The 953,859-nt window shown below is 36.0% G+C and overlaps 3 protein-coding genes, 1 non-coding gene and 1 pseudogene across 23 annotated transcripts; 3 read left to right on the plus strand and 2 right to left on the minus strand.

Annotated features, from left to right (window-relative positions):
• The first annotated feature begins 11,290 nt into the window (after positions 1-11,290).
• On the plus strand, positions 11,291-490,461 carry PPFIA2 (PTPRF interacting protein alpha 2). Of its 12 annotated transcripts, XM_057557043.1 has the most exons (34): positions 11,291-11,331; positions 12,035-12,141; positions 17,954-18,204; positions 99,755-99,808; positions 293,503-293,604; positions 305,693-305,857; positions 311,878-311,952; positions 342,380-342,496; positions 375,251-375,472; positions 384,288-384,434; positions 385,484-385,618; positions 390,623-390,709; positions 391,137-391,220; positions 391,484-391,615; positions 393,160-393,222; positions 397,123-397,214; positions 401,662-401,797; positions 403,509-403,729; positions 406,164-406,401; positions 410,374-410,403; positions 411,445-411,575; positions 413,303-413,457; positions 425,163-425,256; positions 450,567-450,648; positions 454,902-455,102; positions 463,593-463,655; positions 464,906-464,935; positions 466,503-466,696; positions 470,611-470,708; positions 478,103-478,278; positions 479,157-479,225; positions 486,675-486,834; positions 488,023-488,114; positions 490,114-490,461. In XM_057557043.1, exons 3-33 carry the CDS (start codon positions 17,956-17,958, stop codon positions 488,079-488,081), a joined length of 3,861 nt encoding a protein of 1,286 aa, XP_057413026.1. In that variant the 5' UTR covers positions 11,291-11,331; positions 12,035-12,141; positions 17,954-17,955; the 3' UTR covers positions 488,082-488,114; positions 490,114-490,461. The 12 variants fall into 12 exon arrangements, with proteins under 12 accessions (XP_057413026.1, XP_057413025.1, XP_057413027.1 ...); XM_057557042.1 differs by lacking the exon at positions 11,291-11,331 and having other exon boundaries at positions 11,885-12,141; XM_057557044.1 differs by lacking the exon at positions 11,291-11,331 and having other exon boundaries at positions 11,885-12,141; positions 466,521-466,696.
• Positions 490,462-492,994: 2,533 nt separating this feature from the next.
• Positions 492,995-645,590, minus strand: ACSS3 (acyl-CoA synthetase short chain family member 3). 2 transcript variants are annotated; one of them, XM_007194954.2, is made up of 16 exons: positions 645,160-645,590; positions 612,255-612,399; positions 590,750-590,938; positions 586,929-587,063; positions 580,579-580,719; positions 571,784-571,864; positions 571,608-571,703; positions 549,613-549,764; positions 540,327-540,430; positions 526,073-526,168; positions 523,254-523,317; positions 510,204-510,285; positions 507,925-508,047; positions 495,530-495,629; positions 495,269-495,444; positions 492,995-494,429 (listed from the first exon to the last, which is right to left on the minus strand). In XM_007194954.2, exons 1-16 carry the CDS (start codon positions 645,465-645,467, stop codon positions 494,361-494,363), a joined length of 2,061 nt encoding a protein of 686 aa, XP_007195016.2. In that variant the 5' UTR covers positions 645,468-645,590; the 3' UTR covers positions 492,995-494,360. The 2 variants fall into 2 exon arrangements, with proteins under 2 accessions (XP_007195016.2, XP_057412432.1); XM_057556449.1 differs by lacking the exons at positions 586,929-587,063; positions 590,750-590,938.
• Positions 528,482-528,583, minus strand: LOC114235615 (U6 spliceosomal RNA). The gene has a single exon (XR_003621747.1). It is a non-coding gene; the product is annotated as a U6 spliceosomal RNA (small nuclear RNA).
• A 124-nt stretch (positions 645,591-645,714) lies between the features above and the next one.
• On the plus strand, positions 645,715-898,561 carry LIN7A (lin-7 homolog A, crumbs cell polarity complex component). Of its 8 annotated transcripts, XM_007194952.3 has the most exons (11): positions 645,718-645,847; positions 647,462-647,545; positions 649,325-649,441; positions 671,353-671,503; positions 672,437-672,554; positions 755,958-756,048; positions 794,828-794,946; positions 844,695-844,766; positions 847,077-847,286; positions 885,381-885,599; positions 893,273-898,561. In XM_007194952.3, exons 6-10 carry the CDS (start codon positions 755,967-755,969, stop codon positions 885,597-885,599), a joined length of 702 nt encoding a protein of 233 aa, XP_007195014.1. In that variant the 5' UTR covers positions 645,718-645,847; positions 647,462-647,545; positions 649,325-649,441; positions 671,353-671,503; positions 672,437-672,554; positions 755,958-755,966; the 3' UTR covers positions 893,273-898,561. The 8 variants fall into 8 exon arrangements, with proteins under 8 accessions (XP_007195013.1, XP_028017820.1, XP_007195015.1 ...); XM_007194951.3 differs by lacking the exon at positions 647,462-647,545 and having other exon boundaries at positions 645,715-645,847; XM_028162019.2 differs by lacking the exons at positions 647,462-647,545; positions 755,958-756,048 and having other exon boundaries at positions 645,715-645,847.
• Positions 841,969-843,373, plus strand: LOC103016318 (lupus La protein homolog; annotated as a pseudogene).
• Positions 898,562-953,859: the final 55,298 nt, after the last annotated feature.

Below are 953,859 nucleotides of genomic sequence, written 5' to 3' on the forward strand. Positions count from 1 at the left end.
TCTGAAGGAGTTTAGAAATCACTAATACAGTTTTGTGTTTTTTAAAATTTTCAAATATTATTCCAAATTTGTCAACTTTATTATAACCTGGAAGTATCTTTATAGTCATATAAACCACACATGATAAAAAACAAATGCAATGAGGAAATAAAGAACAGTTTTGTAATGAAGTACATTTTGTATTTAAGCTTCTCTGTAACTTAATAGGAATATAGAAGTGAAGTATATTTTTTTATTGAAGTAGTTGATTTACAATATTATATTAGTTTCACTTGAATAACATAGTGATTCAATATATATTATACTGCATATGAAGTTATAAAATGTTGGCTATATTCCCTGTGCTGCACATTACATCCTTCTTTCTTATTTTTTTTATACATAGTAGTTTGTTACTCTTAATACCCTACCCTTATCTTGCCCCTCCCTGCTTTCCTCTCTCACTGTATCTGTGAGTCTGTTTCTGTTTTGTAATATTCATTTGTTTGCTTTATTTTTCACATTCCACATATAAGTGAAAACATATGATATTTGGCTTTCTTTATGTGACCTATTTCACTAAGCATAACACCCTCCAGGCCCATCCATGTTGTTGCAAATGGCAAAATTTCATTCTTTTTTATGGCTGAGTAGTATTTCATCATATATATGTATATGGCTTCTTCTTTATTCTTTCATCTCTTGATGGACACTTAGGTTGCTTCCATATCTTGGTTATTATAAATAATGCTGCAATAAACACTGGGATTCATATATCTTTTTAAATTAGTGTTTTATTTTTCTTTAGATATGAACCCAGGAGAGGAATTTCTGGATCACCTGGTAGTTTTATTTTTAATTTTTTGAGGAACCTCCATACTGTTTTCCATAATGGCTGCAACAATTTACATTCCCATCAACAGTGCACTAGGTTCCCTTTTCTCCACATCCTTGCCAACACTTATTATTTGTTGTATTTTTGATGAGAGCCATTCAGACAGATGTGAGGTAATATCCTGTGGTTTTGATTTGCATTTCCCTGGTGATTAGTGATGTTGAACATCTTTCCATGTGCCTATTGGCCATCTGTCTGCCTACTTTTGAAAAATACATATTCAGGTCTTCTGCATTTTAAAAGTAAGATATTTGTGACATGCTTCTAGGGTCAAAAGTTTCTCTCTCTCTCTCTCCACACACAAACACGCACACACATTATGGGTCTATGGTTTGAAAAGTACCATACAATAACTGATATTTATAACCATAATACTGATGAATTGTCTGATGAAAAGAAGATCTGTAATAAATATTCTGGAATGAATGAATGAATACTAGAATGTAAATTCCATGAGCACAGGTTTGTTTTGTTTTCTTTTGTTTATTCACTGCTATATTCTCAGCATCTATAACATTGTCTGGCATATCATAGATGCTTAATAAAGCATATATAGGATGAAAGAAATGAAATTTATAGATAAAATTAATAAGAGCAGCAAAAAATTATCTGAGCAGAAAAATGTTTCTGGCTACTTGGATTAACACTGCCAATCCCTATAATCTTAATTCCCAACCAAGCATCAAGTATCATCTTGGATTTCTAATTTAACTTCTTGTTCTTCCTCTCCCTGTTATTTATTTCCATATAAAATTAACATAATGCCAAAAGATCTTTACTCTAAATGTCCTTTGGTTTCTTAATCACTAAAATTTTAGGGTCACCTATTTGAGCAAGCTAATAATCTCATGTCTGATAATTTAGATGTCTCACTCCTCTGTATGCAGGTCATCTCTCAGTCAGATGATCCTTCTCATCATTTAACCCTTTTTCTCTGCTTCTCTCATGCTCCAAATTAAGTCTGTATATTTGTTCAAGCCATTTACTCATACTTTTCCCTCCTAATATAACTCACAAAGAACATTTAAAACCAAATTTATATTCACTTAATTTGAGACATTACTCATTTGATTTGCATAAAATTTCACTGGCTTATAATTTTACTTTTTCATCCTTAAGTCCATTGTGATTTTGTCTTATTTCCCCTTTAGGGGCCCAAGGAGTGAGGTCCCAGTTTTCTTCCTGCATAGTTAATATTAAGCAATACACTGTCATCATTCAATATATACTTGTTCTGTGGAAAAAAAATATTCTTGATGCAGTCCTTCTTTTTCATTGCTTATATAGAATGGAAAAGGGGGAAAAACCTGAAAATGGCAACAATATCCAAAGAATAGTGATATGTGAACATATTAGAAAAGATACGGTTTTGAAGAGTATCCTTATGTACTAGTCAGGCTGAAGGAATAGCAACTATTGTGGATCTGTGGCAGAGGGAAAAAAGCCACAGCAAATTGTGATGATTCTTCACATTTCTGTTAGGTCTTGGCATGGCCACTTCTGCTTACATTCCATGAACAGAAACAAGTAACATGACAAGGTTTATGTCAATACGGAAGGGACACATGCTCCTTCCACAAAGGGCAGTGAAATGAGCATTGCAATAGGTGCCGATTTATGATCTTCTTCAGGAAATATTGTGAATAATAGCAAACAGTAATAAAATATACCACAATATGCATTATAATAAAGTAACGAGATTTGTTTTCCTGTCCCAAACAAAACCAGTCACAATAATATATTGTCATTGTATATAAACTCAGGTCTATGCAAGTTATAAAGATTATACAAATAGTGTATAAAACTAATGGTTATCTAATACCTCATATACAGCTCTGATTACTAATATTTTGATCTCTGATTGCCTTAAGAATCTCATGCTATAAATATTCATCTCAAAGAAACGCACTTATGCATATACTTCAAAGATTGCATACAATTTTGGGGGATTCTGGAATTTTCTAATGCCCACCTAATGACCACCTAGAGCACTACTGACTCCCAAGAACTCTTATTATATCTTTTCAGCTTGCTTCCATCTCTTTCACACCATTAGTAGCCACGTTTCATGGATAGCTACTATTTCTACCTGTAATCTTCTTAAGCCATTGTGATTTGTTTTCTGCAATTATCACTTCAGTGAAACTTCCCTTGCTAAATATTCTAGCAATGTCTATTGCTAAATCTACAAAATGTTTTCCAATTTTTATCATACTTGATTTCCAGGAATATCTGACACTAGTCACCACTCACCTCTTCCTTCAAATGCTTGTTCTCTTTCCCTGGTATCCGTGACCTATACCCTCCTATTTTCCTCTCTTGTCTCTGCGTATTTCTTGTTAGAATTATTTCTTAAATATTTGTGTTAATTGAGGTTCTGTGACTCTACCCCCATCTTGTCTAATTCTATACTCTCTTCATTGTCAATATTGTTCACTTCCATTGTTTCAAATGTCACTAATGATTTCCAAACATTTATCATAGGCCCAGATTTCTCATTTGATAGATTAGCATTTCCAACTCCTTTTGAATATCTCTAATTGGATGGCTCACAGTCAGATAACAAAATTCAACATGATCAAAAGTGAATTCATTCTGTTTTCACTGAAATGCACTCCTGCCTGCTTCGTATCCCACTGAAGGATGGTTCAATCATCATATCTTACCTATTGCTTTCTTTCTTAGTTCCCAATTTTTATCCTGTCCCTTCCAAAATGTGCTCTAACTTTTCTTGATTTAAAACTTTCCTAGGCTTCCTATTCCCCTCAATAAATTTTAAGCTCTAACAAGATTTACATGTTCTTTCACATATGGTGCTTAGATTTTCATTCTTTTCTTTCAGTCTAAGCCTCTCATCTCTACACAGTAGCCAAATGGGCACTTTCCCCTGTTTCCTATGCAAGCTGTAGATTATCTGCCTCTGGTTATTTGCCCTTGCTGTTACATTTTCACACTATTTATTCACAGACTTATTTAGAAAACACTTCTCATCCTCAGCTCTGATCTCCCATAAGTAGATTAGATGGTTCTTTTCTGTGCTCCTATATCACCTTCATTAAATCTGTTGTCATATTGTGTGACTCCTGACTCCCTACACAGCTGGTTCCTAGATGATGCATGGACACCTAAAATTATGAATAAAACACTTATTTACAAATGTATAATACTATAAAATAAGTTTCAATACCCAAAGACCCATTTTACAACCCCAAAGCTCTAAAATTCATTGGGAAATTAAACGAAAATAAAACACTGATGTACACCACAACAAATATTTACTAACCATGTTAAAATGATTACTAAAATAAATTTAATTATGTAATATGCCAGTTTTCATAATTTGAAGATTACTCAAAGGATCCTAATGAGACTTTAACATCAGCTTGCCAGGAGTCCAGTTACGGTTTCCCTATACAAACCTAACCTGGACCCAGTTACAGTTTGGCATTATTTGATGATAGTTGTCTGCCACAACATACATATCTGTGAGATGATTTTGCATTCTGTGGCTGAATAAGATTTCAGAGAACATCCAGTAGGCTGGCACTTGGTTAGTATCAGGGTTTTTTGTTGTTGTTGCTGTTTTTTGTTTCTTTGTTTTTGTTGTGAGCCCAATCCAGAGAGATAACACTTGAAAAAATATTTGGGGTTTTATAAAGGACCCAAAATTTCCCTTCCCACTTCCCAAGATAAAGTGTCATATGGGACATCACCTTGAGGCAATGGGAGCCTCAAAGTACTTTGCCAGCAAGGTATATCAGAGGCCATGGAATTGAAAAGCTCACAAAACAAATGAAAATAGTCAAATCACTCATTTTATCAAGTCTATTAAAAACACACCGAAACAAGGGAAAAGAGATAAGATATGTTAACACAGATGGGATAAGGTGCAGTGGGGAAGGATCACACTATCTGAATGCTGGGGTAACCTATGTTCAAATGTCCTGTTCCTCATTCTGCCATATCAACCGTCCTCACTGATGATGTGTTTACAAAGACCAGAGTTAAAGTTTGAGCTGGGGGTAAAAAGGCAGAAGATGCTCTGGGTAAATGACACACACTTGTTTTACTAGAGAGATGCAGGGACAAATACACCTGGCCAATATTTCTAGCTCTCCTATTAGCCTAATGGACAGCTATGGATTTTATATGTGTTACTTGAAGTCACCAATGGGTGGCCAAATAAAGACTTCATGAATGATAATTTTCATGTGTATCTTGTGTATCCTGAATACTTAGAGACTCTTGTATATTTGTTCTTACATATATTTACATATTATAAATATATGGTACCCAGATGTTTCATGAGTATTAAGTATCTCTGATCTTTCCATCTTATTCTGTCTATTGTTTATTTTATACTTAGCAATTCCCATGAATTCTGCCTATGTCTAACAAACATTTTACTTACCAGTTACTAATCTATTCTTAAAACATTTTAAATGTAAAACATTTGCCTATATTTTGCAAACCACAAATTTATTCATCTACTATAACTGAATAGTTTTAATAGCAACTGTACATCTCACAAAGGTAGATGGTGTGGTTGACTGTATTTGCCAAAAATGGCTTCAAAAATACTCTTCTTACCATGTGATTTTTGATGCTTCTCCCACTGAGAGGTGGGGGGTCTACATTTCTTCCCCGTGAAACCAAGTTGGCTTGTGACTGTCATCCAATAATAGAGTTATGGTGGAATTGACACTATGTGACCTTAAAAGCTAGGTCATAAAAAGTGAAGGAGCTTCTGCCTTGTTCACTACTTCTTTTGACTTTGGTGTGATATCTGACTGCCCTTAGGCTGCCATGTTGTGAGGAAGCCCAAATCATTCTATTTAGCAATATTACAAAAAGAAGCCATGGGATTAAAGAGAGAAAAAGAGATCTCCCCTGTCAGCCCCAGCTGCTTTAGCTGCCTACACCTCCCCTCTTCCAGGTCTAGCCACCGTCACACTACAACCACATGAGGAATTCCAAGCCAGAACTACCCATGTGAGCACTTTCCAAATTCCTGACCAACTGATACCATAATAAATAAGAAAATGACTGTTGTTTTAAGTTACTAAGTGTTGGAATAATATTTCACTCAGTAATAAATACCAAAACACTTGCCATTTCCCCACATGGTCTTGAACTCCCTTCCACATCTCACACTTCATATTCATGGGCTATGAACTTGAGTCCACCCCATTTAAGACTGAGCAGAATATAAGACTCAATTGCTAAAGACATTACACGTAACTGTCATTTTGAAGAGCGTTTTCTACATGACTTTAACTATCTAGGACTTATTATTAAATTATTCTTAGTATTGAAGATGCTGTCTTCTATTCATATTCTTTCTAAAGCATACATTTGTATTCTTCATTGCTCTGTGAATCTTTAAATTATCTAAAACGAGGATTACCCATATCAGTTATTTTCATCGTTTAATTTACTATCCATAACTGCTTGCACATGTCTTTAAATGGTGAACACTAAGGAAAAGCTCATTTTCACATTGGTGATTTTTTTTTCCGATGATTTCTCATGCAAAGAACAGCAGTGATCACTGATCTCAACTTCATGCAGTTTATTTGTGTTGCCAATTGATTCAAAGAAATAATTGGATTAGTACCAGTGATACCAATGATCAAAGTAGATAGGTAATCATAAATAAGTCTGAGTCAAGTTCTGGAAGATTTATATTTAATAGGAAAAGTCAAAAAGTAGATATCAAAAGTCAAGCTGTACCTGCCTAGTTTCTTCAGGTACTTGAGCTAGAAAACCCAGGAATTAGTACTACTGAGGACTCATCTGTAAGATTGGAGTTATATTAAAACTCCCAGCATAAAATTCCATGATTCTTTAATTCCAAAGCATGGTTCTCTGAATTGGAGCAGAAGCAAAACTTAAAATCTTTATTATGGGGCTTTGTGTTAGAATAAATCTCCTCTCTAGATAAAAACAACTGCTAAATACATTTAGAATGTTTCTTTAATATTTTACCTCATAGTAATCTAAAGAGGAACATAGATTTTTCCCATGAAATATTATTTTTCCTTTAAAAAGGAGAAAAAGTTATTTCATAAGGTATCACTGTTCTAATTTATTTGTTTTCAGTGCCCTCATATTGCTCTTAGATTTGATGTTAGACACTGAATGATACATAATAAAATTCTTTGAAACTTGTCTTCTCTTATGACACTTTGACTTCAAAAAATAACTAAGTTTTTGCTCCTCTAGAACACTAAGATTCCTTAGTTATAAATTGAAATCCCAGCGACTACTTGTCAAATTGCTACATATTACAGTAATCTCATATAAATGCATAGATAAAGGCTGATTAATGAAGCCTTTTACAAAATTTATCTTGTGAGAATTGATACTTATACATTTGTGTGGAAGCACAAGAATCAGCAACTATGTGCTTATATAACTTTCATATTCTACAGTTTGCTTTTTTAGACAGGTAAAAAGAATAATGTGTAGCATAAACGCAACAAGTTACATGAAACCTATATAATAAACAATGCCTACTATCTGTGACAGAATCGGGTACTAATTGCATGACCATTGATTCCAATTAATTGCATTTAATTTATTTTTTTAAATGTACATATAACAGAAAGTTTAAACATATCGTCTACATACTTTTTATTTCCACTATCACTTTCACAAACAGTACGTGAGAGAAACTGGATGAGTTTTTACCAACATCCTCTTTACTCTTCTTCTGGCCTTAAGGCTAGACTACTTTCCTAGGCTCTCTTGTAATTGGATGCTGCCATGTGAGTTATTCTCACCAGTGGCATATGAGAAAAGTATGTTTCACTTCTGGACCAAGGATTTTAGAAGTGGGTATGCTGCTTCTCCCACCATCTGGGTTCAAAACCCAAGGAAATGGTAGAAATCAGAAAAGAAAGGACTCTAAATTACTGCATGGAAGAAAGCAGCCCACTCACCAATTCTCACCTTGGAATATTGAAAAAGTAAAAAATAAATTTTAGTTGGCTTTGTGACCCATTATTTATGTGGGATTGTTTTGTTGCCTGCTCTAAATAATACAGTGTAATAATATTACATGACCGAATTTTTTAATGGAAATAAAATAAATTTCATGTTCCCACAAAACTATAGGTAGGTAAAGTGTATGATGGGAGTTATTAAATTATCTATTCAAACCGATCTTAAATTTTAAATTCAACAGTAAGCATGATGTCAGTAAGCATAATAAGAAAATGTAATTTAATTGTTTCAATAATGTTAACATTAATAACAGAATATGAATAATACTCATAACAGTTAATAAAACTGTTGTGAATATAGGCAAAATATTTTCATAAACGGTTAACTCTATAGCTGAAATGAGGTGACACTGAAAGTAAAATGTCTATTACAACTATAAATATTTGCTTTATTTTGCTTCAAAATTATATTTGCACTTAAAAGGCAACTTACTGACACTAAATCTTTGTTACTGTCATGGCCCATACTTAATTACTCATTTTCTTTGGCACCTGATCTTAGTACACTTTACCTTGACATAAAAAACCGTCCTTGGTTTAAATAGAACAGTGCTTTTTATTATTATTACTATATTATGTTACTAATATACCATGTGATATTCAGAATATCTAAAGAGATGGAAGGGCTGGCCACCATAGTAAAAATGAGAGTAGTTGTATGACATGCTCCCCTTAAAAGAGCATATAGACAAAAAGACCACATTTGAAATAAAATGTGCAGAAGAAGAATTAGTAAGTGTGCCTAGTGATACTGTATGCCTCTATGGATTAAAGTTTTTCATTGATGTTAGGCATTAAAACTAATAAAAGAGGTGGGTTCCACTACCTCTGCCTAAACCCAGCTGACTTTTTAGAAGATAAGCATATTTCATCTTTTTTTTTAAATTGGAGTATAGCTGCTTTACAATGTTGTGTTAGTTTCTGCTGTACAGCAAAGTGAATCAGCCACACGTATACATATATCCCCTCTTCCTGGATTTCCTTCCCATTTAGGTCACCATAGAGCAGTGAGTAGAGTTCTCTGTGCTATACAGTCTGTTCTAGCATATTTCATCTTAATCATTGATCCTTGGCTATCAGAAACCATTAGGAGTAGAAGATAACCTCAGCATAATAATTTGTTTTATATTTGTTTGGGAGACCTTTTTGCCTTAACTGCAAAATATCAGCTGTTTTCTTGTTCTGTACTTATTTTGTTCCCAAATTTCTTCAGATTTATTTATTTAGTGTTCTCAAAGTGGGATTCCTGACCTAAAAGTATTCTATTACCTGGGAACTTACTAGAAATGCAAATTCTCTGGCCATATCACAGACCTACTGAATCTGAAACTCTAGGCGTGGGGCCCAGAAATCTGTGTTGTAACAAGCCCTCTAGAGATTCTCTTGCTTACTAAACTTGAGATCCACTAAACTAGAAGAACTGGTACAGGGGATGACTACATCGCCTAAATGTTATTTACACTCTTTGCAGTGGTGTTAAGGGTGAGAATGTGAGAACACATAGTTTCTAAGCAGAGAATGACCATGAAGAATATTTCTTCTTACTAAAATACTCTTTACTCCATGACTGTTTCCTGCCATCCATTATCAAACTGTTCCTTTCTATGATTTCAACTCTCAGGTAGCTTTTAACTCTGTTGAGTCAATTATATGTGGGTATTATATTTAGAATTAATACTTCTATTTGATATATGAATAGGAGTCAGGCAAATCAAGACTTTCCTTGGAAATACTAACAACATTTGAGGCTGTACTTGGCAAATGTTGATTACCAAGGAAACTAGAACCAAGGTTTAATAAGGAAGGAATTCTTGTACAAAGAGACATTTCAACTGTCTTTAAAAATAAAGTTTCTGAGGTTTAAAGAACATTTTATGTCTTCTGGGGAATTCCAGAGAGTGAAAGTTATGAGTACGGATATATGATTAGTAAGATAAAGCTATTATTAAATTAGATCTATATGAAAATGGACTGGGGTGCCTCGTGACTTAACGAGTTTTCCTGTGGTTAAGAGTATTTAAGTCAACATCAAATGGTAGCTTAATTGGGTGATCTAGATACTTGTTATGCAAAGTGTGGTTTCATTTGGTAGTTGTTATAGGTGCAGAATCTCAGGGTCCACCCCAGTCCTAGCTAATCAGAATCAACAATATAACAATATCCATGGGTGATCTATATGCACATTATGTTTGAGAGATAGTGCTCCAGTTGACATCTAATGAATCTTTATATTACTCTTATACTTAATTTAAATAGGTTTATGTTGTGATGCAGAATTTGAATAACAGTCTAGAAGAGATGGGGGTAAATATGTGAGCTTGAGCTCACATTCTACTGTGAGGTCATTAACTTAATTAAATGCTGCCCCCAAAATGAAATAGTCTGTTTCCTGAATACTGCACTTAATGTAAGTGAACTGGTATTTGAATACTATTTCTGTAGTTAGCTTTGAACTATTTGCTTTACACAAAAGTGAAACATACCTTTTGGGTTTACTGCACTACATCATGAGGATATTTGTACTAACTTCCAAATTATACTCAATGTTGAACCCTTCTCCCAATTCCCTCCTGCATACCATCTTCCTTTTCACTAAAACTAGGATGTCTTAATTTCCCTTACTGAAACCTTTCCTTTTTGCTTAGAGTAGGTAGTGGTTTTGTCTTCTGCTTCTTCCCTATTCCTGATGGGTCTATATGAACGGGCAGCAGAGGCAGAAAGAAAGGAGAATACCTAAAGTGGTGTATAGGTATGGGGGAACTGGAAAAGATCAAGGGAGCAGACTTTGCTCAAAGCTGAAATTTACTCGGGCCGGGAGTACTTAAGATACAGTTCTCATTGCCAAAGCAATGGAAGGAAAAGAGCTGGAGAGGTAATGAGAAGTGACAGATGCCGCCACACCCTAGATTGACTCAGGTCTCTACAACCAAGACTTCCATGCCCTGGTCCTGGGAGAAGGAAGCCGCTGAAAGAAATGACTAGCATGGAAGGCCAGAAAGCCAGAAGATCCCCAAGCCTGTTCCCGGCCCCAGCAGTGCGGGCCAACACACGCCTTCCTGTAGAGACCTTTGTGTGTGGGAAGCCCGGGCGAGGAAGAACGCACCCCCTTCTCACACCTGCCCATCCCCAGTTCTTGCTTTCGCCTGGGTCACTGGGACCAGCGCGAGCCGGCAGCGGCTTTGGGGGAGTCGTGTGTATCCGCGAGCGGGTGTGCGTGAGGAGGAGAGCAAAGACGTGATTACTTCAGAATTTATTTAAGGGCCGGTGGAAACCACTGCAGCAGCTTCCAGGGGAAGCCCTAGTTTCAGAGGAAGAGGAGGTGGCGGCTGCCAAGGAGTGGGTGGGGGGGGGCGGGGGGGGGGTGGAGGGACAGAGGAGGAGAAGCAGCCGCAACAGCACAAGGCAAGTAAGGAGAGAAGCTGCTACAGCATCCGCACCGGCGCCCAGCAGGTTGGTTCTCCGGGCCAACTGACGACAGCAAAGAGGCTTACAAAGAGGCTAGGAGGCGAAGCTGGGTGTAGGGGGGCTGGCTGCCTGCCTTTCTGGAGAAGAAACACCTCTTTTAGGTGAAATAAGACACCCTAGCTTGGAAATAGGCAGGGGGCCAGGAGGGGACCTGCCCTGCTTCTCGAGTCCCTGGGGACTCGCTTCCCTTTAGCTTTCCAACTCCTGGCGGTAGCCATAAACTCCAGAGGGGCTCCGGGTGGGTGACTGGGTGGAGAAATTCCCTTCCAGATAGTCCTCACACCTTTCCCCAAAGCTCAGGTTTCGGGGGCCACACTCTGGGTGGCCCGGTGGCGGAGGGAGAGCAGCGTCGCTTGGTTCAGTTTCTACAAGTCAAACCCAGTCCCCACTTGCCGGCTCCCCGGGTCTCCAGCAGCACGCGGGGAGCTGCGGCTGCTCCGGCAATCGGGCCGCTGCTGCTTTAAGAGCCGCCTCCCCCTCTCCTCCCTTTGACAATGGTCTGAACCGAGCTCTGCTTCCCAAAGCAAAATTTGTAATATGCCATTTTTCCGATGGACGCTTCTCCTTTTGGCTGCTGACGGAGCCGCGGGAAGATGCTGAGCTGCTGCCACGCCACCCAGCCGGGGCACGTTCCAGAGGACGCCGGGGCACCCGACTGTCTAAGCTGCCTTTCTCCTCCCGTTGCTAGGGAAATGGTCCACGGGTGCCGGGTGTGAGCCTCCCCGCTCGTCAAGCCGGAGACTGCGGTTGTCAGTGATCAATTGAAGAAGCAGGACCCGAAATTACAGACATTAGGTACAGAAACTGTATTTGAGTTACACGGTCCCCCCCACCCCGGCTTTATTTTTTTACCCCTTCCCCCACCCACCACCACCACCCCGGCCCCACCCCGCCCCCAGGGAAGATGAGATGCAGATTCCCTCCTAGTCAATCACTGTTCCCTACCTCTTGCTTTCCATCCCCATCCTCTCCCTTCTCCTATTTCTCTACCTTCTCCCTACTTGGATGTCTCCTGTTGGGCAGGATGAACAGTTTTGGTGCAGAAATCACGAAGTCAACTTCTTCAGGGTGGTGGCGGGGGGGTGTGGCTGAGAGAGAACTGTCCAGCCCGCCGTATGGTGTGTGCAGGCTCTTTGGCCAGCTGTAAATGCACTGGGGTAAAGAAAGTGCAAAATGCTTCCATTAAAGGGGATAATAATATTTCCTGAGGACAGGGGACTTCAAAGAGTTAACTAGGAGGAGGAATATTCATGTAATGTAATCAGACAATGGCTAGGATTTCTCTCACCGAATTATTCCTTGTGGGTTAACTGAGGGGGAGATAGGTCAGTTCTTAAGACTAAATCTTTGCAGAAGAAACTGACTACAGAGAATAATTACATCTGTTTCTCTAGTAGGATCTAAATCCTAAAGATCTGTTTGAATAAAGTGATTCATTGACAGAAAAAAAGCCTTTTGTAGCACTGTCATATCTGAATAGGTACTGTTTGAACAGCACATATTGCTAAGAAACACACTGGATCTTGAAACCCCTTGGGTAATGACTCCAGTGGGCATTCAAAACTTTTATTTTGAAATCTGAGGGATTTAGAAGACAGTCAAGGTTATGTGCTAAGAAAAAAGGGAGTTGGTTTTCCTGGTATAAAATTCTTCAAGCTAAATTTAAGCACTGAGATAATTAAACCAACTAGGTGTTTTGTTTTGTTTTGTTTCTTTTCACAATAAAATAATGTCTCTAACTAGACCTTGAAACTTTCAGTAATTTAATGAACAGGGGGCATCAACATCTAGAAGAGTATAACATAATCCATATATCAATTGACTTTGGGGAGGGGATGACGAAAAGGCAAATAGCAAAGCAAATTGTTAGTAGGCCCTTTCTGGTTTTTCAGGAATTATGTGATACACTGCAGTTTTTAATATTGAAAATGATTCTAAAAGTTAAAAGTGGTATATGAAATAGACTAGAGGTTGAATGACCATAGCCTTCTGTACTACGCAAGTTGCTTCAGATTTCATCCATTCTGTAAGAGGGTGTTTGACTCTTACATTGAATACAGATTTTTAATAGCTTTTAATACCTAAAAATGTGCATTTAGGAAATAAGTTATACTATATTTTAAGGAATATACAACTATTTTGTAATTTATATTAGACAGAATCTCAAGATTCTATTTTATTGCAAGAAACTAAGCTAGCTCATGAAAGTGGCCTTATTTTTTGCAGACAAATTTTTTCCTTCTAATTTTGATGAGAAGACTTTAGATTTACTTATTTGGGTTGACTGTGAGGAAGAAGAAGCATGTATTCATCTTATTTCCTAAGTAACTTTTGCATAGCTTGATTTTTTTTTCAATTAAATTTGAAAAGTTTAGAGCACCCATTGGAATTAAACCTTTAGGCATGGAAGCAGAATGAACCATAAAGGTAAAATATTCTTTCTGCAAAGATGAATGTTGGTCATTTTATAATAGAAATAAATACTTGAATTTGTAATAGTCCTTTATAATTTTACAATGTTCTCAGTCAGGTATCCTACTGGACCCCTACAATGGGCTTGCTAAAATAAATGCTTGCATTATTATTCCTTCTTTACAGAAGAGAAAACTGAAGTTTGGAGACATGAAGTGATCTGCTCTGGTTCACATGCCTTGGGAGTAGAATTGAATCAAGTTCTTTTGAGTGTAGATTTTCTAAATCCCATCATAGCATCTTTCAACTAACTAAATCAAAGACCAACTTTTATACTGATCTAAGAGCCTGAAGTCTGTGAATGTCTGATGTCTCACGGTGATGACGTTTGTTAGAATTAGGGTAGAATATTCAGAAGAAAACTGTAGCTGAGGTAATCACTACAGTCATGTTTTTCCTTGGAATTTAAAGTTGTTATAGGTAATTCAGAGTAGAGGCGGGCTAATAGCTTTCTTCAGGAAGGATATGATTTAAAATACAGTTCTGAAAATGTTTAACCTTAAATTTAAACCTTGCAAGTGTTTTGGCACAGCTTGTCACTGTGCTACCATTTCCTCTCCCAGTATTTTGTTTTAACCTTAAATGTCAAAAAGAAACACATTGGCTCCCTATAATGATTTCTCAGAATGACACAGCTGTTCAGTGTGTGGATTTTATGCATGGCATGTGAACTAATTGCTTTAAATATTTAAATGTGTTGGAACATTTTTTTGTTTGTTTTCCAATTCCTTTTTAATTAATGTAAAGAAAAGTTGTAACAGTTAGAAAAGAGTCTCATTTTTTCCATCTTTGTGATATTGTTTGAATGAAATTCAGGTTAAAAAAAATCAAAAAATATATTTTCATCCATTAAGTGGTTAACAATAATATCAAATGTATGAGTGTGAGTGTGTGCATGTGTGTGTTGTGAGTTTGTGTTTAAATACATCCTATATATCTACTCTGCTCTATATTTTAGGGTTAATACTAAATTGAACAATTCAAGTTCTTGTCTTCAGGGAGCCCAGTGTTTTGAACGATGAGCAATAATTCAAAGCATTACCTTAAATTGTTCTAAAATTTACCACCGCCTTAATTCTTTTGTATAGGCTATCAGTCACAAAATACTTTCCTTTATCTTTTAAAAAGTTTCTCCTGGTTTTCAGTGGGCCCTGACCAAATTATTCACAGATAATTGAATTCTCTCCTCAGTAACCCAATTTATATCAAGAATCATAAAAAATAATTAACTATTGGGCTGTTAAGTCTTGATATTTTATTTGAAGATATCATCAGAAATATTTTCCCCAAGGACAGGAATATGTAGGCAGAAAAATGAATTGACAATGTATTATAAAACCAAAGAACGCTCCAGGATCAACAGCCAAACCAGCCTTTCTCCACATAAGACTTCTGCAAAACCAAGCCCTCTAATTAACAGCTCCTGGCCTCAGTAAAACTGAAATTGAGATGGATTTGATTTTTTTTAAAACATAAGATAGAAAAGAGAAAATAAGATCATTTCTGATTTTTAAAATGCTACACAATAGGTCAATGTTACATCTTAATGTCTGTGTTTTCTATTTTAAATGAATAATTTAAAAATATTCTGAACAGTTCATTTATTTTATGACTGACTCCTGATTAGTAGTTAGGATGTGAAGTTTATACATTAGCTAATGTAATTTATGGCATCTGTTCTGTGGAATATTTGAAAGAGTGTTAGTTTGTATTGTTCGGATGGAAACCAGACAAAGCAGCTCACAGGAAACAAAGGAATAGTGTAATTGGTAGTATAATAACCTAAACAAATTTATGCATCTCAGTCTATTTCATAAAGCATATGTCTAATTCAGTCAGAATCACTTGTCTACTCTGTGTAGACTACTGTAGGAATTCAGGAAGAGAGTATATAAAAGTACTGGGTTGGCCAAAATGTTCGTTCGTTTTTTTTCCTTAAGCTGGCTCTAGTAGCAATTAGTTATCTTTGACTTCATTCAAAACAATTTTGTTAGACTGTATGTGGCAGCTGTCATATTAGTGTGCATTTAAAAAAACCTTATCAAAATTGGTGAATTTTTGTGTAGTCATTTTAATATTGAAGATGGAAGGAAAAAAGCAACATTTTTGGCATATTATGCTTTATTATTTCAAGAAAGGTAAAAACACAACCGATATACAAAAGAAAAGATTTGTGCAGTGTATGGAGAAGGTGCTGTGACTGATCGAACGTGTCAAAAGTGGTTTGCAACGTTTTGTGCTGGACGTTTCTCACTGGACGATGCACCACGGTCAGGTAGACCAGTTGAAGTTGATAGCGATCAAATCGAGACATTAATTGAGAACAATCAACGTTATACCATGCAGGAGATAGCCGACATACTCAAAATATCCAAATCAAGCGTTGAAAATCATTTTCACCAGCTTGGTTATGCTAATCACTTTGATGTTTGGGTTCCACATAAGTTAAGTGAAAAAAACCTTCTTGACTGCATGCGATTCTCTACTTAAATGTAATGAAAATGTTCCGTTTTTAAAACAAATTATGATGGGCGATGAAAAGTGGATACTGTACAATAATGTGGAATGGAAGAGATTGTGGGGTAAGTGAAATGAACCACCACCAACCACACCAAAGTCCAGTCTTCATCCAAAGAAGGTGATGTTGTGTATCTGGTGGGATTGGAAGGGAGTCCTCTATTATGAGCTTCTTCCAGAAAACCAAATGATTAATTCCAACAAGTACTGCTCCCAATTAGACCAACTGAAAGCAGCACTTGACGAAAAGAGTCCAGAATTAGTCAACAGACAACGCATAATCTTTCATCAGGATAACGCAAGACCGCATGCTTCTTTGATGACCAGGCAAAAACTGTTACAGCTTGGCTGGGAAGTTCTGATTCATCTGCCGTATTCACCAGACGTTGCACCTTCAGATTTCCATTTACTTAGGTCTTTACAAAATTCTCTTAATGGAAAAACATTTCAATTCCCTGGAAGACTGTAAAAGGCACCTGGGGGTTTCCCTGGTGGCACAGTGGTTGAGAGTCTGCCTGCTAATTCAGGGGACACGGGTTCGAGCCCTGGTCTGGGAAGATCCCACATGCCGTGGAGCAACTAGGCCCGTGAGCCACAATTACTGAGCCTGCGCGTCTGGAGCCTGTGCTCCGCAACAAAAGAGGCTGCGATAGTGAGAGGCCCGCACACCGCGATGAAGAGTGGCCCCCGCTTGCTGCAACTGGAGAAAGCCCTCGCACAGAAACGAAGACCCAACACAGCCATAAATAAATAAATAAATAAATAAAATTTAAAAAAAAAAATCATTTAAAAGGCACCTGGAACAGTTCTTTGCTCAAAAAGATAAAAAGTTTTGGGAAGATGGAATTATGAAGTTGCCTGAAAAATGGCAGAAGGTAGTGGTACAAAAGGGTAACTACGTTGTTCAATAAAGTTCTTGGTGAAAATGAAAAATGTGTCTTTTATTTTTACTTGAAAACTAAAGGCACTTTTTGGCCAACCCAATAATAAAATGGGAGTTGTAAAGTCAAGAAGCTTTAAGTTAGTTGTATGAAAAAAATTAATTGATAAAGTTAAAAAGTAAAAGCTAATTTTTATATAAAATGAATACTCAATTATTTGGGGATTTTCTAAATGACAGAATGAACATTAATTCATTCAATTATTAAATACAAGCATCATTTACTTCCCACCTGTTAAATGCCAGACACTATGCTTGCTGTTAACAACATAATAACGAATAAGGGTAAGATGGAGGTATTAGCTATAAGTGATTTGTAAACTTGCAGGGAAAGAAAGGTGATCAATTAATAAGCTTAGTAACATCTTATTATAAACTGAATTAGGTGGGGTTAATCATGAAAAAAACTTTGAGAAGTAGGTGAAATCAAGCTGTGTTTTGTAGGTAGGAGATATTTAGACTGTCATGAAAAGAGAAAGCATGTTAGATGGAGGAAGTCAGTGAATCATATTTCATTGAAGTCAAAACTTTTAGCATCATTGGAATTGGGGCAGTGGGTAGAGGAGAAATAGACAATTAGGTTGATGAGTTGCAAAGAGTTTGGAGAGTTGAGGGTCAGGTGGGATTATTGGAAATCATTTTTTTACTAAGACTTCCCTCCCTTTTACTTTTTTTAAGCAATGATGTGTGAAGTGATGCCCACAATTAATGAGGACACCCCAATGAGCCAAAGGGGGTCCCAAAGCAGTGGCTCGGACTCTGACTCCCATTTTGAGCAGCTGATGGTGAATATGCTAGATGAAAGGGATCGTCTTCTAGACACCCTTCGGGAAACCCAAGAAAGCCTCTCACTTGCCCAGCAAAGACTGCAGGATGTCATCTATGACAGAGATTCGCTCCAGAGACAGCTCAATTCAGCCCTGCCACAGGTATGCCTCCTGGGAGCTTCTGTCCTTCCTACTGCAACTGAAAATGTGATAAGACTTAAATAAGCTTTGCTTTATTCTCATTCTTAGAATTACTTTTGCCCTTAGTAGATATGATATGCAAATTTTGGTAAGAAAAACTTAAGAATAGATAATTAATTCACATGCAACCTTGCCTCAAACAAAATTGTGGTACTTCGGTGGTGGGGGATTTGAAACATGAGTTCCTATCTGGTCTTTCTCTTGAAAATTTTATCTGTTTTTTGGTGGAGGTGGAAAATTACCTGTTGATCAGCTTTTAATTACAAGAATGTGGGAATAGTTTTCTCCTTCTTACTTTTTAAACACTATTATGACATTTGGAAATATGTACTTTACATTTTCAGTTATGTAGTCTGTCTTTGGAAATAATAGTGCTTTGGAAGTCTGCTGTCCAATATTTTTTATTTGTCTTTCTTTAATAATGCCTGACACCTGCTTAAAATTCTTGAACTTATTGATGTATTACCCTCTCTTCTGAAAACAACATTTTGACCAGTTTCTTTAAAAAAAAAAAATATTTTGGAAATAGGAGAAAAGGCAAAAGTTCAGCTTTATTCTCACAAACTTAAAATTGTTAGATTTTAACAATTTTATTTTATAAGTAAATATTTATAAAAGAATTATTTTATATGTACTATGTAATAACATGTTATATGCATTATGTATATGTATATGTAATAATAATATTACTATTATATGTAGTAATATTATAAAAAATAACAATGTTATTTTTAATATATTATTGTCATATGTCTTATTTTATAGAAAAAACAACATTTTAAGGATTTTCAGCTAATTTATATACAAATTTAATAATGAGTCAATTCTCTTATTGAAGAATAGCATAATTGTGTTTATTTTAGGTATGAGAAAAATCATAGAATATGAATGACGTTTTTAATAATCACCCCTCAATAAACTATATTTTTCTTTTAAATACAAGTTTGATTGGCCCTCTACTTAAAAGACAGTATAGCAAATGTTGAAGAGTTGACCTCTCTCCATGAAGTTATGTCTTGTAGGAAATATCTTTTCATAAACATTGAAAATTATATAATCAAAGTTGATAAAATTCTAAACCCAGCCATACTATTAACTTGCAGTATGATGTTGAGATATTCATGACTCTCCGAATAAAAAGGATCACCTGGAATGCTCTGTCACATTCCCATTAGGTAATTCCATAACTCCTGTCCCAGTTCTTTTCATTTTCAGTCTGCCTTGTGTTGAGATGCAATAATATTTCCAATAACTCTAACCTGTTGGTACACTAATTTGTTTAATCACATAGAATATGTTGATTCATTTCAAAAGACAGCTATCATATCTTCACTAAGAATTATATTTTTGAAGCTAGACATTTCAGTCTTCGCAATTGTTCTTCATAAGGTGATTTCTAGAATGATTATCATCATGCTTACTCTCCTCAAAGATTATTTGAGTTGGTTAATGTTGTTAACCAGGATTGGTCTCAGAACCAATCACACTATTCATTACCTTCTGTGACAAGCACAGAATGGGGCAGTCATTTCTCTTTGTGGACAGAGTGTTGCATTAGGAAATATAGGATTGTATTATATTTGGGGGTAAGTTGAGCATACTTTTATTATGTATTAGAACAGCAGAAAATTGAAGTTTATAATTGAGTTGCATAAATGCCATGTATTCCCCAATTTCCCCACACTCTTCTTAGAAGTTGACTCTTTGGTCATAAGTGTAGGACTACACATGTATTCCTCCTACAGTTATCTTTTTATATTTTAGTTAAGCCTGATGCTATCAATTTGGGATCTTAACACTATCAAGGTGATTCTAAGAATAATTTGGTTTTTAAATTTTTTTTCTCTGTCTATAAACACATGGTTGACTATTTTATAAGGATGTTGTAAAAATAAAATACTAGAACAAGATATTTGGGAGGAAAGGAGAAAACTGGAAATGTTTTCATACATAACTATATTGTGTAGATAAATCTCTTCTTAAAAGTACAGGAATGAAAATATTTTAATTGTAGCATTCAGTTATGTTGAAAATCTAGATTATAATACCATCTAAGTTAAACATTTTTGTATTTTAATTATACTGGTGCACAATCTCTTATCTAAACCCCTTGTGTTTTAGAGTTTCCCCAATTTTCTGTATGTGTACAATGTATACTATGGAACACTCCACTAGCCAGATTCTGGGAAGCACCCTATAATTATACACTTTCATATTTCTGAAGAGAATTCTATGAATATTCCTACTGTGTGGAAAATATAAAGACTATAAATGACCTCATGTTAGTACGGTCTGGTTTTGCCACCAATCAAGTTTGCAATATACTTACAAATAAATATCAGTTTTCAGAGTATTTGAGTTTTGGAATTATAGATTAAGGATTATGAGCCTGTACATTTAGATGGTTATAGTTCCAATCTCTTTTATAAATAGTTTGACACATTTTTTCAATATTTATTTGTATTCTACTATTAGAAATATTTAATATCCCTAGCAATCCACAGGTCCTTAAAGATAGTGATGGTCCTGTCATTTGTTAAAGCAAGTATTTAATAACCTCATCTGTAACTTTAGGGCTATAAGTTTTTTGCAAGTAATAGAGGAATATAAAATTCTTCTTTAATTGGTATCTTTGAATCTTTTAAAATATTTTGTGAGCAATGTACCTGCGCTGTTTGGTGGCATTGCATTTGACATTTACCTGGAAGGAGAAAATGACTCCCATAAATGTGAGTTTTGAGGCAGAAATAAAGTATGTAAAATTGAAAACTACTACAATAACATAAAAGTAAAATTTGTTTTAGCAAACATGGGATAGAATTCAAAGCAGAGTCAAACTTTACAACATATCATGTTTTCAATTGCCTATATAATAGTTTTTAGTTGTTGATGATTTAGTGCTTTGCTTTAGTCATTTTCTCTCCTATAACATTTTTTATGAACACATGCAGCAGTGATTTTAACAATCCTAACCATGAAAAGTATTTTGTAGTCATATTGTTTACGTTTTCATTATGTGATGGAGTGTAACTGTGTTTAACAAGGACTGATAATTCATTCCACATTCTAGGCCTGATGTTTCTAAGCTATACACCGATTTTCTACCTTTCTAATGCACAGATCCATTTAATGTTCCATGGAACCTGAGATTCAACATGCCCAAACTCAGTTATCATCTGCCTGCCACTCGACCAAATCTGCCCTAACTCCTCACCCAGACAGCTGAGAGTCCTCATAGCTGATTGCTTTCTTCCCCATCTCTGAACTGGGCCATACTGTTTTTTTCTCTTAAATAATCCTCAGATCTCTCTATTCTTTTCTGTTCTTTGGCACCTGACCCTTAATTTCTTTTTTTGCTCTATCTCCTAACATTTCCACTTTTGTAAATGTGTCACATTGTTTGCTTGAATAATAGCACACTGCTTGCTGTGTCCTGACAAACATCATGCTATTCCAGTCTTTTTCCTTCAGGCATATTCCTTTCTGCCCATAAGTTCTCCCTCAATATCTTTGTCTGGTTCATTTCTCATCCTAGCCAAGACTTTGTCTGTTCTAGGAAGTCTTCTCTGAATTCCCAAATACATGTCTTCTGTGTTTCTTACCCTTATCATTTTATCATTATATTATCTGTTTATGTGTCTGTTTCCCACCCTAGACTATAAGCTCCTTGAGAACAGGAGTATATCTCAATGACCTAAAACCCTCTGGATCAGCAGAGTACCGGGTCCATAGTGAGGGCTTTTAAAGTAAAACTAAACTAAATGTATATGCATTTTGATGTAGAAAGAGGAAAAAAATTGACATAGGAAGATCTGGTTTGTAATGTGTTTCTATCATACATTATCAGCTTGAGTCAGGACTTCAAATTGACATGCTACAAAAAGTGGTTAATACTAATACCTCACAAGGTAGTTTGTGATGATTAAGGAAAGTAATATAAGTAATTGAGGCATTTATTTATGAGGCATTAAATACGGAAATGTTTGCATTTGTTTCATCCAGAATGCTAAAAGATGAACTAATTTCTGCATATGTATGTCAATGAGTATTAGAATAATTTGCTAGGAATACTGATAAAATAAACAGTCTTAAACATTTTTGAAAAGAGAGCAAATATTTACCAATTACTAATATGTTCACTAAGAATATTTAAAGGAGAGGTAAGGGGAGTGAAACTTCCATTGCAAAAAGTCGTTAGATATAAAAGTTTAAAATTTCTTTTCAGCACCTGATATAGCATATATTGAGGGTCTTCTGTGTATTAGTAAATGATTACATATGTTGTAAAGGGGATAGAAAAAAAGGAACATAGTTTGGTTCCCAGATAACTTAGGAAATAGATATAAATGGATCCAAATTAATATAGTACCAGAAGATTATAGAAGTACTGAAAGTATTTGCACCATAATACTGATATGTTATTAACTACAGAAAGTTTCATGTGGAAAGTGATATTAGAGAGATATTTTTAAGAAAAGGTTAGAAAGGGCTAGAGGGTATTTCGCATCAGACAGTACAGTTGTGCAGAGAGGACCCTGCTCAAGGACATGTGGGGGATTAAAATTCAGCCTGTGTTCTGCTTTCCAGGCTAGGCTTGGTGTTCCTAATTTGCATAAAGGAGACAGTTGATCTAGCAGTATACCTGGTTAAAAAGAGAAGAGTAAATAGGAGTTAAATAAGGAGAATAACTAACAGATTGTTTGTTGAAGGGCTGTAGGGTAGGAATGAAGTTTTGTATAGTGACAGTGGAGGATTGCAGCCTGTTCATATGTGTGGTGAAAGCTAAGGACAGACATTTGTATACAGGGTAATCAGTAGAAGTTTGAGTGAACTAGTGACATGATAAGGCAATAATGAAGGAATAATATTCTGCCATTTTGATCTAGGAGAGGTTATATAATACTCATGTATCAGTTATCTATGGCTAAAATAATGCTATGTAACAAACAATGCAAAACCTCATTGTCATGCAAAATAATGGGTTTATGGAATTCAGCTGACCTTGACTTGGATTGATCTTGGCTGGGCTCACTATGCCACTGGCTGGCTGAAAGTTGGCTTAGTCAACTGTATGTTAACTGGCTATCTGATCTAGGATGGCCTTAGCTGCACCAACAGGGGCCCCTCAACTCTATTCGTGTGTCTAATCCTTCAATAGGCTAGTCTTTGCATGTTTTCATGGTCATGGCAAAGGAGAAAGAGCAAAGCAGAAACAAGCAAGTACTTTTAAGCTTCTGCTTGGGTCTTTTTTTCTTTTTTCCTTTTTTTTTGTAATACCCCTTGGCCAAGCCCAGAGACAGAGTGCAAAGCAATGTAGCATCACATGGCAAAATTACAAAGACAGATGAAACACAGTTACCATCATTTTGGTCATTATTTATGTTAGGAGAGCTTACTGTGATAATGTAATAGTTCTGGTGAGGTGTGGGAATTTGAAATAGCATTGTGAACCTTGAAACTAAGAAAGACACGTTAATGTAAAGAATGTTGAGGAGAAAGAATGGACATAGCCAGATAATGAACTAAATGGCCATGACTTTGGACTCAAGTTAGAAGATCTGAATTTGAATTGGAGTTCTTCCACTTATTAGCTGACATACCACTGGTAAGTAACTTGACTTCTCTGAAACTGTTTCCTTAATTGGAAGGAGGGGATGATATCTACCCTAGGAGTAGTTAAAAGGAGGTGTGTGTATGTGCTTCAGAAACCCTAAACATTATAAAATGTCACCTGGTATTTTTCATAAACTGGGATGTGCCAGTATATATTCTGATGAGGAATTAAGTTAAAAGAGGCTACTTGTGGAGAAGAGGGATACATTTATATTTTAACATCTTAAAATACAAAATATTTAAGTGAAACTTACAGGGAGTTACAGAAGTCACTTTTATTCTAGAGGCGCTCTACCCTAGGTATCTTTTGGGCTTGCTACTTACTAGCTTAATAACCTTGGTCAAAGTACTTAGTTCAAATAATGATAGAACCTGCCTCATAGGATCATTATGAGAAATAAATGAGCTGGAACATGGCAAATGATCAATTCAGTGCCTCACAGATAGTACATGCTCAATAATGTTACATGCAGCTTTTGATGCTGTTATTATTACCATAGATATTATCATCATTATCCTTAGCCAAACTTAACTGCACAGTTTTACTGGGTAATAATGAACAATCTTTATCAAATTTTGTAAGTTCTTTGATTGATCATTCTTTAAGGAAAAAAAAAATCTTAACTACACTCTCTTAGATGGTTTTCCCAAATTCTTCATTTCCTCAATGGCCAGTCTCACATGTCCCTTGATTAAGTCAAACAACACCCTTCCTGTTATGCTAAGAAGATAACATCTGGATTGAGCTCCTTCCTTTTCAATGAAACCTAATGCCACCACACCACATACACAAGAGTTATAACCCTCGCTCCTGTCAAAAAGAAAGATGCTGCATATTTTGCTACCTCTGATTATAGTTATTCTATTCTTTTTTTTTTTTAATTTTTATTTATTTATTTATTTATGGCTGTTTTGGGTCTTCGTTTCTGTGCGAGGGCTTTTCTCTAGCTGTGGCAAGTGGGGGCCACTCTTCATCGCGCTGCGCGGGCCTCTCACTGTCGCGGCCTCTCTTGTTGCGGAGCACAGGCTCCAGACGCGCAGGCTCAGTAGTTGTGGCTCACGGGCCCAGTTGCTCCGCGGCATGTGGGCTCCTCCCAGACCAGGGCTCGAACCCGTGTCCCCTGCATTGGCAGGCAGATTCGCAACCACTGCGCCACCAGGGAAGCCCAGTTATTCTCTTAATGTGTTTCTCTTTCTTCCAGTTAGGTATTTTTCCCCTGGCCAAATGAAATGGTATTCACCTGCAGCCTTTATTTCCTGTTATTTATAACCCTTTATTTGTCTTTCTTTATATCTCTTTTTTTGGTGTGGTCATGCCGTGTGGCATGCAGGATCTTAGTTCCCTCACCAGGGATCGAACCCATGCCTCCTGCAGTGGAAGTGTGGAGTCCTAACCACTGGACCGCCAGGGAAGTCCCTCTCTTTTCTTTTTTAACCCTTATAGTCAGGCTTCTCTCATCACCATTCTCCTAAAACTACACTCCTGTATGCCACCAATGGGTACACGTTTTGCAAATCTAGTGATCCTTTTTCATTCTTCATGTTCCTTGGCATCTTTGTGCCAAGTGATGCTATTATTTCATCTTGAAATTCCCATGTCCTTAATTCTTCATAACCATTCCCCTCATAGGCTACAAGGTATGTTGTTCTTCAGTACTCACTCTTTTCCCACATACCCCCATACACTTATTTATACCCATACTCATCTTTATTTACCTATGTTCTCCAATCTTAAGCATTGCCTTTCTTGTTTAAGACCAATACTTCCCTCCAAATCCTTGATCCCCTCCTTTTCATCTCCTCCTTTGACTTTTTTTTATCTCCAGCATCTTCAATTTCTCCCTTTCCCTCTCAACTGGCTTTTTGGTAACATATTCAAATCTATTCCTTAAAAGTAAATGATGGCAAGTACAATACCAATAAAAGAGTTCCTTAACACTGTGTCTCCACTTAGCTACCAATCTATCTTTTCTTTTCCTTTATTTCCCAACTTGTCTATTTTCACTGTCTCAATATCTTCATCTTCTATTCACTTTTTGAGCAACTGCAGTTGGGCTTCTCCTCTAACACCTTGCTAAAAATTACACTACCAGTAACCAACTGATGAATGCAATAGGTTTGTTTTATTAAAATTCACTGCAAAATTTGACACTGTGATTAACTCCCTTCTCAAAAATTACTTCCCAAAACAAAACAATAAAAAAAAAAACTATTTTACTCTCTTAACTTTTATGACACCACATTGTCTTCATTCTTAAGTCTTTTTGACTTTTTTCTCATAATTTTTTTCTGTGAGCAATTCCTCATCTAGCCACTTTTTAAATGTTAAATAGTAAATAGAAGATGAATGATAGTAATAGCTAACATTTCTGAACACTCTGCCTATGCCAGGCAATGTTTTTATTTAAGCATCCAGATATTAAAATGGAAGTCTTTCTGTTTGAGGGGAGGCTAAATAAGTGAGGTACAAGACTTTATTTGCAGGATGTGCTAACATATAATCCAACTAATAAATCCAGTGTTAGGTAAAACTCTATTTTAAGACTCTACAAAGGTTGGTAAAGCTAAAAGAGAGACAGAACTGTTTTGCATAGCTGTTGGTCTGCTGTGCATAATCTCCTACTCCATGTATGAGGCATGGGGTGATTCCTATTCAACTTAGCCAAGTGAGAAGGGCTTCAGGGGAAACATTCTGAGCTTGATGTGTTTCCTCCAGAAGCTGGAGAATACAGAGGCTGAAGTCTAAAAGTCACAGCTGTGGCTGGAGATGCCCCGGCCTCTACGGCAGATTGAAGAGTCATTTCTCAGATAAACTGCAGCTCCTCCAATATCAAGACAAAGGTTAATTTTTTGAAGAGCAAATGGTTCCCTCAAAAGGGGATATTACTTAGGGTTATCTTTGCGTAAACCCACAGACTGAGTAGACTGTTAGAAGCCCAGGTTTCTAAATGGTGAACACTGAGTAACAAATTGGGAGATTGATTTCAGAGAAGAAACTGAGAGCAAGTCAAGTAAAACTGGGGAAGAACCTACAAGAGGGGTTCTTTGAGAAAGCCACAAACACGCCCCAGAAGAAGGCTCATTGATTGTGTATTTGCCATTCAGAAAGCCCTGCTCATAGATGACAACTAGGTCAGCCCATACCACTGTGATCTTTCTCCCCAATTTCCCCTTCCCTGGCCCTGATTCTTAGAAGGGTCAGAAACTGTTGCTCTGGGTGGGGGATGTCAGAGTAAAGAGAGACCACCATGCCCTCATCCTCCAATTCAGACCTACTTCAAAGCTTGAAACAAGCCTGAACTACGTGTGAAGGGTGGGGGGTGGCACATCTTTAGGTTGGATAGGAGCTCAGAACTAGTGTATTATGCAGCCCTATATTGAACCAGAACTATGAAATTGTTAGACTGCATAATTTCAGAACAAAAGGACAGATGGTTTATTTTCTAAGCATGAGCAGAAAAGCTAAGACATCTGGCTGAAATTTCATTTGGGGTTAATTTCTTCACATGAGGGAATCAGAGGAGATATAATAGTATTCATTTCTGAAACCAGCTCTTTCATTAAACTGGCTAGATGTATTATCTCAGTTAATCCTCAAAACATTCCAATTGTGGTTGTTATCATTATTCTCATTTTAGAGATGATAAAAAACTGAAACTTACTAGGTTAAGTAACCTGTTCAAACAGAATTTCATTCATGGCTTACTTTTGTTTTATTCTAAGCCATCTTCTTTACTTCATTATGTTCATCTAGATTTAAAGAAGTATTAAACTTCTGTAGAAACCTTTAAGAGACATGGGCCACTGAAAGCACTTATCAGCACTACTCCTAAGTTCTAATAAGGAAAATTTTATTAAAATAAAATTATTATTAATGAAATGTGAAATGATTATTAGAGTTGGTATAATTATACTGAATATAATTATTCAAGGATCCCAAATCCTCATATTTATGATACCATGAATTTGCCTTTTTATGTGCCTTTTTTTAATTTAATAAGCAAGACAGTATAGGCTTCAGGGAAAAGTATTTAACTAGAAATTACAATACCTGGATTTCAGTTTCAATTTTGCCAAACCCTGTGACGACAGAAAACCACTGAACTTCTCAGGCTTCTGTTTACTTACATATAAAAGATGGAATTCTAGTACTGTTTAATATGTTGTATACTTTTGCCAATTTCAAATGATTATAAAGGGTATGCACCTTAGCTTTATTTATTCATAGTCATTTAATACAGAATTATTATTTATTCAACAAATATTTTAGGGCCTGCTCTGTGTCAGGTTCTGTGTTTACAGTATACATATATATTTTTTTTTACTTTAAGACCTTGGCCAATTATGGTTTCTAGGAATATGCTGTGGTAATAAGAATACAATGCCTATAATCCACTGAATATTATATTTATTTGTAAATTCTCTGAAACTATTGTTTCTAGTTATTTTATTGCCTTTTATTCTCTACTGTGATGAACCGTCCATGTTCCTAGAATAGGCCAGTTCCCTCTTTTGTGTTCTAGATCTCCTCCCCTCTTGCTATTCTAGGACAAAACATTTTCCCTCTTTTTCCTACATCATCAATGTTTCCATCTGTAATGGATTATAACGAATAGCATTAAATATGCTTATATTTCTCCCATTTAAAAAATCTATTAACAACCCTGCTCTACCAAGCTACCACCCCATTTATCTTTCCCTTTACAGCAAAAGTTAAAATTTTTTTTTTCCTATACTTGTTCTTTCTAATTTCTCTCCTCTCATTTCTCTTGAATCTATGCCACTCAGGCATTCACCGCAACAACTTCATCTAAAATGCTCTTGCAAACATTATCTATAGCTTTCATATTGCTAAGTGCAGTGATCAATTCTCAGTCTCCGTTCCTGTTTATCATTAGACACTTTTCTTGTACTTTTCTTCATTTGGCTCTAGGACAGCTCACTTGCCTGGTTTTTCTCCTACCTCACTGGTCACTCCTCAGTCTTTATTCTTAGTTACTTCTCATCCTCCTGACTCATTAATACTTGATTACTCCAGGTCTCAATACCTGTACCTTTTCTCTTTCTATCTCTATTGACACCATTGATGACCTCTTCCATCTCCTGGTTTTAAATACCACCTAAATGTTGATGACTCCGGAATTTATGTTTCTAATCCAGACATTTCCTCTGACCTTCAGACTCATGCTGTCAAATGCAGAAATTTAACATGTCCAAAACTGCGTTCATGACCTTCATTTAGTCTTCTGCATCTCAGTTAATAGCAATGTCAATCTTATGTGGGCTTAGGCCAAAACCTTGGTGTCTTATTTCTTTCACATTCTGTATTCAGTTTAGCAGTTAAGCCTCTCAGTTCTATCTTCAAAGTATGTATAGAATTGAACCACTATAATCACCTCTACAACTACATCTTAAGAGTAAGAGTCACCATCTTTTCCAAGAGATCAGAATTTTGCTAACTGGTCTCCTTGCTTGTATCCATGTACCTTATCAGTTTACTGCAAAAACAACAGCAAGAGAGATCCTGATTCTGATAAAAGGTAGGTCAGATTTTGTTTCACATCCGCTCAAATCTCTGAAATGCTTTTCCATCTCAATGTAAAAGCCCAGGTCTTTAAACTGGTTCAGAGGTCTAACATCTCTGCCTCCTCCTCTTTATCCGTCTGATATCATTTCCTGCTATTGTCTAGCTCACTCACTCTACTCCTACCATCCTGATGTTCTTGTTTTTCAACATGTCAGGCATTCAACTGCCTTAGGGACTTTGCCCTGGCTCTTCCCTAGGCCTGGGAAAGTTGCCTCCCCATAAAACCATGTGACTTGCTCCCTCAACTCATTCTGGGCTTTACTCAGCTATCACCTTCTCAGTGAGGCCATGCCTGATCACTCATTTAAAATTATAATAGCCCCCTCCTTAATACTCCCAGTCCTTCTTCTCTGCTTTTACTCCATAGCACTTATAACCATCCAACACAGTGCATATTTTATTTCTTTGTCTTGTTTATTATCTCTTTCTCCCTCACTAGATTCTATTCCATGAAGCCAGGGGATTCTTTTTTACCAGTTCACAGCTGTGCTTTCTGCCTACAACAGTATCTGGCATTTAGTTGTTGTTCAAAAAAACTAAATAATAAAATGAAAGCAAAAATTATTCCTTTGCTTTTTGAACACATTCTCTATATTTTGTACTTATATGGCAAGTCATATAGTCATAAACATGTTAGATAGCATATATTAAATATCTTGATAAAACAAAAGAACAAATACAATTTATAAAGCCTTATGGCTAAAGTGTTTATAATGCTAAAGTCATAGTATATATGAGTCTGGTGTTAATATTACACCTGAAAGCCCCTTCCAGAATGAAGTGAGTTTTATATCAAGAGGTGGTGGCATTTTGAATATTTTACAAATCAGAGCATGGGAGATCAGAATGTAAATGACTTGCTTTGAAGGTATAAATAAGGATATTACTCCAAGTTCTTTTGACTTCAAATTTCATTTCTTTTCACATTTTTCATGCTCTTTTACTAAGGAGTTTACTTCCTAAATTAAGCCAGCTTTCATAAAAGAAATGGTATAAACAGTTTTGTGATGTTACAAAACTACTACCACTGTTTGACATCTATATCTGACTTTCATTTTATGGAAAAACAAAGATAAAAGAGGAATGTTTGAGTTAGTTTTTATTTTTGAAGCAGTTTATTTATTTATTGTTTTGCTTGCTCTCATTCTCATTCTCTAAAAATAAATATTAAGAGAAAAAAGCCATTAGTATTCTCAAGATGAATTTCTAACATGAGTTTTCCAATAAATTTTATAATGTACTTTGGTATACTTAATATTAGCACGCATATGATTCTTTGTTTTTTGTTAATCTTTGAAGAGAAAATCTAGATTCAGTAACAAAGACGTTGAAATTCACACTATTTACTTTTTCCTGGATATTTCTCTTCAAAGCCTTAAGGCTCAAAGCTGGGTAGCAACCATAAAAATGCTGTAGTTTGGGAAAAGAGAGAGAGTTTAGAACTACAGTTGTGGAATTCTTTTAAAATATGACTATCACACCCCAGCTAATTATATCATACATCTTTGTATTGACCTCTGCAATTTAATTAGTTTACGAAATAGTAGCTCTGTGTTAGCTTATGCTGCATGGCCCTTAGTAAGCCCTTAAAATTTCTTGTCTGATTATTTAACAGTCTTAAAGATTATGTGATTTAATCTTATTGAAGATTAGCAGGCCAAAGGTACACAGGACTTGAATTTTAAATTATACTTTGTATTCTAAACCAAGTTTTATTTGTGGTTCTAGTGATTTTTTTAATATAAAAGTCTACTAATTTCCCCCAAACATGACAGAATTTATTGAGTGAGATTCTGAATAATAGGTAATTTCTTTCTTGATCCTTGAATTAGGACACATTTCTCTGAAAATGAAATTTTTAAATTCTTTTTTGCCTCCCATAAAGTGAGATCCCTTATCCTGGAACTTGGAATGGGTACTATGGGAACAAAGTAAATCTCATCTCTCTTGGCTCTTATCCCCTCCTCCCACCCCTCCCAGGAGGTGTTCAAGAGATCAGATCTCAGGTTGCTTTCAAAGGCAGGTATAAGAATTAACAGTTATTCCTCAAGTTCTTTGGCAGAAGATTTCCGCTTTGAAATGCTTCTTTGACTGCAAGCCCATGTTAATTTAGATGTTAGAGGAAATTGTTGAAGAATGGGAATGATTAGAATTTGACACTACATTGTTCTACAGTAAACTAATTTTTCTGGTTATTTTTACCTATGATTCTTTTTATGCCCACTTTTACGGTAAGCTGCTTTAAGATATATATTTTGGCTCAAATTTTTTTCTATTCCTGTTAGAGTTTAGAAAATTCACTTATGTTTTGGTGACTTATAGTAGATTTTTAATTGACTAAGTTAAAAAAAATACTGGTTATTAATTTGAAAGTTTTTCATGATGAAGTTCTCACCTAATGATCAATTAATTCCAAATAATGGCAATATTATTTTATCATTGTTAATTTTATATATGGGAAATATTATTTAACAATTCTTATTTAAAATGTCATTTAAAGATTTTATTGCCTGATATATTGTCAGCAGAATGTGGTCTTATGAACTATATTCAGTCTGTACAAAATATTCCATGGCAGTTTACATTGCTAGAGATAGAAGAAACTTATCTACTAGCATCTTTTTCATAGAAAAGATGTGATTTCTAAAATCACAATTTTTAAAGTAACATTGTTAAGTAAATGTAACTTTTCTTTTAAAAATGTAATTTCATTTTACAATTCCAAGTCTAAAGTTCTACGTTGGTATAAATCACAAGTTTTAATGACTCCCACTATGATTATAGAGTTCCTATTTCTCTTTACAATTCTATTAATTTTTGCCTATGTTTTGAGGCTTTTATTAGTTGCATTCAGCTGAATCATTGTTGACTTCATGGCCAGTTTAACCTTATGTCATCATGAAGTGTCCTAGACAGGCCTTTTCTCATAAATTCTATTGTGTCTGATTTTAATAGTATTATAGCAGATTTCTTTTTTGTTAGTGTTTGCACTGTGCATCTTTTTCTATCCTTTTACTTTCAATGTGTCTGTGTCTGTACATGTATCACAAATAGCAAATAGTTTCTGGATTTTATTCTGGATTTTATTTTTATGCAGTCTGTCAATCTTTCTTTTTAAATTATTTGGTCTCTCTATATTTACTGTGATTACCTGTATATTTGTACTTAATCTACTGTCTTACTAAGGACTTTTTATTTTCTCTATATGTTTTGCATTTCTGTTATTAACATTTCATGTCTCCTTTTGAATTGATTAACTATGTTTTCTTATCATTCAATTTCCTCCCTCTATTACTCTGGCACTTTTACACTCTTGCTTTTCTTCTAATAGTTAATGTATAAATTACAACATTCGTCTTCAGTGTACCAAAGTGTAATGTTTTGTTTTGTTTGTTTTGTTTGTTTGTTTTTAATTAATTTTTATTGGAGTATGGTTGCTTTACAATGTTGTGTTAGCCTCCACTGCACAACAAAATGAATCAGCCATACACATACAGATATCCCCTCCCTTTTAGACTTCCCTCCCATTTCCAAAGTGTAATGTTAATGTGTACTTTTCCCACCTTATATTTCCATGCGTATGATGTGAAGATATTATTTTGTAGCTGTCTAGAGGCAATATTTCCCTTAGATTTATTTATACATTTACCACTTGTGTTACTAATCACTCTTTCTGGATCTCAGATCTTACATCTGAGGTCATTTTTATTCTACCTGAAGAGCAGCCTTCGATATTTTCTTTAGTGTAGATCTAAAGATAAGTAATTTCTCAGCTTAGGGCTTTCTGAAGATGCCTTTATTTCACCTTTATTCTTATTTTTTATTTTTTTTATTTTATTTTTTTTTTTTTATTTTTAGCTGTGTTGGGTCTTCGTTTCTGTGCAAGGGCTTTCTCCAGCTGTGGTGAGCGGGGGCCACTCTTCATCGCGGTGCGCGGGCCTCTCACTGTCACGGCCTCTCCCACTGCGGGGCACAGGCTTCAGACGCGCAGGCTCAGTAGTTGTGGCTCACGGGCTTAGTTGCTCCGCGGCATGTGGGATCTTCCCAGACCAGGGCTCGAACCCGTGTCCCCTGCATTGGCAGGCAGATTCTTAACCACTGCGCCACCAGGGAAGCCCACACCTTTATTCTTGAAGGATGTTTTTGCTGGATATAGAATTTTAGGTTAGTGGTATTTTCTTTTGGCACTTTTAACATATCATTTTATTCTGAACTTCATTGTTGCTATTGAGAAGGCAGTAGCCAATTTAATTGTTGCCTCCTTGAGAATACATTGTATGTTCTTTTGTTTTTCCTTTTGGCTGCTTTAAAGAATGTTTCTTTTTTTTAAGAAGTTTTACTATGATGATCTTACAATAAAATGTATTTATTTTTTCCTGTTTTGTGTTCATAGGTATTAATTGACACTGTAACAATGCCTTTTATTATTTTGGGAAAATTTTAATTCATTTTTAGAAAGCATTGCTACCGTCAAATTCTGTTTTTCCTTTCATTCTTGAATTCTACTTCCCGTATGCTTATTCTTCTCATTTTGTATTCTATGCCTCATATACCCTTTCTTTATTTTCTATCCCTTTGTCTCTTTATGATTTATCAGGAATCTTACTTGTACCTACCTTTTTGATTCACCAATTTTCTCTGCTGTATCTAATTTGTTGTTGAGCTCATTTATTTGGTTCTTTATTGTGTTTATTGTCCTTTTCAATTCTACAGTTTCCATTTGTTTTGTCTTTTAATTTTCAGTTTCCTGTGAAAATTTACCATCTTGTCTTTTACCATCTTGAACACTGGAAGTATAGTTATTTTGTCTTTTAGATAACTTCAGTATCTGTAACTCCTATGTCTATTTCTGTTGTTTTCTATTTCTGTTATTGTTCATTCTTATTGTCTTGTCATCTCATATGCATGGTTATTTTTGACTATGTGGCAGTCATTTTATTTGTAAAATTGTTAGTGGAAGTCATTTTAGTTATAGGATTATATTATCTTCCTCTGAAGAAAATATCTATTTATTTTGGCAAGGTGGCTGGGAAAAGTAGTGATCCTTAATCACCTCCATTCAAATAATTTCTGGGAAGATCCTTCATCCAGGAGTTATTCCTTCTAGAGTACAGCCCTTGAGAGTCTCAACTCCAAATGAGGAGGATTCACCAGGGCCATTCTATCTTGTCAGGAGTTGACTCCAATTCCTGTCCCTCTAGCCCCATGAAGCTGCCAAATGTGCTGAGCCAGTCCCTCTAAACTTAGGGAAAAAGCAACTAAAAGTCTGAGATCTAGCCTTCTCCTGATCCCAAACTCTCAATTCTTTACTATCTTTCTTATTGTATTAGATCATAAGTGAACCAATTTTTTTTTTTAATGTGGAACATTTGTAGTTTTTCTTATCAACAAAGCTCGTTCAGCTTGCAGTATGCCATTACTAGAAGCAGAAGGCTATGAGCTTTAATGAGCTCAATAATGTAATTAATTGAAAAGACAGCTTAAAGCAATTTTCTTAAAATAAACATGCCCAGTTCCGTGAAAAATAGTAATCAATTATCTTTCTTAATTCATTTTCTGATGTATTCCTAATTTTGTTACATATTCCTGCTGGATTCTGGTTGTCAGTTAACTATTCCAAGAGTGTTGAAAAATCATCACTTTTCCTCCAGCATTTCCTCCTTCTAATACATCCTCCACACAGCTGCAAAATCATCTATTTAAAATTCTAATATGACTATGCTACTCCCTTTCTTAAAATGCTTCCATGTCCACAAAAAGAAAACAAAAAACAAACAAAAAACCTCCAAAACTACTAGAACCAATAAACTAGTTCAGCAAGGTCACAGAATAAAAGATGAATATGCAAACATTGATTGTGTTTCTATCTAGTATCAAAAAGTAAAAAAATAAATTAAGAAAACATTTCCATCCACAATAAAGTCAAAATAATTGAGAATAAATTTAACAAAATACATAGCTTTATATGTACTGAAACTGAATACTGAAAACACACACTGAAAATTATAAAATATTGCTAATAAAAATTAAAGAGATCTAAACAGGGAGAGACATTCCATGTTCATGTTTTGGAAGACTCAAAATTAAGATAACACATATGCACACATTGATCTATATACTGAGCACAATTCCTATCAAAAATGTCAGCAGGCTTTTTTGCAGGAAGGAGGAAGGTGATTCTAAATTGTATATGAAAAGGCAAAGAACACTGAATAGCCCAAACAATCTTGAAACATAATAACAAATTGAAGGACTTACAGTTACTGATTTCACAACTTACTCTAAAAGTGCTGTAATCAAGATAGCTTAAGGATAAACATATCCTTAAAATAGATTAAGCACAGACATAAGGATAGAACAATGGAAGACAAGAGAGTACCAGACAAAACTCTTAGATTTATGGCCAACTGATTTTTAACAAATATACCAAGACAGTTTAATGTGGAAAATATAGACTTTTCAACAAAAAATGCTGGGATAATTGGATATTCACATAAAAATATTAATTTAGATTCTTACCCCATATCATACACAAAAATTAACTCAAAATGGCCCAGAGACCTAAATGTTAGAGCAAAACTATGCATTTTAGAAGAAGAAAAATTGGAGAGAGTCTTTGAGACCTTGGATTAGGCAAAGATACATGGCACTAAAAACATAATCCATTAAAACTGATATATTGGACTTCATCAAAATCTAAAAATGGATACTTTATAAGCCACCATAAAGAAAAATGAAAAGACAAAGACAACTAGAAGAAAACATTCCCAAATTATTTATCTGATAAAGGACTTGCATTCAGGATATAATAGGAACTCTCACAATTCAATAATAAGATAATTAAAATATTCCTAAACAGAAAGTGATGTCAACAACATAGTCTAATAATAGTTCCTCACTCATACTGCCCCCTCAACAACAACAATTTGGCATTCCATTCATGGATTAAAGTGCCTTTGTGGAAGCTGTGGGATTCAGCACTATATGCCAAGAGATCTGGGAGGAGTCTCACCCACTGTGTATTGAGTAATAGACATATAGACCCTGGTCCCAGCTGTGGACACTGCAGTGGCCCGTGAACTGTCTCCAGCACCTCTTGGCTGGGGTCCAGAAGCCACTGGAGAACAATGTCTTAGACAATCACCAATAATCAAGAGAGCCTTTGTGGAAGTCCAAGTTTCCAGTGGACAAGTTGCAGCACCAACAAAATTGGTACACTCACTATGGAAAAGAGTATGGAGTTTCCTCTAAAAAGTAAAAATAGAATTATCATATAATCCAGCAATCCACTCCTGGATATATATCCAAAGGAAATGAAATCAGGACCTCAAAGAGATATCTGCATTCCCATGTTCATTGCAGCATTATTCACAATAGCCAAGATATGGAAACAACCTAAGTGTCTGTTAGCAAATGAATGGATAAAGGAGATGTGATATATACATAAAGGAATACTGTTCAGTCATGAGAAAGAAGGAAATCCTGCCATTTGCAACAACATGGATGGACCTTGAGGGCATTATGCTAAGTGAAATGAGTCAGATAAAGACAAATACTGTGATATCACTTATATGTGGAATCTAAAAAAGCCAAAATCATAGAAACAGATTGTAGAATGGTGGTTGCCAGGGACTGGGGGCAGGAGTGGAGAGGTAGTATGTGGAGGCAGAATAAGGAAATGTTGGTCAAAGGGTACAAACTTCAAGTTATAAGATGAATACTTTCTGGGGATCTAACGTACGGCATTGTGACTGTAGTTAATAATACTGTATTACATACCTGAAAATTGCTGAGAGAGTAGAACTTAAATGCTCTCAGCACAAGGAAAAAATAGTAATTATTTGATGTGATGGAGGTGTTAACTAATCCTGCTGCAGTAATCATTTTATGATGTTTAAATGTAATCAAATCATCATATTGTAGACCTTAAACCTACACACTGTTATATGCTAATTATATCTCAATAAAGCTGGAAAAAATTAAGATATCGGAACATTAAAAAAGTGGGCAAACAATTTGAATAGACGTTTCACTAATGATGATAAGTGGATATCAATAAACACATGTAAATCTACTCAACACCTTTAGTCATTAGGAATTCCAAACTGAAACCAAAATGAGACTGCAGTTCACACCCACGAGAATGTTATAATCAAAAAGACAGCCAATATGAAGTGTTAATGATGTTGTAGAGAACCTAGAACTTCCATAAATTGCTGACTGGCATCTAATATAGTACAGCCACTATCAAAAACATTTTGGCAGTTTCCTAAAAAAGTGAAACATAAATTCCATTCTTAGAAATCTACCCAAGAGAAATGAAAACATATGTCCACATATAGTCTGTTTACAAATGTTCATAACAGCATTATTCATAATAGCCAAAAATGGAAGTGGAAAAAACATCCCTCAACTGGCAAATGTATGGACAAAATATTGTATATCCATGTCATGAAATGCTATTCAGCAACACCAATAGCAAACTACTGATACTACAGCATAAGTGAAACTAAAAACCATTATGCTAAGGGGAAGAAGCCAATCACAGAAGATCACATAGAGTATGATTCCGTGTATATAAAATACCTAGAAAAGGCAAAGCTATAGAGATGGAGAGTGGACTAATAGTTTCCTAGGGATAGAGGTGGGAAAATGAAGTGACTGCAAGTGAGCACTAGGGATCTTGGGGTAATGGGAATATTCTAAAATTGTATTGTGGTGATGATTATATAACTCTATCCATTAAAATCATGGCATTGTACACTTAAAGCAGATGAATTTTATGGTATTTAAATTATTTCTCAATGAAGGTGTTAGAAAAATATTTTTTCACAGCTCCTAGTCCTCTAGAACAGTTTTCAAAAACTTCACTGAAAATAAGAAATCACAGTGCTTGTTGACAATGACATTATCTTCTCTGGATATTTCAATTTCATATTTTTAATAATCACCTCAGATAACTCATATAATTAGATTTGGAAAACACTAATATGGAAAATGAATTATTAATCTTCTTACTATATTTCAAAATCTGATTTCAAATCTGCCTCTCTTCCTCCTAATATTCCACTGTCTGCCTCATAACTTAAATTACAAGCCTAAACTTCTTATTAATGCTGTCTTGCTCAGTGTCATTTCATGTATTTTTTTTTCTCCAAATGCATTCTCTGAGAATATAGAGATTTTATCTTATATCTCCGTATCTCCCCAAACTACTAATGCAGCGCTGAGCCTGGCTTTATCTGCAGTTAACGATTGTTAGATGTTTGAAGAGGTTCACTTGGGGTTAAAGAGAAAATCAAACTGTGAGCACCAGAGGCACAGGGAGAGCACCTATCATTTTCACCACAGTATTCTCAGATCTGAGTGCTATATGCACCTTAAATAGAAAACAGTGGTAACATGAGACCATGGTTTTATCTAGGACAAATATTGATCATTTTCAAGCTGAGAGACACTCTATTCCTGCCCTCGATGATTTTGCATATTTTCAGAAGACACAGATTCCTAATCAAAACATTATAATAAAATGTCTATATTATAGAGAGGCATGTGACTAGTAGTAAGGGAACATAAAGGGCAGGCATGTAGGTTATCCTGGGGTGTTACTGTACTTCATTTATAGAAATTAAAAAGGTAAATGAAAGATGCCTCTGCCTTCAAGGAATGCTTAGCTTATTTGAGGTGACTGATGATTAAACCTATATTTATGATTATATAGGACAAAAGTTTGACAATGATGGAAGTATGCAAATAAAGAACAGGAGCAAAAATCTCAGAGTAGTGGAATAGGGGAAAAGAAGAAGCATGTTGATCACAAATTTCCAAGTACTATATTAACTGACTCCTTCAACTGTTTTATTTTGTTCTCATGAGAGTCCAATATAAAATAAAACGTCTTTTAATTAAAAAAATTTTAAAATATATAAATAAATAGTATGATGTTGAGGGGAAAAAAAGAAACATTATGGATTAAAACAATCTCATCAAAAAAAAAAGAAAGAAAGAGTACTGAAAGTAGTCCCTTTAATTCTGTTTTATGTATAGTAAGATAAAAATCTCAGAGAAGTATGTTTTCTCTCTCACACTACTGGTAAGTATCAGAAGCAGGATTTAAATACAGGTTTCCCTAATTATTTTATTTTATATATATTTATTTATTTAAAAATTTCTTTTCTTATGGTAAGGGCACTTAACATGAGATTTACCATCTTAATTTTTTTTATGTGCACAATACAGGATTGTTAACTACAACACAATGTTGCATAGAAAATCTCTAGAATTACTCATTTTGCATAACTTAAATTTTATACCATTGCACCTTTAAAATGCAATCTCCTTTTTTTTTTGAATTTTATTTATTTATTTTTATACAGCAGGTTCTTATATACATATTAGTGTATATATGTCAATCCCAATCTCCCAATTCATTACACCACACCCCCACCTCACTTTCCCCCTTGGTTTCCATACGTTTGTTCTCTACATCTGTGTCTCTATTTCTGCCTTGCAAACCGGTTCATATGTACCATTTTTCTAGATTCCAAATATATGTTAATATACTATATTTGTTTTTCTCTTTCTGACTTACTTCACTTTGTATGATGGTCTCTACATCCATCCATGTCTCTACAAATGACCCAATTTCGTTCCTTTTTATGGCTGAGTAATATTCCATTGTATATATGTACCACATCCTCTTTATCCATTCATCTGTCGATGGACATTTAGGTTGCTTCCATGACCTGGCTATTGTAAATAGTGCTGCAATGAACATTGGGGTGCATGTGTCTTTTTGAATTATGGTTTTCTCTGGGTATATACCCAGTAGTGGGATTGCTGGGTCATATGGTAGTTCTATTTTTAGTTTTTTTAGGAACCTCTATACTGTTTTCCATACCAGCTGTATCAATTTACACTCCCACCAACAGTGCAAGAGGGTTCCCTTTTCTCCACATGCTCTCCAGCATTTGTTTTTTATAGATTTTCTGATGATGCCCATTCTAACCGGTGTGAGGTGATACCTCATTGCAGTTTTGATTTGCATTCCTCTAATAATTAGTGATGCTGAGCAGCTTTTCATGTGCCTCTTGGCCATCTGTATGTCTTCTTTGGAGAAATGTCTATTTAGGTCTTCTGCCCATTTTTTGATTGGGTTGTTTTTTTAATATTAAGCTGCATGAGCTGTTTATATATTTTGGAGATTAATCCTTTGTCTGTTGATTTGTTTGCAAATATTTTGTCCCATTCTGACGGCTGTCTTTTCATCTTGTTTATAGTTTCCTTTGCTGTGCAAAAGCTTTGAAGTTTCATTAGGTCCCATTTGTTTATTCTTGTTTTTATTTCCATGACTCTAGGAGGTGGGTCAAAAAAGAGCTTGCTGTGATTTATGTCAAAGAGTATAATTCCTATGTTTTCCTCTAAGAGTTTTATAGTGTCCAGTCTTACATTTAGGTCTTTAATCCATTTTGAGTTTATTTTTGTGTATGGTGTTAGGGAATGTTCTAATTTCATTCTTTTCCATGTAGGTGTCCAGTTTTCCGAGCACCACTTATTGAAGAGACTGTCTTTTCTCCATTGTATATCCTTGCCTCCTTTGTCATAGATTAGTTGACCATAGGTGCGTGAGTTTATCTCTGGGCTTTCTATCCTTTTCCATTGATCTATATTTCTGTTTTTGTGCCAGTACCCTATTGTCTTGATTACTGTAGCTTTGTAGTAGAGTCTGAAATCAGGGAGTCTGATTCCTCCAGCTCCGTTTTTTTCCCTCAAGATTGCTTTGGATATTTGGGGTCTTTTGTGTCTCCATACAAATTTTAAGATTTTTTTGTTCCTACTTCTGTAAAAAATGCCATTGGTAATTTGATAGGGATTGCATTGAATCTGTAGATTGCTTTGGGTAGTATAGTCATTTTCACAATATTGATTCTTCCAATCCAAGAATATGGTATATCTCTCCATCTGTTTGTGTCATCTTTGATTTCTTCCATCAGTGTCTTATAGTTTTCTGAGTACAGGTCTTTTACCTCTTTACGTAGGTTTATTCCTAGGTATTTTACTTTTTGTTGCAATGATGAATGGGATTGTTTCTTTAATTTCTCTTTCTGATCATTCGTTGTTAGTGTGCAGGAATGCAAGAGATTTCTGTGCATTAATTTTGCATCCTGCAACTTTACCAAATTCATTGATTAGTTCTAGTAGTTTTCTGGTGGCATCTTTAGGATTCTCTATGTAGAGTATCAAGTCATCTGCAAACAGGGACAGTTTTACTTCTTCTTTTCCAACTTGTATTCCTTTTATTTCTTTTTTTTCTCTGACTGCCATGGCTAGGACTTCCAAAACGATGTTAAATGATAGTGGACGTCCTTCATCTTGTTCCTGATGTTAGAAGAAATGCTTTCAGTTTTTCACCATTGAGAATGATGTTTGCTGTGGGTTTGTCATATATGGCCTTCATTATGTTGAGGAAGGTTCCCTCTATGCCCACTTTCAGGAGAGTTTTTATCATAGATGAGTGTTGAATTTTGTCAAAAGTTTTTTCTCCATCTATTGAGATGATCACATGGTTTTTACTATTAAATTTGTTAATATGGTGTATCACATTGATTGATTTGCGTATATTGAAGAATCATTGCATCCCTGGGATAAATTCCACTTGATCATGGTGTATGATCCTTTTAATGTGCTGTTGGATTCTGTTTGCTAGTATTTTGTTGAGGATTTTTTGCATCTATATTCATCAGTCATATTGGTCTGTAATTTTCTTTTTTTTGTAGTATCTTTGTCTGGTTTTGGTATCAGGTGATGGTGGCCTCATAGAATGAGTTTGGGAGTGTTCCTTCCTCTGCAATTTTTTGGAAGAGTTTGAGAAGTTTAGGTGTTAGCTCTTCTCTAAATGTTTGATAGAATTCACCTGTGAAGCCATCTGGTCCTGGACTTTTGTTTGTTGGAAGATTTTTAATCACAGTTTCAATTTCATTACTTGTGATTGGTCTGTTCATATTTTCTATTCTTCCTGGTTCAGTCTTAGAAGGTGATACCTTTCTAAGAATTTGTCCATTTCTTCCAGGTTCTCCATTTCATTGGCATAGAGTTGCTTGTAGTAGTCTCTTAGGATGCTTTGTATTTCTGCGGTGTCTGTTGTAACTTCTCCTTTTTCATTTCTAATTTTATTGATTTGAGTCCTCTCCCTCTTTTTCGTGATGAGTCTGGCTAAAGGTTTATCAATTTTGTTTAGCTTCTCAAAGAACCAGCTTTTTTTTTTTTTTAAGGAATTCCTTTATTTTTATTTTTTATTTATTTACTTATTTATTTTTGGCTGCGTTGGGTCTTCGTTTCTGTGTGAGGGCTTTCTCTAGTTGCGGCAAGCGGGGGCCACTCTTCATCGCGGTGCGCGGGCCTCTCACTATCACAGCCTCTCTTGTTGTGGAGCACAGGCTCCAGATGCGCAGGCTCAGTAATTGTGGCTCACGGGCCTAGTTGCTCCGCGGCATGTGGGATCTTCCCAGACCAGGGCTCGAACCCGTGTCCCCTGCATTGGCAGGCAGATTCTCAACCACTGTGCCACCAGGGAAACCCAGAACCAGCTTTTAGTTTCATTGATCTTTGCTCTTATTTTCTTTGTTTCAATTTATTTCTGCTCTGATCTTAATGATTTCTTTCCTTTTTCTAACTTTGGGTTTTGTTTGTTCTTCTTTCTCTAGTTCCTTTAGGTGTAAGGTTATATTGTTTATTTGAGATTTCTCTCATTTCTTGATGTAGGACTGTATTGCTATAAAGTTCCCTCTTAAAACTGTTTTTGCTGCATCCCATAGGTTTTGGATCTTCGTGTTTTCATTGTCATTTCTCGCTAGGTATTTTTTTATTTCATCTTTGATTTCTTCAGTGATCTCTTGGTTATTGAGTAACGTATTGTTTAGCCTCCATGTGTTTCTGTTTTTTATGTTTTTGTCCCTGTAACTGATTTCTAATTTCATAGCCTTGTGGTCAGTAAAGATGCTTGATATGATTTCAATTTTCTTAAATTTACTGAGGCTTGATTTGTGACCCAAGATGTGATCTATCCTGGAGAATGTTCCATGTGCACTTGAGAAGAAAGTGTAATCTGCTGTTTTTGGATGGAATGTCCTATAAATATCAATTAAGTCTATCTGGTCTATTGTGTCATTTAAAGCTTGTGTTTCCTAATTAATTCTGTCCGGATGATCTGTCCATTGGTGTAAGTGAGGTGTTAAAGTCCTCCACTATTATTGAGTTACTGTCAATTTCCTCTTTTATAGCTGTTAGCATATGCCTTATGTATTGAGGTGCTCCTATGTTGGGTGCATATATATTTATAATTGTTATATATTTTTCTTGGATTAATCCCTTGATCATTATGTAGTGTCCTTCCTTGTCTCTTGTAACATTCTTTATTTTAAAGTCTATTTTAACTGATATGAGTGTTGCTACTCCAGCTTTCTCTTGATTTCCATTTGCATGGAATATCTTTTTCCATCCCCTCACTCTCAGACTGTATGTGTCCCTAGGTCTGAAGTGGGTCTCTTGTAGACAGCATATATATGGGTCTTGTTTTTGTATCCATTCAGCGAGCCTGTGTCTTTTGGTTGGAGCATGTAATCCATTCACATTTAAGGTAATTATTGATATGTATGTTCCTATTACCATTTTCTTAGTTGTTTTGGGTTTCTTTTTGTAGGTCCTTTTCTTCTCTTGTTTCCCACTTAGAGAAGTTCCTTTCGCATTTGTTGTGGAGCTGGTTTGGTGGTGCTGAATTCTCTTAGCTTTTGCTTGTTTGTAAAGCTTTTGATTTCTCTGTCAAATCTGAATGAGACCCTTGCTGGGTAGAGTAATCTTGGATGTGGGTTCTTCCCTTTCATCACTCTAAATATATTGTGCCACTCCTTTCTGGCTTGAGAGTTTCTGCTGAGAAATCAGCTGTTAACATTATGGGAGTTCCCCTGTATGTTATTTGTTGTTTTTCCCTTGCTGCTTTTAATAGTTTTTCTTTGTCTTTAATTTTTGTCAGTTTGATTACTATGTGTCTCGGCGTGTTTCTCCTTGGGTTTATCCTGTATGGGACTCTCTGTGCTTCCTGAACTTGGGTGGCTATTTCCTTTCCCATGTTAGGGAAGTTTTCAACTATAATCTCTTCAAATATTTTCTCGGGTCCTTTCTCTCTCTCTTCTCCTTCTGTGACCCATATAATTCGAACCTTGTTGTGTTTAATGTTGTCCCAGAGGTTTCTTAGGCTGTCTTTATTTCTTTTCATTCTTTTTTCTTTATTCTTTCCGTGCAGTGAATTCCACCATTCTGTCTTCCAGGTCACTTATTTATTCTTCTGCCTCAGTTACTCTGCTAGTGATTCCTTCTAGTGTATTTTTCATTTCAGTTATTGTACTGTTCATCTCTGTTCTTTAATTCTTCTAGGTCTTTGTTAAACATTTCTTGCATCTTCTTGATCTTTGCCTCCGTTCTTTTTCTGAGGTCCTGGATCATCTTCACTGTCATTATTCTGAATTCTTTTTCTGGAAGGTTGCCTATCTCCACTTCATTTAGTTGTTTATCTGGAGTTTCATCTTGTTCCTTCATCTGGTACATAGTCCTCTGCCTTTTCATTTTGTCTATCTTTCTGTGAATGTGGTTTTCATTCCACAGGCTGCAGGATTGTAGTTCTTCTTGCTTCTGCTGTCTGTCTGCTGTCTGTCTGGTGGATGAGGCTATTTAAGAGGCTTGTGCAAGCTTCCTGATGGTAGGGACTGGTGGTGGGTAGAGCTGGTTGTTCCTTTGATGGGCATAGCTCAGTAAGACTTTAATCTGGTTGTCTGCTGATGGGTGGGGCTGAGTTCCCTCCCTGTTGGTTGTTTGGCCTGAGGCGACCCAGCATGGAGCCTAGAGGCTCTTTGGTGAGGCCAATGGCAGACTTTGGGAGGGCTCACGCCAAGGATTACTTCCCAGAACTTCTGCTGCCTGTGCCCTTGTCCCCGTGGTGAGCCACAGCCACCCCCTGCCTCTGCAGGAGACCCTCCAACACCAGCAGGTAGGTCTGGTTCAGTCTCCCATGGGGTCACTGCTCCTTCCTCTTGGGTCCTGATGCACACATTACTTTGTGTGTGCCCTCCAAGAGTGGAGTGTCTGTTTCCCCCTGCCCTGTCAAAGTCCTGCAATCAAATCCCACTAGCCTTCAGAGTCTGATTCTCTGGGAATTCCTCCTCCCATTTCTGGACCCCCAGGTTGGGAAGCCTGATGGGAGGCTCAGAACCCTCACTCCAGTGGGTGAACTTCTGTGGTATAATTGCTCTCCAGTTTGTGAGTAACTCACCCAGCAGTTATGGGATTTGATTTTATTGTGATTGAGCCCCTCGTACCATCTCATTGTGCCTTCTTCTTCGTCTTTGGATGTGGGGTATTTTTTTGGTGAGTTCCAATGTCTTCCTGTCGATGATGGTTCAGCAGTTAGCTGTGATGCCGGTGCTCCTGCAAGAGGGAGTGAGCGTACGTCCTTGTACTCCGCCATCTTGACTGCAATCTCTTTTAAAGCACTTAAGGTTTTAGAGTCAAAGATAGTCAAGAACAATATTAAACACTTGATACTAGTTGTTTTACATTTCTGGAGTAATTATTTAACTTGAAAGTTTATTAAATAAAAAAATGATTCTTAAGAATGATGACATACTTTAGAACCAGAATTTTTTCTATCATCATCATAAACTTAAATATAATGTATATAATCCTAATATACGGAGGCCTCAAAGGGATTGCTATATTAATTTGTGACATCTCTTCAGTAAGAGATTTGTCAAAAACAGAAGATCAGATATAACTAAGAGAATTTTTTTCTGATGCTCTGAGCTGATTTTCAACACAGTTTGTGACACATATTTTGCTGATTTTCCATTTTGAGTCCCATACTGACCTTGTCCAATTTTGGTCTGTTCTTGGAAGTTGTTTTCTTGTATATTGCTTTCTTTGTTCTTTGCAGAAAATGTTCAGATATCTACACCTACAATTATTTAAAGTTCAATTTAAGTAGACCTTTATCATCTCTTACACAAGTAGAGAGGTGCTTTTCTCAAAATTAGAATCATACTATATGTAATTTTATATGCTACTTTTCTCGTTAAACATATTATGAGCAATTTTTCCTGTCATTAAATTTTCTTTCCTTTTTCTTTGATTTTGCCTTTGTTTTTTTGCTTTGGCTGTTGAACTGGGTTTCCTTGCTTTATTCTCTGCAGTATATATAAGAAAAACAAATTATTTGTAATTAAACTAGTGAATCCTGTTTTTCTTTGGAAAAAAAAATCATCTATATTTATTTAGCAAGATTAGGAGAGTAATTGTATCACTTTTGCACATGCTATAAAGTAGAAGAACTGGATATTTCTCTGTTCTTGCTCTTTTCCCATACTGAACTTCCCCATCTGTGTTAGCATAAATCCATATTATTAGAAACTTTTATATAATACTTTTACTCCAACGTATATTGTCTATACTTGCATTCAGGTTTTCAATTAAGGAGAGGCAAAACGGCAGTAGTTGGGACCTGACCTATTAAATGAGGGGCATTTAATAGCTGCTGAACACTTAATTGAATGTTTGTATCATTCCTGTATACATCATTTACTCATTTTTCTATTTTTTACCTTTGGGTTCATCTCTTGGCCAGATGGAATGTAATCTTAACTAAATTTTCTAGGAAAGATATTTGAGTGGTGGTATATTTTCTGAGCCTTTACATATATGACAGTTTCTATTAACTTTTTATATGGTCAAATTCCATGTTATATTCACTTATATTCCTCATATCATGTTGTGACATAGGTTTTAATAATTGAAATCTTTTATAACTGCTCTTCATGCACCCCTGCACTACTAACTCTTCAGACTAGTGACTAGAATCAGAAACAGAAATGATAGCTACTGTTTAAGAGCTTGTGTTCCAGACACAGTTCTATGACTTTACATATAAAATAATCAATCTGAACCACTACCCTATGGACTAGAAGTACTATTATTCCTCTTTTACAGGTGAGGAAACTGATATGGAGAGGGTTTAACTCACCTTCTACAGGTTGCAAAGTAGTATATGTCAGAGTTCCAATTCTAACTAAGAAAGTCTGATTTCTGAACTCTCACACTATCAGTCTGCACGGGTATACTTATATACTGGTATACAACTTTTGGTACTATTTCAAACTTATATATCTTTTACTTAACTGAAATGTCCTAAAAGGAAAGGTTGGGTTTTTTATTTTTTTCCTGTTAAGATATTAGCAAAATAAAGCCCTTTTGTAAACCTGAGACACTTAGGTCTACTGACTTTAGACCTTGATATACAAAGAAAAAGCATTGCCTCTGGAATTTGAAGTGTAGATTTCTAGTTACATGAACCTATTCAACCTCTCTGTGCTGCATATTTTTTCATTTTTGAAGAGTTAATGAGGTTCACATCCATAGCCAAGAAAAATCAGCAAAAAGGACTGAGCCTTCAAATTCAAGTATTTCACACTGTCATGTGGAGAAATGCAGACACACTGGAAAGTTCCAGTTCTAGTCTTAGTTCTCCCAGACAGACCAGAGATAGTTTTCTTTTAACTGCTGAGTTCAAATAAGAAAAATAGAAAGGGGGATGAAAAAGAAGACGGCATTTTTTGAGCAGCCAGCACCAGGCCATCAGATTAGCATCCAAAGGAGGACTTCTGAAGGCAAAAACTGAATTTAACTGAGCTTTATAGCAGTGGTGGCAGTGATGTTAGCCAATGGAAGTGATGGTAGTTGCAATCAGAGTTAGCAGTGCCAGGATGTCTGGAGCTACAATGTAACAATTTCATTGTACTTAAAAAAAAAAAAAAAACTGTTTTAGTTGATGGTGTCTATTTTTTATCTTAAATATTTATAATCCTAGGGAAAGTAATGACTGTTTTACATTAGAAATTTCTCAGAAGCAAAGCCTGTATCTAATTAAACTTTGGGTATTCCCAGCACTGTACATGATCTAGCATTTTGTAAATTTCCTGCAAATTTTTGGTGAAGCAGGGTGGGCAAAAGGCAGTTTCACTGAGTTTCAGAGAAAATGAATTGAGTAGAATTAGAGATTTCAAGTAGAAAGAAATGTTTCAAGAAACTTTGCTATAAATAGGAAGATACAAATGGGTGGTAGCTGATGGGTAAAGTGGAATCAAAATAAATAAATGTTTTCTTTTCTTCCAGATAGAATAACAGGATGTTTTTACACTGTCGGTACTGATGGAAATAATCTCCATAAATTTGTGATGTATGAAGGAGTGGGGGGAACTTTCGGGAGTTACATTTTTGAGGAGGTTTTGGGAATGGGAGAATATATAGCTTTTTACATAGGAGAATACACAGTTTTTTGTTTTTTTCTTTTTTTTTGTGATAGTAAATGAGATGTTAAAGTATGTCAGTAGAGGTGCTAGAGAGCCTGTGAAAGTTCTCTGCTGGTTGTTTCAGTATTCTTAGTGCAGTAGGGAGCAAAGGAATAAGTTGAGAATGAATATGGGTGATAAGCTAGGGATAGAAGAAAAGATATGAAATAGTTTTCTGAGAGAATGAAAGAAAAATGAATTAGGATGTAGGGTATGATTGCTAAAAAGCATTTAAGGATCCTCTTAAGGTTTGTTATAGTACCTATTGTTTACTTGTTATTTTTTCTTATTCAGTTTGTGTATTTATGCATTCTCCTCCCCCTTTCTTTCTTGATTAGAGTACTCAAAAGGTTATCTTTTGTTGTTGTTTTTTTTTCACCTTACTGACTTTTATTTGGCTTATCAGCTTTATAATATTTGTTTCCTTATTCATCAATTTATTTTTTTTATCATTTTCAAATACTTTATTCTCTCTTCTGTAGGTTTATCATCTTGTTCTCTTTCTAACTTTACATGTTGGATGTTTAATTCACTTATTTTCAATTTTTCTTCTTCATTACTATGAATATTAAGGATTTTTTTCTTCTGAGAACTGTTTGGTTTCTCATCAATAGGTTCTGATATGTAGTGTTTAAAATATTCTGCAGTTTTTAAAAATTATATAATTGAGTAAATAGTTTTGAACTTTTCAGATGAAGAAATATTTTTGGCTTATTTTTCTAATTTTATTAGTGTTTCTATCTTTAATACATTCTGATCAGAAACTGTGGTCTTTACTAGTGCCAACTTTCAACTTACTGGTTTTTTTTAATATTCTAATATGGTAAAATTTGTGAACTTTCTAAGGCAATTCGGGAAAAAACTTTATTCTCTTGTTTTTCAAGGTAGAAATTAATGTATATATTATCTAGACCTATCCTATGCAGTTCTTCTAAATTGTTATTTAATTTTGGTACAGTTGATCTCACATGAACTGAGAAAAGGCTGAATTAATTATATAGGAAATTTAATAACATTTTATCATTTCTTATAACTACAGAGCTTTCAAGTTATCAGCCAGGTATAACACAATGTCATTTTGAAACATAGTAAGTATAACAATTAACAATCACTGTAAATAATGTCAAATACAATCTTTTAAAAGAAGATATTGTATAAATCTTTAGTGTTATTTTTAAGATTATTCAAATTTAGAGATAAACAGTTGTAGCCAAGCCAAAAGATGACTGGAAATACTCTCATATGAAACAGTGATATTTTTCTTTTTTTTTTTTCTAATATTTTCAGATAGCTCCAATATTTAAAATAAGCAAAGTAATAATAATTTGAAATTCCCTAAAATGTGCTTCAATCTTAGACATTTTAGTTGACAATTTAGATAAAATTAACAGAAAATATCATTTATAATTTATCTCATTGAGAAGTATCTTCTAATTTTATCCTCTAATTTGTGCTTTCAGATATAAAGCACCTTAATTGGTGGTGGGGGGGGGGAATTATCCCATTGTAATATGAAGAATTTTCTCAATGAGTTGCTTTATAGACAGAAATTCTAGAGTGGCTTTATATTTCATAATTTGAATTACAATAGATGTTTTTGCAAAACTTAATGCACTCAACTGGAAGCTTTTCAGTGTGTACAGGGAATTGTATTCTATTAAGTGATGACATGATTATTTTTATGAAGAAGAGTAATTATTTTCTTGGACACCTGGAGAATGTGTTAGAATTAAAATACCAAGGAAAGAATAGGTGACTGTATTGATAGGTGAGATTGTGTCTCATTGATTCTCCTAAGTACCTCAATATGGACAGCTTTCTACAGAGTGATACACTTTGGTCATTGTTTTCATGAAAGTAAATTCAAATTATTAACATTTTATTTATTAACATTCTTTTAACTTTATATATTTAAAACAAATTGTAAATGTACCATATATCATTTCAACTAATCATCACTATAAACTGAGGTGCCTTGTGCAATCTTGGCTGTGTATCTTCTGTAAACTGACAATGCATGTCCTTCTTATGTTTTCAGCTGTAGGCAGAAAGGGTACAGTGAATTAGTCAGTATTTCAAAGTGTTAATTATAGGTTTCAAAGAGGTTGTGTAGAGTTAGTGGAGCAGTGAAATATGAGGCAGCCAAGGAAAGGCACAGCATATTCATAACCTTTGTGTTCCTGAACATGTTTGCCTATATGCTTTAACCTGTACACATGTGCAACTAAATTTTTAATTGAGGCTAGGCACAGATGATAGAAGGTTATATCCTCAGGCTAGGTTCTGTTGGTTGGTGTTATATGCCAGTGGACATGTAATTCATGTATTTCAGAGATCTGACAAGTTGAAGAGGTAATTAGTATCCTTTATGCTTGACACAAAGCACTTTGTGAACTATCAGAAGAGAAATTTGGAAATAAATCATGTCATGGCAAAGCAGCGAGACCAGTTTAGATAAGCATCAAGTGGGCAGGTTTTTCAGAACGAAAATCTTCCTTATGCAGGTTGGAATGAAGCAGTCTATAACATCTATATCAAGACCTAAATTTTGAATAATAAAAAGTTACTCTGTAGAACCAGAGCTTGCCTGAGGTGGTGTACTGATTTGTCTTTGGGAAGGCAAGGAGAAGAAAAAACAGTAACTATTTCTTAAGGGATATTGCTTTGGGAAGCTGAAGTTTCATAAAGAAGTGAGATAGGTGCTCTTTCTCTCCTGTGGTTCTGTGACGTTAGACAATCCTTTGCTGATAAATGAAGAATTAAAAAAAATTTTTTTTGAGGCAAACTACAGAAGCATTGTTACCTTTATCTTAAAATATATTTGCAAGTTTAATCCCAGATCTAGCCAGTTTAGATTTGGGAGTAAGGTATATGTTATATGTACATTATGAGAATTCTCATATGACTTGATGGACAGTGAATCTTGTTTAGAGAAAGTCTATATTAGAAACAGGTTGATATACATGAAATCAAGTTCTTATTGTTGATTGCTGTATAGCGTATTTTAATATTATTGCAAGGCTCAAGATACCACTTGATTTTTGGTTAAGATTAAACTTTGCTGAAAAATAGGTGTTGGGGGAGAGAGTGAAGGTGTGTCATACCACAGAACTCTGTCTAGGTTATACCTATTTTATACATTGCAACATCTATGTGAAGTTTTGCATGAAAAAATATTATTTTAGAGATAAATGCTATAGACAAAGTTTTCTCTGAAAAACAGATATGTTTTCCTTTCTGGACAGTAAGAACAATTATAAATCACAGATCTAAACTAGTGACCTATATCTATCACTACAGATATATTTTGGTTTTACTACATATTGTTTTAAATAGTAAAAATGGCTAACGTATTAAATTCTTATAATTTATCAGACACTCCATTATCTCCTTGAAGTCCTTACAAAACCTCTATGAAGCTGATATTATTATTGTTTTTCCAGATGAGGTGTAGAGAGAGTGACTGTCGTGTCCATGGAAAAACAACAGTAAATGATGAAGCCAAGGCATAAGCTCCAGCAGTCTGATCCCAGAGCTAATTTTTCGTTTTAATCTACTAACTATGGATTAATTTCTCAACTTCAAATTTGGGAGATTTCACATAAAGTCTGAAATTCTAATCTCTCTAAAAACTTGGGTAATCTGGTGACTAGAGTTTGCATTTCTTCATGGGACCAGTAAGTGTGAGATGAGCAGCAACTGGCCCTTTAGACACATTTCTGCAGGGCTCTCACAATTGCCTATGCTCACAGGGGTTGAGACCCTGAACGGTAAAAGTGATCATGTTCTCCTCTTTGTTTTGATCGCCAAGATATTCAGAATGCTGTTTGTGACCAAGTAGTAAATTTTTTCCCAATGGTATTGATTTTTAATCTTCATAGTTCACTAAATTTTTTTTTATTAGTCATCAATTTTATACACATCAGTGTATACATGTCAATCCCAATGGCCCAATTCAGCACACCACCATCCCCACCCCACCACGGTTTTCCCCCCTTGGTGTCCATACATTTGTTCTCTACATCTGTGTCTCAACTTCTGCCCTGCAAACCGGTTGATCTGTACCATTTTTCTAGGTTCCACATACATGCGTTAATATACGATATTTCTTTTTCTATTTCTGACTTACTTCACTCTGTATGACAGTCTCTAGATCCATCCACGTCTCAACAAATGACTCAATTTCGTTCCTTTCTATGGCTGAGTAATATTCCATTGTATATATGTACAACATCCTCTTTATCCATTCATCTGTCGATGGGCATTTAGGTTGCTTCCATGACCTGGCTATTGTAAATAGTGCTGCAATGAACATTGGGGTGCATGTGTCTTTCCGAATTATGGTTTTCTCTGGGTATATGCCCAGTAGTGGGATTGCTGGATCATATGGTAATTCTATTTTTAGTTTTTTAAGGAACCTCCATACTGTTCTCCATAGTGGCTGTATCAATTTACATTCCCACCAACAGTGCAAGAGGGTTCCCTTCTCTCCACACCCTCTCCAGCATTTGTTGTTTGTAGATTTTCTGATGATGCCCATTCTAACTGGTGTGAGGTGATACCTCACTGTAGTTTTGATTTGCATTTCTCTAATAATTAGTGATGTTGAGCAGCTTTTCACGTGCTTCTTGGCCATCTGTATGTCTTCTTTGGAGAAATGTCTATTTAGGTCTTCTGCCCATATTTGGATTGGGTTGTTTGTTTCTTTAATATTGAGCTGCATGAGCTGTTTATGTATTTTGGAGATTAATCCTTTGTCCGTTGATTCGTTTGCAAATATTTTCTCCCATTCTGAAGGTTGTCTTTTCGTTTTGTTTATGGTTTCCTTTGCTGTGCAAAAGCTCTGAAGTTTCATTAGGTCCCATTTGTTTATTTTTGTTTTTATTTTCATTACTCTAGGAGGTGAATCAAAAAAGATCTTGCTGTGATTTATGTCAAAGAGTGTTCTTCCTATGTTTTCCTCTAAGAGTTTTATAGTGTCTGGTCTTACATTTAGGTCTCGAATCCATTTAGAGTTTTTTTTTGTGTGTATGGTGTTAGGGAGTGTTCTAATATCATTCTTTTACATGTAGCTGTCCAGTTTTCCCAGCACCACTTACTGAAGAGACTGTCTTTTCTCCATTGTGTATCTTTGCCTCCCTTGTCATAGATTAGTTGACCATAGGTGCGTGGGTTTATCTCTGGGCTTTCTATCTTGTTCCATTGATCTATGTTTCTGTTTTTGTGCCAGTACCATATTGTCTTGATTACTGTAGCTTTGTGGTATAGTCTGAAGTCAGGGAGTCTGATTCCTCCAGCCCCGTTTTTTTCCCTAAGGCTGCTTTGGCTATTCCGGGTCTTTTGTGTCTCCACACAAATTTTAAGGTGATTTGTTCTAGTTCCATAAAAAATGTCATTGGTAATTTGATAGGGGTTGCATTGAATCTGTAGATTGCTTTGGGTAGTATAGTCATTTTCACAATATTAATTCTTCCAATCCAAGAATATGGTATATCTCTCCATCTGTTGGTATCATCTTTAATTTCTTTCATCAGTGTCTTATAGTTTTCTGCATACAGGTCTTTTGTCTCCCTAGGTAGGCTTATTCCTAGGTATTTTATTCTTTTTGTTGCAGTGGTAAATGGGAGTGTTTCCATAATTTCGCTTTCAAGTTTTTAATCATTCGTGTATAGGAATGCAAGAGATTTCTGAGCATTAATTTTGTATCCTGCAACTTTACCAAATTCATTGATTAGCTCTAGTAGTTTTCTGGTGGCAGTTTTAGGATTCTGTATGTAGAGTATCATGTCATCTGCAAACAGTGACAGTTTTACTTCTTCTTTTCCAATTTGTATTCCTTTTATTTCTTTTTCTTCTCTGATTGCCGTGGCTAGGACTTCCAAAACTATGTTGAATAATAGTGGTGAGAGTGGACATCCTTGTCTCGTTCCTGATCTTAGAGGAAATGCTTTCAGTTTTTCACCATTGAGAATGATGTTTGCTGTGGGTTTGTCATATATGGCCTTTATTATGTTGAGGTAGGTTCCCTCTATTTCCACTTTCTGGAGAGTTTTTATCGTAAATGGGTGTTGAATTTTGTCAAAAGCTTTTTCGGCATCTATTGACATGATCATATGGTTTTCATTCTTCAATTTGTTAATATGGTGTATCACACTGATTGATTTGCGTATATTGAAGAATCCATGCATCCCTGGGATAAATCCCACTTGATCATGGTGTATGATCCTTTTAATGTGTTGTTGGATTCTGTTTGCTAGTATTTTGTTGAGGATTTTTGCATCTATATTCATCAGTGATATTGGTCTGTAATTTTCTTTTTTTGTAGTATCTTTGTCTGGTTTTGGTATCAGGGTGATGGTGGCCTCATAGAATGAGTTTGGGAGTGTTCCTTCCTCTGCATTTTTTTGGAAGAGTTTGAGAAGGATGGGTGTTAGCTCTTCTCTAAATGTTTGATAGAATTCACCTGTGCAGCCATCTGGTCTTGGGCTTTTGTTTGTTGCAAGGTTTTTAATGACAGTTTCAATTTCATTACTTGTGATTGGTCTGTTCATATTTTCTGTTTCTTCCTGGTTCAGTCTTGGAAGGTTATACCTTTCTAAGAATCTGTCCATTTCTTCCAGGTTGTCCATTTTATTGGCATAGAGTTGCTTGTAGTAGTCTCTTAGGATGCTTTGTATTTCTGTGGTGTCTGTTGTAACTTCTCCTTTTTCATTTCTAATTTTATTGACTTGAGTCCTCTCCCTCTTTTTCTTGATGACTCTGGCTAATGGTTTATCAATTTTGTTTATCTTCTCAAAGAACCAGCTTTTAGTTTTATTGATCTTTGCTACTGTTTTCTTTGTCTCTATTTCATTTATTTCTGCTCTGATCTTTATGATTTCTTTCCTTCTGCTAACTTTGGGTTTTGTTTGTTCTTCTTTCTCTAGTTCCTTTAGGTGTAAGGTTAGATTGTTTACTTGAGATTTTTCTTGTTTCTTGAGGTAGGCTATAAACTTCCCTCTTAGAACTGCTTTTGCTGCATCCCATAGGTTTTGGATTGTCGTTTTTTCATTGTCATTTGTCTCTAAGTATTTTTTTATTTCCTGTTTGATTTCTTCAGTGATCTCTTGGTTATTTAGTAACGTATTGTTTAGCCTCCATGTGTTTGTCTTTTTTACGTTTTTTTCCCTGTAATTCATTTCTAATCTCATAGTGTTGTGGTCAGAAAAGATGCTTGATATGATTTCAATTTTCTTAAATTTACTGAGGCTTGATTTGTGACCCAAGGTGTGATCTATCCTGGAGAATGTTCCGTGTGCACTTGAGAAGAAAGTGTAATCTGCTCTTTTTGGATGGAATGCCCTATAAATATCAATTAAATCTATCTGGTCTATTGTGTCATTTAAAGCTTCTGTTTCCTTATTTATTTTCATTTTGGATGATCTGTCCATTGGTGTAAGTGAGGTGTTAAAATCCCCCACTATTATTGTGTTACTGTCGATTTCCTCTTTTATAGCTGTTAGCAGTTGCCTTTTGTATTGAGTTGCTCCCATGTTGGGTGCATATATATTTATAATTGTTATATCTTCTTCTTGGATTGATCCCTTGATCATTATGTAGTGTCCTTCCTTGTCCCTTGTAACATTCTTTATTTTAAAGTCTATTTTATCTGATATGAGTATTGCTACTCCAGCTTTCTTTGGATTTCCATTTGCATGGAATATCTTTTTCTATCCCCTCACTTTCAGTCTGTATGTGTCCCTAGGTCTGAAGTGGGTCTCTTGTAGACAGCATATATATGGGTCTTGTTTTTGTATCCATTCAGCAAGCCTGTGTCTTTTGGTTGGAGCATTTAATCCATTCACGTTTAAGGTAATTATCAGTATGTATGTTCCTATGACCATTTTCTTAATTGTTTTGGGTTTGTTTTTGTAGTTCCTTTTCTTCTCTTGTGTTTCCCACTTAGAGAAGTTCCTTTAGCATTTGTTGTGGAGCTGGTTTGGTGGTGCTGAATTCTCTTAGCTTTTGCTTGTCTGTAAAGCTTTTGATTTCTCCATTGAATCTGAATGAGATCCTTGCAGGGTAGAGTAATCTTGGTTGTACGTTCTTCCCTTTCATCACTTTAGGTATATCATGCCACTCCCTTCTGGCTTGTAGAGTTTCTGCGGAGAAATCAGCTGTTAACCTTATGGGATTTCCCTTGTATGTTATTTGTCGTTTTTCCCTTGCTGCTTTCAATAATTTTTCTTTGTCTTTAATTTTTGCCCATTTGATTACTATGTGTCTCGGCATGTTTCTCCTTGGGTTTATCCTGTATGGGACTTGCTGCTCTTCCTGGACTTGGGTGGCTATTTCCTTTCCCATATTATGGAAGTTTTCGACTATAATCTCTTCAAATATTTTTTCAGGTACTTCCTCTCTCTTTTCTCCTTCTGGGACCCCTATAATGCGAATGTTGTTGTGTTTAATGTTGTTCCAGAGGTCTCTTAGGCTGTTTTCATTTCTTTTCATTCTCTTTTCTTTAGTCTGTTGTGCAGCAGTGAATTCCACCATTCTGTCTTCCAGGTCACTTATCCATTCTTCTGCCTCAGTTATTCTGCTATTGATTCCTTCTAGTGTAGTTTTCATTTCAATTATTGTATTGTTCATCTCTGCTTGTTTGCTCTCTAATTCTTCTAGGTCTTTGTTAAACATTTCTTGCATCTTCTCGATCTTTGCCTCCATTCTTATTCCGAGGTCCTGGATCATCTTCACTATCACTATTCTGAATTATTTTTCTTGAAGGTTGCCTATCTCCACTTCATTTAGTTGTTTTTCTGGGGTTTTATCTTGTTCCTTCATCTGGTACATAGCCCGCTGCCTTTTCATCTTGTCTATCTTTCTGTGAATGTGGTTTTTGTTCCACAGGCTGCAGGATTGTAGTTCTTCTTGCTTCTGCTGTCTGCCCTCTGGTGGATGAGGCTATCTAAGAGGCTTGATGGGAGGGACTTGTGGTGGGTAGAGCTGACTCTGTCTCATTGGCGTTCCTTCTTTATATCTTTAGTTGTAGAGATCTTTTCTGGTAGGTTTCTGTCTTTTCCATATGGTTGTTCTGCAGTTAGTTGCCTCTTCAATAACTGGTGCTGGGAAAATGCAAGTAATAAAGCCCTCCTTATCCCACTCTTTGCCTTGGTTGTGTCTTTTGGCTCTGACACACTCTGAGAGGTGAACCCAGTTCTGAGGTCACGCCAGAGCCTCAGCTCAACAGTCTCCCATAGTTCACTAAATTTTTGTGTGCATTTATTTTTAGGCACGTCAAAGTCTTCGTAGAATGCTTTATTTGACTACTGTGCTAAAATCTCTTCTGTAATTGTATAAAGACCTTGGGTTTTAAACAGACATAAATTTTGTCATAAAGAATTTACATAGATTGGCATTGAAGAGTATTAGAGCTACTATAGTTCTGCCATGTTGTCCTTAGGTTTATGAAGTTTATGTAACTAAAAATAAAATGTGGATGGTATAGTACCAGTGCTATATCATGAGATTATGAAGAAAGAGGTAGAGTTGCTTTTAGAAAAGACTTGTAGTAAAATAATATTTTTCTAAAGGTATAATTGTGTAGAATATGCTTTGTGTGACCCCCAAATCATTTGAAATTATGTCTCAACAGCAGCTACCTAATCATTGAGAGCAGTCTTAGAGATCAAATTGCCACTAAATGTATGTGTGTGTGTGTGTGTGTGTGTGTGTGTGTGTATGTGTGTGTATGTATGTGTGCTTATTAACTGGAATGAAGTCAACATGTGTTAACAGAATAAAAATTCTGCAGGATTCACTCTACCAGATATAGAAAACATAGTAACCACAGGCTCTGCCCAATTTCAGCTTAAGAATGCATTAAAGAATGCAAAAGAGCTTAGAACATATGCAAAACAAAATATATAGTCCTGTTGGGGGGCAACAAAGTTGATCAGGGGAATTTTTCTAGGAGAATCTCTGGGATCAATGTGAAAGAATATCCAAGCTTGACCTCATCTACACCTGTATCTCCATTTCAGTTTTCTCTTTGTTGTAGAACTAATGTAATTTCTAATAGTTGCAGCTAAGCAATAAAAACTGTCAATTTTTTTTCCTGCTAGGTTGTTACAGTTTATTCATTAATCACCTGCCTGCCTGCTGTACTTTCCAACTTAAGATTTATGGCACATTTTATGTGCTGATTCTAACTTATTTAGTATTACTTCCCCACAGAAACATTTATTTTTTTTCTTAACATATAATATTTTATCATTTTTGTGAGCTTTCATTGGCCAGAGATTTTTGCTTGTAAGTAACAGAAGTTGATTCTGGCTAACTAGAGCCAAAAAAGAATTTATTAGACGTATGCAAGGCAGTGTGGAATCTCAGAAAGAAGACCTAATAGTTAGGTCTCAGAAAGAAGAGGGACCAAGGAAAATCCAGCGATGTGAACAGGAACAAAAGAACAGTCAATGGGGTGTTGGCATATGAGCTGTATCATCTCCAATTCTTTTCACGCTATACGGCACTCTGTTCAAAATTCACATACCCAGGTGAAAGAATTGAAACAGCCAAAGTTGACACAAGCTCATATCTTGGCCACAAGGGGTCAATACTTTAATTGATGGTCCAAGAGTATGTGACAAAGAGGGGCAGTGTTCCAAAGAAGTTGAATTCTCATGAACAGAAAAAGGGATTAAATGCTGTGCTAAGAAACCCATAAATGACACTTCCGTTGGAGTCTTAAATTCTATCCTTTTAGTTCTATTTATATGTATGTAGCTCTTAGCCATTCAAGAATGAAGTCTGTATATGCATTTGACATGCAGACCCAAATGTATTTAGTGCCAGTAATTTAAACCAATTTTTCTTCCAAAAAACATTTTAAAATCAGTTAGAGCTTTTTCCAGAACGATTTCTCTTCCGAATTAAAGAATCTTGTTGAGAGCAACTGTCTTCACAGAAGAAAGTAACAATTAGGGATTTGATTCTATTTGAAATTTAAGACGTGGCCATATGTAGGCCATGCTTTCTCACCGATTATATCACAGGTTAGTTCACAAGAATCATACTTGACTTCTTAAAGCAGAGAATGCCAATTCAAAAAGAGTCATGTACCACAATGCTTATTGCAGCACTATTTAAAATAGTCAGGACATGGAAGCAACGTAGGTGTCCATCGACAGATGAATGGATAAAGAAGATGTGGCACATATATACAATGGAATATTACTCGGCCATAAAAAGAAACAAAATTGATTTATTTGTAGTGAGGTGGATGGACCTAGAGCCTGTCATACAGAGTGAAGTCAGTCAGAAAGAGAAAAACAAATACCATATGCTAACACATATATATGGAATCTAAAAACAAAATGTTTCTGATGAACCTAGGGGCAGCATAGGAATAAAGATGCAGATGTAGAGAATGGACTTGAGGACATGGGGAGTGGGAAGGGTAAACTGGGACGAAGTGAGAGAGTAGCATTGGCATATATACACTACCAAATGTAAAATAGCTAGTGGGGAGCAGCTACATAGCACAGGGAGATCAGCTCAGTGCTTTGTGACCACCTAGAGGGGTGGGATAGGGAGGGTGGGAGGGAGACTCAAGAGGGAGGAGATATGGGGATATATGTATATGTATAGCTGATTCATTTTGTTATACAGCAGAAACTAACACAACATTGTAAAGCAATTATACTCCAATAAAGATGTTTAAATAAATAAATAAATAAAGTTTGTATTAAATATCAAATAAATAAATAAATAAAGTAGAGATTGCCAGCCTATGTTTAAATTGCATTAAATTTTCTTGAGGCTTACTAACTTTAAATACATTTAGAATGGTTACAATTTGCTAATAAAACAAACATCATCTTTAACTGTAAGAAAATTAAATAATGCTCTTTCACACTCAAATATTCTTTATATTTAAAATAAGGATTTTTAAATAAATTAAGCAAAGTATGTCATGATGTTATTTACCAGACATACCCTATTTTAAAAGTCAGTGGACATACACACTATTTTGAAATGAGTTTGTCCCACCAAGATATGAAAATATATATAATTGCAGGAAAGTAATGAATTTTTATTCAATGATCCTTTTAAGATCTATGGTTGAATGCTGTTTTAAATACTGATTTAATTAAACTAAGATAGATACAGGTGTTCAGGTAAAAATTTTAACTCCTCCAAATGCATCAGTTTGACTTAAATTTCTCTTTGATATCATTGGTGTCTCAACATGTTTAAAAACAAGAAGCAGAAGAAGTGTGACACAGAGATGAAAATTAGGCTTCTATTTCAAGGACATCTCCTCATTAAGGGGTAATCACCACACTAAGAAGTTTTTAATGGCAAATAATCAGGAAGCATTATTAGGATCAGAAATTTGTATAATGGGAGGATTGACATCAGAATAGTGACTACAGTTACTGATACTGTATTGTATACTTAAACTTTGCTAAGAGAGTAGATCTTACATTATTGTGGTAATCATTTCACAATATATATGATATCAAATCATCACACTGTATACCTTAAACTTGCACAGTGTTATTTGTCAATTACATATCAATAAGGCTGGAAAAAATTGTCTATATATAAAGGTCAATCGTATGTATTGAGCTATAATTATGTTGATAATAATATGCTCAATTTTGTTTTAAATTATTTCATAGAGAATATAATTGACATATAACTTTTTACTAGTTTCAGGTATACAGCATAATGATTCGATATTTGTATATTACACTGGGAAGTGATCACAATAAATCTAGTTAACATCCATCACCATACATAATTACAAATTTTTTCTTTTGATAAGAACTTTCAAGATCTACTCTCTTAGCAACTTTCAAATGTACAATACAGTATTATTAACTATAGTCACCATGTTGTACATTATATCCCCATGACTTGTTTATTTAATAACTGTAAGTTTGTACCCTTTAAATTAGTCCTAAATGGTAAAATATACAAGGTAAAATGAGATCAAGGGTGTATAAGCCATTAGCTTCTCTTAAATTCATGTGAAATATATACTTTTGCCAATAGTAGTTCATTTGATTTATATAATTTAGATTTCTTTGCCTAAGTTTTGTACATCCAGCTTGCAGAGCATTACTTAAATTACAAACGAGTTTTCGTTATTCACCCTAGCATTGAGGTTTATGTTCATAAAGTCTGACAGCAAATGCTGCATTCCTCTCATTCATGTTATGGCCCTCACCTGAATGTTATGAAAAAAAAACAAAAAGCTGAGGAAAAGCACATAACATTTGATCATTACCTTATCTGCCCACACCCAGTAGCTTTTTTTCACTTAAGCATTCAACATGAAATCATCTGAGAAAATGTATACTTATTTATCATTCCCTATTTTTAAAAATTTAAAATGTTATTTATATAAAACTTAGAACACAAGCACGAATTTAAGAACATGTACCAGATTCAGCTATTAGTATGTAGCTATTAACATGTAGTAAATTCAGCTTTAATGAAATTCTCTTAATATTAGTAAACAGGGGAAATAGATGAATGAAGATAAAAATAATTCTGTCTTATAAATGTATAGAAAGTGTTCCCAAGATTAGCACTTTATGTAAAAAATTGTGTTATTACTATGGTCTGCTGTGTATATTAGGAAATTATCTGCATATATATACCAGGGTTCTTGTGCCGTTTTGTGAGATTAGAGCCAAGGAACACTTTCATTTCTTCAACAAATTGACCTCCTATTGCCTGCAAGATTAATAATAAGAAGAATGACTCAGGGAAATTTGTAAACAGACTTTCCTTTTCGTTAATATCCATTGACCATTTAAGGATATTTATAACAAATTCTCCATCTTTACCTCTTGGAAATGATGTGTTGGCATGTGCTCTTGACCTAATTCCATGCCAAGAATTAACATATGTATCCCTGTTCATTGCCTTTATTTTCATAAAATAATATCAACTTTATATTCTTCTTGGTTCATTGGTAAAGCCAAAGGCTCTTCCCTTATTCAAGTACATTATCTCCATGAACTCTACCGTGTATCTTTTATGAAAGTGTAGTTGCAAAACATAATATTGTCATAAAATATTGTCTGAAGGATATTAAGATCCTCTATTCCTTTGGATTTTATATTCTAATTCTTTTTCTTGATTCAAACAATGTAATTTCTCTCTCATATTCATAGCCTCTAAATGTCAACCAATATCAAAATTGGTCATCTGTCTTCTCATTTTACATGGACTCTGAAGGTGAACTCACCCAGTCTCATGGCATTAAATACAATTCATAATGTGACAACTCCCAGATTTCATCTCCGGCTAGTAACGCTTCCTCAAGGAGGACTCACAACTGCAACTGGTTGTTCAAGAGCTCCATTTTGACACTGAATAGGAATCTCAAATTTAACATATCTGTAACTTGAACATCTAGCTCCCCCCCAGAATTGCTCACCCAATTGCCTTCAACATCTCTGTAATAGCTTCCATTCTTCCAGGTGCTTAGGCCAAACATTTGAAGTCATATTTAATTTTCTTTCTCTCATACAGACACGAAAACCAGCATTTAATCTTTTTGGCTCTACTTTAAATACATAGAAATGTGTGCATGTCTGTATATATGCATGTACTACACACACACACACACACATTTCCCATTTCATCTGCCCCTCTATCTCTTTGACCATACTACTCTCCTCTTCCCTCCAATCACACTGGTACTCTGGATATTCTTCAGAACTCTTCCTGGAGTGGTCTTCTCCCAGAAATCTACATGGATCATTCCTTTACTTCATTTGGATCTTTAATCAAATGTCATCTTATTGTTGAGATGACATTTATATATAATGTCACCATTATATATTATATATGACATTATATATATGAAGAAGTGACTTCTTCCATCTTTGACTTTTTCATCCACAGCACTTATTGCTAACAGACAAATTATTTATCACTCATCACTGTTATCTAGAATATAGGCTTCATAAGAGCAAGGATTTTATTTCCTTCTCTGCTATTTTCCCAGTGGCTAAGACAGTAATGGACACATAGTAAGTATTCAATAAATGTCAATGAATAAATGAATCAGGCTGACGTAGGAGTTAAATCAGACAGCAGGAAACTTCATGGCAATGACGTGGGAAATATGCTATAGACAGAGTACACTGGTAAACCCATGACACACCCCTAACACATTAGGATTTCCAGAACTTCTTAGGAGTAAATGAAATCGAGTTGCCTTAGAACTGTAGAAGTTGGCCTTGCTGGATCAGTGAAATGTTGTCTATTACTTTCATTATAACCCTGTCATGACTTGATTATGGAAGCTGGAGGAAAGTGTAAGTTTCATGAAGCAGTAGAGAGTATACTCTTTGAGAGGGGCTGTAGAAGCAGTCTGCCTACTTTTGTGTCTTATCTCTGCCATTCCTAGCTGTGTGACTTTGGACAAGTGTCTTTAAGTTTCTGGTCAGTCAGTTTTTTGCCTGTCAAGTAGGAATAAAAATAGTACTAACCTCATGAGTTTGCTATGAAGATTAAATGAATTAATATTCTTAAAGGTCTTAGCATACAGTCAGTCCTCACAACAGCTTTGTTATTATTATTTATGGTATTTTCTAATAAATTTGCACTGAAATATTAAAGGGAACCACAGAAATACTAATTATGGCTATGTATCACACAGGTGACAATTTGTCTTATTATTAATTTCTATTATGCACAAAAAGAGCAAGAAAATGAAAAAAGTTAACATGAAAATGAAAAATTTAATATTTCAGGCTTCCAAAAATAGGTTCCAGCCCTTGCCTTGAGAATAATGAGTTTATGATAAAAGCAAACTTTACTTACTCAGTGGGACTCTAGCCCCATCATCACTTCTCTTGGAGATGTGGTTGAATATAACAGAACATTTAAGGAAGTCTTAGGTACTGATAGGATGGTAACTTCATTATCCAAGTTAAAGACAGCACAATTGGAAGTATAACCCAGTCTTTTTGTGTGTGTGGTTGATATCAAAGGAAAAAAAAAAGAACAGTGATGTCCCACTAAAAAATCCTTTTATGTTATTGTTAGAGCCAGAGTGAAAGGACTGAGTCACCCACTAAGCCACCTGTTAAATCACGATGTTTCAAACTGTATCTACCTTCAGAATATATTTGAGAGTGGGCTGTTTGTTAGTCATAACTGAAAACATTATATGGTACCAAAATGCAACCTAAAGACACGTAATCTCTTTTACTGGTACTTATTATTAAACTCTTACTCTAAGTTTCTAAGTCTGTTGAGAAGTATAGGCAGCCCCTTGTAAGGCACATCCTTATGAAACAAAATCAGTTGAGAAAGACACATTTGCCATTAAGGGATTTTAGCATTTTTGTCCTATACAGGAACAATATTATTTGTGAGGTTCTCTTTGAGATCAATAGAAAATATTAAGGACTTTGTATCAAACTATCAGGATGGTACACTGATATAAGCCTCAACACTTTCAAACTTGCAAAGTGATTTCTCTAATACTTATAGATTTTTGTTGAATATTAAAGATGAAAATGAGACCAATATATAGTATGTACATGTGTGACATATAATATATGCACATTATGTATGTTTTGTGTATGTGTGTGTGTGTGTGTAATTTTCATAGTCTTGGGATAAAGTCGCACCCTGTAAAACTTGATACTAAAAATAAAACACTTGAAGGGAAAACAGATTTTACTATAAAACAGCTAAACATACATGAAAAAGATAAAATACATATAAAAATTAGGAAAAATTATATGTAAGTTATTTGACTACACATATTAAATTATCTTAATATGTGAATAGATCTTAGAAATCATTGAAAAAGATAAACTTTCCAATGTTCCAAAGGCCATGAACAATTCATTCAAGAAGAAATGATAGGGACTTCCCCGGATGGCGCAGTGGTTAAGAATCCGCCTGCCAATGCAGGGGACACGAGTTCTATCCCTGGTCCGGGAAGATCCCACATGCCGTGGAGCAACTAAGCCCATGCACCACAACTACTGAGCCTGCGCTCTAGAGCCTGCGAGCCACAACTGCTGAATCCCGCGCACCTAGAGCCCGTGCTCCGCAACAAGAAAAGCCACCGCAGTGAGAAGCCCATGCACTGCAACAAAGAGTAGCCCCCGCTCACCGCAACTAGAGAAAGCCCGCGCAGCAACGAAGACCCAACACAGCCAAAAAAAAAAGATGTGATATATTATCCCCTACTGAACTGAATCGGCAAGTATTGATAATTTCCATATTGCCAAGACTATGGAGAAATAGTCACTTATACACAATGTTGATGTAAGTAGAAACTGGTAAAACATTTTTGTAGAAAAGTATGATTATATGAGTCAAAATTTAAAATTTGTATATTTTTATTTACTTAGTTTAACTTAGAATTTATCTGGAGGAAATAATCAGGCAAGTGTTCAAATATGTACCTACAAGGACGTAAGTCAAAATATTGTTTATAATATGCACAAATGGTAGGAACCTAAGTATCCAACAATAGAGGATTTGATAACAAAGTCTAGTGTATTGAAATGGTGGAATGCCCTGTAATCATTAAAACATATGTTACAGAGATATGCTTATGGACTTTGAAAGCTCTCAATAGATTTTTTTTTTAAATTATTTATTTTTGGCTGTGTTGGGTCTTCGTTGCTGCACGCGGGCTTTCTCTAGTTGCAGCGAGGGGGGCTACTCTTTGCTGCAGTTCATGGGCTTCTCACCGCGGTGGCTTCTCTTGTTGCGGAGCATGGGCTCTAGGCGCGCGGGCTTCAGCAGTTGTGGCTCACAGGTTCTAGAGCGCAGGCTCAGCAGTTGTGGTGCACGGGCTTAGCTGCTCCGCGGGATGTGGGATCTTCCCGGACCAGGGCTCGAATCTGTGTCCCCTGCATTGGCAGGCGGATTCTTAACCACTGCGCCACCAGGGAAGCCCTCTCAATAAATTTTTAATGAAAAAAAAAACTACCAAATATCAGGAGCAATATGACAATAAATATATATTTATAAATATATGTGTGTGTGTGTGTGTGTGTGTGTGTGTGTGCGTGTGGCATGTGTGTGTGTGTATACCATTACTTTATTAATTAGTTTGTTAGCGGAGGTGGACAAGCCAAACAATGTTTCTGCTTCCATGGAGTGTATGTTCTCCAGAGGAAAGTCTAACAACAGCTATGCACACAAATTAACAAGATAAATTCAAATTTGATGATTTTTCTGAGGAAAAGAAAGGAATAACTCTTGCATTAGGCGAAAATGATGAGCACTTAAAAAGGGAACTCTGGAAAGAGGACTTTGAAGTAGTCATGTTTGAACCGAGATTTACATGAAAAGAAGGAGCTAGTTATGAGAAAACTGAGGAACACTGCCTTTCTGGAAGAGGGAACAGCAAGGACAAGGATTCTCAGGCCAGAATAGGCTTGCAGGGCTGGAGCAGGAAGAAGGTCTCTTGCACAAAGAGAAGTGTGTGAGAGAAAGTCTGAGATGCTGGTAGTACAATGGCCCTGGTGGGTTGTGAGTATTTAAAAGAAAAAGTGTACTTTAATCTTAGTGCAATGTATGAATTTTTTATAGTTACAAAAAATAATGAAACAATTTTATTTTTAAAATTATCTTGCCTTATAAAGTAAAAATTCACATAGAATCTTTAGCATTGCCTTCCTAAGACAACACTGTTTTGCCTTCCTTAACAGTTTAACAGGGAATCAGGTTCATTGAATCACAGCTAATTGTAAAGCTTTCAAAATTAGCAGAAATCTTCCATTAAGGGCCCAGTGATTATGTTTACTAGTATTTCTGGCCTGATTTGTTATTAGGTAAAAGATGCTGTTACAGTGTAATCTCATGCATTTTAACAGCTGTGTTATTCCCAATCATTCCAAGTAGCCTATAAACTGAGTCTCTTTATATTAGCAGAAATTCCCTAAACACAGTAGATAGTAACAATCCATTTTAAGGCACTTCGCAGAAATTAGTGGCTCTATGTAATTAGTTTAATGTTATTGAATGTCACTATTGCTTCATGTTAACTCAGCTAAATAAATATTAGTTGTAATTTTTGTACAAGTAATAATTTTACCAAAATAACCTCAGAAAACTTTTTATTTGAGGTTTATTGACTTGCAAATAATTTCTAAATGCATTTCCTTAATTTCATAGTAATTGGTAGATGGGTCCCAAAATCTCTAGCTTTAACCAATAAATATTGATCATTTTAAGCCATTTTCAATTTGATTCTAAATTATGTTGTCATCTTCTTTACTTTTATATTTCTCAAAATTAAAAAAACTAATCACAATAAAAATAATTGCTATACATTTCTACCTGATTTCATTTTAATTTTATCTTTAGCTTTAATACATACAAAGTGCTATTAAAAATGAACAGAGTCAAAGGAAGGGTATCACATGTGGATCAGAAAAGTATTTTTGTATGTTAATTTTCTAAGATTGTGGAAATAACAAAAGTAACACAACAAATAGCCTCATTTAAAAAATAAAGGTGGTCATGAAATTCTCCACTAAGGCAACACAATACTGTAGAAGCTTTCCAGGTTTAATTAAAATTATAAAATACAGCTTCTCTAGGTGAAACCACATTTTTAAAAAATGCTCAATGCTTTCCCACATGTATAAGAGAATACTTATGCGTCATACAATGCTAAACTTTTATGGTTTTCATTTTAATCACATAAATTTTAGAGAGGATTTTATGGGCTCAGTGTTGAATAATTCCTAATCTTCTAAATTGGTGTTGTCCATTCCTAGAGAATAGTATTAATTTGTTTTATAAACCTTTTAGAACAGTACTCTTTAATAGAAATAGCTGCACATGTAGTTTAAAATTTTCTAGAAGTCATTTAAAAACAGGAAAAATAAATACAGGCATACCTCATTTTATTGCACTTTGTTTTTTGTGCTTTGCAGATATTGTGTTTTTTTACAAATTTAAGGTTTGTGGCAACCCTACCTCAAGCAAGCCTATCGGTGCCATTTCCAACAGCATTTGCTCACTTTGTGACTCTGTGTCACATTTTGGTAATTCTCACAAAATTTCTAACTTTTTCATCATTATTATATTTGTTGTGGTGATTCGTGATCAGTGATCTTTGATATTACTATAGCAAAAAGACTAAGACTCCCTGCAGGCTCAGATGATGGTTAGCATTTTTTAGCAACACAGTATTTTTAAATTAAGGTATGTACATTGTTTTTTAGACATAATGCTATTGAACACTTAATAGACTACAGTTCAGTGTAAACTTAACTTTTACATGTACTGGGAAACCAAAATATCTGTATGACTCGCTTTATTGTGATATTTGCTTTATTGCAGTGGTCTGGAACCAAACCAGAAATATCTCCGAGGTATGCCTGTAGGTGAAATAATATTAATAATGTGTTTTATTTAAACCAGTGTATCCAAAATATTATCATTTCAACATGTGGTACCAGCCACGTTTCCAGTGCTCTGTGGCCACCTGTGGCTTGCAGCTCCAAATTGGGCAGTAAAGCTTTAGACCATGCATTGATCTGTGATTTAAGAGTCCCTAAAGTTTCTCCAAAAGATAAACTATTTTTTGTTTAACAAAGATGGTTAACACAGCAGAAAGAAGTTAAAGGACTGATTAGGCAGTTTTGCATCATGACAAAATAACCAGCCGTATCACCATAATAGGCTTGCGTTTTTGCATTTTTCCTTTAAGTAGAATGTTTTGGCCTGGGTAGAAAAAGTCTTGTATGCTCCAAGAACCTATTGTATTAATTCACTGAGACTGCTTTGCATTCTATATTCCACAGACACCTCGTTTCCTCTCAGGCCTATGACTTTGAACAAGTCATTCCTTCTATCTGGAATAAGCTTCTCACATTTCATGAGCAGTCAAAACTCTACTTATATTCAAGGTTTGGCTCAAATGACACACCCTGTGTAAATCCACCTTCGACTCCCACAAGCAAATTAGTTGACTCCTCAATCATGGGGCTTCCATAGCATCTTTGTGTGTATGTATTTTCTATACCACCTGTTGAACTGTAAATTGATTTGGCTTTTATATGATTATTTTACTTCCCTCTCCCTCCAACCGTACTATGGACACACTGTGAGTAGGTACTATACATTATTCATTTTTGCCAGTCTGACACCAGTCAGAGGATAAACACAAGGTAGGTCATTATTGTTTATATACTAAATTTTGCTACCCCAAAGTATTATGTACTTTGACTTTTTTCAGATAAACTACAATTCTGAATTCTTCTTATAAATTATCTGCAGGTATTAAAAATTCCCAAGGCACATGAACTTTGCATGTACACACATATATGTAATATGATTCTGCAACTTTAGTGGGACCTGCTATTGTTATTTATTTTATCTCATCTCATAGGTGCTCACTTTTTGGAGGGCCATGACTCTTCATCAGAGAGATCCTCATTATCATTAAGTTTCATTAAATGTTTTACAGCTATTTTTCACATCATGAAATCATTTTATACATCCTTTCCATGTTTTTTGCGTATTTAAACATTAGCTCCTCTAGATTGTAACCTTTTTTTTTTTTTTTTTTTTTTTAAAGATTTATTTTTTTATTGATTAATTGATTGATTGATTGATTGCTATGTTGGGTCTTCGTTTCTGTGCTAGGGCCTTCTCTAGTTGTGGCAAGCGGGGGCCACTCCTCATCACGGTGCGCGGGCCTCTCACCATCGCGGCCCCTCCTGTTGCGGAGCACAGCTCCAGACGCGCAGGCTCAGTAATTGTGGCTCACGGGCCCAGCCGCTCTGCGGCATGTGGGATCTTCCCAGACCAGGGCTCGAACCCGCGTCCCCTGCATTAGCAGGCAGACTCCCAACCACTGCGCCACCAGGGAAGCCCGTAACCTTTTTTTAAGAGTAATGATTATCTTTATTTTTAATCAACTCTCCCCATAATACCACACAGTATTCTGGGCATAAAGTAGGTACTGGGTTCAATAAAAACTTGTTGGTGAACTCAAAATATTTCTGCATAACAATTATGTGTAATATTTAAGTGTTACTAAATAGTAATATAGTTAAACATATTTATATGGTGTAATTTATAATAAACTCTAATTATTTAAGTGCATGTTGAATGGCTATTTCATACTTGAGTTCATTCATTCAGCATATTGAGTGCTACGAATCCAGCAAATGTGCTGGATACTGAGCATGCATTAATGAATACAAGGAACAAGATCCTGACCTTTTGTATTTTACAGTGTAATGAGAAATAAAGATAGAAAATATATAAGCAACAATACATATAAAATACTCAATTCAACGAGGAACAAATGGTTGAGAAAGAATAACAAAGGGAATCCGCATAGATGAAGTGGGTAGGGCCTCCATGAGCAGGGGACATTTAAACTGGGATTTGAAGGATTAATAAAGAATCGCTATATGAAGATCAGCAGAAACAGCATTCACAGGAGAGGGAACAGCATGAGTAAGACAGAGCATGGTCCCTGCTGGGATTTAAGAGATGGCCACTGCACCTAGGACCCAGTGGCATGAAATGAAGGTGGATGGGTAGGCAAGACACAGGATTAAGCTGAGATCTGTAGGCAACAGCAGAATTGGGTTTTACTTAAAAGATTTTGAGTAATGAGGGCATCATTCATATTTTAACAGATGAATCTGCAGAAGCAAGTGGAGGAGGGCAAGAGGGCAAATAGAATAAGAATAAGAGGCACATTGTAGGAGTTCCTAGGATAGAAGATGGTGACTTGGGCCAGAGTCGTAACAGTGGTGAGGAAAAGAAAAGATGACATATTTTGGATTGATTTGGAGAAGACTTAAGGGATAGTATGGGAGGATTAAGGAAGGGTGAAGAATCAAGAATGACTACCAGTGCTTCTGCTTTGCAACTTGTGGGTGTTAAAACTTCTTTTTTAAAAAAAGATGGGCAGACTATGGAGAAGAGCATGGAGGTTCCTCAAAAAACTAAAAATAGAACTACCGTACGACCCAGCAATCCCACTACTGGGCCTATACCCTGAGAAAACCATAATTCAAAAAGAGTCATGTACCACAGTGTTCACTGCAGCTCTATTTACAATAGCCAGGACATGAAAGCAACCTAAGTGTCCATCTACAGATGAATGGATAAAGAAGATGTGGCACATATATACAATGGAATATTACTCAGCCATAAAAAGAAACAAAATTGAGTTATTTGTAGTGAGGTGGATGGACCTAGAGACTGTCATACAGAGTGAAGTCAGTCAGAAAGAGAAAAACAAATACCGTATGCTAACACGTATATATGGAATCTAAAAAAAAAAAAAAAAGGTTCTGAAGAACCTAGGGGCAGGACAGGAATAAAGACACAGACTTAGAGAATGGACTTGAGGACACGGGGAGGGGCAAGGGGAAGCTGGGACGAAGTGAGAGAGTGGCATGGACATATATACACTACCAAATGTAAAATAGATAGCTAGTGGGAAGCAGCTGCATGGCACAGGGAGATCAGCTTGGTGCTTTGTGTCCACCTAGAGGGGTGGGATAGGGAGGGTGGGAGGGAGACACAAGAGGGAGGGGATATGGGGATATATGTATATGTATGGCTGATTCACTTTGTTAGAAAGCAGAAACTAACACACCATTGTAAAGCAATTATACTCCAATAAAGATGTTAAAAAAATAAATAAATAGAAATAAAAAAGATGGGCAGGACTAAGAAAAACGCAATTAGGAGGCTATAAAAAACAATTTTTAAACTTAAGTTTGAGGTATCTGTGAGATGCCCAATAAAATGTAGGATAAGCATATTGTTATAAAAATCTGGAGCTCAAAGGAAATTTGGGGAGCCAAAAGTTGGAATTCACTGACACATTTAGATAGTCTTGAAAACTTATGGAACTGGATGAAAACCCCTGGAGAAAAAGTGTAGAGAAAGAAGGAGGAGGTCTCCAAACTGAACCCTGGGGAACACCTGTGTATGAGTTCAGGCTGCCATAATACATACTATAGACTGGGTGACTTAAACAACAGCATTTATTTCTTACAGTTCTGGAGGCTGGGAAGTCCAAGATCACTGTGCCCCAGATTTGGTTCTTGGTGAGCGCCCTCTCTCTGACTTGCAGACCTCTGCTTTTTCTCTCTGTCCTCAAATGGAGGAGAGAGTGAGAACTTTGGTGTCCTCCTGTGTTTATAAGGGCACTAATCCCAGCCTGAGAGCTTCACCCTCCTGACCTAAAGCTAAGCACCCTCCTAAAGCTAAGCACCCTCCTAAAGCTAAGCACTTCCCAAAAGCTCTACCTCCTGATACCATCGTTATGGGGATTAGGCTTCAACATGTAAATTTGAAGGAGATGCAAACATGCAGTGGATAACAACTGGCATTTAGAGTTTTGTTTGAGGAGGATACACTAGAGAAGTAGGTGCAAAACCCAGAGAGTGTAGTGTCACTGGAGGCTTCCCTCCCAAAAATTCTTTTTGTGGTTTTCTAGTGTACTTTGGATAAAACCTCAAAATCCTTATTGTGATCTATAAATCCCAGTGTTTTGAAAAAGGATACGAACAACTCCAGGAAATGCTACTGACACATAGTAAAATGGACTTAAATAATTTGGTGATGTCAACAAGACTGGCTTCCCTGGAATGGTGTATTTGAAGCCAGACTGGAGTGAAATAGGCAATTCTTAGAGTGGAAGGAACTAGTGGAGACAACAGTTATAATTGTGGCTGTCAATGGCAAGAGAGAAACATAATAATGGGGAAAGAAAATGGCCAGAGAAAAGATACATTTAGACAGGGACATGCTACAGCACCTTTCTATATTGAAGGGGTGTGTGTGCAGAGCTGCATCAGCTTGCAAAATCTGGGCTAGAGAGTGGCTCTAGACAGGTCGTCACAGTGCCATTGGTGGTGGGGGAGGGTCTCAGAAAGAGAAGCTAGAGCTGGGTGTTTGCCAGCTGCCCTACTTTTCTTATTCCTATCCAACAACCAGCTGCTAGGAGCGAGTGACAGGAAATTCCTGCTTACATCCCATGTTTTCTCTCACTTTCTCTAGTTACCAGTCTGCTGTTCTTTCTCTTTATCTCTCTCTTTCCTTACTCAACTCTTGTAAATCTAAGCTTTCAGCCACTTTCTTTTTTACTCTTTTTACCTTCCCAGAATATATATAGCTTACTCTTCTGAGGTTAATTTAAATCAGAAAAAGAGTTCAGTTCAGGGTTTATCAGAAGAACAGTTATGTGGTGAACTGAAGCATAAGTAATAAGCCTCTATTTAGATAGTCTTAGTGGATAACCTCATTACTATTTTTACAACACACTGAAGGAGAAAATGGTAGATTAGGCAGTGATTGATATTTATTTATTGAGCACTATGTTTCATATGCTGTTTTAAGTGCTTTATGTGAAACATGTTATTTAAATTTCACAATAACCCATTTAGTCAACTATTATTTTCATCCTCATTGTATAGATAAATAAAGAGTTTAAGTGACTTAATTAAGATCATGCATTTCCGAAGTCTTGGAGCCAGGAGTTCACTCAAGTAGTCTGACACAAAGTCTGCGCTTAAATTCTACTGCCTGAGGCACCAGAAATGGATGGATGTCCGAGCAGAGTTCCAGAATCATGGGGTTCCTCAGAGACGGTGCCCTCTAAACGAATGGATCAGTTTGACCCAAGCCCCAAAAGGACGGAACCATGTCTCTGTCTAACACTTATAAGCAGCAGCTACAACACCCACGCTTCATAAGAGCTGACCTTTGCTGAATGGTGCCTAAGTGCCAGGCGCTGTCCCAACCACTTTACTTGTGACATTTTCATTTAATCTTCCCGATAATGTTGTTCGGGGGCCCTTGATGATCTTTATCTCACAGATGAGGGAAATGAGATTCACAGTGGCTGAGTCATTTGCAACCTAACCACTAAGTGCTGGAGGAGGCAACATGACTCCACAAAGTCTAAGTTGTCAATCTCAAAATCTTGGATACTTTTACTTGTTCAGAATTCTTACTGAGTTTAGCCATTTCTCCATAGTCCATCTCTATTTTCTAAACCTTTTTATCTCAATTTGGGAGTCACTTGTAGGTGACATTTTGTTGATTTTTGAAGTATATAAAATATAGAAGTCCGTACTTTGAGCATTCTCAGTGAAGTTTATTTCCATTCAAAATGTTTCTTTTTACTCAATTTTTATAATCAACTAACCTATTTAGATTTCATGTTTGTTTGTTTTCTTCTTTGTTCCTTTTACTGGTAATTGTCCTCTGAAATATTTCTGTGGTAATTTTTAGCCATCACTTTACTTTTTATATTTCTCAACACTGTATGCATTTGAAATGTAAATTCAAATATAATACACAATGTCAGAAGTGGCACTAGTAATCTTTTATATAATGATATAAAACTATTTTGCAATACATGTTCTGATACCATATGCTTTGGAATGTGAAAAAAACCCAAAAAACCCAAAACTTTGGACGGAGCAAATTTTCAGGTTCCATGTTGTATTCCTATAAAGAATAAGAATCTTTATTCCTTATAAGAATAAGCTCATCATTATTTTTTTTCACACGCTATGACAAATTTTACATTTGGCAGAAGAAAACATCTTTAAAAAGCCTAAGAACAGGAATTATAACTTATTTTTTAAATTTGAAAGTGATAGACATACAGTTAGTACAACTTTGCCTTTGATGAACAACTGTAATGTTTCAAAACATTTTCATTTACATATCCACTGTGATCTTTGTAATTACTTTTACAGTTACATAGGTTTATCTTTGCTTTCCAAATGAGGCAATGGTGGGCCTCAGAGGCTAGCCTCAGAGAGCCAAATAATTTTAAATGCAGGCAAGTCCAGAATTAGCTAGATGGCAAAGATGGAACATCCCCTCTTACCTTTTTTTTTTTTTTGTCATTTCGGCCCCTACTCAGGGACTTCACTGGCAGTACTGAACAACCCCATGGACGCAAGAGGTGCCCCTAAAGAGAGTCAAAAGATACTACCCTCCCAAGACCCAGCGCCACTCCTAAAGACAACCAAAAGAAAAAAACTCAGACAATTCCCCCTGAGAGCTGCAACAGTCAGTAGGAACCCAGCCGCAAACAGAGTGCAACCCACATTTCTGTCCAGCCATATTTGGGGGACTCCCCCCCCCACCTGACTGTTGCCAAGCCAACGAGACAATCAAGAAGGCAGCAGCTTTCCCTGGGAAAGAATCAACAACCAATGGGTATCCAAAAGCAAATTCCCAAGTCAGGTCAAAGATCTAATTCTTACAAGTGCTTTTTGCCTGCCAGTCTGTATTTGGGAAGGAAGGGACAACCTGAAATTTTACTTTCCTCTCTCAACCAGGCACCACAGAGAGAAATCTGGGAGCGCTGACTTTGATAAGAATTCTTACCCTTTGCTTTCTTCTGCCAGTTTTCCCCAGGATTCTGCAGGCTCTGGAGCGAGTGGGATGTCCCAGCGGGTCTCATCCTGTCCACCAGAAGCTCAGGAGGAGGCGGAAAAATAGTTTTCCCTCTACTCTTTTTTAGTGAGTGCTTGGCCGAGAACCCCCTTGTTTCTAGGGCACCTCGTAAGTGGAAAAGCTTATCCAGGTTAAAAGTTCTTGCTGTGGCCGCTGTAATTCACGGTTATCTTGGGTAAAGTTAACCCGCTTGTTCGGCCTTAAAACAGAATTTATTCCCCTGACGCCTCACGCTGGGCCCAATCCAACTTCAGTCCGGCCCAGTCTGACCCGGAACCAGTCCCTTTTCTAACTTGTCCGCGGTCCGACCCCAAACCCGGTCCCGTTTCTAAGTCGGACCCACATCTGACCCGCACCTCGGTCCGCTTCTTAAGTTGGACGCAGTCCGAGGTTTCCGCAGCGAGCCTGGAAAAAGATAAGTTCAAACACAGTCTGAAAGCTCCTCAGGCAAAAGCCGCGGAGGCTCCTCGAGCGACCGACCCAGCACCTCCTGAGGCGGCGAGAAGGACTCGGGCCCAGGGCTCAGCAGGTACTACTACGTCGGGGTGCTCGTCGCTCCTGCGGCCGTCGGGGGTCTCCTAGCGGTTCCCTCTTCTCGCACTAAGAGCTCTAAAAAAATAAACTGAGGCATTTAAAAAAGTTTAGGAGTTATATATGAGCAAAAGCCGATTCAGTCGGGAAGCATCCATTCTAGCAAATGGAAAGGAGCTCCCAGGAGCTGTTCAAAATGAAAGACTTTTTTAGGCAGAAGGGAGCGGGAACGAGGAAAATAAACTAGGCAAAAAAGCACGTTGGTTACAACAAAGTTACTTTCCTTTAAGGGATGGCAGGCGTCTATCAGGCAGATTCCTTAACTAAGGCTGAGATTCCTGACTGGTTTAAGATGCCATTTCTGGGAGAGCCAACACTGTAAATTGTCTCAGTTTGGTGAGGGGCTTAGCGGAAGCAACTCCATTTTGGGCTTCTTGGGTTTTTTTTGTTTTTTTATTTATGAAGCAGCTTTTTTTTTTTTTTTTCTTGGGTTTATTTATTTTATTTTTAATGGCTGTGTTGGGTCTTCGTTTCTGTGCGAGGGCTTTCTCTAGTTGCGGCAAGTGGGGGCCACTCTTCATCGCGGTGCGCGGGCCTCTCACTATCGCGGCCTCTCTTGTTGCGGAGCACAGGCTCCAGACGCGCAGGCTCAGTAGTTGTGGCTCACGGGCCCAGTTGCTCCCCGGCATGTGGGATCTTCCCAGACCAGGGCTCGAACCCGTGTCCGCTGCATTGGTAGGCAGATTCTCAACCACTGCGCCACCAGGGAAGCCCCTGGGCTTCTTGTTTTAAACAAAGAATATAATCTTTTCTAATGCAGTATAAAATAGAACAGTAAGACTTGAAAAAGAAGCAGAAAAAAACATCTTACTGACTTACACAGCTAAGAAAAGACAAGGTCGGGTAAAAATAATAGGATCTTTACCTTTATACATCGCCCACCCCTCCACTACTTTCAACGTACTGTGCATTACCAAACGTTAGAGGACTGATTTCACAACAAAGGGGGTGCCTACATGCCTAACAATATTATTAGTTCCCTCTTTTCTTCTTTGGTGATTCCTTATCCACAGCCAGTATGCAGCCTGTAAACATGTTCAGATCTTGCCATCCTAAAAAAAACAAACTTCCTATACTAGAAATGCAGATTTTCATTCCCAGATCCTCTGAATCAGAAACTTTTGGATGAGGTGTAGGATATGCCTTTTTATCAGCTTTCAAGTTTACTCTATGTACAAAGAAATTTGAGACTGGCTTACAAGGTAAAAGTAGCAGGACTGAGTGATCAATTAAATGTGACAGAGAAGGGAATCATTACAGGGGTTTCTCAAAGTTTGATCTAGGTGATGAACGTTGGTATTATTAATTGAGGTATGAGGGACAGTTGAAAAGATAAAGACTTCAGTTTGGATATACTATATTTGAGATTTCTTGGTGACATTAGGCACCAGGACAGGTAATGATTTAGGAATCATCAGTATATATTATTGCTGGTGGTTATGACTCTATGAATGAATGAGATCATCTGAGGGAATCACAGAGCAAGAAGACAGATGGGTCAAGGATAGAATTCTGTGGAATACCAGTTTCAGGGGAGCTGAGGTGAAGAAGCATCCATGAGGAATCTGAGAAGGAGTGATCATGGGGTTAAGAGTGGAACTAAAAGAAAATCCAGTATTTTTAAGGAAGACAAGTTTCATGGATTAAGATTTTAAGGAGCAAAGATTTACCCATGCTATAGTAGTACTGACATCTAATAAGAATTTTATTTAGCAACATATTGAGATCATTGTGCCCTTGACAAGGTAAGATTCAGTACAAATGTGGAAACGGAGACAAGTTTGGAATTGAATGATTAGTAAGGATATGGAGAGAGAAAAATGTATACTACACCTAAAAGATGAACTAAAAAGAGAAGGAGAGATAGAGAGATACCTGGGGGATGATTTAGGGCTAAGAAATGTATATTCAGAGACAATAATTAATATTACTTAATATTATAAGATGGAGAATCAGCATGGTGATAAAATCCACTAAAAGCAAACTTTCGTGTTTATAGAACCATCTTAGAATCCAATAATTTGTTTTTCGTTTCATTGTGATTACACTTAACTAACCTATACCTAACTCTAATAATCAAGGTAGAAGCTCACTTTTGTTTTAGGGTATATTTCATAATTTTTAATTTACATATTCTTGACAAAAGCTTATATTACTAATATGAATAAAGTAATTTGACCACTACACAATTTTTGTTACATCAAATATTCATGATAAATACTGAAAAAAAAACTTTAAATCAAGAAGAAAATATGTCTGCAAAAAGTCATTTACACAATTATAAAATCATAAAAATTTGAAATAATTTTATGTATTGTATTTATTTTTTTAAAAAAGAATATATAACAGAGTAAGTCTGCTTAACACTATCACATTTTTAAACTGCTATTGAAACAAATCAGATTCAAAAGTCAGTAGTCAATTGGTCCAGTTTTATCTTTGAGGATAAATTTGCCCATTCATAAAGGTTTATATACTATATACCACCTTTAGTAACTTCTTATAATTTCTTGAATCCTACAATGTTTTATTTCTGTGGTTTTGATTTTGAGTATGCTTTGATAGTAGAATATCAGATCTGAAGGCTTTTCTGAGTTAGAAGAAATAACTGCTTTTCAAAGTTACTCAAAGATAGCAAATATCTTAGCTTTAACAATATTTGCAATACAGTCTCCTGTGCTCAAATATATCTTATTACAGTACATGGTAATTGTCATGGAACATGCAATAGATAACTTGCATCCAGTCTACTCAAAGTCACTACTTTAAAGAAGAGAAGGAATGAATCTCTTTCCATAACAGTGTTTGCGTGTGTGTGTGTGTGTGTGTGTGTGTGTATAAGTGTGTGCATATATATGAAAAGGATTAGGTAGGTTAAATTAATAACACCTCTAAACCACACGTTCCACACACCACCCCTCCACAGGCACAGGAAATGGCCAAAAGTTATGCAAATTAATTTGCCGCAAAGGATTTGCCTCAAATTATTAAAAAAAAAAATCTGTTTTTTCCTCAGGGTCCTGTATCTTCATTTTCCTTCTTCTGACTCTTTATCCACAACAATCCTACATAAACAAATCTAATTTCTTAGAAACAAATATTTTCAACTCTTGGTCTACTAAATCAGAAACTCTCAGAGTAAGATATGGGGCTCTGTATTTTTGTCATCTTCATGTTTCTCTCCTGGAATAATGATACCCATGGTGACATTCATGTAAATATATGCTATGTGGCTTATTTTAAAATGTCCCTCAACAAATTTATCTGAATAGGATTATTCTTATCACATTGGTTATGGTATTCTATATTGCAGATTCCATACCCCGTATATATATTTGTTTAAAAAAATTAATGTCAATACTTCCTTATTGATCATTCTACCCTGATTTGAATGGAAATAGTATATTCATCCAGTCACTCAATCATATTTATTGAGTGCCTATCATATGTAAGCATTGATCCAGGTGCTGGGAATTGAGCGGTGAACAAAACAAAGTGTTGGCCTTAAGGAAACATGCTGAATAGTGAAGGGGAGAGAACTTGAGAGCATTTGTAACATTTTAGAAGTTTTTATTGATTGATTTTCATTTTACTAAAGAGAACCCATGTTCTCTTGCAGTTTCTAGGTTAATGTTATTACTAAAAAGTATAAATTGCCCTCTTCTGAATAATGTAAATCTAAATCCAATAGTATGATATAGTTATGTACAGATTTTTCAGCTCAAGTGTCCTATAAAACTCTTCATAGTTATAAATGTGACTTATTTAATTTATCTGTTTTTCTTTTCCCTTCCTTCCCCAAACTAATTGAATGTATCTCCCTAAGTCTGAGCTGAGAGTTGTCGTAAGGGAAGAGAATTGTAACTAAAATAAATAACTATATTTTGTAAATCAGTTTTAAATAATTTATCATATAGCATAACATTTAGTGAATCAGAATAGCCTTAAGGTCTTAAACATTACTGAGAAATTATCTCATTTGGAGTGTATACTTTCCAGTAAGACCTCCCAGTTGAGAGGGAGGGGGAAGATATCTTCCTTTTTATGTTTAATTCATTACACAATTAAACATGTTCATTACATAAAATTTAGAAATTCAGAGGAAAATCTACATTTTCTATGTAAGCCTTCCACTTCTCTCATTAAGTAATGTCAGTCTGTGATTTATTTCAACAACAAAAAATGATTCTAGATTCATAATAAACCCAGATTTAAGATTAAAATTATTTTCTTTCACATGCAAAAAAAATCTTGTTCCTTAAGAGAAAAAAAAGCAAGGTCAAAAGGTAGAACTCTATATCCTTTTAAGTGTATGAGGTTTAAGGATGAAAGAGTATCTTTTCATCTAGTGGAGAAAAACATAGCAGGAGATCAAATAGGTCAGGACTAATTGGATCCCATTTTAGTAGGTTAGTTTTTTTTTTGCCTATATTCAAAAATACTGTCAAAAAAATCTTTAATTCCTTTCCTGAGAGAAGAATTCATGATATGGCTTGAGAAATTCCTTGATCAATAATGAATTCTGAAGAAATGAAAATATAGTAATATGTATTGTAGACAAAAAGTTTTGCTGAAGCCATTGTATACAAGAAGAGTTCAAGAGACCATACTTAATTATAGGTCCCAATTAAACCTGCAAAAATACTTAGATCTGTTCACCTTGGTTTATGTCTCTGCTTCATAAGATAAGCCTGGTTACTTCATGGTTTTGTAAGTCAAATATGCAAGGTTTACATGTGCAAATATGCATTTTTTAAGTCTTTTTCCCTAAACTTTTTATTCAGTCACAATGTCTCCTGATGAAATTATGGTGCCACATTCTTTATTATTGGATTATGAGAGTGGAGAGCCTGCAGGCCACATACCTGGTAGAAGAATTGAAAAGCCAGCTTTTTTTCCGTCCCTACCTGTATGTGATTCAACATAAAACAAAACACATCAAAACAATATTGCAATGACTACTGTTGTTGCTACTATTGCTACTTATGCTACTACCAGCTAAACCTTATTTGCATTTGCCATGTGCAATCAATTTACTCCCCCAACAATCATGTGAGACAGGTGCTATTAATATATGTTTCATATATGAGACAGTAAAACACAGAAATGTTAAGTAAGTAGCCCAAGGTTACATATCTAATCAGTGTCAAAGTCAAGATTTGAACCTTGGTATCCTGGCTCTAAAGCTCATACTTCTAAGCAAGCTATACAACCCCATGTATTAACACGAACACGAAACTGCAAGACAAAACCACAATATGTTGAAATTAAATTAGCTTATATGTTGATTTTATGATTGCATAATTCTGGATAAATTCTTTTGTCGTTTTGGGGGGGCCTACTTGTTCAGACAATTACGTAACACTGGAAATTAGGACTGAGGTTAGGGAGCTGCCTAAGGAAATTAGGGTTGAGGAATATAAAATGCAAAACCATTTAGAAGAAACAGAAGTCAATTGATGTGTAGTGGTGATCAGTTGAGCAGAAAGATATGTTTTCTAAGGAAAACATATTTTTATTTTTTTGACTAGTGTGTGTGTGTGCGCAGAGTGAGGCTAGATCATCTGTAAATGCTCCTATGGGGGGAATTCTTTACATGGAGTTTTAAGAATGTCATATACTTTCTAGTGCCTCCTTGAAAGGATGCTTTTAAATTGCCTTATTTATTACTAAAGCACTAGGTAGAAATAAATTGGATGCATATGTTCAATTTTTACTATGTGGTCAGATATTGAATGAGGAGTATTTTAATCTATGTTGTAAAATATCTCAGGCTAAAAATAAAGCGTGAGTCATCTGCCATGATGGTATATTCAGCAGCTAAAAATCACAGTGCTTTTTTTTTTTTTTTTTTTTTTTTAATGAGGATCTTGAATCAGATGCGTATGTTTGATTGATTGATTGATTGATTGATTTTGGCTGTGTTGGGTCTTCGTTTCTGTGCGAGGGCTTTCTCCAGTTGTGGCAAGCGGGGGCCACTCTTCATTGCGATGCGCGGGCCTCTCTCGTTGCGGAGCACAGGCTCCAGACGCGCAGGCTCAGCAGTTGTGGCTCACGGGCCCAGCCGCTCTGCGGCATGTGGGATCTTCCCAGGCCAGGGCTCGAACCCGTGTCCCCTGCATTAGCAGGCAGATTCTCAACCACTGCGCCACCAGGGAAGCCCAATCACAGTGCTTTTTAAACATTCTTTTGTGTCAATTTGACTGAGTCATTTGTACACAATTGAAAAGAAATTGCTTTTTCTTTATAGGATTCCATATCATACCTGATAGTTACATGTGGCTTTAAGGTATCAAAATTCAGTCTAGTAGTAGTCACCATTAAAAAAATATTTTTCTTAGAAATTTAAGAATTCTTAAATATTCAGAAATGGCCAAGACAACAGAAATGTATATGGAAGAAGATACATTGTGAGTTTTGCATACTTTTTATAATTCATACTGAGAATTGTTAATAACAATGCAGTCAATCGGTTGATCACTTAGTGTTTTTTCCCCCAACATTCCTTTACTTTTAGAAATATAATTAGGGTTGTACAAATGCATAAAAACCAGAACAAGAAAAATGCTTATTTCTTTTATTGATTCATTGGTACAAAAAATTTAATTCTGTGAAATATTTGTATTTTATTCATGAGCCCTTATATGGTGAATATTATTAGAGCTGTGTGAATATTGAGTTTAGTTGCTGTATTAGTTATCTATTCCTGTTTAGTTGCTGTATTAGTTATATATCCCTGCATAAACAGTTATGCAGTTGTGCAAAACTCAAAACCAACTGACTTAAAACAACAGCATTTATTATCTTACAGTCTCTGTGGGTAGGGGTTTGGTGTGGTTTGCCTGGGTCCTCAGACTCAAAGTCTCTCATAAGCCTGCAATCAAAGTATCAGCCAGGGCTGCAGTCATCTTAATCTCAAGTAGGGGAGGAGTGGCTTCTGAGTTCACTTACATGGCTTTATTTCCTGGCTGCTTATTGGCATGAGACATTAGTTTCTTGCCACATGGACCTCCCCATAGCAATACTTTTAAAGTGGCAGCCTCTCCAGAGGGTTGAGAGAGACAGAGACTGAGAGAGACAGAGAGAGAGAGATCACAATTTTTGTAACCTAATCTCAGAAGTGATATCTCATCACTTTTACTACATTTTCACGAGTTCCAGCTCATACTCAAGGGGAGAGGATTACACAAAGACATGAAATTTAGGAAATGGGATCATTGAGATCCATTTTAGAGTCTTCTTACCACAGTTTCCAAAGATATCATAAACAATATTGCAAAATAAGTGAGATGTATCTTTTCTTCCCTTTCCCTTTTTGATAATTTTCTTCTTTATGGAATTCTCTCCCTGGGTGTTACCTCTGGTCTGAAATGATGCATCTCCTTCCCATGACTGATTAAAATTCGCTTTGAGCTATTATCCCTCAATAGGTACTTGCTGAAGTAATCTTATTTTATGTGCAAGACATTTGGCAAATGCATTGTGGACAATGAAAGAATGAGTAACTTCATGTACTTCTTCCCATTGAGTTTGCACTTGAGGTGCTTAAGATTGGATAGAATCTGTGGAAATGGTTCACTTAGTGACTAATTCTAATAATGTGTTATCTTTTAATTAAGCCTTAGGTTTCAATGACTTAGAATAGAAAAATAATGTATCATGGGAGAATATCAGGTACTGGGACCTGAAAGGAGTTACTTTTTGGCAGAGACCTTAAGAAGGCCTTGCTACCACCATATAGGCAACTGTCTACTCCAAGCCTCCTTCCATGGCTTTGGGGTTTTTTGAATGAATGTATTTTTTGAGAACCCACAGAACATAGTTAGATGAATCTCTGCTAAAGGAGTTAGAATTTATATGGAAAGATAACACATAGAATGATAATGTAAGACAATATATTGGCTTGGCCAAAAAGTTTGTTCGGGTTTTTCGTACGATCTTAGGAAAAACCCGAACAAACTTTTTGGCCAACCCAATATATATGAAAATAAATATAATGAAAATTCAGTGGATGGAATTTTTTTAAATTATATTTGACATTTTTATTTTAGGGTGCAAAAACAAAAACAAGCAAACAAACTCCTGGCTGGGCTGGTCAAGAAAGTGTTATTTGTTTTGAATCTGAAGTATCTTCATACATCCTGTGATTCAGGCCAAGCCTACTCTGGCTTGCATTTTTAATATCCCCTTGTGGTAGGTTGAATAATGGTCCCCCAAAGATGTCCACGTCTTAATTCCCAGAACTTGAAAATATGTTACCTAACACGGTAAATGGGACTTTGTAGATACGTTTAAAGGATCTTGAGATGGGGAGATTGTTCTGAGTACTTGGGTGGTCCAATGTTATCATAAGGGTCCTTCTAAGAGGGAGGCAAGAGGGTTAGAGTCAGAAAAAGAAGATGTGAAGGTAGAATCAGAAATTAAACTGGTGCTCTTTGAAGATGGAGAGTTGGGACCATGAGCCAAGGAATGTAGGTGGCCTCTAGAAGCTGGAAAAAGCAAGAAAGTGGATTCTCCACTGAAGTCTCCAGAAGGAACACAGCCCTGCCAACACCTTGATTTTCAGATTTCTAGTCTCCAAAACTGTAAGAGAATAAATTTGTATTGTTTTAAGTCACTAAATTTGTAGTAATCTGTTAAAGGGTCAATAGGAAATTAATACACTCCTTATCCCTGGGGATTCCACTCATCCACCACCAGGCTAGTTTGCTTAATCCTTCTAGGTAGTCCTTTTGGGTCAACTACATTTCAAGATGCACTCCTTCCTGTGCAGCCCACATCTAGTCCTCAGAAATGTGTGTGTTTGTGTCTGTGTGTGTGTGTGAAGGGGTGTGCTTTGGGGTTAAGGAGTGAGAAACAGGGACAGGCTTTGGTGCCCATGTCTGAAGATGCCAAACATCCTGAAAAACAAAGATACTGTACTATACACACAGAAGATAATAAATGTTGGTGAAAATGTAGAGAAATTGGAACCCTTGTACACTGTTGGTAGGAATGCAAAATGGTGCAGCCAGTGTGAAAAACAGTATAGAGACTCCTCAAAAAATTAAAAATAGAAGTACCATGTGATCCAGCAACCTCACTTCTGGGTATTTATGCACAAGAATTTAAATCACAGTCTCAAAAACATTTTTCACTGTGGCACTATTCACAGCAGCTGAGATGTGCAAAAGATGTACATGGATGAATGGATAAAGAAAATGTGATATGTGTACACACACACACACAGACATACACACATACATATATACACACAATGGAATATTATACAGCCTTTAAAAAGAAGGGAATCCTGCAAAATGCAGCAAGATGGATAAACCTTGAAGATATTATGTTAAGTAAAATAAGGCAGTCACAGAAGAACAAATTCTGCATGATTCCACTTATATGAAGTATCTAAAATAGTCAAAGTCATAGAAGCAGAGAGTAGTGGTTTCCAGGGGCTATGGAGAGTGGGAAATGAGGAGTTGATAACCAACAGGTATAAAGTGTCAGTTATGTAAAATGAGTAAGTTCTAGAGACCTGCTGTACAATATTGCGGCTACAGTTAATAGTACTGCATTGTGCACTTAAAATTTTGTTAAGAGGATAGATTCCATATTAAATGTGCTTAATGTATATAAAATGATATATATTTTTTCCTATCCAATATGTCAATAATGCCCCATTAAGAGAAGATGCTTTTCAATTCTGGCAGAATTTTTCTTTACGGTATTTTAGCAAGACCTGGTGCAACTCCTTGCTTGAGGATGTGAGGATGCTTGTCACCATAGCATTGTTCTTAGCCTTTGGGCCAAGCTAAAATTTAGAAAGATTCCAATTTTAATATTGGGTTATACATAGCTACTGCATTATGTATTCAGGATTCACAATCTAGTTTTGGGGATGCTGGAGGCAAAGGAATAAAGACTAATCTACCATCTAAAAGTAACTGCAGGCAGTTCTTACTTTGCATGCTACTGTGTTAACTGAAACCAGTGCATGTTGGAACCAGAGGAGTTGTGGCCTTGCTTTACACAGCAACTGAATTGCCACAGAGCCATGCAAAACCAGGACATAGTTCTTATATTCACCAGATTTGGTTAACACTGTATCGTGCAAAGTGAGGACTATCTGCATTTATTGCCCAGAGGGCTTCATTTAAGAGAAATAGCCAAATTTCTTTGCCACCACACTGATCTCAAGAGGCTTAGAATTCTATGCACTTTGGAATTCTTATCTGGCTGTGTGGCTCAGTTGAATGCTCTCATTTACATCTGGGAGGAATAATAAATAAAGAAAAATAAGTTTCAGAAATATTAAAGAAAGGAGAGATCCAAATATAAAATATTCCAATTTTATTTGATTTACTATATCTTATAAATCAAAGCATATTTATTATAAACTTTGATACTTGGTATTAGTTGGGTTTTTTGGGAACCTGTTCAGTTGAATAGAAGAAAACAAGACTGTCTATAGAACATATACCGACTATAGAGCATTCTGTCATTGACTAAATCTCCAGGTTGGAAGTCTCTCACACTATGATATAATCTCAATTAGTCTAATAGCATAATATCAGTACATTTTATGCTCTGATTTCAGTCAGTTTCATTTTCTTTTATTTAATAGTATTTTGAGAATGTGATATTGATATTGCAAACATTGATTCATATCAGAATCCTGGTAGCATCAATTGAAATGGAGCTGCTCAGAAGAAAAAATAGAGAAATTATAGTCCTCTTGCTATTTCTGGTTACCATTATAGTCATCATTCTTTACTTCAAAAACAGAAGAGATAGGAAATGAATTTAAAATCTATTTCTTATGATTTAGAACTTGATAAATTTTTTTCTTAAAAGAAAATAGCAATATAGAGGGAAGTTGTCTGCATAGCCCTTAGATTCAAATTAGACTTCTTTCTGAAAATTTCGCATATCTTATTTTAGATAATGCTACTTATTACTGTTTTATCTAGTTCTCATCTCTCTACCTGATTCCTACATGACTATTATTTCCAAAATTAAGGTATTATCATGAAATACTTAATATTTAGCTGAAAATCCTGTGCCAGACTTGTCTGTAAGTGTGAACTTAATGGATTGAAAATATTTCATCTGCTTTCTTGCCAATTTCTCATGTTACCTTGAAAAACTATATATGTTAATTGGTCTAATACATAAAATTTAGACAGATATAGTTAGATATTTGTTAGAAATATCTGTAATATACATATTTATTTTTAAATAAACTACTTGCCCTATTTTTGTTTTCATTTCACAATCAATTCTTCCTTGTAGTTATTTATAAATCAGAATGATACATGTCTTTAAGGTACTGCAGTCAGTGGAATTGCTGATAATAGTTGGAAGAGAGATATATTTTATTCTTTCCTCTAAAAAAATCACCTCAGCATAATATCCAGTTTTTTTTTTAACCCAGTAAAAGTTTTAGGCTATTATTTACTGAGTTAAGCATAAAACCTGATTTTTTAAAAAGGATGGGGTATTGTATTTTTTCCTAGATATCTACTTGTGTTTTGTGTCAGGGAAAGATCAAACATCATATAATTGAAGGTTTAATTGTAAATTAAGATCACAGTAATTGAGTCTGACTCTCAACCAATAAAGGCTGATAGACAAATTTCCACAAATTTTGTGTACCTAGGATCATAACATTGATATCCTCGTTTAAATGTTGGACCCTTCCTCTCAATTGCTATAGTACATTTCAAACAGGCTTAAGGCTGCCCACCATGGTATATAAATATGTGACGTCAGATAACACAACACTGAAAGAAGAGTAAATTGTGTATACATTCATGAATTTTATACAAAAAATAATTCTTACTCTACAGCAAAAAGATTCCTCAAACTTTAGTAGGGAGAATAAAAATTACATATTTAAAAAATACTATTGGTGAAAAATTTATAAGAACCAAAGCCATAGAAATGCATGAAAATTATAGGGATAATTGAGGAGGTAAAATATGAAACTTAGGATCTCTTGCCTTTCAGGGAAAATACATTCTAGAAATTTAATGGAGATTCGTACCTAAAATTAATCTGTATGTTGGTCTCATCTACATGCATGCTAATGCTTATCTGTTTCAATGTATATCATTATGTAATGTGTCCATAGACTATTTTATACATGTATAATCTAATCTGTACCTGTACATTATTCCATGCATAATAATAGCTACTTTTAATTGATAATTTACTATAGGTTATCAATTTAACTTTCCATGAACAATTGTAATTAATACTCCAAGGTCCTCCTAAGATAAGTAGTAAGACATAGGTTGACTTATTTTATATGAGGTATATAAAGCAATTTGCCCAAGGTCACATAGCTAGTAAGTAGTGAAGCTAGGCTTGAACCTGTTCTCTTGATCACTAAGATATTTCTTCTTGCATGTGTGTTACATCTTGTACGCTTGAGGTAGAATTAAAGGGCTGTTGGCTACTCCTCAGCCAGGTTCTCTTGGGATGATTGGTCCTCTGTTGTGTTAACAAAAATATCTGATCATCAGTCTTGCCATCCAGAAGTTTAAATTCTGCAGTAAACTCAAAGATAATCAGCTTCTCAATGGCTGGTATACACTAACCAAACCAATATATATCCAGAATGAAAATGTACTAATATAGGATAATGAACGTTTCAAAGTGATCCCAAGTACTACTGTCAGCCAATCAGCTTACCCTCTCCTTATAGGGGTTCATGGGAGGCTAGATTCAACATAAATTTATGAAATTCCTTTAACATTTATTGGTCATGCTTTGTGATAACTACTGAAGATACAGAGATGGTAAGTGCCTCACTGAGCTAATTTAGCCCTCAAATGAATGGCAAAGACAGGTGAGTAGAATGACAATTATAAAATGATGTGGTAGAGTTGTGAGTGGGTTAAGTGGTAGATGCTGTGCAAGTAGCAGCAGAACCATTACCCCAGCTTGAGGGACTCAGGAAAGTCTCCTGAGAGGAGGTGATGCCTGGGCTGAGTCTCAAAGGGTAAGATTTATCCAGAGGAGGGAGGGGTGGCTTTCCAGGCAGAAGGATCTGTGGTGCAGAAGCATAGAAGTAAGAAAACACTTGACACAAAAGGGAAGTACAGGGTTCATTATGATAGCGAGTATAAGGTTTCTTTTGAGGAAGTGGTAAAAAGTGAAATAAGAAAAGTCTAGAACTATATAATGAATGACTTCATGCATAAATATGCTTGATATGTGTTTCATCCTAAAAAGAATAGGATCTTATTAAGGATTTTGAGTATAGGAGTAACATATACATATTTGCATTTGAAACACATCATTCTGAAGTAGTGGTTCTTAAACTTTAGCCTGCATCAGACTCACTTGGAGGGCTTGTTAAGAGTTTCTGATTCAGCAGGACTGGAGTAAACCCCAAGAAAATGCATTTGTAAGTTCCTAGGTGACACTGATGCTACTAGTTTCCAGGTCACATTGTGAGAAACACTTCTCTGGAGAAGAGATTGTATAAGGATGAGAGTAGAAAAAAGAACTCAAAAAAGACACTATTTGGAGAAATCCAGGAATAAGGGAAAAATAAAATGAGGCTTTGAACTAAGGTAGTGAATGGAGTGGATGATGAAAGGGGGTAGTAGATTGAACTAAGCAGATATCTAGAAAGAAAAATTGACTGGCTTGGTATTTGAATACCAGAGTGAGGGAACACTCTATTGACTTCCAGAAATCTCGATTGACTGTTTATTGGAAATGCCAAAAGAGATAAATGCTGGGAGAAGAAATTGGATGGAGGCAGTTGCCCAGAGTAATGGCAGAGGAGGAGATGAGATGAGGTCTGATTTGGCCATATTAAATTTGAGATAACAAGTACCCATCAATGTGTAAAAGTTGGCAAAAAGGAGCTGAGTCTGAGTCAGGATTTAGCAAAAGGTTCCCTTTATCACCTCAGCCATATGGAAGGGAATAGACAAGAAAAAGAGCAGCACAGAAAAATCATAATGGAAAGTGCTTCAAAGAGGGCACTCCATGGAAAAGGCAGAACCTTAAATCTCTTTGGTACTTTCTTCAGAAAACCCTATTCCATGCAACACTGTCACAATTATGTTTTTGATACATATTAGATTTCCTGTCTAGGTTTGAGTTTGAAAAGGATACTTTGAACTTAGAAATATATAGCAAAAATCTTTGGAATTTTACTTTTTTGCTAAATCCAGTGGCATTAATGCTCTTATCTGTAGGTCAGACAAGGATATTCTTTTTTCCATCAGAGAATATCCACCTCACCTCAGAAAAATTCTGCTTGCAATTTTATTCATTTCTTCTACAAATATTGAATAAGTATGTTTTCTGCCAAGTCACTATGTGGCATGCCAAGATGTCCTCCACATTTTTTTCCACACCTCCACTTACTCAAGAGAGCATAATAGTTAAAAATCATTGCCTCTGAAGTTAGCCTGTTTAGCTTTGAACACTTAGTAGTTATGTAACCTTTGTCAAGTCATTTAAACTCTTGAAGACTAAGTTTCATCATCTTAAAAATGGTGAAAATAATCAGCTAAAAGAGCTGGGATGCTTTTTAATGAGGCAATAGAAATTTCAGCATGGCATCTGGTACAGTAAATGCTTAATAAATGTTAATTATTATGTTACCCAACCAAGGTCTTAGGGCAGACTTACCCAGTGTGCGTTCAAAAACAAATACAATTCCAGCAACATGAAATACTCAGACATTGTCACTTTATAAAATTTCCCTTTACAACCCCTATATGTTGTAAATTCAGCACCTTATTTCTCTGAATTCTTCCTCATGTTATTCTTCAGATTGACATTCTGAAAGATCCTTGAAGTCAGAGAGGATGTCATAGCCTCTGGATTCCATACACCAGATTCAGTGTGGTGCCTTGTGCTTACTTTGTGTGCAGCATGCACTTGTTGACTAAATTGTCTTTGTCATTCTCATGCCCTACTAGACTGTGAACTCTTTGAAAGCTGTGACCTTGACTTATTCATCATCATGCTCTCTGTGTCCAGCACAGTGCCTCAGTCATAACAGACGCTCAGTCATTCTCATTTGAAGGAATTAATTGTGTGGCTCAGGGAAAATTCAGATTTGGGCTGGACTATGCTCGCAGTAAGAGTGTAGATATTTTCCTTTATTAAAAATTTTTAAAGAATGACTAAATAGGGCTCTTTCTGGCTTCCACAAGAAAGACGATTTATTGGTTGTGTGTGTTTCTTGCTTCTTCTCTGCCTCCCCGGAAATTTACCCTGTAAAGTTGCCAAGGAAACACTAACAGCTTAAGCCTGGTAGAGCAGGAAGATGCCTCATTAATAAACTCAGCTTCATTATTTGGATGCTTGCCTCAAGGAGCTGGTGTTCTGGGATGAAAGATTGTTTCCATTAAGGCTTATGTAAAAAACTGAATGATTTTTTAAAAGAAATTTTGTTTTCTGACTGTTAATCATTGCCAGTGCTATGTACCTACACACTATGAAATGTTACATAAAAATAAACATTATTGATTTTTAGTTTAATGTATTTGAACTGTTTATTAATGCTCAGCACATATGTTATATAAAGTTATCAAGCATGGATTTATTTATTGTGCAATAATTAGGGTATCAGGTTTTTAATTTGAAGTATTGACAGTATTTCACCAGAAGATAAATTTAATGTATTGTTTATTATCTATTAAATCATTTTGTGTATTTTCCTTCTTATGAACTAGAAACTCTGGGATATATAGAAATATATTGTCTCAAGATAATATAGAGTTGAGTGTCTTTTTTAAGGAGGATATCTCATTAGTGGTGTATAATGGAAAAAAATGTACACTGTGCTTGGGGTTATAACACCCAGGATTTCAAGGCTTCTTTGGAGCATTTACCGGCTGTGTGATCTTGGGCAAGTCATTCATTAACTTGTTCATTCAGGCATTCGAAAAAGATTTGATGTACAGACACTATTACCTTGAGCCATGCTTTCAAAGTGATACATGTATACAACAATTAGAAATACTTCATCATTTGTATACTCTGAGACTTGGCTTTTTTAGGTATAAAATTATATTACCTGCTTTACTCATTCAGTCAGTCATTCATCCATTCAAAAAGTACTTGTTGAGCTCCACATGCAGCCAACTGCTCTAGAGGCTGATGAGTGGCGCTCATCCCTTGCTGGACTCCTGACAACATTGTTCTTTTACCTTACTCCTTTGGGCTTGGAGTGGTTATTATGACTTTCCGTCAGTCTCCATGCTTCACATTCCGCTGGATCCATTAAACCCTCCATACCTCTATAAAATATCCTCTGATTAAATGCTCTTTTACATTGTTTTTGAGTTAGCCTTTTGTTTCTGGGTAGAACCTTCACTGATTTAGACAGTTAGTTATATTTGGCTTGTTTTTTGCACAGCAATGGAGCCAGTGTGGCTGGGTGGCATGAGAAAGAAGGATATGGCAAAAGACAAGATCAGTGAGGTGGGCAAAGCCAGATCATCACAGGGCTTGCATGACATAGTAATAAGTTTGTATTTTGTTGTAAGATTAGTGGGAAACCATGGAGGGATTTGGATCATGGGAGTAATCTGATCTAATGTGCATTTTAAATAGATAGCTCTGACTGCAGTGTGGAGAATATATGAGGAATGAGGATACAAGAACAGATGCAGGGACAACAGTTAGGAAGATCATTATTTAGCCCAAGGGAGAATATTGTTGATTTGGTCCACGGGATCAGGTTGGTAGTAATGCAGGTAGTAAGAAATGGTCTAATTCAAGCCATATTTTAAAGATAGAATTGGCAGGATTTGCTGATGGATTTGGACCTAAGAAACTGGGTAAATGGTGATGTCAAGATGGACAGTACTGGGACAGAAACCTAATTTGGGGGAAGGTTTGAGGTGAGAATCAAGTTTGATTTTGCATTAAGTTTTAGATAACTGTAATACACCCAAGTGGAGGTTGTACGCAGTGTAAATCTCTGAGGATAAAAGGAATCCAGAATTCATTAGCATACATGGTACTTAAAGCCATGGTACTAAATAAAATTACACAGAGGGTGAAACTCAATGGATACTAAGACCAGAAAAAGTATTTCAAGAAGGGTGGAGTGGTTAACTGTGTCAAATGTGGCTTAGAGACAAGAAAAATGATGATGAACCTTGACAGTTGATTCAGCTAATTAGATGTCATTGGCAGCCTTGATAAGAGGGGTAACAGTGACGTAGTGGGGACAAAAGCCTGCATCGAAAGAGAATGGAACGTGAGGGACATTTGGGAGGAATTTTTCCATAAAAGGGATGAGAGAAATGCTTAATTTGGATATTTTGAATATATGAATTTTGTAAACTTCTCTACAAACATAAAATACCTCATCATATTTTTAAAGACCTTGAAACAAATTTTAAATATAATAATTCAGTAAATATGGTTGATGTTTTACTATTTTATATTGATTTCACTATACTAATATATATATATATATTTTTTTTTTTATAAATTTATTTATTTATTTATTTGGCTGTGTTGGGTCTTCGTTGCTGCACGCGGGCTTTCTCTAGTTGCAGCGAGTGGGGGCTACTCTTCTTTGTGGTGCACGGGCTTCTCATTGCGGTGGCTTCTCTTGTTGCGGAGCATGGGCTCCAGGCGCGTGGGCTTCAGTAGTTGTGGCACGTGGGCTCAGTAGTTGTGGCTCGCGGGCTCTAGAGCACAGACTCAGTAGTTATGGCACACGGGCTTAGTTGCTCTGCAGCATGTGGGATCTTCCCAGACCAGGGCTCGAACCCGTGTCCCCTTCATTGGCAGGTGGATTCTTAACCACTGCACCACCAGGGAAGTCCTATACTAATATATTTTTGATAGATTGTTTAGTGCATAAAAATGTACTCTATATTGAAATATAATCACTTTCTCTGAAGATATTCTAAAATAATTGCAGATTACAAATATGCATAAATCAAATTTCAAAATACTCATAGCTGGTAACAATATTGTAATGCTTTAAGTATTTTCATATTATATAAAGTGATTCTGTAGAAGAGTAGTACTTGAAAACTTGATATTAACTTTAAATGTAACTATTAGGTTTTAAGATATTCTGGGTCTGATGGCATGTGCAATGTTAGATTCAACTGACTGTTTAGAATTTTCTATTCTTCATTTTTAATGTATTTGATACCCAAGCTACCTTAACATCTTTTCCTTGACCGTAACTGGCTGATCCTACTCTTCAGGAATAAAAATAAGGATCCAGCAATAGTCCTGAGTGAAACCTCAACTTCTAATATCCTCCTTTTTCCCACCTCCACACAGAGGAAGCAAGATTTACAACATCTGAACTTAATGATCTGCAGGGAAAACCACATGATTAATCCCTATAGCTCCATCATTCAAATTGTCTGTCAAGGGAAAAATATGTCAACTTTTAGAGCAAGGGAAAAAGGTGCAGATGGGCAACCAACAGCATCAGTGCAGCACAAAGTAGAGTTTATTTTAAACCTGGGTGGAGGTGATACCCATGCTCCAGGCTGCCTTCAAATCTCACTCTGCTTAGAGCTCTGACACTGACTGCTCCACTCCATCTGTGGCTCGCCCTTCCCGAGCCTTAAGACTTCTGATTCATGGGTCAGCCTTGAATTACCAGGTTTCCATCTCAGAAGCAGGGTTTTCCCATATTAAAAGAGACTGACTCTCTACAGCTTGTGTCAAGGACTGCTAATAACCTCGCTCAGGTATTTGACACCTTGGAGAGGGAAGTGAAACTTCCATTACCTGAATTTTCTTTTTAAGAAGTGAATTGGATTCCATAATTAATAGATCCTAGTTTATTTGGTTCTGTGTAGATAACAGCAGCCCGTATAAAGGAGGCTATATAATGCTGATATTAAGCAGCAAGCCGTCCCTGAGCAGCAGCACGTGGGCAGGTGCCAGGTTGGCTTGCCACACTTCTGTAGATTTGACTGGGAAGGAGACAATGAGTCCAAATGGATTGAAAGACTATATTACATATACAGCATAAACAAAGTCTCCGTGGTGTCAGCTTTCCACACCCCTAGAAGGGCCAGGACTAGGGTGAGACAAGTAAGGTACTTAGGGCACAAAGTTTAAGGAGTCATTCGCTCTCAGGATTGTACAAATGTCAGCTTGTTTTTGCAGATGTCTAAGAATGAGGTGCCTAGGGTATAACATTTAAGGAGGCACTCACTCTCAGGATCCTGCAAGGGCAGGATCAGCACCTGTATGACCCTCAAAATGAGTGCCTCCTTAAATTTTGCACCTTAGTCACATCAGTAGCCTAAATCTAATCCTGGACGTGGTCGCTAGGCCCACAGGACAACACTAAATTGGATGAGCCAGATGACAGACAACAAGAGTGGCAGGCTGCTCTGTTGGGGAGGAGCCCACTCCATATCGCACCTTAGCAGTTTTATAGCCTGCAGATGGATCTGAGGATGGGGGAGATGAGTGCAGTGGAAAGTTCCATGCCTCATTGGTGCCAGGGAGGAGAATGAGAAACAGCCACGTGTAAGGTCTTCATGACTTGCTTACCTTGTCATGTTCCTGGGAGGTCCACAGGATATTCCACCAAGACATGGGCCAGCCTAAGGTTAGCCTTGCCTACATGGCCCACGTAGATATGTGCAAGGTCACCAGGATGCCAGGATAAAGCTGTCCTCCTACAACTGGTATTAAAAACACAGGTTTGGAGTCAAACAAATATATTTTGTAACCCCACTTCTTAATAGCTGTGTGATATTGGGTAAGTTATATAAACCTTTTAGCCTAAGTGAGAAAAGAAATAACTACTTTATAAGGCTCTTATAACTACCCTATAAAACTGTTTATAAAGCATTTAAAGAGTGCCTGCATGTAGTAAATGTTCTGTAAGTAGTTATTATTTTATTAGCTATTAAATCTAAATGAATATGGTGTACAACATAGTTTTAAAAAATTCCATAACGTAGTAAAAAAAATCAAAGTTTGTTTTGAATGTTTTAATCAAACAAATAACATTATTACAATAGTAAGTTTAAAAACTATCTAGGAAATCAATGTTTTTACTTTTTAGTGTCTCCCTTTTTGTTATCTATATAAAAATACATGTAAATAACAAGATAGACAAATTTGTCAAAGATTTAAGTTATATTTTGTAGATAAGATATTCAACAACCATCAGAAAGACTGACTCACTTTCAACTGTTTTCATAGTTTCTCAAGGGATTTATTTCACCTATTAATTTTACAACATAAATGCATTCATGCACACTTATGCTTGTTATTCACACCTGAAAATTTTTTTTGCATCAAGTGATAGATAAGCCATGTTTAACTTGGGCATCTATCCAAGTAGGACACTGTCTCTCAACTTACACTCAAAATAGAAAATAAGATCAAAAAAAAGTTTTTTTAATTAAAAGAATAAACAGAATAAAAGAATATATCTGTATTCTCTTTAGAGCCATGAGTTCATAATTTGCTTTAATTCAACATGTTAAAAACAGAAATACCAATGCCTTTGCCATTCATCTTCAAAATTCTATTGTTGCTTTAGTTTTTTTCAAGACCATGACTATCATGAAAACTTTAAAATTTTACAGATCGGAGCATTGGCCCAACTTTTCTACAATGGCAAGAAATCATCATGGTAGAACTTTTAATTAACAAGATGACAAAATACCTCAACTAAATTGCTAAAATATTTTTTCTCTGAATTAATTTCCCTATTATCTCTCTGATAATGTCATCAGAAATTCTATTGTTAATATAATTTATATGCCTTTCTATGAATAACAAAGGTATTAACTCAAGATATACTTAACACTTTTTTTTTTTTTCTTTTCATTTAAAATGTGCTTGGAAGAAACCTTTCATGTGAATAGAACTTTGTTTTTAGTCATGGTCATAACAGGAGTATTATCAAAAAGTGCAAAGGGCTGTGTGTTTTATTTTCTGTTAATCTAACACTCTAGCCATTTTATTACCATTTTATTTCACTCCATGAAATTCTAAAACAATTTTTAAATTATATTTTATCTTTGGATTCAAAAGGAATGCTAATTTTGTTTGCCAATTTATAAATATGTTTCATGCTTAATTTTATTGTATACTGACATGATTTACTTAGATAACAATAGAAATGTTAAAAATCACGTAAGATCAAATAATTTAGATGATTTGATTGTTTATGGTATGTGTGGTGTTGGAATAAAGAATTTCAATAGGATGGAGAGGGAGGGCCTTTTCAAAATAGACTTTATATTGCAGACGTATTAATTAGGATCTTCTAGTGTTTGGGAGCCAGAAACTTATCTTAAAGTTGCAGGCAGGGAGAACATCCAGTTTCAAACATTGCTCAAATGATAGTATCAAGGACTTAGACACTCCCATTATATCTTATAGAATCCATATTGCCTTAATTCTCTGGCAGGCCCCTGCAACATTTGAAGCAATTTCTACAAGCCTCTTTTAGAACTAGAATGGGGAGGGAAGAAGTTCCTCAAAGGGACTGGGTAGGAAAAAATATTATATACAATATATGCATTACGAAGAAGACAGTAAGTTTCTTGGCAAGCATTCTTGTGGTTGCCTTATCATTCATGGCCCTTAATAAAATATGCATGCAGAAGTTCATCACTCATCGAGTTCCTGTTCAAAGTCAGCTCCTTCAGATGGAAACTTTCACCACACCATCCCTTCCTTCTTCTCTGCCCTGCCTTTAATGTTTCCTTCACATGCTCATTAGAGTCCCATATTTATTGTTAAGATTCTCCATTTTTGAGATACCAGTGAAATGATGTAATTGAGTCCCAAGTGAATTAGTAACATGTATTCTTAATGATATCCAGGTGTTGGCTGTTTCTCTGATCATAGATATTTAAATTTCTTTTCCTTCTATCTTCACTGAATTATCTTTCTTTCATCTTTGATTTCTTACTGCAATACATTTCCCCAGGTTCCTCAAACCTATCCATTCAACTAGATGCAAACAGATAACAAGTGACCAGGGTCACAAGAAAGAAACTTTTTAGCAAAAACTGTAACTTATCAATTTAACCCCAAACTCCTATTCATCTACCTATGAGCAGACAGTTTTTTTGTTGTTGTTGTTTTGTTTTTTTCATTTGGGAGGAGTGGGGGGATGGTTTAAAAATTAAAACAGTTGCAAACATTAAAGTCCTGAGAGATTTTACTTAAAAACCTAAAATTCTAGCTACTTTTGAAAAAGCCATATGATTAGTAACCCTGTGACCAAAGCCGTACAACTGATAAGGCTGAGCTCTAGTTGTTCCTAAAACAGCGCACTTGCTCTCGAGTTTGTCACAGCATCACCCATTTCTTCATTTGTGATACCCTTGTCAATTGTAATCATTTCTCAGGCATGATCTACTGTGGTTACCGATTTAAGATTAGAAATCAATCCTTATAAAAGAATAGCTAATCTGTCCATATCTGTTTGTATTTTCATCTTCTATGTATAGTAATAGAGTGAACTGTAGATAATTAGATTTTTTTGGAGTTTAAGCATTTTCCATGGGTTCAATATTTGCAAATAATATGTTAAATTGCAGTTTCATTAAATTTTCTTTTTTCTATTCTGCCGTCACTTCAGCTTCTTAGAGAATGAAACATCTGCTTTCCCACCTAGAGCCATTTTCTTTACATATTTCAAGAATAATTAGTCTGTTTGTATTTTTTTCTATTTACAGATTATACAGAGTTGGAGAAAATATCTAGATTTTTAGATACGACAATTGGTATATATAGCATTACAGTGTGTAAGATTGTCTCAAAACAAAAAAAAAAATATAGCTGAGTGCCCTAACTTTGTAGCTAAAGAAAATATTACACTGTGGGACTGGGAAATTCTCCATGCTGTTGAGTAGCATTTTACAATCGACACCTCTCCCCTTTTCAGGATATCGAATCCCTAACAGGAGGGCTGACTGGTTCTAAGGGGGCTGATCCACCGGTAAGTTAGATTCTTCATTAAATTTAACTATTGACGAAATGAATTATGTACATACCAGATCATCAGAGTTACTTGTATACAATTTGTCATACAGGTAACTTTTTGAAATAGTTTCTTTCAAAACTTTATAGCTATTGCTGTAACTAATACAAAAATGTGAACTTGCTCTGAGGTGTCATTTAGTGTTTTAAAAAGTTTTAATACTCATAAAATTCATCTCCATACATTGATTCTAAAAATAAGAATAAAAGCTTCATTAGTACGTGTAAACATCTTATGTCCTACTAATGGGCTACAAAAAAAGTTAAAACTTTTTGGAACTTGAGAGTTTACCATTGTAAATAAGTGTATGATTTCAGTTGCAATATACTTTCTAGTTACTGAGAAAAAATTATTTTAGCCCATTTTTTTCGCAGTATTGATTCTTGATATTGCTGTTTCTTTCCTGCTTTACCCAGGAAGCTTCTAGAAAATTGGAGAAAGTGCTTGAAAGTTTTAAAAGATTGTCATTTTTAGGCAATAACAAGAGATTGATAATCTAGTATTGGAACATTGTAGTCCTTTCTGTGATGTCTGATTTCAGAAAACATTGAGTAAAACAACATTCCTGTGATTTCACACTTGAGGCACAAACATGAATTCATGGTGTATATCTAAAGTAATAAAATTCAATTTATTTCAACAAACAGCCAATGCATAAATTTGTATCACTGCTTGCTTTTCACTTAGCACTGTGAGGTTTAATGTGGAACACACAGAATCCTGTGTTGTCAATTTTTAGCTATACTTCATCTAGGCATCTAGCTGAAGTATATAATTACTTTAAGACACCACTGAAATGTTAAAAAGATAACTTTCAATTGTAGCTCTTTCTCTCACTCTCATGTGTCTCATGATGTTGTCTAATCTTCATAATGCTCCTAAAGTAGGCTAAACAACATATTTTAGTCCTTTCCCTTCCTTTTATTTTCATTGTCTAAATTTATGCAGGGAAAAAAATGTACTGTCTTCAGATAGCTGCTTATATTTAGTCCCTGAACCTATTATATTGCAGCATAAGGCAAGATGAAATGTAAGTCAGTGTAGTAGTGTAGGTGACTGCTTATGTGATGTAATTTCATCCTGCTGCTTCTTGTTATGTTTGTGCATAGCATTCAACCTTTATTAGAAGAATAAATCCATTTCCTTTAAAATACCTCCCTCACTGTTCACTGATTCCTGAAAGAATTCTGCGATTAGAGATAGGTTGGTTTTAAGAGGATTTGTCCCTTGTTCAAAACTAAACTAAACACCTCTCTTCTGCATGTGACCATAAAACTCTTACCTGCTATTTACATGTTAAAATAAATTAGTTTATCATATCCTTTCAAGAAAGCAAGTTTCTAAACATGGAAGATTGAGTCAGCATAAATCCTAGTTACTGAAAGAAGCCCCTTACAGGGGAAAAAGGTCACAGAAAGGAAAAATGGTGACCTAAAGGCAAACTTAATCAACTTCATTCCCAAAAGCTAAAAGTGAACTGTATATTTGTATTTTTATACTACATATATGTATGTCTTTTTTTCTTTGGACATAATTTATAATATTATGAAGATATAGGTCCTCTCTTGGCCATCCCTTACCATGATGATGGGTATTTTATACTGCTACCTACATTTTCTGAAATTCAATGATAGTGCTTACTTTATAACTTTTTGTAGAGTGGAAAACATCACACAAATGTCAGAGTACATAAATGTATGTATACTGTTAACACCCTAGCTTAGACAATCTAGGGTGTTAACAGTATACATACATTTAGTGTTTCCCATTGTTAAAGAGATATTGAGAGGATATTACCAAGAGCTAGGTAATAAAATCACTTTTCAATCCTCTATAAAGCTTATATAAAGTAGTCCAAGTATGAAGGTAAAACGGTAATGGTGTCTAGAGTTGCTTCAGTCATTTAAGAATAAGGCTTTGAATTAAGCTATTGTTTTTGCCCCCAGGTTAGAAAACTGAAAGTCAGATTAAATTATACATAACCTAAGTCCATTTGAAGTTTCATATTACTTTTTCTTTCTTTAAAAAAAGGCTTTTATAATAGATTATCTGAATACTATTATTCATTATCCATTTCTAAAGTTGTGTCTTTTTTATAAATGTTGACAGTGTATTACTAAACCCATTCTATGATGAAATTTTCATTGGTAAGAAATTCAAGTTCCTATAATTTTTTCTCATTGAACAGAATATATAAAGTGTTGAATGAATGGTCTCTTACAAGGATATGTAGCTGTGGAGTAATTTCTTTACCAGTATAATAGAAATATCAGATACATCTTTAAATATAAATGGTATATTTAAAAATTGAAAAATTTTCTGTGGGTAGATATAAATATTATTTCTGAAGCATTAGAAAAAAGTGAATTTTGCATTTTTTTCAGATAGTAAGCATGTATAAAAAGTTGTGTCAAATTTGCAAATGTCATTATAAATAACTTTGCATATCTGGTAAGAATAAATTTGAGTAACTCCAGGAGTATAGTTTGCATTAATATTTTTAACAATAAATGTTAAATAGGTTTTTTGAAAATTCAAGAAGTCTCAGTTTTAATGCTAATAATGAAAGAGAGAATCACTCATTCATTATTTTCAGGGGCAATTCAAGAGTTTTATAATGGCTTTCTTCTGAAAAGAATTTCAAAAAGTATGTTTTTAAATTTGTAAACTGGAAATCAGTTGCTGCTGCAGATTTTTCTAAATCACATAGTTATCTTAGAAAATAAACCCTTCTATCATTAAGAAAAATATTGTCCCTTATGTTAACTTAAAATTGTCTTTGAAAATTTGTATCAAAGATATTCTACATTCTGCATATATTTTTCATTCACAAAAATTAGATCACAGATTAACCTCCAGTGTAAAAACATAGCATATATTTACATATAAAAATAAAAATAAGGAAATAGATAATTAAAATCTAAAGGGTAAAATATCATTATTAAGTGCTTTTTTTAATATACCATTTTGCTATAGTGTTTTAAATTTAAAATATTAACATTATTAAAAATGAAAAGCTTGTGAAATGTAAGGTGTCACGGATATCCCTCATTATCAAGTTGTCAGGTCATCAGGCCGGCCATTAGGAAGGCCAGGGTAAGGTCTAGGTAACTCAGTTTCTGATAGCCAAGGGGATTTTGGATGCTGAAAAACAGGTATAAAGCATGAATAGTTATACTGCTATACCAGCTGAACCTGGTATCTGGAGAGCTGTAGATATGCAGGTCCATGTGGTACCAGTAGTGTGACAGATCACTGTCCTGTTTTGAGCCCATGAGCCAGTGACATAGAGGTGTTGGCCAACCCTCAGCCTGGAGCCAGGATTTGTCCCAGACTGCGAGCTAGGTCTAAGTCTGCAGGTGGGATTTAGTAGCTCGGCTGGCTTGGCCACAAAAGTTAAGTTTCATGATATAGATCCAAGCAGACTAATGTATACAATGAGGGGAGTTTCTCTGTCATTTGGTTTAAGAAACTTTCTGATTATTTATAAACTGATATAAACTAGCTACTTACTTTCCTATTATTTCTGATTCTTTTTGAGGGTTAATATGGACAAAATCTAATAAAGAGTAATGTGGGACAAACCCTAGACTATACGAAACAAATTCCTGAACACACTGGTCAAGTGTCGAAGTGTCTTGATAGTTCAGAGTTCTATTATCAGTGTTTGAATCAAGTCCACCTCATTGCCTTATCCAGGACTTACAGCAAGAATGCCACTGGGGCTATTCAGTTCCTCCCTTGTTTTTCTTTCTATTTGTTACCCCGGAGTGATAAGATCTATAAATTTGCTTCCTACACAACTTAGTATTTTAATTGTTCTAAGTTTCCTTTATTCAAATGCTAATGGTTCTCTTTATTTCTAGAGTGTGATGAATAAGTGAATATGCATCTAATTGGTATCCTTGGGCTTGATATGCACACTGTCCTGAACATTCTCCAGCTCTATTAATTCTTTCCCCACTGAGGAAGCAGAATTGTACATTCCATGTTTTTGTACTTTCTGTTCTCATTTTAATGGTCTTCCTGATGGTTCTTAGCAATTTGAGTAAACACTCCACAGAATTTAAAACAAATTCAATTTCCTGAGGGTGCTATTTAGACCAGGTTATATATTTTTCATCTTGTAGATAGCATTAAAATTTTGAAGTCTCCAGAACTGATCTTAATTTGATTATTCAAAAAATGCCAATATTCTACTCACTTGCTTCAAAAGATAAGGGAATAAAAAATGTGAGTCTGAATTGTTATCTAATTTAATTTCTTTCAGCCTGAATGTTATATTGCTATATTACTAACTTTCATTCTCGTATTTGTTTAGTCAGAATTCAGTGTATATTTGAGTGTATGCTGTGTGCTAGACCTTTGTTTAGGTTTTGGAAATACAGTGGTAAACAATTCACAGTTTCTTATTTCAGAATCTTACAATATAGTGGAGTAGACAGGTTGGTAAAAACATTACAATATAATGTAAGCACAGGAAGAAATGAAAATAAGAGGATAACATAATCCAATTGATGGGAGTAAAAAGGGGCTGGAGGATCAAGGAGGGCAAATAAAAGAAAATAATGTCTAATTGTAGAATGAGTTGAAGTTTGCCAACTGAGAAAGGTGGAACATGGAATTTTAAATAAGGAAATACTATATGCATAAGTTAAAAATTAGAAAATAACTTAGAGTGGCTAGAGTAGGAAATAAGCTGAAGGATGGGAGGTAGTGGTGAGATAGAAGGTAAAAAATTAATCCAGAGCAAGAAGTAAGAAATTTCATGGAAAAAAATTGTACTCTATACTAAAGAACATGAGGACCCATTAAAGTCTTTAAACAGGAGAGTCACTTAATCAGCTCTGTCCTTCAGAAACATTTTTCTGACTCTAGTGGAGGGTGATTTAGAGAAACGACTAAGCAGGAAAACCATTGAAAAAGGCTCTTGCAGTCATCCAAAGGAGGGATGACAAAAATGATAACGGTGATTTTTTTTTGTCTGTCCTACTATATTATAAAACTAATTGAGGCAATATATCAGGAGAAAGTCAACATTTTATTTTGTTTAAAACAATAAGTTTTTAGTATGAGCCTGTCAAGTGACAGTGAGAATGGAGAGGAATAAACTGATTCATGAGCTATTAAGGACTTAGTGAACACACAAGAATAGGTGGTTGTTTGGAGGAAGGAGAATAAAACTTATTGAAGAGTTAAGGATGATTTTGAACTTTCTAATTTGGCAATTGAGTGGATAAAGGTACCATACACAGAGACAAGAATCCCATGAGGTAGAGCATTTCTGGAGGGGGGATATTGAGTTCAGTTTTGGACACATTAAATTGAGGTGACAGAGTTGGGAATATATGAATGATTTTGGAATTTAAAGGTCAGATGTCATTTATAGCCATTAATTTGAACATGTAGAATAGTTAATTGACACAGTTGGAGCTGATGAAATCATTCTAAAAAAATGTATTCTGAATGAGAAGATAAGAGTTCAGAATAAGGCCCTGAGGAAGAAAAGCATTTAAAGGTCAGAGGAAAGGGAAAGGGAAAATTAAGAGGAAGAGTATTCCTCAAAAAAGATAAAACAGGTTGGTTACAGGAAAGAATACCAGGAAAGTTTGTAATCATGAATGCCAAGGTCAAGAGAGGGTGGTGAAAAGGGTTATTAGCAGTTTCAGGATGTTGAGAGTTCAAGAACAGCGTGCCCCACTGAAATTTAGCAACAAGAGGATAAAGGGTGGTCTAGGTGAGAATAATTTTAGTGGAGTAATTCAGGTAGAATCAAGTTTCCAGTGGCCCAAGAAATTGAATGGAAGATGAGAATTGGATTCAGTGGCTAAGGAAACAATTTCTAAGTGTTTAATTATGAAGGAAGTGAAAAGAAATAATAGCCAACATAAGTGATGAGGCTGAGAGACAATTATTTTAAGGAGAGAAAATTTGAGTGTGTTGAAACATATGGAAAGCACATAGAGAGGGAAAAGAATTTACTGAGGAAAGAGAAGTTAATTAATAGGTCATTGGATGAAGCAGAAAAAGATGGACTCCAGAGCATGTTACATAGAAAGAGAAATGTCGCTTCAAAAGTGAAATGGAAGTAGAAGAAAAGAATGGAAACTGATGCAAACATTTTTGTAGGTGGGGATCTTACAAAGTTGCGAGAGTTTCCATTTAATGGTTTCTATTTTCCCCACAAAGTTAAAAAGACCTAATTAGCTGACAGTAGTGGGGAGATGATGGGTTAAGATAGTTCAGGAATATAGAGAAGATGTATCTAGCCATTATGGATTGTGGGAGAATTAGGTAGACCATAGATGGATTAGTGGAAAGTGTCGGGGTACACTTGTAGGCAGTGAATTTGTAGCGGTTATAAATAAACTCAAAGGTGTGTTTTCTTTTCCTCCAACAGTACTCTGTAGCTCAGGTATGGGAGGGGGGATGCCTACAGTCATTTTGATTTCAGGTTGTGGTTCTGCCAGTCAATTACTGTGGAAGGCCAATGGAGCAAGATAATTGAGAATATTAACAAGAATGTCATAAAGTCTAAGCTGAATAAGAATTTCAGTGAAGGTAGGAAGGGATTGATGAAGCAGAGTATTCAGGGTCTCAATAAATTTGAAAAAAGGGTGTAGGAAGAGGGATACAGAATTGTGGTGAGAGAGTAAAATGCTTGATTTAAGCATTTTAGGACCAAAACATTCCCAGGTGCTGGTAAGACCCAAGTTGTGGTCATGGAAATGGATGAAGTACAGAGGGAATGAAGCTCATTGAAACTGGTGACATCAAGGAACTGAGAGACCAGTTGGATGGATTATCTCTGTGGACCCTGCAGTCTTTTCTACCTATATTTACTCCCTTGATAATCCTAGCCTGTTTTACAGTTTAAGTGCCATCTACACACTGATAACTGAATAATTTACATCTCTAGACTGGATCACTCCCCTGAACTTCAGACTTGTATATCCAACTAATATTTGACATGTCTACTTGTATATCCAATATGAATTTAAAGCATAACAAATTAAAAACTGAGCTTCTGGTCTTCTCTGTCACTCTCCACAAACCTCCTGCAGTTTCCCACCTATCAATTAATGGCTATTTCATGCTACTATTTCCAAAGTTAAAACCTTAGAGTCATCCTATGAGTTCTGTCTTCATAATTTTTTGACAATTTACCCAATTTTCAGAAAGACCCCTACAAAATTACCACCTTGATCAGAACCACCATCCTTTTCATATGTCCTTTTTCAGTGAACCAAGCAGGATAAATTTCTTAAAATATGAGTCAGATCATGTCACATCAAGGCTTAAATCATTGTTGGCTTCCCATCAGAATAAAATCCCCAAAGCCTATGGAGTGGTTTCTAAGACGCTTCATGACTTCTCACCTTACAATTCCTCTAGGAACTCATCTCATACCTTCCTTCCCATAGTTCATTCCAACTTGCTATCCCTTTACCTGGGTATGCTGTTGCTATTATTCCTTCTGCTTACCATACTGTCTCCACAGATAGCCCCCAAACCTACTCTCTCACTTTTCTTGGGTCTTTGTTCAAATGCTAATTTATCAGAAAGATCATCCAATATTCTTTTCTCTGCCCCTATGTGTTTATTGTTTGTTTTCCTCTACTATAATATAAACTCCATATAGTTAGAGGCATTGTCTCTTTTGTTCACTATTATATTCCAAAGGTCTAGAATAATACTGTCATGTGAGTTCCTCAATGTATATTTGCTGAATGAATAAGAACAAATACTCTCAAACACATGATTTATATGATCATATTTGTGTGCTTAATGTATTGATAATAACTCTAGCAGAATACCTTATGGAGAAAGGGATTGAGGCTGTTATAATAATTCTGGAATGAGATTACACGAGTGTACTTCAGATTATGGTAGTGGTAGCAAGAATTAAAATAGCAGAGAATAAAAACCTTACAAAGGCAGTATTAATAGAATCTTCTGGTGGGAAAAGAAATAGGACTCAAGGATAACTACAAATATTGGCCCCTGGGAAAAATAACAGCAGTGCAAAAATCATAAGGATATATTTGGGTACTGAATATCTTATTTATCTTGTTTAATATCATTAAATATAATCCCTTTGAAAGCAGAAATTTCTGCCTGGTTTATAACTACACTCCAACGAACAAATGAATGAAGAAGAGGAATTTAATAGGTCTTCAGATGGAACAAATGGAAATCAAGTATTGAAAATTTCAATAAATAAGAAAGTAAAAGATGTGAAGTGGAACTTCCATTGTTGATTCAAAATTTTACTTAGAGCCTCAAAGCTTAGTACTATTGGTGATAAGCATCTCCGCATTTCATGGAGGAGTGCTAAACATACCACAGACTTACTAGTTAATAATTACAGTAGTATCAGTCCTGCCACTGTGAATCACCACCTTTAGCCTCTAAGTGAAAACCAGAAAGGACTCATTAGCAGAATTTCAGCTGGTAAGAAGTAATGCAGGGTTTTTACTCTCATGAAGAAGAGAAGGGTGTCCTCCTAAGCCAAATGGGAGTGGACCCAAAGGAATGACTCATAGAAGAAGGCAGTGTTATCTCTGTGTTTAGATATTTATTCAACAGCTATATCAGCAGGCAATTCCATGGAATATATGAAAGGCAAGGGGAGAAGGAAATTAATGTGTGTCCCTTAGAGTTGGAAGATATACACATAACAACTGAATCAAATATTTGCTTCCTATGTGCCGGTGTGGATAGGGGATAGGGAAGAAAAGAATCAGTAACTTCATTTTAATTATTCAACTTATCAATATTTTTAACTAGTCAGAATAGGTACTTAAAATATTGAAGTCATGAATATGTAGCCAAAATAATGAAAAATAGTTCGTATGCAGGAATTTTATCGTGAGAGAAATGTAATGTTTTGTATATATGATACCAAAAGATTTCCATGTTAGGTAATTTTCTATTCATTAATGCATTACTGATTAGACCTATTTAAGCATCTGTATTTCAACACAAACTACTTATTTAGAGGGCACATTTGAACATGGTTTCCTATATTCAAACATTTAAATCATGTTTAATATGAAAGTGAGCAAAGAGATATGAATTATAGACTAACATCCAAAAGTTGGGTTAGAATAACACTGAATGTGGAAGCACTTTTGAGATCTCTCAGCATATTGTTTCACTGGTGATTAATGTGTTAAGAAACATTTTAGAAATGACTTTTCCAGGATAGGAGAAGTTATTTGGGAAGCTGAGAGTAACAAAACAACTTCGTGTTAGAAATAAGGGTCTTAGTTTTTTTTTAATTTTTTTAATTTTAATATGTATTTTCTCCTACAAAAAATGGGACTTTTTTAGTTTCTTGACTAAACAAGAGGCTGGTTTCTAATTAGACTGCTCTTATCCAACATAATAAAGTGGGACTATTTTTATTCTTGATCAAAGATGCTTATAATTTAGGGTGTTTATCTGAAAGACAGATGGATGAATACAGCTTTATACATGTAATTGCTCATTAAAATGTGAAAAATATAAAGTAAGAATAAAAGTTTATTTAGGAAACATATTTGTAATGCTATTGTGTATGCAGTACTATTCTGGGACTTTAGAAAAAATGAAAGATATCAATTTAGTGCTATAGATTTTTGCACCTTAACTGGGTAGCAATTGTTTCTTTTTAAAACATGATTGATAAGTGTAAAAAAATGGTACATAGATAAACACTTTTGTGTTATATGGAAATAATCACAGTAAGTGTGTTTAGGGGGGATTTTATTTTTATTTTTTTGGAAGACTTGTTTTGAGAGGTGAATGTTGAACCAGATGTTGAAGATCTAATTTGCATTAAATTAAAATCTTTATTTTGGATGGAAGGAATTAAGGATGGAAGGGTCTTTCTTTCTCTCATATCCAAAAGTAGTTCAACTCTATAGACTTTAGCAACTCACAAAACTGGCTACTGCAACTTATTTATAGTACATGAGTTTAAATTTAATTGCTGAAGTTTAGAGTATAAAATTAAACCTGGTCTTGGGGTATTTTTTTAAAAGTATATGTGAGTTATTTTTTTCTAGGAAGCCCCAGACACCCTCCATGCGCCTCTGCAGCTTAATGGCTAAACACCTGTTCAACCTCAATGAGATTAGACTATGGGCCAATTCTTATTTGGCCGTTCCAGAAAAGAGTCATGATTGCACCCAGCTGGCCCTCTAAGAAGGAGGGTCTGATGAGCCATTCCTGCACAGCCTGAGGCAGTAGAATTTGCACAGATTTAGGGCTGCTGCTGTTGCTTTTCCAGGGATCCCAGTAAGGTGATGCACTACCTCCTTTGGCAAAATGAGAAAGGAGCTAGTTTTCTGATGATTTGCCCCATTCTACCACTGGTATTCATCAAAGGTTGGCTGAAGAAACTGCAAACTTCTGTGGCTCCCCTATTTCCTCATTAGGCTTCCAGAGGAGGCAGCATTAAGGCTTACTTGTCCTCTAGCCCTACCTAGGAACTTGTGTCTCCATGTGAAGGAACTTACCTGGAAGGAAAACAACTTATTCTAGCTACCTTTCAGTAACTACATTGTCTTTTTCAAATGGACACTCAGGGAAACATGAATCAGCAAAATGTGAATGCTGAAATTACATGCATATTCTCTTTTTTCACTTAACATTAATTATAATCACTACAGGCACTTTTAAAAGGAATCTGATTATATATTCATAACAAAGTTATTATTATGCAAAATTATTATTTTCAATTGAAATCTATGTTGTTTCAAGAATACCACATAATAGGAATATGCCTTATGATAGGCTATTAAATTATTTTTCAAAAGATATTTCAAGTTGTTGAAATATAAAATTATAAGTATTATAGGAAAAGTAGAAGAGTTATAATATTAAAAATTTAATATTGGCTAAAAATGTTCATCAAAGTCCCTGGAAAGTTGCAAAATCATCTTTTGGCTATATAACAAATTCTCCAGATATCTTATATTTTACTCATAGGAACAATTTATATTTTTATTGGAGTATGGTGGAAAGTTTTGTGGTAATGCTAGTTATTTTTACTATTTTTCCTTTTCTTCATCATAGATTAAAATGAGTAATCCACATGAGTGACTATTTTTCTTCTATGGACAAGCTTTTTGAAAAAAAAAAAAATTAAAAATCTTGGTATTCATATCCAGAAACACTGGGTTTCATTTAATTTACATTACCATTCTCTAAAAGGCCAGGAAATTCACTAAAATTTGACATTACAACCAACATCATTATTTTAACTTTTAAATAAATGTATATAAGTAATTGTATTAAATATAAGTGGAAGTAATTGTATTAAATATAAGTGGAAAAACTAGTCAATGTGAAATAAAGACTGAATGAATTTTTTTAAACTATGTGTAGTTTATAAAAGAAATCTAAAATATGGAAATAAAGGTTGAAACTAAAATGACATAAAAGATATACCATATAATACTAGGTAACAAAATAAAGCAGGTGCAGCTATATTAATATCAGAAAGTGTAGTCTTTCATAAAAAATAGTAAATATAAAAAGAGATACTTAAATATAAAAAATGGTATACCAGGAAGGTAGAAATTTTAAATGCTATGTACCTAATAACAAACACTTAAAATATAGAGAACAAAAGTTAGCAGAAATAAAAGGAGAATAAAAATGCCCTATGTCATGGTGGAATATTTTAACACTTCTTTCAGTACCTGACTGAACAAGAAGATAAAATCTGTAAAGATAATGATAATATGAGCAACGTGATAAACAAGCTTGTCCTCAGTGATATATAGAGAATCTTGCATTTTATTTCCCAAAATTGACCAAATGTGGATCATACAGGAAAACTCAACAAATTTCAAAGAATTGAAATCATACAGAGTATGTTCTCTTACAATAGCAGAATTCAGCTAGAAATTGATACAAAAAATGAAATTAAAAAATGATAAATACAAAGTACTTAAGTTTTTGGAAATTATGCTCTATGCTTCTAATTAACTCGTTGGTCAGAGAATTCAAACTAAAAATAAGAAAAAAATGTTGAATTTAGTGATATTAGAGTACTACATATTGAAACATATTAGGAGGTAGTTAAAGCCCTGCTTAGAAATTTATAGCATTATTATATGTTAGAAAAAATAAAGGCCAAAAATCAATGATCTAAGCATTATCTCAAGAAGCTAGGAAATAAAAGAGCAAATAAAACCTAGGGTATAGAGAAAGAAGGCAAAAATGAAGCTAGCAGGAAAAATTAATAAAGTAAAAATATTTAAGTAGAGTATAAACAAAGCTAAACGTTGGTTTTTAAAAAATTAACTGATAATTCTCTGGTGGGTTGGTAAAGTTCAAAATAATGAGGCTATTTTGAACCCAATTTATGCTGATGAATTTGAAACTGTAGATGAAATGAGAAAATTCCTAGGAAAACACGTCTTAACCATGTTAACCCAAGAAATTAAAAAGTGCAAATAATACTTCACATGAAAGAAATGGAATCATCAATTAAAAAATCCTCTCACAAAGGAAAATCCAGGACCAGATGGCTTCACCTGTGAATTCTGTTATCATTTAAGGGAGGAATTATACTATTAAAATGAAAAAGCACTTCCCAAGTCGTTTTATGAGGTGTATTATTTTTCTATTGCTGTGTAACAAATTACCACAACCTAAGAGGCTTAAAGCAACACACTTATTATCTCAGTTTCTGTGGGTCAGAAGTCTGAGGATAGCTTAGGTGGGTCCTCTGCTCAGAGTTTTAACTGGCTGCAATCAAGGTGTGGGCTAGGTGGCATTCTGATCTGGAGCTCCGGGTCTCCTTCCGAGATCACGTGATTATTGGTATATATGTCTATATATACATGTATGTGTGTGAGTGCTTGTGTGTATACGCACATATACACATACGTGTGTAATGATGGTTATGATCTCCATTACCTTTGCCATTCATATTCTATTTAGTTAGAAGCAAATCACAAGCCCTGTGATGCTCAAAGGTAGGCCCCATATTCATCCCTTCTATAAACCCCCTGCCCATGCTCAAAGGGAGGGGTTTATAGAATGGCTGAACGTGAGGGACACTCTTGGGTCTGTCTGCTACATGAGGCCAAAAAGTCTTAAAGCAAGACCTGAAATATTACCAAAATGTTAGTTAATTAAATGAAGCAATACATACGTATATGACATCAGGACCAAGTTGGGGTCTAGAAATGCAAGGTTATTTTAACTTTCACAATTCAATGAAAGTAATTCTCTGTGTTAATTAATAGAGAAAAGAATTCATATGATCATCTATACAGATGCAGACTAAATGTAGATAAAAATTCAGCATTTGTTTATAATGATATTTTTATATCATATAATGATCATGTAATGACTTAATATCATTACATATTAATGATATAATGATTATTTTTAATGGTAAAATTTCAACATTCTAGAAATAGAATGAACTTTCTTATTAATTAATTATTCAATGTCATTATTTTATTCAAATGTTTATTGAGCAACTAATATTTGCCAGGAACTCAGCTGTTTTCCCTGTTTATATACACTCATGAGAATGTCTTCCTTTAAAATACTGACAGCTCTCCATGCACATTCACTATACAGAGAAGATTACTCTACTTATCAAAGTACTTACACATCAAAAGTACACACAAAGTACTCTACACTTACCATAATGTATAGCTGGGTTTATTTCTATTGAATAATAAATATTTTTCTCCCACCCTTCTATGTTTATTTCCTTCCTTTTTATTTAACCAAACATAGTAGATCTTCCAGATCTTTCTATATTTAACAGCTGGAGATGTCTAACTTTCAAAATTCATTTAATATAATTACTCCCTTTTAATGGCTAGATCACACAAACTTACTTCTTGGCCAACTATACGAAATTAATGAAATAAAAAATCTTTGAGAAAATGTGACTTTCACCCTAGTTTGGTTTTTTTTTAAGTGTAAAGAAGATAGATTATAGAAGATAGAAATAAATTATGTGATATACTTCCCAGATAATTTGGAGCATGAAAATTTTGTAACCTGTAATAGTTACACTCATTGTATAGAAAGATGCCAGCACCAGAATGAAGATTTAAAAAGTTATATTCTTTTTGTTGAACTACTCTGTGCAGAACTTTAATTCTACAAACAAACCACCAAAATGCAAACATAGTAAATGATAATTAAGTAGAGGTTTATATTAATATTCTTTTAAACTACTGATAAATGTCTGGAATTATGTTTATTTTATGTTTGTTAACATTGGGACTTAATATATCGCAGCATAAAAATGTTTCCAGTATAAAATAGCCTTTACCTGGTATTGTTTTTAGAGGATAACTAGTATTAAGCTAAAGAGTGCAGTTGATATCTTGGATCGTACGGTAAGACTCCCTTCCTTCCTTCCCTCCTTCCTTCCCCCCTTTAAAATTTTTACTTATGGATCTATTTCTTTCAAAGCACTAATCAACTCTTTACATTGGATTACATGGCAATCAGTCTTGATTTGCTTACCTAAACTAAATGATGTTGGATGCCATAAACAACACAGGAAGAATGCTGTGTCCTAGTCCTTAAGAAATGTAGTTCTAAAGTCATCAAGGCATTAACTTAAGTTCACATTTTTAATGCTATTCAAACAATTTTAAATATTTATTTGGACATAAAGGAATTCCATTTTCAAGATATTGTAGTAAGAAAGGTTGCTGTAGATACTCAAAACGAAGTTTCATTTATATTAATGTTGAAGATGTGTCAAGAATTGAAATGTATTGCCAAAGTGTAACTCTAAAAATGCAGATTTTGCTAAAGTATATAAAGGTTTTATTTAACTATCACATCAAGCAGAGTATCCATAGCCATTCATCTAACTCTCTTATTATTTCCTATCAAGGTTAGATTTAATATGAATGACTGAGAAGGCAACTTTCTTTCCTTTGGCAAGCTAGTTTTTATGGAAACCAAAAAAAAATTTCCTTTTGCAGATCTATCTATAATCCTTGCTCTCAGATTAATAGACTGCAAGTTTTATATTTAGTTTTTTTGAACTTTAGATGTTTTTTCTCAACAGCTCATATAATACAAAGTGTTATTGCCTTATGTCTTCCCTTTTCCTTTCCATTGTTTTCTCATATTTTATCATTAATACCTGTTTAGATTTACAGGTGTTTTTGTTCATTTTATTTTCTTCCTCACTTGTACTCTTCACTCCTCAAGTAATTTTGTTACTCTTCTCCATTTCTTAAATACTCCAGTTGTTTCTTGCTAGCTTCCTTTGAGTATGCACGATGAGAAAGGTAAATTAAGAAATACTCCAAAAAGAAGGTGAAATATCCTATGTTCTTAACTGATCATACAGAGCGTGTGCGTGTACACACATACACACAAACACGTTACTATATTTATGTTTTATCTTACATTTATACATTTATATTTAGTATGTATCTATGTATACATACATATATATGTAAACTTAAATACTCCACTGAAATTATACATGTTTGGCTGGTGTTGTGAAGGAAAGAACAGGGAGCTATAATTAAGAATGGAAGACAAGATCAAGGAAGTTCTCTCTGAGGAAGTGACTTCAAATAGATGAATTACCTGACGAGTAGATGATGAATGATCTGGTAAGATGTAATAACATAAGGAGAGTAGTGGGTTAAATAGTGTTCCCCCCAAATTGATGTTTACCCAGAACCTTGGAATGTGACCTTATTTGGAAATATAGTCTTTATAGGTGTAATTAGTTTAGGATCTTGAGATGAAATCATACTGGATTTACGGTGGGCTCTAAATCCAATGACTAGTGTTCTTATAAGAAGAGGAGAGCACACAGAGAGACACGTAAAGGAGAATGTCATGTAAAAATGGAGACAGGGATTGGAATCATGCACCTATGTATCAAAGAATGACAAGGATTGCTAACAATCACCAGAAACTAGGAGAGAGTCATGGAATAGAGTCTCCCTCAGAGTTTCCAGAAAGAACCAAACCTGCCCAACTACTTGATTTCAGACTTCTGGCACCCAGAACTATACATTTCTGTTTTAAGCTACCAAATTTTTGGTAATTTATTATAGCACCCTTAGGAAACTAAGACAGGGATTAAGAGTGACTAAAGTTTAGTAAGCTAAAGACAAAGTACATTTTCTTGGAGTATTACATTTGGTTGGAGTAAGAGAAAATAGCCAGATCATGTTGTGTCTTACAGAAGCGTGGATTTTATTTCAAGTGCTATAGGAAGCCATAGGAGAGTTTATGTGAGAAAATTACATGAGATTTATGTGTTAAAATAATATGCTGGATGCTCTTAAAAACTGAGTAGAATAGGACAAGAATTGAAGCAAGGAGAACCTGGTAAGCGGGTAGGCTACTGTAGAAGTCCAGGTAAGAGATGGCGGGAGTTTGGTGTAGAGTCATGGCAACAGAGAAGTAAAGCAGGCTGAGATCTGTTTTGAAGTTTGAACTGATGACTTACTGATGGATTGAAAGTGCATGATGAGGAAAAATTTTAAATGCCTTCCTAAGTTTTGAGCTGAGCTACTGGGTAGATGTTCATGAAATTTACCAAAACAGAGAACACAAGGAAGATAAAAATTGGGGAGGAGTGAGGAAGGAGGATTTTTTTAAACTTTTTATTTTATATTGGAGTATAGCTGATTAACAATGTCATGGTAGTTTCAGGTGCACAGCAAAGTGACTCAGCCATACATATACATGTATCCATTCTCCCCCAAACTCCCCTCCCATCCAGACTGCCACATAACATTGAGCAGAGGTCCCTGTGCTGTACAGTAGGTCCTTGTTGGTTATCCATTTTAAATATAGCAGTGAGTACATGTCGATCCCAAACTCCCTAATTTTCCCTCCCCCCCCCCCACCCTTCCCCACCACTCCAGTAACCATAAGTTCGTTCTCTAAGTTTGTGAGTCTGTTTCTGTTTTGTAAATAAGTTTATTTGTATCATTTCTTTTTAGATTCCGCATATAAGGGGTATCATACGATATTTCTCTTTCTCTGTCTGACTTACTTCATTCAGTATGACAATCTCTAGGTACATCCATGTTGCTGCAAATGGCATTATTTAATTCTTTTAGTGGCTGAGTAATATTCCATTGTATATATGTACCACATCTTCTTTTTTTTTAATTTTTTTTTTTTTAATATTTATTTTTGGCTGTGTTGGGTCTTCGTTTCTGTGCGAGGGCTTTCTGTAGTTGCGGCAAGCGGGGGCCACTCTTCATCGCGGTGCGCGGGTCTCTCACCGTCGCGGTCTCTCGTTGCGGAGCACAAACTCCAGACGCGCAGGCTCAGCAGCTGTGGCTCACGGGCCCAGCCGCTCCGCGGCATGTGGGATCTTCCCAGACCAGGGCTCGAACCTGTGTCCCCTGCATTGGCAGGCAGATTCTCAACCGCTGCGCCACCAGGGAAGCCCCACATCTTCTTTATCCATTCCTCTGTCGATGGACACTTAGGTGGCTTCCATGTCTTGGCCATTGCAAACAGTGCTGCAATGAACATTGGGGTGCGTGTATTCTTTCGGACCATGTTTTTCTCCAGATATATGCCCAGGAGTGCCATAAACAAAATGAAAAGACAACCCACAGAATGGGAGAAAATATTTGCAAACAATGTGACCGACAAGGGATTAATCTCCAAAATATACAAACAGCTCATACAGTTCAATATCAAAAAAATAACCAACCCAATAAAAAAAAATGGGCAGAAGACCTAAACAGACGTTTCTCCAAACAAGATATATAGATGGCCAAGAGACACACGAAAAGATGTTCAACATTGCTAATTATTAGAGAAATGCAAATCAAAACTGTAATGAGATATCACCTCACACCAGTCAAAATGGCTATCATCAAAAAATCCACAAACAATAAATGCTGGAGAGGGTGTGGAGAAAAGGGAACCTTCCTACACTGTTGGTGGGAATGTAAATCGGTACAGCCACTATGGAGAACAGTATGGAGGTTCCTTAGAAAACTAAAAATAGAGCTACCATATGACCCTGCAGTCCCACTCCTGGGCATATATCAGGAGGATGTTATTTAGCTTGACATATGTGAGTTCTTTACGTGGATTGAGATTTAAATTTCAGGGACTACAGTATGTAAATAATATTTAAAAGCATGGGAATAGTTAAGGTCATCTAGGGAGAGAGTGTAGAAAGAGAGAAGTCCAAGCCAACACTGAAGCAAATTAGAGGAAAATATGCAATATAGGACATTAAATAAGAAGCTTCCTGCTGGAAAATATATGAATGTTTATGAATGTTATGTTATAGAAAGAAACAGAGGTAAGTAGGGAACCAAGTTCTATTCCCCCACTATAGTGAATATAACAGATTTATTTGTATATAAACAAGGGTTTCATGAGTCAAATGATTCAAAGGTTAGGACTGTTTGCCTATCATCTTGAGAAAAATTTTCCTCAGCAATACATTCAGAGTAAGTCTCTGGAATTTCTGTGTTTTTAGTCTTTATGCAACTTTTTACTATTTAAGATGGGATAAGGAATTACTGAAGCAAATTGCCAATGACATTTTTGTAAATCCACAAATCTAATTCACATTGCTTTTGATAGCTTCTATGAGCAATAAACTTCAATAGCATTTTGTCCTTAATTTCACAGCCAGTTCAAATAGTAAACTTTAAAATGTTTATATGTAAAATCCACATGAAAAGAAAGGTGGATGCAAACATATAGCCAATCCAAAGTTTGGTTCATCAATATGGTAGAACTGGTCTTTTACAGTCAGTCCATTTTTACACTTATATACTGTAGAACTGGAATTGACCTTACAGACTGTATGGCTGTATACCTTTACAAATAAGGGAATCAAGATTCAGAAAGACAAATAACCTTCCTGTGGTGGTCATATCTTGTTAGTGGCAGAAGTGGAACTAAGATCACTGGTTTTCTTTTGGCTGGTCAAAGCTGCAACTGTGGAAACCCCTCTTTGGAATTAATCACAAGGGGATGATGTCTTTAAAAGGCAATATTAGATTTTAGTTTCATTGAGGGAAAGAACAAAAGAGAGAATATTTATTAAATACTGTGATTATATGAGATAGAAATAAAATCTTAAGAAATGACCCTAGGGTTTAATCCCAATTTTATCACTTTAATAATTGCTTTGATTTTAGACCAGCTACTTATTCTCACAGAGCATCAGTTCATCTGTAAAACTAAACCAGCATTTCACTGTTTTGTGAGGATTTATCATAATCCTTTAGTAACTATAATTAAGATTCTGAGCCTCTTGTAGCCTTCAGACATAACACCATTAAAGTAACACAATTTTGAATCATCACCTTGGAAGCTGGCCTTGATAGGAAGAATCAAGTAGAGGGAAGAGGGAGAAAATAATGAAAAAAGAGAGAAAAGAAAATAACATTTTTAAGTTTCAGTCATGTGTATACAACATTGATACATTGACATTGTATCATGTACATGCCAGAAGATTTGTTTAAGTATTCCTGTTCCACCCTCAACTTTCAGAAGACTCTGCATGCCTGTGCTACAAAATGGGTGGGGGGAAATTTCTCTTTGCATTCTTGGGCCCTCCCTAGCAATAGACTACTGTAGCTTGTTATACATTGTGAAGAGCCAGGAAAAGGGAGACTGGGAGTTCATAGTTCTACTCCTCCAGCCTTAGTGTTAAGCTGGTTCTGTGCATCAAGCCTCAGGACAGGGTCTTTCTCCACTTTCCTGGACCTTCCCTAGTGGTCTAGAGTTTTCTACCCTCCCTCCAAGGCAGCTGACCTCTGTCTCAAATCAGTAAGTGTTTCCACAAGCTAGTCTCCTGCCCTTCCTCCATGGCAATGGACCTCTTTTTTATATTATTGCAAAGTCCTAGAATTAAGTTGGTTTCTTCCTCCTCTCCCAATGGCAGATGTTTTTTTCCTACTGGCCATGATGGTTAGAGGAGGTGGATTTCTATTCCACTCCCAGTGGCAGCTGACCTTGTCCTGGGAACAAGGAGTGAGACGATTCTCTGTGCCCTCCCTAGTGGCAGCCAACTTCTGCCTGGGACTTATGGCAGGATTTCCCTTCCTTTCTTTTGCAGACAGATGACTTTTCTTATCAAAGCAGGACAAGAAAGATGTTAGATGCTAAAAGGGTTCTCGCCCTTTCCTCAGTGGCAGACACATTTTTCTGTTTTTATGCCTATCCCCAAGCAGCAATTGAGCCCATCTTATAAAAAACTGATGGTGGAGCTGGTGCAGGAATTCTGATCTCTCATGATAGCCCACACTAGGCTTTTAAGAATTTGTTAAAATGTGAGTTTATTTCTTCTCACCTACTTTTATGACTGCTTTTACTTGTCTCAGCAGTTTGAGTATCCTGTGTTTCCTCAGAGGGTCTTGTCAACCTTGAGTATTTGGTTTATCTGGTTGCCTTGCATCCTCAGCTCTCTGATTGTTAAAGGAAAAATTATGATGTTTTTAGATCACCTTTTTTTCTCATTGTTAGCATAGGAGCAATGTTCTCTTAACACTTTCTATTATCCTAAGTGGAAGTAGAACTCCTCACCCGATTTATTTTGTTTTTTTTATTTTTAAATTTAAATTTTATTTTATTTAATTTTATTTTGTCCACACTGTGCGGTATGCAGGATATTAGTGCAGCATGTGGGATCTTAGTGCGGCATGCGGGATCTTAGTTCCCTGACCAGAGATCGAACCCGTGCCCCCAGCAGTGGAATCTCGGAGTCTTAACCACTGGACTGCCAAGGAAGTCTCTCACCCAATTTTTTTTTATCCAGTATTAGAATTTATTATTCTTCCTTTGGTTGGTTACTAGGTAAACTCTTTACCTAGTACTGATGAGTGATGTGAACAAATAATATACAATTTTGAACATTATCATGGGCCTTAGAAGGTGAGAGTTAATACTCTGAGAGACTTGAGGGAACTAAGGGCACTGAAGAAATCACAAATTCAAACTTCCTACCTCATACTCAAGAAATGAGATTCTTGAAAGAAATGGTGGATAAAAAAAAAATCACAGTCATTATTCATTCTCTGCTTTATATCTTTCCTTCTTTCTCTCTTTTTCTATTTTTTGTCCCCCCCCCCGTTTTGCTTTCCTCCCCCCTTCCCCAATAGCTGAATTCTAGTTAATAAAATGTGCTTAATGTATGACTTCTTTGTACTTGGCTTGATATTAAAGATTTTCTAGACACTGTTTCCATGCTATATTATAGCTTCCCTCTATATCCAGAGAAGAACTTCTGTTCCAGACAAACTTATATTCTTATTATCTTTCCCTCCATGTTTTTGCTTATGTATAGAATGCATTTTCCAATTCATATCTTAACTCTTAATTTTTAAAACATCTAAATTCTCAGTAACTGAATTGCTACCACCACAACTTATTTGTACATTTAACATTTTTAAAATAAAAATCTGACTTTAATCCAATAAGTGAAGTAAAATGATCAATAAAAATAAATTTTAAGTAACAAATGCATTTTCACTGCTCATTTGATCATTTACAATATGCTGAAGCCTGTACTATATCTTTGAGCACTATGCAAATATAGAACAAAACTACTTTCTGTTGGAACTTTTAAATAAAGAGCACCACCTTGTGGGAATATATGCTTATATGTAATGGAAGACAGGAATATTAAAGGAATAATAATTCATTTAAAAAACAGTGCTTATAATTTATACTATACTAAATTATTAGCATAGAAATAAAACCTCATGCTTTTTCCTAAGGAAAATTAAAAGATGGAAAGATGGAATTAGAAAAATTTTATTATGCAATCATACATCAATTTTTTTCATATTTAATGAATCAATAAAAATCCTCTGTAAAATTATAACTACTAATGATTCCTTTTATAGGAACATTATTTTAGAACTAATTTTTAGCATAACATAATAAATAGCATTATAAGGAACTATTAAGATGACCTGACCCTCAAAAAGCCTTTCTTTAAAAGTAGGGAAACCAGAATTGAGGGAGTGAATTTAGTGTGTCCACAAACTTATGTATAACCAGCGGAGGGCTAGACATGGTCACGAAAACATCATTCCTGTTTGCCTGACTGGTTTTGATCAATTGTCAGACATTAGAATATAGTAATAGTTCATTGACCAGTACTGGGGAATCCTCCATTGATCTGTACTGGGGAATAGATTACTTAACAAAAGCGAATTTTGTTATCATAATTTTAAAAATACGTAACATAATATACTATTGTCTACTTAAAAATAATACTCATTTTTCTAGAATCTTTCTGTGGCACATTATCCCTATTTTTCTAACAATAGATAATTAATGCATCTAGTATTTCATGGAATTTAACTTGAAAAAAACTTAACGTTTTTTATGGATTAGATTGATACTGGTTCTTTTAGAGCTTCCACATTTGACATTATTTCATCTCAACTTACTTTCAAAGGTTGGACTAAAGTTTGGTGATATTCCTTTTGCAATTGGGATCCCAGAGCTGGAAAGTATTTCCTCCTCCCAAATATAAAAAGAACACAGCTTTCATCATCTTGCAAAATCAAACATTGTACTTATGCTTTGGGATTGCAAATTACCTTACTACTTTCTGCTAACAAGTCATATCACTCTTCTATGCTGAAACTGTGGAAGAATAAAATCCATTCTGGTTTTTGTTCTTTTAATGGTTTATTTTTTAAACACGGGATTTTCTTAAGCCAGGTTTTCCCCACCCTGTTCTAACATGTTTGAGTTGGGCAATTATTTCTAATGAAACTAAGCATCTGACTTTCATTCTTTCAGTTTGTTAGAATCTTTATATATCCTGATTCTGTTCTTTGCTCCTTATTTCTGTAACTTTGAGTGATAAATATAATTTGTAAATGTGCCTTTGTGTCTTCATATACAGCAACAGCAAACTATAAAGGTTCAGTTACAAAAACTTGAGTGTTGCTTCTGGTGGCCAACATTCAGGTGACTCACAATCCAGTTATTCATTCTGATAAGAAACCATCTCACCATCATATCCTCCAGCCTGCATGCCCTTATCTTTTCTCCAAAAGCCTCAACTCAGATAATCAAACCCACCAGGATTATTGGACTATAGCAATATTTATCTCTCTATTCTTATAACCAATTGTAATTCAAATAAATAATTTTACTTGTAGCTATTTTCGTTCATAATTTATTACATCTAATTAAAGTATGACTCTGAAGAACTACTAGTCACAGATTTATTGGATTTTGCATGATTTCAGACATCATTATACAGGGTAATTCATGGTAGCTTTAGGACAGGCGTCTGTAAAGGTATTTTAGTAGTTGAGAGGTCTTTGGTGTTTTTCTTTTAGTTTTTACATGGGCCAGGTGTGTTCAATAGACAGCAGTGACAGAGGTTTCAAGATGGAGAGCAGAGCATAAGAAGTCTCTTGAGACTTTGATTCAGAACTCATACAACCTCATTTCTGGAGCATTCTATGGTCCTCAGTATATCATGTGCCAGTCCAGATTCAAGGAGTAGGTAACTTTACTCCACTTGTTAGTGGGTGGATCTGCAAAAAAATTGTGGTCACTTTTGTAATCTACCACAACCAGACTTGTAGCCATGGAAATGGAAATGGTACTCTTTTTGGGTTCCTGGACCACATTCCAATGTGTGTGTGTAGGGGGAGAAGTCTGATAATTTAATTCAGTTCTGACACTATCTATCCAGAGATAGCATCAGATTCCACAGGTTGAGGGCTCAGTCACATAAGACCCCACCCCCCACACCAGATACACACACACACACACACACACACACTTACACATTTTCAGACACCAGTCAGTTGTAAGCTCTGGCTAAATAACCTGTGCTTCTGACCAATAAGCTACAGATTGGAGGTTCCAACAGCCCCCTCCTTGAGTTTGATTAATTTGTTAGAGTGGCTCAGCAAACCTGTTTACTCACTAGATTACTATTTATTATAAAAAGCTATAACTCAGGAACAACCCCATGGAATAGATGCATAGGGCAAAGGATGAAGAAATGGTGCAGAGTTTCCATGCCCTCTCCAGGTGCACCACTTTCCCTGAATCTCCACTTGTTCACCAACTGGGGAGCTCTCCAAACTGTGTCCTTTTGGGTTTTCATGGAGGCTTTATTACATAGTCATGATTGATTAACTGCTTGGCCATTGGTGACTGAACTCAATGTCCAGCCCCCTCACCCCTCCCCGGAGGTCAGTGGGTGGGATTGAAAATTCAGATCCTCTAATTACTTGGTTGGTTCCACTGGCAACCAGCTCTCTTTCTTAGGAGCTATCCAAAAGTCACCTCATTAACATAACACTTTATCACTCTCCACACTTAGGAAATTACAAGGGTTTTGGGGGCTGTGAGCGAGGAATCACACAAAGACCAAATGTATATGAGTAATGTATTTTGGTCATCTGAATGACCAAATATATATATATATATTTTTTTTCACAGTATCACCATACATACTGTGAGACAATAATCAATGGGACCTGGAATCAGAGAAAAAATTGAAGAAGGGAGAAAAGTCAAATTAAATCATTTGACCTAAGTGACTTTGTTATTGAAAAACAACATAATTTACGTGCTTAAAGATTTGCAGTAAAGTTGACTTGGATTAAAATCTGTTCAATTTTATCACTAATTCCCTTCCCTAAAAACTGACCTTAGACATGTCATTTATTTTCTATAAGTTCTGATTTGTTTCTTCATTTGCAAAAAACTGGAAATGATAATAGCTACCTCATTAGGTGATTGGTTGGATTAAATGAAATCATGAAAGTAAAGTGCATAACTGTATGCTTGATAGAGTAAGGGCTCAAAAAATGTCATTAGTATATTATTTGTAGAATTAATAATTTCCTTAGTAGTATTAGGAATAGTGTCCTGATTACAATAAAACACATATCAGAAAGAAAACTCATTTGAAAGTAATCTGTTTTGGACAAGGTGTGATTGTATTGTCAATGGAAATAGTTGCTGGGGCATTGAAAATTTTAAACTGGGGTTTTAGATGGAAATCACAGATAGAAATGTCCATATAGAGATGACATTTGAAACCTTGGGAATGAAGGAAATTTGGAGCAAAGATCTGTACAAGAAAAAGAACAGGCAGCCAAAACTAAATATTTAGGAATTTAGAAGATTAGATTATGATTAATTTGGCAAGTTTGATCAAATATACAGGATAAGATGGTATTTTTGTTGTTGTTTGCTTTCCTGGCACTAATTTTTGCTCATCATGTTTCCAGTCATTGGCATTGTCACCAACTGTTAGAATACTTTTCCTCTGTAAGGACATTTCATATATCCCCAGCTTTCCATGCTTAGTGATCTCAGCCTGAAGCATAGTGTAGGTGAATAATAATAGCTCAAGAAATATTTTAATTTAATAAAAGAGAAGACGTAATGTTCATAATATAAATAAGATTCCAAAAATGTTATGATAGTCCTTCATATTGCATAAACATTCAATTTAAATGTATCTAACCATATATATTTGTATGTAATCATGTTCACATTCGAGGATCATCTATCATATCTAAGTTTCCCCTAAACTCAAAACTCAAGTATTTATTAAAAAAAAAAAGTTATTCCTGGTAGTTGAGTATAAAATTAACAGTACCAGGTACAAATGGTAGTAACTAATTGCAGTTGATATAGGAAAACATGGAATCATCTGGTTCTTTCAAAAACAACCTCACATTCATTTTATTAATGGCTCAACGTAGGGCAGAATATTGTCCAGATTATGAACAATTTTGGACTCCTATATAGTTATTATAATCTTAGTGTGAACTCTTTTTTTAATTGAAGTCTAGTTGATTTACAATGTTGTGTTAGTTCAGGTGTACAGCAAAGTGATTCAGTTATACATATATATATTATTTTTCAGATTCTTTTGCATTATATGTTATTACAAGTGTGAACTGTTTAGTGAAATATTATGACAGTTTCCAGTTCTATATAATAGACATTTACTGAGCATATATTCTGTGAAGGATGTTCTTCTTTATCAATTAAGAAAACATTTATAACCTTTGTGTGAAACACATATACTTTAACTTTCTTAGTTTAAATCCAGAAATATTTTCCAGCATTAATAAAACCTGTTGTGACTGCATAATGTATTATATTTTATTGCTGACTTTAGGAAAACTAAATTTTTCAACTGAGTAGACATTCTTTATAAGTGTGGTTAGGGGGAAAGTGTGTGTTTGAGTCATGCTAGATGTGGGAGGGGATGTAGGTGGTTGTATTTTATTTTTCTAGGCTGTAGGCAGTATGTTGATATGTCGGGGATATTTCAAGACTCAGGAGTGAATGTTCTATTGTAGTTTCTATTTTCGTTTGTCAGAGATCTGCTGAATGTTGTTTTTGTCGCAGGTGGTATTTGGAAATTTGATCCAGAGGAACATGTTTTAAGAGAAAAAAAGTGGGGGAAAACTGACACCAGTCAAATCTACTCCTACACTACTCATCTGGTAGTTGTTATTGCTTTTGTAGTTTTATTTTGTTTCCTCATGAGGCACATAGTGATGAACAAGATTGTTGGCTTTCCTATTTGACACACTAAGGGCTTTGACAGTTCCCTTGCTAGTAAGTACTTCCTTCAAAGGAGAGAAGAGAAAAGCCACAGGAAACTAGGGAAGATATATGGGAAGGAGTCTCCAAAATATATTGAAGTAGGGAAGAAAATTTAAGACAATAAAAAGAAAAAATTGGAACTGCAGTTTTCATCTCACCATATTAAATATGGAGCTCTAAGAAATCTTTGCATAGAGACTCCACATTTATAAAATGATTATCATCCTGGATAGATCATATATGGGTAAAATCAATTAGACAAACATTGCTCCAAGACCCATCCTCAGCTCTCTACTTGTCTCTCCATAAAATCATCCAAACTTGTGACTCCAAGTATAGCTTTAAAAATTATCTATCTCTATAAAGATAAATTTCTCTCAACATATGCTATTTATTACTTATTATTGATTACTTATGTTTTTTCTGAGTTCTAGATCCACTTTACAACTTGCATGTCACAAACACCTCAAGTACAAATCCAGTATTGCCATCATTTTTTCCTCCTATATATTATATTTCAGTAAATGGTTCTACCACCAAGTCAAGCGCTTCAGTTCAACCCTTAAATGTCATTCTTGAATCTTTCTTGTTCCTGAACTACTCTTTCATCACCAACTTCCACCAATGTACTCTCCAATTTCCATCCATTAAATCTTTAAAATACATCTCAAACCCAAACATTCCCTTTCCACTGTTAGAATCCTGGTCCCAAGCGCTGCTATCTCTCACCTGGACCTCTGCAGCAGCCTCCTCATTAGATTCCTTACACACAGCTTCCCTCCCTCAAATTGTTCTCTAATTTCTATAGTAAGTGGCCCTGTGACATGTACATCTGATCACAGCATAGCTGCAATGGAATACGGAAGAAGTGAGGTGAATCACCGGAGATGGTAGTCAAATACTTAAATTCTTACCGCTGGGCTTTAGAAAATCAGGCAGTCACTGATGATGAAAGATCAAGCATTGTCCTATAAGCATGGGTGTCAGAGACAAACTAATGGAGGCAAGGACACTGAAAAACCTAAAAAATCTGGTTGTTGAATGAATTTCCTGTCATTTTTCAAGCCATTAAGAATGGCAATAGGAATAGGTTGAGAACCTGGACTTCTGCCCCTACCTGGAATTAATGAGGCAGCAACCACTTCACCCACTGGAGTAGTCAATGGAGGCTTGCTAAAACATAAAATTTAAATAAGATTCAGGATTCATAACATAATACCCAAAATGTCCAGGTTTCAATAGGAAATTACTAGCAGAGCAAGAATGAGGGAGAGTTCAGACCGAATGAGAAATGACAATCAACAGACATCAATCCTAAGATGGCACAATTGTTAGAATTATCTGTAAAGGATTTTAAAGCAGCCATCATTAAAATGCTTCAATGAGCAACTATAAACATGCTTGAAAAAAATAAAAAATAAAGTCTCAGCAAAGAAATATAAAGTTTCATCAGAGTAGTAGAGGATATAAACGGAACCAAATGGAAATTTTAGACCTGAAAAGTACAATAACAAAAATAAAAACTCAATGGCTGGGCTCAACAGCAGAATGGAGAAGGCAGAGGAAAGAATCACAGAATTTGGAGATTTAAAAGAAATAGAAATCACCTAATCTGAAAAAAAGAATAAATAAACTGAAAAACAGCATAGTCTCACACACATATGGAACTGAAACCAAATCTCTATCATTCATGTCAATGCAGTCTAAAAAAGAAAAGAGAGAGAAGGTGGGCTGGAAATGTCTTCTAAGAAATATTAGCTGAAAATTCCCCATTTTCCCATTCTAGTCAAATTTCTGAAAACAAATACAAAGAAAAAGTCTTGAAAGCAACCAGAGAGAAATGACATGTTATCTATAGGAAAAAATCAATTCAAATGATAGTGGAATTTCATCAAAAACCTTAGATGTCAGAAGAAAGTGGTGTAGTATTTTTTTTAATGCTGAAGGAAAAGATCTGTCAACACAATCTTATATCCAGTGGAAATAACCTTTAAAAATGCAGGGGATAATCAAGAAATTCTCAGATGAGAGCAAAGTAAGAGAATTTGGCACCCATAGACCTACTCTAAAAGAATGTCTAAAGGAAATTCTCTAAACAGAAAGGAAATAATAAAAGAAGGAAACTTGGAACATCAGGAAAGAAGAAAAAACATGGAAGGCGGATAAATATAGACTTTCCTTCTCCTCTTGAGTTTTCAAAATTATGTTTGCTGGATGAAATAAAATTATTACACTGTCTAATGTGGTTCTCAAAACTAATTATGATGACAAGTAATGTTTATGAAAATTGTATTATAACGTGCAGCAAGTTACTTAAAGGAAAAATACTTCACTTTTCTCCACAAGAGGGCAGTGCAAGAGCCTCTGGGGGCTTTTGTTTTAACCGTGGAGAATTAATGTGTAAGACATGAAAATGACTCAATTTCAAAAAGTTATTAAACAGCTTTCCCTGCTCTGGGGAACAGCCAAGTTACATTTGGATTGGACCACTTCATCAAGTCACCTGAAGACCAGAAATATGCCCTTTGCTCTAAAGAATACAAAATGAAAGCTTAAACATTTTTTCATTCCACAAAAGAAGCTTATAGAAATCATTCTGGCTATGAAAAATGGGAATAGTTAGCTGCAGCAGGAACATTCAAAGAAAGAATGGAGACTTTTGCCTTATACATAATTTTAAACCCTTAACTATAAAATTCATATTGCAAGCTACAAAACGATGCCAACCTTCAAACCAACAATTTATGTAGAGCAGCTCATGAGAACAAAACCCACTATTAAAAAGATTACAGACATTTCTAGAAATGAAAAAAGCTCCAACTTCTATTTGCATTCATACTTGGTGTGGCAGGGTACAAAAACTGCTTTACTGAAAAAAACAAGTGGTAACATTTTACTTATATGCCAAGCCATTCCAAAGTGAATACCAGCTTACCACAGAGAGTACCTATGAATAGAATTTTTACTTCCAAGTTTTGCTAAAGAGTCCAGCAGAGTTTTAAGTACCTGGTTCTCTCATTTTTGGCATATATTTTCCTGAGATCCCAGTAAAAATAGAAATAATCCCTCTATTACCCCCCCACAAAACACACAGCCACAAAACAAAAATAAAATTACCTTAGATATCATCATAATAAGGGATTATGGCTAATTTTACACTCTTCTATCTTGTTTAATAGTTTCCATTGTCTCATTATCTTTTTCTATTTAATTATACAGTTTTCATCTGTATAAATGTGTGATCTTTAGTTTATTAAGATTTCTTTCCTTTGATCATAAAATTCCTCCTGCCTGAAATGCTGTATTGCTATACCTACCATACTCTTCTCTATTGGCCAGCTCCTTTTTAGCTTTCAAGAACAAACTTAAAAGTCACCTCCTCTGGGAAATCTCTGCAAGTATTTTCTTGCTGTCCTTCAAGAAAAAAAAAAAAAAATGAAGAAGAAGAAGGAAAAAAAAAAAAAACCCATCCTAACCTAACCATAACTACAGCACTAGTTCTTTTAGCTGAGTACCTAGGTGACCATGCATCACACTGTATTAGAATTGTTTGCATATCTGCTTTCCACAAGATTGTCAGAAACTGGAAGGTGAGGACAATGAGAAATTTTTCACCAAATCTCCTGTACCTGGCCCAGTACCCAGCACAGGACTCCATTGTCTGGTCTAGTAAATATTTCCTGTATTTTCTGTTAATGAATACTTTCAAGAGTTGTATTTTGATAAGAAGTCTACATTAGCACCATGTAAAAACACCTGTAGACAAGTATATGATATCGCTTATATGTGGAATCTAAAAAAAAAGATACAAATGAACCTATTTACAAAACAGAAATAGACCCACAGACAGAAAACAAACTTATGGTTACCAAAGGGGACATGTGGGGGAGGGATAAATGAAGAGTTTGGGATTCACATATACACACTACTATATATAAAACAGATAAACAACAAGGACCTACTATATAGCACAAGGAACTATACTCAATATTTTGTAGTAACCTGTAAGGTTACTACAAAGAATCTGAAAAAGAATATATATATATATATATAGCTGAATCACTGTGCTGTACGCCTAAAACTAACACAACATTGTAAATCAACTATACTTCAATTTTTTAAAAAACACGTGTAAAAAAGATGATTCTAAGAATGCTAGTCATATATATGGGAATAAGGACTGTGTTATTTCATTGAAGAAAAATGTGCTCACCACACTGTGGTGTATGCAACATATTATGTAAAGGCACATGTATTAAAGATATTTTCTAGGAGAAAAAAGAAATATATTATAAAACACCTACTTCTTGTATATTTTAATGGTTTACAACAGTAGAAACATATGGTCTAAATGAACATAGTGTGTGTCCCTAATAATGGACACAACTATTATTCACTCAGTATATATTTGACTCATCCTTGACTTAACATTGCTGATATTTATAACTAACATGTACTGAGTAGTTATCCTGTACCAGATAATGTGCCAAATCCCTAAGGCACTATGTCATGTCATTAAGTCATGTTACTAACTTATGAGGTAAGTACTATGATTACTACTGTTTTACATGTGAAGAGGGTTGTTGGGACATTGTAACTAGAACAGGTGAGAGCCAGAAATGGATATCAGGTCTGTCAGGAATGAAGTCTTTGCCACTGAACACACTTCTACACTGCTTAAATGTTTAGGAGCCATCGTAATGCAGTATTGGAATGAAAGTGTTTATGGAAGCATAAACACTGAATAGTAGACATTGTGGTAATTATGTTGTAACTTGGCTGAGATGATATCTTCCAAATTAAAATTCAACAATTCACGAGTTAGATATTCTGTATTTATCACCAGAAAAATGTTGAAAAAGAATGAAAAACAATTTTGAATTTTGCCTTTTGCTTCTGTCTTTTTATATAACAATTTTGTAATTTCATACAACATTATCATTTGTTTTCCCTTCATTTTAACATACCATTGACCTTTGGGTTGGGTGAGGTAGAGGATTATTTTATTGTGTGTGTGTGTGTGTGTGTGTGTGTGTGTGTGTATGCACACATGCATACACACACACACACACACACCCCATATCTTCTTTATCCATTTACCTGTTGGTGGACACTTAGTTTGTGTCCATATCTTTTTTTTTTGATATTGAATTGTATGAGCTGTTTATATATTTTGGATATTAACCCCTTATGGGTTATATTATTTGCAAATATTTTCTCCCATTCAGTAGGTTGTCTTTTTGTATGGTCCATGGTTTCCTTTGCTGTGCAAAAGCGTTTAAGTTTAATTAGGTCCCATTTGTTTATTTTGCTTTTATTTCTTTTGTCTGAGGAGACAGATCCAAAAAAAATGTTGCTATGATTTACGTCAAGAGTGTTCTGCTTATGTTCTTTTCTAGGAGTTTTAAATGTACTAGAGATTAATCAGCTTTTTAAAAAAATCTTTACATCTAAAAAAAAATTGTTTAATGATGCATAGGTTTTAAATCTATCGTTAAATCATATATTAAAGCTCATTCAATGAATATACATTTTATTGGTGTAATCGATACATTATAAAATCACTATATATAAATATATCTCCTCAGATCTATGTTATGTAAATATTTACAAAGCTTATATGATCTAATTTATGTCCATTTCTGATGCTGATATTAGCCACAGAGCTTGTTTTACCTTTCTTCTTGGCATATATCCCTTCTGGAAGAGGTAGAAAGGTCAACTAATTTAGTTTACCCAGGGAAGCCTGCTCAGCCTCCCTTTGCCTGTGGTCCTTTTCCTCCATTCTGTTGGCTCTGGGCCACACCTTGCTATTCTAGCACTGAGAACAACAGGAGACTGTAAACACTGTGTGTCACTGAATCCCTTTGCTCTGAAAAGAACTATCTCTGAAGCCTGCAAATGGGATCAGGAGGCAGCAGCTTCAAAAAATGAGAACTCAATAGATATTTTGCCTTGCGTTCTAGAAATCAGGTGGAGAAAGTAAAAACAAGAACAGAGCTGTTGATTGCTAGTTAGTTCTTGTGAATGGGATGTAGTCACATCTGAAATAGATGTTAGTCAAGATCACCTGGCTCAAATTCCTCTCTTTACAAATCAGGGAACTGAGACCGAGAAAGCTTAAATAGCCAGCCCAGGATCAATACATATTTAACAGCTTAAGTGCCTGATAGCATAGTGGTATTATTTTAAGCTGTCTTTGGGAATAAAAGTGCTTTACTAAGTATGTCAGATAACCAAGGAGAAATTCTTTTTAATACCAGTAGTAGTACTTTTCTAATACTAATCTTAGATATTACTATTATATTCTAAAATTTCTTTCTCCTGAAAATTATATTAAAGTTAGGACTAAAACTTTATTTTATGAAATTAAACCATTATATTAGCTTTATGGATCAATGAATGTTCATGGTTTAAAACTAATAAATAACCATATCAAACCTTCTTTTACTTATTATATTTCTTGAATAATTTTATTGCAGCCAATAGTGAATTTTCAGAAATCAGTATTTTGCTTATAATTCAAATTGAAGAATATTCATGGGTATTTTATCATTAAATGTTATAAAATGAATATTCAGATATTAATAAAACCTCAAGGCATTTACCAGATAGAATGAAACAAAATATATGTAGCATTTTTGTTTTGTTGTTCGTAGCATCATATATGGCCACAAGAGGGCAATCTATGAAAATAATTGAAATTCCAAGGACCACCTCAGCAGCATTTAATGTGTGGATGTTGTGAGTTATCTTTGATCATGAATTTAGTATTATTGTCAGAATATATAAAAGGGTACCATTTTAACTATATAGTATTTAATTTTTTTTCAAACTTGGAAATGAAGACAAATTAAGCTACATATTTTCCTTTAGGTTGTGATGTTTACAGCTATGCAATTGATACATCCCATGTGTGACACCAGAATAAGATTACACCCTTCTCGTAATGATGTAGTGGAAAAACAGTTGTAATGAACAGCCAGTACTGTACTAGGAGAGTGACCGTCTTTCAGTGATCAAAATGACTCTAATTTTTAAAGATTGTCAAGGATTTTGGTGACCCTTGCCTAATCACTGATAATCTGTTTTCAAGCACATCATATAAGACCTAAGGCAAAAAAGGATCCCTTATAGATTAAGATCTATTTTGAGAGGTAAAAGTGGATTGATTAGTATTGTCTATATCCCTATGACTCAAGGTAACGTAGCATAAAATGAGTACTTTCTTTACTAGGATCAAAGAGGAAAAAAGGGTTTAGAGATTAAAGAAAGATTTGATATACTGAGTACTTCAAAAATCTCTGCCCATGCTAACCTCCAACCCAACAAATTCCCAAAATAACACACATCATTCAAAATGTATGCTTTTGTTCCCAGGGAAATAATGCAACAGAGTTTCCCAATTGAATTTCTGGAAGCAGGTGTCCTTTATGATAGCATCACCTTAATTCCTGCCAAGAACATACTGTTCAGAACACAATTCCAGTTTTATTTATTTCATTATTGTTTGCAGTACTCTGCCCATTCCACCAGACATACTGCAGGGTGACTCAAACAGCTTGGCAGAATTTCTATTTATATCCAACATTGTGTCTATTTGGTTACATGCCTTAATTTTTAAGAGTATGTGATTTTTTTAATTTAATAAGGATGTAGTAATAATACTGGATTAAATATTTTCTGGAATTATATTTTTGTGGTGCCTCACACCAGGTAAATTTGAGATTTTATAAGTTGAAATAGGCTACATTAGTAGAAAGCATCCCTTTGATGTGCAATGGAACAAGTTTGAAAATAGCTTCTTTTTCAATTTACGAGAAGAATTCTTTCAGGTAGCTTTAAAGTCCTTTTTGACCTAGGATAAGTCCTCTCCACGTGCTTTAATGTTCCTGTAGTAGGTAAGATGTGTACATTACATTTACAAACTTGCTATAAATGGTATCAGCATGAGTTTATAATCTAACTTAGAAAAGGAGTAACAAAATCTAGTGTTAAATATCCTGCTATGGGAACTGGGCATTTCTCTCAATTAAGTAAGGCCCTATGTTTGGGTTTTTAATGAAATCTGAGAATGATTGCTATTGAGAATTGGTCCTCCCTCTTTCTGTGACTTATGCATCACATTTCTCTCTATCACAAACAGCTAAGGTATAGCACATAAAAGGATTATGGGCAGTAAAAATAAAAGAGAGAAAGAATCAGGAAATAACAATAATACTTAGAAAAATACTGGAGAATAATAGAAATATAAATGAAATCAATAAATCTTTTATTTTACTACCTATAATGCTAGTTATTTTCAAATAAGATGTTCAAATACAGTCTTCTCAAGAACTCTCTCAGGTATGTGTTATTGTAGCCAGTTTACAGCCTTAGAAACCATGACTTTAAAAGCCAAGAATCTTGCCCAGGGACACAAAATAGCCGCTATACAAAGTAGCAGAGCCGGGATTCAACTCATGCCATCTGAATCCAAGCCAGATGATTTTTTTTTTTTTGGCTCTTGTGAAAATTTTTAATGACCATTACTGAATTACCAGAACACTAGAGATCAACAAATTTCCTGGCCTAATTGAAGAAGTTGAGAGAGAAAGGATATAAAAGGAGGAAAAATAGAGGAAGAGCAAAAAAGAGGAAAAGTTTGCCAGGACTGGAGATGGAGAATGTTGGGCTCTGTATCTGAGAGGCACCAGAGCATAGTGAAGAGATAGAAGCCACTTCTTTATACATATGCTCCTACTCATCTGCCTCCCATCCTGAACCCTGCTCTACGCATGTGTTGTCAGCTCTCGTGGTCTGTGCATAAGCTGTGTATCACCCTGTCACCAAATGTGATAAGGCTTCCTCTCAGATATTACAGATGTGTCAGTAAACTTTGGCTGAATTTTGAAAGCTCTTTGGGGCTTTTTTTCAGGCTTTTTTTTTTTTAAGCTGGGAGATTTTTTGCTAAGTCTGACCAAGGAACCTTGCAAGGAAGATCATGTTGTGACATTAATGTATCTATGATACCAGCTAAGGTTTTTAATGCACAGCCTTCAGCTCTTTCCTATCACACTGAGTTTTCCTGCATTTGTGGGGTGCCATCCGAAGGGAGTTCAAATTTCAGTAATGAATCTGAGGGCAAGCATAATTTTTCTTGCTAAATTTCTTGTTTCAAGATGTGAATATAGGCTCTGAATTCCTCATTCACAGCTCCTTCCAAGTGCTTAGGACATGTCCGTGCAAGTTGGACATATTACAGACAACCTTGACGTATCACAGTTATGGAGATTGATAAGCTTAGGCCCCAACCATAACCCTAGTTAAAGTGTATAAGTACACAGTAGTGACATGTCCCATACTGTCATGAACTTTTATTTAAATGACCATAGTTTTGAGCCAAGTTTCTCTATGACACAGGACAACTCTGCAAGACAGTGGTGAGCATGGGGTAAATTCTAGTACCACTTCAGACAGTGATTAATTTATATGGACAACATCATAGCCTCATTACCTCTATGCTTTAACAGAGTTAATGTCATTCTATATGAAATTTGCCCAATTATTCACATTTTAACTGAATATTTAAGTTACTCAAGTGTTTTGTTAATAAGGTAGCTCATTGCAAGATGGCCTAACCTCCCTCACTTTTGCAAGTTGATATCATATTTAACATATGAAAAGACTTTAAAATTTATATAACCTGTATTTTAGAAGTTGTTACTTCTATCAAAATTTTGTGAAAGGCCGAAACCAGTAAAGAGTATGTCATTGTCTAAATTCTCATTGTTGTCTCTGGTAGAATTTGAGGGGGAAACCTTTAAGATATTTCATCATCATCCTTATCATGATTAGATATTGTATATAAAACTGTGACTTGGGACAAGTGCTAAGCAACGTACAAATTATAGGATTGGCCTGGCTCGGAACCTAAGAAATTAATAATTAAAAAATTGGGTATACAGAAAGTAACAGTCATATATCTACTCTATATTTTTTGGATTTGCACGTTGGCATGTGATTGTCAACTACTAGGAAGAGTGTATTTTGACCTTTAGTGTTTGTAGAGATGAAGATCCATTTTTCAACCTACCTGTCTCTTCCATTGAACCTGTTCCTTCCCATTCACTGTTTCACATGGAATCTTTTCCCTTGGCAAGGGGAAGCTATATTAATCACAATAACCAATTAGTGCAAAATAATATGAGGTGATTCAATATAAAGGATTATTAGTGTTCTGATCAAGAAAATAGTGAATATTGTTTTAGGTTGTATGCCTGTGTGTGTTTTTTTGTTTTTGTTTTTTTGTTTTTTTTTAATTTATTTATTTATGGCCGTGTTGGGTCTTCGTTTCTGTGCGAGGGCCTTTTCCAGTTGCGGCAAGTGGGGGCCACTCTTCATCGCGGTGCGCGGGCCTCTCACTATCGCGGCCTCCCCTGTTGCGGGGCACAGGCTCCAGACGCGCAGGCTCAGTAATTGTGGCTCACGGGCCTAGTTGCTCCGCGGCATGTGGGATCCTCCCAGACCAGGGCTCGAACCCGTGTTCCCTGCATTGGCAGGCAGATTCTCAACCACTGCGCCACCAGGGAAGCCCCTGCCTGTGTGTTTTTTATTATTCTTTTTATGCAGCTATTTGAGTAGTGCCCAAAATTTAGCTGACTTGTTTACAGGAGATAAAAGAGTACTAAGTAAAATTTGCCTTTTTTTAACCCCAATATCACAGTCTTACTTTCATCACATCTTAGGTGGAAAATGATGTGCTTAACACTTCTCTATTCAAAATAGACTCCAAACTCAAAAACATGATATCTTTAGCTAGCACATAATAATTTCCATTTCCACAAAAACTTTCTTGGTGTCCTGATTTATCTAACTTGAATTCTACTTTTTAAAGTATTCTTGTATAAGTTTTTTAAACTAACATGTATCATAATAACACAGGCTATTTATCCTGATGTCTATGGTTCTTCATAAGAATACAAAAATTAGAAATCTTTTTAATTAACCATTCAATAGATATTGTTTTAAACATTGAGGCATAGAAAATATAGTGGTGAATAAGGATCTTTACTTTCATGAGGCTTACAGTCTTAATTTATAGGTGAAAATACAAAAGTACAGATTTGTCTGTCACATTTTATGATCCAACTGTCAATATATTAATGCTAAAGGTTAGTAAGCCATTATACATGCTGTTTAAAAGAACTGACAGTGAATTGAGGGTGATGAATATACAAATAAGTCTAATGTAAGAAATACAGTTACAAGCCTTCTAATAAAACTATAAACAGAATCATCTGGGAGTATATGAGAGGAAGAAATTATACCACTGTGGCTGGAGGTTTGTATACAATAATGAATAGTTACTATATGAACATTTATATTTTATATCAAATGAATAATTACAACATAGTAATCACACAAGGATGATTGCACCTGTGATAAACTTATTTAGGATGCAAGATTTTCCTTTTCTCTTTCCCATTTTACACACACACAGGCACACACATAGAGTCCTTTTAAGAAATCAAAGTTGAATACTCATTTCTCTTTTGGATCACCTGCAAGCTGAATTTTAACCAACCCTGTGGTTCGTTTTGCTTGTATACTTTTTGGTTTTGTTTGGTTTTAACTACTTTGGCCTACTTTTAGTCTGAGTGGAAAAACCTTATGCCACCTAACCATGTTTTAAAGCTTTCCTCCTTCCTGAATCACCCCTGATGATTACCGGCTTAGGTAAAATTAGAAAAATCAGTTTCTTCAGAATCAGGGACATAGAGAACAGACTGGTAGTTGCCAAGGGGGACAGGGGAGGGGGAGGGATGGAGTGTGAGATTGGGGTTAGCAGATGTAAGCTTTTATATATAGAATGGATAAACAAAAATGTCCTGCTGTATAGCACAGAGAACTGTATTCAATATCCTGTGATAAACCATGATGGGAAAAATATTTTTTTTAAAAATTGTATATATATGTATAACTGAATCACTTTGCTATACAGCAGAAATTAACACAACACTGTAAATCAATTATACTTCAATAAAAAATATTAAAACTGAAAAAAAAAAGAAAAAAATGAAAAATTAGTTCCTTAATTTTTATGGTTTGTTTTGATTACCAAATACTGTTATCTTTCTATTTTCACCAAAAACTCAGTGTATTATTTATATATTGGGAATAACTAATGTCTTTTTTTTTTCTAAAGAGTGAATATATATTTTGGGGCCTCCTACCTGTGTAAGTCTACAATTCTACTATGCAAAGTAGCTTGTTTAAAATGGACATTTTACTGACTTCCAGGGAATAGTGTTGTCACTTTGGTTTGTGTATGTTAACTGGTCTTCATTCATTCAATAAATAGTCATTGAGTTGTAACTTTATGTGAGGCACTGTTCTAAGCCTTAAGGTTACAGCAATGAGCAAAAAAAAATTCCCTCCCATTATATAATTTACATAATTCTAGTAGGAGGAGAAAATGAGTGAGTTTCATTCCTTGTCATGTGTTTTTGTATCAAATTTGTATAAGAAAATGTCCAGATACATATCTTAATCATCAGGACATTTGTTCTTCGTTCAAATGTCTGGTTTTAGGAGCTGTACCCACATACCCACCAGATACAATTGTGGATATACTGGATTTACAATCTGAAAACAGGTGGTAGTGGGAGTCTTATATTGTAAATGTAAGTTACTCTGACATCTTTGACAGATCATTTCACTGCTCACATTTGTAAACTAGTGATATATCTTTCAGCCTTAGACAGAAAAAATGATGTCCCAATTCTATGTAGTAGATGGATGAAGTTAATGCTATATCATTTTAAGCCATTAAAATTGCCTAAGTTCCTCATCACTTTAATGAGCATTTATAAATACCAGTTTGTATTTCTCATGAGACTTATTCCTTCTTATCTACTCTTTTAAATTAGTTCATGCATTTTGAGTGTCTCTATTTTCACTGTTTTGAATACTTCCTGAAAGTCTTTTATCTCTAAATAAGTTGGAATATTCCTCTTGAGGGACCCTACAAGATTGCTTTTCTATTCACACTTCCACTTAGTTCTTGCAGGAAGGCTAATCTCCCATGCGATTAAAGTAGATTGATATTGGATGCAATTGGAGGTTCATTATCAAGCGTGCTCTTCATTGCAACTTCTGTCTTTCCCGAGGTAGTTGTGGAAGAGCATATTCACTGTCTTGTTTCCTTTTGTTTTAAAAAACTTTTAAATGCATTTTTACCCCCTTACCTTAGAGTTAATATATTCCTGAAATGGATGAACTTCACTGTATATGTGTATTCTTATTCACATCAGTTTTATTTTCTTCTAGACTATAAATCTTCTCTCTTTCTTTAAATTATAATTTACTTAACATTATTGCTAGATTACCCTGGTTGTCCCCAGTATGTTTTCTTTAGTTTTGGAGGTTTTGTAACTGAGATGTCATAATTCTGGGGGAAAATCCAAAGTATTGACAACCTGGGCTCGGTCTATTCTATCTGGTCCATTTTTCCCAGACCTTCCCTGACTGCTTCAAATGCCAATTTTTTTCATCTCTGACCTGCTTTCTTTTTAAGCTTCTGCCAGTGCTTTTAAGCCATGTTTACCAGGGCCCTAGGACTGTGTCAAGATGCCCCAAGGACAGTCCAACAGGGACTCTGAACAGGCAGGTCTCTGATTCTGCTACCTCTGCCTCAAACAAAGATAGCCCACTCTTGTATATCTTATATTGTGGGCTTCCACATTTAATTTTATTTAACATACATTCTTCCATTTAGAAAAAAGTTTAAATTACTAGTTACTGGATTATGTCAACATTTCACTCAAAGAACCTATATTATACCCCTTAGCACTGACATCTAGCCCTCCAGATTATTTTGGTGTTGGTGTTGAACTCTATATCAAATTGCAAACACATATTGTTTATTGGTATATTCCCATCCTGACCTTCCATTAAAGTCAGAATAGGCTAATAATTATGTGATAATTTGTCCCTTCATTGGTCACCACTGTGGGCTTATGTGACCTGGTTGGCCAGAAAAAGGCCACCTTCTTTTTCAATCCACCTGGCTTGTTGTCCAAGTTATCAGCTTGGACAAAAACCTCCCCGCTCTAGATAGGAGGCTCTTGCTTCAAGCAGGAGCGTAAGAGTGGGCTGCTCCACCAGTGAAACACCAATCCTAGTGTGATGCTTACTGGCGCCTCCTTTTAGCTCCCTTTAGCTTTTAGGCTTTTAGCTTCTTTTGCTGGTCCTTCCTCATTTCACTGGATTCTATAATATTGGGGTGCTGGAAGATTCTCTCTCTACATTTACTCCTATACACTTAAGCCTATACACTGAAGACTCCCAAATTTATAGTTCTTTCCATCCAGGATTCGCCATTGAAATCCAAGCTCCTGTGTCCAACTACCTCCTTGACATATCCTCATGAATGTGTAATAGATATCTAAAACTCAACATGTTGAAAACTGTGCTCTGGATGGTCCTTACAAACCTGATCCAACCATAATCTTCCCATCTCAGTTTATGGCCACTCCATCCTTCCATTTGTGATAGGTAAAATTCTTGGAGTTCTGCTTGTCTCCTATTTCCTTCACATCCAAATCTACCTTCAAAATATTTTTAGAGTCCAGCTGGGTCTCACCAGCTTCCCCACTACCACGCTGGTCTGAGCCACCATCTGCGTTTACCTGCTCAGCCTCCTAGCTTGTTTTCCTTGTTCCACTCTAACCACCCCTCTCCATGCTCTTTTCTCAACCCACCAGTTTTGAATGGTGACTTAACTCGAAAGAAGCAGTGTGATGATGTTCACAAACAATCTTTGTGTTTTGATTTTTATAATATATATATGTATGCAAGTTTGTTAATAATTAAAGATGCTTTTTAAAAAAAATTGTATCCGTCTTCTGAATTGTTGTATCCTCAGTGCTTAGTGCAAAAGTTAGAATGTTATAAGCACTCAATTAACAATTGTTGAATTAATGAGTGAGGGATCTCATTTAGAGAAGTTTGGCAGGTTATTGTTATCTATAAAAGTGCCATGGGCATAAAAAGCAGAATTTTTTTTTTTTTTTAAACATACCAGTTTGCCTTTTTTTTTTTTAATTAATTAATTTATTAATTTATTTTTGGCTGTGTTGGGTCTTCGTTTCTGTGCGAGGGCTTTCTCTAGTTGCGGCGAGCGGGGGCCACTCTTCAACGCGGTGCGCGGGCCTCTCACTATCGCAGCCTCTCTTGTTGCAGAGCACAGGCTCCAGATGCACAGGCTCAGTAGTTGTGGCTCACGGGCCTAGTTGCTCCGCGGCATGTGGGATCTTCCCAGACCAGGGCTCGAACCCGTGTCCCCTGCATTGGCAGGCAGATTCTCAACCACTGCGCCACCAGGGAATTCCCCAAAAGCAGAATTTTTTAATATAAAATGTTTTCCCAATTATTGAGAAATAATATATTGTTGATTAAATTTCAGTTTTCTTGGCTCTACCTTTTACATTTAATAACTATTAGCTGAAGCTAATTATTACCTGCATTCATTTATTTAATAAATATTTATTATAACTTTATGGCAAATATTGTCCTAAGCACTGGAAATACAACAGTTAATAAAACAGAAAAAAATACAGTCATCATAAAATGAACAAATATATAGATATATAATGAAGTGAAGAAAATAAAGCTGATTAAGAGAATAGAGAGCTGCAGTGGGGATTGGGAGTATACTTTTTACACTCTCTTCAGACAGGGACTCCTGGAAGTGTTGACATTCGGGCAGACACTTAAATAATTCATAGAAGGAATTATATGAATATTGGGTGGGCTTGGGGGAGAGCCAGGCAAAAGGAATAGCAGTTGCAAATACTAAGGAGTGAACATGCTTAATATGGGATTTGAAATCACAACTAACTAATCTCTTCTTCCCTTGCTCTAGCTCCTGTCCTCCTCCCCTGCTCTACTTCTTTCCATTGCACTTATTCCTTTTTGGGGTACAGTATAATTTACTTATTATGTTGATGGTTTCTGCACTTCCTTCCCACTATAGTGGAAGCTCTACAAAGAAGGGTATTTGTTTATTGTATTCACCAATGTACCCTAAATGCCTAGAATAGCATATGACTCATAGCTTCTGCTCAGTAGATCTTCACTGTATCAGTTGACATTATATTTTGGAGCCTGCAAGGAGACTGTGTGGCCACTGGGTAGTGTGCAGGGGCGTAATGGCATGAAGTAGACAGGCAGGGCCATGATCAAATATTGCATGGCTTTGTAGGCTTGGAAAGGACTTTGGATTTTCTCTGAAGTGTGAAAGGAAAGTATTAAAGAGTTGAGAGAAAGAGAATGGAATGGTCTGATTCACATATTTACAGACCTTATAGGCTGCTGTATGAAGAACACAATTCACATTTTCTAGGAGCTCCTAGTTGAGTGGACAGGTGCACCAATATGCTAATAACTCACCTATTGCAGACCTTGTTAAGGGCTACAACTGAAGTGCAGACTAGTGGAGTGAAAATAAAAAAGATTCTGGACTGGTGGGACTTCATAGAAGAGGGGGCACTGGATCTGGATCCTGAATTTCAGTAAAAAGAGAATTCTGGGTAACAGAAGGCAATCAAGAAAGGCAATACAATCTATTGGTGAAAAAAAAGAAATTTAGAAAGTCAATTTGATTCTGAGTGAGAGGGTAATGATGACACTATGCTTTACATACATTATCTCACTTGATTTTCACAACACCACCAATGAGTTAAAACCTATTTTAATCTCCACTTCTCAGAGAAAGAAAACTGACACTCAGAGGGGCTAACTCAAAGTTTTATTGGTCAAGAAAGTAGAGACATGGGGGTTTGAATTTGGATCTGTTTGACACTAGAGCCCATGTACTGAGTTGATGATTTAATGATAATACAATCATAACTCAAAGACATATCCAATTCCTTGCATCTAATCAGTTCAATCAAATTAACATTTTTTGCAAGACTGGGGTTTCCAGTGTATATAATGCTGTCCAAGACACTGTAATCATATTACTAATTATGTGTCCTTTTGATAATTAAATCAAAGCATTTATAATGTAGATTTCTGCCTTTGTTATGAAATGTTAATATTTATGTTCCTTTCATTTATTTATGTGTGGTGAATGTTAATTACAAGGCAGATAAATTGAAGGAATTAATAAATGCCCACAATTTATCGTGACATAATAAACTCTTAATTCTGTGTCTGCAGGGCCTCCTAATCAACAAGCTACAAAACTGTGACTTGACCATAGTCATTTAGGTGTCTGTCTACATTTGTAGCTAAGAAGTTGTGATTCAGTAATAATAATTCACTGTCAATATGTTCAAAATGGAGTTTTGCTGAGGTCATTCCCTAAGTGGTGGTTAATCATTCATTCCTTATTTAGTTATTGCACTGAAGAATGTACTAATAACACAAAACAGGTAACATGACCTGGATTTAGACGAGAGGGTAAACATAAAAAATGGAATTTAATGGAGAACAAGGTGGGAAGATAAACTTCTCAGAGAGCAAATATTAGCCAGCAAATTTTGAGGACCAGGGTACGCTAGATCAGTGTTTCTCAACCTGGTTCACATAATGGCACAAAGAGAAAATCATGATATTTCTACATCACAGTAATGTAGACAGAGGAACACACTCAAGCCTACAACTGAGCACCTCAGGAGCTCTGGAAGTCCCAGACTTTGAGGAGACACCCTGAGACTGAGAAACGGGTGTTGCAGCACACCTGTAACCTATTTGCAGCACACTAGTTGAGATGCTCTGCCCTAGTTAGCTCAGAATGATTCATGGTATGACCAAGAAGAGCAGGATATTGTTATCTCTTATATTCAGCTTGACTATAAAATAAAAGAATTGCACTGTGTCAGTGATCCCTTAATCTTGTTTGTATGTTGAAAAACAAACGATTAGAAAAATACTAATTTGGCATCCTTAAACTAATTAAACCAAGATCACTAGAAGTGAGGCCTAAATATTGGTATTTTTTAAAGCACCCTAGAGAAATATAATGTTGGAAGATTCTAATGTTGCTAGATGATTGCTAGGGTCTTTTATGTCTCTAACTATCTGAGATTTTAAATAATGTTTGGAGATAGTATATAGCAACCTAAGTTTAGAGGCGAGTGAATACGTGGATGCATTAAAGGGACAATCAAGGGAAATCCGTAAAAGAGACAGTCCCAGAAAAGAGATTGCAAGCCACTGGCAATGATGCTTAAGAAGATCCCTTGTAGACCTGAAATTGCCAGGAAGCTTCTCTTTCTTGTTGTGACAAAATCAAATAGAAGTATCAGTCTCAGACTTTGAGATGAGAGAAAAAGATAAGCATAGGTGCAAATACATGTAACCGTATAAAGAAAGGGATTTCACTATAAAACTACTGTTAATCTGTGGAGGGTGAGTGAGCAAGCAGGGGAGAAAGGCCTTAAATAGATTGGAGAAAAGTTTATTCAGCTGCTGTGAAAGGAGAAAGGGGAAATAATGAGGGGCAGGCAGCTTAGGGAGCACTGTTGAGGTGGAGCCTGGCAAGCTTGAAAGTGCATTGGTTGTATGATGTGCTCCAGCAGCACACATCAACTCAGGTTGTAGCAGAGAAGATGGACAATTGGATTAAAACAATTCTTTACTGAATGAATCAAATAAAAGTATATTAGGAAAATAGGAGGAAGATATCGGCAAGAGAATGGAAGTCATAATATAATAGACCATGGATTCTTGGTTAGGTGTGGAGAGAGTGGAAGTAAGAATTGACTGATAAATTGGGAGAAAACTGGGTTAAATGACGTCTATTTTCATGATGTCCAAGAAAAAATATAGTGGAAATATAAGAATATGAGAATGAGAGAATGAGGATTGATTGTTCTGGGAAATACCCTCTACACCATGTGGCAGGGATCCCATTAAAGTAATACTTCTGGCCTAACTTGTACTCTTCCAAGGAGAAATGATTTCCTGGGTAAGCCAGTCTGAGAGAATGAACTGGGATGCATGGCTTACTTTTTTCGTCCCTCATTTTGTCAGTTTGTGGAACTGCCTGCCTCGGGGGCGCATGCATTCTAAACTGCTTTTTGCCACGCTGTAAACTTTGTAGCTTCTCTCAACCCACTCATCTATAGCCAAAGCCTTTAATTTAAGGAGGTAAAGTCCACTGATTTGCTCACATATCTAAGCTATGTTCTTTAATATGGTTATATTTCAATATTCTCTCTCTCCCCTACATGATTAGTTCATACCATTCTCTCACTTCTCAAACATTCAAAACACCCTTCCCCAACCTACCCTCAGCTGATGGCCTTGCTTCTTAAGTTCCCGAGGATTTGCACAAATTCGTACCACCACAGTTACCAGCAAAGGGACTCACATACTCTGCCTTCCACCTGTTATCAAATATGGGGTCCTCTTCCTCTCTAAAGCCAGTCTCTGTTCTCATAGATTCTGTCTCCTCTCAGCTACTCAAGGACATTGCTCCAGAAATTTGCCTCTTTTCATTCTGCATCATCAGTTTTTCATATTCTACTAGAGCCTTTCCCTCAGCACAACATGTTCTTATTTCTCTCCTTTCTTTCTTTGCCAGCCACTGTCCCACTTCTTTAATTCCCTTTGCAACACTATGCTTTAAAGTGTTGTATAAACAGTCTCCAATTTCTCTCCTCCCATTTTATCTTATACTTAACTTCAATCAGCTTTTCTTCCAACCCTCCACCAAGCCAACCTTCACATTGTTAAATCCAAGGGCCAATCTTCATCTTAATTGATCTCTCAGCATCTGATACAGATGATCACTCTCACCCCTTGGATTCAGGTTTATCACTGGCCTTTCAGGACGCATTACTGTCTTGGTCTTCCCCCTACTTTGCTGATTGTTTCTACTTATTCTCCTTTGCTGGTCTCCCAGGATGCTTACTGTTGGAGTGCATTATGGCTTGGGCTCTTACCTCTTCTCTCCTCTATTTACATTCACTTCCTGATGACTTCATTCTAGTCTTTTGGTTTTTAGTCTGTATGCTAATTTGGGCTCCAGATTTGTATATTCAACTTCCTTTGTAACATCCCTATTTAGATGACTAATAGAAACCTCAAACTTAACATGAGTAAAACTGAGCAACTGAATTTTCCCCAAACCTGCTTCACTGGCAGTCTTCTCCATCTTAGTTGGTGGCAATCTCATTCTTCCATTGATCAAGCCAAAAACTTGAGCAACTGCTCAGGTCAAAGGACTTGCAGTTGTACTGGATTATTTTCTGTCTTTCACAACCCACAACTGATCCATTAGGAGAATCTGAACACTTCAATAATATTAAAATAAATAGTTCATCACATAGCCAGTCACCTAAAAATTTTTGGATGTATGAAATCAATCAATCAATCATGTGTAAGTCCCCTTTTCATATTCTGTACTGAATTAAAATCAGTGGTGGATAAAGCAGTGCCAAGATATAATTTTGAGTTATAGTGTGGTTTTGCAATCAGATAAACCTGATTTCAAATTAAGTGACTTTCTCACTTACCAGCTGTGTGACCTTAGACAAGTTATAATTTTTCTAAGACTCAGATTCTTTATATATAACTGAGGAATAAAATACCTCCTTTAGAAGGTTTTGTAAAAGTCAGCACTATGACTGGCATAGAATATGATTCAATAAATGGTAACTATTGAGCCATTGTTTTTGCTCTTAACAGAAAATAAAACAGGATAGTGATTGGCTTTAGCTTCCAAAGAAAATTCTTGGAAAAAGTATAATTAAGGAGGAAATAATGTACTTGCTACCATGACAATTTGGCAGTAGAGATTTTAAAAAGAAAGAAATAGTCTAAAGATTAGTTTAGTCCACTCCACAGTTTTGCGTAATATTGCCCTTGTTCCTGTGTTATTGCAATCTTTCTAATCTTAAACATGGGATTATGAATGGAGTGTCCATCCATATAAGTTAATTTTTTTAATTGTTTTATTATTCCAAGCTAACCATGGTAATGTTATCCTAAAGGTCCTTGCATAGAATTGGTTACCATCATGATTTCTCTCATCCTATCAGTTAAATCTATTTCTTCTGGGGTGGTATAAAGTGTTTAACATAAAGTGAACCAGATGAAAAGCATTAAAACATCTGTCTTGTTTGCTTGGAATATACCTTTATTTTCTTTAATATGATATTTCAAAGCTCTGTGAATGTGTGCATGGAGAATTTATGTGTACATTTGGGTGAGTGTATACATATGTGTGCAAAGTGAGCTGTCTCAACATATATATTTAAAATCTATTTCCTAAACCGCTACATGGCATTATTTAATAAAAATAATATGGGTTGGTAGTTAGAATATCTGGATTTGTTCATTCTTCTTTTTGTACATTTCAGTCAGCAAAGACTTGCCTATTATGTACCAAACAGTGCACTCAGCCCAAAGTTGGACTGTTAAATATACAACATATTAACTGTAAGAATCTGGGAATGAGAATAAAGATTTTTGAATTATCAGGACTAGTCAGCAAGTCAAAATGAGGTAGTTAATATTAAAATGCAATCCATGTAAAAAGAGAAGCAAACCGGCCAGAAGAGAATCTTTAAAGCATTTGCCAAATATTTATTGGATGCCTATTCTATGACATGCATGGTACTGGTTCTTGTTAGGGACAGACAAGAAGTTCCATATAAGCCACAACTTTTGCACACTAAGGAAGCTTCTTTTACCTCAAACTTTAGCTAGGAATTATGCTTCCTGATTAAAAAAATAAAATTCAAATTCTTTATGAGCAACTGAGAATTCTCTGTATTCTGATGCAATAGTTCTAGTGCAGAGTATCTGAGAACATATATGGAAACTGGACAGTATATAAGATTTGTCCAGAGTGGAGGTATTCTGTTTGGTAACAGATGGCTAAGAATTTTATCAATTTGTAAGGAAAAGTGAAACTTAATGTAAAACTGTACCATATAGTAGAGCATGTAGGGCATATTCCGGTTCAAGTTCAACATATAATACGATATATGTAGTTATCATGCCATAGAATGGACCTCCTACTTCTCTACTAACTCTTTTTATGTGTATAAAGTCAGAGCTCTGAAACTTTTTCAGGTATCATTATAAAAACCTGAGCTATGTGGGCATCTGGTATCCAGAGTGGTAGATGAGGAAATAGCATCCTATCATAAAACTTTAATGTGATTTCTGTAAAATCAGACTGATGACATATATTTCAGAACATAAAATAAACTTAACATAATATAATGAAATTATTGACTTGTAGAATTTAGAGTTCTAATCAATTAATATTTTTTCTGCTAAAGGGCCAAACAAAACAAAAAAACTCAATGCTGAATTTCATGCAATTAATATTTGTAATTTAAGCATAAAAGTATTCATAAGCTATCATCATAATACATGTAAACATTTGTGAAAAATGTGGTTCAAGAGAAACCAGAGTGAAAGAGAAGAAAAAATATGAAAACAAGATAGCATTTAAAATTTTTCTAAGTTGAGTTCTGAAGACAGTATACATGCAGGTATGTATGTGTATGTATGTGTATATATATACACACAGGTGTAATGTATATACACGTGTATGTATATATGTACATATGTATATAATTTACACAATATATGTGTATACATACATATATAGATACATATATAAAACTTTATGAGATAATGTAAAAATATAACACATTAGTATCAAGATATGGATTAAAGACAAATTTAATATTTTTGTTTTGCTATAAATGGAAGCTTGTCAATTTCAATTTCCATATGCTTGATTTTTTTTTCTTGGTCTACATGGTCACAAATCTTGAGGGATACTAAGGATTGTCTTTATTTGGGACACCCTCAGTGAATGGTTAACTAGCTAAAAAAAAAATTCTTGAACTTGGCAAAAAGTCTCTGAGGCATTAGAAGATTTTTTTTAATTGAAATACTTTAATGCAAGATCTCATTGCTAGACTTGATGACACCCGTTACGTCGAGCATCTCTTTGGCATGGTACAAAATGCTGTTTCCCCTCAGTTCACCTGCCTTTCACTTCTGTCCTAACTGTAATAGGGGTCTGGTACATCATCTCCCTTCAATAAAGATTTGTTGAATCAATGAGTGAGTGAATGAATGAACAAACCTTACAAACTTGTGCACAGCCAGCTGTATCAGAAAGTAGGAAACTCAGAAGCAGGATGTAAAAGCTTTGGCTATCTATACAGGGTCATCTTTGCTGCATCCTGAAAAGTTCATGATATAAAGACAAGGATACAGATATAGATAAATGTGCATAATTATGAATATATATTTAGATAGATAAATAGATGATTGATAGATACATGATAGATAGATAGGTAGATAGATAGATAGCAATATATACTTAATTATCTTCCATATGTCATCCATATGGATTCACTAGGATGTATTTCCCATCTGGGCTGTAAATTTCACTCCATCTGGCATGACTTCTAACTGAATGCTTGGCTATAAAATTCTTTGTTATAATGCTGTGATGAAAGTTGTATTGATATCTCTCCTCTCTCCTCTTCCACCTCCTCCTCATCTTTCTTCCTCCTCTTCTGCACTCTCTCTCTCTCCTATTCTTCATCCAGTATGACACTTTCCCCCTGAGCATTTATTGTAAACTAACAGCAAATGAGAAGCCCTTTTCAGTGTATTCCTTTAACTCCCCAAATTCTTATCATTCTAGCAAATTTTTGAGCTTGTTATCCAATACCTATAAATGAATGAAAGAAAAGCTATATTGAATTGCTTGTCTTGAAGCAGAATATGTCTAACAGTTATTTGTTGAAAAAAAATTATGTTGAAGGGATATAAAAATGTTTGTGCTTAATCTTCCTGACAGGATATGAAATAGTAGCTCTAAAGTATTTTTGAACTTTTTATAAAACCAAACTGATAACATACATTTCAGAAGGCTTAAGAGTAATTATTCCCAGAGGCAGAAGGGTATATTATATGACTTCTGGGAATCTTCTCTGTAAGTCTATTAAAAACAAGTGTCTGGCTTGAAGACTTTTATTTTACCCATTTTTTAAAAAGTGTAATTTAGTTATCCTTTTGCTTTTTCATTTTCAATTTTTTTCTGTAAAAATTCAAGTGCTTGAGATAGCTGGCATTAAACCTTCTAGAGTTAATATCATTAATTTACTTCTGTTGGTGAAAGATATATCTTGAGAGATTTTAGGGAGTGGTCTGTGTGTAACAATTGAAACAGACATATTATTTACCCATCATGTGGCAAACATTGCCTGAAAACCAGTTGCTACCATCAGCACGTTAAATTTTGTTTTACATAGTAATATTGTACTTTTTTTACTTTTAAGTTAATAATTAGAATAGTCTTATTTTAAATCAGTGACAACTAAACTAAGTATGAGATTTCTTGACAAGCCACAGCCATCCTGGAAAGCTATTTGGAAAGCTAACCAAAAGTATGAGAATATGCCTCTACATTTCATATATTTTTATTTTTTATTTTATATTTATTTTGTAATTTATTTTATTTTTGGCTGCTTTGGGTCTTCGTTGCTGTACGCAGGCTTTTCTCTAGTTGCGGCGAGCAGGGGCTACTCTTCGTTGCGGTGCGCGGGCTTCTCATTGCGGTGGCTTCTCTTGTTGCGGAGCACAAGCTCTAGGCACGCGGGCTTCAGTAGTTGTGGCACGTGGGCTCAGTAGTTGTGGCTCGCGGGCTCTAGAGTGCAGGCTCAGTAGTTGTGGCGCACGGGCTTAGTAGCTACACGGCATGTAGGATCTTCCTGGACCAGGGCTCGAATCTGTGTCCCCTCCATTGGCAGGTGGATTCGTAACCACTGCGCCACCAGGGAAGCCCTCATATATTTTTAAAAGACAAGTATGTTCTAATTTTACTTGATTTCATAGGAATAGGGTGTTCATAGACTAAGTCTCTTTACTAATTTCACTTGAGCAAATGTTTCTATATGAAAAAACACACCTAGTGGACTTACTTCTTATGCCCTGAAATGTTTTCAGCCATATTTTCCCAACTGTTCTATTTCTATGCCATCTCATATCTTTTCACACATGGATCCTTCTCTTGGAAAGCCTTCAACCTCCTATTTTGGCAAGGGTCACTCTGATACATCCCTTGAATTAGATGCTTTTCAGATGACCTCACTTAGTCTCCTTTAGGTTAAGTCAGTCGTCAGTATTAATTAAACTGCATTTTAGTTGTCTTGCTAGTTAACTGTGTCTTACAATTGATGTTTCTCCCACCAAATTTAAAGTTCCTTGAGGACAGATACTGTGTCTTTTATAGGTATGCCCCTAGCATCGGGAAACAGTACCAGGCCTCTATAACCAAAATGGATAAGGTAGGATTCTGTATCCTAGCAATTTTCAGAACTGGGCACCACTTTTATTATTGCTACTAGGCAGAGAGAGAAAGTTGAGTTGTCTCCAAACAGACCTTCAGACGATGAAATAATGTTATTATCATAAATAGCCTACATAGAAAAAAGAAGTTTGGGGAAGAATATATACTTTGGCAATTTCAGCAACATTTAGAATAAAGCAGTGTACTTAAAATAATTATGTATTAATACTATTTCTCCTTCCTACTTCTTTCAACATTAATTCATACTGCTTTCCTCCCCTCTCCACAAAAGAAATATGAAAAAGAAAGAACATATATTCTTATTGACCAAATACTTCAGATTTCCTAGCTTATATAGTTTGCTGGATGATGCAAATTCAGCAAATATATGAGATTATGCCAGGAATATGTGATATTATACCAGAAATATTTGATTTATTGTCTATTCTACAATAATAATAAGAAAAATAGTGAGTCATTTGATCTAAATTATATCAGAAACAACTTACACACAAGCATAAAAGTACATGGGGGTTATAGTTGTACCATAATAATCTATTTGGCAAACAAATTTTTCCTTTAAATCCTGGGTTCCCAAGAAGCTTCAGATTTGTTTTTGAGACATTTTTTGCACTCACAACTCTTGAGAGCATGAGTTACATGGTCCCACCCACCATAAGAGGAATTATGATCCCAACATTAATTTTAAGGGGGAAGAACCAAAAATTTATATATACATCACTGATTACCACAGCTAATATGTGTATATAGTTACTTTATTTGAGAATCAATGGAATAAACCCCATGTGGGCTAAGAAGTCAGAAGGGTAAAAATGATTAATTTGAAAAACAAAATAATACGGCCAATTAAAATAATAATGGAAAAGGAAAACATGACTTTTCAAGTAAACTTGCAGTGATAATTAGAGTTATAGTTAAGGAGACTAATCATTTTAGCAAATAATACATACTTTATACAGGAAAAAACATTTTTTAAAAATAATTATTTGTGCTTAAAAAAAAAAGGATGAGAGCACATCAAAGGGTAACAGGATCCAACATGAAGGATCTCCCAGTGCCCAATGCTGGGACAATTTAAGCATCAAATAAATGGTATTATAACCCAAAGTATAAAATAAATATACCTGAGTCCATGCCAATATAAATAAATGATCGAAAAAATAATTGGATGAGAGAAGCAAATCTTCTGTACAGAATTCCGTGTAACATATGTACCTACTCCCCCTTCCATGAGGTAAAGCTTAATTTCACCCCTCCCTATCACTTCTTTGAGAGCATGCTAATGACTAACTTCCAAAGAACAGAGTATGGAACAGGAAAAATAGTAACTTTACTATTAGTTGAAAAACCTAACAAATATTACTTTAACCAAGTGATGAAGGTTACCATCGCTAGTAATATGTGGATATCATGTATGCCCAGTATGATGTGATGAGGTCACTTCATTAATATGAGGTGATGAGAAAGTCACTTCACCCCTGTGGTATTCTTTTCCAAAACCCATAACCCTAGTTTAATCTTGAGGAAAACATCAGACAAAATAATGTAAGCATCAGATCAGGAGATATCCTACAGAATACTTGACCAGAAATTCTTGATAGTCTTCTAGAGACTATCAAGATCATGAAAAACAAGGAAAAGCTAAGAAGCTGTCACAGCCCAAAGGAAACTAGGGAACCATAGAAATTAAATAAATGTGGTACCCTAGATTAGAACCTAGAATAGAAAAGGGACATTAATGAAAAGACTAGTGAAATCCAAGCAAAGCCTAGTTTAGTGAATAGTAATGTACCATATCAGTTTATTAGTTTTAACAAATGTACCATAGAAATGTAAGATGTTAACAATTAGATAAATTGGGTGAGGGATATATGGGAACTCTTCATACTATCTTTGCAACTTTTCTATAAATCTAAAATTATCCCCCAATTAAACACTTATTTAACAAGTTATCTTCTGATTTATTTAGCAGCTTGCTAAGTAAACAATTACCTACTTAAATAATTTACCAGAATATAGGAATCCCATCTAAGGAAATGAGAATTTTTTCTCCTTCTTCCCCATTGATATTATAAATGTGAATCATGACTAGACAATCAAAAGTAAAAATGAATAATAATTTAAGTTTTAAGAGTTCATCACCATCATATTACTTTTATAGTCTTCAGGTTCAAAGGAGGTGGTTCCTGGTTCTTGATTGTAAATAACTATGTCATCTTAGATGCGTTCACAAAGACACCACTTTTGGTTCATGCTAGTCTCTGTCCTCCTGAAGTCTCCGCCTTTGAACGATGTGTAAATGGAACATTTATTTTTACCTCTAAAAAGTGTAAAGTCATCTGAATATGATCTTTTATACAGACTGAATAATCTGTGTGAAAAGACAGAAAAATGAACATGCATTGCAACACAGCCTAAATATTTGTAATCCATATTTTTAGATCTTGGGTCAAAATTTTTCATGTATCTAAAATATGTTTTATTAATTGCTTTCTATATACATGAGATAAAGTTGTAATTATTTAAAACAAATGTATGGTACTTTTTAAAGCATTAATTGTGAAACAATTTTTTGAGTTAACGTGGGGGAAATAAAAAAACAATGATTACATTCATATTCATGATGTTCTTTAAGAGTTTAGAAAAGTAAAAATAATTGAAGCATTTTATTTGATAATGTGCCTAGTATATAGCCTTACTGAATTATATGTGTTGCCCCTGAATGTCCTAGCCAGCTAAAATATGATTTGATCTATACATTTAAAAATAACTGTTTACTTTATTAAAAAAAAAAACAGGCTTTAACATTTAAAATCTCGTTGAACAGACTGGGATTAACAAAGAGATTTAGAAACATACAGAAATAATCGTGATAAAATAATAATTTGTTACTAGATACAGCTTTAAACAGTATAGGAAGCATGCTTCAGGTTAGTCAGAAGAGGTCCTCTGAATTACACTGTGCATGCTTCCCTGAAATGAAACTGTATGTTATTGGTTAACCAGGATATTTAGCATAATCACTCTGCTAGACTGTGGTGGAGGGAGGTGATTATCACTGAGAACAGATGGGCAGGTCCACAGCACTGCCAGATTCTGCACAAGCTCCATTTATTGTTGGTTCTTGCTTCTTTTCCTTCGGTGTTTTAATTTTTTTTTTAAACATTGTATGTTCTAAAGAACTAGCTGCACAAAAGGTCAGTAGCCGATGACCTTTCAGCTTAGATTTCAAACGTAGGAGAAAGATTCAAAATGCTATCACTGTGTATCTAAGAAGGATGGGGCAGATTTCATTTTACCCTCTAGCCTCCCTCAATGCATGCACGGATTTATCTGTACGCTAAGCTCTCTGCTCTGCATCTCTAGCTCCTTGTGGATTATATTGTCTCTCTGATCAGAAATGATTTTCTCGGATATGAACACCGTTTCTGGCTCCCCTAAAGTGCATCCTCCTAATGGGACCCGGTTTTACACTTTTCAAGTAAGTGTGCTTTAAATGGCTTCACTACTTAGGAAGTTAATATATAGTCAAACTTCTAATAAAGAGAAAAATAAGGGAAGGAAAACTGCAAAGTGTGAAAGTATTAAAGAGGATGTAAGATATAGATAATGTGCATGTCAGTTTAATCTGGTTTTTTTTTAATATGGAGATGAGATGGCATTAGGATTCTCTGTGAATTCAAGCAAAATAATAGTGAACCCTTAATTTGCACAAGGATTCTTAAATCTGCTACAATATCATCTTTTGAGAGTTTGTGAGTTATTCTCCTGAAATTGTTATTTATGGATATAATATGGTGAAAATTACAGAGTTACTTCCCTGATATATCACAGAGAGGGTAGAATTAAAAGACATTTTAGGGAACTTTGCAAACTATGTTCTCTGGGCTTAGAAAAATGTTTTGTATTTCATATACATAGCTTAACATAACTCCTGTTATTTAATTTTGTTATGTGTGCAATACACAATCAGTCAATAATACAGTAGCTTAAGTACCAGGTTTAGTATGCTTTTCAATTTGAGATAAAGTAGAAATTCATTAAGATGGAAGATTTTCTGTGTAATCAAAAAGTCAAAATGATTTACAATATAAATGTAAATGTGAGTTACAAAGCTGTTACCTACTAAATGTATTTCAACTGCCTGTGAATAAATCAGTCATCAGTCTAGAAAATGGTTGTCTAAAGTAAATCATATTCTACTTCATTTTTATCCTCAAATTGCATTTTTCAGTACTAAGGTTTACTTTGCAATTCAGTCATATCATCATTAGATTAAAAGGAAAAATGAAACTCTTCTCTGTATATTTTACACTATGGGAATATAAACAGCCTAACATTTAATTATTTTAGCTATATAGTTATAATGCACTGAAAAAATAAATGTAAAGACCTAGAGAATTAATATAGTAGAGGCAGCATGAATTATTTTGAAAGGGGGCTCTGAATAAATGCACATCTGATTAAAGTCTCTTGCCTTTGCAAACTATAGCAGTAGATATAATTACTCTCTCTCTCTCCCCCTTCTTATACTGCTGTTTTTAATTCTGTCACCTCTCCTGCCTTACACTGATGTCTACTGATAGTGCAAGTCTGTGCTGTTACAGAATGTATTTACTTTCCAGTGGCGATCAGCTTATTGTGGCAGTGACTCAAAATGCAATTGCCCCGGGGCTGTTCTACAGAATTATTACTTTTTTCTTCTCCATACACTGAGATATAAACACTCCTTACAATATATCCCATAGCTGCCTCTTAGGGGCAGCTTTTGACATTGGGTAATCTGCTTCAGTCTCTTAAAGTTTAAGGGTCAGTGAATTCCATAGCTCAGTCATGACACAGGCTTTTTACAATTCTTTCAGTAGATCTTGCTGACACATTTCCTGGCAGGTGATTTTCTTTGAAAACACACTAGAATGATTTTTAACCACTTATTTTTTTGTTGATGTTATAACAATTCATGTAAAAACACTAGGATTTCAGATAAAATAGAAATGTTGGCAAATATGAACTCTATTCTCTCCTACATTTTTAAAATCACAAAATAGTATTTGATCCTGACATTCATGATAACAGGCAGTGTGTGTTTAACTTTTTGTTGCTATTGTTTGTTTTTGCTTTTGGTGGAAGAGAAGGAAGAAAGAAGGATGGTTTTTAAAGCATGAATATAAAGGTTTATAAAAGTTGACTCTTTGCTTTTATTTTCAAAGGACTGAATTAAACAATTATTTTTCTTATATATATATATTAACCTATTTAATGCGGTGTACTTTCTTTGGTTGAAATACTGTCATGAGAAATGAGATGCTGTAAAAGTAACAAACCATTTGTCAAAAAATGTATCTTGTGGAAATGATTAGTTAAATTTTCAAAAGTGGTTCTCATTATAGAATGGCATAAATGCATTTCTGAAATGATTCTGCATCAAGGAATTGAGATTTTAATGCTTACTTTCTTAAAATTATTCTTGCACAAGAGTTAACATATGCAAAAACATTTAGGATAGCTTAGCATGAATGATACTGAGTTTCAGTTCCATCTTCTCATCAAATGTTTAAACTAGCTTGTCATTTTTGCTGAAATTGTACAATATTAAATTTTAAAAGTAAGATATAGAATGTATTTGACCTGAAGGGTTCAAAGGTAAAAAGACAACAAATAAGAAGCTGAAGGATATTCTAATTACAAGCCTTTCTTTTTCATGGTATTTTAATTTAGCCAAATACATTCATACTTCTACACACACATGCAAATACTATTTTGTATAGACTAACACTTGATTTAAATTAATTTCCTTATAAATGAGACCTCACTTCAATATTCCGTGAAGATAATTGTGTCTGCATGTTTCTATTCAGAGGTTCTTAGACCCTGGGTGATGCCAACACCCAATTTGCACTATATATTTTGTGAATAACTTATCACCCAAAATCAAATTTTAGAGTATAGTTGCCTAGAATGATTTTTGATTGACAAAAATTAAAATTAATTATAATATTTGTATGTATTAGAACTGTCAATTTATGGGGCTCAAATATGTACAAATGGGAAACCTACCTTCAAACAAAATTATATTATATTTTATATATATATATGAATGCAGTAAAAATTCTTTTAAATTTTATGTCCATAAAAATGATGTCCCACAGCTCGGTGCTTTGTGACCACCTAGAGGGGTGGGATAGGGAGGGTGGGAGGGAGGGAGACACAAGAGGGAAGAGATATGTATATGTATAACTGATTCACTTTGTTATAAAGCAGAAACTAACACACCATTGTAAAGCAATTATACTCCAATAAAGATGTTAAAAAGAAAAATGATGTCCCAACATCATTTCACATTTAGCTCTATTTTTGCAAGTAAAACCATTTAATATGCTTTACTAAACTTCTAGATTAGCTAATCATGACTTAATGTGTTAATTCTCCCAGAGGTATTGATGAGCAGCACGCTACCCCCTCATTTCCTAGAGATTAAGTATCTTCACCTAGACGTTTTCAAAGTCTGCGCAGTCCTAAGATTTCATGGGAGTTTGTCAGTAGTTGCTAGAGACAGTAGGGAAGAGGAATACATTCTTTTGAGGTTCTTAATGTTTCCTGATTCTACATTTACCTATTTTATTCATTGGCGCTCTATGCAAGCTTTCATGAACTACAACAAATAGTATACTACTATCAAAAAGAAAGCAAAAGTGGTTTGTAAACCGCTTCCTCAAACCAAAGGAATATATTTCTGATGGGAGCAGTTTTGATCTATTGAATCCACAGAGCAATTATTTCTGCTTAGAATACATTTCTTTGCCATTTCATCCTAGTATTAATAACATTAACTGCCAAGAATGTGTGTAAAAGTCTTTGACTCTGTTGTCCCCTGGTACCCACTGAAAACAAGAGAAAGACACTTGGTCACAAAATATGGAAACACGTTAATCTGCCATTTCCATGTTTAATATACTTTATGTATCCCCTGTCCTTAAAGGATAAAATTCACTTCTTTAGCTTGTCATAAAAAAGCTCTTCCTGGTCTGGAGCTCATGCAACATACTGCTTTATTTACCTGCTTTCCCAGAAATTTGTCTGTATGCTTCTGTTCTTTGCCTCTTCACTGAACCTGCCCATTGGAAAATTGTTTTTGCTTAAAGACTCATCTCAACTGCCACCTACCCGGTGAAGCCTTCACTCATTCACCTGATTCATGCATGATGTATTAAGTATATTTCCTTTGATCATTTGCCTGTTTATACCACTACTGAAGCACTTATTATGCTTTTTTTTTTTATTGGAGTATAGTTGATTTACAATGTTGTGTTAGTTTCAGGTGTACAGCAAAGTGAATCAGTTATACATTTACATATATCCACTCTTTTTTTTTTTTTTTTTTAGCTTCTTTTCCCTTATAGGCGATTATAGAGTATGGAGTAGAGTTCCCTGTGCTATACAGCAAGTTCTTATTAGTTCTCTATTTTATATATAGTGTGTATATGTCAGTCCCAATCTCCCAAGTTATCCCTCTCTTATTATGCTTTGTTTTAATCCCCGAGAACATTTTATTAATCTGTGTCCCTAGCAAATGGATACTGCCAGTATCTCTGTATAATAAGCAGAGGTATATATTTGGAAGGTAAATGATTAAAATATGAAAATTCAACACAATAAACAACAAATTCTTTTTATGTTAACTATATAAGCAGTTGGTGAGACATATATTAGTAGAGAAATATCTAAAGATATATAAAGGTAAATGTGTTTAATACTAAGCCTTTGTGTACCAGTGTTGGGTTCTTCAAAATAGGTAACAGTTACATTAGTGATCTCAGGAAAGCTTTAATTTTATTGTTTTTAAAATAGATTTCTGTTACAGCTAGACAAAACCTTTTTGAGATTTTTTTCTTTGTACCTCTTTACCATTCCTTATTAATTGGGGCATTTCATATTTTATCAAGAGAACTTTAAAATTGATTAATATATTATTTTTCACTTAGCAGATACTATTACTTGAAATATATAGAAGACTAATGGGCAAGTTGGAAATCTCAATTGCATGAAGAATTTCACTCAAATTCTTAGTAATTAGGATGGGGCACCATATCTTTGTGATCATATGAGGTTGAGGTAATTTTGGCTCTTCAGGGGAAAAAAAACAGATTTTTTTATATTCTATCATTTTTTTCTCCCTGGGAATACACCATTATTTTTCTATTATTTGGAGCATATTATAACTTCTTACTGTTGATATTTTTTAAACGCACTGGAAATATCTATCAGAATGCTTGGAACATGTTATGTATTTAAAATAAAAAGAAGAATGAAAGCAAAGTAGCCTAATAGAGATAAGAAAGACAGACCCTTTGGCTCCAAGGTTACAGAGTAATATAAGCAGACTTCCCCAGCTTAGTGAGAGAACTGAGGTTTTTCTCTGTTGCCCAACTGTATGCAGTCATGATTATGATTATGACTGGTGGAGCTAACACAAGAGGTATTTCAAGCAAGCTGACTGACATGTTTAAAGGTACATATTGGTGTCTGGGAAAGGCAGAGTTTAGTATAACTGGAACATAAGCTGGAGAAGGAAATGGCTAAAAGTCAATGTGCAAACTCCAGAATATAAAAATAGGTTTGAATGTCAAGTCCAGATCCTCAGGAACTTGAATTTAGGATTCAAGGATTTTCAGCGAAGAATGACAAGCTTCAATTTACTGTTTAGTTAGAATACTGGATTGTGCCTTGGCTGGTTGATAGGACAGATAAAACTATTCAGTAGCTTTCCAAAAAAATCTAGATGAATTGTCATGATTTCCCTGCTTTACAGATGAAAAAAACTGTTGCTCAAAAAAGGCACTTAAGTAGTTGTTAATAATGCAGGGTATACATAATGTAGTTTCTGTCTGAATCTGGGGTTATGGAACCCAAAATTCCACAGTCTTTTCCGTATAGTCTTCTGCCGAAATTGCTGATGATTACATACATCAGCAAAAGTATTCCAAGCTATATAATTTCTAATCCTGCTGATCTATTAATTCAGAAACTTATAGAAATTTAACTCTACTTCTTCAAAACATTGTACTACAGCCTCACTGGGTTTTTAAACTTGAGGTTCTTATTCAGTTACATCTCCTCATTTAATCCTTATTAACACAGTTTTCTTCTAGTTGGAAATATGTTTTTATAGTAATCAAATTGCCAATCAAATTGTGCTGAAAGGCAAAAAGGGAAATTGAGGGGGAAAATCTTCCCTAAACACGCACCTTTGTTAATATAAGAATGCTCAGTATATCAGTGAGACCAACCGTAGAAAACAATGCGTAGCTCCTGATCTCCCCATAGGAAATCATATGTCTTCCATCTGCAGAGGTTTGTGCTTAATAGAATTTGGCTAGGCAATATATTCTGAGAGGACAGGCACTGTGTACTTTTTTTTCATTGTTAAATCACTAGCACCAAGCAGTGTCCAACACACAGCCTTGATTTAGTAAGTAGGTGTTGAATTGAATTACAAATTGAAAAGGAGTATGTATTCTGATCTAGAATGACCTCTCCATAGGAATACATAAATGGTTGTAAGATACCCAGCATAGCGTCCACAAATATATTTCACTTATACCTAGCTAACATAGCTTTATATTTCAAGTATTGTCTGCAGGGGAAGGAAATTGGAAGTAACGAAATTAATTAGGAGGCTCTTAAGATAAAGCTTTTAATGCACGGAGCACAGTGCCTGGTGGTTAGTAAGAGCTCAGTGAGCAGCAATCACAACAGCAGCGACCAAAAGTGGGGTCTGCAAAACATACTAGAGGAGGCAAGGGTATGAGCATAAAGGACAAAGGAAAAGTCATTAAGAGATTCAAAGGAATCCATTAACTTACTGAATATAGGAGACAAGAGAGAAAAAGGCAAGATTACCTCTAGTGAGGGAGAGAGAAATATGGAGGAGGAGCAGCTTTGCAAAACAATATATTGAGTTTGGTTTTGGACAGATTGAGTAGACAGTTGGAAATAACCGGTTTGGCTCTGAGGAGGCAGGTCTGCCTGAATAGTAGATGTAAGTGTGGGAGGCATCTGCTTACAGAATAGGGAAAACTATGGAAGTGGATGAAATGACCTTGGCAAAGAATGAGGAGAATGGGGGTGGAGGTGGGGCTGGGCGTGAAATCCTTGGGCCCGCTGACTTACCCAGAATTATTATCACTTGGAGTGTGTGTGCTTGGTTTATTTTGCAAACACAGTTTGGAAGCTTTTTCCTAATCACCTCTCCTTGAATATCACCTCTGAACCTAATTCAGTTTAGGTGCTCCTGCCTCTTTGTGTGTGTCTTTGCTTTATTTTGTAAATGCGTTTTGGAAGCTAGCATTTCCTTTTAACCCCCTCCTTAAATATTGTCCCCAAACTTTAATTCAAGTTAAATCCTCCTGTCCTTAACACCTTCACAAAGTAACTTGATGTAAGTCTATTGTATTATTTATTATATCATATTTAATTTTTTACTTATCTCTCTTCACCACTAGTCTGTGAACTCCTGAAAAGCATAAAATTTATTTTACTTAACTACTCATATTTGTTTATTGACACCTAGCCTAATGCTTGTCGTATAGACAGAATCTGTTTTTTGAATGAATGAATTCATGTGTAAATTGAAGGCTAGCTAAAATTAATCCTCTTATATTAATTTCTGAAATCATTTGACACACCTTGTTGAATATCCCCATTATGCCAGACTTTAATGATGGTGAGCAAAATACCAGTTTTCTGTGCTCAAAAGTCTTAGTCGCCTCTTGGAATATTATCCAACAGTCATAATAGCACATTATTTGGTTCTCTGAAAATACTTTGACTTTAAAGGTTCATATAGATATTACTATTATAATTTATGTAATTCCAATTAAATAATTCTAATTCCAAATCTATTTTTAATTCTGGTTCACAGTTAACTTTTCCACTGTTGGTTCTTTCTTTTATATTTTCAAAATGTTTTACAAATAATAAGAATTATTCTCAAAAAATAAAATTGTACAATAGTTTGGAGCATGCCTTTTGAAATTAAACACATGGTTTAAAACTAGTTTCCACCGTTCACTAGAGTCTGGCTATAAGCACGTGAAATTCTTTCTTTTCACTTTCCTTGACTGTCTATTGGAAAACAGTAGAGCATGTCATGAGCTTATCATGATGCTAAATGGATTATTTATAGAATAATATATAAAGTATTTACTTCCAATAAAGATGGCATTCAATCAAGATTAGCTAGTGTTGTTTTAATGATTAATGTACTTTCTAAATAATAGCATAATTTATTACACAAATGATCTTTTTTCCTTTTGCTTATTTTAAATTTAGGAAAAAATTAATGCTAAGAAAACATATTCACCACTTTAAATCCTTTAAGTGCTTCATATATACGCTAAGGGATCTTATTAAAATATATTTAATTAACTTTTCAAGATCTTAATTTTATATTAAATATTTTTGTGCTTATAGAATATAAGCTTTCAGAGAATTGATTTAAGTATCCCTTTGAAAGTATACTTGGATTCCTTTTATAAATACATTTTTGGTATTTTTCAAATGTATTTGGTAAAGTCATTTTGACGTTTACCTTATATCTTCATTATGACTTTTATTATCATCTCAAGTTTTACACAGATACAGATGCAAATTTAAAATGACCAGTTTGTGAAACTGGCTAACTTAGGATATAATTCAAAATATCTACAAATTAAAAGAGAGTGGCTCACTTTGTATGCTGGGTACTCCACACAATATGTAAAGATTTAGAGTAACTACTAAATTTATTTAGAGCCAACCAGATTTGATGCTATTATTGGCAGCAGAACTGTCAAAGAATTGCTGAGTATGTTAACAATGCTAAGGAGTGTATAACATTTTTAAAGAACATCACAAAATTATTCTCTAAGTTATATCACAAAGCAGAAGTTGGCAAAGTTACATGGACAACTGAGCAATGTCATTAGGAAGAAATGAACATAATCTAGTTCTTACAGCTTAAATATTCTCAATTTTAATTATGTTGGTGAAAAAATACAGAAGATACACAAAAAAAGACATACTTATTTGTCGTTTTCTATCAAATAAAATCAATGCAAAAGCGACAGTTGTGAACTACAATGTAATGATACACTGTTACATAGCATACTGTTTCCTTTTATTTTGTATTGTTTTTCTCATTAAGCACATCATTAATCTTCTCTTTCTAAAATAATCCATCTTTGAAATTACAATAGGCCTACAAGATGCTAAAAAAAGCATTCTTTGAACTCCTAAAACAAGCTATTTTTATAAAATATTATAAACTCACTGTATTTGAAAAGTTATAGTTTATCATTGTTAAATTATATCATGTGTTGTAATATCATTTTGTTTAGATGTTAAAGTATTTAATGCATAAAAATCCAATATTTTAACAATAATATAAGGCAGTTCAAATATTTGCATACACAATTCTTTCATTCAAGAAACACTCAGAGAAATTGCTTTAGATGTGGTCTACATTTTCAAGGAGCAATTGTTACAATACATAATAAGTAAATATAAATATTAGAATAGAGAATCATGCAAAATACAGTGATGTCCTAAAAGAATCAGTTAATTTCAAGTGTGTCTTTGAGAAAGACTTCAAGTAAGAACATTACTTTTAAAAAATAGTAAAGAATTTCAAAATAACTATATCACAGAAATATAAGTGAAAAAAATTCATTCAGCCATTGTATACCAGCCATGTTCTATGACTGGCCAAGGGGCCATGATCTATGGGACCATCCTAGACAGACCTCTGCCACTGCAGGGCTTTCCCCAGATATTCAGTGTCCTGTATCTTCTTGCAGTTCCAAAACATAGTATAGACACCAGGCCTCTGTGTCTTTACTTATGCTTTCTCTGTGTCTGTGTTGTGTCATATACATGTAGAGACACTCATTCAATACAACCTTATGTCCCTGACTTCAGATTATACTACAAAGCTACAGTAATCAAGACAATATGGCACTGGCACAAAAACAGAAATATAAATCAATGAAACAGGATAGAAAGCCCAGAGATGAACCCATGCACCTATGGTCAACTAATCTGTGAGAAAGGAGGCAAGGATATACAATGGAGAAAAGACAGTCTCTTCAATAAGTGGTGCTGGGAAAACTGGACAGCTACATGTAAAAGAATGAAATTAGAACACTCCCTAACACCATTCACAAAAATAAACTCAAAATAGATTAAAGACCTAAATGTAAGACCGGACACTATAAAACTCTTAGAGAAAAACATAGCAGGAACACTCATTGACATAAATCACAGCAAGATCTTTTTTGACCCACCTCCTAGAGAAATGGAAATAAAAACAAAAATAAACAAATGGGACCTAATGAAACTTCAAAGCTTTTGCACAGCAAATGAAACTATAAACAAGACGAAAAGACAACCCTCAGAATGGGAGAAATTCTTTGCAAATGAATCAAAGGACAAAGAATTAGTCTCCAAAATATATAAACAGCTCATGCAGCTCAGTATTAAAAAAACAAACAACCCAATCAAAAAATGAGCAGAAGACCTAAATAGACATTTCTCCATTGAAGACGTACAGATGGTCAAGAGGCACATGAAAAGCTGCTCAACATCACTAATTATTAGAGAAATGCAAATCAAAACTACAATGAGGTATCACCTCACACCGGTTAGAATGGGCATCATCAGAAAATCTACAAACAACAAATGCTGGAGAGGGTGTGGAGAAAAGGGAACCCTCTTGCACTGTTGGTGGGAATGTAAATTGGACAACAGTATGGAGGTTCCTTAAAAAACTAAAAATAGAATTACCAGCAATCCCACTACTGAGCATATACCCAGAGAAAACCATAATTCAAAAAGACACAGGCACCCCAATGTTCATTGCAGCACTATTTACAATAGCCAGGTCATGGAATCAGCCTAAATGCTCATCAACAGATGAATGGATAAAGAAGATGTGGTACATATATAAAATGGAATATTACTCAGCCATAAAAAGGAATTAAATTGGGTTATTTGTAGAGACGTGGATGGACCTAGAGACTGTCATACAGAGTGAAGTAAGTCAGAAAGAGAAAAACAAATATCGTATATTAACACATATATGTGGAATCTAGAAAAATGGTACAGATGAACTGGTTTGCAGGGCAGAAATTGAGACACAGATGTAGAGAACAAACGTATGGACACCAAGGGGGGGAAAGTGGGGGTGGTGGTGGGGGTGGTGGTGGGATGAACTGAGAGATTGGGATTGACATATATACACTAATATGTATAAAATAGATAACTAATAAGAACTTGCTGTATAAAGAAAAATAATAAAATAAAATTAAAAAAAATACAACCTTATGATGATGGTGATCATGAAGAGGAAATACTTCTTCTAAGAGGCTTTCATGAATAGAATCGTTCCTGAACTAGCATGGTATTCTGAAAAGAGCAATGACTGATTTGTTTTACTAAATCTTAAATATTCAACATTTACTCTTTTTTAAAGCAAAAAACCATTTTGCATAACAAGAAATAAACTATATATTTTCTTTGACCCCGAACATATGTATTGATAGAGGGTAGAGAAAGCTAGGGAAATCGAGAAGGGTGAGGCTAAAGGAAGAGCTGCAACATTGGCCTTGGAAAGAAGAATGCTTCGTTTTCTAAGAAATAAAGCATAAAAGGTGAAAATGGATCAAGAGACAGAAAGATGGCTGTGTCTGGGATAATAGACATCAAGTGGCAATGAGAGTGGAGCCAAGATTGGAAGCATAGTTTTGGATCAGTCTTAAAAAGTGAGTTTCTGTGTTAATCGCCCTAAATGGAAATTGGAATGGGAATAAATATTGGTAAATGTGGCAAAAAAAATTAAGTAAACAAAGAATCAAAGTGCTAACGAGATTAAGGTTGAACTGTCTGAACATGGGTCAGTCTTCAGTCTTAATAAACATAGGAAGTAATATTTTTGATTGAAATTATATTTCACTTTTTTTAAAAGAGGGGAAAAAAAGCTCACTGAAAAATTACGCTTTACTCAATGCTTCTATAATATGATGTTATAGACATAAGTTCCAAGAAAGTGTATTTTATTTAACAGTGATTCCCAGAACATTCCATCATGCCTGGCACATAGTAAGCTCTCCAAAAATATATGTAGAATGAATAGATGTTCTTTAATAATATAAAGTTAAAGATTTTTTAACCTCATGAAATATTATAACTGAAATAAAGTTAATATAGTTTATACTATTAGGTAATTATCAAAGTTATTTAAATATTTTGCCTATATGTAATATTAAAGATTAAATGACAATATACAACATGTATTTAGGGAAATATGAGTAAATAAAACATTGTAAGTAATGATAAGAATACAGTCATAACTTATTATAAGCTAAACAAAAGTTAGCGGAGTTTGTGCCTTTGTGGGGAAAGCTCAACATACAATCATATATATATAGCATGCCACAGGCTAGATTATCTAGAAAATTGCCCTTACTTTTCACATTACATTAATATAATTTCATTTAATATAGCCTGTTAGGGTACCACATTTTAAGATAAATCTTTAATATGGAATGCTGTCTATATAATTTATTAAATGAAAAATAGATCTTTGAAGAAAAGATGGAAAAAATTGTGGGCATTACGTAGCCCAGGGAAAGGAATATGGAAGAAAGACATAATCTCTTCCACTCAAAAGAAATGTTCTTTTGATTTGATACACTGTAATTGTTCAGCATATGTGGTGAGAAAACTGCAGGAATACATGAGTCTGAATAAAAATAGAAGAAGTTTCAGTTGGATATAGAAAATGAGTTTATGACTATTGGGGTGATGAAACATGAAAGTGGGTCGTTGTCAGTGATAGCTCAATGAAACCTTTATATTGGGGATTTTCAAGAGGAGGCAGAGCACAAAAGGCAAGGTGCAGGTGAGATAGATTTGAGTCTCATATCTGCAACTTAAAACAGTGCATATGCAAAAATTATTAAACTTCACTGAGATTCAATTTCTTCACTTTTAAGTAATGAGAATAATACATTTCTCAGGGTTGATGTGAGAAAATGTACTTGAAAGCATTTTATACATTTAAAAACAGTTCAGTCAAGGCTCTTTTACAAGCCACAGAAACTGATTATGGTATGTTAGTCAAAAGAAAAATGTATTTGAATGATATGGGAAACACTTTTATTGACTCATACAGTAAACTGAGTGCCTGGTTCTATTCTATGCATTGGATAATTAGTGAGTAAGTGAAAAATGAGGCTTTTATTCTGGTGGGACAAAACAGATAATAAATAAGATAATGTATAGCAATGAGAAAGTGAAACATGAAGCTTATATTCTAATTGGATGAAACAGATAGTAAAAAAAATAGGACAATGTATAGTATGTTAGATGGTGATAAATGCTAAGGAGAAATATAGAGCATAGACAGTGGATAGGGAGCATTGAAGTGCACAGTTTAAACTTTGGGCAGTGGAGGCATTGTGGAGAAGAGGACATGTGAGTAAAGACCTGGAGGAATCAGAACAGCTTTGGATCTCAGTACGAGAATGAACTGAAGGGTGTACTCTTCACAGTGCTACCACCAGATAGGTTAACTCTACCTACATTCCCTCCATTCGAGATTTAAATTCAAGAGAGAGAAGTCTGGTTGGTCCCACCTGGACCTCACTTAATCATAAACGTGCCATCATCTACTTGCCTTCTGCCTGGCTTGCCCAACCTCTGTCCCAACACTTTTCCATTTACTATAATGAGGTACACTACAGACAGAATGCAGTGCTCAAACAGATTTTGGCCTTTCTTTAAGAAAAGAAAGTATCCATTACATCTCTATATTCCTCACTCCTCCTAGAACTTCCTTTCCCCATTTTCTACTTGTTTGCCCCAAACTCACTCATTCTTTCAAACCGTTTACAATATGTGTCTTTCATGGATATGTCCGTTCCCAGTTAGGTTCACTACCCTCCTTGTTGAGATCCCATAAAATGTTGTGCTTACCTCTATCATAATAATTAACACCAATCTACTTTAAGTAGGCAGGTCTGTTTCCCCATTATCCTGTGAGTTTCTTAAAGACACAATATATATTTGTTAGCTGAACGAATTATGAGTGCTCAATAAATGTCTGGATATACAAAGGATACATGTCATTTTCCCAAAAAGTCACAGGGTGCCTTTTATACCAAGCTTTATGTTGAGACTATGTCAATTAAACTTGACATTGTGACTACAAAATATGAATTATCCAACAGAAGATAGTTATCTTGCCTCTGTGTGTGTGTGCATGCACATGCATGCATGTGTGCATTATTGTTGATGTTGTTTTCTCTGTTTATTTGGTGGAGAGGAGATGTAATTAACAAAATAATGTTCTGTAAAAATTTTGAAAGAAAAAAATTTAAAACATTCCTAAATTTTAAATAAATATATTCATTCTTATTTAATGTCCACTAAATGATATCAGGATCTATGCACTTCATGTGAACTCCATATAACACTTAGATGTTCTATTTCAATCTGTTTGATGCTCTATATTACCATGCTGTACATCAGCTTCAATTTTATTTCACTATCTAATATTTTCCTAAAGTTATCAGGTTTGAATATTAAATCCTCATTAATCTATAGTGCTATAGTATAGCAGTTTGAAGGCAGACAGACCTGAGTATCTCTGCCACCTACTGGGCATAATCTCTCTAAGTTCATTTTTTTCATCTGTAAAGGAAGTAGATAGAAATATTGCCCTCAAAGGATTGTCATTAAGGTCAAGTGACATGTTTACCATGGGGCTCAACATGCACAAATGTAAAACAAAAGTACTTAAAGCATAACCTTTATTAATATTATTATTAAAGTATCAAATATTTGAATGGAATACTTTGTTTCTCAAGACTATAATTATTTCCTACTAACTATCAATGGAAATTCTCTCTGGGAATTGATATTGGGCTTTCAGATTTTACATTATTGACTATAGTTTATTTTATCCTTCCTGTCTCATGGATCAGAATAAAAGATTCTTAGAACTGTTATATGGATTGTCAAACTTTAGAATACATAATTATCCAGAAATGCAAGCTACCATATACCACCCCCAGAGATGATTCAGAAAATCTGGTAAGGGCCAAGGAATCTTCATTTTTAAACAGAATTCCAAGTGTTGTCTATGCGGAAATGTCACAAATGGGGAAACAGTGGACAGGAGATGGAGTTCTTTTACCACTATAAAAGGTACTTTCTATTTGAAGGATAACTGGTGGGTAGAAGGTTAAATATCCACAAGGCCTTCTTCTAGTTATAAATAATTATTCTGTTTTAGAAAGACATGATTTTGATTTGTTGTGATGAATTCATTTAGTTGTATCTTTCATGGACCAATTTTTAACTCCAATTGATGTATGAATTATGAGAATTCCAAACCATTTCTTTGCATTAAAATAAGCTAATTAAATCAAGGACCAGCCCTCAATAATGATGACCTTTAACTTATCCCTCCTTTAGGGGATGTGTTTGTCAGGGAATATCCAAATTCAGACTTAATATATTGCTGTGTCAAGAATGATACTCATCTGTTGTTAATTAATAATTTATCTGTCACCCAGAAATTATGTAAAATGAAATAAAACCTTTAAATTATCTACTATAGTACATGTGACCAGTTCTGATTTTAAAATTCTGATTTTTAAATTAAATTAGAGCCTGATTAAAGTAATAAGTGTTCATTAGAAAAGTGATGTTATGTGGTTGCAATTCCTGGACTACATAATTCTTAAATAACAAGTAAGCCCTCTTGTGTGTTTGATAATTATCTTTATGCCTTCAGCTGAATTTCAATAATAAGGCCTATGAAGTGTCACTTTGCTTTCATAAAATATCTGCCCTTATGTCAAGATGTATTTGCAAGTTCAAAATCACAACAAGTTCATAGGAAAATTATAATGTTGAAACAGTCATGAAGAAAGCACTAGTTTATTATTGGTTATAAGTTCATTAATAGCTGTCTCAAGATTTTTTTGAATTTAGCTTCAATGAGAAGATAGTCAGCAATCTTACTCTAATCTTACAAAATAAGCATCATCATTAGATATATTTTAAGAAAAATGCTTTTAAAATACTTGAATTATTAGTGTTGATTAATGCCTCTGTCTCCTGCACTTTGTGCTGTATTTAAAAAGTGCAACAGTCACTATGCAGACATTTTAACATCCAGCAGGATCATCCTAGAACAGACAAAATTTTCTGAGACTTCGTGGCATGGTTGAAGGAGTGTAAGATTAGAAATCAGATCAACAGATATCCTGCCAGTTACCACCTGTGTGACTTTGGGCAAGTTATTTAACTTTTCAGTTTCAGTTCTCTCACTGTAAAATGAACATAATAAAACCTATCTCACAGGAATTTTATGAAGATTAAAAATGGGTAAACTACCAAGTACAGAGTAAGCTTTTAATATTAAAAATAATGATGATAATAATAATAATATTAATGATACATGATTTGGTTTCTAACTTCTAGGATAACCACCAATGGTTCTCACCTCCTGAAGTTCATGCCTTTGTGTAGACCTCTCCTTCATTAAATTATTTTCAGAGTATGTATATATCAGATGAAAACATAAGCAGTTAAATTGACTTATTTTAACATGTGTTTTCATTGAAATATTACCTAAAATATGAGATTTTATTATCTAAACATTTTCAAAATCTTTGCTTTAGCTCAGCAAAAAGTGCTTCAAGCAGCTCTTATAAAATGTGTGTATATATATATATATATATATATATATTCTGATGACATTTATATGATCTTGACAGGAGAGATTTATTTACTGTGTGTCTCTGATAATATTAAAAGCTTATATAAGCTCATAAAAGTAAACCTATTATAATTAATAAACAAAACAAAAACATTAATCATATACCAGGCTCAAGAAAAATAGTAATATAGAGAAACTGGACCTTATCTAAGGAGTTAGCAAAAGCTGTTATATTAGATAAAATTAGTTAAGATTCAGTTGAATGGAATATTTTAAAATTCTCAAAATAGCATTGACTACAACAAGAGAGAAGTTCTTTTCTCTACTACATAAAAGAATACCGAATACTAGTGGTCCATGTCCAGCTGCGTTGGAGGCTGGTATAGCCATGTGGATTGTGCTTTTGCCAGGAAGTCTCTGCACTCTTCCCCTCTTCCCTAACACTTATTCATTCTTCAAACCTCAGATCTAAAGTCATTTTCTCAGGCAAACTATGGTAGATACTGATACGTGCCTCCAAATATCTATTATTTTATTCTTCTCTATTAAAAGTGACTTAATTAGGCACATTTAATATGGCTATATCATCCTCCCTTACAGCTAGGTATGGCTATATGACTAAGTTCTCACCCACTAATGTAGTAGGACTGGTTGTGTAATACTTCTAGGAAGCTCTTGAAAGGAGATGAAAGGCACCATTCCCACTTTATTCCTTATTGATAGTTGGAATGCAAAGCTGATTGTTGGAGCTCAAGAAGGCATCTTTGATGATGAGGTAGAAGCACATTCTCGAATTGGCAGAAACAAAAGAGAAGGAATATGGGCCTCTGTTAAATTGGAACTTCCATAAATAACCTTGGACCACATACATCTATCAGTCTTTTATGTGAGACAGCAGTAAACTTCTCTCTTGCTTCTGTCACTTTTATTTTGTGATTTTTATATCAACTGAAACTTATCCTAACTAATATAACAGCTATTGCTAACCCATTAGATAACTTCAAGTTCCTCTTGTTTTACAGGTTTATAAGCACCATACTCTTTTCTAGTTATCTCATTATATAATTGTATATATATATGGATTTTTTAAATGAAAACTCCAGACAGCAAAGCCCATGTATGTTTTTGCTCACTTTTTTCCACTGAAGCCTATCTTGATGCTGACCACAAAGTCAATATTTCATAAATATCTGTTCTATAAGGAATGATCATAAGGTCAATATGTATGAGCTGAGATTGATAAGCTTAAGTGGAACTTTAAATTTCTCATAAAGCACAGAGTCCTCTGTTTGTACTGGTTGTCTGTCCAGCAGTAGTAGTGGATTTAAGACTATCTGCTTTGTCATAAGACTTAGCTGGTGAGAAAAGTAGTGTGAGAAATACTCTCTGTTTTGGTGGGATGATGAAATCCACTGTCCTCATCACTCTGATGAAATTCACAGTTTCCAGGTTTCTTAATTACATTTATCTTTACTTTCAGGAACTATTTCCATTGTGGAGATGGGGGTATTGAAAAATAGTTATTAAGCATTTGTTCACAAGTCTACAGTAAGATAGAAATTTAACAATCTTAAGGTGATTTTAAAATCTCACAAATATTGCATCTTTAAACTTAGAGGATATTCTTCACCCTCTTAAATACTTTGAAAAAAATTTAAATATATATATGATTTTTTGCTTCATTATGAGAATTGTGCCAGTTTTCAGAACCAAAAAACCCCACAATTTTGTTTCAGTTTATTTAGCATTCAAATTAGTTTTGATACAATTCCATGAAAGCAGGAGAAAATATCAAAAGAATTTGGGTTGCATGTCATCTTACCTCAGGAACACAAAGCCTTACCACAAAGCCTTACCAAGCAATTAAACTTGGCAAATGTAAGAACAGCCATGAAGCACAAAAGAATCAATTGAATTGTTTAATTGATTCTTGTTTAATCAGTTAAATTGTTTCCATAAATGGACATGAATGTTAGCCTTCTCAGGAGAGTGGAGGGTTTTTTTCCCAAGAAAAACAAAGTCTATAGAGGCACCATGTTAACTACAGGTAGAAAAGCATTCGTATGTATTTTGCTCACGGGAACTGGAAAGTCAAAGGCTATTCTAAGGATTATATTACTAAATAGGTAATTGGTGGGTTGTGTAAATTGTTACCATTGCATTCATTTAGTCTTAATAAAAGGATGTAAACATTTATGCCTGGAAAGCCGAGCACAGTGGCATAGAAATAAGAATCATCTTCCTCTAATTCTGACCATTTTTTATTTAATGGGATTTCTCTAAGGTTTTTTTTTTTTAAATACAAGAAATTTTAAAATTCTGATGGGGCTTCTAAAACATCAAGAAAAGAGTCAATAATGGTTCATGAAGTTTTAGCCTTAGATATATTCTAATTCCTTAAAAAAAGATAATCAATTGCTATTAAATAGAATTTTATATTATCTAGACTTCTCCATTAATTCCCTGATTAAAACAAAAATATATTAACAAGCAATACATCAACAGATGGTAAGACGTGACATGCAACCTGCTGGTTGTACAGAAGTAGATGATAAAAGAGGAAATGTGGAAGTTATTTTTCCTGCATGTGTACAGAAATGGATATGCAGCCCATGAGAACTATTTTTGTATTGCGATATTAGAAAATTTAACATTAAAAGTGCAATTGAATCCCATCTGTATAGTTGTAAGCCAGAATCATGATCACAGATCAGACATATTAAGTAAAGCTCTAATGAGAGGGTGAAAGTCAGAGGTACAATTCCTACTGAGAATGTTTCCAGACTAGAACAGTGTACAGATTGGATTTATTTTTTCTTTCAGTTGAGATATTAGAGTGCTTTTAAGTTAGAAAGAAATATTGATTGCTCTAGGAACTTGGGGTCAATTAAAGCTTCTTTAACAGCAGTAGATATTTCAAAAACAATTTAATACATTTAAGGACTATAATTAATTTCTATTCTACAGGAGCATTGTAATTAACAGTTTTGAAGCTTCTAACAACAGTGATTGAAACCATGCTGCTCTTTTTCTGTGTTCCTTAAGGGGTTTATAAATTCTTACCTGGGAAAGTGAAGAAAGACTTGTGATTGTGGTTATCAGGCCAAACCCAGGGTCAGAATCACGAGGTGAAAGCTCTGAAATTAGAGGCAGAGTGGAATGTGGGGATTCAAGTTCACCAGAAAGAACCTAGAAGTAGAGACAGCTTGTGAAACCTAGGTATTGACTCTGCTGTTTCCCCTTTGAGGATGCAGTCTTGCTAAAGCGAAGTGTGGGTCAAGAATCACAAGAATGGGTGTCTGTAAACATTTTTTAAATGGACATGCATAGATTGTTGGCATTCCCAAATGATGACATAAGATCTAAGTATAGAACATTATGTTGTTATTAGAAAGAAATTGGCTATTTTCTCACTACTACAGAGAATGGGATAGCAGTTGTGTAACCACCCTTTAGGGAGTCAAATGATAAGGAAGAGACAAGCCGAGATATGCTACTGCTTTGGCTGGTACCCCTTCTTTTCTTAAGGTCTGTGACTTTCACCATTTAATTGGGAACTTATAGCACATGAATACATCTGTGCAGTTTCTTCCCACCAATATGCGACAAAATCTGATAATCTGAAGATACTCATATTTGACATTTGGAGCATGATATTTAATTAAACTTATTATTAATTTAATTAATCAAACTTCTTATTGCCTTCTTATGATATCAACCAAGCTATATTAGTTCCTATTATATATTTTATAAGTACTTTTGAGTTTAGGTTATGAATTTTTATTAATTTTCCTTAAGTATTTTCTTTACATAAGATATGTTAATAACTCACCCTTATTACTAAACAACAAAAAAGGCTTTTCTAGAAAAAGAACTTTATTAAACACTGACCTTTTTTACATGATTATAATTAGAATTATAAGAAAATCCTTATTTTATTTTATTCTGTTTTATAAATAAACAGTAAAACTGACTTTTTTTTAATACAGTTCGATGAATTTTAACACATATATAGATTCATGTAACCACCACCACAATTCAGGTACAGAACTGTTCCGTTACCCCAAAAACTTCCCTCCTGCTATCACTATGCCATCACACTCTCCCTCTATCTCTATCCCCTGGCAATTTGATCTGTTCTCCATCATTATAGTTTTACTTTTATCTTTCAAGGATGTCATATAAATGGAATCATACATAATTTAACCTCTTGAGACCAGCTACTTTCACTCAACCTAATACATTTAGAGATTCATCCAAGCAGTTGTATGTATTAATAACATGCATGTTTTTAAAAGCTTCTTATACATAGTTCTGGAGGTAATTTTTGTTCCAAATGCCTATATCTTTTTCCTAGTAAATATGCCATTGACCAAATTACAATTTTAATATCTCTTACTAGAAACAGCAAGCCTTAAACTACCAGGCCAAAACAATTTTTATTTGATCTCTATTCACAATAGTAGTGTGGGAAAAGGCAAGATTTTATTTTAAAAATTTGCTAGAGGCTTTATCATAAAAGCATTTTAAAATTCCATGTTTAAAAATGTTCTTTTATTAGAAATCCTTTCAACCATTTTTATCCCCAAGTATCAGAATAGAGACATATACTTTGTGTTTAATGGGAAGAGTTGGATTTTAACAAATGTAGTTTATATTAATGATCAATTAATTTTTATTTTCTAAATATCTGAAAAGTAGCAGTTTGGAGGAATGGCCAAAAAAAAAAACAAACAAAAATCAACATGTAAAGTAGTGCTTCCCAACCAGAGAAGATTTTGTTCCTCCAGGGGACATATGACAATGTTTATAGACATCTTGTGGGATTTTTGGCGGGGGGGGAGTGAGGGGACAATATCCTAGCATCTAGTGGATATAAGCTGGAATATTATTAAACATTCTACAATGCACAGGGCTGTCCCTCGCAACAAATAACTATCCAAAATGTCACTAGTGCCAAGATAAAGAAACCTTGAATAGGGTGTTGTATTCCACAAATGTTAGCAATTAATTTTCATCAACATTTTCTAATTTATATACAAAGACTATATTATTTATTATCATTATGCCAATTTCAGAGCATCCAAGTTTTGACACTTGTATTTCAACTTTTTGTTATGAAAAATTTCAAAATACAGTGAAACTGAAAGAATAGTACAATGAAGATCTGAATCACCATGTCTTGATGCATAACTGTTAATGTTTTGCAATATTTGGTTTTATTATGTTTATTTTTTCTTTTTCTGAACAATCTCAAAGTAAGTTGTGTAGATCATTGCAATTCATTATGAACTCCTAGGAGTAAAACATTCTCTTCTATAACTACAATCACATCACATGTACGAATATTAACAATAATACCCCAGTATATATCATCTAATACACACCTCATATTCCAATTTTTACAATTGTTCCAGAAATATGTTTTATGACTTTATTTTTCTTTTGAAAAGGATCAAATCAAGGATCACACATTGTATTTGTTTTCTGTCTCTTTAGTCTCTTTTATTCTAGAATAGTTACCCAACATTTTTAGCATTCAAGGATCCGTGGTCCTTGACTATCATATTTTCCTTTGGGAGTTGTGAAACAGTAACTTTATAATCCTATTATCCCTTCTATTTATTAGCTGGGATACTACTGTAAAGAAGAGCCTTGTCTTATTAGCTGTGGATGAGCTATAGTTCCACCTAAAATAACAGAGCAACTCTGAATTACCAATAGAGTAAAGAACTGATGCTATAGAAACTTTCTTATTTTGTGTGTGTGTGTGCATAGAGATTTTATAGGTGAAATTTCTCACATTAAAATAGCACAAGAATCATTTTAGATACAGTACAATCAATACAGCAGTTGTTACACAGTATTGACAACTTTGAATTGTCTCACAAAATTTGGATATATGATTTACAAATATCTTTTTCATTCAGTAAGTTTCCTTCTCATTTTGATTATGGTTTTCTATGTTGTGCAGAATCTTTTTAGTTTGATATAGTCCCATTTGTTTATTTTAGCATTTGTTTTCCTTTGGAGTCAGATCCACAAAAACATCACTAAATCCAATGTCAATGAGGGTACTGTCTATTTTTTCTTCTAAGAAGTTTATCACTTAGGTCTTACATTCAAGTCTTTAATTCATTTTTGAGTTAATTTTTGTGTGTGGTGCAACATAGTGGTCTAGTTTCATTCTTTTGCGTGTGGCTGTCTAGTTTTCCCAACACCATTTATTGAAGAGACTATCCTTTCTCCATTGTATCTTCTTTGCTCCTTTGTCGTAAATTAATTGTCCATAAATGTATGCATTTATTTGGGGGCCTTCAATTCTGTTCCATTGATCTGTGTGTCTGTTTTTTGTACCAGTACCATATCGTTTTGACTACTGTAGCTTTGTAGTATAGTTTGAAATCAAGGAGTGTGATACCTCTAGCTCTGTTTTTCTTTCTCAGAATTGTTTAGGATATTTGAGATCTTTTGTGGTCTCGAATTCAAATTTTAGAAATTTGTTCTAGTTCTTTGAAGTATGCCATTGGAATCTTTATTGAATTGAATCTGTAGATTGCCTGGGTTTTAACAATATTAATTCTTCCAATCCATGAACATGGAATATTTTTCCTTTATTTGTGTCTTCTTCCATTTCTTTTGTCAGCGTCTTATAGTTTTCAATATAAAAGTCTTTTCAGCTCCTTGTTTAAATTTATTCCTAGATATTTTTTCTTGAGGCGATTGTAAATGGGATTGTTTTCTTAATTTGTCTTTATGATAGTTTGTCATTAAAGTATTATATAAATGCTACAGATTTTTGTATTTTGATGCTGTATCCTGTGACTTTACTGAATCCATTTATTGGTTCTAATTTTTTTTGGTGGACTCTTTATGGTTCTCTCTGTATAGTATCTTGTCATCTGCAAATAGTGATAATTTTATTTCTTTCTTTCCAATTTGGATGCCTTTTATTTCTTTTTCTTGCCCAATTGTTGTGGCTAGGACTTTCAATACTATGTTGAATAAAAGTGGAGAGAGTGGGCATCCTTGTCTTGTTCCTGATCTTAGAGGGAAGCTTTCAGCTTTTGACCATTGAGTATAATGTTAGCTATGAGTTTACCATATATGGCCTTTATTATGTTGGGATACATTTCTTCTATACCCCCTTTATTGAGAGGGTTTTTATCATAAATTCATGTTTAATTTTGACAAATGCTTCCTCTGCATCTGTTGAAATGATCATATGATTTTTATCCTACATTTTGTTAATGAATCTTTCAGTGTGGCAAATTAGTGTCTCCCCTTACCCCCTTCTCTCTCTCTCAAACACACACACACACACACAAATCTTATTATGGACTTATGCATTTTTATATTTTCAGTACATTAAGATCAATTAATCAATTGTAGACATTTGTTTTTATACTCAAGTTATCCCAGATTTAGTCAGTGGGAGCTCCTTCAAGCTGACCCTTGTGTCCTTTGACATGCCTCTGTTAGTCTTTGAATGCTTATTTATTTTCTGTCACAGAAAAGTTGTATGTCAGGCTCACCTTCCTTTCCCTTCTCCAGACATAAAATCAGTCAGTTATCCAAAGGATCTTTGTTTCTTTTAATGGTAGAATGTCTTTAGAATCCAGGATCTGAGCACCAGAAGAGCTCACTACTAATTTTTAGTAATTGGGCACAACTCCAGGTTATCATATGATCTATTTACATTGTACTCAGGAAAGCAAATAGCTCAAGATGCATTCAGATTGAGAAAGTAGCTGCATTTATTCTTCTATTCATTAAATATTTGAGTATGTGCTATGTGGTAGTCACTGTTCTTGAGGATACAAATTGTATCCCCAAGATAGTCACTGTCACTGAGGCTACAAAGAAAGTTTACTGTTGTGATGGTGCTTACATTCTGTGGAAAGGAGATTGAAAATAGTAAATAAGCAAATAAAGATTTAGTATGTTATATGATGATAAGTGATGTGGGGGAAAACAAAGCAGGACAAGGTAGGGGGCAGAGTAAAGGAGACAGAGTAAAGGTGTGGTGGCTATTTTATAAAGGAGTCCAAGGGGGGGGCTTGCTGAAATTGTGACTTTTGAGCAGAGACCTGAAGGAGCTGAGTGTGTGAACCAAGCAGGTTATAGGCTAGGGGAATGGTAGGGCTGGGAGGAAGGCTAGTGCTTAAACTGAAGGAGCAGCAAATATAAATCTGAAGTGGAAGATAACTTGATGTGTCCTAAGAAACAAGGGGACCAGTGCGGCTGGAGCCAGAGTGATCAGATACGGTCAGGCAGAGCTGCAGATCTGGCATGTTCTGAGGGATACCCTAAAGCAGTTCTCTCTTTAGCTTCCCTAGCTATCAATTTTCATAATCTAGTATTAAATTTACCGCTTTGGCTTATTAACAGGATTAGGAAATATTTTACATGGAAGGCCACCTCTACATATGAAATTGGAAAGAACACATTGGCTTTCTCTTCTATTAAGTTCTTAATACCTATAATGTATCAAGAAATATTATTTCTCATCATCTTGGACAAAAATATTCTAGGGCCAAAAAAGGAAAGAGGAACAGTTACAGTATTCTGTATATAATTTTGGAATAAGTGAATGAAAAGATTATTGAATGGATTTAATTATCATAAGGTTATAAAATAGAGGGAACCAGGGTTTTTGTGGGGGTTTTTTCTCCTACCAACATTTAGAGTACACACCATGTGCTCTGTCCTAAGCAGTTTACTCATATATTAGCTAGTTTAACTTTATAATAATTCAGTGTGGTAGTACTGCTATTATCCCATTTTCAAATGAATAACTTGCTCAGGGTCACACAACTAGTAAGTGGCAGAGCCCAGATCTCAACCCAAGCAGTCTGCTCCCGAGTCCTTGAACCAATATACTAGAGTTCCTCTAAGTATCAGCATGCTGCCACGTTGCTAGTAGCAAGGTAAAACAGAGAGAGGGAGAGTTGGTAGTATATACAGATATTTTTTCTCCTAATATTCTGCCTTTATGTCTCTACTAAGTTGTTAGACATTTTTTTCCTTTATTTTTCTCTATCCCCAATGCCCAGTTCAATGCTCAGAATATAGTTCAGAAACGTTAATAGCAGTAACTAATCACTACATGGAACTCCAAATCTGGATGCTGTGGAAGAATATTCTATAGCTCTTTTCCCAAGGAATTTTCAATCCTAAAATCATCCTCAACGTAGTCACATTCTAATTAGGTTCTGCAAATGTTGATGCCATAACTGGTTGGTGTAATCATAGTATAGCAAAATGGAAAAAAAAATCCTCAATATGAAAAAAAGATTGAACGAGTTAGTTCTCTGTTTGCTGCAGGGAATGTTCTAGAAGAATTCTTTTACTAGAAGATGCAATTTAAAATAGGCCATGTAGGGCTTCCCTGGTGGCACAGTGGTTAAGAATCCCCCTGCCAATTCAGGGGACACAGGTCCGAGCCCTGGTCTGGGAAGATCCCACATGCCGTGGAGCAACTAAGCCCATGCACCACAACTACTGAGCCTGTGCTCTAGAGCCCGCGAGCCACAACTACTGAAGCCCACGCGCCTAGAGCCCGTGCTCCACAACAAGAGATGCCACCGCAATGAGAAGACCGCACACCTCAACAAAGAGTAGGCCCCACTCACCGCAACTAGAGAAAGCCCGTGCACAGCAACAAAGACCCAATGCAGCCAAAAATAAATAAATTTATTTTAAAAAATAAATAAATAAAATAAAATAGGCCATGTAAATGAAAAAAAAAATTGTGAATCTAGATTTATAGGTCAGTCAAAACCAGCAAGACAAATTTATCTTCAGTTAGTTTCAAACTGGCTTTCTATGATGGGATAATATCACCTGGTAGACACTGTGGAACTATTTTTATAAACTGCATTACAGTTTATTATGTTGCAATTAACATATAAAATTGCAACTTTAAGTTTCGTCAGTAGATACAGACTTTTTTTTTTACAGTGAATGGGACAAAATTTCTCCCCCTTTTTAACAAAAGTGTCTATCATTCATGAATGTTAATGAATGCATCAATTTTTGAAAATAAAACAAGATAGCATAAAAGGTACATAATAGATTATTTTTAATGAGTCATGCATTCTGTATTTATCTTGTCAAAAATAGCAGTGTCTCTTATTGCTCATAATTCAACTCCTATCACTCCGCCTAAACACATTTCACGATTTGACAACACAGCAGTTGTCTGTCTCTAAATTTAAGTTGCAAGAAGTGAAGGGGAAAAAAACCCCAAAAACACCCAACAAACTTTAGTATGGACTTTGCAAGTTATCAGTAGGGCCTATGAGTTTTGAAAATCTTAATTTAAAATTTTATCAACATTTAGGGAAAAATATACAAACTAATGTTAAATGCAATTGTTAAGTTAAAATAGAGCATCTTTTGTCCTATTTTTACTGGGTTTAGTCACAACAGGCTTGTTCTTTGATAGGTTATTTTTGGCTCCTGATGTTAACCATACAGAAAATTATCATGTATTTGAGAAATAGAAAGTAGTAGTAATGAGCATAGACTGGAAACAAAGAGGAGGGGACAAAGAATTGCTGAGCTTTGAGGTAATTGGGGATAATGGGCTAACCTGTGTCTAGATTAAGAGACTTTGTGAAAGAGCTGGTAGATATGGCTCATTCTCTCAGAATTGTTTTTCAGTAGGGGATGCAATTTAAACTCCAACTTTAAACTTGGGGTTTAAATTTCAGATAGGCTTGACTTCAAACACCTTCACAAACTATTACCAGCTCTGTAACCTTGAGTAGTTGACTTAACCACTTCTAACCTACTAAAAAAATCGATACAAGGAATAATGATAGTGCTCATATCATGTGTTGCATATTAAGTAAAATAGAATATATAGTTTTTGCACAATTCTTGTTTTCATTAAGGCTAGTGAAGCTATTGATTGGTGATATTATTTAATAGCTCCTTAATTCTACAATGAAAGTGTTCTGAACTTTTTTAATATTCTAAATTTACATTTATTATTTGATATTAAATTAAAAATACAGGGCACAATGTTCAATGTACAGTGTAATCCTATTGTTATAAATGTTTTTGAGTGAATGTATTTTTAAAATTCTGGAAGTATACTCTGAAAGATATTACAACCAGTTTTTTCTTTCCAGAACAGTAGGATTTGAAGTGATTTTACATGTCGCAAAATACTAAAGGTTTTTTTTTTTGTTAGATTTGCAAGATTTTAGGTGATTTTATTTTGTTTTTGCTTACTTGTACATTCAAATTGTTTTAGAGTAAATGTACTTTACTTTTTTGCTGAGAGATAAAAGATACATACAATGCTAATCTTAAAATATAATTTTAATTTTTCACTTGTACATCAGAGCTAATAAGTAAGGTACAAAGTTCTTTCAAATCATGGAAAGCCTTCTAGGTATTTATCATATATTTTGTTTATTAACGATAAAAGAATATAACAGCTCCATTATCACCAGTGCATCCCTTTGGTCTAAATAAAATTATTGTGAGCTTGTTTATCATTTGGCTCTGACCTGAATAAACCTGAAGAACTGAAGCATAGAAAGATGACATGATTTATACAAATCATGATACCATGTATGTAAATTTTCAGCAATATTAATGAAAAAGCATGATTCAAGATACGTGCATATTGGTGACTAAATTAAATAGTTCAAATGTTGGTTTGTTTTAAACAATTCTATTTGAATATCATTATGAAGAAAAGTAGAAAAATACCTAATTTAGTTTTACTTTAAACAGTGGTTTTCTATTTTTGGCTACACATTTTTATTATTTTAAATAAGTAATAAAAAATCTATATCCTTATTTAACAAAGGATAATGTTTTGAAAAAAGTTAAAGTGAAATAATTTTCCCATCAAGCCATAGTTTCATTGGTAGCTTTTAACCTCTGACACTGAGTAATAATGTAGAGAATGGGTTAAAGCCTGACCCTCTCTAGCCAGAGGGGAAGTAATAGGAATGACGGACAGGAATTGAGCAGTCAAGGTATAGTAGGTAAAAGAGAGGCATATAAGGCAGAGGGAAGATTTGACCATAATGGACTTCCTGTTAGATACTCTGAGATGAGATTCTCTCAGCTAGGGGCAGAAAGGAATTTGGTTTCCTTAGCATGCCTATTTCCCCTGTAGGACATATAAACCTGTGAGTTCCCAGACCAAATCTTCCTGAAAGGACACACTGAAAGGAGCTGATTTGAGAATCTGTGGGCTTGCCATTGGGCTAGGTGTGAGAAAAAGCAATCTGACCCAGCAGTAAAGGTGTGGCTGGGAAGGGGGGACACCCATCCAAGGAAAATCAATGGACCTTGAGGCTTAGGTAAGGATAAGCTGGCTGGCAATGTTGACCAGCTCCAACAGACATCCCAAGCTACACTAACAAGCTACATTAAGACCGTTTGTGAATATAAGAATATAAGATGGGAGACACACCACTGGACAGACAAGGAACAAAGCAGGTAGGGACAGCATCCTTTGAGGCCCCTGACTCTTGTTCTTCTTTTGTGAGCTTGTAGAAGCCTTACCACCCTGAGCTGTCATCTCAGAGAGTAGCCAGAGCAGAAAATATGGAAGTCCTGGGGAATCAGAGCTTTACCTGAAGGGACTGTTTAAATTATCAGACTGGATTAAGTTCATTTCTTATCCACCACCCAAGGTGTGTAGCTTCTTCAGGAGAATTAGGTGAATTACATAGTAAACAAACAAACAACTCACTCTACCTTCAAACATAGTGCTAGTTACATTTATGACATGGCTACTGTAGTGCAGTTCTGACACTGGTTACCTATAGTTAGCACAGACTTCATAGTTGAGGGTACAATCCTCTGTAAGACTCTTCATACTTCAGACACCAGTGTCAAGCTCTGGGGTTCCCAAGCCACCCATACTTCTGACCAACTGGCTCTAAATTTGAGGGTCCCTACTACTCCCTCAGGTTCAATAATTCATTAGAACAAATCAAAGAACTCAGGAAGCCGCTATACTTACAATTAAAGTTTCACTACAAAGGATACAAATCAGGACCAGCCAAATGTAGGGACACTTGGGTGAGATCTGGGAGGGTCCCAGCTGTAAAGCTTCCGTGTTCTCAGGATGCATCACCCTTCTGGCACATTGATGTGTATCACCAATCAGGAAGTTCATCAGACTTCAGGTGTCCAGAGTTTTTGTTGGGGTTTTATTATGCAGGTATGATTAATTGAATCACTGCCCAAGTAACAGAACTTGATCTACAATCCTATCCTCTCATTGGAGGTCATGAGGTCAGGCTAATATCACCTGGCTCAAGCCTCCAATCCTCTAATCACATGGTTGATCTTTCTGGATTGCTCTGACCCTATCCTGAAACTTTCTGAGGGCCTATCATGAGTCACCTCATTAGCATAAACTCAGGTATGGTCTAAGGGACCCACCATGAATAATAAAGATACTCATCACTGGGGGCATTCCAAAGTTTCAGAAGCTTCCTCCTAGGAACCTGGGACAAAAGACCAGACAAATGTGTTATTATACAACAGTTTACATATTTTAGAAATTGTATTATTGTTAGAATTTTAACAAAATTCAATAGTTTTCTGAAACAAACTTTTATACCATCAAAACATTTCTTGTACTACATATATGCGTATAGTTGAGTATACATATACATAGTATACATATGCGTAGTATATAGATAGTATATACATAGTATGCATAGTATATATATCAGAGTGTATACAGGTATGTCTCATATATATGAGAAAGAGTATGTATTAAGCGGGATGGCACCATTTGCACATGTATCCTATGTAAATTCAACTATTCATGTACTGCAGCAACAAAAGGGGAGACAAATAACCATTTAAATGTTACAGAAGATTCCATGCAATGAACATATTCCCCAAGTGAATGTGATATGGGAAACCCTAAACAATTTCTGTAGTAGATCCTGTGCTTCTCATGGTGTGAGCACCTTGTGAGGCTGAATGCAACCCCTGTTTTAAAAGATACTTCTCGTCCATTAAAAAGTACATATTGTACTTTTCATACAAAGGAGCCCCATGGCAGGGAAGGTCATCCATCTGGTGCTCTTCCTCAGTGGGAGTGATATGTTCTAACTTGGGAGGAGAACTGCCTGGAATGGACTTAGTGTGATGTAGGATGTCGGTCTCCAGTGTGATGCCTCCCTGAGGGATTATCTAGAGTGGTTTTGAATAAATTGGTTTTTGCCTTATGAGCTGACTTTAAAACCTAACCCTCTCCACAGAAAAGGTGTGATTTCCCTGTAAACATGTATATGTGACAGATTTAAGGACACCATATTCAGGTTAGCCTTTGGCAACTAATTTTTAAAAAAACAAAAGTGAATAGTTGTAGATTTGCCCTAAAATAGAGTGACCAGATGACAGGTAAAAGAAATATTTGTTGCATTATCTATGACATTTTTTGAGGCACAGCTTGTAATTTTTTACATGAAAGACATTTTTAGGAATCTAATTTTCTCATTCTTGTTTCTTAGGGCAACACAGTTTCAGTTATGTTAAGTAACATCCTTTTGAGCATTCCTGGGAGTTTAACACTGTGTTTAGGAGTTGGTCTATCATTTTATAATTGGAGTAAATGGGGGGACACATGTGATACTCATTAAAATATTTTTCTTTAGCCTATTGTAAATACTTTCAGAAAGAGGTATGTGTATTTCACTATATAGACTTACTATTGTGCTCAATTTGCCTGTTTTAGAAAGATCATTTGGAACAGAGCATCCTGGGTTCTGATTCAATTATGCCCCTACAAATCTGCATGATGTGGAGCAAGTATCTTCCAGAGAGTCAGTTCTTTCTTTATAAAATAATAGGTTTGGACTAAATGATCTCTAAGACCGCTTCAGCTTTAAAAGACTATATTTTTATAAGTTTTTTTCAGTTCAAATATACAGCCTCTGAAGTGTCATTTGAATAATGATTAATTTCATAAGTATTCAATGAAGATGAATGTCTTCTACTTACAATGTCAATCAGAACTAATATCATTCAAAATAATTGTTCTTCATACTTAAGTCTATTTTACAAAATGAATGAGTCATTCATTCTGTGAATTTTTATGTCATTCACACAGAACTCTTTAGAAGCCATTTTTATTTCTGTCTAAAGGAAGAGATTTATATAGAGTAATTTTTGTTGATTTTATATACTTGAATTGAAACAGTGATTTGTATTAAAGATTTTAAAAATGAGTCCTCTTCCATGATACCATACTGTAATGTAAATATCTCTATTACAGCATTTATCACGTTTTGTAACAATTATTTGTGTATGTTTTTCCCCTCAAAAGTTCAAAGACCACATCTTACTGAGGTTTATACTTTAACGTCTACAGTGATGCCTGCCAAGTGATAATGGTTTAATATCTGTTAAATGAAAAAATTAATGAATAGTGACCAAAGAATGTGTCATTATAGAAGCCAAGAGTGGAGACAGTTTTAAAGAAAGAAGCAGTAAGTTGTATCAAACCGATTATTAGAAGTGGATTAAAAGGATCACTGGATTCAATTCATTAGAAATGAAGCCAGATTACAATGAACAAATTAAACCAAGTGGAAGCAGTGAAGTTAGACCACTTAAGAAGGATAGTTATGAAAAGGAGAAATCTAAGGCAGTAGAGTAGAGGTTGTAAATATATTAAAGGCATTGTTTTTAATTTTTAAATATGTCAATGGTATATAATGTGTGACGGTCACGCTGAAGGATCCAGTGGAGATGCTGGGAGAGAAAGGTACCCAGGGTGAGTAGTGGAATGACACATCAGAGGAGGTAGAGGAAAATAAAAGTAATTCATAAACAAATTGATATATTTGGAAAGGAATAGATGACTGAGTTCTTTGGAAAAGATACTTTAAAAAGAAAATGAATGCACGTGTAGAAAAGAGGGCAAGATAAAGAGATGCACACTTAAATAAGAAAGACTAAAGATGGAGGCCATAACTTCTCTGGGTAGACAATGTTCATTGTCCATTGCAATGAATAATGACTTGTAAGAATCTCTCTCCTTGCCTAATACCCTGAAGGAGTATTCATATTACCATATTAGAATTCTCCAGAGCAAGTGGTTATTGTTCAGTCAACACAAACTCTCTTATAAAATGGCTATACACTTTGAAATATTCATCAGTGAACCGTTTTTAGCTATCACCATTAGTCCTAACAACACAAGAGTTTTCAATGTTTTTCTCTAATAGTATTGTTTCTGTAATTATCTGTAGAATAAAAGCAAATTATCTGTGGACAATAAAAACAGTGCACTTTCTCTGAATTATTTTCATTTTATATGCTGGCTTAATCATTTTTTACTTAAGTTATAATTTTATGATCAGAGAACATTTGCAATTAACCATTGGTTTAGATTAGTTTACTGTATTCTTCTTAGTAACTTACCACTTTTAGATTCATTCAATTTTTTTTCTTCTACTGGGTTTTTGTAATTTTCTCCTCCTGTCTCCTAAGTTATATTTATTTTTCTGCAATGCTTGGCAACAGATAACTGCTGTAAAACTTGGTCTGAAAAACATGCAGGACCATCCTCTTCTCATGAGATAAGAAAACTAGAATTAAGGTAGTTCTGTCAATATTAACTTATTAAATGATTTTTTATCTTTGATGATATCTCTGTTTTATGTCACTAGCAAAAAAAAAAAAATGTGAACACAGAGTATTTGTTACAGTTAAAAGAAAGTCTAGCCAGAATTCACTGTACATAAAAGGCTGTCACTGGATTCTGAATATTACTGCCTCCATTTTGGTGGAATGAATTGGCTCTGTCCATGTTGCTGCCTATCACATGTCTCAGATTATAAACCGCAGGTAGCAGCATCCAAATGGCTGAATGTACTGGTGCTCTGGTCGTTAAGGATCAGGGTGAGCATCTGGCTTTTGGCAGTGAAATGCAGACCTTTCCTTCCATCAAGACACATGCATCCATTTCTCTACCTCTCTCTCTCCCAACTCAGTTACAGTCTGGGCCCTCTATATCTGCAGGTTCCGCATGTGCGGATTCAAAAATTTTGGGCAGGGAACCCGCAGATACGGAGGGGCCGACTGGACTAGCCATTTTATATAAGGGACTTGAGCATTAGCAGATTTTGGTATCCATGCATTGTCCTGGAACCAATCCCCCGTGGATACCCAAGGATGACTATACTTAGTTCAAGTGGTGACCGCCTTGTCTGAACTCATCAATGAAATCATTCTAGAGAATTTTAAGAGAAACAGGAAAAGAGGAAGCTCTGTACTTGTACACATAAAGTTTGGGAGCAGTATGGAGTCCCATCTTTTTAAAACTAGGGAACCTAAAGAGAGAAAGCAGACTTTCAGAGGGTAAAAGAGAAAAGAAAAAAGAAGGTTAAAGAGAGGGCTACAGATAAAAACAGTGAGTCTGTTGACATTCAAGTACTCTTTCTTTTCTTCATTGCTGAGACTCAGTTTTATTTCTGTCCCTGAATTTTATGACACCCATTATTCTTATAATAATTTATCTTTCTTAAACTAATTCGAGCTGTTTATCTGTTAACTATGGTTGCTGTAAGTACATTCCTTATTTGTAGGTCAATTAAAATGTGATAAAGTATGGTGAAATTTGATGTAGATGAGATAGTCAAATATTTATATAGTGTTTGACATTTATAAACTTTTAAAATTATGAACTAAGTTCTACATAACTAATGTCATATAGGTTGGTATAATATAAAAATCCTATTAAAAAGGAGAAAAAACAAATAAATTATACCTTGCAAAAGCCTCAGTTTTTTTGCTTAGAGACAGAATTAGTACTTCAACGTTTAAACTTACAAACAATAGGTTATTTCCATTTCAACAAATTACTTGCTTACCTGAGTGCATTTCTTTTGAAAATACTTTAGTGTCTACATTCACAATACAAAGGATCTAAAATTCTTCCAGGATTCAAGTAGTGAGTTTTTCTGTTCAGCATATTAAAATTTTCAATTAACCTTCACACTATAACATTTCTGGATTTTAGGGGCCTCTTCTTGAAAAGCTTTTCAAAATATTTGTCCCAACTTATAAGTATTATTTAAGAATAATACAGATAGCAGAATTTTAAGTTGGATAATTGTTGATATTAAAATGTATTTGTGCTTTTTATATCTTCTTAATTGTAGATATATAACAGCTAGTTTTTACAAGAGATGCTGAATTATACTCACAATTCCTGAATTATTATCACAATTATTTTTATCAAAATATTATTGCTTTTTAATTTATACATATGATCGGAAGAAGAGTAGATATTTTTAAAATTGTTTTTCTTTAAACTATAATGTATGACCATATTTATTCCTTCTTATTTATTGAAAAGTACCCACATAGAACTTCATTTCTATCAGACAGGTGACTTCACACTTTTCAACATGAGTGCCTATTCCAAGCTCTGTGTGTTATACTTCTCTATACTCGAACCCCCTGGTTCCCTCTTACATCATCCCATTTACCTGAACTCTACATCTTTCTTCTCTTACCTCCTCCATGAAACATCCCTGATTATCTCCCCACACTCTATTCTCCTTTCCTTGAACTCCATGTGTAATCTTCCAATAACTATCTCAAAAGAGTTAATGCAAACATGAAATTAGATGGCATCTCTACAATGATTGATATATTTTAGGTGCTCAGTATATACAAACTCTCCCTTTGATGAAGTACATAAGTATCTAGACAGAAATTTTGACTTGACATTAACCAAACCAAGCACCAAATGGGTGATGTTTCATAATATTTTAATTACATAAATATATACACATATATATTTTGAAAAGAAAGTGAAGAATCTTTGGAAAGTGATGGCTTTTACCTAGAAAACAGAAGTTAATTGCTTGCATCTGATACTAATTCCACCAGAACTCTGTGTTATAATTAGGACAAAGTGGTTTGTGAAACTGTCTCAGTAAATGCTCCGGAGAATACAAAAAATATTCACCAAGAGAAGACAAACCTTTTATCTACATAGGTTTAGGAACCCCTGGGGTGCCTACAGCAATGTCTCTACACACTGCGGTTTTCTCCTGAACCACACTTCATGAAGCCATATCTTTCCTATGCGCATCCTCATACTATGGGTAAACCTCCTCTGAAAGTTGTAATAAAGTACGAGTTTAGTTGTGTATTTGTAAAATAGAAATAGAAATCAGCAATTAGCTTTTCATTTTGGAATCAAAGCTCATTTATTATAATTTGTGCAGAATGTCTTTTGCATAAAAGATGGTTTGTTGATGTCTATTCTTCCTGATCAGAAGTCTCAATAGATTAAATTTATTGGCTGTTTTTAGATAGATATATTTTGTTAAATTTTCTAAACTAAATCCTCTATGGTCACCAAGATATCATTCCTATAATGATAGAATCTGAGGTACCTATACTAGAGCTGAAACTTAACTTAGGTCTCTGTGATTCCAAATATGGCCTCTTTCTCCTATCCTATGCTTTCTCTCTTGCTTACAAACATAAGGTTCTATGATGTTTAAAAATAGTAAAGGCAAATTGTTGACATATTTAAGCTAAATTAAAATATTTAGAGCTACAAATTTAAGATCTGAAAATGTCTTTTTTGAAAAACTGAGAGAGAGCCCAGTTTTCTGCCTGACAAATAGTAGGCTCTTAATGGATATTTATGGACATTTATTAAATAAGTCAGTTAAGTTTTTATTTAAAACATAAATAAGACATCCTGATAAATCTAAGTTCTTTTCAAAATACATATGATTCTCTGTTAATATTTTATAAGAACAATCAAATTTTGAGGTCATATCAATACTTGTAACTAATATATTAGTACATATTGCTTTTCACAAATAATTCTTCATCCAGTGCTAAAGAATTTTCTCTCTCTCTCTTTCTCTCTCATACACACATGCAGAGTTATGTTTCTTAAAAAAAAGAGATGCCAGTACTTCTGATAGTATTTTAAACATCTTACCTATACTACCTCTAGTTTCTATATCATTTCAACCATATTTTACCATTCTTGCATTTCAGCCTCTGATACCTGTATTCCTCAGAATCACAAGTATAGCCAATAAATGTCATTGAAAAAGACAAAAACAAGAAAGGAGGTGCACAGCTCTTCTGCCTGTTAGTGTGAAACAGAATAAGGTGTTATACTTTGTTTGGAGGAGGCCACATAGGTCAGCCACAAATTAGCATTTGAACTTTTTATTCAGGCTAAATGAGTCTACTAAGATAGGATGTTAATTAATTTGAGCAGATGTATGTCAACATCACTCTAGGGAAATAAATGAGCCAAAAGACTGCAAAAGAACTTAGCATCATGGAAAAAGCACTGGATGAGAGAAAAAAATGTAAAATCATTTAATAAATATTTTTACTTTGCAATTTTAAAGAGAACATCCCATTTAAATATGGAAACGTTTTCTTTTGATGTTTTTGTGAACTCTTTGATATAGTAGAACTTGAATTCATTCTTAAGTCTAGAATTACTGAGCCCTAAAAACAAAGAGTCTTTTAAGGGCATCTTGGGTATAATTTTCCATATAGTTATAAAATTTCTTTAGCTTGAAGTCATACTTTTGGTCATGCAACAAAGAAAACACTAGTTTAACTTTGAGATAAAAATTATTTTCCTTTCAAATGAATAAAACTATGGAAACCCATAACAGACAACTCCATGAAAGTCCAATTTTGCATCATCTTTTCTTGGCCTTTAATTGTCTTACCACCTAAAATATGTGCACGCATGTGCGTGCACACACGTGTGTGAGCACACACACACATACTGCTGTCACCACACCCATATTCCATTTTTAAAAAGAAAAACAAGGCTCTTTAACACTTATTTTTGAAATGTAGCTAGCTGTTATTATCTGAGTTTTGTACCAGTTAGAGTATCCTGAAGCAATTCTTGATTCCTTTAGAGAAATGGAGGATGACATTTTCTCCCTGTGTTTTAAAATTGTTTCAGGTTCAAAATTCCTTAATTTTCAGGACTATTAACTTTGGGATGAATTTTAAAAAAGAGATTAAGCTAGCCAAATAGCCCTATATTTTATTTCAAGAACTTATAAAAACAAGTTTTATGCTTTTCTATTGCAAAAAGAACTAAATTTCAGCCTTTTTAATACATAACATACCTAGAAATGGCACTAATGCCATTGTGTAAAATAGAATGGAAACATGCATATGTTCATAACATGTATTGCAGTGCATGTTTCCCCAGGCAACTCCAGCCAGAGTGTAAATTGGCAAGTAGTAACCCATATTTTACTATCTGTGCCCTCATTTGCCATTGCAGGTCTTTATATCCTTAGCATAGGACCAGCCACAGCTTCAATTATTTTAAAAGTCTCCGGAGATATCTCAGGAGTTCTCCTAAATAAATTCTTTGAGCTACTGTTATCTTCATTGACTGTCCTGGACTTTTTTTTTTTTTAAATAAATTTATTTATTTATTTATTTATTTATTTGTTTGTTTGTTTGTTTATGGCTGCGTTGGGTCTTCATTGCTGCGTGCAGGCTTTCTCTAGTTGCAGCAAGCAGGGGCTACTCTTCGTTGCGATGCACAGGCTTCTCATTGCGGTGGCTTCTCTTGTTGCGGAGCATGGGCTCTAGGCGCGTGGGCTTCAGTAGTTGAGGCATGTGGGCTCTAGAGCGCAGGCTCAGCAGATGTGGCGTGTGGGCTTAGTTGCTCCACGGCATGTGGGATCTTCCCGGACCAGGGCTTGAACCCGTGTCTCCTGCATTGACAGGCAGATTCTTAACCACTGTGCCAAGAGAGAGTCCCTGGACTCTTTGATATACATTGCTCTATAGCTCTGTGATCACACTCAGATGGGCTTGTCTCCACTATCACCAATATGCCAGGGCCATGATGTGTTCCGTGCAGAAGCATGGGAATCCTCTCTCTGGGTGGTCCAATTATTGGCGACTTATTTGTATTTTACTTATCTGGATTTCCTGATTATTGTCAGTGAGCTTATCTCAAGTTATAAATTATAAGAAAATATATTCTCATTAGGGTAAAGAAATATAGATATTAACTATGCATCAATCCATCATTTGTTTTAAATACTGATTTAAGTCCAAGCATCACAAATTGAGAAGTATAGAGAACATTTGGAAAACCATGAATATAATTCTCTGTCTATTTCAATTTAGTTGTGAGAAGAATCAGGCATGATACAATAGTATTCCTTACTTATAAGGCAGAGTAAATCATCTATATCTCCTCTGAGAAATGAGCCAATATCTGGGATCCCAAGAAACTATACTTGGTAAACCCAGTAGAATATCATCTTTTTAGGGTGATTTTGTTTCACAGGATATCTTTAGAATAACAAGAAAATGACTCAAAAAGGTTTTGAACATTATTATTATTCCTACTATAATGGCAGATTTCAGCAGGACCACTTGGTTCCAGGGAAAACCCTTTAGTTGTGCCATCCTATGGCTCTTATTTGAGAAGTGCTTTAGTTTACCAAAATATGTACATTTCTTGTCAGTGAGAATAAGTTAGCTTCTACAACTTTTTTTTCTGCATTCTATAATGTATTTCTATGACATATAGATTTAAAACTTATTCTGTTCTGTTTCCAAAATGCATTGTGGATTTATATGAAAATATTGTTTATTCGCATTCTATGTCAGATAGCATCAATAAAATATGCAATATAATTTTATTATAATACTAATATTTGGAAATCTAAATAAATTTAGATGTGTCAGATAATTAAATATATTTTCTTACTCCAGTAAGAAAAATAAATGAAAATGTTGTGGTGTTATATTTCTACATATTAACACTTTAACAAAATTGAATTATAAATACATTAATGTAACAAATTCTTCAATTCAAAGAGAGCTATGTTAATGGCTGTCATGAAATTTGACCCAGGTACAATTCCATATTTCTACCCTTCAGATTTTAGAGAATGAAGGTGGAACATTTCTATGCCACCTTTTGGCTAATAAGACAGAAAAGCAGAATGCACATTATATTTTATTTTTATTAGTTGTGTAAAATTCTTAAAAACATACATAAAACATTTGAACATATCTTTAAATGATATCACTAAAATGTTTCATCGCTGATGAAGTAAATAAAAAATACCATGTTTCACACCCAACCATATTATATGAACCAAATAAATGAAATTAGAAGAGAATTACGGTGTAGTTGAAAAATTATGATCCAGGACCACTGATTCCCAGCACATGACTTATAAGTGGAAACCCACCATCCTTTAAGGAGCTTGCTGATCCCTTTTTCTATGATAATTCATTGGGCTCTTGATAAACGTAATATGTTAGTCAAATCTCAATGTGTGAGGCTTAGTGCATTTATAAATTGTTCATATAAACGTTCACATAAATTAGGCCATGGCTTTTCTATAGACACCTTTCCTGAGCCTCTGATGATATTTGAGACATAATTTATGGCCAGAGACTTTGTAAGTGCATTTTAGCATAAGTATTAATTCTCTCAAACCATTAATACTTTTAAGTAAATTACCCATTTAGTGAGCTAAGTGCTATTTAATTTGAAAAGGCTCAGTTATGATCTGAAATTATTTAACTCTGAATAATGGCCTAGACTTTCTGTATTTTCAGGAATAAGTTTAAATAATAGAGAAAGAAAATTACTATAGCTATTCACCTATGCAAAGACTAACTTTAATGATCGCTGGTGGAAATTGCTGAAATAATGCTACTTCCCAGAATAATTGATAGCCTTTGTGATAAGATCTTTGAATAAGAAATCATTAACTATAACAATTATATAACTTTTTAAAGTTGATCAATTTTAAAGATCCTTCTCTACTCTGGTAAGCAGAAAAGAAAATATTCTAACCAGAGTGAGTTTGACAGAAAGGATTTTAAATATTCCTTTAAGGTTTTGGTATTTGGGGATTTTGAGAGTCTACCCTGTACAAGAAGCTGCTGATCTGGAAATATCCCGATGAATGAAAGTAGGCCTGATTCCTCCACACATGGAGCTTTCTTTCAGTCCTGTTGGCAGACAGTAATCACTCTAAATAGTGTATAGCTGTAAATTAAGGAAGAATATTCAGTTCTCTAAAAATATGTAAAAATGACTTTCCTTTAATTTGGAGAGGGAATAGAAAAGGTTTCCATAGATGAACATAATTATATTTCTTTTTACCTCAAATCTAGTGTCTCATAATTCTCTAGCAGTCTCTGTAATCATAATTTAATGGTAAATTGAGTTGATTTTACCAGTTATTCAAATCTAAGTGTGAACAGGCATGGGAATTTTATCAATCAGAGTAACCAAGATTGCAAGAATGCTTGGTAGGATTTACATTGAAATGGTTAGGTAATCTTAACTTCATTTTATGAAAAAGACTATTTGTGTGTGTATGTGTGTAAGTTTTGGAATCGAAGAGACCTGATAAACCTCCTCGTATTTAATACCTTCTTTTTCTTTTGAAAAAATAAAAGTAGGGGCCATCAAGATAACTTAGGTCATTTATATAAATATAAAAAAATTTTAGCAGCTTAAGAAATTGAGTTGCTACTTCAAAATTATGTTGAATCTGAAAATTAGATAACCTGACACATTCTTGCTAATAAATGAAAAATGCAAATATAAATGTAAGAAGTGCAAGATGTATACTCCTGATGTATACCTTACATTTTAGCTTCTCTTAGATCTATCATGAATTTCAGTAATAAGGACCCCAACAATGGGTAGCTCTCAGGTTTCATGCTATATGTGGAATTTCTCTCTTAAATTGGTTGATTGCCATTGATAAGGTTTTTGCTTGATGTCTTACCAGCCACAAAAGTTAGTGTAGGGGGTAGATAAATTGAATCAAAACAACCTAGTAAGCATTCATTAAAAGCTGGCTCAAATTTCCCCACTTCCGTTTGATGACAAACCCCACTTCACCGCCTACCTAATCTCATCTTAAGCAACAAGTGTTCACTCATAGAATGAACTATCAACACATTTTACATTTAGTTGGTGAAAAACAGTTCAGAATTTTGCATCTTTTAAAATGCATGGAAAATTGTAAGAAATATTCTATAAATAATCACAAAACCAAAGTCAATCAAGTTCAACAAGGAGCCTGTTTAAAATGTTAGAATGTCAATAAACCCATCCAATTATTCATAATATGTATTATTCACTTGATAGTCATAGGTTTTTGTTTATTTGTTGGGTTAATTTTGGTAAAATAACCATCACACATTTACCAATGAATAATTATTGGACTATCTTCACCCCAAAGTATTCGGCCTAATCAGTAAGTTTTCATTATGATAAATAAGTAATGATAACTAGAAAGTGTGAAAATATAGTGTACATTATTTAAAGTATTTGGAAACAGTTGGCAAGTGACCTAGATGCACCCAATCCAGTGATTCCTCATATCATGGCTAGTCATAGACTAGTGGTATCAGAATCACCAAGGGTGCTTCTGAACATAAACATTTATTAGTTCCTTGCCAACAACTTTTTATTCAGTTTACTTAGGGTTAACCCCTGGGAGTCTCTATTTCTAAAACCTATTTGAAGTATCCTGATGGGCAGCAAGGTGCAGGAGCCACTGAATTTGACTGTGTCCTCTTATATTTTATCGGTGCCATATTCAAACACCCAGAAGAAGTGTAACTGTAGTATGTACATCTCTGAGCCTTAGGCTTTTTGTTCTTCAGACATGGGTTGAGAGTCTGGATATTTTTTTGCCCTTCATTTACAATTAAAGTGCTATTGTTTATTTTGCAAATGATCTCAGCTCTATCAAGTTACTGATTTGCTGATTTGTGCTCTAATCTTATTCTTGTCCTGTATGAAATGAATTATAATGTTTTGTGTTTTACCAAAGTATCAGTGAAAAGGTTAACAGAAACCCATGACTAAAGAACTACTTATTTTCTCCTAATGAAAATCTGTCACTGTTTGAAAATTATGCCTATTAAGATTTACAGATTATCAATTCAAAGAATCTCAGATTAATGAGATATAATCTCTTCTGGGAAAAATAGGAAAAGAATGCCAATGTTATTCTTTAGTTATAGTTATCATATTTAATGAGATTTCATTTAATGAATAACATGTGATAATGATTTTATACACTTTATTATATGTTATAATACTATATTACATACCATATAATCTAAATTGGAATTATACTTTGAATACTTCCCATTTTGAAATCATGGAAATAAGTTTTTAAATTAACATTATCTTATATGCATTTCTCACAACATGTAGTACAGAATATTAGAAAGGTTATTAAAAAAACTTTGTCAACTACATTAGAAAGTACCATATATAATGTATATATGTATATACATACATATATGAAAGAGAGAAATATGTTTTCAGAGCTTTTAATCTTCTAATCTATATAATGAATGTCTAAAAGGCAGGCACAAAATCTACCACTTCCAGAATTTACATGATCACAAAAGCCTGTGTTTTTAAAGTATTTAGAGGAGCTCTCTTTGGGAAATGCTGTTCTAAAACCAATTCACTCCCTTAAGATTTGCTCACAAACCATAGCCTTTGATCCTATTCAGCAAAGAACTTCTACCTTTAAAGACAGGAGAAAAGCCTTAGTTATTCAAATATCCACCCAGCCTTGTCACTGAGAATTTAAAATGAATTCATATGGTACCAAACAAGAAAAACCCTGGCGTACATTTCGCACAACCTTCAGTTGCTGTGCTGAAAATATTGTATAGCTTTTTAATTATCTCAGAAAACATTTCTGTTTCAACTCTCAGAGCTGAGAACTTCTACTTGATCTGTTGCCCTTTCACCTGTACAGAAACATTTTCTTCTGTGAGATTATTCACCACACCTCAGACAAAACTCCCCTTTTTCTCAAATATCTGCCCAGAAAATTTCTTAAACATTTTGTTCCTAGATCTGAGGAAGAGAAAATAGGCTTTCTCTTGGATTAGGGACTATTAAGTGTAAATCTTAGCCGATTTGGAGGCCATGTTTTCCTCCATTAAGTTGAAAAAATTGGAAGAAGCCATTGTACAGAAAAAGAAAAAGTAAATAAAAAAGATTTAGGGGAACCCTCTTGCACTGTTGGTGGGAATGTAAATTGATACAGCCACTATGCAGGACAGTATGGAGGTTCCTTAAAAAACTAAAAATAGAACTGCCGTATGACCCAGCAATCCCACTACTGGGCATATACCCAGAGAAAACCATAATTCAAAAAGACACATGCACCCAATGTTCATTGCAGCACTATTTACAATAACCAGGTCATGGAAGCAACCTAAATGCCCATCAACAGACGAATGGGTAAAGAAGATGTGGTACATATACACAGTGGAATATTACTCAGCCATAAAAAGGAATGAAATTGGGCTATTTGTAGAGACGTGGATGGACCTATAGACTGTCATACAGAGTGAAGTAAGTCAGAAAGAGAAAAACAAATATCGTATATTAACGCATACATATGGAACCTCGAAAAATGGTACAGAGTAACTGGTTTGCAGGGCAGAAATAGAGACACAGATGTAGAGAACAAACGTATGGACACCAAAGGGGGAAAGTGGTGGGGTGGTGGTGGTGGGATGAATTGGGAGATTGGGATCGACATGTATACACTAATATGTATAAAATGGTTAACTAATAAGAACCTGCTGTATAAAAAAAATTTTCTTTTAATTAAAAAAATGAAAAGATTTAGGAAGAAATAGAGAAGAAAGGAGGAAAGAGATGTGGAGACATTAGAGTTCCTAGTTCCAGTTGCCCCAGAGACCCAGACACATCCCAGTCTATGAGTTCCAGGACAAACCCCACTATCCTGGAAATATGTCCTACTTTGGCTTAAGAAATTTAATTTGGGTTGCTGTCATTTTTGTAGTTGACTACCCAAAACTGTATCTCCCAACAATCGAGTTCTACAATGTTTTTTCCCTATATAGATCTTGACACCACTTGTATCCTACCTTCCTTACTGCTGGCATTTTAGTTCAGGCTCATTATTTTCACTTCAATTATTGAAGCACCCTGCTACCTGGTCCCCTGATTCTAGTGTTAGCTTCTTTCAATTTAAGTTGCAATATCTAACACATTACTTGTAGAAGATCAATTTCTAAGAACAACAACAAAATTGTATCAACTCAATTAGAATTTTTCTGTCTAACCACTGCCTTTAAGATAAAATCAATTTCTAACAACAACAACAAAATTGTATCAACTCAATTAGAATTTTTCTGTCTAACCACTGCCTTTAAGATAAAACCCAAGGGAATTCCCTGGCAGTTCAGTGCTTAGGACTCCATGTTCTCACTGCCAAGGGCTCAGGTTCAATCCCTGGTCAGGGAACTAAGATCCCATAAGCCGTGCAGTGCCACAAAAAAAAAAAAAAAAAAAAAAAAAAGATAAAACCCAAATCTTAAAATGCCATAAGGATAGTTCTTAATCTGGTTCCCAGCTACTTTTCCAGATCTGTCTCTTACCACCTACCCCATCATTACCACCAAAACATACACTGTATATTTCAGTTATCTACTGTTGCTGAACAAAAACTCCAAAACACACTGGCTTAAAACAACAATAGTGATCAATAATGATCACTATTTTTCATTATCTGGTAGTTGACGGGATGATTCTCACTTGGAGTCTCTCATGAATTTGCAGTTGGAAAGCAGTTGGGGCTGGAGTCATGTGAAATCTCAACTGGGCTGGATATCAAAGATGGCCTCTTCACTCTTATGTCTAGCAGCTCAGCGCTCCTCTGCGTCTTCCCTCTTAGCAGTGCCAGAAGTTCTTGCATGAAGGCCTACAAGAAGCAGGAGGCAGAAGTTGTTAGGTCATTTAAGGGCTATGCTTGGAGCTGGCACACTGTCACTTCTGCCACATTGTATGGGTCAAAGCATCCACAGGGCCTTTCAAGATTCAAGAGGGTAGAGAGATGGAATCCAGTCCACCTCTTGATGATGGCAGGGTAAGATAACACTTCAGAAGAGCATTCAGGGATGGGATACACAATGTAATATATTAAGCATTTACTTGATCAGGTTTTCTTCCCCACCCCCTATCCCCAGTGTAGAGTTCCAGGGTTTATATATATGAAACTGTTCATTCTTCAATCTACAATTTTTGAGATGCTGATTAATCTTATTAAGCAATTTTACTGTTTAATTATTTTAAAGTACAATAATAATTTTAGTTATATACCATTGTTTGTGCTATTATAGTAATGATAAAACAGATTTCTCAATTCTTTAAAATTAAGTTGGCTGTACTGAAATGATTTCTTAGAATTTTTGTCCTCAGCATATTCATCCAGACCTCAGTGTGGTCATATAGAAAAGAGCATGTTGAGTAAGAGAGGGATCAAATTATTAGTTAGGTTATTTTTATCAAAAAACCCATAGTTTCAGAGTATGACCTTATTCTTTCTGAGAAAGGTTTTGGGGAGATAAAACTGAGACTGTAATTAAGGATGTGGCAAAAAATACATGAATACCCTTGCTTGAAAAGGTATTTATGTATACAACTAAAAAACTATTTGTAAAATAAGAATTTCACAAAAATAACTCTGAGAAGTAAATTTTTATAATACAGAAATAAGTAACTATAAAAATATAACCTTTCAAAAATAGATCACTTTCTTATGACAATATCTTCCTCTGAATATTATAGTAATGTAATATATTGAAGTTTACTAAATTTAATAATGCAGTACCTAATAATAAGTACATTTTCACTATTTCATTTGGATATGGATAAACCAAGCATTTTATTTGTCATTCATCTCTTCATTCAGTTACCCCACAAACTTTTATTGCCCATCTGCTAAATGCTAAGTGCTGTTGTCTTGGCCTTGATATGTTGACATTGCCAACAAATTCTAAGTGTATATTTCTAGCTTGATCATTTCCCACTCACTGTAATCTCTGTTCACCCTAGCTATGCCAACTAGATTGCTTTCACCATGTTCTTTGTCCTTCTACTTGCCAAATTCAATGAATATTTTTCATTGATCTCAATGCATCATTTATCACTGTTAACTCCTTCCTTCTTGAGTTCTCTCAACGGGATTCTAAGACAGCTCAATCGTAGGGTTCTTCCAGTTTCGTTCTCAAATTTCTCCCTATCTCAGACTCTTCCTCTCTTTAGCCATTAAATATTGATTTTCCCCAGAGTTCACTTCTTAGTCCACTGGTCTTTTCACTTAAATGCTCTTTCTTCACATTTTTATTCATATATTTGCCTTCACTCCCTCTTATGTACTAATGACATTATAGCAAAGGCATCTTGACTTTATTTGTAACTTTTAGTTCTACTAAAGAATTATCCCATATGTGTATCAAGATTAGTTCAACTCAAATGCCAAATAAAACCCCCATTAAATAGTCCTCTTACACTGCTCTGTGGAGCTACCTCAGCCAGAATCCTCAGAGTCCATTGAAACCAGATTCTGAACAGGAAACTTGTTTGTGTTCAAGTCCTCTAAGACCTGTTTACTTCCACTATCTGCCTTACTTAGATCGTCAAAATATATCACTTTAATTCCCTACCTTCTGGCTAATTGCATCACATCATTTTGTATATTTAACCCTATCAAAGATATCCCTTTACTATTTTTCCAAATAAATTACTTCCATGATTTTACAGATGCTCTTCCCTCGGTCTAGAATGCCTTAACTTCACAAATGCCTAGCAAATTCTTATCCATCTCTGAAGACTTAGCTCAGATCTTATGTTTCCTCTATGTGAATCCTCCCCTAGGCCATGAGCTCTATTATCTCTGGATTTTCCCTGCTTCTTAAACATCCCATACAGCCCTATTATAGCACTTAATGCATTGTATATAACCTTTTTCACTTGTCTATCTTCTTGGCCAGGCTGTGAATTTTGAAAGGGCAAAAATGTGTCATTTACTCTGTATCTCCTGTGTCTAGTGCTAATTAATTGATCTATTTACTTGGGATTAAAGATTAGAAATGTTTTTATACTAAATTATTTGTTTTACCATGAAGTTCACGAACTCATCTCAGAAAGAAAACTATCTTTGCTTCAGAATGTATCTTAATGGCTTGGTTTTTTCATTAAGATAAAATGGTCTGAGGCTGCTTTGGGATAGACAGAGACAAGTACACTGCTTCACATAATAAGTTAATTGGGATCTGTGGATATGGAGAGAAAATAATAGAGCCCCCAACAGGAAAATGGTCAATTAGACAGCAACAAATTCACAGTGATGTGGAGAAGAAGTGGCTAAAATAACATTTCAGAATAAGAATGCCTCATATTCAGATTACTATTACTTATTCTGTTGTTACTATGCATTACTATTATTTATTCTGAGATTACTATTATTTATTAAACATGCAAGTGCCTTATGTGAATGATGTTTTAAGACTATTTAGGAAAAAAGGCCATATTCAAGAATTCAATGAGACGAAAACTTTGAAGTGAAGAGGTTGTTGTGAGAACGAACACGCCCATATTTTTAAAAACATTAAGGAATGAGTTGGACTTCCCAGAGGACATGATATGGAGCTAACCAATAATATTTAAATCTCAAAATGAAAAAGGCCTCAGTTGACATCTAGGTCATATTTTTGTAGAAGCTAAAATTTCTATCAGTTTCTCTAGTGTCTAATATATATCATTAGATATCTTAAAAGTGGATTTTTTTCTTAGAATACTTTAATTCTTCACTTGTCAATTCAAATACTATCTCCAATTATGAATGGTTGTGACTGGTATCTTTCCAATAAAGCTTACTCAACATCATTAAAGAACAGAAAGTTCTAGGAAGATAGTGGCAAAGCTAGAACTATACATAAATGAAAGCAATAATAAATATATGTGGCAGTGCTCTTTCCAAAGAGGCATGTGTGTCTAAAGGATGCAGTCAGGTTGGGACAGATGGGAGAGTATGATTCACTACTTGTGTGGAGGCAAGCTATGGCTCAAAGACATTGATTTCTGCTATTTATTTCTCTTGTGGGAAACTAAGCTTCCTTATACTTTTGCTAATAAAAAGCTTACCAACTAAAGCTTTGGAATGACACAAATATTTTCTTTGCAAATGTATTATTATAGTTCTATAAGAAGCACCTGCAGTCTCTTCGTGTAAAATCATAGTATCTATTGTAATGTTAATTTAATGACTGATCTCAGAATTCCTAACTGAGGCTACAGGAGTCATGAATTAATGTTGTTATTGTTTAAAGGAAAATAAATATTCTAATTCTCTTCTCACTTTTTTTAAGGTAATAATAGTCCTTAGCTGGAAAAACACAACACAGTTCTGCTTCATTTCCTTATTACATTTTTCCTAGATACTTTTATTATTCCTATAATTAGAGATCATTTTCCTTATTAAAATATTAGTCACATGGAATTTACATCATTTGTCAGAGAACTTTACAGCAAATCATGGTGGAATATAGCTCAAATCTGCAATTCTCTTTGTTCTTTAATTTTGTTGCCTCTTCAGTTAAATATATCACTGATCCATTTACAAGTTAGTCAGTAAATTAACAGTTACCATAAAGTGAAGAGTATATAATTTTGTATTAGACTGAGGCTCAGAAGTAGACTTTTGATACCTGGATTTGAAATCATTCAAAATGTATAATTGATCAGTACATTTTTTGGTAATAAAATAAAATGTAAATAAAACTTATGCAATATAACTTAGGTTTGTAGTTAAAGTGAGCATAGTTCCATAAATTGAGCACAATTTCCACAGAAGATAAATACGTTTTGTCATGGACAAATAATTTTACTGCCAACACCAGAATCTAGGTACTGGAAAATATTATTTTCTTTTCCCTTCCAGCACACCCACCCCCAGCCTCTGCCACACTTCTCGCTGCCAGGCTTAGGGCATGATTAGGAACTGAGGAGTCACAACATGCTAACTCTTTCCACACTACAGAAGAAAACAATCACAGGATCAGAAGCTCCTAGATCAGTGGTGTTCAAACTTCCTAGACCCTAAAACCCTGACTTATAATAAGTCCAGTGCTTTCCAATGTGATGCTCTTTTTTACCTCCTAAAGTGAAATTCATACAAAATATTAATATAATTCATCTAAATATATAATTTTTAAAAAGTCAATGTAACACTCTAACTGAAGTATAAAAGAAGTGTAAAAGAAAGTTAATGTATAGTAAATGGCATGTATTTTAATATATAAATGTTCAGACATGTTCAGACATAATGAGCATATTAGATGCCTTTACTTATATATAGGATCTCTGTGAATATGACAGATGAGGTATTATATTGGTGACTTGAGTCACTGGTAGTTAGACTTTCCAAAATGTTTTCAAATAAAGCAGGGTCTGGTTAGTATTCCCTTTGCTGTTGGGGTATCATTACTTCTAGGCCCTCTCAGCTGAAAGAGCAATTAAATATATGCATGTTAATCTATCTGACCACAAAGATACGTATCTAGATAGCTATCTAGATAAATTAGATAGATAGATAATGTAGATATATAAATCTATATTTGTTTCCTGCAGCTGCTGTAACAAATTGCGACAAACCGGCTGGCATTAAAAATTTTTTTAAAAAAACAGAAATATATTCTCTCACAGTCTGGAAGCTAGAAGCCCAAAATTGAGGCACAGTCCAAAACTGAGGCAGAGCCACACTCCATCCCAAGGCTCTAGAGGAGAATTCCTTCCTTGCCTCTTCCAGCTTTTGGTGGGTCTAGGCATTCCTTGGCTTTTGGCCACATTTCTCCAGTCTCTGCTGCTGTGGTCTCATTGCCTCCTCCTCTTTTGTCTCAAAACTTCCTCGGCTCTCTCTTATAAGGATACACATGATTGCATTTAGGGCCACCAGGATAAACTAGATTAAGCTCCTCTCTAGATTCTTAACTTAATCACATCTTTTGCCAAGTAAGGTAATATTCATAGGTTCCAGGGATTAGGAAAAACACATCTTTTTAGGGCTCATTAATTATCCCATTACAATATTCCTCTATATCTCTATTTTTTTTTTTTTAAAGAATATTTTGATGACTCCAATTTTTTTTTTTTTAATAGTTACTTTATTTATTTATTTATTTATTTATTTGACTGTGTTGGGTCTTCGGTTCGTGCGAGGGCTTTCTCTAGTTGCGGCAAGTGGGGGCCACTCTTCATCGCGGTGCGGGGACCGCTCTTCATCGCGGTGCGCGGGCCTTTCACTATCGCGGCCCCTCCCGTTGCGGGGCACAGGCTCCAGACGCGCAGGCTCAGCAGTTGTGGCTCACGGGCCAAGTCGCTCCGCGGCATGTGGGATCTTCCCAGACCAGGGCTCGAACCCGTGTCCCCTGCATTAGCAGGCAGATTCTCAACCACTGCGCCACCAGGGAAGCCCCCTCTATATCTCTATTAAGCTAAGCATGAATTCATGGAATGTCTCTAACCCTAATTTGGTATCATATTGATTATTCTAGTCTTCTTCCCTTGCTTCTCTATAACCTATTACTCCAAGAGAGAGACCTGGCTGTCACCATCAGCCATCCATTTACTTAATTGTTCAATTCCATTATATATCTGTAGTGGTTTCAAAACTGTTAAGTTGTAGCCTGGAGCAAGTCAACTCCTGAGCAAGTCAACTCAAGAAAATGTCTTTTTATCAGAAGCCTGATCACGGTTATCCTAAATACTCAAGAAACTACTAGTCTTTTGTTTATTGATCACTTTAAAAGCATAATCAATCTGATTAATACAGAAAAAAAAAGGAACTATTTTGTTGAGCAATAACAATTTTTTCACAAGACTGTTTTATTTTCCACAAAGGAAAATAAAGACTTTTTCAAATTATCGTAGATACTGTAAAGATAACACAGGGAGCCACCAAAACAAATTTACTGTGTTGTATATTTCTTCTTGGAGGTTATGATTTTCCTTTGGCACTTGATTTCCCACCACAAAAGTCAACTCCTCTCATGAGAACTTCTTATAGAAACATTAATTTTTACATAAAATTATCTTGCATTAGTATGGACAGCTGTTGAGAAGGCGCTTATGGACAGGGTAGTCAGATTTGACTATGCTGTGGACAATTTCCTACAGCTGAATTCATTTGAATAGCACTCATTAAAAAAAGAAAATGCCTGCCAATGAACAGTGTGTAATGCAACAAGAAAAAAAGTGGAAATGACTGGATTTCTCTATAAAAGAATAAACTGTTTTGTTCTTATAATAGAAGACTGTTTAGCAATTAAAACAAAGGAACTACAGCTACATGTATCCATATGGATAAATTTCAAAAACAATGTTAAGTAAAAAAAAACTAAGTTATTTATACAAATTTTAAACACAGAATACTACATGTTGCTTACAAATACATATATGTATATAATATGTAAGAATCCTTATGGGAATAGTATACTCCAACCTCAGGATAGTGGATTCCCCTGGAGAAAGAGATAAAGGTGGACTAGCTGAGGAGGTACAGGCTTTAATTGTATTTATGATATGTAATTATTTTTTCCTAAAGAGAGACCTAAAGTTAATATGGAAATATGAAACATCTCTAAAATCTTGATAGGAATAGGTGTCTGTCATATTATTACTATACTTTTCTATATGTTACTTTCATTGAAATGCACCAAAATATCTTAGAATTCTAAAATGTAATAATTTTTTAATATACATAATTACTGCAGTATGTAAATTTTTGTTTTCAATAGTCCTTGTTTTATCAATAATAACACAAAGGAATACATAGACATATGCATTATGTCCTTAAAAATATTTTTAAAGCCCTAAAGAACTATACTTATTTAATACTAAATGGTTGATAAATTCCCCATTTCAAAGTTTCCTTCCTTAATGAGAGATAATTTCTTCCATCTATTTTAATGGCAACTTATCCTTTGCTGAGTTGGCTTGACAAGGCATTGTCTCATATGAGAGATTCATTTCAGCCCTCATGGTGAGTTTGCAGGGAAGGTTTTCTAGTTGTGTACGTATTTATTGTTGAACGTGAGGAGGTTCTGCGACGATAAATCACTTTCCCCAAATTAGTTGTTGAGCTGGTATCAAACACAGTTTTTTCCATTCTTAATTGCTAACTCTTACAATAAATCTTTCTACCTTCCTTAAATATTAAAGAGAACTTCAAAAGGTCTGTCAGGTATTTACTCCCTGATTTGTGTGTTTATTCTCTTGCTTTGATAAGGCAGGAGTGGTAGTTGATGAGACATACAGAATCTGCCTAAAAGAGGCAATCTACACAAACTTCTACTGGTTCACTTGTTCTCGCTCTCTCTCTCCCCTCTCTCCTCTCCCTCCCACTGTGGGAATTCATTTCAGTAAACAAGGTCCTATTTTGGAATGCTCATTATTCCTGGTTGGGTAAAACCTTAGTTAAGTTTTAATTGCTTTAATCAGATTTAATAAAAAGACATTGAAGTTAGTGAAATCAACTTGGGAGGATAAAATGTGCTCCAAGCAATCATGCCTAAAAGAAATGGAAAATGAAAAAATAAGGAATATGAAAGTAAGTAAAAGCATTAACATAAGTACTGTGTCAAACCCTGGAAAACACTGGTGAAACAAAGAACTCACTCACTAAGAGGAAGAAGGGATTCGTTGTTGTTGTTGTTGTTTTAAACATCTTTATTGGAGTATAATTGCTTTACAATGGTGTGTTAGTTTCTGTTTATAACAAAGTGAATCAGCTATACATATACGTATATCCCCATATCTCCTCCCTCTTGCGTCTCCCTCACACCCTCCCTATCCCACCCCTCTAGGTGGACACAAAGCACCAAGCTGATCTCCCTGTGCTATGCGGCTGCTTCCCACTAGCTATCTGTTTTACATTTGGTAGTGTATATATGTCCATGCCACTATCTCACTACATCCCAGCTTACCCTTCCCCCTCCCCACATCCTCAAGTCCATTCTCTCCATCTGCGTCTTTATTCCTGTCCTGCCCCTAAGTTCATCAGAACCATTTTTTCTTTTTTTACATTCCATATGTATATATGTAAGCATACGGTATTTGTTTTTCTCTTTCTGACTTACTTCACTCTGTATGACAGACTCTAGGTCCATCCACCTCACTACAAATAACTGTTTCATTTCTTTCTATGGCTGAGTAATATTCCATTGTATATATGTGCCACATCTTCTTTATCCATTCATCTGTCGATGGACAATTAGGTTGCTTCCATGTTCTGGCTATTGTAAATAGAGCCACAGTGAACATTGTGGTACATGACTCTTTTTGAATTATGGTTTTCTCAGGGTATATGCCCAGCAGTGGGATTGCTGGGTCGTTTGGTAGTTCTATTTTTAGTTTTTTAAGGAACCTCCATACTGTTCTCCATAGTGGCTGTATCAATTTACATTCCCACCAACAGTGCAAGAGGGTTCCCTTTTCTCCACATGCTCTCCAGCATTTGTTTTTTATAGATTTTCTGATGATGCCCATTCTAACCGGTGTGAGGTGATACCTCATTGCAGTTTTGATTTGCATTCCTCTAATAATTAGTGATGCTGAGCAGCTTTTCATGTGCCTCTTGGCCATCTGTATGTCTTCTTTGGAGAAATGTCTATTTAGGTCTTCTGCCCATTTTTTGATTGGGTTGTTTTTTTAATATTAAGCTGCATGAGCTGTTTATATATTTTGGAGATTAATCCTTTGTCTGTTGATTCATTTGCAAATATTTTGTCCCATTCTGACGGCTGTCTTTTCATCTTGTTTATAGTTTCCTTTGCTGTGCAAAAGCTTTGAAGTTTCATTAGGTCCCATTTGTTTATTCTTGTTTTTATTTCCATGACTCTAGGAGGTGGGTCAAAAAAGAGCTTGCTGTGATTTATGTCAAAGAGTATTCTTCCTATGTTTTCCTCTAAGAGTTTTATAGTGTCCGGTCTTACATTTAGGTCTTTAACCCATTTTGAGTTTATTTTTGTGTATGGTGTCAGGGAGTGTTCTAATTTCATTCTTTTATATGTAACTCCAGTTTTCCCAGCACCACTTATTGAAGAGGCTGTCTTTTCTCCATTGTATATTCCTGCCTCCTTTATCAAAAATAAGGTGACCATATGAGCATGGGTTTATCTCTGGGCTTTCTATCCTGTTCCATTGATCTATATTTCTGTTTTTGTGCCAGTACCATACTGTCTTGATTACTGTAGCTTTGTAGTATCATGTTAAGTCTGGGAGCCTGATTCCTCCAGCTCCATTTTTCTTTCTCAAGATTGCTTTGGCTATTCAGGGTCTTTTGTGTTTCCATACAAATTGTGAAATTTTTTGTTCTAGTTCTGTGAAGAATGCCATTGGTGGTTTGATAGGGATTGCATTGAATCTGTAGATTGCTTTGGGTAGTGTAGTCATTTTCACAATGTTGATTCTTCCATTCCAAGAACATGGTATATCTCTCCATCTGTTTGTATCACCTTTAATTTCTTTCATCAGTGTCTTATAGTTTTCTGCATACAGGTCTTTTGTCTCCTTATGTAGTTTTATTCCTAGGTATCTTATTCTTTTTGTTGCAGTGGTAAATGGGAGTGTTTCCTTAATTTCTCTTTCGGATTTTTCATCATTAGCGTATAGGAATGTAAGAGATTTCTGTGCATTAATTTTGTATCCTGCTGCTTTACCAAATTCATTGATTAGCTTTATTAGTTTCCTGGTGGCATCTTTAGGATTCTCTATGTATAGTATTATGTCATCTGCAAACAGTGACGGTTTTACTTCTTCTTTTCCAGTTTGGATTCCTTTTATTTCTTTTTCTTCTCTGATTGCTGTACCTAAAACTTTCAAAACTATGTTAAATAATAGTGGTGAGAGGGGGCAACATTGTCTTGTGCCTGATCTTAGTGGAAATGGTTTCAGTTTTTCACTGTTGAGAATGATGTTGGCTGTGGGTTTGTCATATACTGCCTTGAGATGATCATCCGATTTTCTCCTTCAATTTGGTAAAATGGTGTATCACATTGATTGATTTGCGTATATTGAAGAATCCTTGTATTCCTAGGATAAACCCCACTTGATCATGGTGTATGATCCTTTCAATGTGCTGTTGGATTCTGTTTGCTAGTATTTTGTTGAGGATTTTTGCAACTATGTTGATCAGAGATATTGGCCTGTAGTTTTCTTTTTTGTGACACCTTTGTCTGCTTTTGGTATCAGGGTGATGGTGGCCTCATAGAATGAGTTTGGGAGTGTTCCTCCGTGTGCTATATTTTGGAAGAGTTTGAGAAGAATAGGTGTTAGCTCTTTTCTAAATGTTTAAAAGAATTCGCCTGTGAAGCCATCTGGTCCTGGGCTTTTGTTTGTTGGAAGATTTTTAATCACAGTCTCCGTTTCGGTGCTTGTGATCGGTCTGATTATATTTTCTGTTTCTTCCTGATTCAGTCTCGGAAGGTTGTGCTTTTCTAAGAATTTCTCCATTTTTTCCAGGTTGTCCATTTTATTGGCATATAGTTGCTTGTAGTAATCTCTCATGATCCTTTGTATTTCTGCAGTATCAGTTGTTACTTCTCCTTTTTCATTTCTAATACTATTGATTTGAGTCTTCTCTCTTTTTTCTTGATGAGTCTAGCTAAAGGATTATCAATTTTATTTATCTTCTCAATGAACCAGCTTTTAGTTTTATTGATCTTTGCTGTCATTTCCTTCATTTATTTCTGGTCTGATCTTTATGATTTCTTTCCTTCTGCTAACTTTGTGGGTTTTTTGTTCTTTCTCTAATTGCTTTAGGTGTGAGGTTAGTTTGTTTATTTGAGATGTTTCTTGTTTCTTGAGGTAGGATTGTATTGCTATAAACTTCCCTCTTAGAACTGCTTTTGCTGCATCCCGAAGGTTTTTGGTCGTTGTGTTTTCATTGTCATTTGTTTCTAGGTATTTTTTGATTTCCTATTTGATTTCTTCAGTGATCTCTTGGTTATTTAGTAGTGTATTGTTTAGCCTCCATGTGTTTGTATTTTTTACAGATTTTTTTCCTGTAATTGATATCTAGTCTCATAGCATTGTGGTCGGAGAAGATACTTGATATAATTTCAATTTTCTTAAATTTACAAGTGCTTGATTTTTGACCCAAGGTATGATCTATCCTGGAGAATGTTCCATGAGCACTTGAGAAGAAAGTGTATTCTGTTGTTTTTGGATGGAATGTCCTATAAATATCAATTAAGTCCATCTTCTTTAATATATCATTTAAACCTTGTATTTTCTTATTTATTTTCATTTTGGATGATCTGTCCATTGTTGAAAGTGGGGTGTGAAAGTCCCCTACTACTATTGTGTTACTGTCCATTTCCTCTTTTATGGCTGTTAGCCTTTGCCTTAAGTACTGAGGTGCTCCTATATTGGGTGCATAAATATTTATAATTGTTATATCTTCTTGGATTGATCCCTTGATCATTATGTAGTGTCCTTCTTTGTCTCTTGTAATAGTCTTTATTTTAAAATCTATTTTGTCTGATATGAGATTTGCTACTCTAGCTGTCTTTTGATTTCATTTGCATGGAATATCTTTTTGTATCCCCTCACTTTCAGTCTGTATGTGTCCCTAGGTCTGAAGTGGGTCTCTTGTAGACAGCATATATATGGGTCTTGTTTTTGTATCCATTCAGCCATTCTATGTCTTTTGGTTGGAGCATTTAATCCATTTACATTGAAGGTTGTTATCGATATGTATGTTCCTATTACCATTTTCTTAATTGTTTTGGGTTTGTTATTGTAGGTCTTTTCCTTCTCTTGTGTTTCCTGCCTAGAGAAGTTCCTTTAGCATTTGTTGTCAAGCTGGGTTGGTGGTGCTGAATTCTCTTAGCTTTTGCTTGTCTGTAAAGGTTTTAATTTCTCCGTCAAATCTGAATGAGATCCTTGCTGGGTAGAGTAATCTTGGTTGTAGGTTTTTCCCTTTCATCACTTTAAATATGTCCTGCCACTCCCTTCTGGCTTGCCGAGTTTCTGCTGAAAGATCAGCTGTTAACCTTATGGGGATTCCCTTGTATGTTATTTGTTGCTTTTCCCTTGCTGCTTTTAACATTTTTTTCTTTGTATTTAATTTCTGATAGTTTGATTAATATGTGTCTTGGTGTGTTTCTCCTTGAATTTATCCTGTATGGGACCCTCTGTGCTTCCTGGACTTGATTGACCATTTCCTTTCCCATATTAGGGAAGTTTTCAACTATAATCTCTTCATATATGTTCTCAGTCCCTTTTTTTTTTTTCTCTTCTTCTTCTTGGACCCCTATAATTCGAATGTTGGTGCATTTAATGTTGTCCCAGTGGTCTCTGAGACTGTCCTTCATTCTTTTCATTCTTTATCTTTTTTCTGCTCTGCAGTAGTTATTTCCACTATTTTATCTTCCAGGTCACTTATCCATTCTTCTGCCTCAGTTATTCTGCTATTGATTCCTTTTAGAGAATTTGTAATTTCATTTATTGTGTTTTTCATCATTGTTTGTTTACTCTTTAGTTCTTCAAGGTCTTTGTTAAACGTTTCTTGTATTTTCTCCATTCTATTTCCAAGATTTTGGATCATCTTTACTATAACAACTCTGAATTCTTTTTCAAGTAGACTGCCTATTTCCTCTTCACTTGCTTGGTCTGATGGGTTTTTACGTTGCTTCTTCATCTGCTGTGTGTTTCTCTGTCTTCTCATTTTGCTTAACTTACTGTGTTTGTGGTCTCCTTTTTGCAGGCTGCAGGTTCATAGTTCCCGTTGTTTTTGGTGTCTGCCTGCAGTGGGTAAGGTTGGTTCAGTGGGTTGTGTAGGCTTCCTGGTGGAGGGGGCTGGCACCTGTGTTCTGGTGGATGAGGCTAGATCTTGTCTTTCTGGTGGGCAGGACCACATCCGGTGGTGTGTTTTGGGGTGTCTGTGAACTTACGGTTTTAGGCAACCTCTCTGCTAATGGGTGGGGTTGTGTTCCTGTCTTGCTAGTTGTTTGGCATAGGGTGTCCAGCACTGTAGCTTGCTGGTCATTGAGTGGAGCTGGGTCTTAGCGTTGAGATGGAGATCTCATATTACATGGGGCTAGGAGGTCTCTGGTGGACCAATGTCCTGAGCTCGGCTCTCCCACCTCAGAGGCTCAGGCCTCACTCCTGGCTGGAGCACCAAGACCCTGTTAGCCACATGGCTCAGAAGAAAAGGGAGTAGAGAGAGAGAGAGAAAGAGAGAAAGGGAGGAAGGGAGGAAGGGAGGAAGGGAGGAAGGAAGGGATTAAAGAAAAGGAAGTTACTAAAAGAAAAAATTTTTTTTAATTATTAACAATAAAAAAATTTTTTAATAATAAAAAAAAGAAAGAAAGAAGAGAGCAACCAAATAAAAAACAAATCCACCAATGATAGCAAACACTAAAAACTGTACTGGAAAAAAAAAAAAAGGACAGGCAGAACCCTAGGACGAATGGTAAAAGCAAAGCTATACAGACAAAATCACACAAAGAAGCACACACATACACACTCACAAAAAGAGAAAAAGGAAAATTGTATACATATATAGTAAAAAAAAAAAAAAGGGGAGAGAGCAACCAAATCAATAAACAAATCTACCAATGATAATAAGCTCTAAATGCTAAAGTAAGATAAACATAAACCCGGAAACAAATTAGATGCAGAAGGCAAACCCCAAGTCTACAGCTGCCCCCAAAGCCAATTTTGGGATGATTCTTTGTCTGTTCAGGTATTCCACAGATGCAGGGCACATCAAGTTGATTGTGGAGATTTAATCCGCTGCTTCTGAGGCTGCTGGGAGAGATTTCCCCTTCTCTTCTCTGTTCGCACAGCTCCTGGGGTTCAGCTTTGGATTTGGACCCTCCTCTGCGTGTAGGTCGCCTGAGGGCCTCTGTTCTTTGCTCAGACAGAGCGGGGTTAAAATAGCAGCTGATTAGGGGGCTCTGGCTCACTCAGGCTTGGGGGAGGGAGGGGTACGGAATGTGGAATGTAGGGTGAGCCTGCAGTGGCAGAGGCTGGCGTGTTGTTGCAACAGCCTGAGGTGAGCCGTTTGTTCTCCCAGGGAAGTTGTCCCTGGATCACGGGACCCTGGCAGTGGCAGGCTGCACAGGCTCCTGGAGGGGAGTTGTGGATAGTGACCTGTGCTTGCACACAGGCTTCTTGGTGGCTGCAGCAGCAGCCTTAGCGTTTCATGCCCATCTCTGGTGTCTGTGCTGATAGCCACGACTCACACCCATCTCTGGAGCTCGTTTAGGCGTTGCTCTGAATCCCCCCTCCTCCCACACCCCGAAACAATGGTCTCTTGCCTCTTAGGCAGGTCCAGACTTTTTCCCGGACTCCCTCCCGGCTAGCTGTGGCGCACTAGCCCCCTTCAGGCTGTGTTCACACAGCCAACCCCAGTCCTCTCCCTGGAATCTGACCTCCGAAACCCGAGCCTCAGCTCCCAGCCCCAACCCATCCCAGCGAGTGAGCAGACAAGCCTCTCAGGCTGTTGAGTGCTGGTTGGCAGGGATCCTCTGTGCAGGAACCTCTCCGCTTTGCCCTCTGTGCCCCTGTTGCTGTGCTCTCCTCTGTTGCTCTGAAGCTTCCCCCTCCCCACCCCCCATTTCCACCAGTGAAGGGGCTTCCTAGTGTGTGGAAACTTTTCCTCCTTCACAGCTCCCTCCCAGAGGTGCAAGTCCCATCCCTATTCTTTTGTCTCTGTTTTTTCTTTTTTCTTTTGCCCTACCCAGGTATGTGGGGAGTTTCTTGCCTTTTGGGAAGTCTGCAGTCTTCTTCCAGCGTTCAGTAGGTGTCCTGTAGGAGCTGTTCTACATGTAGATGTATTTTTTATGTATTTGTAGGGAGGAAGGTGATCTCCCCGTCTTACTTCTCCGCCATCTTGAAGGTCCCCCAAGAAGGGATTTTTAAAGTATTTTGTGATCTGCGCTCTAGTAGAGGTGTGTTGACATTAGAATAAATTGTCTATCAAGAGCATCTACATTTACCAGGAGGTATAAGGAGGCATCTCAGGGATCTGGGTTAGATGAGTAAATTTTCCACAAAGTATTGGTCAAGACTAAGGCACTGAGAAAACTGATGTATTCTTGGATGTCTTCAGTTCTAGTTGGGGCCACTCTGTACTTTTCTCTCTCTCCTTCCCTTATCTCTTTTACTTCCTTTATTTCTCTCTTTTTTCTTCAAAGTTAGGGAGTAAAGGATTTGGAGACAGTGTCTGGATGGCCAATGGGGAGGATTTGTGAAAAAAATGGGAAAAGTCAGTCAAATTTTTAGATGCTGAATTTCCTCTACTACATAATTGTCCCAGCAGAGATTTTTTTAAACCTTATGTCACATCAAATCATTATCCTCTGTTTCTGGTTTCTCTATGACTGTTTCAGATTAAACTTTTTGTTTCATCTATAAAATACTTATGTACATATTTAAGTGCTTTATTGGAAGAGACTTCACCTTCTGCTTTCCACCTAGGTTTTAGGGCTATATTGTACAAACAATATGTGCTTTATAAATTAATATTAACTGATGTAAAAAAAACATAAACTTGTCAGGCACTGGCAGGGAACCATTCTTGGCTTTTTAAAAATACTTCTGTTTTTCATTTTCTCTAATAAAGTCATGGGGGAGGGGGAAACAAGATGTCTTTAGCTGTTATCTAAAATAAGGTTGGTACTTGAGTAGTTTGGAATATACAATTAAACACTTTATTTGTAAAGCACAGTAAGAGTCTGAGATAAAAATTACAGTTTTTGTGTAATATTAAATATCTGAATATATTAGAGTAAAATTTGGAAATTATACTGAGCCAGTGAGGATTGCTATGTTGATAATTCAGAATGGATGATACATTTATCTTGTTTCATGTTTATCTTCAGCTAATCTGATATGGAAGTAAATAATAGCTGTCAGCTTTGCTGTGATTATTGATTAATTTTAAGTGCTTTGATAATTAATTCTTATAGTGTATTCTACACATGCTGAGATGCTGACTATATTTATAATACTTGTATTTTCACTGAGGACTTAGCTTTAATGATGTGTGAAAATGAATTTGTGGAATAAATTTGAAAATCTGGCTTTGCTCGTCTTTTATGACTTGCCTGATTTAGTGAAGTGACTAACAGCACAGTTTGCTAATGCTTTTTTCCTAGTTCTTACCTTGTATTTTATTCTCATTTCATACATAAAAGATAGATTTGTACTGAGCTACAACAAAGGCCACATGAGTGAGTTTTTCAAGTTGTAAGTCTTATAATAGAACTTAAATTTTCATACAATTCCTAAATATGAAAAAAAGTCCTATAAATATCCTTATTTCCTAATAATAAATATCTTCTTGCTCTTCAGCCTTCATTTCCTCATATGAAGAAACATGTGATAGCATCATAAAAGAGACCAAAATGAATAGCTTTTACATAATTATTCAGTTTTGGTGGGGAGGATAAATTTGGGGAGGGGCTCTATCCATGCTCATGAACTTTCTTCCTTCCCTCCTTGCCCAGATTGTATCTGGATGGAGAGGAAATATTAGGTATTTTTTTGACATTGAATTAGATTTTCTTAGTTTTAGGTGTCTCACCATGATCTCGTAGCATCTGCTGTGGTGAAATTTTACCTTCCAGGAAATTGAGCGTCATGACCTGGTATCCATTGTTATGTGGCTAGTCCTATCTGATCTTTCAAGTATTGTTCTGGAACCCAATGCTGATAACTGTATACCTGGCCTTTGCCTGTAGTCAAGAGTTCCCAAATTCTGGGATGCTCTTATATTTAACCCAGGCCTCTTGAAATCCACCATCATTCTCAGAACATCTGTATATCCCTTGGTGTCCATTGTCCGGAAGATTTCAACCACATATTTCATAATTCAGGCTGGAGTGTGCCATATCTGCTGAGGCTACTCTCATGTTTATTCATCTAGACAACTTCTCCTGTCATTACTTTGTTGTGTCATGGAGACCATAGCAACTGGTAACACTGGGGTTTCTCTGAGGGCATTGGAGTTTGCCAAGACTACACAGGGGGAAGCAGGAAATTTCCAAGATGATCAGTTTCTCTAATCAATCTGAATTGATTCAATCTTCCTAAATCTCTTTATGTGTCAGTTACTTTATCTGCTCTTTCTTCTGACATTATGGTCTATCATCTCGGCTTTGGGTCTTAACAGATATAAACTCTCCTTTGGTTGTTTCTAGAAAAACTTTTACTTTCTCTTTTGAAAGTCTGCTTTGCTATGAAGTTTTAAGTTAAGTTTGAAACTCAAAGTTCAGTAATAAACTTTTAGTCCTGGAGGTTCCCTCACAGTCTTCTCTAAAATAATTCTAAAAGAATGAAAAGTAACAAGAAAGTAATTTAATTTCCAAGAAGGGAAAATACATTGAAAATATTTCAAAACTTTGGCCTCCTTAATTGCACTCCTTCTTTTACTTGGTAAAATATCCAGCAAGGAAGTGATGATTGAAAGATAAATATGATATTATTCAAGGTCACTAGGAAACAGGATAGCGCAATGACTTGAAGAAAGGAAATATGAATTTAGGAACCATTATAATTGAAGACGATCTTTGTCATAACACTGATAAGTTGTAATTTATATTTCACACATTTATCCCTGTAGTACTATTCTAATTCAGAACAATTTTTGCATCCAATTTCATTCCCACTCAAAACTTTTACAAGTTTTAAAAACTCATAAGTAGTGAAAATCACTATAGAAATTCTGCAACTGAGTATAATCTACCAGCCCTTATTGCTATAGATTTTGAGGTCTGCTCCGTTGTACTCTTTTGTTTGTTTGTTTTTTAATAACCTGGGCCTGAAGAATAGGATAAAAAGGGTATTAGAGATATACACCATTTAAAGAATATATGTATATATTTGATAGACCCTAGAATCTTAAATGATCTTTGGAGAAAATTAGTATGTTTTATAGAGTATTCTTTTATATTAAAATGTTTCAGCATTATTTATAACAGTACCATATTGAATACCTATAAACATTTCAAACATTTTAACCAGTGTCCTTTTCATCTAGTTACCCACTGCATTTTATTCATCCCTTTCTTCAGCCAAGTTATTGGTGACATTGGATATGAAACTAAACCCTACTTTGCTCAGACGGCTAAGTGCCCCTTCACAGCATTTCATACCAGTGTTATGATACAAAGTTGGAATGTCAGCTAAATTTTGTCCAAAAACCAGTTACATGAGAGACACATTATTAATAGAAAACTCTTAAGTGATATTAGATAAATGGAGACAACTTCTTAATTGAGATAAAGGGGCTTTTGCTTTTATCAATGAGAAGCTACTTCTGTTAATATGTTGAGAGAGAGGAAGATGCAAATAACAAATTTAAAAACTTTCCTAGGCATGCTGCTAAAGAGTAGGTCGTTATGGAATGGGGGAAGAAACAAGCAATAGGCAAAGTTCATGCTTTGATAATTCCATCATAATATCAAGAACTTTCTAATAATTAATACCTAAAATTCTGAAAATGGAATAGACTGTATCCAAAAAAGGTGTGCTTCTGTTAACTAGATATTCACAAAGAAGCTGGATTTTCTTTTACACATAGAGTAAAGGAAAATCCTAACTGCATAGTATCTTATGTGTTTGTTTGATTATTGACTTCTTGCATTTTTCACCCAGTTCTCCTTTGGCTGAAAGCAACAGATGCATGTGAACTAGATCAATAACAGGGAGTATTAATTATAAAGGTTTAAAGGACCTCACAGAATCCAAGGATGGGAGTGAAAGGATTATCTGACTTTATGAAAACTGGCAGGCTGAGCCAGTCTCAAGCTGCCAGCTGAGCTGTATGAACAGACTCTCAGGGACTGCATGATTATTATCTCACTTTCCTTTTTTATGTCTGCTCTATCCTCCTTTCTCTACAAATTGGCTTAGTCATCAATTTGCACAAGCCTGAAAATATCCACCCCAGAACCTAAGGGTACATAATCTTCCAGCTATGAAGTCGACAGCTCACTAGTAACAATCTCTAAATCTCTAATTTGATTGGATTAACTCATCTGTTAAAGCCAGACCACCCAAGTCATAAGTTTCCATACAGCAAATGTCATGGCTGCATTTATTTCAGAAGACTATTTTTGATCCAACTGTGATGGAAGTTGTGGTTGGGGAGACAGGCTTACATTAAAGATAATGCTGACCTTTTAGGAAACTGAGCAGCACGGTTCTCAGGAAGTGTGTCCATTACATTTATTTTCTTAATTAACATCTACTTAATTAATTTTGTTATTTCCAGAAGTGATATCATAAACCTGGGAGTTGACCTCTGAGTTTCTTTCTAATTTTCAGATTCTGTTGTTCCCATTATTTCTTACCAATTTTGTTATTATTTTAGCCCTTAAATTCACCTCCTTGACTCCAGTCTTACTCCATTTCAGTGTACCCTCCTGTGTCATTCTCCTTAAGAAAAAAAAAAAAACCTTCAAAACCTACCCAGTACCCTTATGAGGAAATCTTCCCTTTCATATCCTGTAAGGTTTGTGGGAATGAAGACCTTCTTCCTTTCTATCTTATATCTTGCCATATCTTCACATGCCAATATGTCAGTCATCTGATCACTTACTGCTTGCCAATTGTTATCTTCGTCTTCTTCATTTGTTTGTTTTGTTTTGTTTTGCTGCACTTTGATTGATCCAGCCTTAGCCTAGGGAACTCTTCATTATTCAAAATTCCATCCAAACATTAATTCACCCTGAAAGTCTCTGATCCTTTGATGTTGCATTTTGGTTCCCTTTTCTGTGATTTCATGGTATACTCTACTTACACTATCATCATATTTCTTCTGTACAGGTAGTGTTGTTACTTAATTATCTGTCTCTTATGCTCTACTATAGTTTTCTGAAGGGCAGGGGCATTATCTTTTATCTGTGAATGTGTAGGGCCTTGTTGAGTCCTAGGCACATTGTAACTAATTACTCAACAGGCATTTTTTTATTGAATAAATACCATACTATTTATGACAGTTTGATTTGCTGGCATGGTTTCCATTTCCTGGATATAAGAAAACTGAAAATTTTCCCTTGAGAAAGGTGAAAGATATAGTAGGAAAATAATTCAAGTTATTTTTTAAATATAATTCTAAAGAATTATAACTTTTTGCACCTTAGGTTTCTCACTAATAAAATAAAGAACAAGGAATAAATGATCTCTAATAATTCTTCAACACTAAAACACTAATATTATAGAAAAATATTGACTTTTTAGTGTTTAGTAGTAACATCAGTTTTTTTAATCATAAATATTGCTATGGTAAATAAAAATTATGTGTTGATAATTGCACTCCAAGCTTATCACCAAACTAATATAAATGAATTTGAAGTATATTAAAACATAACAAAAAAACAGATAAACAGGTGTAAGTCTCAAATGTATTTCTACTGCCCTGACTTCCACAGAGCCCTAAAGTGTATATCCAGCTGCATACTTCACGTCTCCCCTGGGATGTCTAACAGATACCTCAGACATCCTCAAAAGAGGATTTTCCACTCTCAAACCTTGCGTCTCTCCAATCTTCTCCATCTCAATAAATAACAGCACCATCTATTCAGATTGCTTTTTCTTTCTTTCTTTTTTATTTTTAGGATTCATTCTTGGTCTCTCCCTTTTCCTTATATATACCTCATCCCCCAATTCTCAATGGAAATCAGTAAATTCTATCAGCTTTACCTGACGTCATGCATCCAAATATCCTACTTTTCCTTCCAGTGTTAGATGATGTCAACTCTTAACTGAAATATAGCAATAGCCTTTTAACTGGCCCCCCGTGCCTCCATATGTCTCCCCACCATAGCAACCAAAGTGATCCTTTAAAATACCTATCGAGGGACTTCCCTAGTGATCCAGTGGTTAAGACTCCGCACTTCCACTGCAGGGGGCATGGGTTTAATACCTGGTGAGGGAACTCAGATCCCACATGCTGCGTGACCAAAAAAAAAAAAAAAAAGTACTGATCGCGTCTCACATCTTCCATACTTAAATCCTCTAAGGCTTTCCAGTGTACTTGGAAAAAGAATTCTTCAAATCCTGACTCTGGCCTTCATAGGCCTCCTCTACTATGCTCATGCCTGCCTGGAGTGCTCTGACCACAGATCTTTGACTCACTCTTTTTTTGGGGCGGGGGGAGTTTCTGTTACTTTTTTTTATATAATTTTATTTTATTTATTTACTTTTTATACAGCAGGTTCTTATTAGTTATCTATTTTACACATATTAGTTTATATATGTCAATCCGAATCTCCCAATTCATCCCACTACCACCACCACCCCCACTTTCCCCCCTTGGTGTCCATACGTTTGTTCTCTACATCTGTGTCTCTATCTCTGCCTTGCAAACCAGTTCATCTGTACCATTTTTCTAGATTCCACATATATGCGTTAATATAAGATATTTGTTTTTCTCTTTCTGATTTACTTCACTCTGTATGACAGTCTCTAGGTCCATCCACATCTCTACAAATGACCCAATTTTGTTCCTTTTTATGGAACAATGGCTGAGTAGTATTCCATTGTATATATGTGTCACATCTTCTTTCTCCATTCGTCTGCTGATGGGCATTTAGGTTGCTTCCATGACCTGGCTATTGTAAATAGTGCTGCAATGGGGTGCCTGTGTCTGTTTGAATTATGGTTTTCTCTGGGTATATGCTCAGTAGTGGGATTGCTGGTAATTCTATTTTTAGTTTTTTAAGGAACCTCCATACTGTTCTCCAATTTACATTCCCACCAACAGTGCAAGAGGGTTCCCTTTTCTCCACACCCTCTCCAGCATTTGTTGTTAGTAGATTTTCTGATGAGGCCCATTCTAACCGGTGTGAGGTGATACCTCATTGTAGTTTTGATTTGCATTTCTCTAATAATTAGTGATGTTGAGCAGCTTTTCATGTGCCTCCTGGCCATCTGTACGTCTTCATTGGAGAGATGTCTATTTAGGTCTTCTGCCCATTTTTTGATTGGGTTGTTTGTTTTTTTAATATTGAGCTGCATGAGCTGTTTATAGATTTTGGAGATTAATTCTTTGTCCTTTGATTCACTTGCAAAGAATTTCTCCCATTCTGAGGGCTGTCTTTTCATCTTGTTTATAGTTTCCTTTGCTGTGCAAAAGCTTTGAAGTTTCATTAGGTCCCATTTGTTTATTTTTGTTTTTACTTCCATTACTCTAGGAGGTGGGTCAAAAAAGATCTTCCTGTGATTTATGTCAAAGGGTGTTCTTCCTATGTTTTCCTCTAAGGGTTTTATACTGTCTGGTCTTACATTTAGGTCTTTAATCCATTTTGAGTTTATTTTTGTGTATGGTGTTAGGGAGTGTTCTAATTTCATTCTTTTACATGTAGCTGTCCAGTTTTCCCAGCACCACTTATTGAAGAGACTGGCTTTTCTCCATTGTATATCCTTGCCTCCTTTGTCATAGATTAGTTGACCATAGGTGCTTGGGTTTATCTCTGAGCTTTCTATCCTTTTCCATTGATCTATATTTCTGTTTTTGTGCCAGTGCCATGTTGTCTTGATTACTGTAGCTTTGTAGTATAGTCTGAAGTCAGGAAGTCTGATTCCTCCAGCTCCGTTTTTTCCCTTCAAAATTGCTTTGGCTATTCAGGGTCTTTTGTGTTTCCATACAAATTGTGAAATTTTTTGTTCTAGTTCTGTAAAAAATGCCATTGGTAATTTGATAGGGATTGCATTGAATCTATAGATTGCTTTGGGTAGTATAGTCATTTTCACAATATTGATTCTTCCAGTCCAAGAACATGATATATCTCTCCATATCTTGGTATCATCTTTTATTTCTTTCATCAGTATCTTATAGTTTTCTGAGTACAGGTGTTTTACCTCCTTAGGTAGGCTTATTCCTAGGTATTTTATTCTTTTTGTTGCAGTGTTGAATGGGATTTTTTCCTTAATTTCTCTTTCTGATCTTTTGTTTTTAGTGTATAGGAATGCAAGAGATTTCTGTGCATTAATTTTGTATCCTGCACCTTTACCAAATTCATTGATTAGCTCTAGTAGTTTTCTGGTGGCATCTTTAGGATTCTCTCTGTATAGTATCATGTCATCTGCAAACAGTGACAGTTTTACTTCTTCTTTTCCAATTTGTATTCCTTTTATTTCTTTTTCTTCTCTGATTGCCGTGGCTAGGAGTTCCAAAACTATGTTGAATAATAGTGGTGAGAGTGGACATCCTTGTCTTGTTCCTGATCTTAGAGGAAATGCTTTCAGTTTTTCACCTTTGAGAATGATGTTTGCTGTGGGTTTGTTGTATATGGCCTTTATTATGTTGAGGTCAGTTCCCTCTATCCCATTTTCTGGAAAGTTTTGAATCATATGGGTGTTGAATTTTGTCAAAAGCTTTTTCGGCATCTTTTGAGATGATCATATGGTTTTTGTTCTTCAATTTGTTAATATGGTATATTTCATTGATTGATTTCCATATACTGAAGAATCCTTGCATCCCTGGGAAAAATCCCACTTGATCATGGTGTATGATACTTTTAATGTATTGTTGGATTCTGTTTGCTAGTATTTTGTTGAGGATTTTTGCATCTATATTCATCAGTGATGTTGATCTTTAATTTTCTTTTTTTGTAGTATCTTTGTCTGGTTTTGGTATCAGGGTGATAGTGGCCTCGTAGAATGAGTTTGGGAGTGTTCCTTCCTCTGCAATTTTTTGGAAGAGTTTGAGAAGGATGGGTGTTAGCTCTCCTCTAAATGTTTGATAGAATTCACCTATGAAGCCATCTTGTCCTGGATTCTTCTTTGTTGGAAGATTTTTAATCACAGTTTCAATTTCCTTACTCATGATTGGTCTGTTCATATTTTCTGTTTCCTCCTGGGCTCGTCTTGGAAGAATATACCTTTCTAAGAATTTGTCCATTTCTTCCAGGCTGTCCATTTTTTTGGCATAGAGTTGCTTGTAGTAGTCTCTTATGATGCTTTGTATTTCTGCGGTGTCCGTTTAACTTCTCCTTTTTCATTTTTAATTTTACTGATTTGAGTCCTCTCCCTCTTTTTTTTGATGAGTCTGGCTAATGGTTTACCAATTTTGTGTATCTTCTCAAAGAACCAGCTTTTACTTTTATCAATTTTGTTTATCTGCTCAAAGAACCAGCTTTTAGTGTTATTGATCTTTGCTGTCATTTTCTCCATTTCTTTTTCATTTATTTCTGATCTGATCTTTATGATTTCTTTCCCTCTGCTAACTTTGCGGTATTTTTGTTCTTCTTTCTCTAATTGCTTTAGGTTTAAGGTTAGCTGGTTTATTTGCAATGTTTCTTGTTTCTTGATGTAGGTTTGTATTGCTATAAACTTCCCTCTTAGAACTGCTTTTGCTGTATCCCATAGGTTTTGGATCATCGTGTTTTCATTGTCATTTGTCTCTAGGTATTTTTTGATTTCGTCTTTGATTTCTTCAGTGATCTCTTGGTTATTTTGTAACATATTGTTTAGCCTCCATGTGTTTGTGTTTTTTTACGTTTTTTTCCTTGTAACTGATTTCTAATCTCATAGCGTTGTCGTCGGAAAAGATGCTTGATATTATTTCAATATTATTTAATTTACTGAGGCTTTATTTGTAACCCAAGATGTGATCTATCCTGGAGAATATTCCATGCGCACTTCAGAAGAAAGTGTAATCTGCTGTTTTTGGATGGAATGTCCTATAAATATCAATTAACTCTATCTGGTCTATTGTGTCATTTAAAGCTTGTGTTTCCTTATTAATTTTCTGTCTGGATGATCTGTCCATTGGTGTAGGTGAGGTGTTAACGTCCCCCAGTCTTATTGTGTTGCTGTCAATTTCCTCTTTTTTAGCTGTTAGCATTTGCCTTATGTATTGAGGTGCTCCTATGTTGGGTGCATATATATTTATAATTGTTATATCTTCTTCTTGGATTGATCCCTTGATCATTATGTAGTGTCCTTCCGTATCTCTTGTAACATTCTTTATTTTAAAGTCTATTTTATTTGATATAAGTATTGCTACTCCAGCTTTCTTTTGATTTCCATTTGCATGGAATATCTTTTTCCATCCCCTCACTCTCAGTCTGTATGTGTCCCTAGGTCTGTAGTGGGTCTCTTGTAGACAGCATATAGATGGGTCTCATTTTTGTATGCATTCAGCAAGCCTTTAATCATATGAAAAAGAAGGGAATTTACATGGCATAACAAAAGATATGCAAAACTTAATGAAACACAATTCTCTTAAAGTTCTCAAACTTATTTTTATAGGATGCAGAATGCACTTGAAATGATTAAATGACTTAAGCTGATTCTTTTTTTATTGCAAACTGTTTTAACATCAGCTTAACCCCTATGCATGGTATTCAAAAAGAACACAGCTTTTGAATTAGAAAGATGACTTTAGTTAAAACGAGGATTGAATTTAGGAAAAGGCTGGGGTTTCTTCTGAAAGGAATCTTCAAGTACCAATATTTGTAGAGAAAGAATACTAATTTTGGTTACATTTTCCCCCTTAATGTTAAATATAGAAACTATATAATACCTTTCAAAATAAAACCCTCACATAAGATAATTTTGGTTGGAGTATTTAATCCACTCACATTTAAGGTGATTATCGATATGTATGTTCCTATGACCACTTTCTTAATTGTTTTGGGTTTGTTTTTGTAGATCCTTTTCTTCTCTTGTGTTTCCCACTTAGAGAAGTTCCTTTAGCATTTGTTGTAGAGCTGGCTTGGTGGTGCTGAATTCTCTTAGCTTTTGCTTGTCTTTTGATTTCTCCACTGAACCTGAATGAGATCCTTGCTGGGTAGAGTAATCTTGGTTGTGGGTTCTTTCCTTTCATCACTTTAAATATATCATGTCACTCCCTTCTGGCTTGTAGAGTTTCTGCTGAGAAATCAGCTGTTAACGCTATGAGAGTTCCCTTGTATGTTATTTGTCGTTTTTCCCTCATTGCTTTTAATAATTTTTCTTTTTCTTAATTTTTATCAGTTTGATTACTATGTGTCTCGGTGTGTTTCTCCTTGGGTTTATCCTGCCTGGGACGCTCTGTGCTTCCCAGACTTGGGTGGCTATTTCCTTTCCCATGTTAGGGAAGTTTTTGACTATAGTCTCTTCAGATATTTTCTCAGGTCCTTTCTCTGTCTCTTCTCCTTCTGGGACCCCTGTAATGCGAATGTTGCTGCGTTTAATGTTGTCCCAGAGGTCTCTTAGACTATCTTCATTTCTTTTCATTCTTTTTTTCTTTATTCTTTTCCATGGTAGTGAATTCCACCATTCTGTCTTCCAGGTCACTTATCCTTTCTTCTGCCTCAGTTATGCTGCTATTGATTCCTTCTAGTGTATTTTTCATTTCAGTTATTGTATTGTTCATCTCTGTTTGTTCTTTAATTCTTCCAAGTGTATGTTAAACATTTCTTGTATCTTCTCGATCTTTGCCTCCATTCTTTTTTCGAGGTCTTGGATCATCTTCACTATCATTATTCTGAATTCTTTTTCTGGAAGGTTTCCTATCTCCACTTCATTTAGTTGTTTTTCTGGGGTTTTATCTTGTTCCTTCATCTGGTACATAGTCCTCTGCCTTTTCATTTTGTCTGTCTTTCTGTGAATGTGGTTTTCATTCCACAGGCTGCAGAATTGTAGTTCTTCTTGCTTCTGTTGTCTGCCCTCTGGTGGATGAGGCTATCTAAGAGGCTTGTGCAAGCTTCCTGATGGGAGGGACTGGTGGTGGGGAGAGTTGGGTGTTGCTCTGGTGGGCAGAGCTCAATAAAACTGTAATCTGATTGTCTGCTGATGAGTGGGGCTGGGTTCTCTCCCTGTTGGTTGTTTGGCCTGAGGTGACCCAGCACTGGAGCCTACCCAGCTCTTTGGTGGGGCTAATGGCAGACTCTGGGTGGGCTCATGCCAAGGAATACTTCCCTCAACTTCTGTGCCAGTGTCCTTGTCCCCACTCTGAGCCCCAGCCACCCCATGCCTCTGCAGGAGACCCTCCAACAGTAGCAGGTAAGTCTGGTTCAGCCTCATATGGGGTCACTGCTCCTTCCTCCTGGGTCCTGATGTGCACACTACTTTGTGTGTGCCCTCCAAGGGTGGAGTCTCTGTTTCCCTCAGTCCTGTCGAAGTCCTGCAGTCAAATCCCACTAGCCTTCAAAGTCTGATTCTCTAGGAATTTAGGAATTCTCCCTCCCATCGCCAGACCCCCATGTTGGGAAGCCTGACGTAGGGTTCAGAACCTTCACTCCACTGGGTGGACTTCTGTGGTATAATTCTTCTCCAGTTTGTGAGTCACCCACCCAGTGGTGTTGGTGTTTAATTTTATTGTGATTGTGCCCCTCCTACCATCTAATTGCAGCTTCTCATTTTTCTTTGGATATGGTATATCTTCTTGGTGAGTTCCAGTGTCTTCCTGTCAATGATTGTTCAACAGTTAGTTGTGATTCCGGTGCTCTCGCAGGAGGGAGTGAGCACACGTCCTTCTGCTCCACTATCTTGAACCAATCTCCTGACTCACTCTAAAATGTCACCTTCTTACTGAAGTCTTCCCTGGTCAAGAGTTCAATTCATGTTTCTTTCAACGTACTATGATCCACTTTCTTTTGATATATATATTACTATGTAAAATAATGTACATTTATGGTTATTTATTTTGGGGGTTTCCTTCCCACCTTTCACATATATCTATGAGGTCTATTTTAACATGTAGAAAAAATTTATTAGATAATTACTTTAGTTTTAAGAATTAATATTCATTGGTTTAAAGTTATAAGTCTCTTATTCTCTCATTTATTAGCCTTAAATTTTAAATTGTGACTCATATTTTTCTTGTCTTAATTCTAGCAAATTTTAACATTCACCTTTATAGAGCTTTGTTAAATCTATATGTTGTCATTTACAAACTTAATTAATACCTTTTTATATTTTGGTCTGCATTCATATAGTTAATGCCTTGATTTCCCTTTAATGGTTTAATCTTTTGGCAGATAACATCATTTTAAATTGCACTTTAATAAATATAATATATTCAAGTCTAAATTCCCTTAAATATTTCAATATTGTAAACTTAGTAAATTTTTTTACTTAAAATAACAGTTCTAACTAAGCTGACACAGAACAAGAAATAGCCTTGGTCACCATTGTACCTAGAACAATCTTGATGCATAGATAATTTATCTCTATCTCTATCTCTCTCTCTTATCTCCATCTGTATATCTATATCTATAATTGGAATAAATATAAAGTTTATATTTTTCCTGGAGGTTATTCCTTCATGCTGGACTATTGGATTGGACTTTAGTTCTCTCATTGGACCTCTCATTTTTTTCTCGCTCTTCCCCCACAATTTTTTTTGTTTTTGTTTTTTAGTGCATTACTCATGATTTTAGAATTGTGGAATATAAAATAAAAGGTTAAGAATATTAGATTGAAAATAGGAAAATAGAATTTTGAGGAAATTAAATGTTACTTCATCATTTGATGCTGGAAAGGAAAGTGAGATATTAGCATTAGGCTCAGGACTCTTTTTTGATTGGCTAGAAAAATCTATAACAACCTCATTTTTATATTTTGTTTCTTAAATCTTTATTTAATGTAGAGAAATGTCTTCTTTTTAATGAAATCCATTAAAATAAAAATAATTCTCATTTTGGCAGTCAGTTTTTTATTCCTCTGACACATTGACTCTGATAGCCAATGCCTTCTTTGCTTTCAGATGAGTTCTTCTTTGTGTTGAAAAGAAAACAGTTTCACTAATGAGTTATAAATGAAGATGTTTGATTTCTTGCATTTCATCTTCTAAAATTGTAACTCTTGGTGCAATGCTTTAATTTTAGAAATAATCCAAAATTAGAATATGATACATTTTACTGATATTGAAAATACCACAAGTGTTTCTTTTCTTAGCTGTTATTATAAAATATGTTTTTTACACTCATTGGTTTATGTCTAATTGCAGAGTGCACATGACTGGTTTATGTGTAAAATATAATTTTCTGTTGTTCATGCTGCTGATTCTGTTGTGTGGGTGAGCACCACAGTCCCATGATTCTGAGAAAAATAAAACTTGCCTTTAGCACATTTCCTCTGCTGCTGATTATAGAGATAATTATTCTGATGTTTCTGTGGAAATACTTTTAATGATGCGTTTTATAGCTTGTGTTGCTGGTGTAATATTTCTGTTTGTTTACTTATTTACAAATTTGTAAACTTAAATTATATTTTGTGGGCATAGACAATGATAAGTCACTACTGCTTAGGGCTGAACACATAAGTACCCAGTAATTTGAATGGAATGTAGATTCCCTCTCATTGTCAGGAACTCATTTTATTTCATTCCATAGAAGTTATATTTGTCTGCTTCCACTTATAAAAAAGCTCTGTTCAAAACAAGTTCTGTCTCTAGAATATATGCAGTATGTATGAATATTATTTTCAGTAGAAAGCTGATGCTTTATCTACTTCTATTCTGAAAGGTGGAGTCCTATGCATTTTACCTACTCTTTTGTTGAGTCTGATTTCCTGTTACCTGTAACATTTTTTGGGTTCTTGATCCTTTTCAATCAACCTGAATGCTTTAAGACTGTACCCTGACATCCTCTGTCTATTAATGGTGACTGCCCTAATTCTTACTTACTGGATCAATGGTGCTCTCTCATTCATTCAATAAAAATTATTGTGTGTCTACCAATGGCCAGGCATTATTGTAGGAACCGGGATACTAAAGTTAAAAAAATAAATAGAAGACTCTCCCTTGTGGAGCCTACATTCTAGTGGGAGTGACTGGTGATGATGATAAATATATAAATAAAATATAGAGTGTATCAGATAATCATTAAGCACTACAGGGAACAGTAATTCTGGAGGTATTAGGAAAGGCTAATCTGAGTATTACATTTGGACAAGAACTCAAAGGAGGTGAGAAAGGAACTGTGCAGATATTTGAGAGTGTGTGTGTGGTGTCACTGTATACCCTGTCAAAATGAGTTTTAGTCAGGAGGGTTTGGAAGGGAATAGAAAGAGTGGAGGTAAATACCATGAGTAGAGACGACTTCTGGTTTTTTTGCATGAATTATGGCTCATTTTTAATTTGTATATGGCTCCTTCCAGAAATTGTAACCCCTGTTCTTACAAAGCAGGTTTAAAATAAAAATATAATTTTGTTTAATAGACTGCTCCTATCAGAGGTTGTCCCTATATTAGTTTTTCTTTTGTCTGTGGAATGTGAGCTGGTGCTAAATTTAAATATAATTTCAGAATGAGATTAAGAAAGTATAATCTACTCTTACTTTGCATATTTGTTAAAAATTATTTAGCACCTCATAGAGCTCCAGATAAAATGATTTATAACTGAAATTACATTGTTACTAATACCTTTATAGGCATACATTTCTTTTTGTTAATTAATTTTTTTTGGAGTATAGTTGCTTTACAATGTTGTATTAGTTTCTGCTGTACAGCAAAGTGAATCAGCTATACTTATACATATATCCCCTCTTGTTTGGATTTCCTTCCCATTTAGGTCACCACAGAGCACTGAGTAGAGTTCCCTGTGCTATACAGTAGGTTCTCATTAGTTATCTATTTTATACATAGTAGTGTACATATGTCAACCCCAATGTCCCAATTCATCCCATTCCCCCCTTTCCCCTCAGTATCCATACATCTCTATATCTGTGGAGACAACTTTTAAAAATAATTTTATTCTAAAGAAAAGCAGAAAAATGGGATGGTGGTAGGTAGGAGATGGAAGGATTAAAAATGCATTTTTTAGGATAGTTGAAATTGCAGCATGTTTATATGCTGATGGGAATGGTCCAGTGGAAAGAGAAAAGTAATGATGCATCAGATGCCCATTTCTGGTTTCTTAGTCTGTTTTCATGTCTTGCTTATGTAGTACTGACACCTATTAAAATTAGATATTGATTATCCCACTTCCTACAGGCAAAGAAAACATTATGATTCAAAAAAATAGATCAAGACACAAATATTTTGAGCATATAATTGGCCTGGATTTTCTTACAAAATTAACTGGATTTCCCATCAGTTTTGCTATTATGCCATTGCCTTGGTTCTGATCAAAGTCTAATTTAAATTCTCATGGAGAGAAATTCTTTATTTTAACCATTAGGTCATACTCCTATCTAGAAGCATAAGTATAATTCTGTTATTAGGATTCAAAAATATGAATACCTATATCTATTAAAACAGATATAAATCATATGTGGACTAAACCTATGCAGAACTGTTTGACTATGAGGAGCTAGAGATAAATATCATTAAGAAATCAAGTATGTTAAATATTTTTAAATATCTGATATTTGTTACTTCTAGTTTTGTAACTTAACATTAAGCTGAAAAATACATTATTTTCTGTTTACATTATCATATGAGGAATGTATTAACATATCAAAATTATCAATTCAGTTATTTGACATTCTATAGACACCTAGTTGAATGACTAAATGTTTACTTTATATCAAGTCCTAGTAATGCCTTAAGAACATAGTTTTAGAAACTGTGTCCATTTTAGAAATTGTGTCTTATGTTAAAGCAACAAAATCCCATCTAAAACTAGTTTTAAACCATGAAGAGATTTACCAGTAACTCAAAATCCAAAAAGAAGGTAAGACTCAGTACTAGGTGGTACAGTACTTGAACTGTGTCATCAAGAACACAATTTCATCTGTTTCTCTGCTCCGCCCTCCAGAAATGTGTTCTCCATCCCCAAACAGGCAAAACTCACAGCCACAAATTATCTTCCATTAGCAACCAGGGCCACATGAATCTTTATTCACATCTAGTAGAAGACAGAACACTTTCTATTTCAGGATTCCAAGTAAGAGCTTCACTGAGGGTGCATCCCTAAGATAGTGTCCTGAGGACAAAGAAGTAAAAATGCTGATTATCTCAAGTCAAAAAGGTACTCTGAAATTAGGAGATTAATTAGCTTTTCCCAGACTACCTGGGATGCACGTAGGAGGGGTAAGCAACTGTTCTAAAATCTGGATATTTAGAAAGGAGAAAAGAAGCCAACAGTGTCCACTACTGAGACCTAGATTTTATTAGAATGTCTTGATTTTTAAATTTTATCTCTTTTACTAATGACTAGATTTCTTAGACAAGCATAGTGGAGAAATTTATAGGAATTTTATTGTGTAAGTATATTATCAATTCAACAATAAAATATTTACTGATTTATTAAATTTTATAGATGAGATGTGCTTCTTGCCTTCAAGGAACTCAGAGTCTCACCGGGAAGAAAGATGTGAATGAACCACATTTATAGTATGTTAAGTGTTATAACCAAGTTAGTACACAGTGCTAGGAAAACATATATAAATGATCTGGATTAGTTTCCTAGTGCTAAATAATAAATTACCACAACCATAACAACTTAAATTGGATGTAGAGAGAGCAGCACTGGGGCCATGGTTTAGCTGCTATTCATGAGTCAGTATGGGTTTAGCAAGGCAAGAGGTTTGGGTAGAAAAATTCAGTCTAAGCTCTTGCTGAAGTTAGTAGAAAATTTTCATTTTTCAGTATCCTTCACATTATGGATTTAAGCTCTAGTTTCTCAGACAACACAGAGTACAGATACCACCCTCAGACTGGGGAAGGAAAGGGCAGGAAAAAATCCCTTATAAATAGAGCTTTGCCAAAACAAATAGCATTTTCAAGAGGCATGCAGATGAGAAAAAGGACACAGTATTCAAGAACTGAAATAATTCAAATGTTCAAATGACCAGAATGAGTAAAGCAGTGCACACGAGCATCCATGAATATGTAGCAGAAGATGTGGAAGGCAAAGAATATTTATTTATGTTGAAATAAATTTAAAAGACAAAACAAAACTGGAAGCTAGTTTTGGAATGGGTCAACCACATGAAGACTAAAACTTCTCACATTGATGAGAATATAGAAGGTGGTCAATTCTGAGAAGGTGTGATTTCTATACGGGTCTCAATGAATAAAGAACTATTTACTAAATAGAAAAATGCCAGCAAGCCTTATGCCTGTTGTACATGAAGCATAGGAGACTGAGAGAGACTGGTTAGCTGTTTAGCAAAACCGGTTTCCTTTCCTTCCAGGCACTGGGCTACAGGATATGTCCCTTCTTCCCTTGCTCTTAAGAGCAGCCATCTGACAGATTTATGGCCAATGAATTAGTGGCCACAAAAGCAAGCACAAGTTTCTGGCCTGTAAAATCCCATGTAATCTTTTGACAGGTGGGTGTTGATTCCACAAGCAAACTAGAAACAACATGTTAAAGACCACAGAACTTCCATCAGCCTGGGTCCTTGATAGAGTGTGTGGAGCAAAGTTCCCTGGCCCACTGATTAGAAAACAATTCCATTGAGATTTAAGACTTTTTCTGTTGTAGAAGCTACCATTACCTTAACTAATACAGAATATTGTCCCCATGAATAAGGGGATAGGAGAGTGATGCATTCCAAAGAAAGCTTGGTTTCAGTCAGGGCAGGCAGGTGGAAAAGAATTCTGTGAAGAATTAAATAAGAGAGTTATTATCATAGAAAAGGGCTTCTAAGGAAAAATTTGGATGGGACGGAAACAAAGTGGGGTAAAATGAAGAAGTGATGTAACTTTTGCAGTAATATGTAGGATGGATTGTACTACTGAGCTAGAAGGAGCTTGGGGGCAGAAAACTTGTGTGATTTCCTAGTCAGAAATATTTCTATTATGTACTTAAAGAGATGTAGAATGATTGATTCAAGTTTTTATATCTAAAGCTTTCTGTATGAGAACCTTTAAAACATTTTTTTCAGAGAGCTAATCTTCAGATAGGAATGATAGTCTATTTTAATGTATCATATCTTCTGAACATAGAGACACATAGAGTTACATTGAATTTTGCCTATATTGTATTTTATGTATAGAATCCACACTAGAGGGTCAATGCATATTTCTAAAAAGAAGGTATATGTGAACATATGAGAATACTTATTCATTTTGGGGGGAGGTATAGGCAGTAGAATCAAAGGAAAAATATAACCTGCAACAGATTATTTTGAAGCAGTTAAATAGCTAGCTTTAAATATCTTGAATAGTGCATGTTTGCAGTCCAGTTTATATTTTTTACATATTCAAATCTACAGATTTAATATTTTCAAAAAGTCATGATGGATCAAATATACATAAAAAGCTATATTTTAAGTATTTTCCTTAATGCATCGTAATTTATTCCCCTAGACAAATGTATTCTCTGATTATGTTTGGTTGGAATAAAAACAATTGCAAAAATCAATTCTTGCTCTTATCTTTGCATAACAACCTAGAGTGTAAACTTCATAATACAAAATCAAGCAGTTCTGAATGTATTGATAATTTAACTTCTTCATAAGATAAAAAAATTGATTTGTATATAAAAATGTGCAATGGTTTTAACAAAAGTCTATTAACATTTCAAAATCATTCCATTTGTATGCCTTATCACTACTAAAAATCATACTTCAATTAAGAAAACAGCCATATTGAGTACTTATACATAAACTGCTCTTGCTATTGTGGATCATACATTGCAGAAGCTTGCAATATATTGGCTCTTTCCCAAGAATTCATGATTAGTAAAGATTAGAATAAACCTCAGTTAGATGATTAATATGTCAAATTACCACTCACCAGAGTTACTGTATTGAGCAGTATTTATTAAGGGCTGTTATCTAGGGTGTGTAGAAGGCTCAAAACTCACTTTGATCTTTTGTTAGTGATCATTAGGCCACACATTTTCTTTCGTGTGACTCCTTAGATCTGTAAGTGTCAAGAATAGGTTGTTTTCCATTAACTCTAGTCATTTGGTTATACTCTAGCAATCCATCTATGAATATTTAACAGCACTCTTTTTTTAAAAAAAATGTTCTATAGTTTCTGGATTTATGTGATTCTCTAACATTAAATACAAAATAGGACAGCATATAATAAAAAGAAGTTTTAACTATTATCTTTTATGATACTTTGATAATTTGACACTACCCCATCTTTCCTCCTTCCCAAAAAGCACTATACTGGCTTCCCATTGCACTTACAATAGAATCCAAACTCCCTCCCTGGGCTACCAGACACTGCATGGTATGAATGCTGCCTACCTACTCTCTTTTCACACACTTACTGTCATCCATTCTGTTCCCAACACACTAGCTCTTAGAATATACTATGCTTATCCCACCAGAAAAGTTGTGGGTATGCTCTCAGGAGAACATCCTGGCCCCTCCCTCACAGCTATTCCCTTGACTGACTGCTTCTTAACCTTCAGATCTCAGACACCTTGTCTGTCTTGTTATTTGTTATTCTGCCAAACCTGTCAAAGTACCTGACACATAGTAGGTCACCAAAAATTTTTGTTGAAGGAAGGAAAGAAAGAAGGCAGAAAGGAAAAAGGGAAGAAAACAACAGTTGTCTTTTGCATTGTGAGAGGTTACAAATGAATAAACCCAGATAATTCCATTTTTAAAATAATCCATCTTAAATATTATGATAAGCTCTAAATAGCATTTTGTGTAATATGCCTCTACAGCTAAAGATTGTGCAGGTTTTAGCAGCATGTTAATTACACAGGACTTGAAACATTTTTTTAAAATATACTATTTCATGAGATTTGACATACTATAGATCTCTGGTGGCTCATTATAGTAATGAAAGCAACATCACTGTAAACAATCAAAGTTACATGCATGTAAGTGTACGGATATAGGCTCGCCTATTGCATGCTTATGTAATGTGGGTCTCTCTATAATTAGCTAATCAGTTCAAATAATTTTTCCTAATTTAATTTTCTTCTCCATTTCCTATTAATAGATTGTCATGGTTGACTTACCTGCTGTAATTAATAGCTTGGAAACTACATTATGACTGCTGAAAGGCATCATTAAAATGAATCTTTAAATATTTTCAAGCTATTTAATTTCCTTTCTTAGAGACAAATTGAAGAGGATAGAATCAGTTTGAAGAGAATAAGAGTTTCAGTACAACATTAATAAAACATATAGTTATTTTAATTGACCAATTTGAGAATTCATTCAGTTAGTTATCTCATATATTTTTAATCTTTAGAAATTATATTGTTACTTTAATTGAAGAAATTATCATTAAAAAGGTGGGAAATTTTATGAGGGAAAATAAAAAAGAGGAAACATTTCAAATATATATTCAAATTTCATATAACTAAAAGAATAGGATACCTTTGTATTTCTTGTGTATCACTGACTTTACAAAATGGACTTTTCCATTTAGCTTTAAATGGGTAGACCAAATAGAATTGTAAGGGCTTGCTTCAACTTAGAATTGCAGTTCTTTATGACTCATTTATTCAACAAAATATTTGAGTACCAACAACGTGACAGCCAGTGTTCTAGTTAAATTAAAGAATTATTACAAGATAACTGTGTCATTTATTTACTCAGTTGATATTTCTTGAGTTCTTAATACATGCCAGACATTATGGTACATTCTGAGGCAACAGCAGTGAACAAAACAGTCTTTGGCCTTGTGGAAATTATTGTCAAGTGAAAAAATAAGCAGATAGATGGATGGATAGAAAGGTATTAGGGAAAATTATAAGGCAAGAAAAGTGATTTAGAAAGTGCTGGAGAAGACAAGGCGATGCTTGGAAAGGTGAAGATGTCTGCAAGATTATAATGATGGGTTACAGTATCTAAGATGGGTATCTAGGGATGCGAGGACATGAGGCAGAATGAAGAGATGATATGCAGTGGATGTGGGTACTCCTAGCTATGGAGAATAACTGAATTTTGGGTATTTGAGGGAATAGTTAGAAGTACAGAAAATGGTATATAGAAATGAGATATTTAGAATTTAGATTATGGTAATTAGGGTGTAGCCTTTGATGTTAGCAGAACATAGCATGACCTTGAAAGTGGGTGGCTAAGATATGATTGAGGATCAAATCATTGAAAACAAGAAGGTCAAGATTCTTTTTCATGAATGTTGAATCATCAAGAATTCTGACTGGAAAAAAGAAAGTGGCTTTGAGCCAGATGTTAAAATATTTAAGGTATGAGGGAAAGTAATTAAATTACATCTTTAAATTACTACAACAAAGAAAGGTAGCAGGCAGTGTAGCCTAAGAGTTTGGGCTTCAAAACTGGAGATTTTCCAGAAGGAAATAGTCTGACAGTGACAATGAAGAGTAAGAGCTCTTATACAAGAAATTTCATTGGGCACTCAGCTACTTCCATATCAGACAAACATTGTTAGTTTATCTGGTGGGTATGGTAGATTGATGCTCAAACACCATCCCACTTCTAATGGGTCTTGATGAATAGCAGAATATGGAAAGCTAGAACCTACATTTTCAAGATTCTCTTGCAGCTGGGGCTCCTGATGTGATTTGATTCAGGTTCAGTCAATCTCCTGACCTCTCAGAAAGCTCTCTTTCTGTGGCTTCCATCCTATCAGCTGAAAAACACAACAGAGAGGTATTTAGGGCTTCTGTGGAAGAGTTAACAGAGGTCTCAGCATCTTGTTAGCCACTTTGTGGATGCGGAGAGGCAGGGAATGTGGCATCGATCTTATTGGTGCCAGCTGTAGCAGCTGTGCTGGGCTTCTGGAGCTGCCACTGCTGTTGTTTTCCTGATCACTGTGTGGTGCCTGAAAGCTAGAGACTTCCTGATTGGGAAAAGATAGCAGTTCCCCTTGATCCTTGTTCTGTGGGGTAGCTTTAGGATTCGTTACTAAATATTTAACCTAAAGTTGGTTTATTTAGCCCTCCCAGTGATTCAGTACCTTAATATGCTATGACGAATCCCCCACTAGCTAGAGTGGATTCTGGTCTCTCTAATAGCATCCTCTTTAATAGAACAATATCCAACAGTTAGAAAGAGCTACACAGAATTCCATGTGGTAGTCATACAGAGAGAACTTAAGGAAAAATGTTACATGAATGACTTTTTTTTAGCTTCTCTTTTGATCATGAGGCCTTCCCTTTGGCTCTGTAGAATGTAAGGGTAATTATTTGAACATGTTTTCCTCTGAGTTTGATAGAATTTCACGTCTGGCATTATAAATATCTTTCATTAATTACCTAGTTACCTGAGAACTTTACTAAGTGCCATGACAAGTGATCTACGTATTCCAGGTGAGTCTTTTTTCTTAATTAACCTTCTAAAACAATTAACACAAGAATGGACACATTTATATAAAACAAATAAAACAGCTGCATTACTTTGCTGAGGTTTCTTTAACAAGGTATTACAAACTGGGTGGCTTAGACAATAGAAATTTATTGTTTCACAGTTCTGGATGCTCAAAGTCTGAAATCAAGCTGCTGGCAGGGTTAATTTCTTCTGAGAGCTGTATGGGAGAATCTGATCCATGCTTCTTGTTGTCTCAGGGATTCCTTGGCTTTAGATAGTCTTCTCCCTGTGTCTTCACATTGTCATCCCTCTGTAAGTGTCTGTCTCTCTACCCAAATTCCCCCTATTTATAAGAACACAATCATATTGGATTAGGACCCAACCAAATGACCTTATCTTAGTGTGATGATCTGTAAAGATCTTATTTCCAAATAAGGTCACATTCATAGGTACTGGGGGTTAGTACTTCAACATCTTTTTGGGGGAACACAATTCAACCCATAACAAAAACCAAATAAAAATATAAATGTCTGGTAACTGAAAGGTAAGTGTATAGTAGAGTTGATAAAGAGACAAGAAGTTTGTATGTTATATCTAATTCACTAATTTAATCTCAGTAAGAACTCTATCAGGAAATATCATCCTCATTTTGCTAATGACTAGACTGTCATGATATTTCTTATTTCTTAGTTTGATAAATATACCAGGACTATGTAAGATGTTGATATTCTGGGTATTTGCATCATTCAGCCAAATTTAAACAAAAAACAGTATTTGTACTCTGAAGTTCTAAAACTAATCTATTTGAAACAAATCCAATGCACTTTTCTACTCTTCTATACTGTTTTCCCCAAATAGAAATTTACATAAGAATTATAAATCTATAAACATCCTTTCCTTGATTTTCACAATCTTCATGGAAAAAGATAATATTGTAAGAACGATTTCAAACATGAGGAACAGAAAAGTTGGTATGCTGAGAATGTAAGGTCTTTCCAGGTTTGTGATGCTGCTATGGTGGAAACTTTTGGTAAGAGTTTCAGTAAGAGGTGATAAGGACTGCGGGGAAGGAGAGAAGGAATAAGATCCCAGAAATGTGTCCAGGGTAGAGTTTATAAGTCTTGATGATTTATTGGATGTGTAGCAATGAGAAAAAAGGAGTTTAGAATGACTCCCAGATTTCTGATTTTAAAATAATGTCGTAAAATAATGTCATAAAAGCATCTACGTGTATATAGAACCATATTCAAAAGGAGAAGACATAGAGTAAGTAAGTTTTGAGGACATTGAGTTTGAGGTGACTTTGAAACATTCAGGTGACGTGCACTAAGTTCAAATATGAGAATCTGAGCCGATGGGAGAAGCCAATGATAGTCTTCGGAGGCCTGGACTGAACATCAGAGTAAATGTTCAGGAGCAGCCAATTCCAAATATGAGTCATAAATCAGAAAAACAGATGAAACTGAAATAATTGTGGCACAATACTTAGAATTTTTTCACTAATTACATTTTTATTAATTTAATTATATAAGCCCAGTATGTTGTGCAATATAAATAATATGCATTTGGACTTGTATATTATTTGCAGTTATTAGAGTGTGTTTATACATGTTAGTTAATCCTCAAGATTTATGAGAAACAACAGGTTTTGTCCTACATGTAAGTTTCCTTTTGATTTACACTTGCCAATGATTCAGTACATTGAGTTGGCGAGAAAGTGGGGTGTAGCACTGTCGTAGATTACATTACTGTTGAGTTAGCATTATCTGCTATTTTTCAAGTGCCAAATACTGCTCATTACAGATAAAGTATAACTTTGTCAGTCCATTGTTTATAAGTGATTTAAAAATACTAAAAAGAAAATGAGTGTTATAAAATTCATGGAGATGTCAGTAATAGGAACATACTATACTTTCTCTCTCATTAAATTCCTCTTAGTTTTCATGTATATGATCTCACAGATTAAAGTTAATAGCAGGAAAGAACACTGAAGGAATGCCAAAAAATACATAAGAAGAAAAACACTGAGAATCCACAAGTGATTATTCTTTAAAATAAAAGCATAAGTGACAGCTTAAATACTAAAATGTCATAGAATAACAAATGAGTTAATTTATTTCTACAATATGTTATCAGGGAAAGGACAGTAGATTGCAGAAAGGAAAAGGCTAAACCATGCAGGATAGTTTAGTAAGTTTACTATAAGAAATAGAAGTCAAATCTATTATTGTATAAAGGTAATTATTTTGAATTTCCAACTTTGTCAATAATGTGTCATTTATTTGTATCAGAATACTATGATAACTTCCTAAAGTTTTTTTTCCTAATTTCCTGGTCTTAATAAAGTGTTTATCTATATGTGAATAAGTTATGAGAGAGTGCGTCCCTCCAAAAAGATCCTAACTTTGTGTGGGTGAAAATGCTCATTTAAAAAATAACTTCTAAAAGGGTTAAAATAAAGTATCCTCACTTACAATTAATCCATTTCCTCAGATGATTGCAAAAAGAAGTTACAGGCATTTGTTACTATTTAGCAACTCCGTACATGAATTACTATCATACATTGTAAAAGTCAAGGCCTTCAATCTGCTTGTTGCATATTACTTAAATTAGTCTACTCCCAGGGTAAAAGGAAGGTAAGGTATTCTGAATGATAACATCAGTAGGAGTGTACATGTAGGTAGGGCTTAAAGAAAAGAAGAAATTTTCTGAGCAGGTCTGCTTATTGGACTGACTCTACGTACAGAGTTTGTATGGAAGGGTTCAGGGGAGGAATCTGGGCTGGGACAGAGAAGGGCAGGACCAATTTACAAATACAGTCTTTCCTTAGATTCTTCTAGTTCTATTGAAACAGACTTAAAAAGATTTTCTATCTATCCTCACAATTCCAGTTCAATCTGCTCATGTAGTACTGATTCAGTGTGTCTTTAAGAAATAATCATATAAATAAGAGAGGATGAAACACAAATACTTGCATATCACTGATATTTTTATTTTTCATTTGTTTAATTTATAGAACAATGGGGTTTAGTTGTGGCACTGAGGGGGAAAAAATCATATATAAGACAGGCTGCTAATTTATTGCTATTTAAATGTCACAAATGACCAGGAAATCTAGATTCATTTGATAAATTGCTATTAGAAAACTGATCTTAAGAGGTCACCTACCTATCTATGTTTGATTATTCTACAGTTACTATATGTTATTGATCTATTTCAAATGACATAGCTTTTTTAAAATACATAAATAATTTAAAAAATAAAAGTGTTAATTTCTTAGTTTGATAAATACACTGGGACTATGTAAGATGTTGATATTAAGAAAATCAGGATGAAGGCTTTATGGGAACTATATCTTTAGAGCTCTTTGAAAAGAAGATAAAACTGTCTTTGTTCACAGATGACATAATAGTCTCTGTAGAAAATCCAAAAGAATCATCAAAAAAACTCCTGGAACTAATAAGTGAGGTGGTAGTATACAAGGCTAACATAGTAAAGTCAATCGCTTTCCTATATACCAACAATGAACAAGTGGAATTTAAAATTAAAAACACAGCACCATTCACATTAGCACCCACACAAGTGAAATATTTAGGTATTAATCTAATAAAATATATACAGATCTATATGAGGAAAAATACAAACTGATGAATGAAATTAAATAACTAAACCAATGGAGAAATATTTCATGTTGATGGAAAGAGGCCTTCTATAAATCTAAAAGTATTTTATAATAAACAGTTAAGAAAGTAAACATTTTTGAAAAAAGCTAAAATTATAAAAGAAAATTCAGTAACAACTAAAACAATCTATTTATTTTAATGGTTGTATAGTATTCCATTGTGTGGAGGTATAATACTGTATGTAATTATACATGAATTAATGGGCATTAAGTTGTTTCTAGTTTTTTTGCTGACACAGAAAGTGGTGCATTGAACATACATTTACATACCTTTAAAATAATTTTAATAGTATATGGCAGGATAAAGTTTTAGAAGCACAGTTAAGTCAAAGAATACCTGCATTTTCAATTTTGGTAAATATTACCAAGTTGCCTTCCAAAGAAATGTGTGACTTTACATTTCCCTAGTTGAATGTGTGCCTACTCTGCCTAAATCACCTTATAAATGACATTTGTGACATTAATGATCTTATATATGACAACTATAATACTATGTGGAAACACTGACTTCCTTTTACAAATGAAGAAAGTATATTTCTAGTCACTTAGGATATTTATTTTTTATGTTTATTGGCCCATTGTGTTACTTGGTAAACCCTCTTTTTCTGCCTTTTACCCAGTTTTACAAAACAAATTTGCTTTAGTTTTTTTTTAATACAAGATATTCATGTTTTTAAAAATTTATTTATAAATTTTCATTGTTTTGAGTTAATCTTACTAAGCTCTTATTTTTTCATTGATAAACACTGTCACTGTTTGAAAATGAAAAATATCATTTTCTATTTTGTTAGAAAGAAAGTATTAAATCCTTCCCATTAGCTGTTAGACTATTTTAGGAAAGGAGTCTTAATGGTATTTGAAATATTATAAATGCCTTTATTACACACAAGGTTACACATATGCTAATGATGAAAAAAAAAGGCAGATGATCATAGCCTATAACAATAAAGTGCTGTATTAGAAAATGAGGCGTGCCAATGAGATGCCTATGAACATAAAGTGGTTCATTTCTAATTTGCAAGGTACCTTTGGAAAGCTAGGTCCATACTAAATGTGCTTTTATGCTTAATTGGCCTCTTTGGTAAATCTGCCTTAAATTATTAAAATGTTCTCTGAAAAATCAAGCCTTTTTGGTTTTGAAACTGAATACTGTAAATTTTAACTAATTCAGTGTACTAGCACATCAATAAAATGATTTCATAAAGCTCTGTTCTTGTGTCCATACTAAGTCAGCTGATAATTGCCTATGCTAGGCAATTTATTCATCCCATAATTATGTCTTGAGCCTCTATCTGGGGCTAAGCTTTGTGTTGGGTACTGGAAAAGATAACTAAGACACAGTACTTGACCTTGAACATGTGCCAGTCTAGGTGGAGGTCAGTCAAGGAAAGCTGCAATGACATCAGAGGCCACTGAGGCATGTATGGAAGAGGGACCCCAGATCCAGCTGGAAGAGAGAGAAGGTGACAGTTGTGATTTTAAAGGAAGATTAGAAGTCAGATCAACGGAAAATTGTATTTCAAGCTGGGGTACAGCATTGCAAAGTCCACAAAGTAGAGAATTGAGGGAATATGAGAAATGTGGTTTGGCTGAGGGCACCTACTCGTGGAAGATGGGACAGGAGAGGTAGAGGTGTGCCAGGCCATCTGGTGTCTCTTGTGCCAGTATGAGGAGTTTAGATTTTGTCATACAAACACAGGGGAGATGTTACGGGATTTTAACTGAAGGAGGATAAGGCAAGATCTACTAAGTATTAGACACACTGTTAGCTAACACACTGACATTGATGGACACTACGGAAAATAGAACTAAAAGCAGGCAGAAAACAAAAAAATCACATTTTGCATCTCAATAGGCCCTAAGGGATTCAATTTACGGTCAGCCCTTTGTATCCCCAGGTTCTGCTTCCAAGGATTCAACTAAGGGCAGATCAAAAATGTTCGGGGAAAAATAATCAAGAAAGTTCCAAAAAGCAGAACTTGAATTTGCCACAGGCTGGCAACAATTTACATTGTATTTATAACTATTTACATAGTATTTACATTTTATTAGGTATTATAAGTAATCTAGAAATGCTTTACAGTATACAGGAGGATGTGCCTAGGTTATACTCAAATAGTATGCCATTTTATACAAGGGACTTGAGCATCCTCAGATTTTGGTATCTGTGGGGGTCCTGGAACCAATTCTCCTCAGATACCAAGGAACAAATGTACTACAGTAATTGTAGCACTGATTTCTTTAGTGCTATATGTTTATGTGTGAAACACTTTCCATGCCTTGAGTCATCTAAACTACACAAGAATCCTATGAGATTGTAACTAGGCTATTATCTTTTTTTTCATGGACAAATAAAAACGCTCTAGTGCTTAATTTTGCGATGCTAAAAGAGAATGCAAATGACCCTTCCTTTGAATAGAGAATGTCTGCTTGTGTAGCTATTCTTGGTCTTTCAAGATAAACAATCAGCTCAGGAGTTGGAAACGGGGAGGTCTTTAAAGGACTCCTGACCAGGTATCCAACTATAAATATTAATTCATTTGTTAATTTTATTTTTTGCATTGAGCATGAATTATGTTCCTGATATTGAATTAGGTGCCTGAAACATGAAAGTGAACAACACAATTTTTTTTCCCTCATAGACCCTCCAGCTTTCAGTGTAATTTTATATATTTGAAATCAAATTATATATATATATATATATATTAAACATATTCATATATATATATATAACATATATATTCTTGTCCAGTGCTTTATGAAACAATACAATTTAGGACTATTTTTCTATACCATTTTTTTTTCTTGTTTTTTGGTTTTATTCCCTGCAGAATTAAAGTACTTCACTCATCCAAGTATTCCAGAGTATACCATTTAAATTAGCATGATTGTAAATGTATTTTAGTAAGTTTAATTATGGATATCATTGTATATAAATCCTGATTTGCATTTCTGATTATTTCCTTATAATGATATCCTGGAGTATATACTATTTGTTTAACAAATAACTTTGTACAAGGTTATACCAGTTAACACTCCCACCAGAAAAGTGTTCAATAGCAATGATGAGAGGGTTTTTTTTAAATGTAAACATTATCTCTTGACGTATTGTTGGAAAATGTTCAGAGATGGGTCAAAAGTGATCACAAGATTGAACCAGAATTTTTAAGGATCCTCTTTGTATGCCAAGGAGTTTTTCAGCTTTCACTGTTTTGCTTGAAAATTTTTCAGAATTTTCTATTGCTAACAATGACTACTTTTGGAAAATCTGTCATTTATTCTGCAATAAAAAGCTTATAGTATGTGGCTTTAGCTTTTCCTAGTAAATTGTTGTGGATTTAGCAACTACACATCTATCCCATTTCCATTTGAAGATTATGGAAGAGATGAAGATGGAAAACAAGGAAAATAAAAGACAGCTAATTAGAGTATTTTAATAGGCACATAAACTTCCCTAGGTGAAGCTCAGTTTTGTGTAGGTGGATATGTTTTCACACCTGGCCTTCTTTTTATTCTTTCTTGTCATGAATATTTTGTTTACAATAGCAATTTCTTTGAAGACTCTTCTTTTATGATTACTATACAAAATTAGTACATCATAACATTGGTTTGGAAAAAAAAAAAAAAGTAGTTATGAGTGAAGACTCTGGGTTATATCCTGTGTTTAAATCCCTGCTCTGCCACACATATTTGTGACTTTCTGTACCTCTTTTGTTTTCACTAAAATTGGTATACTCATGAAACTTATCTCATGGTGTTGTTTTTAAACACATTAAAATCTGTAAAGAGCTTTGAATAGTATCTTGTACCTAATAGGTGATAAATAAATTTTAAATATAGAATATGATTATAAATATATTTATACATTTTTCTTTTAAAATTCTGTTCAGTAGTCAATGATTTTATTGTGGCTGTACTGACAGATTAAAGTTACACAAGTATCAAATTCAAACTTAAAAACAAATGTGAATTTATATGTGAAAATTGGAAAAACTAACATGTAGACAAGCTTGAGGTTCAAATTACCCAAAGCTCATGAGAAATGTATATTTCTGAGGGAAGTTATTATACATATAATATGTACACGTACACACATACACATCTATCTCATGTGTTTATTTGTGTATCTATTATTATGGGAATATATATATATATATATATATATATATATATATATATATATATATATATATAAAATAGCTGTTTGAAAAATATTCAATTCTTGGGGATTCAGCTGAAATTTGGAATGTGTGTGAAGATAATTTGGAATCTGCCAAGTGAAGAAACCAAAATATAAGGCATAGGCAATTAGGTGGTTGGAATAGTCAGGTTGTTCTTTACCTGTGGAATATGTTCCTTTCTTTTTTCCTCTTCTAGTCTTCCTTAACATCTAACAGATAGAATATAATGGTTCTGAACTTTTTTAAATGTTCACATTACTTCTGATGAAGAAAGACAAGGTTGAGTTCTCACAGAAATGATCTTGAGTTCTTTGTTGTCAAGGAAAAGGGAGAATATTTTCTTTAAAGGTGGTGTCAGGCTTCCTCTTGTGTTCAAGTTCTGTTTTCAGAACTCTGACCTGTCCTGGATCCACAGAAGCCTCATTTGATTGTGCGATTGAGTGGAGGTGGCCTGGAGCTTTGAGCTTGGAGCAGAGAGAAACCAAAGACTGAATTTCACACAAGAAGCCATCATGCAATTTCAAGTTTAAAGAGAAAGTTAGGAATCAAGAGCTAAAATTGAAATGAAAGGTCCTCAAATGGGGCTGGGTAGAGTGAGCAGGTTCAGAAAGCAAGGCCTGAAAGTAGTCCCTGAAGCAAGAGGACATGGTTAAGAGGGAGCTCTCAAGGGCCCTAAGATCCTCGGGACAGAGATGACTTTATGTAAATCACTGTAGTTAAAAGCTTGTTCACCTCAGCTTTATTGGGATTTGGCCCAGATATATCATCTCAGATCAAAGGTAGGAGAAGAGGATGATGGAATAGGCACTCTAGTAATATAATTTGAAGGTCCTCCCTCATCAACAGGATGGCTAGTGTTAAAAACCTTCTTTCCCTTACCATTTTCTAATTCCTGTGTAATATCTGAAGTCCTTGAACCGCTGTGCAGTGGTAGTACCTGATTTCCACCATCCATATATCCATACTTCACTGGGAATTAATGGGCAGGTAGTTCTGCTTTGGTTCAGACCCCAATGAAGTGGTCTTGTTCCTCCTATTCTTTAAAATGCCTTATTTTTTGTGTAATCATGGTAGAGAAAGACTGGTCTAGATGAGAGCCACATCTGTCCCATCACCTATTTTTGTAAATAAACTTTTATTGGAACACAGCCATACCCATTCATTTACATCTTATCTATGCTTTTTTTGTGTTCCAACAGTAGAGTTGAGTGGTAGGAAAGAGACTGTATGGTCTGCAAATCCTAAAATATTTTCTATCTGGCCCTTTGCTATCCAACTGATAGTCCTGATCAATGAAGGTAATATATCTACTGTAGACCTTCCTGGTTATATAATATCTGAATATTATGTCACATTTTTCACAAAAGACATCGATAAACATTAGCTTCAAGATAAAGATGAACAGAACAGTATAGGAATAGAAAACCTAATATATGTGTTTAATTTAATTTATCAACAAATAGTATCCTTAGTATATATCAGTAATGTATTTTGTTTGGAGTAAAGAATGAGCCACAATCCATGTGCTCAATGAACTAATATTCTAATAGAGAAAATATGCATAAACAAATGCAATGCTATGTGGCAATGTTAAGGTAGAGTTATATGCAAAGTGGTATCTGAACACAAGTTAGTTCTGCTGGTGGTGAATTGGGAAAAGTTCTATACAGAGTAGGCATTTGACCTGGGCTTAAAAACAAACAAACCAAAAAAAAAAAAAAAAAAAAAGAAAAAAGAAAAAAAACCTTGGAATTTGCCAGGCAGACAAGAAAGAAAAAGTATTCAAAGAGAAGGACATGCATGAGCAAAGCATATCAGTCTTTTTGGGCTGCTATAACAAAAATACCACAGATTGGGTGGCTTATAAACACCAGAAATTTATTTCTGACAGTTTTGGAGGCCCAGAAGTCCAAGGTGAAGCACCAGCAGATTCAGGGTCTGGTGAGGGGGACTAGGGACTGTTTCCTGTTTCATAGATGACCATCTTCTCTCTGTGTCCTCTTATGGTGGAAGGGGCTAGGTCTGGGGACTCTTTTATAAAGGCACTAATCCAATTCATGAGGGCTTTACTCTCATGACCTAATCACCTCCCAAAGACCCTACCTGCAGATACCATCACATTGGAGATGCTTTCAACATATGAATTTGGAGGGAACACAAGCATTCAGTGTATAGCAGGGTCTCTGATAAAAAGTAAGCATAGGGAATATCTTATAAGCCCAGTTTAACTGAGCATTATGTATGACCTCCAATTTCCTCAACCTTGTTCCTTATGCCTGCATGGCAGCATTCTCATGGTAATAGCAGCTGCTGAAATACTTATTGGTACTCCATCCTTACTCTTCATCAAGAACCTGACAAAGTCAGGGTAGCTCTGTTCTGTGTTCTGTGCTTTAATGAGCCCTGCTCTGGTCCTCCTTTGATCTCATTCATGCCACCAGAACAGGTGTTCTTCAGGTCAAGAGGATATGCTCAACTAGGTCCTCCACTACCCCTTTTAGGTCATCTCTATTTACCAGGAACCCTGAAATGCCCTGACCCAATAACCTGAGCCTGCTCCCAAGGCCTGAAGGGACCTCTTCCTTTGTCTATAGACCTCATCTCTGACATGTGCACCCATAGAACCATTGAGCCAAAGAGAGGCTGTTTGTAGTGGAGGAGCTCAAACCTGTGGGCCAGATTGTACATGTGCACACATGTATTTGAGCCTCTTCACTGTGTGGGACGGAGCTGTTTTTGGTGGGAAAGGAAGGCAGACAGCACTCAACCTCCTTTTGTACTCTTGTCATAAGCCCTGCAAATGTTATGGGCAAACCTGTAGCCAGATGCCAGAAAACAAGCACTAACTGCTAGGACCAGTACTCACTGTAGCTCTGGGTACAGATCAGACCTGCTGGCCATCACTGTAGTTCTAGATACAGATCAAACCCACTTGTATAGAGAGCAAGAGCTCAACAAAGACATCAAATAAAAACTGTCATGGGGAAAATACTTGGGTAAAAAGAATAGAATGCCAGATCCTGTCCTTTTGATTGATTGACAAGATTTTCTCTTTCCAAAGATGCCTTGTAACAGTTAGTCTTATTACTCTGAATACATTCAGGTGCAGCTTCTTTTTAGCATTTTAGTAGTTTGGCACTTCTGTTTCCTTTCCATAGTCAACCTGCTTCTGAGCCTCAAAAATTTATGAGAAAGAAGATTCTGTGTTCATTAAGACTTTTAAATACTTGGGAAATACCTAATCTATGTGTAATTAGTTTATAATTAAATTATTTAGTATGAAACTGCGTGTAAAAGTATCTGACAACAAATAATAATAATCTGCCTCCAGAATATCAGTCTATCTTTGTCTTACTTTAAATATAATATTATTTTGCTCAAATTGCCTTTTTTGTATTTTTTTCATAAACTGTAACAATCCAAAAGATTTTCTTTTTAATGAGTTTTTAAACTAAGCATTGCTTAGCAGTCTGCCCCAGTTTTCTATACCTTGTAGATTCAGCTTAAAATAACTTCTTTGTGTGTTTATGCATAAGTATTTGCATGACTACTTAGACTTTTGAGGTCAATTTTTAAAATGTAAGATTTATAAATAGGAAAAAATGAACAATCTCCTCAACCTACCAGGGACCCAGGAAAATCAATTTCTGTACAAAGATTGTAGATTTCAGTTCCTATTCTACCAAAAGGTTGTCAGAAACTGCATAAATGACAATAAAACTGTTTGCATTTTTTTGTTTTATTTTTTCAGTTAGTAAAGGTTATTCTTTTTACAAAACAACAAAAGAGTGAATAGTCCTATGTATCTAGACTTGGCTAGCTAGAGTTGCACAAGAAAATTTGATCAGAGTCAGGTTATGGAAAACTTTGCCTTGCTAAACCACTTGATCTTGGGCTTTTTTTTTTTTTTTTTAACAGTGTGATGAGCAGATCTGAATTTCAGGTATATATTTTTTGAGATCTGAAGTTTTGTCTGGAGTGTAAAGATTCTAGAAAGGAAACTAGTTAGAAGGCTGTTACCATAATCCTTACCAGAAGAACTGATGTGGACCAGGGCTGTGGCAGTGAAAGGGAGAAAATGAGAGAAAAGGACTCACTAGAGAGAAGTGGTTATGGGAGGTGGGAATGTTTAATAAAACACTGGAGAATAAAAACCACACATAGGATTTCAAAATAATTGAAGAGCTCTTGTTTGGTGTCAAAGTGAAATTAAATATCCTCTCTCTGTCTCTCTGTCTCTCTTTGTCTCTCTGTGTCTCCCTCTGTTGCGCTCTCTCTTTATTTCCTCTTTTAAAATTTCTGTAGGTAGATGGCTTTTGATGGAGGCTGGGCTTTCTCCTAGAGGAGACTTTCCAAGTAAAGGGAGCATTATAAGTGGTATTAGATAATAGATGATGGCCTACTTTTACTAATTGTAGATATTGTTTAGATAAATGATGAAAACTAAATTTAGATTAACTTGAGTTCAGATTGTCTAAGGCTGAGGCTAAGAAAGAAAGATTGAAAGGTTTACTTATAATGAGAAAGGGTCATTTGATCTATTATCTTAAAATTATAAATCAGGTCAAGGCATGGATTCGATGAAAATATGGTATTCCACTGGGAAACAAAATAGTGCCCCCAAAATGCACATCCCTTTTTCTGAGAGAAAATGTTCCTTATTATGCAACTTCCTCTCAATGCCAGGGCTCAGATCTCTTTCTCTTCAAAGCCACACTAATGTCTTTAGCTCTATGCATCCTTGGCTTTCAGTTTTCTTGTTCTTTGATCTACCTTAACAGCAAATTGACAATAGGAGTATTAGAAGCACTAAATCTACCTGAGTCAATCTTCATCTTGTAAATAATATTGTCTTTTGCATATTCTTTAAAAATTTTCACTAAAAAATAAAAATATTAATGATAAATGTAAAGATTTAGTAAAACAAGACCGTATATTAGCTTCTATAAACTGGCTAGTATTATTTAGTAATAATAATCCATGCCTCAAACATTTGCAAAAGCTGATAATGACATGTCCATTTATTTACTCAATCATTTGATAAATATGTTTTGAGCGTCTGTTGTGTGCCAAGTATTTCTCTAGGCTCCATAACATAACATGGTCAAAATAGAGAACTGTGCCTGTGTCATGGAGCTTACATAGTGTTCAGGGGGACTAGACAATAAACACAACAATTTAAGCAAATATATACTATGTTAGATAGCAATAAATATCCTGGTTGAAAATAAAGCAAAGAAGGGTGTTGCAAATTTAAGTAAGGTGGCAGAGAATGCCTTCATGACATGAGGGAGAAATTCTCTGGGAAAAGGCAAAGGGAGTAGCAAGTGCAAAGGCTCTGAGGTGAAAGCGTTCCTGGCATGTTTGAGCAAAAAGGACAATTCTGCTATAAGAGAATAGATTACGAAAAAAAATAATCAGTGATAAAATCAGAGTAGAGGCATGCAGATCGTGTAGGACATTGTAGGCAATAGCGGTGACTTTGGCTTTCTTCTACTCTGAGTGAGGTAAGAGGCCCCTCAAGGATTGTGAGCAGTGGGTGGTGGTGTTGGTCTGACTTTGGTGTGAACAGAATCTCCCAGCTAGTGTTGAAAATAGACTGAAGTAGGGCAACTGCTATTATTGGCAATGGTTTTGACTTCTTCCCTGAAGCAGCTTTATCTGAATTAATCTGATTATGAAGAGCAGAAGTCAGGAGTACAAGAGTTAAGTCCATGGACAAACAGAAACAGCAGCTGAGAAATCAGGCTCAAATTAACAGATAAAATTCAGAAAAGCCCACAGTTCAAAGAGATGGGTCATATAGCAGGTCGGGACTTGAACATCATTAGCACAAATGAATGAGTGACCATTTGACATCCCTAAATGCTACTTTTATAAATAGCATCTTAAATGCTACTTAATATAATACCCAAGTAAGACAAAAATCTGATTATGTTAATTTAAGTTATATTTTTAAAACAAATAATTTACTGTAATTTTTTTTGGAAATAGAAATTGAGCAGTTTCTATTGTGTATCAGTGGCGGCAGGTTGTTAGCTTGACAAGATGTTGGAATCTATTTGCCAAAAGTAGCGTTGTATGTGGAGTGTGCTCTTTGATCTGGAAGCTTTCCAATCTGAAATGGCTAAAATTTGGGGTAAAATGTATAAATGAACTCAAAATAAATAAAAGCTTATGGAAATTAATTAATGCAATGAAGTTTATGGAATGCTCATTGTATTCCAAGCACCTTACTCCAAGCAGGGGCGGGGCAGAGGTGGATGTTACAGGGATGCATAGGATAGAGAGGACATATACTGCAGTGGTTATGAGGTTAGGCTTTGGGCCAAAGAGACTAGAATTCCAACCCTGATACTTGGTAGCTTTATGACATTTAGTAAGTAATTTAATCTTTCTAAACCTCAGTTTCCTCAAGTGTAAATGGTGATTGCATATCTGCTTTATATTATAGGTCTGATGGAAGATTAAATTAAATGATTATATAAAGTACTTCGCAGAGAGTCAAGCATATAATAATGACTCATTTAATGGTGCTAGTTGCTCTGTTGCTGCTTTTTGTCTGAGTTTAAGAGTTCACAAGTTACGATATCAAACTCTACATTTCATAATGTTATGTGTTATAAAATAGATTGGATAGTATATAGATAGATAGATGGTTCAATGTAATTGCAAGGAAGAAAGTACTAAAGGTATCTGTAGGAATCAAAAAAGATGTCAAGAGGGAGCCAATAAGCTGGATTTTGAAGAATGCATTCAAGTTTCCAGGTGGAGGTCATCATTCATTCACTGTCAGTCATTTAATTAATATGCATTTATTGTGTGTATGCTATATCCTGGAACTGTGCTGGAACTGCAAAACTTTATAAGAAATAATCTTTGCCAACCCTTTTCCACTATGATGAGAAAGAACAACTTGTAAAAATCAACTGTTAAACTATGTGAATATGTATTTCCTAAAGCTGCCTGTAAGTTATATGCCCTGAGAGTAGAGTGGAAAGAAGGTAAAGGTTGATTCTGTTTACAGTAATGAGAAAAGGGAAATCCTGCAATATCCATTCTAGGTGCTTTACACACTCACTTAACCCTTACAACAACCCTCTGAATTAAGTATGTGTTCCTCATGTCACAGATGAAACTAAGGTTCAGGGATTTTAACTATCTTGTCCAGGTCACTTAACTAGCAAGGGGAAGAATTAGGATTTGAAGATGACCACAGCTAACTTCGTAGAGGGGAGGGAAGTGCATGTTGCTACGTGCCCAAAAGAAAAGAAGACCTGGAACATTTGTGAGCATCTCTAATGACAATCACAGATGGCTCCCTTCTCTGAGGAACTGGTCAGTGTTATGTTGGCTGAAGTAAGACAGTGCAGGAGGATCACGTCCTTAGGTTTAAGGTTTCCTGGTAAGGTCTGGAAATAGCAATGCAGAGTATTGGAAGCGTAGTGTTCTGGAGGGATTATCAAGTAGGCACTTAGGCATGAGGAATAATCAGAGACCCAGACACGGGATCTCACAAGAGATGAAAAGTTTCCAGGAAGTGCTGGGCAGCCCATGCTGCCATGAGAGTTATGTGATCAGCCAGACTTCTCATTTTTAATAGAGAGTCCTAGGACCTTGGGCATGAAGAAATTTGTTCTGTAAATTCAGGACCTTTACAGATAAATAATGTTAAAGCCAAGTGTAAAGGTCAGAATCTTTGTGTTTAGTTTCTCATTTTGCCACATTCCTACAAGGAATTCTTAGTTATTGTTGAGTGTGACACAGGGAGCCATCAGAAACAGGGAAATCATTTTTGTTTGTACTTCAGGATTCCAGGATTTATAATACTCATTTGTATTAGAGTAGGACTAGCCATATGAAAAGGGAGGCACTAAACTCTTTAAGGGAGATAAACAAAATCCTTCTCAGACCTCTAACAGGGTCCAATCTGTATACAATCGAATAGAATTGAATAAGAACTTTGTGAAACCCTTGTGTGCTATGGATATCACTGTTTACATCATCTCTGCCTTTTAAAAGGGATCAGAGCCACAGAAATAGCCATTACCAAATATCTCAGGGTAATTATTGGAGTACCCACCATCCAGAAGAATGGGATCAGGATTGGATTTGATTGGTGATATCATGAAAATGTATGCCTTTTAACCTTGGACTCAGAGAGTGTGCATGATTCATACTTCAGGTGAGAAAGGGAGGGACCTTTGGTCTTTACCCCTTACTACCTGGCTGTCTTTGAAGAATTTTTTTAATCCCACTGAACTCCACTCTCATCATCTGTAAAATAGGGAAAATAATATTCACCTCATAGGTACTCAGATTTAAATGGGATCTGATGGAAAGTGCTGAGCATGGTACATACATGGTGACTCATCTTCCCTTCTTCCCCTTTCCCTGTTCTTCAACAATATAATTATTATTAGCTGAGCCAATATCTCCAAGGTGAGAATTAACTCAGGGAAGAATGTGGACTCCCATGGGGCATTGCTTTTGATTGTGCCTCTCTGCTCTGATGTAGATTAAAAGAGAGGATTGAGAAAATGAAAGAGAGAAGGAAAGTTAATAGCCATTTTTTTGAAGTTATCAGCAATTTTCTTAGCTGGAACAACAGCAACAAATAACAGTCAGGGACTCCCTTTAGTTGTTATAGTTTTTGACAGTAGAAGATGGAGAGCAGATGTGGAATGGTTCACCCTTCGAAGAGGCATTGCAGAGACATGGAACAGAGACAGGATGTATGTCCTGGCAGGGAGAATGTTCCATGCGCTCACTGCAGGGTTGGCAGGGCCTACAAAGATGAATGTGGCAGAAGTACTGGAGTCCTTGCAACACCCTACTTGCTAACTTATAGTGTTGGTTTATGGCCAGCAGGCCAAAAATGCCACCAGAGAGAATATCATAATAATTTTTCTCTTCCATTACTTGATGCATAATGCTTTTCTTTCCCAGAGGGAAATATGCATTTTTAAAACCCTATAATTGTACACCCTGAGATGATGCAATAAGAGGGGCACAAAAGTTCATAACCTCAGTGTAATCATGAGAAAATATCAGATAAACCCAAATTGAGGGTCATTCTACAAAATATGTGACCAGTCCTTTTCAAAAACATCAAGATCATTGAAGACACAGAAAGACTGAGAAACTGTCACAGATTAGAGGAGGCTAAGAAGACTTGATGACTTAATACAGCGTGGTATCTTGGATTGGATCCTGGGACAGACTAAGAATATTAGTGGAGAAACTTAGGAAACCTGAATAGTTTAGTTAATAGTCTTGCGCCAATGTTAATTTTTTAGCTTTGATGAATATTCCATGGTTATATAAGATGTTAACAGTAGGTGAAGTTGGGTAAAGGATATATAGGAACTCTCTGCACTGTCTTTGTAACTCTTCTGTAAATTTAAAATTTTTTCAGATTACATATAAAAAAACCTCTATGGCATATACTACAGTGTGCTCTCACCAGCCAAGCTAACTATATGTAAATTTATGAGAAAAGCAGCTATTAGGTTTTTTGTTTATATTATCAGCATTTGGGATACTGTGTCCCCCTCCTCCAAATCAATTTTATTGAAGAGCCTGTGAAAGGAAAAATGGAAAAAAGAAATTGAGCAATGCCCATGAAATGTGAAGGAAATGCTTTAGAACTAGAACTTTAGGTTGTGTTTAAGAGGATCAAAAAAGGTCCTAACTATGAGTTATGTTGATGTATTTAGACACAAGACCATCATGACCATCATGAGAGCAGAGAGGAGGCCTTTTTATAGTTCATCCCTATTATGTTTTCTTATGTAACCTATATGCCAAAAACATATAGGGAAACCTGTGTTCTAATAAAAGAAAATTAATATAAAGAAGATTAATTTACAAATAATCTAGGTAAGAAAAGATATTGTCACCAGTCTCATCTAGGAATTCAAAGGCATCTCATTTTTTTTAATACTTAATTTTCAATATTGTTGAGCCAAAAATAATCATGAAATGACCTGAAAATATAACCTGGGTGCAAGAGCTTCTGTTTTCATTTTTATTAATCACAAAGAACAATCTCTAAGAGGATTATTTCTGTAGTCACAACTGTCATTGGTGAATAAAGCATTTGGTTGTCTGTAGGGAAGTGGGACTGCTGCCAGACAGCTCATATGCATGAGGAACTAAGCATGGGTTAGAACATACATTTTGACCTTTATGATTTGGGACTCTTCATTATGGCAGATTTTCATTACTGATTGTTGAATTTTTAAGAACAGTCTGTAACCCCACTCTCCAGGGAAATGGTGCTCCAGTAGGGCTAAAGCCATTTTAAAGTCTATTAAGTCAGCTCTATTTGCTCTGAGGCATGTCATAGTCAAGAAGAAGAGCAAGCTGTGGTACATTGCATAATATACCACCTTCTCGGGTTTATTTTTATGCCTCAAATCTGTCTCCTTTTCTGTCGTACTAAACCATCCTTCTAGTCTTACTCATATAAACATAACATCATCAACATCCCATGATACACATACACTCAGCATATCCCTTCTGTTTCATTTCTGGATGTTGAATTATCCCATACTATCCCACAGGGCTGGGTGCTAGAAACATTAAACTCTGATCAGGTGTATTAAAGCTGACAAAGTGTGTAGAGTCAAAGTTTATTGTTATCAATTTTTTTCCCTTCACCTAGATTTGATTATTTTGCACATTTGTTTCACCTGTTTCTTTCTCTGACTTTTTAATCTGAGACATTATAAAGTAAGTGGCAAATAACATGGTGCCTCACCTCTAAAGGCTTAGCATGTCTTTCTCCCGTTTTAACTGCTGTACTATTATCACACCAAGGAAATTTCACATGATACAATGCTATTGAAGAAATAATCCACATTCAGTCTTCTCCAGTTCTCCCCAAAATATTCTTATTCTTTGTAGCTTTTTAATTCAGTCCAGAATTTAATCAAGGATTACACATTGATCCATGATTGGATCGTCCATGAGCTCCCTTTCCTCAAACTGATTTGCCTATTGAAGAATCAAGCTGATTCTCCTTTCTCACATCCCGTTTCTCAAATACCTATCTCCCTCTATATAAAAGAGAGAAATATGAAAGGAGAAAGAAAGGAAAGAAGGAAGGAAGGAAGAAAAGAAGGGAGAGAGGGGAGAAGGGAGGGGGAAGGGGAGAGAGGCATCTGTCCCAAATTTTTCATGGTACATTGCTGTAAGTTAGAAAAACTTCTGAGACACAAAACAATAAGACAAAACATGCATTGGCATCTGTGAAGTTTTCCTTAATCAAGTTACAATATTTCCTCCCTATCTTTTTCATTATGTTACGCATTGCAAATAAAATTTACTTCCTGTATTTTATAATTAAACATTTTATTATATGTATGTTGCTTTTCTTTGAATAGGAATTTGACTAATAATAATTAGTCAATAATTTTGACTAAAAATAATTTGACTAATAATTTTGACTAATAACAATTCATGAGAACTCAAGCTAGAAGGAAGATTTAAAAATTGGAGCCTTATGATATTGCACATTTTTGATTCAATTTATTTAAATATATTTATTGCAGAAAATTTTAATAGGCCAAAATTTATAATATGTCAGAAACTGCATACTTTGCTTCCAATTTAACATAGAGTAACAAATCTTATATGTCACTCTAAAGATGTGTGAGGAGGTGTGTTCTCTAAATTTCTTTTAGGGGATAGTTGAACAAATACATTTGAAGACTTGTGTCCTAAACAATACTTTCACACCTTCACTTCCTCTCACATTTGCAACACCACCTTTCCCATCCTCATTCTCAGTCGCTGACTGCCTCTTACTCAGAGAAAACAGAAATTCCCATCATCACATCTCCCCACCCTCTTGCATCTCATGCCGCTATGGTCTTTCTTCCCTGTTGTTACTGTGGAAAAACCTGCCCTGTTCCTGGCAAAAACCAATCCCTTCCTCAGCTCCCTGTTGCTTACTCAGACAATTTCTATAATCTTCCTCTCTCTATGCTTTTCCTTCCCATCAATGTTCAAAACTCTGTTATTTTCCAATATTAATAATAACATTTTTACAAGTTCTCTTGACTCCACTTGTGGCTTTAATTACACTCCCCACCCCAGTTTCTCTCATTTCCTTTACAGCAAAATGACTCAGAAGATTGTGAATGCTCGTTGTCTCCAGTTTCTTCTAATTCTCTCAGGCTCTTGCCCCCAGCTCTCCAGTGAAACTGATAATATCAAGGACATCAGTGATATCTGTGTTGCCAAATCCAGTGATTAGTTTTTAGTCCCCAGGGGTATTTGGCAGAGTTGATTACTCTCCCCTTGCAACATCTTCCAGCCTTGTAGTAATAACATTTCTATGTTTTTTTTCCCCTCCCTCTCAGACCACTCTCTCCTAGTTTCTTTTATTGGCTCCCTCCTCATCTCCCCAACATCCAAACACTGAGAAGCACACCAGACTCAGTCTGTGAACCTCTTCACTTTTTATTCATTTTATCGCATACCTTTGGTAATCTTGGCTGAATTATAGATTTGAGTACATTTTATAAGTAATGACTCCCACATTAGCGTCTTCAACGTGGATTCCTCCAGTAAACTCCAGACCACAAAAAAATACATCTTCGTTTTCTAAATGGCATCTCAATTTAACACATCAAAAACTTAGTTCTTAACTCCCTGCCCCTTGCTCCAAACCTGCCCTTTTCATAATTTTCCAGATCTCTATTCTGTTTTCCAGATGTTTTGGCCAAAGTTCTCCAAATCATCAGCCATCATCCTTGACTATCCTCTTTATGTCACACCCTCATATAATTTTATAACATATTTAAAGTATATTCATATATACACTGGCTACTGAAACTGGCTGCTTCAGTCTGGTCCAAGTCACCACTGCCTCTCTCTGGATTCTTGCAAGAGCCCTCTCATTGATCTCTCTGCTTCCTTTCTTGCCACACTTCAATCTGTCTCTCCAGCAGCTACCCAAAGAATTACATTAACACAGAAATCCCATCATGTCACTTCCCTGCTCAAAATCTTCCAATTGCTTCCCCAAAGCCAAGTCCTCACAATGGCCTATAAAGTCCTACATGCTTGAGGCCCAAGTTACTACTGGGACTTGGTCTCCTTCTGTTCCTTGTTCACTCTGCTCAGAATACTCCGTCCTTTATACTTGCCCTTCCATCATACCAGAAGCACTGCACCCACCCCTTAGATATTCACGTCTTATTCCTTCATCATCTCCTGCCTTTGCTTAAATGTCACACTCTCCCTGAGTGCTTTCTGCCCTCCCTATCTACATTGCAAACCCATCCCTCCCTGTTTTGGTTTACTCCTTAGCACTCACCACCATCTACTATTCTCTATATTTGCCTATTTGTCTTCTTTATTTTCTGTCTTCTCAGCCCTCACCACCAACCCTGCAAGGATGTAAGCTCCCTAATGGCAAGGATTTTTGTCTGTTTTTTTTTTTTTTTTTTTTTTTTGTCTGTTTTGACTCAATATGGTCTCCTACTATGTTTCCATTTTCTGACAGAGTGCTGGATCCTCAGCCAGAAAGACTTTCAATGTTTTTGAGTGAATGCATGCATGGAGGAGTGTAATGAATTTTTGAAAACAATGATAATTGAGAGATTTTCTGGCTTTTTATTTTGCAACTTTATTATATCAAACATAAACCGTATAGTACTTATAAGATACTTCTTTCATATAACAATTTGTAAGACTATTTTAAATTGTCTTCATAGTCAGGAACATAAAACTCTTTCTGCTTAGATCTGAGTAAGTATGAAGAAAAAAGGAATGGTCATTAAATTCTGTAGCAGTTGGAGAAGTGTTCACTGAAATGCTAGAACTTGACCTAGGCCCGAAATAAAGAACAAAGATTTAGAAATGTAGAAGGGTGAATGAGAGAATGAAATAGGCAAGAGAAATGATGTGAAACTGAACTGAACAGGCAGGAATGTATGTAAACATGATTTTTTATCCCCTGAGGCAGAGCATTCCTTTTAAAGGAGTAGTAGAAGTTATGGTTTAGGGCTGTAGGTAGAGGCTCTACAGGGTGACCTTGAACAGAAGGCTAAGGACTTTTATCCTCTAGGCATGGGGTGTTTATCAAATATTGGGTTGGCATATTTTGATTGGAGAATGGGGGAATGAAATGGCCAAAGAAGGTGTTGGGATCAGTGCATTCTAGCTGTAAGATGAATTAAACATAAGAAGGATTGAAGGTAGAGAACCCAGATTGGGTTTTAGTAGAGTGGGGATAAAGCAAAAAAATATTAATGCTGAATTGAGCGAAAATATCAGAAGGTAATTTTCCAAAAACAAGACAGAATAGAGAGAGGTAGTAACTGGTAAGAAAGGGTTGCAGAAACCTAACATAGAGTGGGTGAAAAGGGAAGCCCTCTCTCAGAGGATGGCATTGAAGAGAGGAGAGCCTTCCAGGCCTAAAGAAAAGCAAATGGGAAGTCCATCTTCAGGCAAGAGTCTGATGTAATAGAGGAATGGGTAAAAGTAGCATTATGCTCAAGTGGGAAATGGCAGGAGATAGAGCCAGAAATTGTCAGAGGCCTTGAAGAAATGAAGTCAGATAACCACTTACAGTTGGCAAGTTAGGCTGTCATTTCCTTTCATTGAAAGATTCTTAATAGAGGAGTTATGCGTCAAAGAAAGTAGAATGAATTGAGGGTGTTAAACATGAGTGAAATCAATGGAACATGTATAAGTAAATGCCTAAGTGCCAAAAGCAGCAGCATAAAATGAGAACAAAGCAGAAAAGACTGGTGAGACTGAAGGAAAATGCACATTGGAAACGTAGAGGGGGGTTCTGTGATAGATAATCCGAGGGTCTGGAAGTCTAAGAAGTCTGAAGAAATGTTTCTTGCTTTTTCCATTGCACAGAGCTACTTAAGAAAAATTACTTATATCTGATGAATGTGAATCTGACACCCAGATTTCCTATAGGATCTAAATATGCAAACTTCAGCAAACCTCTAATTGCATTTAGTGCTCTTACTTTTGCATTTTCTTAAACATAAACATCCAATTTAGAATAAATAGTATGTTGCTTATTTAGGAACATTAGTGATGGCAAAATTGTGATAGAGAGAACCATGGAAAAGAATGATGCTGATAGCCCAGATGCATTTCTCTCTCTTTGACAATTATGAGCTTCCATCAAGGCAGGTGTTTATGTTTATGCTGAGTTTCTAATCTTTGCATTTGCAATTTTCAGTGGGCTGCCTTTCTAGAAATATCCTACAAAGCAAAATAAACAAACAAAAAAATCAGAATTTTTTGAAAGGTGACCTCATAGCTCCTAAAATTCCCTGGGTAGACCTATCTGTGAATCAGCAGACATTATAAGTTTGAGTTGTGTATTTCCAAACCATTTAATTTGTTTAATTCAATATGAATTTATTAAGCATCTACCATATGCTCAACACTGCTAAGATGTTTATTCATAATACCAAGACGAATGTTATGTCTTATAATGGGGAAGATCTTGTAATGGGGAAACTGGACATATATTCAAAAGAAAGACTATAATAATAAGAACAAATGATATAAGATAATAGATAGATAAATAGGTAGATAGATAGATGAGAGAGAAATATAAGGACCATTTATTTCTAACTCGGGGAATATTTGAGTAACCTTCTCTATAGTGGTAGAATATAGAATGGATCTTGAAAAATGGGTAGTATATCAATAGGAAATTATGCATAAATAAACCCATGTACTTATGGTTGATTAACCTACAACAAAGGAGGCAAGAATATACAATCCTGAGGAAAGACAGTCTCTTCAATAAGTGATGCTGAGGAGTTCCCTGGTGGTCCGGTGGTTAGGACTAGGCTCTTTCACTGCCATGGGCCTGGGTTCAATCCCTGGTCGGGGAACTAAGATCCCACAAGTGCCATGGCATGCCCCCCACCCCCAAAATAAAGGGATGGTGGGAAAACTGGACAGCTACATGTAAAACAATGATATTAGAACATTCCCTCACACCATAAACAAAAATAAACTCAAAATGGATTAAAGACTCCTAGAGGAAAACATAGGCAGAACACTCTGTGACATAAATCATAGCAATTTCATTTTGCATCTGTCTTCTAAGGCAAAAGAAAGAAAAGCAAAAACAAACAAATGGGGCATGTTAAATGTGAAAGCTTTTGTACAGCAAAGGTAACTATGGACAAAACAAAAAGATAACCTACTGAATGCAAGAAAGTATTTGCAAATGATACGACCAATAAGGGGTTAATATCCAAAATTTATAAACAACTCAATATTAAAAAAAGAACCCAACTAAAAATGGACAGAAGACCTAAATAGATATTTTTCCAAAGAAGATATACAAATTGCCAACAGGCACATGAAAAAAAAAAAGCTCAACATTGCTAATCATCTGAGCAATGCAAAAACCACAATGAGATACCACCTCACACCTTTCAAAATGGCTGTCATCAAAAAGTCTACAAATAACAAAAGTTGGTGAGGAGGTGGAGGAGGTGGAGAAAAGGGAACTGTTGTACACTGTTGGTGGGTTTGTAAATTAGTGTAGCTACTATGGAAAACATTATGGAGGTCCTCAAGAAAACTAAAAAGAGAATTACCATATGATCTGGCAAATCCACTGCTGGGTGTAAATCTGAAGAAAACGAAAACAGTGATTCAAAAAGATATGTGCACCCCAATGTTCATAGCAGCATTGTTTACAATTGCCAAGTTATGGAAACAACATAAGTGTCCATTGATGGATGAATGGATAAAGAAAATGTGGTGTGTATGTGTGTGTATATATATACATTATATACATATACAATGAAATGTTACTCAGCCATAAAAAAGAATGAAATTCTTTTTCAAAAGAATGAAATTTGCAACAACATGGATGGACCTAGAGAGTATTACACTTAGTGAAATAAGTCAGACAGAGACAAATACTCTATGTGATCACTTATATGTGGAATCTAAAAAATACAACAAACGAGTGAGTATAGTAATAAAGAAACAGATTCACAGTTATAGAGAAAAAACTAGTGGTTACTAGTGGGGAGTGGTAAGGCATGAGATAGGGGTACTACTATGTATAAAATAAATAGCCAACAAGGATATATTGTACAGCACAGGGAAATGTAGCCATTATTTTGTAATAACTTTAAGTGAATTATAATCAATAAAAATATTATACCTGAAACCAATATAATATTGTAAATCAGCTATACCTCAATTAAAAATTTAAAAAGTAAGAGACAATAGTACTGGAAAAGGAGATGATGGATAGATACAGGAGATATCAAAAAAGCAGAATGACAAAACATGATAATCAGTTGGAAATTGTGACAGAAAGACAAGGAGAAATCTTTGTGTTATTTGTCTCTGCCTCTTTTAATTTGTGTGTTTGTACGTGTGTGTGTTGGTGGTAATTGCTCCCAGTTATGATGGAACAGGGAGGGATAGCATGTGATCTTTAAGAACCAATTGTGCAAAGAGACATGTACAACCCTATGTTCACTGTGGCATTATTTACAATAGTCAAGATATGGAAACAACCTAAGTGTCCACTGATGGATGAATGGACAAAGAAAATGTGGTATATATATATATACAATGGACTATTACTCAGCCATAAGAAAGAAGGAAATCTTGCCATTTGTGACAACATAATGGAACTTGCAAGTGATTTTCACAATGCTAAGTGAAATAAATCAGATAGAGAAAGACAAATACTGTATGATCTCACTTACAGATGGACTCGTTAAAAAAAAAGAGCTTATAGACACAGAGAACAGATTGGTGGTTGCCAGACACAGGGTGAGAGACAGGCAAAATGGATGAAGGGCGTGAAAAGGTACAAACTTCCAGTTATAAAAGAAATAAGTCATGGGGATGTAATGTACAGCATGGTGACAATAGTTAACAATACTGTATTGCATATTTGAAAGTTGCTAAGACGGTAGACTAGACTAGACTTCTTGTGGTGATTATTTCACAATATATACAAATATCGAATCATTATGTTATACACCTGAAACTAATATAATGTTATATGTTAACTGTACCTTAATTTTAAAAAATCCTGTCAAAATGGCAGGTGATGAGAATTGTTAGTAGTGCTGGTAGGAGGAAACAGATGACAAAGTAGTGCATTTTACTCATTTGTGGATAAGAATTGGAGTGGATTCTGGTTCAATATGGCCATACCCTCTGTGTGTGACAAATGTTTCACATTTATCTGATCCTATTCTCGAAATGCAAATATTTTTAAAAACCTGGAATAATAAAATGATAGGAAAAGACAATGAAAGATCAACTCTCTAATTTATTTTGTGTAGTATTGTTACATAACAGAACTTTTCTTTGGACAAGTGCTGGAATTCTCAGCAATGATTAATATATTCACAAAGTATTTAACAATGTAACATGTATTTTAAATCGCTAATTTAAATGTGAAAATGAATAAAAATTTAAACAAAATGCAAATGCTAATCAAAAAATCAGATTATGGGACTCATTACCCTCACACACATTCCAAATTATTTGCGAGTCTGATATATTTTTTACCTTTTGTCTTCTATGGTCATTTATATTAATTGCTTTTTCTGTCCAGTTCTGTCCAGATCCTTTAAACATCAGGCTGGCCATCAAACAACTGTCATTATTATGATTTTAGGTCCAAATGACACCTTTTTCTCTCCATAATAGAAATAACTGGAATTGACTATCAAAGAATTCTGAGGGGGAACTTGAGAGCCTGGATATGAAATATCTTCCATGGAAGCTGATGACTAATGTGGCAGTGCCAGTCCTTATAGATTGGTGGGGCTTGGGGATAAATGGCTTACTCCTAGAGTCACCTGTGACATGAGCTTCCTGTCCTTAAAGATATGAGCTGTGTGTTCCAATAATAATTTTAAAAATTAATAATAATAATAATGTTAATCAGCAAGTACTTATACTTGCTAAGCACTTTACATGAATAATTTAGTAAAGTCTCACAGCAACCTAATGAGGCTGTGTGATTAGTTCTGTGATTCATCCCTATTTTACAGATGAATCATGAGACACAAAAAGGTAAAGTAAATTTCCTCAGGATACACAGCTGCTAAAGGAATGGAGCTGGGATTCTAACAAAAGCAGTTGTGTCCAGAGCTGGACATTTTAACCACTTACCTAATTTACCTTCCCAGAAGTCACCTTTCTTTCTCATGTGAATAAACTAATGACAGACTCACCCCCAACAGACATTCTAGATCAGCCAAGTCATGGCCATTGGATGTTACAGATGCTTCAAGCTTGACACACGGTGCTGTGCATGCTCACATGTTTTTCATCCCTAAGGGAAGCTCCCTAAGGTCAGAAATCACATTAAGTTTTACAAAATATGAATATCCATTGAAGGAATCAATATATACAATTTTTAAAAAGAAGTCTAGTCCCAGGGTTTTACATGATTCATCATTTGACTATAAGAAGAAGATAGAGTTGACTGGCATATGTTTTCAGGTTTACTTAAACATTAATATTTAGCTAAAAGATGACATATTTCTCTTTAATTTCACTTGTACTTTCTCATCAACAAATTGGAATTGACAGTTATGTAAAAACAATACATTTAGACAGACTAAAAACGTTATTTATTATTGTTATAATGATTACTATTAGCCAGGAGTGAATATGTAACTCTTCTAAACTAAAGATGTATAGTTCATTTCCTATTGTTACTAGAAAGAACTACATGAATTAAACATGGCATATTTATTAGTTTTAAGATGTAATCACTAACAGATTTAAGGATTAAGCAACCAAATTTGAAAATATTTGTGTACATTTATTGAATAGAGTTATCATTAGGAATCTGCAATGTTAAAATATTAATGTTTATAATAAATAGAATTTTTCTTAAGTAGTTTGTGCTTGAATATGCATTGGTAATAGCATTTTTTAGAAATACAATGGTTATTTATCCTTTCTCTGAGCTTATATCCTAAAGTTTCTGCTTCGTACTATATATGATATTGTGTTACACTGTCCATGTAATAATGAATGAGAGTGGCAGTACTGTGTAGTGCTTTAAAAACAGAACATTGACACCAGACAACTGGCTTCAAGTACTAACCTTTCCATATAAGACATTAAGACATGTAAGACACTGGGGAAATTACTTAAATTCTCTGTGCTTCCATTTCCCCTCCTACAAAATAAGATGTGCATAGTAGCAAGATTAAATAATTATCCTGAATATTAAATAAGTCAACACATGTAACGGTCTAGAACAATGCTTGAAATATAGTGAAAATTATTGTTTGGTGCTATTATTATTGATCATATGAGTTGTGTTGTATCTAAAAACTAGTTTAATTTCTACCCCTGAAAATGTATGATAATATAACAGAGATTATTTACAATGAACTGACTGAAATGTGAAACCTAAAGAGGAAATGTCCTTTCAGAATGTTTAATTTTCTTCAGTAAAAATTTGGTATTGAAAGATAACTATTTTTCTCCAGGAAATCTTGGTATTGAATGATAACTAATACACCAATTAGTTTGAATATTTATAATGGATAAAATTTGAATTAGTTTAATATATTAACTACTTTCTGAAAACAAAACTTGTGATCATAAATGAAGAACTTTGACCAATGTCTCAACTCCTCTAATCCATTGCAGCAAGTTTCACCCAACAAAGCAAACCTACACTCAAAAAAAAAAAATCTGTGACCCATTGACATGGTGACTTTTTTTTTTTTAATTTATTTATTTATGGCTGTGTTGGGTCTTAGTTTCTGTGCGAGGACTTTCTCCAGTTGTGGCGAGCGGGGGCCACTCTTCATCGCGGTGCGCGGGCCTCTCACTATCGCAGCCTCTCTTGTCGCGGAGCACAGGCTCCAGATGCGCAGGCTCAGCAATTGTGGCTCACAGGCCTAGTTGCTCCGTGGCATGTGGGATCTTCCCAGACCAGGGCTCGAACCCGTGTCCCCTGCATTGGCAGGCAGATTCTCAACCACTGCGCCACCAGGGAAGCCCGACATAGTGACATTTTAAATAGAATTTTCAACCATTAGCTAATTTTAAAGTTTATCCCCTTAATAAAAATATTAGCACTTAAAATTAGCAATGCTGTTTATATTTTAATAGAAAATATTTAATATAGAAAAACATTAAATTATGCCCAAATGGAAACAAAGTGGAGATTTAAAGCTGAGAAGATTAAATATGGTTTTATGCTTTTCTTGCTAAAATAACGGCCTGGGGGCTTCCCTGGTGGCGCAGTGGTTGAGAATCTGCCTGCTAATGCAGGAGACACGGGTTCGAGCCCTGGTCTGGGAAGATCCCACATGCCACGGAGCAGCTGGGCCCGTGAGCCACAGCTGCTGAGCCTGCGCGTCTGGAGCCTGTGCCCTGCAACGGGAGGGGCCGCGATAGTGAAAGGCCCGCGCACCGCGATGAAGAGTGGTCCCCGCACCGCGATGAAGAGTGGCCCCCACTTGCCGCAACTAGAGAAAGCCCTCGCACGAACCGAAGACCCAGCACAGCCAAAAATAAATAAATAATAATAAAAAAAAAAAAAAAAAAAATAACGGCCTGGCCCTCTATGAAATGTGTATTACCAATTCTATTCGGTTTTCAAGGTACCGTAAGGAATATTGCTATTATTTCAACTTACCAAAGTATAAATAAATTAGAAAGTATGAATTTAAATAGTATGGAAGCATGATGGCAAACAAAGCCTGTTAAATGTTTGAATATATTCGACAATATGAAAACAATATCTTTTAAAGCCAACCTTGGCTCCCCCACTTAACATTAATCCCACTCCTCTGGAGTGTTCCTATAGCACTTTGCACACTTTTAATCATAAGGTCCTGTCCCATTCTATATAACTATCTGCTTTGTTTTCCCCACTAGATAATCAGCATCAGTGTGGTTGAAAGTACATCTTATTCAAAAGTGTCTAGCAGAGAGCCGGGCTTAAAATAGTGTGGACTAATTTTTTGAATTTGTGCATTATGTGTACCTCAAGAGCTTTTGACTCTTACCCTGGTGGCTTTAGGCCATTTATTTGGTCTTACATAGGGCAGTAAAATGAAACAAAAATTACTAGAATACAATGGAGTTATTAACAAGGAAATGACTTTTACCCAGGCACCTGGCATCTAATTTTTTTCAGTGTCCTCTAAGAATATATTACCATAGATGAAGCAGTACGGCATTTTAAAAGTGATTCCTACCCCAAAGACCCTTCAAGTTTCTGCATGAAGACAAGAACCAATTTACCTTTATATGTTCACCAAACCAAAAAAAAGGGGATGGGGGTGATTCTATCAAGTACTTTGAAATTATTACATTTATAATGTTACAAATTCCCAAGTGTTCAGCAAGGTATTTAATTAAACTTGAAATCTATATCCTATAGAATTGAAAATATTAGATCTCAAAAATGGAAAACCTGTCTTCTTTGAAAGTCATTTTCCATTTTGATTTTTAAAAACTCTATTTAGCTTTCTTTCCCTTATAGTTTTTTATGATAGCTTTATTAAGATATAATTTACTAACTTTAAAATTCACTCTTTTGAAGTGTACTCCTCAGTGATTTTTAGCATATGCAGAGTTGTGCAACCTTTACCACTATCTAATTTTAGAACATTTTTATAATCCCCACCAAGAAGAAAAACTTGTACCTATTAGCGTTAATTCTCCATTCCCTTTCTCCTCCAAGCTCCTGGAAACTACTACACTACTTTTCTTGGTCTATGTATTTGTCTATTCTGTACATTTCATATACATTTCATATAATTGGAATCACACAGTATGTGGTTTTTGTGACTGCTTTCACTTATCACATTTTCAAGGTTCATCCATGTTATACCATGTATCAGTATAGTTCATTTCTTTTTATTGCTAAATAATATTCCACTGTATGGATCTACCATCCAATGGATAAAACTTTATCCTTTCATCAACTGATGGGCATTTGGGTTGTTTCCATTTTTTGGCTATTATGAAAAATGCTGCTATGAACATTCATATACAAGTTTTTGAGTAGAGATGTGTTTTCATTTCTCTTGGGTATATAACTAGGAATGGAATTTCTAGGTTATTTGGTAACTCTATGTTTAACATTCTGAGGGAGTGACAAACTTCCAAAGTAACTGCACCATTTTGCAGTCCCACCAACAATGATAAATGCTCTATACAACTTTTCATGATGCACAGTTGAGTTGCAGAAAAATTGTCTCCACTTTTTAGAATAAATTTCAATTTTTATCACAATATAATATATATCACAGTATATCTGGAACATGTCTGTCACCTCCTTAGACTGTAAGCAGAACTTTAGAGCTGAAACCTATTTCATCCATCTTTGTGATACCAGCACAATTCTGACACATGACAATCACATAAAAAATGCTGAATCAATAAATGGTGATGTGAATTTATAATTTAATAAAAACGTTTTTCTGACTTCCTTATAATAATTCTATCTGTGAAGTAATTCTTCCAAGTGAAAGCCTTTCAAATAATTGAAGGTAGCTCTCATCCCCTCTTCTCCTCTCAATCCTGAGGTTTTGCTTTTCTTCTTCAGACCAAACATCTTAACAGAAAGCACTTTCACTGATGAAATGTGAATTTTTTAGTTGACTGAATTATTTTAAATACAGTTCATATTTTATGTGATATAAACATAGATTCCTTGTGTTTTTCTTTTATGAACTCATTAATTTTTTTATGTCACATTTAATCATGTGTCTCACAAACTAGGTAACCCGCAGAGAAAAAAATTCCAAGGATAATTCCCTGATGGCTTGAATCGTGTTTAATGTTAATTCAATATAGGAAATCAACATCTCTAAATATTTTATCATGTTCAACTTCCACTTTCTGCTCATGTGGCAAATATGAAAGTCTGAAAGACCTTCACAGTACAAAAGCCTTGGTAAAATGCAACAAATAGGCTGTTGAAAAACCAGTGCAGTGTTTTCTGAAGACTTGAGCAGCCTGATGACATTTGCTGATCCCAAGAACTAAAAACTCAGGGTTTAATGTCAATGGGGTATGCTGGGAGCAGGGGAGGAGACAGGGCCTTGAATCTAGGAAGAAAGAGAATAACTAAAACCCCTGTATAAATCCAGAACCACTGAAGGACTACACTCCCAGAGACAGGATTGCCTTGAAGAAATCTACCATCAGCAAAAAGATGTCAGACTCTCAGTATGAACCTGAGTTAAGGTTTAGAAAATAAACAGTTATTACCACCATACTGCCCTTGAAAAGTATTTGAGTTCAAATTTTTAAATTACTAGTCCCTGCTTCACAGTTCCTAGCAGAAGGAAAAATATATTCTCTCTGAAGGAAGTTCTTTCAGCCAGACCTCACAGAGTTCCCACACATTAAGATAACCAAACATGAGCTTGCAATTTCTATTTTAAATCACAAGAAGAACTAAGTTGCCTTGTGCTAGAATCAGAAGACACAATAAGTAGCAAATTTTATTTCCAAGGATATCAAATTTTAGAATTATAATACATGTAATATAAGTTTAAAATGTTTAAAGAAGAGTGCTTCTAGGGACTTCCCTGGTGGCGCAGTGGTTAAGAATCCTCCTGCCAATGCAGGGGACATGGGTTCAAGCCCTGGTCCGGTAAGATCCCACATGCCGTGGAGCAACTAGGCCCGTGAGCCACAACTACTGAGCCTGTGTTCTAGAGCCCGCGTGCCACAACTACTGAAGCTCGCGCGCCTAGAGCCCGTGCTCCGCAACGAAGAGTAGCCCCCGCTCGCCGCAAATAGAGAAAGCCTGTGTGCAGCAGCAAAGGCCCACCGCATGCAAAAATAAATTAATTAATTTTTTTAAAAAAAGAATAGCGCTTCTAAAAGAATGAACCTGGTATGGCATGTTTTAAAATTCATGCCTCAATAGCTTTATCAGGAACAATAGTTATATTTTTTCTAATGCTAATCCATCTGCATTGAAGTTTTCATTACTAAATGTGAACAGTTTAACATTGGCTTTATTTAACAAATGTAATCTCTTTGACAAACCCAGAGTGAGGAGCTGGCAATATAACAGAGGCAAGAAAGTCTTAGTTCTGGCCCTCACAGAATTTACCATCTAGATGCAGAGTTATTTATATTGGATTAGAATGAAAAGCTTTTAGTCTTCTGTCTTACTGGGATCTGAAGATTTACTAACCTTGATGAACAAAAATCAAAGGAAGAGTGGAAAGAGTAATTTAAAATGAGAGGTATCTCACCTAAAAATCTCATTAATTTTAATGTTTTATGTATCATTGTGTTCTAAACAATTCATATTTCAACATCTGTCAAGATTCTTCAACCAATCAGGGTCCTCCTTTTGTGTGTACCATTGACTTCACCACTCAAATGATTCTAAGAGTGATTTTTGTTCAAAGCAATAGAGCAAAATTAGCAAACTCATGGCTAATTAGAAGAGGACTAAACCTTTAATGCATTAAAAGCAGAGATTTAGAAAAGCTAATTTGATTTTTGCTTACTTGTGAAGTATAGATACAGGGTTTTTAAAGAACACAAGCAAAAGGCAATAATAAATTTCAGAGTAATTAAGTTATTGCACAATGAGACTGGGTGCTAGTATGTATTTAATAGTGTGGGGCTGTTAAAGAAAATGTAAAAACTCAGCACAAAGGAAGTGTTGAAAATGTTTTCTTCCCTGAAAAATAATCTCCTTTTACTTTTTCCTGTATAAAATTCTTACTCATAAAATATGTTCTTCTTCTTGATGTACATTATTAAACAAATTATTTCAACACCGTAAGATAAAATTGGGAAAAAAGAACATCTGAATATATACTTTGACTCATAGCTATTTTCCATTCTCCCAAGAAACATTAGCTTAAGTAAATTAAAAACAAGTGAGGAGTGCTATGGTCTCTCAGTCAAATATTAAGTGACTTTCCTGTGTTGCTTTATCTGCATAATGTGGACAAGAGTCAATCATTCTAATGCAATTTATGCATGTAAACAAAAGATAATAATCTAAAACATGGTTCTGCAGTTGAAAAAAAATTTCTGTAGAAGTTTATAACTTGGACTGTTTGCAAAGCATTAATTTTTGAAGAAAACGTGAAAAAAACATACAATTTCAGAACAGGATGGCAAATAGGGTTCATCTCCTGTGCCAGTTTGGGTTACTAAGTAGTTGCTACTTAAAGTTCAGATCGAGGAATTTTACAAGGCTGCTTCAAGAAATAAGTGATTATTTCATGTTGTCTCAGGCGAGGGAAGATAGAGTGCCAACACATGTGATTTATTTGATGAAGCTGTAGAAAGACAGTATAAGATAGTAAAAATCAATGTATTATGTACATGATTATACATTTCACTCTCTATATGTAATTTTATGCACATGTATGTTTATGTAGTAGTTCAGTATTGCTAAGACTTGTTCTATAAATGAATAAATATCTGTAGGATGGAGGGAACTCAAGAGTTTTTCCTAACTTTGGCTAAGTCTTTGCAGATTTCTTATGAGCAGTTGAAGAGGTTAAGAATATATGTGAGTTATTTTCCATATATTTTCTTCTTGAAAAATTTATCTTGAAGGGTACTTCCCAAGAAAGTAGAGTCTTCTGAGATTCTTCATGCTTCTATTGACCAGAAAGATACTCAGATGCTAGGGGAAGTTTCCTGGAAGGAAAAGGGAAAATGACATATTTCTTTTTTTTTTTTTTTTTTTTTTTATAGCTACTTTATTTATTTATTTATTTATTTTTGGCTGTGTTGGGTCTTCGGTTCGTGCGAGGGCTTTCTCTGGTTACGGCAAGTGGGGGCCACTCTTCATCGCGGTGCGCGGGCCTTTCACTATCGCGGCCCCTCCCGTTGCGGGGCACAGGCTCCAGACGCGCAGGCTCAGTAGTTGTGGCTCACGGGCCCAGCTGCTCCGTGGCATGTGGGATCTTCCCAGACCAGGGCTCGAACCCGTGTCCCCTGCATTAGCAGGCAGATTCTCAACCACTGCGCCACCAGGGAAGCCCACATATTTCTTATGTACAGTGTTGTTTTAACATCTTTTGTTTTGTTACTGGGGAAGGGATATCAAGATTGTCAAAGAGGAATGGAAAATTTCTAATGGCAACAATAAATGAACGCTGTTGAAATTAAAAGAATTGGATGTCTACAAGAAGACTGAATGGTTATTAAAAGGAGTATGCCAGGGTGTTATTGCCTTGATAAATTTAATAAGGCCCAGAATCCTACCCTTAGTTTGGCAAGTCCAGAATTTTGTTGCTTTCAATGTCTCTGAGTGGTTGTTAAACTCATAAGAAGGAAGATAATGTTAATAATGGCATTCACCTGCTTAAATCCCTTCCACAGCTCCCATTGCTCTTCACCGAAGACCAAAATAATTAACATAGCTTACACTACACTGAATCCATACTGAACTGCCTTTTTAAAACAGTTTTATTGAAGCATCATTCACATGCCATCTAATTTACCCATTTAAAATGCAATTCATTGGCTTTCAGTAGATTCACAGAGCTGTGCATCCATCACCACAATCAATTTGAGAACATTTTATTAACCCCAAAGAACTCCTGCACTCCTTAGCTATCACCTCCTCCAATCTTCTCGTCTCCCCTAGTGCTAGCGACCACCAATTTCCTTTCTGTTTCTATTTATTTGTCTATTCTGGACATTTGATATGAATGGAATTATACAATACATCGTCCTTTGTGACTAGCTTCTTTAACTTAGCATAACATTTTCAAGGTTCATCCATGATATAGCAAGTATCAGGACTTTGTTTCTTTTATTTCTGCATAATATTCCATTTTATGTAGATACTACATTTTTTCATCCATTCTTCAATTGTTGGACATTTCAGTTGTTTCCATCTGTTAGCTATAATGAATAATGCTGCTCTGAACATTCATGTTCAAATTTCTGTGTGGACATATGTTTTCCATATTCTTGGGTATATTCCTAGTAATGGAATTGCTGGATCATATGATAACTCTATTTTACCATTGGAGACGTGGCCAGACTGCTTTTCAAAGCAGTTGTGCCATTTTACATCTCCACATCAAGGATGTGGTTTCTCTACATCCTTGCTAACATTTATTATTTATCTTTTTGATTATAGCCATCCTAGTGCATGTGAAGTGGTATCTCGTGGTTTTGATTTGCATTTCTCTGATAGTTAATGATGTTGAACATCTTTTCTTTTGCTTATTGGCCATTCGTACATCTTTAGAGAACTGTCTATTCAGATTCTTTGCTCACTTGTAAACTGGGTTTTGTTTTGCTTTTTTAATAAATTTATTTATTTATTTATTTATTTTGGCTGTTGGGTCTTTGTTGCTGTGCTTGGGCTTTCTCTATGTGGGGTGAGCAGGGGCTACTCTTCTTTGTGGTGCGCAGGCTTCTCATTATCATGGCTTCTCTTGTTGCAGAGCACAGGCTCTAGGCGAGCAGGCTTCAGTAGTTGTGGCTTGTGGGCTCTAGAGCTCAGGCTCAGTAGTTGTGGTGCACGGGCTTAGTTGCTCCGCAGCATGTGGGATCTTCCCGGACCAGGGCTCGAACCTGTGTCCCTTGTATTGGCAGGCAGATTCTTAACCACAGCGCCACCAGGGAAGCCCCTAAACTGGGTTATTTTTTTATTCTTGAGTTGTTACAGTTATTCATATATTCTAGACACAAGTACTTATAATAAGATACATGATTTTCAAAAATGTTCTCTCATTCTATCAGTTGTCTTTTCTGGATGATTTCACTTGAAGTGCAAAATTTATTAGTTTTGATAGCGTATTAGTCAGCTCAGCCTGCCATAACAAAATACCATAGACTTGGTGGCTTAAACATTTATTTCCTCACAGTTCTGGAGGCTGAAAATCTGAGTTCAGGGTGCCAGCATGGCCACGTCCTCTTCCTGCCTTAAACATGGCTGCTTTCTTGCTTTTCCTCAAGTGGCAGAGAGAGAAACCTCTGCTGCCTCTTTGTTTTCTTATAAAGGGCAATAATCCAACTGCTATGACCTCATCTAAATTTAATCATCTCTCAAAGGCCCCATCTCCAAATACCATCACATTGGGGGTCATGAATTTGGGTGGACACAATTCAGGCCATAGCAGATGGTGTCCAGTTTATCTATTTTTTCTTGTGTTGCTTGAGCTTTTAGTGTTGTCTCTAAGAAGCCATTGCCTAATCCAAGATTACATTTTACCCCTGCGGCTTTTTCTGAGAGTGTTATAATTTTAACGTACTCATGGTTTTTTGGACATTAGAAAATTGTTTATGCTGTTCCCTTAATCTGGAAATGTTTTTACTCAACAGATATTTTGTCTGGCTAACTCTTATTCATTTTTCACATGATGCTCCCTCCATACACATACCCACTACAGGGGTTAGTTGAACTGTGCCTGTGCATGCTGAATACCCTGGTTATAGCTCCATTATAGCATTTCCCACATTGTATTGTAATTGCTTCAGTTACCTTTGTTTACTGTGTTTTTTCCACCATTGTACATATTGTAATATATGAAAAAAATTACAGGATCTCCTACGTGTTGGACATTCAATAATATTTTGTGGAGTCAATAAAGGAATTATCAAAATGTCAATTTATTAATTTACAGTGAGAAATAAAATTGTCAAATAACCTGGTATCCAAACTGAGCTAACAAATCTCTTCACTGCAGGAAACTACACAGAAAATTCAATTATTCTAAGAATATTTCTTGATATCCATAGACTCAGAACATGTTACTGAACTTTTAACGGTATTATGTCATGGTAGTGTGTCCTGACAATTCCAGAACACATATACACTTGCCTCTCCCCCATCCCTGATGACTCTAATCCTGGAGCCTTGACTCCCTTTCAAAGACAAAGTCCTTAGAAGAGCCCTGCCAGCTCTTCTTTTCCTATGTCTTGTTTTTCTCTGTTATTTGGTACCATCATCTCCCCCTTATCACTGACAATTTCTGCTTTAATTATATATCAATACAACATAATAGGACACAAAGTGTTATTCTCTGAGCCCTGTTCCTCTTCTAAATACTGCACACAGTAAAATTCTCCAAGGCAGGACAACAGGTTTTAATATACTTTATAACTTTATAACTTTCTATAGCACCCACTACCACATTTTAACTCGGTGGATAGCAAACAATGCCATAGCCCGAATATTTTTGGTTATATAATTATAACTCTGTTGATTGCTAGAGAGACACGATTTAGTTTGTCTTATTTAGAGTTAGAGCTTTGTTGGGTTATGTTGGGAGATTTAAATATTCAGCTTGAATGCTATTTTGTGTGCCTGGGAGTGTTCGCCACAGCAGGTGTTACCTAACCAGATGCTAAAGCCTTTTAAATTAATACGCGGCATCTTGTCAAACATACCTCCTGCTTTACACTGTCAGAGCTGTTGAAAATTCACTTTTCCTGCCAACAGGGTTTTCGGTTGGCAGTGACTCAGCCCTGACATGCTTTAGCTACAATGCTTACTGGGCCAGGTGATTTTACTAATGTATTTAGAATGTTGAGTTTTAATAAATTTCCAAATTTTTCAAGCACCAAATAAGCAAAGATATCTTTTTGGACATTGGTAGAGATAAAAGATTCTTTCCCTTTCTTTCCATAAAGCTGAGTCAAGATCAAGGACAAGATCATTAATTGGGTTATAGAATTAGAAGCCTTGGTTCATCTGTTAGGATTTCTCTCTGGTGACCTTCCTCTCTCTTCTTCCATACATCTGATACAATAAGATCAGGCCTAAGGGCTTCTTCTTTTTTGGCTAAAAATACACTGGGAGCTGGAGGAAGTTAAAGGGAAAGGACACTTGAAGTGGGTAACTTTAGTCTTGGTTCTAGGCCATTGATTTTGTCTTTCTCATTCCAGTAATAATAGGCAGAGGGCAGGATCTGGGAGTTAGAGAAGCTACTCAAACTTAGTCAGAGCCCAAGGGGGAGGGCTCTTCATTCAACATGGTTCATCCTAATCACTTGGGTTAGGAAATCTATAAAAGGCTTTAGGCTGAAAACCTGGATTCTGGCCAGAATTCTTACAGGCAGCTGGGCTCCTCTCAAACAGCATCTCATAGCAGCCAACACAAGGATTCACTGAAAGCTCCTCAAATATGTTTTATCCTGTCATTTCATACCTGACGCTAGACAATATCTTGAGAGTTGTGTAAGCCCCAGGGTAATGGTTATAGATGCAATCAGAGAAGTGAGGAGAGAATAATAGCAGATAAGATCAGAGACATGTGTTCTAGGGCACTTTAAAGAACAGTTTTACAATGTCCAGAGAATTTCCTCATAGTTTCTATCTTTATAGCCATTAATATTATGGCTTAGTTTAATAAGAGAACATAGAGTGTTATTTGATGTGTTTTAGGTAATAATAACCCAATTAACTGATCAGCAAGAATTTACTAAGTGCAAAGGAACAAAGAGGTAAGACAAGTCATTTTCTCTTATAAAAATGTGCTGATTTTACTCTATCACATTACTTTTGATAATTTTTTAGCATTCTAGTCCACTAATGATACAGTGACCCTCTCTTCTTTATTGTTACTCTTGAGAACAATCCTGCTGTCCCTGATTTATCATTAGGAGTGATATTAGGATCTTCCCAAAAAAAGAGGGGATGGATGATTGGCAATGAGATTTATGTAAGTGATATATTTGTCAGTTATGTGACTCTCCAGTTACATTTCAGTTAACATTAAAAAAAAAAAAAACTACACAATTTTTTTTTTATTTCCTGAAGCATCTAATGAAATATCCCATCCTAATATGGAAAATTTGGTCTTGGAAGAAAAAAAACTGTATGTCAAATAACTACATGTAGCTCAAAAATTACTGAGTATATATAATTTATGGACATCTATTGTAACCAGGACCTATGCTAGTCACATTTTTACTAATGTCTCATTTTTTTTTTTTTTTACTCTAAGACTTTATTTTTTAGAGCAGTATTAAATTTACAACAAAAGTGATTGGTAGGTACACAGATTTGCCATATACCCCTGCCCCCCATGCATGCACAGCTTCCCATGTTATCAGTATAGCCCCCATCAGATGGTACAGATAGCCTCCTCTGTTATCAATATAACCCCCATCAGATGGTACAGTTCCTACAATTGATGAGCCTACATTGACACATTATCACTTAGAAGTCCATAGTTTACATTAGGGTTTATTCTTGATATTGTACATTCTATGGGTTTTGAAAAATGTATAACGACATGTATCTGTCATCATAGTATGATAACAGAGCATTTTCACTGCCCTAAAAATCCTCTGTACTTTGTTTTTTCATCCCAACCCCCTCCAACTCAACCCCTGGTAACCACTGACAGTAAAAATTACTGTCTCCATAGTTTTAACCTTTCCAGAACGTCATGTAGTTGGAATCATACAGTATGTAGTATTTTTAGATGGCTTCTTTCACTTAGTAATGTGCATTTCAGGTTTCTCAGTGTCTTTTCATAGCTCGATAGTTCATTTCCTTTTAGCACTAAATAATATTCCATTGTATGGATGTACCACAGTTTATTTATCCTTTTACCTATTGAAGGACATTTTGGTTGTTTCCCGGTTTTGGCAATTATGAATGAAACTGCTATGAACATCCATGTTCAGTGATTTTTGTGGATATGAGTTTTCAGTTCATTTGGGTAAATACCGAAGAGCATGATTACTGGATCATACGGACTAATGATTTCATTTTTACCCACACTAACCCAATAAGAAGGCACTGCCACCTACATTTCCTAGATATAAAACTGAGCCTTAAAAAGTTCACTGCTATTGGCCTAGATATTAATCTAGCTGTGTTTCACTCTGAAATCAGTACTGTTTGGACCAAGCCACACGTGACTTCCATGTAGGCAGAGTATAAGGCCAATTTACCCATTAGTCACAATGAAAGCACCACTTAAACCTCATGATACTTTTAGGAACCCTTGGAAAATTTTCGATTACTTTTAAAATTAAAAGAAAAAAATGAATATAATTCAGTCTGTATTATATTAATCTTTATATCAGCATAGCCATAAAATAAAGATTTTAATATTTTTTTATGAATAGAGGGGCCCACAAAGGCAAAATTACGTAGGGCCCACAGAAGACATAATGCAGTGCTGGCAGAGTCGTCAATTTTGGGGTTCTGAAAAACTAAGTGCCTCTAAATGTGTTCGCTGCCAATCCATGATAACATTGCATGCTCTCCAAAATTCAACCACAGAGCCAAATTATGTCAAACAAATGTTGTTAAGGAGCACATGATACCTGGGGCAGCTCTATACACACACTGACAAATTAAAATCTGGAAAGCAGAGCAGGGATAAGATATAAGACGGGCACATTTCAGTGGGTGTGTAGCAAGTGAGGCATGATAGGAACACGACTTGATGGCCAGACAGCCTGAGGCTGCCTGACAGCACCTGTATTTGACTCAACAAGCATATACTTTTTGTATGATGCCAGTTACCTTGATTGGAAGATTTTTGAAAACAAAGTTACCCAGTACCTATGGCCACATCTATACCATGAAGTGTCTCTTGTAGCATGTTTGATTTTAAACAGACTTGCATCTCTCAGGTCATTATTAACATAATCTTCTTACATTAACATAATCTTCTATTATGCAGTTTTAGCAAAAAGACAAAACAGTTGTCTTATTGGAATATGGATACTTAAAAAATCAAGGGGACACAAAATAGTATTTGCATAAAGTTTGAATCTCATTTTCCTTTTAATTTGGGCAGCCTTACTCAACAATTTCTGTGAAAACTCTAAAAGTCCAGTTGTGCCTGTCAAATTGTATTATTATGCAGGCATCTCTACCTTCGAGCTGTCTAGCCCAGTGCTGACCATGAGGCACGGCTGTTTCACACAGTAATTTTGGATGACAGCTTTCCCTGAGCTCATGCAAGTCTAGGAGGCAATTATAAGACCAGAGGTCATTAACACCGCATTTGATTATATAACATGAGAAAATAGGAAAAAATATATGTAGAGAGGGAGAGATAAGGTATTGATTCCTATGAAACAAATGCTTTTTTGCTTCCAACCTAAATGATTTCCAAACTAAATTTATAAAGACTCTTGTGAATTTATAACAACAAATATTCTGAGATATGTATAGATATAAAATTTAGGGAATATATTAAGTCTTTTAGCTGCTTTGTTTTCATCTCTCCAATGTAATACTTCTGTTATTAATTCTAGAAAGTATGTTCTATGGTGTGGAGAAGGAGATGGGTATCTTTATACATGTAAATTTATGACGGTTTATATCCAAATAAATATAAATTTAAAATCCAAAGCTTTCCACCAAGTATTACAAATAGAATTGCTAGAAGAATTTTCAATTTTCAAAAGATGAGACACCAAAAGATAGTAAACTGGGGACACAGCCTAAGGAAGTCATTATAAAAACATGTTGAAGTAATTAATTTGTCTAATTTAAATGCTAGATGGTCAAGTCAGCATGCTTTCCTGCCATATGCTTTCCTCAGAGCTATTTTTGAATTGCACAAATGTTAGATGGTTGGAGAATAAACTTAAAAGATGCTTTTTTGTGGTTGGTGAGGGTGTTGGTGGTGCTTAGGAAAGCTGAATTCCAGCTCATCCTTTATTTTTTCTCTTCTCTTTCTGACTGATTTACACTCATGGTTTTTCAGCCAGTGCTTACTCAGATATATGGTTGCAGAAATAAGGCCATTGTCAGTTCATTAATTAAGTGGCCCACAGAACGCAAGTTTAATTGAAAGATAAAGAGTGTTAAAATTGTAATTATGATGAATGGATTGTCATAGATTACTCTGGAGACTACTGCCTGGTGTCAATGACTTGAAATTAAAAGGTTGAATTCCCCTTCTGTCATGCAGCTTCTGCTGACCTGCTTTTATGAGGTGAGGACTCATCTATTAAGTCAAGGCCTTTCAAACTTATGGTTAATGAGAAAATATATCCTTTTTCTTCAAATAAACCTCCTCAAGTAAGCACACTATCCTGAAATGAGGCCAGGAAGTTAGTCTCTTTCCGTCCTTCCATGTTTAATGTTAGATACCAGAAAATGCATTTAAAGATGAACGTGTATAAGAATAGAATGTTCCGTATCTGTGTGAAGATGGGCAGCCTGGTAGGTTGTGGTGATTTACAGGGTGGAAAAAGGAAGGATGGCCTGAGGAATCTCTGAATCTATACAATGTTTGCCTGACCAGGATGTCTCTATAGAGTGTAAGTAGGCACAAGAACTGAATCAGTCTGTACTTTGCCGGTGTATATTTCACTTTGAGAATACACATGGAGGGCGCAAAACAAGAGAAGTTTCTTTGCACTAAACTGATTGAGAACAACCCACTAACTTAAGGGCTGTTAACTGAAATACTAGCAGCTCAGGAACTAGAATTACTCAAGTTCACCCTTAGCTCACTTGCCAGCACTGACATTGTTGTATACTAGCCTGGGCCTTGCTAGAGTTACTTAATCTCTTTCATTCAAGTTTCTCATCTGGGGAGAATAAGGCTGTCATGATGCATAAATGATATAACATGTAAAATTCCTAACAATATCCCTAACCTATAATAAGTGCTCAAGAAACGATAGGTTAAGAAGAAGATGAGGCGGGTAGGAGAGAAAAGAGGTAACTCCAAGAACTTAGTGTTAAAAATTGACAATAAAGAAACTTTGAATTTTATGCAATTTATGAGACTTGTAACTTAGAATTAGGAGGACACAGAAATTAGACGACTTGTGTTCGTCTGTAAGAAATGATGCTTTCCTTTGCTGTACTACTGAAACTAACACAACATAGTAAATCAATATAATCTGATAAAATTTTTTAAAAAAAGAAGGAAAATAGGAAAACAAGAAGGCAAGAAAAAAAGAAATGATACCTTCAATTTTTTTTTTTAATACAGGAAGAAATTTATTTTAATTTGCTCTCTTTTTAAAGGAACTGCTGCTCTATATCATGAGTTGAATTAGTACTGAGGGGGATTAATGTAGCTAGAAATGATTCACTCTGAGTAAAAGTACATTGAGTGGTAAATGCCTGAAAGTGTATAAACATTTTGAGAGTAGGGACTTTAACTTGCTTCGTTCACTGTCATCTCCCTAGCACATAGGGAGTGCTCATGCGAATGTTTGTGTGTGTGGTGTGCATGAATACATGCTAAGAAAGAAAAGGGCACTCCCTTCTGTCTGAGGATATTTCTATGGCACTGTGTGTCCTAACCACTCTTTAAAATTCCAAGAAAAAAAATACAGAGTGGGGAAAGTCATTTTGGTTATTGGGAAAGTAAGAATTTTGGCAGGCTGTGTTTGTGGAACAAAATGGTCTGAAAATTGTTGAATATGGTTTGTGATTGGCAACTGATCTACTAATTCTGTCTCAGTGATTCAAAGCAAACTCAGTTCTTCTTATAGACTCCTTTGAATTCAGACATGGTGAGGCATGAATGAAATTTTCCTCTAACATTTATCCTTCACTGCCTTCAGCTTCTGACAATACTCTGTTACACATGATGTTCTGTTTCTCACCTTTTTTAATGCAAAATCATATTTTTGAATTCTTTCCATGTTGCTATATAAAGATCTAACCAACTTATTTTGCCTTTTATACAATATTCCATCATGTGCTTTTACTATATTTGATTTATCCATTTTCCAATTCTTGGCCACAAAGCCAACTTTCGTCAGAATCTCTTATATTCTGATGTCTATAGTATATTTTCAAGAGCAAATTACGAACCTTGCATCATTTGCCAAATCCATTTGGCCATGCATTTTTCTGGGGAGCTTGTGGAAATACTGTTCTATGGAATATAGTTTGAGAAACTCTAGATTAGAGAAGTAACATATGAGTTAAACATGAATTTTTACTTTGAGAATGAATAAGACAAAAATAATATGTCCCATGAACAAATGATACATCTGAACGCATGAATTATTTAGGAACAATAGTATTACTTCATATATGTGCAATAAAATATAGCAGACAATAATGCCATTGCTGTGTAGAATATAGTACGGTATAATTTCAGATATAGGCAAAAACAACAGCTACAAAGCAAAAAGAATACCAGGCATGTTATATATTGAGAAAATTCTAACAATCTCACTAAGAAAAAGAAATAACTCTAATTAATTATACCTTTTAAAAAATGTTTTTGGTATTAAATTTAAAGTTTAGGGAAAGTGAACCATTCACATATTGTTACAACAAGGATTTATTGAATATCTACGATTTGTCAGAAACTCTGCTAAGTCCTGAGGCTATAAAAATAAACAAGGTAACAAAATTGTCTTAAAGGATCATGCTGTTTATTTGGAGATGAGTACATAATTCAATTATTATGAAAAAATACAGTAAGTGCATTGATAGACCTTGAACAAGGTATTATAGATCATTAACAAGGCAAGCTGGTGCTTTAAAAATAAGTCAGGCAGAGAGGATAGGGAAGAGTATTCCTGGTAAAGGAAATAATATGTGAAGGAAATAGAAAATAAGAGAGATGAGAAAATGGAAAGGTGGAGATAGAAACAGGAAGAAGAAATCTGTGTCAGATGCAGAAGATAGACATACTAAGAAGAAGGTATTAGAGAGGAAGAGTTACCTGTAAGTCAACAGTGCCTCTAAGCACATAAACTAATATTTCTTCCTGTGTGGCACTTTGGTGATGGGTTTTGAGTGCTTATTAGTGATGAAAATTCCTGATATGCCTCAAATGTGAATTCTGAAAGATCTATGAGGTCAAGTGCAACAACTATGCCTAAGTTATCTCCATATCTACAGCACTTAACATAGGGTCTGGTATGTGTAGATGCACAATAAACGTTGTATGTATGGATGGATAGTTAGAGGGATGATATGTTTGTATTAATTGCTACTGTTGAAAAATTTGATGATTTTCCATTTTCAGTGAGAAGAAAACAGTGTTGCAGAAATTAAAGAGTTTTGGAATCAAGGTGGATTATTTTTAGCTGTGTGACCTTGAGCAAGTTATTCATCCATGCTAAGCTTCAGTATTCTCATCTGAAAAATAGGAAAGAGATGAAGTAATTCATATAAAATACTAAGTTCAGGGCAGAGCAAAGTGGCTCCTGCTCAAATTGGTAGTTGCTATTTTTCAATGAGAAATAAAGCTAATTAATTGTGAAAGGGCCATGTTTTGGATGGTTTGGATTTTAAAAGTTAAAATCTGTTTAAATTTGATGTGCTTAAAAGTAGGAAGTTCTGAAAAGTTTTGTGAGCTTGAGGAAAATATAATTTTTCAAAGACTGAGGAAGGACAAATTAGAAGGGGAAAAACTGTGATCGGGAGAGGGAAAAATAAAAAAAAACAACAATCTATTGTAGTCATCCACTATGAAACAGATTGTCTGGATTCAAAGCCTAGCTATACCATTGACAAAGTATCTAACTTTTGAAATTTTATTAACTTCTCTAGGCCTCAGTGATTTTTTTTTAAAGATTTTATATTCATAGAGCAGTTTTAGGTTCATAGTAAAACTGAAGGGAAGGTGCAGAGATTTCCCATGTACCCTCTGCCCCCATGGATGAATGGTCTCCACCATTATCTACATCCCCTGTCAGGGTGGTACATCTGCTACAATTGATGAACCTATATTGACACATCATTATCACCCAAAGTCCGTAGTTTACATTATGGTTCACTTTGGGGTTGTATGTTTATAGGTTTGGACAAATGTTTAATTACATATATCTGTCATCAAATATCATACAGAGCATTTTCACCACCCTGAAAATCCTCTGTGCTCTATTCATCACCTCCACACCCCCAACACCTGTGGCAAACTTTCATCTTTTTACCATCCTCATAATTTTTATTTTTCAACAATGCCATATGGTTAGAATCATACAGTAGTAGCCTTTTTCAGATTGGCTTCTTTCACTTACTAATATGCATTTAAGGTCTCTCCATGTTTTTTCCGGCTTGATAGTTTGTTTCTTTTTAGCACTAGATAATATTCCATTGTCTGCATGTGCTACAGTTTATTCATTGCTTCACCTACTGGAGGGCATCTCAATTATTTCCAAGTTTTAGCAGTTATGAGTGAAGCTGCAATAAACGTCACGTGCAGGTTTTCTGTGCGGACATAGTTCTCAGCTACTTTGGAGTGACATTACTTTGGAATGAAATACCATGGAGTGAGATTGCTGAATTGTATGGTAAGAGTGTTTAGTTTTGTTTAGTGAGATTTTAGTATTGTGTTACAGAGTTTCATTAGGATTAATGAGATAATCAATATAAATTGCTTGGCAGAGTGCCTGGCATATTGTAAGGGCTCAGTCAATGTTAACTACCTTTACTGTTACTATTATCTAGGAAAAGTTGATTAAAAAAATACTCAGTTCATGTGATAGTATGGATGGAGGAGTAGGTACAGAAGAGAGAAATGTCAGTGAAAAAGTGTAAAAACATTTGATGATTAACTCCATACGAGGCATCTGCACCTGTTGCAGTCCTAGATATGCAGGATGTTCTTGTCTAACACTTGTTGCTCTGAATGGAAGGAATACCCTACTTCCTAGTTCTCCACACTCCCTTTGGACTAATTCAGAAGAATCCTAAATGGTAATTATAAGTAATGATTATATAATTCTCCAGTTAAAAGAAAAAGGATTGCTAAATGCACTCCAAATCTCAACCATATAAACCTGATGGACATAGCCTGATCCACCAGAGAGCAGACAGCAGAGGCAAGAAGAAAGAACTGTGATCCTGCAGCCTGTGGAACAAAAAACACATTCACAGAAAGATAGACAAGATGAAAAGGCAGAGGGCTATGTACCAGATTAAGGAACAAGATAAAACCCCACAAAAACAACTAAGTGAAGTGGAGATAGGCAACCTTCCAGAAAAAGAATTCAGAATAATGATAGTGAAGATGATCCAGGACCTCGGAAAAAGAATGGAGGCAAAGATCGAGAAGATGCAAGAAATGTTTAACAAAGACCTAGAAGAATTAAAGAACAAACACCCAGAAAATTAAAGAACAAACAAACAGAGACAAACAATACAATAAATGAAATGAAAAATACACTAGAATGAATCAATAGCAGAATAACTGAGGCAGAAGAATGGATAAGTGACCTGGAAAACAGAATGGTAGAATTCACTGCTACAGAACAGAACAAAGAAAAAGGAATGAAAAGAAATAAAGAGAGCCTAAGAGACCTCTGGAACAACATTAAACGCAATGATATTGACATAATAGGCGTCCCAGAGGGAGAAGAGAGAGAGAAAGGACCTGAGAAAATATTTGAAGAGATTATAGTTAAAAACTTCCCTGACATGGGAAAGGAAGTAGCCACCCAAGTCCAGAAAGTGCAGAGAGTCCCAGGCAGGATAAACCCAAGGAGAAACACACCAAGACACATAGTAATCAAATTGACAAAAATTAAGGATAAAAATTATTGAAAGCAACAGGGGAAAAATGACAAATAACATACAAGGGAACTCCCATAAGGTTAACAGCTGATTTCTCAGCAGAAACTCTACAAGCAAGAAGGGACTGGCATGATATATTTAAAGTGATGAAAGGGAAGAAACTACAACCAAGATTACTCTACCCGGCAAGGATCTCATTCAGATTTGCCAGAGAAATCAAAAGCTTTACAGACAAGCAAAAGCGAAGAGAATTCAGCACCACCAAACCAGCTCTACATCAAATGCTAAGGAACTTCTCTAAATGGGAAACACAAGAGAAGAAAAGGAACTACAAAAACAAACCCAAAACAATTAAGAAAATGGTCATAGGAACATACATATCAATAATTACCTTAAACGTGAATGTATTAAATGCTCCAACCAAAAGACACAGGCTTGCTGAATGGATACAAAAACAAGACCCATATATATGCTGTCTACAAGAGACCCACTTCAGACCTAGGGACACATACAGTCTGAGAGTGAGGGGATGGAAAGAGATATTCCATGCAAATGGAAATCAAAAGAAAGATGGAGTAGCAATACTCATATCAGATAAAATAGACTTTAAAATAAAGAGTGTTACAAGAGACAAGGGAGGACACTACATAATGATCAAGGGATCAGTCCAAGAAGAAGATATAACAGTTATAAATATATATGCACCCAACATAGGAGCACCTCAATACATAAGGCAACTGCTAACAGCTGTAAAAGAGGAAATCGACAGTAACACAATAATAGTGGGGGACTTTAACACCTCACTTACAGCAATGGACAGATCATCCAAAGGGAACATTAATAAGGAAACACAAGCTTTAACTGACACAATAGACCAGATAGATTTAATTGATATTTATAGGACATTCCATCCAAAAACAGCAGATTACACTTTCTTCTCAAGTGCACACAGAACATTCTCCAGGATAGATCACATCTTCGGTCACAAATCAAGCCTTAGTAAATTTAATAAAATTGAAATCATATCAAGCATCTTTTCTGACCACAACACTATGAGATTAGAAATCAATTACAGGGAAAACCCGTAAAAAACACAAACACATAGAGGCTAAACAATACGTTACTAAATAACCAAGAGATCACTGAAGAAATCAAAGAGGAAATCAAAATATACCAGAGACAAATTACAATGAAAACATGATGATCCAAAACCTATGGGGTGCAGCAAAAGCAGTTCTAAGAGGGAAGTTTATAGCTATACACGCCTACCTCAAGAAACAAGAAAAATCTCAAATAAACAATCTAATGTTACACCTAAAGGAACTAGAGAAAGAAGAACAAACAAAATCCAAAGTTAGTAGGAGGAAAGAAATCATAAAAATCAGAGCAGAAATAAATGAAATAGAAACAAAGAAAACAATAGCAAAGATCAATAAAACTAAAAGCTGGTTCTTTAAGAAGATAAACATAATTGATAAACCATTAGCCAGACTCTTCAAGAAAAAGAGGGAAAGGACTCAAGTCAATAAAATTAGAAATGAAAAAGGAGAAGTTACAACAGACACCGCAGAAATACAAAGCATCCTAGGAGACTACTACAAGCAACTCTATGCCAATAAAATGGACAACCTGGAAGAAATGGACAAATTCTTAGAAAGGTATAACCTTCCAAGGCTGAACCAGGAAGAAATAGAAAATATGAACAGACCAATCACAAGTGATGAAATTGAAACTGTGATTAAATATCTTCCAACAAACAAAAGTCCAGGACCAGATGGCTTCACAGGTGAATTCTATCAAACACTTAGAGAAGAGCTAACACCCATCCTTCTCAAACTCTTCCTAAAAATTGCAGAGGTAGGAACACTCCCAAACTCATTCTATGAGGCCACCATCACCCTGATACCCAAACCAGACAAAGATACTACAAAAAAAGAAAATTACAGACCAATATCACTGATGAATATAGATGCAAAAATCCTCAACAAAATACTAGCAAACAGAATCCAACAATACATTAAAAGGATCATACACCATGATCAAGTGGGAGTTATCCCAGGGATGCAAGGATTCTTCAATATACGCAAATCAATGAATGTGATACACCATATTAACAAATTGAAGAATAAAAACCATGTGATCCTGTCAATATATGCAGAAAAAGCTTTTGACAAAATTCAACACCCATTTATGATAAAAACTCTCCAGAAAGTGGGCATAGAGGGAACCTACCTCAACATAATAAAGTTCATATATGACAAACCCACAGCAAACATCATTCTCAATGGTGAAAAACTGAAAGCATTTCCTCTAAGATCAGGAGCAAGACAAGGATATCCACTCTCACCACTATTATTCAACATAGTTTTGGAAGTCCTAGCCATGGCAATCAGAGAAGAAAAAGAAATAAAAGGGATACAAATTGGAAAAGAAAACGTAAAACTGTCCCTGTTTGCAGATGACATAATACTATACATAGAGAATCCTAAAGATGCCACCAGGAAACTAATAAAGCTAATCAATGAATTTGGTAAAGTTGCAGGATACAAAATTAATGCACAGAAATCTCTTGCATTCCTATACACTAATGATGAAAAATCTGAAAGAGAAATTAAGGAAACACTCCCATTTACCATTGCAAGAAAAAGAATAAAATACCTAGGAATAAACCTACCTAGGGAGACAAAAGACTTGTATGCAGAAAACTATAAGACACTGATGAAAGAAATTAAAGATGATACCAACAGATGGAGAGATATACCATGTTCTTGGAATGGAAGAATCAGTATTGTGAAAATGACTATACTACCCAAATCAATCTACAGATTCAATGCGATCCCTATCAAATTACCAATGGCATTTTTTACAGAACTAGAACAAGAAAGCTTAAAATTTGTATGGAGACACAAAAGACCCTGAATAGCCAAAGCAGTCTTGAGAGAAAAAAACGGAGCTGGAGGAATCACACTCCCTGACTTCAGACTCTACTACAAAGCTACAGTGATCAAGACAATAGGGTACTGGCACAAAAACAGAAATATAGATCAACAGAACAGAATAGAGAGCCCAGAGATAAACTCACGCACCTATGGTCAACTAATCTATGAGAAAGGAGGCAAGGACATACAATGGAGAAAAGACAGTCTCTTCAATAAGTGGTGCTGGGAAAACTGGACAGCTACATGTAAAAGAATGAAATTAGAACACTTCCTAACACCATACACAAAAATAAACTCAAAATGGATTAGAAACCTAAATGTAAGACCAGACACTATAAAACTCTTAGAGGAAAACATAGGAAGAACCCTCTTTGACATAAATCACAGCAAGCTCTTTTTTGACCCACCTCCTAGAGTAATGGAAATGAAAACAAAAGTAAACAAATGGGACCTAATGAAACTTCAAAGCTTTTGCACAGCAAATGAAACTATAAACAAGACGAAAAGACAACCCTCAGAATGGGAGAAAATATTTGCAAACGACTCAACGGACAAAGGATTAATCTCCAAAATATATAAACAGCTCATGCAGCTCAATATTAGAGAAACAAACAACCCAATCCCAAAATGGGCAGAAGACCTAAATAGACATTTCTCCAAAGAAGACATACAGATGACTAAGAAGCACATGAAAAGCTGCTCAACATCACTAATTATTAGATAAATGCAAATCAAAACTACAATGAGGGGGCTTCCCTGGTGGCGCAGTGGTTGAGAATCTGCCTGCCAATGCAGGGGACATGGGTTCGAGCCCTGGTCTGGAAGGATCCCACATGCCACGGAGCAACTGGGCCCATGAGCCACAACTACTGAGCCTGCACGTCTGGAGCCTGTGCTCCGCAACAAGAGAGGCCGCGATAGTGAGAGGCCCGCGCACCGCGATGAAGAGTGGCCCCCGCTTGCCGCAACTGGAGAAAGCCCTCACACAGAAACGAAAACCCAACACAGCCAAAAATTAATTAATTAATTAATTAATTTTAAAAAAAAAACTACAATGAGGTATCACCTCACACCAGCTAGAATGGGCATCATCAGAAAATCTACATACAACAAATGCTGGAGAGGGTATGGAGAAAAGGGAACCCTCTTGCACTGTTGGTGGGAATGTAAATTGATACAGCCACTATGGAGAACAATATGGAGGTTCCTTAAAAAACTAAAAATAGAATTACCATATGACCCAGCAATCCCACTACTGGGCATATACCCAGAGAAAACCATAATTCAAAAAGACACAGGCACCCCCAATGTTCATTGCAGCACTATTTACAATAGCCAGGACATGGAAGCAACCTAAATGCCCATCGACAGACGGATGGATAAAGAAGGTGTGGTACATATATACAATAGAATATTACTCAGCCATAAAAAGGAACGAAATTGAGTCATTTGTTGAGACGTGGATGGATCTAGAGACTGTCATACAGAGTGAATTAAGTCAGAAAGAGAAAAACAAATATTGTATGTTAATGCATGTATGTAGAACCTAGAGAAATGGTACAGATGAATCGGTTTGCAGGGCAGAAATAGAGACACAGATGTAGAGAACAAGCGTATGGACACCAAGGGGGGGAAGTGGCTGGCGGGGGGGTGGGGGGTTGGTGGTGGGATGAATTGGGAGATTGGGATTGACATGTATACACTAATGTGTATGAAATGGATAACTAATAAGAACCTACTGTATAAAAAAATTTAAAAAAAAACAAAACCTGATGAACAGTTAGGTCAAAATGGTATAGTGGAGAAACACTGGACACGCAGTCTGGAGAACTGTGTTCACAGCATAACTCACTCTCTATGGGTTGTGAGCTTCATGAACTTCAATTTATATCTTGGTAATTCAGTTTCCTCAGCCATAAAATGGGAATGAGACTCCCTCACTATTTATTTAGAGAGCAAGATGAAATAATGAATGTGAAGATAGTGTCTGAAATTTGCTAGAAAGTTAATAAATGTAAGACTAATCTTAATGGAGTCACTAAATAGTTTGCTCAGAATCAGTGCCATGATAGTAAATTAAAAATGCAAAGTCATCTGTCACCAATAACATCTTGACTAATTTCTGTCGTTGGTTATGAACACATGATTGTTTCAGTGCACTTACAGATTTATATTTTCTTTTTTCACTAAGCATAAAAGCATTTTGTTCTATTATAGAAAGTTTTGATGACAACTACATAGCAGAAAGCTAAAAACAAAATCCACTGTTAATTTTACCACCTGGAAATATGTAATGTTAATATTCTGAAATATTTCCTTCTGATCTTTTTTCTTTCTGTAGATAGCAAGCTAAATCTCTAGAAAGATAAACCAGATACATGTTTTGTTTAAAAATGGTATGCTGTTAAATGTACAGATTTGATTAATATTTTGCCTTGTGATATTCATGAGTATAGGATTAATTTTAAATATATATGTTAATAGTATACAATGCAGAATCGTTGTTACTTTCTTCTTTTCTCCATCAAAACTATGCCATTTATATGAAGAAAATTTTTTTATGGAAGTGTTTATTGTTTTCTACTTGTTGCTTATTTCCATTCTCCACTTAAATAATATACTCAGAGAATATCAACATTTAAGCGGGCAGCAATCAGAGGAGAAAACATTTATCTGTAATGCCAGCCAAATGTAACAATGAACTCTTTCATCTTGATTCTAAACTAAGTCTACTCTGAGGTCTTTGAAGTACCCACTTGGTTTGAAGCCACTCAGAGAAACTTAGCACAATAAGTGGTTTGAAGCAAACAAAAATAAAAACCCTAAACCTTTCCCAGCTTTGTATAATCATCATATTCATTTACTTTTTGCTAAATTTGCCTTTGTAGAGATTAGGTTAACCAAACCTGTCTCCTCATTTTGTTTTTCTTTTTGATCTTCTGACAGTGCTTTCCCAGCCTGGTGCCAAATTTTCCCAAATACTTACATGCATTTGACAAGCATCAATTTTATTACTGAGTATCACTGCAAAGAATTTAATGTTAATATGGATCTATTACTATTTACTATTTTTCAAAATTATTTAAAAATATTTGTTTGTAAGTTAGAGTAACGGAATAGTTGAATTAAGTGTCTTACCCTTCTTTTTAAGCAAACTTTATTGTGTCTAAATGCATAAATTAATAAGAGAATGTTAGATAATGTTATCAAGTCTTAGATACATTTATTATTTATTATTTTGTAAGATACAAGTGCATTCTCTTTCTTCCTCCTATTAAATAAGTAAACTTCTTATCTCTAAATAGTATATTTAAGAATTTTTTTTTTTGATTGTTGGTGGTGGTTGTTGGTTTTTTCTTATGATGTAGTATGCTCAGTCTAAACATTGCTATCTGGAACGAGAGTATGAGATCTTTGGAGTTGTTCACAAAATTAGCCAAATTTAAATTGTTCTATATTATTAATATGTTATCTTACTAATGTTAAATTCAATATGATGTATCTGATACATTTTGAAATATATTTTATACACTCATCTGAGCAGCATATTATAATATGTATTTGTTAAGTACCATGTACTAGCATTTTTTTAAAGTTGGAACCAAGTTAATTTAATAACAGCAATGTACATATAAATAACAGCAATGTACAGTCATCTAGGCCATGTTTTCTATTCTCTACACTCAAAAGTTTATATTTTGATTTTTTTTTTTCTTCCTGCTGGAATACATTTTTTAAATCTGGAATATGTCTTCAAAATTTTTTGTTCCTCTTTCAGGAATTTGCTGCACTGACAAAAGAATTAAATGCCTGCAGAGAACAACTTCTAGAAAAAGAAGAAGAAATTTCTGAACTTAAAGCTGAAAGAAACAATACAAGAGTAAGTATAAAACTGCCTCTGCTTGGAATTAATTCCATGTATAGCTCAGTGCCTTATCTCTAGTATACTCATAGAAATATAAGCCTTTAAAAACTTGAGCAAGACTTTAAGCAGACGCCAACTCATGGTCTGTTACTTAAATTAAAGGAGAATATACTGTACTACAAAACTCAAAACAGGAAGACAGGAAACCTAAATTACAGTCTCGGCTACTAAATCATTATGTTGCCTTAAAAAATGTTAGTATTTCTTCTGGTCTTTGCTTTATTCGACTTTAAAAAGAAGAGTTGTATTTCAATAGTGAGTTTCAAACTGTTGCATTGGAGTGGGTGGGCGATACTTCAGAAGCTGGTGGTGGGTAATGGGGGAGGGCAATGGGTTTGAGAGGGGAGCATGAGTTTTGACTTTGGGGTGCTATGAGGGCATGACCTGACATTCATCCTCACCTCACCCCAGAAAAATAACAATTTTTTAAAAGGTGTTAAAAACATAAAACCACTGGAACAGGACTCTCCTAATTAAAAGAGGCATACCTTTTCTATTTTAGAAGATCATTAAGGAGACTTCCAGTTCTGATATTGTGATTTTATGAACCTGATGGAATTTACAATATTCTGTTCTTGGAAACCCATGTATTTGTTTAATCTCATAACATGCCATGTAACATTAAAGTTTAAAATTCCATCAAAGATGTTATATTTTCTAGTTTGGAAGAAAAAGTCACTAAATTTCATAAAATATATAAATCGCCATATTACCCATAAATAAGAGAAGTTTCTGTAGTAAAAGAATGTAGAGAAAAACCACTTTGGTGTGATTATAGTTCAATCTCAATGTGAAGTAGGTGAAAATATTTTAAGTGTTAGAGCTATGGCAGATTAATGCTGAGAAGGTAAGTTACAGTTAACTGTATATTCATTGCATGCTTGGTCTTAGAGACTAATATAAAAATGACAGCTCCACAAACAGTCAGCTTGTGCCCCTGGAATGAGCTTGTGCCCATGGAATGAGAGGTACCACTGCATGCATAATAGTTATATGATCAAACTCAGTTTCTTATTTTTCAGGGTCTTACTTTAGGGTAAAGAGAATTCACAGGGTATGTACGTAAGGAATCGGTTTTCATTGAGACTTTGATGAGCCAGTCACGTGGACTGCCTCTTATAGGACATAACAAGAGCAATTTAGATCATGTTACCAGGTGTCAGATTAATTTTTTCTGTCTCTTTCTCCCTCTATATATTTTTCCCACCCTTGATTTTTAAATTATACTTTTTCCATACAAATTTAAAGTGTATTTCTGCCATGAGATTTTTTCTGCCCTATTTCACTATTTTCTATTTTAATGCTTTAGGCAACATTCCCTAGTGTAACTCAATACAGCCCAATGTAAAAGCACGAACAGGAAGCTAAAAATGGAGGGAAATGCAAACCTCTCAGTAGACTTCCAACTAATCTTATTTAAAATGCACCAGAAACTCTTTTATTAGCCATGTATTTATTTCTCCTTTATTCAGCCCTTTAATCCTTTCTACAGCCCTATGAGGGAAATATTATAATTATACCCTTTTTACAGATGAGGCAACTGAGCTCAGAAAAGGGCAGATCACTTACCAGAAGTCACACAGTTAGTAAATAGCAAGGAAGGGATTTGAAAGCTAAGGCAAACTAACTCCAGAGCCTGTGCCCTTAGCCATGAGGCCATCAGCACAATTACTCAAGTTAGATCCATGAAGAAACTCAAAGATTTACTACAGTTTAGGGGAAACATTGCCTAAGAGTAGACCACTGTAGTATGGAGTGTGTTATGCCTTCTTGATTGTGACTAATTCCAGAGACTGGGAGGTTTGGCAACAGCATCCTCACAATTTTCATCACATTACACCCCATGAAGCTTGGAACTACCTGTCATTATTGCATCTGCAAAGGAATTTTGGGTAACAAAGAAAGCAAACAAGCTGTACTTGAAATACCCATTCAGGAATCAAAGTGAGAGAAGTACAAATATTAAGTTCCATTAGGGTAATAGAAACTGAAGCCATTGATTTTTAAACATGAATCATAACTACTCTGAAAACATGAATCAAGCTGGAAAACATTTTTCTACCTTTCCTAAAGCAATGATGTGGAGGATTTTTGTTGTTGATTATGTCAAGGAAAATAGATTTATGAAACCTTCCTTATGTAAAATATTGATTATATAACAGCTTCTTAAGTTACATAACCACCTCTCACCCTCCCCCACCACCCCAAGAATACCCAGGGCTGAAAATCAGACCACCTTCTTTCTTCCTCCATAATGCCCTGCTAAATTGAGAACATCCAAATAAAATCATCCTAATGTTATTCATGATTATACAAAAATTAAAACTTCATAAATTGTAGTGGGTATTTACAGAAACATTCAACCAAGTTTTATTGTTTAATGTTTCCATACTACCAAAAATGTAGAAAAAATGATGAAACAAATTTTGTTATTCCTAAAACTTCTCTGACCATACCTAGGCAAGTTATACTTACAGAAAACAGCATTCCTGCCATTATTTCAACATCCTCAAATTGACTGCTAAAATTTATGTTTTGGCAGAATTATCTGAATTAATGAAAAGGTAAAGGAAAACTAGAAATATTAATATAGTTATTATTTCTTAATATCAGAGTAGAAAAGTTTTGTTGTTGTTTCATTGCTGTTTTGTTGTTTCAACTGTTTTTGTGCCTGAAGATCTCAAAGGATGGTTTATATTATTAACAATGTTTCAGAATGCAACTATTGTATGACTTTGAAAGAGAAGTTAGGGTGTCAAGAGCTAGTCTTAATGTCAGTTATGAATAATTACACTGTAATTTCATCTCATAGGTTATAAACTAAAAAAAAGAACAGTTATCTTTAGTTCAAATTAAAGACTGAATTTGAAACATTCCTTACTATGCCTTTTTGTTTTGAGCCAAAATAATTATGTTAAATAAATGTTCAAATACAATCAGACACCTGCCATTAATAAAGAAAAGCTTCCCATTCTTGACAAACCTGTTTATACAAGTTAACCAATTCCCTCCAAACTGATTTCCTCGATGAGTAGAATGTACAATCCAGTTGAGAAGGGAAGACCCTAGTAGTTGAAAGCAGGTGAAGATATGTGTGTGCATGTATGGATTCATGTATACATATTTATGAAAGTGCTACAACAAGATATGACTGGGCTTCCCTGGTGGCGCAGTGGTTGAGAATCTGCCTGCTAATGCAGGGGACACGGGTTCGAGCCCTGGTCTGGGAAGATCCCACATGCCACGGAGCGGCTGGGCCCGTGAGCCACAGCTACTGAGCCTGCGCGTCTGGAGCCTGTGCCCTGCAACGGGAGGGGCCGCGATAGTGAGAGGCCCGCGCACCGCGATGAAGAGCGGTCCCCGCACCGCGATGAAGAGTGGCCCCCACTTGCCGTAACCAGAGAAAGCCCTCGCACGAACTGAAGACCCAACACAGCCAAAAATAAATAAATAAATAAATAAAGTAGCTATAAAGCAGTGCAGCTCACAGTTGGAAAGTACATATTTAAAAAAAAAAAAAAAAAAAAAAAAAAAGATATGACTGATACAAGAGTGAATAAGATAGGACATATACCCTCCCAACAGCTATTTCAATGTGGGACTCAGACACGTACATTAGAAGACGCATAGGGTATCTAAACCATACTTGAGAGTAAAGGATGCTGAGTGGACTGATCATGAAAGCAATCAATTTGAAGGTTTTCATTTTCAGATGTTAGTATTGTGTTATGTGACCATATTACAGAGGCCAAATTAATTTACAGGGCAGAAAGCATTTCTACTTGAAAGCCATATGTGATTGAAAATAATTGCACACAAGGTTATGTTGAATTCAGATCTAATGGAAAGATTTATAGTTTTAGAAATTTAGCTTAAAAATCCCCAGTGAGACAGTATGTGTATATGCATATACAATATGATATGTTTGTGTGTATACATATGTAGGCTGTGGTCATTTAAAGTGAATTCCAACAAAGATGAATGGCCACTCACATAGTCCCTGCAGTCCTTTGAGTGTACCAAAGAGAGTGCCTTCTGCAAGATTTATGAAACATTAGACTAAAGTTTGGCTCCCAGCGAAGGTGTACAAAGTAGTAGACTGTTAGTGGCATCTTAGGTAAGTTCCTTTTTATTTGTATTTTCATTTGAAGTTTAAAGCTATAGAAACATGCTAGATTAGAACATTTTTGGCCACATTCTCCAAGATACATAATGTACATTCATTATTACTTCAATTCAACAAGTACTAAGCATATATTATATAGAATATTTTCCTAGGCATCGAGGAGTATTCAGAATAAATTTTTAAGCCCTTAAGGAGTCTGTTTTATATGAATAAAAACACAATTGGTTGTATTGTTATACGGATGAGAGTTCCTAATTGCACAAAACAACACAGTTTGCTATTTTAATCAAGAAGGCATTAATTAAAGCATGTAAGAAATCTCTAAACTGAACTTCCAGGCACAATTTCTAGGACCATGTTTCTTAGCTTTGTAAGTTTATTTTACACCCCAAGTCCCAGAAACATGCAGCGTCTGCTAATACCTGTGCCGGCAAAATGGATGTCCCATGCCCAGAATGTTTCCTCATCTGGATCCCCTCAGAATCTGTCCTGTGCAGGGAGCTCTGGTTGGCCAGCTCGTAAGTCACATGTCTGCCACCTGGTGGTAAACATGCCTGAGAAGTGTTCCTTGAATCCTACTGTGGGAAGATGGCATTCAGAATGTGGGGACCTATCAAACATGGAGGGTATATTCAAAAGATTTGGGGAAACCTGAAATGGCAGTCTGCACTACCACCCAGATTTTATCATACCCTTTTTTCATATTAAAATTCTAAATAGCAATACTGATATGTATCTACCCAACAATACAAATAGACTTCTTAAACAAAAATAAAATCACCCTTTATCAAAAAAGAAGGTTCTTAACGTCTAGTTAACTGCATCCAGCTTCATGTATGGGGTTCTTCAGTGTGTACAGTCTTGCTCTCATTAAATCACAATCTTATCTTAATATTCTGTAACCTATGGACTACTTTAAATGTTCATCAGAATCAACATAACCAATATAAAATAGAGTAAAATGGTAAAAATATAACAAGAAAATGGGAAAATAATATATACTATGTGTATGATACAATAAAAATAGAAAGATCCTTTTTCTCCAACTGGTTACAAAGTCCTATTAGCAAATATAAATTCCAATTCTAAACCTTGATTCTTGGACCTGGGTCTATACCCATATATATCGGGTCTGAAACTGAGAGAAACTGAACCTTACTTCCATCACTAATTCTGAGTGTATACTAATTGCAGGATGATAGCATCCCAACCTAGCAATGTGTTATCTCTCAATTTAAATTAAAATAGATTCTTCCTTGGGTCACTTAACCATTCTTTAGGATCATCTGCTTCTGAACGATGTGATAGCATGGTGAAGCCAGGGCTGGGAGCATCAGTCAATTGCATTAGCGCTTTCACTGTAAGATGAGTTTTTTTGGGCAGAAGTAATATGGTGTATGATAACAGGATATTAAGCAAAAATCTAATAAGATGGTGTTGCTGGTAGAGGCAGAGCCATTAGAAAAGGCAAATCCATATCCAGAAAAAGTTTTTATTACAGTAGCAAAAGACAGCCGCCTCCCTGATGGAAGGGATTTGATGTAATCTGCTTGATTCAAGATGAGTAGTTTGTTTCTAGGTATATTGCACCATGTCAGGGCTTCAAGGTTGATGGCTACAGCAAGTAACTTGGCTATTCAGCTGGGGTGGTAACCCTATCAACTTTAATGATGAGAAGCCCATTTTGTCAGGTCAATGAATAACTTCTATCCCTGAAACCATGGTCACTATTTTCTGCCCATTGAGCAAATGCTGTGGTGGCCAAAGAAATAAGTCAATATCCACAGGATGAATCATTTTGTCTACCAGATTATTGAACGCGTTTATACCAGTGGGTACCAAAGATATAGTCCTAGCTTAGAGCTAATACCCAAAACAGTTTTGTATTCTGTTTTCCTTAGCTGTTACCATGCTACATGGTCACAGGTCCCTTTAGGGAAGATTTTCTGATTATCTATTGCTTTATAATAAACTACCCCCAAACTTAATGGCACAAACAATATTCTACTATACACACAGTTCTGTGGGTCAGGGATTCAGAAAGGGCACAGTGGTGACAGCCCTTCTCTGCTCCATAAGGTTTGGGCTCTCAGCTGGGATGACTTGATGGCTAGTGACTGGTCGATGATTTATTTTTATCAGAAAAAGCAAAAAGCACTGATATATAGTGTTTGTTAATTTCTGTGGTGTAAATACTCCCACTGTGGCTGTTTTCAAACTTCCAACATGTTGTCACTAAATGCAGAGTTGGGAAAAGATGCACAGTAGTGAACCATTATATAGTATTTCTACTATCAAATACCATTGAAGTAAACAACCCTATGGGCATGAGTAATAGTATAATATAGTAAGATAATTAGGAAGTGATATATTTTGAGCGTTTACTATCTTTTAAAAACATTTTATTTAATTATAAGCTTACGTAATTTAAGCTTTAACAATAACTGTGCTTAACTACCAGCTCACAAGATTTCTGAAAATGATCCTCTCTCACAAGATAGTATGGACCAGCTTTAGCATATGATTTTCAGGTGGTGACTCAAATATCTGGAGGCTGAAAGATCTACTTGTGAGATAACTTCTTTGCTCTTGCGTCTAGCACCTGGGCTGGAGTGACTGAAGGACAGACAGATTTAACTGGGACTTTATATCTGAGAACCTCCATATGACCTCTGTGGCACAGTGGTCTCAGAGTAGCGAGTTTTTGTGTGGTGGCCCTGGGACCTAAGAACAAGTACTCCAGCAAACTAGTTGGAAACTGCATTGCCTCTTAGGACCTAGACTCAAAAGTCACAAATTGTCACCATCACCATATAACACAGGTTGATCAAAACAGTCACAGGCCCAACCAGATTCAAGAGGAGAGAACATAGGCTATGTTTTGCCAGGCAACTACTTAATGACTGAGTTATACATGGTCATCAAGACAAATAAGACAACGCTTATCAGTGAAGCAGAGCAACCCATTGGAATTTGGTGGATAAGGTAAATCAGATTCATCTGAAACTTTCTAAATTTCCTTTTTCTAATTCTTGGTGGTACCTTTTTATTTTCATAGGAGTGCCAACATTTCCAAATGAGACACCTGGTAAGGCTCTGAATTCATCATACATTGTAATTCAGTGACCTCTCCTAGATCAGGCTCTTTATCTTTTTTCTATTATGCCTTGGGACCTCAATAAGAGGCTGTTATGAGCAGCTATAGCAACTATTGAGTTCTCTGAGCCTTGACCTAAAATTTAAAACCTTATGCTTCTCATTTTCTTTCTTTAAACTCCTCAGTGCAGCTCAAAGCATCCAGCTCACCTCACTGTCCTTATATTCTTCCTGCCCTTCAAAATGGTCTTTTGTATATATGACTCAGTCCATCAAAGCCTTACTTTCAGAGACACCCCATTTCAGGATAACTCAGATGGTCATTTCAGTAGCTATCCATGAACCATGGAAGACAATGCCCCTTTTTTGATGTTAATCTAATTATTACTTTGTCAAATCTGTCTGGGTCAGATATCCCATATTCCCATTTGTGTGAAGAGTTGTTACTTATAGCCATAGCTGTTAAAAACTACTGTTTTAATCAGGATTCATTTATTCATTCAACCAAAAATTTATGAGCATCTACTGTGCCAATCTTCTAGGCACTGAGAGATACAGTAATGGACAAAATAGGAAAAAAGTAAATAAAAATACTTCATTTCCTCATGGGCCTTACATTATTTTTTGGGAGACAGACTTAAACAAGATAAGTGTATAAAGTAAATAGTGAATTAGATATAGACAAATGCCAAGGGGGAAAAACAAACTGGAAAGGACATATTTCGTGCAGAGGGTGACTAGGTAAAGCCTTGTTGCAAGGTGAGATTTGACGAAAACCATGAAAGAGACAGTGTAATGAGATGGTCATGCATATGTCTGAAAGAGAATGTTTTAGGCAGAAAAAAACAGCAAGCACAAAGGTCCTGATGTAATAGCATGGATGTCTGATAATGTTAAAAAACAAAACAAAACAAAGCTACAAGGAAACCAAATCAGCTAGACTGGAGTGAGCAAGAAGAATAGGAGATGAGTTCAGAGAATTGAGATCCCTTTGGTACTTTTAAGGACTTTGGCTTTTACTTGAGCCAGATGAGAAGACCTTGAGGATTTGAGCAGAGGTATGAATGACCTGGCTTCCATTTTAACTTAAATAGTGTTTTGAGAATAACCTGATGGAAGGATGAAAGCAGGAGGACCAGTTAAGAAGCTACTATAATAATTTGTGGGAGATAATGGGTATTGGGCCCAGGTGGCAAGTGGATGTAGTGGCAAGTGGTTAGATTCTGGAAGTTGTAGGAACATGGAAAAGATTGATTTTTAAAGACTGAACTATAAATTTTAAGATGGGTAAGAAGAAAGTGAAGGCAAGAGTACGGTGAGAAGTAGTAATAAATTCCTACGATAAAGAGATGGAAGGTGCAAGTATTTTTAGAGTTTGAGCATTTAAATAACTGAACTAAACTAATGATTTGTGAGTTGTATAATAAAAACTGAAATTAGTTGCATTTATTGATAACAGTAGAGTCTATTGTGAAACCATAATTGTGAGTTACTGAAATAGGGGGGAAATTGAGACCATTGTAGTACACAAAGTCTAGAAATTTAGATGCCAATATGCTGGAGAAATCGTTTAAATGAGTTATAAAAATCACCAAGAATTACAACTGGGGTAACACTGGAAAAATGTCAATAACCTAGTTGCTAAGACATTCAAGGAACAATGACCAGGGTATGGCAGATGACTATTAAAATGAAAGGTAGCAGTCAGTATGACCTGATGTACTGTCATAGCATTCTTAGTTGCATATAACAGAATTCACTCTCTAGCTAGTTTAAGTAGACAATGATTTTTAACAGAAATTAAGAAATTCTTACCCAAAACAGTCTGTAGTCTAACCTTTCAGGAAAAAATTTTAGAACTTCACTGCAAAGCTGGTAAGCAGATTTTTTTCTCCTTTTCTGTGCAAAATCATGATTCCACCTCCCATTGAGCAAACTAGATACCTTCACCAACTTATTTATATGGTTTATAACTTAGTTATACCACTCATTTCTTACATGTGTGTAATTAACAGAACCTCTGTGGCACCGAACGCTGAGAATTGTAGTTTTTTGCACTCTATGTTGAGAAGGTGGGATTAACATTGTGGGAAATTTGCCAAATGTAAAGAGTGTGATTGAAAGATTTAGATAATCTCCAATAACAGATGTCCTTTATAGCTTCAATATAATACTCATATTGTGTTTCTTGCCTAGAGGGTACAGATTATATCTTATACAATTTTGTATCCTACCTACTCCCATGCAATATTAGAAGCTCAAATAGTTATTAAATTACTGTATAGATGAAGACATCTCTAATTTACACTTAGAGAAACCAGTTTTCTTGTATTATGTCTTGTTTCTTTGTAAGTATATCATCTACCTAAAACATACATACATACATATATATATATATATATATATATATATATATATATATATATATATATATATATATATACACCATGTTAATTAGCTTAAGCTTTTAGGAAATAATGCCGGTTAACCATGACTGCAGATTTAGCTTTGATATAGGTCAGAATGTACACTGGAAAATTTACCTAATTTATCATTTTTTTCTATTCATTCAATAAATATTTTTACATATGCATAGATGCCAGGAACTGAGCCAATACTCAAATACAGAGAAGATCAAGACAGACATGGTGCCTAGCTTCATGGAACTTATATTTCAATGAGGAAATAGAATGAAATTTAGTAAAACAATTTTTAAGAAATTACACACATTATATGAAGAAATGAAGCAAGAGAATGAAATGGAGAGTTATGAAGACTTGGAAGAGAGAGACCTACAAATGCTTTACCTAGAGTAGTGGGCAAATGCTTTATTGAGAGGGTGATATTTAAACTGAGACTTAAAGGTGAGAAAGAGCTGACCAACTAAGGAGCCAAAGGACAGTATTTCAGGCAGAGGGTACAGCACGTGTAAAGGCTTGGAAGACTGAGGAACTGAAAGTAGGCTCGCGTGGTTAGAGCAGAGTTTGCCAGAGAAAGACTAACAGCAGATAAAGTTGGAGAAATAGGCAAATCTCTATAACCTATGTGAAACAGCTTGGATTTAACCAATGCACACATGCATCTATAGAATTCAAGAGAGTAGAATACCATGAATATAATCAGAGATTGGTAAATAAAAGAAAAGCTCTTTGAAAATATTAACTGTATCATCTTCATATTGAAGAACTTTTAATATTATTTTGATGCTTACATATGACTCTGGCTGACTGATCTATATACCTTTAGGATCTCAGATATGTGTGGGGGGTTTTGTGTTAATAACAGGCAAAATTTTCTGACACATTGAACCGTAATTAGTGACAGTGAATATAGCAAAATTAACTTATTAAGAACTAAGAAATGTGATACTAATATGTGACACTGAAATTAAAAGTAGCATTGTTAAAAACAAAAATTTTCATTACAGTATAAGCTTTAGGAAAAATCTTGAAAGAAAATAGTTTTTCTTTACTTCTTTCCACCTCAGTATCTTATATCTGCTTTTTCCTTTATTGTTTCAGTAACTCCTGCTTATTTTGCCTAGACATCCTTTGTTAGCCTGTGCTTTTCACTAGCCTTCTGAAAATCTCTCCTCCTTACTAGTCATATATTATTCTTCACTAGTAAAAGTTTAATAACTGATAACAGTTTTTTATTTTCTTTTCATATATCTTTGCTCTTAGTTGCAGAACTGACTTATAAAATAAAATGAAGGTGAAACTCCAATTCACAGACCATTTAAAAGCACAATTTATCTGGGAAAAGTTAGAGCGTGGAGTCTGGAACCAGAATGAAACATTGTTCACTGGACTTTCCCCTAGTCTCTCTCATGGCACCAGACACTGACTGGTGAATGTAGGTTCCAGAGTCAACAGTTTAAAAATTATGTCCTTTAACCTCTTTTCTCAAAATGACTATTGCTGGTCTCAGTTACTATATTCCAGTTGGCTGCATATATTTTTCTATTACGTAATCTAAGAATTTAATTGTGAATAAAATCATTAGTGTCACCACTATAATTACTATAACAACATATGATTATCACTATAATCACATTTAAAGCAACATGATGATTATACTCATTTCCTTCAATTTAAAACATTTTTTTTTTAATTTTATTTATTTATTTATGGCTGTGTTGGGTCTTCGTTTCTGTGCGAGGACTTTCTCTAGTTGCGGCAAGCGGGGGCCACTCTTCATCGCGGTGCGCGGGCCTCTCACTATCACGGCCTCTCTTGTTGCGGAACACAGGCTCCAGACGCGCAGGCTCAGCAATTGTGGCTCACGGGCCTAGTCGCTCTGCGGCATGTGGGATCTTCCCAGACCAGGGCTCGAACCCGTGTCCCCTGCATTGGCAGGCAGATTCTCAACCACTGCGCCACCAGGGAAGCCCAATTTAAAACATTTAAATGATCAGATATAAGTGAAATTAATTTTGACTTTCAATTGTATTCTCTAACAAAATCATCATGCTTTGTTCAATGTTCTTCAGTCATTATCCTATTGGATCGTATTATGGTGTGTTCTAGCTCTCCTCAATTTAAATTGAAATTATTAAATCTTCTAAAAGAATGCATATAATTCACATTATATTTTAAATTCAGTAAATTGTTATGTGATAGAAATGCAATTTACTTTTAATATATTTTATGAACCCTGGTTTATGAACTCAGGTTTGTGCTTCATTGATGCTATCTGTAGTATGATCTGAGGTTATCATTAGATACTATATAAATCTGAAATCTACTAAAATGGAAATCATCTGTATGTATTAGTGACTTGTATCCATAAGATAATTACATTTTCTGTTAAACCCAATAGCTGTTACTGGAGCATTTGGAGTGCCTTGTGTCACGACATGAAAGGTCACTAAGAATGACGGTGGTGAAGCGACAAGCCCAGTCCCCCTCGGGAGTGTCCAGCGAAGTTGAGGTTCTCAAGGCACTGAAATCTTTATTTGAGCACCACAAGGCCTTGGATGAAAAGGTATAGTATTGTGAAAGGATTGTTATAATTTTATATGTCAACTATACTTCAATAAAGCTGAAATTAAAAAAAAAACTACTGGAAGAAAAGGTATAGTATTGACAAAAGATTTCAAGTTTAACTGTGCTTTTGTCATCAGCATCAAGTTCATTGTCTTCATCCATGACTCTTACTGACTGCTGAAGTCAGTCAGTTCAGAGGAACACGTTTGAACTACAGGAAAAATCACTAAAAAAAAAAAAAAAACGCACCCTGACTATTGCATGTATATTGGTAATATTCATAACCATTTTCTTTTTTTTAATACGTCTGAATCTATGGTTTATCAAGACTTCTATTATGGTACTTTAGAGTCCTAGTCCAGATGGCCATTTGAAATTTAATATTGTCATGTAACCTTTCTGTTTCTCCCTCTCTCTCTCTCATTCTCTCCCCACCCCACAGTCTCTATCCTCCCTGCCCCCTCTGAAGTGCGTGGCTATAGCTGCCAACATAGGAGACTATTAGCTGACAATAAAACATATCTTGAAGTGTAAATTGGAAATACTTTAACCTTTAGAGATTCATCTTAGAAGCATACAATTTTATTTTGGGGGTTTCTAATATCTTAGTTCTGAACACACATTTTTAAGAGTTTCTGCGGGTAACAGCATAAGGTATTAGTAGAAATATCTGCTTTAGGTCTTTTTTAAAGTAACTGTAAGTTTCTCTTAGCTGTTACTCAAATAAGCTCTATGGACATTAATAAGCCAATATGATGATAATATTCTTTGGATATTAGTAAGGCTTATGACATCACTTCAATTCTGTAAAATTTCAAAGAATGAATTTTTTAAAATTAATAAGGCTTTAGGATTTTGTACAGTGGGAATTGGGGCACTTCATTGTAAAGTATCTAACAAGTTCTGAGCATTAAAATCCAAACTAGGGATTATTACTCAGTTATATATAGATTTTGAGCATACAGACACTTTTGCTCTATTTAATATTTATATACATATATATTTTTATCATCAGTCTTTCAGATGTTCTTAGAGCAGGGGATTTATGTGGAGTGTGTGCATAGCATATCTATAATTCTGTCTTCTAGATTATTAAGAAGAAATTGTATCTCATTTTTAATTTTAGTATGAGAGGCAACTAGTTTATGAATAATTTTGAGTAAAACAGAAATGGATATTATATAAAAATCCCTGATGAATATAATATCAACTAATATCAAATATCGAATAATAATTTAATATATGTAATGTTTACTTTCATATTATATTTCATTTCTTATTACAAAACTGCATTATTAAGAATTTGCAAGACTTTACATTTATAGAATATCTATTATGTGTCAGACTCCTTGGCATATATTTAGCACACAAAGATAAGTAAGACATTTTCTTTACAAATGAGGAGTTCATAGTGCTGGAGTTCACATGTCAATAAGAGGGAGTGGTAAGAAGAGATATATATGATGTGATATGGAGTCACAGGAAAAGTTGTGACTAATTTTTCCTGAGGAAGTGATGAGAAAGTCAAGAATGTCTTCACAGAGGGGGTGACATTTGGTCTGGGTATTAGAATGTGTAAGGATTTTTTAAGCAGAGAAGTAAACATACTCTAATCAATATGATCAATATGTGAACTAACCCAGAGCTTTGAAAAGAGCATGGCCTGTTCCGAGAAAATTTAACAGTTTTGAATGACTTGAATGAGGGACTTGAGAATGAGTGATTTGAGATGTTCCCTAGATGTGCTCACTTAGGTGAGGGATGCTTTTATGAAAAAATGAATAGAAGGCAATAAACAGCATTTAGGAGAAATAATCTAATGGATGTGAGTACATTTAAGAAGAAAATGGCTGCAGTACAATTTAGGATCTAAAAGTAATTTAGTATATAGATGTTCAGTGAACTTAGCATAACTAAATGACGTATTTCATACTGTGGCCCTAGGAATTGTAATAGGGTTTAGTAACTCACCAAACGTGCCCTGGACATTGGTGAGTTCAGGGCAACAGAACTGATTATCAACTAAGTAATACCTAACAGCCTGAAGGAAAAATATTATGAGCTTGGGCTTTGGAGTTAGACAGACCTGGACAAGTACCTTAATTTCTCTTAGTCTGTTTTCTCTTCTCTTGAATGAAGAGAATAATAATACCTACCTAATAGCGTTGTCTGACATGCAAAGCACCTAGCCAGTACTTAGCATATGGCAAATGCTCAGTAAATGTTAATGAATGTTATTGTTAATGATAAATTTCAGCATTTGACAAAAATTTCAAACTAAGTGAAGATATTGGTATCACTGTTGATTCACATGCTTATTTAAATTAGCATTTCATTTAGTTATTAAGGGGTTAATATGTGCCTAAGCACCTTCATAAACAATTCCCCTAAGAATAGCTCACAGCTTCTTGTGTAGATCAGGAGAGGTAAGGAGACAGACATATGAACAAGTAATTACAATATTCTATTTTAAGTGCTATGGATATTATGTTAAAACATATATGGAACATCAGAAGAGGATGCAATTAATCATATCGAGGACAAGAAACTACCAACTTTACCACAGAAGGTTTAGAACACAGGAAGAGATAAATAAAATACAAAAGATTGAGCATAGCTGTGTACAGTTACAATGACTGGCAGTCTTCATTATTGATGTCCTTATTTACATATCCACTGAGTTGTAGGGTAGAATTTACACAATTATCTAAGACCAGCAGTGATTTTGACATAAGTCTCCAACATGTTTACCAATTCTGTGGGCTGGAGGAAATGAGAAGTATACATGTGTTTTTCAATCACTCAGATATCACTGAGTATTTTTTTAAAAGATATACTGGGTATGCATGGGAAATGTAACCAAAACACATGTTACATACACTCCACATCCTGTGATCTAATATCACAGTGCCAAAACTGGATTTGAATGTCTGGTCTAAGATTCCCTCACGATGCTTTCTGTTGCAGGATTGATAATTCCAAAATAAACCCCTGCCATACCTTAATTTAAATTTGAAATGTATGCTCTTCCACCCAAGTCCCTCTTTATCCTGCAGCATACTCGTCATTCTTAGGGACTTATTTTAATCCTCAGGGATAACATTTCTCTTGAAACATCTTTTATTGGGGAAAATTTTTTTCTCTTTAATTATTGTTTCATACCACTATGAAGAAAATAAATGTAACAGATGAAATTAGAAATCAAAAATTCTAGATGTACATAAATATATTTGGGAGGTTATACTATAGCTCTATAAATAAGCAATCACTGTATCTTAAAGACTATGTGGACAATAGATTAACTGAATGTAATTAAATAGCAAAAAAACTAGAAAAAGTAAAGTATATAGCCAAGACCATGAACTGTGTACTTATATTTAGGAAAAAATTAAAACTATAGTTTTTTCACGTCTAGATAACTTCAAAAGAACACCAAATTCAACAAGAAAAATAAGGATATTATGGCATTCTGCTGGTGCTGTGCTCAGAGAAGTGCAAAAAGCTACAAGCCTTGTCAGAAATACTATTTTTTCTTACCAGTGGAGTTCCAGTTATGTAGACAAGATAAAATGTTAGATTTCTTTATACTCTAGAAAGTTTACTCCTTTGGATCCTCCCATTGTTTTTCCTTTACCAAGTTTAGCAGAGATTAGTGCAAGATGAAGCAAATATGTTTCATTCATTTGAGTCTTACCCAAGAAATAAATACAAAGAGAATACTTCATTCTCATATAAATGTGAATAAAGCATTCATGTCATAAATATATTAATATTTGTAACATCAGTTTTTACATTTATAACATGAATTCAAAATATATTCAGCAATTGTTTTATTTTCTTGTGAAGAGAGTTTTAGGTTCATTACTTTGTGTATAATATAATTTCAAGTTGCAAATGCTGTTATAAATTTATTGAGGGGTGATTTTTCATATTGTTTGAAAAGCTTGATAATTTTTACTGCTCGAAGGCTCAATATAATAAGAATATACATGCTTAACTTGTGGTAAATTTGAAACAGTTCGGAACAGTTTCTGTGATTTTCAGTTTAACAAAGAAAGGAAGACATTTAACCTGCAGTATAGCCTGGTTTCAACTGCTCCTTATGTGGCTTGCATGACTCTTTTAGGAACATCCCAATGCATCAGTATGTCTTTAAATATAGTGCCTTAACCTCTTTACTGCAGTCTAAATGTGATCTGATTATGTTGCATACGTTGAGATTAATTTATATTTAGACTGTTTCATATTGCTGTTCTCATCAACTAGGATTCTTAGATTTTTATCAGAATACCTATATTTTATAGCTGCTATTTTAGGAAGTGGACATAAACTTTACAATCATCCCTATTAAATAACAAGGACACCTACTAAGATATTTGTTGATATCTGCATTCCACATATCAGCAATCCTCCTCATTTTCATGCCTTTGGGATGTTTACTTTGTTTGCATCCAAGCACTCATGAAAAAAGTATTCCCCAAGTCAAATCATTAAAGATTTCCTTCTAAGAAGCTCTTGTTCATTTATGAATCAGCATTAGTTTTATGCATTTTTATGAACAATTGGATATTTGTCTAACAGCACTGGTACCTGGCAGCCCATCTGGCGTACTTAAATATCATGAAGGATCTTCTGTGATTATCTTTAATATCAAATGTCCATTTATGTATGTATTACTAATTTTCAGAGAATTTGAACATAACTAAGTATAATTAATATTAAAATTCCAGTCAGACATTAATTCTTTCTTATTCAAGATGTATTTCAGGAGTTAAGTGCACCCAGTCACCTGAATATATTTCAGTTATCATTATACATTACTAAAATAATTGAGATTTTAAAATTTTCTAATTAGATTCTAGATTCATAGGATATCACTTGTTTTTTGTTTGTTTGCTAACTAGAAAATAATTTTGTAACTTCAACTTTAAAATTACTATGTATCTAGGTTTTTGGATATTTTGTGTATTTAACTTATATTCCCAGTTAAATCTTACTAAAAAAAGAAAAAGACCATTAATTAAAATATACCATTAATAAATTACTAAAATGAATGTTCATTTAAATAATTTATTTCTATAATTAAAATGCACACTGTTATATTCCCATGGAAAATCAATGTTAATTCATAAATAATCTAAAACTCACCATGAATTCCATATTGAATTGAAGCTATAAATTTTGTTGATTTTTTTTAAGGAAAATTAAACTGCTGTAGTCATTTATTTTAGTTTAGCCAAATTTCTTTCTCTGAACTTTTCTACTTTTGACAAATTTAATATGGAGCATATCTATAGATCTGAACATATAATAACTAAAACAATTTTAGAAGTTCTAAGAAAGCAAGGCTCAAAGAAACACTTCTCTGAGTTTCATTTGTGTATGAAACATTTGGAAATCATTACTTTCAAACTAAATGTGCAGTCTTTGGTTCTATAAAATATAATGGTTTAACCTTTGGTATCTGAAAAGTATTTAGGAATTCCGGAGTAGATATATACTTTCCAATCCCTCAATAACAATTTAGACCTCTAACTAATACAAAATTAATTTCATGAGCAATGGACAACATTTTTCAGGTTCTAAGAATCCTTTGCTTTTAGACACATTATTTTGTACTAAATGTCAAAGGAAAACATAGTTATTATTTTAAAGAAGTAGAAAGTTTTTTGCCTATATCTTATGCTTAATCAGTGACTGTTTTTCAGATGAATTCATAATAAACTTTTGAACTTTGCCTCCGCTTACTATGAATCAGAATGCAGAACAAGAGGGGTTGATCTTCAACCCCATTGTAAACTCTGTCACGAAACACTAGAAGGACTTGCTTACAAGAAAATCCCTTAATACAGTCATACTATGAGGTGACAATGTAGTCGTAGTGTTCCTGAGCACTTAAGGCTATATATACCTTAATACTTTTTCAAATGTAACTGTCTCTGATAATGTTAATGGATTCAGCACAGTTTAATACGTATGGGATGTACATTACTGCACATATTTTGGTTTTTCTTCTAGGTAAGGGAGCGACTGAGGGTTTCTTTAGAAAGAGTCTCTGCACTGGAAGAAGAACTAGCTGCTGCTAATCAGGAGGTAACATACCAAACTTTCTCCTCTTTTGAGGTGCAATATCGCTAACCTTATACCCCTTGTGTTTCACGTCACTTTTATTAAAACTGTCACAAAAAATAAATTATATTTGGTATATGCCACTGAACAAGGACTGTTAAAACTGGTTGCCAGAGTCATGCTTTCTGATTTCTGGTGATTCAGATCTGTCACTAAGAGATGAAAGGAGAATTATCATGAGCTAGTGATATGAGAGCTAGTGAGGTGGGGATTTAGAAGGACTGCAGTCAGAATGCCGGGCCTTTTGAGAAGTAAAACACAGCTCCAAAACTGGAAAACATGTCAAATATCTGTTAAATTTAGAAAATGTTACAAATGAAGCATTGTGCCCATGTTTAGTGGCATCATTGGATCCACTCTTTTGCTCTCGTTCATGACTCTAAGGAAGTATTTTATAATCATCCATGGGATTTAAAGAGTTGTTTTTTCCTTAGAAGATTTTACTTCTTTGGTTATTTGTCTACAAATGAACTTGGGTTATTAGATAAGATATAGATAGGTGAATAGGTGATAGATAAATAGATTTCAAATTAAATGTATATAGGGCACTAAAATAGCCCCATCTCACTCTGTCTCTCTGCCTCTGTCTCTCTCTCCCTCTCTCAGATAATTTACAAGGCTACCTTTTTTCAGAAGTTTATTCCAGGAATGCAAATGGGGGTATTATGATTACTAAAACTCTTTAGTAGTAACTTTCTATGTTTAAAGAATTAAGGAAATGGGAGGCCAGTGTCATTAATTATAAGTCTTACCAAGAGATTCTTAACGAAGTAATATTTACATTTACATTTCACACATAAACAAATACACATTTTCAACCATGCTAAAAATCTTGTCTGTTACAAACTCCCTAGTTTTTTAAAATAAGCTAGGCCAATTAAATGAGCTTCTATAGGCTTTTGTTTGTCCTAGGTTCAACAATTTAAACTTCAGAAATGAATTTCCCATTCTCACAGATGGTTTTGGAGTTATCACCCTTTAACACTTTTCTTTATATAATCTTTCCCATGGAGACTTCATCCATTTCTCATCCATCCAAGGCTTCAATGATGACTCTGGTGAAAAAGAAACCAAATATATAGCTCCAAAGTCCATGCTCTTTTCTGAGCTCCGCAAAAGATTGTAAACATTGGTTTGGCATCTCCACAGGACTTTGCTTTGCTACTGTTTGTATAAATTGTTCTCTGACACACATGTTCAGCAGGGGTTAATCAAGGATTAAAAACCAGCTTAGGGTTTGATAATGAAGACATGCACTAAAGGGTCTGTAACCACTCATAGAGACAGATTTTTCTAGTTTACACAAAGGCGCCATATGTGCTGGTGGGCCTGGATCTCCACTTAGTTTTTCCTTGTGTCCCCTTAGATTCTCTATGGTACATTAATGCAGTGAAATAATCAGTCTTCTTAAAAAGAATATGAGATACTATATGTTCTGTTCTGAAAAGATCCAAAATGTTCTACTATACAAAAAAGGAAGAAGTTGCAGAGAATGCTCCCAATTTTGCACAATTACAAGTAATAATAACACATTATTATAGGACTAGGAAAATTAAATTTTGGATATAAATACCAAACTGTTATTATTAGTTGTCTTTGGTGTTTGCAAATATGTACTATATATTTCTGTAGTGTTTGATTTTTTTAATAAATTTTCATTATGCTTATAAAGAAATGAAATAATAAAGATATTTTAGAGTCAGATGCCATTTTCCATATTAGATTATTCTATTGGTAAATTAATAATAACGATAGCTAATATTTACTGAGTGCTTTAAATCTCTAGGCTTTAGTCTAAGTGCACATATATCAGCAAAATGATACTGGAAGTTAGGTACTACTATTGTTTTACAAGTGAGCCCAGAGAGGTTATTTCTCTTAATGTACCACTGTTCTCTCCTACTTGAAAATGTGGTTATCTTTGAATTTATCTTAGCTCTATGTATTTAGGTGATTCCAATCCATACATTTAACTGTCCACAGTCTACCCTACATCCATTTACTTGCAGCTTTTTCTATATACATTAAAACTACCATAGTTCAGATCTTCATTATTCTCAACTGGGATATTACAGTATGTTTTCTGCTATATAATTCTTCAGGGTTAAAACAGCTAAGCAAAGCTCCAGTCATATTGATTATTTTTCATAATATTTTCTGACGTAATATAATGTAACATATGCCATATTAATATACTACTAACATAATAATATAATTTACATATTTATATATGTTAATAATATAATGGTATCTACTACTAGACCTGTAATATACTATTGAGCACTCCTTCAGTGGTCCTAACCTAAAAATCACCCTTAACTCCTATTACCCCTACTGCTCTGAGTCATTCTAAGTTCTTGTTAAGTTATAGTATTCACTGTTTTTGAAAGCAGCCAACATTTTTCCTGACTCTAAATCTCACTTATGCTAATGTCTCTCTTGGAATGTCTCCACAACCCCAATCCACCCACTGACATCATACTTTCCCATTTAAACTCAAGTTCAGACATCACCTTTATAAAGAAATCTTTTATGATTTCTTGCCAACAGTCATTGCTTCTTAGTTTAAATTGCTTAATCTCATTGCTTCAGCATTTATTATGACTGTTCAACAAGTATTAGAGTTAATTATATACCTGTCTAAGCCTAGGTTGCTAGTTCCCTGAGAAAGAGGGCTATGTCTTGCTCATTTGTGCTTATTTCACTCAGTACAGTGATATAAACCTTGTGATCAATATATATTTGTCAGATTGCATTGTATAGAGTTCATTCTACCTGGTGTTTTCACATTATTCCTTGGCTATCCCCTTAATAGATAGTTTGAACAACCTTAGGGATGCTCAATAAACAGCAATACATTGATCATATTATTAAATTAAGTTGTTTGTTCTTTCAAAATATAATTATCGAGCAACTACTATGTGCAGAAAATCCTGTGAGTCACTGACAGGAAGAAATAGAAAAAATAAAATAATTAATAAAGCATTATGCAAATGTTTATATAATTTGCACTCCAGTGATGGAGACAAACATATATAAGTAGGATGTAATTTAGTACAGAACTAAATTAATATAAAATAGAGACCCAAACAAAGTGCAAAAGAGCAGAGAGAAGGGTATTCATTCTAAACCAAAGTATCGGAGAAGGCTTCACCCTTGAAGGAAAACAATGACTTGGCTTCAAAACTGTGGAGAAACATTTCAAGCTGAGCAAACAGTATGATGAAGGAAACCTAAAATTGCCTGTTTTAGGAATAATGGATTATATTGTATTGGTAAGAATTAGGGTATGAAAAGATGTAGAAGAGGAGTGTAGAGAGTTGATAGGATGCAGATCCTAGAGAACCCTGAATGCCATGCTCAGAGTCTGGAATTTATACTTTATGAAATGAGAAAGCTCTGAAGGTGTAGTTTTGTTTTTGTTTTGTAGTGTTTTGTTTTTTGGTTTTGGTTTTGGTTTTGGTAAAGTGAAATCCACTGAAAGTATGTTCTTTTTTTTTCTTTTTGTAAACTGTGGGGTTGGTTGGAGTAGAGCTGGAAAGTTGACAATCGGATATGGCTAGCTGACATAGTCATCTGATATGTGCTTTTGATAATGATACATCAATTCAACAGACATTTATTGAGCATTTTCTGTTTGCCAGTCATTGCATTAAGTACTGGGTATAAATATATTGATAAACTAAGATATTAATAAAGCAACAATTCTCTCAAGTCTGTTATGGAAGATAAACATGGTAAAAAGTAACTATAATAAGGAGTTATTATTTAAGGGATCCAGAATTTTAGTTTGGGAAGATGTGAAAATTTCTGAAGTTGAATGGCAGTGATGCTTGCATAACAATGTGAATGTACTTATTGCCACTTAGCTGTACACTTAAAATGGTTAAAATGGTAAATTTTATATTATATACCTTTTATCACAATAAAAAGTCATTACAATACAATAAGACTAAAGTGAAAATGAAAGTACAAGCTTTAGTAGTATTACAAAGGAGAGTACTTAATTGTATGGGCATGAATGAGGAAAAGCAGATAGTGTTACAAAAATCTTCCTAGAAAATTCCTACAATTTGCAACAACATGGATGAGGATGAACTTTGAGGGCATTAGGCTAAGTGAAAGAAGTTAGACAAAGAAAGACAAATACTGTATGATCTTATTTATATACAGATTCTAAAAATGTCAAACACAAAGAAACAGAGTAGATTGTTTGCCAGAGTCTGGGGTGTGGGGGAAATGGGGAGATGTTTGTCAAATAATATAAACTTTCTGTTATAAAATGAATAAAATTAGGGGCTTCCCTGGTGGCGCAGTGGTTGAGAATCTGCCTGCCAATGCAGGGGACACGGGTTCGAGCCCTGGTCTGGGAAGATCCCACATGCCGCGGAGCAACTAGGCCCATGAGCCACAACTACTGAGCCTGCGCGTCTGGAGCCTGTGCTCCACAACAAGAGAGGCCGCGATAGTGAGAGGCCCGCGCACCGCGATGAAGAGTGGCCCCCACTTGCCGCAACTAGAGAAAGCCCTCGCGCAGAAACGAAGACCCAACACAGCCATAAATAAATAAATAAATAAAATTAAAAAATAAATAAATAAATAAATAAATAAAATGAATAAAATTAGGGGATCTAATGCACAGTATGGGCACTATAGTTAACAACACTGTATAGTATACTTGAAATTTACTAAGACAGTAGGTCATAAATGTTCTCACCACACACACACACACACACACACGCACACACACAAATAGTAACCATGGGGATGAATTGGGAGATTGAGATTGACATATATACACTAATATGTATAAAATAGATAACTAATAAGAACCTGCTGTATAAAAAAATTAAATTAAATTTAAAAAAAGACAAATAGTAACTATGTGAGGTAATAGGTATGTTAGTTAACCTTATAGTGGTAATCATTTCATAATATATACATATATCAAATATTCACATTGTATACCTTAAACTTACACATGTTATTTGTCAATTATATCTCAATAAAGCTGGAAAAAAATTTTTAAGTCTTCCTAGAGGAAAAAGTTTACCTAGAATTTGAAGGGTGACTACAAAGAGCTTGTCAGATGGAGTTGGAGGAAGAAAAGGGAAGCAGGCAGTAGTAGAGAAAGGCAAAGAAAGAGTTAGGGATGCCTAGAGCCTGGGCTTCGTCCTGTAGACAATGATGAGTCAGCAAAGGGTTTTTAAAAGGGAAGAAATATAACGAGATTTTTAAGTTTGCAGACCAGTGTATAAAAATTAAAGATGAAAAAATATATATCCTAATCAAGGTACTGTGTTTATAGTTCAGATTTGTAAAAATCACTACTGTTTCTTGAAAGAAAGGTCTAGTGTTGCAAAATACAGAACTTGAACAAAGAACTTGAACTTGAACAATCTGGCATTTCTTACGTTCTTTTAGTAACGGGAAATATAGATATAAATGAAATAATCAAAACAATATTGTAAATAAATATATATACATAATGAAAATTTGCTGTCATTTTATGCCTCTTTGAATAGCCCCGCAAGGGCAGATTGTATTGTTAACACTGAATACATTTTCCAGGCCATTGTCCTAAAAAAGTGAGTCCAGATTATTCAGACAGAGAAAATACAATCAAGCCTTTATTTCTTGCAGAATATTTTTGTTACTGCTTAAAATTAGAAAACTACAAAAAATGTACAATAAAAGGAAATGCAGAGGAATAAATAGATTACATTCTAACAATGTGTTCTCCTTTAGCAGAAGCCCATATGCTTTTTTAATTATTTAATTAAACCAGACAAAATGGATTATTCAGAAGCTACAGTAAATATTCAATTGACAGACTAATTTTCAGTGAATACACAGCTGTACTTATTTTAAAAGCTTTTCTACATGATTGTATTATATATAAAAAGAACTGGCACATTTAGTTGTAGACTGAAGTATATTTTTATGTTGCTTTCATTCTTTGTCTTTTTTTTATTCCAACCACTGAATTTACCAACTTTCAATTTGAATTTTCTTAAGGAAATTAGAATTTCATGTTACCTCATCTACAATCAGCCTTATTCCTGAAGCCTAATTTCCTAAGGAAAAATTAAAGAACTTTGTGAGCAAACCAGGTATCATTCATATTCAGAAGAATATTGGATCAAGATGGTGAGGGGAGCTAGAGGAAGCAGATTCACATTTTGGGGGTTTATAAGACCACAGAATACGGCCATTGTTTTAAATACATTATGCATTTAATCATCACAACAGTCTTTTGAGTTGAGTTAAGAACCAGTACTCTGTTGAATCCATGGAAATGAATGGAAATATGGAAAAGGTAAATAGATACAGGCAAAGGTGGAACCTACCCCCAAAAGCAAATAAAAGGCAGGGAAGGAGCAACGAGAGACGTTATGTGAGACTCAAGTGAGTCAAGAGTCCTTGAAGCAAAGAAATGATAGAAAGAGGGAGAGAGAGAGAGAGTGAGGGAGAGAGAGAGTTTTAAGTGTAGGGATTGGATGTGGTCAACAGTATTAAATGTCTCATGAAGGCATGTAGGAGTATGTCTAATATGAGGTGATTAGATTTACAATTAGGTCACTGAAAATGTTTGCAAAGACAGTTTTAGTAAACTATAATGGAAGGAGAATGCTGTGATGGAAAGAATTTGAGTCAATGAGAAGTCTAAAAATGGGAGACAGTGAGGAATACTCATTTGAGAAGTTTGGCAATGAAGGAGAGAGGAGGCTAAAAGCTAAATAATTAGGCAATATTGAGAGACGGCCTGTTGAAAATGCTTACAGCCAATGCAAAGGAAGAAGAGACAAAGGAGAAGGGATTATTGATGGACAACACCGAAGAGGATAAGCGTGGTTTGGAGATCAATGGCAAGTAGTGGAACTCCTTCCTCTGAGAAATGCAGGAAGGAGAACAGAATGTGTAGTAGCGAGATGAATGAAGATTTTGATTTGGAGAGGAAAAAAGACATAGCAATTTTATCAGAGAGTCTTCCCAAGGAAATGGGTTATCTGCTAAGGGAAGTGGAAACAGAGTTACTTTAATGAGTTTAAGGAGACTGAGAATACGATAATGTAGAATATGGCAAAGAGTCAATAAGACTAAGCAAGGACATTTTAGGGTGGGATGGTAGACCCAGAGGAAGTTCTCATTACATTACCCTGGCAAATTAAATAAAGCCAGTTTCCACAGAACTTATGAACTGAAGCAACATGGATTCACCATAGTATTTCCTTATCTAATCTATGAAGTTCTGTTATTCATCATAATTTGAAAGGAAGAGATACAAATATGAAACTAACGTTGTCTCAAATGACTTTGGTCCCTAAACTTGACAGTGGTAAAAATCAGGAAGCTTCTGAAATCCATGAGCAACTCTATATTTAAATAGTTAGAAAGATATTTGATAAAGATGATCCAGAAAAACATGTGGAAAGTGGAAAAGTTGTTGAGCACTAATTATTAGAAAAGTTTGCCTTGGGGGAGCTGATAGCAATACTCATCTAAATTTATAGGATCACTTATTTGCAGAACTAGTGAAATGACCAAGTAATTTTTTTTCTTCAAATTAAAACTGCCATATCTGTCAGTGGAAAATTCCAGATGTAGAAAAAGACACCACTGAAAAAATTCTGAAGTTAAATTATTTCAGAACCCTAAAATTGATAATTATTTATCTTGATAGACCCTTTGCCAGTTACTCATTTTTTGGTTCTTTTAATTCTTTTTCTTTCCTGTTCTATGAGATAAAAGCAGAGTTAATACTTTATGTCTCTCACTGCCTTTAAAAAATGATTAATCTTACAACGGCTTTCTAATTTCCTGCATGTTTACGTATACCACACATCCTAATTCAGCTGATTAATTTAGTTTCATCATTAGTAACTGTATGAAATGGTTTTCATTATTAGTAAATTCCATGACCAACTGTGAATTAACATTCTAACAGAAAGTCAAATATAAGTTTTGTGCTTTATTAACATTGAAGCAAGTCACCATGGCTCAATTTAACAGAAAATAGTATTTTTTTAAATGACAACAGTGTTTGCATAAGGTAAGGGCATCCTTGCAGCTCCAAACTTACATCCCTTGAAGACAATGAAAAATTCTCTGACATGATGTTTTTAGATTGCCTGCAAAATATTACGAGTCTCCAATAAAGCCACTTATTGGGAACCTACTCTTCCTGTTGGAGTTGTATCATTTTGGGTTAGAAAATTATATAGTTCTTAATTGATTTTGTTTAATGGAAGAGTTTAATCATAGTTGAATAATGTCCTTTTTTGCTTTATATTGATAAACTCGAAGTTTCAACATTGTCAAACCCATAGTTATTTGCAAAGACCTAAGGTTCCTTATTATACCTCTAGATGTTTCTTTACGATGATACTGCATTATAAAGACAAGTGTAGATACTGTAAATTACCCAAATTATTATCATCAATAGAAAAATGTCTTCTTTGCTGTTGATAATTGTACTGTTCCAGTACAAAGAATCTTTCACAAATTGAAAGAAATCAAGACATCTTACGACAATGTATGTTAAAACCCAACAGTGAAAAGAGAGCTAAAGAAATTGCTGTTTGCTACTTCCACTGTTTTTACTATTTCCAAGACCTCTACGCAGCAATTGTTTAAAATATAGTTTAAAATTGTCTCCTGTTGTTTATGAGACTTTTGAAGTCTGTTTGTAAGTCTTTTCAAACTCTCCTGTTTTGGTTAGAATCTTTTCTTTGACGAAAGTATAAGGTTTGTTTTTCTTGTGATGGCAGACTTGGTCGTTTTATCTTTGCACATGGAGATCATGAACTGTTTTTTTCTCTTTCTATTAATAGCAAGATCATGCTTGATATTAATACTTTGATCATAAGCATCACAATTGATTATTTTACACATGTGTTTATTAGAGTATTCTTATTAATTTTTTTTTTTTTTTTTTTTTTTATTTATTTTTGGCTGTGTTGGGTCCTCGGTTCGTGCGAGGGCTTTCTCCAGTTGCGGCAAGCGGGGGCCACTCTTCATCGCGGTGCGGGGACCGCTCTTCATCACGGTGCGCGGGCCTTTCTCTATCGCGGCCCCTCCCGTTGCGGGGCACAGGCTCCAGACGCGCAGGCTCAGCAATTGTGGCTCACGGGCCCTGCTGCTCCGTGGCATGTGGGATCTTCCCAGACCAGGGCTCGAACCCGTGTCCCCTGCATTAGCAGGCAGACTCTCAACCACTGCGCCACCAGGGAAGCCCTATTCTTATTAATTTTAAAGCTAAATATTTGAGAGATTACTTATCTTTTAAAAAATGTAAGTGGAGTACTGAAATTTAGTGAGATACAAGGTACAAAGTAAAAATAAAAAAGAATATTAAATTCAAGTCAAAAGATTTCAGTTTGAGTTGACTCCTATATCTATCACTTACTGATTCTATAATCCCTGGCAATTTATTTAACCTCTCTGCACCTCAGCTTTTTCATCTGTGAAATGGAATATTAATAAATTTTGGACTAGCCTATCTTTCAAAGAAGTCATGATGTTTAGATAAAATAATATACAAGAAAACACTTTGTAAACTTGAAGTACTAAAGCTGTATTGCTATTATTACGTTCAAAAGGTGAATATCAGGTAGTTATTAGTTAAGTAGATAAAAACTCTCTTCTGTTGACAATTTGAACGTGCTGATAAAATAACAGTACTTTATTTTATACTCAGAACAAAATCTCCTTTTATTAAAGGAACAAAAACCTTATTGTTCATAGGATGATTCTGTAGCACATGCACTTTATAAATGATTTTGCAATTCACTCCTTTATGCAGCTTGTAAAAATAATAGCATCTACAAATTTGAGGGAGATTATTGTGTGCCTGGCACTATGCTAAGCACTATACATATCCCCCAACACACAAACACACACACACACACGCACACACACACACACACTTTTCAGTTAATCATCAAAATGAACATCTGAGAGAACTGTAATTATTACTAGCATTTTGAAACTGAGGCTTCAAAGAACTAGGTGAATTGTTTTGCATGTTATCACTACTCAGTAGCAATCCAAGTCCAGGATAGCAGACTCCAAATTTGAGTGTTTAACAGTAGGCACAAGGCTGCCTGGCCTTTCTCTTAATAACAAACTTTCTTTATATATGAAAACTGTGTTTCCAAATCAACAGTTTACCTTTTACCAGTAATTTAAATTCATCATGACATCTTTATATTTGTTGTATTTCTGTGGATTAGTTCAAGGATCATAGCTTCACTATATTGACAGAAAGATAAAATAGGCATTAATTAATGACATGCATTAAATCAATTAGTTAAATTAACCTGCATTTCAACTGCCACATATTGGGTTGAAATTAAACATTTAACTCTACAGAAAAGATACATTAAAACATCTAGATGCTATTTGCAGTTATTTGGATAAATTCAATTACTGGATTTTAAACTTTGCATCTAGATGTTTTCCCTTGGTGTAAACTTCGGGGTGATGCTGCCTGAAGTCCTGAAATAAACAGTGTGATAGCATTGTATTAGTCCCTATACTTTCAGTGTAGAAAATGTGAGACCTCAAGTTCTACTAAACAATATCAGAGGATTTCTGCAGCACTTGTCTATTCCCATTTCATTGTGGCAGGGAAGAACAATGGATCTCAAATGTTGAGAAATTTGGAAGTTCCAAATAGGTGAGCTTTGGGGATGCTAAAAGGAAATGTATGGACAAAAAGGATGCCCGAATTGCTTTAATCTGTTTTGTGTATGTGAGTGTGTGTATAATTAGTAACTTGACTGCTCATGATTTTACTTTTTAAAAAGTTGATAGCAAAAAACATCACAAATTTGATCAGCTTGTATTCACCATATACTACTTATTTGTCTTAGTCTTTTGGGCTGCTAAAACAAACTATTATAGACTGGGTGGCTTAAACAACCAACATTCATCTCTCACAGCTCTGGAGGCTGGGTAGTCAAAGATCAAGGAACTGGCAAATTTGGTGTCTGATAAGAACTTGCTTCCTGGTTCATCGATGGTGCCTTCTTACTGTGTCCTCACATGGCAGAATGAATGAGAGAGACCTCTGGGGTCTCTTTTATAAGGGCACTAAAACCGACTAAATGTGGACTCCACCCTCATGACCTAGTCATCTCCCAGAGACCTCACCTCCTACAACTATCACATTGGGGGTTATGATTTAAGATATGAATTTGGTGGAGGGGGACATAAACATTCAATCCATAACACCATTACCAGCATTTAGCCAAACTGCGAAGCTCCGGGGCACAGTCATTCCCAAGACTGACCTAACTTCTGACACCAACTACAAGTCCATGGGGCTCCCAGATCCATTCTTAGTTTTGATAATTCACTAGAAAGACAGAACTCACTGAAAACTATTACATTTACAGTTATGGCTTATTACAGGGCAATGATACAGATCAAGATTAGCCAAGGAAAGAACACACAGGGCAGAGTCTGGGAGGGTTCCAAATGCTAAATTTCCATTGTCCACAGGATGCATTACCTTCCTTGAATTGATGTGAGATAATTCTCCAACCTGGGAAGTTCACTCAAGCTTTGACTGTCCAGAGTTTTTATTGAGTTTTACTTTATTCATTACATAAGCATAACTGATTGATTGTCCATGTGGTTGATCTCCGCCTCTAGATTGAGACACAAAGACTCCTAAATCATGTAGTTGGTCTTTCTGACATTACCAGTCCCAATTTAAGACTATTAAGTGTGACCAGCCCCATCCTAAGATCCACCGTAATTAGACCTCACCCTAAACGAAAACATTCATATCAGGTATGACGAAGATTACCTCCAAAAGCTAAAGGCAAAGGCCTGACCTCTCTTCAGGCAAAGCCAAATTCTTTACTACACAGCTAGAGATCATCTTAACTGGCTATCCTAACTGAAGATTTTTTAATGAACACTTAGTGTTAATAATATCTCCTTATCTAATAACATGCTGATAAAGCCAATATGCTATTTTCCACTCAGAAAACACTGTAATTGGGAGATAAGGAGGAACAAAACCTATAGGTGGAATCAGAATATGTGTTGAGGAAGTTTTAAAAAATCAATTAACAAGAGAGAAAGTGAGAAAGGGAGAGAGAGAAAGAGAGAGAGGGAGAGACATGTGGAAGGGAGTGGGAGAAAGAAAAATATAGTTTTCTTAAGAGAAAATTGCAATACAGTTATATTATAGTGTCAGAAATATCTTGGGGGCACCTACTGTTTTGGGGCACTGGGCCGGGTCAAGCACTTAAGTGCTGTGTTTTCACAGGCTTCCAGCAGTTTCAGTCATTTACCTCTCTTCACCTTCAGGTTTATGGATCCCCACATTATGAGATAATTGCTGTTATTAACAGAGAGAATTTATTGAGATCCTGCTAACGTCTCGTCACCTTATAAGGCAGAATGTACTGTCACTATTTTAAAGATGCAGAAAACATGGTTCTAAAGCTTGAAGTAACTCACCTGAAATACACAGCTAGTAAATAATTGAGCAACTGCTCTTTTGTTCAGTCTATTCATTTCTTCAGATCCCTACTTTTAAAAACTCTTCACAAGGTATTGATTATTTCCCACTGATTCGCAGAGGTATAGCTATTTTCTATCCAAGGAATTGGATGGATTTGCACTCTCACTGATGTTTCTGTTGTATCAAGAACAAAAGGACAGGGAAGGAAAATAAGTTAATATTTCAATATTAGAAAAAGAGAAATCTACTGATACCCTTTTAAAAAATTATTCTTTCCGATACATAGAAGCCTCTCGAAAAGAGGAGAAATAGAAAGGTTGTCCACCCTAGTGCACTAGTTCTCCATCCTGGCTGTACGCCTGCCTCACCTGTAGAGCATCTGAAAAATACAAATGTATCCAGAAATTCTGATTCATTATTAGCATTAGTCCTGGCCATCTGCACTTTAAAAAATTATATAGTTTGATTCTGATTTGAGCCTGTAGTTGAGAACTATAGTAGAGAAAAATCATGGGCTTTGAAGCAGACAGACATAGGTTTGACTCAGTCTGCCATTTACAAGCTATGTGACTTTTACAAATAGTATCATTTTATGGAAAAGGAAAAAGGCACAGAGAAGTTAAATAACTTAAGTTCATACTGTCAGAAAGTGGAAGAACCAGAATTCTACTTCATAGTTCATGATCTTAATCAGTACTCTGTAAAATCTACTGGACATGTACCAAGTACTTTTTGGGTCTTGAGGACATACCAGTAACCAAGTAAGAAGTAACTCCCTGCCCGCAAAGAGCTTATGTTAGAAATTTTTGATTTAAAATTAATTTTAGGTAGAGAAAAATTCTATAAAACAAGTTACACAGAGCTATGGATAGAAAGCACTGCAGATGTAATCCACACTTATTTTTAGGTTTTTTCTGTGTTCTCTCGGTTCTTACTTTTGTAATATTAACCAAAGCCATCTAAAACATTCTTATTTAGACATGAGTTTAGCAAAGAGCATGTGAAAAAAACATATCCACTTCATCAGGTAATTGCATTTCAGGGATAATTTATTCTATGTTTCTACTTATTTAAGTGAAATTGGAAATAATGTATGAAAGTGAATAGAGAGAATAAGTCTAAAAATCAGGAAGTAGAGTTATAATTGTGACTTTCACTGAGTCCATTTGAACAGTTTATAAAGAAAAAGATGGACGTGGGCCACTATACCAGGGATCAGCAGACTTCTTTAAAGGGCCAGCTAGTAAATACTTTAGGCTCTGTGGGCTAGAAGCTCTTTACCACAACTGCTCTACCATTATAGAGCAAAAGCAATCAGACAATTATGTAAATAAGCACGCTTGGCCCTGTTCCAGTAAAAACCTATTTATGAACAATGGAAACTGAATTTCTTTTAAGTTTTATGTATCACAAAGTATTATCCTCTTTTGATTTTTTTCAACTATTCAAAATGTGAAAACCTTTTTTATCTTGTGGGCCTGACAAAAATAGGCAGCCTGGAGGATGTAGTTGGCCACCCCTGCACTACATGATCACTCAGGTCACGTCCTAGAGGCTTCCTCTGTCACAGCCTTCAGCAGCCTTTCACGGGGCTGCTGCCTCTACCTGCGATACAGCAATAGCAAGAAAAAATTCTCTGTACTCGAAGACTTCACATGCACTGGTCCTCAAACCGAAGGGTGTATAATGGTCACCTGGAAGAATATTAAAATGCAGATTCCATTTTAATGAAATCTGCATTTTAAGGAAGCATCACGATGATGTTGAACTGCTAATAAGAATCTTGACCTAAATATAACATAAATATAGGACATAGAATCCATAAAATGCAGATTCCATTTTAATGAAATCTGCATTTTAAGGAAGCATCACGATGATGTTGAACTGCTAATAAGAATCTTAATCTAAATATAACATAAATATAGGACATAGAATCCATAAACTGCAGATTATAACACAGTGAGATATGTATCACAATAGAAAGAAGGAGACAAAAATATGAAATGTTCTATGAGAAGTGGATAGTAAGAAGCAGTTAGAAGTTAGTGTGGGCAAGTGGAGAGAAAGTGGCAAGTGCAAAACCATCATTCTATCTAGACTATTCAGCTGGGTGCTGTGAATATATTCTACCCGGGCTGATGACAAGAAAGGAAAGGAGTAAGCACACTCCAAACAGGAGCTGTAACCACCACCCCTGGGCATTTACTTTCCCCCTAAATGGTTCTGCTCTCTGCTAGCTCTGTGACTACAGGCAATTTCCTTATAACCTCTTTGCGTCAATTACCTCAACTCTAATAGAATTTGCCTCATCAGGTTGTTGTAAGGGTTAAATGAGTTAATACACTGTGGACTGAAAAAAATGCACAAGGTGAGAGTTGTGTTAGGTTTTCTTTGAGGCAAAATGAGGACTATAGCCCAGGAGATAGCATTTCAGATAGCTCTAAGAAACTGCTCGGAAGAGGTAGGCGGGAAGGTCAATATATATGTGATTTTGGTGAAGGGGGAGTACCTGCAATCAAGTACATATTTTTTACAGAAGTTTTCTGCTAGTTTCAGGAAGGTTACTGCTAGTCACGAGAAGCAGATATCACCATGAAGGATTTTAGTGCTTTTCTAGATATGAGGAGATGCAAGAATTGGGCTCATAAAATCTTCTCCTGAAAATATCTAACCATCTGAAGACCTGTTCTGCCAGTTTTTCCCAGAGCACAGAGTGCCTCATTCCTGATCTCCACCCTGAACTCCTTTCAGGGAGTGTTGAAGGTCAGCAGCTGCAGTGGTTCATAATTTAATCTTCGTAGAGGTAGATGGCAAGTGTCGATGGCAAGTGTCAATTTGTAGTTGACACATGTAGAGTGCTTAAAACTGTGCTTGGCACGAAGTATCTTTCAGTAAATATTATTGTTATTGATGTTGACGTTGATCTTTTTAGCTATGATACTGTTCGCCTCCTTTTTAATAAGATGATTGAACTGAGATCTGGAGAGGTGGAGTGTGTGTCCACAGTGGGACTGACCAGGTGACAATTTACTGGGGATGGGAAGAGGCTTACCATTCATTCTCTGTAAACTTCATTTTCTTCACCCATAAAAATAAGGTATAAAGACCACATAAGTTGTGGACCCTTCCCATTCTGGCATTTTATAATATGTATGCATTTAAAAATCACATAAAAATAACATTGAAACGCGTGCAAACAAACATAATGCAAGATTATTACCTTTAGAACCCAAGCGAATGGATTACTTTAAAAAGAATTGTTCAGAATAATGGGTTTAGTATGCTGCTTTTGTGATTTCTAAGGAAGGAACTAAATGGATAAAGCCTTTTTATTGCCCTGGCTTGCTTTTTTATAAGCAAGGATGACTAATGGATATTGTTTCTGCCTTCTACATTTTCTCAAGTACTTTCAAGCACTTTGATATGCTTTTCTTTCCCTTAAGACTCTTTTCCTTAGCATAACAGAGATAAAAGGAATTGTTCCAGGACACAGCCTATAATTTTGTCACTTCTGCCCTGATTGGAGAAAAACAACAACAACAAACCTCAACTGTGTACTTACAGTATTAGCCCTGACTGGCTGAGGAGGTCAAATTTCATGGTGCTGAAAGAATAGTATAGTCCATCTCCAAAGAGATTTATTTTATTTTTTTCATAGGCTTGTTGGCCATTTTGATTTTTTAAGCATTATTAAGGTATAATTAATATACAAAAAATGTACTTATTTAAAGTATACATTTTGATGAGTTTGGACATATGCATACACTCATGATGCCATCACCACAGTCAAAGTAATAACCATATATATCACCTCCAAAAAATATCCTTTTGTTCTTTTGTTGCTTTTGTTTTGCTTTTGTTTTTGTTTTTGTCATAAGAACACTTAGATGAGATCTATCCTCCATTAAAAAACTATTGAAAGAAAACAATTTAGGTGATATAAACCAGCTTTATTTAACACGTTGTGAAGTGGACAGTCTCTTTTCAGAAAACTGCAAAATGGGATGGAAGGCAAGAAGCTTTTATAAAATAGAGAATAAAGAACAAGGAAGAGAAAAATAGAAAACATCTGATTGGCTGGGCCCACACTGTTCACCTTGTTAGGGGTGGGAAGACCCAGAGTTGGCTTGGTGTTTGGAGTTGACTGACTGGATATGCTGCTTTTCTGGTCAAGAAGAGCATTTACAAGGACAGAGTTACCTAAGTTACCTAAGGTCTGGTTTGCTGATGTGGGTCCATCTTGGACCTAGAAAGTTATTTCAACACCTCCTAACATATCTTAAAGTGCACAATACCATATTGTTAACTATAGGCACTACGTTGTACAGCAGGTCTCTAGAACTGATTCATATTGCGTAACTGAAACTTTATATCCATTGAGCAACAACTCCCCATTCTCCCCTGCCCCCAACCCCCAGAATGCACCAGATATCTTTTCTGATCTCTGCAGCTAAGCAGGGTCCAAGCCTGGTTAGTACTCAGATCACAGAGATGAATTTTAATGTGATGTTTTAGAGGATTCAAATATATGTTGATGGAAATATAGCATCTTTGGATTACTAAAACAGAATGTTCATTCTAAAACATCCCAAATTTCCTGACAGCAGATGGACTGCAGTTGAATAAACAGATGACAGAGATGTGATTAATATTATGTAGATCTACCTTTATTAATTTAATAATCAGTATTTGCTTGATGAATTTAATACTACTTTTTATACATGAAATAACTAAAGAAGAAACTTTTATTCATGTCAGCATAATTCATAAAAGAATAAATATTGAGACTTTTGAAGACAGACTCTTAGTCACAGAGCGTAGCTGCTACTCTATAAACTGATCACGTAAGTTCTCATTGGACTATTCAGTTTGCTGTGACCCTCTTCTCAGCATAACTCGGTCTCCTCATTTTGCTTTTCTTTTTTGTTTATTTGGAGGAGAAGGGATATATGTAATCAGTTGTCCCTCTGCCTTTACCTGAAGCCCAAACCAAATTAGCATATTTTGATACTTCTGACTTTAGGGAGTAAGGGACCTAGTGGTAGTGACTGTGGAGAGCACGAAGAAGTAAGCCTTTGTTCTATGTCAAGAAGTACTTTATCACAATCGATACCTTTAGTAAGTCCTATTTGCTTTTCTCATTGTGAGACAAGTGTTAAAAGATAAACTGAGGCATATTAAAAATTTGTAAGAGTTTATTTGAAAAAAAAAATCAAATCAAGCAATGCCAAACCAGAAGTGGTCAGGAGTGCTCCACCATAGGAGCCAGGGGAAACCCTCAGAAATAGTGCAGGAGCAAAGAAGAGAAATTATTTGATTGGCTATAGCTTAAATCCTAACTGGCTGTTTGTGATTGGTTATCCTAAGCGTTTGGTCGTGTAATCTTTAGGCGTCACAGGCTTAGATTTTGGTTTGCTTCTGTAGGTCGCTTGGGCATTAGAGCCACCTCAATCTAATGGCCTCCTTTTTTAATTAAACTATTTTTTAAGTAGGATTCTGCTGTCTTCTTTAGGGAGGGAAGTTATTAGCAATGGCATCTTCCAGGGTGATGGAGATTGCAATGTACTTTTTCCATGACATTCAAAACTTTCAACTAAATTGCTGCCACCATTCTCAGCACTCAACACTGAATTATTGCAGTTGTTTTACATGTGGTGGTGTACTTCTCAGTGTCATTTGTTTACCTCAATGAATATTTTCCACCCCTCCTCATTTATTTATTTGCTTATTTATATTTTCAACTGAGGCTTGCTTTCTTGCAGTGAAAAATAAAATTTGTTCAGTATGTGTTTTCCTATTATTGACACTTTGGGAAAACTCTTTAGGACTTCTTTTTTGCTTTTGATCTCTGGATTAATTCCTCTACTTTACCACACTAACAGCTTCCTTGGCCATTTTTATTACTATTCTTTCATCTAATGCCATTCTTAGCTGCTACTCTACTACAATAGCAGTACTGTGCCTGAACAATATCCACTAATACTGTCCAATTTAAGTTGTTTTGTATTTTCTGAAGCCATTTATATGCTTCTAATGAAAATGCCAGCATTTGATTTTATTATCGTTTTAAATATTAAAGAACTATTTGAATAGTGGAAATAAATAAAAATAAAGAGTAACCAAGTATCAGAAAAATGTAATGACTGAAATACCAATTAGATGAAAAGGATAGAGATAGTTTGGTAGAGAGTTGTAATTTAGATCAGAATTACATATCAATAACTATACTAAAATACAGCTATTTTTGAATGTTACAGTTAACATTGGAAATAGAGATCATAATCATTCACTGTAAAAACAAATCTATCTAAGGAAACATTTGAAATTTTATTGTTCTTTCAACCACTGTCTTAAACTTAAAACTAAAAATAACAGTTTTGCATGACAGTTACTGTTTTAAGAATGGTCTTAAAAATCTTTAATATTATCTTAAAAGAATTTTTTCATCATTAAAAACTAAATAAGCTTAGATTCCGTAGTCATACAAGGTATCTTTATGTTTTTAGATATAAGCAGATGTAAAATTTGGAAATAGCCAAACTGCATGTACTGTTTGTGTACTATCTTTTTCATCAAAGCGTCACCAGAAACTTACTGGTGATGTGCATTTAAATTTTAACATCCAGTCAGTTCATCTAATGGGAATTGGAAAGGCTGGTCAGCCAAAGTGGAGGAGGTTAAAGATAAAAGTATGTAGTATGTTCTAATTAATTCAATAATTATTTATTGACTGAATAGTATAGTGGTAAAAATTCTAAGCAACCACCAAATTAAACTATACTTCCCACCTCCAAGCTATTTGGTCATTCATTAGGATAAATGGATTCATTCTTTAAATCATTAATTAAATAACTATTTTTTAAACTTGACACGAGGTGAATCCTCACAATACAAACCTCTGATTCCCATCTCAAGACAATTTGATTGTTCGTTGGATCAGTTACGTTTCACAAGTTTTCAGTCTATCCATTCTCACTGAAAAACAATGAAAGTTAATGTTACACATGAGCTGATCAAACTGCACTGGACTACATGAAGTTGCTTTTCACTGGTTTTAATATGCTTCAGTGTTGCTTATAAATCTTATGTCCAAAAGCCAGAGCTGGAAAGTGAAATTGCTATTGGCTTAGTATCCTTAGTTCTGTTTGAATAAGTGTCTCAATCTTTTTGGTTTTCCACTTAATATATAACAACACAAACCCAAACTATTGTGTCTGGAGAGTTGAGTTGCTTAAGTGTAAATTGTAAATCCCTGCTGTTCTACTAGTTGCTTTGTCTTTGTTTTTTTCATGTTGCAGCCTCAGTGTAATCTAAGCCTGGAATTCAGCTAAATTAGAATAAGTTATCTGTTTAGAAGCAAACTATGTGTTGGTGTAGTGAGACTTCTGTAAGTCTCACTCTTGGAATTGTTAATTGAATTTGGGGTAAAAATAGATGAAAAGAATCTTTGTTAATTAGATGTGGGCACTGTCTGGAAGTTGTTGTTAAATACGTTAAGGCAAATATGAATTTAAAAACATCAGAATGAAGATCCCTGGAGAATTAGCATGAGTATGGTAGACATGATTCATTTTAAAAGGTAGCTGGGAAATTTTCAAGGTAAACTGAAATGCCTGTGCCACAAAAGAGTTATAAATAAAAATGATAAATAATGTAAACAGCATGATTTTTTTTTTAAGATGTTGTTACTATTTTTTTTTAAATTAATTTATTTATTTTTTGGCTGTGTTGGGTCTTCGCCTCTGTGCGAGGGCTCTCTCCAGTTGCGGCAAGCGGGGGCCACTCCTCATCGCGGTGCGCGGGCCTCTCACCATCGCGGCCTCTCTCGTCGCGGAGCACAGGCTCCAGACGCGCAGGCTCAGCAGCTGTGGCTCACGGGCCCAGTTGCTCCGTGGCATGTGGGATCTTCCCAGACCAGGACTCGAACCCGTGTCCCCCGCATCGGCAGGCAGACTCTCACCCACTGCGCCACCAGGGAAGCCCCAACAGCATGATTTTTATTCGTAAAAATAATTGAAGACATCTTCTGTGTCTAAATTGTTTTGTCAAATCAGGGCAGGTAAATTCCCCTGCTATCAGACCACAGAACTGTAGTCCTGACCTAGATAAGTATGTGGATTGTGTATGCAGTGAATCATTTCATTAATTTTCAAAAGGCATTATAGCATAATGCTTAAAAACCATCCATTTTGAAGGTATCATACCTGGATTGGAAACCTTTGTCGTATCTTTTTCTGTATGACCTCAAGTATATTATTTATGCCCTTTATGTTAGTTCCCTTACTTATAAAATAAAAATAATAATACCCAGTTTATAAGGTTACTGGGAAGATTAAATGAAATAATGTATGTAAATTGCTTTGCATGTATGTGGCATATAATTGATGTTCAACATAGAGCAACTATTATTACTGCTGGCAGTTCTTAATTATACATTTAATTTCTAAACTCCTATTCCTTATTTGTCTTCCTTCCTTATCCAACTTCAGGGAAATGTCTCGTACATTGACATTTTCAAAAAGATGAGGAAGAGGAAACAAAGTGAAAATTAAATTAATTTACATTGCTTTTCTGTTTCCACTTTAAGAATTTTGTTGGCAGAAACAAATTTCTAGATACCCTTGGAATTCCACTTTCCATCTAATGTCAATCTATCCAAAGTCTAAAGCATATAAACACAGTGTGTACTTCAGTGCACCTCAATCATATTACCTAGGCTACAATACACTTGTAAATTTTTTTTTAATATTTTAAGACACAGTGAAATTGCCTATTACTTTATATTTATAGAGTATCTCTTGTAGACTTTCTTTAAGCTGTCCTTCCATGATCCTATCCCTATCCTCCTTTACAGTTGTCTGTGTCTTCTACTTTGCCTCCTCACACTGAGAGTTGTGAATATCCTACAAGGCTATGTCAATATTTCTTGTTCTTTTTTTTCTGTAGTTCCCCAGTGAGCTCTTCCATGCCCAGGGCTCCTTTTTAACCTTGAATCATGTAATATGAACTTTAGGAAAGACTTCAAGTTCATATGGTCTTTTATGTGGATAACTAATTTGCTTCTCCATGTATACATTCTCAAGTATTTTTCCATCCAATTTTTCCGACTCCCTATTTAGGACTTTTCCATTCATACAGTCTGCTGTCATTCAATACTCCATAAATATTTCTAGAGTGCTTTCTACTTGTCAGAGAGTTTACTAAGAACTGGGAATAAATAATCAATCAGATATAGTTTCTGGTCTCAAGGCACTCAGTGTCAAAATGGGCAGTCAGAAAACTAACAGCCAATTGTGCTAAAGAGTGATAATTTGTATGATATGAGTTAGTGGAGAATGCTAAGGAATTATGTAACTTAAATCACTGGGATGCCACCCATCCCACAGTGAGTGACATATAAGCTAAGACCTGAAAGATAACTGAGAAGAGTTAAGGAGGAGGAAGAGTGTGTAAGGAAAAACTCTGCCCTACTTCCTGTGATTCTCCTTTCCGCTCACACTACTGCCACACTCGCAGCACTTCCAACACCAGCTGTACGGGAGTTTTTCCCCTACCAAACAATTGACTGCAACACCAGCAGGGTGTCCTATAGTTTAGCTCAATTCTGACACTATCTACCTGGAGGTAGCACCAGATCCTACAGGTTAAGGGCTCAGTCCCACAAGACCACTCCCACCCTACTTCAGATGCCAATTGCAAGTCCAATTTGTCATCTGTGCTTCTGACTGAATGGGTATAAATCAGAAACTCCCACTAACCCCTCCTTGGGTTTGATTAATTTGCTAGAGCAGCTCATAGAACTCAGGAAAACATTTACCTAACCTATGTTTACCAGTTTATTAAAGGGTATGATAAAGGATACAGATGAACAACCAGATGAAAAGATACACAGAGTGAGGTCTGGGAGGGTCCCAAGTTCAGGACCTTCTGTCCCTGTGGAGTTGGGATACATCACCCTCCCAGTATGTGGATATGTTCACCAACCTGGAAGCTCCCCAACCCCTGTACTTTTGGGAATTTTATGAAGGCTTCATTACATAGGCATATCAGTCATTAAGTTCACTTCCAGCCCCTGTTTCCTCTCTGGAGAATGGTGGGTGGGGCTAAAAATTCCAGGCTTGAAATCACAGCTTGGTCCTTCTGGCGATGAGCCCCCATCCAGGAGCCCACCCGGAATCCCCCATTAGAACAAAAGGTGCCCTGAGTACTGTTGTCAGGAATTTACAAGGGTTTTAGGAGCTCTGTGCGTGAGCATTCCAAATGAATATAAAAACTCACAGCCAAGGGGCTTCCCTGGTGGCGCAGTGGTTGAGAATCCGCCTGCCAATGCAGAGGACACGGGTTCAAGCCCTGGTCTGGGAAGATCCCACATGCCGCGGAGCAACTAGGCCCGTGAGCCACAACTACTGAGCCTGCGCGTCTGGAGCCTGTGATCCGCAACGAGAGGCCGCGATAGTGAGAGGCCCGGGCACCACGATGAAGAGTGGCCCCCGCTTGCCGCAACTGGAGAAAGTCCTCGCACAGAAACGAAGACCCAACACAGCCATAAATAAATAAATAAATAAATAAATAAAAACTCACAGCCAAGATGGCATTTTGGGTGTGTGTAACTGCAAGTCCTTCAATAAGCTAGAACATGAAGTATGAATAAGAAGATAAAGGTGATCATTATTACATTATAAATGCTTATAGTACATCATATACAATTAAGTATTTTACAGTACAAACACACTAAAACGTAGGTATTATTATCCCTCATTTTATAGCAGAGGAACATGAACTTGAGGTTAAGAAACTTGTACAAAGTCATAAAACCAGTTACACCTAGAAGGGCCAGGACTCATCCTAGGCCTTTTAAGAATATTTAAGAATGCTATGCTTCTCGGAATCACCTTCCAAATAAACTACTGTGTGAAATCATTTGTCTCAGGGTCCACTCTCAAGAAATCTTAAACTTGGAAGAAAAGACAGTACAGATGAAATGATGTAAAGAAGAAAAATTTATATAATGTGCTGAGCACAGTTTTTGGCACATTGTAAGAGCTCATTAAATGATTGTTATTTTATTGTTGTTGTCTTACTGCTTCTTTCTTTGTTTCCCTCATTTACTAGAATGTAAGCTTTTTGAGAGAAGGGTTTTTCCCCAGTGGTGTCTCATGTTTAGAACAACGATCAATGAATATTTGGTGAATAAATAGATTAATACATTTTAGGGACTTCCCTGGTGGCACAGTGGTTAAGAATCCGCCTGCCAATGCAGGGGACACAGGTTCAAGCCGTGGTCCAGGAAGATCCCACATGCCGCGGAGCAACTAAGCCCGTGCACCACAACTACTGAGCCTGTGCTCTAGAGCCTGTGAGCCACAACTACTGAGCCCACGTGCCTGGAGCCCATGCTCCACAACAAGAGAAGCCACCACAATGAGAAGCCTGCGCACCGCAATGAAGAGGAGCCCCCGCTCGCCACAACTAGAGAAAGCCCGTGCTCAGCAACAAAGACCCGATGCAGCCAAAAATAAAATAAATAAGTAGATAAATTTAAAAAATAAAGTGCTGCAAGGGACTTCCCTGGCAGTCCGGTGGTTAGGACTCTGTGCTTCCACAGCAGAGGGCATGGGTTCGATCCCTGGTCGGGGAGCTAAGATCCCGCATACCATGCGACACAGCCAAAATAAATAAATAAATAACAATAATAATAAAAAAATAAAGTGCTGCAAGAAAAGAACTGTCAACAACTCTACATCTGGCAAAAAATATCCTTCAGGAATGAAAGTAAAATAAAGACATTCTCAATGAAGGAAGCTAAGAGAATTTATCATCTGTGGGCCTGCTCTAAAAGAAAGTTAAAGGGAGTTCTTCAGGCTGAAGGAATATGACCCCACAGATAAACTTGGAAGTTTAGGAATAAATAAAGAGCAACAAAATATGAAAAAAAAATACATTTTAAACACTTGAGAAATGTGAGACTATAGAGATATGAAAGAGACTCTATTATTTTCTCCCAAATCACATTTCTCTTAAGAATCACATGTTTCTGTGCATTCCCTGATACCTGAAATTTCCAAGATGTCAACTTTCAGTGATGTTTTAGCTATCTTTTGAAGAGGACATCTTACATCATATGAACTCACTAAAACATTTTTATGAATCTCAAACTTTTGTTTTCAATAATGAATTTCATTTTCTGAACTCTCTGCCTGGAAAGTTTTTCTCCCAGATAGTCACATTGCTTCCTCCCTCTCATCTTCAGGTCTATACTCAGAAATCACCTAATTCCTAATTAAACTGCACCTCATAGCATCCCTCCCTTGCTTTAATTTTCCCTTTGCAATTATCACCATTTAAAAATGTATTCCACTTATTTTTGTTTATAGTTTGTCTCACCCAACAAGAATGAATTAAAGAACTTTGCCTTTTCCCCCTATTAATTTTCCTAATACCTGATATATCATCAGTGAAATATCAATGAATATATGTGAAATGAATGAATCTCTCCAGGTCATCAAGGAAAACTGTTTTTCAGAGAATGAGGATAGAAGAGAGTCTGTTGCAAGACATGCTAGGAACCCTGAAATAGTCTGGTAGAAAAAGGGGTGGGGGCTGGGGAATTTTCCTGACTAGGAGACTGACCACCAAGACCACCAGTAGTCCACTGTGTGAGCTCAGAGCTTGTCAGAGATTGATAAGAGCCAAAAACAACCTGACAGAGGCAAAGGTTTAAAGAAAAAAAAACTTGGAAGGCTGCCTTGGGAATATAATGGGTTTGGGAGTGCCTAGAAGCAGGGAGTCAGGCTGTCAGAAGCTTAATGAGCTATCAGGAAACACAAAGAAGGGTCAAGGCAAAGCAATAAGCCAGAGAGCAAGAATCACACAGATGCCAGAGTTTTAGCTGAAGTACGTTAGCTTTTTGAGTCACCTGTCATTCTTTTATCTTCTTCCTTTTTTTTTTTTTTCCTCCTCCTCATCACCTTGACTAGCCTGGATGAGTACCGGTACACCCTCATGTATTCTTTTTTCCTAAAGAACTCTTTTTTTTTTTTTTTTTGCCCCAGATTTTTAAAAAAAAATTTTAAACTTTTTATTTTGTATTGGAGTATAGCCGATAAGCAATGTTGTGATAGTTTCAGGCGCACAGCCAAGCGACTCAGCCATACATATACATGTATCCATTCTCCCCCAGACTCCCCTCCCATCCAGGCTGCCACATAACATTGAGCAGAGGTCCCTGTGCTGTACAGTAGGTTCTTTTGGTTATCCTTTTTAAATATAGTAGTGTGAAAAAATATATATATATATAGTAGTGTGTACATGTCAATCCCAGACTCCCTAACTATCCCTTCCTTCCACTCTTCCCCCCCCTACCCCCGGTAACCATAAGTTCGTTCTCTAAATCTGTGAGTCCTTTTCTGTTTTGTAAATACATTCATTTGTATCCTTTCTTTTTAGATTCCTCATATAAGCGATATCACACGATTTTTCTCTTTCTCTGTCTGACTAACTTCACTCAGTATGACAATCTCTAGGTCCATCCATGTTGCTGCAAATGGCATTATTTCATTCTTTTTTATGACTGAGTAATATCAGATGTGAACTCGTTAACGGTTGATCCCCAAATTCCCCCCCACCCCCATGAGTTGCATGCATCTTTTTTTTAAATAAACACACCCCAAATCTCTGTAACATATGGATCTCCAGGAGCAGGAGAGGTGTCTGGGAAGTACCTGGCTCGGGTTGGCCAGAAGGGCACATTTCCACCTCCCAAATAAGTGCAAAGACACTTTTAGTTACAAGTGACAGAAAACCAATCCAAACAAGTTTGAGCACAGAGGGGAAATTTGGGGCTCATTTTACTGAAATGCCAGGGATAGAGCTGATTTATGGCTAAAATCAGCAGCAGAAGTAATTCATCAGGGCTCCAGCTTTTCTACCTGCTTCTCTATGAGGAGGAACTCATGGCAAACAGCACTCTGATCATATCCCACCAGCTTACGTTCCATAGTAGAAAGGAGACTCTTCCCCCATATCTCTGCCAGAAACTTCTCTCAAGGAATGTTCTAATTGCCCTGGCTTAGATCATGTGCCCACCCATTTGCCATGAGCTCTGGCCCCCTGATTGACAGTCTCTCTAAGATTAGAGTGGGGAAGGAAAATTCCCCAGTGAAAATGTAAGATGTTGTCACCAAAAGGAATATGAATGAATTCTGGGCATTTTAAAACAAATGTCAACAAACACTTGACAAATCATGGTTAATCAGTTAAAATGACTGTAGAAAAGTTTCTCTTGACCAGCGTTCCATGGGCTTCAGTGGATTGGTATGTGTGGAAATGCATGCAAAATTCTGCTTATATGTGAATCTGTCCAGGGAGGGGTCCATACTTCAATGAAGTACAAAGGATTCCAAGGTGGGAGGGTAGCAGAACGTGGAAAGGAAATGCTTCCTCCCCATCCTCACCCACCATTAACTTCCCCTGACTTAATAGAGCCCAAATGCAAAGCCATGTGAGACAATGTGACATAGTAAAAAGTATAAAGATAAGGACTTTTATTTGATTCCTTAGTTCTCATTAAATTCTCTTTATCTCAGTTTAATCACTTGTTAAATGTGGATCATAAGACCTAATTTGCAGATTAAAATAGTTCAACACAGTTCTTGGCACATAGTGGGTTTCCAGTGCATTGTTGCATTTATGTCACAACTGAGTAAGCAACAGAGACTCCCCAGAAGTGATTTGTCCTAACCACCACGCCATCCTATTTGTAATAGGTCATGCTGTTTAACAGTGAGGGATCCAGTCCTACTTAACTATTCTAGACGAGTCACTTGAACCCTCCCTTTAACAGCTTTTTCTGTCAGTAGAGCCCAGAGAATGTTTTAAGGTTATCAGCCACTTTTCATTCTGCTTGCTATATTTGTAAACCACTTCTCAAGCCACCTACTGCATTCCTTTGTCAAGCCAGCTGGGAGAATTTCCTAAAGAGGCCTGTGCTACCTCCAGCTACAGATTTCTAGGTGACCTTCTCTGCCCTTTTGAACACACAGAAGAGCAGACCCAACCCCCAAAGTTGTATTTGCAGGAGAGAACATCTCACTTTCCCCAGTGTGAAAGGAAAAAGAATCAAGCTTATTAACACCTACAATAAAATCAGATGCTGAAGCTTTGCTTTCATAACTACCCAGGGTAATTTGTTATTGAGCAAAAATAGAACAGAATATAATCATATTAGAATGATAGAGAATATAGAGGATCCTGCATCAATTCTCCAGTTTCAAAAATCTAATTTGCAGGATTGATTTTTTAGAAAAAGTAGAGTTTGCATGTTAGTGGTTGAAAAGTTTGTCTTTCTTGGAATTAATTGCCATGTATATATTTTATGAAAAACTGGAAGTTTGTAATTTTTTAATATAGTGGCACAACCATATTTGCATAAGGTTTTCCATGTGAATTTGGTGTTTTGACTTTTCTAATTAAGGTCATTAATTTATCATTTCACTGAGTCATTCAGTAAATCTTTATAGATGGACTGCTTTATTTTAGGCACTAGGGTGTATTTGATATTTATCTGAACTACTAAACAAATTGAAGTTATTCTGTAAACTAAGAGTTAAGTTTGATGTTTAAATATTTTTTAAAAAGGTCTCTCTTCACTTATAATTAAATAATGGAAGAAAAAGCATAGAATTTTAAAATTTATTGTTACTGTTGGCTTAACATATTTAAGTCATGGATGTTATCTTAGTGAAATGTCAGTATACAATACTTTAATTAAAAAATTCATAATAAAGTTTTATTATGTATTGATTATAATATAATATTATTGACTTATGTAAGAGAAAGATGTTAAGAATGTAATATGAAAATGATATATGCAGGGACTATTTCATTCTTGTTTTTTCTTTGATGTAATTCATTTCTACACTAACTAACATGAGAGGAATGTCTGATGATTCTCAAGCACAGTAAATCTTTATCTTTTGTTATTTCTGAATGAATTAGGTTTACATTCTTTGTTTTTCTATATCCATTTATTATTTAATTTAACATTTATATTGAATCCCTGCACATACTAATGTGATGTGCTGCTTCATATGAAAATGTTGTTGTCAATAATGTATTCCTTTGAAAATTATTTTCCCATGAGATATCATTAGGACTTCTGCTAGCTAAATAAACAAGCAAAGTGAGTACGAAAATAAAGGAATAAAATATTAGATTTTAATGAGTAAGATACACACCAAAATAAACACAGATATATTGTACAAAGTATAATGGCTAGGTACACTTTGTCTGAAAAGTAGGTTTTTCAGCTGACTTTTGAAAGCTGAGATTGTGTCAGCTATAGTCTGAGCTGGGGAAGAATCCTTCAGGCAGGAAGATCAGCAAGTTCCTCAGTTCTGGATGAGAAAGTGCCAGGTCTGTTTGAGGGACAGAAAGGAGGCCATTGTGGCTGAAGGAATCATGTAGGGTGTTGTAGACCTTGTTAAGAAGTTTAAAATTATGCTAAACAAGTTGGGAAAACAGAACGGTTCTTTGGAAAGCTGAAGAGTGACACGATATAACTTAGGTTTAAAAGATGAATCTGGCTGCTTTGTGGATGATAGATTGTAGATGGGCAAGAATGGGAGTAAGGGAACCAATTATTTGGTGATTGCAGTACTACAGGAGAGAAGAGCTTTTACAGAGTTGTTCTTCATTATGTGGTGATATACCCTTAAGAAATGATAAGTTATGTGTTGAATTGCTGGAGGTCATATGCAAAATCACTTTTTCTCATGAATATATCATTGGCATGTGGGCAGCAATGGCAGGCAGCAGGACACATACCCAATCTCTCCATGTCTTTTGTTTACTTGATAATTCTTTGTCTGTGTGACATGTTGGTCTCATAATTTCAACTTATAATTTTAATATGATTCCATATTTATTTAATATAAATATTCAATATAAATATAAAATTCAATAAATATTCAATAAATATTGAATCATATTAAACTTATATGCTTAATATGTACTAAATACTATGGACATTGATTTCCCCTAGAACCAATACTGACTCTGTATCTGAGTTGATACTATAATAAAACTTGCCAAGAAACAAATAATTTATGGTATTAATGTAATGTAAATATTTTCATAATAATATGTATGAATAGCAAATATATTTTTTAAATGCTGTAATGTGATTTTCTACTCTATATATTATTAAGATCACTTAAACTACAACTATCTGGGAATCTGTTTCTTAGTTCAAAGTATCATGTGTATAAATCTGAGCTAAAATTTTGCAAAAATTAATTGCCTTCTGAGAATTTTTTTTTTGTAAATTAACTATATTTGGACTGGAAGTGCTAAAATAATGGCCGTTAAAATAATGACAATGAGACCAGTTTAATTCTAAGTGCTCATGATAGTGGCACAAATTGTTTAAGTCTAGCTTATTTATTTGCTTGTTTTAAAATTGCAGATGTGCTCTCTTAGGGAAGATGAATGTGCTCACAATTAGTCTTTAGTTGTCAATTTTCTGATTTATCTTTCTTTCATACTTTAAAAATTCAGACTAATACAAATTTTATTATATTTCATAAGTTAAATTAAAAAGTAATTTCTGAATTAATAACACATGGGTCATGCCACTGATTTAAAAACATTTCAAACTAGATAGATACATTTTCCAACTAGAAAATATTTTCTTAATTTCACATTCCTATAAATATTATAAATGTTATTTGAAATGCTAACCTAAATCTTAGAAATATTTTTGAACTAATAATATGAGTAAAATTTAATGTTTATTTTCTGACTATTTGTTTGTATTCATTAGTTCTTAGCCACATTCAAGTAAACTCAGTTTTCTTATATTTCATGCTCTATCTTAGATTTTAAAGGCATAGTGCTTTTATTTTGCAGATTGTTGCCTTGCGTGAACAAAATGTTCATATACAAAGGAAAATGGCATCAAGTGAGGGATCCACAGAGTCAGAACATCTTGAAGGGATGGAACCTGGCCAGAAAGTCCATGAAAAGGTATGACACATATGACATGCTCTTACATGGAAGTGTTTACTTGCTGTATCATTTGACAGGAGTATGAAATATTTGTGTCATTCATGTAATAAACATTACTGTGTTTTGACTTGTTGATCAAAAGTGCAGTATTATTTCCTTTATCATTAATTGCTCCTAATTTGATTCTCTCAAAAATATGTATGGGTTTATGCACATATATATATTTGAATTTTTCATTACTTGCTATTAACTTGATTCTCTTAAAAAGAATTTAATTACATATCTGTTTGAACATATCTATAATTGAATAAATTATAAATTGAATAAATATCTAAATATATCTATATATCTCTATAGATATATTAATAATCTATATCCAGGACTGTTTAAAGTACAGTAACAATAATTTTGATTTATAAGTGGTATTATGTACAATTCGTGACTAATCTATGGCTTATCACTGCAAAAATTTTTTTATAATATCTTATTTGCCTTATTATTTTCCATGTGTTTGATAAGACCACAGCAGTACTCCAGTTAATGAGAAATTACATAAAAAGATATCTGAAGTCATTAGACTTTTACTGTATTTTAGAAGGAATTGATTTTCCTTTCGGGTGGGGCATAGACCCAGGCCAAGGAAACCAACAGTCTGTTTGGCGCTTTTCTGTGCTGAACCACTTGTTCCCAGCACAAGAGAAAGAAGGTCAGTTGCTGGTAGGTCTGGAATCAGATTAAGATGACATAGGCATTTGCACATCCTGCGCATGAGGCTCAGACCATCTCCTGGATATTTGCAAGTTATAGCTCTGGATGCTTGAGCTCCTTAATCATCCAGACCTCATAAATCAGGTAGCTAAATTGGTGTCATTGTGAATATCAGGAGGTTTTAAAACATAGCGATTAAGAAGCAAGTGACCGTACCACAAAACAAATAGCACTAGACTTCTTATCATAAAATAAATTGAGCACTTCCTCATTTTTCCAGTTGAAACAAATGGAGGAGCTTCTTATGTTTCCTCCTTCAACTGTAAAAGCAAAAGAAGCCAAGTCAACCAGACATTTCCTGAGACCGCCATCAATTCTGGTGGCTGAGAAGCAAACAACTCTTCATTAAAGGCTTTACTATTTTAGCCTTTATCCATGTATTGTATAGAAATCTTAAGCTAGGTATTAACAATAAGCTACAATCTGACAGCTAGATTTCATGAGCTATATTTCAAATTTGAATAAAACTTATTCCTCTTTTCTTCAGATAATTAAACTGACATTAATTCAGTAAATAAACCACCAAGCTCTTTAGAATAGGGCATTTGCACACAATCCTCAGTTTAGGAAACTAACATGTCATTTTACTATTACTGTTTCATTTTAATTATGTCATCAGTAATACAGTGCTATACCTTTCCCCAGAGAATTACAGAATGACATTGGTTTGAGTATGAAAATGGACTTTATGGTCATCTAGTCTTTTTCTTAGAAGTCTTCAAAATATAGTGATGCCATATTATGCTAATCTGGACTAAAATTAAACAAATATGCTTTCAAAAGCATAAAGAACTTAAGATCTTGTCTATTAGCTAACAAACCATTTGGTGCTTAAAGCATTCCTCTAGTACTTCTGGGGAGTGGGGTACTCATACATGTAGTTTTTTTCAAATATTATTTTTTTTAAGATATAACCCCTAAATATTTAGGCATTATAGAATATAAGACAATTCATGTCAGATTAATTTTCAGAAACTGATTACAGAATTAGGATGAGGACCTATGAATAAATGATGTTTGTCTCTATTGGACTCAACAGATAGTGGTATATATGTGGAGGATTCTGAGTATTTGAAGACCTAAAGTACTTGTCTTTAACTTTCTTTGCCTTCCAGTTCTGGGTGAAGGCATTTCAGCCAGTGTAGAAGAGAAATTCTGTGCCATTGCTAACTCACTCACACTTTTTTATAGATGTTAACTAAAGATTTTTAAACATTGTGATTTTCGGCATACTTATTTTAAATTTCCCAATATTGTAGGAAGAGTGATTTCCAAATGCTTTGAAATAATGATATACTAGTATTTTTAAAAATATCATGCCCCTATCCTGCAATGTAATCCTAAAATATATGTCATATATTTTTTTAATTTTAAAAATAAATAAACTGTGCTTTAATTCATATTACTCCTGAGATGATTCAAGAAAGTACTTTAAAAGTTTTATTTATATCATATTTCTTTGCCTGATATTTCCTTTGTTTTCAACTTTATTGAGATATAATTGACATATAAGATTATATAAGTTTCAGGTGTGCAATGTGATGGTTTGCTCTACAGATTGTGTAAAGTTAAGGTATACAGTGTGATGATTTTGTATAAGTATATATTGTAAAATGATTACCATGATAAGATTAGTTAATTCATTCATCATCGTGTGTGTGTGTGTGTGTGTGTGTGTGTGGTGAGAACATTTAAAATTTACTTTCTTAACAACTTTCAAGTATACAATATTAACTATAGTCACCATGCTGTACATTAGATCCCCAGAACTTATTCATCTTCTAACTGCTGACATTTTTTGATAAAAGCTGAAATAATATCCTAATTATTATTTTTATCATAAGTAAATACTGCTTTATAAATACTGCTAAATACCTTTATAAATACTGCTAAATTATGCACCTGAACATTATAAATCATCTTTTTGAAATTATCCCCTTTAACAGGATTATTTAAGGTATGTTAATACCATTGAATAACAAGTGTTATAGGATTGTAATTTAAATCCTAACACTTAATTTTTCAGTAACAAGTGTTTAAAAGGTATATTAAAACAAAGGAAAAGAGAATATTATTTTGGGGAGTGTCTATGTAGCGAAGGTTATCAGCATAGGATGACTGTAGTATTAGTGTATAAACTGCACAGGGCTTGTTGGGAGGAAACATGAAACTATTGTCCACAGCTCCACAGCACCTGTCAGAAAGTGACTTGCGAATCCTAGTCACAAGGATCGCCCTTTGTTTGTTTAGGGCAGTAAAGTTACTTAAATTACATAGTCAGGGTGGGTTATTAGCCAACAGGAGAGGTTTTACGGCCGTGGCTTGAAAACTCTTTTGACAAAATAGTTGATAAAAATAGTCTCATAAAAGCACACTCCGAAACAAGCCTATTACTCATAGAAAAGTTGTGTAATTATTACCAACATTTTGAAAACAAAAATGAAAAGAAAAAATAAGCTTAACTGAAATAATTTTGTTTCTGTGCACCATGGATTTAATCAGGTGTTCTAGAAGAGCATAATTATCCACAGGATAATAAAAAAATTTTCAGAACACTAAATTTTACCTCATTAAAAGTTCAGGACTAGGATCCATAACTTTCTTCCTCTTGCTTTCCAGAGGGGAGTTAACTTGTGAAAAAGAAATTTTAATAAACGTGCTTCATTTGTAAAAGAGATAGTAATGCTCCTGGCTCATATATTCTGTACTTCCAATTATTTTTTCCAGCTGCAAATGTTTGCTAGGTAATGTGGGTAAGTAGTATGTTAGGCAGTGGTTGAGATTCAGAAGACATTCCCTGTAAAATTTGCAAAAGTGAAAATAATATGCAGTGAAAATAATCTGCCCAAATTAATATTGCAAAACCTGATGAATAAAGTGGTATCAAAAATGATACTAGAGTTTAAAGGAGGGATACATTAATTGTGACAGGAAGTGTCAGAGAGGCAGTGTGGAACAGTGACTTGTTTGAAGTCAGTAGACCTGGATTCAAATCCCATCTCTGCCAATAACTACCTGGGTGTCCTTACTCTGTAACCTCCCTGAGTATCAGTTACAGGTAAATCGTCATGCCTAACTTGTAGCTTCGTTGTAAAGAATAGAAACACTGACTATGAATGACAAAATTCTTGACACATTGATTGCAAGCAATAAACAGTATGGTTATAATATTTATTAATACTGTGTACTCATGGTCATTAATTTTTCAATAAATATTTAGCGGTGACCTTATTGAAGTGCTGGGAAATTTGTCCCGTTCTGGGTGGTTGGGACGCTAATGAATAGGGCAGATGAGGGCACAGACAATAAACACATACATGTAAAAGGGAGTGAATGTGATCAAAGGGCAGGTGCGAGGTGGGTGGGGAGGATAAGTAGACATGGCACTGAAGGGCTTTTCAGGAGGTGGAGTTTGAACCGGAACCCAAAAGAGTACAGAGAGTCAATGGAAAAGCTTAGAGTTTTTGAAACAAAGGAAACACTAAGTGCAAATGCACCGACAGTGGGAAAGAGCTTCTTGGGCACATTCTTGGGAAGAAAGGATGGCAGGGTAACATAGTCTAGTTGTCAGGAGAGGGAGAAGCAGGAGACAGGGCACACAGGGGCAGTGAGCAGGGGCCAGATCATTTAAGTTCTTGTCGCCTGTAATAAGGAGTCCAATTTTATTTTCAGAGCAATGGGAAAACATAGAAGTGTTTTAAACATGGAAGCATCCTGATTAGATACTTTTTAAAAAATCATTTGCACTACAATTTTATGTCCATTTATCATTTTTTCACATATAAGACTTCTGAAGCAGTTAGAGACTTTTTTTCCTTTTCTTAATTTTACGGACAATGAAATTGATGCCTACTTAGAAAAACTAAATGACTTATTTGTCCAGAGCAGGACGAGAATCCCGGTCTTCTCACCTCCTTTGTACTCTCATGTTCCTTCATGCCAGGATGCTTTCTCTAGGTGTTATTATTGATTTTTGAAAATTCATTCTAATCCAACCTTATTTTTTTCTGATCTTTTAGTCTTTCATAATTACACATATTTATTTGTCTAGAGTTGATTATTTTATTCTACTTGAGTATGATTTTTTTTTAATTCTTTACTTTTTTTCCCAAAAATCTCTGTTATATTTTTTTACTCTGAACAGATGCTCCAAGGCAGTGGCATTTAAAATTTTTAACTACTATGAGTATGGCTTTTAAACCTGGGCAAGAGGGGTCCACAATTTAGCAGGTCTATCTCTGGCCCTCTGTGCCTCTCCCTAAGGATGAAGAGTCCGTGGGACCAGGGGAAATTGCACAGGTGTGAGCCACACCAGCACCCCTTTTTGACCACACGCCAAGTTCCTGGCAGCCCAGACTTTCTGACCACACAGACCTTAGCCTTCAGGGCCTGTATGAGCTTGTTTCTAGGAGCAACATCTGTCCCTGCCCGCCCTCCGGTGCACCCATCCCTGGACCTAAGAAGAGGCCAAGGGATGCCTGTTTTTTGGGTCCCACGGAGTTTGAAAGCGCTGACTGAGGTATCCACATATACACAGGTAAAACAGACCAGTATTCTGGAAGGAGCTGAGGCTGAGAAGAGAAGGAGAGCAGGCTACAGTCCAGGGCCATATCTGGGTAACTAAGTTCCGGTGTGGAACTTCAAGGAGTCTGAGAATTATTCATTCTGGCCTAAAAGCCAGTGTGAAGGTATTATTTCAAGGAAGATAGTAGGACATATTTTTATTTGACAGTTTGTTAGCTTGATGTATAATTGTTACATATTTGGAGTTATGGCATGTAGGCCTCTCTTTGCTCTTTTGCCTTGGGCTCCACACACACTAAGGACCCATCTGCTACCCACTGTGAGAAATATGATTTAGTTGCAACATTTTACTGCGCACGCACATATGTGTGCATGTATATGTATACATCTGTGTGCATGTGGGTGTAAAACTGAAACTGAAGTTTCACAAAACAATAGTTACACTTTACTATATGCAATGCATTTTGATATTTTTTTGTTCATTAGTGACTGAGGAATTACCGTAGTTCTTCCCAGAGCTAAGGGTGGCTGATCTTTCCAGTGATCACACAACAACACATCCTTCACACGTCATGGGAGGTCCTTTACAAACTGGCTGGCCTCTTCTCACCTCTCAAGCTTCTCTGCTTGTCACCCCACTTTGAACTTAGGTACTCTGCATGAACCGAGCTGATGCTCCCCTTTTCAAAAGTGTTGCCCTTGTTATTCTCTCTTCTTAGAATTTGACATTAATTTGTGACTGTTCTTTAAATTAATAAAATGCAACATAATAGTTGGGTAATATGTAAATGTGCAGGCTGAAGAAATATAAAATCAGAAATAGATTTTTGTTTGCATTTTTTCACTTCTTTAATTCATGCCAGATAGGCAGAAGAACTTGGCCAAAAACATGTAAAACAAAATGAAGAATCGGTGGCAAGAATAATTCTGAGATCAGAAAATCTAGTAATTGTCTAATGGTTGCATTCTGTACATGAAGGACACTGAGCTGAAGTTTTATAAAAGATGAAATATGGGATGTGCTTTTACCAAAAGTAAGGGTTTTGTGGATTTTTAGTGATACAAGGCTGTTTTAGACTGAACCACCAAGGACAAAAATGGGCACTTAGAAAAAGTTGATATACCTTTGTGAGCAATATGCACCTCAGTAATGACAAAAGACCTTTATTTCCTCATGCTATCGTGCCATGTTATGAAATACCACAATATACAGATTCTACATAGTCTCATACAAACCTGTTAGCTGTATGTTTAAATGTTTGGCTTATGAATATACCACATATCTATTTAAAAATACTGTAAGATACCATTTATCACAAATGCTATTCTTTCAAAGATCTCTGCTATGTTCCAGCTGAAAGCCCTCATCCATAGGGATGTGTCCAGTTATTAACTGTATTTTGCCCATTTTTATGCCTTCTTCACTCCATGTCAACTACTGGCAGTAACTGTTCATCCAAAAATTCAGTTCTTTGTTAATTGTGGCTTATTTTATGCATTATTGATTAAGCCCCAATTTCTTCTCTGTATCAAAGATAATTATCATTTGAATTTTTTTACGTCTGAATAGCCCTAACAGAATATTTTCTTCTGTGTGTTGATCCCCTGTGTAGTGATCTAATTTCTCATAATGACATGATAATAGTGTATACTTCTCTTTTAATTCATCAATTGAATTTTCAAGCAATGAAATGAAACAGAACTATGGGGTTTATGAATTTGCTATTTTGGGATTGGCACACCTCCTAACAAAAAGAAGGTCCAAGTATAGCCCTCGATATATGAGGCAGGAGTGGCCTAGAGGACTACGATTGGCTAGAAAAGGGCCCAGAAGAGGCAAGGTTAGGCTATTTCATGGTTCATCCATATGCACAGGAAGTTAGACTGTATCAATTTTATAGGAGTTGAGTATCAATTTTATAGGCTAGGAAGATTATGACCAAAAGTCATCTTTTATATACAATGGCAAAAATAAGAAGTAAAAATCTTCTAATGTTGTATGGAAACTTACTAAGTTCAAAACAAATCTCTCTCTGAATGCAGTGACTGGATTTTTATGCTTTCACTATACTTTTTTTTTTTAATTTATTTATTTATCTATTTATTTATTTTTGGCTGTGTTGGGTCTTCGTTTCTGTGCGAGGGCTTTCTCTAGTTGCGGCGAGCGAGGCCACTCTTCATCGCGGTGCGCGGGCCTGTCACCGTCACGGCCTCTCTTGTTGCAGAGCACAGGCTCCAGACGCGCAGGCTCAGTAGTTGTGGCTCACGGGCCTAGTTGCTCCGCGGCATGTGGGATCTTCCCAGACCAGGGCTCGAACCCGTGTCCCCTGCATTGGCAGGCAGACTCTCAACCACTGCGCCACCAGGGAAGCCCCTTTCACTATACTTTTAATAGATGGGAAGTGAAAGTGGAATTGACTCCTCCATCTTTAATAACAAATTTAGTATCATTTATATTATTAGCCCAGATTCGAGAGAAGCAGAAAAAACAATTTTTTGCTGAAGTAGGATAGTTTCAGACCTTAAAAGTCTGAGTGATTCACAAGAGTTTGACAGAAAGTTTGTTCATTTATCTCTGTCCTATTGGCATAATTTGAGTGTCTAGTCTGTGACAGGGACTCTGCTTTCTTATAGAGATATAGAGAAGAACAAATACTTTTCCTTCCCTCTTCATTGCTTTGTCTGATCTTTAAGCCAATCCAGGAGAATTTTTAAGTCTATCATTCAGATGTTCTGCAATTGGCCTAATTTTATTTTTCACTTTGGTAGAGTTTATCCATCTTAACATTTCTCATGAAGCACGAGTTCCCCAGAAATTTAATGGATGTTTTTCAGAACCCACTCCCCCCAAAAAAGAGATTTCTCAGGACAAGAATATTAATATATATTATGCTATACAATTTTGAACTGTTATCTTTACTGTAGTATTTATTAAAATTTATTAAAATTGCCCAAGGGGAAACATAGTACACAGTGTTTCCTAAACTTGTATGACCAGAAATTCCCTTTATCTGCAGGAGGATTGCACGTGCCAAAATGAGTATTCTGAAAAATATTCCTTAATGCTGGCTCTGGCCTTTTAAAGATAGGCAGACTGTTCTTCAAAGCTGTCTGTAAACCTCATTAACAAAAGGGCTACATGCCAATGAGAACAAGATAAATAACTTGTATAAAGCCCTTTACATTTTCCAAAAGTACTTTTACATAGTTGTTTTATTGGATTCCTGTAATAACCCTGTGATGTTTGTAGAGCAAAGATTACTGGCTCAAAGTCAGATAGCTTGTGATCAGGATGAGCTGAGATAAATAGTGTAACAAGTATACAAATATTAAAAGTGAACATGGGTGAAAAAGGTAGCATATAAACTACCTGATTTCATGGATTTCAAAATATAAGAGTATTTACTTTAAGCAAAGTCTTAAATCTGTCCAGATGTCTAAAAGCATGAAAGAGCTTATTAGACTGAGCATGAGTCTTTAAAAACAATTTTTAAAAAAACAACAAAAAACCTTAGACAAAGAAAACTTTGTTACACCCGTGAGTTACACCATGTGATGTCTCCACAATCATCTAGTCAAGTGTACTTCTCCAGCGACTCTTACTGTGCTCTCCTTTGCCATCAGTTTTTTTCTTCATCCATCCCATTCCTATAACATACAAAGTTCTTCCAACTTAAAAGAAATTCTCTTTTGGTCCTACTTATAGCATCAGCTATTGCTCTATTTTCTACTCCCCTGTGCAGCAAAGCTCTTTGAAAGGGTCATCTACTCACTCTCCCTAGTTGCTTTCTTTGCTTTCTTTGTAAACCTATTCCAGGAAGGTCTTTGCTCCACCACTACACAGAAACCTCTCCTGTTACCATCATCACTAATTTTATATTGCTAAATACAGTGGCCAATTCTCAGCCCTTCTTGAGTTGATGTCATAGTTGTTCACCTTTTTTTTTTTTTTTATTAGATTTGCCTTTATTTTTCACTTGCAGTATAGGAAACTTCACTCTGTTTTTCTCTTCCCTCACCAGTGGCTCTGTCTCAGTCTCTTTCCTTGGATCATATTCTTCTTCCTGACTTCTTTTTTTAAGCATCTAGATAGGTACTTTATGTCCAGTGAGAGATTATTTTGTCCTGAGAGTTACATTAAATTTGTTTTAAACGCCTATCCCCATCCAATGGAAACTCCTATATACTTTCCAAGATTTTTTCAAATTCCAGAAAGTTTACATTCTCAAGGTCAGACCTTGCTCTAATATTTAGTTGTTTGTTTGTTTGTTTATTAAAGTATAGTTGATTTACAATATTATATTAGTTTTAGGTGTACAACATAGTAGTTCAGTATTTTTATAGATTATACTCCATTTAGAGTTACTATAAAATATTGGCTATATTGCCTGTTTTCTTCTTGAATTCTTAATGTTGAGGTGACCCAGGGCTCGGTTCTCCATCTTTTCTGTCAGTGATTTCAATCAGCCTCATAGCCTTAAATGCTGTCCATATGCTAATGACTTACAAATCTTTACCTCTACAGACCCTACAACCAAGTATATATATATCCAACTGCCTATTGAACATCTATCATCTCCACATGTGTATCTAAAAGGTACTGAAACTTAAAATGTCAAAAACCTTACCTTTTGATATTCCGCTCCAAAACTCCCTGCATCTTCTCCATCTCAAATGATGGAAATCTCACCTTTCCAGTTGTTCAATGTAAAGAATTTGGAGCTATCCTCAAGTCCTCCCTGTGTCTCACATCCCACATCAAACTGTAAAGAAATTCTATTTGCTCTACTTTCAAAATATATCCAGAATCTGCCACTTCTCACCACTTCCACTAAGCACTCTGCTCTAAACCACTATCATCTCTCACCTAGATTATTGTAATCACCTCCTTCCAAGTCTCTCTGCTTCTCTTGTGGGCCCTTATTGTCCATTTTTAACACGACATGAATCAGAGTGATACTTTAAAACATAAATCTGAACGTGTCAATCATATGCTCAAAACTGCAAATGTTTCCCATTTACACAAGGCTCTGCATGATTTGACTTTCCTCATTTTATGACTTCATCTCTACCATCACCCCAGCCACACTGGCCTCCTGTTGACTTTTGACTTGCTCTTCCTTCTGTCTAGAATGCCCTTCTTCCAGATATCTGTGTGGCTATCCTCACTTCCATCAAGCCTTTGTTCAAATGTCATCAATATATTCTAATATTCTAATATAAAGTATAATTCATTTATTTATAATGTCTATAATTTATAGTCTGTCACCCCAGCTAAGAATAAACTCCATGAGGGTTAAAATCTGTTTTATTCCTGGTGAAGCTTAGGTGCCTAGAACAGCTCGTGGCACATGGTAAGCCCTTAATAAGAATATGTTAAATAAATAAATACCACACTATTTTAACTATTATAACATTAAACCTTGATCCTTAGAGTTTAATTATAATATCAGCTTTTGAATTCCCATTTTAAAACCCTATTGATATTTTCACTGAAATTGCTTAAATAAATTAATTAATTTGGGGAGAATAGTCACCTCTATGATATATTGTCTTGCCATCTGTAATATGTTTTAAGTCTCCATTTATTTGTGTATTGTTTTATGTTCCTCTATAAAATTGTTTAATTTTTCACATAGAGGTATGGCAGATTGTTAGATTTTATTTCTTATATATTGGTTCAATACAGTGTAGAATAGTGTAGGTCAGAATGGTATGCTTGACTTTATAGTCTTTAAAGTATCACTTCAAAATCGGTGACCCCTCAAAATGAAATGCCACCCAGGTACTATTACAATAACCCACTGACATACAAGCTAAATGAAACCATTCCATACCAATCACTGGCCTGGTTTTGAAGTTCCACTAACAGTAGTGTCATTCCCTAACTGAGTGGTTCTTCAGAGGTTTTCCTTTCTCCAAGTTATATCAGACTGAGGCTTAGTTTCACACTTAAGTTCCCAAATGCATCAAGGTGACTGAGCCAGGAAGGTTTTTCCAGTCTTAGCCACACACCAAGCTGGAACCTGCTGACATTGGATAGTGAACTCAGGTCTCAGTCCAAACTCTTACTTCCCTCGTGGTAAATTCTCCTTGTGATCTCTTGGAGCCCTTTCTGATCTAGTCAATTGTCTTAGTCTGTGAGAGAATTTGAAATAACACTGAACTTCACAATTAAACGGAGAGCAATTGAAAGTCTCTCAACATCATTAATCATTAGAGAAATGCAAATCAAAACTACAATGAGATATCATCTCACAGCAGTCAGAATGGCCATCATCAAAAAATCTACAAACAATAAATGCTGGAGAGGGTATGGAGGAAAGGGAACCCTCTTGCACTGTTGGTGGGAATGTAAATTGATACAGCCACTATGGAGAACAGTATGGAGGTTCCTTAAAAAACTAAAAATAGAACTACCATACGACCCAGCAATCCCACTACTGGACATATACCCTGAGAAAACCATAATTCAAACATTGCAGCTCTATTTACAATAGCCAGGACATGGAAGCAACCTAAGTGTCCATCAACAGATGAATGGATAAAGAAGATGTGGCACATATATACAATGGAATATTACTCAGCCATAAAAAGAAACGAAATTGAGTTATTTGTAGTGAGGTGGATGACATGGAAGCAACCTAAGTGTCCATCAACAGATGAATGGATAAAGAAGATGTGGCACATATATATACAATGGAATATTACTCAGCCATTAAAAAGAAACGAAATTGAGTTATTTGTAGTGAGGTGGATGGACCTAGAGTCTGTCATACAGAGTGAAGTCAGTCAGAAAGAGAAAAACAAATACTGTATGCTAACACATATATGTGGAATCTAAGAAAAAAAGAAAAGAAAAGAAATGGTCATGAAGAACCTAGGGGCAAGATGGGAATAAAGACACAGACCTACTAGAGAATGGACTTGAGGACACCGGGAGTGAGAAGGGTAAGCTGGGACGAAGTGAGAGAGTGGCACGGACATATATACACTACCAAATGTAAAATAGATAGCTAGTGGGAAGCAGCCACATAGCACAGGGAGATCAGCTTGGTGCTTTGTGACCACCTAGAGGGGTGGGATAGGGAGGGTGGGAGGGAGGGATATATGTATATGTATAACTGATTCACTTTGTTATAAAGCAGAAACTAAAACACCATTGTAAAGCAATTATACTCCAATAAAGATGTTAAAAAAAAAAAAAAAAGATCGTCTCTCTTTTCCTCTCCCTCCGGAGGTTTCATGCTAATTGTGCAAACCCCCTCCCCCCACCACCCCGCCCCATCAAAACACTGTGGAAGAAATCATTTATCAAGGCTCCACTAAATATTCTTCCTCTGGGACAGGGGTGTATACTTTTCTTATATTTACATATCTAAAAGGACTGCTTAGTAATTCTTCCAGCTAGAAAGATCCTCTTCAGTGTTACTTCTGTATTCTATAGCTGAACAAAGAAACATTTGAAGGCTTTCAATTGAAAACAAAAATAAAAAACAATAACAAACAAAAAAACTCCTTATGCACACTTCATCTCCTTATATCTTCTAATTATATAGATTAAGAATTTTACAGATGAATGTTTTTCCACATTAATAATTCAATATTTTTATTTCATGTTGTAATATGAGAAATAGCTACTTTTTATATTTCTGAGTGTTATTAACATTGATCATGGCAACAATTGACTAGAAATTTCTCATCTTTTATTTAGATTTAAGACACTATAAAAATGAAGTATATGTCTATTAAGCCACATACATCAGCTAGTGAAGGATGTGTATTCTAGTTTAAGCATTATAAGAACTTCAGAATAACAGAAATTCCTCAGATGAAAAGATTCTTAAATTCAGTGGAAATTAAAAAGTGGCCTAGAATTTCTGTAAAGATAATAAATCTGTTTTATACTTATTAACAAAACACTATTGATCACATTAAACTAAGAACCGACAAGCAAAGATCTATTGCTGGATATTTTAATTGAATAAAATTATCAGGAATTTACTACTGTATCATAATGAGTTTGCATATCTCAGTGTTTAACAGTAAAATTATTAATGGAGAAGTAACTATAAGAAATCATCTGGGGGGCTCCCCTGGTGGCTCAGTGGTTAAGAATCTGCCTGCCAATGTAGGGGACACGGGTTCGAGCCCTGGTCCAGGAAGATCCCACATGCCGCAGAGCAACTAAGCCCGTGTACCACAACTACTGAGCCTGCGTGCCTAGAGCCCGTGCTCCGCAAAAAGAGAAGCCACCGCAATGAGAAGCCCGCGCACCTCAACGAAGACCCAATGCGGCCAAAAATTAATAAATAAAAATAAATACATTTATTAAAAAAAAAAAAAAAAGAAATCATCTGGTCTAGAAACCTTCCAAGCAGGGCAACATTTAGTCAATTCTATTATAGAGGTTTGTTTCTTCTCATCTTTCAGAAATAAGAGATAAAGTCAAGTCGTCCCGTTTGAAATATTACATTAAAAAATAATTAGTTGATTCTAGAGTCTAATATTCTTGGGTCTATTATCACATCTTTTATTACATTTATTTCACCAACAATTTTATTATTTTATTACTTTGAAGCTTTTCCTCTTTATGCCAGTTTTTTAGGTTTGATGAATAAATTAGATACAGTTATTAGTAAAGTACCTGGATAATATAGACCTGTGGTTCTTAATCTCAACTAAACATTGCAATTACTTAGGGAGATTTAAAAACAATTATATGTCTGGACCCCACCCTTGGATATGGTCTAGAGTGGTTTCCATTCTATATTTTTATTCATTTCTTCCAAGGATTCTAATGGTTGAGAATAACTGATGTGGAATACAAATATTAGTTCTGCTTTGTTATAGGCTCTAGGTTGACAGGGATTGTAAATAAATGATTTACATATAATGAAACAGACTTAAGGAGTCATTGTGGAATTAGAAGGAACAGCTGTGAATTCTGTGCTGGAGAATTTCAAATCAAAGGCAAAATGTTGTTATTTGTTGGACAAGATTTGAAACCTGAAGTCAGGTCTGATTTTTGAGAGCTAAAAGCAATATGGAGATTAACAAAAACAGTGTAAGCAAATGCCCAAAAGCCATAGCCTTGAAGCATTAGGAATCCCCAGTGCTGAATTGCTATCTGGTCCTTATGAATTTGGTTAATCGGTTGCTTTATTTGGTTTATTCTTTTTTCCCACATTATGCTGCATTTAAGCAGGAGTCTTCATATTCTGAGCACCCAACCTAGTGTCTGGCATATGGTAGAAGCTAAACAGAGTTTTGGTGATTGAATGAATGAATAAATGAAACAATAAGTAGATTTAATGAATGGATAAATGAAATGATAAATGAACAAGAGAGAATGAACAAAAAAAGAAAGAGAGAGAAAATTGACAAAAGAAGGAAGAAAGGAGAGGGGTAGATAAAGAGAAAGTACAGACTCCTAGGAATATGAAACTGGAATGCCTTCATTCAAATCTTAATCTTATGATTTTTTAGTAGTGTGACCTTAAGCAAAATACATTCTGTGCTTCAATTTCCTTTTCTGTATCCAAAAGGTTGTTACAGGGATTAAAGAGTTTATGCACATAATGCATGTGGAACAGTACCTGACACTTAGTCAGAACTTAATAATGTTAGGGAAATGGAGTAATTGTTACAAATGAAAGCTTAGAGCCAGAAAAAATTTTAGCTATAAGTTCTTGGGTAAGTACTCAATAAATGTTAGCTATTATTATAATTTGTCATTATTCTAATGAAAGAGACAGTCTTATATGGGGATTTGGAGGCAAATCCAAATTTGAGAATTTGAAGTAAAATGAGGTGTACAATGATCTCTTGGAATAAAAGGAAATATTTGCTAGGATATCAGATTGACTGAAGTCTTCCAAGTCCCTTCTTTGGTCAAGGCCTGGTCTCAGATTTACTCATATAGTCCACATACAGACTTATAGCCTATGGAATCCCTGACTGGTTCCATCTTTCATTCTGTTATGTATATTTCTTTCATCCTAATACATTGATGACTCGCATGGAATTTGCCATGAACTATCAGCTCTAATTTTTGTAACTTATTATTTTTATGCCTATGAACACTTCCTTTTTATGGATCTGGGGTTTTTTTTTTCTTTATTCTTTGTTCTACATTTCTTTAGTGCTACATTTCTCTTTTCCTCACAGAATGAAATATATTTTATTACTTTCCTGTTTTAAGGATTTCTTCATATCTGCTGAAGAATTATTGGTGCTGGATATTTATGTTAATGATTGAAAATCTTAGTGTAACTTCTTTGACCAGACAATCAATAATTCATCTCTAACCATAAAATTTCATAGAACTATTTTCAAAAATGAAATGGAACTGCTTATTGTTTACCCCTTAAATGCTGATGAATTTTAAGTATATCTGTGCCTCTAATATCTGAATTAATAGTAAGATAAATTCCTAATTTCCACTCTTTAGCATCTTTTTCTATTTTCTCTAGAAAGATTAATAAACCATGAGAAGTAAAATGCATAAAAGAAAAAAAGAGCTTTTTGAAATTCATTAGGAGAGAATCCAAGACTTATGTTTTAGTCATGAAAAACATGGACAGGGAGGTGTCAAAAATGTACAAGTCAAGTTCAGAAATATGTTCATAATAAAGTTTAAATTATCAGCTGCCATAGTGACTATAGTTAACAACACTGTATTGTGTATTTGAAAGTTGCTACGAGAGTGGATCTCAAATGTTCTCACTACAAAATAAAAATGGTAACCATGTGAGGTGATGGCTGTGTTAACTAACCTTATTGTGGTGATCATTTCACAATGTATATATACATCAAATCATCACTTTATACACCTTAAACTTACACAATGTTATATGTCAGCTATATCTCAGTAAGTCTGGGGGAAAATTGTGTACTGCCAAGTGTAATAGATCCTGAGGAAAATGAAAAAGGTCAACCAAATATTCATTCCACATGGGCAGCACCATCGAACTCTAAAAATTTATCATTAACATAGCTCCTAAATCCTCTGGAATAGCTTGTCAAGAAATATCTATCCAAGGGAGAAATCAATTATTAAGTTATGTTAATATAGCAATTTAAATGCCCTCTATTCTGTACACTCAAGAGGCACTCTCATCACTTAAAAAGCAGTGTGAAAAATTATTTATTATTATGTTTAACAAACTGCTATTCTTTGGCAGGAGAGCAATGTATGGCCACAAATATATGCCCAAAATAAGTAATAACCATTAAAGGAGCATAAAATGCAGAATTAAAATGGTCACATTAGTAATTTAACTGTACCACTGTTTTTTAAACACGTTAGAGTATTCTTAATATATGCTAAAGCTAGAAGTAGAGTGAAAAAAATATTAATGGTTAGGTCATTTTGCCGGAGATTATCAAATTCAAAGAGAGACCTATTTCCATTTTTTACCTGGTGTAATATGGAAGAACATGTCTAAATTCCTGGCTTCATCTCATGAGAAGTCACTGTGACTGTGACATGATGAGGCCTCTGGGGCTTCATTTATTCCACTTGGTCTTACACATAGCCTGTCTATTTTGACCATATTATTTATTTTAAGGTGCATTTATAACAATGGTTTCCTAATTTTACTTCAAATTTTTCCATTCTTATAGATAATTCATCTATATAGTGCTTTTAAAACAGGATAAAAAAAGACTAAATTCCCTCTCATAAACTTTATACAATGAAAGCTAAGTATATTGTCTCTATATTTCTTTTCTTTTTGAATCCTTACTGTTTTTCCTAAAACTCATCATTTTCATTAATGGAAACATTCATTCATTCATCCAACAAATAGATTTTTGTGGAAGATGCTATTCTGGTCACTAGAGACATAGAAGTAATCAAAACATTTATTTAGTCAACAAAAGTCTATTGCATCATGTGCCAGGCATCTTTCTAGACACTTGTGATACACCAAAGAGTAAACATATGAAGGCTCTTTACCTCCTGAAGTTTATAATCCAGCAAGTTGGAGGAGGTTAGCAGAAAATAAACAATAAATATAAATAAGTAAATCATTTGTCATGTTAGAAGATGATAAATGCTATTGAAGAAAAAAAAATTAGAGAAACACAAAAGGATCAAGAGTCCTAGGGAGACATAGGGATGCAGACAGTTTGCACTTTTAAATAAGGTGGTCAGGATTGGCGTCCTTGAAATTGTTGAGGTTTTTATTCATGTGGGTGACTAGGGGAAGAACATTCCAAGCAGAAGGAAGAACTAAGCAAAGACTGTAACTTTGGACAGTGATTGACTTTACTAGAGGAACAATGAGTTTGCCAGTGTGGCTGAAGCAAGAGAGCAAATGGGAGAATAGTAGGAGAGAGTTCAGAGAGGTAAAGGCATGCGGGAAGGGGAGGGGAGTAGGGAAGGGGAAGGGGGATGGGGCAGTGGTTATTGCTCACTGTAAGTTTTCACTCTTGTGCTGAGTAGAATGAAAAACCATTGTAGTGTTTTGAGCAGAGGAATAACTTTATCTATCATGTAACAAGATCACCATGGATCACTCTGGTTGTTTTAAGAATGAACATAAAAGGACAAAGTTAGAAGCAAAGAGACCAGTTAGGAGGTTATTACAGTGATTCTAGTGAGAGTAGATGATGCAGACAAGGGCTGGTGTTGAGCAGGAAAAACCAGCTACCAATCCCAGGTGAGGATTTGCATGGAGGATGGCAAAGATCATAACAATACCAACCACCAGAAGTCGGAGCCCACTTACCTCAGCCTATTGCATCTTCTGGGGTTTCGGAGTCAGCAAAGAGGACTGACGACAACAAGGAGCTCCTTGACATGCAGGAGGTAGCATACATGGGTAAGATTCACATGTACTGCAAAGATAAAGCAAACATGTTTTCCTAATAGATTGTCCCCTGCTCTGCTCATAGAATCTTCCTCTGGTTCCCATCTCACCCAGAGTAAAAGTCAAAGTTCTACAGTGATCTCAAGAACCCACATCATCTGCCCATCTATACCCACTCCCATCCTCTTGCTGTAGTTCATTCCATTCTAGCCACACTGGGTCCCCTTGAAAATTCTAAACCCACTTGTGTCTCCCAACCTTTCATCTTTCCAACTGGAACAACACTACTCACAGAAAGGAGAAGAGAGGCAGCAAGATCAGCATCTGTAGCCTGCACAAATCTCCCGTGACTAGGGAATTGGTCCTTCCTGGTAGCAGAGGCAGGACAATGGACTGCACGCACCCCGCTCATGCTGCAGGGGAAGACCCGTTCTCTTCCCATGAGGGACAGATACACTGGTGGGGCTGGCCAGGTGACTTATAGCACATGCAATACAAGGAAGTTCACTGCATACCTAGAACAGGGAAAAGGTTTCTCCTAATAAGGAAGAAGAATCTGGGGCCAAGTTACAGCTTGACACCTAGCTTCCATGTAGGGGAATATTCCAGACGCAGGACATTGACTGGGCAATCCTGGAGAGGGTTGGCAGTTTGCATGAAGACTCCTTCCCCAACAGGTGACAGCAGTAGACAGCATGAAAATGAGTCATATTTATTCTATTGCAAAGATAAGGCAAACATGTTTTTCTAATAGACTCAGTAGGAGATGGGAGAAAAAGAGAGGACTTGGTGGTGACTCCAAAGTTTTTCAGCCTGTGGAAGCATATGGAAGGATGGAGTTTTTACCAACTGAGCTGGTGAAGGTTGAAGGTGAAACAGATTTGGGGAAGAGGCACAGGAATTTGGTTTTGAACATTCTGAGTTTGGTTGGACTGCCTATTTGATATTCAAGCAGGAAAATGGAGTAGCAGTTGAACATACAAGAATATACAAGTTAAGCCTGGGATAGAGAGAAAATTTAGGAATATATAGTTTAGTGAGTGAGACAGACAACAAACAAAATACATATTACATAGCAGAAATAAAAGACCTCTCTGATAAAGTGATATGTGAAGAGATCTTTAAGATACATTCTTGGTCACCTTTGATGATCCTCCCCTCTGACTCCACAGGTGACCTCATCCAGTATTATAATTTTTCATAGGAGACATCCATGCCCTGCCTACTCCTGACTGCAGGCTCATGCAGCAGCCTAAGAGACTTCACTTTGACATCTCACAAGTTACCTCAAACTTTGTTTCCAAAACCCAGTTCTTTATTTTACCCCATCCTAATCACAAATCTGTTTCTTCTGAAGATTCCCCCCTTTTCTATAAATAGCAACACCATTCTTCTAGTTGAAGACCAAAATTCTTAAAGTCATGCTTGAGTCTATGCTTTTGGTCACATATCACGTCTAATCCATTGAAAAAATATGACCAGTTCTCACAACCTTCACTGCTAACACCCTGGTCCAAGCCAGCATTATCATCCACCTGGATTATTTAAAAGCCTCTACAATTCATCTCTTTAATTTTATCCTTTACTCCTACAGTCTGACTTTTACAAGAAAGCAGAGGGATGCGTTGAAAATGTGAGATCATGCCACTCCTCTGCTCAGCACCTTCATAGGGTCCCCATCTCACCCAGAGTCAAAGCCAAAGTCCTGCAATGATCTCAAGAACCCGCATCATCTCAAGAACTCATATCATCCTTCCACCTACACCCACTCCCATCTTCTTGCTGTAGCCTATTCAATTCTAGCTACAACGGGTGGCTTTATAAATCCTATACCCACTTGTGTCTCCCAGTTTTTTATTTTTCTGTTTCCTCTGTCAAGTAAACACATAATTTATGCTTTCATTCTGGGTTTGGCTCAATGTTTTCTTTGCATAATCAATTCCCCTAGTATATGCTTGACCCAAATACTGCATGTGACATCTTATACTGAAAAAATTTTCATTGTCTCTCTGAAATTCAAATTTACCTGGGTAGGTGAAAAATTCGGGAGATGGATGATGGTGAGAGTTGCACAAAAATGTGAATATACTAGTGCCACTGAACTGTACAGTTAAATATGATTAAAATAGTATGTTTTATATTATGACTTTTACCACAATAAACAAATTTTTTTAATTAAAAAAAATAAAGTGTATTCCAAAGGAAAAAAAATTTTAACTGGGTACCCTGTATTTCATCTGGCAATTCTAACTGTGGGGAAGTGGGAAGGAAATATGGATGCTGAGCAGGCAAGCAAAAATTGTCCACTACAGGTAGTTAAGAAAGGCTTTATACAGACCACCAGGATCATGAGATGAACAGGTTGCCAGCAAATGTTTACAGGTAACTTCCCTATTCAAAAACCTTTGATGACTCTCTGTCATTCTGTTTAGTACCCAAAGTTCATGCTATTTCATATGAAAAGCTAAGGACATCTTAATGTATGCTGGCCCTCCCTTTCAGGTCTCATATCCTCCCATTTCCCCACAGCACGTCTTTTGCTCTGCACACAGGACTACTCATAATCCCCCTGCAGAGAATGCCTCCCTGCCTTTGCTCATGTTGTTTCCCCTTCCTGGAATAACTACCCCCTCCCTTATTTTACTTGAAATATAATTGCTTACCTTCAAAAACCCAACTCAAAGAGTGTCACAAAAGGTATCTTCTTTCTGCTCCCATAACACAAATATGTAAGCAAAGCATAACTCTATGATAATATTTCATTGCAGTACTTAATAACTTTGTTTGTGTGTCACTTCTCTGCTTGATGAAAATTCCTTAATGTCGGGAATGTATCATCATATTTTTTAAAAATCCTAAAACCTAATTTCTTCCATTTGGCACATAGTAGGTGCTCAATAAATAATTATAGATTGAATCAAAATATATAATTAAAACATTTTATCATCTGAGCCTTTATTGCCTTTGAAAACTAGTAATTTAAGTGTATACTTCTATACTTTAAAAGAAAAAAAAAATGAAGTCTTTATAAACTTATGTTAAGAAATAACTTCTTGGTATAACACCAAAAGCACATAAAGGAAAAATATGATAAATTGGACTTCATTAAAATTAAAAACACTTTCAAACAGTGCCATCAGGAAAGTAAAAAAGATAATTGAAATACTGGAAAGAACTATTTGTAAGTCATATATCTGACAAAGGACTTGTATCCAAAATATATATAAGCAATTCTTATACCTCAATAATAAAAGACAAATAACCCAATTAGTAAATGGGCAAATACTTTGAATGGACATTTCGCCAAAGGAAATACACAAAAGGTCAATAGGCATAAGAAAAGATGCTCAATATAATTAGTCATTAGGAATTGCAAATCAAAACCACAAGGAGATTTCACTTCATACCCACAAGGATGACTATAATAAAAAGACAAGTTTTGGTGAGGATGTGGGCTATTGGAACTCTCGTGATTGCTGGTGGGAATGTAAAATGGGGCAACCACTTTGGGAAATATTTCTTCAAAATGTTAAACATAGAATTATCATATGATCCAGCAATTCTTCTCCTAGGAATCTCTTAGGAGTTCCACAAGAACTGAAAACGTATGTCCAAACAAAGGCTTGTACACAAATGTTCACAGGAGCATTATTCACAGTAGTCAAAAGGTGGAAACCATTGAAATGTCTATTAACTGATGAATATATAAATTACATGTAGAATATTCACATGGTAAAATACTATTCAGCAATAAAAGATGTGAAATACTGATAATATGCCACAACATGAATGACTCTCAGAAACATTATGTTCAGTGAATAAAGCCAATCACAAAAGACTATCCTGTGATTCCATTTATGTGAAAGGTACATAATATGCAAATCTATATTGAAAGAAAGTAGATTAGTGGCTGCCTGGGGCTGGGGATGGGGGTCTGCTGTTAGGGGACTGCTAATGGGTATGAGGTTTCTATTAGAGGTAATGAGAATATTCTCAAATTAGATTACATGGATAGTTGCACAACTCTTTAAGTATTCTAAACACCGTTGACATTTACACTTGAAATGGGTGAACTTTATGGTATGTAAATTAGATCTCGATAAAGCTATTTAAAATAAGCATTGGGTTTTCCTTTAATTCACTCATTTGCCCTTTATGTTAAAGTGCCACAATTTATTTTAGAGGTAGACCAAGATAATAATCATTTGGAACAAAGTTATATATTCTTTTTCTAAGGTATACACCACAGGTTTAAGATGACCTTTCCACTCCGAAATTATGAAAACATATATTAAGCTCAGCACAAAATATATTTAAGGTGATTTGAACAGATGAAATATTATACATTTTTAAACATATAATGTCAATAAGCACTTCAGAGAAAAATTGACTGTTCAAAAATTTTCCATGGGTAGTACTAAATTCCAAAGTAGCATAAGGACTATGCAGTACACATCTGTTACTTAAAGAAATTGAAGAGGTTAACATTTTTTTTTTTTCTTTTCACTTCTTTTTTTTTTTTTTTTTCCACACACACACACTGTATTTTATTTTTACAAGAGATAAATAGACTGACACCAAGCATTGTACATGGATGACCACAACAAAAGCAACAATGATTGCAATTACCAAACATGAAACACACTCATACTATGTCATAATATTGACATTCAGTCCAGTAATCCTCCACTGTAACAGCTCCTTTACTTTGCAGTGAAAATTGATTTGTATATTCTTTGCCTCTGAGTCCTTGTGGGATTTTTTTTTTTTTTAATTCAGACAGAAAGTCACAAAAACTATACTCATCCTCATCAGTTCACTCAGTCCCATGTAATTAATTTTTTTTTTCATCTTGATCTTTTGTTAGCACTTTTATGAGTTCATCAGTTTTTCATTAGAGTTCTGAAAATGCTTATTCATTCAGTTCAGCAGTACAGTCAGTTACCAGAAACCTGTACTTGTCAGAGTCTTTTCCATGAATTTCTTGAAGATGAAACCCTTTTATAGGAACATACTTGCAAAATCATCAGAGTACACCCAGAACTGTCTAAATGACAGAAGACTTAAAAATGACCATGGTTAAAGATTTGATGAAAGTTCATAATAATGCAGTTGACAAGAAAATTAGTTATTTCTGAGATATACATTTTAAAGTAATAACTAGGATTATTACTTATAACCTTATACCAGAATATATAAGATTTTAGGAAGTTTCCTGTAATGTCTGAAACATTTATATTAACATATTTCCATACATATTTCCATACAAATACAAATATAAGATTTTTAGAAATTTCATGTAATGTCTGAAACATTTATATTAACATATTTCCATACATATTTCCATACAAATACAAATATAACATTTTTAGAAATTTCATGTAATGTCTGAAACATTTATATTAACATATTTCCATACAAATAACCCAATGAAAGTTTAGTATTAGTTGTTTTGTTTGTTTTTTTATACTGCAGGTTCTTATTAGGCATCAGTTTTATACACATCAGTGTATACATGTCAATCCCAATCGCCCAATTCAGCACACCACCATCCCCACCTCACCGCAGTTTTCCCCCCTTGGTGTCCATATGTCCATTCTCTACATCTGTGTCTCAACTTCTGCCCTGCAAACTGGCTCATCTGTACCATTTTTCTAGGTTCCACATACATGCATTAATATACGATATTTGTTTTTCTCTTTCTGACTTACTTCACTCTGTATGACAGTCTCTAGATCCATCCACGTCTCAACAAATGACTCAATTTCGTTCCTTTTTATGGCTGAGTAATATTCCATTGTATATATGTACCACAACTTCTTTATCCATTCGTCTGTTGATGGGCATTTAGGTTGCTTCCATGACCTGGCTATTGTAAATAGTGCTGCAATGAACATTCGGGTGCATGTGTCCTTTTGAATTATGGTTTTCTCTGGGTATATGCCCAGTAGTGGGATTGCTGGGTCATATGGTAATTCTATTTTTAGTTTTTTAAGGAACCTCCATATTGTTCTCCATAGTGGCTGTATCAATTTACATTCCCACCAACAGTGCAAGAGGGTTCCCTTTTCTCCACACCCTCTCCAGCATTTGTTGTTTGTAGATTTTCTGATGATGCCCATTCTAACAGGAGTGAGGTGATACCTCATTGTAGTTTTGATTTGCATTTCTCTAATAATTAGTGATGTTGAGCATCTTTTCATGTGCTTCGTGGCCGTCTGTATGTCTTCTTTGGAGAAATGTCTATTTAGGTCTTCTGCCCATTTTTGGATTGGGGTGTTTGTTTCTTTGATATTGAGCTGAATGAGCTGTTTATATATTTTGGAGATTAATCCTTTGTCAGTTGATTCATTTGCAAATATTTTCTCCCATTCTGAGGGTTGTCTTTTTGTCTTTTTTATGGTTTCCTTTGCTGTGCAAAAGCTTTGTAGTTTCATTAGGTCCCACTTGTTTATTTTTGTTTTTATTTCCATTACTCTAGGAGGTGGATCAAAAAAGATCTTGCTGTGATTTATGTCAAAGAGTGTTCTTCCTATGTTTTCCTCTAAGAGTTTTATAGTGTCCAGTCTTATATTTAGGTCTCTAATCCATTTTGAGTTTATTTTTGTGTATGGTGTTAGGGAGTATTCTAATTTCATTCTTTTACATGTAGCTGTCCAGTTTTCCCAGCACCACTTATTGAAGAGACTGTCTTTTCTCCATTGTATATCTTTGCCTCCTTTGTCATAGATTAGTTGACCATAGGTGCGTGGGTTAATCTCTGGGCTTTCTATCTTGTTCCATTGATCTATGTTTCTGTTTTTGTGCCAGTACCATATTGTCTTGATTACTGTAGCTTTGTAGTATAGTCTGAAGTCAGGGAGTCTGATTCCTCCAGCTCCATTTTTTTCCCTCAAGACTGCTTTGGCTATTCGGGGTCTTTTGTGTCTCCATACAAATTTTAAGATGATTTGTTCTAGCTCCGTAAAAAATGCCATTGGTAATTTGATAGGGATTGCATTGAATCTGTAGATTGCTTTGGGTAGTATACTCATTTTCACAATGTTGATTCTTCCAATCCAAGAACATGGTATATCTCTCCATCTGTTGGTATCATCTTTAATTTCTTTCATCAGTGTCTTATAGATTTCTGCATACAGGTCTTTTGTCTCCCTAGGTAGGTTTATTACTAGGTATTTTATTCTTTTTGTTGCAATGGTAAATGGGAGTGTTTCCATAATTTCTCTTTCAGATTTTTCATCATTAGTGTATAGGAATGCAAGAGATTTCTGTGCATTAATTTTGTAACCTGCAACTTTACCATATTCATTAATTAGCTCTAGCAGTTTTCTGGTGGCAGTTTTAGGATTCTCTATGTGTAGTATCATGTCATCCGCAAACAGTGACAGTTTTACTTCTTCTTTTCCAATTTGTATTCCTTTTATTTCTTTTTCTTCTCTGATTGCCGTGGCTAGGACTTCCAGAACTATGTTGAATAATAGTGGTGAGAGTGGACATCCTTGTCTCGTTCCTGATCTTAGAGGAAATGCTTTCAGTTTTTCACCATTGAGAATGATGTTTGCTGTGGGTTTGTCATATATGGCCTTTATTATGTTGAGGTAGGTTCCCTCTATGCCCACTTTCTGGAGAGTTTTTATCAGAAATGGGTGTTGAATTTTGTCAAAAGCTTTTTCTGCATCTATTGAGATGATCATATGGTTTTTATTCTTCAATTTGTTAATATGGTGTATCACATTGATTGATTTGCGTATATTGAAGAATCCTTGCATCCCTGGGATAAATCCCACTTGATCGTGGTGTATGATCCTTTTAATGTGTTGTTGGATTCTGTTTGCTAGTATTTTGTTGAGGATTTTTGCATCTATATTCATCAGTGATATTGGTCTGTAATTTTCTTTTTTTGTAGTGTCTTTGTCTGGTTTTGGTATCAGGGTGATGGTGGCCTCATAGAATGAGTTTGGGAGTGTTCCTTCTTCTGCAATTTTTTGGAAGAGTTTGAGAAGGATGGGTGTCAGCTCTTCTCTAAATGTTTGATAGAATTCACCTGTGAAGCCATCTGGTCCTGGACTTTTGTTTGTTGGAAGATTTTTAATCACAGTTTCAATTTCATTACTTGTGATTGGTCTGTTGATATTTTCTGTTTCTTCCTTATTCAGTCTTGGAAGTTTATACCTTTCTAAGAATTTGTCCATTTCTTCCAGGTTGTCCATTTTATTGGCATAAAGTTGATTGTAGTAGTCTCTTAGGATGTTTTGTATTTCTGCGGTGTCTGTTGTAACTTCTCCTTTTTCGTTTCTGATTTTATTGATTTGAGTCCTCTCCCTCTTTTTCTTGATGAGTCTGGCTAATGGCTTATCAATTTTGTTTATCTTCTCAAAGAACCAACTTTTAGTTTTATTGATCTTTGCTATTGTTTTCTTTGTTTCTATTTCATTTATTTCTGCTCTGATCTTTATGATTTCTTTCCTTCTGCTAACTTTGGGTTTTGTTTGTTCTTCTTTCTCTAGTTTCTTTAGGTGTAAGGTTAGATTGTTTACTTGAGATTTTTCTTGTTTCTTTAGGTAGGCTTGTATAGCTATAAACTTCCCTCTTAGAACCGCTTTTGCTGCATCCCATAGGTTTTGGGTCGTCGTGTTTTCATTGTCATTTGTCTCTAGGTATTTTTTTATTTCCTGTTTGATTTCTTCAGTGATCTCTTGGTTATTTAGTAACGTATTGTTTAGCCTCCATGTGTTTGTCTTTTTTACGTTTTTTTCCCTGTAATTCATTTCTAATCTCATAGCGTTGTGGTCAGAAAAGATGCTTGATATGATTTCAATTTTCTTAAATTTACTGAGGCTTGATTTGTGACCCAAGATGTGATCTATCCTGGAGAATGTTCCGTGCGCACTTGAGAAGAACGTGTAATCTGCCGTTTTTGGATGGAATGTCCTATATATATCAATTAAATCTATCTGGTCTGTTGTGTCATTTAAAGCTTGTGTTTCCTTATTTATTTTCATTTTGGATGATCTGTCCATTGGTGTAAGTGAGGTGTTAAAGTCCCCCACTATTATTGTGTTACTGTCGATTTCCTCTTTTATAGCTGTTAGCAGTTGCCTTATGTATTGAGGTGCTCCTATGTTGGGTGCATATATATTTATAATTGTTATATCTTCTTCTTGGATTGATCCCTGGATCATTATGTAGTGTCCTTCCTTGTCTCTTGTAACATTCTTTATTTTAAAGTCTATTTTATCTGATATGAGTATAGCTACTCCAGCTTTCTTTTGATTTCCATTTGCATGGAATATCTTTTTCCATCCCCTCACTTTCAGTCTGTATGTGTCCCTAGGTCTGAAGTGGGTCTCTTGTAGACAGCATATATATGGGTCTTGTTTTTGTATCCATTCAGCCAGTCTATGTCTTTTGGTTGGGGCATTTAATCCATTCACATTTAAGGTAATTATCGATATGTATGTTCCTATGACCATTTTCTTAATTGTTTTGGGTTTGTTTTTGTAGGTCCTTTTCTTCTCTTGTGTTTCCCACTTAGAGAAGTTCCTTTAGCATTTGTTGTAGAGCTGGTTTGGTGGTGCTGAATTCTCTTAGCTTTTGCTTGTCTGTAAAGCTTTTGATTTCTCCATCGAATCTGAATGAGATCCTTGCCGGGTAGAGTAATCTTGGTTGTAGGTTCTTCCCTTTCATCACTTTAAGTATATCATGCCACTCCCTTCTGGCTTGCAGAGTTTCTGCTGAGAAATCAGCTGTTAACCTTATGGGAGTTCCCTTGTATGTTATTTGTCGTTTTTCCCTTGCTGCTTTCAGTAATTTTTCTTTGTCTTTAATTTTTGCCACTTTGATTACTATGTGTCTCGGCGTGTTTCTCCTTGGGTTTATTCTGTATGGGACTCTCTGCGCTTCCTGGACTTGGGTGGCTATTTCCTTTCCCATGTTAGGGAAGTTTTCGACTATAATCTCTTCAAATATTTTCTCTGGTCCTTTCTCTCTCTCTTCTCCTTCTGGGACCCCTATAATGCGAATGTTGTTGCGTTTAATGTTGTCCCAGAGGTCTCTTAGGCTGTCTTCATTTCTTTTCATTCTTTTTTCTTTAGTCTGTTCTGCAGCAGTGAATTCCACCATTCTGTCTTCCAGGTCACTTATCCGTTCTTCTGCCTCAGTTATTCTGCTATTGATTCCTTCTAGTGTAGTTTTCATTTCAGTTATTGTATTGGTCATCTCTGTTTGTTTGTTCTTTAATTCTTCTAGGTCTTTGTTAATCATTTCTTGCATCTTCTCAATCTTTGCCTCCATTCTTATTCCGAGGTCCTGGATCATCTTCACTATCATTATTCTGAATTCTTTTTCTGGAAGGTTGCCTATCTCCACTTCATTTAGTTGTTTTTCTGGGGTTTTTTCTTGTTCCTTCATCTGGTACATAGCCCTCTGCCTTTTCATCTTCTCTGTCTTTCTGTAACTGTGGTTTTTGGACCACAGGCTGCAGGATTGTAGTTTTTCTTGCTTCTGTTGTCTGCCCTCTGGTGGTTGAGGCTATCTAAGAGGCTTGATGGGAGGCTCTGGTGGTGGGTAGAGCTGACTGTTGCTGTGGCGGTCAGAGCTCAGTAAAACCTTAATCCTCTTGACTGTTGATGGGTGGGGCTGGGTTCCCTCCCTGTTGCTGTGGCGGTCAGAGCTCAGTAAAACCTTAATCCACTTGACTGTTGATGGGTGGGGCTGGGTTCCCTCCCTGTTGGTTGTTTTGCCTGAGGCAACCCAACACTGGAGCCTACCCGTGCTCTTTGGTGGGGTTAATGGCAGACTCTGGGAGGGCTCACGCCAAGGAGAACTTCCCAGGACCTCTGCTGCCAGTGTCCTTATCCCCACGGTGAAACAGAGCCACCACTTGCCTCTGCAGGAGACCCCCCCAACACCAGCAGGTACGTCTGGTTCAGTCTCCCCCAGGGTCACTGCTCCTTCCCCTGGGTCCCGATGCACACATTACTTTGTGTGTGCCCTCCAAGAGTGGGGTCTCTGTTTCCCCCAGTCCTGTCACAGTCCTGCAATCAATTCCCACTAGACTTCAAAGTCTGATTCTCTAGGAATTCCTCCTCCCGTTGCCGGACCCCCAGGTTGGGAAGCCTGACGTGGGGCTCAGAACCTTCACTCCAGTGGGTGGACTTCTGTGGTATAAGTGTTCGCCAGTCTGTGAGTCACCCACCCAGCAGTTATGGGATTTGATTTTACTCTGATTGCGCCCCTCCTACCGTCTCACTGTGGCTTCTCCTCTGTCCTTGGACATGGGGTATCCTCCTTGGTGAAGTCCAGGGTCTTCCTGTCAATGATTGTCCAGCAGCCAGTTGTGATTCTGGTGCTCTCGCAAGAGGGAGTGAGTGCACGTCCTTCTACTCCGCCATCTTGGTTAATCTCGAGGTTAACATTTTGAAAGTGTTTTATTTTCGTTGTCTGATTACTGTTTATATTTACTTAAATTTCTCTTACCTTGAGCCCATTAAAAAATTTGCAACTTTTAGACAAGATTTTAATGGACTTCAGGTGCACAGATTTGGAAAAATCATTTTTCTAATTAGAAAATTAACATCATTCAGTTGCACTGAACAAATATTTGTAGAATTTATACGTGTGTGTGTGTGTGTGTGTGTGTGTGTGTACTGTTGTATGTATATTCATATAGCTATACACACACCCACTACATTCTTGTTACTTGTCAATACCATCCAGCATCTGTTATTTTATCGTTTTGATTTTTATGTTCTGATTAAAAGTAATATGGTAGGGGGCTTCCCTGGTGGTTCAGTGGTTGAGAATCTGCCTGCCAATGCAGGGGACACGGGTTTGAGCCCTGGTCTGGGAAGATCCCACATGCCATGGAGCAACTAAGCCCGTGTGCCACAACTACTGAGCTTGTGCTCTAGAGCCTGTGAGCCACAACTACTGAACCCACGTGCCGCAACTACGGAAACTTACACGCCTACAGCCCGTGCTCCACAACGAGAGAAGCCACTGCAATGAGAAGCGCACGCACTGCAACGAAGAGTAGCCCCCGCTGTCCGCAACTAGAGAAAGCCCATGCGCAGCAACGAACACCCAACACAGCCAAAAATAAATAAATAAAATAAATAAATTTATTTAAAAAAAAAGTAATATGGTAAAGGGTAGATGAAATGACCTGGGAATTCAAAGTTCTGCATTTTAATTCAAATCAACTTCGTGTAATTACCTATGTCTCAGTTTCTCCAAAGTTCTTAAGGACTCAAATCTTAAATGTAATTTTTCAACGACATAAAACATTTTTCACTGCAAAAATGTATTTTCTAATGATTTTTGTATCTTCTAATGATTTTTTTAGTTTCTAAAAATTGCCATTTTTTAGTTGGCTAGAGGAAATTCTCAATGTGAGGAGGCAGAAATTCTATTAAAGCTTAAGGTTGCCTCATTACTTGTAAGTGGTGTACAGAGTTTGAAGATATTTGCTATTATTATAGAAATCCTGTAATATCATACCTTAGTTATCCCAAATTTGGACATAATTGATTGGCAATTCACTCTAGCCTTTCTCCCTAAACCAGTTCTCAGTTGCTATCTAACGAATATAAAAAGGCTTTTCCCAGTTCAATGTACAGATAATGGTATCTTATATAAATGTCACTATCAATGTTTTTGGGTTTTGTGTTCATAAAAACTGTCTAAAATGTTGGGTTTTTATTAGCTTCACAGTAATACTGCTCTGCATTGTATGTGGTGTTGCACGCCCCAACGGAGGGGTTTAACTTTGGAAAGGCAGTTCCCTTTCACTAAGAGCAATTGCTAGGCATGTTCTCAGCTCTCATCCCTCTGCAAGCAATCAATCCCAGCAGCAAGGGGAATCAAGACTCTGAAGGAGCAACTGGTCAACTGATCTTTGATCCTCTCCAACATCTCTTACACCTTTTACTAGATAATAAATTTGGCATCTGCAATACAAAAGTTCAGTAATATTTTCGAAGTACTAACTCTGCAGATCCAACTGGTATCTTAAGATGCTATCTTTAAGACTGACTCTATCTTTCGCTGCCCTTTTAATTTTGATTTGTCCAACTGTTTCTCCACGTGTTAGGTAACTGGACTTACCAATACCTCTTGCCATTTGTTTGCTTTCCCATTCTCTCTATTTTATCTTTCTCACTGCTTTTGTGATGCTTTCTGTACTCCTCCTTTTATCCTACAGTCAGTTTTGTCTAATATGATATTTGCATTCCAAAATATCATGAGTTATGCAAAATTGCAAAATAAAAAACACAGGGCTTATGGGGGAAAGGGGTTTGCAGTACAACACTAAAACCTTTATCAATGACTTTTAAAAGAAATAGAATACTATTTCTAGTATTTCTAATACTAAAAATAGTAGCACAGTTTTACACATGTTAAATGGTTAAGGATTGCATAACTGCTGTGATAAATTTAACTCTTTACTTTGAAAAAGGTCTGAAGTTTGCTGATCACAGTGGGTGTCAGAAGGGTTATAGCTGTGAGCTATTGTGAAGTGGTGGAAGGAGGAGTATCTAAAATCAGACAGGTGTAACACAGATATGGATGGGCTGACTCAAAGCTCTTGATGAAGTGTAAGGTTGGTGTTAGATGTTTGAGGAAAGTGCATGTGTGCATTTTGTATATTCCTACACTGATTGATTCAGCTAGGTCTGGTTTTCTGTGTTTAGCCAGTGATTATCAGGAATGAGATTGTACATAAGAAAACACAAAAGTTACATTATGTTCAAATTGTTTCTTAATGTATCTATCATGCTAGAATGAATTCATATTTTCCAAACAAGCATTCTAGCAGAATTGGTAGTACTTTTTTTGCTTTTTCTCAGTACTTTCCTATTTCTAGGTTATTGTGATCTTTTTCTCTTAGCACTTATTTCTCCCCAGTTCCTGCACTGTCTTCACCACAAAATTTCTCCAATGCAGCTAGGCTGTAGGTCATCCTTCTGAAGACATGGGTTACCCTGGTTTCCAGGCAGCCCCTTCAAAAAGAGGAAAAATCATTCTCAAAGTATTTAAACTCTTCAGCCTCTTTCCTGTGGATTGTGTGCACTCATGGCTTTTATGTTGATAGTAATATAGAAAGCAAGACTTTTCTGTGCTATACCTTTGTTCCAGCTAGGTCAGATTCACAGCAGGAATAACTTTCTTTAAAAGAAAAATGTAAGTTTTCTTTTACTGAGAGTCATTGAAAATAAGACTTGCAAATTCACAAAGGATCTTGAATAAAAATAGAAAATATTACATAGTTTCTGTGCCCTTATTTATTATTTAATAGTAATATGCTGTGTTACATAAATATTTATAATAAATTTTATATGTAATTGATTAAAAATAGCTGCCACTTATTGAATGTTTATGATATATCCATGTTTTGTGCTAAACTGTGTATAATGTAGCATATATAATAGCTTCCAGTTCAAATGCATCTATTAACCTATTTGAAAATTACTGATCTACCTTTATATTTTAATGTCAATTAAGAGTTTTCTCAGAAACTTAGTTTTCCTCCAAAGCTAGTTCTGTTAGAGTTCTTATTTCTCAGTATGAAATCTTTATCAGTCTCATATCTTTAAGTTCATGAATTTTAAATTAAAGTTGAAGAAAATTCTAAGTGCATTTTCTTTCTCTTTTCCTGCAGCGTTTGTCCAATGGTTCTATAGATTCAACTGATGAAACAAGTCAAATAGTTGAACTACAAGAATTGCTTGAAAAACAAAACTACGAAATGGCCCAAATGAAAGAACGTTTAGCAGCCCTTTCTTCCCGAGTGGGAGAGGTGGAACAGGAAGCAGAGACAGCAAGAAAGGATCTCATTAAAACAGAAGAAATGAACACTAAGTATCAAAGGGACATCAGGGAGGTAAGTGATTCGCAACACTTTCAGTCTTTGCTTCCTGAATGCTGTCTCTGAGATGTTTTTCCATAATTTCCCCTAATGGCATATGCTCTTTACCTTTTCTCAAAAGACTGTAAATCAGTATGCATTATATTAGTTATGAAACTTGTTCACTAAGGCAAAAATAGTTTACTTCATCACCCCTTTAAATATGTATGGAAAGAAAATGTTGGTATCAAATCTCAGAAGTAATAAAAACTACAGGTTTTTAAATGAATTTTTAAATGTTTTAAGCTGTTAATTTTAAATAACCCTAGATTCGGGTACGAATAATGAATTGCTATACTCTTAGCAGATGGGAATACTCAAAGACATTACTTTAAAAATATCCCTCTTATTTTGGTTTTCTGTCTGTGAATGTGAAAGTACATGTGTGAAAGTGGGAACCTTTCTTTCTCTATATGTTCAGTTCTTACTAAACATCACTTCATCTATTTGAAAAAAAATTACAAGGAGATATCTTATTTGTGATATTGCCGAATCATCTTACCAGCTAAGGTGAAAAGTTTAGAATCTTTTCACTGTTATCACTCTATTTAATTAAAAAGAAAATTATCTATATTTATGAAAATTTTATTTTGTGACTTTTTGCCTTTTCCATTTTTACATGTTCTTTTAAATCATATTTTTATTTTTTTTAATCTTTTGTGCATCATTAACTAGCTGTTATTGGAGTTGACTCTATGTATCCAATTCTTTTCTTCCCATTCTCCTTTGAGCCCATTTTATCATACTTTTGCCTCCACGGTCCCATCAAAACTGTTCTTATCCAGTTTGACCTCCATGTTGCTGAATCCAGGAGACACTTCTCAGTCCTTTGAAGCACTTGATCTAATTACCACTTCCTGGTGTTATTTCTTCACTTGCTAATAGCACACTACACTGTTCCTGATTTTCCTTCATTTTTACTTGCTACCCGCATCTCAGGCTCCTTTACTGGCTCTACTTCTCATCCCCAACCGTGGAATGCCTTCCCTCCTTAATTTGCCTTAACTCCCCTGGTAAATTCATGCTGTTTCATGGCTCCAAAAACTACCCGTGGTCTTATGATTCCCAATTTATATCTCCACCTTATCCATCTCTCCTGATTTCCAGATGCCTGTATCTAGATCTCTAATGGGTGTCTCAAAATTAACATTCTCAAGACTGTTTTCCCGATATTCCCCCCAAGAAGCCAGACTTACTTGCAGTCTTACATATCTCAGCTGATGGCAACTCCATTATTGGTGCTCAGACCAAAAGCCTTGGAACTGTCCTTGGTACCTCTCTTTCACTCACACACGGCATTTGCTTCATCCATAAATCTTATTACTTCCAACTTCAAAATATCTCCGTCCTGTGACCTCTTCACACACTCTTCACGGCTCTGCCTTATTTCACACAACCACCGTCTCCCATTGGATTATTCTAAGAGTCTATACTCAACACAGCAGCCTCAGTAACCTGTTGCAGTGTAAGTCAGCTCAAGTCACTTTCTCCTTAAAACTCTTCAATGGCTACCTATTCTACTTACAGTAAAATCAAAGTCCTTGCAGTGGTCAACAACCATGTACAATCTCTACTCCCACCCTCTGGCCTCTGGGAACTCATCTACTACTCTTGCACTTTAATCCACTCAGTTCAGTTACCGTGGCCTCTTAAGCAAGCCAGATCTATTCTGTTGCATTTTCTTTTCCTTCTGCCTTTTACTCAAATGTCTCAGTGAAGTGTTCCCTAACCATGGTATTTACACATATACACGCTCCTTCTTCTTTCATTTTTTAAAAATCTCACAGAATTACTGCCATCTGACACAGTACATACTTTGCTGATTTACTTGTTTGTCATATGCTTCCCTCTCCACTGTATATAAAGATTCATAAGAGCTGGGGTTTTTTGTTTTGTCTAGTTTTGTTCACTGCTCTATTTTAATCACATACACAACTACTGAGTATAGAGTAGGCAGTCAAAAGCTCTTGTTGAAAGGATGGATATTTATGGGTGTTAGGTGTAAACATCAAAAGGCATGGATGAAATCAGAATATGTCCCCAGACAATGCCTACTATCTCAGAGTAAGGTAGATGATCCGTGAAGTGGTTGTGTCACCGCACAGAAAATGATACACCTTTTTATGATGTTAACAGTTCAGGAATGCATCTCTCATCTTCACTCCTCCCACAACCCAAACTCAGAGAATTTATAAAGTAGATGAAGTTTAACCCCTCTTCTATATTACTGTTAAGGAACACTAAGATTTTTGACTAGTAAACCACCAGGGCCATTTCTTGAGCTTTTGCTCATTTTCTATTTCTTCATTCTCTTAGTCCCACAGATTTAGCTGTTTTTCTTTCACTTAACACTCACCTATTCTATTAATGCTTGTTTAATCCAGTGTCATTTGCAGGTAGAGCCCAGTATCTCCAGCTCTCCCTTTCTTATGACCTAAGTAAAAATAACCCTTTGATTCTAATAGTCTTTGGATGTAAGTGACAAAAAGCTAAGTCAGATTTAAAATGTCAATCATCTATCTGATGCCAAATTTTTTTTTTTAATTAGGAATACCTTCTCATAGGTAAGGTGTTCTGCTTTCACCAGGAATTCTTTTTTTATTTTTCAATTTATTTATTTATTTGTTTTTATTTTTGGCTGCGTTGGGTCTTCATTGCTGTGCGCGGGCTTTCTCTAGTTGCGGTGAGCGGGGGCTACTCTTCGTTGTGGTGCGCGGGCTTCTCATTGCGGTGGCTTCTCTTGTTGTGGAGCACGGGCTCTAGGCACGCGGGCTTCAGTAGTTGTGGCACGCGGGCTTCAGTAGCTGTGGCTCGCAGGCTCTAGAGCGTAGGCTCAGTAGTTGTGGTGCACGAGCTTAGTTGCTCCACAGCATGTGGGATCTTCCCGGACCAGGGATGAAACCTGTGTCCCCTGCATTGGCAGGTGGATTCTTAACCACTGTGCCACCAGGGAAGCCCCCTCACCAGGCCCTCACCAGGCCACTCTTTTACAATATAACTACTCTTATCAGCTCTATAAGTTCTGGGTAGTTATATCTTAGAAGAGTTTCACGAGAAAGGAATATTTCTCATCATTCACATTTGAAGGGGCTTGCAAACACAAATGTTTTCAAAGCCAGGCAAACAATATAAATGTGTGAAGTGCCAGGTGCAACAGTAGGAAGTGATAGGGTTAATGAGACCTGGACAAGGAGCCTGTACTCTGTCTGCCTTTCTAGATGCATCACGTGTGTGTGTGTGAGTGTGTGTGTGTGTGTGTGTGTGTGTGTGTGTGTGTGTGTGTGTATTAAGCACACTGTGAAGGCCAAATAAAATATTTCCCGTAAGATTCAGGATGCAGGCCATGGAAGCCTGGTTTACATTTAATTTCTTTAATTCCTTCTGTCCTTTAGGGAAGGTACTTGTAATTGTCCCATTTTTCTCAGGTGATGTAAAGTAACTTGTCCAAGGCCTATCCACTATTCTCCCCAACACACCACCTTCCCCACCCCCCAGCACCAGGAAGAATAGAGGACTACCCCAGCCTCAAAATCTGTGCTTCTTCCGCTATGAGCAGCTTCCAAAATCAACAAGATGCAATCATTTACTCAGTGATAGCAACTGTCATAAAAAATGCAGCTGCACTGTAACTGCTTCCTAAATAATCAATCTTTTGATCTTTTCAATAAGCAAGAAAATGTGAAAATCACATACTTTAAAAAGGTATCACATAACACTGAAAACTCCAGACTTCGCTTTTATGTATTCTTGAGCTGTGGTCACAACAAAGTCTACTAGATTGCATGATTTTAAGTAGAAAAAACAAACAAGGTGATTCTCCTTGCTACCCCTATAGCACTGCTAACACAGGATGATTTATATATGATATAAGCAATAACTATTTGTTGAATTAATTAGGAAAAAAATAGAGAATAGGAAAAAACTGACCATATAATTAAAAACTGAAATGCATTTTGCTGTGCATGGGCATAGTCTAATATATCTGAAACAAATTGTGTAAGTATATTTCATTAATGGTTTCAGAATATATTTTTGCAATTATTCTTTGTCAAGAAATAAATCTATTCAAAATTTCCTTTTTTTTTTTTTTAAGCCAGGGTGATGATTACATCTGTTTAATTTCTTGTATGTTTACAAAGTTTACTTTTGTTTGAAGTTTTGTGTTAAGCGCTCCTTAAATTGACTGTGACTTCTTGGAGTTAGGGTTAAAGCTTGGCACAGTACCCAGACTAGAAAATATAGTCAGTCTCATTACGGAGGCTTAGTTTACCTCTCCACTCTTTTTTTTTTTTTTAATTGGGGTATAGTTGTTTTACAATGGTGTGTTAGTTTCTGCTGTACAACGAAGTGAATCAGCTATATGCATACACATATCCCCTCCCTCTTGGACCTCCCCCCCATCCCACCCCTCTAGGTAACCACAGGGCATGGAGCTGAGCTCCCTGTGCTATGTGGCAGGTTCCCACTAGCTGTCTGTTTTACACATGGTAGTGTATATATGTCAATCCCAATCTCCCAATTCATCCGACCCCCCTTCTCCCCTGCCCCATGTCCACACGTCTGTTCTCCACGTCTGCATCTCTATTCCTGCCCTGCAAATAGGTTCATCTGTACCATTTTTCTAGATTCCACATATATGCGTTAATATACGATATTTGTTCCACTCTAATCAAGAAGGCTACTAATCGGGTATTTGGATACTAATATCTCATTAAATATATTGATATGCAAAGAGTTAGAATTTTCTGTGAAGTATTTCAGTTATATTTTGTTTTGTGAATAAAAACAGCTTATCACTCCAACTTCTTATTCTTAAACATTCTTTGAATGTTCACTATGTGATTATATGAGTGAATACATATCAATTTTGTCTTTTCTATTATCTGAAACATGGAGTTATATTTTTCACTTTACTAGCGCTAAGTTACTATAGAATTATATTTATTTGATATAATGAAATCCAGTTTTAACATAAACTTCAAGTTAAGAGAAAATTAATCCTTTACACAGTTTTTCGCCTTTTTTTAGGCAGCAGTTTTCAGGAACTAGAGAAAGCTTTCTTTTTTAAAATTTCCAAGTAACACACAGCGAAAAGATACTTCTCCAACTTGTAAATTCAAATTTTATTTTTGGCAACACAGCCTGCAGTTATAAATTGAATCTCCCATATGAATCACTGAATTAAAAATGAAATACCAAAGTCACATCCAACGACTCCTATATGTAATATATGCCATAGTCAAATCAGCTAATTATAGGCATAATAGTAAGAAAAAATAATACATAAATAATAATAAAAAGCTATTATTTATTTAGTGTGTATTGTACATGGTAATAAAAATGAATAATGATAAAAAAGGAGCTAGAATTTACTGAGTGTATATTGTACATAAGACATCATGCAAAGCACTTAAAATATATCACAACAATGTCATGTATTAACATCCCAAACAAAAACCGAAAAAAAAAAAAAAGAAAAAAGAAAGAAGATGAAGTTTAGAAAAGCTAAGCAGTGTTTACCCATAACAGGGTTAATAAGTATCAAAAACTAGGATTTAAAGCAAGTATGTACTACTTCGTGCTCATGTTCTAAAGAAACATGTGTATGCCTTTAACTGAATTTATGGCTATTATAATTTTGTAAAACGTTTATATATGTAGGCTAAATTTAGAATTTTTTCTTGGGCTACAAAATTGACATAACATTCCCAGAGTTCTGTATGAAAATGAAATTAACAATACAGAATTAACAATTGTAAGCAGCACTCTGAAGGAATAGTCTAAGATTGAAAACTCTACCCTCATTGGACTAAAAAATATAGGAAACAGAAAAAGTCAAAATCTTAAGCAGAAGCTTTTTAAATAGTAGTTTTTATTTGGATGGCTAAAATCTAGGGATGCATATATAATGTTGAAAAAAATTAGTTTGGATAATTTTTGCCAAATTGATGGATTAATTGTTTCATACATTTGAACATTAATATTAACATAATTAACCAAGTAGTCTTTAGTTTGGTCTTGAAGTTCAGCAAGACTAAGGTAGTCAAAAAGTCAACAAAACCTCATTCCAGGTAGAAATGTCGCAGAGTGTGTTAGTTTCCTAGGGCTGCCATAACAAATTACAATAAAAGGGACGGCTTAAAACAACAGTAATTTATTCTCTCATAGTTCTGGAGACTATCAGTCCAAAATCAAGGTATCAACAGAGCCATACAGTATTCCCTGGGAAGGCTCTGGTGAAGTGTTCTTCATTGCGCCTTCTAGCTTCTGGTGGTTGCTAGCAATCCTTGGTGTTCTTGGCTGGTGGCAGTATAAAGATAATCTCTGTCTCCCTTTTCACATTGCATTTTTCTCTGTATATCTCTGTCCCCAAATCTTCCTTTCCCTGTAAGAACACCAGTCACTGGATTTAAGGCCCACCCTATCCTGTATGATCTCATCTTAACTTGATTACATCTGTAAAACCTTATTTACAGATGATATCACGTTCCCAATCCTAAGTGAACATGAATTTTTCACTATTCATCTCAGTACATAGAGATATTGTACATAAAGAAAGTGTCAAGACATTAAGCTATGTATTTGCAAGGCTTTGTAGCTCAGATTTTAAATTGAAGATGGAGGGGAACATACAAAGGTATTGTCAAGAAGCAAGTCGGTCAGCAGGTTGGGAATAAGTAAGCAGGAAAAAAGACTAATGGCAAGATGACAGATTAGGCTATTAAGTGGGAGTTAGGGTAGAGGAGTTTTCAAGGATGATCCTAAATGTCTGTGCAGCACCGTGTCATTCCCTAGTCAAATAATACAAGGTAGGGGAAGGCAGGGAGACTAAGGACAACATGATGAGTTTCTTTGTAGAATATGACTTTTTAATTAATTTTAATTTTTTATATACACATAACTTTCAAAGTCAAATACTATCAAGAGAATACAAATCTAAACACACATGTGCACAAAACACATACATATACACAAAGCCACCACCTACCTCCATCTCACTTCCCTGAAATTCTTAATTTCAACCCTTTTAGCCATTACTTCTGGTATTTTCTCTTATTTAAACTTATCCTATGTCTTGCTATTATATTATATGAGGATTTTAACTCTCTTATTCTTTCCCTTCCTTTCTCTTACACCCATCCTTCCACTATAATCATCTCAAAATCACATTCAGTTTTGCCATTATTATGACTATGTCAATAGTTCCACAAATGATCCAAGTAGCCATTGTCAATGATAATATTTCCTTTTGTACAGCTTTCTGTTTTTCTAGGATTTTATTAATTACCTGATAAATAAATTTGCTTATTTTTAAATGGTAAGTCTTCCCACCCACTCCAACAGTTTGGTTTCATAATTTCAATTCAGATTATGGACAATGGTCACGCAGATAATTTATCATTCTTATTTTTATTTTCTTTGAATCATCTCTGTTTCCTCTGCTCTCCACCTCTGATCTGTATCAAATTTTTTATAAGCCTGTTTCATTCTTCTAGCTATTGTTATGGGATTTGCCTCTACTAGCACCTTGAAAATTCAGGAGAAAAAGTGACCAAGATCCCTGAAGTAGAAAAGGCATAAAACCCAGAATACAGATAATGACTGAACTTTGAGGGGAGGTGGAACACCTGTTCTAAACTGAAAGATAGAGGTTAAGGATTTGTGTGGATGTAGTTAAGTTTCCAGATGGTGGTGAGGGAAGATAAGGAAGATGAAGGACTGTCCATTTAAGGGCTTCTATTTCTTTTGGAAAATTAGAAGGGAATTTAGCTGTTCTGTGCATGTGGCAGGATTGACTCTGGATCTTGTAGGAGAGTAGAAAAGAGACTGCTTAGGAACAAGTGGTCAAAGAAACCTGGATGGTAATAAATGGAAAACACCACCATCTCCTCAATGTCAGGCTCCTTATGCAAAGGAGCTTCCCAAATTATCAGAAAACCACACCAGGCCCAAGATGCTCACTTCTGCAGCTGATTTTTCCCAATATCTCAAAAAAGTAGGTTATCTACCTACTAATAAATTCCCATGTAAGCTACTAGGAAGATAAAATCATTTCCATGTTATCTATGAATTATATGGTTTAAAATTTTTGCTTAATACAATAGTTAATATTATATTAATAATATAGTATTTAAAATTATCGCTTCATTTGCACCAATAACTGATTTTCCCCTAGAGATTTGTGTTCATTGAGTTCTCTAAATTCTTTTTAATTGGAATATATCATATTCCAATTAAACAAGGGAAATGGTTAAGTTCCAAAGTAAATTCGTCAATTCATTTGTGAGTGTGATTCAAATTTACTTTTTTTTTCATTTTTGCCTTCTCTTTTAACCACTGAGCTATTCTTACTTATACATGACAATAAGGATACTGATGATATTTATTATCCTTCTTTGAAAATCCCTTTGCAATTTGGAACTATAGCCACCATTTTACCAATTTTATGGTTTGCAACTCTACCCATAATTATACTTATTTCTACTGTGTAATGAACTAATTTTTCTTCTACTTCTTTTCTAAGAATACCAATTCTACAATAGGGAGTTTTAAAATGTACTCCATTGCATTCTCAGAGAGAGAAAGCTTTTTGCTAACCCAAGACGTGAGAAGAATTCTGACAGATAAGTTGAGAAAACTCACATGAAATCTTGCATCCCCTTAATGAAAAGAAAGGAATGAATATTTACCTCAAGAAAGCAATAGTTTCTTTTATATCTCACTATTTAATTTAAATAATAAGACAATATATAAACTAAGAATCTGATTTTTTAAATTATTTTAATTGTAGGCCATGGCACAGAAGGAAGATATGGAAGAAAGAATCACGACCCTTGAGAAGCGTTACCTCAGTGCTCAGAGAGAATCTACCTCCATACATGACATGAATGACAAACTAGAAAATGAGTTAGCAAATAAAGAGGCCATCATACGGCAGGTTCAGTATCTCTATCTTGGTTCTGTTCTGGTCTGTGTGTGTTCTCACCATTCTCACAAAACGTGGAGTAAATAAAATATGGTATTCCTTGGTAATCAATCATTCTCTAAAATTTATAGCCAAGCTAACTAAACAGATGTGATTTTTAGTGTGTAATCTAGAAATCTATCTTAATAATGATAAAAATAATGACTAATATTTACTTTGGATCTAGACATGAACCAGAAACTGTGCTAAACAGTTTACATGTATTACCTCACTTAAATCCAACCACCACCTGTAAGTACAATTATTATACTGTAAAGTATAATAATTATTATACAATTATTATACTGAGGAGTAAAGTAAGTACAATTATTATACTGAGGAAACTAAGGTTCAGAGACATGAATGCTCTCCTAAGGTCACACATATGGTAATTGCAGAGTCAATAATGGAAACCTAGGTCTATTCGGCTCTAGAGAAGGAGTGGGCAAACTATGGCCCATGTGCCAAAACTATGGCTCTGTTTTATAAATAAAGTTTTATTGAAACATAGCATACCCGTTCATTTAATCATTGTCTATGACTGCTTTTGTGCTACAACAGTAAAATTGAATAGTTGGAACCGAGACTTTATTACCATTTGGCCTTCACAGGAAAAGTCTGCCAACTTCATCTCTGGAGCCTGGACTCTCAATCATTATGCTACATTCCCTCTCCTACTCCAGCTAATGTTACGATTCTCAGTATGTTGCTATTACGGTGTATCTGAAGTCTTAGTACTAAGTTGTATTCCATTTGTCCAAGTTAATACTCACTATTAACTTCTTTTCTTTTTGCTGCCCTCAGTAAAAGGTTTTCTTTTTTTAATGTGCTGAATTTATTAAGGAATATGGATAAATAATATATGAAAACATGAGAACAATAATCTCTTTGCACAGTAGGTATGGTAGTAGTAGCTTATTTTAACTCTAGAAGAGTGGCTTGAAGCCCACAGCCCCTGGTGACTGGTGTTTGCTATCCTAACTGTGACAATTTAAGTGTCTCTTTTTTCGTCCCCATTTCAGATGGAAGAGAAGAACAGACAGTTACAAGAGCGTCTTGAGCTAGCTGAGCAAAAGTTGCAGCAAACTATGAGAAAAGCTGAGACCTTACCTGAAGTAGAGGCTGAACTGGCTCAGAGAATTGCAGCCCTGACAAAGGTACTGCAATAAAACAATTGGTCAACCTAGATATACTTATAGAAATGACTAGTAATCAAAATGGAATATATAAAGGTTTTCTTTAGGCTTCATGAAGATTAAGTTTATTTAATCTTTACTATATTGGTCTGTTATTTAGATGAATTTTTATGTTACACATATCTTATTTATGTTGAAATGAATGACTGATATATATATGATGTGATGATTCCTTTGCCTATTTAAACATTAACAAAAACAAACAAAATATCACATCCTTAGAGTTAATTTTCCATGGTTATATTTGCACATATGGATATGCATGAGACATAATAATTTAGTAAGCTCAACATAAATTGTACAGTATTAGAAATGTAGGAAATATCATAAGCAGTTGATTCCTTTCTGACTATGGTATGAAAAAATTTTGTTAGAAGTTGGACATAAGATTTGTAGAAGTCTAAAGCCATTAAATAGTCAGAAAGTGATTTTAATAGTTGTAATTTCTTCTGAACCAATTAAAATCAATAATATTCTAAAGAATGTTCAAAATTAACTGCTGTGTTATGGACATTAGATTCTGCAATTATATGCATATTTTAGAACTTAGCAACCATTATAATGCTAAAACGACTATTCTTACCTTTCACAGTCAAATAGAATGGCATTGCTTGAAAGTCACATGTCACTAGAATAAAAGTACAGATTTTGTCACTAAAAGCATGTTTGACTTTTAATATCAATTCAAAAATGTACACACATTTTAGATGTTCACACAGTCATTACCATGTGCTGTTTTCCACACCACTGCAGTAAATGGGTCAGATAGATATATGAACTGCAAGTTATAAATTCTGGCATTAGGGATTATCCAAAACAATTGATGCAGCAAAATAAAAGTAGACACATATAGTTACTTTTGGAAAAGTAAATAATTAAAGAGGAACAGTAAACTGATGCCTATTAGTTAAAATAGGGTAGTTAAACAGGTAGTGAAAAGACAAACAGTTGACAAAGCAGAAAGTATTGGAATAGTTGGTTATTGGACTAACTAGCTGAATGAAACTTTAGTCTGATTAGGGTGATACAATCTGGATCCTTCCATAGTCACAGACCACGCCATAAACCACTCTGGAAATTTCAGAAATGTGTGATTTCTAAAATAAATATAAACTTATTTAATTTTAGAAATATTATTGAAATTATATAAAAAGTGCAAACAGTAGTAGTAGTATGCTATTTTTTCTTGCAAACACATTTAAAATTCCTATAATATGGATTAAGATATGTATACTTAGGTTTTTCATCTGAGGAATATAAAGAACTTTTATGAAGAGTTATCTTATTGAACTGAACTATTTTAGGGGGAGTTAGGCAAGTGGCTAAATAATAAAAGTAACTTTTGTAATATTTTAGTGTAAAATAATCATCAATATTGTCGTAAGTAAAATACAAGAAAGTCTGGAATCTCTCCCCCAAAAACACAATTTAAAATTCAGCAAAAAATTGCCCCAAAGAATAAAGCATAATTTAAAATATAATACTTGATGTATGAGGCTTTAAATATTCCTAAGAATCCTTAATTTAGAATGTAAAAAAAAAAACTTAAAATAGGTGTCTCATCTGTTTTCCCCTCTATTTTATTTTATTGAGGTCATATTTGATATATATATTCACTTATGCACCCAAAATAATTTCCTCAGTTCACTCCTACCTGATAATATATTGCTAAAATTCTACTTCATCTGGAATTAAAAGGGGATAGAAAGGGAATTAAAAGGGAATAGACCCTTTTGATTTCCTCACTTTTCAGCAGTTTTATCTCTCTTAAAAAGTATGAAAATGTTAGAATTCACTCTGCTTGTCCTTTTTACTGCTTTCTCTCCTGACTGGCTCTGTATCAACATTATTTCAGATATACAGTTTTTAGATTATCGCCATATTTAATTCATTATTCACACGCCTCTGGTGCTGAGATTTTATTTTCAGTGTACTCCCTCTGCTTGTAACCCTTTTATAACATTTGAAGATCAGTCTTTCATTTGCTCTCCCAAGTTTTATGGCTAAAATGATTTTTGACCATTTTCTTATCTCTGTTCTCAAGACCTTTAGGGACTGTCTCTAGAACCGGTTTTAGTTATTCATTATTTCAATTCCAATTTGTTTTCAATATCTTATTATTGACCTCCATAGTCTTTTCTACTTCATAATGTTTTTGACTTCTCACTGATTTATGATTTATGCTTAGTTTAAACCTAGGCTCCCTCTCCTATATTTTGAATGATATTGTTAATAATCCCTCATATATTTTAATTAGCCTATAAGTATTTTTTCTACTTTTATTATCTGCCACTATTGTTTTCTTCTCTTTGGCCCTCCTCTTTTTAAATTTGATTGCTTCTCCATTTCCAAATATATTCACATTCTTCTCAAAACTATTTCTGCCTATAAGAGAGAACTGTAAAGTTTTCTTCTAAAACTTTAGCTCGTTTGAAAATTGCCTTGTCACATTAAAGAGTGAAACCAAGATAAGCCCTATATCCCATCAGGGAGTCAAAAAATAGCAGATTGTTCTTATGTGACTATAGTATTTACACCAGTTGCTTAAATTGCAGTCTTCATAAGGTTAAGGTGAACATAAATCAATAGCGGTTGCAAATTGATCCAGTGTTTGTTTAGAGATGATGTCTGAATTTATTCTTTGGTTGATAAGAGTATCTTTTTTTCTGCCAGTGTGGTGTGTGTGTGTGTGTGTGTGTGTGTGTGTGTGTGTGTAAAAATAGGTAGCTAAAGCTCATTTAAGGCTTTTAGAAAGTCAGAAGTATTGAATAATGGCTAGGGATAAAATTAAAAATTTGCCTTTGGTGAGTGTATATACAATTAAATAATAAACATTTTGGGATCCCAGTCTTATGATTTATGATGTTTACTTCTTTAATTAAAATGCATATTCCTCAGCAAGGACATAATTCATCTTGAATTCCATAAGGTATTTCATTCATTTTTAGTACCAATAAAAAGTATCAACAATAACAGTGATTTAAACATGACAGAATTCTCGTTTAATCTCTGAACTGAATTTTCACGTTTGGTGTGTTTTCAGTAGTTAAGATGGAGACAGCTAGAAGTTTAAAGGACCTTTGAAAGATCTACTGACTTACATGTATATTTGAATAAACAGTTTTGGAAATTGAAATGTTCATGCCTTGACTACCTTGAGTCAGTCACCAGATTAATTGTCATAATATTAACTGCTTGTTAAAATGTACTTTTGAGAGATTACAGATATGTTTAAGAATTTAAAATATATAATTTCAGCAATATTTTGATCCATTTACTGTATTCTTTTTTTTTTTAAACATCTTTATTGAAGTATAATTGCTTCACAATGGTGTGTTAGTTTCTGCTTTATAACAAAGTGAATCAGCTACACATATACACACGTTCCCATATCTCCTCCCTCCTGCATCTCCCTCCCTCCCACCCTCCCCATCCCACCCCCCTGTATTCTTAATTGAATTATAAATTTTAAAAAATATTATAAAATCATTTTGTGGCAGTTGAAGACTATGGTAGCATTCTGTGTTGCTTCTGGTTGGAAATTTGGGGAGAGAAATTGGTTATTTGTTATTTCTTCATTATTTTCCCGATTTATAAAATAAGAATATCAGAAGGAAAATCTTTCAAAATGTAAATGTTGAGTTATTATTTGCATAAGCACAGCAGTTAAATGTTAAATGTTTATTTTATAGATTAAGTTGGAATTTGTTGCATAAAATAGTACATATGCATATGAACCAATACATGAATAGGTTACTATTTCTTTTCAGGTACTGCATGATATATTTATATATAGTCTTATATTTGCATAAAGTAAGTTTCACTGTTTTAGAATAAACTTATAAAATGTAATAGAATATGCTCTGGAGTTAAATTTTGTTATCCTGACATAGGATACTTTGGCTGTTGTGATTATTTAACTTGTAATTATGATTAAAATGTTGATGTAACTTTACATGTAATCTGTGCATAACATACTAATACAATTCAGCTATCAGCAATGTCACATGTGTTGAACACTCTGCATCTGTGGTTACCTGACATTCACCTCCAAGACATGTAACTAACCTTGGCACTGGGCAAACATTAGCTCACAAAAGGCACTGTGCTGCCTATTAACTTTAGGGCACTATTTTGTTTCCATAGCAACAAATCAATGCAGAATCAGTTTTAGAGTGGTCCCTAGTATCATTCAGGAGAATTCACAATAAGTTTCTTGTCCTCACAGCATTATTGTCACTTTGTTTGAGGACTTTTAATCATTTTCATTTAAAATGTCGAATTAAGGCTATGTCTAAGAATAGGCGCTGAGGTTCTACACCTACAGCCATAGTGTATATTCAGAGACCAGAAGTCATTTTGCAAGTTTGCCAGTGCTGCTGAGGAAACTCAATCCTGCTTGAATTGGAAAATATTCATAATAATTAACCCCGTGGCTTAGCTTTTTCTCTGAGTTCTACAGAGCTGGGTTTATAATAAATTTTGTTCTAAATTTATTTCACCTGAGTCATTGCCTTGGCCTACTCCTCAATATTGAGGTACTTTGTTTCCGCTATTTTTAAGTAATATGATAAATAAACAAACAAACCAAAATATAAAACTTTTAACAATCTATCAGAGACATATTCTAGTGTTTGGTTTCCCATAATTCCAATTATTACATGACTCTTTCAGAGTTGCTTTATTTCATTCTGTAGTGGTCTTTCATTGCCAGCCATCACTAACCTTCCATACCTTAGGTTGGTAGCTTTTTATTTGAGCATATCATTATTTTTCACTTATAACCATCAACTTCATCATGTTCACCAGATATCAGTGTAGTTCTTTCCACATAAAATTCTATTAAAGTATTAAATTTGCTGTCACATTTTTCTTTTAAGCATTCTGTGCTATGTTCTGTTCAGTGTCAGTGCCTTTAGTTCTGATTTTTCAATTTTGTCCCTCTCCTTTTCCTTGACTCGTTAGTCTGATCCAACCTCTTCTACCTCATCTGATGATTATCAATATGTTATGGAAGCTAAACTACAAGAAATGATCTCCATACGTAGGAAGGTAGTCCTACTGGACTTTACTTTCTATTGCTAAATAGAATTCATCTAAGTTTTTCTTTTCATTTGTAAAAATTATGTTACTTTTATTTATTGATAATCGACCATCTGTGCAGTTCAGTGCTTCAGGAGCTTAAGATTGGACAATGGCAGGTTTGTGTTCAAACCATGCACAGTCTGCATGTTACATTTGGCTGATTTCATTGCTCATAAATAACTCCAATGTTTTGCTGATGCTTGGATGTAACAGGCCTTTGTAGCTGACACATTTCAAGCAATGCTGTTCAGCTGCCTGTTTAAAAAAAGTTTATTTTTTGAAAACTACATTTGCGGTTGGTAGTAGCTTGCTTTACATTTTATTTCAGTTTATTTAGAGGAAAAGTGTTAACCATATCTTACATGTCAGGTGCATTCTTCATATTTCTTAACAGGCTGAAGAAAGACATGGAAACATTGAAGAACGTATGAGGCATCTAGAAGGTCAACTTGAAGAGAAAAATCAAGAACTTCAAAGAGTATGTATTTAAAGACCATCCCTCTCAAGCATCAGTTTACGGATTTATATTCTACATATAAGAACTGAATGTCTTTCTCAATTATGGGTTATATTTAAAATCATATGAATATGCCCTGTGCATTAAAAAAAGTTTCTGCCAATTTAATCAAAACAGACATAAAATTAAATCCAGTTTTAAAACTAGAAAAAATACAAAAGCAAACCCAAATATTTTTAAGTGATTTTTATGTTAAATTTATTTATTTATTTTTTGAATGTAAGGCTAGGCAAAGAGAGAAAATGAATGAGGAGCACAACAAAAGATTATCCGATACTGTGGATAGACTTCTGACTGAATCCAATGAACGCTTACAGCTACACTTAAAGGAACGAATGGCTGCTCTAGAAGAGAAGGTAAAAGGACCAGTAGAATCACATGATTATTAGCTATGTTCTTATGATCATGTTTGTTTTACACTCTGCTACAATCATTGCATTGTTCAGATGATCCATTTACTTTCCTTAATTTAAAAAAAGCCTGATATATTCTTAAAAGTGAACAAATGGTTTCTGTAAAAATATGTAAGATCAATTTTTAAATGAATAAAAAATGTTACATGGTATATAAATCTTACATATTAGCATGATCATATAAGACAAAGGTATTAAAACGTGTTGCACTTTTGAGATGAAAATATTTCATTTGTCTTTCACGTGGTATGCAAAAAAGAAGAGTAAGACAAAAATTAGTATTTTGGAGTGTGTGGGGAGGCTTGTTTTGAACCATACAAATGTTTCAAGTAACTGAATCTACTGCTAGTCTAAAAGCCAAAATGTGAGTGAGTTTAATATCTCCAACAGCACTAGTGTCAGTCCCACCACAGAGTTTAGAAATGCAAAACTTTCAGCTGCATTGTTTCCAAAAAAGTGTTTCTGTACAATCTACAATTTCATTCACAGTTAATATGTCCGATTAATAGTTGGTGACTACCAGACCAGCAACGGTTAGTGAGCTGGTTGCCAATTCCAGAGTATAAAAAAAGGTAGGGACTAAAACCTAGGTGTAGAAATCATTTTGGAAATTTAGACTGAATGCCAATCGCTACTTAAGCTAGACATTTTCCCCTGCTCCATACAATAAACCAAAACAGGAAAAATGTTTCAATGAAATGTTCAAGTAGTTTGATTAATTTACCCATTAAGAAGTCATAAGGCATGCCTTCTCATTCAGCACCAAATGCATGCCAATAACCACACTCTTATTTTAATTTAACTCTATAAATTTGAAAAGAATACATTATTTTAAATCATGCTTTGTAATACTATAAGAAAAGCATAAAGCTTTTACAACAGTAATACTTTTATGGCAAGGATTTTTTTCAAATCTATGATGCAAGTTATTTCCACATCATGATATGTAACATTAGTTTTTTAAAAAGCTAATATTTTATTTTTAATAATCTAATAATTTAAACATTATTAGAAATTGTTAATTCTGTATTTGAAATAAAGATCCAGAAAATGAACTTTTAAAAAAATTTGATCTTACAATTTCTTCTTTCTTCGGGTAATAAAAATGAGTTTATCTGAATTCTTCTCTATGATAGCTTTGGCTAATATTTTGCTTTTTATTCACTTTTTCTCATTTGAAAAGTAACCTAATTATTTCAAATTTAAAAAAAACCTGGGAAGAGGCAGTCAGAAATAGCTTAAAAGTTAATGTTTATCTTATTTGTCAATCCAAGTGTTACAAAATGACATTTCCTATTTAAATTATGTATTTCTAAAAATGTTAAGGTGTCTTGTTTAAAGATTCCATTGAAACTTGGTTTCCATGGAAACCAAAAAATAGATGCACCAAGGAAGGAATCAAAGAAGATTCTTGAGTGATAAAAAGTTAATCTACACATTTAATTATTTTCTGTTTTATTTATCTGTTTTTTTTTTCTTTTCTGTAGAATGTCTTAATTCAAGAATCAGAAACTTTCAGAAAGAATCTGGAAGAATCTTTACATGATAAGGTATTATGGAAGCTTACATTTTGCCCACTTTTCTATTTCGCATTGGGGAATATTTTGTTATAAAATAAATTTGATAATAAATAATTTTAGGATGTTATCTTTTAAAAATATTTTTTCTTTTATATTATACATACAGAAAAGTGTACATATATAGGGAGAGCTTGATGAATTTTTACATACCAAACACACTGAAAATCAACATCCTGGAAGCCCCACTTAGTTAGCATATAATCACTACTCTTATCCTACTATCTTGACTTCTAACAGAAAAAAAATGGTTTTGACTTTTTTCATGCTTTATATAAATGGGATAAAAATGTATGCATTGATTTGTGTCTAGTTTGAGATACTATTTTAGCAGAAATGTATTAAATACCTACTGTGCATAAAATTGTGCTGTTATATTTGCAAACATGACCTTAGTTCTAAAGTACCTGAAAAGTCTAATTGAGGAGAGAAAACACAAAGCAATGAGTTGTAGAGTCACAGATGCCAAGTGTCAAATGAATGAAAGACAGTAAGAACTACAGGTAGGAGAGATCAATATACATTGCTGCTCTAAAGAAGGCTTCAGAATGCTTTAAGGAAAGGTAGGACTGTTTTGCAAGACTTTCAAATACAGTGCCTGTGCCATGATTGCAAGTGCTCAGAGTGGGGAGGAGGTGAGTAGTGAGTTTGATATCTTAAATAATAATGGACTTAACAGTTTGGCTGGAATCAGTTATTCTTATTGTAGGATATGTGATAGACTAGGCAGATAAGGACCAGATTATAAAATGTTAAAAGCTGTAATTGCTAATGTGTTTTCCTCCTTCCTTAACATGTAAAATTCTTGTTAGCAATTTTGTCTTATTTCATTTTGTTCAGCATCAGTAAATGAAATAATATAAAATCACTAACTTAAGAAGTGACTTATAGATGTATATTAAACAAAAGATGGAAGGAATGGAAACAGAGAAAGGAGGGAGAGAGGGAGTAATAGAAGGAAGGAAGGAAGGGAGGAAGGGAGGGAAGGAAGGAGGGAAGGGAAGGAGATCTGGCAACAGTATGTCATTTGGAAGGTATTGCAAAAGATGAGAGAATAAAGATAAGAAAGAACAATTGTACATTTAACTGTATTGAATACTACATATTATGATGTTAATTTAAAAAATAACTATTTAGTCCCACAGTCAGGATGTACACACCCTTAAACCCCGAAAGATAGGTGTATTAGAGCAATACAATATGGTGCCTAGAAGATAGCATCTAATTCTTTCTGAAGTAGTTCAGAAAGTCTACAATGAAGAAGATAACGTTTCATCAGGCTCTTGAAGGCACATTTGATCTTAACAAAGAAAGAAGGGTAGGGAAGAAGACGATAACTATGCAATAGCCCAGAGAAAACAAAGATGGTTGATTTGCCGAGTCACCAGAAGTTTGCTGTGTCACCAGAAGTTTGCTGTGACTGGTATGTGTTTAAAGAACTGGGGTGTAAACAGATTGTGAATTCGGGACTTAATCCTGTTGTGGAATGTTATGTTATCCAAAGCTCTGTGTGCTTCTGGCAAGATCCCCAGAACCCACTCCCCAACCTCCTACCCAAGCCTGTAGCTCCAAAAGTCTGCCCAGGCAACCCGCAGTACTAATCATTCCATGCTTTGCATTCCTGTTAATGTCAATCACTAGAGGCAGCAAATCCCAGGTCATACCTCATTTCTGAATATCATTCCATACAGCTGAGCACATTTCCTCATCTAACCACATCTCCTGTAACTCCTCAAATTTTCACTCGATTATCTTTAACTCACAGTCCATTATTAGTAAATATCCTTCATATACTCAACCTCTTCTTTTCATGTTTCTCTTCATTGTTTTGATCTCTAAAATTTGAAGTTCCTAGGACTGTCCTTGGATTTCTTCTCTATGTTTGGTCCCTGGTGAGTTCATGGATTTAAATACGATCTGTAAATTGAGAATTTGCAAATTTAGATCACCTACTATACTTCCTCTTCCCTGAGGGAGTACATATATTCAAGAGTCAACCCAGTATTTCTATTTGGACACATGGGCATCTCAGTCTTAACAAGTAACCCCCCAACCCCCCAAACACCACCACCACCTAACCTAATCACGACCAGCAGCAGTCTTGTCAGTAAATCACAACTTCTTTCTCTTAACTACGCAGGCTAAAAACTTTGGAGCTGTTCTTGACCTCTTTCTTTATCACACACCCCATAGCCAGTCCAATAGCAAATTCTCTTCATTCTATCCAACCAATGTCCTTGCCATTCTCTTTCTAACACCATTGTTGTCCAAGCCATAATTCTCTTGCCCGTTTTTGGAAGAACATAATAATTTTATATCTTCTCTACTTCCTAATCCCATTCATCAGTCCATTTCACAGCCATCAGAATGATCAGGTCACTTCTCTGCTCAGAAATCCCCCAATCATTTCCTATCTCACTCAGAGTAAAAGTCAAACACTTTAAAAGTGGTTTGCAAGGCTTTCAGGTCTACCCTTACCAAACCTTGTAAGCATGATTTTCTAAATCCATTCCCATTTGTCTCTCTCCTTAATCTCTCCAATCCAGTCACAATGGCCACCTTATCCTCTCCCTCACCAAAATATTCCCCCTAAGAGGCACTTGCACCTACCATTTCTTCTATCTGCCATTCCTTTTCTTAATATATATTTTAACTCCCGCCCTTTCTCTAGGTCTTTGCTAAAATATCACTTTATTGGAGAGCCCTTCCATTATTCTCCTATTTTCTCCTTCCTACCAACATCCTATAAATCCAAATTGTTTATTTTCTTTTCTACTAGATTGTAAATTATATGAGGGCAAGAAATTTGTTAGTTCACTACTGTATCTTAGGGCCTAGCACACAAGAGGTGGTCAATGCATATTTGTGGAAATAATAAATGAATTAATAAATGCAATAAGAAACTATCAAATAATTATAAACAAAGATTTTATTTGATCAAACGTGTTTTTTAAAATGATACATCTAGCAGAGGAATGTGTGGGAAAGAGATTGAACGTAGCAATACATCGTGGAAGCTGGTAAAATAATTCAGGAAAAAGGTAAAAACGTGTGTAATGTAGGATGGTGGTAGAAAGAATTTTAAAAAGAGCAGATAAGAGAAACATTGCAAAGGCCACATTGACAAAAAATGGTGGTGAGAAAAGAAGTATGAGTCCAGTAAAATGTCCAGCATTGGCCACATGGAGGGGGGAAAATAACAGCAATAGAAAATCTGGAAGGACACATTTATAATGTTATAAAATTTATAATCACAAAAACAAAATTAAGTCCTTACATGAGTATTTAATTAAGGGCTATAAGATCACCCTCATCTTCATAAATTGGCAGACTGAAACTGTTAATGACAATCTGAGAAAATTATCAGATGCATAAATTATTGTACCAATATCGAGCTAATAATTTTAACTCATATCAAGTAATAATTTTTTTCTCATCCTTTTAATTTAATCTTCCTTCTCTTTCACCCATGTGTCCTTCGACCATTATAGGATGGTAGAAATCCTTTACTTACTGTAGAAATAAGACCTTTTCTTTATTTTTTAAACTGCTATACTTTCTACTCAGATTTTAAACGTGATGTATACATAGCTGGTCATGACCTTAGTTTTCCCATATGTTTAGAAAAACTTAACATTAGTGAATGTTAGGGAATGTAGATAAAATTTTATTGATTTCTGCTGTCATATTTTCACTTCAAGGAGAAAATCAGACATTTTTTTGCTGTCATGTCTAACAATATGTAATAAAAATATGTTAGTCATTTTTTCCATTTTTAAAAGTCATTAAGCTTGGTTGTTTGGTTTATCATAGTTGAGTGTTGGTACTATTGGCATATGCATATCATCTGAGTAATGCCTCTTTGATTTTTAGGAAAGATTAGCAGAAGAAATTGAAAAGCTGAGATCTGAACTTGACCAGTTGAAAATGAGAACTGGCTCTTTAATTGAACCCACAATATCAAGGTAACATTAAATAAAAAGATTTTTCACCAATAATCAATATGAATTTCCTTATGGTTTCATATCTCAAGTAAAATAAATAAGTACCTCCTGTTTCTCAGCAGGCATTGCCCTGTTTTGATCCCTTACTGATTTACAGTTTCTACACTCAAAAATAATTCTCTAATTTAGAAATTCTTCCCTCAAATATGCAATAAAAATATAAATTATTACCTTTTGTATTCTGTATTTAATATATATAGAACTATGTCTTCTTATATATTATAAATTATAAATGAAGAAGTGGAACCATATATACAGAGATTACATCTCTTTCCAGGAAGAGTCATTTTCTCTACATGCAGAAATGTTTTCAATGTTTAATGTTGCTGAAGAAACATCATTGGTATGATCACTTAGTATCTGACTATTTTGTTAAACTAATTACAATAAAGAGGGAAGGAGAAATTAAATGTGTTTAAAAAAAAAAAAAACTTCAAGTAAACTTGTTTGTACTCATCTACTTTGACTCAATACCTAATCTTAAAAAAAAAAAAAAGCAAAGAGATGCTTGTTTACTCTCTAGATAGAGAGATTGAGCTCAATAATTCACATATAATTTTCCTTTGTGCTTAGAGCCTTTTATTTAAAGTTGATAAAAAACCATAGAGGGATTCACCCATTTGAGCATTTATTTGTTAGACAACGCAGCATCAGCTATTTGAAACTTTTGACCACCACAGACTTCTAAAAGTCCATTTTTCTTGGTCTTATGCTTATCCTAAGAATGTTAGCTCCACAAAGGTTGGATATTTTGTGTTTTGAGTACTATAATCTCAGCACCTAAAAAAAGAAACCTTGTATATAGTGTACTCTCAATAGATATTGTTGAATAAATGAATATCTAGTAAAGCATTCTTTGGACATTCAGGTGAAAAATCCAAATTAAAAAAAATCCTAAGGGGCTTACATTCTCTTCAATGTGAGTATTAATAAGAACAAAATTCAGTATTTTGAGTTCAGTTTAGTAAAAGAAACACAGTTCTGCAGGCATAAATACAAGGAACTTTTAAATATGTAGGTCTTTAATTTTGAAAATAATGTTTATTTTTCTAATGTTTTATTACAGTTTATATATCTGAGGCTATTAATTCAGTGATATACATGGTGATGACGATGATGATGGTAAAGGAGAAAGAAAGAGCTGATAAAATACCAACAGGGTAAATACATAGAACTAGCATTATTCAGTCAACAAATGAAACATATTTTAATAAAACCAAATGGCCATTTCATTGTCTTTTTGACCTTCAGTCTCAGAAATACAGAGTTCTAGAAGTATTGTCTAAAAGTTCATCACCTTAGTGAGTCATCATGGCAGACTAACAATGTGACATTTATCCACAATGAAGGAGCATCAGGGAAACTTGGGAACTACATACAGAACAACTATTCTTTGATACAATGGATTGTAATAGAAACAACACTAGACCAAAAATAAGAAAATTGACATTCCTAAGTCTTAGACATACAATAACTAGCAGTTTGATTTTGGAAAACCCATTTTTTCCTTAATAAGTTCAAATATATATATATATATGTATATTTACATAATTATATTAAATAATTTTTATAAAATATATATGTATATTTACATGAATTATATAAAAATATTTTTTATAAAATAATATTTTACGGCTATCTCACAAGATTACTTTGCAGATAAATGAGACAAGTGAGAAAAGTGTTTTGTAAACAGTAAATCAACTCACAAATATAGAGTATTATAGGAATTATTAAGATAGCTAATTTATAATGAGATAACTGAATATTTATTAAACAGCAATTATTTCTTGAACATTCATATTTCTGAGTGCACATAATTGAAAAAAAAACAATAAAGTAAACAGAAAGTGCATGAGAACTTCATCTACTAGTTTTTGATCTTACAGATGGGGAGGTAAGAAGAGTTGAGCTAAAGTGAGTATCAGTGACTAATATCCTCTACTAGAATCTCATCTGAGAAGAAAGTAAAATGAGTTCCAGAGTGGCCGAGAAAGCCTGATTTGGCTCAACTCAGGGGAGAGGATAGGATCTGGATAATTGGAAAGGACAATCAAGGACATCCCAGGAAGCAGAGAAATGGGTAACAGGTTTTCTCTAAGAAAATTCGTACTTGATTTATCTATTGAAGCTCCTTTGTGAGATTATATTCAAGAGTCACAGGAGATTCAGGAGGGAAAACTACCTGGTTCCTTGTTTAAAAGAACCAGTGACTGTATTGTAACTTACATCTGCAAGTGCCTCTCAAAATATTGTACACCAAGAATAATTTTAAAACTGAAATATATGGATATACTGCCTCTGACAGATCACAGAGTTGAATAAAATGAGAGAGGTGAGGAGTAACTGCTTTAGATGAAGTATAAGCAATGGCTCTTCTACAATTGGTGTTAGTTCAGGTCTTTGTTCTTTAAAGATCAATTAAGTACTTTCTACTTGTGAGACACTGTGACATTGGAGATACAGTGGTGATGGTAGTGAAGAATACATGTTCTAGATGGAAAATGCAGGAATATGAATTTGAGGACTGTTATAATAGAGGGAATACCAGGAGCTAGAATAGTATATGAGGATGGGACTTTTAAGCTGAGACCTTAAGAATAGTAACCACATAAATGTGTGAAGAGATGACAGGCAGAAAGAATAGCATGTTCAAAGGCTCGAAGCAAAAGAAAGTATAAGTTTGAAGAAAATGACAGACAGCACAGCTAGACGAAGAGAGAAGGCAGAGAGTAACTTGCAGTGAAGCTGGAAAGTAGGAGGGGCCCAGGTAGAGAACCTTGTAAGGACACTGAAGAGTTTTGAGCAGGGCTTTGATGAGACCAGATCTGTATTTTGTTTCATGTTTTTATAAATGACTTGGAGTTGGGAGATAAAACAACAAGAAAACAATACTCCTAGGATGATGTGTTAAAATTTTAGAAATTCTACTCTGATACCCACAGAGACATTACCCTAAGCAGCCACAGACTAAAGGTCCCTAGGATGTTCTGACCTAGACAGTTAGGACTGTATTATAATCAATTGCATCCATTCATCGTCTTACCAGGTATTTATTAAGTTCTTCTTGTATTCTAGGAATACCTTCTTGAGCATACAATAGTGACTAAAATCTGAACTTTGTCTTCATGAAACTTATACCCTCTGCTATAAATAAAGACTGAGAGTTGTGCCATTTAATGACTATGGCCTGGTTGGTTAGTTTTTAATATATGACTAATTCATAATAAAGCCATTTTGCTTGATTAAGTCTCAAGTTCACTGCTCTAAAAACAATAGCTGTCATCTATTTGGGGGATGATTCTTTAGTTCATTTGCTTTAATGTCCAATTTGGCAAAACAAAGACATGCATCAGTTAGGTCAGTGTCTTCTACTTTTTCAAAAACCCAGACCTCACCTAACCTTTTATAATCTTGCTGAATATTTGGGGATGTTTGTCTTTGTTCACAAAGAGAGCTAAGGGTGAAAGCATAGTAGATCAGCAGGAGCCCCAAGTTCAAGAGAAAACACAGCTTTAAGCATATTTCCTAATGATGATGGATCATTTTATAGGACAGCGTGTTGCATTTGTAATTATCATCATTATCATAGCAGTAAACTGAATTTGCTGTAAATCTCTATATAGATAAATATACTTGGAGAAACCTTTAGTGCACTTTGATTACAGTGTACTTTATTATCATGTTTTTTGAAAACCAGTGTGACGATATTTTCCAATTAGAATTTTCCAACTGTTTCGTCTCTAAGCAGATTTCAGAATTAAATGTGCTTATTAAAAGATTTTTCTTAATCTTTTTGGAACAATGTCTTATCAAAAGCTGAAAAACTCTTCTGGTGGAATATCTGATTTTATTTTTAAAAAAAGATTATTAACCTTGGGCCAATCTGATTTTAAGTATTTTGTTGATTTCCTAAATTGAAAAATAAAACATTGGAAAATAGATAATTCTGTGACCCAAAAGTTTACACATTTTTCTCTTAGATTAATGAGGAATATTTAAAACAAATACAGTGATAAATAGCATGTACTGGGATATCCACTAAATAGCTCAAACTAAGAGTTGTCGGAATGTAAGCCAATGGATTTCGGTTGTCAATCTTAACGTGTTCCATTGGACTACTGCTTTTGAAAATAATGATTAATAAACAGAAAGGTTTTTTAATATTCTAAAAAGAGGAAATGAACTTGACCTTCAGAATGAAACTGAGACTGGGGTTTCTGACATAAGCCTCTGAAGAGACCTCTGAGAGTTACAACACTTCAACACTTGTTTTCTTCCTTGAAGTTTTTTTTTTTTTTTTTCCTTTGAGGATTTGTGCTTCACTGCCAATTAAGCAGTGGATAGTGATTTGCTGGTAAGTTTAATTTTTGAGATTGAGCATATTTTATGTTTTCCTTGTTTCCAGAACTCATCTAGACACCTCAGCTGAGCTGCGGTATTCTGTTGGATCCCTAGTGGACAGCCAGTCTGATTACAGAACAACTAAAGTAATAAGAAGACCAAGGAGAGGCCGCATGGGTGTGAGGAGAGATGAGCCAAAGGTTAAACTTTTTATTTCAAGTCTTTGATGGTTTAAGTAAATGCACTCTTCCACTTTGGATAGTATTTTAATACTGGGATAATTCATTTTTATTAGTTTCAGGTGTGATATATAACATATTTTTTTAAACTATAACTAACATATAACCCCTACTACGTACCAAAAGTTGAACCAAGTATGTCCCAAGTATTTATCCACATAACCTTGTAAATTGAGTACTATTTTATACTAATTTCAGATGTGAAAATATTGAAGCTGAGAAATTTTAAGTGTTGAAACTTACACAGCCATCAAAGTGATAGAGTCAAAACTTGAGCCTGTATTCGTGTGATTTCAAATTCCACACTTTTATCTATTATGCCATATTGCCAAACAAATGGGCTTTTGGTTTGCTTGGGCATTTAAGCAATGGCACTCATATCGTTAATTAAAATTACATATTTTAATAATAATTACTGTTTTAATAACACTTTGAGGAAAATGTACACAGACTATTGAAAGTGTTTATAGAAAACTGTTCATGGTAAGCTGCAGTGCCAGCCTTTCATTCAGTCAATAACTTAAAATCTGTAGGCTGTATATGTTGAGTAAGTATACAGTTGCATTTTATAGAGAAGTAATATATAGTTCATGTGTGCCCTAAGTATAGTTTGTTTTCCTCAACCTCTTTTATGTGTCCAAAATACTATATAACCTACTTGTCCTTATTTGTACAAGGCTCTTGACATCCTTTGATTTTTTAGCTGGCAACTACATGTCATGTATAAGTTAGTCCCTCATAGTAAGCATTCAATATCTAATGAATGGATAAATAAATAAATGAACAAATGAAGAATAAATAAATCCATCTCAGTTCTTTTCTCAGTTTTATGTGGTAAATAAATTAGTGCTACTTGGTACCAAAACAATTTGTAACACAAGTACTTACTCAGGTCCTCAAATCTGAAGTACTCAGGGCAGTATCTTGTGGTCCCCCCAAAAGTCATTTTATACCATCACAAAAATGAAAAACAATTTTTTAGAAAGCAGAAAATCTAGGACTGCTCTCTTACTTTCAACCATCTCCTACCTTCAGATCACAGCTTGAAAAGCACTGGTCTGTTGGTTACTCAAGACTTTTGTTCACATGGAGGATTTATTATATTCATTTTAAAAACTTAGTCATGTAAATTATTGTAGTATGCCTTGGGTTTAAAAAAATCAGTGAGGCATTTAAGTGACCAGAGCACTGGAGATGAAATTAAAACTCTGTGCAATACTTTTTTTAATACTTTCTTAGAATGTTGGGGAGAGAATTCTTGTGTAATTTATTGTGTGGTAATATTCGTACCCTCAGCCTAATTAGTATGAGATGCAAATGCTGAAGTACAAGTGAATAGAGATTGTTATATTTGAAAACAAGTTAAAATGTTGCAAACATAGATGCTTTAAAGTAATTGCTGCCTTGAATTGGGGTTGAACTAAAAGTCTTGCAGAAGTTTATCATTTTTATTCCTATTAAAATATTGATATTTATGCTGAAAACTAGTACCTACCATTATTTAAGTATCAAGGAACTATTTTATTGAAATGATAAATTAAAATATTAATAATCAGTTCTACTTTTGCCAAGTAAGCTATAAAAGCATGTATGTTTTTAGTTTTTATTTTCAGAATAGTGCTTTGAAAATGAGCAGCATGATAAATACTGTAATTGTTCCTTTACCGTCTAGGTGAAATCTCTTGGGGATCATGAATGGAACAGAACTCAACAAATTGGAGTGCTAAGCAGCCACCCTTTTGAAAGTGACACAGAAATGTCTGACATTGATGATGATGATAGAGAAACGATTTTTAGCTCAATGGATCTTCTCTCTCCAAGTGGTCATTCTGATGCCCAGACCCTAGCCATGATGCTTCAGGAACAATTGGATGCTATCAACAAAGAAATCAGGTGAGTTCAATGATTTTTGATGGTATCGAGTGATTAGAAGACCTTGATTCTAAAAATGTGACCATCAGATCACAAACATTGGCATCACCAATAAAGCTTATTAGAACTGCAGCATCTCAGACCTCACTTCACACCTACTGAATAAGAATGTGCCTTTTCACAAATTCCCGGAATAAAATTAGCACAGCTTTTGTAAGAAACATATATGAAAAATATACAGATTAATGATGATATTAGAGCCATATAAAAGAATGAGGTAAAGGTGAAATCTTTGATGAGTTTTCCAAATAAACTGAAAATCTGGGTAGCATTGGATTTTTTGTTTGATTAAACTTCAATCTATCTCTTACTCAACTAGTTCCTCTAAGTTTTACTCTCCTTTACAATTAATAGAATACCTAGAGTTTAAAACTACAATTTTTTGTATAGCAGAACCATATTGCCTCTCACCAGAAGGTTTTTCGGGAATCATTTACCACCAATCATTTTAAAGTACAAAATTTCTTTTTCTTTTTCTTTTTTGAAGAGGAGGCAGTTTTTCCATTGGAATGTGTTTGAACATTAATAATGTTGTACTGTGTTACTTGATTAAACCTTCCTTTGGGATTCTGATCTTTGGGTGAAGTTAAAATGCACCATGAATTCACTTTGTTATACAGCAGAAACTAACACAACATTGTAAAGCAATTATACTCCAATAAAGTTGTTAAAAAAAATGCACCATGAAAATAAACTTCAAAGTAACAGAATTCATATTCTTTGTGTAAGTGAAAAATTAAAATTAAGAGTAAATTTGCCTCAGTATTTGTATTGATTTATTTTTTAGAGAAGTTTAAGATTCACAGCAAAATCAAGGGAAAAGTACAATGATTTCCCATATACCCTCAGCCCCACACATGCATAGCCTCCCCCATTATCAACATCCTTAACCAGAGTGGTACATTTGTTACAACTGATGAACTTACATTGGCACATTATATCATTCAAATACATAGTTTACATTATGGTTCACTCTTAGTTGTTTGGAAAATGTATAATAATGTGTATCCATCATTATGATATCGTACAGACATAGTATTTTCACTGTCCCCAGAATTCGCTGTGCTCTGCCTATTCATCCCTCTCCCTGACCCAACTCCCGGAAAACACTGATCTTTTTACTGTCTCCATAGTTGCCTTTTCCAGAGTGTCATATATTTGGAATCATACAATACATAGCCTCTTCAGATTGGTTTATTTCATTTAGTCACATGCATTTATTGTTCCTCCATGTCTTTTCATGTCTTGATAGCTCATTACATTTTAGCACTGAATATTGTTCCACTGTATATATGTACCAGTTTATTTATCCATTCACCTACTGAAGGATATCTTCATTGTTCCCAAGTTTGGACAATTATGGTTAAAGTTGTTCTAAACATCTGTGTGCAGGGTTTTGTGTAGACTTAAGCTTTCAAATCCTTTGGGTAAATATGAAGGAACACAGTTACTGGCTTATACGTAAGAGTATGTTTAGTTTTGTAAGAAACTGCCAAACTTTTCCAAAGTAAATACGTAAAAAGAAAACTTTGCAGTGATCATAACCTTGAAGTTAAAGGTTATATCATAGGAAATCACAATAAGCCATTTGTAGTTAAGAGGAAAATATCTCAGGAGAAGTGGTTTCTAACTACATTTTTCAAACAAACTATACTGGTAAACAGTTTTATTATATCAATATGCAAAATGTGTATAGATTCAACTTAAATAGGATCTTGAAGCAACCCAGCTAAAGTTCTTTATTCTTTGTGTCTTTGTAATAAATAATGTATACATATTCTTGAAGCTTCTCCCTATTTAAAGAAAGAGTAATAGTGTTTTGTCTTCTCAAAAGCATTTATAGCAGCAGTATTTTTTTTTTAAATTTTAACTATCTATCTCTCATATCTACATTATTAAATTGCTTGGTGCTTATGTAAAGGCAACTTGGCTAAGTCAGGGTTTTATTTGGCCAAATTATAATTATGAATGACCATTTATTGAGGATTCTATCAGTTATACTTTTTCATTGGATAGGAGGTAAGACTCAATGACTTTGCTGAGATTTGGGTTTCTAAAAGTCTCATATATTCGTTCCTGAGTACAAATGTAAGATTAGGATTAGTGGCAGAAATTAACTAGGCACTCAAGGTTTTAAAAGAGTTTTAACAGGTGGTAGTATAGAAATGGGGTCAAAATGAAAGTTGGGAGGAATTACGTATCATTTGAAAAGAAAGATTTTCTAATTTTCAACCAGGAAGTCTCTGGAATTTATTGAAAGTTATATTGCCTAGAGAAAAAAGGAAATATTAGATTTGATATAAAATGTTCACAAAGTTATTTATTTATTATTTAGTGGATTCCGATTAACATTATAACAGCATAAAATGTATCAAAATTAAACTGTATCTTTCAGACTAATTCAGGAAGAAAAAGAATCTACAGAGTTACGTGCTGAAGAAATTGAGAATAGAGTGGCTAGTGTGAGTCTGGAAGGCCTGAATTTAGCAAGGGTCCACCCAGGTACCTCCATCACTGCCTCGGTTACAGCTTCTTCGCTGGCCAGTTCATCTCCCCCCAGTGGACACTCAACACCAAAGCTCACCCCTCGAAGTCCTGCCAGGGAAATGGATCGGATGGGAGTCATGACACTGGTATGATGTGTCCAGAGAACCTTTGCTTCCATTAGAATTACTGATGCATTAGCTGAAATCTATTCTAGTCTAAAGGCTTTCTGTGTGTTTTATTTTTTTCCTCAACAAACCTATGTGGTAGATACAAATATTAATCCCACTATGAAATGAGGAAACGAAGCCTACACAGGTGTAACTTTCCCAAGGTCACATAATAAGTAAGTGGAAGAGCAGAAATCTAAATATCACATCAGAAATCTGAATGACTTAAACCATTAAATTCGTTTTTACTGATGATACCTTGACGATTGAGACTGGGTGGGTTATTTTTAACACAATAAGTTTCAAAAATTATTTATTATAATCGCTTCAATACACCAACATAGAATGTTATAATTTTATAATGTACATAATTTTAAAAGAAGAGCCATCAACAATAGCAGCAATTTCCCAATTGAGTTTTATAATTCATGTCAACATTTTCACCCTTCTTTATTCTTTAATTCTTTATTTCATGTATCTTCTTTTGGGATTAAAAGTTGGAAACCTAAATTAGGAAGTACCCTTAACATAAGAGAGAAAAAAATCAAAGTACTCCTTGCTAAAAATAATGTTAGGTGGAATGACTACTGAATGTCATGATGTTTAGTCACTTGATTCTCGTGATAACATTTGAAAATGTTATTATCTCGAGTGAAAGTAACTGAAATGTTGAGAGTATGGGTAAATTGTCCTTGTTCAACACAGCTAGTAAAGAGGAGCTGGATTTTTTTTCAGATTTGCTAACTCAAAAGCATATACTGTGTTTTTTTTTTTTCTGTGATTACCTGGGAATATGTTGAAATAACAACAATAATGAAGATTTAAATATTCTGAACTCTTTATGGAGGTAAAATTCGGTTTTGTAATGAATACTAAAACTATGTCATTAAAACAATAAAATTCCAATTAAAAGTAAAAGTTTGGGGATAGAGATTAAGTAAAATGCAAATAGGTCAAATAATAGTTTATATAGTGCAAAAATCTAGCACAAATGTAACAAATGGAGGAGAAATTAATAATACAACAGAAGAATATTAAGTGTATATAGTGTTTCTGGTCAGAAGGCTGTGAAACTTCTATAAAAAGTGTCACAATGCCTGCATCTCTGTGTATATGGGTGTGTATAATATCTGAACAAAGAAGTTTAACTCAATTTCTAAATGGTATCTTTAAATAAATATGTTGCAATAATGTGTATTGTGGCAAAAAAAAACCTGTAAAAATTATTTTCGTTAGAATTAATTTATATAAATGCACACATATGTGCATATGTATGTGTGTATGTATATATATGATACTCTCACCCCAAGGGGAAAACTACCTTATAAGTAAATAAGTTTTAAAATTTTATCTTCATAAAATTTCTATTATGTCTATCAGTTTAGATATCTTTTTCTTTAACTTTGCAACTGAGAATTGAAACAGAAAACTGTTTATATGGTGAGGCAATATTTCCTATATCCAAACTCTTTACAATTACGGAACTTGCAAGTAAATCTGTATAAACGAGAAATGATGAAAAAAATTTTTTAAAGGAAATACTTACCTCCTTAAGCCATTGAGTTTCCTATTCTTTGCTTATTTCCAGACTTGATATTAAAGATATTTTAAAGTAGATGGCACAGACAATGGCAAGTCCAAACAAAGGCCAGCTAATCAGAGCTGATCCCAGCTAGATATAGCACAAACTTTTAGCCAATGTACTAAGATAAACTAACCCAATATACTGATCTACATTATGATCTGCTTATTTTAGAAATCTAGGAACCGTCCATCTGATTTTATTAACTAAAAATGATATTGCCTCTGGCTTAGTTTATTCATATGTAATTGATGACCTACTTATTATCAAAGCTACAGTAAGAATATTGGCCCACAGAGCATAATTTAGTCAGCATTCAAATCAAGAAAACTTTGGTTATTTCTGTATTGCTATTATTTCCTTACATTTTTGCAACCTAGTATTCTGCCCTTTTAAATATTTTCATTATATATTAGCATTATAACCCTTGACAGTGTTATTATTTTTATAATAATAAAATAATATATTCATAGCCATTTAGACATAATGTTTGTGTTTGTATGAATAGGATGCCACTGCTTTCATGCATTTTCTTGAGCAGTTATAAATAAATGAAGTAAATGTTCAATAAGTAAATGAACATTATTATACTATAATTAGAGTACTTATAAGATATTTAGAGGGACTTCCCTGGTGGTGCAGTGGTTAAGACTCCACGCTCCCAATGCAGGGGGCCCTGGGTTCGAACCCTGCTCAGGGAACTAGATCCCACATGCATGCCACAGCTAAGAGTTCACATGCCACAGCTAAGAGTTCACATGCCACAACTAAGGAGCCTGCCTCCCACAACTAAGGAGGCTGCCTGCCGCAACTAAGAGACCCAGTGCAACCAAATAAATAAATAAGAGACACCTAGTTCCAAAAAAAAACAACAGATATTTAGAGCATTTCCTGAGGGTAAAAAAAATATTTAAAATGTTTAATATCTGACTCAGAAAAACAAAAAATAAAACCCAGGAAGTCTTTTTTTTTTTTTTTTTTTAAGGAACTCCTTTATTTACTTATTTATTTATTTATTTATTTTTGGCTGTGTTGGGTCTTCGTTTCTGTGCGAGGGCTTTCTCCAGTTGCGGCAAGTGGGGGCCACTCTTCATCGCGGTGCGCGGGCCTCTCACTATCGCGGCCTTTCTTGTTGCGGAGCACAGGCTCCAGACGCGCAGGCTCAGTAGTTGTGGCTCACGGGCTTAGTTGCTCCGCGGCATGTGGGATCTTCCCAGACCAGGGCTCGAACCCGTGTCCCCTGCATTGGCAGGCAGATTCTCAACCACTGCGCCACCAGGGAAGCCCCCAGGAAGTCTTTATCACCTACCAAAACTTTGTCATCAAATTCGTTATTGTTATAGTGAAAGACGGGAAGGTTTTCTTTTACCTGTAGAAAATATTGGAGAAAAAATAATTTTGTTGCATATAATTCATGTTTGAGTATTCAGAGCAAAATTTGAAATTTTAGGGACAGAGGGACAGAGATTGAAAAGACATTGTATTAATTCATATTGTATATGTTTATATGTTTTGCAAACATTATTATTTGTCCTGATAATAAAGCCTATTTGTATTTACTTTTACTTCACCACAAATCCATAGGCATAAATAACATGTTAGTGATATCTAATTAGAATACTGAATGAGGTAAATCAACCCATTTTTCAATAGCAACAAAAATGTAAAGTATAATGGAATAGTTTAGTAAAATGTTTTACTTACATAAGAAAAATTAACAAATATTAAGTGAATAAATTTTATCTAGGATCATAAATAAATAACTATTTTTTTAAATTCTCTAAAAGAGCACTGACAAGAAAACAACAGCCCCAGAAATATGATATACTGAGGCCAGAGCTTTTGGTATTTGGGAATGGGGAGTTTGTTAGGATGCCAGGAAGTTTGAGATCACGTAGGAACAGCATATCCGCCCCGAGAAGGTCCAAAGCCCTGCGTAGATGAGACAAAAGGGAGTGTTTATAAACTACATATATGTGCATTGGATCTTCATTTACACATAATCTTCTTCACTCCCATCCATATTTTCTCGGGAGGATATAGTCTCATATTTACTTCTGGCTAGCTCACTCCATATGTGCTTCATATTCCCTAAGGTCCATGTCTCATGTCTCATGTTTTATGTATATACATATGATCCCATCATGAAGACCTGTCCCCTGCAACATGCCATCTAGGAAGTTTCCTCTCTAAAATAGCTCCCTGGAGGAATGCTTTTATAATGGTTAAAAGACATTTATTTTGAAAAGAATGGTATGAAAACAAAAAAAAGATAGTTAAATTATAGATACTATTTAACTTGTGACATGGTCAAATGATAATCATTAATTGGTTCTGTTTTATGTCGCTTTTATTACTGCCAATCACAGCCAAGTGATCTAAGGAAACATCGGAGAAAGGTACTGTACATTTCTTTGATCTGATTACTAACTGAACATTGTTTTTTCTAAGATTTAAAATTATATTTCTTCTAAATGAAGCATTTTATAAAATTTTCTTCATCAGAACTTCTAACCATATATCTTTTAGCTATGCTTTCTACAATCTGTCTTTCTCTCTCTCTCTCTCTCTATATATATATATGTTTTAATGCACAATGGTGCTATGAAAAAATGCAGCATTGTTTTTAAAAATATCTTTATTGTACAATTAAGTTGATTGTTGAAAACTCTTGCAGTTCTATATATCTATCTCTGACAAAATTTATGGTATCCTGAATTGTTCTGGACTCTGAACTAAATTCTTTAAAGAAATCCCTTCCATCCCATCTGCTTATGGTACTCTGTATGCCTTTGTCAATTTTCCCATGAGAGGTAATGAAATGAAAAAATTTGCAGAAATTCTGTTCTTACCTTTTATTATTCTCACTTTAAAAAGAAAGCTTTTTTCTTATAAACTGCAAGTCTTTTTTTAAACATCTGGGAACACATTTAAATAGCCTAATTTAAAACACTTTATCTGATAAAGTTATATTTTGCCAACTTCTCACTTCAAAAATCTCCCACTTAAAAATGTCCATGTTATGATAACCTGACTATGCATATTTTTAGTGAATTAGCTCAGATATGTGTTCAATAACTTTTTGTAAAGCTTTTTCATTCTGATATATTCAAATGGATTCCAAGATAGCTGTTTCATAGTCCCTGGATATTGATCTATGGTGTTTACTTACTCTTAAATAATATTTTTGTGTAGTGAGTCCATTTCTGTGTGTGTGTGTGTGTGCGTGTTAACTGGAGTGTCTGAATTTTTAAATAGTTATGAAATTCATACTCTTTAATAATGTGAATTTATATATGTAATACCTATATGCCCCAAGTTTCTTGTTTTGCTTTTATACTAGAATTACTCAAATAGCCTTGCTTTATTGATTCTCCATTTTCATCAGTTTCAGTTGAAATTTAGAAAGAGTTCATCTGATGTATCGTTTTTGCTTCTAGATTGCAGTGGTAGAAGAAGATGGTCGGGAGGATAAAGCAACAATTAAATGTGAAACTTCTCCTCCCCCTACCCCTAGAGCCATCAGGATGACTCACACCCTCCCTTCTTCCTACCACAATGATGCCCGAAGGTATGACTCTCCCAGCACACTGCACATTGTATGTTCTCGTTCCAAAAATATTCCTCCTTCTTTCAGTGTTATCAAACAGACTACTTAAAAATTTATATAAAATTTTTGATTTAAGCTATAATTCTGCTCCCTCTCCACAATGTCACTTGTGAAAAAACCAAATTTTCATTCTGAGATCAAATTTTCAGTTTTAAAATTAACTGTATATTTATGGTCTTGTTACTAGCCAATATTCATGAGAAGAGCTTTTCTACTTTTAGTGGATATTTCCTATTAAAATGGAGTCAGACTACAGGAAGGACTTATTAGAATAGTTACAAAAAACTAAAGGATTCTAATACAAGCCTATAAATTTGGCTTCTAGTGTAAGGATAATTAAGGTCTGAAAAGTCCATGCTTGTACCCCAGTTACTTTTAACAGACAGGTGTGTAAATCACCCTATTGGTGCTGCAAGTGCCAGCTATAACAGCTCCTCCTTAGAGAAGAAAAAAAAAACACATTTGCTGAAATATTAAAAGAAAAGTTTACATGGGGAAATACCCCATTTTTCCCAGCAACTCTTCATACTGTCCTTTCCATCTGCCTAAAAAATTGAAGCAGATCTCTATAATAATGCCATAAATAAGTCTAAGCGTGCAATTTGCATCTTAAATGTATGTTCTTTCACTGTCATCAATTACAGCATCTCTGAACACTTAATTGATATAACCGAATATAATGACTTAATGATTAATACTTTAAGAATCTGTCTTCTAAATAGTATGTGTTTTACAATAAACGTTTTTGAAAACAGAGCTTTCTGTGCCAGCAGACTTTCTTTTTCCTGTTTTGTTTATTTTTAATTTTTAATGTGAAAAAAGTTACTCCAGATTCAAAATTTATACTTACTTTACTCTCAAAAAAAAAGAGTGAAATATATTGTAACATATGAAAAGCAGTAGCTTTTGGAGTTTAGAGAATATGAACTCAGATTAATTTGGATGAATAAAGTTAAATAACTCATCATGATATTGTCAAATTAACAGCTGTAAAGAAGGATAACAGTATCATTGAACCTATCCTATTAATACAGTGTCAAATACATTGACCAGGAATGGAACCTAGATCAACTTGCTTGGAAGTCATTTCAGCTTATCATGTACCTAAAAGGATACCTGAGAACTGTAAGAAAAAATATACAGTGATCACTAGGGTATATGATTTGTTACTTCAAAATCTCACAGGTGATTTAAAATTCAATGAATTAGTCTCCAAAACTGAGAGAGAGAAAGATAGCTAGAGGAAAATCCAGTAAAACCATGGGCTAGAATAGAGCATAAACTTTATTAGCTATATTTAAATTTCTTGTCATAGGTCATTATGTTTAAGATCTAAAAAACAAACTCTGCAAGAAAGAAATAGGTAAAGAGTCAAGGGCTAATTTATAGAATTTATAAATTAATAAACCAACCTATGTTCATTGATTAGTTTGATATTGTATGAAAAATAAGGAAAATATATTTGGGAAAAAAAGAAATTTTTCTAGAGAAAACTTGGAGGCTCAGGGCCCTAAGCCTGAGGAAATCACACTTTAATATGCTTAAGAAAAAACATGGGAAAAAAAGGAGAAAATAACATTCAAAGTGTACTTGTTCCTCCTTTTGTACTTTTATCAAGGAATTTAGTCTTGTGTACCTTGTGGATGCTACGCCAGAGCAAACAGTTTTCCCTCTTTCGTGTTTTACAGTAGTCTAACTGCCTCCCTTGAGCCTGAAAGCCTTGGGCTTGGCAGTGCCAACAGCAGCCAAGACTCTCTTCACAAAGCCCCCAAGAAGAAAGGAATCAAGTCTTCAATAGGTCGTTTGTTTGGTAAAAAAGAAAAAGCTCGACTTGGGCAGCTCCGTAAGTATGCATGTTTGACTTTCCACTGCCACTCATTTTCCTCACTTCTTAGCATCCATCTGTCTTTCGTTTCATTTCTCATATTTTTATCTTTTTCCTACCTGACAAACTTTCTATTTTAATCAGCTGTATTTAATCCAATACAGCTGAATAAAGCTTGACAAAAGTTTCAAAGGAAGAATATTGTAAAACTTTCAGTCCTTTTGATTTCTCTGTTAATAACAATACCTAGAATTTATGTAATGTTAACACTGTGATAGACACAAGGACCCTCTGAGGCAAGTGCTATTACTGTCATCCTTTATATTGATGAGTAAACAATGTATTAGTAATTTGCAGAACTGAGATAGTTGTCCTAGGGCCATGTTTCAAAACCAGCTTAAAACCATTGAATATACTGCATAGATGTGTATAAGAGCTTAGCTGTGTGAATTTAAAAGCTTTTCTGTTGAAAAAATGAAGAACCCTACAAAAAATCCAAAAGTATTCCATTTAGGTCAAAATAAAGCATTATAAAGGGCATAAAATGTAAAAAAAGACAAGGTTTCTTTGTTTTAAACTGTCACAACTTTCCACTAACAAACTCAACAGCATGTAGGTGGAGAGACAGAGGGAAGAATCGGGCAATAGGGATTGTGTTAGAATTAATTATTGTTGGTGACTAATTGAATAAAATAGATCAGTACATTTGAAATGACCCTAGGTAAATATATAAATACATAGATACCTTGTTAATAGATGGATGGATAGATAGATAGATAGATGGATAGACGGAGAGTCTGAAACAAAAAGAATATGTGAGATATATTTTCTAAAATGATGATATATACACTTGGTCTTTTTTTTCTTTGGTGTCTTCCTACATATTTACTTTTTTTCGGAAATCTCTTTTCATCATCTTGGTTATTTATGATTGCCTCTTCTTTTTCCCTGCTCTTCTCTTTCTATTTAATTTAGAACTAGAGTTAAGTTACAGGGAAAAGGATTTAGCTCCTACCTCTAATGGTAAGTGATGAACAGAATGATACAAAGTTCTTAGCACCCCCTTTGGATTCTGAAATAAAGGAATTATTATTCACAAGTAATGTCCCAACCCCTAGACTTAGTTTCCTGCCCTGGCACCGCAACAATTTCTGAGAATAATATTCATTTTTGCAGATTTACAACCGTGATATTATTCAAAAATATCTTTCCCCACTTCCACAGCATGAAACCCACACAAAACATCAGAAGCCATAGGAAACCGATGTTTATAACACATGAGCAGCCAGTTGTGTGATTGAGTGTTACCATCAGGAGAATTAAATCCTCTTTGGTTTTCTCTTTCTCAGGATAGGAACCCCTTAGGATATAAAAAAAGAAAAGTATTATTGCATAAGGAAAGAAAAGAAAAGGTGATTACTTGGGGGATATAAAATGTACATGCCAAGACGTTGTTTTAAAATTTGTTTTATTTTATTTGACAACTATTCATAGTCAAAATCAAGGTATCCAGGATATAATTTAAAGTCTAGAAAAGTATAGAAACTTAGCCTTTTTACCCATTTTCAGTGACTGTGTGTCTCTATGTCAGAACAGATGAGAAGGGAATCAATTACAATTAGGTTCTTATCAACTCCATCCAAGTCAGAAAATAGCAATAGCTATTCAAGATCACATTATAGTCCTGAGAAGATTTCTGAGCTCTGAGCAATTTTGTTTTACTCCATAGAACAACCGAGAACAAACAAAGCCAATGTCAGCAGCATAGTAAGGACTACAATGCTGATGAGGAAGACAAAGACAAAAATCTATACCTCTGGAGCTATACAGAAGCTACACTGAGGGTGAATCAAAGCTCCTGGAGAAACCAAGAATAAAGGTCTTTATTGAAAATAATGCTTGAGAAAATAAGAAGGAAACACAGGCACAAGTAGGTTTCAGGAAGTCATATTTTTTTCCAGAAGAAATGGTACATTGTACCACTAGTGCTTTGGTTGAGGGATATGGACTTATGTTTACTTGTGTCCTGAAAGATGTACATCCAGGTTGTGAGGGGAGGACCATGAAAACTTACCAAACCCAGGGGCTACCACTTAGTGCTGCTGATTCACACATCAGAAGAAAGTAGGGAAACATCTCTAGTGATCATGATTTTAATATCTTGATCTAGAAAATTCAGACATGGGAGCACTGTCAATGTTCTTTCTTCTACCAATGAAAATAGAAATAGAAGATAGGAAATGATGGCATGGAAAGTAATATGGTAGAGTGATGATGGTGTCAAAGAACCAAATTTGAAATTTTGGACCGTGTCCCAAGATTTAGAACTCTTAAAGAGTTTAGCTCATAAATGCAAAGAAACGTAAGTTAACCTGAGAGTAGCTGTGCTAGATGCCTTTAAATGAAATGAGGTGTGGAAGAAGAAAACTTTCTAAATAGAACTCTGAAAATGTTCACTCAATTCCATCAGGAATGACAAACAGAAATTCTTAGTAATTCACAGAGAAGAATAATTGTAAGGGGGACATTATTTTCCTTATATAACAATCTGAAAAGCTAGGGTAATAAAGTGAACTTCGATTATGATGAGTCAGTCAATGTGACTGCATTGATAACCGCTAACCATGTAGAATCAAATTCAATATACATATAATCTATTTTTACAAATGTGTTATAGCAGAGGCAATATAAATGTGGAAACTCCAAAAGTCAAAGGAAGCAACACATTGAAAAGCATTTGAATAAAGCTAAAAATACTTTAAAGATAAAGTATTTAAAAAGATAAAACATATATATGAACCATGCCTCCTTGAAAGTCACAATTGAATATGGGGAGAGTGTCCTGGCAGAGGAAATATTCCTTCTAGCAGACTTGGGGATCTGGTTTTAGTTTCTCTTTCTCTCTTCTTTCTTCTTTCATTTTCTTTATATATTACAAGCACCAATATGAAAAGATGCAAAAACAGGTTCGACAATCTCATTGAGGGACACGGAGACAGCCCGGCCAGTAAATACCTCTGCTTACTTCCTAGAGCATACAATAGATTCAGGATGCAATAACACCCTTTAAAGACTTAGCAGCCCAATGACCACAGCTTTTCCCCCCTGATTAATGCATCCAGATGCAATGCATCTCTGATATTTCCATTAATCTTTTTTTTTTTTTTTAATTGAGGATCTTGAATCAGATGCGTATGTTTGATTGATTGATTGATTGATTGATTTTGGCTGTGTTGGGTCTTCGTTTCTGTGCGAGGGCTTTCTCCAGTTGTGGCAAGCGGGGGCCACTCTTCATCGCGATGCGCGGGCCTCTCACCGTCGCGGCCTCTCTCGTTGCGGAGCACAGGCTCCAGACGCGCAGGCTCAGCAGTTGTGGCTCACGGGCCCAGCCGCTCTGCGGCATGTGGGATCTTCCCAGGCCAGGGCTCGAACCCGTGTCCCCTGCATTAGCAGGCAGATTCTCAACCACTGCGCCACCTGGGAAGCCCTCCATTAATCTTTAAACATGCTTATGTCTAATCTATATTTTAAAGGTCATCATTAATCCTGACACCTTCCCAAAATATTGACTTATCTTTTCCCTACCCTTATAATCCAAGCTTAAGTGAGTTGTCCACAACTACTATTTTTACTTCCTCATCTGTCAGTCACTTTACAACTTTCCATATCCTGACTTCCACACATAAAATTCTAGAAACAAGTTCAGTTTTAACCAATATGGAAGGAAAGCCTAGATAGTATCAAAGCAATTTGAGGATGGTAACAAACTCACAGCTATATTTATGATAATGTAAACTTAAGTAGTAGATCTGAAATAGCTGACCTCTTCCTAAAAACAGATTCTAAAAATTTTTGGTACAAAAGCTGTATCTAACAAATAATAGATATAAATGAATGGCATAGACATGTAAGAACAATGTCAAAAAAGCCACCAACCAAAATAAACTGATTATTGGAAAAACTGCCCAGATCAAAAGGGGAATTATAAAATTCTTATTTTTATTAATTTTGTTTAGTAATTTTAAAGTTTAAAGAAAATGAATAAAATGAAGGTGTACCTTATGTGAACAAGATATACAAATAAGTGGACCTATTCCAAAACTCTCATTTTTGCCTCTATCTGCTTACTTGAAAAGCAAAACTTCATCCAGAAAAGAAGCACTAACAAGAGGACGTTGAAGCCCAAGAGAGTTGATATCTTGAGGGGTGGGACAGGGGGAATGCTGATAATCCAAAGTCATTTATTTATTCCTACTTTGAGTGAATAGCATATGTTGAGCCAATGTGAAGTATAGAGAACCAACCATGGACTTTAGGAAAATGGTTAAAGCATGGCATTGGCATCAAAGAACATTCAATTTAGTGAGACAGATAGTACATAAACATGGACAACCTTTCATTTAAAACAAATCAAAAACTTCAATATGTTTCTGGCCCAGAAAAGTTTTACTTGCTACATTGTCTGTCCTGTCAAGACAACCATGAACAGGAGTTCTGAACCTCAAGATCCATGATTAGGCATCAGTAATTGGAATCTTGACTGGCTTGACTTTTAATTTTTTCTGAAGGCATCAACCTGTTTTGAAACAAAGCAAATTAAATTGTGTTTAAAATAGGCATATCAGATTAAGCTCGTTTGTTTCTTTGACAAAGCTACTCAGTAACAGAACAGGAAAGGCATTTGGGTGAGCTGTGACTCATGACAGCTGTGTAGACAAGATGTCAAAATGGGGCCTGGGTGATGGAAAAACTTGGTGGGATTTATAACTGGTTGCATAATCCTCCTTTATAATGATGATAAGTGGTGTAATGCCACCTTGGATCCAGGTTTCTAGTGACATGATAAGAATTCACCCTGTTCTTGATCCTCACATCCCCCAATCACTTGGACATGAATATTTTGACAGCCCAGTAATCTGATTTATGGATCACTGATAGGGAAATAAATCACAAATGAAAAAAAAAATCAGTGTTCTTCCTTAAAGACTACCTCAAAAAACTGAGACTTGGAAGGTGCAAAATATCCCACTTTAAAAGTATAACTCTCAGGAGCATTTTTTACAAGAAAAATTTAAAATTTTCAGATAACTCTAAAGTCAATATATTAGTCAATAAATTTAGTCCACGTTAATAGATGTACTGCATTGAGATAAAAGAAGACTTTTCCATTCTATTCTGCTGTTGTAAAACAAGAGCCAAGGAATAGTATCCATTTCTGTTTACTACACTTTCAGAGGCATATCATAACCTCGGAAAAAGGTTGGAGAGGATTAAGCTGATGAGGAGGATTGAAATTATGTGAGGAGTAGCTAAGTACCGGGGTATGTTCATTCTCCTTGCTGACCTGTCTGGATGGGTGATTAAGAATATCTGAAAAGCTGTTATGTGGCGGAATCTTTGGTCTTTTTGTTGTTGAGTGAGGATACAAAACTGTAGCCAGAGTGTTAAAGTTGTAGAAAGACTAACCTCATCTCAGTGTAAGAAAGAGAACACTGGTGAGTCGTAGTTATATACAAACAAGCTAGCTTGTCAAATAATGACTTATTTGTCACTGGAGATGGTCAAGCAGAAGCTAGGTAAGTACGAGGAAGAACTGTTGTGGAAGGGGTCCAAGAATTAGAAAGGCAGTTGGGCTGGATGATCTTTAAGATCTATTTCAACCCCAGTAATCCTGAATCTATGAAGCTCTAACATTTAAGCCTTAGACCCAGCAACTCTTCCTTCTACAAAATATATGCCATGAGTTATTTACTATGAAAATGCCTATTATTTTTTAAATTACAAACTTTCAGAATTAGAAGATATCTAAAGATCATGTAGTGAGCCACATTCTGTACTATACAGAAACTGAGATGATTTTAACAATCATCATGGCAAAGCAGCTGCTTGGTAGGAGAATTGGCAGTGGTTCCCAGATGTCACTTCCTGGTCTAGTGCTCCAGACAATATACTCTTGGGACTGTTTCCATCAAAAAATACCTCATTGAGCTCCTAGTCCTGTGGAGCATGTTTGGGAACTTAATGAAATTAAAGACATGATTATTTTTTTCAGAAAGTTTATAACTTCTTGAGGATATTACACACAAATGCATAAAAAGTAAAGAATAATTCAAGGCAATAATAAAAAAGATATCACAGAATATATTATAAATTTTCTTATAAAACATATAGACATAATGTCAGTAAAGAGTTCAGATTATTAGTTTTTCTCTCCCTGGATATGTTTGATTCTACTAGGAACATCTAAGTGCCATTTTCCTTCAGAATTGAAAAGGTTAAAGCTTGAGTTTCAAATAGGACTTATCTCTGAAAAAAAGGGTACTGAAGCCACATGAAAGGACAAACTCCCAGGGAAACATGATGGAAAGAAACCTGGCTCTTTTTATGGTTAGTTAGGAAGTGGGTACAGTCTGGGGTCCAGAGTGTGAAACCAAATTATTAATATCAAGCAAAAGAAATGATCAAAATTGAGGGTCAAGTTACCAAGCTGTGGAGAGATTGGAAATGCAGAGATTAGGAGGCAGCAAATTGAAGCAGACACAGCACAGGAAATGATCTAGGTTCCAGGGTCAAGTATCCAAGCAGGAGTGAGAGTTAGCAGTCAGAGCAATCAAGTACCACGCTTTAGAGGCAGTTAACCAGCTTAGGAAAATGGTAATAGAGAATGAAGAGGTAGTGGTGTTAAAACATTTGCTACTTCGGGGGAGTCATCTGTTCCATATGATTTTAACACATTTACTGCCTAGGAAACACCAGCCCTCCCACGCCTTCAGAGAGTCCTAATAATAATGACTGTAAAGAAAAAAGAACAGAACACACGTGACTACCCTAGCAGATGTCAACAGTGAATGGTAAGCATAAAGAAAAGAGGCATTACAAGAAGGAAACAGAAATCAAAGACAGAGATTTTCAAGAATGGAGAATTGATCAAAATATAGCAAAGTTATGGAAAAAATGGTAAAAGCAGAAAAATATATGTAAATTATACAGGTAGTATCTCTAATTACAGATGTATAAAATGCATATATTGTTGAGTAAAAAAATAAATAAAAACTACTCTTGCAAATTTCCTTTAAGTGTATATGAGAAGCAATATATTTCAAAGAGACTTTTTTGCCTGGTAAATTGCAGTTTTCTTTCCTTTATGGTCATCTGTCAGATTATGTAATAATGGTCTAAATTCTTTGATTTGTTATAATCAGCATAATGAAGAAAATAATTTCACACTGACAGAAACAACATCAACATTGCACCAGCATTAGTTAGCAAGTACCTTTCTACATGTAAAATGTGGGTGGCTGTGCTGGCCTTTACCCCGAAATTCAGATTGTTCCTAGATGTTATGGGACTAGAAAATACAATATAATTTCCCAAAGTATCAATTAGAGATGAGTCATGCTCTGCATAGTGAAAGGGTCTTCTTTTGAAGAAAGCATTTTTTAGCTTCAATTGTGAATGCATTTGTTACATACCATTTATGAGCCAGGCACAGTGCCTAGGTGCATCCTCCAGAGAACTAACAGACTAAGAGTCATGAAACAATTAAGTAATCACTTATAAATTCAAGTGCATTTAAAATCAAAATGAGTGGTATGGATTAATGCCGAAGTGAGGTCAAGTAGAAGAAAGATGAAACTACTGATCAGCAGCAGATTATAGTCTTAATCTCCCTGGAATTGAGTTCCCTTTTTAATACGATAACAGGGAACTCTGCTGGAAAAATGGAGATACAGAGCTTTTGCAATGTGGGTGTTGGCCAGAAATTCCTACAGACTTGTACCTCAAGGGTCAACATGAAATAAATTATTCTGATTGGAGTCTGAGGCCCAGGCATCATAGAGATATTTGCCTTCACAATCCTAATGAACAGATATCTCCAACGAGTACCATCCAAAGATCTGGGCATATGAAGGTCCTTCCTCAAATTCCTCAGCCTGGGTCTTAGGTAACCTCACACTTTGTAGCACCTCTCTTGAAATTCTCTAAAACCTTCCTTCTGGTGCCTGGGAGAGGTTGGGGCTGGCAATGCCATCCGGGCAGAACACCCTAACCCAAGACCTGGACCTGTGTAGGTCAAGTCTCTAGAAGCATTCAAATTTTTTTTTACCTTTCAGACCCTGTAACTAGCCAGGAAGGCAGTGCCATCTGGGCAGGGTGACTAATCCAACCAAACCATGTGCACCTGGGTCCCTGTTTCTCCCTAACTCCCTACCTTGTATCTGGGGTTGACCAGATTCCTTGGGGAGCCCAGAGACTTGCCTATGGGGTTGTTCTGGACCAGTGGACTGACCCTGGTTCAGAAGAATGGTGTAACAATGGAATCACTCACTCCTGCTGTTAGAATGGTATCATATGAGATTGGACCACACTAGATTGTCGTCCCACTAATTTTGGGTTGCTCAAAATGTTTGTATAGAAAGGGGTTGGAAAAATATTTGACTAGGCCCCTCACACCCTAAAAGTTATCCTGTCTCAAACACTTCCAAGTCCTTGACAACCTCACAAAAGAGAGTGTGCCTGAGTGATAGAGTGCCCAGAGAACTTCACTGAGGACATGAATTTTGGCTTGGGCTTTTGCATATGCAACCACTAGGGGGCCGCTGACAAGGTGATAAGCAATTTATTATCTGAATGTACACTGGCTCATGGGACTCAAGCCTTCTATGCCTGAGCGCTTTATGCCATGAGATGGGTGGAGTTAATGATGCTCTCTCCATATTCCTAAGGGGTCTCCCGGAGAATAAGTAACCCTTAGCATCCACCAGCCAGTGTTTCTCATTGGGGACTCTCTTGCCATTTCAAGATGGGCAAGCTAAAGAATTTTCTCCTCATTGAAGGAAGTTTAGATTTCTTATCTCCTACCTAATATATATCGGGTGCACTTTGCAGTCGTTGTGACATCTAAAAATGTGGCCCTCTTCCTCCATCAACATATGCAAATATTTACATTCCCTCTGGAAACTGGTACTGTCTCCAGTATAGAACCATTACTATATAGCACTGCTGAACAGGAATATAATGCAAGCTGCAAATATAAGTTACATATGTAATTTTTAATTTTCTAGTAGCCATATTAAGATAAGTAAAAAGAGACGGGCGATTAATTTTAATAATGTATTTTATTTAAACCAATATAGAAAAAATTATTATTTCAACATGTAATCAATATAAAATTATTAATTAGATATCTTATTTTCTTTTTTTTGGTACTAAGTTTTCAAAATCTTTTGCATATTTTATACTCAGAGCACTTAATTTGGACCAGCCGCATTTCGAGTACTCAATGCCATATGTGATTAATGAATACATTGGTCTAGATGAGTAGATATTCCTAAAGTCCACACAGCCATGGGATCCCACTGATACCTAGAAAAAATTGAAGCAGACTCTCACCAGATTTAGATAATCATCCACAGAGTAAAAGAGTTCATAAGCTGGTTTGACTGAGGTCATCCTACCAGTTAGCTGGTCAGGTGGTTGGAAAGACGAACCTGGGATTTATGGGGCAGCTGGATCAGTTCTATGAAATAATGTTTTTCTCATCTAGAAATGTTTTATTTGGGCTTAAAAAATGCACATAATTAGACTTTTGCTCCTGCTTAAGGGTACAGTTCTACATATGCTGCTTAAAAATAATTTTGCCTACTATGGCCTTAAGTGTCATTTTCTATTGGCATTTTCAAACAGGATGTGTTGACAATTCTTTATTAAATTCTTTTCAAAGGATATTAGATTTTGAAGTGCTCAGAGTATTTCCAAGCTCCTCATGCTTTTTATTTTTATAATTTTATTTATGAGAAGAAAAGTCTAATATCTACTTTTTCTGGGTCTAGTTTTGACTCACAAAATTCCTTTAGAGCTCTCTTTGTTTCCCTCCAGAGTATTAATTTTTTGAAAAACTGTTCTTTTCTCTAATTAAAATGTTGGGTTCTTGAAAAAAAATTAAATCATTTAAATTTAAATTTAAATCATTTAAATTTAAAATTTAAATTTAAAAATTTTAAATGTTCTTTGTTCAGAAGGGCAAAAAGCCTGGTTCATTCAACCATGTAGTGGTTGAAAATGTCTCATTGTTTATAGAATGGGTCTACTCATCAATCTCTGTGTCCCCATCTGGACTGATCAAGAATTTTTAACTTTTAAGTGAATCATTATTCATTTCCATTTATGTTTCAAGAGAACAATTTTATTGTTAATTGCAGATTGTGAATAGTAATTTATGGATGTACAGTAGGGCAAGTACACCAATGAGAGAAGTAAAATAAAAATATTCAGTCACTGTGCATAATGGAAATTCCCACATTTAAAAATGTTTCCCAAGAGTACTTTAGTCAACTAGTGGATGACTTTCCTAATGATACCAACAACGAAAATCATTCACAATAAAAAGTTCTTTAAGTATTAATTGCATATGTGCATAATTGAATAAATTTCAGTCCTCAAACTCTGAATTCCTGAATAAGATCTAGACAGCAATCAATGTGTTTTCAATTAAAGAGGACTTTCTTATAATTATCCAGTTCAGTAACAGAGTTAGTAGGCTATGAGATTAACTTATTTATATCAATGATCCAGAATTAATAATACTGAGTATTTAAATTATTTGTTAAAATGAATTATGAAAAATAATTACAACAAAATTATCTTTAATAGTACTTATTTACTGATATATTGGTGAATGTTTTTGTGTAGACTTTTAAGAGTTAATATTAGCTTAAATCTTTCTACTTAATCTTGAGCTTAAATGGAAATTTAAATCTCTTCCAATTAAAATGACTTAAAAATAATGAGCATTTTTCATTTACCTTGACTTCATGTTTTTCACATAGTAAATAGCAAAGAGAAAACAGAGCCCAGGATTCAGTTCTCATTTTTCAATTACAACAGATAATTTATGAACAATGATATGTTTAAAGATACTAAATAATTGCTTTGTAAAATTGTTTGGTGCCCAACACACTTTCCTTTCTTCCTTCTCTTATTCCAAGGTTATATATATCGGATATACCCCAAAGCCAATAAAACTGACACTACATCAAATAATTTATGACCTGCTAGGTAAAAACAAGTCTTACCAGGGTCTTTTGAAGAAAGATTTAGAACTTTTTCAGGTATTACTATAAAAATTACAAAACAAAACAAAGCCTGCCAGGACATAGGAAGTTCTGGAAGTTACGTTGTATTGAAGGATATAGAAGTCATCCAGGTGAGCAGAAGAGGGTTCCAGAACAAGATACAGAAAGTTTTAATAACTCAGCAAATGTTTCTCCATTCTCTCAACTTGGAATTGAAGACATACACCTGAGTTTCTGCTCATTGGGCTATCATTTATTTCATTATATATGAAAAATTTCACGTTTCAAACATCGAAAAAAACCTCACACACTGCACGGTTTTTTCATTTTTCGTAAGGAAAAATAGACCTCATAGCTTTCAAACTATATATTCAAGTGTTTGTCAGTGTACAGGCTACATGTATTATGTTGCTACTAGGTGCAATTGAATGGTCTACCAAGAGGTACCTTTTATTTTTTTCATTGTCTCAGTGTATGTTTATGTATGTACCCATGCCATTGAATGCATATTGTGTTAGAAATACAAAGGCAGGCCAAAAAATTTAAAAAAATGTAATACTAAGCAATTGCTCAAATAAACTTTTAAAAATTTAATTTCAGAATTGACACAATATATCCAACCTAATATGAATAGTTACTTCTTCACAGGAGGCTTTATGGAGACTGAAGCTGCAGCTCAGGAGTCCCTGGGGTTAGGCAAACTTGGAACTCAAGCTGAGAAGGATAGAAGACTGAAGAAAAAGTAGGTTTGGAGATTTTTTTTCCCTCCTTTTTCTAACTTTTACTTACTTTGTGTCATTGTGGGGAACTAAAAAGAGAGTAATTGGAAAGAAAACAATAGACAGAGGCCAGTAGTGTCCTGGTCTTCCCTAAAACTATTTGGTGCACAGTTTCATGGTTATAATGGACTAACTATTAAAAGAAAAATCTTTGGCCCATAGTAGAAATAAACAGGTTTTTTTCTAAGAGATCATTTATTTCAAAATTCAAATATATTTAAAATATTTAAATGTAGCCTTACAAAAAATATAATATTCCATTTGATGTTAAATTCAGTACTGAACTGGTATGATAAAATGAGAGAGTATCCAACTTCATGTTCCTCTCACAACAGTTAAAGGACCTCCTCTTAAAATGGAGTATTTAAAAGGAGAATGTTTCTCTGACTGATTGAACATAAACTTATTTTAGACTCACAGCAGATTGTTTTGCATCTGTCAGGAAACTGATAGTGTATTTTTTTCATTCATGTATAATATGGAACCTTTAAATGACTTGCAAAACTGGCAATTTTGGAGTCTCAGCAGCTGTTAGAAAGCAAGTGGGTCCATATATAACATATTTTTTAAAAGCTTAGTAACATTTTCACTGATGAAATAGGACCTTTAGACCATGTTCTTTAAAATCCAAAGAATTTCTCTTTCTTCCAGAATCATTTGGTTGGTTACTCCTTTTCTTCCCTCTCAAATATTACATTGTGTTTATAGTTTTCATATTAACCTTCTTTCCTATGAAAGAATGTTCATTGCTCTAGTCATCATTATTGTAACATGGTTATATTAGTCAGGCTAATGTACATATGGTTATACTAGTCAGGCTAATTAATTTACTTCATATTTTGCCTTCTCGCTTGCTTTGCAGATGTTTGCTAATAATGAAGAAATATGTAGTTACAAGTTGTAGAAAAGTCCACTAGTCTAATTGTGTCATTAATTTTCTACTTACTAAAATTAGTTATATACCTAAATTTAGTAGGAATACTGTGCAGAAAAAAGAAGTGACCGTGGGAGCATTATTTCTTGAAGACAATTAAATGCTCAGTCACATTCCACACTAATAAATATTTCCTCTTTCATTACTGATTACCCAAAAGTGTATTTAAATATTATCACAATCTGTTCCTATCAATAAATGTTATATTTTATGGTTATTTACTGAGAAAAAAAAATCTCCTTTGATAGACTCTAAAATTTATTTGATGTCTAAAGGATTTTGAATGTATTTATTTAAGATTGCTTTAAATCTAAATGAATAAGAATAATCAAAACCTAGCCTGGCTAATGGACATGGTTTATTTCCCTTAAAAGTTAATTCTCATTTTTCCCACAATGAAATATTTACAAATAATGGCAATCTGGCCAGTTTTCATATTGCATATAAGGCAATGCCTCACATAGTTCATTTGTTATGTATGGACCAAGTTAAGTGTCCATTTTAACAGCTACTAGAGTTAAAAAATTCCAATTATACAATGACTTGACAATATCATAAATTTAGAATTAAAGTTTAGCAATTGTTAAGTTTACACACTGTTGGATTGATTTGATATTAATTTTATGGAATTATTTCTTGAATCCTAAGTATCCTCATAGTCAGAAAGTGATTTTAGTTCTGGACTTGGTTTGAGATCTTACTATACTTGACTTTATTGTTTCATTTTGCAATATGTTTTGGCAAAATATAATTTTTAAATGTAGTAAATAGAATGCTAGTCTTGAATATTAAGAAGAATATTAAAAACAAACTATAATACAACAAAGGCTAACATTCCTTACCACAACTATTTCCTATAGAATAATAATATTTGGGTTAAAATGGATCCAACAAGGCTAGCATTGTTAATCAATGAAAGGACAGAAATCTCTCTCTTATTATTGATAATCTCATAACAAAGCCCTATGGGCACAAATATGCAACCTGTATTTGTAAGACGCATAAGGAAGTGCTGACACTTATTCAGGACTTCCATGGCGCCATGCCTGGGCTTCCGGGTTACCAAAGAGTGAAGTGCCTTCATGTAATGGGTTTTACAAGATAAGCAAGGTAAATTATTTTTAAATGACATAGTTTCAAAATTTACTTCTATCGAATGTATTATTAATTATGATTAAATATTGATCGCGTTCTCAAATTTTCTAAAGCATTTACAATTTTATTTAAACAATTCCAATATTCTTTTTTTTAAAAGACACCATATCCTCTTTAAGTGTGCTTCAAGGAATCATACTCTTTTCTGTGTTCAGATTTCATGTGTACTTGTCTACTTTCAAGATGGAAAAAAATTCAAGTACTGTTTTTGGAAAAATACACAAAAAAAATGGAGCAAACTATTTCACAATGTTGAACACTATAGATTGTACATGCATGGTTGCAATGACTGTAGTTTCTTAACAGTTGTTTTTCTACATTTTATCTAATGACCAAGCCAAATGATGTGTCCAGGACATAGTACTTAGACCTATGATCACTGTACCAAAGTTCGTATCAGAGATTCATTAGTCTACCTGTGGGAATAGCAGAGCTGGAAAAAAGTCTTCTTTTTAACTTTACTAAGATATCAGGTATCTACAGTTGGCAATCTGTGAATTTAAATTTAATTGGAAGAAATCTTTAAATAAGTTACTTATGACACATTTTTAAAAACCATATGGGGGATGTACTTTCAGAAAGCAGCATTCAAGACATTCCAAATTCTTGCAAAGTTCAGAAATTTGCAACGTTAGCAGTCCCAAACAAAGGTCTAATTTGAGGTGCATTTACCATCCAGCAAATTAAACACGTGTAGATTAAAGCATTTTACTTGGTCTGTGTTCCTACTTTGTTCTACTTCTACTTTGCTTTCTGGTGCAGACATTTGTTTTTCTTATATTTCTAGCTACTGTCCTATGATGATAAATAAGAAATCAACAATACTGGATCTGTTAAAGCACCTACTGTTCTAAAAATTCTTGAGTTGAGTATTATCTTCCTGAGTTGTGTATTATCACTCAGGTGCTATTCTTCCATCAGAACAACATCTAATCTTAAGGTCTAAAGTCAATCTATTGTTGTTCTACCTGGTTCATTTTTACTACATCTTATCTTTGTTGTACTTTACTTTAAATCTTTAATTCCATAAATTTCATCACCAGGCTTATATAGAGTACAGTCAATACCTACAATAATTGCATCAACCTGAAACTCATCTTGTAATCCTTCAAGTACTTCATATTAATTTGTCTAGCCTTCCCCTTTAAAATTGGACCAGTTTTTCTGCAGTCTTGTCGTATAGTTCTCCTAATCTTTAAGGATTGAGTCACTTATTATTTGCAATATGTGTCTCCGTATTAAAATTATGATTCTCCACAGTTTTCTCAATGTGTCACTACTCTCTGAGATCTTTTCCATCATCCCTTGTTTGATTTCATTGGATGGCAAGCATCTTTTCTGATTTAACACAAACTGAACATCTTCCCCATTTCTAAGACTAGACCTGAGAACTTCACTTCTTCTCTTTTATACTTATCATCCTGATCTTCAAGAACTTATTTCCCTTTCTTAGCTCTCCAGCAAATGTTTTAGACTAAGACCTAAAGCTACTTGCTCAGGATGGCCAATGAAAGTCAACCACACAACTCCAAAAAATAACCGCACAACATAATAGAAGCTACTGCAAGGTCAAAAACGTACATGGTCTGGCCCACCAAAAACCTCAATTTATGAATGTTCTTTAACTCCCTAACTCCCCAAACTTCACTTAGAATCTAGGTGTGGGTATTTTAATACCCAGTAAATAGAAACTCTGTTCTTTGCCAAAGTTTAGAATTTATTTGGTAATAGACAAAGGAGTCAGACAAAAAGAGATCAAAATGTCAGCTTTATTACTGATACAGCTGATAGAACATGAGTTAGGTATATGGGGAAAAGGGAGGTTCCTAAAACTGAACCCCCAAGTTAGATAAAGTTACCTGACACAGAAAGAGCTGGGTAGTCATAGGTTTCCAAGATGTGCAAGTATAAGCCCCATCTCCCCTTAAAAATAGCATCTACAATATTATGATTCCATAAATATGTTACTCTAGAGTCAATAACTATGAACTCACAAGGAAGAAAATGAAATTTTATGTCATTAGCATCTTTGCCTAAAAAAGAGTTTTAGAAGTATCAATATTTTGTATTAATATCTCTTCAGATTTCTTACCTTATTTTTTCTCCTGGAACATATTTAGCTGCCAATTTCCCATATCACCATCTCTGGAAATGTGTTGATAAGGTTTATGACAAGCTTCTTAAGATCTGTAAATATATTTTATGCATAAAATTAATTGAAAATTGTAAAAGTATTGGTTTAAAATAATTTTTCCTCAAAACTTTAAACATACTGCTCTTCCGGCTTCCAGTTATGTCTAATGTCAACTGATTGTCATTCTTTTACGTATAACATATAGGATTTCTTTTTCCTTTCTTTCTCTCTCTCTCTCTCCTGAAAGTTTGAGTTCTCCCTTTATCTTTGAGGTTCAGAAATGTCATAAGTATGTTTATATTCAAATGATTTTTATGTTTCATTTTTCTATTTCATACTTTCAATCTAAAGACTTGTTAGACTAGACTGTGTTACATGTATTGACCTAAAAGATTTTTATTTCTAGACTTAACTTTGATTCTAAGAAGCTTATTTTTACAGAGACTTATGAGATTAAAGATGAAGTTGTCTGTTTCATTAGTAATACACCTGTCTAACTCTCACGACAGTCCTTGATAGGCAGTGAATGTATTAAAATCGACAGAATACCCAGTGAATGGTTACTTAGCTCCAGAAATACAAATCCTGAAATATCTGTCTCATTTTTTATGTGCTAATGTTTTTCTCCTGCATTTTAACACTGTGGAATTTTTTAATTAAAGCATATATGCATGTTGAAATCTTCTGTATCTTGAGACTAAATTGAAAGATACCATATGAATATTAATATACTGACTAATTTATCATTTTCAATCTTTAGTTATAATATAGGTAATATATTATTATATGTTAGATTTGCTATGTTCTCCTGAATGGGTATCACTGCTAAGTGAACATGGATTTCGTATTTGAAATCAATTTTTCAACATCATTAAAATGAAATTAACATTCCAACTCAGCTATCGGCAGCATCCTCCAGAGAAGTAGTTTTATCCTTGGAGCATAACAGTCACAGTTAATCACTACCAATGAATCTTTATGTTAGGACTTCAAAGACATAAAAGTGAAGCTCTATAGATTTAGTTAATTTATTTCCATTGCAATCCTAAGGGTCTCCTTCAGTGCATAGACGTCAATGTGTTTTGAGACTTGGCACTTTTAATCTTTGGCATTTGGAAGTTTCAGAGTTTGCATATCTCTAAGCAAAATAAATGTCACTGAAAATATTAATAATTAAAGGTACCACAGAAACTCCACAACATTCTTTCATAGAATAAATATTTATTAAGTTCCTATGTGCCAAGTTAAACTTATAAATGAGTTGTATTCCAGAGGTTAATTTGTAAGACATGTGTTAGAAGCTTTGAATACATTTTCCCATGTAAGCAAGGTCATATATATGGAAGGTAAATGTCTTTGCTTCCCCCACAAAAATATATTTTGTAAGAATGTTATAGGCACTAAATTTGGCTGAATAAAACAAAAAGGGGAATTCACTGGTAGGATATTAGAGTATCTCAGAGATTGCAGAAGCAACAGCGCCAGGACAACTCTAAAATTTCAACTATGACAGATTATGAAATACTTCTCTAGAGTGTTGTCAAGAACACATCTTTTCTATTTCACATTTTTAAGTTCCTAGGTGAAAGAATCTGATTGGCCTAATGTAGAAGAGATATTTGTACTTGGATCAATTAGTTATAGTCAAGAGTTCATTTAGCACAGACATGGTTACAGGGGAACACTCTTGGGCAACCAACTCAAAAAGCTCTAATACAAGTAGAATATTTCAGAACCTAAACCCAATGTTCTCAATATTTATCTGGGAAAATGTGTCACAGTTTCCTACTTGGAATTCCAGAAGTTTGTCCTCTCTGCCTGCACTGAGCTAGAGCTATCATTGCCTTACCATCTGATCATGGATAGCCCTGCCAAGCTCCAGCCATGGACAATTCTAAGAATTTCTTGAACCTAAAAAATACTAATATCCAAAGCCTAAAGGCCAAAATCCATTGAAATTTGTTAGGAAAAATGAATCTGAGGAAAACCAATGTGCTCTTTATATATATGTACATGTGGAGGAAGGAAGAAAACATGGAGGAAATAGGGCTGCTCTTATAAACCTACGGTGCAATGTTAATAGATTACAGAGTACGTAGAACCAGAAGCCCGGTATAGTCTCCGTATTTGCTCTCCATGAAAAATGAAAAGAATAAGATAAGAATTAATAATAGTAAGTGAAAACTCAAGATAGTTACATGTACCAGAAGAATGACCACCTTTTCTAAAAAATAAAATCCATATTTGTCTTGATTGAAGTAAATCCTGGATTAATGGAACATGCAAATGATAACTTTTCACTCATTCACTTAGTGCCTATTATGTCCCAAGAACTGTGTTAGAAACTACTGATATTTGAATTATACAGTTCCACTCTTCAAAGAGCTTATAGAGACACAGTCATGAAAATAAATTATTGCACTTAAGTATTTCAGTGGCCATGATCCTTTCTCTAAGTCTCTGGTCTTTGAATAGAATGAGAAAAGTGCCATAAGCCTAAAGCCACCTAATGTTCTTATTTAACGGATGTTCTCTGAGCTAAAGACTGGTCACCTCACTGTTAGTTCCCAAAATAAATGTGAAACATCTATTAGGTTATTTTTGAACAATAAGAAAGGGGATTATTGATCACCAGGAGTAAATGGAGTTCCTTAAGAATAAGCTGTGTCCTTAAACTTTTCAAACATTTTCCAGACATGTAGATGAGGGAAAATGCTGTTGAAATACCACATATTGAGTTTAGCAAGGTATTTCAATTACTTTCTAAATGAACATAAGATTGAAATGAGACTAACAGCATGGAAATATAACTGGTGGGACCGTTGTAATCACAGGGGCTGAACAAGTGAATTGATGATGACTGAGTGAAACAGAAGGTGGTGGACTCAGCCTTTTCATATTTGATTTAAATACGAATATGAGATTTGTGAAAGCATGAAGCTAAAGGACATAGTTAAGTTTTAGATAAATAATTTTGTTTAAGGAAGACCTTTAAAGAGAGATGCACATCTAACAAGATGAAGTTTAATAGGGTCATTTATATAAATCTGCATCCAACTTCATGACCATACATATTGATTACTTGTGTATAGGGGGATATATATCATTTAACTGCAGCTCCTAAGAAAAATGTTTCTACCAAAAAAAGACAAATTAGCAATGCCTGATAAAGATATTGATTTCCAGTATCCAAAAAGCAATTGATAAGGCCAAAACTCTATGCACTGACCAGATCATAGCTGGATATTCGGTTAATTTCTGGGAAACAGGCTTGAAGTAGATGTATTCAGACATATATTCAGAGGAACATGACCAGCATAACAAGATGACACCAAACCATGTCTTCAAGCAGTGTTAGAAATAATTAGGAACATGTGGAGTGTAGACAACAAAGATCCAGATGCTGCTAAGAAAAAGAGCAATCAGGTGTATTCTTTTGGCTGCATGACAAGATCTTGGGCCAAAAGTGAGAGATTGTTTCAAATAAATTTGAGCTGCGTCTAAGAATTGTTAACAATCACAGATCTGAGAAGAACTGACCGCTTAGAAAGAGAGTTGTTCCTCATGATTATGTCCAACATAGACCTGCCAAGCATATGGACGTGGCAAATTATTAAATGAGGGATTCAAATTTCAGCTGAGAGATTGGAGTACATGCTCTTTAAGTTGTCCCTGCCTTGGGATTCTGTGATTCTCTACACAATTCAAAGAACTAGATGCAGAGAACCTCTGCTTTTTTAAACATTTGCAATGCTTGGCATAGTGTAGGTACTCAAAACATATGTTCAGAATAAATGAACACATGACTAGAAGCTGGGTGGAAAAAGAAGACGAAAAACTAAGAATATGGAACAGGAACTAGGGCAGTGACTTTCACCCAGATGACCAAACCAGAAATCTGGGCTTTGCCTTTACCCCTCGTTCTGCCTTGTCCTTACCCTTCCTCTAGGCACCTGCGTACATGATCACTGTCACCTCCCTATACTATTACTCCAGATACTAGCTCTTTAACATCTCTCAAGCATGTTGATTTTCTTCTTTTCTTTCTCAGGCCATCATACTAAAACAATGTCTATACTTCCAGCCTTGCCTTCTTCTAATCCATTCTTCACACTTCAGCTAAAGAGATCTATCTAAATCATATTTCTAAACTTGCCTAAAATCCCTCAATCATTTCCTAGCATCCCTAGGATGAATTCCAAATGCTTTTATATAGCCCCTAAATCCCTATATTATCTGGTTCCTGTTTGTGTCACCAGCTTTATCTGTCTCTACTTCCCATCTTACATGTTATGTTCTTAATATACTTAATATCTATTTCTTGTTTATAACTACTTCTGTCTCCTTGTGTGCATATATCCTGTTCCATCTTCCTCCTCATCCTTTGTGTAGTAATGATAATAATGATCTACTTTATATGTAATAAATATTTAATCATCACACTGAGTAGTTGCAGTATGCTAGGCACTGTTCTACACATTTTACATGTATTTTCTCTTTAAGTTTTTACAAAGATTTTGAGGTAGAAACTGCTATTTCCTCCACACATGAAGAAACATAGCTTTCCAAGCACTGTGGTATATAAAAGTGCAGGTTTCCTGAGCCCTGTTTTCTCTGAATTATTTAGGATTCGGGATAAGGCCACAATTTAAGGAGTATGTAGTCCAGTCTTTCACCTGGACCATGAGTACCCTATCTAACTTTAAATGGTCTCCATGAGGAGTCAAAAAAAATCTCTCTCTTTATACTCTGAAAAGAGTAACATAATTTTTTTCATAGAGAATAATTAGTTTCTTACCTGACCCCATCCCATCCTTCAAAATGAGCAACAAATGTATTCAAATTAAACATCTCTTTTTAAGAATGAGAAGTGGAGGTAATTTCAAAGTGGTGTAGCTGCTTTATAAAGTTGATTTTTTTCTGATATAATTAGCCACACATAATATCCCAAAGTTTGATATAAGAATAGTAATTCTGGACCTATACCCCGAGAAAACCATAATTCAAAAGAATCATGTACCACAATGTTCATTGCAGCACTATTTATAATAGCCAGGGCATGGAAGCAACCTAAGTGTCCATCAACAGATGAATGGATAAAGAAGATGTGGCACATATATACAATGGAATATTACTCAGCCATAAAAAGAAACGAAATTGAGTTATTTGTAGTGAAGTGGATGGACCTAGAGTCTGTCATACAGAGTGAAGTAAGTCAGAAAAAGAAAAACAAATACCGTATGCTAACACATATATATGGAATCTAAAAAAAAAAAAATGGTTCTGATGAACCTGGGGCAGGACAGGAATAAAGACGCAGACATAGAGAATGGACTTGAGGACACGGGGAGGGGGAAGGATAAGCTGGGACGAAGTGAGAGAGTAGCATTGACATATATGCACCACCAAATGTAAAATAGCTAGCTAGTGGGAAGCAGCTGCATAGCACAGGGAGATCAGCTCCGTGCTTTGTGACCACCTAGAGGGGTGGGAGGGAGACACAAGAGGGAGGGGATATGGGGATATATGTATGCAGATAGCTGATTCACTTTGTTATACAGCAGAAACTAACACAACACTGTAGAGCAATTATACTCCAATAAAGATGTTAAAAAAAAAATAGTAATGATCACTAATAAATAAGCTATGTAAGAAATTTAAACGTGTGCTTGAATCAATCTAATGTTATTCATCCCAGTAAAACGTTCAAAGTTAGTGCCTAATAGCAAGGATAATTAAGTTCCTTTATTAAAAGAAAAAAAGTGACTAATTAAGGTAAATTTAAATATAATGCTGACTGACATCTTAATTGGGAGAGCATTCTCTATATTTATTTCCAGAAATATAGGCTCTTATATTAGCTCTGTATGGTAATTTTTATAAGGACTTTGAAGATGTACTTTTTTCCCATAGTTATTTAAAATTAGCCTTTCAGGAAGCAAGCTTCTCTACCTTGTTTCCACATTTCTAAGAAGGGCACTGATTACGTCCTATTGCTAGGATTTCATAAAAAATAATTCTATAACAAAAGACTTTTCATTCAAAAATATATATGTATGTGTATATATGTTATATTTTATGCATGTATATATATACATGAACATACAATTAAATGTCTTTATTTCAGATTCTACATACTTAAAATTTTAATTTGGGGCTTGACTGCGGTATGATTGCTAGGCAAATGAATAACAAAAATTCTTGGAAGAATAAAGATTTTTTAACCTCTTTTAAAGAGTCTCAAATATTTTAGCTATTTTGAATCAATATTAACTTTAAAGAAAAATTATTTCTGAAGAAGTATGATGATGAACCATACTTAAAACTTCTGAACCATTTTCTTTCATTTGTAAGGATCACTATAAATGTGCTTCGCTTTTTAGTTTTATCTGTATCCCATCATCTGTCTTTATATGTAAAGCAATTTCTGCCATCACCCCGGGTGCTCTTGTATCCACATAGAACAACCATTCACAACTTAACCTTTAAGTTCACAGCTTCATTACTTCCAATGTCATTCTCTACTCCAAGTCAGACACCTCTCATGCTGTATTCTGAATCTTATCATCCCCAAACATTCCTGTTTGAAAATTACTAATTCAAGCATATCATTTCTTCCTATCTCCTCCCTTCAGCTCCCTTTATCAACTTCTTCTACTATTGTCTTTTTTAAAACTTCTATCCTTTCCCAGTGCATCAGCCCCATTTGGTCCTCTTCTCTCTCCCTATTTAGCTTGAATTCTATGTCCATAATTTCACCACACTCAAAAATTCCTAAAGCCCATCACTCCTCTTACATTTGGTGACATCCACATTGTAACTACAGCCACCAATGAATATTCTTTCTCCATGGCTACATTTGGGCACCTCTGTGCTGCAGGAGAAAATTAATGCAGGGAAATTTGGACCAGCTTCATTTGGGAATTCAACACTGCCAAGTAATCCCAGTACTTTTCTCTCACCAATCTTCTTTCTACTCTCTACAACTTCTGTTGGAGACCTCCACTGTCCTCAAACCCACATCTTCTGCAGGTGCGTTCACATTCTACTTCAGAGGGAGAGAAAAAAAGAGACAAATCTGAGTCCTCTGAATTATCTACTGCCAAATCCACACTAACACTTGCCCCCATCCTGCTTTATTACAGAAACTAGGTTAATCTCTTCTTACTTAAGAGCGTCCTTTCCCATTTTGTCTGTCACGTTGTGCCAGTTTCCCACTTGTACTTACACATTCAAATTCTACTCTCTTCGGTGTTGTGGCCATCAGCATTTAAACATTCTCAAGTTTCGCCTATTGAAAGAAATCCTTTCTTCATTCCACTTTTCCACTTCAGTTACTACCTGTTCACTTCCCAATCTGGTGTTAATAATTGATTTTCAAAATTTCTGAGTCACCAACTTGAACCTTAAGAAGCAAGAGGCAACCATATTCCACATATGGAGTTCATTTAGTAAATTATTTCTAATATGAAGTTGTACATTCAAAGTTAGCTAGTTTATAAGCAGAAGGCCCATTCATTCAGTAAGAGATCTAGAAGATTAAAGTGAGGCAACTTAAACATTTAAGAATCCTGTTTTGGAATATAAGATATACGTTAGTTGATAATGTCTTCTTGTTTGTGTCTGGATGTATGCTGATGTTCCCAAGGAAAATATTGTGCCAGTAACTGGGTTGATCTTATTCATTAGAGGGTACCTTAAAACCTGTTTTCTAGGTCAATGAAAAATTGTTATTTGCCTATTACTTACAGCGGTCTTTAACTGAAAAATGTTAATCCTTGACCAGAATCTCTCTTGCTAGTCTTGTAACCTTGACAATCTGGAGTAGAAAGAAAAAGAATAAGAGGTTATATGTTCCTGTAAATAACTGCATGTAGAAAAGAATATCAATTTTTATAGGAAGAAAAATCACTTTATCCAGACCAAAAAAATTATGAAAATATATATTACCTCTGATATGAATTTATAATATATTATCACAAACTCTCTTAGAGTTATTTACGATTATAGCTTTGTCCTTTGCAGAACATATTTTTTTGAAGGTCGTGAGCTGAAATACTTAATATTCTAAAGTGAAATAGCTGCTCAGTATTGCTCTTAAACTAATTGACTATAGAGGAGGAGAAAGTTCATAAAAACTATGAAAAGTCAGATAACTTATATACATCGATAAATATATTAGAACTTTAAGCAATACTTCTTGAGTGATGCCCTTATATTTGTGTTTCCTGTTTATTTTCATCATTTCTCTTATGTTTTATATTCAGGGTATTTCTATAGGTTCAAGTTTCCTATTTTAAAAATGATAAATAAATATGTGAGAAATATTAATATTCCACTGTGTACAGATTTGTTCAACTTGTTTTATTGGAGAGCAATTCCTAGGTAGCTAGTAGACTGAGGAAGATTATTTTGTCCATGGTAATAACTGGCCCCAAATACTTCTGGCAATTTTCATGAAGAGCACAGAAATTGCCCTTTTCTCAGAACTCATCAAAGAGTTCACAGGTATGTTGACAGGAAAACCACTTTAACCACCTGGAATGTATCTCTTTTGGGTCTTAATTTTCTTTATGTTGCATATATGATGTAAGAAATATGCCTTCAATTTCTTAGGACATTGTGATGCCAATTTGTATGGACAATTATGTTTTCATTTATGTGAAAATTTAAAGGGCTTGCCACAGCTGTTCTGCAGCTAAGGTCAAAGAACATGCATTTCTCTAAAATGCACATTTAATGAAAGAATACACAGTTTCTCTGAATGAATGTGTTTGGAGGAGGCATGTGCAGGGTGTGGCATCGCACGTCCAGCTTTTCTTTATAATGATTGTGCAATAAAAAAGGGAGCTCTCTAACTTGCCTCATTTCTTAGATAGGAATCTCTGCTTCATATTTTGTTATATTGACTCTATTTTATGAGCTATAGTAAGTTTTATTTTTCTAAGAATTAGTCTATTATGCTTGTACAGAAAATTTTAAATAATATTCTCATGGCCTTTTGTTGAATTATTCAAATTCCATATTTTCCCAGTGCCTCTATTCTATCCAGGGAACAAGTGGGCTACTTCAAACACTACATTTAAATCTACGTTTTTGTGATGATTTTTGGTAGCACTGGTGAACCAATCTAGTTCATTTTCTCCCTCAGAGCAACATTTATAAACAACTGTCCGGATAAATAAATGCTTCTACTGAAAGACACCCAGTTAGCACAGCTCAACATTTATTTTGGCAGTTAAATAGAGGAGGAAGAATTCCGTGTGGCAGGGGAAGAAGAGTGATAGAATTTTTTTTATACTTTCTCATGATCTGATTACTGGCACATAATTATTATTGTTACAGCACTTGTTAGAATTATAAAATTATGGATCTGGAATGTACAAATTTCTTCTTGCCTCAAATTAAGTTCAGGAGATTGAACATCAGAACCTACTAGTGATTTTGACGAAACCACGTATGTGAACTAGAATCCAGACATTCTGACCCTCAAACCAGTGCTTTCTTCAAGTTGCTGCCTTTCCAAAAGTCTGCTGTATTTTTCTTAAGGTCTAACAGTAAGCTGATAAATCTGCATGAGAATCTGAGCACCACTTAGTAAGTTACTGCTTCTATTTGTAAAGAGTAGCCTGAGGCGAAAAATATTCTTTAACAAGCTGCCTGACTTCCTCTGGGGGTTTACTAGAGGCTGGGAAAATGTGGTCATGCATGTTTCAGAGTGGCTCATTTTCAAGAGACAGACTTACTGGTCAACTATTAGAACTGCCCTCAGCCTGATTATGCTTTTGGACGCAGTGAGTATGTGTGTCACGGTGAAAAAAAAAAAAAAAAAATACCATGTCTTTCTCGTATCTGAGCTTCCACACATCTGAAATGATGCTCTTGTTTTATTCCATGGCTTTCTTTGGATTGAAATGTATCCATTAACATTTGTGTGCTTTTCTTTTCCATCCGTCCTTCTTCATCTCATGAAAAGCACGTCAGGGTAAGTTGAATCACAATGGCTGCTGAACATGTTTATTTTCGGCACCATCCTCTTTTTCTTTTATCTTTAGTATTTCTCTTTTCAGTTGTAACACAAGCTGCACTGCCTCTGACCTAAAATGAAAGTTGTGAAGTGTATTCATTTCCTTACCATAAAGGGAATCATTGGTTCAGAGAAATGATGTTCACATTCAGATTAATCATGTTGTCCTTTCAGGCACTTCAGTTTCTTCGGTTCTATTACACGTATATCAAAAGGCAATCCAGATGACATTTCCCCTGTTTCTCAAGTCACTCTCTAGGAGTTAGTGTGACATTCAGTGAGGCTTAAGTAATAGTTGCAGGCCACTTGAGTACTTTTGACTGTGCTGCAAGGCTGAGACCGCCTGTATGTTTTTCCTAGTGCTTTGTGGTACTCCACCAGCATTATATTCAAGAGATAAGTTTATTTGTTGATTACTAAAACTACACGTACATGAAGAAGGTTAAATGCTGGATCTTCCCCAGAAGAACTTTTACACTTAGATTCCAAAGTAATCCTTGGTTTTGGCTGAACCCTTTGGTTTTGTGTGTTCTTTTCTTTCCTGTACTACTAGTTAATTTTTAAAGCTTTGAAAAGGTATATTACTAAGATTACTGTTTCAAATTTCAAATCCTGCTTTTTGAACTAAACTTAGAATTTGTTATTTATTTCTAAAACCAACTGGGCTTCAAAGTAAAACAAATTATGCATAATATTATAAAATATTACCTTCGTGTAAATGTCTGCATTGGTGACATGGTGAGCTACAAAACACTTTAGATTGAGAGAGGTTTTGCTTTTACATTTAAAGCAAAACATTTTGAGGGGACAAGTAAAATGGCTCCAATAAGATGCAATTATTCAGGAAATGTGGAGAGTGTCACTAATTGGCAATATGGATATTTTATATACCAATAAAGGTCATGTGCTTTGTTCATTAATATGGTTTATATTTGTTATATTTTTCCTACTCTAATTTTAAGTTATAGTTATTATTACTAATTATTTAACAATGCAATATTTGCTTAAGTAAGGATAATTTATGATATTAAATTCTAGGACGTGTTCTTGCAAATGCAAGGTAAGCTGTGATTAGGATGCTATTCAGCTATGCTGGCCAAATGCAAGTTGTAAGATCTTACTTTTTAAAAACAATCGATATTCTGACATTGGATTTTTAAAGCATTATTTTCATGTCATCATGAATTATTGGCCTAATGATTTTAAGTTTCATGAGGAAATTGAAATAATGAAAATAATGTCAAGAAATACAACTTCATTCCCCCATCCCTTTTTGAATGAAATATTGAAAAATAATAGACTCATAATGCATCAATATTTATGGACTTTAAGAAACTGATATAATTACCTTAATTGGAAAATTCAATTTCTTGTCTTGCACATGCTCCTGGAATTTAAACATTTTAAGACCTCAAAATCATTCCCTTAGTACAGTTGCTAAAAGAAAGCTTAGGAGGTTGAATGTCAGGAGAAGATAGTACAAACATAGTAAAGACGAGGGAAGATTTGAAGTGGAAAGAATATTGAATTAGGAATCAGAAGATAAGACTTTAAGCCCCAACTTTCCCATGTGTTTGCTGCATACTTTTGCGTGACTGACTTATATTCTGTGTACTTTCTAATATTGCTGTCAACTTCCCAATACTCACAAGAGTATGAGAAGATATGAATAATCTCAGAAGCATAGAAACTATGAACTTCAAATCTGAGTTAAAGAGGGCTCAAAATTAGATGAAGCACTAAAGCAATCTAGTCTAAATGGCATCCATATAAACCTGAAAAATTACCAGTGTTCCTCCAGTAAGTCCCCAATTTACAGTCAGGAAGGGACTGGGAAGAACAAACCACAGTGTCTTGCAAAAGTGAAATTGTTTACTGGAAAGTAACACAAGCCCCTCTAGTTTTTAATAACAACATGAGTAATTGTATTGCTCCTTCGCATTCGTGCGTGCATGTGTGTGTTTATACCCTTTCAATGGTTTTGAAAGTGATTAAATTCAAAATAAAATGAGGAGTGAAATTATGTAAATCCCTACTCAAATTCACAAATAAATTTCTTTCCTGAGACTGTGCCCTCCATTTCAAGTAGCTTGCAGGGAAAAAAAAAGGTCTCAATATGAATGAACTTTGGTTTTATGTGATCAAATAATTTCAAGCAACCTAGCATGTATTCTGAGAATCTAAATAAAACACTACTTAAGTGTATTATGGACTTTTATATGCACTACATGTGAAAATGTGCCATAACAGGATACACAAACACACACACTTGCACTTACACACAGACAAAATCGCAGCATGCCGCGCTTTCAAACTCAAGCCGACCTTGTTAATGTCGGATTTGAAACTCTTAATTTTATGGAGCTAAATGTGTGTACTTAGGTAATCAATGTCTGAAGCAGCTGATTGGGATTTGTAACATATTTCTGTTTAGAATAATTATGTTAATTAAGATATACATTTTCAGCTTACAGAAGTTAAAAAATTTGAAGCGGCACCATATTTCCTTCATATTTGCTGACCAGAATTTCAAACAGTTTCTCAACTATGTAATTTTAATTTTCATGGAATTGATCAACAGATATAGATTTCTTTTTTTTTTTACTTGAATTAGAATTTCATCACCTATATGATCTTTTTTTTTATAAGTAATTTAAATTTATTTATTTTTTTATTTATTTATGGCTGTGTTGGGTCTTCGTTTCTGTGCGAGGGCTTTCTCTAGTTGTGGCAAGAGGGGGCCACTCTTCATCGCGGTGCGCGGGCCTCTCACTATCGCGGCCTCTCTTGTTGCGGAGCACAGGCTCCAGACGCGCAGGCTCAGTAGTTGTGGCTCACGGGCCCAGCTGCTCCGCGGCACGTGGGATCTTCCCAGACCAGGGCTCGAACCCGTGTCCCCTGCACTGGCAGGCAGACTCCCAACCACTGCGCCACCAGGGAAGCCCAGATATAGATTTCTGAATAATGAGATTATAGCTCATTGTCTGGTTGAAATTTGAGGAGATCATGTTCTATTTACCCTCTTGACTGTTGAAGTTTATTGGAACAAGATACATTTTATAATTAATAATGGTGTGAAGTCTATGTAAATTTACTGTTATATTATGTAGGGAAGATTTATTCTCTGTGCTACACTGTTAAGAAGTAGATTCAGTTGTCAAATTATTTTGACTTACATTTCATTCTTGGTTCTTATCGAGCCACATATTTATTTCTCCCGGTTGTATCAATAAGTAAGTACTTGTTGTGTGCCACAGTAAGTAAATAAGCCCTAAAGATAAATTATTCAACCAGAGAATTACTTTGTATTACAATAATACAAAATTAATTGAACTGAAACAAATTACAACAAATTCAGCTTTTCCATCCTGATTATATAAATGGGGCTAACCTCCTTCCTCTGGCCAAGATTCAGAGCCTGTTTGTAGTAGGGAACAGCAAGAAAAGAAAAGTCATAGCTCCTTTTTTCTCTTATAGGGTTGAGGACTGAAATGTGTGATAGTGAGGGGGTAAAGACTATCTATATTGGCCAGGAAGTCACATAAATGTATGCCTAAATATGAATGAATAAAAAGGAGAGAAATAAAGGTGGGAAACTATCATTGTCTTTAATTCTAACAAAGAGGTGGTTGTTACTATCTTCCTTTTACGGTTATGAAAAGTTCAGAGAGGTTAATTAGCTAAAGGATAGTGTGGGTTGTTAAGAGGCTGACTCTGTGACCAGGTGACTGGCACTCAAATTCTGGCTCTGCACTCACCGACTCTGTGCTCCAAGTGGCCTCTTTTCTTCAGTGTCCTCATCTGCAAATGTGTATCAATATGTATCTTATTGGATTGTCCTGAAGATTAAATGACTTACACATATAAAGCACTGAGGATAGTGCTTCACACATAGTAAGTGATATACGCATGTCAGCTGTTATTATCTGAGATCTAAACCCTAATTTGCCTGCATATAGAAACTTTGGTCTTTCAAACCATGATATTATATCTCAGAAGGTTATGAAGTGGTTCATATGAACAAGAGAGCACATTAGATAAAGTTCTATTACAGTACTCACTGTATTCAATTGTAATATAATTTATTTAATTACATTTAAATGCAATTTTAAATTTTAAATGAGAAGTATAGTAAATACAATAACTAGAGTATATACAAGTTATAATATTTGTGTAGAAGAGAAAATTAATTCTCCCTGTGAAAGGTCTTGGCATCTTAACAGGAAGGATAAAGCATAAATTTTGTCAGAAAAGATAAGTGTGAGTTTGTCACAATTATGATGCAAGGAAGGATGCTCTAGGCAGAAGAAAAAGGCATATACAAAGTCATAGAGGGTAAAATAGAATGAGGTGTTTGGAAAATGGCAAGTATTTCAGGATTGCTTGAGCAGAAGTAGCTGGGAGATAGCCAAGGGCCAGATCACCAAGGGTCTTTTTAGTTGAGCTAAGATATTTGACCTATATTTTCAGTTGCCTGCTTAAAAACCTCAAGGGGGAGATTTTTAAGCAGGCAACTCTTACAAAAATATTTGTGTTTAGAAAGGTTTTTCTGGAAGTTGGAACAAGGATGAGAGGTAGGGAATACCAAAGGAGAGGCAGACTCTGGGAGTTCATTTCCATGATCTACAAATGAGAATTTGAACAAAAGCTTTGGTAATAGTTGATCAATTTACAAAATGTCATATTTAATGTTAGAGAGGGCACTTTTATTTCTTCCTGCAGCCAATCTGTGTAACAGGTAAACAAAATTCTTACTTCTTTTTAAGATGTAATAAGTAGTTGGATATTAACGAAGACATAGAATACTTAAAAGCTGCCCTTTGATCAAGGATCCTGGATGGTTGTCAACACTGAGAGTTCATGGATTACAAAATAGCAATCTTTCAAAAGATATTCTTGGCTAGATCCTGCAAAGAAAAATGCATGGTGCAGTAGAAGAGCAAACTCTCATCTCCAGGACTTTAGTCTTGGGTGGGAGATGAGGCCCATGTATGTGCTGCTCATCAGCAGTCTTTATGAGCGATGCTGACACTATGAGTTTCCAGATTTTGAAAGATAAAAAATTCATTGTGGGATCTGGGATGATCAAAAATAAAAGGAAGTTTTATGATTTAGGCAAACAGTAAGATTTTGATAGTGGAAGAAGAAGAGAAAGAACTTACCAACTCTGGAAAATGGTATTTGCAAAGATGGAATTATTCATGTTCATATTATTTGCCAAAATAGGTTTTCAGTTCTAGTGAAAAATAAGGAAGGATGATTAGAAAGGAAAACCAAGACTAAACCGATTTCAGTCTTTGTAATCCAGGTTAAGGATTATGCTTTAGGCATTCGAGGAACCATTGAAGGGTTTTCAGAGGATAGTGCAATGATAAATAGCTCACATATTGGCCGTTTCCTTTGTACAAGTCACTGTTGTCATCACATTACATATATTTTCTTATTCAACTCTCATACCAACCCTCTGAGGTAGGTACTGTTATCAACTTCATTTTACAGATGAGGAAACTGAGGCACAAAAAGGTAGTGACTTGTCTTTGGATGCACAGCTAAGAAGGGAGGGCACCAGGAATCCAGCCCAAGCATTCCCACTTCAGAGCCCACTGTATTACCTACTCTGCCATGACAGCAGATTTTTTTCATGGCAGTGTATTGCAAGGGTAAGAAGCTTGGAGAGTGGGGCCAGTTAAAAGACAGAAAAAAGAATAATGGCAGTGAAAATAGAAAGTGAAAGAAGATAAAATACAAAGTATGAATGGGAAATTGACAGGCATTAAATGGAGGGTGACTGAAATGGCCAGTCTGAGTGACAAAGGAAATGATACCATATGGTATTTAGACAGTCATGTCGCAAATTGGCAGTCCCAAAATAGCATCCTAGGCTAAGTGGTCTGAGAATAAAGTCTCTTTTCACTGACAGCAATGAACCATCCACATTGGGAAAAATACAGAAAAGGAGACTTTCCTGCCCCCATGGTTTGTGAATTTTTGAGTAACTAATGAATTTCATTTCTCAGAGTTTTATCATCTTATTGAATTTGTTGATTTACAAGTTGTTCTCCCAAACTGTAAGGGTACGAGAACAGGGACTTTGTATGCCCCCGGACTAGGTTAGGCAGTCAGTCATTAGATTTTTATAGACCTACCATGTGTCTGGTTTTTGTCCTCAAAACAAAAAATAAAACTGGCTAAATCTCTGACTCAATAAAATGTTAAAGATATTGTAGGGAAAATTGTTTAGTACTAAGGGGCCTATAAAAATAAGTAGTAAATATTGCCCCTGGGTCCAGGGTAGGATGGCTTCTGAGAGGAAGTATTTTTGTTGTGTCTTGAAAATCAAGATAAAGTGAGTGGGAAGACAAGACAGGAAGGTGTGTGGATATTGTTTACTGTGAAGGAAACAGAGCTTAGAAATGTAAGCATATTCCACCTATGAGGTCAAAACTGAAATAATTGGAGAAAGACATAAAACCTGAAAAGGAGGAGCCAGACATTTCTATTTGGATGGAATCATTTAAGCAAAATCATACTTGCTTAAATTAGTCTGGATTAGGATTTAGGAACTACAAGCCTGGAATATACCCTTGATTTATTTACATTTTTAGACATTCTCAATCCTTTATCTAGAAATCCTTGGGTCTAAACATTACTAGGGTGCCCACACTTTGTTCCTGTCTTCAGGCACAAGCAAGTGCAGGCTGCCCTCTGCACATTTCTGTATGAACTTGCCAATTACTCACACACCTGAGCGTTCCCCAAGTGCTGGGCCTTCTTAATGTGTCACATTCCATTGACAGTAACTCACTGACACCCTTATCAAGAGAGTCTGAGGCCTTTGGAGGGAATCTAATGGTATTCTTTATTGCAGACAAGAATGTGTTCCCTGAAAATACTCAGTGACTCAGAAGTTTTTCTGATTCAAAATGACCTTCCCTTACAATTAGTACTTTTCTTTTTTTTGTTTCCACACAGGAAATGACAATCCTGTACCTGAAACTTCCTCTAGAAGGAAGTGCTACTGACGTCCTCTAAAATCTGGTCTAAAACTTAAAACAAAAATGGGTGCCCATAACTATAGTAATGTATAAGTGATTTGAGGGGAAAGGATGGTTAAATATTAGATTGTCTAAAAGAAAGGAAGGAAGGAAGGAAAGAAAGGGAGGGAGGGAGGGAAGAAGGGAGGGAGAAAGGAAAGAAGGGAGGGAAGGAAAGAAGGGAGGGAAGAAAGAAGGGATGAAGGAAGGATGGAAGGAAGGAAGGAAGGGAGGGAGGCAAAAATGTTTCTTCAGGCCTGAATAGAAAGACAGTAAATTCAGACGCAGATGTGTACTGGGGAATGTGATTATGACATCACTCTGGAAGAACTGTAACTGAACCTTTGAAAAGGTTGAATCTGGGGTACAGAGAGAATGCATACATTTCTACACATGCACTGGACGAACAGAGAACACCAGTATACACAAAATGCCTGTTTGGGCCAAATCAGTTTTATATTTAGTATTTCTAATATTTTTCTGACAGTGACTTCAAAATATCTAATGACAACAAGCATGGCCCCATGAAATTAATGCTATACGTGCCCTTAATAATGTTATGAAATCATCATGTATTAAACTCAGTGATTTCCAACAATTGGAGCATTACCCATATTGCTTTATTTTTCTAACAGTGCCTCTCTCTCAAGCCAATATGCCCAGATATATGTCTCTTATAAATTCTGTATAATGCAGACTTTTTTTTATAATAAAGAAGAATTAAATGTAATATTGCTTTGAGAATTTCAATGCATTTCTTTACATAATTAAAACTGCCCTTGGGTTAAGGAAAAGCAGGTCTGGAGTTAACATCATGTAGCACACAGTCCTAGAGTAAAATCCAGCCATCCACTCCAATCTGGCCTGTTTCTCACAGTTTCAAGTGTGTCACTTCAAAGGCCTCTACTTGGGATTTAGCCCTGCCAGCTGAGGACCAAAGGGTGGAATCCACTGGACTTGAGCTCCCTTATTTCATTATCTTTGCAAACTCTTACTAAAGTTATTGTGCTATGAGAGTTTGTGATTTAAACACAATAAACAAAGCTAAAAAAAAGAAAAATTTTCCAAGGTTTACATCGTCCAATGATTTCTCAAACAATTGTATGATAAATTTCTGTTCAAAAAGAGAATAGGATTATTTGAACACACTGGATTACCTCAACCAGATTCCTATCAGGGGTCGCAAACCAGACCAGACTCTAGGAATCGTGTGGAATGGGTGCTATGCTGACAAAGTGGCTTAAAAAATGGACTAAAAAATACATTATGGGATGCAAGTTACTGAAACAAGAAGCAGCTAAATATAAATACTGGCTGACATGTTCAACATTCACAACTATTTACAGAGCACCTCTTTGGTGCCAGACTTTGTTCTAGATAATTCAAATGCACTTCTGAGCAGAGTATGTATATGAAACATTGGTCCTCCTTGAGCTTATTTTCTTTCATGCGATGACAGATTGAGGAGTAAATGACACTGTATGTTAGAAGCTAAGTGCCATGGGAAAAAAGTAAGGCAAGGAATGGGGATAAAGAATGTCTGCTTGGTGTTATGGGAAGGAGGGGAAGAGACATTCAGAGGGAAGGAGACATTTGAGTAAAGATTTAAAGTATGTGAGGGAGTAAGGCATGTGAAGATAGAGGGGACAAGCATTCAAATAGAGGGAACAGCAGATGCAAAGGTCCTGAGACAGAAAAAGGCCTGGGCTGTTTCCAGGGAGCAACAAGGAAACCAGTGTTGCGGAGTGAGATGGGAATTGAGTCAGAGAGATGAAGAGGGTAGGGTGGATCCTAACAGCTGCTTGAGCTTTTATTCTCAGTGAGACAGGTAGTAATTGGAAAGTTATGAGCAGAGAAGTTACATTATCCAATTTAACTTTTAATAGGATCACTCCAGCTCATGTGGTGCATTTTTTTATTAAGGAACTAGTCAGAATTAAAATGTTCTAGTTTTCAAAAATGGCGTATGTACAACTCATGTAATTCGCTTGTGAAAATGTTATGTGCTTCCTAGGTGTTGAGTGCATATTGACTTGCTTTTTTGCTAAATGTAGCAAAAACCAGTTGTAAATGTATACTTGTTTCTTCCCCTTTAATGCCACTCACCTGTCACATAAGTGGAAGTATTTTTTTTCCCTAATGGATATAATATTACAACTCTCAATAATGCTCTTGTCTCTGTGGAAGCCTACTCTAAATTTTCTTGCACGTATTCTGTGTTCAGTCCTGCCTCTGACCCTCCACCCTTACTGCTCATCCAGATTGGAACGTCATCTGTAACTCCTTCCCACCAGCCCTTCAAAGTCAGTTCAGTTGCTGCAAAGCCTTCACTGATCATTTCCATTGCTACTAACCCCTTCTCCAAAATCCTCACCCTCAGAATATGCATCATTGAGTTTTGGCATCTAATTGTGCATTGTACGACGTTTTTAAACAGTTTCATGTGTTTGCTTTTTCTACGTAACCAGGGATCTCCTGGAAAACTGGGTGCATGTCTGTATTTCCACAGGTCTCAGCTCACAATAGGTGCTCAATAAGTACCTGATGGTTGGTTGTTTAACCCTTCAACCCATTTCTGTCAATACATCTGTCACAGTGAGACGATGCTATTCAAATCTGGTTTTCAATGAAGGAATGTCACTGGGAAGCCTGAGGGAACGGGTAAGGGTAGAGCAAGCCAGGCGAGGGAGCCCCTCTAGTTTCACCTTGGATTCGTGGCACCAGTGTCGCTGTTCCCTTTCCCAGGTGCTGAATAGCTTACACATGCTTCTTTGCTATCCCATGAAATGAAAGAGCAGTTGATTTATGTGTCTCTTCATCTACTATAACTTTAATTTTTGTTTTGCCTCCCTGGTTCTTTGTCACACTGCATTTTTTTTGGCAGCATCCATCACAGACACGGAAAGTTTTTGCTATAAATAAAAAATAAAGGCATTTTTATTATATATTTTAACATATTATAGTCCACCACAATGAACAATTAATCACTTGGTAGTAGGAAATAATTAAATGCTTCATTTTGGAGTTCCTAAGCATGAAGGACACACAGTCAACATAAAGCAATATGTGTAAAAATGTGTGTGTAAGATCAATGCATCTAAGGAATAGAGAATATATTTTCCAATATAGTCCTGGCCAGGTATATGTCAATTTGAGTTTCAAAGAAAACAGAAACTTGCTATTTCAATCATGAGCGATCTGCAATTGGTTTTGTAGATGGATGTCAAGGGTCAGTAGTAGAGATAGTGATTAAAGATGCATTTGTCAAGGTTGTTTACAACTTTTTGTTATCAGAAACAACCATTTGTTGTCATTGGGATGTTTTGCTTTCATTAAAACCAGTAGTGATTATAAATGGAAATAAGTGTACTATTGAATTTTACACCTTACATTGCTTTGTAGTGATGGAAGTCAATATACCTCAGAGTTCTCTTCAAATGAGAAGTAATTTTGTAGTCTATACAAAAAACTAACTCCTGAGATAGCCACCTGGACCCAGAGAGCATACTAAAATCAAGCATATCACTTGAATGGGGCTAAAATGACCAACTTGATCTTCTGCCTCTATAAACAGGCATTTATCTACTACTGAAATAACAAGGGAAACAGGCAAGACAGATGGAAGAAGCCTCATTTAGATCCTGTAGTGCATGCCAGAATATGCATATGTTGGCCAGTTTCTTGTTTAAGGGATAAGATATTTGCTGATAATAAAATTCAGCTTCTTAGTCCATTAACATTTAATGTTTGAATTTTAGTGAATAAGTGTTGGGGAAAATTATTTTTAGATGTCAGTGTTTCATTTCTAATAAAATCAATGGATGATTTGCATGTATTATTCAAAGGAAGAAGGATTTCTTTTATTTCTGTATTAACTCATAAAAAATTTATAAAGGATTATTGGGTTTTTTAAAAATATTGTCATTAAAAATAATCACAGCCATCTTTTCCCATATTACCTGACTAATAATCTTTGCTGTATACTTCAGGCATGAACTTCTAGAAGAAGCTCGGAGAAAGGGATTACCTTTTGCCCAGTGGGATGGGCCCACTGTAGTCGCGTGGTTAGAGGTAAGAGAGTTAAACCAGAAGGCTCTTAATCCAGTCACTGCTAACTTGATAGTATTTTTAGAGACAAGTAAAGACCGGTTCCTGACATCCTAGTTTTCCAATAGTCTGGAATAACTTATAAAGAGAATATTTGCTTTATCTAGGGACCCATGGGCATTCTTGTGATTTTACTCTGATGTTTTCTTGTGATTGTGGCAGAAGGAAGCAGGCCGTGAGATAAAAGAAAGTTTTAGTAAATTCTATCTTCTTCATATCTAGAGTAAATCAAGAAACAGTTTTTGAGTGATACTTCTGTTGTTGCAAGAAAACATCTGTCCCAGTACATCAGTCCAGAGCCCTTCCTCATCAGCAGGTTAACAGAGAAGAGGTATCTCCATATATTTAACACTTCTGTCTTATCCAAGATATTGCTGCCATTCCTTTGCTTGTAGTGTAATTCCTGAAACTAGTTCTTTAAGACTAGGGGCCAGCTAGATTTAGACATTTGGAGTTATGCAGGAGAAGATGCATCCCCTTGTTCCCTTCTGTGTCTAGACTGAATGTTTTAATGAAACAAAAACTACATTCAGCATTTCCTGCATAACACAAGGGTCTGGAAAAGTGAGTTAGTACTTGATCAGCTTGGAGGCAGCAGGAGCAGACCAGGACAGTGAACGAAATATATATTTGACCACAAAGGGCCCCTTCATACCACTTATCAATAGTTTTCACTGCCCCTTCCATTCAGTTCTCTAATGTGGGCTGTTGGTAGCTGCTAGGATATGCTGACGTCAAGGCAAAGAAGAATACAGTCAGCCCTCCCTATCCATGGGTTCCCCATCGTGGATTCAACCAAACACGTTCAATCCGAGACAGAATCCGAGGATGATGAGCCCAACAGTAAGGGACTTGAGCATCTGTGGATTTTGGTATGGGGTGTCCTGGAGCCAATTTCCTGAGGGTACCAAGGGACTGACTGTATGAACTTTTCTTGCTTGGCAGAGGCAGTTAAAACCCATTGTTTTAAAAGGTTTGGGATTATAAAATTGTCCACCTTCATTATCATATCACATCCAGAGCTAATGAATTAATCAATAAGGAACAATCAAAACTCACTTGAGTTTAAAAAATAATCTTATACAGATAAATATAAAAACATGCTGCATTTTTTTCTTGGACTGAGTGAAAGAAGGCTATGTCTTGCTTTATTTTATTCTTTTATATCAGTCAGGGAATTTTTAGCTTATTAGTGATCAGAGCTGCTTCTTCCAAATATTTCTTTCAAATTACTATATTTTAAAAATCAATTATAAGACAAAATGCTTAAGAAAGCCCACCTCAAAATTGAGAGCAATTCTTTGTTCAGTTTCACTCCAGTAAAATGAGCTGCAGTTTGACAGAGAGTTAACTGCTATTTTGGCAAGTGATGAACAAATCCTTTATATATTAAAAAAAAAAACAAAACATTTACTGACATTAAGGGGCTAGGAAATGACAGGCAGTGAAGTTTGTGCTAATTAAAACTATCCTGAGCACGCAGAAATTGCTCATAATGTGTTCCATAAAGTGACTTTATAAAATGACTTTATACAGTGACTTCACAACTATTTACAGAGCACCTCTTTGGTGCCAGACTTTGTTCTAGATGCTTCAAATGCACTTCTGAACAGAGTATGTGTATGAAACATTGGTCCTCCTTGAGCTTATTTTCTTTCATGTGGTGACAGATTGAGGAGTAAATGACACTGTATGTTAGAAGCTAAGTGCCATGGGAAAAAATAAGGCAAGGAATGGGGATAAAGAATGTCTGCTTGGTGTTATGGGAAGGAGGGGAAGAGACATTCAGAGGGAAGGAGGCATTTGAGTAAAGATTTAAAGTATGTGAGGGAGTAAGGCATGTGAAGATAGAGGGGACAAGCATTCAAATAGAGGGAACAGCAGATGCAAAGGTCCTGAGGCAGAAAAAGGCCTGGGCTGTTTCCAGGGAACAACAAGGAAACCAGTGTTGTATAATAAGTGAAATTATACAATGGAATAAACAAGATGAATGAGGTGGGTGATCCAATGGATGAGAGCTCTTAACTTTCACCTCCTTTAGTATCTCCTTCAATGCACAGCCCACTAAGAGTGATGTGAACAAATAAGTCTGATGCTTCACACACCATTTATTGACACCAAAAACTTTGTAAAAGTCTAATCAGGGATGACCTTGGTAACCATGTATTGGCAAGCATTTGGGTAATGTTAACCAGTGTGGAAATCCAAATATCTTAGCATAGAGGAGGTGAAAAGAGGTGACAATCTTTAGGGTCCAGTGAAGGTATATTTAGACGTTTAGTTATTTTGAACAACTTGAGTTTACAAACTATGAAGTGAAGTCCCATTTTCTGTCGTAGCTAATCATATCTGTCAAGGCAAGGTCAATTCCTTTGCCTAACCTGTAGGAGACACTATATTCAGTCATGCACTGTGCCTATATCCCCTCTCTCCTTCTCTTATCTCAGTCACAGCCCAGGCCACATTGACTGAAAGATTTGACTTTTTGTGTTTCCTCTACAGAGGCAAGCAACCCTTTAATATGGCAGAATTTTTTAATTTAAAAAAAAAATCAGTGTTATCTATTATCATGTAACAAATTATCCCAACACTTAGCATTTATTTTCCTCCTGGCTTCTGTAGGTCAGGAATCTGGACATGGTTTAGCTACCGCCTCTGTTCAAAGTCTCTCACAAGGCTGCGAGCAAGGTGTCAGCCAGGACAGCAGTCATCTCAAGGCTTGACTTGGGGAAATCCAATTCCAAGCTGACTCAGTTCCTTGCTAGCTGTTGGCCAGAGACATCTGTTCCTTTCCATGTGAACATCTCAAAGGACGACTCACAGCCCTGCAGCTGGCTTTCCCCAGAGCGAGAGCTCGGAGAAGACAGAGGGGGAGAGGACTGGCAGGAATGAAGCCACGGTCTTTTCATAAGCTAATCTGGAAAGTCAGATCCCATCACTTTTATCATAGTCTTTTCATTACAATAAGTCACCAGGTCCAGCCCAAACTCAGAGGAAGAGGACGAAACAAGGGCAGGAATATCAGGAAGTGAGATCATTGGGAGCCATCTTAGAAGCTGCGTAACACAAAGCCTTAGAAATAATAAAGCCGAATCCCTTCCATTTTACAAATGAGGAAAATAAGGCTGAGGTTTAGAGGACTTACTTGACTCGCCAATGACAGGGAAGGAATTAGAGCCCAAGCCTTCTGATTCTTGATCCAGAGCTCTTGGCATTGTACACTGCTGATTTGTAGCTTTTCTTCTCTTACTCTCTCACTTTTTCTCACTCTCATGCTCTCTCCTTTTACTCCATCTGTTCATATCAACAAATAAAATCAACAACAACAACAACAAAAATCAGTATTTTGGCTGTTTAAAACCAAGATTTAAACTGCTCATTTGCACGTGCCCTGTTTCTTACTCATAGCTAATGATGGAGGGGGAGGGGGAGGAATGGAAAGAATATTCCTTATTTAAGTGTATGTAATGCAGATGCTACAACACAGTGCATTCACCCTGTGCTGCAGATAATGTGCCGGTCATTATGCTGTGCTCATTGCACTACCAATTCAATTGTCTTTCCAGAGCCTCACAGCAAAGCTGAAGAATCACAATCCCTAATTTCTAAAGCATTATTCATTTTGTAACTCTCTTTAGCTAATGTTTTCCAGATGTTTATAATGTTAGCCTCTTCCATTAGCCCAGCATTTCATTCTCCAAAAAGTATTTTCATATTTAGCATCTAATTGAGTTCATACACCTATAGGTAGATAGATTGGAAATGTGGCTTAGCCACATTAAAGCCTTTGAACAAAGGCACTCAGAATTCCAAAGGAGAGTTATAAACTGAAGTCGTTTATTAAACAAATGTTAATTGAGCCTTTACCAAATGCAGCTTGTAGCTGTTCTTGTCCTTAAACTCAAGAGGAGATTTGGTGAGATGCAGCTATTATATTTATCCCTAATAATATAAATTAGTTGTTCAATGGCAGACCCTGAAGACTACATTTCCAATCTTTGTTTCCATTACTGCCTAACTGGTTTTTTTGAATAAATTATTTAATGTCTTTGTGCATCTGTCTCTTCTGGGGAAAAAAATAATAACATCTCTTTCATGGGGTGTGGTAATAAATGAGTTCATGCAAGTAAGGTACTTAAAATGATGTCTAGCACATAGACGTTGTTAATGGTTAACAATTATTATAACCTGGGCGTGTATTTTTCCCTATCCAACAGCTCTGGTTGGGAATGCCTGCTTGGTACGTGGCAGCCTGCCGAGCCAACGTGAAGAGCGGTGCCATTATGTCTGCTTTATCAGACACTGAGATCCAGAGAGAAATTGGAATCAGCAATCCTCTGCATCGCTTAAAGCTCCGGCTAGCAATCCAGGAGATGGTTTCCCTAACCAGTCCTTCAGCTCCTCCAACATCCAGAACTGTGAGTCCATTTGTGCTCCTTCCCTCTCCCAGTGCTGGCTGAATAGCAGCATCTCCAAGTCCGCAGAGCAAAATCGTGGCAGCACACATTTCAGTGTCAGCATGAATTATTCTGAGGAGATTTAGTTTGCCCTCCATTAACCTTGCTGCTACTTGTAATAGGTTTTCAACTGAGGACCTGTGATTCCTATCAGACTTGAAGTCTGCAACCAAGACAGACTTTTGAGCTAGGCTCTAGACTAAAATTTAGATTTTTCTCCCAAGCAACAAGACCAAGAGTTTACTCTTTTTCAGAATTTTTCTTTTTAATGGAATCCAACATCTCAGGAGATGAGCAATAGGCATTAGTACTTTTTGAAGATGTAATGCCAAACTCACTACTTCTTTTTTTAAACACTTTTTTTTTTTTTTTAATTTTGGGCTGCGTTGGGTCTTCGTTTCTGTGCGAGGGCTTTCTCTAGTTGCGCCGAGCGGGGGCCACTCTTCATCGCGGTGCGCGGGCCTCTCACTATCGCGGCCTCTCTTGTTGTGGAGCACAGGCTCCAGACGCGCAGGCTCAGTAGTTGTGGCTCACGGGCCTAGCTGCTCCGTGGTATGTGGGATCTTCCCAGACCAGGGCTCGAGCCCGTGTCCCCTGCATTGGCAGGAAGATTCTCAACCACTGCGCCACCAGGGAAGCCCTAAACTCACTACTTCTTAAGCAGTTTTCATAATTATGAAAGTACCTTAATATTTAATGTTTTATAAATACCAAGTGGATTACCTTCCTTCAAAACCTGTTTGCCTTTTATTTATAAATCCCTATTTCTCTCATAATTTCATCCCTATCTTAATATTAGGAAAGAACAAAATATCTAAAAAAAGGCATGCCAGATGACAAATTCAAACACTGAGGAAAAACTCCCAAATAATATTCATTCTTTCTTCAGTCCTTTCCCAAATTATATCTTTTGCTGATAAAGGATATGATTTCTGTTGTTAAATGGATTTTTCTGGTCCCATGTCTTATGCAAAATAATAAAATATGGAAGAATGAGGTAAGTTTGAATAGTGGGCAAAAGATAGAAAAGTGATATTACTTTATTTCAGTTTTCAGGCACAAAGCTAACTTGAGTATAAATTTTTACATGTGGTCTTAAACATAGACCATGAATTAGAGAAATTTGCTTCATATTTATTACATATATTCTTGTATTCCTTCCCAGTGTACTAGATTCCAATGCTAGAAATACAAGGTCAAATTTAAAAAGTGTTTATCTTTCTTGTATAATTCCATCTTAACTTCTTCCTAAGAAACATTTAGGAGAAAACATATACTTTAACAAATTCTTATATATAACTTGTATAACATTTTAAAATGTATATAAATGTTGTATACTATAGCTGAAATATTACTGAAGCTAAAAAATAATTCAGAATATGTTTAAAATAAAAGCTGAGAAGGCTATTAAAATAGTTACGGTAAACTGAATTCAGATCTGATGACGAGTGTCCTGAGTAACTTCCAGCTGAGGGAGAAGTGTCATGACTGGTTTATGTTAACACTCTTCTCCCAAGAGCGAATTTGAACAAAAATATTTAAAATTCCTAATCTTGTAAAAGTAAGAGCAATAGAAGCCCCAACTTCAAGATGAAAATAAGAATATAATTTATTATTTCTATTTAGTATCCTAACCTATTGCTTAAAGAAAAATTGAATAATTAAGCACTGTTTTTCTAAAGCTGTCTAAGCAAACTGAAAGAACTCAAATCACAAGCTATTAAAGGTAAGAACATACTCAGTTGTTCAAAAAACAGCCAAGGGCTTCCCTGGTGGCGCAGTGGTTGAGAATCTGCCTGCTAATGCAGGGGACACGGGTTCGAGCCCTGGTCTGGGAGGATCCCACATGCCACGGAGCAGCTGGGCCCGTGAGCCACAACTACTGAGCCTGCGCGTCTGGAGCCTGTGCCCCGCAACGGGAGGGGCCACGATAGTGAGAGGCCCGCGCACCGCGATGAAGAGCGGTCCCTGCACCGCGATGAAGAGTGGCCCCCACTTGCCGTAACTAGAGAAAGCCCTCGCACGAACCGAAGACCCAACACAGCCAAAAATAAAGAAATAAATAAATAAAGTAGCTATAAAATTAAAAAAAAAAAAAAAAACAGCCAAATGTGAACAGAGCTTATGAAACCTTTCTTGATCTATTCTCAGTTCGCCTCAAAGGCTTTATTTCCTCAGATCAGGATCCCAACAACACAGAACTACTTTCAGTTTCCTAAACTTTTATGATTTGGGTTGATTATAAGCTTTTTCAATTGCTCTTCCCTCTGCCTAGAACATTCTTTCCACTCCAAGATCACCATTCTTCTCCAACTCATCCTTCATCTAATGATTCCTGAATGTTCTTCCTCTAAAAAGTTTTCACTAAGCCCCAAAGTCTGGGTTTTCTTCCCTTCCTGAGTTACTACTCTGTATACTTATAAAAGCTATTTTATAATTTTCTCTTCTTGATTCATCCCACACTAGGCCAAGCAAGTATATTATCAGGTTTTCCATAGTCCCCAGGCCTTAACTCAGTTCCTGGCAAATTGTAAATAGTCAGTAAATATGCATCTTAAAATGATGATTGTACAAGTCACTCTACTCACCAATATAGAGGATATGAGATATGTATGCCCTGATTACAGAGAGGGCAATCAAACTAAGAAAAGGAAGATGTTGTTCACCAGCAGGTTTAGTAGAAGATGACATAGTTTAATTCCTTACTGTGAGATAGAAGCAGAGTGCCGTGGAATTCAAAGGAAGGAGAAATCACTTCTGGTTGAATAAGGCTTCAAAGAGGAATTAACATTTGAAAGACAGGTAATATATTGTTAATTATTAAAATTATTAATATTTTCACTATTAACTTTTTGATAGAGACCTTTTCATTCTATTTTCTTTCTCATTTTATAAAAATGAATTATTTTCACATAATATATTATTTTGTACTTTTAAAACTTAGTAATATAGCATGAATATTTCCCCCATTTTATTAAGTATGCAATTGTAATATTTTTAATTGCAGCATACCTCCTTAATGGAAATATCGTAATTTATTTAACCAAGTCCCTAATATTGGACATTTTGCTTATTTAACAATTTTCTTTGTATTTCTAATACCATAGTGGATAAGCAAGTAGTTATATTATTGCATTAACTGAACTGTAGTAATTTCCATAGCAATATTTGTATACAGGGCATTTATATTCTTATTACTTTTGAACCTTAATTGTCAAATTGTATTGTATAGTCTTTTTTTTTCCTTTGTCAATGATAGTGATTACATTGCTTAAATTTACATTTTAAAAATCACTAGTAAAGTTAAATTTTTTCATATGCTTATTTATTTTAGCATTTAAATAAATTACCTATTCATAACCTTTTTCATTTTTCTATAGGATTATAGGAATATTCATTTTTTTACTAATGTGTAAAAGCTCTTTATTCACAGAAGACATATGCCCTTTGCTAAATATTGATGCAAGTTTCATAAGAGATAAGTTGTCTCTATTTGCTTTAAAAATAATCTACTGAGTGCTTTTTTATTTCTTTTACTCCATCTACATGGAAGTATTTACTTGTTTCTAATATATTTCAAATATGATTTGCTTTGCAAAAAAACTACATGTGAATTTCTACGAATTAATCCACTGCATAAAGTGAAGCTGAAAACATTTTAAAGTCATCACCTAAAATTATATACTAGGATTCACACTTTGAAAATTCAAAAGGAGTTGGTTTGGGTTTTTTGTTTTTTTGGTTTTTTTAAGAAATGTTATCATGTCTTCTAGAACACTGCATGTAGTTCTGATCCTGCAAGATTTTCCATGTGTTTAGGTTTGGGTTTGGGTTCTAAGAAAGATGTATCTTGCTCATTCACTCAAGTTCTAAAGAGAAAAAAACAAGATACTTAGATTTTTTTTTTTTAAACTGAACAGAACTCTGCCTCCTTTTCTGTCTAGACGAAATGGGCTAATATTAGAAAAATCTAACGTTTACATTTATTATTACTATATTATTTACATTTTTTATATCTTTGGGCCAGCCCTAATCTTCCAGCTTTCTGTTTCCTCTTCCTAAGCTACAGTTACTGTAGAAAGCCTCTTACAAAATAGAACAGAGATGGAGATATCAGGTAATTGAAATATTTGGTTAAAGAGGTGTGTCATAAAGAATAAATAAATACTTTAAATATTTTATCTTAAGTAAAAATATGTAAATGTTCAGGCACTTGCAAATTTAGATGAAACCCTAGGACTTTTCTTTGAGTATAGTTCCAATGCCTGGAGTTTCACATTATGTTTATTTAATAACTTTCCATTAAACATCTTCAATTTTTAAAATTTGAGTTTCTTTTTAAAGTGATAACTTGAAGATACTTGAAAAGCTATGTGAGTGCAGAATCTTCCTGGAAATGTACCAATTCTTCCCCAGACTTTGCTGAAGTTGTATCTCACTGACAATGTGTTTTAAGATTTACCTTTATCTGGTCTTTCCAAATAATTCAACTTAGTGTTCACACATGAGCCAAGTTTATTTAATTTTGGCTCTATGTAATATTTATTTAAATTGCCTAATTTTTTAAAAAGTGCAGTGGAAGTAGACAGTTTTGGCAACAAATATAAATGATCTTTAGTAAACATATAATTCAGCAAATTTGAGCAGACATGTAAGGCATAAGATAGGCTTCAGCACAATGTATGGGGAAAATAGCATTTATTAAACTAAAGATTTACTTGGGTAGAGATTGTTTAATGAAAATTCTAATGAAATTGTAGTAACAGCCAACATCAGTGGAGTACTTACTGTCAGTCCCTGTTCTAAGTGCTCTACATGCAATAACTCATTTGAGCCTCAGGACAATGCTATGAGATGGGTACTTTTATGACATCTATTTTACAAATGGGAGAAACTGATGAACGGAGAGGTTAAGTGACTTGTCTAAGGTCACACCCCAGGTGGTTTTGCCCCATAGTCTATGCTCCTAACAAGTGTACTCTCCTGCTTCTTGAACTCTACCAGTTTTCCTTCTTTTTTGCAACATTCTCCCAGTCTACTTTGGTTCCACTTTTCATTATTACTAACCTCCTAAGCCTCAACCTTTAATGTAAATAAGGTGAAATATAATTGTGTAAAACTAGTCTTATTATAATGAGAAACATTTCTCTTCTTATGGTGAGAAATATCAATTCAGATAAGGGAAAAATGTGGATCTAGGCCATTTTGAAAGTGAAAAGTAAATTTCAAATTAATTTACTTTGTAATTCAATTATAAAGTAAAAAATTCTTCAGAATGACTTATGTAGTAACAGAAGTTACTTCTAGCTAGATAAAGTTTAGGATTATTCTGAGGTCTGGCTGCTTTACTTATTTTGTATTTCTGACAGCAAGAGAATTCTTTTCCTCCAATTAATTTTCATGAGTTATCCCTTAAACTCATTTTAATATTAATTTTTACATCATAATTCTGTCCTGAATGATTTAATTAGTTAAGTGCTTTAATTCTCAACATCCTTTAGGAATTTTCCTACTAGATCTCATTTGATAATACTATCTGAATACTCTACTCCATCTGGACTAAGGTGAGGCCAGCAAGGCACCTCAAACAAAATTGAATGAGGCACTCACTGTCAGTACCGACCTTGCACTTGCATGATCCTGAAAGTGAGTGCTTCTTTAAATGTAGCCCCCTTGACACCTCACCTACCTCATCCTAGTCCCAGCCCTGTATCAGAATATATTACATCATAATTTTAAATTATTTGTATTTTTTCTAGTATGAGTATGCAGTTTTAGTCTACTTAACAGATGTAGAATCTAAAATTTAGAGAGGTTTAGGAAATGTCCTGGGTAGTTACTGAGAAGTGGCACTGCTAGAACTCAAGCCTCTTGATTATAATTTGGTAAATTTCCAGATAGTTAAAATTTTAGGAATCATTTGCTAGACTCAAATGGTATTCGCCACAAAAAAAAAAAAAAAAAAAGTCTACTGGTTTGCATTCTCCAGCTCAGATACTGGGGGTTGCAGTGTGGACTGATGTAAATGATTTTCAGTGGCTCTCAGAAAACCACAACCAAATTATATGATACTTGTCCTTTATGCTTTTCCAAGCTACTTTTTGCATTGTCTTTATCCCTGGACCCAAGGCACCAGAGTCCCTTGGTTGCTCAAAGCGTCTCACTCTAGCTATTCTCTAAGATGTGCTCTTTGCTGAAACACTCATGCTCTAAAGCACCCTTTTATGACTTACCCTGTTGAAAGTTCCATCCTTCAAACTGGTGGTAAAAAGAAAGAAATCTGAATAATTGACTTACTACACATGGGTTTGCTTATAAAATAAACTTGTTAAAACCTCAACTAATGCCTAATTGATTGGGTTGTTTAGAAGTCATTTTATGGATTACTTTACCAGACTCTAGAGCAGGCAGTGCTCCTCAGAAGTAAAACTGCAGAGCATAAGTGAACAGCTAACTTACAACTTCAGAAAGTTTGGCAACCATACTTGAGAAAATTGCCCTGGATATATACTCATTTTGCATGGAAAGATACAGACAAAGCCATAGCTTGCAGAGTCCTACTCACCCCAGAATATGGTGATAGACTGGCAAATACAGACTTTAACCTGTGAAAGAGATTATACATGTATGTATTCTAGTATGAAATAATACTGGTCAAGTTTCTTATAGAAGGAGGGAGATCTTCATTGTTCGGATTCACAATCAAGGTCGAATCTTTAGAAATCATTGTAAAACAATCTGGCCTGAATGAATTTCCTCTCAGGTAACCGTCACTGAAGGTCACGTTGAACAGTATAGCCACTCAGGCAAAACACTGTCGTCACTGGGTGTAAAGGGAATGTGACAGATGAGTGTAAAATTCTTTTTAACATAGTACACGGCTCAAAAAGTCAGTAAAAGCAATTTCTGCCAAATGATTTAATGATTCATATATTCATACACAACTTTCTGTTTATAATGAGCACCATTCCTGGAAGCTAGGGATAGAAGGGAGGGGCATTTAATGACATGGATGACTGCTGTATTCTCAGTATATTTTACAGTTGTGCACAGTTTTATCTTTTAGGGAAAAAGTTCATATATACTCAAAATTCCAAAATGGTAGGAGAATGAGAATTCATTACATATATATGATGCTTATCCTTTGAGATTTTATGCCCATATGATTTACTTATAATTATAAATATTTACTACTCAACTCTGTTTTGTTACTCAACTATATATATGAGTAATTCTCTTATACATGAGATTTATCTTATGTCAAATTATATTCATCAATTTAGTTTATACGTAGTTATTTTTTAAATTATATTAAATTACATTATTTATAATAGAAGATAAGTCAACATGGTACTATGTGTTGGTAGAAAAGGCAAGAGAGAATTATGGTGATGACTTATGTCAGGGTATCAACTTTGCTACTTCCAATTCTTTGAAACTAGACCCCTTCCAAAACAAGTAACAAGCAATACATAAGATTAAATTCCACTGTAACTATAGAATTGATGTGCTTGGACAATATTGAAATGTTCATAAATATTTCCCAGTAAAATGGTGGAATTTGATGGGAAGTGGTTCCCAGTGACCTGTATGTTACTAAGTGGACTTCGGTCTAGAAATTGTATGTATTAATACTTCAGTGTATAAAACAAACATCATGGGTTGTTTTTTTTAGAAGGCAAATGAGACTTCATAATAGAATAGTGCCTGCTAGAGGGAAAATTTCCTTTTACATAATGTTCTTCTCTATAGTAGTGAAGGATACTGCTAAAAAATTAGGAAACCTAGGTTTTGTGACTTCTGACAATATTTAGTGGAAAAATACCTATTATTAACTCCAAAATAGCATTTCTCTTCTTTTTTCTCTATAAGAATATAGGAAAACAACATATTTACTGAACTGTAAAAGGAAGAGGTCATTTGGGAAAAGCTGATATTGGTTTCCAAACAGGTTATGATAGAGCTTTCAGCTTTGTATTTACAACCAGTTTTCTCTTTCCAAGGACACTGAAGAATTAAAACTTTGTGAGCAAAATATTGGTAATAACACGAAATACATGTACCTTTGTTTACTGAAGAAAAAAATAAAAATATTCTTCTACAGATCAAATTTATTCAGTTCTCCATGATTACAAAAAGTGGATCCAATAGCCGCATACCTTTGAAATGCAAATTTTGATTAAGCCTTTTTCCTGATTAATAATTACAGAAGTATCATTTTAAATCTATCCCATGTGAGCTTCACAGCATGCCTCCTTCTATTTAATCTTTTGAAGTAGAAGAAAAAGGCAGCTATGAGAAACTAACAGTGCTGTCTCTTGTGCATGCTATAGAAGCAAGAGCATGGTCGTGTTACTGTGGTACCATTAACTTACAGTGGTGCTGCGTTTCTTCTTTACCACTGCTTCCCTCCCATGGATCCCACTGCTTCCCTCTGGGCCTCCTCACTAGCCTTCAGGCAACGTTTGGGTGACCCATGAAGAAATGGAAAATCTTGCAGCTCCAGCAAAAACGGTTAGTCTTCACAGCTTTGTTGAACATGAAGAAAAGTTATTTTGCTGCTATTTGGATGGAAAAGCTATTTTGTTTATGATAGATCAGAGTAATGGGGTATGTTTACATAGTAATATGCAATGATAACTAACATTTTTCATTATGGTTTTATTTCACTGACCCTAGACATTTTTAAATGAAGCTGTACTAGATTGGCATAATGTGGTTAATATAAGAGTTTGTAACATGCAAACAATAATCAAGAATTTAATGACACTTATTTATCCATTTTGCAACATTGGAAAGTTTTGATAACAAATATCAGTTAAAATCGAACATATTCACAGGTAATGCATGTTACCAAACCCAATTAAATTTGTAATAGAATGTGTAGATTGAATACTCATTTTAAATATAATTATTTAGTTTCTTGTACTTTACCATCTCAAATACAGAGCTTCCTCCTCCCACCTGCATGCAAAGTGTTCATTTAGTACTAAAAGCACAGACTTAAAAAATTCATCGTGACTCATTGTAATTGTCAGCTTTTAAAAATATATTACATATAGTCATTTCTTATTTAAAGTAACAAAGTTGGGCATGCCATGCATTTTATTATGAGCAACTTATTTTTAATTTAATGTCCTTTTAATTTTATTCCTCTTTGAAAAATTGATTATCTAGTTTATGATGAATAAAAATGCCAATGTTGTATACTAATTACATTTTTAGTTTGTTGTGCTTGGTCTTTTCTTGTTTAGTTTTGTTTGTTGTTAGTTCTTGCTGAAATCCATTTGATTACCACAAAGTTTTGTTAGAAGGATGCAGTTACTTTGTCCACTCCATTAATTTACTTTATATAAGATTTATCCATCATATGTATGTATACACATTTGTGTATTGTATATTTGTATGTATATAATCAGAAATTTTTGTCATAACTTATTATATTTGTAAAATCCCACACTTTTAAGAATTAAAAAAGATTTGGAATGACCAGATCAAATGTATCATGAAAATTCCATATGTTGTATGTGTGTGCATTTAATCAGAATAAATTAGAAACTGTGTAGGTGCCTTTGTAGTTGCCCTTGAACGGCTCTATTGATTACTGTGGATCTGAATAAGGATCTGTGTATTTATTTGTCTGTGTCTTAATTAACATTTTTAATACAAAGCAATTTTGCTTCTACTAGAAAAAATTTACTGTATTAATTTGAGATTAATTTATCTTTATCTGCTTTATTAATCATTTCCTGCTGCTAACACAGAAAGAATCTGAGGAAGGAAGCTGGGCCCAGGTAGGAAATTCATATGCTTTCAAACAATATCATTTAGTAGGCTATGAGGATATAAAGTAAGAAAATTGTATGTCATAATATTGTGTCTTCACTTAGCTTAAGATTAGGCTAATTGTGTATTTGACTTTATTATGTTTACTACTATATAGGTCTTTTAAAATCGCCATATTTTGCAAAGAAGATGATCATCATTTTATACCTGGCCTCTTTTGAAAGGAAAATTTCATTTCTCCTTTAAAAGAATGAACTGTAACTTAAATTTCTTGGAAATCACCCCTGAATATATTTAATCAGCAATCATTTATGTTGGATGTAAGCGGGGAGGGGAGATTTCAAAAAGCTTATTTGGAATCACCTATGCTTTCAAGTATAATGGAAAGTGTGTGAGAAATGGTGTTGGAGGGACATGTGTTAGCCTTGTGACTACACGTCAGAAGTCTCTCCCATTTATTGAGATGGCATATGAGCCAAGCATCTGTACTTTGAACAAACATATATGCTTGCAAGGAAGCTGTTCCTTTTTCAACATTTCCACATGTTTATTACTAAAAGAATTAATGTGTGTTATAGGTAATGTGATTCAAACTTTGACTGTAAGGAAAATTTTTGTAGTTATTACTAGGACCTACATTTAAACATTTAGTAAATTGGGGTCGCATTAGGGTTTTACTTTAGTGAGAATTTCATTTTTTAAGAACACACAAAATAAAGGGAACACCTAGATTTTCATTAGACATACATGTTATAATTGTGAATTTGTTGTTTGATAAGGAACTAAATAGAAGACATTGTCAAATTAATAGAGATTAATAGTTCTTTTTAAAAATTGCTTTAGAGATGATGGTTGATTTTGGTTTTCATTTTGGCTTTTAAGAACAGTGGTAAGATCAGTTCATATTGTTATATTAAAGAATTAAATTGTCTTACATTTTGATCATGCTCTGCTTCTTTAAGTACAGAGTCTGTATTGATTGATATCTACGAAAGACTGATTGCATCAATTTTTATAGAATACTGGCTGCATGCTTCACTAGGTAACAACAATGGCCACATAAAGCTTCAGCATTCTATCTCTCTAGCCTTGTGGCTCCTTTCTCTATTCATTTACTGAGGTTTCTGTTTTCACATCAAGATTTGCCATTACACCATGGCAATGGTAATAGTAGCATTGAAGAGAAGGAAATGGTGGCATATTGGCTAACAGATAAAAATAAAATAAGTTAAATTAAATAAATCTATCAATACAAAGAAAGGATCTTTAAGCTCAGCATTTGTATTATATCATTCATTTTAGATTTTGAATTAAAATGCATATTTGTATAAAATGTAATTCCTTTTGAGCAAACAAAGTGAACATAATCATTCTCTTTAGGCAAGGACTTTGATACATGTACCCAGAGTTCTACTTTGTACCAAAATAAATCAAATATTTAGAGGCTAAATATTATTTCCACTTTGTTTCAATATATCATAGGAATTAAATATCAGTTATAATGATATCCCATACCCTCCAATTACCGTCCCATTTTATTGGCTAAGAAACTTGACTGCTATAAAACAATTCTAGTGTCCGGTTTTTCTACAGACCCTGGCATATGGAGATATGAACCACGAGTGGATTGGAAACGAATGGCTTCCCAGCCTGGGGTTACCTCAATACAGAAGTTATTTTATGGAATGCTTGGTAGATGCAAGAATGTTAGATCACCTAACAAAAAAAGATCTCCGTGTCCATTTAAAAATGGTGGATAGTTTCCATCGGTACGTTTTTTCCAAAAAGTAATTAAAGAGAAAAATAAATAATTGTATATATTACTAGAACATAAAGAGATATTTAAGAAATATAGAATATGTGCTCTTCGAAACATCTGTGTACATCTACTTGGCAAAGTATCTTTATACAACAAATTGCGGGGACTATCTAATGTAGAGCTGGGTGCATATTACATGCACAAAGTTTATGGAACTGGACAGTACAAAATTCTCATACAGCATAGATCTTTTTTTCCCCTGTATCTGTAGGAAATTTCATGTTTGTGATTTGTATCTATATATGTTTTAATATTAGAAAATTATTTATTAAGAATAAAATCATCAGCCTCGACTATATATGGAGTTATAAATTATATAACTTAGGCATATACTAGAAAAAATTTTGAGAAGGAATTCTCTTCTGAAGAACATTTTTGTTTTTGTGTAAACCTTTTAGTGCTTTTGCTTATTTGTACATTAATTTTCAGGAAAACAAATACTGAATGGGTGTGAGACATTGGTAAGAGCACAGATAAATGAAAGACAAATGAAAATTAGTTTTTCAAGTTGCTTATCATCTAGGGAGTAAAAAAAGGGTTGTTATAATACCATGTCATAAATGTTATGTTGAAGCCTGATCTCTTTGTAGGTTATCTGCAAAACTGTCAGTTGTATTATGATTATTTTATATACAGTTAGTTATTATAATAAATTAATAAATATAAATCTAGACAATTTGGGAAACTACTTGTTCACATCCTGTCCAACATTTAATTAGTGATGGAAATTAAAATGGTATAAAAATCATATATGTTAATGACTAAAGTTAGGATAAAGAGATAATAATTGAGATTCTTCAGTCAAATTTATCAAAATGTTTTGAATCTTAACACAGTTGTTTACACTGTTGGATTAAATTTAGTAGAGATAAATATAACATTGTTTTTAAAAACCATTAAGATGCTGGATGGGGAATTCATGATTTAAAAGCAGTTCAAGTGAAAAAGATATGTGATTTATAGTTGACACAAAAATCTCAGTTCTGGTTAATGGCTTGACAGGGCATATTTAGACTGTGTTTATTGGCAGGCACAATAAAAGTCCTACCATGTGGTGAGATAACAATAAGAAATTTTATTAATTTATAGACATTAAATTGTTATTGATAAAGTGGTAAAAATCTGGGGGAAAGGAAGGAATTAAAGAAATTTAGCTTGGATAAGGGAGGACTTTAGATAAGTTTTCTTATGTTTTAATATTATGTGATAGAGTAATATTTGCTGTCTTGAACATGTGCTTTTCTAGTACAAATAGGTATAGATAATAGGGTGAGTGATTTATGTTTAACAGAAAATACAACTTTGTATCACTCTCAATTGCTCTATAGTACACACATTGTGAGGTAGTGAGTTCCCTGTCACTGAACATTTAGGGCCTCAAATTTTGTGTGGTTGCAATAGACTTTTACATATTAGAATTTTTGATGACACACTTGTGCCTGTTTTCTATTCTTCACTGGATCAACTTTTAATTGCTTTATTATTATAGTAGAAATGATTCATCCAGAGATCAAGTTTTCTTTTTTAAAAAATAAAAATTACTCAAATGGCAGGGTTCTTGTTTGTTCTGGGAAATACACAAGCTTCATCTTTATGCTATGCTTAGCTCTGACTTAAAGCAAGTAATACTTTACTGCATATGGCATCCCATTGTCTTTACAGCCCAGTTTTCCATCTGACAAGACATTGTTGTAACAACATATATCCTTTTTATAGCACAATTTTACATTACATACAAAAACTTGGCAGAAGTTAGGCAAGACCCAGTGGTTTAACCTCAAGCTGGCTAATGTCTATGATGGTTTTTACATCAGTATTATCTGGTATTCCACTGAATTAGTTTGCTTGGGCTAGCATGACAAAATAACATAGATGGGTGGCTTAAACAACAGAAATTTATTTTCTCAAAGTTCTGGAATCTAGAAAACAAAGATCAAGGTGTCAGCATTATTGGTTTCTTCTCCTTGGCTTGCAGATAGCTGCCTTCTCACCGTGTCCTCACATCGTCTTTCCTGTGTGTGTGTTTACTTCCCAGGTTTCTCTGTGTGTCCAAATTTCCTCTTATAAGGACACCAGTCATACTGGATTAAGGCATACCCTGATGATCTGATTTTAACTTAATTACCTCTTTTAAGACCCAGTCTCCAATCACAGTCACATTCTGAAGTATTGGGCGTTAGGGCTTCATTGTAAGAATTTGGGGAAACACAGTTTATCCCATAACAGCAATTAATGCAGATTTCTTTCCATTTTCCTCTGATTCTGAAATATTTGAACTCAGCATTGTTCTTATTAAAATGCAGGGCTTAGAAATGCATCCAGCACTTAAGAGTAGCCTGGCCAATGTGTATGTCTAAATTTGTCTATAATTCTGAACATTTAAGAAATCACTAATATTCAGTGCTCTTTATTTTTGAGGCCTAGAGATTCTTTTTACCTATTATACTCTTCCACATCCTTTATATATAATATCAGTAAGTCTTCTTTCTTCTCTCTGAACATCTCTGGTTTCTAGATTTTCTTTTCATGCTTTTCTTTGTCCTTAGTGTGACCCTTATTTTGACAGCATTTCTTCCTCAACTAATTTCCCTGTCCCCTAGAATTACCTATTTTCCCTAACTCCTGTGTTACTACCAGATTATTCTCTCTTAAACCAAAACCTTTTATTGTCATTTTTATCCTCCTGTGAAAATTGTCCAATAATTTTTATCACCTTGATGTATTCTACACTTACTCTGAATGCAAACTTTCCTTAATGTAACCCCATTCTCCATATAAAATCTTATTCCTCCTAACTTCCTGGCATAGATCTTCACTCTGGACAGAGGAACTATCACCACACATTTAACATTTCATCAGCAATCCTATGTTCATGGTGCTCCATATCCTTTACTAACCCTCCCTCTGCCTGATCCTTTAAGGATCAGTCAGTTTTCTGCTCTTCTACAATATCCTTTCCACATAGAGTTTCAATATCTGCTGACTTGTTCCTTTCACATATTTCTGTATCACTTAGAGTTGGTGGCGATTCATTTTGGTATTTGGTTCTGTATGTTATCACTTAACTCATTCATATTTTTATTATTTATTTATAAATTTATTTATTTATAAATTTATTTATTTATTTATTTATTTACTATTTTTGGCTGCGTGTGTCTTTGTTGCTGTGCTCAGGCTTTCTCTAGTTGTGGCGAGCAGGGGCTACTCTTTGTTGCAGTGTGTGGGCTTCTTATTGTGGTGGCTTCTCTCATTGCAGAGCACGGGCTCTAGGTGTGCAGGCTTCAGTAGTTGTGGCACGTGGGCTCAGTAGTTGTGGCTCGTAGGCTCTAGAGCTCAGGCTCAGTAGTTGTGGTGCATGGGCTTAGTTGTTCCGTGGCATGTGGAATCATCCCAGACCAGGACTCAAACCCGTGTCATTCTTAACCACTGTGCCACAAGGGAAGCCCCTCATTCATGTTTTTATATTATTTTTCTCATCAGCTAAAAAGAAGAGTATCCCTTTCTTATAACTTCCTTCTTGTCTCCATAATAGTGACTCTTTTCAAAGGAGTAAAATGTTCATTTGTCTTCAAACAATGTTGAAATAGCCTAATGGAAAACAAAGACATGTGGATGAACAACATAATCCAAGATTATTTTTAAGACTATGGTTACTTTATTTCGAAAATATTTTTTTTTTTACTCTTTAGAAACACTGTGTGCTTAGAATAACTATAATTTTAATTCCCTCCAATTCTAAAGGATTTAATTACAAATGGAATTTATTAACCTGTTGCCTGAAGAAGTAGTGCATAGTGTTGACTATGCCTAATCATCTACTGAGTAAACTAAATGTGTTTTCTCCTTTAAAAAAAAAAATAACAGAACAAGTTTACAATATGGAATTATGTGCTTAAAGAGGTTGAATTATGACCGAAAAGAACTAGAAAGAAGACGAGAAGCAAGCCAACATGAAATAAAAGGTAATATGTCTTTCTTTCATATCAAATGCCTTTTTTTTTCTGGGATTTTTAGCTTTCACTTTTATGAACCTAAAATGCTGTATGCATTACAATTGTCATTAAGTAACGTAAGTATTCAGCTAGAAGAGTGTCATCATTATTTCTTTTTCATTACTTTTCTGATTAAAACTCAGAAAAGGATATCATCACTTTATGAGATAGATATCCCATTTGGGGAATATTCTTGATTTTCTGAATTGAGATTTATTCCTCTGAACCTATTACTTATATATTCTGTTTATCCTAAAGATGCCTTCACATAGATAGTTTTGTCAGACTTTTAATAGAACATTCTCATTATGATTCAGAGAAACATGGTATATAATTTATTTACAGCAGTTTATCCCTGGTTTGCATCATTTGAATTTTATTTCAGTGACCAAATATTTTATTTTTGTAATATAGTTGTTGAAATTATACAGGGATTTTTATATAGAAGTTACAGAGGGAATTTTCCCCTATAAATGAGACTAGTCCACTAATAATTTTAGCTAGGAATGATTTTAGAAACATTACTAACTGCTGCAACTATTGTTTGTACAAACCAATAAGATACTTCCTATAACAGACTTATTAGAAAAGTACTGTATTTAGTAATTAACCCTTTAAATGTTAAGCAGTACCTTAATATACAGGGGAAATAATTGTTTAAAAAGAACAACATGTTAGACTTCATACTTGTTAGAGACCACTTTATTTTTATTACTGTTTTTGTTGAAGGAAAATTTAATGATTAGGTATAAGATATAAATATCTATGGGACTTTTTTGGGCAAAAATCATAAGCCCTTTTATGTCTATTTATACTTTTTAATGGAAAAAAGCCTCAAATTTTTGGAAGAAAATTTTGAGTAGAAGCAAAATAAACTCCTTATATTTCTGTTTACCATTACCCAGGAGTTGATATATGGAAGCATTTCATCAAATTCAATAAGTGTTTGTACATTAATTGTTCAAAGTTAGGCACGAGTCTGTTTATTGTAATCCTCACTGCCTTTAGGGCTTACCTAAGACATGAAAATAGTATATATTACATGTTACCCTTCCTTCCCATATTAAAGTTTAGCACTGTTTTATTCTTTCAGATCACCTATCTTGGACTTCTGTAATTTTCATTTGTGATAAATATTGTCAGAAATCACTTTTATCTTTGGCAGTTCTTGGATAGTACATTACTTAGAGTGGAATGGGTTTGAATGCCTGTGAAGGTGATTGATTAAAAATATTTTTCTATATATGGTTCATTGGAGAGTAGACAGACACACAATGGATTTCTTGTAACACTTCATTTGACTCATTACCTAGGAGCAAGAAAATGTTCTTCCATTATCAAAATTGGGTTATTTGATTTCACTTTATTTTGGGGACCCAGGAAATTGCAAGTTGTGTTTAGAGCACTGCTGTTCAGTTGAATTGAAATTTGGGAACTAATTGGCCAAAGAAAGACACCTAGAGGAAGTCTGTGCTTGACCTAACAGAAGATGTTTTAGCACACAAATAGATTTTACCCATGGGATACCCGTTTCTGGTTTTCTTTTTTGAAGTATTTTTTCCAATTAGATTTTATTATGCTTGGTCTCATCACATGAAATGCTTCTTATATAGACAGATGATTTGGCACTACATCAAATATTATATTAGTATTCGGCAATTGCTAGGTAGAGTGTAGCTCTGAGAAAAACTGCCAGGATTCACTATGATTATACACAGGCAACTCCATGTGTGATGTAGCTGTGAGTGAGATCATATATAGCCCGTTTCCTATAACTGATCTGATGACATTTACAGGAATAACTCTTGACTGTGACTAGGGGTCTCTGTTATTATCTGAAGTGTTAATTAACCTTGACCTTAATGAACAGCTTTCTGCAGTGAGGAGACCATGTGAATATCAAGAATCTATAAGCATTTAATTTGTTGCTAGGAAACAGTCAACACTGATCTCTAGACATTTATTGTTTAGGTCAAGAGGATCCTTACAAAGCTTTAAAGTCAGAGCATAAATTTTGCTTGGAAACAGATTTATAGAAAGGGATCTGATTTACAAAATGAAAAAAAAAACAAAACTATGTTGTTCTGAAGAAGAGAATTTGGTATTAGTGTCTTATTTACCTTTACCCTGTAAATAAATGGATTATTTTATATTTATTATTTCATGAATAACTACAGGTATGGCAATGGAATTTTTGGTAGATGTATATTTACAGAAATATGGTAACTACAAAATATGTCATAGACTATCAAAATATAAATCCAGCTCCAGAAAAGAACAAATACTTCCTATTTACAAATCCATTTAGTGTAAAGAAAACTCGACATTTGTGTTGAACTATTGTCCCATTAGTTTTTTAAATGTTGCATTTAGTAAAAATAATTGGAGAACTGTTACTGCCAACCATACATTCCTACCCAACTTTTGAAGTGCAAGTGTGGTATAACCAGTAGGTAGAACTAATCAGTTGCTATCAACAGCAGCTGACTAATGTAACCAACATATAATACCACCCAACTGACATCCTGTTTTCTGAGGTCTAATGCCTCAATGGAAAAACTAATGAACGCTCAGAGGAAAACATATACTTTAGGACTGACCAGGGAGACCCAGAGAATATATATATAATATAAAATTTCCATAGATAGTAAGGATTATTACCTAAGTCCTTTGCTTTGCTGAAGACATGGGGAAAGAAAGAGCTGAAACTCTGAGGGAGACAATAAACATCCTGCTTCCTGAAGAAATTCATTCTTTGGCTGGAGCAGGATATAGTAATGCGATTGTGGAAAGTGGGCATTTCGAGTCTTTCCTCACACGTTTCTCATTAAACCAAATCCAAAGAGAGACTTAGGGCCTTTCTTTTGAAATAAGATTGTTCAAGCCACAATAGGAGTTAAGTAGAGGTACGTGAGGTATATATACCTTCCAGATTCATATGCAAATGCTTTACCACCACCATGGATTGGTAGAGACGAAAAGAGTACAAATTAATCTGAGGAATTTCCACTTCTGACTATAATGGAATACATTAAATCAGATCAATCTTCAACCAAGAACAAGTAGAAAAACTAGATCAATCAATAAACAGCTGTTTGAAGGCAGCAGAAAGCAACTAAGACACCCAAGACTTGAGAGGCCATGATCTTGAGAAAAAGAGAAATGTGTTGAGAGGTAAGCCTGTCATTCTCTGCTGCTTTTCCCTGTCTTACAGAACAGGGGAGGGAACATTGTAATTTAGAGGTGCCAAAGCTGCCAGGCCTTGAGGAACCAAGAACCTGGAGAAACAGGAAATGAGTAAGCCTGACACTTTATGCAAAGTTCCTCTTGAGGCATTTTTCAGTCATAAAGTCAGGGATTATATATATATATATATATATATATATATATATATATATATATATATACACACACACACATATATATACATATATATGTATATATATATAAAACATGTCAAATAATGGGGCCAAATGAGGAAAACCAAAAGGAATAAAACAGAAAATAGAAATATATCCACAAGTGACCCTGGATGATTTTTTTTCAGACATGGACTTTAAAACAATTGTGATTAATGCGTTAAGAAAATAGGTGACAAAATGGAAAATTTTTAATAAATAGCTAGAATCAATATGTTAAGAAATGATTAAATGGAAATTTTAAGAAGCAGAAAGTTTAAACTGGAACTAATAATGAAATAAAAGATAGATCAGTTGAAAATATCTGGCCTGAAATGTGAAAAGAAATAAAAGGATGAGTGATACAAAACAGATCATTAGAGACACTGGACACAGGGAGGAGTCTAGTATAGGTGTAATTGGAATCCCTGAAAGAGAGGTAAGAGAGAATGAGGAAGAAGCAATAGTTGAAAAGATACTGGTGGATATTTTTTTTTTAATGAATGGGAACAACAAGCCACAGATTCAAGACACTTTATGAATGCCAAGCAAGATTAAAAAGAAAAAGGCTGGGAGAACACATCTGGGCACGGTAAAGCTGCTAAAAACCATGACCAGAATAAGACAAAACAAAATAAAACAAACAAACAACAACGACAACAAAAATTTAGAACCTTCCAGAGAAGACTCCACATTACTTTCAAAGGAGCAACACTTGAGCTGTCTGACTCCACAACTGAAATAACAACCAGATGAAAATGGAATGACATCCTTAAAATGCTGATTGAAACTAACATCTCACCTAAAACTCTATAACTGTATCAATATTAAAGATAGAATTAATATATTTCAGATAAATAAAATCTGAGAGAAAACATCACCAGAAAATCCAAGGAGAAAAGGGAATATGAACATAGAGAAATAATCTTCATATTCTCTAGAAATAGGCAAATATTTCTTATACATGACACAAAAATCATTAACCCTAAAGGAAGATAGATAAACTGAAATTCATTACAATTAAGCACTTAGGGTCACTGAAAGAATTAGGAGAGTGAAAGACAGTTTCAGAGTTGGAAAAGCTATTTGCAATACACATCTACAAAAGACTCATATCTAGAATATCTATAGAACTCTTACAAATGAACAAGAAAAGGATATATGTTTAAAAAATGAGAAGAAGATACATAGGAGCTTCATAAAAAAGGATTTCCAAATGGCCAGTAAATAGATACAAAATTGCTTAACAAGCAGGTATCAGGGAGTTACAGATCAAAACTAAGATAAGATACAAAGGGATAGTTTGCTAGGGCGGTTGTAATAGAGTAACACACATTGGGAGGTTTAAACAACAGAAATGTAGTATCTCACAGTTCTGGAGGCTAGATTAAAGTATCAGCAGGGTTGGTTCCTTCTGAGGGCTGTGAGGAACAATCAGTTCCATGCCTCTCCCTCACCTTCTGGTGGTTTACTGGCAATGTTGGCATTCTTCAATTTATAGAAGCATCACCTTGATCTCTGCCTTCATCTTCATATGGTGTTCTCCCTGTGTGCATATCTTATTTCCAAATTTCCACTTTTAAGAAGAAAACCAGTCATACTGAATTAGGACTCAGCCTAATACCCTCATTTTAACTCGATTACTTCTGTAAAGACTATATCTCCAAATAAGGTTACTTTCTGAGGTACTGGGGATTAGGACTTCAACATATGAATTTGTGGGGAGGCAGCAATTCAACTCATAACAACATAATGTTACCATAATGGCTAAAAACAAGCAAATTAAAAAAAAAAAACCCAAACAAGTGAAAAATACAAAATATTGGTAAAGATGCAGATTTTCATGCACTGCTACTGGGGGTTTTAAAATGTGAGAGTGGTATTTAGCAATATCTGCTAACATTAAATGTATGTATAAAACATGACTCACCAATTCTGTTCCTTGCTATTTACTCAACAGCAATATGTATATATACAGCCAACAGAAAAATACATAAATAAGAATGTTCAAAGCAGCACTATTCTTAATAACCCACAGTAGAATCCACCCAAATTTCCATCAACAGTAGAAGGGATAAATTGTGACATAATCATACAATGGAATACTAAATAAACAAGCTACTGCTATTTGCCATAGCATGAGTGAACCCTATATTGAGTGAAGATACATATTGTACAACTTCATTTATAAAAAACTAAAAAATCAGGCAAAATTAATCTGGGGTGAGCATAGTCAGAATATTGGTTATTGTTGGGGTGAGGATAATAACAGAAAGGACATGCGGGGACCTCTGTGGTGCTGAAGTATCACTTTATTGCTTTAATGTTATACACAAGAAAATCTAAATTGGTTATAAATTAATGCATTAGGACAAATTAGTAATGCTTTTGAGGAACTTAATATATAAATACTCTCCCCCCCCCCACACACACACAAAGAAGAAAATACTAATAAGATTTTTGCAGGTAATTTAAATTTTTATTTATTTATTTATTTATTTATCTATTTATGGCTGTGTTGGGTCTTCGTTTCTGTGCGAGGGCTTTCTCTAGTTGCGGCAAGTGGGGGCCACTCTTCATCGCGGTGCGCGGGCCTCTCACTATCGCGGCCTCTCTTGTTGCGGAGCACAGGCTCCAGACGCGCAGGCTCAGCAACTGTGGCTCACGGGCCCAGCTGCTCCGCGGCATGTGGGATCTTCCCAGACCAGGGCTTGAACCCGTGTCCCCTGCATTGGCAGGCAGATTCTCAACCACTGCACCACCAGGGAAGCCCTGCAGGTAATTTAAATTGGGGAAATGAACAGTTGAAGTTGAATAGTTCCCAAAGTATTCTTTATACTTTTTCCAGGTAAGGTATAAATTTCATTCTGAAAGAAAAAAAAAATTAATAGGAAAACTTACTTTTACTGTACTAGTAAATTATGGGTTTCATTTCCCTTTCTAGAAATGAAAAAATGTTTTAATTTTTTTTTAGAAAAAAAGTTTTAATTCTTTTCTCATTTCCCCTTAAGGATTGTAATTTAGAGGTGCCAAAGCTGCCAGGCCTTGAGGAACCTCAAGGATTAGAAAAAAAGTTTTAATTCTTTTCTTATTTCCCCTTAAGTTCCTCAAAATTCTTTCTTTTCAATGGAACATTCTGGTCCTTCTGACTGTTTTGCTGGCTATTATGTAGTATTATGTCAACTCATAATGAGAAGGAATGGAAAAAGGATAAAATATACTTTGATATGTTTTCGTCTAAAAAGGTATATATGACATTTTTCTCTAAAGGTTTTAGTTTTAGAAAATAAAATTCAAAGTGTTTTGTACCTTAGTAAAATATTGCGTTTCAACCTAAAAGGAAAAACAACTTATGACTTGAGAGTGGTTGATTTTTGGATTAGTATGTGATTGAGAAATAATGGATTGACAAAATAGTAGGGTAAGTATCAAACTATTGAGTGCCTGTTCTCTTACTATTCTGTTCTCTGACTTATTGCTTCAGATGGAAAAAAAAAAGTTTCTTCTAGCCTATACACAATAGTCAGGTAGTAGTTTAAAAATACTCTGATGAAGAACCGTAGTAGATTGTCATCTTGCTCTCTTGACTGAAGAGCTGTATATGGACACAAATAAGAAATGTCCCCATCTGGTGGTAAAAGCATTGAACTTCAGACAGACTCCTAGAGCTCCAGAATGAAAACAAGAAACACTTTGAGACATTATGTTCCATGTGATGGAAATGCTCTCATTTCAGTGATAACAAACACTCTTAAAATCACAAATTATTTTCTGGGCCAGAAGTAGAAAGGGTTAGTTATTAGAATGGTAAATACCTGTGACACAAGGAGCCAGCTGCACTAGGGAGTGGATAAAGAAGCCAGCATAAATGCTGACTTGGCCAGACGCCTGTGGCTCATTTCAGCTAGCAGTTTTTATTTACTATGCAAAATACTGCAGCCTAAAATGATGCACCTCTTTTTCTAGATGTGTTGGTGTGGAGCAATGATCGAGTTATTCGCTGGATACAAGCAATTGGACTTCGAGAATATGCAAATAATATTCTTGAAAGTGGTGTGCATGGCTCACTTATAGCCCTGGATGAGAACTTTGACTACAGCAGCTTAGCTTTATTACTACAGATTCCAACACAGAATACCCAGGCAAGCCCCTTTGTGCTGTAGTTGCACTATGTCCTGGTTTATGTAAGGACAAAGTAAACTTTTAGGAAAAAAAAGTTGGCTGTGTATTCATGATATCTAATGGGAATTAGTTCAACCTTTGATATATGTCACTGGGACTTTAATTTCAAGCTACTGGATTTCTAGCCAAAACAAAATCATAAAATTAAGTAGAAAGGGATTTAGAAGTTATGTGGTCCAACCTCCCACCTGAATGGCAGATTCCCCCAAACGCTATCCCTGACAGATGGCCTTTAGTCTCTGCCTCTCTCTGAGGGGCAGTCATTTCTATTTACATGTCTGAATTATACACTCAGCTCTGGGTCTGCCATTGATTCCCAAGTCTGGATAATTATTTGAATTGCTGGAGTTCCTTAAAAACTTAAAATAAAACGTGCAATCTACATCACAAGCCTAAGAAATCAGATATCAAGAGATAGGGCACAGGAACCCTAATCATTTAAAGTTTCCCCAAATGATGATGATTGGCCAGGTTTGAGAACTACCTGCATAGACTTGATAAAAATGTGGCAGTCTAACTTTACTTTTTATGTCATTTTTATATATTTCAAAGTTTACATAAAATATTCAATTGGAATAAAGTAGCAAAGTGAGGTCAAACCCTTTGACCTCAGACGTTTATGTGAGGCTGTCTCTACTGTCCACAGACTAAAGAAAATTGCCCTTCCTTGTGTTTATAGTTAAAATTTACAATGGCTTATAAATATAGAGGATGAAAAAAATAAGACCCCTGTAAATAAAACAGGGTATTGGAATGTTCTCTCAGGTAAATATAATCGCTATGATTTTTCAAATAAAAGGTGACTTCAATGATGTTAACTGTAATCTGATCTCAACAGGCAAGGCAGATTCTTGAAAGGGAATACAATAACCTCCTGGCTCTGGGAACTGAACGGCGACTAGATGAAGTAAGTCTTTGTCTGTCATTCAGAAGGGACCTGGGACAGTACAAGTAAAATGGCTTTCAAGGACTAGTGCTCAAAATTAATCAGATGCTTGTTCTATGGATAGAATCTAGAATTTTCCCCACTATTATTCTTAAATATTTAATTTTACTAATTTGATTTGGGAAAGAACTTTATGAATTCATAGATATTATCATATCAGCAGTTAGAAACACTAAGAAATAATTCAAATTCAGACATTTTTCATGAGCTATGACAGCAAAATAATGTTGAGCAAAAATTTTTAAAATTGTAAGTAATGATAACACTAGTCCTAATAAATTCAGCTCTTTAATAAGGGATGTGCTTATTTCTTAAATATCAGTATATCTTCACAGGAAACTTTAGGATATTAAAAGGAAGAGAAAACTTGCTTTCAATAAATGGGAAGCTTTTGATTATTTTAGATATCAATATTGTGTTTTCCTTAAAAATATATGAGTAACATTTTAACAGTCATAGGAATTGAAGGTTATATTGAGTGTAAGAATCTCTACACATAGTATATGCATGTTTAAATGATTTGGAAAATAGTAAACATGTAAGTAGTCTCCCAAGATGAAGGAATACAAGGGACGTTAGCACACTCTGTGCATTGATAAACTGTGGATTTTAATATTCCTTCTGAGTTTTTCAAGGATCTTTCTGGAAAAAATGGGGAGGAAACCTGAGTATGAAGTGGAAAATACAGTGATGCATAATTCTGTGTTGCAAAATGCAGGTGTTTCTTGGCTGTAAATAAAAGCTGATTAAAATAGTTTTGTGAATGAACAGTTCCTAAAATGAGACAATAATTCCACATTCAAATGGGCAGGGCAGGTGATCTTGGTTTTATAAAACCCAAGCTGTCCTTTTCAGAGGAGGTTAGACAGATAAGCTCTACAGTCTTGACCTCAGCTAACTTCCTGTAAATTCATACTCCTGTCCAATCAGGATAATGATTAATATTTTTGAAAAACAGTTAATATCTAACTGATTTTAATTTTATAACTTTGATAATCTTTTCAATACTTATTCTTTTTTTAAAATTTTTTATTGAAGTATAGTTAATTTACAATGTTGTGGTAGTTTCTCACGTACAGCAAAGTGATTCAGTTCTATGTATATATATATGTATATATATGTGTGTATATGTACATATATATTCTTTTTCATATTCTTTTCCGTTATGGTTTGGTTTTTTTGTTTTTTTTTAAATTTTTCTTTTGGTTTTTATTTATCCATTTAGCCACTTAAAATTTTTTTTTAATTTTAAAATTTTCTTATTGAAGTATAGTTGATATACAGTATTATATAAGTTATGGTGTACAACATAGTGATTCACAATTTTTAAAGGTTATACTCCATTTATAATTATTATAAAATATTGGCTATATTCTCCGTGTTGTACAACATATCCTTGTAGCTTATTTTATACATTATAGTTTGTACCTCTTAAGCCCCAACCCTATTTTACCCCTCTGCCCTTCCCTCTCCCCACTGGTAACCACTAGTTTGTTTGCTGTATCTGTGAATCTGTTTCTTTTTTTGTTATATTCACTAGTTTGTTTTATTTTTTAGATTTCACATATAAGTGATATCATATAGTATTTGTCTTTCTCTGTCTGACTTATTTCACTTAGCATAATACTCTCCGAGTCCATCCATGTTGCTGCAAATGGCAAAATGTCATTCTTTTTTATGGCTGAGTAGTATCCATTGTATATATACATGCAACATCCTTTTTATCCATTCATCTATTCATGAACACTTAGGTTGCTTCCATATCTTGGCAATTGTAAATAATGCTGCTATGAACATTGGGGTGCATGTATCTTTTCGAATTCGTGTTTTCATTTTTTTCGGATATATACCCAGGAGTGGAATTGCTGGGTCATGTGGTAGTTCTACTTTTAGTTTTTTGAGAAACCTCCATACTGTTTTCCACAATGGCTGCAGTGATTTACATTCCCACCAACAGTGTACGGGGGTTCCCTTTTGCCACATCCCCTCCAGCATTTCTTATTTGTGTTCTTTTTGATGACAGCCATTCTGACAGGTGTGAGGCGATATCTCATTATGGTTTTAATTTGCATTTCTGTGATGATTAATGATGTTGAGCATCTTGTCACATGTCTGCTGGCCATCTGAATGTCCTCTTTGGAAAAATGTCTATTCACGTCTTCTGCCCATTTTTTAATTGGGTTGTTTGTCTTTTTGTTGTCGAGTTATATGAGCTATTTATATAATTTGGATATTAACCCCTTATCAGTCATATCATTTGCAAATGTTTTCTCCTGTTCAGTAGGTTGTCTTTCTAGCTACTATTGTGGAATTCTCTATTTCTCCCTTCAGTTCTGTCAGGCGTTGTTTCATGTATTTTGGGACTCTGTTGTTAGGTGCACATAATTATATCATTTTGATGAATTGACCCTTTTATCATTATAAAATGTCTCTGTCTTTAGTATATTTCTTGGTCTTGAAGTCTATTTTATCTAATATTGGTATAGACACTTTACCTCACTTGTGGTTACTGTTTGCATGGTGTATATTTTTTCTTTCTTTTGCTTTCAACCTATTTGTGTCTATGCATCTAAAATGTCTCTTGTAGGGAGTGTATAATTGAATCTTGTTTTTTTCATCTGTTTTGATAATGTTTATGTCATTCACATTTAGTCTGAATGTTTGTTATTTATATTTAGAGTAATTATTGATATGGTTGGATTTCTCTCTGCAATTTTATTTTTTTCTATATGCTTCATGTCTTCTTTTGTTTTTGTTGTGCTTCTGTTCTTCCTTTACTGTCTTCTTTTGTGTTAAATACTTTTCTAATGTACATTTTAATTCCTTTGTGGTTTATTTATTATATTTTTGAGTTACTAGTCTCAGTTTGTTCTAGAGATTATAATATGTAATTTATCACAATATACTTCAGATTAATACTAACTCAATTCTAATAAATTATCAAAACTTTGCTCCAATATAGTTCAATTCCCTCCCTTACCCTTTGTGCTATTATTGTCACATATATTATATCCATATGTGTTATAAATCCAATAATAGTGTTGTAATTATTGCTTTATATGTCTTTTTAAAAATTTAAGAGGAGAAAAAATATATTTATAGAATTTTTTATATTAAACCACATATTTATCATTTCTGGTTCTTTTCATTTTCTTCTGTGGATTCAAGTTACTGTCTGGTGTCCTTTCCTTTCTCCAGTATAACTCTATTCCCTCTTTATGTTATAAACCTGACAATTGTTTTTTAACTCAGTTAAGAGAATAAAAGAGAAAAATATGTTTGTAGTGTCTTTGTATTTACCTATATAATTGCCTTTTGCTCTTTATTTCTTCATGTGGATTTGATTTACTGTCAGGTGTCATTTCCTTTTACCCTGAAGGACTTCCTTTAGTATTTTTTATAAGGCAGGCCTGTTAGCAACAAATTCTCACTCTATGTTTGTCTGGGAGTGTCTTTATTTCACCTTCATTGTTGAAGGATACTTTTATTGGACAAAGACTTCTTGATTGACAGGATATTTTTTCTTTCAGCACTTTGAATATGCCATCTCATTCCTTCTGGCCTCCATTGTTTCTGATACAAAATTAGCTGTTAATTTTATTGTGGTTCCCTTGTATGATACATCAATTTCTCTCTTGCGTTCAAGATTTTCACTGTCTTTTAGCAGTTTTACTATGATGTCTGCTTGGACTTTGGATGTGTAAATTAATGTTTTTCATCAAATTTTTGAATTTTTGGACTATTATTTCTTCAAATATGTTTTTCTGCCTAATTCTTTCCTCTTCTGGAATTCCCATTAAGTGTATATTGTGTGTTCAATGATGTTCCACGGGTATCTGAGGCTCTGTTCATTTTTCTTCATTCTTTTTTTCTTTCTGTTCTTTAGACTGAATAATCTCAATTGCTGTATCTTCAAGTTTGCTGATTCTTTATTCTTCCAGCTCAAAGATGCTATTGAACCTCTCTAGTGAATTTTTTTTTTTTTTTTTTTTTTTTTTAAGAATTTCACTTTATTTTTTGGCTGTGTTGGGTTTTTTCGTTTCTGTGCGAGGGCTTTCTCTAGTTGTGGCAAGCTGGGGCTACTCTTCATCGCGGTGCGCGGGCCTCTCACTATCGCAGCCTCTCGTTGCGGAGCACAGGCTCCAGACGCACAAGCTCAGTAGTTGTGGCACACGGGCTTAGTTGCTCCGCGGCATGTGGGATCTTCCCAGACCAGGGCTCGAACCCGTGTCCCCTGCATTGGCAGGCAGATTCTCAACCACTGCGCCACCAGGGAAGCCCCTCTAGTGAATTTTTAATTTGTTATTTCACTTTTCAATTCCAGAATTTCCATTAGATTCTCTCTCTCTCTGTATATATATTATATATATATCATATATATAATATATATCATATATTATAATTTCTCTCTATTGATATCCTCTATTTGATGAGTCTTTCCTTTTTTTAAACATCTTTATTAGAGTATAATTGCTTTACAATGGTGTGTTAGTTTCTGCTTTATAACAAACTGAATCAGTTATACGTATACACATATCCCCATATCTCTTCTCTCTTGCAGCTCCCTCCCTCCCACCCTCCCTATCCCACCCCTCTAGGTGGTCACAAAGCACCAAGCTGATCTCCCTGTGCTATGTGGCTGCTTCCCACTAGCTATCTATTTTACATTTGGTAGTGTATATATGTCCATATCACTCTCTCACTTTGTCCAGGCTTACCCTTCCCCCTCCCCATATCCTCAAGTCCATTCTCTAGTAGGTCTGCGTCTTTATTCCTGTCTTGCCCCTAGGTTCTTCATGACCATTTTTTTTTTTTTTTAGATTCCATATATACATGTTAGCATACAGTATTTGTTTTTCTCTTTCTGACTTACTTCACTCTGTATGACAGACTCTAGGTCCATCCACCTCACTACAAATAACTCAATTTCTTTTTATGTCCATTATGGTTTATTACAGGATATTGAATATACGTTCCTGTGTTGTACAGTAGGGCCTTGTTGTTTATGTATTTTATATATAGTAGTTTGTATCTGCTTTTAATCCTTATTCTTAATTGTTGAATCAAAAAGATAGTCTGCATAAACACATACACACTTTTAAATACAATTATTCTCCTTACTTAAAAGTTGGAAAACTAATTTTAATAAAAATTATTAAAGATCTGTCATATCGTTAGATTCTAAAATGCAGACTGACCTGAAGTAGAGGTCCAGTCAGGGACACAAGTCTATGTGGGTTCTAGTGTTGCTTCTTAAAAGTAATGAACAAGTTGAAAGGCCTAAATGGAATGTTATTATCTGCCTTTAAAATATGCTGCCTCTTTTTTTTTTTTTTTTTAAATTAATTAATTTATTTATTTTTGGCTGTGTTGGGTCTTCGTTTCTGTGCGAGGGCCTTCTCCAGTTGTGGCAAGTGGGGGCCACTCTTCATCGCGGTGCGCAGGCCTCTCACTATCGTGGCCTCTCCCGTTGCGGAGCAAGGCTCCAGACGCGCAGGCTCAGTAGTTGTGGCTCACGGGCCTAGTCGCTCCGCGGCACGTGGGATCTTCCCAGACCAGGGCTCGAACCCGTGTCCCCTGCACTGACAGGCAGATTCTTAACCACTGCGCCACCAGGGAAGCCCTATGCTGCCTCTTTTTATTACTAAAAAAGCACATGATTTTGTCATTCAAACCCTCTAGTCGCTTTTGTCTCAGTTTTTTGTTTGTTTCTTTCTTTGTTTGATTTTGGTTTTGTTTTTTGAGTGTGAACAAAAATATCTAAACAACTTAGCTGGAGCCAGAATAGACTTGTTTCTGGGGCTGATCGCATTCAGATTCCACTGAAATGATTTGAGAAGTGCTCATGTGCTGCTACAGACAGAGGATATCCTCAGCTGAGAGCATATCTTTCAATCTCCTCTCATGGAAACCTTTTCCTGTGATGTTGTGGCTTATAGTTCCCATTAACTTTCTGCAGTAACACTATGTTGAAAGAGCAGAAGTTAAGGAATCATGATTTAAATTCTCAACTTACTGGCATATTTTTGAGCCCTTATCTCACACATTATAGGAGCTGTACATTCCTACAATGTAATGTAATGTTTTATAGAACTGAAGAAAATTTATGCTCATGCAACAACTTCTCCAAGATTCAAGAAGTCAGAGAGGCCACAACTGTGAAATTCTGCTTCTTTTTTCCATTTATAAACATTTGGAGGTCTAAGGCAAAGTAAAATGCAGCAGCTGAGAAGAGTAGCAGAAATCTCTTAAAGTGTAAAATGGCTATCAAATCTAAGCAAAATTTATATATTAATAATAAGGATTCTAAAAGAAAAATGGATAAATGTAATTACATAAATGATTTTATTTTTCCCAGATTAACCTTGTATGCTACTTAAATTAGTAGTCTATGATGAAGAATACTTTATAGTGTTTCTTATTTATAACAATGATGAATATCTATCTATCTATATTCTCTATGCCCGAATGAAGTCACCTGAGCTAGCAGAGTCAACCACACATATTTAACTATAATTTTAGGGAGTAGACAGTCCTTCCTTCGATGAAAAACTTAGTGATATAAGAAGATAAGATCTATGTAGAATGATTAATATTTTCCTTAGATTAGAAACAAAGAATATAATCAGTCAAATAGTAAATTACATATTGTTGCTTACCAATTCAGAGAAAATAATTGTTTGTCTGCAGGTACAATGTGTATGTACAGAGAGGGAAGATTTTATGCAATTAAGATATAATAGAATCAGCAACAAGAATTACATTGTAAAACAGCAACCAGAGTTACATTATGCTTTTAGTGGCATCTAATGAGCACATGTATTTATTAAAAGGAAGGTGACCATTTGCATAGGGTTTTCAACAAACTACAAGTTAATTCTGTATCAGCTGAAATCTAGCAAATGACAAATTTAGTTTCTTACACAGAATATAAATTATAGTATCCCATATGAGCCAGGTTGTATCAAATATAGATTTCCCATAACATATATCTTGTATACATAAAAGCAAAATTCATGAAATAGTTCATCAAGTGTGTGACCCAAATAGTGTTTACCCAATACTTATTCAACTAAGTATATCATCTCATACCATAAAACCGGTTGGCATGAAGTGCAACAAAGTATACCAAATATTCTTCTTGGAAAAACTTTGGGGTTTTATTTTAAATTGTCAAAGATTTTACTTTTATATATGTTTTAGATTCAAAATCATATGAACTTTTTAATAAAAACATTTCTATTTCACATATCCTGCATTCTCATTTTGGAATCAATATAACCCTCGAAATAAAGTATAATATTCCATATGTATACTTTACAGACTGAATGTACATAATCAGTGTTACATGTTTTAAGCACCTGGACTAGTTTGTTTTCATTACATCAAATTGTATCTCTGTACCGGCAGAGTGATGACAAGAATTTCAGGCGTGGGTCGACCTGGAGAAGGCAGTTTCCTCCCCGTGAAGTACACGGAATCAGCATGATGCCTGGGTCCTCAGAAACATTACCGGCTGGATTTAGGTTAACCACAACATCGGGGCAGTCAAGGAAAATGACAACGGATGGTACAGTCGTTTTGCATTTCTGCTTATAAAGTAAAAAGCTTGTTTAGCAAATGGTATCATTCTCTGATCTTGCATAGCTTTCTGGAACTGATTCTTTTCTTAAGTTGGTTTGCTCTGCTTGAAGTTTACTTTGCTTTCATCAGACCATACTCTTTTTTAAGCTGCTAATGCATGAACTCATGGCACTTTATTCATATTTTTAAAATCATTTAAAATATCCTAAAAAGGACAATTTTGGCTAATGTCCACATCTAGGAAGAAAAACATCTGCATGATTTGTGTTTCTTTACTCTTCTATTCACCAAGTAAATAATTTGTTCAGAGGATGGATTTGGACTAAAGGTCCTTAATAAATGGAAATTAACTCCACTGTTGCCCTACATGCTTGAATATTGCAAGTTTTCTATTTCATCTTAAAAACTCAGACTCATCAGATATTCTCACCTATGACCAAGGCAGAAGGCCTTAAATAAACAAGCACAACCATGAGAAGAGAATTAAACAAACACAAAACCGACAGTAATTTCCCAATTAGTATTTCCTTCTGTGGACATTAGACTTGTGTTATATACTTCACAAAGGAAAACAGCCATTCTGGAGGAGAGACAAATTTGAAGTTGTAGTCACAAAGTTATGTCTGTCTGGTAAGCAATTAAACAAAAAAGTCCCACTCTCTTTACTGAGACAATCACCTAGAATTATTATTTCTTGTCAAGGTGATAGTTATCATGGCCCTTAAAATAAGTTCCAGTATAAACCATGATCTTTGATCTATATTTCTTCTAAGTTGTTACTATTATGGAACACATTAGCAAAATTCATGAGGAATTTAACATGATTAAAATGAGTATAGAAGCTTTTCAGTATTGGAGGGGAAGACAACCCATCATACTGAATTCTCCAAGAGCAATCTTTGCTTCAAACACAGGAGCACCCAGGGGAACTGTTCTTGTTAACAGATTTCATCTAAGGAGGAATACACAACTTGAAAGCTCAGTTGAATCGCATTGGAATAAATTTTCTTTAGTAGCTTGTCTTGAGAAAAGGAATATGAGTGGCTTCTATCTGAGAGAAAGAAGGTCTATTAATATGTTCAGATCCCTTTATGCAGGGAAAATAAATCTTTCTCATCTGAAATTTTGTACTCAATCATCCAAGTCCCTCTAAAGCCCTTTTCTCCATTTGCAGTTCCTTCATCAAGACTGCAGAGGTTAGACAACTCCACTGTTCGCACATACTCATGTTGACAAGCCACTCAAAGGAGGCAGCACTGACTTGCTGTGAGTAGTTTTCCTTGGCTGACAAAAAACAAACCGCCAAAAAAAATGGAACCTACATAGACTAGTAAATATACACGATACTCTTTGGTGTGGCCTAGCAGTACAGAAGTGAGATAACCCCTTTGAATTGCTAGAGAGTGGAAAGGTTCTTTATATTGTAACTCTTAATCTAGGATTTCCTATCACCATTTGTCTGCTATGGTTTAAGGCCCATCTGTTGGAGGCCTGTCACTATCTTATTACACATCAATGGGTTGCTACTACACTGGCTTCTACTTTTTCGTAGCACTTTATATTGATGCGTATAGCATTTTACTGATGAGAGTTTGGCACTTACAGAATAACACACTTTTAAGTGAGTATTTTATATAGGGGAAGTTGAAATAGGCAAATAGTATTCTAGTAGGTACCCAGAGTCAAATAGTGGCAGAATCAGGAGAATGATTTGGAGGTGATTTCACATTGAAAACAAAAGTATAACTGAAAAATTTGAACTTCTGGTATGTTGTTTTTCATCAATGTGATTAATATTTGTTGAAAACGTATAGGAATTTTAAGTATCTGGGGTTTATAGCAGATAGAAACAAAGTGAAATAACATTATAACAATGGCGGACAGGACAGAAAACCATGCTATATAATCATAAGATATAAGGCATTTGTACTTCGAGAAATACTAGTTGATGGAATCTACTTCCAAATCCATATGAAAATGGAGTTTTATTGAAAACCAGTCTTAGTAAAACTGTGTTTTCATAGAAAATAAATGTCAAGAACTCATAAACATTTTTTAATCTACAACTGTGCTTTACCAAAATATTCTACCATTTACGATGAATTAAAATTTTGGGAAAACACTTTTCAGAGCAATATTGAGAACCAAATGTGTGCACAGGGATGGGGAGAGGAACCGCTTATCTTGTGCTGTTTATTCATTGCCTTGAACTAAAAGCTCCACACAATCTACTGATGGTCTTTGGGGCCTAATATAGGAGCTGATATGCTGCCTTATTTGGGTCACTACTTGAAGCTGCTGATGATAAAACAAAAAGCTTTCAGATAAGAGATTTAATTTCAGAATGTAAAACCCTAACATTAAAAATTTAATTATGGTATACAATTTGGCATCTCATTAGGCATGATCTAAAATTTGTAATAATTTGGCTAAATAAGAGGCTTTCCAAAATACTGTTTGTAATAGTTTCTACACATAACATGATAATTTACCAGGAACTAGAATTAGAATACTTCACTAATTTACAAATGACTATTTAATATGTTGAATAGTGCTTGCTTCTTAGCTCTTGACTGATGGGTAGAATTACTCTTTATTTGTAATCTGTATTTTGTGCTTGGCATTCTAGTTCATATTTCCTAGTTTTTACCATTAAATGGGATAAAGGTATTTATTTCTAATAAGTTAATCTGGGACAACCAATTTCTATTTTGAGGAAACATTAGCATTTTTGTTATTAACACAATTCAGAACATATTATTTATCTCGTGTCGGGATAGTAATTGTGATCTTTTCCTAAGTATATTATGACTGGAAAGAATCAGTGATGCCACAGATTCTTTATATGTTACTGATTATCATTATGTTTTTGTCACAATTAAACAAAGGTCTCTTTTGAAGAGCTCTAAAATATATGAGTTAGAATACAGATCTATTCCATGGAATAGGTCAACTCAACTCAATTTATTAATGAGCAAGCTGTACGCTTTTCAAAAGGACTGCTGACGTTTTCTGTGACTACCTTTGTTTATATTATCTGCCATACTTTTACAAAGTTGAGCAAATCTTATTTATGAACCTCGCCTGCACAAAATTAGAGAGGAGTAAATATTAATTACATACAGCCATTGGTTAGACCTGAGATGATATCCTACCCTTAGGACAAAAGTGGGCAGGATGCATGGAGGTGCACCAAGAGTCGCAGAGGGAGATTTTCCAATCTGGGATCTTTCAGTAAACTAATGCTGTCCATTACATATTTTAGATGTCGTCTTTTCAGTCTACTCTACCTAAAGTGCACTACCATCTAAGAAGATAAGCAGTGAAAACCTTTGTGAAGACTGAATTCTAAGGAAATAATCACAACTAATGGTTTATTAAGCTGAAAATGTGATTTTGGGGGGAGTCAGATATTAAGTTTGATTAGTTTACTACAGTTGTAAGAAAATGCTTAAGTCATTTGAATAATAAGCATCATCCGCATCATAAATTCTGTACAACAGATGCTTTATGAAATGGAGCCACTTGGTTTTTCATGTTTTATTGTAATATACTTGGCATTTATGTATTACTGTGTATGCATTTCTTTTTAAATGTGTAAGTCTTATGTAAATGGATATAAATATGATTTTTTAAAAAAATAAAATATATGGTTCATGGAGTCTTGAGTGCAAACATTTGACAATTCCAAGTACTGTTTGTATTTACCATTCCACCATTTTTACAGTTTTTGAATTGTAACAAATTGATATGTTTCCTGGAAGCATGTTTCATGCTTCCACATGTTTCTCCTTCAAGTCTGTCAATCCTTAAAGCTGAAAACCTGCCTCTGATCATGTAAAAAAGAATGATTTAACCTGGAACTGGAGCCAAAAATAGACCTTTAAAGGAAATCAGGGATGTCCTATATCTTTAGAAATAGCACTGTGATGGCTCGATCTCCTTTTCAATACAAAACAAAGCCAAACTGTTTACAAGAGTCAAAAGCAATTATTTAAAAAAATTTATAAAGAAAAAAAAATGATCTCTTCTTATTACCTGTGGACCAAGAAAAAACAAACAAACAAACAAACTTTACTAAGAACCACATGTTCACCCAAATACCTTGAACCTCCAGCCAGCACTGTTCAGTGAATGTCAACCACTGCAGAGTCTGAGGTCATTTCCACTGGAAAAAACAAAACCCCAGAAACCTTTCCCTTTTGTCAGTGTAATAGGGCATTAGCCAGACTCATGTCTAACGTTATATGCTTTTAGCCGAGAAGGCCTTGTTGCGACTTCCCTGAAGTCAGTCTTATCAGAGGAAATAAAGACAGAATGATTAACATATATAGTGTATAAAAGTATAGAAGAATAATCTCTTCCCTGTGGCTTTATTTGGTGGTGTTACTGTTGTTTATTCTTTGTTTATATGGGAGATTTCAAAGTAAAATCTATTTAAGAATACCATTTATCTAACTGCTGATTTTCTGCTGCTTGATCTTATTAACAGCAAGACCTGTCATTAGTAATTCCTTTTTTGTATTTAATTTGCTATGTTTGCACGTACATTACATTTGTTTTGATGTCGATTTTTGTTTAACAGATTCACTCAAAAGGTAATGGTAACAGAAACCCTCTCCATTGTCAATAAACAAAAATACTTCCAGTTCTCTGTTTAAGCTTTGTTTTCTAGTCACATATAGTTTAAAATTTTACTTAAACTATAATGAAAATCATTCTTGTTAGTGATCAATCTTTTATCTTCAAAAGTGAGTCTGCCACAAGAGGGAGCACTAAACTTGCTTATGAAAGTGATTTTAAATTTTCTAAAAATGTTGCCTGATTAGGAACAATGGGAAAGAGCTTTTTGAGTTCGTCTGAATATGGGGATCTTGACTTACAGAAATGAAATATAATATAGAAACTATGGTATCATAATAATACAAACTAGATTTGTATCTACTGTTCTGCACAACTTAATTGCATAAACAGTTTTTCCCCTTTAAGAGATCACCTAATAAGAGATATTAACCATTTAAAATAGACTCCAACATACAGGGATATAAAAGATCCAGTTACTTGCCTCAAAAACCATAAAATATTCTTCAATGTATAATATCATTTTGCCAGATTCCAAAACCCATTTAATGGATTAAGCTTAGAACCTTGGTTTTCTTCCTTTTAACTATCTATCAACATTATGAATTTTCATATTTTTAATAATCAGAGCCTTTACAAATATAATTTTCTATAAATAAAACTGCTTTTTAAATGTAAAGCAGTTCTCATTTGTATATACTTAGTACATTTTCACAGGCAAAATAGCTCAATTAATTGGCACTCTTCTATAGATTTTAAAAGAAAATATTTACATTTTAATTTTAATACCTTACAGTAAAAAAATTCTATGCAACTACCAAAAGATCATGCAGAATTTATTTCAGCAAATTACATTTTTTAGTAACATTATATTGTTATTTTTAAAGACATTTAATTCAAAATATTTTAAGGACTATTGAGTGAAAGTACCTTATGGTAAGTATTAAAATAGAAAATTCCTTTTATTTTTCTTCCAAAATTTAAGCAATCTGATGACTGTATCTTTCTTGTCCCACATTCAGTCTTGTGAGACGAACAGTACTTTCTCTGACCCTGCAAAGGAGATCACTTTCCTTAACCAGATGCAAGAAAACACCACTTACCCGGTCTTGTGCACTGTTTTCCAATCCCACTCAACAGGAAAATAACCCAAGCCTGCTTGCTGAAGTGTCTCTCAGATTGATTACCACGAAAAGTGTGCACGAGGATCAAAGATGTAATCGTTAACACAATTCTTGTATATGCCTGGGTTTATACCTTGCAGATGAACTATGATACACATTCGGCTAAAGAATGTGCCGTTTCAAATTAACTGAATTTTATATGAAAAAATAAGGTAATACATCTTAATGCTAAGACATTAAAAAGTGTAAGATTACAGTTGTGATAAGATAAAATGTACTCAAGAGAAGAGACAGTTTAAGGAACCCAACAGCTTCAAATTATAAGTTGAATATCTATCTAATTAGTTGAACTCAAGTCTACTAAAATAATTAAAGGGAACAGTTAGATGAATGTATTTTTTCAGGTGTAACAATCAAAAAGCCAATTTTAGCAAATAACAATTTACTTTGAGAAGCCATTTATTTTATAGGCTACAGTCCAAAAAATCCTAACATTTTCAGAATGTCTTTATACAAGTTGTAAGCAATTTTTATGAAACAAACAATAAGCTCTTACCTATTATCTCTCATATATATTTCGTGATATGTTACCAGACTACATGTTAAGACAGTTGCTCTTAAAAATAATGTTCCTGATGGACTGAAAGACTGAGGAGTACTTTAAGAACCGTCAAAGACTCAGTGGGTATGGTATTTGTTGAGTTTAAATGTATTCTTTGATAACTGATCTCATGTAGAACCCTAAGTAAACCAAATATGTAACTATCTATATCTACCTACTCTGGTTAATTGGCACATTATCATAAGCTTATTAACAAAGACTAATTTTCAGTTATTTTTTTAATGCTCAATAGTTTTACAGAAGTTTAAATGGAAAGATGTGCTTTGGATGTGACAATATTTTTTTAGTGAGTTATTTAAAAATTAGAGATTTCACATAAAATCTGGATTTTTGGTTTCTCTTAAAACTCCTCCTGGTTTTTAGCTAATGTAAAAACTTGTACATTTCTTCCTTAAGAGCTTTCCTTGCCAGTTTCCCCATTTCTACACATTTCCTTGTTTCCAAAAGAAGCTGGAATCATTAAGAAGTATACAGTCAACTAAGAACCTGAGAGAGGAGGAGGGGCTCCAAAGAGCCCTCATCTCCATGACAAAGAGACTGGATTAATTGACCTCTATGCCCTCTGCCAGCCTGTGATTTCCCTTGACTAAGTAACAAAGGATTGAAGAGAGCTGTACCTTGGTTGGTACCCAGCCTTCCCTCAGGAAATGTGTGACTAGACAGATTCTCCTACCTAGAAAATCATGTCTAGATGATTACCTAAAACTTCCCATTTCATCCATTTCATTTAAAATAACCATGCATGTGGGCATCTCAAGAATATTAGAAAATATTCAGAATTTCTATAAGAAAATTATAATTGTTTTCTGACTTCACTTGAGTTTTAGGTCTTGGGTCAAAGCTGCAGAGTCCTAGTTTCAGGAAGTGGCTCGATATTAGTGTCACTTTCAATTAAAATGTTTTTTTGGGGGGTACAATTTTTATAAATCTTATGTCAGATATATTTTTCTTAAATCGAAGTTCTGGAAAATCTATAATGAGCAATGTTACAGGTAACCAGTAACAGTGCTAATTGGGCTAATCAAACAGAAGGCCTTTTACTAGACTGCACGTACATTGTTTTTAGACCAAGCTCTACAATTTACATTTCAGTTTGCATGTAATTTCTATTTAAATATTTATTTCTGGGAAATAATTCCAAAAACTAACTCCAATTAGAAAAGTGACAAAAAAAGAAAAAAAAAGTCACAATGCCTGCTTCAGCATTTCTTCTATGTGCCCAAAAATGCTGGGGTCTTCAATTGTAGGAGATACCTGGAAAGAAAATTAGAGCCAGATGAAGGTGCTTCATTGAACCCCTTCCATTCTATACAATTAAACAATTATATGCAATCTTGTATTCTCCATTATCTTATCATACTCATATGGAAAGGTTCAAAACAGGGAACTTTGAACTCAATATTTTAAAATGTATCTATAGTAAAATAAACTGTTCAGTTAGCAAAACTATCGGTCCTAGATGATACTTTCTTTTATGGGCCTTTCAATAAGCGTCTATAGAAAGAATTTTTTTTTTGGCATTTGCGCATACAACCACTCCTTACTGTTGCATCACTTTTTATTAGATCTTGATGATTAAAAATACGTATATTTGTGCATGTATAATGCGCACAAAAATTAAAAGAATGCATATGCTTGAATCAGCCTAAATTACCTAAAATAATTTTCACTCAAAACAGGAAAAATAATGACCATATATATCAATTAGAATTTTCAAAATACCTATAGCCAGCCTCTCACTCACTATTAGTCACTAATGACGGCAATGAAGGAAAATTTATCCTTAATTTAATAAGATTGAGTTTCTACAAGTTTGAATTTGACATATTTACTAACAGTAAAATATTTTCACATACTGGTTATTATAATCAAAAGTATATGGTCTTAATTAATCTGTGTTTCTCTACAAAACCCTCATTCCTACAGAGATAATGGCTATGCAATTTCCCCCGTAATATTAAAAAAAAAAGTACTGTTATGTGTTTTTTAGGGACATAATTCATGCTTGAGAACCATTTAAAAATCTTAGTTGACACCAAAGAAGTGGGGGAAAACATTTCAAAACCAAGCACTCAACATCCTTGATAATTTACCTTATATGGCTTGCCATTGACAAGGGCAGACAGAGCTGAGCGGGGAATTTTGCCAGACCTGGTTTTGGGCAACTGTTTCACAAACACTGCTTTTCGAAAAGCAGCCACCGGGCCAATGCTCTGTCTAACATGTTTCACAATTTCTTCTAAGACTTGTTCCTCTGTTGTACTTATATCTAGGGAGAAAGTTCAGATGGTAAGCTCTGGATTAACTTTAATCATTCAGGGCCCCAGCAGTCGGGGAGGAGAAAAACCTCTCACCTTTTTTCAGCACGCAGAGTGCTAACGGGACGTGACCTTTCAAAGGGTCTTCCTTGCCAACAACAGCGCAGTCGGCCACAGTGCCATGGGAAAGAACAGACTGTAATTTAAAAAAAGCATTCATTTAGAATCTCTATACACATATATATGCAGTATTTATCATTTCAACTGGGGAAAATAGTACACGTCAGATAACTTAAAAACCCATAGCTACCTCTGTGAAAATTACTACCAATTCACCATTCACATCACTATTACTGAGGTGATTGGTTAGGATTGGTAGTCACTCAGTAAAGGCTGACTAAGCAATTAAGACAAACTGCTTAGCTTACCTGGAAAGTAAGGGAATGATTTCTTCATCTCAATTGTTTATTAATGAAGTCTGGGAAACTATGCAGTGATACCACTTGGGAACAAATTGCAACGAGCCTCGGAAAACAGATGGCCTCATGGTGTTTTGGCTTCAGGGCTGGCTACCATGAGGACACCTTCCAGAGGAACCCAAGGCAGCCCCATCAATAAACAGTGAATTGGGGTTAACCCTGGGGGTCCAGTGGTTAAGACTCTGCACTTCCACTGCAGGGGGCACGGGTGTGATCCCTGGTTGGGGAACTAAGGCATGGCACGGCCAATAAGTAAATAAAATAAAAATTTAAAAAATAAACGGTGATTTTATTTCCACCTCTGTTACTGAGCAATGAACAGAGCACACTTCTCTTCCTGAGTGACCACCCATCCAGAGAGGATTTTCCAAGATGTGGAGAAAAGGCTGGACGTGGAGTGAAGCCCTGACATCAGATAATCACCACTGTTGACCAACCATTTTCATATTGTTCACCCTAAGCTCTAAATGCCTTAAAGAGCAAAGCAAATTTCTATCTGGAATCACAAGAACTCAGAGAATAGAGTAACCACATGAAATACAGAAGCTTAGGATTAAAAAAAAAAAAAATCTGCTGTGATGGGACTTTTAAAAATGAATGTTCAAAAAGTTCTTTTCTGAGAGATTAATATATATTTCAGTGACTCCAAACCCCTATGGCTGGAGAAAACAGTGAGCAAACTTGTAACCAAGGGCTAGATTGGCAGTCCTCATTCTTTCCTCCATGCATTCATTCAACAAACATTTACTAATACCTCCTATCCTCCAACCTCCTATATTGCAGTAGGCTTGGTGGTGAGCAAAAATAAGCTGGGTACTGTCTCACGGTGCTTACAGTCCAGTAGTGAAGGGTGATATTAATAAATAATCATGAATATTTAATTACTATGAATGTCTAGATGTAAAGTGGTACAATCTTTGGGGAAATAACTTGGATTTTTAAATGAGAGATAGAGCCAAAGCAACCAACGTGGCAGAAGTATATGGATCTCAGAGAAACCTGCCCTTAGGAAGTGACTCAGGATGAGCTCAGGTCTAAAGGGTCTGTATGCAAGGACCCTTGCACACAGGGGCAGAGCAAAAGCCCTGTGGAAGCACCGGGCTTGTACCATTCAAATCTAAAAGGGACCAGTGTGGCTGGAAAGCAGAGAGCAAAAGTGAGAATGGTGTAAGAGGAAATGAAGCTACAGTGATAAAAAAGGGCTGTGAATGCGAAGGGCTTCCAACTATTTTAGTAGCATTGGAAGGTAATAAAGCACTTTCAGGAGGTAAGGAGGCGATGCAAGATCAGAATGGATTTTTTAACAGACTTTATTTTTTCAGAATAGTTTTAGATTCACAGCAAAATGGAGCAGCAGAAAGTACGTTGTTCCCATATACCTCCTGCTCCCATTTACACACAGCCTCCGCACCATCAAAATCCCTCACCAGAGCAGTAGAGTTACAACTGCTGAACCAACACTGACACATCACTATCACCCCACTCCACAGTTTACGTCAGACTTCACTCTTGGTGTTGTACATTCTATGGGTTTTACAGCACGTATCCATGATTATAGTATCTTACAGAGTAGATTCACTGCCCTAAAAATCCACTGTGCTCTGCCTATTCATCCCTCACCTTCCAAAAACTCCTGGCAACCACTGAACTTTTTTACTGTCTCCAGAGTTCTTTCCAGAATGTTACTATAGTTGGAATCGTACATATGTAGCCTTTACAGATTGGCTACTTTCACTTCAGAGTGGATTTTGAAAAACAAAAACTTACTTTGGTTCATTGTGAAGAATAAATAGAAGATTGTTGAAGGTGGGTGTCATAGTTTACCCAGGGAAACACCCAGAGAGGCTACAATGGTAGACTAAGGTTATAGTAGTGGGTATAAAAGGATTCCAGAGTTTTTAGAGGTAAAATGGACAAAATTTGATGATAAATGGGATATGAAGTAAGAAGTCAAAGGGGTTAAAGATGATTCTGTGGTTTTTGGCTTGAGTAGCTGGTTGGATAGTGGTGTCATTTTCTAAGCCAGAAAATGCTGGTGAGGGCTAGGCTTGGGAGGAAAAATCATGTATTAAGTCTTGGAGATATTCCATTTGAAGTACCTTTCAGACATCCGAGTCAAGGCAATTGCATCTGAGGAGAATCTTAATCTGAAAATGTGTATCTGAATGCCATTAATGTATAAATGATAATGAAAGCTATGCACATGGATGAGATTATTTGGGGAGAAAGCAGTGAGAGAAAAAGGTAAAAGCCTTAAAGAACTCTTAACATCTAAGGACCGTATGAAAAAGGAAAAGCTGACAAACTGGACTATAAAGGTACAGTGAGAGAGGGAAGAGAAAAACCAACAAAATCCGGGACATGCCACTAAAAATCCCAAACTTTCTATGGAAAAAAAAAATTAATCCAAGCTGAAAATGAGCTTTCTCTTCTCTGAACTCTTACAAGACTCAATGAACTGCTAGAATGTTTGGTACAAACCCAGTGGACTATCTCACGCTGCCCCTAATTAAGCATGCAAATCAACAGTGCCCCGTAAACTACTGTTAGCATCAGCCTTGAAGTATTCAGTTGTGAGGGCTGCCATCGACATAGCTTTTGACTCCTACAGTGCTCAGGATGGTACGCGATAAATAAATGATTTTTGTACGATATGTTGCATTAACTTCATTGCTGAGATGAAGGTGTCTACGCCCTCTTTCCTTTAGTTGGTCCCTGACTCAAAAGCTTCTGCAAAACACATACTACACAGACCATACAATACCACCTGCTCTCACTGCTTCAGTGTGAACTCTCAAAATGTTTCCCATTTGTTAAGGTCTTATTTTCTTTTCAGTCTGTATGTTGAGAGTAGAGACACATTTTATTGTCAGAGCTTTGTTTGGGCAGTTAGTCTTGACGGTCACCAGCCCGTGGAAGAGAATACCTTCTCTATAGCAGGTAGGACACAGACTTGGTAGGTTCAATCCTTTAAATCCGATTTAGTATTCCCTTAATGAGTAGAGACAAATACTTTTACCTGGCTAACCAGAGTTTTAATGGTCAAAATCCCACTTATTAAAGTGTTCACTGGTGCTTCTATACCTGAGTTTTTGAAGTTTTACAGTTTAAATCACTGTTAAAAAAAAAAAAATCATACATCCGGATATTTTGCACATAACCAGTATGACTATAATTTTAACTAAACTGAACAACAAAACTTCTAGTCTGCCATTATTTCACCTTGCTATTTTAACTTCCATCCTTGGTCTCAGTGTTTTTAGAAGTGGATGGGAAAACGCTGACTGGTTTTCTATAAGGGCAGAGAGTATTTTAAAATCAGAAGTAATACATAACACAATTCCTTGTAATATCAAAGTTTCCCATTTTTTGCCAACTGAAGATATGATTCTTAAAAATCTGTGAGAAACATGTCATTCTCCAGAATTCCGTGCCATCTGTAAATGAAGTTCATTATAGTGGATAAAACATTATATTATTCTATCAGTGTTAAAAAGAGGCCACAAAGGAAGAGAGGCAGCTTTCTGTGTTGGCTCCACAAACAGTATTTGCATGCCAAATAATGATTTCAACAACTGAATTGTGAAAAGGGAAAGCATCAAAATATGTCTTGGCAACATATTGGGACAGAAGCCCACCAAATGTCCTATGGGGGAAAAAAATCAAAAGCCACATTCATATATTCCCTCCATATAAAATTCATGAAGTATCTGTGGTTAACTGGCATTCAAGTACCCAAAAAAGTGACACAACTTAAAAGGTAATTGTTTCACCCAAAGTGAGCATATAAATGTTATTGGTAACAGGCCTGGCAAGTAACTGTCATTCTTGGTTTCTGCAGTACTGCCATTTTTGTGTAAATTTTATTTGATTTAAATGGCTTTATGGTTTTAGTGGGCTAAATTACACAGGTTTCTTAATTATGTTTTAAGTATTTTAATTTTAGAAAAAATTAGTTTAAATCAAGCACCCTCGTAAAATACAAGGAGCCCCTCTGCAGTGGGAGATTGTCTTTGCGATGGGAAGAGGAGGAATATTGTTTTACCTCCTCTGACAATGGAGTCATCTAGGAAACTGCCAGATTCCACATCTTCATCAATATTCATATCAGTGCCCAGGAAAATATTCAGCAATTTTACAACTATTTACATCCAGTAGTCATTTAATGTTGGGTAGAAATGAAATTGCATGGCATCTTTGTTGAATGTGCACTTTATGGAAATATGTTCAATCTTGAAGAAATTATTCCTAAAATAGTGAACAAAATAGCTAACTTGAAAAACAAACAGTGATGCTTTGGTCAGAATAACCTTCGAAAGGGCAAACTGTATGCGAACACTGCCCTAGGCTTTAAATGCAGTATTTTAACACCAGATTTCCAAGTTTCCAAGGATACTCGTAGGATTATTTGACAAACTAAATCTTAAGCTACAAGTGAAAGAACGAAATCAGGGAGCCCAATTTCTTCCCTGGAGATGTCTGCATGAAAAGATCTGCCCACAACAGTGAAAGAGAACTAAGCAGAAGGACCACATTGACTCCAAGTAATTTGAGCTCGCATGACCTGAACTAGCAGATTTAGGACACGTTCTTCTTAAGAATACCTTGAACTTCCACCTAAGTGTTCCAACTGTCCAGCTAGATGGTAGGCTTTCAAAGAGTAATCAGCTCTTCAAATAGATTTGGTTATTACTTGATATTTATAGAAGGCCCTCACATGCATTGGGATATGCAAGGATAATGTCCTCTTAAATTTCTAAAAGCCATTGTAGGACTCTATTTTCTTATGTCGAGAACAGAAAAGAACATAGCGTTTCCTGAAATGTTTGTGATGTAGTCATTTTAGTAGAATTTCTGTTTGATTTAGTCTTATGTAAGGTGATAAATTTATCAAATGTTACTTTGGGAAACTGAAAAAGCTCAGATATTTTCACTGTATATAAATAAACATTCAGTCTCTTTTTATTTTCTATAAATAATACTCCCAATGGATTTAAGACCCTCAAGTCCTATTTCAAAAAATCAAAGTGGAATCCAGCATTCATAATTAAGAATCCCAGAAAAGCATTTAAATATAAAATAAGGTTTGGGCACTTTAGTAAAAGCTGTCATCAATATGAACATTTCATGTACATATTATCAATTTGTTAAGCAACTTTGCTAGGAGCTGGGAAAAAGCCGGTAAAAATGTTGGTTTTCAACCCTCTAATAGATTCTAACATGGAGAAGACAACCCAGAATTGAGATATTAATTTCCTTATTAGACATAAATATACAATAAAGAGTTAATCATTTAATTCATATAAAGGGAGACATTCACTTCAAGAAGGCTTAAGGCTGAGAGGTGTCCTGTTACGTGCTATGAGCACTCTAAGACCCAGGGACAAAACTCCTGTTAGATGTCATGGATTCTGGCACAGTTTTTTCAATTTTGCTGTTTTAACTGCCTATCTTCTGCCTGCCTCACTCTGCTGTTACATATAGTGAGAAGCATGTCAGTAGAAACATTAAAGCACAATATATATTTGAATAGGTTGGCACTCTTCATTCTAAAAATAAAAGAGAGAACTAAGAATTTTGACTGATAATAAGAGCTATGCACATGTAATCTCTGTATTTTGATTAGCTGAGTCTGCCAGAAATGGACGTAATCTCCTATAAGCAAGAAATTAAAAGTTCCTGAAGCCAGAACCACCTTTTGTCAACACACCAAAATACATGAAGCATAAATTTCCATTTCAGGTTATCACAAAATTCACAGTCAGTTAAAAACAATATTATAACAGCAGATAAAAGTCACATGTTCCAAAATATTTTACAAAATTATTTCCTTTTACTCAAATAATATCACATTGACTGTCACTAAGAAAGAAAAGCCTACATGACAAGAAGTGTTAAGTGTTAAGTTTGGGCTGAAGTTAAGTACAACCTTTTGAGAAAGTGACCATTTTTTTAATTAGAGAAAGGGGAACTATGATTCTGCATACTCTCATCCTACTGCATTATCAGTCATACTGCTTTAAGCATTTTCTTTCATTTAAACTGCAGTTTACCCCATTCCATTAGAAAACTATTCTGGGTTTGGTTCTGGAAAAGATGGAGTAAATACATTCCATCTTATCACTTCCACTAATTGCGATGGAATACTTTGGGCTAAAATTCATACCAGAAGACTCTATCAGAACTTGAGAGACAACCTGATGGTGAGTCCCTTGTTTTTTGTTTGTTTAGAAGGTTTTGGTTTTCATTGTTATGGTTTGTTGGTTTGTTGATTTTGCCTCCTATATATTCTGGCCTGGGTTCTACATCAGTCAAAAATGTGGAACTGTCAATAAGTACAGACAGAAAAAGCCCTAAGAAATGCCTGCTGTGTCCACCTAGAGGTCCAGGAAAAGCAGCAGAGGAGCTGGGAAACAGAATCATTTTGATTTTATCCTCCCTACTCCAGATGGACACCAATGAAGAAGCAGTGCCCCTCTTCCTTCCTACAGAGCTGTAACCACCTTGTTGACTCTTCACACCTTTCACCAGGTGAATGCAGCCAAAAAGCTGTGTCCTCTCCCTTCTCCACTATCACTGTGCAGCAGATCCTGGTGATGGAGCACCGGGGACTCCTCCATCTTACACCAAGAGAGCCAGGAAAGATTCAGTACCACTTGTCCTCCCCACCAGCAGCCATCCAGTTCCTGAGAGTTGATCCCTGTTGACTAGCTCTGCCCTATACCAGGCAAGTACTAGCAAAGAAACAGAGTCCCTTCCTCACCCCAGGGACGCTGTGTAGGTAGACCTTGCAGGACTGAACCCCAGCAGGAGTACGGGGAGGCTGAAGCCCTGACTTTATACCGAGAAGAGCAGTAAGGGGGAGCCCTGGGAATCAAAGAGTGAAGAGTAGATCGCGGAGAGAAAGGAGCTAGAAAAAGGGATATTTTAAATCTGAGTATGATGTCCTGAGCCTACTCTAAAGTTGTATATGCATGAATCCAACCAGAATCAGCACAGCACAGATTTTGAGCACTTAACTTGAGTTTCAGATTGGCCTCTAGGAGAAAGACACAGTGAGATGGACTAGAAGGCACTGTAAAGGCTTTGAAAACAAAATTGACATTGGAACCACAATCCACAGAAAGTGAGTAAGGACATGTGGTATGATCTTAAATGGCTTGACCATCTGCTAAAATAAACAATCACAAGAACAAAAATCCAGATGATTTTAAAAGGATCCAAAATCTCATAAAGTAATAGTCAAAATATAAAACGTAAAATTACTGGACATGAAAAGAATTAGGAAAACCTAAACACTTCTTTAAAAAAGATAATCAACAAATGCCAAACCCCAATCCAAATATTACAAATATCAGATAAAGATTTTAATGTAGCTATTATATCTGTAGGGGAATAAAACTTTTCTAGATTTCCTCATTGGTCCTATAAAAAACCCTAGCCTCCTGAGACTCTTCAAATACCTTGAGAATTTGATCTATAGCTGTTTGTTTAGTTAATTGTTCTGATATGAAAGGATAATAAAATTTTCTAATTTCCCTGGGTGGGCAAAATGCTTACATCCTAGACTAGATCCCTAGGTTAAACTCATAAGGTGCTGGGGAGACTGGCTCACTATCTTCCTTGGTATTTACATGTCAAAAAGATGAAGGCTTAGAAGTTGGAAACATTTCTAGGTTGTAAAAGTTGAGACACACAGGGCTATCTGCCTCCTGGAGAGATGTTATGTACATATCAAAGAGCTGGAGTTTGGATTCAGGCTATTATGTGTCCAAGGAGACCTCTTTAGGAGGGGGAAAGATAGCTGCCTCCTTCCTCTTTATAAGCAGAGAAAAATAATTTTCCTTATTTCTCATCTATGGTGTGGCTGGCTACTTATGTAGGGAAATTTCCCATCGGCTCTTGTTTGGTCACCTCGGGATAAGACCGGGAGTAAGAAAGCGATGACACACTTATTATTAAGAAATCTGTCTTTGACAAAGAATGCCTCATTTTCACGTTTAGGATAAAATTAACAAAGATAAATATTAAAAACTCCACAGTAACTGTGGCCCAAAAAGTATGGGCAAGCACCCTTGGAATGAATGGAGAAGTTCTCAGCAAAGAAATAGAAGCTACAAAAAAACAACCAAATGACTTAAAAGAAGGGAGAAAATGTAACATGAGGGAATTAAAAAAGAGAAAAGGCAAGAAGGAAACCAATAATAAACTTGGAGACATAAATATAAATATATCAATACTTAAGTTAAATGTTAATGGTCTTAAAAACACCAGTTAAAAGATAGAAATTGTAAAATTGGATTAAAATAAGAACAAGACCCAACTATATGTTATCTACAGAAAGGCCACAGGAGACGTAATGATCTAGATATATTAAAAAGGAAAGGATGGAAAAAGATAAATGATACAAACACTATTAAAAACATGATTACCACACAAAGCCAACTTCCGATCAACAAAAATTACTATAAATTTTTAAAAAAATCAATATATTAAAACAATAATACATTGCAACTAAGTGAGGTATACCCCAAGCAATGCAGGGCTGGTTCAACAGTTGAAAATTAATTAATGTGATTCACCATATTAACAGGCTTAAAAAGAAAACCCAATCATATCAATAGAAGCAGAAAAAGCATGTGACAAAATGTAACATTCTTTCAAGATAAAAAAAAAAAGATAGAAAAAACCCCAGCAAATTAGTAATAGAAGGAAACTTCCTCATTTGATAAAGGCCATCTACAGAAACATCTACAGGTAGCATCATTCTTAACGGTAAGATACTGAATGCTTTTACCCTAAGATCAGGAACAAGACAAGGGTAACTGCTCTCATCACTCTTACTCAACATCATAGTGGAGGTTCTAACCAGTTCAAAAAGGCAAGAGAAAGAAATAAAAGACATTCAGATTGGAAAGAAAGCAATAAAACTATCTCTAGTCACAGACAGCATGATTGTCCACACAGGAAATCCCAAGAAATACACACACACACATACACACACATATACACACAACTCTTAGAACTAATAAATGAATTTAACAAGATCATAAGATACATATCAGTTCATAAAAGTCAATAGCAGTTCTATATCCACTAGCAATGAAAATTTGGAAACCAAAATTAAAAAAAAATTCTATTTACAATAGTTCAGAAAACTAAATACTTAGGTATAAATTAAGAAAATATGTTCAGAAATTGGGTCATTTATAGAGACGTGGATGAATCTAGAGACTGTCATACAGAGTGAAGTAAGTCAGAAAGAGAAAAACAAATATTGTGTATTAACGCATATATGTGGAACCTAGAAAAATGGTACAGATGAACCGGTTTGCAGGGCAGAAATAGAGACAGAGATGTAGAGAACAAACGTATGGACACCAAGGGGGGAAAGCAGCTGGTGGGGGTTGGTGGTGGTGAAGTGATGAACTGGGAGATTGGAATTGACATATATACACTAATATCTATAAAATGGATAACTAATAAGAACCTGCTGTATAAAAAAATAAATTAAAAAAAGAAAATATGTTCAGAATCTGAATACTAAAAAGTATAAAATGTCAGTGAAGCATATCAAAAAAGACCTAAATAAATGGAAAGACGTACAAAGTTCATGAATTGGACAATTCAGTATAGTCCAGATACCAATTTTTCTCAAATCAATCTACAGATTTCACACAATCCCAATCAGAATCCATGCAGGATTTATTTTAACTATAGAAAAGTTCATTCTAAAATATATATGGAAAAGCAAAGGAACAGAATATCCACAACGATGTTTGAAAAATGGAGCAATTTTGAAACTAGTGGACACTATTCAACTCTAAGACATTCTATAAAGTATCAAGACAGAATAGTATTGGTGAAAAGATAAACACACAGATCAATAAAACAAGAGATACTCTAGAAATAGACCCACTCAAATACTGTCAGCTAATTTTTTACTAAGGTGCAAAGGCAATTCAATGAGAAAGTCTAGTCTTTGCAACAAATAACACATGGAAGAATTGGCATCCACATTAAAAAAAAAAATCCTCAACCTATATCTTGCACTATATACAAAAAACCCCTGCAAAATGTAAATGTAAATTGATATAAAATGTAAAACAATAAAACTAAATGTAAAACTATAAAATTTTAGGTGAAAACAAAGAAGAAAGTATGACCTTGGGTTAGGAAAGAGCTCTTCGATAAATATCATCATCTATAAAAGAAAAAAATGGTGAATTAGACTTCATCAATATGAAACATACTTTTGCTCTATTAAGAGCACTTTTAAGAGAATAAAAAGACCAGTCACAGACAGGAAAAAAATACATATTTGCAAACTGCATATCAAACAAAGGACTTATATCCAGAATACCTTAAAAACTCTCAAAACTGAACAATAAGAAAAACAACCCAATTTTTAAAAAGATGGGCAGAAGATTTTAATGCCAAAGAAGATACATGGATGGCAAATAAACACAAGAAAAGGTTTCCAACATTTTAGTCATTACAGACAATCAAATTAAAAGCACAATGAGATACCTTTACACATCTATTAGGATGATTTAAATAAAGAATAATGGCAATTCTGAGTACTAATGAAGATGGGAAGAAATAGGAGTCCTCAGACACTATGGGTGGGAATATAAAATGGCACAGACGCTCTAGAGAACAGTTTGGCAGTTTCTTATAAGCCTAAACATACACTTAACATGTAAACCAGCAAACTCACTACAGGCATTTATCCTAGAGAAATGAAAACTAATTTTTGCACAAAAACCTGAACTTGAATGTATATGGCAGCATTATTTATAATGCCTCAAACTAGAAGCACTTAAATTAAATGGGTAAAGGAAACATAAATGGGTTAGTACATCCACACAGTGGAATACTGCACAGCAACATAAAAGGACAAATAATCGACATACACACAACTTGAATGGATCTCAAATGCACTTTCCTAAATGAAATAGCCCAGTCTCCAAAGGTTACATACTGTATTACTCCATTTATATGAGATTCTAGAGAATGCAAAAACATAGGAACAAAAAAAAAAAAATTAGTCGTTCCCAGGGGTTAGGGGTGGGGAGGGTCAGAATAAAAAGGTGACATTATGGGGAAATTCTTTGGCAGTGTTGAAATTTTTCTGTATCCTGGTTCTTGGTGATGGCTACAAGAATCTATGCAATAAGCAAAAAACTCATAGTATTATACAATAAAAAGGAGGATTGGGCTTCCCTGGTGGCGCAGTGGTTGAGAATCTGCCTGCCAATGCAGGGGACACGGGTTCGAGCCCTGGTCTGGGAAGATCCCACATGCCGCGGAGCAACTGGGCCCGTGAGCCACAACTACTGAGCCTGAGTGTCTGGAGCCTCTGCTCCGCAACAAGAGAGGCCGTGATAGTGACAGGCCCACGCACCGCGATGAAGAGTGGCCCCCACTCGCTGCAACTGGAGAAAGCCCTCGCACAGAAACGAAGACCCAACACAGCCAAAAATAAACATAATAAATAAATAATAAATAAAAATTTAAAAAAAAAAAAAAGGAGGATTTTACTCTATTTTAAGGTAAAAAAAATTGAAAACATTTTAAAATACTCTTCTGGGGACTTTGTGTAATTTACATTGGAAGAAAATTCTCAGGATTTAAGAGTACAATAAAATGTTTAAATCACACACCCAGCAAAGACTATATGTAAACCTTGTTATCAACAGGCGCAAATCAAGAAGCTAGAAGCAATCAAGTAGCAAGGATCAAGAAGCAAATGTATATAGACTATCCCATAAATTACAAATATATGTAAGTGCTTAAAATTCCTCTCTACTACTCAGGCAGGAATCAGGGGAATTTGGAGAACAGGAGAGAAAGTGAGGTGAGAGAAATACCAGAGTGACCAACCGAGCCTATGCTTCAAAGGAAGGGTCTGGAAATTTTCCAAGTGGAATGACATAACCTCAACATTGACTTCAGCTCAGTTCTGTCCCTAAACACTACCTGGAATAAAAGACCAACAGTCATCCATACCTCTTCAATGGCACCTGCAGAAATCCTGTGACCTGCAACATTTATCACGTCATCAACTCGAGACATAACATATATGTAACCTTCTTCATCCATGTAACCAGCATCCATGGTGTCATAGTATCCCTGAAAATAAGAATAAATAATGTCTGATTAGCATGTAGTATTAGGTAATGTAATCATTTTTAAGCTTGGTAAAATATAAAATGTGATAGAAATAGGTTTACTATATTCATTTGAATTTTTTTCATAACTAGCCTATGGAATTAAATTACTTTTGATTTTGAAAGCCTACTAGAATCTCTCTGCTCCCCTAACAGCCAGGAATAAAAGTGTTCTTATATATGTTCACGTTAAGTGTTTGAACTGAGAGTTGTAAAGCTTATGAACCCAATTTCTTCCTTTTAATGGAGAAGTAATAGCTCAATATTTCCAGTATACTTTCATATTGCAAAGTAGTTCTTTGATAGATTTCTTCTTTCATTGTGTTAATTTTTAAAAGCATTAAAGCTCTCTATGAATAATTACAAAATAGACCACGAGTTTGTTAACATAGATTTGGGTTGCACTGGAGCTTCAGTGAAATATAGTTAAATAGTAAGTATAAAATTTAAATTTTAATCAACTCAAGAGTAGCAGTACATCTTCACTGGTCCAGATATCACAATAGAATGAAAAATCAAGAAGAATAAGAAGTAGAAAGAAATAAATATTACTTCCCCTAATGCTTCTGAGTTACATTAATACCTGTGTTACAAGCATGGGCTTCAGGACAAATCCAGGTGAGTCACTATTTGTGTTTCTAAATCTTCCTAAGACTCAGTATGCTCATCTATTAAACAGGGTAATGGACCATACCTTACAAGGCTGTGAGACGCACACATGAGATGGGGCATATAAAGAGGGCAGACCCTGGTACATCATGAGCCCTGAATGATTGGCAGCTCTTACTGCAATTACTATCAGAGAGTAAAGTTAAGACATGGGCTCTGGAGCCAGACTATATGGGTCCAAATGTCAGCTCTGTGACTTCTAAACTGTGGGCAAGTTATAGAACCCTTCTGTGCTGTTATTAAGTCCTTAGAGGAAAGGGTTGAGGTCAGGGTAACAAGACAGAGTATAGATTCACTACATATAGTTTAATCATAAACTATGCTTTATGGGGCTTTGAAGGAGCTTTCAGTGTTAAAGGTGGTCATGTTGAAAACCACATGCACATATTATGAGCCACTGTCAGGTTGTAATTAATCACATCAGTACTCTGATGATTTGACTGTGGCCCATCAGGCAGATAGATTGGGCCGATTGGAGTCAACTCTACTGACAAATCTTCTCTGCCACAGTCCTTGGGGGCGTGTTTAATCTTGGCTACTGAGGTCATTTAACCCTGAGATGTCTTTCTAAAGGAAGCTATTTTAATTCTTGTCATTTTTCTAGTTGATTAGGTTAGCTGTCCTTCACTCACAAATAATAAAGACAGAATTCTAAATAGACTCACCTTTTTTAAAAATGAAATTCTAATCATTCATTCTTTTTTACCCAGTGTATAATGAGGACCAGGTATATCTCTCAGGGAAAGAAACAGAAGCGAAGAAACAGCAGAAGGATGATAGTGGGACCCTTTCGCGTATTATCAATTATGTGCTGTTATAAACACAAACCACAGAGTAATAGGTAAATGATAAAACAGAACACAGAAAGATACTTTTTGTTATCCAGAGCACTGGAGGTTAGGCGATGAGAACACAGTCTCTACCCTGTATCTGTATTAAAAAATAAAGAACTCAGAGGACACTCAGGAAAGAATGTCAGTAATAGCTAAAGGGATTTTTAAAAATACAACTTCTGGCAAGCAGAACAAATTTTGCTCACATAACCAGCGGAAAGGAGGTGAAGAGGTTCTAATGACAGTGTCCAGTTCTGATCAGATGTTCTCAGTCTGTGCAGAGGGATCCAATGTGAGAAATCATACAGAAAGTCCCCAGAAGTTTTAGTTTAACAAAACCTTTCTTGATATGAAAGGCTGTTAAATTTCAGAAAAAGCTGCTAAGAGAAACGGAGAAATTTCTATGCCCAGAGATTGATAAAAACTATTAAAATGACTTATTTAGACATTTGAGGTTTGGGCATTCTTATCCCTGAGATCTGGAAACTGGTCCAAATAACCTTTAAAAGTTGCTTTGTGATCCATGATTCTAAAAGCCAGCCACTCAACTTAATAGGCAAGAACTAGAGAGAAGTGTGTAAGATGATTTAAAAAAAAGGTACAATAAAGTTCTTACAGGAAATTTTTCAAAGTATAAATGCTTGAATGCCTCCTGATTCTTCCAGAGTCCTGAAAAAGCTCCAGGTGGTAATGGCAACCTTATATAAAAACAGAGCAGTGAGAATTATGATGAAAGTGGTAATAAAGACAGATTGATTACAACTAACAGTTTTTCACTGTGATGGACAATTACAATTCAAATCCCACATTGAATTGTAACCCCTAAATCCACTGGACAGATCATGTCTAACTGAGGCTGAAGTGGTTGACCATGACATAGCAAAGTCACGAAGGGATGACTGTGGTTTCTGGGAAGGGCACAAAAGGCACACACATTTGGCATTCAAATAGTTATTAGCATCAATCATTGTTTCAGTAAGAAGCATAACATCTGCAAAAAGGAACCAAAAATGCATCACTGAATTACTTTTTGAGAGAAATATCCTTCCACCATAGGCAAACAAATCTATTTTTTTGAAGTATCAAGGTACCAACTGCCACCTTTGCCAGTCTCTTTGTGATAAGATGTTCCAATTAAACAGCCCAGGAACAGTCTTATCTTCACAATCAATGTGCCTCCCCACTCTGAGAATTCCCTCTCACTCTTCTCTCTTCTGTTCTTTCTTTTCATGAGCATCCAGACCTATGAGATTTCTCACCCCTATGAACACATGAAGATAGGTGAGCATATAAAGTAGAAGGTAGCATATATCTGTTCTTTTCAATCAATTTCCTCTTATATTTCTTTCATTCCTCTGTAGTATGAAACAGGTGTTATACACACAACAAGGGCTTAATCTTTATCTATCATCCATCTGTCTATCTATCTATCTTTATATACACAAATGAATTCTCATATCGGTTCCCTGTAGGAAGTATTACCTAACAAAAATAACCGCTCAGTGTATTTTCAGGAAACTTTTTAGATGCTTTATAGTTTAGAAATTTAGATACTGTAAAACTTAAAGATTTTCAAAACCCTACCCTCCTGTACTCACAAAAAACACCAAGTGAAGCGGTGACTTCACAGGGCAGATGTGAGAAAATGGAAAATGAAGTAGACATGGTTACTGCCAACATGAGGCAACATCACACACCTTCTACCCCAATATTAGACTTCTGAGACACTGAACTGTATTCTCACATTCTGTCAGGCAGAAAACGCTGTTACCAGTGGGATCCGCTGCCCAGCTGGGATTGCCCATTTCCTCTATGTCTGGCCTACCCATAGGTCCTCCCTTGCTAGGTCTTCTTTTTGTAATATTTTAAGATGGAGGAAAAAAGGCTACATCAGCGTTTCTGGACCTCACGTAATTTCATAAAATGCATGTGAAAGCATTTTGTAACCTGCAAAAAAACCCCAAAACTACAGAGATGCTGCTATATTGTTGCTGTTACTGTTGTTACTATTACTGTTCATCACTAAACCTGCAGGAAGGCAGCAAGCTGAAGCAGATGATCCCTTCAGGTCCTTTCACCTGATTTTTCTATGTTAATCTTTCGAATGAACCTTGTATATAATTTCACTTTATCTGTTTGTTTTAATTGTTAATATTTTTATAACAAGTGTAAAAATCATCATTAAACATTGAAATACAATGTGAATATGGCAACCACTAAAAATCATTTATTTAGCAGCATTTACAGGATGCTGAGGGTAAACAAATGAAGAGGACGCTGAGAAGAAATGACAAATCAAAAGCTAACATGGGCCACAAGAGGAAACACTAATGAGTGAAGCCGACTATACTCAAAATATACAACTAGAACAATAAACCTGACAGAGATGCATTCCGCTTGCATATTAAGTAAGAAATAATTTTCAGTTGTTTCCCCAAAAATGTACCACAATATATAGTTCTTTCTGTGTTTCATGGGGATATTCTTTTAACAGACGCTTGGGTATAAGAAAATACCTCCCTACAATAAGAATAAAAAGGCCACTGTGATAATAAATGGCAACTAACATTCAGGCTGTACTGGGGACAACAGAGAGTGGTGCGGTCTGAGATAAATTTGAATGCACACACCAGGTCGAGTGGCAGCAGTTGTTCCTTAGTTCCACAGATACACAGACAGAAATCCTGATCCAAATCCGTAAACACAAAACACTGCCCATACGAAGAACAATGCATACAGAAGGGCATACTGTTAAAGAAGTGTCTCATCCGTTTTATCTACCCCAAATCTAAGATTTCGGTTCACCAGCATACACTCGCTGCCTCTTCACAATAGAGACTTCTGAGTGTTTGCAATAATAATCCAAATGAGTTAGTACTTAGTGTATCGAATGTGAGCTGAGTTTCCTGGTGGCCTAGAATGTACCTAATTGAGTGTGTGCACGTGAGACCAAGAGTTTAGCATTTTCTGGTAAGGGTGTTACTGGAGAGAAAAGGAAATCTTACACTTCCCAGAAGTTGGTTAAGTTTGCAATCTCCATTCTTAAAAGAAGATGGCCTGATAATCTGTGTTTTCTCTTACTTCCTGAAAAAAATTTGGTACTAGCAATTAGTAACATATAGATTATATTCTTATAATTAATTAAAGCCTAGAGGATTACAAGTAGAGGTAGCTATCCTCCAAAATAAGTAAACAAATAAATAATAAGCTTTAAGGATACCAGCTTTCTCAGCTGTTGCACAAAACTTTAAATATCTGCATACATTTTCTGAAGAACAGGGACAGTAGGGATTTTTATATCATCTGTGAGAAAGGTCTGCATAAGTTTGGATATACCTATAGACCTTGGGAATTAAGTATAACATAGCAAGTGTATATCCAGGAAGAGAATACAGAATAGGAAGGAGAAATCCAAGGCCAAACACAGTATTAAAGAGGGACCAGGGAAAAAAAGACCATGAACAAAAATAACCAAATCACAACTGTATGAGAACCAGGATAGTATGTGAGGGGCCTCCAGAGCAGAGTTTTAATAATGACTGAGCGTTCAACAAGGTCAAGTGAAGTGCAAATTTTGTTTGAAAGTGGATTCAACAGAGGTCATGGAACTTAGGGACTGAGATGCTGTGAATCTCCCCCAGGATCGCCATTTCTGCAGAGTGGAGCCGAAAGAACTGGAGTGATCAACGAGTAAGCAGGAAAGTAAGTGCAGGCAGTGAGGTTAGACTATACTTTTTAAAAGTTTGCAGGTGACTGGAAGGAGAGATGTACGTCAGGGTCTAATGCAGAGAGGCAGGCTGATTTAGGATGGGGAAGAGTTGAGCAGAGTAGCCAATGGAGAGAGGGTGGAGATTTGAGAGTTAGAGAAGAAAACACCAGAAGAATTATTTGATCATCTAATTTATTTATTCATTCATGGATGCATGCATTAACTCATGCACTTTCTTTATTCAGTCAAGTATTTGTTGAGTGCTTGGTATTCCTAAAATCACTGTGTTAGACATTAATGGAAAGAATATATAAACTATTATCTGAGATGCGTGGAGATCCTGGAATATTGTGTATTTACAAGAAATTTAGTAATTTTTAGAATACGTATAGGGAGAAAGACTGTAATGAATCATGTCTATTCCATTAAATTAATGACATAACATCAAAATGTAAACATTTAAGATATTTGTCAGGCAAGTTTTACAACAGATGGTTAAATCCTATACTGCCAGGAACTCTTGGAAGGGAAGTTTTTATCACCAGCCAAGGTATGGACCTGCTGCAAATGGCATATGTGTCTGGTCCCAAGTCATTTTTGAGATGCCCCTAGAAAACTTCTTCATTATCCCCAAGTCTAACTGAGGAACAGGCTGGAAAGCAAGATATGAAATCACAATTGGTAATTAGTAGGATAAAATAAGAGAATGCTATCCATTCTTCACTAATAAAGTCTGGTGTCTAAAAATTCAGATGTTATTTCAATATTGAAAAGAGACTCTACAGAAGGTACCTTGGAAAATGCCATTTATTGGTCCTAAAGAAAAGCAGAAAAGAAAAGGGAGTTCCAGAATTGGAAGTGTGTACATATATATATATAGTTGCTTTATATATATATTATTGCTTTATATATATATATATATATATATATATATATATATATATATATATGTACTTCATATATATATGAAGTAAAACATGTGAGAAGAGAAGCAATAGTCTCCAGAAAGAAGTTAGGTGTATATGAACTAGAGCAGAATTTTTTTTGCAGTATTTGAAATTAACGCTTTTCTTGTTGCTAACCTAATGATTATTCTATATTAAATGCAGGTTTTCCTTCTGGAATAGTGAGTGCACTGGGGCTCTACTTCTAAAGTTCTAGAAAAAATACTTTTTTTTTCTGTAGTTACAATAACATAAAAATTCATTGGACTGGCAGAAGGAAGGAAATTTTCTGAAAATACTAAGAAATATGTCGGGAAATGCCTATCCTCATCCTTCAAATACAAGACCAAATGTTACCACCCTGTGATACCTTTCCTAACTCTTCCCAAACAGAGTGAAAAGGTGAGTTTTGTTACAAACTATCCAATTGTGAATGAGGAGTTTCTCTTAGAGAAAATCCTTTCCAAAGAGAACATTCTTAAGCGGTAAGAGAAATAACTGAGGCAGCAGTAATGTAGGGTGTGTGTGTGTGTGTGTGTGTGTGTGTGTGTTGAGGGGGAGGTATCATAGAGAAATCCTTAAATAGCTAATGAAGGAAGAGAATGTCCATCACTGTAGAAGGTAAACATCCCTGATCAATCTGAAATAAATAAAACTCCTAGATGCCTCCAATCCCAGATAAAGGACGATCTGTACTCACTGCTCCATCAGGAATCCCCATTTGCAACACAAATACTGTAAATTGAAGACAAAACTCCTGTTCCCTAGAGAATTCTGGAGTTAGATCCCAACTTTGCACTCCCAGTATTTCCTACAAGGTCTTTAGGCTCTACTTGTGCTTTTCCTACGAAGCTACTTTTCATCTCCCCAGAAGAGACTGATTAGGCCATTATTTCTTTCTCTCTGGGCAGACAAACAACTGGGTTAGAAATGTGAGTTCTAGCTGTGTAACTACTAATGATGTTCAGATTCCCATGTCGAAAATGAGATAATATCTGTCCCACTGCCTACCACACAGTGTTGTAAGGCTAATAAAAGATCATACTAAAATCTGCATAGGAGATTTAGAAAGGAATGGGATTACAATTACACGACATCCTTGGTTTATTCAAAGGATACACTGGTGAAGGAAAGCCGTACTGATCCTCTCCCAAACAGCAGCACAATAAGTGACCAAATCACTCCTGCAAAACTATAAGGATGTGAACAAACATCATTAAGGACCAAGTGTTCAATATCTGGAGGCTGAGAAATCGGCAGGCACCAGAGTACAAGCCACTTAGACAAGGCCATCCAGCTCCCTGGCACCCCATCACTGCCTGCAGGGCACAGGCCAGCGGGACACAGCAGGAGGCAGACAAGCTGCACTTCCGATAGCAACAACCGTGTCTGGTCAGGGAAAAATGTGTGTGCCCACGAATCAGGAAGAGTCAGAGACCTATGGCTTTAACAACAGTGAGCACCGTGGTACTGAGGAAGGCACTGCAGTTAACCTTTTCTCTCATGCCCTGCACGGTGTTGCCTGGAAATTACTGACTCATGTTTCTGCACTTTGAAGCTCTGGTTGCAATTACAGAAGCACCTTCTAAAATTCATGAACATTTTGTATTCATAGCAATTCAGGTATCATAACTTTCCCACAAAATTAACTGCCTGGCGTAAGTTTCAAAATCAAAAGAATTTTCTACCATGCAAGCATGCAGTTTCCTCTTCTACGAGAAAGATAAATCCTTTGAAAGCAAGTAATCTACAAGAACTGCAAGACTGATGTTTATTACATCCTAGGGTCTACAGTAGTTTAGGAATCACTTAAATGTCTACCTTCTAGTTTAGGGATCCCCAGAGGAGGAAAACAGAGATTTCTAGAAAGCCTTAACAAAGGAGTTAAAAGAGCTGAAGTGGATCAAGAGGTTTTATCAAAATTACCACATGTCATTATTTCTGGTTTGGGGATGAGTCATCTTCACATGATACAACGAATCATTATGCTTAGTACCTTGCAAAACTTAGAAATATGATTATAGCTTCAGATTTTAAAGAAACTGCCAGAGAAAGATAATTTCAAATGTTATTTACACTATTTGTAACAGATTTTACAGTGAAACAAGAAGCTGTAACTGTATTTACAAAAAACAAACAAATTTGGGATTAAAACAGCGAGATGTAATATTTTTGCTGACTTACTTTAATGTAGTTTGAACCCCATACATTTCAAATATTCTACGCAGCTTTTTCCCTCTATTCTTTCTAATCACTACAGGTATAATTAGTGAACATAAGTAGCATTAGGGAATATTTTTCTTTCAAAGAATATTCCACTTAATTATTATACAAGTAATAAAGAAAAGCATGGGCATGAATAATGGAGAAGAATGGACATCTATCTCTGGCTGGCGGTCTCTCCCCACGGTGGCTTTTAATGCCAGCTCCGTTTTAAGCCTCTTAGGGAACGAGTCATTCTTATTATTGATGGCCTCACCTCATATCCATGCAAAGATAGTATAATATAGCAATACACCATATAAACTAGAACTTTTTCTGAAAAAGAAAAGGTTATATTTTTGCTTTTGAAATCATACGGCAAGAAGCCACACCTATAGTTTACCATTGGTTATTATTTCTTAGCAATCACTGTACATACTCAGGAATCATGGGAAGTAAGAAAATACAACCTAAAAATTGTTTGCAAATAAAATGAAAAATTTATGAAGACTAAATTGACAATGAAGTTGTTAAGATGTTAAAGTTTATAGATTTTCAATTAAATATATATTCATTTTGATTATAAATTTTTCAAGTTTCTTAAACATTAGAATTTCAGATATTTTGTAAACCCTGGAAACCATATATAATCTCTCATCAAACACCTTTAAAAGTCCACCAAGTGGTTCTGGGGACTCAGGTAGCTGGTCCCTGGAAAGGACCCTGGTTTTCAGATGACAGACCTTTAGAATATGGTCTACATGGAAAAAATTATTCTCTTCTCAAATTACACACTGCTTTTTTAAACCTCGGTAATTTTTATTAAGGCAAGAAGGTGTGCTTTTTCCCTTCCCTTAATTCAATTAAACATATATCTATTATGTGCTCTTAAAAAGCATTCATCAGCCATTTTCCATTCTGGATGAATGATGTGTGTCCCTTCAAAGCATACAGAATAGCTATAGATGGATACAAGCAAGTCTTCTTGATTAAATACAAAAACATCCTATGCATACTGCAAGCAGCTATTGGGATACATGAAAAATTTTCAGGTCAATGAGTTAGACTGGAATGGCTACTGGAGATGAGGGTTTCAAAAGGAAATCCTTGCTCTAACAGATAAAAATGAGTTCCTGAAATAAGGTTTCAAGACTGTTCTATTACAAAAAGAGAGATCTTGGTGGTAACGTTTTTTCCTCATTATTTCTACCTTACTTTTTGAATATAATTATATATATATAATATTTTCAAATACTTAGTTTCACTATTAACTTAAGGGATGAATCAAAGTCCACTGCATGTCATAATATATTGTATCATCAAATAATTTATAATGAAATCTCAGAATCTGAGATCTGTACAATAACATTCCCTGTTTAGGAATAGAGAGGGAAGAAAATCTTTCTGAATTGGCGACAACCTAAAGCACAGAATGTTTTAAGGCAATAAATAGTTCTGTTATTTTCAAGTACTTGAAGTAACACTAATGGCTATGAGAAAAAAATTATAGTTTATGTGCTTTATTATTTCTGAATGGATGTGGGGTGAGGCCACTGATAATTAGAGTGACAGGATGCATGACGGGTTTAAAACTCTACTGGCATCAAATGCCACCTTTGGGATCTTGCAAACATTGCTTTATGAAATAGATGACTCACTTAGAGTTAGGGGTTATATAAAATGCAAGCTGCTAGAGTGCTTTTAAAAGCTCTCACAAACCATGTGCTTCCCTAAGCTAGTTAAGCATCCATCCACAATCTTGTTCAGATTCATCATTTAGCAAGCCTTCCTCTTGTCCCCAACAATTTTCCCCCTCACAGGTAAGATTTCAATCAGCTCTATGTTAATATGGATTCTGATTCAGAAAAATATGAATAGAAATGGTATATTCAGTATTAATTTTTCCATTTGCCAGCAACATCTTAAAATTTAAATTAAAAAAAGTAATAAAGTATTCACATGTTTACTGATAACAATAAAAATCTGAGAAGAAATATAAAGTGCATCTCCTCTACTAGCCTTTTATAAGGTTAAAGTATCCCTACTTGAAAAAATACATTATTTTTAAAATAACTATTTTTCATTTAATTTTCAAAGAACTTAAAATGTTTTATTAACCTGAGTAAAATCTTATACCAATCTGAGAATGCCAAGTAATAAGAATTCTTTTATTTTTTTATTTTTTATTTTTTCAAACATCTTTATTGAAGTATAATTGCCTTACAATAGTGTGTTAGCATCTGCTTTATAACAAAGTGAATCTGTTATACATATACAATATGTTCCCATTTCTCTTCCCTCTTGCATCTCCCTCCCTCCCACCCTCCCCATCCCACCCCTCTAGGTGGTCACAAAGCACCGAGCTGATCTCCCTGTGCTATGCGGCTGCTTCCCACTAGCTATCTATTTTACATTTGGTAGTGTATATATGTCCATGACACTCTCTTACCCTGTCACATCTCACCCCACCCCCTCCCCATATCCTCAAGTCCATTCTCTAGTAGGTCTGTGTCTTTATTCCCGTCTTGCCACTAGGTTCTTCATGGCCTTTTTTTTTTTTTTTCCCTTAGATTCCATATATATGTGTTAGCATACTGTATTTGTTTTTCTCTTTCTGACTTACTTCACTCTGTATGACAGACTCTAACTCCATCCACCTCATTACAAATACCTCCATTTCATTTCTTTTTATGGCTGAGTAATATTCCATTGTATATATGTGCCACATCTTCTTTATCCACTCATCTGTCGATGGACATTTAGGTTGCTTCCATGTCCTGGCTATTGTAAATAGAGCTGCAATGAACATTTTGGTACATGACTCTTTTTGACCTATGGTTTTCTCAGGGTATATGCCCAGTAGTGGGATTGCTGGGTCGTATGGTAGTTCTATTTGTAGTTTTTTAAGGAACCTCCATACTGTTCTCCATAGTGGCTGTATCAATTTACATTCCCACCAACAGTGCAAGAGTGTTCCCTTTCCTCCACACCCTCTCCAGCATTTATTGTTTCTAGATTTTTTGATGATGGCCATTCTGACCGGTGTGAGATGATATCTCATTGTAGTTTTGATTTGCATTTCTCTAATGATTAATGATGTTGAGCATTCTTTCATGTGTCTGTAGGCCATCTGTATATCTTCTTTGGAGAAATGTCTATTTAGATCTTCCGCCCATTTTTGGATTGGGTTGTTCGTTTTTTTGTTATTGAGCTGCATGAGCTGCTTGTAAATCTTGGAGATTAATCCTTTGTCAGTTGCTTCATTTGCAAATATTTTCTCCCATTCTGAGGGTTGTCTTTTGGTCTTGTTTATGGTTTCCTTTGCTGTGCAAAAGCTTTTCAGTTTCATTAGGTCCCATTTGTTTATTTGTGTACTTATTTCCATTTCTCTGGGAGCTGGGTCAAAAAGAATCTTGCTGTGATGTATGTCATAGAGTGTTCTGCCTATGTTTTCCTCTAAGAGTTTGATAGTGTCTGCCCTTACACTTAGGTCTTTAATCCATTTTGAGTTTATTTTTGTGCATGGTGTCAGGGAGTGTTCTAATTTCATACTTTTACATGTTCCTGTCCAATTTTCCCAGCACCACTTATTGAAGAGGCTGTCTTTTCTCCACTGTATATGCTTGCCTCCTTTATCAAAGATAAGTTGACCATATGTGTGTGGGTTTATCTCTGGGCTTTCTATCCTGTTCCATTGATCTATATTTCTGTTTTTGTGCCAATACCAAACTGTCTTGATTACTGAAGCTTTGTAATATAGTCTGAAGTCAGGGAGCCTGATTCCCCCAGCTCCATTTTTCGTTCTCAAGATTGCTTTGGCTATTCGGGGTCTTTTGTGTTTCCATACAAATTGTGAAATTTTTTGTTCTAGTTCTGTGAAAAATGCCAGTGGTAGTTTGATAGGGATTGCATTGAATCTGTAGATTGCTTTGGGTAGTAGAGACATTTTCACAATGTTGATTCTTCCAATCCAGGAACATGGTATATCTCTCCATCTATTTGTATCATCTTTAATTTCTTTCATCAGTGTCTTATAATTTTCTGCATACAGGTCTTTTGTCTCCTTAGGTAGGTTTATTCCTAGATATTTTATTCTTTTTGTTGCAATGGTAAATGGGAGTGTTTTCTTAATTTCACTTTCAGATTTTTCGTCATTAGTGTATAGAAATGCAAGAGATTTCTGTGCATTAATTTTGTATCCTGCTACTTTACCAAATTCATTGATTAGCTCTAGGAGTTTTCTGGTAGCATCTTTAGGATTCTCTATGTATAGTATCATGTCATCTGCAAATAGTGACAGCTTTACTTCTTCTTTTCCGATTTGGATTCCTTTTATTTCTTTGTCTTCTCTGATTGCTGTGGCTAGGACTTCCAGAACTATGTCGAATAATAGTGGTGAGAGTGGGCAACCTTGTCTTGTTCCTGATCTTAGTGGAAATGGTTTCAGTTTTTCACCATTGAGGACAATGTTGGCTGTGGGTTTGTCATATATGGCCTTTATTATGTTGAGGAAAGTTCCCTCTATGCCTACTTTCTGCAGGGCTTTTATCATAAATGGGTGTTGAATTTTGTCAAAAGCTTTCTCTGCATCTATTGAGATGATCATATGGTTTTTCTCCTTCAATTTGTTAATATGGTGTATCACGTTGATTGATTTGCGTATATTGAAGAATCCTTGCATTCCTGGGATAAACCCCACTTGATCATGGTGTATGATCCTTTTAATGTGCTGTTGGATTCTGTTTGCTAGTATTTTGTTGAGGATTTTTGCATCTATGTTCATCAGTGATATTGGCCTGTAGTTTTCTTTCTTTGTGACATCTTTGTCTGGTTTTGGTATCAGGGTGATGGTGGCCTCGTAGAATGAGTTTGGGAGTGTTCCTCCCTCTGCAATATTTTGGAAGAGTTTGAGAAGGATAGGTGTTAGCTCTTCTCTAAATGTTTGATAGAATTCGCCTGTGAAGCCATCTGGTCCTGGGCTTTTGTTTGTTGGAAGGTTTTTAATCACAGTTTCAATTTCAGTGCTTGTGATTGGTCTGTTCATATTTTCTATTTCTTCCTGGTTCAGTCTCGGCAGTTTGTGCATTTCTAAGAATCTGTCCATTTCTTCCAGGTTGTCCATTTTATTGGCATAGAGTTGCTTGTAGTAATCTCTCATGATCTTTTGTATTTCTGCAGTGTCAGTGGTTACTTCTCCTTTTTCATTTCTAATTCTATTGATCTGAGTCTTCTCCCTTTTTCTCTTGATGAGTCTGGCTAATGGTTTATCAATTTTGTTTATCTTCTCAAAGAACCAGCTTTTAGTTTCATTGATTTTTGCTATTGTTTCCTTCATTTCTTTTTCATTTATTTCTGACCTGATCTTTATAATTTCTTTCCTTCTGCTGGCTTTGGGGTTTTTTTGTTCTTCTTTCTCTAATTGCTTTAGGTGCAAGGTTAGGTTGTTTATTCGAGATGTTTCCTGTTTCTTGAGGTAGGCTTGTATTGCTATAAACTTCCCTCTTAGCACTGCTTTTGCTGTGTCCCATAGGTTTTGGGTCGTCGTGTCTCCATTGTCATTTGTTTCTAGGTATTTTTTGATTTCCCCTTTGATTTCTTCAGTAATCACTTCGTTATTAAGTAATGTATTGTGTAGCCTCCATGTGTTTGTATTTTTTACAGATCTTTTCCTGTAATTGATATCTAGTCTCATAGCATTGTGGTCGGAAAAGATACTTGATACGATTTCAATTTTCTTAAATTTACCAAGGCTTGATTTGTGACCCAAGATATGATCTATCCTGGAGAATGTTCCATGAGCACTTGAGAAAAAGAATTCTTTTAAATAAATAGGAAAATAAAACTTTTTTAAAACCACATGCAATGTTCTTTATTCATAACAGCTCATTCTGGCAAATTCTACTACTTAAGGCATATCAGAGATGCCAATATCATGCTAATCAGAAGCAATAAAGCTACCTGTATCAATTATTAAAATGTCACATACTGTGTGTCTCCAGCTTAATCAACTTCCAATTCAGCTTCTGCTAGCTTAACAATTGTAAAGTACTGATTTAATGAAAGTACGTTTGAATATTTTTACTACAAATTTTACCACTTTGTCTATCAAATGAACAATGATAAAAACTGCTAGCAAGAAATTGTGGTACTTGATGAGTCAGGGATTATATATTGTACTATTATCTAACCCAGTAATTACACTTTTAGAAATTTATTCAGTACTATTGTCATTATCAGAAAAGAAGACAACACAAAAAGGATGTTCAATACTGCATTATTTATAATCATAAATATTCAAAAAAGACTAAGAGGCCTAGAAAGGGAATAAACATTTTTAAAAGGCAGAGTAAAATTTAAAATGCTTGCGAGACAGGGTTAAGGAAAAACAAGAATACATGAGAATAAACCAAGTTGTTCCAACAACCTAAAATGCGTTTCAAAAAGTGGAAAGTCATATATATTACAAAATTAACACTGTATTACTGAAGGGTCAGAGTACAGAAACTTTATTTACTTCTTTATATTTTTGGTACTTAAGTTACTTTTATCATCTATGCATTACTCGTATAATCAGAAATATTTTTTAAAAGATGCAAGATTTATCTTTTTACAAGTCCTATCTAAATTGGTTCCACTTTATGGGGCTTCCATGTTAAAATTACAACAGCTGGCATTGAGTATTCTCAAACAATTTACAAGCTTTTTCTGGAACCTCTTCACTAGTAATATCATTGTAACCACTCTATTTTTTTCTAAATTTTACATACCAATTCTTGCTCTTTTAAATAGTAGCACTGAAAATTTTGCTTACTTTACCACAATGTTTCCTAAACACCGAGCCTTCAGTTTTTGCATGTTGTCATCCAAAATCATAACTGCAAAGTAAAATAAAAATAAATAAATAAATAAATAAGTAAATAATCGAATAAAAACACATAAACTTAAGGCTTAAATGTTTCCGAATTTTCTATACTCAGCTTCCCAAAACTCTAGCTTTAAAAAGGCATCCTTTAATTCCTGTAAGACCACAAACATACATAAATAAGCAAAAATGAAAATTTAAAGTGTACATGTTTTTAATTTTTAATTAGATAATGAATTTTTGCTCAGAATCACCCTTAAATAAAGACATAGTATTTCAAATACACTGGTAATTTTAAAATCTACGTTTATATTCATTCAAACATACCCCTCCATTCTGTCAAAAATATTAAAAATATGTTCAGTTTTTCAAAAATTAAAGGATATAAAGTGTTAAAACACAGACAAAACGTATTTCAAGCAATAAAAATAAAGAATTTAAAAGCCTGGCAAACTCCTTTTTCTGATTTAAGGCTTAATATCCACTTATGAGCTTTAAGGTCAATTTAACCTTCCCAAATATTATCCCAGTGTGTTCTATGCTACACTGTTAAAATCCTGAAGGATTTCAAGAGACCAAAGCTTGTATCCACATGCAGTCATCTTTAGTACAAACTAGAGTAAGGATATATCATCATGTTTTAAGCTTTAATAGATCCTTTATGTGGCTTCATCCATCCAGGTTATTCTACTGAAAAATGCTATAAGAAAAGAAGAACATTATCCCCAGAAAAAGTTAATTGCTCCTGTGTGTTCCCAGAGCACTTTGTTTCAAAATTCTATTCTGACAATTATTAACAGTGTAGGTATCTGTCCCTCACTAGATGTGAGCTCATTAAGGGCGAAGCCATGATAATTCATCTTTGTCTCCCCAAATCCCAGTACGGTGGCCAATTTACTATGTGCCCTGGAACACATTCTTGCTCTATTACCCCTCCCATTTCCCTATCTAAAAAGTGGAAAAAATTCCCTTCTCATAGTGTTGTACAATAATTACTTGAAAAAAAATATAGTGATAACCTTGCGTAAGATACTCAATGAATGTGAAATTAAGTATTACATTACTTTGAATGTTTTTCACACAAAAATGATTTTCTTTCCTTTCCCAAAAGGATATGGCTTTTTAAAAGTATAATATTAAATGTTACATTATACTTTTGAACCTCTGAATAACCATAAAAATCATGCGTCATAAAGTCATTACTTCCTTGGTTATAAATACTTTAGTTCTAGCGTTTAAGCTGTGCTGTCTGTAAGCCAATGGCTTTCAGACAATGAGAAACATCTGTACTGAAATTCCATGAGGCATCAAAGCTTTAACTCCTTCTTACAGCTGGATATGAAAATGGTACTGAAACACTGAAAGGGAACGTAGTTAACATCTCCCACAGTCATCAGCCCCTAAAAATGGTTCAACACAAAAGCAATTTTTCTAATAAAAGGAGCAGGGATGACAGAACTGCTCAAAGGGAAGATTTCATAAAGCTGCGTTCACCGTTCCATGCCTGGAGAAGTCACTGACTTCACAGAGTATCTATTTTTGCCCTTAAAAAAAAATCGTACATGTCTTTTTATAAATATATCTGCTAGGTTAAACCAAATGATCCTTAACCGGTCATTGTTCTAGAAGGAAAATGTAATATTTTTACATCAGAGAAGCAAAAACACATCTCTAAATTTTGTAATTTACATGCAAATACAAACTGTATGCAGGAATTGTATTCTGTTCCTAGATGCTGGGTTTAAGCTAAATTGTGCGACCTTATGCAAATAACGTAACTTCCGTACCTCATTTTCCTTGTCTGTAAAATGAATGTGTAAGACTAAATCAAGTCAGCCCCTCTGGCTTCTCTGAAATATCAATGACACTACTAGCTAAGACTTAGTTCAGTCTTTCTACCAGCAGGTGCTATGTTACTGCTTCACTGTGTTCCATCAGCAACCCTATGAAGCACATAGCATTATTATTCCCATTTAGAAATAAGGAAGTTGAATGTTTGATTTGTGTAACAATGTATAACTTAAACAAGTCACCTTGTATAAGACATACAACTAGGAGGTGAAATCCAGGGGATTATTGAACTATTATAATCACTACCAATAATTTTAAAACAAATATGGAAAAGATAGTGTTTCTCATTGTCACATACTGCCAGCAAGGATGAAATTATTTTTCTTTTTAGAATCCGTACTCTTTATATTCATTTTTTTTAGCCAACAAGGTTCAAAAGCTTTATCATCACTTCTAAATTAAAAGATAGCATATATAATGGGAAAAACTGCAGCTTTTATAACAGAAACAAACAAACAAAATAAAACATAATGGTTTGCATTGTCTTCAGGACCTAACGAGCTGTGTTACCTTAGGAAAGTTATTTAGTCTCTCTGGGCACCAGCTAACTCATCTCTAAAATGGGAATAATATTGGTAAATTAAATATACCTCAGCATTAGTTGAAAAGATGTATGCAAAGTACTTGGCATCTAGCATGTATTCCATAAGTGTTAATCTCGCATACATGTGCTTAACTTGCCTTATATTATGACAATCATTTAGAACATGTCCTTAGAAGTCAATAATCTTACTTTTGATCAAATTGGCTAATAACAAAAGTTATCACAAAAAGTTAGACATTTTTAATACAAGGCATTCACTCAATCAAATACTTAAGCACCTAGTATGTTTCAAGCAATATGATTCACACTAAATACAGAAAAATACCAAATTTATTAACATTACATATTTCAAGTAATCAGGGTAATTTCTCACCATTGTATCCTGGAACACTTTTTCCTGCTTGCCCTGGAGGAGGTGTTTTAGAATTACCTAATCCAATGCATGATGCTGTAATTGGGGAACCAGTCTCTGGAGAAATAAATATTATTTATCATTTAATATTTCAACTTGAGATCATGACGTCTCTTCAGTGCCTGCACTGCCCCCTCCCTCCACAGAATTTCACTGCATGACGAATAGATACATAGTGCAAATGTACTATTTAAAAATGAAACAAGTCCAGTAATTTATACGATATTGACATTTTTAAAATTTAAGGACACAAATTTAGAATAATATATATAGTAGTGGTTCTTTTAAAGACAAGAAAGGCCTCTCTAGTGTTTTCAGCTGTGGATCAGAAGGCACGAAGACTGGAGAATTACGTGACTGTGACAGTTTTACAAAATATGTTAAAAAACTGAAAAATCTCTAGAAAAGATGCTTTCTTTTAACTCATCTAAAGCTATTTTATCAGGGTAAATAACAGCAATGGGCAAAGTATTTCTGTTATTTATAGTTTAGTCTCTGGAACAGGTAACATGAAGATTTTTTTTAAATATATGAACAGGATCATATTCTAATTTTTTAAGATCTACATTTGCCTAGAGACCTTGCATCTAAAACTGAATTTACCAATGCTTTATCAAATTTCGCTTAAACCTGTTGCTCCTGGACTTCTGAAGGCCCAAAACCTAGGAAGGAAGCTATTTATCTTATGCTGATCATTTCCTCAAGACCAGAGACTTATTCACAATTAGCCTTCATTGATTAACAAAAATGTTACATTTGTCTTCTCTGTCTCAAGTTGTAACTCAGAATAACAGCAGCTATTACATAATAATCATAAGTTCTGAAACTGATAATTTTCTATAAAAGAATGCATTCGTTATTATTGGCAAATACAAGTTTGGAGTTACCAGAATATTTTGAATATGAGATTTGTCTCTATGGAGGGTAAGATAAGAGGGTATTGATTGTAAAAAGTTTCAGAACTACTGGCTTAATATTATACACTTAAATGTACACCTACATACACCCAAGCGATTAACTGCCAGACCATTCAGATCCAAAGTAATCCAAAATATTAAAAACTTCTATCTTCCTAAGGACTCAGAATGTATTTCTTCCACTCTGGTCTCCACCATGATTTATCATATATTTGTATCACTTTAGAATGATGGGAAGAATTTATTACTGTTCTTTGCCTTCCAGAGTAGTTCAGTTCATTATTCACGTTTTGATGGCGTCTCAGCTGGTATCAATAACAGAAGATGAACTCTCGAACTTTAAAACCCAGCTCCTGAGTGACAGTCCAGTGCCTAAGGTGCTAAGCCAGATGGTCACCGCTGAGGAGAAGCAGCGAGTCACTGGAGAAGACATTGCTGATGTTGGACAAAGAATTCTCAAATATTTTCATATCGTGACAAAAAATCGGGAGGTATTTTATGACATGGCATTCTATCAGCTGTGAGCATTCTCCCTACAGCACCATCAAAGCATGGGAGGAAATCCACAGGTTTGGAAATTTAGCAGCATTTTTCCCTATGCCTTTTGGAAAACGTCTGAGTACCTATCTCAGCTACCCTGCAAGAGCAGTGAGGTAAGAGCAGTGGTGATGACAGGTAGCAACCCTGCAGAGTGAGGTGCTGAAAGGAAGGTACTCCGACGTAACAAGGTGACAAGAAGAACAGAAGCTACTAAGACACATGAGGAAAGGCGATATCCCCTTCAAGAGGCTGCCCCTCCCCCTCCCTCCCTGGTGAGAAGCAGCTTCTGAAGTCAATCTGCTATTTTTAAAGCATATGTTGTCAAGTTTAGGTGATCAGTAGGGGCACTCCGATCATCTGAAGTTCAAACGCTTGACACTTAACCCCGTAAGGCCTCTCAGCCGCTTGTCACCAGATAGCTCTAGAACGTACAAATGTACCTTCCAGTGGCTCTAATACCTAGCAATGGTTCTAGTGTCTGCTGCTTAAAAGAAAAACAAAAACCCCGCAACAACGAAACTCTAACTGCACCCTGCTTCATCTCATCTCAGTGTGGATTCTTACAAAAGACATGGGCACTCTGTTCTTCTGATAACTGGGAGGAAGGGAGTGTGGGAAAAGGAAGGGAGAATAAAACCTACTCTTAAATAAAGACACAAGAAACTGAAGCGCTGCCAATATCTACTGCCTAAGTTGACATTATACATCCTTCCTGAGATTCTTAAGCATCTCTTCATAGTGATTACATATTCATAACCTTTAACCTTCAGCTGTTTTGTTGTAGTTTATGATTGTAAAGCAACTATGAAAAGCATATTTTTCTATATGATTATTTTGACTGAATTTTAAGGGCAATGAAAAGTATTATCCGTTCAGTTACTTCAAGAAGATAATAGAAGTTTATACTTTGAACATTAATAATTTGAGCATCTTGTTGTCTTTATTTTGTGCAGGGGCCATGCTCATCTTCTCTATATCGTTCCAATTTTAGTACATGTGCCGCCAAAGTTAGCACTTATTGACTTTATTTTGATATTCATTTAGAGCATTAAAAATGAACTGTTGGTAGTGACATGCAAAGGATACAGTCAGACAAAATGACAGTTCCTAGGAATCTAAGTATAATAAGGAGCCACAGTTAGGACAAAAGTGGGATGAGAAAGACCATAATGGTTGTTACAGAGACTTTGGTTTTCTCTCTTTATACCCCTGAACGTCCCAAGACCCAAGAACTGATCAATCTGCACCGCAGGCACACAGATGCATGCTCACACATTCATGCACACAGACTGTATAACCACCCTGGCTTCCCAGCAGGTCCACGTGCAGAACAGGCTTCCAGTTAGGGAAAGCCCCAGGCATGCTGCAGTCCTTAATCAAGCTCCAAAGGACTCCCAAAGCCCCATTTCAAAGACGTTCTAAAAACATCTGCTTCGCACTGCCCAGGCTATAATTAACTGGCTAGCAGTTATCTAAGCAGACAGGAAATCCAGATGTCACATTTTGACTGGGAAATAGCTACACTGAACAAACCAGAACATTCTCTTTGAAGAAAAGAATGGGACACTTCATTTGGAGAAATCTTTCCAAAGAGGTCCAACCTTAGAAAGACAATGCTCAGCAATTCACCAGCATAATTTCCTTAGATAAGAGACAACCAGGAAGAAGATGGCAGAAAATTGAAGGCTGTGAAGAATACGTTACCTTGGTATGTTTTATATTCACACTTCATTAGAAGCTAATACAGACATTTCACTATTATTTTAGTGTTTTTACTGCCGCACTCCACCTTATTGCATTAGTGAGCTGTTACCTAAATGAATTTTCCTTAAAACTTCTGAAGGAAGAAAAGGAGGGAGAACTAATAAACATAATTTTTTCAAACATGAATTATGCCATGTACCATGTGCTAAGTGCTTTTTGTTTATATTATTGCATTTAATCCAACTATAAGCTGATAGGGAGAAAAAGGAAATATTATTTTAACAGATGAAAAGTACTAAGGCCTAACATAGAAAATTTAAACCATTTGTGCTGGTTCGCATAGTTCTTTCAGAGCAGGAGAAGAATGGCATAGATAAGTGTGCCACTCATGAGGTTCCCATGTAGAATACAGAGGAGAGAAGAAAACAGAGCTCACCCAGGCTGTATCCCAGCAGAGGAAGAAAAACCTTTGTGACACGGAGTGAGTGCAGTCTCTCATACTTGCAAATGGAAGTAATGGTGGTAGTACCACTTATTAGCAAACATTTATTGAGCAGCTATTATTTGCTAGGTGCTGTCATTAGAACTGGGGATAGAGTAATAAACAAAAGTGACCAAAATCCCTGCCTTCGTGGAGCTCACATTTTAATTGGGGAAACAAACAATAATAACATTCAAAAGTCTAACACACAGTATGTCAAAGAGTGATAACCACTAAGAACATAAAGAAAGCACAGATAGGATATGAGAATAGGATACGAGATGCGATGGGAAGGGATTGCAATTTTAAACTGGGTAGCCAGAAAAAAACTCCCTGAGAAGTGACATTTGAGTAAAGACTTGAAAGAAGTGAGGACATGTGCCTTATACATATCTAGGGACAAAGAATCCAGGAGAAAGGAACCGCAAGTGCAAAGGTACCGAGGTAGGTTTATTCCTAGAGAATTTGAGAAACAGTGAGGCAGCCGCTGTGACTAAAGCAGAACAAATGAGGAAAGTATTAACAGGAAATGAAGTCAGAGAGGTAGTGAGGAGACAGCTCAGGTAAAACTACTTCAAAGTCCTCTTAAAACCTTAAGTTTTTAGTCTGAGTGATGTTGTGAGCTAGTGTGGACCTTTAAACAAAGAAGTTAATGAATCACAACAATGCAAATAGAATTTACTTAAATATTTGGGCACCATGTAGGTTTTATGATCAGGTTTATTTAATTTGGGGTTTTGAGAGAGACGTGGGAGAAAGTGATGGACAGATGGGAGCTGTTTTAGGATGGCTGGTTAACAACAGAGATTCCTGTGGCTTTCTGAACAGCAGGAATCAATTCACTAGATTGACAGAAAGACTAGAGCTCCAGTTAGGTGGTAGATGGGAGACAGATTGCCCATACAAGCCAAAGACAATCACTTTTGTTATATAAGTGTTAGTGTTTCTAAAAATCAATACAGCATTTCTGAAAGGCAAGTTGGCAGTTCTTATAAAAAGTCCTAAAAATGGCAATCTTTCTAAAAACTCTTAAAGGTTGAGCATAGCCTCTAACTCAGTTGTTCCACTTTAAGGGCTATACACAAGGAAATATTTGTAAGAGCTCACAAATATTAAGCATCAAGGATGTTTACCACAGTACTGTTTATACTAGAGTTTAAAAGATTGTCCAAAAAAATCGGAATTATTCCATATTAAGGAGTAATGCAAAACCAAACACCATAGGAAAATGTCTAGTGATAGGAAATAATTCTCACAAAATATTGTTTAAATAAATGTTGTAAAACAAAATGCACAATGTGATTTAATTTTTTAATAAATAATATACATTGGGCAAAAATATACATCTTGGCAAGATACACATTAAAATATTAACAGCATTTCTTAACACCATTTCTGAATGGTGAGCAAAGGAGAAATTACATTGAAGAGTCCAAAGGCTACATCCACAACCTTGAAATCTCTCCACAGTGGTGGATTAAAGGTGGGTGCAATTTGTTTAATACTTCTTCTACCGTCTTGTGATGGCTTTGAGTAACAGAAAAGAGTGAAAGTGATGCTTTGTCAGTTTATAGGCACAGGCCTTAAGAAATTCAGAACACTGTCTCAGGAACCCGTGAGTCACCATGTAAGGTGGTCCACGACTCTGAGCCCGCCAAGCTAAAAACGCAACTTGCAAGCGTTCCGGACAACAGTCCTAGCTGAGTCCAGCCTTCCAGCAGTCCCAGGCATGAGAGTGAAGCCATTTTGGAGCCTCCAGACCAGCTCATTCACCACACAATCCTCTCTCAGTTGTCTCAATCAACAGTACTTGGAGCACAAAATCCCTAGCTGATCTCTACTCATATCTTTGATCCATAAAATCATGAGATATGGTGGTTATGTTTAGCCACTAGGTTTTAGGGTAAATATTTTTTACACAGCAATAGATACTTGGAACACTTGACATTAAGAATATTACAAAATCTTTCAAAAAAGAATTGTGCATGTAATTATATGAAAACACTCTCCTAGCCTGCAGTCGAAATCAGGTTCTTCTTGTGTGCTTTGAGAATCATTTGTACCAGCAGGACCAAAGTCTAATCCCTGACATTTTGTGCTCAGGAAATGTTTTCTGACTAGTAAATACATACTTACATAATTTTAGGCTCTGACTTCCATTACTGAGATCAGTGTTCTTAAAAAATAAGTAGCAAATCACACAATGCAATCCCAAAATGAACAGACAGCAAGAGAAATAGAGGACTCAGGAAAGAGAAAAAAACTGTACGTTACTGTTGCAATTCTGTTACAATCTTTTTCTTATTCCAAGAATGATATTCAAAGGTCAGTCCTTCAACAAATATTTATTGAACATATCCAACTTACTTAATGCATTTCTTTTGGGGAGAAGAGAGTGTTAAAGATGGAAAGACACGCCTAACAGAAATAGAAGTTATGTGCAAAGTTGAGATGTTAGACCACCAAGGACTGACTGCAAGTTATTTACCAGAGCAAAGCTTGCAGGGCTGGGGTGGGTGGGGGGTGGACGAGGGGTGAAAGAAGAGAAATAATAAGGAACAAAATGAGAGGGGGGAGAAAAGGCAGATCGCGAAGTGTTAAGAAATTTGGATATTATTCTGGGAACACTGGGGGACTCAGGGAGTTGTAGCAGAGGAGATTTGTTCAGAATGGCATTTTAGAAAAAGCTCTTCAGTTGCAGACTGGAGCACTAAATTGAGAAACCCAACCCAGAGCAAGAAATCAGTTAGATGTTGGTGGTCTGATGCAGGTGAGCGGCAGTGGAAGATGAGACCAAGTTGGAGTTACACTCAGAATCAAAAGGCCTTGCTGATGGTTTGGATATAGGGACAGGGCAAGAGGGAGAAATCCAGGACAACCCCCAGGGTTTTGGCTTATAGATGAAAGACAACACAGAAAGAAGAGTAGATGTGAGTGAGGGCTAAGAGGAAGAACATTATGGCAGGTTCAGCTCTATAAATAAGAGCTCCTGCTGTATCTGGAAATCTGCCATTGTGCTCCCACTGCGGTTCTGGAAACACTACATTTAAGCAATATGGATTTTAGAAGTTGGTGGCCCATGCAGAGAGCTAAAGTCCTGGAAATAAATCAATTCAGTGGCACAGGGCCCTTGAGTCATATTACTCACAGCATCATGATGGGCACAGAAGCAATTTGTAAAGAAACCATTCTCTACACCTCTAAGTCTATACTGTGAGCTATAAATAACTTGCATGGTGGTAGCAGAAAGAAAGTAGAAACAGTGAGATGTACACCAGTGAAAGAAAATCAATTTAATCTTTTGTGTTCATGAGATGGTACGATTACATTTTAAAATACTTGATTCAACGCAGACTACCTTTTGGTACTGGAAGCAAACCATTAATTCAAGCTGTGAGACACTGGTCTTATCCTACTCTCTTACCAGCACACTGCCTCTAACCTTAGAGAAATTCATAAATAATCTGCAGTTGAATTAGATTAAAAATGCTGTATTAATGAAGGCCTAAGATAAAACATAAGAAGAAAGGGCTCTGATCAACACAGAACAATGAGAGTTCTGGTTCTAATCTTAACTAGCTAGTTGACACTGGGAAATTAAATATTCTATGATTAATATTTTCATTTATAAATTGAGCTCTTACGTTCTAAGTTTTCTTGAGTCTGGACTATCTACAGACCAGGATTTTAAAGATGGCCTTTATATTCATGAAGGATTATTCACAGAAAGGAAAGGAAAGGAAAAGAAAAATGTTTATTGAATGTTACTATAGGCCAGGAACTTGCTGCATTGTTCATACACATTTCACTTCATTTCAAGCTTTCTACAGGCCTGTGAGCAAACACATGTGCACTAGATTAGAGACTTGCCAGCGGCTACAGAGTAAGTGGCTAAACCAGGATTTAAACAGTCTTATTGGGATTCAGTATCACTTTTTACTACCCACATTGCTTTTCCAAGGAGAATAGTCACCTGTTGTTTTCTAATTAGAATGGACAGCAAAAGAGGAATTGGGAACTACTACTTTATGGGGCCAAAGGGCCCACAGTGCAGAGAATTACATGCAACAAGGGAAAATCAAATTTCCAGACAATAAGGTTTGTCAAGGGAGGGTTTAGGAACTCTTTTTCTTGTAAAGATCTACAAAAGCATGACATATTTTCACCTTTCTAGAGTGTATTAAATGAGATTCTTGCCAAGGGTAGGACCATTAAAATAAATGATATTTCAAAGACTGAACCAACTTTATATGATTAATCAATTTCTTAGTGTTTAGTCTTGTCAAAAATTATCACTAATATAATAATGAGCATAAATATTCTAAAAAGCAATTATACATATCTGAACTACTTCATGTATAGTAATCATATCTGAAAAAAAACACCAACTTGGTGTTCTTCCCACATTATAATGCTGTAAAGATGAAAATGTCTGATTCAATGGCTGCTATTTGACTTGGGATATTCATTTTCAGATGGGATAATAATTTGTAAACAGTTATTCATTTCAAAAAGAGAAAGCCTCATCAAGCCTAACATTTGACAAAAGGTTATTCCTTCCACAAACCAAATTCACATAGCTTACCTCTAAGCTCCTGCTTCTCAAATTATCAGTAAAAATCACCTACTTTAAACTAACGAAGACTTGCTCCAAATGAGAAAAAAAAAATGCTGTTGCCAGGCAACAAAGATGACATCAAGACATTTTTCCTCTCTCACCAGATGAATACTTTCACAGTCTTACTAGCTGAACATTGCTGACATGACACTGTGTCTATATGACTGCTTTTCCCAATCACAACTTCTCATGCCAAACTATCTACAATTTCCTTCCCATGAATGAAAAAAGAGATGAGTTTATTTTTGACCATTCTGTTGAGAAAAACAAAACTCATCAGACAATAGTGATTCATTCATATTACTAAAGACTCTTTACATTCTACTATTTGAAAGCATCATAGGGTATATTCTGGACAAGACAGTTCATGGGGCAGTGGCACTGCCTATCCAGTCTAACCCTGAGTTCCACAGTGTGTATTTCAAAAGTCTACTTCAATCGACCATCTTTGAAAATGCAGGCCTATACTTTAACCAAACCCTACCACCACAGCCCGAATTTGATGGGCTCAGAAAATATTAAGTAAAACCCAGAAAGCAGGGAATGACAGTTGAAAAGTAAAACCTAGGAAGGCAGCATTTGGTTGTATATATAGAAATATTTTACTTCAAGATCTGCAACCAAAGGAATGTATGCTAGTGGCTATTGGCACCCAAACCACTGAGAACAGATTTTTGAATAATTAAAGATAGAGTCATCAAGATAAAGTCACCAAGAAGATACTTTCCTCGCTGTACTGTCAGCCATACAGAGCTTTTTATCCCTTAGCCCTAGGAAGCCATTTTGCAGGAAAACATACAGGATTTTGCATGGGGCACAAGCTAGGTATGTTGAAGATGGAAGAAAGTCACACATCTAGCACATAGGTGTAACATGCTTTAAAGAAAGGCAGAAATAACAAGAGTCATAAAACTCCCAATGTGGAATTCCAGGGATGAAGAGAATACCCTGTCATGGACTAAACTCAGAACTACACACTGACAGATTGAAATTCCTCTTCAGTAAGTATATCAGTTCAGATGCCTGAAAGTAGAAAGTGTGAAAGTGCAAGGGTAACCAAGGAAGAGGACGATCCAGAAAAAAATGTGGCTTAAACTTTGACACTCTACCTATCAAGTCTCAAATCACATTTAGTCTACCCAGGAGGAATGAGACAGTACTATATTTGAGCCTGTATCATTTCTCATAGAGATCTCTGGTTAGGATAATTGTTATTAAACTATAATGAATTATTCCATTTTTGGTTTTGATTCTTGTAAATAAAAAATATTGCTGCCTTTAAAATATCCTGGGCTAATGGATCTTCTCCAGATACACCTAAGGATAAGGACTGAATTTGGTCAGCTTAACCAATTTTTGTGGGTTAGAACTCTTGTCCCAGTTGTCTATCCTCAGGAAGTATATCCTACCAAACAGTGCAAAAATAAGGATTATCAGGTCAAGTAGCCTTGACACATTTTAATAATATGGTATTAGGATGTGTGTGCCTTTAGGATCAAAGATTTTGATTTAAGAACCAGCATGACTGAAGTTTGCTGGAGCCTGTGGGTCCATTTTAGTAAAATCCAGAATTATCAGATTCTTCCTCAAAGGAGGAGCATTTAGGCTCTATATAGAATATAGTTACTTCAGAACTAGCAACTGCAACTAAAACTGCAGCAGTTCAATCAAACAGGGAGAGAAATGCTGTGATTACTTCAAGATATAAGAACTCAGCAAGGATGGCTCAAGGCAGATAAAGTAAAATCAAGAACTTCAATGGCCACCAATGTCTCAATCCATTAGGAGATTACCATTTTCTCATTGAAATCCCTCCTAGGGGTTTTAAAAATTCTACGAAGAATTTTACTCCTCCAGTAAAGTGATGGAAACAAAACAAACAACAAAATCACCCAGTGCTACTCAAGTTGGTGGTCATTACCTCATTTCAATTATTTCATCACTACAGGGGCGGGGGACATCACTTAAAACACTTTAACATAAGGTTTATATCTTCTGATGGAAACCACACAGATTTGTTCTGCTAGCAGGTGGAAAGAATCATTGATTCTTTTGATCTAAACCCTTCACCAAGTTGTCCCTTATAAAAGCTACTGTGGAACTTGAGTATTCTAACTTTGCAGTGGTTATCTTTATTTAAGTGACTGATAGCAAGTAAAAGAATAAAGTGTTTCTACATAAAATTAAATAACATTACAAAGTGGGATGCCAAACGTTTTTGTTGCAGTCATTTCTAAACTAGTGCCATATCTTATAGTAAACAGGAAGAAAAGAGAGAAAGAAGGAAGGAAAAAGAAAGGGAAGAGAAGGGAAGGCCGGAAGGCAGGAAGGAAAGAAGGAAGGGAAAAAGGAAGGAGGAAACTTCAGAAAGGGATAAGGTCTACTATGTTTTGGGTTTTAGTACTTAGTTGTTTAATTTTTTTTTTTTTTTTTTACTAGGTGATTCACTCAAAAGGAAAACAGTTCCTTCATAGGCATCTTAAATCAGAAAAAAAAATTCTTGCAAAGGACACAATGCACTGCACTGACAGTTCTTTCTTTGTGCTGTTTGATTTCTGGAAAAGCTCATCTTAGTACTAAAAATGATCTATAACAGTACAGTGTTTTATCTGGTGATTGTACAACTGAGGGTAATGAAGTTCTGGCTGTTTATTTCTTTGTACACAAATTATCATATCTTAAGGGAACAATTATCAATTCTCTTAATTTCCCCTTTTCAAATTATGATTGTAGCACCTCTATTTCTTAACCCCTATTTAAAAAAATGAAAAATTCAGTCAATAATACAGATGCTTCCAATCATCTTATGGATAAATTACTATGAAGATAAAGCATCTGAGTAAATGACAATTTGTCTATTACCCAGAATTATGAATCAAATATATACAACTCTCCTATATAAACTTAGCAAGACCAATTTCCTTCATGAGAGCATTAAATGTTTACATTATTACAATCCAAAACAAGGGGTTAATGCTTCAGTGGTGTTGAACAGAGACAATTCTTTATTAAAATGCCCCCACAAGGAGTTGATCTGTTCTCGGATTTTCCACAGATTAGCTCTCAATTTAGAATCTTAGGTATTATTTAAATCAGACATCAAAGAGTGTTGATAGTAACAGATCAAAAGAGGATGTTAGTTACTAGAAATCTGTTGTTGCTAATACAAATTTCACTTGGGTAACAAAAACAACATTGTAATATAAATGGATTGACTGCAGAGTGCCTTCTTATAGCCCAAGTCACAGGAACTAATCAATTTTCACTCATACATTTTAGTTACTTAACATACCCCTTACTAATTCCAAATTACACATCACAGTTTTCTTAACAACACATTTGTACACATATATTAATGTAATCAGAGAGCAAATTCATAAATTATGCATTGTATGGAAGGCTCATAAAAGTGTGCAATTGTATAAAATAATATCAATTTCTAAGTCAATAACAAGTAACAGCAACCTTGTAGAAAACTTGAAATTTTAAATAAAGAAAAATATTCCTTTGGGCAAAGCTTAACCTTCCTTCAAATGTTATCAGGTTTTTGCTGATCTGCCTCTTGGGGAACTGCATGTCCATCTATCTGATATGTAAAATATTAGGAAATTCATAAATGAGCTAGAAATATCAAATTTTTCTTTCTTTTTTCTAAGAGTTAATAATAACCCATAAAGTGCTTGTCTTTCCCCCCATTAATCTGATATCACCTTAAGAAAGGTGAACAGTTGCAAATATTAAACTTCAGTATCACTTTGCAATTATTTAACACAACATACAACTTTGAAAATACTGAATTGATTTCTTCTATGCAAATGAATAAAGATTCTAACTAAATTTTCTGTTAGTAGCAGACATCTGCACCACGTAGGATAAATTTCTTTTATAAAGGACAAAACCACTAACCTAGCTAGCTAGCTACCTACCTACCTACATACCTATCCCTATGTATGTATTTGTGTACTTCAGTTGGACAAAATATCAAATGCTGTAAAATTAAATTTGGGGGATGGAAAGAATCCATCATTAGTAGAAATCCACTCTGTTTTAAACAGTAATGAGCAGCCATTCAAAGCACACTGACATAATGTGTCTACTAATTCCTTCTGAACAATAGGTCAAAGAAAAGTTGCAAATTCACGGGGAACTCAGTACCCACCAGAGACCTCTTATGCTTGTTTCTCAGGCTTCAGTGAGCTTTTTTGTAAAGCTGGATGCACTAACTACATACATCTGCACAGGCTATTATGTGCAAGGATATCAATAAGAAAAAGTAAAGGAATCATAATTTTATTTATTAATGTGTTGGTTGCCTTCAACAAGCTTTAGCATAGTCACCTTTAAGGGAGCCAGGGGTGGGGAACAGAACTCTTTTGCAAGCATTTGTGTAAGGTCAGTGTGTATTGGAAACAAGTTGTATGTTGACCAGGAAAGGAAAACCACCTTGGAAAACCATCTTGAAGCTGATAAAATATTTTCCTCTTTATGTCCAGAAAAATAACTGTTAGAACTTTCTGGATGAATAGGGGATTCATCAAGTCTATAAACACTCTTCCTTGCAAGGCAATAATTCTTCACTTGTTTTTTATGTATTTTACACATAGCACTGCTCTTTCTCCAAATTGAATCTCACCTTTTTTTATTTCCCAAATAGTTACAAATCTGAATTTAGATAAGAAATTTCTCACTTAGCAAATCAAATTACAGAGAATAGAAACTTTCTTTCTGATTTGCATCTTATTTAAAGAACATGTATTCTGCTCTGATCATTCCTGTTATATTTCATATTATAATGAGTATAGAAAACACATTTTCCAAAAGAGCAATAGCCAAGAAAATATAAAAGTATAATTTATCAGAATCAAAGAGTTCTAAAATATTAAACACTGAACTTCAGTTTTAGTCTCTCACTTGATCTAGATGTTAAAATCAGACCTAATTTTTGCTAGAATTTTTAAAATCAGACCTAATTTTTGCTAGAAATTTTATTAATTTTTTAATCCAAATTTGATGCCCTGCCCAAAATGCTCAGAAGATGGAAATTCTGAAAATACTAACATACAATTGTTGATCTAATTAGTTGAACTGAGTAGGACTGAACTGAAATATATACATAGGATGGCTGTAAAGGCTCTGATAACTCATAGCTACTTTCAGTGGGCCAAATGGAAGAGCCAACAAAATCACTACATTCGGTGACAAGGAAAACAGATTCCAGGTAAACTACTTACTTTCACATATGTACACAATCATTCCTCAAAAGAAGCAGCAGAAAGTCTTTTTTTATCTGTACCAAACTTTTATTCTATCCACTTAATATGACAAGGTGTTTCCCAAGGATCAATTAGTGGGAGGAAAATAGAGAATAAATAAGTAAATAAATAAATTACATATATAATGATAAGCGTTTTGGTGAAAAATACATTTGTTTGTTGAGTGCTAGGCAGAAGAGATTTGATTTTATTGATCATAAGAAAAGAGCCAGAGAACCACAGAAAATCCTGTAAAAGAAACGGTGCTTTAAAAAAGTACTCCTGCAGCAGTGTGCAGGGTTATAGGAAAGCAGGGGGCACAGAGATGAGTGAGGAGGATAATTTAAATCAGATGACAGTGTGGATGCTGCAGCTCAGAGGCAATGGGAGTACTGAAGATGGGATGAATCCAAAGGGAAATCTGAGATTTAGTGACTCACTGGATATATGAAGCAAAGAGGATGAAAAGCCAAAGTGGTCTTCAGGGCTTTATACCCAGGGACCAAGAGAATGGTAGCATCAATGTCATTTAAGAAGACTTTTTAACAAAAAGATAATCAAAGAATTGCTTATTTCTATCGAAACCAGAACCACCTGATTTCTGAGTTTGTGCCTGATGGTCATAATTCAGAATTTCCTCCTATCCTTGCAGTGACTCTGAGCATGTCTGCAATATTTATGTACATGTTTGGAAAATGCTCACCAGTTTGCCACCAATGGTCTAGGACAGGTACTCTGAAGACCTTTTTGGACCATTCCAGGGTCTCCACGTCACATCGTTCTCCAGCCACAAATAATGTTTTGAACCTGAATATTAGAGAGAGAGAGTGAATTCAAATTATTCCTTGAAAATAAACTGAAATAATTTCATCTACCTTCTTTTAAACATTGTAGAATCTAATTACATTAATTCTGTCAGAGGAAAACACTGTAGAATGGTTGTAGAATGGTTAGAGGCATTATTTGTTTGGACGCGATATAACTAAATGCATAGCACAGCACTGGAGAGAGATGCTTCAAAAGCAGAATTCACAGCTACAGCTTCTCAGTTCTGAGAAGAGCAACTGAGTTGATCTTTGTAATATATCTGTCATATTCACCTAATAATCAAAAATGAAAAACCTTTTTCCTCCTTGACATTATCTCTGCTAATTTTAGCTCCAAATTTCATTGCTGTATTCTACTTAAGTCTATACACGAAAGTACACTCTAGAGTATCAGCTAAGGCAACAAATATGCTCATAAATATGATGCACTTGCTCCTTCTCATGAATTACTTTGGTAAAGATTATTATGATTTCAACACATATTTCCCCTATTCCAAGGACATATTTAGGAAAGATAAGTGATTTGAAAAGAAATGCCATTGTGGCCTTCCAGGTTAAAAAGCCTCCTATCAAAAGGAATATATGATTACTAAGAGATGAAGAATCCTTTGCAGGGAACATCATGCCACAGGGTAGAAAGGATGAAACAGGAAAAATAGAATTGAGTTGACACTATTGGTGGTTCATTGAGAGAATGACTATTTTTTTCTTCTATTCTCAATGCCCCCATGGCCTGTCGTCTGTCAAAGAGTCTGTCATACAGAGTGAAGTAAGTCAGAAAGAGAAAAACAAATACCATATGCTAACACATACATGTGGAATCTAAAAAAAAAATAGGGTCTGAAGAACCTAGGGGCAGGACAGGAATAAAGACGCAGGCATAGAGAATGGACCTGATGACATGGGGAGGGGGAAGGGTAAGCTGAGACGAAGTGAGAGTGGCATGGACATATATACACTACCAAATGTAAAACAGATAGCTAGTGGGAAGCAGCTGCATAGCACAGGGAGATCAGCTCGGTGCTTTGTGTCCACCTAGAGGGGTGGGATAGGGAGGGTGGGAGAGAGATGCAAAAGTGAGGGGATATGGGGATATATGTATACGTATAGCTGATTTACTTTGTTATACAGCAGCAACTAACACAATGTAAAGCAATTATATTCCAATAAAGATGTTAAAAACAAAACAAAACAAAAAACAATGTGTGTATAAGAGTTAATTCATTATCATCAAAATAAAAACCAAAAAAATAAAAAAATTTTAAAAAACTAATCAAATAAAAACCTGCCTACCCATCCTGAACAATATAGTATAGCCACAGAAGATTTTTTACCCTTCCCTTAACTTACATCATTTCATGAAGACCTGATGAAGATTCAAATATTCTCACTCTGTGCTCCAACAACATGCATTTCCTGCCTCTGCTACAAACATATATCTCATTCTGTAATTGTTTGCTTCTTGCCTATTTCTCACAGTGTACTGTGAGCTCCTTAGGATCATTCATCTTTATGACCTTGATATCAATCAAAATACCTGGGATTTTTAGGTACTTAAACTTTAAGCAAACTACATATATATTTGCAATTCAAGCTAAAATGTAATCAAATATGTATTCATTTATAACTTGCTTGAAATTAAAATTTGGATTATCAATTATGACCTCATCAGACAGAAATGTTACAGCAGGATGAAATAAATAGTAACACATTAAGCTATTAAAAGTAAGTTAAAGTATAACAAAAACGAGTGTAAAGTTTTAAAGTTTAAAATGATGTTGATACATCTATGATTTTAGATGCTACGTAAAAACAAGACAAAATAAAAATATAAACGCCATATTGTTGATAATCTTATGACTGAAAAATATGAACATATTTTAATTGTATCTTATTCAAACTATTAGCTTCCTGATTTTTTTTAAACTTCTGTGATTAAGAATATTATGCATTTCTAGGGTAAACGAGGAACAAGTGATGCCATTTGGAGACGCAGGCCTGGGCCTTGTCATGAAGGAGCTTATAGAGTTTTCTAAGGAATTTGGATTTCTCCATGAAGGTGGTGAGAAGCTAATTAAAGCCAATTAAAGATTTTAAGCAGGAGAGTGGCACAGTGAGATTTTTGCTTTAGGAAGATGCCACTGGCAGGAGTGGGGAGGACAAAAGGAAGGTCAGGACAGGAGCCCAGGGGCCCTGGCTTTGGGAGGCTGCTGCCATCACAGAGATGGTGAGACTTGAACCCAGGCAGCCCCCGGGGACCCCCGGGGAAAAAAAGTGGAGGTGGAGACGCGGGATTATCTAGGAGGTCTGAGCAACGGGACTTATTACTACTGACAATTCCTGTTTCCTTGAAAAGCCTTTTAGGAATACGTTGTATGTCACTGGAAGAAGAAAAACCAACACATAAACAAACCAAAATTGAAAAAAAAAAACAAAAACCCAAACTTTCAAATACCTGACCTTAAATAAAAGTAAAATTAAAGAAAACATGATTAGGAGGAAAACACGGCTATCCATGACAAATTGTAGAAGCAAAAAAGACTGAATGAAAATGTCCACTATTCCTTGCTTTTGTGCTGTCTCAAACTGTACTAAACAGACACCTTTAACGACTGATCATTGATACATGCTTCACACTTTATCAATAGATTAACTTTAAAATATCATATTGCTGTTGTATAATATCACAGGAAATTTGAGGAACAGAAAGAACACACACACCTATATGTACATATTGGGATTTTTGTTGTATTTTTGCCGTTTATGACTACAAGGGGTTTCAAGCATGGTTTTCTTACTAACCAACAGAGGAGCTATTCTTTGTATTTCATTGAAGGTGTAATAATTTTCTGGAGCATATTGTACCTTTTCCACCTTCCTTCTTTGAAATAGCACATGTATAACAGAATTTACTAGTCCCAAAATATAGAAAGGTATGATATTCAATAAAGAATAGTAAAAGTGGTGTCTGCCTTCTCTGCAAATCAGAAAAAATCCCCCCATTTCCATTAAAATCACTTTACTATTTACCAAAAGCAGAGGAAAATTTTGGGGCTCATTGGTAATTTAGAAAAACATCAAATAGTATAGATGATCCCCTTTCCCTAAATACACTAGAAACTATCACTCTACTTTTGTATTAAAGTTCCTAAAACTGCCCCAAAGTTATTATTTTTCTCAATTACAGACTTCAAATTGTATAATATTAATGAGTATAAACACATTATAAACAAAGATAAAATTCAGGAATAAGACATGACTGACAATTTAAAATCTTTTAATAAATATTTAATCCAATATTATTTAACTCCTAATTCCTCACAATAAACAAAACCATGATATGTAATTTTATATTTTTATAACCAAATGATTACTTAAAAACTCTTAGTATAAATCTATAATTGAAAGATAAATTATAAGATAATTTAAAGATAAACTCATGCCTAAGAGCAAGAGTTGTATTCTTATTTTTAAAAAAACATTTAGCCCTTTAGGCTTGCAAAAAGGGAACTGAAACATTTTTCAACAGTGAAATTTCTCATTAATGACCTTGCCATTATTTTATTAATATTACAAACAGATAAATGCCCCATATTAAAAAATTCAAAAATATATTTTTGTTTACAAATTCATTTCATAAAAGTGAATGGGGAGTTAGTGTTTAATGCGGACAGAGTTTCAGTTTAGGAGGTGAAATATTTGGGAGATGGATGATGGTGAGAGTTGCACAACAATGTGAATGTACTTAGTGTCACTGAACTGTACAGTTAAATATGGTTTAAATAGTATGCTTTATATTATGTGACTTTTACCACAATAAAAAAAATTTTTTTAAAGTGAAAATTAGCCATTTTTCACAGTAATTTGGACTCTCTGGAGAGTAAATTTACCCATATTAATTATATATGTCCTTTCTCTGCACTGTACAATATGGTAGCTTCTAGCCACCTCTGGCTTTTTAAAATTTAAATTAGTTAAAATTGAAAAAAATTTAAAAATATCAATTTCTTCATAGTATTAACCTTTTGTCAAGAGTTCATTAGTGACATGTGGCTGGTACCTACTATATTGGAGACATCAGTTTTATTGGATAATGCTTCCCTAGATTGCTATATACTAATTCAATATATGGGAGATGCTCTGATAATGGTAACACATGGGAAGATGAATCTACTTCAAGATGAATAATACTAAAAGGATAAACAAAATGACAATATACAATACCCAGAGTAGAAAAAAGGGGGAGAGAGATTAATGGGAATGAGACCTATACCTCTTTCCTCAATTCTATATAAAATTGAGTATAATTCAAGACTCAAATTAAGTTGAAAATTAAGCAAAAAGGGAAACAGAAAAATGGTAATGTTGTTAAATTAATTTTATTCCAAAATACACAGGAAGCTGCATAGTAATGGATAAAAAGCCAAAGATAGATTATGGTGAAGAATTCTGAGGTAATAAAGTAGGGGCAGAAGAAAACTAAAATGAATATTTCTTTGCAGGTCCATAAACCACCAAACAAGAGAATATTACTCTTCACTTGTGCCAACAGAAGTTAAATAAAAATAGTTTATTTCAGTGATGCCTCATCAACTCTAGTTCACACAACAGAACATCATTATTTTTTTCCATCAGTGTCCCTGTGGTTATCTCCATCTTTCCTTCATTCTGTTTTCTTCTATTACTCCCCACTAGAAAATTCAAATTACCTTTTGAAAAAACTCTCCACCATTGTGTTACAGTTATTTATTGCATTTATTTTGGCTTCTGTTTAAACATAATATCCAATTATAATTAGTATAGTAACAACTATATAAATTCAACAACATATTTCATCAGTTTTTGCTGCTGCTTTTTCATATCCCATACCATTCCCCTGTGTGCATTTTTCCTGTCAAGAAAGTCTCTGGGTTTTAAGTTCTCTTAGCTTTGTCCATATGCACATTTTTCTATTTTGCCCTCAGTCTTCAATAAAAATTTTTTGTTTAACAATTCTCCCTCAGAACTTTGCAGATCTTTCACTATTGTCATCTAGCATCTATTGGCATCAGTTTGGATTTTCCTCTTTGGTGCTCTGTTGATTCCTCTGGCAGTCCTTTGGATTTTATCTATAGCCTCAGTTCATGTTTTGCAATTTTCAAATGACCTGTCCAATGAGAATTGACTTATATTTAACCTTCTTAGTACTTTGATGGCACTTTCTAACTAGGATCCACATCTTTCTTCAATTCAGTAACATATTCAATTATTGGTTCTTCAACTGTCATTTTTTTTAACAATTCTTCCATTTTCTTCTGAAATTCTTACTAGATACATTTGTAGTTTCCTATTCTTCCCTCCAAGTCTCTTTAACTGTTCTTTCAGATTTTTTACTTTGTCTCTCTGTTTTACACGTTGGGTAGTTTCCTCAATAATATCCTGTAATTTTTAACAGTCTTTCCTTGTGCCCATATATCTGTTTCATTTATTTAGTTTACACTATCCATTGTACTTCAAAATTTTTTCATACCCAAGTTTAATAATTTTACATAAGAGTTATTAGTTTATGACTCTGATTATCCTTAACATACTTATTATCAAATTTGATTTGGCTATATTACAAAAATTATCTCAATTGGAATGAATCCATGTTCTGTTGATTTTATTAGCATTAGAGTTCTTCCTGTGTTTGGAATTTTATTTCCCACACTCTTTTTGAAATAGAAGTTCTTTTTGTTTTTATCTCCTTCTCTCTCTCTCCTATGCTCACCTTCTCTGTTCAATAGGTTTGTGAGTGATATAAGTACCCTCTAGAGGTCCAATGCCATAATGATGATTCAAAATTATTAATCCACAGTGATACTCAGGATATCACAGATCCTATTTTAGGATGACAGATGGGCAGTTTGGTTCAGTCTCTGGTTGCTTTGTCTCAGTCAGATCCCTAGACCAAAGCCTGCTATACGTCATAGTCCCAGAAAACAACTGAGAGTCATTATTATAAGCCTCCTTTCCTGAGTGGGGAGGAACACTCCAGCCCATCCTCAATCACTGAGCAAGCTCTGACTCCATGACCTAAGCAGGGTAATACTGAGTCCCTTTACTCTGCCAATGTATGCTTGTACACCTAGCAAGCCTCTGGCGTCAGCCACCCTTAACGCTTTGCAAACCTAATCCATTTCCAGTCCACAGAAAAGTTTATTTTTCAGCTCAGCTCTGATGCTCTGCTTCTTGTTTTTCATATTATCTCTCATTGCTGTGTAATGGGAAAAGAAAGGCTGCATCAAAGTACAAGGTACTGTGTTATCTTGAGTGGAAATCCAAGCACAGAATTTTTTCTAACTTTACTAAAGTTGAACTAGAAGATCATGGGAAAATAAATCACTATGATGTGACAAAGAAGAGCAGTGAATTAGAAAGCAGAAGATGATAATAACAGCTAAGGCAGTCTATGTTATGAACAGTTCCAAGTGCTTTGCATGGATTATGTACCTTTTATTTTCATTATATTCTTGTACTATTACTGCTCTTATAGTCCACAAAAAAAGAAAGAAAGAAAGAACAGAGAGGCTACATAACTTTCTCAAGGTCACACAGCCAGTAAATGGTAGGTTTGAACCCAGGGAGTCTAACTCCAGAGTCAGAATCTAAATTACCATACCATACTGCCTAGTCCCAGCTTTGCCCCAGAGTAGCTTTGTAATCCTGGGAATGTTATTTCACCTCTTTGTACCAAAGTTTTCTCTACTGTGAAATGAAATCATTACACTAGATGATTTCTCATCTATTTTTCTAAACTCTAGTTGTCTGATAAAATGAACTTACAGTTCTGGTTAGTTACCTATTTCAGAGTACCCTCTTAAATTGGGGGGAACACCTTTAAATTTATTTTAAAACAATCTTTAATGAACTATGTAACATTTTAAAAAGAAAACTTCATCACTTAAAATGTTCTATAGAAGGAGAGATAAGCAAACTGCAAATCAATCACGAGCCTGCAATTACAATATCAAGCGAATGTCCATTCAGTAAGTTAGTATGAAATGTCTTGAACGTAAATATAAACTTAAAAGTATAGCTGTATGAGAAGACTTGGGTTCTCTAACTTGGGTTCTCTCTTGTCTCTAACCCAAACAACTTTTCTTGGACCTTGGTTGCCTAGTGAGATAGTTGGATTTTGGAGGTCCCTTCTAACATTCTCTTTAGTCCACAAGTGAGAATCTCTCAAAGTAGATCAGTGAAGGTATTATTTGTATAGACTACAAATATATGAAAAGGAGAAGCTGCACTTATGCCATGAATGACAAGAATCCCTGGGTCAAGTTAGTTTCCTAATTTACCTTTCATAGGAAAAGTATGCCCATGGAATTTAGTTAGGAGTGTGGGCTCTAGTCAGATCGCCTAAGTTAGTTTCTTTCTAAAGAGTTACTTAAACTCTCTGGCCCTAATTTCACCCATCTGTAAAATGAGAGTAATCACAATTCCTACTTATTGTTATAACCAAATGAGATAACAAACTTTAACTGCTTATGCCTAGCACATAGTAGGTGATCAGCAAGTGTTTGCATTTATTAATAGTAGTCATTTGAATAATTGAGGCTGTTCATAGAGTCTGCACTTCTAAATATCTATTAAAAACATAGGTTCACATCATCATGAATAACTTAGATGCCTAAAGACAAAGGGGCATGACTGGGGGAACTTATTGCAATTTCTCTTACCCTAAAATCTCGTACTCCATGTCTATACCTATTAGTTTGAAAGAGTGATGTTTTAATAGGTATTCATTCGGTATTGTTTGATGCTTTATATTTCAGGCAAATTAGAAATGGTTCTTGCCTTTACAGTACAGGATATCATCTAAAACCCATGTATAAACGGGAAAAGATGATGCAGCAAACAAGAGACCTTAGCTTGCTGGTCACATATCTACATGCCCTGTAATCAGAATGCATTTGTCAGAAAAGAGACACTGCAAGAACAACAGTCACTGTTTCTTCAAAACCCCTGGAATTGTCTTAAGACGTGGAGACTATACATAGCCTCAGATGTTTTTACCAAAATCTATGTTTCTATGCTTTTGACTGAAATGGAGACAACTAAGTTGAAATGTAGTGAATAAAGGAACAAAGAGAGAGTGAATTGAAATATAATAGAAGATTCATTTTATGAACACATAGTATGCTCATTTTATGAACATTTTACGTAAATCCGGATCCATTTTTTCATAAAAAAAAAAAAAACAGAGGAAAAAGAAACAAATAAACAAAACCACTGACCCTGCCCAAATTGAAATCTTCTTGCTTATATCTGCAATTGCTGTATGATACCTGTTTTAAACCTTTCTTGGGCCATAGCAGCATAAAATTCATAACATCTGGCATTTAATTTAAAAAATTCAAACTGACTTAATTCAAACCCACTTTTGACTTGAAGAAATTACAAAATCCTTTTAGTTCATGATAGCAGTGACCTATTTCAAAAAGGTTCAATAAGATTTGATGTTGGAAACTGCCTTGAAGACACAAATTGCTATAATTATCTTTGAATATACATATCATTAAACTAAAATGAATGGCAATAAACCAGCACAAAAATACCTAAACTATTCAGAGCACATTATTACAAAACAATAGAAAAATAGTTTCCTTCACTCTTTCAACATAGGTAATTTGGACTACAGTTTCCACGTTTTATCTCTATAAGTGAAATCAAATAATATTTCCCTCTATTTAGACTATTAGTCTGTTTTCAAAAGACAGATGTTATATATATATATATATGTGTGTGTATATATATGCATACACATACATGTATGTGTGTGTGTGTGTATATATATATATATATATATATATATATATATATATACACACACACATACTCATTGTAAGTTACACTTAGAATTTTACTTTAAGGAAAATATATAAGCTGAGTAGTTTTAAAAAGAGAACTATTTTGATAAAATTTGAACAGAAATAAACAGGATATGGTATTAAAAAATATTCACAGTATAGTTAAATTTCCAACTATTTCAAAGATTTGTTTAGAACAGTCATTCTTAACATTCAGAACCTTTGGCTCTTTCCATAGTGGTACTGCAGTGATAGAAAAAATATATAATGTTCAGTTATTCATTCTGATTGCAGTTTTTAATGTAATTTGCCCTGTGCATCCCGAGTTCACCTTGTCAGAGAGTACTGCTTCCCCAAGGCTGCCCCAGGGTCCTGTTGACGGATTGCTCTAATTGCAGTTGGCGCTGTAAACAAGGCAGCTACTCCATGCTCCGCAAGCACACGAAAATAAGCGCCAGCATCTGGTGTTCCCACAGGCTTCCCCTACAAGGAGATTCATTTTAAATGTCACTGGGTAAAATGTCTCATATTTCATTGACTGTTCAATACTTACACATTTAACACAGCAATATTAACAAAATGGGGTTTTCAACATTAAAACTATTTATCTTAGTTTTAAAATATTCCCATGTTCCATCATAAATAAAACAAACCAAATGCCCAGGCATCAGAGAGCCCATTTGCTCCAATACTGCATCCTAAAAGCTTTTCAAATTGCACTTTTCCTTTCATAAGTTTTGAAAGATAAAGGACTGGAAATATATATATATCACATTCAAATTAATAACATAAAACAGTCTTGTATTTTCCAAGCAATTAAATACATTGTTTGGTCTGGCAGATTATATGAGAAATGTGGTTGCTATAAATTTCTAACATTAAACTTTTTTTCATGATCGCTATTAAAAGTGACAATAGCAATTCTCAAAATATAAGAGAAGACAGAAAAATCTGGAATCACAGTGATTTCTGAGCAATGACCTTTTCAATTAAATGTCTCACTCCAATAAAAGCAATTTCTAAGAATTTTTTTTAAAAATCCAATAAGATATCTCAAAATATGTAGGTTTTCCACAGCCTCAAAATGACATTATGCATGTTCAAAGGATAATCCATTCATAAAAATTTAACAATTTTTATAGACTATACAGTTCAAAATGACACAAAGCATTTTTTAACTGATGTTCCTGCAAAGTGGAAAATGAGCATGACATAAATAAATCAGTAATTCTGCAAAAATTCAAAGTGCCCCATAAAATCTATGTTGGCCCAACCATATCCCCTCATTCCTCAATACATTCTCATCACTGGTACTTCTTCCTTTGTTTCTAAAGTCAGGTGACTGGAATGTTAATATATATATAATATATATTTCACAGTCAAATCCTTTTGGAAAGGGTTGGGGTAAACAGGTTTCCTATTTTGGACCATTTCTTGAGACTAAAAAGTGTTAAAGTACATCAGGAAATTCTAAGAGATGAGTGACTCTATGTAATATTTCCTAAACTTTGTCCATATCCCCCATCTGAGCATCCCATGGACCTTGTATTCTGGAAAACACACTTGGGAAACACTGAACTATGGTAAGAAAAGGAAAGGAGAGGAGAGGAGAGGAGAGGGGAGGGGAGGGGAGGGGAGAGGAGAGGGGAGGGGAGGGGAGGGGAGGAGAGGAGAGGGAGGAAGGAAGGAAAGAAAAAATTTACTAGAAGTCAACTCAGAGGTCTCCCCAAATAGCGAGTAATAAAGGAGTGGATGACAATATGAGGCCAACCATAGCCGTTTAATAATTTTGATTCACTATCCACTTCTAATTGGATCTTTGCTAGAGCACTATTTAGTTTTTACATTTATTTTTTTAATAGTTACCCTTAATATTCTTTAATGTAGTTATATTTTCCTTTTTTTTTTTTACTACCTCTTTGTTATATTCTGTTGCTTCTTCTCGTGCTCTTTTAATACCAAAGGAGATATTTGTTGCAACTAGAAATTCATTTTTATTATCACAACTATTCCAAAACATCTGATTTCAATTTATTTCATTACTATCCCATACAGGTCAACACACTGACATAGTATAAAAAGCTGCCAGATACAGTCTGGCAACTCATGTATATAATTTAACTCACAAATTTTGAAGCCTTGGGCATATCAGCACTAACTGTACTATTTCTAACCAAGGGAGGTAAACATTTGACTTTTATTTCTTCAAATCTGTCTTAGGCACTGATCACCTTGTGCAGTAGATTGTGACTTTGGAAACTTGACCTCACCCACGTAAAAATGATTTGTCAACTGACCTTATGCAATTGACTTGCCCTGTCAATGCTGCCATTTTCTTGCCTGCTAAATAAGAATAAATCACTTTTCCAATATGATTCCAATAAGCTAAAAGCACTGAGGTAATATTTTAAGATGGTTTGACCTCTACTGAAGAATGATATTTTATAGCCAATTAGAGTTGAATTCCACTGCAGTGCCAGCGTCATGGGACAATGATAATATACTCACTAAAGAATGCTATTAGTGTCATAATGAAAATGCTATACCATAATGACTACCTACATGGAGGACACAGTTTGACATATTTTACAGTGCCTTCAAATTAATTGTATCTAATGATAATGAAACAATAGTTAATTAGAAATAATAGTTAATAACTGCACTATACTTTTTATAGATAATATAAAATTGTTACTGTTGCAATTCTGACCCTGCACCAAATTTCCAGCAATATTACATTTATTGAGCATAAAAAATCAAAATATCATGTCATTACAATTAGGATACTAATGGAAGTGATGCATAAAAGCTCACAATGTTTTTTGTAAGTCAGTTGAATTAAGAAAGGTTCAATTGTTTTGTCTTTTATTGTCCATTCCTCAGAAGATCATTTGAAGCAATGAGTGATATTTCCTTATTTTGGAATTACATTAATATTTATATATTTTATTTTTTATTTTCTTAAAACTTCTATTTGATCTCAAATCTTGATTAAAATATAAGTTATGATACAGCAAAGAAATTATTGTTCCCCAAAACAGCCTGCTGATTAACACAAACATTAGGATCTGAATGATATAAACATCTCAGCAAATATAATACAGCACAGAATAAGATCTTTCATCAGAAACCATTGTTTGCATACAAACAATCATAATACATTAAACAGTGCTAATATATTCATTAATTTAATAAATACTTATTGGTCATCTACTATGGTCTAGACACTTTTCTAAATTCTGGGAATAATTATTTGAACAAGCCAGGTAAGGTCCTGCTCTAAGGGAACTTACACTCTAGTAATTGGGGGGGGCGGGGGCGGTGCGTGTACTAGTATTATTAAAAATTACATAGCAGGTGCTATAAGCTATTTTGTGTCTAATAAAGGGAGAGACTACAGTGATAAATGTAGGACCCATATGTTCTCAGCATCTATCACCACTAGCAGCTTCAGAAAACTGAAGCAACGCCAGTAAGCCTCTTTCATTATGAACTCTAAATGCAGATGACTCAATGCCTTATTGATTTGATCCAACACTCTTCTCTCCTGCCCTCCTGCGCATCATAGGCTCATGTGCACACACAGACATGCATGCACACATAAGCAATATGACTCCTTTATAATGCTTTTTAAAAGTAACCAGTAACACACTAAGTATGCTGAGCTGCTTGGAAAAAATGACACTGACTCCAGAACTTGCATATTCAGTAAGGGGCAATAGCCCCAAACCTATTCAATTTTAAAATAAGAAGATTCTAAGATTATAGGGATTTTTAACAAACAACATATACACCCAAAGCAGTAATGCAGCTAACTTAAAATCTCTTTAAAACTCAATCGATGTCATTACCAGTTGCTTTGATTCCCTGCCTCTAAACTAAAGTCTACAGTGTTCATTGCTACCCAGAAAGCAAAGGCAGAAAGCAATCCCTAAATGGCAAAGCAGAGATTATGAGATTTCAGCTGTTATAAATCATGACTTTTTAACATCAGAGATTTATAAAATATCAACTGCTTATATTTATATTGTGGTTAGCAAAGGTACAAAGCACAGCAAACATGACAGTTCTCTTCAGATACCAAATATCTTAAAATTAACCTTCACTTAAAATTGTCTACCACTTACTGCTTCAATGTGTTAATATTAATGGACCACAGATGTAAGTTCAGAGTTAGAAAACCAGGTAATGCCTAGACTTCTCACACAATTTCCAGTGAGGTTAAGTTTTCAACACATAAAAGTAGTGAAATACAACTTAAAACAAAGGTATACTTAAACATTAGAATTAAATTTTTGAGTAAAAAAAAAATTGGCTTTATTATTAATCCTATGATTTCAGTTTATTCAAGGCTTGGGGGTCAATGGTACTTGTGATTTCTCAGACGTTGACATAAAATTTTTGAGTCAACTACAGTTTTTGCCTCTTTTTATGGCAGGATTTGAAATACATTTGGTCTCTTTTTGAACACTACTTCTGAGAATGTCATGCAAGGCATGTTTTTACTATAGTTCTAAGGAGAAGACAGCAAAAATCCCTTATGGACTAGTTCTGAATTTCATTTCAGCATACAGGTGCAGCAGTGTCAGCTTATTTATCTAGGAAGGGTGATGAAATTGACAATAGCATTTGTTGAGTTCCTACTACATGCCTGGTATCAAGGGATGCAAGTTTGGACATGCAACATCTAAACCTGAGACTTGTTAAAACATAAGCAATTTTCCAGGGTATATTATTTAGTGAAAAAAGCAAAATGTAGAATAGTGTGCATACCATTTGTACAATGCTGTTTGTATACAAAAAGAAAAGACACTGCTTATACATGAATGAACTACTGTAAACAAGAGATTGATTGCTTCCAAGTGAGAGAAACTGGACAGCTGGGAACAGAGGGCAGTGAGATTTGTGAGTTTTGAAATATGCACCAAGTGCATGCATAACCTTTTTTAAAGATGGGCTTTTTCTTTCCTGAAGTTCCTCTCTTGATAACTCACATTATCTTGTGCCAATTTTGAAAATATTACTGCTGCTTTAAAGCCAGATGGGATAATTGCCCTATGCCTTAAGACCCTCAGCCCTAAGAGTCTATGTTACTGTAGCAGACTCCTTTTTGTTTGTTTGTTTTGTTTTTTGTTTTTTTGTGAGTTTTTTTTTTTTTTTTTTGGTGAAAAGGAAAGTTTGCTTTATTTTGGATGCTGGCAACCATGGGGGAGGGGGAAGGGCAGACTCCTATCCAAAGGCCAACTCCCCGCTACTGACAACCAGTGGTCAAGAGCTTTTATAAGGAGTTTTTTTTTTTTTTTAAAGTAGATCTTTATTGGAGTATAATTGCCTCACAATACTGTGTTAGTTTCTAGTAAAAACTTCCCTATAAATACAATTTAATAACTAAAAATTTATATCGACTAACTCATTATTTACCAGAGATTTCCCATCATTCCATGGGCCTCACCTGTGAGAATATGCTTTTATCTTGCTTTTCTTCATTGTATCCATACCACCATCTAATTTTACTCTAAACCAGTGATTGTCAACCCTAAATGTACATTAGAACTTCTTGGAATGCTTTTAAAAGGTACCAGTGCCTGGTCCCCACTCCCTGAGATTATGATCTAATCTGCCTAATCTAATCTGAGATGGTCCCCACTCCCTGAGATTATGATCTAATCTGAGATGGGGCTGGACAGTGTTATGTTTTATGTGTTCACAAAATAATTATAATACACAGCCAGGATTAAGAACCAATGCCTAGTCCTTAGACATTAAGCATTACCCAAGGCTAGGTTATTTTCCAATATCCACCTGCCTGGTTACACTACTGGATGAGCCTAGAATTTAACACTAACCTTTGCTGCTTTTTTCCATATGTTATTAATAAATGAGCCAATCAAAGTTTTGGTAGAAGAATATACTGATAACTGAAATCTGATAATAGGAGGCCATCTACTGAGAAAATAATTGGAGAGAAATGCCTCATTGCTCCAAATTCTTTATGCGTTGATCTATAAACCAGACTCCAGACTGGAGATATATATATATATACATGTGATTTGTAAGACTTAGCATGCTGAGTACAAATGCCTTATCTCCAAAGGTGGAATGATTAACCCCAGCCCAGCTGCTCTTTCTGTGCTTTCAAGAGACCTTTGAAAATTAAGTTTTAGTTTGGGATTTTACTTTGGTTGTATCACTGCTTGAAATCAATATATCTTTATCTTTTAAATGAAGGGTTTCTGACCTGAATTTCAGGGGGGTTCATAAATATTCTGATATTTTTAATGTGTATATGTTCATTTTCCTAGGGAGGGAAGTCAACTGCTTTTATCAGATTCTGAAATCCCTTTCATAACCAAAATATTTCTACATATATCCCTAGGTTTCTAGGCAAAATCTCTTCAAAGATTTTGTTTTGCTCTGAGAAACAGCTTGGATGAAGCGAGAGGGCAGATGAACAGGTAGATATCATAACATCTGTTCATTTTCTTCTCCACAGGGTAAATAAGTTTCCCTAGTCCTACCCTTTTAATCCACTTTTATCAAAGGGCTACAAATAGTCTCAAAAACCAAACTTAGTGGTCTACCTGAGGTCCCCAACTAACCTGTCTTCTTTTCCCTCCTATTATTTTGATTATAAGAATTTGCAAAAAAAAAAAAAAAAAAGAATTTGCCATTTGTGTAAGTCAAAACCAGTCGAATATCAGCAATTTCACCTGGTTCAAATTAATGCTTTCTATAAACTTGTTATTTTGACAATCCCTCTTCACTATCTCCTGTGGTAGATACCACAGGGATGCAATTCCTCAGGCTTGAGTCCTTGCCTTTCTTCAGTTAAGAAGGACATGCTCTAGCTTCCAGCCTGAAAAAGTAAGATTTCTCCATGACTATATTAAGGATGTGTATGTTTATCTATAACTCCATCTAGATCTATCCCTTTTGTACAAACTTTCACCTGTAAGATGAATAAGGTCTGAGAATCTAATGTATAACATAGTAACTACAGTTGATAACACTGTATTATATAATTGAAATTTGCTAAGAGAGTAGAACTTAAACATTCTCAACAGAAAAAAAAAATTAATATGGGAGGTGATGGATGTTTTAATTAAGTAGATGGGAGGAATCCTTTCATAATGTGCACATATATCAAATATCCTACAATTTTACTTGTCAATTATATCTCAGTAGAGTTGAAAAAATCAAAAATAGATCTATTGCTTTTGTTTTGGTTCTTCCCCTGCCTTCTCCCATCTCTAGAGTTGACCATACTGGGTCTTGTGGTGATCCTACCCCCAATGAATAAACCACTGCTTCCACCTTGGTCATAAAAATACTAAAAAGATGCTTACCCCCAAAAGTATTAATGGCAAGTAAATGAAGCAGAGCAATGGAATTGGTAATTCTGCAGACCCAGTGCTGAGCTAATTAGGGACTCTGACATATTTACCGTTCTCAGCAGTCAGAGAGCATTTATCACTAGGATAGCTGGTAGTTCAAGGCTTCTAGCAGGACTGCTTTCACCTCTGAATTCCTCCACGCTGATGAGCAATCACTCTGCTATCCTGTACTAGAGGAACAAATTCAGGTTTTCTTCACTCATAGTGAGTAGTGAGACTTTGCTGTAAGCAGAGAAATTAGATGGCTTCTTGCATTATTACCCTAACAGATTTCTGCCCAGAAAGTAAAGTGTGGCTATTCCGTATGTATACTGCTATTCAACCTGAGGCTGTACAAAGCCTGACTCTTCCGTACATCCAATAATTTACCAGTACAACCTTCAACATGCTCCTATTTCCCCACATTAAAAAAAAAATGAACACACAAATTTTCTCACGAAACTGCTCTGATCAGGGTGACTAACCATACCCAAATTGCCAAAGTTCTCTTCAATTTTTGTCCTACCAGACCTCTCTCTGTAGCACTTGGCCCTCCTGATCCCCCATCGTCTGGAAAACCTCCCCTCCACTGGTCTTCAGGACACTTTTCTGATTCTTCCATCGCCTCTCCAATTTCAATTTATATTGCTTTCTTTTCTCAGTCTTCACCTCTCTGCATATCTTGATCACCTTAGGGACTTAAATTATTAGCTCTTCTACATCTCTAATTCTGAAAGTTCTTCTGAGTTTCAAACCTGACTTCCCAATATCATACAAATGTCTGCACAGCCCCTTTAAACTCTACATTACCAAAACTCCTCCACAAAAGCTGATGCTCCCACACTATCGTACTTCAGTTGATAACTGCCATTAATCAGTTGTCCTAGCTGAAGACATCAAAACTATTTTCAACTTCCTTTTTTACCTCTGTCTTACAATATCCACTTGACACTCTAACATCCTGCGTTTGCCTTAATGTTCAGATCACTGATACCCTGGTTCTGGCCATCTAGTTTGCAGTACTCAAGTTTCCCAATTGTTCATCTTAAGATTATGACTAGAGAACACTGCCTTTGGAGCCAGAAAACCTTGTTTCAAATCCCAGCTCCATCACTCTTGTGCTACTGGTAAAGTTATTCAATGTCTCTGATACTCAGTTTCTACAGCTGTAGATCGGGATGCAAAAAATTTGCCCCATGGGTTTGGAGACAGAATTAATTAAAACCATATAAACTTCTTAGAGGAGTTCCTATCATCCAACACTCAATCCACAGTAGCTATTACTTGTACTGTCTCATCCACAACGCTTTTCCTGTCTACTCTAGTCCTAAACTTCTCTTAAGGGACTAGTAGACAGATTTTTGAGCCAAGGTGGAATCTAAACACTGCCATTTACAAGCTATGTGACCTAAGGCAACTTATTTAATTTTTTTGAGCCTCATTTAGTTCCATCATCAGAAAATTGTATCAAAACAGATTCAAGAATTTATTGTAGAGTATTAATGGTTCAATGTAATAGTTTCTGGAAATTTTTTCACATCTTCTATACACTGTAAGAAATTTCTTAGGTAGTGTCTCTTCAATTGGTTTGCTTTCTGTCCTTTACATTAATCTTAATTACTTGACTATATTGTCAGTGCTTTCAGTGCAAGGAGTGTATCTGATACACTCTGCTTCCCTATCAACCCTAGCAAAATGCACAGCTCACAATAGGCACCAATAAATATTGTTGATGGAGCTATGACAATAGCTGCACTTGCTTGTTCTAACATAAAACACAGGCACACAGAGAGAAAAATACACTCAAAAATAAAAATCTTTGAACAATTAGTCATGTGAGAAACCTAAAAGATGCTGGCATCAGCTTTACAATCTTTTCCAATTGAGATGATGAAATTATATAGCTGGGATCAAAGTAATAACTGAGTCATCATTTTTCTCATTCTGTACATACATAAAAGCTCATTGCCATTATACTAGATTTAAAAGAAAGAAATAACTTTCTATTATATGAGGAAAAAGGGAAAAGTCTCTGATGTGTGCCTATTGAGTGTATTAGTTAGCAATAAGTGTGGCTACTAGTCTTAAAGAAGTAACATACTCTATGCTGGAAAGAAGCATATCTCTGTCCTTGAAAAGGGGATATTCAATAAAGAAAACAGGTTAATATAGGTGGAAGTGCAAATTTCTTGCAAAGAGAAGATAACTCTATATATGCAAGTGACAATTACATTGTTGAAAAGAAGCCTGGGAGGGGCTAAGAATTCAGAACATCCATGTGTGGAAAAATACATCATAGGATGTCTTCATGGAGGTTACAGATCCAGTGCAGCACAGAGCAGACAACATAACATTGAAGAAACACTGGGGATGATTTAACAAGAGTGTTCAATACAAAAATAATTTGAAAGTAGTTCAAAGAATTATCCTCAATATTCTCAAACATGAGACTTTCATACTGGAAAATGGGTTAACGTTTTGATCCATGTATATACAGTGATAATAATGTCTCATATTTTACACAAATTTATATTGTACATACTGTCATATTCTGTATATATTTTATACATACAAATACATTTAATAATATTTCTTTGAAGCTTTCAAACTAATTTCACATACATTGTCTTATTTGATTTTTATACAAATAAAGGAAAGTATAGAGCTCATTTCTACACTAATCATTCTATAAAGAAAGAAAAAAATAGGGGTATCTAAACTCTTCCATCCTCCTATGAATTCAGGAAAAGAACATTCAGTAAGAGATTATCAAGCTGAATACTCTGAAGTTTTCAAAGACATATAGGCAGTTTAAAAGCTAGTAATGATAAAGCCCATCAAAAATAGAAGTGAAGGGTTATAAATGTTCGGATAATAATGAACCATGAAATGTGTTATATTATTTGCAGATTAAAGACTTCAAGGCCACTCTCATTTCACTCACAAGTTCTACTCTGAAAGGACATATCCTTGAGGGGAGAGACCACTGGGTTATTTTCCACAACTGCTGCTCATTCTTCAAAGTTGGTAGGAGCAGGATCAACACATCTCTGTGTGCTGATTCCTTTGCCTGGTGCTTACAAGAGAACTAATAGGCTCCAAAGGGAGTAGCCTCTAGTGTTCTGATGGCTGCTTCACAGTTGTGAGGACAAACACACTTTGAAAGGAGAAATGTGAGTACCTGAAAATTCAAGCATTACAATGGCCGGATTGCATGGGAATGAATGGTTAGTGTTTATATTATAGAATTTTATTCTGGGAAAGAAAAAATTTGTAGTTTTGAATAATAATAGTAGCTTATAATTTCTAATATTTATTGTACAATTATATCCTGGCAACTCTCCTAAGGGATTTCAATGGATTAATCAATTTAATGCCATGTAAGAAAGGTACTATTAATAGTGATATTTATAGATGAGAAAACTGAGGCTGAGAACAGTTAAGTAACTTGTCTGAGGCCAAATAATTAATATGTAGAAGTTTCAGGAATCATGCTATGGAAGTCTGAACTTCCATGCTTCCTCTCAAACGTTAAAAATTTTCATTATTTTAGAATGAAACCTTTCTTCAGTAAATGCGTTTGGAAGGTGAGCATCACTCACTATGAAAAGAAATTGGAATTAATTCCAGAGTTAAAAAATTAAAATATGTTATCAAATAATATATTTATTCTAGAAAAAAAAAAAACAACTGACTTGGAGAAGATTCACAGAAGTGCAGAGCTGGGAGAATACGTGTCAATTCTCTAGCTTTAATGATGAAGAATTCCCAAAGAGGGTGAATTCATTTATCCAGGGTCATACAGGTAGATGAAGGCAGAGCAAGATAAGTAACATGGATATTCATATTTCCAGTCCAGTGACCATGCTACTACAACACAACTCAGAATCTTAAATCCTCTACTTCTTCTAACTAATGTATTGCCTGAGAAGGCAGAATGTAGTACGTATCTTCAAAGATAATTGTTGAATTATTAACAGACAACCATCTGCCCTGGTTAATCTCGTGAGGATACCAAAGAGTTTATTGAAATGGCTTGCTGCTATGAAATATACAATTTGTGAAATGCAAACAAATATAAAATGAAAGCAAGCTTTCATTCCTTGATTTCAAAGAGACTGTTATTACATTAAAATGGCAATTGCCATATCAAGGTCAATTATACCAACTGGTTTATAATTTAACGCCAAGATAGATTTATGGCGACTAATAACTAATAATCCACTCTAGGTAATAACTTATCCAAAATGATTTTTTTTTTAAATGCAAATTATTGATTCCTACTGAATCAGCAACTCTGGGGGTAGGTAGAGCCTAGCAACATGTGTTTTTTTTTACTTTTTGTTTGTTTGTTTGTTTGTTTATTTATTTATGGCTGTGTTGGGTCTTCGTTTCTGTGCGAGGGCTTTCTCTAGTTGTGGCAAGCGGGGGCCACTCTTCACTGCGGTGTGTGGGCCTCTCACTATCGCGGCCTCTCTTGTTGCGGAGCACAGGCTCCAGACGCGCAGGCTCAGGAATTGTGGCTCACGGGCCTAGTTGCTCCGTGGCATGTGGGATCTTCCCAGACCAGGGCTCGAACCCGCGTCCCCTGCATTGGCAGGCAGATTCTCAACCACTGCACCACCAGGGAAGCCCTCTTTTTCTTTTTTATTTAAAGTACAATCTATTTTATTTTGTGTTATTTTTATATAGAAGCAGTTTTATATCATGTTTTTCCATTTACACCTTTGTTGAGGTGTAATTAACAAAAATTATATGTATTTAAGGTGTATAACTTGATATTTTGATACATGTATACATCATCAAATAATCACCACAAACTAATTAATATATTCATCACCTCACATAGTCACCATTTTCTTTTTTCTTTCTTTTCTTTGTGTGTGTGGTAAGAACACTTATGATCTACCCTCCTAGCAAATTTCAAGTATGCAAAACAGTGTTGTTAACTATAGTCACATTGCTGTACATTAGATCTCCAGAACTTAATCATCATGAATACCTAAAACTTTGTATCCCTTGGCCAACATCTTTCTACCCAACAGCAGAAAAATATACATTCTTCCCAAGTGCATACAAAACATTCTCTAGAATAGATCATATGTTAGGTCACAAAACAGTCTTTACAAATTTAATAAAACAGAAATCATTCCAAGTATCTTTTCTGACCACATTGGAATGAAACTAGAAATCAAAAACAGTAAGAAAACAGGAAAATTCACAAATACATGGAAAATAAACAACACACTCTTGAACTACCACTGGGTCAATAAGGATGTCAAAAGAGAATTTTAAAAGTATCTTGAGACAAAAAGAAATGAGAACACAACATACCAAACTTGTGCGATACAACAAAAGCAATACTAAGAGGTAAATTTATAGTGATAAACGCTGTCAATAAGAAAAAAGAAAGGTTTCAGATAAAATAACTTTACACCTCAAGGAACTAGAAAAAGAAGAATAATTAAGCCTAAAGTTAGCAGAAGGAAGGAAATAGTAAAGACTAGAGTAGAAGTAAATCAGAGAACGGAAAAACAATAGAAAAAATTAAAATTACAAGTTGATCTTTTTGAGAAGATAAAATCGACAAACCCTTAGCTAGACTAACTAGGAAAAAAAGAGAAAAGACTCAAATAAATAAAATCAGAAATGAAAGAGGAGACAATATAACGGATGCCTCAGATATTAAAAGAATCATAAGGGACTACTATGAGATGTTTGTCAGCTAAGCTGGTTTCTTGTTCAGCCACCACTACCATTGTGGAAGCCTGGGTTCCATTGTACTAGGCAATTGAAATGTGTGTACAAGATACATATTTGTACATTAGCACCCAAGCAAAGATAAGGAGAAAGACAGGACCAAGGAGGATTTGCTTGCCCTTGAGAAGAAGGGTTGGGTTTTGATTTAGCAGATGCCAGGCCTTCTGAAAAAGGGGGCAAATAGGAAATAGGAGAGGCCAGAAAACATATGAGTATAACCACCATTTACAAACACACACACACACATGCCCTCATACACACAGCAGGGTGCTAAATTTGTTTATAAATGAAAGTTCCTATATTAGAGTACTGTTTGTTACATTCTTCCTCTTTGACAAAACCTCTATACCAAGTATGTCCTTGTCCATATGTTGCTAGGGATAGGTCTGTTTCAATCAGCATGCATTAATAAAATAAATTTATAGAAAGGTACTGTTTGTTTTCTTCCTCTCAAAAATAAGGACTGAATTATTCAGAATTGGTTTACATACTTTAATTGGTCAGTCCAATATGGCTTCCAGAATTGCATACATTAAATATGTCCAGGTCAATGAACAAAATTAAATCTTTGCTTATTAAAAAATATAACGGATTACTTAAGTTGCTCATGAAGTTCTCTAGTAAAGAGAATGTTAGAATTACTTTTTCCTCTCTCAGGGAAAAAAGTCCTTACTTACAAATGAAGTTGTTGTGTTTTTTTTTTCTGATATATTCATTCAGGCATTTATTTAACAAATATTTATTGAGAACTCAGAATGTGTCAAAAACAAGGCTAAAAGTTGAGACTTGATGGTGAGCAAACACTAACATGATAGCTTCCCTCTCAGAGTTCAGAACAGAGAGGGGCAAATAAATCAAAGGAGCCTATAAACTAATGTGCAATGGCAACTGTGACACAAGTCAGGAAGGAAAAACCCAAGGTGCTTAAGAGAGACTACAAAGATTTGACCTAGTCAGAGAGGTCAAGGGGGGCTTCCCTCAGGAAGTGACACTTGGCTGTGCTCTAAACTATAAGAGGAATATACTTCAGGCAACAAGTAGGAAAAGTACTGTAGCAGAAATGAGCATAAGAATAACTTCAGAAAAACAGGAGCATGTTGTGCCTTAGAAGGGAAGAAAGTGACTAAGATAGAGTGAAAGTCAACCCTTTCAAATGTTGAAAAGTCAAGTATGAAGAGGACTGAAAATGTCCATTGGCATCTGAAAAAATAGAGGTCACTAGGGAAATTATCAAAAAGCTGTTATTATGAAATGATGATGACAGAGGCCAATTGGAGAGGATTGCAGAGTTAAGTTCTAGGTTAGAAAACGAAGCTATTGGGTATAGGCAAGCCTTTAAAGATGAAGAGAGAGTATTGTAACTGCAAGGGGATAGAGAATCAAGGATTTTTGTGGGGTTTTTTGGTTGTTGTTTGTTTGTTTTAATGAGAGAAACAGGGATGTGTTGAAAATTTGGTGGTTATCAGGAAGCTAAAACCAAAGCAGACAACCAGGATTTCCAACATGTTTTTACCCTGCAGATGTTGGGCTATATGTCCTCTATGGCAAAAAAGAAAATCTTATTTAAATATCTACTGTAAGCTTTTATGGTGAACCACAGATTGTTTCAAGTGGGTAACTCTTATGTACTTAGAAGTTAAACTGAATATCCAACTTAGTTATAACCATTTTCAATTTTTTTTCAGCCATTGTAATTATAGATTTGTATTAAATTCCAGAATATAACTTTTTTTAACTTTGCTGAGAAAAAAAGGATTCATTCATCATTTATTCATAAGATATCATGAACCATTTGCATTCAATAAAAAGAGAAATGTTTTATGAACTGGTTGCTGTACTCTAGATGATTTGGGCACAAAATGAACTGCAAATCTCTTAATACTTCAGAATATCAATTTTTGTTAAATTAAAATATATCATTAAGGAAAAATATTATCACAGATACCAATTCACTGTCTACCTCATTTATAGCTTTGAAATACTATAATTCATTAAGAATGAAAATAAAACTTTGATCAACTGTATATGATTTTATTTCTCTTTAGAAAAGGTAATCCTATGAAGGTATGAATGATCTACTAAGCTATTCTGTTCACTATGTAAAGAATGTATTTTTATTATTTAATGGGAGATTTTAGTTTCTTAAATAAAAAATACTAATAATACTAAAATAAAATAATACTAATATTAAATTGGTAATCCAACTAAAATTGGGACACATGTGGGACGATTATTTGGTGGAGGTTAATAAAGATTTTTTTCACTTGCTGGCCTAGCGACAAGTCAGGACTCTTCTATACCTTTGTTTTGTGTTAATTAATCAAGCAAGCAAGTTTTTTCCCGGCATTTTGCATGTTCAAGTTGTCAATTAATCTGCTTAGAAATGGTTCATTCACACAATGAATTTCACCTACCTCCTGAAAGGCACTGTGCTGGACACTGGGGGTACATAAATGACAAACATTCCCTGCCCTCAAAGAGTTTACAGTATCACAGCACTGTATTTACAAGATCAAAGGAATCTAGATGGTATAACAGAAATATAAAGAACTTCAATCAGCCTGAGGAAGGCAAAGAAAATATCAGAGAGAAGATGAAATTTAAGTTGATCCCTTAAGAAAAAGAGCCACTCAGCTACGTGATCAGAACAAAAGTGGAATTTTAGTAGAGGAAACAACTTAATCACTGGCAGTTCTGTTCATGTTAAGTGCCAGTAGGACTGGATTGTTGGGTGGGAAGCTGAATTAGAGGCCAGGAACAAGAGACATACTTTAGAGGTAGGCAAAGGGCAGATGACTATAGATCATTTGTGTCATGCAAATGAGTTTGAATTACGTTCTTTGACAGGAGTTCCCTGAAGCCTTTTCTGTACTTTTTAGTTATATATTTTTATATGAGATAATTGTAGATTCACATGGAATTGTAAGAAATAATACAGAGATATGTCGTGCACCCTTAATACAATTTTCCCTATCAGTAACATCTTGCAAAACTATAGTTTAATATCACAATCAGGATATTGATATAATCAAGATAAAGGACAGTTCCATCTCTACAAGGACTCCTCATGTTGCTCTTTTGTAGCCAAAGGTGTTTATTATGCAGAAAAACAATTGATGTTTGCATGCTTACCTTGTCTCCTGAGACCTGGTTGAACTCACTTATTAATTATGGGTTTTAAAATATGTTTTATAATTTCCTACATAGACAATCATGCCATCTGCAAATAAAGACAATTGTATTTCTTCCTTTCTGATATGTTTCTCTTTTTGTTTCCATATATTGCCTTATCAAATTGGCTAGAACTTCCAGGAGTATATTGAATAGAGTGGTAAGAGTGGACATCCTTGCTTTGTTCTCAGACATCAGGGGAAGTACTTAGTCTTTTATCATTAGCTACTGGCCACTGGCTGTCCCTTTTGGGGAGGCCTAGTGGTGACAAATTCTCTAAATTTTTCTTCATCTTGAGAATGTCTTTATTTCTCCTTTATTCTCAAAGTATATTTTGGATGAATATAGAATTCTGGATTGACAGTTCTTTTCTTTCCACACTTGAAAAACATTGTGTCACTTCCCTCTGGCTTCCCTAGTATTTGAAAAAATCCTGTCATTCAAACGGTTTTACCCCTACAGATAAGGTATCCTTTCTCTTTCACTACTTTCAAGATTATTTCTTTTGCCTTCAATTTTCAGAAGGTTAAGGTTTTTTTGTGTGAATGTGGATTTCTTTAGAGTAATCTTGTTTGGGGGTTTGCTCAGTTTCTTAAATCTATAGATGTATATCTTTGGCCAAATTTGAGAAGTTGAGAAGTTTTCAGAAGTTTTCCATTATTTTTTTGAGTACTTTTTTCAGGCCCACTCTCTTTCTCCTTTCCTTCCATGAGTGAAGTCACAAATGCTAGATCTCTTATCATCATTCCACATATCCCTGAGGCTCTGTTAGTTTTTCCTTTTTAGTCTATTTTCTTTCTGTTATTTAGATTGGGTAATTTCTATTGTTCCTTCTTCCAGTTCATTAATTGTTTCCTCTGTCCCCTCCATGCTGGTATTGAGCCCATCTATTGAGTTTTTATCTTGGTTATTGTATTTTTCAGTTCTAAAATTTCCATATGGTTGTTCGTTATAGCATCTATATCTTTGCTGGAACTTTTTATTTCTTTACTGTGACTGTCTATTTTTTCAATTGTTTCAAGAATGTTCATCATCAATTGTTGAAGCATTTTTACCACAGTTGCTTTAAAATCTTTGTCAGATAATTCTAACATCTCCGTCATCTCAGTATTGGTATCTATCAACTGTCTTTTCATATGCAGTTTGAGATCGTTTTAGTTCTTGGTATGAGGAATGATCTTTTCATCAAATCCTGGACATTTTCTTGTATTATATTATGAGACTGACTCATATTTAAATCTTGTTTAAAGTGGCTTACTTAGATTTCACTCCAGCAAAGAAGGAAGAGGTAAGGGTAGAAATCCAGGTTCCTCATTTGGCCTCCATTGATACCCAGTTGGGAAGATGCACTTCGTTACTGCTGGGTTGCTTCTAGTTCTAACGGTAGGCTTCCAATGGCACCTCCCTGGCTGGACAAGGTGAGAGTTCCCTGTTACTGCTCCCAACATGGTGTCCACTAACACCATAGGGAAGAGACAAGTGGTCTTGTTATTGATGGTGAAAGTCCTGACTTTCTACTAGGCCTCTACTGACTCCATCCCAATGGAGAATGGAAGGGGTACCTCATTACTGATAGGTGAGGGGGATAAGTCCAGCCTCCTTATTTGGTCTCTACTGTCATTGCAAGTTCAAGGGGTCCTCATTACAACCTAACAGGGATGAAAATCTTGGCTCCCTAGTCAAACTCCTTTGACACCACCCTGTGGGAAGAGGGAGGGTTATGGCTCCTTCTTAAAGCCTGACAATTTTGGAAGTCTAAGCTTCCCACTTAGCCTTTGCTGTTTGGTGGTGGGGGTGGGATTATGGATTTTTCTGTGGCGTTTATCTGGAGTAGAGCCATCTAAAAGTTTTATGTCTTGCTTAGGATGCTCCTTCCTAATTCTTTGGCTTGAGAGATCAGGCTTTATTTTTTTCTTTTTGGAGGTTTTTTTTTTTTTTTTGGTCTGCAGTTGTTGGCATTTCTGGATTGCCAGCTTCTTCAGACACAAATCTAAGACATATGAAGGAAAAGTAAAACCCAAGTTCTCATCATTATGTTGTTTCTTGAGTCCCAAGGTCCCTAAAGACAGTTTTCCTTTTTCTCTCCACCTTTCAGTCTTATGTTTGTTTTAGACATAACACCGAAAATGTTTAGTTCTACTTAGTGGGAGGAATAGAGAAAAGTATATCATCTCTATCTTCCTGGAGGCAGAACTCAACCCTTTGAAAAATTTTAAGCAATGAAGTTCAATCTTGGCCTTTGCATTTTAGATAGATAATTGTAAGTGAGGAGAGCTCAGAAATTGAAGTTTGGGTAGAGATGGACTGGAAGGACTTCTGAAGGCAGGAGTATTTGTTAGAACATTCTCTAGACTGGCTATCTGAAATATACAACTGGAAAGGATAGGTACCACACAAGTGAGATCAGAAGCCAACCACAGAATACACACCAGTCAACAACATACTAGCTAAACTATCACCCTTGAACATATGGCAGGAGACATGGAAACAAGAGGACACTTTTGATAGGTACTAAAATGTAAATTCAGTAGAATGTAATGAGCAATAGGTTATGATAAGTAAGGAGAATGAAGTTAGAATCACTTCTTGATTCTTAGTTTGGATGACTGAGTGAATGCAGGTAACATTAACAACACTGTAGAGTATATGGAAAGCAATGTCTTTGCAGGGAAGAGAGGAGATAGTGAGTTCATTTCACATTGTCTTGAGCATAAGGGATGCCTGGGCCATCTGAAGGTGCCTAATAATAAGCTGATGCTTAGCAGGAAGGTCAGATATAGAAAGGAGGAGTTGGGAGCCTTGGTTTAATTAGTAATACTCAAATCCAACTGCATGGAGATTATCCAGGAAATATAAGCAGAATGGGAAAAGAGGGCTAAGAACAAGACCCTATTAATCCCCAATGTTTAGAATCAAAGTAAAAGAAACCAAGAAAGGAAAAGGAGGACAAGCTGTCAGAGAGGTAGAAAGAGAACAGAGGAGTAGCATACAATTTAGTTCTATAAGCATTTATTAAGTGTTTAGTGTGTACTCTGCACTATGCTGAGACTGGTTTTTGAGGCTCCCACACTTTACTAGGTATAAATTCAGGACAGTGTGGTCAGCTCACTAACAGACATATGTTCGGGGAGGGCAACAGAACCACAAAAGGGGAACCAAGCACAGCCAAAGACTATGAGGAAATTTTCCAAGAGATGATTACATCTAATCAGAGTCTACAAGGATAGGTATAATTAACCAAACAAGGAAAGACAGAGGGAAAGTCATGCCAGGCAAAAGAAACAGCCTGAACAATAGCAAAAGGGCAGGGGGCTCAAGAAAACAGAGAGAATTACCTTCAGTCAGCAGGGTTGATGCCACTGAGAGAAAAAATAAAATCAAACTGAAGGGGGCCCTTTGACTTTGTCATTTATGAAGTCACTGTTCACCTCTGATACAGCAGCTTTATAAAGCAATGTGGAGAGAAACCAGACTTCAGTGAGATGAACAATAATTGGAAGAATATAAAGTTCACACAGTATGGGAAGTGTATTTTTTCAAGGAACTTAGTGGAGAAGAATATAAAGATGGGATATCTAGAAATGTGCAAAAGTCTAAAAGGCTTTGTTTTGTGATCAGAGAGAATTGAAGATGTTTACAAGTCGCAGGAAAGAAACCAGAGTGCAGAGATAAGGTTTAAAAGGTTAAAAAAAAAGATCACTCTTTTGTACAACAAATACTTTTAGAGCATCTACAATGTTCTTGAGCACATCATTCCAAGATAAAGACAAACAACGGAGCCCCTGGCATGGTGTTAAAGTCATGTTTTAAATAAACTTGAGAAATATAAAAAGGCCAATGGTAAATGCACAAAAATTCCATGTACTTCAGTTCTAAAGGCAGATTAATACTTATAAATATAAATACTTTTCAATATAATGGCACCTTTGGCTTTGTCACTTTATGTTAGCAATTTCACAATTCATTATAAGTATTCAGTGTTGAGGCTTATTTTGTTTACTTCAAGGGGAATTATTATTTTAATAAAAACATTTATTCTATTGCAAGGATTTTGGTATGGGACAGATGTGTCAAGATTATTTTATGTTTTGGGGCTTCCCTGGTGGCGCAGTGGTTGAGAATCTGCCTGCTAATGCAGGGGACACGGGTTCGAGCCCTGGTCTGGGAAGATCCCACATGCCGCAGAGCGGCTGGGCCCGTGAGCCACAATTACTGAGCCTGCGTGTCTGGAGCCTGCGCTCCGCAACAAGAGGGGCCGCGATGGTGAGAGGCCCGCGCACCGTGATGAAGAGTGGCCCCCACTTGCCACAACTAGAGAAAGCCCTAGCACAGAAACGAAGACCCAACATAGCAATCAATCAATCAATCAATTAATCAATAAAAAAAAATCTGTAAAATTAAAAAAAAAAAAAAAAAAAAGATTATTTTATGTTTTAATTATTACAAACACCACAGTGCATGTTAAGTCTACAAAGGACAAAGGCATAGTACAAAATATGTGGAGTAGTGCATGATGGCTTAATACTTGTGTCAAAGTCTGCCTTAGTATCTCTGAGCATTCAGAGACAGAAAACCAGCCAGCTGAAAATGAAGAAACACTCATGTCTTTAAATGGTGACTAGGACTAGGAGACTTCCATGAAGATCAAGAATAGTCTCTAATTTTTTCAGAATCATTGAGTTAAAAAATTTTAAGATTGTAAAGAACTTTGACATCATCTAATACTATTATCCACACCTCGCATAAAAAATTCCCTTCTTCAAATTTCTTTCTTGATGTTGACAGACTTTAAGTGAAAGAGAGCCTCCTATTTGAGAACTTCCCTATTCTACTAACGGACAGTTAAATTTTCTCTGATTATTTCCAAAAGATAGTCTCTGGAACTCCACATTACTACATTACTACACTACTTCCTTTATATGTGGCAACTCTTTAAATGTCAAAAGATACTTAACATACATGCACACTAAATATATTATTTTTATCAGACTAACCATTCACAATTCCTTCATCTCTTTCTTGTATGACATTTTCACCCTGGTCCCTTTCATTCAAATTCTTTCTAAAAGGTAATGATTTTTTCTCCTCCTCATTAAACTGAACACAGATTTCCAAGTGTGAAAAAATAAAATAGGATTACAACACTGCATATGGTGAGTATTTTTTTAAAGCAATCCTATCAGCCGCTCATGTTTGAACTCATAATACACAGGTATTTAACCACATAAACTGCAACCAACTCAAGTTTCCCTTACTTCATTTTTGCAATTATTTTTAATATAAATATAAGATTGTAAAGATTTCCATATTTTCCCATGTTGTGTTTTTTATCCCAAAAGTCCAAGATCATTTGTATACTGATTTAGCAAACCACCAATTTGCTGTCCCTCTCAAATTTTGATCTCCTACATATCTGATAGGTATGTGTTTTAACTATTTATATAAGGCATTTGCTAAAATTAAATAGAATAGGCATAAGAGCAGAATTTTCCAACATATACACAAAAATATTATTCCTGGGTAACATTAGTCCATGCAACAGAATCTAAAGCAGTTATTTATTCAGCTATGAATCTGATCAGTCTATGATTCTCTCCCTTATACATATAGCGATCATCAGAAACTACCAAAAATGTCTAGCTAAAATCAAGAAACCACGTATTTGAAATCCATTAATCCTATAAGAACACAGAGGTGAATCTCTGCTGCTTGTTTTATGATGGCTGTTTTCTAAGATTCTAAATCAGTATCAGTCTAGTAATATTTTCTAGAAAGGGATAGACATCAAGCTTGTTAGTGTATATTTTTCAGAATATAATTTTTATGTCCTTGTTCAACACAATTTAAATAGCTGTTTATTTTATTCTAAATATATATTTCTTTCTCTTAAGAAATAACTGGAAGAAGATATAAAAACGTCCTCTGCCCCCATTCAATTTTCATTTCCTACTTAGGACTACTTCTCTAAAACTTCTGGTAAAATTAATATTATGTATATGTGGTATTAATTTTATTTTATTACCTCATATAAAACTGTTGTGTTTCCATGTAGAAGAGGTCCATAACAGATATAGGAATGTCCGACAACCCAGCCTAAGTCAGAAGCTGCCCACCACACCTAAACAAAAAGAAGATAATAAAATGCATATATCTTAATCAGAGAAATGTCATGTAATGTGAATTTAAAACCATGATTACCTCTCCAGGTTTAAGTCCATATACAGAAGACATTGACCAGTTAAGCATTACAGCGTATCCTCCAGTGGGCCTCACCACACCCTAAAGAGGAGAAAAGGTGAAATTAAAATCAATAGACAGTGTGTTAAAAGATTCTCTCTCTTCATACTGTCCACTTAAGAAAAGTTCCTGTTTAAAGTATTTCATATTCTATAAGCTATAAATAACTTTGGTTTTCATATAATTGTATCTGAATCACTATTTCTTTGGCTTCTCCAATAATAAAAACAGAATAATTTGTCCGTATCAGTCCATTTGTAGAATCCATTCTCACAGACCATTCTGGACCTTCTAAAGAAAACATGATTTCACGGAATCACATGCAATAAAAAAAATTTCCAGTGGTAACATAAATTATCAACATTACAGGGAATTCCCTGGCAGTCCAGTGGTTAGGACTCTGTGCTTCCACCGTGGGGGGCATGGGTTTGATCCCTGGTCGGGGAACTAAGATCCTGAACGCTGCGCACGGCCAAAAAAAAAAAAAAAATCAAAGACTTAGCATGAAATTTTCAACAATTACATTTTCACACATATTTCCAGAACAAAAATGGAAACTCTCAAAATTAAGTGCACAGAAATGTCAAAGGTAGCTGTGTGCCTAAGATACAGACTACTATAAGGATGTTTATTCCTTAATATTATTAAATAACAACAGGATGCTTAGAGGAAACAGACATATTCTAACTGGATTGTTAATACAATGCTACCCTTGTGGTCACACTACCACAGTATCAGAGCTGAGCAGTTCTTTAGTGATGAATTCTCAAACTCTGAGGAATCAATCCTCATGAGTTGGATCTAAGGCTGACAGATTTTCCTTATATTACATTTGGGCAAAAGTAGGGATTGTTAACACCACAGTACTAAAGTTTCTAGCAGCTATCCTTGACAGTGAACATATTCAATGTTAATATAAGATTAATTTTTGAAAACTGAGCATAAGAGTTATCATAAATAATAACTGATAGTAAATTTAATAATTAATTTCATTTATTGCTTCACTATAAACATTAATCATCATTGGCTCAAAAAGACTTAATGATGTGACTATTCAGAGCAAGAAGGTGACTGCTTGCTAAGAAATATGTTATATTTCACTCACAAGTATTCTCAAGCACCTCTCAGTACAGCAACTAGAACTGCTTTGTGAAGAAGATAATTATTTTACCTGAAAGGGTACACATGGTCCTAATTAACGAATGTGCTACTAGTTGAACTCTTTTGGCACAGTTCTGTAACTGTAACACACATACATGAATCAGGAGAATGAAAAAGAAATTGACTTTCTGTTTGTTACTAAAATTGCTGCTCTCCTCAGGTACCACTAATAAAACATAGGTATCAAACTGTGGAATACATTTTATCTGGTCTCTTGGCAAACATCACAGGCAACTTTGTTGGCATTTGATGGGTACTTTCTAGGTTGTATGACATGGTTAGCATGCAGGTGGCTCTCTTGATCACCTTGTGAGTATTAGAAATCCTAAGCCCCTGCCAGTAAATTTCACACATGCATTTTCCCACGTAAACTGAGCAGCTCTTTACTGAGTATATGCTGTAAGGTCTTCCACCCATTTTGCTAATTTGTTTGTCCTCTTGAGAAGGTCTTTTCCTATAGTTCAATACCTTGATGAATTTGATATTAATCAACTTGCAAACACTCTTTTCTAAAAATTTTTATTCGTTTGGTAGAGGATAAAATGTGAAGTTTTTCCATAGACAATATGCTATCCATATTCTTTGATAATTAATGTCAGTCATGATTTCACTTAAGATGTTTTAGAATTTCTCTTCACCTGCCTGTCCCTGCATTTAGAGGTCATTTTTATAAATAATTCTAAATATCATTATAAATGGGTAAATTTTTATATTAAATGAGGGTAAGATCAATCAACTGGAAGTTACAGAAAGGAATAAAAGGCTAAGGAGAAAATAAATGAGTAGTAATTCACTTGTAAAACTTAGAAGATATTTTAAAGGACAGGTTATCAAATTTCTGTTTGCCTCTCAAGTGAACCCTTCTTTAAAGGTTATTTACCAATGTTGCTTTGTCTGTAAAATGGTGGCTACCTAAATCCATTTGACCCCAAAAAAGTTAGACGTAAAAATGAGACCATACATGAAAAAGTATATAAAATTATACAGGCTAGAATTTAATGTCCTCCTAACAAAATTATTTCCTTAATTCTAGCAATTACTGTTTTTTTTAAATTTTTCCCTGTGGTAATACCACACAAAAGGCAGAAATGTTAAAAATTTAGAGGTTATCGTCGAACATTCTCATTAAAAACAACTAAAGTGGAGCTACAGGAGACAGAAAAGTCATGTCTGTTTATCATTGGTCTTTGATATCCACTTATTTTTATTTTTTTTAAGAATGAGTATAAAAATTTTCTTCAGACCTTTTTTTATTCATTAATGTAGATTATTGATATGACAGTTTTCAATTGACTGGGTATTTGGTATGGTGTAGAAAATAAAACTGCATAATTTCACATTCTCCATGTAGATCTTTTATAAGAAGTTCAACAGTAAAAAAACTGAAAGATTAGTTTTAAAAAGAGAGTTTCTTTATTATAATATTAATATGTGACTAACATTAAGATGATAAAGCATTTCTTGTCTGTAATCATATTTTCCAGGTAATGATAATTAAAATGCAAAAGATAAACCCTGTTCAGCCTCCGAAAATACATAAACCATGCTCAAAAACACCTACAAATCATTATACTCTAGTATGCAAAATTAATCAGAAACAAAAAAATGGCATTTTAAAGTATATTTGAAGTCTTGAGTATGAGATATAAATATTATTCAACATCAGTGCTTACCCCTAAAACACAAGCATGCTGCATTTCACTCTTTTGAATATGTTACTTTATGTACTTACACCCTATCTACCTTAAAAGTAAAAATAGATGATCTAATATATTTTCAGAAAAGTCCTGTAACCTGCCAATACACTGTTCTAGTTTTTGTAGGATCAGCCATAATACTTCAAGTCTTCTGCAGAACTTGAAAAACATCCAGGTGGGACTAACACTCCATGTCCCTAATAAAGACATGAAAGTGAATTCTATCTCAGAATAGACAGGTGCTCTTTAAACAAAACACTTTTAATGTATATGGGTATTTTAAAAATTCAGTCCCTACAAGTGAAACTAAAGGCTGATTATTCATCATCCAGGAATGGGACGGCAGTTATCACAGATGGTTCTTTATGATTTCCAGTTTAATGAGCTGCCTTTGAAGACAAGGAAAGCCACGAAATATTATAAATGGGGCCATTAACATAAAACAGAAAACATGTCTGTATCAAATGTGTACTGTTTGGTTGCCACAATTAAAAAAAAAATACAGTTGAAATAACATCAGTTGTAGTAGAAGAGAAAGGAAGTTTGAGATGTGTGGTAAGATTAAGAGTTTGGGAGTCTTTAAAATGTTTTTTAGTGGATCTATAAAAATCTGAATGGCAAATCTCAAAATATTCAGGTAAGAGAAGTCTAGATAGAGTAACCAACAAAACCTCATACTTCCTAAGTTGAGCCCCTCTATCACCCTACTCTGTAATAAAGACTTGTACAAGACAAATATACATATTTACATACATAAAATAGATATTCATTCACACATACATATGTAAATACATATGCGTATATGTCTATATGTACACGTGTATATGCCTATGCTTTGTATGTATGTTGATATATACATTTCAATTCAGTCTGGCAAATTAAGTAAAAACAAAACAAGAAGAAAGAGGAAACAAAAATATTACCTGAAGAAAAGAAATCTATCACCAAAGAACAGTTGGAGTCAGTGAGTTGAAAAGTATGAGGTATGGTTCTGCTTACTTAAAAAATCCAACAAACCAACAATACTCTTGTTCTTATAGTGGTTTTACAGGTGATATCCCCTCTTCCTAGAATGCACCCTCACCCCTTTTCTGAACCTGGTTAGCTCCTACTTGATCACACAAGTACTTAACAACACTGTGAAAGTGTCACCTCTTCTGGAAGCCATCCAAACCCACTAGGTTTGTGTGAAAAGCCTCTCCCTCCTCTTTCATGGCCCCAAGACCTGCAAACTTCTCTAAGCCTCTGAGCTCTAACAACATCCACCTACTGCTAAGTCTTCTCCACCACTCTGGGCACCATAAGAATGCTTTTGTGTCTTCAGCATAGAATAGGCAGTTAATACATTTTCCGACTGACTAAAAGAGTGAACAGTTTAAATGAATAAGCACATATACGAAAACTATAATTTTTTAAAAACATTCTTCTTTGTTCAAGAGAAACCCTTGAAACCTTCAGAATTTAATGAATCATATTAGTAGAAATGGAATGATTCCATTTGGTATATTTCATCAAACATAAAATCTCTTGCTGTAGACAAGACAATGACTCTGAAGCTGCCCCTATGGAGGATACTTTAGCAGCAGTATAATTTTTTATTAGTCTGAACAACTGTGAGATAAGGGGCAAAGTTGTAGCAAGCGCAGCATTTTAACTGCAAGAATTGTACCACAGATTTAAAAAAAAAAAGTTTACAGGTTTTTTAATTTGACTTTCTCTTATTTTCTTTTACAGTATAGAATATGAATAAGTCACCTAACACGTAGGAATAAAAGTTAATGTAAATTATATAAATTCATAACAGGACAAAGGACTTATCTACCACCTTCCTGTCATGCCTTCTTTTCTAATTCTTTGCTTTTGGTTTCTTTTCCCCTGTGCTCCTTTGGCACTAATTTTTTTGTTTTTGGGGGTTATCTCCATACCTCCATGACAGCAAGCCGGAAGAAGATAAATATGACCATCACTAAATCTCCCACTCCCAAAACGACACCCCATCCAGATGAGGGATTCTTCTATTGTGTAGTTCCTTGAAGTAACTTGAATATAGGTACCCAAACCAAACAGGATAAAAGTATACAACAGGACAGAAATGTATGCAAAGCAGCTCAGCTGTGGTTGCTAGAATATGTGCAGCAGCTAACAGATTAACCTGTCATATAACAACCTGACAAATCCAGGGTTGGCAGATGCAGAGATGCAAATATGCCCTAGATATATCTGAAAATTCTAACCAAAAAACAGACTGCATTGTGTGTGTCTTATATGTGCCTATGAGAAAAGAGCATTTTTAAGCAGAATATTTTTATGGGCTCACAACATTATTTTTCCTCATGAAGATCAAAGATCAAGAAAACAAATTATATGATGACATGAAATTTATATTTAAATGCTTCGTAAATGCATGTGTGCTCATCTTTCCTGTACTTCTATTCTGGGAATCCCAATATTAAAAATTCAGGTCCTATTAATTCTGATTATGCCTACCAAAAATGAAGTGAGAATCTTATGAATGAAGAGGCATCTGGATACTCAATATCTTGTAATAACTTATAATGGAAAAGAATCTAAAAAAAGAATATATATATATATAACTGAATATATACATATATATATATACATAAAGCTGAAACACTTTGCTGTACACCTGAAACTAATACAATATTGTAAATCAGCTATATTTTAATTTTAAAAAAAGGCATCTGGGAACTAACTGGAAAAGTAGGAGATTATTTAACAAATATTCTGATGATCTACCATGGCCCCATTCTAAGGTTAGTGCCATAGTGGATTCAGAGATGTATGAAATATATTCTAAGACCTCAGAGAACATGCAATGTTATGAAAATATGTAAATAAAAAGTAATATATTAAAAAGTAGAATAAAATAAGTGGCATAAATATTTGTTGGCAACATATAATTTCAATGCAATCGAAATTCTAAAGTCCACTGGAGGGTTAAGGGAAATGTTTCTAAAAGACCTTGAGAAACGACTACTTTGTCTTGCCATTCTGCATGTCCTACTCTGTAAAACCTACTCGTTCCCATGATTTAAACACCATTCCTCTACAATCAATGACGTTCCAAGGGTCTATCTGCAAATCCAGATGTATTCTTGGATGTATTCTTTCACTTCCAGCTACTGGCTGGGCATCTCCATGTTAATGTCCCAAGGATACATCATACTCAATATGTCCAAAACCTCCCAGTTTTCTCAGCCCCAAACCATTTTCCTTTGTTTCTACTTTAGTAAATATTCGAAATCACTCTTCTATGTTCTCAGGTTCAAGGTCTTGGACTCCTCCTCTGCCTTACTCTTATCCTTGAACCAAATCTGATTGTTTCCTAATAAGTTTGCTGTCCTAAGTAAGGTCCTAAACTAAACACAGCCTGAAAAACCAATCTCCTTGTTTCCATTATGTGTATTTGCCTATCTTCTCAACAAAATGTTGCAAGGGTTACCTTCCTTCATATTTTTCTCTCTTTCTTAAGAAGCATTAGTGCTCTCCATTCCTTACATACAGTATATAAACTAAATTTCTTGGCTCAATTTTCAGCAATTGGCCCCTGCCTATATATCTGGCCATTTCTCTTCTTTATCTGCACCAAATGCACTAGCCATCCTGGAACCTTCCTTACACACTCCTGCCTTTGCTTATGTCGACCCAATCTACCTGGCATGTCCTCCTCCCCATTATGTCACCTGATGAAGAAGTTCTATTCATCCTTCAAATGTCACCATGTCAAGTGCTTTCCCTGACATCTCCCTGATAAAACAGCACTCCCACTCTTTCTAATACCCTTATTCTGCTTTATTTTTCTTCATAACACATCACAGATTGCACAGTTCTTTATTTGTTTACTTCCTGTGTCTAGCCATAGAATGTAAACTTCTAAAAGACAGATATATATTTGGGTGCTCAGTAATCTTTGTTGGATTAATGGAATTTAATCCTTCAGACACCATCCAATCTCATCTTTTCTTCAAGAAAGCAAGAAGTAGGGTTGCCCTCTTAGGGCAAGGATCACAGACTATCTTACATTATCTGTGTTGATATATATTGCAATCCCACTATGCTGAAGGGGCTGTGGTTTACTCATATTTTTATCTCTTTTAGCACCTAATGAACACTCAATAATGCATACTGAATTGAGCTAAATTCAATGTGAATAGAAATCTCCAAACAATTAAATCCTTCTCCAATCTATAGAAATAGATTATCTTCAGGATGGTACTACATTACAAGGAAAATGAAGATGATTAAGACATCAAACAATCTTCAGTTTGGGCATCTAGGAATCCCACAAAGAACTTCCTGACCCAGAGAAAACCTGGAATAGCTAGGTTTCTTCCTTATTTGGAACCACCACTTTTCAGATTTAATGCCCTGTATATTACTTTTATTTTATTTCTACTACACTAACTGAGTCAGCTTTGAGTTGATGACAAGCTCTTCTTTGGCCCTCTCATAAGGATCCCCATCCAGGCCACAGTGAATTTCAGTGATTTAAAGTATTGAGGTGGCACAAAAGTTTTTATAAGATTCCTTCAGGCTTTTAAGGAGCTAAATTGATTTTTTTTATTTGGTTAGGTTATACTATGTTTTCAGGGTCAGTGGTTTCATCTCATGCTGATACTTTTATATTAGATTATAACTTGCTGAGTCCCCTTTTATTTTACAGCCAAACGTTCATTTGGACTCCATGTGGCTGGTGTATACTGCAGAATTGCAAAAAGTGAAGGGTAAGGATTGCATCCAGCAGATCATTTGGACTGCTTAAACAAACAAATCTTAGAGTCTGCAATATAAGAAATATTTATTTTTCAGATGACCAGAGTTCTTAAAAAATCACAGGGCTTTGATTCTACAACAACACAAATATCTTCATGTATATGCATTAATTTATTTATGCACTCAACAAAAATTTGAGTACCAACTACATATAAAACACGATGGTAGACCAAAATGTAATAAAACATGGTCTCTGTACTCAGAGAAAATATATCCCTCTACCAAATGTTCTCTTTTTCACAAGCAAGTGAATTTTATATAAAACGTCTTAAGTCTTAATTTTCCTTTATTTACATCTAAACTAACAGAATCACTATTTTAAGAGTGTTAGCAGGTAATTTTTCAGAATTCTGATGCTACAGAGGTCCGATATTAATAAAGAGGCCAATGCCCTATAGGATTCAAGTGATTGTAAAAGTCCCTTTGCCTGCTAACGTTCTATGATTCAATGAATATTGAACTCCTTAATAAAGATGAATAGGAAGATGATATCACAAGTCTTTATGAAGTCATATGAAAAAAACAGTATTATTTAGAGATACTAGGCAAAAGTGGTATTTGTTTGGTATCTGACACATTCAGGATTATTGACACTTTTGACTTTGTTTTGTGAAAACATCTTTCAGGGTAAAAGACTTAAAAAATCCTTGAGTGTCTTCAGTGCTGCAAATCAAATAGTTCAATCCCCTGGATAAATTCCCTGTTGTTCAGCCTGTTTAGGCCAATTCTCAAAGTTGCATTTTTAATGATAAATTGAATTCCTCTAAATCAAAAATCAGTTTTCATACTGTATGAAAGTTATGCCTCAATGTAAAAAATAAAAATATTTCATTTAAAATATATTTTATAAAGTTTTATTAAACCAACTGATATTCAATCAAATATATATTAATTTTAACAGCTTACTAAAGCAATTGAATATTGCTGATATTTGTGAAGATTCTGAAAGAAATAAGGACAAAGCATTTGACATTAAACATAATGAATATTTTTATATATTTAGACACAATATGTCTTTAAGATATAAAGTACTTTCAGTCAGTAGTCAAATATTCTCGGTGCAAAAAAATCTGCCACTATAATTATCCCTAAGATAGTGCATACCTTTGGCAACCCCGTTGTTCCAGATGTGTAAAGAATATACAGCGGATGTTCGGAAAGAACAGGAACACAATCATGTGACTGTGCTTTTGCCATCTCTTCATCCCAATCAAGGTCACGACCTGGAGCCAAAGGAACCGGCTCCTACAAAGCAAAAATATAGGAATATGCACTGAACAAAGGAGATTAAATCAGGAGAACGCTGGAGAGTAGCTAAATCTATATTAGTCTGAGCATCTGACTGAAATCTAGGCCTATAGAGCACTAAATATCAGACTTATGACTCAGTATCTCAGGGTCACGAGTTAAGATAAATGTTCATTAAAAAATCCAACAGTTTGATGTTGGCTTCAACTAAACTTACAACAGAAAATGTTTTATTCAAACCTAGAGATATCCTTAAGAAATTCAATATGATGCAGGCATGATTTCATCAACAGTCAGAGCTTAACTAACAGAGGTTCATGCTTCTATAAATGCATGTACACTAACACCTTTATAAGCTAACTTCTATTTTCTTTTTGACCTGAAACACACACTTTATTTTTTTAAATTGGGGTATAGTTGCTTTACAATGTTGTGTTAGTTTCTGCTGTACAACGAAGTGAATCAGCTATATGTATATATATATCCCCTCCCTCTTGGACCTCCCTCCAATCCACCTCCCCATCCCACCCATCTAGGTCACCACAGAGCACCGAGCTGAGCGCTCTGCACTATACAGCAGGTTCTCACTAGCTATCTGTTTTATACATGTTAGTGTATATATGTCATTCCCAATCTCCCAATTCATCCCACTCCCCCTTCCCCCGCCCCGTGTCCACACGTCTATTCTCTACGTCTGTGTTTCTATTCCTGCCCTGCAAATAGGTTCACCTGTACCATTTTTCTAGATTGCACATATATGTGTTAATATACGATATTTGTTTTTCTCTTTCTGACTTACTCTGTATGACACACTTTAGGTCCATCCATGCACCCCAATATTCACTGCAGCACTATTTACAATAGCCAGGACATGGAAGCAACCTAAATGTCCATCAACAGATGAATGGATAAAGAAGATGTGGTACATATATACAATGGAATATTACTCAGACATAAAAAGGAACGAAATTGGGTCACTTGTAGAGACGTGGATGGACCTACCTTCTATTTTTCATAACCTATTTCTTTTACTTTGGAACTACTGTCTTCACAATGAAATCTCAACTAACCCACTAAAATTTCTCTTTATACAGGGCCATTTAAGAGTAATACTGTGGCCATTTTTCCAAGTGAGAGAATATTAAATAACTTTCAGGGGTGGAGGAGTAATCTACATTTGCTTTTTCAAGAACAAAAATCAGTTTTGAAGTTAATGAGAGTATGAGACATATACAAAAAGCTATCCAAGTTTTCGTCCATCTACGTTATTGACTAATATGGTAGAAATGTTTGTTTTCTTTTTTGTTCCCAGAACCAAACTCTAGTGTTATAAACTTTATAATAATAGAGCCATGAATTAGACAGACACATCTTAAGTTAGACAGACCTCTCTAAAAATGGTGCCAATGAAATAAGCCAGGTAGGTGAAGAAGAAGGAAGTGGCTTATGGAAAAATTACTCTAGTGGGGAGTTATAGCTATTTAATTCTAGTTATGATCCAGTACATATCTAGTTATTTTATGAAATGTTGACTAAGCTCAAGATGACACATCAGGAAGTTTACAGTTGGTGAACTTGTTAGTAGGCACAAGGCAAGACTACTCATTCCTCAGTGAAAGTAAGTTCACCACCTAGAGAGTATATGTAGCCATTCACTTCATCAAGGTGAATCCCTGAACTAAGTCCAGAGACTCTGACAGATTTTTAAAAGCCAGGCCATTTCCACTTTTCTGGTTCCCTAATGTTTTGATCAGGGTTGTAGAAACCGGTCATATATTTAAATGGGTACATTTACAAATTGACATTTCAATATAATATCACAAATATGATGCCTATATGAATACGCACATTGATAGACAACAACCTGAGTTGACCTTCATGAAGGGGAAGTTTTAGGCCCAACTGGTTTCTCCAGCCTCACCTTGAATGTGCCCTGGATGTGCCATTTAGACAAATGAAAACAGAGAACTGTGACCAAACTGTAAATTTCCATTTGTTTTTATGTACCAGACAAACACGACTAATTTCAAATTATCAAGCCCTTGCCATCACAATTACGGACCTATAAAAAAATCATAACACTGTGTAATAAAAAAGGTCAATTGATTAATCGCAAAAATAATTGCAGATAAAATGAAATGAGGACTTGAATGAATGGTTATTCTTCAGGCTAAGAAATACAGGAATGTAAAAAGAAGATCTGATGAAGGGAAGAGAGGGGAAAAATCAACATTAGCCTTTACATACATGCGTTTACTTCTTTTTTTTTTTTTTTTTTTAAATAATACCATTTTTTTTTTAAAATTTTTATTTATTCATTTATTTATTTATTCATTCATTTATGGCTGTGTTGGGTCTTCGCTTCTGTGCGAGGGCTTTCTCTAGTTGCGGCAAGCAGGGGCCACTCTTCATCACGGTGCGTGGGCCTCCCACTGTAGCGGCCTCCCTCGTTGCAGAGCACAGGCTCCAGACGCGCAGGCTCAGTAGTTGTGGCTCACGGGCGTAGTTGCTCCGCAGCATGTGGGATCTTCCCAGACCAGGGCTCGAACCCGTGTCCCCTGCATTAGCAGGCAGACTCTCAACCACTGCGCCACCAGGGAAGCCCCGTTTACTTCTATAGACATGTCCTATCCTAAATGTTATCATTCTTAAAATGCAGTCCTGGGGGAAGCACCAGGGGTGACTGATGTGACCTGCCAGTTAAGCCGTCATTGCTTGCCTGAGGCTTAGGAGTGGCAGCCAGGTTTTTATTTCCTCTGGCAAAAATGCAATCCTGGTTAATGAAATGCATCACCGAGCCTCATAATTTGTGTCTCTCTAAGCTCAAAGCAAAGCCAATCCACTGGGCTTAATAACTGCCTCAACAGCATGTCAGATATGAAGGACAAGAGGCATCCAACTAAAATAAAGGAAAGTCAAAACAGAGGGAAAGGTCTCAAGAAAAAGAAAGAGGGAGAGAAAGGGAGTTAGTTATGGGAGGGGGAAAGGGAAAGTGGATCTCTACCTATTAAGAGGGAAGAGAAGCCTACCATCTTTTTTTTTTTAATCAAGTGTAAATAGACTAAATATTTATTTAAAAGGCAGAGATGGTCACATTGGATAAAAAAATTAAGGCCCTAAAATATGTTATCTATAAGAGAAAATGTTTTAAAATATAAACACATTACTGGTTAAAAAGAAAGGGATGGAAAAAAGTTACACTATGCAACAAAAAGTACAAGCAAGATTATACGGTTATGTATCAAAGTAGATTTTTACAAAATACCAAATGATAATGAAAATGAGCAACTGGAACTCTTGTAATTTTCTGGTGGAACAGTAAAATGATATGTCCACTTTGTAAAATTATTTAATAGTTCTTTATAAAGTCAAATATACATCTAATACATGAATCAGCAATTCTACCCCTAGGTATTTACACAAGAGAGATGAAAACACAGGTCCACACAGACTTGTACAAGAATGTTCATAGTAGTCTTAGTCATAATAACTCCAAAGTAGAAATAACCCAAATATCCATAAATAGAAGAATGGAAAAACAATTTTTGATATATTTATGGTATGAAATACTACTCAGTAAAAAAACAATAAACTACTGATACATGCCACACAAAGAGTATATCTCAAGAACATATAGAACAAAAGAGGGTAGACACAATACAGTATATATGGTATGCTTCTATTTATATGAAGCCTAGGAATGAACAAAAATAATCTATGACAATACAAATCAGAAAGCATTTGCTTCTGGGGATGGGGAATGGTTGACTGGAAAAAGGAACAAGTATGGAGAAATTCTATATCTGGATTTGGATGGTAGTTACACAAGTGCATGCAATTTTGAAAATGCATCAAACTGTACTCTTATGATCTGTCCATTTTATTGTATGTAAACTATATCTCAAAAATGAAAATAAAATAATAATTTGAGTACCTATAATGTGCATATTATATTAAGAGGTGAATAATGCTGAATAGAGATAGTGTACAAAAATTAATAATAAAAAAGAGGAAAAAGAAGATATTTGCCTGAGAAAAATCTGAATAGGAAACATTCATATCCATATCCAATGTATTTATAAAGTAAAAGAAAATAGCACATATCTTGTTGGTTAAAAGTCATTAAACTGGGTTTAAATCTTGGCTCCACCTCTTATTAGCTGTGACTTTGGGCTATGACCTGTCCATGACTCAGTTTCTTCATCCATAAAATGGGGCCAGTAATAACATCTACTTTATTGGTTTATAAGAATGTAAGAATTAAATAGGGAGTATCTGAAAGTACTTTGTGCTTAGCATTAAGTTTTTTGTAAATTCTACATGAATTCATACATGTGTGAATAGTACACACACACTAAACACTTGTGTGTGTTTGTTCCTACCCTTCCTCTAACCTTCTCTTACCCAAAGCCTTCTTTATTACTGACTTGGCATTCCCTGATTGAACAGCAACAAACCTTTTTTAAAAACATGCTGGAGGTCATCTGAAAGAAATTTAAAATTCTTCTTTGAGACAGTAAAAATATTAAAATCATTGAGTGCAACAGTTCATGAACCACAGACTACTAAAACTACACAGGAATTTAACGTGGTAATGCGAATTGCTAGGTGGTAATCAAAATGAGAGAGCTTTAATGCTCTCTGTTCTTATGTCTTGTCATTTAAGCATTTTCCACAGATAACCTCTCAAGAGTTCTACAAAATTATACATGATTCTTTACACTTTCAATTTTCCTTCTGCAAAATATTTTAATCTGCTAGAAACCCAAATTGGTCCCAGTATAAATAGCTGGAGACTTAGCTTGGATGTAGAAATGAGGTGATCATTAGGGCAAATTTGTTAGAAAAAGCATTGTAAAATATAGTCATTGATCTATTTACTGCTTTTCCTTCCTTCACAGATCACAGAATAATTTATCTGTTTAGAATATTCATATTTTGTTTTCCTGAACATAGTTTTTATTTCCAGACCAATTACTTTTTCTAAAGTTTTTAAAAGACATCTTAAATGCAAATTAATCAAGACTGGGTAGCTGAGAGATTAAGCATCCAGTCAGAGTATACACATTCAGATCATGACCCTGACAAAACTTGCAGGTGAACCACATTGCTTAGAAATATCGAAAAAAATAAGAAAAAGTTATGTCATGAATGCATATATGTAGATACTAGTTTATCCTTGCATAGGCATAAGGTAAGTGATATTTAATATAAAATTAATAATGCGGTAGTTTTCTTACTGTTTTATAACTTTGCTTTCAAAGAATTATATTACTATACAGTATGCCTCTTTCTCTGGTAACTGGAAAAAGTGGGTATCAGCCTATCATCACAGGTAAGTGGTTTTTTAAAAAATTTAACAGTGTTTCTAATACTGTAGTATGAATATGACTGTAATGCCATATGCCATAAAAACTGTATAATTATTCACTCACTAGTGTGTAGGCTGGGTTACCATGAAGCAATCATATTGCTGCTTCTTCTTTATCAATGCATGAATCATTATACCTAAATATGAATTTCTTTTTCACATTATCTTTTCATTTTTGATGTTTAGTGTTGTAATATATAGAACATCTACAGTGTTTTGTATCATATAAGCCAATATTGATGCAGGTACTGATAGACAATTCATCTTGTAAACAGATGACATAAACTTATGGTATGAGTAAATATAGTTATAAATTTACTTTCTCTTCCTTATGACTTTTTAAATAACATTTTCTTTTCTCTAGCTTACTTTATTGTAAGAGAATACAGTATATAATACATATAACGTGCTAATCAACTGGTTATGTTATTGGTAAGGCTTCCAGTCAACAATAGGCTATTAGGTAAACTTAAGGGGGAGTCAAAAGTTATAAGCAGATTTTCAACTGCCCAGTGGGCCAGTGTCCCTAACCCCTGCATTGGGTCAACTGTATTATTATTATAGTTATAATGTAAATTAATAAAGGACACCACAATAGACTACACATTAATTCTAATTCATTAATATTACAGATACTCCTATGTTCCACTCTTTTTGTTTTAAGCTCGTTTTTTATAATGACAGAAAATATCATTCTTTTTTGCCAAAAATAGTGACATTCCTGAAGTATTGTATATTCAACAGTTTATAAATCAAGTGTTCCTTTCAAATGGTCAAAAAGAGTCATCCTTAGCACATCACCATAAGCAAGGACCAAATTCAATATTCAGATTACCATATTTGGACGATTATAAATGAGAACTTTATCTGGCTTGTGTTGTCCTATTCTCAGAGCTTCTTCTAGAAGTGGTATGTATTCTACCTTCCTTCCAGGTTCAATGCCAAACGATGCTGTAACAACGACCTTGGGCTACAATGAAAAATAAGTAAGTAAATACATGAGAAAGCTTAACCATCCTAATTAAGGTAACCACAATATTTCAGATGCAGGCTGACAATTTAACATTTCGTAAGAAACATTTGAATGATTCTGTTCTCTATTAAATAAATGGCCTGAAAACCAATAAGCTATTTTTAAATGTTATAGCCCTAACCACTTCCACATAAATCTCACTTACCTGTTCAGAATTCCACACTTAATGATGTTTCTGGCTAATAAACATGAGCTGTTAAAAAATACTTTCGAAAGAATTCATTAAATCAGGTAGATGTAAATTTGCCATGAACCAGTGAAATGGAAGCCTAGGGCCCCCTCACTTGCAGAGGCCTGCATAACAGCTGGTTGTTGCTGAAGTTGTAGCATTTCTTAGCATGGGGAGACCCAGCCTGACTGCTATTAGGAAGCATTTCTAAAGTTTTTTATGTAAGCATCTCTGCTTGAACACCTAGAGAGACCGCAGAAGGAAGAGACCTGAATCTCCAATAATTATTTTATGATTCTTTTCTCATTCCAAATACATACTCATTTTCACCAAATTTTATATTGTACTTTTGTCATATTTTTCTTAAAAGGGCCCTCATTTAAGTTTCAAGCCCCACAAAGCCTGAACATGGCCCCGTCATTAAGACACACTTCGCACTCTTCTTTACCTGACAACTTGCTAGTCATTCTTCAAGATATGCACAGGTGTAGCTAAAAGGCTTAGGATCAATCTTCCTTCCCTGGTAGATTCTGAACAGGCCTCAGATATCCAACTATAGTCAAAGTGTTCCTTTGTCCCCACCTCTGCACAGGAAGCACTCCAAGGCCAAATTTAGACCCCATTACCTCCCTGTCTCCTATGCCTGTTACAATGCTTGCCATACCATAAGCTCTCAACAAATATTTGTGGCAATGAACCAAAATTCTCATTAATCTGCAAAACAAACATATCTTTGTTCTTTTAAGTACACCTAAAAGATATCTTCAGGGAGAAATCCAAAGCAAAGGAAACAGATAATAAATCACTCAGGAGAAAGATAATCAGTCCAACACAGTGCACCTATTCCTGAATTTTGATTTCTGGTTACAATACATTTCATTTAGGGAAGGTTTACATAATGTCAAATATATGCATATATAGCACTTTCTGGTTTTTAATATCATTTAATATTCATGGAGCTGAGGCCCAGTGCAGTTGCATAGCTTGCTCTAGGTTAGAAGTGTTGGAATCAGAAAGAGGGCCAGTACTGACAATTTCAGAATCTTCCTCTTTCCACTATTTCAAGCTGCCTTTTAAAGGCAAAAAAAAAAAAAGGAAAGAAATGAAAAAGTAAATCTTGTATCCTTTTTTAATATTTTTAAAGGTCAGACATTTGAATATAATTCACATTTTAGTATCTGAAATATGTACACAAATAACTCCAGATAACATTCCCTAAGATTAGAATTCTGAATTCTGAATAAATGAAAGTAAGTTACACATCAAATTAAAAACATATATAGAATATATCAAAAGTTGAATAATTTAATAAAGTCAAAATTAGATTCTTCCTCTAGAAAATAATCCCTTTCACATTTCTATTAACAGCCTTTTATTGGAAGTTTTATTCTATCTCAAGTGGACTACATTCTTCCCATCTTCATCTGTTAAAATAAAACTTTTTCTTCGTCCTAATTAGTTGAAAATCACGACATCAAAATCATCCCTGGTTTCAATTATCATCCAGATATCTCAGGTATGTATCTCTATCTCTGTCTCCTCGCCATTAATTTGACTTGCTCAATGGTCCTGCCCATAAGAATATGCACTTACTGCCTAAACTCCTTAACAAGGTTGGGGGTGGGGGAGGTGTCTATGTGTGTGTGTCTTATGGATGAAAACTCCTCCAGTGATACAGCATAAGTTTTATAAATTCTTATTTTATATATATATATAAATTTTCCCACGCCGTATAAAATCTTTTAAAAAAGAAACAATACATCTCATACCTTTGCCCAAATGGTGTTTAAGATTTCTGTAGCTGAAAAGCTAGAGTCTATAGCTTCCTCAGAGAAGCCTCCAACTGCCCACTGATTTGCAGATCAGTGACTGATACTTCCCCCTAGATTTCCCTTCATAAGCACTAACTCAACATGTTTTTAAAAAGAGAGAAAAAAGAGAATCCAGCCAGTTAGTGTGCAAACCAGCTTCCTAGTTCTAATAACTGATCTATTACCAGATGAAGTCAGATATGTAAAACCTCACTCCATGCCTAGTACTCTGGGGACCCTCAATATATATTAGTTCCCTTTTCTTTGTTAAGAATGTTTCTCATCCTGGGCTTGTAAAACTCTATAAAGGTCAGTCATCTCCTACTCCCATAATGACCTTCCTTCTTTAATCTTCCCACTGCTGTTCCTCTCCTGCACATTGCCCACTAGCCACTGATTCACAAAGAGACCACCTACCAAAGGTTCTCATTCTAACCTCTCTCCCACTCACATCATACTGCAAGACTTGCCTCCTCTTAACATTGCTTAAAACATGACAGTCACCTGCTCAAAAATTCGACCGGTCAGCGTCTACAGGATGCAATTCAGACAATAACTGCCTTTTCAAGCTCACCTTCTCTCCCTCTTCAATCACATTGTTCTATTTGCTGTCCTTTAAATGAATTTTTACCCTTTCCTGCCTCTCATGCTAGACTCTTATTCTTTTTCGAGGCTTTTGGATCCCACTGTGTCATTCTCTTCAACTAGCTGAACCTTAGCCAAGACGTAACTCAAATCTCACCTCCTTCAGGAAGCCTTCTTCAGCCACCCCAACTAAAAGATATCATTCCTGCCTCTAAATCAGGGACCTGCAAACTATGATTCAGAGCCAAACTCTGCCCAAATTACATTCTGTAAAGTGTTGTTGGAACACTGCTTTGCCCTTAGTTCCTGCAGTGTCTAAGGCTGTTTTTGTGCTACCACAGCACAGCTGAGTAGTTGCAATAGAAACCATGTAAACCGAAATGCCTAAAATATTTACTATCTGGTAACTTACAGAAAAAAGTTTGCTGATTCCTGCTCTAAATTCATAGAATAATAACAGCTAACCTTTTTTTTTTTTAATGAGTATTATATGCCAGGCACTGTGTTAATGTTTTAAATTCAATATCTCAAAGGTATTTCACAACAGCCTTTCAAGTTTGTGATTTTAGTACCCCATCTAAACGTGTAACTTCACCTGTCCCTAACACCCCCTCTTAACCACTGTGCTATACCACCATTCCTGGAAATATATAGATTATAAAACTAGTCATGTGTCCCATCCATTTGATAAGTATCATTTCTTAACCAGTTCCAAGGACAGTACCAGGCATAGAGTGGAAGCTTAATAAATACATGTTGAATGAGTAAATTAGTTATTATTTTTCTTAAATGTCTTACACAAATATACAGCAAGTTAACTTGAAAGGCTTGCACCTTATATGTTATATTCTTCACAGTATCTAGAAAGATGTCTACCACATAGGACTGACTCGAAAATAAAATTTTGGTTAATAGTGTATGCCAAATAAAAAGTAAACTTTATCTCATTTGATAGGAGGATCTAATAAGTACAGATCACTCTTCGATGGTTCATCCACAGATAAATATGGCTGTACTATATGCAGCTACTACTTGATTTCTCCAAATAAAGCACTTACCTTTGCATGATCAATGCGACTGCTTAGTTCTCTGGATGCAAATCCCCCAAATATGAGACTATGGATGGCTCCTATCCTAGCACACGCCAGCATGGTGTACATCGCCTGGGGGATCATGGGCATGTAGATAACCACGGTGTCACCCTTCTTGACACCATGCTTGACCAAAACACCAGCCAGCTTAGAGACCTATAACAACATCATCAGATCAGCAAAGTGTTCTCTGTGATAATTCACTAAACTTCTCAGTTACGACAGTAACGCAAGAAGATGATCACCGCCCCCACCACCCGTCGTGGATTATAGGAGTCTGAGAAATACATATTTGATGATGGTGGTAAGAGTTTAGATGGTGACAATGATAACAGACATCTGGATTATAATAATTGACTACAAACCAACTTACTATCATTATGCCATATGAATTCCATGGCTTAAATTTGCTTAATTATTCATTCAACAACATTTTCACTAAGCAACTATCATGCGCCAGACATTGTGTTTAGAGTTGGGAACACAACACTGAAAAACAAAGACTTGTCCCTGTGGAGCTTTTATGCTAAAGGGGGTATCTGTCAAGTGAGCAGAAAAATAAAATAATTACAAATTTAGTTATATGTTGGGTTAACTGTTGAAGGAAACAGTTAAGATCAAAAGCCTACGTATGATAAAATTTGTTGCAAGAAACCTTTTCATGGGCAATTACAGCAAGCTGTGGGAAGTATGCCAGATCTAAGTGAGGATCTAAGAAGTTCAACATTCTTTTATTTAAAAAATATATATTGAGTTCCTATACATCACACACACTGTTTTCTGATACATCAGTAAACAAACAAGACAAAGATCTCTATCAGAGTACTTATGTTTTAGCAGAGGATATGCAATAAATGTAATATTTATGTATTATGTTAAAAGGTATTGAGTGCTATTTGATGTGGGAATAGAGCAAAATACAGGGGACTGGGAGTGCAGGGGATGTAATTCTCAATGGGACGATCAGAATAGTCCCAAAAGGGACTTCCCTGGTGGTCCAGTGGTTAAGACTCCACACAGACTTGCACCGCAGGGGGCATGGGTTCAATCCCTGGTTGGGGAACTAAGATCCCGCATGCCACAGCACGGCCCAAAAAAAAAAAAAAAAAAAGATAGACCTAAGAAAGTGACATTTTAGCAATGACACATAAGAGGTTGAGACTAAGTGGATATCTGTGAGCATACTATTTCAGGCAGAAAGGGCACCAGTACAGTGGCGTAAGGGGGTCATAGGTGATGTGACTGAGGAATGTAGAGGAGACCAGGGAGCTGAAACAGAAAGAACAAGTGAGAAAGTAAGTGGTCATAGATCAGGTCAGAGAGCTAAAGGGTCAATAGGGATCCACTGGGCAAATGGAAGGACTATGGCTTGGCTTTGAATGTGACTGTTCAAGATAGTAAACAGAGGAGGCCTGGGAGAAGGAATTAGGCCACACTGCTATTTGAGGTTCCTTTCATTTCACTCTGTCTCTCCTACTTTTTGAACAAGTTCAAAGGATTCTGAATCCTGATCATTATTCCTTTTTCTCTCTATTCCCTTCCTCTGTGCAGATGGGGAAAGATGTGGTCAAGGTTAAGGGCTCTGGGGAAAGACAGACAGTAACAAACAACTCTCTCAGTGTTTTATCCTGCCCTATATTGCAAACTCTAATTTAGTGCAATTTTTTAAGAACCCCAAGTTGTCCAGTAGAAAGTTACAAGAAAGATAAATCAAAGTAATATCAATCATGAACTTAAATTCTATTATATGGAGCTCAAGAACCAAGACAAACACTAAACGTTATATCCAAATATCTCAGTGTAAACCCTGCAGAAAGTGGCCATGCTCTGGGATCGCATTACTGGGTGTCCTGTTTAAGGTACAGCACTGGGAGAGATCAACGAGAAGAGTTTGTCCTATTTACAGCTATAGCCTTGGCACCTTAAATAGTGTTGAATAAAAAGAATTTTCAACCAAAACCCAATCTAGCAATGATTCAGTAACTATAATTATCTGTCTTACTTCACAATGTTGCTGGAAGATGTCCAAAATTTTTCTGTCCTCTGAAAGAAATGAAATCAATAAATTCAATACTTTCTTTATAAGAAGGATCTCATAATGGCTAAATGTAGCCCCAAGATGTATTTAAGGTGGGGTCATGTCACACCTAAAAAAAAAAAAAATGAGCCAACATATTAAACTTAGAAGGTTTCATATGCAAATTCATATTTCCAGGTTCTCTTGAAAAATTGGAAGGTCTAGCCACAGTGGGTCTGTGTTCTTGAATGACAACAATCAACTGAACCTAATGATCACCTGCTGGGTTTGCCATGAACTTGCTATTCCCTAGGGCTATTTATAACAGAGCTTTCATTTTTATTTCCTTCTGGGTTTAAGATATAGTCTTCTACATCCTGTTTATTTTGTCATCTGCTTACACCATAGTTCCATAACCATAGAGGTGTGATATATACAGATAATTGATTTTTCTCTCATCCATGTCTCCCATTTATATTATCTGCCTGGTTCCTGCAGGCATCTGAGTTGTTAACCACTGCCTTGAAGACAATCTTCAGTCAAATTAAGCTGCACTATGTCTGTATCATCAATAGATGGTGCCCATTTGGCCTTGTTAACCTCCCTTCTTGCAGCTACTCCTCAATGTTTAGATACCATACCAACCACACTAAAGTTGCTCTGAAGACAAAAGTTTTACATGATCAATAGAGAAAAATATCTTTTTTAGTAGTTTCTGGGGCTACTCTAGTAAAATGTTCCATTGTTACTTCTAAATTTTAAAATATATATATTTATTTTTATTTATATTTTTTATTTATATTTATTTTTATAAATATGAAAATGAATGGGTAAATATGTTTCAGGTAAGACTTCTAATAAATAAGCTAATGAAAAATGAAATATTAGCTCATAGCAAAAGATGGGATTGATTTAATATGAAAATATATGAGAATGTTTCATTAAAAAATATTCCTCATTAATATTATATCTAGTGTTGGGACTTCCCTGATGGTGCAGAGGTTAAGAATCCACCTGCCAATGCAGGGACATGGGTTCGAGCCCTGGTCCGGGAAGATCCCACATGCCGCGGAGCAACTAAGCCCGTGCGCCACAACTACTGAGCTTGCGCTCTAGAGCCCACGAGCCACAACTACTGAGCCCACGTGCCACAACTACTGAAGCCCGTGCGCCTAGACCCTGTGCTCCGCAACAATAGAAGCCATCACAATGAGAAGCCCACACACCGCAACAAAGAGTAGCCCCTGCTCGCCGCAACTAGAGAAAGCCTGCATGCAGCAACAAAGACCCAATGCAGCCAAAAATAAAAATAAATAAATTTATTAAAGAAATATATTATATGGGCTTCCCTGGTGGCGCAGTGGTTGAGAATCTGCCTGCCGATGCAGGGGACACAGGTTCAAGCCCTGGTCTGGGAAGATCCCACATGCCGCGGAGCAACTAGGCCCGTGAGCCACAACTACTGAGCCTGCGCGTCTGGAGCCTGTGCTCCGCAACGGGAGAGGCCGCGATAGTGAGAGGCCCGCGCACCGCGATGAAGAGTGGCCCCCACTCGCCGCAACTGGAGAAAGCCCTCTCACAGAAACGAAGACCCAACACAGCCAAAATAATAATAATAATAAAATAAATAATAAAAAAATAAAAAAAATAAAATTAAAAAATAAAATGCACACCTGAAGCTGCAATTTAAAAAAAAAAAAAAAAAAGAAAGAAATATATTATATCTCGTGTTGGTTAATTTGGAAACCCCAGAACAGAATACTTAATAGTCTTACTCAGATGCAAAAATAATCATTTTGAAGATAAGTGTAAGCAACAGCGAGCAATTAGAGGAAATATCTAGAAATCTCAGTCACCTAAGAGTTCATAATCAATCAAATAAAATTCTATGAAACCAACACAAAGGATAATTTGATTATTGCTATTTCAGGGTTCACCTTGTTTTCATTGGCTTTTTGATGGAAAATTATCAAACGGAAGATAGATATTATTTTTATTCAATGTTATATTCTTATTCTACCATAGGTGTCTGAGTGTAGATTTATAATTTCTATTATTATCCAAAAGGAAAAAATTTTAACATGTATTTCATATAACCTACAGTTTCTCAACTGAAGAAAAAATTAAATCATGTGCCACTCACCCAATCCATATTAATCTTTGTACCTTCTTAGAACTATTTTAATTTATCAACTATTTAATAGTCTTATACAGGCACAAATCACTAAAATTGGTTTTCTTTCTGACATCAAGGGCAATACATAACCCATACAATCATGGCCAGGCCATGATACTCCTCTAACATGAGGATAACTGAGCTGGGGACGAAGCCTGAAGAAATGAAACAAATGTATATATACATATTCATTTAGAACAACAGTGTTTGCTTTTTCCCACTAGTTACTTATTACATGAACTAATTATTATTTTGGTACTAATTTAAAGTTATTTTAATATCTAAGTATCCTGCCGTTGATTCAAGTTATATAGTATCTGCTATGTGTCCTATACTGAGGTCAAGTCGGCAGGTGCGAAAATGAGGAAGATATGCTCCTTAAGGCAAAGAAATTCACAGTCCAGGAAAAAATATCATACATAAATACTAATGATAAAGTAAGAAAATGCAACAAATATTTATGTAATATAAAACGGTATACACATAATTTTGGTTTATATATAACGCACATATATTTGGTTTAGATGCAAGTAAAAACTTTAAATTTTAGAATGGTAAAACAAAAACATGTAAGCATAAATAATGAAAAAAACTTCAGTAAAATTTTTATGTACTCATTCTGGACAATCTTCATTCCAAAGCAGTCTGTGAAGAAAGACAAATACCATATGATATCACTTATATGTGGAATCTAAAATATGACATAAATGAACCTATCTATGAAACAGAAACAGACTCACAGACATAGAGAACAGACCATGGGGGGAGGCGGGGGAGGGACAGATGGGGAGTTTGGGACTAGCAGATACAAACTATTATATATAGGATGTTTAAACAACAAGGTCCTATTGTATAGCACAGGGAACTATATTCAATATCCTGTAATAAACCATATTGGGAAAAAAGCAGTCTGCGACTTAGTAGAATTTCATGATCAAAAGCCCGTGACACAAAAATAAACATTAGTCAAAACTGATCAAAGACTATGTTCTATAGAGTAAATTAGCACTTGCTTCACAAACTGCCAGTGTGTCCATCTAAAGAAAATCGTGTTTGTATGACAAAGATAGCATTGGTGTCCAAATTATAGTAAAAACATAACAATCAGAGGCAACCTCAGGGCCATGTCAAAGAAAATTACACGAAAGAGAAGACAAGAGAAGGCATGTTTTTCAGCGGCGATGATATTACTCAGCAAACCCTGGTCGAATCAATATCAGAAAATGTAACTACTTTAAAAATCAATTATAATATCTGAGGAAACAGTTTACTAAAATTGGGGATGAATGACCTGTTCTTCAGAATATATAGAATTTCCCACAGAAAGAGATAATTACCTAAAATACCTGCATTTTACTTTTAAACATATAAGTTAATCACATATTTTGTACATACACAGACATCATATGCACGTTTTTGGTTTTTCTTGTACACAAATAGAGAGCCACCAAAAAGGTAAAAATTTATCTCTAATGAATTGTTTCTTCTTTTGGCCATGCACTAGCCATGCATCCAGGTAAATAAATACCTGTGAAAAGAATCAGTTATACTAAAACTGCTTAAGACCTGAAATAATACTAAAACTATCTTTTTGAAAGGAAATCTTTCAGGAATGCAAAATGTTTTCATCCAACATAAGAAGCTTCCAGAAATGTAACTTTTTAAGACAGTGACTATTTATTGGATATGAAATTGAGATAATTCTCATTTAAATATGATGCTATATTAAGTCCATTCAATTGTGAGATATTCCTTTCAATAGCAGGAAAGTGGAGGTGATGTGATGTTATTAAAAGAAGAGAAATCTTTCCTCAAAAGATAAAAGTATAACATTTCGCACAGAAACGAAGACCCAACACAGCCATAAATAAATAAATAAACAAATACTTAAAAAAAAAAGTATACCATTTATATTCAAGAGTAAAACGTATTATTACTATCTAAAACAGAGAATATATATTCATATTTTAAAACAGAATTCTATTAAATTAAAAAAAAAGTAAAAAGTAGTATCTAATTTTCAAAATAGTTATCTGACAGTGAGCTAGAAAACATTTACTAACACTTTTCCTTTCAAATAATTTTCTCCAAATGAAGGAATAAATATCATTACTCAGAATAATCATTTTTCTCATTCCCATTTTCTTCACAAGTAGGTGTCAATCAATATTTCGTCATTTTAAGACTGTGTATTTGCAAGCAGAATGAAATGGAGAATTGTTTAATCCATTTAGTTCAGGCTCAAATTAACCACAATTTCAATAATCTGTGAGCTTTCAAGACTAATGTGATTTCAGACTATATTTCACAGAAAATTAGTTCAACCCTACATTTCTCTATGCATATGTGCTCACAGACTTGATAAGGAATATGTTCTTCCATTTCTTTAATATTCATATGTTGTGATTTACAAGTACATCATCAAAATTTATCACATCTTATAAAGGACACTTTGTTCATTTTAAAATAGTACCTCTATGTAACAGTCAGGCCATTGTTGACAGAGAAAATCATCTCACATCAAGAAGTCCAAGGTCTAAAAGAATAGAAAATGTAATTGATGCCTACCATTTACTCATGACATGACTACAGAATGTGTAATAAAAAGGAAAGGAATTATACAGAAAAGAAATAATTATTGCCTCCACTTTTTCCCATTTTAACATCTTTCCACTCTAGGCGTTAATGGTCGAGTAATAATGACTTCCTCCTGCTTTTACTCACTTGATAGTTTCTGCCAAAGTTCCTAATCCTCATGGAATTTGCTATTTGGATCAGGAATTTGCCTGAGAAAGTAAAGGCAGTTCAGAATGGATAGAGCAAGAATTCAGGGTGAAAAGGTTGTGAGATGGCCTGGAAAGGTCTAGTGTTATATACTGTATCTTTTAGAGCCTTGTTAAGCTCTGTTAAGTTTAGATTTATCCTAAGTTCAATGCGTAATAATTCAAAAGTGTTAAATCCTCTGTAGAAGTAGGCACTTTCCTTATTCTTGCAATGAAATTATTATTGCAAGATCTAGGGTTGTGACACTGGGGATAAAAATAAATAATACGATTTGAGAAATACTTCATGTAGACTGTATAGGGACTGATGATTGATGGATGCAGGGAATAATGGGAGGACGGGAAGAAATGGGCCCAGACTTTTGGTTTTAGTAACTGGTTGGAAAGTGATTTTGTTCACAAAGTTGGTTCCTGGGTTTGAATCAATGTTCCCTGTTAAGCTTGAGGCATGGAGATGGGAAGGTCAAAAGTTTAAAATGGCCTTTGGAGGGCAGAAGACAAAACTTATTAAGGGAATGCTAAAGGAGAAAAAAATACAGCACTGAAGCCCCAGTGGATACCAGAGACCATGAATTTGTAGTAAACCCATATTTTTAGCGAGGTAATTTTCCTCCAACAGGATTCAACATATTAAGATACAGGAATGAAGATAACAAAGAACTGGGTTGATCTAAAATGTAAACTAGATAGCTAGTGGGAAGCAGCTGCACAGCACAGGGAGATCAGCTCGGAGCTTTGTGTCCACCTAGAGGGGTGGGATAGGGAGGGTGGGAGGGAGATGCAAGAGGGAGGGGATATGGGGATATATGTAGACGTATAGCTGATTCACTTTGTTATACAGCAGCAACTAACACAACAATGTAAAGCAACTGTACTCCAATAAAGATGTCTAAAAAAAAAAAAAAGTAAACACAGTAAGCAAAATAAAAACAAATTTCTTTAAATAAAGAATTGGGTTGATCCAGGTCTGGAGTTCTACCACAGAGGTGAGGTGGAACAACAACAGGTAAGACAGGTGAGCATATTAGCAAGAGAGTTGTGTTGTTAAAGAAGCTAACTAACCAGGATAGCTGAGAGACAGAAACAGAAGAACTTAGGTAGTGACTACACACAGTCAGAACCATTTAAAACTACGATATTCAAATGATATTGTTCTAAAAATGCAGACTGTCTGAAAATGTGGTTTTGCTGCATTGTATACCAGAGGTTTAAAATAGACACTCTGAAAATTATAAGCCCAAACTTACATATGATCTTGACCCTTTCCCCACCTTCCATCTACCAAAAAAGCCAAACTCTAGGGTTCCCTCATGCATCTGTTTCCAGCTGATCCTCACAAAGTCCTCCTTTTGTCCTTGGGACATCTATGACATCCCCCTTTCCCTCCACTGTTCACCCCATCCCTTAGCTTATCCCACCTCAGGCAAATCTCCTTCTCACAGATCCCTCCATATAATACATCAACCTCTGTAGCTCTTTAAAATGCTCAGAAAGACCTCTCAAAACTAACTCACTGGTCTCTATCTATCTCTACACTTTCCTCTAATTGAACCTGCTTTTCTCTAGCACCAATATTTCCAACAATTTTTCATTTGTATTCATTTTATTTCCCTCCCTTAATCCCTTGAATTATGAATATTGCAAGGATATTGACTTTATTATTTGTCACTGCTAATGCACTGTATTTCAGCTATATTATGTGTTAAGCAGTTTGGTAGCTAGATTGGAACCCAAGCACCACTCAGAAAAGTACCATTCGAGATATATGGAGAAATATCATACAAATTCCAGTTAAAGAGCTCTCAAATGAATTTTTAAAGCATAGCTGAAGTCAAAGGTGATTACTTTCTGTATGTTTCCCAGAGCATTTCTAAAGAAAATATTCCAAGTCCTGAAGCAAGTTTTATTACATTTTTAAAAATATAACCCACCTGGACTGAAATGAAACAAAATTCAACTATTAGAGAAGTCATTTTTCACAATTTTACACTCACATATCTTTACATAGACATTCTAAAAAAATCTAACAAAATGTGGTTAAAATATACATTTTTCCAAATTTATGTTTAAAAAGGTACAGAATCCACTGTGTTTTATTAATAAAGAACATTCAATTCAATACCAATTTATGTAAGTCATCTAGATATGGCTATATTCTTCAATGAACATAAAAGCCATGATAATTATTGCTCTACATATTAGTATATATAGTATTAGTATATATGGTAATAAGCATGCAAAAGGTAAAACAAAGTTAATATTTTAAAACAGTTACAGTGTGGCTGCTATAAACATCACATTAAAAGGCTAATGGAGAATACTTTTTTAAGTAGCAGTAAGTGAATTAAAACCAGATTCCTTTCTCTTGGTCTAATAAATTGTTTAATGTTGTATTTCTCAACCTGGGGTCTGTGGAGATATTCTCACAGTTGTCCATGAGTCTTCTATGAGAATTTTTTAATTTTGTGTTTTAATTTTGATGATAATTTTTAAAAATTAATAAGGCAAAGCATATTCTGAATTATATGAGCACTTATGCAATTTCACTGTATTTATGTTTTTTATAATCTCATGCATATTAACCAAAAGCCAAATGATATCACTTTTTTTATAATAAGATTGTATAATAAAAGGCTTTATGAAAGTTCAAGTACTACTGTGTGACAAGAGAATTGAGGTATCATAGGGAACATGTTGCCAAACTCAAAGGACCCAGGGCCACAGCACTCAAACCATAAGCACCTAGCAATCAGTCATTCCATTCTAGCTCAATATCATTCACTATATGAAATTAATATTGTCAATTTGAGATTGATTGACTTTGTACATTTGTTTTTATCCTGCTTATAAATCAGATACAGCTTTATATATGTATTGAGCTATAAATAGAGGATATTAAAATCTAGTTTTAATTGCACATTAAAAATAATTAAGTCAATATAAAAAGTATGCAAGTATGTTTTTTCTTTATGAACTGTTTGTATGTCTCAATTTTGAGAGAGGGGAAAAATGGTTTCTTTGATTTTTCTTCTCATAAAGAAAGACAAATATAAAAGAAGCAAGAGATGTCAACAGGAACCTTAAATCATTTAGAACAATTCTGCACTGATTATTTAATCAAAGCTTTAATTGAACAAACACCCCCAATTTTTACAGACAGTACATAAAACATGACAACTAGTCTGGGTACACCAACCACACTTCCCAGAATTTGTCTGTGTTCCTGTTAACCTTTAATGGTTTTGTTGGTCAATACATCCTAAAAGTCAATCAATATATATATAAATGGCTCAATTTATATGGAGAAGTTGCTAAATATCACAGGAGTGGTACAAGGACATGAGATCATTCCAACAGTTGGGTCTGTTCCCAACAGCATTAAGATCAAAAGGAGGCACACATATCTTTAAAAAATGAAAAATTCACAAATATAATGCATACCCTAGTAACTAATAAACAAAGCAACATAGATCATCACACATGCCAAGAATATATCATAAATATCCACAAATAGATCAAATTTCCCATAAAAACTATATATGATAACGCTAACATAATCCAGCTTTATAATAGAAACAAAATGATCTTAAATCAAGTATGGTATGAGAAAATGAACAATCAATTTCCCCAAGAGCTCCAATCTTCACAATAATTTTGCCGAATGCAATATGCATTGATTTATTAACACTTATTTAACTAGTACAAATGGCAAAAATATTAGCATAAAACTGTCAAGTGAATTAATAATGTTAACAGCATCATTTCCCATGTGTAGATATTTATTGATTTTGAAAAGTCTTATATGAAAATATTTCACTTCATATACTTGAAATATGATTCTATCCTCATATCTTTATTTGCATCACTAAGCCAATCAGTGTCTTCAATTTATGTTAATTAGCTTTATCCTCTGCTTGCTATGAAAATTATGTCAGGTCAAATAATTTCATAGTTTCATATATTTATTATTAAAGGTCAGAAACTGAAAGTTGATGATGTACCCAGCTGTCCTAAAGTTGCTGACTATACAACAGGTACAGGTGCTTGTCAACAGAAAAAGAATAATTGTTACCAATTCCTTGCACTTCCACTTGTAGGAACATATTTTTTTCTTTTTCTCCTCTGCCCCTTCTTGACTTTAGTAACTGTCTGCCTCCTTCCTTTATTCTTCAACAATCTTTCTATTTGGTTTCCCATTTAATTCACCTTGTTGGCCTAATTTAGGCCAGCAAAGACAACCATTTTTTGTCTTCACAGTGCACAACTTCATCATTAACTATGTCAGGTCCAACTCTTGGATAAATCTGCTGCAGACCAGGGACACCTATAGGGAGGCCACCTGTGTATGGGGTACATAATTCTATCGTTCTTTCATGACCCAACTAATGCATCACTTCCACGCCAAAGGCTTCTCTCAGCTACTGGGGCCAGACTGGTCCCATCTTCCTCTGTGCTAAAAATGTTATTGTTATATTACACACAATTGCTTTTGTGTTTTTCTCACCAGGCAAACTAAGAACTCCTTGAGGGCAGGAACCATTCATCTTTCTGAGCCCACTGCCTAATACAATTAGCATTCTATATGCCAAGGAAAACGTCACAGAAGATGTTTTCCTTCTCTACCTCCAGCACACCACCTATGAGACTTTATTTTCAGCTATTATTTACCTCCCTGAACAATTTTTTATTGTCAAATAAAATGTCAATTGTAACTTTAACAAGTTACAATTATTTACTTATAAAATCTGGTATTTACTTTGCCTATGGAATGAAAAGTATTTGTGGTAAAAAAAAAAACAACAACAACTCCTAATTGCCCATCAAAATCCATCCAGCTACACTACATTTTCCAGCCTTCCAAATAGGATGTACAGGAAGGTCATGTATGACATTTCTGGTTATGGGTTTAAAACACAGCATGTCTGATCCTCTACATCCTCTTCCACCATCCCGAGAGTTGGGACACATATGCCTTTGCCTCAGCTTCAATGATGCAGATGAGAACAAGCAACTAGGGGATGAAGGTACAATAAGATTTAATCTGGGTCATGCCAAACTGAACCTCATCATCTTTTGACAAGAAATGCATTTAAAAATTTTTAAGTCACTATATTATTTGGCACATTTGTTTTAGCAGCTTAACCTTTAACCTAAAATTTTAAAGTTTTTGTTTAACATTATCTCAATTATTAGGCAAATTTTTAATGATGGTAATTATCCAAACAGTTTTTTGTGTAATATAACTGAAAGAGGGACTTCCCTGGTGGCACAGTGGTTAAGAATCTGCCTGCCAATGCGGGGGACACGGGTTCGATCCCTGGTCCACAAAGATCCCACATGTGGCGGAGCAACTAAGCCCGTGTGCCACAACTACTGAGCCCGTGCGTCACAACTACTGAGCCTGAGTGCCGCAACTACTGAGCCTGTATGCTGCAACTACTGAAGCCCGCATGCCTAAAGCTCGTGCTCTGCAACAAGAGAAGCCACCGCAATGAGAAGCCTGCGCACCGCGATGAGGAGTACCCCCCACTCGCCGCAACTAGAGAAAGCTCGTGTGCAGCAACAAAGACCCAACGCTGCCAAAAATAAATAAATTTTTTTAAAAAAGGACTCTCATTTAAAAAAAAAAATATATATATATATATATAACAGAAAGAAAGAGAACTAAAGCGCTTCTAACTAATAGTCTTCCTTTCCTAGGATTCTGCTTGAAAATTATACAGAAACCTTCCCTTGGGGTATTACACAAAAGATGGAGAGCGGCAGGGCATCTATAGGTGGCTGCCCTATAACAGACTTAATCAGACTTTGCAAACCCATTAGGTGAAGCCAGAGATCCAAGATAAGATACATATGTGGGGCTTCCCTGGTGGCGCAGTGGTTGAGAATCTGCCTGCCAATGCAGGGGACACGGGTTCGAGCCCTGGTCTGAGAAGATCCCACATGCCACGGAGCGACTAGGCCCGTGAGCCACAACTACTGAGCATGTGCGTCTGGAGCCTGTGCTCCGCAACGAGAGGCCGCGATAGTGAGAGGCCTGCGCACCACGATGAGGAGTGACCCCCACTTGCCACAACTAGAGAAAGCCCTCACACAGAAACGAAGACCCAACACAGCCATAAATAAATAAATAAATAAAATTAAAAAAAAAAAAGATACATATGTGGAACAGCTTCCAGAATCCCATGGCACAAACCATATCTTATCCTTTAACTGCCCACATGCAAGCACATGTTGCTATTGTTAAGGGGATTTAAGCTAAGTGGTGCCCATTCATTTCTCTCCTGGATCATTTGTCATCTCCTGGTTTCCAATCTTGCCCACTATGTTCTCTGCTTCTTCAGAGATGCCAAAGTGATTCCTTTAATAATATGGAGCTTCCTTTCATACTCAGAATATAGTCTTTACCGTGGCCTGCTAGGTCCTACATGCCCTGACTCCTAGATACTCCCCCATCCTCACTTTCAACCACTCTCCTCTCATCACCAGCCTTCTGGCTCTCCAAGTCTATTCTTACTTCAAGCCTTTGCCTGATGCAATTTCCTCCAAATGTTCACATGGTTTATCCCAGCCTTTATTTGAGTCTATGTCACTGGGTCATCTCCTCAATGATAAGTAGTTTTCTCTGACAAAGCTATATAAAAGGGCAGCCCAAGTTACTCTCTAGCCTTATACTTTTCTTCCCTTATATCGTGTTATCTTTTCACTTGTATTGTATTATCTTTTTATTCATAACATATCTCCCCAATTAGAATGCAATTTTCCTGTAGGCAAAGACTTATCATTCACTACTGTAATCCACGGTATCCACAGAAGTGCCAAAAATATATTAGGTATTCTAAAAGTATGTTTTGAATAAATAAATAAATTTGGCTCCATCACCATTCCAATCCAAGAAAATAAATTCAAAGCAGATTGTCTACTGATTTTATTGAGTTAACTTTCAAAAAGGTCAGAGTTTAACCACCCTGAAGATAAGACAAATCATCTAATAAGAATCTACTAATGAATGATAAATAAATTCATTAAGCAAATGTAAGAATAAAAACTACTACAGACCAGACTTCCAGGTTTCCAAAATGGCCAAGTAAGGTAAATGTTTTAAGCAGAGCTTTGGATGCAGAAAGATATAAACCTTCACAGCCAGGCAATGTATTAAAATAAAGATTTTCACCCTATTAAAAAATTAAAATTTCCCAATGTAAAAAAAAATTACGGTGTAGAAGAGACAAGTGACATTATTGGAAATAATCATTTCTTTTAGACAAGAATTAAAGTTTTTTTTTTTTTACTTTTTGAATGAAAGTAGAACTATTGAATGTTCTATTCATGAGCTCATTCAGTATGTAATGTGGGCTTACGCTACGAGGCCTGATTATGCATTCTATAGATAAAATAAATTAATAAATAAATATTACCCCTATCCTCAAGAAGCTTTTACTCTGGTCAGGAGGTACATTAATAAATAAGTAGGTACACCAATAATGTAGGTACAATGCTAAGCAAAAAATGAACCAGTGCTTAGAGAAAGGTACAAGTAAAGTGGTCTCGACTTCAAAGCATGGTGAGAACTTCTGGCCTAAGGGGAAGTGAAAAGAAGTAAGTTTATACTCCAAACAGTAATCTTAATTTCAGAAACGATATAATCTCTCTAAAAACCTGGCTGAGAAAATCCAAAGGGGTTGCCCGTATTGTTGCTATTTTGGGTTGACGTAAACATTATCTTTAAACATTTTTAGTTTTGAATACATGTCCCTAAACATGGGAAAAAAAGAAGCTAGGAAACACCAAAACATTGTTTTCTCATTTAATTTATTCCGTCCTATATTATCTATTAAATTGGTCTAATACTTATCTTTTTTAATATGGAGTACTCTCAGAATCTAACTAAAATTTCATTAAGTTGAAAAGTTACTCAAATAACGTTCCAGTTACAATTTTGATAAAAATTTAAATCAGTAGGTGGTATATAATCATCTTCAATTTCAAATGAAATATGTTTCTGCTAAACCACATTATACAACTTTGCATTGTACAAATTAGCTCGCTAAAATAACGAGGCTTATGGGAAAATTAGATGAAGCCAGACCACTCAAAAATCAATGTAACTAGAGCCTTTTAACATCCATAAAAGTACTAACACAGCATCATCTTCAGTAGATCATTTATAGCCTTAACACCGGGGGTCATGCTTCCTGCTTTAAGATATTCTACTATAAGGCATTTGCTTCCAAATTTCTTTCCAAAGGATGGCTAGTCAAGACTAGTAGAGTATAGACTTTGTCATTAATTATTTTTAAAACAGGGGAAAATGTCCTCATCTTTAGATTCTTAAAACTACTTAATCATCAACACTTGCGTTAAAAAAATCTTCATCTTTTTTAATTAAGGTTTTCAGATATTGATAAGATATTCTCTTCAATTGTAAGGAAGTCTCTCACCAAAACTTGCTAACATGTTAACAATCCAATAGAAAAATGAATGCGCAAAAGATTTGAATGGGCACTTCAGAAAAGTCAAACAACAAACGGCCCAAAAGCACAAGAAAAGGAGCTCAACTGCATTAGCCATTAGGGATAAGGAAATTAAAGCCAAAATGCAATATCACTGCACATTCACTTGAAAGCCCCAATTTAAAAGACTTGGTATTGGCAACACCACGTGTTGGCAACTGCCATTCTCATATAACACCACTGGGAACGAAAGTTGGTACAACCACTCTGGAAAACTGTTTGGCCCTCTATCTATGCAAACCAAGCACGTGCCTGCCCCATACATCAGCCATCTCACTCCTAAGCACATTCCCAAAACAAATGCACAAATATTGTCACAAAATTTTGTGCACAAACATATTCATATCAGCATTATTTGTAATATTCCCAAACAAGTCATTACCCAAGTGACCAAACTACAGCCTCTTGCAATGAAATGAAAGAATCTCAAACAAAAAGTTGAATGAAAAAAGCCAGACACAAATGAGTACATTGATTTATTCAGTTTATACAAAGTTCAAAAAAGCAAGTAAACTCCATCATAAACAGTGTTTAGATATCCGGATAACAATCACATGAGTGCTAAGTGAGAAATGACTCAAAGGAGACATAATTAGTACTTCTGGGGGCTGGGAATACTCTGTCTCCTGATCTGGTGATGTGGGTGTGTTCTGTTTGTGAAAATCTAACAAGCTTATATTTATGACCTGTATACTAATCTGAATATATATTACATTTCAATACAAGTTTAAAAAACTGCATGCTAGGAAAATACATGAACCACTGTAAATTCAATCTCATACTAGCCTCATTCATTGATTTACCAAGCACGGAAAAGGTAATTTGCCGTACAGAGATACACTTTTTAGTGGTGCAGACTGTAATATACCTGAAGTATTTATTGCTTATTTAGGAAGTTTAAGGAAAGAAAACTAATCATATGCACTGTTGTATATTTTCTCCTCAACAAGGCAACCTCTGGCAGGGCTGAATTTCTGCATGTTCTGGTTTTTGTGTTTTAGGGTTTTGCTTATACAAATATTGATGATGTGACAGAGAAATATCAGATTATCTTACCCTGACATGTTTCTGAGAAGATGAAATTCATATTTTGAAGAGAGCTTCCTAAAAGACAGAGGTTGGAAGGAGGACTTCTCATGGGACATGGCCCTTGATTTCAGAGTAATTTTCTCCTCTAAATTATTCAACCTTCATAATTACAGCCACTGCCATAATTATATTTCAAAAATTACCTTTAGTAGAGATAATAGACACTTTCAGTTTGAATTAAATCAGGAAAATTTAGTACATACTGGGTTTCATCAATTTTCCCTGTATACATATATTCACAAAAATTTCTCAAATGCCCTTTAGGGGTCATATTTTTGTTTAGTGAATATATACATAAAAATTCACAATTGTTTGAATACTAAAAAAAACCCCAAACTTACCACATGCAGAGGTAAATTTAACATGAAATTAGATATAGAGAAAATAAACTCAAAGTAGGAATTTCTAAAAATGATAAATACAATATATAATATATATACACACATGCAAACATAAACTCACACACACTCCTTTTTTTCCCTGAGGTTTGATATAACTACTAATTTGAAAAGAGCTAAGAGAAGGACACAATGAACACATGTCTCTTGGAATGCAGATCAGAGTTGTTAGTATGGGAAATTCAAGAAAGAAACATTCATCTTGAACTACCAAGCCAAATGTAAATAAGCTAAATTTTTTCCCAGATAATAAGAAGTTAGAATTTAGTTGGAAAGAAGATCAAGTTCTACTACTGATACAATTCAAAAATAAAAAGTTCCTGCAATAAAGGAAGCGAGAGTCACTTAGAAATTCTAAATGGTAGCTCATCCACTCATTCTTCCATCATTCAACAAATGTTTTCTATGGGCCAGGCACAATCTTGTGAACAAAACAAAAAAAATCCCTTCCCCCATGGAACTGACATTCTAGAAGAGGAAACAACACTAAAGAAGATGGATAAATAAAATATATAGAATGGTACTGAGTAATAAATAAATTTTTAAAAGAAAGCAGAAAAAGGACGCATGAAGTGGTGTGCATGGGAACATTTATTTTTAACATGGCCAAGGAAGATCTCACTGAGAAAATAATAACCAGGTACCAGGAACCATAAGATATCTGGAAGAAAAACCATCTCAAGCAGAAGGTAGGCAAGTACAAAGGCTCTAAGGTGGGAATGGAGCAAGCCAGGAGAGTTCACTGCAGGAGGCAGGGCGGGGTGGGGTGTGCAGTGCAGTTCAGTGGGGCTGGGGAGTCGGTCACAGGAGCCAGATCACGAAGCACCACAGCTCACCGTAGTGTGGTCCTGAGAGTCCTCCGAGTCTGGCTCACTGGAGCCCAACCTCCCTACCCCCGGTACTGTGCTTCATTCCAAAGCCACTGCGGCAGCCCTAGATTCTCTCCTCCCAGGATCTCTGCATGTGCCATTCCTTCTGTCTCCAGGACCCTCCCTCTCCCCACCGTTTGTCTTCCCACTTTTGGTCATTTGGGCTCATTTTAGACACTGACTCTTGCAAAAGCCTTCCTATGCCCTGTTAACCCCTGGCTGAGCTGGGTGCCGTTCCGTGTGTTTCCACAAAATACAACACTGCGCCACACAACCTCTGTTATGTTCACGTGGTTTTTTAGCTCCTAGAAAAAATAGGGAATGAGTTCATTCACCTGTATCCCTTTGTCCCTAGCAAGGTTTGGCATACAAAATAAGTATGTGTTGAATGAGCGAGGGATCTTGAACCAGGCCAAATCTCTCTACAAATATCTCAGTAAAGGGTTGTTTTAATTATCAGCTCCACACAAAAGATGACAGTTTAGGAAACGCTCTACTTCTGAATCATTCTGTAAACTCTTCAGGTCCTGCAAGTCACTGAAACACTTCAGCCTGAAATTTGTTGGTTCACTAGTTAATAAATGCTAACTTAAGTTTTACCTCGGCAGAAACTCCCAGCAGAAATGAGACAGTGGGGATTAAAACAAGTACAGGGCTTCCCTGGTGGCTCAGTGGTTAAGAATCTGCCTGCCAATGCAGGGGACACGGGTTCGAGTCCTGGTCTGGGAAGATCCCACATGCCACGGAGCAACTAAGCCCATGCGCCACATCTACTGAGCCTGCGCGTCTGGAGCCTGTGCTCCGCAACGGGAGAGGCCGCGACAGTGACAGGCCCGCGCACCGCGATGAAGAGTGGCCCCCGCTCTCCACAGCTGGAGAAAGCCCTCGCACAGAAACGGAGACCCAACACAGCCAAAAATAAATAAATTAATTTAAAAAAAAAAAACAAGTACAAAGGCACTTCTTTTTGTTTGTTCTCAGGGGCATTACCTATTAAATCTTTCTTGCTCTGTCTTCTCTACTTAATAAAATAAAAGCCACAGGGAACCAGGAACGGGTAATCAAAGTGGAGAACAAAGCCTCCGTCTTTCCTAACAGTCCTTCCTTTAGTACCTTAGAGAAGAAAAGCCTGCGGAATCAGAAGCTGTCAGCAGGTGAGAGAAACAGGCCTTTTAAGTACTCTGATGTCAGGCTAAACTGAAACCAATGAACCAGTACAAACCTCAAAAGGGTCTAAGAGTCTAGACTCAATATTAGAAAATCAAGTTGAGTTAGCAGAACAGCTTCTAAGCAAAATGTGTGTGTATACTTATCATATACACTTATTGATTAGAAAGAAAACAACAGAAAATGCGAATAGAAATAACCATTATTTAACTCTTCCAATTTTATGTTTCTAAAGTGTTTTCTTTGACTCTGAGGCTTGGTCATGTGTCAAATTCAATATACTGATACAGATAATATATTTATAATGTATAAATAAGTTTCCTAATCAGTATAGCAATTAAGATTAACCAGTATCTTAATATTAACCTAAGTATTAATAAAATGAGACTGTGGCAATATGCCCAAATCATAGGATTAAGTTTTTAAACATAGACTAAACCTTATCTAAAAGCTGAAAATGCAAACCTAAAATAAAACAGAATATAACAGGTTATCAGGAAATTTCTGTTATCTCATAATAAAACACAGCCTCAGATGAAAAACAAGGTCATTTGGTAACAGAGTGCCTTAACTCCTCAGCCCTAGCGTGAGCTCTGTCTCTGTACACTTCATTCTGAAAATACACAGTTCCCACTTACAGACCAATGAAATATATCCAACAGTATATTTGCAGCATTATTTCCTTCTGTTCTGTATTCAGTTGCCCAGTATTTGAACTCCCTTCTTATTAGATTGGAAATCCCCTAGTATGAGTTCTAGAGAGAGGCAGGGCCCCATTCCTACTAAGAAATAAAAAGACAACAAGACAGTTCCTCCCAACTGCCTGGGACTTTGGGCATGTAACCTAAATTTGGCCAACTAGATGTACCTACTCTGTCAATCTAGAAGTCGGGTCAGCAAGTCTACTTACTAGACAATTTGTGGATTCTTAACTTTCCACTGCTGCCCCTTCTCCCTTGGGGTGTCTGAGCCTAGTTCTCAAGTCTTCACTTTTCATAAATTCCTCTTATGTTCAAATCAGCTGAAGGAAGAATTTGTTGCTGCAGCCAGGCTGATACGCAGCCTGTGCAAAACCACCTTTTCTCTCCTGTTTGTAGCAACTCAGGATTGGGGCAGTAATTGTTTTGTCTCAGTTGCCTTTCTTGAAATCTCTTAGAAAACTAAACACAAATATTGCTGATGCAAAAGGATATTATTTCAGAGAGCCAGGGGAAGTTGACTGAATACTCTAAAAATTGCATGAAAATTCTAAATGAGGCTTTTTTAAAAAAAAAAAAAAAAAAAAAAGGCAAAGTAAGAGAATGTGATTTGCAATGCCTCCATAAAAGAGCAAAGGCCTCCAAAACCTAGCATGACAGACTCTGCTCAACCAGAAGTTCTCAACTAGTGGTGATTTTGCCACTCCAGGGACATTTCAGCAATGTTTGTAGACATTTTTGGTTATCACAGCTGGGGAAGGGGTGCATCTAACGGGGAGACCAGGAATGCTGCTAAAAATCCTACAGTGTACATAATAGCTCCCCACAATAAAGAATTATCTGGCCTAAAATGTCAATAGTGTCAAGGCTGAGAAACCCTGCCCTCCACTCTACCTCCCTTCAAGTCATAAATAAATAAATGCCCTCCCCCAGAGCTAGAACAACTCTCCCACAATTCATAATACCCCAATACTTTTATAATTACTTATGCAATCCCATTTCTACCCCAATATTAAAAGAAAAAAAATCTCATAACTTATCTGTCAACATCATGATCCATCTGAGAACTACCCAGATGGGAAAAAAATAAAAAAAGAGCAAATAAGGGAAAGTAATGAGCATGTGCAAAGAGCTTTAAAGGGCCAGGAAGCCTGAGGGAGTGGCAGGAAATATGGGTTGAAAAAGGGTTGCGTTCATGGCCAAGAATGTTGGGAAATGAAGTTTGGAGGGATGCTGTGATCAGACTCCAAAGTGTCTTGTACATCACAGAAGTCCCGATTTTGCTCTCTGAATAACGATAATTTTTAAAGAAAAGATTTTTAAGTGGGGTAGAGAAATATGTTGTTTCTTAGGAAGAAAATCCTAGTGTCACTTTAGGTGACAATCTGACAGGAGCAGAGCCTGGTAGTAGGGAAGTTAGGAGGTTAGGAGACTACTTCAATAGTACAAGAGCTGAAGAGAACAGCTGGGCAAAGGTGATGGCAATGTGGATGGAAAACAAAGGCCAGAGAGAATATAACCATGTTCTTAGAGATTTGTTTACCTCTTCCTTTAAAATAAGTATCTTCCAGTACTGTAAAATATAATTAAGGAATAAAAATACTTTAAATGAATTAACACACCTCTATTTCCAGTGTGCACCAAAAGTACAGTAACATGTCAATGAACTAAGAGAATTAAAGTTATGCAATGAGAATGTATGCTATTTAAATAATTTCTGTATGATTTCCAAATAACATGTACAGAAAGTTTATAATATTACCTGCTCCAGGACTTCTTTATAGGTAATAGTGGCTTTAGTATTTGTAACAGGACTGTCATAAATGATAGCAATCTTATCTCCTTTACCATTTTCAATATGACGATCGATGGCATTGTAACAAATGTTAAGCATCCCTTCCACAAACCTGAAAAATAATTGGAAAGTAAAAGTGAATGACTTTTCAAAATATATATTGTTACTTAACTAGGTTTCTATAGTCCTAGTTTGGCAGAGCTGCCCTTAAAACAGCGTTTCCCCATGCATGTTATGTCAGGTAATGATGGCTGTAAACTAAGATGGTACAGAAGTGACACTTTTAATAAATATGTATTTATTTTCAGGTGCACAAGAAGAAAATATACCTCACACTTCAAGGTGACAATTTTGTGGATTTTATTGCTTAGGATGAAACTAGAGTATACAGCACCAAAATAATCTACTTTACATGGATGAAATGAATTGTATATAAGTGCAGCACAGATGCATTAAGCTGAGAGGGCAAATAGTAGATGCATGACTGAAGTCTGGGTACCTGCTGTAAAAAGACAGACTTACTGGAAAAATCAATTCTTCTTTGAAAGATGTATATATATGTGTGTGTGTGCGTATATATACACACACACGTTTGTTTGTTTCAATTAAATGCAATACCCCCAATTTCACAAAGAATAGGTAAGCTCTTTTCTGCACGTTTGAAATGCTTCATAATCTGAATAAACAATCAAAATGTACATAAAACATTAATAGCTTTTTAAAAACTTTTCAGTTCACCACTCTATCTCCATTGCTGTGTGCGTTCCTTTGAAAATAAAGACATAATGTAGATAGATGGAGATAATTTTTAAGAAAATATAGCTCATTTTCCTGAGCATGGAATTTGCCACTTTTTTAGAAGGAGAGTATTAGATAAAAAATACAAGTATAGTAATGGTCCATTTGTTCCAATGTCAGACTAGCAAATATTATAAAAATGCAAAATAACAGGAGGAAAATATTGAAGCAACAAGAAAAGTTCCCATTAAATAGCTGAGTATCACTGTCAGGTCTTCATTCAAAGAGCCCTGTGTGAAATGAAGCAGGGAATTAAGAATGCCTATAGGAGCTTCCCTGGTGGCGCAGTGGTTGAGAATCTGCCTGCCAATGCAGGGGACACGGGTTCGAGCCCTGGTCTGGGAAGATCTCACATGCCCGGAGATGAAGAGTGGCCCCCGCTCGCCGCAACTAAAGAAAGCCCTCGCACAGAAACGAAGACCCAACACAGCCAAAAATAAAATAAATAAATTTATTTTTTTAAAAAAATGCCTATAGATACACTGGCAGCAATAAGATATAACAGATACAGAAGGCAGTAGGAGGAGGAATCATTTAATCAGCATCAAATGACCCTGTATACATCAGTAACGGTGACTATGACGACCTTACAGTACAGCACAATGAGTAATTAATACAATGATTCTGAATTGCCAAGTGCAATAGATTTGATGTTTGCTCAGAAACATTGTCTCTTCTCACCCCTACTTCTATTAAAAATATTTTGTCTCTTCCTCTTGCCTCCACCTTCATCAGTGGAGAATACTTCCCTTGACTTTGGGGTCATCCATGTGATGTCAGCTCTGGCTAATAAGCAGTCATGAAGCATGCACTTGCTTGAAAGCGCTTGACACGACTGGGCTTGCTCTCTTGCACCTACACCCTCTCCAGGAGAAGAGCCTCCAGGTATTACTGCTGCCTCCTCCTCAGCCTGGTGCCAAGAATGAGTATTTGCAGATGGGAGCAGAGCCCAAAAGAAGCAAGGAGCCCAACCCAGCCAGACAGATGTCTTAGAACAGTGGCCCCCAACCTTTTCAGCACCAGGGACCGGTTTCATGGAAGACAATTTTTCCATGGACCCAGGGGAGCGGGGGTGAGGGGGGGATGGTTCAGGCAGTAATGTGAGTGATGGGAAGTGATGGGGAGCGGCAGATGAAGCTTCGCTCACTCGCCCGCCACTCACCTCCTGCTGTGTGGCCAGGTTCCTAACAGGCTGCAGACCGGTACTGGTCTGCAACCCGGGGGTTGAGGACCCCTGTCTTAGAATAACATTTCCAGTTGTGTTGATCCCATGACAACCTACAAATTAACGGATGAATAAATAGCTTATGGCTCAGAGATTTTTATGGTGATGTGCAGCATAACTGTGGCCATAATTAACTAATGCACCAAGAAAAAGTAAAAAATATTTACTCAATATTTTGGCAGAAATAAGGAAAGATACTTTATAGAATTTTCCCACAAAATACTTATTCATATTTTTGTGTTTTTGCTTTTATTTCTGAAAAGAATACATTTCAGACACACGAAAGACTGACTTACTGGAACACTTCTTGATGATGTCATTATCCTCTATCTACCACTTCTACTCTACCACTCTTTGTGCTCAATATTGAATTATGCCCATAACATTTCACAAAACAAGGAGCCCTCTCAATTCCAAAGATTCATGGAGGACTCACTTTGTCATTTGCCTTATTGTTCTCCTACTTCTTACTTGTTCCTTCTAGATATCTGTTGAAGGAGTTCACAGAGAGGATGTGACCGCAGGTTGACCTGTCAGCTGGACCCAGGCAATCAGAGGATCCCCCCGTCCTTGAAACATGAGTGCCACCTACTATTCCCATACTAGTAGCTGTTTGAAGGACATAGCCTTGAGAAAGCAATGTGTTTTTGAGTTCATCTGGACTGAATATGTGTCTGAACCCAGATAAGGACATTATTTTCAAGATTCTTGTGGGTGGGTGCGGAGATCTACTCATCTTCTGGCCACCCACGACACGCCTCAGGCGCAAGTTTCCTTGCTTATTAAATCTGCCACCCACCTACCATTCTGGAGGGGTCTGCCCCTTTCTTTGGGCTCTCCTTACCCTCCATGAATGGGGGCCAGTTTGCGAACCAACAATATCTTTCATGAAATCTTCTTCCTTTGCCAAATCTTTAATTGACAGTAATTTCTAACATTCTATATCCATCCCTTTGCTCACTCTATGTACATTCCCTGGGTGATCTTTATACTTTTATGGTTTCAACTTCCATCTTTAGCTCCAGCTCTGATCCCCTTCTGAACTCCATTCCCTTATAGCCGACAGCCTACTGGACATCTCTCCTTGGAAATAATAATATGTCCAAAACGATAATCATTTTCACCCCACCTCCAACTCACAACCCATCTCAACTGCAAACTTGTTCCTCCTCCTGTTTTCCATATTTCAAGGAACCACCTCGCACCCACTGCAAGATGTAGAAACTCAAAAGTTAGATTTGATCCCTCATTCTCCACATTCTATCAACTGTATGTATTGTCACATCTGTCTTTGCAATTGTTCAGTTCTCTCATTGATAACCTGGGTTACAATTCCTTCCTCTTAATTAGTCTCCTTGCCCTAGCTCTTACCCCATCCTCTCAAGTCATCTTCCTTTGCTACTAGAATGTCTTTCCTCAAATTAAATATTATCACATCAAATGGCACTCAAACTCATTTAATACCTTTCCATAAAGCTCAGGATAAAAAGTATATATCTTTAGATGATATAAAAGACCCTTCATCTACTCAGCTTCATTTCCCCTCATCCAACTTCCCATGCTCCAGCTATATTGAATTACAAAATGTGCAATTCTTAGAGTTCACATTATTCAAAGAATTTCTGTGGCTGTTCTTTCTGTGGCTGTCCTTCTCCTTTACCACCGCCCTCTCCCAAGTAGTTCCAAAGCCCTGTGCACATATCTCTACAATACTACTTATCATATTACATTAACAATTAGTCCACTTACTTAAAATATTTCCCTCATTTTACTATAATCTACCTGACAGCAGAGACTATATTTTCCTTATAGTCTGAGGATCTATATATTAGGCACCCAATAAATATCTGATAAATGAAGAATGAAAATATTAGTAAACATTCAAGACACTTTGGATTTAGGATCCACGTACAGTAGCCAGGGTAGTTTTTACTATTTTATTTTAAAGTTGAGGGAATGGAGCCTTAAAAAGAATAATGCACAGGACATTTGGCTAAGAATTGGAAAAAGCCATACCTGCAACCCAAGTCTCTGGACATCCTGACTGGCGTCCTAGTCCACAATATCCTATTAATTCATTCATTTATAAATATATATTTTTTCTATTCTCGAGTTCACTGATTCTTTCCTTTGTGATTTTCATTCTGCTGTCAAACCAATTCAGTGAGTTTTTATTTTCATTATTATATTTTTCAGTTCTAAAATTTCCATTTGTTTTTTCTTTACATCTTTTATTTCTTCGCTGAGGCTTTCTATTTCTTAATTGAGGCTTTTAAAAAAATGTTTCAAATCTGTTCGTAGTTGCTCGTTTAAGCATTTTTTTATGATGGCTGCTTTAAAATCCTTGTCCAATAATTCCAGTCTCTGTCACCTCAGTGTTAGCATCTACTGATTGCTTTTCTCATTCAAGTTGATATTTTCCTGGTTCTTGGTATGACAAGTGATTTTTGTTTGTATCCTGGACATTATAGGTATTTTATTAGGAGATTCTGGAGCTTATTTAAAGATCCTATTTAAATCTTCTGTTTTATCAGGCCTCCTCTGATACTGTGTCAGTTGGGGAGGGAGACAACTCATTACCACCAGGTTCAGGTGTAAGTTCCAGCTCCCCATTAGGCCTCCACTGACACTCACGAGAGTAAGGGGTACCTCATTACTGCTGAGCTAGGGTAAAAGTCCAGGATCCCACTAGGCTTCCATTATATCATCCTGGCTGATAGGGGGGAATGGCACCTCATTTTGACTCCCCACATTGACTCCACCGACAATGCCAGGGGCAAGATCCTTCTTACCGCTTTATCTTAGCCATAATGAAAGTTCCAATCCCTGATATAACTTTCTCTGACACCACCAGGGGAGGTGGCGATGTTTAGGACACCTTGTCACAGCCTGGTAAGAGTAGAAGTCTAGGTTCTCCATCACCTTTTCACTGGTGAAGATGGGATGGGAGCCACAGAGCCTTCCATAGTGTTTGACTGTATTAGGGAAGTTACTGGCCAAAAATGTCCTGTCTTGGCAGGCTGTCCCTCCCCACCCCTTTTATCTTTGGGGGGAAAGGTCCAAAGAAGTTTTTGCTGGAACTTTTTTTCTGCACCCATTGGTGTTTCTAGGTTGCCACCTTCTCCAGCACTCAGTATAGGATATATAAGACAAGAAAGAAAACCTAAGGAACTCAGTGCCACGTCATTTCTCATGTCCCATAGTTCCTAGTTGATTTGGTTTCTTCTCTCCTCCTTTCAGAGTCTTCTTATGTGTATTTTATATATAATGTCCTATGTTTTTAGCTATATTTAACAGGATGAATAGGAAAAAGTGTATTTTGTCCAACTTGTCCTAAAAGTTTCTAAGTAATATTTATTGATTCCTTATTCTAGACCAATATTTCATGTGTATGAAGTCATCTAATCAAAAAACAACCGTAGGGACCCTTGTGCACTGTTGGTGGCAATGTAAATTGGTGAAGCCACTATGGAAAACAGTATGGAGGTTCCTCAAAAACTTAAAAACAGAACTACCATAAAATCCAGCAATTCCATTTCTGGGTGTTTACTTGAAGAAAATAAAAACATTAATTCAAAATGATATATGCACCCTTATGTTCACTGCAGCATTATTTACAATAGCTAAGATGCAGAAGCGACCTAAATGTCCATCAATAGATGTGTTGAGTTGATCAAGAAGATACATATACATACACATACAAACACACACACACACACACACACACACACAACCTGGAATATTACTCAACCATAAAAAAGAATGAAATTGTGCCATTGGACCTAGAGGGTATTATGCTAAGTGAAATACATCAAAGAAAGACAAATACCATATATTCTCACTTATATATGGAATATAAAAATCAAAACAAATTAACAAACAAAACAAAAGAGAAACAGACATACAGATACAGGGAACAAATCGGTAGTTGCCAGAGGGGAGGTGGATAGGGGTTTGGGCAAAATATGTGAAGGGGAATTAAGAGACACAAACTTCCAGTTATAAAATAAATAAGTCACAGGGATGTAGTATACTACATAAGGATGTAATATAGTCAATAATACTGCAGTAATTTTGTATGGAGCCAGTTACTAGACTTATCACGATGATCATTTCATAATGTATTTGTCAGATCACTATGTTGTACAGCTGAAAAATAACACAATATTGTACATCAACTGCACTTCAACTTAAAAAAAACCTACCCTATGAGGTAGGTACTATTGTAAACCCCATTTTATGTATGAGGAAACTCATCTGACAGCAACTTGCTAAAGGCAGCATATTATGGAACAAACCCCATGAACATCAAACAGCAGTAACTCTACAGGCAATACTCAAAGAACTTCAGATTTTCTTTCCAATTATCTGCAAATTTTGGGTAGTTTAATATTTAAATTACTTGTACCCTAGCATTTTCTTTTTGAAGGATGCCCTTAAAGAAACTTAAAGAATTTTAAGGGTACCCTTTGGGACAGACAGGAAGGAAATTCAAACAGAGGGAAAGGCCTGCAAGCAATGTTAAGCAAGAACTGTTGCAGAAAGTAACACATTGGCATGCCTCCAGAGATGGTTATAGGTAATGAATATACTGCTATAAATTGGCTAAATTTAAGGACTGGTTTACTGCAGATGACTGGACCAAGTGACCTGCAAAGGGCCTCCTGGCTCAAAGATTTGATTTTTCTACTATGAGAAGATTCTTATTTCATTTTAAATCAAATCATTTCAGTAAAGGTCAACTGAATGCCTTCTATGTGCTGTCTCTTCACTACCCCTTCTAAATTTATGAGAAGGTTTTAAATGGTTTGTCTCCCCAGATTATTAAAATAACTAATGCTCACTGCGGAAAATTGAGAAAATATACTTTGGAGTATTTTATTTTTTCTATATGTAAATATTTTGCCTCTATGTTTAAGAGTACATTATGAGTTTTTTCCAATGATCTGAAAAATTCTTAGAATGCGTTTAATGAAGGCATAATAGTCCATTCAACTGCTGTTCAATAATAGCCTCTGCAGCACTATTTAAGCACAAAGTTATCCTGCATTGTTGCAAATTGCTTTTCACAATATTTTCATCATTTTAAATGATCCCAGGATGATGTTTCTTGTAGAGAAATATTGGTCACATTGCTTTTTATTACATATGCCAGCAAGATTCCTACAGTCAAACACACACACACTTTCACACATCAAACAACCAAACTGCCTTCTGGAAATATTGAATCAATTTATATTACCGTCAGCATTACCTGAAAGTTCATTTTATCACACTCCTCTAAACACAGATTCTTCTCAATCTTCTTCAATTTTAGAAGCAATTTTAGAAGTTTTAATTTTGGTTTATGTGATTACTAGTATTAAACACAATGTCTTACCTATTTTTAAAAGTTCTTTATATAGGACATTGAATTAAGTCTGACATTGTTACAAATTATATTCTCAGTTCATTCACTAATTTTAATTCATAGTGTTTCCTGATATAAAGATATTTTAAATTTGTATGTAGTCAAATAAACTCATAATTTTCCTTCACATTTTTTCCCTCTAAGATAATTCATACTACTCTCTTCTGATTTAATTTTTTATATTGATGCCTTAAATGTACCATTAATTTATTCATATATGTATACAATCTGTATGTAAAATCTGTCATATATTATACACATGTGCTATGATATGTGTGTATATATATTATATATAGATATATATATATATTATGACGTGGCAGTACAATCATATTTATTTATCAGTAGTCAATTAGCCAAGCATCATTTTTTGACTAATCCTTACTGTCCTCATTCATTTGTGATGCTCCATTCTTCCCATATGTATTAGTATTTTATACACACACACACACACACACACACACACACATACATATATCAGCACCTTTGTCAGGGCTATATAGCTACTAGATATAACTACTGGAATGTTCTACCAAGAGAGTCTTTGACTAGCTCTCTTTTTAAACTCAGTCAGATTTAATTCTGTTGCAAAAAGGAAAATAACTTCATACCCTTTATCCTACCCAACCCCTGCCCTGAATTCCTTCTGCAGAAAATTGGAAGCAACCTGAATGTACCCCATAACCTACTTGAATAACAGAAAAAAATATAAACCTGAAATAAAATTGAAAGCAATATGGAGCCACTAGAAATGGTGCTACCCCCAGATGAGAACAGTGGAAAAAAATTTTAACATATAAAACAGATAGGCGCAAAGTGACAGCTCAATCCAGAAATCACGAGAAACATGACAGATCCAAGGGTATGATACTGAAAGATTTCCGTGACATTTTATATATTGCTAAGTTAAAAGAAAGAAAAGGAAGGTGTAGAAAAATTTATAGAGCCATACCACAGAATACTCTACATTCATGAGGAACCTACAAACCCTAAGAAGGAAATACAAAGGCTCACCAAAATCCTCTCTCAATAAAACTCTGAAATAACTCCCAGGTCAGAGGGAGGTAGCAATAAAGAATGGGCATTGGTGTTTAGATGGAAAATTAAGACATAATCAAACACACACACATCATACAATATTTAACCTGTCTAGAGTCTTTCTAAAGTAAGTATAATTTCTGCATGGATGATCGTCCCAAAGATTCAGGACCTGTAAAATAGGAACAAGGCTCTGTACAACTTCTAAGAGGCCTAGAAACTCTACATACAATTGCCAGCTGGAAATCCCCTCTTCGCCCTCAAACAATTACAGGAAGAATGACTCTAGCAATCAAAACCTGTATTCATTGACAAGTGAACAAGGATCCTGACTTGGGTTTTGAAATGTACTCAGCTACCTGCTGAATCTTGACACTCAGATGAGCATGTGTGTGTGTGTGCATGTGTGTGTATTATGTGTATGTGTGTACATGTATGTCTGTGTATATGAATTAGAAGACAAAATAAAGCTGAGGTGTGGGGAGGGCATATTCTCAATATAAATAACAAGAGGAAAGGTATATTTGCAACTTCAATAATATTTAAAGTGTTCCTACAAGTCAATAAGAAAAAAATTTTAAATCCAATAGGCAAAGAATTTAAGCACACTATCCACAGAGAAAAAAAATGATAATGGCCAATAAGCATAAAAACGGTGCTCAGTCTTACAAACATCAGGAAAATGAACATTAAAACAATAACGAGATGCCATTTTTCTAAACTGGATTGGTATAAAAATATAATACACACTGTTGGTGAAAGAAAAGAGAAATTGGCATTCTCACGTAAAGTTGGTAAGCAAATAAATTAGTTCAGCAATTTAGGAGTGGATATATATACTTATCTCCAAAATGTACTTTTAACTTAACCAAAGCAAGTTGCTTACGTGTTCATCTCTGTGTTGCATAAAAGCACAAGAAGGAGTCTAGGAAAATGGACAAGAAAGTATTAACAGTAGTAAATTCTGGGCAAGAGAAAGTTGGGGGACAGTATGGAGAAAGGATGGTCTGTATTTTTATATGATACGTACTTCCTCTGTTATTTAATTTTTATGAGCATGTATTTATATATTGAATACATGACTTAAATATATTTAAATAACATTAAAAGCTTTAACAGTCTAGATGGCTTGTCTCCTAATGTGACTGAATCATCAACTCTATAATCAGTATAACTACCATTAATGAAAAACATTCTAATTTAATAAAAACATCTTGAATATTCTTCTGGTAAAAAGAAGCATTTCTTACACTTACGATAACATCTAAACTCAGTTTTAAGAACTAAAATTTGGACCATAAAAACTTCATTCTTTTTATTTTTCTCACCAGTATTAACCTCAAGCAGCTGAACAGTCAATAATAAATAGCTAGATAGAATCTTCAAATCACATAGAGAGATCTGTCATAAATTTGTGGTCATCATTCCTGCTGTCCGTATCATTTGGGTTGTCCTCATTCCAGGCACTTGTAAGACTGCACTTTCATATCCACTTGAAATGAGGTGTGGCCATGTGGCTTGCTCTGGCCCATGAAATGCCAACAGAAGTAATGCAAGGAGTCTTCAAGAGCGAATGCATGCTGACAACTTCTTCTCCCTGCCACAAGGATACTCCAAATGGCAACTGCACTATTAGCTTATATTCTTGAGTGAGGGTGGATGGCATGGAGCAAATCTCTTGGGTAACCCAAGATAAACCTGTAGTATAAGTGAGATACTCCTGGGCTATTTTAAAACAGGGAGATTTGAGTGTTGTTTAGTCCTGCAGCATAACTTCATCTATCCTGATACAAAAGTCTTAAGATCCATAAATTTTCACAAATTCAAACAAGCTTTAAAATTGTCATATTTCATAATTTAAAAGGCAAAGGGATGCATTCCAGGACAAACAAAACAGGAGGAATCTCAGCTAGTGTAATTCTACAGTCACTACAGTAATGTTAGATTCCTTGAAAAGGAGTCAGAGACGAGCCATCATCATCAGTGACTGAGTTCACAGAGGTGGGGCTGAGGGTCTTCAGAAGGGGCTCAGAAAAAAAGAAAGGTTCTGAAATTCGTTCTAGATGACCTGGACATAATTTTCTATTTTCCTTTGCCTTTTTCCCATCAACCCCTGCTAGCTTACATCTAGCATAAAACCTTGGACTCAGCTCTTTGGAAAAAATCTGCCTTGAGTTGTATTTCTTCTGTTCTTCATTTTAGCTTACCCTAAGTCTTCTCTGTCTTTCCTAATATTTGATTCTAGCCTACCCTGCATCTGACTTTGGCTTTCTTCATCAAATGAGTTAGACTGGAGTGTGTACTTGGCCCACACAATGGGCTAAGTCAGTGAATGTGGGTGGATGTCTGAAAGATTTTTAAGAGGTAGGGAGCCTGACAAGTGCCATGGTCTTGACCTCTGGATGCCAGAAAAAGCTACTGTCAAATTTTCACATGATTCTTCTGTTCCCATCAATTCCTATAACCATCAACTTCCCCTCTGTTGAGGGCTAAATTTTCTTTTTTAAGCATGTATTTATTAAGTCAGTTTTCAAACATTACAAAAGGAAATAAAACGCTGACACTCAAAAAAAAAAAATCCTTGTGTCAGGGGAAAATTGATAGCATTTACTCTGTGGATTTGATTACCCAGCAATGTAAAGTCAAATTGGTAAAGTCTAAAATGTTCCTCTCAATTCCACCACTGCCTCCTTTGCCAGGAATAAAATTGATTTAATATACTTTCAACAGTGTGGCCTATGAAACTCTTTCACAAACTGCCATATTTTAATTTGCATAAAATAACTGTTGAAAGCTTCCTCCAGCACAACCATATTTAGTGGTGACAATGTTGTAACCCTCTCTGTACTCTCAGCTGCTATCTGTACCCTGCAAATTTTCATTATTAAATAACTGGAAAGTCTAACTTATAACTTACCTTCTGATATGAGTTTACTTCCTTCAGATCAGATTATAATTTCCTTCCTTGATGACCTCCTATGTGGGTCTTCATTTCATCACAGTTTCAGAAAAAAACAAGAACAAACTCCAAGCTCTTTTTCAAAAGTTAAATAAACCTGAAGCCAACATACTGAGAACAATTCAAAGATGATGAATAATACATCTGGTTATCTGTATACTAAAACACTAAATCTATATACTAAAATAGTGATGAACATATAATCTTTATAATTGATAATTCATTATTTTATAAGAAGACTATGGCAGATTATAACCCCAATATTAACTGTCAATAATCCTTTTAAAACATTTTTCTGTTCAACAAATTTAACAGTAAATAGCTTTGTTGTTGATTAGAACTGAGACTGTGAAGGAAGGGGAAAAAATATAACTGGGTACATGTTCTCCACTCTGAAAGGCAGACTAATTTGCAATAACTATAATAAGAAGCAAAATGTGCAAATTTCCTGACAGAAGTACAAACTAAGTATGGTGAAAGCACAATAAAAAAGAGATTAATTCCAACTACAGATATGTGGTAAGGAGAGGGCTGGATGTTGTAAGGAATGCATCAATAGTTAACAGCTTGGGCTTTAAAGTCAAAGGCCAAAGTTCAAATCTCAGACATGTTGTCTACTAGCTGTATGACTGTAGGCAAATTAACATGTCTAGGCCTTTCTTCCCTCATCTATGAAACTAGGAAAATAAAATAAAAACCAACTACATAGCACTTACTCTGTACCAAGACAATACTATGAGCATTTAATACAAATTAATTCATTTAATTCTCCTAACAACTCTGTGTGTATACAAATATCACCCTCATTTTACAGATGAGGAAACTGAGGTATAGAGAAGTTAAGTGGCCTATCTGAGGTCTACACTGGAGCGTGACAAGCTGGGACTGGATGTCAGGCTGTCAGGCTCTGAGTCACAACCACTATTCTGTGTGGATGAGTTAATGTGAGAGAACTCTACACCCACCATGAGCACAATTTTATACACATGTCATTGACTCCTTTCAATAATGCTATGAGGTGATTACTATCACTACATACATTTACAAACGAGCACCTGGCTTAGACGAATTATGAAAGAACACTTTTGTAGCAATGGGTACAATGAGCTGGAGCAGGACAAGAGGAGAGAGGACTGATAGTTTTTGCAATAATCAAGTGTGATGATAAAGATGGACATGAGGGAGAGATCTGAGAAATACAGAAGAATGAAAAAATTTTTAGAGTAAAAACAGGAAGAGAATGAAAAAAGTATCTATCAAAGAAACCAGGGCTCTAGAAGGGTCAGCAACCCTAGCCTCATGCCAAGTCTGGACCACCACCTGTTTATGTAAATAAAGTTTTATTGAAACACAGCCACACTCAGTTGTTTATATATTCTCTGTGGCTGCTTTTGCTTGACAACAGCAGAATTGAGTGGCTGCAATGGAACCTATCTGGCCTGCATAGCCAAACATATTTACCAGTTTGCACCTTAAAGAAAAACTCTTCCAATCCTTGCTCCAGAGAAGCCCTGTCCAATAGAAATATCTGTGATGATGGAAGTGTTTCATATCTCCACTGCTCAACAGGGTAGCCACTAGCCACAAGTGGCTGCCTAAATTTAAATTCAAACTAATTAAAAGTAAATAAAATTTAAAATTTAGTTTTTCAGTTGCACTAGCCACCTTTCAAATACTCAATAGCATCATTAGCCAACGTAAATTAAATTTTATTTAATTCTAATTAAACTTAAATTTAAATAACCACAGATGGCTTACTGGCTACTATATTGAACAACACAGCTGTGGGGAATTTCAAAGAGGTAGATGTGGTCCCCAGAGTTAAATACTATAGAGAGACCAAGCAAGGTAAGGACTTCAAATCAATCCATAGAATTAAGCAACAAACAGGCACTGATGATCTTTGGGAGAGTAATTTGGGTAGAGTGATGAGGCCTGAGGCCACCTTTCAGTGGATGCAAGAGTGTAAGGGAGAGGAGGACCTGGAGAATAGACAACATGGCCAAGAAGTTAGCATGTAAAGAGAAGGGGAATGTTCTAGCTCCTCTTATCCTGTGCAAATCTTTCAACTGAATTTTATTAAAAGAGAAGGGTGAAACATGAAAGTAGCTGAGGGGATAGGGACTGAAAACTAATGGAAATACTGTTTGTTTTTTAATGGCATTGGCAAGTGGGAAAGTAAAAAACAGGGCAAAGTTCAGGTTCTGTTTTGGAAGTCTAAGTGCATCAGTGCCGCTGAAAGAAGAGATGTGTGTTTTGGGGTGGGAGCATAACAAGAGCTAAGGCAAGAAAGACCAGTGCAAACCTTACCTTAAAAGCCCTGAAAACCTCGTTAAGGAAGGGGAGGCCATTACAGGGGAATGCCCTCTTCAGAAAGGGATTTCAGGTCACTCTTGGGACGCAAACGGGGAAACAGAATCAGTTAGGATCTATTGACTAGCCTAGAAAGTCACAGGAACTTAAAAAAAAAAAAAAATGTGGGGGAGGTATAGAAACAAATCAAAGGAGCTAGAAGTAAGAAGAAGGGTGTATCAAAGAAAACTGAGGTCTCATCATCTCTGTGTATCAGGTTTACGTTCTCTTTAAGGGACACCTGAAATAAGAAAGAAAAATACATAATTTTGAAGTAAGAGAGGGAATAACATTTTGTTAATTACCAATAATGTGCCAGGTTCTGAGTTTGGTAATTTAAACTGAGTTTGGTAAATCATTTGATCCACGCACTACCCCTTCAGGAAGACAATGTTATTCCTATTTTACAGACGAGAAATGAGGCTTAGAGAGGTCAAATAACTTCCCAGAATTATCAAACTAACACATGGCTCACTGGAACCCAGTGCTTTCCCACTCCAGGGAAAATATGATGAATTTCCAATTTTCCATATCTGTGTGCTAATTTGAGTAATTCTTATACCCTCACTAGACACTGTTTCCTGTGGGCAAAGACCATGTGCTAGCTCATTAATGGCACACAGCAAATACTCAATAATTATTTTTATTTTTTTAACATTTTTTAATTAATTAATCAATTTTATTTTTGGCTGTGTTGGGTCTTCGTTGCTGCACGCGGGCTTTCTCTAGTTGCAGTGAGCAGGGGCTACTCTTTGTTGCAGCGCATGGGTTTCTCATTGCGGTGGCTTCTCGTTGCGGAGCACGGACCCTAGGCGCACAGGCTTCAGTAGTTGTGGCATGCAGGATCAGTAGTTGTGGCTCACGGGCTCTAGAGCGCAGGCTCAGTAGTTGTGGCGCACGGGCTTAGTCGCTCCGCGGCATGTGGGATCTTCCCGGACCAGGGATCAAATCTGTGTCCCCTGCATTGGCAGCAGATTCGTAACCACTGTGCCACCAGGGAAGTCCCTCGATAATTATTTTTAAATAAATGTTACAAGTGTGAATGAATGTGATTTGAAGTAGTACTCTTCTGACACATTAACACAAATAAGTAAAAGAGTCTCATGAGGTAACTGCTCAGCAAAAACAATGACTCGCTCAAAAGACTACTATTGCACACAAACAGAGAAGGCTTTAAGCATTTTTAAGAGAGCATCATATTGCTTTGTTCACACTGTGACATCCCATCTAAATTACAGGTACTTGGCCTTGGGCAGTATGAACTGACTGTTCCAGGAAACCCTCCAAATTGGGTAACTGCTTACTTGGAGTAGCATAATAACCTCAGGTTAATTGAACCACTAGGATATTGTTTTTGTAAAAGTAGTTGGAAAGCACATCTCTCTATAGGACAATATTTTAACAGAGAAACATAACACGAAGAGAAATACGTTCTTTAGCCCTACTGATACTTTCCACATGAGTACACTCAGAACCTGGCCCCATCCCACCAGCTTTCGCCACAGATTGCCCCCATCTCAGCATGAAAGGACAGCCCAGGCATCTACACCTCTGCCAGGTCATCTCGGATTAAAACTGAGTGAATTGCCAGTGATGAGAAATGCAGCCAACAGGAAAAAGAATAAAAAGAAAGACTTTCAAGAAATCAATACCTGTTATCTGAACTGGATCCACTGTCAACAGAGAGAGAAGGCATGAATGAATGATCCTAAAGATCCCCAGGTTGTGAGTCATGCTTGGCAGCTAAATTCAAATCAGAAGATGAGGACACAATTTTATCTTGTTTGTTTTATTTTTATTCTAGAGGAAATGCAGGAAAAACAAAGAATTGAAGCAAAAGGAAATGGGATTCAGCTTAATTCAAACAAGAAAAAGATAAAATTATAATTAAAACTAAAGGTCAAATGTAAAAGTGAAGATCGAGATGTTTAAATTTCAAAGCGTAAATTTATTAAAATTTAAATATAATCCCCAATAAATATACGTTTAAAAGTACATTCTAAAGGAAAGTAAACTTCATCAGTCAGCCCTATTCAAGAGAGCTACTTAGGACACTCTTTGGAGCAGTGGTCCTCAACCAACCAACTCAGAAACAGGTCATGATGAGCTCATAAGGAACCAAACTCCAAATCAGAGCAGGTTCCTAGAAAACCAGAAAGAGAGCAGGATGCCCACGGGGACCCTAAGCAGGTAACCCTGAAACCTCAGAACCATCCAGGGAATCAGGAGGGGGCAGAAGAGGAGGTACACCCTCCAATGCGAACCGGTATTTGTTGGAAGGGAGAGACGATGCCTCTTAGCATTTAATCCTGATGATAGCCATGACAACGTGATGAAGAAGGAACAAAAAGGAAAGGGGGAGAGGGAGAAAGGAGAAGAGAGAGCAGCCCCAGCACCATGCAGGGCAGGAGAAAGCCAATTTGTTGACATAGTGTCATCTTGCTCTGGTTAAGGAGAAATGGGAAGAAGAGAGGGGAGAAATAGGTAAGGATTGAAACTAATGTGTTCTAAACCTTAGGACTTTAGGACTGCACATTTTTTCTGTGTTCATATTACATCTTCATCTTAACTATCCATTTCTCTCTCTTTAAGGCTATAACTCAGGCAGAATGATATGCTGCAATGTTCTGATGAAACTGTCCTCTACAGCTGACGCTCCCAGAAGGCAGACACCACATTCATTAACTCATTCTGCACACTTAGCTCATGTCCACAGAGAGATGTTCTATACAAGCTCTTATTAAAGTGGAAGAATACAATCAATCATTTTAGAAGGTCTAAAAAGAACGTTTTCTTCCCATTGAGCCTTGTAAATTATTCTGAGATTGTTTCTATAAAGACTATGTAATTGAGGGAGATACACAGGGAGCATCAATTTTGTTTGTTTTATTGCTTAAAATAAAGCGATCTGAAGCAAATGTGACACAATGTTAAGATTTTACAACGCCCAATGTTCAGTGTCCACTAAATTATTACCTTTATTTATTCTCTAAATGTTTCGTAAGGAAAAAGACTGTGGAGTCTTATTCACAATATTTATTAATATTTTTGGAGAAAAATTTTGACAATATACATCAGAAAGTGTATAATTTCTCTTTGACCCAGAAATCTTCTAAGAATTCATCAGCAAGAAAGAAGGAAAGAAAGAAACAGAGAGAGACAGATGGACAGTCAGACACAGGGACAGAGAAATCTTTGGAACGCTGTGTCCAAAAAAGCAAGTATTTCTGCAAGTAAAGAGAAACCACCTAAAAATCAACAGGAAGGGATTGTGAAATAAATAATCTTACATTCACCCAATATGTTTAAATATTCTGCATACGCTAAAAATCATGAAATAGAAGAACAGAGGAATGGAAACATCACAACTTATTCCAAGTGGGAAAATGAGTTATCAAACAATATGAACAGTGTAATTCCATTTTTCTGTAAGAACAAAAATAGAGACCCAGAGAGTCAAACAGACTGACAAACAGAGATAATAGATTTTTAAAAGGCACAACACATACACATACAAAAATTATGTGTGTACAAAAACTGGTGGTGAATCTGAATAAGGTTTGCAGTCTAACTAACTGTATTGTACAAATGTCAATTTTGGTTTTGATAATGTACTATAGTCATGTAAGATGTTACCATTGGGGAAAGCTGAGTGATGGGTACAAATGACCTCTTTCTGCTATTTTTGCAACTTCTTATGAGTCTACAATTATTCCAAAATAAACATTTTAAAAGAAAATAAATAAAAGACTGAAGGGAAATATACCGACTATACCAAGATATATACTAAGAATTATTTAGATATTGAACTATAATTGATATTCCACCTATTTTGGCTTTCCTGAGTTTATCTAATTAAAACAAAGTAATACTGCACCTTTGTGGGGGAAAAGCATAAACCTAAATTTCAATCAGAATTACTTTTGAATAAAAAATGTCAATGAAAAGTAATTCAAAACTTAGATCTCAAACCTAGGCTTTGTGATTATAAAACCTCTGCTCTTTTACCTAAGCCAGTTATATCCCCTCCAATTGCCCACCTTCACTCTCACCAAAACAACTTTACACATAGACAGAAACTAAATCCAACTTAACTAACAAGATACCACTGAGTGTAAGTTAAAACATTAAGTAACCTACTGTACAGCACAGGGACCTCTACTCAGTGCTCTGTGGTGACCTAAATGGGAAGGAAATCCAAAAAAGAGGGGATATATGTATACGTAGAGCTGATTCACTTTGCTGTACAGTAGAAAGTGACACAACATTGTAAAGCAGCTATACTCCAATAAAAATTAATAAAAAAAGAAAAGTAGACAAAATTTTGTTTTTCCCTAGTTTTATCCTCAAAAAAATCTAAGACCAAGGTCACAAACTACATCTTTGCTCTATCCTTGCCAATTCTCCCACTATCTACATATCGTATCATAGATAAGACATTTTCCACTCACATTTCGATAATTTGAAACTTGGATACAGTGCAGCCTGCTCAATTATCCAAGAGTTCATCATCCAGCTGGTGCCAATCAAGCCCATTATGTCTCTTTATTCTCTTTTTTGTTACTTGTCTTTTCTTCACCTTCCTGTGTGTTAGCGCCTCTAGCAGAAAATGAGAGGCTGCACAAAGGGATAAAATTAAAATTGGCTGACTCTTTTATCTGTTAAAGGATTCATTGGTTACAAAATGACCACTGTTCATCAAAATGTGAGCCTGAATGCTCTAGTTACTCACACCTCAACAGTCAAAGGTAATTCAGAGTAGAGCTGATTGTAAAATAAAAGCAAATTTTATTACCCATATTTTCAGAAAATATAACTAGGTAGTTCGTATCACTCATGATTACTCTCCTTTTATTAAACAGGAAAATGAAAGCTATCTTATCACAAGCAAAAACACTTTTTTCCTTTGATGTATGAAATCATACCTCAAAGTTATACTCTACCTGGACTCTCATTCAGCACCTGGAATAGTGTCTGGCATGTAGGAGGCATTCAAACATCTGATGAGTGAACAAGAGAAAGAACGAGAGAATAAATGAAGGAACAAATGAGTTAGGAATGGGTAAGTTCTAGAGCCAAAAAACTCCACTTTTAACAGGTCAACAAATGTGTGTGTGTGTGTCTGTGTGCGCACATCTGACTTGTTTTTTAAATCTGTTAACACCAGTAGTATGAGGATAAAATAGGATTAACTGGAGAGGAAATATGACACAATGAGAAGCTGATACACTCTAAAGTCTAACAGATTTGGTTTTTCATCCAAGATCTGCCACCTGCATTCTAAGTGAACATGAGCTAGTTACTTAACTTTCCCTAAATTCTTCTTTAAGAACATATTCTCTTGAGAAGTTAAAAAACTATGGTAAGGAGTATTACTGGTGCTATTCTTACTGTGATAATATATTTTGTATTGTGTAACACTTCAACACACACTCACATATGTGCATGCACACACACTCATACAAGTACACAGGTACAGAGTAAAATCATCTTTTAGGATTTAAGAGATTTTGATTTGAGTATTATTATTTCCATCAAATACAATATTTGAAATAACTAGATATTTAATAAGAAAAAGAAAATCTTCCTAATTAAAAATTTTTTCTAATTATAAATTTTAAAATTAATCCTTTTATAAATTAATTAAACTAAGGAAAGGAAATTTCATTAGGTTGGATCTACTAAGGCTGTAACAACAAATTACATTTCAAGCAGTTCTTGAAATATTCGGGTGAAATGAGATGTTTACAGTAGATATATGTAGAAGATCTTGAGCAGTCAGAGCTCAACATTTTAACATAATAATAAAATCAGTTTTGCATTTTTCTAAAATTCAAGCTTTTATCAGATTAAGATCAGCTTTTATTCCCAACAATGTAAATATTAACATTTTTATCATTTGTGGTAATACCATAAATGTATCCTAGAGAAATAATATTTTTATCTCATAGCTGTCACTTTTTTCTTTCTTTTTAAGTTTTTTAAATGGAGGTATAATCCATAGGTAACATTATATTAATTTCAGTGTATAACATAATGATTCGATATTTGAGTACACAGTAAAATGTAAATGATCACAGTAAAATGATCACCATAAGTCAAGTACCATCTGTCACCACACATAGTTACAAATTTTTTTTCTTTTCTTATGATGAGGACTTTTAAAATTTACTCTCTTAGCAACTTTCAAGTATGCAATTCAGCATTATTAACTGTAGTCACCATGCTGTCCATTACATTCCAGGACTTATTTATCTTGCAACTGGAAGTCTGTACCTTTTGACCACCTTCACTCATTTCACCTACCCCTAACCCCCTCCCCTTTGGCAACCACCAGTCTGTTCTCTGCATCTATGAGCTTAGTTTTTTGTTTGTTTTGTTATTTGTCCTGGTTTTTAGAATCCACATATAAGTGAAATCATATAATATTTGTCTTTTATTACTTTTAACCAGTGGGCTTTCTTTGGTAAATAAAATTTGGTTTATCTGGTTAAGATATTTACTAAAAAAAAAAAGACTAAAAAATGATAATCTGGTAACATGATACTGATACAACTCTTAAATCTGAAATTCTTGGAACCTGATATGTGCCAAGACAACTTTCCCAGTCCATACCCACATGGGAACTTGGTCTGTACTATATAAGTAAAGTATTTCCCTCCTTGCAGTATGTGTGTCTTTGGCTTGAGGACTCGATAAATATGCTGAAGAGAAGCAAAAGGAGCCAACTGCCTCATAATAAAACTTAGACTCATGAAGACAAGAAAATTTCAGACCCTCTCATGCCTAGATAGAAAGAAGATTCATGGATCATTTTGGGTCTTGGTGGGATGGATGATTCAGGTAATAGCTACCTGTAATTTACATAAGAACCTAGATTTAGAAGATGGATTAAGAAAGTTAATCTCTATGTGGTGAAGTTGTAAAATCAGTTTGATGGATATATACAAGGTTATGTGCATTCCACTGCAGAGATAACAAAGGTGACTGAGATCTGACCCCTCCCCTTCTATCACCTAGTTGTGATTTTTTTAATTACTGGTAAGAGAAAAGTATCAGTGGAGTATGAGCTTATACAGTGGGTGTATAGTGACTAAACGGAGATGGGAATTGAGCATTCTTTGCCAAACTAGCTTAAAGGGAAGTAAGATTCAAGGTGATGGGCTTTTTAGGAAAGAACCATTTGTCAAGAAGACATGTACAAGTTGACTCTGGGAAAACAGTGAAGATTTACATTCCACTAAAATGAGAGGAGAGTGGAAGACACACAGAAACCTAGGAGACAAATGGGAGAAAGGAAGTTACATCTCTGATTAAACATTTTTAAAAATTTTAACATTGTTTTCATTCCTTTGTACTTTGTAGGTACAGTCATACGACAACCAGACAGAAGAAGTTAAAGAGTGTAGTCACAACTCATTACCAAAATTAGGCTTTTACCATGTGACCCAATGGGTGTGAAAAATTAAGTCTACCGCTATATTACAAGTCACTTAATCTCTCTGTCCTTTAGTTTACACAGTCATAAAAATGCATTATAACTATACCTATCTCACAAGGCATCAGAAGGATTCAAAAAATACATAGTCTTAGCATAGCATCTGACCCAGAGCAAGTGCTCCATAATTAGCGACTGCTGTTGTATTGCCATGGGTGTTATTACTGTTGTTATTATTATCAATATTGAGAGGCATGCCTCAGTTTTAAAGAAAGGAATCAATAGCTTAGTCATGAGCTAGAGAATAATCACATGTGAGTTTCCTTCTCAATCTATTACAGACTCTCCAAATATTATTGTGGTTCACCCCCTAAACACTCAACGGAAAATTTAACATTTTTAGATCATTTGTTCCCCAAAGTTTTGCAACACCTATGGTATAACACAGGTAAGTGAGACAGCCCACAACTCATGGTCCTTGTACTGGATTTCAAAAATAAGATATTCATATTAGAACCAAGAGAGACAGATACAATATGATTCCTAAAAAACTCACTTCTGCACTTAACATATGCCATTTATCAAGGCCTGTCCACCTGCACTAGGATCAAGATGAAAAGCAACGAAAGCAAAACAGCAAAGAACACTATACTTGAATGCATTAAAAAAGTAATCAAAATCAACAACTGCCATAATTACAAACATACAACAAGTCCTAGCATTTTCTTTTACTGAGAAGTTGGAGGAAAGGAAAATTTTCAAATATTCATAATTAGATGAATTAATTAGGCTATTTATCACCATGTTCTCATAAAAATAATGTGAAAGCATACTACAAGCAATGAGTAATGTGGTCATTATAGATTTTCCTTAAGCCAGAAAACCAACACAGCATTTTTAAGGGAAGGGCTTAATATTGTTTTCTACTGTCCAAGAAACATTTCTAAAGTAGGTAACAATTAATATAAAGCCCCTCTCCCACCACTTTTGGGACTGTTGTACACATTTTAAATATTTTATATAAAAAATACAGTTTATTTTTTCAAAGAACATCAATCTATTATTCCAGATATAATAGGGATATTTTCCACATGTTTCTGATATGTAGATGCAGATTTTTTAAATTACTTTTAGTGGTTTCAGTGGAGAAGGGGTAAGAGAAGAAAAAAAAAAAACTAAAATTAACTAAGACAATTATTATAGAAACAATATAATGTAGTATATATTTAGAGTACAGACACTAAATTCAGACTGCCTGGGTTCAAATCCTAGATCTGCTTACTAGTTCTTTTGTTTTTTGTTTTTTTAAATTAATTAATTTATTTATTTTTGGCTGTGTTGGGTCTTCGTTTCTGTGCGAGGGCTTTCTCTAGTTGTGGCAAGCGGGGGCCACTCTTCATCGCGGTGCGCAGGCCTCTCACTATCGCGGCCTCTCTTGCTGCGGAGCACAGGCTCCAGACGCGCAGGCTCAGTAGTTGTGGCTCACGGGCCTAGTTGCTCCGCGGCATGTGGGATCTTCCCAGGCCAGGGCTCGAACCCGTGTCCCCTGCATTGGCTGGCAGATTCTCAACCACTGCGCCACCAGGGAAGCCCTACTTACTAGTTTTATATGTTTAGGCAAGTTTCTTAAACTCTCTGTATCTCCATTTCTATACCCACTAAACGAGAATAAAAGGTACCCTACGTCACAGGGTTGTTAGAAATATTAAATAAATTCAAGTACTTAAATAAATTCAAGTACTTAGTATTGTACCTGGCTCATAGCATGGATACCATAAAGCTTAGCTGTTCTCACTATATGCTGGACACTCACTATTTATGTACATGAGCAAACTTACTCATTCTAACAGTCCTAGAAGTTATTATTATAGATTATATATATATTGTTGATTTCACAACCAATAGTCAGGCTGGATTACACACAGTAACAATGGCAAACCCTCAACAACTTGAAAATACGTTTACTTCTCACTCATGCAACTTTACTGAGGCTTCAAGTGGACTCCCGGAAGCATTGTCATCTTTGCATTTTTGCTCAGCAATCCAGGCTACAGGTGCTTCCACGATGGATCTGACAGACCAGAGGGGACTAAGGATTGAAGCACTGGCCACTAAATGTTTCACCAGGAAGTGACACGCCTTAGTCCAGTTGCATTAGCCAAAGCTAATCACATAACCACGCCTGGGTGGGGAAATCCAATCCTCCTGTGTGCTCAAAAGTAGATAACAGACATTGCTGAACAATAATACCCACCACAGTCCCCATTTTATAATTATTTGGGACAATGTATTGTTCAAAGAGTGGGGCCTAAGTTTTAACCCAGATCAGTTTGTTTTTCTCCACTAATAATGATCCTCAAGAGTTTTTTTCTCCTACCCACCAAAATAGCTTATCGCAGGGGTCCCTAACCCCCAGGCCAAGGACCGGTAGAGGTCCACTGCCTGTTGGGAACCGGGTCGCAGAGCAGGAGGTGAGCAGTGGGCTAGCGAGCTAAGCCTCATCTGTTGCTCCCCATCGCTCCCCATCACTTGCGTTACCGCCTGAACCATCCCCCCACAGCCTTCGCCGTTCGTGGAAAAACTGTCTTCCACAAAACTGGTCCCTGGTGCCAAAAGGTTGGGGACCGCTGGCTTATCGTACAAATTCCCATTAGTAACAGTGACAAACTTCATTCGGCCTTGATTAAGCAGGGAGAGTTGGGAAGAAGGCAATGTCAGGGCATTTGTGGTTTAGAAAAGCGCTAAATTCTCAATTGAGAATCGATGAAACGCTACGAAAACTTTAATAAAGTGTGGAGAGAAAGCAAAGTGAGATTAGTGCAAAAGTAGATTTTTCTAAGCTCCGATGCATTTGCCTATGGTTATTTTAGCAGTCAATAATAATGATTTTATGTCCCTTCGACTACTAAATTTTTTTACCATTTTATTGTACTAATTTTTTTCTTGCACAAATATCTATATTGATCATGTCTACAGCAGATACTGAGCATTCTTTCTTTTCCCTTAATCTTCCCAAATTTCTTTTACTTAACTGATGTCACTTGGGAGACATCTTAAAAATTATACTTGGGAAATGTTGTTATTCTAACATCAAAACCTAAGGAGAACGTATTCCTATTGTCCAGAGTTATCTCTTAAATCAAAGACCTACAGACTTTAGATGCGTTTCTTCCACTGAGAGCAACTTATATTTTAAATCAGTAAAATTCACTACTTACCTAAAAGTTATAAATCAAACGCTATCCTTCTCTAACATTGTATTTGAAAAAGCGGTTTTCAGCTATTCTAAGATTTTCAACTGGACTATTTCAAACTGGAAACTCTTAAACTTCAATTTTCCTAGATAGTATAAGAATAATACTTCTCCTTTCTATGCACTGTCGCTTACCTCATTTGGCCATAATACCAGCAAAAGTTTATATAATTCATACTTTTTACAAGTTCTCTAACCACATGGTTTAAATAATTAATTTCTACATTCAGATGTGCTTCCTAAAACTGTAGTTTAAAGAAGTTATTACATTCATATATATTATCACAAAGATTCATTAGCCTCCCACACATTTCTCTCTCAAATGTCACACCACAATGGAAAGCAATGATCTCCCTCATGGAGTTGCTGCTTAAGCAGAAATTCTTCAAAAAAAAAAAAAAAAAAAGAAAGAAAGAAAAGAAAAAGAAGAAGGAGGAGGAGGAGAAGGAGAAACAAATAATTTCAACCACTGGATTTTTTTTTCTCAACTAACAGTATATAGCATGAACAAAGGAAAAGTAAGCCACCTTCCAGGAGGTGATAAGAGTTTGGACTTTCTCCCACACTTGGTCACAACTGATTGAATTTCCATTGTTCATTGATTGTGCCATTTGTCAGGCAATCCATCCTTGCTTATGTAATCGTAGCATTCCAGTAGTTCACTCTGTTCTGTCCTGAACGTTCAGCAGCATGACAGAGAAAATTACACACAGAACAGCACCAAGCCGCTGACCTTTAGAATATAAAATAAGGCCGATCTTTTGAAATTGGTCTTTGTTGATGAGGTTATCTGAGGGACAGTATTTCTAACAGGTCATTTTTCATGCTGACCAGGTACCTTAATAAAATATTTTTTATTTATAAAAAATGATAATTTAAATTTGAAATATACCTGTACTGTGCACAATATTATGAATAAATTCATTTTATTTAGAGTTTGTCAAAAGGGGACACATTTTTCATCTCTAGATAAAACTCTCACCTTCAAACCAGAATTAAATATAATTTTAATAATACCTGATAAATACGAAGGAAATTTTACAGGAAAGAAAGAAAGAAAGAGAGAGAGAGACTGAATTTCTGAAACAGCTTAACATGGCTGACTAATTGTTTGCCAAAGAGTCAAAATTCAGTAGAGGAATTAAATTACTTTCTGGTAATATATAATCAACATTATATTTTCCTTATTTGTTTTCTTTTGAAAGAATGTCAAACTCAGAAAAGTTGCAAGTACAAGATAAAGAACTTTCTTCCCTCTGAACCACTTACTGACATGATGTCTGAAACCCCAGAATAATTTAACAAATCAACAAATCTTAGTTCTTTCATGTTTTTTTAACTGCCTCCTTATCTTCCCTGTCAAACTCACAATCAAATGCTTAGATATCTAGCTCACTAGAATCTCTGCAATATACAACAAGAACATATAGATCTGCTGAGTAGCTTTTTACTCCATCTTTTAGACTTTTCCATTTTGTTTCTTCCATGAACTTGTGGTATCTAAAGAAAAAAAAAAAGATAAGAAACCACACAAAGTTCAACTTGTAAAAACACGGAGTCCTGTTGATGGGGAACAGGTTTCAAAATAAGCAAAATTCCCTTGATTCCTATTTCACAGATTTCTTCACTTCTGCCTTTAAACAAAGGATTCTCCTAAAGGGGGAGGAGGGGAAAGTAAAGATAGTGAGGAAACTATTTTTCAGGTAACCCAGACACCTCCACATGCTATCATCTTGTGTCCCCTTCCTGTCACTGTCAAACATCTCCATGGACTCGTTTTGCCTACCATCAGTTCACCCCATAACGCAGAATGCTGGCTTTGGCTTTCATCTCTCCACTGACATCGCATTATTAAAACTCACTGAGGATCCCTGAGTCAAAACTGCTATCTTTCAATCCAATAGCCTCAAAACATCTCTAGAGCCCTTTACCGCTATTGATTTGCCCTATTTTTATCTCTTTTCTCCCTCTTACTCCATGGCACAAAAATATCCTGCTCTTCCTTCTCTACTTCTTTGAACAAGCCTCATTCACTCTCATAGGTTTTTTTTTTTTTCCCCTTCTACTTGTCTTCCAAGTTCAGTTTTCAGTATTTTTTTCTTTCTCTCTCTCCCTCTCCTCTTTCTCCCTCTAAATTGCTCTCTCTCTCTCCCCACTCGGCATTCACCAAGCTTCAGCTCTCACCTCTTTACAAATTTCAGTCAAATCTATAATTCTACAAGTCCTCGCCAAGTTTTCAACTCATTATCTTTAATTTCACAATCAATTCCTCCACTTGGATATCTGAGTCAAATTGTCACGTTGACCATAACTTCTTTACTTCCCTACACCCCACTGCCAGGCAGTCACTATGTCTAATTTAGCTTGGGACAGCAGTCACTCAGTTCCAGCCAAGTGTTGCAATGCAAGAATGCTGACTCACTGCTGACAGATATTCTGCTTTTTTTTTTTTTAAGAGAAGCCCCCAAAACTGAATCATTAAAGGAAATTTATATTTTAGATGAAATCTTCCAATGTTTAAATACTGACAACTACTTTAAAAAGCAAACAAACAAAAAGCACTTGGGTCACACAAAACCTATCTGCAGGATTACAATCAGGTTGTGACTTACAGCCTAAGAAGTGAATGCAAATGCCTTAGCTTCTATTCCAAGCCTTCCAAAACCATCCTGAAACTACCTTCTGAATTTGAGTACCAGTAACTCAAAATAACCACTAGAAGCCAACTGTTCATTCTATCCTACAAGCATATTTGGTTCTTTCTCACCGCTATCCCTCTGTCATGTTTGTTCTGCACACAGAAGTGTTTTTCTTTCTAAGTCCTACTTTAAGATTGAGTTTAAATGCTATCATTTCCCTGAAAACTTCCTGGACCATATTAGCTTATATATTCCAAAGACATTAGTACCTAGTACTGTGTGTCAGGCACAGTCCTAGACGTTTTACATACTCCCCACCACCACTATAATCCTAAGAAATTGATACTATCATCATTCTTATTTTATTCTTATTCAATAAGGATATTGAAGCCTGTCCAAAGCAAGCGGCGGACCTGGGGTTGAACGCAAACATTTCTTGTTCCAGTGCAGAATGAAGAGTAGTAAATTCAAGTTTTGATCATCCACTATGTGACATGTGTTTTGTGCCAGGATATTTTTAATCCTTAACAAGACTCACCAGACCATTTACAATATGGCTCTCTTCTTCTTCTATTATTTCTTGATAATTTCCCTGCCTCATTAGCCTTCTTTCAGTTTCTAGAATTTACTGAGCTACTTCACACCTCACGGACTTTGCACGTGCTGTTTTCTTTGTCTGCAATGTTCCTCTCTCTTTCTCAGTCTAATCTCTACTTATTGTGATCTCAGTTTAACCATCATTTCTTCAAGACTCCTACCATGATCCTTCCAGAAAAGATTATGTTAAATCCCCTTATTTCATAGCATCTACTGCAACTCTAAATAAATAGGTTTGTAATAACTTATTTAATGTATGTCTCCCCTACCGCTGTGTAGTGAGTTTCTCCACTATCTCTTTCATCATTTTCTCTGTACTATACACACAGTGAGTGAATGATTGGTGTCTTTACCACTTATGAGCCATTTTAAGACCTGGAGGGATTAAACAACCTTTATCTCATAGCTAGTAAGAAACTGAGATCTTTCATGTTAACCTAAACAATTTCCATTATAGAGATGTTAACCAAGCAGAAATCATTTTCTAATAATCTGCATTTAGTCAGAGACTTTTCCTTTTCAGCTTATAGTCACTGTTAATGCATATTAAATTCTAAACCAAACAGTATGTGAGAGTCTGATCATTGAATATTGTTTAAATAAAAATAAACTAAAATAGAATTGCAATGCTTCCAAAGAAAGGCATAAGGGATGACTCAGACTGAAGAGTTAACCACAATGCATGCAAAAGTGAATTGTCTAATTCTTCAGAATGGCAGCTGGATTTCAATTTCAGGAAAGGCAGCAGGATGTCTAATTCATCAGGAGAAAATAGCCAAAACATCCATTCTGTTGTTCCAGGATTAGAGAAATTACTAGGAGTTCTAATTGCTTCACCTTATTTGCAGTTCTCTACTGAAGTCTCTATAATAGAGAATTTAGTCCCCCCAAAGCTAGGTGTCAACAATGTGAATTAACCAACAAACTGTGAGGAAAGGTGGTTCTTCACATGTTCCTAAAGCACCTACATGTAATTTGTCTTTCAAAGATCTCAGCGATTACAGTCCCAGAAATGTATTTTACAGGGCTATTGCCTACAATAGAAAGTCCCTAGTATATCACCCTTAAAGATTTCTATTCCATGCTCACACTACTGCATTTGTAAACTACTATTGGGTAGTTTACGTCATTATGAAAGCTAATATGCATTACTATTTATGTGTTGGGGCTTTTGGTAGGCCTGTAGATTCGGAGGGGAGTTTACTTTCATGAAAAATGAACAGACAAGCTTATAATGAGGAAAGAGAATCCCTCTCGCCTCTCGGAAGCCAAAGGGCATCAGAGATCTTGACTACACCTATGTCAGCTCCACCTAGAAGAGAACAATTAGCTGTAGCAACCCCTCCTCATTTTACTTAAGAACTTGGCAGTCAACATCTCCCTTCCCTCGATCCCAGCTTCAAAAAGAAGTAAGCAAAGCACCTTCACATCAAATTGTGCCTGTATCCACTTACCACCCCCCAAGACACACAGAAACAAAAATCATCAGATCTATGTATCCTGTTATCTGACTATCACTTTTCAAACTCATATGTCTGTTCTGTCCTAGAATCTAGGGACATAAATTAAAAAAAAAGACATTTGTCCTGCCCTTGAGTTTACCTTTGCAGAAAAATGTTAACCAATGAGAAATATCTGCAAATAGGATTCAGATTGAAACCACTTATTGAATGAAGCTTCAGATTAGATGTATGGTCTGCTATGTCTACTTGCCTCCCCAACTCTGCTCTGCCAACCAAACTCCTTAGTAAGACGGAATCACACTGCTAAAATAAATACAGACTCAAAGATTTATCTGTTATTCACTTTGATCTGTTGGGCTGCTGTAAAACAGGTACAGCCACGTGATTCCAAGAGTACAAAGAATTCAGATACAATATTGTCAAATGTCAGTGAGCTACAATGTACTGAATTTTTGAAAATACCTACAAGGACCCTTTGACAAAAATCCTCATTAAAAAAGGAACATTTTATGCATACAAATTTTTTTAAATTAATTTATTTATTTGTTTTTATTTTTGGCTGTGTTGGGTCTTTGTCACTGCACGCAGGCTTTCTCTAGTTGCAGCGAGAGGGGGGCCACTCCGTGCTGAGGTACGTGGGCTTCTCACTGTGGTGGTCCCTCCTGTTGTGGAGCACAGGCTCCAGGCGCATGGGCCCCAGCAGTTGCAGCACGCGGGCTCAGCAGCTGTGGCTTGCGGGCTCTCTAGAGCACAGGCTCAGTAGTTGTGGCGCACGGGGCCCAGCTGCTCCATGGCATGTGGTATCCCCCCGGACCAGGGCCCGAACCCGCGTCCGCCTCATTGGCAGGCGGACTCCCAACCACTGCACCACCAGGAAAGCCTGCATACAATTTTTTAAAATTTAGGCAAGCAACTCGAAATTAAGAAGAGAAAAAAACATCAGAGAGAAAATCTCCAGATCTTAAATATCTATTTGATGGACACTTTGATTTCCACATTCTCTGCACTCCCTTGAGCCCTCACCAACTTCAACTAATCCTCTAGAAACCTGTCCTTTCCTTTCCATTGCCACTGCTGTTGCCTTAGGTCTGGCCCTCATTGGTTTTTACTTGGAATATCCCAGTGACTTCGTAATTGGGTTCTCTGCACACAGTTTTATGCCAAGTATGGTCACGTAAATAATTTCGGTTCCATACTTTATGACAGATATATGGACATAGAACTTTTTGAGAACACATTATTAGGCGAGACAATAATCCTGTGTTTTGATCTCAGAAACACTAGGATTTCCTGTTCTTAAATAATTGTGGTATTAAAGTACAAAGACAACTATTCTTCCTTTAACATTTATAGGGTCTATTTCATTAAGACTTGGTCTTAACCCTTTAATAATCTTCTTACTAGTTCTACATTTATATATGAGAAAACTGAAGCACAGAGAGATTAAGCAACTTGCCTATGAACACACAGCCAGTAACTGTAAGGGCCAGAACTCAAACTCAAAATTCTGGCACCAGAGACCATGCTGTTGACCATCATGACTCCTACCCCTTCCCCTTCGCTGCATGCATACCGAGTGCTTGGGCCACTGTCCAGCACATAAGAGAGGATCTGAAAACTCCTCTGAAACACTACTGAAAAAGTTGAACTGGATGGGGAAATGTGCTCAGATTCTAAAGATAAAACCATGTAAACAGCTCCAAATAATCAACAGAGGACAGAGCATGGTGGTGACAGAGAACAGTCTCCGGTCAAGATGTCTTTCTCCATTTCAGGTTCCTACTTTCTACAAGAAGACATTTGTCACCATCATCAAAAAATCTACAAACAATAAATGCTGGAGAGGGTGTGGAGAAAAGGGAACTCTCTTGCACTGTTGGTGGGAATGTATATTGATACAGCCACTATGGAGTACAGTATGGAGGTTCCTTAAAAAACTAGAAACAGAACTACCAGATGACCCAGCAATCCCACTACTGGGCATATACCCTGAGAAAACCATAATTCAAAAAGAGTCACATACCACAATGTTCATCGCAGCTCTATTTACAATAGCCAGGACATGGAAGCAACCTAAGTGCCCATCAACAGATGAATGGATAAAGAAGATGTGGCAGATATATACAATGGAATATTACTCAGCCATAAAAAGAAATGAAATTGAGTTATTTGTAGTGAGGTGGATGGACCTAGAGTCTGTCATACAGAATGAAGTAAGTCAGAAAGAGAAAAACAAATACCGTATGCTAACACATATGTATGGAATCTAAAAAAAAAAAAAAGAATGGTTCTGAAGAACCTAGGGGCAGGACAGGAATAAAGACGCAGACCTACTACAGAATGGACCTGAGGACACGGCAGGGGTGGGGGGGGGGCGGGAAGGGTAAGCTGGGACGAAGTGAGAGAGTGGCATGGACTTATCTATACCACCAAATGTAAAATAGCTAGTGGGAAGCAGCCTCATAGCACAGGGAGATCAACTGGGTGATTTGTGACCACCTAGAGGGGTGGGATAGGGAGGGTGGGAGGGAGACACAAGAGGGAGGAGATATGGGGATATATGTATATGTATAGCTGATTCACTTTGTTATAAAGCAGAAACTTAACACACCATTGTAAAGCAATTATACTCCAATAAAGATGTTCAAAAAAAAAAAAAAAAAAAGAAGGCATTTGTCAAATGCAAACCTGACCATGTCATTCCCCCATCTCACTGCTGGGACCTTGGAAATTGTAGTGGGAAACCCCACTGCAGTGTTTTGCAAACTTTTACAGGAAACATCTCTCCCTAATGGCTGGCTGATGAAAGCAACCACACTCTTAAGGCCCATGGCCCAAAGAGCAGCCACAACTCTTGAGTTCTGACTGTGTGACTCACCCTTAATACTCTGGCAAGTTTGACGTTTATTCTACAAATGTATCTCTGTTTGTTACAATATAAAAACAATGTTTATAACTACTTATAACTGCAACTGTAGGAGGAAAATGAAAAACAGAAAACTTCATTCCTACCATGATTTCCAGCACCACCTACCTGTATGCGTATTCTTTCTGGGTACCCCGTACTGCAGCTTCATATACAGGACAGGGCTGTGGGCCTAATCCGAGCTACTTGGCATGATACCTAAATCCCTTCCCAAACCAACCCCTGACTCACCAGCCCCCTTTCCCACCTCTCCAGCCAACACAATTATACGCAACCATATCAACAGTCAAATTTCAACCTGTGTTCCACCTCGTGGACTTTATTAGACCTTGTCGACTTTGAGAAGACATACCCACCCTTCCAAACCCTACTTAGGTGTGATCTTATTGAAGTCGTTCCTTGACTCTCTTCCTCCGAGTGTGTGGATACTTGGTAACACTCCCCTAGTTTATCCCTCTTCTTGCACTTGTTTCCCCGTGGCTGCTTCCCACACTAGACTGTGCTGTCCCTGGGGGCTGGCTCTTGTTCAACTAAGCAGAGCCCTGCCATACAGGTAAATTTCTGGTCTATAGGAAGCGGGGCTCACGATAGGTAACCGAATCCTTCAGGACAAGGCAAAAGAGCTAACTACGAAATTGAAATTAAACACAAATTAAAAGGTCTGAGGCCATCTCCAGTCTCATTCTCTGTCCCAAAAGAACTCCATGTTCCGGTGCAGGGGACGCCAATCCTTGGCACCCAAGAGAGAGGGGGGTGGGCGAAGGCGTCACTTACCAACTGGTGGAAGGCGAATGTCTGTTCTCCAGCGTTTTGGTCCAGGGCTTGTACCAGCTGATCTGCTCCGCGGCTTTGCCCCAGAACCTCTCGGGGTCGGCCACCGAGGCCGCGAAGTGGGTCTTGTACTCGCAGCCGCCCGAGGACAGCGCCCGGCAGCCCCGGCCCCCGAGAGCGCCCCGTGGGCCGGGGGCCACGTACGCCCTGCGGGCCGGGCCGGCTCCCCGGGCGGGAGAGGACGCGGGCAGGGACCCCCCGAGTCCCCCAGCTCCGGTGACTTTGCGACACTGCAGCCAAGATGGCTTCATCGCTGCCGGCGGCGCCCCCCTGCAGGCTGCGCTGCCCGCGGTCCCGAGCCCACTCCTCGGGCGACCCCTGGGGCGCTCGCGACTTCCTGGGCCCCAAGGGGAGCAGGCGGGAGGCGGGGGCAAATTCCGAGGTGTGCCCAGAGCCCGGGAGTTTGGAAGTCACACAGGAGTCGCCGGCAAAAACCGACCTGGAGCGGCGCGGGAAGCCACAGGCTGCAGCGGGGGCGGGGAGGTGGGCTCACAGCGTGCCCGCGCGGGGCGAGAGCGGCGCCGCGCGAAACCCGACGCCTCCGCGCGTCTCCAGCTCCGCGACTTCGCCTGGAAAGCCGCGCTCAGGCTGCAGAGCGGCCTCCCTTCTCCGACGCACAGGTACCCCTAAGGTGAGGCCGACGGACTCAACTCACTGTTTTCTAACAAACAAGCTGTGCGCAGCTTCTCGGGGTTGGTCTCTGGAGAGCGAGCCGGTGGAGCGGCCGCGCCTCGGCCCGCAGCGGGAATCCGCCAAGCTGGGCTCTGCGGCCCAGCCCCTGAAGTGTCGAGTTTTCTTTCTTTCTCTTTAAGACAAAGCTCTATCCTCGGCTATTTAAAAAAACAAGTGGCACCTGGGCAAGGGCTGCTCCAGGATTTCCCGACAGCTGAGAGAGGAGGAGGGGAGGAGGGAGGTTGCCCGACCGAGTTGGGAAGTGCTTTGGGGGTGCTTGGCGCTGGGGAAGGTTATGCCGTTGGAATGGGGATTCACTTGCCGACTGGACTCCCCGAAGGGTCTAGGCAGAAAGCAGAGTGACTTGTTGCTTTTCCTCCCTGCCCATTTGCCTCTTTGGCGTTTCTTTGCCCTTTTTTTTTGGATGAGACCCCACGCCCCCCCAAAAAAATTTAAGCCCAAAGGAAGAACAAAATCAAGATGAATCAAAAGAGAAAAAGAGGAAGCTGAGGAAAATTAAAAGAGAAAGGCGGTATAGAGTACCGTCTGGGTTTAACATTCTCCAGATTCCTTCACTGGTTTTTCTACCCGTTAGTGCATTTCAGATGCGATCTCGTTTGCCTTTTGTTACGCCAAACATATTCTGTTTGGTGTGACGGTGTTTGCAGTTTTAAATGTAAAGATGTGTATTCCCAAATCTGAAGTGAGAAATAATGAATGCCCCGACCCTAGGAAGATTGTAAACTTGAGAGGCTGTAAACAGATTTTTTTTTTCTGCAGGAAAAGAATAATGTGAAGATAAATGTTAAACAGAACAGAGATAAATCTAATGCAAAACAAAGAACATTTCTTTAAATAATCACCTCAGCTATTCCCTTTCAACTAAGAAGGCACTAGACTTTTCCCTAACACCTGCAGCTACTCTCTACCAAAGGCCTCACAGCAAATGATTTCCAATAGCAAAAGGCACTTGTCACTATTTGAATGCAGAGGGAGTTAGGAAGCCAGATAACCTCCTGTCCTTCTCCTTTCCTCTGCCCAGCCGTCTAATGCTGCTTGCTGTCTGGTCTACAAGATCCTCTGACCCCACATCATCCTCTATTGTATTACAGTGATGTCCCTCTTAGTCGTTTGCTTAACAGATATGTGAACCCCTGCATTGTGTAAGTTGTGACTTGTTGCGGGGGATATGAAGGAAGCAAGCAGATCTCTACTGGCTCTTACTGTGTATCCACATCGTGCTGGCGCTTTCGAATATGTTAGCTCCTGTATTTCCCAAGTACTAAGAAGCGGGAAGTATAATCCCAGTGTTTACCACCTTGAGGCTGTGTGATGGATATCCTGGCACACCAGTAATTCAAGGTGCACAGGTTCCTCAGACTAGTCCTGCCACCCACTCCAGCATGCTATACAAAGACCGTTTTCTCTCTGTGCCCCAACTTGAAAAAGGTGGAGAATCTGACTCCAAAGTCCATAATTTTCACACCAGGATGATTATTAAAAAGAAGAAAGATTTTAGACTTCCAATAAAATATGACAAGGTGAATACCCACATCCATTCCTCTTCTTCTAGAAACCTCACTGAAAAAGAAAGTACGGTGGTGGTGATGATAAACACCCACAAGAAAAGAGAGAACCAGAGAGGACAAGAAAACAAGTGAGAGAATGGAAAGAAAATGAATTCATGTTATGTGACTGGGGTGGAGGCAGGGGGAGGTGAATGGAGAAAATGGATTTCCTCATCACACACCTGAAATGCCTCAGGATTTGGAGGCCCTGGGTTCCCCTGGAGGTTCAGAATGAAGGTTAAGGGCTTAAAAACAAGAGGACTAATTAAAAGATTGTGTGAGATGAAATTAGACCCCTCCCCCCCACTGCTGGGTGGAACCATTTTCTCTGGACCCTGCAGTATGTTGTCGTGTTTTAAGTAATTTTACGAAACAGATTGTGAATGTAAGTTCGATTTCAAGCCAAGAGAAGAGCGTACAGTACAGCACAGGAGGAGTGTAGTAGAGAGGCAGAACAGGAGTGGGCAGTAAGACTAGAAACTTGAGCCAGGTAGAGAGCTGCAAAATAGCGTCAAATGCAGGCCAGGACCTGAGTTTGAGACCCATTCACCTTTGACACTAAAAACCTGTTGACTATTGCTAAGCATGTGAAAAGCTTAAAATCATTAGCCGTTGAGACTCGGTTTGAATCCTAGTACTGCCCTAATTAGGTGGGAAAACTAGGAAAATGAGCTAATTTCCCTACACTGTGATTTCAGTGTCTGTATTTTGAGGCTGATAATCCTTACCTCACAGGATTGTTGCAAGATTTAAATATGTGTAAATTGCTTAGCACCAAGGCAGTAGCAAATGAAGGTAATTTAAAGCCTGTGAACAAACAGCCACTCCAAAAAATCAATCCCCAAACCTCCAGCTTCATTAACACCCTTAAAATTTTACAGTTAGAAATTTTTGCAAGAAATTATTTTGATTGAAACATGCATGTACATTCCATACTGCTTCAAAAAATAAAATTAGATTTTTGACTAATTTGGGGACAAGGTAGTTGCAATCTTTTCAGTGTTCAAGCCCTCTAAAATTCCAGCTTTTTATAAGTACAATATTTATTTCATTGTATGGCAATAAATGGTATATTTAATATGCTATTCAAGATGACGTTTTAAAGAAATCTTAAACAAAGATTAATCAGATTATCTGAGAGAAAGTTTCTAGTAAATGGAAAAAGCATAATAATGAAAGAAAGAGTGAAGAGAATCAAAAAGTGTGAAAGACTGCTCAAGAAGGAATGAGTGGAAGGGAGGAAATTGGAGTTGGAATACTTAATGCCTATGAAAAAGTTGCTGAAAATTAGAAGAACAGAGTGGAATTAGAATTAAAAGAGAAAAAATATACAGGAATCCTACAACTTAACTTTTCCTAGGGTTACAATTTCTGCCTAGGATCAGTCATTCTTAGTACAGACTAACTTTTTTAGCAGAGAGAGTAAAAAGGATTAAAGAGTACACAATTTAAAAGTAAGTGTAGACTACCCTGGTCATGTATTCTACTGGCCACACAATTCAAATTTTTGCATAAATTTGTTAAGAGTTAAATGTCTAACTTTGGGTAGGTATTAGAACTACTAAGATTTTTACTTATGACAAAAGCAAAAATGTTATATATTTAATTTCCTGGATATTATGAAAACTTGGCAAGTACACATGGAATCATTTGCAAAAATTACTTTATCTCTGCAGCAGGTACATGCTGAGCTGAAATTTGAGCCTGCAGAAACACTGCAGATTTATTCTGATTTAGCAAAGAATTTCTGGAAAATATGCTGATTTTCATGGCTTAGTAAATATTTTTAAAACTTCTAAAGTGAAATGACTCATAGTAATGTAATTATAGACTCCTATTTTGAAACATTCTTCTTTTTGCCCACATAGTAATTGCAATAAAGGAAGGAGAAAAAGGCGGATGAAAGAATTGTATTAAAACAAATAACATTCCAGTGGATGGGAAGAACTCTACAACTTCAGTTCATTCTAGCAACCAAATATAAGGTATGGGATTCATCCACCAGCCTTATTTTTATTTCTTAAAAAAATCCTAAAATTTAGTGTTAATTAGTAAAAGGTAATAAAAATGTAGTTGTTTTTATTTGAGAAAAACTGGAAAAGGAACGACCTAGGCAAATATTTCCAATCATTTTTTTCAAGTTCTGAGGAGTTTTTTGTTTCATTTTTTTGTTTGTTTTTGTTTTTATCTGTATAGCAGTTTACAGTTGAGGGGGGGAAATCTCATCAATGCAGTTGTGATGGAAAATCCAGTAAAAATGGCTAATATTTTAATCAGATCACCAAAATCCTTGAGAGATCATTTTAATTCTTCTTCACAGATAATTCCTAAGAAAGTATTCTGTTTCTGTTTTATATTCTTAAACCAAAGCCACTGCTTGTTACCCAATTTTTTTGTAATAATACTTTAAATGTATAAGAAATGATCTCATTTTCAGGGAACAAATGATGAAAAGGAAAAATATCCTTTATAATAAAATTGTTCATAAAGTGTAGTTGATTACCTAACATTACTTTGGGTTACCAATGAGTGTGTGTGTGTGTGTGTGTGTGTGTGTGTGTGTGTTAGGAAGATATAAAATTAAACTAGAAAATGAAAAACAAGTCCAGTTAACCAAAACAAGAGCTGCTCTTATTTAAGAAGGAAGTGGGTAATCATTTGGGGGTTTTGAAGACAACACAAGTCTTTCAAATGAAGCTATTTTAAAATTGAAGAAAATATGGAGACAAAGAAATTGCTTACTTTAAGTAGATCATGAAAATAGATATCTCATTTACATGCATAAGAAAATTATAAAGTATTTGGACACTTTTTCCAGCCATCATTCTGAATGATGAGACTTTAGATGACTCTTGTGATACTTTCCTGTTTTACCTGTTAATACAAATCCCTACCTGTTTTTAGAATTGAACACCTGAATATTTAGAGCTCTAGAGTGTGTTCAGAATTCCCAGTGGAGATATTTTGTGTATAAAAAGGATTTCAGTGAACTTCTCTTTGTTATTTGCTTACACTTGCTTTTTTTTTGCTTAATCCAGATACTCTTATAACTTGGTGTGAATATAAAGTTTGCCTCTTTATATCTGTATACTTATAACTGTATGTGGATATAGAGTTTCTTTATAACATTATATTGCTTCTTCCCACTGAAACTTTTATTAGCCTAGTATAAACCAACTTATCAGTTTTGAAAGAGTAAGAAAACTGTTATTGGTATTTTTATTTTTTATCATTTTTTTGGTAACATTGTTTTATACCTACGAACTTCAAGTAATATTGCTGGGAATTTCCTCCTTTCATCTCTGCTGTGACAACCCCAGGAGACAGTACAAAGATTTAGGTTTTTTGATAGATGACTGCACTTGCAAAACTAACTAAAAATGTTTGTGTGTGTGAAATGACTAATTTCTGCTTTCTTATCCTTTGACGTTTCTAAAGTCCATTCCTTCGTCACTCTTTCAGCGAACTAATCTAGTAACTTGCTAGCCCAACTCCCTTTCTGCAGGTTCAACTATCTCTATCACTCAATTAATTCACAAGGGTTTACTGAGTGCCTCTCCCTCCCCATGCTCAGCAGGATTCTAGGAACACAAAGAATTGTTTATAAATGACTAAGCGGTACTAATAAATCCATCTCTGTTCCTAAGTAGCTCACAGTCTAGTCAGGAAGAAAACACGTCAGCAAGTGCCATATAGTTAGTTAGGCCCTTTAGAGGCAGATGAAAAAGCAATAGTGGAGGACCCAAAAATGGAATGGAAGACCCTAGGATTAAGGCAAAAGTAATCATTCTAAAACATAAATCAATTGTATCACCATCTTGCCTAAAATCTGTCAGTGGCTTCCCACCTGCCTATGGTGAGAAGTCCAAAGCCCAAAGTCTTTAGCATAGACCTGCCGGTTTCACTTGGGATCTATTCTGCTCCCCTAGAGGGCATTTGGAAGTGAGTAGTGTACTATTATCTATTGCTGTCTAATAAATTATTCCCTAACTGAGCAGCTTAAAACAAAAGATATTTATTATCTCATATGAGCTTCTCTGGATCTGGAATCAGGATGAGTTAGTTAGCTGAGTGGTTCTGGCTCTAATCAAGTGGTAACCAGGTGGTCTGTTGGTCAGAACTATGATCATGTCAATGGGCAGGGGTATCAAGTTCATGCTCACTTACATGGCTGTTGGCAGGAAGCTTCAGTTCAAGGGGCTGTTCAGAGGACATGGCAGCTGGCTTTCCCCTGAGCAAGATGAGTGATTGAGTGATGGATTGATTAAGTGATGTGATGTGTGTGTGTGTGTGTGTGTGTGTGAGAGAGAGAGAGAGAGAGAGAAAGAGAGAGAGACCAAGACAGACTCCACAATCTTTTATAACCCAATCTCATCTCAGAAGGGCAATTTATCACTTCTCCTTTATGCTATTGGTCACACAGACAAACTTCGGTACGGTGTGGGAGGAAACTATACAAGGGTGTGAATAGGAAGAGTCTGGATGATTGGGGACCATCTTGGAGGCTGGCTGCCAAAAGTAAGAATACTTTTGGTTTGTCGTAGTGACTGGAGTTGACTTATTAACATGGGCAAAGACCAAGGATATTAAAATCTTGTACAGGAAAGAATTATAGCCCCTTACCAAACTGCCAACAGGGTTGCCAAATAGTTCTTCTACACTTTGTATATACTGCCTTTTCCTGCATGCACACACCTGGCTCTATTCATACCTGGCTTCTCACAGTTCCCTGTAAAATCCTAGTCCTTCAGCTTCCACAGATCTCCCTTCTGGCTGCAGTGCCTTCTTCACCTTGGCAACACTTCCAACTCTCTCTTTAGGATTTAGTACAAATCTCTTCATCTCCTGGATGCATTCCCTGATCACATTAAGCAGATGAGCCCTTGCTTTTCTCTGCCCTATTCATATATTTGTTATAGCATACACTGCTGTAATTACCTTTACCAACCCTTCTCCCCTGGAAGACTGTGAGCCCCTGCAGGAATATGTGTTATAATTTTAGTTTAGCCTCAGTGTCCCCATACCTTACACAGTTCCCACACACAGCAAACACTTCTTAATACAAGTTAGGTGAATGAATGACCAAATTAGTGGCATGTTGTCTGTGTTTGTGTACGTGTGTGTACAAGGATTGTGCCGCTTAAGAGAGAATTGCAGAATGTAAAAGCTTGAGAACAACTGATCTGCTCTGTTTCAATCCAGACTCTGCTTTGTTCCATTTGTTTCCCATTAAAGTACAAATTTGCCTTCACATCCCATAATCTATTTTTTAAATAAACGTTTTATATCTTTGCTAAAAGGATAACCAAAAGTTATATTTTCATAGATCATGTCTATAAATTGTAGGGGGCACTACCTGATTAATACACTTATTTTTCAGAAAATGTTTAGGACTTTAAGATCCTCTCTAAATCAAGAAAGAATAATCCTGCTTCAGTGCATTTAATGATGTTTAACTGTTGGACTCAAAGAGTTAATACAAATTCTAAATGTGCTATGTTACAGCCAATAGAATTTATTAAAATGAATCTGCAGTAATAGGACAAAAGGTTACTATCCTAAAAGAGTTATTACAAGCATTATATGAGCCAAGTTATGGGCAAGAGCAATCTAAAGCTATGAAGACTGAAGCTTACTATTCTAAAAGAGCTAATGCAATATCCAAATGCATTTACCTAAGGAGTAGTTTATTAACTGAAGCACCTATGCTATTTAGTAATAATTTGGGAGCCTCTTAGGGCTTGGAGTTTTGCTCTTGGAGCTGAATTCCAGAATTGTCCAGTTTCATGAATTTCTATTTATGAAAGATTCGGCCTCCCAGTCATGATTGTGCCCTGACAAACTTCTGCCAAACCTTCCAGATATTGAGTGACTTCCTGGACCTTCACCTGCTCCAAAACTCCTCTGTTATTCTGCTTGGAGACATGACTAGTTCAATGTATGCTCATTTGTTCAGGTAGCCCTTTCAGCAAAGAGCTATTGAATATCAACTATATGTCAGGCGTACATGGATACAGAGGCCAAGAAGACAGACCCTTTTTGTTAGATCGCATGATGTATATGTTCTAGTAGTCAGATATAGAAAATAATAACTTAGCACACTATAACACAACATATTAATATATTTGAGATAAGGATGTGGGCTATGATAAAAATAAAGTAAAGGGCAAGTGAGCAAATTCCCTTAGGAGGCAATATTTAAACTAAGACCTGATCTATAGGAAGGAACTGCCAATGTGAGTATCTGGGGAAAGAGAACTTTAGAGAGAGGGACAGACGGAACACTTTCAAGGTCTCTGTGGATGGAACAAGCTTGATGGGTATGGGAGTTAGAAAGTTAACAGGTGATGTTGGAGCATGTTAAAAGGTTGAGAGTTACTGTATTAGAGACAGGAAGAGCTAGATCATGCAGGACCTTATAGACTGCAGAAAGGAATTTAGATTTTACTCTAAATGCAGTTGAGAGCTAGTGGATGGATTTCAAAAACAGAAGTGTATCTGATTTATGCTTATAAAGTTTTGGGGTTTTGAGCTTCCTATTCTGGTCCTTACCATAACCATTAGCTCCTGAATCTGACATCTGTAACAAAAGGCCTTCAAAGAGGTGGCTTTGGGTTTGCTAATGACACATTGTCTCTTTTTTCTACGATGTTTATACTTTATGGAACTTTAATACTGAATCCCACCTTGACTCTAGTTCAGGAAGCCCTTTCTCCTAGATTCTGTATTCCAGTTTTACCTGTCGTGTAGACAGGCACTTAATTCTTCTATCATTCTTAGCCTTTGCTAATTCTCTTGTCAGGTCCATATTAGAGAGCTATAAGGAAATTTCACCCTCTCCCCTTGCAACCAACCAACCAACCAACAAACAAACAAACAAGAACAAAACCTAAACAACCAACCAAACAAAACCCCCCAAACGTCAACATCTCAAACCCCATTCTGGACTTCATAAGACTCAAGAAAAGTTGAGTGCATTAGCGCCCCCCCCAAAAAATACAATTTTAATACTGCCAAATAGTGCCAAATACCCCTTATTCATTCACCATCATAACTGATAGTAATTTTCCAAATTGGAGTACACTCAATGGCTATTCTAGACCCAGAACATCCAGTCTGCTTAATGAAGTTCTTAACCTACTAACCGTAGAAAGAAGATCAGTCATTTTAAAGATATTCTTCACCCCTTTCCTCAAAAACATTCTCCTTGACGTCATCAAGACCATGCTTTTCCCATGTATGTTCTCTGTGATGGGAAAACATTAAAAACAAACGAGTCACCTGGTATAAATAAGTACAGAAGAGGCAGAAGCTCAGTTAAGTAGACGCCTCCTTTGTAATTTATAATTTGTCTTCCTGGGACCAGATGCTTTAAGAAGTGAACTAAATATTTTGTCTTTGAACAACACTGTTTTGAATGACACTTAGACCACAATCAATATTTGAATTAAAAATGTAACTTAAAAAAAACACACAATTTCCTTAAACATGAACATTTATTCTTTTCAGGATTAGATAAGCAATAATAGAAAAGTGACTGACTTTTGCCCGGTGTACTCCTTTGTTACTTACCTCATGTGCAATGCCCGTTGATTTTGACAATGCTACATGTAGTAGCACTCTATAAGACTCTATAGAAGGAAAATAAATTTGAATCTCAACACTGTAAATGCATTGTGGTAATTAAAAAGACCAAACTATTATAATTAAGTTGTAATTAAGATATGTAACAAAATTCTTAAATTTCTATGAAAGAGAAAATAACTACATAGAGCAAAGCAAAGACTTTTACTGTAAAAACTAAATTAAATCTATCCTAGGGATTTAGTTATGTTGTATATAACTGAATGGTAATCAGATTTTTTTGTGATTGTTATGATAACCCCAAAGTTGACTTGTTTCTCCACAAATAGTATTAGAAAATAACATTTAAGTGATTTATTGCAATATACATTTAAATCAATTCAAAATAAATAATCCTGTGAATGTTTAACTGAACTGCTGCAATTTTACTTTTGGTAATTTGATCAAGGTTTTTGTGCAAGATCTAGATCTAAGAGATTTGGGGTTTATAGGCAGTATTCTTCCTCTGTCTCTCAAAACTACACTTAATCAGCTTAGGTTAGAAAGATAACAATCAGAAAGCTTCCCAAGGAGAAAACACAACCCACTTCAAATTTCTCTTTGGAAATGGAACGTAGGTTAAAAAAATTTTTTTAAATAACAGTAATACCATTGGCATGCAATCAAAACAGATTTATTAAGAACGAAAGAGCATAACTATTTTAACTCTACTTTAAACTTATCTGTAACCTCTCCTCTTATTAAGAAAAAGAATCAAGATGTCTAACCATACGGTAGAGGCAAATTAACAAAATTTGAGGCATACACTTTGAAAATACATCAGGTCAAAATACAGGTGGAAACACTGATAATGAACATGTATAGCTAACATTTATCCAAGAGGAGAGAGAAATGGAGAAACTTAAGAACATTTAAAAACTATGATTTTTTTCCAGTCACTAGAATAACCTTTGATATAGGCCAAACAAGTTGTAAATCCCAGTTCAACAAAAACAAATGAGTGAATATAATAGGGAGAACCAGGGAGAAATTGTTATAATAGAGAGGTTAGGAGTTCAGGCTCCTGAATCAGACAGTCCTTGCTTTCAGTCCTTGCTCTATCACTTATTAGCTGTGTGATTTGGAGCAAGTCTCTTATTCTAAGACTCAGTTTCCTCATGTGTAAAATGGGAATAATACTGGTGAGCTTAAGTGAGATAATGCATATAAAGCACTTGGTGCAGTGCTTAATTCATAATTGGTACTAAACAAATGGTTATTTCCATTCATTCATTCAACATGTATTTATTAGGCATCAGGTATATGCCAGGCATTCTGTTGGCTAATTGGAATATAACAGGAGCAAGATTCTGTTGTCATGAAATTTATAGTTTAGTAAGGAAGAAAATTAAATAATTACGAGAAAAGTGCTGTGGGAGTATGGGAGTGCATGATCATTCTTGAAAAAAGTGAGGGAAGGAGGTAAGCCAGAGAAGGCTGCTTGAAGGAGATGATTTTTAAGCGTGGAAATGCAATAATAGACAGGGGTTGAGCAAGAAACAGGGTACAAGAGTGTTCCAAGCAGAGGAAAAAACTTATGAAAATGGCTATACTTTTTTCAGAGGTTCAGATAGACATATGCTTTTCTCATCTTCATCTCTGGCCATGCTGTAACCTCTGTCTGGAGCACACTTGAGCCTCTTTGTATTCTCCCTGCCCCATCTCACCTCACCCAGACACAGTGGTTACTAACGGTCAAGTGAAGACATGGCCAGGACTTGTAAGGTCGTCTTAGTGCTTTTTAAGCCACATAAAATAATATGGAACTTATCTTCAGGGTCACAGGAAATTGGAGGCTTTTAAGTACATGTACATGAGTGTGTGTGGGTGTGGGTGTGGGTGTCAGACAGTGTTGTTTCCTGGAGGGTTATAGTCCCCATTGCATTTTACTAGGGCAGCATCAAGTTACCTTGGAGAAAGGAGAAATGGATCTTCCTGGGCTGCCGAGAAAAGAGACCCATAGATGGAATAGTCCAGAAGCATCAAGTAATAGCATTAATTTAAGTTTCAGATAGCCCCATGGTCAATGTGCAAATGGTATCTGCCGTGATACTAGACATTTTTTTTTTACAATCACAGATAATTTATTATTCAACAAAAACGGAGGCATAAGGACTCAAGTAAAGAAATTAACAGAAAATATTTTACAAGGGACCTTGAAATACTAACTATGTGATATATAGATCACAAAGGAAAACTGTACCCAGCAGAATATAAATGTTTAAATGTGCAGAATGTATAGTCCAAAATACTTAGTAATGGCAGTGATGACAACAGAAGCATGACTGTACACTGAGAAAACTCACAGAAGACTATGCCAAATTATGACCCAAGAAATGGACCATTCAGGTCAGAGACAGAAGAGAAACTGGGGAATAATTTGATTTGCCTAGTGTACTCCAGATAAACTCCAAATTCTTCAACCTAACTTACAAGGCCCTCCATGACCTATCCTCTCTTTACCTCCCCTCCCTCATCTCTTACCAGATCTCCAAGTTGCTTTGTGACTGGTTCTCACTCTCCTCTGCTAATACACATTGTTTTATTTTGCTAGACAATTCTTTTCTTTTTTCCTAGTATAATTCCTCCTCAGCTGGAAGATCTCTCCTTGTACATTGCCTCTTCGAGGAAGCCTTTTCTAAGTATAGTAGGTGCCTCTGTTTCCACTGTCTTAGCACTTACCACAGTCCACTCTCTGCCACAATAATCTCTAACTTCTGAGGGTAAGGATCAGGCTTATCTTGGTATCCTTGATATCTAGCATGGTAATGTTACATGGTAGATATTTAATAAGTGTTTTCTGGAGAATGTATCTGATTGACCAATTGACTTAAAGAAAGAGTGAATGAATAAGGGAAAAAAGACACACACACAGTCCCTCCCATCAGGAAGCTTGTACAAGCCTCTTAAATAGCCTCATCCACCAGAGAGCAGACAGCAGAAGCAAGAACAACTACAGTCCTGCAGCCTGTGGAACAAAAACCACATTCACAGAAAGATAGAAAAAATGAAAAGGCAGAGGACTATGTACCAGATGAAGGAACAAGATAAGACCCCAGAAAAACAATTAAATGAAGTGGAGATAGGCAAACGTCCAGAAAAAGAATTCAGAATAATGATAGTGAAGATGATCCAGGACCTCGGAAAAACAATGGAGGCAAAGATCGAGAAGATGCAAGAAATGTTTAACAAAAACCTATAAGAATTAAAAAACAAACACCTAGAAGAATTAAGAGAACTAACAAACAGAGATGAGCAATACAATAACTGAAATGAAAAATACACTACAAGGAATCTATAGAAGAATAACTGAAACAGGAAACGGATAAGTGACCTGGAAGACAGAATGATGGAATTCACTGCTGCGAAACAGAATAAAGAAAAAAGAATGAAAAGAAATGAAGACAGCCTAAGAGACCTCTGGGACAACATTAAATGCACCAACGTTTGCATAATAGGGGTCCCAGAGGAGAAGAGAGAGAGAAAGGACCCGAGAAAATATTTGAAGAGGTTATAGTCAAAAACTTCCCTAACATGGGAAAGGAAGTAGCCACCCATGTCCAGGAAGTGCAGAGAGTGCCAGGCATGATAAACCCAAGGAGAAACATGCTGAGACACATAGTAATCAAATTGACAAAAATTAAAGACAAAGAAAAATTATTAAAAGGAACAAGGGAAAAACGACAAAGAACATACAAGGGAACTCCCATAAGGTTAACAGCTGATTTCTCAGCAAAACTTCTACAAGCCAGAAGGGAGTGGCATGATATATTTAAAGTGATGAAAGGGAAGAACCTACAACCAAGATTACTCTACCCAGAAACGATCTCATTCAGATTCGACAGAGAAATCAAGAGCTTTACAAACAAGCAAAAGCTAAGAGAATTCAGCACAACCAAACCAACTCTATAGCAAATGCTAAAGGAACTTCTCTAAGTGGGCAACACAAGAGAAGAAAAAGACCTATAAAAACAAACCCAAAACAATTAAGAAAATGGTCGGGCTTCCCTGGTGGCGCAGTGGTTGAGAATCTGCCTGCCAATGCAGGGGACACGGGTTCGAGCCCTGGTCTGGGAAGATCCCACATGCTGCGGAGCAACTAGGCCCGTGAGCCACAACTACTGAGCCTGCGCATCTGGAGCCTGTGCTCCGCAACAAGAGAGGCCGCGATAGTGAGAGGCCCGCGCACCGCGATGAAGAGTGGCCCCCGCTTGCCACAACTAGAGAAAGCCCTCACACAGAAACGAAGACCCAACACAGCCATAAATAAATAAATAAATAAATAAATAAATAAAAATTAAACTTAAAAAAAAAAAAGAGCAGCTACTTAAAAAAAAAAAAAGAAAATGGTCATAGGAACATACATATCAATAACTATCTTAAATGTAAATGGATTAAATGCTTCAACCAAAAGACACAGGCTTGCTGAATGGATACAAAAACAAGACCCGTACATATGCTGTCTACAGGAGACCCACTTCAGACCTAGGGACACATACAGACTGAAAGTGAGGGGATGGAAAAAGATATTCCATGCAAATGGAAATCAAAAGAAAGCTGGAGTAGCAATTCTCATATCAGACAAAATAGACTTTAAAATAATGTTACAAGAGACAAAGAAGGACACTACATAATGATCAAGTATCTTTTCCAACCACAATGCTGTGAGACTATATATCAATTACAGGAAAATATCTGTAGAAAATACAAACACAAGGAGGCTACTAAATACACTACTAAATAACCAAGACATCACTGAAGAAATCAAAGAGGAAATCAAAAAATACCTAGAAACAAATGACAATGAAAACACGATGACCCAAAACCTATGGATGCAGCAAAATCAGTTCTAAGAGGGAAGTTTATAGCAATACAATCCTACCTCAAGAAACAAGAAACATCTCAAACAACCTAACCTTACACCTAAAGCAATTAGAGAAAAAAGAACAAAAAACCCCCAAAGTTAGAAGGAAAGAAATCATAAAGATCAGATCAGAAATAAATGAAAAACAAATGAAGAAAATGATAGCAAAAATCAATAAAACTAAAAGCTGGTTCTCTGAGGAGATAGTTAAAATTGATAAACCATTAGCCAGACTCATCAAGAAAAAAAGGGAGAAGATTCAGATCAGTAGAATTAGAAATGAAAAAGGAGAAGTAACAACTGACACTGCAGAAATACAAAGGATCATGAGAGATTACTGCAAGCAACTATATGCCAATAAAATGAACAACCTGGAAGAAATGGACAAATACTTAAAAAAGCACCACCTTCCAAGACTGAACCAGGAAGAAATAGAAAATATAAACAGACCAATCACAAGCACTAAATTGAGAGTGTGATTAAAAATCTTCCAACAAACAAAAGCCCAGGACCAGATGACTTCACAGGCAAATTCTATCAAACATTTAGAGAAGAGCTAACACCTATCCTTCTCAAACTCTTCCAAAGTACAGCGGAGGGAGGAACACTCCCAAACTCATTCTATGATGCCACCATCACCCTGATACCAAAACCAGACAAAGATGCCACAAAAAAAGAAAACTACAGACAAATATCACTGATGAGCATAGATGCAAAAATCCTCAACATAATACTAGCAAACAGAATCCAACAGCACATTAAAAGGATTATACACCATGATAAAGTGGGGTTTATCCCAGGAATGCAAGGATTCTTCAATAAATATGCAAATCAATCAATGTGATAAACCATATTAACAAACTGAAGGAGAAAAACCATATGATCATCTCAGTAGATGCACAAAAAACTTTTGACAGAGTTCAACACCCATTTATGATAAAAACCCTCTGAAAAGTAGGCATAGAGGGAAGGTACCTCAACATAATAAAGGCCATATATGACAAAACCACAGCAAACATCGTTGTCAATGGTGAAAAACTGAAACCATTTCCACTAAGATCAAGAACCAGACAAGGTTGCCCACTCTCACCACTATTATTCAACGTAGTTTTGGAAGTTTTAGCCACAGCAATCAGAGAAGAAAAAGAAATAAAAGGAATCCAAACCGGAAAAGAAGAAGTAAAACTGTCACTGTTTGCAGATGACATGATACTATATATAGAGAATCCTAAAGATACCACCAGAAAACTACTAGAACTAATCAATGAAATTGGTAACGTAGCAGGATACAAAATTAATTCACAGAAATCTCTTGCATTCCTATACACTAATGATGAAAAATATGAAAGAGAAATTAAGGAAACATTCCCATTTACTATGGTAAAGAAAAAAAAAAAGAATAAAATACTTACGAATAAACCTACCTAAGGAGACAAAAGACCTGTATGGAGAACACTATAAGATACTAATGAAAGAAATTAAAAGTGATACAAGCAGGTGGAAGATATACCATGTTCTTGGATTGGAAGAATCAACATTATGAAAATGACTATACTACCACAGCAATCTACAGATTCACTGCAATCCCTATCAAACTACCAATAGCATTTTTCACAAAACTAGAGCAAAAAATTTCACAATTTGTACAGAAACACAAAAGACCCTGAATAGCCAATGCAATCCTGAAAAAGAAAAACAGAGCTGGAGGAATCAGGCTCCCTGACTTCAGACTATGCTACAAAGCTACAGTAATCAGGACAGTATGGTACTGGCACAAAAACAGAAATATATATCAATGGAACAGAATACAAAGCCCAGAGGTAAACCCACATACATATGGTCACCTTATATTTGATAAAGGAGGCAAGAATATACAATGGAGAAAACACTGCCTCTTCAATAAATGGTGCTGGGAAAACTGGATAGCTACCTGTAAAAGAATGAAATTAGAACACTCCCTAACACCATACACAAAAATAAACTCAAAATGGATTAAACACCTAAATGTAAGGCCAGACACTATAAAACTCTTAGAGGAAAACATAGGCAGAACACTCCATGGCATAAATCACAGCAAGATCCTTTTTGACCCACTACCTAGAGAAATGGAAATAAAAACAAAAATAAACAAAATGGGACGTAATGTAAGTTAAAAGCTTTTGCACAGCAGAGGAAACCATAAACAAGACAAAAAGACAACCCTCAGAATGAGAGAAAATATTTGCAAATGAAGCATATGACAAAGGATTAGTCCTCAAAATTTACAAGCAGCTGATGCAGCTCAATATCAAAAAAACATAGAACCCAATTCAAAAATGGGCAGAAGACCTAAATAGACATTTCTCCAAAGAAGACATACAGATTGCCTACAAACACACGAAAGGATGCTCAACATACGAATCATTAGAGAAATGCGAAAGAAAACTACAATGAGGTATCACCTCACACCAGTCAGAATGGCCACCATCAAAAAATATACAAAGAATAAATACTGGAGAGTGTGTGGAGAAAAGGGAACCCTCTTGCACTGTTGGTGGAAATGTAAATTGACACAACCACTATGGAGAACAGTATGAAGATTCCTTAAAAAACTAAAAATAGAACTACCATACGACCCAGCAATCCCACTACTGGGCATATACCCTGAGAAAACCATAATTCAAAAAGAGTCATGTACCACAATGTTCATTGCAGCTCTATCTACAATAGCCAGGACGTGGAAGCAATCTAAATGTCCATCAACAGATGACTGGATAAAGATGTGGCACATACATACAATGGAATATTACTCAGCCATAAAAAGAAACGAAATTGAGTTATTTGTAGTGAGGTGGGTGGACCTAGAGTCTCTTATACAGAATGAAGTAAGTCGGAAAGAGAAAAACAAATAACATATGCTAACACATATGTATGGAATCTAAAAATTAATTAATTAATTTAATTTAATTTAATGATTCTGAAGAACCTATGGGCAGGACAGGAATAAAAACGCAGACATAGAGAATAAACTTGAGGACATGGAGAGGGGGAAGGGTAAGCTGTGACGAAGTGAGAGAGTGGCATGGATATATATACACTAACAAATGTAAAATAGATAGCTAGTGGGAAGCAGCCACATAGCACAGGGAGATCAGCTCTGTGCTTTGTGACCACCTAGAGGGGTGGGATAGGGAGGGTGACAAGGAGACACAAGAGGGAGGAGATATGGGAATATATGTATATGTATAGCTGATTCACTTTGTTATAAAGCAGAAACTAACACACAATTGTAAAGCAATTATACTCCAATAAAGATGTTTAAAAAAAAATTTCTAGATTAAAAAAAAAAGATGTGGCACATATATACAGTGGAATATTACTCAGCCATAAAAAGAAACGAAATTGAGTTATTTGTAGTGAGGCGAATGGACCTAGAGACTGTCATACAGAGTGAAGTAAGTCAGAAACAGAAAAACAAATACCGTATGCTAACACATATATATGGAATTTAAAAAAGAAAAGAAAAGTTCTTAAGAACTTGGGTCAGGAAAGGAATAAAGATACAGACATAGAGAATGGCCTTAAGGACATAGGAAGGGGGAAGGGTAAACTGAGACAAAGTGAGAGAGTGCCATGGAAATATATACACTACCAAAAAATAGATAGCTAGTGGGAAGCAACCACATAATACAGGGAAATCAGCTCAGTGCTTTGTGTCCAACTAGAGGGGTGGGATAGGGAGGGTGGGAGGGAGACACAAGAGGGAGGAGATACGGGGATGTATGTATACGTATAGCTGATTCACTTTGTTATACAGCAGAAACTGTCACACCATTGTAAAGCACTTATACTCCAATACAGATGTTAAAAAAAAAAAAAAGGTAAGAGAATTCAGCACCACCAAACCAGCTCTATAGCAAATGCTAAAGGAAGTTCTCTAAGTGGGAAACACAAGAGAAGAAAAAGACCTACAAGAACAAACCCAAAACAATTGAGAAAATGGTAATAGGAGCATACATGTCAATAATTACCTTAAATGTGAATGAATTAAATGCTCCAACCAAAAGACACAGGCTCGCTGAATGGATACAAAAACAAGACCAATATATATGCTGTCTACAAGAGACCCACTTCAGACCTAGGGCCGCATAGAGAGTGAAAGTGAGGGGATGGAAAAAGATATTCCATGCAAATGGAAATCAAAAGAAAGCTGGAGTAGCAATACTCTTATCAGATAAAATCGACGTTAAAATAAAGAATGTTACAAGAGACAAGGAAGAACATTACATAATGATCAAGGGATCAATCCAAGAAGAAGATATAACAATTATAAATATATATGCACCCAACATAGGAGCACATCAATACATAAGGCAAATGCTAACAGCTATAAAAGAGGAAATCGACAGTAACACAATAATAGTGGGGAACTTTAACGCTTCAATTATAACAATGGACAGATCATCCAAACAGAAAAGTAATAAGGAAACACAAGCTTTAAATGACAGAATAGACCAGATAGATTTAATTGATATTTATAGGACATTCCATCCAAAAAACAGCAGATTACACTCTCTTCTCAAGTGCACATGGAAAAATCTCCAGGATAGATCACATCTTGGGTCACAAATCAAGCCTCAGTAAATTTAAGAAAATTGAAATCATATCAAGCATCTTTTGCGACCATAATGCTATGAGATTAGAAATCAATTACAGGGGAAAAAATGTAAAAAGTACAAATGCATGGAGGCTAAACAATACATTACTAAATAACCAAGAGATCACTGAAGAAATCAAAGAGGAAATCAAAAATTACCTAGAGACAAATGACAATGAAAACACAATGATCCAAAACCTATGGGATGCAGACAAAGCAGTTGTAAGAGGGAAGTTTATAGCAATACAATCCTACCTCAAGAAACAAGAAAAATCTCACGTACACAATCTAACCTTACACCTAAGGGAACTAGAGAAAGAAGAACAAACAAAACTAAAGTTAGTGGAAGAAAAGAGATCATAAAGATCATAGCAGAAATAAATGAAATAGAAACAGTCAAAGTAATAGCAAAGATCAATAAAACTAAAAGCTAGTTCTTTGAGAAGATAAACAAAATTGATAAGCCATTAGCCAGACTCATCAAGAAAAAGAGGGAGAGGACTCAAATCAATAAAATTAGAAATGAAAAAGAGAAGTTACAACACACCACGGGAATACAAAGCATCCTAAGAGACTACTACAAGCAACTCTATGCCAATAAAATGTAGCCTGGAAGAAATGGACAAATGCTTAGAAAGGTATAACCTTCCAAGACTGAACCAGGAAGAAATAGAAAATATGAACAGACCAATCACAAATAATGAAATTGAAACTGTGGTTAAAAGTCTTCCAACAAACAGAAGTCCTGGTCCAGATGGCTTCACAGGTGAATTTTATCAAACATTTAGAGAAGAGCTAACACCCATCCTTCTCAAACTCTTCCAAAAAATTGCAGAGGAAAGAACACTCTCAAACTCATTCTAAGAGGCCACCATCACCCTGATACCAAAACCAGAGAAGATACTACAAAAAAAGAAAATTACAGACCAGTATCACTGGTGAATATGATGCAGAAATCCTCAACAAAATATTAGCAAACAGAATCCAACAACACATTAAAAGGATCATACACCATGATCAAGTGGGATTTATCTCAGGGGTGCAAGGATTCTTAAATATACACAAATCAATCAATGTGATACACCCTATTAACAAACTGAAGAATAAAAAGTATATGATCATCTCAATAGATGCAGAAAAAGCTTTTGACAAAATTCAACCCCCATTTATGATAAAAACTCTCCAGAAAATGGGCATAGAGGGAACCTACCTCAACATAGTAAAGGCCATATACGACAAGCCCACCGCAAACATCATTCTCAATGGTGAAAAACTGAACGCATTTCCTCTAAGATCAGGAACAAGACAAGGATGTCCATCTCACCACTATTATTCAACATAGTTTTGGAAGTCCTAGCCACGGCAATCAGAGAAGAAAAAGAAATAAAAGGAATCCAAATTGGAATAGAAGAAGTAAAACTGTCACTGTTTGCAGATGACATGATAGTATACATAGATAATCCTAAAGATGCCACCAGAAAACTACTAGAGCTAATCAATGATTTTGGTAAAGTTGCAAGATATGAAATTAATGCACAGAAATCTCTTGCATTCCTATACACTAACAACAAAAGGTCAGAAAGAGAAATTAAGGAAACAATCCCATTCACCATTGCAACCAGAGGAATAAAATACCTAGGAATAAACCTACCTATGGAGGTAAAAGACCTGTACTCAGAAAACTATAAGACACAGATGAAAGAAATCAAAGATGACACAAACAGATGGAGAGATATACTATGGTCTTGGATTGGAAGAATCAATATTGTGAAAATGACTATATTACTCAAAGCAATCTACAGATTTAATGCAATCCCTATGAAATTACCAATGGCATTTTTTACAGAACTAGAACAAAAAATATTAAAATTTGTATGGAGGCAAAAAAGACCTCGAATAACCAAAGCAATCTTGAGGGAAAAAAGCAGAGCTGGAGGAATTAGACTCCCTGACTTCAGACTATACTACAAAGCTACAGTAATCAAGACAATATGGTACTGGCACAAAAACAGAAATATAGATCACTGGGACAGGATAGAAAGCCCAGATGTAAACCCATGCACCTATCGTCAACTAATCTATGACAAAGGAGACAAGGATATACAGTGGAGAAAAGGCAGTCTCTTCAATAAGTGGTGCTGGGAAGACTGGACAACTACATGTAAAAGAATGAAATTAGAACACTCCCTAACACCATACACAAAAATAAACTCAAAATGGATTAAAGACATAAATGTAAGGCCAGACACTATAAAACTCTTAGAGGAAAACATAGGAAGAACACTCTTTGACATAAATCACAACAAGATCTTTTTTGATCCACCTCCTAGAGTAATGGAAATAAAAACAAAAATAAACAAATGGGACCTAATGAAACGTCAAAGCTTTTGCACAGCAAAGGAAACTATAAACAGATGAAAAGACAACCCTCAGAATGGGAGAAAATATTTTCAAATGAATCAATGGACAAAGGATTAATCTCCAAAATATATAAACAGCTCATGCAGCTCAATATCAAAAAATCAAACAACCCAATCGAAAAATGGGCAGAAGACCTAAATAGACATTTCTCCAAAGAAGACATACAGATGGTCAAGAGGCACATGAAAAGCTACTCAACATCACTAATTATTAGAGAAATGCAAATCAAAACTACAGTGTGGTATCACCTCACACCAGCTAGAATGGGCATCATCAGAAAATCTACAAACAATAAATGCTGGAGAGTGTGTGGAGAAAAGGGAACCCTCTTGCACTGTTGGTGGGAATGATATAGCCACTATGGAGAACAGTATGGAGGTTCCTTAAAAAACTAAAAACAGAATTACCATATGACCCAGCAATCCCACTACTGGGCATATACCCAGAGAAAACCATAATTCAAAAGGACACATGCACCTCAATGTTCATTGCAGCACTATTTACAATAGCCAGGTCATGGAAGCAACCTAAATGCCCATCGACAGATGAATGGATAAAGAAGGTTTGGTACATATATACAGTGGAATATTAGCCATAAAAAGGAACGAAGTTGGGTCATTTGATTTGTAGAGACATGCATGGACCTAGAGACTGCCATACAGAGTGAAGTAAGTCAGAAAGAGAAAAACAAATATTGTATATTAATGCACAAATGTGGAATCTAGTAAAATGGTACAGATGAACCAGTTTGCAAGGCAGAAATAGAGACACAGATGTAGAGAACATATGTATGGACACCAAGGGGGGAAAGCAGGGAGGTGAGAGGTGGTGTTGCAATGAACTGGGAGATTGGGATTGACATGTATACACTAATATGTATAAAATAGATAACTAATAAGAACCTGCTGTATAAAAAATAAATAAATAAAATTTAAAAACACACACACACACACAAAAACCAAAAATTAAAATGACAAAAAAACCTCAAGAGCATGAATGAAAGAAAAAAGGAGGAGGAGGACACTCTTTTGATGCTTTACCAATAGTGTTTACAAAGAATTAACCACCCATTATTATTATCTTATTTAAGTCTTACAAAACCTTGATAAATTGACATAATTATCCTGTTTTATAGGCAATGAATTTAAGCCTCAGAAAAATTAATGCCTTGCTGAAGACTAAACTGATAATACGTAGAAGCGCTTGGAATAGAATCAAATTAGAAATAGTAAGATTTTGAGTTAGACAGTAAAGTGTAAACACAAAAATATTTTTAAGGAGTTGTAGAAGAAGATAGATTACTGGGTAGACTCACTTGTATTGATATTTACAGTGAAACAAATATGGTCACCTTTGATGCCAGTATAAACTTTGGTGTTCCACAGTTTTATGGACATGATATAATAATTGTACTTTTTTAAAACTTCAAAATATGTGGGTAAAAGTATTGGGGTCTAACCAGTATTTGAATCTTGGGTAAAGCATGTACTTTTCTGCTTGGGTCATGTGGTCATGATTTATTCACGATGGGAGATCTGAGAGCTGGAAATCCAGCTGCAGATATCCTAGATCTGCTGATTAACAAATATCAGCATTTTGACCAGCAGCATTTGCACAATTTTTCTCAGAGTAAACATATTATTAGGAGTGGAAATTTTAAAAAATCTAAATCTCAAGTATCTTTAATGCACATTAATTAAAATAAATTATAAATGACACCTCCAAGCTTGAGTAACTAGAATATTGAGAGAATAAGAAACTTAAAGTTCCTGATATGAGTATTTTGAAAATACAAAGCAATTGACCAGGCTTTAACATCAAGTAAATAGTAGAATAGAAGTTTGAAGAGTATTTATAAGTCAGTCACCTATAAAGACACTAAGATATAACATTAGCAAGGTTTGGGTGATGTTCCTTTCTTGTTAGATCTTGCTATCATAAGATTTATATCTTATCACCCATAAATGTAGTAATTTATTTGCAAGAAGATCTATGAGATTTTAGTTTTATGATTGTTATTTTTATTATTAACCTTGAGCTTTTGATGCTTGTTTACTTGGGTGTTATGGAAAATTGTACTTAATCTTTGTGGATTTTTTTTTAGGAAATTAGATTTTAAATCATTCATATTTAAGCTGCTGGCAATTACTTAATTGATCTTGTTATAACTGATGCAATTTCTTTACAATAGAATTAAGTCAATATGTACACAAGATTGTTCAGAATCTCACAGAGTTAGAAATGAATGAATTAATATCACCTATGATTAAATAAAAATAGTGTATGAATGTAACAGAAACATCTGTAAAAAATAATATCATTACAATATCAGCAAGAATCTGTGAACTTAAACCAAGTCTCCTGAATTTCTATAGAGGATTACCAGACCCCAGCCAGTTGGAACTAATACCTATGTTCTCGTCTTGTTTTTGAATGATGTATATACTGTCTGAGCTGGGCCCCAAACCCTTGGATGAGATACTCCAGGTACTTTTTCCTACCTCTCTGCTGCCTGGCTGCAGAAAACCCTGTGGAAGACTACAAGACCTTAGAAAATGGTGGAGCTACCTGACAGGAGTCTATGTCCCTGATAAATCATAAAGAACAGTCTATGTCCCTGTCACTTCCTAGGTTAGATGGAATGTGAGTGAAAAATAAACCTCTATTGTGTTAAGCCGTTGAGATTTAGGGATAGTCTGTTACAGTAGTCTAACATGAATAATACAGAGGGTGTGAGGAAAACCCCAACCTTGTCTCATGCTTTCCTCTCAGCATCCTCAACCTTGCTGTATATTAAAGTATCATTAATTATGTACCAATAAGTCTAAATAAAGGTGGCTTTGATCTGGATATTGCTAGAAAATCTATCAGTTGTTTCCAGCATTCCTACAATAAGAAATATGGGTCTAAATTAGAAGTATACGGTGCTTACCATAGGGCCAAAATATTCTCCCTTTGTCCCATAAAACACTGAAATGATATTGTTAATGATTACTGATATTTTCCTCTCCTACAAGGTCCATATTTTCTGCTAAGATATTTCTATTAGACAATTTCCTATCAGTGGAAAAAGAACAATTTGGGATTCTAGGGAGTCTGATTTAATGAAAAGCTATATTGGTAGTTAAAACTCATCAAATCATATAATGAAATGCTCATTCCAATTAGAGTTAATCCTCAAGTTATTTGAACTTATAAGATGAATATATTTTCTATTAGTAAACCAAAATTGTATGCTAGCTACCAGATTGATTAATTTTTAGCAATATAAAGTTTCTCATTCTTTAAATGCACAGAAAAAGTTTGATCATGATGGCTAACAAAAGTAGTACAAGTATTTCTGAAGTAGGGTACACTATTTTCACTTAATTATACCCAGAATCCAAACATCAGAATAATGAGTCTCTGTTATTCTGAAATAACATTTTTGACTTACTGATTTTATGGATGGATGAAATGTTTCTCTTAATTCAACCTAAAAGGAAGTGAGCATTTTACATTGCATTATATCTGTCATTTTATAGGTGAGAAAACTGAGATTTAGAGAAGGAAGGTAACTTCCCCAAGGATCCACAGCTGGTAATTGAGGGTGCTGCAGTTTGAACCAGATGAGATTGGCTCTATGGCCTGAGCTCTTAATGACTGAGTCCATTAACCAGAATTTCTCAGACCTGAGATCATGCAGACTGTTCAGAATGTATCTGTGGATCCTTAAGGGTCTATGGACCCTAGATTGAGAAATACTATAATTAAATATTAAACACATATTTAAAATTACTACTCAGCACACATAAGTTTCATTATATAATATCTTGGTCTAATAAAACCGTAAACACAAATTTACATAGAAAGTACAACGCAGTTGCATGATGATAAAAGAATCTATCAGATGATCTAAAACATGTGTATACATACATGCAAATCTATCTGTCCATCTAGTTTTTCAGTTATTGAAGAGTATGGACTTGGTTGGGTACAAATAGAGAGTTTTAGTTTTCTTTAATTACTGCCTTTACAATACTCTTTGGAGCAGTTTCTAAACCAAGGTATGCAAAGCAATATAATACCAAGAATTTAAAAGGAATAATGGAGCAAGGATGTGTTCTTTCCTGAGACGGATCTAGCTGAGAATAAATCTGTAGAAGGGACTTCAAGGCAGGTTCCTCCCTTCCACCTTCCTCTCCCTATCTCTTCTATCCTGCTTCACAAAAGAAAGGCACACATCTCAAAAATCTCTCTGGACGTCAAACAAAGTGACTTCAAAATATTGGCTTAAGAAAACAAATCAGTGTCAATGGATAACCAAGGAAATATAAACAATCTCAGGACTTGGGTCTTTTTCTGTCTTACAGATATTTCTGTTAAAAGTGAAAAACTGGCATTTAAAATGGATTGGTACTGATAATTGTTATTTAAGGATCTCACCTCTTCCAGCTTTTCACATTGTCAAAGAATGTATCAACTTTGAGGGAGTTCCATAAGAGCAAAGCAAATAACACGTAGGTAAGAAATGTTAAATATCGAAAATAGCTTTTTTCATGTATTTAAATATAAATAATTCTTTTAAGCTATTCTCAAGATTCATCCTTGGGACCTGTCATTAGCTAAAAAGAAAAACTTTGAAGAGTTGAAGCAGTATAGGTTAGTGAAGTAGATCCTTTTAATGTAATTGGAATATTTTTTGAGATTACCAGAATTTTCAAGATACACTGGATAAAACCCACAGGCAAATTTTTTATGCTTTCTTTCAGATTTGGTATGTATTATTCAACAAAGTAGTTAAAACCTATTTTATCAAGTCATATTGTGAAATATTTAATTATTTAATCCTCCTATTTCATCTTATGAAATGACTATTTTCTACCTTTTATTAATAAAAAGTAAAAGTAAATGCTAGCCAGACTGGTTAGTTTTGGCAATAGATAAGTTTCTCTTTATTTAGATACAAGAAAAATTTGATCACAATAGCTAGTAAAATAATAGAGTTCTTTCTGATTTTGTACAATGCTTTAATTTAACTATTTGAATGACCAAGCATCAGAGTTTAATACATGTATGTTCACACATTTAACAAGGAAATATTTCTAGGTAAATAAATGATTTATGATCTGAGCTATGTATTACATTGCATTGTTAAAAAATAAGTAATGAGAAATAACACATTGATTTACAATTTTGTTTTATAGCTTATAAAATTGTATGAATTAATCTTGTCTTAAGAGGGCGCTATCTTAATCTCATTAAGAATTCATTTCTAAGAATATTATATACTTGTAATAAAATTTTACTTTTAGTTATTGTGTTTTGATGAACTGCAGATCATATTGAAACAACTGGGTCCAGAAAAAAATACATATTAAGCGTACAATTATAGGAAATTTTTAATAAATCACATTTAATTTGTATCCATAAACTAGTTCTCTTACCTCTGAACAGACAGGCATAAATCAACAAGTATGCTGCATAAGAAAACGTTCACCTGGGGAGTGAGATTCCAGTGTTGACTTCTAATTTCTGGTGGTGGCACTCCTTGAGGTCTTCTCTCTTGGATTTGGTAAGCACCATTTCTTCACTCTTCAGGCAAGGAAGTAAAAATCCATAGTTTCCTCCTTGGGTAAATAATTCACAACTTGAATAAATTTTGGTTCTCCCTATTTCCTGGGGTTCTGCCTAAACGGACTTGAGGTTGGGATAGGGAATGGGAACCAGCCGTCAGGGAGCCAATAGCCTCAATTATTTTCAACATCCTTTTAAATGCACAGACTTGATGCTGCTCTTTTCTCAGCCTTGGGTTTCTAGGTGTTGAACTTAAGACAACAAGAACATTGCTACTCGGCTCACATACACAGAATGAAGCATAAGTTTTTTAAATTATACAGTGAAATTATTGTAAAAACCACAGAATACATCCTCAGATCCAGGGGGGCTGCAGACCCCAACTTCAGGTTCTGTAATCAGTGTGCTTTCCAACTTTTAGACAGTTGCCATCTAAATCCAAGATAGCCTGTGAACTGGAGATTACATCAGTCTCCACGGAATGTCTCTACTACTGTTCATAGAACAAATTTCACTGAGATGTATTTTAAAAAATCAAAACAGATTTGACCATTTCTAAATAACCTGCCATTTTATTTAGAAATTTCAGGAAAAATCATGATGAAAATTAAGATTATTATAATAAGCATTGTAGGTTAAAATTCAGAACAACTTTTAGTACTTTAGTATCAATCAATTCTTTAAAACTTTATTAAAGAATAAATGTACCAAAACTAGAAGAGAAGAAAAAGCACATATATAGAAATATAATTATCCCAATTAAATTATATTTTTATAGGGAATTCAACAATCTAGATGAAAAGAGTATTTTCAGTATCCAAATATTTTCTAAAAATAATTATCTAACAACATTGCTTTTTTTTGCTTGTTTTTGGTCACCATTCTCTAATTTATCACTGACCTAATCAAGTTAACATCTCTAGGGTCTGGGAATAGACTTCAACTATATGAAAACAAATGAGTTTTAGAGATACATCAAAGTCCTCTATAATGCAGATATAATAGAGACAACGTATCAATATATTCAGCCTGGGAGATATTAGTAAGAATAAAAACACAGAGAATAGTTTGGGAATATATAAAGAAACCCAGAGAGTTCCCAAGGGATGCTCACTAATCTTGCAGTTTTCAACTTATACCACATTATCCTGTCAGGGTACCATTATGCAGAATTGATTCTAGCCTCACACGTGCAAAGAAGCAAATTCTAAAGTTGATGTCTGACTTTTCCTCTATATCTATACTAATAGCTAAAGATAAAAACCATTCAAGGCAAGGCATATATTTGTTAACGTAATAGTATTGCCCAAGAGCACAATATATTATTTCCACGTGTCATTTTCTCATTGATAATAACATCTGATTTATTCAGTGGTCAATCTTTTGGTAAATTCAACATCTGTAACAAATTTGAGAACCTGAGAGTAAATGGAAAAAGTTCTGACCCACTGAAATACCTAGTATTCTAAGATTCATGCATCTTGTGTACTGGCTAGACCCTTGATTCAACATTAGATATAATGAATGCACATTTTTAATACTTGGGTGTCTTACTTCTCTGTCCACATCAAATTAGGAAGAGAACTGGAAGCTTCATTTGAGAATTTCTACATCCCTTCCACAAATATTTTTTTAAACTTCTCAAGTGCTCAGCATTACACTGACAAACTAAACTGTTATTTAATAACTAAATAACAGTAAGAAAGGAAATAGAGAAGCAACCATACTAAAACCAAGCATAAAACTGATGATTGTAAAAATGACTCTGAATTGTTAAAAGAAGAGCTTGATACTTTCTGTTTATGTAAGCAAGCAGGTAAATGTGTTTATTTTAGTAAAAAATTTATTTTATTTTCATGTTAGTAGGATTATAACTTGAAATACATATTATTAAAAAGGTTATTCTTGATACTTAAAGGAACAATTTGTTATCTGAAATTAATTTATTGAAGCAATGTAATTCATAACAGCAGCAGGTGTATGGCAATAATAACAGGCAGTGTCTCACTGTTTCTTTAGAAACTTTTAGAATTTATTCTTATAAAAATAGTCACCTCTAGGGGCTTCCCTGGTGGCGCAGTGGTTGAGAATCTGCCTGCCAATGCAGGGGACACGGGTTCGAGCCCTGGTCTGGGAAGATCCCACATGCCGCGGAGCAACTAGGCCCGTGAGCCACAATTGCTGAGCGTGCGTGTCTGGAGCCTGTGCTCCGCAACAAGAGAGGCCGCGATAGTGAGAGGCCTGCGCACCGCGATGAAGAGTGGCCCCCGCTTGCCGCAACTAGAGAAAGCCCTCGCACAGAAACGAAGACACAACACAGCCATAAATAAATAAATAAATAAATAAATAAAATTTAAAAAAAAATCAAAAAAAAAAAATAGTCACCTCTGAAGGCTGGTACAGCAATTTAATAAGCTTGAGATTAATTTTGATTACATTATGTCTCAGAAAATAGACATTGTGAAACAAGGCACAGCTAGGTTCCTGGAGAAACCACAGTGGTTATTTTCAATTGGCTAGTTCTATTAGACACAGGAATAGCACTGAGAAGCTTTGAAAATTTAATAGTTTCTGTCCTTCCTAGAGGATTAAATCAGTAGATTGAAATGAAATGTTATGCTGGATTTCAAAATAGAATATTGTGAATTATGTACACAAAATAATATTAGTGGTCATTCAGAAAAACAATCAAGCACTGCACATGTTAAACCAGCCATGTAGACTGGCATGGGTTCATAAGTTCAGGGGCTTCATAAAATACTGCTGTGGACAAGTAAACATTTACATCAAAATTAAAAATACATTCCTCAGGTCTATCGTGTCGTGTATTTTTCAGTCTGAGCTACATATGCGTTATCACATTTTGTGATCATATAAAATGCACAGGTTCCCAAAATAAACACAGTCACCTCCAATCAAGTTATTAACAACCCAGTGAAATTGAATTTGGCTAAAAACCAAAATTGGCAGTCTCCTCTCTGATCTTCTATAGATGTTCTTTCTTCCCTGTATAATGCATCCATTGTTTTAACCTAATAACATACATCAGTACTGATCGTTAACACAAACAGCTATGCATGACCATCCATATGTTTTGACGTGTAAAACTGACAATTGTTTCTGAGCAAATGTTTCATATTTTACTTGCCACCCACTGATTTCTAGGCTTTTCCCAGAAATGGCAGTTTTGAATTAATAATCCTACATTGTTATTATGTTTCTATAACAGCATTCCGTTAACTGTTCTCAGCACTCCATTATATGTAATTAGAGTTATAAGTGCAAACGAAATAAAAATAAAAATTCGACCAGGTGTTAGATTCATCCCTTAGTAAAGCAATTGAATAAAATGAAAATCTGTCATCTGTTCTATGGATTAAAAATCCACGTGTTTGTAACATAGCCTTTTGTAGCCTTTTGATAGCTATGATTTCCAGAGGAAATATATAAGATAATTTTTTATTATACTTCTCAAAATATTTTGGATTCTCTGCAGTTTTATGAATTTATGATTCTTGATCTATATCAGTTTTTCTTTCCATTCCTTACTTTGTATTATAAATCATATAGGTGTTTTAAATCATGAAAATAGCTTTTAGCTTATTTTCTTGAATGCTAAAAAGAAATTAAAGAAAAATCTTTTTTTCTGGGCACTATCAATGAAATCTCAAAAGAATGAGTTTTTAGATCTATTACAATTGGGGAAAATAGAGCTTTTTTTAGTAGTGATATTGTATAAAATCACCAGATGGCATCTCCTAGTCCCTGTAGGTTTCTGTTCTCTTGGTAAACAAAACATTCAAAAGAACAACAAAAAAAAATTACGCTATACCAAAAAGGAGGCGTTTCCAAGTACTAACTGCTTATTTTTGTATTGTACTTCTCTCACTTGTTAGTCTCTTGCTTCCATTTTTACTGATTTCAAAAAATATTTATTGCCTATGTAAACTGTAAGGTTTACAGACAAGGAAAGGTCTAGAATCAACCACTAAAATTCTATTCTTGAAATCTCTCTCCAAGAACATTAAGTCCAGGGTGAATGTCAATTATCTTTCTAAAGCTCATAGTACAATAATGGTACTTCTGATTCAAAGCTGAGCTTTGCTACAAGAGGCAGAGCCCAAAAGGCAAAATTAAATGTGCAGTGTCTAAACTGAGCTCGCTGATCATCTTTTCCTCTGAGAATCTCAAGCTGTGGTTTACAAACAGCTTTCTTGTGGGGTGTGCTGTGAAATAGCAAATGGAATTTAACTTATCTATTACCTCAGGGCTTTGTTTACTTTCCTAAATGGAGAGCAGCAGGATATAAAGAAAGAATTCTGGAAAAGTATACCATCTAGAACTGTTTCCCAACCACTCTACTGAAGAAAAATATTGTTATGGTCAAATATATTGTAGAAATAACTGATTAAACAGAAATAAGTGTTTTTGTTTATCTGCTTGTTTGAGATGGCTCAGGACTTCTATTCTAAAGTGTCTGGTGAATCTCTCAAAAGGAAACATGGATTAAAGTAGTATAAACAGTTATTTCACCCTAGCATATGTATTTTGTTGATTTCTTATCAAGATTTTTATTCAAAGGAACATGCTTTGGGGAAAGTTGACCAGGAGGAAGGTAATATTAATCATCAGTTTTAAGGGATCAGTTATAAAAATTTCAACAATATCATTAATGATGTAATTTTTTGTTTGAAGCGTGATGTAATTTTTTGTTTGCTCATCCATTAATCCATTAATGGATGAGCAAATTTGGAATAGTTTTTTTTTATTCCAACTTCTACTGGAATAAAAGTTTTCCCCGCTCTCCGAAAGTTGAGTGTTCCTGTGAAAACTTCGGGAAGCAGAAACGGAGTAAAGTGAAGAAGCAGTTACCTGATGGCATGTCTTGCTAAGGACACGCAAAAATAAATTGAGACAAAGCACAGATGCTCACAGACAGTTTACAGCTTTCGTGGCCTGATGCTAATATGCTGAGTGTAGTTCCTGGGGAAAGAGCCTGGAGGTGCCCTCTCGCTGCTGGGGGGTGAGCACTGCCTCTGCAAACAGCTCCCTGCAAAAACAAATACTGAGTACTATTGTCCCGTTTTTCCTAAAAGGAAAAATCCTCTTAAGATTTCTTTCAGTTAGCAAAAATAGGTACTAATGTGGGTCTTTTGTAAAAGTGAAGTGATATAAAGCAAACTTTCGAAAAGAGGGGGATACCTGTACATTGTATTCCATTTGAGGTGTGATGTACGTCATCATGTGTTTTCTCAAAGAGAAACTTGTATACATTAGAAAATACCTGAGTAATTGACTGAATTTTTTGCTTTTTATACAAGATGTGTTGATGCAAACTGACATGGCACGATTGTTTAAGAGATTTTAAAAAAATTTCCTGCTGAGTCATACAGAATGTTGAAATATGAAGAAGACATCAATGGGACTATCTTAACAAATTTACCTCCCTCATTTTAAGGAAATTCCAGCTCAGGGAGGTACAAATAATATGTTCAAGTTTGAGTATTTTTTTAAAGCAAAAAATTAAGAGAAAACCATAGTAACCAAACAGAATACCTATGGCATAAATGAGACAAGTTTATTTCTCTTACATATCCAGGGAGCCCAAAGGTTTCCATCCCAGGCTCCTGTCTTGCTACTATGCTATAAAGGACTTCCATTCCCAAGGCCACCTCAAGGTCCCTGAGAGCTGTTGGAGTCTCAGCATATAGGTACTCATTTTAACCAGCAAGAAGAGAGGGATTAAAAGGACCCTCTTTAAAAGCATTTTCTGGAAGTTGCACACCCTATTTTCCTTATAGCCGTTAGCTAATATTTAGACATATGATCAGACCTAAAGGCAAGGAAGCTCTGTGCCCAGCTAAAAATTGAGAAGAAAGTGAGAATAGTGATTAGGAGATAATTAGAAGCCTCTGAACTCAGGTAGCTAGTGAAGGAAGAACTTGCAAGTTAATTCAGCTCTTTAGAATTCCTGTCTTTTCTTTCTTTCTCACATTTCCACTTATTATGTGAATATACCCAAGGTTCTGTATTGTTACATTCTTCAAAGTGTACTTCAAGTCTCCCCTACCTCACAAAGTTTTTTCTAACAACCACATCTCGAAATAATGAATTAACTCTAATTTTGATGTTCAGTCTATACCACAAAATCTGGGCTGTATTGTATTGTGGACACTTTGGTTTTTATGCAGCCTTTTTCCAACTGCATTGCAAGTTTCAAGAAGCCAGGGAGTATAACTTTATTACAGTTTGTGGCTGGCCCTCGTTTTTGATTTGCTGGATCCAGTGGCCTTTGAGTCCTCATCCTAATTTACTGGGTGTAACCTAGTCCTACCCCTTGGCTTCTGTGGCATCTCTCACCAACTCTTCTTAGTTTTAGAATACTGTGTACCCACAATCCACAGGAAAAGAGATCTTGAACTCTGGTCCCTCTCAGTGTTCATTTGTAGGATATTTTAGTACTGTCGAGGTTTGCAGGCTATTGGCCTACAGATCTAGTTTGTAGACATATTTTGTTTGGCTTATATAAGGTCATTAAAAGAATGATTTAGTTGCCAACATTTAAAAATCAGAGATGTCACATTAAAAAAAGAAAATTAAATTTCTGGCTGCTCTTAAAAAATTGAAAGGTCTGGCATCATCAGGTCAACATTCCCACATGCTTAGTAGCTGTCATCCCTTGTGGAAGAGACTATGCTTTGTGTTCACTAAATTTGATTTCTTTCCCTGTGCACACAACTAAATTACATTTCCCAATAAATTAGGTGTGGCTGTTTGATTGAGTTCAATCAATCTAATGTAGATTTATAAGTTCAAGGAATGGCTGTTGAAAAAATTACCCATATGATGCTCAGTGCTCACTTTCTCACCCTGTACATCAGACTGATGCATTTTTACTTCCATAGTTCCTAATATCAAAAATAGATACATGAAATTTTATGTTTCTTTGTATGAACTCTTTCAAAATAGGCCCAATAACTACACAATATAGCCATCTTTAAATTTCATGCTAATTTTTACAGAATCCCAGTGAATATTAATGTCATCAAAATATGAAATATATTTAAGTGATTTTCCTAAACTAATTCCTTTACCTGAAAACATCAAGTATTTCCACATTTCTGTCCTTCTCTGTACTTTTTCAGTCTATATGACCTAACTGGAAATTAAAATGTGAAAGATACAGTTGAAGTCACCTGGCTTCTTCTTCTCCAAACTTATTCACATCATTCTCTTTCCAGAAATAACTATTAGCCTAAATTTGGAATTTATCATTCCCATGCACATTTAAAAATTATTATTATATAAGTAACAACAAGTTATATATTATTGATTATATATTATTATTGAGTTATATATTATTACTTATATATTATATAAGCAAGTATCAATGTTATATATTATGATTTGCCTGCTGTAAAAACATATACATGCACAACACAGAATGCAATATTCTTTTTCTTATTCAATGTTATGTTTTGTTTTAGAAAAAGAAAATGCATTTTTGTTAAACGTTTTACTTATTTCTTCCCTTTAAGCATTTAAACAGTTAATTTGTGGAATAGCTAATCCATTCACATGGATTCCAAAGTCAGTAAACCTAAAACACTATGGAGTTGAAAATCTCCCTCCCATCTCTGTACTTAGAGCCACTCAGTTTCTACCCACCTCAGTCCCCCAAAGTAGGTACCCATGGTTAGTAGTTTTTTCTGTATCTTTGCAGACAAGTTTTATAGGCATAAGTAAATGTTATCATGCTATGCATTATTTTGTACATTGCTTTTTCACTTAATAACATATTGATTATCTTTTCATATCAGTGCATAAAGAGCACTCTTATCCTTTCTTTGTGTAGCATCATGTTTTATTTCATGAATGAACCTCTACTTATTTAACTACTATTCTATTGATGTACATTTTGATTGTCTCTACTTTTTTAGCAATTACAAATAATGCCACAATATATAACACACATACATAATTTTGCACGTATGAGTTATATCAGTTATTTATTATAGCATACTAAATTAGCAGCTTAAATTGATAAATGTTTATTATCTCACATTTTCTGTGGGCCCAGAACGCAAGCAGAGTTTATTTAGATTCTTTTGCCTCAGTACGTCTCACAAGGCTGTAATCGGGATTTGCCAGGTCTGTGTCTTCATCTGAAGGCTTGACTGGGGAAGGATCTGCTTTCAAACTCTCTCACTTGGCTGTTGTCAAGATTCAGTTCCTTGGAGATTTTTTAGACTGAGGGCCTCAGTTCCTCGTGGACTGTTGGCTGGACCCCTTCCTTATATCCTTGCCAGATGGACCTCTCCATAGGGCAGCAAACAACATGGCAGCTTGCTTCCTCCAGAGCAAGGGCTCTATGAGAGAGAGAGTGCAATGTAAATAAAGAGCCACAAAGAATAAGAAATAAATTAATAGATGCACATGCACATGTGTGTTTGTATATGTGGAGGAAGAGGCTGCCAGGGGAGAGGGAAGTAGAAGAAAGCAGTGGAGCCACAGATGGGCATGAGAAGAGAGCACTCAAATAGCCAATAGATGTTTGCTGGAAAGCACTGCAAGACAATAACAACCAGAACTGACACTGGGGGGAGTTTTGGCATGCTTCAAATGTAGATAAACACAAGAGCTTGCAGTAAGGAAGCCTGAAGGAGTGGGGACAATCTAGCTCTCAGAAGGCTTGAAATTGACCTGCCAAGGCCAACTTCCAGGGCAGGGCCCAGGGAGTAACTGCTGGGAGCGGAACTCAAATTTAGCGTAACATAGATAACAGAAAGGAAGGAAAAGATAATAGTTGTGGAGAGAGTAGAGCCGGGAATGTCAGGAAGCAAGTTACTACTGGAAACAACAGAAGGGGGAGCTCTGTGAAATAAAAGAGCCAATCAGAATCAAAGCTTCCTTTAAAAATTCAGGAAAACTAATTTCACACAAAAATGAGTAAGAGAAAAAGAATGTGTGAATCCCATAAGTAGAAAGAAAAAAAGGAATAGAAGAATATCTACACAATTAAAAGACCCCAGAAAAGAAATACAATAGACAAATAAATATTAAAACCATGCCTAATATTTCAAAGTGAGCTAAAAGATATCAAGAAAAATACATAAGAAATAAACTAATAAAAATACAACATAAAATCAGAATTAGAAAAACTCAGCAATGACCTGACAGAACTCAAAAAAAATCAGATTTGACTTTTTAAATGCTCTTATAAATATTTTGTACGTTTAACTTGGAACACATGTGCTAGAGTTTCACTGAGGCATATGCCTAGTTGTGGGATTGCTCCTTCAAGGTGTGTGAACATCTTCAAATTTGCTAAATATTGCCAAATTGCTATCTGTAATAAAATGGTTGTACTAGTTTACATTCACACCGATATCTTAGGCGAATCAACAGTTCTGTATATATTACCCACCTTTTTACTGTCAGCCTGTTTCAATTTTTCCAATCTGTTGGGCATGAAATGGTATCAAAATATTATTTAAAATTTTATCTCTGTGCTTACTAATGAGGTTTAGCATTTTTTTTTAATTAATTTATTTATTTATTTATTTTTGGCTGTGTTGGGTCTTCGCTTCTGTGCGAGGGCTTTCTCTAGTTGCTGCGAGTGGGGGCCACTCTTCATCGCGGTGCGCGGGCCTCTCACTGTCACGGCCTCTCTTGTTGCGGAGCACAGGCTCCAGACGCGCAAGCTCAGTAGTTGTGGCACACGGGCTTAGCTGCTCCGTGGTATGTGGGATCTTCCCAGACCAGGGCTCGAACCCGTGTCCCCTGCATTGGCAGGCAGATTCTCAACCACTTCGCCACCAGGGAAGCCCCAGGTTTAGCATTTTTAATGTAATTTTTATCAAACTTTCTCTGAATTACCTGCTCACATGCTTTTATCTATTTTCTTCTGGGTTGGTTTTGTTTTTCTTATTGATTCATAATAATTCTTCTATTTATTTTAAAAAACAGTTCTCTGTTACATGGATTTTAAGTATTTTTTTAAGTTTAAGATACATCTTTTTAAGATATGTCTTTTTAGTTTACAATGTCTCTTTTCAAAACAAACCTTGTAATGTTAATATAGTATATATTTCAGTAAGTTTTCATACATAGTTAGTGGTATAACGTTTTTGTGCTTTTTTTCTCTCCTACACCAGTAACAAAAATAAATGTCCTAGACATTCTTGAACACTTTATAAAGTTTTGCTTTTACATTAGAGTCTTTAACCCACATGGAATGGATTTTAGGTGTAATGTGAGGTATGGTTCTAATAATTTATTTTTGTTGTATCAGTAACCACATTAAAACCAATTTTCACTAATACAAACAGTGCTGCAGTTGGCATGCCTGTGCTCATGAGCGCGTGCTTCTTTATGGTAGCACCTAGAAGTGGAGGGACTGGGATGAGGAGCATGCACATTTTCTTATTCAGTAGCTGTTGAGAGATTATTCTCCTAGTGGAATTTTTGAGTTGACACTCACTCATTGGGTGACACTCACTCATTGGGTGAAGTTTGAATTCTACTTCCCTTTGAGTGTCATCAGACATTAATTTGAGCCAATCTGATGCATGTTAATTGTTGTATCAGTAGTCATTTTACAAAGATTTTTTTCTTTCCATTTGTGTTCTTGAAATATACAATCACTTGCTCAAAGTGGACTATTTTCTGAATTTGCATAATTTGTGAATCCCAGAGTATTTCTTTCAGAGTGATAAGCAGATATCCCCAAAGAAGGTATTAAATAACGATTCCTTCCCTGCATTGTTACCTTGTATGTAAGACACTATGTTAAAGATGATCAAGGAAAAGGAATTTATAATTATTTATTTGAATTTTCTCATCCCCATGCTTTAAATATTCATACTACTACTACTAACTTATATCTGCATGAGCACTTGACAATTTTAAAGAGTTCTAGCATGCATTTGGACAAGAATTTAAAACTCAGAGTTTCTCATAACTAAACATTAATAAAAGTGATAAAATGTTCTTTTTTGTGCTAATGAGTCACTCCCAGTTTTTTAGCTACCTATTATTTTGTTTCATCAAAAATGTTTGCATATTTATATCAACTTTCTGTTTACCCTTAGATTATTCATGCCTGAGTCGTGTGTCAGCTGCAGAAATAGGTTTAATGAGTTTCATGGGGATACCTCATTCCAAGAACAAAAACTGGAAAAGAAATAAAACACAAATGCCTGCATACTAATATGGCCCCTTACATCTCCTTTAGAGAGGCCTTTACTTCGAATTTGGCTTTCTTTGTGTAATCTCCTACAGACACCACACTAATTCTAAATATATAAACAACAAATACCCAAAGGTAGAGGTTACCGTTACTCTACCCTGAATATTGTATTTCTCTGCACCTGCTCAGGTTTTATTTTATAGACTATTGCTTTGTTCTGCTGCTTTTTTTTCCTTCTTTCTTTTTTAAGAACAATGGTTGTTTATGATAGAAACCGTTGCCATAAAAATAAACATTTAACTTATTAGCATTCTACACAGACATCCTATTTCTTTGAAAGAGAGCCTTAATTTACTTTGGTGAAGATAATGCATTATAAAGCACCTTGTTTACATATTTAATATATGCTATGTAGTGCTAGTCTATTGGGACAGCAAGCAAAGTTAATTTAAAAGAGTGAAATTTAAAGTTGATCTATGAAGCGCATAAAAAATGGAGAACTAAGGCAATTACTCATGCTTTTCAGATTAAAAATTCCAATATATATATATATAAATAAAAAGAGAAAGATTTTGGATCTGTATAATTTAGATGCATTATTTTATGTATAGTTCCTCTGTGTGTGTGTGTGCATGCATGCACGCACGTATGTGCATACACAGCAAAATACATGGAATTATAATCTTGATATTCTAATGCTCATGAAAAATTTGATCTTAAATTTTACAGTAAACGTTAAACAAAAGATTTGCAAGCAACCCTCCATTTCTTAAGCCAGGTGAAGTTTTTGAAGCAATATTAACCAGTGGTATTTAGAAGGAATCCATTAACTTGTCTGAAACACAGGGGGAAATATTGTTTGATTTAGTTTTGATCACTTTGAACTATATTCAGCACTTTAAGATGGATATCTCTAAATTTTCCAATTTCCTTGGATTTCAAAGAGAATAAATTTCACCCATTAAAGCGGAAAAGTCTTGATTCCTCCACACATAAAAAAATACTCTGATGTGATGCTTAGGTGACAGTGAAGAAGGAGATAGGCAAGAGGGACAAATAGGAATAAACATTAACGACTAATTTATGCAAAGCACTTTACACATATATTTATATTATTATTGTGGTTGGTGCTATCTCTTGTAATCCACTCACTTATTTCATTAAAAATAAAAAAGAATTCTTCTTCTTTTTTGGCAAATGACCTGAGAAAAGTTAGCAATTGCTCAGTTTGCATGGTTGGTATCAGAGTTGGGATCAGAATTGAGGTTTGAACTTCATAGTCTGTATGACTACAAAGTCAATATCCTATCCTATCTAACACACTGTGCAACAAGGAGAAGTACACAGTAAATTTTGACTAAGGGTGATCAGATGTGCAAATGTGTCCAGTAAGAGCATAAGTGTGCTCTTAATGCCCTTCTGTGTTGCCGAGAAGGAATGAATATGTGCCAGCACCATTTACCTAAGGAACACAATTGTTTGGAGAAAGTTCAGATGCTAGATACTACTACTAACAGCCTCTATAGTGATACAGAATTTACAAAAATATTTTATACGATTTAGATACCATTTATTGAGGGCTCACCAGTCATAGTCCTGTTATCACATTTCATTTGTTCAATAAGCCAGTGAGTGAAGTATTGTTAACTAATCTTAACTTAAATTAACTAATCTTTGTAGAAGATACTGAGGTTTAAAGACTGATCGGTATCATAGAGCCCTTCAGGGATTTATCAGAATTTAATCTAAGGTCTCCAAACTTCTCATCCTCTAAACTTATACTCTTTCCACTGCTCCAAACTAACCACTCAGTACATCAAATAGAGAAGGCACTCAAGAGCCCAACAATAATTCCAAGTTAGAGAAATGGAATAATTATTTTGATTGTTCATACTTTCAAAATTCCTTTTTTATACAGAGTAGTCCGACTCTTTGGATTCCAAAACATCCAAATCATTATCTCAGTCCTTTATATAACATTGCCCCAAGAAATTAAGTAAACAAAACAAACAAAAAAAGCCCAAACAAAAACCAACCTCACCATCAAAGTTTTTTCAATTAGATGAAGAAATAATAAAGAACACTTCTTTAAACTTTCTTGAATGTGATAATAAATGCTACAGTGTTTTCAAACATCATTTAGGAGGGCCATCTATTGTAACAGTTAAACACAAGAGCTGTAGAGTTCTGACTTCCAGAATCCAAATTCTAGTTCTAGAACTTATTTTCTTAGGCGATGACATAGCAAATCTAATTTTCTGCATGTATGTACGGGGATAATAATACGTCTGTGAATCATTTAGGATGCTTGATTATAAGTTTTAAAAAACTACCTTCCCAAAATTTAAATAACCAAAATGCATTAGCTCATGTAAATTGAGATTTCAAAAGTTTCAAGAATGCTTTGATCGCAGCTCTGGCTGCATTTTTCTAAGGTTGCATGCCAATGTTGGCTCACTTTGGGCTAGCCAAATGTCTGCAGCAGTTGTGAGCCTCCCATCTCACCCTGTTCCCTCCAGAGTTAAGAGGGCCCTGCTCTTCCCACAAATGTCAAATATAAGGCCTTCAAACTTCATCTGGATTTAATCATCTAGAGGCTTATGCCTACCCTTTAAAATCATTTCTATAGCAGGAAAAATGGCAAAGAGTGCTCTTAGTGGTGTAGGCCAATGTATAGATTTGGGGCTGGGTTCAGTCTTAAACAGACCACATAGCAGCTTCACAGCAGGGAAAGAGAGAGAGAGATGGCAGCTGAGAATGTCAAAATCAATGTCCCCTGCAGCCTGCCTTATAGGGTGGTTGTAGGGTGAAAGAAATCATCTATGTAATGCACCCAGCAGAGCTTCTGATACACAGTAAAGGATACATAAATGTAGATATTATCCTTCTAATGTTTTTACTTTCTTTTTATTTTATTTGATAACTTTATTAGCAGGCAATAGAAAATATTGAAGGAAAGATTATATACAGTATCTTAAAAATTATTTTTGTTCTAGAATATAATTCTATATAACTAAATTAGACTGTTGCTACTTTATGTGCTGAATTTGGGCTTAAAAGAGAACCAAATCATATATCTTGATTTAAACAATTCTTTGCTCTCATCCTCCTTCATTTTTTTTCCATGAAAAATATTTATAAATTAAATTAATCTTTCAGTGACAGTTAATTTGGCAATAAAAACTACAGTAGAGTAATTTCATTAACTAGCCTGTAGGTTCTCAAGCTGCATGTATTCGCGATACACTTTCAAATGCACCAATTTTGGCTGAATACTTAAAGGGATTAAAAGAAAATGGGTGATTTTTTTAAAGTGCACTCTAGAAAATTGAAGGAAAGAAAACCCCTCATTTCATAGTTATTCAGCTATCCTCTTCAGAGCTGAGCCACAGTGTTGTTTTATTTTCTACTCTGACCACACTCTTGTGAACTTGCAATGCAAAGTTTTCACGTGTTCTGATAAAAATGTCATTTCCCTTTTCTTCACCTTCCCTTTCCTTTTACCTCTTTTTTTTTTTTATCGTAAGAGATCACCAAACCCAGTTTTCCGTAATGATAATAATAGCTAAAATTTATTGAGTGCCCATTATCTCCCAGAGACTGTTTTAAGTTTTTTTATATGCATTAATTCCTTTAATCCTCAAAATGGTGACATTTCTTGTGAAGGGTTATTATGGTCCTTTATGCAGTAGCACACATTATTATTGCAAACCCTTGAGTACGTCTATCTTTTATTGTAATATATGCTTTAAGGAGTTATTTTTGTAGTTTGAATAAATTACTATAAGCAAGAATGCTTATATAGTCATCCCTTAATCCCTTAACACACACACACTCACACACACACACACACATATCCGTGCTGTGATAAGTCTCGAGCTCTTGAACTAGCATGGGTCTCCAGGCACAGGACCCCCACAGTTCTTGAGTTTACAGCTTTGGATTCATGCACACTCAAAGACTGCCTACCTGTCTCTGAATCATAGATTCAAGTTCCTGTAAGACAGAATCTGATTGGCCTATATAGGGTGAAGTGTCCATAAATGATTCACTCAGCTATATCTGGGAAGAAGAGTTTTATAGGTTGAAAGAAGAAGGAGAAGGAGAAGGAGAAGAAAGGGGAGGAGAAGGAGGAGTAGGAGGAGGAGAAAATATATCATAGACTCATTACTTTCTGCTATTAGTAATAATGTCCCTGATAAAAGGAAGCAATTTTATATCAGTGCTTAGTGGGATTGGAGGAAATTGGGACATACAGAAATCAGCAGAGGCTGGACAAAGGAAAAGGAAAGATACCTTACAAGGAGAGTTCCTTAGCTTTATGTCTAAGGGTCTGAGCAAGTGCTTTAGTAATGAGCATGAGAAATGTATGAATTATTTATAGTTATTTAATTGTGTTAACTGCACAGCACACTTGGTTTTCTCTGCAGTGTGAGTTGAATCATTCTCATTCAATTTCTCATAATTTGAATCAAAGAAACCTTCCTAGTATTATTATAAAGTTATATTGGAATAGAGACTTCCATCAGAAATTATAGTTAAGATTCTTATACTTAGGGCAGATCACATAATTAGCAAAATTTGTAGAATACTGCAGTAATGATACATTCCTGTCTGCAAGTATTCTGCCATCATACCTACTCTTATTTAAAATGTTATTTCTGCAAGAAAAGAAGTGAAGGAAGAATATAAAGACAAAACAAAACAAAACAAAAACAGAAGTGCAATAGTCAGTTCCCTGGACATGATGCCTCTAGAAGTCTATTCACATCATTTCATAGAGAGTAATTTATGCTATAACTGAGTTCTGTTCAGAAGCTTTCTATGAGCCCCTCTCTTCTTATCTTGTTTGACCTTTCTCCCCACTGTACTGAAGAACACCATAGTTTTCTTTGTTAACATGAAGAACCACAGGTTTTCTTCCAAGAAGCTTACTAGTCAAAATCCATAACGTCTGTCCCCTGAGAATATTAACATGTAGAGGAAAAGAAAGAATAAGACCCTGAATTATCAATTTAAACTTAATCTCAAATCAAGAATCTGAATTTTACCTCATATCCAAGTTCTTTTAAGTAAGAAAACATTTGGTATTATTAGTTTTTTAATTTTAACAATTCCAGTTTTTGTGCAGTGATACCTCGTTACAGTTTTAATGTGCATTTCCCTAATGACTAATGAGGCTGAACATGTTTTCATGGTTTTTGGCCATCTGAATCTCTTTGTTTGCCTTTACCTTTTCCCCATTTATAAAATCGAGATCTATGTTTTTCTTATTGATTGATTTTCTTAATCTTGTTGATTGATTTCTATTGAACAAGATGTATATCATTCTGAAGACAAGTTCTCTGATGGATGTATGTGAGACAGTTATCTTGTTCCAGCCAGTGGCTTATCTTTCCATTCTCATAATAGTGTCCTTTGTGGAATAAGTATTCTTAATTTCATAAGAGCCAATTTATCATTTTTTTCTTTCGACATTCACTTTTTGTGAACTGTTTCACGGACCTTTGCATACCTCAAACACTTGAAGACCTTCTCCTATATTTTATTTTGGAAGTTTTATTATGTTACCTTTTATATTTATATCTATGGTACATCTCAAATTAAATTTTTAGAGATCAAGGTTTATCCATATTATTTATGAATATTCAACTGGCCCAGCACCATTTATTGAAAAGACTGTTTTTGTACAACAAACTTTAGTGATGTTCTTATCACAAAACTGATGAACACGCGTGTGAATCTACCTCTGAACTCTCTGTTGTGTTTCCTTAATCTATATATCTATCTTTTCACCAATATCACATATTCACAATTACTGTAGATTTATGTCTTGATGTCTAGACATAAGACAGCTTTATTCTTCTTCAAGATTTCTTTCGCTCATAAAATTCTTTACATTTCCTTATAAAATTTTAGAATTAGCTTGTTAATTTTAATTTTTAAAAGCTTCTGGGGTTATTGGAATTTTGTTGAATTTGTAGATTAATTTGGGTGAGATTTAAAATTTTTAGTGTTTTGGGTTTCTATTGCTGCATAACAAATTACCACAAATTTAGGGAATTAAACTGACACTCATTAATTATCTCATTTTCCATAGTCCAATGTCTAGGCATCATTTATCTAGGTTCTCTACCCAGGGCTAGGGCTCACAAGGCTGCAGTCAAACTGTTGGCAGGGTCTGGGGTCTGATCTGAAACTCAGGGTCCTCTTTTAAATATTCATTTCTTTTTCTTTTCTTTTTTTTTCTGCACAGAGCACATTATTTGACTAATTGTTGTGACAATTATGGTAGCATCACAGTTTGGCTAAGTCCTGCTCCAGATGTAAAATAAATTGGAGGGTAGGGGATGGGATGGGTAGCAAGAGAGGAGAAATGAAGAGACAGCTAAATAATCCAAGAAGAGAGGAGGGCAAAAGAGGAGAGGAATTTACAGCAAGAAGAAATATATAAGCCCTAGAGAAAGCAACCCATCAAGAGTGCCCTAAATTCAACACTTCAAGCAGGTAAAAGCTGGTTGAGATTTTTCAAATATGCATTTGGTAAGTCAGGCCTGGAGGGTGGAGTAGTTAAATAACCAGCATAATACAGAGAAGCCAGATACCTTCTAAGATAGGAGGGGCCAGAAAGCCACTCCGTCGAGTGGTGGAGAAGTTGGGTGGAGGGATAACCAGGTTCCTGCTGGCCCTCCCTCACCCCCTGGTCTTGTTCTTGGATGAGTTTAGGAGTGAGCAGGTGGGAAATGTATTACAATGTGGTTTTGACCAAAAGTTTCATCAACATTGGCTTTCGCCTTTGGGCTAGTCCTGGCCCAAGGTGAGGTACCCCTAGTCCAGCTGGCTCTTCAACCTCACAGTTTGTGCGTGTGAGAAACTGGCCCCAGGTCTATGTCAATATTCTGGATCAACTCAAAGATAAATTTCACCTGGGTCTCATAGGCTTGGACTGAGATATTTTTGTTGATTCCTTGGATGCTCCTGAAGCCCTAAGGCTGGAGGTGGACCGGGTTGAGCCAATAGATGCTGGTGGTGAGGCTCATATAGTGTCAGCTGTCTGTGTTACAGTAGTAACTACAGTAGTAGTTGGGGGCCAAAACTGACTTCCAGGTATATGAACTACATAATCTGGTGGAGCAGTTGGTAGCCCAAGGCTTGGTCATAAACGAGGCTGATGGGCAGGGGTCAAAGGCACTCAACACATGAAACCGGACACACTCATCAGCCACAGTGTTCTTAATGAGCTCTAGGGTCTCCTGGACTGTCTGTGTAGGGTGAATCTGGGATGGGAGTTCATTGTGGCCTGAATCACTGGGGGGAATAACATTTACTTGACCCCTGCATTAAACATTGTAAATTCTGTGAAGAACCTTACCAGCTCATTGGTTATGTGATTTCTCTCCATTAACCTAAGGCCGGAGTCTCCCTCTACTTTAGATCTGCCTCAGGGGCCCTCAGAGCAGTAATCAGACCTTGACCATATAGAAATCTGGCAGCATAGAAATCTGGCAGCTTGCTTCTTCAAGACCAGGAGGAAAGAGTCTCTGACTTCTTCCTTCTTTGCTGTCTAAACCCTTTTTAAATGGCTCATGTGATTAGCCAGGCCCACTCAGGATAATTGTCCTTTTTCTTAATAATTAGGGAACTTAATTATATCTGTAAAATCCCACCACCTTTGACATATTCTATAGGTTAGCAGCAAGTTAAAAGGCCTGCCCACAGTCAGGAGGGGGAGATTACACAATGGTGTGAACCATTAGAGCTCTTTTTAAAATTCTGCGTGGTACAAAGTAGTGAGTCTTCCAATCCAGGAACATGGCATTCTTTCTGTTCTATTTATTTTTGTTATTTTAAACTTGTCTCAACCATATTTTGTAGTTTTAGCAATCTATTGGAAGATTTATTTCTAGGAGTTAGATTTTTTGTGCTGTTATAAATGATATTTTATTGTTATTTTCTAATTCTTGTCTACAACATATAGAAATAAAATTTACTTTTGTATATTAGCTTTGAATCCTGATAAATTTACACAGTAATTTCTACTAGTTTATCTGTAAATATTACTAGATTTTATATATATACACAATCATGTCATCTGTTTCCCTTTTTCCTCCCAACCTTTATACTTTTTTAATGCTTTTTGACCTGGACAGAACCTACAGTACAGAGTTTAATAGAAGTGGTAATAATGGCATTCTTGCCTTATTCCCAACCTAAGGAAAAAATATTAAATATTTCATCATTAAATGTAATGGTAACTATGAGTTTTTTATAAATATCCTTTATGCAATTGAAGAAGCTTACTTCCATTGCAATTTGTGGAAATTTTTTTTATTATTATTGAGTGTTGAATATTGTCAAATGACTTTTCTGTATTTATTGATATAGGTAAATTATTTGTATTCTTTATTCTCTTAATGTGATTAATTATATTGATAACTTCTCTAATATTAAACCAAACCTGCTTTCCTGAAACAAATCACAGTTCATCATGATAACACATCATATATTTTTATATTACTTTATTTGACTTGCTCATGTTTATTTAAGGATTTTGCTTACATGTCACGAGAGATACTGGCCTGTAATTTTTCTTTCTTACATTGTCCTTGTCATGTTTTAGTATCAGATTTATTCTAACCTCATAAAATACATAGGAAAGTAGTCCCTCTCTTTATATGCCAAGGAAGGTTTTGTTTTGTTTTGCTTTGATTAATATTATGTATTTTTTATATGTTTAGAAGAACTCACAAGTAATGGCTGGCATTTTATTTTTTGTGAAGATTTTAAGTTATAGGTTCAATTTCTTCCATAGATATAGAACTGTTCAGAGACTATTTTTTATTATGTCACTTTTGGTAAATTATCTTTCTTAAGGAATTATTCCTGTCATTTATCCTGTCTTCCTTCTGTGTCAATCTCAGTCCAGGCTTGTAGAATCTCCACCCCAACTCAACTGCCAATGGAGAGTAAGTTAATTATTGACATAAATTCTTTTGAAGCTGTTAGGTAAGCTTACTAACTATTAATGATTGATATATTTGAAAATATTCCATATCTTTCTCATAACTAATCAACCATAATCAACAATCAAGAAAATTTTGTTCGTATTCTGTCTTTTAAATACTTTTATGCTAAAAGATTTCTGTTTCTATAGATTTTGCTAGTGAAATCTCAGTAGCTGAAGTGAGAGAGCTTTTGAAAGGACTGCAGGCTCTTTTTTGCATGTTACTCCATCCACTGCAGTTTGTCATCAATTGGTCATCTAAACATCCCCTCAATAAGTCACCAATGTGGCATAATGTGGACATGCCTTACAATAAAAATGAATTTTTTCATGTCTTCATAATGTCAAAACATCCTAATATAATGTGAAAAATCCAAGTGACCATCTGAATATTGTTAGCTTGCACTAAAATACATGATTTTTTTTTTGCTATTTCATCCTTTTTTTTTAAGAATTCTGGAGACACTTCAGTACATGGGTACTACGGTATTAGCAAATATACCTGAATTTGGGGAAATATGGAATTTGTTACAATATAGTTGATGCTTATATAAAATACTATTTTAATATTTTAAATCATTGGGAATTCATGAATCTATGAAATGACAGTACTAGACTAAACATTTGGGAATTTTGACTTTCATTTCTTTATTATATCTTAGCTTTTACCTATTACCAACACTTACAATTGTACCAAAATTTTACTTGTTTGAAACTAACCTTAGCATACTATATCATCTTCTTGTCTAATTAACTAAAGAGATTTATTTTTTACCAAGTATAAAGAAATAAGGTTTTCAATTTATACCGTTCTATAAAGTCAAAGAAAAATCAGGCAAATAAAAATTGCCTGATTTTGTTCATTGGTTGGTTGGTGTTTTCACTCTCTTGCTTTCTTTTGGGTACTCTTGGAAGGGTGTAGCAAGTTACTGAGGGATTAGTGAGGGATCAAATGGAGGGCATGCACGCTCAGACAAGGACAGTATTCTACAAGTAGAGTTGAATATTCTGAGGTGTGCAATAAGCATCATCAGTGTTTCACACACCAGATATACTGTGTTTGCTCTGAAGCCCAACAGACGACTTTCCCTTTTGTGCATTTTGATGCTTTCCCCCCTCTCTCTGCCTATGTAAGTTCTTGTTGATTCTCAGCTGACATGCCAAATACTCTTTCCTCTTACTGCCAAACATCCCTTTGATGGTCTCTCTCTAGACCTTAGTCCCTCATTATCCATAACTTTAAACTAATGCTTAAATGGTTTACACCATTTATTTTCTTATGCCAGTGTGAACCTGAGTTTGTGCCTAAAACCTAAGGAAATAGATCTGTAACCGTTTAATACAGAGGTGCAAATGTACGACCAGCTTTCTCTGTAAGTATCTACTTGGTGGTCTGATGGAAGAGAACTTTGCTTAATATTGAGATTCCATCACTTAGGTATTCACCACTTTGGGTCCTCAGTGTTAAAATCCATGTATTTTTCACTGGGTAGGCTCCTACCTTACACTGCCCTATAGTGAGGAATCAGTTGAAAACTAGTCTTAGCATTAGTGGGCAAAAAGAACTCCTGTGTTCCAAGGAGTTAGAAAAGATATCAGTATAACGGAAGGAGGAGCCCAGCATGAAGATTAAATGTTTGGGATGCAAGAAGATGTCTTCCTATAGATTCTTCACACATTTACCTGTGGTTGATTTTGTCAAAATATGTTTATTTTGCAAGTGGGATCAAGTGAAAAACAGATACTTTGATAAAAGTTACAGGATATATTTTTAATTCTTTCATATGGGTTATTTAAATGCAGAGAAGAGTTATTTCTCCTTTTCTGCTATATTTGGAAGGGTTTTCAGTTAAACAAATATCTCTTCTTTGTGTATAAAAGATTTTTTTTCTAAACACAGGAGATGTGTACAGACTGATTAAACTATGGGAAAGAAAAAGATAAGACACATAGCTTATCTTCTGGCAAACTCTTTGCATTTTCCATTAAGCCCTTTTTACAGCAGTTTCAGAACCTTTGTGAATCTAGTATTAGTATCATGAAACTTTAGAGCTGATAAAGACAATCTAATTTACACTCCTCATTTCCCAGGTGATGAACAAAGATCTCCTAAATCCCAGTTCAGAGGTGATTCCACAACATCAAAATGCCGTTGTCTCCTTACATATTTATTTTCATTTATAATTGTTTCAGGAATGGAACTGATATCTGTAAGAGAATAATGTTCAGATTAGTTAGCATATTGGAGTAATTTTTGAGTAAGTGCTTTAGACAAAGCACATTGTTTTAGTATATATTTTGTTCAAAGACTGAGTAGCTATTTTGCTTATTTTCATGTCATGTGAAGATGCTGAAATGACATTATCAGTGTTAAAGGCATATAAATTAATATGAAATCTAGTCAAAATTCTCCCTTGGCTAAGTGGACTTATCATAAATAACACACATATCATATCATTTGAAATTTCCATTTTAAAAAAGCATAAATCCAAGCCTTCAAGTGAGAAATATTAACAAATAGTCTATCTTTAATTAGAGTTCAAATAACTTGCACTTTAAAGCATGAAACTTAACTAAAAATCCTTATTTTCAATTTACTCAGTGCTTTTAATCTTACGCAGTGCTTTAAGTATTGAGTGTCCTGCAGCTCTGGTATCCTTCTATTCATTAAATGCATGACTTTGAACAAAGAACTGACTCCTTGAAATGTATGTTGTTGCATTTCACTAAGTGAATTTCTAAGTAGATCAAGAAAATGAACTTAAATTCTTCTGACTTAACGCAGAATAATTTAGTGCTACACAATAGAGAACTAAAAAACCAGCTTAGTCACTTGGAATTTTAGAAGTTATATTAAGTAAGAATTACTGGGAGGAAATATTATCATAAAGTACATAGACATAGATATTTAAAATTATTAGATTTATAGGGAATTCCCTGGCGGTCCAGTGGTTAGGACCTCACACTTCCACTGCAGGGGGCCCAGGTTTGGTCTCTGGCCGGGAAACCGAAATCCTGGAAGCTGCATGGTGCAGCCAAAAAATAAAAATAAAATAAAATTATTAGATTTATAAAATTACTAGATCTATAAAATTTAACTAATTATAAGAATGTTTACTTCATTAGTTAGAGAGACCCTATCTTGAGCAATTTTCCCTCCGTCTTTCAACTTCAGAAAGTGGAATACTATGGGAAAAATAAAGTAAATGAAATAAAATAACTATTTTTAAAAAATACCTGACCACTGTTCTTTCAGGTTAGCTGTATTTTGGTCATTACTTCCTATGCTCCTCTAAGATTGTAGGACTGCATTTTTAAGAATCACTGTTTTGAATCGCTTGACTCTTATCTACTTTTTCTTCAAATCTATTCCAGTTGCCTCTTTTTCTAAAGCTTTGTCAACCTGAAAAATGAATCCTTGAAAGTTTTCCCCTCTTCTGAATAACATAATATTCTGATACATGGAATGTATTTTTTATTATCTGCTATTATTTTGAATCATATAAAATTGCCATTTGAATAGTCAAACCATTAAAATGTTGGCAGTTTCATATAATTCAAATTAATATATGCCAAGCAGTTTATGCATGCTTTCAAATGTGTGATTCATTTCATTCCTTCACATACTCATTGTACACTACATTTTATTTTATTATATGTAATTACATATCAATTTCCCATCTAGCTTATAAACTCCCAAAGAAAAGAACAGTCACATTTTTTGTTTTTAATTAAGAAGAGCACAAAAATTTCCGTTGAATGAACAAGTGAAAGTAGCAGTAGAATAGAAACAAATACTGTTATTGCATTAACAAATCCACTTTTAACATTTCTTAGCTTGCATTTTTTATATAAGAAGCTAGAGCTTCTTATATAACTTTTTCTTGGTTTAAAAAAAAAGAGAAGCAATATAAAATTTCTTCGATATGTGATATGTATCTTTTAATCCAGAAGCATATTCATTCATTCATTCATGCATTCATTCAACAATATGTTGTCTGCACCTACTATGTTTTGGACATCGTACTATAGGCATGAGAGACAAAAATAATTTCAAATATTTATTGAGTTCTTGTATGCCAGGCACCATTCTAATGTTTTACATATTTTAAGCTCACATGGAACCTATGAAATACTATTTACAGTTATCAAATAGTGAAAATGAGACACAGGGAAGTACCTTGTTCAAGGGTATACAGCTCATAAATCATAGAGATGGGCTTCAAACCGTGCAGTCCAATTCCAAAGTTTGTCCCCTTAACCACTGTCTAGTACTGCTTCTCACGACAAAATCTGAACACAACACCCACTACACTCTGAGTTAAAAAATCATTTGTATTATTTTCCTCACTGTATCCTGAGCACCTAGACCAATGCCTGGTACATCTTATGTACAGGGTAGCTGTTGTTGAATAAATGAATAAATGTTCAAGAAGAATTCCTTTAGAGAACTGATATGCTGAGATAAAATCTGTTACAGACATATGAAAAGAAGTATTGTAGAAGGTCTTAGGATGCAGGACCTAACCTTGTCTGATAGAATTAGGACAGATTTTATGAGTAACACGTGAGCAGTATTGAAAAGATATTAGCCATAAGACTATCCTTGGTGTAGAAAACAGCATTTGCAAAAGTTTTGAGTCTTGAATTGAGTTAGGTTCTACTGCTGGGTGTTAGTAGAAGATAGCAGAGAATGGAAAACTGGAAAGTTGCTCTGGGATGGGACTGAAGGGTGATGTATCTCAATCTTGGGAGATTGCATTTATCCTAAGGGCAATGGGAAGGCAACCGGCTTGTTTTCTTTCTTCGTGTCTCTCTTTCTGTTTGAAAACCTTTTAAAAGTGATTCAATCCAGGGACTTCCCTGGTGGCGCAGTGGTTAATAATCCACCTGCCAATGTAGGGGACAGGGGTTCGAGCCCTGATCCGGGAAGATCCCACATGCTGCGGAGCAACTACCCGTGCGCCACAACGAGTGAGCCTGCACTCTAGAGCCTGTGAGCCACAACTACTGAGCCCGCGTGCCACAACTACTGAAGCCCACGTGCCTAGAGCCCGTGCTCTGCAACAAGAGAAGCCACCGCAATGAGAACCCTGCGCACCTCAACAAAGAGTAGCCCCCGTTCTCCACAAACGCAGCAACGAAGACCCAAAGCAGCCAAAAATAAATAAATAAATAAATTTAAAAGTGATTCAATCCATTAGCAGTGTTGCTGTTGTTATAATTGCTCTCAACTATATCTCAGCTAGATTTAGTGAAATATCAGTCATTAAAATGGTAAGTTTCAGGGCTTCCCTGGTGGCGCAGTGGTTGAGAATCTGCCTGCCAATGCAGGGGACATGGGTTCGAGCCCTGGTCTGGGAAGATTGCACATGCCGCGGAGCAACTAGGCCCGTGAGCCACAATTACTGAGCCTGCGCGTCTGGAGCCTGTGCTCCGCAACAAGAGAGGCCGCGATGGTGAGAGGCCCGCGCACCGCGATGAAGAGTGGCCCCCACTTGCCGCGACTAGAGAAAGCCCTCGCACAGAAACGAAGACCCAACACAGACATAAATAAATAAATAAATAAATAAATAAATAAATAAAAAAGTAAGTTTCAGATTTTAAAACAAAGTAGCAATGTATTAAACCAACCCTCCACAAGGTCAAGGAGAATGACCAGTAATTTAACTGTCTGTTAGAACAAAAATAAACACTTTCAGAGGAAGATAACAGAAATCACAGTTTTTACATCTTTCTCCCACAATGTCTAACATGTAATAAAAAGTACTAGACTTCAAAGAAGTAGTGAAATGAGATTCATTGTCAAGAAATTTTTTTTTAAGTATTCAACAGAAAAAACTCTAAGGTGGCTGAGGTATTGGAAAGAGCAGACAAGGCCTTTACATATATTCAGTGGGCTTAACAGCAGATTGGAGACAGAAGAAAATGTCAGTGAAATTGAACATAGATCAACTGAAATTCACCAATCTGAAGTAGATGAAAAAATTGTAAAAAAAATAAAGAGTATCACTGAACTGTGATAACTGTTACATGGTCTGATACATGCAAATGGAGTTCTATAAATATAAGAGAGGGACAATGGGGCAGAAAATATTTGGAGAAATTTTTCACAAATTTGGGGACTAACAAGAGGCTCGGCTAACTCTGCACAAGGATAAATACAAAGAAAATACACTGAGGGACAGTATAATCAAACTACAAATGAATATCAAAAGCAAAGAAAGTGTCTTAAGTAGCAAAAGGTGGGCGGGGGGGTCGAGATATATTACACTCAGAGGAATAGCTATATGAATTAAATGAACTGATTTCTCATTCGGAAAAAAAACCAAAGAAAATGAAACGGCATCTTTAATTGCTAAAAGAAACCAGAATTCTATGTGCTAAAAGAAATCAGAATTTGATGTTCAGCAAAAATATTCTTTTAACAATAAGAATAAAGAAGAAATTTTTCAGATAAGACAAAACTGAGTTAATTTGTTTCAGAGATCTGCACTACTGGAAATGCTGAAGACTTTAAACTATAAAATGTGACTGGGTAGACTGTTCTTGCTTCTTTATGTATTCTTCCTATTGCATGTCACAGTACCTTACACAAGGTAGGTGCTCAATAAATAATTTTTTTCAGAATCCATGTTTGTAATTAATTAACAAATAAAAAGCAGTTTTGGACCAGTTATCTGAACTATCAATAATATCATTCTCCAACTTTTGCAATTTTTGTTTTCCTAGTCCAGTTCTGTTTCTCCTGGCATTTGAAGGTTTTGATTTACCTATACTCTCCAAAAAACTTTACTAAAATTAGGTCAATATTTAAAGAGAAAATGAGATTTGTGATACCCAAACAAATTCTGAACAACCAACAATTTTCCTTGAAAGATTCATGGTTTCATTTTATTCATTTATTACGCCTGAAGCGTCCAAGTAATTTCCTTGTGTTTAGAGATTTACACTTTATCATAGTATAATGTATTTAAATATCTCTACCTTTGTTTTCTAGATAAAATATGATTTAAAAAGTATTAGTGTGCATTTTTCTGGGATATGCATTAAACTATGGTTTGCAAGAAATAATTATGGGAAATATTCTGTGTGTGTGTGTGTGTGTGTGTATGTGTGTGTGTGTTTGGCCTGCACAAAATTTATTATAGCCCTAAACCTTCTATTCTGTAGTTTAATTATCTTAATTTCCAAAACTAGAATACAAACTCTACATGAACAGAATAAAATTTGGAATCCTTTGCTACAGTGTTTTCTCCCTAGTAGCTGCTCAGCTATTGGTGAATGAAAGAAAGAATGAATGAATATTATAGGTGATAGAATCTCTAGTTAGGTGTACAATCTTCTAAATTCTAGTTATTCCAAAGTTGATATTAAAGAAGTTGGATAGTTTGCCACACAATTCAATTATTGATGTATTGTTGACCTCATAGCCAACGTCATAGATTTATCTATATTTCCTCTCTGTATTCTTACTCTATTCTCCCTTCTGCTCCTGAAACTCCATTTAGCAAGGTCTCAGTACTTTCCATCTTACTTAACACAATGGCTTTCTTTCTATCTTCATTATATTCCAACTCTTAGAACCAACACCCAACCTGTTAACTGAAACTTTTTTCTCAAGGTTTCTGTAACACCATACTTGCCTCATTTTCCTCTTGGTTCATCAGCTTCTAGATATGTAATCCTGTTATATACAGTTTTGGTTATTTATTGAAATGGTTGTATTTTTTCTATAATACATTGATAATATAATATCACTATATTTCCTAATACTAATATATCCTTGAATTCCTACGAATAACTCTATGTGGTTGTAGTGGGTTATTAGTTTGTTGTAATTTTTGTATTGAGGTATAGTTGACTTAAAATGCCGTGTTAGTTTCTGGTATACAGCAAAGTGATTCATATTCTTTTTCCATTATGGTTTATTACAGGATATTGAATATAGTTCCCTGTGCTATACAGTAGGACCTTGTTGTTTATCCATTCTGCATATAATAGTTTACATCTGCTAACCCCAAACTCCCAATCCAACCCTCCCCCACTCCCCATCCACCTTGGCAACCACAAGTCTGTTCTCTGTGTCTACGAGTCTGCTTCTGTTTCTGTTGCGATTTTTAATCAATCCCAAAGTTTTTTTTTTATTTTTTATTCTACATAGTCATAAGCAGGTTTGCCTAAAGTGAGTGAGGGAGAGAGAACTTTACTATGTTTTGAGCTCAGAAATATGTTCACTTCGAAAATGACAGAAAAAACTTTCCATTTTTCTAACCTGTGGTAGTTTGTACAGAATCAGTCACATCTACAATTAAGCCATTAAGGAAAGAATTCTTTAATAAATTTAATAATGTATTTTTTATTTCTCCATGGTTATTATTCAATTTTTTTTTTTTTTACTTTTGGTGTTAATATTGGTAATTTTTCAGAAAATTACCTATTTCAATAATATTTTCAAATTTATTAGTGGGTCTATGAAAGGTAGTCTCTTAAACTTCATATCTCTCTTTTTATCTCCTGTTTTATGTCTAAAATTATTGTTTTTCTTTTATCACATTTGTCATAGAGTTTATGCTCTATTTTATCACACACCCTCCTCATGCCTACTTTCCACAAACATGCAAAAACAAAAATAAGTACAACAAATCACATATTTTGGATTTATTTATGAATTGTTTCTCTCCTAATTTTTAAAAAAATTATCACTTTTCTACTTTGTTCCCATTTATTTCCTTTCTCATATTTCTGTAAACTATTTTCATCCCTTCTGTATTCTTTATTTGAATAATTTATTAACGTCTTGGGTTTTTTTTAACATGATGCCCTCTTTAAAGCATGTTACTTTACCTCTGAGTATACATTTGGCTGTATCCCCCAAGGTCTCATTTTTCTTTTCTTTTTACCTAAGAAATTTATTAATGCAGATTTTATTTTCTATTTGAACAAATAATTGCTTTGGAAATTTTTTAATTAAAGTTTTTAAATTCTTACTCTTTGTAGGGCTCTCTCCTGAGAGAGATTATTTCCTATCAATGTCTGATTCTTGCCAATCAGAACTCCCCACTCTTCCCTGACACCCTGCACCCAGCAGTTTCCCCTGCAGACTTCACAGGTCTCATATGCTTTCCTTATGTGTACGTGTAGTTTCCAGAATTTCCATGCTTCCTAGTTTTGCAGAAAATATAGTTTGTGAATTCCCTCTTTCCTCCCTCCATTCTCCTTGATGCTGTGTATGGTTTCTAGGAAAGCAATGGGAAGATAAGTAACTAAGCCACTGCTACTTTTTTTTGGAGACTGAATTTGTAAAATATTAATAGTGACTTAATAAATCTGCTACAGCAGAAAGGACCTTTTCTCTCTGCTACAATTTCTGCTCATTGAATATATGTACTTTTTATAGCATTTCATTACTGCTAAAGTTAATGTTAAACTCTTTCATCGACTAATCTAACCTTAATTAATGTTCCGGCATCCTGTATCTATTCAAAGAATGTGGGATTAACATTTTAAAAGCTAAATTGAGTTTATACCTAGGGAATTATACCAACAGTGGTAGCTGGATTACAAGGTATTTTGTAGGATAATGATAAAAATAAAATGAATCCAAGGAAAAACAGTAAGCTGCCTATTTGAATGTCTTCAATACTTAGAAAACTAAGTAAATCGTTAGAATAATCTGTTTTTTATCATGGACTCATTAATTATTTATATGACTTAGTGAACTATTTATGACCTCTTTATAGAGTTTGATTTAATTTGTATGTATGATATCAAATCAATTTGTGTCTTAGACTCTTAGCTTTTAAATATAAAATGAAAGGCCATCCAGATTTTTTAAATAGAGGAAGGATATTAATATTTATTAATGTAAGTTTAAAAATATCTTTCATTTAAAAAGTATTATCAAGATCCTAATTTTCATGTTTTTGGTAATAGGCTCTAAATAATGATCTATACACAAGATCCGCTCTTGCCCAAGCTACATGTAAGCCTTCTATATATAAGCTTATTATTCATCACAATATCATAGTCTCTCCTCCGGCTAACAAAATTGTCTCTAAAAATGCTAGTGGTAGATTTATATTAATAAGGACTAACCTGTCTCATAATATTAAACTGCATGCATATTTCAAACTATCATATATCATTACCTTTCAAAGTTGCTACCTTCTACTTGGTTAATTTCCAACACTACATTTTGATTACAATTGAACACAACATCATGTGTGTTTTTTCACACTCTTATTTTACAACTTTAATTCAAATCTTCTATGATTACTTGATTAATAGTTTGCAGGTGCTCTGTGGACTGCTTCTAAGAGTAAACTGGATACCTCTGTCAAAAGTATTATAACAGCATTGTGGTTATTGTATTACCAATTTCTATGATTACCTACATTAATGCATTTTTATGTAGTTCATCCCAGCTGCACAAACCCATTTTCTTATTAATAACATAATTGTGATATCTACAAAGTTTGATCCTTCTCTTCTTTCAGGTCGTAACTCAAATGTTATCTTCTTGGCAACGTCTTCCCTAGCCATCCTATTTAAAAATATACCTCCAATTTCCCTACTCTCTATCCTGAATTATTTTGCTCCATAGCATTTATCATCCTCTGATAATTTATATTTTACTTATTTATTTGTTTGTTTATGGTCTGCCTCTCCTCTTTAGAATTTAAGCTTTATGATATCAGGAATAATATGTGCCCTGTTCATGCTCCAGTCACTGCTGCCAGAATAGTTCCTGGAATGTAGTACCTTCTCAATAAATATTTGTTGAATAAACAAAAAAACAAAACCCAGAATAATATGGACATTATAGGAAAAGATACATAGAAAGTGTCAAGGGTGTTAAAGTAATGTTTGACATAATCTTGAGATAGAAAATAAGAATGAAGTCTCTGTACTCTGGATTCATGTTTACAATAAAGATGTTAAATTAGTAGTGAAATGATGATCTGAGCATGGGCTGTGAAGGGGTGGGAATATAGTAGAAGCTAGAAAACTGAGTCAGATATGCTCGTGCTACGTTGCGTCTTCATTTCTCTTCAGATGCTGAGTCTCATTCAGTCATCCTCATTGTGACTTGCCTCTCACTGTAAATACTTTGCTTGAAAAATATAAGACAGCTCCGTCTCTATTGATTTTTTCCTGTCTTCTGGCATGGATGGTACTCTGGGAAATAAAAACCCCCCATATAGCTGGTTCCTCTACTATTTAAGGCGCTCCTCAGTGTCTAATGAAGCAAAGTGTTCTATAACTGAGTAAGTAAGGGCATCAGTACCAAAGCAGCAGGAATCATAGCTCATTTTGCCACTAGTGCCTGATGCAGGATGAAGAAAGCAGCAATATGCCAGGTGGAGATAAGTCACTTAGCTGACTGATTACATCAAATTGCTCTCAATATAATCAGCTGGGACACATTTACCAAACTGGCATTTTAAATCATTATAAGGAAGCTGAATTAATTACCTGGTTATATGTTTTAATATTATGTGTTCAGTATATGCTCATAGCAAGCACTTAATAGAAATGTTAACCATTATATACAGAAGGAAAAAATAGAACAAATAAAATCATAGCTGATTTCTTGGTAATCTTAGACTTATCTTTACATTATGACTCTGGACTATTGTCCTAATAAACTCTGTTACTTATCAATCAATGTTTTTGATTACCCGAAAATCTGTACTGAGGCATCAGCTGAGAAAATTAGGAAAAACAGACTGGAACCTATAACACTTAACACCCAAATTTCCTTGTGTCATTTTCCGTTTAAAGTCAATCAAAATCGGATTACAACTCATTTTTAAATTTCCCTAGTTCTTCGTTGCTGTATGTCTGCCAGCCCCTGAATCACAGTTCAGCTGTGCTGTGTCCTGCATACATTCCTCTTAAGAGGCTTTATTGGTTGGTTGCGATGAGGTTTTACACAGTCCCTTGATCCCACAGAGCTCATCGTCCTGCCATTTTCACATTTCATTACATGGCATGGAGAAAACGAAAAGTGGGAAAGACTGGGGCATAGTATACATCATTTTCCTAACCTTTGAAACTGATGACAAATGGCAATAAAAATGAATTTTAAATCCTAGTATAGTGACGTTGAAATTAATGTAAATGGTGAGTTCTGTGGGTTCTCTGTCTTCCTCTTCCATTAAAAAAACTACTGAATACTACTGCCTTGATACCATAACAAAAATTTTTTATGCTTTTTTAAAGCTGTTTTTGGAACTAAATTATTTTTTTCTTAAGGACTTTAAAACTCTGACAACGTCAAAATTACAATGATAAAGAGTTTATGAAGGCTTTTATTTATCACTTCAAAATAATTGTCAGAGAGCCTCTAAAATTTTACTCCTGGCACAGGAAAAAAAAAAAAAACCTACCAAACTTTTAACACTGGCTACGTTATGAAGCCATATTTTAAAACTTTGATTTATTAAAATCAGAAATATTATTTTTTAATTTAAAATATTTAGCAACATAAATGTGATCAAAAAATAATAACTCTCACTTCAAATAAGCCCTTAGTTTTTATTGAGGGCATTTATGACAGTCCATAAATTCATTTGCCATAAATAAGAAAATGCACTTATTCCACTGTATTTATTTCCCCAGTGTTTTTGTAGGGATCAGTTGACTTCTTTATCCTACTGCCCATTATCCTACCATGCATCACCCTACTGCCCATCTTATTTGGGAAGAATTCTCCTGATTCAAGTGATAAGAGAATTCTGTCTTCTACTACAGAAACTGAAGGATCCAGATATCACCTCTCCCTGACCCCCTAAAGAGCCAGCTCATGATACTGAATCAGTGAAATTCTTCAGCTTTGACTTTGAATCTGCAAAGATACAGGTACATTTGAAGACATTAGCATAGCAGTACTGTGAGGCTCGCAAAGGTGCCAAGAGTATGCCAAGGTATCCTTAGCATGAACTAGACTGTATTCCCTGATTTCTAACTGAGACTGATTCTCCGGCTTTTGAACTGAAGTTTTTTAACTAATCATTATTCATCCAGGAAAATAATTTCTCCTTAAGTTCTCCAGAGTTGGTGTTGTTGCTTACAATAAACACTCTGGTGAAGAAATTGGTATTTGTGAATAGACTGTAGACAGCAGATGCTTAGAGAAAGGAGAATTCTTGGGTTCGATGTTGCCTAAACAGTGCTGAAGGGGAATGCAAATCTCCTGTTCTTATCGACAGGTGAAAATCTGGCAATGAAGGTATGCAAGGCATGAAGGATTCAAGACTATAGGGCGGGGTAGTTACTTATAATGATACTGAAAAGCTTGAAGAGAGAAAAAGAGGATAAAACCTGTGCTGTCCATATGGTAGCCACTAGCCCCATACGGCTAAATAAACCCTGGATACTTGAAAACTTAGTGCTTAAGAACAAAAGAATGTAAAATATCTCATTTTTAATTTGCATACTGCTTATATGTTGAAATAATAATATTTTAGGCATATTGGGTTAAATAAATTATAAAAATTAATTTCATGTGTTTATTTTTACCTTTTAAATTGTGGCTTACTAGAAAATTTTAAATTACATAAGACTCACATTTCTTTTTTTTTTTTAATTTAAAAAAATTTTTATTGGAGTGTAGTTGACTTACAATGTTATGTTAGTTTCAAGTGTATGGCAGAGTGAGTCAGTTATACATATACATATTCCACTCTTTTTTAGATTCTTTTCCCATATAGGTCATTCCAGAGTACTGAGTAGAAGTCCCCTGTGCTATACAGCAGGTCCTTATTAGTCATCTCTTTTACATATAGTAGTGTGTATATGTCAATCCCAATTTTCAATTTATCCCTCCCCCTCTTACCCCCTGGTAACCATAAGTTTATTTTCTACATCTGTAACTCTTTCTGTTTTGTAGATAAGTTCATTTGTACCCTTTTTTTAGATTCCACATATAAGCGATATCATATGATATTTGTCTTTCTCTGTCTGACTTCACTCAGTATGACAATCTCTAGGTCCATCCATGTTGCTGCAAATGGCATTATTTCATTTTTTTTATGGCTGAGTAATATTCCACTGTATATATGCACCACATCTTCTTTATCTATTCCTCTGTTGATGAACATTTAGGTCGCTTCTGTGTCCTGACTATTGTAAATAGTGCTGCAGTGAATGTTGGGGTGCAAAACATATTTGTGACTCACAATTTATGGCATTGGTTCCGAAAGAGTGAGGACATAATAGGTGTGGTTATATGGGTGAGATTCTTAGGGCTTAAAAATATACCCTCATTATCCAATCCCACTAACCAGATAAAGAAACCCCTTTCCATTTGCTTAAAACACTGTAACTCCCTTGCATGAGAGTGTTCTGCGGACAATTAGGTCAATTTTCTTCATATCCAGTGGTCCATCCTTCATGGTCTCCAGGCTTCCAACTGGAGCCATATTCCAGCACGTTTCCTACAGACTCAGAGAGCTTCAGAACTTTGATATTTATGTGTGTAAATATGTGGGAATATTAGTTAAAATAGACGGTGCTCCACAAAAGAGGTAGCAATAATGGATATATATACACTACCAAGTGTAAAATAGATAGCTAGTGGGAAGCAACCGCATAGCACAGGGAGATCAGCTCTGTGCTTTGTGACCACCTAGCGGGGTGGGATACGGAGGGTGGGAGGGAGGGAGACGCAAGAGGGAAGAGATATGGGGACATATGTATATGTATAGCTGATTCACTTTGTTATAAAGCAGAAACTAACACACCATTGTAAAGCAATTATACTCCAATAAAGATGTTAAAAAATAAAAAAGGAGCAATATAATTTGATAATTTGAAATTGGGCTGAAGGTATTACTATGAGCACACCTCCCAAAGAGTCCTGATTCATTCAGTGTGTTACTCAATCAGCTGACATGGGTCTAATTATTTGCTTCCCTAAAATGACTTGTGACTAGTTACCCACCTAACTTGCCCAGACCTTTCAGGGAGTTGTACACTGAGCCAAGTTAATTCCCAGTATCTCAGACTGACATTGCAATCTGCTGGAAAGAATGAGAGTTTATTGCAGTTAGTAGGTTGGTGGAGTTCTGGCCAAAGTCTGTCTCTTGGTTGACCCAACTGAAGCCAAATTCATAGTGATTTTATTTCACAATTCCTAACATTATTCTGTAAATTTCATTTCTGCGGAAGTTAACTGGAGTTTATTTCTGTTGCTGAAAACAGAGGGCACTCACTGGCTAATGTAGATTTATGGAACTTACCAATGTCTTCCATTGATTGGAAAGGGTACTGATGTTGATACGAATACACCTATTTTAAATTTCAGCTTTGAAACTAAATAACTGTGTGACTTTGAGCACCTACCTTCTTCACTTGTAAAATTAGAATATTTGGCCATCATTTGGCTTGCTTCCAACCCTAAAATTCTCGATTCTTTACACCATAACTGAATCTACATGTAGTAAGGTGTCTCCAAACTACATTTATTTTTAACCCAGTGGTTTGACAGCTCCCACCACAAATACTCATGTGTCAATAGAATTAGAATTATTAAGAAAGCCTGCTCTAAATCTGAGGTTTTTAATTTTCCTGCTCAGTGATATATTCCCCAAAGTTCTAAAACATAAACCTACATTCACTAGTTTATCCCCTGAAAAAATGTTTCTCCCTATTTATTTTTAACCCTATAGTTACAGCCTTTGATTGTTAATTTACAACAGTTACAACTAAATCAATTTCTTTAGTCTACAGTAGAACATAATCTCCAGGCCAAAGAGCAAGACAAATACAAAAAGAATAATTTTACGAATATATCACAACAACTGTGGTAAGTGCCACAAAATTTAATAGGGTGGGGACTTCCCTGGTAGCACAGTGGTTAAGAATCCGCGTGCTAATGCAGGGGACACGGGTTCGAGCCCTGGTCCGGGAAGATCCCACATGTCGCGGAGCAACTAAGCCTGTGCACCACAACTACTGAGCCTGCGCTCTAGAGCCCACGAGCCACAACTACTGAGCCCATGTGCCACAACTACTGAAGCCCGCACACCTAGAGCCTGTGCTCCACAAGAGAAGCCACCGCAAGGAGAAGCCCGGGCACTGCAAAAGAGTAGCCCTTGCTCACTGCAACTAGAGAAAGCCCACGAAGCGAAGACCCAACACAGCCAAAAATTAATTAATTAATTAATTAAAATAAATTAATAGGGTGTTCTGAGATCACATAATGAGGCACCTGGCAGATAACTGCCTCTGAAAGAAGCAATGTATTTTTCAGAGGTGTGCTAAAGGTGAAATCTGGATAGCTCTAAGGCTGGCAGCTGATGGGTACAGGCCTTCTCCAGCTGATGTGTTAAATGCAGATCAAATTGAAGCACAGGGTAATGTGTGGTGTACCAGTTTGCTGACATCAAAATGCTTTATTAATCCTCGTTTCCTCTTGGAGTTATAGAACCTGAAATCTCAAAGGGCTTAGATCCAGGTTTCCTCGCCTCACCAGCCCAAAATAGGTGTTCATATCACTTGAGAAGGATAGTAATGAAAAGGCAAATAAATGCCTTCTGCTTGCTTCAAACATCAAGATATCTGCAGAACTCTGCCTTACATGTATGCAGCCTCTCCCGGTTAGTTCTACTTTCTTTTAAACTAAGAGAATAAAATTTCTCACTTGCAGGAAATAAATCCAGAATTCTCCTTAAGAAGCAGAGTCCCATAAGAATCCACTATCGACAAAGCAGAAAGTAGCTGTTCTTTTAGGCCTAGTGTCCTCATTTTCTTTGCCACTTTAGTTTAATTTAGGTCCTGGGCATGTGTTTATTTTCACAGAGGTATTTATAGAGAGAAGAAGAAAAGAAAGAAAAGTTTAAATTTGAATTTCTCCAGTGCCTGGGAGATACTGGGGCTTTCTCTAAGGGACATGAATGTATGTATTTCCTTCATAGTGACAGCTTCCTGAACGTGATAGCCTGGTTAAGTGCCACTCTCTGGAGAGAGTAGGCTGGGTTATTATTGATACTTCATCTACATGGAAAAATCACTCACTCACCTAGGCCTCAACTTTCCAGTCTGTAAAATGTGAACAATAATAAGACTGAATAAAATACATTTCTGAAGCGTTTGGCACAGTGCCTGGCCGATATCTGCTCAATAAACATTAGTTATTAATATAGCCATCATTATTGTTTTTAACAAATAACCAATACCAGAATAGTGGTGGGAGTTGGGGGAGGGGGCACAGAAAGACAGGGAAAGGAGCACAGTCATGTTACATAGACAACCTCTGAAAATATTTTAATTTATATAAAACCTATGGCCACCTATATTATACATTTTAACTACTTCTATTGACTATGCATCTTTGGATTGACTTTTATATATTGCATTACATGGCAGCACATTGCAATGTTTAAAAGTAAGGTCTCTGGAGTCACAATACCTGGATACAAATGCGGTCTCTACCATTTTCAAGCTCTGCAATGTCAGGCAAATTACCTGTCTGAGCCTCTGTTATTATATCCTTAAAATAGGGGTAAACATAGTGTCTACCTCCTAGGATTGTTGTGAGAATTGAATGAGATAATATATGTAAAGTTTTGAGAACACAGCCCAACACAAAGTAAACATTCAAGAAATATTAACGCAATATAATTATGTTATATCAAATATCATAATTGTTATATATCAAATATGATATATCAAATATCATAGATTTTTGATATTCTTCCCTAAGAATCAATAGTGTTTTCTCATTTCTTATCCTGGAAAGCCTATTGAAGGGTTTTGCTCAGTGTGGTAAGAGTTGATCTATCAAATTTTCATTGAAAAGTTGAGGCTAAAACAAGCAGTGTTGCCAAATCTCAAATTTTTAAGATTGATTTAAGCAATTGCATGGTATCAATCATAGTTCAGTTATAAAAATAAAGAAACCACTCTGCTATTTTAAGCAGGGAGAAATTTAATACAGTGAACTAGTGACTTAAAAATATATAGGAAGGCCTGGAGAAGCAGCGACTGTGGAAAGCATTCATTATTACTCACTATTACTCAGTTTTATCACCAGCCATGAGGAGATTAGAAAGTTTCAGGATCACAGGAAACTTCCACTAATGATCTCAGGTCACCACTACACCAGATGAACAACTTCCAAGGGGATCCAAAGGAACTGCAAAGCATCACAGTTGTTCAAGCCCATGAGGTCTCCTTACTGGATGAAGAACAATGGTTTCTGCTTCTCTTGGCATTTTGAACTTTGTGGCCTCTGCTTGGTGGACTCTAAACCAGAAACAGGCTGGCAAGAGATTCTGGGAAATGCATTTCCTAGACTTCCAGTTGCTGTGATATGAGGACAGCAAGGAAAAGAAATAAGGGTGCAGGCGGTTGGTCCCTCCAAAATAATACACAGCACAGTCATTCCTTTGTCCATTCAGCATTCATATAGAACCTTCTACCTATATTCACATTTAAAAATAGCATTCTTAAATCGAACATGTTATAATTATTTCTTATTCAAATAAATATATGCTCACTCTCTCCCTATAAAGGTATGATCCCAAATTCCATCAGTTAATTTATCCAAATCAGGGTGAGATCCTTCTAGTTTGGTCACAATATTTTGGGGTAAACTTTAAACAATAAATTATAAAGTTAACAACCACAAAAATACTTTATATAAAAATAGGAGAAACGGAAAAAATGACATAGGTTAATATACATAAATATATGCGTAGAAAATTAAGCAAGAAAGTATGCCTTGGCACTGTAGTGATTTCTGCACCTGGATGTGAATCAATAGTTGATACTAACTACTTCCTTTTTCTGGTAAGTGTTCTAAGTCCTCTTTGTCCTCACCTGCTTCTGGTTCTTTACCTGGTGGAGTGCCAGGTAAAGAAGAGTTTCCCTTCTATTTCACAGGCCACCCCACTGTGTAGTAGCGACCTTATTTTTCCTTAACAGGACCATTTATCCCAAACTGTTCAGTAAGCCCCTTCGTTGCCTGTTGGTTCATTGACAATTGCAACTTCTGGTTTTATAGAAATTTTATTTTGTTCCATGGTAGAAGTAAGTACTCCTCCCTTATGCATCAGAGAACCCAAAGTTGTTAGGACAGGAATTGAGACAGTAGTAATGAGATGAACCACTCCCACTTATTCCCTTAGTGCCAGACCCACATGTTCTCATTGTCCTTTTAGGTGATTGGGTAGCTGATAAGATCAGTAAATCCCAGAGGTATTAGTTTATTGCCACACATGGCACAGTAAGTGAGTTTCTTGGTCATAAACAATGTTTGAGATTCTATGACAGTAAGGCATTCAGTGGGCCCAAGGGTTGATGCTTCTGGGAAAAGATTATGGAACTGAGAAGGGATAGCCATATACACAGTGTCTGTTCCACAGAGCTCAGATTGCTACCCTTAATAAGATGTAAAAATTCAATATATCAATTTGCCACCAGGTGACTGGCTGGTCCTAGTGAATGGTGCCGTACTGGGGACTCTGCTTTCTTAAGTCCTGACAGACTGGATACTCAGCAATAGTGTTCACTGGCCAGATTAGCCTTGGAGAAAGTACGCCCATATGGCTTAACTTTTGTACAACTTCCATCTGAATGGCCTTGGACACTTTGTTCTTGAATTCATTGAGCAAGCACTGGAGTGGCTGTTGAAGGAGACTGATTAACATCTATAGGACAAGTCATCTTACCTACGTGATTATTAAGAGTCTCTGCAGTGTATGCCCTTTTGGTGAGGCGGTGTATATATGGGATACAATTATCTTCACACTCAGTAATTACCTAAAAGGTTCTCCTCTGTTGATCTCCCATTTACTCCTCCCCTAACGTCCCTGTTACTTATGCTCCAGTTCTGTTCCTTCCGTGTTCATCACTATTCAGTAAATCTGTTGAGACCATCTATTAATTGGTATATACAGACTTATGATGGTTTGACCTATAATTTTTCAACTTCACGATGGTGCAAAAGCGATACACATTCAGTAAAAACTGTATTTCAGATTCTGAATTTTGATCTTTTGGGCTAGTAATATGCAGTATGATACTCTCTTGTGATTCTGGGCCGTGGCAGCTAGCCTCAGCTGCTGGTCAGCCACGCGAGGGTAAACAACTGACACTTTTACAACCGTTCTGTATCTATACAACCATTTTGGTTTTCACTTTCACTACAGTATTCAAGAAATTACATGAGATATTCAACACTTTATTATAAAATAGGTTTTGTGTTAGATGATTTTTGCCCAGCTGTAGGCTCGTATAAGTGTTCTTAGCACGTTTAAAGTAGGCTAGGCTAAGCTATGATGTTTGGTAGGTTAAGTGTGTTAAAATCATTTTCAACTTACAGTGCTTTCAACTTACAATGGGTTTATCAGGATGTAACCCCATTGTATGTAAGTTGAGGAAGATCTGTATCCATATATCTTGTCATTTCCATCACCAGTGAAATGAAACACTAAATGTACTGCTCAAGCTTCTACCTGCTAGGAAGATCTCCCACTGTCTTCCAGGACCCTAATTGAGTGGAGTTGTTATGTTATATTTTGTAGTTCTGACTGGTTGCAAATCTGTTTCCTTCCTTTTTTTTAAGATTTTTTTTTTTTTTTTTTGATGTGGACCATTTTTAAAGTCTTTATTGAATTTGTTACAGTATTGCTTCTGTTTTGTGTTTTGGTTTTTTGGCCCCGAGGAATGTGGGGTCTTAGCTCCCCGACCAGGGATCGAACCTGCACCCCCTGCATTGGAGGGCAAAGTCTTAACCACTGGACTGCTAGGGATGTCCCACAACTCTGTTTTCTTATGTAAACCACCCTTGGCAGTTTCCTTTCTCATACAGTTGTCTATAGAAACTCCCCATGAGGTCGCAAGGCATGTTGAGAGAGAGGTGGCAATGCGTGCTGCCTGCAGAATTTAGAGGGGCCTTTTTCTCAATGGTGGGGGGTGGGGTGCAAGATGTAGCAATTTATCTTTTACTCTGGAGGGAATATGTCACCATGACATAGGCCACTGGCACTTTAGAAGCTTCACCGAGATAGCAGGCCCCAGAATAATCCTGGAGGTCACTTCCTAATTTCTGGCACATTGTGCGTCACGACAAGGCGTCTGAGATATTTCTTGACTCCTGCCAACCAGATCTAACAAGGATGTCATCAGTGTAGTAAACCCCAAACCCTATGGGTTGAAGAGATGGTTAAGATTCCTATAGAGAATTCCTGTGGTGAGGCATAAAATTAAAATAACTCTGCTAGGTACAATTAAAAAAAAAACAAAAAAACTGCTACCGGTAATATTTTTTATGGGTATAACTTCAGAGACAGATTGCAGGTTTTGAATTGATGTGAGTTACTATTTTAGGAAGATTCAAAGTTGGGTGAAAAATTATTTTCATATCTAATAAGCAGATTTATAAAATAAAGCCAATGAATAAAAGTGATATCTAAGAATAGGATAGGAGTATTACGTAAAAAGAATAAATAATCATGTAAAATGGCAAGAGGTAACAAATAGAATCATAGGATAGAAGTTAGAAATTAAAAATGAATTTTAGAGAGATAACGAATATGAGGCAAAAGTACGGATAAGGCAGAGAAAAAAAAGCAATGATTATAAAGAATGCTAGTATAATCTACTTATGAGTTATTCTATCTGTCATAATTATTTTTGTTTTTAAATTCGTAACTATGAAAGGGAAAATATCCCCAGTGGTAAAAGCATATATGACTGGTATAGAAGAAAAAAAACATTTTGCTACAGTGCTGATACCAGAAAAATCATAGATTTTATTTGAAATTTAAATGTGCCCACTGTTCATCTTTATGTAGACATTTAAAACTCAAGTATGCTGATTCCTTATTTTCATTTTCTTAGTTGCCATTGTTCTGAAAAAAATTTAAGTATTTCTCTTGAATAATTCAACGTCATTCTCTCCTAGTAAAGTTAGTCACCTTCATGCTACTGTTATAAATTAGAAAGATGTTGCTGGTTTTAAAAATAGCTTTCTTTGCTTCAGCTGAAACATAGTAAATACAAAAACATACATTTTCCCCCAAGTTTCTTCCAATTTAGTGTTATTTAATAATTCTTTTAGTATTTAACATTCACATTTTATTACCTTTATTTTATGGCAATGTACATATAACAGACTTTTAAAAATCAGAATATATGTCTAGATTCTTTAATTTCACTAAGTCTAAAAGTGTCAGCATTTCACATTCTTAATACTGCAATGCTGGAAGGGATTGAGAGAGAAGCATCATTAAAAGTTTGTATTAGGCATGCATGTAGTAGGATTGATACCATGTTGACTATAGTATGAAACGTAAGTGCTCATTTTCATCTGGTAACATATAATCTAACTTATAAACCACTCCAAATCCCTCCTCACTTTATATACCTGTGAATAAAAAACTTTTTAATCTCACTTCATTATTTTATAATTTGTTTTGTATTTTATAACTTATAATTCTAAGTATTTGTCAGCCTAAGAGTTTAAATGACTAGCATTCTGTTCTTTGTTTTACTTTCAGATTTCAGCTCTGCCATTTTTTAAATTACAGTTTTATTGAGATATAATTCACATACCATAAAATTCAGCTATTTAAAGTGTACAGTTCAGTAGTTTTTGGTATATTCACCACTATCTAATTTTAGAACATTTGGTCACTCCCAAAAGCAACCCCATAGCAATCATGACTTGTTCCTCCTTAACCTCAGTCCCTAGAAATCACTATCTACTTTTTGTCTCTATGGATTTTCCTATTCAGTATATTTCATATAAATGGAATCATATATGTGGCCTTTTAATCTAGTTTCACTCACTAACAATGATATTTTCAAGATTCATCTATGCTGTAGCATGTATCAGTACTTTATTCTTTTAGGGAGGAGTAGGACTGTAGGACTATACCACTTTGTTTATCCATTTATCAGTTGATTGACATTTAGGTTGTTTCTACAGTTTGGCTACTATGAATAATGCTGCAATAAGTATTAATAAGCAAGTTTTTGTGTGGACTTGTGTTTTCAGTTGTTTTGGGTATGTATATACCTAGGTAGGAGCGGAAATCCTGCATCTTATTGTAACTCTATGTTTAACATTTTGAGAAAATGTGAAACTGTTTTCCAAAGTGGTTGTAGCATTTTACAGTCCCATCAGCAATGTACAAGGGTTCCTGTTCCTCCACACCCTAAGCATACTTGGTATTATTTGTCTGTTTTGTTTTAGCCCTCCTAGTGTGTGTGAAGTGGTACTTCATTGTAGTTTTAATTTGCATTTCCCTAATGAATGAATGGTGTTGTGCCTCTTCACATGTATCTTTTCTCTTTGGTTTATCTTCATTGGAGATAGGTCTATTAAAATCTTTTGCCCATTTAAAAATTAGATCATTTGTCTTTTTGTCGTTGAGTTGTAAGAGTCTTTTGTATATTCTGGATACAAGTCTCTTATCAGATATATGATTTGCAAATTTTCTTCCCTTTTGCAAATATTTTCTTTCACTCTTTGGGTGGTCTTTTTACTTTACTGATGCTGTCTTTTGAAGCCAAAAGTTTTGTTTTGATGGAGATGAACTTATCCATTTTTTTCTTTTGTTGCTTGTGCTATTGGTGTCATATTTAAGAAACCATTGCCTAATCCAAAATCACAAAGATTTACTCTTATGTTTTCTTCTAAGAATTTATATTTTTAGCTATTACATTTAGGTCTCTGATCCCTTTTGAGTTAATTTTCATATATGGTGTGAGGTAGGGGTTCAGTTTTATTCTTTTTTTTTTTTAATAAATTTATTTACTTATTTATATATATATATATATTTTTTTTTTTTTTGGCTGCGTTGGGTCTTCATTGCTGCGCACGGGCTTTCTCTAGTTACAGTGAACAGGGACTACTCTTCGTTGTGGTGTGCAAGCTTCTCATTGCAGTGGCTTCTCTTGTTGAGGGGCACAGGCTGTAGGTGCACAGGCTCCAGTAGTTGTGGCTCACGGGCTCTAGAGCACAGGCTCAGTAGCACCAGGGAAGTCCCAGTTTTATTCTTTTGCATGTGGATATCCAGTTTTCACAGTGTTTTTTATCAAAAGACTATCCTAATTGTTAATGCCTACAACTAGCATTTCTATTTGCTTGTTATTCATCTATGAAATATATATATTTAACATAACAGTATAAATAAATATACTGAAAGTACACTTATCAATATAAATAAATTTCATTCTTCTTTGAAAAAAATTTTTTTAAATGACCCAGACTAAAAACTTTATGAATGTCTTTACCTATCTTAGCATGTACCTACTTGGCTTAGTATAAATGTTATTTTCTCTTATCTATGTTTGTTGGCAACTTAGCACCATTCCTGAATCATTCTATTCTCTGTCTGTTTCCCTTGCCAACAAGATTATGGCCTAGATTTACCAAGAAAGGCCCTCATGTGAGAAACAAAATGCATTGCTCCTGGTCAACAGTGGGATGTATTTGAGCTTCATTGGATGTTTTTGCAGTAGCCTCTGAGAATTTCTCTGCAAATTATCTGCCTTGGAGCTTCAGGCAACTATAAACATACATGTGGATCCCTACATTTCCTGAAACTGCCTGAGTCTCAGAAAGCTAACAGCGAATCTGAAAGTTATGGTAGCTTTTCGTTACCTTTACTCTTCCAACACACACAGTGGTTTTCCAAGCTTCCGATTCTTTGTATTAAACCTCTTCCTTCTTGGACTATTTAGAGTAATTTTTGTGTTTCTTTTTGAAGTATAACTGATATATTTATGTTGGAGGATATGCCACACACATATTTTTAAGTACTATGGAATCAAAATATACCCACACATTTAAGAGTTTTTTTTAAAAAAAAAAACCTTAACTATTTATTTATTTTATTTACTTTGGCCGTGTTGGGTCTTCGTTGCTGCGCACGGGCTTTCCCTAGTTGCAGCGAGCGGGGGCTACTCTTTGTTGCAGAGCGTGGAGGCTACTCTTCATTGCTGTGCATGGGCTTCTCACTGCAGTGCCTTCTCTTGTTGAGGACCATGGGCTCTAGGTGCGTAGGCTTCAGTAGTTGTGGCATGCGGGCTCAGTAGTTGTGGCTCAACAGCTCTAGAGTGCAGGCTCAGTAGTTGTGGCGCACAGGCTTAGTTGCTCCATGGCATGTGGGATCTTCCCGGACCAGGGATCGAACCCGTGTCCCCTGCATTGGCAGGTGGATTCTTAACCACTGCACCACCAGGGAAGTCCCCTAAAACCTTAACGATTATAAAAGCTTTCTCATGCTGTCATCTTCCTTTCCTTGATACTGCTGAAGCTTCGTCTGGGATATCTACAAAACAGGGAAAGTTTTCCACTCATACTCCTTGCTGAAGTCACTGACTTAGTGCCTGTGGCATAATGGGCTCTGCTTTCTATCCCCTGAAAAACCATAGCCCACTGAATTTTCTTCCTATTTTCACCAGATGTCTCCTAATGGACAATATGTAGAACCTTCTCTGATTTCTTATGGGAGGACTGAGTCTTTGTGGGAGTGCATGGAGAGTGTCTTAGTTTCTATTTTTCACCTTGGAAAAAGAGTTCCCAGAGTGTTATTTTCTCTTCATTTTGTTTTCAGACAATTGTCCAATTCTTTCTTTTATAATACATTCTGGTAATACAGCTACAACTGAGGTACGTAGATAATGGAGATTGATGGAGATGTTGATATCTATAAACACATGAGTAAAGGCTACATTTTCTGAGAACCAACTATGTTCTAGGTACTGTATGATGCATTTTACATAATAATATTTTTAGTGGATACTATGTTCAAGGCGCTATGCTAAGTAGTTTATAATCATTATTTTATTAATTCTGTGAGGTAGGTACTATTATCATTTCCATTTTACTGATGAAAAAACAGATTTTAAAAAGGTTAAATAATATCCCCACAATCATAGAGTTATTATGTAGCAAAACTAGGTTTCAAACCCAGGTCTCTGTGGCCTTGAAGCCCATATATTTTAGATTAGTCAATTCTGTGACTTATATGTGTGCATATATTAAAGAAGTTTATACCTTCCTTCTTTATTATTCCAATCCATCCTCCATTACCATGGGGTGCTTGTTTTTTTCTTAAGCAACTAATACAGTCACCTCTTGTTCACGTATTTTCAGTGGTTCCCTACAACCAACACTCTTTAGTATGGCTCAAAAGCCATGTGGTGATTTGACCCCTTGAATCTACTGAGTCTTACTTCCCTTTCCTCCTCCAAACTGTATCTTATTCTACCGTGTTTTCCCTCTATGTTAAACACTTACATGACTGGCAAACTCCTAATCATTCTTCAAGTCTTGTCTCCAAACATCATCTTCTCTGTGCAGGTTCTACTGATTTGCTTTCTTCAGGGAGACTTGGACAGAACTTCACCTCTACTCTCATTGCTTCTTGCATATTTGTGTGAGCAAAGTATGCCTCTGTAATAGGTTTGTTGTGAAGATTAAATAAGATTATCCATGTAAAAGACTCAACAGAATGCCTAGCACGCAGCAAATGCTCATCAAAATGTTAGTTATTATATTTGTGTTTTTTATTACTAAGCATTAGCCAAAAATATAAAATTAGAACATTGCAATTTTATTTAGTTTTTCTTATAGCTTTCCATTTTTTATTGTTCTACCTTTTATACTGTAAATTCTTTTACATAGTGTTTGTGCTTCTGACCAGAGAAAATCCTGGGAATATTCTAGGCAAGGCTTGTTGGCTAATAGTTACCTGCTGCTAAGGGTGTCTAGTTGGTTATCAAACCAAATTTGAAAAAGTTCTTAGACCCCTATTTGAAAATAATTTGTCACGATGATGTACCTGTTGGTTTGTATTTAAATAGTGTGATGGGCTGGGAAGATTTGAAGTGAACCAGCCGAGCATCTATGGTCATGGCAGAGAAGAAGCATAGTTTCAATTGCTCAGCTCTTTGAAAGGAGGTGGTGCTAGGCCTACTTTCAGGGACAGCTTGATGGAGCCCCACAAGCTCCTGCCGTCACTTGACTGAAAGGAAGAAGAGGATACAACAGGGACTCACAGACTGATAGGATATACCTACTCCTTCGGATAGGGGAGCTCATGCAGTGTGCCCTCAGTGAGAGCCAACAAAAAAGTGGTCTCATGTTCTTAAACTGAAAGTAAGTAGGTATATGTGACTGTGTTGTGTCTTTGTCATCCTAAAGCATAAAAGAACTTGACACAGACATGGAGTCAGGTTTACAAGCTGAGTAACATCCTTAGGCATTACTAATGCACTATCTTTTTAACCTTTATAACCACAATTCTTAACAATATTTTTGTCCCACATCAGACATTGGAGGAAAGATACAAGGAGAGATGAGGAAAAAAGGGGGGGGAAGGGAGAAATAGAGAGAGAAGGGAAGAAGGAAAGAAGGGAGGAAGAAAGAAAGGAAGGAAAGGAGGGAAGGAGGAAAGAAAAGAAATGAAAGGAAAGTTAAGGAAAGGAAGCAAAAGGAAGGGATGGTTGGAGGTGACATTTCTCCCTTTTACTGACTACACCATACCCTGCTTCATTTTCCTGTTGCCTATTACCTCTGGATTGTTTTCTGCTAAAAAGTGTTTTTTCTCCTTATCTTTTAACATTATGCTACCCTGCAACAGCCAGTTTCTATTGTAACCCTTCTTTTATACTCAGAGCTGTTATGGCAGACATAACTAGAGCTTTCCTGGATAGACAAGAAGAAAATATATCCTCGTAAAGTCAGGAATGCCTATGTGACTTGCTTAGGTCCATTAAATGTGAGCAGCAGTAATGAGTGCCTCTTTGTCTTCCTTTGGATAGAAGCATTTCCGAGTGGAGAGCAAATGTTCATGCTCTCCTTCCCTGCCAAGGCAAATGTCGAAGCATCATGTTGAAAGAGTGACTTTACTTGTAAACTAGCAGATCCTTGTGTCACCATGATACACACTGCTTTCTGGCTAAACCAAGTTCATATATATAACACAAATAAACAGTAAACGTTATTTTAAGCAACTAAGATTTTGGCATTGTTTACTACTGCAACATAACCTTTTATATTTTGAATAATACAAATATACCTTTTCATTATACACATGGATCTGAAACAGACATCAGTCCTCTCAGTCCAATAAAAGGTACCATTATATCAATTTGACCATAGATAAAGGGAACTTCCTAGACATATATTTCTTTTTCATAAAGTTGATCAGTTGGGCTATACAAGTCATTAGGTACACTGAGTTTCAGCCTGACCTCATAGTATTATTGGTCTGTCAGTATCTTGGCAGAAATTCTTTATCAACTACTATACTTGCGAGTGAAAAAGATGTTTGCATGCCCCCATTAAAGCAATAATATAGAAAAATCTCTGGCTTACAATGGATGGCTACCACAAGTAGGATAGCCACTCTATTTTAACTTTTATCCTGATACAAGACAGATTCTTATGACTAAAAGAATTCTTTCCTAGTCCAGCACCCTTCTTACAAATACGTTTTTTGGTTCATTGTATTTCTAATTATACACAGTTCTAGCCTAGCTCCTAAGATCTGACATAGTCGAGCGTTCCTTTGGTTTCTGTTTCATAGTACTGAAAGTTAGCTGTAGTTACTCACAGATTTTAAGAAATGTAGGAGTCTGGGTCATTCTGGTTTCCTTTTTCTTGCTGCAGGAAAATCAGAGGTGTGATAGGAACGGAACTGTTTCATTATTTCCCAGGGATGTGTCTATAGTTCTAAACTAAAAACATCAGCCTGACAACAATAATTACTTTCCTGGAGAGGAAACCCTCAAAAACCTTAGCGTTCTTCATTTATTTATTCATTGAACAAATATTTACTTTATGATGATAGTAGTTCAGGTAGTTTTCCAAGTACTGGGGGCCCTGCCCTCATGGGGATACCAAATAATATACAAAAAACCAAATGAAGTGGAAAATGTCGGATAGTGATAAGAGCTACCAATAAAATTAAACAGTTATTGGACTAGGCAGTGCCTGGGGTGGGTCACTTTAGATTGGGTGGTCAGCAAAGATTCCTTACTTAATTAGTGTGATTTAGCACCTATTACTGGGCTCTTCCAGGTGAGTACACACTTGGAAGCAAAACAAAAACAAAAATAGTAGAAGACAGAAAACTGCCCTCCAAGATATTAGTGAATTGGGGAAGAACTATAACCAAATTGACTCCAGAGAACCTGTTCAGCTCCTTCTGTTTTACTACTCACACCATCCGCCCTTCCAAGAGTCAGGCCTGATCCAAATCCGGTCACGTCAGTTTCTATCAGAATAAGATAGGGGTTTTTGAATGTGGTGAATCACACTGCAATCTGACTCTGCCTTTGGCTCTGAGCGATGCCCCAGGCATGGAGACATGTAAAGCCAATTCATTTCAGATCTGAAAATACCATCAATATTATATTCACTAAACATCCTCATTTTTATCACAGTGCTTTTATTGACAGATATGTAAAGGCAAATTATTCTAATCAGAACCAAATTTTTAAGAGTCAATGAAAAAAAAGTTCAAGTGCCTTGGAGGACCAAAGATATTTTGTTCTGTGTTGACAGCAAATGAAACAGTCATTTAGAAAAACTAACAGTGTGTGGATTCAGTGGTCAACAAGACTTAATGCACAGTGGATTTGAGTCTTTCATTGGCATCTAGGAGGGCAATTATTAGGTCTCAGAGCGCATGGAAAATTAAAAAGTCTCCCTCTGAACTTTTCACGCATGCTAATGCAGAGGATGGCTCTCCAAAAGCTAGACAATCATTTAGCTGACACCTACAGACTGATGGAAAAAAGGAAAAGGTAGCCACGATTTATTTAGTGCTTTTGGTGGCTACTCATCCCTGGTGCCCTTACATTTCCAGCTGGAATATTTCACCAGGGCATCAACCTCTGCCCTTATATACACTCTTCAGTTATGTTCAGGTCATTCTGCAGCATTTACTGGGACATAGACGTGGAGGCTCCGTGGCTGTAGTTATAGTTTATCAGTTCAGGAGAGTAGTGTGTATATTCCCATAAGACAAGTAAACACAAACTCATAAAAGGTTAAAAGTGCATATTTACAGAATCCCTTTCTACAGGCAAATTTAAGAGATGGAGGATTCTGTGCTGTAACCATATTCGAATTATACATGCACAACCTCTTTGATAAAATAAAAAGAATAGAAAAGAAAGGACAAAGAAAGAAAGTAAACAAAGGATTCTATCATCTTGCCTCTGATATTTTTTAAAGCTTTTTATATGGTAAGATCGGCAAAGAAAAGATAATGTCAATACTGGGAGGAGATGAAGGGAAGAACCAAATGCTGGAACACAGTCTGAGAGCCTCTGTGGCATACCCCCTTAGGCTAGGACATAAATTAATCCATTCCCCAAGGGTTGCCTCACGAGAGCAGACTGTCTATTAAGGCAAGGCTGAGAGACTGTCTTATTTATTGTCTGGGTTTTTGTTGTTTCTTTTTGTAACTAAAGCATAATGGACTTTTTTTCTCCTATATTTTCATTTGCACCAAGGTTATAAAAGTGATCTGAATTGTATATTAGCCATTTTACATCCTCATGAAATCTCTCAATATGACGCTTTTGAAAGTGAATGATTATGTGAGGTATCTTTAGAATAACAAAGTTGTACTGGGAAATGTGAATTGCATTTTTGACATTTATCCATAAATTAATTACTCAAGTATTCATGCATAACGGGAAATTGTTGAATTTTTTTCATATGTTAATTATTGACCAAGATCTTATTAATATTTAGATATACATCATTCCGGCATTATTTTCTTATGTGGAGTATATCTCCAGAAATAAAATATGAGCCTCTAGGGTAATTGAAAAGCCACTACATTTTACAATTATCAGATAAAGTCTAAGGTGATAAATATTGCTTTTAAAACACCTGGGAAACTATAATTTCTAAAAATAAACTGTAAACTAAGCATGATTTTATTTTGCAGGGCTTTGAAGCTATAAATCAATTTATGCTTGCCTCTCTATTCATTTAACCTATGGTTCCCTCGCTTTCCTATTTCCAAGGAACTCATTCAAGTATCCCAGGAAGTGATAATAATAACCCCTCTGTATCTCATAGTGGCTACTATGAAGATAAATGGAATAATATATGTGAGCATGCTTTGGGATACTTGAATGAGTATATATACTGATTTGAAAGAATACATAAATTAAAAAGTGGCTAATATTGATTTTTATTGAGGAACTGTAGAATGAACATTTAATAAGATTTTTATACTCTAATTCAGATAAAATTTCATAAATATATTCAACATATTTCAATAAAAGAATCAGTGATTTAACACATCCTCTGATTCAGGTGATTCAGAATAAATGCTATTGATTTCCTCTTGACTTTGTTATTTCTGATCACTCTAGTAAGTCCTCATGTGCCAGCACTCACTAGCACATTTTCTGGTCTGTTGAGCCTAGATTCAGAAACACACCCATATCCTCCTACCCTGTGTTACAACTATAAACAGTTAAGTCAAAGGCTATCTAGAGTTAACAAATTATATTCTTCACATTAAATTTTAAAAGCCATTCTGTTATCTTCAATCTTAATTGTGCTATTTTTAATCCACCATTTTACTCATAAATAGAGAAGAGTAATGATGTAAGTTATCAGAAAAAACAGATAATCCATTGATCTTTCCAGCAGAATAAACAGTTGTGTGCAACGGGGACAGTTGTGAGAATTGTAAAAATGTGGCTGTAACTGGGTTGGATTTATTCTTTCTATGGCTTTAGTATATTATTGGAGGGGAGTCCCAGCTAGGCTCCCCACCACCCCTCCCAGTGAAATTGTGGCTATTCATGGTTTCAAGGTCATCAACAGTCAGAAAATGAATGCAGATTAATATAGGGAATTGAATTTAATTCTCATTACTCTGGAGAAATAGCACTGGGAATGGATGCTATGCCTGCTTGTCTAATAGATCCTTCTTCTGTGTCCCCAAGGCACCTTGCCTACAGAAATATTTTCACTTGGACAAATAAATAAGCCAGACTGTGGCATATATCCTTTAAAAGACCAAAAGCATGGATTGTGCACTTTAACCCACAGCAGCTAGAGTAGTGGCTGGGATGGAGTGAATGTAGTATAAAATATATGAAGAATGAATAAAAAAATATTCGTTAACAATTTTAGATTCAATTTGGAAAAATGTTACTCTTTTATTCTGACATCAGATAAAATTAGAAAAAGAGGCTTGGAAAGGAACTTGGGAGAAAGTGATGGAATTCAAATAGTCCTTTGAAACATAGATTGCTTTCTTGGGGAATGGGAAATACCTTATTAGGCTATTCAGTTACACATATATAAAGCAAGCACTCTGCCTCCTGTTTTTTATTCTTGAGGGAAACTGGTGCAATTATTTGGACCTTTTTAAGCAGAGCTCTACTTGTTCTTTCCTTTGCCCAAAATGTCTTTCTCTCTTTCTGTTTTGTTTTGAATATGTTTACAGCAAGATGCCCTGCGATGGCAAAGTATTTGCCTTTGTAAAGATTGTGTATTCTTCTTTGGGAAGTTACTTATGAAATAAAAAGAGCTGAGTCTGGGTCACATAAGATGATGAACTCTGACCTTTAACCAGGAATTAAATGATGGGCCATTTGTAGGGATCTATATATTGCAAACACTGGTCAGGCCCCAGGAAATGCTCCTCCACATCGCTTGCCCTGTGTCTTCAAAACAAAGGCAACTGCTGTTAGTAGGTGTGGAGGTTTATGTGTTGTACTGCTGCTGAAGTTTGAGACAGACTGTACTTCCAAGGATAGGGATGATTTGAGTGGTGAAGAGTGGGAAAAGATAGAAGGCAACTAACTTGTTGAATTCATTCTCTTAGGTATGCAATAGAATCTTGCCTAACAAAGTACCACTTCCCAGTCGTACCGAATGTCCATTTTCTTGCTTCCTGCTCCAATTCATAGTTTCAGAGGTACTTCCATATTGTGCAATAGTTGTGACAGTCACTAATGGAGGCTGAAAAACATTTTACAATATAAAACAATTCATATTTCTATTTTTTTTTAATTTTTATTTTATTTATTTATTTATTTATTATTTTTGGCTGTGTTGGGTCTGCGTTTCTGTGCGAGGGCTTTCTCTAGTTGCAGCGAGTGGGGTCCACTCTTCATCGCGGTGCGCGGGCCTCTCACTGTCGCGGTCTCTCCTGTTGCCGAGCACAGGCTCCAGACGCGCAGGCTCAGTAGTTGTGGCTCACGGGTCCAGTTGCACCGCGGCATGTAGGATCTTCCCAGACCAGGGCTCGAACCGGTGTCCACTGCGTTGGCAGGCAGATTCTCAACCACTGCGCCACCAGGGAAGCCCCATATTTCTCTTAAATTTGAGTATAGGTCAGTCTATACCTACACTGTCAATATGGTAGCCACTGGCCAAAGTGGCCATTGAACACTTGAAACGAGGCTGTTCCAAAATGCTATAGGTGTAAACACTGGACTTCAAAGAGTTGACAAATAATGTTTTATATCTTAATAATCTTTTATATTGATTATTTGTTGAAATAACTTTGTTTTTGGGTATGTTAGTTAAAACATTATTAAAATTAATTTCATCTTTTATTTTTACTTTTTAAATTGTGACAAGTAGAAAATTTGTAATGACCTATGTGCTCACATTATATTTCTATTGGACAGTGCTGGTCTAGACCTAATATGTGTGAAGTGTAATACCAAACCCTCACAGAGGCACCTAGTAGGACACTAAACTCTAGAAAGCAGAATAGTAGTATTTGCTACAACTACTAGTGTAAAAATGTTTAGTAAGATTTAATAGAAATTTCAAAAAGTGGTTAAAATTTTCTATTTTATTTAGTTAAAAGACAAAATAAAATACATTATTGAAATTAGTAATTTCAAGGGCAAGTTCATAAAATAGCCCTAAATGTGTTGCTAAAGAAGAAATATGTACATTCAACAATTATGGCCAAACACCCAGAATAATTATTCATGCTATGGGGAATTCCCTGGTGGTCCAGTGGTTAGGACTGCGCTATCATTGCCGAGGGCCTGGTTTCAATTCCTGGTTGGGGAACTAAAATCCAACAAGCTGCATAGTGTGGCCAAAAAAAAAAAAAAATTTATCTGTGCTATGTATTCTACTTTGAACTGCAAAAAAAAAAAAAAAAAAAAAAGCCTTCAGCTATATCTATATAGTGGAAAATTTTTTAAAGATATTTGGTGGAATAAATACCAAATCCCACCTTATCACCATTCTCAAACGCACTATGGAAATGTCTACTACATGCTTTTAAAACAAGATACACTAGAGGAGTTAAGGAAAACAACAAGGTTCTCAAATAAAACCTGAATGATGAAACCACACCCTAAACACAAGGAATGCTGAGTAAAGGGAAGCTTGAAGGTCTTGCTCTGTTTGGGGAAAGATTTGTGGAATTTCTGTATTTCACATGTTATCCAAATATTATACCAAACCATTATCTTGTTAAATAAAGTTAATTAGTCCATGCATTGCCCCAGAAAGCCCAAATTCTTAAGAATTTGTCTTAAGCACAGAATTTTTCTATATTCTTTGACCAATTCCATAATAGGTCTGAGTATCTCATGGGATGTGTATGAGTATGGAATTGTATCTTTGAAATACTATAAAATTTTTATACTGTTGTGATGGGAATTTGAGGTTTCAGTGTTTATTAATATTTTTAGAATCTGTCTAATTTTATATAGTTGATGCTCAAAATTGTGTGTAAATGCTGCACAAAATTAATTGCAGAAAATGTTCATCATGTATTAAAAATCTCCATTGGGCTTGGTATAAATAATTGGATAAAGTATCAAAAATATTAAAACAATCTTTAAATAACCAACAATAAAATAGCGAACTATGGTCTTTGACAGAAAATGAAATCAATTTTGAATTTGTGCTATCTGCTGTTGTCTGATATGAACTTTTACTTGACATTGATAATGTTAACAAATACTTAGAAAGGTAAACAAAACTAATTTGGATACTTTAATTTTTGACAGTTTAAAATACACTATTTCAAAATTTAGAGAAAATGATTTTTCTAATTTAAAAAACTTTGTGTAAAATATGCAACAAAATTGAATTTCTAATAAAATGAAGAAATTAAGAAAACTAAAATATTTGCATAACTATTATAAAGGAGAAGATTCGTATACAAATAATACTGAAACTAATTTCTATAGATACTGTTTTCTGGCTATTATAAATTCAAGGTATGGTCTTGATAGAATAGAGCTGAGCAAACAGAGCAAGGCATATATCACTACCTTAAATTTTCTTTATAATATCCTAGCAATGAAACAAGTCAAAGAAACATGTATGGTTATAGATGTTGCAGTATGAAATGGGAAAAATCTTGATATAAGTAATAGAAAATTATATTAATATAATTAAGTATTTTTGAAATAGTTTGTGAAATGTTAGTTTTTCAAGTCCTACCCCCATTACAAATGTTTGAACATGAAACTTTATAGACTAATTCCAAGTACTGCATTATAACTTTATAAACAATTCCAGACAAATTTTTCCAAATTGAAGTTTTTAAAGCAAATAAACATATTTAAGCACTGTAATGTTCAGCAAAGGTCTAATATGGCATTATTGTCAATAGAATACAAATTACGTGAAAACCTTGATTATAACAATGTAATGAGTAATTTTGCTGAGGGCTAAAAAATTAACTTATATGAAATAAATATATAATTTATAATTTGCTTTGCTTTATTACTCATCCAAATACTTTCCTCTTTCAACAGACTAACCAAGTATGTGTCATAATATTTGAATTTGTTCATTTTGGGAATTTTGCTGACCTTCGGTAATAAACATTACCAAAGCCTAATAGATATTTTTCAATGTGTTTATTATGAAGTGATATTTGTCAAAGTAGAAGGGAAGAATATATTTCATTTAATAGCCTGTAGTCATAATTTATAAGTTTCAAATATTTAGTCTTATTGTATATGGACCTACATTTGTAATGTTTTCCAAGTTCAGACTTGCTCTGAAGGAAGTAGACATTTCTGTTTTTACTAATCTTGTGAAGAAGCCAATCAGAGTATCAAAGTATAATTTTCTAAAAGTTAAAAATATAACTCACAGAAACATAAAGTAAGCTCAAGTCAGAAACATTAGTGAGGGATTAAGCCAAATGTTAAGCTGGTTCAATGGAGTATAAGAAAGAACAAAATATGTACTACAGAGAGAAAAAAAAATGCTGAAATGACATTGCTAAATTAAATACAAAACTGTTTAATAGACTCCAGGACCATAAAATGTAACCTTTTGGGTTATCTTTTCTATCAGACAGAAATCATTTTTATCTCAAATGGACAAAAATCATTTACAGTTTAACAATCTTCTAAAGGTTAACATTTAACTACATGGAGTGTGGAACTTTGTCAGTAGTAAATAGTTAATCAGACAAAACTGAATCCTCTCAGAGAATTAGATAAGTCTTGAGCAGACCTGTTAAATGGTACTAAAGTATGTCATGGAAAGGACATGCAGTCATCCTTTTGCATCCCAAGTCTTGGATACTTTTTCTTAGTAAGGGAAACGAAACAAAAGCTGGGAAATTCAGTCTTGAGAGGGACTTCTTCTCTAAATGAAACAAAAGCTGGGAAATTCAGTCTTGAGAGGGACTTCTTCTCTAACTGGAGCTTGGGCAGTGGCCCAGGGCGTTGATGAATAGAGACAGACTCAAAAACATGCTATGTGGTAAGAGGAAATTGGCCCCGGCCATTTAGAGGCAGGTCTGAAACCAGGCCAGGAGGTGCCCTGTGACTGCGACTCTTCAGGGATGGGCCTGGACTGGCACACTCCAAAAGCAACCTTATTTTGTTGTAATTATAATTTATTCTGTATTTTCAAATCCTTTTTTTATCTTCAGCCTTCAGTAAAATCCAGCCAAGTGGTAGCTTCATATTTAGCTGTGTTGTGGGAACTTAAAGGGAGGGTCTCTTTGTTGTTTGGGTGAGGTATTCATATTAGGCATAGAGAAAATGGGGAAGGCCAGTGTTTTTCCTCATGCTGAAGCCAGAACAGTGGTAGTAGCAGTGGCTCAAGGGAATGTGACCAGAAAGAGAAATTACTCACCATTGAAATTGTTGGTTATACAAAAAGGAGGAGCTATGTTGATCAAATGTGGCCAATACCAGTGGCAAGAGAAGATCAGGCCATATAAAATACCTGGGCAGGTATGTATCAGAAATACTTGGAAGGGGGTCTTGGAAAAAATTAGCTTTTTCCTTTGGACAAATGAAACAGGTTCCAGAGCACCTGTGCTTGTTGAATTGTAGTACAGTGATTACAGGTATCAACTCTAGAGTTATATTGCCTGGGTTCAAATCCTAATTCCACCTCTTAATAGCTATATCAAGTTGATATTATCTAGCTTCTTTATGTCTCAGTTTCCTCATCAGTGAAATAGGTATAAAGCATACCTACCACACAGGATTGTTATGAGAACTAAATTAATATCTTTCTATCTGAAAATAGTTAAAATGGTACCCATCATATTGTATGTATTTTGGTAATTTTTCTCCTGGAATAAGGTCTATTCTTGCCTTCCTTCATTCACTTTTTTTTTTTTTTTTTAAGTATTTATTTATTTATTTATTTATTTATTTATTTATTTATGGCTGTGTTGGGTCTTCGTTTCTGTGCGAGGGCTTTCTCTAGTTGTGGCAAGTGGGGACCACTCCTCATCATGGTGCGCGGGCCTCTCACTGTCGCGGCCCCTCCCGCTGCGGAGCACAGGCTCCAGACGCGCAGGCTCAGCAATTGTGGCTCACGGGCCCAGTCGCTCCGCGGCATGTGGGATCCTCCCAGACCAGGGCTCGAACCCGTGTCCCCTGCATTGGCAGGCAGACTCTCAACCACTGCGCCACCAGGGAAGCGCCCCTTCATTCACTTTTGAACTGTAGAAGTAGTAGCCTGCAAACTGATATATTTCCCTTTTTAGTTGTGTACAGAATTTTGGAAAGCAAGAGGAAGAGAGATGCCATCTTTCCTTGCCTTTGGAGATGCCTTCAGCAGAAGTAGTAGCAATAGTGTCACACAGGCTCTTCAGTGGGAGTGTGGCTCCCAGGTTCCCACTCAGTTGCAGTAACAGCAGGGACATAGCCTCCATCAGAGTAGTGGCAAGGCTGGGCTTCAGAGCTGTAATGGTGTCAGCTCTGGATCAGTGGATAAAGCACTGTACTCTTTGGTTCACCCAGCTTTTCCAACAATTTTGTAACTAATTCTGTGCATTAAATCCCTTTACACTTGAAATATTTAGAGTGGTTTCTGTATTTCTGACTGATGGACACAGCTATTATTGTGTCCATTATTATATTATATAATATATATTATATTATTTCCATTATTAATATCAATTATAATATTAATATTATTATTAATATCCTCTGGAATATTATCTATGAACCAAAAAGTCTAACAATATAACCTTCTTACCCACCTTTTCCAATCTACTACTCTAGTCCTTTTTTCCACAGACTTCATCCTTGAACCAGAGCATATATGGTGAATGATCAATAGTTATATGAACTGGTGTATCATTTAAATACATCACTGTAGGTTTATATCTATCACTGATCAATGGCCTAGTGGGTAGAGAGATTTATTTCATTTGACACCAGTCTAAGAAAGATCATATTATTTTGGAGAATGAACTTTGAACAATAAGAAAAAATTAGTAAAATCAGTAACAGGAGAGTTCTTATGTCCCATATAAGGTATACTGTGTGATTAACCTTTAATACTTTATCTTTCTCCAGCTCTCTACTGATTACCATGACTTATAACAGTTTTAAGGAGGAAATATGTACCACACAAGTAACCTTGTTTCACAGCTGGACTGCCTTGGTAATGGAAACTTTGATCAATGGATTTAGCATCCAAAATCATAAACTCATAGAAGGATTTATAAATATGAGGGCTTAAAACTTGGGACTAATTCAAAAAAATGGTCTGGAAAAGACAGAATTGATATAGAGGGAAAGCACCTGGCTCAGCAATGAACTTAAAATGTTCTGAGAGATCAATCTGGCTCATATTTTTCCTTGGTTCTAATTCTTCCCTTTCTTTAAGGGTTAAATTCTGTATTGAAATTGTCATACTCCTCTTTCCTCATTGTCTTCCTCTGTTAGTCTCTGGAGAAGACTGCTGTCGAATTTGTCATCTCTTTACTCTGGTTTTTGTTGGCAAACAAGAGACTCCTCATTACACAGTTACACAATATAGCTGGTCATGAACCATGTTAGCTGGAAAATGTCTTTACTTTGAATGACAGCTTCCTTGGCTAGGTTGATCTGTTTCTTAATAACCTAGAGTTTATAACTATACAACATTTGACTAAAAGTAAATAAGATTGATATCCAGGTACAACGTGTAAACCAGCATCATTGTTGCAGTTATACCACTTGAGACATCTGATTAGTCTATCCATGAGACTTTCTGGAAGCTGGAAAAATAACATACAAGGAACCGCTGGAATATAATTTGAAGAATCATTGACTAGAAGACAGTATGGCAAAATAAAAATAACACTGTCTTTGTTACCAGACCACTTGAGCTCAGTCCCTGACTCTTTCACTCTAAGGATGAATTCATATCTTATTTACCTGCCTCTCCCTCTCCCTCTCCTTCTCTTTCTTATACACACACACCACACAAGCCACACCTACAGCTTATATCAGAAGTCAGGCAGGCCAAATTCAGCCTGTCACCTGTTTTTGTAAATAAAGTTTTATTGGAAAATAGCCATGCCCATTTGTTTACATATTGTCTATGGCTGCTTTTTCACATCAAAGGCAGTTTAGTAGTTGTGAGAGATGATACAGTTGCAAAGCCTAAAATATTTACTATCTACCCCTTTACAGAAAATATTTGCTGATCTCTGGCTTAGATAATAGAAGCTCAAGAAATTTTAGTCCCATTTCTTTAGCTAGAAAAAATATGACAGAACATCTAGTGCCCAGATCTTGGTTTCTAATAAAAGGAACCAGGGCTCCTTGGAGAAATGTCTGATTCCAGGGCTGAGGCAGGCAATATACAGCATAAGCCTGGAGCATCTTGTAGTGCCAGAAAGTAAAGAAATGCAAAAAATAAAAAAACTAAACAAACAAAAATGGGAGTATATCAACAGGACACAGGAGACAAATTCCAGAAGACAAGTTCTTCCAGGGCTCAGAGCTGGAACAATTAGAGTAAATAAGTAAACAGATAAATAGATTTTATTAGATTATAGCTCAAAGTCTAAAACCAATCTCCATGAATCCATACTGGTATAAATAACTGATTGGAAAAATAAATAATGGGGGAGGGAGAACAGAAAACTCTCCAGTACAGAAGACTTCCAAATACTTTATGCAGATACTCTATTCTCGAGAAAGTGAAACATAACTGTCCACTCCTTAAACTGGACTGTGCGTGGTGACTTCCTTCGAAGAGTATAGTACAGAAAAGGGGAAAAAGAGTAACTCTACAGAGGAGAAACTTGAATAACACTCGTTCAGCCAGATGATCAAGGTCAACATCAACAATGATAAGTCAGGTTGATGATATGTACTCTTGATATGATATAATGAGAATGATACTTTGCCTCTCTGGTCTTTATCCACAAAATACATATCCCGGGTCTAATTATGAGAAAAATATCAGACAAATCCCCATTGAGGGACATTTTACAAAATATCTGACCAATATGCCTCAAAACTGTCAAGGTCATCAAAAACAAGGAAAACCTGAGAAACTGTCACAGCCCAGAGTAGGCTAAGGAGACATAACTACTAAATGCATTGTGGTTTCCTGGATGGAATTCTGGAACAGAAAAAGGACATTAGGTTAAAAACTAAGGAAATCTTAAACTATAGACTTTAGTTAATGATAATGTTTTGATTTTATTGCCACATTAATTGTAACAAATATATCATACTAACATAAGCTATTAACAATAGCTTATATTGGAAACTAGGTTTGGGGTATATATGAGCTCTGTGTTCATTTTGTAATTCTTCTGTAAATCTAAAACTATTATAAAACAAAATATTAAAATATTTGGTAGAACACTTGAGAAGTTATTATATTTGAATGACCATAAATTACATATTTAGATGCAGAAATTATTTCACCATATAGATCCAACAAAGCAGAATAAAATGAAGAAGGAGTTCTAAATATGTTTATTCTTTCATGGTAATATACCATACTAAAATGTTTTACTTGAAAATTTTTGCAGCTTTTGCCTATGTAACTAATGGGCTTCAATCCTAAAAATGCTAGAGAAATAAGAAACTATATTTCAAGTGGAAAAGACAAAAATCGCAGGAAATATCAGTCATGCTCTGAAATATTATAAAGTCATTGAGAGGTTCTATATAATAGCAGTACAAAAAAGAGAGAAGGACACAGTTAAAGGGTAAAATCTACTGGGGATACATTTAATTCAAGTATTGTATTTTGGAAACTACCCAAAAGCAGTAAGAGAGTTAGCATAACGTCTGGGAAATCAGAGTGAGCAATACAATAGAATGGCAGTTCATTTGTATATTTGGAGGAAAAAAATCTGTATAATAAGAAAGAAAACAAGGTTTTGCTACATATAAAGGAAAAAAATAGTCTACACCATAAACATATTTCCCAAATAAATAACTATCTCCCAGGTAGAAAATGTGTAGCTTATAATGTGCAGTTTGAAATGCAAGGGCAATTCTGTGTCAAGAATACATCTAAAATTGACACACAGTTCATTGCAGAGATTGCTGACATTTTAATGCTTTAAAAAGTTAAGCAAAGAAATCCAAAGCTGTCATCTGAAGCATTTTAAATCTGTGACAAAATGCTTAGTAATAAAATGATGGTTCTAAGCCAAATTAAGCCACACTGGCAATCTTACTGAAAGAGAAACTGATATTTCACAAGGGCTGTGTCACATCATGTTGGAATAAGGTATCACTGATACCCAGGGTCTCTGATGCTAGAAGTGAAGTGATAGACCCTGATTTAATCCTCAGGAAATATCTTTTTCAATCCATTTGAAGATAAGGAAGCAATCTAATCATTTGGAAGACCTATGATAGTCCCTTCAAAAGACATATTATTAGGAATGTAGTTAACCACAGATCAGTGATTTCAAGGGCTTCCCCCAGTATAATAGAAAAAAAAATGTAGACCCATCCTGCCTTTGCCTAGAAAATAACTTTTTTAAATGGATAGTCCTCAAGCAACTCAAGCAATTTAACTTTATCTATTCATGATGCTAGATCAGAGAATATGTGTTAAATAGAAAAATATTTATTAGTTTTTTGGTACTCTATGCTAATACTTAAATATAGAAAATCTACACAATGTGCTATTATGAACTTAATTGTCAAAATATTTTCAAAATATGATTTTATTGATTAACTCCAAATTGAGGATGTAAATTCTACACATGCTTACTTTGGCCTGATGTCCATAGTTTGAACATTTTTTTAAAAAGCAACTAATATTTCTTTCAGTGAAGAGTAAAACACTAAAGGTGAAACAGACAGACTGATTCCTGTGATTGTTTGATAGTTATGTTGTTTAACTTCTTGGCTAAAGGAATTAATTTTGCTTATTCCATTATAGCCTTAGCACAGATCATTATTAACATTCATTTATTTAACAAATATTTACTGATCACAAAATTTGCATCAGGCATTGTGGTAAAATTCAGGGAATACAACTGTAAACAACATCAGAAAAGTCTCTATCCTCATAGAGCTTATAGTCTAAAAAAGAAGACAGATATTAATTAAATAATCATATAAACAAATATGAAATTGCTCTTGTAATAATTACTAGGAAGGACAAGTGCATGGTGCTGTGTGATTTAGTCAGACTTAGAGAAAGCTTCTCTGAGAGTCACACTTGGGCTCAGATATAGTGAGTAAAAGTTCACTAGACCAAGAGAAGAAGGAAAATTTCCCAGGTAGAGGGTAGAATGTATGCTACTAACTTATGGTGGAAGATAGTTTGGACCATGAATAAGCTTTGAAGATCATGGTAAGAATGTTTGCCTTTATTTTAAGAGAGTAGGGAAAGCATTCAAGAGTTTTAACCCAAAGTGACATAACTATTTTTGCATTTTAAAAATGTCATGCAGTCTATTATGTGAAAAAATGGTGAGATGACGCTGGCCTGGATGCAGGTAGATTAGTCAAAGGGTTATTATAGCACTCAGGAGTCAGTTTTTGAGAAGATGAGCCATGATGTTTTTACTGGAAATGCTAAAAAGTGGATAGATTTGAGAGCCATTTAGGAAGTAATATACGCTGGATTTGGTAATGCGTTGAATATGGGGGTAAGAGATAAAAGAGATTTCTGGCTAGTGTAGCCTAATGAGTATTGGAGCAACTCATTAAGATAGACTATAAAAGAAGATTATTAAAATGTAGGGAAATACAATGTGTAATTGATGATTCCATTTTGGGATGTTGACTTTAAGATACCACTGAGACATACCAGAAGGGATGACCCAAGTAGCATTTCCAGAGTGACAGAGTCAAGATCTCCAGAAATCTGCTCCCCATAAAAACAATGAGAACACTAGCAATAATTCTCAAAATCAATTTTTTTTAAAACTCTGGAAGTTAACCAAAGGCTTGCAACAATTACAGAAGTCTTTATGCAATAAAAATGGCTGAATCTCAGTAAGAAGAGTAAGTATTGTAGCATTTTAACTTGCCTTACTCCCATCACCCCCTTCCCAGCTCCATAGTAGAACTGAAAACCCACAGGCTCACAACTAAACAGCTGTAACAACCAGCAGTCTAGCAGACACTGCAGGGACAGAGTGGTTTTGGATTTTCCTAAAGTCTTATCCCCAGAGAAATGGTATTATCTGACCTTTCTAGCAGCTCCTAGGTAAAGTTTCATTCTTAGACCTTGCCTTTATTTGACCTAACTCAGAACTCTCTATGTGTGAGTCTTATCTCCAGGGTATTTGTAGAAAATATTAGTGGTAATTGTTTGATATTGCAGCTGCCTGAGGCAGTGATACTACTTGTAGCTAACAAGAGATTGACCAAAAATCTCAAAAAGGAAATGGGGAATGAGATGTTTATTGGGGGATTTGAAAAGGACTGACATATTCCTGAAAATCTAGGAGGTGATGCTCACATGCAGAGCTGTGCATATACCCAGGAATGACCTGAGAATGCCCACCTTTGGCTGATGTTGATGCTCTACCTAGGTAAGAAGTAAAGACTAAGCCAGAGTTTCAACTGTGCTGGAGCACTGAAGGCGTACCCTAACACACAAACAAAGGGTCTCAGCAAGACTGAGAGACTTACTGGTTCAGGGCCTTAACGCAAATCTCTGTCTAATCATTAGCTGATCACTAAGTTAACTAAGAAGAGACTTCATTGGCTGGATACAAGAAAGAACACAGACTGAATTAGTCCAAGAAAGTCACTCAACAAACAACTTTGCTGGTGGGGTTGTAAAGTGTTGCAGCCACTTTGGAAAACTGTTTGATAGTTCCTAAAATTGTTAAACATAGATTTACCATAAGATCCAGAAATTCTACTCCCAGGTATATGCCCAAGAGAAATGAAAACCTATGTCCACACAAAAATTCATACATGAATGTTCATGGCAGCATTACTTATAATAGCAAAAAAGTGGGAAAAAACAAATATCCATCAACTGAAGAATGAATTTAAAATATGGTGTATCAATCAATGTGATACACCATATTAACAAATTGAAGGATTAATACTATATGATAATCTCAATAGATGCAGAAAAAGCTTTTGACAGAATTCAACACCCATTTATGATAAAAACTCTCCAGAAAGTAGGCATACAGGGAACTTACCTCAACATAATAAAGGCCATATATGACAAACCCACAGCAAACATCATTCTCAATGGTGAAAAACTAAAACCATTTCCACTAAGATCAGAACAAGACAACGTTGCCCACTCTCACCACTATTATTCAACATAGTTTTGGAAGTTTTAGCGACAGCAATCAGAGAAGGAAAAAGAAATAAAAGGAATCCAAATCAGAAAAGAAGAAGTAAAACTGTCACTGTTTGCAGATGACATGATACTATACATAGAGAATCCTAAAGATGCTACCAGAAAACTACTAGAGCTAATCAATGAATTTGGTAGAGTAGCAGGGTACAAAATTAATGCACGGAAATCTCTTGCATTCCTGTACACTAATGATGAAAAATCTGAAAGAGAAATTAAGGAAACACTCCCATTTACCATGGCAACAAAAAGAATAAAATACCTAGGAATAAACCTACCTAAGGAGACAAAAGACCTGTATGCAGAAAACTATAAGACACTGATGAAAGAAATTAAAGATGATATAAACAGATGGAGAGATGTACCATGTTCTTGGATTGGAAGAATCAACATTATGAAAATGACTATACTACCCAACGCAATCTACAGATTCAATGCAATCCCTATCAAACTACCACTGGCATTTTTCACAGAACTAGAACAAAAAATTTCACAATTGGTATGGAAACACAAAAGACCCTGAATAGCCAAAGCAATCTTGAGAAAGAAAAACGGAGCTGGAGGAATCAGGCTCCCTGACTTCAGACTATACTACAAAGCTACAGTAATCAAGACAGTATGGTACTGGCACAAAAACAGAAATATAGATCAATGGAACAGGATAGAAAGCCCAAAGATAACCCCACACACATATGGTCACCTTATCTTTGATAAAGGAGGCAAGAACATACAATGGAGAAAAGACTGCCTCTTCAATAAATGGTGCTGGGAAAACTGGACAGCTACATGTAAAAGAATGAAATTAGAACACTCCCTAACACCATACACAAAAATAAACTCAAAATGGATTAAAGACCTAAATGTAAGGCCAGACACCATCAAACTCTTAGAGGAAAACATAGGCAGAACACTCTATGACATAAATCACAGGAAGATCCTTTTTGACCCACCTCCTAGAGAAATGGAAATAAAAACAAAAATAAACAAATGGGACCTAATGAAACTTCAAAGCTTTTGCACAGCAAAGGAAACCATAAACAAGAAGAAAAGACAACCCTCAGAATGGGAGAAAATATTTGCAAACGAAGCAACTGACAAAGGATTAATCTCCAAAATATACAAGCAGCTCAGTATCAAAAAAACAAACAACCCAATCCAAAAATGGGCAGAAGACCTAAACAGACATTTCTCCAAAGAAGATACACAGATAGCCAACAAACACATGAAAGGATGCTCAACATCACTAATCATTAGAGAAATGCAAATCAAAACTACAATGAGGTATCACCTCACACTGGTCAAAATGGCCATCATCAAAAAATCTACAAACAATAAATGCTGGAGAGGGTGTGGAGAAAAGGGAACCCTCTAGCACTGTTGGTGGGAATGTAAATTGGTACAGCCACTATGGAGAACAGTATGGAGGTTCCTTAAAAAACTAAAAATAGAACTACCATGTGACACAGCAATCCCACTACTGGGTATATATCCTGAGAAAACCATAATTCAAGAAGAGTAATGCACCACAATGTTCATTGCAGCACTGTTTACAATAGGCGGGACGTGGAAGCAACCTAAGTGTCCATCAACAGATGAATGGATAAAGAAGATGTGGCACATATATACAATGGAATATTACTCAGCCATAAAAAGAAGCGAAATTGAGTTATTTGTAGTGAGGTGGATGGACCTAGAGTCTGTCATACAGAGTGAAGTAAGTCAGAAAGAGAAAAATACTGTATGCTAACATGTATATATGGAATCTAAAAAAAAAAAAAAAATGGTTCTGATGAACCTAGGGGTGGGACAGGAATAATGAAACAGACATAGAAAATGGACTTGTGGACACGGGGAGGGGGAAGGTTAAGCTGGGACAAAGTAAGAGAGTAACATTGACATGTATATACTACCAAATATAAAATAGATAGCTAGTGGGAAGCAGCTGCATGGCACAGGGAGATCAGCTCGGTGCTTTGCAACCACCTAGAGGGGTGGGATAAGGAGGGTGGGAGGGAGACGCAAGAGGTAGGGATATGGAGATATGGGGATACGTATGCATATAGCTGATTCACTTTGTTATACAGCAGGAACTAACACAACACTGTAAAGCTATTATACGCCAGTAAAGATGTTAAAAAAAAATTTATGCAGGAGTGAATTGGTACGTCTTAGAGCAGTGGAGTTATGTTATAGGAACACAACTTTTGAGTGGGATTTGGAACCTAACCCTCATATAAATTGCATTTAATGCCTAAGGGCCTGAGACTGATTCCTGTTCAGTGGGGCCTCAATGGTTACTGACAGTCTGGAAAGATAGATGTAAGCAGTCAAGGTCATCTCCATATCTTTTCCAAGAATAGTATGCATGTCCAACTGCTCACATGCAAGATTTAGATTAAAATCCAGTAAACGTTGCCTACTGTGTGCCAGTGACATTTTATCTTGTTAACCTCCTCCTAAGACACAATTTATTTATATTCATTAAGTTTACAGAGGCTGATTTATTAAAACAGAATGGAGTAAATCCTTCAGGCAAACAGAAACATTTTATAATTCTCATCCATCATTTGTTCTCTATTAGGAATTTTATAGCTGTTATAAAGTCAGGAAGAATAGCAAACACACTTACTGCATGCCAGACACTGTTTCAAACAGTTTACACAGATTATGTCATTTGACCTTCACAACAACCTATTCCATAGGTACCATTTATAATCCAATTTTACAGGTGTGGACACAGAGCAAGAGACATTGTCATTTAGCCAGGGTCACACAGGTTCTAATCATTGGATCTAGGATTCAAAATCAGCAGGCTGATTTCAAAGCAGGGACTCTTAACCTTGAAGCCATACTCTCACTGAGCACCGAGTGACTCACTCCTGAGGGTTTCAACTTTGTTTTGACTTAAGTTTAACACAGTACTCCTAAAATTTTAATGCATTTAAGAATTACTGTATAAGGGTATAGACCCCAAATCAAGTTTTATAGATGATAGAAGGGGTTTTTCAAGGGCAATCTTTTGCCTTACTAGCTGACTTTAGGATTAACCTTAGGAAGAAGCAATCTCAATGTAATTTGCAAAATCACAGCCAACCTGTGAAGTAAATGCAATGTAAGTAGAAGTCAGTCCTCCCTAACAGGGTGCTGGGATATGCCAATTACAGATAACTTATCTATTCATTAGGGCTCAGAAGTTTTTAGGTAACACTAGTCTACTTGCTGTATTGCAGGTGGTTTATAAAATTTAAGATATAAAATAAATACTTAGAAATATATTTTTATTAGCAGTGTTGCCTTTTCAGACAAGTTTTAACCACTCTTCATTTATTTGTTCATTCATTTGTCCCTTTCCTCTTTCCCTTCCTTCTTTCCATCTACTCATTATTCATTCACTACTATATTTTAGGTGTGTGGACAAAATAAAGCAAAATGAAACAAAACTCAAACATGGTCTTGTCCATGTTGTTTAGCTTATGCCCTTTAAAAGAATAAGGAACTTTCATATTTTTCAGTATTGGTTTAACTCTTAGAAACATGCCCAGTGTTGATCAATGGAACTGGATCTTTTGCCTAAAACCATAGAAGAATTTTAAATGCGTTGAATTATGTCTTCATATTAATATATTAGAACTCTAATAGATAACATTCTGGTACAAGATAAGGATTATAAGAATCTCATTTGACTTTGGTAAATGCATTTGTTTGTAATCACAATACTTTCTTTTACTTGTAGATAATAGAAATAATGTGTTTAGCCCTAAAAATGTCCACCTGTTATCAAGCTGGGAGAATCAACTGCAATTGTCTATATTCTATTTTTATATGTCTACTTTAAAATTTTTCTTAATAAAAATTCCTGGATTTTAACTTCTAAACTATTCCAATGATACAAATAGAATTAGGCCGATTTGATGCCCAAATGCTGCTGTGTCCAAATGAAAACTTCTAAGTCATGAGTAACACCAGAATATTAATAAATGAAACCTGTAGGAAGTAGAGATTCCAGGCCAGTAAGATGAGGAAGTTCAACCTACATCTCATTCTGGAGGAAACACAGTTACGACCCCTCATTGCAATAAAGTAATGCCCATCTGAAAAGGTCTCATCTGATGGAGGTGTTGCCAAGTTATATTTAACTCGTTTAAATTTTATAACAAACTTGTATTTTGTATAACCAGGAAAATGGGTGTATGACTCATGGTTTCTATACAGTTAAAAGAAAAATAAAAATCAACAATAAGCCTGTGAAACAAATATACAGTATAAGCCTTTCTACCATAGAATGCACTCAGGTTTTTAAAAATTAAAAGACAATTTTCAGTGATTTTTTAAAATCAAAATAGGCCTTTTCTGTCAAAAAAACTTGTGGGGTAAGCAAGGTAATGATAACTATATATATAACTATATATATATATATATATATTGACCAAAGCTTACAAATTTGGTTTGAGTGTTTGTTTCACTTAATGAAAAGTTGTTTTCCAGAGCTCTCTTTGAAAACTGAAGACACAAAAGAAAAGTAAGTTTTGTTTATTTCTCTTTAAAAAGGATTTTTGCATTTAATAAGATGACAACTTACAGTCCACAAAATGTTTTATATTTCTTTCTGCCACTTTCAGTTCCCTCAGGATTTGTGTAAACGCTTTCCAAATTTAGCAATGGAATGTCTCAAAAAATAAAAATTTGGAAAGGCAATATTAATATTGGTAAAAGGGGTGAACATAAAAGCAAACAAAGAAGTGGAAAATTTGAGGAGTGAGAAGAAGAATAAAATAATACTTAAGAAGACAAGAAGCAAAATGCAGGCATTCTTTAATTTACACAAACATTAACTTTCTAAATTAACAAAGTAGTCAAAGAACACTGATAATAAAGTCTCAGATTTAAAGAGAATTTCTACCTGGAGTTGGTGATATCTAGGCAGTAGTATCCTTGACACATTATTATACTATAACCCAGATCTAAATCACATTGTGAAGATGAGGGCCCAGAGAATATGAAAGCCAAATTATTGAAGCAGCATATTTGAAGTCAGAGGTTCTCTACTTACATAGAAGAAACTACTAGTCATTGAGTAGGTGGATCCCAAAGGAAACTACTAAAAAAGAAAAATGACCTGTCGGATGATAATTAAAATTACCTGCAGGCTTAGCATTGATGGTGTACCGCAATCCTTAGCATGCCGGGAGACATATAGTAAAATACCTCTTTCCTCACAAATCTATTTTTCAATCAGATTACTTGGTCATATTTTCCGAGGAACTATATTTCCAACTCTATATTGAAAATGAGTAGATGAATGGCATTTTCTTTATTTTTAAAATGCCTTGAAAGTCAACTTCACGGACCGTATCTCTTCAATAACCTAAGGAGTCAAGGGAGGAAAACATTCAGACATGGGATATAAATAATAAGTGAAGAAAATACAAGTATAGAGATGAAGGAAAATTGAAGAGCAGAAGTATAAATGCTGTAATTTTACTTACACTTTTTCTCCTGAATGATGTTGAATGCAACAATTAACCTGGCTCTAACCTCCACCCACACCTCCCATTGACTCAGTGGGAACTCTTCACAGAGCTGCAATTATGAGCTGCACATAACACAGAATTGTTAACTTGCTCATTTACCATCTCTCCTATTTCCTAAATTTATTATCTCATCTCCTACTATGAAGCTTCCACTGATATCAAATGCGGATACTTTATGTCTCAAGAGCTATAATATTTATATATATATCTCATGTGAAAATGAAAGATTAAAAATCTCATATCTATGGTTAAAATATGTCTTTCACACATATGAATCTCTGTTTTATATGACCACTAGTCTGAATAAAAATGCCAATCACTATGTACTAACACATTATGATGCTGAAAATCTAGGGTGGGAATTTTGTCCGCATAAAGACTTGGGGTAAGGAGAGGAAGATACCTCCCGCCTGATAATACAATTTCTACAGGCTCAGTAACATGTTCCATTTTTTTCTCCAGGCTTTGTCTCTAATTTTAAAACTGATGTTAATATTAATTAGAATTGACAAAAATGACCCAGTATAGGCACCACCATTTAAATCTTTATAGCCACTCTCTGTCCTCATCTAGTTCATTTTCCTCAAAACATTTCAACTGAATGAATGTATTATTATCATTATTTCAAAGCTTACTTTGGAATGAATAAGTTTTCTAAATAATTCCCTAAAACATCTCCTAATGAATATCTTATTTTCTATGTAATAGCAGTATTTTCATTATATCCTCTCCATAACAAAATCTCTCATTTTTTTTTCCTGTTATTTCATTGTTCTTTTTATACTACCTGGAGATAAGATAAGCTACTACAGTTAGTAGGAGTTTACAAAAGAGCAAAGAGTTTGGGGGGATATATACAGTGACGTTTTAGGGAAGATGTGAGGTGTTAAGAAATCTTGAGTCCTCAGAATTTCAAACTTTGGCTACTTCTTACTTTTCCTTTGTATACTAGAGATGCTTCTTTAGCCAGAGTCAAAAGCCTTCAAAAAAGTAATGTTGTTTCATATCTTCCATGATGAACAATGAAGAAAATGGCATTGAGTGCTATCCAGCCAATCAACCAAGCTATAGTTTGGTGTGAAGGCCTGTCTGTGTGACCTCAGAATGGTCTTTTCTCTTCATATGTGACTAGAACATCACCAGTTGATATGGATAATTTTGACTTTCTGCTACTCTATTTAGAATTTGTAATCATTTTTCTATAATAAATTTTAATATACTATTTCAAGAAGAACGTCCTCACCTTCCTGCTCAAAAACTTTAATGGCCTTCTGAATAAATTCTAAACTTTTCTGAGTGACTTCCAAAGCCCCCTATGGTACCTGCCATTCCCCTTCCCTACCAGCTTCTTTCTAATCTTAATATTTTGCTACTTCCTTCACATCTTCCATGTTTCAATAATAACATACATGCCATTGCTTCCTGAGGCATACATTTACACATTCTGTTCAGTTCAACTGAAATGTCTATTCAGTTCTACCTCCACCTAAAAAATCTTTCTGTTTTTAAAGACGCAGCATAAATGACATGTCTTTCATGATGCCTACCATGTTCCATGTAATCCTTTGTTCATATATTTTAATGTTGTGGCATTTACCAAGCCCCACCTTATTCTGGAGATAATTATGACAGCTATATGTTACTGTAGGGCAGGGGTCACATTTTATCTATCCTTTTCTTCTAAATCTCCATAGAATATAGTAGAGCAAATACCTTGTACAAATTAAGCAATCAATAAATATAGTGAACTAATTTTTCATTGTAAAATGCATTTAAAGTGAAGTTTATCTTCTAGGAAAAATGATTATTTTACTCATTCTTTTATTCACTAGTGTTTATTGAGCACTGGTTTTATGCCAAGCAATGAATATACAGTGGCAAACCAAACATTGTCTCTCTGCTCATGAAATTTACAATCTAGTGTTATAGTGAAGTATAAAAAGCACTGAACTGATTGTCACTTGGCTTTCAGTCTGAGCCCTGTTCCTCACTAGCTAGGAAAAGTTGGGCAGATGATTTAATCTCTCTGGATCTCGTTTGCCACTATTGGTCAGATTTGATGTTCTTTAACATCCTTAATGGCTCAAAAATATCATTATATTTTATTTTGACTCTGGAGGAATACATTTGGGTGGATGCAACTTGTTCAATAGTATATATGTCAATATCAATGCTGTCCTTTTTTTAGAATTAAATTGCTTTCTCTCTGTTTGGACCAAATACAGTAAGAGTATGTGTGGGTATTTACTAAGTAATATCAAATAGTCATGAAAAATAGTAATCAGCTTCAAACAAATATTTTAGTAGGCCTAATATAATTTACTAAATGTTAGTAATAAATATAGGACTGGTATGTATTGCTTTAGACAAATGATGACCATATTGAAAATTCTTGGCCAGGAAGTTCCCCAGAGTAATGAGAGATCCTTCCATTTATGTTCACTCAATCAGGCAGTAATGATGGAAAAGATAACTTTCCCAAATCAGTTCTGTGCTTAAGAAGGAACTAGGATACTGAAGAATGGCTAGTATTTAAACGTGCTCAAGTCTCCCCTTAAACACACCATTAATGTTCCATGTTTGGAGAAGTCATTTCCTAACCTAAACATTGATTTAGGTTATAGATTCTCACTGTACCATGTACTTCCCTTAATAGCATTTGTAACTATTTTAATTGAGAAGTAATTCCACAGATACCAATAATTCCAGTAGAGTATCAGTGGTCTTGATTACTGCTTTATCTTCAGGGCTTTATCTTCAGTGCACAGGGCTTGGTGCATAGCAGCCACTTGACATGAAACTATATAATGAATGAATGAATGTATTTTCTTTCTCTCTCTCTCTATCTCTCTCTAACACACACACACACACACACACACACACACACACACACACACTTCTGAAGCAAATAGCTTTCATAACTACCGGTAATAAAATTTGCTCTTAAGCTTTAAAAAAATCACCACTAAGTTGACTTTTTAAATATTTGAGGAGCGGTACAGGAAGGAGTAGTAGAGGGAAAAAAAGAGAAGAGCTCATGATGGTGATCACTGCCCCCTAAAAATTGCTGAATACACACAGCCACCCATTCTCCTCCTAGGAGGCCTTCACCTGTCTTCTCCAGGGATCAGGAAAAGCAAGCACCTTAGATGCTGCCACTGCCTATTAACTGTACTGGAAAACATTATCCCTTGCATTAAAACTATATATCCATCTTTTTTAATATCTCTGTATTACCGAATTGTGATAATGTATGTCAACAATTCATGTGCAGAGTTCAAAACTGACTTCAGTATGGAAATTCAAAAATGAATATTTGTGTGTCCATGCATGCACACACACACACACACACACACACACACTCACACACACTTAAAGTAGACACCAAACAGAAATTTTTAAAAAACACTAGTAGTCTTTTGGGATAGAGACAATTTTCTTGACCTTTTGTAAATACAAATTTGACACAGAGTGTAGTTGCAATAAAGAGAAGACCAGTAGAGAGCACTACATGCATTAACATTTAAATATTCTTTTGAATACTAAATAGTAACAACATTGAATTAAAAAATAGTATTTCTCACTTTAAATTACTTAGAGTTTTCTCTAATTAGTGAATCAATGTGTTACTTTATTTGAAAAAACAAGGTACTTAAACATCTTCTTGTGTTTTCATTGTCTTCCTATCTCATTTGGTGGAAATAAAACCTTCAATAAAACAAATATCCAAAAGTGGATTGTTTTAGGCTCTTAATTTTTAACTTGCTTTAGACACTGTTAGCTTCTCAGTTGAAAATTGTGGTGATCATCATTGATTTACTTGATTGCTGGATGGTGCTTCATACCACATATTTTGCAGACAAAAATGGTCATCAGTCTATGGCAAATAGTTTTTTTCAATCACTTTGGCATTTTAGGTTCAATTAAATATGACAGTTCTATAGAAAAGAGGTATCAATTCTCATGAGATAGAATGCCTACAATGAAGCAGGAATAAAATGGCTGCAGGTATGATAATCTGAGAGCATTATCATTGAAAAGGGCCACATTAGTCCTGGGTTATACGGAAGTACACAGTTATAACCGAGTGGAATTTATGCTCATAAAGATGATATAAACAAGAAAGATTTTCCTTCTTAATGCTGTTTGAGATAGCAAAAACCTAGAAACAACCTGAAAGTTCATCTATAAGAGAAGATTTCAGTGGAATTTTTTGAAGTAGTTAAAAGAGATTTTACATATATAATGTATTGATATGAAAATATCACTAGATAAAATAATCAAGGTGTAAAATATGGTATATAAGGCTATTTGAGTTTTTAAAAAGATATGTGAACACACATGTATGTGTGTAGACACATATATATGTGTATGTACATATGATTTCTGAAAGAAGACACGAAAATTCCTGTTAACATTGGTTACTTGTGGTAAGATTTTGTAATACCTATCAAGAATTGTTTTCCATGTGCATGTTCTTACACTTAACATTTCAAAACAAAATTCCTCGTTAAAAAGAAAATATATTAACTACATAAAAGACTTAATAGTTTACTTGCTTGTCCCAGGTTAAAAATGGCGGAGATTTGCTTTCTTTCTTCATTTATTTGCAATTGCTTTGATTTGGGGTCTAGACAAAAATATTTGTTTGGCTTGATTTGCCACTACTGATCTATGCAAAATTCGAGGTGACAGGAACCTGATGATATTTAGAGTTAAAACATTTTTCATTTGCCTTAGTTTTTTTTAAATTTTTATTCTAGTTAAATCCTCAAGAAGCCAAAATAAAGTCATAATTGTATTTATTATGCAAGTAAATGCTTTGAGCAAGAAGTAAAATTAAGAAATCACTGAAAGAGGAAGTTTCTCAGAGACACTGTATTTCAGGACGGTGTCTTGCATAGCTGCGGACTTGGGGAATGGCACAATAAGATTATAAGCTTCAGAAAGATCCACCTACACGAGCAAGGGGATAAGAATTCATCGAGGACCGGAAAAGCAGGGAAGGCAGAGAAGCAGAGAATGAGGCACTTAGTTTAAGAAAAACATAATTTGACCCCACTGAGAAGTTTTAGGAAAAAGATATTACACTTTATGCTTCAGGTTGAGCCTAAGAAAGATCACATTTAAATGCAAACCGATTAAAATTGTAGTGATTTTTGCTTTAATTTAGAGAACTGGAGGATAAAAATAAGAGTTTATAACTCTCTCCTGAATGTGCTGTCCATGCTAATGTTGCATTTTGCTCTCAAACTTGCTAATTACTGGCAGTACGGCCCTCAGCACACCTACAGTAAATTCTGTTACTGCCTCAATTACTGTATTGTGTCACAATCTGGGAAGAATTTGAAGATGGCCTTTTCATCTGTTTCTTCCTAATATTCCTAATTAATTCCATTGTACCAGAATTTGAGAGAAGTAAGTTGGGCAGGATTAAGAAAAAAAATGAAAGTCAGGAACTGAGGTGCTTTTCAAGAGAAAGCCATTTAAACCATATTTTAAATAAAGCTAAAGTTTGAAACAAACAAACCTTGAACATCCTTAGTGTCCTTTTTAAGGATCAAGGCAATAGAGTTCTCTCATCACCATGGTAAGATTCTCTAGTAACATAGGCACTCAATTATGATAATCTTGTCCCTCCTTTTTTTTAGTTCTCATGAAATCCCATAGAAGATCTGGTCCACTTGGTTAGCAATCTTTTGATTCAAAATTGCAAAGAGTAGCTTTCTCCTCAAAGGTGTGACATTTTATTATCCGCATACAGGAAAGAAAATATCTCCAAGTCTCCTCTAAAAGTGAATGTAGGGACTTCCCTGGTGGTGCAGTGGTTAAGAATCTGCCTGGCAATGCAGGGGACACGGGTTTGAGCCCTGGTCTGGGAAGATCCCACATGCCGTGGAGCAACTAAGCCCGCGTGCCACAGCTACTGAGTCTGTGTGCTACAACTACGGAAGCCCGCGCACCCAGAGCCCGTGCTCTGCAACAAGAGAAGCCACTGCAATGAGAAGCCCTCGCACCACAACAAAGAGTAGCCCCCGCTCGCTGCTACTAGAGAAAGCCCACACGCAAAAACGAAGACCCAACACAGCCAAAAATAAATAAAATAAAAATTAAAAAATTTATTTAAAAAATAAATAAATAAAAAATAAAAATAAAAAAAACCACATTACTTTAAAAATAAAATAAAATAAAAAATAAAAGTGAATGTAAACTGCCTCCAGGAAGCATTCAAAGAATCCAGACTTTTTTTTTTATGTATGCCTTTAACATATACAAATTTATACTATCACTTATTCTTGTTGATACATCATTGTGTAATTCATACTATGCCTTTCCATTGATGCTTCTCTCTCCTTTCCAAATATTTTGTAATTCCTCAGAAATAACATGAATGTCTCCTATTCTAACTCCATCCCAGGCCCAGCATCCTTGTCAGTACTCCATCAAATACAGGGTAGATATGTTATTTTAAAAAATTTTTGTATCAAACACAATGTGACTTATTTTCTGATCATTCTAATGTTGCCTGCTTCCTGCTGCATGTTTCATCACAACTTTCTATTTTATTTTCCTTGTGGACTTCATGGTATGATGGCAAATGTTTAACAAGTAGCTTTCCTGAGGAAAAAACAAAGCTTCCATATTTAGTATTTGCCAATATCCATGGTGTAAACACTCCCACCATGGCCAGTCTAAAGATACCAATGTGATGTCACTAAAAGTGACGTTGGGGCAAGATGCACATAACTGGGTCTCACATAACAGTGTGAACAGGCTTCAGCATATCACTGTGGTTCTTACTACTACCTAAGATTATCTGATTTATTGTTTATTTGTGTTTTATCTGTTTCCCTTCATAAAAACTAAGCTCCATAAGGAAAGTCACTCCCTCTATGTTTACCGCTGAACATAGAGCAGTGTCTAGCATATACAGTAGCAGGTGCATCATAAAGATTTGTTGGATAAAAGCATAATTGTAGACTCAAAATTGAGTATATTAAAAAATTTTAAGATGTGATGGTAATAAAAATATTTTTAAAAAACCATTAAAGTTTGTGGGTTCTAAAAGTTCAGAAATATCTCCTGAGTAGATGAGAGAAAGAGATGAGTCCAGTATCACTTTTAAAAATCATTTTATCTTGCCTCTCTTGCATCTATTAGGCTTTCCCAATGGTGTAACTATGAGGTGGGGATGCATAAAGAAAAAAGGAAAATTGTAAGCTTTGAATTTAAATTTCATTATAAAAGATCAATCATAACTTCTGTGAAAATAGAAAAATGTTCATTTCAAAATGAAACAAAAACATCATTTTATATTCTATGAATTAAATAGGCATAAATGAAATATACAATTACCAGAAAGACTTTTTGCACTTATTACATGTGCTATTGCCTATGGCAGAATCAGAGCAAACATTAATTATTATATTTATTATTTGCATGATAACTGGTAATGTAAAATAATTCAAATAAGACCCTACAAGTGAGGATTATTCAGATTTCAGAATTCTTTCAGAGTTTTTAAAAATTTCTTTTGAGGACTTCCCTGGTGGCGCAGTGGTTAAGAATCTGCCTGCCAATGTAGGGGACACGGGTTCGAGCCCTAGTCTGGGAAGATCCCACATGCCACGGAGCAACTAAGCCCATGCGCCACAATGACTGAGCCCGCGCTCTAGAGCCCACAAGCCCACGTGCTGCAACTACTGAAGCCTGTGCGCCTAGAGCCTGTGCTCCGCAACAAGAGAAGCCACCACGTTGAGAAGCCCGCGCACTACTACAAAGAGTAACCCCTGCTCAGTGCAACCAGAGAAAACCCATGCACAGCAACGAAGACCCAACACAGCCAAAAATAAATAAATTAAAAAAAATTTTTTGAAAGAAATGAAAAATAATTAAAATCGACATTTTATATTTTTATTTCATCTTCAATTTTCTAACATCCAACACTGAATTAGTAACTCTTTATTTCATTCTGATGTTAGTAGTTTTTAATGTAGATGCTACAACACAATTTTTTTTTCTTAGCCTGGATAGTCTGTACATTTCATTGTATGATGGGCACAAAGCTATCCATGAGAGGTTCATTACATTTCTGTTAATTACATTATCTTTCACAACCTGACTCTCAATGGCCCTGTTTAGGCTTGTTTTTCTTGTGCTCCAAATTGAACTGCCTATTTTGCCCAAATGCACCATGTCTGCTCTCCCATCCCTGGCTTTTCTCTCCCACTTCTCAGAATGCCCTTTTCCCTTATCTCTGTCTTTTGTAATCCTGACATTATTCTAGACTCAATTCAGTCCTCAAATTATTCATTCTCTGCACAGCACATAGTCACTAATTGATCTCTTTCTTGTTTGTTTCTTAGTTTGTTTATTGTCTTTCTCTCCCGTATAGAATATAAGCCAAGTGAGAACAGGGCCTTTTCTTGTTCACTGCAATATCCCAGTGCCTAGAACAGCGTCTGGGATATAGTTAAGTACAGTATTTATTGACTGAACAGACAGATAAGTAGTTATTAAAACAAGTCTAAGATTCAGATATTTTACCGTGAACATACTTGCCACTCAGTTTAAAAAAGCTCTAAGGAGAGAATAATATAGTAAGATTCTCTATGATTATTCAAAAAAAACACAAACCTTTATATTCCAAAGTATAGGTTGGCACTTCATCTTAATCTAGTGCTATTTTGACAAAGCTGTGAGAATCAAAGAAGATAACATGATATCATGACTCAGTCAAAAATAATTTCTAACACCCAAGGCTGAAAGAATTCCAGTTCGTAGGTGCTGTTTTCCTCATATGAAACTGTGCTTATTATACTCCATTTATAATCTAACTAAACACATTTTCTTGGTATGCTAATGCTTTATTCAAACCTTCTCTTGATTTTGTCATTTAATTCACAAAGATTCAATTAAATGAAAGAGACCTTAACGTAACTTTGAATGAATTTTTTAACAAGAAGAGACTTCATATTCAAAATAGGTAGTCATTTTAATATTAACCTGTATTTATATAAAATGGAACCAGTGTCATAGTTCTTTCCTCCTTTGACCTAAATTTCCCCCATGCATTTCTCTCTTTGAGTATATCTCAAGGATAACAAAAAAGAGAAAGGATACACACACACACTCATATGTGGAACTCTGAAATAAAAGGCTGAAATCACTAAATCTTGAATAATGCAAGATGAAGTGTGTTTCTCAGTGGAAAGCACAGGGGCTCTTGAATACAGGTGCTACTATTCTTTTTTTTTTTAAAGACATTTACCTTTTTAAAAAATTTTTATTTATTTTTTGGCTGCATTGGGTCTTCGTTGCTGCGCGCAGGCTTTCTCTAGTTGCAGTGAGCAGGGGCTACTCTTCGTTGCGGTGCATGGGCTTCTCATTGTGGTGGCTTCTCTTGTTGTGGAGCATGGGCTCTAGGTGTGTGGGCTTCAGTAGTTGTGGCACGTGGGCTCAGTAGTTGTGGCTCGCGGGCTCTAGAATGCAGGCTCAGTAGTTGTAGTGCATGGGCTTAGTTGCTCCACGGCATGTGCTATTGCCTATGGCAGAATCAGGGCAAACATTAATCTTCCCGGACCAGGGCTCGAACCCGTGTCCCCTGCATTTGAAGGCAGATTCTTAACCACTGCAGCACCAGGGAAGCCCCAGGTGCTACTAGTTTTAAGCAAGTTGCTTAACCTCTCTGAGTCTCAGTTTACTTATCTATAAAATGGGATAATAATATCTAATCCTCTGGGCTGAAAAGATAAAGAGAAACCAACCTAGCTCCAAGCCTGGCATATAAAGAGTTCAATAAGTATTTCTGAATTAATGAATTTCGTTGAAAATAAAGGTGCCACAGAGGTAAATTACTATATATCATTTAATGAAAAATTGCACTGATTGTGTAACCAAATAGCTAAAAGTATAATCACAGGTGTTTTTAACAATTCCCTGATTAATACACAATCAGCAAAGCAACACACATGTGAATGGATCAAGTATATTGACCTTGATGAAACACTGTGGTTGGTACAGGAGTGGTCCAGGCAGTTACTCAGGAGACCTAAGCATGGTCATATCTACCAAAGCAATACAGTAGATTAAGGATATTTTCTTATCTTTCTGCATGTCTCAATTAGAAATTCACAAATGTTATTAGAGACAGTAGTTATTCATCCTTCATAAAAAACAAAATCTAACAGATAATGAATTGTTTATTATTCATTTTTTACACCTGTGCAGACATAAGCTAAAGGCATTGAACTTGCCACTATTAGAAATAATAACTAACGAATATATGGTGATTTGTGCTTTCTCGTCCTGTCTTTTTCAATCCATACAAAAACTCTACAGAGTCAACACAGAGGGAGAATGGTAGAGTAAATTTTCAATTAGGGAGCTCAAAACATAAGTCCAGAAACATTCTATTAAATGTTTGGTGCTGAGGCTACATCAGGAAACAAAAAGACAAAAAGCCTACCTTCATGGACTTCACAATCTGGGATTTGTATTGAAATTATGGCTTTTAGATTTATGAATCAAGCCACTAAAGTACATATTCACAATACAGGAGGTTGTTAAGAACTACATTAGTGGCCAAGGGATTTGTATGTTCTTTTCGTCCTCAGTGATTGAATGAGGTTTGATATTTTGTGCAAAGCCTTGGAACGTACTCTGTTGTTATCGTCCACAATTCAACTTCTGTCTGTTGTTTGATTTAGGGGAGATGAATAATGATAGTCCACCAGAACTGTTGCTTCTTCCTGTCTCCCACAGCACTTCCTTTCTGCGGTGCTTAGAGCACTTACTGCTCTCGTTCTTGCTCAGAGCTTGCTCATATTCTCACAGCCAGCTCATTATTTGTCTCCCAACTTGTACTGAGCACTGTCTAGAAAAAGGGCCATGTCTCATTAATCTTTGCATGGCTAGCGCCTAGCAGAGTGTTGCCATACAGTTCAGGTGGGATGGATGTTTGTTGTATGAATATATTTGTATATACTTTACTGTTTTCAAAGCACATACATGTGCATGATCTCATCAGACCCTCACAAAACTCAGTGAGATTGCAGGGAAGGATTAGTTCCCTCATTTTACAGAACCTCAGTGAGACTGAAGATTACAAATGCCCTTGTTTGACAGATGAAGAAACTGGGGATCAGTGAGAGATTTGATTTCTGAAAAGCACATAACTAAGACTTGAATTTCCAGATCAGTGTTCTGTCTAAACACTTTCTTTCTGAAAAGTACATAACTAAGACTTGAATTTCAAGATCAGTGTTCTGTCTACACACTAAATGAAAATATAGGCATGCTGAACTATGATTTTCCTTATGTCTTTAAGGTCTGTTAGGTGTTTGGCCAATCATTTATGACTTTCTCAAATCACTGGTGAAATCTTGTTTGTTAGTTTTTTTTCAAATGTAAACCATGAGATGGGAAAGGTTTTCAGAAACCATCCATATTGTAATCAGAAGACAATGATGTAGATTATACGCAAATATTTTGCTGTAAAACTGTGTCTGTCTTCAGGAGTATATTGCTAGCCAAAACAATTCTGCTCTGTCATAGGGAAGGTGATGGAGGCAGCTTTGTCATTTCCAATCCTGAACCCATAGTCATCACCCTTCTGCTTACACAAGATTTCTATATGCCTCTTAATTTCTTGATCAAAAAATGAGAGTCCCTTCAGTGGCAAGATAGTGAAAGCAGTCTGTTGGGGTGAAGTGGTCACAGCTAATAGTTGAAGGTTCTAGTAACTGAATCTTGATCAACTGACTCTAAAGTCACCCTTTTAAAAACATCACCTCCCATTAGATTACAGGCTATTGGAAGGCAGGGACTGTATTGAATCCCCAAGTCAGGCCATGGCTTAGTTCAATTCCTGTCTCATATGTTAATTAATCAGCAAGTGGCAACCCTGAGGATCAGCCTGGAAGAGTGCTAGGGACATGTTTTTCAAACTTAGTGATAGAAACTTCTCTTTGTGTTTTTAATTGTTTTCTCATTGTGATTTTTAATTTAAAACCATTATTAAGAAGTTTGCTAGTGAGATAAGTTATTTTCTAGGCAATATACCCAGGTCTTTAACGGGGGCCTAGTAATGGAACTCTGGCTTTAAGTCAGTTATCTTGTGTACAGTTATAAGTCAACATTCCAAAATAAACTTTAACAGAAATTAACAGCAACTACAATTAAACCCCAACATTTCTGAACTAGAAGCATTTTCTTTCTAGGGGATGGGATTAAGGGCTTGACAAATTCTCTTAATCGGAAAAAAATCATCTCTCTGCCTCCCTCCCCTCCATCCCCTCCCTTTCATTCTTCTCCCTTCCCCCAGACGCACGTACACTCTGACCATTTTGTTTGAGTGGAAAGTTGAAAGAAAGCAACACACTAGCTACACGCATCCAGCGCTCCTTGGGGTGGAAGAGCAAAGTTCTAGGGCAGAGCCTTCCTTGCCAGAGCCGGCGATGCTTTCGCTCTCCGGTACCTGCTCAGCTTCACGCCGCATCTGAAGGTCCGCCCCTCGCGGAACAGTTGCGTCTCCATCTGGCTGCCAACCCACCCAAGCCTCCTCTCCTCCACAACCACCACCTTCCCTCCTTGCCCCCTCCTTTCCGTCTTCCCTCTGCACCCCGCCCCCAATCTCCTCCTCTTTTTCTCACTACAAGCGGTTGCTGATGCTGAAGCTGAGCGTCACTTCGGCTCCCACGGCAGACATGGCGACATTGACAGTGGTCCAGCCGCTCACTCTGGACAGAGGTAAGGGAGCAGCTCACCCGCCAAGCCATTGCGTCCCCTCTGCCTCCCCCTCTGCCCCCGCCAACTCCCACCGGGACCGCCAGACGCGCTCGGGCAGGGGGAGCAGGGCAGTGAGGACGAGCGAAGAAGGCTTTCGCGCTGAGAGCAGGATACTTTCTTCCCCTTTTCTCTGCCCGCCACGTCCCCGCTGCCCCCTTCACGCCTCACTCGCCCGGCACAAGGGTGCCTTCGCCGGGCTCCGGCGCCCCCGCCGCCACTCCCAGCCCCTCGCCGGATCGCCTCCGGGCCGCCGGCTTTGTTGGAGCGGAGGCGCGGGGATCGCTCGGCGCCCGCCCGGGTGTCGGGGTTGGTGAGGGGCAGGGAGGAAGCTTGCCGTGCCGGGCGAGGGCGCCTGCAGCCGGAGACCGGGGAAGCCTGGCGAGTGAGCCGCTTGCCAGCCTACGCTGCCGGGGGCCTGGGAGGAAGGAAGTTTGTCCCCGAGCCGGGGGGCGAGGGTCGGTCAGGCTGCGGGTGCCCGGGCAGCCGCCCGGGGGCGGACAAGGCGTACCCCGTGTGACCTGTGCCGGGGCGCACGGCGGCTGGGCTGCCGCGGCGGGGAGCTGCCCTCGGCCGAAAGGGCAACGCGGAGCGCGGGCAGCCTTGCCGGCGCCGGGGCGCAGCGTCGCGGCAGCCGTGCCCTGCTCTCCCGGGCTTCGCGCTCTGAAGGCGCCAGGGGTCGCGTCTGCCCTCGTCGCCGGCGGCTCTCCGGCAGTGGCAACTCACAGTTTCTCCTGCCCCAGCCAGCCTCGTCCTCTCCCAGCCCTGTGCCACCGCGGTGCCCCGACTGCGGAAGGCGCTGGGACGCAGCGCAGGCTGGGTTGAAATTCAACTTTTGACCTCCGACCCTGTGCGTCCTGCTCTCTGACTTGACTGGGGAAGCAATGTTTGCTTCCTTCCCAGGCCCTCCCCAAGCCTAAGGATGGAAACCTCCGCTGCGATCTCGGCCTCTCCGGTGCATCCGTGCGGGGTTATACCTGTCCTTTGCGTGTTCGAGTTTCCTTTCTGGCTTCCGACGTCCAGTTATGAATGCGCTGAGTCTCACGACTCTGCAGCGGAGGACACCTGCTCGTCCTGGTCCGCAGCGGCAGGATTTAGGACCGTGGGCGGCCATTTGGAAATGGTGTGCTCAGATGAAAATAATTTAGTCCGATGTGCCTCTAAAAATATTCTTTCTAGCGGATTAACCTGGACTGTGGGGCAAGGCAAAAGAGCATCCTGCTGCGAGTACAGTGAAAAAGCCAGGGCAAACTTAGTGAGGTTTTTAATTTGGAGAGATTGTGGGTGACTTTAACGTAATCTCTTGGCGCCAGAGCGGATGTTATGTGGTGCCCATAGCAACCTTACTTGGGGTAGGAGTTGAAAGATAAAAAAATAATTGATTTTATGTTGGAAAATGTTGGTTTGCAAGCTAGTAAATTAATAACAGTAGTTTAAAAGGTAAGAAATCCATTGCATAATCCATGATTTCTCCCCAGGATCATCATTTGCACTAAGCAGGATAAATCCATTGCCTCTAAAAACCAAACAGATGGCAAGCTATTAGAAATTATGGATTTCCCAAGTATTTCTGTTTTAATGTAATGAGATCTTATATTGTCCCATTCCTAAATCATAGTCTTTAAACATCCCAAGTTAAACGACTACGTTAGGAGAGAAAACGAACAAGCAAACAAACTCCAAGAAAAGTACATACCTGAGGAATTTTATATACTACTACTACTAAAAACATTTCACTTTGGGGGGGTCTTACTTTAAATGCCTGGATCAGTTGTGGAGAGGAAGTGCAATCAGACTAAGTTCTATTCTTTGTTCTTGTTCACAGCCAGACTGTACCTGTCCTTCCCAGTTGTGATTAGTTTCATGGAATAAGTAGCTCAAGAGGCAGGGTGGGTGAGACAGTGAATGTATCTGAATATATTCACCAGCAGCTCACTGCGCGGTCTGTAATTTACAGATGGTGGGTTACTGGCATCATTACTGTACATGAAGTCAATACATATTAATAATTTCCCCTATACTTTATTAAAATATAATTAACTGATTAATTACATCATAAATTGATGAAATAAACTGATAAAAATTTTCCTACAAAAAATAAAAATCTCTTCAAAGAGAGAGCCCAATAATACTTATCTGGCTCCTAGCTGTAACTCTGATACTCACTTTGGAGTAGTTGGTTAGCCTCTTTGGGCATCAGTTTTCCTCTATGGGACATAAGGAGTTGGGATTAAATGATTCTGCCACTGTGCAGCTTTAACAGTCTAGAATTCAATGAATTAAAATTAGGACTCAGTTTCTGGTCACCTACTGGAAGATTTTGCAGATCACTTCCTCTCCCACCTCTTCCAGGTGTCCTTTGATGTGCTCTGAGGTCACCCGCTACTTTGGCCTCATCAAAGCATTTCTCAAACTCTGTTGCATTTTTCTCCTCATTGAACGGAACTCCTTGAGGGAAGAGACCATTTCTAAATTCATCTTTGTATTCTCAGTGCCTGCTATAGTCCCTGATCACGGTAGAAGAACAAAAATTAATGTAAATTAGTGTAAGTGAACTAAGGATTTTAACAACTTAAGCGCCCTTAAACTATAAGGGTTTCATAGTGAACAGGGGTACGCTCATAGATTCACAACATTTTTTTAAAAATTTTTATTTACTTATTAATTTTTATTTTTGGCTGTGTTAGATCTTCGTTTCTGTGCAAGGGCTTTCTCTAGTTGTGGCAAGCGGGGGCCACTCTTCATCGCGGTGCGCGGGCCTCTCACTGTCGTGGCCTCTCTTGTTGCGAAGTACAGGCTCCAGATGCGCAGGCTCAGTAGTTGTGGCTCACGGGCCTTGTTGCTCCACGGCATGTGGGATCTTCCCAGACCAGGGCTCGAACCCGTGTCCCCTGCATTGGCAGGCAGATTCTCAACCACTGCGCCACCAGGGAAGCCCTGATTCACAACATTTTGACCCTGGAAAGAATGGCAGGGAGAACATAGGCCAGTGGTTCTTCAACTTTCTTTTCCCCCATGCACTTGACAGATTTCCATCAGCAACCATAGCTCACTTATCTGTGATTATTAACCAAGGGGGATTGTGGCAGGTGAGCACAGGAGAAAAGGAAAGAAGACACTGCATAAAGCCTCCTAAGGGCATCTCATCAAGCAAACCCAAATACGTAATCCATATGTATTCTGCTGGTTCTTTTCTAGCATCTTCATTTTTCAAATGAAAAACATGAAAGAAGCAATGATAAGAGATGTTTTCAAGGTTACTCTACTAGTTAGTGGGAGATTTTATGCTAAAATCTCATTTTTCTTGTTTGATGCCCTTTGGCATTATCAACAGATTCATCTGGAATCTTCAGGGCAGAGGTTTTAAGCAAACAAATCAAAGCTATGACTTGAAATTAAGATTGATCCCTCCCAGAATTCAAAAGATATTATGTGAAAGTAAGAAGCTCAGAAGTCTGCGCTAGTCTCCTGGGTCTTGTCTGGGAAGCAAGCCTTTGCCAGAACCAGGCTGGGCCCTGAAAGGATAAACAGGGTGGCTTCAGGTTTTCACTGCTCTGTGTATATCCTAAACTCTTTTCCATCTGCCAGTAAGACCTCAGGTTAACTCTGTGGGGGCTTATGGGTGGCTATGGTCAGAGCAGGTTGTTGTTCACGCTGGTCCCAGTCCTTCGGATTGCTTATCGAGTGCCTACAGCAAGTCAGACCCTACTATGGGATTGCTATATACTGGTGAGCTAAACAGACTACCACATAGTCTTCATGGTAATTAGAGCTTAAGGAGGGAAAGAAATTACACACACACACAGATACACACACACACACACACTCATTCAAACCATTCATTCATTCAATATATATTCATTTATCACCTGCTATATACGAGATGCTACAGGAATGCCAGAGACAAAGTTTCTGCTTTTATGGTCCTTAAGAGTCTAGTGGGGAAAACATAATAAGTTAGGAATTCATTCATTCATTCAACAAATTATTGAGTGTCAGCCTTATGGCAAGCACTGTTTTAAGCAATATGGTGGTCCTAATGAACAAAGTAGATAAAGCCTAATGGAGTTTGCATACTAATGAGAGAACCACACACTGAACACATAGGTATACAACTATAAGTGCTAGTGAGAAAAAGTAAGACTGAATCAAAGAGAGTGATGGGCTACTGTTTGAAACTTGATAGTCAAGGAAGACCCTTTCCTCCGAGTTGGTGACATTGGAGAAGAGACCCGATGAAAGTGAGGAAGCAAACTTTGCAGATATCTGGAAGAATGTGCTCTGGAGAAGGACCTCACGTGTGCATCCTGGGAGCATCAAGAAAGTCAGTGTGAAAATGTGAGCACAGGGAAGAGTGGCAAAAAATGGGATTTGTGAATTGGTGGCCAGGGGCCAGATGATGTAAGTTATAATTAGGATTTTAGATTAGTTGAAAATATGAAGTGCTCTGAAAACAATAAACATGACAGGAGGATAGAGAATAATGGGGAAGGACCTATTTAGATGGTGTTGGTCAAAGAAGGCTCACTGAGAAAGTAAAATTTAATCTGAGCTCTGGTGTATTAATAAGATCCTTAGGAAGAGCATTATGGATAGAGGGAAGAATACACGAAAAAGCAGTTGCACATGTAAAGCTTGGCTACCATCCCATTAATACCTCCATAACCAAGCAAATGATTGAAAAGAAAAATTACCAAGAAATAACAACACTGTAAGTATGCATCTGGGGTAGATATTTGGTTATAAGTATACCAAGAAAATCTCAACTTTTTGCTTCTTACTGCTAGACTAAAACACTATATATTATAATTAGATTTTCAAAGATACCTTTTTTAAAAAATTAATTAATTTATTTTTGGCTGCGTTGGGTCTTCATTGCTGCATGTGGGCTTTTCTCTAATTGTGGCGAGCGGGGGCTACTCTTCTTTGCAGTGTGCGGGCTTCTCATTGCGGTGGCTTCTCTTATGGAGGAGCACGGGCTCTAGGCACGTGGGCTTCAGTAGTTGTGGCTCGTGGGTTTCAGTAGTTGTGGCTCGTGGGCTCTAGAGTGTAGGCTCAGTAGTTGTGGCGCATGGGCTTAGTTGCTCCGTGGCATGTGGGATCTTCCCGGACCAGGGCTCGAACCCGTGTCCCCTGCATTGGCAGGCGGATTCTCAACCACTGCGCAACCAGGGAAGCCCCGAAGATATCTTGAGCATTGTAATTTACACGTCACTATGCATAGATCTACATGTTGAACCCAAGTGGTCATAATATGAGATATATTCATTTTCAGTGTAATATTTTATATTAGACTGTGATGTAGAAAGTAGTAACTGTAATTTACCCTTGTGGCAAAGAGAAGATGCTGATAAGGAGATTAGTGTGGAATCATCTCTTCCAGAATTTAAAATATTCAGTGCAATTCTTCCCTACACCTTTGCCCAGATTTTAATCTCTACAACCAGGAATGACCTTCAGCTAAAATCAAGGGAACAAAGCAGGGTGCAATCCATGATACTTAATACTATTATAAGGAAGAACATAGGAATACTTCACTATATTAAAAACTGCATGGATTTAGGCACTTTCCTTCAGTCCAGTAGCTCCAACTCTCCTTCACTTTCCATCTCAAGGTCAGAAAAGATAATACAATGGAATTCTCCAAAATGTTACTTCTGCTTATCTTTTTGCCCTGATTTTAAGCAGAATGGCTTTTTAAAAAATCATGACTTATAAGGAAGTCTTTACATGACTTATAAAGAAGACTCACAAAATCAATTCTTGAAGAAAAATGGATAATTAAAATAATTTCTACGAGTAATTGAAATTGTGTAATTTTAGGGGCTTCCCTGGTGGCACAGTGGTTGACAATCTGCCTGCCAATGCAGGGGACACGGGTTCAAGCCCTGGTCCGGGAAGATCCCACATGCCACGGAGCAACTAAGCCCGTGCGCCACAACTATTGAGCCTACACTCTAGAGCCCATGAGCCACATCTACTGAAACCCACGAGCCACAACTACTGAAGCCTACGTGCTTAGAGCCCGTGCTCCTCCATAAGAGAAGCCACCGCAATGAGAAGCCCGCACACTGCAAAGAAGAGTAGCCCCCGCTCACCGCAACTAGAGAAAGCCCACGCGCAGCAATGAAGACCCAACACAGCCAAAAATAAAAATAAATTTATTTAAAAAAAAAAGGAAATTGTGTAATTTTAAATATTTGAGACTTTGCTTATAACATGATCAATAGTTTACAATCTGCATTTAGGCACCTATATAAAATAAAATGCTGGTGTCACAGCCACTGAACTTTTCTGTGAGTTAAATTCAACTTGGATACATTGCAAAAATGTAAATGTAGATCTTGATTTCTTGGATTCTAAAATAAGTTGTAATCTAAAATATTGATTAAACAAATTTTGATGTGTTTTCCCTTTAAAAAAATTAAAACTTTTGTCCTTTGAAAATTCTAATAGAAAACCAAGAGCTTTTATTTTGTGGATTTGAACCTTTTGAAAAAAAACATGAGTGCAAAAGTTGAATGCAAATGGAAATCCCATGAGTGCCACACTTTTCATAGAATTTGTGATACATTAAAAATTTTCTCTGGGCTTCCCTAGTGGCACAGTGGTTAGGAATCCGCCTGCCAATGCAGGGGACACGGGTTCGTGCCCCGGTCTGGGAAGATCCCACATGCCGCGGAGCGGCTGGGCCCGTGAGCCACAACTGCTGAGCCTGCGCGTCTGGAGCCTGTGCTCTGCAATGGGAGAGGCCACGACGGTGAGAGGCCCGCGCACCGCGATGAAGAGTGGCCCCCGCTCGCTGCAACTAGAGAAAGCCCTCGCACAGAAACAAGACCCAACACAGTCAAAAATAAATAAATAAATAAATAAATTTATAAAAAAAAAAATTTTTTTCCCTTTTCCCTTTTCCCTTTTCAAGGCAAGCGGAGCTTATTACTTTATGTATTTCCCAATTCAAGCCTTGGGCAGCCTATAGCTTTTCTAATCAACAGTATTCACCAGTTTTTATGAAATCTGTATTTGCTTGAAAATTGCTTTTGTTCATAGTCCAAAGGGGCTTTCCTCGTCTCTCTCCCTTCATTATTTATTTATTTATTTTTTAGCATGAGAAGAGATTAAGGAAGAAGGAAAGTAAAAATTAAGCTAGTCTTTATGTTGTTTTAAAGTTGTATGCCCTGATGGTTGTGATGGGGAGGAAAGAGAGAGGGGCTGACTATATTTTATGGCTCTTGTTCTAAAGCCTTTTTACATAGCAGCCAGATATGTTTTAGTCTACAAACATTATTTGCTTTCTTTCTCATTTTTTCCGTAAGCGTCACTAAACATTTTAAAACATATTTTTATTTAATTTTTTTTGCAAATCAATATTTGAGTTTCTTTTTGCACTACAGTTACAAAATATTTTCCAGGAGTCAGAATCGTGTCATATTCACCTTTTCTTTTTGTTTGATAATGAAAAGTTACAAAAAGAAGGAACCAAATTTCTAAAAAGTCTTATTGAAAAAGGTATTTTCCGTGTAATGAGAGTTTTATACACAGTTTTAAAATTGAAATTGAAAAGCTAATGATTGAACTTCCAGGAAAAGAAACAGAAATCTGGTGAATACCTTCTAGTTTGGTTTGTCAGCCATCCAAGCTCTGAGATGTATTTGGTGTGCTCTGGTCACTTATGAAAATAATGCTTTTGCTTTTGTGGTGCTTTTTCAGGATCACAGCTAGGGCTTAGCTATTTAATAGGGAAAAGAGAACATTTAGAGAGGAGTATCAAATGGGAAGATATGTATATTGGGTTTTAAGGGTGCTATTATAGGTGCAAAGCCAATACCTCTTGGAGAGAGTTCTTTATTTAGTTCTGACATCTGTCTATTGAGATATAGTCTTCATCAGGTCAGAGACTCTGCTGGATTTGTTTACACAGAGCTCAACACACTCTTAATATTGATTGATTGATCAACTGAATAAATGAATGAATGAAATTGACTTAGTTGGACTAGCTATCATGGAGTCATTCGTAATGCTAAAAAAAAAGCCTTCCAACCTATAATAATGTAAAAGCGGTGGCTACCTTACTTTGTCACTTTGCTTTGTGTGTGTGTAGCAGACCTAAAAGTGGAATGCTCTCCAGGGCCAAGAAAGGATGTGAGGTGCTGTTGTTGATACTTGTAGCCCTACTTCCATTGCTTGTATCCACCTGCCATCTTAACTTGTTAATTGAACCAGGCAAGTTAATGCCAGAGTACAACTGAAAAGGGTAAAAAAAAAAAAAAGACAAAAAAGGAGGAGGGCTTAGCAGAATCTGCCCCTCCACCAACACACACACATAAGCTATACTGCCTTACTTTTTTTTTTCCTTTTAACCACAAATGGATGAATAATAGAGCTATGTCCTGATAAACAAGTTAGAATCGATTTAATTTGAAATCACTCTGGGTTGGCAAATGTAAACACAACCTTAAAGTCATGTAGATTACATCAATGCTTTACTTCTGGTCTACGTGATAAAGAGGTTTTTTTTTGTTTTTGTTTTTCTCTGTGACTGACTTTTACTAAGTGATGTGCTAGCTGAATTTGAAGACTTGTCTATTAAAAGTAAAAGTAAATATACCCAAAGACTACTTGAAAAAAGTTTGGTTGAATTGAAACTTACATTGAAATTACACTCAGATAGTATCTGACTTGGACAGAAAACAAGGGCTTCTAGTTTGAACTGGTAGTAATTTCCTCTAGAAACACAGTAGCTATTCCAAGTCCAACTGGTTATGCTATTTTTGTTTACTTGCCTACTGTGGTGATAGTTAATGATATTTCAGTGTGAGCTCTGTTTGTTTGTTTTTTTCTATCAAAGAATCATCTTTCACCAAAAAAGGAAAAAGGATAGAATAATGGGAATCATAGAATGGCAATAAGATTTAAACCCCCGAGTTAGATGGGGAAAAAAATTCCATCAAATCATAGCTGGGTCTATTTAATGGTATTGAATTTGGGAATATGGCTGAGAGAATGCTGAAAGTGATTTATGAGGAAAGTTGTCAAAGAGCACTAATTGCTGATGAACAAATATCCTGGCTTCCAAAAAGGTGTTAAAGATGTTTGGGGAAACTACAGACCAATCTACTTGTTGTTGCCTCCTGGCAGAAAAATCTAAGGCATATTAATAGAAGAATGTGATATTGGCACTTAAAAAAGAAAGTGGTCAGAAACTAACACACCATTGTAAAGCAATTATACTTCAATAAAGATGTTTAAAAAAAAAAAGAAAGTGGTGATCCCACAGAGCCTACATGGGATCACCAAGAATAGTTTTTTTTCAAATTTCAGGTGTATGCCATAGCAATACTATATACTCATGACAGCCCAACTTTCATAGAAGCACTGTGGAAGGTGTGAGGTGTGTGAAGTGGATGATTGCACTGTTGGATTTCTAGTGGTTGAAACACTATTCCAAGGCAATTTGGTTCTCTGTCCTATTCAACATTGTTACCAATATTTTGCATGAGTGCCATAGAAGATTTTTTATAAGTGACATAGAGCTAAGAAGAATAGCAACTAATTTGGCCAACCAAATCAGTATTCTAAAATTATAACTAGCTTGAAGTTTGGGATTAGCAGACACAAACTACTGTATATAGAATAAACAACAAGGACCTACTGTATAGCACAAGGAGCTATATTCAATATATTGTAATAAACTATAATAGAAAAGAATATGGAAAAGAATATGATATAACTGAATCACTTTGCTGTACACCAGAAACTAACACAACATTGTAAATTAACTATACTTCAATTAAAAAAATATGTATATATAACAAATCTATAAAGAAAGTTTAAAGATCATATCTATCATTCACTGGTACCAAATCAATTTCCCGTACTGAATAGAGAAAAACCCGTGAAACAATAGCAACAATTCGAAGTCAAATATATATATAATGTTTAAGTTTAATAGCCAGGTAAGCTCACAAATTTAGATATTTTTAAAAGTGTAACAAGAATGTAATGTTGTTTTTCAATAAAAGTTGTTTGCCAAAGTCTTTTAAAAAAATAAATAAATGAAATTATAACTAGCTTGGACAGGTTACAATAAAAGAGATAAAATTTAGTGAAAATGAATGTATTCTTCATTCATTCATTCACCAGGGAAAGGGAGCCAGCGCTGTCTATTCATTGCCCTCGGTTCTACTGCCCAGTGAATACTGCCCCACTGGACTCCACCCAACCACCTCTAAAACCTCAGGCAGGCCCTGTACCTCAGTCAAGCCATCATGATTCAGTCCTGGGTCAAGACAAGGATGCTTTAGTATGGCACTTAAAACATGCACCCCAGAGCCAGCCTGTCTGAGTTTGAATCCTAGCTTTTCTATTTACTAGCTCTGTAACTTCCAGTGTTACTAGACTGTTTTGAATCTCAGTTTCCTTGTCTGTGAAATGGGAAATGATAAAAATAGCAGTGACTTCATAAGGTCAACGAACCTTAAACGAGTTAACACGTGCAAAATACTTAGAACAGGCCTGACACATGGGCACCACTCAACAGTGATAATTATTTCTTCCCTGAGTCCTCAAAGTCAAGGAAGACATCCTTCGATATCCAACGGATATTGGTTCCAGGACCCCCTGCTGATAACAAAATCAGAGGAAGCTCAAGTCCCTTACATAAAAAGGTGTGGTACAGTTGGCCATTGGTTCTGCATCCGCAGATTCTGCAATTAGTTGAATCTGTGGATGCAGAAGCCCCGGATATGGAGAGTCAACTGTACTGCCACCCTACTGCCAGGAGGCAAGGACAGATAATGTTTGTTGCCTTCAAGCTATACTAAGAGGCAGAGACCGTGTTTATTTTGGTATACTGTAGAAGCAGGAAGCACTTGGAGATGCCTGGGGGTCAAAGCAAAAATTTCCTGTATAAATACTTAATTTGCCAGCTCACTCTTTCCCTAAATCCCTTCTTTCTTGGCGCTTCTATAACATTTATTTTCATAATTGTACTAGAGCACTTACCACACAATATAGAATTTTTTCTTTTACACTGCCGTCACCGTAACAACATAAGTTATTTATATTCATCTTTGTGTACCCATTGCCTATCACAATGCCTGAAAGACAAGTGCTCAAATGTGTGCTGAATAAATTAGTGTATTTTTCTTCAAATACTGCATAGCTTCAGGGGGTAAAACTAGGTGAGTTAGCAAAGGATACAAGATGACAGATTTTTTTTATTCAAGAAAAAATTCCCCACATTTATTCTGCTCAAAATTAGAATGGGTGCCTTCCGGGAATTTGTGAACATTCCATTACCAGATTACTGGAAAAGTATAGGCAAAACTTGAATGACAAATTGGAAAAGTTGTTACAGATGGACTTTATGATTGGGTAATTGTTAAGGACAGGGACTAGAGTTTATGTAGATGTTCAGGGTTTTTATTTTATTTTATTTATATGCAGATATAAAAAGTGTACTAAACAGTTGACTGGGGAAAATATAACCAAGAGTGACTTTTTTTTTTTTTTTAAGATGGTTCCAACAGTATCTCTCATCCTACATTCTCTCTTTTTTTTTTTTAAATTAATTAATTAATTTATTTATTTTTGGCTGTGTTGGGTCTTCGTTTCTGTGCGAGGGCTTTCTCTAGTTGTGGCGAGTGGGGGCCACTCTACATCGCAGTGCGCGGGCCTCTCACTATCGCGGCCTCTCTTGTTGCGGAGCACAGGCTCCAGACGCGCAGGCTCAGTAGTTGTGGCTCACGGGCCTAGTTGCTCCGCGGCATGTGGGATCTTCCCAGACCAGGGCTCGAACCCGTGTCCTCTGCATTGGCAGGCAGATTCTCAACCACTGCACCACCAGGGAAGCCCAAGAGTGACTTTTTGACTCTTGTTTAGTGCTGTTTAATTGTGAAGCATCACATGATGCTGACAGAGGCATAAACATGCCAGTCAGGGGTGTGAGCGCTGGATCCAGACGTCTGGGTTCAAATCCTATCTATGCCTGCCTCTTCCTTAGCTCTGTAACCTTGGCCTGTTAATATCTTCTCTCTGTCCTTTACTTTTCATCTATAAAATTGAAAATAATAATAGTTTCTATCTCTTAAGATTACTGTAAAAATTAACTAAGAAAACATATGCAAGTGCTTAGAACACTGCCAAGACCATAGTAAGTGCTCAACACTGACTGATTTTTCCCCACCCCTTCTCCTCAGGGCATGTGTTTTTCCCAGTGCAGTAAATGAAAAGTGCACAAGCTTTGGATTTAGACAGATATGGATTTGAATTGCAGTTCTGCCACTTACTATCTATGGAAGCTTAGAATACTGCTTACTCTCTCCACATTCTATTTCTTTCATTCTTAATATAGGAATAATGACACCCACTTTATGTGGTGATACATTCCTTTGGTTCTTCCTTAGCCTTGCAAGGAAAAGAGAATGAGAATCTACCATGTGCCAGGTACCGAGTCAAAGGCTAGGGGTAGAGCGTGCAGTCCAGGGAAGACAGACATGAAACAGATAATTTATGATAACATAGTTTGAGTATTATAGTAACAGCTCACACGTATTGAGCATTTACTACGTGCCAGGCATTGTGCTTAGAGTTTTTCATATTTCATTTCAGTTAGTCCTGAAAACAAACCTCTGAGGCACATGCTATTAGTATTTTGAAGATGTGGGAACTGAGGCAGAAAGGGGCTAAATAAAGGGATTGGAACTCAGTCTGGTTTATATTGAGACCTTGAGTTTAATCACTATGCTACACTGTGGAGAGCAAGTGCATAGGTCTGTAACAGGGTCTGTAACAAGACTTGAGGGACTTGGACTTGTAAGGGATGGCAGACACGGAGGTGCTTGCAAAGGCTTCAAAGAGCAGACAGACAGGTAGGAGGCATCCCCAGGACAGTATGTTGTTCAGACAAAAAGGAAAGAATTTTATTCAATGCTTATAAAAGGGGTATATCCTAATGCTGGTAAAGACTAATTTAAGTGATGTATTTTAAAAGTGTAGCACAATTATTTGAAAATAGCAGGTGTTTAATAAACGGTTGTGCTTATTATTAATCATGTTTATTACTTTCTTGGTACAAAAGATCAAAATACCCAAATATGGAATTATAAGAAAGTCTAGCAAGATCCTGTTCCTTCTTTCCATGCTGTGCCAGTGAACCAAGAGATTATGACTGTGACATTTAGATTATCTTTCAGTGATCTGTCATGCGCAGATAAAGCTTCTTCATATACTTGGAATTTTGACAGGCTCACAGAGGGAGTTGAAAAGTGATAATAGGGCCCCAAGTCCCTTTCTGTACAGTCTTTGCTGTTAAGTGAGACAAGTGCAGCACAACCTGAGTTTCAGGCATGAAGAGAAAATTGTGACTTCTTTTTTTGCTTCAAGATTGGCTCTAAATGGCCTGAAGGGCATAAACACACTCTGCTTACCCATGATCTTTAAAATATATGCCTTGAGGTTTTAACATGTGTTTCAGTGGCCCAAGCCATGCTGTATTTGCCTAGCATTAAATGTGGGAGAGATGATCCATCTAAGTAAACTGATCTTGGAGAGGCAGCAGTGAGTGGTGGCATGAAGCAAGATCTTAATTCCCTGCCCAGGAATTGAACCCGGGTAGCGTGGATGAAAACCAGGAATGCTAGCCACCAGACCCCCCTGGCTCTTGCCCCTAGTGAAAAATACATTTCTCACGGAGGCAAAAACTGTAAAAACACATACGAAGTTTATTATTGGAGACATAGCACAACAACAAGTGGGAGAGCACACAGAGAAACGGTTTGTTTAGTTAAGATAGAAGCAAGGCAGAGATGCACACCCGCAGAGAAAGGTGTGGGTGTCCTCCCTAATGAGAAGGAGTGCAGTAAAGAGGTGGTTAAGTCATTTATCTAGGTCAGTTCTTTGTTTACCTTTGGCCAATTATCTGGTTTCTTTTTCCACACCTGCCCTAGGACTTTCCCCAACATGTGTGCACGACTTTTTTCCAAGATGGATCACAGCCCAGAGGCCTATGGGATGGCCTTAGCATCACAAATTATGGGGTGGTGCCCCCTCTTTTATGACCCCCAAGGAGCCTTTCTGTGCATGTGCAATGTTTCCCTTGCCCTAAGGATGGGAAATGTATGACCTCCTGCTCTTTTAACAGCATTTAGTCCCTCTCTGTCCCTGCCATAAAAGTGTCCAATGTCCAGTTATCTACCCTATTCCTGTTGCTGTTTCTTATATCGAAGTGCAGATCTCGAAATACAGAGAGGAGTCCGGTCATAAATATGTAGTCCGGAGCCCGTTTATCTCTTGCCTCAGGAAGTGTAAACAGGGGGCTGGTAATGAAAGTCCGGCGTGGAGCCCATCTTCTTCTCACCCCAGGAAGTGTGAACAGGCCAGTTGTAAATGTCTAGCCTGGAGCCCATCTATCTCCTGCCTCAAAACCTTACAGATAACTGAAAATTAATTAATGGTTAATTTTTAACCATTTTTAACCTGAAAAATATAGGATTCATTTCCTTTCCTTCTCTGGTATAGTATATGTTCTCTAGAAAATGGAGCTTTTGTAAAAGAATAGTGGAAGATAAAACAAGTAAGGCAGGACAACAATGCATATTACTAAAGGAATGATGAGATATTTATGTGGATGGCTCAAAGGGAAATTCTGCATCACTCCAGCTTCTCAGACCTGTTTTAGTTAGTTGAGGTTGACAGATACACGCCTCTGGATAAATAAGGTATTCTGGATCATGTAGACACTCATTTCTTCTGATGACACACATTTTCCAAGTATTGACAGTTTGGCTTCCAAATGATAACTTTGAATAGCAAAGTATTAAGATTGTGTATGCTATGGACTGAATGTTTTCGTCTCTCCCTTCCCCATTCATATGTTGAAGTCCTAACCCCCAATGTGATTTGGAGGTGGAGGCTTTAGGCAGTAATTAGGGTTAGATGAGGTCATGAGGGTGGGGGTCATGATGAGATTAGTGTCCTTATAAGAAGAGGCTAGAGCTCTCTCTTCACCATGTGAGTATACATCCAGAAGGCAGATGGCTGCGAGCTGGGAAGGGACTTTCACCAGAAGCTGAATCTGCTGGCACCTTGACCTTGAACTTTCCAGTCTCCAGAACTGTGAGAAATAAAAGTCTGTTTTTGAAGCCACTTAGGTTATGGTACTTTGTTATAGCAATTTAAGCTAAGACAGTATAGCAATCATCACATGATCTTAGCCTCAGCAATCCTCTATCCTAAGTAGTTGAACAAATTAGCTATAGGCAAGATAAGTTGTACACAGATACACATTAAGGTATACCTAATTTCCTGCTTAGCTTCATTTTTTTCCCTGTGTGAGTTTTGAAATCTTTGTCTTACATGTACGAACAAGTTTTCAGAGCCTCTTCTCTTGGATTGTTCTCCATTATTTTCAAATACATTGAATTATTTAAATACATTTAATTATTTTTTTCTTAGCAGTTTCTCCTGGATATTTTTCGAGATGAAATTTTCTATTTGTAAATTATGCATTTTTCCAAATGTAAAGGAGCTGTATCTAATCAATTGCCTTACATTCAAACAATACTTTACTGATCTAATATTGATGTAGGCCTTTGCTTATTTTGCTATAAGTCTTTCTTTTAATGTTTGTATTGTGGGGGGGGGGTGTTGGCTAGGGTCGACAGTGTGTATCTTTAACTTATCACAGCCTCCCTTAAAATAATATACTTCCAACTGCTGCCTCTTGTCTTTTGTGCTACTGTTATATCTATGCTATAAATGCATAATTCATTGCTACTAATTGTGCTTTAAACCAGGGCTCACAAGTTATAACCCCCAAACCAAATCCAGCCTGAGAGCTAAGAATGTTTTTTTCATTATTTTAAATGGTTGGAAAACTCAAAAAGAGAAATATTTTGTGACAATGATATATTTTAATACAATGAAAATTGTATTAAATTCAAATTTCCATGTTTATAAGTAAAGTTTCATTGGAACATAGCCATGCTCATTAATTTACATGTTGTCTATGGCTGCTTTCAGGCTACTTTCAGGCTACAGTGGCAGAGGTGAGTAATTTCAGAGACAGAGACCATTTGGTCTGTAAAGCTTCAGCCATTTACTCTCAGACTCTTTACAGAAAATGCCTGCCAACCTCTGCTTTTAGAGCATTAAAGAAATAGAAAAGAGAGAATGGCTTTTATATATGCATTCAGTTGAACCATTTGAGTTGCTTGACCCTCAGCTTGCAGTCTTCCTTGTACACCCGTGTCCCAGCTGATTCTTGCTTTTTGCTCTTCCATTCCCTCAGGGGTAGACTACTGTCGCTCCTTTCTTGGTACTTACTAGCCTGGTGGTGGGGACAAAGGAGCTTCTCTGTTGTCTTGGCCCAGCCTTGGTCTCAGGAAGACCCTGTGCCTGAGTCTCAAGGATGGGGCTTTCTCAATGATCCTGCCTCTTCCTGGTCTACCAGACTAAACTCTGCCTTCATCCTTGGAGGGTCTTGGTGGGAGAGCTCCCTGCCCCTTCCTCAGTGGTAGGGGGCCCCTAATAGTATTGGTATTGGATCCTGGAATTAACACTGTTTCCTGCTTCCCTCTCCCTCCACCTTGGCATACAGGGTTTTTTCTTTTATCTGTCTCCCTGTTGTAACAAGTTTTTACCTCTACTCTTAACTCTGATCCGTTCTTTCTCACGAGCTCCCAGTAAAAGCTTGTAAAAATTGCCTGTATTTGCCACTCCCAGAGGTTTTATATTGTCATGCTAGCTCACATTTGGACTTTGATCAATCAGTTAAACACGTCAGCTGAATTCTTCTTACCCGTTTGTATGGCGCCCAGTGTCTCTTCTGCCCATGCTCTGCCACAGATGAGTGAGCCTGTGCTGGGTGTGAGCCTGGCTCACCTCCCCTCTCTGCTTGGATAGCTTTCTACACTCTTCAAGCTTCCTATACTATTACAGTTCTGCAAAGTTAACCTATCCCATGTGAGCTAAAATTCACAGTAACCTAACTGAGTAAGAAATTGTGTTCCCAGCTGGGAAGACAGACTTTGAAAGCATTTTTGCAGCCTGGTTAATTTTTGGCATTTATTTGCACATCTGAGCAACTGTTTGGTTAGGCAGACTGTCTTTATGTTGTTGCTCATATTTCAAATTAAAATCCAATTTGGAGACTAATTTGAGTGAATCTGTAATATGGCAGACTGAGCTAACACAGAACCTCTCCCATTACAAACATCAAGAGGTGTCACATAAAATCTAACAATTCAACTCTCTACAGCTTAGATTGCAGGTGAGACAGCATAATCTCCAGGTGCCAGGAATGAAAGGGGAAGTGAAGGCTGGAATGGCAGTGGTATCGCACTGACATCTTGGTACAAGCGGACGGAGGGAGATGAAGGAGATGCCAAGTGGTCCCAGACTGAGAAATAAGCCCCATGGCTGGGGGCAAAGCAGGAACTGAGGGTGACGTGTTAGATCTTCATTATACCCATACCCTAAACTGCATTGCTTAGCTTGGAGTCTGAATATATACCACTGAGCTGGTTCAGGAAACTTTCTCACAAGAAACTTACATAAAAAGTCCTAGCCTAGGACAGACTAGAGGAAGTAAAATGAAAGCACTCTTTTTTTTTTTTTAAATTTATTTATTTATGTATTTATTTTTGGCTGTGTTGTGTCTTCGTTTCTGTGCGAGGGCTTTCTCTAGTTTCGGCAAGCGGGGGCCACTCTTCATCGCGGTGCGCGGGCCTCTCACTATCGCGGCCTCTCTTGTTGCGGAGCACAGGCTCCAGACGCGCAGGCTCAGTAATCGTGGCTCACGGGCCCAGTTGCTCCGTGGCATGTGGGATCCTCCCGGACCAGGGCTCGAACCCATGTCCCCTGCATTGGCAGGCAGATTCTCAACCACTGCGCCACCAGGGAAGCCCCGAAAGCACTCTTAAGAAGCATCCAGCTACATCACTGGTTTCTCATAGAACAAACAATCCCTGCCAAAGGTGAGCTCACAAATAAACATTAGAAATGAATGAAAAGGAGATAGAACATTCGAGTGAGTGTTGTCAGTGCTGACAACAAACCAGGGGGTTAGTGAGCCCTGTGTTTTGGGCAGAAGGAACAGAAATTCAGAGAGAAAAAGGAAGGTATGTCTGAAAAACTTAAAGAACTCGATATAGAAGAAATCAGAAAGAGAATATAAGCATATTTATAATGATTTTAAAATGCACTTTAAAAATAGAAATTATAAGGAAAGAACATGACACTGGAAAAATAAGTAAATTTGAAAAAGATTCCTGAAAAATATGAGAAAAGAATGCTAAGATTTTTTTAAATAAAATGACATTACATTATATTAAAGTTTTGAAAAACTTGAAAAGTTCTATTTATAAGACTTTTTTGTTTTGTATTCACAAACAGGAAAATAATTAGCACCATTTTCACTTTATCTGATACTAAGGGCTTATATTAGAAATGACTGTGGAACCTGAAAGGAAGCTCTTCTTGGTTAAGTATCAAGACAGCCAGGAACTGGGGGTAAGGCTTATGTTTGGTTTTGATTTTCTGAGATATTAATCTGATCATGTCATTCCTTGCATTAAACTCTTTACTGGCTTCCCATTTTCCAATATTTTAAATATATCTTAATATGTTCTTAATTTTATTAACTGACCATATGCCAAAAATTATTTATGTATAGCCTTTCCCCTTTACTACTTATGTCCCAAATACCTAGAACACAGCCTGGCACATTGCAGGTGTTTAATAAATATTTGTTGAATAAACAAAGTCAGGATCTTGGCAATGTTGTTCTCTTTGTGGGGAGAACCCTTCCTCTTCCTCCCGTTTCTTGGCAAATTCCTACTTGTCTTTTTAGCATTTGGGTTTCAGATTCCTCAAAAAATCTTTTCTTGTTCCCTGAGCCTAGTTTAGTTCCCTCTGTTTTATGCTTCCATAGCACCTTATAATGCCCTTTTGTAAATTCACCCAATTATTCACTCAATTCTTGAGTGTCTACTATGTCCCAACTCCTGTTCTAGGTCCTATGTAGTGAACACAGACATAATTTCAACTCTTGTGAAGCTTATATTGTAGTCGGGTGGAGGTGGAGGAGGACAAGACAAACAAATAAGTACATAGAACTTTCTATAATTTTAAGTAATCTGCAGAAACATGAAGCAGGTTTGCGGGGGTTGGTGAGAGAGCCAAGGAAAGTAGGGGTGGATCCAGGGAAGTCCTCATGTATTAGATACAGTAAGTCCCCTACATACGAACGAGTGCTGTTCCAAGAGTGTGTTCATAAGCCCAGTTTGTTCGTAAGTTCAACAAAGTTAGCCAGGTACCCAACTAACACAATCGGCTATATAGTACTGTTCTGTAATAGGTTTTTAATACCTATCACCACTGCTTTTACGCTTGTTTCCGGACATCCTGGGCTTGAAATAAAGATGCTGTACTACTGTACTCTATACAGTACTGTACAATAAAGTACACAAAAGCACAACCACTTGCGGAGGATGCACGCACGTGACAATGTAAGCCAGACACGTGAAGTAACTTACGTGATTGGACGTGCGAATGCACGTTCGCATCTTTGAAAGTTTGCAACTTGAAGGTTTGTATGTAGGGGACTTACTGTATAAGTAAATAACGAGTTTTCCCTGAGGATAACTAGGAAAAGTAGCACAGAGGAAACAGCAAGGGTAAAGGCCTTGAGGCAGTAATGTTCTGAAAGTATTTTAGGAACAGCAATGAGCCCTGTGCCTGGGGCACAGTCAACAAGGGAAAGGGTAGAAAGAGATGAAGACAAAGAGGCTTTGGGGTTTTTTTTTTTTCTCTGGACAAGTGATGTCATTTTAGCTGTTACAGTTATCTCTGGGATGGGCAGGGCCAAGGGGGAAGGCGCAGGGTGTGGGTTCTGGGTGGACAGTCCTAGGAAAGCCGAGTCCTAAAGGTGCAGCCCCTGGAGCAGCCGCGAGGTGGCGCCAGGCCGCTCCAGGAAGTGCAACTCTAGGCTGGGGGCTGGGAGTCTTGGTGATTCCCTGGGACGCCAGGCCTCGCCTTCCACGGGGCTGGTGGGCCCCGGAACATCCTAGAGGGGTTTCGCTTCCGTCCGGGGTTCCGAAGATGGTGCCAATCTGTTTGAGGGGCAGTTCAGTTGTCCCAGCCTGGGGACTGCCACCGCGGCGCACCCACCGCGGCAGGTCTGCGCCCAGCTCCTTTCTGAGCGGCTGGGGCGGTCGGGACAGGGGGCCCCAGGCCGCCTGCTCACCACGCAGCTGTAGGTAACCCGCCGCCGGACATGGTGACTGCGGCCGCTGAGGGCCACCTGGCCGCCCCCGGGAAGACGGCGGCCTGGACGCGTTCCGGGAGCCCAGCCGAGCACTGGAGGTAGGCCAGCGCGCCCTCGGACTGGAGGAGGCTGACGCTTGCTATTTTGAGGACTTTGGCTTTTAGTCTAAGATACTAAAGCCACAGATGGTGGGATTTTTAGTTTGAACGGGCTAGATGAGTTGGGAAGTAAATGAGAGAATCCAGATCAGAGATGATGGTGGTAGGGATCCGGGTAGTAACAGGAAAGGTAGTGATGAGTGGTCAAATTCTGGACACGCCTGGAAGACTTAGCCAGCAGGATTTGATGCAGGTTTGAGTATAAGGTGTAGGAGAAACAAAGCAGTTGATGAAGAATCAGGTGTTTGGTCTGAGAACCTGAAAAGAGGAAGTTTCACCTGAGATTGGAAAGACTCCAGAAGAGAGTAGGGGGAGGGGTTTACGTCCAGGAGAAATACCAATTTTGGACGTGTTGAGATATCTGTTAGACGCTAGAATGAAGAGTTTGAGTTGCCAGCTGTATTAAAAAACTCTGGAGCTCAAGGGAAGAGTCCAGGATGGAGATATAAATACGGGAATTATCAACGTATAGATGGTATTTAAAGCCATCTGGAGGATGAAAAAAATGGGACGTTTGATGACTCAGCTCTGCGTAATTACAACACTTAAAGGTTGAGAAGATGAGGAAGCACCAGCCAGGGAGGAAAAGCAAAAGACAGTGGTGATCAGAGGCCAAGTAAATGAAGTCTTTTAGAAGCTGGGAAGGCTTAAATGGTAACAGGTGAGGTAAGACCTCGTCTGGGAATTGACCCTTGCGATTAGCAGTGTGAAGGTCATTGATGGTCCTGACACTTTTTTGAAATAGTAGGTAAAAGCTTCATTGGTGTAGGCTCAGGAGAGGATGAGATATTTTAGGGACAGTAAGAACAACTTTTTGTAGAACTTTTGCTTTCAGAGAAATAGCATAGTAGCTGGAAGGAGATATAATTCTCAGCATGCCTGGAACTCCCGGTAAGAACTACACACTGTGGTAACAAGTGTGTCCATCTTGTTGACTGCTTTTTGCCTGGTACCAATGCTTGACCCAAAGCAGATGTGCAACTAAGTATTTCTTGAACAGTAAGTACCATTTCAGTTAAAATTATAACCTAAAATTTTTTAAGGTTTAGAAGTATTTTCAATAGATGTTACTTTTTTTTAAATTGGATAAGAATATGTGTTTTGACACTGGTTAAGAAATGAAGTGATCACAGATAATATGATCATTCCACATCTACTTAACCAATTTCCCATCTGGCTCAATTATACTAAACACCACATACCACCTTTATTTCAGGAAAACCATGCAATAATGACAATTTAATTTGCAAAAATATTCAGTGCAGGTAACTTTATCTACAGCAAAGTTTTTCAAATCATGGAAAGAAGAAAGTAAATATATTTTTCTTTAGCAAAGTAGACTTTGGTTTAGGTTTGGAAAGCATCAGGAAGCCATTAAGTCTTTAAAGAGCTGTTCATAGTACCAGAGTTTTGTGTGAAAGGTTGATTCATTGCTAAATGATGGTACACATTTATTTAATGAAACACATTTATTTGGTTTGAGGATGAGCGGCTGTAGTACAGTAGATCCTAGGCTTGACGTCTGGGGAACTACAGAGATGAATGAAGTCATGAAAGAGCAGATTAAACATGTAGGTTGCAGATAGATAGAGGTGCTTAGCTTTGTTTGATGGGTAATCGAGAGTGTTTGAAAATTTTGAGCAGGGAACTGAAATCATCTGAGCTGTATATTTATTAGCTACTATGAAAATTGGCTGCAGGATTGAATCTATAGGGAAGAAGAATGTTTTACAAACATGACTCTGGGAGATTTTATTGGATGCTCCTTGAAAAACTTTGCATGGTAAAATGAATTAGGAGATACTGGGTTTCCCAAACATCAGGTTAAACAAACTTAATAAGATGTTTCTTTACTGTAGCCTTTCAGATACTTTGTGAATCTCTAAGTCCTATGGAATATGCAGATCATGGAACTCTTTGTTCGAGGAATCCTATTATTCTTTGGAACAGTTTGATCATTTTGGACCACTGTTGTATTATCGTTGTAATCTGGAAGAGTTATAGGAATGCAAAGGAAGGATGAGATAATGATGGGCATGCCTTATTGACTAATAGATGATGAAAATGGGGAGAGGAAAAAGTCAAAGGGGAGACATGTGAGTTCACAAACTTGATGAGTTTAGCTTAGCACTTGATGAACTTTAAGATGTTGGAGGACAGCCAAGTATAAATCAGGGTTTTAACCTGGAAAGCATTCAAGGCTGGAAACAAGTTTCAGGAGTGCAGATACCATGTATATAGTGCAGGAGGCTAATCTTGAAATGATTAGAGCATGAATTAGGGATATTGAAGAAGTGATAGCTACAGATTTTCTTTTTCCAGGAAAAAAATGTGGGATAAAGCAAAAGTCTCGTTTTAGAAAAGATGCAGCAACAAGTGCTTGAAAGTAAGTACTTGAAAGTAAGCATCATTTTCAGTATTCAGACTGAGACATAAAAAGAAAACCAGTGTAAAATCTGTTTTTGTGCTCAGAGTGTTAATTCCCCATGTCAGTAAAGTGTGATGCCTCCTTCAGAAATCCTGACATCCTCAGCATAGTTGGGCAATCGGTGTATTGTGACAAGCCAGGAATTTCTCACTGTTTCAGTTTTGTCATCCGCCCTGTGATGATTCATTGTGTCCACATAAGGAGTACAATCCTAGGTTTCCAACTCCTCTCCTTGACGTTCTCAGAGGTCTGCCTTCTGGGCCTCCTTGTGAACCACTGCTCTCAAAGAAGCAGTTGTTGCTTAGAACTGTGCTTGTCAGCACTTGCAGGTGTATCATGGAAAGTCTAGGAATTTATAGAACAGCTGAAAGGCTGAAAAAGTATCACCATCAGAAATGAAACCTTTTAAAAAAAATCAGAAAACTGAGATAAAATACAACACAATATGTCCTTTGTTGTGTTAATATCCTTTGCATAATTAAGTGTACCTGCATTTATGTTTAGAAGGAAATGCATGTAGCAAAACATGTAGATGCATTTTCAAGGTCAGAATGGGGAGTTTGGAAGAAAAATATGGAGCAGACGGTAAGCTCATAGGAAAATTAAGTCAGCCAGCTCTCCCCAGATGGTCACCTTTTATACTGTTTTTTGTAGTTTGCGAGTTAGGCACCTGTGTTTTCTTCAGCTCACTCCCTGCCATGTGAATTCTTGCATTTGACATTTTAATTGGAAATAAAAACAATACATTCTTATTTTTTTCCACCAAAACCCCCATATTTTTTATTCTTATTTTTTCTTGGAATGAAATAACACTTATTCATATTTTGGAATTCCTACAATGCTTATTTGAATTTTACAGTTTATCACCTGGTATGGTAATGGTTCAATTGACATAAAGGATTTCTTTTTGCACTTCTCAGGAGACTGGCTTGAATAACTTTTAAGAACTGTTCAATTAAAAAAAATTATATATATATATGTTTTCTATAGAATGTATTTTTAAAGGAAGTCTATGATTCATGATAAAAATAGCCATATTGATTTCATATCTAATTTAGTTTAAAATGTTCCTTGACTTTGACAGTCACATGTTAAGTACATCATCTACCCCCGTACATAAGAAGAACATAATGCCTTTAAATACACAATGATTTTCAGGTAAACAATGTGTTTTTCTCAGTCACTGCTTTCAGACGTCTATGGCATTTGAACTGGCATTCTATTATTGAAATGTCAGATAAAAATAGTAAAGCTACCTCTATCCCCACTTAATAAACCAAAATAACAATTTCCTCTTTTCTTTTGCATCATTTATATGCATGAATAAGTGTTGACACTGAGATGCATGTAGAAGAAAAAGGATCCCTAAGAGAGACATGTTAATCTTTTTCCTTACCTGTTAGAGATATCCTTGATAAATGTAACAAAAATAAATGTGTTTAAAGCATTATTAGAAAGTGATGGCGTTCTTGCACTTGAGTTAAGGTATTCAGTGTACATATAATTAAAGATAAGATAAAACTACTCAGCAAATTATGGCAGGAGTGGCTTATGTTAAGGCCACTTGAAAAATAATGCCTTTCAACTTAAACTTGTTTGTATATGAGTAGCTTGTTCTGCATTAAAAAATGTGAATTCATACCCAGATTTAAGTATTGGGATATTATCTTATTCAAAAGATAAAACAAAGCTAAACTTATTTTATTTAATCTTCTCTCAAATGGAGCAAAACCCAGCTATTTACTATAAATTCAAGACCTTGTTGAACAAGTCATTTCAAGTTTATTGCATTTGCCTGTTTGTTTTGAGTCAGATCCTAATGACTCACGAACTAGAAAAGGTACAAGTATAATTTTAAGGACATCTAGTGGTCTATGGGATTAAATTTTTTTCATCTGACAAGAAAATATTGTTATTTTTAATCTAATATGAAGTTGCAGCATCTGTTTTTATCCAAATAAATGTTTTATCTGTGAATTTTAAACTTAACTCCTCATGCTTAGAGTCTACAACCGAACCTCCAAACTTCATCTCCTAGAACTTCCTTAAAATTACACTTAAAAAATGTTTCTGATACATTTTCATGCATACAGCAATTGAATTATGGTTACAGAGTCAATGAACAGTCTTTTGTGTAGTGTGTGTTGAATAGCATCGAGCAAGTCAACACTACTCCAAAATATTTCCTCCATCTCTGGGCAGGTATTTTCTTTTGGCTCATTTATTTATTCAGTAAATATATTTAATGAGTACCTGCCATGTTATAGGCCTTCAGCTGGGCATGGACATCAAAGGAGAACAAAAAACAATCCTGGTTCTTGTTCTCATGAAGCTTACAATCTACAGGAGAGAGGTAGTAGTCAAATAGTCATGGAGATAAGTGTAAAATTACAATAATGATAAGTACTAGGAAACAAAGATGGACGGTACTGTGGAAGAACCATGGCACAGAGTGGGCATCTTAGAAAGAATGATTAGTGATAGTCTTGATAACATAAATTAAAATTTTTACATATTCTTTAAACAAAGAAAACATATCTAAAGCATAGGACTGGAATTTGTATTTACCCTATAAACCTCCCCAAGAAGTGAATTTATTTTGTAATTAGGGGAAAAAGGCATTCAAATTTGTTTTTTGTCATCTTTAAATTTATTCAATAGATCGTATAACTGTACTTATGACTAAATAACACTTCATTAGTTACTATTAGTTTGCTATGCAAATGCAATAAGTTACTAAACAATTATTTTTCCTCCTCCTCTATTCCCAAGATTTGTTTTATAAAAGAAACATCAACTGAAAGTCTGACAAAGCAGCCCCAGGGAATCGGATGTAATGAGGAGAAACTCATTATTTCACAATTTTTATTTGGAATTTTAAATCATCTTTTGTACAGCTTGATAGTAGTCATGTTCTCAACAACTATTCACCATAGCAATTTCTGCAAACACCAAGCTTCCCTTTGTCCTCTAATCATCTTTTAAAGACACAGATAGCACTGCACTAACCTCACCATACAATTCTCAAAGTAACTAAGAAACTGAGTCATAGTATAATATAGTAGTGATAAGGTAACAGAGGAAACATTATTAAGTAGCTTGATAGCAGAATAATTTATCAAAGTGTCAGTTTAGATAAAAACATTCATCCATTCTCTAGTATAGGAGATATTTGAGGACATGAAAAGTTAAATTTGTAAGGTTTCTTTATAATGAGCTCTTTGAAAACACCGAACTCGATTGGGTGTCTCTCCAGCAATTTCCTGATAAAATTTTCCCTTCCAATTTCCTGAGCAATATGAAAAAGGGGATTGGGATGTCCTAGTAATAATTACCGGGAAAAAAAATTCCAATTTGACAGTATACACAGGTGGAATCACTACCAGTGTAAAAGCTTGGCTATGTTTTATGTACTAAGCCAGGGAAATACTAAAACTCATAGAGCCTAAGGATCCATATCTTTTTGTGTCTAGTATTTTAAAATGCCAGACAATAATTATTTAACTTTTATTGAGAAAACATTAGACAGGTAAGGAGTTATGGAAGGGAAGGTAAAATACATAGACTTCAATTGAAAGTTAAATTTAAAGCTCTGTGAAAAGTGTTTTGTTCTTTCATCAAGTGCATCTAAAATCAGTTGAGGCTGTAGATGAAGTGTAAATAAAGCATAGTCTGGGTGGAGAGGCTGGGTCGCTGGTGATGCAGTGTTGAGGTATCGTCTTGCTAATCTGTACGTGGTAGTTGTATTCCTACAACTATACTCCCAGTACTTAACTGGCTAATGAAGAAATGCTCATTGTATTCATTGTCTAAGAAATTTTAGAAACAATTTGTCTGCATACAAAATGTAGTTTGGACAATGTACTTTGAAATACCTCCCAGAGAGTTTAAAATAAGGCTTTCCTGAAAATTTTCATGAGTGCTAAAGTAAACTCTGATCCACTTTCCAAGTCATACCCATGGTTCATACTCCACCCACTTGTAGAAGGTTAAATTTGATTATTATAAAAAGATGGAGTCTAGTTCCTTAAATCCTAATTTTCTCAGAATTCACATTTTGTAAGAAATCTAAATCTTGTCAAATTGGTCTTGATATAGTATCACTGTTAACTAGTGAAGACAAATACTTGTATATAATATTAATATAATATATAGGTATATATAAGTATATAATACATAATACTGGTATAATATAACAATAACATTTAATTCCGTACAATCAATTTTATTCAACAACCAGTTTTTAAGTGCCTACAATTGTCATGATTCTGGATTGGATATAATGGAGCATACAAAAATTAATAGGACACAGGTGTTTTAGTATTTAATGTAAAAGAGGGCAGTATTTTGTTCAGCTTCTTTCAGACGTGCAGAAACAGATTACATTTTGGCCAGGTCTAATTTCTCATAGATTCTCCAAACACAATCAAGTCAGGTGTTCATTTGCGTGGTTTCCAAGAAGGCTGGAAACAAGAAAAAATGAGGTGAGCTAATTTCACTGTCATTAGGACTAAGGTTATAGTTAGCTGTCATTATGTAAAGACATGGATGCAAGATTAAAAAGAAACGTGAGGTGAAAATATAGAAGAAAGGGAAAGACGTCAAATATAGTAGAGATAAAAGAAAGCTCAAACAAAAAAGGAAGTTGAAACTTCTGATTTCCTGAGGTCTCAGGTGATGGTAAGCAAATCAAGCTCCAATTTTAGCTGCTTGGGAAAATTAGATGAATTTTTTTTAAAAAGGAAGAAGAAGGAAAGAAAAAGAAAATGTTGAATATAGTTCCTATAAAAACTGGGAACACGTTACTCATTCAGACCACATAACAGGGATTTGTTTAACAAAGCTGTATCTTAAGCTTTGTATACTTAAAGATTTGTTTATTGGGTAAGTAATCACTTTCAAATGAAACAGGTACCTGCCACTTCAGAGAATCTCTTAGCAACTACAGCTTTTCATTTTGTAGCGTAAAGTGTTCTTCTGGTTGCAGTAGGTTTGGCAAACAATTTGAGATTCATGATTTAAAAATTCTAGTATTGTCAGACTTTTGTGATACACTTCAGTATCATCCCAAATCCTAGGAAGAGAATTCATTCAGCTTTTGATAATAAACATAAATTGGGATTATTTTTAACAGCATACTAAGTAAAGCTTTTAATTTGAGCACATTTAAATTGAGCTAGTCCTAAGGTTTACCAATTAGTCTGCATTTAAGGAACATGGCAAGTTGTGGGTGGATCCAAACAGAGGTAAGTGTCAGATGAGAAGGACACAATGGTTGTCATGTCTCATTATAACTTGTAAACTGACAGAATTTCCTTTCATATCAGAGCAGCGCAAGTGCAAAACATTATTGGCCATTTATTTTAATTTGTTGGTACACATGCTCTGTTGTGCAGCATGAGACTTTTAAACTGAGCATTCTTTGGTCCAATTTTTAGATACATCATGAAGCTAGTAATGTCAGTGTTTCATGTACACTATTTAAAATGTAGACTTAATAATGACTCTACAATACTGTACATGAAATACTAACTTACGGCTAGATTCAGTTGTCCATAGCCATTTTACTTAAACTCTGTTGGTCAAGTATGTCTTTAAAAAGACGACCTCTAGTCACCTTTTCAAAGGAAATTTGAGTAGCATAGTTTCATTCCTATAATTTAACATTTCCTCTTCAAATATTTCCACTAATAGAACAGGAAGTGAGGACCCACAGAAAGAAAGGGTTAAAAGAAAAGATGGTATAGATGTCATATATAGTTCATGTGCCAGGTACTCTATATGAAAATCTCATCGTAATTACATTCTCCTTCAGACCTCACAATAACTGTATATAATCAGTATTACCACATTTTATACTTCTCAGGTCTCTGACTTTTAGGTTTATATCCATATTCTCCAACTGCTTGGTGCAGTGCTAAAACATTTTATATAATCCCTAATTGACGCTGAATGGAGGGATCTTCAATGGATAGGAGGAGACTAACAGGAGAAAGTGCCACACTCTTATTATGTGCTTTTAAAATAATTTTGTCTTCAGGGTGGTGATACTTTTCTTCTCCCTTGTTATTCTGGTTACTTGTTAAATTTGTTGACACCATCTGCTTATGGGTCAAGAGGCAGACAATTATTGATGAAACAGGCTAAGGCATGTGACTGTATTCACTAATAAATCCTTTTCTGCTGAAGAGACATTCTTTTGAGACCTCACCATACAGCTGTGCACCTCCTCGGGGTACTGGTTCTTCTTCTCCCCACCTGTGCTGTCCACGTCTTGCCATCCCCGCTGCCACCATTTAATTGAAGCTTTCACCATTTCTTGCCGAGGCCACTGTAATAGCCTTCTTCCTAACCGGTTTCCTGTGTATATCCTTGACCCACTGTAACTAACATTTCAAACAATAGTCATAATGATATTTATAAAATATGAACCAAATCATATCCTTCTTCTGCCAAAAACTCTTCAATGGCTTTCTTTAGTAATTACACTAAAATGTAACCTTCTTATAAAATCTGCATAAAATCTAACCCCTGTTTACTTCTCAAACTTTGTTTCCTATACAGTGGTGTGTTGTAATTGGTACTTTCTGCCTTGTGAGAGCTGAGCGTTGAGTAGTCAAGAATTTTTCAAGCCAGTGGTATCATGTTGGTAGCTTGAAACTGGTCATGGTAGCAGTATTTACACTGCAGAAATCAGAAAACGCTACAAATAAGGGCTTTTTCTGTTTCGTCCATGTGTTTTGGAGAGCTGGTTGTTAATCATTTACCAGTACACCATGGTGGCTATTGCTCTCTGCCTTACACACTGTGCTCCACTGACACTGGTTTTGTCTGTTCTTCTAATATGTAGGCTTGCTCCCCTCAGTTTAGAGTCTTTGCCCTTGCTATTCTCTTCGGATATTCCTCCTTCGGATTTTCATATGGCTGGCTTGTTACCAATATTCAAGTCTCAGTCCAATGTCACCTCCTCAGAGAGGCTTTCCATGGCTATCTTATTCAAAGGACCACCATATGTGACTACAGTTTCTCAATAACATCAACCTTATCCCTGCTAGAATAGTGCCTTTGAAGTCATTTCCTCTGGTATTAGTTAGTTTGTATTTGGTTGCAAGTCACAGGGAACCAAACAGTAAAGCATATATTTGTCTCATAGACAAGAATCATGGGGTTGCACAGTTCAAGGCCAGTACACAGCTCAGTGATGACATGAAGGGCTAGGCCCCTTCCTTCTTCCTACTCCGCCTGCCTTAGCATGTGACAGCCATTTTCATGATCACAAAATGGCTGATTCACCTCTAGGCACATTTAAGGCTGGCAAGAGAATGGGGAAAGAGTAAGGGTTCGAAGACCAAAAAGCTGAAGCATACGCCAGCATTTTGTTCATCTAAAAAGCCTTCCTGGAAGCCATACCCAGTGACTTTACACTCACAGCAACTTGGCCAAATGACAGAAGAGTCTGGAAGGAGAAGTATGATCGCTTTCCAGCTTTTGTAGTAGAAGAAGGCAAGGGATATGAGGGTTTTAGATGACTTTGGGGTAGATAATTCATATTGTTTGCCATAGTACTCAATAAATTTTTATGGAATTAGTGGACAGTATGCCTTAAATGACCCAGCTCTATCTTCATCCAAGTTCCAGATGCAGATGAGTCATGGGTTAAATTCTGCAGTCTAAATGTTAGCCAAGTTAATAAAAAGTCATCATTAAGGAAAGAGAAGATGATAATTGGACTCTTCCAGATGACTGGAAGTTCATCCCACTTAAGTTCCAATATTTTATTGTTTTTGGTTATAATGTTCAACTATTTTAAAGGAAGTCTTTCCAGAATATGTTATCTTACTATCATCAGGCAGTTGATGATGATTTGATCATTTTTAATGATTAAAATATGTTATCAATATGAGCACATTGATTATACTGTAATGTATTGAAGGGTTACCTTCCAGGACTTTGGGCAGTGTTATATCTGTTTGCCTCAGTTTGCGATGATGCTATATTTAAAAAATAAGTTTGCCATACCTTTATTGTTTTATTTCTAATCCCTTTTCCATGACAGGATAGAGAAATAAATAAGAGCATGGGCCCTGGAGTCAAACACATCTGGTCTTAAATCCTGGCCCTACTAGCTGTGTAACCTTGAGCCAGATAATTCATCTTTCTGAGCCTTAGTTGGGTTTTTGTTTTGTTTTGTTTTGTTTTTAACTATACAATAGGAACAGTAGTAATCCTTTTATATATTTTTGAGGATTTTATAAGATGAGCTAAGTAAGGCAAGTAAACAATGAATAAATGATGGCCTTTAACTCACTTTATTCTGGGTCACATATTAAACTATCAGTAACCTTAAAGTGCATTTGTGAACCGCTTTCTGCATTAGCACCATCTGAGATGACTACTAAAAGAGCAAATTTCAAAGCTTCACCCTCAGCCTCTTTTTTTTTATCTTAATTTTTAATAAATGGTCCAGGGTTATTTTGTTGTTGTTGTTGACTAAAATTTGAGAACCACTGTTTTCAGCCCTCAAGCAAGGATTTGTTGATCAGATTAGCTTAATCTCTGTTAACAATGTTGGAGAAGTGGTGCTGGGAATGATTTTAACAATATAGATTCCTGAGACACATCTCAAATGTAGTCCAGATTCTAGAGCCATATTGCCAGGATTCAAATCCTAACTCTACAACTTACTAGCTCTTTCCTCAGAGAAGTAATTTTAACTCTATGGGTCTCAGTTTCCTTTTCTGTAAAATGGAGATAATAGTACCTACCTCATAGTGCTAAGAGAAGGAAAATGTTTAAAATTCGTGCATACTAAACACTGTACGTGACAGCAATTAGCAATTGCTGTATGTGACAGCAATAAGTATAACATTGTTATTAGATTTCCTGGGGTGTACCTTGAGAGGCCATATCAGTGATTCTCAGCATGGTCATGCATTATATCACTAGGGAACTCTGAAGATACTAATGCCCAGGCCATATCCCAGAACAATGAAATCAGAAATATATGTAGGTAGGATCTAGGTATCTGTTTTTTGTTTTGTTTTGTTTTTCAGTTAACCCAGGTGATTCCAGTGGGTGGCCAAGGCTGAGAAACACTCTTCCCTATTTAAATGCTCTCCAGGGAATTCCCTGGCAGTCCAGTGATTAGGGATAGATGGTGGAGGTATGAGCTTGAGAGTTGGCAGACCAGAGGACAAATCCATTTCAGAAAAAAATTGTGAGATCTTCTTGCCTTCATTGTGTTTGTCAAGCAGCCTCCCCAGTCGTTATCTAATATTCTAATCTGAGCTATCCTGATAAACCCAGACTTCTGTATTAATAACCAAATTTTGTAGAATAGTTTCATAAAACAAGTGTGAGGTTCTCAGTAAGAACCCTAAGGGAACTCATAAATAAACTATACACACTTTATTGCAATCATTTTAAGAACAAGTATTTTACTTACTCAGAGACTTCCTTTGCTTCCTTCCAGACCTTGGCTTGCAGGTACTTTTACAGAGCTAAAGGGAATCAGAATTTCATTTTAAGCTCCAGTCTAACATCCAATTTATCACTCACCGCATCTTTTACCAACTGCCACATACCCCATGACCTCATACTGCTAGATTCCCTTGGGTAGGTGCCAGCAAGATGGTTCATACTCTAGTGCCACCGCTCTCCAGTTCTCTCCCTCTGATCAGATAAGCAGAGGGCAGGCAGATCACCATGTCCGCTGCCTGTGTCACCAGGAAAGGGATTCTAGTCTCCCTCTGCAGGCAACCCCCAATGGCTACAATTGGTTCTATTTGGAACACTCCTCACTTGGTTAATGGAAGAGAAGCAAAAGACCTAGTATTCTGTCCAAAGTTAATGACTTAACAATTCTTCATGAATTTTCTTTCATCTCACAATTAGCTCTTTTTTTTTTTTAATCAATTTATTTATTTTTGGCTGTGTTGGGTCTTCATTGCTGCGTGTGCGCTTTCTCTAGTTGCAGCGAGCAGGGGCTACTCTTCGTTGCGGTGCGCGGGCTTCTCACTGCAGTGGCTTCTCTTGTTGCAGAGCATGGGCTCTAGGAATGCAGGCTTCAGTAGTTGTGGCTCGCAGACTCTAGAGCATAGGCTCAGTAGTTGTGGCATACAGGGTTAGTTGCTCTATGGCATGGGGGATCTTCCTGCACCAGGGCTCGAACCTGTGTCCCTTGCGTTGGCAGGCGGATTCTTAACCACTGCGCCATCAGGGAAATCCCACAATTACCTCTTAATAAGGACTGGAAAAGGCCTATGGTATTACATTACGTAACAGGGCCGACCCAGCTTTGAATAAGTCTTAATGTGGTGGATAGTGTCTAATTTCTTTGATAGCTCTTTTTTGAACTTTATTTCTCAACTTTGGATAGTCATAGGAATCATCTGGAAGTTTAAGAACAAAGAAACAAACAAAACCTCATGACTGGATCTCACACTTAGAGATTTTGAATAATTGGTCTGGGGAAGCAGGCTGGTTTTAAAACTCCACAGGTGATCCAGGTGAGCAACCTTTGCTAGGAGCACTGTTTCAGGATGGGGCTGGTACTTAACACTAATTACTTTCATTCATGGACTTTTATCAGTAATTCTGAGACTTCCAGAAGAATCCCATTCAGTATCCTGTTCTACAGGGTATCAAAGAATAATAGAAAATGCAAGAGTTTCTGGAATGCTGGGGCTGAAAGAAACCTGAACCATCATTTTGTTCACTATCTCTTGAAATGGGGTCTGTGAAACAACTTTAGAATCACTTGAATCATTTGTTTAAAATTTCCTGGGCCTTATCCTCATACCTCCTGAATCAACCTCCCTCAAGTGGGGGTGAGGGGTCAGGAACCTACATTTTTTTTTTTTAATTAATAGACTTTTACTTTTTTTTTTTTTTAAGTATTTATTTATTTATTTATGGCTGTGTTGGGTCTTCATTTCTGTGCGAGGGCTTCCTCTGGTTGCGGCAAGCGGGGGCCACTCTTCATCGCGGTGCGCGGGCCTCTCACCATCACGGCCTCTCCTGTTGCCGAGCACAGGCTCCAGACGCGCAGGCTCAGTAGTTGTGGCTCACGGGCCTAGTTGCTCCGCGGCATGTGGGATCTTCCCAGACCAGGGCTCGAACCCGTGTCCCCTGCATTAGCAGGCAGATTCTCAACCACTGCGCCACCAGGGAAGCTCAGGAACCTACATTTTTTTTTTTTTTTTAATAATTAATTAATTAACTTATTTATTTATTTTATTTATGGCTGTGTTGGGTCTTCGTTTCTGTGCGAGGGCTTTCTCTAGTTGTGGCAGGCGGGGGCCACTCTTCATCGCGGTGCGCGGGCCTCTCACTATCGCGGCCTCTCTTGTTGCGGAGCACAGGCTCCAGACGCGCAGGCTCAGTAATTGTGGCTCACGGGCCCAGCCGCTCTGCGGCATGTGGGATCCTCCCAGACCAGGACTCGAACCCGTGTCCCCTGCATTGGCAGGCAGACTCCCAACCACTGCTCCACCAGGGAAGCCCAGGAACCTACATTTTAATACATTTCCCCAGGTAATTCTTAGGCACACTCATGTTTTAGAACCATTGATTTATAGCAGAGGTTCTTAACCCTGCATGCACATTTGAATTAAATAGGGCTATAAAACTACCCATGCCAACTGGACCAGTGGTTCTCAACCATGGCTGCACTTCAGCATCACCTTGAGGGCTTTCAAAAGCCTAATGCCCAGGCCTCCCCCTATGCCAATCTCATTGGAATATCTGGGGTGAGACCCAGGTATCCAAGGGTTTTAAAGCTCCCCAGGTGGTTCCAGTCTGCAGCCAAGGTTGAGAACCACTGTTCCATATATTCTGGTTTAATTCATTTGGGGTGAGTCTCAGGCGTTAATAACTTATTGTGGTAATCATTTTGCTGTATACATATATCAAATCATTATGTTGTACACTTAAACTAATACAGTGTTATATGTCAATTATATCTCAATAAAATGGGGGAATAAATAAATAATTTTTAAATGTATTCCAGGTAATTTTAAAGTGCAGTCCAGGGTGAGAACTCCTGAATAGTCACTTTCAGCTTTTCTGAACTTCTTCTAGTTCAGTCACGTGGTACCCTTTAGCCTATGGTTTCAGGCTTGCGTCCTTCCCCCACCCCCCCACCAGACCCAAGCCAGTCTTGATCACGGCTGATAGTGATCTGGAGGTTTAGTCTCAGGAGAAGTTAGTTATATGTCCACCTAGACATAGACCTCTAACCCCTGCCTTTCTAGCTAGTCTCATTAATTAATCCATCATTCATTCGACAAATATAAACACCTAGTATTTGTCAAGTACTCCTCATTGAACTATGGATATAATAACAAACAAGATACTGTTCCTGACCTCAAGAAGCTAATATATTTGCAAGGGTGAAGGATGGAGACATATATGCAAAAAGAGCTATAGCAGAGAGTAGTAATTATTACAATGGATTAGTGAACAAAGGACTGTAGGATCATGGATATGATAGCAACTAAATCTGCCTTGGAGAGTCAGGGAAGACATGCCTAAGGAGATGCTATTGAAGGCAAGTCTTCCCTACATGACCTAACACACGCTCCGTGATATGATTTCTCTCTACTGCATCTCTTGCTACTCTTGGCCTGCTTTCAGCTTCAGCCATACTGAACTCTCAGTTCTGTGAATGCCCCACACTCTCTTGGTAAGACTTCAGTCTGCATTGATTTGCCTGGAACTTTTTTTCTCCTTTTCCTCACCTGTACCTCCTACTCAGGGCTCTGCTGAGCTGTTACTTTCACAAAGAGCTCCTCCCTGACCTCCTGGATGACGATAAATGTCTTGGTTAGACATCCATGTACTAGCCTGTAGAGCTGCTTTTATAGCTCATGCCCCCTTTGTTGGGTATCTGTGATCCGTCAGACCTATAAATGCCATGAAAGCAAGAGCAACCATCTGTCTCTATTACCACAGTGTCTCCCATGCCTGGCACTATTGGATGAATAAATTACTTGCATTCCAGGAACAGGGGATGATATGTACAAAGTCACAGAGACATGGTGTTCTGTGGCATGTCCTAGAATAGTGAAAATTTTGGATGGTCAGCGTATAGGATGGGCAGGAGGAGGTTTCTAGAGATGAGTCATAAGAGGTTGGTTGTTAAGGGCTTTGTATGTACCCCTGAGTGGTCCGAACTTCACCCTTTAGGCAGTAGGAAGCCAGAGAAGGTTTTACGCAGGGGAGTATAATAATGAGATTTACCACTCTGGGAGCAGAGTGGAGGGTGGGCTGTAAAAGAAAAGCCACTTAAAGAACAGTTAGGAGATGTTCCAGTACCTCAGGAGAGAAGTAACGAAGCAAAGGGTTTCCATTCAAAAGGCGTTTTGAGATAGAACCTACAGCACTTGCTGACTAATTGCACGTGGGGGTGAATGTGAAAGATGATGCCATGGTCTAGCTTGGAAGACAGGCTGGATGGAGATGCTATTAATGGAAATATGGAATATAAGAAAAGAAGAGCTAATTTCAGGAAAAAAATATGATGAACACAGTTTTAAACATGTTGAGAGTTCCAAGTGCCTGTTGGCATCTAGGTAGAGTCTTTCATGCAGTTAGAAATGCATACAATTCTTAGCTTGGTATCTTACTGATTGTGGATGTGGCTGGTGTGGTACACTTGACTATGTTGACTCTCAGTGTATGTATCAAAGGACAGACTTCTGAAACTGGCAGTGTCTTACTGATTGCAGGATTTATGCCTCCTTGGGCTACGATTGGCAATCAGTTGGCAGTACATCAAAGGAGAGTCTCCATTAAAGTTACTTTTTGGTTATTTTCTTTGGTTAGATACATAAACCTATACCAACCCCACCCTAATTCAGAGGTGGTAGAGATTTTATTATAGGTAGCTATACTGTTATGTTTTTTTCTCATTTAGCTGTGAATTCAGAAGTGTGTCTTGTTAAGCCTAGTGCCAAGTCTAATAGGAACACAAATTGAGGGATGGATGGATGGATGGATGGATGGATGGATGGATGAATCTATAGTCTGATGGCAGGGATACGGGATACTAGCTGGAGTTAATCAGTTAGGAATTGAAAATCTCTATTCTATACATAAATGCCTAAGTGACTTTTCAGTGAGTTATTGACTACAGCAAGAGAGGTAGAAGAGATCACCATAAGTATTTTTAAAATAGCCTTCATCATATCATTTTCTTTTGGCAATACAAAACCGTCCTGGGAATTTTAAAGCTATGGCTATAAGAGACTATGTTTCTTGATATATTAACTTGTGTGTGTGTGTTAAGTTTTATTTGGGGCAAAATGAGGACTATAGCCCGGGAGACAGCATTTCAGATAGTTCTGAGAAACTGCTCCAAAGAGGTATGAGGGAAGGTCAATATATATGTGATTTTTGTGGAGGGGGAATACATGCTATCAAGCACTTTTTGGAGAAGGTTTCTGCTAGTCCTGTGAAAATTACTGCTAGTCACGAGGAGCAGACACCACCATGAAGGATTTTAGTGTTTTTCTAGATATGAGGAGATGCAAGAACTGGGCTCATAAAATGTTCTCCTGAAAATATCTAACTATCTAAAGACCTGTTCTGCCAGTTTTTCCCAAAGCACAGAGGGCCTCATTATCGATCTCCGCCCTGAACTCCTTTCAGGGGGTGTTGAAAGTCAGCAGCTGCAGCAGCTCATAATTTGATACTTGTGGAGGTAGATGGCAAGTGCCAGTTTGTAGGTGACAGGGCCCCCTCATTGTCATAAATTCGACCATGGTTTGGGAGGTATTTCATGACCATTTTGTCCCACAGTGCTAGGAATGCTCATTCCCAGGTCTGGCGAAGATTTTGTTGATAGGCCACTCTATGTGCTATTATTGGACTAGACCTTATTAACAGTAGCCAAAAGTCTCTGGACCATCTGTCTTACTAGTCTGTTGCAGTCCAGGAAAAAAATCCTCTCTTGTTGCATCTTGTGATATCTGGAGTTACACTGTTACAATCATTGATCTCATATAGAACTATATATTTTTGTCAGAGCCTAATTGACACATTTGGTAATGCAAGAAACAACAATCTGGTAAAACAGGCAAAGTGCAAATAACATAGCTAGCAGTATTATTAAAGTCATAAGTAAGAATTAATTTTATTCTTCCATTAGGTGCGGCCCAGTATACCCCCAGGTCATCTGACTTAGTCTGTTCTCTACCAGTCCTTATCTTTCAGGGAAATTATATATTGGCACTGTCCATAAGGCCCAATTTCCTAGCATTATTAGGCTGGTTATCCTTAGTATAATTTAATTGTTCCCAAGATAAAGGGGGGCCTTAAAACTTAAATGACCATAGCCTGGTGTCAACCTCATAAATTACACCAGTCTCTGGGGCTGCAGTGGTGAATAAACCCAATTAAGTTCTTACCCTCAAGGAGTTTATTGACAAGTGGAGAAGATGCACATTAATCAAATCATCATACTAATAAATGTAAAAATGCAGGTGCGATAAATGTGGAATGCTAAAAGAAAAACTGAAAAAAGCATCTCAGAGGTAAAATTGACAGGATTCATTTGGTTATTGGAGTATCAGAATATACAAAAGACATGCTTCCTGCTCTTCTTTCCTGAAAGAATATTCAAACTAATTTGTGTGACAGAAATAACTTATGAGAAATGCCATTAAGGAAGATGTATTAAGTGACAAATTGTGTGGAACAGATTTAAATGACCTTTTATCAAAAGATGAGATCAATAAGCTATGAATTGTAAATTCTCATTTTGCAATTAATTCCACTTACTTTTCATTGTCACTGTTTTCATTGTCACTGAAATGATGGAACTTTGGTGATGAGATTCAGTTTACTCCATGTCTCTCCATTTTGATTTTTTTTTTTTTCATTCAGATGTTGCCAGAGCAATTGAATTACTGGAAAAACTGCAGGAATCTGGAGAAGTACCAGTGCACAAGCTACAATCCCTCAAAAAAGTGCTCCAGAGTGAGTTTTGTACTGCTATTCGAGAGGTATGAGACTAAGATTTTAATAACTATATTCTGCCATATGTCTTCTGGATAGAAAACACGTGTTTTCCACACAAACAGTTGAAACAGTTAAGATTGTAACTGCATCTTAGCTTTCCAACTGCTTGGACCGATGATAAAAATAATTTAGTCTGCTAAATTCCAAAATTAGATTCAGTTAGGATTTATGCATTCATATTAAACCAAATGTTGATCTTATGGTACCAATGAAGTGACTGCCTCAGCAGGGGACTCTGGCCTGTAGTCTAAACTATTTAGTAGTCACATGAAGTCATCTGGAAATTCAGGTAGAAATAGTCATAATTAATGGGGACTGAGCTTTTCTTAAAAGAACACTCAGCTAAATATTCCTCAGGTAAATCTGAAAGAGCAACCTCCTACTGACTAAAGTTATAGTTATCCAGACATTACTGTCTAGTGCAATAAGGGGAAATTGAACAGGCTGATATGCCCTTCAACAAATCTTTATAATGCTTTCCTGGTTAACAGTTTCAAGAAGCCTGAGGTGAAACAAGTGTGTTTAAAATGACTATTTGAATTTTTTATTGATTGGTGGTGGAATTGACTAATCAATTAATGAATTTCACTGGTTACAAGATGTTCACTTAAGATATATACACTACATTGTTTTATTCAGTAAGCCTATCACCCCTTCCCTATCAGGTACTAAATAATAATTCATTAATTAGCACTTAAAGTCCATATATCCGACATATTTGTCCTGCTTGAAGTCCCTAGTAGTGAATTACGTACTGTCATCCTCTCCAAAGCCAGCTGAACCCAGTGACTGCCAGGAGAGTTTGTTGTAGCAGAGGGCATACACCTCTCAAGGAATGCTTGTGTCAACCTCCCTTCCTCTTTGCAACTCTACTTGTGGGTAATGCATATTCTATGCCTCAACAGTGCTAGTTTATGAGCTCTCACTAAGTGAAAAAACCTCAGGTGCCTAAGGCAGAGACACACAAGACCTCTCTCACTACATATTTAAACCATAGCCTACCCAATGTGGTTAATATTTGGATTTTGCTGGGATTTGACTTAGACTGTGCTTGTGCTAAATCTTTATTAAGTGAAGTTGTTAACTACTTAATTTTTGTTTATAATGAGCACAGCTTAAGGAAATAACCATAATTCTATCTCTAAGCTTTAATCGATGAATTTGACTGAAGACTGAAAGAAACTTCCTCAAAGTGTATGAATTTTCGGCCATCAGCTGCTCAGTGGGAAAGGTATAAGATATGTAGAAACTCCACAGGCCTCCTGTAGTCACTCTGTAGACTAAGGCTAAGTCCCCTATGTACTCTCTTCTTCATTCACAGAGTGCTACTCCCCTGAGATTTGGTGGCTGACTTTTCATCTTAGATATCCTATCACCTTTCTATTTCCACAGAACTAACTAAAGAATAGGAACCATCAGATATCTCTCTCTGCTCACTGGGAATTTGGCTTGTGATCAGTGCAAAGTCTCTACTTTTATGGAACTTACATTCCAGTGAGAAAATGATGATAAATAAATATATAATACAATATCAGAAAGTGACAAGACTATGGAGAGAAATAAAGCAGGATTAAGGGAGTACGGGTAGGGCTCTATTAAATTAGGGTGGTCAGAAAATAACCTAATTGAAGTAACGGAACAAGTCACACAGGTATCAGGGGGGTATAGTGTTCCAGGCAGAGGAAATCACAAGTGAAAAAACACAGAGGCAAGAATTATCTCAATCCATGGAAGGAACAGTGAAATAAGGAAGGTAGGCTTCCTAGAGGCAGCTGGAGAGCAGATCACACAAGGCCTCGCAGGCCATGGTAAGAACACCGGACTCTATCCTAAGCATGATAGGAAGCCCTTGGAGAGTTTTGACCTCACCTGATTAGCTTTTTACAAATATTCCTCTGACTACTGAGAGAATACAAGTGTCTGTGCAAGAGTAGAAATAAGAGAGACCAGTAATAAGGTGAGGAGTAGGTCAAGTAAGAGATGAGATGATGGCAGCCTGGACCAAGGTGACAGCAGCGCACGTAGTGGGGAGTTGTCAAATTCAATATGTATGTTTTTGAGAATAAAGACAATAAGCATTTACATATTGGATATATGGATGAGAGAGAGGCGTCTCAATGGATTCTTAGGTTTGGACTTGAACAATTGGATCAGTGGTGATATAATGAGGTGGGAATCTCTGGGGGTGGACCAGGTTTGGAGAAGACTATACAAGAGCTCTGTTCTGGGCATAGTAAATTGATGGTCCTTTTCAGACATCCATGTAAAGATGTCTGGCAGGTATCTAAGTCTGAAGCTTAGGGGAGAAGCTGATGCTGGAGATGTAAATGCGATATAGATATCTGTTCACATAAACACACAGGCCTTCTTCTTTAAGGACCTTGGTAAGGAAAAAGAGGATGGGATTTAAAAAAAAAATGAAAAGAAATATGGAGACATTGTATAGGCATTATAAATATATCTTACGAACTCTGTGGTAAAGTGTGCTATGTTTATCATTAGTGGTCCATGCAAATCTATAACTGATCTATAAGCAGTCCAAAAATTTCAGAGGGGAAGAAGAGATGATATAATTTATCTACCTTACATTTTATAAATTTGGGCTAAGAAGATTAATTTTATGTTCACATCACCGTCCTTAGTAATAATTTTGTTCTTAAAGGCAATACATGTTATATAGAAATTGATTTGGTCCCTTCATCTCGGCTAACATTTCATACCAGTTGCATAGTATTGTTTATATTTGTTACATCTGGGATTTTTATTATTCTTATGGGGTTGTTTTACACTAACTGTGGGAAGTAGTGATAAAAGTGTGAAGCCTATATGTATACAAAAATTCTGAATCATTGAATAATATTGCAAATCCATCTAGTGAAAATTTCTTGAATAAAAATATAAAATATGAATACATTTTGCCAGACAGGTGAATCCACAAGCCAATAAAGTACAACTAGGAAGTACAATGATATAAGATGATGAATACCTGAAAATAACATCTAATTTCACTCCTGGTTTCTTGGGTACTGCCTGTTATGCTGGCATGAAACCTTTGAAGTTTTGGTTTCTTATTCAAATAATGCTCAGAATTTCTGTGGTTAAATTATTTGGCTTTTCAGAAATAGTTGCCAGTTAACACTTTCCAGTGAGAAAGTTATAAATGTTGTCAGGACAGTTGGAGAAAAGAACAAGAACTACAGAGGCACCCTTCTTAGTTGCACTTACCAGAGCAAAAACAGGTACAGGTCACACCACTGCCAACAAGACTGTAAAGCCCAAATTATGCTTTAAAAGAAAGCAGGACAAGCTATTGCCAGTTTTGTTTTTGCCATACACATGTGTGACAGTAGTTATTGTTTCATGTTGAGGCAATCCCATATTTTGCTTTACATTTGGATGAAACCACCAAATCAGCTTCTGGCATATGTGCAGCACTTATATGGGAAGAATAGTTTCATGAAATTTTATTTTGTTTTTTAATGAATGTGGATGATTAAAAGAGATTAAGTGTTTTCTCTACTTAACTATTTTTCTGTACTCTGTAACAAAGACTGAAAAAGTTTTGTTGAGATCAGTACTGAAATGAGACCACCTATGTATACAACTAAGAAAGGCATTGATCTGTTAATAAATGAGTTGCACTTGAATGATAATCCACACCCAGCTTTATTCACAGAATACAGATAGTAGTTGGCAGTACTTACCTTGCTTGTGTTTTTTTGCTCAGTGATATTAACAGGACCTGATTAATAATTCAGTGGTACCTATTCGGTGCAAGTTATTTCGGAGTACATGGCAGAGAAATGGGGTGACAGGTGATGCTGCTTTTCCAAAGTGAGAGGTACCGGCTGACAAAAGAAAGTTCACACAAAGTTTTGAATGAGAGATGAAATTTAAAAATCTATGCTACTGATTCCCAGTAAAAACCATCTCTGCCGCTTTAAGTGGCTTCTTCAAGTTTCAGTTCATTACTGTATTAATTAGCTTGAATGACCCAAACTTATAAATTAAAATATAAGGGAAAATAAGGGTTGAAATAAAAGGATTATAAAATGTTGAGTTTTGGATAAGATAATTTCCTAAGAGAATTAAATTGCCGTTCAGATAGCTCAATTGCCAAAAGATGGACTTTTTCCCAACACTTTATATTCTTGTGCTTCAGAGTAAGAAATCAATAGTATATGAATGGTCATATTTTAAGAGAAAATCCAGTTTCTGCAACAGAATACCAAAAAATTACTTCTGAAACTAAAATGATAAAAAAAACACACGAACAAACAGAATTAGCCATCTATTCACTAACATTAGCTTCCAAGTTTTAAAGCCTTCAGGCTTCCTGCTTTCCAGAGTGATATGCTCACTGATCTGGTGTATGCTGTGCGGCTGAGAGCAGACCGTGGTGAGGACTTACTCCTACATTTATGCCTGTCGCTTGCATATTTGAACCAAATATACAGAACTGAATGACATAGTTACCCAAAACTGCCTTCCTTGGCCGATCACGAGATGGTATGTGCTAGTATTTTCTATATACAATAGAACTATAGAATAAGAACATAAAACCAACTCTGCATAGAAGCTATCATTCTGTGATAGTGGATTATTGAAAAATATTCCAATTCTCCTCTCCTTCTTAGGACACATTACAGTTGGACTTCTCCATCCTCCCTTCAGCTACACGTGGCTATGAGAACTGCTTTTTTTTTTTTAAATAAATTTATTTATTTATTTATTTATTTATTTTTGGCTGTGTTGGGTCTTCGTTTATGTGCGAGGGCTTTCTTTAGTTGCGGCGAGCGGGGGCCACTCTTCATCCCCGTGCGTGGGCCTCTCACTATCGCGGCCTCTCTTGTTGCGGAGCACAGGCTCCAGACGCGCAGGCTCAGTAGTTGTGGCTCACGGGCCCAGTTGCTCCGTGGCATGTGCGATCTTCTCAGACCAGGGCTCGAACCCGTGTCCCCTGCATTGGCAGGCAGATTCTCAACCACTGCGCCACCAGGGAAGCCCATGACGACTGCTTTGACTAAGGAAATGTGAGTGGAAGGGTGCTTGCCACTTCCTCATGGAAACCTTTGAGTCATTGCAGTATTTGCTATGTTCCCTTTCCTTTTCATATGACTAGTGATGTTTTATATGATAAATGATCAATCAGCCTGGATTACAGAGTGGGAAAATGAGAAATGCAGGCTTTAGCTAACTCTTAATGAACATGTAGGATCAGCAAGAAGTAAACCTTTGTTACTTTAAGCCCCCAAGATGTTGGGGTTTTGGTACCACAGCAAAACTCAAGCTATCCTGACTGAAACTAAAATAGTCATCAAACTCCAATATGTTTTCTATTAAATCATGCCTCTCCATTTTCATAGTTTAAAAAAAAAAAAGTAAAAAATAAAATAGTCATCAAGCCAAATTTACCTTGGAAAAAGGTTATAAGCAGTATCAACCCTTTTACTGCTATAAAACAAAACTAATTTTTAAAAACTATGTTGTATTTTTAGTAAGCTGTGATAAATCTTTTTAAAACTATGTGAAATTATTATCTGATATAGTGTACCAATGCCCATTAGATGGCTCATACATTTTTAAATGTTGAGACACTTTGGTCATAGATTACGTTTGCTTCTAGCTTATCTCCCATTTGCTCCTACTCTTTTTTTTCTTCCTTAGGATGGAGCTCATTAACCCTCCAGCACTACCTCCCACCCCATCTAAGTCTCACACCAGTTCTTTATGAAGGGTTTTCTTTGTTTTATAGACTTGAAGGTATAATCAACATAGAAGAAATAGTTGGAATGTATCAGTCTGCTATTTAAGTGCCCTTAGTTTCCGATGAGATTTTTTTTTTTTTTTGGAGGGATGTATAGATTGAGAATTATCACCACCATACCTTCCACCAGTAATATGTGGAAAATGTCACTGCTAGACATTTTGTCAGATCAGACGGAGCAGCAAAGTCATTAGAGCTGTGTTGTAGTCAAGTTTACCAATGTTCGAATCCCAACTTAGCTACTTATTTTTGACCTCTCTAAAATTTCGTCAGTTTTTAATAGTGGGAGTAATACCATCAGCCTTGAGGTGATTCTGATAATTAGAGATCATACATGTAAAACCTCCTAGTACAGTCTGGTAGCCAATAATTACACAATCAGTGGATGCTATTATTATTAAAGAGTAGAGTCCCAAATTATTACTGGGTACAGTGTTTTGGTAAGTCAGGAAATAGTTAACAGATGGGAATAGAAATGGTAGTTTCTATAGACTAGATCTAAGAAAACCCATAAGACTAATAGACATATTCATTGCCCCACTGTCATGCATTAAAATAAATTGAGCCATTGCATCCTAATTCCACAATCTCATGGGCCGTAACTTTATGACTCAAGTGCTCGTTCTTGATGCTGTTTTGTACAGCATCTTAATCTACTGTGTGCATGAAAACGCAGATGGCAAATGTAATGAGCTTTATGAGAAAGCTAATGATTGGTTGTATAATAGCATATAGATTTCTAATTACTTTAAGAAAACATATCCTTGGGTCAGTAGCGACAAGATGAGATGAAACAAGGATACACAGATGGAGAAAGAAGAGTTGGAGGAAGGGAGAGTGAGAGGAAAAAAGGAAGAGAAAGGAAGAGGAAGGAAAGAAGGAAGGAAGGGAGAAGGGAAGAAAGAAGGAAGGTTGGTTGATGCTAATCATGGCATAATGTACTGTAATATAATGGAAAGATAGGAAGAACATTACATGGAATCAGAAAGAGCATTGATAATGGATTCAGATAACCTGGATTCAAATTTTTGCTTGGCCATTTAATTATGTGATCTTGTGCAAGTTACTTAATCTCTATGATCTTGGTTTTGTTTAACTTTTTTTTTTTTTTTAAACATAAAATAACTTCCTGGGACTGTTGGGAATACTAGATCAAATGAGATAAAAAGTATAAAATACCTTGACTAATATAGTGCCTAGCTAAAAGAGTAACTAGTTAAGAAATGGTACTTATTTTGGTGAAATAATTAGTGGTTTTAGTGACAACACAAAATTTTAATATGTTTTAATAGAAATATTAGTTACAAATATAGAAAATAATAGTTCTTTAGTTATTAATCAAACAAATGTAGAATTTTTTTATACACGATTGCTTTTTAAAAAAAATTTTATTTATTTTTGGCTGCGTTTGGTCTTTGTTGCTGTGTGTGGACTCTTCTCTAGTTGCAGCGAGTGGGGGCTACTCTTCGTTGTGGTGTGTGGGCTTCTCACTGCGGTGGCTTCTCTTGTTGTGGAGCACGGGCTCTAGGCGTGTAGGCTTCAGTAGTTGTGGCTCGCGGGCTCTAGAGCGCAGGCTCAGTACTTGTGGTGCATGGGCTTAGTTGCCCTGCGGCATGTGGGATCTTCCCGGACCAGGGATCGAACATGCGCCCCCTGCATTGGCAGGCGGATTCTTAACCACTGTGCCACCTGGGAAGTCCCTAGAATTTTTTTTTAATAGACAACATTTTAAGAAAAATGTTGACAATCTGGAGTGGTTTTAGAATAAACCAGTATCGTAAGGAATCAGGAAACCTTGTCATATGATGAGAAGTTAATGACAACAGAGGTTATTTGGTCATATTTCAGATTACTTTAGAACAAGAGTTTTTAACTTAAGGTCATGTATAGGCTTCATGTTGTAGGTGTGGTAAGAGCAAATATATATAAGATTTATTTTTATTTCCTTCTCTTTATGTGCAAAAATTTTTATGGCAAAATATGTTTTTTAATGTTTTACTTTAAATATGGATAGAGTGGCATGGAATCATTATGTAAAATTATCATCCTTGTCATATAGTAGCATTTAGAATAGCATTACATTTGTCAGAATTAACAAAAACATATCTGAAATTATGTTTATGCATATCTTTCTGTTCATACTGAACTTAAGTTGGCAGATGACAAAGAAAAGAAAGCTTGGTGGCTCTTACATTTCCTTTGATTTTATTTGCATTGCTAAATGTGATGGGGCACAAAAGCCAGACTGTTTCTTGTGTGGTAAGTTTCCTGCCAACAAGAGCCTGAAGTCAAGAAAGCTTATTTCTGAGCATCCTGAAAATACATCACAGAATATAGAATTTTTGTTTTCTACAGAAAAAGCTCAATTTTTAAAAAGTGAAAATTTACTAAAACTTATATTTGCGCCAGTGTGTCTTGACACATTTCCAAGCAAAAGAAAGCATTAAATAATTGGGGAAAGCTTGATCAAATCATGCACTCTGGAAATGTTTAAACTGGTGGGTTGCTGAGAAAAACAACAAAAAATTAAAAGAGTGCCTCTGTTCACTTGCTATAACCTACTTCTGAACTTTGGCATTTTGCTAATATTTTGAAGCCAGTTATGGTAAAAATAATAGCTGTGCCATTTCCACTTGGCATGCAATTGGGTGAAAACTATGATTGTTTCAGTAAAGTTCTGATTTTTATCTATCTTGTGAATGATGATATCCTGGTGTGTGTGTGTGTGTGAGAGAGAGAGAGAGAGAGAGAGTTACCCCATGGATATTTTAAAGGCCAAGTTGTTCTAACAGTGAAAAGTTTCTTTGTTAAGCAAAACTCCTAATGGAAGAAAAATCTTGATACTGTGTGTACCTGAGGAGTACATATGGAGTTTCTGGGTCTAGCATCCAGCTTGATTAGTGTGTTGAAGAAGACGGACATTCTACTTTTCATAGAGACTTATTACTTTCAACATCAGGGTGCATTAATGTCAAAGACTCTGACAATAATCCCAAAAGATGCCTTGCCTGCTCTGTGGAAAGTGGTCCAGTAATTTGACAGATACAGCCTGGAACCTATATTTTCAAGTTTTTATTTAGGAATGGAGCAAAATGTGTTCTTTTTACTGACAGAAGTTTCTTGGCTTTCCAGAAGATGTGTTAATGCTCTTGGTTGAACTTGGGTCAGAAATTTCAATATGTTTATTTTTTAAGTGAAAGATTGCTATATCTTAGAAAAAATTGACAAGAGAGGTTCATTCGAGGCTAGATTTTATTGTAGAGATGTTAGGCCATAAGAAGGAGGCTAGTCCCTAGATTCCAGATTTGCTGATTGTGTACAGTTGCTGTTGGAAACAGCTGCCATTTTGGAGGGAGAGATTTTAGAGCTGAAAATTTGTGACATTTCCAGTGCTGAAAGAAGGATATCTGTGAGGGAAAGGGAGTTGAAACGGAGAAAGCCTTGTCAGTTTATCCACGGGGAGATCTACAACAACTGGAAAGCCTGCAAAACTCTTTTAAAGGTTACTTCTGCTTAGATGATTTAAATGTAAAAAGGATTTAAACGTCATTCCTTGCTGACAGAGGCTGCATAGTTGACACCAACCTTTCCAAAAATAACATCATTTGACTTGAGGATAAAGGATTTGGTAGAACCTGAATTCAACTTTAAGTGTATTAGAGAAAGCTCAGGTGTCAATAGAAGGCTACTCTGCTCTGATAAAGTGTTTAACTGACTTTGCTATTGAAAGTGATGTGAGCTGCCGCTTTGAGCACTTGCGCTATGAAACCAGACTCTCATTGATTGGATACTAAAAATGACATAAATATTTCCATGTAAACGATAACTCCAAATATTAGCTTTTTCTAAACCAAATAAAACAGCCTTCTTATTGAAACATACTTTAAGCAGGCACAAAGTTTTCTTTTTTATATGATTTGTTTAATTTGGAATTATATTTTCCAGGGAACAGCCATTAATTTTTATGGAAAAAGAGTCACATTATCCTTTGTGAAATGACTCAGTGTCAAAGGCCAAAAAAAAAAAAAGACATAAACATTTACACATGTATTTTCTTGGGATAACACCGTAACTTCATTAGATTCTCAAAAGGGTCTATGATATCTCCTCCCACCCCCATCCCTCAAAAACTGAAGAAAACTCTCTAATAAAGGATGATGGTATCAGTTGAGAAACTACATGACTAGTTCATCTCTAATTCTAAGGTCCTTCCAATTCTATGAATCTATACATAGTTACACAGCAAGTAATTAATGTTTTTCTTTTTAAATATTTATTTATTTATTTATTTATTTATGGCTGCATTGGGTCTTCGTTGCTACGCATGGGCTTTCTCTAACTGCGGAGGGCGGGGGCTACTCGTTGTTGTGCGGTGGCTTCTCTTGTTGCGGAGCACGGGCTCTAGGTGCGCGGGCTTCAGTAGTTGTGGCGCACGGGCTCTAGGTGCGCAGGCTTCAGTAGTTGTGCCGCACGGGCTCTAGGTGCGCGGGCTTCAGTAGTTGTGGCGCACGGGCTCTAGGTGCGCAGGCTTCAGTAGTTGTGCCGCACGGGCTCTAGGTGCGCGGGCTTCAGTAGTTGTGGCGCACGGGCTCTAGGTGCGCGGGCTTCAGTAGTTGTGCCGCACGGGCTCTAGGTGCGCGGGCTTCAGTAGTTGTGGCGCACGGGCTCTAGGTGCGCAGGCTTCAGTACTCGTGGCGCACGGGCTTAGTTACTCCACGGCATGTGTGATCTTCCCGGACCAGGGATCAAACCTGTGTCCCCTGCATTGGCAGGCGGATTCTTAACCACTGCGCCACCAGGGAAGTCCCTAATGTTTTTCTTTACGTAGATTACATGGAATTATGTAAAGCTGAGTATATATGCATGGTAGGAATATATGACTATGTGAGACTGTATGAATGGGGTGGGAAAGACAGACACTATAAAGATTTCTAAATGGATAAAAATAATAAAAGAATAAGTGTACTCATTTTATTGAGCTTTTTGGAGAAACTAATCTATAATTTTATCACAGGAAATTGCAAAAACAAAATGACTACATCACTCACTGGAAACAGAATTTGTAAACTATAGTTAGAGTTCTACTCCTGCAGCTTTTTCAGAGAGAAGACACATTTTTAGCAATGTAAGGCATGTTTATAACATCAACATATCACTTTCTGGTAGCACGAACAGGGTCTGTGTGGCAGGAACCATCTTAGAGTATAATTGCACTAATGGGTCATTGATCTTAACAATATCTAAACAGACCCTTACAAATAGTCTGTAATGACTCTGAAGGCTGTTAGCATCGCTGTTGGGTAAATACTCAGCTCTAGCCTTTCTATTTGCTACTACAAATGATAAACAGTACATATTTCCAGAAGCTTGTAATTACATGTACTTACACAGCAGTTCAAAATAATAGAGTCCTCAGAGAAGCTGTGTTTTATATGAGTCAGATAAAGTGAACATTCTGTCTTCTGTTGAGATCATAGGACTGCAAATCAGAACTTCTATTTTTGGCACCACGGATGATAACTTTTTTCTCTCAGTGAACAAGTAATTTAACCTTTTCTTGCTTCAGTATTGCCAACACATGTGTAGACAAGTCCATTTGTACAAGCCATCTAAAATGTATGTTAAGTTACAAATCGGCGTTTTTAACCAGCTTGCTGTTATCCCTGAGTGTGATTTGTACATAGAAAAGGGAATGAAATTAGTATCACTTGTAATTCAAATATATGCAAGGCACTTAACTTCCTCCCTCCCTTCTTTGTTTCCCTTCTTCATTCTTTTCTTCCTTTTTTTCTTTCATAGAAGACTTAGGGTTAAAAACTGACCACCACATCTTGTATGCATCATTTCCTTGATTTTTATATAGTCTGAGTGCCTGTGTTTAATCCTCAAACACATTGATTTTAATTTTATGTGTTTAAAATGTTACAATAAGGTATCATGCTAACGAAATCTTTGGGGATTTTTTTTTTTCACTTAATATCAGTGCTAAGATTCAAACTTTTTGTGTGTGTGTTGCTGTGATTCACTTGTTTTGACTGTTGTGTGATATTCCATTGTGTAAATGTTTATTAATTCACTCTCCCATTGGAGAGCATTGAGCTGTTTCCAGCTTTTCACTATGATCATTGGTGCGGCTATTAACATACATGCATTTATTTATTTATTAGATGACTAAGACTTCTCTTGGATATATATGTAGATGTGGAATTTCTGGTTCATAAGGTGTAAAAATGTTCAACTTTAAGAGGTAATGCCAGTTTTTAAGCTTGATTGCTCTAACTTATACCCCAGAAAGCAATATAGAAGGTGCATACTCACATTAGCTCCAACTCCTGGCATACAAGACATTTAAACTTTTACCAGATGAATAACTAAAATGGATCTCATTGCAGTCATCATTTGTATTTAACTGATCACTAAATTGTTGAATATCCCTTCTTGTGATTATTGGATATATGTTTCTTTTTCTGTGAAACATCTGTTCATGTATTTTTCTACTAGTTTGTGCTTTTATATATGTATGTATACATATATATATTTAATATATTCTTGTTATCAATTCTTTACTGGTGGTGTATATAGTGAATGTATTCTGCTACTTTGTAATGTGTCTTTAAGATGTCTTAAAATTGTTAAATTTTAAATATTCACATTGATCATTTTTTTAAATAATCAATGCTATTTTGGTATCTCACCTCAGAAATATTTCCCTACGCCAGTGTCTAAAAGATATTCACCTATAATTTCTACTAAAAGTAAAAATTTTATTTTTAAAATTTATGTCCTTAAACTATCTAAAGTTGATTTTTGTATAGTGTGAGGTAGGGATCCATTTTTTTTTCTTTTTTTATCTACAAGGGTAAATATTTCCAGCTCTATTTATTAAATAATCCATAATTTCCTCCTTGATCTATTACATTAATATACACCAAAAACTATACACAGGGATCTGTTTCTGGGTTTTCTGATTAATTGATCAATTTATCTATCCCTTCATTATTTCCCTACTTTTCTCATTTGGGAGATCCAAGGCAATGAATATGGGGGTGGGAGCGGCAGGGAGCGAGGCATTGTTCTAATTCTTGCAGGTGGTGATCCTAGCTTTTGTTTCATTAGGAGGTTTGTCAGTGCTTGCTAATGTGTAAAAGTAAATTAATAAGAGCAAGCCATTCTTGGATCAGTGGACAAGGATGCGTATGTGCCATAAATGAAAGATTATGGTAACTCCAATTCTGTGCTTTGCACCTGAGGTCCAAGGAGGGAAGGAAAAAAAAAGAGAACATAGCCTAATGTTGCACCTGAGGTCCAAGGAGGGAAGGAAAAAAAAAGAGAACATAGCCTAATGTTGCACCTGAGGTCCAAGGAGGGAAGGAAAAAAAAAGAGAACATAGCCTAATGTTCTCAGAGCATAGTTTCACGTTCACAATTTGTGGGTCTCTTTCTATTTCTTTCATCAAGGTTAATAAAGGGTTTAAAGTAAAGTCATCTATCTTACGAGAATGAAGGCAGAGAATGTTTCAGTCATCACAGTAAAATTAGCACCTAGTATAGTGTCTATTATAATGAGCATTTAATAAATATCTGTTGGGTGCATGAAGAAATTCATTAAGATGGCTCATTTTCATTAGTAGACAAGCATATATTTGATTTTTTAAGTCTTGAATTTCAAATAGGACTCTGAGTTCATACAAATCCCAGACAAAACATGATGACACCTCTAGTTCAGAATAAGATCTTACTCACATTAAAATGGCTTTCAACTTTGAAAGGCGACCTGTAATTAGAACCAAAATTTTATTTACATTTAAAAGTTGTTTCCAACCTTGAAAACTGACTTGTAATTAGAATCAAATTTCAAGGCTCTTTATGTATTTGCATAAATATATATGTTGGTATAAATGTGCAAATATGTAACAGGTGGGTTCCAATGTAGTAACCGTATTTGACATAAAATTAAATAATATGTATAGGGTATAAAAGGAATCTTAGGAAGCACTTAGTCCTGTGCTTCTTACCTTTGGGGAGTTATAAACTTCTTTGTGATTCTGGTGGTTGTGAATCTGGTAAAATTATGGACCATTTTTCCAAGAATACGTACATGTGCAAATATTTTTTAAAAATTCAGGAGCTGGTAAATCCTCTGAAACTGATCCATTTGGCATCTTGATTTATTATAACCTCTTAATTTTACAGATGAGAAAATAAGATCCAGAAAGTTTACATGGTCTTTCAAGCTAGTTAGTGCCTGAATTAGTACAGAATCAAAGTCTCCTGAATCCGAGTCTAGTTCTGGTTCCACTTGTTAAGGACAGTGGCAAAAATAGAACATTATGCAATGTAGAAACAATGAAACATTTGTTTCACTACTTATTGGTAATGAGCTAAAATGATTGGAAAATTGTATCATGATTCCATTTCCGTAATTCCTATTCATATCAGTGTTCCATGTATACCAACAACGTTATTTAAAATTTTTGCTTCTGGTTCTTTCTTTGCCTCATTTAACACAAGACAATGTATTGTGTTTTTGTAATATATTGTATCATATATTTGTTATACAAATTTCCAGAAGGCAATGTAAAAATCTAGTTACTAATCAGTGTATACTTGGCATTATATCACCAAAACAGTTATGACATTTCTAGAAAATTTCAGTCCCTTCTGGAATAACTTAGTGCTTTTTTTTTTTTTTTGGAAGTATAGTTAGATGATTTACAATATTATATTAGTTTCAGATGCACAACATAGTGATTTGATATTTTTATAGATTATATTCCAAACAAAGTTATAAAATGTTGGCTAGATTCCCAGTGCTGTACTTTACAGCCTTGTAACTTACTTATTTTATGCCTATCAGTTTGTACCTCTTAATCCCCTTTACCTATATTGCACCTCACCCAATCCCTCTACCCTTTGACAACCACTAATTTGTTTTCTAGATCTGTGAGTCTGTTTCTGTTTTAATTTAGTATTTTTAAGACCAAACTTTAGCACATGTGTTTCAGGATCCATCACAAATATGCTTATCTATTCAAATGTGCCCATAGTCCTTTTCCTAATAAGTTAGCTCTACAGACAGAGAAACCGTTTCAACCAATAGCCACAGCTTTAGGGAGAAGGCCTGCTCTCCTAGATAAGAGAAAAGAAAACTGTTACAGGTAATCTTGTCTTCCAAAACTACCTTGTATTCTCATGTCTACTTGTTGGCCATATTATAAGAGACCCCAAATATTTATTAAGCCTGATACTTGAAAACTTTTGAACTGCATTTTCTCCATGCTGTTGTTTCCTGTAGGTCAGCAGAAATACATCCCACACTTGGCCTGCTGGCTAAAGTGCAGCCAAAAATTACTTTGCTCTCCATTCCCACATTGCTAGCAGCTGGAGGTGCAATCATAGCGTCCAGTCCTACGAGTTAATAGGCAAGAGACAGCAGTCATTTTTATTTCTTTAATTTATTATTTATTTATTTATGTTTATTGACGTATAGTTGATTTACAATGTTGTGTTAGTTTCAGGTGTATAGCAATACGATTCACATATATATCTATTTTTACACATAAAATAGTTATACACATATATATACCTATTTTTTCACATTCTTTTCCTTTATAGTTTATTACAAAATATTGAGTACAGTTCCTGGTGGTGTACAGTACATCCTTGTTGATTATCTATTTTACATATAGTAGTGTGTATATGTTTTTTTTTTTTTTTTTTAAATTTTTATTTATTTATTTATTTATTTATTTATTTTTGGCTGTGCTGGGTCTTCGGTTCGTGCGAGGGCTTTCTCTAGTTGCAGCAAGTGGGGGCCACTCTTCATCGCGGTGCGGGGACCGCTCTTCATCGCGGTGCGCGGGCCTCTCACCACCGCGGCCCCTCCCGCTGCGGGGCACAGGCTCCAGATGCGCAGGCTCAGCAGCTGTGGCTCACGGGCCCAGCCGCTCCATGGCATGTGGGATCTTCCCAGACCAGGGCTCGAACCCGTGTCTCCTGCATTAGCAGGCAGATTCTCAACCACTGCGCCACCAGGGAAGCCCAGTGTGTATATGTTAATCCCAAACTCCTAATTTATCCCTCCCCTGCCCCTTTCCCCTTGGGTAGCCATAGTTTGTTTTCTATGTCTCTGGGTCTATTTTTGACAGCAGTAATTTTTAAAAGCATCTTTGCAAATTTCTCAGGGGCTGTGCAAAGACATACGCAAGTATAAAAATCAAATAAAGAACTAACCAAGCAACAACAAAAACAACACAATAAACCATTTACCTCAGAGTTACCGAGGGAGGGATTAGGGCCCAGCAGACACACATACTCTTCCTCTTCTCAGTCTTGCTTCTGGAAAGATGGGGTCAGTTGCCAAGGACAACAGTAACAGGGAAATCATGGAGGTCTGGATAGCCCACAAAAGTGTCACCTTGATGACAGTGGACAGATGTGTACCTTCTGCGTTAAATGTAGTAATGTTCCTCTTTCTTTAAGGTCAGGAAAGGAAAGGGAAATTAATCTCTCTGCAACACCCAATAGAATACATTGTTTTTCTTTCACTGATTTCCTTGATATCATTTTCTTCACACACCTTGATCACTATTTTTAGGTCCTGTCCACTTGGAAATATCAACAGGCATGCAGTCATACAAAGATGACAGTGCTGTAACACATCTTTCTAAAAAATACTCAGGGCTAACTATTCTGAGAACTATAAACCCATATGTAGTCAATGTGGGAAAGGTTGCTGGCTGTGTAGAGAAATTAAAGAATACTACTTCCTGAAGTTCCTGATTGAAAGAATATTCTGTTAAATTTACTCTGTTACCACCTGCTTAACTGCCAGATATTTTTGATTCTTTATTTCAGAAAGTGAATTATAACTGGATTCTAATAAAATTCATTTGAAAATCATTCAGTTTCCTCACAGATGGGACAGCAATTACTTTTGTTGTCTAGGATAGAGATTAACCAACTGCCACTGCACATTGAGAGAATTGGGATTGCCAGACGTTAGCTAAGTAAATTAGATGTTTCTAAACAAGCTATAAAATGTGTCCTTCCTCCAGATATGACAAAGACTTGTGTCATTTATATTTCAATTAAAAATATATCCAAATAATTAGGTTGGAAGAAATTAAAGGACTTAGAAAAGTATGAAGGCCCCATAATAGTTCAACACAACTTCTCAATAATAAATACTTTAAATGTTTGAAGATAGTCCCACGGGAGGATGATAATTTATTAATTACTCTGGTGAAGAGTTTATAATTATGAGTGTGATTCAAATCACACTGTTGATGTTTCATGCAAAATACCTTGTCAAGCATAGGCAATTATTCAAACAATAGTTAAGGGGAAGAAATTCATTGAGAATGTTCATTTGCTTTAATTGTGTCACATGATTACAGCTGAGGGAGGAATTATCAAGATCTCCATGACATAAGGACTAAAAGTAATAGAATTGCTGAATCATACTTGATGTTCAAACTTTCATCTTAGAAAGAATAAACTTGGGTAATAAAGAATCCATTTAAAATATGATTTAGTCATCATGGTATAAAAATAAAAACAAATGAAATTGACTGTTATTGTAATTACAGTTTTATAATATTTGCATTGCCAAATGCAAAGACAGACTGAAGTGTCCAAATATTTGAACATATGACTACACATATGAATTTGCCCAATTTGAATTTCTGTATAACTAAAATTGGACTCTGTTAAGCTATAGCTTTAAAAAAAAAATCCCAGAACATTTTGTTTGTTTGTTTGTTTAAATTTTATTTATTTATTTATTTTTTTGGCTGTGTTGGGTCTTTGTTGCTGCACACGGGCTTTCTCTAGTTGAGGAGAGAGGGGGCTACTCTTCATTGCGGTGCGTGGGCTTCTCATTGCGGTGGCTTCTCTTGTTGCGGAGCACGGGCTCTAGGCGCGCAGGCTTCAGTAATTGTGGCACGTGGGCTCAGTAGTTGTGGCTCGCAGGCTCTAGAGCGCAGGCTCAGTAGTTGTGGCGCACGGGCTTAGTTGCTCCGCGGCATGTGGGACCTTCCCAGACCAGGGCCCGAACCCATGTCCCTTGCATTGGCAGGCGGATTCTTAACCACTGCGCCACCAGGGAAGCCCCGCAGAACATTTATTCTATCTTTAGTTAGCTAGTTATAATGATCTAATAGTGAGAATAATAAATATTGACTAATATGATTATATTTCATAAAATATTTGCATTCTGTAGAAGACGAAATGTTTTCCTCTCATTGAATTTCCAGGGATATAAAGATTTACATTTGTTCATTTATTATAAGATTCCAGAAAGTTTTTGACCATCAAATACTTATATTTAACTTTGAGAGATGTTTTACAGTGGATGCTTAATTAAATATGAGTTTACAAGCAAAAGATTCATAAGTTAATCATCTATCTGGCTATTTTATTTATTTAATGCCAAATGTTCAGATGTTTACAAATATTGATTTCCTTTGAAGAAAGCAATATTTAAAATTGTTAGAAAAACATATTGAACTATATTTCAGTGTGTGTTTGGTATCAACGTACATATTAGCAACTAAAAGTAAAAGGAGAGTTTTCCTCAATAAAATGGCTAATTTGAATACATAAAACTATTTAAATGGATTTAGAAGCAGTTGCATTGTAATTAAGCTTGTTGACTCACTTTACTAATAGAGAAATAACCTTTTAGAGATAGCGTTTCAGACAATGCAATTCAATATACATAATTTTATATTAATGTAGCAAGTTATTTAGGAAATAAATAAGTAAATTATATGTTGTGTTAGCTCTGAGGGACATTTTCTGTTTCCCACTCTTCTCCATCACCTCTCCTTTCACTTGGCCTCTAAAAACCGAGTATCCACTGATATATTCTCTTTACCTTCTCTCCTCCCATTGCCTTTGCCTTTGCCTTTTAGTGTCCGGAAGAGAGAAAGAAGCTGAATGAGATGGATGCGTTTCCCCCCGCCCCTTGCCCCACCCCGCACATTCTGTTTTCAGCCTAAGATTCTTTAATTCTGTGTGTGATATTGGTTCTTCCTCTTCTTCTTCTTTTTTTTTTTTTAATGTAGCATTTACTAGGTTTATGACCTTGGGGCTTAGATCATTTTTATATGAATGTATTTTCCGTTTATAGCAGAATATTCCATTGACCTTTCCTAAGGTATACAAAGAATTCCTTAGAATCCTTGTTTGCTGCTAAAAATGATCCAAACATAATCACATTTACAGTTTTCATGTACAACAGTAAATTAGGCTCAAAATGAGTGAATCTGAATGTACCTATGATAGTACAGCAAAAATATTTTACCTTATGCCATGAAATGCTGATTTTCAATTTCCAGCTAGTACCTGCGGAGCTCTTGGTGAAGTTCCTGACTCATCCATACATAGTCTGGCCATAGTCTTGGCTCATTTGAAACTTGGAGAGTTATCTCCTGCTCACTGTGTCTAGTAACAAAAGACTTTGTCTTCCTTTGGGGCCTCCCCGTAAGCCATAGATGATGGTGCCAAACACCATAGGTGTTTGTGATGATAGTTACAATTTAGTGCACCTTTGGAACATTTCTTCAGTCCTCTATGCTTGCTGTGCTCCCCACTTCTGCTTATTTTGTAGCAGCTGCTTGTCCTTCACCCTCTGCCCAGGACTTGCCTGGTTTTTGTATGTAGCATCAGTTATTATGGGGACAAGCAGGATTCAACTTTTTTATTGAAAAGGAGAGTATACTTACATTAGTAAGTCTTCTGAACTTCTCAAGGGTACCATGTAAGATTGCGCCCTGAACCTTTTAGGAACACCATTTATTTCTGTGGTTGTCCTGAATTTGAATATTTATTATTACAATTTCCTGGCAGATGGCTGTGTCTTGAGGAAGGGCCAGCTTTCTCTAATAGGCACAGAAGGACCAATTGTGCAAAGTATAGGACTGAATTTCTCATAACATATTCTTTGTCATTTTGTGCATCTGTCACAGAGGGGCAATACTATGTACATTGACATTCTAAGAGAAACCCCAAATCTATTAGGATTTAGCAGAAGTTCTTGGAGCCTTGCAACCAGCAAGCTTCCTCTCCCTGATGTAAACATCCTCACGTCTTTTAACTTTCCTCATGCAGCATGGTTTCCCTTCCTTTCAATCATCTGGTTACCTTCCTCTCCATGAAGAACTCCAAAGTTTATGAGAAATGCTTACTGGAAGTGTTTGATTCTGTAATTTTATATTTTGTATGATGGGTTTATATGCAACACAGTTATCTAATTCATGTCCACTTACTCTCAGTACACCACGGGCCAGGTTCAAGAGTATTCAAATGTGACCTTCTCTTAGACTGAAAAGAAGAAAATATGTATATAAAAAAATTACGTAAGGGGTAATTATGCTCTTAGTAGCTACACAGTCATTTAAATTTGTAACAACACATGTACTATTATATGGCCACCTATCAATACTTCTTAGAATCTTCCAAAAAATGTTATTCAGTGAAATGATTCCCAACAGTTCTAAAGTTAAGGATATGGCTATTCTAAGGACACCTGAGAGGTGAATTTAAAAAAATCAGAAGGTGCCAACAGACATGGTTTTCAGCCTAAACTTCTGGGACTCTTTACCAAGCTTATTGCATGGTGCTCTGATGGAGTGCGGTGCCGTCTGCCTGAAGATGCCTCCACACACAGCCAACTGAACAATCTGACCACGCAGTTTGAATTGAGTAGAAGGGACAGACACATCCAGGTGTCCACAGAACTCCCCCAAGTGAGGAATCCTCTAACTCAGATTGAATGCTCTCTTTATTTACGTGTGACCAGAAAGCACATGCATCTTAAATAACAAAGTGAGTTCACATGACACCTTCACTTGGGCTTTGTAGACTTCTGCTCATTTGTCTCATGAACTAAAGGACTTTTTTTTGTTGTTGTGAAAGATTAAAGTACCTTGGTTTAAATTGCCGAATGCCAGCGTCCTTTCTCCACCTAAGCCAAAACTTAGGCCACCTTAACTTCACCTTGCAGCTTCTTGCCGGCTGTTGTGTCATTGATTAGATTGGGTATCACACCCTTATCAGTCTTTCTAAATTGTCAAGTGCAGAGCAGTTGAGATGCAGTGGGTTGGTTTTTGACACTGGAGACTGTTGTCTGCTCTAGGATTTCCTCTAGGGTGAGCCTGTCCTGCTACTTGATAGCGATTATGCGTGATAGGAGCCCCTTGTGAAACCAGCCCAGAGGCAGGTACTGCCCTCCAGTGATCTTATCCAATAAGTTGTATATGCCCACTTAGTTAATTAAAGCTGAGCAATAGGTTACCTGAGCAATGTGGCAGGTAGCATTTTCTGATGTATATTGTTAGAGGACAGTTAAATGAGATACTATCTACTTCTTGGTTTCTGAATTAATTAGTTCCTGGGAACTTTGACACAAATAATACCAAAAGACAAATAATACACAACTGTGAAGAAAGACATAACTCTTTTCAGTTTCTTTCCTCTCTTATCAGCAGGGCTGGTGTCTCTTTATCCTTGAGTAGACAAACACTGACGTGTTTGAAGAACTTTGTGAATGATTACCTTGCTCCTAGGCAGATGGCCTCCCATAATTACTATTACACTCTCGTGGGAGGCAACTTCAGCATTATCGGAGGGAAGAAGAGCTACCAAGGTGCAGTCAAGTTGCTAACCATCCATTATTTCACTACAGGAGGCTTAAAATAGCTGTTTCCAGCTTTCCCTTGCTCTGCTATCAGTGTAGGAACGCTTCAGAGATAAGTATTTTCGTGTGGACTGTAAGTCTGAAGTATACATCTGGTTTGAGCCATTTTGAATTACATCTTTTGTTATTTCCATCTGAGTGCTCCCTAACTGAAACAATAGAATTTAAATTTAAAAACATTGAAACTAAGAACATTATTTGTATGAGTAGCTATACTGGATTAAAAAACAGAAATAATAGTAAGAAAAATATAATAAAAAGTCAGAGGGGCTTCCCTGGTGGCGCAGTGGTTGAGAATCTGCCTGCTAATGCAGGGGACACGGGTTCGAGCCCTGGTCTGGGAAGATCCCACATGCCACGGAGCAGCTGGGCCCGTGAGCCACAATTGCTGAGCCTGCGCGTCTGGAGCCTGTGCCCCGCGACGGGAGGGGCCGCGATAGAGAAAGGCCCGCGCACCGCGATGAAGAGCGGTCCCCGCACCGCGATGAAGAGTGGCCCCCGCTTGCCGCAACTGGAGAAAGCCCTCGCACGAACCGAAGACCCAACACAGCCAAAAATAAATAAATAAATAAATAAATAAATAAGAAAATCCTTTAAAAAAAAAAAAAAAGTCAGAAAAATGCTTTAATAGTTTTCTAAAGGAACTCTAAGTCAGTTACTTAGCAATCTAACTGAACCATATTCAAATGTAATCAAGTACCTACTACTCTTTTTTTTTTTGAAATAGATCTTTATTGGAGTATAATTGCTTCACAGTACTGTGTTAGTTTCTGTTGTACAACAAAGTGAATCAGCCATATGCATACACATGTTCCCATATCCCCTCCCTCTTGAGCCTCCCTCCCATCCTCCCTATCCCACCCTTCTAGGTCATCGCAAAGCACGGAGCTGATCTCCCTGTGCTATACTGCTGCTTCCCACTAGCTATTTTACATTCAGTAGTGTATATATGTCGATGCTACTCTCACTTCGCCCCAGGTTCCCCCTCCCACCCCGTGTCCTCAAGTGCATTTTCTATGTCTACATCTTTATTCCTGCCCTGCAACTAGGTTCATCAGTACCTTTTTTTTTTTTTAGATTTCATATATATGCGTTAGCATATGGTATTTGTTTTTCTCCTTCTGACTTACTTCACTCTGTATGACAGACTGTAGGTCCATCCACCTCACTACAAATAACTCAATTTCGTTTCTTTTTATGGCGAGTAATATTCCATTGTATGTATGTGCCACATCTTCTTTATCCATTCATCTGTCGATAGACGCTTAGGTTGCTTCCATGTCCTGGCTATTGTAAATAGTGCTGCAGTGAACATTGTGGTACATGACTCTTTTTGAATTATGGTTTTCTCTGGGTATATGCCCAGTAGTGGGATTACTGGCTCATATGGTAGTTCTATTTTAGTTTTTGAAGGGACCTCCATACTGTTTTCCATAGTGGTTGTATCAATTTACATTCCCACCAACAGTGCAGGAGGATTCCCTTTTCGCCACACCCTTTCCAGCATTTATTGTTTCTAGATTTTTTTGATGATGGCCATTCTGACTGGTGTGAGGTGATTCCTCATTGTAGTTTTAATTTGCATTTCTCTAATAATTAGTGATGTTAAGCATCCTTTCATGTGCCTCTTGGCCATCTGTATGTCTTCTTTGGTGAAATGTCTATTTAGGTCTTCTGCCCATTTTTTAACTGGTTTGTTTGTTTTTTTAATATTGAGCTCCATGAGCTGTTTGTATGTTTTGGAGATTAATCCTTTGTCTGTGGTTTCATTTGCAAATATTTTCTCCCATCCTGAGGGTTGTCTTTTCGTCTTGTTTATGGTTTCCTTTGCTGCGCAAAAGCTTTGAAGTTTAATTATTCCCATTTGTTTATTTTTGTTTTTATTTCTGTAACTCTAGGAGGTGGGTCAAAAAAGACCTTGTTGTGGTTTATGTCAAAGAGTGTTTTTCCTGTTATCCTCTAAGAGTTTTATAGTGCCTGGCCTTACATTTAAGTCTTTAATCCATTTGGAGTTTATTTTTGTTTATGGTGTTAGGGAGTGTTCTAATTTCATTCTTTTATGAATGTCCAGTTTTTCCAGCACCACTTATTGAAGAGGCTGTCTTTTCTCCATTGTATGTTCTTGCCTCCTTTGTTGTAAATTAGGTGCCCATATGTGCGTGGGTTTATCTCTGGGCATTCTATCCTGTACCATTGATCTCTATTTCTGTTTTTGTGCCAGTACCATACTTCTTGATTACTGTTGCTTTGTGGTATAGTTTGAAGTCAGGGAGCCTGATTCCTCCAACTCCTTTTTTTCTTTCTCAAGATTGCTTTGGCTATTTGGCGTCTTTTGTGTTTCCATACGAATTGTAAAATTTTTTGTTCTAATTCTGTGAAGAATGCCATTGGTAGTTTTATAGGGATTTCATTGAATCTGTAGATTGCTTTGGGAGTATAGTCATTTTTACAGTATTGATTCTTTCCATCCAAGAACATGGCATATTTCTCCATCTGTTTATGTAATCTTTGATTTCTTTCATTAGTGTTTTATAGTTTTCTGAGTACAAGTCTTTAGCCTCCTTAGGCAGGTTTATTCCTAGGTATTTTATTCTTTTTGTTGCAGTGGTAGATGGGAGTGTTTCCTTAATTTCTCTTTCTGATTTTCATTGTTGGTGTATAGGAATGCCAGAGATTTCTGTGCATTAATTTTGTATCCTGCAACCTTATCAAATTCACTGATTAGTTCTAGTAGTTTTCTGGTTGCATCTTTAGGATTTTCTATGTGTAGTATCATGTCATCTGCAAAGCATGACAGTTTTACTTCTTTTCCAATTTGTATTCCTTTTATTTCTTTTGCTTCTCTGATTGCCGTGGCTAGAACTTCCAAAACTATGTTGAATAAGAGTGGCGAGAGTGGACATCCTTGTTTTGTTCCTGATCTTAGTGGAAATGCTTTCAGTTTTTCACCATTGAGTATGATGCTTGCTGTGGGTTTGTCATGTATGGCCTTTATTATATTGAGGTAGGTTCCCTCTATGACCATTTTCTGGAGAGTTTTTATCATAAATGGGTGTTGAATTTTCTCAAAAGCTTTTTCTGCATCTATTGACATGATTGTATTGTTTTTATTCCTTAATTTGTTAATGTGGTGTATCACATTGATTGATTTGCATATATTGAAGAATCCTTGCATCCCTGTGATAAATCCCACTTGATCATGGTGTATGATGCCTTTAATGTGCTGTTGGATTCTGTTTGCTAATATTTTATTCAGGATGTTTGCATCTGTGTTCATCAGTGATATTGGTCTATAATTTTCTTTTTTTTGTGATATCTTTTTCTGGTTTTGGTATCAGGGTGATGGTGGCTTCGTAAAATGAATTTGGGAGAGTTTCTCCCTCTGCAATTTTTTGGAAGAGTTTGAGAAGGATGGGTGTTAGTTCTTCTCTAAATGTTTTATAGAATTTGCCTGTGAAGCCATCTGGTCCTGGACTTTTGTTTGTTGGAAGATTTTTAATTATGGTTTCAATTTCATTGCTTGTGATAGGTCTGTTTATATTTTCTAATTCTTCCTGGTTCAGTCTTGGAAAATTGTACCTTTCCAAGAGTTTGTCCATTTCTTCATAGTTGTCCATTTTATTGGCATAGACTTGTTTTTAGTAGTCTCTTATAATCCTTTGTATTTCTGAGTGTCAGTTGTGATTTCTCCTTTTTCATTTCTAATTTTATTGATTTGCATCCACTCCCTTTTTTTCTTGGTGAGTCTGGCTAAGGGTTTATCAATTTTGTTTATCTTCTCAAAGAACCAGCTTTTAGTTTTATTGATCTTTGCTATTGTTTTCTTCGTTTCTATTTCATTTATTTCTGCTCTAATCTTTATGATTTCTTTCCTTCTACTGACTTTGGGTTTTCTTTGTTCTTCTTTCTCTAGCTGTTTTAAGTGTAGGGTTAGATTGTTTATTTGAGATTTTTCTTGTTTCTTGAGGTGAGCTTGAATTGCTATAAACTTCCCTCTTAGAACTGCTTTTGCTGTGTCCCACAGGTTTTGGGTCATCATGTTTTCACTGTCATTTGTTTCTATGTATTTTTAAAATTTCTTCTTTGATTTCTTCAGTGACCTCTTGGTTATTTAGTAGCACAGTTTAGCCTCCATGTATTTGTGACTTTTACAGTTTCTTTTCCTGTAATTGATTTCCAGTCTCATAGTGTTGTGGTCAGAAAAAATGCTTGATATGATTTCAATTTTCTTAAATTTTCCGAGGCTTGATTTATGACCCAAGATGTGACCTATCCTGGAGAATGTTCCGTGTGCACTTGAGAAGAAAGTGTATTCTGCCACTTTTGGGTGGAATGTTCTATAAATATCAATTAAATCTATCTGGTCTCTTGTGTCATTTAAAGGTGTGTTTCCTTATTTATTTTCTGTTTGGATGATCTGTCCATTGCTGTTAAGTGGGGTGTTAAAGTCCCCTACTATTATTGTGTTACTGTTGCTTTCTCCTTTCATGGTTGTTAGCATTTGCCTTTGTATTGAGGTGCTCCTATGTTGGATGCATATATATTTATAATTGTTATATCTTCTTCTTGGATTAATCCCTTGATCATTATGTAGTGTCCCTTCTTATCTCTTGTAACAGTCTCTATTTTTTAAAGTCTATTTTATCTGATACAAGTATTGCTACTCCAGCTTTCTTTTCATTTCCATTTGCATGGAATATCTTTTTCCATCCCTTCACTTTCAGTCTCTATGTGTCCCTAGTTCTGAAGTGGATCTCTTGTAAACAGCATACAGATGGGTCTTGTTTTTTTATCCATTCAGCCAGTCTGTGTCTTTTGGTTGGGGCATTTAATCCACTTACATTCAAGGTTATTATTGATATGTATGTTCCTATTACCATTTTCTTAATTGTTTTGGGTTTGTTTTTGTGGGTCTTTTTCTTCTCTTGGGTTTCCCACCTAGAGAAGTTGCTTTAGCATTTGTTGTAAAGCTGGTTTGGTGGTGCTGAATTCTCTTAGCTATTACTTGTCTGAAAAGCTTTTGATTTCTCCATAGAATCTGAATGAGATTCTTGCTGGCTAGAGTAATCTTGGTTGTAGGTTTTTCCTCTTTCATCACTTTAAGTATATCCTGCCACTCCCTTCTGGCCTGCAGAGTTTCTGCTGAAAAATCAGCTGATAACCTTATTCCTTTGTATGTTTTTTTTTGTTTTTTGTGTTTTGTTTTTTGTTTTTCCCTTGCTGCTTTTAATATTTTTCTTTGAATTTAATTTTTGTTAGTTTGATTAATGTGTGTCTTGGTGTGTTTTTCCTAGGGCTTATCCTGTATGGGACTCTCTGTGCTTCCTGGACTTGATTGACTATTTCCTTTCCCATGTTAGGGAAGTTTTCCACTATAATCTCTTCAAATATTTTCTCAGACCCTTTCTTTTTCTCTTCTTCTGGGACCCCTATAATTCGAATGTTGGTGCATTTAGTGTTGTCCCCGAGGTCTCTGAGATTGTCTTCAATTCTTTTCATTCTTTTTTATTTATTCTGCTCCTCTTCAGTTATTTCCACCACTTTGTCTTCCAGCTCACTTATTCGTTCTTCTGCCTCAGTTATTCTGTTGTTGATTCCTTCTAGTGTATTTTTCATTTCAGTTATTGTGTTGTTCATCTCTGTTTGTTTGTTCTTTAGTTCTTCTAGATCTTTGTTAAACATTTCTTGTATTTTCTCAGTCTGTGCCTCCATTCTATTTCTGAGATTCTGGATCATCTTTACTATCTTACTCTGAATTCTTTTTCAGGTAGATTGCCTATTTCCTGTTCATTTATTTGGTCTTGCAGGTTTTTACCTTGCTCCTTCATCTGTGACATATTTTTTTGCTGTCTCATTTTTAAGTTTTTTTTATGAGTGGGATTGTGTTCCTGTCTTACTGGTTGTTTGGCCTGAGGCTTCTGACACTGGAGTTTCTAGACTGTTGGGTAGAGCTGGGTCTTGGTGCTGAGATGAGGACCTCCATGAGACCTCTCTCCAATGAATATTCCCTGGGGTCTGAGGTTCTCTGTTAATCCAGTGGTTTGGACTTGGAGCTCCCACCACAGGAGTTTCACCCGACCCCTGGCTCGTGAACCAAGATCCCCCAAGCAGTGTGAAAAAAAAAAAAAAAACAATAACAAGGTAAAAAAAAAAATTAGACTAGGAAACTAGCAGATATGTTAGAAAGAATATAAAAATAAAAATATAGATGAACCAGCAACTGGGAGGTACATCAATACCACAATAGTAAAACAGAGGAGGAGGGAAAAGAAAAAAAAGAAAGAAAGAGAGAAAAGAAAAAAATGGGGGAAGGCCTTGGCTGTAGAGGGCAGGGCCTAAGCAAGGGTGAGGTTTGGGTGGTGGGTGGGGCCTATGCTTAGGACCCACAGGGCTGGAAAAGGCCCTGGGGGCTGTGGGGGGTGGGGCTTAGGCTCCAGGAACAGAAGGGGCCCAGTCGTGCCCCCCCACCCCTGGTCTCAGAGGGCAGAGGACCTCACCTGGGAGCCCAGCTGGCTCCCCATGCCCCACTGGGCGGGGCAAATGCCAGCTGCTCCTCTCCTCCTCCCCGAGGGCACCTCCCGCCTGCCTCTCCTGTTCTCCCCTCGCCCTCCTTCTTTTGCCCCCAGGACCAATGCAGCAGGGGGAGGCGGGGGAGGAGGGGGCCTTGGAGGGCAGGGGATCAGCCTGGGAGCCCAGCAGGCTCCCTGTGCCCGAGTGGGCAGGGCAAATGCCCTCTGCTCCTCTCCAGCTCCTCCCGGAGGGCCCCTCCCGCCTGCCTCTCCTGATCTCCCCAGCCTCAGGGGCGCCAATCCTGTCTGGCCTCCACTTTTCCTCCCCCCTCAGTCCCCCCACCTCCTACCGGTTCACTTGGGGGTTCCTCTCGTCTCCTTGGGCATCAGGGTCCCCCACCAGCGGCCAGCAGGCGCCCTAGTTGTGGGGAGATGCTAAGTCAGCATCTTCCCACACTGCTAGCTTGACTCCGCCCCCCCACTACTCTTGATAGGGTAGTCTGATTATTTCTTTTTTTAAAGCTTTATATCTATTTGATAACCTGAAATTTAATTTATGTGAAATAATTAAAAGTGAGAGAATCCTTTCATCTTTATTACATTTAGTCTTTGAAGAATATGTCTACATAATAGAAACAAATATGGGCTTTTATTATATATAATTTCAAGAAAGGAAGATTTCTTTTTCTTGTCAGCTGTTACAAATCCCCTCAACCACACACACACACACACACACACACACACACACACACACTTTTATTTAACACTGGTGAATTAGATTAAGGCCGTCTGCTTTCTTACCTTCTTACCTGGTCCATGATTATCATAATATTGAATTTAGGAGACCATCTAAGAAATGGTCCACAGTGGCTTATGCTCCACTTGGGGAGGCACAGGCCACAGTCCTAACAGCTCAAGGTAAATCGTGGCAACAATTCTATGACAACCACTTTACAGAAGAAACATTTTCCACTCTCTGGAAGGCTGCACTTCCTCTTATTTTGAGGAGGGTAACTTCTTGTCATCTGCCTTTTCAGGGTGGAGGTCACATAGCAGTAACTCTTCAGTTCATCTCCTTATCTAAGAGCCAGAGGACAGCGGCCTGTTTCTCTTTTCATACTTTCATAAAACACTATGCAGTGAGTGGACTCTGAATCTTGCTGAGAATTTCAGTGTCACCTTACTGTGTAAGAGTAGATATTTTGGGTACGCTACATGCTGAACACGTATGTGATCACGCTACATCATGATCTAATATGACAGCTGCTAAAGAAAACTTCCAGTTTCTTCAAAGATGTTGTTAATATCACACGGCAGTCATTGATCCTATCCCTCTTTTCCAGTGCTCAGTCGTTGGACTGGGGTTTTTTTTCCCCCCCCAAGGCAAAAAAAATGTATATACATATGTATACAAAAAAAATTATATACACATATATATAAGTATAGAATTTTTTTTATATTGGAGTATAGCCGGTTAACAATGTTGTGATAGTTTCAGGTGCACAGCAAAGCGACTTAGCCATACATATCATGTATCCATTCTCCCTGGACTGGGGTTTCGATTTCTTACTTTGTCTTAAAGTAAGATAATAAGAACTGTATAGATATTATATAATAAGTAGGCACCCCTAGTCTCTAGATAGCAGGATAGGCCACTCAGTTTAAAAAAACAAGCCGGGTAAAATTTCAGATAAATGGGCTTTTCATTTCATTGGTCATGTCAATGTAGAATTTCTTTAATTTTATAATACAAACTGATAATTTGCTTAACAGATGAGAAAAGTGACTATGTGACCTTATTCTTTCAATAAAAACTTTTAAAAATATGCATTTACATAGGCAGTAAGAAAATAAAGAGGACACTATAGACTTGCAGGCATGGAATCAGAAGTTGTTTTCCTTTAATGCTGAGTTATGCTGACAGTTATCTCTGATAAAAATGAATGGGCCGTGTGACAGGAATAATCAGTGGCTGAGAAAGAGATTCTTTGCATCAGTCTGAATTGATAGCATTTACCTGATTGAGGGTAGGTAGTAATGAAGCAGTTCAACCTAATTAAAACTTTCTGAGCATTTTTCCCCCTTTCAAAAGTTAGATTTTTATAGGATTTAATTTGCAGGATATGGAAATACAAAGGCAGATTTTTGTCAAGCCTAAGGACAGGTTAATAATGCATTCAGATTCAAATCATCTTCCACATTGATAAAACTGACCTACTTTTTCTTTCAGAGAGAAAATGTCTTATGAAATATTTTCACATAAAAAATGTTGCATTTTGGTGTCTTTCTTCTTACATTCTATAATTAAACCTGGCATATCACTCCCAAAAGTTAAATGAAGTTCAGTTCATTTTCAGGTCTGGGCTTTTTAATGAGTTAGCATCTCTGCTGCCTGAGACAAGTGGCATTCCCTGCTTTGCATGCCAGAGAATTTTTCTGACAGTAGTGATAATGATGCAGATGTTTTTCTTTGTGGGAATCTTCCAACAATATCCCTAATGAAAACACATGCCTACTTCCTGGCAAATAAAAAAAATCATTTTTCAAAACAAAAAAATTCAAATGCCTTCATCCTAAAATGGCAAATGTAAACAGTCCATTATTTTCTTCACATCATTTTTGCTGTGTTCTGTTGTAGCAATAAAGTGATTTTCTTAAACTTTTCTTTCTGGTCTTGATATGGAACCAACTTTTACAAAATCTCATATAGATTCCAAGTAGAGTGGGGATATTTAGAGCCATAAGGTTATAATTAGATCACAGGGGTCAAGCTTTGGGAATTGACTATTGAAATTGATTTGCCATGCCATCTTGAACCTCATGTCTAGGTAAGCTCATTTGGTTTCAACAAAGAAATAAATACAGTTGCTCTTAGTACTATGCCCTTAAACTTATGAGTGTAACTTTGTCTGTAGATATGGAAATAATGAAAGATCTGTGTAAATAATCTTAAATCATTTTTTTAAAAAATTGAGGTATAATTGACATGTAATTTGACAAATCTTTTTTATTTTTAAAAATGTGAAATTTTGCGAAAATGCAGATGAGGTTTTTCTAAAATAAAATCTAGATATATTTTGGGGTTTAAGTGAATGTTTGCTGCTGCCCTGTCCTCAAAGGAATATTTTAATGTGTTTTCCCCCAAAAAAGAGCCTTTCATCAGTTAGCTTTTGAAAAAGAATTTCCAGTTCAATGCACAAGAGATGTCCTTACCCTATTCTTTTTTAAAAATTATATTAAGAAGACTGAACATGAGGTATATCCTCTTAACAGATTTTTAAGTGTGCAATACAGTATTGTTGACCCTAGGCACAATGTTGTACAGCAGAACTCTAGAATTTATTCATCTTGCTTAATTGAAATTTTATGCCCATTGTTTAGTAATTCCCCATTTTCCCATCCCCCCCCCCCCCCCCGCCACTTGGCAACCACCTTTCCACTCATTGATTCTATTAATTTGATTTAGATACCTCCTGTAAGTGAAATCATAGAGTATTTGTCTTTCTGTGACTGGCTTATTTCACTTAGCATAAACAAAAGACAAAAGTGTTGGTTAAGGAGGTGGAGAAATTGGAATCCTTACACACTGTTGGTGGGTTGGTGGGAATGCAAAATGGTGCACCTGCTATGGAAAACAGTATGGAGGGTCCTCAAAAAATTAGAAATAGAACTACCATATGATCCAGCAGCCCCTCTTCTGGGTATTTATCCAAAAGAATTGAAATCAGGATCTTGAAGCGATATTAGCACTTACCCTATTCTTCGGCATTATGTGTGCCTGCAGTCATGACAGCTTTATTCCTGAGCCTCACGACAAGCCTGACCCACACCTCCAGATGGGGTTCAGGATGGATGAGGACCAGAGATGTCTGTTGTACCCATTGCTTGGTCATTAAAAAAAATAGTGTTTTAAATTTACTTTTCTGTGTTAGGAGGACTATGTCAAAATGCCATATCAGATGGGCCACATCAAAATATTCTCATTTTCAACACTTATTTACCACCAGGGGAGTTATTATGAGCCTCCTTTCTCCCTTCTTGGGTGACTGAGCAATCATAGTCATTAGGACATATAAGTAAACAACTCCTCAGAATAGAATGGGAAGGGACCTGAGCAATCTGGTTAATTCAGGACAAATGAATCTGCCATTAGTAGCAGCTTGGTTAAGTTTGTGTGCACCTGTGGGTAGGTGCTGTCCAGTGTTCCTAAGGGCCAGAAGGCTGTGATGTACCTTTCGGAGAGAATGCTCTTGCTAGATTAACTTTGTTCAGGCATGAGTTATAGTGCTGTTGGCCTTGAGTTCAATGTTAATTATCAACAATATATATTGAATAAGGTGTCTTTAAACAAAAAGTCACATAAAACAAGCTAATAAATTCATCAATTGATGGAAATGTAACCAGAGGCTCATAGGATCCCAATTCTGAATTTTCCATAGGAGCAGTGGTTCAGTATTTGCTAATTCAATGTTTGCAGAGACTTTATAGACCATAACTATTGAAACTAACAAGAGTCTGTGGTGGTGTTCATTTTCAATATAGTCAATTCAAGAAGAGAGATCAGGCCTAGGAATGCAGTTGTATAATATAAAGGATCATAATTCATAATTTTCCAGGATACCTAAACATGTGAAACATGATGAAACTGTTTTTATAAGTTTCACAGAGATTACCAAAATGTGCCTCACTGTAGGGTTAGTGTACACTGAAGGATTTGGTCATAACTGAGACAGTTAAAACTTCTGCCATCTGATAACTTATTTGAGAAAGGACCAAATCTTCTACTTCTCTATTTTGAAGACTACTTGAAGGCTGCATAGCTACTATCTAAAAAAGTCTTTGAGTGGTGAGTTAGCACATTTTTTAAAAACACTTTCTAAATAGTAGGAGGAACTATGGAACCTTTGGAAAATTTAAGTGATGATGCAATCATTTGGTATTAAAACCCAGACCAGAAGTCAGGATTCTTTTTTACTCATTTTCAGCATGTACCTGCAACCTCTTCCACTCTGAAGCTTCATTTATTAAACAGTCTTTTTTGGTACTGACTTAATTTCAGAAATAATCCGTTAGTAATTTCCACTATTTAATTGTTATAGAAAAATTTATCTATAGCAAACATTGCTTCCTGTAGTAAGTATAAAAGATCTTTATTTCTGTGTACCACATAAATTGGCAGAAAACCAGATAGGGAATTACTAGAATTATAATTTGTTAATATCTTCTCTTCTTATTGAACTGTCCATAACTCAGTTTTAACTTCATTTAACTTTCAAGTAATCAAAATAGAAAGAAAAAAAGCAAAGCAAAACAAAAATAATTAGTAGATTATGAAATAAGTCATACAATCTGATTCTATTTATTTATTTTTTTTGCATTAGGAGTGAAATTCTGTGGTTTAAAAATCATATGTCTATCTCCAATAGGATTTTTTCTAATTCACATTTTCTTATGAAAATCAGGAGGACCCACTACTTAATATGTCTGTGCCACTAGGATTCTGATGAGTAATGCTTATAGATCCAATTCATTTTTGTGTTTTGATGATCTGGCTCTGATGTAATTGGTAAAATACTGAGTTAAATTATATAGTGTATGCTTTCATGCTCAGGAGTTAAAGAAAATCAGGATAAGTCTAATGTGAATTTGGTAGTGAATATCCAAAGTTGATCAGGAAATAATTATAAATAGTCTGTTTCTCTTTTCTATCAATCCCATCCCTTTCTTTCATTTTTTATCAGGCTTCTAGTTACCAGTAAATGGGCATGTATTTTCTTGAGTCTATCTGAACAGAAGCAAGAAGAGGTAGGAATAACCAAGTATGAAGTATATAAGCTATAGTAAAAAGGCTAATTGATAAACTCTGTCTTTTGGACAGATGATAAGATCTATACATGGAGCGCCCTTCATTTTTCAATCATTTTTTCATAAATACATTTGGCACATTTATAAGATTAAATATGTTGGCACCGTTAAAATAATGTAGAAGACTATTTAATACATGGCGAAAATATTCCCAGTATTTTAAGTGAAAAATCAGATTATAAAAGGTATGTAATGGCTGACTTGATATTGATTTCTTAAAATCAGTAAATAAGGCAGACTAGAAATAAATCCCCCAAAATGTTAACAGTGGTTATATCCTGGTATGGAATTATAAATGATTCTAATTTCTTGCTTGTACAGTTGTACAAATTTTCTATAGTATATATCGATTACTTTTACTGTCAAATCACTTTTTAAAAATTTATTTCTTTGTATTCCCTCTCTCCTGAATATATTTTATTTGAAAAGACCTATATATGAGTTATTTAAATTCAAGGTTAAATATAAGACTAAGGCTCAGCTTATAAATTACATAAATAGATGTTGGAACCCCTCAAGACCCTCACATCTTCTCACTCTAAATTTCTCCCAAAGGATAACATATACACAAAGGACTTCATTTGCCAACTAAATAAATAGATAACTCACAAATTATATCTTACAGCCCATATACTTCCTCTAATATTCGGTCCTACATATCTAGCTGTCTACTGAACATCCCTTGGAGATCACACAATGACTCAAACTCATTATCCTGCATCCCTGCCCATGCCACCAAACTAGACCCCTTTCCATCTTTTCTCACCCAGAGGCTTCCAACACCAAATTCTGTTCAGTTTATTCCTTAATCATATTCACCATTCTACTCTGAATTATATCCAGCATCTCTTGCTTGCCAAACTATAATAGTTTCCTTTTCAACCATGATCCATTTATGATGTCCTAAATATTGCACAGAACATAATTTAACTAAAAATTTATTCATCGTTTATCTGAAACTCCAATCTAACTGTGCATCCTGTATTTTTACTGTTACCTCTGGCAACTTTATTACTAGCTGTAATAATTTTATTTCAATCAACTGAATAATCAGGTTGATTTTTACTGAGTTAAAGTTTTTCTTTACTATTCATTTGATTAACTGATATGACTCATATGACACTGACAATATACTCCTAATTATCCAAAATTATTAGTTCATTTTCCTGATAAATACCTATTTTAAGAAGTAGAAATTGATTTTACAACTCTTGCAAACTTTTAAGTACGCTGGTAAATTTCAACCCTGCTGAGCCAATATCCTAGAACTTTGGAATCCTTCATGAGATTTCACGTTGTCTTAATCCAATCAGAAAAAAGAGCAGATTTTAAGCCCCAAACCTTGTTTGAATTTTACCCAAAGTAAGCAAATAGAGATGATCCAGCCCCTTTGAATGGTGCTATACTAATTGGAAATGACATCTTTCCAAAATTTTGCTCAGGCGTTTCCTGTCACAGGGGACTCTTGCTGTGTAACAACGACAGGACAGGAACAGCTGCCTTAAGGGAATTCTTTTTTAGACAACCATAAGGAAAGAGATTTCTCCTTGGTGGCTTGTCCACCTGCTATGGGGACCCTGTGGAAATCATCCGTTATTTGTGGTCTTATTTTTTCCTTGCAGTTATTAAATAATTTGTACAAAGTATTTGTACTACCTTATGAAAGTTATGTGTGTTAAGAACCGACTAGGAAATATAAACCAATTATAAAAATAAGTAGAGAAATTAATGGTTAATGGCATAGTTTTTAAAATTATAGTCATTCTTCAGTTTTATAGTTTCACAACTAATGCTTCTTCTTTTATATAAGAGAATAATTATAATTAGTTGTAAAACTATAAAACTGTACAGAGTATTTTCTGTTCCCTTTGGAAAATGTAAGTATATGGCAGAATCATTTTAATTCACTTACAACAAATGATATAACTAACTTTTGGAAATTCTTAAATTGATGGAGATTCTGAAGACTGTGATATGTAACATATCAATAGTCCTGATGCCTCCCTACTGAGTTCCTACAGAACTAAAATAGAAGGGAAAAAAAAAAAAAAAAAGAAAGGCTGTGCCATCCATTTACTGTCAGGCATGAAGGGGCATTTAATCCTCTTTGGGAAGTGATCCCAGGTTATCCTCCTTGAGGGTCCTCTCATCCCTGCCACATCATTTGGGAAGCACAGTGCTGGAGAACTTTCTTAATGTGCCCTTCTCATTAGAATTAACCTATAACAGCATTTTAGAAAAAGTTCCTGTCCCTTTATAACTTGGCTAGGAAGATGAGTAGATATTGAAAGGCATCAATTTGTCCAAAATGTTCCTTATCTTCATCTATATCTAAGCATTGGTGATCACTTGCAATTCGAGACTATATTTTCCTTCAGTCTAGTAATACCTTTTTCATAAATTCACTTTAACACACGAGTTAGGTCACAAATTATGGACCATTTCAATTCAGCTTTTCTACTGCTGTAGTCTACTTAATGTCCTTTAAAGCAGATCACAAATGGCATGTATCACATTGCAGCAGACAGTCTGAGTTATGGAGTCTCACGTGTGGACTGGGAGAGGTAGACTTGAGATTTCAGTGCTTTTAAGGTGGTATCATAGCCAGTGGTCCAGGAGCACTCAAATCCTCTCCTGCATTCTGTCCTTCTTCTCAAGGAGTTACCAACCAAGGAACCAACGTGAAAGGCCCATAACCAAATAGGAAACAAACGACCACTTTGTTATTAGCATGGAAGGCACCCAAATCCTCTCTAGTACGGCTCTTTCTGGTAAAATGTAGATTGGAGAATGAAGTTTGGGCCCTTACATCTAAATGAGTCCCCTTTTTTCTCCAGTCTGAATCTGAGATGTCAGGTTTGGCTTAAAAAGGTATTATAGAATAGAAAACGAGAGCTGCAGCTACATCTCCTCCAAGCAGGCAACTCCTACCTGAATTCTTGTGACATGGGTGCAGAAAGAGTAGAAGATGGGTCTCGTGGCTCCTAACCCTTTTAGAGACACTGTCAGTAACCCTGGTAAAACCATGGCTTAATACAGTTCCTGGCTGCTGACCAATCATGTGAGCAGATAGGTCTTCCTTCTCTGGGGATATTGAGGCAGTAAGTAAGCAGGTGTACAGAGGCCCACACTTGAAAGAGAGGGGTCAGAAATGTTTAGTTACCCCAAATGTCACATATTTTTCAATCTTCAAATTCAGTGATTTTTGTTTTTGATTGTAGGTAATGCCACAATTTCTGGCAAGAATGTCAGTTGACATATTGATTTTACCAGTAATACTGTCAAACGTCTGTTTTAATGACTGAACTCTCTTTTTATTTTTTTATTTTTATTTTTTTATAAATTTATTTATTTTTGGCTGTGTTGGGTCTTTGTTGCTGTGCATGGGCTTTCTCTAGTTGCAGTGAGCAGGGGCTACTCTTTGTTGTGGTGCGTGGGCTTCTCATTGCAGTGGCTTCTCTTGTTGTGGAGCAGGGGCTCTAGGTGCGCGGGCTTCAGTAGTTGTGGCACGTGGGCTCAGTAGTTGTGGCTCGCGGGCTCTAGGTGTGTGGGCTTCAGTAGTTGTGGCACAGGGGCTTAGTTGCTCCACAGCATGTGGGATCTTCCCACACCAGGGCTCGAACCCGTGTCCCCTGCATTGGCAGGCGGATTCTTAACCACTGCACTACCAGGGAAGTCTCTGAACTCTCTTTTTAAACCATTTCAACCTAATAGAGTTGTATTATCCTTTGCTTCTCTATACCTGTCAATGTTTTTCTTGGCCAATGGGTGGCGTGTTTTCATCAAAGTTGATGGTCAAAGAGAGATGTAGGAAAAGACATTACTGGAGATATTTCATTCTTGGATTTTCACAGGATTGATTTGACTCTTGATGGTCTTACTGTAGTAGACATGAATTGTAACCAGTGTGTACCATTTTCTTTTCTTTTCAAAAAATGGTTGGTTCTAGACATTAAATTTTATACCCTAAATTTTGTGGTTTATAGGAATTCTAACACTGTGATTTTAAATGGAACATTTCCACAGTTAGAAAAGCGTATGGGAACAATATGGATACATGGATTGCTATAGATTTAAATGTATAACATTTAATTATAGCTGCCATTTTTCCAAAATGGAAGAAAGAATTCAAGGCAAAAATTAGATATTTTTTGAATATCTCTTCCTTAATAGATGAGCCAGTTTTCAATTGGTCTGGAATTATTTCTACAAAGCTTCCTAAAATAAGTAGACCATGTGTTTGGTGATGAAATCTCTATTTCTATTTTATTCTAGTCACATCGAGTACAGTATGCACATTCACATCAGGGCACTCGATTTCTGCATGCATGGACTCCACTAAATGCAATTAAATTTAGAGCCACAAATTTATTTTAGATACCTCCCTTGGCCTAAAATTTGCTTTTAGAAAAACTGCCGAGTTTTTATTATAAATACACTGTGGCTTAATATTGTGAATGTTGTCCAACTACCCAGGTGGCCTCTAATTATATAAGGACATGAGGGGGCTCAGTCTTCACTTTTAGTGTTATGAAAATATTTAAGTATTTTAAAATCAGAGTCCACATCAAATAACTTTATTCAACTCTTATCTCAGTTTCCAAATCTGAAAAATCAAGAAATCCATTAAAAAAATTATAGGTAGCTATAGATATAAATATCAGTCTTAATACTTACATTGCTTTTTTTCTTATTAAAAAAGTACGTTCTTGCTTGCTTTTTAATAAAAACCTACATATAAGAAGCTTTAATGAATATTATAAAGTGGTAGGATTTGGACCATGTAATTTTCTCATTTAGACTTTCTCATTCATTTTCTCTAATCTGATCATATGTCTTTCTACTATTTTCCCTCTTGAGGTAACTTGGTTTAATGCCATTTTCATTTTTCACAATGTTGCTGAAAAATTTATTTCTTTTTTCCAGTCACTGATATAGAGAAGTTTATTTAATCTTGATTACAATTCTATTGACATTTCAGTAGCTAGCCCATCTATAATAAGACACTTTGAAAGAGATATTACCATCCATTAAAGTATATGTTGCTTTCCACACTGATAAACTTTGAGGAATGGGGGCTAATGTTATCTTTTTATTATATTAAATACTTTCTTAAATATCTGTAGGTTTTTGTGTTTTAAAGTCTTTATTTTAGGTTTCCAAAATAACAATTAAGTTTCTGAATATTTTCATCTCTTAAGAAATATGTTCTGTTTTTTAAAAGTCAGGTTTATTGAAGTATAATTGCCATCGAGTAATATTTCCCCTTTTCAGTGTACAGTTTCAGAGTTTTAGTAATCCCATACAGTCATGTTAACCATAACCTTTATCAAGATATTAGAACAGTTCCAACACCCCACAGATTTTCTCATACCTGGTAGTCAATTCATCCCACCCCCAGCTTCTGACAACCTTTGATCTGTTTTCTGTCCTTATTATTTTGCCTTTTCCTGAGTATCATATAAATGAAATCTATAGAGTCTGGCTTCTTTCACTTAGCAACATGCATTTGAAATTCATCCACATTGTTGCATGTATGAGTAGTTTGTTCCTTTTTATTGCCTAGCAGTATTCCGTTGTATGGATGTGCTTCCATTTGATATTCATTCACAGTTGAAGCCTATTGAGTTTTTTCCAGTTTGTGGTGATTATGAATAAAGTGTGCTTGCATCTAATTTTTGTATGAATATACATTTTTTATTTATCTTGGATAAATAGCTAAATGTAGATAAGTGAATCTTACAAGTTTAGGTTTAAATCTGTGGAAAACTATTAATTTGTTTTCTCAAGTGGATGTGCCATTTTCTATTTCCACAAGAGTTCTAGTTGTTCAACATTCTTGCACATACTAGGTATTGTTGGGATTTTTTTAAATCTAGACATTCTAATAAGTGTGTACATGTGTCTAATTATGATTTTAATTTGAATTTCCCAGCAACTAATGATGTTGATTATCTTTTCATATTTGCAACCCATACACCTTTCTTGATGACATGCCTGTTCAGATACTTTACCCAATTTTGAATTGGGTTGTTGTCTTGTTATTGACTTCTGAAAACTCTTTCTATATTCTGGATGGGAGGCCATCATCAGCTATGTGTTTTGCAAACATTTCCTCTTAGTCAGCTTGTCTTTTCATATTCCTAATAGTGTTTTTCCAAGAGTTAGTTTCTGCATCTTTTTTTTACTGTGACTTTAGTCTATCCTCTCTTAGTTTCTAAACCCTCATATTAACAAATTTGCTTTGATTTCTAATGAAAAAATTATAACTTTTGGAATTGGAAGAGGCTAGAAGAAAACAGGCTCTAAATATAGCATAGTTCTGTATAACATTTACTTGAGTAATGTAGCAATGAGGAATTCTCTTGGCTGAAAGTAGCAGAAAATCCAACTTCAGTGGCTGAAACAAATAGACTGTTTTTCTTCATTACAGTTAGTTGAGAGTAGGCAGCTGCTCACAGGGATTCAGGAGCTCCATGGGATCAGAGCTGATGTCTATGTGTTTCCTTGGCCTTTCTCTTGCAGTTACAGGTTGCTACTACAGCTGATAATATCCACAATCAGGAAGAGAAATAGAGGTGGGGAAACGGACAGTGTTTATACCAAAACAGCAACACTTTCACAGAAGCCTCTCATCTACTTCCAGTTGAATTCTCGCTGGACAGAACTGGGTCATGTGGCCAGGCAGTGCTGGGAGGAGGGAGTGGAAAATGGGGGTGGGGTAAGGTGAGCCTAAGTAGTGTTTGCCTCACGCAGCAACTTTAATTAACATCAAAATACAAGAGTCAACACAGCTATCTGCAAGAGCGGAAGACAGAACAATCAGAATCTAGTTTTGAACTCAATTTTTTCCACACTTCTCACCAAGCAGCTAAATTCTAAAGGCATCGTTCCAACCAAATCTTAGACACGCATATAATAGTAATAATAGAAATATAGCAGCTATTATAATAAAAGTATAAGAATAACAGGTTATGGTTCATGAAGCCACATACTTTGTGTTGTTTGGCTGACTCTTGAAGATAGCATTTTACATAGTAGAAAACTAAGATGCACAGATAGCAGGTCCCTTAAAGTCACATAGAAAAGGAGCAAAGGGCAAGAAACTGATGATATAGATTTGTCATCCCTTTCCTACACCTCTGTACCAATCGGGGTTTTCAAGATCAAGAAGAATGATTCAGTGTAAAGTTTATATTGCGATATTGTCTACATAGTCTATGATAAATGAGAGCTCAGAAGCAAGAATCCTCTTGCACTTGAATTTTAGCTGTTTGTTTTAACTCTAACTGGGAATTCTGTTGTAAATTTGGTCCAGAAGAGAAGCTTTTATGACATTTGTACTTGATATTCTCCCAGTGACAAACTTTCCATCCAGAAAAGGTCGGCTATCTGCTTTTTAATATAAAGAAAAGTAAAATTTAAACTATTCACTTAAAATATTTTAAAACACTCCTTCTATAATGAACATTAATACTAATTCAAAGTTTTAGAAACAGCCAATATTTTTTTTTCATATTTTGGCCCAGGTGCCTAACCTACTGACTAGAATAGCTTGTAAGTAAATATTAGTTGAATGAATGAATAAATGAATCTTTTTCAACCAACTCACCACAATTCCACTGCCTTTATTGAATTGATCTGTATTTGTAAATTGTCAGTAGCTTAGAATAGGTTCTAAAAATACAAAATGCTATTGAATTTGTGGGATTTATTCAAGGTTAGGAAATTATTGACTAAGATGTAAACTAAAACTCTATACAAGAGTTTTTATAAATTATTTGACTTTCACTAGGAATTAAACCCATATTATCCAATAGAATGTGCTTAGAAATGCTGTAGTTAAAGGTTGCCAGACATTTGGGGACCCAAAAGATTCAGAGGACCATAAGCCCCATGCACTGTCCCTTGAAGAAGCTCATACAACCATTTTCTGTTTTCCCCTTCAGAAACTTTCTCAGGGTATCTGGGAAATACTTTAGCTTTCCATAACACCTTTCTTCAAAATTTTATACTCTTACAATTGTCCTTGAAAAGTAAGATAGGCAGGGATAGGTTTTGCCCCTTAGGAAGTAAAAAGCTAAGAAACGTTCCTAAGATGACATAGCTAATGGAAATAGAATTAATATCTCCAAGTTTTGACTTGACTCTATAACTAGACCATGACCTTTTTAGATCACTTTTGAAAACCAACTATCAGAATCTATTGTATTTTATAGGAAAAAAGACTGACAATAATACTGGATTTATTTCACTTAATCTTAGTATGTTATAACCGGAAAAGAGGATTAAAATGCTCTTTCACTTTCATTTGCAGTGGCGCATTTGTTGGTTTCAGAACCGTATTGTTGATTGGCAGCCACCACTTGTATAGTGGTAGACACCGTATAAAACCCAGAAACTTTTATGCAAAATATAAGTACTTGTGACATCTGCACATCTGTTTCAACACATGCTGCCAAAATAGTAGTGGTCCGATGTTGTCTCAATATAAGAAAACCTGCTGTGGTTAAAAGAGGAAACATTTGGGAGGCAACCAGATATCAATTTCTGTGCCAAATTGGCCACTAACTAGCTGTGCATTTGTGGTTTTGTTACCATCTCCATGGCTGTTTTCTTGTGTGTAGAATGCCTGAATCACAAGTTGTGAGAATTAAATGAACTCATAAATATAAAATGCTTAGCACTACTCTTGGCCTACAGTAAGTCCTTGTTAAATGTGCACCAGAATCATGATATTTGACTCCAAAAATTATTTACTGAACATTTACGAGACACTTCACTAGTGCTATACAAGTGTTGTTTTACAGCTCACTGATTATTACACATCAAAAGAAAATATATAGCTTGATTCATTAGTTCAGGGTTTCACAATCTCAGCATCACTGACATTTTGGCAGATAATTCGTTATTGTGGGGAGCTGCCTTGAGCATTGTAGGATGTTTAGCAGCATCCCGGCTACTGGGCATGTCGACCACTAGATGCCAGCAGCACCATCCCTCTCCCCATTTGTGACAACCCAGAATGCCTCCAGACATTGCCCAGTGTCTCCTGGAGGCGGGGGCAAAATTCCCCTAGTTGAGAACTACAGTCTTTGATCAGTTCTTTCTAAAAGTGTTCATAGACTCTTAGTCCTAGAGGATTCTTCCTCAAAGATCCCAGGGTCAAATACATTGGGAAACATTAAATAATAATGATAATAGTAATGATAATAACTAATTTTTTTATGCACTTACTACATCCTACAAACTGTTCTTATCTTATTGAATCTTCACAACAGACCTAGAAGTTAATTGATGCTTTAAGCACATTTTTCAAATGCAAAAATTGAGCCCCAGAGAAATCAAGTAACTGACAAAAATCATACAATTAATAAGTGGCCCAGGGTTTGTTTCCAAGCCATCTCCAGAGCCTGTGCAATTATCTATATATAGTACTACTTCTTGCATAGCACATTTTTAAATTCACAGTTCAAATTGGGGTGTTAAGGATAATTATTCTTAATTTGTATTTGCTTTATCTCAGGCTCTTACAAAATTAGTTTTTCTTTTGTGCTTCAGTTTTCCTCCTTATTTTTATTTTTTATTGAAGTATAATTGACATATATTAGTTTCAGATGTACAACATAGCGATTTAATATTTGTATACCTTGTGAAATAATCACTACAGTAAGTCTAGTTTAAATCCATAACCATGAATAGTTACAATTTTTTTTTGCTTGTGATGAGAACTTTTATGATTTACTCTCTTAGTAACTTTCAAGTATGCAATACAGTATTATTAACTGTAGTCACCATGCTGTCCACCGTATTCCCATGACTTATTTTGTAACTGAAGTTTGTACCTTTTTGCCCACTCCCAACTCCCCTCTCTGGCAACCACCAATCCATTTTCTGTATCTATGAGCTTGGTTTTATTTGTTTGTTTGGTTTGGTTTTTTTAGATTCCACATATAAGTGAGATCATGTGGTATTTATCTTTCTCTGTCTGACTTATTTCACTTAGTATAATGCCTTCAAGATCCATCTACATTGTTATGAGTAACAAGATTTTACTCTTTTTTTTTGGCTGACTAGTATACCATTGCATGTATATACCATATCTTCTTTATCTGTTTATCCACTGATGTTCACTTAGGTTGTTTCCATACCCTGGCTCCCCTAAATAATGCTGCAGTGAACATGGGTGTGCATATATCTTTTCAAATTAGTGTTTTCATTTTCTTTGGATAAATACCCAGAAGTGAAATTACTGGATCGTATGGTAGTTCTATTTTTAATTTTTTGAGGAACCTCCATAATGCTTTCCATAGTGGTGCACTAATTTACAATGGCACCAACAGTACATGAGGGTTTCCTTTTCTCCACATCCTCTCCAACACTTATTTCTTGTCTTTTTGGTAATACCCATTCTGACAGGTATGAGGTGATATCTCATTGTGGTTTTGATTTGCATCCCCTGATGATTAGTGATGTTGAGCATATTTTCATGTGCCTCTTGGCCATCTGTATGTCTTCTCTGGAAAAATATTCAGATCCTCTGCCCATTTTTATATTGGATTGTTTCATTTTTGTTTTTGCTGTTGGATGAGTTTTTCATATATTTTGGATATTAACCTCTTATCAGATATGTGATTTGCAAATATTTTCTCCCATTCAGTAGGTCGCTTTTTCATTTTGTTGATGATTTCCCTTGCTGTGTAGAAGCTTTTTAATTTGATGTAGACCCATTTATTTTTGCTTTTGTTGTCTTTGCTTTTAGAGTCAGATCCAAAAAATAATCTTTAAGATTGGTATCAAGGATCTACCACCTATGTTTTCTTCTAGGAGTTTTACGGTTTCAGGTCTAACATTCAAGTGTTTAATCCATTTTGAATTAATTTTTGTGTATGGTCCAAGATAATAGTTTAGTTTAATTCTTTTGCATGTGGCTGTCCAGTTTTCTCAACACCATTTATTGGAGAGACTGTCCTTTCCCTATTGTGTATTCTTGCTTCCTTTGTCATAAGTTAATTGACCATACATGTATGGGTTTATTTTTGGGCTCTCCATTCTGTCCCATTGATCTATGTGTCTGTTTTTATACCAATATCATACGGTTTTGATTACTACAGCTTTGTAATATAGTTGGAAAACAAGGAGTGTGATGCCTCCAGCTTTGTTCTCCTTTTTCAAGATTGTTTTGTCTATTCAAGGTCTTTTGTGGTTCCATATAAATTTTAGGATTGTGTTCTATTTCTGTGAAATATGCCATTGGAATTTTGTTAAGAATTGCATTGAATCTGTAGATTGTTCTAGGTGACATGGTCATTTTAACAATATTAATTCTTCCAGTCCATGAGTACGTAATATCTTTTCATTTATTTGTGTCTTCTTCATTTCTTTCATCGATGTCTTATTAGTTTTCAGTGTACAGGCCTTTTACCTCCTTGGTTAAAAAAACGTAGTTTTTGGTTTAATCAATTGATGACAACCATTCCTCCTCCCCCAATTATTTGCTACATGATTGTCCTCATAAACATCCTTGAATGCAAACAAACATGTCACTCCCCCAGAAAAGATGACCACAATGACTCCAGACAAACTCAGTTGGCCAGGAGCCAAGGAGGGAGAAATTTACTCTGCTTGAGGAAGGCAGAGAATGTTTAACAGAGAAGACAATATTTGAATTAAGCCTCTAATGATTGTGTTAAACTTAGATAAATAAGAGTCTTCCTGATGGAAGGGCATTCCACACAGAACATACAGCATGTGCAAAAGCCTGGGCAACTAAGAGGGTGTGATATGTTTGGGTAATGGTCAGGGAGGAGAAAAGGAAGTAGGAAAACAAGACTAAAGAGGAGGCTGTGCTCTGCATTATTTTCACTAGCTTGACTTTTGTAAGCATTTGACTTTGCAACCTTTACTGTAAGGGCAGCAGACAGCCAAGAGCACAGAAGCAGTATGGTCAGGTAGGTACTTGATGTTGATAACTAAAGTCTATAGTGTTTTGTTGGTAGAGAGACCCAATTAAGACATTAATGCCGTGCTTCGAGCAACAGATAATAAATAAGTTAGGATGGAGCAAATGGGTCAAATTTGAGAGAGTTTATTAACAAGAGAAACAGGCAAGCAGGCTGGAGAAAATCCTCCTCTTAAATGGGCTGTAAGAGCAAGTAAGTGGCATTTATTTGTGGAAGGGCCATTTCTGTGAAACAAAACGATGCACTTTCAAGGAAATAACATGGAAACACGCTTAGCAGTTATTTTGATAACCTAAAGAATTTGCATTAACAGGTCCCAGTTCCACAAAATGCTCTTCTGGAAACTTGTTCTCTTCCTGTTCAGATTTCCCACAGAAACTGAATACCCCAGTTATTTAGTGGAAACATAAGGATAAAAGGTGGATCCTGAGTAGTGCTCCTACCTCTCTCCTCCAGACCACTTTGTCTTTCTCCTCCTAAATATGCTACCTGGGAAAGATGAATCAGCATTAGTGGAGATTCAACCAAATATATTTGAGAAATGAGCCAATAAAAAATGTTGGGAAATCAGTCCCAGACATTCAATGAATGGTTGTTGAATGGATGAATTAATCAAATTTTGAATTCACCTTAATAATTTTTGACTTAAGCATATAAAATAAGATTAATAGAAAGGAAAAAATCTTCAATTAAAATTTTCCTATTTCATCTTTTACTGATGTAGCTAATGGGTCACTCCTGAAAAATACTCCAGCATAATACCAAATGGACTTTTACCCCTGTGCCTTATGCAGTAGATATTTACAAATTTATTATTTAAATCTTCAAAATGAGCATATAATCAAGCATATTTAATCGTCTTATTTTTTCAAAATATCTTCTTCAAACTATCATTTAAAAGTCATCCTCTATACTTCAGTTTATTTAAAATTGAGCAATTTATTTTACGACTGATTTCCTAACCCCCATCCCTGGTAGTTTAAAGGAAAAACAGTTTTTCTATTATGTTTCAATAATTTGTATAGTTGTGTCTAGAATCATAATTAGTAATAATATCTGCTGTCTAAGGAGTACCTGCTGTGGATGGCGTTTTGAAAGTATTTTTTCAAATAAAAACAACCATACTGGCCGGGACAGACCCCTGTCTTCTTTAGGTGCACCGGGCAAGCCGGCGGTGCTGGGGAGGGGAGATATTGCGGTCGCTGTTAGTGACCCTGTGGCGCGTCTCTGTGGGACCGGGAACGTAAAGATAGCCAGAATGGCAGAAAATGGTGATAATGAAAAAATGGCTGCTCTGGAGGCCAAAATCTGTCATCAAATCGAGTATTATTTTGGTGACTTCAATTTGCCACGTGACAAATTTTTAAAGGAACAGATCAAACTGGATGAAGGCTGGGTACCTTTGGAGATAATGATAAAATTTAATAGGTTAAACCGTCTAACAAAAGACTTTAATGTAATAGTAGAAGCATTGAACAAATCAAAGGCAGAACTCATGGAAATAAGTGAAGATAAAACTAAAATTAGAAGATCTCCAAGCAAACCCCTCCCTGAAGTGACTGATGAGTATAAAAATGATGTAAAAAACAGACCTGTTTATATTAAAGGCTTCCCAATTGATGCAACCCTTGATGACATAAAAGAACGGTTGGAAGATAAAGGTCAGGTACTAAATATTCAGATGAGAAGAACATTGCACAAAGTATTTAAGGGATCAATATTTGCTGTATTTGATACCATTGAATCTGCTAAGAAGTCTGTTGAGACCCCTGGCCAGAAGTACAAAGACACAGACCTGCTAATACTTTTCAAGGAAGATTACTTTGCAAAAAAAATGAAGAAAGAAAGCAAAATAAAAGAGAAGCTGAATTACGAGCTAAACACGAGCAAGAAGAAAAAAGTTAGCAGAAAATGCTGAAATGAAATCTCTAGAAGAAAAGATTGGCTGCTTGCTGAAATTCTCGGGGGACTTAGATGATCAGACGTGTAGAGAAGATTTGCATGTCCTTTTCTCAAATCATGGTGAAATAAAATGGATAGACTTTGTCAGAGGAGCCAAAGAGGGAATAATTCTGTTTAAAGAAAAAGCTAAGGAAGCACTGGATAAAGCAAAAGATGCAAATAATGGTAACCTACAATTAAGGAACAAAGAGGTCACCTGGGAAGTTCTAGAAGGAGATGTGGAAAAAGAAGCATTGAAAAAATAGTAGCAGATCAAAAAGAATCCCTAAGCAAATAGAAGTCAAAAGGTCACAGATTTAAAGGAAAAGGAAAGGGAAATAAAGCTGCCCAGATTGGGTCTGCTAAAGGAAAAGTACAGTTTCAGGGCAAGAAAACTAAATTTGATAGTGATGATGAACATGATGAAAATGGTGCATCTAGACCAGTAAAAAGAGCAAGAGAAGAAACAGACAAAGAAGAACCTTCATCAAAACAACAGAAAACAGAAAATGGTGCAAAAGACCAGTAATTTAGTAAACATTTTTTATTCATTTTAATTAGATTTTAAGCTGCTTTTGTCTTTGGAGGCTTTTAAAAAGAAAACCGAATTAGGTCCACTTCAATGTCCACCTGTAAGAAAGGAAAATTTTTTTGTCATTTAACTTGTCTTTTTCTGTTGTTGTTGTTATCCAAATGAGTATGTTTTTATGTATAATTCTGTTTGTGTTCTTTCAGATTATTCAAATATCAAGAGAAACATTCTTCCACTAAATTGCCTTTGTAATATGAGACTGTATTAGTGCAAAGTAATAGAATGTATACTGCATTAAAAAAAAAATACTAAATAAATATTCTTTACCCATTATTCAGATGGGCAAAAAGAGCGTCAAAGTGGTAAAGTAGTTCAACCAAGACCTCATAGTTCCCCAATTGTATTGTAAGGCTCAAACGTAGGTCTGTTAGTCAGCAAAACCTGTATGCTTTCTATGACATCATTCTGGGTCCAGATTTTACCCCCCATTCTTTCTATTTCATCTAAATGTTAACATGAACCCATAGTTGATATGTTGTTCTGTATTACTAATTCCAAGAATCTCTTACTTTACTTGTCTTTGCTCCTGAATCTCTATAGTTATGAATTATGAATCTGTATCAGTAACACATTCCAACTTGCATACCTTCCAACATGCAAGGAAAAGATATTGTAATCCCAGCTCTGTGGAATATTTAAGTAATTTTTTTTTTTTTAACTTTGGGTTTATTTACTTATTTATTTATTTATTTATTTATGGCTGTGTTGGGTCTTCGTTTCTGTGTGAGGGCTTTCTCTAGTTGCGGCAAGTGGGGGCCACTCTTCATCACGGCGCGCGGGCCTCTCATTATCGCGGCCTCTCTTGTTGCGGAACACAGGCTCCAAATGCGCAGGCTCAGTAATTGTGGCTCACGGGCCTCGTTGCTCCGTGGCATGTGGGATCTTCCCAGACCAGGGCTCGAACCCATGTCCCCTGCATTGGCAGGCAGATTCTCAACCACTGCGCCACCAGGGAAGCCCAGCTCTGTGGAATATTAACTTAGAAAACTATGTTTAAAATGTTACCTAGATTCAGGAAATAACTATATACATTATTTTTATTACATATTTGAGAGATAGAACTATAAATAATGGTAAAAAATTTTACCAACAGCGGTTTTTATAAAACCAAATATAAAAGTTTTGTCACTTGATAAACATGGATAGCCAAATTAAAAAGTGAATAAAAGTGATTGCCCTCTCTTCTCTGCCCTAACCACTGCCTACCCCCCCGCCCCCCCAAAAAAATAGGAGGGATTTTTGGTCCAAATCATCAGGATAATTGATTCAAACCTATTTCATTTTGTGATAGGGAACTTCTGTCTTACAATGAAAATTTATTGTCCTACCTGCAATGAAAGAATTGATATTCTTAATGTTCTTACACATTCTTTTTTTATGTGAACATTTTAGGTGTATCAATATATGCATGAAACGATAACTGTTAATGGCTGTCCCGAATTCCGTGCCAGGGCCACAGCAAAGGTAAGAGTTGAGTAACTTTAAAAATATACTTAACCCCAGTGATCTAGTAATTGATTGTGCGCGTGTGTGTTTCAGGTATTCTCGTGTGTACACTGTAAGAGAATTTAGACATCAGTGGCAGCCCAGAGTCTAGAACCAGTACTACTTCCCAGGTAAAAATCCTAATGGAAAATTGAACGTTTCTGCTGCTTCTGTAGCTTAAGAAAGGAGAATGATTTCATTAAACTCACTGAATGTTCATTTGGCACAAGCAAATCTGCTGGTTCATTGTATGAAATACTTCTTGGTTTTCTGACACATTCCTCTGATCCAAAAGAACCTGTTCCCTATTCAACGCATGAAGATTTGTACAAGTCTAAAAGTTTTACTCAAGCTAGACATGACAAGAACTCACCTGATACCCACTGATGCAGGATTCTTCCATGTACTCAGCAGAGTAGCTGAATGAATATGATGTTGACCTAAAGGGAAGGTCTGTTACCTGTTTTGGTAGTGACCACATTTGCTCTTGAAAAACTCAAATCCAGAGATTGCGGAGACCTTCCGAATGAAAATGTTACAGCAGTAGGATCATGAAATTATCTGGAAAACAGACCATAGGAAATAATAGTTTTAAACTAAAATCACTAATGCAATTCTTACTTTACAAGTACAGAAATGTTATAATAAATACACATTTGCTTTTTAAAAGCTTTTCTCTTTCTAATATGTGTAAGAAATAAGAACTGCTGAAAATAATCAGAATTTTCCATTTAATTCTTTTGTGTTACATCACCTATTGTTTGGTTTCTCTCCTGATTTTTCAGTTTTCATTCCGTAGCTGAACACTACAGATTTGTGATTTTTTTGTTTTTTGATTTTTTTAACCCAGGCAAAAAGAGGGTATTATTATCATTACATCATGCTTTGCTTGTACTGAAGTGGAACACACACAGAAAAATGATCCCTACATGGTTTAATTAAGGGGAAAGTGAATTATGTAGTGTTTTACCATTCTCATTTCTTATTCATGTAGAACAGCAGGATAGCAGCATAATGTTGCAATAGCACAATATTTTCTGGTTGTTTCTGGGCTGTCTGCATTGCATCCATGTCAGCCATTAAAATCTATGCATGACAGCAAGGTTTGCATGAGCAAATGCATGTAGCTAAAAACAAGCCATTATTTCCATATCATTCACTATCTTTCACTAAATGCAGACAGTAGCATAATGCTAAATTGATGTGATAATGCTGTGTGTGGAAAAGAATGTACAGTCGTTGGGAATCAATATTTTCACAGTGTTGAGTAAATCACTTTATAGTAGGTATCTAAACAACTGTGGTTAAGGCAGTTTACCAGAGGTGGAAAATAAGAAGCAGGCAGAAGAATCTTTTCTTGATAGAAACTATTTAAATCTTCTCCATGGAGGGGAGGGGGGTGAAAACTAATGGTAAGTTGTTTCCTTCAACTTATTTTTAAAATTAATATATATGAATTTTAAAATAAAGTTATATCCATATTAAATGATATTTTGTACATCTAGGTATAAAACCATGGACTGCTCATTTTGCCTACGTTACTACAGTAGTTGAAATATTAATGTAAAATATAGGGGAAAAAAACCTGTGCCAGATAAGAGGACCTCTCATAATAATATGGAATATTGATATGAAGTAATTATAATCTGTTTGGATCTATTATTTTCTTTTAGCTTTCTTTTCTTTTAGCTTTCTTTTCTTTTAGGCGTTTTCAATTAAAAAAAAAAAGAAACTAAATTTTCTAAGCCAGTGGTTTGGCAATAGCAAAATTCTAGATGTATTCACCAGTATATATACATATAAGTGCTCCTCAGTGTATTGAATACATTTATGTGCAAACACCAAGTTAGACTGTGTGTCATACAAAGAAGTGTAAGCCACAATCTCGGCCCTTCAGGTGCCCATGGTCAACATATATACAGTATATACAATAATTATAGTTTATGTACCATATGTAGGTATTATATGTACCAAAGCTATTTGGAGTCCAAGAATAGGAAGATTTGCATCTAACCAAGGTTAGTGGGAAAGATTTTTATGAGGAAGGGAAATTTTTATCATAATGGGTAAGGTCTAGAAAGGTGGAAATATCAATAGTTGGGCTGAGCTTTACCAAAGAAAGGAATTATAAAGGACATCTAAATGAAGAAAGCCCCCTCCCTTTCGTGTTCTTTCTTTCACAGGAGAATGCTATAAAATAGGAGGAGTTGCCTGATCTACACACTGCAAGTCATATGATTAGCCTTATTTCCCTCGTTTTTATCACCAAATGACCATCTTTTCTTTCAGGCAACAGTTGCAGCTTTTGCAGCTAGTGAAGGCCACTCCCACCCTCGGGTAGTCGAGCTGCCAAAAACAGATGAAGGCCTTGGTTTTAATGTGATGGGAGGAAAGGAGCAAAATTCCCCCATTTATATCTCTCGCATCATTCCTGGAGGGGTGGCCGAAAGACACGGAGGCCTCAAGCGAGGAGACCAGCTACTATCAGTGAATGGAGTGGTATGTTCATAACATAATCAGAGGTTTTTCTCTCTAAGCACATTCTTGTTTTTCCCCTGCTGTTACTAAAGTCAATGTTGAAATCCTAGAACAAATCTTAATTTTGTGTCCAAACAGCTTCCTCAGCATTGATGGATATTAAGCCTACAAAAGCAGTAATTTTATAGTTTTGATGTATCATTTTGTCTTATTCAGGGATGATAAGTAGGACCTAGTGGGAAAATCATCCCAAGATATTATCCCAACTAGTAGAATTTCCCCCATATAATACTATAATTGAATTAATATTTAAAAGAACATAATTTCAAGTCACTTTTATTCAAAGTTATTATAAGCAAATATACGCATTTAAAAAATAAAGCTAAAACTTCTCTATATATTTTTCATTTTCATTAAAGAGGAAGAATAATTTTAATATGTGTAATAATAGCACACATGGAAAAGGCTAATGCACAGATAATTCTGTAAGCCGGGTATACAGCTATAGTATAACAAAAATATATCAGCCTCTTTCCTGGAAAAGTTTGATTATATTATCTATTCATCATATTTATTTTAGTTTTCACATAAAGTTAAAACTAAGAACATACATTTTTTTCATAACCTCATATTCTTTGGATGCCATCACCTCCACATGTAATAACGAGTTGTTAATGAAATGGCTTCATGTGAAATGAATAATTTTTCCCCATAACTTCTACTTAAATCAAAAATAATTAACCTAAAAGCATAAATTTCAGAAGTATAGATAGGAACATATCAAAGTTTACTTTTCTGTTCACCTAGGATCTGTCTTCTAAGAACTTAAGATTTTAAAGAATAAATTAGATTTGGGTTATTTGTGGCCATATTGATTTCTGCTAAGGACATAATATCCAAAATAAATTAATTTAGAATGTGATATTTTGTTGGTAACTATGGAGTAAATTCTTCTATTTATATCTTGCATTGTTTTTTTTTTTTTTCAGCCTGATGAGTAGTTTTATAGGACCCAAAATCATTCATTCAACTCCACTGATCTCTGATGTACATCAAAATCATCAGTCCATGAATATTTTATTTCCCTTAAGCACTCCAATTCTAAAACTCCCATTTCATTTACTTTTTTCTATGCAACAATGCTTTGAGATGAGCTTCTTTTATTGACCTTTAGATAACTATGACTTTTTCAAAGCATGTTTCAACTGACAATTTCATAGTCAAGCTTTCTAGGAGAGGGCTCTAGAGCTAGGTCATGCAATTATGTCACAGAGTAATCTGTGCCTCAGTGTATGAAATTACAACTTCTCTGAATATATTGGGTAGATCAAAAGAGAGTATAGATTTTAAAACATGAGAAGTACAAAAAAAGAACCAAAACTATATTAATAGTAAGTGTATATATATAAAGCAACAGTAAATATGTATTAAATCAATTTAATATGAGTTGACTTTAAGCTGTCTGTCAAAAGGGCTAAAGAGCCTTTGTTTAACTCATGCATTTGCAGGGAACCCGGCTGCTGCCATTTCATAACCACTCATCCATTCCTTGCAATGACCATGTGACTTTATCTGGGCGTCTGCGGGAGGAATTGGAGCAATGGAATCAGACACAACAGGCTCTACCACTCAACATCCATATTTTTATGGATTAATATCCCCTAAACCTGAATTTCCTAATCTGAGTAAGGGGAGTAGTGACTAATTTGAAGGGCTCTGATGAAAATTAAAATGAGGCAAAATGTCTGTTGAGAGCTATCCTGTGATAATTTGGTTACACACACCTTTGATAGGTAAGTGTGGTTACTGCAGAATGTTGAAAAGGGTTAGCAGTCCCCCTATGATATTGCTATTGCCAGTTATAAGTTTTAAAGCAAATTCTGCTACACATATAGGCGTATTTTAGCAAACATTTACTAGCAAATAGGCATTAATAGACTCATACCACCTCTTCCGTAAGTTTGATGACATCCTAGTTCTCTGCCCATTCAGATGTTCCAATCATTACCTTGAAGAAGAGGTTTACTTGAGGCAGATGAAACAACGTTCCAGAGCCAGGATTTTGTTATCTTTATATTCAGCATCAAACAACCAGAAATTCTACTAGACTGACAGTTGGAAATAAGAAGCTTTAGTGTTCAACTTAGGCCACTGATCCTTTGGTACAGGCTGTGGGCCTTCTTAAGAGTTTTGTAACCTGGTCATTGCAAAGGTGGGGGATGTCTCCAAAATCTTTAGTATTCCACTTATATTTAAAACCTTTAATTTTGTCGATTAAGTTCCATTTATAATGCTAGTTAATAAGTCACTAATTGTGCCAGTGAGAATCCATTTCTGACATATGTTGCTAATAAAACAAAGCATCAAGATGGGTATAACAAATGCTTTTGTAGTGACCAACCTCTAGAATGTTGCCTTGGTAACACCCTATATGTTTGCTGACCACCTAGACTGCTTTAAGCTTCTAAGTTGGAGTTTAAAACATTGTACATCTATATAATCAAACTATACATTATAAACTACCTATTTTAAAGTACTTAAAAGTAAGTTATATACATTTTAGCAGTACTAATATTTATCAGATATTCATCAAAAGGTAGTTTTCCTTCTGTAAATGAGAAATTTCATGACCCAGTGGGTTTCCAATAGTCACACAAAGTAGTTAATCCAAGGCAACAACCCTGGGCTCCTAACACTGAATCCACAAGTCTTTTCAGGATAAATAATTCCAGGCAGATAGCAGTATTTAATGAAAAAAAAAAATTCTGTAATGGAAGGGCCAAAAAGAGAAAATGTTAGCAAATGATCAAATTTACACTTTAAAATAAAGTACCATTTGGGGAAATTAATATGGAAGATTTTCAGAACATGCTATTCTAAACTGAGAACAAATTTTGGAAGGAAGTGATTTGAAGGGCTGAAGCAAACCTTACTACTTCAGTACAAGTACTCTGGGGAAAATTTCCTAGTGTCCTACTTGAAAAGTAAAGAAATTGTTGCATGGACCTTTAAACATCTGAAAAGATGTCTTAATTATGCATGTTTGTTTTTATGCCCTACCTGCTTTTAGAAAGGATATATCATGATATCTGATAAAAAGTAAAATATGTTAATACAGAATTATTAACATGGCATGTTAGGTAATGAAGTGGGATAGAAAGGAAGAAAATCAATAAATAGAAATAAAGAAAAGATACAGCAGTAGAGCAAGTACTTTTTTTTCTCTTAGCCTCTTAGAAATCAATACAGAAGGAAACTCATACCAGCTCAGCTATCATTGGCAGGGATTTTTTTCTATCCCTGAGTTCCAGGAGAAATTTCCCATGGGATTTTTACAAATGAGATATTGAATCACCTAATACAATTTTATAGAAAATGCAGAGGCTTTTTGCGCATGGCTACTTCTTAGGTCAATCCTCAGTAAAAACTTAGAGCTGAATGCTCAATTAAAATTTAAGGGTAACAGGAGGTCACAATGTTACAGTTAGAATTTATAGCTTTCTAATGATCTCCTTTTCACCCTTTTATACCGAAGTGTTTCATCAGCAATTTTGAGAAGGACCTAAAGGGCTGTATATAAAGGTTACAGCCAACATGCAGCCAGCAGGGACAGTAAATACATTTAGTGATAGAGTCTGGATACAAAAAAATATCAATAGAATGGTACAATAGGCCTAATTTAATAAGAATCTACATGAAGTCCTGCTCATTTGCCCAGAAAACTAGCTACCTATGTGCAGAATCAGGAAGGAATGGCTAAATAACAAAACCTGAAAAAAAAAAAAAAAAAAGCCTGGGGGATTTCAATTGATTTCAAGAGAAAAATGAAGCAAGTTGAGGGGAAAAAAAGAAAAACACAAAAATATGTTAATGTAATCATAGAGGCCATTAATACAAATATCATGTACAGACAGTGGAGGAGACTGGTCCAGCTCTGAATAAGCTGTTCAGCTCACACCCCACTGTGCTTTGATCCTGGTTCCATCCTTGGAAAGAACAATAAGCTCATCCGGAGTCAAGCAGTCTTGTATGGGAAGAAGGACTTGCCTTGTTTAGGGTAGAGAAGAGACTCAGGGGAACGATGGCTGCCTTCACTTGTCCTCCATTGTGTGAGGCAGCAGATGGCAGAACCAAGACCAGTGGATAAAAGCCACAGGGAAGGCAGATTACAGCTTATTATAAGAAAGGACCTTTAAACGCATAGGGAAAGACTGAATCATAAGTCAGTATGTGCCCATCATTTGAAGTTTTAATCAGAGATTAGAAGACTAACCAGCAAGAGTATTTCAAAATATGTGTACAGTGTAGAGGGCTGGAACAGTTGGTCCCAAGGTCCCTTCTAACTGTGTGACTGTGTTTTCAGATGGGATTTTGCTGAGACTCCTAAATACCCCTACACACACACACACACACACACACACACACACGCACACGCACACACACACACACACACCCCCTCCTTATACAGGTAAGTAGGCTCTACCTACTCTCTGTGTACCCTACTAATGAGACATTTTTTTCTTGAACAGAGCATTAGACATATACTACAATATAATGCTTTTTATTTATCTAGCACTTTACAGTTTATGAACAGTATTTACCTAAAATTCTCCCATTTGTTCCTCAAAAGTCTCATGAAATGGGTAGGGTCAGAGTTTGTTCTCTCTCTCTCTTACACACACACACACACACACACACACATGCAGAAATGGATACACACACATGTGCACACACAGGCCCACACCAAATACACACACAAGAAGTGAATTTCAGCCTTCATTGTGATCATAACCGATGCTTACCAAATGTAATAACTGGTTACTTAAAAAGTAAATCCCAATGAAATCTGAATAAGCTCCATGGATTGAGCCTATGTCAATGCCCTGGTTTTAATATTATACAGTTGTTTTAAAAGATGCTAATATTTAGGGAAGCTGGGTAAAGGGTGCACAGGACCTCCCTGCACATTTCTTTTCAACTTCCTGTGACTCAATAATTATTTCCTAATAATTTTTTAAAAGGGAGAAAGTCCCCAAGAATCAACCTGAAATATGATATCCTGGTGCTGATGGGAGAGAGGACAGATGGAGACAGGAAGGCACAGGGCAGAAAGATAAAATAAAAGCATAAGTACTTTAAAAATATGTCATAGTCAAAAGAGACCTTCATTAGCTCCTGAAATCCAGCCATTGTTTTAGAGCATCATTGGTAGGGAAATTGCAGTTAAATTTGCCCAGCTCTGTAGTTAATCCTAAATAAAGCTGTTGATACAGTGTATGAACAGTGCTAATTGATTTTTAAGCATAACAGATGAATGAGTAAAACTTGAGGGATGGAACAGAATAAATAGTTTTCCTGGAATCTGGCTTTTCTCCCATTTTATAAATACCTATGCCAAGTTAAGGGTGAGTCCTCACAGCCCAAATTATTTATGCAGAAAGTCTGTCAGGTGTGGAATGAGGATGAAACATAAATTAGAACTGTCTAGATCTGAGCTCTGTGAACCTACAGCATCCCAGATGGGAAATCTGTATTAAATCTTACTTATCTATTATCTGAACGAAGAGAAAATATACATAAGAAGATATTTTTAATTACTATGAAATACACTATAAGATTTCTATGAAAATTTAAGCTCTACGTTAAAAACACATGCCCCATTGACAGCAGTAATTTTTGTTCATTGCCTTCAGTCTTAGAACAGCACCCATCTACATAGTCAAAGCTCCATATATATTTGTTTAACTCCAGGCACCATTGTAAGCACCTTACATATTGAATTTATTATTTCCTCGTAATGATCTTTTGTGGTAGGTGCTCTTATTGTCACTCTTATTTTACAAATGAGGAAACTGAGGAAGAGCGAGATCAAATGACTTGCCCAAGGTCGTACAGCTACTGAATGACAGAGGTGGAGAGTCTAACCTGGGCAGTCTGGCCTTATTCATCCTAATTTAAGGGTAAATAAATATCTTAGCCCTTAAAAGATGAGTATTTTCCTGTATGGTGTAGAAAAGATCAGGTTTTTTGTTTTTTGTTTTTAACTTTTATGGGTTTGCATAAGCATTTTTGGTTGGGAGAGGGTCTGTTGTTTTTCTGTTTCTCATAAAGGGCTTTGACCTTTAAAAAGTTAAGAACCATTCCTGAAAAACAGTAGCATTTTGGAAAAGGAGGCATTTACTTGAATTCAAAGGGCTCAGAATCCTGAGGGGATGCAGAGATTTTGGTATGAAAGTGTTTGATGGTTCCATCCCTGCCTAGCCCATCACTCCACCTTGTGTCAGGCGCAGAAAGCACAGGGCCAGAGTGTGGCCTGAACAGCCGGCGACAGCCCTGATCCACACTCACCCTTGGGGGTCCACGCGGCTGATAGAGGGAAGCCGTGCAGGCATAAAGAGGGGGAAGGCAAAGCAGAGCCTCAGCCTTTGGGTCCCTGTAGAGGCCTGGCGTGAGCATCCCTAAGCTCTAGGCCAGGAGGCCTCAAGTAAAGCTATTCTCAAATTCTCTTTGCCAAGGAATTGTTACCAGATTCTTTACCTTGCTGGGCAGCTGAGTGCGAGATTGTTTGGGTTATAATTAAATAGGAGTGCAAGCTGGAATTTCAGTTAAGTGCTGAAAATTTTTGTTCTCTGAATAATTTCATGTGAGACCACTCACAATTGTGAAGGCTCCAAGACAAGTACAATTATGTTGCCTTAACCCAGTCACTTTAGGAATGGCACAAGCAAGGCAGCATGATCCGGTATATTTTGCAACATTGAACAGGTAGTGTTCTAGTCCCCGTCATTCTGAATTGGCTCATGATAGATCTTTTCACTTAAAAAGCAGAATAGAAGAATATTGTGGTATCCCAACTGAGCAGGTAACAATAGCTCACAGGCCAGAACTGCTACATTCCCACCCTGCGATTTCAGCCTACAGGAATGGCCACCAGGTACATTAGCTCTCAGACGTTAATAGACCAGCTTGAGCTTTGAGCATACCCTGAGGTTGTGCTGATGAAATTGACCGAAAATGTATCAATGCCAGAATACACTCACATTTAGCAAGTATTAAAGTACAAGTCTCTATATGCTGGAAAGCATTCCCACCCATGGGGTCAGACTGACCTAAATCTCTATTTAGATTGCTAGTAATGGGTATTTGACTATTCAGTTCTCTTCTGATACAGGCTTTTTTGTAGTTATTTTTACCATTTGTTGTTTGTGTTTTTCTCATTTTGTGCGATTTTAGCAATATTTTTCATTCATTCAACAATTATTTGTAAAGCACTTATTATGTGACAGCTGCTAAGCAGAGACCTGGGTATAAATGTGAACAAAAGAGAAAGGGTTATAACCTTCGTGGAACTTTCTGTCTGGTAAAGAGTAGAAAAATAGTGATGATGATGATAATAAACATACAGGCATACCTTGTTCATTGTGCTTTGCAGATAATTGAGTTTTTTACAAATTGAAGGTTTGTGGCAACCTTGCATTGTAAGATGATGGTTAGCAGTTTTTAGCAATATTTTTAAATTAAGGTATACACATTGTTTTTTTAGACATAATTCTGTTGTACACTTCATAGATTACAGAGTAGTGTAAACATAATTTTATATGCACTAAGAAACCAAAAAGTACGTGTGACTTTTTTTTTTTTAATTTTATTTATTTATTTATTTATTTTTGGCTGTGTTGGGTCTTCGTTTCTGTGCGAGGGCTTTCTCTAGTTGCGGCAAGCGGGGGCCACTCTTCATCGCGGTGCGCTGGCCTCTCACTGTCGCGGCCTCTCTTGTAGCAGAGCACAGGCTCCAGACGCGCAGGCTCAGTAGTTGTGGCTCACGGGCTTAGTTGCTCCGTGGCATGCGGGATCTTCCCAGACCAGGGCTCGAACCCGTGTCCCCTGCATTGGCAGGCAGACTCTCAACCACTGCGCCGCCAGAGAAGCCCCCGTGTGACTCACTTTATTGTGATAGCTGCTTCATTGTGGTGGTCTGGAACCAAACCCTCAGTATCTCCAAGGTACGCCTGTATACATATCCATGTAGATGTAACTGGTGGTATAGCCATCACTTATCCCAGCATAAAGGAAATTCCCCCAGAGATTCAGTTCAGTCACACTGGTCAGAGTAATGAGATTTTTACTCCATGTGTGTATTAGTTTCTGTGGCTGCTGTAACAAATTACCGCGAACCTGACACCTTAAACAATAGAAGTTTATCCTCCCACATTTCTGGAGGCCAGAAGTCAGAAATCAGTTTGAATGACCCCAAACCAGGGTATTAGCAGGGCTGGACTCCCTCCAGAGGCTCTAGGGGAGAATTTGCTTCTTGCTTCTTTTTTTTTTTTTTTTTTTTTTTTTTTTTCTGATTTCTTTTTTTTTTTTTTTTTTTTCCACACACACACACTGTATTTTATTTTTACAAGAGATAGATAGACTGACACCAAGCATTGTACATGGATGACCACAACAAAAGCAACAATGATTGCAATTACCAAACATGAAACACACTTATACTATGTCATAACATTGACATTCAGTCCAGTAATCCTCCACTGTAACAGCTCCTTTACTTTGCAGTGAAAATTGATTTGTATATTCTTTTCCTCTGAGTCCTTGTGGGATTTTTTTTTTTTTTTTTAATTCAGACAGAAAGTCACAAAAATTATACTCATCCTCATCAGTTCACTCAGTCCCATGTAATTAATTTCTTTTTTTTCATCTTGATCTTTTGTTAGCACTTTTATGAGTTCATCAGTTTTTCATTAGAGTTCTGAAAATGCTTATTCATTCAGTTCAGCAGTACAGTCAGTTACCAGAAACCTGTACTTGTCAGAGTCTTTTCCATGAATTTCTTGAAGATGAAACTCTTTTATAGGAACATATTTGCAAAATCATCAGAGTACACCCAGAACTGTCTGTAAATGACAAAAGACTTAAAAATGACCATGGTTAAAGATTTGATGAAAGTTCATAATAATGCAGTTGACAAGAAAATTAGTTATTTCTGAGATATACATTTTAAAGTAATAACTAGGATTATTACTTATAACATTATACCAGAACATATAAGATTTTTAGACGTTTCCTGTAATATCTGAAACATTTATATTAACATATTTCCATACATATTTCCATACAAATACAAATATAAGATTTTTAGAAATTTCATGTAATGTCTGAAACATTTATATTAACATATTTCCATACATATTTCCATACAAATACAAATATAAGATTTTTAGAAATTTCATGTAATGTCTGAAACATTTATATTAACATATTTCCATACATATTTCCATACAAATACAAATATAAGATTTTTAGAAATTTCATGTAATGTCTGAAACATTTATATTAACATATTTCCATACATATTTCCATACAAATACAAATATAAGATTTTTAGAAATTTCATGTACTGTCTGAAACATTTATATTAACATATTTCCATACATATTTCCATACAAATACAAATATAAGATTTTTAGAAATTTCATGTAATGTCTGAAACATTTATATTAACATATTTCCATACAAATAACCCAATGAAAGTTTAGTATTAGTTGTTTTGTTTGTTTTTTTATACTGCAGGTTCTTATTAGGCATCAGTTTTATACACATCAGTGTATACATGTCAATCCCAATCGCCCAATTCAGCACATCACCATCCCCACCTCATCGCAGTTTTCCCCCCTTGGTGTCCATATGTCCATTCTCTACATCTGTGTCTCAACTTCTGCCCTGCAAACTGGCTCATCTGTACCATTTTTCTACGTTCCACATACATGCATTAACATACGATATTTGTTTTTCTCTTTCTGACTTACTTCACTCTGTATGACAGTCTCTAGATCCATCCACTTCTCAACAAATGACTCAATTTCGTTCCTTTTTATGGCTGAATAATATTCCATCGTATATATGTACCACAACTTCTTTATCCATTCGTCTGTTGATGGGCATTTAGGTTGCTTCCATGACCTGGCTATTGTAAATAGTGCTGCAATGAACATTCGGGTGCATGTGTCTTTTTGAATTACGGTTTTCTCTGGGTATATGCCCAGTAGTGGGATTGCTGGGTCATATGGTAATTCTATTTTTAGTTTTTTAAGGAACCTCCATATTGTTCTCCATAGTGGCTGTATCAATTTACATTCCCACCAACAGTGCAAGAGGGTTCCCTTTTCTCCACACCCTCTCCAGCATTTGTTGTTTGTAGATTTTCTGATGATGCCCATTCTAACAGGAGTGAGGTGATACCTCATTGTAGTTTTGATTTGCATTTCTCTAATAATTAGTGATGTTGAGCATCTTTTCATGTGCTTCGTGGCCGTCTGTATGTCTTCTTTGGAGAAATGTCTATTTAGGTCTTCTGCCCATTTTTGGATTGGGGTGTTTGTTTCTTTGATATTGAGCTGAATGAGCTGTTTATATATTTTGGAGATTAATCCTTTGTCCGTTGATTCATTTGCAAATATTTTCTCCCATTCTGAGGGTTGTCTTTTCGTCTTGTTTATGGTTTCCTTTGCTGTGCAAAAGCTTTGAAGTTTCATTAGGTCCCACTTGTTTATTTTTGTTTTTATTTCCATTACTCTAGGAGGTGGATCGAAAAAGATCTTGCTGTGATTTATGTCAAAGAGTGTTCTTCCTATGTTTTCCTCTAAGAGTTTTATAGTGTCCAGTCTTATATTTAGGTCTCTAATCCATTTTGAGTTTATTTTTGTGTATGGTGTTAGGGAGTATTCTAATTTCATTCTTTTACATGTGGCTGTCCAGTTTTCCCAGCACCACTTATTGAAGAGACTGTCTTTTCTCCATTGTATATCTTTGCCTCCTTTGTCATAGATTAGTTGACCATAGGTGCGTGGGTTAATCTCTGGGCTTTCTATCTTGTTCCATTGATCTATGTTTCTGTTTTTGTGCCAGTACCATATTGTCTTGATTACTGTAGCTTTGTAGTATAGTCTGAAGTCAGGGAGTCTGATTCCTCCAGCTCCATTTTTTTGCCTCAAGACTGCTTTGGCTATTCGGGGTCTTTTGTGTCTCCATACAAATTTTAAGATGATTTGTTCTAGCTCCGTAAAAAATGCCATTGGTAATTTGATAGGGATTGCATTGAATCTGTAGATTGCTTTGGGTAGTATACTCATTTTCACAATGTTGATTCTTCCAATCCAAGAACATGGTATATCTCTCCATCTGTTGGTATCATCTTTAATTTCTTTCATCAGTGTCTTATAGTTTTCTGCATACAGGTCTTTTGTCTCCCTAGGTAGGTTTATTCCTAGGTATTTTATTCTTTTTGTTGCAATGGTAAATGGGAGTGTTTCCATAATTTCTCTTTCAGATTTTTCATCATTAGTGTATAGGAATGCAAGAGATTTCTGTGCATTAATTTTGTAACCTGCAACTTTACCATATTCATTAATTAGCTCTAGCAGTTTTCTGGTGGCAGTTTTAGGATTCTCTATGTATAGTATCATGTCATCCGCAAACAGTGACAGTTTTACTTCTTCTTTTCCAATTTGTATTCCTTTTATTTCTTTTTCTTCTCTGATTGCCGTGGCTAGGACTTCCAGAACTATGTTGAATAATAGTGGTGAGAGTGGACATCCTTGTCTCGTTCCTGATCTTAGAGGAAATGCTTTCAGTTTTTCACCATTGAGAATGATGTTTGCTGTGGGTTTGTCATATATGGCCTTTATTATGTTGAGGTAGGTTCCCTCTATGCCCACTTTCTGGAGAGTTTTTATCATAAATGGGTGTTGAATTTTGTCAAAAGCTTTTTCTGCATCTATTGAGATGATCATATGGTTTTTATTCTTCAATTTGTTAATATGGTGTATCACATTGATTGATTTGCGTATATTGAAGAATCCTTGCATCCCTGGGATAAATCCCACTTGATCGTGGTGTATGATCCTTTTAATGTGTTGTTGGATTCTGTTTGCTAGTATTTTGTTGAGGATTTTTGCATCTATATTCATCAGTGATATTGGTCTGTAATTTTCTTTTTTTGTAGTGTCTTTGTCTGGTTTTGGTATCAGGGTGATGGTGGTCTCATAGAATGAGTTTGGGAGAGTTCCTTCCTCTGCAATTTTTTGGAAGAGTTTGAGAAGGATGGGTGTTAGCTCTTCTCTAAATGTTTGATAGAATTCACCTGTGAAGCCATCTGGTCCTGGACTTTTGTTTGTTGGAAGATTTTTAATCACAGTTTCAATTTCATTACTTGTGATTGGTCTGTTCATATTTTCTGTTTCTTCCTGGTTCAGTCTTGGAAGGTTATACCTTTCTAAGAATTTGTCCATTTCTTCCAGGTTGTCCATTTTATTGGCATAAAGTTGCTTGTAGTAGTCTCTTAGGATGTTTTGTATTTCTGCGGTGTCTGTTGTAACTTCTCCTTTTTCATTTCTGATTTTATTGATTTGAGTCCTCTCCCTCTTTTTCTTGATGAGTCTGGCTAATGGCTTATCAATTTTGTTTATCTTCTCAAAGAACCAACTTTTAGTTTTATTGATCTTTGCTATTGTTTTCTTTGTTTCTATTTCATTTATTTCTGCTCTGATCTTTATGATTTCTTTCCTTCTGCTAACTTTGGGTTTTGTTTGTTCTTCTTTCTCTAGTTTCTTTAGGTGTAAAGTTAGATTGTTTACTTGAGATTTTTCTTGTTTCTTTAGGTAGGCTTGTATAGCTATAAACTTCCCTCTTAGAACCGCTTTTGCTGCATCCCATAGGTTTTGGGTCGTCGTGTTTTCATTGTCATTTGTCTCTAGGTATTTTTTTATTTCCTGTTTGATTTCTTCAGTGATCTCTTGGTTATTTAGTAACGTATTGTTTAGCCTCCATGTGTTTGTCTTTTTTACGTTTTTTTCCCTGTAATTCATTTCTAATCTCATAGCGTTGTGGTCAGAAAAGATGCTTGATATGATTTCAATTTTCTTAAATTTACTGAGGCTTGATTTGTGACCCAAGATGTGATCTATCCTGGAGAATGTTCCGTGTGCACTTGAGAAGAACGTGTAATCTGCCATTTTTGGATGGAATGTCCTATATATATCAATTAAATCTATCTGGTCTATTGTGTCATTTAAAGCTTCTGTTTCCTTATTTATTTTCATTTTGGATGATCTGTCCATTGGTGTAAGTGAGGTGTTAAAGTCCCCCACTATTATTGTGTTACTGTCGATTTCCTCTTTTATAGCTGTTAGCAGTTGCCTTATGTATTGAGGTGCTCCTATGTTGGGTGCATATATATTTATAATTGTTATATCTTCTTCTTGGATTGATCCCTGGATCATTATGTAGTGTCCTTCCTTGTCTCTTGTAGCATTCTTTATTTTAAAGTCTATTTTATCTGATATGAGTATAGCTACTCCAGCTTTCTTTTGATTTCCATTTGCATGGAATATCTTTTTCCATCCCCTCACTTTCAGTCTGTATGTGTCCCTAGGTCTGAAGTGGGTCTCTTGTAGACAGCATATATATGGGTCTTGTTTTTGTATCCATTCAGCCAGTCTATGTCTTTTGGTTGGGGCATTTAATCCATTCACGTTTAAGGTAATTATCGATATGTATGTTCCTATGACCATTTTCTTAATTGTTTTGGGTTTGTTTTTGTAGGTCCTTTTCTTCTCTTGTGTTTCCCACTTAGAGAAGTTCCTTTAGCATTTGTTGTAGAGCTGGTTTGGTGGTGCTGAATTCTCTTAGCTTTTGCTTGTCTGTAAAGCTTTTGATTTCTCCATCAAATCTAAATGAGATCCTTGCTGGGTAGAGTAATCTTGGTTGTAGGTTCTTCCCTTTCATCACTTTAAGTATTTCATGCCACTCCCTTCTGGCTTGCAGAGTTTCTGCTGAGAAATCAGCTGTTAACCTTATGGGGGTTCCCTTGTATGTTATTTGTCGTTTTTCCCTTGCTGCTTTCAATAATTTTTCTTTGTCTTTAATTTTTGCCACTTTGATTACTATGTGTCTCGGCGTGTTTCTCCTTGGGTTTATTCTGTATGGGACTCTCTGCGCTTCCTGGACTTGGGTGGCTATTTCCTTTCCCATGTTAGGGAAGTTTTCGATTATAATCTCTTCAAATATTTTCTCTGGTCCTTTCTCTCTCTCTTCTCCTTCTGGGACCCCTATAATGCGAATGTTGTTGCGTTTAATGTTGTCCCAGAGGTCTCTTAGGCTGTCTTCATTTCTTTTTATTCTTTTTTCTTTAGTCTGTTCCGCAGCAGTGAATTCCACCATTCTGTCTTCCAGGTCACTTATCCGTTCTTCTGCCTCAGTTATTCTGCTATTGATTCCTTCTAGTGTAGTTTTCATTTCAGTTATTGTATTGGTCATCTCTGTTTGTTTGTTCTTTAATTCTTCTAGGTCTTTGTTAATCATTTCTTGCATCTTCTCAATCTTTGCCTCCATTCTTATTCCGAGGTCCTGGATCATCTTCACTATCATTATTCTGAATTCTTTTTCTGGAAGGTTGCCTATCTCCACTTCATTTAGTTGTTTTTCTGGGGTTTTTTCTTGTTCCTTCATCTGGTACATAGCCCTCTGCCTTTTCATCTTCTCTGTCTTTCTGTAACTGTGGTTTTTGGTCCACAGGCTGCAGGATTGTAGTTTTTCTTGCTTCTGTTGTCTGCCCTCTGGTGGTTGAGGCTATCTAAGAGGCTTGATGGGAGGCTCTGGTGGTGGGTAGAGCTGACTGTTGCTGTGGCGGTCAGAGCTCAGTAAAACCTTAATCCACTTGACTGTTGATGGGTGGGGCTGGGTTCCCTCCCTGTTGCTCTGGCGATCAGAGCCCAGTAAAACCTTAATCCACTTGACTGTTGATGGGTGGGGCTGGGTTCCCTCCCTGTTGCTGTGGCGATCAGAGCCCAGTAAAACCTTAATCCACTTGACTGTTGATGGGTGGGGCTGGGTTCCCTCCCTGTTGGTTGTTTTGCCTGAGGCAACCCAACACTGGAGCCTACCCGTGCTCTTTGGTGGGGTTAATGGCAGACTCTGGGAGGGCTCACGCCAAGGAGAACTTCCCAGGACCTCTGCTGCCAGTGTCCTTATCCCCACGGTGAAACAGAGCCACCACTCGCCTCTGCAGGAGACCCCCCAACACCAGCAGGTACGTCTGGTTCAGTCTCCCACAGGGTCACTGCTCCTTCCCCTGGGTCCCGATGCACACATTACTTTGTGTGTGCCCTCCAAGAGTGGGGTCTCTGTTTCCCCCAGTCCTGTCACAGTCCTGCAATCAATTCCCACTAGACTTCAAAGTCTGATTCTCTAGGAATTCCTCCTCCCTTTGCCGGACCCCCAGGTTGGGAAGCCTGACGTGGGGCTCAGAACCTTCACTCCAGTGGGTGGACTTCTGTGGTATAAGTGTTCGCCAGTCTGTGAGTCACCCACCCAGCAGTTATGGGATTTGATTTTACTCTGATTGCGCCCCTCCTACCGTCTCACTGTGGCTTCTCCTCTGTCCTTGGACGTGGGGTGTCCTCCTTGGTGAAGTCCAGGGTCTTCCTGTCAATGATTGTCCAGCAGCCAGTTGTGATTCTGGTGCTCTCGCAAGAGGGAGTGAGAGCACGTCCTTCTATTCCGCCATCTTGGTTAATCTCCTTTTTTTTTTTTTTTTTTTTCACTTTTGCTACCTTTATTCAACATTGTATCAATATGCTTCTTGCTTCTTGCAGCTTCTGTGTTGAATCTCCCTCTACTTCTTTCTTACAAGGACACTTCTGATTGCATTTAGGGCATTTAGATAAGTCAAGGTAATCTCATCTCAAGATTCTTAAGTTGCTCATATCAGCAAGGACCCTTTTTCCATACAAGGCAACATTTACAGGTTCCAGTGAATAAGACCTGATATCTTTGAAAACCATTATTCCAAATTCAGAGGGCTTACAAGTTTCCAGGGCTATGGAAAGGGATCACTTGTCCACAGACCATGAGCACACTGGTTTTCCACTCTCTGGAGAGTATATGCTGAGTATTTTCCACCTACTCCTGGTTCTGACAATGCAACTTTCTTTTTCCCCTCCCACTTTGAATACTTTTCTCCTTTTACTTCTGCCTGTATAATCAGTGAAGCTTTTCATCCTTCTCTTCCTCCTGCCCCCCCACCCCCCGGCCCCAATCTCTATCTAGTCTTTGGATAATGGGGGGAAAAAAAATGCAACCCTCTCTTTCTGCCTTACTGTCAAAGTCTTTCAGCTATTTCTGAGTTTCTTTATTTGCTCTGTAGATGTAAGCTGAAGGAAGCAGAGGGGGAGGAGAAGTACACAAAAAACTCAAATTTATATCAGTACTTCAGAACATAACACTGCCTCATAATGAAGTACTATAACAAGTGTTAAAGGGGAAAAAGGAGGAGAAAACAAGGTGCCATATAAAAGAATAAGAGGAGCTCCTTTTAATAGTGTTAGGGATGCCTCTTTGAGGGGTGACATTTAACCTGAGACTAAGGGCAAGGACGAGTCAGTCATCATCGGAAGAAAGAGCTTGTGTGAAGGTATCCAGGCAAGAAAGTCCATGACTTGTAGTGTAGGACTGTTACCTACCAGGGTTCTTGGCCTTCCTTAATCAATAGAAATTGATAAGAAACCAGGCAAGAAATTCAGGCAAGGCTTTACTGGGGCCCCTGCTGCAGCAGGGGGGAGCAAAAATAAGTAACAGACTCCCTTGCTCACTCCCCAAGGAGGGGCGAGCTCATTCCTATATGGGGTGAGAGTAGGGGTGTGTCCAGGGGTCTGGCCGGAGGGATGGCTTAGGTGCTTTGCCCACCCCTTTGGTGGTGCTGAGTACAGGGGGCATGCGCAGTACCCTGCCTTTTGCTCCCAACGTCTTGTTTTTGCTCCTGGCTCTTCACAAGTAGCAGTGGGATTTGGGCCTTTTTTATCTTGTTGTCCATAATTTGCCCCAACTGTGCATGCACGCAGTTATTTTTGGTCCCTTATAGTTTCTTTGTATTTTGTTGCTGGAGGAGACGTTTGTCCAGGTGCAAGCCCTGCAGCAAAGGGTCCCAGTCTCAGGTCCCAGCCTGTCTCAGGATTGGCTGAAAAAAGAGCAGAGAGACTGGGTCATGGAGAGTTGGACAAGATGAGCTGAAGAGTGGTGGGAGCCAGATAGGGCAGATTCCTATAGGTGCTACCAAAAAGGTTATATTTTACTTTAAGTGTAATAGGAATCTCGATGTTGTCCATCAATTCTGAAATCTGGTGTTATGCTAAGAATTTCTGATACCTACTATGGCTAGTCACTAAAAACTGAAGTGTCTTACACTTTTTCTGTTTTAGTGTAGTATTATTATTTTTTCTATATTGAAATTTTCTTTCTAAACCCTTCAACCACTTGAATAAGATCTGGCATCTGATAACTTTAGAAGTAGTTTTCTGTCTTTTTATCGCTACTTTTAATGGAAATTAGAAAACTTTTACTTTATTGTCAATTGATATTTTCAACATTTCAAATAAGTCATTACATTTCAAGTTCTTATAGTTTCTGAGGAGTTTAAGGATAGTCTAACCATAATATGACCATTTACAATTTGGGGGCTCTATTTCATCATCTGTAAAACAGAGATAATAATATCTTTCTCACATGGCTGATCTGAAGATTAAAATAAGAGAAAGTGTGTGAAAGTATCTGCCACTATGGCAGATATCTTTTAAAAACCCAATAGCTGGGACTTCCCTGGTGGCGCAGTAGTTAAGAATCCACCTGCCAGTGCAGGGAACACGGTTCGAGCCCTGATCCGGGAAAATCCCACATGCCGTGGAGTAACTAAGCCCGTGTGCCACAACTATTGAGCCTGTGCTCTAGAGCCCACAGGCCACAACTACTGAGCCCATCTGCCACAACTACTGAAGCCCACGTGCCTAGAGCCCGTGCTCCGCAGCAAGAGAAGCCACTGCAATGAGAAGGCCGTGCACCGCAACCAAGAGTAGCCCCTGCTCGCCACAATTAGAGAAAGCCCGTGCACAGCAACAAAAACCCAACACAGCCAAAAATTAAAAATAAATAAAATAATTAACCCCAATAGCTGCTAACTATTAATTATTATTAACTGTTAATATAAATTTCTTTAAAGCAGGTAATAGTCTCCTTCCTATCTTACAATTTTCTTGCATGTAGATATAAAGTTTCAGCTCAGACTAAGTCATTTCCTCTGCTCTGTTTATTTTCAAGAGACAATAAACGTCTCTCATTAAATATTCTAATTTAAGAGGCAGTTAGCTCCCACTTATGTGCTGTTGATTATTGGCAAGTCATTGGATTTTTGGGTGTCCTTACATCTGTAAAACTGATGTAACGACAGCGTCCTATCTACCTTTCCTAATGAAGGTAAAAGAGAGAATTGATAAATATAGCACTGGCAAAAATATGACTTTATCTTTCCATAAAAATACAGCATTATTGCTGTATATTATTATTAAACAGCCTTTTCATCAAACCCCCAGATGGATGTCTTCATAGTTCTTGTGGCAGCAAAGTCTTAATTTACAAAAGCAGAAAATGTAAACAGAGTAAGGATCCTTCTATTAGACTGAGAAATAAGCTCTATTGGCTGAGAAATAAGCGGTTCACCTTGAAGGAATACAGTGCTTGCCTTCAAGTTCTGTGCTAGGTCACGTTCTGGCATCATTTATGCTTTATGAAACTCATCAAACCCAATTACCAGTTATTGTTTTAACCATTATTGGAGAAACCAATTTCTGTTGCCTAAAAGCTATGCTTTATGATTCGATTTAAGCCCAACCTGCTTGAGAAGGATCATTCTTCTAACTTACTAAATGTTGGCCTGGAGACTACTGGTACCAGCCTAAAGCAAAGTCGGAATGTTGTTAATATAACCACAGCTCCATAGGTGTACCCAATGAAATGCAAACCAAGTTAAGTCTCAGAGTTTGTACAGTTTTATAGAATGGATTTTGATCTTGTTCCTGATTATACACTCAAAGAAAGAAGACACTGATACAGATGGGAATCAAATAACACTTCATGAGCTACATGTGATTACTGGGAGGTTCATGTAACATGCCCAAACTTTAACTCAAATGTTAGTTGCTGAGCCTCAGCTATGGGAAATTCAGTGAGAGAGTCTTAGAAGTTGTGGTGCCAGAACCACAGTTTCTAAATTCAGCCATGGGGTGTGGACAGTTTTAATGAAGTTGCAAAGTGTCTCATATTGAACCATAAGCCTTCCCTCCTTGGTTTGCTCTGTCTTCTCTCATAGATACAGAATCATTCGTTGGTAACTTTTTTGCTGCTGACTTTACTCTGAAATGTAGATTACATTGTAGCCCTTTGGTGGTACCTAAACACTTCTCAGAAGTCATGTTTTTATTCATAGGTGTGCCTGTTATCACCAACAACTATGCAAATGTGGCGTAGCTTAAGACTTAGGAATGTAACTTTGAATATGAAGCAAGGCACTGAGACTTTACATCCTGGAGTTAAAGTCTGAATATGTTGCAATTATGTTTTTGACTGAGCCTGAATTTAAATCTCTGCAAGGCTGGTATGCACAAGATTTGATCTCCTAAAATCAGCCTGAGCCTAGCTTATCACCCAGCACCTGCGTCTCAACTCAGCTTTTTCGTTCTGAACTCATCACCACATATGCAGTAGTCAGTATATACTCAGAAATATAGTAAAATGTGACATTAGAAAACCTGAGGATTCTAGACAGTCACTGAGCTTCTACTTCTGAAAGCCACGGGAGCATGATGCTGTAATAGATTTGGTTTTGTAAAAGTAGATTTGGCTCCCCTTAGAGTAGGAGTGATAAATTTGACTACAGTGGGGACCAAGAGGAGATTATATAAATGAATGGAGATGACCAAGTGGGAACTGTGGCAGTCTAGAGAGGAAATGTCCCAACACAGTTCCAGCCAGTTATTGCCATTGGATAATGTGGACAGTGTTGGCGGACAGTTCAGAATTTTTAAAAACAAAAAACACCTTCTGGCTTTGTAGAGGAGATGATATATAAGTAGAATTTTAAAAGGATAAATAGTAGTTATCTATAGAAATGTCGGTTGATGGAGGGTTACTCCAGGCAGAGGAGACAACGTAATGCACAAACGTAAGAAACAGCATGATGTCTGTAGCGAAAGAGTAAGGCAGGGCTTCCCTGGTGGCGCAGTGGTTAAGAATCCGCCTGCTAATGCAAGGGACACGGGTTCGAGCCCTGGTCTGGGAAGATCCCACATGCCGCGGAGCACCTAAACCCGTGTGCTTCAACCACTGAGCCTGTGCTCTAGAGCCCATGAGCCACAACTGCTGAGCCCACGTGCCACAACTACTGAAGCCCGCACACCTAGAGCCCATGCTCCACAACAACAGAAGCCACCGCAATGAGAAGCCCAAGCACTGCAACGAAGAGTAGCCCCCGCTCGCCACGACTAGAGAAAGCCTGCGCACAGCAACGAAGACCCAATGCAGCCAAAAATTAATTAATTAATTAATTAATTTTTAAAAAATAAAAGGGTATTAAGGGAATATTGTGAAAAACATATGGCAATACAGGTGAAATGGATGAATTCTGTGAAAGATACGTACTAAAAAAAAAAAAAAAGTAAGGCAAAGTGTGGTGGGATTGGGTTTGGAGGGATGGGCAGGGGCCATGTCGTAGTGTGCCCCATAAACCATGATAAGTAGTCTGGACTTATCATTTGAAGGTGGTAGGAAATGGCCAACATAACATGTTTTTTTTTTTTGCATTTAGATAAGTTGGTCTGGCAACTGCCAGCATGTGGGAGTGGGAGTATGTGGAGGAGTGGAGAAAAAACTGGACATGGGGAGATCAACTAGGAAACTCCTAGGAGTTTTGGAGAGACATGATGAAGGTCTTGCAAGAAAAGAATTAGGATGGAGAGAAAGGAAGAGATTTCAAAACTATTTTGGAGGTAATGGTACTATAAGCAAGACCTGGTGGTTGACTAGATGTGAGAGGTAAAGGAGAGGGAATTACCAAGGAAGTCCTAAGTTTCTGGCGTGGTTCCTGCCTCTTGTTGATACAGGAGAAAAGATGTTTCAGGCTGAGCTCTCAGGAGGACTCGGTGACCTCAGGTCAGAGGCAGGAGCCCACAGGCATCATGGACGAATGTAAAGAAAACTGCATTTTGGGGCCTAAGAGTACAGTTCCACTTGGTGATGGTCCAAAACGTGTTCCAGTGACTTGGCAATTAAAAAAAAAAAAAAAGGTGTTTCAGGCAAGAAAGTGAGGTGCCCATTACTCAGCAAATTGTGGTGTCTGCAGGTCATCCATGTGAAAGTATACAAAATAGAACGATTTCATCTGGTTTTGGAGAGGGCATAGGTTTTAGGCCGCAGGTAATTTTAAATGAATTAACTGAGTTCTAGCAAACTGGCAGCATTTTAAAGTAGAAAACTTTATTTTTTTTAAAAATTCTGCTTCGTAAACTTTTCACTAAATTAATTTGTCTTAGTCAGAGTTTCTCAACCTTAGAACAGTTGATATTTTAAACTGGATAAGTCTTTGTTGGAGAGGCTGTTCTGTCTATTGTAGGATGTTTGGCCGCATTCCTGGCCAGTCACACTCCCGCCTCCAGTGGTGACCAACAAAAGTGTCTCCAGACATTGCCAGCTCTCCCCTGAGGGTTGAAATCATGCCTGGTTGAGAACCATTTTCTTAAACTAAACTGGTCCAATTTCAAGGAGACTGATACAAACCAAATATTAGGTGCACCATTAAAATCTAAATTGCATACATTATACACTGTCTGGTGTATGTGAATAGAATGGACTTCCTACCAAGTCATAGCATGCACGGAATTTCACAAATGAGGCCAATTCTTGAAAAGAGACTTTATCTAAGGCTTGTCTCTGAATTGAGGATCTGTGAGGAGGAGCCCTGCAGTTGACCCTAATTACCTTCTATAACAAAGGCAAGGAGATTGACCGCTCACCATTTTTGAACCTGTCTCTACAGGCAAACAGTATTTTAAGAATACCACTTTAAAGGCTTCAATCAGACTGCCAAAAAAGAATTATTAACCACGTGCCATGTGCTTGGCACTGGGAAAGGGACAGTTCTATCTAATTCTCCTAGAAACATCAAGTTAAGTTTTTCATAAATAGAGAGGACCACATTACTTATAATTGGCCTGAGCTGTAGGTTTGGGTGATTTGGAGAAATTCTGTGTCAATATGTCATAAACAGAAATATGCTAAGGCCTTGCCACTTTTATCTTCTGCCTACGTCTAGAAGGCACAGTATCTATTTGACTACTCAATGAAGTCTAAAAATGAAGTCTTCAGGGTACCAGAGCCCTCTGAGTTTTACAACAGATCTGAAATAAGGCTGGCCACAAGGCTAGGAGTGGGACAGATGCTAATCCTGAAATTCTCTTTATTTTTGTGCCCATGATCTGTTTAAATTTTTTTAAAGTTTATATTAAATGATCATTATTATGTTGCTCTTCATTCTTATACAATGTTAGAAGCAATTTTAAATATTACTGACCAAGATGTAGTAATTTCTAGCTAATTACCACAGGGACCCATTGCACACATCATTTCACATGGGTCCTGTTTTGTTGGATGCAGTTGGCAGGAGGGATAATGCAAAGCTGTCTGATGCTAGTTATCAGATCACACATCATTTTATGGTGTCAGCATCTGTAGGTATTAAAATATTTTTTCCTCCAGTTGCATTGAATATAATTTTGCACATATTTTGAGTGTTCCACAAAGTACTCCAATCACTTAAACCTGCTTGGCCTCTAATAAATTTATTTAATTTTTAAGGAAATCATCGAGAGTTTAATTATGTGTAATTTTTTAGTAAGCATGTTTGATTATTCTGTGAAGAAAACAAGTCAAATATAGTCATTAAAATTCCCTCTGACGCACTTTCAATTATTTATAGGAACGTGGGTAACCTAAGTTGAACTTTTAGCTTTACCTCTCTTGGTTGTGTTACTCTTCCTAGATCAAACCGTGATCACCTGCTCAGCTATTCCACCAAACCCTAAGTTTGAGAGCTACTAAATAGGGCAGTATATTGACAAAATATACGTAAATGCCCTGTATCTGGAGCACATATGTGGCCAAACGAGGTTGTACAACATTGCCTGGACATAGTCTTAACATGCATTCATTCAAAAAATATTTATTATCGACTATAATAAAGATTAAGGAGGATAGGGGGTGTCAGGGTAGAGAGAGGAGGGTGCGGTGCTGGGCAGAGTGGCCTCAGTGAGAAGGTGATATTTGAGAAGAGGAATCAAGGAGATGAGGCGGGGGGAGCCACATGAGTATCTAGGGAGGAACATTCCAGGCAGAGGAAAGAATGCAAAGTCCCTAAGATGGAAGAGCACTGGCATGTTGGAGAAGAAACAGAGAAGGTAGAGATGAATTTGGCAGTAGTAGCTCACAGTTTTAATTTTTAAAGTTTTTGCTAATTAAAAAAATGCAACTTTTCAAAAATGTATCTTCTACTCAATGTATATGCCACTATATTAGTGGTAGTTTGAAAATCCCCAAACACTAGGTGTAGAAATAAAGCAGGCAGCCCTTTAAGTGTAGTAACAAAATTGACTTTTCTGTAGTAACAGAAAAGAATTCCTTTGAGAGCTTACAGGCCAGGCATTTCCTAAGCACTCTAAATGCACTGGGCAAATTAAGTCTCACAAACTAATTCAGTGTAATTTATGGAGTTCACGAAGCAATCTGGTAACTTCCCTGAACCTTAGTTTCCTCATTGCTAAGAGATGATAATAATAGTGGCTACCTTGTTTTTATGTTTTGGTGTTTAAGTGGCATAACATAGTTCCTGACACATAGTAGGTACTATATAAATTATTTAAATTAATTAAATAATTATAAATTATTTATTTACTATATAAATTAATTGTGTTGATTGTTACTAGTTCATAATTAAGGGGGCAGCCATTGGTTTAAATAAGAAATCATTATGTTTTCTCTGAGAAGTGACAACATAGTTAAGTTACAAGTTTGTTGATGAACATTAATCAATCCATAAAACTTAGATATTTATTCATTCATTCATTTGGCAAAATATTATTGGGCCTGGTATTGTCTTAGTCACCAGTGAAATAAAAAATAAAAACCCCTGATTTCACGCTTACAGGTATGGGGAGGAAATAGGCAGGGAAGAAGACTATCTTTGCAACATAGGTTATTTTGTAAGTAAGGATAAGTATGGGGTTCCATGGGAGATCATAACAGGGGCATCTAACCCATGCATGGGAGGGCCAGAGATGGTTCCTTCTGTGAAGAAAACTCATAGGCAAGTAGGTGCTGGGTAGGTGGATGGAGGCAGCAAGGAGCATGAAAGGGCCACCTCAGAGTAAACCATGCTAGAGTCCAGACACGAGAGAAAATGGCCAGGCCAGCTCTTCCATTTGGACCCTTAAGAGTTGGCAAATGAGGCTAAAAATGTAAGCAGGGCCCAGATTGTAATGAGGCACACCGAACTGCAAAGCTAGGGCTGCATCTGAGCAATATGGGGATTTAGACGGATTTTAAGCAAGAGAGTGACACGATCAAATATGCATTTCAGAAAGATTGCTGTGATTGCAATGTGAAGAGTGGTCAAGAAGGGGCTGGAATTTGAGGCAGGGTAACCAGGGGTAGATATAACTTAATGTTTTAATGAGAGAAGGAACAGATCTCATTATGAACCTGTTATGTAGGGAACAGCTATGTTTCTTTGTTACAATGCACTGTTATTTGGGGAAATGGGAGGAGAGGATCAATAATAATCGTACTAAAGGAGAAATATAAAACCAACTCATTTCATTTTCAAAAGAATTTCTAGGTCGACTGATTCGTAACTCCCTCTGGGATCTCACATCTGTCAGCCTCGAAATCACTGCAGTTTTTCATCTTAGGAGCCATTAGTGAAAAACAAAAATTCGAACATGCAGTGTTTCATAATTCTTCTTCACCATTTCTTAGTCAAACATCATCCTCGATTTATATCATTCACACTTAAACATGAATGATCTAGCAGGTCATGTAACTGAAGCTAGCATGGACAAATAAACAACCAAGAGTTAATGGAGGAAAGGAAAACTCAGGTTTCAGCAAATTACCGATGCCAGGAGAAAAAGCGTTCGGTCATGATTGAGTGGAATTTTGGTGGCCTTCCCTTATAATTGGGGTTTTGAAGCTCCCACAAACCACACTTCTACGTCCATAATTTCTGAGGTAATGTAGCTAAAACCCCTTCATTTCACCTAAATGGCCCAGGCAATTGCAGTTATAATTTAGTTTTTGCTCAAATTACTTCAAAGCTGTGCCTCAAAGCACTTTGAAAACAAAATTATCCTTTTTCCCACGTTCTTCAGTTTATTCTAGAATGACTCACCTTCCTCATGTTGATTCTGGGCTACAGTAGTTATACAAGAAATATGTGAATGCATCCTTATAAAATTTCCAAAGAATTCAATGTTAAAAAACTGGTCAGATTTTTTTTAAAAGCCCCTTTAATCATTTTCCTCTCCATCACTCCATTCCAGTTCTTTCCTCTCCCCCCCTGAGGAAACGCTATCATGGTGGGTATTTATCCAAGTGTTTTCCTTTGCACGCAAGTACACACACACACACACATATATTCAATTATTTATTTATTTTTAGATATAAAGTGTATGAGAATATAGAGCCGTGATTAGGAGGCCAGGCTTGGAGACAGATTTGTTACCCGTTAATGGTGCGCCCATGGAAACTTACTGTTCTTCAGTTTCCTCATATATAAAATTGGGATGATAATGTTACATACCTCACCAGGTACGTAGGAAGAGTCACTATTTTGATAAATTTAAAGCACTTAGAACAGTACCTGATAGTAAACACTCAATGAATGTTAGTCATTATTTTAAGTTTTTAAAATACACTAATATTTTCATATATACTTATTTTTCTATGACTTGCTTTCTCAGAACTATGTCTTGGATATCTTGTCTTCTCAGTACATACTTATGTTTTTTAATCTGCTATATAGTATTCCATGGTATGTGGGTACCAGAGTTAATTCAACCATTCCCCTGTTTACAGACATTTAGCTTGTTACCCAATTGGTTTTTTTTGTTTTGTTTCATTTTGTTCTTGTGAACACTGCTTCAACGAAAATCTTTATGTATATGAATGACTATTTTTCTAGGGTGAATACTGATAGGTGGCAAACCAGGTTAGGAGCACATGGGCACACTTTATTTTAATAGATGCTGCCAAATTGACCTCCAGCTTCTATTGCCAATTGTATGAGAATAAAAATTTCCACCAAATCCTCGGCAATAGTTATCAATTTTTAAAAATAAGTGAACAATTTTTATTTAATCTGCATCTCTCTAACTAATATTAAAGTTGAACACCTTTTACCTGAGAACTTTATGAGAGGGAACTAGTCATACAAAATCCTGGCAGGAATGAACCAGGCATGTATAATACAAAAAAGAACTCCAGTGTAATTTGGGGTTTGAATGAGGGGGAGAGTCTTAGAAGGTGGAGTTGGAGAGGCCAGCTGGGAGTGGAGAGTAAAGGTCCTTACAGGCCATTGTAAGGTGTTTACACTTAATTTTGAGCAAGAAAATAACATATTAGAGAATAAGTGCTATTTGGAATGGACTTTGAATGATGAGTGGAGGTTTCCTAAGACAGGAGAAGGAGGAAGAACCATCTAGTCTGAGGGAATAAAACTGAGAGATTATGGAAACATGAAAATGTGTGGTAAAATCAAAAGCATGTGCTTATATGTTGAAGCTGAATATAAGGAAGTAGAGTTGGACTTGCCTGTGTGATGGAAGTGCTTTGCATGCCACAGGATATTTTTATTCTCATTTCTAGAGAATGGGAAAATATTCATGGGGTAAGGGGATCCTCATTTATTGGGTGCATTCTGTGGGCCAGGTGTAGCACTTGGCACTTTACATGGGTAGTTCATTAAATTTTAAATGACATCTTTAAAGGAAATGTTATTCACATTGTTTTGCATGTTGGGAACTGAGGCTCAGGAAATGAAACAACTTTCCCTACAGTATACAGCTGGTAATCTTTGGGCCTATCCTTCAAAGCCAGCACTCACCAGATTGGGTGGGTACTATGCACTGTGCTGGGTCCTGGGAAGAAACAATCAAGGTAGCTCAGTCCCTGCCTTCAAGGACAGGGTCTACCAGAAATGTGTTCTTTCTGCCCTTCACTAGATTGTCAGCAAGGACACAGGAAGACCAAGTGACTCAGGCTAGAATCCGGAGAAGAATTTAGACAAGAGAGAACTAGAGGATATTTTAAAATGGTAAGGAATAAGAGGGAGGAGAGGATGAGATGAGATGGTGAATGGGGAATAAATATCAACCAGCATCCGTGGTTAATTGGATGTGGGTTGAGGGGAGAGTTAACAACATCCCCTGGATGCCTAGTTTGGGTGGCTGCGTGGCTAGTGATAGCAGGAGCAAGAGGGGAGCGGTGAAAAGAATCTTTGGGGATTAGAGCCAGTTAGGACATTTAAAATAAGTACAGTTTTATTTTGTTGAATTACCTGAAAAACCTTAGTATAAGTCACTGGTGACAAATCCAAAGAATTTTCTGTGGTGTGCTTTTAATTGGAAAAGACATTTATATGTAGAACCAGTGAGATATTGGACAGTAAAACCTGAACTATCCCTTAAATTTTCACTCCTTCTCCTACAAGAAGGCATCTGTAATTTTGAGTCTCTGTAATTAAATTAAGCATTATAGCTATTATTACTGTTTATTATTCATGGTACAAAGCAACATAAAAGTCCCTGCTGCTTTACACTGTGCAGGAAACACATTTGACAGCTCTGTACTCAGACAACTTCTGCCTAGATTTGTTGTGTTTCTCCTTTATGCTTTATATAATTGGTAGGGCTTCTAGGATTCTAAGACAGGTTAAATAATAAAGGGTACCCTTTGAAGGGTTTGGTTGAATAATTTCAGAGACCTGTTATTGTCTCCATTGATACCCCTTAGAAAACAATGGTCTCTCTGAGATCACTAGAGTAATATACTGAAGGAAAAAAGAAAACTACTCTGGTTGACAGAATCCTGATGTCACTGCAGCATAATACAAGCTGACATCTAGGGAGAGGAGATGGGATGATGTATGCCACGCTTAGTGAAAGGAGATTTCCCAAAAACTTCCTATAGGCTAAGCCTTTTTCTAGGTTGCAAAGTCTTTCAAAGAACCTTCCAGTGTTGGTCCTGTCTGCATCACATCATAACCCACCTGCCATAAAAATCAGTGGAGACTATTTGAAGGATGGGCTTTGGTATTTGTCCTCGGGGATCCAACCAGTGTCCAGGTATGCAGGCCTAGCTCGTCAATTTAAAAGCCTCACCTGAATCTGGATACTCCTTCTAAACTAGCTTTGCCATTTAAGCCAGGCTCCATCATCCTTGGGATTCTACAGTACCAGAAGGAGATAATGCTCCATGGTACTAGGTCTGTCTTTAGGGTGTTGGCAGGGTTTCAGAGTGAGCAAAAATGACTCCCCTGCCCTCGAACCTATTCTTCCAAACCTTTCTCTTAACTCAGATCCCTCCTTCCCTTCCCTGTCCTCTCCTCATGCTGCCCTTTGGTGTTCAACAGACCCATCCTTCTTTGATAAAATTGCTCCCCCCTATGTCCACTGAAAATCCAAATTCCACAAGGGCTACTGCAAAAACAAACATTTACTGAAGATATATCATGTACCAAGCACTACTATGCATTCTTCAATCTTTACATTTTCCTGCATCTTCATCAGTGACCAACTGTCTAGGTTTGCCCAGGCCTGAGGTATTTTCTGGGACTTGCAGTACTAAAACCAGGACAGTGTCCATCTGAGACCTGAGACACAAAGAGGTGAGGTCATTTTCTAAAGGTCACACTCTTTGACAGTGATTTGTTATGACTCAAACCGGGATCCTCCTAATCCAAATCCCTGGCCTCTCTGCCCTGTCACACCGGCTGTACTAAGGGTTGGTTTGACGATTTTATTAGGAATCACACTAGATTTTAGTGACTGAGATGTATCTGCATGTTTAAGTGGAGCTGTAATAGCAGCAAGTATGAGTATGAGGGAGGCAATTCTTGGTGGGTAGGTTATCACCACCTCCACAACCCCCCTCTCATGCCAAACCAGACCTGGAAGCAAATATTGAGAGTCGGCAGTTTTGATATTTCTGCTTCTGAACATTTGCAAGAGGCTCTGCTCCTGGCGGGGTTTAGTGTCACAGAGTGTCATAGCTTGGGAGAGTGTGGGTGGGCAGAGCACGTATTCTGGAAGCACAAATCGGTGTGAATCATGATTGGAAGTGTTCCCTGTAACTTGACTTCCCGGGTGAAACCTACCACTCAAAAATTAACAGACCGATTTAAAGATCTCATTTTCTAGGAATATTTTTCCGCACAGCTTTGTTCTGGTTCCAGATGTCTAGTGTTCACATTTGTACTCTTGAAGATGGCTGTATGTATGTGTATGTGTATATGTGTGTGCATGTGTGTGTATGTGTGTGCATGTGTATATATGTTTATTGAGTGTATATGTATAGGTATGCATGTATGTGTGTGTATGTGTGTGCATGTGTATGTTGTATTTATCCCAACAACCATCAGGAATTTTTTTTCCTCCTGTTGGTGCCAGAACATTGAGGGTTAAGCAGAGTTACTATAAAGCATTACAACTGACGTGTAGTATCTGTATTTGTTTCCAGTTTTAGTCTCCGGACCTGAAAGGTGGGCTCAGATCAACCAAATGTTAGATCCGTGATTTCTGGCGCTGATTTTTTTCTTCAAGCTTTTGCTCGCTTTAAGTTTTCTGCCCCTGGGCCGAATGCTAGTGCTCTGCATTCTCTACTTCCATGGTTCAAAAAATTTTATATGTATAACTACTCTCACAGGATAAAAATGTGTGTAATTATATACACTTTTTTTCCCCATTTAACCTCTTTGCTCTCTTGTAGTGTTTGGTTATTTGATGATTTTCCCCTCTCAAGTTTGCTCACATTATGCATGCTCCTATCAAGAGAATCTCCTGCACGCTCTTCCTTTCCCTAACAAAGTGTGACACTGTGGAGGGACTGAGAGAGCAGTTTTTCATGAATAAATGATGATCATTTGTAATTAGCATATCAACCATATGTATGGAAATGATGCTTCTAAATTACTTGACTGTGATTAGAAGCAGTTGATTTACCTAAGTAGTTTTAAACCTTCTTCCAACAAACTCCATACATAATTAATTTAGTAAATAAATTTTTTTTGGCTTCCTAGATAATATAAAAGAAACTTCTACCTATTCCAAAGGCAAATGATATTTTGTTGTTGCTGTTATTGTCCTTAAGCACCTGAAGCCCTACAGTAACATGATCACCCAGGAAACAGTTCAACAAACAGCTAACATTTTTTGGACCCTTTTAAAGTGTCAGGTGCTCTTCCAAGTACCTTGTGTATATTATCAATAAATGTAATGCCCATAATGATTCTATAAAGTAGATACTCTATGATACCCTTTTTACAGATGAGAAAATTGAGGCACGGGGATGCTAAGCAGCTTGTCTGAGCTCACAAAGCTGCTAAGTTAAGAAGCTCAAATTCAAACTTGGGCACTACTGGCTCCTTAGCAGCCGCATAGCACAGGGAGATCAGCTCGGTGCTTTGTGTCCACCTAGAGGGGTGGGATAGGGAGGGTGGGAGGGAGACACAAGAGGGAGGAGATATGGGGATATATGTATATGTATAGCTGATTCACTTTGTTATAAAGCAGAAACTAACACACCATTGTAAAGCAATTATACTCCAATAAAGATGTTAAAAAAATACATATATATAAATGTGTGTGTGTGTATGGCTTATTCATTGACTGAGTACTTATTGAGCACACAATAGACGCTGGGTACAGAGATAAATGAGACTCATCTTGCCCTCGGACAGTCTAGTGACAGCAGAATGGTTGAAAACTGATAAATTACAGTGCACTGAAATAGATATTAGCATTTAGGCAGGAACAAAGTACTATGGGAGAGAATTAGCATATTTTTTCCAGAGGATAAATGTAATACTTTTTATACTTGCCACTTTTCTTCAGGAAAAGAGAATACATTTAGAACAGGATATTAACATATTTGAGAAAAGGAAAGGATCAAAGAGTCATAAAGGATTTTTTCTGAGTACATCCTATAACGTGTGGAGATAGTTCATTCTTTTTTTTTTTTTTAACATCTTTATTGGAGTATAATTGCTTTACAGTGGTGTGTGAGTTTCTGCTTTATAACAAAGTGAATCAGCTATACATATACATATGTCCCCATATCTCCTCCCTCTTGCGTCTCCCTCCCACCCTCCCTATCCCATCCCTCTAGGTGGACACAAAGCACCGAGCTGATCTCCCTGTGCTATGCGGCTGCTTCCCACTAGCTATCTGTTTTACATTTGGTAGTGTATATATGTCCATGCCACTCTATCACTTCATCCCAGCTTACCCTTCCCCCTCCCCCTCCCCGTGTCCTCAACTCCATTCTCTATGTCTGCATCTTTATTCCTGCCTGTCCTGCCCCTAGGTTCTTCATAACCGTTTTTTTTTTTTTAGATTCCATATATACGTGTTAGCATACGGTATTTGTTTTTCTCTTTCTGACTTACTTCACTCTGTATGACAGACTCTAGGTCCATCCACCTCACTACAAATAACTCAGTTTTGTTTGATAGTCCATTCTGAATTAAACACCCAGTCAATATGGTTTTTTTTAATGACCAAAAATGCTGACTACAGAGCTACACCAAGACAAAATTGTAAGATTTCCCTCACTTATCCAGCCCTCTTTCCTGGAGTAACATAGTAAAGACACTCTTAAGATGGCATTTACTATTTGAGGTGGTTATAGTCTAGGGCGCTATGTCTAAACACTAATCTGCACATCAGTGACTGGCTGGCTGTATCAGAGTTTTATAATGTCACATGTTCCTAGCTCATATTGCTGTGGACCTTGATATGGCAAGTCTGGGATACAGCCTAGGTCTCTGTATTTTAAAAGTGTTTAATTTGATTTCTGTGTACATCCAGGTTCAAGAACAACTGGTCTGAAAATACCCATGAATAGGAGAACCACTGATATGATATTTACTTTCTCTTTATTATCTTATTTAAGGCTATGGATTAGTAGGTAAGAGCCTACTCTCTGGAAACAGATCTCAGTTAAGTTCCATCTGTTCCGCTGACTAGCTGGGGACTTGGGACAAATTTCTTAAGCTCTCCATTACCTCTCCATTACAAAGCAGCTAACAGTGCCTTGCACTCAATGAGTGCTCAATGAATGTTAGAGTATACAGACACACCCCACACACACACACACCCACATTTATTATGTATAGACACACACACTCTTAAAATAATATCAAAACACCTTCATGGACTAAAAGCAAAACTATCGTAAGAACAAAATGATCAGTCCCAGTTACCTTTGTGGGAAAGGAGTAGGTCTGTCTTTGGCTATATTGGGCCTTTTCAAAGTTGAGAATAATAACCCACTAATAGTGAGCATACAGTCTTATTCTGCTTCTTCACTGGCCAACTCATACACTTTAGAGCTAGGAGTTGACACATCTTATCCTTGTCATTAGTTTCTATCCTTTCACATCATGTAAAAACCGACCCACCATTATCTGAATTAGTTAATCTAAAAAAGCAGAATGAGGTTGTTGAAAGAGCAGTCATCAAGAATAATGAGTTCTAATCCAGCACTGCAACTAACAAATTTATAAAATGGACCAAGTCACAGCCACTCTTGGTCTTTATTTCCTTATGTATTAAGGTGCAAGGAGATAAACGAGGTTGCTTCTAAGGGCCTTTGCAGGTATGATGTTCTGAGTTTGTGAGCTACTTAATTGTACTAACATATCATAACTCAATATCCTTGATATCATTTTATTTCCTGATAACATTATTTGGTCCTTAATCCAAAAGAATGACTGATGCATTTAGGAGCCTATGCATAAACCTGGCTATAGCTATTCCTACAATAACTGAGAGGTATAGCCAACTCTCGGTTATCCAACGAAGCGTTTAAGCAACTTATCAGCAAGCTGGGTCAGGATTATGTCCATGTAGTCCACACAGAGAAAGAACCACATGAACATGAAGACCTGGGCATGGGCCATTGGGCAACTGATTGTGCACAGATATTGACATCCCTTTCCAGGGCAGGCATCTCTTCCATCTGAGGTCTAGCCAAGGTCAAAATTTAACAACTGGTTTTTCTATAACAGGGGAGAGAGCACATATTGTGAGCAAATTCATGTATGCAGTGTAATCCAAAGTTCTCTCTTATTAGAGGGAATTCTTAATCAACCAAGATATTGAGTGTACCAAGAAATAGCAGCCATTTTGATAACTCACATTGTGTGGGGGGGAAAAAAAAACTACTGAAAAATCAGAATGCAACAATGTTTAAAAGTTGGTTCATTTATCAGCCACTGACTTGCCAAATTTGCATCAAAGTAACTAACTTTAAAATTTCCTGGAGCTTACTACTACTGCATGAGATTACTAATGAAACAAGTATGCATCTGGTTATTTACTGAGATCATTTTTCCCAGCTTCCTGAATGAAAATATATTCCTTTATATATTAACATTTTAGAAGATCCAGTTCTTATGGTTTTTCTTCAGTTTAGTATTTTATTAGTTTGTATTTATGCATTTGGAAATGGTAACATTAATAAAACCACTTGAACTCTGCTTTTCATTTTGATTTCTATGTGTGTTTTTTAAAAATTTAGCAGGGGAAAGAAATATTTTCAGGATGGTAATGTCCATTCTTCCTGTGCATTTTAATTTACTTTGGTAAAGGCTCGTGGCCATACTAGGCACTACTATGGAGTAGGTAATATTTCTCTTTAGGGGCTTTTCTTTTTTCAGACCACTTCTCTTTGGTCTAAATTTCCTGGATACCTAGTATACCCCCATGCCTTCCTCACCACCCCTCACCTCCTTAATGACATCCAACTTTTACCAGATGTCTGTTGGAAAGCCTTGTTAAATTAATCCATGCTAATGACTTCCTCAAATTGCAATAGGTACAATAAACTCTTAAAGCAAGAGGATGAAATCTAAAACTACAGGATTTCTTTTAGAAAGTATAGAAAGCTCTTATGGGAAGTATAAAATTCAGGGTTTTTTAATAGAGGAGGGAATTTCACTTTGAAATTGGAAGTTTTCCTTGGTCTCCTCAAATCACATAAGGGCCACGTTTTCATCCTATGTGAAAAGCTGGTGTTACAGGTTTTCAATGACTGCTCAAACTGAGCTAATTGTTATAAAGGACAATTCCTGAATCAGGAGGATGTGTGTGTGTGTGTGTGTACACATACATATATCTGTAATAGAAAGCTTAACTGTTTACAAATAAACTATTATATTTCAAAACATGTTTTAAATATTTAGCTTGAAATGAAGCATAGTTTCATTAAGAGTGAGAGAGACTAAGTCAAAAGTAGGAATAAATGATTAACTTTCAGGGCTAAGGGAATACCTGCTGACAGGTGTTTGTTCCTCAGCGTGTATACCTTAACTGATCAGATAGCTTTTTTTATGCATGGAACAGGAACTCCATGGAAAGGTTGTCTGCTTTTTTGTTCTTACTTTAAAAGGGAAAGAAAGGAGAGAAAACTGCCTTATTCTTATTAAAAACTTATACTGAAGGACTAAAAGCACTCCAGAGATCAATTATAGCTTAAGAAGACAAACATATGCCCCCCAAAGTATTTATAAAGTAGGCAAAGCCAGTGGAAAAAGAGAGCCACCCAGAATAATCCTCAAGATTTTTCTGAAAACAATTTTAAAAACAAAGTTATTGAGTGTTTCAAATGATAGTCTTATAAACATGCTTATATTTCTTCACATCTCTAAGTTACCTCTTAGTTTCTATTATACTGCTTAATCATATAATTTGTATTATTTTTAACACAGCATTTTTAGTAGTAGAAATGAAGAAGTGTGACGCTCTGCCCAGATCCCATGTGGGTTCTGTGCCCTGGTGGGAAAGACAGAGTGAAAAGGTAGAGTCAGACCAGGAGACCCGTTAACTCTGCCAAGCCCAAAAGAGTCTGAGTCACCGTCTAAACCAAAGATAGAACATTGAGGCAAAATTCTGGATTCAAAGACTGTGGAGTCTGCTTTTTATCAGTTGCTAACTTATTGGGGAGAGCAGCGCTGGGGGTGAGAGGGGTAACCCTGCCAGTTCTGCAGGGCTGAGTACGGCACACCAGCTGTGTTTCTCAGCCATTCTCTATGGCGAGAGCCTGATGGTCCCATGTATTAGTCCCACAGCCCTCCTGTGGCAACTCTAAATAGTAGGCAGAGTGCCTAAACTGGGATAATGGGCCTCCAAAGGTCCGGCCTAGAATTTCCAAGCCTATTAAATGAAAGCAAATAGAACAAAAGCCAAAAAGAAATCTGGAGACTAGTCATCTGGCCAAGAAAACGGGTGAACCATTGTTATTAAAACATATAAACATGTAAGTTTTAATATTAGAAAAGAAACTAGAGAGAAGGGTATGAACAAGCAAATCACCCAGTTTTCCTTTTAAAGGAGAATTCCATACGTTAATTGTTAATACGTTAACAATTCACCTTGGGGCAAATTACAAAGAAATTACAAGCACACTGAAAACAGAGTTTATGTTGTACAAAGTTGTCAAAGTTTTCCCCTGTCCATGTTCTTCCAGAGAACTTAGTAGAACATGACTGGTAAAATAAATGCTTAATAAACATCTGTTGAGTGTCCAAATCAATGACTGAGTGAATAATTAAAGGAATAAATTAATCAGTGAATAAGCCTGTTTTCCTAGGCTTCAGCCACAGATAAAAATTCACTCCGCTCAACAGCTATTTATAACCCCTTGCTCTCTATTTAACCCAGACTTGGCAGAGGAGTGGTTATATAAGTTGCCTCCAGGGCTCTCCATAGTCATTTCTTAAACGCCTAGCATCTGCCTGGTTTTCAGACAAATGACTGAAGGCCACCAATGGCTATCTCATTGCTAAGTTCAAAGCCTTTTTTTTCTGCAGTCCACATCCACCTCGCTGAAGCAAATGACAGAATGGAACACAATTCTTAAGTCTCCAAATCTGTATAATAGTCGTAATTAGGAATCTCAAGATATAATTTGTGTGCTTGAAATGCAAATTATTTTTTGTAACTCAAGATAATATTCATTTTAGCCCCCCTTCTCCTTGGCTTGTGAAAATGTAATCTCAACCAATTTTGGGTGGCCTTCTCTGCCACTTCAGTGCCACTCTTCCGTATTCTGGCAGTGCTTAAGCCTGTCTCGGGCCCTATCTGTCACATCACACACATGTTTCTCCCCCGAGCTTTACCCAGGAAGCAAGTCAAAAAGGCCTTCACGCTTGGATCCTATAAAATAGGAGTTATGTCATCTACCCTGGGGGTCAGCTGAAAGGGAAGGACTGCCTCCTTTTCTCAGGGTTCTATTATGTCTGATTACAACTTTTCTTCTCTTTTACTACTCCCTAATCCCAACCTGGAGAAACCTTAAAAGGGTTGGGAGGAGCCTCTTTGAGTTTACTTATAGTAAACATAGTTTCCCCAACTACTGTCTGTGCCATGACATTCAAAGAGTATTTCTGGGGGCTTCCCTGGTGGCGCAGTGGTTGGGAATCTGCCTGCTAATGCAGGGGACACGGGTTCGAGCCCTGGTCTGGGAAGATCCCACATGCCGCGGAGCGGCTGGGCCCGTGAGCCACAATTGCTGAGCCTGCGCGTCTGGAGCCTGTGCCCCGCGACGGGAGGGGCCGCGATAGAGAAAGGCCCGCGCACCGCGATGAAGAGTGGCCCCCGCTCGCCGCAACTGGAGAAAGCCCTCGCACGAACCGAAGACCCAACACAGCCAAAAATAGATAAATAAATAAATAAATAAAATAAATAAATAAAAAAGAAAAGAAAATCCTTAAAAAAAAAAAAAAAGTATTTCTGAAACTCAAAAGCCAAGAATTGATTTATTTTTTGCTTTCTGTCACATCACATCTATCATAGGTATGTGTGCATATCTGATTATATCCTTAGTAAATTTTCCTGAAAGTAAAAATCTTCATTTATAAAGGGTTTATCCAATGCATAACGATAGTGCCCTCCAGAAAAACTGTACCAGTTTGTGTTATATTATTAACAGTATATGAGTACCTTTTCCCTACATCCTTGTCAATACACCATATTTAAAAATACACCTTTACCATTTTTAAATTAAAAATGAAATATTTTTTCATCTATATTTCTTTAATTATTAGGGATCTTGGACATTTTTTCATAGGTTTATAGGGCATTTTAAAAATTATTATTTGTCCATGAATTCTCTTGCCTATTTTGCTTAGATCTTTACTGACTTGTAAGAGCTCTTCATTTGAAGAATATTAACAAATTGACTGTCGTGTATTGAAAATATTTTTTATAGTTTGTTATTTGACCTTTCATAGTGTGTGAAACATAGAAACTGACCATTTTTAAATCTGATTTTTGTGGGGGGTTTTCTTGGTATTTTTACTTAAGAATTCCTTTTGCATTGCAAGATGATGAACACTGACCTGTGCTTTATTTTAGTTGTTTCAGCATCATTATTTAACAATCCTTTTCCCCTTTGGTCCAAATTTCACATTTATCATACAATCAAGATTTATATATGATGGATCTACTCCTAGACTCTGTTTCGTTCTACTGTTCCTTACTACACCAATAAGACACTGCTTTAAGCATTGTAGATTCTTAATAAATGTTAATATCAGATAGGCAAAGTCCCCATTCGTTACTCTTTTTAAATTTTTTCCAAAGTGTCCAGACTAGTGCATTTACTCTTCCAGGTGAAATTTAGAAATTCCATTCTAAATGTTAGTGTTATCGTTTAGTTCTTCACTGTTTCTCACCCTCCTAACTTGAACCTCCATTCAATCCATCCTGTACCCTAGTACAGCCTAACCTGCCCACGGTTCAGCTACAAATGTAATAAATAATAACAATGGCAATACATTTCATTTGCCATATCTTCTTGAAATTTCAGACTAGGATTGTACTATGATATTAATTTCACATTTGGCTCTCGAGAAAAGAACACGGAAACTCTCCCCTTTAAGAAATGTCACTGTCTTTTCAGAGTGTGGAAGGAGAACACCATGAGAAAGCTGTGGAACTACTCAAGGCTGCTAAGGACAGCGTCAAGCTGGTGGTCCGATACACCCCGAAAGTCTTGGAAGAAATGGAGGCTCGCTTTGAAAAGCTACGGACAGCCCGGCGTCGGCAGCAGCAACAACTGCTAATTCAACAACAGCAACAGCAGCGGCAGCAACAAACACAGCAAAACCACATGTCATAGGTAAGAGGTGCCTTCTTCTATACAAGGAAAGTCCCTTACATGTTTTTTTTTGTTTTTTTAAATATAGTTTCTTAGACAGCTGGAACATAATTACTAGATTTAATAATCCAAACAAAATCAAACAAATAAAAAAAAATGACCTCAGAAAATATAAACAAGACAGTTGCTTACTTTATGTGTCATTCAGCCATATTCCCTGTAAATGTAAGATATTTTTGAAAAATGATATTCTTTAGGAGGGCCAGGTATACACTATATGATGCCTTTATACAAATTACAAAAATGCAGCCTCTGTGCAAACCCAGATCCTCAGGCACATGGCTATATGACAAGAGTGTGGGCTAGAGCCCAGCCCCCCTCACCTCCTTGGCCAGTTGCCTTTGCACAGTGTACAGACTAAACCATATAGTACTGATGCGGGGAAGATCCCCTTTAGAATACTGAAACGGTTTACTAGAAAACTGCTCCACTGAAAAGAATGAAGTAGGGACCTGCCAGTGTTTATGCTCTGAGAGATTCTGAAATTCTCTCTGGGTGCTCACTTAAAATGTGTCTAAGGTACACCTGCCTTTTTCTGAATTCCACTTTGTGACAAAGAATGCTAAATCAGGTTTTGCTACGTGTTTTTAAGAAAATTCAAAAAAAAAAAAAAAGGAGAAAATTCAAGAAAAAATGTTAAGAGTGAGAATCACCATCTCTGAAGTGCCTGTTATGTGCTAGGTTCTTTTCACATGTTATTCCTAATCCTCAAAAAACCCTTCACAGTAAATATCACTAAAACACCATTTTTTAGATGAATGATATGAAGCTGCAATAGCTTCAATGGATTCCCCACAACCACACTTACAAGTAGCATAGAATTATTGTCCCTTCTTATTTTGCCAAGTATTTCATCTGCCAACATCAGAAATTCTGGAGTTATATAAATTTTCCTTGCTATCCTTTGGAAGAGACAGTTCATATTGTTATATACCTCTACGCTATGATGTCTGCAAATGTGTATTTGAAATGAGGTTCAAACGTTCTTGGAAAGATGACAATGGGTAATGGTGGTTTTAACTCATTCAATATCAGATTACTATTTGCACACACTGGATTTGAGAAGAGATTTTCAACTTTTTTGTGCCACTCATGAAAAGAAGCTCCATGGGGAAGTAAAAAGAGTATGGGATTTATTCTCAGAGAGTTCTGGGGATTCAACTATCTTTCTTTTATAGCCTGCTAGTTTTGTTATATATATATCACAGTTTGGTGTCTTTATCTAAAATTACATTCCATTCTAAAAACTACATTTATTTAACAATAAATATTTATTTGTTACCGTGATGGGCCAGGCACTGTTCAATGGGCTGTAGAAGCAGCATGAGCAGAGCAAAATCCTTGCTGTCATGGTGGTTACATTCTGGTTGGAGGAGATAGTTAATTAACAAGTAGATAAAAAATATAGAGTTAAAATAGTGTGCTTTGATAGAGACTGGCTAGGTGATGACCTTCTGTGAGGTGATCAGGGAAGACCCCTCAAAGGAGGTAACATTTATGCTGAGGTTGAATGACAATGCGAAGCCAGGAAATGAGCATAAGAAGAGGAGGAAATAGCCAGTACAGTAGCTCTGAGGCAGATGTGAGCCTATTTGACATTTGAGGAATAGAAAGAAAGCTGAGGTAGTTAGGCGATAAAGAGTGAGAAGGACAGTTAGATAGATGGGGGCCAGGTTATAGAGAGCTTTTTAAACTGCTTAGGGAAGTTAGATGTTATTGCAGTGGAAACCACTGAAGGTTTTTAAGCAAAAGAGTGACATGATTTATGTGTTAAAAAAAATCACTCTGGCTGCTATGGGGAGAATAGATTATTGCAGGGTAAGAGTAAAAACAGAGACCAATTAGGAGACTATTATATAGGAGTCCAGGCAAGAGATATGGTGGTTTGGACTGGGATGACGGAATGATTTGGATGCATACAGGCAAGTCATTTTGTCCGTAGCCTTCGTCTCTCTAATCCGTTTCAAACATAAAGGTACTTCACATTTGTACTTTCAGAATCCTTGCAAAGGTCTTTTTGCTAATAATAACAATCCAGTATTCTTCAGTCAAACATTGACACTCTTTTCCTGAACTCATTTTTTCTTCCATTCTCAATAATACAGACTTGTACCAATTCTCCTAAATTGTTTTACCACACTGGCCCATAGTAAAATTGTTTTAAAGTGTTTTAAAAGAAGTATGTTGCCATTCCGACTTCTGAGGTCTTACTAAAAGCTTCCAGTATTTATGCTTATTCAGTCATCTTTGGAAGTATACAACTTGGCCATAAATACTGCTGGGCCATATACTCAATTCCATTTCTCTGTTCCATCAGTCTTCATTAAATCACTTGAGAATTTCCTACTGTCTCATTATCGAAGAGTAACATTTTTAATAAAAGGCATTTAAAACCATGTTTATTTCTTGCACAGGATACAGTAAAGCTATGTTTAAGTGAACATGAAATTTATATCTATGCCTGCCAAGACAGCACTTGTAGTACACAGGATCATGGACCCTTGAGATGAAACTGTAGTGACAATTTCAAGTACAAGCAAAGTACAACTCAGTCATGTCATCCATGGATTTTATGGTGGATTCAGTCAAAGAGACCTACATTAGCTCTTGTTCAACTTTTAATTAATTAGATTTTTTAAGGATTAAATGGGATTTGTTACACTTGCTAACTCATACTGTGGTTGCTTTTGAGAAGAGATCTGAAACTATTTACTTTGAACAGATCTCTGATTTTTTTTTTTTTTAAGTTTGACAAGTCAAGCAAAGACCAGGTAAAGCAAAAATACTTGTCAGATATTGTCTTACTATTTATCACATGAAATGTAACTTCTGTTCTATAAATTAGAAATAATATTTTGTCTGAGACGGTAGAAGTTATTAAGTAACTAGCAATGGTCAGTGGTGCATACAGATGGAAAATAGGTTGAATGCAAGTAGTGTGTGGAAAATGTGTCTTATGCCTACTTTTAATTTTAAACTTCTCCTGAAGTGAATCTCAGTTGTCTTTTCCCCTAACTTCCATCTTTGTTAATCAGGAAGAATATACTACATTTCTTAAATGAAGTAAATATGATCACTACATAATTACATTACAGAAACCTAAGCAGATAATATGAATATAGGTTTTTTTTTAATACTGTACCCACTTTTTTTGAGAAAGTGTCACATTTATTCAGCTTTAAGCATTTTTTTCTTTTTCTTTTTTTACTGAAGTGTAGTTGGCTTTGATTATTAAGTTTTAGGCATACAGCATACTGATTTGACATTTATATACATTATAAATTGATCATCACAATAAGTTTAGTTACTACCTGTCACCATACAATGTTATTACAGTATTATTGACTATATCCCCTATGCTATACATTGTCCCATGATTTATTTATTTTATAACTGGAAGCTTGTACCTCTTAATCCCCTTCACCTATTTTGTCCCCCACCCCATAAGCATCTCATTTATTTTATTTTGTTTTATTTATTTTTATTTGTGGCTGCATTGGGTCTTCGTTGCTGCCTGTGGGCTTTCTCTAGTTGCGGTGAGCAGGGGCTACTCTTCGTTGCAGTGCGCGGGCTTCTCATTGCGGTGGCTTCTCTTGTTGCAGAGCATGGGCTCTAGGCACGCGGGCTTCCGTAGTTGTGGCACGCGGGCTCAGTAGTTGTGGCTCACGGGCTCTAGAGCGCAGGCTCAGTAGTTGTGGTGCACGGGCTTAGTTGCTCCGCGGCATGTGGGATCCTCCCGGACCAGGGCTCGAACCCGTGTCCCCTGCACTGGCAGGTGGATTCTTAACCACTGCGCCACCAGGGAAGCCCAGCATCTCATTTTTAAAAGTGTGACTTATATAAATCCATATTTCACTCAGATTCCCAAAGAATAAAAGTAAGAAGGAGGAGGAATACTTTTTGAGATGTCACTATTCTGAGGAAGTCAAGACCAAAAGCTTGTTTAATTTCTCTGACCTTCTATTGGCGGATCCAGGGTGAAGAATTCATTTACACTCAAATACAGGCTGCATCTTAGCAGATTTACAAAGCAGCCGGCCTTTGCCAGTAGCCTCACTGACTTTCTTTTTCCTCTTGCTCTTCAGGCCCCCACTTCCCTTATTTTATCCGCCATTTATTGTTCTATACCTTCCATTTCCACTGCCACAGCCACGGGCCTCATGGTCTGATCCAGGCAACCACTGCCAGAACTGCCAGCCCACTTACTGAGAGGTCCCAAAGGCTGACTCTGATAACACTGAATTCAAGGAACCCAGAGTTATCAAGCAGAAAACTGCACCAGAAATAATAATCATAACGCTGGATAAAATTTATTAAGAAATTAGGGTATGCCAAGAACTCTTCTAAATGCTTCATGTATATAGAATTACTTAATCTTTACAATAACCCTATGAGTATTAGGTACTATTTTAATCTCTTTTTAAAGAAGGAAACTGAGTCATGTAGGATTTTTTAAAGTCTACTTATTTCACAGCTAAGAAGTTATGGGGCCATGATTCAAACCCAGGGATATGGGCTTCAAAGCCTCTTTCTTTTAACAGCTGCGCTGCTCTACCTCTTTCTTCAATGGCACCTGCCCTTTCACATCCCATCCCGCCTCACAGACACATTCACATGAGCTTTCCAGGAATTCAGTCTCACACTGCTTAGAGTTGGTGCTAACCCTCACCACTTACCTCTAAAACAGTGCCCTGTGCTTCAAAGTACTTCGTCATTACAGCTCTGTTAGTTTCCTGTTACTGCCCTAAAAATTACCAAACACATTCAATGGCTTAAAAGAATACAAATTAATTTTCTTGTAATAATGTAGGACAGAAGCCCAAGACAGTCTCACTGGCCTTTCAGAGGCTCTAGGGGAAGATTCATTTCCTTGCCTTTTCCACCTTCTAGGGGATGCCTGCATTCCTTGCCTCCTGGTTCCATTCCGCATCCTCCAAACCACCGGTGATGGTCGAGTCCTCACATTGCATCACTCTGACCTCTGCTTCTGTCATCCCATCCCCTTCCCTGAGTCTTTCTTCTCTCACCGTCTTCCACTTCTAATTACATTGGACCCACCTGGACAATTCAGGATACTCTCCCTATTTTAACATCAGCTGTTTAGCAAGCTTACTTCCATCTACAACTTTAATTTCCCTTACCATGGAATCTAACATATTCACAGGTTCTGGGGATTAGAACGTGGACATATTTCAGGGGCCATTATTCTGCCTACCACAGTGGCTCACTGAAAAATTAGCAAAGCAATTTGATCAACAAAATTTAAACGAATGTGGAAATGAGGCTTTTATTTTTTTAAAAAAAATGAATCATTAATCTGTTCAACTGTAAATCACGGGAATGAGGGAAATAATGAGAACATTTGGTGCAGGTGGTTCTTCCCAGTGGGCATCTCAGTGATGCACAGTTTGGATGCCCAGTGCTCTCTCAGCTGCTGGCATATCCCTCAGGCCTCCTCCCCCTCTGGGTAGATGCAGAGACCCAAGACTCTTACTAAAATTCATCTGCTCTAAGTCCCATTCCCTTAGGACATGTAACTCTATGATAAGTTAATGGATTAAAAACTCAATCACTTGGTAGCTCTGTCACCTGGTAGCTAAGGGACTTGAAGGAAGTTATTCAATGTGAGACTCATGAATATGGTCTGTTATGGAGATTAAATAAGAAAAAATATGTAAAACTCTTAACAAAATATGTGGCAATTGGTGAGCACTCAATAGTAATACAGTGGCGGTAGTACAGTAGTTAGAATGTTAATGGCAGATGATATTTTTATGCAATATCTTGTTAGGTGACTCCTGAAGAAGTACAGTGGCCTCATGCTTGACTTTCAGTTCCACGCTGTAGGCCCAAGGTGCTTTTAGGCATTTCTCTAGAAGGCTTGGTGGCTGGAGAGTGCTGATGCAGAGTAGGCAGATTGCAAACCTACCCCCACGGACACTTTCACATCAACCAGAACAATTCGTTAAAAAATTTTGGGGGGCAGAAGACCTAAATAGACATTTCTCCAAAGAAGATATACAGATTGCCAACAAACACATGTAAGAATGCTCAACATCATTAATCATTAGAGAAATGCAAATCAAAACTACAATGAGATATCATCTCATACCGGTCAGAATGGCCATCATCAAAAAATCTACAAACAATAAATGCTGGAGAGGGTGTGGAGAAAAGGGAACCCTCTTGCAATGTTGGTGGGAATGTAAATTGATACAGCCACTATGGAGAACAGTATGGAGGTTCCTTAAAAAACTAGAAACAGAACTACCAGATGACCCAGCAATCCCACTACTGGGCATATACCCTGAGAAAACCATAATTCAAAAAGAGTCATGTACCAAAATGTTCATTGCAGCTCTATTACAATAGCCAGGACATGGAAGCAACCTAAGTGTCCATCATCAGATGAATGGATAAAGAAGATGTGGCACATATATACAATGGAATATTACTCAGCCATAAAAAGAAACGAAATTGAGTTATTTGTAGTGAGGTGGATGGAGTTAGAGTCTGTCATACAGAGTGAAGTAAGTCAGAAAGAGAAAAACAAATACAGTATGCTAACACATATATACAGAATCTAAGGAAGAAAAAAAAAAGGTCATGAAGAACCTAGTGGTAAGACGGGAATAAAGACACAGACCTACTAGAGAATGGACTTGAGGATATGGGGAGAGGGAAGAGTAAGCTGTGACAAAGTGAGAGAGTGGCATGGACATATATACACTACCAAACATAAGATAGCTAGTGGGAAGCAGCCGCATAGCACAGGGAGATCAGCTCGGTGCTTTGTGACCACCTAGAGGGGTGGGAGAGAGAGGGTGGGAGGGAGGGAGATGCAAGAGGGAAGAGATATGGGAACATATGTATATGTATAACTGATTCACTTTGTTAAAAAGCAGAAAGTAACACACCATTGTAAAGCAATTATACTCCAATAAAGATGTTAAAAAAAATTTTTTTTTGTATATGGTGCTCTGCATTCATTGAAATAAAAATATCTGCAGCTTTAAAAACAAAGATTGAAAACCACTGTTCTTTCTGAAAGAAATGACTCCATAATGGTAGAAAAGTGACAGGTCTGGGGGAATGTTTGGGGAGGCTGCTCTCCCAAATGTGACCACATGGGGCATCTGCCTACTCTGTTCTACTCTGTGTCAGGCTGGCTGACCTCGTGGGAGAAGAGACAGGCCTACCATCTGCTTTACAGAAGGGATATTGGTGCTTGCAGCCTATCAGAGAGAGGCTTTGCTTGCATGTATCTCAGCAGGAGCAACACTGATCACCCTAAGAGTCATAATATATGAAGGTTATCTCTTCTTTGCCTCCGTGAAGGAAAACAGAGTCATCTGGAATTGGAAGGAAGAAATGTTTTACATTTGAAATGTTTCCAAACTGATTTTTTAAAATTTAATCTTAGGGAATAACTGTGTCTCTTCCATCCTCATTTGATAATTACTTCCTTTGCAGACATCAAACAGTTTTTTCACATGTGGAAGGCTGTGCATGAAAGATAGCACCCAAAATAATCCTTGCTGTTCTCACATAGCACATGCTTCTTTGATATTTTTAGCATATTGTAGTTGAATACTAATCACTGATTTCTTTTCACTCTTTCCCCCCGCTTTCAGGTCCTTGAAGCTACTTGATCAAACACCCAATAGTCACAAGTTTGAAACCGTGCTTCAGAATCCCAGCACATAGTAAAGGAAAAGACAACACTGATAATTATACCTGTCAAGAAACTGTGAACACGTGGTGTATAAATTCTTTACCAAGGCAACTCGACACCTTCTTTCTCTGGGGCTGAACCCCCGCTGCTCACGTGCTTTTTACACACACAGACCTTCCATTCACTGCAGTGGGAATTCTCAGTGTGTAAAGGGAGAGGTTTTCCAGTCTGCAGACTGAAATAGAATAAGAAGAATAAAGTCCATGACTTTCAGATAAATCACCAGGGCCAGGGTTAAGTGAATCTTGGGTCTATAGCTTTTCCAGAGATTAACAAATCCCTCATTAGGCTATAGTTCAAACTGCATCAGTTCAAGGTTGTCGCCACTTAAAAGAAACCTACACATTGTCCCTCACCCGGACCTGTTTCACGTCTGTATTGCTGAGTTGTCTGAATTAGAATTCCAGTTAATTGCAAATTCAACCTCTGTTCCCCTCTTGAAAATGGCAAGTTATTATACTATATTTATACTCAATTCAGGTTCTAGAAGCATTTGGCTTTTTATTTTCTGTTTCCATGAATTTTATTATGCATTAATAGAGTGGGCAATTTCAGCTCAACTTTTAGTTAGTTAAAAGCAAGGATAGAGAACTCTAGTACTGTTTTTTGTTTTTTGTTTTAATTTAAGTCTTGCTTGTATCTATTCTTATTAAGTCTAACAGAATATAATGTCTTTTATTCCACAAAATATATATTATCAGAGTGTATTTGTTACAAACTTAGGTCATTTCTTACCAAGTGTTATGAATCTGGTAAGAGAATACTAGCAAAGGACCCAGCTTCATGAATTGATCCTTGTATGATATTTATATATAACCCTGCTCTCAATATTTTTTGTTAATTTTATACTTTTGATTGATAATCTGGAGAAATCTAAACTCTTTTTACCTACACTGATGTGCTGTCATAGAAGTCTGTTTGATATTTTAAAGCTTAGGGCTTTACAAAACTAAATTATGGATGTGCATATATATATATACAAATATATGTCATACCAAATCTAGATTTTTTCCCAAGTATAAACTGGATATGTTTGGCAATATAAGATCACAAGTATTATTCCTCTTAAAATTAGGCATATGGAAACCAGAGATATTAATATTGTGAAAGAAAAGATATTGCTGCTTCTAGGGTAAAAATATACCTACTTCATTACACATATTCATGTAGGTAAATAGACAGTGAGATATCATCTTTCAGAAAGTATCATTTACTGTAAAACGATCTGTTAGAATCATCTATACTGATCATAACTTTTAACTTATGGTGAATCTAGGCACATAAGTCTGATCTTACTTTATGGAATTAGCAGGAAGCAATAATTATTTGGGCACTTAAATACCTTAGCCACACAAATGTACCTGAAGAAAGAATAAATGTCCAGTTGAAACATTCTAGAGAGATCATTAAAACTTGAGGCAAATATTTGAATAGTCCCTTTTCTCAAATGAAGAAACTGATTCCCCAAGACACAATAAATTTCACATTTCAGAGAGTCCCTCAAATTAGAAATTTATGAAGCTCAGTTTAGGAACTGTGTTCTTGAAAATAAAACCAGTTGGAACTACCCCACGTGTTTCATGTTGCCCTGTCGGGTGGTATTGTTGTCAATACCAAGTTCTGCCTACTCTTCATAGTCCATCACTCAACAGAGGACAAACAGTAAGGAAACCAGGAGGTGCACCTATTTCAGCAACGTCCTGCCGTGGTAACAGATTCCCATTCCTGAACACGTGTATCATTTTTTACTAGAGAGAACTGGGGTGGGGGTGGGGCAAGGGTGAGGACCCTGAATGTTATGTAAAATAGGGTTACAAAAGAGGTAAGCATGACTAAGGGAATGAATGAAGAATACGGGAGTAGTATTCAGTTTGAGAGAGGTAGTTCCCATTTTTATAAGAAAAATTTAATACAACATATATTTTAGTTATCATTTAACAGAAAAATATTCAAGCTATTCAGGCTATGCCACAGACTCTCATAAAGGGAAATCACTGCACCCTTGTGATGAGGAAATGGTCATTTCAGGACATCTCAGTACACTGTATAAATTTGGAGCTTAAGGTATGTTTTCGTTTAGCCGTAAGTGGTTGGTTAGTATTAAATTATCATATGTTTTCATGTCAATATAAATATTGTCATGGTGTTACAGAAGCAACTGTCAAATGGGCAGACAGCTTACATTTGTGTTTTCTGGAAACCTTTGTATTTTATGCTTCATTTGCATAATGTTTTGTGCTAATAAATGTATGCCAAGTCGTTTGTCCAAGTGAAGGGGCAATCCATCACACCTAAGGCATCTAAGGACAGATTACATGTCACACTAGTCCTGTTTACAAATGACCAGTCAGATGGCCAGTTTTCTTCAGTAAAATCTAGTTGTTGAAATGTAAGCCTTCCCCTAAAGTTTTTGTCAAAAGTAGCCATCCCTAAGACTTAGAGAGGCTGCTTGTGGTTGTCTAAAGGTTCTCTGAAGCCAGAGGGAAAAGGAAGAAAATGACCACAACTTGTATTAATGCCTTTTATTATTACTGATCATATGAGAGCCACTGACAAGTCCAAAATCATATTAAAATGAAGACATATCATGTTGCTCCTACATGAAGCTTTACTATAAACAAATGAGTTATTAAAAGTTGGGGGAAAATCTGTTGTGACTATTCATCAGTGATCCTGGTGAATTTTAATTCTTTCCCTTGACCTAACTGGTGGCCAGAGTTTTCTAAACTCTTTCCTGCTGTGATTTTGAAGGAAAAATACACAGAGCATAGTTCAGTAAAAGAATCCTTAAACCTTTTCATTGAGGCATTTACATTTTGATTCTGTTACCGTTTGAAATAGAACATCCACAGGGAGATAATAAGCTTAAATTACAATTGACTTTGGAAAGAATAACAGATTTTGTGCTTCCTCAATCATGTAATCAATAGGGAATTCTCTAGTTATGTGAACTACCACTATCTTTTAAGACAATGCTAAAATCTAAATACAAAATCTATCATTCAGGAGCTTTTTAAGAATTCAAGGCTGTCTCTGAAGAACTTGGCTGGAGATGGATTATACCAATTTACGAATGCAGTTTTCAACCATGACAAATCAAACTGATCTGATCTCAGTTCATTTTACTCAGCTGTGCCCATAGGACTCTGAGACGTTGGAATACTTTGTCTACATTATTTTTAACATCTATAGATATTTGTGGATGTGTGAATAATGCTTGAATTTCTCATCTTTTGTCTAGTTTGTGCTTATCACACAGACACAGCCTGTTAGTAAGACCAGTTTTAACAGCATCATGAAGTAGAAATCAATGCTCTAAGGATTCAGGGAGGCCAACGTACGGCAAAATCTCCTGAAAAATGGGGTAGTCCTACCCATCTCATCCCTCTCTAGATCATAAAATCCCTGAGAAAGGGCTAAAACCACCTTGTGGACTGCTGTATCCCTAGCATCAGGGATAATGCCAGCACAGTACAGGCGCTCAATTAACATTTGTTGAATGAATGGACAACTAAATAAATGAATGAAATTAGACAAATAAATGAATTTTGCCTTCTGATAATTTGAAAAATTTCACCAATTTATGTTATCCTGATTGGCATTATAATTTCTGAATTACATAATTAGAACCAGAATTGACTCTTTATAAATACTTTTTAGATATATGAATTTGGAATCAATTACTTCAAAGGCTTCAAGGGTTTGAGAACACTTAGATAGGAATGTTTGGGGATTCAGAGTTTTTACAATGAATAAAACTCAACCTTTCTAGTTATTTATGAAAGCTCCCTGAGTTATATGACAAGGATGGTCCAAACATGGAACTCCATTTATAAATTTTGTAAAATATTTTCATTTTTAAAAAAGAAGAAAATTCATATCATCAAGCATATTATTAATATGTCCTTCAATATATATTAACCACTTTTCTCTAAGGCTTTCATTGTAATTGGAGACACCATCTCTAAATCTTTTCCTGCTTTCAAAAGATCACTTCTCCTTTCTTATTTGATTCTTAGAATGTACCTGAGCTAAAGATTAATCACATAGCAATTAAGACTTTTCCATGTGTTTATTCATCTAACAAATATTTATTGTATACCTAGTATATGCTAGGTTTTGGAAATACAATGGCAAACAAGACAGATGCAGCACCCCCATGGAGTTTGCTGTCAGGAGCTCCTCAACACTTGCTCTAGCAATAACTAGGGTTACTGTCTAATGGATCCTTCTTCACAGCTAATAGAAGAAATGAAATCCCTTACCCCATGGAAAACATGAAAGACTCTCTGCACGTATTTATATGAACTTGCTTTTCTAAACACGCCACTCAAAAATGCTGCTCAGTGTACCCAAACACCATAGTTATACCCCAGTGAGGTAGGTAATAATTTATTCATAACTAACACTTATTTAGCTCTTACTACTGTGCTCAGTACATTCATAGACTATATCATTGAATCCCTTCAACAACTCTGTTTAGTAGGTTCCATTTTATAGACAAGAAAACTGAAGCACAGATATGTGACCTGTCCAAGGTCACACAGCAGATGGAACTGGGATTTGAACCCACACAGTATAACACAAAAGCTCATGTGTCTAAGCATTATCTGTGGCTTGGGGGACATCATTACATTAAAATAAATGTCAGTAAAATAAATGGGTCACTGTATATAAAAGTTCTTTGAAATTGTAAAGTAGTATATAAAAAGATATTAGTAAAGTATTATGATCAACAAACCACATCAGTGGCAGAAACAGAGTGAGAACTTAATCTTAAGTTGCAGCTTACCCTCATGAAGAACATTTCAAGCCAGGGAAATGGATAAAAGTACAGATCCAGAAAATTTCTGACATGTGATAAATATCGCAATGACTTTTCAGAATTACTTGTTAGCCACTGTGTCTATTTGGTGCTACAAAAAACAAAACAAAACAAAAAAAAAACTGAAAGAACAAAATTCCTTGCTGTAAGGGCTTGTAATAAATACACAATGTGGAGCTGAATCAAGGATATTCCACATTTATGGGGAAAGATTGGGCCATAGTACTATTTTCTCACCATTACATGTGATCTTGTCTTTCTAATTGTTTTCATTATTTTTCTGAAAGAGCTGCAAAATTGTGCAGTGGTTCAACCTGACCAAAGTGGTAATATGCTGCTGGGAAGTAAAAGTATTAGATACCAGACTGGAATTATTGTCTTCATTCTCAAATTTAAGTTCTTTTAAAGCATGAATATAGAGGTACTTTTAGATGCTGAAGGCACCTGAATATTTGGATGTTAAGTTCCTTGTGTTTCTCCATTCCAGATCGTACAGTGAGGTCATGCTATTGAGGGGTTAGGTTCTAAAACCAATATGAAAGGCAAAAATTGAGAAAGAGGAATCATACTCATTATTTAAATTTATTCTCTCTCTGGCCCCTCCCAGTTAAATGGGCATATGATGCAACTTAAATGCTGGTTCATATTTGTGGAAGCAAGGAGTCTTCTTAAGAAAACTTTATTACCTCATCATTCTTTCCTACTACCAGCTAATTAGCTCCTTCAAATAATATTTTGGAAAGTTTAGCTTTACACATAATACAACAGTAAACTCATAAGCCTTTTGTCCAAAACCATACTTAACTTCTCCTTCCCTTTTGACACTTTTATTTTTACTAATGATATTACCGTTCTCTGTACAAATTTACTGATCTTTCTCATTTGCCATTCACATCAATTCTTAGATTCTACTTTGACAAAGTCTCTTGCAACTATCTTATCCATTTTCAATATTCCTACCTATGAATAGAAATTTAGTACTTTTTTTTTTTTTTTTTAAAGGATTTTCTTATTTATTTATTTATTTATTTATTTATTTTTGGCTGTGTTGGGTCTTCGGTTCGTGCGAGGGCTTTCTCCAGTTGCGGCAAGCGGGGGCCACTCTTCATCGCGGTGCGGGGACCGCTCTTCATCGCGGTGCGCGGGCCTTTCTCTATCGCGGCCCCTCCCGTCGCGGGGCACAGGCTCCAGACGCGCAGGCTCAGCAATTGTGGCTCACGGGCCCAGCTGCTCCGTGGCATGTGGGATCTTCCCAGACCAGGGCTCGAACCCGTGTCCCCTGCATTAGCAGGCAGATTCTCAACCACTGCGCCACCAGGGAAGCCCGAAATTTAGTACTTTTTACTAGGACTTTTGTGAGCTTTTAACTGTTTTCCCAATTACCGTGTCTACCCATATAAATTTCCCTATATATTGATGCTTGATAACTTCCCCTGCAGCTATTCCTTTGCTCAAAATCCTCCAAGGGGTCCCCATCAAAAAAAAAAATTATGATTTCTAGTGAAGACTCTGAACCAAAACACTAACATGATGTTGGAGAAGAACACTATAGTGCCACCCCTCCATCTACAAGGGCAAAACATAGAACATGAAATGTGATGGTACCGAAATCTGGTACATGGGACGGTGAAATAGAAGTCACAGGGTTCCATGACACTGAGAAATATCACAAGTTTTTCTTCTAGATGAAATGAAATGCAGTGAGAGACTAGCAGTGTTCTGTGGTGAAGATACAGGACTGTATCAGATTATGATGCACCAATTCCAAAATATTTGTTTGGGGTGGTGTGTGTGTGTGAACGTGCGGGGTTATGCTAACATCCTAACATTAGACACAAGTATGGTTTGAGATGTGGATTTCCCGACTAGATAGCACTGCTTTTTTAGCCATGCTCTATCTTGCCGTCCAAGTTGACCACTACCTATTCCTGGAAACTCCTAAACTTTTCTTCCCCTGAGCTTTTGATTATTTCTGAAATGCCTCTCTCCTTCTTCTGAAAAAAAAAAAAAATCCTCAACTTTTAAGGCCCATTTCAGATGGTCCTTCTTCCAAGAAGCTTTTTCTAATTTTTCCAGGCCTGATATTATCCATCATCAAATCCCACTGTGGTATCTGTACCCCTCCTTAGCTCTTTTCTTAGCTTGTCTTGTAGTATACCTGTTTGTGTCTTTATCATCTTGATTTCCCCTGCAATTAGTAATTACATGGCGTGGGTGCTTAATATTTCATAAAAGGAATTACCTTTCACTTGTCAACCTCACAGAATGGCTTCCGGATTATTTTGGGGGTCTCAGTTCTCAGTAGCTCACCAGCAAAGTTCATCTGAATTGAGAACTCAACACCAGATACTTTTAAGGAGAATAAAGCCTTAATTATTGAGTATTTTGATTAAAAAAAAAAGTAACAATAAAAGTGGTAATCCTTATCACTTATTTCCTAGGTTTTTCTGATCTGATTTTTATTCTCAGGATGAATGTGGAGGTCGATGTAAACATTTTAGATGACCATCACCACCACCACCCCCTCTACACACACACACAATGATTTACTGCTGGTTTATCCCCACATATTTGGTTACTTATTCCGGGGGAGAAATGATGAAGGATAAAATTGGGTTTCAAGTCAACAGCCAAACAAACGAAATGGGCACCATAATACTACTTTCAACTGGACTGCAGTCCTGTATTAATGGTCCTCCCTATGGCTACTCTCCAACAGAACACAGAACTACCTACTCTTCTTTAGTCCTCCCCCTCCACCCCCAAACCACTGCATTCGGAATGGGGGATTGGGAGAGTAATTACTATTGTCTCAACTGCTTAACTTACCCAGAAAAATAAATGTTAATTGAAATCAAAACATTTCACTAGCCTTAGCCACACATTGTGTTATTTTGCGTTGCCAACACAATGTTTTATGAGTATGACATTTATGTAACGAACATGTTCAATGTTTAATTTAAACATGATATTAATTTAATCCCTCCCCCCAACCTAAGGAAAACAAACCACAATATCCTAAAGGAAAATTCCCATACATAGACAAAGAAATGCACTTTTTTTTTTTTAATTTTATTTATTTATTTATTTATTTATTTATTTATTTATTTATTTATTTATTTATTTATTTATTCATGGCTGTGTTGGGTCCTAGCTTCTGTGCGAGGGCTTCCTCTGGCTGCGGCAAGTGGGGGCCACTCTTCATCGCGGCGCGCGGGCCTCTCACCATCGCGGCCTCTCCCGCTGCGGAGCACAGGCTCCAGACGCGCAGGCTCAGCGATTGTGGCTCACGGGCTTAGTCGCTCCGCAGCATGTGGGATCCTCCCAGACCAGGGCTCGAACCCGCGCCCCCTGCACCGGCAGGCAGACCCTCAACCACTGCGCCACCAGGGAAGCCCAAGAAATGCACTTTTTTTCCATTCTTTAAGTTAGAATGATTACAAACAGAACTTCAAGAAATATCCCACATGAATACAACATAGTTTCAAAGAGTTTAATTGCTACCTGTCTAATAAATCTTGCTTCCTATGGGCTTCTGTTCATTAAATGCATTGTTGTATCTAAAAGGGCTATAAGAGTGAGAGGCTGACTGGCTGCCATAGAAGGAGACCCATAAATGGTCTATACCTGAATTTTTTGTAACACAACTTTCTAGTATCTGGTCCTCAGCTTTGCAGATCCAGGCTCATTTGTTTTTTCTAGGAAACCCAGGGACAGTCTCAGCTAACACCTGTTTTCTCAGAATAATTACAGCACCCCCTTTAACTCTCGGAAGTGCCCCAATTTAGACATAACAAGATGTTGTCAACCTACCTAGAAATGATAAAGCCCTAGGATGATGGTTCTTATTGACCTTCTTCAATTCACAGGATGACTGGGAGGATTCCATTTTGTTGCAAGTAACAAAAACAAGATTGAATAGAGCTTGAGTGAAAAAGAGAATTCACTACCGCCAAAGCAGGCCAGATCTGGGATCTCAGTGTTGATAGAATTCTCACCTCCTCTCTCTTTCTCAGCTCTACTTGTCTCTCCTCTTTTTGTCTGTGGCCCTTGTTCTCCCTGCTAGTCAGTTTCTCTCCGTTGTCTGTTTCTCCCTTAGTCCTTGCAGTACCAGGCATATATCCTTATAGCTCTTAATCTAAAAAGAAAACTAGAGTCTATATCATACAGGCAGTCTCTGAATGGCCCTGCTTGGCTCTGGTGCTCACCACCTGAGGCAAATCACTATGGGAAAAGGTGGCATGATTGGCTAGCCCCGGTCACAACCTCATGCCTACTGAGTATCATTTGTTAGCTGCAGGGAATCCAAAAAAGAGTAACACACTAATAGTTCTACTCAAGGCAAGCCAGGAAAAGAGACACAGATATCAAAAAGGGGGTTCAATTACAGGTGAGATAATACAGAGAAACTAGAAAAATCTTCTTAGAAGAGATACCAGTTGAAATGGGTGGTAAAATCTGAGTGGGATTTGATAGGTATGGAAGGAGTCTGGAATAGCTTTGAGATAGACATTGACTAGAGGAGGAGCATTACCCCAAATCTTGGCTTAAAACAAGAATCATGTATTAGTTCTTAATTCTGAAGCTCATCAATTTAGGCTGGGCTCAGACAGGAAGTCCTTGTGGGTTTGGCCGGCTGGGCTTCCCCAAGTGTCCATAATCAGTTGCCCTGAATCAGCTCAGCAGCTCAGCTTCTTGGTTGGCTGACTCCTGACTGAGGTGCCTCAGCAATCCTCCACATGGTGTCCTATCCTCCAGCAGGATAGTTTGGGCTTGTTCCCATGGCAAAGAGAAAGAATTCAAGAGAGAGCAAAAGTCCACAAAGCCTTTTGAGAGTTAAACTCAGACCGACACAATGTCACCTCCACCGCATTCTATTGACCAAAGCAAGACACAAGGCCAGCCCAGATTCAAGGATTGGGGGCGAAGTCTCTATGTTTTGAAAGGAGAAGTTCATTGCAAAGGGCATGCATACACAGAGGGACAGAAAACAGCCATTTTTGCGATCAGTCCACAAGAGTACTTTTACTGAAATAAGATGATTGGTAAAGAATCCTCAGTAGGCAAAGTTATAGTTAACAGTTAACATTTATTAAGTGCTTACCATGTTCCAAGCACTGTTCTAAGAGCTTCACATATATTAACACATTTTAATTCCTGCAACATCTTTTATTTCAGAGAAATAGACTACCTGCATATGGAAGTCTAGATGTGGCTTACTATTAGAAAAGGAAACAACTGAGTCCAAAGTCAGGAATTCCCTGAACTCTGGGTTGCTGTCCTTCCTCAGAAGTCAGACTACTCTGCATAGTAGCTGCTTGGGTTCCCAGCTGCCCATGTAGAAAGCGACAGCTAATAGGATGATGTGTTAGTCGGGGTTCTCCAGAGAAACAGAACCAAAAGGATAGACAGATAGATGTATAGAAGAGGAGATTTATTATGGGAATGGGCCCCTGTGACTCTGGAGGCTGAGAAGTCCCATGATCCTCCACCTGACAACTGGAACCAGGAGCGCCTATATCAGAGGGCAGGAGAAGATGGATGTCCCAACTCAAGCAAAGAGTAAATTCACCCTTCCTCTGCCTTTTTGTTCCATTCCGGCCCTTAATGGATTGGATGACTACCCACCTGCACGGGTGAGAGTGATGTTTTCTCAGTCTACTGATTCAAATGCTAATCCCTTCCAGAAACACCCTCATAGACACACACAAAAACAACATTTTACCAGGTCGCTGGGCATCTCTTAGCCGAGTCAAGTTGACACATAAGATTAACCATCACAGGTGGTTTCAACCTTTTCCTCTCAAACAGAATGTAATCCACTGAGGCAGATATGACAGGATGTTGAGAGAATTTGTTTTTCTATTGTTCAGAATGATGGCTAAGGCCTGAAGCTGAAATCAGAATTTATCATACATTCCCATAATCTAAAGAAAGCCTTGGACTGTCTAAGAGGTAGTTAGTTGAATTAGCCCCACTAACTTCAACCCCTCTCGTACCACCAAACACCGCAGCAACAGAGAGAGAGAGAGAATGCAGTTTTTGGAGAGAAAGCTTTCAATCTCCACCTCCACTCCCAACCAGGCTAAGCCATGTGAGAGAGGGGAGCTTCAAGACAATCTCCCATAAAGAGTAGAGGGGACTTTAAGAAAAAAAGTCACTAGGGGCTTCCCTGGTGACACAGTGGTTAAGAATCCGCCTGCCAACACAGGGGACACGGGTTTGAGCCCTGGTCCAGGAAGATCCCACATGCCACAGAGCAACTAAGCCCGTGCACCACAACTACTGAGCCTGCGCTCTAGAGCCCGTGAGCCACAACTACTGAAGCCCGCATACCACAACTACCGAAGCCTGCGCGCCTAGAGCCTGTGCTCTGCAACAAGAGAAGCCATCGCAATGAGAAGCCCTCGCACCGCAACAAAGAGTAGCCCCCGCTCACTGCAACTAGAGAAAGCCCGCACACAGCAACGAAGACCCAACACAGCCAAAAAATAATTAATTAATTAATTAATTAAATAAAAAAGAAAAAAGTCACTAGAAACTCACTCCCCAGATTAATGGCTACTGAGCTGCAGAAACCTATTGTTCCCCGATGTTGCCATTGCTTCTACAGCTGAGTGCCATGAGAGGGTTCTTAGGAGAGCTCTGAGATGTGGGGTGTGGGGACATACATGAACAAAGAGATGGAAGTTAGGGGGACCCCCTTCAGGGTTTGTGCCAGCAGGGCTTGAAGGGAATGTGGTGCCTGGGAAGAAGGTGGGGACAAATCTCCACTTCATTCCAATTCCCTGTGGCCTTCAGGATTCACAGATAAGGGCCTCAGCAGTGGCACTGTATCCATGTGATGGAGTGTAGAGCTTAGAGGAAAGGCTTGGATGGGCTTGGATGTTACATCAATGTCAAGTTACTACACAAGCTGCTAAATGCTTATTCTCACTTACTTTGCCTCTTACCAGTAGCAAACCTCATGGACCAAAAAGAGTCTGTCAACCACACTTTGCACAGCACAGCTTATGTACACTCTGGAGAAGAAATATGTATCAAACATAAAGAATGCAGTTTTAAATAGAATTGGGTTTAATTTCAATAAAATAAGCTACCAGAAAGTTGTGGAATCTGTCCATGAAATTGCAAGGGGGAAATTCAACTAAACGTTGCTGGGGAAAAAAAAAGGTTAGAAACAAACAAAAAATCCTATCACGATTCTGTTACATTCTAATTTTAAACTTATTTTACCCTTTTGTGAGTCCTTCCCTTTGAATCAAAGTCCAATTCTAGCAAATGACTTGCTTCAAAATTTAACCGATCAGGTAACAGTGTGACCGAATAAAGGGCTCAGTGTCAGAAGATCACAGAAGCACCGGTTTCTGAGAGGTCGACCGGCAAGGAGAAGGGAGGCGGGGCTCAAATCCGTCTTCCCGATCTGGGATGAGGTCAAGCTTTTTATGCGTTGGGTAGGAGGGCTGGGATGCGGAAGCACGGGCGGGGCAGGTTTCCACTGCAGGGCTTTGGAACTTGGCCATTTATGGCAAGATGCGGTAAAGAGGCTTCAGCACCGCATGTTCCGGAACTATGGACCCTTCACTTCTGGAAGTGTTCTTGCCTTCAGGTTCCGGTCATGTCCTGGCTCTTTGGCTTCTGAAATTTTGGTTCCGTGTAGCGTTTGAGGTCAAAATTTTTTTCCTCCGAGCGTGCTCCGGCTGCATGACTTGCAGTTTTGTTCTGTTGTCTCTGAAAAACAACTCAGTATCTTGTTAGAAACAGGACCGGCCCGGTTTGGGGCTGGTTCTGCTGTTACAATAGCCGATTACGATGTGATTTCTTTCGCGTTATGATTTCTACTCATCGTGTGTGAAACTCGATAGGATTTAGGCTAAGTAATTCAAAATGGAATCACAATGGCCAGTGTGAACTGCCATTATTAGTTTCAAAGCGTCCAATATAGGACTGCGAGTGTCTTAGAGCGTTGCTTTAGATAAGAAATTTGTTTGGTAACGTCCATGAAAAGACTTCACTGAAACAGGAGATCTCATAGAGGCAAGACCCCGTGGGGCGTAATTGTTACACCCTACTAGCAGCCTCCTTAAGAGACCATGGGCGACTTGACTAGACTTTAAGCTGTTGCGAGCTGTTCCAGAAGGATGCTGCCGGAGGCTCTTCTGTCAGAACAAAAGGCAACTTCAGGATGAGCGCGAGTCCAGTTGCTGGACTGGAGACCACCTCTCATGCTGAGACGCTGCTTCCTGGATCCCTCTTCAGAGTGGTTCATTACCTCCTTTTCTCTTTCTTCTTTGCATGACTAACCTTGTGCAAGGTTGTGTGATTGTGTGCCGTAAACTGAGTGGATTTGTAAATTGAATATTCACTGCACTTTGTATATTTCCAATCTCATGATTTTTACCTAGCCTTACCACTGGGTCCTGTGACACAGCCCTGGATGATATTATTTATAATAAAAAAATACATCAGCCCTCCGTATCTTCCAGGCCTGCATCCAAGGATTTGGCCAACTTCAGATAGAAAATACTGGGAAAAAATATTCCAGAAAGTTCCAGAAAGCAACACTTAAGTTTGCCACATGCCTGCAATTATTTACATAGCATTTACATTTTATTTTCAACTATTTCCATAGCATCTACATTGTAGTAGGTATTAAAAGTAATCTATTGATGATCTGAAGTATACAGAAGGATGTGCTGCATAGTTTATGTGCAAATACTATACTGTTTTATATAAGAGACTCCAGCATCCTTGGGTTTTGGTATCCCTGAGGGTCCTGGAACCAATCCCCGTTGAATACAGAGGGGAGACTGTATTTGGTCTTTGACCCCCTTTGTGGCACAAAGCTCCTAAAACCTTTGGTATTTCCTGTGATGAGTACAATAAAGGTGTCTTACGTTATGTTAATGAAATGACTTTTGGAAAGCCTCTGGGTCTTTTTTTTTTAAACCATTTTTAAAAAATTGAAGTACAGTTTTTTACAATGCTTCAGGTGTACAGCAAAATTGTATATATAGTAGTATGTATCTGTTAATCCCAAATTCCCAATTTTCCCTCCCTCTCCTTTCCACTTTGGTAACCGTAAGTTTGTTTTCTATGTCTGTGAGTCTATTTCTGTTTTGTAAGTAAGTTCATTTGTATCATTTTTTTTAGATTCCACATATAAGTGATATCATATGATATTTGTCTTTGACTTACTTCACTTAGTGTCATAATCCCTAGGTTCATCCATGTTGCTGCAAATGGCATTATTTGGTTCTTTTTTATGGCTGAATAATATTCTGTTGTATATATATATACCACATCTGCTTTATCCATTCCTCTGTTGATGGAAATTTAGATTGCTTCCATGTCTCAGCTATTGTAAATAGTGTTGCTGTGAACATTGGGGTGCATGTATCTTTTTGAATTAAAGTTTTCATCTTTTCTGGATATATGCCCAGGAGTGGGATTGCTGGATCATATGGCAACTCTAGTTTTTTAAGGAACCTCCATACTGTTCTCCATAGTGGCTGCACCAATTTACATTCCCACCAACAGTGTAGGAGGGTTCCCTTTTCTCCACATCCTCTCCAGCATTTGTTATTTGTAGACTTTTTGATGATGGCCATTCTGACTGGTATGAGGTGGTACCTCATTGTAGTTTTGATTTGCATTTCTCTAATAATTAGTGATGGAAGCCCCCAGGTCTTTATTCTTAGAGGAAATTAAATCACAATTGAGTGTGTGTGTGAGAGAGAGAGAGAGACCTTGCTTTATAAGAATTGAGAAGGGACACATGATTGGTAACAGTTACAGTGAAGGTGTGTATAGGGGTAAATTCTGCTTTTGAGGGACCTGAGGCTTATACTGAAGAGAGGTGGAAAATGAAGCTTTTAAAGAAAAGTTACAAATAAAAATTTGGTGAAACTGCATATTTAGAGTGAGAAAGAAATCACAAGAAATTATAAATTTTCACAACTTGACAAATTCCACAAAATCCAGATGTTACATAATTTCTAACTTTCCCTTTCTCGTTCTTTTGTTCTTTTTCTTCTGTTTTTTTTTTCTTTTTGCTGTCTATGAATTCTCTCTTTTTTGTAAAATTATTTATTTATTTATTTATTTTTCACTGCGTTGGGTCTTCGTTGCTGCACATGGGGCGGAGGCTACTCTTGGTTGCAGTGCACAGGCTTCTCATTGCAGTGGTTTCTCTTGTTGTGGAGCACGGGCTCTAGGCACGCGGGCTTCAGTAGTTGTGGCACACAGGTTAAGTAGTTGTGGTACACGGGCTTAGTTGCTCCGCAGCATGTGGGATCTTCCCGGCATGTGGGATCTTCCCGGACCAGGGCTCAAACCCGTGTCCCCTGCATTGGCAGGTGGATTCTTAATCACTGTGCCACCAGGGAAGTCCCTATGAATTGTCTCTTGATACAACATTGACTTAATAATATTTTCCATGGAAAAAATAGAAAGATCATTCAGCAGTCTCCTCTAAACTGGTTGATTAAACTTTGTTATTTTTTTGTTGTTTTTTGTTTTTGGTAGAGTTTCTTACAACTTCATGACTTGATATTTGGAACATAAAATTAATTTTTTAGGACTATGGTTAAATTTGGAAAATCTTCTGTCATATATAAGTCATAAACTCTCAGGACAGTTTTTGCTCATGATTTATCTTAATATTAATTCTATTTGAATTGACAGTACTCTTGTAAAAAATTAATAACGAGAAACCTCCATTAAATAGAGTCTGGAGACCAGAGCAGGGAGCTCTCATGCCCTATGAGGATAGCAGAGCTCACCTAGAAGAAGAAAGACTCCTCTCCTTCCCTGGCAGGGACTCGGCCAGTGAAAAGCCATGGCCTCTGTTTTCCACAGCCCTCCCAACTTCGCTTTCCCCTCTATAAAGGTGTTCTCCTTCTCTTGTTACTCAGGGACTTCAAGTGGCTCACCATGGTTGCAGACCCTGAGTTGCAATTCTCTGCTGATCCCGAATAAACTCATTGTTGCTGGAGACATATCTGGCAGTCTATTTATTTTAGGTCAATACTCTCTAAACACTTTGTTACTGATGTCCTCACTGTAGTGGTAGTACATTGCGAGTTTTTAAAGTTTTCTTTTTCTGTCAGTATTTCTTACCAAATTGGCAAGCAGTTTATCTTTTCTCACTCTGTTCATATGGAATACTTCCTTTTGACTGGATTATCAAGCCAAGAGCCTACTTATTACTTTTATTCAAGCTTATCTTTACCTCTTAATAAAATACTTTTTTGGATATGATCTGATTTGTTGTTTTGTTGTAATTCACTCCTCAATATCAGATTAATTCGTATTGATTTTATCACTCATTTTGTTCTTTTCTTTTTTTTTTTGGTCATAGTTTTTATTTTATGTATTCATTTTTTAATTTTTGTTTTGGCCATGTTGCTGCATGCAGGCTTTCTCTAGTTGTGGTGAGCGGGGGCTACTCTTCATTGCAGTGTGCTGGCTTCTCATTGTGGTGGCTTCTTTTATTGCGGAGCACGGGCTCTAGGTGCACAGCCTTCAGTAGTTGCAGCACGCGGGCTCAATAGTTGTGGCACGCAGGCCCTAGAGTGCGTGGGCTTCAGTAGTTGTGGTGCATGGGCTCAGTAGTTGTGGCTCGCAGGCTCTAGAGCACAGGATCAATAGTTGTGGTGCACGGGCTTAGTTGCCCCATGGCACGTGGGATCTTCCCGGACCATGGATCGAACCCATGTCCCCTGCATTGGCAGGCAGATTCTTAACCACTGCACCAGCAGGGAAGTCCCAATCACTCATTTTTGTGACCTTTTCTTTTCATGTTTCACTCATGTGAATTTATATGTCCTCTCAGTTCATTATTAAATACATTTTAAAGTGGTACAATAATATCCATATATATCTACATCAAGAGTTTATAATTTCTCACTTGTTTTATTGAAACATTCCAAAGTGGCTTTATAAATTACAATTAAAATGGAGTATCCACAACTCATCGTGCCCTTGTCCCAAACCTAAAATGCCCAAGGCCACTGTAGGGGAAATATAAAGAAGTGCCAGTCAGTGAAAAATGGTTTTGACGGATTACATTGAAATGCTTTATTTTTTGCTAATCGTATAGAAACACACGATTATGTGAAAACATTTGCTCGGGCCTCTCGCAGGGCTGACTGCTCCAAGTGAGGAGCCCAACGCTTTAACCTTCATTAGTTTCACAGTCATCCTGCTTCTGCTTACGGATTTTCAGAGTTATTTGCAGATGGGTAGGGTAAACCTACCTCCTGTTGGGTGTGCATATGTTTTAGGGGATTTGGGAACTTAACTCATAGGAGAGAAAACCTAGAGAAGAGAAGCTGATGCATTTGTCTTTCTAGGGGTACTGGGTTAGACTGAACAGTTGCCACACCACTTTGGGCCTGGATATCAAAATGGAAAATTATAAAAAGTGAATAATCACTGCCAAGAAAAGTCTATCTTCTTCATGTGTGTGTATGTGTTATAAAGAAGACAAACCAGAGGAAAGCCTAGGTCTTACCTACCATTCCAGCAATTCAGAAGCATCTTGTGAAATGCCAGTCTCCCTCCCAATTCTAGGAATGACTCTTAATCTTGCTTTTCTCCTTTTTTGTTCCCTAATAACTGATGTCCCAGACTATAGCTCTGTACACTAGAAATGAAGCAAATAAAAATTCCTCTGTATAAATGTTAGGATATTATAATGAAAGGGATATTTGAAGCCTCAGTGAAATTAAGAAAACAATGATTTAACCTAATGCAGGACCCACCTACTGATAAAATGAAAGACAATGGACTTCTGAATGCCAATTTGAAATATTATTATTATTTTTTTAATGTGGTTCAGAAATGCACACATGGGTTTTCAGGGCTTGAAAGTGCAATTTTCTATCTGACCACCAGGTAGCAGACAAATGCCTTGCAATAAAGGCTCTTCAATCACTTGAACATGAAAATGTCAAAAACTTACAACACAAGGAGCGTAAATAAAGCCGAAGACATAAAGTGATTGACAAACAGTAGTGCTTTTGTTTTCAAAAATAAAGGATGCCAGAAGGCATACGCTAAAACAAAACGTCTCAGCCATTTTCCATCTCAATATATTTAAAGACTTTATCAACTGTCATATATACTTTGTGGGTTTGGATTGAAGAGGCAGGGTCTCCTCTGTCTGAAAGTGAGCAAGTACTAATAAAAGGAAAGATGTCCACATGTACCGCCCCTGCTTCCTGGAATTACCTGAAGTGTCTAAAGAAGGTGAACATTGCGGGTTGTCACCATAGTTAACCTACTGACAGAGACATCCCTAGAAGTTCTCTCTAGTCATAGCAAGGCTAGCTGCAGAAAGAAGAAAAGTGAATTCTCAATTTAACCTCATGTGTAAGTGCCAATAAAGAGTTTAGTTTAGTCATTGGCACATTTTAAATTAAACTCCACTCCATCAACTATAAATCAATAAAATTGCAGTATAAAATTCTTGTTTCTAGGCAAGTTTAAACAAATTATTCTTTAATACACAAGATCACCATGATATGTATTTTTCATTTAATTTAAAATACAGGCCTACCTCATTTTACTGAACTCCGCTTTATTGTGCTTTGCAGATACTGCTTTCTTTACAAATTGAAAGTCTGAGACAACCCTGAGATGAGCAAGTCTATTAGCACCATGTTTCCAACAGCATTTGCTCACTTCGTGTCTCTGTGTCACATTTTGGTCATTCTCACAATTTCAAACTTTTCAATTACTATTATATTTGTTATGGTGATCTGTGATCAGTGACCTTTAATGTTACTATTGCAAAAAAGATTATGACTCATTGAAGGCTCAGATGACGGTTAGTATTTTTTAGCAATCAAATGTCTTTTGGTTAAGGTATGTACATTGTTTTTTTAGACATAATGCTACTGCACACTCAGTAGACTACAGTATAGTATAAACATACCTTTTACATGCACTGGAAAATCAAAAAACTTTGTGACTCACTTTATCACAATGGTGTGGAGCTGAACCTGCAATATATCCGAGGTATGACTACAATCCCTTAATGTTGTAAAACCTTCCCTGGGTTTTATTTAAACAGGTCTTCTCCAAAGGATAATTAGTCTTACGTAGAATCAAGTTGGAAAACTTGTCTTTGAAATCTGGGGGTTCTAATCTTCCCCCTCCCAGGTCTTTAACTCTTACACTCTCTGTAACCCCAGCCCCCCATCTTCCCTGAGTGCCGAGTAGTCACATGATTGCTCCTGCCTCTGTCAAAACACCTGTTGTCATATCCTCAACTGCCATAAAAGACATGGTGACTGGCTTTCAAAGTTACCCTTCTGAGCACTGACTGCGATTTTATAGGACTTGAACACTTAAGCTGAAGGGAGAAGGGAGAAGGTACAGAACTTGAGACTCAGAAGTCAGAATGCTGGATTTAAATCCCAGCTCTGCGCCTTACTAGCAAATTGCTTAATCTCTGTGTAATTTCTTTTCCTTTTATGTAAGATGGGGGAAAAAGTTACAGGACCCAGCCCACGGGCCTGTTGTAAGCCTTAAGTGAGATCATGGGACAGTGTGTCTGGCATGATGCAAACTCTTAATGAGTGCTAGTTGTATGTCTTTGTTACAAGGGAGGTTTCCCATAAGCCCCTTCTCGGGTGGCTGGAATCATTATCCTTGACAGGTTTTCCCTTAAATAGGCCAGAGGATTCTGACCATGGCTATGGTTATGCAATCTGACCATGCCTAGGTTGAAGTTTGAAAGAACAACTGTTCATGACAACAATTGTCATGCTGTGTAGCCCTATGCAAGCCATCCAATCCTTCCCACAAATGAACCTCTTAATTTGTAAAGATATGTTATTGATTAGACAGACAAATACTCTATTTACTGTAGTCTCAAAGCTCTTTTTCAACTAAGAAGTTCAAAGGTAAGTTCTCAGATGACAAATAGACATCTCAAATCTAGTACATCCAAATTGAACTTCTGACCAACTCACCCCCCATTCAGTACCCTCTCATCTTAATTTGTGGCAGCTCCAACCTGCCACTTTTTTTAAGCCATATGCATTGGAGTGACCCCCAACTCCACTTTTTCTCTCACATCCTACATCCAGTTTGTTAGATAATTCTGTTGCCTTGACCTTCAAAATGTATCCAGAAGCTGACCGCTTTTCACTAATTCCATTCCCATCATCCTGGTCCCAGACACCATCTCTCACTTGAATTACTGTAATAACTTCCTAACTGGTCTCCCTGATTCCACATCCCCACCCCCAATCTATTCTCAACACAGCAGCCAGATCCTTTAAAAATACAAGTCAGATTGTGTCACTCCTCTGCTTAGAACTCTGTAATGACTCTTCACCTGGAATAAAGGCCAAGGTACTTAAAATGTCCTTCAAGGCTTCCTGTGACCCAGCTCTCACTTCTCTGCCTCAAGTCCTACCATTAGCTCATTCCCCTCCAATCACATTGGCCTCTATGCTGTTCCTCAAAAATATCAGGCATGGCCACCTTCAGGCCTTTGAGCTAGCTGTTCTCTCTGCCCAGAATACTCTCCCCTGTTTGACTAATTCCTGCAGATCCTTCAAAGCTGTGTTCAGGTCTTATTTTCACAATGTGGTCTACTCTTACCACTCAATTTAATATTGCAACCTGCCTGTCTACACCCCTCCACATCCCCAGCCCATAATACCCTGTTCTACTTAACCTTTTGTTCCTTAGTACTCATCACCTCCAACAACATACATCTGTGTCTATGTTCGCTCCCCCTTCCCTCCATCTTTTATGCTGCTTATTTTATTTTGTCTATTTCCCTCCACTTGAATGTGAGCTCCACAGTGGCAGGTATTTTGGTTTGTTTTATTGATGGATGTGTCCCAACTACCACAAATACTCAATATTTGCTGAACGACTGAATTGGAGTGGGGGAGAGAAGTAGTATATAGAGAGGAATTAAGATACCTTGAAGATTTATTGGTCACTGTTCTAAGTACTTTCACATATAAATTCACTTGTTTTCCTCTTTTATGTGAGATTGGCAAAATTCAAACCTCTGTTAACACAGATTTCTATCATCATTTCTTGCCAAAGAGTTGCTTTTCAGACGCCAGGAGTATAATTGGGTCAGAACAGTAAGAGTAACAAGAATGGGGGGAAAATCTAAAAGAAAAGAACATGACAGATTCTTTGAATGGAGTTTCAAAATGTATTTTACAATGCTTCAGGGTCTAGCAGTCAGGTTCATCAAATATAAGCTCACGCTTATAAAGTCATTTTCATTTCCTTAGGAAAACTGTTTCGGATCCAGTCTATTAAAAAAAAATGTCTCAGCAGAAGTTAAAATGGATAATTTAAAAGATAACTAAATTCAACAAACATATATTGAGTGATCATTATGCACTAAGCAATGTGTGAGTGGCAAGTAGGATACAAAAAATGAGGTATTTTCCTTTCTCAGTAAGAGGTTATAATTGAGTAGGAGGCACAGACATACAACACCAATAATTATAATTCACTGCAGAAAGTGATAAGTGCTATCATAAAGGTATAGGGCACAATAGAAAGATGGGAATAGGAATGATTAATTTCAATACTTAGAGACAGTCACTTTTAAATTTCAGTTTAAATATGTGTGTGTGTTTATCTCTTGCAAGACGCTTCAACTAAATTGACCTCAACCAACTGCAAATAATTGCTGTGGGTTTCATTTTATGTTATCAGACTCTGTGCTCTTCATTTGTCACTACCTCAATTTGTTTAAGTAATGCTTTGCAAAGTATAAAGCCCTGAATCCTGGCGCTTTAAAGATTATTTTTTTAATCTAGTAACTTCCCGTAATCTAAAGTGCTAACTGGACTCAATTTAATTCATCATTTTATCTGAAGTTGAAATGAATCAGAAAATATGAAGTATGAATTCCATAAGACGTAATTCAAGCATCTATCGATAAAAAATACTATAGTGTTAGCTTCATGAACACTACTATCTGAATGTATTTCAAGTAGATGATAAAAATTATAAGTATAGAAACAGATCAAAATGATGAGGAAATTCCTATGCTAATATTTGCTTTTTTAGCAAATGATAATATCAGAATCAGAAACCTAGGAATTATCTTTGAAATCTCCCTATCTTTCCTCATGCAAAAGCCAATCCAGCATCAGACCCTATAGATTTTTACCTCTCCAGTATCTTTTTTTTTTAATTTGTTTATTTATGTTATTTTTGGCTGCGTTGGGTCTTCATTTCTGCGCGCGGACTTCCTCTAGTTACAGTGAGCGGGGTTTACTCTTCGTTGCAGTGCGCGGGCTTCTCATTGAGGTGGCTTCTCTTGTTGCAGAGCATGGGCTGTAGGTGCGCAGGCTTCAGTAACTGTGGCACGCGGGCTCAGTAGTTGTGGCTAGTGGGCTCTAGGGTGCAGGTTCAGTAGTTGTGGCGCACGGGCTTGCTCTGCGGCATGTGGGATCTTCCTGGACCAGGGATCAAACCCGTGTCCCCTGCATTGGCAGGTGGATTCTTAACCACTGTGCCACCAGGGAAGTCCCTACCTCCCCAGTATCTTTTAAATGCATCCACTTCTCCTCATCTCCACTTTTATTCTAGTCCGATCTACCGACCACCGTATCTCACGTGGACAGTCGCTATGGATTCGTAGCTAGATATTTTACATTGGCTTTTGCCCCCTAAAAGTCATTCTCTACTCTACGGTAAGAGTGATTCCTGTTGGTGTGTGTGGTTATTTTGGGACCCCAAGTGTCAAGAATTTGGTGACTCATATTTCTCAGCTCATGGCACACTGTCATCAGTCCATGCAATGTTCTTCTCTTATTTCTTATTTTATTTTTTTCTCCCTGTACTTCCCACCACCATTCTTTTCTCTCATTCTGTTTATTCATGTAGGTATATATACTTGTTAATAAATATGATACTATTTCAGCGTAATGGGCTTAGAAACTGTGTAAATGTCACAATGCAAGAGATTATACTCTCTGTCTTATTTTTTCTTTATTCAACACTACGCTCTTAAAATTTATCCATGATGCTATTTGTACATCTAATTAAGTACTTCTGCCTGCTGCCTAGTACTTTATTGAATGCATTCACTACACTTTTACTCATCATGCCCTGAACCCGAATTCTTTTGTTCAGCATGGATTTATTGAGCAGCAACTAAGGGTCAGGCAATTTTCTAGGCCATTGGAGATAATAAGAGGAAATATAATGGACAAAAAAACGTCCTCAGGAGCTTATATTGTAACGGTAGAGACAGATAATAAACAAGATAAATAAGTAAAATATAGATTATGTTGGATGGTAATAATTACAGGAGAAAAATAAAGCAGGAAATGAGAGGTAAGACATGTGCAAGGATGGGGGATGTCAAGGAACACCTCTGTGTTCAGAGAAGGTGACATCTGATTTAAGACCTAAAGGAAGTGAGGACGTGAGCCACATGGGTATTTGGAGGAAGAGTATTCCAGGTACACAAAGAGTAAGCTCAAGTCCCGAGGTAGGAGTGAACGAATGTGTGCAATAAACAGCAAGGAGGGGAAAGAACAGTACAGGTGAGAGTAGAGAAGTGACATGGAAATACCTCTTCAAGGACTTTGTAGATCACTTTAAGGAATTTAGCTTTTGTGCTGAATTACATGAGAAATTATTGAAGTATTTGAGCAGAGGAATAATGTGATCAGATGTATGTTTCATCAGGAATTTTCTGATTACTATGTTGAGAATAGACTGAAAAGGGCAAGGCAGGAGCAGAGACTAGGTAAGTGAGTCTCACAATAATCTTGTGTGAGAAAGTGGTAATTTAAACCAACATGGTAGCAATAAAGGTGATAAGAAGTTCTTTGGTTTTCGGTATATTTAGAAGGTGGAGCCAACAGGATTTTTTTATAAATCATTATAGTGCATGAAATAAAGAGAGGCAAAGATTACACAAAGTTTTTTGTTGTTGTTGTTTGTTTTTTGGGTTTTTTTTGCCTGAGTAGCTGAAATAATGTATTGTCATTTACTGCATGAGGAAGATAAAAAAATCAGTTGTGTTCATGTGCAGTTTGAGATGCCTATTAAACATTTAAGTAGAGTGGTTCATCAGACAGTTGGATTTATGAGTTTATAGTTCAGAGAGAAAAAGCTAGACTAGAGATATAAGTTTGGGAGCCTTCACCATTTGATAATATGTAACGCCACGAGATTGAATGATTTCACTAAGGGAATAATTATAGCAATATAAGACACTGATGCCTGAGTCACAACAACATTTTTAGATCAGGGAGATGAAGAAAAACTAGCAAAAAAAAGGAAAGGGTGTCCAGGGAGGCAGTTCTTCATCTAGTCTAAAAGAGATTTTCTAAAGGCGTGCCTTTTTCAGTCTATGGAAATATACCTCAGGTCCAAAGAAGGACCTAGGTTTGGGGATTTGATGAGTTGACAAGACCAAGAGAAATTGCAGATAAATACCACTTAGCTCAAAAGGCTTTCACTTTTTTTATTTTGTAAAGAAGCTAAGAAACATCTGCAAGCAAGCAAAATGGAATAGGGGTAGAGGGCATAAGCTATCTGTCCAGTGACTGACAGTCTTTCTCTCTAGCTTAGCCACTGCTCACTCCCAGCAGGTGTGTCTCATGGTGTCACTTGCAAGACTTACCTAATGGTCTGCACGTGGCAGTTTGCAGGCAGCTCTGCACACTCTTGAGGACTTGGAGATTCAATGTGCCTCATAGTCTGGCCAGGAGACCTATAAGCTAATTGGGGAAACTGAGCACTCTGGAAGGGCCTCATATTCGATTGGTTTGCAGTTGTATCAGCCTCATTTTGATTGGTTAGACCCAAAGTTACATAAGCCATTACATCATTGATTATATAATGTTTTTGCAAGTTCTATCACTCCTTATGAATATATTCCAGAACTTTCTTTTTTTTTTTACTTTTCAAAATATGTTTGCATCTTTGAGGCACAGCAGGTGTTTATCTTCTTTAACCAAAGTGCTCTATGCTTACCCAAAATGGAGTATACATGTTTACAACTTTAACAACTGGTGAGAAAAACATGTTTACAAGCAAAAGAACACTTTTGGTGGGAAAGTTTGTTTACCACTTTAAGCACAGCAAAACAGGTTTTTATTCATTCTTTTAAAATGTAGGATGAGGCATACTTAACAAAAAATTATTTCAAACATGACCCATGACGAACCATATTATCATTCTTCTGCTTCAAATGCATCAAGGGCTTCCTGTTGTTCTTAAGTCAAAGACCAGTATATCTAAAGTGGTTACCAGGATCCTACAAGGTCTGGCTTCAACATACCTCTCTAGTTTCATCTCAAAATGATCCTTTTCATCCACACTGGCCCTTTTGATGGAACCCAGTTTGATGCAGCGGCTTTGTATGCAGTTCCTCTGCTTGGAAATCTCTTCCCTAATCCCACACCACAGCTACCCTCTAATCACTCAGTTAACTCCCTTAAATCTCACATCATTTATTTCTTCCTCAGGGAAGCCTTCCTGACTTTCTAAACTATATCAGGTCCCTACCACTTGCTTTTAAAGCACCATATGTTTTTCCTCTGTAACCATTGTATCCTTTGTAATTTAACTTTTATCTGAATAATTATTTAATATCTTCCTAATTAGAAAGTACATTCCATTTCATTCCAGCAATTAGCACAATGCAAGGTTACATAGTAGGTTTTTATTAATATTTGTTGAGTGAATCAATAGATGGAAAATACTTGTCATTGTATTTTAGTGGAACAGCACAGCTTTCATTTACTACCCTTTTTGCATTGTTTTCTTTTCTTCCTTTCTTATTGAGGTGTAATTGACATATAACATTGTATTAGTTTCAGGGGAGCAACATAATGATTCAGTATTTGTGTATATTGCAAAATCATCAGCACAGTAAGTCTAACATCACTCCCCATATGTGGTTACAATTTTTTTTTTTCTAGTGATGAGAACTTTTAAGATATAATCTCTTAGCACGGCTTTCCTTTTTTTTTTTTTTTATAAATGTATTTATTTATTTATTTATTTTTGGCTGCATTGGGTCTTCGTTGCTGTGCACGGGCTTTCTCTAGTTTTGGCGAGCGGGGGCTACTCTTCGTTACAGTGCGTGGGCTTATTGCGGTGGCTTGTCTTGTTGCGGAGCACAGGCTCTAGGTGCACGGGCTTCAGTAGCTGTGGCATGCGGGCTCAATAGTTGTGGCTAGTGGGCTCTAGAGTGCAGGCTCAGTAGTCGTGGTGCACAAGCTTAGTTGCTCTGCGGCATGTGGGATCTTCCTGGACCAGGGCTCGAACCCATGTCCCCTGTATTGGCAGGCGGATTCTTAACCACTGCACCACCAGGGAAGCCCAGCACAGCTTTATTAAAGTGCTTATTATTTCACCTAAAAAATCCAACTTGGAAGCAGCATGTTATATTGAGAAATTCTGCATGTAATATAGGCATCTTAAATTTACCATGAAACTGAATTTTTTGCCTTAGTGATGCAGAAGCTAGAATAATGGATATTATAATCCATGCTCAGTGATGTTTCAGTCAACAAATATGACCTGTTGTTAGTCTGAGTATCTAAAATCTATGCATTACTTTTTGGAAGAGCACAGCTTACTAAGAAATAAATGTGAGTGGAATCTGAGTCATCCATAGTTCTTATAATGAGTTTTGGGATTTTTATAGAACATGACCACAATGCCTATGGGTATGAGTCATGAAATGCCTGAATTGAACATGCTCACATTCAAAGAGAGGATTTTGACAACTCTGTTGACACTTCAATGCTTTCATTAGATGTTTTTAAATTGTAATATGTATTCTGGGTTGACCAGCATCTAAATTCCTTGATTATTGTTAAGTAGGATTGCCATTCATCTCATGCCACCCAGAGATCTATTACACATCCGTGTGGACAGCCGCAGTGTTGTTTTTCCCATTTAAGAGGAAGACACTTTTTCCTCAGTGCCTGCTGACCGCCAACCCCACAACACATTTTTTTAAAACTCTAAAGCCCAAACATAAGACACCACTTTCTTCTTTATTTTCTTGTCTTCTTCTTGGATCATTTGGCTAGGGAGACAAAAAGGGGTACAGCTTGTTTGCTAAGAGATTTGGAGTTTGAGTTTAGGCTTAAGTGAGTAGGAGGAAGGGGTCTTGTTGAGTGTGGAGTAGAAAAGGGCAGAAACTTTGAAGTAGGAGAGCAAGGAGCAGCAAGGTGCTGAAGATCTTGCCCAACTAGAGCAATGTGCCTTCCAGAAGACAGCTTTAACACCTCGAGTAAGCTGCAAGCTTGAGAGTTGAGCAGAATCAGTTAACAAAATTATAAAGAGTTTTGATTAAGTTAAACTCTGGAAAAGTTGTACTCATTTTTGCCCTTATTCATGCGCTTTCATATAATACTGTTTTATTTTCATCATAGCACTTATCACTACCTAAAATGTTTTTATTTACTTACTTATTTATTTATCATTTATTTGTTTATTAATCTGTTGTTTATAGTCTCTTTAGCCCTACTCTGTAAGCTCTGACAGTAGAGACCTTGACGTTTTTGTTCTGGACTGTATTCCCATTGCCTAGAAAAGCATATGGCACTGAGAAGACCCTCAAGAAAACTTTACTAAATGAATTAAAGAATGCTTAAAGTCCCAAAAAATATTTCTGTCTTCTCTGTAAAGTCTTTCCTGATGAAGTAAGTCATTCCCTCTATACTCTGGAGTATATTTCATTCATCCATCCATTCATTCATTCATGTTTGTTCATTCCTTCATTCACTCATGTATTCATTCCTGCAACAATCATTCATTGAGTGAGTGGGGTATACTAAGAACTCTGAGAAGTAAGAATGCTCTACGGTTGAATAAAACTGCCTGTAGTTACAGTCTAGAGAGGAGACAGGAAGTCCAGGGCTATAATAGAGATGTGCACAGGCTTTTATGAGCGTGCATAGGAAAGAGCTATTAATCCAGCCTCGTAGGGGCAGGAAAGGCTTCCTAGAGAAGAGATCCTTTAAGCTGAGATCTGAAGAACAAGTAGAAGGGAGTCATATTTCACAAAGAAGAAACAGCATTTCCAAGGCTGAGAGGCTAAAATGGAACATGGTAGATGTTGAGAACTACATTGTTCATCAGACAAATTCCAGCAAAGAGACGATACCCTGCACATAGTAAGTACTCAGTAAACATTTCCCCCAGTGGTTGTATGGTTTCTTCATTGAAAAACAGAATAATTATGGAAACTAAAAAATCATCCATAATGAGTTACTCTGTGCTTTCCTTGCCTTGATTTGAGATCAATACATTTCTGTCTCCTGCTATATCAATACATGGCTGAAATAGCATTAATTCCTACACATATTCTATTTTAAATGTCTTAAAGGACAGACTTTATGTCTTCTTTGTGGGGCCATTACTGCACCACACTTCACAGTTTAGTGGCACAGAAACTCCTGTCGTGGGTGGCAGAAAGGACATGAGTACCAACCATTTCCCCATCCTATACCCTAACTACTGTGTGTCTAAAAGGAAATCATCCACCTCTATCTTAGGAGAAGGAAAACTGGTGCTTAATATCTATCAAAAAGCGTTCACTACTCTGGCAAAAACAAAAAACTCAATTATTCTTCAGTCTTCTGGGTCTTCAGTATATTCCATGCTAGTTAATACAGAATAACTTTGGAGGATTTCTTGGCAATTGTAATTCATGGCTGGCTTCTCTCTGTTCTTAATGATTTCTAGCCAACTCCCATCTGTTTTGTAGTTTCAGTAGGAACTTGTCACAAAAGAGATTCACTGCCCACCTAAGGTTCAAAGGAGTAGTACAAAAGCTGCAGAGATGTTTCACATCTTAATCTGTAAGAAAAATGCAAATGCTAGTACCCAGGGTACATATGAATCCTGTTAGAGTCAGAAAATGTGCGTTATTATTGAGGCAATGAAAAGACATCCAAAATAGATAGTTCAACAATTACTTCACTCTAAAACAAAACCACAAAACTCATATGGAATATAACAGCATCCTAAGGAGAGGGATTGCTGGGACAGGGTCAGCTGTAAACCTGCGTGACATTTAGCATCCTACTTGAATGGCCATCTCAGCCCCACAGCTTTTAATCATTTCTAGTTCATCCCTTTTCTCCTTTTTCCTTATCATTCCTCCCTTTCCCTACAATGCACATACAAAATTAGGAATTTTAACACAATTTCATTTAGTTGACACCATTTAAAAATATGACAATTTTACATAAAAATTGAAATTCTTAGTTTCTCTTGAAAAAAGAAAATGGGCCTGCATTCTTTCTTGGTGATAATTAGGTAGAGCTGACAATGTAAACTCCCTGGAGTCTCTGTTTGCCCCAGTCCTCGCTAATCCCTTTATTCACACACAGACTCTTTCACATGTTTACATTATCTGTCTAGTTTCTGTAGGAGTTAGAGTTTTGTTTCTCTGATTTTCTGTTTTAGTGCCTGTATCTCTCATGTATCACTTAATGTCTGCTCTTGTAGTTCTGGATAAACAAGTCCATCCTCTTACTCAGCTGTTAGCTCTATAAGAGTTCTCTGATTCAATTTTGGGCCTGTAACAACGTTCTCTGATTCAAAGGGCCTATAACGATGTTCAGTGAATAGTTGATGAAAAAATGCAGTAGATGAGAAGGTGTCACAGAGTAAAGAAAGGACTGTTTAGGGCATTTGGCTCTTCTGTTAACGAACAATGTGATCTTCAGCAAGAGATACCTCCGTCTGGGGTCTCAGTTTCTGTGTTCTTAAAAATAGGAAAGTTAGTTTTGATGACCGTTGCTTTCTCTTCACTCTAGAATTTTATGATTCTAGAGTTCTTTGAACCGGACTTTCCTCAATTTCTATAAATTTGCCAGCTGGGTCACGAAATCCCCACGCTCTTCCCCATTGAATATGAGTGGAAAATGATTCTGATTATAGTTTTGCAAAGGCAGACAAAAGAGCATGTCAAGGAAAATCACACTTGGCACATTGTGAATGAGGTTTTAAACCAAATATTTTTAGACTGCGTTTATTCTTCGATGTGCCGTTATCTAAATCCTCCTTGCAGGACTCTCATTTCAGAAGTGATTTAGAGTTAATGATATGGTAGGAATCAAGCAACTCTGTCTTCCCAGTTATGCCACACAAAAGGGGAAAATACAGACACCAGAGAACTCATGATGAAGAATTTGCCGAGTCATGTGTTCCTTTATGTTCTACAGAGCAGAGAGAATTCTGTTGCCCCTTGAAAAAATAAATAATAATAATTGTAGTAAGTTCTTCTTTATTCCCAGCAGGACTGTCAGAATCTGAATAGTACTTTTTTGCAATCTTCCAACTGGGGATACAGGCTCCCTGATGTCTTTGCAAGGCTCAGAATCATGTCGAGGTTTATTCTCTTTCCCCTGACTAGGGCTCAGACTGGATGTCTCAAGTAGAGGATGTGACTTACTCCTTCAAATGTATCACTACAGAAATATTAATTAACCATCGTGGACATTTTTAATATAAATAAAAATTTATATTTTTATAAGTTTAGAAATGTTGGAATTAAAATCACCTAAAATATTGCCTTGTAGTTACTCTTAATAATTCCAAATATGAGCACACACACATAATTTTGAAAAGGATATTTGTCATTTCATCCTCTAACATCTTTCCCCTTCCTACCAGTACTCTGCTATCTGTGGAGAATCATGTCTACCTCCCTTGTGCGTACTGTTGGTGAGATGGCAAATTCGATGGTAGAGGGAAATATCATTTCCCAACTTCTATATTTCTATATGGAGCAGTGTTTCTCAGCTTCAGCACCACTGACATTTTGAGCCTGAAAAATCTTTATTGTAGGAGCTTTCCTGTGCTTTGTAGGATGATTAGCAGCATTCCTGGCCTTTGCCCACTAGATGCCAGTAACACCTCTCCAATTTTGACAACCAAAAGTTTCTCCAGTTATTGCCACTGGGGCAAAACTGCCCTCAGTTGAGAACTAGCGATATAGTGTGACTGTCCTACAGTAAAATTCCAGGCCTCTTATGAGGGAGGAGTGACTTTGCTGTTTGGAGACTTTGAGGGAAGGGACTAAGCATGCATGGCCTGGCACCTTCTGGATTCCCTTTGGAATCTGTTTGCCTCCAGAGAATATATTATGGTCTGCTCTTAGGCTGCTGGTAATATAACTGGAGCTTGAAGTTGTGGTGGTGGTTTACTTAATCAAGTGTTCATTTTTTAAAAATCTAGCTAATAGTCAAATTTGTACCACCACGGCATGCTTTAAAGGTTGCATAATTGACTTTAAACTGGCATGATTTAGGTGAGTGGTTTTAGAACTTAGGATTTTGTGAGTGCAAGCTCTGTGGTTATTTTGACCTTGACAGGTTATCACAACTTAAGGTGGCTTTATCCTCAGGCATATTGACTGTATCTCAGCAAAAATGGGCCATGATGGCCTTGGCAGATGTTGGCTGCTTGGGCTCTAGAATGCAAGCTGCTGTAGCTTGACTGTAAATAGTATTCTGTCATGGCACTGCAAAAGAGACAGAAAAATGCATTTGTTCTTTTTTGCACACCGATAGGGAGAGAAACATTTGCTGCATATGCTCTGTTTTTTCAGCCAGGCCTTCAGATTGGGACTTTGAACAGCAGAGGCTGTTGAGTTCCAAGTGAGCTACACTAATGAATTTCAGACTTTAAATTATTAGTGCCAGGCCTGAACAGACAGTGCTAGATCAGCTGCCTAAAATTCCATCCTTCGTTTTGTTGTCTTAAACTGCATTCCTGGCAGACGAAGAGCTAACATCTTCGATTAATGTTCCTCGTCTGCATGTTCCTGCATGTACACCCTCCACTACCATCACTACATGGTCTCAGAATGGCTGGGGCTTTGTTCATTACAGACGTTCTAACCTTAGTTTTAAATCTCACAGGCCCAAACTCTGATTTTATTTGTATTAGGTTGGTCAATTTTGGTAATTATGCAAAAAAGTAAAATTAGGTAGTTCCTTACCATAAAGAGAATATTCCTTCTTGGTTGGAGGCAGGAAACAACCCAAAGAAACTTTGCAAAACTAAAGGTTATGATAGTAATTAAAGAGGCCTATACCTGGAGCAACATATTTCTTGGAATCACAGTTCCCAAGAAATCAAGAAATACTTTGGAAAAATAGGTTTCGGCCATACACTCAGAAAGGAGCAAGAGAAGATTACAAATAAATAAAGGAAAGCAAATAAGTAAACTTGAGGAAGAGAAAGCATTCTTTAATTTTAAGACCGTAGATGATATTCTAGACAGATATGATCTTCAAGGCTACAATAAACAGATATAAAAAAAGAAAAAGAAAATGCTTCCAGGTCTCATTTCTTTTCAAGAGAACATATAAAAGAAAGGAATTATTTCCATTATTCACAAAGAGTAACTAGGATCCAATAACATCTAATAGAGGAAGAGAAGTAAGATCTTAAACAGCAGGTTAAAATGCTGCACAAAGAGCGGGATTCAGGAAATTCCTGACCTTGAATGGCACAGTTAGTTCAAGTAAAGCTGCACAAAGTGAGTACACCTGGAGTCCCCCACCTTGAATAGCTGTCTCAAACAGTTTTAATATAGAGGATTTGGACCTATTGAGAAAATAAAACTAGGGACATTGACATAGAAGCTCAAGAATTACTTGGTAAACTTTCAAGGTGAGAGTTATTGTCAACAGGCCTGCATATATTGCCTCTGCCTCGAAGGGATATGATCCAGGGAGTTTTAACATCACGAATCCTAGGGAAGGCCCAGACGAGGTGAGACACTAAAGGAAGCTGGGCAGAACAAGAACAGAGTCCATGCCTGATCTGAATATTTGCCTGATAGAAGAACATCTCCTGGGTGAGATTATCTGACTTGGGGGAAATAAAGGTGGACATAATTTGTTTGAATTATGGAAGCTTTTAGCAGCCCCTTAAACTTGATATTTCTGTCTAAAGCAGACACCAAGGAGACAAAATCTAGAGAAATATGTAAGAAAGATAAGTCTGAGCCAGAAAACAAAGATAGGAAAGGAAAAAACAAGACATTCAAATCTGGCCAACAGTGCTGGTTCCACCTGTCTAAACTAGGAAAGGGAGCACCTTAAGAATCAGGTTAACTGTGAAAGCTGGACTTAACTCTTCTAAGCAGAGTAGGAGAATATTAAAGGGAAATAAAATATAGCAGCTCTGTAAAAAAAATATGCACAAGGAAGATCTGGAACCCTCAAAAGCTTCAGGAAGACAGTGTCTTGGGGAGCACATAGCAGAGGTATTGGTCTTTATTGGACCCTGGGATACAAGCTTCAAAATTTCGAAAGCAGCATCAGTTCAGGAATCTGCTGAAGAAGATTCTGCAACTGAACCAATGTGGAGATCAGGTGAAAACCTTCTGAAGCATGCTGGTTTCACACGCCTAAAAAATAATACAATGAAAAGCAGTGGGAACAATCACTATGCTTGGGCCCAGGAGAAAGTGGAGGCTTTGTCATTTAGTGTAGAACCACAACATAAAAAGCGCAGATTCTAGTGGGAGATGAAAATAAAGAAGCTTTGAATATGCTGAGTAGAAACAAATTAGACCTGGTCACTGAGGATCCCACATTGCAAATTTTTAAACTTTGCACAGAAAAAGCAGTATTACTATGTGTCTAGGTAAGCATTTGCGAGGCTGATTAGGAAGGAAGAGTACTCCGGAGAGAGGGAATGGTGTCTTGTTCAAGACTAAGAGACATGAGATAAATGTCACAGTTGGAGGATTGCAGCTAGGTCAAGTGATGGAATGAGGTAATGGCCAGAAATGAAGTCAGAGACTAGACCTCACGTTAAAAATATGTATATATATCCTGATCCACAGTAGGTACTGAGTATATGTTAGAAGGGAATGTGAAACCAAACAACAAACAAGTTTTTTTACACAGTTTTAATAATGGAAATACTTCCTTCATTAGGAAGTGTCTTGGGAAAAGCAGCAGCAAGTAATATTCATGGTTAGATTGATAAAATTGAGCTGGGGAGGGAAGAGGTGCTACTGGAAGTGGCAAGTAAATACAATATGCTATATCCATTGTCTACTGCTGCAGAGCAATGTGCCCCCAAATGTAGTAGCTTAAAACCACAAAAGTTTATTATTTTCATGATTCTGTGGGTTGGTTGGATGGCTCTTCTGCTGGTCTCACTTGAGCTTCCTCATGGGGCTGCGTTCAGCTGGTGTGCTGCTTGGGGATTGTGCTTGGCTGGGGCAGCTGGAATGGCAGGGTCTTTCTCTCTATGTACTCTTTTATCTCAAGAAGGCTTGGTTGAGCTTCTTTACAGAGTCTTAGAGTTCCAAGTGTGGGAAGGGGACAGCTGCAAGACTTCATGGGTTCTAGGTTCAAGAACCTGTACAGTATCACTTACACGACATTTTATTTGCCAAAGCAAGCCACAAGATCAGCCCACGGTTGATATGCAGCAAAATATTGTGGCCATATTTTTTCAGTCCACCCAATCAACTAAAAAACCTTTGACATTTTGTGGTCAAAATCAGTTGAGAACTGACCTCAAGTATCTGAATTAAAATCCACCGACCAGCCTATGATGTCATCCTCATTCCAGATTAATCCTAGTCTTAGGTCTTGGGGTTCTATAAATGCTACTCACAGAGGGGCCATATATCATATGGGTTATTCTTCCCCTCCTGCACAATGTTTTGTTTTCCATAGAATTCATTTTTGTTTTCTTTTGTTCTTGTGTGAGTTTTTTGTACATTTATATTAAGTTCATCTCCTCACTCATTCCCACGTTATTACTTCTCGATATATTTAAAAACAGAAGGTATTCTCCAGTTTTCTCTTCCTGAAGATATTTATTCTGGTGAATTCTGTCTTGCTCCAGTCTGATTGGCCAGATGAACAGCTGTCCCCTTGAGATTTCCCATTAACCCATTCTTGTGTTTGCTTTCCCGTTTCATGGATTTTGTTTTGCTTGTTCTTTGTAAACTCCTTTCTACTAGTGAAATGCATCCTTTAGAAACTTTCTGAAAGAAGGTAAAGTTTTTGAAGCCATGCATGTCTATTAAAAATGCCCTTTTTTTACCTTCACACTTAATTGAAAAAAGTCTAGATTGAAAATACTTTCGTACAGAATTGTGAAGGTATTGTTCTTCTGCCTTCTGTCTTTCAGCATTGCTCCTAAGATGTTTATTGCCTTTCAGATCTTGATCGTATGTATAAATCTGTGTTCTCTTGGAAGGTTTCAGAATCTTCTCTTTGTCCTCGATCTTCTGAAACTGCATACTGATGTTATTTGATTTGGCCGAGTATTCACTCATTGTGCACCAATGGACTTAATTCAACCTGATGAACCCTGTTCTTTATTTCTGGGGAATATTTCGAATTTTTTTCATTATTCCTTTCCACCGCTTTCTTTATTCTTTCTTAGAATTCTTATTATTTGGATGTTAAAACACTTGGCCTGGTCCAATAAAATGTCTAATCTTTTCTATGCTATTTGCTCTGTCTTTTCTACTTTTTAGGAGGTATCTTTAATTTTATTGTTCAATCCTTCTCTTGAATATTTCATATTTTATATTTCCATGACCTCTTTTGCTCTCCAAATATTCCTTTTGTAGGGTTATTTCTTATTTCATGATACAATAATTTCTAAGCATCACAAGGTGGAGCCTTTTGTCTGTTCTACTTACTACTGAATCCCTAGTGCCTGGCACAGAGTAGGCCCTTAAATATTTGTTTAATGATTGTCCATGGAGATATTTTTATAGATTCTTGGAGGGTTTTTTTCTCTCTGCACAGTGTCTGTTTCCTCCAAAATTTTACTTTCTATTTATTATGTTTTCTTTCATTGTACATCTGCTTCTTCTTGGTTGTCTACTCATGTTTAAAAGCTCGGCTCTGAAAAGCTGATCAGAAGCTCTATATACACAAGAAGAACTTGTTGATGGTGGATTTCCTTATAGGATTAGTCAAATCGAATTTAAAATATTCAGTCCCAGTTTTTAGCACACATTTACTTAGATTTAACCACAGAATATTCTAAATCATGTGGGATATATTTAAATTTCTAGTTTTAACATGTTCTATCATTTTTCTCATCTTCTGAATTCCTCTTAATCCTTACGGTAATAGTCTACACAGAGTAGGGTCACATCAAATCCTTTAACTCTTAATTTTACCATCCAAATACATTCATATAAATATCCAAAGATCTATATACAAGGATATACATTGCAGTGTTGTTTGTAAACACCCAAATGCTCATCAGTTTGGAAAGTGCAAAGTAAATAATGGTACAGTCATATAATGGAATACTGTACTGATTTTAAAAAGCATGAGGGAGACCTACAGTGCTGATATGGAAAGATGCCTGAATTTTGTTTTAAGCAAGGTATAAAACATAAAAATAAATAGGTGGTATTCCACTTGCATAAAAAATGAATAGGCACAGAATTTATTATCCCATTCCAGAAGTAAAGCCTGGGTTGTTGTAGGGGCTGAGGGAACCTCCTTTGGTAACTTATTCTAGGGATTAATAAAAATATATAAAAATAGACTGTGGTTGGAGAAGATGGCGGAAGAGTAAGACGCGGAGATCACCTTCCTTCCCACAGATACAGTAGAAATACATCTACACGTGGAACTGCTCCTACAGAACACCCACTGAACGCTGGCAGAAAACGTCCGACCTCCAAAAAGGCAAGAAACTCCCCCCGTACTTGGGTAGAGCAAAAGAAAAAAGAAATAACAGAGAAAAAAGAATAGGGACGGCACCTGCACCAGTGGGAGGGAGCTGTGAAGGAGGAAAGGTTTCCACGCACTAGGAAGCCCCTTCGCGGGCGGAGACTGCGGGTGGCGGAGGGGGGAAGCTTTGGAGCCACGGAGGAGAGCGCAGCCACAGGGGTGCGGAGGGCAAAGCGGAGAGGTTCCCGCACAGAGGCTCGGCGCTGAGCAGCGCTCACCAGCCCGAGAGGCTTGTCTGCTCACCCGCCGGGGCAGGCGGGGCTGGGAGCTGAGGCTCGGCTTCGGTCGGATCGCAGGGAGAGGACTGGGGCTGGCAGCGTGAACACAGCCTGAAGGGGTTGGTGCACCACAGCTAGCCGGGAGGGAGACCGGGAAAAGGTCTGCAGCTGCCGAAGAGGCAAGAGACTTTTTCTTGCCTCTTAGTTTCGCTGCGCGCAAGGAGAGGGGATTCAGAGCGCCGCCTAAACGAACTCCAGAGAAGGGCGCGAGCCGCGGCGATCAGCGCGGACCCCAGAGACGGGCGTGAGACGCTGGGGCTGCTGCTGCCGCCTCCAAAAAGCCTGTGTGTGAGCACAGGTCACTCTCCACACCGCCCCTTCCGGTAGCCTGTGCAGCCCGCCACTGCCAGGGTCCCGGGATCCGGGGACAACTTCCCCGGGAGAACGCACTGCACGCCTCAGGCTGGTGCAACGTCACGCCGGCCTCTGACGCTGCAGGCTCGCCCCGCCTCCTCTGTACCCCTCCCTCCCCGCGGCCTGGGTGAGCCAGAGCCCCCGAAGCAGCTGCTCCTTTAACCCCGTCCTGTCTGGGCGGGGAACAGACGCCCTCAGGCGACCTACACGCAGAGGCGGGTCCAAATCCAAAGCTGAACCCCAGGAGCTGTGCGAACAGGGAAGAGAAGGGGAAATCTCTCCCAGCAGCCTCAGAAGCAGCGGATTAAAGCTCCACAAACAACTTGAAGTGCCTGCATCTGCTGAATACCTGAATAGACAACGAATCATCCCAAATTCAGGAGGTGGACTCTGGGAGCAGGAGATATTAATTTTTCCCCTTTTCCTTTTTTTTGTGAGTGTATATGTATATGCTTCTGGGGGAGATTTTGTATGTATAGCTTTGCTTTACAATAGCTTTATTTTACTTCACTATATTATAGCCTCTTTCTTTCTTTCTTTCTATTTTTTCTCCCTTTTACTCTGAGCCGTGTGGACGAAAGGCTCTTGGTGCTCCAGCCAGGCATCAGGGCCGTGCCTCTGAGGTGGGAGAGCCAACTTCAGAACACTGGTCCACAAGAGAGCTCCCAGCTCCACGTAATACCAAACGGCGAAAATCTCCCAGAGATCTCCATCTCAACATCAAGACCCAGCTTCACCCAACGACCAGCAAGCTACAGTGCTGGACACCCTGTGCCAAACAACTAGCTAGACAGGAACACAACCCCATCCATTAGCAGAGAGGCTGCCTAAAATCATAATAAGGCCACAGATACCCCAAAATACACCACCAGACGTGGACGTGCCCACCAGAAAGACAAGATCTAGCCTCATCCACCAGAACTCAGGCACTAGTTCCCTCCACCAGGAAGCCTACACAACCCACTGAACCAACCTTAGCCACTGGGGACAAATACCAAAAACAACGGGAACTACGAACCTGCAGCGTGTGAAAAGGAGACCCCAAACACAGTAAGACAGGCAAAATGAGACGACAGAAAAACACACAGCAGATGAAGGAGCAGGCTCAAAACACACTGGACTTAACAAATGAAGAGGAAATAGGTAGTCTACCTGAAAAAGAATTCAGAATAATGATAGTAAGGATGATCCAAAATCTTGGAAATAGAATAGACAAAATGCAAGAAACATTTAACAAGGATGTAGAAGAACTAAAGAGGAACCAAGCAATGATGAAGAACACAATAAATGAAATTAAAAATACTCTAGATGGGATCAATAGTAGAATAACTGAGGCAGAAGAAAGGATAAGTCACCTGGAAGATAAAATGGTGGAAATAACTACTACAGAGCAGGATAAAGAAAAAAGAATGAAAAGAACTGAGGACAGTCTCAGGGACCTCTGGGACAACATTAAACGCTCCAACATTCGAATTATAGGGGTACCAGAAGAAGAAGAGAAAAAGAAAGGGACTGAGAAAATTTTTGAAGAGATTATAGTTGAAAACTTCCCTAATATGGGAAAGGAAATAGTTAATCAAGTCCTGGAAGCACAGAGAGTCCCATACAGGATAAACCCAAGGAGGAACACGCCAAGACACATATTAATCAAACTGTCAAAAATTAAATATAAGGAAAACATATTAAAGGCAGCAAGGGAAAAAAAACAAATAACACACAAGGGAATCCCCATAAGGTTAACATCTGATCTATCAGCAGAAACTCTGCAAGCCAGAAGGGAGTGGCAGGATATACTTAAAGTGATGAAGGAGAAAAACCTACAACCAAGATTACTCTACCCAGCAAGGATCTCATTCAGATTTGATGGAGAAATTAAAACCTTTACAGACAAGCAAAAGCTGAGAGAGTTCAGCACCACCAAACCAGCTTTACAACAAATGCTAAAGGAACTTCTCTAGGCAAGAAACACAAGAGAAGCAAAACACCTACAATAACAAACCCAATACATTTAAGAAAATGGGAATAGGAACATACATATCGATAATTACCTTGAATGTAAATGGATTAAATGCTCCCACCAAAAGACACAGGCTGGCTGAATGGATACAAAAACAAGACCCACATATATGCTGTCTACAAGAGACCCACTTCAGACCTAGAGACACATACAGATTGAAAGTGAGGGGATGGAAAAAGATATTCCATGCAAATGGAAATCAAAAGAAAGCTGGAGTAGCAATTCTCATATCAGACAAAATAGACTTTAAAATAAAGACTATTACAAGAGACAAAGAAGGACACTATATAATGATCAAGGGATCGATCCAAGAGGAAGGTATAACAATTGTAAATATTTATGCACCCAACATAGGAGCACCTCAATACATAAGGCAAATACTAACAGCCATAAAAGGGGAAATTGACAGCAACACAATCATAGTAGGGGACTTTAACACCCCACTTTCACCAATGGACAGATCATCCAAAATGAAAATAAATAAGGAAACACAAGCTTTAAATGATACATTAAACAATATGGACTTAATTGATATTTATAGGACATTCCACCCAAAAACAACAGAATACACATTTTTCTCAAGTGCTCATGGAACATTCTCCAGGATAGATCATATCTTGGGTCACAAATCAAGCCTTGGTAAATTTAAGAAAATTGAAATCGTATCAAGTATCTTTTCCGACCACAACGCTATGAGACTAGATATCAATTACAGGAAAAGATCTGTAAAAAATACAAACACATGGAGGCTACACAATACATTACTTAATAATGAAGTGATTACTGAAGAAATCAAAGGGGAAATCAAAAAATACCTAGAAACAAATGACAACGGAGACATGACGACCCAAAACCCATGGGACGCAGCAAAAGCAGTGCTAAGAGGGAAGTTTATAGCAATACAAGCCTACCTCAAGAAACAGGAAACATCTCGAATAAACAACCTAACCTTGCACCTAAAGCAATTAGAGAAAGAAGAACAAAAAAACCCCAAAGCCAGCAGAAGGAAAGAAATTATAAAGATCAGGTCAGAAATAAATGAAAAAGAAATGAAGGAAACAATAGCAAAAATCAATGAAACTAAAAGCTGGTTCTTTGAGAAGATAAACAAAATTGATAAACCATTAGCCAGACTCATCAAGAAAAAAAGGGAGAAGACCCAGATCAATAGAATTAGAAATGAAAAAGGAGAAGTAACCACTGACACTGCAGAAATACAAAAGATCATGAGAGATTACTACAAGCAACTCTATGCCAATAAAATGGACAACCTGGAAGAAATGGACAGATTCTTAGAAATGCACAAACTGCCGAGACTGAACCAGGAAGAAATAGAAAATATGAACAGACCAATCACAAGCACTGAAATTGAAACTGTGATTAAAAACCTTCCAACAAACAAAAGCCCAGGACCAGATGGCTTCACAGGTGAATTCTACCAAACATTTAGAGAAGAGCTAACACCTATCCTTCTCAAACTCTTCCAAAATATTGCAGAGGGAGGAACACTCCCAAACTCATTCTACGAGGCCACCATCACCCTGATACCAAAACCAGACAAAGATGTCACAAAGAAAGAAAACTACAGGCCAATATCACTGATGAACATAGATGCAAAAATCCTCAACAAAATACTAGCAAACAGAATCCAACAGCACATTAAAAGGATCATACACCATGATCAAGTGGGGTTTATCCCAGGAATGCAAGGATTCTTCAATATACGCAAATCAATCAATGTGATACACCATATTAACAAATTGAAGGAGAAAAACCATATGATCATCTCAATAGATGCAGAGAAAGCTTTCGACAAAATTCAACACCCATTTATGATAAAAGCCCTGCAGAAAGTAGGCATAGAGGGAACTTTCCTCAACATAATAAAGGCCATATATGACAAACCCACAGCCAACATTGTCCTCAATGGTGAAAAACTGAAACCATTTCCACTAAGATCAGGAACAAGACAAGGTTGCCCACTCTCACCACTATTATTCAACATAGTTTTGGAAGTGTTAGCCACAGCAATCAGAGAAGACAAAGAAATAAAAGGAATCCAAATCGGAAAAGAAGAAGTAAAGCTCTCACTATTTGCAGATGACATGATACTATACATAGAGAATCCTAAAGATGCTACCAGAAAACTCCTAGAGCTAATCAATGAATTTGGTAAAGTAGCAGGATACAAAATTAATGCACAGAAATCTCTTGCATTTCTATACACTAATGACGAAAAATCTGAAAGTGAAATTAAGAAAACACTCCCATTTACCATTGCAACAAAAAGAATAAAATATCTAGGAATAAACCTACCTAAGGAGACAAAAGACCTGTATGCAGAAAATTATAAGACACTGATGAAAGAAATTAAAGATGATACAAATAGATGGAGAGATATACCATGTTGCTGGATTGGAAGAATCAACTTTGTGAAAATGACTCTACTACCCAAAGCAATCTACAGATTCAATGCAATCCCTATCAAACTACCACTGGCATTTTTCACAGAACTAGAACAAAAAATTTCACAATTTGTATGGAAACACAAAAGACCCCGAATAGCCAAAGCAATCTTCAGAACAAAAAATGGAGCTGGGGGAATCAGGCTCCCTGACTTCAGACTATATTACAAAGCTTCAGTAATCAAGACAGTTTAGTACTGGAACAAAAACAGAAATATAGATCAATGGAACAGGATAGAAAGCCCAGAGATAAACCCACACACATATGGTCAACTTATCTTTGATAAAGGAGGCAAGCATATACAGTGGAGAAAAGACAGCCTCTTCAATAAGTGGTGCTGGGAAAATTGGACAGGTACATGTAAAAGTATGAAATTAGAACACTCCCTGACACCATGCACAAAAATAAACTCAAAATGGATTAAAGACCTAAGTGTAAGGGCAGACACTATCAAACTCTTAGAGGAAAACATAGGCAGAACACTCTATGACATACATCACAGCAAGATTCTTTGTGACCCAGCTCCCAGAGAAATGGAAATAAGAACACAAATAAACAAATGGGACCTAATGAAACTTAAAAGCTTTTGCACAGCAAAGGAAACCATAAACAAGACCAAAAGACAACCCTCAGAATGGGAGAAAATATTTGCAAATGAAGCAACTGACAAAGGATTAATCTCCAAGATTTACAAGCAGCTCATGCAGCTCAATAACAAAAAAACGAACAACCCAATCCAAAAATGGGCAGAAGATCTAAATAGACATTTCTCCAAAGAAGATATACAGATGGCCTACAGACACATGAAAGAATGCTCAACATCATTAATCATTAGAGAAATGCAAATCAAAACTACAATGAGATATCATCTCACACCGGTCAGAATGGCCATCATCAAAAAATCTAGAAACAATAAATGCTGGAGAGGGTGTGGAGGAAAGGGAACACTCTTGCACTGTTGGTGGGAATGTAAATTGATACAGCCACTATGGAGAACAGTATGGAGGTTCCTTAAAAAACTACAAATAGAACTACCATACGACCCAGCAATCCCACTACTGGGCATATACCCTGAGAAAACCATAGGTCAAAAAGAGTCATGTACCAAAATGTTCATTGCAGCTCTATTTACAATAGCCAGGACATGGAAGCAACCTAAATGTCCATCGACAGATGAGTGGATAAAGAAGATGTGGCACATATATACAATGGAATATTACTCAGCCATAAAAAGAAATGAAATGGAGGTATTTGTAATGAGGTGGATGGAGTTAGAGTCTGTCATACAGAGTGAAGTAAGTCAGAAAGAGAAAAACAAATACAGTATGCTAACACATATATACGGAATCTAAGGGAAAAAAAAAAAAAAGGCCATGAAGAACCTAGTGGCAAGACGGGAATAAAGACACAGACCTACTAGAGAATGGACTTGAGGATATGGGGAGGGGGTGGGGTGAGATGTGACAGGGTAAAAGAGTGTCATGGACATATATACACTACCAAATGTAAAATAGATAACTAGTGGGAAGCAGCTGCATAGCACAGGGAGATCAGCTCGGTGCTTTGTGACCACCTAGAGGGGTGGGATGGGGAGGGTGGGAGGGAGGGAGATGCAAGAGGGAAGAGACATGGGAACATATTGTATATGTATAACTGATTCACTTTGTTATAAAGCAGATGCTAACACACTATTGTAAGGCGATTATACTTCAATAAAGATGTTTGAAAAAAAATAAAAAAATAAAAAAAATAAAACCATCTCTATTGTTTTATTTATATAAGACAAATTTTAAGTGATTTCTTTATATATTACTCACTGTATTTCAGGTACCCTTTTATGTACATGTATACTTCAGGTACTTTACATGTATTAACTTTAATTCTCACAACTAAATATAGACACCATTATTATCCCCATTTTTAGATGAGGATGCTGAGGCGCAGAGAAATTAGATAATTTGCATAAATTTATTATCTAAGATTTGAATCTACAAAATTCATGTCCAGGACCTATTCTTTGACCACTATATTATCCTATTTATTTAACCATTGAAAGTTGAGTTTTTTGCTACTTTCAGCCCAAAGCATTTCTAGCTGATGGTTGGAAGGACCAACCTTTAAAATCACCGTTGATTATTACAAAGAAAATGAGTTTTTAAACCTTTTAATAAAACGGCTATTTACTCTAATATGCACCATTACTCACATCTTCCTCTTTATTGGATTATAATTCTTATTGGTATTTCATTTTTATATCTGCATCCTTATAAAGACATAAATTCCAGACTTGCATTTCTCTCACCTGGTGCTGAAAGCAGCCAAGGAATATTTGTAAACTTGAAATCTAAGAGGTAGATTTTCACCACAAGAAAAAAGAAAATGGTAACTGTGAGGTGATGGATTGACAGATATGTTAATTATCTTGATTCTGGTGATCATTTCACAATGTATACATATATTAAAATATCAAGCAGTATATCTTAAATATAAACAATTTTTATTGTCAATTTTACCTCAATAAACCTGAAAAAAACCCACATTTGTACTTACATACTTTTCCTGGATGTCTTCTTTTCTAGTAGCTAGAGATACAGTCAGCAAACTGGCAGATTTATCATAGCATGAGCTCAGGCTAAACTCAGGAAATATATTCTTCCCCATATCCTCCTCTTGCCCTCTAAATTATGCCAAATAGTTCCTTCTTAAAGCTTATAAAGTGCATTGTAATTAAATCATATTTATGTATTATGACTGGCATGCCAAAGTTATTTCATTCCTACAATGTTAGAGAAAATATAGAAGATTAGAATAATATATCCTTAAACTAGCCCAGTTCCCATTCTCATATTTTTAAAAATTATTTTATTGGGGGGGTGGTTGATTGTATTTTTATTTATTTTCCCTAGGAGCCCCTGGGAACCTTCCTATCTATGGCTCACTTTACCCTTCTGATAGACCCTAACTGGCCCTTTCCATAGCATTGTCTCCTACTGAGAGAAAACTATTCCAAAGGGTAGTGGATACTATCATTGTTGCTCTGCCCAGTCCCCTCACATCCCTTTGATTTCATCTCTGTGTTCATCTCCAGGTTCTGTGTGCCTTGTTTCCACACAAAGTGCTGACCCTGTCTAGAGCCACTTTCCCTGCAAGTGCAGAGAGCAGGAAGTTCCTAGGAGGTCACCAGCAGGGCCCTTAGGCCATGACTGACTTGATACTCAAATATGAAAGCCCAGATCCTTCGCCTACAGAGAGGACACATTCTAAGACAGAATTTACATTCCAGAGATCCCAGTGAAATCAGGCTGTTGCTGAAGCTTTATCTGAAATCATATCCTTTCTTGGCTTCTTCCTCTTCCCTGTTCTGATTCTCTCACTCTCTTTCCGGGTTTTTCTGGGAACACTTCTTTAATAAACTACTTGCACACAGATCCCCATTTTGAGATCTACTTCTTTTTTTTTTTTTTTTTTTTAATAGCTACTTTACTTATTTATTTATTTTATTTTATTTTATTTTTTATTTTTGGCTGTGTTGGGTCTTCGTTTCGTGCGAGGGCTTTCTCTAGTTGTGGCAAGTGGGGGCCACTCTTCATCGCGGTGCGCGGGCCTTTCACTATCGCGGCCCCTCCCGTTGCGGGGCACAGGCTCCAGACGCACAGGCTCAGCAGCTGTGGCTCACGGGCCCAGTTGCTTCGCGGCATGTGGGATCTTCCCAGACCAGGGCCCGAACCCGTGTCCCCTGCATTAGCAGGCAGACTCTCAACCACTGCGCCACCAGGGAAGCCCCGAGATCTACTTCTGAAGATGCCAACTTCCTAACCTAAAACATAAAAGAACAGATCTTCAGGTTTTTATAGTGTAAGAGTCTCCCCAAACTCAGCCCTCACCCACGTGTCTATGTTCTTGTATGGGCTAGATCTGTTTACTTTAGTAGGTTTTTTCTCCCTATCAACCTAATTCATACTACTGTGGTATATGTGTGTGTTTGTTTCTTTTTCTTGAAATTTATCTCTAGGATTCAGGGTTCTTCTGGCTACTGAATGTGTCCTGTACCCCACAGCCTCCTGAAAAACTATGTTCCTTGCTATCAGTTCTTTCTCAAGAGTTCAGGTTGATTCCCAAATATGTATTTTGAGATCTTAAATAATTTTATACATACATACACATATAAGTACATATACATTAAAATATCTATTTGGTAGGACAAAGTCTTAAACTTTTATTCTTTCAGCCTTACTGCTCCTAGGTTATTGTTTCTGATTATGGGGCTTGCTGCGTCAGAATGACCTGAGTCAGGATGATTTTTGCTGTTACTCTCATGGAAATTATTTTTACATCATGATTCATTATACACATAGATACCTACACATTCCTACACACATGTTGTACACACACACGTATAACTGAAATAGCATTTTAAAGAAATGATACTTACTTTTACGACATATAATATGATCTGATATTTTGCATTGTACTTCATATTTTTATTCCACTTAAAATACATTCACTTTAAAACATATCCCTTTTTTTCAAACTTGTGCTTCTATTTATTTTGCCCATATAATCTTTTTTTTTTTAAAGATTTGATGAAAGTTCATAATAATGCAGTTGACAAGAAAATTAGTTATTTCTGAGATATACATTTTAAAGTAATAACTAGGATTATTACTTATAACATTATACCAGAACATATAAGATTTTTAGAAATTTCATGTAATGTCTGAAACATTTATATTAACATATTTCCATACATATTTCCATACAAATACAAATATAAGATTTTTAGAAATTTCATGTAATTTCTGAAACATTTATATTAACATATTTCCATACAAATAGCCCAATGATAGTTTAGTATTAGTTGTTTTGTTTGTTTTTTTATACTGCAGGTTCTTATTAGGCATCAATTTTATACACATCAGTGTATACATTTCAATCCCAATCGCCCAATTCAGCACACCACCATCCCCACCCCACCCCACCGCAGTTTTCCCCCCCTTGGTGTCCATATGTCCATTCTCTACATCTGTGTCTCAACTTCTGCCCTGCAAACTGGCTCATCTGTACCATTTTTCTAGGTTCCACATACATGCATTAATATACGATATTTGTTTTTCTCTTTCTGACTTACTTCACTCTGTATGACAGTCTCTAGATCCATCCACGTCTCAACAAATGACTCAATTTCGTTCCTTTTTATGGCTGAGTAATATTCCATTGTATATATGTACCACAACTTCTTTATCCATTCGTCTGTTGATGGGCATTTAGGTTGCTTCCATGACCTGGCTATTGTAAATAGTGCTGCAATGAACATTCGGGTGCATGTGTCTTTTTGAATTACGGTTTTCTCTGGGTATATGCCCAGTAGTGGGATTGCTGGGTCATATGGTAATTCTATTTTTAGTTTTTTAAGGAACCTCCATATTGTTCTCCATAGTGGCTGTATCAATTTACATTCCCACCAACAGTGCAAGAGGTTTCCCTTTTCTCCACACCCTCTCCAGCATTTGTTGTTTGTAGATTTTCTGATGATGCCCATCCTAACAGGAGTGAGGTGATACCTCATTGTAGTTTTGATTTGCATTTCTCTAATAATTAGTGATGTTGAGCATCTTTTCATGTACTTCGTGGCTGTCTGTATGTCTTCTTTGGAGAAATGTCTATTTAGGTCTTCTGCCCATTTTTGGATTGGGGTGTTTGTTTCTTTAATATTGAGCTAAATGAGCTGTTTATATATTTTGGAGATTAATCCTTTGTCCATTGATTCATTTGCAAATATTTTCTCCCATTCTGAGGGTTGTCTTTTTGTCTTGTTTATGGTTTCCTTTGCTGTGCACAATCTTTGAAGTTTCATTAGGTCCCACTTGTTTATTTTTGTTTTTATTTCCATTACTCTAGGAGGTGGATCAAAAAAGATCTTGCTGTGATTTATGTCAAAGAGTGTTCTTCCTATGTTTTCCTCTAAGAGTTTTATAGTGTCCAGTCTTATATTTAGGTCTCTAATCCATTTTGAGTTTATTTTTGTGTATGGTGTTAGGGAGTATTCTAATTTCATTCTTTTACATGTGGCTGTCCAGTTTTCCCAGCACCACTTATTGAAGAGACTGTCTTTTCTCCATTGTATATCTTTGCCTCCTTTGTCATAGATTAGTTGACCATAGGTGCGTGGGTTAATCTCTGGGCTTTCTATCTTGTTCCATTGATCTATGTTTCTGTTTTTGTGCCAGTACCATATTGTCTTGATTACTGTAGCTTTGTAGTATAGTCTGAAGTCAGGGAGTCTGATTCCTCCAGCTCCATTTTTTTCCCTCAAGACTGCTTTGGCTATTCGGGGTCTTTTGTGTCTCCATACAAATTTTAAGATGATTTGTTCTAGCTCCGTAAAAAATGCCATTGGTAATTTGATAAGGATTGCATTGAATCTGTAGATTGCTTTGGGTAGTATACTCATTTTCACAATGTTGATTCTTCCAATCCAAGAACATGGTATATCTCTCCATCTGTTGGTATCATCTTTAATTTCTTTCATCAGTGTCTTATAGTTTTCTGCATACAGGTCTTTTGTCTCCCTAGGTAGGTTTATTCCTAGGTATTTTATTCTTTTTCTTGCAATGGTAAATGGGAGTGTTTCCTTAATTTCTCTTTCAGATTTTTCATCATTAGTGTATAGGAATGCAAGAGATTTCTGTGCATTAATTTTGTATCCTGCAACTTTACCATATTCATTAATTAGCTCTAGCAGTTTTCTGGTGGCAGTTTTAGGATTCTCTATGTATAGTATCATGTCATCCGCAAACAGTGACAGTTTTACTTCTTCTTTTCCAATTTGTATTCCTTTTATCTCTTTTTCTTCTCTGATTGCTGTGGCTAGGACTTCCAGAACTATGTTGAATAATAGTGGTGAGAGTGGACATCCTTGTCTTGTTCCTGATCTTAGAGGAAATGCTTTCAGTTTTTCACCATTGAGAATGATGTTTGCTGTGGGTTTGTCATATATGGCCTTTATTATGTTGAGGTAGGTTCCCTCTATGCCCACTTTCTGGAGAGTTTTTATCATAAATGGGTGTTGAATTTTGTCAAAAGCTTTTTCTGCATCTATTGAGATGATCATATGGTTTTTATTCTTCAATTTGTTAATATGGTGTATCACATTGATTGATTTGCGTATATTGAAGAATCCTTGCATCCCTGGGATAAATCCCACTTGATCGTGGTGTATGATCCTTTTAATGTGTTGTTGGATTCTGTTTGCTAGTATTTTGTTGAGGATTTTTGTATCTATATTCATCAGTGATATTGGTCTGTAATTTTCTTTTTTTGTAGTGTCTTTGTCTGGTTTTGGTATCAGGGTGATGGTGGCCTCATAGAATGAGTTTGGGAGTGTTCCTTCCTCTGCAATTTTTTGGAAGAGTTTGAGAAGGATGGGTGTTAGCTCTTCTCTAAATGTTTGATAGAATTCACCTGTGAAGCCATCTGGTCCTGGACTTTTGTTTGTTGGAAGATTTTTAATCACAGTTTCAATTTCATTAGTTGTGATTGGTCTGTTCATATTTTCTGTTTCTTCCTGGTTCAGTCTTGGAAGGTTATACCTTTCTAAGCATTTGTCCATTTCTTCCAGGTTGTCCATTTTATTGGCATAAAGTTGCTTGTAGTAGTCTCTTAGGATGCTTTGTATTTCTGCGGTGTCTGTTGTAACTTCTCCTTTTTCATTTCTAATTTTATTGATTTGAGTCCTCTCCCTCTTTTTCTTGATGAATCTGGTTAAGGGTTTATCAATTTTGTTTGTCTTCTCAAAGAACCATCTTTTAGTTTTATTGATCTTTGCTATTGTTTTCTTTGTTTCTATTTCATTTATTTCTGCTCTGATCTTTATGATTTCTTTCCTTCTGCTAACTTTGGGTTTTGTTTGTTCTTCTTTCTCTAGTTTCTTTAGGTGTAAGGTTAGATTGTTTACTTGAGATTTTTCTTGTTTCTTTAGGTAGGCTTGTATAGCTATAAACTTCCCTCTTAGAACTGCTTTTGCTGCATCCCATAGGTTTTGGATCGTCGTGTTTTCATTGTCATTTGTCCCTAGGTATTTTCTGATTTCCTCTTTGATTTCTTCTGTGATCTCTTGGTTATTTAGTAACGTATTGTTTAGCCTCCATGTGTTTGTCTTTTTTACGTTTTTTTCCCTGTAATTCATTTCTAATCTCATAGCGTTGTGGTCAGAAAAGATGCTTGATATGATTTCAATTTTCTTAAATATACTGAGGCTTGATTTGTGACCCAAGATGTGATCTATCCTGGAGAACGTTCCGTGCGCACTTGAGAAGAATGTGTAATCTGCTGTTTTTGGATGGAATGTCCTATAAATATCAATTAAATCTATCTGGTCTATTGTGTCATTTAAAGCTTCTGTTTCCTTATTTATTTTCATTTTGGATGATCTGTCCATAGGTGTAAGTGAGGTGTTAAAGTCCCCCACTATTAATGTGTTACTGTCAATTTCCTCTTTTATAGCTGTTAGCAGTTGCCTTATGTATTGAGGTGCTCCTATGTTGGGTGCATATATATTTATAATTGTTCTATCTTCTTCTTGGATTGATCCCTTGATCATTATGTAGTGTCCTTCCTTGTCTCTTGTAACATTCTTTATTTTAAAGTCTATTTTATCTGATATGAGTATAGCTACTCCAGCTTTCTTTTGATTTCCATTTGCATGGAATATCTTTTTCCATCCCCTCACTTTCACTCTGTATGTGTCCCTAGGTCTAAAGTGGGTCTCTTGTAGACAGCATATATATGGGTCTTGTTTTTGTATCCATTCAGCCAGTCTGTGTCTTTTGGTTGGGGCATTTAATCCATTCACGTTTAAGGTAATTATCGATATGTATGTTCCTATGACCATTTTCTTAATTGTTTTGGGTTTGTTTTTGTAGGTCCTTTTCTTCTCTTGTGTTTCCCACTTAGAGAAGTTCCTTTAGCATTTGTTGTAGAGCTGGTTTGGTGGTGCTGAATTCTCTTAGCTTTTGCTTTTCTGTAAAGCTTTTGATTTCTCCATCAAATCTAAATGAGATCCTTGCCGGGTAGAGTAATCTTGGTTGTAGGTTCTTCCCTTTCATTACTTTAAGTATATCATGCCACTCCCTTCTGGCTTGCAGAGTTTCTGCTGAGAAATCAACTGTTAACCTTATGGGAGTTCCCTTGTATGTTATTTGTCATTTTTCCCTTGCTGCTTTCAATAATTTTTCTTTGTCTTTAATTTTTGCCAATTTGATTACTATGTGTCTCGATGTGTTTCTCCTTGGATTTATCCTGTATGGGACTTGCTGTGCTTCCTGGACTTGGGTGGCTATTTCCTTCCCCATGTTAGGGAAGTTTTCGACCATAATCTCTTCAAATATTTTCTCTGGTCCTTTCTCTCTCTCTTCTCCTTCTGGGACCCCTATAATGCGAATGTTGTTGTGTTTAATGTTGTCCCAGAGGTCTCTTAGGCTGTCTTCATTTCTTTTCATTCTTTTTTCTTTAGTCTGTTCCACAGCAGTGAATTCCACCATTCTGTCTTCCAGGTCACTTATCCGTTCTTCTGCCTCAGTTATTCTGCTATTGATTCCTTCTAGTGTAGTTTTCATTTCAGTTATTGTATTGGTCATCTCTGTTTGTTTGTTCTTTAATTCTTCTAGGTCTTTGTTAATCATTTCTTGCATCTTCTCAATCTTTGCCTCCATTCTTATTCCGAGGTCCTGGATCATCTTCACTATCATTATTCTGAATTCTTTTTCTGGAAGGTTGCCTATCTCCACTTCATTTAGTTGTTTTTCTGGGGTTTTTTCTTGTTCCTTCATCTGGTACATAGCCCTCTGCCTTTTCATCTTCTCTATCTTTCTGTAACTCTGCCCATATAATCTTAATGCATTATAATTTTTATGACTCAAGATCTTTTATTGATCTCACTGTTATAATTTCCTGCAACAAAGGTAGATATAAAATTTAAATTCAAAAAATGAAACTTCCTCTGACTATAAAATCCTAAGTGTTAAAAAATTTCTTTGGGATTAAGTTGTGATTTTACAATTAGTAGTAATACATAATTGATCAAAATAACTAATGTTTAGTTTTGATAATTCTTAAACATAAAATGCAAAATTATATTGGAAATATCCCTTAATGAAATACTTTATTTTTTGAGGCAGTCCTCCTTGTCAATTCATGTATCAAAGAATGACTGTTACTAATCGCTAAAGTAAAACAGGGTTCAGATCCATTTTTTCATAAAAATAAACACTAAGAAATCTTATTCACATAAGTAAGTATGAATGGAAGAAGATAGCTGACTAATAACTATGTCATGTAGTTCATTGAATTGTTTCTGCGTTATATGTCGAAATCACATAGGGCTCTACAATAAAACACTATTTTTCATGACCTATTAGTAAATACCTTGAGTAGGTCCTCCATTAAATAAATAAAAGGGGATGATTAGAAACTACTCGTCATTAAAAGGCTCTGTTAGTCAGTCATTACAGCCATTCACCTTCCTAATACATACACCAATATTTAAATTTGCTCCATTGTTTGGCATCCTGGTGATTTTTACACCTGGGGTCAATGTACCCTAGTAAGGTTCAGGATGGGTGAGTGGATTATCTTTGACTCATAAAATGGAAGAAAGATTGTTTGAGAGGGGAGATGGAGAAGAACACGTAAGAAACTTGCTGAGATGTGTTCTCACGCACACCAATTTTAAGCAAGTGTGCATATGGGAACTGAGCACCTGAAACTCTATTCCTTTGAAATATCTTGGAAAGTCTTTGTATACTTTGAGATATATAAGTAACTCAGTCAGAAGACTTCTGCCCTAGGGTTTATATATTTAGGAATGAAATTGTTTTGTCACAGCTATGTACATGATTAAAATTATTAGTTAAGGGACAAGTGATTATCAAATATTTGTTCTAATTTACACTCCCACCAGCAGCATTTAAGAGCTCCCATAAGTCCACATCCTTACCAACACCTGGGATTGTCGGCTTTTTCAACATTTGCCAATCTGCTATGCATAAAATGAGAGCCAATTATAGTTTCATTTTGTATTTCCTTGATTACAAATTAAGTCGAGCAACTTTCTATATGTTTATCGGCCATTCAAGTTTCCAGTTTCCTTTTTTATGATTTTGTGGGTTATATATTTTGCCCAGTTTTTAACTGTCTTTTTCATTATTTATTTAAATATTTTAATATACATATATACACCTATATATTATATATGTATATTAGATACAATCCTTTGTTGGTTGATATGTTGTAAAACCTTCTTATTTGTGGCTTATATTTTCACTTTTTTATTATGTTTTTTGATGAACAATACTTAAAATTTTAATGTAGAATTTATCATTTTTTTCTTTTCGTGTTTTGTGCTGTGTCTTATGTTAGAAATCCACCTGAACATCATAAAGATGTTCTTCTATATGTTCTTGTAAAAGTTTTGCTTTTCACATTTACATTCTGCCTAAAAGTCTCCCTCCCTCCCTCCCTCTCTCCCTTCCTTCTTTCCTTCCTTCCTTCCTCCCTCCCTCCTTCCCTTCCTCTCTCTCTTTCTTTTTTTCTTAGGATAATAAAATGTCCAGGCACAATTTGTTGAAGAGCCATAATTTCACCACTGAATTTCAAATAACCACCACTGTAATTCATAAAGTGTCCACATATGGGTGGGTCTGTTTATTTGGGGGCTCTCTATCCTCTTCCTCTGCCCCACTGCTCTATTTGTCCCTGAATCAGTATCAAACTGCCTAATTACTATAACTTTTATGGTAAATATTAATATTAGGTGGAGCAAGTACCCCACCTTTGGCTTCTTCAATTGTATCCTGGTCATTCAACATAAATGTTACAGTTATCTCATCATATTCCCCAATGAAATTATACTGGATTTAAAGATTAAATTTGATGAAAATGGACATGAGTAAAATATCACATTCCCCTATTTATGGATATAGTATATCTTTCTTTTTATTCAGATATTTCTGAATATTTTTCAATAAAGTTTTTAAAATTTCTCCCAAGAAATAAGAAATTTTCAGATATTGATCTTGCAGTTAGCCATCTGCCTGAACTCTTATTAGCTCTAGTAATTTGTATAATATTTAAGTTTTATACACAGCCATCATATCTATGCAAATAAAGGACAGGTGGATGACTTCCAAAGTTTTTCCATGTTAGAGCTGAAACCAGAAGTCCAACTCTTTTTCTTAGAGTCCTGTCACTCCCCTGCCACCCATTTTATAAGGTATTATGGAGCACAAGCTTTGGTAATAAATAACCCCATCTTCACTCCCCCAATCAAATCAAGATCAACTGACACTGTTACTTGCCACAAAACTAAACATACAACAGCAACCGCATGTATTATATTTGGACCATTGGCTTCCATACAACGCTTTACTAATTTTCTCAGACTTGTCAGACTGCGCTTTCCCAGCCTCCTTCACCAATTTGTCTTCCTTTCCCTGATTCATTTAAATATTGGCAGTCTTAAGGATCCTTCTTTAATTTTTTTTTTTTTAATTGTATTTATTTATTTATTTTTGGCTGTGTTGGGTCTTCGGTTCGCGCGAGGGCTTTCTCTAGTTGCGGCAAGTGGGGGCCACTCTTCATCGCGGTGCGGGGACCGCTCTTAATCGCGGTGCGCGGGCCTTTCACTATCGCGGCCCCTCCCGTTGCGGGGCACAGGCTCCAGACGCGCAGACTCAGTAGTTGTGGCTCACGGGCCCAGCTGCTCCGTGGCATGCGGGATCTTCCCAGACCAGGGCTCGAACCCGTGTCCCCTGCATTAGCAGGCAGACTCTCAACCACTGCGCCACCAGGGAAGCCCTTAAGGATCCTTCTTAATCATCTTCTCTTCATTCTATAGTCCTTCCAGTATGTTCATCGCTTCAAAGAATATTTAGCTAATTTAAAATCTGAAAATTTTACTTCCATCCCAGTCCTTTTTTTAAACTTCAAACATATATATCCAATTACCTCTCATCATTTACATTTGAATTTTTACATCAACATCTCAACATCTCAGTAAATATTTTTGATTGATAGAGTGATGAAAGGGTCTTGTGCGCTTCCTTTTCCTACAATGTCATTAATCAGTGAGCTCAGTAACTAGTGCTTGAAGATCATTGTCAGAGTCAGATTGAAGCTTAAAGGCAAAAAATGTCTGTTTCTTTCCTCCACATGTGATTGTAAACCTTTTGAAATTAGGTACCACAATTTATTTTGGAAGGGCTCATAAAATATTTTTTTAACACTTGAATAGTGTTAACCTGTTAGAAAAAAGTGACCAGAATAGCTAATTCTTCCTTTGAACTTATTTTACATGTGCTTATTGATGATGTGCACAGCTCAAGTAGCACTGACATAGCATTTATGGTGACCTTGAAATTAAGAATTGATGAGATGGGATGGAGATGATGAAGAGGAGGAGGTCAGAACTGGGAAAGGTGGAAGGAAAAAAAAGGATAAAATGCAGATTCTTTAGCTGAAATATAATTAGGTTTACTCTGCCTTCTTTTGAATGTGAACAATCTAACTATAGGAAAAAAGAAAGTGATTCTGTCGTACATCTTGGGCTTGAATGCTAGTCTAACATTTGAGTAAAGTTCTTAATCTAACCTCACATGGTTTCATAATCTGTAAAATAATGCATGTAGAGGAATGATTACAGTGACTGTCCTTAAGTAAATTCTCAGTAAATACCTGATATTAAAACAAGGCAGTGAATTAAAGTCCTTTAGGAGGTAGGACATAAATAGATGTCAGGAGTTGAGGAGCTCCAATTGGCCACTCATTACTTAAACTGATTGAACACCAATTTAGAATTATTCAATCAGACTTTTGCTTTCAGGTGAATGACTTTTTTTCTTCACTTTACTTACATTTACCAGTTTATTATAAAGAAAACAACTCAAGAACAGAAAAAGGAAAGAGATGCATAGGTTAAGGTATGGGGCGAGGGGACGCACAGCTTTCAAGCCCTCTTCAGGCACCCCACCTCTCCTCCGAGTACTTCCGTGTATTCACTGACCTCTCTCTAAATCACATTTTTTTCTCAGGTGAAGGGTTTTTAACATTTTCCAACCGACTTCTTAAAGGAACAGAACACTTCTTTAGTGCTTACCTGGGTTACAAAATCAGAAGATTAAAGAAATAACAAGGGCTTCCCTGGTGGCGCAGTGGTTGAGAGTCTGCCTGCTAATGCAGGGGACACGGGTTTGAGCCCTGGTCTGGGAAGATCCCACATGCCGTGGAGCAGCTGGGCCCGTGAGCCGCAATTGCTGAGCCTGCGCGTCTGGAGCCTGTGCTCCACAACAAAAGAGGCCGCGATAGTGAGAGGCCCGCGCACCGCGATGAAGAGTGGCCCCCACTTGCCACAACTAGAGAAAGCCCTCGCACAGAAATGAAGACCTAACACAGCCATAAATAAATAAATTAATTAATTTTTAAAAAAAGTTAAAAAAAAAACAACTTTAATAAAAAAGAAATAACAGTTTTCTTTGACGGCACCAAAGGTTTTTCACCAGATTGATGCATCCTGAGCTTTAGATTTTGTGCACACTCCACTGAATTAACCTGAACAGTTTGAAAAGAAAGAACATCTTCTAAAAACAAACAAGAAAACTACCTTTAAAATTCTGTCTACTCTGCATAGCAATTGTGAAATCAGTTTAATATTCCAAATGATGTACTATTCAACAAAATCTGCCCAAAATGTAAACTTTCATGTTACTCTGGTTTCTCCAAGAACATTTTTTCCCTAGTAAACACTGCAAAATGTACAATGAGGGCCCTGAGTAACTAAAACCTGAAATTGCCTTTATATATTATTTGTTGCCTGATTTTCATCATGGTAGGGTTGCTTCTCACCCTGCAAAAACCTAAGCTCCTCACGGGCGGCCCTGTATTGCCGGATTCTTTTATGCCTCCATATAAGTTCTCTGCACACTGATGACTCAATAAAGACCTGACAACTGGTTATATTTTAAGTCCATATATTCCAAACAAAGGCATAAAGAGGGTGAATTCTGATTGAACTAGCGGAGCCTTCTAAAGAAGGAACATTTGGGAAATATATTTGTGAAGAGGCACTGAAAATTACCTCCTTCTAAAAGGGCAAAAGAAAAACCCTGAAGCCAGTTGCATATCAGAAATGGCATCCATTAATCTCTTTGCCAAGCAGCATAAAGCAAAGAGGCCTTTGAAAGCAGTTGCCCTTAAGAATGGAGTCATGGTTTAATGTGTTTGGTTTGGAGCACCTTGCTTTTAGAAGCCAGCACCTGCAGCAGACTGACAGAGTCACTGCTTCTGGTAGCAGATTGGGTAATGATGCTGATGACATTTATGGTCCAACATTTCGAGAATTAATTTACAATGGAAATAGTTCTTAGTGCGATGAATACATCACTGCAGTGAAAGATTGACTCCCAGTTTATCAGCTATAAACTATGCAGCTCAGCTTAAGTCCTTTAGAAGGCAAGCATTACAGACATTACCCACAGCTATTTGGGGTTCATAATTCACTGAGAGAATATTTGAAATATGAAGGTATATGCCACTATAATAAAAATCAAGAGCAAAAACCTAGAAAGGGATTTGGAGGGGGAGAAGAACAGTAAAGAAATGTGTTCCAGGTGCCTCTGTGTCTCTTCCCTCCTCTGGTCAGATTTCCTATGGAAGCCATGCAATTTCATCCCTGATAATCCCCTATATTTTACGTCAGGAAGTTCCCATGAAAACATTTTCTTCTTTCAGCTTCTCTTCTTTATCACCAACTTATAGCCAGCCCATCATTTTTATTAGAAAATTTTCTGTAAATCTGTTAGGAAAAGTAACATAAAGTATGCATCTTCATTTTATTTTGTGGATTTTATTAAAGAATTACAAGTCCCTCATTTCCAGTCTTCAGAAAAGACTAGTATTTTCCTAGGACTTCTGGAATATTCTCCAGATGACTCTGACCACCTGTTTTTTTCAGGGAGAGATGGCTCTGTCTACTGAAAGTAAAAAATACGAGGGATATACTGGTAATAAACATACATCTAAATGTTGATTAAGTTATTGGCTATAGGAATGAGACTTGTCTTATAATTGTAAAAACTACTACAAATTATGCAAAGGGATTAACATAAGCTATTATACTGCAGTAAGCTACAACTAATCATTGCATTTAAAGGCTAATCATTGAGAAGCAGAGATACTGGAGTTGTAATTATTAGCACCTATTCTTGGCCCTGAAATAGACTTGGGATGAGCTTTTAGATTGAAATCATTATTTTTCTGTGTCTTTAAATTAGCATGGTCTTTCTCAAAGAAGATGTCTTGAGTCTAAATAATATGTGGGGGCTTCCCTGGTGGTGCAGTGGTTGAGAATCTGCCTGCCAATGCAGGACACACGGGTTTGAGCCCTGGTCTGGGACGATCCCACATGCCGCGGAGCAACTAGGCCCGTGCGCCACAACTACTGAGCCTGCGCGTCTGGAGCTTGTGCTCCGCAACAAGAGAGGCCGCGACAGTGAGAGGCCCGCGCACCGCGTTGAAGAGTGGCCCCCGCTCGCCGCAACTAGAGAAAGCCCTCGCACAGAAACGAAGACCCAACACAGGCAAAAATAAAATAAATAAATAAATTAAAAAAAAAAAAGAATTCTCATCATAAGAAAAAAAAATAATATGTGGGGAGGGACAATTTTATAGGGGGTGGTCTGAATGATCACAGGGGCAGTAGGGAAAGACATATACTCCAATTAGCCTTTGCAAAGCCTTTTGTCAGAGTTCTGTATGAGCTTAATGGGTTTTTAGTAAGTCTGGTAGTATCCCTCATATACACCTTCCTTCTCTCCCAACCCATCCCAACCCTTTCTTCTTTTGGTCATATCTAATGAGAGTAGATGTATCCGTGTGCAAACAGCACATGAAACATTAGGGCTGCTTTCAAAAGTCAACTAACTCTCTAAAGAGGAAATTACAGGTTGGATAATGTTGATATAAGAAGAGTTTGTATAAGTTGTGCACTGTTTTGTTTTCTTTATTAAAGTGTCCATTTAGAAAACTTGGAAAAAACTAAAAAGGAAAAACTAATGAAGCAATTAAATGTATAGTTCCCTCATCCAAACACACTGTCATTCTTTGTGCATTAATACATAGGAATATGTAGTACAAGTACTGCGTGGAGGAGTTTGCAAAATTCTATAAAATGTCATTACTTTTGACTGAACATTTACTGGGAGCTAATACATAAAATAATTGAAAAAATACCACCCATAAAAATAGAAGTCTTTTATATAGCTTACCAGCAAGTGATATGGCTCAGTGAGTAAAGCTAGGATGGGCATACCGGAGATACTCAACCCTTTGTCAATGTTCCCAAGTGCCACAGTAAATATAACACATGAAACTTAATAGCCATGATTTTAGGAATTAACCTCCGGAGAGGATTATACTAATAATTAGAATCCTATGTATTTTAGTTTCAGTGAGCTTTAAGTCTTGCCGCTCTACTTTTGTTATATATTGATTTTAAAAGGGATGATTTTGCCTACCATACTCGAGTAAGGATTAAAAATAATATTCTCACATATGGTGAAATAGCCATATTAACCTAGATAGATTGAAGAGCATATGGTTGTAATATGACTGTAGATCACTTACACCAATCACTGGTATATGATTTCAGTATAGAACTCAGATATTTTTCTCTAAGGATTATTAAGAACTAGTTTTTGTAGCACTTTTGTATTATATGCTCACATACATTTGTTCATATTTCAGAATTTAATTTATATTGTGAAAACATTTTAAAGTTATATCTTTAGTTATTCATTCAAAGAATGAAGACCAAAGTTTAGAAAGGAGATGGAATGGAGAAGATATAGTCTCTGGAGTTGAAGATAAGATTTTATTAGAACTTGTACATTAACCAAAATAAAAGGAACAATGATTTTAAGTAATTTATTTAAATAACTTTAATATTACAGCATTATATAACTTCCTATTTAAATAGTAATATCTGTTTGAACATTCTAGAGTTTGTCAAACTGAGCTGGAAACAATTCATCTTGGAATTTTGATTAAGTATTTATTGCTAGGCAGAAAAAAAAGGAAAAAACATTAGTATGCTTATCTTTTCTCTAGTTTCACCTAAATATAACTTCTGGCTATGGTATTTAATCTATCACTACTGCTGTAATGTCTTAAGTTAAACCAAACAACCTCTTGGGTCAACAACTTGTCAGATCCCTAGGTTAACAATAATTTAGTGTATTAGGTAATAATTCTCAAAATCCCCTCCCTGGCATTTTGTATGAATTTTGCTGACCATTAATAGGCAAAATAATTTTCTCCAGGTATGGTGTGTGTTCTATGTACTAAGAATTGATTTCAGAGCTTGATACACATATATATAACTAACCCTAAAAATAGCTTGTGGCAATGGGTATTAAGAACTCTGTTATGACTGAGGAAGATAAAGTACAGAGAGGGAAAGTAGTTTGATCAACTTATAAGCTGGGAACTTGTGACTTGACCAAGGTCACTCTTACTTCACAGGTCATTCCCTTAACTACCATACACATAGCTTTCTACATTCTTTATGTTGGATCAGAAAACCACAAAAGTCTCCATGTGATAGTACTAAAGAACTCTTGAGCTGTTGAATCACATCTTGAATTCAGTTGGTTATACTAACATGACTTTCGTGGTCATTAAGTATACTAGAGACTTTATACCAGTACAGAACATTTAACCTTTCTGCCGGGCCAGAAGTCTAATTTGAGCAGTTTTACTTTG

The sequence above is a fragment of the Balaenoptera acutorostrata genome, chromosome 11, assembly GCF_949987535.1.
Source record: "Balaenoptera acutorostrata chromosome 11, mBalAcu1.1, whole genome shotgun sequence".
NCBI lineage: Eukaryota > Metazoa > Chordata > Mammalia > Artiodactyla > Balaenopteridae > Balaenoptera > Balaenoptera acutorostrata.

Bases quoted from the DNA above. Each gene is read 5' to 3' on its own strand.
- LIN7A (XM_007194951.3), top strand. From the start codon at position 755,967: ATGCTGAAGCTGAGCGTCACTTCGGCTCCCACGGCAGACATGGCGACA. The intron at 756,049-794,827 runs GTAAGGGAGCAG...TTTTTCATTCAG, and splicing joins GCCGCTCACTCTGGACAGAG to ATGTTGCCAGAGCAATTGAA. The intron at 844,767-847,076 runs GTAAGAGTTGAG...CTTTTCTTTCAG, and splicing joins GTGCCAGGGCCACAGCAAAG to GCAACAGTTGCAGCTTTTGC.
- ACSS3 (XM_007194954.2), bottom strand. From the start codon at position 645,467: ATGAAGCCATCTTGGCTGCAGTGTCGCAAAGTCACCGGAGCTGGGGGA. The intron at 571,704-571,783 runs GTAATCATGGTT...CTTTTTGTTTAG, and splicing joins ATGGACTTAAACCTGGAGAG to GTGTGGTGGGCAGCTTCTGA. The intron at 540,431-549,612 runs GTGAACTCGGGA...TCTAATATTCAG, and splicing joins AAGCAGTACTCTCTGACAAG to GTTCAAAACATTATTTGTGG.
- PPFIA2 (XM_057557043.1), top strand. From the start codon at position 17,956: ATGATGTGTGAAGTGATGCCCACAATTAATGAGGACACCCCAATGAGC. The intron at 375,473-384,287 runs GTAAGTGATTCG...TTTTAATTGTAG, and splicing joins ATCAAAGGGACATCAGGGAG to GCCATGGCACAGAAGGAAGA. The intron at 486,835-488,022 runs GTACAGTCGTTT...CTCCATTTGCAG, and splicing joins AAGGAAAATGACAACGGATG to TTCCTTCATCAAGACTGCAG.